General features: G+C 38.8%; 5 protein-coding genes, 1 non-coding gene and 3 pseudogenes across 10 annotated transcripts; 6 read left to right on the forward strand and 3 right to left on the reverse strand.

Moving 5' to 3' along the window:
- Nucleotides 1–6,834: 6,834 nt before the first annotated feature.
- On the reverse strand, nt 6,835–144,077 carry ANTXR2 (ANTXR cell adhesion molecule 2). Of its 2 annotated transcripts, XM_036337493.1 has the most exons (17): nt 143,234–144,069; nt 142,482–142,553; nt 140,329–140,400; nt 126,642–126,723; nt 126,075–126,182; nt 125,850–125,918; nt 124,781–124,861; nt 111,369–111,429; nt 109,577–109,675; nt 107,735–107,804; nt 95,123–95,201; nt 85,217–85,312; nt 71,922–71,969; nt 70,409–70,501; nt 63,635–63,802; nt 63,243–63,323; nt 6,835–8,770 (listed from the first exon to the last, which is right to left on the reverse strand). In XM_036337493.1, the coding sequence occupies exons 1-17, from the start codon at nt 143,383–143,385 to the stop codon at nt 8,732–8,734; spliced, it is 1,470 nt and encodes a 489-aa protein (XP_036193386.1). In that variant the 5' UTR covers nt 143,386–144,069; the 3' UTR covers nt 6,835–8,731. The 2 variants fall into 2 exon arrangements, with proteins under 2 accessions (XP_036193386.1, XP_036193376.1); XM_036337483.1 differs by lacking the exon at nt 6,835–8,770 and having other exon boundaries at nt 60,420–63,323; nt 143,234–144,077.
- A 94,627-nt stretch (nt 144,078–238,704) lies between these two features.
- On the forward strand, nt 238,705–260,550 carry PRDM8 (PR/SET domain 8). Of its 2 annotated transcripts, XM_036337502.1 has the most exons (8): nt 238,705–239,158; nt 243,523–243,680; nt 243,870–246,282; nt 252,591–252,849; nt 253,887–254,040; nt 256,282–256,502; nt 257,509–257,740; nt 258,163–260,550. In XM_036337502.1, exons 6-8 carry the CDS (start codon nt 256,284–256,286, stop codon nt 259,731–259,733), a joined length of 2,022 nt encoding a protein of 673 aa, XP_036193395.1. In that variant the 5' UTR covers nt 238,705–239,158; nt 243,523–243,680; nt 243,870–246,282; nt 252,591–252,849; nt 253,887–254,040; nt 256,282–256,283; the 3' UTR covers nt 259,734–260,550. The 2 variants fall into 2 exon arrangements, with proteins under 2 accessions (XP_036193395.1, XP_036193405.1); XM_036337512.1 differs by lacking the exon at nt 238,705–239,158 and having other exon boundaries at nt 243,063–243,680; nt 243,870–245,461.
- Nucleotides 260,551–327,736: 67,186 nt separating this feature from the next.
- FGF5 (fibroblast growth factor 5) lies at nt 327,737–349,689 on the forward strand. Of its 2 annotated transcripts, XM_036305028.1 has the most exons (3): nt 327,740–328,297; nt 335,654–335,757; nt 348,981–349,689. In XM_036305028.1, the coding sequence occupies exons 1-3, from the start codon at nt 327,952–327,954 to the stop codon at nt 349,329–349,331; spliced, it is 801 nt and encodes a 266-aa protein (XP_036160921.1). In that variant the 5' UTR covers nt 327,740–327,951; the 3' UTR covers nt 349,332–349,689. The 2 variants fall into 2 exon arrangements, with proteins under 2 accessions (XP_036161002.1, XP_036160921.1); XM_036305109.1 differs by lacking the exon at nt 335,654–335,757 and having other exon boundaries at nt 327,737–328,297; nt 348,981–349,117.
- Nucleotides 342,559–343,030, reverse strand: LOC118654048 (annotated as a pseudogene).
- Nucleotides 349,690–384,258: 34,569 nt separating the features above from the next.
- On the forward strand, nt 384,259–952,865 carry CFAP299 (cilia and flagella associated protein 299). The gene is made up of 6 exons (XM_036337524.1): nt 384,259–384,439; nt 398,495–398,625; nt 617,289–617,379; nt 882,658–882,800; nt 935,237–935,366; nt 952,650–952,865. Exons 1-6 carry the CDS (start codon nt 384,329–384,331, stop codon nt 952,743–952,745), a joined length of 702 nt encoding a protein of 233 aa, XP_036193417.1. The 5' UTR covers nt 384,259–384,328; the 3' UTR covers nt 952,746–952,865.
- LOC118665085 lies at nt 425,066–427,995 on the reverse strand (annotated as a pseudogene).
- Nucleotides 461,147–461,962, forward strand: LOC118670480 (annotated as a pseudogene).
- Nucleotides 777,108–777,235, forward strand: LOC118662337. Its single transcript, XR_004969722.1, has one exon. It is a non-coding gene; the product is annotated as a U6atac minor spliceosomal RNA (small nuclear RNA).
- Nucleotides 952,866–1,014,548: 61,683 nt separating the features above from the next.
- BMP3 (bone morphogenetic protein 3) lies at nt 1,014,549–1,046,281 on the forward strand. Of its 2 annotated transcripts, XR_004972357.1 has the most exons (4): nt 1,014,549–1,015,559; nt 1,034,844–1,035,754; nt 1,040,333–1,040,433; nt 1,042,316–1,042,453. XR_004972357.1 is itself a non-coding variant. In XM_036337540.1 (3 exons), exons 1-3 carry the CDS (start codon nt 1,015,238–1,015,240, stop codon nt 1,042,505–1,042,507), a joined length of 1,425 nt encoding a protein of 474 aa, XP_036193433.1. In that variant the 5' UTR covers nt 1,014,554–1,015,237; the 3' UTR covers nt 1,042,508–1,046,281. The 2 variants fall into 2 exon arrangements, 1 of the variants encoding a protein (XP_036193433.1); XM_036337540.1 differs by lacking the exon at nt 1,040,333–1,040,433 and having other exon boundaries at nt 1,014,554–1,015,559; nt 1,042,316–1,046,281.
- The last annotated feature ends 23,170 nt before the right edge of the window (nt 1,046,282–1,069,451 follow it).

The raw sequence follows: 1,069,451 nt of genomic DNA on the forward strand, positions 1-1,069,451 counted from the left end.
AATCCTGAAGATAGTCAGAAATAGTGAAATCTCTGATCCGTACACTTTCTGATCCCTTCCTACACCATCCTGCCCCATCTGTGATCACTCTTCCTGGCTCTCCATTCTATACTTCATCTCTCTGGGTCCTCAAATAACCTCAGGTTTTATTAATCCAGGGCATGACTTCCCACTCTCTACAACATTTTTCTTTTCTCCTCCCTTTGTGTTCATACCCTTCAAAGATTTTGCATCTAATACTTTCTCCCTGAATCCCTAGACCTAGTTAAATCCTCTTATTATATGCAACCATAGCACTTACACATTCAGCATGCACATTCCACTTGTTACCGATTTGCTTAAAGTGTTTTTTCTCTGCTAGAATGTACATTCAACTTATTCATCACCATTTCCTTAGTGATCCACATATTGCCTTACCCTTACTTAGTAGGCATTTAATAATCATTTGTTGAATTTTCTGTTGTGGAAATGTATGTTCTGGAATATACATCATACATGAAACTAAATATTTATATATATTTATATATATAGTCCCAGTTATATATATAGTCCTAATCATATAGTTTGGTTATATAGTATATACACACTGAGTGGCCAGATTTTTATGACCGCCTGATGTTTTTAGGAAAATTAGCTATAATTTCGCGCTGAAGTTGCTAGAGAGCCAGACCATTATAAATAGGGAAGCAGGTTGTTTACCACGACAGAAGTGATTTTTTTTCTGAAGATATGGGTAAACAATGCGATTTAACAGCCTTTGAACATGGGATATATATTATCCCATGGGATATATATTATCAGATTATTATGACCACCCCATCAGTACTTCATTGGGCCACCTTTTGCCTTCAATACTGCGGCGATTCTTCTTGGCATTGACTCCACGAGATGTTGAAAGGTGATGTGAGGAATCTGACACCATGCCTGATGAATAGCACTGTCCAGTTCTGTGAGATTTGATGGTTGTGGAACCAGCTGCCTGATGGCTCTCTTAACTTTGTCCCACAAATGCTCAATTGGATTGGAATCTGGTGATTGTGGGGGCCACCTAAGCAAGGTAAAGTCTCCCTCATGTTCTTGAAACCACTCCTGCACAATACGAGCACCGAGGCATGGTGCATTGTTTTGCTGGAAGAAGCCATCTCCATTGGGATACGCCATCAACATGATCAAGGATGAATTTGATCAGCAACTATACTTAGGTATGTTGTACTATTCAGACGTTGTTCCCACGAAATAAAGGGCAGGAAAACATGCCCCAAACCATAACACTGCCCCCACCAGCTTGAAGGGTTGTACTCATGCATGTGGAGTGCATGCTTTCATGATGTTTCTGGCCAAATTCTCACTCTGCCATCTGCATGATGCAACTGGAAATGGACCACATGACTTTTCTCCAATGCACAACTGTCCAATACTTTTGTTCCTGTGCGAATTGGAAATGTTTTATCTTGGTAACTGCAGACAGCAAAGGTATTCGAACAGGCCTTCAGCTTCCATATCCCATACGATGCAGTGCAGCTAATATGCCTATAAATGTCAGGTGGTCATAATAATCTGGCTACTCAGTATATATATATATCCTCCTCACGGATGAGTGGTAAGATGGGAATGAATGAGCTGGGTAAAACACAGGGTATGCCATACATAGGTAAATACCACATGATTTAGGACAAAATAGTTAATACAATAATTTAAGAAGTGTTTATCACTTTTTATATGTCTATTGCTGATGTTAGCACTAGAACATCAATGATTTTGTCCTTTGTCTCTAGTGATATTTCAGTACCAGCCAAACAGATTTTCAGTGTGATAGCAGAAAGTATTATAGGCACTAAATCTAGGTTAACTTCTGGGCTTCTGCAGATAGGCCAGGCAAAAACTCCAGAGGCAACAAAAAACCTGCCCATATGCTTCTCAGCCTCGTTCAAGGTTTATCATCTGGCAAAAATCTTCCAAGAAATTATCCTCTGGTATTTTTCCTTTGCCGAGAAAAAAAAATCTCAAGTAAAATATGAAGCAGTAGAATTGGAACAAATGGAATTCATCCCAAACTATAATCACCTTGTGTGATGACAATATCAAAAGAATTTGGGAAAGCAAAGATTTAATGGAGCTGAACTCAACTTGTATATTTTTTTATTGTATCCGGTACAAGGAAAATATGTAGTGAAAGGAAAATTACTATAACCTTTGTGGTAGGCTATGTCCTCATCCCTAGAACCTGTGACTGTGACCTTACATGGATAAAGGGACTTTGCTTAATGATTATGTCAAGGATTTGAGATGAGGATTTTATCCAGGATTATCAGATTGGGGACAATGGTCCTTATAAGGAGGAAGGAGGTCAGGGAGAAAAGAGGTGATCTGGTGAAGCAGAGGATGAAGTGATGATACACTTTGAAGCTAGAAGAAGGGGCCACAAGCCAAGGAATACAGGTGTCCACTAGAAGGTGAAAAAAAGCGAGGAAACAGATTCTCATCACAGAACGCCCAAAAGAAACCAGTCCAGTTCAAACTTAGTTTTTTATTTCAGTGAAACGGATTTTGAACTTCTGATCTCCAGGTCTTTAAGGTAAAGAACTTCATGTTGTTTTAAGCCACAAAGTTTGTGGTAATTTCTTATAGAAGCAATAGAAAGCAAATACAAGCCCTCTCTTCTCAATTTAATTGATGTGTCTTTTCAAAGTTAGAAATTATAAACATATGCAGTAATGACCCTGGGTTGAGATTTATTGGACTAATATTTAAAGGGTTGAAAAAATGTTTTTTGAAACAAAGGAATGCCTTCCATTTTTCCATGATTTTAAAATGATAATTTGAGGGTATACTATTTTTACAGCTCACTAGATTTAATTTTAAAATCACTTCTGAATTGGCCACTATCATTTTGAATTAGAATATTTTAAATTATTGATATAAATACTTCATTCAGTACTTTCTGGTTGGTGACAGGAACACAGAGTTAATGAACAATTGTTAATGCCATGATAATTTTCTTTTGCTTTTAATGTTGTGTTATATTAAACTACCTATACCAATCAATACCAATCAATATCCGTTAAGATGAGAAAAAGTACACCGAATATTCCAGGGCATATATAGTCATTGATATCCTTTTAAAATTATTTAAAATCCTTTCAAACATTCTGAAATACCCAGTTCCCTATAAAGAATCCCAAGATGTTAATTACAAAAGTCCTAGAACTTTCTCCCATTTTTTTTTAAACATTAAGAATTTGTTGAAGATTTTTTTACACTTGAACATATTGTTTAAAAATATAATCATTCTTCCTATGTGACAGCCTCACACAAACAAAGTATTTAAAGAAGATGAAGCTCTGTCATTGCTGTTTAATTAACAGACTTTTGGAATTAGAGGTTGTTAAAAAATAACTCAAAAAAGAAAACTTTAGTGTGATGATGACAATCATCTCATTCCACATCAGAATTTTAACTAGTAAAAATTCCATCCCCAGGTGTCATCTGCTAGAACTAGTGGATCTTATTTTGGATTGTCAGTTTGTCTTTCCACAATGACATATACAAATCAGATGGTGGAGTACGAAGCATGCCGAGAGGTCAGATTTGCTTTGAATTTAGTACATGATGTAACAATTTCCTTTCTATCATCTGACTTTGGGTGCTCTCAGTTCCTTTGTTCCATGTCTAAATTGTTTAAAATCACCTTGCCTTCTAGTGCATAAAGGCAGCACATATCATTTTGTTATTCTACATTTTAAAAGATTAATTCCTGTAGTTTCTATCAAATTGAAATCTACCTAAATGTACATTTTAATAACTTTTACAACTTATTTTGGATTATCCACTGACACAACCTTGCAAATCTAGTTCATCTAAGATACAAATAACTTTACAGTAATTTGGTGACAATGTTAAGGATACTTTTTTTTTTAATTCCTACTTTCAGGTGTTTTTTTTTTTTTCCTACAGTATGATGGTAACTTTGTGAAAGTTTAGCAATTCTAACATACTATATGTCTGTCCTAAGCTGTATTCAAATTAATAAAATATCCTCCACTGAATACTTCTTATGGGAAATACAGGCCTAATGCTTATAAATTAAGATCCTCCCCATCCCCAATTTTGACTAAAAAAAAGAAAAAAAATTAATGATTATTTCAATTTCTGCAGGGTACAAAGCACCTCAATCAATAGAACTGGTGGCATATATATCTTGTAACAATTTCTGTACATTTTAATATATGCCTTTGAGACACTTGCTAAGACTGTAATGTCCGATTGAAATACACAAATCTATTTCTCAATAGTTTATTCATCTTTTGAGAGATTTCATCAAATATAAACTTTATTATCAGATGCTCTTTGACAAATTCTAGTTATAGGAGATTAATTGAGAAATTACTCTATTATGGCTAAATATCAAATTATGGATTATGAGTTCAATGTATTTTTGTAACTAAATAGTTTACAAAGCTAATATTGCCATGCCCTACAAATAAATCAAGTTATTAAAAATATGAAATACATAAATATGAAAGCCTCCAATGTGACAATATTCACTGATATGCTGTCAGAGCTGGAACAGACTTTAAATATCTCCAGTGCATCTCCAGCTTCTGGTTGAGAAGCTGATCTGCTCAATGTTAGCAAGCTAGCTGTGGCGAGGTTGATACTTCCTTATCAGCATTTTCTTTTGTCAGAAGAGCACAAAAATAAAAATTGCACTGGGCTTTGTTAGTCTACATTCTTCATGAGAAATAATTTTTTTCTTTATCTAACTAACAGAATTAGATCCTTGTAAGTGTAGAGATATATTACAATTAAAGTATTCTCAGACACATGCCATAAACATTCACTACGAGAAATATGAATCTAACTCCAAGGCTAGAATACATGGTTATGCTCACTTTATTACCAGCAAATAGACAACATTCTCCAATCTCACCTGCAAGTTTCTTTCCTTAAACATACAACAGATGTACCGAGTTGTTCTATGGTTCTAGATTATACATTTCCATTCACATTACAATAAATAATGTATGCATTTCTCTCCTGTGCACTTAACACCCTCCAACAATTACCAGTAGCAATAAAACACCAATAAATTTCCTAACAATGTGAGGCTGTACAAAATCTAGCAGAAGTTAACCCGAGGCTTGGTGATAAAAAAAATACTTGCTTTACAATACTTATAAATGTGATCTAGTTATAGTTTGTCTTTTTTAAAATTAAATAATATATGTAAGCTGATCAATCAACAATATTTTAGATACCTTATTGGCCATAATATTGTGTTTTAATTTTTAAAATAAACCAATACATTGCCTCTGAGCAGTAAACAATGGCCACTAATATTTAGATAAAGTTATTAAGTTCACAGAGACACCAGATCTTATACCCAGTATAGATTTATTTGAAAAACAAATATTGAATAATTTATTATTTAAAGTGGTTAGAATAAAGTTCAAGGGAAATATAAGCAGATCATTTCTTCTCTAACAATCTGAAATACAGGAAGTTTAAACCTTATATATTTTTTTCAAAGTAGTAATTATCCATAGTGACAGATGCTGCTTCCAGCTGATGGAGGGTCTCACATGTTACTCTGCATCTCATTGGGAAGGCAATATAAAATGTTAAAATAGAAGTAACTTGGGGAAAGGCATCAGTGATGCAACTCTTAGCACCAAATGTTTTTTCTTGGAGCACCAAATGCTTTAAGGAAAACATTCCAAGTATCAAAGTTTTCAGATAGATAAATATTTATGGATCAAATCCATAAAGAACAGACATTGTTATGAAATATATATAGATGCCTTCAAAACTTTCTTTCTAGGCAGAGTAGACACATAAGTTAGGAGTCATTTCCCACTTAATTGTTTTTGAAATCTTATGCAACACAAATGGATTATGGCTAAAGGCTTACTCATTTATTCACAGAAAAGAAATCTTGACTGAACTTAAGTCCAAAAAAATTAAACAGGAACTTTTTCTCTACATAAAATATAAAATGTTATTAAACTTATGGAAATGACTTTCTATGACCCTTTTATTTTCCTGGTTGAAAGGTCTAGAGAGCAGTGGTTCTCAACCGTGGCTGCACATTAGAATCACCTGGATGAGGCCCAGAAATCAGGATTTTGAAAAGATTCCCAGGTGATTCTAATGTGCAGCCAAGGTTGAGAACCACTGGTCTAGAGGTTTTCAATGTAGTGAGAAAACAGTACTCATTAAAGAAAAGTCCTCTCATTTGCTACTTAGCCTTATCAGAGAAAGTAGTAACATAAAGCTGACTCATATCTTTCAGTGCAATGAAATTCATCTGTCTTTAAACATTATGAACGGTACTTTTTTAGACTACACGTAGACCAATGCCTCTCTGTCATCACGGAGAATTCTTCATAGTGGTATTAGAACTGCAAATTCATATGCACGGCAGTCCACCGAAAACTACTTTGCCATTTAAAGGTCGAGGTCTACTTACAGTGCTCATGTAGCAACATACAAGTGTCATCAAATGCCATACAATACTAGATAAATTCAAAGTCACTATCAAAGCAAAAGCTTTAGCTTCTAGGCATCCTTGATACTCATAAATGCCATTTAGGAATGTGCACTGATCAGAAACGAAGTGCCAATTTAAAGAAAATAGGGATAGGCCCTGTCCCAGATGCAAATGTAAAAGAAAGGTCTACAAGAACTCAATGGGCTTCCAAGTCACACTTGCACACATGGATAATTACTGCCAATAGCATCACTTGTGAACACAGGGGACATTTGGGGACACAATATAATTCTGTCCCCGAAACTAACCAGGACAATGATATATTCAACCAAACAAGGCTTGAGTTTATGTAGGCTTAAAGAAAATGGTAGCAGAGGCACAGGTAAAATTTTATTTATGAATATGTAGACACATGACGTTGGATCCAGCCAGCCAGTGACATAAATAAACTTGAGCAAAAGATTCAAGCTAGAAGATATACATGTACATATATAGTTGCATGTGTGAGTCGGGCTTCTTGGAGCAGCGCCACAAATCTGTACACCAACCCACAGAGTCACTCCCGTCCTTTGAAATTTCCATGAAGAGCACAATGGGGGTAATTAAACTGGGTTGCTCCAAATCGCTCTTTCCATCTTGTGCACTCACATGCCCGCCAAACATGAAATGTTCGCCTTCTCCCTTCCAACGTGATGGTTGTTGAACTTATTTTTAGTGTCATTTGATAAGCCTTTGTGCTCACAGAGAGACATCCCACTGACCCAGCCACTGGTCATTGTCTATACCAGTTCACATCAAAGCTGGCGCACTTTGTCAGGTTTCGCGTCGAATATCCATTTCGCATCTGAAATTCAGTATCGAAAGTGACTAGATCATTTGAGCTTTCCTCTTCAGCTGCTGCCTTCTTCCTCCCCCACCGTGTTTCCGCTCACGCTAACATAACTTGGCATCGTCGACATGACACGATGGTGGTTTTTCTAAAAAATTCTAATATATACATTTTCGATGTTTTGTGGTGGCTGATCCTCCTGAACATTTAATTTTCAAATTGATGAGTGGAGGCCTTTTCTTCTCTACTGAATCACATCCAAGATAAAGTGCCCCTCAAAATCCAAGTAATGCGCATACACTAATAGGTCATTCAATGTCAAAAGGCATAAAAAAGATGAGCAAAATCTTCACAGGCTGCTGCTTGCTGTTGCCTTTAATTATATTAATTAAACTTTGAAATTTCCATGCAAAGCGAGTTGCTGGCTTGTGACGCTGAGGAGCCCTTGGAGACTTGGAGAAAGAAAAAACCCTGAGAGGAAGCTTTGTGGTTACTGCTTCCATTAAATTAAAAGCAAACAAAACTGCTTGGTATGTTTACGGATATTGATGCTTTACGCACTACTAAACCCTAAACAGAGAAAGAGGGGTAAGTCGACCAATCACAGGGACAAGTTCTCAAATCATGAGTCCCTCACACTCCACTCAAGACCTCTGGGTAGAGGCCGTCTTCCTGTGTAATAATGCTCTATTAACTGTCTTCTTTCCCAAGTGCATAATGAAAGAAAGGTGTCTTGAAAAACTAAAGGGCAAAATCTTGCTTGCTACCAATACCTGGGGGCATACTGTCTTCATTTTGTCATGCGTGTGCACTTTTCAGTGTTAGAATGACAAGATTTTCCAGGCAGAAGCTTCCCATAGGCACATTGTGGTAGGGAACGTGGAAGGATTTTGTGATCTGACAGAGCTCTAAGGCAATAGACTTCTTTATTTGCTGAGTCTGGCGGGAAATCTCATACTCTGCCTGTGGATACACAATCTTGCCATGTGGAAAAACGGGAGCCATGTTACCATGTTGAACACTCCTCTCTTCATTAAAGATCCATCACGGCCAGTTGTTTTGTGGTCTCCGTTTTGATATCATCTTCATGCTGTTGTTTTTTATTTTCCTTTTCTACACATTCATGCAAACTTTTTTGTATAAGTCATGGCATGTAGATTAATGGTCCTCTTTATTTTCAGTGCCATGAATCATGAGTTACTACTGGGTTTCATCAACTCCCAGGTAGATGGCAGAACAAGTGTTTGAAAAGGTCTGGTGCAAGCAAAGCAGAAGGCAGAGAAAACATTTCCCGACTGAGAGGAATAAAGCTGCTCTTCCAAAAACTTCTAAGATGCACTTATTGTTTTTCATTGGGTTGGAAATCAGCAGTGTGAAGATGTACCATCTTCATACCTTCTTGGTCTTTCTTTTTACTGAGACGAAACTCGGGAGAAGTTTATGCACCGGCCCTAGAAGAGAAACAAATCCTTATTGAAATATTAAAGCCATTATAAAAAAGCATAAGAATGCCTATTTTTCCTACCATAATATAATAAACAATCACCTAAGGTAAGGTCAATGTTAAGATAACACAGGAAACCATAATTTTTTTTTTCCTTGAGTCAAAGCATGATGGCTCATTGAGATATTTTCCACAGCGACTTCATCTACACAATGGTATGGTAAAATTAGAGTGGAAAAATTCTATGGAAAATGGAAATATTGTATTGCTATTGAAAGTATAGTGTTACTATCCTAGCAATAAGAATATCAAAGCCACAACCTTGTATGTTGCTTTCTATAATGAATTCAGATGAAAGTATTCCTTTATGCAATATGGTACTTCTAAAACTGATATAAAGTTGGTGGTTCTAAAATGTATGTATGAGGAGTGCATTTAAGTAGTAAGAGATTGAAGATATGGAGTCTGGGAGAAAGGGAGGAGATGCCATCTCTTTGTGATTCTCTTTTTTTTTTCCCTTCTCTTTTATAAAAGGCTTTTGTAAGATACTTATTAGTGATCTTGTCTACTGTTGTTGGCCAGTGCCCACAATGCACACCACCATTATGTGTGCTCTCCAAAGGGTGACTGTTTATTTGCATTGCACATTTCCAGAGACTTTGCCATTCCGATTCCTTAGCAATTCAATAATGGCTATGGAGACACATAGTTTCATATGTAATTGTAAATAATCTAAAATTCATTTGAAAATCAAGCTCCAATTAGTGATAAAGGGTCCCCACCACCTTCCCTTTGCTTGGTATGACACTGCTGATTCACTGTACTACCTAAATCATGTCCAGATTCCTCAAAAGCCCCAAAACTAGCATACTGCCTCCTACTTTAGGGTCAACATTATCACCCTGTTGAGATTTTCCTATTTTTCATAATACCTGCTTTCTAATTTCAGATATTAGAACATCTCTTTTTTCCCCTTCTAAATTTGAACAATACATTCATTTACGATATTCAAAAGAAACAAGTGTTGGAGAAGAAAACTTGGAACATAAGACCAGGATTTTAGTCCATTTTCCTTTCAAAAAATGACTACCCAATAAATTTGGGAACTTCAGAAATGAATGAAATAGCCCAAAGCATAAAAGCAAACTTGTTTCCATTAGCTTTTTGACTAAAAGGAAAATAGTAAGCAAATTATCTATTTCTAAATGTTTTTGGAAGCAACCTATTCTGTAATTGTCAATTTTATTACTACTTTCTACAAATAATATGTGTGCAAAAGAAAGTGGGAGAAAAACATAGAGATAAGCACTTTAGAATGAGGTCAAAATGTGTTAGTAAATCCAATGGTCATAGACCATGCACTAAGACTGTATTTTTGTGTTAACTAGAATCTTCAAACAAGATCTATAAAACAAGTATTAAGTGGATTATATACTCGTCGGCAGATTCAAACAAACGTATGAGAAATGATATAATGGCAATGATGTGAATTAATGACTTTTTTCTTGTGTATTTATGAACCTAACAAGTTATTTCCTCTCTTCTGCATTATTTGGAAAAGAATATATCATGAATCTCTACTTTTACTTGAGTTTCATCTAAGCTTACAGTTTTTCTGACCACTTCTGTTCTCATCCCAGATTAATCTTGGTGACCATGATTCATTTACTTTAAAAAATTGGATAGATTAAAAAGTGAGATTGATAGTTCACCTGAATTTTCAAAATAACTGCAACACCTAAATTATTCCAGACCTAAATTTTGTGGTTTAATTAAAGATATAGAAGTGCGAGTAAAGAAAACCCTATTGATTTTGACCCTGAGGTCCTTACTTCAATTCTTCCAAAGTTTGGGGTTAAGTATTGATTAACAGCTGCCAAATGTCTATTGATTCAAGTACCTCAAAACCCCTCCTAAACGCTGTATACAGCTTTGTGTTTTATACACCTATTTTCAAAAACAACCAAATGTCTTCTCCCCTCCTAACCATGGACTTAGTGTGCTTCTCTTTTATCAAGAGCTAATAATGCTGGGTGTACTTTCATTTTACACAAACTGAAAAGTTGAATACTTGGAGGAGTTCTGTTAAGCACTGCCTAGTTCTCCCAGCCACGGGACTCATTTCCCCAAAGGTCCCATTGCATGTCCTCTGCAGCCAAGGTTTATCATACCACTCTGGCACTCATTAACTGTGTGACCATGGGCAACAGTTACCTACTGTGTGCTTGTTTCTTCATAAGTAAAATGATGATTAAAAATTGGACAGAGCCCTAGCTGGTTTGGCTCAGTGGATAGAGTGTCAGCCTGTGGACTAAAGGGTCCCAGGTTCAATTCTGGCCAAGGGCACATGCCTGGGTTGCAGGCCCCATCCCCCCCAAGTAGGGGGTGTGCAGGAGGCAGTCAATCAATGATTCTGTCTCATCATTGATGTTTCTATCTCTCTATCCCTCTTCCTTCCTCTCTGAAATCAATAAAAATATTTTAAATAATACTAATAATAAGTTAGACCTATTCTTAGAACTGTTATAAGGATTAAATCTGCATATATATATATATATATCTCAATTACAGCAGTGCCTGGAATATAGTATACTCTCAGTAAAGAAATAGGAACTTATTATCCATCTTCCCTCTAATTGATTCTGCAGAGTGTCTAACATGGAGCAGACTTGTAATAAATAATCACTTAGAAACAAATGCATGATGAATGTATAAAGGAATGAATACCAAATGACTAAAACTCCAATGGGGGAGAAGCCAGACCTCAAAAATGCAAATATAGAATAAGTATGAATTTGAGAGAGAAAAAGAGAATTACAAATGAGAATACAATGGTGGAAAAGGAGAGAAGAAAATATGAAGAAACAGAAGAGAGTAGCAGTAAAGAGAAAGATAGAAAAGGTATAATCAAGAAAAATAGAAACTATTGGCCAGGAAGAAAATTGTATTCATGATTCTTTCTGACACCTCACCCACAGGGGATTATTTCAGCCTAGCAGCTAATATCAATTTCCTGGAATTTTCTTAAATCAAGGTAACATACACTGGTTGTAAGTGACTGTGATTAGGTGTCTGTGGTCCTTCAAAGACTATTCAATGCTATCTTATAAAACCCATCATGATAATGTTAATTATGTTCAAGGTTATGTTTGGGCTGCCACTGATAATATGGCAAGCAGTCTATGCAAGAACACTGCACAGCAGTTTTCATTTATAGGAAATGGGATATGACAAGGTTTAAAAGACTTCATATCTTATGCTTGTAATGCCTACATAATAAAGGTATGTTATCAGGGTAACATGCAAAACAGTATAAAATAGGTAGAACATACAACTCATTAAAGAATAGTACAGAATACACAACAGTATTAGTTACTAGTGTTCATTTTTCTGAGACTATTTCACTTTAATGATTAATAGAAGAAATGCTGAAAATATTTTTAAAGTTAATTAACTTGCTTAACGGGAGTCTATTTAATATAAAGTAAATATATAGAACTACACATAGAGACATATATTTATAATTTTAATACTGTCTATGTAGAGTAATACTAGGATCAGATAGGACTATACAGTCTTTAGAATAAACCACTAGAATTATAATATGTTAATAGATGAACACAAGATTTCTGCTAGCAAGAGTTAAACAAATGTGTAATGTAAATGCTTGTTATATTTTACAAAATAATTTTAAAAATTTGAACTCAAGTGGAATAAGTATTTACAGAATAATATAATGTAATATTATACTATAAATTAGAATCATTAATATGAAAAAATAACAGTTAACTATTTTTTGAATTTTTAAATCAATATTTTTTCTAAATTTTATTGACATAAAATCATGCATCTAAATGATAAATAAAATCAGATATACAGTTTTTATGAGGCTTTAGGCAACACCCATAATTTTGCCTAATTTTTTCAATTAGGTAATCAATGCAACCAATTTGAGTTTACTATATTGCTTTGTAAGTCAGTAGGTCATAAACTTCAACAATAACAACATATAGTCAATATAAAATTGAATTACATTAGTATCTGAGGATTGCATTTTTTTAAAAATGAACTATGAATGTATACCATTCTTTCACCTTGGGAATACAACATACTTTGGATGCAATGAAATAATTATTAAACTTATTCATTTTGCATGAAATAAGAGATTATAAGTAAAAATTCTTAATATTTAAAAAAATTAAGGTTTAGGCAGAACAAATATAATTTACTGACTTTAGATTATAGCCAAACACATTGAAGGAAAGTTAATTTAAAAATTGTGATAATTCAGATATTGACTGACTAGGTTACAGTTTATATCCTCAGTACATTAAATAATCAGTTAGGTAAATTAACTGTAAACAAGATCACTATGGGCATGTTTACCAACTTAAAATAAAATTTTTGTAACATGTTAGAAATGCATTTATATATTACAAATTGATATCATCACTGTATTATGATCTTGGTATGAGAACATTTTATCTAATAAAAGTATGGGTTAAAACTGCCTCTCTTTTAAAGTATACCATCTTATGTAATTTATATTGATCACATTACCTAATTCTATGGCAAGAAAATAACTTTCATGTATTGCTAGCAAAAGCATAAATAGGTAAAAACTATATGATAAGCATGATATATAGTAATAGTTTTTAAAAACTTATATTCCTTGCCTCAGTGATTTCATGTTGGGATAGAGGCCAATAAAATATCTAGACAAAGATTTTTAAAAGATACCATAAGATTTTTAATTATAACAAAAAATATAATCAGTCCATTTATATTTATTTCTATCAGAGAATAGTTAAATTATGATTAGTCAATCTAAGTAAATATTTTATAGGTATTAAAATAGAAAATTAAAGATGTATGGAAATTGTAAGTAAAAAACATGTCAACTTGTATGTATATATACATAACTGTGATTATGTAACATATGTGTAAAGAATAAAAGATAACTAATGGACAGTACACCAATATGCTCTGAGTAGTGGAATTGCATATGGTTTCTTAAATTCTACTTTATACCTTTTCTGTATGTTCATGTATTTGATGGTTTAAAAACAGTTTCCAAAGAGTAAATTAAATCAGGAAAATGTAATCCTTTCTAGACATCTATATGTTTTTATTTATTTTTATTTTTATTGATTTAGAGAGGAAGAGGGAGAGGGAGATAGAAACATCAATGATGAGAGAGAATCACTGATTAGCTGCCTCCTGCACACCCCACACTGAGGATCGAGCCCACAACCTTGGCATGTGCCCTGACCGGGAATCGAACCATGACCTCCTGGTTTGTAAGTCGACACTCAACCACTTAGCCACACCGGTCGGGCTGGACATCTATGTTTTTAAAAGTCATCTTAGGAACTTGAACACTACCAGAAATCACTACCAACTACCAATTATGTCACATTTTTTCAGCACTCAATGTTCCCAGAGCTCAATGCCCAGCATCTATAGGGCATATATTTCTCTATTTAATCAACAACCACAAATATTTATACTTCATTCACTTATCAGTAATAACTTTGGAATCTTTTCTCTCCAGATCAGTTGGCAAAACTATCTTTGAGAGGGAAGTTCTAAGTGAAATCTTAGCCTGTTTCTCTAGTTCAGTGTTTTGTTTATACCAGTGGTTCTCAACCTTCCTAATGCCGCAACCCTTTAATACAGTTCCTGGTGTTGTGGTGACCCCCAACCATAAAATTATTTTCGTTGCTACTTCATAACTGTAGTTTTGCTACTGTTATGAATAGTAATGTAAATATCTGATATGCAGGATATATTTTCATTGTTACAAATTGAACATAATTAGAGCATAGTGATTAAACACAAAAACAATATCTAATTATATATGTGTTTTCCGATGGTCTTAGGTGACCCCTGTGAAAGGGTCATTCGACCCCTGAAGGGGTCGCGACCCACAGGTTGAGAACCGCTGGTTTATATGGCAGTCCACAAAGTCCTGTGGGCTGCACATGGTGCCTCAGGAACATATGGCTGGAGTGGCATGCAAGCAGGGAGCCAGTGGGCACACTGCAAGCTTCTCAATCTTAATTTGACCCAAGGATTTCCACTCTCACCTACCCTTTAAGATTGCAATTTGGTATAAGATTTTGTTTTCTTTGCACTAAAAATGTAGTTTATAACTATTGTTCAGGATATTCGTGCCTATGGTAAGCCAGATCACCAGTAATCTGTTTGCCTAGACTTGATTTCTTTACTTCTTTTTAGAAATGCCTCCCTAGATTTATGACAACATTACAACATTTTCTTCATGTAATTTTTCATTTTGGAAAATTGCTATTGAGGAGACTGATATTAAGAGATGAATTCTTGGAATTCAGAGCTTCCCTTTTATTATATGATGGCAACAATATAACTCAGTCTTTCTCTTTGTGCATTTGCTTTCAAAAAGCTCATAGTTACATGATGTTCTAAAAGCAACGGCTCCCACCGTGTATATTTTCTGGTGTAGCTCTATATTCACTTTGGCCCATTATTATTTCTCTATTTTTATTCTGAAGTTTTATTGTGTATTTTTCTCAGCACTTCTTTACAAGTAGACTAGTTATAAATAAATGTAAACTGATATATATTTCTTCCTTAATTCTCAATTTTCTTAATCACAGACTCCAAATAATTCATCAAAACCTCTAAAACCCTCCAACAAATATATTGCCTCAGCCTCTACTTTAAACAAAAAGATCATATCATGTCTATTTCCCTTATCTGTTTCCTTTTATAATTGTGGTAGGACTCAATAAAGTACTTTGCAGATAGCTGATTTGAAATGATGATAAGTTGATGATTAACCAGAACTAAGTTAACATAGATAATATGAACTTGAGGTTTATACATGCAACCATGTTGAAACTATACTATTCTTAAAATCCCCAAAGTTCTTTTACAAAAATAAATCCCTTAGATCTGAAGATTGAATGCTGAACTTGATTTTCTTTAGCTTCTAGGGGGGGGAAAAAGCACACTATTATTCTTTATAAACTAGACATGTATTAATTCCAGTTCATCTCTTGAAGCAGAGCTGTGTGTAGAAGCTTTACTCTATTCCCCACTTTCCCTCAGTATAGGAAGAAACGGAATGTACTAAGGGTAAGTCACAAACAAAACTTTGGTCATAACAAAGGCTAAATTCACAATTAGAATATGTCAGCTTTAACTTCACTTAACTGATTTTCAGACAATAGTAAGTTTCTAATAGAATAAGAAATTTATTGCTATTTCTTTGGAAACCGTTGTCAGCAAATACTCTCTTGGGTATCATAGTAAGTAAGATTAGAAGTTGATGCCCAAAATAAAACTGTCTGGGGCTATGTTACTCCTCTATAGTTAACTAAACCAAGAGATGAAAACAAGACAATACTAGGAACTGACATATTTGCTGTTGGTTAAGAATATAGACTCTGGTTCTATTGCTGTACCTAAAAACTGATTTCACCCATTCCTTTTCACTGTAGCCAGTAAGAGTAGCATTAACCAGAGCAAGTGTTGAGTTTCCCATCTCTTGAGCATTAAAATTCTGCTGGCATTAACACTTGCAAGCTCCTTTACTAGCTATCTGTGCAGGATATACTTCACTGCCAGAACCTTTATAGTATCATACTCACCTCATAAATACCCATTGACAAGCTGAAGTATACAACTGCACTTCAGTTTAGACTTTTCAAACATAGATGATTTATTTATATTCTCACCTCAAAAAGAGTTTACTAAACCTTCATGTTTTGTACAACAGTAAATAGTGATTCAAATTTAAAATTGTATACAAAGCACAGATATACATAGAAACACATATAAGATAATTTAAGAGGTCCAAGAAAACCTGAATATCAGGGATAGGAGGAATGCCGACTCAAGGACACAATCTTTGAGTGGAGATTTCATGTAGCAGCTGAAGAGAGAGCACATACTATCATCTTTCCCTCTTCTATACATAATATGACATATATGAGAGGCCTATCAATATATGTGAGGTATAAAAAGATTTATGTATATATTATTATATATAATATGAGAGAAATGGTGCCATCCTCTGCTAGAAATGAAACTGCAAGATTTTGATCTGAAGTATAAATCCTATATACTCTTTTCTAATGGAAGTCCAATATGTAAATGTTTCATATTACAGTGGAGACCACACACCATATAGATTTTCAGTAGATGTCGTGAAGGGAAATACCGTACTGAGTTTGCCTGACAAATTAGACTGGATATAGCAGGACAAAAACTCATTAAACTTGAAAGTAAGAGAATAGAAACTATTCAAATTGAAAAACAAAAACAAAAAAAATAACTAAAGAGAATCTGAGATTTGTGGGACAATATATAATGGTCTGTCATATGAGTAATTGATGTTCCAGAAGAAGAGAAAGAATGGAGCAGAATAAAAATTGAAAAATAGTCATGCGGAACTTTCCAGAATGATAAAAGGCATAAACACACACAAATCAAAAAACTTAGTGATCCTCAAGCAGAATAAATACATAGAAAACCATATGTCAGATTATATACACAAGGAGTCCCCCCAAAATGTATACACACTTTAACAGCTGATGGCTCATTTTGAAAATGAAATGTATTTTAACAAACACTGCTTTTATAATTTTTCAAAGTATATGTATACATTTTTTGGACACCCTAAAATAAAACATATGAAAACCAAAGACTATCATAAAAGCATACCTCTCTGTCCTTCATCACCACATCCCCAATTTATAGTGGGGTTATGATCCAATAAACCCATTGTAAGTTGTAAATATCATAAGTGAAAAATACATTTAATATATCTAACTATTGAACATCATAGCTTAGCATAGCCTATCTTAAATTTGTTCACAACACTCACATTAGCCTATAGTGAGGCAAAATTCTCTGAGACAATAAATATACTGTAAAGTGTCAGTGGTTTACCTTTATGATCACATGGCTGACTAGGAGCAGCTGCTCACTGCCACTGCCTAGCATCATGACCGAGTATTGTACTGCATATCACTAGCCCAGCAAAAGATAAAAATTCAAAGTACAGATTCTACTGAATGCATATTGCTTTTGCATCCCCACAAAGTCAAAAAATTGTTACTAGAACCACTATAAACTGGGGACTATCTGTATACAGAGAGAACATTCATAAGCATGACAGCCAACATTTTGTCAAAAACAATGAAAAATGCAAGACAATGGAACTCTCTAAAATGCTAAATGGGTAGAGGAAGTCAACCTAAATTTCCATCCTATATAATAAAAGGCTAATATGTAAATAGATCGAATGGCGGAACAACCAGTCGCTATGACGTGTGCTGACCATCAGGGGGCGCGCGCATAACATGGCAAGTGTCAGCAGCAGGCAGCAGAGCATGGAACATGGTGGGCATCGGCTGCAGTGGGATGGTGTAGCAGGTGAGCGGGGGTGCTAGACCAAGGCGGGGTGCCGGTTGCTGTCATAGGAGTGAGCCTCTGGTGGTTCCTGAAAATTCTTTGCTTCCGTGCACGACAGCCCTGCCTGGCACTTATGCCTGCTGCCGACGCAAGCCATGTTTGCACCTGCTGCTGGCACTGGTCCAAATTGCTTGGCGCCATAGGCGGGTGAGAGGGGCAGCTGCTGGCCTTGATCGCCCCTAAGGGCTTCTCTACCTCCCCCTGCTCCTGAGAAGCAATCTAGGCATCAGCCACCGCTCCCACCCACTGACAGCACCGGCCCCAATCACTCTGTGCTGTCAGTGGGTGCGAGTGGCAGTGGTGGGAGCGGGGCTGCCGGCAGACAGGGGACCAGGGACTGTGGCAGGAGGGGCCAGGTGGGAGCGTGAAGAATGGGCCGAGACCCACCACTGTGCTCACCACAGCCTCGTGTCCCACAGTTCCTTTCAAGGTGCATGAATTCATGCACTGGGCATCTAGTATTAAAAAAATAACACTAAAAAATGCAGCTAAAATAAAAACATTTTAAGACAAGCAAAATTTATTTGCAATAGACTTCAAAAACAATAAGTGCTAAAATAAGTTCTTGAAACTGAAGAAAAAGACACTAGGTGGAAGCCTATCTTTCAAAAAAAATATAGAAAAAGAAAACAGTAAATATGTGAATAAATAAGAAATATCAATATATAAAAGAAATAAGATATCTTTATGACATCATTGGTTAAAGAAAAAATAGCAATAAAACAAAAATCAGCAAAGAAGCAACAATCCTAAATGAATCACTAGATCAGATGGACATAATTGACATCCTCAGAACATTTCATCCCAAGCTACAGAATATGCATTCTTCTCAAGTGCACATGGGACATTTTCAAAGACAGACCACATATTAGGACACAGGTAAAGTCTCTTCAAATTCAAGAAGATAGAAATCATATCAAGTATTTTCTCAGATCACAATGATATAACATTAGAAATCAACTACAATAAAAGCAATGAAAAAAATCAAACATATGTAGGCTAAATAGCACGCTATTAAACAATGATTGGGTTACCAAAGTGATCAAAGAATAAATAAAAAGCATCCTGAAAACAAATGACAATGTAAACACAACGATCCCAAATCTATGGGACACAGTGAAAGCAGTCCTCAGAGGGAAGTTCATGGCTCTACAGGCCTACCTCAAAACACAAGAAAAAATGGTAATAAATTATCTAACCCTGAACTTAAAGCATTAGAAAGAGAGCAACAAGAAAAGCCCAGAGTAAGCAGAAGAAAGGAAATAATAAGGATCAGAGTGGAAATAAACTACATAAAGACCAAAAAAATATTACAAAAGATTAATAAAACCAAGAGCTGGTTCTTTCAAAGGATAAACAAGATTTATGAACCTCTAGCCAGGCTCAACAAGAAACAGAGAGGACCCAAATAAACAAAATCAGAAATGAAAGAAGTGTAAATAACAACTGACCCCACAGACATACGAAAGATTGTAAAAAAGTACTATGAACAACTCTATTCCAAAAAACTGGACAATCTTGACAAAATGGACATATTCCTAGAAAAATATAAACTTCCAAAACTCAATCAGGAAAAATATAAAAACCTGAATAGGCTGATAACTACTGATGAACTGAAACAGTAATCAAAAAACTTCCAGCAAACAAAAGCCCTGGACTGGATGGCTTCATAGGGGAGTTTTACCAAACATTCAAAGCAGAACTAAAACCTATCCTTCTCAGACTATTCCAAAACATTCAAGAAGAATGGCACACTTCCAATCTCTTTCTCTGCAGTCAGTATTACTCTAATCCCAAAACTAGATAAAGACACTACAAAGAAAAAAAGTTACAGGCCAATATCCCTGATGAATATAGATGCTAAAATCCTCAACAAAATTCTAGCAGATCAGATCCAGCATTATATTAGAAAGGTCATACACCATGACCAGTGGGATTTATTCCAGGGATTCAAGGCTGTTACAATATCTGCAAATCAATGAATGTGATACATCACATAAACAAATGGAGAGATAAAAATCATAATCTTATCAATTGATGCAAAAAAAGGCATTTGACAAAATCCAACACCCTTTCCTGATAAAAACTCTCAGCAAAGTGGGGATAGAGGGATCATACATCAACATAATAAAAGCCTTATATGACAAACCTATAGCCAACATCATGCTCAATGGGCAAAAACTAAACTCACTTCCTCTAAGAATGGGAACAAGACAGGGATGCCCACTTTCACCACTCCTGTTCGATATAGTACTGGAAGTGCTAGCCATAGTGATCAGCCAAGAAGAAATAAAGGGCATTTAAATTGGAAAAGAAGAAGTAAATTTGTCATTATTTGTAGATGACATGATATTATACATACAAAACTCTAAAGACTCCAACAAAAATGACTAAACTTAATAAATGAATTTGGCAATGTAGCAGAAAACAAAATTAACACCCAGAAACCTATGACTTTTCTATATACCAATAATGAACTCACAGAAAGAGAAATTTAAAAAAAAAAATCCCATTTACCGTTGCAACAAAAAAATTAAGATACCTAGGAATAAACTTAACCAAGAAGGTAAAGGACCTGTACTCAGAAAATTGCAGGATGCTGAAAAAAGAGATAGAGAAAGATATAAACAAATGGAAGAATATATTCTGTTCATCGATTGGTAGAATCAACATTATTAAAATGTCCATACTACCCAAAGCAATCTACAGATTCATTGCAATCCCCATTAAAATGCCAATGGCATATTTCACAGACCTAAAACAAACTCTCCAAAAATTCATATGAAATAAAAAAGACCCCGAATAGCTGCAGCAATCTTGAGAAAGAAGGACAAAGTTGGAGGGATCACAATACCAGATATCAAGCTATTACAAAGCCACTGTCCTCAAACTGCCTGATACTGTCACAAGAACAGACATATAGACCAATGGAACAGAACAGAGAACCCAGAAATCGACCCAAATTAAACTCAAAATGGATAAAGGACTTAAATGTAAGACGGGAAACCATAAAAATCATAGAAGAAGCCATAGGCAACAAAATAGCAGACTAATGTCATAGCAATATCTTTACCTATACGCTCCGAGGACAATGGAAACTAAGGAGAAAATAAACATATGAGACTACATCAACATAAAAAGCTTCTGCACAGCAAAAGAAACCATCAACAGAACAAGAAAGCCCAGTGCATGGGAGAACATATTTGCCAATGTTATTTCTGATAAGGGTTTAATCTCCAAAATTTACAGGGAACTCATACAAAAAGAAGGTAGACAATCCAATCAAAAAATGGGCAAAGGATCTAAATAGATACTTTTCAAAAGAGGACATTAGGAAGGCCAAGAGATATATGAAAACATGCTCAAAGTCACTAATCATCAGAGAGATGCAAATCAAAATGACAATGAGATACCATCTCACACCTGTCAGAATGGCTATCATCAACAAATAAACAAACAACAAGTGCTGGTGAGGATGCAAAGAAAAAGAAATGTTCTTGCATTGCTAATGGGAATGCAGACTGGTGCAGGCACTGTGGAAAAAAGTATGGAGTTTCCTCAAAAAAAATAAAAATGGAACTTGCATTTGACCCACTAATCCCATTTCTAGGAATATATCCCAAGAAAACGGAAACACCAATCAGAAAGGATATATGCATCCCTATGTTCATAGCAGCACAATATACAAAAGCTAAGATTTGGAAACAGCCTAAATGCCTATTAGCAGATGAGTGGATTTGAAAACTGTGGTACATCTACACAATGGAATACTATGCTGTGGTAAAAAAAGAAGGAATTCTTACCATGTGCAACAGCATGGATGGAACTGGAGAGCATTATGTTAAGCGAAATAAGCCAGTCAGAGAAAGATAAATATCACATGATCTCACTCATTTGTGGAATATAATGAACAATATAAACTAATGAACAAAAATAGAACCAGAGATATAGAAGCATCGAACAAACTATCCAACCTATGAGGCAAAGTGTGTGTGTTTGGGGGGAAGGGGTAAGAAATCAACCAAAGGACTTGTATGCATGCATATGAGCATAACCAATGGACACAGACAGCTGGGGGGGGGGAGGGCAGGGAGAGGTCAATGGGGAAAATGAAGACTCATGTAATACTTTAAACAGTAAAGAAGTTTTTTTTTGTTTTGTTTTTAAAATATATTTTATTGATTTTTTTACAGAGAGGAAGGGAGAGGGATAGAGTGTTAGAAACATCGATGAGAGAGAAACATCGACCAGCTGCTTCCCGCACACTCCCCGCTGGGGATGTGCCCGCAACCAAGGTACATGCCCTTGACTGGAATCGAACCCAGGACCTTTCAGTCCACAGGCCAACGCTCTATCCACTGAGCCCAAACGGCCAGGGCAAGAAGTTTTTTTTTTAAATGGTAATATTATATTACTGAATTTAAAATATATAGTTGTGATTTTTTTTTCAAACCTATTGAATTTCTTAGCTGTACCTGCTGAAAATGCTTAGAAGCAATGGCAACCTAATAACAAACAGCATACCTAGTATCTAAAATGTGTTCTCTGAATATCATTATCTACTAAAAACACCTAGGGCTTCCTGGATTGAATATTATATTCCAGTTATGAAACAAAAAATGTAGAAGATGAGCCTGGGAAATATTATGCTAAAATAAAAGATACTTATCAAATAGTAATGTTGGCCATGTAAAAAAATCCTATATAATAAAAGCACAGCGACCGAAATGGTGGAACGACCAGAGACCAGAACAACCATGGCCCCTCACTCCGGCTGGCACTGCCCCCCAGCAGGGACCTCCACTCCGATCAGGGGTGTGGCTGGCCTGCAAACCACCTGCAGCCCCTCGCCTGGCTGGCCCCGCCCCCCAGTGGGGACCCCCACCCCGATAGGGGCCATGGCCAGCCTATAAACTGCCCATGGCCCCTCGACCTGGCCAGCCCTCTATCCTATATAATAAATTGGCAATATGCAAATTGACCCTAATGGCCTCTATCCTATATAATAAAAGGGTAATATGCAAATTGACCCTAATGGCAGAATGACCAGAACGACCGCTCAACAAGTCACTATGAAGTGCACTGACCACCTCTCAATTTCTCCCCTCTAGCCGGCAGGCTCCAATCACCCAATGGAGAACAGGAAACTAGGGGTGGATGGCAGCAGGGGGTGGGGTTGGCTTTGAGCAGCTGGGGAAGATGGCCCTGATTGCAGGCCAGGCCTAGGGACCGTACCCACGCACGAATTTTGTGTGTTGGGCCTCCTCTAGTGTATAATAATCAATGGGACAGATCAAGCTTTTATACCTGCTTTCTCTGACTTATCTCAGCACCACTTACTAGAACAATTAATGTGATGAATTATAAAATGCACAGCACCACTTATGAATATCCATGCCAAAAGAAAAAGGTGAATTTGAATCAGAGTAAGGAGGTACAGAGTATCAGCATATATGAGTGTGTGTTCGGGACCTTTGTTGGAGAAGTTGTAATTTTATAAAAATTATTCAGGTGGACTTGAGCAGAGAATTAAGAGAAGTCAGTGAAACTGTGACTACCTCAGGGAAGAAAATTTTGGTAGAGAAACCAACAAGTACAAGGCCTGGTTGTAAGGGTTTTTGGCATATCTGCAGAAAACTAATAATGATAATGTGGCAGGAGCAGATTGAGCAATGGAGAAAGGGGAAAAGGAGGTAAGAGAGCAAGCAGAGCCCCTAGCATACAGAAACCCTGTAGCAGTAACTGTTACAGATCTTCTTTTAAAAAGCAAAGTGACTAATGACACAAAGTTACCACCTAGATTACTTCCCGTCTATTTTACAGCACATTGAGCTAACATGTTAAATGATTTAATTTTCAAAGCTCTTAAAATTCACATGTATCAACGTTCTCTCTCTTTATTTCTCTACTAGAGGCCTGGTGCACGAATTCGTGCATGGGTGGGGTCTGGCCTGTGTGAGGGGCCATGGCCAGCCAGCCCCACCCCAGATTGTGTGTGTGTGTGGGGGGGTGATCAGCGGCGGGATGGGCTGGCCAGGGGGGAGGGGCTGCAGGCGGTTGGCCAGCCAACTCCGTCCCCATTGGGCCAGTGGGCCAGCCACAGTGTGTCATAGCGACCAATTGTTCTGGTCGCTTGGCTTTTATATATAGAGATTTGTGCACACACACACATACACACTCCCAGAAAATATCAGAATAAAGAACCCAAACTCCAACCATTAGGTCACATAATGGCTAATTGAAAACTCAGTCCATATTTAAATTATGCACTTAGGAAAATGTTAGAAAAATCCAAATAAAAGGCATATTATATCACTATTGTTTAATCAAGTGGGAAATAGAATATATTAATTTACTCAGTATGAAAGAATGCTGCATGAAAACACTAAATTTTTTCACTAGATACTTTCTAGGCTTAAAACTTTAACCTCAAGTGTTAACACCATAGAGCAAACATTTTTTAGGCAATTCATGTATTTCCCTCTAGAACAGTGGTTCTCAACCTTCTGGCCCTTTAAATACAGTTCCTCATGTTGTGACCCGACCATAAAATTATTTTCGTTGCTACTTCATAACTGTAATGTTGCTACTGTTATGAATCGTAATGTAAATATCTGATATGCAGGATGGTCTTAGGTGACCCCTGTGAAAGGGTCGTTCGACCGCCAAAGGGGTCGCAACCCACAGGTTGAGAACCGCTGCTCTAGAAAATTGGGCATTGAGATAATTCGTCTTAACAAACTGCTTTTGGTACATTTAAGGAGAAATCCTGAAACTTATATATCATTAGCACTGAAAAGTATTTATTGAGAGATTTTCCTAATGTATACAAACCTAAGGATGAAATGATTTATCCATAGCTAAGTTTCTAAGAATTAAACCCTCACTTTTAGGACCCCAAAATAGTATATGCTGTCCCCGTCAAAAAATTAATAACTAAAAAATGTGTTGATGAATTCAGTCTACACTTCATTCATACAGATTTTCATTATCTGTCTCTCCTGAAAAGTAACCATAGAAATATGGGTCATTTGTCAGATGACTAAATTCCCAGCTAACCCTGCTTTTATGTGCAGATACAAGCCTGAACACTCATTTCATACATAACCACAGGTATTTATATTGCAAGGATAGATGCCACTATAACCCAGAGGTTATTTCACTGATCAGTGAACATACAATGGCACTTAATGGGGATCCCTTGCTCACTGTTTGAAAAGAAACTAAACATGCATTAATTTTATCCTGAAATCAATATAGGCATTCTTATCTAAAAAACATATAAACTAACAAGATTCTCAAAACAACTGTGAACATGCTAAACCATCTCTAGAGATATAATTAATCCCCCCAATTGAAAGAATAAACTCAAAGTTTAAACATTTATACCTGTACTAGCATATAGATATTCAAATAAGTAAACAAACATGATTGTGATAGTGTCTCAGAATACTAATTACTCATGTGTACTAAGTTACTTCTATGTACAAAGGATAGTTTGCTTTTTGGTCCATAGAGCTCAAAAAACTAAAGACATGCACATTTAAGAGTCATATAACAAAAAATGATTGCCTTTGGTTACTTAATATCCATTTAATTATCTATATGTAATTATTTGGCATAAATCCCATAACCAGAAACTGGAATTGTCTATCTACAAGTCAAGTATTGGGTCTGGTGTGAGTGCAAAATAGATGACTTATAGGTAGATAGATGATAGATGATAGATAGATAGATAGATAGATAGATAGATATGATAGATGATAGATAGATAGATAGATAGATAGATAGATAGATAGATAGATAGATAGATATGGATATAAAGAGTCCATCTTTCAGTTAGCTTAGACAAACACATTTTGATTGTCTATAGTCAAAGGCAAAATGATTTCCTAAACCAAAAATATAATAAACTTAATATTCTACTTCAAAAATATAATCAGACTCTAGATAATAAAGTTTGTTCAGCATTATAACAACTCATCTAATTTTTTAGCAAAGATATCTAAGCATCTGTTTAAACTCTGTCTTCTGTCCTAGACTGTAATCTCCATGATGTTGTTTTCACTACCAATGCAAATGCAGTCCTCACTCTACAGCTCAAGTGCTTAAAAACATTCGCTAAATTAACAACTAATGGATTTGAAACACTGAATTTTACTCATGCAGCTACTATAGCTCTGAAACATATAACTGATATTGATATTTATATAAATATTGACAGTTCAATCCAACAACACAATGATTAGTAAGCTATAAAATAAAATAAATGGTTTACTTGTCTAAACTTACAAACACAAAAGTAAGTAACTATAGTTTAGTTTTTACTAACTGACTTGTACTTTAGCAATAGTGGCAATCGTCTTCCTGGTTTATTTTGTGACATGAATACCCAAGCACTCCTAGCTATGTCATTTCTTATATGTTGGCTCAATGGCGAGGCATAATAGGTAACAGCTGAGCTGCAGGATAGACGTGTTCTAAGCTGGGAAACAAGTAGGCATCAGAGAGGAACTGAACTTGATGTCAATTTTAAATAGAGAGCAGATGGTTTGAAATGAAGTCTGTTTCGTGCTTGAAACCACCAACATTCAGAGTAGAGATAAAAGTATATATTCTAAGCTCATTATGCTTCTTATATCTAAATACAACACATGTTTTGACAAGCAGGAAGTGATCATTATGAGCAACCTAACCGCAGGTAAACATGTCCTGCAGTAGTGAAACACATCAGTGCCCAATTAACTGATTTCGTGGGTGTTTATTTTCCTTGTTGTTTCTGCTATTCCCTGTCTAAGACATCGATATTCTTTCTTCACACAAGTGGCATACCACTTGCTATTCTATGTATGTCAATAAAATTCCAGAGACCAAGTTATGCATCAAGGAGGAATCATTCTACTTTTGTTCATTAACAGCATCATTAAATTTGAAAACAATATAGCATAATTCATACAGCTTTATCAAAACATATTCTTTAAATGCTCTCAAGATTGATGGCATTTAATGACAAATGTGAAAGTTTAAGATTTAGTTGATACTAAGTCTGGACTCTTTATCAACAAGTAAAGATTCAGGTTTAAAAAGAATGAAAACTTTCTTTAAAAGAATAAAATATAACTTGATAAATCAATTTCACTTAATACATATTTTTTAAAATTAATGAAAAAGTCTTTAATCTGCAATGCATTGTTAGAGTTCTTCTTTTGGTGAGAGATTATTAGAGGAATTATGAATTTCAGAACATTCTTCAGAGTCAGGAACAAGAAATAAAAAGATAAGAAACTGCCTTTTTCAATTACAAAAAAATCTAATGTTCATAAAGCTTGCTTTCTTTAAAACTGCAGGAATGCAGCTTTTGGTACACTTTTTTTAAATGACAACAAAAATTCCATTTCAAAACCTCATTGCCTGAAAATATCTCTTTGACAAAAAAAGAAAGAGAAGTGCTCATAGCCATGCGTGGGTACAAGGCCATAATAAAAGCTGTTCAGAGCTGTCATACATAACCAGCAGCCAGAAAAGCTATGTGAGGTGACAGTGTACTGTGGTGTTTGAATGGCATCCCTCAGAAGAATCCAATAGCAGCAGCACAGTTTTAGATTTCAGTGTGAATGACTGGTCATTCTAAACAGGTATCATTGTATTTTTTCATCAACGTCAACACCTGTACTTGGAATTAGAATAGACTGATTAAATAAAATATTCTTCTACTGGCAAACCCCAAACCTGGACAATCATATCAGCATTTTTATTCAGTCTTTTCTGACATCAGTGCACCTTGTGAAAAGAAAGCCAGATGTTCAATCTATTTGGTGCTGTTAAAAGTCTGTTTTACAGACATATTATATTCAGTGTTTCTTTTTTCCAAACGATGATGGCATTGAAGTCTTTGATAATGTAGAAAACATATTTTAATGTGGGCTTTTTAGTAATTCTAGCCTTAAATATACAACTTAACATATGTTTAAAACAGAACATATGAAAATAAGACAAAGCAAATCTGAGTTCCAGGCACAAATATTGGTTCAAAAGCTACTTTATAGTAATTCTGAATAATTCAGACTCAAATCTCTTGAGATTCAGAACAGAAATATAATCTCTTTGTTGTAATCATACTAACCTTCAGGACTTCAAGTTGCCACAGTTGATATCTCATTGTTCAGATTTTAAAAATATTTAGTCCCAGAATGTCAAAGGATTACATCAAAAGAGTCCTTCACTTTGTAGGACTTTGGGGTCATTTCTCATTGGTCAATATTAAAAATAACACCTTTATAAGGCAGCCAGTGAATAAATTAGCAGTTACTGTTAGTGTAACAACATCCATCTATCCACTTAACTGTACTAGCTATCACAGAGGTGGTGTCCATGAACCAATATTGAACAAATCCTGACCACAAAAAAAAAAAAGAAATTTAACATCATTCAGTTGTCATATAGACATGCATAATTTTTAAAGTAATTTCTTCTGTTGCCTTTCACATTTATGGGAAGAAAACAAACTATACTAAACAAAATGGCCTTCGAATTATCTACCACCAATAAGTATGTTCTTTTTTTTTCTTTATTGATTAATGTATTACATATCTGTCCTTATCTCCCCATTGCCCCTCCACCCCCCACTCATGCCCTCACTCCCCTGGTGTCTGTGTCCATTGGTTAGGCTTATATGCAAACATACAAGTCCTTTGGTTGATCTCTCTCCCTTACCCCCACCCTCTCCTGCCTTCCCTCTGAGGTTTGATGGTCTAATCCAGTGATGGCGAACCTTTTGAGCTCAGCGTGTCAGCATTTTGAAAAACCCTAACTTAACTCTGGTGCCGTGTCACATATAGAAATTTTTTGATATTTGCAACCATAGTAAAACAAAGACTTATATATTTGATATTTATTTTATATATTTATATGCCATTTAACAAATAAAAATCAACCAAAAAAATGAGTTCGCGTGTCACCTTTGACATGCGTGTCATAGGTTCACCATCACTGGTCTAATCGATGCTTCTCTGTTCAATGTCCTTTGTTCTTTGCCTTTGAAAGACTGTATAATAAAATTAAAAAATAATGGCTTTGGAAAACTTTCAAGAATGCCAAGGGGCAGCTGAGTTACTCATGATTACTATATGTTAAATAAAACAATCAATATTTTTGAATGAGAGTTTGAATCTAATTTCTTTCAGAAGTAATCATCTATTTAAGATTTGTATGTTTTATGTATGTTTCTGATATAATTTCATTGAATATTAAAATTACCTAACACAGCAATACCAATCATGTCTATTAAAAAAAAGTTTATTATACCATGTTATTACTGAGATAGGAAATATATTTAACTTTATTTCATTTACAAATCACATGTCAACATCCCACCTAGAAGATTGTGTTAGCTTATGTGGATGGAAAGAGGAGATGGTTTCCATATTGAAACAAAGACATTTGATTTTAAGTTTAGAATAAAAGCTGAGAATTTATAAAGCTCTGTAAAGACTTGCATGTTTTAAAGTAACTTGTTTTAAAAATAAGTCAATTTCTCCAAATGTGGAGATAGCTGAATATAAGACATCTTAGATATTTTTAATGAACTAAGAAGTCCAACTATATTTCTTATATTAGAAGGCTGCTATGAGGTTACCATAATTTATCATATAAGTATTTTATCTTTCTATTCCTATGTCAAACAAAATGCCTGAGTAGTAAATGCATACTATCTGTTTACAAATGGAAAAAAAAGTAGAAAAGTACATGCTAAAAACCCTGTCCCTATCCCACTTCACTTCCATTATGTTAGCTAGTATCAAAAATTTGATAAATAAATAAACAGCAAATAAAAAGTTTTGGAGAAACTAGACTTCTCATGTATTCCTGGGAGAATTATAAAATGGTGCAGCAACAGGAAGACAGTACAGTGGTTTTATTTAAATAATTAAACATAAAATTAAAAATTTTACATGATTCAGCAATTCCACTTTGGGTATAGTATACCCAAATTATTGAAATCAGGGACTCAAAACAGACACTTTAAATCCATGTTGATAGTAGCATTATTTGCAATAGCCAAAAAGTGGAAACAACCCAAATGTCCATGGACAGAAGAATGGATAAACAAATGTGGTATAGACACAACAGAATATTATTCAAACTTAAAAATATACCTTTTGGTGCATGCTACATTATGGATGAGCTTTGAAAACACTATGCTATTACCAAATATTCAAAGAAGAACTAAAACCCATTCTCCTAAGACTATTCCAAAAAAATTCAAGAGGAAGGAACACTTCCAAGCTCTTTCTATGAAGCCAGGATCACCCTAATACCAAAACCAGGTAAAGACAACACAATGAAAGAGAATTACAGGCCAATATCCCTCATGAACATAGATGCCAAAATCCTCAACAAAATTCTAGCAAATTGAATCCATCAGTATATCAGAAAGACCATACACCATGACCACGTACGATTTACCCCAGGGATGCAAGGATGGTACAATATCCTCAAATCAATAAACGTGATACATCACATAAACAAATTGAGAGATAAAAATCACATAGTCATATCAATTGATGCAGAAAAAACATTTCACAAAACCCAACACCCTTTCTTGATAAAACCCCTCAAAGTGGGAATAGAGGCATCATACCTCAACATAATAAAAGCCCTATATGACAAACCTACAGCCAATATCATACTCAATGGGCAAAAACTAAAGCCATTTCACCTAAGAACAGGAACAAGATAGGGATGCCAACTCTCACCACTCCTGTTTGACAAGTACTGGAAGTGCTAGCAATAGCGATTAGACAAAAAGAAGAAATAAAAGGTATCCAAATTGCAAAAGAAGAAGTAAATTTGTCATTATTTGCAGATGACATGATACTGTACACAGAAAACCTTAAAGACTCCATCAAAAAATTATTAGACTTAATAAATGAATTTGGCAATGTAGTAGGGTACAAAATTAACACCCAGAAATTTATGGCATTTTTATACACCAATAGTGAACTTACAGAAAGAGAGATTAAAAAAACAATTCCATTTACCATTGCACCAAAAAATTAAGATAGCTAGGTATAAGGAGGCAAAAGACCTGTATTCAGCAAACTACAGGACACTGAAAAAAAGACATAGAGGAAGGCATAAACAGATTGAAGAACACACTGTGTTCATGGACTGGTAGAATTAACATCATTAAAATGTCCATACTACTCAAAGCAATCTATAGATTCAATACACTCCCCATTAAAATACCAATGGCATATTTCACAGACCTAGAACAAACTCTCCAAAAATTCATCTGGAATAAAAAAAGACCCCAAATAGCTGCAGCAATCCTGAAAAAGAAGAACAAAGTAGAAGGGATGTCAATACCAGATATCAAGCTATATTACAAAGCCACTGTTCCCAAAACTGCCTGGTATTGGCACAAGAACAGACATATAGATGAAATGGTATAAGAGAGAGAACCCAGAAATCCACCCAAACCACTATGCTTAATTAATATTTGACAAAGGAGGCAAGAGCATACAATGGAGTCAAAAGAGTCTCTTCAAAAAATGGTGCTGGGAAAATTGGACAGATACATGCAAAAAAATGAAACTAGACCACCAACAAACACCATACACAAAAATAAACTCAAAATGGATAAAAGACTTAAATGTAAGATGGGAGACCATAAAAATCTTAGAGGAATCCACAGGCAGCAAAATCTCAGATATATGCAGACCAATATCTTCACCGATACAGCTCCTAGGGCAATGGGAACTAAAGAGGAAATAAACAAATGGGACTACATAAAAATTAAAAAAACTTCTGCACAGCAAAAGAAACCATCAACAAAACAACAAGAAAGCCCAATGGGGGGAGAGGGGACAAGGGTACATATGTAATACCTTAATGAATAAAGAAAAAAAATCCTATCTAATAATAGAGAAAAATGGTAATTAACCATAACTTCGCTACCCTTCCCATTGGCTAATCAGCAAGATATGCAAATTAACTGCCAGCCAAGATGGCGGCTGGCAGCCACGCAGCTGAAGTGAACATGAGGCTTGCTTGCTCCAGAGAGGAGGAAGCCAAGGTTCCCCACCTGCCCCAGGCCAGCTCTGAGCTCCAGATGCAACAATGTTGCAATTATAGAAGCTAAACAAACTCCAGATACCTGCTTTCAGCCGCCAGCGGGCTCAGAGCTTAGAGCACCAGTGGTGGCAACAGAGTTTAAATTATAGAAGCTAAACAAACCCAGATACCTGCTTTCAGCCAGCCACAGCCTCAGAGCTGGAGCCGGCTCTCAGCTCCAGTGATAGCCGTAGAAGGTAAATAAATCCCAGAATAAAAAAAAAAAAGAGGCTGGGAGCTTCAGTCACCCGCCAGCCTGAAAACGGCCCTCAGCCCCTCACCCAGGCTGGCCAGGCACCCCAGTGGGGACCCCCACCCTGAAGGGGGTGTGGCCAGCCTGAAAATAGCCATCAGCCCGTCATCCAGGCTGCCCAGGCACCCAAGTGGGACCCCCACCCTGATCCGGATCACCCTTCAGGGCAAACCAGCTGGCCCCCACCCATGCACCAGGCCTCTATCCGATATAGTAAAAGGGTAATATGCAAACTGACCCTAACAGCAGAAAGACTGGGAATGACTGGTCACTATGACACACACTGACCACCAGGGGGCAGATGCTCAATGCAGGAGCTGCCCTCTGGTGGTCAGTCGCTCTCACAGCAGGGAGCTCTGCTCAGCCACAAGCCAGGCTGATGGCTGCCAGTACAGCGGTGGTGGTGGGAGCCTCTCCTGCCTCCTCAGCAGCGCTAAGGATGTCTGACTGCAGCTTAGGTCAGCTCCCTGCTGGCAAGTGGGCATCCCCCAAGGGCTGCCGGGCTGCCAGAGGGATGTCTGATTGCCATCTTAGGCCCAATCCCCTGGGTAGCAGGCCTAAGCCAGCAAGTGGTCATCCCCAAGGGGTCCCAGACTGCGAGAGGCCACAGGCCAGGCTGAGGGGCCCCCTACCCCCGAGTGCACAAATTTTTGTGCACCGGGCCTCTAGTAAATAAATAAAATACTATGCTAAGTAAAATAAGCCAAACAAAAAAAGGTCAAGTATTGTATGATTCCATTTTTATGTGGTACATAGAATAATCCAATTCAGAGATAGAAAATTAATGAATGCCAGGGGCTAGGGGGAAATGGGGATTTATTGCTTAATGGGTGTAGAATTTTAGTTTGGGATGATCAAAACATTCTAGAGATGCATGGTGGTGATAGTTGCACACCATCAATGTACTTAATCCTCCTAAATTGTATACATAAAATGGCTAAGATTGTAAATTTCACGTTATATATATATTTTACCCAATAAAATTACTATTTATAGGAGTTTAAAATAAATTAAAATATTATATTTTATAGAAATCATTGATAAGGTGAATATAAGACACACACACAAAAAAGTCCCCATATTATAGTAATTATTGTTAGAAATATTATTGAGAAATTATGTTTAAATAAAATATTTATTATTAATTTATTTTAATATATAATAGATTTTCTTGTAAATTATAAATATGTGGTCCTCTCTGTGTATATATTTGTCATAATTATTTTATATACCAAGCTAGTCCATCAGTTTTAATAACATAAAACTAATGATGGCACATAGCAAAAAATAATAATTATTGTTTAATATGTATTTTTTGTAAGAAACAGTAAAATATAGTTGACATTTCAAATGTTAATTCAAAATTATTTTTAGATATATTACTATCTAAATCTCAATCAAAGGATAACAGTCAAAATCTTAATTATATGCAATAGTTTGGAATAAGTAATTCAGAGTGAAAAAATTATCCTGATAATTGAGAGTGGGATGCAAAGAAGCCTTTGTTTCGTCCCCTTAGCCATTAGAGTGGCCCTCATAGAGGTCTTCTTCTCTATTGCCTACCATCTGGTGGATGTAGCTGACCAGCATTGAGCTCACAGACTCGTTCATCAAAGGCAAAAATGTAAAAATTCTAGCTGGTGTTAATGAAAGAATAAAATTCTCACTAGCTCTTCTTCTTTTCTTTTTTTAAAGAGTTTTCTTGTTAAAAAATATTTTTGTAATTGATTTTAGAAAGAGAAGAAGGAAGAGCGAGAAAGAGAGAAAGAGATTAGAGACAGAAACATCGCCCAGCGACCTCTCAGTGCATGGGACACACTCAACCACCTGAACCACAGTGGCCAGGGCTGGACAGCTGTTCCTAATGTTTCTGCCACATGGAGTTTCTTCAACTGAGACAGGCCCCAGGGCCCAGGCAGGAGCAATTGCTGTAGTAATTCTTTCTTGTAGTGCTAACATGGCAGTATCACTGATTCTCAAGATCTGTCCAAATTGATACATAGTCAAAAATAATAAAATGCAGATAATTGGTTATAATCATTTTTAAAGATATAATTTGAACTAATTTGAACCACAACCAACTATAGTCCACATGTACATAATCAATGTTTTTCTTGTCAACAACAGCAATACTAATACTGACTAACCAGCCATTAAACAACTTAGTCCTTATTATGTACCAGGTGCTTTCCTAAGGGTTTTGTAAGCACTAGAATTATTTAATCATCACAATGGTCTTCTAGGGCAAGTATTAGTTTTCTGAATATACAGACTAGGAAACTGATGCTTGCAGAAGACAAGTCATTTACTCAAAATGCCATCACAAGCAAATGGCAACTCCAAGATCTGGAGCTAGGAGAGTCAATCTCCACCGCCCATAATCATTAAATCCTATATCTTAGGTACTTGTATAAATATTAGATATAATAAAATATTTCTGGGTGGGAATACAGGGGAAAATGCCTACATTTATTGAACAATCCAGTTGAAATGCATAAATTAAATACATTATAAATGAGGTCTGAAGAATATTATAAAAGGAATATAAAACATTATTAGGGGAACATATAGAAAAGAGACCATACCTCTAAAACTACAGAAAGTGAACTTTCTCTGGATGTCTGGAACTTAAAGCTCAATACAGGCTAGTACATTAGGTTAACTGTAGATTAAATACATTAAGTCCTATTACTGCATATATTTTCCATTTTGGATGGGACTCTTTTCAAGAATGTATTCTCATTTCCATCTTCCTTATCTGAGTTGTCTGCACATGTTCTCATATCAAAGACAAAGGTTTATAATGATGACTATTGATCATTACACCAGGATATAGCCCGGCAATATTCTCAGGGCACTTGAGGGAATATGAAGTGGTTTCTTCTTACATGAAAAGATCCCAGACTGCAGTGTTTTGTCTAAATCTTGTGTCTCAGTTCTCTCATTTTCTTCCTTGCAACTCTTAATTCTTAGTACTGTGCTCTATCCATATTTCATAATCCCTCTGCCTCAGTTCTATTGTACTTCTTCTAATTTGCCAGATACCTGATGTATGGAAATCAAATAAGCCCACTAAGAGTAGGTATAAGAAATATATGCAGACCAGCCAGTGTGGCTCAGTGATTGAGCATCGACCATGAGCTAAGAGATCACCAGTTTGATTCCCAGACAGGGTACACACCAACAGCGGGGGACCTGCAGGAGGCAGCCAATCATGTTTCTATCTCTCTCCTTTCCTGTCTCTCTAAAATCAATAAAAAACATATTTAATAATATATATGTAGATAATCTACACTAATAAAAGAGAAACATGCAAATTGGTGTCACTCTGCTATGCCCACCAGCCAATCAGGATGAGTATGCAAATCAACCCAACAAAGATGGTGGTTAATTTGCATATGCAGGCACGGAGTGAAGACTGAAGTCTTCGACAACTGAAGACTGAAGAGGACTGAAGACTTAAGAGGCTTGGCTTCTCTGCTGCAGCCAGAGAAAAGGCTTGGGTCCTGGGTGCCAAAGGAAAACTGGTGCAGGCAGCCAGGGGAAGGAAGGCCTATTGCATGAATCTCTTCGTGTGACGGGCCTCTAGTAATATAAATAAGCTGAAACTCTTCATATATATTTTTATTGATCAGAGACTTATTTATCTATGCTATTTCCAATTATTACTTTAGAGTGTATTTTAGGTATGGAAGTTGCTGAATTATTTTGCAATACCTTATAGTTTAAAATAATATAATTGCATAAAGATTCTACAGAATAAATTCAGTACTAATTATACATTGAATATAGAACCATACTTTTCCTACACACGATTGTAATATTCGTAAGTCTACATTTTAATACACTTACCAAAATAGAGTCCAATTCAAGCAGTCTACCAAATCTAAACAATGAAACCCAGCTCACAGTATGTATATTCACTGTCACTTAAGAAGTGCACACATATTCGAATTGTACATGATTTTTCTCAACTTGAAGATTTTGAAAATGTTTTGCTGAATTTCCTTATATAAATGCTTGGGTTGAACTTCTTTTGCATATCCCAGGCTAAATGTAAATAGCTATTCTATATACATTTTTAAGAGAAGAAAATTAATAGAGCTAACTTCATAAGGGTTGAAGTCAGGGACACCAGCTGCAAATATTTTATGCTTACCAAGGTGTCTCTTTCCTAAATTCCACTTGTTCCAACAATGAGTAAAATAAATGCCCTAGGATCTCTTTCATTCATATTTTCAAACCCCCCCCCCCCACTTTACTCAAACCTCCCCCTCTCTCCCCTCTCTCTCTCCTTCCAGATAAATGCCAGTCACTTGGCCAGGGCTAACTCACAGAAGGTACGGCGGGCACAGATGGCACTAATGCATAAATGTAATCTAGCAAAAGAAAGCCCATGCCAACCCAGAAAAGGTTCCAAATAACTGCAGTGCACTTGCAGGAAGTCTGTGATTGGCAAGGTTAAAGCTGCAACCGTGAACGCTCGCTGTTGGTTCCCAGATCAACAATAGGAACTCTTGAGCAAGTGAGCATGTTTAATTTGTTTTATTTGCCACAAGTGTATTAATTTAGATGGTGTTTGGATCAATGATATATCCTTACAAATAATACTAAATGAAGATAACTTGGTTTGTGCAATGTCTGAACGCATTCACAAATCCATTTGTATCCGAATATCTGGAGACTTTTTCCTACCCAGTCTCTGTTTCCTTATCTCATAACAGTGTTCTGGTGTAACTCAAATGTATGGCAAACTGCTGATATAATGTTACTTTGAGGATAGTTAATATTTTCTCTCTTCTTTTTTTTTTTTACCAAGTGATATCACCATATTCTAAATTTTAATTGCCCACAAAATATCCATGATATAGGTAACTTAAATAAGGCCTTTAATATTCATATTTAGTTCAATTTTAAATTCAAGCAAAACACTAATGAAATTAACTATGTTTATATTCCTACCTATATGTGCCTACCTCACGGTTAAGTTTGTTTCATGAAGAATATCACCAAGAAGAGAAAAGGGTCAAACATTTAATGTGTGATCCAGTCTGAGAGCAGAAGAGGAGTGGAGGAGGCAGTCCCGGAGGGGAGCACATCACTGGAGTAAGGATTTCCTTGTGTAATTGTCCAAACGACTCACCACAACTCTTAATGATTTTCCTTGGAAAAAGATATTCCTTTCTAATTCTTCATATAAACCTATCCATTTTCTCCTCAGTTAAACCCAAATTGGAATAAAGTAATCATTGCTGCATTAGTTATAATGGTGCCCTTCCCATCAATAAAAACTATATTAAATATCCAAACACAGAGTACTACTAAATTGACTGTAGTAAGATGCAAAGAACTCACGGACATGGACAACAGTGTGGTGATGGTAAGGAGAGGGGGTTGGGGGCCGGGGCAATAGAGGAGGGTATGAGGGATAAATGGTGATAAAAATATAAAATAAAAAAATAATTTTATGTGATTGTTATCTTGAAATTTATTCAATATAAAAATTATGATATAATTTTAAATAATAGAAATTAGTATTTATATAGTATATTTCAATTATGTTTTTAAAAACAGGCTCAGAAAAAAACTCAGAAAACTGGTTTATGTGATATAAAAAGATAACTTTTTTCTTCTTTGTCCTGAAACTTTTGCAGTTTTCTTTAATAAGTACATATCTATTTTTGTAATAAGATAAATCTTTAAAAAAACTTACCACCTTATTTATTTATTTTACCCCACCTCTTCAATACACACACAAAAACAAAGTTACTTTTTCTCAATTATAATCTTATCATTGAACCAAATTTCTGGAAGAAACTAAATAGCTGTTAATAATTTTGAGTTTCCTCTCAAATATAAACTGTGTATGAAAACAGCAATAGAATAGACTTTCTGTGATCACAGCAGCAGCAAATAACCATCAATGTGATAAAATAAGACAAAAGGAGTGGTCAAGAATGTGGGTTCTTTTGTCTTTGAAAACAAAATCTAATATTTGAGAATCATTTGACTTGAAGCAAGGTATCTTTTCCATCTTATTTTCCTCATTTATAAAATGTAGCACTGCCTCATAGAGATAGTGGTAGAATTGTGGAGATGTACATGATAAACTCTAATAAGTGTCATGTATTCCTACAGAGATGAACTGGCAAATAGTTTGATTCATAGATTTTGTTTTCAATATAACTTCAAAGTAAATATTCGGGGGGGGGAGGGCAAGAACAAATGCAAAAACAAAAATCCTTCATTAATCAAGTTCCAAACCAAAGAACTATCTATCTATTCAGCAGTTCTTTTCATAATACATACATACATTCTAGTCAGAGTGTGGTCGTGTATGCTTTCAGAAGACTGACTCTGGGCATTCTATCAAGAAAAAACTAAATAGTGCTGGCCGTTACTAAGAATATGCCATCTTTTCACCAATGTGAAAAGTTTAAAATTTGTATGTTCCCTTAAAAAAAAAAAAAGACACTGCCTTGGTCAGTTAGAACAAGCACCCTTTCCGCCACCCTGACTCAGCTGGACCGGCACAGAGTGGGCTAGACCCAGTGAACACCCATCACTGTGTTCCCACCCTACGCAGGACACAACGTGCTCAACTAGAAACTGCGTTCCTGGAATTACATGTGACCTGTGATGGTCCATCATGGACAACGAATGTGAAACTGAAGTAGTGATGAAGGGTTGGGGGGAGAGTAGATTATCTAGGAAGAAATAATGAACAGAAAAAGAGAAATTCGAAGGCCAGCTGGATGGGAAAAAGGGAACCTAAAACTAGGGGAAATACCACAAGGAACAGTAACTAGGGTGAATTCTAGATCAAACACTAATTTGAGGAAGCAAAGTAGAAACAAAAGCGCAAGACAGTGCACTGATATTTACTTGCGTGCCTAAGGTACATGGGATAAAAGGAGAAGGAAGTCTTATGGCTTTTGGCTACAGATACTGCAATGTGAAGAAATTTCAAGACATGTTTAGAATTCAAGCAAAGAACTTGGAATTCGAAGGTGAATTAGAGATGAGTACCCACATGTGTGTCTGTTGGCTACTTGTTTGGGGAAGGAACATTTCACTGCAATGCTATGTAGTATGTTTCTACTGCAGTCCAGCTGTTGGAGAGCCACATTAAAGAGTGACACTTAGTTAATATATGCTCAAGAGATGACTTAGCTTTCAATAGGATCTATTACTTAAACTTTAATTGCCTCTTCCACAAAAAAAAAACACCAAGAATTTTGATCCTATTTTAAAGTTGTAAGAAAAATGTGTTGTTTTTTTAATCCCCACCAGAGGGTATTTTTCCATTGATTTTTAGAGAGAGTGGGAGAAAGAGGGAAAGACAGAGAGAAATATCGATGTGAGAGAAACACACTGATTGGTGGCCTCCTGCACGTGCCCTGACCAGGAAGAAGCCTGCAACTGAGCCATGTGCCCTTGACTGGAATGGATCTGGGACCCTTTGGTTCACAGGCCAACGCTCTAGCCACTGAGCCAAACAGGTTAGGGCAGAAAATGGGATTTATTAGGATGTGCCATGTGTAGAACCTGATTACAGATCACATGTTCTAATATTATTCATCGTTCTAAATGTAGGGAGTACCTCACAGCATTGCCAGTATCATTCTGATGCTACTTTTGAAAGTTTAGCTGTTTCAAACACCACTCTTCAATAAGTACTACAAATGATATCATTATCTTTTGCTGAATTTTTAAGCAATCTCTAGTCACATAAAATTTAAATTGATATATTGCTATTCCACTATGCTATTTTCAGATCTTCTCTCAGCAGAACCTGGCTATTCTCTTTCAAAACTATTGCCGTTCTCTTATCTAAATCAGCACTATAACTGGTAGCGCTACCTTAGAGGCCTGCATTGAAGCTTCCCATACATGTAGTTTTCCCCTTAATGTAACATCCACAATCTAAGTGAACAGCTAGAATGTTGTCACATTTTTCTAATTCTATCAAGGTTTCTTTTCCTTTTAAGATAATTTATTTCCTTATAAAAGTTCAGGTATAATGGCTGAGAGAAGGAAATAGTGAAATATTTCAACACTATTCAAGTTGGTCTCGGAGATTGGAGAATGATGCAAAAGAAGTAAAAATCCTTTACTAAATGTAAAAGATAGTGGAGAAAGAACTAACATGAAATAGAAGGCAATTAATTTTAAAATTATTGTACAACATTTAAAGTATTTCACTTCAGATTCTGGTTATATATTGCACAATCCTATATAAGAGAATATGCTAATTAGCCATTACACCCTGAGGCTTAACAACCAAGCCCCTCACGACCAGATCACAGATCAGCAGGAGGGTGGGACAGCGAGGTACAAGCAGGCTTTGGAGAGCTACAGGATGGGGCAGGGCAGCAAGCTATGAGTGAGGGGCGGGGTGGGGGGAGCTACAGGATGGCGGCAGCGACCTACTGGTGCACAGATTCATGCGCAGGCCTACTAGTAGATTATAACGACCTTTACACTTATAGTCATTCTTACTTTGTACTATGCAAAGATAACAACTATGCTTGCATTTTTCATGTCTTGCACAATTTAGACTCAAAGTCAGCAAGCAATGAAAAGTTTGCTTATGTATTCACTCAATCATTTGAAGGTATTTCTCATTTTAATCTTTGTTACAAAGAAGAAAAAAGTGTATTGATGATAACTTTTTTGCTTTAGTCTTACAAAAGTAATAAATGAATTAGTCTTAATTTTATACAGTTTAAGAACACACCCATAAACTTAATTAGGCTTTTAATTCAGCTATAAAGAATAGGAGCCAATCACTATAGTCTCAACAGTAGCATTAAGAAAGCAAGATGCCCATTTCCGTTTCTTAATGAGGCAATTACCAGTAACAAGAAAATCTCAAAAGATTCATATTTTGCTCAATTAAGTTCCTTAAAAACCAGTCTCATATAACCATCTGAAACAGCATCAAACAGGACAGAAGAAAAAGTTTCCTGCAAGATTGTTTGCCAGATTCATCCACGTTTGGATATCTTCCTTTAAATTCTCACTGTAGTGCATCCACAGAAAATTATCTATCTGCAAGTAACTTTTTTCTGTCACTCACTTGAGCCACTAACTCCCAACTCTAATTTACACCTACCCTGATAGAGATACTGCCTAGATTATACCAATCTCAAAAAACAGATTTTTGTTTCATTATCTGTCCTAGAAATAAAGAAATCATAAAGTGTTGTGCCTCACTAACAAAGTACAACTTGAACAATTAAATATCCACTGAACCAAATATTTATACTGAGCATCAACCACGTACCTAACACTATACCTGTGTTTTCAAAACCCATCAATTGTATTTTGCTTTTCAGTAAAAACAAGAAATTTATTGTGACATCTGCTTACTATTTTATCCTAGTTTTTACTCATAAATAACTGGCTTACCTTTCCTCACTTTTAGGAATTTGTTGTTTCAAATCTTTGCAAAAGCTTTCCTGCGGTAGATTATAAACAGTACTATTGTCCATGTAGATGGAGAAGTTCAGAAGCAAGACCACTAACCACAGTGGCAAGTTCTCTGGCTAGGTCTGAAAGCAGACTTCGTAGTTTGAATCAAGCTAATTAAACCTGCCAGAGGCTTTGCAAAGCCTAACAGCACGAGTAGTGCTATTCATACAAATTACAAAATATTTTCCTCCAGAGGGAATCTCTGTGAACTGCAAAAAAGTGATGGAAACACAGGAAAAAGAAGAGAACTGCAGAATTCAAGCCCATTAAATGTATCCAAAATGCATCAGCATTTTCATGCCAACCTCTCTATAACCAATTCAGTCCCTACAGAAAAATTAGAATAATGCTGAAAAAGTAGTACATTACATTAAGTACTACTACTGTGTTATCCATGGTGGTTAATATACTGTATTATATATAGGGATAATTACTACTATCATACTCATTAAAAACCACTAAATCACAAGACCATTTTAAACCACTGCAGTAGAAGAAAGATGGTCAGATTTTTACAATATCATATTTTGGCACCACACCAAAAAAAAAATAATGTACTGCACTGCTTGGGGGAGGGGTGTGTGTGTGAACATGAGTTCTTGTCTTTAAGTGTATATTTGTATTTAAGTGACAATTAAAAGGTATTTTTTTCAGCCTTCACAATATATCTATGCCTGTCACAACACAAAAGCACGCCATTGGCCTAAGCTGTAGCCCATATGGTTGTTACCCATACGTTTGTGAATCTGGTGTAACATGCTTTGTGTTGGCAATTTAAATCTCAATAGCCTATTAATCTTTTAAATACACTTAAGCATGTCCACCACCGCTGCCAGGCTCTCCTGCCCCTTAGATTCTCCTTTCCTCTAGCCCAGTGTTTTCTCCCTAGAGCTCACGGTTTCAGCAGTGACTCCTGGCAACAGGAAGATAAAGAAATTCAATGAAAATTATACTTGTTTTATAATTACCTAATAACACCACACGTTTCTACTCTTCAGCTTCTTAAAATTAAGTATAAATGCTTCTCAAGCAGATAATTCTTGATTTTTAAAACATGACCTGAATTATTTAACTCATGAATCCAGGCTTAGTTTCAAGCAGCTTTAATGGAGATCGATTTGTCCCCACGGAGCTCCTGAAGTGATAAGTGTGAGGAGCTCTCACTCTCCTGCCTTCTGAAGGAAATGATTAGAAAGAAATGTGCGGAAAGTTCTTGTCCAATTAGAAGACAGCTTATTACGTTAAGCAATATGTACAAAAGCCTAAGGTGGAAATCTCTTTTCAAGAATAAGCCCCAAAGTATTTTTTAATATTTCAGTAGTTAACTTAAATATGGGATAATCTTACTCATCAAAATTCCCATTACAATTTCAGCTTCCAGATTTCCATGTCAATCAGCATTCATCTTACAGCATTTTGTTGGAAGAAATGCACTGATCTATGTATTGTTATCAATGGCTAAAAGATTTAACACGTATTCAGCATTTACTGTATGCTCAGGAAGTATTCTAAATGTTTCAGATGTATTTGCTCATACAGTCTTCACAAAATGAAGCAGTGTGTTTATATGACATAAAATAAAGCTAGGGAGGCAATTTTTATGGATTTTTTTTTTGTGCGTGTTTTTTGTGTGTTGTTGTTTTTTTTTTTTTTTTTTGCATTAAAATGCCCACAATCGTAGGGCCAGTGTGGCTCAATGGTTGAGCATCTACTTATGAACAAGGAGGTCACAGTTCAATTCCTGGTCAGGGCACATGCCAGGGTTGTGGGCTAGACCCCAGTGTGGAGCATGCAGGTGGCAGCCAATCAATGATTCTCTTTCATCTCTGACGTCTCTCTCTCTCTCTCTCTCTCTCTCTCTCTCTCTCTCCTTCCTTTCTGCAATCAATAAAAATATATTAAGAAAAAAAGAAACCTAAAATCTACTGATCCGAGATCCCTAATACAAATTGAAACCCAAATACTCAGTTTTCATTATCTATCAGTGCACCTCAGCCATTCAGGTTGATTGTAGGTGTTCACGTAGCATTGCTCCAGATTCAGCCCTCCCACCTCTTGTATGAGGAGAATGGATGAAGGAGCTCATGCAGGAACAAGAGCTGAATTACACCAAGGGGAGCCTGAATTACATTTATTTGGGGCATCACAGATAGGCCCTACTTTAATATATTTGTTCTTACATGTCAATAAATATCCTAGATTTGCCCACTTCATACTGATCTAAAATTTTTAAAAATTTAATAAGCTGAAAGCAGAGAAAGTGAGCTTTTCTTCCAAAGTGGAATATATAAAATGATAAAATGTAGACTGCGCATGAAATTGAGAGACAAAGACTACAAGTGTTGGAAATATAATTAAAAATGTGATAAACTAACAATAGCAAATATTTATTAAGAACTTTCTGAGTTAATCACTGAGCTATGTGCTTTACTATCTCAATCTTCAAACAAGCCTGTGTGGTAAGTGCTATTACAATATTAAGAAAAAGATAATGAGTTTTAGCCTAAGAATGTGCTTAAGGGAACCTACAACTGAGGTATATGCCCTTGACTGAAATTGAACCTGTAACCCTTCAGATAGCAGGCTGACTCTCTAACCATTGAGCAACCGGCCTGGACCATCATTCGTGTTTTAAATGCTATAAAGACTAAACAAGCAATCTAAGGTCATAATATAAGCAACACTGTAAAGCTGTTTGTTTTGTTCCAGCAGAAGATTTTAACATACAACTTCTAATCACCCTATACCGTGGTGGGCAATGTCAAAAACACTTATTGCACAAGCAGAGATCTGTGTTTCCTTTGCCACAGACAATAAATCTTTAGTGTCTTCTCCCGATACGCATCACTCCACGTGCTCTCAAGAGGCCCTGCATGTCTCTCTTGCCTTCCGCTTCCCTATCAAGGTCACTTTTGAGTAACAATACAACTTATGGTAAAAACATATAGTCATGCATCACAATTATTATCTATGGTTAAGTGACTTGTCAGTGGATATTATAAAACTCTAAAAAAAGCTGCATTCCAAAGAGAACATAATGTATACAGAAACTTAATATCACAAATATGTAATAGAATAAGCCTATTTAAAAACAGATTTCTCTTCTCACCATTCATTACTGTTATAAAATGATACTTTATCCAGAATGTACATATTTGAGAAGTTAAATTTAGTTTTAGAGAAAGCTCCTTTTTACTGAGTAATAATCTGGGAACTAAAGAAAATAAATTATTAGTTGACTGCATTCACTTTGGCTTGCAAAATCAAAGTATTATGCTCATATTTCTCAACAAATGAGAAAAACTGTGGTAAAAATATGTAAAGTGGAAGAAACTTTTAAATCCTCATTAGCCTTTCACAACCAGGGTTAAATAATTACATTAAGACTGTTGAAGGCTCTATTGTATATGATAAAATAACTTCTCATATAAGCCATATGCTAGTTGTATAACATACTTGGGAGAATGAGAAAATAGTCCCTTATATTATTTTTTTCTGTTCTGTGGTTCAGATAAAAGCCTCAGCTGAAAAATGTTGCTTCAAAAAAAAAAAAAAAAAAAAAAAGTTCAGAGAGGTTATATAACTTGCTCAAGGCCAATCAGCTGATGAATGCAAAAGATTATATTGAACTTGGATTTCTGACAATAAAGTTGGGGTAAACCACATAATGAATAGAAGGCATGTGCTATTCCAAATTTCAGGCATGACTTATTTTGTTTTCTTAAAGTGTCAAATTAAGATACACAGAAATTCAGTAGCACATTTTAGATTAACTCTCCTAAGTAAAATAAACCATAACAGAAGTCTATGAGTAGGGCCTTAAGCAAAACAAAGATAATACAAGTCTATTTAAAAAGTCACAATCTTCACTCTCTGGGACACAGTTATTTCTAAACCCAGTTAACAGATATGCAACAACACTATGATGACTTAAAATCAAGGTGGAGTTCCATTTCAATAATATAGTGAATCCCCTGTGTTTCTTTCCCTAAAACTAAATGAAAGAAAGAAGGAGAGAAGGGAAAGTCCTTGGGAGTCACTCAGATCTGTAAATTAAAATAAAGTGTTTAATATAGGCATAGTACCCTCCATACATGATTTATATCATTTGGATGTGGTCATCATCCTTTCCTCGAGTCAGCACTACTATTCCTTTCTCTTATTTCTACTTCAGCTCACCAGTATTTTTAGCAGGACGAATAGGGACTCTAAATCCATTGACCATGCTTTATGTTCAGAAAATATTATCCCTTAATAAATGTCTGGCTATTATCTAAAAATGAAGGCGTCTAACCCTTTCAATATCAGCAATAAACTAAAATTGCTTCAATTTAGGTATAAAATGTATTTGAACATTGTGAGAAAAAAGGAAAGAGAGAACACAGGAACCCACCAACAGGCTGAGAACACAGGAACTAGCATGGGTTTGGTACATTATCACATGACATTTGCATGTCTGGGATGACTAAGAGCTGTCCGTTAAATAGAGGATGACAGGTCATAATTATTCTAATGCAATACATTGTACATTAAACAAGGATGGCTGGGATAAAGTGTCAAATGCAGGTCATTAGTGATGACAAGGGCTGGATTCGGCTGCAGCAGCTGTCACCATCCCAGGTGGTGACCATACTGCCATAATCCTTACCTCTGTGGAGGTCTTCCTGAGAAAATGCAGGCCAATACACCCAGTTAAAATATATGAATAATAATTATTGTAGAGAGAAATGCACTTAAAATCTCAGGGTCCGCCAATGCCCCAAGAATTTACTCATTGGTAAACTGTATCTTTACAAGTCAGTAATTCCATTGTAATGTAAGTGAAGTTTTGGTGACATTAAATTCTGAATTTAAATTTCATCACTTACCAATTGTTTGACCTTTGTTGGTCTCCTTTGTGCATATAGTGATGCCTGTCATTTAAGTGGTTTACTAAAAATTCCCATTAATTTCCATTAATTTCATTGTTTATACTCATGGGATTATAAATTACAACTAAAACCATAAAAACTGTGGTGCATTTTCTGTATATTTGTCCAATTAATTGTGAAACGTAAATTAAAGCAGAATTTAAGTGGCTAACTAAAATTTCCAATAAACTATTTAAAGCTCAAACTAAGTTAATACATTCACTCACCTTCTACCTGCAGGATCCCGGCAACTTACCTGACCTTTCTGAGCTTCAGTTTCCTTATCCATAAAATGGGGATAAAAGCCCTTTTCCACAAGTTGTTTTGAGAATTAGACTAACATATGTAAGATAACTAGTATAATGCGTGGCACTTAGCTACTGCATTAGAGATTGTGTTGGCTTTTTATCGTTAATGATGATGTAAATAATGATTGTAATGTATGCTGACTTCCATAGACTTGTATTCTAATTATTTTAGTTAAGTATATCCCTCAGGTTTTGACTTTCTATGCTGGCTGTCACAGTTTTTGTTCCTGACACTGTCCCAACATCACTATGGTTATTTAAGGAACATAGTTAGCTAAGGTATATAGTTATCTTTTAAGGTTAAGGTATTTGCTACATCCTTGTATTTCCCAATAACAGGTTGCTATTTCCATCAACTTTGTAATGAAATATTTCTCACAGGCATTTGAAATATTAATGGTCTAAGAATTTGTGATCAAAATAATAAATCAAATATTTTCTATTTATAAATAATATCTAAAAGATACTTTTAGCTAATCAATCAAGATTAAGATAATTCTAATGTAAGAATAAAATTATAATCAGGCCATAGACCTTCAAGGCTTATGTTAAAAGCATTCAAAGGCTAGAGGTCACCACAAGTGTTACTTGTCATCCATAGCAAAAACAAACAAACACTTAATAAAAAGAGTATATTTAGCTGACTTACAAAGTGATTGATTTTCACTTAGCATTTGTCTACCATTGCTAGCCCAACTTGGAAAATCGATTCCAAAGTGGCCCAATGGGAGGACAGTTCCATGGAGCTATATGCACTTAATGATGGGAACACATTAGAACTCCACTGCTTATACTAGTATTAAATAAAATAAACCTTACTTTTAAATTCTATTGCAGTAGTGACACTAGGCAGCAAGTTGCGACACATCAAAATGACAATGGACAATGGAAATAATCAAATATCACATTAATATCTTCTCTTTTTTTGAAAGAAGAAAAGCAGCAAGAAGTAGACGTCTTATAAAGACAAAACTGGCATAAAATTTAAATACACTGTTCTCTTAAATCTGTATCCTCTTCATTTTCTTCCATATGCAGTATTTTCCATTTATTTTAAGCTACTGGTAGCCAAATATTTATTATGGATATTTTTTATATTTGTTATAACATTCAAACATGTTCCAGAATATTGTGAGAAATATATGCTACCTTTTAATTCTTATAGTAACTTGTAAAATGTTTATATGTGTTTATTAATTATTAGTGGCCTCATGAAATGTCTAATTACTAAAAAAGTGTGAATTTAAACATACTTGTAAACAATGAACTTAACTTTCTATCTACAAAAATTATTTTACTCATCAAAGATTATATTATTTTACTCATCAAAGATTACTGAAGCCTACTGGCTGAGAGGCCAAGTGCAAGGTCCTGGGGTTCTCCTAGTGAACATGACAGAAAAAGTTCTATCTTCATAGAGCTGGCCTGCTTGGAACTAGACGAAAAACGTGATTGCTAAAATTCAAAAATATCTTGGTGATAATTTCTTTCTCTATATACAAATGAGAAAACCAAGGACCAAAAAGATGAGTAAATTTATGCTTGGTTTCAAGATGATCAATGACAGTATAGAGATGTCAAGTTTAATGCCTCCAAATGTAGTGCATTTGTTACCAATATTCAACCGAGGACTTTAGGCATATCTGTAATTCTGCCTTCTTCCCATAACTTATTCCCAACTACCAGACTCTTACTCCAGCCTAGAAAAGTACTTATAATTCCTGGAATGTACAAATTATATCATCCTTCTTATTTCTTCAAATCTGCTCTTCCTTCTGAGGTACAGAGTTAAAGAAGGGGTGGAAGTTCACAGTATAGCAAGGAGTTGAATTATGCTACTTTTAAGATGCAAATAAATTTTTTGTGGAACTTACTGCCATTTCTAACTATTGCCTTTTACTTATATATGCATGTAGAATTAAATATATATATAATATTAAATTAAGTATTATTAAGTATAAAATTAAATGTTATATATAACAGAGTAATATGCATACATTCTGAAGACCTGTTGAAATGATTTATCAGTATATTGGTACAGACATAGACACAAAATTGATCATTTCATCACAGGAGAATCAAATTCAAAACTGAAATTTTAAAAGTACTTCTCTACCTATATAATAGCCTTAATCCAATCAGTTATTAACTGAATGGGGAGTGGAATAAAGTGTCACACTGTAAAATGACAGCATTCACTGAACTGGGAATTTAAACAACTTGGGTTTAAATCTAGACTTGGTTACTTTTTAGCAATGTAACCTTGGTAAGTTCACAAAACATCTCTGGGTCTCACATTCTTCATCTGCAAAATGGGAGGAATATCACACCTACTCTTAATACTGTTAAGAGTTTAAATACCTAAATAATAGTAGGTACTCAATAACTGTTATCTGAATTTGAGTTCTAAATCTTTCCTATAAATTGCTCTTTCCTGAAATTATGAGTGCCTTTAACAAGTACAATGCTCTGCCCCCCATTAGACACATAAACAACCCCCACATATACATGCATGCACACACATGTAAACACACACATGCATCTATATTATAAGCCTGAGCTTGTTGTCTATCTAAAAATGTCTAAGAAGCAAAAAGATGACCCCTGACAAATCAGAAAAGATATCTGAAGCCATACATTTCTGACTGTTCTAGAAGAAGAAGAAGAAGGAGGAGGAGGAGGAGAAGGAGGAGGAGGAGGAGGAGGAGGAGGAGGAGGAAGGAAGGAAGGAAGGAAGGAAGGAAGGAAGGAAGGAAGGAAGGAAGGGAGGGAGGAGGAGGGAGGGAGGGAGGGAGGGGAGGAAGAAAGAAAAAGAAAGGAAGGAAGGAAGGAAGGAAGGAAGGAAGGAAGGAAGGAAGGAAGGAAGAAGGAAGGAAGGAAGAAAGAAAGAGAGAGGAGGAAGGGGCGAGGTGGGATTTCTACTGGGGGAAAAAATTACTTTATCCAAGAAATTACTTGACAACATGATATTCCACCAGACCTGCTACATCATAATTTTATGTGATTCTTTTTGTGACTCATGATGAGAGACTACATACAAAGATAAACACATTGATACAGGGCTAGGATATACAGAAAACCACATATTCTCTCCACTCCTGTCACAAATTTATTTGCAAACTTTCCAAGAGCCTAATTCTAATTTTACTTGAGCATATTGTTGTCCAGCTCCAAAACTTTACTGTCTCCAGTGCCTATAAATTAAAATCTAAACTCTTGGCATCTGCAGACTTGATTTTTTTAGTCTCTCCAATAATTAGTTACTATGTGAAAAAATAAAGAGGTGGATAAGTAAAATAAATGAACACTGTTTCATGCTTGTCCTATTTACATTTAAAGTTGACCATAAAAAGAACAAAAAATTACTGTAAAGAAGAAATATATACCTCAGAGCCAAATCTATAATTTTAAATTTGTAGACAAGACTCTTCAAGCCACTGACTCTAACTTACCACTGTAATTCAGGTTACAGACATCAGATATAAGATATACATGTAAAAACTAAATTTGAAAATCGGTAAAACCTAAATTAATTTGGTATGCTGTATGTTTTCATTACAGACCTTTTCTTTTTAGTTTGTCCAAATGTATGGAGAATATGATACAATCCTGAAATCATATTTCTGAAGTTTAAGCTTTCTCTGTTTTTAAAAGATTTCTCTATGAAGAATTACAAGACATTTTTCCATAGCCAAAATGATTATAATTAATACAGTTAGAGGCAATGGCACATTGAAAAGTATCTCAGAACATTAACAGATTCAATGGTGAAAGGAGTTCAACCCCAAAAATACATGCATGGAACAGCTGCCAGGGGAGAGGCAGGAAAGGAGATTTTAAGAGGAGACTTCTTAGTCATTTCAAGGTTCCATTTGTTGATTAGAGTTGCAGCAGTGAAATATGCAGCCTTACACACATATAATTTGTAATTTATTTAAATAAACATTTCATTCTCCCATCACCTGCATATTTTTCAGGGGAATAATATCTTTTCCCCATTTTTCATTCTTTCTCTTTGTTCTTTCCATCATTTCTCCTTTCTAGCTCTTGATTCTCCCTCTTCCTATTTCACATTTCCTCTTCAGTGAAGTATTTTGTATTCTGGTAAACATGATAGTAATATTACTCAGATTTACTGCTGTTGCTATGCCCAGGGATTTTATTTGGATTTATTGTTACTTGTCTGTAATTCCTAACTGTTCCACAGTAACTGTTAAAGGTGAAGGCCTGAATATTAAGCCAGGGGAATCTTTGAAAGATGTAAATGAAAATATTTATGTAAAATGCACATACACACACACACACACACCTCCCTCCTAAACCTCTTATCTCATAATAGAGCATCGGATACCAAAGCAGGAACAGTATGTTAAGGGCTTAACTTCAGTATTAATAACTCAGATTTAAAACTCTTGGCAATTAATTAAGATTAATGACAGAAGTTATCCCCTTCTCCCCAAGGTAACACTTCCTCCCATCTCTTCTATGCCCCACTCCCTCCACCCTCCCAGCCTCCTCTCAGGCTGTAAAAACCGCAGGTCCTGAAACTTTGATCCTGTTATCTGCTGCCTTTTGTATCAGAGATTAAGGAAGTAGACATTTGCAAATTTACAACCAACAGCTCAGACAGCTGCCATACTTTAAGTTGTTAATGAAAGAGGAACTGATCTAGTTAAGAGCATAAGACTAGTCTATAAATCTGGATTCAGAGGACAGGTAAAGCCATGCCACTCCTTGTGGAGAGGAGGAACTGAACTTAAGATTCAGTCCTCTTCTCACTGTTGAGAAGAGCCAGCACTTCTATAAACTGGACTAAGCTGCTGCACAGAAAATGATTCTGCAATAGGTTGAAATTATAATGTATGATTTCACTGGGATAAATACAGATCTCACAAGAATTCCATCATTGAAAACTCTTCTTCAATCGACTATAAAACAAACATTAAATCTGCCTTAGAAAAAAAATGAAGGGGGGAAAAAACTAAGATGGCGGCATAGGTAAACACCGGGAAATTGTCGCCTCACACAACAATTGAAAATTACCGCAAAGGACTGAGCAAACATCATCCAGAACAGCAGGAAGGCTGGCTGAGTGTAAATTCTACAACTAGAAGGAAAGAAAAGCACGCTGAGAGCCAGAGGTGCTGTGGAGGTGAAGTGCAGAGGTACTGCGGCTCGCGCGCGCAAAGAAAGGGGGTGGCGCCTGAGGACGCGGCTGTCTTTTTGGAATCACAAGCTCCCGACGGCTCTGAACTCCGGTTCCGGGAAGTCTCTGGGGACCCAGGACTCATACGGGGAGAGGCTGGTCTGTCCGGCAGCGGGCGAACTTGAGGGCGGCTTTCCCTCAGAGGTGCTTGCAGCCGTTACCAGGACACTGAGACGCGCGACTCCGGGCGGAGAATCGGCCATAGCTGCTTTCTCCGCCCTTTGATTCCCTGAGACCCCGCCCCACCCAGGCTGCGGCAGAGGCTTTTGCATGTGAATGTACCTAACTGCAGCCGAGCCAGGCAGACCCAGAACTTCCAAGAGAAGGCCCAAGGCCCTGCAGCGGCTTGCATTGCTTCACAGCTGAGCCTCTTCCTGGCTCCTGCTGTGTGGCCTCAGGTAGAGGCTGAATTAGCACCTCCTTAGATCCAGGAGCCACTGTACCCAGTGGTCAGAGGGGGACCATCCAGACTGCAACTCCTCAGATCCATAAGGGACACACTCAGGGAGCAGACTCAGTGAGCACCAAAGCCCCACTGAAGCAAGTCTTGCCCCAGAAGGATGTCTTCAGCACAGAAGTTCTCCCACTTTAGACACAGCTGATTCTCACAGCCAATTGGCCTGGAGGTCAATTCCTCCCAGTGATTCTACAACAACCAAGGCACCAAGAGTGCACCAAGAGTGTCCACCCCAGGTAACTGGGGAGGCTGAGCTACTGGGCCCTACAGGACACCTGGCGCGCAGGGCCACTCTATCAACACAGGGAAACTGCCAAAATGCGGAGACAAAGAAACAGGTCACAAATGGCAGAAATGGAGGAAAGCAAACGATTGGATATAGAGTTCAAGGCCACGTTTATAAGGTTTTTCAAGAATTTTATGGAAACCGCCGATAAATTTAATGAATCCCTCAATAAGTATAGTGAGACCATGGAGGACATGAAAAAGGACCAACTAGAAATTAAGCATACACTGACTGAAATAAAGAATAATTTACAGAGATCCAGCAGCAGAAAAGAGGATCCCAAGAATCAAGTCAAAGATTTGAAATACAAAGAAACAAAAAATACCCAACCGAAAAAGAAAAAAGAAAAGAGATTCCAAAAATATGAAGATAGTGTAAGGAACCTCTGGGACAACTTCAAGCGTACCAACATCAGAATTATAGGGGTACCAGAAGGAGAGAGAGGGCAAGATATTGAAAACCTTTTTGAAGAATTAATGACAGAAAACTTCCCCTACCTGGTGAAAGAAATGGACTTACAAGTCCAGGAAGCGCAGAGAACCCCAAACAAAAGGAATCCAAGGAGGACCACACCAAGACACATCATAATTAAAATGCCAAGAGCAAAAGATAAAGAGAGAATCTTAAAAGCAGCAAGAGAAAGACAGTCAGTTACCTACAAGGGAGTACCCATACGACTGTCAGCTGATTTCTCAACAGAAACCATGCAGGCCAGAAGAGAGTGGCAAGAAATATTCAAAGTGATGAATAGCAAGAACCTGCAACCAAGATTACTTTATCCAGCAAAGCTATCATTCAGAATAGAAGGTCAGATAAAGAGCTTCACGGATAAGAAAAAGCTAAAGGAGTTCATCACCACCAAACCAGCATTATCTGAAATGCTGAAAGGTATTCTTTAAGAAGAGGAAGAAGAAAAAGGAACTCTTACCATTTGCCACAGCATGGATGGAACTGGAGAGCGGATAAATACCACATGATCTCACTCATTTGTGGAATATAATGAACAACATAAGCTGATGAACAAGGACTGATCCAGAGACGGAGAGGCATTGATTGGACTGTCGGGACTTGGAGGGAAGGTAGGGGAGGGTGGGGGTAAGGGGGAAAGATCAACCAAAGGACTTATATGCAAGCATATAGGCCTAATCAATGGACATGGACAACGGGGGGGGTGAGGGCATGAGCGGGGGGGGGGGGGGGGGGGGTAGAGAGTAACGTGGGGACAAGGACACATATGTAATATCTTAATCAATAAAAAATATATTAAAAAAAAATGAAGGGGGAGAGATCAACCAAAGGACTTGTATGCATGCATATAAGCATAACCAATGGATACAGACACTGGGGGGGGGGGGGTGTGAGGGCATGAGGGGGGATGAGGGGACAACGGGGGGGGGGGGCGGATAAGGACATATTTGTAATACCTTAATCAGTAAAGGGAAAAAAAAGAATAAAGTAGTTGAGGCTTAAAAAAAGAAAAAAAATGAGAAGAATGCAACTGCAAGCAGCAAAATAAACATATCCTGATAAAGGGAATTAAAAAGTATAAGCCTTAATCTACTCAGAATTCAACCTAAGGGAAAAGAATTGTGTCATGCATTTATAACTCTGAAAATTTTAAGATTTAATAATAAATTTAAAATTAATCATCATCCAAAAATGATAAATCATCACCCAATATAAATAACACTGCAGCAGCATCCTCAGCCATCCTATATAATAAAAGGCTAATATGCAAATTGACCAAATGGCAGAACAACTGGTCGCTATGATGCGCACTGAACATCAGGGGGCAGATGCTAATGCAGGAGCTGCCCCCTGGTGGTCAGTGCACTCCCAGAGGGGGAGCGCTGCTCAGCCAGAAGCTGGGCTCACAGGCTGGCGAGTGCAGTGACAGTGGCGGAGCCTCTCCTGCCTCTGCGGCAGCACTAAGGATGTCCAACTGATGGCTTAGGCCTGACCCCCCCTGGGGAGCAGTTGGACATCCCCTGAGGGCTCCCAGACTGTGAGAGGACACAGGCCAGGCTGAGAACTCACCCCCCACCCTCCGAGTACATGAATTTCATGCCCCAGGCCTCTAGTATTGTTATAAGAAATAATTCAAATTTGTCCACTTGAGAATTGCACTGACGTCTTAATTTTCTCAAGTAGCTTAGTTTCGGGGTAGAATCATGAAGGTAAAATTATAAGTCCTGATAACAAAAACATTTAAATTCTACAAAGTTAAAATGATGTATCTCTTAAGAATCAGTAGAGTCTAATGCATATATTTATCAATAGTTCATTTTTATTCAATTATAATAAAATGAAGAGGGGCATTAATAGACACAATTCTTTTCATTGAATCAATATCTTGTGAACATTATAGGGAAATATTGTTACTTGTTGACGTAGGACATCATACTCTGAATTAGGAAGTTAAAGTTTTTACCCCACTCATTGAGTTGTGAGAACCATAAGGTCTGCTGGGCCTTAGCTTAGATGCATCAGGTGAAGGATAGAGAGAACAAGAGAGAAAAGTTAAAATTTGAAAGCTATACACAGGGAATACGGTAGGTCCAGGTAAAAACAGATAATGTTGTGACAATAGAATATCCAAGAGGAAAATTCATATAAGTTTACAGAGACATGCAAGCAAAATTCAGGAGAGAGGATAGATTTTCGAAAAATGACGTGCCTATTATGATAGTGAAACAGTGAAAATCTGTGTGCTCTCTAGAAAAGTAGGATGAGAAAAAACATAAGATCAAGGGTTAAAACTTAGGAATCAACTAATGCTAAGAGGTAGGAAAAAGGGGATAAATGAGGGTCAGAGAAAGATAATCAGAGAGTAAATACTCATAACTATAGAACTTTTTATGCCATGTATATAAATGTGCTATTTAAATATTTATTAAAACACTAGAGGCCTGGTGTATCTGTACACCGGTGGGGTCCCTCGGCCTGGCCTGCAGGGATCGGGCCAAAACCAGCTCTCCAACATCCCCTTAGGGGTCCCAGATTGCGAGAGGGCGGTACTCGGGTGACACACTTTGGAATCGGGCTCCCTCCTCTGTGGTTCTGGGTGTGTCACCCAAGAACCGCAGCTGCCAAGTCACCACAGCTCAGCAGCTCCTGCATTGAGTGTCTGCCCCCTGGTGGTCAGTGTGCATCATAGCTACTGGTTGGAGTGTCTGCCCCCTGATGGTCATTGTGCTTCATAGCTACCAGACAGTCAGACAGTCAGCAGATTGGCTGGTTGCTTAGGCTTTTATATATATAGATGTCTTACAAATTTTCTTACTAACTCTGTTAGGCAATTAAAATATTACGTGATATATGATGTATATGTGTAATTGCAAACCCATAGAATCCTGTGTATAAGTGTGTGTGCACACTGTTCTCACTGGGGTCATTAATGTTAATTGAATGAAATATACTGAATTCACAATAAACTCTTTGTTAAATCCTTAGTGTCAGGAAATGACTTTAGTAGAAAAATTTATTGTAAGAAATAGTGCTTCATTTTTTAAAACACGTTAGAAATCTCTTATTTTGATTCAAACTAAAATTGTGCTTCATAGTGGACAAGCAGGTTGATGATCAATTTCAACCAAGAAAAATCTTTACCTAAACTTTTAAGTTGGTACATAAAATGTATATGATGAGACTAAATACAAATTATGTCTGGACCAGGACAGTAAAAATGCAATTCACTATCCAAGTTCTACTTACATTTTCTTTGAACAAATAAATGTTTTGGTAATTTAAGTATATTCTATATTTCACATTAGGAAACCAAATTAAGTCAACACTTTTGCCAGCTAATATGCATAATTAAGAAATGGGTTTATTTAAGCTAAGAAGTTGTATGAAAAAGTACTCTGATAAGTTTGTTATTTTCCATTGAAATGGACATTAGTTGATGACATACACCCTGAGAAAAAACATATTCTATGGAAATATATACATATACTTATGTTCATCATATTATGCACACCCATATACAGATGTAAACATACATCTATCAGTCAGTGGGATTGTAATAACAATGGCATGTTCATGATATGGGTTATTTTAGTAAAAATTTCTTTCAAATATGTATTATCCAAAGTTAATAATTACTTCTACTAATTTAAACAGGGTATTTAAGGTATCATAAGGATGCCAGGAAATGTAAAGACAAGAAATAATAAGAATGAAAGGTACTACTAGTAACATAAAGGACAGGAAGGTCTAGTGGTACTCTTTCCCAGTGATGAAACATAATTGGCCTAAAGAACCATATAAAACTTCAAATCTTACAGAAATCAAAGGTAAGCAATCACTTTATAGGTTTTTTTTCATTGATATTTTTTCTCTACTATTTCATTTAAGTATACAAAAAAAGGGAAGGTATGCCAGGCCAACGTGGCTCAGTGGTTGAGCATCAACCTATGAACGATGAGGTCACAGGTCCATTCCCAGTCAGAGCATATGGACTCGATCCCCAGTTGTGGACTCGATCCCCAGTGTGGAATATGCAGGAGGCAGCCGATCAATGATCCCCTTTCATCACTGATGTTACTATTTCTCTCTCCCTCCCCCTTCCTATGTGAAATCAATAAAATATTTTTTTAAAAAGGAAAGGTATGAAAGTACTATGGGCATTTTGTGTACAATTATACTGACTCATGCTAAAAGAAAGGGTTTCCTTACAGTCCCTAAAATCTATTATGGCACAACATACAGGGTGGGGCAAAAGTAGTTTCAGTTATTCTTATGGAAAATAATACAATAATGAATAAATAATAATATAAGAATAAACTGTTTTACGTACTCAAAACTGTAAACCTACTTTTGCCCCACTCTGTATTTAGATGGAACCTAAAAACTAAGTTCAAGAATGCAGTCATGAGCAGCACATCAAACCATTTGAGTGAAGGTGTCAATCTTTTCAGTAACACAAGTGGTTTACAGTTTGCAAATGTGATGTGGCATAACATCTCTGCTATCAAGGTGTTCACTCGGTCTGAAGATGAAGCGATTGATATTTCTGAGCACTGGGTGATCTGTAAGCATCAGGAAGTCAGAGTGATCCTTGGGAGGGTTAGAAGGGTTGAAGAATCCACATTGAGGAGGGCAAGGCCAGTTTGATTTGAGCATGAGAATTCAAGAGCAGGACGGTCAGAGGAGTGAACATAAATCTAGAATGAGAGATGTAAACAGGAGAACCAGTCTGAAACCATGTGCCTCTGAAGTTATCAGTTACTGTGGTGCCTTTTCAACGAACCTGCCCTATGTTCAGATTTGTTTGGGTAGATTTTTAGAAATTGAAGACTAACATTGAGTTCTGTCAGAATGGACTGTTTTTTAAGCAGCTACCATCATCTCAGAAAATTAAAATTGTATTTGCATAAATAACAAAAGTAATCTCAACAAAATAAATTTAGCTCAATTGGAAACTCACCATGCACTTATATTGCTTATTTCACCACTAACTGGTGAACACTTTGCTACACACTAGCATCTGTCCCCAGGCCATTGCTCCCTGGCTCCTCCCACTCCAAAGGATGCCTTTAGGTCAGCACCTGTCCTTCATCTCAAATGGTCATGCAGAGAGTTCCACAGGTGAGGGAGCCTACATTTTCTTTTCAATATATTATTTTTATTGATTTCAGAGAGGAAGGGAGAGGGAGAGAGAAATAGAAACATCAATGATGAGAATCATTGATTCTCTCTGCCTCTTGCACGCCCCACACTGAGGATTGAGCCCACAACCCCGGCATGTGCCCTGACTGGAATCAACTGTGATCTCCTGGTTCATAGGTCATGTTCAACCACTGAGCCACACGGGCTGGCCTACATTTTCTTAATTATAATAATTTACATGACTATAGGGTCTGTATTATCGTACTATACCCTGGGGTTTTACTTAACTGGCTATTTTAAACAATTCTTTATGTCATATATCTGTGTGTGCATAATTGTGAGTTTTGCCATATTCCCAGAGAAAATTACACAATTTTTTTTTTTCTGGCTGAACTTGGATGTTAGAGGGGGAAACCCCCTCAGAAAAGAAAAATGCTGCCTTTACCAGTACCATGAAGTTCTTACTTTTGACTTAAAATCTTATTTTTAATATCCAAATATAGACATGAAGCCTTTATAACGAGGAAGAAAATTAAAGTCGAAGCAATTTTCCTAACTTCGCTTTACTAAAAGAGTGTACCGATCAGAAAAAATCAAATTATATTTCACCTCCATGTCATAAGGAGCCCCGTGGTATAAGTTTAAAAACAAACAGTGGCCCCGCTGGCATGGCTCGGTGATATTTCTGTCTCTCTCTCTCTCTTTGAAATCAACAAAAATATGTTTAAAAATAAATAAAAACAAACAGTGTGGGTGAACATCACGGGTGTTACTATTACTAGGAGCCTTCCAGGGCAGTATATACATTTACATCTGCTTACTGGTGAATGAGGGATTGCGGCCTGAACGTTAACATAACCTCAGGTTCAGCCAAGAAGCTCCGCGGGGATTTAACGGGTTTGTGGAACCACTCCAAAAAACGGTGCTGTGCTCTCCTCTTTCTTTGCCTTTCTGCTTCTCTAACTCTCCCTTTTCAAATTAAAAAAAAAAAAAAAAAGAACGGGTGGTAATGCATCATTTATAAGTTACCTTGTTATTGCAGAAACAAAACACTGCTTTGAAAACCAAACAAACTCCTGCTGCGCACTCCCGCGCGTTTGATGGAGGCCCTTCAAAAGAGTCCCCGCTCGGTGGAGGTTGTTTATTGGAGTCTTCGATCGGTACCTGCTGTCCCCCTCACTCCCGGGAACCTTGGCGGCAGATGTTGCAGCGCCCGGTCGTCTCTGAAGCGGCGTTCTGTCCCGGTCTCCCCACCGCAATGGAGTCAAACCGCATTAGATCTCTGTATCTGTGCCTAAGGCAAGTTTGGGAGCGCAGCTGTGTCCACCCCTGCTCCTACCTTTGGTGTTTCGGGCCTCCAGGCAGCGGCTGAGACCAAAACGGTCCAGCGGCTCTCAGCCTCCTCCGCTGGCAAGGCGGCCGCTCGCTGGCGGCTGGGGAGGCCGCCGCCACCGCCGCAAACAGATGTCGGCGACAACCTGCAGGCTCACACCTGGCCGCGGCCCTGCCCTCGCGCCAGCGCTGAGACCTGCATGGCTCGGAGGGGGCGCAGCCCAAAGCCCGCGCCTGGCGCCCGCGAACGCACCGCCTCCTTGGCAGGAGCTGGCGGCGCAGAGAGGGAGCGGGAGCGAGGGACGCGGGGATGGCTCGCGCCGCTTTGATACTTTATGCCTGAACTTCAATGACTTGATCAAGGACTTCAATTCAGCCGTGAATTCTGCAAATGAGCCCGGTGCGGCCTCCGCGTCATGAAAGGAGAGTATTTGACTTGCAGAATAAGTGTGCGTGACTCTGGGTTTAGTGCTACGTTCGCTGATTTGTTTATTAAACTGAACTCTCAGGAGGCAGAATCTGCAGTAAACAACTTATAAATAAATGACAAGATTGTTTTTCAAGGTAGGAAACGTGCCGCTGACGAGGCAGAGGTTCTGTTATATTGGAGCCATCAGCCACGGCCTGAAAACAATTGTGTTTTACTGTTTCTTAAACATCATAAGGTTTGTTCTTTTTCCTTTTTTAAGGAAAAAGACTATTCCTTCCTTTAAAAATTCGGAAATGAAAGCACTCTCATTTGTTTCCTGACAATATAAAACAAACTGCATTCAATTCCAACTAGAATATTTTTCCAAAAGCCTACCTAATTCCTATAACATACAGATTGCTTTATATTTACACACACACACACACACACACACACACACACACACACACTTCCTACACCATTAAACAAATACTTCATAAGAAGTATCCTTAGTAGTAAACATACACCAGCTTTTATGAGTACAGGAAAATAACAAAATTATGTGCAAATGTTATTCACCAATTTATATGGGGGGAAAAATGCAATCAAAACAACTCCAACACTAACCTCATTCAATGATTTCCCGGCTAACCAAGAAAATCCAACACAAAGAGCCCTGCCACTGGGACATCTTGGTCCATGTTAGGCACTACCTCAATATTTGTTGAATGAACGAGACTAATGTATCCTTTCAAAAACCAAATATATCAGCTTATCCAAACTCAAAGATCTCTTCTGTTCCCAACCTATTCTGGTTTTAACCTCCAACCTCCAAACTTCCTAGTAATCCACAAATGATAGTATTCTTGGCTGCCTCGGAGACTTTGCTCATGAAGCTTCGTCAATAGAAATGCTCATTCTACCTAACTCCACCTGATGAAATCCTACCTTTTTTCAAAGACATAAGGCCTATGTTTTTGAAAAAGCATCCAAAATTCCTCCAAAAGGAAGATTTAATCTCTCTTACTGTATACACTCAAGATCACATTCTGGAGTAAACATTATTTATATATGTATATGTCTCGGTTCCCAAACAAATTTCAGGTTTCTTAAGAGCAAAAGCTACAGTTTGTACACCACCTGCCCCCTTGGTTAGTATTACCTGATGCCATTACTTGTACATATTTATAATAAAAATTATTTAATTAAATCAAAAGTGATAGGAATTTTGAAAGACTGAAAAATAAATTTTAATTATGGGAATTAAAAGAATATATAAAGTATTGGCAAGAGTGCTGAGAGCATTGTCTGTTTTTGCTGGCCAATACATCTTCAGTGTTAGCAATCCCAAACACTTACATTATTGAACAAATGAACTAATGTCTAACATGAGGAAGAGAAAGTCTAGCATATTGAATGATAAGTAGAGTTGCTATATGTTGTTGCAGAAGCAGAACTCCAAATCATGTGTACATTTAAACAGAGGTACCATTAAATATAAGACCACTCTATTAGCCACAGAAGTCTAGTAATGAAAACGTCTGCTTCAAAAACTACCTCATTCTCTCTACCTGTGGTACTAGCAAAGGGTAAATGATCTGGGAATATTCCAGGAATATTTTCTCAAATTAGATTTCCTAAATGGTTGAACTCAGATATTTCTGAAATCACCCCCATCTCATAGGAGTAAAATCGTAAGATTTAGACATTTTTGTCTTTTAAATACCACGACAGAACCATACAACACTAAATATAACTTTAGCTTGGCACTGTAAAATAAATATGAATCTCATCACTTATTTATCCTTAAAAAAAAAAAATAGCTTATTGCACCTGAATGAACCGAAGTCCTCTGAAGCTGAAGTGAATGATGTTCAGGGTCGTGCTGACACATAATGAAAACACTGTTGTTACCACTAACAGTGGTGTGTTTCTCAACAAAACTCACTATTGTTGCATATCAAAAGATTTTAAACATTTTTTTTCTACATCGATACAATAGCAAATAGTGCTAATATATATATTAAAGAAATTGTAAAACTGGAGGAATTCTAGACAAATCTCCAAAAACAAAAAAGCTTCAAATAGGCTTACTTGGTAGAGAAAATGCATACACATGTGTATGTGTATTTGTATATTTCTATACATATGTGTATGTGTGTATATATTTCTATAATGCTTTCAAAGACACTTTCAAATATTTAACAAATTAGATTCATCAACTGTTGGAGGCAGGGAAATAACATATTTATACCGAGAAATAGAGGCTCTGAGGCGTGTTCTCCAATCTTCATTGCTAGGAAATGCTAGAGAAAGACTTCAATTCCTAACCTGGAGTCTGTCTCCCAAATGGATGAAACCTCAGAACATGATGTCATCCAAGTCAAAGGCTGAAGCAAAGAGTGTGCTCATTAAAGCAAGTGTACAATGGGCCATACTTTTTTATGTATTACTTGAAAAGGGACTTATTAAACTGCATCTTGAAGATGTATTCTAAAAACAGATAATTTATTAAGCACCGTATATAATAGGAAATGATAATTCCTTCCTCAATTGTACCGAGGGCTTTAAATTCTTTTTGATTATTATTATTTCACTTTCATTATACAGACCCATGCAGTCAGCTCCTTCCCAACACATCCTCGAATACAAACCTCATCTCCTTCCTGAGGCCGCATCAAGGAAACCCGGTCGTACTGCCGCCGCAACAAAGCCCAGAGCGCATCCAGCCGACCCTAAAGGGAACATATTTGTAAATTCCTAAGGAAAACACGCAACCTTTATTGGCTGAATACATGAGTTAAAATGAAGATGGTACAGCCTAATCACTACTCTCACTTTTTTCATAAATTAAAATAAAGAATAAGTAAGTAATAAGAAGAGGAGGTCCTTGTTGCTGAGAACATATTCAGTGGCTATAATGCAGACTGCATGTCTGCTATGTGATGGACCTGGATCCTCCTTCAGAGATTTGGGTGGGGAGGACAAAAAGAGTTACAATTTCTTTGGGAAATTTCAGTTAAATTACACAAAACTTGGGCAATACCTTAATTGGTGTGTACCACTTTGTCTGAGGAGGCTGGTAAGAGGGCCTGGGTCGAGGTGGCCTCGGCCGGATGGGTTCCTCTGTTTCTTCAGGGATTGTCACCACAGCATTTTTGGCTTTCTCTAGCCTTGCACCTTCCTCAGTAGATCCTTTATCACCCCAGCGAACCTTTCAAACGAAGGGGAAAACATTATCTCAGACATACAGTGTCTTGGAAAAATAAGTTCTGATTTAACCAATGGTCCTTCAGTTCACCACTTCAGAGTAAAAAGAAGATGGTTAGTAGACTAACTCTAAATTTCCCCTCTTCTGAGATTTAATAGGTTTACCACCATTACTTATGGTCTTAACATTAAGATCCCAGAAAAAATAAAAATAAAAGGCCCTTTGTATAAATCTAGAGTTAATTAAAATTTGAAGCAACCATTTTTCCATTGTTTCAAATAAGGAATTAGTTCATAATGCATGATAGTCTATAATCTTATTCTTTAATCGGATAGGGCCCTCTTCCAGCTAAACACATACCCATATATACTGATGGCACTGAGGAAAATAGACGATAATAATGGTAATTACAATTTATTGAATGCTTACTATGTGCCCATCTGCATTTAATTCATATAAAAATGCAATGAGATACTGTATTTTGCCTTCCAGATGAGGGGACTGAGACCCAGAGAGGTTCAGTGACACACCCAAAGCCGTACAGCTAGTAAGTAGCAGGGCAGAGATTTGAATGCAGATAGTCTGAAATAGGTTATTAAGTTTCAAATAGGTTTGGATTTTATGAATGTATTTTACACAAAGGAGTTCAGCTCCTTCCAAACTTTTCATAAAGTTTGATTGAGGCAAAATGTATGGTTTAAACATTTATTCTTCAGAAGTAAAATAACTATATATGTTTTTTCCTTACTTTTGTAAAGCTTGATTTTATAAAGTAACTTTCAGTCTTTAGTTCCTGTTCTCATCTGAGTATGGTTACTTGATAGAACAGTTTTTCATTGAGGAAGACAAATTTTGAAGAAAAAAACTCAGTTATGGAAAGAAAGTTTCAGAAACACCAGGGATTTCCACAAATTTTAGGGAATTTTGTTCTCTGAAAATTCTGGACATTGAAAAACCACAGGGTCAACCGATTGTTTTTTTCTGTTTTAAAATGAACAAGAAATAAGAGCTAAATCTGAGCTCAGCTTTTTCATGTTTGAGCATGTGAACAAGATGCAGCCCCTAGAAAAGGCTTCATCCAACCAAGAGCAGTGGAGAAGTCCAAAGCCAAGGGCATTACCAAAGATGACAGAGGTAACATAAATGAAGCTCTAGAAAGAAGTAGGAAGGCCTGTCCAGGGCACACTGATTCAGCAGAGTTAAGTGATTTCTACAAAGTTAATGACCTCAGTGGGTTGGAATACAGATAATCCCTATTTATAGAAAGAACTATTCCCCGCTTTTTGGTAAGGCTTCCTTAGATGTTTTTAGCTTTTTTTTTTTTTTTTAACTACCGTTTTAGAATAGGCTTTCAATTTCAATTGGGCCCTATTGACTCATCAAAATGTATCTGTATCTCTCAGTGTGATCAGTGGTACTAGAATGTTCTTTATGAGGGTGTTAAATTGCTTTAAACACCATTAAACCTTTAGAGCTAGATAGCTGGCTCTCCTTCCAGAGAAATGACCTTTTCTTTCAAATCACAGCACCTTCACCTAGATAAACTAAGACTTCTAAAATCTTTAGATACAGCTAAATTGAACTACAAAACCCTAACATCAGGACACATATCCTTGTAGTTGTAAAGTCTCAATTTTAAGGGGAGAAACAAAAAATGGAAAAAGATGCAGTTAAGTAAACATATAGTATTATAACTCTGAAAGTAATTCAGAATAGAAGTATAAGAAGATCCATTTTAGATCCATTTAGAAAAGATAGATTTTAATGCTCCTCAGCCTAACCTTCACAGCTGGTATCGCAAAGGTCATGGTAATCATCTTTTCCCTCCAAGTTTCACTGAAAAACCAATCTCAGATAAAGAATCCAAAGCTGGTTAAACTAGAGTTCTGACCCAAGGTGGCATTTCCAGGAACTCAACTATCAAGACACTACATGTATGAAATATGGTTGCTGAGTTCTAAAGGAAATTCTTCATGTAAATCTACTAGTGTTAGTTCATGAAGTAGCTGTTTTGTCATCATCACCATCAGACAAACAACATAACAAACGATCTCACTTCATCTCAAACTCTAACTTTATAGTTTTCCTAAAACTCTTAAAAGCAGTTAAGTATGTACACAAGTATATGTATACATTTTAATATTTTAGTTTGACCACATTGAGATGGTCACAAAGGATAAAAGAATAACAAGAAAAAATCACCAAAGGGAGACTTAGCAGAGTTCATATACATGGATATTTTTTCGGGGGGGGGGGGGGTTGGCAAAGTAAGCACAAGCTAGATAATTAAGTTCTTCCAACTCTGCTTGACTTTCATGATAAACAATAATATTCCAAAATTTTCAGAGCATATTTGGATGACTAGAAGGTTATATTATAAAGGAGCAATTTCAGAATCAAGAAAAGAAACAAAAGCAGTTTCACGCTGAATTGGCAGAAACACACATTTGAAGTCATTAGGTATTGTGGATCAGCTGTTCTAACAGCTGTTATTAACATCAGCTCAATTCCAGTTTTCTGCAAATTTCCATTACCATAGTTCTAACTAAAATCCCTATACCAGCTTAAAATAGCATTAGTTATGAAGATTTGTTCTGTAATTCAGATGTGGTCATAATTTCTAGAATTCCTTTTACTTTCCCCAGTTCAATGTATTTTTTCAAAGAAAATGCTTTCCAGGTTTGGATAGGCAAAATTTTAAAGCAGATTACGTGTTCTGTTTTCCCTCTCCAAGTTTAGGTAAGTTCATGTTTGAGAAAGTTTAATGATGTTTAACGATCACTTCAATTTTTATTGTGTATTTTTAGGTATTGCATTTCCCCTTTGTAATGTCCACATTTAATTTTTCATTTTTTGTAATTCTCACTCCCATTTCCATCTTATTGATGGAATACACCATAAAATGTAGCCAGAATTATCTAAAGCTAAAATGGACCTCAATTATTAAAAGTGGGTGAGTTCTTGTCATAATGTTTTTCTCAACTGAATGGAAAGAGGCAATACAATTTCACATGTTAAGAGAATAATGCTTAAAACTTAAAGTACAAGTTATTTAAAAATGTGTGTGAATCCTTGGCTTTCTTGAGCATAAACCAATAATGTAACCTTTAACTTAGGACCTATTCAGCTCATGCCTATGCTTTTCTTTAGAAAGAGATCTCAATCTTTGGAACACTGAAATATTGAACTAGCGAAAATCTGGCATAATTCCTAGAGTTTTAACAAGAACATTATTTACTCATCTAAAATATACTAATATATTACATACTAACGCATACGTATCTTGTTGTCATGTGGTATTTTACAAGTGTAGATTTCAAAATGGAATTAAATTTATTGTTCTGAATACAGGATTGGGCAAAAGTAGATTTATAGTTGTTTGTATAGAAAATAATACAATAACTAGTAAATAATAATACAATAATAAACTATTTCACATACTCAGAACTATAAACCTACTTTTACTTCACCCTATGAGTTCAATGTGAAATAAATAAGGAAAAAATGGAGAAATATATAGCACAAATTGAAAATCACTACTGCAGAGAAAACTATTCTAACATTTTGTGGTATATCATGTCAAAACTTTCTTTTCCCTTTGAAAACATCTTTTTACACATTCATTTTGAAATGAGGCTAACTAAGCTAAAAATAAGTTGTGATATCATATATAGATATCCAAATGTAACACTTTTATTTACAAGTGTATTTTCTATATACAAAGGAATATCTAATCCATTCTTTCCCACCCCTCCAAGGCTAGAATAGCAAAGTCAGGCTGAAGGAAAATGACCTTCCTTCTGTATCAAGCAACAAGAGCTAGCCCAGTTATGGTCTTCATACTACTTGATATTCCCAATTGACCACAGGCAAACACAGATGCAATCTTCTCTCCAAAAGACAAACTTAATAGATTTTAGCACTTGCCTTTTTCATGGCTTATAGGCAATTGAGGTTCTTGTCTCCGAAGATATTTCAACAATAGAGTGGCAAGCTTTTATGGATAATGTGCATTATTTTAACATGTAATGTGCTCAAGAACGTGACAATCACTATCAGATGACTTGAATAACCATTTCGATAATGACAACCATGTTAAGTAGGCCTAAGCTTTTTTTGAAAACTACTGAAATTTATTCTAAAAAGAGGAAACTTTTATTGGGAATCTGAAATTTATTGAAGTGTTTAAAAAAGAAAATTGCAACAGTTTTGAGGTTGCTAGTTAGCTAATTGACTTCTGCTGGCAGTGATGGGACAAAGCAGATATGACAGAAGACATGTGCCATGACTGCACAACATAAAAAAATTCCTTATCAAGAAGTAAGATTAAAGGAGAAAAATATCAAGATCTGTGTTTAATAATGAAGGTAATATATCAATGAAAAATTCTATCAATTTTCGTTGGGGTGAGATGCTGGCATATTTGAACTAGTGAAGGGCTCAGTGCTGGCAATGATTGCATATTATTAATTAACTAGAGGCTCGGTGCACAAAAATTTGTGCTCTTGGGGGGGGGGGGCGGTTCCCTCAGCCCGGCCTGTGCCCTCTCGCAGTCTGGGACCCCTTGGGGGATGACCACTTGCTGGCTTAGGCCTTCTCCCCAGGAGATTGGGCCTAAGATGGCAATCAGACATCCCTCTGGCAGCCCGGCAGCCCTCGGGGGATGTCCACTTGCCAGCAGGGAGCAGGCCTAAACTGCAGTTGGACATCCTTAGCGCTGCTGAGGAGGCAAGAGAGGCTCCCACCACCACCGCTGTACTGGCAGCCATCAGCCTGGCTTGTGGCTGGGCAGAGCTCCCCATGTGAGAGCACCCTGACCACCAGAGGGAAGCTCCTGCATTGAGTGTCTGCCCTCTGGTGGTCAGTGTGTGTCATAGTGATCAGTCATTCCCAGTCTTTCTGCTGTTAGGGTCAATTTGCATATTACCCTTTTACTATATAGGATAGAGGCCTGGTGCATGGGTTGGGGCTGGCTGGTTTGCTCTGAAGGGTGTCCTGGATCAGGGTGGGGGTCCCGCTTGGGTGCCTGGCCAGCCTGAATGAGGGGCTTATGGCTGTTTGCAGCTGGTCACACCCCCTTCAGGGTGGGGGTCCCCAGTGGGGTGCCTGGCCAGCCTGGGTAAGGGGCTGAGGGCCGTTTTCAGGCTGGTGGGTGGCTGAAGCTCCCAACCTCTCCTTTTTTTCTTTTATTCTGGGATTTATTTACCTTCTATGCTGTTACTGGAGCTGAGAGCTGGCTCCAGCTCTGAGGCCCTGCTCCAGCTTGAGGCCTTGGCTGCTGAAAGCAGGTATCTGGGGTTTGTTTGGCTTCTATAATTGAAACACTGTTGCAGCTCCAGCTCTGAGACCTTGGCTGGCTGAAAGCAGGTATCTGGGATTTGTTTAGCTTCTATAATTGAAACATAGTTGCTTTTGGAGCTGTTGCTTTCAGGCTCAGAGCCGGGCCGGGCCGGGCCGTGGCAGGCGGGGAACCTTGGCTTCCTCCATCGCCGAGGCAACCAAGCCTCATGTTTGCTTCAGCTGCCAGCCGCCATCTTGGTTGGCAGTTAATTTGCATATCGCCCTGATTAGCCAATGGGAAGGGTATTGGAGGTATGGTTAATTACCCTATTTGTCTTTTATTAGTAGGACTAGAGGCCCGGTGCATGAAATTCATGTACTGGGGCGAGGCATTCAACCCAGCCTGTGCTCTAATAAGCCACTAATCAGACATCCCTCTCGCAGTCCAGGACCTCTTGCTCCTTACAACCCACCTGAAGCGTAGGCAGGAGGGAGAGGCTCCCATCACTGCAGCTGCTCTTGCCAGCCGTGAGCCCAGCTTCTGGCTAAGTGGCGCTCCCACAGTGGGAGCGCACTGACCACCAGGGGGCAGCATCTGCCCTCTGGTGCTCAGTGCGTGTCATAGCAACCGGTCGTTCAGCCAGTTGCTCCACTGTTTGGTTGATTTGCATATTAGGGTTTTATTATATAAGATTAATCACTTTGAAGAATATTTATGTGGTGGTAGAAGACCTCATTTAATTTTTAAAATATAATATTAAACTTCAGTTCATTACACAATTTGAGTCAGTCAACAAGTTCAATGCAGTCTAATAAAAGATATTGAATATTAATTATGATTGTTCATAAGTGGTAACCAAAAGCTGTATAAAAAAAAAAGCCTCACATGTGTTTCCTCTACACTTGTGATAAGGTCATATCCATAGTATTGAATATTTTAACATTTTTCTCCTCAAATAGCACATAGCTATTAGATCTTTTCAAAGATGAGTATTGTTGCAATTTTAAGTGGCTGGCTTCTTTAAAATTGATGTTCTCTGCAGTAATTTTTTCCAAAATAGTGAGAAAAACCCTAACTTTGTTTTGCCCTTTAGAAATCTGACATGGTATCAATGCAGTTCTTTGACTAATGAAGTTAGTTCTTCTTAGAGAATTTTGAAATGGCTAAGATGATTCCATAGAAAAAGAATATCTGCAAAAGACCCAGTGTTAAGTAAAAAAATGGATGTATTGTGATATTGAATTATAAAAAGTACAGTTTCCATGGCTTCATAGTTCCAGAAATTCATATTCCAAATTAGTAGCTTCTATTTTTTTAAAGATACCAACCTCCATTCTTTTAATTCCTCCAACCCCTCGACCGCCATAATAGGAAGCATCCACAGTTGGCCATTTCTTGTTTGGCAGAGGATCCTCTTCCTCCTATTTAGATACAATTTTTAAAAATCGGTTCAATTACATTTTTAAAATATTGCTTAGTCAGGACTGGTTCACACTGAGCCATTTTTCTGCATAATGCAATTCATGTGTAAGAAACACAGTACAAGTTATACATGAGACATGTAGATGTGTGGATGCTTAGGGCATAAATCTCCCCTGGAGTTCCAGAGCACAGGAGGACTCCTTCCTCTCCACAATTTCAGGGAATCTCCCTTATTCACTAAGTTACCAAAAGTTGCTATGAGCATCATTTGTTTTGTTTTGTTTTTCTATTCATCACTTGATATTTGAAAAGATAAAACATTAAAATTGGGAGAGCATTTCAATAACCATGTAACGCATCAAAGTATGTGTATGTTTGAGTTCGGTGAAGTTTGTACTAAAAAGATACGTAGTTGAGAAACTTTAAACATGCATAAGACAGTACATGCTGTATTTCATGTTGCTAACACATTTTTGGCTAAAAAACAGTTATTTAAAGTACAATAGCCCGCTTTTAGCTTTTATCCCCCCTCCCCCCCAAACCTTCATTGGATGCCTGAAACTGTGGATAGTACCAAACCTAAGATATACGATGCTTTTTCTATACATACATACCTATGATATAGTTTAATTTATAAATTAGGAAATTTCATGGTGTTCTTGTTGTAGATCTTAGCAACCTCAACTTTCTTTTTTCTTTTCTTATTGAGAACTTTCACCTTTTCACATAAAGGAAGCACTTTAGAGCTTCTCTTTGGCATATCCAAACTGCCAACATCATTACTCTCGTACTTTAGGGCCATCACTAAATAAAATAAGGGTTATGTGAACACAAGCACTGCACTACTGAGGCATAGTTTGGTAACCGAGACAGCTACTGTGCTACTAATGGGCAGGTATACAGCAGGGATACACTGGAAAAAGGCATCCCCGGCAGGACAGAATGGGATGGTGTGGACTTCATCACCCTCTTCAGAATGACATGTAAACTAAAATTTTTAATTGTTTATTTCTGGAATTTTCCATTTAATATTTTCAGACCTCAGCTGACCACAGTTGACCACCAGTAACTGAAACTACAGAAAGAGAAACCATGGATAGGGGAGACTACTGTATTAATCATTTTGAGGAAAGTAATAACATCTTTGAACTGCCAGTTTGCAGTTTCAAACTTTTTTTAAACAAAATAAGTGACTTAAGAACTATTGATATATTGCTATAAGAAGCAAATTAAATCTATGTACTCTTGATCTCATCTAGCACATGTAAGAAATCCTAAGAGGACAAACAATAACTATTGATTTTCATGAATTCAAAAGCCAATACATGGGTATCACAGTTATCTAATAATAATGTAATTGATCAAGTTTGGAGATAATATCTGAAAAACACTGACATCAATTATTAAGCACTCATTTACCTCTACAGGTGGTGCAGAGGGTGGTGGTGGAGGAGGATCCTTGATAACCTGTCCAGAAACAAAAAAATTAAATGTAAAACTTTTGTGTCACAGAGAGGAAACAGTAAGGGTGTATAAAGTAATTAGATTAGTAAAATACTGTGTTAGCACCAATGATGTCCCCAATGATCCTTAACACCCCGTCCCCCACCCACTCCCGCTGCCCAATATGTATGCTCCTCTCTTTGAATCTGGACTTTCCTGTAACTAGCTTTTGACTAGCATGAGGTAGAAGTGAAACCATGTGGCTTCTGAGGCTAGGTCAAAAGAGTGTTTTCACTTCCCCTGACACCCTTGGAACACTCATTCTAGGGGAAGCCTGCTGTCATGTCATGTCTACCCTGAAACCATCAAGCTGTGAGGAAGCCCAGGATAACATTATGGTATGGCTAGGTGGTGAGAGACAGACACATGGCCAGCCCCCAGCTGTGCCAGCCTTCCCAGCTGAGGTGCCAGAATGTGAGGGAAGAATCTCTCTTGGACATAGAGCCTCTCTAACTTTCTGATGCCTCCAGCCCAGCTGCCACCTGACCGCAATCACATGAGAGAACACCAAGTGGTAACCTCCTGGTTGAGCCAGTCTCCACAGAGCCGTGAAGACACTAAATTATTGCTTGAAGACACAAGGTTGTGGAGTCATTTGTTAGGCAAAATAGAAAAAAAGCACCTAAAATTCACAAAACTACTCCACACACATTCATTCTATCTTTATGGCATAAATATGTTATTAGCTTCATATGTCACATGAATAACAAGAACAATTGTCAAATACCTTGCACAAAGCTTCACTAAGTGGTCCTTCTAATGTCAAAATACAAACTTTTTTCCCCCACTAGATTACAGTATGTCCCCTCAAACAGAGTAGGGATTGACTTGCAAAATCTCCCTGCTATGACTCATTGACTTTTTCATAGGTTGGCAATACAAAACTTAGTTTGCTCTGGGTGAGATGACAGGGAAATTAACATATGCTTTCCCCAGCCTTTTTAGCCAACATTCCTTTTTCTGTGAACAATTACTTAATATATTATTTCATGAAATTTTATGTGGTTAATTCTTTAAGTGAGAGAAATAGACCCCTCCATCTAATTTAAATGACCTTTTCTGGTTGGAGTATCTGGACTTTTGTACCACCATGTTAGAAAATAATTGACCAAGTGCCAGTGTCTTCTGATCATTCAGGTACATATCAAGTCTCTATACTAACTAAAAACAAACAAATAAACAAAAAACTTTGAAAATATAATTGCTTTATTTCATCTAATGTCAAATGTTTAAATTATGTTACTAAATTTCCAAAAGTTTAAAATCATAAGTTTAAAAATTAACATCATCAAGGAATCATTATTATTTAGGTGTATTACTATTATCTTGGATACGTTTTTCAAAGACTGCTTGCCCTTTTAAGATATATACTACAATTTTTTCCAAGTTAAATAATATGCTTCTGATACTTTCACCAAAATAATCTGGGTTTAGGGTTAGCCAGAAATTGAAACTGAATAAAGGAGAAAAGGGTGATTCATTATTTTAGTCTTTCTTTGTGTGCATTTGAAACTTTTCCTAATAAAAGGTGTTTTAAAACATTAATGTTATTGCTCAGTGGTTGAGCATCGACCTGTGAATCAGGAGGTCACTGTTCGATTCCTGGTCAGGGCACATGCCCAGGTTGCAGGTTCAATCCACAGTGGAGGGCATGCAAGAGGCAACCAATCATTGAATCTCTCTTGTCATTGATGTTTTTTTTTCTCTCTCTCCCTTTCTCTCTAATATCAATAAAAATATATTTTTTAAAAATTAATGTTATTGATTAAGTGGAGAAAACAGACTCAATTTTTATGTATAATATTTTCATCATTCAAATTTTAGTTTAGATGTATATCTCAGGAAAAAATACACAGACAATAATTACAACCCCACAGATATAATTGAATCTCAAACTAACTCATTATGTAGCATTTAATGCTACAAGAAATGCTGTTGTTTCTATTGAACCCTTTTATTTAATTCAATTTTATTTTATTAATAAAATTAAATTCCAGTTCTTTTTGGTAATTTTGAAAAATAAAAATCTGTGAGTTCTTACAGTTAGATCTGAAATAAATGCCAGCAGAGGATTAAAATTTAAAATGATGCTGTGGTAAAATAAAAAGTCAAGGTTACCAAGCTATAGGTGAATTTCCTTTATAACAAAGAAGCACTTTCATACCATTATCAACCTGCATGTCCAAAAGCAACCAATGAAAACCAGATCCATCAACATTTCATATTCAATAGTCAAAAGCAACCTAAACATTTTCATTTAAAAGCCAACTCTTCTCCCTATTTTCTCTTTCTTTCAAGTATATCATTCTTTTTAGTTGAAGCTCCAAATTTTTCATACTCTATAATTTCTTCTTTTATTCTAAGTGACTTCACCAAATCATTCACTATGTCCAATAGATTCTTTGAGAAATTACCCCTCCTCACAAATTCCCCCAATTTTCCCAAAGCAGATCCCCTTCATATTTACAGATGCCTATTTGTTCTTCCCTGGCATTTATCAGAGTTGATCACATTTCTTAGCTCCAAAAAACTGAAACTTCCATAAGGGTGGGGTTTTTGTCTTCTTTGTTCCTCACTGTATTCCCAGTACTTAGTTAAGTTTCTATTTTGGAAGAGAGAAGAAAGAAAGGGGGTGACAGAGAAGGGAAGTTAGAAGGACAGGGCAGGAGAAAGGTGGGAAAGGTAGCAAAGAGGAGGGAGGAAGGGACAAAGAGAGAGAAAGGGCGTAGGAGAGGAGAGAGGAGTGGAAGGGAGAAAAAGGAGGAGAGGGGAAGAAAGGGATAAGGAGGAGAGGAGGGAACCAGGGAAGAAGGGCAGATTCTTTGCATTCTGTTCCCACTGTCACTACCTAAAATCATAAACTCAATATTCTCTGGGTCTTACAAATATCTAATACAACATTTTTCACAATCAACCAAAACTTCAATATTGTGAAAAATTCCCACCAAGTTATAGCCCAACTATGTTTGAATTCCTGCAATAAAGAGAAACTCACTACCTCACAAAACAGTTCATTCCATTGGCAAGAAACTCAAATCATTTGAAAGTGTTTTTCCCCAAAGGAGCCAAAGCCTCCCTCTCTGTAGATGCCACTCTTTAGTCCTGATCCTAGGATGTGGAAATACACAGCCACACAACTAATTTTTCTTCCAGAAGAGAGCAGTTCCTAATTTTGAATACTAGGATGATAACCATGTATCTATTGAACTTATTCATCTCAAAGCTAAACATCACAGCCGTTTCTCATGCAATGGCTCTGAGTTATGTGCTCATCTTGGTCAGTTTCATTAGTGTATGTTCATTTGATCAATATGTCAAAGTGTGGTTTCCAGAACTGCTAATAGCACTTTAAGTGTGGCATACCCATTATCAGTAAATGAATGGTGCTCAGAGGAAACAGATGCACCCCAACAGTCCTCACTCCCATTTTATGCATTTTAACTAATAACATATTGATGGTATTGATTGATAAGTCTTTAATTACCATTGCTTTTTTGTCATCAATGTCTACATTCTCTTTTTACTTAAATTAGACATCTAGATTGTTTATCTATCTCTAATCCATCCCTCATTCTAACATATGTAGTCAGGTAAATATTTTTCTAACACAAGCTTAATTGATCATTTCTCTGGTCAAAATGGGTCAATGGTTACAATGACCACAACTGAAATCAATGAATTATTGAAATTTATTGGAGCCCTTACAAATCATGCTTCCACCCTTAATTTTGCAAATTACCATGAAGTGTTGTCTAAACTTCTCTCACTAGAAAAGGACCAAGGTACATCCTTCATTCCGCTAAGTCTGAGTATAATATATCTAAACTCATTTTCATTTCCTTGTGAGGATTTAAAATTTACTCTGCTTATTACCTGTACATCTTGCACTGGGATATAAATTTCTGAGGAAATAAATGGTATCCAGAGCCTTGTTCTATGGACCTTCCAAGAATTACTGGACACCCCTCTCCATGATTCTGCCATTTTTAATGCCTTACTCATTATCCTGCATAGTATTGATACAGACAAAACTCCAATCCTTATATGATCACTGCTGACAAACTCACAAAAGAATAGTAAGAGGTGTCTTTGCATTCTTTCACCTTACTGGAGTCCCTTTATTCTTTCACCTTACAGGAGTCCCTGTATCATAAGCCACAACCTGGAAAAACAAAGCTCATTCTCAATACATTTACATGAGCCCGGTTTTTTATTCTCCTTGTTCACATGCCTCGGCACAGTGTGGCTCCATCCTAATCCCTGATTTACACATATACCTTTCCATGTCCCTCTACTCCAGGAAGACCAAAGATCCCTTTGCTTCCCCCAAATGAAATGACCATTTTCATGCTAACTCCTATCCAGCATTCACAGACTACTCCACCAACTTACTATTGCTTTATCTGGAAGCTTTAAAACTTCTAAAACTATATTTTGCTGTTCAGTTGAACTATTCATGCTTCATTAACTTGGGTTTATATGTTTATTTTGGAATTTTTCAATTACTCTTTAAGACTGTAGAGTTCTTCAGGGCAATAATCATTCCCCCTTCTTTATAAATATCTCTAGTACCTAATAAAGTGCTCTGCAAGCAGCAGGTAATAAAAATACGAATGAAAAGTAAACTGAAGGAAATAGCTGAGAACATTCTAAAAGGCTCATAGCCAACTTCTAAATTTATGAGAAAAATAGGAAGGAAAAATAAATAAATGATAAACAGAGATGATTTCCATGAAACTAAAATATTGCTTATTCCAAAGAAAATGGAGCATCACATTTCTCTTAACCAATAAATTCAGAGAACTAAGGAACTCGGTGGTAGGTGGGAAGATGTAAGACTACCCTAAGTTTCTTCATCTAGAAAATTAATTCAATTAATTGTAGCCCTTTCCAAGATGAAAATTCCAATAGAATGCTAAAAAAACAAACAAACAAAAATACTACAAATCATAATGTCTTCACCAGGACTTTTGCTTCTATGCCTTTCCATAATTAAGTAGGCCATATGTCTAAAGCATTTGTATTCACCTTATTATAGAAAAGAACATTAGGGTTTGTTTTTCCAATAACATGTAATTAATCTTACAAATGACTAAATGCATGACTTATTATAAATTTAAATTGATTCTGAAATCCTGGCAGATACATTTTCTACATTCTTAACAATAGGAACAACAGCCTTAAAACTCTGCCTAAGTCAACTTTTGACCTGGTAAATTAAGAGACAAAGCCATCACCACAAAATATAACACTACCTTCAGAAACTGAGTCAGTGCTATGGCTCATTTGTGTATTAATATTACTGTTAACAGTAACCACCACTTATTGGTTCTGTCATATAACCCTATGCAGTTACTATGCTTCTCTCCATTAAAATATAAGGGGACTCCAACTTCAATAACTTGCTCAAGGATATACAAAGAGAAAACATTAGTATTAGGATTCAAACCCAGGACCCAGGCCCATCTACCTTCAAACTCTGAGTTCAACTTCTTCTGCCATATGACATCCTTTCAAAATAAGTTTGGACTGCAAAGGGGAAGAGGGTAGAAGAAAAGGCTTAAGATTTGTTGAGTAATTGTCACTGGCTGGGATGCATAGAAAAATGGACAGATAGACGGATGGATGAATGCATTAAAACAGTAGGCAGATAGATAGATAGATATAATTTAATTTTTATGGTGACTATGTGAAAAAAGTTTATCATCCCATTTTATTGAGCAATAACTTGATAATTCACATAGTCAACATCCCTAACCTAGAAATGATGGAACAGAAAATAAAATGTTCCTTATGTGTCTGATGTTTCAAAATGCTCCCTCTCTCTTCACTCTACCATGTGGCCTCATAAGCAACAAAGGAGGGGAGAAATGATATGAAGCCATTCAGCCCAAAAGCCAAAAATGGCAAAATCTGTGTCCCACTGATATCCCTACATTTCAGTCAAACTAGTGCAGGAGAATGAGAAACCTTACTGTCAGTCCAAATACATTAAAAATAATAGTCATGAGAATCTCATTCTTGTGTTAAATAGTGCAAGAGCACATGCATTTCAGAAAAAGATGTATTCATATGCACCATATTTTATGAGAATTTGCAGATTTTAAAAGGCATAATATTGCCTAGTTGCCAGAATTTTTTTCCACTTAGCATCCTTCAGCTCAGTTGAAGATTCTGGAAAACACTTTCACCACTTTATGAACCATATGCAGAGTTTGATTCTTCTCCAATTTTTTTTTATTTGTTATTATCATCATCGGGGAGGATTACATCTCATCTACTTAGCTGCTAGAATGAAGATTTCAGTTTGGAGGAGAGCCGATTTCTTAGGGGGAAAAAAAAGTTAGCTGCTTCAGGCAACAGTCCTTTTGATCTGCTCATTAACACTTTTCAAATGCTCGAGTGATGTGGGCATTCTTTGCGCTAGAAAATGTCAGCACTGGAGCCTGCAGCCAGCTTGATGCAATCATATGTTCTGATATTCAGAAAAGAGTGAAAAGAACTGTCAACAGTGAACCGCACTGAATTAAAAAAGATACTGTACAGCAACTGTAGATCAAGAACTATTTCAGAACTGATTCTTGCCAATGACAAAAACAAATGCCCAGTTTATCAGCAATGTCATCTAAGTGTCTGGGAGCCCACAGACAATAGAGAAATCATTCTTACTGGCTACAAAAATTTGTTGAAAAATATAGGTGGGTCTTCCTTTCATTTTCCCATCTCTTTTTGATAAGATCAGAGAGCAAGTGTAGTTCCTCTCCTCTGAAGTGCATAAGCACAAAGGCTCTTACATTGCTGTTGGGAAGTCCTTTTCTAAATCTCACAAAATTAGATGCTTTCAACATCCAGACCAAAATACGATCTGGGTTACCTCATCCTGCCTTTCCTTTCATTTCCTTTCTTTTCCTCCTTGACAGATTCATCAATGGTCAAAGATTGATTGGTCTGGCTCAGTTGATTGGGCATCATCCCGGCAACAGAAAGGTTGCTGGTTCAGTTCCCACTCAGGGCACATGCCTGGATTTCTAGCTCAATCCCCAGTAGGGGGAGTTCAGGAGACAAGCCAATCAATGTTTGTCTCACAGTGATGTTTCTCGCTCCCTCTCTCTTCCTCTCTCTCTAAAAATCAATAAAAATCTTTAATAAGGAAAGGATTCTTACTATCAACAAATAACTGGTAGGAAGTCTGGTCAATGACTAATCATTTAAAAATGCCAAATGAGGACTGGAAAGAAGTGTGAGAATATATTCTGCCAGCAGTTAAGTTAAGCTGCTGCTGTCAAGGCAAATAAGCTAGGACCAGGAAGAGTTTGGTACCCTGTTTTGTACACGATGCTCTGTTGAAAAACATCACCATGGAAGCAATGAGTACTAACATCACACTCTATTTCAAGGGGGCAACCAAACATAAATCATTTTAATTAATGGTGCAAGGAAGGCATATTAAAATTTAAATTACTTCTACTTTATTGTGCATTCCAAAAAAAATTATCAAGCTGCTCTCAAAGTAACTCAATAAAGGCACCACGAGCCCTCCTCAACAATAAAAAACAAGTGAATGTGGAAGCATTATTACTATTTACAAAAAACAGCACAGCTGTTGCTGGCTAAGAAAATGATTCCTTAGAGCTCCAGTCAGATATATCCTCGTCATGAAAGCTCAACTTACTTATAAACAAGTTGGGCTTTAAAATGATAACTTTTTAAATGGTTTTTTAAATTAAGATGTATGAGATCTTTATGGAATGTCTTAAATGCACAAGGGAAATGAGTATTCCCTTGCGGATGGAGAACTTTGGCCAAGGACACCAGAGCAGAGTGAGCATGTATCATTTCCAGTATATTCAGATATTTGCAGCTGTATAACACACTCTAATTGACAACACTCCAGAAAGCCTTTGTTTGCCACCTCATTAGCCTTACATCTGTAATCCTGTGGAGAGTCTGGTTATTCCAAATGATGCAACTACAGGATCGTCATTCTGCCATCCTGATAGTACAACAAATCTGCCGTAAACCCAACATGCCTTCTAAGCTAAACAATGATGAAAACATCCACATTTTCCGTTATCTCACTCATGATTCAATACATAAGTTTATTTTTAATCTTTCCTGTCCCATTTTTTTTAATTTAAGGAAAAAGAGAGGATGCTGTTGATGTTTTTGTTAAAGAAAAGCAGTTGTAAAAGAGGATGTGAGGATACTCAATGAGCAGGATACAGACTCTTAACAGATGGTGAGAAATAACTTCATACAAAAATGAGAACTTTTCCCCTTATGGAATAGTTTGCAAACTCAACACACTCCATAATTCACTATTGGTAGTGCCCCAAAATGTCAGCTTTGCATGAGGGCTCTTTTGTTGTGATTATTACTAGATAAAGTTCTCCAAATATCATTGATTTAGATTTCTATTTGTCATGGAAAGCCCAGGCACAGAAAAGACACTATTCTGCAACATTTTAAATGATATCATTTCTCTTTTAGTCTTGAAAATACTCATTAAAATAAACTGAAAGATTTAAAATTTTTAAATAGTCTCATATTAAAAGCATCTTGGCTGTCCAGATTCTATTGCATGTTTTGTTTTGTTTTCTTAACCTTTTCATCCTAAGCCCCTCAGAGGCAATCTGGTGAACCTATGGAACCCCTTCTCGGAATAATTAAGCTAAATTAAAATAAACAGAGTTTAAAGAAACCCAATTATATTAAAATATAATTATCAAGTGTGTAAAAAACCCTAAATCTTTGATATAGAAATATATGTTTCTTTATTAGTTCATTAAATAATGAACTACAATGGTTGATCTAGGAATCCACCTAAGTCATCCTGGAACAATCTCCCTATCTCAAGATCCTTAATTTAATCACATCTACAAAGTCCCTTTCACCATAGAAGCTAACATTCAGTGTACAGGGATTAAGACCCAGATAACTTCAGAGATCATTAGCCAGCCTACCACACAGGGCTTTCCAAACTGCACTGATCCCGGGATATCTCAGCCCTCCTTCCCCTCAGGGAGGACGGCCACCACTGAAGTCGGACAGCCACTCTTATAGGAGTCCTCAGGCATGAAAAAACAAACAAACTGAGAATCACTGTCTAAGATATAAGTAACACTGTCATATTTGAGCTATTATTATACATGAAACTGTAATTTTTAAACAATGAATGATCAAATCATTTCATAAGATATTCCCATTAAATATGAAACCATTGAATGAAGAATGTGTGACAAATATTAAGGCCTCTGTTCAGGGCTTTTCCCGCAGGCTCTCTATCCTGATAAGAATTTCTGAGCATGTGACTCCCTAAGAGGTGAATCACAGACATGATGTAAACATGCCCAGAGAACAGACATACCTTTAAATCTCTACCACTGATACTTAAAACACACGCAACCAAAAAGAAAGCTTTATAACACCAAGCTGAGAGAAATGCATTTCTCACCCCATTAAAAAGTAATATCACTGCTAACAATCGACAATCGAAGTCAAACTGATCCCTGATAAGTTAATGCTAAGAATTATTTAAATAACCACATTCTAATTCCAGCATTGCACATGTGTATTCTGTAAAAGGAACAAAGTAAAATAAAGTTCCCGCAGTTATACTACAACACCTGATACACTCAACATTTTTTCCACAAGGTTAGTCTCCTCTGCCCCTGGTTTTCCATCACCTCTCCATGTTTCCCTAGCTCACTTAGCCTCTATGTTATTCTCCAACTCTCCACACTTTGTTAGAGATACTTTGCTGCAACCATTTCTAAGATGTACTACTTGTCACTGGCTTCCCATTTCAATTGTTGATGGAACTGCGTTAAGCAGTTAAGCAGACTTAACCCCCTGAGGACCAGACCTCTAACCAAGCAACAAGAAAAGCTTCTTTCAGAGGATTATACTGATCAAACCTTTCCAGTGGCTTCTCCTCATGCCCAGGGAGAGTTCAAACTTCCTAAAAGACAGAGGAGGTCCTCCCTAATGGGGTTCATGGCTACATCCCAAGCCATCCTTCACCCCTCCCTGCCACTGGCACCCTAGGCCTCAGCCTCGGCCTTCCCAAAGCATGCCAGAATACCTAGTAATTCTGCACACACTTCACCGGAAATGTCTCCCACCAACTGCCAACAACTTATTCATTATTCAAAGCTCAATTTAGAGTCAGCAGCTTAGTCAGGTTCCTCTAAAATAGCCCCTTAACTCTAGCAAATCCCTCTTCCTCTGTGTTCTTACTGTTTACACCCGTTGCTACTGAGGCACTTTTGACCCTCCATTGACATTTTACCCACAGTTCTGTGTTTTCATATTAAAATATGTTTTTCATATCATATTCTCATCATCTTTGTGCAGACACACCCACTCCCCAGTTCCCAGCACAATACTGGAACTTATTAGATTGCTAAGAGCTGAATACAGAATTTTGCCTTTACCTTCTCTCTGCTTTTAAACCTTACTTTAGGAAATATTTAGCTGTGACTCATTTATACCTAGATCTAAGTGTCAGCTCATACACAGGGCTAGCTGCTCTCTCGGTCTATATTTCTAAATGTAAACTAAAACTGGTTCTCTCTGGTAAGTAAGCTCTAGAAATTAGCAGACGTTCATGATTGGCAGCCCTCACGTCCTGAAAACACACCTTTAAAGGTGCCCTAAGCCTGGCAGAAGGAAATACACTATGTGCTTTGCAATCTGAAGAGTCTCAGGGTCAAAATAGATCTATTTTCACGACCAAAATGATAGTGGAAACCTCCTTGGAGCACATCCAGTAAACTCCCAAAGAAGCCTGCTTCAGTTTTTGCAAGTATCTTTAAAAAACATACACTTTGACACTTGTGAGCCCTCTGGCCAATAATAGATGAAATTGCAAAGTAATGAAGGAAGGAAATCCAGCATTGCAAAATTTAAAATAAAAACGCAAGGAGTACAAATCACTTTAGGGCACATTTTTGCTTTGTAAATTTGAGACTCAAGAATGCTAGCTGCTCTACAATAGTCGTAGCTAGGAAAATCAAGATTAAAACAGGAAGCCGTTTGTGCATAAACTGCTACGGCAGGAAACTGATTAGTTCAGCAAAGAGGCAGGATGCTTCTTGTCTCTACTGTTGTTTAGTTCTGTATCTCCTCCATGGGCCAAAGGCTCTGACGTAAAGGACTGTAAAGCTGCCTCGTGAAAGCCGACTGAAGTACAATGAATAATGGAGGCAAGACTAATACAAAAGCACTGCCGGATGTTGCTGAAATCAGTCAGCAGAGATGAGAGGGAAAGGCAGCCTAGTAATAGTACGTAAAACAATACTGTGATCTATGGAATACAAAGTTCTAAATGATGTGCTGCTAATAAAAGGGACACTATCAGAATAAGTAGTAGGCATGCTTTGAAAAGGTGCTCTTCAGGATAATCTTTTCTGTGACGCCTGAAGAGTCCAAACGGGATTGCTTAAAATCTGCCAGTATTTACCTCTCAACATTCCACCCTGTAGCTGGCAGAATTACAGCCCCACAACGATGTCCACACTCTAATTCCCTGGAACTGTGACTAAATTGCCTTACAAGGTAAAAGGAACTTTGCAGATGCGATTAAGGTTAAAGACCTTGAGATGGGAGATTATCCTGGATTATCCTAGTGTCCAACCTAATCACATGGTTCCTTAACATTGGAGGTGCCATCCCAGCTGGGTTGAGAGAGAGGGTGCCGTGACTACAGGAGAGATGCATCGTTGCTGGCTTTGAAGATGGGGGAGGGGTGCATATCTGGCACTTCGGCCAGACGGGTCATGCTGTGCTGTCTGTTCCTAAAACACATAGATAGGAAGGTACTGACATCAGGCCAGGCCTTGAGATATGGTCTCATGGCCCCTTCCCAGCACTCTGTACTCTCTGTTCCTAGAACACATAGATAGGAAGGTAGTCACTGTAATGATGCTGTACTGTGTTGGGAACTAAGGTTTTGTAACTATGTGGTTTTTGCAAATAAAAATGCTGTAACTCCTGTAGTCTGGGCTGCAGTTCAGCCTCTGCTTGGCTAGGGTGCTGTAACTGTAGTCGCTGGCCATGGAAGTGGGCACTACAGTTCGGCCTCTGCTTTGGCAGGGTGCTGTAACTGTAGTCAGCTGGCCAGCTTAATAAAGGCTCTTAAATTTAAATTCTGAGTCGGTGGTCTATCTCGCTGAGTGAACCCATAACAACCCCTAATCAATGAATGCGGGTGTCGTCTGGAAGCTGGAAAAGGCGAGGGAACAGACTGTCCTCTGGAGCACTAAAGGAGGAATGTACCCATGCTGATACCTTTTAGCCCAGAGAGACCCGTGCTGGATCTGTGATTACATCGTGGTTAGATAACAAATATGCATTGTTTTAAGCTAAGTCACCCAATGTGAGGCAATTTAAGACAGCAGCAGTAGAAAACTATTTCACTCCCAGATTCTCTCAGAGGTTTTACTCACTCATGGAACATGATACAAACAAAAACCAACTGGCATAACCTCAAAAGTGACTGTCTAACAGTTCCCCTAACATTTGCACATGACTTATTTCTAAATTGCTTTTCTGAGAAGCAAACAGAGAGGTTCTGAAATAGTAGATCTTTCACAGAGGTAATGAAAGATTCAATACGCACTTTAAAAAAACACCTGACAACCCAGCCTGCGTGGCTCAGTGGTTGAGCATCAACCTATGAACCAGGAGGTCACAGTTCAATTCCCGCTCAGGGCACATGCCCAGGTTATAGGCTTGATCCCCAGTGTGGGCCGTGTGGGAGGCAGCCAGTCAGTGATTTTTCTCTCATCCTTGATGTTTCTACCTCTCTCTCCCTCTCTCTTCATCTCTAAAATCAATAAAGATATATTAAAAAAAAAAACCTGACAGATGATCAACTTCTTCCAATAAATCCAGTAGAAAATACCATGCAATTTACTTGAAATTCTTTTGTACTTAGTACAAAAGCCTTTATCTCTATGACCTCCTCTACCTTCCTCTTCCCTTCTTCCTCCACACCTGATTTTGAAATATTTTTGAGATGAAGTTTTACAATAAATATTTATTGGCATGCATGTTTCCTAGAACTTATTAGTGATAAAAATGATTGAAGTTCAATTTGCTAATTGAAACTTTGCTGTTGGTGAACAATGTAGTGTTGATTCACATTCCAAGCCTTATTTATATCTCACAGGTTAAATAAGGAGTAGCTAAAAATCCTTCTTACTCACCACTTTGCAGCAAAGAGGCCAAAACCACCACATCAAACCGATGCCCAAGAGCAGCAGTAACACCAGAATGGCAATGATGGCTGCAATCCCATTAGACTGGAGGAGGAAGAAAACAAAAGCAAGATGGTCAGCGAAGCTAATGGTCAAGTCCTTGTGGACGAAAGGGGGCCACATACTAAGCTCAGGGGAGGCCTGTGTGGTGAGCCTGCAAACTCAGAGACTGAGAGTAACCACACAGGATGGTCTGAACATAAAGATCCTAAGCAAAAACAGGTCAAGGCCGGCAGTCACGTCCGAGGACTGCACCTTCCTTGACAAAGGCCAACCTTTATCTAAAGTGAGCCTGTCTATTGTTATTAACTATCATGTGTCTCTGTTTTATCCTGTCCCAGAGATGTCCCTGTTTTGCTTTCTCCTGCCCCCTTAACCTACCAACAATGGATTTCATGTAACTGTCCTTAAGTCTCCTCCTTTGATACTTTTTTGTTTGTTGTGGCATTTTTGTTTGTGTGAAAAATTCTAGTGAATGTCCATCCCCCCCTCTTTTTTTAGAGAGAGAGGAAGGGAGAGAAATTCCTCACATTGATGTTTCTCACTATCTTTCCCTTCCCCTCTCTCTAAAAATCAATAAAAGCATATCCTCAGGTGAGGATTAAAAAAATTCTCAACAGGTATGAATGATTCTTATGTCTATACCCGATACACATTTTTTTAAGGAAACACCAGAAACCAATAAAGGAAGCATAATAATGTCAAACCAGATTTCTATTCCTTTAAATTCTTTAAACTATATAAATTGTTTTATATTCTATTTCATATATGTTATTATAAGGCAAGTAATAATAAATATAAAATCTTCTAAAGTGCTAGAGATTGTTTTAAATTATGCCTTAAAGGAATGTAAAAAAGAATCAGTATTTGGGTTACAGGAATGGTCCCTATGATCCTTATCTTTTGTCTCTGGGAAAGGACTGTTACAATCATGATTACCTCTAGGCAGAATTTCCCCCGACTTTTTGAGGATGGAATACTATTTACTTTATATATTTAATGATAGAAGAGATGACTATCAAAAATCACCAAGGTGAAAAGTTAACAACAGCGGTTCTTGTTGGCAAATGGTATACATGCACCAATGCCAGAATGCAATCTCGTGCATTCACGTATCAGACCATCTCTTACGGCAGCTCGAATGCTCTCCCCACAAAAGCCACAGCAGTGTTCTTTTACTTTCTAGTGTAGAGTTCCTCCAGCCCAAAGGCCCTTCGCTGGGCTCTGCCTCTAACCCCCTTCCTCTAGCAACCACCTGTTCATCCCACAAGCATAACTGCAGTCACGACCCAAGGAAGCCTTTGCTGTGACCTCTAGGAAGCAGGGCTAGGTCCAGCCCACTGACCAGTGGCCACCCCATGCGAGGCTACTTACTGAGAGAATGGCCTCCAAAGAAATAAGATTGCAACATCCACAAACACAGAGAAGAATGCTGCCTGATTTTTTAGTGTAAAGCTAAAGGTCCCAAGGGAGCAAGGTGTCTCCACCTAACCCATGCTGTGGGATCCCCAGTAATAATGTTTCATTTTGTTTTTTAAGGGAAAGAACTCAGGAAAGAAAAAGAATAAATCAATACACTGTCTGGATGAAAACATTATAAGGCACTTTATAAGGCAGATTTTCAGAGATACATCTTCTGGCATTCCAAACAAATCAGTAGAAGCTCAGAAGTCAGGATGAGAGCCACGTTGATTCCAACAGCTGATAGACTGAGATGTTGGGGGCGGGGCAGAGGACCTACCAGTATGGGTCTTAGAATGGCATTGTATTAAAGGTACTGAAAAATAGAGGCCCAGAGAAATTAAACAGTTCACTTAAAATTAGACCATCATACTAATCCATCAAATAAGAAAGCCAGTTGTTCCTGAAGCAACAAACTGTGTGGAAAAGTCAGACTGTTATATCTCTCAGAAAATTACTTTGCCCATTAACATGTTTAAAGCTCTGGTTTTTTAGAAGAAAAAGAAAGTCCAATTTAATATCGGCACAGAAGCCTTTGTTTTTTCTCATAACATTTTCACTAACCTACAGGTCCAGGAATTCCTAGAATCCACTTTGGAAAATGTTAGCATTGATCAAATAGAGACTTTCTGATGTTTAAGCGAGAATGGTAGTAGCACTTAATCAGAACATTTTATAATGGAATTGGAAGAGTAATACATAGTGACCTATGCACAAAAAGAGATAATAATCTTATTTGAAAATAACTGGAAAAAAGAAGAAAAGGTAGTTTTCAAAAGTATTAGCAAGGAAGTGCTAGTATTTTACTCGGTTAATCTGAAAAATCTTGAAATGTGTCACTTCCTGATCATCTGTTAATATCACAGAGAAATGCAAAGCAAACGAGATTCTAGATAGTGGCTTGGAAACCGTTCCAAAACAAATCAATTTTCAAAGATATTTATTATTAGCAGGCTTTCAGTTTCAATAAATCCATTACAAAATAACTTTTAAAACAATTCTCAGGGGAGCTGGGTGAAAAACATGAAAGGGTTCAGAAATACAAATTGGTAGCTACAAAACAGTCACAGAGATGTAAAATACAACATAGGGAATACAGTCAATAATATTGTAATAATTATGTATGGGACCAGGTGGGTACTGGAAAATCAGGGGGGACACTTTGTAAAGAATATGATTGTTTAGAATTCTGTGTATAAAGATGCACTTTGAGTATTTTCCTAAGTAGCCTGATGTATATTTGAATTATTTTCTTTGGTTTTCAATATTTGCCTGGAAAATTTCTAATCACTATGCTGTATATTGAAACTAATATAAAATAATGTATAATGTAAACTGAAATTAAAAATAATTTTTAAAATAAATAGTTCTCAGGGCAGCATAGACCATAAAACATTAACTAACTTCAGAAATTTTCATAAAAAGATTTAGAATCAAGTACACATGAACATTTAAAGCTGTCATTTGTTTTCTAATGTTTTTATCTGGATGGAAGAGGGACTAACCATGGGAGCTACTTCTGTAACTAATATTAGGTTACAAATAAACCAAAACAGACACCACCAAAGTATCACTTAGAATCCTTGATCATTTCATTTGATTTCTCTTTCAGAAAACAAAAATAACTAGAAAACGTCACACCCACACTATCTTCACAGAGCTTTTCCATCTACTATCAAACCATTCTTAAGGCACTCAAAAATGTTCTTACATATATTTACCATAAAAAATAATTTAGCATCTATACTAATAAAAGAATAATATGCCAATTACACCCGGAGATCTTCTGGAGACCTTCCAGGCATCCTTCCAGACAAAGCTGGGGGCTTGGCTGGCCTGCAAACCACCCCCAAACAGCCCTCAGCCCTCCAGGCAGGTCATGCCTGCCAGCAGGGACCCTAACCCCAATGGGAGTATGGCCAGCCTGCAAACAGCCATCAGCCCCTTGCCCAGGCTGGCCCCACCCCCACAAGGGGACCCCCACCCTGATCCGGAACCCCCTTCAGGGCAGACCAGCCAGCCCCCACCCGTGCACCAGGCCTCTATCTATACTAAGAAAAGGGTAATATGCTAATTAGACCAGGATACCTTCCAGACAAAGCCATGGTGGTAGAGCCAAGGCAGAGGGGATTAGGGGCAATCAGGCCAGGAGGGGGGACCAGCTGGGGGCAATCAGGCTGGCAGGGAGGGGAAGTTGGGGGTGAGCAGACTGGCAGGGTGGGGGCAGTTGGGGGTGAGCAGGCCGGCAGGGAGGGGAAGTTGGGGGTGAGCAGACTGGCAGGGTGGGGGCAGTTGGGGGTGAGCAGGCCGGCAGGCAGAGTGTTAGGGGCAATCAGGCAGGCAGGCAGGTGAGCGGTTAGGAGCCAGCAGTCCCTGATTGCAAGAGGGACATCCCCCGAGGGGTCCCAGATTGGAGAGGGTGCAGGCTGAGGGACACCCCCCATGCACGAATTTTGTGCACCAGGCCACTAGTAAAAAGGCATCTATGCATCTAGCAATTTATTCATCTAGAGTTAGGGAGAATGAAAATATAAGCTCCACATTTGGCCATTGATGTATCCTAAACATCTAAATAAGCATCTTGCACATAGAAAGAGGTGTGTGGCAGGGGGTGGGGTAGGAGAGAGATAAGTACGTTATAGAAAATAATTCAAATATACATCAGGCTACTTGGGAAAATACTCAAAGTACATCTTTATACACAGAATTCTAAGCATTCATGAAAAATCATGCAACTCTTCACAGGTTTGCTTATGCTCAGCTTTAAAATCTAAGCAAACAGAAAAACAATGTCAAAGAAATACATAAAAACTGGGGTATCCTATGGAAGAAATGCTGTCAAATGTATAAATCTATGATCCCACCTTCACATCTAAGGGCTTGTATAAGGTACATCCAGCCTGGGACTGCTCGTGTATGAAATGAGTCTGGCATGAGACCTCTCCTGCACGAGGGACTAGCCGTAGCACTCACGGAAGTTGTTCATTGGCTGTGCTATATAGCTTTCAAAAGGGTTCTCTGAACATCTGGCTTCCTTTCTTAGAATTCAAACCTTGTGTTCAGAAATAAGGATATGCAAGCAGGGGGTATGGACCTGCTAAAAGTTTAGTGGTTAGTTTTTTTCTATGAATGTGTTATGAGTAGGAAATTCAGAAAATGATGCTGACAGAATCAGAAGTAGATGGGCTGGGCATGATAGGCAATTAAATTCTTGATTTTCCCTAAAAATAAATGTCCCTATAAGGAACAATTGACAAAACACTATGCATGTCTAGATGCAATATACATTTAGTATGACAGTATTATCTCAACTGATTCCAAAGATTTGTCTACACTAAATTAAAACAAAAATACACACCTTCTAAAGACCTGCAGACCTATTCTTTTTTCATATTTAAGCTAAGCATGATAGAACATGGGTCAGAGGAAGCACAGAATTTCAGACAACCTGGACTTGCTGTAAATGTATGAAACCCAGCTCTGGATGCCTGGTCCCAGACATTGGCTCAGTTAACTGTATACAAGTTCAGAAGTTCCCAGTTCCTTTGTTTTGATTTCCCAGAGCCACTATCAGTGCATAAAAGACTTCAATCATGAAAGGGAAGTCATTTCATTGTTCACATACTTTATAAACAAATTAAGGAGAGGTCAAATACATAGACTTCATTCCTATGAGCAGATAACATGCTGCAAACTGAAGACTTAGAGTCAAAGGGAACTAGATATGATAACACAGATTTGTATCATACGCAGAACCTAAATGCCTCTCACTTCTGGTTGGGCATGCTTCTGTTTCAATGGCACATGGTTAAACAGGTACCAAAGTTAGACAAGTCTTCATGAAGCCCACAGGTTAGTTAGAGAGACAGACCTTGAAAAAATCATTACAAATGTGAGTATATAAGGAAACTACGACAGAAACATGTCAAACTGCGAGCTAACCTGCCCTAAGGTTCTGAGAGGACCTCCTTGAGGATCATAAGAAAGCCCAGGGAGGAAATGAAAGCAGAATTAATGGATTTTTGCAAAAACAAGAAAAAGACAACTTTGGCTAAAGCACAGAGTTTGAGGGACCTGCTAGCACCTGAAAAAGCTGAAGAGGAGATAGGAAACACAAATTTCTAAAAAGTAGTAATTCCTTTTATTACAGAAGGAATTGGTCATTTGTTGAATGACCTTTCAATTGGCCATTTGTTAGAACAATTCTTTCTAACTATAGTTTTGAACAGTAGCATTTTCAGATATCTAAAAAGATTAGGGTATACAAGTTAACTGAGCAGTCCAGTCAGCAACTTAGTACCCAGATATTGGTCAAGACCATGAAGCCAAAATTCTTTTCTGGTTAACTAGAGCTATATCAGGATATTGAACTTGATCTTAGGGTAGAAGAAATAGATTTTCTTGTCATCCTCGATACATTACGTTTTTTAACTTTCTCTGCATCTAATTTCCTTTACTTCATTAAAAGCAAGTTATAATGTACAGTCAAAAACTTTGCCAAATATAACTGAAATTCTAGCTAAGAGAATCACAGAAATATAAAAACAAACCAGAGTCACTACTACACTTCCAAAATAACTATGGGAAAGAGGAATCAGTCAAAAATTTCAAAATTCCATGAATAGTTTTAATCTATCTAGAAAATAATCACAGCAACCTTATTAAAAATAAAACAGACACAGAAAGGGAGAAATGGTCTCCACAATTTTGTTTCCATGAATTTAGAGTTGGGGTAGGGGGAATCGTGGAGTAGGTGATAATTTCATTTACTGGATTCTTTTGGAATATTCCATATTAGGAATTAGCAAACTGTGGCCCAAAGGTTAAATCAACACATCTATTTCATAAGATCTCTGACAAACTAAGAAAATTTTTTACATGATTACATAGCTGAAAAAATCAAAAGAAGAGTGTTTCATGAAATTCAAATTTCAATGTGCATATTTGTGTTGAACCCAGCAGTGCCCATTTGTTTATAGAAGTCTATAGCCGCTTTTGCACAACAGGGCAGAGTTGGGTAGAAGTGACAAAAACAGTACAGCCCCAAAGCCTGAAATGCTAACTACCTGACTTTTTTTTAATATATATTTTTATTGATTTTTTACAGAAAGGAAGGAAGAGAGATAGAGAGTTAGAAATATCAATGAGAGAGAAACATCGATCAGCTGCCTCCTGCGCACCCCCTACTGGGGATGTGCCCACAACCAAGGTATATGCCCTTGACTGGAATCGAACCTGGGACCCTTCAGTCTGCAGGCTGATGCTCTAGCCACTGAGCCAAACCGGTTAGGGCACTACCTGACTTTTTACACACACACACACACACGCACACACGCACACACACGCACATGCACACACACACATTACCAACCTGTTTTATAAAAATCCATTTGGGGCCTGGCTACAAATGGCAGGTTGTGCAGGTGTCCAGCCTGAGAGCAAGACAGACTTGGGTTCAAGTCTCACTTCTAGCCTTTACTCAATTGGGAAACTGAACAAGTAATTTAACCTCCAGAGCCTCTAGGTCCCAAGTCCGCCCTCTCTCGGCACAGTGGGGGCTGAAATCAGCACATGTAATGCGCATCAAACCATGTGCCCCTGCTGAGGGTTGGGTCCACCTAACAGGAAAAGTACCTTCTAACATGTTTACATAAATGTGCACTAACAGCGGAAGGCGGCTCTCTGTTCCTCAGTTTTCTCATCTGTAGAATTAAAGTAATAACCAATCGCCTCTTCTTGAATTTTGAGTATCACATGAAGTCATAAAGGGATTAACTCATATATAGTGCTGAGCACAGTGTCTTGCTTTTAATACATGGTCAGAAAACGCATTCTTGGTATTATTATTCCAAGTGATTCAGAAGAAGAGCAGTGGTTCCCAGGAGGATAGGGGGGAAGTGAGAGGTCAAGACACCCTTAACTGTATTTTTTCAAACAGAGACACATTTAGGAGGCCTTCTGAGATAGAAAAGAAATGACTGCCCAAATACCCTCCACAGGCTCTAGTCTTAAATCTCATTCATCTAAACCTTAGATTTCCCACATTTAATCTAGATATACAGCTACTTTCATTCATTTGTTGAACAAATAATTTTGGTGAATGAGTCTTGTGCAAGGGAGGGGGCAACAAGCAAGGCACAAGCCCTGCCATCAACATCTCAAGACTGCTGAGAAAGGCCGGACGTAAACAGGAAATGACAGTTCAGTGACATGAGTGCCTTAACAGGATTAAGCCCGGATGTTGTTCTTGGAGTGCAGAGAGAGGCTTCTGTATCTGTGGGGTTGCCACAAGAACTAATCGTTGCTAAAATAATGGTGTTTCTTCTGTTTGGTTTTCAAATGCCTGTAAAACCCAAAGTATCACCTTATAATGAGTAACATCACAAAGTGCCTCTCACCTAATTATCACATCTGAATATGCGGGAAGACTGGATCTCAATTAAATACAATGCCCAGGTATTTTCCATAATATTACCCACTGTCCTCTTACAAAAATTACTCAACCTGAAGACAACTCACCATAGTTGCAGAGATGAAAAAGCTTGAAACTATTCTTAATGTCTTTCCCTCACACCCACATCTAATCTGTCCATTCCATGGGTACCATCTTTAAAAATATATTTAAATTCAATCCAACAACTTCTCACCATCTCCATGGCTATCTCCATAGTGTAGCCACACTCCCTTTGCCTAGAATTGAATTACGGAAAAAGCCACAGAATCGGTCTCCATGTTTCCACTTTGGACCCTCCCTGCAAAGTATATTTTTACGTAAGAGCTGGAATGATCCTTTTAAAACATTGCCATAACGAGTCACCTTTCAAGGCCCCCTGTTTCACTCGGAAGAAAAACTTAAGTCTTTACAATGACTTACAAAACCTGTCTCCTTTCCTCCACTCCCGCCTACTCATCTCAAGACTCCTACTCCCCGCAACTGCCTCGCCTCCAGAAAACTAACCACTTGTCTCTTCTTTAACTTGCCAGGCCCAGTCCCACTGCAGGCTTTGTTCTAGCTGCTCCCTCTGCATGAAACACTCCTCCCTTGAGTGATTTTCAGGGCTCACTCCCTCACGTTCCTTAAGTATTTTCTCAACTCTCTTTTCCATGAAAATTGCTTTGATCCTTTATTTAATATTACAGCTTGTCCCTTCACTCTCCATCTATGACACAACCGATATCCCTTTTTCTGAAATCACCTGACTCTTTCTTTTTCACCTCACTTTTAAACCACTTTAAGTCACATTATGTTTTCCTGAGAACTAACAAGATGTAGAAAGACTGCCTTAAGGCATCTAACTTATAAATTCCAGATGAGTCATTTAGCCTCAGCATCTATGCACACTGCAATCATGCTGGTTACAGGATACAGAAAAGATTTGTTTTCCTGCTTGTGTGAAAAGAGGTGAAAAAAGAGGGCTGGAGGTGCAGAATAGGAAGAAGGATGGAGAAAGAATGTCATTTCAGTGAGCTTAATAGTGAGCTATACCACAAGTGCTTGTAATCTCAACCACATCCGGAGGGAACAGAAAACTTACAGATTGCAACATCCACCAAACCTACAAATTACAACATGAATTATAGGTAAAAAGGGGACTAAAGCTAGCTATTTTCAAAATAGAAACAGGTACTGATAGAGCTATCCTTAGGGTATTCATAGAGACCAAGGGCCCATATGCATGCTTGTTTTCCCTTTTGCTTTTATTTACATGTTTTTAGGAAGAAAATATACTTGTAAAAATAATAGCCATGTGATCAGTCCATTTTTGTGTTCTGTTTTCATGTAAACAATCTAATATCAAAATTTTCCATAAACCCCAAACTTTAACTACAAAGAAAACACTATCTTATCAAGGGAGCTTACATTTCAAAACATTGCATCTTAGGCAATATAAATCAACATCTCAACTAAAATATAGCTTCAAACTGAGATATTGTCAAGCTATCAAAATCAAATTCCTTAATCATATGAGAAAGCGCCAACAGTTAAATGGATAAAACAATAGCTTATTCATTAAGATGCACAAATAATTTTGAAAACAGGATAAATGTCATAGATGCTATAATGCAACCTTCATTACAAAAAAGCATTCTGTTCATGTGTTTAATATTTCAAGAAGAAATGCTTCAGTTGGAAATCATTCTCATAGCTTATTTTTATTTTACATGACTTGAATTTTATAAATATCCAAGTAAAATATATACTATCTGAAAATTCCCTTAAACACAGCCACAGGGGAAAAAAATAACTTAAACTCTATACAAATTTTTCCTTGTAATGATCTCATTTATTACATATACCTTCTTTACTATAGTATGCTCAACACTGAGGACACGGAAGTTACTTCTGGATAGAACTATTTTTAAAAGGCAACTTTATACAAACTTTGTACTTACACATTCTGTGGCTGTGACTACTAATGAGCTCGAGATAACAGATTTTCCTCCGTTAAAGCTCACTGAAACATCAAGAGTTCTGAAATAAAATGAAGAAACAAAAATTAAAAATAAATTTAAAACTAGAATATTATGGGATATTTTTATTTCTTCACATAATTCAAAACTGACCGGAAAGTCTACTTTAAAAGTCCATGCTTTAATCAGCAATTCCAGCTTTTTTCTTTCTTAGTGCCAGTTCCTACTGGACTAGCCAGAGGCAAATTCTGTCAGTGATCTAATTGTTCCTAAAAGTATTAACATAAGCAGAAACATTCAGAAATCCCTGTTTTTTTTTTACAATAATCCTCTCCTTATCTGAATCTTTACTTAGATAAGTCTATAGTCAACTGTGGTCTGAAAATATTAAATGGAGAATTCCAGAAATAAAATAAAAAAAATTGTAAATTTTAAATTGTATGTTGTTTTGAGTAGCATGATGAATTTCTCACCATCCTGCTCTGTCATCCCTCTGCCCAGCTAATCCATGCTGCAAATGCTCTCCGCCCTTTAGACACTTAGCCCTCTCCATTATCAGATTGACTATCAATGTATCTCAGTGCTTGTGTTCAAGTAACCCTTACATTATATAATAATGGCCCCAAAGTGCAAAAGTAGTGTTTCGGATATTCCAAAAGAGAAGTGGTAAAGTGCTCCCTTTAAGTGAAAGGTATGTATATACAGGAAAAACAGATTATAGATAGGTTTTGGTACTATCCCTGGTTTTAGGCATCCACTGGGAATCTTGGAATGTATTCCCCATGGATAAGGAGAAACTACTGTGGTTTAAAAAAATTAGAAAAAAATTCCTTAATCTGTAAAAATGATGAGATTTTTTTCAGGTTCAAAAAATCTAAAAAGAGATAAAATACCCTTAACTCCCATTTAGCTTATTTTCCCCATTTCTAAATATTACTATCATCACAAGATTCATTAAAGCAAATGTACGAGGTAACATTTTGTTAATCTGGCTCCTATAAAGTGCTATGCTCCAATCCTCATAAGATATTCCAAAAAGTAATAGCCAGAAACTATGCCTTAATTACTCTGAATTAGTAGAATTTTGCTAGATTTAAAAGATTTCTTCTCTACACCTTGAATCGAGTGCCATATATGTTAGGTAAGGAGAGGTAGGATTAAACAGAATAAAGATGCCGGAGAAGAGAGATGAGAGGTATTATTTAGTGCCTGCTATGTGCCAGATGCTATCATGGACATTTTGCAAATATTACCTCATTTAATCCTTACAATAACTCTTCAAGTAAGAAGTAGTTCCACAGTTTACAGATGGGGTACAAGAGGCCCAGAAATGTTCATTACCTTGCTGAAAGTGGTAAAACTAGGACTCTAACAAATTTTGAACTCTTTCCATCATACTACACATGCTTGATGAAATAAAAGTTCCTAATGTGTTTCTTTTCTCAATGTGAACTTAGTATGGATTTGTACAGAGAGAGAACCACCAGGAAAGTGACTACTAGCAAACTTCTTCAAAATTCAGGAATACTCCTATTAATAATATTTCTTGTAAAATATTCTCTCCAAAACATTTTGTGTTTAAAACAAAGCTTAGTTAAATCCACAAGAGAATGAGAACTTAGGGTGTTTATATCAACTTAAGTGAACTTCTGAACTATTCCAATGTAGAATGCCAAGTGGCTTACTTAAAAAAGAAAACTTAAACCTAATTGCTTATTCTGCAAAACTGAATGCCATGTTTTATTTTGTTGAAGACTAAGCACAGTTGAATCCAAAAATAATATTTCCTAGTTCTTAATTCCTCTACTTTAAAGCACATACCAGGAAGCATGTGACATGACATGGCTTTAGTTTGGGGGAAGATTATTTGATTTATAATAAAGTATGATTATTGCAGGTAATCTTATTGATTCAGTTTTCAAGGGATCCATAGAACAGTTTTTGTTTTACAAGAAAGTTCACTCTTTCCTATGGTAGGGATGCATGCTGATGAGATTTTGTAGGCAACCAAAATAACTACACATTATCCTCCAAAACTCAGTCTAGTATAATGTGGCTGCTGTCAAATAAAACTGATCTAAGACTCCACAGACCTGGAGGCCTGGCTGGTGTTGCCCAGTGGGTTGGGACATAGTCCTGTACACCAGAAGCTTTCCAGTTACACTCTTGGTCTGGGCATGTATAGAAGGTGACCAATCAATGTTCTCCCTCACCTCTCTCTCTCTCTCTCTCTCTCTCTCTCTCTCTCTCTCTCTCTCTCTCTCTCTCTCTCTCTCTCCTCTGCCCTCTAAGATCAATAAGCACATCCTCAGATGAGTGTTAAAGAAAAAAAGACTCTGCATACATGGATAGCTACCTGGTGGATCTTTTGACATGTGGACTCAATTGAAAAAAATATAATCCTCACCTTCTTGATCAAAGCATTGCTGTCAACAGCAGTATTAATGATTATGGCATTTATCAATTCTAACTATAAGCCATATTAAATTTACCTTCTCATTTAATTCTCACAGTAAGCCAATGAGGTATGAAGTAGTATTATCTCAGTTTTCCAAATAAGTAACCTGAAGCTTAAAAGGTAACTTGCCCAAATATTGGACTTCTCTGACTCTGTAGTCACTTCTACCACAAACTACCTTAATCCTCAGTAAATATTTTAGGGTTTTATATTTAAATCTCTCTCACGGACAAGGGCTTAGTACAGGGGTGGGCAAACTTTTTGACTCGAGGGCCACAATGGGTTCTTAAACTGGACCGGAGGGCCGGAACAAAAGCATGGATGGAGTGTTTGTGTGAACTAATATAAATTCAAAGTAAACATCATTACATAAAAGGGTACGGGTCTTTTTTTTTTTTTTTTTTTTTTTTTTAGTTTTATTCATTTCAAACGGGCCAGATCTGGCCTGCGGGCCGTAGTTTGCCCACGGCTGGAGTATCACTTCTTTAATTTTTCACTATATTCACCTATTTCTTATGTATAACTATAATAACATTTACTACATGCTGAGATATTTATTTGTGAACACACACACACACACACACACACACACACACACACACATGCTTGCTGGGAAAAGACCTTTGTCTAAAACTATGCTATTTTCTTTCTACACTCATTGATAAAACTATCTTACCCTCTAACCAAACTCAATACCTTGATTTTCTTCACCCCAAGGCTCCAGTATATGTGTTTAAAGTTTTCTGTAATTTTTCATGTTACTTCTGTTAGTATATATGGATTTCTCACTCCTATTGCTATATAACTTCTATATAACCAAGACAGTAAACCCATACTCTCAGTTATAGAGCTTTTATTACAAACAAAAACATATTAAAGCTATGTCATTTTTACTAATTACGCACAGGGTGGGGCAACAGTAGAAATGTTGAACTGTGTGTTAAACCTAAAACTGCATTCCCAATTAGTTTATGAATATTTTCCAATAAGCTTATTTAATCAACCACTCAATCATTCTATTACTAGTTAATTAAATATATATTCATAAATTACCTGCAATAGGCCAACCTAGGCTGTGCTTGGTAGTAGGGCTGCAGTAACCAATAAAGAAAACACACACACAGCATTACAATGTAATTGAAAGGAAGTCATATAAGCAATGACAATATGAGTGTGATATTAACTAAAATAGATATATGCACAGGGGTTCCAGAGAATGAGGTAGGAGACACAACTGATTCAGCCTTGCCATGGGCATCAACAAAGGTTTTCTGCAGGAATTCACCTCTAAGATGAATCCTAAAGGATGATCAGAAGTTAGGGAAAGAGATTAGAAGGGGATTCAAGAAGTTGGAGCACTATTTGACAGGCTGGAAGGCAAGAAAGGCAAAGAACAGTCAAGGAACTGAAAGCCATTAAATATATAGCAACCCAGAGTGTGAGAGTGAGAATATATGCCTTCAGGCTAAAGGGGAATAGGGGGGGAAATCCAGGATGCTATCTTTAGACATATGGAATTAGTCTTAAGAGTTTTTAAACTAGGTAGAAATATGGTCAAAATTGTGTTTTACAAATATCACTCTTGTGATATTTGTATAGAGCATGGCAGTATAGAGCATGGCTTAGAAGAGTAAATTTCTACAGTAGAAAGACCAGTTAAGAGTATCTTACTGTGTTTCACATAAGAATCAAAGTAGAACTGAAAATAGTGGCAATGAGGGTGGTATTAAAATAAAAACTGAGAGATACTTAGGACTTAGAATAAACGGACTTGGACACTTATTGGCTGTAGGTGAGGAAGAAGGAATAAAGATGACTTCATAGGTTCCATCTTGTATAAGTGGGTGGATAAACCTACACAGAAAACATAGGAAAAGAAGCAGGTTTGAACAGAAAAACATGAGTTTAACTTGGGAACTTCAAGAGTAAGGTGACTATGGGAAATATAAGTGAGTTAGTAGACATCTGGATAGTGGACATTTGAATAGTGGGTTTTACGCTAAGGAAAAGATCTTGTCTGGAGATTTGAAGCTCATCAGCAAGAAAAGGAAGCAGAGAAGATGTGTTTGTGGATCAGAAATGCAATCATGGTGAAAACTGAGAGTTAAAGGACTGTAAGAAGAAGAGCCTGAGGTCACATCTAAGAAGAAACAGCCGGGCAGGTGAGAAAGTGAAGTTCATGAAATATAAGGAAGAACCTTCTGAGACAGGACCGGCCCATAGTACAGATAACACATGGTGGTCTGGGAAGATAGGCTGAGAACTAACAGCTCTTTCAAGTTCCTTTTCTATAAATTGGTTCTACATTGTTTAGAATTGCTTCCACTCGTTGCTCATATTTAAAAAATGTTTCCCCAAGTAGATGGATAGAAGAAGCCCAAACAATCTAACATAACAAAAAGATTGTTTGAAGTGCATTTTAATATCAATTGGTACTCAATTAATTGTGATAAAACTAAATTTATTCCATTTGAGAAAATATTAAATAGTATTGTGATATATAATTCATTAAATAAAATTTAAGAAGGCCTAATGGTCAAAGTGCTTTTATTTAATTTTTAAAGATGTATGACAATTCCAAAACAGGGGAATAATTCAGTGCCATATGTCAGAGCTACTCTGATCTGAGAAATTTCATACTCCATGAAATATGATTGACATTTCAATCTATAGTAACCTATCTGCAAGGTATTCATTTGCTACTGACTTTATGCATATCCAATAAAAGACTGCCATTTTATGATCCATTAAAAATGGTGAAAAAATTAAATAAAATTGTGAAAGACATTTGCTGGAAGTAATAAATAATTTACCTCCAATTTGCACATACTGAAAATTAAACTGGCAACTACTCAGAAAGTTATTAAAATTAAGGTGACTTAAGGTATTTTGAAATTAAGTGCTACTATTAAATATTCTGCAGAGCTTTTTAAAAGTTAGTTTTATGCATAATAAAGATTACAAGTTGAAAAATGAAGTTTCATATTTGTGAATACTTTGAAGAATTCACTTCTAGTTATGAATTTATATAAATTAATGTTTTGTCTAAAATATTTTCTTCAATATGGTTAAAAGATTGTTAAATAAAGTAATTTATTTTTGAGATATCTCAAAATATATGTATAACTAAAACAAAGATTACAGTCAGGAAGATTGCTAGATTTCAGAAGAAAAACAAAGCTATATTCAGAGATGTACAGCACATAACAGCTATGTTGTATAGTAAATGTTTTCAGTATTACACTGAAAATAACCTCTTTTTTAACTGATTTGTATATTTTAATAAAATACAAAAAAGGCACTTAGAAATAATCACTCAATTTTTAGTGCCTTTCATCTAAAAATGTCAAGTGTCTTAGTAATAGCAGAAGCTTCAATAATATAAAACTTAGAATCAGATAATAAGGGTTTTACATACATATTTAAGGATATCTTCTACCTCATCACATAGCTGTCCCTCTTTGAACACTTTTAGTTACCAAGCACTCTCTAAATAATTCTAATTGTTAGAAAGATTTCCCAATATTGAACTGAAATGTGCCTCCTTTTACCTTCTACCCTTTCTCTCTCCTTTACTTGGGGCAATAAAGAATAAGTCAAATCTATCTCTTACATGACAGACCAGACCTGATGTTTGCACAGAGCTGATGTGTCACTCCTGAATCCAACTCTGCCAGAATTGTAAAGTTCATCCTATTTAATATTTCCATACTCGGCAACATCTTGTTGGCCACCCATAGATTGGCTTAAATTAATTGTTAACCCTCTTAAAAGACAATTTCCAGAACGGAACATAATATTTTAAAGTAGAAATAAAATGCAGATTAGGTAAACTTCTCACATTTTTATATGTAATCAGAAAGCAATACACCGTGTGAAAGGAAAGATGAAAGTTCCACCACTGAAGGGCAGGTACTGAAATAGAGAAACAGAGAGTGTCCTCAGCCTTAATGCATCAATGTTTATATCCAAAATAAAGACATAAAGAACGTCCTGGTATCCATGATAAAAAATAAGTAAATAAAAGTCTCATTTATCAGAGAAAACAGAAGAATTAAGTTGTGACTGTATCACCGCCTACTGAGACAATGGAATGAGAGATTGTATAAATGTACATACATACGTATATTGAAAAGAAGTGTTCATGTAAGAAGCTAGGTTAAAGGCAGAATTTGTCCAACCAAGAAAGAGTAATGAAATTAATCAATTTATTCCAGGAAAATGGATTATATTAGAAACATAACAATGTGGAGGAAAATTTAAAAAAGATTCTATTATCAACTCAGGCACTAATCCCAATTCTACCGCACCATTCATCTCAATGACCCATCAGCACCAGATGATTAAAATTTTCCACATTCGCTGATATTCCTCCACTTCTTACTAAAAACACTCTGTCAAGTGTCTTCCCACAGTGCCTTTTAAGAGAACTAATACTATCAGTTTCATCTGACTTAGATATTTATTTCATATTTGCCAGACGATTCTGGCCAACATTTTTGAAAGCACATTTAACTATACCATATGCCTCCTTAAATAATCTCTATCAAACAAACTGTAGGATAAGGCTCCAGTTCATTCTGTTCTGTTTTTCTTTCTTCACAATGTGTTTATGTATATTTACCCAATTTGCTCTGTTCTTCTTGCCAAATTACAGGTTTGAGATCTCAACTATTGCAGAGCAGCTGTGTTATTGCTGATGTCTCACTAAACAAGGGTCAGAGAATAAACCCATCCTGAAAATACGGCTAACACCTGCACTGTACACCACGAGGCGCCTGCCCTGGAATGGGGAGGATTCAAAGGCCTTCACAGAGTCCTTTCCATTCAAACTTAAGACAGTTTGGTGCAAATGATCCATTAGCAGAAAAAAGCTTCCAAACTATTTACTGTGTTTTCTTGGTACGGCAATTTGTTTAATTGTGTGACATTTTAAAATTAAACTGTGTCCAATGAAAGAAATCAAAAAGAACAACCTCACTACTACCACCTTTACATACCTTCTGTTTAAATATTAAGAATTTGTTCAACTTAGTCTAAAAATCTCTATCAAATAAAGAAATTTAATGAAAGATTTTTCTCAAAGAAAGTACTTCGAAGAACCACTTCAACAAGGCTAACTGGTGATATACCTGAATAAGAGTTGCCCAGGTGGTTTTAACTTTTGTTTACTCCATATCAATTTCCGAATGCAAATCTATGTCCTAACTACTCTGCTACATCCTTCGTTCTCATCTCCAAGTCAACAATTTCATGTTAACCCTCTTTCAACCCAAAATTCATGAGCCCTGGGTTTTCAAGAAATAATCCTCAAACAAATATAATTCAGGAAATATAACATAAAGATGAGAAAGGAACTGTTAGAGTAGGCTAATGAGATGAGGCACATGCCCATGGATCCAGCTCTAAGACTACACATCTGGCTTTGAGACTGTCTGTCTAAGGCTACTTCACCAGCCTGTTGTTAATTATTTAAGTGAGGGAACAGGGGGAACCATCGTCACATCTGTCACTCTCACACAGGAAAAACCTTCATTCGTTGCTGGGCCAGATGTGTTCATTTGAAATATAGACTAACTAGCTACTTAATGGGTTTGAAACCTTAGCCAAAAGATAATTAAGCAAGCATATTAAGCATCCGTCACCTTACAAGGCTAAAGTGTTTCGGCTGTGTTGATTTTAATCCAATCTCAGAAGAGAGCTACAAAAGCATCTGAAGAAAAGTCAAGGCAAAGGAAAGCTCCAAATTACTTGCAACATACTTAGTAGAAAAAATAATGATGTCCCTAAATACCTCATACACTAACAAAATCTTCTCAAGTTTTGCCTCAGTGGCATAATGTACTTGATTTCAAAAAATAAAAAGATCAAAAGTAATTACTTTAGACTAAGCTCCTTCCCCAAACAATCTCAGTTTGCTTGTAGGTGAAATATTAGTGTCATAAGCCAAACGGAGGATGTCATGTCTGATATTTATTATGCTCTATATGATCTTTAAAAATCACATCTCCTGAATGTAGCCTATCTACAAGTCACTAAAGACTATCAGCAGTCTCTATGGTAGTCTCTTCAAAAGGAGACTATGCCCAAAGGCAAATTCTAAAGAAAGCACATTCAGTGTCTGGGACAGACCAGGCATATTGCATTTTATAATTACTTTGGAGAAGAAAGTAAGGTGTCTTCCTTAAGTAGACACTACTGTACTATTAAAAATCCAAGATAACCGAAACACAACACAAGAAAGAAACCCCAAACCTAGTTTTCCTCTTAGAATTAAAAGATAAAATATTATTCCTCAGTTATTCTCGGCAAATGACAAATTGAAAAACATTCAGAGGGCACACTGGCTAATATCTGGGGGTGCTGCATCCATTCTCCTAGCAAGAGGGAGAAGGGATTCCCACACAGAAAGCACAGATTAGAAAATGTACTGATGGTCATTTGGTTCAGGCGAGTCGAGGGCCCTGCACTGTCCAGAGGGATGAGAGTTTCTCCAGGGTGTATGCATGGCATACAGAGTGTGCTCAATTCATATTGAATCATCTGTCTACCATCAGCTTAATTGTCAGGCCAGGCAGCCAAGAGGAAACCTGACATATATGGTAAACTCGGTGTATCTGAACACAAAGAGCAGCGCAGAAACCACTATGCTCTTGAACTGTACACAGACGTTCCAAGCAGTTTGTCAGCTTCTTTCCCTTGGTTTCTGGAAGAGGTAGGTCACCACAAAAAAGAACAGAAGAAACACCTGTCACTACAGCCTACCACTTTGCAAAAGAGGCACTCTGGACAAGGTCAGTCGGCATCCTCTCCCGAGGCAGCTCTGGGCTTGGGAAGAGGCAAATAAATACAACAGACTATTCTGAGCTCCTTGGTACTCAATAAAATATAAACAGGGTTTTTTTCTTGTGCTGTGTTTCTATTATCTGTAGCTGTCATTGCTTCCTAGAGCAGCAGTATTGAGTTGGCACAGACCTGGTTTCATACTTTCAAAGACAGAAGGCCCTTGGCTCCTAAACTGACCAACTCCGGGATCCTGTACCCGACAGGAGTAACTCATCATTTCTCACCAGAACGGTTGCCTTTGTGCATGATCTGCTGGTTTGTGGATTCGGCTTGGCCAAGAATCTTGCCAAGGCTTTAATCTAGGCCACCTGTTCTACATAAATTCTTGAGAATGAATTCCCAAGCATTGTTTTTTTTGGACTCGTATGATAAAAAAATACACAAAACAAAAACAGAAGAACTTAATTTTTAAAGATGTGTTGCTTTAAAGGAAGCTTGATAACAAGGGTGGGGGTGAAGAGGAGGCCACCTGGACTTTGGAACCTGTGGCTCTTTGCTCCTGGAGTCAGGGAAGGGAGGAAGAAACAGGAAGTTTCCTCACTTTGTCCTTTACCAGGATCCTCATATTGGTCTCTCTCCCTCAGCCCCCATGATCTTGCAACAATGCGCCTTATCGGTTGTGAGTTTACAGGCAAAGCAAGCTCCCAAATCAATGGATATAAATATTCAAAAAAAAAAATCTAAGATAGTTTTCTGCTTTCTTAAATGGCATTCCTTCCAAAACAGGAATCTGATCATTTTTCTCTGACCCTGGCCCCAGCAACCAAATGCGCTCCTTTAAGTGTTTATATAACTAGTATTGGAGAAAAATGTATTTATCCTTCAGGTAACAAACATTTAGCGAATCTATTGTAGTTAGGCATGTGTAAGGTGCTAGAGATACAGCGAGAAACAAGGCAAACAAAATGCACCCTAGCAAGAAGGAGACACAATAAGACTGTATAATTACATGAGGTGACCAAGAAGAGCTTACTAAGAAGAAGACCTCTGAATAAGACGAAGAAGGTGAGAGAGTGAACCACGAGGGGAAGAACATTTCAAGCTGAGGGAACAGCAAGTGTAAAAGTCCTGGTATGGGCCGAAACCGGTTTGGCTCAGTGGATAGAGCGTCGGCCTGCGGACTGAAAGGTCCCAGGTTCGATTCCGGTCAAGGGCATGTACCTGGGTTGCGGGCATATCCCCAGTAGGGATGTGCAGGAGGCAGCTGATCGATGTTTCTCTCTCATCGATGTTTCTATCTCTCTATCTCTCTCCCTTCCTCTCTGTAAAAAATCAATAAAATATATTAAAAAAAAAAAAGTACTGGTATGGGAGTAAGCTGACATGGTTAAGTAATAGCAAAGAGGCCAGTGTGACCATAATGGAAAGGGCAAAAGGAAAATGAAGTCTGAGACATAGGAGGGGCCAGATCCTGTAGAACCGTGTAAAGCATTGCAGTGACTCGACTTTCACTGTGAGTGGAATGGGGGACTCATTATGGACGATTTTAAGTGCTTTAACAGGATCACTCCTGCCAAGAACAGAAGCAGAAAAACCAGTGGAGAGACTAATAAGCCAAGCAGGAGATGACAGTAGCTTGGTCTAGGATGGTATCAGCAGAGGTGGTGGGGAAGGATTGGACTCTGAACATATTTTGAAAGTAGAGCTAATGAGGTTCTTTGGTGGCCCGCATGTAAGAGAAATCATTAATGAATCAAAGGTTTCTGACCTGAACCACAAAAAAGGCGGAGCTGCCAATGACTAAGACAGAAAAGACAGCTACAGGAGCAGATGGAGGAGAATGATCAGGAGGATCAATATGGAATTATAGATTTGTTAAAATAGAACCAAACATCAAGTCCATACATGTATCACTGCTAACAAGGATACGATTACTCAGAAAGTTGTGGAGTCTCACTGTGCACTTGGGGCTAAGCCGGATCTGCTTCAAATTCCAAGACACGGCCTGATACATCCATGAGCATGTTATCAATAAAACTAGATTATTACATAACACAGAAAATAACTATTTTCTTAGAAAGAAAAAAAGAGTCTGATAGTCTTGCACTACTTCAATCAATTTAAAATAAACAGCTGATACTGCCCAAATTTATTTAGGTGACCTGAAGTGATGTTCAATAGATATCTTGAATATTTATGCATCCACAGAAGATAAGTGCTCAAGTAAACTTCAAACTACTAACATGATTCTCTTGGGTTCCATAGAGAAAAATATAATCTTCGTTATTTGAACACAAATCCAGATTTTGGGTTGGGGCCTTGTATATTTTACTTTCCTCTACTCTAGATTCAAGATCTGTTGAAAGTGATCCTAAAAAATAAAACAAAACTGTATCCTATTCATTACCATAAGCATGTTGTTTCCACTACTATTGGGCTAGGGAATATTTGAAATGTTTCCAATCATTTCCTTCTTAATAGAGAGGATATAAGAAATCATAAGTGGAAATAATTACTAGTAAAATTACTTGTGTATAGGTGATTCAAATAAAGGTCTTCTCCCAAACTAAATATCCCTTTTTTTAACTGAAGAATGTAAGAATATAAACTTTGCCGAAACCAGTTTGGCTCAGTGGATAGAGCGTCGGCCTGCGGACTGAAAGGTCCCAGGTTCGATTCCGGTCAAGGGCATGTACCTGGGTTGCGGGCATATCCCCAGTAGGAGATGTGCAGGAGGCAGTTGATCTATGTTTCTCTCTCATCGATGTTTCTAACTCTCTATCTCTCTCCCTTCCTCTCTGTAAAAAATCAATAAAATATATTTTAAAAAAAAAGAATATAGACTTTGACAGGAGAAAACAAATTAAAGCAAAAGTATTTCCTAGTCTGAGATGTGCCTTATTGAGCCATTTTCATTTTTATCTTTAATCTTAATATTTAAAAACTATAGCAATTACTCAAAATCTCACTTTGGAACGTGTGTGTGTGTACATGTGTGTGTGTGTGTGTGTGTGTTTGTGTTTACCACACTCACATGGGTAAATTAAATACTCTGAAGTTCAAAATAATGGCTGTGGCTCTGATTTTTTAAAGGCTCTTACAATAGTTCTCAAACCCACCCAGATAAATATTTATAGAGCTTTTTAATCAATAGTTAAGAAATAAGATATAACAGACTTTACTAAACTAAGAGTATAGGTGAAGTATTAATCAGAGTGGTTTGTTTAGGGTTTACTATTTCATGTTCAAACTATACAAAAAATATAATAAAACAACTAATGTATATCTGTCACCATTCCCTAATAATTGGTAGCTAAAATGTTTTTAAATGTTTTTAATGAAGTACTTACTCTCCAACTTTATTCAGACTAGGTGCAGGACAAAGCACAGAATTCCCCTCCACACTTACTGGCTTTACACCTGGAAAATAAAATGCCATAGACTTGGTAAAGGGTTTTATGAATCTCAGTTTTATTAATAATATGAAAGGCAAAGACAATCAAGTTCAAGTATGGAATGTTAGATATACTAGCATGAAAAAACAGACACTCATCTATAGAAAGAGGAGAAGAAAAAAGGAATGAAAAATAGAAGTTATATATTTCATTGATACATAGTATTGATAAATTATAAATCATGACATTTTTACTTAGACTAAACTCACATACATTTGTAGACCCTACGAAATTATCATCTCCCCCCCAATTTGTCAAATACCTTAGATTTTTTAAAATGGTATATATATATATATATTTAAAAGCAGAATTTAGAAATGATGGGAAAACAAAGATGAATGTCCAAAAGAGAATGAATTTATTTCAAGAGTTTAATAAAACAGTTGTGTCTATAATATAAAATCTATGTTTTATAAAGCTGCATGCTTAAGTTTCCCTTGTAATTTTAATAATATGTGAGGAAATGATCTAGCCTATAAATATTCACACATTACATGATCAAATGGATAATCCTAGAATGGGAATTATGAAAATACAATCTATATCTACTTATTTGTTTGAATACTTACTTTAATAAACTTAATCTTATGTGGCCAAGTATAAAATATGTTTATAGTAAAATCAATTCAGCTATGTAATCAAAAGGAGTTAGATAAAACTAATGCTTAGGTACAGAAGACTACTGAATAAAAATAAAATCATTTGTCCTCTTCAATTTTGGGACCTACGACATAGAGAATTTGTTAAAATATGTTATTATCTTGCCTTACCAAAATGATGATCTTAATAGAAAAGAAAGGAATTCATTATGACATTTATCATGCTGAGATCATCACCACTTTAATTCAACAAACACATATTGAACACTTAGTTACTCTGTGTGTAGCCAAAGCTATGCTAATTGAAGTGTTTAGTACCATCAGATAAACAGCAAAATTGCAGATGAAACTCTCAAGAAATAATTCTACCAGAGTTCAGAGTTGTAGCATATGCCTTCCAGTATATATTTTAGAAGACACTATAATCAATGAGGGAAAAATGTCTTAACAGAAACCCAAAATGCTCAGAATACTAAGATCATGTAAGTGGAGTATTTCTCAGAATTAAGAGAAAAACATTATACTCATCTGCTTTTTTAAAAGTCAAGCTAGGAAAAATAAAACCTCATTCCATAAATATGGTAATAATCAATAAACACTATGCTGGGTGAGCACTAGAGACATAAAATATAAGACAAAAAGCCTATCTCTAAAACCTAATTGACAAATTATTGGGAAATTGGATAAAGAAAACAAGTGACAATAAGTAGTAGAGTAGTCCAAATGAGTTAGATTTTCAAGCAAGAGTGATAAGAAATAAATCTAGAAAAAGAGGCAGTTAATCAGGCAGTTGATGCAGTCACCACAGAGTGCAGACAGGAAAACTGGGTTTAACTCTCAGCTCTGCCCATTATTGACTGTGTCGCCACAGGCAAGTTATTTGACTCTTTCAGCCACAAGACCATCGTCTGTGTAATGAGGCTACTCAGAACAGCATCCAACATTTAAGCTATGAACAAACATTGCCTTCATTAAATAACAATTAAATAATTATTACTATTTATATTATCATGGGACTTCATTTCCCTTTCCTTTTTTAAAAAATATAGGACAGTTGGTTTCAGTTGGGAAAAGAGGAAAACATCTGACACTGACTTGCTGAGCAGGTATTAAAGCAACACAGGTTATGGGGACCTACTCTTGGTGTAGGTGTCATTTACTGTGTAGGTACAGAGAACACTGCCATCGCGACTGCCCAAGTTGAGTCCTCTTCCATTCAAAACGATTTGAAATTCCTCTAGAAGTAAAAAGAAAAATAAACATTTTAATCACTGCTTTACAAAAAAAAAGATATAATTTGAAAAATCAAGGTAGAAAGAATGAATTTCTTCACACTATTCAGCCAACTGATAACAAAGAAGACATGGCTCTATTTCCAACTCTCTGTGCTTTCTTAGACCTTTAGGGGAAAAGTGGAGATATTATCTACCACACAAACTTCCCCCAATTCTCTCCTTAGGAAAATATGAGAAGAAATAAAACCCCTTTGTTTTTCTCTATTTTCAGGTACTGAGGTATGGGAATGTAAAGAACATTAGTGATTGCTGCGCTTTGGTTCTTAGAACTGTCATGTGTTGTGTTTTCTTTAATCTATGTATGACACGCCATACAGAGTTCTTTAACAGCTCCTTCACATTACTAATCCCACATTCATTTTTTGTTGCATACAAATTTATAACTCACTGGAGGTAAAGTATTTTGGACTACAGATAATCTCTGGCCAGTCACTAAAGAAAGTTGACTTAACTTATTGTACTCTATGTATATGAACAGGAGTAATCACTTAACATTAGAGAGTGAAATAACATGCTAGAAAAAAAGTTAACGTCTGAAATCTTGATTGGCAAATAAATGTGTGCTGCTTAGCTGCAAGATGATATATTATAACTGTTTTGATAGTGTTTGGCTCTCAATCCCCTCAGATACCTCCTATCTAACACATAATCTAACACATACATAATAGTAACTACGGAAGAAAATACTGCCATGCCATTAAGTGGGTTATAAAAGGAATTTTACTCACAAGTTAAAATAAAATGCAGGTAATAATTAAAATATGACTCAGTAGAAAGAGAACATGGGCTTTAGAGTCAGTCAGACAAAGAAGTCTAATAAAACAATTACTAATAGCAAATAGTAATTTTTCTCTGCCTCAGTTTAACCCATCTGTGAATCAGGAATTATAAAACTGCTGGGATGGCCCAATGCACTATTCCCTCTAAACATCTCAGTAATCATTAGCTAAGGAGACTAGAAGGTACAGAACACAACACCATGTCCTGCAGTTGGAAGGCTGATGGTCAACTTCACAGCACATTTCCTCCCCCACCAGACAAATTATTTTTCCTTTCCTAAGTAAAGTCAGGTTAAAATGAACTCCAGGCCAGACGTGAATGAGAAATAGAAAAGGCCAAAGAGACTCATGCTCTGGGTAAGGAAGGCTTTGATGTGTTAAAACCTGAGTCTGTACTTAGCACCAGCTAAAGAAGCCACCTGCTTCCTTCCTGCCATCAAGCCCTAAGTCACTTCCTTATGTGTCCTGAGCTGGTGAATAATGGCCTTTGGGCTGGTTATCAAAGCATGGAGCTCAAACTCTACAGATCCATGACTGTCTGTATAATAAGATAAAAGACAAAATTTCATATTTCATTTTACTTGTCATAGGAAAGGTCTCAAACATGAACTAAATATACAGAAGACTCTAAAAGCCTGTCACACAATATGTTCATTATTTAAAATAACACTCCAGTCTTAAAAATTTGAATTTAAAATAGAAATATTTCAAGGAATTATTTAAAAATTCTTACAGACAAAGATGCCAAAAAAGTTAATTTTGCTATTCTCTTTCCAACATGCGTTTCAAATCATATATTTTAACTAGGAAAAAAATACATTTTCTTACATGGTATTTTTAAATTCTAACCACTTACCCCCCACACATACACTTGAGGGATACAATTCCAGGATTTCAGTGCATGACCGAGCTAGTATCTAAAAAGGAAACAGAGAAGACCAAGATATAGAACTAAATTTTAACATGTGAAGTGAATTATAAGACTACTAATAATCTTGAGTCCTCCCCTTACCTTCACCAGATGACAGAGAAAAATCTATTAACTATCACATACACAGTTACCAAGCTCTTAGGAAATCTGTATTGTTTTTCAGTATGTATTCTAAGGCTTTATTTTGTAAAGCCTCAATTCCTATGAGTGCTGATACTGCTTATATATATTAGACATGACACTTGCAGAACACAGGCTCCTTGTATGAGCCAAATATTATTCTCAGAAACACAGACTCTTGTGCGCCACATTCCCAGGGCAAAGACACAGAATGGCTCTTCTTAGCTTGTCCTGAAAAATAGAAACCACCATACAAGGCACAAGGCTACAAGTGAAAAACAACAATGATGAAATAGGCCGTTCTTAATGGACACAACAATCCTGTCTATTTTTAGAACTGCTCTGCACTACATTATCAAAGTCAGACAAACTCCAGATGATCTTTGCACAACATTCCTTTCTTGACGGGAGTTGAAAACAGATAATGCACGTACAGTGGTTTCTAGCATCTCCTGCTCATAACTAGAACAGGAAGGAAGGACTGTAGCAGGAAATAACATTTTCAGTGCTTTAATAACAGTGAAAATATAAACTGTCAAACTCTAAAAATTAGTTGTTTCAACTGAGGGAATTTTGTTGCTGACTATGCATCTCTGAATGGGGGCAACTGTTTTTAGACAGTTTCCCAGTGAAGCCACTTTTCACCTAGTGATTAGGAAACATATGTAGTAAATTTTTATATCTGAGAAATTCTAGATGATGTCTATTTAAATGCAGAAAGAGATTGACCAAAGAGATTCCATAGCACCCCAAAAACTTTCCACACCCAAATACCTCCTCTGGGTCTGCTATTTTATCTTATCCACTGAGGAGGGAGTACCATTGTTCGATTAAGAATTGAGTTAAGCCCGGGTAGCATGGCTCAGTGGTTGAGCATTGACCTATGAACCAGGAGGTCACGGTTCAATTCCTGGTCAGGGCACATGCCCAGATTGCAGGGTCGATCCTCAGTGTGGGGCAGGCAGAGGCAGCCAATCAATGATTCTCTCCCATCTTTGATGTTTATATTTCTCTCTCTCCCTCCCTTCCCCTCTGAAGTCAATCAAAATATATTTTTTTAAAAAGATTTAAGAATTGAAGACTATTGTCAAAGGTTAATGTGCACTCTAGTATGGTGCACATTTAAGTATCTTAAATCACTAATATCTTTAGATATTTTGACATAATCCAGATAACAAGACTATAAAGGAAACAAAATATAAAGTTTTGCTACAGGAATACAGAGCTAACAATGTTCCAACTTAAAAAACAAAACTGTAAAACACATTATAGCTTTAGCTTTGGTGGATCTGAAATGAACGTGAGAACAGTGAGCCACCAAAATGGAAGGTCAAAGAAAAACACAAAGTCCTCAAATCTGTTTTCTCTGCCAGCAGTTCTGTAAGAACTTATTTTAAAACAGATCTTATTATGAACTTCACCAAGTTTACAATTTCTTTATTGGTTTTTAGCCACACCTCTGTTAGACTCACTGAAAAACATTTCAAGCATCAAGGAGAAGTATGAGAGTAGTTTAAAGATTTAATCTATTGAAATAGAAATCTATTAAAAAATATTTCTTAGAACAAGGTAAATCAAAAAGTTGTAAAGAGATTTTACAAAGGCCATGTCAAAGAATATGTATCCCAGAATGACCTGTGTGAATTTCTGAAATTATGTTGGTTTTCTCTCTCCTACCAAATTGACGACAATTAAGCCAGATCTTGTAATATTTAAGACAAGTGTGCATGCTGACTTCCACCTTCATTTGATGTACTCTATCAAATCATTTTTTAAATGATAGTTTCAATAACAAGATTAAATGAACAATTCTTATAGACCTCTCCTTAACACTGAAGATCAAATACCTTCAAGTACCACTGATGGTCTATATCTCTGAAACTAGACTCTTTTAATGCCCTGTAAAGTATTTGATTGTAAACAAAGAGTTCAGGATCATTTATCAATTTATGTTGCACTCAGATCTGAAATTTAAAAAAAAAAAAATCAAGTTACATTAAGCAGGGATGAATATTTAAGGGTTAGTCATATCTTGCAGTAACTTGTAAAAATACATATTTATACACAGGAATACACAATGCATTTGAATTTACCACAGACCAACTTGCCTTTCTCTAAAGTATATTTTCATTTTTTAAAATTTATTGGGACTTTATATCATATTATTTGAGTGGATGAATCACTTCCTTGTTCAGAAGACAAACTCTGAGTATAGAAATAGAATCACACTACACTTCTCAACCCTTTCTGGATTGGCACATTGGTTTTTACAGGCAGTACAACCAAGAAACACCTACAGAACAAAGACTGAATGCATGAAGTAATGAGACTATGTATTAAGAACGTCTATCTAATAAGCAAAGCAACAATCATATTAGGACTAACATAAGGAAAAATAAAGTTAATTTATGTGAAAAAGCATCTCCCCTTCCAATCAATTGTGAATGCTGGAAAGCCAGGAACCCATAGTTTATAACTAAGTTCACCAAAACCATTTCCAAATGAAAAATAACCAAAGAGAGAATGTGGTAGGGAAAAAAGAGAAAGATGAAAGTATACAAATTCTTAGAAAATAATATTTATCCTAACTTTGGTTTTTCTATCTGGAGTTTACCATATTCCTATTTTTAAGAAAACAACCAGAAGTTGAACTAATTTAATGTTTGTGTGCAAGAGTTTACATCATTGCATTTTTTAAATAATCAGTTAAATACAAAATAGTTCATAACCTATTCTCACCAAGTAATTGCACAAGATCAAATGTTCAAGATTTCAAAATGAGTCTATTATTAAAATTATCATCACTAAATGACAATGGACAGAGAGGGACAAATATTTTAAACACTCTGGTTTAATTTTTATCAAATCAAATACTGTTATTGATTGATTGAACATTGGATCAGGTGTCCCAATTGTCATAACTGATACATTATATTTCATACTCTGTACTTCCATGATTTGTACAACAGATTTCTTGTAAGGATATTTCTTCAAATATGTGTTTCTATCTGTCTTCATTATATCTCAATAGAAACAGAAAATACTTTCAAATAAAGGTTGACATCAGAGAGAGCCAATAGCACCATCAACCAAATTTAAAAACAAGCCAAATACCATTAATAAAATCAGGGCACTTGAAGTCTTGCACACACTACATGCAAAATTGCACCATTTGAGATTTTGGAATATAAAATATATATAAGTTGACAATGAACTTAGTGTTCATCATGAAAAGTATACTCCTGGATCAAAAGCATCAGTTCACTTAAGTGATATTAGTATTAAGGAATATTTACAAATGCATGTAATATTTATATCATTACCTAATCCCTACTTTTAAATCCTCAAATATTAATATGGATGACAACAGCCAACTTTCTAAATTGAATACAAATATAACTAGTCAAAAATTCAAACAAATTACTAACAATGATAATCATAATTATCACTTTTTTTTTTTTGGTTGCACAATCATTATGTTCCAGAAACTGTGCTAGGCACTTTACTGAATTTCTTCAGTTAACCCTCCCAAGTCTTATGAATACATACTATTTTCATAACCATTTTACAGATGGGAAAACTGGGGCTTACAGAGATTTTTAAAAACTGCCCTGAATAACTAACTTTGAAAGAGTAGAGCCAGATTCATGTCTGATTGAGTCCAAAGCCCATTCTTCTAACCAGTGCACTCTACTACCCATTTTGACAGTCTAACCATTATAAAACCTAATATCTAACAAACTAGTGAAATTTAGTTGCCTATTTTCCTGGACTCCTTTATGTTATCAAAACCAATCTAAAATCTGGTTTCTTTCCTATCTTCAAATGAATGTCACTAAACTTTGACTTTCATTTGTTGGGGATTTTACAGGTCTGTTTTAAAATTCCCAATACCACTGACTTTGAATAAATACAAATTTTAGATCATCCTCTGAATTAATAATATATAGGAAACCCAAATTCATAGAGCTTGCTTTCTTTTTATTTAGTTTTTCTCTACTATCTTTTACTGCTTGCTATTGAAAATTTGTGTTACACAGATAAAACACATATTTTTTACTTCTCAGCACCATCCAGAACCTAAAAGACAGGTTACCAGAGGTCCTGACTCTAGTTTGGGGATATAGCAAGCATTTTGAAAACTAAAATGAAACTGTTTAGAAAAAGTAATTTGTTATTTGATCTAAGAAGACTTTTTGTTGTTTTTGTTGTTAATCCTCACCCAAGAATATTTTCCCATTGATTTTTAGACAGAGTGGAAAGGAGGGGGAGAGACTGAGAGACAGAAACATCCATGTGAGAGAAACACATCAATTGGTTGCCTTCTTCACACATCGCAACCAGGGCCAGGGATCAAGCCTGCAACTGAGGTACATGCCCTTGACCAAAATCAAACCTGGGACCCTTCAGTCTACAGGCCGACACTCTATCCACTGGACCAAACCATCTTTTACTTCTTTTTCTTTTTTTTCATAAAAGTAATGGCATCGATAGTATTTAGGTTTCATAGTTCAAAAACTGCAGAACTCACCTGAGTCCTGGAAAAAGAAAGGGTACTCAGCGCTAGAAGGCATGGGGTTTCAATTTTCTTTTGTTTTTTCTCTATTTTTTCTGGATGTGGAACTGAGTTCAGGCAAATTATTGATATAAAATAAGTTTGTCTTTGTCCCTTTCCACACCACTGTCTCACATAGACACTTCTTTTCTAAACACAATCACTACTGAGTTTGCCTTGCCTCCTAAAATATTCCATTTCAATGTAGCCATTCTCACTGCATAAACTCATTCATACTAATACAAGTCAGGCAAAAGTAGGTTTAAAGTTGTGAGTACAGAAAACAGAGTTTGTACTTGTATTATTACTTATTATTATATTATTTTCCATACAAATAACTGTCAACCTCCTGTACGTACATCTGAATATGTGAACTGATTATTCTTCAAACAACTAGACAGGATTATACCTAGGAAAAATAAAGAGGATTTTTTTAGCCATAAAAACCCTAAACATGGAAATCCAGGCAGCAGAACCATGAGTAAGGCAAGAAATGCAAGCAGCGTGAGGGAAAATGTTTTCTGAAATGGAATGCCAACATTGGAAAACACGGTCTGCCTATATGTGTGCCTGAAGAAGGTCTGTCCTCTGTTGTTCTTTTTTTTAGTTTCTTCCCCTCCTATGTGTTTGAACTGCAGGGTCTTTAAACCTTTTTCACCTGCAGTTGCACACATAGGGCGCAGGTTGGGTAGAAGCTAAAGGTGTGGACTTCCACAAGAAAGAGGTCTAGACAGAGTAGCTATTGGTGTACACAAGACCATCTGCAAAATTTGTGTTTATAAGCTAGTAAAAATAAATCTATAATAGAAAAGATGTTAAAATACATAGAATTCTAAGTTCTGGTACTTTGTGTAAAAATTAGACATTCCAGCATGTTGTTGCAAACTGTGAATAAAATGCATAAAGATGGTTTTATATGTTTACTCTCTGTAATAGCAGTCACTGTCCTCATCATCAAAACTTTCTGTCCTATTTAAAAATGTATGTGTCTTCAAAGCTTCCTTTAGAATGTATGATGAAAAGCCTGCCCTATAGTAACACAAGAAAGTTAAAAGCCAAATATGTCCTCATACTTAAATTCAATGACACCTAAACATCTCCAACATTTTAAAACTTTATTAAAATTCAAAATATTCACCATAGCAATCATTTTCTAACATTGACTCTGGGGGTATAACACCACCTACAACAGAACATTGCAGGGAGTTTACAAGCATGCTAGGTGTGCCTTTTTAACAGATAGAAATTGCTAATTTCTGTGACATGTAGCATGTCAGAAAATGTCAGTAAGGATAATAATGAAGTCTAAGAAGCAGGCTTTTTTTTCTGACCCACTGAGCAGCTTTAAGCACTATAGGAGCTCATCTCAAATATAAAGGATTCCAATTTTTTAAATCTCATAAGAAAAAAGTCACTAAACAGCATTAGTTCTAAAGTTCCCAACAGAATAAAGCTTTCGTAATTAGTCATATTTGTGCATAATATAAGCAGTTAAAACAACTGGAAAGATGTTTCTCACAATCTTTTCTTGTTTGCCTTTTACCTCTCAATATACAGATTTATACTTTTTATTTCCTCTCCGGCTATCAAATATATTTTTATCTAAGGGGCAATAGTTCAATGAAAAGCAATTGTAATTTATAATCACATGTTTTGGTTGAGTTCATTTTTAAAAAAAAAATGCTTGAAGATTCAAAACACCAGTTGCTCAATACAGCGTGTTCTGCACCGACCATTTCTAAATATGGAGTCTCCCTTCCTCTGCACGTGAGCGGGTAGTACAAGCACAAGTGACAAATTTCTAAACACACTTTTACCCGAAGAAATCTAGGGAGGAATGTAAGTTATAATCATTGTCTTTTACTCTCCTCAGCTCCAAACACAACACATGCAGAGTGCTGATTATACTGCTAGTGAAAATATGTCTATATCATAGAAATATGCTAAAAATGAACTGATTTGAAACAGAGTTTATCTGTCTCTACTTTTTGTTTTTCTTTTCTTTTGACCAGCACAAACTCAGAACAATCACTTAATGTTTACTTACAGGGTGAAAACTTTCCACAAAAAGCTCATGGAAATTATGGGATAAAGTAATAATAAATGTACCATCTATTTAAGAATCTAAAGAAATTGCATCCCAGCATGTTTCTCACTCTGCAGCATATATTATTTCATATTAGTCCTATTTGCCCATTCGCTTATTTTATTAACTGAAACATGAAATAGATCTGCCAGGCATTCTAACTCTACACTTGTTCCAATTTGATTTTTCAAAATCTGGATTGACATATAAAATATGTCTTGTCCAACAAGAATAGAAAAAAAGCTTTATACGTTTTTCTATTAATTTTACATCAAGCACATATGCCTAAAAACTGTGAGCTCAGAAAAGTCAGGGGTACCATATCCATGTTTGTAACTCAACACCCAGAAAAGTATCTTGAACATAGTAGATATTCAATAAGTGCTTCTGAATGAATTAGGAATTACAACATTGGGGGAAAATAAGATATAACTGAGAAATCATGCATTTCACCCATTACAATTTACAATTTACACTGATGATACAGTTAGTCATAAGTCGTAACCATTATTTCCTCTTTTTCAATGGCCTTCTACTGAATTGAATCTGCTTTTTCAAGAATAGGTAAACCTCTAACTGATGTCTCCTTTTGCAGCCCAACAGATAACTGCTAAGAAATAAACACTGGGCACTAATTTTGGCGATGGAAACCCATGTTACCAGTTTAATTTACTCACAAAATATCACAAAGCTGTAATTATTTATTCAAAGTAATTTGATTTCCTTAACCTACGATCCCAACCAACTAAAGAAAAAGAAATGACTAATGTTAGTATTAAGTAAAATGAGTGTGCAAGTGGAAATAGGGCACTGGACAATGAATGTCAAAATAACATTGTAAAATTTCAGTAAATAAAATGTATAATTTGAAGCAAATTTTATATTTGTATTTTTTAGTTCATTGGAATTTAGAAGAAAGTGCCTTATTAGAATATATGTCAAAAAATTTAAATGTATTTGAATATATTGGACTGTAATAGCTATTGACTTTTTTTTTCTACCCAAGAACACTTTCTCATCTTTAACATGTCTATGAACAGTGTTCCTGTTTCTATTGGGGAAACTGTTCTCCACTGCATGTGTCCCTGGTGAGGCTATGGATCGGGATGCCTTCTCACTCTCCACCTTGCTCCCAACTCCTACGGAAACAGGCAGGCTATCCAGGCTAGTCCGCATACCGTCCACAAGGTAATCAGTACAGAATGAGCACTTGACCCAAATGAGTTCATCAGTCTTTATCTGCAACCAAATATACTGATGCCCAGAGACAATAGCTGTTTCTTTTCAACAGATTTGCTAACTGAAGACCCTGTAAGCCTGACACCTTTGACAATTACCTTCATCTGAGCAAGACGAGAATGAGGCAAAGAGAATAACTGACAAAATTTACAAAGAAAATCCTAAGAATGAGGATTGATCAATTCACTGGATCCAACTGCAACTGAGGCAATTTCCTCCTCAGGACCACCCTGTAATATTCCAATAACTTTCTTTATTTCCCTTAAGCTATTATGAGCTTGGATTTTATCAGTTGTAACCAAAAATCTTAATAGAGTGGAATATATATAAGAAGATGAAGTCTAAGTTATATGGAACCAGAATAAAGCATTTTCTGGCAACAAATTTAAGCATTTTCTGAAAAAGAAAAAAAGTTTTTGCTTTTCTTAATGCTTAAATACACTATAACTATGTTATAAAAATACAAAAATAATTTCAGGAGGCATAAATTTTATTGACTTGTTCATTTATACATTTGAATTAAGTAATGACTGCTTACTCAATGCTATATTAGACACTAGGCATAAAAAGGAGGAGGAAAATATAGTCCCAACCTTCCTACAATTAATATGAAAGATGTCCTGATGAGACTCCTCATCTCTATTCAGTACTGAAGTTCCTTGGACAAACAGAAGCCCAGAAGAATTTGATTTATAGCAAGCCTTACACTATAGCCAGTGCTTTTAAAAAAGAGTCATAGACACTGATTTCTAATTTTGAGTAAGTCCTACCAGTTTTGTTTTTTTCCCTGTGAATATATCTTTATACTTAGCTCAGACTTTAGGCTTTTTATCCAACCATGATTTTATAAATAAAGATTTCCACAACTAACCAGTCAACATTCGTAGTAGAACCTGCTAAAATCACTTAAGCGAAGGTCTTATCAGAATGTGTATTATGTACCCTCTTCTATGGAAATGTTTTACCTGAAGAGAAAATGAATTTGCAATGTTTTATCATTCCACTAAAACATAGTTTAGACACCTTTCTGAGATACTTTTAAAGAATAAAACAAAAACACCAAACAACAATAATAGACATTACTGTAATAATTTAGCTCTAAAGGTCCAGCGAAGCTTCTATTTTCAGCACTAGGAATGAAGTTACTTTTTAAATGTATGTTGCACTTTTTTTCCCTTTATACAGAATGCATTACAGTTTTATTTAAATTTCCTACACGTGTGAGCAATCATTCCCTTCCTATTTACCTTCCTGTACTTTGCCATTAGGGACTTAGAAACTGGGACAGTAGCTGCCATCACCTGGGACTCAGAGCTCTTAATTCTTCCCGATGAGGGCTATTTATACAACCAGCTTCACAAGTGATTCATCTCTTCTGTTTACTACTTTCTGAGGTACTCTATCAAAAAAAATTATGGAACTAATTGCAAAGAGAAAAACATCCCATGGTCTTGTTTTTTGGGGGGAGGGGGGGTAAAAAGGAGGGGGGTTTTCCACAGAGCATTTTGATTTTTATTATTTCCATGTTTTTCAGCAATCCTAGATTTTCAAAAGTGTTAATGTTTTCTTCCACAGCACTGCATTATGAAACACTAAACCAGAAACCACGTGGTACTCACATGTCAGTCTGACTTATACTAGTTTAAATATTTCCTTTTAAATAAAAGTCCTGCGCTCACTTTTCTAAGAAACCAAAAATAAATGGTAAACATTCTAAGACGTTAATGACAACCTAAAGTGGAAAACAGAAGAATCATACCCTGTGTTTGTGGGCAATGGGAGGGAGGAAAGAACAAGAGGAGAAACAATGACTGAAATTCTGAAGTTTTCCCACTTGAACATTTCACTGGACCTCCACTTCCTGAAGGGACATCTCACATCTCCCTCTAGGATTTCTCCTGAGGCCCAATTCGACATCTCCCTCTCTCTCTGCCCTCCTACCCAACTCCACCTTGTCTTCTAACACTTCGTAAAAAGAGCTTTCATTCTCACTGTTTCTAGTTAGTCGTCTTAGTCAGGGGGAGAATGCCCAAGGGGGCATGTGAGCCCCTCTGTCCTTTTCATCGTATATCCAGTGAGCTCTCAAGTCCTATTAACTTTTTAAAGCTTACCAAGTTTACCTTTTTCTTTCCAGTTTCACTGCCATGACAGTAACAACAGCAATGAACAGCTGCCAGTTAATATTTGCCAGAGCCTTCAGAGCCTGACTCAGAAAGAAAAACATTTCATACCTAGAGTTCAGTCCGACCCTGTCTATTGATAAGATTCTGACAGAGCACAGTCTATTAGTCATTTCCCTTGAGGTTCTTGACCTAGTTTTATTGCAAAAGACCTAGCATCCCAGTGCCTGAAATAAGCCCTGAGGAAGTATGATCCATCAGGGATGCTGTTTTCTCCTTAAAAACTAGGTTTCTGCTCTGCATCACTAATTTGCACTACAGGGTCCCGCATGAGAATGGTGGCTCTTTTCTGAATGCAGCATCCTGAAATTCCACATAATTTTTGTCTTGGGAAGACTGAATCTCCTTCCCCAGTTATTGACTGGTTCCCTAGTTCCATGGCCTAAGGATTTAGAACTAAGGCCTGGCCAAATACATGACTATGGGTAACAACATCATCTAGCACTCTGTTATGATGACCCACTTGCTAGATTTGATCCTCTCACATATCAATGCCATGCCCTTTTAGGACTAAATTGTTGATTGTTTAGAATGCTGGCATCTCTCTCAGGGGACTCCTCTCCTACACAGTCCCAGCTTCACGCCATTCCTCGCTTCCTACCAGCCCTTCTGAGTAGATCATTCTTAATCATCATCTCATTTAATTCACAAAACAACCCAATTAAATAGATGTTAATATCCCCATTGGGCTGATGAGAATTTTAAAACTCAGATTACATTAGAGAACATATACAGGCCACATGGCAGTGATATGGTTGGAACTCAGTCAGGTCATTCTATTCCCAACCATATTGTCTCCACTATATTAAGTTTCCTTTTGCCGTGTCTCACAAACATTACTGCAAGACACTTAGAATACACCTTTCCATCTTCCAAATCATCCTCTACATTATCATAAAAGGATTCTTTCTAAACATTCACTGCTATCGTATACATTTCATACCCTAATCTTTCATGATTCCAAAATTATTTATGAGATAAGTGCAAAGTCTCCATCCAAGCATCTGAAGGCCTCCATAATCTGGACCCAGCCTGCAGGTCAATGTTTATCCCCCATATCCCTCCAGGATCCAGGCCAAGCCACACTCCCTCCTGCGCCTCAGTCACTCAGCCCAAGCTGCTCCTAAAAGTCTATGTTCTTTGTTTCTAATTCAATCTACTCCAATTATCACAGTACAATCCAATCCCTACCACAAAAAGCTTCCATGACTTTACATATCAAACTTAACCCATCCTTCTGGCAACTCTACTGTAGCCATATTGTCATTTTAATATAAATAACATTATAGGATTCTTTTTTACCACATAGGGTAGATCACTGAAATTTCCCACCTCCAAATCCCCACACTTCATAATTCTTGCAGGGGATCACCATATTCCAAAACTCAATTTATCATTATTTTCAAGCCCCTTCAGAGAAGATAATTTGTCTTATTTAAGTAGGTACCTAGAAGAAGGATTCCTAGGTAAGATGGAGGCTCTATTCATAATTTTTTGAGGCATCTCCATACTGCTTTCCGTAGTGGCTGTTTACATTCCCACCAGCAGTGAATGAGGGTTCCTTTTTCTCCACATCTGCTCCAACATATGCTAAGTCTTTCAACACAATTTACTCAAGCTAAAGTCCGTCAAGAACTTCAGGAAAGAAAGACTGTATTTAGAAATTCCATTCTAAAGTTTCCCTAATACAAATTTTTAAAAACGAAATTTAACAAATAAATATAACAAAGCAATAACAATAATATTATCTCCTCTGGTAGTTAACTATTAATTTCTTGAAGGAGAAATCTGTAATCATAACCCATAAAGAGTTTTGAAAAGGAAATTAGTCATGTGGAGAATTTTGAATTGAATTTTTTATATGGAGAAAAAATATTCCAAAGGGAATAACTCAGTAAGGTCTTTTCTCTATGCCAGTATAATTATTAAATAATTATAAATTCCCAAGCACAATAAAATTCTATTTAAAATACAATCCATTGATTGATTGATTTATTGGGTCAAATTATCCTCTATTTTGCAATGTCCACCCATATTCCTAGATTTTAAAGCAAATCACAGTTGTAAAATATTTATCTTGTATCCAGCTATAAAAATATTGCAATTTTTCATAAAAACTACTAATGTATGTAAACTCCTAAAATATTTAAATCTCTGTTCCAGTCTGCATTTACATTTTGCCTGTCCACTAGAAGTACTAATATGTGATAAGGCCAAATCACATGTCTTCTCTGAAAAGCTCCATTAATTAAATAGGAAAAAGAGCTTACATGATACTAAAACCAAATTCAATAACTATCACTCTGTTTCTGAAAAACATGATCTTTAAAGAAAAATTTTAAAAGCCAGAGCCCAACGTCAGAAGAAACTACAATATTTCCCCCTTCAATAAATACCTAGAGATTAAAGGAAAAGCTTTGACTTAGAGAATATTATATTATTCCCTTCCATTTTAGGATGATGTTTACCAAAATATCATAAATACTTAATAGCAACTGTTCCTAGTGCTTCTAGCAAAAGGCAGTAAAATGAAACATAAACCTCAGCTGTGAAAGTCCGGGAGTTTTGCTTTGCATTTCATCACTCCACTTCCCCATACCCTGTTTAGGATAGCCCAGATTCTAATGATCACCAGAGACAGCTCTGCTGAATTTGAAACAGAAATATTATGAGTTCCAGTGAAACTATTAATCATTAAAATGGAAAGAACAACAAGAGCAGTCAAATATTCAGCCGGTGGCTCAAGTTGCCTGACTGACAGCTAGGAAATACCATATTGGAAAGAGAGTAATCACACATTCCAATCCAAATTTTTATTTGACATTGCTTCTATAAAGCCTATAAAACTCTCCAGCTATCAAGATGCTGAGGAACGCCATGCTCAAAGGGTAGAAGTGTCTAAGATTGTTTATGAAAATCTTAAACTTGAAATCACAAGCGCAATCTCACAGAGCTCAATTTGCAAAAATTAACACCAAATCTGACAAACAAAATCTAGATCTTCAGAATTACATGGTGCTTGCCATGCTGAACAACCTTCCTCCTTAACCTCTTTCTTCAAGAAAATGACCACCTGAACTGGATCTCAGGATTACTTCTTACAGTTTAAAATGTATCTAAAATTATGAGCCTTTCTTTTCCCCAGAGAAATACTCACAGAATTAATTATTCCTTTAAGAGCTTGAAATCCACCTTTGACAGGAAAAACTTGTTCCTTGGAATCAGCAATTCTTTCGAGCTTTAGAAAGAGGAGAAAAATTTAATTAAGAGGTGGTCGAGACATATAACACTTTATAAACTTCATTACATTTTAATTATGTTCTTCTGAAGAATTACACCACAAGATTTATCCCCTACTGTAGCCTGTCAGAAATGGCACTAGGGATACTCTAAATGCATCACAATGAAATGAACTGAGATCAGCTTTACGTTGGCCTCAAGTTTCAATTTCAGAACAGTACAGAACTCTACTAGCTGTAAATGTCACCAGAGACAGGAGTCCTAATTAGTCATGCTCAACCAAAAATTTAAATGCAAAATCATTTTGTGAGTGCAAAAAAACATTTTAAATATATAAAACCTTAAAACTTCATGAAAATAAAGTTTTTTTAAAGAAAATTATTAAATATTTCTCTGCCGAAACCGGTTTGGCTCAGTGGATAGAGCGTCGGCTTGCGGACTGAGGGGTCCCAGATTCGATTCCGGTCAAGGGCATGTACCTGGGTTGCGGGCACATCCCCAGTAGGAGATGTGCAGGAGGCAGCTGATCGATGTTTCTCTCTCATCGATGTTTCTAACTCTCTATCTCTCTCCCTTCTTCTCTGTAAAAAATTAATAAAAGATATTAAAAAAAAAAGATTTCTCATAAGTAAACTTCCTAAATCCCTGAACTCCTAAGGGTCTAGTTTTAAATCAAAATAAAACACTTAAATAAGAATGTCATAATAATCTTGTCAGTTGAGTTTAAGAACAGAAGTACTTATATTATTTTAACCTAAATGTTTGTCCTGAGTTCTTCCAAACCAAAAAACGTTCAATAAATTTTGAATTTTGTTTTTCAGTATTTCAGTAATAAAACCTGTTAAGATCAGACATTATTAATCAAGACATACAAGAATATGCGCATTTTTATAGAGGATCTTTAGCATCAGTGAAAGGAATTTAATAAACTAGCCTTAAGACAATTATATGATTTAGGTTAAAGTTTGCATATCTGCTCTACTCACCTGACCTTGTTCAAAGTCAAGGACACCAACACAATAAACTCTAGCCCCAAATGACCTGGCTAATTTTGCCTATGGAGAGAAATAGAGATAGAGGCAGAGGCAGAGAGAGAGAGAGAGAGAGAGAGAGAGAGAGAGAGAGAGAGAGAGAGAGAGAGATATTACTCAAATATCAGGCAATCAATGAATACACTGGGGTATAAAGAACAGTTTCAGTTCAATACTCACCTCTTTCTCTGCATATGATGGCACCAGACCTTCCAACTTTCCATCTGTCAGAGCAATTATGATACTGGAGGTTTTTAAGCCTCCTGCTTTCTCAATTTGTTCATTTGCCTGAAAATGAAGAATAATTATCTAACTCACAATTTAATCTTAACTTTGAACCAGCATGTTCTATTCAAACTGAATTTATAATTGTGACAAAATCAAGATATTATGGACTGGCTTTTAAAATACAGTATTTGTGTTAACTATTTTATTGAAATATACATATATTTACTTTATAGAGTAGTTACTATTGGGTTTAAATGACATAGATTTTTAGCTTTGGTTGTCTACCAAAGAGAAAATAAAATAAAATAATTTTAAAAGGCAAAATACCAAATAAAATTTTTCTTATCATGATAAGTAATGTTTTCTATCAGCCTCATTCCTAAAACAACTAAATGAATTTAGATTTTTTTCTAAGTAGATATGTAATACGATTTTCATTTTGACTAGAGAGCTATAAATTATTTTATCACAGCATAAGAAAACATTCTCTCTCATATGCATAAATGTTAAAAAACTTACTTTCTTTAGTCCTTCATGGATGAATGTCTCTCCTACTGGAACAACATCTTTTAAGTCCTTCAAGCCTTGATTGATTTTGCCTCTGAAAATAATGTTTTATAACATTAAACAAAAATTAGCAAAGATCACAATAAGCACTTCTCAAAACACATGGCAGCATTGCAACTAAGCTTTCTTCAGTAAGAAAAGGAAAGAGCATGAGCTTTGAGGGCAGATAGCTCTTCATACTTTCTGTCACGTTAATGAGTATATAATAATATTTGTGTTTTAACTACAAAAAAAGTATTAACAATGTGAAATATCTTGAAAATCTAAGCATAAACTATTAATTTCGAGTTGAGAACATCTACCTTCAATCATATTTATTTTACTAAATGCTAAGGAGTAAAATATGTTACTTCATAAAAAAAAGAAAAAAGAAAAACCACCAAGGACTGAGTAGGTCAGCTTAACTGAAAAAATATTTCTGAAGCACTTAACCCACATCCCTATGAGTTGGAAATTTTCCTTGTTATCTGCAAATTCCTAAAGTGTGTTACTTAATGATGTTACTTATGAAAATTAACATTTTCTACTTTTGTCTCCCAGAGTCATAAGTCTTGTGATGTAGGCAATTTTATAGCACCTTCTCATCCATCCAGACACCACTTCATTCTCTTGAATGTTGTGGATATTTAACATGTATTTGATGAACAAATAAAAGAATAAATGGAGATGAACAAATAAAAAAAAACAAATGGATGGATGGATGGATGGATGGATGACAATGGATTATTCAGAAGAATAGTATGAATTAAAAAGAGAAAGAACCATAGAATATTTTTTTCATCATGACTAATTAGTTGTCCCAATGGAGTAGTTGAAATAAAGTATCTAATCTAATAATAGACATACAGGGTAATTGACCATACCTTCGCTATGCCTCCCATTGGCTAATCAGCAAGATATGCAAATTAACCACCAACAAAGATGGCAGCTAATTTGCATACTGCAGGCACAGTGGAACAGCGCCATCCCACCTGCCCTGCCGCCATCCAGGCCTGCTATCTGTGACCTAGGGCAGCGGGCGTCCCCTGTGCGACCCGACCTGTGGCTGGCGGGTGGGACTGTGGAGATCGGGCACCCGCCCCGCCCTCATCCCGCCCTCCCACGGGGGACCCGGGGCTGGTGGGCTGGAAGGCAGCTCTGGCCGAAGCAGCGAAGACTGAAGGCGGCTCCAGCTGGAGCGAAGGCCTGGGTCCCGGGTGCCGGAAGAAAACCGGTGCCGGCAGCCAGGGGGAGGGAAGGTGTATTGCACGAATCTTTTTGTGCAACAGGCCTCTAGTGACTATAATAGGAAGAGGTATTTTGTGTGTATGAGTAAGAGAAGACACATTTTTCAGTTTTTTAAATACAGATTCCAAAGACTTTTTTAAAAAGAAAAAGAGGGGGAAAAAACACTTCAAGAATCTTAAGAGATAAATACTTCAATGTTACAAAATAACCCGAAATAAACTCAAAACTAATTTTTAAAATTTTAAACTTAAAAGATCAGAAGAGAGATCTTAATATATTGCTTTGAGTATTATAGTTTTAAAACAGAAGCAAAGAAAAATACCTTTCTAAATAAAAGTCTTGAAATATTAAACTTAAGTATAATGCTTCCAATAAATCATGAAAAGCAGTCACACTACGCATGAGGATGATAGATGACAGATAAGAGAACTGAAATTCAAGTTTTCATATTATCTGAAAATCAAGGAATTTACTGGGGTCATACACAATATGTGTATATACTATATATACTTCATATACTATTAAAACACATGCCAGAAATAATAAAAAATTAATTATTATTTTTTCATGCTGCAATGTTGTGTTTCAAATACTTGCAATAAATGAGTCATTCACAAGAGCCTCACTCACATTTTAGTAAGTTATTGATAATATTGTAATGAAAATTATTATTAGATAAGTTTTCCCTCTCAAGAAGTTTCCCCAAAACACAAGACAACTTTCAAAATATGATCTTAATCTTTCTCCTTCCTGATTTAGTTTTCTCTAATAACAGATGCTGTTTCTTTTGATACTTGGTTTAGAATCTACCTATTCTGAGCCTATCTCTAACTTCATTATACTCTCTTTCTACAGTACCCCAAACTTATGAATGTTTAGCTTTCACTACAATAAATAACTGTCTCTTAAAAACATTCTACTTTAAAATAATTTAAAATATTAATTTCATGTAATATTTTCACTTCTCGACAAGACTGGAAGTTTACAGTGGGCTACCCCATGTCTGGTATGTATAATGTATACCCTTACTCTGCACTTATTACTCATTGTAATGTCTTTTACAAAGTAAGTGTTCAATAAATTTTTCAACCTACCCTAGGAAAAAATTCATAATTCCACAGATGATGGAGTAAATTACATAATTTATAAACTTTTTTAATTTAAATATTTATCTTTAGTATCTACAGGAACAACTTGGAACTGATTCTGTCTGAGTCTCACAGATAAAAAACAAATATTTGGTGCTTTCCAGAAATGAGTGGCAGTGTGTCCTCAAGCATTAATGTTTGCTGTCAAAAAGAAAATGAAAAAGACAACTGAAATTCAAGTTTACCCAAACAGATTCTGACTGGCAAAAATCGCTTTCCCCATTCAGTTCAGATTCAGCTTCCCATCACCCCTGAGGACCGGACAACACCAGCAGAAGACTCTAAGCCAGCGGTTCTCACCTGTGGGTCACCACCCCTTTGGCAGTCGAACGACTGTTTCACAGGGGTCACCTAAGACCATCCTGCATATCAGATATTTACATTACGATTCATAACAGTAGCAACATTATAGTTATGAAGTAGCAACGAAAATAATTTTATGGTTGGGGGTCACCACAACATGAGGAACTGTATTAAAGTGTCGAGGCATTAGGAAGGTTGAGAACCACTGACTTAAAGAAATCTCTAAAGAAAAGCAAGGAGGAAATGATAAACGTCAACATAGAAAAAAATGGATACATTGTAAAGATCAGCTAAAATCCAATATCTCAACCTTAGAAGATCAACCTCATTGAGCTGGGCTTTAGCATTATGTCTTCAACTACAAGGAACAGCAATATCAAACTACTTGCTATGAAGCTGTAGTCAAGGGCGTGTGCTGCTTTCCTGACACACAATGTCACCTAGAAGGTCCCAAAGCGGAAGTTTCTTGTCATCCCTGAGTAATTGCTGCACACTTCCTCCTTTTTGCTAACTACATTATGTAAACTTCCTTCTCCTCTTATTGGGAAGCCCACAGTAAATTTCTTACTCATTCACAAAATCCCGCGAAACTTCTATGGTTATTATAAGGCTGCACCCTCTTTCCAAGATCTTTACTTTACTTTTATTTTATTATTTTTGGGGGGTTTTTTTGTTTTTTGTTTTTTTCTTTATTGCTTTCAGAGAGGAAGAGAGGGAGAGAGGGATAGAAACATCAATGATGAGAGGTATTGATTGGCTGCCTCCTGCACACCCTCCACCACGGACCTACAGGGACCTAGCCCACAACCCAGGCATGTTCCCTTGACTAGAATCAAACCTGGGACCCTTCAGTCCACAGGCAGACGCTCTATCCACTGAGCCAAACTGGCTATGGCCACTTTTATTTTTATATGTTGTTAATTTTCTGCAATGTTCGGTGCAGCTTCAGATACTTTTTGGAAAGAGGAAAAATTTAAACAAATGGTATATTTAACCGGTGGTTTTTTGTTTTTATGAGAACTGGAGACCAAACTTTATAATCAACTATAAGAATTGACCCTTTTTTAATCTATAAAATTAACACTTCCATCTCTATTACTACCTCTCAAATTTCTCTGTTGAGTAGGGAAAGGAAGAGATTAAAAAGGGATGGGGCCATAACCAGTTTTGCTCAGTGGATAGAGCATCGACCTGCGGACTGAAGGGTCTCAGGATTGATTCCCTGTCAAGGGCACATGCCCAGGTTGCAGCTGGATCCCCTATAGGGGGCGTGCAGGAGACAGCCAATCAATGATTCCCTCTCATCATTGACGTTTCTATCTCTCTCTCCCTCTCCCTTCCTCTCTAAAATCAATAAAAATATATTTTAAAAAAATAAAAAGGGAAGGGAAGAATAAAAAGACAAGAGAAAGAATGGAAGGGGGGGAGGCCGGGGGAATTTTAAGGGGGGGGGAGGAGAAGGAGACATATGTAATACTCTTTGTAATACTTTAAACAATACAAAAAAAAGAAGAAAAAAGAATGGAAGGGACGGAAACAGCAACAGCTGCCATGCACTGTGTGACGTCAATGGCTTTTCTCCATCCTTATAACACTTTGAATTGTGAAAGGTGTTCATGATGTCATAACTAAAACAAAGATGTATTTTTACAAATAGTGGCATAAAAAAAGGGTTGGCAGAGCATTCTAAATTTCCCAACTAACATAATTAAGGCACAATTTTAAGTACCTTCTACTTATGCTGAGGATGTACATTTACTAGTATACAATTTATCTCTATAGTTCTTGAACTTTTCAATGCACATTATCTTAATGTTCCAGATCTCAAAGCTCTTTCCAGATGTCAGTCAACCAACCTACACACATCTGTTGCACACACACCCCACATTAACACTGTGATTCTGATGTGAGAACAGCTCACACATGGACCATGGCTATTCCCACATACCTCTCTACAGGTGCAGTGTAGTTCTCCACCCTGGCTGTGCCTTATAATCACCTAACGGGCTTTTAAAAAAAATCTCTTCTGTGCCTTAATTAAAAGATTCTAATTTACCTAAATATCCTAATTCTAATTGCTTTGTAATAGGGATGGGTTAATTTTTGGAAATAATAACTAAGAATCTCTGGTCTAATCTAATTTAAAAACTTTTCCATGTTGTTGGAATGCTCTTTTCCTTACCTGTTTTGCCAGTCAGTCCTACTGAAAGGGTTTGGGAGTGACAAGGATATTCTTTTAAACTGTAAAGTTCAGTTTCTGAGATAGTATGGCATATAGCCAGAGAGAACAGAGATTTATTCTAAGCCTTGTTTCCTCATCTATAAAATAGGGATGAAGATATCCACCCTGTGGGGGCATTGTGAGGATTAAATGGCACATAATAAGTGCAGAGTAAGTTGTAGCTACTATTGTTATTTGTTGACATCAGTCACTCCCCTGTTAGTAGGATTTTGTTCACCCTGTTAACATAAAATGGTCATCTCTGCGTCAGCCTCCAATAACAACTTGTCACTGCTCTTCCAGTTTTTACTCTCAGTCTCCTCAAGGTCACTCAGCTTCCCACAATTTCTATTGCAGTTATCTACTGCCGTATAATAACCTACCCAGAAATTGGTGGTATAAACACATTTTACTGTTTCTCATAATACTGTGCATTGAATGGGCAGTTATGCTTCACAGGTTGTGAGCTGGGAGGCTGGAATGGCTAGGAAAGTAGAAATGATCTCCATCACATGGTTGGCAAGTTGATGCTGGTGTTGGTGCAGGCGATTGCCTTTGAGCCCAGCCAGGACTGCTGACCAGCATCTTTATTCTTCTACATGTGACTTGTCCATGTGGCTCAGCGAGGTTTCCTCCTACCATGGTGGTCTCGTGGTTGTCAAAGTTTTCATATGGCAGCTGGCTACCAAGACCACAGGAAGAGGAAACGCCCACACCTTATTAAGTCTTAGACCTGACACTGGTACAGTTTCATGTTTCATGTTTATGTCTGTCACAGTCTTGATTAAAGCAAGCAATAGGGCCAGCCCAGATTTTTAAAATTATATAGTTAAATGAATATATTTATTTCATATATACATGTACTTTATATATTACACATATTACGTATATGATCATATGCACATATGTATGTATTTATGTATGTATGTATGCTGTGCTTCATTGGAGGTCACAAAAGAACAATCTACCACAAAAGCTAAGAGCTCCAGGCATCTATGCTACCAAATGCCAATTTGGATAACTGCATAAGCAAAAATGTATAGATGTTTATATCATACATTGATTCTCTTATTTATTCTTAAGATGTTATTAGTCAGGGGCATTAGTCTTTAAAATAAATGGTAACTGCAAACAAAACATGGCAATACCTAAGAATTTTATCATTATAACCCATTTATATAATATAATAAAATTTTTATTTTATAAGTAGACCTTAGTAGATTGAGTAGAATATGAAACAAAACAATATTCTCAAAATTTTATTTTTGTCTGTAAAAAATTACTAATGATTCACTTAGCACTGTACTTTACCTGAGTTATCTATAATAAAATAATAAAAGGGTAATATGCTAATTAGACCAGACGTCTTTTCTGATGAAGCTGGGGCCAGAGGGAGGCCAGCCTGGGTCCTGGGTGCCTGCAGGCGGCCTGGGGAAAGCCAGTTCAGGTCCCAGTGCCTGAGGGAAGCTGGTGCCAGCAGCCGGGGGAAGGAAAGCCTACTCTTGCAAGAATTTTCGTGCATCAGGCCTCTAGTTAATAAAAGCATAATATGCTGAGTAGACGAGACGACCTTCCAGATGAAGCAGGGGCCGCAAGGGAAACCCCGGTCCCGGGTGCCTGCCAGCAGCCAGAGGGAAGCCCTGGGCTCAGGTGCCAGGGGGTAGCCGGTGACGGCAGCCAGGGAAAGGCCTACTCTTGCACGAATTTCATGCATCAGGCCACTAGGTATATATAGAGCATTTAACAAAATGTCTGATACATAGTAAGTGTTCAATGAACTTTATCTATTTTTATTGTCTCATTCTATTAATAAGCCACAATATTCACCAGACTGCCAGAAATTTAAAAAAAAAAAAAATATGAGGGGAAACCTGTTCATTCATTCACACATACCTCCTCCAATTATCTACTTAATTGTATTATATTCTGCTATACTACATACTGCATGAATGATAAATTGCAGAAAAGTAATTGTTTTCTTATTTGTTCTTCAACCTAAAAAAAAAAATGTTTTAAGCCCTAACTGGTTTGGCTCAGCGGATAGAGCGTCAAGGGTCCCAGGTTTGATTCCAGTCAAGGACATGTACCTTGGTTGCGGGCACATCCCCAGTGGGGAGTGTGCAGGAGGCAACTGATGGATGTTTCTCTCTCATCGATGTTTCTAACTCTCTATTTCTCTCCCTTCCTCTCTGTAAAAAATCAATAAAATATATTTTTAAAAAAATGTTTTAAGGTTTCCAAACAGTGAAAGATTATTTTCTAAACACAAACATTGCTAATATATTCTATTATCTAAGTTTAGTTATCTCTTTATATACAAACTTGCTTATTATTTATTTAACATGTCACTCTAAGGCTAACATATGCCCAAGCCTCCGTGCTCCAGTCCAAACCAGTGACCCCAAGGTAGCAGTCCTGACTCAACAGTCTCTGCTTACAAAATGCTCCACGCAATCCGGGTTTTGTGAAAGATTGTTCTCCAACTTATTCTACACTAACCAAAGCGTGGCACACAGATCACACCTGGAGTCCATAACTGCATTTTGTACATTTTTATTCCATTTCCCCATTCGAAGCCTTCCTGGGCCATGAGAAGTGGACCTCGGCATTCTACCACTTCAGGAGGCCAGAGCTGCCTCACAGGCACGAGTAACAGTGCATTTAATTCTCTAGAACACACAAAACAGATGTAGACTTTCACTGAAAGTAAGTATTAACGTACCCAGGACCGGGATCTGAGCTGCCACGCCCAAACCCCTCAGGATTAGCACAGTGTGTGGCCAAAACGGGCTTTTCTAGACAGGAGTCATTACTTCCCTATTAGAGTTTTTTTAAACCCCACAGTCACTTCCTCTCATCACATCACTGGTTTTCAATATAATAAAATAAACTCAGAGGATGACTATGTCTTTGAATTATGACAAATTCTGACTAATTGTGAAAGCGGGTGAAGGGGGAACAGAGTCTCAGTCAGTGCAGCAGGTAAGGGTTCACGTTCGGGGTCAGACCTGGGCGGGAATTCTGGGTCTAGTTACTCAGCAGTGTCACCTTTGAGCAAATCACTTCAGTTATAATCCTGGCACAGATGTTGGAAATGATAATAATGGCGTACACTGATAGCCTCCAAATATCATTTCCACATTAGCCTCCTTCCCACCCAGTCATCAAGGAGGCCTTCTCACACATTATATGTGTTTATTGTCCCAGCATCACTATATGGCAGGGAAGATAAGCTCCTTTTAGCAGGCAAGGGGATTGGGCAACAAGAGGCAAAGTAACTTGTCCAAAGTCACACAGCTAGTGTATAGCTCCTCTGTCTATTTACCCAAGGTGTAGTCCTGGCGTTTTCATTTTAACAAGAAGACTTCAGGACCCTCCAGTAGAAGAGCTGGATATGCTCTATTCCTAGCGCTTACTCTTTCAAACCCCTGGGTTCATTCTGATTTCAAGATAGCCATCTCTAGCTACAGAAAAAGTCAGTAACAATTCTTTTTAATTTCTACATGGTATATTATTGCCAAAATAAAATTGAATAACCTATATGCATGGAAATTAAAACACAAAGACTTTCCCCACATTGAATCTCACAGTAACATTGTTAACAGTTTGTTGCCTATCTTCCAGCCTTTTTTCTATAATCACACACACACACACACACACACACACACACACACACACACACTCACACACACACACACACACACACACACAACTACAGAAACAGGTAAATATTTTGTTTTTATTTTAAAAAATAAAATCATACTTAACAGAGTGTTCGGCAACTTTCCTTCCTCAACTAATATATCTTAGATATATTTTCATGTCAATCTATATGAATTTTCCAATTCTTTTAACGGCTGCATAGTATCTGTTCTATGAATATACTCTAAGTACAGTATCAATTTATAGGCATTTGGATTGAATACAGTTTTTCACCAATATGGACAAAGCTGCAACGTCTAATTTTGCACATGCCTATCTTTGCACTCTGCTGCTAGTATCTCAGTGAGACATCGTCCCTAAAAAGGAGAACTGCTAATAGGAACCTTCTAAACATTTACAGAGACTGTCATATGTCCCTTAAAAGGACTATCTTGTCACAAGTACATTTTTAATTCAGGTGATTAGGAATTAGAATAAATTCTTTCAAATAATAGAAATGTGTATATTATCTAAACTTAATGACTTCTCTTCAATTTCCAACAAGTCAGGCCAAGGAATATTTTTTTCCTAAGTAATGGGTAATTGTGTTCAGATCAAATAAATACAACCTTTTAAATCTTGGGACAAGTATATTGAAAACAGAATTGAAAATATTTATAACTGATCTATAAGAATGGGAATGAGAAATATGACATCATTGGGAAACATGACATCATTTATCATTTTTCAAAGAGAGAAAAAAACATTAGAACAATTAATAACTAAGGTTCTAGAGTCAGGCAAACTCAACCATTCACTCAACACATATTTATTGAGCATCCACTGTGTGCCACTCTCTGTTCTAGGTGTGGAATATATGGGTGAACAAGACAAAGAAGATCCCTCTGCTCTCATGTACTTTACATTAGAGTCATGGAGATAAAAATAAATTCATTAATTGATAGAATAATTTCAAAACATGATAACCAGATAGAGTATTGTGAGAATTTACTGAGGAGGCAGGTCAGGGTTCCCTCAGACTTGATGGCCAAGCAAGGCCTCTCAGAGGAAGTGACACATGGGATAAGGCCAAAATGACAAGAATGACCTGGCCTGGACAAGACCTGGGGCCGAGAAAGAGCAAATGTCCTAATGTGGAAACAAGCGTGGCCTTTTTAGGGAATGGAAAGGGAGCCAGTGGGCTAGCTACGGCATCTAATGTTGTAACAGAGCATTGGGTGAGGCAATCAGGTAGGATCCTTAGGCCACAGGAGACGTGTTCTTCTATTCCAAGCCATTACTGTATTCGGCATGAGAGTGGCATGATCTACTTTATACATTAAGATACCATTCTGGCTGATATACTGATCACCACTTATTAACTAAGTATCCTTGGACAAGCTACATTACCTTTCTTAGCTTCAGTTTCCTCATTTGTAAAGATGAGATAATAATAGTATGTATTACATGGAGTTGATAGGAGGATTCAATGAGGTAATGAGTGGAAAGCATTTTGCGCACTGCCTAGCACCTAATAATTGTTCACTAAATGATTTCAACTAAATCACTTTTATATCATTAAGACCATACTAAACACAACTGAGCATAATTCACTATCCCCAAGTACAAACCACAAAGACTAAAAATATCCTTTAAAATTAGCCCTGTTTCAGATTCTCTAATATTAAAAGGCTGGATATTTCCATATCGAAAAACACTCAGCACTTTCTTCTTACCTGATCCTGTAATTCAGCCCTGAACTACTGATGTGTACGTGCACACCCCTTATTTTCACACACACTAGATTATACATCTTTGTGTTACTCCCAGAACCCACAATGCTCAATAAATCTTATAAGGAAGGCATGCAGGTAGGTGGAAAAAATGGACTAACAGATATATAGAGGATAAAAATCATGATGACAAGAGAATAGAAGGGAATGTTTTCAATTGAAATATTTAAAAGAATAAAGTCTCTAAGTGATGAGTATATGAAATGTATAACTGGTCATTTCTGGCCATTATTCTATTCGTGCATTTACATAGCACTAGATGTTATGCTGAAACCCTAACAGAAGACACTGCCCGACCATAAGGACGTACTGCCCTCCAATCTTGCTTCATCTCTACTGAAAGTATTTAGCAACACTCTGAGAAACACGAAAGAGGTACTTCTCATATTTACCACAGAACTGAAGAATTATGAGTGATAGAACCAAAATTGTGAAACCTGCTGTGCTTAACTTTCGTGTTTCTCATGCATGCACATCTGTTTGTCAGTCTGATACATGCCATCAAGAAAGTTGATATGTAGAATACCAATTTCTAGGCTTTGACTCAAAGATCCACAATAGTTGTGGAAACATTTGTTCAGTGATCTTGCATCTAAATATGCAAATTGTTTCTACACACTTGACAGTATGTAATGGATGAAAAATGATCTTATATCCAAATATAGAGGGCCATAGAAATTTAAAAAGTTACTGACTTAAATAAAGTTAGTATAAGAATAACTAGAAGCAGAAAATAATATCCTTTACTGGAGACTATTCTGTGATATACAAAGTACTTTTCTATGCATTATCTTATTTTGATCTTCATAACATCTCTCTTAAGAAAACTTGATAGTTTTATGTCTGTGATTTATACATATAAAAAGTAACACACTGAGTATATACTTGGTCCAAGTCTCCAAGTCAGGAAGTAGCAAAACCAGAACTCTAACCCAGACCTTCTTAGTGTTCTTTCTGCCATCCCCAACTAGTTCAACATGCCACAAATCACCAAATTCAATAAAAATAAATGTATCTTTATTACCAAGAGACAGGCGAGCAGCATAAGTTGCAAGTAGCATTAAAATTCTGCCTGGAATATTATAAATCCTTTCAAAAGGACAATCATCTCTTTATATAAACACAATTCTTCCCTGATCATTAAATACTACATATTCCCTAGCTCCAGGTAACAACAAAGCTTTCACCTCTTGAATACATATGTGCCAGATTCTGTCGTATATTCTCCTCACTCACTGACTTGGATTCTTACAACAGTCTTATGAGGTGGTTATTGTCATCATCATCTTTGCCGTCAGTATGTAGATGGGGAAAGGAGGCAGGAAGAGGTTAAGTGTCCTGGCCAATGTGGCTCAGTTGGTTGGGCATCATTCCTTGCACTGAAAGTGCAGTGTTGATTCCTGGTCAGGCCACATGCCCGGGTTGTAAGCTTGATTCCCAGGCAGGGTGTGCAGGAGGCAGCCTGTCTCTGTTTGGCTCTCACATCAATGTTTCTGTCTCTCTCCCTCTCCCTTCCTCTTTCTCTAAAAATCAATAAAAATATATATATATTTTAAATAAAAAGAGGTTAAGTAACTTGCCCATGACCGTTTAGCTAGATACCAGTTCAGTGGCTCTTAACAACAATGTTATGCTGTCTCTTCAAATAGAGGCCTCTTTATCCCATTCCAATCTCTCCCCTATTAGATTCAACCAAGAGAAGGGAAGAACCTCTCATTTAAATTAATGATTCAAACTCCTCATGTGCATGTCTAAGCAATATCAACTTGGAGACCACTGATTACACTTCATCTTCAAAGAGCTGGAGGACCCATATGTAAAGTATCTGACGGAGCACCTGGCACAGCATATGCAGGTGACAATTACTGAGAGTCTACTATATGTCTGGCATTATGCTAAGTGCTTTTCTCTACATATGCACTCCATAAATGTCACCATTATGCTTTTATTTCCTCCTAGAGGATAGGCTAGGTCCAAATCCGTTTCTTTGGAAATTAGGCTGGGCAGTGAAGAAAATGTATTCCCATGAAGGCACAGACTGTCACTTCACTGAGTGTAGAAAGATGTTGTATATGGGTTATAAGGGGCTGCTATTGTTCTGGCCTTGAAGAAACCCAGGTGCATGTAAAAAAGGATGGAAGGGAAGTATCCATGAGAAGACTGAGGTTGTAAGCCAGAACCCCCGCCCCGCCCCCCATCTACAGACTTCCTCTCCAGGAAAAGTAATACTTAAAGCACAAATAAATTTAAAGTTTATATAAGTTCTCTCCCTGAATCCTTTTAAATACTATGCTTTCTTGACATTTTTCAAAGAAAAATAATTTATAAAAGAAACCTGTACTCACACATAACTCCTGGGAAATCCACATATTATGCAAAACAAACTCCACCAGCCTCCCCTGCTAAAACTACAGTTTGATTTCAAAATAATGCTAACTCATTCATTGATTCAACAAGAACTGAGCAAGAGCTATCATGCATACCTGGTATTAAATGAAGTAGATATAAAAACAAAGAACTCAGAGTCTAGTAAGCAAAACTGATCCCATAGAAACTAGCCATTCTTTAAAATAAGGCGATGACTATTTCCAACTTGCCACAGTGGGTTCAAATGACATAGAAATGGTCATATGAAATACTGTGACATTGGCTTGGAAAAAGCCATACCTTTTACAAAAGATTTGTGTATTTGTTTGTGTGTGTGTGTGTGTGTGTGTATCTGTGTGTAGAGACACATACATATATATTACATATGTCTGATAAAAATGTGAGCTATATAGATGTATTTTATATGTATGTTATATATATATACATATACATACTAATATAATATAAAGCAAGTTCCTTTACAAAAATAAACATATTCAGCACCAGGGCACCTCAGAGTAAGACTAGAGATCCAGGATGTCTGCTGAATCTAGTGAATTATCCAAATAGATCCATAGCTTTCCCTCCCTATAGTTCTTCAAATTCCTAGTTGATTAATATATTACATCTAAACAAGAAAGATGCAGAACTACTTATAGTAACAGAGAAGGGAAATGGTGGGAGGCAGTGAATATAAACTGGGCAGAGTTCTGGGTTTCATTGTGCATTCCACAGCCAATATGAATGATATTGACTTTAAGATCATCCGCTCTTTTATATTACTCATACCTCCTTTCCCCTCTATTAGTGAAGAGAACCCAATGGTCTGTGCATTTGCTTGATTCCACTGAGAGGCCTGAACCACCACTTGGAATATCAATCATTCTTTTAAGATTACTCTCTGCTAAAAGCCTGCAGCGACATGATAATGCACTAACCTGTCTCCAGTTAATGGCAAAATAGTGGTCGCTTGAGAAGAAAACACAATGAAAGATACTCTCATGCGAGGGCTGCAAAATAAGAAGAGAGGCAGTTAAAACATGTTTAAAGGAAATAGTGATACAATGCAGATATATAGCTAGGGAGTCTCGTTTAAAAAATCCGTCTCACTGAATAGCCCAGGCTTCTTTTCAATGGAACCCCCTAAGTAGGTACACTAACTCTGCTTAACGTTACTGCACAAGTCATTTTGGATTCAGGCCGTGCTTCTCAGCACTCAAGCACTCCTCCATGACCCTTGGGGCCATTTAGGAAGAGACTTACTAGAAAGATAAATTCTAGGTCCATGAACAATTCTTTTGAGAAACTGCTTGATGTTCTATCCTATCTCCTTAAAGGAGACCAAACCCTGCAGAGAGACTATGGCTAGCAATATCAAGGGCTGGGGAGTAGCCAGTTTGACTTAATTACCACTACATTATGAATTTCATAAAAAGTTATCCTGAATACTGTAGAATACTTAAAGAATGCCATGGGCAATGTGAAAGAGACCAACAAATCCCAATTTTGATTAGTCATCTTCAATTTTCCAAGTCTCAACGATCATATTTCCATAGTCAACAACTGCCCCAGTGAGCTGCATCTTTTAAGCTTTAGGCATTTATACCACAGAATGGTTCCTGTTTCTAAGACACTCTTTGCAACCATTACTCAGATTGGAAACTGAAGGTATGAAGCTAAGACCTACAGACCGCAAGATCAGAATGATGTCCCATGCATATTTTGAAAGTTACTCTCTTCAGTAGTCACTCTTTATTCACTTCCTATGCTGTATCCTTAGTAACGGAGCAACCAAACTTGAGCCAGAAAACTGTGTATTACAGAAATCCAACTTGCAAAGCAGACCAAATAAATAAGAACCTCACTTCTTGAAAATGTAGTACTGAAATGATCCATTGCTCTCAATCAAAATCTATGTGAAAACTCTCTGCACACTCCTGGATTAAATCAGAAAATTTATAAACAACTCTCTTCTGCCTTTGACATTAAAGGACATGGGGCCCTGTTTGTTTTTCTTTCTTAGACAGTTTTACCTCTGACCCTGCCCAGAAATGAGTGTCATACTTGATTTCTGGAGCAGGAGACTGATGATGGAACATGGACAAGCATACATTTTATAGGGATAACTTTACAGCTGCCAACAACTGAAAGGAAGGATTGCCTAGGCCTCTACAGATTGTTGAAGTTACTTGCAACATGACTTTCAAAATGTTTTGATCATCCAAGCCTGTTTTACAGACAACATTTGGGCTAACAAGACTGAAAGAAGCAATATTTAATGATACAGCTCCTTTATGTGTCCTTTCCATTATCTTGATAAACTTGCATTTGCTCATTGCATGTTTTTCTTTAAAAAAAGAAAAATGAAAGGGGAAAAAAGCCTCAAAAGCCTGGGTGTCTGGGGGCTATGTTTAAGTAGGGATGCCACTAATTCCTAGTTACCTCTAAATAAGAGGGTGAGCTGGACTGCATAGTAGTTATGCTTTTTATAGGAGAAGAAACCAGTCTTTCGTAGTAAGGCTTATTGCATATACAGAACAGTTAAATTTTAAACGCACCACACACCCACCCACACATTTTGTAAACACAAGTCATTTCTTTAAACATCCACACAAGTGCCTTTTCTGGTAGTAGGTTATTAACACATGTTCATTTGAAGTTTACCAGCACTTTTTTTTTTTTTTAATGAGGACCTCTACAATGCTAAGAATTGTGTGGAAAGGAAAATATATTGTGGATACTATTAGCATAAACATTTTAATGTGATAAATTATGAGAAAGCATAACTGAAATCCATAACAGATGAAAATTCAAAAAGGAAAAGACATGTGGAATAGTATTTGAAGATGCTTCCCTGGGGCCTGAGCCAAGTTTCTGGGGTCCAGATGACATAAGCCCTCCACAAGTGAAGGTCTGTCCTAATAAGAGCATGTGTGTAATAATGATCCTGAGGCTCTTTCACATCCACATTTCACTGAAGGCTTTTCCTGCAAAAGGTTTCCAAAAACGGGGTGGGTGGATACCCTGCATGTTGGTCTACTTCCCTCAACTTCACACTCCAGTCGCTAGAAAAGTAAAGTGGGAGAAATACCTCACAAATCGCTCTGTAAGTTGCTTGACAAAATCGTAAATTTCAAGCCAGTTATTGGCCACACTCCAAGACCTGAAAGAAAGAAAGAAAGAAAGAAAGAAAGAAAGAAAGAAAGAAAGAAAGAAAGAAAGAAAGAAAGAAAGAAAGAAATAGAACTGATCAGAAAAACAAACATGTACATGGGGCCGCCGCTAGAATCAAAGTAACAACACCAGTCATGAAACTTAGGTGCTGCAAGAACTGAGAAAGTCAGCCCATCTTTGGGGACCACCTGCCTGCTCATAGTTTGGAGCAGGACCCCAGCTCTTTAAAATAAACACAGCCCTCTTCCCAGGACATGCAGACCACTCAGGGTTTGTTAACCCTGGGCGTTTCGTAGGATAAAACCAAGCAAACTTTAGCCAGAGTGACGGGGTGAGGACCGGGAGGCTGACAAACAGTCTGGTGTGGGTTCCAGGGGCACAGAAGGCTACCCCCAGTGGCCGCATTTCCATTTCCCAGAAGGCCCTTGAACTGCAAGCAGGGACTACCCCACTTTCCCAGAGAGTCCTGCACCTCAGGACTGGCTCCTATCACCACCCCCAGCCCGCAACGATCCCAAAGCGCTGGCCCTGTGCCCGGAAAGAGCAACAAGGTAGCCATCCACGGGTTTCTCACTCGCCGCCCCAGGGCGCGCACACATCTTCGCTTCCCGGCCACAACTCACCCCATGGCACCCGCACCACAAGACACCGGACCCCCTTGGCACTCACTTGTCCAGGACAAAGTAGAGGTCAAAGGCGCCTCTGCAGCTGGGCTGCTCCTGGGCGCTCAGCAGCCCCCCGGGACCGCCGAGCGCCAGCAGCCACAGCCCCGGGACCAGCCAGCTCCCCGGACTGCGGGCCAGCGACAGCCGCGCCACCATCCTGCGGGGGAGCCTGCGCCTCCGTCAGCTCCCGGCCCCCTCGGCGGGGCTCCCCGGGACGCGGCGGCGGTGGTAGGAGTCCCCCAGGACCGTGGGGCGGGGGGACGACGAGCTGCGAGGGCGCCGGCGCCTGGAGCTGCGGAGCCCGCTCCCTGACAGCGGGAGGGAGAAGGGGCGGGAGGGAGGTCCACAGAGGACAAAGGGAGACGCTGCAGCCGCAGCCGCCGGAACCCAGGCGAATCCCGGCGGAGAGCAATCAGTCCTTCCCCCGAGGATCCGGAGGGTTTCTGCAGGCGGCCAGGGCCCAGGCGGCAGCGCGCGGAAGAAGTTCCTCCCCGGCCTCCAGACCAGCCTGTGGCTCCCGCCTAGGACCGGACCCCGAGCCCCATTCCGCGGGGTGGCCCGAAGCCCGGCGGCTGCAGTGCGCGGCGGGCAGCCGCCCCCCGGACGCCACGACGGCTGCACAAACTCAGAGCGGAGGTCCCGGTCCTCCGGTTCCTTCCCTTCCTCCGACGGCCCGACTCGCCCGGGAGCTGCAAACTTTCTTCCTTGTGCTCGGCGGCCGGGCGGTCCCCTTTAGGGGAGGAGGCTGAGCGGCCGGGGCGAGTGGCTAGGAGCGGCCACTCCAACCAGAGCCCAGAGCGCAGCGGGGCCAAGTCACCGCTCAGTGTGGGCGGGGCCTGACCCGCAGCCCTCAGCCACACACGCACACTTGTGGGTTCTTGCCGAGTTGAAAATGACTAATGCTTGCCAAATTTGGGGAAGAGGAGGAGTTTAGAAAAGCAAATGTCCTGTAGCAGCTGCACACCCATATACCCTGCAGGCCTGGTCTGTTTCAGCAGCTGGAATCGCTGGGATCGAAAACCAAAGACTAACAATTCCAAGCGGGGCGATAGGCTATTCCGCCCCACCCCGACTCCCACAAGCACACACACTCTTTTTACTTCCCCAACTCTCCACCTAGGAAGGCAACTTCTTCTTTTTCTATTATAAACCTTTGTAGTTTCATCTCGCCAAGCCAAGGAAAGGGGTGTGTGTGTGTGTGTGTGTGTGTGTGGCGGGGGTGGGGGGGTGGAGGGATGGGGGTTTGGGGGTGGATCTTTCTGAATGGAAAATTGTACTTCAAAATATTTTTTTCCCACTGTCATTTACCCCAAGCTCCAAATACTAAGAATTTCATCTTGGGGCAAGCCAGGCTGCCCTTACCAAACTAGTGCAGGAGCTGAAGTTTGCTGCATTCGAATTCTCCGTGTAGGCCAACTACACTCCCCGCCTCCTCCTTTCTCCTTTCCACCACTTCCACCTAAGTCTTCTGCCTTCTCCTGGTTGAAACTGGCTTTTAGAACTTATAATGATTGACAGTAATATGATGTGTCACCTCCTCCTTCGTGTTTTAACTGACGCAAGGCTTTGTGATAAAAAGTTCACAAAGTACTTAATTACATATTGCCTTTTACTGTCTCTCCAGTTTGTTGTCTGTGTATGCAACTTTTCATTGAAGTTATTTTTTATGTACAAACGGATTTGTTTATAAGCATTTTGAGGATAGAAACCAGTCACTTTGACAAAGATTTGCTATCAATTATGTATTAGTACTTAACAGTTAATGCACAGAACAAGGTGACAAGCGCCTACTTTCACCAAGCCTACAGTGTGGTCAAGGAAGAAAAACAGACAAAAATAAGTAAATCATATCCATATTAAAAGGTGGTTTGCAGAGATTTAAAATATTTTAATATAATAGAGAATAACTGACTAGATGACTAACCAAAAGAAGGCAGTTATTCCAGGAGCTGAAAGAGGACACATTCCCAGCTCCTGCAACTCTCCATAGACATTAACTGAGCACATTCAAGAAGCAGAAAGACAATCATGTTGCTGGAGCTGTGTGGGTAAGATGAAGAGAGGTAGGCAGAGGCCACATTAGGTGATGCTTTGTAAACTGTGATAAAGATTTCTGTGATAAAGATTTATATTAGGTGTGATAAGTACCCATTAGATGATTTTATCCCAGAGGGTGGGAGAGGGGATAAAGTAATAAGATCTATGTTTTTCAAAGATTATTTGTGTTGATATGATACAATGAACTTAGAGGAACAAGAATGAAAGGAGGGAGACCAGTTAGGAGATATATCATCCTACAGCAGCTTAACCGAGAAAAAATGAATGGGTAAGAGCTTCAATAAATACAGATGGACCCTGTTTTGCAATATCTGCCACTTGGAGATGGAAATTCTAATACCATCCTCTGGACCCACCACTTCTTAATTGATGGGTTGGGGAAGGTATTGATGGGGCTATGGTAGGCTGGAAGGCAGATATGAGCAGAGCAAGGACAATGGGCCAAGTACAAAAGGTCACTGTGGTGGAAAGCCCTGGGTGCCTAGCAAAGGACAATTGTAAGATGGGATCTCATCCCCAGTGTGACCTTTCTTCCCTAGAGATAGCATCTAGGCCTCAGTTGTATTTCAGCTTTAGGCCCAGAGAAGCAACAAAACCAGGAAAATGGTGAGATTCCGGGGCTGACCTCAGGGCCAGCTGCATTGAATAATGACTATCTATCTGCCTGCGACATGTCCTCATGATGAAGTATTTTAAACTCACATTTATTGGCTTTCTTTTCCCCTAGCTTCTTGACTCTTTGCTCATCTCTGGGACTCCACAAACTGATCTCAGAAACCATCTTGTTTTAGGCCCAAAGTAAAACAGAATACCTTAAAATTTGTTCTTCCTCCAATTCCCAGGCCCTAGTCAAGTCCTCCCACTCAGTTCCTCTTTCCTGACTACAAAGCCAGTAGAGGTGATTGATATACTAAAGTTTGTTACCATTCTTTTGTTTGTTTTGGGTGATTAGTTCAGCCCAGTTCTGGAACTCTTTTCATTGTATTCATTGGCACATATAAGAGTCTCAGCAAAGCAGGGAAGTGGCCTCTCCTGGCACAGACCAATAATTAATCAATAATCATATAATTACCAGAATCACTTTCACCTAATAAAAATCGGTGGAAAATGCATTAGTTACTGGGCAAACAACTGTCCTGATCTGTTCCAGATGAGGGGTGTCCAGGGACAGGGGACTCTCAGTGCTAAAACTGGGCAGTCCCTGGGATAGTCCTTGGTGAAGGAGGCTGTTGGTCTCCGAATTCCCAAACAATAATGAAGGCAGACTTGGGATCTCACCAAGCCAGGAAGAAGGAGCAGTAACAATAGCAACACCTTCTCTTTTCCTCTACCAGGTGAGAGGACTGGGGCACTATAACAGCTAGTCACTAGCCAGGTTAAGGAACTCTGTTTGACTTTCAGTTTTAAATCAAGAATGGGACAGGAAATGTAGATTTTTAAGCAGAGAGACAGAAAATGAAAGGGGATATTAGAGAGGGAAAGCAGAGAGGAAGAGAGAGACGAGGGGCTAGACTGAATTATTTAGATAAATAAATCTAAAATATTTTTTTATCAAATTATCTAGATTTCTGCTGAAGTATTTTGCTTCACAATCCATACAAGTCCCTACTCTTTGAAAATTATTCTTGGTATCAAACCAAACTTCAAATTCAATGTTAGAATTTACCACCTCATTATAAAAAAAATATGCTACTGAATACGAAACCCTTTTTTAAAAAATATATTTTATTGATTTTTTACAGAGAGGAAGGGAGAGGGATAGAGAGTTAGAAAGATCGATGAGAGAGAGAAACATCGATCAGCTGCCTCCTGCACACCCCCTACTGGGGATGTGGCCACAACCAAAGTACATGCCCTTGACCAGAATCGAACTTGGGACCTTTCAGTCCGCAGGCCGACGCTCTATCCACAGAGTTAAACCAGTTACGGCATGAAACCCTTTTAAACCCAGTTGTACAGACTTAGAGTAGCTTGAGGTGGACACCCGATGACTAAAAATGTTCACTAGGCCCTCTGCCACCTGCAGAGCTCCCATGGACTTCTTGTTCAATTTTATTTAATTATTTATTTACTAACTTTATTTAACAAATATTTGATACCTACTATGTACTTAGCAATGTTCTAAGCACATATTGTATATCCACTCCTCTCAGGAATTCACCTCTCCAACACCCTATCATTAATTTATTTCTATGTCTCCCACCCAGACAAATAATAAACAGCAGAGGCAAATAAGCAACAATAATACACATAGGAAAATAAAATAAATGTATCCTTTCTGAGTAAAAAAATCATGTGATCTATATTATTTACAAGTAGATACCTTTGTGTTACATCCGCAGCAACAAACACGACTCTTCTGGAAGGGAAGAACCACACTGGAAGTGAATCATAGTCACATCACATGCAAAGTGATTCATTACACAGCTCCAGTGATTCAGAGGCAGAAAATAAATCCTCAGGACCCATAGGTGACAAAGCTTATTTAAACTTTTATCAGGTACAGTCATGAAAGAGCTAGACTTCCCCAATGTCTGAACTAGTTCCTGAAAGGGAACAAAATGATTCTACCTCAACATTAATATCTCCGTGTATGACAACAGAGGACGTCAACCAATGACAGAATGATTACCAACATCTGCGTTTGGGATTGAATGCGTTTTAAATCCAGTTTCCAGAAACAGACCCGCGACTCGGAGCTTTGCATGCGGGAGGTGTATTGGAGCGTGCTCTCAGGAGCAAGCACTATGACAGGTGTGAGAAGCAGGAATGTTCAGAGGGAAAGTTGAACATGATGAAGTTGCAAAGGAGGCCTCGGCCAACTTCAGGGGTAGCTCCTGGAGTTGAAATGGTCTTTCATAGTTGTCCTGATTTCAGTGACGCAGTGAGGCCAGGGTTTTGTGTCCCCTCCCGGACCATTCATTAAATGTGGCTGCCCCTGTAGAGGGAGCATAACCAGGGACAAGGTAGCTTCCTTTGGCTCAAGGCAATTTTAAGGAGGAACTCAATGGTGAGCTGTCAGCAGCCAAACTCCTGGCTTTGGGGAAGGAGTGCCTTAGTCTCAGTGAAGGAATCCAGGTGATGCAACTATAACATCTAGAACACCTACAAAAATCAAAAAGACACCTGGCAGCTTGTTTGAGGAAAGTCACATCTCACATGCAATGTCAGACCTTAACCAGGTCAGGCTCAGAATGGCATTCTGGAAGGATAAAATCTATAACTGCACTATACACTGAGTGGCCAGATTATTATGACCACCTCACGTTTGTAGGCAAATTAGTTATAATTTTGCATTGAAGTTGCTAGAGGGCCAGATCATTATAAACGTCTGAATAGCACAACATACCTAAGTATTGTTGCTGATCAAGTTCATCCTATCATGTTGATGGCGTATCCAATGGAGATGGCTTCTTCCAACAAGACAATGAACCATGCCACGGTGCTCGTATTGTGCAGGAGTGGTTTCAAGAACATGAGGGAGACTTTACCTTGCTTAGGTGGCCCCCACAATCACCAGATCTCAATCCAATTGAGCATTTGTGGGATGAAGTTAAAAGAGCCATCAGGCAGCTGGTTCCACAACCATCAAATCTCACAGAACTGGACAGTGCTATTCATCAGGCATGGTGTCAGATTCCTCGCATCACCTTTCAACATCTCGTGGAATCAATGCCCAGAATCGCCGCAGTATTGAAGGCAAAAGGTGGCCCAACGAAGTACTGATGGGGTGGTCATAATAATCTGGCCGGTCATAATAATCTCCACTCAGTGTAACTGCATCCTTTCCTCTCATGCCCTTTCTCATAGACCTGGTCCAGGTCAGTTTCTCAATTCTCAGTGGAATTATTCTAATAGTATTCTGTCTCCCATACCTTTTACACACTGCAATGTGATTTATTTCTGAAATATAAAAGCCAATCACTTACCAACTGCCAAAGAAATCTCATTCCCTGACAATTTAAGGCCCTCCACAGCAGCATCACAAATTAGCTCTATTATCACTGCTAAGAAGTCCCCTTATGTACTCTGTGCCCCTCATATACATACACAGATATACCTTTGGTCTTACCTCATTTTGTACCCCCATTTCTCTGATACCACGTTCCTCCTATTTATCTGCTCTTCCATTCCCTTAAGGAACAATTCAGGTCAAAAGCCACTAGGTAGGGGCAAGAAATGGTGTCATGGAAAAGAGACGCTATCGTGGTCCTGCACAGGGTGTCTGAGGCCAAGCAGATGGAGGAGTGTCCCCCGGTGCAGAGAGGGGCATCCTGGCATGGGCTATTGGAGCCCAAGAAGGGTAAGAGAGATGTCCACATGCGAAGGCAGTGGCCCAACATGAAGAGTCAAAGAATAAGCCAGGTGAGGAGGTTATGCGTGTGTGCGACATGTATGTAGAGGAAGCACTGCCCAATGTGCGGTTTCTGAGCCTATGTGAGGGGAGGAGGACGTCTTTATGGGGGAAGCTCATCTTGAAGGAGTTGGAGCTCCAGCATGGACTTCTGTGCTTGAGTGTCACCCCAGTGCAGGGTGTCAGAGCATGAACATGAAAGGGAGAGAGCCTGAGATGTCCGTAATGTGGAGCAGGAGTGGGGCAAGCAGGGGAAAAGTTCAGAACAAGGAGCAGCCAAGCAGGGAGATGAAAACCCATGTAATCTCCATGGGGAGATTCTTTTCAGAAATCACTTTCCCCCATACGTTGTCTGGAAATCTGGGGATGGGCTGTAGAAAATGCCCTGGCAGAGTGGCAGCCACATGGGGAGTTTGACAGCCTGGGTAGCGGTGCAGGCTGGTGGTGGTGTCAGAGCTCCTGCAGGTTGAGGCTCACAGTGGTGAGGAGGAATTGTTCCGGACAGGGGAGGTTGATAAATTCAGCAAGTATAGATCGTGGGAGCCATGTTTTCACCATCAGAGAAGGAAGGTACACGTAAGGAAATGGGAAAATAGTTATTTTCCTCATTGGTCTTTGATGCATGTTGACACAACTTGATTCCTAAACCAGCTTTCAAATTCTAATCATTTTGCTGTTTATCAGCATCCCACCTGGGGGAGAGGTGGGAATCAAAGAAAAGAGAAAATAAAAGTTGCCTGGCATGGTGGACCCTGTGGGTAAACCCAACACTGACCCAACTCCCCTCTAACACGTCCTTCTGCACATTAGGAAAAGCTTAAAAGAGACATCTCCTGGACTCCCCTACGGGCGGTTTCCTCATGATTTAGAATCTGGCCAAACAGGCTCAGGCCCGACTCTGAATCAGACCTGAGTCCCATGGGGAGAGAGGCAGGATATGGGGAGTCCTTTCTGCTGGTGCGGGTCCTGACAGAGGCAGCGTGCAGGAGGCAGCAGTTGGGGGCCCATTCGAATGATCTGGGGTTCATCTCCTCCCTGATCCCAGCAGAGATCAGCCCCCTTGCAGCTCAGTGCCTGAGTGTGCTCTGGGAGTTGTTCCTGGGAGCTCAGCCTTCCCTCTCCTTCTGCAAGCCAAATGCCTCTGGAAGCTATTTACACCCTTAATACGCCCCTTTCGTTTAAAGTCACTAGAGCAGATTCTGTTTTCAAAGACATTGACAAGTCCTAACATTCTATCATCTCTATAAGCCTTAAATCAGTCATTTTGTTGGCATTTATAATTAAAGGGTTATACATGAAAAACAAAGATAAAAAAATGTGAAGTTTTAAATTATCCATCGCACTCATTTGATATTATTCCTCCTCTGAGGGAAACATAAATACCTTAGAGCAGTGGTTCTCAACCTTGGCTGCCCATTAGAATCACCTGGGAATCTTTTTAAAATCCTGATTTCTGGGCCTCATCCTCCGGAAATTCTGTTTCTTTGCTACTAATGTTGTGGCCCCACCCCATAACAAAGAAACAGAATTTCTGGAGGATGAGGCCCAGAAATCAGGATTTTAAAAAGATTCCCAGGTGATTCTAATGTGCAGCCAAGGTTGAGAACCACTGCCTTAGAGGAAAAAGAGAAATCTATATATATAAAAGCCAAGCGACCGGAACGTTGGAAGGACCAGAACAACCCCTCGCTATGATGTACACTGCGGTGGCCAACCAGCCTGATTGGAGCCCTGATCAGCCCTCCCAACCACCCGTGGCCCCTCCCCGGCCAGTCCCACCCCCGATCGGCCCCCACCCCAATAGGGGGCGTGGCTGGCCAACCTTCTGCCTCCCCGCCCCACCGCTAGTTGGCCCGATCAGCCCTCATCGGGGCAGGCTGGCCTAACCCCACCCATGCACGAATTCATGCACCAGGCCTCTAGTAGATTTAATAAAAGGAGATCCAATCTACTTCTTTGAGAATACTGGAAGACAAGTACAAATCCTTTAAGCTACCTATAGAACCAGAGATAGAAATTATAAATAACAAAATTCAAAGCCTAGGAGTGAATATAAATAGAAGCAGATAATTCAGAAGGGAAATGAAGCAAGTTGCAGCAAGCACTTGAAACCTATATCACTTTGTGAAACAATGTCAACCCAATAAATTCAATTAAAAAATTGCAAAGGACATAAGTAATCTTTCAATCTGCCACTCCCAAATTATTTTAAACAAATAAGTTGCACATTTATACTGACTTCTAAGAGATTACAATGTATAATAACTTAGAAGAATTTAAATTACTACTGTAATCTTTATTTCATAATATGTTGTGATAACATAAAACTTAAAAATAACAATAGAAACCAATTTGGTTGGTAAGTTATAGATTTTAGTGCTTCTGTTTACATTGTCTTTTTGATTTAAAAAACACTTTTAGTTTACAATCAGCTGGCTTTAAACACTGGGTGCATTAAAAATTAACAGTATTCCATCTCAATTCCTCTTTAACTATCACTTTCCTCAAAAGAAACAAACAAAAAAACTGGCTTATCCTGGGTCTGACACCTAAATCAGGATGTTCTCAGCCAGTGCTTTCAGCTAAGGGACTTCGATTTGGCTATTCTCACTCTCTTGGCTGCAGTCTGCTATGGGAGAGAAAGGGGAACCCTATACCTTAGTCTCCACCATTCTCAAAAAGAAAAATATATATATTGCTTTTAAGCTAAGCACTAATTTAAAGACTTTTCAGGCAACATAAAAGAGAAAAGTTTCTTTTGCTTGCTTTAAACTTGTTTTATAACATTTTAAACAGCCAGAGTGTTTTTGCTCCAGGATATTTAAGCTTTGGTACAAACTAGTTTTTTAGATAAAAAACTTTGAAATGTGATTTTGCTATTTGGAGTGCTTACCATAAGTCCTACAATTAAAACGATTTTTCATATTTTGGAGGCCTTGCGTTTCTCATGGAAACCGCTTGATTAGTGCATATCCAACTTTATTTTAACAGCACATATGGCACATAGATTATCTATCCCAGTTTTCTTAAGAAGTTCTTTGAAAGGAGCAGTAGGAGAGTTGTCAATCCCCAAATGGCCAGTGGGTTTCATATGGAGCGAATTTGGCTAGCAAAAGTGCCAACTTCAGTTCAGCAACACTGGACCACAGTGCCTGAGGATATTTTTTAAAGATTAGTGAACCAAAGGTTTGCTTTTGACCTTGATCTTTATACAGAGTTAACACTTCTTCATCAAACAAAGGGAACTTCAATGTGAAGAAATCCATCTTTATAAGTATTAAAAATCTATTAATCCAATAACTTTCTAATGCCTACTCTCTGCAAAGCACTGATCTGTGGTCTTTAGGATATTCCAGTGGGTGGCAAACCGCGGCTCTCGAGCCACATGTGGCTCTTTGGCCCCTTGAGTGTGGCTCTTCCACAAAATACCACATGCAGGCGCGCACGTACAGTGCGATTGAAACTTCATGGCCCATGAGCAGAAGTCGGTTTTCGGCCTGGGCGAGTCTATTTTGAAGAAGTGGCCTTAGAAGAAGTGGGGGGTGTGGGTCGGTCGGGCAACAGGAGACACAGCGCTGGTGGGCCACGGGATACGCAGCGCGGGGGAGGTGTGTGAGATTCATGCAGGAGTTGAGTGAGCCAGTCAGTCAGCAGTCTCATTGTGCAGTGGTTAGTGCTAGTCGCGTCCGCAAATCGCTCAGGTGACAAAAGTAAAGTTTATTAAGTTAATGTTAGGGAACGTTGTGGAGTGAAAGAAGATGTAGTGTCGAGGATTGAGAAAGGTATGTTGAGATGGTTTGGACATATAGAGAGGATGGACGAAAGGAGATAGACGAAACAAGTATACAAGACGAGTGTGGATGGGAGAGTTGGAAGGGGTTGACCTCAGCGAACGTACCTCAATCAGATTGAGGAGTTTTTAGCAAAGGCCAGCTTAGGAGTCCCCTAATTGAGTTAATAACAATGTACCTACCTATATAGTTTAAGTTTAAAAAATTTGGCTCTTAAAAGAAATTTCAGTCGTCATACTGTTGGTATTTGGCTCTGTTGACTAATGAGTTTGCCAACCACTGCATCCAGTCCATTCCCAGAGACACTCTAGATAGATAGTCTAGTTATTAAACTAAAACACTTTAAAAAATAACCATGATACAGGCTTATGGTTATTTTTTAACCATATGTGATGTGATGGGGTGTGACAGGAATCCCAAAGAGAGAGAAATTACTGTTAGTTGGAGAGATCAGAGTTGATAAAGGACAGAACATTTAACCCGCAACTTGAAAAAGAAAATTGAAGAAAGAAAGCCATAGCCAGCTTCTACATCTGAGGGTTGGGCCTGGCATCATTAATGAAAATGGGGAGAAGAGTATGCATATTAAAAAAAAAAAAATAGGCCCTAGTCGGTTTGGCTCAGTGGATAGAGCATAGGTGGGCAGATTGAAGGGTCCCTAGTTCAATTCCGGTCAAAGGCACATACCTCAGTTGCAGGTTCCCCGGCCCTGGGTGGGGTGCATGCAGTAGGCAACCAATTGATGTGTCCCTCTCACATTGATGTTTCTCTCTCTCTGTCTCTCCCTCTTCCCCTCCCTTCCACTCTCTCTAAAAAAATCAATGGAAAAATATCCTCAGGTAAGGAGTAACCAGAAAAAACAGGCACAAATCTATGACTACCTTTTTACCTATTTCATAGTATTACCTGTATCCTGGTATTAGCACTGAGTTTGAGTCATATATTTTATCATGCTATCTTCAGAATATTGTCAGCATCCTCTTAACCAGTAATAAGACTATATGTTACCTTAAAGTTGATGCAAAGGCACCTCCTGTAGAAAATGGGCTTGGAGAAACGACTGTCTCCCTGTGCCCCACCCCTGCCCTCATCCAAGGGGACAGAAGCATTGAGTGAATGAACGGAGTACCTCAGGGGCACAGAAAGAAATTTAATGTCCGTAGAGCCTTGACAATGTGAAGGGATGGGGTAGAAAGCCAAGGGACAGAGCCGGCTGAGATCCAATATGAAGAAGGCTTTAGGTCAATCCCACATACAATCTGTTTTGTGGATAGTTTTGTCCGACACAGCCATGCCCATTGGCTTGACTATTACCTGTGACCATTTCTGTTACCACAGCAAAATTGAATAGTTGAGACAGAAGCCTTATGGTCCACAGACCTAAAATATTTACTACCTCACCTTTAAGGACAAGGTTCACCAGACTTTGCCTGAAAAATACCTTTTAGTGTGAACACTTTCGATAGACAAAATGGAGACAATAATAAATTTTAAACATCAGAGGGGTTCAATAGTGCTACAGTTTTAGAAGGATAACCAGGTGCTGTGGCAAGATAAGTTGGAGAGGAAAGATGCCGAGAAGCTGAGAGCACTTAAAACTATTTTCAATGCCCTAACCCAGCGGTTCTCAACCTGTGGGTCGCCACCCCTTTGGCGGTCAAACGACCTTTTCACAGGGGTCGCCTAAGACCATCCTGCATATCAGATATTTACATTACGATTCATAACAGTAGCAACATTACAGTTACGAAATAGCAAAGAAAGTAATTTTATGGTTGGGTCACAACATGAGGAACTGTATTTAAAGGGCCAGAAGGTTGAGAACCACTGCGGCCTAACCGGTTTGGCTCAGTGGATAGAGCGTCGGCCTGCAGACTAAAGGGTCCCAGGTTCGATTCCAGTCAAGGGCATGTACCTTGGTTGTGGGCATATCCCCAGTGGGGGGTGTGCAGGAGGCAGCTGATCGATGTTTCTAACTCTCTATCCTTCTCCCTTCCTCTCTGTAAAATATCAATAAAATATATTAAAAAACAACTATTTTCAAAATAGATAAAACTTACTATTATTGTATTGCTTTTTATCTTGTGTTCCATGAAATATTAAAGTCTAGATTGATTCAAAACTGTAAATTTAACAGTAAATCAGAAGAAAGGCACTCCTAGGGGTGGGAAGGTAAGGGCCTCAGAGAAATACATGTATTCCGAAAGTAAGAGATGCCAGGGGAAAAGTTGGAGATTGGGCATCTGTGCATGAGACTGTGGGAGAGAAGGCTCAAAGGAAGCAGCCTATGGGATATCTCATTGTTGGAATAGGGTCCCAGAAGGTTTTGACAATAATAAGCCTGCATTTCCAAACAAAAGTCTTCAATTCAATCCATTGGGTTCACTCCAAGAAAGAAGTAAATCTGGTCATAGTAACAGGTACCAATGTGAATGAGGTAAAGACAAAAGGAAGCTCCAGAGTGTATCACAGAAACCAAGGGGAGGACTGTAATGGAGCCTATGGGTGAGACCAGAGTCCTGAAAGGTCCAGCTCCCAATTTCAAATTCCCAGGAAAGGAGATTCTATTGTATTGATCTACTGTTTGGATCAGGTGTTCACCCTTGATTGCAGCTCAAGTTCAGAGGCATGAATGTGTAATCAAAACATGGCAGACAGGGCCTCACCCTTGGTGGTGAGAGGACATTTCCTAGAGATGGGGGGCTATCCAAAGGTTTCTTCCACAAGACACGTAGCCCATCTTTTATAAAGAGAGTCCTCAAAGGAGCAAGATTCACTTTCAGAAATTCTACTTACACCCAAGTTCTCTGAGGGATACCTCAGTCCCATAGAGTACAATATGTATATTGTTTATATTGATCATATACTCATCTCCTTTCTGTCCAAAAGATTTTACCCTACATGAAGCTCAACTAGACAAAGATAAGGCTGGTAATGGCTTTTATAAATTAACTAGAGGCCTGGTGCATGAAATTCGTGCGCTGGGGGAGGGGAGTCCCTCAGCCAGGCCTGAGCCCTCTCACAATCTGGGAGCCCTCAGGAGATGTCCTTTAAGGATGTCAGTTGGACATCCTTAGCACTGCCGTGGAGGTGGGAGAGGCTCCCGCTGTTGCCACAGCACTTGCTAGCAATGAGCCCAGCTTCTGGCTGAGCGGTGCTCTCCCTGTGGGAGAGAAGTGACCACCAGGGGGCAGCTCCTGCATTGACCATCTGCCCCCTGGTGGTCAGTGCGTATCATAGCAACTGATCGTTTTGCCGTCTGGCTGAAACTGGCTCTCCGACATTCCCTGAGGGGTCCCAGATTGTGAGAGGGTGCAGGCCAGGCCGAGGGACACCACTGGTGCACAATCGGGGCAGGGAGGGGCACAGGAGATTGGCCAGCAAGGGAGGGACCACAGGAGGGCTCCAGGGCGTGTCCGGCCTATCTCGCTCAGTCCCGATTGGCCAGATAACAGCAGCAAGCTAACCTACTGATCAGAGCATCTGCCCCCTGGTGGTCAGTGCACATCATAGCGAGCAGTTGAGTGGCCTTAGCATATCATTAGCATATTATGCTTTGATTGTTTGAATGGCCAACGGGATAACTGGACACTTAGCATATTAGGCTTTTATTATATAAGATTTTTAACAATTATAGTCAACAGTTTGATTGAGGAGCTAACCAACTATTAAAGAGAAATAAAATGCAGTGAATGGTTAACACAAGCTTCTGTTTTTGAAACGCTGACCTTGACAAATTTGCATTTTAAAGGCATTCATAAATGATTTCCTTTCTGTGGCACAAATATTGAATATAAGCCAAGGGAGCAATGTAGACACAAACATCAATATATAAAGAACACTGCAGATAAATTCATTGCACCTTGAAGTGATTAGTTTAAAACTCATTGCATTTCTGGTCTTTGAATTAATGCCTTTTTTTTGTTCATACATGATATCGTACAAGAAGAATCATGTGGCAGTCAAAAAAATAAGCTAACAAAGTTGATATCTTCACCATTCATATATCCTTGACACTTCTAACAAAATGGTTTTCCACCCTGAACTGACAGTCAAAATAGAGGGACTTCACAGAGAATTTTAAACTGCATTCATGTTAGATGGTATCATAACACGCAACTAAACGCATGACATCAAACAATTAATTTCTCTTTTCCCTGATGCACTCTTAAGAAGTGTATCATCCCTGTTAACTAGCAATTTTTCTTACAAGAGTATCTTGTAGGAGATAAAGTGTATTGACATTCTTCATACATTACTGCATGCTGGGATTTACACTGAAAGCTAGTTCCAGAGGGAACAAGGGGAAAAAAAGTAGTCTTTTTAAATCTTTTTGCTGTGGCTTAATAAGTTAACAGTGTAGACTAAAAATGTATATGTTAGTATAAAATAAATTTCTGAAGAAATATGACAAAAATCACCCTTTTGCTAAACAACCACAAGCTATTCCATGTCCAGTATGACCAGGACAGCCCCTGTAATTGTGTCTGCATCACTGGCTGTCTCTTTAGTCAGAACTCCACTAGCAAAAAAGATATTTAAAATTCTTTATCCTAATGATTCAGGCAAATATTTTGAATGTGGTGGGGCACTTTCCCTCCTTCTTCCTCTCTTCCTAACATTGTTAACTTAGTTGATCCAATATTTATACACATATGTCTCTAAAACATTTATCTATGAGCACATATATATAGATTAACACCTCCCATGTATTAGCCTTAGGACCTGCCTCAGGTAAAGAAATCTTCCTTTTATTTTGCCTGCACTTTTAATTTCTGCATCCTCTTGAAATTAAACATTCTTTTTTTTTCTTCTGACCTTCCTTCTCTGTAGGACTCTGGAGTTTTCATATAAATGGTACAGTCTGACACACAGTTGCTTTCTGGAAGACATATTGTATCATGTGGATGAGAAAACCCAGGCACAGAGATTCAAGTCTCCAGCACAGTTTTCTTTCCACTATGCCTTGGCCCTTGGTCTGAGGGACCTTCCCATCCAAGGGCACGGCTCCTATGAGACAGCCCTCTCTGCACAGCTCTCTGCTGCTAGAATCTACTCCTTCCTGCCCTCTTCCTACCTCATCCTTTATAAATCATCCCTCCATTAGGTAATGCAGTTTGAATGTTTTCCATCTGTTTCCTGCTGGAAACCTGATTGGTACGACCCGCCCCTAAACAGCATCCTCCAACTCTCTACTGACTTCCAATCCCACTTCCCATTTCTACCACGCTCCGTCTCCACTACTCTCTCCCTTGCTCCCATTAAAGCACATTCTTCCATTTCTTGTCTAGACAAACAAGCTCTTCAAGTGTTCCTCATAAAAAGAGAACAATCTGAAAAAAATTCACACTAATTTATGCATCACTAATAAATATTTAACGCATTACCTTTCCTAATACTCCAACTCCAAGCTGACCAGCAGAATTTGCATATGTGCCTTAATATCAAAGAATAAACATGTAATAATGGCAGAATGTCAGGCATCTGTTGCAGGTGGCTTAGGGTCAGGTGTTGTTAACCATGTTGGCTCAAAGGTCTGCAGTTAAGGGGAGGGAGTGTTGCGAGAGCTGAATTTCAAAGCTACTTTTAAAGCGACTAACTCACCTTTTACTTTGAATCTGGTTGGTGATAAAAGCACCTAATAGATAAAAATGTGATAGGTAATGTTAAACAATAGTAAAAGAATGTACTCGAATGGAAAGTTTCAAAAGGGTTTTCTATTCTGGATGCTTGTGTATGATCTCCAACTCTAAGCACATGGGCAGTTTGCTTAACTGAAAAAACAAACAAACAAACAAAAAAACTCAAATAAATAATATAGTCAAATATTTTTCAATTAACATATTTTTGTTATTCTGTGTAAATACTTATCTTCTGGTTTAATATGAATGCAAGAAGTCTTATGTACATTTCAATTAAATAAAATACAAATTTAAAAAATATAACCATTTAAAATTTTCCTATGGACTTTAAAAAAATAGAAACATTAAAGAGGATTGGTAATTGGATTGTCTGTACATTATCAAATAATAACCCAAATAAAAATATGCTTCCAGACATGTACAGATGGCTGTTTTATAATCACTGAAACTTAAGAAATGATGAAATATGGCTGGCCTTTAGGTTTCCTGGATAAAGTCTATTACAGCATGATTTAGCATCTGAGGATCCAGAGGATATATAACAAGTGTTATCACCAAAATAATGTTGGATAAAGTCTTGAGCCTAGCAGAAATAAGAAAGCAGCCTGGGGCCTTGGCAACCTTCTGTCTGGCCTGTGGCACCGTTATCTGCCACAGTATCTAGTCTGTACAGAAACCTTATTTTAATTTCACTTGGGATCCATATGTTTGTGCTGACCTTTCTTTACAAAGATGATTTCTTTCCCACATTTTGCTATTTTCTGCTTTCTAAGCATGTGGGTTTTTTTTAAGTTCTTTTGGTTTTGTTGAAGTGACATTTCACTAGCTAAGACAAACAAAGCTTCTAACATAAGGATAGTGATTAAAAGAGTTTGATTGTCATGGCCGGCTGCTCAGTGGTTAGAGCATCAGCCTGTGCATGAAAGGGTAGAGGGCTTGATTCCAGTTGAGGGAATGTACCTGGGTTGCAGGTTCAATCCCCACCCTAGTTGGGGCACCTGCGGGGGGCAACCAATCCATGTGTTTCTCTCACATCCATGTTTCTCTCTCCTATCCCCTGCCCTTCTCACTCACACCTCTCTCTCTCCTTTCCACACTCTCTGAAAATCAATGGAAAACATATCCTCAGGTAAGGATTGGGAAAAAAAAGAGTTTGATAGTATCTTAAATGTACACACAACATAAAGAATTACACAGACTGTGCAGTCTATATTCTGACACTGGCACCTATGCTTCCCATGCTGTATTTATTTAATCCAATAGATAAATCATCTTTAGCTTCATTCTTATCAAAATGAACTCAAGTTCATTTTAGTTAATTTGGGGGTTTATTTTTAATGCACTTATAAGAATATTTTAAAAAGCCATATGGATATGTTACTCATTTTTAATCCCTAAAGAATCTGGGCTTTCACATTGTAATTTAAAATATGTAATATTCATCAAGAAGACATGCCTGGAATGTGACTTGATATAAAAGAAGGCTTTAACTTACCCAGCTGTACTGAAATTAGCCAGAGAGTAAGTATCACCAGATGATCTACATGAAGTCAAAGAATACAATTCTGTCAGCATACTCTCAGCACCACCCAGAGATGAAGATGACTTGGCCAGCTAACATGGACTTTCTGGTGGCTTGGAAAATACAGACTTATGGTATATTGGGGGACATCAGCTGTCATAATTTGATTATATCAGCCCTTAAGATAATTCCCTAAGTATGTTTTGATTGCATTTCTACTAACCAATTTGAGTTTCCATGGAAATATTTTTTATAGGGGGGAGACTGTGCTAACCAGGTGATATCAGTATTTTGATTCATTTGGCAGTTGTACTTCTCACTGAAATTTAATAAACAAATTGTCACACTGAGTTATAAAATAGGCACCTACAACAAAGTTATTCTCTATTTTGCTTCTATAACTATGCTAATATTTAGCAACTTCTATAGTTTCCTTTTACTTTCACCACTCTTACCCAATTCCTTCCTCCTAAGAAAGCCAACTGCAAAGTGTTACCCTGACTATTTTACAAGGCAATTATAAAAATAAAGTGAAAGCATACAAGCGAAAGTACTTATACTAAGTATAATGACTATAAAATTTTATAATTGAAATTAGTACCCATACTTTGCACATTGCAAGTACTCAGTAAATCCTTTACTATGTCACCTTGTTCCACAAGCAGAGTTAAGGTGAGTCAACAGAAGATTATTTAGGAACTTCATCTCCCTACATCTTTCTAACTAGAATTAGCTATTTCTTTTAATCTGGTTCTTTTAACTTAAACTTCAAGGACAAATAGAACTGTCCCTTATAATGTGCTTATTCCTCATTCACTCCTCCTTCTGTTTATATACTGTATTATAGTGCTCTGTGTGTGTGTGCATGTCTGTGCCTATGTGTGTGTATTCGCAGTCAAATATTTACTCCTGTTCTTACTCTGAGTTGATTTTCTTCCCATCTTTCACAAAGCATTGTCATAATAGTATTAGTTAGGCTTTATTGAGTAATATGCTAAGTATTTAAATATATTATTTCATTTAATATTCAAAATAACCCTAAGATATTATTTACTGAATGCTTGTTATGTGCTTGGTCCCCCCCCCCCACCCCACCCCCCGACTCATTCACCAAGGGGAGAACTGAGTTTCAGAACATTTAAGCAACGTGACCACGGTCACAGAGCTCACAGGTAGAAAGGGTGGATCCAGATATGTTTGACTCCATGGCACTATATTGATTGTCTTTATATGTTTTCTTATTTTTATAAAGTAATACATTTCTCGCTGCACTCCTAAACCTTGTTAGGAGGAGCAAAATAGATAAATCCATTTTCAAATACTTTAGCAGTATCTTCTGGAGTTATCCCTATATTTCTAATACTTTCTAAAAACAATTAACATGCCCTAGCTGGTTTGGCTCAGTGGATGGAGTGTCCAACTGCAGACTGAAGGGTCCCAGGTTTGATTCCTGGTCAGAGGCACATGCCTGGGTTGCGGTCTTGGTGCTCAGTTGGGGGTGTGCAGGAGGTAGCCGATTCATGATTCTCTCTCATCACTGATGTTTCTGTCTCTCTCTCCATCTCTGAAATCAATAAAAATATATTTTAAAAGAATTAATATGCTTATTGTGATATATCTTGATTTCTCACTAAATGACTACATGCTAAAAAATCATGGGATTTAACTCCCTTATACCACTGCCTCACATGCAGACATTTCCTTCCCCCCATCTTCCCAGAAGAGCTATATGACTGACAATATCTATACGTCCTTTTTTATGGCCCATGTTTTTCCAGAGAAGACTCCTACAATCTCCTGCCTGATGGATATAACTTGGAACTGCAGTATTCCAAATAGTAAGAACCCCATGGAAAAAAGTTCTCAGGGTCTCATTTTTCAGAATGTAGACTTGCACATCTTCTCATTTTTATGATGATACCTCCATAGCTGCTCTTAACTGGATCTGGTATCTCCAAGAACAGAACATTTTTGGTTCAACCAGTTCACCTCCAGGCTTCTGCTTGGGGCAGAGTGGGAGTAAGGAGGAGTGGGAGCTCCTCCAGCAACACTGTCAGCCTATTCTCCCGCTTTCAGCCCCACGCTACACTCTCACCTCCGGGAGCGGCTTGTGGTTTCAACCTGAGAGCATTTCCAGGATGCAGCAGTTTTAGTTAGCTTGCATTTCAACTTTCCTAGGTCTCCTAAGTCAGTTAAAATTCATCCATCTGCTTGGCAGCTTCTAAAACTATCCATTGTTCCATAAATGTACTGGAATGTTGAGTAAGTAATTGAGAGGTGAGATCTTATATTTTGACTTAGCAAACCAGATCAACCAATGAGAACTCACTTGTCCGCGGTGCTCGCAGTATCCTGATATTACAGATAATTTAATTTCCACCTGAATCTATGATCAAGTAAACTTATGTGAAAATTACTTGTAAGAACCAATTCCCATCAGTCCTATTTCACATAGAATCTTAGTTTGTCTGCTTGCATACATCCCTCCCCCTGGACTATGTATGCTTCTTGTCAGTATATTCCCAGTGTGAGGCATGCTGCCTGACATATAATTGGTGCTCAATAAATGTTTGTTGAAAGAATAAATAAAAAAGGTCTATCCCTCAGGTAGAGATTTAGTTTAGTTCAGTGAGAAAATGTTAGGGTTTATTGTTTTCAAACAGAGCTATATTGTATCAATACTGGTTTTTGATTATGGAGAACAGCAGCAAACTCTTCATTGTACTTCTTTGTACTTCCTTATTCACAAGTATTGCAAGAATAAGAATCTTTCTTAAAATATTCTACCTAATGTCTAATTTGGATAGAAATGAGAAATTCAATTGGAAAAAAATATATAATATATGTAAGTTTTACATTTTAATCTCATCTGCAAACTCAGATGTTCAAGAATTTAATATTATTTCCTTTGTTCTAACAGCTAAATTTCAACTCGAGTAGAAAGTCCCTGAGGTAATTAAGCAATCTCAGCCTAGCCCAGTGACTCCCACTCCCTTTTCCGGGGTGCATCTCCAATCAGAGAAGCTCTTCAGTACCAAAGTGGGGGGAAGGGTGGTAAAACCTGGTTCTCAGTGTTATCTGTTCACACATGTGCCAACCAGGTTCAGTCTGCAAAGGGGGCAGGGGTGGAGGATGAGCTCAGGAGGAAGGATAGTGAGAATGAAAAATGTCAGGAAAAAATTGATTCATATCTCAAAAATATTATCCCATCTTCTCCAGTTGGAATCCCATGCGAATGATCTACTCCAGTGTTTATTTTAATAGTTCTCTGTCCGTACTTCTTCCTTGTTCAAGCTCTCTGCACCCCCCTTCCACACTCCCCCAGTGGTTTGTTTCACCAGGCCCAGGCTGTTTGTTTCTGTCTCACAGTTGTCCTGCTTCCAATAGGGTGGGATACCCAGGCTAAGCCAAGCTATCCAGATAATGTCACTCCTGGCAGGAAGAGAGATTTGCAACATTAACGCACATTGCAACTCCTCACATTCCGGACACTCCCAGGAATCCTGGGGCCCGCTTATACAAAACTGGCTCTCGGCTTCATTCATCTGACAGCCAAGACCCATAAACTAAATCTGGTTTCTAGCAACAGCAGTGGTAACAACAGTATCAAAACTGGTTTGGGCCATCCCACAAGTGTAAAAATGTGTTTTTTATTGGCTTTGACAAATATTCCTGTAATTTCTGGAGACCACCAACAACCATTATTTTTACTGAAAACTTGACTTTTTATGACTCATAACAATAATAACAACTGACACACAGTGAACCTTTTTCTAAGCTTAAGCTAAATGGTTTAAATAAACTATCTCACTAAATCCTCATCATAGAATTATAGAGAGGAGTCACATTACTTGTCTAAAGTCACAAAATTTGTAAATACTGAGTCCAGAATTAACCAAGAATCATACCAGAACCTTAACTCAACCACTATCATATTCAGCCAACCAAACTGACATAAGAATTTTAAATTAATCTGTAACTTAAAAGATAGTACCATGGAGGGACCTGGAGAGTATCATGCTAAGTGAAATAAGTCAGTCAGAGAAAAACAAGTACCACATGATCCCACTCATATATGAAATCTAATTAACAAAATAAATTGATGAACAGACTGGATCCAGAGATATGGAAGCATGGAACAGTGTGGAATCTTGGAGGGAAGGTGGGGGAGGGTGGGTGGGTGGGAGGTAATCAATCAAAGACCTTGTATGCATATATGCATAACCCATAGGCACAGACAATATGGTGGTGAAGGCCTGGGGTAGGGGAAAGGTGGAAGGGGCCCAGGCTGGAAGGGGGTCAATGGGGGGGGGGAACATATTAATATTTTAAACAATAAAGATTTTTTTTAAAAAAGATAGTACCAGAATATTAAATGTCATTAGGAAAAATAGAAATTCACACTCATATTAACTGTACTAGGTTAAAACAATTTTTATTTCTCAATTAAAATACTAGCAAGGATATATAATTAAAATCAAAATGTATTCTGAAGAAAGCGACAATAAATATGTCCCTTTTGTAAATTTTAGAAGCACATTCGTAACTACCACAATGATGAAACCGTTAAATAGAACAACAGAAACAAAACAAAATAAAGAAAGAAATTGATCCCATTCCATTTCTGCCTCTATTTCTTTCTTTCTTTTTTTTAACTTTCTTCTCCTGGTACTTAAATATAAAATATTATGGAAACATACATTTCTTTATCCTCATGTTGTGAAAAGACAGCTGAGATACCTGAACCATCACAAAACTAGGATCAGAAACTACATTTAGTACAAACTCCACCACTTACCAGCTATGAGAACTTAGTAAATGTGTTTCTTAATCTCTATACCTTAAAGAAACATTCTGTAAAATAAGAAGGCTGGACTGAATAAACTTGCAGATTTTTTCCAGCTAGAACATTCTATTACTTTAATGATGCAGCTCAAATAATAAATATTCCTTTTTTAAACTAGAAGCCCCAAAAGAGGCTTTTGACAAAGAAAAAATATTACAGGAAATAAAAAATAATTAAGGATCTATCATTACAGACAAACCCAAAATTTCATATTTCTAAAGGTAAATAATCCAGCTTCTCAATGATTATCCTATATAATAAAAGGGTAATATGCAAATAGACTGAATGGCAGAACAACCTAACAACCAATCAAAGTGTAATATGCTAATGATATACTAAGACTGCTCAACCGCTCACTATGGTGTGCACTGACCACCAAGGGGCAGATGCTCCAATAGGAAGGTTAGCTTGCTGCTGGGGTCCAGCCAATTGGGAATGAGAGAGATGGGCTGGACACGGCCTGGAGCCCTCCCGCGGACCCTCCCTGGCCCGATCATGCACCGGTGAGTTCCCTCAGCCTGGCCTGTGCCTTCTCACAATCTAGGACCCCTTGGGGATGTCGGAGAGCCAGTTTCAGCCCAAGCCCGCAAGCCACTCCCCTTGGGAGGGCACCAGACGCAGGACTCAGGGCTGGTGAGCACAGCGGCGGCAGCGCGAACCTCTCCTGATCGGGACTGATTGGGCAGGGGCCCACGGCAGACACAATGGGACCAGGATGAGCAGAAGCAGCAGGTAGGAGCTGCAGGCAGCATTGGACTGTGGGTTTCGGCTTGATCCCTGCAGGCCACCTAGAGGGATCCAACCTGTGCACAAATTCGTGCACTAGGCCTCTAGTATCATATAAATACAGATAAAAATGACCCAATAATAGCATTTTTATACCATAAGAAAACTTCTATCTTAAATACTGCTCCACCTCTTTGTTTCACTGCTACTTTTTTTCTTTTTATTTATCTTTATTGTTGAGAGTATTATAGATGTACCCCATGTTTCCCCCATTGCTCCCCTTCACCTGGTTCCCAACCCACTCCAGGCTTTCACCACACTATTGTCTGTCTCCATGTGCTATGCATATATAGGGTGCACCCCCAAAAATGTATATACACACTTTGAATAATTATAAAGGCAGTATTTATTAAAATATATTGCATTTTCAAAATAAAGTCAATCAAGTGTTAAAGTGTGAATACATTTTTCGAGGACACCCTGTATGCTTATAAATTCTTTGGTTAATCCCTTCCCACCCACCCCTAATCCCCCTCCCTCTGAGACCAGTCAGTCTGTGCCATGCTTCCATGCCTCTGGACCTACTTTATCAGTTTATTTTGTTAATTACTGCTAATTATTATTCTCAGTTTTCACCTTATACATAATTTGCTCCAAGAACTTTTCCCTGACTCCCTCTGGAGAAAAATAAATGTACCCTCTATGTATCCTAGCGCTCTATGCATTTCCTAATAGAGACTTTTTATAATTTATTGTGATTGTTTAAATTGACTCTTCTTCCAATAATATCCTAAGTTCCAACTGAGAATATACCTCTTTTACTCATCAGCAGGCCATTTTAATGTTAATTTCTTCAGGTTGAAATTAGTCTTATGACCCAATATGACAGAAGAATTCATTGAAAAGAAGGGAGTCTAATCAAACTATGTAAAGCTCCCTGAAAAGTTTAAAATAAGCACCTTACACAGGCAACCCCACTCAATCAAGCATTCCTATATACACATAATTAATCACATGACTGATAGCCAATAATTCATAATCTGTATATTAATGTAAGTCAAAATGGGAGAATTGATTAGGAGCTATTTTTTTTTTTCTTTAAATGTATTTTATTGTTTTTTTACAGAGAGGAAGAGAGAGGGATAGACAGTTAGAAATATCGATGAGAGAGAAACATTGATCAGCTGCCTCCTGCACACTCCCTACTGGGTATGTGCCCACAACCAAGTTACATGCCCTTCACTGGAATCGAACCTGGGACCCTTGAGTCCACAGGCCAACACTCTATCCACTGAGCCAAACCAGTTGGGGCTAGGAGCTATCTTATATGTTCCTAGTTTGAAGCCTTTCTCTTATCTGCAAATTGTTGAAAAGTTGCCTCTTTCTAATGCCTTCAGGAAGACAAATAAATATACCTTTCCCATGTAAACCTCCCTCACTTATCTAATGCAATAAAAGAGAAACATGCAAATTGACCAACCTCCACTACACCCCAAGCCACGCCCACCAGCCAATCAGAGCAACTATAAGCAAATAAACCCAACCAAGATGGCGGCCGGCAGCCACAGAGTTGGAGCAAGCAGGAGGCTTGGTTGCCCCAGCGATGGAGGAAACCAAGCTTCCCGCCTGCCCTGGCCGGCTGTGGCCTCTGCTCATGGCAACAAAGTTTCAATTATAGAAGCTAAATAAATCCCAGATACCTGCTTCCAGCCATCCTCCATTGGGAGCTTGGGTGGCTGGGGGCTGTGGCCAGCCTGCAAACAGCCATCAGCCCCTCACCCAGGCTGGCTAGGCACCCCAGCAGGGGCTCCCACCCTGAAGGGGCTGTGGCCAGCCTGAAAACAGCCATCAGCCACTTACCCAGGCTGGCCACACCCTCATGGGGTGACGGTCCCCACAGGGGGCTTGGCCAGCCTGCTGGCTAGGCACCCCAGCAGGACTCCCTTCCCTGAAGCGGGTGTGGCCAGCCTGAAAACAGACCTCAGCCCCTCACCCAGGCTGGCCAGGCACCCCAGCAGGACCCCCACCCTGATCCAGGACACCCTTCAGGGCAAACCAGCTGGCCCCCACCCATGCACCAGGCCTCTATCCTATATAATAAAAGGGTAATATGCAAATTGACCTAAACAGCAGAACAACTGGGAATGACTGGTCACTATGACACACACTGACCACCAGGGGGCAGACGCTTAATGCAGGAGCTGCTCCTAGTGGTCAGTGCGCTCCCACAGGGGGAGCTCTGCTCAGCCACAAGCCAGGCTGATGGCTGCCAGTACAGCGGTAGTGGTGGGAGCCTCTCTCACCTCCTCAGTAGCGTTAAGGATGTCCAACTGCAGCTTAGGCCTGCTCCCCACTAGCAAGTGGACATCCCCCAAGGGCTCCCGGGCTGCCAGAGGGATATCTAACTGCCAGCTTAGGCCCAATCCCGGTGGAAGTGGGCCTAAGCCAGCAGGTAGTCATCCACCGAGGGGTCCCAGACTGCGAGAGGGCACAGGCCCACTGCGGGACCCCCTCAAGTGCACAAATTTTTGTGCACCAGGCCTCTAGTTTTGTTATAAAAACATATCTACCCCACCCTCAAATGTACAAATCCCATGCTCACTAGAAATGCCAGTAAGGCTGCATCAGTGGCCAAGGGCAAATATTAACATAGGACAAATATACCTTCTGCATCGAAGAGTCCTTATAAATATTCAGAATATTATAAAATACTTTATCTGTCCCAATTTAACTGCTACTAATAAAACTTATAGCACTGGCTCGTGTGGCTCAGTTGGCTAGTCGTTGTCCCGTGCATTAAAAGGTCGCTGGATCAATTCCCGTTTAGGTAACATGCCCAGGTCGTGGGCTCAATCCCCCATAGGGGTGTCTGTGGGAGGCAACCAATTGATGTTTCTGTCTCACATGGACGTTTCTCAGTCTCTCTCTCTCCCTCTCCCTCTCTCTCTAAAAATCATTAAAAACATATTTTTAAAAAATAAATAAAACTTACATTAATAAATATAGGACATGTGCACATTGGTAAACAGACCAATATGGAAAATAGAGTAGGTGATATGTATTTTCAATTGGATTTTTTAAAGTATAAAATATATGTTATTTAAAATATGTATAGTTTTGGCTCAGTGGATAGAGCATCTGCCTATGAACTGAAGGGTCCCGGGTTTGATTCTGGCTAAGGGCACATATATGGGGTTGTGGGCTTGTTCCCTAGTGGGGGGCGTGCAGGAGGCAGCAAATCAATGATTCCCTCTCATCATTGATGTTTCTATGTCTCTTTTCCTCTCCCGACTTCTCTAAAATCAATAATATATTTTTTTAAAGAAAAAAAAAAGACACTTGCACTGGTAGTTTCAACAATGTAAAACAAAACATCAAACCTGGAGGAGACAAAAGAGATCCTTCAGCTCATTTTGACAGAAAGGAAACTATCAGAATTATTAAATGACTAAAAGTGAAAGAACTCCTCAACCACTGCTTCCGTAGAAGATTATTTGAACCTTAATAACTAAAGAAAATGGGAAGCATGGTATAGTGCTTCTTCAGGGCCATGCTGTTTCACCTCGGCTCTGTTCTTTATTCATCTAAAACCCGGAGTGAATTCTGTCTCCAACTTCTCTCTTGCCCCTCTGCTTTGCATTCCCCACAGCTGGTTTGGGTCTAGTTCTTCTTTTTGTATATTAAGAAAAATATACCGAATGAAAGGTACTGCTACCACTTCATCATTTTATAAAACTCTCAGGTTCCAAGATTTTCCTCTAAACTTCTCTTAAAGAAAGAAAAATTCTTACTTAGAATAACAAGGGATCACTCCTTCACCAGGAATAGGGATAGAAAGACATAATAACCAAGAGAGAAAAAGTGATTTTTTTTTTTAACAAAACTGCTTTTAGTGGTGTTTGGAGAAAATTATGTAAATATTTATGCAAAGACAGCTATGCAGAGCACATCGAGCTGCACCAGAACCGCCTGTTCCAGTGCACACAGGCAGCCGCGCAGTTGGATCAACAGCCTGAAAAGCAGATGTGCCAATTCCCTGTATTTGATTATGATGATTCCTAATTATGCCAAAGCTGTGGCAATGTCCTTCCCTAGAATGACTCTTAATTTTGTTTTGCTAAACCACACACAACCTGTTTTGGATGTGTAATTCATTGTCACGTTAAGTCTATGAAATACTCATTCGCTTGCCTATAGTTCTGAGGACAATGGCTCACATGGATGCTGCTTTCTTTTTTAATTTGGCATTCTCAAGCACGCAGGGGGAATAAAGGAAATGTGCATGGGGATGGCGCCATGCTGCTCAACATCAGTGAGGCTTATGCTTTTCCTCCAAAGCCTACAGACGAAAAGAATACTTTTATATGGCTGTTCCTGAGAGGGCAGTTCTCTTGCTTTACTTATGTTTACATTAACAGCGTCATCAACAAAAAACTCAGCACTATTAACAATTACGCAGGGACTGTAAGCCACAGGAAGTTGATAATACCAGTATCAAATGTCAAAATTAACAAATAGCTTGGCCATCGAAGGGCTTAAGCCTAATTGTATGATGGTTGGAGGGGAAAAGGGGAAATGTAACTGATTCAATAGTCATAGCCCCTTCCATTGAACTTTGCACTTCTCTAGCATATGCATCTAAAGGAACATGTGCTAACCTGGACTTTTATAGATACACTCTTTTGCATTTCTGACACCACCATTGATATTCATATTGGCTTTTTAATTTAAATTGTATTTTTCACTTATAGTCCTTTGTTTACAATGCACAACAATCCTATGAGATCATTATTATTATTATTATCCTTATTTATAGATGTAGAAAACAGTACAGAGAGGTTAAATTAGGTGTTCAAAGTGTGCAGTAGAACGAACTAGTACTTAGCCTTCAATTTGTACATAAATCAAAAATTATGTATTAAGCACCTATTTATTAACTAGGCTTTATCCTTTTGGAAAATAGTGACATAGGCAAAGCTTGAGTTTGGCCCCTTCCAGTCTCAAACTTTAACAAATTGTAACTATGTCTCTCTCCCTCTAAGTATCTATTGGCTTCCTGCCTCTCCGTGTATAAGAAATCAACACCAGCTCCTCTACCTCCCGTTCTGGATCTTTCTCTTCAGTCTTTGCTCAAATCTTATCTATTTTACTTCTTTACAAACCTAATCCAGATTCACTCTCTATGGAAAAACTTTGAGACTTGATTGTGATTTGCACTACAACATAAGATTGATGAAGAAAGTGTCTGTCTGTTTCCTTTGTTTTGCATTCCCAGTAAAATCCTAAAAGGTGCCAGGAATAATGTAGGTCTCAATATATATTTCTTAAATGAATATAGTTGTAGCCCATTCTTAAACTCATAAAGGAACTAGCTAACTGTCTTAATTTAGATTCTCCCAATACAGAGGATCAGACAAGGGCTTAGATTGTTGTAGTTTATTTGAAACATGAGCCCTGGAAGCAGGAATAATGGAATAGGGGTAATGAATTAGGGAAGAAGAAAAAGATAATGTAAGGTTTCATAACGAAGGATGCTTTCTAGGTGATAGGAGCCCCGAACCTCTTCACTGTGCACAGCACACTTGCAGAACTGTCCACTTGAGAAATAGGAGGTGAAGCATTCATCTGTGGGCTCTGTGATTGAGGGCCACCCTGGGAGCATCAATACCCCCACACCTCCAAGAAGCACCAATCGATTCCCATGGCTTTGGAGAAGGTCCTGAGGAAGACAGTAGAAAGACACAGGATAGTAGATGATATCAACATGAGGTGAGTTGGAACTCACACATAACTAAATGTGAGAGCAACAGCTAAAATTAGTGGACAGAGGGGATATGGAACAAAGAACCAAAGCATCTGCTCCATTAACACAACTGGGGGAAAATAGATATTTATTCTATTTCAGAAACTAGAAGAATTTCTGGAATTTTAGAAATTCTGGAAGAAGTTTATCTTCTGATGACTTTATTAATCAATGTCTCAAACATGGCAACTTCTCTTTCAGTTATTCAACAAGGTTGAAAGGCATTTAAAATGCAGTTCAAACTTATAAAGATGCCACAAGCTGAATGATAAGATTCTTAACCATATGTTCAAATAGAAGAGGAGCCCAGTGTATATTGTTAACTTCCACCTGAAGGTTGAAATAGCCCTTTTAGAAGGAATTCCCACATTACTTAAATATGATAAAGGTTGTTTCAGGCTAAATACGCACCCAGGATTAATGGCCTTACCAGATTTTAAGAAAAACAATGCAGGCTTAAAATAGATTTGTATTGTTCAAGCAACAACTATATGTATAACTATTAGATATAAAAAATTTTGGATGATGTAGATATAATGAGGTCAGACAGCCAAAGTACCTACAATAAGGAAGCCAACCTATATCATCAATGCATTATACTTGCTAAATAAAAGGTGAGGCAAACAATGCTAAGAGCTTGTTGTAAAAGGTGGCTTCATAAAGAAGATAAAATCTGGAGTAGCCCCAGAAGGTGGAAAAGATAATGATTTGGAAGACAGATGTAAGCATTCCGGGCAGAAAAATTATGGCACAGAAATGATAAAGTGGAGGAGTATATCCCTGGTGCACTAGATAAATTCATTTCATAAAATAGAAGTAAGTTTTGAGGAATAATGGAAGATAAGAATGAAAAAGTAGACAGGTCATTTTTAAAAGAACTGTAAATTACCAACACTGTACTTTGGACTCTTAAAGTCTGAACAATGGATAGCCATTGAGCATTTGGGAAAGGTGGTAGAGAGAGGATTAAAGTATTGTTTTCAGAATACTAGAGCAATGTCAATGATGGCTGAGGGAAAATAGGTGTTTTGTAGTCCATCTTCAATATCCCAATCCCTCACTGAATTAAAAGTATAGAAGAGTGCCCCTAAAGCTGAGAACCCGGCGCAAAATCTCTCTAAAGAAAGATGCTATCTCTTAGGCTTCAAATTTTCTTTACAATGTTCCATATCCAAGTAAGACATGCAATCCAAATTAAAGAGGACTAGAGAATACAAAACAACCTGATCAAAACTAAGGAAAATATAAATAAACTAGAGGCCCAGTGCACCTATTTGTGCACTGGTGGGGTCCCTTGTCCTGGCCAGCAGGGATCAGGCTGAAACTGGCAGTCCAACATCCCCCAAGGGGACCTGGATTGTGAGAGGGTGCAGGCCTGGCCAAGGGACCCCACTGGTGCACAAATCTGTGCACCCGGCCTCTAGTATGCATATTATGCATATAAGATCTCTGCTTAATCTCTTCCTACCCTTCCCCCTTCCCCATTCCCTCTGAGATTCATCAGTCTGTTCCATGTTTCCATGCCTGTGCATTGAGCATCTGCCCCCTGGTGGTCAGTGTGCATCATAGCTACCAAACAGTCAAACGATCTCTTAGGTTTATATATAGATAGATAGATAAGAGAGAGCCACAAGGATGTCAACAGTAACTTTAAAATAACTATGCTTGAAATGTTAAAGAATTTTGATAGAGGGCTAAATAAACTACAGTCTAGAAAGGAAAAAAATGCAATAATGCAAATTAGAAACTCAGTGTAAGAGTTTATGAGCAGATAAGGAAGGTAAAGAGATAATTAATGAACTTGAAAGTGAGTCAGAGGAAAAGATTCAGACAAAGTATAAAGAGGCAAAAATATGGAAAATAGAAAAAAAAAACGTTAAAGATATGGAAGGTTCACTGAAGAAAAAACTAATGTGTATCTTGAAAATCAAGAAGGCAAGAAGAGAGAGACCTGAGAAAGATGAATAGAAATGACAGAAGCCAGAAGACCATGGAATAACTTCAAATTGCTAAAAGAAAATAACTGCCAACTTGGAATTTGTCACTGAGGGAAAATATCTTCCAAAAACTAAGAAGAAATAAAATTATTTTAAGACAAATATAAACAGAGAATTGACTGTTTTCAAACCCACATTGAAGGAAAGTCTAAAGCATATTCTTCAAGCTGAGGAACTATGATCTCAGATAGAAGTACAGATTCCAGAACAAAATAGAAGTTAAAAAAAAAAAAACCACAAAATTGGTAATTATGTGTGCAATTCTATATAAATGTTGACTATATAAAATATAACAATAATATCTTATAAACTTTACAATTTACTAAGAATTAAAGTACATGACTACAATGGTACAAAATTGGGAGGGGGTTAATATAGTTAAAGTGTGCTAAGGTCTTTGTAGCATCAAAAAAAGACAATTATAGTAATTTACATTACTTTGAAAATTTAAGGACACATGCCTTAATCTCTATTCAATTACGTAAAGAATAATAAAAAAAGATGTATGACTCCCAAGATAATAGAGGAAATTTAAAAAATAAAAAATAATGACTCAATCCAAAGGAAAAAAAGTAAACAGATAAAAAGAAAAATATAAATGATTTGGGATTAATAGAAAGCAGATAGGAATATGGTAGATTTAAATTCAATTATATCAGCAATAGCATTAAATATGAATGGCTTAAGTGTTCCAATTAAAAGACAAAAACTTGTCAGAAGGAATAAAAGAACAAAACTCAACTATTTTCTGCCTACAAGAGAAACAATTAAAAATAAAATGATAAATGAACAATTTATATATACTGCAAAATATTAACCAAAAGAAAGCTAGGATAGCTATATTAATATTAAACCAAGTAGATTTTAAGATAAAAAGCATTACTAGGGTTCAACAGGTCATTTCATAATGATAAAAGACTCAATTCACCAGGAAGATACAACAATTCTAAACATGGAAAACAAAAATTGAGAGAACCTAAAGAAGAAATAAGTAAATCTACAACCATAGTAATATTATTATAGCATACTTCTCTCAGAAACTGATAGAATAAGTAAACAAAAGATTAGCAAAGATATGGAAGATTTTACCAATATAGTTCACAAATATAACCTATCTATATATAAAAAAGCCAAGTGAATGGAACAACCGGTCACTATGACATGGGGCAGAACCAGCTGGCCAACCTCCCATGGCCCCTCCCCCTGGCCAGCCCAGCCCCAATTGGCCCAATCAGGTTGGGCTGGCCCGACCCCACCAGTGCACGAATTTGTGCACCGGGCCTCTAGTAGTCATATAACAGAAATTGCATCCAAAACTTTAAAATACACATTATTTTTGGATGCCCACAGGACTCTGACAATATGTTGGGCCATTAATTGAAATTGCATACAAAGTATGTGCAAAGCAGAACCACAATGAATATAAACTAAAACCAATAATAAAAAACCCACAAATTGTATTTGAAAATATAAATGCAATTTTAAATAATCAAAGAGTGAAAGAAAAAAATGACTACCTTGAAGTTAAAAATATATTTAAATGAATAATAGTAAAAATACCACTTATCAAAATTTGTAGAACACAGCTAAAGATGAGATTATAACATTAAAGGAACATACAAAAGAAAGCAAGGCTAAAATTTAATTACCTGAGCATCTATTTTAATTTTTAAAAATGGCCCAAAGAAAGTAGAAGAAAAGAAGAAAAGAAAACATATAAGAAAAATTAATGAAATGGAAAATAAATATGCAGTACGATAATAAACCAAGACAAAAACTGATTGTCTAAAAATAAGTCACAAATTAGGCAAACAACAAAAAGTCGAAAATTGGGGATAAATAAATGTTTTGTGATTAAATGATCTATAATGCTGCCAAAAAAAATTTTTATCTTCATATTTTAAATCTTGGCATTTGATATTCTTGCTTCTAGTCTGATCTCCTTCTCTGGTCTAATTTCTATCTCTCCATCTCATTATTGCCAGTGTAAAAATGCAAATATTTGCTGAGCAAATGAATAAATGTTGCTAGCACATGAGAATAACTTATTCTGAGGATATTCATACTTGTGATTCTGAGTAGTCAACCACTGCACATGCAAATCACTCTACATTGCCCAAGCTTCCTCAATTCTTACTGTTACTTCTCTTGCAACAGACAGGCCTTAGTTTGGATCATGAAGTTTGATCTCAGACTCTTCTGCTCCAACCCATTTTGTTTCCACTTCCCGCGTAGTATAACCTATTGTCTTTGGCTTCTAGTCCTCTGGGTCTTTGGGAGATTAAAATCGTTTAATATTTGCACTATATAAAACCATGGAGAGCTGACTTAGGTAGAAGCCACAATCCTACCATGACCATTTCCACTACAACTGGAGACAGTAGTATCCCTCTATTCAAAATGGACAGATGTAGCGGGAAGAAAATCAGTAAGGACATAGTTGAACTCAACAACTTCATCAATCAATAGACAGTGATAGACCACTTTATTCAGTGACAGCAGCATCACATCCTTCTCAGGCTCACATGGAACATTCACCAAGCTAGGCCAAAAATCAAATTTAACAAATTTAAAAGAATATTAATCAAACCATAAGCAGTAAAATCTTGGACATTTCTCATGGCAATATATTTTATATATCTCCTCAGGCAAAGGAAACAAATGAAAAAATAAACAAATGGGACTACATCAAAAAAAAAAAAAAAAGCTTCAGCTCAGCAAAGAAAACTACCAACAAAATGAAAATACAACCCACTGAATGGAAGAACAGATTCACCAATAATACATCTGATAAGGAGTTAATATCCAAAATTTATAAAGAACTCAAGCAATTGAACACCAAAAATCAAACAATACAAATAAAAAATGGGCAAAAGACCTGATTAGACACTTCTCCAAAGAGGACATACAGATGGCCAATAGACATATGAAAAGATAGTAAATGTCATTAATCATCATAGAAATTCAAATTAAAACCACAATGAGATATCACCTCATATCTGTCAGAATGGTCATCATCAATAAATCCACAGATGACAAGTATTGGCAAGGATGTGGAGAAAACGGAATCCTTGTGCATTGTTGATGGGAATGCAATTGGTGCAGCCACTATGGAAAAAAGTATGGAATTTCCTCAAATCATTAAAAATGGAACTGCCTTATGACCCAGGGATTCTACTTCTAGGACTATATCTGAAGAAAACTGAAACACTGATTCAAAAGAATATATATATACACTCTATGTTCATTGCAACACTATTTACAATAGCTAAGATTTGGAAATAACCCAAGTGCCCATCAATAGATGAGTGGATAAAAAAGCTGTAGTACATTATACAATGGAATACTACTCAGCTGTATAAAAGAAGGAAATCTTATCTTTTTCAACAGCATCCATCGGTAGACTTAGAGGGTATTATGCTAATTGAAATAAGCCAGTCAGAGAAAGAAAAATGCCATATGATTTTCGCTATGTGTGACATCTAATGAACAAAGTAGAAACAGATTCATAGCTACAGAGAACAGACTGACAGCTGTCAGAGGGGAGGAGGCTAGGGGGCTGGGTGAAATAGGTGAAGGGAGTAAGCCAAAAGGAAAAAAAAAATCAACTCATGGACACAGAAAATAGTATGGTAATAATTACCAGAGGAAAGGGGAGGAAGGGAGTTGAAAGAGGTTAAATGGGGAATAAACGGTGATGAATGGAAGCTAGATTTTGAATGGTGAGTGTACAATGCACTGTTCAGATAATATAGTGCGGAATTGTACACTTGAAACCTATATAATTTTATTGGCCAATGTAACCCCAATAAGTTCAATTAAAAAGTACACATTTCCATTAGCCATAACATATTGAGCTCTTAGGAAATGATATATCCATGAAAAGCAGTTTAAAAATGAGATCTTGTGTAAATTTTAAAAAGTAAAAAAATATATATTAGTGGCAATTTGTTATCTAGAGGAATCTTTTACAATAAAGTAAAATTATGGTTTTACTATTAAGTAATAATACCTATCAAGGCAAAGTGTTGTGTTATAGAGTTAATATGGAATTGAAATGTCTGTAAGCTTTTAAAAAAGAAAAAATAAGAAGAATAGAAATAATTAAATGTATCCTCTCAGACCACAATGAAATCAATGTAGAAATCAATTATGAAAAGATAACTAGAATATCCCAGAATATATGGAGAATAAACAACATACTTCTAAATAACACATTGGTCAAAGAATAAATCTCAAGAGTAATTTTAAAATATTTTGAACTAAATAAAAATAAAATATTAAAATGTGTGGGATTCATTAAACATGGTGCATAAGTGGAAATTTAAAGCACTGGATTAATATATTATAAAAGAAAAAACTCTAAAGTCAGTAATCTATGTTTTCACTTAGAAAGCTATAAAAAAAAAAGAGCAAATTAAATCCAAAGTAAGCAGAAGGAAAAAATTCTGAGAATTTAGAGCAGAAATCAATGAGATTGATAACAAGAAATCAATAAAGATCAACAAACCCAAAATATAGTTTAGTAAAAAGATCAATAAAAACAATGAGCCTCTGTCTAGACTCCTAAAAAAACAAAAACAGAGAGAGAGCAGATGCAAATTACTAATATTGGTAATGAAAGAGAGGATTTCACTACAGATCCTATGGACATTCAAATAATAATAAAGGAATACTATGAACAACTCTGTGCCGATAATTTGCCAAAATTCACACATGAAAAAACAGAAAATATGACTAGGCTTATATCTATTAATGATATTGAATCAATCATTGATAACCTTCCAAAACAGAAGGCATCAAGTATAGATTGGCTCACTGATAAATTCTAACAAACATTTAAGAAAGATAGCAAATCTCTAGAATCTCTTCAGAGGATAGAAGCAGAGGAAATATTTTCTAATTCATTCTATGAGGCCAGGATTATCCTAATACCCAAACTAAACAAAGACATAAGAAGAAAACTACAGACCAATATCATTCATGAGTATACATATAAAAATCCTCAACAAGTATTAGAAATCAAATACAACAATGTATAAAAATAATTACGCACCACAACCAAGTAAGATTTATTCCAGGTATGCAAGGCTGGTTCAAAATTTAAAAATTAATTAATGTAGAGACCATGCCATCTTGAAGGGGAGAGTGGCTGTTATTGGGGGACCCTGCAACCATGGCACCCAAGGACCAGCTATGAACCCAGGAACACAAGCAGCGCGAATATGTGGACTCGGACAAGCCCTGCTCCTCCTCACGGAAAAGAGAGAGAGAGCTACATAACCAGACACTCGGAGAAGAGAGATCATGGGAAGACAAAGAAACAGCCTACAAATGAAAGAAAAGGAGGCATCACCAGAAAAGGAAGTAAACGAAAAGGAGGCAAGCAATATGTCAGAGAAAGAATTCAGAGAAATGGTCATAAGGTGGATGAAAGAATGGAAGACAAATTCAACAATATGTTTAAGAACCAAGAGGAAATGAAGAAGAACCAAGAGGAAATGAAGAAGAACCAAGAAGAAATGAAAAATGACATCACTGCTATAAAGAACTCAATGGAAAGCATCAAAAGTAGACTAGAAGAAGCAGAGGACTACATCAGTGAGCTAGAAGACAAGGTAGGAAAAAAATACCCAAGCAGAGCAGCATCTAGAAAAAAACTTAAAAAACAGGCGGAGAGCCTAAGGGAACTTTGGGACAACACGAAACAAAACAACATCCACATAATAGGGGTGCCAGAAGGAGAGGAAACTGAGCAAGGAATAGAAAACCTGTTTGAAGAAATAATGACAGAAAACTTCCCTGATATAGGGAAGAAAAACTTCACACAAATCCAAGAAGCTCACAGAGTCCCAAACAAAATGAACCCCAAAAGACCGACGCCAAGGCACATTATAATTAAACTAGAAGTCTGGTGCACGAAATTCATGCACAGGGCTGTATGTGTCCCTCAGCCTAACCTGCACCCTCTCCAATCTGGAAACCTCGAGGGATGTCCAACTGCCCGTTTAGACCCAATCCCATTGGTCCTAAATCCAGGACTGCTGGCTCCCAACCGCTCACGTGCCTGCCTGCCTGATTGCCACTAACTGCTTCTGCCTGCCAGCCTGATCACCGCCTAACCACTCCCCAGCCAGCCTGATTGATGCTAACTGCTCCCCTGCCTACCCAATTGCCCCTAAGTGCCGTCCCCTGCTGGCCTGGTTGCCTCCAACTGCCCTCCCCTACTGGCCGATCACCCCTAACTGTCCTTCCCTGCAGGCCTGGTTGCCCCTAACTGCCCTCCCCTGCTGGCCTGGTCACCCCCTACTGCCCTCCCCTGCTGGCCTGGTTCCCCCCAACTGCCCTCCCCTGCAGGCTTGGTCGCCCCCAACTGCCCTCCCCTGCAGGCCTGGTTGCCTCCAACTGCCCTCCCCTACTGGCCAGTCACCCCTAACTGCCCTCCCCTGCTGGCCCAGTCAACCCTAACTGTCCTCCCCTGCAGGCCTGGTTGCCCCTAACTGCCCTCCTCTGCTGGCTTGGTCACCCCCTACTGCCCTCCCCTGCCAGCCTGATAACCCCCTAACCACTACCCTGCCAGCCTGATCGATGCCTAACTGGCCCCTGCCAACCCGATTGCCCCAACTGCCCTCCCCCGCTGGCCTGGTTGCCTCCAACTGCCCTACCCTACTGGCTGAATGTCCCTAACTGCCCTCCCCTGCTGGCCCAGTCAACCCTAAGTGTCCTCCCCTGAAGGCCTGGTCCTCCCTAAATGCCCTCCCCTGCTGCCCTGGTTCCCCCCAACTGCCCTCCCCTACAGGCCTTGTCCCTCCCAACTGCCCTCCCCTGAAGGCCTGATCATCCACAACTGCCCTCCCCTGCAAGCCTGATCACCCACATCTGCCCTCCCCTGCTGGCCTGATTGCCCACAACTGCTCTCCCCTACTGGCCATCTTGTGTCCACATGGGGGCAGCCATCTTGTGTGTTGGAGTGATGGTCAATTTGCATATTACTCTTTTATTAGCTAGGATTGGCAAACACCAATGACAAAGTAAGAATATTAAAAGCGTCCAGAGAGAGACAGAAAGTTACCTACAAAGGATCCCCCATCAGACTAGTGACTGATTTCTCCACAGAAACACATCAGGCCAGAAGGGAATGGAATGAAATATACAAAGTCATGCAAAGAAAGGACCTGAATCCAAGAATACTGTACCCAGCAAGGCTATCAATCAAAATTGAGGGGGAAATCAGGAGCTTCACAGACAAAAAAGGACAAAGCGAGTTTATTACCATGAAACCAGCAATGCAAGAAATGCTAAAGAGTCTGCTGTAAAAAGAAGAAATAGGAAGCAAAGAAGGGATACAGGCATAAAGAATAAAAATGGCAACAAACAAGTACCTATCAATAATAACTTTAAATGTAAATGGATTCAATGCCCCAATCAAAAGACATAGAGTAGCTGAGTGGATAAGAAAACATGACCCATATATCTGCTGTCTACAGGAAACCCACCTCAGAATAAAGGACTCACACAGACTGATGGTGAAGGGATGGAAAAAGGTTTTTCAGGCGAATGGAAATGAAAAAAAAAAAAAAAAAAAGCTGGGGTAGCAATACTTATATCTGACAAATTAGATCTCAAAGTGAAGGACATAACAAGATATAAGAAAGGCCACTTCATAATACTAAAGGGAGCAATCCAACAAGAAGAAATAACTCTGGTAAACATATATGCACCCAATACAGGAGCACCCAAATACATAAAAAACTTCTGGAGGATATCAAGGGAGAGATTGACAGCAATACAGTCATAGTAGGGGATTTTAATTCCCCACTATCACCATTGGACAAATCCTCTAAACAAAAAATCAGCAAAGAAACATCAATCCTAAATGACTCACTAGATCAGATGGAATTAACTGACATCTTCAGAACATTTCACCCCAAAGCCACAGAATATACATTCTTCTCAAGTGAACATGGGTCATTTTCAAAGATAGACCATATATTGGGTCACAGGCAAAGTCTCTTCAAATTCAAGAAGATAGAAATCATATCAAGTATCTTCTCAGATCACAATGGCATAAAACTAGAAATCAACTACAATAAAAACAATCAAAAAAATCAAAAACCTGGAGGCTATATAGCATGCTATTAAACAATGCTGAGTTACAAGAGAGATCAAAGAAGAAATAAAAAGCATCATGGCAACAAACAACAATGAAAACACAGCAATTCAAGATCTATGGGACACAATGAAAGCAATATTGAGAGGGAAGTTCATAGCTCTACAAGCCTACTGCAAAAAACAAGAAACAATAGTAATAACTTACCTAACCCTACAACTCAAAGAGTTAGAAAGAGAGCAATAAGAAAAGCCCAGCGTAAGCAGAAGGAAGGAAATAATAAAGATCAGAGTGGAGATAAACAAAATAGAGACAAAAAAAAATAATACAAAAGATCAACAAAACAAAGAGCTGGTTCTTTGAAAGGATAAACAAAATTGATGAACCTTGAGAGGGCAAAGAGAGAGGACCCAAATAAACAAAACCATAAGTGAAGGAGGTGAAATAACAACTGATCCCACAGAAATATAAATGATTATGAAAAAATACTATGAACAACTCTATTTCAACAAAAAGTACAACCTAGATGAAATGGACATATTCTTAGAAAAATACAAGCTCCCAAAACTCAACCAAGAAGAATCAAAAAACCTGAATAGGCTGATAACTACTGAAGAAATTGAAACAGTGATCAAAAATCTTCCAGCAAACAAAAGCCCTGGTCTGGATGGCTTTACAGGGGAGTTCTACCAAGCACTCAAAGAAGAACTAAAACCTATCCTCCTCAGACTAATCCAAAAAATTCAAGAGGAAGGCACACTTCCAAACTCTTTCTATGAAGCTAGCATTACCCTATTCCCAAAACCATATAAAGACACCACAAAGAAAAGAGAAATACAGGCCAATATCCTTGATAAACATAGATGCTAAAATCCTCAACAAAATTCTAATAAATCGGATCCAGCAATACATTAGAAAGATTATACACCATGACCAAGTGGGATTTATTCCAGGGATGCAAGGACGGTACAATATCCACAAATCAATAAATGTGATACATCACATAAACAAACTGAGAGACAAAAATCACATAATCTTATCAATTGATGCAGAAAAAGCATTTGACAAAATCCAACACCCTTCTTGATAAAAACTCTCAACAAAGTGGAAATAGAGGTATCATACCTCAACATAATAAAAGCCCTATATGACAAACCTACAGCCAACATTACACTCAATGGGCAAAAACTAAACCCATTTCCCCTAAGAATAGGAACAAGACAAGGATGCCCACTTTCACCACTCCTGTTCGACATATACCGGAAGTGCTAGCCATAGTGATCAGACAAGAAGAAGAAATAAAAGGCATCCAAATTGGATAAGAAGTTAAACTGTCCTTATTTGCAGATGACATGGTACTATACATAGAAAACCCCAAAGACTCCATCAAAAAACTACTAGACCTAATAAATGAATTTGGCAATGTAGCAGGATACAAAATTAACACCCAGAAATCTATGACCTATTTTTTTAAATAAATTTTTTAAAAAATATATTTTATTGATTTTTTTATAGAGAGGAAGGGAGAGGGATAGAGAGTTAGAAACATCGATGAGAGAGAAACATCTATCAGCTGCCTCTTGCACACCCCCTACTGGGGATATGCCCACAACCAAGGTACATGCCCTTGACCAGAATCAAACCTGGGACCCTTCAGTCCCCAGGCTGATGCTCTATCCACTGAGCCAAACTGGTTAGAGCTATGGCCTTTTTATATACCAATAATGAACTCACAGAAAGAAAATGAAAAAAAAAAATCCCATTTACCATTACACCAAAAAAATTAAGATACCTAAGAATAAACTTAACCAAGGATGTGAAAAACCTGTACTCAGAAATCTATAGGACATTGAAAAAAGAGATAGAGGCCGAAACCGGTTTGGCTCAGTGGATAGAGTGTCGGCCTGCGGACTGAAGGGTCCCGGGTTCGATTCCGGTCAGGGGCATGTGCCTGGGTTGTGGGCATATCCCCAGATGTGCAGGGGGCAGCTGATCGATGTTTCTCTCTCATCGATGTTTCTAACTCTCTATCTCTCTCCCTTCCTCTCTGTAAAAAAATCAATAAAATATATTTTTTAAAAAAAAGAAAAAAAAAAGAAAAAAGAGATAGAGGAAAACATAAACAAATGGAAGAAAATACTCTGAATAATACCATTATGATGGATACATGCCATTATATATTTGTCCAAACCCATCTATCCTATCTAAAAATAGACAAACATGGTAATTAACCATACCTCCGACACCCTTCCCATTGGCTAATCAGGGCGATATGCAAATTAACTGCCAACCAAGATGGCGGCCGGCAGCCAGGCAGCTGAAGCAAACAGGAGGCTTGCTTGCTCCAGTGATGGAGGAAGCCAAGGTTCCCCACCTACCGCTGCTGGCCTCTGAGCTGCAATCTAAGAAACAATGTTACAATTATTGAAGCTAAACAAACCCCATCCTTTCAGCCCACTGAGCAGGAGTTGCAACAGTGTTTTAATTATAGAACCCAAACAAAGCCAGATACCTGCTTTCAGCAGCCGAGGTCTCAGAGCTGGAGCCCAGCCTCAGAGCTAAAGCCGGCTCTCAGCTCCAGTGACAGCCATAGAAGGTAAATAAATCTCAGAATAAAAAAGAAAAAAAGAAAAAAAGGAGAGGTTGGGAGTTTCAGTCACCTGCCAGCCTGAAAATGGCCCTCAGCCCCTCACCCAGACTGGCCAGGCACCCCAGTGAGGACCCTCACCCTGAAGGGGGTGTGACCAGCTGCAGACAGCCATCAGCCCCTCATCCAGGCTGGCCAGGCACCCACGTAGGACCCCCACCCTGATCTGGGACACCCTTCAGGGCAAACCATGCACCAGGCCTCTATCCTATATAGTAAAAGGGTAATATGCAAACTGACCCTAACAGCAGAAGGACTGGGAATGACTGGTCACTATGACACACACTGACCACCAGGGGGCCGACGCTCAATGCAGGAGCTGCCCTCTGGTGGTCAGGGCGCTCTCACATTGTAGGAGCTCTGCTCAGCCACAAGCCAAGTTGATGGCTGCCAGTACAGCGGTGGTGGTGGGAGCCTCTCCTGCCTCCTCAGCAGCACTAAGGATGTCCGACTGCAGTTTAGGCCTGCTCCCCGCTGGCAAGTGGACATCCCCCAAGGGCTTCTGGGCTTCCAGCGGGATGTCTGATTGCCATCTTAGGCCCAATCCCCCGGGGAGCAGGCCTAAGCCAGCAGGTGGTCATCCCCTGAGGGGTCCCAGACTGGGAGAGGGCACAGGCCGGGCTGAGGGACGCCCCCTCCCCCCTGAGTACACAAATTTTTGTGCACTGGGTCTCTAGTATATATATAAAAGCCAAGCAACTGGAACCACCAGTTACTATGATGTGCACTGCAGCTGGCCAACCTGCCGGATCAGGGGCGGGGCCTGATGGTCAACCTCCCTCGGCCCCTCCCCCTGGCCTGATTAGACCCCACCTGTGCACAAATTTGTGCATTGGGCCTCTACTAGATTGTATAATACCAATGTCACCAGCAAAGGGGATTTTACACCCCCTCCCCCAAGATAGAAATCAGAAGAGGAAGAAAAACAGATTCCAAAAAAGAGTTTTGTTGAAAACAAAGTGGAGGGAAAGGAGAAAAGGTGGGAGCTTGGTGCACCAAGGAAAGAGCATACTCTAAGACAGCATGGTCCCCCCCCGCCCCCCACCCTGCCCCAACTGCTGCTGGAGCCTGGCTTTTTCCGGGCAAGGCTATTCACACAGGCAAGTGAAGTTCTCTGTTTTCTAGGAGCTCTTTGTTTTCCAGGTTCCCATGTTGGCTGGTATCCACTAGCACAGACGCAGAGCTCTTGGCCTGAAGATAAACTTTAAACTTATCTAGGAGAGGCTTAAAATAATAATAATTGTAGAGTATTCCCATCCATTTAAAAGAGACTTAGCCTGTCACCATGAGCAAACCCTAATTTAAATTGTGGACTTTGGGTAATTATAATGTGTCAGTATAGGTTCATCCATTGTAACAAATGTGCCACTCTGGTGAGGGATATTAATAATGGAGGTGATGTACATTGGGGATGGAGTGGGGACAGGGGTAAATGGGAAATCTCTGCACCTTCCCTTCAATTTTTCTGTGAACCTAACTGATTTTAAAAATTAAAGTCAAGCCCAGCTGGTGTGGCTCAGTGCTTGAGCATTGACCTATGAACCAGGAGGTCACAGTTCGATTCCCTGTCAGGGCACATGCCCGAGTTGCAGGCTCAATTCCCAGTGGTGGCGGGTGGGGGGTGGGGGGGTGTGTGCAGGAGGCAGCCGATCAGTGATTCTCTATTATCATTGATGTTCCTCTCCCTCTCCCTTCCTCAATAAAAAAATCAATTAAAAATAAAGTCAAAAGAAGTAAAAAATAAAGTGAAATATTAGCATTGTATGGTTGAACTGACTTCACATTCCAGCTTTAACACTCACTATGTAACCTAGAGCAGAGTAGTTAAACTCTCAGTGCCTCAGTTTCCTTATGTTTAAAATGAGGATAATAGTAGTACCTCCCTCATAGGATTGTTGTGATTAATAACACATAGAAAGCCCTATGAACACTACCTGGAACATAAGTGCTTGATAAATATAGCTGTGGTTATTATTAGTTGGAATATTAAGATCATCATAATATTTTTTGGAATCCTTAAATTACTAGTATTTAGAGTCTCTACCAACTTCTGAATAATACAATAATTTAAAAAACTCTTAATAGAGATGTCCAATATATTTCTCAGTGATATTGAATGTTACTATCTCACTAAGAATGTGTTAATAAAAATTCAGCAAAACAAGTATTTTAACAACTTGTACAAATGTGCTGAAACACCCAAGAAAAAAAAATCTAACTGCATTTGGTACTGGATTTAATATATCTATTTTAGAATATCTAGGTACTATATATCCTAGAAGCAGGACTTCCAGTTTTAAATACCAAGAGAGGTCGGGGGAAACTCAAAAGCCATGTATTAAGTACATTTCACCGAAAACTAACCCAAAATTCCAGCATGTGTGTCTAACCATCTCAGATACCTGAGAGTAAACAAAGTAGATAACTAGTCCTGCCTTTTGAACCAACATAAAAGTTCTGATCAAAAAGATCTCCTCATCAGATGTTCACAAATTCAAAAGTTTACCCCATTCCATAATGTGTTGACATGTTTACCATGATTTGCTAAGAGGCAGGGGAGACTTTTTCCCACTTAACAGGAGGCTTCTACAATCAGGCTCCTGAAGGTTTTGGCAGTTCAAGCAGGTTACTGACAAAGGGGATTACAATCAACAGGAAATAGAAGCTAGATGTGCAACTTCTCCCACCCACCCCTCCCTTATAAAATATTGCACATTAAAATGCTAAAATGCTGAACTTCAGAAAATACTTACAGCCCAGTGACACATTTTCAAGCTGTTATTAACAACTAGTCAAACACCTAATATTGCCTTGCTTTGTGTGACTTAAAGACTGAAGAACTTGAGCACTTTTATTTTCATTGTTATCTGATTCTGTCATCTTATAATAGTTGGGGCAGAGGAGGAGAATTCATGAAATGGAAGACATGATATTATAGAAAGGAAATGAACTGTATTTTTGCCATTAAAAAAAATTAAGACAGCACCTGGCCAGCGTAGTTCAGTGGTTGAGCGTTGAACTATGAACCAGGAGGTCATGGATTGGTTCCTGGTCCGGGTACATGCGTAGGTTGCAGGCTCAATACCCAGTGGGGGTGTGCAGAAGGCAGCCAATCAATGATTCTCTCTCATCATTGATGTTTCTATCCCTATCTTCCTCTCCCTTCCTCACCGAAATCAATAAAATATTTTTTTAAAAATCAAGTTGTTACTGATACCATTGTAATTAGCTAATAGGAAAGGAACAAAGAGAAGGCCAGATATTATAGGCATGTCCCCTGCAAAACATTGGGGGATAGGGACTGGACAAAGGGAAGATAGATGCATGCCCAGTAAAGTCGGACATAGGAAAGGTATGTGTATGTCAGTCTCACCTGGAAACAAAGGTCATTGACCAGAATAGGTGTGGCCACTGCAAGCACTTGAAGATTTGGGATAGTTAATCCCCTGAACAAAAGAATTTGCTCTCTTGTGCTTTCAGGACCCTTGGAACTCTTGTTCGTTGGGCATGCTCTCCTGCATTCTCCCATGTGGCCCACAGCTATGCAGACCCCCACACACACAATGGACTAATGCACTGCAGCTAGTGACCCAGCCGTGGGCAAACTACGACCCGCAGACCAGATCCGGTTCGTTTGAAATGAATAAAACTAAAAAAAAAAAAAGATCATACCCTTTTATGTAATGATGTTTACTTTGAATTTATATTAGTTCACACAAACACTCCATCCATGCTTTTGTTCTGGCCCTCCGGTCCAGTTTAAGAACCCATTGTGGCCCTCAAGTCAAAAAGTTTGCCCACCCCTGATGCTAGTCTGATGCTGTGCTGGACTGGGCTGCAACATGGAACAGACACTCTGGACAGTGGCTTTGCTTCCAGCTTTATTGAAACCCCAGCTGCACTTCTTCTATCACTAGGGAAAGGAAAATGGGACTTTAGAAACCCCGGAATATAATTCCTTGGAAATAAAACTTTCTACCATATCTCATCCTCTTTTCTTGAGATATTGCAAGAACTCCACCCCCAGCAGCACCCAGTGGGGAAGAGGACCCCCCATACACACTTCATCCAGTAACATTACCACTTTGAAAAAGAATCTGGTAATATTAAAGTTAAACATACATGACTCAGCAATTCCACTCCTAGGTACTTGCCCAAGAGAAATTAAAACATAGAGTCTTATACACAGTATTCATAGCCTCTTTAGTCATAACAGCCAAAAAGTGATAGCAGTTCCTCAACAGGTAAATAGATAAACAAAGTTATGATATAGCCATACAGTGGAACGCTACAGAAGACCAATAAAAAGAAATGAATTACTGATTCTCACACCATCATGGATGAATGTCTAAAACATTATGCTGGCTGAAGCCTGGAACAAAAGTGTACATACTACATAACTCCACTTTTGTAAGTCCTGTCAAAGGTAATCTAAAGTGATAGAAATCAGATCAGTGGTGGCCTAGGGATGTAGGGGCATAGATGGGGAAAGGAAATGTTTTACTTTTGATTGTGGTGGTGAATACATAGGTGTATAAATATAACACAACTCCTTAAAGTGTCCTGGCAAACCAATGGCTATATTTAACACCTTAAAAATGTGAGTCTAGATTAGAGCTTTAAATCCACACAGATTCCAAATGTTTCCACATGATTTCCAGGAAATAAAATGGGGATGTTGCATGGACAAATATTTATCTGATAAATTACAAGTGATATTGTTGTGAAATGTAAGGTGATATTATAGGCATGTCCCTTGCAAAATATCCTTCCTAATAAAAGCCTAAGTGGTCGTCATGCCATGATGCCCTCATGCCATCACAAGATGGCTGCATGCACAGTGGGCATGCGCAGGTGGGCGGGGCTGGGCTTGACTCTGTGTGTGTAGCATGGAGAATGCTTGGGAGTCCCACCTCCTTCCAGTTCCGCATGCAGAGCCTGGAGGAGGTGGGTCCCCTGACTCCATGAGGCGAGGCCTGCCTGGGGGTCTCACTTCCACACGGCAAGGCCTGCTTGGGGGTCCTGGGGTCCTGCAATGCAGCTCCATATGGCTCAGAGGCGGGACCCCTAGCTCCAGCATACCTCTTTGGGGCAATCCACCAAGGAGCCCCAGATGGGTAGGCAGGGCCTACCTCTTTGGGGCAATCGATCGTGGGGCTCCCACACTGTGACAGGGCACAGGCCAGGCTGGGGGACCACCCCCACCCAAGTGCACAAATTTCATGCACCAGGCCTCTAGTATAAAACATAAAAGAGTTGCTGTTTTAAAAAGTATCCGTATTTGGAGAGATGTTATTCCTTTGAGGCAGTCTTCTACATGAGGTTGAATCATGTGAAATTACCCTCTGTGTAGGTTAAAAATAATTTTTTATATCAGCAATTTCATATAATCCAATCTAATGAAAATCTATTTTTTCAACCAGTTCCACTTCATAGTCAAGTATTTGAACACACACACACACACACACACACACACACACACACACACACTGAGTAAGATATTCACTCTTGCCGGAACCGGTTTGGCTCAGTGGATAGAGCGTTGGCCTGCAGACTGAAAGGTCCCAGGTTCGATTCTGGTCAAGGGCATGTGCCTGGGTTGCGGGCACATCCCCAGTGGGAGATGTGCAGGAGGCAGCTGATCGATGTTTCTCTCTCATCGATGTTTCTGGCTCTCTATCCCTCTCCCTTCCTCTCTGTAAAAAATCAATAAAATATATTTAAAAAAAAAAAAAAGATATTCACTCTTTTCTAACAAAGTAAAGAAAAAGTATATCTTTGAGTAAATATTCTCTTGCTATGTATACTTTAAAAATTAGAATAGAATGATTGCTATTGTTTTAATCTCTGTCAATTGAATTTCAAATATAGTGTATATTTTTTAAAGTATTTTTACATAAAAAGCGCTGTCAGTTTAAAATACCCTGCATATATTTACATTCCAAATCAGTGTCACTTTCATCATATGTTACCACAGTGGAGTGTTTCTTCTGTAAAGCATTTTTTAAAAAAGAGCAAAAACACGGTATTCTGAAGCAAACAGACTTTGACAAGCTGCTCTGCAAATCTTAAGTACATGTTTTGATTACTTCAGGTATCTATAATTATCTAAAAAGCAATATAGAGACAAGCAATTTTAATCCAATGAAGGTCATTCTTTCAAGTCTTCCTGCCTCTACTTACTGAGTAAACTAATCATCTCATTATGTTTGGAAACTACTGTCTTTTGAGTGAGTTGGGGAATAGAGATAAAATGAAAACCTATTGTAAAAATAAACTTTTAGCCAAAGCCGGTTTGGCTCAGCGGATAGAGCGTCGGCCTGCGGACTGAAAGGTCCCAGGTTCGATTCCGGTCAAGGGCATGTACCTGGGTTGCGGGCACTTCCCCAGTGGGGGATGTGCAGGAGGCAGCTGATCGATGTTTCTCTCTCATCGATGTTTCTAACTCTCTATCTCTCTCCCTTCCTCTCTGTAAAAAAATCAATAAAATATATTTAAAAAAATAAAATAAACTTTTAAAGCCAGATATCTGTACTGTGTACTTCTATTTGGTGGTAGCAACCATAATTGACCTGGATGAGGAGAGTTCTGAGGGAAACCTCTAACTGTGTCTTCTGCTTTCTCTATCATTGAATTAAAAACATATATACATATATTTTAGAGGCCCAGTGAACAAATTCATGCACCAGTGGGGTGCCTCGGCCTGGCCTGCAGGATCGGGCTGAAACTGGCTCTCTGACATCCCCCGAGAGGTCCTGGATTGTGAGAGGGTGCAGGCCAGGCCAAGGGACCCCCACGGATGCACGATTGGGGCAGGGGAGGGATGCAGGAGGTTGGCCAGCTGGGGAGGGACTGTGGGAGGGCTCCAGGGCATGTCCAGCCCACCTCGTTCAGTCCCAATCAGCCAACCCCAGCAGCAAGCTAACCTACTGGTTAGAGCATCTGGCCCCTGGTGGTCAGTGTACACCATAGCAAGCAGTTGAGCAGCCTTAGCATACATTAGCATATTATGCTTTGATTGGTTGAACGGCCGATCTTCCAACTGGACACTTAGCATATATATGGACTATTTCAGGCTTTTTGGAAGAACATTAAGGGGTTTGAGTTTGGAATCACAAATGATGATTTATTATTTTTATTTTTTTTATTGTTTTACTGCTTAAAGTATTACAAAGAGTATTGTATATGTCTCCTTTTATTAAGATGAAGGATTTCATGCCAGGAGAAAGGCCTCACAAAATTCAGCTTTTCTTTATTGAATAATACCTAATATGCTAAATATGAAACAAAGAGGTGGTACAACCACCAGAACATGCATTTCCCCCTGGGATATTTAGGAAGTATCTAAAACACGCTTTCCTCTATTGTTAAACTCAGGAAAAAAAAATATTAAAATGCCATTAATATTTTTACCTTAATTTTTTTTCCAAAAATTATTTTCATCTTTGGGAACCCTAGATAGTATTTCATAGAATTTTGTAAGTGTTTTTCCTCAAAGTAATGAGTTTCTCTCTTCAAAGTAATGCATTTCTTCCTTTCCCATTAAGCCCAAACTTCCAACTCCATTACAATTCCAAAATAACAAAAGACACAATTCTTCAGTATGTTTTTATATTTTTGCTGGTATAGCCAAGTCCACATATAACCTAGTGACTGGAAAGAACTATGGAAATAAGAAGAGATATTTCAAATACTTCTTTTTGAAGATGAAAATAAAATCCTCTTGAATTGTAACAGTCATACTTTTAACCTTCTGTTTTCCAGATGGTAGAACTGAATATCTACTTAATATGAATGTGGTACCTAACTAGGTTAGTTTGAGTCATACAGGAAGAAAAGTAAAATGTCATTTCTCTATGCTTTCAAAAAATATGCTTTTTATTTTCTTGTCATTTGTCTGACTCTGAGACAGTGAATACTTATTATAAAAGACACATTGGTGCACCCAACTTCAGTCCATTTCATCCATCTGGGTAGAGAAAGTATGACAGGCGTGCGTGGGTGTGGATGTGTGTTGTGAGAATGTATAAGCAGGAATACAGGCTTGAGAGAGCGAGAAAGTGAGAGCAAGAAAATGGACTGTGAAAATTTAAGTCTACCCCAAATCCTGATTAACAAGTCTGTTATTTAATCTTCATTTATCTTAACTCATTTCGTAGTCAGGGCACACGAGTGTCACTTGTTTCAAGGAAGCTTTCTCTGATTAAAAATGCAGACCCAATAGAACCGTGCGCTATTATTTGAAATGCTTGCCTGGTCCTTATCTTTGGGTGCCTGTCAGAAAATACAGATACAAATGGGAAGGTCTCAAGTGTAATAACCGAATCAAAGTGAAGATGACAAAATGGTCACACTAATAATGAGGACAGATAAGCCCAGAGCTGCAAGCTTTCTATTTAGTGCTCTGCCTGCAGACTCTGTTATTTACTTTGAACTAGACCTACTTTCATTAACTTTGCCTTTTGAATTTTTTTCCCCACTAAACTCCCATTGTTGGCCCTATTTCAGTTTTGCCCTTTGACTTACCTTTCATCTTCCATTTCTTTTATTTCTCTATTTTCCTGCCCCCTAACATGTTTTTCTTAAATACATAGTGTCATTTATATCAGCTACTATAACTTCTCTTTATATTTTTCTGTTTTACAAATTTTAGGGTTTAATTTTCTCTATGAGTGTACATTTCCTAAAACCTTATGATTTATGGGTAATTTAATTATTTTAGTGAAGTAGATTTGATTGCCAGATTCTCCTTCTTGGATTAGTCCACTTCTCATTTAGGGAAAGTACACAGATTAATTAGCCTGTGAAGATACTCAGACAGAAAAATGACATTTGTTAACCAGTGACCCAAGATAATGGTAACAGTAACTTACTGTAGTTAAGTGTTTATAGATGATTTTTACAAAATCCTCCTCATTAATATTACTGTAATTAATTCTCACAATTAAACATTCTTATGGTCTAATTTTATAAAGAAAGAACGAAGCCCCTTGCTAAAGGTCACACAGGTAGCAAGTAGAAGAACAGGCCTTGAACCCAGAACCGTTGACTGCAAATCCCATACTCTTTACAACACAAAAGCCTAGGCACAGCCGAACAGGTCTGAAAAATAAAGGCCTACACTGTACACGTATTCAAATCAAGAGGATTCTTGTAAAATATGTGCTTTAATTTAATGTCTTTGGAAAATTTGCAAAAGTTATGTTTCATTAATATCAACCACCCCTTAGTTTTGATGACAGCTGACCTACAAATCAAATCGGGCCTGGTGCCCATTTTTGGAAGTAAAGTTTCATTGGAACAAATAGCCTCACTTCTCTATTGTTTGGGGCTGTCTTTGTGCCACAATGAGAGAGTTGAGTAATTATAACACAGACCATATGGTCCAGAGAGCCTGTAACGTTTATCTGGACCTTTTCAAAAAAGTGTTTGTTGGCACCTGCCTTCAATAATTTTTCCAATGTTGTTCATCGTTAAAAATCTTCAGACAAATGAGAATATATTATAGCCACCAATTTATCACTTCCTTAGAAGTGCATGGCTGTCAAATAACCATTCTCAGGTTGTTTTTGAATAACATCAAGTGCCAGTCACACTATTGTCAACTGATGCTACCCCAGGGTACTTTTAATTACTTACTGAAAATCAATAGAACTAAAACAATTAAGGTTACAGTCTACTCTAGTTACTTTATTTATTTATTTTTTAAAATATATAGTTTTTAATTGATTTCAGAGAGGAAGGGAAAGGGAGGGAGAGAGAGAGAGACAGAAAATCAATGATGAGAGAATAATTGATTGGCTGACTCCTGCATGCCCCACACTGGGGACCAAGCTGCAACCCAGACATGTGCCTCAAATGGAAATCAAACCATGACCTCCTGGTTCATAGGCTGATGCTCAACCCCTGAGCCACTGGCTGGGTGGTCCAGTTACTTTAAACCATAAACTCAAGTCACAAAGAAATTCCTAAGTTTTTAGATTGTTTCAGCAGGGATTTTGTTCATATTGTCTAGGTTCCCCCAGGTGAGAATTCATTAATTTGCTTAAGAAAGAAAATTGTTGAGAAATGTTTCTGTTTTATACAGATTAAATCTGTGAGATGTTCACTGCCTTGTCTCAATAGTAACTAAACAATATGATGTGACAGATGTTTGAGAAATTCATGTACAGTAGGTCCTTGGGTTACGTTGGAGATCTGTTCCTACAGCGCGACCTAACGTGATTTTCGCCGTAAGTCGGAACCCACCTACATAAGCACTACGTCACTCACATGGAGCACATACACAGCAGTAATGAAGTGAAACAGTAGAAAAAATTTAAAAGAATGATAACAATTCCTGACCTTTACTTGTGATAAATAAATAATAAAAAACATAAAGCACATATGTACATACGTCAAAATGACAGAACTTTTTTATATATATACAAATAAATGGGAGATGGCGACGTAACCACGAAATGACGTATGTCGAGTCTGACGTAACCCGAGGACTGTCTGTACTAATTGTGCAGCTCCGTTTTCAACTTCTCAACTCATGGAACTACTGGTCGGGAAAAGCTGCTTTTGTTTTTTTATTGTCTCTGATGAACGCCAAAGGATAGGTGATAAGAATATTCAGCTTAAAAGCTAGAAATAAATTTATAATCATTTTCCCTCCTTAAAGAACAACTTAAATGCATACTTGAAGGGTTTATTAAATTCTACTTGGAAATTCTACTTTCATGAGGAATAATCTCTCCAGGAAATGAGTTTCATAAATCTACTCTCCACTGAATCTGTCAATCAGAAATTCCTTTGGATTTTGTCTTTGAGCTCTTAAAAGAGAGTTAATTAGTCTTCACATATAAAATAGACTCCTTACAGACTCTGAAAGTTTTGGTTCTATTTTCTCTCAAACTCTGTCATTTTATATTGGAATTTATATCTTTTGTTGTTGTTTTAATTTATTTTGTTAATCCTCACCTGAGGATATTTTTCAGTTGATTTTTAGGGAGAGTGGAAAGGGAAAGACAGAAAAAAACATCGATGTGAGAGAAACACATGATTGGTTTCCTCCTGCACAAGCCCTGACCAGGCCTGGGCCTGGGAGGAGCCTGCAACCAAGTTACGTGCCCTTGACAAGAATCAAACCCAGGACCATTTGGTCTGCAAGCCAATGCTCTATCCACTGAGCCAAACCAGCTAGGGTTTGGAGTTTATATTGTCTTAGTCTACATTTACATGACAGTATTGCCAGTCTTGGTTGTTTCAGATATCCTACCCTATAATGTTTGTTTGTTTTGTTTTGGGGTTTTTTTGCATTATATTCTTGAATATAGGGATCAGACCTATAAATAACAGGCATATATGCACCATGATTTTCTGTAAGAGGAGGCTGCAATGTTTTATTTTGTTTCTCTTCCCTTCCTGGTGATTGTAGAATTTTATCAGCCTTTAGTAGACAGGTCTCTGTCCTCAGAGAAGAGTCTACAATGATCCCTGAGTTATAATGGATAACTCCAAGGCCATTACGCTGCAAGTATAATTTGGGTTATTTCTTCCTAAATGCATTGACTCATCTTTTTCTTGCCTTCTCTGAGGGTCACATGTCAATTTTCTGTCCACTAATGCACCTTCATGAGGTCTTCCTGCAGTTTATCCCATATCAGCTTGGCATTTTAGTAACCAGAGGAACTTGGGGTCATTGGCAAACTTGGGAATTTTATTGTGAACACTTCCTTTTCCACATTGTTTTTAAAGATGTTAATAAGACCAGCCTTTGAGCCAATCCTTAATGCTAAGTAGTTGAAGAGGTCACTAAAATAAAATAGTTTATGGTGGAGAATTAAACCCTATATTTGTTGTCAGTACAAGAGACAGTTTTGAATCAATGTGATTTAGAAATGAAGTAAATCAGCTGTTGTATGTGGTGAAACAATATTTAAGGAGACCCTTAACTATTCACAGTAAGACCCTGTAGGAAACAACCATCTTTTTTTAAAATTGAGTTTAGAGAGAAAGTAAAGGGAGCTAGAGAAACTTGGATGTGAAAGAAGCATCAATCAGCTGCCTTCTGGACTCCCCCTACTGGGGATCAAGCCCACAATCCAGGCATGTGCCCTCTTGGGGAATCAAACCTGTGACCTTCTGGTATAGGGGATGATGCTCAACCAACTGAGCCACATTGGCCAGAGCACATGCTTTTCCTTTTTAAACAACAGACAAAGAAGGAAAAGTCTCCACAGTATAGATTGGACACTCTTCTTGAAGATTCCCTTACTTATAACACATCAACAGGACACAAGATGTGGAGGTCATTTTCCCTAACAATTGTAAACACCAAAATTTTTACTTAATACCCATGAGCATGACAGAGAATAAACTAAGAATTTCAACAAGATTTTATTTACTACCAGAGGACAACAAAAGAAAATTACAGAAAGAGAAAATGAATCTAGAGAATCTGGACTATAAATTATGAATTTTCCCCCTGGAACTTAAGTTGCTTTATCCAATCCAGATTCTGAATGAATTGCAAAAGAGAGATGCTTTTCAGTACCCACCTCTACTCACCACTCAGTAACCTGTTTTCAAATTCAGTTTCCTCCCTGGGGCCTGCCTTCTTTCCTTGTCAATAGCATCATTAAAGAAGGAATGCACTTTGTGACCATGAAACCTGACTTCACTCTTATAAAGTAAGTCATAATGGGATAATCATCATCTTGAAATCACAAGACAATCCCAACTTTTGTACCAGAGTTACACACATATAAGTTCAAGGAGGAGCAATTTCCTTACAAAAAACAATTAATTGTCAATTAATGCTATTTAAGTATTAATATCAATACATTATTATTCCACTAATAGATATCATTAACTCAAAGTCAGTGCAAGATAATTTTCTGGGTAATAGTTGAAGCAGCCACTTTTAGAGCCCTGCAAGATAATGGAAGTCATAACTTGTACAATGAAAAGATAGATGGATAGATAGATAGATAGATACATACATACATACATACATACATAGACAGATAGATAGATATAAAGATATAGATATATCTGACTGCTCTGGAATTTGGAAGGACTCAAAACAACTTAACTTGAATTTGTGAAAAAGCAAACAATTGTTTAGCCATACCAGGTCTACAGTTAAAGTGCTGATTGATGGGATGAATTTATCAAATGGCTGCTCTCTTTTGAACATTTTGTGGGTAGATAATTTTCTGGGTAATACTTGAAGCAGACACTTTTAGAGCCCTGCATGCCTTCCCTTCAGCTCATTTTGGCCTTAAGCTGTAGCTGTGGGGGACAGAGCCTGTGCAGGCTGCTAGTTTCTGGACACCTCCAAGTCCCTGCTGTGTCATTCCACCTTTCTTCATTCTGCTTGCACAGGGGGTGGCCCAGAAGCGGGAAGCAGTTAATTATCCCAAGGACAATGCCCAATCAACTGAAGAGGTGAGTAACTAGACAAATGGCCTGGCATCCTGATCTCCAGTCCTTTGGAAGGATGATTCTGAGTATTCTGAGCACAGTATACATGATTCCTCCGAGGATTCCAGCAGGATTCCGCTTCTGTTGCACATGTAGAAATCAACTCAGTAAGATGCCCTCCATAGACTTGCCTTCCTTCCCTATCTCTATGCTCCTAATTTCTAACCAGAATCCCTCCCACCCACAGCCAAATAAACTAATTGCATCCAAAGTGCTTGTTTCAGTCTCTGCTTCAAGGTTACCTCAAACTAGCACAGTATCTGTATATCAGGTTTATCAACACACTTGTCGTTAAACAGTCCATCCATTTTAATACCTGAAAAAAAAGACAATCTGTCATAACATGTAGCAATGTTAACCATGGGCAGCATGGATGTTATTAACAAATAAAAGAAAAAGAACCCTGGCGGGTGTGGCTCAATTGGTTGGAGCTCTGTTCAGTGCCTCAAAGGGTCTTGGGTTCCATTCCTGGTCAGGTTTCGAGTTCAATGCCCTGTCAGGGCACTTCTCTCACATCAATGTCTCTCTCTCTCTCTCTTTCTTCTTCTTCTTCTTCTTCTTCTTCTTCTTCTTCTTCTTCTTCTTCTTCTTCTTCTTCTTCTTCTCTCTCTAAAATCAATTAATTAAAAAAGCCACACACACCTTTGAACAAGAATTTAAAAAGAAAAAGAACTTTTGTCCATTAAGAGTAATTTTGTGAGGTAAAATTATAGAAGAATTACAAAAATAGATCACAGTTCTAGAAAAGTTGTGGAAACATATTCCTGATTTAGTTTAAAAAAAAAAAAGCAAATGTAACTGTAGATGGAAGATTTGTGGAAGAGAACTACACTCATGACAAGAAGTTGGATAACATTGCATTGTCATTATTTGTAAGTAACTATATACAAAAAGGAAAGTCTGTTAAAAAATTTCAAACTTTCTATGACTTGAAGGTAGGACAATGTTGGGGTGGGAATAATAGATAGCACTCTTTTCATAACCACATTTTGGACTGATTAAGAGAAAAACAAGGGGGAATCAAGCAGACAAATCAAAATACCACTTTCATTATCTAGACTTGTTTATAGGCCAGGGACTTTCCTCATATTTACTCACTCAGTCACTGGGAAAATTTATTACCACAGGCATCCCCAAGTGGAGGAACATGCTCTGTAAAACCTATGGCAGGAGAAGTGAAACCCTATGTGCATTTTCTCTGTACAGCTAAATATCAAGAGAAATGGCAGATAAGAGGAATAAACTACACTTGACAAGTTTCTCAACTATCAGATAAATTGCTAAACACAACTATCAAATAAGTTTCTTTTACCTATTTAAGGGAAAAGTAAGGGTATGGGCAGGGGGTGTGAACATTACACTAATTAAATGCCTTCCACATGGAAGACATCCAGAGTGGGGGGGAAAGCAAAATATTCACCCCCAATAGACTGGGAATAAGTTTCTTTGGATCTGTCACTATCTGGAATATCACACAATCCCCTATGACCCTTACCATTGTCTACTTCTTGTTTCTGTGAGGAAAAGAATTTATTTGGCAAAGTGAATTTGAATAACATGGGAGGCTACAAAGTACATACAGGCCACCAATATCTACCTAAAAATTACTCAAGAATGAGTTATTCTGAATTCTTTCATTTGAATTAGAGTTCCTTGCATACATTTGAACTAGAGTTCCTGGGTAGCTAGAAGTGCAAGGATTTCCAAGAGCAACCTACATGTGCATGTTTTGTATGTAATATTTCATACATACTTTCTGGGGCAAACATTGCTGTTTGACCAAGTCAATATCCACTTCTATCCCCTCCTCTCTTGTTGCTTCCCATTATAGCAGGAAGGGAAACTAAATATTCACTTGGATACTCATGAATACAATAAGGCCATGTACTGGCAATTCCAGACAATGCTAAATCTACATGCATTTGAATCCTTGTCTTAGAATATTTTTCTAGAGGAACAGCAGTGAGAAGGTGGTAATTCCTATACTACTGTAGCAACATAATAAAAGTTTTACCCATAGTGAATTGGGATGGGATTGATGTGGAAGAGGAATACTGGTTGATGCAACATGTTTTGAGAGGCAAGGGGACAGTCCCAGTGACACCTGTGAAGATGGCTGGGTGTTGTACCATTAAAGTGATGAAGGAAGCAAATCACATGATTATATCAAAAGGCAGACTGTGTTGAAAATCAGACTATGGATCTTATAGGAAATGTAGCAGTTACAAATAAAAGCTCAATTTACAATCCCCTGGCAAGTCCCTCTGCTAAATTCATGGCCCTAATAGAAACTGAAATCTGAAATAAGAACATCTGGGTACATACACATAAGAATCTTGAACTGCCCAGCTGGTCTATCTCTGTGGTTGAGTGACTACCTATGAACCAAGAGGTCATGGTTTGATTCCTGGTCAGGGCACATGCCTGGGTTGTGGGCTCAATCCCCAGTGTGGGGTCTGCAGGAGGCAGCCGATCAATGATACTCTCTAGTCATTGATGTTTCTATCTCTCTCTCCCTTCCTCTCTAAAATCAATAAAAAAAATATTTTTTAAAAAGAATCTTGAACCACTAAGTCATCTAAAACTCTGTAGCAAAAGCAACTCTCTTCTTGGTAGAGGATCATAGATTCCTCTTACCATGAAAAGCCATCACTTTAGATGCCCCACAAGATGTTGTCTTCCTTTCTGAGTATCTGTCACTACTTCTGCTAATGGCTTCTAGACAAGTGTTTACTATGCATCAGCATCACCTGGAATGCTTGTTAAATCACAGATTATTGAGCCACTGCCCCTATAGTTTCTGATTCAGTAGGGTCCAAGATGGGACTTTACAATTTGCATTTCTAAAAAATGCCATGTATTACTAATGCTGCTGGTCTGGAAACCACACTTTCAGAACCACTGTTTTAGAACAATAATCAAAAACAACTCTCAGACCAGTCCAGATTAAGGAAGTACAGTCTCTGTTGGGAAGAAAGATGTTATTTACTAAAAAAGCCACAGACCCTGACTAATTTGCATCAGTAGGAACCAATAAATCATACCCAAGAATGGATCTGAGGGTAGAGGATGGGAGAGGATCAGATATAAAGCAGCTTTGAGTTTGTTGATCTGCAGCCACACCCCTAGGACACTAGGAACAAAGAGGCTTTGAGTCCATCCAAACATGTTGCTGGGATAGCTCCTTGAAATGTAGAGATGATAGTGGTCTGCAGCAAATGAAATAGAATTGCTTTAGCAAAATATGGATGATATAGTAAAAGGCTCAGAGAAATGGACATGTTAAAGTGAATTTATCATATACTAGAGGCCCGGTGCATGAAATTCGAGGACTGGAGTGGGGGTCCCTCAGCCCAGCCTGTGCCCTCTCACAATCCTGGAGCCCCGAGATTAATCACCTCAAAGAGGTAGGCCCTGCCCACCCAGCTGGGGCTCCTCAATGGATCGCCCCAAAGAGGGAGACCCCACCCACCTGCCACAGCTTTGGACCTCCCTCTGCAGGGTGATCATAGGGCGATGGCCGAGCCCAGACCAATTGCATTGCACCCACCTTGGCTTTCCTGGCGCCAGTGGGTGTCATAGCATGGTTGTTCAGAAGGTTGTCAGGATGGTTGTTCTGCTGTTCAGAGGTTTGGTCTATTTGCATATTATGCTTTTATTATTATAGATGACTAGAAAATCCATTAGCTATGATCCTCAGGAGGGCCCAAGGATACTCCCTACGTTAAAGCAATAAGGAAGGCACTAGCATCGTTGAATAGCGATGGCAGTCCTCTTTAAGTCAGTGATAAAAACAGGATTTGTTCTTATGAAACTGGGTCCTCTAGTTTCAATGGGAAAGATGAGATTTCAAAATAGAAGAGACCAGGTAGTAGCACTTAACTGCCTAAAGCAAGATGGATGTAGGCAGCAAAACTGGATTGGAAACAACAGGCTCTCACCTGGAGAATCCATATAGAAATAGCTAACAGACCTTGGTGTTCCAAGATGCAAACTTGACAACGTATGTATTGCTTCACCTGTATCACAAAAACAAAAAAGATCAAGAGCAAGTAAGCAGAAGGATGATGTCAGTGCAATTAAATGTTAAGATCTTTCACCCAGTTTTCAGATCTCAGCCAGTTCTCAGACCAGAGCCCATTCATCATAGGGGAAGTCCACCTCCTTGAGGACGGAGCCTGCACACAACAAGTATATACAATAGTGATCCCCTCATACATTTTCAGAGTGACCACTTAAAAGAGAAATTTTACATGCATATAATTGGAGTACCCAAGTATTTATAGGGCTGTTGGACACAAAGACTGAGATAATACCAATATAATACAAATATTTTATAATGAAGGAAGTAAGAACATGACCACTGGACCCCCTCTCCTGTATATAGCATCATCCAGAAGGTGTAACCAGGGGTCCTCAAACTTTTTAAACAGGGGGCCAGTTCACTGTCCCTCAGACCTTTGGAGGGCCGGACTATAGTTTAAAAAAAAACTATGAACAAATTCCTATTCACACTGCACATATCTTATTTTGAAGTAAAAAAAAACAAAATGGGAACAAATACAATATTTGTATTAGCATGTGGCCCGTGGGCCGTAGTTTGAGGACCCCTGGAGCCATATAGAACACTGGAATGACCTCTTCAAGGTGACGTCAATTGCTAGCTTGGGTTGCGATCCTGTAACAGGTGCTGTACTTTAAGATGGGCTAGAAATTTCTAAACAATGGCCATTTGATGGTGCTGAATCCATCACCAAGAAGTGGAAGTAGGAATGGACTCTCACATGATTATTCCTAGTGCCTCATTTGAGGGAATTTGTTTTAAGCTCAGCAGAACATGAGTTCATGATTTCCGGGGGATGAGTCTTTCTACCAGGAGATATAGTGAGTTTTCTAATGAACCTAAACCTGTAGCTGGCACCAAGTTGTTTCAAGGAGAGAAAAGTCACGATGCTACCATGCTACCTGATTATCAGTCACTATATTGGCTGATATCAGATAGGGAGAGATGTGTCTGGAATTCAGGGAATTCTACTGAAGTACCTCTCGCTACTTGCATGCCTGATGACAATCAGAAAAAAAAAAAAAAAAAGTGAAAACTTACAGGAACCTAAGCCAGACAAAGACATAGTAAGTAGGAGCTCAGAACCCTCTGGGTGAAGGCTTAAGATACTTGAGTGAGCAACCTAGATGAGCAAGTGCTGTCTATGGCTAAGGAAAATCTGCAATATGTGATGGAGAAGGAAAATTAATGGATTTCGGTTACAACCACAACATTAACTACAGAAGTGGGATCTGTAATTTTTCCCACTAACCCTCTTGTGATAAATAGTTTATTTGAGGTTTTAGTATTGTTTCATTTTTTTGAAGTTCTGACCAAGCACAAATTTGAAGAAGCAGTGACTGAACAAGGTAAACTCATGTTGGGCTATGAGTCTAAGTGGAGCCAGGTATAGACTATTGCCGATGCTGCTGAAGCCCAGCCATATCCCCTCAGCCCCTACCATCTGTGCATGCCAGCCTGAATTCCAGCTACAGCACCCTCATCTCTCTGCCTGATACTTTCTATGGGCACCAAAGCCTGCTCTGCCACCACACACAGCAGACAGAGTTCTTGAATATGAATGCCCCCAAGATCAACCCTCAACCCAAGACTGGTGGACATGGTATAGAAATACCCCAACTCAGTGCTCCCTTGAACAGAATAACTCTGAGGCTTATGTTCTACCCTGTTTCAAACCACATCATAAGCTGCTTAATGATGCACTCTTTATTGGCTTTTTCCCTTCCTGGTCTCACTGTCCCACTCCCCTAGTGGTGTTTCCACAGATCTTCTCCCAAATGTACACATTCAACTATTTGTTTCTGGGCTGCTTCTGGGAAGAAATTCATAGTAAGATATACAATTAAACAGAATGGGAAGTAAAAAGTTTCTTCCCTTTCTCATTTGGAATGCTAGAAGATCATCACCTAGGTTGCCTATCATCAACATAGGCTATCTGATGGATATTAGAAACTGTCATGTGACACTTGGGGACAAAAAAAGAGAAAAATATGGGGATTTCAGAGGGTAACTTGTCCATACAATTGTTAGTCTAAGCTTCAAATCCACAACAATATTAATCAAAATGCCTTAAATTATAGAATACCTATAAACAAGAGTATTGTTATTGTAAATCTAAAACAGAAAAAACTATACAACTTATAAAATTTATTTTACGTATTCCATCTGATCATTGCTATGAGAAAAAGAAAAGATGAGGATGGATTAGGTCTTCCATATGGCTGGGAAGTAGGAGAGATGTCGATGATGAGGGATTGTGAGCACTACTAATGCCTTTGTTAAGGAAGCAGTGAAGTCTGGCTTTGACACCAGATGGGCTTGGATTTTAATCCCAGCTCTGCCACCTGCTACCTGTGCAATATTTAGCAATTTATTTAACCTTTCTGATAATTAACTGGATGTCATATCGATGAACTGAGATCATATAATGTTTCAGGAAAATCATAGATGCCCAATAACTGTTAATCTTCCCACCCCACCCAAAGCTATACTCTTTCCACATCTAGGAGAGGGAAGGAGTGGAACCTCAGGTAAATAAGACTGAATGTACAAAGAAAGAAGAAAAATAGAGATCCAGATAAAAGAGCAGAAAGAAGAGTGAATGACAAAATACTTTATGTACTTGATTTTCTAGCACATGCACCCTGATAAGTCCAAGTAAATTATTATGTCTAGTCTGAGAAGCCAGGTATTCCCATCATTATAACACCGACTAGGTTATCCCTAATCTCCTCAAAATCCTCTGGAATCTATCTGATATCAGTGTCCAGCTGGAGAACTTGCTAAAATGCTGATTCCCCAGCACTATGTTCAGAGGTTCTGACTCAAATATCCTTCTGTATTTTCACAAAATAGGCTAATATTTTGAGACAACAACTGAGGTTTCTCTACTCACTTATTACCCAATTACTAAATTTTCTTGTGGCTCTTCCCCTATTCAGTCAGAAGCAGCATTATCTTAGTACAAAAAAATAATAACAAGAATCTAATATCACTGTTCAACAGAAATTTTAATTCCACAGAGCCGACAACTTTGAAAGGGGAAAAAACACTCATTTTGAACAGCAAAATACAAAGATTATACCATATACAATGAATCTGAAAAAGACTCCAACCACCACAGCCCAAAAAGAGATGGAGCTTGCCCAACTAGAGGAAAAGGAACCTTGCAGATGGACAATAGAATTATGTGTCATGTGAAATTCCAGGACAGCAAAGATTTAAAAATCTTAGAGGACAGTTGAGACCAAACATCTAGTGCTGTGGAACCGTTAAAATATAACTTTGGAACTTAGATACAACCCCAGGGAAAGGGAGTGCAACAGAACTCTGAATTTGAATTAATTTAAACCTATAGTGACAGAATAATCCATAAATTCCTGGGTTTAACTGAATGTCAGTAGGTTAATGTTTCTATCATCATTTGGGAACAGTGGCTCTAGGCAAAAGTTAAATTCAGTTACATGAAAATTATAAAAATTACACTTTCCCACATATTTTTGAAATTGTGCTACCTGCTACATATAGTTCTTCTGATGGAGTTGACCTGGAAAACACACTTGAAAAATATAGTGAACTCTACTAAGTAATTCTAGGTCTCCCTCAATAGATCATCCTCTCCTGTAAAATGGTACCTACTTCCTAGGGTTAAGGTAAGGATTTAATGAATAATACATGGTACTTGGCATATAGTAAGTTATCAATAACTACTACTTATTATTAAGAAAGAGATATTTCTGATATTTTCTTCCATATTGAGAAATCTTAGTGTAACTGCTGGTGTCGCTCACACAACTGTATCTGCCCCAAGAAGTGGAATGACTTATCCGTTTGGTAGATTTGAGAAGCATTGTTAGCTCAGCTCTTTCCTGCTTCTTCATGGGAACATGCCACCATTACTCCTCCAGACTCAGAGCGTGTCCCTATGGTAATGTTCAGCCTGGTCCAGCATTATCTATACTTGGGCAATTCTATTCACCCTGGTCTCAGTTAGCAGGCACATTTAGCTTTCATGTCATATAACTTACCTTCTCTAGGCAACAAGATTCTACTTTGGCTTACAAGTGCATTCCTTTGTACTATGCATCAGTTTGTTTGAAAACTGGATAGCAAAGAAGACTGTTATTTAATAAGTTACTAAGAAATCTCAGCACTTGCCGAAACCGGTTTGGCTCAGTGGATAGAGCGTCGGCCTGCGGACTGAAAGGTCCCAGGTTCGATTCCGGTCAAGGGCATGTACCTGGGTTGCGGGCACATCCCCAGTGGGAGATGTGCAGGAGGCAGCTGATCGATGTTTCTCGCTCATTGATGTTTCTAACTCTCTATCTCTCTCCCTTCCTCTCTGTAAAAAATCAATAAAATATATTTAAAAAAAAAAGAAATCTCAGCACTTATTTTAAATGAGATAATTGCCATATAATTTACCCCAAAAGTCTTGGTTTTTATACCCTTTGACCTAGAAATTTTATCTAAAAATATTTAACAAGTGTAAAAATATGAATGCATAATAATTTTCATAATATTTAGGCATAATAATTTTTAAAATTGGAAAAATGTAAATGTCAAACAGGTAACTAGTTAAATTGAATATTATACAGAATTAAAAAATAATATTATAGATTTCAAATTATGACCAGATGAAGGAAGAGAGATAAGATATATTCTTCCACTTTAAACAATTAAAAACACATGCAAATATATAAAGAAACAATTTTCAGACATAGGACAACAGTAGCACAGGACTGTGATCCCTGAGAAATGGGAAACAAATCACAAATGGAGCCCTATGTTTTCACCAGCTTATTGCTTGGAGACTGTTTCCAGGCCACAGAACAGGAAGAAAGAACTCCAACAACGATCATTAGTGTTGGCTATCTGAGGAGACAGAGATGGAGCTCAAGGCAGCTGTAATTTACAGGGCAAAGTAATGAAAAGGAGTGAGTTCTATAAAGAGCTCCATAGCTCTAGGTCAGTGATGGCGAACCTTTTGAGCTCGGCGTGTCAGCATTTTGAAAAACCCTAACTTAACTCTGGTGCCGTGTCACATATAGAAATTTTTTGATATTTGCAACCATAGTAAAACAAAGACTTATATTTTTGATATTTATTTTATATATTTAAATGCCATTTAACAAAGAAAAATCAACCAAAAAAATGAGTTCGCGTGTCACCTCTGACATGCTTGTCATAGGTTCGCCATCACTGCTCTAGGTGGATCTCACTGAATCTTTGACTGGGTACTGATCTCCACTTGTCTGAGAAAAAAATTATACAAGGTCAAAGGTGGGAAAGTACTCAAGAGGAATAGGCAAAAACAATTCTGGATCTCACATGAGGCTGAGAAAGTTTGTCTTCCCCATAGTCAGAGTGAAAAGATCTCATAATACACTAGGGGCCCAGCGCACAAATTCATGAACCTTGAAAAGAACTGTGGGCCATGAAGCTGTGGTGAGCACAGGGACCGATCTCGGCCCATCCTGCTGGGAGCCGGTCCATCCTTGCTGTTTCAAGGGACCTGGCATATATGGCATACTGTTCTTAATATGTTTGCTCACCTTCTTGGCACTATGTGTTTTAACCAAGGTCTCTGAGAAAGGTTGTTTCCCCAGGTAGGGATTTTCCCCTGAAGTTAGGGAGGGAATAAAACCTCTTAACTAAGTGCCAGGCGGGTAATTAATCACTTTAACTAAGAACAATCATGCTTAAGCTACATAATCTTTACTCCCTGGAATGGAGATAAGAACGCCCTAACCTTTGGAATAGAGATTGATAGGATTGGAATCAACTGGTATAAATACAGTTGTAACAAGACAACAGCAGACAGAACTAAGAAGACAGAACTTAGAACACAGAACTTAGAACACAGAACTTAGAAGACAGAACTTAGAAGACAGAACCCACACAGAACCTACAGACAGAAGAACTTTGCGGGAGAGAACATGGCAAAAGATCCTGTACTGAACCTGACTACAGAAATTGGCAAGCGAACCTGACTAGAACCTGGTGACTGAACCTGGCTGGAGAACCTGGACAGAACCTGGCTGGAGAACCTAGCGAGGGAACATGGCAACAGAACCTGGCTAGAGATCCTGGCTAGAGATCCTGGCTAGGCTGCTAATCAACTGAACACTGTCTCCGTGTCCTTCCTTCTTCGCCGACTCCATCCACACCTTTGGGGACCCCTGGACCTGCTGGGGTTGGACCCCGGCATCTGGCGCCCGAACAGGGACCCCTAGGTAAGCCCCACTCTCGGGATGGATAGGACTCCACCGTAGGAAGAGGGTGGATAGTCTTCTCCGACTCCGTCCACACCTTTGGGAAGTCCTGGAACAGGATTCCCCTAGGTAAGCCCCCCCACATTGAGAACCCCACATTCGGAACAGATAGGACTCCACCAGGGTACTTCAGACCCCCCTATAGAGGATAAGTAGGGTAAGAAGGTGGATAGTACAGAACTTAGATTGAGAAGATATGCCATACTGAGTCCAAAGAAAGAAGACTCTGTATTGATTCTTAGATTGAGAAGATGTGCCATACTGAGTCCAAAGAAAGAAGACTCTGTATTGATCTTTAGATTAAGAAAATGTGCCATACTGAGTCTAAAGAAATAAGACTCTGTATTGATCTTTTAACACATATGCTTGCTAGCAGAGGAATTAAGGTTACTCCCAGTCAGACAGAACGTTTTATACAAGAAGTATGTCCATGCTTTTCTGAGGAAGGAAAGGTAAATGTAAAGGCATGGGAGGAGGTAGGCCCAAGGAGCCTTATCCTTAACCCCACTGCAGCCTTTCCACCCCGGGAAAGTGCAGGATTGGCAAGCTCTCCCTGGGGTGATAGATCAGGACTCAGGTAATAGCGGAAAGCACCAATCCTACTCTTAAAATGGATACAAGAGAGCATTTGGGGTTTTTCTTTTTAATGCCCGCTTTTAAAAAATAAAAAAGGGGGAATTTGCTGGGAGCCGGTCCATCCTTGCTGTTTCAAGGGACCTGGCATATATGGCATACTGTTCTTAATATGTTTGCTCACCTTCTTGGCACTATGTGTTTTAACCAAGGTCTCTGAGAAAGGTTGTTTCCCCAGGTAGGGATTTTCCCCTGAAGTTAGAGAGGGAATAAAACCTCTTAACTAAGTGCCAGGCGGGTAATTAATCACTTTAACTACGAACAATCATGCTTAAGCTACATAATCTTTACTCCCTGGAATGGAGATAAGAACGCCCTAACCTTTGGAATAGAGATTGATAGGATTGGAATCAACTGGTATAAATACAGTTGTAACAAGACAACAGCAGACAGAACTAAGAAGACAGAACTTAGAACACAGAACTTAGAACACAGAACTTAGAAGACAGAACCCACACAGAACCTACAGACAGAAGAACTTTGCGGGAGAGAACATGGCAAAAGATCCTGTACTGAACCTGACTACAGAAATTGGCAAGCGAACCTGACTAGAACCTGGTGACTGAACCTGGCTGGAGAACCTGGACAGAACCTGGCTGGAGAACCTAGCGAGGGAACATGGCAACAGAACCTGGCTGGAGAACCTGGAGAACCTAGCAAGAGAACATGGACACAGATCCTGGCTAGAGATCCTAACCAGAACTTCGCTGGAGATCCAGACCAGAACTTGGCTAGAGATCCTGGCTAGGCTGCTGATCAACTGAACTCTGTCTCCGTGTCATTCCTTCTTCGCCGACTCCGTCCACACCTTTGGGGACCCCTGGACCTGCTGGGGTTGGACCCCAGCACCATCCTCCGTGCCCCCACCTGGCCCCTCCCGCTGCAGCCCCCGGTCCCCCGTCTGCCAGCAACCCCACTCCCACTGCTGCCGCTCCCACAACTGACAGCTCCAGCCCCACTCTCACCCTCCGACATGCAAAGCGATTGGGGCTGGTGACAGCAGTGGGTGTAAGCAGAGCCGAAGTCATCAGCAGGTGTGAGCAGCCGCTGCTGCCCCGATCAGGAACAGGGGGAGGTGGAGAAGCCCTCAGGGGTGATCAGGGCCAGCAGCCGCCACTCGCACATGCTGATGGCACGCGATCAGGGCCGGTGCTGGGTGCCAGCAGCAGGTGCAAGCAGTGGCTCCAGCGCTGGCTGCGGGTGCAAGTGGGGCCGGTGCCAGCAGCAGGTGCGAGTGCTGGGAGGGACCACAGCGTGCGGGAGCAAAGAATTTTCAGTAACCACCAGAGGCTGGCCCCAATGACAGTGACGGGTGCCCTACCTTGGTCTGGCACCCCCGCTCACCTGCTTTACCATCCCGTGGCAGCAGATGCCCACCAAGTTCTGCGCTCTGCCACCTGCTGCTGATGCCTGTCATGTTCCACACGTGCCCTGTGGTGGTCAGTGCACGTCATAGTGACCGGCTGTTTGGTGGTTCAGTTGTTTGGTTGTTTCACAATTTGGTCTATTTGCATATTAGCCTTTTATTATATAGAATGGTGATCAGATGAAATTCTCAAAAGGGCATCACCTTAGTAGTGGGGCTAAATTAGTCTCAGACTATAGGGTTTTCTATCTTTACAAACAAGATTAAACCTTGAAAGAATACAGCTGATTCACTGTGCACCTGAACAAAATCTGACATTACTTGAAACAATAAATCAAAATTCATCCATCAACAACATAAATTTACAATGTCTGGTACTCATCAAAAACTATAATACGTGGACATAAATAAGAAAATATGATACATTAACCAGAATAAAAGTCAAATTATAGAAACACACAGAGAAATGACATAAATGATGGAACTAGCAGATAGGAATATTAAAACAGTTAATATAAATAAGCTCCATATGTTTAAGAAGGCAAAGCAAAACATGGCCATGATTAGGAGAGAAATGGAAGAAATTACATATATATTTATACACATTTGTATTACTAGAGATGCAAAATACCAGATCTGAAAAGGAAAAAATGAAAGACGTCGGAGAAGGAAATATCAGTGAATTTGAAGACATTGAAGACATAATATTAACTTCCTAAAATGAAAGACAAAAGGGAAAAATACTGACAAGTAAGTAGGCAGAGCATTAGTAATGGAATTAAACATACAAGAGGTTAGATCCCCAAAAGGAGAGGAGGTGAAGACAGAAAACAATATTTTTTAAAAAATGAATGAAAATTTGCCAAATTTGATTGAAATACTAAAACTACAAATCTAACAAATTCAATAAAACCAAACCAATAAAAACTTGAAGAAAAACATGCTAGGACACAAAATGATTAAATTGCTGAAATGATTATTTCAATAGATTTTAAAAAAATGGTTGACTGAATTCAACACTGATTTGTGATCAAACTCTCTATACTACAATAGAAAGGAACTTCCTCAACCTAAAAGGTATCTATGAAAAATAAATTGTCAGTAGAATCCAAACTGGTGAATAATTTATTCCTCAACCTATAAGATTTAGAATAAGGCAAGAACAATCACTCTCAGCACTTTCATTCAACAATGCCCTGGAGATCCTAGCCAGTGAAGTGAGGCAATAAAAGTAAATAAAATTAACTCTATTGAAAAGCAATAAATTTTAAAAGTTTCTTTTTTTATAGAGGACATAGATCCCTTGTAGAAAATTCTAAGGAATCTTCAAAATAGCTTCTAATTCTAATATGTGAATTAAGCAAAGTCACAGGATACAAAGTCAATCTACAAATATCAACTTTATTTCTGTATTCTAGCAATGCACATTTGGAAATTAAAATTAGGTATTTGTCAACTTTAAATATTATTGCAATTTCTTCCCTGGCCAAGTGACTCAGTTGCTTGGAACATCATCCCATACACCAAAAGGTTGTGGGTTCGATCCCCAGTTGGAGGGCTTACAGGAGGCAACCAATTGATGTTTCTCTCTCTCTCTCTCTCTCTCTCTCTCTCTCTCTCTCTCTCTCTCTCTCTCTCTCCCCCTCCTCTCTCTCTCAAATCAATAAACATAACCCTGGCTAGTTTTGCTCAGTGGATAGAGTGTCGGCCTGAGGGGTCCCAGGTTCTATTCCAGTCAGGGGCACATGCTTGGGTTGTGGGCTAGATCTCTGGTGTGGGGCATACAGGAAGCAGCTGATCAATGATTCACTCTCATTATTGATGTTTAGATTTCCTTCTAAATAAATGTTTGCTATTGTACTTAATTTTCTATTCATTTTATATTCTTATTCTTCATGAAGTTCTTCAAAATTCTACAAGCTTCAAGCCCAACAAATCCTGGGCACTTCCATAGGGTCTACTTAAATAAAGTCTTATTATATCCCACTATAATGTGAAGCATACTTAAGAGATCATTAAACTTACTAATGCAATATCCTGTATGTTTCCTTCCAGCAGAGTAGTTCTGAATTATCAATGAGATTACTGATGGAAAGCACTCTAAAAAGTAGTAAGTGCTATATCAGTGCAAGCTATTCTTTTTATTACCCTTTTAAATGCAAGCATCTGGAGCTCTCAACATTTGTTTGATCATTATTTTGTGATCTTCCAGTGGTAAGTGCATGACACTCCTAGGGCTGTGGAGGTACAAAAATGAAATACTTGTAATAACTGCCTTCAGGGAGTTTTCAGTCTCCAGCATGAAAATACTGTATACTCAAAACAAAAATCTATACTAATAAAAGGGTAATATGCTAATTAGACCAGGTCAACCAGACATCTTCCAGTTGTCCGGTCCTCCTTCTGGACAAAACCATGGTGGCAGGGGCTGAGGCAGAGGCAGTTAGGGGTGATCATGCTGGCAGGGGAGGGCAGTTAGGGGCGATCAGGCAGGCAGGCAGGTGAGCAGTTAGGAGCCAGTGATCCTGGATTGTGAGAGGGATGTCCGACTGCCGGTTTAGGCCTGATCCCCTGCAGTCGGACATCCCCCAAGGGGTCCCGGATTGGAGACGGTGCAGGCTGGTCTGAGGGGACCCTGCCCCCCTGTGCACAAATTTCGTGCACCAGGCCTCTAGTAAGATATAAACTCTGATAGAGTTATAAACTGAATTTTGCTCCCCCAGAATTCTTATGTTGAACCCCTAACCTCCAATATGATGGTATTTGGAAAAAAGGCCTTTGGGAGGTAATGAAATTTAGATGAGATCATGAGGATGGGACCCTCATGATGAGATTAATGCCATTATAAATAGAGCTTACTCTCTACCTCCCACCACCACCTCTCAAGGAAGGCAGCTGTCTGCAGGCCAAGGAGACAGTTCTCACCAGACTCCAACCATGCTGGCACCCTGATCTCTTACTTCCAGCCTCCACAACTGTGAGAAAATAAATGTATGGTTTTTTAAGAACCCAGTCAATGGTATTTTGTCATGAATAATTGGGAGGACTAATACAGTCAGCAAATTTCAACCTTTTAAAGTCACAAAATCACATTTTAAAGTGGGAATCATAATCCAATACGCATACATACATTCACACACACACAAAAACAATTCTTACACTTACTATGTGCTATGTACACTCTCTCATAGTTTTCTATTCTGCTTTATTTTGTAAAATCTGATCAATACTCTCTCCGAATGGATCACAACCTATCATTTGAAAATTACTGTTCTATGTGACTATTTTGTTCTGAAGGTGTGGACTAAAATATCCATTAATATAACCTAAGTGAAAATCTGTATTAGCGCTAATAAATTTGAACTCTAATGAGTGGGGGGGAGGGGGAGGTAAAGACATTGAAATGCTAACAGACCCCTCCTGCCAATTATTCATTTACAGGGATGGGCAAAATAAGTTTACAATTGCAATACAAATAAATAAGACAATAATCAATGAATAGTAATACAAAAATAAGCTCCATGTTCTACATACTCATAACTGTAAACCTACTTTTGCCAACCCCTGTTTATGTCATTAAGGCAAAGACCTCGGCTGTCCCTCTATATACATACATGCACACACATGCACGATAGCGCACATGCATGCACACACACACATACACACATACACAAACATGCCTTCCCTCCCTGCATCTATATATTAAGTTTGATTGCTTTTTCACAGTGACAATTGCAATGAAAGCTCCCTGCAGGGAATCACAGGAGTCTGAGTGAAGGGGTTATTTTAGTGGTTCTTCGCCATCTGAGAATTGCATTGAGCCACAAGAACTTTTTGACAGGACTTGGCAAGCTTTGTATTACATTCAAGATTGTTTATTCTGTTGGGAAATTTATCAGGAAGGAGTTTGGCTCTTTGCTAAAATACATTTTATGTGTGCATGTACCTATATGTACACATAAATTTCTATAAAATACATAGCTATAGATAGATAGATATAAATATTTTCTTAATTCTTTAATGGCAGTATTTGTACCTGAGTTATAATAATGCCATTATAATAATAACTATTTACTTAGAAAATACATCATATTAAATAGGAAAATACTGAGCTCCTACCTCCTCTGAACAGTACTTATCTCTATTTAAAACGCGTTTTCCATTCTGGCAATTTGTACTTCTTAATCCTTTTCACCTTTTCCACCCATCCTCCCAGCCCTCCTCCCATCTGGCAATATAAATGTCTAATTACTATTTTGCACACCTAAAACTAATATAATATTGCATGTAATAATGTAATATTGTATGTCATTGAAAAGTAAATAAAAATAAAATGCCATTTCCAGCATTAACTCTGCATGTCTTTAGAGATGATCCACAAGAATAAGTACAGTCATAGGGTAAACAGAAAATATGTTTTAAAGTGCAAGAATATTAATGAGCTTTTATTGTTCCAGTAAATAAACAAAAGGTTTACTTAATTCATTTCTCTCCCTTCTTCTTTGGATTTCCCCTTGATCAGAATTCACCAGCAGATTTGTTCCCCTTTGGTCATTTCAAGAATGGGTAAAATCAGGCCGAAATAAGTGCATGACCAGCAATTTTGGGGAATCCAAGAAATGTCCTTGATGTAACTCCTGAGTGATATAAAACAGTCTTTGATAAAATTATTCACTCTCAAACCCCCAGCTGTTTAACCATGCCACAGTACCATAGAGATGAGCTAGAGACATTTAGCGAGGTGAGGGCCAGGGGATGGCGGGAATGAAGGGATAAGAAAATCTAGAATTACAGATATATGACTTGCTTGTTATCATTTTGGAGTGTGCCAAATTTATGCCAATTTTAAACCTTATGCTTTGCACCTACTAGCAGACTGATCACAATAACTGGATCATCAATAATTTCCTTATTCTGCAAATTACTAATAAAATCTAGTTACTGCATTTCCAAGCTCCCAATCTCTATTTTTTCTTTATCTCCCTAGTTTATCCTATATAATAAGCCCAGCGACCCAACGGTGGAACGACCAGAACAACCGGTTGACCAGTCACTATGACGGGCACTGACCACCAGGGGGCAGATGCTCAATGCAGGAGCTGCCCCCTGGTGGCCAGTGTGCGACCACAGTGGGAGCACCGCTCAGCTGACCAGGATGAATGGCTGCTCCTGCTGTGAACCCTGGGCTGACCGGCAGGAACCCGGGCTGCAATTATCGCCTCCTCACCCCAGGCTCCTCGTCCTTGCTCCCTGCCACCTCCTTCTGATGCCTGCAGGTTGTGCAGCAATGCTGCCAGGCTTTCAGAGCTGACCCTGGAGGCTGTGAGGCAGGTTTGTGGCCGCCTTGGGACTGAGGCCTACTCCGCTGCTTCTCGGTATTATTGCCCCTGGGCCCGGCCCCAACTGGGTCCCCTGTAGAGGCGAGTGCTCCAGCTCCATGGAAGATGCCAGACCAGGGAGCAGCTGCTCAAAGGGTGGGTCCACAGCCACTTGGCTGACCAGAATGAGTGGCGCTCCCACAGCAGGCCAATCCCCGCAGGCCACGCCCCCCCACCAGTGCACAAATCCCATGCACTGGGCCTCTAGTCTTTTATATATCCCATATTTTCAATAAATCCTAGTATTTTATTTCCTGTTCTTTCCAATATGGTTCTTTCAGGCCTTCTAAATCTGCTATGTGCTATTTCCTCTGACTATATTGTCTTACCTCCCTTTCTGGCAGGCTCCTATTCATCTCTCAAGATCAATCTCAGCTAAATCTCCTTCTTTGAAGCCTTCTCTGACAGATTCAAACAGAATGAATCTTTTCATACCACAGCAATAATGAGTCTCACATAGGTTTCTTTTGGTCTTTCTCTTCTTCTCTTTATTAGACTATAAACTTTGAGGGTTGAGACTATGTCATACTTATATTCTAGCCTGTGTCTCTGATAGAATCTGGTTTTAGGGTATTAAATTGATTAATTGATTGAGTGATCTATTGACTAATGTGTCTGTCCTGTGTTAATATGTCTGCTGTTCTTGGGACCCCTACTTTGTTATGAAGCACTTTTCTCTGTCCATTCTGAATTTCTCAAAATGTATTTGTTAGAAGTTCATGAAGGTACTCACTTTGGCAGCACATATACTAGAAATTCATGAGGGTAGGTTGAGTTTCTTTTGAAGGCTGACTTCTTTACCTAAGATTTAAGCAAGTATCATGACCAAATCTCACTTGAAAAATTATTATCGATGGTGGATAATGCTATTCTCTGGAATAAGTCTTCATTATGTTGGTTCCTTCTAATGATCAGAGGCAAGATATTTTGAGCTTTCATCACCACTTTTACTTTTTTCTGATTGAAGAAGTTCTCCAGTAGAGCAGATATACCTAACAAGTCCACGGTCACCAATAAAATTAGGATAGTAGTCCTAGCTGGTTTGGCACAGTGGATAGAGCATTGTACTGAAGACTGGAGGGTCCCGGGTCCAATTCTGGTCAGGGGCACATGCTCGGGTAGCGGGCTCCATCCCCAGTGGGGGGCATACAGCAGGCAGCCAATCAATGATACTCTCTCACCATTGATGTTTCTGTCTCTCTCTCCTTCTCCCTTCCTCTCTGAAATCACTAAAAATATATTTTAAAAAATTAGGATAGTAGTATGTCGCAGTTTCTGCTGAATTTGAAGATGCTATTCTTTCTAAGTCAGACATCTCTGTCTGAAGATAAAAAATGTTAAAAGTGTTGGTTGGCATTATTTCCTCAGTAACTGGAGCCCAGTGATAGAGGGATTACTTGTTCCTAATTGCTGATTCTCTGCATGTCTGCCCAATATGCCATAACTATTATTTTTTTTCAGGCCAAAATTTGGAACTATTTCACCTGTGATGGGACTCAACCGTAACTTTCTTTTGTCTTCCTTGGAATTCAGAAACAAGGTTTTCCCTATTTAACATGCAGATATAAACATATCAAGATACTAATCCAGTAAAATCCCTAAGCAAAAAAAGCTTTTAAAGGGGATATTGTTCATTTTTTCTTTCAATACAGTGATGGGACTTTTCAAAAAAAAAAAAAAAAAAAAAGAGCTCAGCAACCTTAAGCTACCTTGTTTAAAAAATAGCCACAATTACCAGCTTTATCTGTACCCATGGGAAGAAAAAGTTATTACTACATTATTCCAGGCACCCTAAATCTCATTTGGGAATTGTCCTAAGGGGTTCCCTGTAACATAACTCCATCTGTTTTTCTTGTAGATAGTCTAACACAATTTTCACCTATAGGCAAGATGAGGTTTATCCCTCAAACCAAATGGCTGACAGTGAGACTATGGGTAATTTTAATAACTCTTCCAATACAAGTTCTCTTACTTTATCCCAGAGCACCTTGATCCTTAATCTTGTCTTCCTCTTTGGAACAGCTCTTAGCACCTATTTCTTTTTTAATTTTTTAAATTTTATTTATTTATTTTAATTTTGTTTTATTGCTTAAAATATTACAAAGAGTATTACATATGTCTCCTTTTTCTTTACCCTTGACCTTCCCCCTAGTGTCTTGTGTCCATTGGTTATACTTATATGCATGCATACAAGTCTTTCAGTTGATCTCTTACCCCCCTCCGACCCAACCCTCCCCGGCCTTCCTGCTGTAGTTTGACAGTCTGTTTGATGCTGCTCTACCTCTGTATCTATTTTTGTTTATAAGTTTATAATGGTCTTTATTATCCATAAATGAATGAGATCATGTGGTATTTTTCTTTCATTGACTGGCTTATTTCACTTAGCATAATGCTCTCCAGTTCCATCCATGCTGTGGCAAATGGTAAGAATTCCTTCTTTTTTTACAGCAGCATAGTATTCCATCATGTAGATGTACCACAGTTTTCTAACCCACTCATCTGTTGATGGGCACTTAGGCTGTTTCCAAATCTTAGCTATGGTAAATTGTTAGCACCTATTTCTTAAGCATTTAGTTTCTCCTCTCAACTTTCTATTAATGTTCATAATATTTCTTCACAATTATATCTTGGGTCTCAGATTAAACCTAGAGAAAGTTTTCTGATCCTGCAGACGACATTCCCACTGCCTTTTCCAATGCTCTCAAATTATTATTTCTGCTACCACAGAGAATTAATAGGTTAAATATTACATAGAAGAATATTTCAATAATATAAACAAGAAATGAAGACCTGGGCTGAGGGTAAGCAGTAGAAATGAGAGTTCCTATTTGAGAGGCATTTCAGAGTTACAATCAAAATACTTGGGTGACTAATTGGAGATGATAGAAAGGGAAGAAGCGATAAATTGGAAATGGAGATCAGAATGCTCTTCCAGTTACTAGTTACTTCTTAAAAGGAAAGGATGGAAGTGTGTGTGTGTGTGTGTGTGTGTGTGTGTGTGTGTGTGTGTGTGTGTGTGTGTGTGTTGTGTGATATCATGGGGAATCCACAAAACAGCTACCAAATGAAATTTCTTATATTAGGCCACTTTTGACATATAATGTCAATTTCACTTGATTCAGCCTAAAAGAATTCACCCCAGAAGGAGTCATTTTCATTGCTGACCATCTTCCTGGCATGTTCACAATTTTCCATTTCTAATATTCCTTCTAGGTATTTTTGTATACAGAAAAGTACTCAGTGATAAGTAGAACAAGCATCCTTAGGTCTATGAACCACCAGAAATTCTACAGATGCTTTCTTTTTAATAATAAAAATGCTAGATAAGTGTGCTTCCACAAAGATTATATGCTATTATCCTCACAATAATATCCCCCGGGAAGATATTATCTTCATCCTACATATGGAAACAGGCTCAAAGAGGTAAAAATGGCTTGTGTGATGACAAATGGAAAGTATTGACCTCTAAGTGTTCTGGCTGCTAGTCTGTTCTTCTCTCCACTTTGTGTGGACTGCCCATCTATGAAACAGAAAGGAGGAGATTAGGTGTGCTTCCCATCAGCTATGTCTGAATCAGCAGGAAAAAAAACAAACACAAAACAAAGCAACAAAACAAGGTCAATTTTGATTCTCTAAATTGAGATCATTTTACATGTGCTTGAATGCTTGTAGCAGCTTAAAAGTACTAAAATGATCATTTTTCCCCTTTTTGAAGTAATTATATCTACAGACCTCCTCTCACTTTACATCCTATAGAACTTCCCTATTGGGAAGACAACCAACAGCCTCACAATAAAGAAACTGTTCCTGCCCTGCCTCCCACATTGGCCTTTCCCAGTGTTCGCTGCTTTCCCCTAATGACTATGTGCTGTCTAGAGAACATGCCTAGTGCGTTTTCTTTGTTTGAGGAAGAGGCCTGCAGTAGACTCTGGGTTTTAATTTTTATAAAATAAATAAATGCCCTTGAAAAAGGATGAATGTATTCCCCTAGGCCTCTTTCATTAATATGAGCTGCATGAAATGCAGAGTTCAGTGGTGGGATTCAAGGTTAGAGGCAAAGACCACACAAACTTGGAGAAGCCTTCAAAAATAAGAGAGAAAAATGTGGCTTATTAGTTATACTAGTTACAGAATGAACAGCATATTGTATGTGCTGTGTTAGAGGTATGTTATGAATAACAAAAGCCCTGGAGCATTTACATATTTGTTTTCAACAATCCTGGCAGTTGGATTTCACCATTCTATGCCTCTTTGCCAGAATCACTAAACACTGGTACATATGGCATCTGAAGTACCATATGCCATAGAAAATGTTAGCTGATGCCTATACTTCTACATTATATTTTTATTTCAGATTTTTGCAGTTTGAACAAAGAATAGTAGAAAAAACAAAATATTGGACAAGAAGTAAACAGTAAAATGAAAAAAATGCCTTCAGAGAAAGCAAATAAAGGAAATGAATCTATCATGAGTTAACATGGCTACATGGTAATGAATCAGATATGAGAAGTAATTGTTTGCATGAATAAATTTAGATAGCCTTTCATGCTGTTATTTCTGAACTAAAGGCTGCAACATGAAGAGTGAGGATTGACATATTTTTCTTACCTTATTCTTTCTAATGTTTCTTACTAAAATCATAGTCTTCATTTGATTGAACTTAATTAACATAAATCTATAGTCAGTGATATTGAAAATACAGATTAAAGCAAAAATTCAAATACCAGGAATTATTTTATAATATATGTTTAAATTTTTAACTGAGATTTTCAGCTGGTATCTAGGTTTTCTGTTTTTGTGCTTAGACACAGGAAGGCTCTAAATAAAAAACATAATAATTAAATATTTAACTTTCTCAAAACAAAGAAACAAACAAAAATCCCATAGCCAATGGGTTAGCAATAAGATAAACATCAAAATAACTGGATGGTTCTGGTATGCAGCAGGTAACTGCTAGCCCACTGGGAATGACTCGGTGAATATTAATTGCAGGAGAAAACTGCATATTTACAATTTTCCAAAGGCAGCTTATTCTCAAAATCTGGACACAAAATTCTTAGTCTGAATTTGGCCTGGAATAGGTAAAAGATCCAAAATGTGGAAACTGATAAAAGTTTGGCTACCTCACTCAGTGACTGAATAAGTGAGCCTAATGGAATAAAGAGTGGGAAGAAAAACACACACACACACACACACAAAAAAAAAAAAAAAAACTTGACAATATAAAGCAAAATTGTGATCTTTTGGCTTAAATTCTTCTAACAAAATTAGTAGGTCTAATGTAGATTTGTGTAGTGTATTGGTCAGGGTTCTTCAGAGATTCAGAACCAACACAGAACTGGACAAGGTAGATAGATAGATAGATAGATAGATAGATAGATAGATAGATAGATAGATAGATAATAGATGATAGATAGATAGATAGATAGATAGATAGATAGATAGATAGATAGATAATGAGGAAATGACACACAGGATATCAAGAAGTCCCACAATCTACCATCTGCAAACTGGAGACTCCTGAAAGTTGGTGGTATAATTCCAGTCCTAGTCTGAAGGCCTAAGAACCAGGGGACCTGCTATGGTAAATCCTAGCATAAGGGTTGGAAAAGACTGATGTCCCAACTGAAGCAGGCAGTCAGAAAGGGAACAAATTCTCCTTTCCTCTGTTTTTTATTCTGTTCAGGCCTTCAATGGCTGGGATGCTGCCCATCCACATTTGAGAGAGAGAGAGCTCTACTTTACTGAGTCCACTGATTCAGATGCCAATCTCATCCAGAAACACTCTCACAGACATTCCATGGCTCAGTCAAATGGACACATGAAATGAATCATTCCAAGAACTGCTCACATCTTTTAAAGCACATTCACATTCTTTCATAAACCGATGCTCAACCACTGAGCCACATCAGCCAGGCCACATTCTTTCTCATTAAAAAAAATCAACAATTCTGCAGTTAGATATTATTTCCCATTTCACAGATGAGAAAACCAGCTCAGAAAGGTTGCCCTCTTATCCTTATGGCTGAACTATATATTGGAATTACATCCTTTTCTAGATGTAATTCCACCACAAACTGGAGGGAGATTGAAAACAAAATAACTTTTTTAGAGGAAATGCATATTGTTCAATAAGATGCAAATTTATAAGTGACACAGAATCTTAAGCTATTCCAAAGAGTTTGCTCTGCACAGGCAATATGAAGGCATCTGCGTAAACTTACGGCTGTATTTTCCATCTTCCAATCATTTTAATATCTAGAACCAAGAACCCTACGGTCTTACAACTTATACAAAGAAACAAAATGTATATGAGGGCTCTTAGCTAATGCTAGTAATCCTCCCTTGACTGAGCTCTAAATCTAAAAATCATTACAAGACAGGGATATTTCCTAGGGATGCCATAACACTATAATATTAACTCTCTGTGGCTTTAAACAACAGAAATGAGTTCTCTCACAGTTCTTGAGGCCAGAAGTCCAAAATAAAAGTGGTGCTCTCTGAAACTCTGAGAAAGAAAACATCCTTGCCTCTTCCAACTTCTGATGTCTCTAGGCATTCCTTAGCTTTTGGCTGCATAATTTCAATCTCTGCCTCCATCTTCCCATAGCCTTTTTCTCATCTTCCTATGCAACATACTTCCATGTGTCCACAGAAAGATAAGGACATTTGTCATTACATTTAGTGCCCACTCAAGAAATCCAGGATGATCTCATCTTTAAGATCCTTAACTTAGCCCGCCTGGTGTGGCTCAGTGGTTGAGCATCGATCTATGAACCAGGGAAGTCACAGTTCTATTCCTAGTCAGGGCATTTGCCCAGGTTGTGGCCTCAATCCCCAGTGGAGTCTGTGCAGAAGGCAGTCAATCAATGATTCTCTCTCATCATTGATGTTTCTATCTCTCTTTCCCTCTCCCTCTCTGAAATCAATACAAAAATATATTTTTAAAAAGCCTTAACTTAGTTACATCTGCAAAGACCCTTTTAAAAAATAAGATCACATTCTCAGATTCTAGGAATTCGAATGTGAACATATCGTTTGGAGGGTGACACAATTCAGCCCATTAAAGTCCACTCTCTGGCCCCCCAAAATTCATATTTGCCTCACATGGAAAGTATATAACATCTTCCAAAGTCTCAGCTCATTACAATATCAAGTGTAAGACCAAATTCTCATCTAAATATCAACTCTGGAGTCCCAGATCTCATCATCTACATAAATATGGGTTAGACATTGAGCATAATCCATCCTGGGACAAAAATTATCTTTCTGTGGACTTGTAAAATAAAAGAACAAGTTACCTGCTTCCAAAATACAATGGTGGGATAAGCATAGACATTCTATATAGACAGAAAGACATTCCCATTCCAAAGGGAGAAATTGGAAGGAATAAATGGGTCCTCAGTTCCAGGTAAATTTGAAAAACATAGAGAAAATTATGTTTTAAGGCCCATGAATAATACTCTATTTCTCAGTATTATAGATATGACTTCAAGAATGTCGTATAAGTAAAAAAATAGTGTAACCTTTTCTGATTAGCTTCTTTCACTCTGCTTACTTCCTTTGAGAATCATCATGTTTTTTTTATATATCAATAGTTTGTTCTGGAGATTTAAAATGGCAGTGGAGTAAGTGGATGCTGCACAGACACACTCCCAGCTACAAACAAAAATTACAACTAAAATAGAGAACAACTTACTGAAACAGAAGATTTGCTGGAGAGAACGCTGATAACCAAGGATCAAAAGTGGAGACTGCATAGAAGCTGGTAGGAGGGGCAGAGAAGTGAAAGGGCTGGCCAGGCCCCCACAGACAGCAGCTGAAGCTCCAGAGAGATATTTCAGCTGTGGGGGGTTGCCACTGAGAACTATGGGATCTAATCCCCAAGTTGGGCCCTGCCCAGCAGAAAGCACCAGAACTGAGAAGGGTACCCACATAACACCTGGCTGTGAAAAGCAGTGGGGCTGCTGTCTGCCAAGGGGAGACAGCTGGAAATTCAGGCATCTTCTTAAAGGGCCAATGCATAAAATTCCCTGTGGAGTCACCCATCTTGTACTTCCACAGAGGAACAGCAGAGTGGACTGGAGTTGGGTGAGCAGAAGCCAGGATTGAGGGCTGGGGGTTAGAGCCTGTGCTGAGCCATTCCCTCATGCTGTGGAGGTAATCTTTCTCATGCAGACAATTGCTATACAGGTGGCATAGCCTCGGGAGAAGACAGCTGACTCACCCTATTGGAAAACACCTTGCTCCTTAGAAGACTGAGATCAACAATTAGCCTCCAGGGAGAAATAATTACCCCACCCTGTTGAAAAAAAAAATAAAAACAACTCTTCCCACACCTGCGGATGATTGTCTGAGGGCAGATCAATCAGAATCCTATCAGTCTGCAGTCAGAGGTGGTCTCTGGAGGCTTTGAGTCTTTGCCTGATCTTATTAGTCAGAAACAGCATTTGACACTGTCCTGCACTAGAGATTGAGAGGTGTAGCAGATATACCTAATACATACTCACAATCCCAACCAGGCAACCAAAATGAGGAAACAACCCACAAATAAAAGAACAAGAGAATTCTCCAGAAGAAGAGATAAATGGAATGGAGATAAGAAATTTATTTGAAACGAACTTCAGACTTATGATGGTAAAGATGCTCAACAGCATGACAAAAGATATAGTAACTGTGAAAAGAGAACAGTCAGAAATAAAGAATGATATAACACAAATAAAGAGCACATTGGAAGGAATACACAGCCGATTAGGGGTTGCTGAGGACCGAATCAGTGAAATAGAAGACAGGGTTGAAACATTCACTCAATCAGAGAACCAAAAAGAAAAAAAAAAACAATTAAAAATCAAGAGGACAACTTAAGGGAGCTGTGGGACAACATGAAACAAAACAGTAGTCAAATAACAGGTGTGCCAGAAGAGGCAGAAATGGAGAAAAGGATAGAGAAAGTGATTGAAGAAATAATGGCAGAAAACTTACCTAACCCAGTAAAGGGAAAATGTCACACAAGTACAGGAGTCACAGCACAGAGAACCCCAAGCAAGAAGAACCCAAACAGGCCCATGTGAAGACACATCATAATTAAAATGCCAAAAACTAAAGACGAAGAGAGAATCTTAAAGGCAGCAAGAGAAAAGCAAACTGTTTCCTACAAAGGAGTTCCCATAAGACTGACACCTGATTTCTCATCAGAAACTCTACAGGCTAGAAATGAATGGCATGAAGTACTCAAGGTAATGGAAAGCAAGGATCTGAGACCAAGATTACTATATCCAGCAAGGCTATCATTCAAAATAGTCAAATAAAGAGCTTCCCAGACAAAAAAAAAAAAAAAAAAAAAAAAAAAAAAAAAAGACTAAAGGAGTACATCACCATCAAGCTAGCATTACAATAAATGCTATGGGACTGCTATAATGAGAAGAAGAAACAGAGAGAGAAACCTAGGCATACAGAATTTAAATGGCAATAAACAAATACCTATCGATGATAGCCTTAAATATAAATGGATTAAATGCTCCAATCAAAAAACATAGGGTAGATGAATGGATATAAAAACATAATGCAACCATATGCTGTCTACAAAAGAACCACCCCAGAACAAAAGATACACACAGGATGAGAGTGAAGGGATATAAAAACATTTTACATGCAAATGAAAAAAAAAAAAACAAGGCTGGAGTAGCAACACTCATATCTGATAAAAATAGACTTTAAAATGAAGCCCATAACAAGAGACAACAAAAGTCACTACATAATACTAAAGGGATTGATCCACAAGAGGATATAACCCTGATAAACATATACACACCCAATATAGGAACACCTAAATATATATATACTAGAGGCCTGGTGCATGAAAATTTATACACTGGATAGGGGGTCCCTCAGCCTTGCCTGCCCCCTCTCACAGTCCAGGAGCCCTCAGGGGTGGGAGCCGACCTGGCAATCAGGAGAAGGCGATGTCCCATCACACCTCTGCTGCTGCCACTGCCAGCAGTGAAAGCCTTGGCCAGCCCTGATTACCTGCGCCTTGGGTGGCCCTGAGTGGCTGGACAGCCAACATCCAAGGCTTGCCTGCGCCTTGGGCCGGCCCTGAGCATCTAAGGGGCTGAAGGGACTAGGGGACTCCAGAGGCAGGCATGCAGAGTGCCTGCTGTCCCAGCAAGGCTGAGAGGACTGGGTACCACCATCTTGAGGATGTGGGTGCTGCCATCATTGAGGGCATGGCAACCAATTAGCATATTTCCTCCTTATTGGCTGTGGGCACTGTCATCTTTGAGATGGCGTGAGGGTCAATTAGCATATTCCCTCTTTATTAGATAGGATATGTGTGTAAGAAAATACTATGAACAGCCATATGACAACAAGCTGGACAATGAGGATGAAATGGACAAATTCCTAGAAAAATACAAGCTCCCAAAACTGAATCAGGAAGAAGCAGAAAACCTGAATAGGTTAATAACAACTAATGAAATAGAGGCAGTAATAAAAAATAAAAATAATTTAAAAAAAACTCCCAGCAACAAAAACCCAGGTCTGAATAGCTTCACAGGGGAGTTTTACTAAACCTCCAAAGAACTAACACCTATACACCTCAAACTATTCCAAAAAATCCAAGAGGAAAGAACACTTTCAAGCTTTTTTTATGAGGCCAGCATTATCCTAATTAAAAAAAAAAAAAAACAGATAAAGACACTACAAAGAAAGAGAATTACAGGCCAATATCCCTGATGAATATAGATGCTAAAATCCTCAACAAAATATCAACAAATCACATCCAGCAATATATTAAAAAGTTCATACACCACAACCAAGTGAGATTTATTCCAGGGATGCAAGGCTGGTACAATATTCACAAATCAATAAACATGATACATCACATAAACCAACTGAAAGATAAAATCCACACGATCATATCAATAGATGCAGAAAAAGCATTAGACAAAATCCAACACCCATTTTTGATAAAAACCCTTAGCAAAGTGGGAATAGAGGGAGCATATCTCAACATGATAAAGGCCATATACGGCAAACTTACAGTGAACATCATATTCAATGGGCAAAAACTAAAACCATTTTCCCTAAGAACAGGAACAAGACAGGGATGTCTGCTTTCACTACTCTTATTCAACATAGTACTGGAAGTCCTAGCCACAACAATCAGACAAGAAGAAATAAAAGGCATCCAAATTGAAAAGGAGGAAGTAAAACTCTCATTATTTGCAGATGACATGATATTGTACATAGAAAACCCTAAAGACTCCACTAAAAATCTACTAGATTTAATAAATGAATTTGGCAATGTAGAAGGATATGAAATCAACACCCAAAAATCAATGGCTTTTTTATATACTAATAATGAATTCTCAGAAAGAGAAACTAAACAAACAATCCCATTTACCATTGCAACAAAAAATTAAGATACTTAGGAATAAACTTAACCAAGGAGGCAGAAGACTTGTACTTGGGAAAGTACAGGATGTTGAAAAAAGAGATAGAAGAAGATATAAACAAGTTGAAGAATATACCATGTTCATGGGTTGGTAGAATCAGCATCATTAAAACGTCCATACTGCCCAAAGCAATCTACAGATTCAATGGAATCCCTATTAAAATACCAAAAGCATACTTCACAGAGCTAGAACAAATACTTCAAAAATTTATATGGAATGAAAAAAGACCCTGAATAGGTGCAGCAATCTTGAGGGGAAAAACAAACAAAAAAACCCAAACAAACAAACAACAATAACAAATAAACAAAGTTGGAGGAATCACAATACCAGAATTGAAGTTATACTACAAAGCCACGGTAATCAAAACAGTCTGGTGCTGTCACAAGAACAGGCATATAGACCAATGGAAGAGAACAGAGGCCCCAGAAATCAACCCAAGTCATTACGCTCAATTGATATTTGACAAAGGAGGCAAGAGCATACAATGGAGTCAAGACCAATAAATGGTGTTGGGAAATTGGACAGATACATGCAAAAAAATGAAACTAGACCACCAACTTACACCATACACAAGAATAAACTCAAAATGGATAAAAGACTTAAATATAAGTCGTGAAACCATAAAAATACCAGAAATAGCCATAGGCAGCAAAATATCAGACATCTCTCATAAGAATATGTTTATGGATACATCTCCTAGGGCAAAGGAAATGAAGGAGAAAATAAACAAATAGGACCACATCAAAATAAAAAATAAAAACTTCTGCACAGCAAAAGAAACCACCAACAAAATGAAAAGGGAGCCCTCTATATGGTAAATCATATTTGGCAATGATACATCAGACAAAGGGTTAATATCCAAAACATATAAGGAACTCATACAACTTAACAAAAGGAAGATAAACAATACAATTTAAAATGGGCAAAGGACCTAAATAGACATTTCTCCAAAGAGGACATACAGATGGCCTAGAGATATATAAAAAAATGCTCAAAGTCATTGATCATCAGAGAGATGAAAATTAAAATGACAATGTGGTATCACCTCACACCTGTCAGAATGGCTACCATCAATAAGTAAACAAATAACAAGTGCTGGCGAGGATGTGGAGAAAAGGGAACCCTAGTACATTGCTGGTGGGAATGCAGACTGGTGCTATCATTATGGAAAACAATATGGAGTTTCTAAGATCTGAAAACAGCCCAAGTGCCCGTCAGTAGATGAGAGGATAAAAAAGCTATGGTACATTTATACCATGGAGTACTATGCAGCAGTAAAAAGGAAGAATCTCTCACCCTTTGAGACAGCTTAGAGGAATCTGGAGAGTATCATGCTAAGTGAAATAAGTCAGTCAGAAAAAGATAATTCCACACATGATATCACTCATATGTGGAATCTAACAAAATAAACTGATGAACAGAGTGGATCCAGAGACCTGGAAGCATGGAATAGAGTGCAGAATCTCAGAGGGAAGGTGGTTAAAGGGGGGGGGGGGGGTGGAAGATAATCAACCAAAGACCTTGTATGCATATGTGCATAACCCATGGACACAAACAATAAGGTGCTGAAGACCTGGGGTGGGGTGCTGCAAGGGATCAATGGGGAAAAAAAGGGAGACATATGTAATACTTTCAACAATAAAAATTTATTTTTAAAAAATAGTTTGTTCTTTTTTTCTTGCTGAGTAGCATTCCACTGTATGTGGCTTATCCATTCCCCAATGAAATACCTTTGTATTATTTTCAGTTTTTGGCAATTATAAATACAGCTGCTATGATTGTTACTGAATAAAATTTTGTAAATGTCAATTTCATTTCTCTGGTGTAAATACCCAAACAATGGGACTTCTAGTTCAAACAAGTGTGTGGTTAATTTTATTTTTTAAATTGTCAAACTTTTCCAGAGTGGCTGGATGATTTCACATTCCTACCATCATTACGTGAGGGTTCCAATTCCTCTGCATACTAGTCTGCTTCTGTGAACCAAATATTTGTGTTCCATCCAAAATTCACATGTTGACTCCCCAGTGTAATGGTATTTGGAGGTGGGGCCTTTGGGAGGTAATGAAGTCATGAGTGAAGTCTTTATGGATGGGAGTAGTGCTCTTATAAGAAGAGACATGATACAGATTCTCTCTCTCTCTTTCTTCCTCCCTCCCTCTCCTATTTGAGAATACAAGAGAAGAAGGTAGTTCAGCAAACCAGCAAAGGGCCTTCACCAGAACCTGACCATGCTGGCACTTTGATTTTCTTGTACTTCTAGCCTCCAGAACTACAAAAATAAATCTCTGTTTTTTAAGTGACCTATTTGGTATTTTTATTATAGCAGCCCAAGCAGGCTAATACACCAGCACTTAGTATTGTCAGTATTTTTTATTTTAATCATTCCAATATTATAAATTAATTGTGGTTTTAATTTTCATATATTTGTATCTACTGGATGTTGAACATCATTTCATGTATTCATCTGTCATCCATACATCCTCATGGGTGAGTGTGTCTTCAAATAATTTACCCATTTTTTCTATTATATATATTTCTTTTTTATTAAATTTAGTGTGGTGAGATTGGTTAATAAAATTATGTAGGTTCCAGGTGTACAATTCTGTAATAGATCATCTGTATATTGTATTGTGAGTTCACCACCTCATTTACCCATATTTTAATTGGGCTCTTTGTTTTTTTACTGTTGAGTTTTAGAGGTATTTTTTGTTTTGTTTTGTTTTGTTTTGTTGTTCAGTTTTGGATATAAATCCTTTGTTAAATATCTGATTTGCAAATGTTTTCTCCTAGTCTATAGCGTGGCTTTTCATTCTCTTAATGCCATTCTTAGGGGAAAAAAGTTTTAACTTTTGTAAGTCCAATTTATCATTTTTCCATTTATAAATCAGTTTTTTTATACCATGCCTTAAAACTCTTTGCCTAACACCAGGTCATGAAGATTTTTCTTGTATGTTTCCTTCTAAAATTTGTATATGTATGGTGTCAGATGAGTAATAGACTTAATGGGGTAATCACTTTGTAAGTTGTATAAATGTCTAATCACTATGTTGTACACCTGAAAATAATATAATGCCTTATGTTAACTGTAACTGACAAATAAAAAAATTTTCAAGTTTTCTAGTTTTAGGTTTTACATTTAGATCCATGATCTATTTTGTAATAATATTGGTATAAGTTGTGATATGTAGGTGGTCCCTCCCTGGCCCTGATCGTGCACTGGTGGGGTCCCTCGCCCTGGCCTGTGCCCTCTTGAAATCCGGAACCCCTTGGGGGGATGTCAGAGAGCTGGTTTCAGCCCGAACCCTGAAGGCCAAGCTGAGGGACCCCACCGGTGCTTGAATCCGTACACCAGGCCTCTAGTTACATAGAAAATTCTCCAGTTGGGATCTGAGGAATAGAGGAAGCCCTGTGTTCTTGGCTGCAGCAGTCTGGAGTTGAGTCTATGGCTTACTAGTTGGGAAGGGGGAGGAAGAAAGTAATCTTGGTTCAAATACCATAGACACTAAACTTTCTTACCAAATATTCATAGAATCTCTTAAATAGTTATTTCTTCATTTGCTGTTCACCTTAAGGACCATTTTCAGAGGTTTTAAATAAGAGGTTTCATAAACATATAGTTTTCACCAGTTTCAATGGAGAAGGGTCAGCAGAGCTCCCTATGCTGTCATGCCATAAATTGATCTAATCCAGTTGCATTTATTTTTTAGTTGTATATGGTATTTCCAAAAGTATTCATCTTTGCTTCTTCCTCCTACCTTTAACATTTTCTATAGTTAATTTACTTCTCCATTAAAACACTGACTGCTAATTTTATATCAGTCCTCTCAAACTTTCGAACTCTTAGTTTCTAGGAGATTCAGAAATTGGGCTTATTGCAATGTCTAGGACTTCCAGGATGATATTCAGGGACTGGAGGAGTGGGGGAAATGGGTTGGTCAAAGGAGGATATCTAGAGTGAACACTGATATTAGTTATAATTTTTATCTAAAATGAGGAAAGAGAACATCTTTCTTTGTGGTAGGCAGTTAGACAGGCATGAGCAGAGCAAGACGATGGGCCAGGTACAGAGGTCACCAGGGTAGAAAGCCCCAGATACCTAGCAAAGGACAATTATAGGGTGGGTCCTTGCCCCCAGGGTGACCTTTCCTCTTCTAGCATATCACTGGTCATGCCCTTTGGACCCCCTGACCTTTCCTCCCTAGAGATAACATCTAGGCCTCAGTTGTATTTCAGCTTCTGGCCCGGAAAAACAGCAATGGCAGGCTGCCCACAGGACCAGCTTCATTGAATAATGACCCCCTGACCTGGCTCCAACCAACCAATCAGTGGAGACCCAGACCCTGAAAGGACACATCTGTAAAGCTCTGAATATTCTATTAAGATCTTCCCCTGAGACCTCCCCTAAGATGTCCACCCTTAAAACCCATAGGATGGAGGATCCATTGCATTCTTCCTCATGGGAGCATACCTGTGCCTTTCCCTGCCCCCCCCACTCCCACCTCCGCTTTCCCCTGCCCCAGGCTCATTACCATTACCTTCCTCATTCCCAAGTTCCTAGGGCCCCCCTTTTTTTCCTTTATAACTTGTTTCCTAAGCCCATCTCTTCTATGAATTACTTCTTCTACCTCTGTAATTTTCCAAATAAATGTTCTCTTATAGTTTGAGTGCTGACTATGAATTCTTTCCTGGCCAGAATTCAAGTACTGAGGTTGTTGAACCCAGGCCCGGTCTGACCCCACAGGTTTAACATTTGGTGACATTCCTGCTACCTACATCTCCACTACTATTTGTCATTTTGTTTATGGGTTAGTTCAGGTTCAGGAGAAAAGGATAGGTGTAGGGATAGCAAAGTTGGAAAGAGGAAAAATTACATTAATCTGAAGTCTGCACAGACTCTGAACTCAAGGGAAGGCATTAATAGCATTTCTTGTTGCTATGGGGTTGGTTTGTTATGAGGGAGTCATCTTTTGCTGAAGCTTGGCTGGCTTCTTTGAAAATAGTCAGTAAGTGACTAACTAGGCATAGCAAGACTAATCCTAACACAGGAAGCCACAGAATGATGAGAGACCTGGGGATGCCCCAAGGAAGTCAATAGGGTACATTTTCAAATTCTTCCAGGTCTGGCTTGCAGGTCTTGGCAAAACCTGCCAAGACCTCTGGAAATCTTTCATGAGTGCTATTAGGAACCTTTCAGCCACAGGGCTCTTAGAGATCATTCTTAAAAATTTGGATGCTTAGGTTTACAATACTATTTTCTTCCTATATTTTAACTCTTTATTGTTGAGAATATTATAGATGTCCCCCCCATAGCCTCCCTTCACCCACTTCCCACCCCAACCCAGGCCTCACCACCTTATTTATTGTCTGTGTCCATGAGTAATGCAGGTATGCATATAAGTTATTTGGTTAATCTCTTCCAGCATCCCCACCCTGTGAAATTTGTCAGTCTGTTCTGTTTCCATGCTGCTGGTTCTACTTTATTCATCAATTTATTTTGTAGATTTCTTGTTCATTTATTTTTATTTTTAGATTTAATTGTTGATAGATATGTATTTATTGCTCATATTTTTAATCTCTTTTTTCCCCTCTTCTTTTTCTTAAAGGAGACCTTTGAATATTTCATGTAATACTGGTTTAGTGATGATGAACTCCCTTAGCTTTTTCTTGTCTGGGAAGCTCTTTATCTGACCTTCAATTTTGAATGATAGCTTTGCTGGGTAGAATAATCTTGGTTGTAGGTCCTTGCTTTTCATTACTTTGAATATTTCTTGCTACTTCCTTCTGGCCTGCAAAGTTTCTGTTGAGAAATTAGCTGACCATCTTATGAGCACTCCCTTGTAGGTAACTAACTGCTTTTCTCTTACTGTTTTCAATATTCTCTCTTTATATTTAACCTTTGGTATTTTAATTATGATGTGTCTTGGTCTGGTGTTCTTTGGGTTCATCTTGTTTGGGACTTTCTGTACTTCCTGGACTTATATGTCTATTTCTTTCACTGGGTAAGGGAAGTTTTCTGTCATTATTTTTTCAAATACTTTTTCAATTTCTTGCTTTGTCTCTCTAATGATGTTAATGATGGTACACTTGGAGTTGTTCCATAGGCTCCTTACACTATCTTCATTTTTTTTCTTTTTCCTCTTTGCTCTTCTGATTGGATGTTTTTTGCTTCCTTACATTTCAAATCACTTATTTAATTCTCAGTAATCCTCTTCTCTACTGTTGATTCCTGTAAATTATTCTTCATTTCAGTTAGTGTATCCTTCATTACTAACTGGTCCTTTTTTATGTCGTTGATGGTCTCACTAAGTTCCTTGAAATCATTACGTTTCTTGAGCATCCTTATAATCATTGTTTTTGAACTCTGTATCTGGTAGTTTGCTTGCATTCATTTCACTTAGTTCTTTTTCTGGAGACTCCTTCTGTTCTTGCATATGTGACTTGTTTCTTTGTCTCTGCATTTTGGCTGCTTTACTGTGTTTGTTTCTATGTATTATGTAGAACTGCTGTGTCTCCTGGAATTGGTAGAGTGGCCTTGAATAGTAGGTGTGCTGTAGGTCCTAGTGGCTTAGCCTCCCCAGTCACCTGAACTTGGCACTCTAGGTGCACCTCTGTGTGGGCTGTGTTCACTGTCCTGCTGGAGTTGAGCCTGGATTGATGTTGATGTCACTGGGAGGAATTAACCCCCAGGCCGATTGGCTCTGAGGACCAGCTTCCACTGCAGCAGAAGAGCTGTTGTGCAGGAGATGCCCCTACGAAGCAGGATTTGCTTCAGTGGGGCTTTGGTGTTCACTGAATCTGCCCCTTGAATGTGTTGCTTGTGGATGTGGTAGAATTGTAATCCTGCATAGTCAGAAGTTGACCACTGTGTGACCTGGTTCTGGGGCCTCCTGGCAGGTACAAAGTCAGCCGCTTCCTATGCCCTGTCTAGGGCCACCCAGCACAAGCTACAGAGTGATCTGCAAGATGGCTGCTATTTGTGTTGGTCTTGGAGGTGCCCAAGAGAGGCCAACAAGTGAACCAGGGCAGGCTGCTCCTAGTGCCAGGCCTTAGGCCACTTATAAGAGATGGGTCACACCAAAGCCAGCTGCTGCTTGATTGAGATATTTTAAGAAAGGCTGTAGCCTGAGCTAGGACAGACCATTCATATGGAAAATCCCCTGCAAACAGTTTGGATGCAGTTGCAAATTGGGTGGGGCTGGGTCTCAGGAAGTCACCAGGGTGGGGTGAACAGTGTGAACCAGGCTGATGGAGACTCAGATGTGGTGACTACCTGTAGGCACTGTGGAGGGGAGGTCTAGGCAAAGGAACAATGACCTCTGCCAGTACTTTTGTCTGGAAGAAAGCTGCCCCCTAGTTCTTGCTCTGATGCCAGACAGTTTCTTTCCTCCCCTTTTGTCCGTGGAGCCTTTTAAGCTGCTGCCCCAGTGCTAGAGCTCAGAGGAAGTGAGTCCAAGTAAGTCTGTGCATGGGCCCTTTTAACATTAACTGCCTGGGACTCCAGCAGCCTCTGTGTCACTCAGCCACAATCCCCACACTGGTACCCTAGGCTGAGGGGTCTGGTGTGGGGCTGGGATCTCTTGCTACTCATGGAGGAGGGGAGGGTCTTTCAAGACAAGGTATCTCTCCCTGTTAAATGCCACATGTGGGTATCAAACTAGCCCATACTGTACCACCACCCCTCCCACCAGTTTCAATGTGGCTTCTTCTTTAATTCTCTAGTTGCAGAGCTTCCATTCAGCCAGGTTTCAGGAAGTTCTGAATGATGGTTGTTCTGTGGTTTAGTTGTAATTTTGATGTGGTTGTGGAAGGAGGTGAATACTGCATTTACCTACGCTACCATCTTGGCCCTCTCCTACCTGTTAACTTTTTACTTCCAGTTGGAATTGTGCCTCGAAAAGATGTTTGCAGAAAGGGTTTTCTGAGAATCTTATTTGTGAATAATAGTTATGTGATATCCTCCATTTGTCACCCATCTTTCTATGCTTGGCTCTTTGTCCTCTGAAACTGACCCATGCAGATTTATTGCCATGCTCCAACACCTTGCTGACTACTTTCCAGCTGATTTTGGCCAAGGTAAGATATCAACATGAAGTTGAAGTGTGTGAGAAGATAAAGATTGGGGTGTTCCTCCACTGCTCCCTCCTTACTATACTACTGACTCTCTGGCAGTAGCTGTGTTCCTATGACTCTCATTGGGCCCCTCCTCCAAGGAACCTATCCTGAAACATGAATTCCTCTCCTAAGAACTCCTTGCTATGCTGTTTCGGTGTGCTTCATCATCTCACTTGTTCCCATAACCGTTGCCCACATCTTTTTAAGTAGTTTCTTCATCTGATCCATTTAGACTGAATTGTTTCCTGCTTGGTTCCTAATAATTACATTTAAAACCCATGTGTGTCATGATTTCTAAACCTCATCATAACCCTGCAAGGAATCATTAACATTATTAAACCTCTAGAGGCCTGGTGCACAAATTCATGCACCAGTGGGGTCCCTCAGCCTGGCCTGCGGGATTGGACTGAAACCAGCTATCTGACATCCCCTGAGGGGTCCCAATTGCAAGAGGGTGCAGGCCAGGCTGTGGGACTCCACCAGTTCAGGATCGGGGCTGGAGAGGGACCGCAGGAGGGCTCCAGGTGTGTCAGTCCTGATTGGCCAGAACCCAGCAGCAAGCTAACCTACCAGTCAGAGTGTCTGCCTCCTGGTGGTCAGTGCACATCATAGCAAGCGGTTGAGCAGCCTTAGCATATCATTAGCATATTACGCTTTGATTGGTTGAACAGACAACCAGACGACCGGCCACTTAGCATATGAGGCTTTTATTACATAGGACTTACGGATGAACAAATATGACTTAGACAAGTAACATACCCCAAGTCACACATCATCTAGTGAGTCACAAAGTTGGGATTAAAACTCTGTCCTTCTAACAAAAGCCATTTTCCTTGTTTTATTTAAATTTGTAAACAGGTTCTCCTTCCAAAGTCTAATTTTATTCAAATATAAATCAGATTTTATGTCAGCTGTCTTATAAGCATATTAAGTGTAACACCTTATTTTAAAATAGAATTTGTTGAAATTCACAAAGGAATTGCTAAATTCAAGTAGAGTATCTCTAACTGATAAAGTTTAATGACTATAGTGAAAATAAAAGATTTCATTTAAAACAATGATAAAACTTGATAATCTGCTCTTGCCTGATGCTAACATTGTCTTCATTTTTTTAGCAGACACCCTTGGTTGCAACTCAACCAGCATTTCCAATTCTTTATCCTATCTTTTTACACTTTAATAACTGCTTCTCCCAGACTCTTTTGCAGTTGCCAATGGCCTAGGGACCAGTCTGGCTAATGAAAAGTATTTACTGCACTGATAAAATGAAAGAACGACTTTTCTTTGCCCCATCCCTTTCTTCATGATTAGAACAATGGTATGATGCATGGAATTATAATAGTCATCTTGTAACAATGAGCTGATATATGTATGTCCCAAATCTTTCACAAAACTATATACCTATTCTAAAACGTTTTATACATAATGTATTTGTATGAATATATTCAATAAAGAACTGTTAGATGCAAACAGTGACCCTGCAAACCCTTAGACCTCTGAGTTTTGTTAATTGTTTTATCCAATATTGAAGGGACAAAAAGAATATTTCTAAAATATCTGCATGGCATAAAAAACAAAACAACAATACAGTGACCACCTAGGTAACCATGGCCCAGCCTAAGAAAAAGAATGCCAGAGACAACCTCTGTTCTAGATTTCATGTTTATCCATCCTTTGCCATTTTAATAATTCCCTTGCTTTCCTCTGTTCATCTTAATCCCCTTTGTAAGGATAGGGATTGAAATTAGAATTTTACCTTTTTTTTCATTCGTGTTGTTAATATATGCAACACCTTAGTCCCAATGCCCTTTACCTCTTAAAATGCAGTAAAGTCTGCCAGCTTCCCTCCCTCCTCAAATTACAGGGTGAAGAGATTGGTGCAACATTAAAAACAGGAAGGTGCTCTTTATATTGGTAATCACAAATCCTGGGGAGGGCAGAGCAGCTCGCCTTTTCAGAGCTAGAGATAGGAAGTACACATGGGGGGTGTCTTAGAGTTAGGGAGCTTAGGTTTTTGTGTGTTTTTAGAGTAGCAACTTCAACTTTAAGGTTTCCGAAGGGGTTCCCCTGCCTCTCCTTTAGCTCAGTCCTAGGCAAACAGACCCCCGCCCCAGCCTTCCTCCTGAGATCCTGCATATGCTTTCTTGCTAAATGACTATTCGCACCGTTATCTCCTCACGGGATACATCTGCTGGGTGCCTCACATCCTCAGCTCCACTTTCATCTTTTCGAATCTCAACACATTGTTTCCTCCAGTCCTTGTGCCAGGGTGGAAGGGAGCCATCCCGCTCTGCCGCGCTCTGGGATTGGCAGCGAATGAATGATTGGCAGCGGGCATCTCTGTCAGGGCTTTGGCATGCTGCAGAATAGAAGCCCTGTGCTAATGAATGCCATCTACACCTACCAGATGTGCCACTGGGTGACATGCCAGATCTTTTACATAATGCCATTCTGCCGGACGCGAGACAGCTGAGTGGAGTGGAGTGGGGGGGTGGGGGGTGTCTTTTAATGCCTCAGGGTGGGAGTGGGCCTGGCTTTCTCTTCTTTTTTAATTCAGACCTCCCGCCACCACCCCATACACCCAATCAGCTCCCCTAGCATGCATCTAAAACCTTGGCTGAGGACATCTCCCTTAGCTCTCCCTACACTCGTCACCTTTTTCCTTCCTTGAGAGTATTCCCCGCCTCCAACCAAACTCAAGGAAAGGGAATGCTTTTCTTAAAGTTAAAGAGAGGAAAACATTTGAAGAATCTGAAATGAAAGGAGGGGCGTGAAGAAACCACACCTTGCAGAGAAGCGCGCCCTCCTCGCCCCGCGCGGGTCTCGCCGCAGCAGCTGGGAGGGAGGGAGCGACCGCCGGCTGCTGCGGGCGGCGTCTGGGGGCCGCGAGTGCTACATGTGCAAGGATGAGTTTCCCTCCGCCCGGCTACTTCCTCTTCCACTGTCCGTCGGAAACTAGAAGTATTTTCCCCAAGGGGCTGTCCTGCCAGCGCCTGTCCCGCCCGCGATCTAGTTGAAGTCGTTGTCTTAGTGTGGAGGTGTCCGAAAACCCATGCCTTTGGAGAGGCGTGTTTCCTGCAGTGGGACGGACTAGGTGGGAGGAGAGGGAAATGAGAAAACCACTTTTGACCGACCGTGGGTGCGTGCGCGCGTCGGGGTTCCCACCCTCCCAGCTCTCCACTTCTGGAGGGGCCGTGGGGGGTGGGGGCAGGCTCCAAAGCTGGCACCAGGCTCTTTCCCTAGACCTGCCAATCAGGACTCCCCGGAAATCTGGGGACTTCCGAAGGGGAGGCCTCTGCTCCTCCCCAGGGGCCACACGCCCCCTCGCACACACCCTCCCGCACGCACACTCCGGCACCGGGGCCCGCCAGGCGCTGCTCGCAAGCTCAGCCCCTGCCCTCCGCGCGCCCCGGGCCCAGCCGCCAGGCCCCTTCCCCGGCACCCGCTCCCCCGCCCGTCGCCGAGGCTCCAGATGGCGGCTCCTCCAGCTCGGCTCGCGGCCCCCAGACGCCGCCCGCAGCAGCCGGCGGTCGCTCCCTCCCTCCCAGCTGCTGCGGCGAGACCCGCGCGGGGCGAGGAGGGCGCGCTCCTCTGCAAACCTCGGCTGGGGCGGGAGCTGGGCCCCGGGGGGCGCGCCGAAGCTGCGGTCGCCGGGCAGGAGCCGCAGGCACCAGGTGAGAAGGCCGCGGAGGAGCTCGCAGGGAGGGGACAGTGTGACTGCGCCCTGCCACCCTCACACCCCACTCGGACCCCCGCCCTTTCTTTCCGCACCAGCACCACGCCTCCTCGCCGGGCGCTGGGCCTCCACTGGACTCGAGCACCCTTGGGAACCGCTGCGCGGCCTCCAGGAGGGGGCGCCCTACACCCCGGAGCGGGCAGCAGGGCGGGCTCCGCGAGGGCATCCCGCCCCCGCCCATGGGAAGGCGGTCTCGGCCTGAAAGCTGCCCCCTACTGCCGGAGAGCGGCAATGCCCACCAGCACCGACACCACCTTTTCCAGTTCTTCTCGCTACCCTCTCCTTTCTCACTTCCCATCTGCTTCTTTTTATTTTATTATTTTTTTCTCTTGCTTGCTTTCCTTTTCTCGCCTCCTCCTTGCATCCTGAAACTTTCTTCTCCAGCTCCCGTCCCTTCCCCCGCTGGCTGGTCGGCGCGCTGGGCGTGGCGGGAAGGGGAATGTATTGGGTGCCCGGGCTCTGGCCTCTTCACGGGCGCCTCCCCGAGTGCCCGCGAAAGCAGCCCGGAGAATGGCAGGCTCACGGGCACGCGGTCCTTCTCCTCCTGGCCGGGGCAGGAGGCGCTTTGATTTGGGGGTGAGCGGTACGTTTGGGAGCCGCGATCCTCCTGAACGCAGAACTCGGTTCTCCCCTTTCTGGGTGGGCGCCTGAAGCTCCGTGGCTTCCTACTGAGCCCCTTTCTCCCACTCAAAAGTAAGGACAGCGGAGGGCATCCTCCCCTTACACCTGCCCCTAAAAACCAAAGCCCGCCCCTGGGGCAGTCCTTACTGCGGTTCTCCGGAGCAGCTGTGCTGGCGTGGGGTACAGGGGGGAAGGCGCTGAAAGGCCACTGCGCCTGGCCCATCTGACACCTCCTAATCCCTCCGTGATCGGCGCACGTGCCCACAGACCCTCTGCCTGCAGCCGTTTGGGCATTAGACCCCGGGAGTATGTCTCGTAAGCTCCCGGCACAAATCCCCTCGGAAAACATTAATCACAGCCACCAGTGAATGTAAAAAGTGCGCCCGTGCCGTGTCTGCCTTTTAATCCCGGGCGTAATTCTGGAAAGCAGCACCAGACAGGGGCTCTGCTAATCCCTCGCACGAGCAAATGCAGGCTCTGACCTACTAGGCTCTTTTCTTGCAGTTTCACGAGGCGTTGGCCTCGCTAGCGGAGTGTCCAAAGACAGGGACTTGCGCGTGTTAGCGCAGTAATGGGTGCACTTCCATCCAAAGGCGCTCCGGAAGCGGGTGGAATCACTGGCCAGGAGTCCTGCAATTCCGCAGGCGCGGCGGGGTGTGCGTTGGGCGGGTGGGGGGCAGGTGCCTAGTAAGGTTGGGGGTCCTAGAGGAAGGAAGCCCAGGTCTCTCTCCACCAAAGGCCTAACTTGGAGGCTGGCCCCTTGGGACAACGCTAGAGCAGGAGGAGCGGCCCGCCCGCAACAGGGAGGGGGTCAGGGTTTGACCCCCTGAGGTCTGCTCATCATGCTTGAGATTTCACTGTCATGTCCCATCATATTTCCATTCTCCCATTTTATTCAAAGCCGGCCTCCAGTTTTCTCATAATCATCATTTGCACCATTGCCTTTTATCTTTGATTAATTAGGAAATCGAACAAGATAATGAAAGGTCGGGCCAATAAATTAGGCTTCGGAACTGGCGGACGGGTGTCCGGGGCTGCTGTGTGGGTGGGCAGTGCCCGGAGGCTGCTGGGGGCGCAGCCTGCAGCGCACTGAGGGGCTAAAAGGCGCACGGCGCCCGCTAAGTGGAGAGATCCGCTCCTGAACAAACCCGGGGGCGAAAGCCAGGACTCCTCCCTTGCTAAGTGGAGAGCCTCCTGTGGGTTTTAGCTTTTCCTGTGTGAGTCTAGAAAAGAGGGGAGGAGGGTCTGGGGTAGGGCTTCTTTCAAATAGGCCTCCCTTCTCTCGGGTGAAGAGGTTTAAAACCCTATGTGTTTAGGCCAGGGGCTTTTTCTTCCGGGGATGGGAAGTTAGGGTTACTTATTTTCTTTGCAACCTTTCCACTTGCCTACCAGTATGAAGGAGGGTGGGAGGTAGGGAGAGGAAGAGGAAGAAAGAAAATGAGAGACTCTGTTATGACTATCAAATCTCCTGGTCAAAGAGGAGAAAGCTAGGGACACGGAGTTGCTCCCTACCCTCACAAAGGTGCTAGTGGGTTCTGGATTCTTCTTTTCTCCCCCCTCCCTCCCTTCCCCACAACCGCTCTATTCCCGTGAAATTGTTCAGGCCTCCCAGACAGCCGAGGGAGAGCACTTGGCCACTCTTCACAGTTTGCCCCAGCCTCTTTAGCTTTCAATTGAAAACCAATTAAAGGTCTCTATAAATCTGTTAGCTCTCCTTTTATCTGGAGACCCCTGATGCATGCGATATTGCCCTTTAGATGCCTCTTCCGTGTTTTGTTTTACAATTGTTGTATCACTATAATGCGGCCTTTCTTCGCCTGTCTCTATAGATACAGATACACAGGGAAAACCAAAGCTATTCAGCCCCTCATTTGTCCAGCAGTCTCGCAGCGGCCCTTTCTCCACCGCTGCTTTCCCTGCTCCGAGCAGCAGTTATGGGAGAAGCAGATGGCTGCTGATAGGGGGAGCTTTGTGGCTCTCACACTGAATACTTTATGGAAAAGGACTTTATCGTGCTCCGTTGGGCAGAGGAACCAGGGGAGGAGATTTATGGCAGGAAAGAGAAGCCTTTTCCAAGTTGTGGCTCTTTCTCGCTGGCTTTCTCCTTTGCCCAGGGCTCAAAACATTGAGGGGTTGGTCTTGTTTTATTTCATCCTCCTTTCTGTTAACAACACTTTTTAGTCCAGGTCTGAGAGAAGAGGAGATTAAAAGCCTGAAGTTTATGAAATACCTTAGATCAGCAATTTTCAACCTGTATGCTACAAGAGGCACACTGATGTGTGGCAAGACTTTTAAAACATGCAAAACCTGACTATTTAGTCAGGGGCGCTGACCTCTTTTCCCTTAGATTGTCAAATTTAAAAAAAAAATGACAACAGCCAACACAACAATAGCTGTCTGGTGTGAATGAATCAAAATCATGCTTATGTTTTGGTCAGATTGGATATATATATATGCCAGATTATTATGACCACCTGACATTTGTAGGCAAATTAGCTATGTCACGCTGAAGTTGCTAGAGGGCCAGAGAAGCAGGTTGTTTATGACAGTAGAAGTGATTTTTTTTTCTGAAGATATGGGTAAACAACACGATTTAACAGCCTTTGTGTGTGTGTGTGTGTGTGTGTGTGTGTATTGCAGAATTTTAGTAAGTAGTTGATGTATGCCATCAGATGAAAAATGTTGGGAATTGCTGCTTTAGATTGTTGTTGCTGCATCAGCATTCTCTGCCCTGGGGTTGGGGGGAGCAGAAGGGTAAGGTCTTGAACACTGTTTGGGGCCATGTCTTCCTGGATGTCCAGTTAGTTGCTGAATAAAACATCACCTGCCATTATCCTATTATCTACAGAGAACAAAAGGAAGTTGTAAGTCAGAGGCAGACACTGGTGCTGAAGGAGTGGGGCAGTGATGAGGCACATGGTGGTGTAGATATGGGGCCTACTCTGAAAGGGCTGAGCTGTAAGGATGGTTAAGGGGTGTCTGTGGATGTACGTTTGGACTCCAAATTGAATTTTCATGTTTTGAGGAATATACAGATTCCAACCTTCCACTGGAGGCCTAATTCACCCCTATATCTTTTCTTGCTCTTGCCTGAGTTTTACTTCTTTTTTAAAAATTATTTTTTATTGATTTCAAAGAGGAAGGGAGAGAGAGAGAGAGAAACATCAATGATGAGAATCATTGATTGGCTGCCTCCCGCATGCCCCCCACTGGGGATCAAGCCCGCAATCAGGGCATGTACCCTGACTGGGAATTGAATCTGGGACCTCCTGGTCCATGGGACAATGCTCAGTCCACTGAGCCAACACAGCTGGGCCTGAGTTTTACTTCTTGAATCAAGTATGTTCTCTGTTGCAGGGATATATCTCTTCTCCATATGCAAGGGAAGGCACCCATTGCACCTCCTGTCCCCAAACCTGTTTCCCTAAAGCAATGCCACCCTCTCTTCCTCTCTTCTCTGAGATCTTTCCCTCCCAGGGGCCATGACACAGACACAGAAATGCTCCCAGCATGCCAACTGGCAGCCAAACACGGAAATGGAAGCCAGTCCAATGCCGGGCCTTCCATTCTGCTTCTTGTCTCCTTAATAGATAAATGCCACTCCTGACAGAAGAAACATTTTCTTCTGCCATATTCTAAGCTCCTTTGCTCTGCCGTCCTCTTCTTTTGCCTTGTCTCTAGCAATGGAAGAGGAAAGGCCAGGCGAGGCATGAAACTTCCAGACTTGGCGCCTCACTTTCTGCCCCAAGCTACTCTTCCCAGTTCGGAGTGCACACACACCGACATGCATCTTTGCACTTTGTTTCTGTCTGAAGAAGAGAAAAGGTGGCGCAGGAGAGGTAAGATTTAAAAATTACATTTACCCGGCATGTCAAAGTGGCAGGCACTGAGATGCTTTAAATAATTAGCAAAGCGGGCTCTGACTATGTGCCAGGCTGAATGCACTGCCATGCTTACCGTATTCAACTCTTATGACCTTTTGTGGTAAGTGTCATTATCCCTAGTTCACAGGTTCACTCCCTTCACAGGAAGCAGAAGCACGGAGTTGCTAACTAACCCAAGCAAGCAGTCCAGCCGAGATCCGGACCCAGGCTTGCCCTTTGGTGTAATCACAGCCACCCTGTGAGATCGATGTTTTTGCTGTTTTACAAATGAGGATACTAAAAATCCAGAGACATTTGGTGATTTGCGCAAAGACACACAGCTAGTAGATTGCAGACCTGGGTTCAAACGTGTTTCAGACCCCAAATTTCGAGTTCTTCACCACTGCCTCTGGGATCCTTCGAAGGAAGCTCACTGAGGAGCGCACAGCTGACCTCTGCCAGGAGGCTCCTGCAGGGCGGGAGGGTCACCGAGCCTGAGACTGCGGGGTCCGCTCAGGGCTGGGCCGTGTCTGCGCCAAAGTGACTAGAGGCCAGGGAAGCGGCTCTGCCCACAATGCTTTGCACACAGCCCATGCGGGGGCGAGGGGGTGCGGGGCTGCGGGTTGCCAAGGTGGAGCCCGCCCTGCTGGAAGCCCTATGCCAACCACGTGGCTGCACTTCCTAGACGTGTGTGTGTGTGTGTGTGTGTGTGTGTGTGTGTGTGTGTGTGTGGTGGGGGGAGGGGAGGCTGCCCACCCTGCCTCTGAGCCCTGGCCCGCCACGTGGAGGCCCCAGCCAGGACGGAGCGGGCTCAGGGTCCCCCAGGTTTCTCAGCCCCCCAGGCCTCGGCTCTCTGGCCTGGGCACTGGAGTTCACCAGCGCTGCGCTCACTGCTCCTGGGCTCCCCCACCACGTGGAGACGCCCCCGCCCTGGCCAACCCGGAGAGAGGCCTGGGGGACAGCCCGGGGCTAGAAGCCAATGCACAGTCCCAGGCCGGAAACTGCTGGCTCCCCCGTAAGCGGGAGGCGGGACTGTGGCTGCGGTGGGAACCGTCGGGCCGCCCTTCGCGGTAAAGGACTTTTGAGCCCGGGCGCGGATTCCTCCTGGCTGCTCTGTCCTCCTGCATCTCCCGGAGCTCCGTGGAGCCAGGGAGACATCTGCAGCCTCCACTGTGCGGCCTTGAAAGCGGGCGCACAATCCAGTCCCCGCCTTCTGTAATGGAGACGCCGAGAAGGTGCTGTGACAGTTCACAGCCACCGTGGCCAGCACTGAGATCAGGGCTCGGGAAGCTGCTCTCTGCGCTCGCTGACTCTCCCCTCAGCCGTCGCAAAAGCCTCCGGAGAGGGTTTCCTGCGTCGCCGTCAGTTCACAGAGGAAGGCCAGGGGCACAGACAGGTTACATCACCTGCCCGGCCTCCCCAGCCAGGATTCGAGCCCTGGCCCTCTCCTTCTCCTGATGGGTGCTGTGGCCTGAGCCTGAGCGGTTGATCCTTTTGGGTCAGTTCTCCAGACTTCTCACCAAGGAGGATGTTTCCTAGCGAAGGCAGCAGAGACCTCCCGGGGATGTCCAAGGCTGAAATGAAAGCAGCCCCCGCTCTTGGAAGCAGGCCCTTACCATCTGCTCAGCAACTGGCTCTCTACAGTGCGCTTGCCCTGGGCCCGCACTGCGTCCATGGAGACAGGGAGGCAGCGCCTGCCAGCCCTGTGTGCCCGAGGAGGAAAACCAAGGCTGGGGAGGGCGCTGTCTGCTCACACAGTAAGTGATGGGAAAGTAGCCCAGCACCCTGTGAAAGGCGGTGGGGACATGCAGTGGGGGTGAGGGGTAGGGTTGGTGAAAAGGAACATAGCTGTTCCTGGAAGCCCAGCCACGCCACCTCAAGTCGCCTTTCCTAGGGGAAAGGGGTCGCCTAGCAGGAGGCAAGTATTGGCATTAATTCCAGGGAGGAGAAACGGGGCTGGAGAACATGGCTGGCCCGTAAGTGTGCTTGGTCGCTGCTTGGTCCTTGGAGGGTCCTGCAGTGCCCGGAGCACACTACTGGGTGGTCTCTTTCTGCCCCGCGGTGATGGTTTGCACGTGCTGCTTCTAAAAGAGCTACGCCCAGCTGAAGATGGCTTGTCTTGTTCTGCTCAGTCCCCTGCCAGGGCTCTGCACTCTTGGTGAGTCATCCCAAACATAGTCTGAGCAGTGTCTGTGTCTTCCTGATGCGGTGGGGTAGTGCCTTCCCTGGGTCTATACCAGACACCTTATTAGCCTATGTGGAAGCCCATCTCTGTCATTTGACCTTGTCTGCATACTTCACTCTTTGGTGGTGCCCTTTCCTGAGCTATGAACACCACCGAATTCAGACAGGAATTGTCTGGGTCTAGCAGGTACCTCCTTGCCTTGCCTCGCCACCCAAATGCTGAATCCAAATGCAGCTGTGGGTGGCTTGGGGGACAGAGCACCTAATTCAGCCCCCCAGGGAAGAAATGGAACCTGCTGCCCTGTCTCAGTGCATTGCCTCCCTCAAGACATCTCCACAAGCTCAGAGGATCCCCGCTTGTCTGGAAACATTCACTTCCTGGGGTCTAACTAAGGTAAACTGATTCTAGAATGTAGATTATGCTATGAGGGGTCTGACCACATCACTAGCTCTGGTCAGTGTGGCTCAGCTGGTTGGGCATTGTCCTGTGTCAACAACCAAAAAGTTGCAGGTTCGATTCACAGTCAGGACACATGCCTGGGTTGTGGTTTGATCCTTGGTAGAGGGCATGCAGGAGGCATCCATCCATGCTTCCCTCTCATATCGATGCTTCTCTCTCTCTCTCTCTCTCTCTCTCTCTCTCTCTCTCTCTCTCTCTTTCTCTCTCTCTGTAAAACCAATAAAAAACCTTTAAAAAATATTCCATAGAACTCTACTCAGTTTTGCTTCTCCAGGACCAATTGCTCTCCTATGACTTCACACAAACTATTTTATCAAAACCATCTTACCAAAAACAATGCAAAAAGGAGCACTGACTACTTTATGGGCATGCAGTCAAGAAAAATGACACAGTCCAGAAAGTTTTTTTTAATTGCTACCCTCAAAAATATTCACCCCAAACCTGCTTAAACACACCACAAACACACACACACACACACACACACGCACACAACATTGTCTAATCAGCTATAAACTTGTTCAGACCTAAATTGAATTCTAGGCCTTCAAAAAAACTCAACATGCAGGTCTTTATATTTAATAAGTTTATTCTTATTATGAATTTGTGAAAGATTTATTTGACAATTCTGGATATTTATTCTTAAAATATGGGTTTTCCCTAAAATTTAAAGGAGATTATGAATATCTTGGTTACCTTTATATTACATTACCAGATGACTACCAAATCCATCTGGGAATTGGCTTCTCAATCCGCAAGTTCAAAAGAACAAATATGTATCAATTCCTCTGCCTATTATTTCTGCCACATTAAAACATAAGTAAGGGCCCTGACCGGTGTAGTGCAGTTGGCTGGGCATCATCCTGTTCACAGAGAGGTTGCCAATTTGATTCCCCTTCAGGGCACAAGCCTAGGTTATGTGCTTGATCCCCAGTAGGGGGCATGCAGGAGACCACTGAGCCATGTTTCACTCTCACATCAATGTTTCTCTCTCTCTCAGTCTCCCTTCCTTTTCTCTATAAAAAAAGTCAATAAAAATTTTAATAAAAAATAGAGCATAGCTTAAAATATATATAGGTGCAGCTCTAATTGGTTTGGCTCAGTGGATAGAGCATCAGCCTGCAGACTGAAAGGTCCCAGGTTCCATTCCGGTCAAGAGCATGTACCTTAGTTGCGGGCACATCCCCAGTAGGAGGTGTGCAGGAGGCAGCTGATCAATGTTTCTCTCTCATCGATGTTTCTAACACTCTATCCTTCTCCCTTCCTCTCTGTAAAAAATCATATATATATATATATATATATATATATATATATATATGCAGGGTAGGTGAGGGTAAAGGGTAAAGAGAGCCAAATATGTGGTGATAAAAGAGGATTTGACTTTGGGTGATAGACACACAATGCAACATACGGATCATGTATCATAGAAATGTACACTTGAAACCCATATGACCCTATGAACCAATGTCACACCACTACATTTAATACAATAAATAAAATACAGGTACAATAGTGTTTATAGTAGTCATGCTGTTACTATTGTTTATGACAAGTCGATCTTGGAATTCTTTGAGACCATTTCTCCAATTATTGGAATTGAAGAAAGACTTAATGTAAAACTTGGTAGTTTTTAATTGCTTATGAAAATCTGTTAAAGGCTATTGGCTTTCTGTACAGTGTTTGGGGAGACAGTCTTCCATCAATGCTAAAATAATACTTCCGGATTGAATAAGGAAACATCTGCAATTCATTTGAATTGAAATAATGAAAGATTCCAATTTGCAATTGAGTAGGAGAGCACTTCAGGTATGAGAACATAGATTGTGAAGAAATAAATTATATTTCTAAGACTCTAACAAAGCAATGTGAATCATCACTGCTGTGGTTACTAATTGATATCTACTCCCCCAAATCCTTTTCATTCTTTTTCTTTTTTGCTTCTCATTTTCCATGGAGAAAATCAGATGTCTGTCTCTCCTCAGGCTTCAGGGAATTTTGCATGGACAGATTCCAAGCTTGAATGTCCTGGGCATGTTGTGCTCTGCCTAGACCCTCTTCCTAGGAGAGAAATGGTTTGAGCTACTCTTCCCCCAATAGTCCAATTTACAGTCTACGTCCACAGTCAGAGGGCTAGCTGGGATCAGGTGCCAGGGAATATGCTCAGTATGTACCCACTGCATGTCAATAAGCATCTCTCTTTGTAACTCAGGAATTACACATAGCCTAAAATAGAGAGGAAATGAGGTGGAACTCAAATACTGAGTATTGGGATAATGTCCCTTTTCCTGGTTGTGCAAAGAAATCCTATGCAGAACTTCTCAACTTGGTGACATTCCTAAGGTCTAGAGTCAATCTTCTCAAAATCTGATGCTCCCTCCCATTTGAGATGGCTGGACACCCCTTGATGTGCCTGGAAAGCCTGGCCCAGAGGATAAGGAGGTCCAGTGTGGCTGACTGTGGCCCTGCCTACATTTTCTTCCTCCAACCTTCCTCCTACTAATGAGGTATGGGCAAGATTGCAGCGTCTGACTCTCAAAAACCTTTGTAACCTGCAGATTTTACAGGAAACTAGGATATTCTTTGTCAGCTCTGTAGATATTCATTTGGGAAGGCACAGAAAAGCTTGGGGAATCCAGGTGGTCAGGATGCTGAGTATTGGATCTGAGTCACAGTTCACACACAGGTAACCATGAGGCATTGATTTCAGATCTGTGGTGGTGCCTTTATCACCTCAGTTGCTAGCCCTGCTGGAAGTCATACTCAGAAGCCATTAAGCCAGCTGACTACAACACAGATCTAGGAGAGGAAATGAATTAATTACACAAAGTCCTCAAAGCTTATCCAGCTTACTGCTGAACTCCAACAGAATGGCAAGTGGAACATGAGATACCTTGGTTTTAAATTTGAGAAAGGACAGCAGTAGCTGTGGAAGTAGTAGTAGCAGCAGCAGCATTAAAAACAGCTATCATTTATTGAGAAAGAGGAAATGCTGAAGAGAGAAAAATGTGAGTCAGGAATTGGAAGCCATCTTCACAGGTTACAAAATTATGCATCTTTCCCTTATGTTTTTTGCTCTCCCAGGACCAGCCTGGGAAACATTTAATGATTTCTCACCTGTTGAACCAACTGTAATACTTAGTGTAAGGAATAGACCCAAACTGAGATTGCCATGTATAGTTTAAAAAATTAAACACACACACACACACACACCCCAGTGTCCCCATCCAGCTTAGCAAGTCTTCCTCTTCTTGCCTCTAAGTGATTCCTTAGAAACTTCCATATTCCCCATTGTGAGGCTATGAAGTTCCTTTTCCTGCCTCCCCCAACTCTCACAGCCCCTTCCAGAGATCTTTCTGTGGGAAAATAATAAGCTTAGGAAGAAGTTTCCATTGTCTGCTTTCTTGGCATCCCTCTTGTCTTCCAGTATGTTTTTCCTTCACCATGAATTGCTATACATTTTTTGACAACTAACCTTTGCTGGTGTAGAACTTTGGAAATAGAATTTTAGTGGGAGGTGAACTTGGACCTAGAGAAGGATAAAGAAAAACAATGTATTTTCATTCTTATAGGGTAACAACCCTTCTAAGTGAGTTATCCTTAGAGATTTTACCTGCCTCCTATCACAGAAGTGGAGATATTTGGGGCCCCATTTCTCTACCCTGGGGAGGGAGAGAACATGTACATTGTAATACTCTTTAAGAATCAGATTTCCTTTCTTACACTTTCTCCATCCTCTCACTTGGGTTGGACAAGGCTTCGCTTCAGGAATCATTCATTCACTGGCCTCTCTCCAGCCTCCTCTTCCCAAACAATCCTGCAGTTGTCTACACATGTATCTTTACCATAAGTGCTGGGGCCTTGCTGAAGTGGAGCTAGGTGAACACGTCCTCACGCTTCATTGTCATCCCTCTAATTATTTAATTGGAAATAAAATCCAGAGCAAAGAGCTCCAAAAATATGCATAAACTCATTGTTTCATGTGAATTAGATAAAACTATTGACCAAGGTGCACTTTACAGCACTCTTTTTTTTTAAAAAAATATATTTTATTGGTTTTTTTTACAGAGAGGAAGGGAGAGGGATAGAGAGTTAGAAACATCAATGAGAGAGAAACATCGATCAGCTGCCTCCTGCACATCTCCTACTGGGGATGTGCCCGCAACCCAGGTACATGCCCTTGACCGGAATCGAACCTGGGACCCTTCAGTCCGCAGGCCGATGCTCTATCCACTGAGCCAAACCGGTTTCAGCTTTACAGCACTCTTTAAGGCTGAATAAATGCCTCAAGCCTTCATTTAGTGTCAGTGAATTCCAGGGAGTAATAATGTAGAGTGATTTCAAAGTAGTTTATGCACCATTTTCACCCATGCATTTCCAGAGAAATAAACATAACTTATAGATTTTCTTTACCTCCTTTCAATGATGGTCATGTGGACCATTTATATTACCAAGCAAATATGTACCACTTAAAATACTGGAAAACCTTCAAAATAGGAATTTCTAGCTTCCTCCTACCCATATTTGCTTTTTTGTTATGTCAGTCATTTAATACATAAGACAAAGCATTGGTTGGATTTACAAAATGTCAGAAATTCTTTTCTTTGGGGATTTTTTTTTTCTGAAATCAATAGGATAAATCTAATTAGGGGGCAGAAAGATGAAACTGAGAGAGGAAATGTCATCTGATGGCCAGATTCTCAATACATCTCTCCCCTCCTTGATAAATCTTAGCTATTTTCTGCTTGAGATTTGGAAGGTCAAGATCCCTTACCCCCAACTTAAGTAACAGAAACATTATTTTATACCAACTGGAATCTAGGTTTTAGTACCTCAAAGGAGACATAGTCTAAGATATGTCCTTTTTATTTAAGAAAAGAAAGGCCAGGCAAAAGAAAAATGCCTTCCATTTAGAGCTTAAGGTTTTCCAGAATGTCCACATCCTGGAATAGATGCTTTTATATTTAGAACATGTAATAGATTTTTTTTTTTAATGGCTTGCATGGGCAGATGCTTTTTCTTGGGAAAGGCAAACTTCCTGTTCTCTAAATAACAGCGAAAGAAGGGCCTAAGGAATGTTCTGCTCAACAGTTTAATGGAATTAGGTTTGAGGACTCTGTTCCCAAACCACTCACACACCTTCCTTCTCTTATCTGACTATAGTTTCTAAGGGACCACAACTCCCTTGTGGCTACTTCTTCATCTTAATTTGCTCTTGTTTGCACTGGTGTCTCTCTTTATCCTTTTAGTCTCCTCTGATTTCACATAAGTGTCTGGGGACAAGTTTTTCATGTTGTGGGTTGTTTTTTTAGGTGTTTAAGGCAGTTCTTTTGACATTTCTAATCCCCACCCGTTCTTTAAACAAGTGATGGGGGGGGGAGAGAGAGAGAGAGAGAGAGAGAGAGAGAGAGAGAGAGAGAGAGAGAGAGATTAATGGAGCATCCAGTCATAAGACAATTGATGGCTAAATACAGTGATTCTCATACATGGACCTGTGAGAACCCTCAGCGTGGAGCCTTGGTCATACATGAGTTGCCCTTAGCCAAACTACTTAAAAGTGTGCACACATGCAGAAAGAGAAATGATAAGTTAAAACACGACAGCAGTTTGAGAAGCTTTCTTTGAAAAAATCAGTGGCTAAATCCGAAATTAAGGGAGAATTCCCCCCATCACCCCCAAATATATGGGGATTTCCCAACCCTGAACCCCAGCTTAATCCTACGCGACAGCTTTCTGATGAGGAGGACTGGGAAGTTATGTGGGGACTGGCCGGGGGCCGGTGAGAAGAGAAGGGAACACAGAGAGAAAGACCGAGGAGAAAAGAACTCACTTGCTGGGAAATTCCTCGCACATTCTTTTCTTCTTCTCAGCAAAATCCTTTCCTGGCCTCCTTGGACCGCAGGCGCCCGGAGGAGAGGGGAGGAGAGGCGTTCAGGGCCTCGCTGCCTCACTGGGTTCGGGGGAGGTCCCAGAACTGCGAGAGAGAATCAAACTAACACCGCGCGCACCTTTTCCTTTAAAGCGGCTCTTCGCCAACCCCCCATCCACCACCTTGTTCCAACACTGGATAAAACCCAGGCTGTTTCCTCTCCTCAAGTCGCGGTTCTGCTTTGCCCACTTTAGCCGGCTACACAGCCGATTTATCTAAAGCTCACGGATTGCCCCCTCCAATGTAATGGTGCTGGGGAAGAGGGAGGTGCTGAGGGAGTGGGGCGCTCCATACCACTCAAAGGCCTTTCTTCCCTTAGGAGCAGAGAGTTGAACTGCGAGAAAGAACCCCAGAATCCCCAGCGAAAATGCGTGGGGGCCCCTGTGGAAGGAGTCAACTTTCAGGCTGTTAAAGACCTCAAGTCATCAGCATCAGCTGCAGCCCTAAGGGGGCCATCCAGCGCCTCTAAGTGGCTTAGCGCACAAACCAGCTCCCCAGACGGCCGCGGCCACTCCACCCGCTCTGCCACCACCTTCCGCCACCGGCTGGACGGGAACATCGCTCCGGCGCACATCTGGGTAATCATTTTTACTTTGACTCCCCCCCCCCCCCCCCCGCACACACACACACACATACACACACCCGGAGGTCTTAGAATGCCGGCCGACCCCAACGCGGGACCCCCTCAGGGACTATGCAGAACGCTCGGGGCAGAGGGCGGAACAGTGAGGACTCTAACCTGGGTTCGGCCCACCCATCTTCCCCCCACCCTTTCCCCCATCCGGTACTGGTGTCCCAGGACCAGACGAACCCTGTAAATCCCCTTAGGTCTGGCAGCATCGCCACGCTGTCTGCCTTGCCCCGTCTCCGGCTCAGCAGAGGGAGTGGGCCAAATTCTCACCAAAGCGCATCCTTTCCGATGCTTGCTAGGAAGAGCTTGGTGGGGTGAGCGCTCCTGGCGAGAGCTGGAGCTGGTTTATCAGCCCCCGGCAACTGGCTGCGCGAACCAGTGCCGGCTCAGTGGCCAGAGAATCCCTTGGGCTCATCCGCAGCCCCCCTCCCCTGTACAGAACTCAGACCCCAGGAAATGCGCGCGGGTCGGGTCGGGTCGGTGCGGCGCCGAGGGTCCATCTTTCTGTCAGAGGTTCTCCAAGTGCCCAGGGAAACGGGAAAAGGCCCTTTCCAGTTCTGTTGGTACTTCCCTTTCGGACCCCTGAACTGATTTCCCGTCCTACCAGTCCCAGAGGGGCGATGCGTTAGGAGGAGGCGGGCCAGCCGTGCTTGGAGAGGCGCTCTCTGCCACCTGGGGAAGGCGCTCCGGCCCCGAGGGCTGCGGGCAGGCCCTAGAGATCGCTTCCAGGCAGACAGCGCCGGAGGGAGCGCCCAGCCCAGCAAAGAGTTAAAGGGAGGGGACGTGGGCTGTCACGCGTCATTGGGCAGATTATGTGCAGCAAACAAAAAGTGTGTGTCTGCGTGCCAGTCAGTCACTGCATCGGGTCCATCTGTACAACTCTCTCTCTCTCTCTCTCTCTCTCTCTCTCTCTCTCTCTCTCTCTCTCTCTCTCTCTCCCTCTCCTCTCCCTCTCCCATCATTTCACTCTCCCCATCTCTCCAGCTCTCTTCCCTCTCTTTAGGCAGAGCCTACTAGACAGCAATACTAACACCTCCTGACATGGAAATACACTGATACAATAGGCGGAAGAAACACTCCGTAGCATCTCCGGGTTCCAGGTGGCGTTTTTGGCCGTTGCATCCCGACCCGATTACTGGTAAGTCTGTTTGCATTGATGTGGGAGGGGGAGGGGAGGAAGGCAGGTTTGGTGGGGAGAGTGGAAAATTCTGTCCTTCGCTTTCCTCAGTATCCAGAAGAGGGGGGAAATCGTTGTGGAGGGGATCTCTGCTGCCAATAAGATGATACAAAGGGAGGAGCTGGGAGAGAGCACTTTGCCCGAGAAGCGAGCGACGGCGGAGCGCGCGGCCGCCAGACAATGCCTGCCTCCGGGGGAGGGCGAGCGGCCGGCGGCAGCGCGGGCTTCCCGGCAGCCCGGCCGGCTCCGGGAAGGATGCTCGGGCGGGTGAGAGCCCGGGGCCTGGAGGAGGATGCGGAGCTGGGAGAGGTTGGGTGGCAAAGCCCGCCGCGCCGCGCGGAGGAGCCAGCCCGGGCTCTGCCCTCGGCCAGCGCGTATTGTGGCCGGCTGGGAGCTCCGGGCGGCGGCGCGGCCCCCCGTCAGCGCGGCGCAGCGAGGATCTTTTCTCCGTATTGTTCGGTGGAACTGCATGTTAATGATCGTGCCCCTGCTGTTGCCCGACGTGACGGGGCGACCTCCAGGCACAATGAAACGCTTGTGTGAAAGAGACTTTTAAAAGGAGAAATTGGGGCATAAAACGCTGAATTAGGAAAATTGAAAAGGAGAGAACAGGATTTCGTTGAAAAGGAGATGAGAGGTTCTGGAGGATTTTTAAACATAAATATTTAGATTTTCAATCGGAGGTTAGAAAGACTACTCTGTGTGGGGTAAAAATGCCCAGAGATAGACGCTGTAGCAGAAAGTAAGTTTCTCCTTTAGGGTTATTTCTCTTATTTCTGTCTGGCAGATACAGCCCAATACTTGACATTTGGGGGCTGCAGCAGCGTGAATGAAAAAAAAAAAAGGCTGACCAAAGTTTCACGCTCTGTTAACTGGGAAGAAAAAAAAAAAGCACTACCTACCTTGTAATCACATTTGCAAGATTAATTGGTTAATAGACATTAAGATAAAAATGGACATCACTAATATCCGTAATGAACAGCTTCTCAGGAAAAGAATTACGTCTACACTTTCCCGCTACTTAAATTACACAAAACATACATCAATGACTGCCTATGTTGGCATTAGGAGGGAAAACCCAACGTGGGGGGGGGGGGTCTTTGAATCAATCAGAAAGAGTGAACAAAGCAGTTAGTTCAAAGCTAGCTTAAATTTTAAATACCAGCTCTAGTTATGTTTTTTAAATGATACACCTTGTAGGCACTGTCCAGTGGCAAGGGAGAAAAATGTCAAATGACAGCTTAATAGAGAGCCCTCCATCCGGGCATTACTCTCTCAATCGCTGCGGATGGAACAGCTGGAGAGTCCACCCACAGCTTCCCTAGCGGGGCTGCCCCCTCTCGCCCAGACAGGGCCCGATCTGGGGGATGGAGAACTCACCAGTCATTACCCACGCGGTATCTCAAACGGGGGACACTTCTGGCCTGCCCTGTACCTTCTCCCTTCACGAGGCACACGCGTCTCAATCCACCCCTTGTATGGCAAGGTAACTGGGATTCACCCTCCTTCATAAATAAGCATGTCGAGAAGAAAATAATTACCTCTGCTTGCTGCTTTTGATTAAAGCCTCGGAGGGACAGTGTTGGATTATGGTAATGAGCCGACATACGTCCCCGCTCGCCCCTCTCGGAGGCTGCAGAGAAAGGTTAGCTGACTCGGAATCAGTGGCCCTGACACTCTACTTGAAATCCATTCGCCATGCTCGGCTGTCTCCACCTGTTCGCTAATGCTGCTCCCCTCTTTGGAAGAAAATGAAATAAAATCAGCCCGGGAGGAAGGGAGAGGAGCTTTCTCCCAAGCGTTAGAAGTTTCTTTCAGTCAAGAAAGTCTATAAAAAATACGATTGTTCTCCCCCACCGTCACCCTTCCCAAATCCTGCCCCATCCACCCCCGAGTTACTGAAAAAAAAATCTCTCTCTCCCTCTCTCTCTCTCTCTCTCTCTCTCTCTCTCTCTCTCTCTCTCTCTCTCTCTCCAGTCTACCCTGAGCTCCCACTATTCCAGGATCTTCTTAAAAGGAAAGTATTCCTGAGTTGGCATCTTCACACTATGCAGGGTGAATCTGCTATTGGCTTTATTTCTAAAATAAGAGCTAGACAAAATTCAAGAAAAATCTGTCGAGTAGTTAAAACGCTCTGTCTGGATTCATAAAGGCAAAAGGAAAAATGTAACTCCGTTTGGTGTCCTGTGTGTTTGTCTCCAGGGATGGAGGATTCAGGCATCCAGCGAGGCATCTGGGATGGAGATGCCAAGGCCGTCCAACAGTGTCTGACAGACATTTTCACCAGCGTGTACACCACCTGCGACATTCCTGAGAATGCCATATTCGGGCCCTGCGTCCTGAGCCATACCTCCCTGTACGACAGCATAGCTTTCATAGCTCTCAAGTCCACCGACAAAAGAACAGTTCCTTATATCTTCCGGGTAAGTCTTGGCCAATGCTCGCCAAAAATTGAAAAAGAAACTTAAACTCTAGTTATTGTCAACTGATTTTCTGAGAACAAATGATAAAATGTGATTTGAAATACCAGGTATGTCTAAAGCAGTGCCTTAATTCTGGGCTTTCCTAGTGATTACCTTAACTCTGGGCATTTTCAGAAGATTGAGGCTATTTGCATAATAAGTACTTTCTGTAAGTATTTTTATCCTAAGTATTAGGCATGATTGCCTTCCAACGTAGCAGGCCTTCTGTTCCCCTAAATAATATTACCCCTTCTGGAAAAGATATCTAGTGCCCGGAGTTGGGATTTACATAAAAATGTTCAAGAAGTATTTTTTTAAATCCTCACCCGAGGATATGTTTCCATTGATTTTAGAGAGAGTGGAAGAGAGAGGGAAAGACAGAGTGAAACATCGATGTGAGAGAAACACATTGATTGGCTGCCTCCTGCACATATGGTTTGACAATAAAATTACATTTAATCCATATGTTTAAGTTTAGAGATAAAAACCCTCTTACTTCCTATCCTTTCTCTACAAGTAAAAACTATTGTTTAAGTTAAAATTAGGAAGATGAGTGAAGCCACACAATAATGTCTGAGATCTAACCTTTTTATTTCCAAAACGAACCAAATTCCCCCACATTTTTGTAATATGGGATAATTTAGAAGTAAATTCTCAAGAGGTTAACACTAATTTGAATTGGAAGGAAAATTCCTCATTTGACATTCAAGCAATATGTGAAAAAGACTACTGAAATAATCTATGATCCACGCAGACTTTCAAAGGATGACTCTCTTGCCTGCTGGATACACGCATGAGGGTGGGTGCCAACCTGGGTCAAGTTTTTGGAATCCTGATCTCAGATAATTCTTTGGAAAAGAATGACATGCAGGAAATGGCCCTGGTTCCTCTGGCTTCACTCTCTCACAAGAGTCTCCCTCCCCAAACCCCTTCCTTCTTGTATTCTTTCTTTTTTTCTCAATTGTAGGTGGACACCTCAGCTGCAAATGGTTCCTCGGAAGGTCTCATGTGGCTGCGTCTGGTGCAGTCAGCCAGAGAGAAAGAGGAGCAGAACCTGGAAGCCTATATAAAAAACGGACAGCTGTTCTACCGCTCTCTCCGCAGGATTGCCAAAGACGAGGAGTTGCTAGTTTGGTACGGCAAAGAACTGACTGAGTTACTCTTGCTCTGCCCCTCTAGACCCCACAGCAAAATGAATGGTAGGTTGGCTCCAGACCTGTGTGGGGGCCCTTAGCTAACCGCGGAGCGAAGCAGGGAGCGGCGGGGCTCACTCCGGCGCCTGTGCGTGCCTCTCCTCCTTTTGGGCGTCTCTAAGGAAGCTTCCGAGATTAGTACGTAATGAAGCTGGGCAGGCAGGTGAGGAAAAGTCGTGGGGGTAGGAGAGTGGACACTTGGCTTAATTACTGCACTCCCCCCAATCGGGAGGGAAGGTTAGATCAGTCGCAAAGGATCTTCTCATTTCAGGCACCCAGGCCCTGAGAAAGGAAGGTGGACTTGTGAAGGGGGTGATGATAAACTGGAGACGATGCTGAGTAATCACTTGGTGTGCGTGCGTGCGTGTGTGTGTGTGTGTGTGTGCGTGTGTGCGTGTGTGTGTGTGTGGCGTTTGCTCTCTAAGCAGGGTCGTCCCCTTACACATGCCTGGACTGCAGCCAACGTTTCCAGTTTGAATTTCCCTTTGTGGCGCACCTGCGCTTCCGCTGCCCCAAGAGAATTCACAGCGCGGAGAGGAGCCCCCCGGACGAGCAAGGCGGCGGCGTGGGCACCAAGGACCACGGGGGCGGCGGCGGCAAGGACCAGCAGCGGCAGCCGCCGGAGGCGCCCTTGGGCCCAGGCCCCAAGTTCTGCAAAGCCGGCCCTCTCCACCACTACCCGGCCCCCTCCCCCGAGGGCAGCAACCCTCCGGCGACCGGCGGCGGCGGCGGCGGCGGCACCAAGCCGTCCACGGACTTTCACAACCTGGCCCGGGAGCTGGAGAACTCCGGCGGAGGCGGCAGCTGCTCCCCGGTGCGGAGCCTGAGCAGCGGCAGCGGCGGCGGCGGCCACCAGGAGGCGGAGCTGAGTCCCGACGGCAGCGCCGCGAGCGGCGGCAAAGGGAAGAGGAAGTTCCCCGAGGAGGCGGCCGAGGGCGGCGGCGCGGGGCTGGTGGGGGGCCGCGGCCGCCTCGCCGAGCGGCCCCTGCCCGCCTCGCAGGAGGACCTGGTGTGCACGCCGCAGCAGTACCGCGCCGCGGGCAGCTACTTCGGCCTGGAGGACAGCGGGCGCCCCTTCGCGCCGCCCAGCCCCGAGACGGGCGAGGCGAAGCGCAGCGCCTTCGTGGAGGTGAAGAAGGCGGCCCGCGCGGCCGGCCTGCAGGAGGAGGCCGCCGCCGACGGCGGGGCTCCAGCCGCCGACGACCAGGATGCGGGCGGCGGCGGCGGCGGCTCCTCCACGCCCGTGGCCGCCTCGCCGGCCGGTGCGGAGAAGCTGCTGGTCCCGCGGCCCGGGGGCCCGCTGCCCGGCCGGCTGGAGGGCGGCAGCCCGGCGCGGGGCAGCGCCTTCACGTCGGTGCCGCAGCTGGGGGGCGGCGGCGGCGGCGCGGGCGCGGGCGGGGCGGGCGGGGCGGGCGGCGGCCCGGGCGCGGCGGCGGACGAGCGCAAAAGTGCCTTCTCGCAGCCGGCGCGCTCCTTCTCGCAGCTGCCGCCGCTGGTGCTGGGCCAGAAGCTGAGCGCGCTGGAGCCGTGCCACCCCGGCGACGGGGTGGGCCCCGCCAGACTCTACCCCGCCGCCGCCGACCCCTTGGCCGTGAAGCTGCAGGGAGCCGCCGACCTGAACGCCGGCTGCGCGGCCCTGCCCGGCGGCGGCCTCCCCAAGCAGAGCCCCTTCCTCTACGCCACCGCCTTCTGGCCCAAGAGCTCGGCGGCCGCGGCCGCGGCGGGGCCCCTGCAGCTGCAGCTGCCCTCGGCGCTCACGCTGCTGCCGCCGTCCTTCACGTCGCTGTGCCTGCCCGCGCAGAACTGGTGCGCCAAGTGCAATGCCTCCTTCCGCATGACCTCCGACCTGGTGTACCACATGAGGTCGCATCACAAAAAGGAGTACGCCATGGAGCCCCTTGTGAAGCGAAGGCGGGAGGAGAAACTCAAGTGCCCCATTTGCAACGAGTCCTTCAGGGAGCGCCACCACCTCTCCAGGCACATGACCTCCCATAACTGACCTGGACGGGACCCCAGCTTTCCACGCGGCGCGTACACGCACAGTCAAGCCACCTGTAGGAGCAAGCACGCGAGGGCATCCACCACCTCCTTGTGACCTGAAACACTGCACCCAGGGCGACAGTCTCACACTCACTTTCTCTCTCTCTCTCTCTCTCTCTCTCTCTCTCTCTCACCCCCCCCCCCACACACATGCTCCTCCAGTCATCTCATTCAAATGTTTACCTTCGACCTACACTACACACACACACACACACACACACACACACACACACACACACACACACGAGACAGGATGGTGGATTTTTGATGGGTGGGTTGTTTGAGGGGTTTTCTTTTAAATGCACGCATTTTCACTTTCCCCAAAACAAAGATACATTTTTAAAAATGTCATATATTGCAACATATTGATGCATTTGTCATACGTTTCTACTTAAATTATTAAGCACTTACAGTTTAGATGTAATAATTATATGTAAGGGCAAAATTTATTTTAGATATAAAGTAAAGGAGGAGGGTGAGATGCTTTCTGCATTTACTGATGACAGTTTGTGTTCTTATAAAAAGGGGGTCACCATTCCATTTCCGTTTTCAGGGGGAAGCGCATGTATCATGAAATGATTATGGACTTCAATGAAGAATGTCATCATTATGTAAATATGTATTTCCTTTTAATACAAAGTGTAACTTTTGTGCCAGTGAAATGGAGTCTGAATAGTTATGTGTTCCTTTTATCCCTGGAAAGATTTATTAAACTTTATAGATTATCCGGGTATGTTGGATGCTTTGACAATAAATGACTATTTTCTTCAGAGCAATTATTTGGAAAGTGTTTTAAAATATGTTTTGTTTTTGTTTTGTTTTTTTGTAGCCAAGAGCTACACTTTGAGTAGATACCATCTATTTTCACTGAGTCCCTGAAAAGAAGAGCTAGCAGCAGAGGGATGCTAAACGCTGCCTCACTTGCATTTATTTACTCCAAAAGCCTAAAAGAGAAAAGACAAGGTTTGATTATTATTTGGAAAATCTTTAGCTGGATCAAAGGACAAAGCATTTAAACAAAGATGCCTGTCACGAAGCTAACTTGTCATTAGGATGTCAGCATTCTTTTCAGCAGCAGGATAATTAGCATCTTTACAAGGGACCAGAGATAATTTTCAGGCCTGGATCAGGGAAATCAGATGAAAGGCCCAATTAAGGTTCTATTGGTGATGCCTATATGGAAGAGTATCTTGTCCTCTGGAACCCGTTAGCATTCTGTCACAACCCATTAAGAGACCCTATGGAGAGTTTCTTCAGAAACCAAGGCGAAAGGACCAAAGTTGCCTGTACTGCAGGGCCCAGCTTTCCTTCTAAAGGCTTGAGCAGCTTCTGGAAAAACAAAAAACAAGAAAACAAAACTAGTTCTGGAGCATTATCATAACTTTCCTCCCTCTCCCTGCCTTTCCTCTTATGAAAAGTCCCTCTATAATCTTCATATACTGACAGCAAATCTTAGTTAAATAGCGTGTATGTGAGAGTGTGTGGTATATCCAGCAACCATTGGATGCAAAGCCAAATGGATGATGATCCTTTAGGTCTTAGGATGGCATGAACTTAATCCATGGGCATCTTGAGAGTCCCTCTATGCATGTGTTAGTTACAGACATGACACTGATTTATCTATCAGAGGTGTTCTTTTCCACCACCCCCCCCCCTTCCTTCACATCTTGCCAACCCTCCCCTGTCGGGAGGGCACTTATGAAAAGGCCTGAAATGGGAAACTAGCACATGATCTCACTGTAGACATTCAAAGCTTTTCCCCTAAAAGGATGTTAAAGGCTTTATTGTGTTAAGTAATGATTAGGGCAGGGGGCAGGTAAAGTCTGTGTAGGGCAAAGGGATGTAATGTGACTCAGATTGGTGAAAAGATGATTGACTTCCTTAAGATCATCCAAGTGCCTTCTGTACTACAAGTTGTTGAGGCCTGCTCTCTGTTTTGCTAGGCAAACAGTTGGATGATCTGAAACACTAACCCCCAGCAAAGTGTGATGAGAAGAACAGCCCAAAATGCCAGTTCCAACTGCTATTCAGGACTAGTATGACCATGGGGCACTAATGGATCTCAGAAAAAAAATTTTCTTTAAAAACAAACACACCCCAGGCTGCTTGGGGCCTAACTTTTTTAAAAAAACAAAAAACTTGAATGTCCTTTCCTTGTGCCCTATCCTTCCAGAATCTTTTTCACTATGAAGGTTTTATGACTTGTTGGGGATTCAGACATGAACTTAGGTTTAAAAAAGGCAAGCAAATGCTGCTTGGAAACCGGCTTCCTCCTAGTCAGGAATCATATTTTTTGAAGGATACATGGAGGCATTCCCTGAGCTTCCCCGGTGTTTTCTTTTGTACGGTCATTAACTTAATCATACATTCAGGGAGAAAGCCCAGCCTTGGCTGAGCCACTGCCAACGCGATCCAGGTAGGTGTGTTCATGTCAGACACTTTAGAGCTGGGCAGCTCTACTGATCAGTCTGCCCACAAGACCTTTTTGGCGGGAAGTAGTAAGGGAAGGGTGCCCAGAGGGAGTTTTGCCCTCAGCCAAGGCAAACAGAGACATGTTTCATTTTAATCCTACATTTTCCAGCTTTCAGATCTATCTTAACTCTCTCGGTGTCTGAATTTTCTCAGATGAGAGTTTGTAACTTCCATAACCCCACCTGTCTGCCGAGTTAACTCAGGTCGCTGGCTGAGGCCATGGGCATACATGTCTGCACACAGCTGCAGAAGGAACAAGGTCACGGGGTCATGCAGACTTGGAGCTAGCAGGCGCTTTGAAGTCCAGGCAGGTGGCGTGAGCTCCCGGTGCGGAGACCGCAGGTCCTAAAGAGCGAGGAAGGGGAACCCCCACCGGCCGTGGCACCCGCAGCGGTGGTGTCCTGGTCAGGAGCGGGATGCCTGGATTGATGCGGCGCCGCGCGCCGGCCAGCTCTGAGCGTGCTCTGGAGCGGATTCGGAATCCGCCTCATTTGGCGCTGAGTGTTGTGGGGCGCCTGTATTTCCCACGATGTGCTTGCAGGATATAGCGCGCCCCCGGGCGTGCGGGAACCAGAGGACGCCCGCACATCTCGGCACAGTTCTCAGGCGCCGGAGAGCCCAGACCGAAACCGGACCCGCCCGGCCAAAGTTCCTACGGTCCCGAGGCCCAGAGTCGCAACTGTTGCGGTTGCAGCCGCGCGCGGGCTAGTTGCAAGCACAGATGTTCGGCCGCCATCGGACGTCAAGGAGGGCAGGGTAGGGTGGGGGTGGTGACAGGTGTCCGGCCGGGGTTCGCACTTCCCCATCCATCCGGTGCGCCACCCTTCGAGTCTTCTACTAGGTTTCCCCTCCACGCAGCGTAGCTCCTCATGAGCGTGACCAATGCGTGTGACCCCGAGCGGGGAAACCTTGGAAATCCGGGACCAGTCAAATCCAGTAAACTTGCCAGGAAGTGCGCCCCCTCCCCACCCCGGATGGATTCCGAGGGCTGGCCTCTCGGGTCGGAGGTCTCCCGTTTCTTTCTCCACCCACTAGCCCCAGGCTCCGCTCCCCAGAAGGACGGTGCTGCGGCTCCGGGGCAGGAGTCCGCGCGTCTGCAGGGCCCCGGGCGAGTGCGCGGCGGGGCGAGGCGAAGACGCCCCTTCCAGGCGCGGCCTCGGGCCCGGGCGCGGCCAGGCTGGTAAGCGAGCCACCGCTGACAGACGGAGCGCGGGCACGCGGGGCGAGCGAGGAATTCGCCTCGAGGTTTTAGGTTTTCTTTCTGTATTCTCCCCTTGGCCAAACCCACGTTCTGAAATCAGTTTGGCTCTTTCGGTGGTGTCTCCCGGTTTCTCTTCCCTGAATCCTTCTGCACCCCATGCTCTTCTCTATTTTTAAGGACGTCTGGAGATTTGAGATCCTTTCTGGAGTTTTGTGAGGACCCGCACCCCCACCTTGCCCCTTGGTGATTCTCAGCCATCCAGGCTACTCCTAGGATATTCAAACCTGCCCAGCAGGAAACTGCACTGTCAGTTACTGGGTGTTGAGGACTTCCCCGCACCCCGCCCACGATTCAAAGAGGGGGCCAAGTGCCATCCCCCTCCCCCCCCCCCACACACACACCACTTGAACAGTTCCTCAGAGGACAGGCAGTACCCGGTCTGGCTTTTGAACTGATGCACTTTGACCTTCCTTGGAAATGTCCTCTTCCCCTAGAGATGCAAAAATACCTCCAAGAGATGCAGAAGATTTAGCCTGCTCAGAAGCGGAACTGGGAGCGAAGTGAGAAGCTGGGATACCTCCTTTTCCTCTTCCAAATGCATGAGGCCTAGCATGTTGAGGCAGAAACATATGTCCTGCTGGTGGGCAGGAATGCCTCCTGGCAATGTAGTCTGCCTGGTCAGGGAGAAGGGATGCTCTCTGCCTCTGCTTCACAGATCATATTGCCAAGGCAATCTTTGCTTTCCTTACTCTAAATCGAGACAATTTTTCAGATACATGTCTGTTCTTCAAAAGTAGTACACGAGAAACTGAAACAAAAGTTCTTAAACATTTTTGTCTCTTTTTTAATCTCTAAGGTTAGAGGTATAGTAAAGAGTCCTACTTGATTAGCTAACCTGGTCACGGTAATCATTATTTCCTTACCCCTTTTCAAGTCATGTGTGTGTGTGTGTGTGTGTGTGTGTGTGTGTGTGCCTGTGCATGCATTGGAATATGTATGTATGCATGTTTGCACACAGGGCATATGTCCATATGTGTGTGTATGTATATATATATGTATATATACATATGGACATATATTTACATATATAGTACAAATGTACATATCTATTTTAGTACACACAAATATAGGGACACAACTGGCAGACACTATTCTAAGTATTTTTCACATGTTGACTTGGTTTAATTCTCACAACTTACCCAAGAGGAAGAGTAGGAAGGATTCCACTCCAACATGTTTTAGGATTGTGTGTTAGTATGGCTGCCACCTTGGAACAGTAGGACGAGGTATAATAGGAGTGTAATGGAAAGACCAGTGGCTCCTAAGTCAGAAGGCATGCTCCAAACTTTCTGAGTTTCCCATCTATGTGTCTGTTTACTGTACTTGAACTTGTGAATAATACCACCTTTGGACTTATCACAAGGTAGTGTCTTGAAAAGCAAATAAAATAATTCATGTAGAAGCTTTCATACTATTATATATGATTGCCTTTCCTGTTGGTGAAAGAGATATCCTTTTAGCTGCAACTTATCTTCCTCAGGTGGTCAGGATGCTCTAGTACCTCCATAAGACATCTTTTGTGACCTTGACTTCCTTTAATGATCTTATCTCATTTTTAAACAGAGGTAGGAGCTACAGCTGGTTTGAGTTTATGGATGTGTATTTAACTTCTCAGAGTTCCTTCCAAATATCCCAAACTTTCAGAAAGGTCACTGGAAAATAATATTTGAAAATAAAATCAAGCAAACCTATAGATCTATTCAAGTAAATGCAGTTTTAATTGGTTTACATATAATAATCCTAACTTATAAGTACAGTGTGTTCCCAGTGCTTAAAAATTATAAGCCAGCATAGCACTAAGAATGAAAAGGGGAGTCCTGACTATGATTTGCCCTGCTGTAGAAAAATGGTCGCTATGCAGAAGAGTAGCCCCTTTTTCTTCCTAGATGCCATGTAACAAATGACACCTTGCTTAGAAAGCTATTCTGTGATCAGTGCTTAATGAAGACAACTCTAGGTCTGCAGACCATGGTACTTTGTGAATGACACTCATCATCAGATAATGTCATTAGAAGGGACCCCTGATTCCAACTCAAGTTTTTTTTTAGTGTTTTTCAATGGACCTTGAGCTATAAATGCATTATTTTATCATACATTCCCACTCTTAAAATGGAAATTTGAAGAATACATACAATATCTTCTTCTTTTCCCCAAATTCTTGAGGGAATGAATTCTTTGGGGGAATATTAAGATCCTTGGTAAACCCCAAGCAAAGGAATGAGATTTGGAAGAAAAAGATCCCAGGACAAAACCAACTCTATCTGTTCTTTGGCTCTTCACTGCTCTGCAGATGGCCAGGCATCGATTCCATTTTCCTCTCATCACTTATTTTGCATTTTCTCTGGAGAAAAACAGGATTGTGAATGTAAAAGGAGAAATTCAGAAATAACTCCTACCCTCGACTGGGACCCCAGAGCACACCTGCTATGAGAGTTGAAATCTGGAAAACTGTAGCATGATTCCAGTTTTCTCTGGGACTTATCTCCAGAGGGGTGTGCTGGTGTTACACCGTGGCTTGTAGACCTTGAAGTAGCTTTTTCTGTTTTTAGTTACTTTTCTGTGACATGTGATACTTAAAAGAAAAAAAGAATTTGATGACTTCTTTTCTCCCAAACAAATGAATCTGTTTCCCCCGTGGCAAGATTTCACTGGGTCTTTGAGAAAAGCAAACCCAGCCAAACAGCGACACCCAGCTCAGAAAACGATGCAAACCACCCAGTTAGAAAAATCTTAGCATCCATTCTGTTCTCTAGGCCCAGGGGTCCAGAGTAGGAGCTAACTGAGGGTGGAGGAGGGAAAATAAAGGAATATTACTGCAGGTCCCTCCTGGAAAGAAGGGTAACTGTTAAGACGCTTTTGGAGGGAGAGCAAGTTTTAGCAGGGCTAGATAGAGGTAAACAGTGAATGCCAGGAAGCTTATCTCTGTGGGCATTCAATCTGCTCTCAGAATTCCCCCTCAAAACCCGTCCTCTTCAGTTCCCTCTTGGCCTTAGGCTTTCTTAGATCTCTTTGATGGTCCTTACTCCTCCAGCAGAGTGGTGGTTGGTATACCCCGAGTTGCTACTGGTATGCTATATATAGCAAGGAAAAAAGTTTGAATCTACATGAAGGTATTTTTCCCTCCATTTGCTTCTTATTACATCTTAATTTCTAATTTTGGAACAATCTAAGGAAAGATGAGGCATTGGTATACAGAGGTACTTTCCCTCCTGGGGTGATAATGCCTAAAATGGTTTTTTAATTAGAGGTCTTTGATTTTGAGGATGCATTTGAAAAAGTGTTTATTAAGCCTCCAAACATGCCTAAACTTAAAGCCAGGGAGATATTTAGAAAACCTACCATTCAAAAATCTAATTCCGTGCATAGTAAAGATAATAGCATGGTAGAACAAGTCTCATCAGGTTATATGATTGCCAGCAGCTTACATCTGAATTTCTTAAGTCCTTTAAATATTCAGAATACATTCATTTTGGTATTTCGCCAATTTTATAACAGCTCATAAATAGGGACTTGAGATTTCAGAAAGCACAAATTTCTCTGGAATGGTGGCTTGCCTTTGAACACATTGCAATGTGTTCAAAGGAGAAGAAATTTTGAGTTTAATATGCACAGTTTTGAAGTCCTCAGGCTTATCAATGCTTTACAACAGCCAGCTCAGGGACCCAGGAACAAGGTCACCTTTCAAATCAGATAAAAATACTGAAAAAAAAGAGGACCTCTGATAATGACTTCACAATTTCATTGACTCAGTAATGGAACAACTCAAAAAGAAGATAATTTTCCCCAAACTCCCATTCTCAGAAATCTTCACTAAAAATGATAGCTATTAAGTAATTTTACAGAGGAGAAGAAAGTAATAATATCCATGGGACATTATAGGGGTTTCCTGAAGTCACCTAGGTAGTTGTTAAAAATGCAGATTCCTAGACATACCTACAGGGATCTTCTGAGGGGCCCAGAATTTGCATCTCAAGTCATCCTCCCAGGTTATTCTAGAGCAGGAGTTTCTTTTTCATTAAATCCTCACCTGAGGATATTTTTCCATTGATTTTTAGAGAGAGGGAAAGACATAGAGAAATATCGATGTGAAAGAAACACATTGATTGTTTGCCTCCTGCAGGTGCCCCCAATCAGGGCCCTGGCTTGGGATGAGCCTGCAACCAAGGTACGTACCCTTGACCAGAATCGAACCGGGGACCTTTCGGTCTGCAGGCTAAAGCTCTATCCACTGAACCAAACTGGGTAGGGCTAGAGTAGGAGCTTCTTGATCTACACTTTGAGAAATACTGTGATGAATTTAGAACAGTATAACCAGTCCTAAGGAGACTTAGATTATCTAGTACCTCAAACTAGAAAATTGCTATATTTCTTGACATATTGAGGCTCAATTGAATTATAGTGTTGTAAATATACATAAATTGTCTTTAAATCTTCAGTAGTGTTATATTTCACATCATTTTTCAATATCTGATTATTTGTATCACCTCAACATTTTGCCCTTCCTTCCTCACTCAAATCTGGGTCATTACTGTGAACAAAGAAACATGAATGCATACAAAGCCCCTGTTTTAGGAAACCTTTAAGCTAAATTTTTAAGGACAAATTCTAAAATGTTCATGGATCATCACTCCCTGAGGGGGTTGCTTTTTTAGTTTTTGGAAATTGATCCATTAGGTTTCTAAAATTGTGTCACGACTTATTTGTATATGTGTGTTCACGACCTTCGCCAACTAAGTCTCTGACAATAAGCTCCCAAGAGGTCTCTCACCCATGTGTTTTGAATGTATAAAAGCAGCAGAATTGAAAATCTCTTGGGCTACCAGCTTGCTCCCTGGCCCAGCTCAACCACTGGTGCCTCTGCCAGCCGCTGTCTACACAGAGGCTGCCATTCTCTAAGCCAACTCTGGCTGCAGAAGCTCCTGGTTCCAGGAAAGCAGAATCGTCCATGGCTTCATCTCACTGAATCTGCTAACTGGTTACTACAGTCTTCTCCCTACCTAGGCCCTGCAGTGTCGGCAAACTCCTTAGTCAACAGAGCCAAATATCAACAGTACAATGATTGAAATTTCTTTTGAGAGCCACATTTTTTAAACTTAAACTATACAGGTAGGTACATTGTTATTAACTTAATTAGGGTACTTCTAAGGCTTAGGAAGAGCCACACTCAAGGGGCCAAAGAGCCTCATGTGGCTCGAGAGCCGCAGTTTGCCGACCATGGATTAGGCCTTAGGCTCAATCTGAGGAGCCAGGGCCAGAAGAGCCTGGCAGCACCCGGGGCAATGCAAGAGTTCAAAAGCCCAATTGTTCCGATGATGACTCCCATTACCCTGAACACAGAGTGCATTTAAATATTTTTTATTGATTTCAGAGAGGAAGGGAGAGGGAGGGAGAGAGAGAACCGTTAATGATGAGAGAGAATCATTGATTGACTGCCTCCTGCATGCCCCCTACTGGGGATCGAGCCCACAATCCAAGCATGTGTCCTTGACTGGAATGGAAACCAGCACCTTGCGGTCCACAGGCTGACGCTCTATCCACTGAGCCAAACCGGCTAAGGCTGAAATGCATTTTTAATGTAAACATAGCTGTGATGGTTCTGCCCTACTAGGCTTTTAGAATTGTCAGGACATGTCTGAATTCAAGCGTAGATGCAATCTATATCTAGGGCCAGAACTACAAGATCATTTTAAAGTCCACAGAATTCCTCATTAGCACAGGGAATCTGCTGAAAATTAGACTGGATTTCAGAAGTTCTAACTCCTTCTGGCTCTGCCATTTTGTAGCTGTGTGACCTTGGATGAGGTAATCTCTAAACCTCAATCTGTTCACTTGTAAAATGAGAGGATTAGACTCTGTTAGAGCTTCTCATACTTTAGGGCTTATGTTAGTTACTAAGAGGTTTGATAAATGGTCTCTGCTCTGTTTCTGAAGATTATGATGAAGAAGCAGTGGCCAATGTACTGGAATTTGCATTTTAATAAATTTTTGGAAAATACTTGTCTAGATCAGTGGTTCTCCACTCTGGCTTCATATTAGAAACATATGGGAGGCTTCAAAAAAATACTGATGTCTGACCCCACTCCAGATTAATTAATCAGAATATTTGGGTGTGGGGTCAGGGCATTGGTGTGCTTTGAAAGTTCTTCTTTTGCAGCAAGGAGTGATAATTAGTAGATGAGATTGTGTCTAAGATCTTTCCTTAGCTCTGGAACTCTGACTTCCAATCTAGGATTCTTCGTTCCACACCACAGTAGCTCGGTTTGGAAATATGGAGCAGGCTGTGTAGACAGATTTACTAGTTGCTATGGGCTGAATTCTGTTCCCCTCAAATTCATATGTTGAATTCCTAACCCCTCGTACCTCAGAATGTGCCTGTATTTGGAGAAAGAATATTTAAAGAGGCAATTAAGGAAAAATTAGATTGTACCAGGAGGCCCTAATTCAGTATGACTGGTGTCCTTGTGAGAAGAGCAAATTAGGACACACGCAACTAGTCAGGATGAACATGTCAGTGCACCGTGAGCAGGTGGCCATCGGCAAACCAAAGAAGCCTCACAAGAAACCCAGCTCGCCAACAGAATTGTGAGAAAAATAAATTTCTGTTGTTTAAGTCCCCAGGTCTGTGGTATTTTGTCACAGCAGTCCTAGCAAACTAATACATTAGTCAAATTGCTTATTTATTGAAACCTATCTGACTTTAAAGAAAATATTATTTATCTTATTAATAGTCCAGAACCAACTTAGCTCTAAGTATGGACACTAATACACTTTAAAAAACAGCTTTAAATATATGAAAAAAAGAATATGTTTTAATGGGTATTTTTTTCAAAGTCCTGGTTGAAGAAAGGGTATAAAAATAAGTAATGCAGTTTAAAATACTGTGACCTAATCTTGAGGATGATGTTTTAAGTCACAGGACTAAAAATTTTCAGTGATTTTTGCTACCATTTATAAATAAACCTAATCTCATTTTAACAAATCTTTTAAAACTACAAATGACTATCATTTTGAAAATCTGGTCATATAAAGTTTTTAACATAAATTTTAAATGTGAGTGTACATGAAACAGAATTTATTATTTTTATTTTAATTCTGGGTTTTATAAGAGAACCCTGTCTTCTAATCTAATAAATCCCTAATTGCTCATGTCCCTTTCTTAAGATTTTCTTAATCTTAATTTTCAATTAGGTCTACTCAAAGAGAAACTACTTAAAGAAGTTTTTTCATCATACCCTGGAGAAACACATTTAGATTATAAAGAAAAAAGATATATTGCCACCTAGTGGAAAACAGTCAGAATCATCTGGTGATAATTCCGTTTTTGAACCACAAAATGATTAGGACAAGAAATATTTAAAATGTTTTTGGATGATAAATAATTATAATTTGTTAATTAAATGATGTTTTCCATGTTTAGCTGCTATATCACTTTTGACTTTTAAGTTAAATATTCTTTATTTTATTTAGAAACTATTTATATCCTCATATACTATTGCTATATGCTTGCTGAGTGATAAAGTTAACATAATTTTTCCTCAAAAACATTTAGCTAAAGTGACAAAAAGTGCAGGTAAATATGAAGTATATTTACTACCCACAGAAGGTCAGTAGTATAGTAAATACCCAATGTAAAAACAGCTGACTTAGAGAAGTCACAGCTCTGGGCTTGAAAACATGGGGGTGAACTACAAGATTATAAGATACTTTCAATTCTAATTTGATCAGATTATATACCTACTAGAGGCACAGTGCACGAATTCCGTGCACGTGCACGGGTAAGGTCCCTAGGCCTGGCTGGTGATCAGGGCTGATCTGTGGGGTGACTGGTGGGGCAATCGGGGGTCCCTGCTGGCACCCGTCTTGGCTGGCCTGGGACCTGCAGGCTGGGGGCAGCTCCTGAGTTGAGTGTCTGCCCCCTGGTGATCAGTGCATGTCATAGCGACTGGTAGTTCCACTGGTTGTTCCTCCATTTGGTCGATTTGCATATTAGGCTTTTATTATATAGGATGATACATGCACATAGTTAGTAAGCTCAGGGTCTTTTTAATAATTAGGTGAGTGTCCAAACTAGATTTAGGATGCAGTGTCAGTGAGTTAATAGGTGTATGTCTTTGGAATAACATTTCATCACAGAACTAAAAGAAGCTTATTAAAGGGAAGGAAGTCCATATCTATTTATCTGGTTGCCAGGATCCCAGGGATTTTTTTTTCCCATCAGAGTAAGGTGACCTGGCTAATTTTAACTTCAGCAATTACATTCTATCCTTCTAAGTTATCCTTGCAGCTTCTATTTGGATATAGCATCCTTTATTGTTTCCTGTCCTAAACTTTTAGGAAGTTGCTATTAACTGATTTACTGTTGCTGACCTTTAACAAGCATGATGGATAATATTCACTACTTGGAAAGTCTATAAGGCTTTCTTAGCAAAGGCTAGGGAAGGAAAGGAGAGTTTAAAGAGACTTCCCTTTTAATAGCCCTTGGTATGTCCCAAGAATGTCACAGTCCTTAATTAGTTAACCCTACTATGTGTATGCCCTCTGAAAAGGTCCTATTTCAGATTATGTAATTCAGGGTGCTTAAGTTATCAAGTTGTTTTGGCTCAAATTGTTGGATACAATTTTTTTTTTCTGTACAGCATTGAGATAGAAGTACCTACCACCCAAAGTCTTTTCCTTTCAAATAGGCTGGGCTTAATGTGAAAGTATCTATATGCCTATGGAAAATAAAGAATATGCTAAGTTAGTAGGTGTTATGTTACAGGTAGGTAGTTTGCAATAATCACTCAACTTTTAAATAATTAGTTGTGAGTAACTGCATGCATGTGAGCATTGTTAAAACAGAGGACATAGGAAAGATTGATATAGTATCAAACTTCTATTTGAGGTTTTGTCCAGAGGCAAATACTTAAGAGTGCTAATTATAATGTTTCTAATAACTTTTCTTGTTTCTCCCTTCTTCTATCCCATCTCCACACAATAAAAAAAGAGAGAGAAGAAAGGAGAAGAAACAAGAAAGATAGAAATGGTTAATTTTCCAGACTATATTTATTTTGAATAACATCTAGAAAAGTTGCTTCTGACAGCTGAGGAGAACAGAGAAGATATCCAGGGTCTCATTTTTTCTTCCTAGAAACTCTTTTTTGTATGTTCTCTTTAAAAAAATGTTTTTATTGATTTTAGAGAGAGAGAAAGGAAGAGGGAGTGAGAGAGAGATAGAAACATCGAAGAAAGAGAAACATTGATTGGCTCCTCCTACACCTGCCACTCCCCACCACTGGGGATGGAGCCCACAGCCTGGGCATGTGCCCTGACCTGGAATCCAACCAGCGACCTCCTGGCACATATGAGAATAGTCAACCAACTGAGCCACACTGGCTGGGCTTAGGTGTTCTCTTTAGTAATAATTGATTCTTAGGTGGATTGTATGACATTTGTTACCCATTTTACCTATTAACTTTAAAATAAGAAAAACAACAGCAAAAATAATGTTCTATGTCCTAAATATGAAGCTGCAAGCTCTCTGCCTTTTTTAGAATGCATAACTGATTCTCCATTGCTCTTTCTATAGAAATAATTTAGTAACCAGATCCACCTAGTTTCAGAGGTAAAATTTCAGTTAATAACGTGAAACTCTCTTTATTCTATCAGATTATATGACTGCCTCACATCACTTTCATTATAGATATCACCAGCCTATTCCATATATTATAAATTCTCAATTATATAGGTAGATTCAGCAGAAAATATGGAAGATGGGTACTGCATACCTGAAACAACAGTTAGATGTGACAAGGACAAATTAAAGGTCATGACATGTCATTAGGGAAGCAGTTAGCTTATGTTTGAAAAAAGTCTCAGATGGATCTGACTTAAATTTCAACATAATTTAATATATCACTTCCTTGAATAATACATCTGTCAACTGATTACCATTATTATTTTCTTCAAGGTAGCACTTTTCCCTGCATTGTAGTGTAGCAGTACTTAATAACATGCATAATGATAGATGATACCCATTTAGTAATCTATAATTAAAGTATTTCATTTCAGTTAAAGAAGACATCGTAGCCTGACCGGTGTTGCTCAGTGGTTGAGCATCGACCTATGAACCAGGAGGTCATGACTCTATTCCCAGTCAGGGAACTTGCCTGGGTTTTAGGCTCAATCCCCAGTAGGGGGCGTGCAGGAGGCAGTCAGTCAATGATTTTCTGTCATCATTGATGTTTCTATCTCTCTTTCCCTCTGAAATCAATAAAAACATATTAAAAACAAAACAGAAAGCATCCTAAGTGCAGATCCAAGAAATGGAGACTTTATCAGCTAACTTTGTCTTAACTGAATTTATTTTTATTTTTATCCTCACCTGAGGATATGTTTATTGATTTTAGAGAGAGAAGAAGAGGGAAAGAGAGAAACATCCATCAGTTGCCTCCCATATGCACCCCAACCATGATCGAACCCACAAACTAGGTATGTGCCCTGACCAGAATCAAACCTGAAACCTTTTGGTGCATGGGACAATGCTCCAACCAACTGAGTCACCTGGTCAGGGCTAACTGCACTTATTTATTTTTATTATTCAAATACACATTCATTTGATACACATTTTAGAAAAGCTAAGTTAAAGTTAAAGGGCTCTGGCCAGGTAGCTCAGTTGGTTAAAGCATTGTCCTGATACATCAAAGTTTCAGGTTCCATCCTGGGTCAGGGCCCATACAAGAATCAACCAATGGATGCATAAATAAGAGGAACAACAAATTGATGTCTCTCTCTCTCTCTCTCTCTCTCTCTCTCTCTCTCTCTCTCTCTCCTTCTCCCTAAAATAAATAAATAAAAATAAAAAGTTAAAAGTCTTTGTCATAATAAATGAGAAGAGATTTCTGAAGTCATACATGTTAATTTCTAGGCATTTTCCATGGCTCACAGTAGAAAGAAGTTGTAATATAATGAAATAATTTGGAAATTCTGCTGATCTTTAAAATTCAGAGTATGTTTAGATGGAAAAATGTCCTTGAAACATAGACAAAACTGACAATGGTTCTTTCTAATGAAATATCATCTGCTTAGGTATAAACTATTTTATTGTACACATTTACACACGCATGATAATAAACTTATTTATATTCAACTAAATATTCATTTGGCAAGCAGCCTAGAATATTCTAGTGTTCCAAGAGTCAAACAAATGCCTCAGAGATTCAAAGTCTGCATTTCTTTTCAATATCTCAAATCAAAGTAATTATTTGTCCTTCTGTTGCTCCACTCAAATAAGTATATTAATGGACAGGCTACATAAGCTGCCTAAATACTTTCTATTGCTAATCTTAGAGCTAGAGCCTTCATTGTGGGATTATATCTGATAACTTTAATACCTCTGTGTACTTGGGTGGATGTATTTGGCTTCTAAGTGGCCCGAGAAAAGTCACAAGTTTTTGTTTTATTTTGTTTTGTTATTAATTTCTTTTTTTAACATGTTAATTCAGGGTTAAGAAATATTAGCTAGGCAGATCAAAAGAATAATTATTCGGATATTGAGATTGCTTAAGGAATGACAACTGCCTTTCTTGCTTTCCCACGCTATGTTGGGAGGTAGAGCAAAATCAGTATTGGAGTCAGAAACCCTTGGCGGTACCACTGGGTTGTATCCTGTTGCAATGTGTACTGTTGGCAAGTCAGCAGACTTTTCTGAACCTCAGTTTTCTCCCTGAAAACTGGAATATCAGAAACCCATGGGGTTGTTGTAAAGATTGGAGATAAAGTATGGACATAGTAGGCACCAGATACATAAAAATTATTATTTTTATAATCCTCCCTGTATGGGTCTTTGAGAATTATTATTATTATTATTATTATTATTATTATTATTATTATTATTTTGTGGACTAGAAACTCTTTTCTCCCATTTGTGAATGAAGGGAGGCATTTCCTAAACTCTTTGTCTACAAAGAGGATGATGCTGCTAAGAGCTATGAAAGGAGAGGTCCTGGGATACACACTGTTCCTTTTCTTGAAAATTGTAAATGGGAAACTAAGACATACAAAGTTGGAGTCTGAACCATGGATTCCTCTACTGCTCAGAGGTGAGTCCTTATCTCCACTAACCATCTTGGGTAAAAATCCACTCCCGCAGACTCCTTTGGAAGTTCACCACTCCAGAGAGCTCCCTTCCCCGGTGGTCTGGTGGAGCCCAGGAATGCTGGCCTTTAGGGCACACCGGCCAGACCTGTTTGCTCACTCAGGCTTGGAGTGAGCAGCATGGGAGGTCTTGATAAGCTGGCTACTTAAGGACAGAAGGTGTCTTGTGAGCACCCATATACATAAGCTGGTTGCTGGTGAGACAGATCTGCAAGTGGTCACTAAGAAGTCCTTATTAAAAAAAAAAAAAAGAATAAAAGCATGAATGTTATTACAATATTATCCTAATAGACCCTAAAATGATTCTTTGTAGAATATTTTCAAATATATATATGTGTGTGTCTGATGTTGGAAAAGAATTATTCTCTCTTTTTAAAATTTTTTTAAAAATTGATTTCAGAGGGGAAGGGAGAGGGAGAGAGAGATAGAAACATCAATAATGAGAGAGAATCATTGATCAGATGCCTCCTGCACACCCCGCACCGGGGATTGAGCCTGCAACCTGGGCATAGGCCCTGACCCATTTGATTCCAGAACCGTGACCTCTGAGCCACGTTATCCTATCTCTTTAAATAGCCTCTCACTTCTCCCTCCCTCCCCCTCCCAAATTACCTAGGTGCTAAGAATTTAAAACAACAAAGATGAAATGTTCACAGTGCTGTAGTCTCCATTCCAAGAGAGTGGAGTAAAAAGAACAAGAAACAAAACACAGGCCAGAGGGTAAAATTCAGTCCTTGTTTAATTTAGCCTCAACCCAAATTAGGTTTGAAATATGTATGAAAAATAGACAAAAGTAATAATAAGCTGATATATATACCCCATTGCATTTTAATATACTTCTGCATGGGTGTGGGGTTGAGCTGTTTCCAACAGTTACCGAAGCCTCAATAGCCCTGTTGAATTATATTATACTAGTTGAGGAAGGCCTATAAAGTTCTATTTCTAAAAATCTCCTAACCACGAAATGATTACTGATTTGACAATTTTCCTGAGTTAGGAAGAGTAAAATGGTCATTCTGGGAATTTTCATATACGCTTTGGAACTTCCACAGACTTTTTGTTTACTTGGATATATAATTTCTGAATGCATTTTCTTTTTACCCAATACATGTCAGTTTAATACATATATTTTTTTTATTCTTTGGAAACATAGTTGTCAATCCTTTATAAAGATATATTTTATGGTGCTTTTTGAAGAGAATTCTTAACTCCACGAGGACTCCCACTTCACTATTTCACCATACTACTGTAGACCAATATGTGCTTTTTCACAAATTCCCTTTAAGATCCTGGAGCCAGGAAATACTAGTAACTATGCTGGTTGTGGCACTTGTTCAGCAGAGGCTCTGGGCGCCTGCAGAGGATTAGCCTTATTTTAGAATGTGAGAAGCCAGCCAGTGCCGCGGGGTCAGCGCTGTGGGGTGTGTCACTGACGGGCAATGTGGGCCATAGAAGGAAAGAAGCATCAGGCCCACAAACGCCTGTGCTGAGGAGACCCTGTCACTCATTCCTCACGAATCTAAACTGTCCCTCCTAGCCCTCCTGGGAATGCAATTGTGGCTAATAAACACTCTTCCACATGTGAAAAGTATTTTTTAAAGTTTGCATTCTTTTAAATGTATTAGATTATATCAGGAGGATTTATGAACTCCTTTTGACGTAATGATTTTAAAATTTTGAAAACAAAATAATACTTTAGTTACTAAATCTGTTTTTTATATGCTATCCAGATTCTATGTCCTCAGCAAATTATAATCATTATAAATATTTAAAAACAATTTTTTCTAAGTAAAAGTCAGTCTTATACATGAAGCTAAGAGTCCACTAGAGGTCACTTTTCAACTTATTTCCCTTAAAAATGAAAAAAATTCAGCCTTCATTCTTATCATTCATTGAACCCTTTGTACAGACAGACCTTTGTATATACAGAGTTGGAATTTTGTTTCCTCCCAGAAAACTTTCTGCTATCTCTCAAACTTCTTTTTTAATGAAATCTTTCTAATATTGGGGTTATTTATTCTTACATTTCAACTATATTTTTTACTGTGACCTTTTTAATGACTTCTTAGATACCTAATTCAGGCTATGCTTGTTTTAATTATTTAATGTCACCACTTGAATACTAACAAACTGTGTTTATCTGCTAAAGCTTTAACAGACTTTATGATGCTATGTTAGTGTGAACTAGCCAGTGAGGCAGAGCCTTCTTATGACTTAGAAGTGGCCGTGCAGTTTCTGCTCCCTGCCACCAGCACTAGTATTGATGAAATACATACAGAATTAGCCGTTGATTGAATTTCTAGATTTCAGCATTCTTTATTTAATTTTCCTAGTGACCCATTAGAACTATATTTTGAACCACTTTTTTTAAAAAAGCAATGACTCTAAAATGTGAACACCTGATGCAATTTTATTTATCTAACCAAAAGACACTTTATCTTTTTTCCTTATGCTCGAGACTCTGACTAGCATGAAAATGTCCACATCTCCTATCATTTTGTTGGTACTACTGCTTGTGCATAAAAAGTAACATTACAGATATATATAGAGACAGTCTTGTGTATTTTAGTCTTGTGTAACATAGTCTCGTAATATTTTCTATTAAGCCATCTGGCCAATTTCCTGGCTTCCCATTGCCCACCATATCCCTCCTATATCCATAACTATATTAATTTAAAACATTTTTAAGTTATTCTTTAAATTTATCCCAAATCAGCAGTTTAGAAATAGTGCAAGATCTCATTTCTCTATGAAACAGACACATTTATAGGGAAATCACATACAGAGATCTGTTCTTGCCTTCCAAAAGAATGCCTATTTCTTTATATAATCCATCAGTACTCATTTATCTAAATATGCTATAATAGAGGCCACTTTAATTTCTACTCTGTCTGAAAAACATTTCATTGAAGAAAATATTTACTATCTGAAATAAAAGAGTTTAAACATCAAGTGTGTTTTAAATCATTATATACACTAATTTTAATAGTATTTATTACTTATTAAAAGTATTTTCATGCATGAATATATGAATGATTTCCCCGTGTAAAATACTGAACTATTACAGATAATCTGCAGCCTTCTTTGTTTACTAGCCCTAATCTCCAAACCTTCCCAAAGGTAACTCCTTTGTGTATTCCTCCAGAATATACACCATACCATTTTTTTATGTATGAGTGTATTTTTAAATAAATTCTATGTAGCATTGAACAAATTGTCTTGTCATTTCTGTGTTTAATTTTTATTTAATAATAGATGTTGGAGTTACTTACATGCTGGTTTCTTTAAGTCTCAATTTTTTTTTTTTTTTTTTAACTACAGCATGTGTCTTTGAGAATGGACATAATCCGTAGTTTAATTACTCATTTTCCGGAGGAAGTATAGTTAGTTAGTTTCTGTCTTTTTCTTCTTAGAAAATATATGTCTGTGTATACCCACCCTCCTACAGTATTCCCCTACAGTGGATATTGTCAACAGAATGGCTCAGATCATGAGAGAGACATTAAACATTTTAATATGTACTCCAAATAGCTCTTCCAGTTTCTACACCAATGTTTTCTCAACTAACAACAATTGGAGGATACACACTGGTCAGTATTCAGCATGAAACTTCACTTTTTTTTTTTTTCATTTCTATGCTATCTCATGTTTGAAATTATATTTGTCTGGTTATTAGTACTATTTACCTACATCATCTTTCCATACATTTATTGGGTATTTGTCTTTCCTTTTTTGTGAATTCCTTATTCATATTTTTGCTCACCTTTTTATCACATCATTTGCTTTTCTTACTAATTTTAGGAGATTTTATATATTTTGAGTATCAAGTGCTTATTGATTGTATTCATGCAAATATTTTTTCAGTCTATCCTTTAATTTTTAACTTTGTTTATGATTTCTGTCCTAAGGCATTTTTAATTTTTATATGTCAACTTATCAATTCTTTCCCTTATGACTTTAATTTTAGCATCTTGCTTACGAAAACTACCCCTGCCCTCAAAACAAATGTGTACCTTATAAATTTATCTTTACCTTATATTTTCTCCTAATTCTTTTATAGTTTTATTGTTATAATTATTTGGATTTTCTGAGGATTATTTTCATGTGTGAAGTACAAATCTCACTTTATTCTTTCCCCCAAATGGATAACAAATATTTCTAACATCATTTGATAAATATTTCATATCTTCCTACTCACTTAAGATGCTAATTTTATAATAATATAAATTTTCTTATGTTCACAGAGTTAATTCTGGGTGCTTTACTATTAAGTTATTATTAATATTATTTGTGTATTCATATTTAACACCACATTTTAAAAACTAGCATACAATTTTCTGTCATATCAAACCCTCTTAAAAATTTTTGTTAAAATTATTTTTGCTATTCTTGCTCATTTATCTTCTCATATTAACTTTAGAATTGGCTTATGAAGGTTCTGTAAAAGTTCTATTGAAAGTGAAAACTGCACTGAATTCCCTTATTTATCCAGGGAGTAATGGCATACCGAGTCTTCTCATTAATTCATATATGTTATCTCTGAAATTTGTATGTCATATATGTCCTTTGTTAACATATTTATCTAATAGATTGGTCTTGCCAGGTTTATTCACAGTAATACCATTGTTATTGATATTGTTAATGGAACCTATTATCCTCCTGCCACTTTTGGTGATTGTTTGTGTAAAAGAAAGCTACAGATTTTCGAAGATTGATCTTGTGTCTATCTACTTGAATGGGTTAATTCTAATTATTAATTCTAATAGTTTTGTGTTCCTCTTGGATGATTGTTATATCAGCCATCATATCATCACCAAACAATCACAATTTTGTTTCTTCCTTTCTAAGATATATGCCCCTTGTTTTCCTGGTTTATTGCAGTAACTAAAATATTTAAAAATGTTGAATAGAAGGAATACTGGGTGTCTATGTCTTCTATTATCTTTAATACAAAATTTTTTAATATGTCATCATTATGATTTTGCTGGTTTTTGACAGCCACCCTTTATTAAGTTAGGGAACACACTATTAATTTTAAATTTCCATGTAACATGATAAAATACTATTGTTGTTAAACAGGATCATTACTATTTTGAAAGTTGCAAACTATAATGGATTATTTTGTTGGGCAGTATTCTTAAAAATTACATAAAATATGCATTAGCTTATTAGACATCTAATGTGAGTGAAACTAGAGTTAATTCTAGAAAAATATTCAGAGGCAGCCAAACCAGATAACCTTTAGGTATTCTCTTAAATTATTTTTTAAGGCTGCTTGTCAGTGAAGTCTGTAGCCAAAGATATAAAGAATATACCACTGGTGCTGATTAAAATATCAAATGCAATGCAATTGTAAACTACATAGTGAATACTTTATTCATTTTTTTCTAAGAACACTGGTGCTTAAGATTGACCAACTAATAGTCCAATATGGCCTTGACTTTTTTATAATGAATATTTCTGACCAAATGACAGTATAGGGACCTGTAATTTATTCAACAAACATTTAAAGAATGCTTATTTTGTGCGGAGCATAGAAAATGAATATTGGAAGTTGGAGGAATAAGATGTCTCCAAAAATCTGAGAATTTGATTCAATTGTCATTCCCATATTCTAGAAGTAGAAACAGACTTTGGAACTTAAATATGTACCAATGGCGTGTAGCAGCAATTCTGAAAGTTCGGAGAACCCCAAGATACTTTTGGGAGTCCACAATGTCTGCGCTGTCTCAGATAATCGCAGTTTCTCACACTGGATTGGAATATTTTAGAGGCTACAGGATTTGAGCTATCTCCACAAATTGCATGCAGATATGAGTCTCCAGCTCTCTTTTATTACGGATAAAAAAGAGATTTACACACATGTTAAACACTGCTTCTCTTTCTAATGTCATTTTTGGTCTTGGAAAATATGATTATTCTTCATAAATATATGCACTTTTATTTTCACAATTTCTTATGCTAAAAGCCATGAAGTTATCCTCAATTCCTCTATTTTTCTCCTATGCCACATGCAATTACCAGTAAATCCTGTTGGCTCTGCATCAAAATGTATCATAATCCGATACACATATTATCTTTGCCACTGCTAACCTGCATCACGGTCCAAGCCGTGATGATCTCAAGCCTGAATTATTTTAATAACCTTCTACTACTTTGCTAAAACCCCTCTCCACCTTCAGTAATTTGATCTGTGTTAAATTTTTAAATAATTACTCTAACAGCTTTGCTGAGGATAGACTGCAGAGAAGGCAAGAGTGGGATCAGCGGGATCAATTAGGAGACATTGCAACAACTCAGTGAGAGGTGGTTGTGGCTTTCTACCTGGGCTAGTGGTGGTAGAGTTAGAGGCGGTAAATGATTAAATTCTGGATGCTTTTCATTACAGGAAATTTCACACACAGAGCTGTTGAAAGAATAAATAATGAACCTATATGTAACTATCTCACAAACTTCAACAATGATTACCTCTGCTTTAATAGATTATTTTAAAGCAAAATCCAGAGAGCAAACAATTTTATTTATAAATATTTCAGTATATAATAATAAAAGGGAAGGTATCTTTTTAAAACAAAAAAATAATATTTTTAAAATTAAAAATAATGTTTAACATCATCAAATATCAACTCGGTGTTCAAATTTTCTTGATTGTCTCATTCTGATTTTACAATCTGTTTGAATTAAGATCTAAATTGCAACTGATTTATGTCTCTTAAACCTTTTTAAATTTACAAAGACTTCTTTCCCCTGCAATTTATATCATTAAAAAAACTGGGAGATTTGTCCTATAAAATTTTCCACATCCTAGATTTTTCTGATTGCATTATTGCAGTATCATTACACCATATGTCCCTGTCACTTTTATTTCTCATAAGCTGGCAGAGATCAAGTTTCAAGATCTCTAGAAACTTGACCAGAATTCTTCATAGGTGGTACTGTGAACGTGCATCAGGAGTCACCTGTGTGGTTGTTTTTTTTAGAAATGATAATGACCATTGATGGTCAGTGGCTTGATTCATTTTTTCATTAAATGTTGAAAAAATGGTGGCATTCTAATTATAACATTTCCTCTTCAATTATTAACTGGAATTCTTCTGTCTTATCCTAGAGACAATGGGTTGAGAAGGTGAAAGGAAGGAAAGACAACTGAGATGCTAATCAAAGGAGATAAAATAGTCAATAAAAGATTTAAAAATAAAATTATTTATTTCTGGATTAATAGATTTTTAGCTATAATACAGAGAGAAAGAACAGGGTAATAAAGACTATTAGGGGACCATACAAGATAATATAATGGGATATTTATCCAAATTAATTTTTCTGAAAACTGTCAGAAAACACCCACATTCATTTTATTCCTCTAAACCAATTAAATATAGGAACTATAATTTCCAGCAATCTCATAATTTCAAGTGTAACTGTAACTTTAATGACTCTTGATTTTTTTTTCAGAATGTTACTTTGCATTGAAATGGTTATTTTGGACTTTACAAATTTCTTCCTCACATATCTCATTTAAACCTCAGAACAACACAGTGAGTTAGTCTGGTTAAATGGCATTGTTCTACATTATAAATGAGGGATGAACAAATATTTTTCACAGTTTTAAAAAGTTAACTCATAAGTATAGCTGTTTGTTGCCAATGTTCACAGTTGTGTTGCTGTGGACACGAGGAATGAATGAGTCAAATGGTATGTGTGGGCAACATCACATAATCATTGCTAATTTGGCTCACCTGAAAATTCTGAGTATCAACTTGTCAGGATTGGGCCACAATTTATGGAGCTGGGGTGGGAATGAGCAAGCAGAAATAATTATCAGTGTATATATAATACAAGAAGTCTAAAACCTAGAAGTGCTCCTGACTTGCTTTGAGAATTTAGGCAAGCATTTCCCTCTGCCTTCAGTCACCCACTAAACCAAATGAAGAAATTGTGAATGTATTTAAAATAAAAGTTTAGCTTTTCCAGTTATATTTTGCATTGATTATAGGATTGAGAGATTAGAAGGAAATCTGGTTTATCAACATTCTAAGGAAATTAACTTAGGAAATCAACATAATTAGTTTGGGCTGGTCTACAAAGGACATATTTTAGAAAAGTAAATGAAACAATTGTAGGATTAGAGCATTTCTTTAATATTAGAAAAGAGTATCAACCACAGTCTTGCCATTTAATAAGTTCAAAATGACAACAGCTAGTATTCTAATTAACTTTAAAAGTTTCTAAGGTAACTTGAATATATACATAAAATGAATACTATAAAATATTTAAAAATATATACAGATTTCACATTTATTTTGAATGATTTTTATATATTTTCATTTTAACTGTTATTCAAAACTTTAAAATTTTGTAATTATATCATCAGAATGCAGTTCATTTCACCTTGTGCCGGGAGCCGGTCCATGCTTGCTGTTTCAAGGGACCTGGCATATATGGCATACTGTTCTTAATATGTTTGCTCACCTTCTTGGCACTATGTGTTTTAACCAAGGTCTCTGAGAAAGGTTGTTTCCCCAGGTAGGGATTTTCCCTTGAAGTTAGGGAGGGAATAAAACCTCTTAACTAAGTGCCAGGTGGGTAATTAATCACTTTAACTACGAACAATCATGCTTAAGCTACATAATCTTTACTCCCTGGAATGGAGATAAGAAACGCCCTAACCTTTGTAATAGAGATTGATAGGATTGAATCAACTGGTATAAATACAGATGTAACAAGACAGCAGAAGACAGAACTTAGAAGACAGAACCAAGAGGCACAGAACTTAGACACAGAACCTAGAGAAGAACCTAGAGACAACATGGCAAAAGATCCTGGACAGAAACTGGCCTCAAAACCTAGAGACAGAACCTAGCGAGAGAACATGGCAAAAGATCCTGGACTGAACCTGACTACAGAAATTGGCAAGAGAACCTGACTAGAACCTGGTGACTGAACCTGGCTGAAGAACCTAGAGACAGAACCTGGCTACAGAACCCGGATAGAACATGGCAAGAGAACCTGACTAGAACCTGGTGACTGAACTTGGCTGGAGAACCTAGACAGAACCTGGCTGGAGAACCTGGACAGAACCTGGCTGGAGAACCTAGCGAGGGAACATGGCTACAGAACCTGGCTGGAGAACCTGGAGAACCTGGCTGGAGAACCTAGCAAGAGAACATGGACACAGAACCTGGCTGGAGATCCTAACCAGAACTTTGCTGGAGATCCTGAACAGAACTTGGCTGGAGATCCAGACCAGAACTTGGCTGGAGATCCTGGCAAGGAACCTGGCTATGATGATCACCCGAAGGCTGCCTCCCTGTCATTCCTTCTTCGCCGACTCCGTCTACACCTTTGGGGACCCCTGGGCCTGCTGGGGTTTGACCCCAGCAACCTTGTCCTTTGATTCATAATTTCTCACCTATGATGGTTAGAGTGAAATAAAAGTATGAGTTTCCTTCTCTAAAGTTACAGCTTAACTTTGAACTTTTTACTTCTTATAATTTGTCTATCTAAAAATATATTTTTAAATTTTCTGTTACAGTGGAAAGAGTATATGGTCTTTGTTGGCACCAAAACCTAAGTTCAAAACCTTACCACTTCATGAACAATATCCCTTCAATTTGCTTAATCTCTTAAATGACAACTTCACTTCATGGGCATTGGGTGAGATAGTATCGGAATAGAATGAAACATGCCTAGCACAGCAGGTAATGCATTCTATCCCTTCTTCTTCCTTAAGCTTCTACTAAACTCTTATTCATAGAGCTGGTGCTGCAGTTCATCCTTCCCCTTTCAGATATCAGGCACTTTTTCTCCAGTGATCTCAAAAACCTGTACATGTGAATTATGGGTTCCTTTGAACTTGAAGCAGCCTTGCAGATAGATAGTTTATCCCATTTTACAGTTGAGGAAATCAAGACCCAGGAAATGTAAGTTCCCCAGATACCCATGGCGATGGTGCCAGAACTCCATCCATCTTTCTTTTTTAATTAAATCCACTGCTCTTCTGTATTCCACTTCTTTGACCATTGTAAGCTGGTTGGTCATTATCCAATGATAAGCTTTGTGTGATTTTAACAGAAATTGAGGCCTAGTAAGTGGAAGGGGTTTTGGGGTGGTGGTTGGGGAGCTAGAAGTTCCAAATAGGTCTGTCTATATAATTCGCAGGGCTCAGTGCAAAATGACGGTGTGGAGCCTCTTCAAAAAGCAGAAAAAGAGTGATGTTAAAGGCACTAAATAGACAAGTTTTTTTTCCTTCTGCTTCTCTTTCTCAGTTTATCATGCTGTTTCTCATTAGCTATTTAAGGCTATTCTAAGTAAAGTTAAAAATTTAGACTATTGCATAAATGTTGCTGTTTAACTTCCTATTGTGCAATGCCACTTTTAAATGTAAATATAAAAAACGTTTACTAGTATGCAGAACCAGCCACTAAAATTATACAATCTAGTTTGTACCTCATACATGTGAATATATGTATTTTGTTCTTACAGGAACAGTGGCAATCTGCACAAAACTCAACTCTTTTTATTTCCTTTCTTGATAGACAAACATTCTACCAACACTCTCTACGTTTGTCTTCCTTACAAGTAAAAAAGGACTGAAAGAAAAAGGAGTGGATGGTCCTATCTTTCCATTTTCTTCTATGGCATTATATTCAGCACAGGTGGGTGGCTAATGTGGGAGAGCGGCATACCACCGCTGCTTCTCTGCATCCACAGCAAGTTCTGTCACCCTGGAAGTGGGCCTCTCAGCATGCCAGCAAGATCCCTCACCCCTAGATTTACTTAGCCTTAGAGGTAACAGGCTTACCTGTACTGGCTTTGGGCCTCACTGAGCCCCCGGCCATCAGGGTCCTTTGGAATTCTATGCTCATGGGGCATCGCAAACACTATATGTGAATGGGGCAGACACTCACACTGGACGTGTCTCCGCTGCTCCAGCTCATGCTCCACTGTCCTGCTAGATTTCATTTCCAAAACATAATTGCAAAAATTATTAAAAATGTCCAGGTGGCAAGGGGAGAGCAGTAAACCAAACAAGGTCTTTTGGAGTCCAGGGCCCTGTGCAACTGTCTAGGTCCATGCCCGTGAAGCTGGCCTTATTTCAAATGTTCCTGAAGCCAGTTAGCCAGATATGTGACTTGTTGACGCAGCGGGACCAACTGGTTCTCTTTAGTGTCAACTCTTCTCTTCTTTCCTCTTTCTTTCAAGGAGCTTTTCATTTAGAAACTCTACCTTCATTCCTTACACTCATACAGGGTTTATGTTGCTTATTGACCCTGTATTTTATACTAGAGGCCCAGTGCACAAAATTCATGCATGGGAGGGGGGGTCCCCTCAGCCCAGCCTGCACCCTCTCTAATGCGGGACCCCTTGGACATCCTTCTCACAATCCGGGACCACTTGCTCCTAACTCCTCACCTGCCTGTCAGCCTGATTGCCCCTAACTGCCCCCCCTGCCAGCCTGGTCACCCACAACTGCCCTCCCCCACTGGCATGCTCACCCCCAACTGCCTCCTCTCCCCCACCAGCCTGGTCACCCCCAACTGCCCCTGCCTCCTCTGGCCTGGTCGACACAGCCTGCTGTTCAGTCATTTGGTCATCGCTCATTAACCCCCCTGCTGGCCTGGTCGCCCCACACAGCCTGCTTTTCAGTTGTCCATCCAGTTGTTACAGTCGTGAGGGCCCCTGGCTTTTTATATATTAGTATCGTTTTCTTGTAATTCAACTTATCTTTATATGCCAGTCAAATAAATTAATAATCTGAGTCACTATGTCATTTTACCAATCTTCTCCATATTTACAAAAACATTTACTGTGTTATTAACATTGCTCATTACAATAAAACTGTTGTTTGTCTACTTATTCTTTCTGAAATGGGTCCTACAAATACAAGGTATTTCTATGCAATTTTTTGCCCATGAGTAAATCTAGTAAGTTTCCAAGCTGAGAGGGCGATTGTATCCTTATAACAGTAACAATAGTAAATGCATTGCCTCTTTAAACCTAGGTCAACATTACTTGGTTTTCTCTTTTAAATATTTGTGGTATCTTCCAAATTTATTTTCTCTAAATGTGCAGGGACTAAATTATCTTTCTTCAGGTGTATTTTATTATGTAATGTTTTCACTTAGTGAGACTATCAGTAATGCACATTTACAATGATTTTCATTTCAGGAGAAATATATATAATAGAGTTCACATTCCTTTAGTATTTTATACTTACAAAAGCATTTTTGCATACATTTTTCATTTAATCTTCATGAAAACCATGGGAATGATCCACAAATATATGTTTAATCTTAAAAATTAATAATCATGTTTGGAATAGGATGTTAACATACTTATTTCTCCCATTCTGAGATTTAAACTTTTATAAGAATTTCTTTGGAAATTACAAATCACTTCCTTTGCCTTGCCCCACCCCCAAAAAAGTCTCCAATAGAGAATATGAGGCCATCATGGAAAACAAATAAAACAGCTATTTTGGAATCTATCAGTTGGGCTGTTTGACTACCACAGTCGGTCACAGTCTAAAAGCACAACAGAATAACATAAATAAATAATTCTTTATTCCAATTCATTTTATTTATTTATTTATTTTTAGAAATATTTTAAATATATTTTTAAATTGATTTCAGAGACGAAGGAAGAGGGAGAGAGCGAGCGAGCAAGAGAAAAATCAATGATGAGAGAGAATCATTGATTGGCTGCCTCCTGCAAGCCCCCTACTGGGGACAGAGCCTGCAATCTGGGCATGTGCCCTTGACCAGAATCGAAGCTGGGACCCTTCAGTCTGCAGGCTGACGCTCTATCCACTGAGCCAAACTGGCTAGGGCCCAATACATTTTTGAATTTGTCCTCTAGGTCAAATGTATTATATAGTAAAAGAGGAGACTGAGAAATCATGCCTGATCCCTTGTAGCAGCCTCTGGTGTTAAACAGAACTCAGCATTTCATTGCATCAAAACATGGGTGCAAACATATCATAAAACCACACCCACACCTCAATTCCCTTCAAAATATTTTGTATGCTATGTTTCCTCCCTTAAAATTTAAATTACATATATTCATTCTTGAAATAGAATTGCAGCAAAATATCCTTTTTTTTTTTTTTTTTTTTTTTTTTTTTTTTACCATAGAAACATATAAGGGGAATTTGGAAAAAAATCACTCAATGTTAACTGCTGGTCAAATGAATCAGCCTTCCCAGTTCAGGGGCAGTATGCTTAGTAGAATCCTAACCATTCTGACTATATCCCTATTCTGACTATATCACTTGTTCAACTCTCTTAGAAATTATTTTACATAATATATGATATTTATAATTGTGCAATATGTAATACATAATATGTAAATATAGCTCGAGAGTTATATTTATAATTCTTTATAGAGTCTCTAAGCTATCTATTCTTAGGTAAGTTTTAACAAAGTTCTCATGGCTTGCTGCCTTCTTTAAATTGTGTTCTGATGACCCATCTCTATTTTAAATTCAGATTTAATACTTGGAATACCTTTTAACACTCACACTTCCTCTCTTCATGGTGTCACTTTCCTTCCTTTTCCTTTCTCAGGTGTTCAGTTTCCCTCTTCAGGTCCTTCCATACCCTCCCCTCTGCACTCCTCCCTTCTGCTTGGCAGAGCCGACCAGGAGCTGTCAGATCCCCCAAAAGGAGAAAGCATGTTCATGTCCTATACTTTTTGGCAACTTTCCTGCTGTTGTTCCTCCTCTGCTCCACTCCCTTTTCAGTGGTTATTAACTTCTTTTCTAACATATTCTCCCCCTTCTTTCTTCCTTTGGTAATTTCTTGTAATTGCTACTTGAAATCTTTCAATCATTACATACTTCTCCTTATCCTTCCAGGTACTAGCTATCATGTGACAGCTTAAGAATACAGGTAAAAAGATACATTGAGTGTTAAAGAGAAGAAACACCAGTTATTTAAGTCACCAAGTAAGGGTCACATTGAAAGTATTAGAGTTTGTACTATTGACTAGTGTTCCCACTCCCAGGCAGTTCCGGGCTCTCGCATACTTCTTTAATATCACGATAATTATAGCGGGTTCTGGCTTGCCACTGCCAAAATCCACACCAAAGGGAGTGCCCTGCATTTGGCGAAAGGCCAATGATATATATTTAAGATAAGTATGCATTTGTGAAAGAAACAAAATTGTGACTATTGACAGTGCCTTAAGAGACGTGTGTAGGCCCTGGCTGGGTAGTTCAATTGGTTAGAGCCTCATCCCCATACACCAAGGTTACTGATTCAATTCCGGGTCAGGGCACATACAAGAAACAACCAATGACACTCTCTCTCTCTCTCTCTCTCTCTCTCTCTCTCTCTCTCTCTCTCTCTCTCTCTTCTTCCTCTTTCTCAAAAATCAATAAATTAAACAATTTTTAATTTTTTTAAGAAAGAGCTCTGGCCAGGTTGCTCAGTTGGTTAGAGCCTCATCTGGATGTGTCAATTTGGTGAATTCGATCTCTGGTCAGGGCATACACAAGAAATAACTGATTAATGCATAAATAAGTAGAACAACAAATCATCTTTCTCTCTCTCTCTCTCTCTCTCTCTCTCTAAATGAATAAATTTTTTAAAAAGAGAGAGACATGTCTGTTGAGCACTTAAAGAAGCCCTGAGGATGTATATATACTCTTGATTACAGTCACACAGAAGTGAAGACACCTTTGATATTTTTCTCTAGGGCCCCCATGAAAATGATTCACAAGAAAAATCTAGCAGGATGTAAAGTTGGATGATGGAATTTGGAATGATTACCTCAAAAAGAGGAAGAACTAGAAGGGACATGATAACTGTCTTCAAATCGCTGAAGTGTTATTAAATGGAATAGCAATTAAATAAATAATTACATTTGTTTCCAGAGGATGATAATGGGACTAAAAGTGGCAGCACACTTTTACTGTATAAAGAAAGTGAGGGATTTTTTTGGAGCCTAATTATACATTTCCCCTCTATTTGGGTTATACCCTCTTTCTACGGTTTAGCTACTCTAGGTAAAAGGAAGTATCTTCTTCATCCCACAGAAAATTCTATTATGTGAGTCCTTCAGACCTGATTATATATTAAACAGAACTAAAAGGAATGTATTAAATCTTCTCTCAGAGGTGTTCTCAACTATGGGTGTGCTTTTTTCCTCTGTAAGATATTTGTCAGCATCTGGGGAACTTTTTGATGTTATACTTGAGGTGGGGTGCAGCTAGGTAGAAACCAGGGAAGTTGTTAAACTTCCTGCAATGCACAGGATAGTCCCCCTAACAAAGAGACATTTCTGAGGGTGAGAAAGCCTGGTCTATCAAGACAATAGACTGGTTTGCAAAGCTAGCCCTATCTAGTCCTGCTGTGTAATTCTATTTAGCTAGTCAGAAGTGAAATATTACTTCATTCCTTCTCTTAATGTTTTCCAACAAATTCTTATTATCATTTCCTCTTTCCAAGTAGTTTTATATTTTGGGTCAGTTTGATAAAGGTCTTATACTGAAAAAGATGAAGGAGAAAATTATATTTACAATTTTCAAAATATGACCCTTGTTAGGGGTGTCGATTAGAAGTATTCATGGATGGCTTCTTAATATGACAGGATAATATTTTGAGCTGCTAATTTTAATCCCTTTACCTATGTATTTTCACTTTCCATGATTTCCATTCATTATGCCATTTGGCCATAATTGAAGTAAATGTTTTTCTAGACCATCACTCTTCACTTCTTTCTAAAACCCCAGCTTTGGAGTGCATGCCATCAGAATATATATATATATATATATATATATATATATATATATATATATAGATGGCCTAGCTCTTAATGATTTTCATATCTATATTATACATCCTTCAATATCCTTGCCTCTCAGTACCTTGATCTCCTTTCCTCTAATGATCTTGTCCTTCACCACAATCATAGTCATAATGCCTTAACGACACTGACTGCTTTTACTTAATTTCATTACCACTAGCTTTAGCGTTCTCTGGCAATCAAAGAAGTACATTTCCCTAGATCATTCACCTTCCCATTCTTCCAGATGCTGTTCCTTTATTCAATTTCCACTGCATTCTTTCCCCTCCACATTCTCAGATGAAACAGAGTCAATCAGAAGTAACTCTTCATATTTACACTATCACATCTTGAAGATTATCTGAATCCATGACCATTTACTCTGCCTTTCCTCCTGCTACTGGAGATGAACTGCCTGTACTCTTGCCTAGGACCAAGTCCTTCACCAGTGGTTCTCAGTGATTTTGACCCCCAGGGGGCATTTGACAAAGTCTACAGACATTTTTGATCATCACAACCTGACTTTGGGGGAGGGGTGCTTCTTGCATCTAATGGGTAGAGACCAAGGATGCTGCTAAATTTTCTACAATATGTACAATATGTAAGAGAGTCCCCACAACAAGGAATTGTCTGGCTGAGTATGTCAAAGTTGCCAAAGTTGGGGAATCCTGTACATTGAATCCCATACAACACCTTTCCCCTTCCTCTTTTACATCAGGTTGTTTCTCTTATTTGATCATTTCCATCTTCATACAAACACACTCCCATCATAAAGTATCTCTTATCTTAAAAACTTATTTCCTCATTCCCACATTCCCTTTTATCTGCCTCCCCATTTTTATGGTCCCCTGAACAACAAAATTCATAAGTGAGTGAAAGAATTTCCTCTTTTTTCATTCTCTCTTGACCTAATTGTAGTCAAGATTTCTTTCTCGCCATTCACAAATATAGTATTTAGCAAGGTCACTTATGAGTAGCAGGCTGTCAAATTCAGTGATCAGTTCTTTTTTTTAAAAGAATACCACTAACTTTATATATATAATTGCTTTCAGAGAGGAAGGGAGAGGGAGAGATAGAAACATCAATGATGAGAGAGAATCATTGATTGGCTGCCTCTTGCACACCCATACTGGGGATTGAGCCCGCAATCTGGGCATGTGCCCTTGACAGGAATTGAACCTGGGACTCTTCAGTCCACAGGCCCACGCTCTACCCACTGAGCCAAATCAGCTAGGGTTAATGGTCAATTCTTAGATCTCTTGTGACTTAACTACCAACATTTAATATTATTGATCACTTCCTTCTTTTAAAAATAATTTATTCTCTTGTTCTCTGGCCACCTCTTTCTCAGTTTTTCTTTTGCACCAGTAATGGTTTCAGGCCTCTCTTGTTTTCATTTTATTCATAGCTTAATGGAGAAGTCCTTAGACTTCTTTTCTACCTACACTAATTTCCTGGGTGACCTCATCTGGTCACAGGGATTTAAATTTCATCTTAAATGCCCATGGCCTTTGAATTTACATCTCGAGCTGATTTATCCCTAACTCCAGACTTTTATAATTAATAGTATTCAATATCTTCATGTAGTTACTTAGTAGATAGCCAAAACAGAACTCCTTATTTCCTCCCCAACACTTACTCTTCCAGTAGTCTTCCCTAGCTCAGTTAGTGGCTATCCATTTTGCTAAGTTGTTTAGTTAAAAAATCTTGGTGCCTTTTTTGGCTTCCCCTGTTTTCCTTGTACTTGACAAATTCTATCCTGTTTCTCTATCTTCAAAAGCTATACAGCATCCAACCATTTCAATTCCTTTCAATGCAAACACAGTAGTCTAAGTCACATCATCTCAGGACTGGATTGTTTCAAAGCCTCCAAATAGAATTCCCAGCGTTGACCTTCGTGTCCATTGCAGTCCATTGGCTACTCAACAGTCAGAGTCATCTTTTGGAAAATTAATTCACATCATATAATTTTGCTCAGAGCCCTCAGAGATAAGACAGTTTCTCTTATCTCATAGAATAAACTTTGCAATCTTTGGCATCCTATCAGATTACATATGATAAGCATCCCCCTTCCTTTTGACCTCTTCTCCTACCACTCTCATTCTCTCTCACTGTTTCAACCACATTGGCAAAGAGGTTCTTCCTGAATTGCACCAAACATGTTTTTTTCTGGAATATTTTTCCTCTCTACAACTGCACAGCTTGCTTCCTCACTTTTTATGTCTCTGTCCAATGACAATTTGTCAAAAATGTCTCTCTTGACCACTCTATGTACAATAACAACATTCTGTCTTCCAACCTAATATCTTCATCCTGCTTACTCTGTTCAATATTATTGTAGTGGTTTTTCATTTGCCTCCACTCACTTCATGGTTGGTTTTGTGTTGTTTATTATGACATCTCTGGCACTTAAAGCAACATCCAGTACAAAGTAAGCACTAAGGAAACCGTTTTGAATAAATAGACCACTTTTGTCATTGCTACAGTTGACGTTTTTGAAACCATCACTTTTAAAATTATTATAGGGTATATCAGAAAACATAATATATTCTGAGGTACTGAAATTAACTCTGCTTTGCCACGCAACTCTTCCCTGAGCAGGCCTGACACTTTTGAATACTACTATCTTCCTGGAGGAATGCCTTCCTGTGTGAGACAATTCGTAAAGTAAACATAATAAAATATTGATGGAGTTCCATCACATTGAATTAAAATGTCTTCACACTGTGTAGTTGCATTGTGTCAAGGCTGTATCCAAATGCAGCTGAGCCGCAGTCCTCAGTGACTCCCTTTTTTATAGAATTTTTATGCGGTAATCTGGCATCAGTAAATATTTACTCAATAGACTCATATGAAAGAAGTATTTTACAACCATCTATAATTAGCCATCTTGATGCGTAGTCTCAACACGGCTATAGAGCTGATAGAATTGAGGTTATAACAAGATGTTTACTCTCTGATTCCAACCTAAGACTTCTGGATTCTCAGAACATTTAGGGATGCAAGATGGTACTCTAAAATCATTGTTTTCTTGAGTGGATAAAAAGAAAAGCATCACCAATAAATGGAAAATAAAGTACCACTACGTTTCCTTTCTCTTTGCTTGTATCTCTCCACGGTGGCTGCCGGCTATGGGCGGCCTTCTGACAAGTGAGCTCTGGGTGACTTGCGCATCTGCTGGAGGACCGCAGGCTTCCCTGTTTTCACCGTGTGATCCTCCCAAGCTACTTTGGGGCTGCAGGCCACCACTTCCCCTCTCATCATGGTCCCTGTTTGTGCTCGTTTAGGGGGTACCTGTCATCCTGTGATGACAGTCTGTTCTGCCCTGCTCCCCCATCCCGTGCCACCATCTCTGCATTTCCTCTGCTCTCAGTAGTTCCTGAACTCTGGTTACCGACAGCTTGCCAACAGCACACTCTGTGCCCTTGTCATCTCTCGCCTATCACACCTGCTGCTGCCACCTGTTCCGGTACCTTGCCAACATCTCCCCTACTGCCTTCGGTGCTGGCCATGCTCCTTCAGGGGAGAAAGGATTTTTTTTTTTTTTCTCATCAGTGGCTGCTGCTGGACAGTGACACTACTAAACAGTGACATCTGGGAAATATCATGTCATCTGTCCTTGAGATGGTTTACTACTCTTATTGCTGCCAAGATATTCAACCACTCAGTTCTGAGGTGTGTGGTGTGTGGTGTGTGGTGTTTACTGCTCTAAGAACACTTCCTTTTCCTGGCTTTCTAAGAACTGCAAGTTCTACTGAAATAAAATCTGTTCATTCAAATGACTCCATTAAGCTTGTTTTTAAAGTCTTTAATTTTTATATAAAATTTTAGTTTGTGGGAGACAAAAAGAGGGATATATTTTAATCTGGTTCAAGCATCATTAACATTAGCTAAAGTAATAAAAATAAGTCTAAGTCAAATCGTCCTATTATGTCTATAGACAAGTTGAATTAAACTTATAGTTTTTAAAGTGAATAGTAAGTTAGTATGTGATCTGTAAAAGATAAATAATTAGGATATTGATAACTATACCATATACTTCTGGATGAATGATGTGCCCCATAATATTTAGTTTTTCCAAAATGCCAAAGAGAAAACTGGGGGTGGAAGAGAGAGGAGGTGGGGAATGAGAGAGTATATTTGTGATTAATATAAATTTTCAGAAAACAAGATTTTTAAAGAACTTGCATCACTATAGAAGAATAGATTAATGAAGAATCAAAGATTAATGGAAATCCAAAGATATGAATGGGTTATGTAAATAGTAAGCTATTATGCAAACATAAGGATTGTTTTTAGTCAGGTCATATCCAAAACACAGTTTCCAGAAATAGTAAACTGATCTCTCAATAAGACAGTTTATTTCATTTATAAACAACTCTTATTACTAAAAATATATATATACCAAGCCAAAAGCTGACTTCATTTATACTAATTAGTTCTATGCTCTAGAACGATACAAAAAAGTCCAATCTCTATCAAATCCTTTTAAATAATTAAAGATATTTTTCAAAAATGTAAACTCTAGAATAGCTATGTTCCTATAGAAGTGGAGAGTCAGAGTTCCATGCAGTGTTGCGGCGGGGGTGTCCGTGGAGAACTATACTTTTTGAAAAGCAATCTAGAAAATGTATTCAGCCCTAACTGGTTTGGCTCAGTGGATAGAGCATTGGCCTGTGGACTGAAAGGTCCCAGGTTCGATTCTGGTCAAGGGCATGTACCTTGGTTGCAGCCACATCCCCAGTAGGAGGTGTGCAGGAGGCAGCTGATTGATGTTTCTAAGTCTCTATCCCTCTCCCTTCCTCTATGTAAAAAAATCAATAAAATACATTTTTTAAAAAAGAAAATGTAGTCAAATAAAAATTGCACATAATCTTTGACCCAGCTATCCTAGTTTGTGGAATCTTCTCTCACAGAAATAAAATCATAGGTACATGAGAATGTTTTGCATTATAAATAATCATAGTAAAAATACTGGAAACAACTTAAATAATGACAAAAAGAATATATGTTTATTGTATGTGATTCTATGAAACATAAAATATTTAACATAATAAATTAGATCTTTATGTATTAATCTAGTCTAAGAGGACTACCTTTGGTATATTTTTATGTGAGGGAAACACAAACATATGTGTCAAAAAATCTCATTTCTCCCCTGACTGGTTTGGCTCAGTGGATAGAGCATCAGCCTGTGGACTGAAAGGTCCAGGGTTTAATTCCGGTCAAGGGCATGCACCTTGGTTGTGGGCACATCCCCGGTGGGGGGTGTGCAGGAGGCAGCCATCGATGTTTCTCTCTCATTGATGTTTCTAGCTCTCTATTCTTCTCCCTTCCTCTCTGTAAAAAATCAATAAAATATATTTTTTAAAAAATCTCATTTCTTAAAGCAAACAAAAACAACTCAAATATACATATACCAGAGGATAAATGTTGGAAATACCATAGGAAAAGGCATGGAATAACTTACTACACATCAACATTGATTATATATAACTATATTTTGTTTGAATAAATTTTCATTCCTGTTAAGTTAGTTGATGTCTAAAACAAAACATATTTTTAAAAGTAAAGCTCAATCTATGCTCTTCTTATACCTGTAACATGATACTAAAGTTGCTTCTAGGATTTCTTCTGGTTTGGAAATCACACACACTTTCCCAGTCAAATTTATACTTATGGGACCCTGGATTTTCAAACAGGAATAATTAAAATCCTGCTCATAGTTGTTCAACTCTAATAAAGTTATGATAATAAGGCGTTTGTTATTTTTTAAGTACTCACTTTTATATTTGGGTTGAAATTGGGAATACATCCAAGTAAATGTCAAAAAGTTATTACTAAAAAAAAAGGTATGATTTTCCCAATTCTATTTCCTATGCTACACAGTCCCAGATCTTCCTTTCAAATGATAATATTCTCAGGTATTTTACACTATGTTGGTTGTATTTTTCTGGTTCTGTTTTAAGATAAGTTTTTCCGCTTTGAAATAATTGATTGATATTTTTCTTAAAGTACCCCAATATTGCAACTGACTTTTAGAAACCTTATTTCAACAGAGATTTACAGAGATCATGGCAAACTAACAGCCCCAGACCTTTTACTTGTGTATGGTATTTGTGAATGTTTTAGCACAAACTGTATTAGATCCTCTATATCTATCTTGTACTTCAGCAATATTTTTAAGCCTATATGTAGGACTTTGTCATTATCCATGAGAAAATAAAAAGGAACTACATTGTACATAAAGTATGATTGCAACTATGTGAAAGATATACCTACTTGTTAAAAGAAATAAAAAAACAGACAAAAATTATTGATTATACATAAGTTTAGGTGTTAGAATCATAAGTAATTTGCCCTTCTCTTTATGATAGTCTGTATGCCCTTTTTGGAGAAGTATCTGTTAAGATACTTGGCCCATTTTTAAATTGAATTGTTTTCTGTGGTTTTTTTTTTTTTTTGGTATTAAATTTTATAAGTTATATCATGGGTGGTGAATATGTTCTCCCATACAGTGTATTGTCTTTTCATTTTCTTGATGGTTTCCTTTGCTGTGCAAAAACTTTTTAATTTGATATATAGTCCCATTTGTTTATTTTTTCTTTTTGTTTCCCTTGCCCAAAGAGTTATTACTAAGAGAAATGTCTGAGATTATACTGCCTATGTTTTCTTCTAGGATTTTTATGGTATCAAGTCTTACATTTAAATCTTTAATCAATTTTGAGTTTATTCTTGTATATGGTGTAAGAAGGCTATCTAGCTTCATTCCTTTGTGCATATCTGTCAAATTTTCCCAACAAAATTTATTTTTATTTTTTTTATTTCTTAAAGTATTACAAAGAGTATTACACATGTCTCCTCTCCCCCCCCTTGAATTCCCCCAGCTCCCCCCACCCCCGAGTGTCTTGTGTCCATTAGTTATTCTCATTTGCATGCATATACGTCTTTCGGTTGATCTCCTACTCCCGTTTGACCTTCTGCTCAATGCTGCTCTGCCTCCGTATCCAATTTTGTTCATCGGTCTGTAATGCTTCTCATTATCCACAAATGAGTGAGTTTATGTGGTATTTTTCTCAGCTTCCCAGGTGCCGTCTCAGTCTCACAGGGGCCATCTCAGCCTCACAGGGGCTGTCCTCACCTCACAGGGGCCGTCCCAGCCTCATGGGGGCCTTTTCAGCCTCACAGAGGCTGCCTCAACCTCACAGGAGCCGTTTCAACCTCACCGGGGCCTTTTCAACCCCACTGGGGCCTTTGCAGGCTCACCGGGGCTGTCCCAACCTCACCGGGGCCGATTCAGCCTCACTAGGGCCGTTTCAGCCTCAACGGGGCTGTTTCAACCTCACTGGGTCCTTTTCAACCTCACCGGTGCCATCTCGACCTCACCAGTGCCGTCTCGACCTCACTGAGGCTGATTCAACTTCACTAGGGCCATCTCAATCTCACCAGGGCTGACCCAGCCTCACCGGGGCCGTCTCAGCCTCACTGGGGCTGTCCCAGCTTCACCGGGGCCATCTCGCCTCACATGGGCCGTCTCAACCTCACATGGGCTGTTTCAACCTCACCGGAGCCGCTGTAGGCTCACCGAGGCCATCTCAACCTCGTCGGGGCTGTCCCAACCTCACCGGGGCCGATTCAGCCTCACCCGGGTCGTTTCAGCCTCACCAGGGCCATCTCAGCCTCACCGGGGTCGTTTCAGCCTCACCAGGGCCGTCTCAGCCTCACCGGGGCTGTTTCAGCCTCACTGGGGCTGATTCAACCTCACCAGGGCCGTCTCAGCCTCACCGGGGCCATCCCAGCCTCACAGGGGCCGTCCCAGCCTCACTGGGGCCATTTCGACCTCACAGGGGCTGTTTCAACCTCACCAGGTCTGTTTCAACCTCAACGGGTCGTCTCGACCTCACCAGTGCCATCTCGACCTTACTGGGGCCAATTCAACCTCACAGGGGCTGTTTTAGCCTCACTGGGCCCGTTTCAACCTCACTGGGGCTGTTTCAATCTCACTGGGGCGTCTCAACCCCACCAGGGCTGTCCCACCCCCACCAGGGCTGTTCCAGCCTCGCCGGGGCACCTCAGCCTCACCAGGGCTGTCCCAGCCTCTCAGGGGCCACCTCAGCCCTACGGGGGCCGCCTCGGCCTCACGGGGGCCATCTCAGCAACATGAAGTTTGGCATTCTGTCTTTTGTTGGGCGGCTCCTTGGTGGACAAAATCTCCAGGTGTTCCTGGTGGCTGAATATCTGGTATGCTTGCTTGGAATTTGTTTTCTACCAAGTGCACAGACTGCCTATCTGCTGTCACCCAGCGTCCCATGTGAGACTGGATCTGGTGGGCCTGCCTGTGCGTTTGCTGGTACAGAGGTTCCACGTCGCCGGCCCAGCCGTGTCCGGCTCCAGCTTCCTCCAAACCTGATTCTGCTTCTTTATTGTGTCCCTTATGTATGCAAGGAGTTGAAATCTGCATTCTGCTGGGCTGGGCTGCAAAAGTGTTGGTGGTTCTCTTTGTGTCACTAGCACAGCTTGGTTGGGGATGTAATTTGAGTATGGAGAATTACATAGGGAATCACCAGGGCGGGGCCAAGGGCAATGGAGTCTCTGCGTCTACGTCTACTCACCGTGACTCAGCGACTCGCGTCCCCAAGTGCCGGCGAGCAGTTCCGAGAGACAGCCACTCTTGCCCTCCGGGTCTTGCAAGGCCGTCCCGCTTCTCCCTGTAGGGGTCTGGGACCTTAGTATCCCACCCCAAACACGCTCAGTGGATTTGAGAGTCCGCATCCCCTTCTGATTGAAAAAAACCGCTCATTGAGTTGCAGCCAGCCTGGTGCGCGATTCCGTACCTCCGTGCTTGGAGCCTCTGCACAACCTATTCAGTCTCAATTCTCTTCTTTCTTTCCTTCCAGTTGTAGAGCTTCCACCGGGCCAGCTTTCTCATGGTTCTGAATGACAACTGTTTCTTTTATAGTTGGTAGTCTCAATGTTGTTGTGGGAGACAGCACGCATAGGTCTGTACCTTATGCTGCCATCTTGGTTCTCCCAACATCATTTATTGAATAGATTTTCTTTACCCCATTGTATGTTCTTGCCTTCTTTGTCAAGTATTAGCTGACTATAAAGGTGTGGGTTTATTCCTGGGCCCTCTATTCTGTTCCATAGATCTATGTCTGTTTTGATTATTATGGCCTGATGTTTTGACTAGTATAGCCTTGTAGTATAGTTAGATATCAGGTATTGTGATTTCTCCAACATTGTTCTTCTTTCTCAATTTGAGGTCTTTTGTGGTTCCATATGCTTTTGGATTATTTGTTCTAGTTCTCTGATATATGCCACTGGTATTTTGATAGGAATTACATTGAATCTATAGATTGCTTTGGAAAGTATGAACATTTTGACAATGTTAAGTCTTTCTGCCCATGAGCATAGTATATACTTCCATTTATTTGTATCTTCTTCAATTTCTTTCTTCAGTTCTTATAATTTTCTGAGTACAGGTCTTTTGTTTTAATTTTAAACAAAAAATTAAAATGACCATCTTGTTTGTTTGAACAAACTGCTATATATCTGTTACCAAAGGAAATAGGTTCTTCTGTGGTGTCATGGGGAAAGAATTTCAGAGACACTCAAATAGGAGGAGTTTTAAGTGATAGTGGCAAGGTTTTCTAAAAGGAAGGTGACAGTACACTCTCAGAGAGACAGAGAGAGGGCAGGAACAAACTGTTATATATCCAAGGATGACATAAGAAAGAGAATTTGGATGTGGAAAGATTAACAAAAGAACTTATATGCATACTAGAGGACTGGTGCACGAAATTCATGCAGGGAGGGGGTGTTCCTCAGCCCAGCCTGCACCCTCTCCAATCTGGGACTCCTCAGGGGATGTCCAACTGCTGGTTTAGGCCTGATCCCTGTGCAGACATCCCTCTTGCAATCCAGGACCACTGGCTCCTAACCACTCACCTGCCTGCCTGCCTTGCCCCCAACAGCCCTCCCCTGCAGGCCTGGTCACCCCCAACGGCCCTCCCCTGCAGGCCTGGTCGCTCCCAACTGCCCTCCCCTGCCAGCCAGTTCATCCCCAACTGCCCTCCCCTATTGGCCTGATCTCACCCCTAACTGCCTCTGCCTTGGCCCCCACCACCATGGCTTTGTCCTAAAGGAAGTTGGACGTCCAGAAGATGGCCAGTCTAATTGACCTGGCCTAATTAGCATATTACCCTTTTATTTGTATAGATATGCATAACCCATGGACACAGACAGTAGTGTGGTGAAGTCCTGGGGGTGAGGGGCAGATGCTGGCTGGAGGGAGTCATTGGGGGGAGGGGAAGGGAGACATCTGTAATACTTTCAACAATAAAAATAAATTAATTAATTAAAAAATAAGAATAAAAAAGAGAACTTGAGAACATTTAATTGTGGAATAGCAAGACTTACTTGTGGATAGGATCTTGAATGCTGATATTGTTACAGAATTTACCAGGCAACCAGAAAATACACACACAGGAGTACTCAGAGATACAGGAAAAACCCATTTATTTCCAGATGTACTAGTACTGTGACTCATTTGATATTTTAGTCTTGGTAAATTTGGAAGGCCCTTCTTCTTTGCCTTGCTGAATATTGAAGGCTTTATTTAGGTTCTGAGTCCCACTGGGGTTCCCGGGTTTGAAAATCTTACCTCTGCTCCAAGCACACCAGGGCCAGCCAGGTGCTCCTTTACCCAGATAGTCATAGCCAACTTTCAAATCATTTCCCCTTCTTTTAGTCTAGCTATCAGCTAAGTCACATGGTTCTTCCAGCAGAGGTTTTAACTCCATTTTTATGGCTCCAACTCCTTTCACAGCCTAGAAAAGCTGGTTTCTGGTGGTGCAGTAGCCTCATGGAGGTTGGAGCCTTATCAAGATAGCTCTCCTCCTGAGGGGGAGGCGGGGATTGTAAATCACCATCTTGGCTGTTCCCTCAGATTGTCCCTGAGTTGCATAGGAAGGGGAAGGACAAGGGTCTCATTGCCCTTTAGGCTTCTCTGCCTTTACAGGGAGAAGGAGGACTGCCCCCTTCCTCCAATAGAGAGCACAATCAGTCTCCTCTTGAGTGACTGGACTTTCATTATGAACATATTTATAATTATTACTAAAAAGCTTTATCATAAATTCTTCATTTTAGTTACATCTATTTATTATATCTTAACAACTTTGAGATTTTAAAGCCAATTATTACCTAAAGCATTAATCTTGTTACCCAACCCAGCCTGCATAGCTTACTTCCTTATGTAATTTCAAGTATATTGTATTGGTCTAATTTAGTTCAAAAATATTTCTTTTTAGGGAGAGAGAATAAATCTTTGTGTCACCTCAGGGACCTTGAGATGTCACAAAGATGTGTTAAATTCTTGAAATATTACATTCAGAAAAGCTGTCAAATATACCCAATTTAAAGATTATCAAAACTTAAACTGGTTTTAACATTAAAGATTTGGTTGTTGTTGTTGTTTTACTGCTGTACAAAAATATTTTATTTTATTATTATTTTTTTCAATCTTTAATTTCTTTATTGATTAAGGTATTACATGTGTCCTCATCCCCCTGGTTCACCCTCAAACCCCCGCCCCCCTGGCCCACTAATGCTCTCATCCCCCTGTTGTCTGTGTCCATTGGATAGGCTTACATGCATGCATACAAGTCCTTTGGTAGATCTCTCCCCCTTACCCCCATCCTCCTCTACTTTCCCTCTGAGGTTTGACAGTCTGATCACTGCTTCTCTGTCTCTGGATCTGTTTTTGTTCATCAGTTTATGTTGTTCATTATGTTCCATAAATGAGTGAGATCATATGATATTTATCTTTCTCTGACTGGCTAATTTTTCTTAGCATAATGCTCTCCAGTTCCTTCCATGCTGTTGCAAATGGCAAGAATTCCTTCTTTTTTACCACAGCGTAGTATTCCATTGTGTAGATGTACCACCATTTTTAATCCACTCATCTGCTGATGAGTGGCACTTAGGCTGTTTCTAAATCTTAGCTATGGTGAATTGTGCTGCTATGAACATAGGGGTGCATACATCCTTTCTGATTGGTGTTTCTAGTTTCTTGGGATATATTCCTAGAAGTGTGATCACTGGGTCAGATGCAGTTCCATTTTCAGTTTTTTGAGGAAACTCCATACTGTTCTCCACAGTGGCTGCACCAGTCTGCCTTCCCACCAGCAGTGCAGAAGGGTTCCTTTTTCTCTGCATTCTCTCCAACACTTGTTGTTTGTTGATTTGTTGAGATAGCCATTCTGACAGGTGTGAGATGATACCGCATTGTCATTTTGATCTGCATCTCTCGTATAATTAGTGAGTTTGAGCATGTTTTCATATGTCTCTAGGCTTTCTCCCTTATGTAATTTCAAGTATATTGTATTGGTCTAATTTAGTTCAAAAATATATTTTTTAGGAAATGTTGTAAATGTTTCCCTCCACGTCTCGCGTGGTTCAGGGCTCAGGATCTGGAAGAGGAGTTGCACACAAATGAAAGAGAAAAGACAAGAGATAATTTGGGAATATTGGGGGGCCAGGCGGGTAAGTCCAACTCAAGAGGAAGGACTTCCACTTGTGCTCAGGCCGCACCAACCTTTTATAGTCAGAGGTAAACAAGGTAGTGGTTACCATAGTTACACAGTTCTTGTGAGTGTCACTTGTTTTGACCATAGTTACACTTCCTGCAATTCCCTCAGCCCATTAGCTTCCCAAATAAGATCTAGGGAGTGTTATAAGGTCAAGCCTAATTATGCTAAGAGGACTGAGCCCTCTAAGCTGGGACTTGTTTGTGACTTTGCCAACAGGTCAGTCCGAGGCTTAACCCTATATTGCTTCCCCACAGGAAGAGAGAATAAATCTTTGCATCACCTCAAGGACCTTGAGATGTCACAAAGCTGTCTCAGTTAAATTCTTGAAATATTACATTTGGAAAAGCTGTCAAATATACCCAATTTAAAGATTATCAAAACTTAAACTGGTTTTAACATTAAAGATTTGGTTTTGACCACAGAATTAATTATTCTCAATTTGGCCATTAAATTTCTACATCCCAGTAACGTCACAGATGCAATATACTTTGAATATCACAGAGAAAACACTGGAAGGACATGCCTACTGCAGGCCCATTGCCTTGCTGCCGTGCCCCTAAGGTCAGCCTTAGTTTCACCTCAGCTGGCCTGTGTGGGTTTGTGATGTCACAGGCAGGCGCAGACCACCCGTTCCCTGTTTCAGTCCCTGTGCCCATTAATTCTGATGCTGCCAACCTGATGTTTAATGGGTGTGATACTGGGTGGGGCTTTGCAAATTTCTCCCATTCTACTGATTTTGGAACCAAAAGCTGCTTGTCTGAGTAAAACTGCTCCTTTTTTTTCCTCTTTCTCCTCCCACCTTGTGGGGAAGATAATGGTTTGTTAATCATAAGCAGTCTTGGAATTAGCTGGCCTTTGTTTTAGACATCCCTAGGTTGCAACCTTCACAAATTTTACACTTTTAAATTAACCTTAGAATCTTAAATTTTTAACCCAAATTAAAATCCCTAAAAGTTAGCCAAAGTTGCATCACATACATACAGACAGAAATCTCACTAGCTAAGAGTTTCTGGTGGGCTAATACCCTGATAGAAAGAGCAAGATGAATCCCTAAGAATAAGGATTCTTGGCAGCTGCTAGGACATCCTGCAATCTCTGTCACGTGTTTAACCTCGCCACACACAACTGGGCTTCCCCCAAAGCGGGAATTTCCCATCTTTAAACAAATTAAGCAACAAAGAGACATAAAACATCAACAAACACTCTCATACAGGTGCACACAAAATACTAAAAGTTCACACCAAGAGCAATGTCTTCTGTTTCTGGTTTCAGGGTACTGCTGCTCCCCAAAATCTCAGCATTCTCCCTAGTGGATTATTTTGGGAGAATGTATAAGCTGGGGGCCCCTGATTTCGTGGAGAGATATTTGCATTGCAGGCAGCAGTCTGGGCCTTTCTTAAAATTCTTTAGCATACATTCTAAGGCAGCAGGTTTAGAGGAACTACTTCCCATGTTTGCAGTTAAACTGTGTAATCTCTCCCAGTTAACAGAGACACAGGACAACACAAGGTAGCTTTTGCTGCACGCAGGCTCTCACATTCACATTCACACACCAGTCAGTCCGAGTTTTGACTTCCACCCACGGTGGGGGGTGGAGGGTGGGAAGGGGCGGGGCCCAGTCATCCGGGCCCAATGCACCTTCCCATCATCAGGGGCTTGGTCAAGTGTGTCCTCCTGCCTGCTCTTGAGAAGTGGTGCCTCAAGGGGACAACTTCAACTGTGTGTTCGTGGTCATGGAACCATTTTTTGTTACAGAATTTACCAGGTGACTGGAAAATACACACACAGGAGTATTCGGAGATACAGGAAAAACCCATTTATTTCCAGATGTACTAGTACCTGTGACTCAGGGGAGCCTGTTTCCAAATCCTGAGCAAACCAATATGGAGGAAGCTTTCTCTTTATACCCTTTGGTTTCTTTTTCCTCCAAATAAGGATCAAACTTGCAGACCTTTAGTGGGCTTTGCAAAAAGCCCCGTGTGTTGGGATAAAGGACATGAGACCATACTTACAGGCCTGGCCTGGTGCCAGTGCTGATAACCCCTTCCAGGGGTTGTATATTGTTCATGATTTATGGCTTCTGCAAAATGTGACTATTTAGGTAAATAGGTCCCGCAAGACCAGACAATCAAGGAAGGGGCAGTGACCAGACCATAGGCCAACAGGAATGTTCACCAGGGATACTGATTAACTAGGCACAGAATCAGGCCGCTGGTCTCCCCCCTAAAAAATGTCCTATTTTCCTCATCAATATGACCTGTTCCTCATCTAAACATATGAAAGCCAAAGGGAAAAGGGAGTTGTTTAATGGGTATAAAGTTTTAGTTTTGCAAAATGAAAAATTTCTGGAAGTCTGTTTTACAACAATGTGTCTATACCTAACACGACTAAACTAATACTACTTAAAAATGATTAAGATGGTGAAGGTATTGCCAGAGGAATTAATGGGCGAGATTTCCCAGACACAAGTGGGAGTGGGGTCCTTGCGGGTATTGGGGAGCAGGAGAATGAAATGCGCTAAAAGGCTTTATTTGCATGGGGTTACATTTCTTGGCTTCCAAATCCCATGCCCTTTAAACCAGTACTGAAAGAGTGGCAGCTGGGGTTGCAATAGAGCCAAAAGGAGGGGCAGTGTCCAGAGCTTCCGTTCCATGTTGCATCCGGGTCCAGTTCAGCATCCAAACTAATTAAAGCCCATTAGTCCATTGTGTGGGGTCCCACATGACTGTGAGCATCCCCTGCAACAAAAGTCAGCAGCCCAGTGTGTGTGAGAGAGTAATAACAAGAGAGTGTGCTCTTTTATTTAGAAGTTTAAATATTCAGGTTTCAGTGCTTACAGTGGCCACATCTATTCTGGCCACTGACTTTTTTCCAGGTGTGATTGACAGACAGGTAGGCACCTTCCTACATCTCTCAGACCTTACTGGGCATGTGTCCAAACTGCCTTTGTCCAGTCCCTTCCCCCATCGACCAGTGGGGAACAGATATGGACAATATTAAATTAGCAAAGCTGTATAAATGGCATGCCTATATTATCTAGTCTTTCTTATAATGGTATCAAAGGGACCAAAATTTTGCCATTCTGAAGCTGCCCTTTAGAGATATTGATTTTAAGCTATTTATTAAAAAACAAGAATCACAGGGTGTCATTGACCCTCCCCTTTCCTGCCCAAGAGCTTTAGACAGAAAAACCTGCTTTAGGAAGGAGATCCTGGATGTTCCTCTAGCCTACTTGGATGTCAGGGTGGTAAACAGGAGGCCTCAGGGAGGCACTTGTTAGCTGGGTACCCCCTGAATCCCATTGTTTCTGAGTTGCCTAGCAAAGATTTTCCTACAGTGCCGCTCTTTCTCAACTACTTGTAAATCACTCATGCTCACTTCTGAAATTGAATACTCAGCCCCCACCCCCCTCCTCCCCACCTTTCTCCTTTGTCCAAAATATCTTATGTACCCAAAGTGGCCTCACTGTCTTTGGAATTTTCATGCCTATGTGAATTTCCCATGTGCAAATATTAAAAACTTGATTTTCTCCTTTAATAAGTCTCTGTTAATTTGATATTTAGCCAGAAGAACTTAGAAGATAGGAGGCAATGTATAAATTTTTAGCCCCCACAATGGTAAGTTTTATGTTATGTGTGCTTTACCACATTTAAAAAAATGTGTAGAAAGAGCAAAACTTTTCAATATTAGATATGGTGGGTGAAAATGTATCTGATCACTCAAAGCATTCTGGATTGGGCAACTTGGTAGGAGGTGATTGCATTAATGGAAAATGTGAATATATGTGAGGAGGAGCAATTTGGAGTGGAGCTATTAACAGACATGCTGATGCTTTGCACCATCTCTTTACCCAAATAATTTCAGCACCGATGGGGTACGCAGTTTCATGTGTGTAGCCAAGGTCTCTACTGAATTGGGAGCAGTTGCACCTCTCTGCTTTTCTGCCTCAAGGCTTTCTTCTAGAGCAGCGGTTCTCAACCTGTGGGTCGCGACCCTTTTGGGGGTCGAATGACCCTTTCACAGGGGTCACCTAAGACCATCAGAAAACACATATATAATTACATATTGTTTTTGTGATTAATCACTATGCTTTAATTATGTTCAATTTGTAACAATGAAATTAGGGGTCACCACAACATGAGGAACTGTATTAAAGGGTTGCGGCATTAGGAAGGTTGAGAACCACTGTTCTAGAGCATCAGTCCCTTCAACCAGCACATGGTTGCAGTCTGGAAATGGTAGGAAGAAGAATCCATGGATAATTGTTTTGACTTCCCCATCCTTCTGTGAGACAATTTTGAGGCAGGTTCTATAGGGTGTCTACCATGTCCCCAGTAGGCCCAGTTACTGGTGCTGGTAAGCAGTACAATAATTTATTTCCCCACTTTTTTTTTTTAATTTACCTTCTTCCACACTTTTTTTTTTTTGGCCTTTTTCTTTAGCGGGCTAAAAAATACTTTTCCTTCTACCTTCTAAATTCTATCTGGGCTAATAATCAATTAATAGAGATAGATTAACAGGAGGAAATGGAGGTACATGCTGGAGGTGTCATAAGATATAAGAACGCATTGGGCAGTTGGGGAATATATGTCATTATGGACAAAGGAGACACTGGGTAGGGTTCTGAAATTTTGAAGGAAATGGGCAATTTACAGGTAGCTGAGGAAGCACAGAACACATGGCTGGAAAAATGGGATGGGGTGGGCGGTTGTAGAATCTAGCTTCCAGGCCCTGGGTAGAGTCTTCCTATCTAATGCAAAGGTGATTATTTCAGATTTGCTTCCTGAAGCAGGCCTTTTCCTTCTGAATCTCATAGGCAGGAAAGGGGGAAAATCAAAGGTTCTTTCTGAACCTTTTGTTTCTTAATAACCAGCTTAAAATCAATATCCTAAAAGGCACATTTTGGGGATACAAAACTTTGGTTCCCTTCAACTCCCTCTTTTCTGCTTCCTAGGATCATCTTCCAAAGTATCTACACGTATTGCTAGTCTCAGGCTCTGACCAACACTAAGATAAAGATATTGAATGACATTTAGGGCATACAATTTTAGGAGTCTTTAGGAGATTAATTGAAGATGTCCCTCAGAAAGTTAGAAATTAATTAACATCATCTCAAAAATAAATCTTTTTTATTGTCATTTTTCTCTTCATCTTTCCAAAAATTGTTCTTTCTGTCACTATTTACAAATATCCTTGTTCTTGTATCTTACTGTTGTTGTTTTTTTAAAGCTTGAAATTTTAAGAAAGTTACTGAACAGGACGTTTGTTTGAAATGCCTCACCTCTTACTTTCTCGAATGCAGGCCTAGTTTCTTTTCAGTCTGCTGTCCCTCTTAAGAATCTGGCCATAGGACCATAACTAATTTTTTCTCAGTCTAATTGCTCTGGATAAGGGCATATTCCCTACCATCTCTGTGCCTTTATCTCATCAAGTGCAATTTACTGTCTTTTTAAAAATGTGAAATAATACAATAAATATATTTGATCCTGTCTGATTTTATCAGTCTAAGAAAGATTTACGTTTATAATAAAAAGTGAGTTTTCTTTCCTTTCCTTTTCTTTTTTTAAATACCTCTAGGAAACCATTATGTCCACGTGTCATATCTTATTGGATACACAGTGTCAGAAATGTGGTTGAAATGTGGGGAAATCCAGGATCTTTGGCACTTTTCCAAGGCCAAAAGAAATCTTTACAGAAATGAAAGCTGTTTGTGTCCTGGGAGAAGTAAACTTTTCCTGCTTGAATCAAAATAGTTGTTTCAAAGAGAAAAAAAAGAAAGAAAGAAAGAGAGAGAGAGAGAGAGAGAGAGAGAGAGAGAGAGAGAGAGAGAAAGGAAGGAAGGAAGGAAGGAAGGAAGGAAGGAAGGAAGGAAGGAAGGAAGGAAGGAAGGAAGGAAGGAAAGAAGGAAGGAAGGAAGGGAGAGAAAAGTTTGGGAAATGCAATGGTGATTAATCTATTCTTGTAAATTAGAGCCCTCTTCTTTATCCGGTGGCAAGGATGTTGTGATCATGTTTCCTTATCTTATGCTTCTCCAGCACAATGGCCCCCGTCTCCTGGAATGTCATCTTTCCCCTGTGCTTTGTTTCTCCCTGTTTTATACCTACTCTCTATTGTCTTTTTAAAAAAATACATTTTATTGATTTTTTACAGAGAGGAAGGGAGAAGATTAAAGAGTTAGAAACATCGATGAGAGAGAAACATCGAGCAGTGCCTCCTGCACACCCCCTACTGGGGATGTGCCCGCAACCAAGGTGCATGCCCTTGACTGAAATCGAACCCAGGACCCTTCAGTCCGTAGGCCAATGCTCTATCCACTGAGCCAAACAGTTAGGGCATCTATTGTCTTTTTTAGAAATAAATTTTTTCATGATATTTATTCTCTTCATAGGTTTATAGGACTTGTTGATTTGACTTCAGTTTAAAAAGAATTGGAAATTGGGCATTTAAAAGACAATCATTCAAGGATTTTCACACACACACACACACACACACACAAAGAGCAACTTTAAACAAAACATATGAGCTTAACTAGAAAAAGCAAATATTGGTGACAATAAAGTTCAAAATGGTTCTTTTCTTCTCTTAAGTTTATATATAAGAAAATGTAAGCCCATGCAGCTTAAGTGATATAACAAAGCCACATATTGACAATTGGCACCACAAGAACTAGCACATAATCTGCCTGCCATTTAATGTAGTATAGTTAAAATATGGCTAGAAAAGATTAGGAGTAGAGATAAGTAACCATTTCTTGTTGATCTTATGTTTATACTTGTCTTGTTTTTAAAAAATCTTAGTGGTTGCCTAATCTAATGACTTACATTTCAAAGTGCAGAAAGCCTGATACATGGAGAAAGTAAGTAACTTCATAAACCACGTGGTTAATCAATGGAGATCCAGAACCAGAACCCATTCATTCATTCCTTTACTCATACAATGAATATTTTCTGGTGCATTCTCAGTTGCAGGCACCATGCTAGGGAATAGGGACTCAAGCAGTGACCACAATAGACACAGTTTCTGCTCTCATGGAGTTCATGGTAGGCCGTGGCTGAGCTGCTATAAATCCAATGAGGGTGTACGAAAGAGAACTTGGGAACATTTTAATTATGGAATAGCAAGAATTATTAATTGGTAAGATATTGGCTGCTAATGTGGCTGGTTCCCTCAGCCTTTAAGTATAAAAGGCAGTGGGATTATGGTTTTCCTGTTGCTCTTAAGCCAATTGTTGGTTCTTTAAAGGATGGAATAAACCAATGCATTTTGCATACGTTAGTGTGCAGAACTGAGAAGTAATCGGTCACATATACTCCCTTGTACACTCTTGTGGTGCATAACCTTTACTCTGCTTAATTGTTGTTGTGTTTTTTTTTTTTTTTAAAAAAATATGTTTTTACTAATTTTAGAGAGAGAGAAGGGAGATGGAGAGATAAAAATATTGAGGAGAGAGAAACATCATTGACCAGTTGCCTCCTGCACATCCGCTACTGGGCATTAAGCCCGAAACCCAGGCATGTGCCCTGACTGGGAATCGAACAAGTGTCTTCTTGGTGCATGGGTCCACGCTCAACCACTGAGCAACAATGGCTGGGCCAATCGTTGATTTTGTAATGAAGCAACATGACAGCAATCTTTGCTGGCACCTAGGTTGCCCTTTTTTGTCAGTATTTGAACCCAGATGAACTTTGTGACCCAGCCTTGCTTAAAGCTTATTGTTCAGGGAAAGCTACTAAAAAATATAGCTAACTCTGGAGTTTAACCCTAGGAGGAGGTCTACTGGTGGCAGGTCTTGTGCCACTTGTTGGTTGGAAACAAATTCACACCAAAAAGCTTCCACATTTAGCTTCATTTATTTTATAAATCATATTGTTGACTTGCAGTTGTGCACACTGATCTTTACTTTCATACAGCCTTTAAAAAAAAATCTCACCTGAGGATATGTTTTTTTCTTTTCTTTTTTTTTCTTTTTCTTTTTTCTTTTCTTTTTTTTTTTTTGCTTTTAGAGAGAGGAAGGGGGAGAGAGAGAAAAAAATACTATTTTTCCTTAATTGTTTGGTAGAGGTTACCAGTGAAACCTTCTAATCCTGGAGTTTTCAACCAGTGAGAAGGTTGTAAACTACAAATTTAATTCCTTAACAATATAATAGGGAAATTCAAGTTATTTTTTTTCTTTCTGAATAAGCTTTTGTAGTTTGTATCTTTCAAAGAATTTGTTCATTTAATTGTTTATCAAATATATAGGCATAATAAATTCACAATATTTTGTTATATCATTTAAATATATGTAGGATCCATAAGGATATTCCCTTTTTCATACTAGTAAATTGATCTTCAGCTAAGTATATAGAAATTTAGTAATATTATTGATATTTTCAAAAACCATCTTTGGGACTTAATGATTTTTCTGTAGTGTTTTTCTGTCTTCTGTTTCACTGATTTCTGCTCTTATCTTTATTTCCTTCAGATTGTGTTTGTTTTAGTTTTTTCTTTTTCTAGTGTCTTAAGGTAGAACCTTAGATATTGACTTTAGACATTTCTTCTTTTCTAATATAAACTTTTAATGCGGTATATTTCCCTCTCAGTACTGTTTTAGGTGATTTCAGAAATTTTGATGTTTTGTTTTGTTTTTTATTCAATTCAAAAGATTTAAAAAATTTTCTTTGTGACCCAGACATTATCTAACCATTAGAGGAAGGTTGGTAGATGCAATTAAGAATTTAATGAAAGCCGTGGCCGGTTTGGCTCAGTGGATAGAGCGTCGGCCTGCGGACTGAAGGGTCCCGGGTTCGATTCCGGTCGGGGGCATGTGCCTTGGTTGCGGGCACATCCCCACTGGGAGGTGTGCAGGAGGCAGCTGATTCATGTTTCTCTCTCATCGATGTTTCTGGCTCTCTATCTCTCTCCCTTCCTCTCTGTAAAAAATCAGTGAAATATATTGAAAAAAAAAAAAAAGAATTTAATGAAAGAATTATGCTTACCTAATGCCTGAAAAAAATTATTGAAATAAATGCCATTTTAGGAAAGACTATTAGGACCAATCAATCAACTCCTTTTTTTTTTTTTTTTTTTAGCTTAGGCTGTGCAGAAGAAGACAGACATTAAATTAAGTATTCCATAAAAATCAACATAGAAAAAAGGCTGTATAGCTACTTATGATAAGTATAGATACTTTGAAAAGAATGGGATACTCTGAAAGCAAAACACATAGTGGGAAGTTCTTATCTAGATTTGGAGTGGGAGATGGGTTAGGAAAAACAGCTGTTAAGCTGAGATATTTAAAAGATAAAGACATAACAGAGAATAAATTGGTCAAGGAGAATTATGGGAAGCGGAGGGTTGATTTAGAAGACAGAAGCCCCTGTTCCTCTCCTCTAAAATTTTTCCTAGTTCTTCATATTTTCCATGTAAAGGACTAAGTCACTTATACTTTATCGTTTATATTGTATTACACACATATCAGAGCCAATCAAAACCAAACTGAGATTTGATTGTGGTGATGGTTTCATGTCAGTGCATTTGTCAAAACGTAGACCAGCACACCAAAAAAAAAAAAAAAAAAATTACTGCCTGTAAAATTTTAAAAGAAATAAAATCACAATAAAACAAAACACAACTTAAATATAGCATCTCCCACTGTGGTCCAGTTGTTCCTTTGGCCTCATGTTGAAAAGCAACAAGTAACTGCTAAGTGTGCACAGAATTACCTGTGCTTCCTGGGGATGGTGCTCTTCCCACGTCAATGGAATGTTTGCTCTTGCTTTTGTCTGAGTGCTTTATGTTTCTAACACAAGAAGGACTCTTTGATATGGCTGTGCTATGTAGACAGGCTGGGAAAATCTCTAGAAGAAAAATATATTTGGTAACATACTGATTTGACAAATGGTGTGTCATTTGAAGGCTTGATTCTGGCATTACGTGACAGGTGTCTTTGTTATCTAGAAGAGGTATGGCTGCACTCACTGATAGAACACATGCCCAAATGTCATCACTCCATTAATGGGAAGACATGAAAGATCATTATTTCATATCCTGCAAATCTTGTGCACCATTTTGTTAAGTTGGAGGCCTGTCATTTATCTAAATGTCGTAGGATGACATAGTCTCTAATATTGATGACAATGGATATCCCAACTGATTGGTACCACTCAGGTTGAACAGTGTTTTCTTTACCTTTCACAGATTTAAAGAAAGCTGACTTTAAAAAAGGAAAGCCTGTTTAGATACACTGTTGATTTGCATCACAATATGACTCCCCCTCTCCTCCAACATGATTTTCTCAAAAACCTGGGAGAGGAAAAAGAGGGATTATATTTGGATGGTTATCCCTAAGTGCCAGGAAAGGCCAATACTGCTTCATTATGTGCATTAGCTCCTTAGGCTTCACACCAGTAATCAAAACAGCACTCAGCTGCAGAGGTTATTACTGTTTCTGTTATGCAAAGGAGGAGGAGGGGGCCCAGAGAGGTTAAGAAACTTGCTCCAGGTTGCAGAGCTTGGAAGTGGCCTTATCCCTGTGCCTGTAGCAGAGAACTGACTGTGTGTTTTATGTGCCAAGGTCAGGTGTGCTTGGAGAGGAGCAACGCTGAATAATTCACTCCGCAGCCTCTGATGCTGATGTTGAGGTGCATGCAGATTCCTCCCCCTCAAGTGCCTGCATCTGTGTCAGTTAAGTCCTTCCTGGTTCCCAGCATTTCCATAAAAGGAAGTCTCCTGTGATTCCCTCTGAGAAGCTATAGCCAGACTCCTCAGAGATTCTGCTTCATTAACAATCTCATTTTCAATGGCAACAGATCAAGTGTGAAATAATTGCAAAGGCAAGTGCAAGAGTTTCCCGTCTCCTTATTAATAAATCAAAGATTAGATTTTAATAACAATTTTAAATGTTTCAAATGCTTTGCCGTTGAAATAGGCAATTCCTTAATTTTTCTTAAGACATCAACCAAATATTGTGCTACATTAAGCATAACTTTTAAAATTAGTCAAAGATGAGAAAAACGCTTATAGCCGGCAAGTTTATTTCTCAGTTTTACTAATGGAGAAAATGAGGTAAGAATGGCTTAGATGCAGCGGTTCTCAACCTGTGGGGCGCGACCCCTTTGGGGGTCAAACGACCCTTTCACAGGGGTCGCCTAAGACCATCGGAAAACACATATATAATTACATATTGTTTTTGTGATTAATCACTATGCTTTAATTATGTTCAATTTGTAACAATGAAATTGGGGGTCACGACAACATGAGGAACTGTATTAAAGGGTTGCAGCATTAGGAAGGTTGAGAACCACTGCTTAGAGCTTGTTCCAAGTGTGGGAGTTCGGATGAGTGTCTCTGGAATGTGCCACCCTGGCATACAAACAATTACAGCCCAACAAACTCAGGAAGAGGCCTTCTCCTTCTTCTTCTTCTTCTCCTTCTTCTCCTTCTCCTTCTCCTTCTCCTTCTCCTTCTCCTTCTCCTTCTCCTTCCTTCTTCTCTCCCCTTTTCCTTCTTAAAGAGATTTAGATAGGAAACAAACAAGCAAGCAAACAAAAAACCCTGCTGCAGGAAGGGACCTTGGTACATTTGAATTAAGTGTGGCAGAGGGAAGGATCCAAGCAAAAAACTGTTCACGTTCACTAGATCCCCTCTGTCCCATCGTTTCTGAGTTGCCTAGCATAGACTTGCCTGCCACTGTCTCTGCAACCTGTGAATGTCTATTTGCCCTTGGACATCCCAGACCTTCTCCCCCCATTTTACTTTGTCCTGTATCTCTCATTTTGCCTCTTTGTCGTTGGAATTTGTATGCTTATGTGAATTCGCCAAGTACAGATATTAAAATTGATTTTCTCCTGTTTGAAGGGGGAAGGAGGAAGTCTCCCAACCCAACACAAATGATCTTCTCCAGCACTCAGGCACTGCGAGATTATTTGTTTGATTTTAAGACACATAGTTGTAAATACCACAGCATTCGGGTGGCTGCTATAAAGGTATTCATTCAGATGTGGAAATCTGAAGAGAAACCTCTTTCGTTTACAGAATGGACAAGTTATCTGGACAGATCTTCATATCCTGCAAGGTCCTGGGGGCCTGAAAGTCAGAAAAGCTGACACACCAGTGACTCCGGCTGCCTTTCCAGTTCTGGCAATACAATGGGGGGGATAAAGACACATTTGTAATACCTTAATCAATAAAAAGTTAAAAAACAAAAGAAAGGATCTCTATTGGAAGAAGGCAGCTGAAAATGCAGATGGGCTTCTTTACTTTGACTATCTTCCTTTCCTCTAGTGTTCTTCAAAATAAGGCAGATAAATCTCATTCGCCCTATAACTCACACATGTTCACTGGAGTCATCTTTCAGTGACTGAAATATCTGTAGGGAATCGTAACCCAGCCTTGTAAAAGCTACTGGAACAGGCTCTTCTGCTATAAATTATGGCACACAAGAGCATTAATTTTATTTATTTTACTATCTACATCTCTCCAAAGGCAAGGTGAACTGATTAAAATATTTTTATACTCATACATTAGACATTTTTGTATATTAAGGAAGTAGTACATTATTTTGACAAATTTAACACAAACAAGTAGAATTTTAATTATAACTTAAATTTGTGTAATGATTTCACATGCATAGTCATGCCTGTGTTCTTATTTACTTCTCAGAACAAAGGACAGTGGAACAGAAATTATTACCCTTATTTTTACAGAGAACATAAATGAGGTTATGAGGTTGATCAGGGCTACTGTGTGTGTGTGTGTGTGTGTGTGTGTGTGTGTGTGTGTGTGTGTGTGTGTTCTTTTGTGCAGGTAAGCTGTAGAATTTAGAATTCAGGTGCACTGGGTTTCATTAGGCAGTTTTGTTGTTGTATTTTTTACCACTCCCCCAGCTGAATGAAATTGGGAAGCATTGCAGGCTTCCACTTTGCTGTGCTGGAATTTTACGAAATCTGGATTATGAGGTCTGCTTTGTTTTGTCTTCAAGTATGGATACCACAATGAACCAGAGGCATTCCTGTCCCATAGTCCCCACTTTCTGACTCCAGAGCCTGTGTATTGTCTTTATTACAAAATTCTTACAGGAAATAAAGTTTAAAGGCTAACTAGTGTTTAGTTTGTGTGTAAGAACAAGAGTGAACCTCCCCTTTCTCCTTTCCTTACTTATTCTCAAATCTACCAATTCCAAATATGGGGTGGTTAGGGGTGGGTGGACTTGTAAAGGAAACTTAAAGAGAAAACAAAATCAGAGGGAAATAATGCTGGGAGAATGTTTGTTCTGCTCACCCAAACCATGCATTCAAACCTGGCTGGAAAGACTACAGGGATTCTTCTAGAGATCAACAACTCCGAGCTGCTGCACGTGCCGGAGTCCCTGAGTCTCCAGCTCCAAGGTGGATGAAGCTGTGGTGGTTCTACAGCAGTGATGGCGAACCTATGACATGTGTGACACGCGAACTCATTTTGTTGGTTGATTTTTTTTTTTGTTAGATGGCATCTAAATATATAAAATAAATATCAAAAATATAAGTCTTTGTTTTACTATGGTTGCAAATATCAAAAAATTTCTATATGTGACATGGCACCAGAGTTGTTAGGGTTTTTCAAAATGCTGACACGCCGAGCTCAAATGGTTTGCCATCACTGTTCTACAGGCTCATCACGCCAAGAAAGAAGCTGCCCAGAAGGTGGGTGCTATTGCTGCTACTACCTCTTAGACAAGGAAAAAAATCAATTCAAAAGCCAAATAACACCTCCTGGATTTCAGCTCAAGGTTTGAAGACTTTCTAGCTTGCCCTATGGACCTCACCACCAAGAACCACAAATTGCAAATTTAATAGGTCATTTTGTATCAAAAGGTGAATTATGAAGCACCAAGAATTATTTTAACTTTTTTTCTAATGTGGGTTATGATCCTTCCCCCAGAAATTGGTTTTGTTTGATCTACTCAAGTCAAAGTTTCTCAATAAAGGGAAAAAAAATCTCCATTAAAAAAGGAAATAAAAGCATCAAACTAAAGGGGTCCATTTGCCTGTACTGATGAAAGCTCAATAAGACAGGCATAGGAGCTTGCAGCAAAGAAAATAAGGGGTTATTAGTTGAGGAAGTGGCCCACATCTGGAGTCACAGGTGAGCAATGCATGAAGACCTAGCTCTCCAATGGCTTCCAAGAGAAGGGGAAAAAAATCACTAATCATGGCAACTAAGAAAGTTAGGGTCATGGTTCGGGTTGTGGTGTTTATTGATTGGTCAGTGCTAAGGCAGGGAGTAGTTGATCACTACCTCTGGTTCTGATGTCAGCCATGGCATTGTTCTGTCTGGTTTGCAAGGATTTGGTCAGTGGGATATTCCATTTTCCTGCATCCAGAGCTGAAACATAACTGAGGCCTAGATGTTATCTTCCTCTGTGGTCACTATACTTAAAGCAAAAAGATTTTGCTTTAAAGGTGGTTTAATGATGAAGTGGTTGTACAAGAGGGAAGGAGGTAGGTGAGTCAGGATGCTAAATAAGGCCAGTTTGAATCAAAAGGAAAGAAAGGAGAAAAGGCCATACTAAAGAAATGAAGCTTATGCACAATTACAGCATCTCTAAAGCAGTTTCACGCATTCAAAAATTACAGGGTGAAATAAAATATATGAACCAGAATGCTGTTTCTCCTCATTCTTTACCATGTGAAGCCTCATAATAGATACACCAATGTCCCTGAGAAGGAGATGTTTCGGTAACTAGTCTAAAATTACGTATCTCAGGATGGGATGAGAGCAGACTCTCAATCATCAAGTCTCTGAATTCATACAACAAATATTTACTGGACACCCACAATGTGTCAAGCATCATTCTTGATGTTTGGTAAATATTTGTGAATAGAGGAAAGATCCTTACCCTCATAGAGTTTACATGCTAACAGGGTGAAACACACAAAAAACAATAAACATAATGCAAGAAATATACCCTATAGTATAAATGCAACAAAGCGGAGTTGTAAGAGCATTGCTCCTGAAATCACAATTTCTGAGTTTGAACCTCAGCTCCACCACTTCCTAGCTGTGTGACTTAGGTAAGTTACATAGTCTCTCTCTGCTTCAGTTTTCTTCTGACCTATTAAATATACAAGACAGTAGTACCTTCTCCATAAGGTTGCCATATGCAGTAGATGAATTGATACCTGTCTAGAATGCCTGGATTATAGTAAGAGCTATGTAACTGTTCATTAAATAAATCATTGCTGTGAAAGAAATTTAAAGATACATGCATGTCAGGGAGTATGTGGAGCAGGTATTTTTCATGAGGTTGGTCAAGAGACATTTGAGAAGAAAAAATATGAGCAAAGCCTAGAGGAAGAGTTAGCCAGACAAATATATTGGGTAAGAGCAGTCCAGTGACCTTTTTGAATGTCCAAAGGTGAGCATGTGACTGCTGAGTTGGGAGAACTGTGTCTTGAATGGAGTGAGCCTAGGTATCAGGTGGGAGTTTGAGGACCACTGGGAGGATGCTAGCTTTTATTTTGAGTGAAATGAGAAGTGACTGATAGTTTTAAGAAGAGGAGTGCTATACACTGGCTTTTATCTTTAGAACGATTATTTTGCTGCATTGAAAACAAATTGTAAGGCAACAAGCCAAAAGCAGGGAGATCAGTCATCCGTGTGAAAGATGATGATGGCTTAACTCTGAACGTTGCAGGGGAGGTGGTAAGAAGGGTTTGGATTCTGCGTGTATTTGGAAGCTAAAACCAAAAGGAGTTCCAGATGGGTTGCATGGAACGGGCACAGGAAAGAGAAAAATCCTGGTTAGATGTAAAATGAAGTGTTCTCTCTCTCCTTTTGCTGCAAAAAGCTTTATTGTTTCCACTTGGTGAAATGTTAATGATTACTCCTGTCTGCCCTCCTTCCTACCCCATTTTATTCATGTGCCCCCATTTTATTTTTGCATGTAACGCCAAGAAAGCTCCCAAGTCTAGGAAAAATCATAATGTAAACCAAGGAGAGTGGATTTGTGAGAACCAATGGGACAAAGTAGAGAAGCGTGGCCCATTTGGAGGAGGCATTCAGGCCGGCCGCCCCTCCCACAGGGTATCCTGGAGAACAGCTCCAGCCTGAAAGAGGTGCAGACGGAAAGGCTCAGTAGCCCCATCCTGGTGGTGCCAGGCATGGGGGTAATCTTTCACAGGATGAGGCAGGCTTGAGAAATGTCTTTGAGCTGGCATGGATTTCTTTAAGTCTACATTTGGGGAAGAAAAAGATCGGGGGATCTGAAAATAAATATGGGTGCTATTTTTGAAAAAAGAAGGCTTTTTATCTCCCCTCTCTCTTTTCCAGTCCTTTTTGTCATTTCATTCTCTTCCTTCTCCATGGGTGGGAATAAGCCATATCTATACTCTTAAACTGTCAAAGAATAATTGATTTTTCAGGAATTGATACTGACTTTTTCCAATGATGCCCATTAGACTAGAATAACCATCGCTACATAGAACCAGCCCAGTATCTCCAAAGCACTCAAAATGGTGATTTTCTGAAGAAGATGATCATGTGAAAAACATCTTCTTTGTCCCGTTTTCCACGCTCTCCTAGTGTTTGTTTGCACTCTCTCTCTTTGTGTCTTGCTTCCCTTTCTCCACTCTGACCAGCTAAATATTCATCCATAAAAGCCATTTAGAGTTTAATGCCTCAAAGCCCTCTATCTATGTAATGTACAATCCCCTTTAAAAAGGAATTTTTCTGGAATCTGACCACATTCATTCACTCATTAACAGATGTTGCAGCCCCAGGCTGTGCTTCTCTGGAGCAGGCAGAGGAAGGGAATGGATTCACAACATCTTCTGTCAGAAGTCAATAAGCTATCATTCAGCCCTCCTGGGCCCTGAGCAGGTGCTCCTTCCTTTCTTTTGACAATAGCAAAGGTTCCCAAGACCCAGGATGACAGCCCCTGTGTTAGTACTTAGTGGCTCTGCTGACAGGTGTTTCTCAGCACACACAGACAACAGGTGTTTGTCTGGTGCCTCCTGCCAAAAGCCAAAGAGCCAGAGTAGAAAACAAAGCCTGTTTGCGAAAATGATTGCTGTAATTAAGAGCAATGGTAATGCAGACAATGAAAACATATACACACTCACACTCACACTTTCCCAAATCCTGTGTCCCCTTGATAGAGAAAATGACAGACACATTACCAAGCATTACAATGTACTTTTCTTCGTGTTTTCTTCCTTTTATTTAAAATATATATATATAGTTGACATACATGCAACATACTTTTAAATGCTAAAGATATCACTTCTTTTGGGTAGAAATTTAAATGATTATTAAGCTATCTTTTGAAACCATTCTTCACAAGGATTCTCAATTAGGAATTATACTTTGTTGTGCATTTGGGGATTCCAAGGCAGTGTATGCTGAAAGAAGTCTGCCTTTGAGGAGCTTCTGATTTACTAGAGACCATGCATACCCATAAGAAAAGTGAAAAGAGCAGTAATCAAGTCACAATACTTTTGGTGGGGACCTTCATCACAGTTCCATTGTGTGCCCACCCCTCTGGCTCCCAGCAGGAAATGGCCTCAATTACAACCAAGAAAAGTCCCGATGGTAATATGCTTTATGCTCCTCAATCCCTCCCTTAAGGATCATGCAGGAACTTCAAAGATAGGGCACATAGCATAGTGGTTTACATAAGACAAATTCTTCTTTTTTAAAAAAATCTGTGAACAGGAATTAGTCACTCATTTTTCTTTTTATTCCAAGAGCTAAGGATCCTCTCACTGCTCTGATCTGAACCAGCTACTGGAATGAAAAGCAAAGGATGGTATAGGCCAAAGGATAGGACACAGATAGGTCAGAAGTCACAGACATTGCCAACATGATTTTCATATTGTGTATATAGGATCATAATGTTCAAAATAAATTCTGTGCTGGGTCCCTCTGCTCCATTTTAAATCCTCTTGTATATGTTTCGTGGGAGTTGAGGGGACAGTCATTTAGGTTGTTAAGTCTTTTTTAAAGTATATTTTTATTGAGTTCAGAGAGGAAAAGAGAGGGAGAGAGAGATAGAAACATCAATGATGAGAAAGAATCATTGATCAGCTGCCTCCTGAACGCCCCCTACTGGGTATTGAGCCGGCAACCCAGGCATGTGCCCTTGACAGAACTTTGGTAGATGCTCTATCCACTGAGCCAAATCAGCTAGGGCAATTGTTAAATTCTTGCTGTTGTATACTGTGATTATCGAATGGTACAGGATTTTTGAGCTAGCAAATTTGCAATGGAAGAAGAAGGAGAAGGAGGAGGAGGAGGAGGGAGAAGAAGAAGAAGAAGAAGAAGAAGAAGAAACAACAACAAAATGGGCTGTTCACAAATAATTCTCCTTTGAGGGGCCACAGGAATGAATGCTGTTTTGTTTTGTTTTAAAAAATTTTGGTTAAGCCAAAATCACTTTTTGTACTTCTCAGAAAATTTCTCATTTTAGAAAATATATGCAAGGACTATTTCTCTAGAAAGTAAAGCCTAAACTTTTCTTGGGGAAAAAAATTAAACAGAAACAAAACATTCACTTGCTGTTGTTGAAGACATCCTTAAAATTTTGTATACTTGCCCACCAACAGTTGCATCTCCAATTTTGGTCCCCCTACCCTTTTAGCAATGAAGGAAATAAGCATCTTATTGTGTGGAAAAGGAAAACAGTCTGTGTGGACTAGCTCTCAGACTTAGTCTGAGAAACCAGCTTTGAACAAATTACTTCCTGAACAAATGGCCTTTGACAGGGTTGGTGAATGAACAGCCTAGGCACCCTGGGTTTCAGCAGCTTCCTATCTGTTTATCGCTGGTACCAGGCTTGGTCTCACTTCTGTTCTCCTCCCTCCTCTCACTTGGCACAAGACGGATGTGTTAGAAGAGGACACTGTGCTTCCTTTCTCTCTCCCCCCCACCCACCCTCATTTTTCTTGAATGAGTGCCCATTTGCCTATGGCCTGTCTCGCTGATACAACCCGAACATCCAGAAGGCTAGAGCTATTCCAATAGCAGCGATTCTAATTTACCCTCTTTCTCTCTCATAGATGAGGGAAGTCTCTGATTCTCCACTTTTGTTATAAGGAATTAAGACTGGAAGTACCACATGTTTCCACCTGTACTCAGAATGACTTCTCTAGACATTATTATATATAGATGTGCCAGGAACAGAACCCATTACAAAGGACAGAGTGGGGAAAAGGGATGATGACATGATCTTTAAAAATGACTTTTGCACTCGGTGTAACAAGCCCAAGGAATTGCATCCTCCATCTTCTTTGCCTGGCCCTTTAAGAGTGGTTACTTTCCTGCAATTGAACAGTGCCTGCTGAGATAACTGGGGGCCTTAGTGCTTTGGGAATCAATGCATGGATGTACCAGAAGCTACTTGGCAAGCACCTGAGTTGAGCTTTATAGGTGAACTTTCAGTTACTTTTCTTTTTTAAAGTAACTGATTTCATTGAGTCAATTCATGTCACAAAACCTTTTCTACTAGAAAACATTGCTTTGTTTTCTGACTCCACAGATATAGAGAAGACCAGCTGCCTGTGGCCATTTCAAAACACATGCCCCTCGGAGGGAAGTAATGGAACCTGGAGAAAGAGGAAGAGATAAACCACAGGACCTGCAGAATTTCCAATCACACCATCCTCACCCTGCATGTACACGCTTAGTCTGTTTCCTTCTCACAGTCGGCCCTTCCTACCCTCTTTAGCCACAGGCTATCGGTTGTGTGTTTGCTGCCAACTTGGCTGGTGAGCAGCCAGGCCTGGAGGAAATAGAGGGCCCTGGCAAGAACACCAACTGAAGGCCCCAGCAGGGGTAGCTCCTGATTCCTCCCACAATACAACTGCGCCTCCATTCAACATCTATGGAACTAGAAGTCGCTCTGGAGTCCCCAGGGACCAGGTTAGCAAAAAGTGGTCCCGCTATCTGGATGCGGCCTCTGAGTGTGTGGCAGGAATGGAGAGGGAGGGCCACCAGGTCTTTTAGGGACAGGTTCAAGCAACTCATTTAGGAGAACATTCTAAAAACCTCTGAGCTCTTGTCTGCTTGGATCAAACAAAGAAAATCCATCCTTGTTTTCCAGGGTAACAAACTTCAGACCAGGCAAACCTCATGGACTGCGGTCACCTCCAGGAGCTGAGATTTGGTGTGACTGACCGAGGCTCTCTGAACAATGCGTGTGCGAGGTCCACTGGCAGGGCAGCAGCGTGGTTCTTGGCTTGGAGAGTCTCCACACACTGTGTCTTGCACTGTCCAGGGTTGCTCATCTTAGCCTACTATCTGCCTCCTTCCCTTCCCTCAGTCCCAGCAGATGCCCCGAGGGGCAGACCAGGCCCTGGCGGCCTTGCCTTGGGAGCACTGGCCTCAGGGAGGTCTGGCGTCTGTGTGCAACCCGAGGAAGCTTGTGAATGGAGGCTTGTCCCTTCAGCAAAGGGAAGCGTGCTCATTGACTTCTTCTCCCTCACCCCTCTCTCTCCTTAGGCTTTTGGGTGCCAGCCTGAGGATACAGGTTTTGAGTTGATTCCTGTAGCGAGTAACTGACTGGATCATACCTATAGCTATTCACACCCCTCCCTCTCCTTTTCTCGCGCAGAACTGGGGGAAGCAGCCAGGAAAGAAGGCTCAGGGGCTGGTTTGGGAAAGGCGAGACTGAGGTGGTGGGGCTTCCGAACTTGCCACGGGGTTGGGGAGCTGGGGAAGGTGAGTCCCAGGGGACTCGGCCAGGAGGTAATGCGCGCACTGGGAATCTGGCTCCTAGGTGGCTGGTAGGAAGCATTAACCCGTTTAGTTTTCCGGTCCCCTCTCCGATGGCCAGGGCTGAGAACCGCTCTTTGGGAAGCATTCCCTTTCTCTCCGCAGGTAGCCAGGAGCGTGCACCCTCTCCCCAACCTTGCTTCCGGGCTGGGAGAGCGTGGGAATTAACAACAGCACCGCGCACCCCCCTATCCAGGCGGCTTTGACTAGAGTCTGCGACTTGGGAGTGGACCAGGGTAACGTCTACAGCCAGGGGGCCATTGATTCCAACCGCGGAAAACAAAACGTGCTAAAGGCTTGCACTCTCTGTCGAGTGGAATTTACGGAAATAGAGCCTGGAATAGCCCAGACGATGAAATGAATTTTTTTCCGAACGCAGAGTTTTCCGACGCCGGCGCAGTGGAGATGCGGTGTGCGGCGGCTTAGAGGGCGCGCCAGCCCGGGCGGGCGCAGTCCAGGAGCGCACAGCGCTGCGTTCCTCTCTCCGCCGGCCTGCGGGGACGGGGCTGGAGGCTCCGCGGCAGAATGCGCCCAGTGTTGCCACCTTTCACAGTTCAGTGTCTGCAGGTCTTTAAAAAAAATCCAAACACATAACACTCTTGTTACAGATTTTTCAAGTTTAGTGGCATCCACCCTATTTGCTTCCCCACACCATGCCAATGCGGTTCTAAGAGCGCGCATTTTTTTTTTTAAACCCCCAGTACCCAAGAGAGTTGAGAAGGGTCCTTGGGGTCTGATTTGCTACATTCAAACACTGCCCACAAGAACCGGTCATTTCTTTCCCATAGCAAGTGCCCAGCTTTTCCTAAAGTCTCACCCTGGGGCCCCGGAGGAAGTGGGAGTGCACCTTGCCATCCTTCAGGTTGAAGTGGACTAAAGCCCAAGCAGGTGTCTTGGCCTGCCTGGGTCATTCTTAGACAAAATTTGATCTCCAACTGGAATCTTGCAGGAAGGAGAGATGCAAGAATGGCTGTTTCAGTAGAAGTGGGGCTTGAAAGCTGAAACAAAGAAGAAATAAGAGGTGGAATCTCCGCTCCAGAAGCTTGGCCCCAGAGTGGTCTTATCTCTCTCCCCTTCTCCCCCTCCACACACACACACCTCATCCCCGGGGTTTGGGGAGGAGGCAGGCAATATGTCTGTCAGGATCCACTCTCCTGCTCTTTCAGCAGATAAGGGGCCTGGGCGGATAGACAACTAGATTTGCGTTGGAAAATCTTTGCCATTGGAGGCATCAGCGGTAGGTAGACTGAGTGACATGCAGGAAAACGTGCTGGTGGCATTCAGCAGCACCATCAGGCCTTAAACCAGGACAGTTTTGTCATAGGCTCAAGGGCTTCGCTCACAGAAGGCACAGCGTTCAGTCCCAGTATCTCACAATTATTCACCCTGGAAAGAGGTCAAGGGAACCATTCTGGGCCAACAGGTGTCTGTTTTCAAGGTTCAGGATTGCTTTGCCTACTTACTAGTTAAGTAGTTAGCACAGAGCTCCAGCCTCCGACAGTGGGAAGAGAAGGGGTGTTCAGCCCAGGACAGCACCTTATCTAGTGTGTCAGAGGCATTGAGCCCAGCTATGCACATCTATGTGTGGTGTGCTCTTTTTTCTTCTCAGTGGCTCTACTAAGTTGTCAAGGTGACTTCCTTTTACAGCTGTCTCGATATTATGTATTCTAGCCTTGGACGATTTCCAGTCCTGAAGAAATCTACATGCTTTTTATATGCTTTTCATTATGGAAATGGGAATCCTTAAGTGGGTACTCAATAACGGATAATGCCATATCTTAGCGGCAACCTTGGCTTATGTGAATTGACCTTATCGGTTAAAATCACAGCCTTTTCATTAACATGGCCAATGCATAATGTATCAGGGCACAGTTCAAAGCTGCAAATGTGTTTTCAGACAGAAATATTCCAAGAATGCAAGTCAGGTATATTTCTCAGATAAATGACAGTAGGGGCATTGCATGCACTGAAATTCTCGGTTCTCAGGTTTCCTGAAACGCAGCGCGCTCATCATTAATCATTCATTGGGGTCGGCCCTTCAGTCAATGGCAGCTCTGAGTAAGCCGAAGCGAGCTGTTAGCTAATCCTTCCTGCCAAGAGGATCCTGGGGTGAGAGAGGACAACTGGATAGTCAGTCACACGTGCTGGTGCCCAGGCGCTGCCCCTGTCGCCCGGCTCCGAGCGAGCGAGCGTGGGTGTGCGTGTGTGCTCACGCTCTCGGACACATATCCAAGGCTTCCCAGAAGGAAAAACAAATTTGGCCTAATATTGAGTGCGACTAGGGTTTGCAACAGAAAGCAGCTCGAGTTGTGGCGTAATGGCTCAAGGTGGCCCTCTAAACGCCGAATAAACCCATTCCTTAGCTCTTTAATGAACCAGCAAGAACCACCATCACAAGAACGGTCTTCTCCAACCAAAGGCGCCGCACGAAAGCCTTCCCAAGTTGGGCTGCGAGTCCTGGCGAGGTTCCCCGCGGAAGCACTGCACGTCGTGGGCTCTCCCGGCGGGACTCACCTCCCCGGGAATCCCCGGCGCCGGGTAGTGCGAGCGGAGCCTGCGGGGCCTACGGAAGGGAACCTGGAAATTGGGTCCCGCCCGCCCGCGCCGGCGAGAGTGCTGGGCTGGGGCGCAGGCGTGCGGCAGAGGCGGAGAGGACGGGAACTCACTTCCACGCTGTAACCCCCCGTTTCCGTCGCGGCCCCGGGGGACTCGGCTGCACGCGCGCAGCTGAATTCGGCGCCGCGTTGGCTCCAGCCCCAGGGCGGCCGTGGGGCGCGTGAGAACCCGCTGGGATGCGTGGCCCCGGCGCGCGCGCGCCCCGCGTCGGGGTGCCGCTCCGCTCCACCTGGCTCCTCCACCCCCTCCCTGTCTCATCCCCTCCCTCCTCCACACCCCCGCCCCCGGGACCCGCCGGCGCCCTCCTCGCACCGGCCGGAGAGTAGTGCACAAAGCGGCGGGTGAGGGGAAGCCTAGCAGGCGTGCACCGCGCAGTGAGATCACTGGCGTTATAAATATCCCAGTGCCAGCGCCGGGCTCCGTTCGGGTGGCCTCTCTCTCTCCCCTTCTCCCTCTCTCTCCCCCAAGGCTATGTCCGCCCGGCGCGGCGAGGGGGGCAGCGCCAGAGGCACGCAGCCGCGCGGGGGCTACAGAGCCCAGAGCCAGCCCTACAAGATGCACTTAGGACCCCCGCGGCTGGAAGAATGAGCTTGTCCTTCCTCCTCCTCTTCCTCAGCCACCTGATCCTCAGCGCCTGGGCTCAAGGGGAGAAGCGCCTCGCCCCCAAAGGGCAACTCGGACCCGCTGCCACGGAGAAGATCCCGGGAGGCTCCAGCAGCCGCCGGAACAGCAGTAGCACCACGTCTTCCTCTGCCTCCTCCCCCGCGACTCCTCCGGGCAGCCCAGGAAGCGGCTTGGAGCAGAGCAGTTTCCAGTGGACGCCCTCGGGACGCCGGACTGGCAGCCTCTACTGCAGAGTGGGCATCGGCTTCCATCTGCAGATCTACCCGGATGGCAAAGTCAATGGCTCCCACGAAGCCAATATGTTAAGTAAGTTGCTCGCTCTCTAGCAAAACCTGTCCTAAGCGGGTGGCCGGACACTGGGGAGGGACAGCCAGTATTCCCAGGGCCGCCGGCTCACCTACCGAAGCCCCTGCCGTGGAAGCAGCCTGGCGGGTGGCGTGCAGACGCGTTTGTGTGGCGTGCATACACGCACCCCACTCGTGGGTAAGGAATGGCGATCCGTGAAGTGTAGCTCCCCGGAGGCTGGTGCGCAGAGAAAGGTACCTTGTTTCCAGTTTGCTCTGGTCTCGAAGAGGAGCCTCCAGCCCGAGCCTGGAAAAAAAAAACCCCAAATCTCCTCCTTCCTCCTCCTTCAGTTCTCTTTACTTCCTGCTGCTGTTTACTAGGCTAGCATTTTCGTTAGCCATCCAAGTGTGTCCCTTTTCCTTACCCATGACTTGATATTTTTTTAGAAGAATAAAACTGACATACCCCCTGAACCACCATCATAAGCCCCCACATAATATGAATATACATAGTATTTAACATATATGCATACGTATGTCTATTGTGTATGCGTATGTGCACATTATGTACATATAGAGTAACGTATATGCATATTCTAGGGAAGACAGTGATCTGGCAAACTGGACACGTTTAGAAAGGGCATCGCGGTGGACATTTGCATTTTAGCTCTAGAGTTGGGTTTAGTAGCGTTTACTATCTTGAGACCAAGAAAGTCAACACCTTTCGAAAGAGCGGCTAGCCTTTGGCCCCCCAAGGACAATTAGGGTCAAGTTCTTTATTTTAAAAGAAATTCAGAGGAGATTCAATTCGGTACAGGTGCAAATTGTGTAGGTTTTTTTTTTTTTTTTTTTTTTTTTTTTTAAGCCAGGCTTTACATTTTCTGAGTTTTCGCTTTAGCTCTTTCTTTCGCTCCTTTCTCATTTCTCTTGTCTTCCACTCGGCCAGGATTTGCAGATATCACCTCCCTCCTCCGCTTCCTCTCACCGCCCCAGGCAGCTGGGGGTGTGCGCGGGCTGCGGCGGCCCCTGCCGGGCTTTCCCTCGGTGGGGCCCCATCGCTCTTCCAGCGGAGTCAGTCCATCAGGTAGAACCCCAGCTCCGGCCCGGACCACAGAGAGGGGAGAGGTGTCCCGGAGACAGCGCTGCTCTCATGGGCTCCGGAGTGTCAGCCTGGTGCTCCCAGGTGTACTCCCATCTCCACTCTCGGAAAGTTCCATTGTTTTGATCCCTTACTGTTTTCCTTCTGCCTAGAGCAATGCTTGGCCCTCGGAAATTGCTCACTTAATCTGTTGAGTGTCTACATACCTCACTTAAAGATGAGGAAACCGGCTGGGAACGTGCTCCGGCTGAAACCCAGGACCATACAGGCAATAGGGCTTCTGGTCCTCCAGGCTCTGGAGGAGCGCGGGTGCCACAGGGGCACTGACCTCCAGAGTGGAGGTGTTATGACGGTGGGGGGACCGGCCGGCAGGCCAGCCTCTTCCCTGGGGCTCAGGAGGCAGGAGGCGGGGTAAAAAAAGATCTCCGGGCTGCGGAGGTTCACTCCGGAAGAGGGGCGGGTCGCCGCCCACCCCCTGCCGCAGACTAGCGGCTCAGGCTGTGCAGCTCCAGCTGGCCGTGCTGCGCGTGGCAAGGTGTCCTGGGCACACCCGAGAGAGGCCCTCCACATGCGCCTCCCCAAGTCCCAGGGCCTCCCACACGCTTCTTAGAGGAGCCCATTTCTATGTTTTAAGGTTCATGTCACCATGTTAAAAGAACTCCCTATCTTTGGTGATAGGGCGAAGGAAGGGGAATTTTCTGAGATTTCAGGAACAGGAAAGTTAGGTCTCTTTCAGTAATTTCATTTGCCCTTATTTTGTCCCACGCAACCCTTTGCTCCATCAGACATCAGAGCTCAGTGCCCACTGCTAGGACTCTTTCCTCCTTTATCTTACGGAAAACCTTTTTTATTCAGTTCTTGTAGTTTATCTAGAAAATTAGTACCACCAGAGGGTAACTTCTGGGTTCCCAAAGGCAGACCCAAAGGTAGCATGCGTCAGACAGCAGTTTGCATCCCAGCGAATTAAAGAGTGTCTGGGGTGTGTTTCATGTGCTAGGTATCTCTGAAAACAGACTTATTCCCAAGACATTCGCTCTCTTCTCTTGGATGGAACTATATAGACCTAAATAAATAAATAAATAAATAAATAAATAAATAAACAAATGCAGCTTAGGCCTTGCCTAACGGGAAGTTGTAGAAAAGTATAGGAAGGAAAATGTGAACAGCTCAACAAAGAATATTTTCAGCTGCAGAAGACATTGACCAATATGTTATTTCTAAGACCTAATTTATTTTAAAATTCACTTTGAAAAATGTCTACAAAAGAACAGGGATCTTTTCTAAACAGTGACTAAAAGAACTTTTTTTAAACTATCACTTTCCTAACTAATTCCAATTTACCATAGCCTTTCAGAGTTTAGTCTGTGTGTTTCACATGGCATGTGATCATTCATTCATCCATTCATTCATGCACCCGATATAGGATACCTATTTCACCCAGCCTGATATTTTGGTTACTATTGGACTCATGGGGGAATATCTTTTTGTTTTTGACTGCCATAGGTTTTTGTCAGAGGAAACAATAGCTGAAGTGTTCAAATCATGGTGACTTTTCTGCTTTGTGATGCCTGGAGTGGCCAATACTACTTCATAAGATTGTGCTACCATTGATTCATGAAGAGTGCATGGAATATGTCATATTTACTAGAATGGCATGTAATTTGGAAATGTAAAATGAATCTCTGCCCTTAAGTAGCTGTGAAAGAGAAACAGAAGCCTGGTAATTACAGTTCGTCACATACACCTTTGAAGGCACAGCACTTGATGGTTTCCTGACATATGTAAACTAAGGCATTGGTCATGGACTGTTGGTTAAAGTACACGAGGAAGCATTTGTCTAAGTCTCACAAGAGACACTGAAAAAGCTGGTATCACAGAGGACAATAGAGGATACATCAGAAATTTACCTCATCAGCTAATTCTACTGTCTGTGAGTGAGCAGTGACAGAAAACATTGTGTGTGTGTGTATGTGTGTGTGTGTGTGTGTGTGTGTGTGTGTGTGTGTGTCACAGCTTGCTACTTCAGAAAAGAGTCAAAACTTTGCTCTGAAGCTGCAATCTTTTAAACTCGATAGTTTTCTGTGACATTTGTGAGAGCAAACATATATATCCCAACTATCATGTGACATAAACATTTTTGCAACTGTGAATGCTTTCTAGTTTTACTGTCAGACGTACACACTAGCCATAGATTTTTGAAATAGAATTTGTTTATTTAAAATATACCACTGAATATATTCTTAATTTCTCTTGTACAATAGTTATCTCAAGTTTTGAAGGCAGAGAAAAGAATCAACCTTATTGCACATCTACTCTTACTATTGGGAAATATTAGGGAAGGATTAAGAAAAATGGGACAAAAATAGATGATGAAATCCAATTATTGAATAGAAACAAAGGCTTTGCTTTAATTTATATTGATTAAGGTTAGTTTCAATACAATGCTTCTGCTGTCTTATCTTGGGCTATTAAAGCATAGGCATTTATGTATTTCTCAATTTAGGGACCAAAAGTTTAATACTATATAGAATATCAAAGTCTTCATATAAAATATGAAAATTCCAATCATATATTTTGGTTAAACTGAATCTTTAATTTTACTGGTCTTCAGAAATCTGAATTCACTATCAATTTTGATGTTATGTAGAGTCAACCTTTATATAGTCTCCCAAACCTAGATTAAGCAGAATCTGTATCTATTGCATAGAAAAACTCAATTAGTTTGTGTTACTAATCTAATCAATGAAAAGAGATAAACTGGATATTTAAGACTCAGACTTTATAATGACACAGCACATCTGTTGCTGTGTGAACAAAAATAGAGAAACTTCAGTTTTAAATTATTTTTCTTTGGGGATTTTCAGATGGGCTGTTGAAGGCTTTTGATTACATGGAGTATCTGCGCCTTATTAGGAATAGAGAGAAAAGAAAGAAGCCTATATAATTATATTAGTTGTCTCTACTAGAGTCCTATTGTTTTAAAAAATCTGGAGCAGACTAAAAAATCTAGATATATATTTTCTTCTTGAAATACACTTATTTTGCATTGCATGCCTATGCTTGTAAGTGGATTAAACAGTGTGTATATAATCTGAGAGACACCAAATGTTTATCTTCTTCAACCTAGATGTCAACCCCAAAATTCCCGTATGAAAATTCCTTCTGTGAGCACTACACTTTTCCTTTGATCCTCTTAAATGTGACTACCCTAGGAAAGATAACATGTTGTTGCTAGCACTCTAATGTGAATTCATTTATACTGATCGCTATTCCCTTGCTCCACTCCCCAAGCAGGAGAAGGCCAACATAGCAGGAGAGTGCTAAAATATGGATGTGTGCATGTGGGTGTCCTGAAAAGTGAAAGAGGGTCAAAGAACACAATCCAACTTAGGGAACATTCATTGACTATCTGTGATCTGTGAGACGCAATTTGCCTTACACACTTTTGCTTAAGGATACCATCCCGGCATCCACAATATAAATTGCAAATTTTCATCAAATTTATTATTACTGACTCACAAGAGTTAGGAAATTACTGAAATTAAAAAAGAATCCATTTTTGAGAAATGTTTCTTGGGATTTATATATGTATGATTTAATGCACATAGATTTATTATATAGTATATTATGCAAAAAATCTTTAGTGAGTTACTGAGATTTGGCATAGTAAAATCATAGTAATCTCTTGGGGAGACAGGAAGTTGAATTATAGGGCTTATAGAATCTGCTCTAATATTTTAGAAAAAGAGACTGAAATTACTTTTGAATTTATGATTTTACCAACATTCACAATATTATGCCATAATTACATTAAGATTTAGAAGGTGATACCAAAGTTGCCTATGTGAAAAAACTATTATTTTATTGAATCTCGTGTCTTCCCTTGTGGCCCTCGTTATTTTAAGTAGAATGATATAGGTGAAAGTATTTTTTAAGCTTTCAATTAGATATAATCTTCTTAAAATGATAAAAATCCTTTCATTTTCAGACAATCTATAATTTCAATAGTGGAACTTACAAGAAAAGAAACCATGCAGTATGTAATAAAATAATAACAATTCACATATATTATGAATTTCATCTTCCTCATACATAAAATTCATTATAATGAAAATTTTACACAACATATATCCACACAGAATGTACAGTTGTAGAAAACAAGTTAAATGTGTGAAAATGGGTCTTTCTTAAAAACAGAACATGCTAGTTGTTGAACCCAGTAGTTTACATAGGCAATGTTTCCAGTGAACAAATATTTTTTGGAGCCCTTTTATTTTGACCTCTTAAATGTTAGCATGCAAACACTTAGTGAAATATTTATCTTTTATGCTGCCATGTATTTTTTCGCTAGTACAGAATACATTTGCATTTACAAAACCAGGTGATTTTCCAGAGAATGGAATAAAACACCTCTACCAATGTAGAACCATGGGTAAATTGCAACCCAGTCTCTTCTATGCACTCCATATTGTCTCCTTTGCAGCTATCATTCACACCTAAACAGTTTCTCATGTTCTCCCTATCTCACTTTGTAACATATTTACACAGTATTCACATTACATTCCCCATCTCTCAGATATCTAAAATTACTAATACTCTTTGCAAGATCATTCTGTAATTTTGATAGAAAAATAATTTTGCATCAGATATCTATTTATGTTTTATTAAACATACTACATCCTATAGTGTTTTTAACTTTACAAAATATTCTGTATACTTTGTTACTATTTGATAAAATGATAATACTTCTAAATCTTTGGATGTGCATCAAAGTAATAATTTATATAGCAAAATCCATTAGAAATAGCATTTTGAGATAGCAGTTTCTTTCTAAAAGCAAAAGAAGTTTCTTTTAAATAGTTTTTGGGTGTTTTGTTCCTTCTAAAGAAACATCTACTAAAAAATCGGTAGCTGCAGTTTTCTTGAGATGTGTTTTTTTATTCTGGATTAAGAACATATTACAAAAACATAGTTCTGCTACTCCTCCCCCCATAAGCTTTCTGATCAAGTATTATTCAGAAATTGAGTTTAATAAATAAGCAATAGTATTTGCTGCAATTCTAGGTATTAGCTCACTTTGTGCAACAAAAGTGCTCAATAAAGATATTCATATGTATTTATTAAATTTATAAGTGTATCCACAATACCACTTTTTGGTAAATTGAATACATTTATATGTATTTAAAATACTCCAGGGGGAGATTATTTTGAGAAAATCAGGTGAAATATAACTATATGCTCAAAATATTAAATATTGAAAAGTTGAACTTTTTCCCCTTGTCATTCCCATCTTTGTTTCCTTCCTTTGTTCCTAAGACTGGTCCCTTTGTTGCACCAATGAACTATATTATTTTGTTCTTTTTTCTTTTTTACAATTTGATGTAGGCAATTAACAAAAAGCACTATGCTTTTCTTGTGTTCATATAACACAGGAAAAGAGGCAGGAATTCCAGTTACATACAGATTGAGCCTCATTTTTTAAAATTCTCTGTGGACTGTGGTGTATGATTTTCTTGACCAAGTAGATGTGGGCTTTCAAATTATAGGAGACAGAGGAACTTTGACCTGATAATGTTAACTCTGAAATAGCAAATATATACATTAACAAAATAAAATACCTCATTAAATTTTTTCCAGAAAAGTCATTCAAAATGTAAGTTGTCTCAAACCATAAACCATTAAACACCTCATTGAGCCAATAATCCCAAGTGATTTACATTGCCTTTAGTATCTTGTTATGTGTAATGTTTAAATAAGCTGCTCACTAAATGATCGAGTTGGTAGATATGGATTTGTATTTTTATAATGATGGTAGTTTGAGAGGATGGTTTTCCTTTATGTAAATAAGTATTGTTTTTAAGGCTTTCACCAGTTTATGTTCATCTGCAGTAGATGTTATGTGCTTTAATTTTAAAGAGCGCATTGTCTCTGATAGAAAAACAATGCATGAGAATCATTTTGAAATATAGTTTTCAAAGTCCTTCAATTTCTTTAGAACTTGAAAAGATTCTATTGTCAACCATTATTTACTAAAAGTGACTGTATGAAAAAAAGAATTACTAATGAAGTTGAACTACATTTTTGAATCTTGAAATCTATCATTTTAAATGAACACTTGATTGCTAGCCTCTTTTAAAATAATGAGTATAACAAAAACTGTTAAGTACTTTTTCTAAAATTGCATTAGTAAAGAATGGAAGGAATTTATGCAGAAATTTAATTCTTCACAATGGTATATGGAGGCCTCTGTGTTTTATTTTGGGATTTCTGTCATCCTAGGTATTTTGGAAATATTTGCTGTGTCTCAGGGGATTGTAGGAATACGAGGAGTTTTCAGCAACAAATTTTTAGCGATGTCAAAAAAAGGAAAACTCCATGCAAGTGTAAGTAAAATCACTTTATATTTGTTAAGGGTGTTACGGAGATTTTACATTTGTACAATGGAATGAAGTGACTTTCTAAATTAGTTAGTAGGTAGGAAAACTTGCCCAGAGAACTTAATGTATATAGTTTTTGTAAAATTATATGTATTTTTAACCAAAACGTTGTATGTGTCTTTGTAAGTACTCATGTAAATATTTTATTTACTTGAAAAGATAGAGTCCACAAAAAATTTAAGGATAATGGCATTTGAAAATAACATTCTCCAAGTGATTGCCATTATTTATTGTTTAAAACTTGTCCAAGTGAGAGAAATATGAAAATAACATTATATAACATTTTAAAAATTTATATATTTCTGATGTTTATGTGTGTTTAGTTGATCAGGTTCTTTTTTAATTTTACAAGTTATTCATGATGTCAAAAATTGGATCACAGTAATATAACATATTTATATTTTAATAAGTATGGAGGGAAGAAAGCAATAATTAGGCCACTTTGACCCTATATAGAAAAATTTTATTTAATCCATTTGTGAAATATTCATCTTATATTTTTGTTGCATCAAAAACAATTTTTAAAACTATGAAGACTTAATTTTGCACTCATAAACATTTCTTCAGATCATACACATTTTGTAAGCAATTTATAAATTATAGATTGCTTTGCTTTGTTCTGAAAATGTTGATTACTCTAGAAGCATTAACGCATTTTAAAGATAATAAAATATGTTTAACTTAATTTTCCTACACACAGATTCTGTTTCTATTAGCATATATGCACAGCACTTAATGTATGCTTTTTCTATAGTATACTAAGTTTTGTCACATTTAAGTCATTTGAAAAAGCAAGTCTTTAATGATAGTCCTTTAGTCCTTATTCCCTTTGATTCTTATTACAAATTAGAGAAAGATCACTTTTCTAGTTTTCAAAATATATAGGAAGTTTTAATTGAGTGAAATTTACTAATTATGATTTCTACTTTACAGACCTTTAAAAAACTCAGTAAGAACTTCATTTGATTCAGCGTGTAAGACTTTTAATTTTCCTCCCCCTACCATCTAAATGTGACTTGTTAAATACCACTTGGGGGAAGCAGTAGCATTCAAGCGATTTCTACAGTTATTTGAGGATTAAATGAGATAACACATGTAAAGCTTTTAGATCAGTGTTTGGTACATTGTAAGTGCTCAACAAATATTACTTATTAGTATGTGATGATCTAAATATAGTAATCTACTGAAACTTCAGTTTATGAAGATAAATGAAAAACCTTTTTAAATCACCCACCACCAGAATTATAAAATGATTTACCTAGTTTATTTTCCGAGCTGGTTATTATATTCTAGTAAGCTATAATATAGTATTCATAAAATAATTGCTCTTTGATTTCTAAATTATTTTAAGGGGCAGATTTCTGCTGGCTTTGGAAATGTAGGACATGCCACTTTATTTTTAAATTTTGATTTTGAAAAATCCACATATCGAATAGAAAATGATGACCAAACATCTGCACGGGAAAACTTCTCATTCAACTTCAGCTTATAAAAGGTTGAAACACCTTCAAAATCCATCAGAATAATATGCAGTATATGTATAAAAACTTCCTCTTACTAGTTTGTTTTGGGTGAAAATATTGATTAATTTTTTTTCATATTCATGCCCTAATACATGAAAAAAAAATAGACTAAACTTAGGCCAGCTTAAGGATAATTGCCATAGAAAGCAAAGTATTACAAATGGATGCCAATTAGAAAGGTCAAACTGAGAGGTTAGGATACATGATTCCTCTGTCAAAAGCAAGTAACAAATTTCCAGAAATTTGACCCAAATGTCTAAGGATGGCTGGCTGAAATAATGCAGATAATGCAAAAACAGCATCTGTTATTCTTTCTCATCTTGGCAGGCTAAAGTTATTTCATGGAATAATGACTTTTAAACAGCACAAAGCAAGTCTTGCTCTTGTCACTCACAGAAACTCTTTGATATAAAAGTCATTCTGATGACTTTGAGCTGAATTGTAGATAAAAAATTAAGCCCCATGATTATGCGGATTCTTTTTAAACCAATTGTCTAAGCCCACTTTTTCTTATCGGAGCTTTTATTAGCACTTTTTTTTTTCTAGCTGGAAACCTAATTAAATTATAAAGTGATTCATTTTGAAGGAAGTTGAATTTAGAAATGGTATTAATCCTAGCAATTATCCGTTTTAATCCCAGATGTTTTCTTTCCTGTTATCAATTTCTACTTAAACATGTTGAAAAATTGTTAGTGTAACTTTAATATACTTACAGTACTTGAATTAGCTGTTTTACAAAATTGTATGATAATTAAAAAGGCTAAAAAACCTTAAATTTTTAGGATTAAATGTGTAATTTGTAATTTGTTTCAAATTAATAATTGTGTAGAGGCATATAGTATCTTTATAATCATTTTCACACGCACACACACACACACACATACACACACACGCAAAGTCCTCACTTAATGTCATCAAAAAGTTCTTGGAAAGTGCAAATTTTTTTAAAAATATATTTTATTGATTTTATACAGAGAAGAAAGGACAGAGATAGAGAGCTAGAAACATCGATGAGAGAGAAACATCGATCAGCTGCCTCCTGCACACCCCCCACTGGGGATGTGCCCACAACCAAGGCACATCCCCTTGATGGGAATCGAACCTGGGACCTTTCAGTCCTCAGGCCGACGCTCTATCCACTGAGCCAAACCGGTCCCGGCAGAAAGTGCAAATTTAAGCAAAACTATGTACAGTGGGCCCTTGACTTACTAGTGTCCCGACTAACGAGTTTTTTGAGATACCAGCTGTCTCTGGATTTTTTTGCATTGAGTTTATAGAGTAATTTGAGTTAACGAGCTACTTAACGAGCTCCTTAACGAGCTCAGTCTTGGAAGGAATTAAACTCGTAAGTCAAGGCCCCACTGTATAAGGAAACGCATTTTACCAAAGGCTAATTGATATAAACAAAAGTTAATTACTATGGCATATCTCATCACAGAACTTCTAAATAAAGACCCCAAACACTTCTAATATTAAACATGGAAAGAAATGTCAGCTATACAGATATTTAAGAAAGATTAATAAGAACAAGTAAGATCATTCTTTTACAAGACACTTAATAAAAGCCACTTACAAAGTCGTGCAACAGCTCAGGACTCAGGACGGGGACACATCATGGCCTGGACACCCTCCACTGAGGGTGCAGTCACACACACCCACACTCACCCACACTGGGACAATTTAGACATGCCAGTGCAGTTCATCTCAAGTGCACGTCGTTGGGATGTGAGGAGACACTGGAGTCCCCAGAGAAAACCCATACAGACATGATGAGAATGTGCAAACTCCACACAGACAGTGGGCCCAGCCCAAAATAGATTTTTTTCCTCATCAGCGCTATAATAAAATGATATTGAAGGAAATAACATTATTCGAGGACCTGCTCTATGTATATAATCATCACGTATATCTTAAACTTACACAAGTTATATGCCAATTATGTCTCAATAAGATTGGAAACAATTTAAAAATTAATAAAGACTACTTTTAGAGTTTTACCTATAAAGTAAATGTAAAATAAACAATGTAAAGTATTCATATAATTATGGGAAAAGTAAATCAATAGTCTATTGAGAAACATTCATGGATAATTGTACGTAGATTCTCAACCTGGTTTTTATATGAACAATTAGAATATTAAATATCAGTTACTGGATAAAGATAATGTATTTGCAGAATTCTTTAAAAGCTCTTTGACTCACAGCATCTTATTACATAGAGGAAGAGTCTCAGAGATATTTAAATATTTCCCTAAGTTAACACAGTTAAGTGATTGAACTAGACTTATATCCTTTTAAAATTCTGTCTTTCCCTTTACAGGCTATAATGCTGATAGGTAAAAGTTAGTTTCCAAGAAGATATTATGTTTTGTTTGGAACTAATTACATTGTTTTTACCTATTATTTTATAAGAATTAATAATTTCATGATTTAATAATACTTATTATTACATTTTATATTACATTTTAAAGAACAAATACTGTGGTTTATCTTTAGAATATTTTGCTTGTCCCTCCCCAATTCTCCACCCCCCCACCCAACACCATCACACTCTCTCTCTCTCTCCCTCCCTCTCTCTCTCTTTCTTTCTCTCATTCCAAGCTCTTTTTGAAATATCTTTTACACCATCTACTTCTGTATTTCCCCAATGCTTGCTTTTAAAATCTGGAAAAAGGGGGATGTTTTTGCCACAGAACTTATCACTGAGTTTGACAAATGTTGGTTGTTCAATGTGATGATGACTTTCTTAGGGAACCCCCGTTAAGATGAACTTTCAAAACAGAGAAGAGATCTGTGGTGTCCACAGAAAACCTTCATTTAGAAAATGCATCATTGCCAATGGACACAAAGATGGGAAATAAAAATATCAGCCTAGAATGGTTAGACTTAGGCAACATTTACTCTGATTTATTTTGTGTGCTAAGTTTGTTAACTCTGTTAGAAGTTTTCTTTGAACTTCAGCCATCTTACTATGCACTGCTCCATGCAACTCATCCAATGTACATACTCTTACTAATTTACATGCAGCTCTCCTTAAAACCTCTGCTAGTATAATCTAAATATACAATGCAATCAAATCCTACCATGCAGGTTTGTTCAGCATTCTTTACAAGGATGAAAGTGTATGGTCTTCTCAAAATGCACTGGGAATCAGAGAGAGTAGGAGTAGAAAATTGCTCAGCAAAGAGCCGTGAGGGTTAGTCAGAGCCCTCTCTGTGACCTCTTTCCCAACTCATCATTCCCAGCCTGGGATCCTTTATAGAACTGAGCATGCTTCTCTTTCTGCCTCTGTCTTTTTGTCTGTCTTTTCCTGCTCTTTCTTGACACTGTTCCTGCTCTCTCCTCAGGTTTGTTGTGTTTACGGAAAGTCCTATAGAGAGCTTTTCTGCATTTGTCTGAGATGGGTCCAGATATAAGAGGCCTTAAGTGTCGTGGTTCAGAGCACAACTAAACTGTATCATTATGTTCAAATTTTTCTATTTATTGGTTTTTATCAAGGTTGAAAGTAGGAAAATTCAAGTTACAATCTATTGTGATAGTTGAGCATTTAAAATGAGATAATACATATAACACACTTAGACTAGTGTCTGGAAACTATATCAGCATTTCATGTTAAAAACAAACTTGAATTGCTCTCAGGCAGCTGTTTGATGACCCTCAATCTCTTCTCTTAGACGACTTTCTGATTTGGGGGTCAGGCAGCTGTGACCCCTCAGATATTTAGACCATTCCCAAATCCTATTTATTATTGACCTTTTTTTCCCCCTTGAGGCCCAAACTTTTCATGTATTGAGCAGCCCTTATCTCCTGGGTTTTTCTTTTTCCAAGGAACCTCATTTGAAAGCAAAATTCCCAGGTTCAAGCTCTTAATGAGACAAGGATTTCCAATGCTCATAGTCGTAATTCTTTCAGAATCCGGTTGTGCACCTTGTTTCTCTTTTCCTTCCAAAAATCCCAGAAAAGGTGGTTACCAGATATTCTTCACTCTAAAGTATGCATGACAGCTCATTGCCTATTGGAGAAAAGCATTTCAGTTTATTTTAAAGATCCAGGGAGAAGCATGTGGTAGAATTATTTTTGTTTCTCAGGGTTTTAGGGGATCATGTTTGGAAGGAAAGCTAATTGCAGAGTTTACGAAACAGGCCTGGAATGTGTGCTTGATCAGCCCTAAGCAAGGACGGGAACGTCCTCCTTTCTAGGTTTTGGAGGGTGCCAGCTGGCTTGCCCGGGATGAGAGTCTGAACTGGACTTTCTGTGCTGGGGGCAGAGTGAGGGGGAGTGGGCAGTCCCTAGAGCTGGGCATGTTAACTGAAAGGGAAAATGGAGCCTTGAGCAATAGTTATCATCATTAAAAAAATAACTTATTAAGCATTCTACTTTTCCAGTCAAAACCATGAGCTTGATAAAGACACTTGAATAGAAATTCCCCTTGCCCTCTAAGATCTTTTCGTTTAGATAGTGGAGTTGAATGTGTAGTAATCCAAGCTCAAAAATGGGTTCAGGACTCTGTTTTTGCAGTAAAGACCAGTGTTCCCTCTTTTTACACTGTGTATATCTGTTTCGAAGGCCTATTTTACTGAGGAAATTTGGTTGTGAGGATGTGACTTGTAGCTTCAGAAATCCATTATTGCATAAAACATGAGCTGGTGTTTTATTTCTCTGATGGCTTGGGGAGTGGCATTTGGTTTTCATCTGTATTTTACCATGAAATAACTTCAGGGAAGGTGAAACTATAAAAGCCTAGGAGATGCCCATGGGTTGTAGGGTGTTATGGAAAGAGCTTGAATGTAGGAATCAGAAGATCTGAGATTTAAGTCACAGGCCTACCCTGGCACTTGATGAATGTGGGGTTTTCGATGAATCATTTTCCTTACGTCTCTGACTGGAAAATCAGATAAGAACTTTCTAATAGTTATGGAATTATTGTGAGAATTAAATAATATATGTGAAACACCTCAGTAGCCCAGCTTTATTGAGTAATTAAGAGCATTAGAAAGAAAAATTCTATCTTATGTTTCCCCAAGTGCAGCCTTCACCTCACCCGCACCAGAATGTCAGGGGATGCTGGTTAATGATGCAAATCCAGGGTCGCATCTCAGACTTACTAAAACACCATTTCTGGACATAGCACCTGGGGAATCCACATTTGGAATCAGCTCCTTGGCTAAATTTCTTTTTTACAGTCTACAGTTTTTCATATTTAGAATTAGGCAGCTGGACTCAGTTTAGAGGATCCCAATCTTGTTGACAACATCCGAAGCATCATAGTCAGGAGCCAGTCCAACATATGCCTTCTTCTCTCCATCAGGCCTGATCAAGGTTTTGACCTTGGCCAGTTCAATGTCAAAGAGTGTTTTCACAGCTCCTTTGATCTGGTGCGCGTTGACCTTGAGATACACAGTGTACACAAGTGTATGGCTGCCTCTGTCTTCTTCATGGCTGACTTGGTAGTCAAGGGGACTTGATGATAGCGTAGTGGTCAAGCTTGTTTCAAGTTGGGGTGGTTTTACAAGAATATTTAGGTGTTTCCTAAACAATAGAGTCTTCTGCCATGGGAAGGTGTGTGTGTGTGTGTGTGTGTGTGTGTGTGTGTGTGTGTGGCTGAGAACACCTTTTAAAATTGCTTTCTTGGCCTTCAAAGCCTTTGGCTTTGGCTTTGGGAGGGGCAGGGGCTTCCATCTTCCCTTTCAGCATCATCTTCTTTAAAAAAGTCCCTGAGTAATTTTAAGTCAATTCATGAAATTTGGACTAGAAATCCTATGGTTGGCATTCTTCGCTACATGACTTCAGGTTAGTTTATTAAACCAACTTGTATGTTCCCTTGGTTGCTGAATAGGAAGAACTGAGACATAGAATGGACAGTTGGGCAGGGATAAGCAGGAAATGTGGCCATGTCCTGGAGAGAGCACTGTATGGCTACAACTGACCCATATGAGACTTATAGTAAAGAGTAAGAGGCCGCCTCTCTGTGAGCATGGAGCCCTGTTCTGGGGTACTTGGCTTGGGAGCAATTGGAGCAGAGCCTGGCTTTCAGCCTTCACTCACCATCAAAAGCAGGTGCCTTTGTGCTGGGAACATCCTACACAATCATGCAAAACAGCTCAGGTTAAGAGCACCTGTCAGGGGAAGCCCACTAGTAGGAGTGGGGATGGGAACGAAGAAGTACTTCAAGGATGCAAGGGAACCAGAAGTGGAAATGCATACAGCAAAGAAACTGTTTAGAGCACAATTTGGTCTGTAATTGTTTTTTATTATAGTCTATAATAATATTTTAATTATTTAATAACCTTACAACCTATAAAACATTTTAATTACTTATATTTGGTTATTTCTTAACTTTATAAGGTTTAAGGAAAAGAGGTGAACTAAATAAAACAAAGTGCAATAAAGAATTAAAATTGATTAAATACCCAGCAAACATCAAGGTTTATGCAGGTGCCAGTCTGAGTTCACTTCTATACCTCTTTCACAGACTGCACATTTACCTCTGTAGTTCACTTAATAAGAATAGGTACTTGTTTGAATACCCTCAGTTCATTTGTTACAAGATTCTTAATTAGCATACAACATGATATTTACTAAGAAACAAAACCATCTTAAAAGAGTTTAGAAATACTTTTAAAATACAATTTCAGAAAGCATTTTGTTTGATTTAATTGACCCTCAGATTTCAATTAGTTTTTTTTTAATATCCCAGTTAATCAAAGTTTTACCTTCTTTGAACTAAATTTGATCATTCTTCTAAATATCCTCTGTGTCCTTACTGTGTGCAGAGATGGGTACAATCAAGGTAAAGTGTCCCTCTAACCCCAAAGTTCTTATTTTCCTTAACACCACTATATTTTCCCTCTGGATAATTTGGATATTCAAGAAAAAAATAGTTTAATTTAATTTTTATTTGTTTTGTTAATTAAGACTATATTAAATTACATAGAAATTAGCTGATTTGAACATTTATTTTTAATTTTGCAATTATGGCTTATTAAATGTAACATTTTGCTAATCTAGTTATTTTTTAAATTTCTTTTTAATAATAGTTGACATACAGTGTTAAATTATTTTCTGGTGTACAACAGAGTAATTCAACATATATACCTTGAAAAAGGATCTCTACCATAAGTCTACTACCCCCTGACACTGTACATAGTTATACTGATATTAATGACTCTGTTCCCTATGTGGTACATTATAGCCCCATGATTTATTTTATAACTGGATGTTTGTAGTTCTTAATACCCCTTCCCTTTTCTGCTCAACCTCCTACCCTCTACCTTTCTGACAACCATCAGTTTGTTCTCTGTATCTATGGGTTTGTTTCTTTTTCATTTGTTTTGTTTTTTAGATTCCACATAAAAGTAAAATCACATGGTATTTGTCTTTTTTTGTCCAACTTATTTCACTTAACATAATGCTCTCTAGCTCCATCCTTGTCATAATCACAAGATTTTATTCCTTTTTTATGGCTAACTAATACTCCATTGAATGTAATTTGTTTTTACACTTGCAAGATCAAGGACAAATTAAAGAGAAAATCATAGATAATTTAGGCCAACAAAGAACTTGGGCAGGACAATGTGTATATTGTTTTTCCTTGTGTAAGTGGTGACTAACACAGTGTTTGGCATGTAATACAGTCAATAATCATCTGTAGAATAAATTTGTGAATAAAAAAGAATTTGAAACATAGATAAAGGTTTTTTTATGAACATTTTAATAATTGGTTTTGTTGGAGTGGCCAATGGAGGTAGGGCAATGAGGTGGTGGAGGTCTTGATTTCAATAGGTTATTTGAAATTTGATTCACCTGTCCACTTCACAGCTTAACTGAAGAAAAAAGTCTGTGTATTAACTTCACTTTTCCTAGGGAGATAATACAGTTCTATTATTTAAAAAGTACTATTTTGCTGAAGGACTTCTTATAATTCAAAGGAGATTTTAAAAGTAGCCCAGAAAACTTATTATCCAAAATTGTGTCATAGTAAATGTACATGCATTTAAATTCCTGTAGCTGAGACCTATGCTGCTTACTGACTCTGCTATAAGGATGCTCTGCTCGGGGTCACGATCTTGTCTGAACAAGAACTCACAGGAGCAGTCAGTCCCTCAAGAAGAAACCAGATCTCCTGACGAAAAAACTCCCTACAATGTTTGTTTCAAATGGTTCTGTTCCATTATAGCTGGAGGAATTTTTCAGACAAAACATTAAATTAGAAGTCAATTAAGAAAGCCAAAACAGTCTGACCACCATACCCCTGTCTTCATGGGGGATTTAGAAGGACTGAGTGACTGCTAGTAGTGTGTGGTCCTCAGGTTCTGAACACTTCCACCCCGTATGACAATTAGGTGACCCTGGAAAAATCTAGAGCCTGAACAGCCACCTTTTCTCTTAAGAAAGGTCTTCAGAACATGAATCTTGAGGATGAAAAGAGAAAGTTTTTAGATGAAATAATTTTAGTGGGTGGAATCAGTGGGCTCTCACTCATGTGAAGATTCTTAAGGTGGAATTGCTATAGGTTTCATTCAATGTGGTGTGTGTGTGTGTGTGTGTGTGTGTGTGTGTGTGTGTGTTCCACACCAATAAAAATGACATGCCTTTCCTTTATTTTCTTGGACAATGTCAGGGGAAAAAATAGGTTACATAAATGCAAGACATTTAAACCTATCTGTGAAAATTGGATAATGCAATCACAGCTATCTCTATTTTAGGAAAATGGATTTCTGAGAAACAGTAGTAGAAGTCAGGTCAAGGTGTAATGCAGTATATACTTTTTAAAATGTATTCTGAGAAAAAAAATGTTAGCCACAATAAATATACCTGCTACTTTTAAAAATGAAATCCCTCACACCTTTCTAATGCCTATCCTTTTATGTAGCAGATAACATTCCAAATGGCTATAGCCTTTATTTTGAAAGAAAGCTTTGGGATTATCTAATTGAGTGAAAGAGCGTTCGAGCCCTTTTAAGAGCTCGGCACCTGTAGACAAATGTAGATTTTATTTGTAAGCAAGTCTTTTTTAATTAAAAAATAATAGGAGCAATAAATGAGCTCTTCCAAACTGATATCAGCACAGCACCCTTGGCCTAGACCAGGGGTGGGCAAACTTTTTGACTCAAGGGCCACAATGGGTTCTTAAACTGGACCGGAGGGCCGGAACAAAAGCATGGATGGAGTGTTTGTGTGAACTAATATAAATTCAAAGTAAACATCATTACATAAAAGGGTACGGTCTTTTTTTTTTTTTTTAGTTTTATTCATTTCAAACGGGCCGAATCCAGCCCGCGGGCCGTAGTTTGCCCACGGCTGGCCTAGACATAGGCTGTAGGTTGTGGGATGAGAGAAGAACACCTGCTTCCATCTGCTAGAGGTCAAATCCAGAGAATCACAGTAGCCTTGTGGACATTCCAGATAGATAGCTGCATAGCCCCCAAACGCAGAGCTTTATTGATTGAACTACACTTGAGTGGAAAATGTCACACATACGGTAAATGTGCTATTAGAGATGCTCTGGAACTATTTTTTTCTGTTGTCAGTATTTTGCACAAACAACATTCCATGTGGCCATATCAACAGATCTGTGTAGATTGCCTTGCAGTGTTTAGACTTTCAGACTGGTATTGTGATCTACACTGCAGAAAAAAGTTTGGCATAATTAGAAAAATCAAGGATGTTGCATCCCAGTGTAGAACCTCTTGGTCTGACATAGAAGAAGTGTATTATATACAGCAGGGCTTCAAATAACATCGCTTTGTTCCATGTCGTGTTATTATAACATTGATGAGGAAAAAATATTGAATCCTGGCCAGTGTCACTCTGTGTGGTATCTGCCATTGTCCCATGTCTGTGTGGGTGTTTTTCTGGGGATCCTAGTTCCCCCTGCATCCCAAAGATATGCATGTGAGGTGAACTGGTGTGTCTAATTGTCCCAGGCTGCCCTTGACCCTGAACTACAATAAGTGGGTTGGAAGGGAATTCTCTTACTTGTTTTCATTAATCTTTCTTAAATGTCTGTATAGCTCACATTTCTTTCCATGCTTAGTATTAGAAGGATTTGCTTCTTTATTTAGAAGTTTGTGATGTTTTTGTGATGAGAAAATATGCCATAGGAACGTAACTTGTGTTTATAGCAATTAACCTATGGCAACATTGGTTTCCTTGCATTCCCTTTCACTTAAGTTCTCATTGTCCAAGAACCTATTGACAACATTAAGTGAGGACTTCTGTACATATATTTAGTGTTTTTATATATAGGCATCAGATATTTGGTATTTCCAAGCCCAGCAATTCTGTACAAATGGCGCTCCCTGAAATTGTGAAACCTGGTGGTCTGGTTCAGGACAGGAATTCTAATGCTTTTGGGGGTTGTGGACTCATATTTGATGAAAGCTACAGATCTTTTCCCTAGAAAAAATATTTTGATTTTCCCACTAGCCCTATGCATGTAAGGATTGTGAAAATAAAGAATCTAAAGCTAAGTCCTCATTTGGCAGAATTGGTCATTGATCACATGTTCGTTTGACTCCATGCTCAGCCTCTTCCCCCATACCATAATCCTTCTGTTTCCACAACGAAGCCATTGTCGAGCTCACGCTGGCCTACTTTGTCAGCCTGATCTCTTGCTCCTTCTCCCGTGCATCCTGAGTAGATGCCACACTGCATTACTCACAGTCGTGTCATGCTGACCTGTGAACACGCTTTTCCTGCTGCTCTCTGAACATCCCTCATCATCTGCCTCACTACCTCAAGACTCAGCTCAAAGGTCACCTTTTTTAGGAAGACTTTCCAGCCCTCTTTCCTGCTGCCTCCATCCTCTTAGATCCCCCTCCTTTACACTACCATTGCACTCTGCATTCCTCAGTCATAATTCCACTTACCACGCTACACTGTAATGGATGCCAACTTGTCTACTCTTTTACTATTTCAAGGGCATATATTGTGTGTGTGTGTGTGTGTGTGTGTGTGTGTGTGTGTGAGAGAGAGAGAGAGAGAGAGAGAGAGAGAGAGAGAGAGAGAGAGAGAGAGGGAGAGAGAGAGAGAGATTTGGCTGAAGTATTGAGAGTGATTCAAAAAAGTAATTTTTTTCTTCCCAGCATCAGATATAGCCTCTTGTATCAGTGTGAAGATATATTTTTCTCCTAAAGAAATCTAACACATGCAATATTAATAGAGCCATATGCTAGCCCTCTCTCAGTACTATGGATCCCACTGATAACACTGAAAAATGTATTCTTGTTTCAAAGGAATAACATGACCCCATTTCTCTGATCATGAATTCATGTTTTACTCCTTAGCAATACAGTTCTATTTTCTTGATGGCTTAAGAAGAGAACATCTTATAAGTTAATTTTTTAACTACAATTTTCAAAGTAATTTAAAAGCAGTAACAGAATTTGAATATAATAAGAATTCCTGCTATCTTTTATATATATTGATATATATTAATATTATTTTACTAAGCACATAATAAACAGAAATCAGCATTACAGAGATGAATAAAGACTGTTAAACAAGCAAGTATTTCTTTATAAAAGAGAATATAGTAGGAGGGCAGGGGTTAATGGAATTCTTGTTTTTTCCTTTATAGTACAAGACCTCATTTTATCACACACTGAAAATATTACTGCTACTTAAATGTCTGTTTCTCCCCCAGGCCAAATTTACAGATGACTGCAAGTTCAGGGAGCGATTTCAAGAAAACAGCTACAACACCTATGCCTCAGCAATACATAGAACTGAAAACACGGGGCGCGAGTGGTACGTGGCCCTGAACAAGAGAGGGAAAGCCAAACGGGGCTGCAGCCCCAGGGTAAAACCCCAGCACATCTCCACCCACTTCCTGCCAAGGTTCAAGCAGTCTGAGCAGCCAGAACTCTCTTTCACAGTGACTGTTCCTGAGAAGAAGAATCCACCCAATCCTGTCAAGCCAAAGGTCCCAACCCTTACTGCGCCCCGGAAGAGTCCCAACACAGTGAAATACAGACTCAAGTTTCGTTTTGGATAATGTTCCTCTTGGCCTTGTGAGAAGCCACAGACCCCCCTCAGGAGTTTCCACAGGTGTCTTTACAGCTCTGGAGAAAAATGTGGACACAGCTTCAGCTCCACTACACCGCAGGGAAGTCAGGTCATTTGTTTCAGTGGGACTGAAACAAAAATGTTTGCTGGCAGGTACTGAACTGGAATTCTTTGTACGGATACAGGGAGCACACTGCCTCAGTTCAGCAAGACAGGAAGCTTTTTGCTTTATGCTTAGTGCATACTAGGACTCTGTTTACAAGAAGTTAAACAGTGTGGACGATGTATTTTTCTGACTTTTATAGATCAACCCAAAAGAACATACATGACATGTGTTTATTTTTTTGTTTGTGTGTGTGTGTTTTTTTTTTGGTTTCTAAAGAATATTTTGATGCAGATAAAATATTTTATTAACTTTTGTTTTTGTGTTTTTTTAAAAAAGTACCTCTGCATTGAGCATATTTTCTTACTTTTATTATTTTAATTAATGTGACATAAACAACCATTTTAATGAATTATAAGTGTGTTTATAGCCCATATGTAACGTGAATTTCTTTTTCATTTTCCTTATTCACTGCACTTTTTATTTTTATTATATATTTTTATCATACCTCAGATAATGTAAGTTTAGTTCTACATCTTAAAATGTTTAAATTTTCTTCAGTACACCAAAGGCTCAGCTTGGATTTGTGTGTGTGTGTGTCTGTGTGTATGTGTGTGTGTGTGCGAGTATATGCATTCATGACATGTGGAATCGTCCCCCTTTTGTGGCGGGGCTATAATGGGTTAGAAGTAAGGACATTTTGATGGGATTAATAGTTGGAGATAAAGAAGAGGATTAGAGGTACAATTATACTAAGTTTGCAGCATTTATTGAGATCTAATTCTGCCCTGACTTCATTTCTCCTTTCATCTACTCCCTGCCCTCATTCTTGAGCAGCTGGAGGAAAACATTTTATTCTGTCCATCAAGCATACACTATGAAACCGGAGTACTTAAAACACCTCCTCTATGACCCTCTGCCATCCCCACTGTATAGATCCACGGGGAGCAACCCACTTACCGGAAACACAGGGACAACTGAAGGAGATGAATCGTGTGACAGTTATTCAGGTCCAGTCCCATTGTCAAAAATATTCGTATTACTCAGTAGAACACTCTTTAAGTTTCCTATCCTAATGGAAATTATTCCAGTGAATAGATTTGCTCTTTTATAAGGAAAATTTCTGATGTATATTTTTAAAAAGCCAGCTGTGTGATATGGGGAACTTAATTTGGGAATTTGATAAATTGAAAAACGGCATTTAATTGTCAAGCCAAATACTGAGTGTTGGGCATAAATCAGAAAATTTGGCTTAAGAGAGTTTACATTATTTATTTATTTTCTTAGGTAATCATTTTTATGGAGTTCTATTGTATACAAGTGTTTATCTTCCAAAATATTGCAATAAAAAGGTATAGCTAATGTTTAGAAGTATGTCTTTCATAGAAAGAGCAAGAGTTCACAGGAGGTTTGTGGTTTCTATTTAAGCTTGCTTCTTTTCTTTTAAAGAATACTGATAATCTTTCTAAAAAACAAAGTATACTTTATTTTGGTGCACAAATGCAAAGTGGAAACTTGTCAAAATTGAACTTACTACAATTTAAGCAGCTTGCTTTGTTTTAATAAGACAAACTATACCCACATATGTGTAATATAAATAATTATATACAAAATCCATCCATCAACTAAAACATCATGCATATACTCTAGTATAGTGTTTTATTATAAAGCCAATAATTTAATTGAACATTCTCTGAATTTAACGCATGATTTTAAAAAATATAAAATGAATTACCAAACTTTATGTTAAAATTCTCCTTGGTTAATGAAACAATGGAAATTTGCAAACAAAGATATGTCCAACTCTTATCCAATTTCCATATCACTTTATATCACAGTAGTATAAAGCTAAATATAATACTCTAGTTTATTCCAATTTTTGTTAAGAATTGTGCACTGTATATCAAGTTCTTAGTACACATAAAAATTAAAGTTGTAGAGCAAGAGAACAGTAGACAAGATGATATTAATGATGATTAATAACCAAGTAAATTAATGCAAGGCATATATTGCATTAGGCTAATGTTGCTGATAGTTTATGTTAACTAAAAAATAATAGCTTATCTTGTACCCCTAGTTTGATTTGATTAGTAAATGAAGGTTAAAGTAAGATAGCTACCACATATATATTATGCAAGTCAGGACTCATTAATTTCAAAATTTAGCACCAAGCTAAAAATTTAAAAAAGCACCTTTAAATTATACTTACCTTTAATTTACTGGCCATACATAATTACATTTAATTAAAGCTCACTGAAGCAAAAAGTACCTAAATTAATTAATTGAATGAACTCATCATGTACAGAAAACATGTAGAAATATGATTCCTTACTAATAACTAGAACTTTCTAAGGGGGTCCGTATGTGGTTTTTCATGAGTTTTTAAAGTAACTGGACCTATCTGACATCAAATAAAGTTGTTTAATTGTGATTATGTTCATCTAAAAATGTCAGTGAATTTTACATTAAAATTTAGGTACCTAATTTGCCTAGAATATTGATGAGAGACACTTTCACACTGATATTTCAATTTAATTATATTATGTTTAAGTTATGATATTCTTTATTTGGAACACCAGTAAAGGCAAGTAATATTTTTAATAAGATATATAACACTGTGGATTTTATTTCACAAAATATAACATCCCTTCCTTCTACTAATTTGAGAGTGTGGATACGTAAAAATTACCTTTGTTCTTTTAGCTGAGTTATAGAGGCCTAGCAATTCAAAATCATGTGACAACAATAGAGGATCCTAACAAAAGTTATTTCCGAATTTAATAATCATATCATCTTAGATGCTTTTATTTCATGTGGTTGAAAATAAAATCATAAATCTGATCGATAAATTTCTATAAAATTGATCTTGAAATAAAAACTTGAACAATTTTCTTACTTTAACATTTTTTAGTCTTCCAAAGGAAACAGCAACTAAGCTATGACTTCACACATTTTCAATAACAAAATGAAAATATTGCACTAAGCCAAAACTTGAATTCTGGCCCCATTTTTACACTTGCAGAAAGTTGCACAGTAAATTTGAAAAATAAAAGCAATATTATAGAAATGACTGTAATGCGAAGCAAACAAAAATAACTTATCAAAGGAATTCTTTAATATCTACTTCATTGCTACATTTAAATTTTAATCATGTAAAATCAATTTTAAGCCAATTGATCTTTTAAAAATTTTTGAAAGAAACTTTTAGATAAATGAACATGCCCCATAGTTTCTTTTTTAGAAGTCAGTCCAATTGCACTGACCAGTGTTTGAAATAAGATTATCAGATGATTAGGTGTTGAAGAAGTTACCTCCTACAACTTACTCTCTGGGAGGAAAGGGAGGAGAACCCAGCCTGAGCTGAGTCAGTGGGGGCATTTTTACATCTAAGAATCATATGCAACACTCAGACCATTGGACAATTAAGCTACAAGTCATCCATCAGTATTTCAGCAATTTTACGTAATATAAATATTAGATTAGATATCGAGTCCTTACTTTTTATTTTATTGTGTTGTGTCCTGACTCTGCCATATAATTATCACAAGTCACCTTTTAGGTCTTGCTTTGTCCTTCACCATATGATCTCCAATGTCAATTCCAGCTTTGAATCAATGACAGCGTAAGTCCCGAGTCTCAAAATGTTGAGGTATCCAAAAAAGGACATTATTTGTCTTCAGGTGAAACTGGATAACCACATGAAAAAAAAAAAATGTCAATGAAGCAATAAACATATTTGTAAAGCCTTGTCTTAGATTTTAAAAAAATTAGGTAAGAGTGAGATTATATCAAAAGATTTTAAAAATGAGGCCCAATTCCAGGCTTAGCATTTTATGAGGGACTTAATATATTTGAATTAATCAGGAGGGGAATGGTCAGAGTAATGTCATTATTAATAACAGTTCTAGAACCATAGTTAAACATGAAAGATTTGACCATCTCTATTTTGACTGAGATCCCACTCTATCCATAAACCTCCTAGAAATTCGTGAGGAAATATCAGTAATCTCATCTTGACACACTCCAAATAAGGATAGCTAGTAACATAACTTTCCACCACCCTTTCCACCCTTCCCTTCCCTTTCCAATAATTCAGTATTTTCTGAGTTCTTGCTCTGCACAAGGCACTCAGCTAGTGAAACATTCCTTGATTTGCTCAGAACTTGTTCACTCCATTTCTTGTGCATGTTAACATCAATGTACTCTCAGATTTTGAAATTCCAGAGGAAATATAGCTGTCCTCACCTCATTGCACATTGCCCAAACCAGGCTCAAGCTAATAAAAGGGACTTATGACATGCTCTTCCCTGATAGTAATTTTGAATGTATTCCTCTGACTTAAACACTCTGTGGCGGTATTGGATATGCTCCTAATTCACAGAACTGGGTCTGTAGTTATATTTATAGGTCCCTAGAATATTTTCGGTGTTCCAAAACGCTTATAGGATGGCTATTGGTGCTGAATAAAACTCATTTGAAGATGATAACTAAGATTAAGAGAATTTCATGTAAGATATGAAATGGCTCCTACAACAAGAATAAGAACACCAGGTAACCTCGTCACTGTATTTGGACTTCTCAAATGCAAATCCTGAGTCCAAACTAAAAATTTCAGACACTCATATTTTTGGAAGCTGCATTTAAGTATTCATAAATTAGCATATGAAACTTCAATTTCATTGTCAATCTTAAAAATAGGTGACTATGCAAATCCTGGTGATTTTGTCATTTGTAAGCCAAACGAGAAGTCCAGTGGGATGTCGGTAGACCTGAATGGGAAAGTGAAAACAGTTCTTTTTGGTCATATTTTTCTAGATGTGTTTTTTCCTTTTTTTCAGATACACTCTCTCAGGGAAGACTGCCTCTTTCTGTACCCTACAGAGAGATTAGTGAATGCATAATCACACAGTAACAGGTCCGGTTCCTAGGCGTTTCTCATTAAATTCTCTGTCATTCCCTCTGTGGGAAACTGGGAAACTTATCAGATTTTCATTCAGGGAGGTGAATTTCTGCTGAGGAGGCAACACAATGGCTTTTACTCTCCGAAGTGCAATTACAGCTGCTTTCCCAACAGTGCTTCCTTTTACCATAGGGTTCTCTCTGTAGGATGTATGTGTTCCATAACCTGACACAGCTTATATATTCACATTTTTTAAAGTTCACTAGTTGTCGTACATTCTGCTCAAAAAAGAGACCCTGAGAGTAAGCGGAATTGTTAATTGTACTAGAATATTAAATGTACCAGAAGAATACACAAAGACCTCCCTAACAGTCGCCATGCAAATGGAGCACGGGACAGAATGGGTTTCAACTTTAAAAACAAAAAAGCTGCATGAAAGCTGGACATTCTCAGTCTTTTACTTTTTTTCCCCTCTTTTGCATAAGTGTGCATTACAAAGGAGTAAAACGTTTTCAATTTAAGTAATGAAAGAATAAGTCATCACAATGCCAACTATAAATCCCCACGGAGGCCTGCAGTTCTTGCAAATTATGATTAGGGGGGTAAGTCATGCCCATTTATGTTGCTACCTTAGTGTATCACTGGGTAATAAAATTGGGTCAGCCCGAGAGAGAGTTTGTTTTCACCTTAGAAATCATGTTGCTTAAGATCCTCAGCTTTTACCAATGATGAGCAAGAGACCAGATGAGAAAAAGACACATATTCCAGCTTGCTGGCACAGAGCACAAACCACAAGATCTCTGTACGAGTCAAGGGAGTTTAATGTTTAATGATTCAACACAGTGTAGCAAATTCCAAGGAGCCTACACAAACTGAAAGAATTATGATTTCTTGGTTGCTAATAATTTATGGCAGAAATCTCTAATAAATGTCTAATAAAAACATTTAGTGTTTACTTAACCCCTTACAGTATAGTGGTGCTGTGCTGGGTTGTGGGAATGGAAATAAACATGGCACCTGTTTGAGGGAAAACTTACATTCTTGCTTATATTATCAGAGATGTGGATCATATCTTTTGAGTGTTATATCCAGTTCTCAGTTCAAATGACACTTAATCTTGCCAAAGGAATTTAATGTCAGGATAGTATTTGCAGCAATAGACCCAAAAGCTTAAATTTGGTTAGATTATATACTGTGGACGTGCTTCACAAATTTCCTTGGTGCTCCCTTGGGAAGTTATGGCATACTTTCCATTGGTTGACTAAATGCATAATTATTCTAGTCTCATTAAAAGATAATTAGGGGCCCAATAGAACATAGAAAAAAAGGGATGTAGGCTATTCTAGGGAGACTTCAAATTCTGTTAACCAATACTCACTTGATAGCTGGGATTGGAAGATCAATGGCCATCTAATTTCAGAGTTGCTCAGAAATGGAAAAACTGATGTGTGCTTCTCAGTCTGATTTATTTCTCAAGACAAAGATGTCTACAGGATAGAAAGAAGTGTGTGGATTGAAAAATTAAGATGTGAATTTAGCTCTCTTTCTATCTGCTTGCAGAAAGCTGTAATGTTGTTAACAATTTAGCTCTTTGAAAAACTAAAATAAAATACAACCTCCCACTGTTGGTCTTAAACAAAGGACGATATCAGACTCCTTGGAGAACAGCTGCTGCTTTTTGGAGCTGCTAGGATTAGTGCAAACACACCTCCCCCAGGAGATTTGAGGGGGTTGGCAAATGTTGCTGTGTCTACCTTGGGTGTTACAGAAGCACACTCACCATGGTTTCAGCCAGAGTTCCTGTAACATTGGCCTGCAGTCAATAAATATTTCATGTTTCTTGCCCAAGGGCATGCTCAGAGGACCACCCTGCAAGTGTCTGCCTCTGTAGTCACAGCTTCGTGCTGTGGGCGTGAAGGTGGGTATGGAGCCAGAGGCAGGATGTGCAGGCAGGATCCGATGCGGTTAAAATTTGGGATCACCGGTCTGGCTGTAGGGGAACTGGAGATTTCTTCATGTCAACACTCATTCTGGAAGGAGAGGCATGTCCACCAGGGGATTATCATCAAGCATCAGCGTGACTCACTCAAGGGTTAATGGAAACATTCAGAAGAGGTGAGGTTGCAGGTTAAGAGAGAACTAGAGGCCTCTTGTACTTCTCTCCAGGCTTTCAGGGCTGAGGCGAAGGAAGGAAACTTCTAACTACCCCAATGGCAGGGACCCAAGGGTAACAGGGTCCATGTCTCATTAACTCTTTAAAACATGTCAAGACTCGTACATCAAAACAGTAATATCAATGAACTGAACGATTTGGGGTTTGATCAAGGTTGTAATTGCCTAATAAAGAGACTCAAAGACCAGAGAAGGTAGAACCAGTTTTGTATCCCAAAGAAAATGAAAGGAAAAGTACAAATGATGTCTCACATTGATTTTTGGGCCTAAAATCAGCTTTGCTCCACTGCAATGAAGGTTGGGTCTTGCTGTTGTAAATTATAATTTACATGGCTTGCTTATTAATTTCCTACCTGTGGGTTTTCCATAGAGATTGGTTGAGTGATTGGTTGAGTGACTACTATAAGCTATGCCTAATACAGTACTAAATATTGGGTACACAGAGATAAATAAGACATGGTTTCTTCCCTCAAAAAGTTTATAGTCTAGATGGGAGGATGAGCAATTAAGTAAATAAGCCCCACCCTGGCCAGTGTGGCTCAGTTGATTGGGCATTGTCCTGTGCACCAGGGGGTCACTAATTGATTCCCAACAGGGTACATGCCTGGATAGCAGGCTTGATCCCAGGTAGGGGGCATGCAGGAGGCAGCCAACCGATGTTTTACTCTCACATCAACGTTTCTCTCTCCCCCTCTCCCCCCCCTCTCTAAAAATAAATAAAAAATCTTTAAAAAGAAAAGGTATTATGATCAGTAAACACTAAGGAGTACCCTGGGCTGCAAAGGAAAACAGAAGGAAACAAGAAAACTATCTAGAAAGATCTCTTTCCACATTTGGGAGGGACATATTTCAAAGACCTTTACACTCATAAGCAATGCCAAAGTCATAAATTTCAGTGCTATTTAACCCTAAACTACTATTTTCCCAAAGTGTAATCTCTAGGCATTAATTCTTCACTCCACCATACAAGAAATTAGCTGTTATATTTATTATACCAATGTACACACACTGTATTTTTCTAAAATTATATAGGAATGTTAATCAGTTTGTGACTTATTGCCAAGATATTGAAAGTCTCTTAAAATTAAAAGTTGATCACTCCCTCCTTCTTGAAATTATTACTCCAAATTCCACATAGTCCTGATCTTTCTGCCAGCGCAGTGGCAGCTTTCCCCATCGCTTTGCTGAGCTCCTCTTCTATCTGACCTGGGAATTGTGCAGGACTCCAGGGCTTAGCTTTTGGCTCGTTTCTATTCTCGGTCTAAACTCACTCCCTATGTGATCTCACCTCTGCTTAAATATAATCTGCATGCTGATGACTCCCAAATTTAAATCTCTAGCCGCAACCTCTCCCAGCGCTCCAGGTTCACACAATCAGCTGCCTACTCTACCGTGTTACTTGGATGTCTAACAGGAATCTCAAACCTAGCATGTCCCAAACTCACTTCTTGTTCCCAGACCGGTTAAGCTTCCTGACTTCCACAGTTTAATAAACAGTGTGATGATTTATTCAATGAGGTGAGCCAAAAAACTAGGAGTCCTTCTGGTGCCTTCTCGTTCTCTCATAACTTTTATCCAATATTCCAGTAACTCCTTTTGCCTAAACCTTCAAAATGAAACCTGCATCCTATTGCGTCTCTCTATCTTTACTCTACACCTTAGACCAAGCTACCCTCATATATAGTTTGATCTATCACTTTTTCTTCAGATAATTTTTCACATTCCTTAATTATCTTGCATACTTCTGTATCACTGGTTTCCTCAGGGGAATGTAAATACTCTGTATCCCCCCTTTCCCCAGTAGTATGTAAGTACCTGCAAAATGCAATATTGATTGAATGAATGGATGTAGTCAGTTCTGCTACAACGTTTGTTTTGAAAACACTATGTTAAAAAACAAAATTCAACTGAGTAAATTAGAAGATATAATTTGCTTTATTCAGCAGTTCATAATTTGGACAGCATCTCAACAAGCAACTAGAAGGGTGCACCAAGGGGTTGGGCAAAATGAAAGGTTTTTATGGGAAAGAAGGTGAGGAAAAGTGGTTATTAGCAACAACAAAAAAATAATAATACAGGAATATTTTAGGACCCAGACATCTTTTTTTGGGGGGGTAGTGGGAGAAGGAAGGGGTTTTTGTCATGCAGATTGCCTCTTTTTTTTCTATAAGGGACAAAGAGGGTAGATTAATTTACTGGTGCTTGACCAGAAAAGTCCAGACTGGTTAATTAAAAATACATTTCTGGGAGAGGTTGAAACTGCAATTAGGTGAGATTTAAATCTAGGTTTGGTATCATGGGCTTTTAGCATAAGCACTGAGATTTTGGACCTGTGGTTTCTTTTCTTTAACAACTAATTTGTTCCAACCTAATTGATATATAAGAGAATAATTTGAGCATAAAGTGAATTTTGGGTTTATTTTGTGCAATTCCATATCTGAGAAACCCTAGGTATTTCAGCTCAACCAAGTTGTATAGAAATACACAATATATACTAAACATAAAGTTTTTGGAATCAATAATTCCAGTGTGTGTGTGTGTGTGTGTGTGTGTGTGTGTGTGTGTGTATAGGGGGTTTCCACACCAACAAGCAATTCTCTGACACCAGCTGGGGTATCCTACAATTCAAACTGCATCCATACATCTATATCTATCTATCTGACTATCCTATCCTATCCTATCCTTCAATGGATTATATGATGTCCTTCCACATTAGGGAGGGTGACCTTTTTTATTCAGCCTACCTATTCAAATGCTTCTCTTCCAGAAATATCATCACAGACACAACCTAAAATTATGTTTTATCAGTTATCTAAGCATCCCTTAACCCAGACAAGTTGACATGTAAAAGTAACCATCACAGCTGGGTTTTCTCCTGCTTCTTCTCCAGCCCTACTTCCATGTTGGCTCATTTAGAGATGAGCCTTGTGTTTAGACGGTAAATGGTATCATGGAGAACTCTTTGTTCCTTCCGCAAAACTCTACAAACCTCTGCATGCTCCCTGTAGAAAGGCTCGAGTGGGTAGGCAGGAATAAGAAAGTCTTCTCTACGAACACATAGTCCTTGAAACTTCTGAACACGGTGCACTCAGAAATGACCAATTTAACAGTCACAGGGTGGAGAGGATTCCAATAAGAATTGCTTAGTTTAATCAGGACAGTTAATTGAATGAATAAAAAAACAACAACAGACATGCCTTTATTTCCTTTGCTGGTGTTTGCCAACTCTCATAGGTCTTTCAACATTATTTATTACTTTGGAGTAGAAGGAGTTGATAAGATTCTTTTAATTTAGTGGTAACCAAACCCTTTAATTCTCCTACTAGATTTAAATCTTGTTTTTGATAATCATCTCCAAATAGATAACACTTCCTAATGTAGCTCCTATCAATCCACTGATACATAAGCTCATTTCTCTTTTAAGACTCTTTTATTGTTTCTTAGAGTTATTTCCAAATGAAAAGAGAGAGAAAAAAATCTAACTGTTATAAACACAACCATGACAAAAAAGCAAGGCAAAGATAGAAATGTATCCACCGAGATACAGAAAGCTGGACTCAATTGCTTCTAAAGCACTATCCAAATCTAAGCTTTTAAAACATGCATAAAACTCACTAGTTAGAAGCATGTTAATTGACCAGTAGCTACATTAATTATAATTTAAGTCCTTTGTTCAAAATATCACTGAAGAAAAAACTCTGGTAATAGCCCTCATAGGAACTGACCTTAAGATGTGCTTAAATATTTCAGCAATAAACCACACATTCAATAGTGAGGCACTCATTCAGAAAGCTTGTGATCTTGTCTCTGAGAAGGTTGAAAAGATTATTTTTCCACATATCTTGACTGGGAGAAATGAGAACACAAATGTTACCAAGAACAACAAAAAATGAGCAGCCTGCTGAATTCTACAAAAGATGGTCTGTTTTGTCTTTAAAATACAGTAGGGGGCAAAGAAAAGGGCACTTTAATAAAAATGACATGCGTATTTTTAGCAGAAGTTATGACCACTCAAGTGATTCAACATAAAATATGTCACATCCACATAATAGCTTCATGCTTGCTATTGTGCTAATTGAACTATGTACTTTTGATGCATTCCCTATTCATGTTAAAGTGTGGGGAACGAATGATGGTAGTCGACAGTCACGGCAATTGGACACAGTGAAAATCTTTCTTCTATGACTGAGTCAATCTCCTCAGTGGATTACTAAACACATTCCAGAAATCTCATAAGTTACTACTGGTCTAAAAATGGATATAATTAAAGATGAGTAAACCTACCGCAGAGCTTGATGTAATCTTTTAGAGTAATTAACACAAACTATTTACAATGGACTTTTTTTCTACTTTTCTAAAGATTGCATATATGTTACTACAAGTTCATATACCTTACCATTACAAAAAGTGACCCCCTCCCTCACGTACTTATACAAAACCAAGAGACATCTGCCCTGTAACAGTTCTGAAGGGGATAGATCCAGTAACTATGTCTGTAACTTTGACCAAAACCAGGCTAAGATCTGGGAATTCTTCATGAATTTCATTCATTAAGGATTTATCAGGAGATATCTTTGGGGTTGGGAATACCATGATTTGGAGCAATAACTTCCAGTGCCTAAGATCTGATAGCCCCAATGAGGTGACATTTCTTGCTATGCCTTTCCACCAGCTGCTTTTCAAGGTCAGGGGAGAGATGATTCATTCCTAAAATTCTTCTTTTCTGTTCTGACAGTGTTATTAAATTATAGAAAATGAGGCTCCTTTTCTTGCTGTTTCCTAGTTTTCTCTTAACTCAGACACTAACTTTCCATAGTAAGACTTTCCATCATATGTGGACTTACTAAAATACCCATAAACCAAGGTAGGGCATTTCTGGATAATGTGTTCTTTCTTTTCATTCATATATGACCATTATTTCTTACACTAGATACTGTGCTGAGTGCTTGCACCTTATCTCTTTAGCCCTCACAACCACTGCATGTGAATGAGCAATTTCTCCCTTTTCAGGTTGAAGAAACTTAAGGCTGAGGGATTATATAAATCTCCTAGGGTCAAAAGGCAAAGCTGAGAGTCAAATTGCATTTTTCCCCCTGGTTTTCCAAGGTTTAGTTTAGTTTAGTTTATGTTCGTCCTTGAAACTCTGCTATATATTACGTCATTCAAAACCTAAACTTTTCCTTCTCTATTGAGACAGCCATGGAGAGTGCATGAATTCGTGTGCTGGTGTGTATGATAGATGCACCAAGCACTGAGGGATAAAAAGAGAGGCTTAATATGGATTCCACATATTGAATCGGACCTGCCTTAGTCACCTATACATCTAGAGGGGCCCACTGATCTTTTGGAGTATTGAATTTCTTTTACTTGTTAATTCTTTGAAGAATAACACAAAATCCTTTTTCCTGTAGTTACATGCAGAGTTATGCCTAGATATGCTTTGCTATCAGGAATTAAAATCACCTTTTATTTATTTTTACTTTTTTTTTTTTACATCAAAAAACCTGAAAACAAATTGAAGGACCCAATCATCACAAAATCCAGGACCCAAGCCCACCTTTGAGATATCTTAGTCTCATAATAACTTGACCTGATCATTGCTGAGAAGTAGCTGAGGATATTTCCCTTTTTCTAAGCTGTCAAAATTCAGTTGACACATCACAGATCCCTAAAGCTATGTAGGGAACTCTTCCCTTAATTCCACCCGCTTTAATTCTAAGCATCTGTAATAGTCACGGCTGGGTTCAGTGAGAGTTCTGCTTGCCATGAGCGTTGAGATCATGCCCTAAGTAATTACAGTGAGCGTGCAATGAAAATATGTGGTGAGTATAATGTCAGGAAATCATGCAAATTTTATTATCGGCGGTGAAGTGGTGGCTGGTGGAGAACTTGTCAGCATTTGCAACTTGAGGCCTCTAATTACCCTGATTTACTTGTAGTCCCATTCATAACCTGCTGCTGTGCTGTTCCTGACAGCACTTTTGCATTTTACAAGAAAGGAATAATGCCATGTAAATAATTTAGAAACAATAAATCATTTAGAGTGGCTTTAACCCAAAACATAATGCAGTAGCTGGCTGAGTACTTGCTATGCTTGACAGGTAGTTGTCATGCAGAATTCATCTATGCATCGTATGTATTTACTTCTAAATTTCACCAATCCTAAACAGGCAGACTGAAGTAAGGTAAGACTGAAGTCTCCTCCATTCTGAATAGTTCATTTCACCTTTTTGAGCAGAAATGGGAAGTAGAGGAATTAAGTTCTGCATAGGCTCGCTCTACTTGAAACACAGATTTGCTGAGTTATGCTAGGTAAGTGACTAATTAAGAATGATTCTCCACGCAGAGCTGGCTGAGTGTTGGAGTATATAAACAAGCCTGTGGCGGCACCCCACCCCCACCTACGCAAGGGCTGGAGGGGAAAGACTGGAAAGGTTGGGGAGCAGGATGAGCAAATGAGCTGATATGTAACCAGTTCCCACCTATTCTCTGGGGAAGGACAGAAGCTCTCTCTCTCTCTCTGGGGTCATTTCTATTCACACAAGACAAAGCAGATAATGAAAAGCAAAAACCCATAGAGAAAAGCTTCTACTTAAGAAAAAAGGTAGGACTGCTTCCATTATGCCGGAGGGAGAGCTGGGTCTGCCAGCTGTCTTTGGACAATTGGGTTCCTACTGGGTGCCAAGCATGTCATTATCTCTTTTAATCCTCACAATTCTCTGAGGTAGGTATGATTATCCCCTTTTATAGATAAGGACAAAACCTGAGTTAGATTAAGTAATTTGCCTGAGATCACCAGCTAGGAAGTGACTATCAGAATTAAGAAGGAATTCGTCTGACTCAGGCAGCTCTCACCTTCTATCCCTTGCTTTGTCCCCCGCCACCTCTCCCCACAAACCCGATTCCTTTCCTAACTCCACCTATAAATTCAGTAATATTTTCCCTCTGCGAGGCAGTACTGTGAATAGAGGACTCTCTGGGGTGAGAGGGATGCTGTAAGTCGGGCGATTCTGAAAGCACCCTTCTCCAGAAGGTGTCCTCTAGCATATATGGCCTGAGCACCCACCATAGAGTCATAGGGCACGCATGCAGCTTGCTTGAAGTAAGTGACAGCTTCATTTCTTCTCTATGCATTGCTCCCGCCACCTCTCACCTCGGGGCCATTCTCTCCAAGCTCCCGGCTACCTTGGTTCCCGTCTAGGTATTTCTCATTCAGAGGAGACCTCACCAGACCTGGTAAAACCTCATTTTTTTTCTTCTAAAATACCAACGTTCAAATATTTATTTTCTTAGGCCAATGGTTCTCAAATGTTAGTCTGCATGAGAATCACTTGGGGACTTGCTAAAACACAGATTGCTGTCTTATGAATGAACAATGTGTACTGCTCATGGTAGGGTGTCTATTCATGTCAGTTCCTTTTTCACTCTAAATTTTGAATGCTCCTCATGTCTTCCTGAGTTAAGTGTATGCTGGCATTCCCCAGACTTTAGGTATCAGTTTCCATTTCGTAACAGCATGTTTCTTGAATTAACTTGTACTGTGTGTGAAGAAGCAAAATGTAACACAGTTGTGTCCTCTCATGTTTACACGGCACAGACAAAGACCTTGTAGAATAATCACAGTTGGGCTGCATCTATGGAAAAACATCATGGCTTTAGAAAATTACTCTGTTCAAGTGTATTTGAAATGTTTCAAGAAAAGAGGGCTGTTCTTTAAGAACTAAAAGCCGATGGCGGAGTCCCAGCTGGTAAAATCAGTTAAAGGCTTCCTAAAGCTACTGAGAGGGAAACCCGTTTATAGGCACTGATCAGAGGGGACTCGGGAGTGTTTTGCCAAAGAATCTTAACTTCCCCAGGAAAGATCATTATGGAAGAAGGGTCATTAGGGTGGGCTTTTACCAAATGCTCAGGGTGGTGGTTCTCAAAGCGTGGTCCTTGGACTGGCAGCGCCAGCATCACCTGGAAATGTTCTGGTCTCATTGCAGACCCACTGAATCAGAAACCCTGGGGTGGGGGTGGGGGGCAGAAATTTGTTTTAGCAAGACTTTCGAAGATTCTGATGAATAGGGAAGTTTGAGAACCCTGTCCTAGAGCAATTTTCCTAAAGAAAGGAACAAAAAGGTAGAAAGAACGTTGACCTAGGATTTTAGCTGTGACTCTGGCCTGACACTCCCACTGCAGTCTTTCATAAGGACAGTTAACTCACAGCAGGGCAGGAGGACGCTTCAGGTGCTTCTCAACTCTGGTGGCTCAAGAGAATTGCTTGGAAGGCACTTTTTTTTCATCCTCACCTCATCAAGGATACGTTTTTCATTGATTCTAGAGAGAGGAAAGGGAGAGAGAAAGAGAGAGAGAGAGAGAGAGAGAGAGAGAGAGAGAGAGAGAGAGAGAGAAGTGAGAGACCTCAATATGAGAGAGAAACATTGATCAGTTGCCTCCCACACAACGCCACAACCTGGGATCGAACCCATGGCAACCTGGGTATGTGCTCTGACCAGGAAACAAACCTGCAACCCTCTGGTGCACGAAATGACGCTCTAGCCACGCCTGGGAGGCACTTTAAAAAATGCCATTGCCATTCCAAGGCTTTTTACTACCCCAAACCCCACTAAGGGCAACTTCCTAAGGATTCTTATTTCATTGTCCTGAGGTGGGGTCCCCAGTTTCCATAATTTTAATGGTTCCTGAGATGACTCTAACATGACGTGAGTTGGGAACCATTATTGTAGAGACTTGAATTTTGAACAATGCAAAACTTAAAATATCATGAGAGAAAGTTAGTGATAGTTCCTTAAAGCACTATTTAATTAAGTGCTGGATGATAACAGCTACCAGTTTGCTGAGTTACCAGAGCTCCTGTCACAATTCAGAGACTGTCTAGATTGCAAAGCCACTGCCTTTGCTCCTACTCTGACGCGTGAGCAGCCTTTACAGGACTGTGGGATTCACGCACAAGTAGAGTTATACACTCTGTTTTTTGTTAGTCCTCATCCAGGGATATTTTTTCCATTGATATTTTTAGAGAGAGTGGAAGGGAGGGGGAGAGACAAAGAGATAGAAACATTGATATGAGAGAGACACATTGATTGGTTGCCTCCCACACACACCCTGAGAGGGGTCAGAGACAGGGTCTGCAACCTAGGTATGTGTCCTTGACTGGAATCAAACCCTAGACCCTTCAGTCTGAGGGCTGACACTCTAACCACTGAGACAAACTGGCTCGAGTGAGTTGTCCACTCTTAAACCAAGTGCACGGCCTTTTTTGCAAACATCCTCTATGGGAGGAGAAAGCAGTAAGGCTCATGGGAAGAGCTTGGTCTCAGAGAGAGCACATCTGCATGGGAGCACCCGCCTTGCCCCCAACCATCTCTATAACGAGGTCTCATAGTTTAAGTGCTCTATACCTGTTTCTTCATCTGTGCTATTCAACATGCTTCATCCTAGCCCTAAAATAAAAGCTTTACTCATAGTTTCTTCTGTTTCATGCACAGTGGACATTTGTACGTTTACATATGAGTAAGAGACAACATAGTCTGATGCCTCCGAGATCTCAATCCTTGTGTCTTATTCCTTTGACTTTTTTATTTATTGAAGTTAACCTTTCACTTTTTAATAATAATAAAAAAAGATTGCTGCTCTAAGGGAAACACAGAAATTGCCAGAATTATATTCACACTATGAATTGAGAGTATCCAGTTTTCCTCTTCCGACTGTAACATCACAAAAGCTGCTGTGGAACAGAGGAAGCTCCCCTGGCTTCCTGTTAGACTGCTGCTAGCGGCACCTCCATTGGATTTCATGATTCTTTTTTATTATGAAGCCAACTTAAAAGCTCAGACTGAGAAGGGTTTAGCTACAGTGGATTCCTTTCCTCTCATAAATGTTGCTCCCGACAGCATGCGATTCTGAGAGGTACCATATGAAGAATATCACTCAATTATTACGGTCCATTCATCATGCTTGGTTTCAACTGCTGGGCTTGGAAACCAGACAAGGATCAGATTCTAAATGGAGTACTTAGGACGGAGACAGATACAGCCACTCTGTTTATTGCTCTTATACTCTATCCTTCTTACATTTTAATGTTGTAAATATCCCTCTTGCTATAGCATAAAAGATCTTTCTTTTTTTCCCATTTCTCTCTCTCCCTCTGACCTTCCCTCTTTCCCTCTTATTCTAACATATCTCCAGGTACTATTAAGTCAGAAAAGCTCAGTTGCAAATTTCGTGTAAACTTTTGTTTTTGTTGTGGCACAAGTCAATGGGTAAGTGCCAATTTTCATTCACATGTTTTTAATAAGCCTCGATACACATATGTGTGTAGGGATACATATCTGTTGTGAAGTATTTCAACATATTAAAAGTTTGATGATATAATTTGTAGGTACCAAAGAGACGTAGGGAATTAGATGCCTAAGAGACTTCTCACAATCCATTTCATACCCACTGATAATCATATCTTCTGTTGTCCTCACTTCCATCACACCTGGATGTAAAAAAAAAAAAAAAATTCAGGTGAGAGAAATTTCAAGCAAAAAAAAAAAAAGATGGATCAATAGGTAAATAGATGAGAAATATTTTAGCAACCCTTCTCCCCCCAAAGAGTCCATACTTAAAAAAAAATCAACCCTATTAATCAAAATTATTTAAATTTTATAGATTTATAAGTTGCATAAAAGTGCAATTGTACTATTCAATAAATGATCAATATGTAGTAAAACATAGTAAAACATTTTATATTGACTTAGAGTATATTCAATGGGACATTTTTCTTGTATTATTTAGCTTTTTAATCTACCTATCATCTTCCCCTATCATTCATCAGGTGTGGATGTAGTTTTGTTCCCTGAATACTTGTTGAGCTCCTACTATTTCCTAGGTCCTATGCTAACATCTTTAGGTGACACATAGGTGAAATGGGCTTGTCATATCTCACCTAGTGTTTGCCTAGTGCCTCTGACACAATAGCAGCTATTGAATTAATGTGGATGTATGGTTCCATGCAGGCTGTGTTTTGTTATTTGCCAGTCCCCCATTCAGAAAGTACTACCTTCCTGGAAGTAAAAGAGGTAATAAATGGAATGCTAAGGTGGAAAAGTTGCAAAATTTTACTTACATATGTACCTACTATATAGAGTATATATGTTTATATATCATTCTATGTAGAGCTTTATATCTGTTCTATATGTAGTTGGTGCTTCATGTCTGTGGTTTCTGCATCTGCAAATTCAGCCGAACACAGATCATAAATATTCAGGGGGGAAAATGTTACGTTGTTGCTGAAGTGCACTTTGCAGTTAGGTCTACTTCAATAATATATTATAATAACTATTTACATAATGTCTACATTGTATTAGTTATTATAAGTAATTTAGAGATGATTTAAAATATATAGGATGATGTGTGCAGATTATATGCAAACACTATGACATTTTGAGGACTTGGATATCCTCAGGGCTCTGGAACTAATTCCCTGTGACTACCAAGGGGGTGACTGTATATAAATATCCTAGGGGCCCAGTGTAAGAATTCATGCACCTTGAAAGGAACTGTGGGCCTCAAGGCTGTGGTGGGCACAGGGGCGAATCTCGGCCCTTCCTCCATGCCCCCACCTGGCCCCTCCCACTGCAGCCCCCGGTTCCCTCTCTGCCGGCAGCCCCACTCCCACTGCCGCTGCTCCCACAACAGCGCAGAGCAATTGGGGCCTGAGCTGGCAGCCGGTGTGAGCGGTGGCTCAGGCACCAGCTGTGGGTGTGAGTGGAGCCAACACTGACAGCAGCTGTGGGTGTGAGTGGAGCCAACACTGACAGCAGGGCAAGACCACGGTGCGCAGGAGCAAAGAATTTTCAGTAACCACCGGAGGCTCACCCTGATGACAGTGACTGGCGCCCCACTTTGGCTGGTGCCCCTGCTCACCTACTCCACCATCCCGCCACAGCCAATGTCCACAATGTTTCGCATACACGCCCCCTGGTGGTCAGTGCACATCATAGCAACCGGTTGTTTGGTTGTTCGGCTGTTCAGTCTATTTGCATATTAGGCTTTTATATATATAGATAGATATGCTTTACGTATAGTATATGTAGTATACATATATAATTTATATATTTATATATTTATATATTTATATATTTATATATTTATATATTTATATATTTATATATGTATTTAAAATTTAAAGTCTTTTATTAATATCAATAATAGAGAGTATCAATGCCTAGGTTATAAATGAGGAAATTATAGTCTTGTAACTAGCTCTCAATTATAATTAAAATAAATATGAGTATAAGACATAAGTTACTAGTTAAGATTTTCAAATAAGTAGGCTAAGAACAGTAATACTATTCAAAGTCAGTTTGAGAACTTATTATGTGCCAATTATTGAGCTAAATTTTTCTATGTGCATCTTCTCTTTCATCCTTTAAAATACTGCATAAGCTTTATTTTAGTTTACCAATAAGAGAATAGGCTTATGATAAATTTTGTGACTTACCCAATATGATATAGCCATGAAAGGGTAGACCCAAGATTAAAATTCCGAACATTCTGGTTAATAGCTAAGTTTCTGGAGTCAATTCGAGATTGATTTTCCTACCTCTGCACTAATATGGATGCTCCATTGTTTCACTGAGATTAAAATCAACAGCATTCAAATACAGTTTATGGGGGCATGTTCTGATAGGTCACTTGTAAGTAAGAATTCTTGTGGCTTTGCTTTATTATGATTTAATGTAACTTAGGCTATCAACTCTGCCAAATTTTAGTATGCATTCAATAACTATTTTTATAACAGTTAAAGCTTGGTCTTAAAAAAATGTGTGAGTGACTAATTGTTAAAAACATGAAATACAACCAGCCAGACTAGAGGACTAACTGCTTAAACCTTCCCTGTGATTATATGTATTTTCTTTATCAAAGCACATAATACAAAATATCTCAGAACTGAGATGAAGTTATATCACAGATTAATTTATTTCCTTTTGACGAGGGGTTTTAATCTCACACTACATACAGCATCTCTGTCTCTCTTCCTCTGTGTGTCTCTCTCCTAACTTCCAGATAAAACTTCTTAAAAGAAGTATTTTCTGGGAGAAACTTCATTGCTGGCCACCCTCCTTGTAATATACCTTGGTTCTGGAGGCCACATCATGGGGTCATGGGGTTGCCTGTGAACTCAGTCCCCTCTTTGGTAACACACTAACGTATCAGCTGCGTTACTTATGAATGCCTTAGACACATAATTCTAATGAAGACAGCCATAGGTGGATGATAGATGGATTTTGGACAGAGACAGAGAGACATGTTGAAGCCTCACAGTGTTTCCAGGATTAGGTATATAATTCTTGACTAATTTTTATTGCCTTGCTATCAGTCGTGTGCCAGATGCTGGTAGTTTTCCAATCTACTGTGTTGCAAAGTGATTGCAAGGGCAGTTCTATCTGTAGAGGGGAAAGTAACCACAAGTGGCAGGTATGTGCATTTTGTGATGGCGACACATATATTAAACATTTAATTGGACTTTTGTGGACAGACATTCTCTTTGCCTATTTCTATTACTACACACATACTGCCACAGTGAGTGACATTGCTACTCTGTACTTTCAATTAATGTGTAAAATCATTTTGTAAAGAAATTTGTCTTATTTTTGTTAAGTCAAAGACTAATGACCCTGTGGTTAATTTAGGTTATGCAACCCTTTAAGAGTAAAAATGATAGTAACAACTCTATTTTTGAAGAAAGGTAGCAGTTTTGTTCTGGGGAAGTACAGTGGTCGGAGGAAACAATTGTCCAAGCAATGTATATTAAAGAAAGAAAACAAAAAGAGGAAGAAAGTTTTTATCTGAGATAATCAAGGTTTAGTGAAAAGTAGATTTTGACAAAACTGAGAAATCCAAATAATTGTCTAAGTTCTCACTACAGGACATAATACTGTTTCACCTAAAACTAAAGTGTAAATTATTATTTGAAAAGCATTACTAAGAAGTAAAACTATCTTTATTTAGATGACATGATCTTACATATAGAAAATACTAAGAAAAATTCACTAAAATGATTAGAATTAATGAATAAATATAGTCAGGTTGTGGCATACAAGATTGATACATAATATAACAATCTATATATTACTTCTACATATAAGAGTATACATTATGTACTCTTGCAATGAATGATTCAAAAATGAAATAAAAACACAATTTTATTCAAAATAGCATAAAAAATAATAAAATGCTTGGGAATGAATTTAACAAAGTAAGTTTAAAACTAATACTCTGAAAACTACAAAATATTGTTGAAAGAAACTAATGACCTAAGTAAATAGAAAGACATCCTGTTCATGGATTGGAAAACTTAATTTTGTAAAGATGGCAATATTTCCCAAACTAATCTATAGGTTCAACACAATCCCTATCAGAATCCCAGCTGGCTTCTTTGCCATGCTGATCCTAAATGCCTATAGAAACTCAAAGTACCCCAAACAGCCAAAGCAATTCGGAAAAAGAACAAAGTTGGGGGACTCACATTTCCTAATTTCAAAACTTACTACAAATCAACAGTAATCAAGAGAGCAAGCATGTCTGCCCTAAGGATAGACAAATGTACCAATGGAATAGAATTGAAAGGCCAGTAATAAACTCACATATTTATGGTTAACTGACTTTCTTTTTTTCCTAAGTAACTGTTTATTAAGCTGTTATGAGGAGACATACATTTTATAGCAGCTACCTTACTTCTGATTTTCAGTAAGGGTGCAAGAACACTCAAGGAAGAAAGAAGAGTCTTTCTGACAAATGGCACTATGTTAACTGGATTTCCACCTTGACAAGAATAAAGTTGGCCTACTGCCCCATATGGCATGTGAACATTAACTTGAAATGTATTTAAGGCAAATACAAAAGTTAAAACCATTAAAACTCAATAAAGGAAATATAGGGATAAATCTTTATGACCCTGGCTTTGGCAATGTTTTCTTAGATACACACCAAAACTTTGAGCAACAAAAGAAAAAAATAGATTAAATGGGCTTTATCACAATTAAAAACTGTTGTGCTTCAAAAGATACTATGAAAAGAGTGAAAAGAAAATTCTCAGAATGGGAGCAATTATTTGCAAATCACATATCTGATAAGGGGATCATATTGAGGATATAGGAAGGACTACTACAATTCAATACTAAAAAGAAAATAATCTAGTTTTAAAAAGAGACAAAGGCTATAAATGGACATTTCCCCAAAGAAGACATATAAATGGTCAATAGGCACATAAGAAGATGTCATCTTATTAGCCATCAGGGAAATGCAAATCAAAACTACAATGAGCTACCACTTTAAATCCACTAGGGTGGCTAAATCAAAAAGTCAGATAATAAGTGTTGGTGAGGATATGAAGAAACTAGAGTCCTCATACACTGCTGGTGGCAGTGTAAAATGGTGCAGCCACTTTGGAAAGCATGTGGCAGTTCCCCAAAGTTAAAGATGGGTTTACAATGTTTAAACCCATGGACTCAACAATTCCACTCCTAGGTATATGCAGTCAAGAGAAATGAAAACATATACATAAAAAGGCATGTACAACAATTTTCATAGCAACATTATTCATAATAGCCAAAGGGTCAAAACAATCTAAATGTCTATCAACTAATAAATGGATAAACAAAATTTATTTTATCCATATCATGAAATGTCATTTAGCCAAAAATAGGTATGAAATACTGATACATGCTATAACAGATGAACCATAACATGTTATGCTAAGAGAAATAAGTCAGTCACAAAATAGCACATATTATGAGATTTATATAAAATACTCAGAATAATCTACAGAAACAGAAAATAAATTAGTGGTTGTCTAGCAGTGGGGATAGGAGTCTGGTGATTGTAGAGTGGTAGCTAAAGGGCACAGGGTTTCTTTTGGGAGTGATAAAATGTTCTAAAACTGATTATGTTGATTGGTTGCACAATTGTGAATATACTATTTTTACATTACATCACATTAAACCACTTTTACATTCAAACACTTTAAATTAGTGAATCCTATTTGTATGTGAACTTTATTTCAATAAAGCTGGTACTAAGAAAGTATTATTTCTGAAGCAACAATCATACACTTATAATATTAAGCATCCAGCCTTTCAGCATGAGTTTTCCAGTTATACCGGTGAAAAATAAGGAAACACTTTAGACTGTTTTCTAAACAGAACTTTGTTTGGTCTGGATGAATCAACATTAAATACGCTTCCCAAGAGAGATTCATTTAAACTTTGGGTTGTCACTTATTAGCATTGTGAAGTTAATGGTTGAAAAGGTCAAGGGATGTGAAATAGGAGAACAAATTCTTTAGACTTTTTTTTTTTCTGTTCTAAACAGGTGCATCCTATCCAGAGAAACAGTTGGTGTAAACCTTATATGTATTTTGTTGTTGTTGATATCTCAGTACAAAACACTATTTCCAGAACTATTATCTTGGCAATGAATTCTACATTTACATCCTACCATTCTTGCCCAGCTATGAAAATAATCTTAGGGCCTGGCACCAGAATCCTGAGGAGCTGGTGCAAGCGCCAGTTCTGTTTGCCTCTTGTCTCTCTTTGGCCTCTGAGCCTTTCTTCTTAATCAATCTGAAAAAAATGTATTAGTCACAGTGGTTTTGGATTCTACTTTCCTAAAGCTCTGTTCTAAGTGAGCTGTCTCACTTGCGAACTAAAATTTCCCTGCTCTTTGCCATCTTTCACCCTGTGCTTTTCCAGACCTTAAAATGTCAAAGTATCAAGCAGATGGAATTACATTTGGAACATTGGTTTGGTGGGGGAATGACTCCATGCTTTTAGCAGATCTGTAGTTGTATTATTTTTAAAAACAATGGACTGTTAATAAAAGACCCACTGAATCTAGTTCTCTGTCTCAAGAAACTAATGTATTTAGATAAAATATTTTATACTATGAAATAAAATCAGCATAGGTCATTTGCTGAGGTACCTAGGAAGTTATAGTAGGTCAGATTTTTGTCAAATTCTTTAGGGGAAAAAAAGGGTTTTAAGTACACTTAAATAGACATCAGTACTGTGCGTGTATATCTGTGCTAAAGCAGCTGAAACACTTCTAAAGCCATCTGAGCAGAAGGTTAGAATGGCTTCCTTGTTGCCAGAGTCTTATGCCCATGGAGCATAAGGCAAGGACATTTTGTTATAGCCCTTGAAAGAACCAGCACTATGTTTCCTTAAAGAAGTGTACAAAGGCGTATTTCTGTATCTGGAAGTGCATTATTTTGTTGTGCATTTGTGTGTGTGTGGGTGTGTGCATTTTTTTGTTTGCTTTTCCCTCTCCCTTTACATATTAGATTTTGGACCTATATGACTATGATTATGTTTTTTTAATGTATTTTATTGAATTTTTACAGAGAGGAAGGGAGAGGGATAGAGAGTTAGAAACATTGATGAGAAACATCGACAGCTGCCTCCTGCACACTCCCAACTGGGGATGTGCCTGCAACCAAGGTACATGCCCTTGACCAGAACCGAACCTGGGACCCTTCAGTCTGCATGCCGAAGCTCTATCCACTGAGCCAAACCGGTTATGGCTGATTATGTTTTTTAAAACATATTTTTATTGATTTCAGAGAGGAAGGGGGAGGGAGAGATAGAAATATCAGTGATGAGAGAGAATCATTGATCGGTTGTCTCCTGCACTCCCCCCACTGGGGCATGTGCCCTGATCAGGAATCAAACAGTGACATGATTTCATGGTTCATAGGTTGGCACTCACCCACCCGAGCCACACCGAGCAGACATGATTTTGTCTCACTGCATGACTGAATACAGGTAGGGGAAATGTGAAGATGAGTGCTGCAGAAACAGTAGACCAGGAATCAGGAGTCCTTCTGGCTTCTAACACTGGCTCTGTCACTATTTCTGACTTTGGGTCATTCAACAAATATTTATAAGCACATACCATACAAGGTACTATCTAGATTTCTAAACTTGAATTTCAGTTTTCTTATCTGTAAAATGAAATATGATCTTTCAGCTGTAAACTTAACTATTCTCCCATGATCTAGAGATCAAAAGTTAACACATTTGATCTTTCTCAAAGAAATTAAAATTTTTACCTACATTTGCACACTTAATAAAACTGATTCTCACTGAGATTTCCTTATTTTTCTACATGGTGTTGATAAAGTCTCATGTGTCTTGAATTGAAAGTCACTTTAAATGAAAACTGTGTGTGTGTATGCCACACTATAATAGGTGATACTGGACAACTTAAGGTGTAGTGTCATAATTCTAAAATGACTGGAAATTCCTTCCAATTTGAGTGAGATGACAAGATATTTTATCAGAAATAATGTATGCACCCCTATGTTCATAGAAGCCCAATTTATAATAGCTAAGATCTGCAAATAGCCCAAGTGTCCATCAGTAGAAGAGTGGATAAAAAAGCTGTGGTACATTTGTACCATGGAATACCATGCAGCCCTAAGGATCTCTTATCTTTTGAACAGCATGCAGAGACATGAAGAGTATTATGCTAAACAAACCAAGCCAATCAGAGAAAGACAAGTATCACATGATCTCACTCATATGTGGAATTTAATGAACAAAATAAACTGATGAACAAAATAGATCCAGAGACATAGAAGCATAGAACAGACTTCAGAATCTCAGAGGGAAGGCAGGAGAGGGTGGGTGGGTGTGAAGAGATCAACCAAAGAACTTGTATGCATGTATGCATAACCCATGGAAACAGACAATAGTGTGGTGAAGGCATGGGGCAGGGGGTGGGAGTGGGTTAGAAGGGGTCAATTGGGGAAAATGGGGGAACATATTTAATACTTTCAACAATAAAGATTTAATTAAAAACACACAAAAATATTGTGTCATTCTTGAGAGACTTTGATTCTAGTCCACTTGCTCTTTTATTTCTTTTCCCCTTTTCAAGAAAAAAAAACAGCAACAAAACAACCAAATGTGCATGAGGAACGATGTGGTGGTAGCCCAGTAAGGTTGGCAAATGTTCTTAGTCACATCATGGACATGGGTCATTTTATGGACTGCTCTTTGGTGCTTCAGCCCTGCTCACTGTCAGTCTGCTTCCTCGTGGTGGGTAGGGAGGCAGAGGCTGAAGCCTGGCCCCATAATTTTAAGGGTACCCTCCTGACACTTCCCACTTGAGGAGTTAAGTGTCAATAGAACACGTCTACCTGGACCAGGTCTTTTCCTTTTAGACTAGGCTTTGGGTACCTGGGATTCCGGAATGCCCTGTTAACAAAGCCTCCACACTGCAGGTGTATGGCCTTGGCCTGAGTGGTGGTCAGCCCAGATTAATCCTTTGGGCTGGGTGTCTACCTGGGTGTGTATATTAAGGGTGAGAGGAGAAAAGAGAGTGGGCTCTAGGCCATGCAAATATTGAGGGTGGGCCTGAACTCTTCTTTAGAAGACATCTGTGTGTACCTTTCCAAGGTTCTCTCTTCTGCAAGAAGGACATGTTTTCAGAACAATTGAACTGTAACCCTGGGCAGGATGGTAAAGTTGGTTAAGATCTCTGTTTTCCTCTGCTCCCCCTTTATGCATCCCTCAGGCATGTTGGTGATTTCTTCCCAGCACCCCAATCACCACATTCCCATGTTTATCCCTGGCTGCTCTTAATCTCCGATCACAACGGGTTACCTCACCTGGACCAAGTTCTCTCCTTAGATTCACCTCATCTCTCCCTACCCCAAATCAACTTGGCTAAGTTGTCATATGTTCCGGGAAGTGCTGTCTTCTATAACTAGCTTAAATAATCAATTAAACGTATCTTTGACGATCTATTTACTAATTAATGTGTTCTTTTCCCCAGGAAACAAAAGGCTTAGTCTTGTTTAAATCTACCACTGCTCAGAAGGCATGTCTAACAAACTCCCTCCCCGCCCCCACAGTTAAACAAAAACTCAGAACATTCTGGGTTTTAGGAAGTAGAATCACCTGTGAGGATCAGTCTGGATACTGTTTCCTGTGTCCTCTTGGATTTTTATCATTTTTGTTACAGTTTCCATCACTCTTGTTACCATCATCCCTGAGCCAGTCTCCTCTTCTTTGCACACCAATCTCTGTCCTTAGTGATGAGGCACCCCCCTTTTTAAAAATACCTCCCCCCCCTTTTAAATACGAAGTAGAATAAAAGAGAAGAAATTGATTATAAGAAACAAAAATCTTGCTTACAAGCACCATATGATCTGCTATAGCACAATTGTTGAAATCTTAAAAAACCTTGAGTTCTCAATACTAATGTAGGAAAACAATTATTTCAATGGGAAAAGGTAGGAGTGGGGGCCAGGAGGATTCAGATTCAAAACAACACCCTTATTTTAAGGTGCAACACTAATGATCCTGGAATTTCAGGTAGGCTGCCAGGGAAGCTTTGGGCTGGCATGTCTGATGCCCTTCAAACCACACCGTGCTATGGCCTTCCTCAGGGAGTAAAGCTGTTCCTGCCGGGCGCCACAGGCGGACACAGAAGTAGCCGGTGGGTGGATCGCTTTCAGGCTGGGGAGACACAGGCAAGCGCGCCACCCACAGGAGGTTGGGCTAAATGCATTACTCGGAGGAAGATGAACCAAATAGAACCAGAACATAGAAACGTGGAACAGACTAACCAGTCTCAGAGGGAAGGCGGGGTGAGGGATGTGGGGAGAGATTAACCAAAGAATTTATATGCATAACCCATGGGCACAGACAATAGTGTGGTGAAGGTGGGCTGGGGGGTGGCGGGGGGGCCATGAAGGGGGTCAGTGGGGGAAAATAAAGGACATCTGTAATACTTTCAACAATAAAGACACTTTAAAAAAAAATCCATCTCCAGGCCAGAGCAATGGCCAAGGTCATAACTGGGGAAGAAGAGTAAAATATAGGGCACAAAAGCAAAGTTAGGTTGTAAATGGAAGCATGGCAAGCCCTCATCAGTAACGGAAAGTCCGCTCGCGGTTGGAACATGGTGTGTAGGCTCAGGGCAATAGGTTCTGGATCAAGAAACAACAGTGATTGGAAGCCAGCTGTCATCTGATTTCTTGGGTGCAGACCTCATGAACTGAAGAGCTCGTGGCTTAAAATGAAGAGCAGAAAAGATGGTTTCGGTTTCATGTAGCTCATTTCTCTCAATTAACCTCACTGATTAGCTGTGACTTGAAGGAAGTTGTAATTTATCATCGTCTCTCAACAGAGTAAGATACAAAGAAGTTATAGCATTTGATTATGGTTTCTAATTAAATAAACATAATTGGACCTCGATTTTTCTAAAACCTAAATTAGCACTGTGTCTATTAAATGTGGGCTTCTCAGGAAAATTGTCTTAAATACTTTTTCTTAACCTTTCAGAAGGTTTAATTACTTTTTTGTTAGTATTTAAAGACCTAGATAAAAATTACATTTGCCTAAAAAAAGCTATTAATTAAGATTGATTAATATGTGGAGGAACAAATTAGTCATGTAATCATGTATATTATAATGGTCAATGAATTTTCATAAAAATAATATAATTCTTCACTCTTGAATAATTATTCAGGCCAAACTTCCAGAATCTAGTATGAGTTTTAATTTTATATTTAATTTACTTGGCATATTTTTAGTCTGTTTTAGATTAAAGATCAGATTTTCACTATGTATTAATAATTATTTGAAAATTTTGGGTGATTTAAATTAATTCGAATGATTGCCAGTAGTCACATTGCTCTTGATAGCTGCCATTGCAGTAATGCTGCAAGGCAAACACTAGATTTTTAATCAAAGTAAGGAACAGTATGCTTAAACTACATTTTTTTAAAAAATTCAGGAATTTACTGTGTGCGACATGTACATGTGCTCTTTCTGGAATATGTAATCGACTGGGAAACATCATGAAAGATCATGGAGTAAAAAAACTGTCTGCTCTCCAGATTGCTTATTCCGAAAGGTTCTCAGTGTACTTTGCATTCAATTTTTATCAGCAGCCTTTTATACAACCCCTCAAAACCCAATAATTGGCTCATAAACTAAGAGTAAATGGAAAGGGGAAAATTAGGAGCATGGTGCATTGTATGTACATGGTACCATAAACAGAGGACTAAGTTATCATTATTGATGCATTTGGTGATTGATAAGCATGTGTTAGAGCCACATTTTACAGACTCGCTCACAGCCATGCCAGTCCCCTGGCTGCCTTCACCTCCTGTGCCTCAGTGTTTCATAATGCAAATCAGAGACACCAGCACTGATGCTAGTGACTGAGAATAGCAATAATTTGGAAAAAAAATAGATGGACATGGGCTAGCACTTATAGATTGGAATATTCATAGGACAGTAGATATTCTGAATGGACATCGAAAATAAGTTTTCAGAGAAAGGTAAAAAGAATCTGAACAATAAGAATGCTAACGAGGGCCTCATAGAAAATGTGATAACTGGGGATTCTTTTGTTGTTGTTGTTGTTGTTGTTGTTAATCCTCACCAGAGAATATTTTTTCTATTGATTTTTAGAGAAAGTGGAAGCCAGGCCTGGCAACAAGCCTGCAACCCAGGTACATGCCTTTAATGGGGAATTGAACCCAAGACTCTTTGGTGTGTGAGCAGGTCCTATGCTCTACCACTGACCCATACTGGCCAAGGCCAACAAATACACATTTCTGTTATGTTCATTAAAATAAGTTCACATTTAAATCCTCATTGCAGAGACACAGTGGTTGCCACAAGTATCCACTCTTAGTTATTAAAATCAATATTTTTGTGCTCCTTTGGCTAATATTAACCTCATAATTTTGAAAACTTTAACAGTGTCCATTTATAAAAACTTTTGACTTTTCTTCATAAATACATTCTAAGATATTAATTTATTCTAAGCACAGTGGTGGCCATCCATTCACGTGGGATGTTTTCTGAGAGTGCTGGGCCACTCAGGGAAGTGGTGTTTTAGGGTAGAGCCTGATTTCCATGTAGGCAAAGAGGTTGAGGGAATTTTCAGTGAAACTGTAAGAAAAACAGCACAGAGCCCTGAGAGAGCCCACGTTTTCCTCTGTTCAAGAGAGATGGTTGTGGCAACTAGATCCATCCTCTATCCCAGTGGTTCTCAACCTGGGCTGCACATTAGAATCACCTGGGGATCTTTTTAAAATCCTGATTTCTGGGCCTCATTCTCCAGAAGTTCTGTTTCTTTGTGATGGGGTGGGGCCACAACATTAGTAACAAAGAAACAGAATTTCCGGAGGTTGAGGCCCAGAAATCAGGATTTTAAAAAGATTTCCAGGTGTTTCTAATGGGCAGCCAAGGTTGAGAACCACTGCTCTATCCCATAGCACAGTAATAGCTGTCAGCCTTTAGCAGCTGCTGACACCTGCCAACCCCACTCCTGGGAGCAGTTCCATCTCATACTTGTCTTTCTTCTGGGCCCTTCCTTTTATACTGTCAGATAAAGGAGGAGAAATGAATGAGTTACAACACAGGAACACAGGTGTCTCCATGACAGAGAAGCTGTGGAACCAGAACTTCAGCAATTTAGAAGAACTGAGTTGGTGTGGAAGCCCAGTGATCTCATCACAAGAAACACCTTCAATAAATTCAGTGTCATTATTACAAAGCGCAGAAGAGTTCTCCTTGGCTGATGATTAGGCAATAGTCCTCACCTGCAACCCACAGAAACTTAAGGAACTGGGCAACATCAGACACAAATCTCTTATCTTACTCGGGTGTGCATATGTTTTTCTTTCTTACAATATGGTAATGTCTTATTAATCCATTTTAATGGAGCCTCAAGTTCTTACTCAGAGTATTTAGCATCTTATTAGCAAAATAAGCAAGGCATTCCCCTTCCTATCATGTCACCAAAAGGATGCTTGCCACCCACTTCCCCAGATATCATGGTATATTGCGGCATATTTAAAATTTAAAAAGTGCAGAGATTTGAAGTTCTTTTATATACTTCCACCAGGTAAGTACAGTACAAAGCCTGTTTATTTCAGAGATGCTTATGCTTAGATTTTGCCTACATTCCTACATTGTGCCCCACATTTTTTTTTTTAACTCAGTCACATATATTTTGCTATTCTTACATAGCATGTGTTTCTTCTCTCTCACGTTTTGTACTTTTGTTGTAAATATATACAATACTTGCTGGTTCTTTTGCAAAGAATAGAATTTCTTTGGGATTGGGTACTAAATTCTAGGTTTCAATCTTTAAAAAAAATCCTAGACTTCAAGTAGGAGTGCGTGTTACCCAAAATAAAGTGTTTCCCAATCATAACAAAGACTTTGCAACAGGAAACATAGACTTACTGAAGCTCATTAATTTCTTTGTTGCCATCCTTTCATGTAATTTATCAGACACAGGTCTGAAAGTGAAAAGAAAAACAATTGAATTAGGCCTATTATTATTCAAGTATTTTTGTAAGGAACAAGTCTAAATTTATAAATTGTTTTGCTTTCCATATTTATGGGGAAACCGATTTGTTGAAAATCAGTATTTTCAGTTGAAAGATCTTACTAAACTGGAAATATTTATGTGCTTGTTAAAATTTAGACACTTTAGAAATTACTTCATCAAAAAGCTGTTGACCAAATGGCAAATTTAATGAGATTTCCACATCCACAATGAATCATAATAGAATGATACATAGGCTAACAATAAGCTTACCTTTTATTAACATATAGGTCCATGTCATTAAAGTGCTACAGTTTAATGGACCCAAAGATTCCCTAGATGCTTTGCTGTTTCTTGAAAGTGATAACATTTTGGTGGAGGAGAACTAGAAGGCAAATGTCGGAAATGCAATTAGTGCTTACATTAGCAGTGAGATACTTTCGTTCAGCAGTGCACGATCAGCAATCAAACTCATTTTCATTGTATCCCTCTCTCTTATTCAAGGCTATGATGACCACCTTATGCAAACCTAGCATTTGAAGTCTTTCTACTAGTTTTCCTCCTCCAGTCAGCTTCTCTTCTCTTTCTCTCTTTACTGGGCCCCTCACAGCTGCGAAAATAATGGGCACTTTTCCCTACACAGGCCCCGCTCTTTCTTGCCTCCACACCTCATACTATACCATCCCTTTGGATCCTTTGGTTCGTGTCAATCCGTGTTCCCATTCACAATTTGACATCTCTTGCTTTCCAATAAACAAAAAGCAACTTTCATTATTAATTCCATGTGGCTCTTCAAACCTCTATTTACCTCTGCTTCCTTCTTGTGGAAAATGGGGAATAATAAACTATGTTGCTATTTTTTATCTTTAAAATTTTGGCCAATTCATTTAGGCCAGTGGTCGGCAAACTCATTAGTCAACAGAGCGAAATATCAACAGTACAACGATTGAAATTTCTTTTGAGAGCCAAGTTTTTTAAACTTAAACTAAATAGGTAGGTACATTTAACTTTAAATTCAACTTTAAATTTACGGTTTTCGTCTTTCGTTTTTCTTTGCTTCTTCCTTGTAGCCATCTCAAACAGGGCACCTAAAAAAATATTTCATTTTATAATAATAAAGCCACCAACACAAAAGAATTACAATTCTTAAACTGATGACAAAAATACCTGTAGGATTTGCAGCTGGTTGGAAAAATACAGGTAACTTTATGCTTGAAAAATACAGGTAACTTTATGCTTCGCGTAGGTACTTTTGTCACCCATGACTAGCACTAACCACTGCACAATAAGACTGCTGACTGGCTCACTCAACTCCTGCATGAATCGCTTGCCTCCCCCGCGCTGCGCATCCTGCGGCCCGCCTGCACCACGTCTCCTGTCGCCCGACCAACCGACCGACATCCCCCACTTCTTCTAATGCCACTTCTTCAAAATAGACTCGCCCAGGCCAATAACTGACTTCTGTGCATGGGCCACGAAGTTTCAATCGCACTGTACGTGCGTGTCCGCCCGTGGTATTTTGTGGAAGAGCCACACCCAAGGGGCCAAAGAGCCACATGTGGCTCGCAAGCCGCGGTTTGCCAACCACTGATTTAGGCTCATTCTGTCTCTATTTTGAGAGTAATGCTTACATTACTTTCCTAGTTGATTTATTATCATGATTAAATAAAATAATACATGTAAAGTATTTAGAACAGAGTTGGCATGTGGTAAAGGATAAACATCATCACAATAAAGCAAATATTTATAATTCCTGAACAAACTAAGTGGTTGAAACTTTTCTAAGACCTTTCTTGTATTCAATTAGCCCAGAATAATGCCTCTTTCAGGAGGGACTTATAAAACTGAGACATATGTCTTCTATCAGAATGTCCCAAGTAAAAAGAACTTCTTCTCATTCTTGGATTACTTACATTATCATATCTTTTTAGATATTAGGTGAAGTCAAATTGTGGGTGACCAATAATTTAGCACAAACACTAACAAGATGTAATCCATTGTTGGCACGTAGGCCAGTGCCTGGCATGCAGGAAGCACTCAATAAATGTTGCTGTTGTGTTGCTGTCATGTTGTGAGTGCCCAGGGTTTCTCTCTCCTTTCTTTCTCTTCACCTAAATCCAATCATTAAATTTCATTTTAAAACAATGTCTAAAATGCCCTTTAAACATTTCAGAACATATTCATTAATTAAAAAATAAGTCACTGATATCCTAGAGATTATTGTGTCTATATTACTTGAAATGTGTACATTTGTACACCCTAATTGTGGAGATGACCTTTTTAAGGGAAAGCTAACTAAAAGTGAAGTATCTTACTAGATGCTTTCATTGAAATAAAACTTTTTTTAGATCATCTGTGAAGATCTTCAAAATCAATTCAGTAAGTACTTACCAAATTACAACTACCACAGGCTCCCATTGTAATATGTGTTAATTCAAAGATGATTTGAAGAATATTAAAATCCAGAAAAATGGATTCCAAAAGTCATGTTGGATTACATTAATTCATGTTTTAAATATGCAAAACTTTGTTAAGAGGAAAGGTCTTGATTGTAAAACTTTACTTTCTAAGTTTCCACAGATATTTCACCCTTTAAGAAAGGCAGCTTCATGTGGCAGGGATGGCTCAGTGGTTGAGTGTGGAGCCATGAACCAAGAGGTTGCTGGTTCAATTCCTGGTCAGGGCACAGGGGAGGGGGTTGCAGGCTTCACCTCCAGTGGGGGACATGCAGGAGGCAGCAGAGGAATGTTTCTCTCTCTTTGATGTTTCTGTCTCTAACCCTCTTTCTCTCCCTCTAAATGTCAATAAAATTATATATATAAACCAAGATCTTTCATTGTGTGCTTATTGAAACTTAAAAAGTAAAAAGTTTATAAAACAAGCACTTGGTGCCAAAAGAAGTCTTCAAATATATTTTCTTCAAGCTTCTTCCCTTTGGGAAATTCATAAATTCTTCCTCATACGCAAACACTAGCAATAATTTGCTTTTAAGTTATAACTTTTCAAATAGTTGGGTTCGGTCACAGACCATTACCTGAGACTTCTGTTCTGAGATATTCTCTTTACAGACAAACGTATAGAAAGCTCTTCAGTTACCAGAGAACTAACCTCGATATTTCTGTCCTGCATAACCGTGTTTTAGAATGAGATCAGAAGCGCTGATCTATAATATTTTGTGTACTATCCTGGCAGTCTTATAATTTTTAATTTTGGACTGCACTTTGCATCTCTCTCTGGCTCCACATTTCACCCAAGTCTGAACCAGTTGATGTGTCAGATCTGGACTTGGAGTGTGCACTGGGCGGCGGTGTTGTCAGGAATTAGGCGGAAGCCCTAAAGGTAACCACCCCCGGGGGCGGGATCAACGTCCACAGCTCCCAGCTGCTGGTAAAGAACGCAGTGGGTGGAACCTTCGGCCTGCGTTGCTAGGGACGCTTCAGCCGAGGCAACCGCGATGGATCAGGAAGAGGGGCTGACGGCGGTGGACAACATCGTCACTCAGTTCAACACCTATGAAGATTTCCTCGACTCGCAGATCACGACCGTGGACTTGTTCTACTTGGAGGTAAGGGCGACAGCGCCGCGGAGTGGCCATCGCCGGCCAGTCTTTCGGTCCCTCCAAGGCCCCGCTTCGTGGGGTGGTCGCCCCCTGGCGGTGAGCGTCCCGCCGCGCAGTTTCCCGGCGGCGGCGGCGGCGAATCGCGGCGTCCTTCCTGCCCTGCGAGGCCTCGGTCAGTTCAGAATTTGGGCCCTTGGTGTCACCCACTGCAGAAACCCGCGCGTGTGCACGGGGTGCCTTGAATCTCCGTAGCTCGGCCTCCCGGGCCCCCTCCCGGCGGCTCCCCTGTCCCAGTCATTCTTCTGAAACGGGTGCCTGCAGTCGGAGGCCTGCTGAGACTCTGCTGTAACTCAGGTCTGACACCCTGTTTCTCGTTCCTTTCCAACTTGTGCTAAAGAATAGATGGTGATAGCACTCACCCGGTGTATCTGGTGGTGTATGGGGCATTTGGGCCCCAAAACTTCCACCTTACGCTCGTTGGTTCAGAAGGCCCTTTAATTACGGGTAGGTACTCAGGTCGCTGTGCTTGCATATTACTGACTCATGTTTATCCAATTGATGATCACAGCTAATGTTGACAGAAAAAAGAAAAAGAAAGCTTGCAACACAGCAAAAACAGACGTGATGAGATTGGCTACTGTCTTCTACCCAGCGACCACGCCCCTCCCAGATTCTTAGAGGTGTGTGTGTGTGTGTGTGTGTGTGTGTGTGTGTGTGATGGGGTATTGATTGGGGGAAGGGCTGAGAGGAGATAGTTTTTGTCTCCTCAAGGAGAACCCGGATGGACAGGAAAATAACAGGCCACCCGTCCTAAGAAGCGGGAGGTGGAGGGTGGGTCCCCATAGCCCTCGCATATTCCCACACCAGGTCAGTGAAAGGGGCGCTGACCCGGAGATTCTGCCCTTCTGGACAAGCCCCAGAACCCCAAATTGGCCCCTTCCTCTTTAGACAGAAAGACCACCACTATGCGGCACCAACCCATACCAGAATTTGAAAAGGATTTGTATCCTGCAGCTAACTTCTCAAACTCCTTATCTGCAACAACGGAATTCAGCATTTTAGTGGATTGAAATACTTGGAGTTCAAATGTTTCATTAAGCGGGATTTTACTTAAAGTGAACTCCAAGATTTGAATAGTGCTCACTCTCCAAAACATATTCATGTGCTAGATATGAACATAATTTGAAGGAATGGAAACATCTAATTTTAGTTCTAGCTCTGCCACAAACAAGTTTTGTGACCTCAGACAAGTAATTTGATCTTTCTGGAATTATGTTGAAAACTGAATCCAAGTAAAATTTCCAACATGGCTTCTGGCTTGAAAAACAAGCTTTTAAAACTTTATGCAGGTAATATGTTTAAAGTAATGAAATTGAGCTTTATACCTTGCATCTAAATCACTGAAATGAAGGGGAAAAATAATGGTGCTAAACAGTGTCTGCATCTAAGTTTTTGAATGTTTAAAAAGAATGAAATACAACAAACATCCCAATAGACTAAAATCATCTTTATAGCACATGTGGAAAACTGCCAAGCATAAACCTAGTATCATTAAGAAGGGTTTTATTTTTTTTAAGGCAGGGTTTTTCAGATGAGTAGGGAGCTAAAATTATTAATGTTGATTAGAAGTGAGACATTGATACTTTGTGTTTCATCAATCAGAACTTTAAAGGTCTTCAAAATGGAAAACGGTGATTATATTTGGGGGAATGATAAGTTTACTTTTAAATTTGGCATTGATTAAGCTTATTCTTATTATACTTTCATAAAAAACAAGATGAAGATTTGGTTGAATGATGATATTAAGATATATATATATATATATATATATATATATATATATATATATAGAGAGAGAGAGAGAGAGAGAGAGAGAGAGAGAGAGAGTAGTGACAGTTTTTAAGTGCCATTGGATCTATGGACCTATATTCTCAAATACTTATGTGGATGCAGGTTAGTTGCCCATATAGATTACACAGAGACAAGTGGGCTCCTCAGAATTGTTTCAGGATATAGCTAGTATGGCAGGCATGTGTCAGGGGTCATGGAACATGCATGCTCTGTAAAGTAATTCTTGTTCTTTTTTTTTGGGGGGGGGAATGATCATCAGTAATTGACTTTGGTTTGAATGGATCATTTTTAAATGGTACATGAGAGATAGCATATTAAAGTTAGAAGATCCTATAGTCATGAGATTTGGGTTCTAATTCTATATTATTGTATTTTAAAAAGATTTCCAGGTGATTCTAATGTATAGCCAAGGTTGAGAACCACTGCTCTAAATCAATATACAAATCTTTTTAAAGTTTTGAGAATATTTTTTTCCACTGTGGGTTTTCCAGATTCTTTCTTGGTAATTCTTCTACATTAAATAAACACAGTACCTTCATTCCAATGGCTCTCTGTGACCACTGGACAACTAAAAGTGATACATTAATTGCTTTTCTCAGATAACAAATCAAGGGGTATTATTAGAATCATTTTAAAATTTCTCTGATGAATGGATCCCCATTATGGCTAAATTATGTACAGAGATTAGCAATGTGGACGTTTTATTGGGAGATTATCTTTCCATTATTTAGAAAATAAATAAATCATACAAATTAAGCTTTTTAGATATAATCTTAAAATTATTTGCCAGGCATTGATTAAGATTCTACGAAATAGCTTAGTAACATAATGTACCATGCTTAAACAATAAGCCAAGTAATAAGCAACCATTGTAGTTTTTTTCCATTATTTATTGCATCAAGGTACAGAGTAAATACTGTTCTTTATGAAATATCTTAATTAACATAGTTCAGAATCAGCTACACTCTTTTATTTAGTCAATAGAAAAAAAATGGCATAAATTAGCTTCTCTCTGCCTAAGAAGAGTTATATATTTTCCTTTCAGTAAGTTCACAGAGGTATTTCTCCCCAAGTAAAAAGATGTAATTTCCTCAGGGCATGAATTCTGATGATCAGAGAAGGAAACTGAACCAAGAATGCTGTATGCACAACACTTCTGACACTTTCTCATAATGATACCATTAGAATGCCAAGATCCTGATATCATCCTCAGTGTCTCAAACAATCCCCTAAAATCTATATTCTGTGTATAAAAAGTATCTTACATTCAAATTTTATTCATATTGACTTCAAAAGCTGCTGCTGGGAGGAGACAAGAGTGGAGGCAGGGATATAAACCAGGAGAGTACGTAGAATGAGACAAGACAGGGGGCTGAAGACAATATGTGGGAGAACAACCATTTCTTAAGGCATGTGCATGGAGATGGTGCTGACAACGGGAAATGTGAAAGGGGGTCAGAAAGGTAGGAGGGAATAAAGAGAACAGGATGAGCCAGAAGCCAAGAACAGCTGAATAGAAAACCCAAAAAACCATACAAAAACATTGACACAAGTAGTTGAAGGTTATTCCTGTGAACCCTAACATAAAAGCAGATGGGGAGAAACCATCATAGCCATGACACCAAGAAGGTATCACCACCCATGGGTGAGAAAAGCGGAGGAAACAATGGGGCATCTAAAAGACCCCAAAAGAAGAACTGCAAAATAGTCAGTAGGTAATCACTGGAAATGGAGTGGTCCAATTTGAGAACAGCAGAAACTGGGAAGGGTTTTGTGACCCGTGGTTGAGATCCCTCAGGAATGGGGTGGGGTCTGGTTCATGCCGATAGATAGGTTACCAAGACTAGCAGAGGCATTAGTTGAGAGTGAAGGGAATCTAGACTGGATGGTGGAGGTAGGGGATGATAAGTATTTGTTGTTCTGAGCCTAGATGCAACAAGCAAGGACTGAACTTCACCCCAATATCTTCCCTCTTCTTGCATACATATGAGTAGTCCTCAAAAATGATATATTTTTATTATATATAAATATTTTCATTATATGTGGATATATATTATTCTTAGTTGTTATTTTCTATATAAATGGTAATGTCAATATCATTCTGTAACTTAAAAAAATCTAACGTTAAATTTTGGAGACATTTTAATGTCACTCTGCAGAGCTCTCCTTATTCTTTAAACGTTGTTGCATTGATTCCATTGTTTGCTTGGGTTGGTTCTTTAGAAATTCATTTTCCTTACAAAGTTTTCAGAAACAACAGTCAAATGAACATCTTTGGTGCATCCTCCTTGTGTGCAGTTGTAAATATATTAAAACATGGACTCAATAACCTGTAATAGACAAGGTGAAAGTGCTCTCTGGAGTAGGCACTTACTCTCCCACCAGCAGTAAATGAGACACCTTTTGTTTGTTTGCAAAACATCTCACTGTTTTAGTTTTAATTTCCCTGAATATTAGTAAGGTTGATCATCTATTTAAATATTTCTTGGCCATTTGCATTTCTTTTGTGAATTGCCTGTTGATGCCCTTCACTCCATCACCACCCGCCCCCCGCCCCCCCGCCCCTCACACACACACCCTCTACCACCAACTTTTTAAAACTATCTTTACTCTCTTCACACTTCTGACTGGTTAGTACATGACCTCACCTCCTAAAGTCAACAAAGAAGAGTTAATCCAGACTGGAACCCTCTTTAGTTTTCTACCATGAAATTTATAGAACTACCTTAATTTCTGCCCACCCTCCCTTCCTTCCACCATCAAGCTTGGCCAAGGTAATCTATTTTATTGGTTTGTTTGTTTGTTTGTTTGTTTGTTTAGTTAATCCTCACCAGAGAATTTTCCCCCCATTAATTTTTAGAGAGCAGAAAGGAGGAAGGGGGTGGGGAAAGAGAGAGAGGAGAGAGACACATTGATTCGTTGCCTTCCACATGTGCCCTAACAGGTTGGGGATGGAACCTGTAACCCTGATGACCTTGACTTGGATCTAGCTTGAAATCCTTAGGTGCATGGGCCAATGCTCTAACCATTAAACACACCAGCCAGGGCTATTGTTTTTTTTTTTTTCTTTTTAAAGAATACATTCTTTGCTTTCGTATACAGAGCTTACTGGATTTGTATATTTTCATTTCTATTTTATTCATTTCTTGTTTTGTTAATTTTCCCTTCTATATTATTTAGATGGATTTTAGTATTCTTTCTCTACTTTTTTTAGTTGAATGGTTAGTTTATTTTCAAACTTTATTTTTTTCTGGCAAGTGCATTGATGCAATGTTTTCTGTGTACTTTACTAAGGTTTGATATGTAATTTCTTAGCCAAAAATTTTAATCTCTGTATGACAAAATATATCATAAATAAGTCAAAAGATAAGAAACTGCCCGAGAATACATATTTGCAGAATGTGTACTCAACTTGCTATCTAGAATATGCTCTATAAATCAATAAGAAATATATAAAATTTAATAGAAAAATTAGAAAATATAACAAACAAGCAATTTTTTTAAATGGGCACTAAAATAATTAATAATTATATGAAAAGGTTGCATATATGTATAGCACAATAGAAATCATTTATGGAAAAAAGCTCTTAAAAATTATGAAACTGTATCAAATATTTTCTCCTTTCATGACCGGAGTGGTCTATGTAACTCACCTGCTGCTAAGCGGCCTGCTTATACCCAAGCCCAAAGCTCCTCATTTTCTTCCTTTGAGGCTTTTGGCACACTTACATTTCTTATTGGCTCTAAAATGTCTTCTGGCAGCCAACACTTGGGTACCCAAAGCCTTGTCTTCATTGCAGATATCTAGAGGTGATAAGTAACTTTTGCCTCAACATTCCATGGATTACAGTGTACTCTTCACTACTGTAAACAGGGCTCTAAATGTGTTTAATAGGCTCAGAGAGCTAATTCCAGGTAACCTAGGGCCAGTTTAGAGAACCCATCCTTAAATTTCTATTGCTCTAGAACCATTACCAGTATCTAATTGTGAATCATTCAGGGTTCGATCAGAGAAGCAGAATACACCTATACTCATATATGTGTGTGTTACATGTATATATTTACAGAGATTTGGTCTGACATAATGAGAACTGTTTAAGTAGTCTAAGCAAGCTGTTTTTGGTGTCTGGTGCTGGAGCTGAAAGTCATAGGACAGAGAGCCAGGAGGGAAGGTGCATGAGAAGTGGGGGAAGCAAAGTCAAACTAAGATCCACAAGGAAGAGCTAGAATTCACAGGACAAACTGGAACTCATATCAGCCCCTCCCTCTTCCACCTTTAACTTTGATGATATGGGTGATCTGCAGGACATGCTGCCAGGTTTAGTCACAGAGCTGGACATGCACAGGCATCTGGGCCAGGAGTAGGGGAAGCTGACAGAGACGGTCCTACAAGAGCTAGAACAATATGGCTGCTTCTTCTCTTCTGCCTTCCCAATCTGTTGCCAATATCTCTTGTGGCCCAACCTCACCTGAAAGGATCTAACAAAGTGATGATGGGAAACTAAGTTCTAGCTTAGCTAAGCTGACACAATACGAATTGACTATATCTTCCATGTTTTAATTTTCACAAGCAGAATTAATTATGTCTGATTTAATTAAAAAGAAAAGGATGTAATTTTAATTTTCTTAAATAATTTTATCAGACTTGTGTAATCCTGACCTCAATTCAGAAAAGGACAGCATAAAGTAAAAAGCTAAAGATGAATTTTACTTACAAACTAGATGAAAATAAATGTAAAATGAACTCAGGACTATATTAAGAAACTAGAGGCGTGGTGTATGAAATTCATTCATGGAGTGGGGGTTCCCTCAGCCCAGCCTGCACCCTTTCCAATTGGGGACCACTTGGGGGATGTCCGATTGCCTAAACCCTGTGGGATCGGGCTGACAGTCAGACATCCCTCTCACAATCTGGGACTGCTGGCTCCTAACTGCTAACCTGCCTGCCTGCCTGATCACCCCTAACTGCCCTCCCCTGCTGTCCTAGTTGCCCCAAACTGCCTCTGCCTGCCTGCTTGATTGCCCCCAACTGCCCTCCCCTCCCAGACTGGTTGCCCTCAACTGCCCTCCTCTCCCAGCCTGGTTGCACCCAACTGCCCTCCCCTGCTGGCCTGATCTCACCCCAACTGCCCTCCTCTGCTGGCCAATTTGGTTCTGATTGGCCGATTTCTATGCCAGTCAGCATCAAAAGCTCTGCCTCCTAGGCAGCCATTGGCTCCTTACATTCACCCAGATTTGGTTCTGATTGGTCAGTTTCTATGCCAGTCAGGGTCAAAAGCTCCACCTCCTACGCAGCCATTGGTTCTTCACAGAATCCACATTTGGTTCTGATTGGTTGGTTCCTATGCCAGTCAGCATCTCCAGGCCTATCTTTGTGCCTAATCATAGGGGCAGGGATGAACAGCAGCCCCCTTGGAGGCGGGGAGAGAAAGAAAAGCCTGGCTGCTGGTAAAGCCTAGAAAGAAAGAGGGAGAGAAAGAGAGAGGCAAGTACTGATCAACAGCTGCCACTGAGGCTGCAGATCAGACCCTGCCTCTCTCTCTGGGTCTCAGCCCCCTGGGCAGTCAGGCTGCAGCGGGGCAGTCAGTGCTGGGTCACCATGGCAACCCAGCACTGACTGAAGGACTTTTGGTTTGGTCAGCCTCGGTTGTGATTGGTTGTTACAACCCTGGGCTTTTATATATTAGGACTAGAGGCCCGGTGCACAAAAATTTGTGCACTCAGGGGGAAGGGGGGGTCCCTCAGCCCGGCCTGTGCCCTCTTGCAGTCTGGGACCCCTGGGTAGATAACAACCTGCTGGCTTAGGCCTGCTCCCGGGTGGCAGAGGGCAGGCCCAATCCCTAGGTGCAGCCCCTGGTTGGGCTCAGAGCAGGGCCGAGTGGGGAGTTGGGGTGCCGCCCCTGTCACGCACAGAGCAGGGTAGATCAGGAGGTTGGGGCACTGCCCCCTGTCACTCACAGAGCAGGGCCCATCAGGGGGGTTGGGGCTCCATACCCTGTCATGCACAGAGCAGGGTCGATCAGGGGGTTGGAAGCTCCCCCCTGTCACTCACAGAGCAGGGCCCATCAGGGGGTTGAGGAGCTCCCCCCTGTCACTCACAGAGTAGGGCCGATAGGGGAGTTGGGGCACCGCCACTGTCACACACAGAGCAGGGCGGATCAGGGGGTTGGGGCACTGCACCCTGTCACACTCAGGGCAGGGCTGATGGGGAGGTTATGGCTTTATCCCATCACACACAGAGCAGGGCCCGTGGGGGTGGGGGGTGGGGGTGGGTTGGGGCACCATCCTCTATCACCCACAAAGCAGGGCCGATCGGGGGGTTGGGGCGCCGCCATTGTCACACTCAGGGCAGGGCCGATGGGGAGGTTATGGCTCTACCCTGTCACACACAGAGCAGGGCCTGTGGGGGGTTGGGGTGCCGCACCCTGTCACAGAGCAGGGCCGATCAGGGGGTTGGGGCGCCGCAACCTGTCACACACAGAGCCGCAGGGTGATCAGGGGGTTGGGGAGCTCCCCCCTATCAGGCACAGAGCAGGGCTGATCAGGGGGTTGCGGCGCCTTCCCCTGTCATGAACAGAGCAGGGCAGATAGGGAGGTTGTGGCCCCGCCCCCTGTCACACACAGAGCCGCAGGGCGATCAGGGGGTTTGGGCGCTGTCCCCTGTCACGCTGATTCTGGTTCCGGGAGGCCTCACAGCTCCGCTGATCCCGGTGCTGGGAGGCATATATAGGATAGAGGCCTGGTGCATGGGTGGGGCCAGCTGGTTTGCCCTGAAGGGTGTCCTGGATCAGATTGGGGGTCCCCACTGGGGTGCCTGGCCTGTCTGGGTGAGGGGCTGAGGGCCGTTTTCAGGCAGGCGGGTGACTAAAGTTCCCAACTTGTCCTTTTTTCCTTTTCTTTTTTTTTATTCTGGGCAAGGTTTAGCTCTGAGGCTTGGCTCCAACTCTGAGGCCTCGGCTGCTGAAAGCAGGTATCTGGTTTGTTTGGGTTCTATAATTGTAACACTGTTGCGGTCCTGCTCACTCCAGCTCGGAGATCCAGGCTGGCTGAAAGCAGGGATCTGTGTTTGTTCTATAATTGAAACAATAATGCAGTCCTGCTGGCTGAAGCCCGGCTGGCTGAAAGCAGGTTTCTGGGTTTTGTTTAGCTTCTATATTTGTAACAATGTTTCTTAAACTGCAAGCTCAGAGGCCAGCAAGGCAGGCGGGGAATGTCACTGGCTTCCTCCGTCACTGAAGCAAGCAATCCTCCTGTTCGCTTCAAGCTGCCTGGCTGCCGGCCGCCATCTTGGTTGGCAGTTAATTTGCATATCGCCTTGATTAGCCAATGGGAAGGGTAGTGGAGGTATGGCTAATTACCATGTTTATCTATTATTAGATAGGATAATAAATTACAGTAAGAATAGTGTGATTTATCACAAGATGAGCTTATGACATTAATAAATTAAAAAAGAAAATAACCTGATAATATCTATAGATGCAGATAAAGCATAGGATAAATTTCTAAACTTACTAATTTAACTTGATAATGAGTATATAGCAAACAGTTGTAGTAAACTTCTTATTTCATGGTTAAACATTTCAGCATTTGAATCAGCATCTTATTTTTTTATTGACAATCTGTCCAAAACAATGCTAGCAAAATGTCATAAATACTTGGAAGGAGTCAGAATATTATTAGTTATAGGCAGTATGATTGCCATGAAAATGCAAGAAAATTAATTGGAACCCTATTAGAACAAATCAGCGAGTTTAGTACAGAAATCCAAGATTGAGCTACAACAATTGTTCTCCAGCAATAAACAACATAACAAATGACACAAATAAAAACCAACTGAACCCAGCAGCCTGTGGGGCAATGTCAAGCGTTCCAGTGGCCACAAGCATTTTCTTTTTTTTCTTCTTCGGATGAGAAACACCTGGCTGCCCCAGTTGCCCCCTGTCTCAGATTCCTCCATGAACAAAACCCAATCCTGGTCTACCCTCACATTGTGTGTGTGTATGTGTATGTGTGTGTGTGGTGCAGCCAGAAAGCACTACAGGGAGTGAATTGTGCAAATATAGCCACTAATCTATAGCTTTCCAGGAACCTGTAGGGCTGGGGCACTGACCTGCTGGCTTCTGACGAGGAACTGTCTGCCAAGATCCAAAGCCAGAGCAACCCAAAGGCACCGTTCTATTGCACATCCTTAGGGTTAGGTGTTTCTTCCAGCAGCTGGGAGGTTTCTAAAATTGTCCCAGTAAAATATAGCCATCTATTCAGAATGAAGACTTCCACATATGCTACCCACTTGGTGGGGCCTGGCATTGCCACATGTCTTATAGCTCATGTAGAGTAATGAAGCATTCTCTTTAGGGTGTCTGTCTCTGGGTTCTGTTTTGCATGATACCTCCCATAGCTAAAACTCCCAAACTCAAACATCCAAATGTTAATGACTCATGATCACATGAGAAAAAACACACACATTAACAATTAATAAAAGATTATTGCCTTGTTTACATACTTTGTCTAACAAGTAATCACTTGTTTTTACTAAGATGAACTATTATACTCCAAACTATTAGACTTAATAAAAAAAGATATGTTTTCCTTCAAAAAAAACCTCCCACAAAAATGTAAGTATAACCCCAGAAAAATCAGAGGGAAGTAGGGAATAAAATATATTGGAAAAACTAATGACTAAAAAAGGTTTCAAATGTTGTGAAAAATGTAAATTTATAGGGCCAAGGAGTACTAAGAATTCTAAGCAGAATAAATGAATAAACAAAGAAATCACTTCAAAGAATATCTTAAAACTGCTGAAAATCAGTAATAGAAAATCTTAAAGGATTGTAAAATAGGACACATCCTATATTATAAAGGGCAATATGCAAATCGACTGAATGGCAGAATGACTACAACGCCTGTAGCCCCTCCCCCCAGTCAGCCCTGCCTCAGAGTGGGCATCCCACTCTGATTGGGGGCAGGGCTGGCCGGCAAACTGCCTGTGACCCCCTCGCCCTGGCTAGCTCCGCCCACGGCCCCTCACCCCAGCTGGCCTGCCTCTGATGGCTACCATCAGGGGTGGGCCAGCTGGACCCCACCAGTGCACGAATTCATGCACCAGGCCTCTATCCTATATAATAAAACCCTAATATGCAAATCAACCAAATGGTGGAACGACTGGTCACTATGATGCACACAGACCACCAGGGGGCAGATGCTCAATGTAGGAGCTGCTCCCTGGTGGTCAGTGTGCTCCCATAGGGGGAGTGCCACTCAGCCAGAAGCCAGGCTCACCACTGGCGAGTGCAGCAGTGGTGGTGGGAGCCTCTCCTGCCTCCTCAGCAGCACTAAGGAACAGCGAGCAGAGTGGTAAGGAGCAACAAGCAGGCGGGTGGTAAGGAGCATGGGGTCCCGGACTGCAAGAAGGATGTCCGACTGCTGGCTTAGGCCCACTCTAAGCTGTCAGTTGGATATTCCCCGAGGGCTCCCGGACTGCGAGAGGGCACAGGCTGGGCTGAGGAACCTTCCCCCCCAGTGCATGATTTGCATGCACTGGGTCTCTAGTGTAGAATAAAACAAAGACAGGGAAGACTGAACACTTCTCTTCAGAAATAGCCCTGGCCAGTGTGGCTCAGTTGGTTGAGCATTGACCAGTGCACCAAAAGGTCGCCAGTTTGAATCCAGTCAGGGCAGATGCCCAGGCTGTGGGTCGGTGGGTGGTGAATGGGCGGTTGGGGAGCATATGGAAGGCAAGCCATGTTTCTCTCTCTCTCCTTCTTCCCTCTCTCTCTAAAAAATAAACACACACATATTTAAAAAAATACCAGCCATGGGACAATGGGATGACATCTTTAAAGTGTTGAAAAGTAAAAAGTCAACCTGCGGCACTAATAATCCAGCAAATATGTCTTTCAAAAATTAAGGTGAAATAAATGTTTTTTTTCAGTCAAACAAAAGTCAAGGTAATTTGTTGTTAGCAGACCTGAACTACAAGAAATGTTAAAGATTTTTAGGTGAGAGGAAAATCATATATCATAGGAGACCTGGATCTACACAAAGGAATAGAAAGCCCCAGAAATGCTAAGTATGTAAATCAATAAAAATATTTTATTTCTCAATTTCTTTAAAGATAGTTGAGCATTTAAACTGGAGAGATGACTCACGATTCTACCAGTTAGGGCAATCAAGTGAGGCAACCAACTTCAACTCTACTTGTTTTCTAAGTAGATCACACTATTTGTTGCAATATACATTAGTGGAGATGAGTGCAGAACTATCCAAATAATTTTTGTGTGGCCCATGTAAGGCACACGGGAATGCATAATTCACTACCCACAAAATTAATACAGCAACTTTCAAATGGTCTTTGCTATATAAAATACTCTATCGACTACAAGCCATTTCTATTCTGCTAGAAGACCTCAGAGTCTCACAGAGCTGAGTTCTTCCCATAAACTCACTTTTAGTAATATATTTAAGAAAATTTGCACACAAATCATCAAAATTTTGTGTTGTGGCATTCATATTTAATTGCTTTTTCTATTAAATATGAATTCCACTAGGTGGAGACATTTGCCCAGTTTTGTGGTTCACACTGAAGTGACTAGGGAAGGCAAGTAAAGTAGGCAGGGGAACAAGTCAGAAAGAAGGCAAACAGCCTGGACAAGACCTGGTGCTTTGCATTATATTAGCTTGGCAAATGTATCCACATTACTACACAGAGTGTAATATTTGCTTTTAATGTTTAGCAAAGAAAAGTAGCAATTTTCTAGGTTGATAGTACAGTGGGGCCTTGACTTACGAGTGTCCCGACTAACGAGTTTTTTGAGATACCAGCTGTCTCTCCACCAATTTTTTGCATTGAGTTGATAGAGTAATTTGAGTTAACGAGCTCCTTAACGAGCTCGGTCTCAGAATGAATTAAACTCGTAAGTCAAGGCCCCACTGTATATATTTTTTTGGTTTTGCTCCAATAATTTGAACTTTAAAATAGTCATTATGGGTTGAATAGATTATTAACCATGCATGCTATACTTTTTCATTTAATCCTATTTGACAGTTCTTGCATTCAACAGTGATGTATTAAGTAAGGGTCTTTAGCAATGATATATATCCTGTTTTCACTGTATTTTAGGTATTTTATATTTAATTAAGATGATCATATAAGGACTATTATTACATTATACATATTTTTATGTAATGCTTTAGTCTTTTTGATTTTTTAATCCTTACACAAGGATATGTTTTTACTGATTTTTGAGAAAGAGGGGGGAAAATGAGAGAGGGGGAGAGAAAGAGAAAGAAACATCGATTGGTTGTCTCTGCCTGGACTAGGGATCGACTGAGGATCCTGAGGATTGAACTCCACAACCTGGGTACGTGCCCTGACCAAGAAAGGAACCTATGCACTGAAGGGTTCCTTTCCAACTCCAACCAACTGAACCACACTGGCCAGGGCTACTTTAGTCTTTATATTAGTAACTTCAGATAAATTGACACCTCTTCAACTATGGGAAACAATATGTTTTAATATGCTATGCAGGTGACAAATATGTGTGAGACAATTCTCAAAGTAACTAAAATATAAAGGCCCAACGTATTGTGGGAAAATTTTTTTTCAATTTGAAGCCTTTTGTGGTCATCTTGTGTTTCTACTTTTCTGTTTTTATGGGTGCCAACATTATATGGAAACAATATCTTTTTATTTAAATAGGAAATTCATCTGCTCTTTATTTTGTGTTTGAAGTCATAATGCCCTGTGTCATCAGTTAATTTACTTCAAGGAAGCAAGTCTCTGAAATGTTGAATTTTCTGAAAGCAACCCAATTCTGTTTCTGTGCGATTGTTTTTTTTTTTTTTTTTTTTAAGTCTTTTTTGTATGAGCACTATTGTCTCTAATTTTATTGTTTTAAAGATTCTCTATTAATTATCTACAGCTGTTCTCATAAATTGATTAAAAACACAACTGACTTTTGTCTTCTAATCCCTTTGAGAAAACTTAGTGATTGATTTATTTTTCATTTTACATCTGTGGGAAAGGGATGACAAATCAGATGTTTATAAAAGTATAGTATTGTTAGAATTCTAATTTTTCATATATAATAGATCTTATATCATTTTGAAGTGATACATTAGATATTTCATTTAAAACAGTTAATCAGTATGCGCTGGATAAAATAAGATGTCTAATTCTCCTACAAACCTAACCATTGGTATTCTCTGTAGGATGAAGGCCTGGCCCGCCAGCTGGTGGAGCTGGGCTACCGAGGGACTGGAGAGGTGGTGAAAAGGGAAGATTTTGAGACAAGGAAGGCAGCTATTGAGATTGCAAGGCTGGCTGAGCGAACTCAGAAAAAGTAAGTGTCCATGTTCCACATCTAGATTCTATAGTAAGTGCAGAGCCCCTGGAAAAACTCATTTTGTTGTCATTGTTGTAATTTGAAAGCACTGGTTATGGCGGGTCGCAGTTGAAATATCCAAAAGTGTGTTATGAGTGCCTTTTGCCTTAGAATTCGTTGTACTTCTGAGACCTGTAGAGATTTGGCACCATTATGTTCTCACATTTTTGTAAACATTGATTTATTCAACTCTATTAATGATCACCGGCTTTTGTTACTGTGACTAAGATATGGTTATATAAAATATGAATCTAATAAAATATATTAAACATATTATGGCGTGGTACACCTAAAGTGAACTGTATGAAACTGGTAAAAACAATTTTATAAAGACTTGACAAAGCGTTATCTATTTCCTTTAAAAATGAATGCTAAAGTTGTAAAAGTTGGAAAGGATAATTACTTAGAAATAGGTGTATTGTTCCTAGATAACATTTTAAGAAGTATCCAGTAATTATGAGTAGCAATCGTCTATTTATTATAAAAAGTTAGAGGCCTGGTGCATGAAATTTGTGCATGGATGGGGGGTCCCCCAGCCTGGCCTGTGCCCTCTCACAGTGCAGGAGCCCCATAATTGATCGTCCCAAAGAGGTAGGCCCTGCCTACCCATCCGGGGCTCCTTGATGGATTTCCCCAAAAAGGTAGGCTGGAGCCGCGGCCCCGCCTCTGCACCACGCATGCAGCATCAAAGCCCCACCCACCCACACTCGCACACAGCCCCGCCCACCCGCGTGCGCCTGGTGCGCACACAGCCTCCTGGTGATAGCTCGTTGTGGCATGAGGACATCACAGATGAGGATGTGACAACCACATAGGCTTTTATTAATAGGATTGCATTTGGTAGTGGAATATAAATTGGTTCTGGGAATGTACAGTTTTAATTGATTGTTCTAGTGGTTATTGTAGTTCAGAACCATAGAATATTGGAATTTAATATACTGATATTTGGTAATATATTAATTAATATATTAATTTTTATTGCTGCCATAGCACACTATTACAAACAGTAGCTTAAAAGAACACAACTGTATTTATTTATTCATAGCTCTGTAGGTCAGAATTCAGAGTGTAGTGGCTCAGATGGATTCTCTGCTCAATGTATCAAGGTTGAAACCCTGATTCTGGCTGGACAGAGTTATTGCCTGGAGGCTCTGAGGATGAGTCTGTTTCCACACTCATTCAGTGGCTGGCCAAATTTAGCTCCTTGGGAGTATAGGATTGGGATCAGATTTCCTTGTCAGCTGTCATTTGGGCACTGGTCTTTGCTCCTACAGGCTGCCCATTCCTTCTTATGCTTTCCACATGGGTCCCCCACCATTAAGAATGGGTCAAGATTCCCTCGCCCTTCAAATCTCTCTGACTTCCCCTCTGCAGCATCTTTCCTGACTCTAGTCAGAGAAATATCTCTCCTTGTAAGACTTCATGTGATCACTCAGCGTCTGTCTAGATAATCCAGGATAGTCTCCCTATTTTAAAGTCTGTGACCTTAATTACATCTGCAACTCTCTATTGCCATGTAATGTAACATATTAACAGGTTCTAAGAATTCATGGGCATCCTTGGAGGGGTCGTTCTATTTACCACAGGTAATTTATTTAAAGCTTCAAAAATGTATTCCACAGAATTACACTTAACTTTTATTCTTACAAAATTGAAATGATGCAAAGTACATGAGTACAATGTGATATGTCTTGCATAAAACATCAAGGAAATAAGGAAGTCTTCTGTAAATATCAATAAACTAGAGGCCCGGTGCATGAAATTCGTGCGTGGGAAGGGGCGGTCCCCTCAGCCCAGCCTGCACCCTCTCTAATCTGGGACACCTCGGGGGATGTCCGACTGCTGGTTTAGGCCTGATCCCAGGACATCACTCTCACAATCCGGGACCACTGGCTCCTAAATACTCACCTGCCTGCCTGCCTGATTGACCCTAACTGCCCCACCCCCTGCTTGCCTGGTAACCCCTAACTGCCCCCCCCCCCGCCAGCCTAGTTGCCCACAACTGCGCCCCTCCCCTGCCAGCCTGGTCACCCCCAACTGCCCCACCCAGCCGGCTTAGTTGCCCTAACTGCTCCCCTGACAGCCTGGTCACCCCTCACTGCCCCCCCTGCAAGCCTGGTCACCCCACACAGCCTGCTGCTCAGTTGTTTGGTTGCCCCTCACTAAGCCTCCTGCCGGCCTGGTTGCCCCATGCAGCCTGTTTGGTCATCTGTTCAGTTGCAATGGTCATTTAGGCTTTTATGTATATAGATGCTCATTTGTCCGGGGAAGAAGATATTTGTGAGATTTTATGAGGAATTAGTGTATATTCATATTTTATTAGAGATGTATCCTATTTCATATCAAGATGAGTTTTGTTATGTTTAAAATGTAAATTTTATCCATGTACATGTCCATTTTGTGTTTGAGGATCAAAGTGGATATTTACTCTATGCAATAGACTCTTTAACTGGCCAGAGCTGGAAGTCATTAGAGGACTTAAGTGCCAGTCATGGGAGATTAATCCCTACCCAGAGCTGCTAGAATTGGAAGGCCCTTTCATCTGCAGATCTTCTCAGCCTCCCTCTGTAATGGGTGGGCTCCATATGTTTCCTCTTGCCCCATGTGGGAGTCACTTTGTTCCCCTCCCTGCCAGATCCATTGTATGTTATTGGCAGCTGGGCTAGGAGAGCGTGTTCTAGAGCCACACATGACCTGTGCCTATATTTACTAGATGATCACTTTGAAAATATGAAGGAACATGTGACTGCTTACCAACCGGTACCAACTTGGAAATACTTGATTCTGCTATTGGATTATCTTACACTAACTTCTCTAATGTGTAGGGAGCAGCCTCAACTAGATCACATCTGTTCTAGCAATCAGAGAGCACCCATTTCATGAAGTGCTGACACCTAAGAGTATGTCATTACTTATAATAGTTTGATAGAGGAAAGAGTCTGGATAGATGAAAGTTAGAGATATCAAGAAGGGGCATTTTGATAATTACTTTTCTAGAAGAAGGCATAAGGCTAAGAAAATTATTCTGGGCTATTTAGTAATTCGCTTCACAAATACCATAGACAACCATACTGCATCAGGCACTATGTTAGGTGCAGGGGATACTCTAGCATACGACTTAAGTCCTAGTCTCAAGAAATTTGAGGGTTAGATAAATGAAAGACAGTTATGTTGCTGGTGGAATCTAAAATGAAAAACAGTTCTTCAAAGAGTTAGACAATAGAGTTGCCATATAACCCAGCAATTACACTCTTAGGTATGTACCCAAGGGAACTGAAAACATAGATTCACTTAAAAAATTATACTCCAATGATCATAGCAACATTATTCATAGTGGCCATAAATTGAAACAATCTAAGTATCTATTGACTGATGAATGGATTAAAAAATGTGGTATATAGACTCAATGAAATAGCATTCAGCCATAAAAAGCAGTGAATCACTGCACTAGCTGGTTTGGCTCAGCGGATAGAACATTGGCCTGTGGACTGAAGGGTCCCAGGTTCAATTCTGGCCAAGGGCACATGCCTAGGTTGTGGGCTTGATCCCCAGTAGGGGGTATGCAGGAGGCAGCCAATCAATGATTCTCTCTCATCATTGATGTTTCTATCTCTCTATCCCTCTCCCTTCCTATTTGAAATCAATAAAAATATTTTTTTAAAAAGCAGTGAATTACTGTTACATGCTACAATATGGATAAACCTTGAACACATTAGGCTAAGCAAAGGAAGCCAGACAAAAAGGCTATGTAATGTATAGTTCCATTTATATAAAATGTCCAGAATAAGTAAATTTCTATAGACAGAAAGTAGATTTGTGGTTTGAAGGAAGAGTGGACAGAGAATGACTGCTACCAGGTATGGGGATTCTTTTGGGGATGATAAGATGTTCTGGAATTAGATATTAATGATGGTTTCACAACTTTGTAAATGTACTAGGAACCATTGTATACCTTAAAAGTTTGAATTTTATTGTAGGTGAATTATATCTCAATAAAAAGGCAATTCCAACAGAAAATAATAGATGTTGTCATAGGTGGTGTGGTGACCCCCTGAAGTAGTACTATGTCAGGATTTGGGGGGCTGTGAAGAGCAGAGAAGGCTCGCTGTAAGGCATGACTGCTAAATTTACTCTTCAAGAATAAGTAAGAGTTAATCAGACAGAAAGGAGTATGAAGACAGACACATCTATTTTGCCTCAATTCTATGATACTTCTCTCACAAGTCATTCTCCTATCTCTTTGTTTTAATTTGCACCTGTTCCCTTACTGAAGCTTTTGTCTCTGTGCCAGCTAGAGGCCACTCATTTCCATAATTACTTGGTTGTTGTTGGTGGTGGTGGTGGCCAGGTTCTTCATTCTCCTGTTCCCTCAACCTTTGCTTCATAACCATCTCTGTTTTCACTGTGATGTAAACCTCATCTCTCATCTCTCCACCATTGAGGTTCATGCCAGCTGGGCGTAGTAGCCACAAGGCAGAGGCTATAAAGGAGGAAAGAAGGGATGGGAGTAGTTTAGCTGCTAATACTTTTGCCAAGACTGTCAGTGTAGTTACCTACTGACTGAAGATGCTTAGCATCCTTTCATGTGCTTATCTCTATATAAAAAAGCCCAACTGACCATACAACCATTCAACCATCTGACTGGTAGCTATGACGTGCACTGAATACCAGGGGGAAGATGCCCAATGAAGGAGCTGCTGAACTGCAGTGACTTGGCAGGTGCAGTTCTCAGGTGACAAACTCAGAACCAGAGAGGAGGGAGCCCTATTCTGGGGTGTGTCACCCAAGAGCTGCTTTCTCACAATCTGGAACCTCTTGGGGGATGTCGGAGAGCCCGATTTGGCCCAATCTCCACAGGCCAGGCCGAGGGACTCCACAGGTGCACAAATCTGTGCACCAGGCCTCTAGTTTGCCATCATATCTCTTCTTTGGTGAAATGTCTTCTTATTGATTATAAGTGCTCTCTGTATATTCTAATTACAAGTTCTTTGCCCAATACAGATTTTGAAAGTATTTTATTCCTCTCTGTGCGGTGTTATTTTTTAAATTTTCTTAACACTATGCTTCAAATTGTAGAAAATTATAATTATGATGAAATTCAAGTTATCAATTTTTCTTTATCATTCAGTTTTGTATGTGTATTGTAAGAATTTTTTGAATATTCCAAGATCACATGTAATTTTTAAAAAAATATATTTTATTGATTTTTTACAGAGAGGAAGGGAGAAGGAGAGGGATAGAGAGTTAGAAACATTGATGAGAGAGAAACATCGATTCAGCTGCCTCCTGCACACCCCCTACTGGGGATGTGCCCGCAACCAAGGTACATGCCCTTGATCAGAATCGAAACTGGGACCTTTCAGTCCGCAGGCCAACGTTCTATCCACTGAGCCAAACCGGTCAGGGCTGTAATTTTTCTTTCTTTTTTTTTTTTTAATTATTCTTTTTTTTTTTTATTGCTTAAAGTATTACAAAGGGTATTACATATGTGTCCATTTTATCCCCCCGCCCTAGACAGTCCCCTAGCCTCCCCTATCCCCCAATGTCTTATGTCCACTGGTTATGCTTATATGCATGCATACAAGTCCTTTAGTTGATCTCTTACCCCCCTACCTTCTGCCCCGCAACCCTCCCCGGCCTTCCTGCTGCAGTTTGACAATCTGTTTGAGGCAGCTCTGCCTCTGTATCTATTATTGTTCAAAAGTTTATAATGGCCTCTATTATCCATGAATGAGTGAGATCATGTGGTATTTTTCCTTCATTGACTGGCTTATTTCACTTAGCATAATGCTCTCCAGTTCCATCCATGACGTTGCAAATGGTAAGAGTTCCTTCCTTTTTAGAGCAGCATAGTATTCCATCGTGTAGATGTACCACAGTTTTCTAATCCATTCATCTACTGATGGGCACTTAGGCTGTTTCCAGATCTTAGCTATGGTGAATTGTGCTGCTATGAACATAGGGGTGCTTATATCCTTTCTGATTGGTGTTTCTGGTTTCTTGGGATATATTCCTAGAAGTGGGATCACAGGGTCAAATGGGAGTTCCATTTTCAGTTTTTTAAGGAAACTCCATACTGTCTTCCATAGTGGCTGCACCAGTCTGCATTCCCACCAGCAGTGCACAAGTGTTCCTTTTTCTCCACATCCTCTCCAGCACTTGTCGTTTGTTGATTTGTTGATGATAGCCAGTCTGACAGGTGTGAGATGGTACCTCATTGTTGTTTTGATTTGCATCTCTCGGATGATTAGTGACTTTGAGCATGTTTTCATATGTCTCTTGGCTTTCTGAATGTCCTCCTTTGAAAGGTGTCTATTTAGGTCCTTTGCCCATTTTTTGATTGGATTGTTTATCTTCCTTTTGTTAAGTTGTATGAGTTCCCTATAAATTTTGGAGATTAGGCCCTTATCAGATATGACATTGGCAAATATGTTTTCCCACACAGTGGGTTTTCTCATTGTTTTGTTGATGGTTTCTTTTGCTGTGCAGAAGCTTTTTATTTTGATGTAGTCCCATTTGTTCATTTTCTCTTTCGTTTCAAGTGCCCTAGGAGCTGTATCAGTGAAGAAATTGCTTCGGCATATGTCTGAGATTTTGTTGCCTTTGTATTCTTCTAGAATTTTTATGGTTTCCTGTAGTACATTTAAGTCCTTTATCCATTTTGAGTTTATTTTTGTGTATGGTGTAAGTTGGTGGTCTAGTTTCATTTTATTGCATATATCTGTCCAATTTTCCCAACACCATTTATTGAAGAGACTATCTTGGCTCCATTGTATGTTCTTGCCTCCTTTGTCAAATATTAATTGAGCATATTGGTTCGGGCCGATTTCTGGGCTCTCTATTCTATTCCATTGATCTATATGCCTATTCTTGTGCCAGTACCAGGCAGTTTTGAGAACAGTGGCTTTGTAATACATCTTGATATCTGGTATTGAGATCCCACCTACTTTGGTCTTTTTCAGGATTGCTGCAGCTATTCGGGGTCTTTTTTTATTCCAGATGAATTTTTGGAGAGTTCGTTCTAGATCTCTGAAGTATGCCGTTGGTATTTTAATGGGAAGTGCATTGAATTTATAGATTGCTTTGGGTAGTATGGACATTTTAATGATGTTGATTCTACCAATCCATGAACACGGTATGTTCTTCCATCTGTTTATGTCTTCCTCTATATCTTTTTTCAATGTCCTGTAGTTTTCTGAGTAGAGGTCTTTTACCTCTTTAGTTAAGTTTATTCCTAGGTAGCTTAATTTTTTTGGTGCGATGGTAAACGGGATTGTTTTTATAATCTCTCTTTCTGAAAGTTCACTATTGGTGTATAGAAATGCCTCGGATTTCTTGGGGTTAATTTTGTATCCTGCTACATTGCCAAATTCATGTATTAAGTCCAGTAGCTTTTTGATGGAGTCTCTAGGGTTTTGTATGTATAATATCATGTCGTCTGCAAATAAGGACAGTTTTACTTCCTCTTTTCCAATTTGGATGCCTTTTATTTCTTCTTCTTGCCGAATTGCAATGGCTAACACTTCCAGTACTATGTTGAACAGGAGTGGTGAGAGGGGGCATCCCTGTCTTGTTCCTGTTCTTAGGGGAAATGGTGTTAGTTTTTGTCCATTGAGTATGATGTTGGCTGTGGGCCTGTCATATATGGCTTTTATTATGTTGAGGTATGATCCTTCTACTCCCACCTTGATGAGAGCTTTTATCAAAAATGGGTGTTGAATTTTGTCGAATGCTTTTTCTGCATCAATTGATATGACCATGTGGTTTTTTTCTTTCAATTTGTTTATGTGATGTATCACGTTTATTGATTTGCGGATATTGTACCATCCTTGCATCCCTGGGATAAATCCTACTTGGTCATGGTGTATGATCTTTCTGATGTACTGCTGGATCCGATTTGCTAAGATTTTGTTGAGGATTTTGGCATCTATGTTCATGAGGGATATTGGCCTGTAATTCTCTTTCATTGTGTTGTCTTTACCTGGTTTTGGTATTAGGGTGATGCTGGCTTCATAGAATGAGCTTGGAAGTTTTCCTTCCTCTTGAATTTTTTGTAGTAGTCTGAGGAGGATAGGTTTTAGTTCTTCCTTGAATGTTTGGTAAAACTCCCCTGTGAAGCCGTCTGGTCCTGGGCTTTTGTTTGCTGGAAGCTTTTTGATGACTGCTTCAATTTCTTCCATAGTTATTGGCCTGTTGAGATTTTTAGATTCTTCCTGATTGAGTTTTGGAATGTTGTATTTTTCTAGGAATTTGTCCATTTCCTCCAGGTTGTCTAGTTTGTTGGAGTAGAGCTGTCCATAGTATTTTTTAACAATCATTTGTATTTCTGTGGGGTCTGTTGTTATTTCGCCTCTATCGTTTCTGAGTTTGTTTATTTGGGTCCTCTCTCTTTGCTTCTTGGTGAGTCTGGCTAGAGGTTTGTCAATCTTGTTTATCCTTTCAAAGAACCAGCTCTTGGTTTCATTGATTTTCTGTATTGTTTTTTTGGTCTCTATGTCATTTATTTCTGCTCTAATCTTTATTATCTCCTTCCTTCTGCTCACTCTGGGGTTTTCTTGTTGCTCTCTTTCTAATTCTTTGAGTTGTAGAGTTAGATGATTTACTACCATTTTTTCTTGTTTTTTGAGATAGGCCTGTAGAGCTATAAACTTCCCTCTCAGGACTGCTTTCATTGTGTCCCATAGGTTTTGGATTGTTGTGTTTTCATTGTCATTAGTTTCCAGGATGTTTCGAATTTCTTCTTTGATTTCATTGGTAACCCAATCAATATTTAATAGCATGCTATTCAGCTTCCAGGTGTTTGAGTATTTTGGGTTGTTTTTATTGTAGTTTATTTCTAATATTATGCCATCGTGGTCTGCGAAGACGCTTTTTATGATTTCAATTTTCTTGAATTTGGGGATACTTTGCTTGTGACCCAATATATGGTCTATTTTTGAATATGTCCCATGAGCACTTGAGAAGAATGTATATTCCCTGGCTTTGGGGTGAAGTGTTCTGAAGATGTCTATTAAGTCCATCTGATCTAGTGAGTCATTTAGGATTGCTGTATCTTTGCTGATTGTTTGTCTATAGGACTTATCCAGTGCTGTTAGTGGTGTATTAAAGTCCCCTACTATGATTGTATTGTTGTCGATCTCTCCTTTGATATCTTCCAGGAGTTTTTTTATGAATTTGGGTGCTCCTGCATTGGGTGCATATATGTTTACCAGGGTTATATCTTCTTGTTGTATTGATCCCTTTAGTATTATGAAGTGGCCTTCCTTATCTCTTGTTATGGCCTTCACTTGGAGGTCTATTTTGTCCGATATAAGTATTGCTACCCCAGCTTTCTTTTCCTTTCCATTTGCCTGAAAGATATTTTTCCATCCTTTCACTTTCAGTCTGTGTGAGTCCCTTCTAATGAGGTGGGTTTCTTGTAGACAGCAGATGTATGGGTCATGTTTTTTTATCCATTCAGCCACTCGACGTCTTTTGTTTGGAGCATTTAGTCCGTTTACGTTTAAAGTTATTATTGAAAGGTACTTGTTTGTAGCCATTTCTGTTTTTGTGTGGCTGTTTTCTTTCTGAGCTTTTTATTTCTTATTTTTATACCAGTCCCTTTAGCATTCCTTGCATTGCTGGCTTGGTGGTGATAAACTCCCTTAGCCTTTTTTTGTTTGTGAAGCTTCTTATTTCCCCTTCAAGTTTGAATGATAGCCTTGCTGGATAGAGTATTCTTGGATTTAGTCCTTTGCTTTGCATCACTTTGTAAATTTCCGTCCATTCTTTTCTGGCCTGATGTGTTTCTGTTGAGAAATCATTTGACAATCTAATGGGAGATCCCTTGTATGTAACTTTCCGTCTCTCTCTTGCAGCCTGTAAGATTCTCTCTTTGTCCTGAACATTTGCCATGGTAATTATGATGTGTCTTGGTGTGGGTCTTTTTGGGTTCACCTTGTTTGGGACTCTCTGGGCTTGTGTGACTTTTTTCTTCCCCACCTCAGGGAAGTTTTCTGATATTATTTCTTCTAATAGGTTTTCTAATCCTTGTTCATCCTTCTGTTGTTCTGGTACCCCTATTATTCGTATGTTGTTTCGTTTCATGTTGTCCCAAAGCTCCCTTAGGCTCTCCTCCTGTCTTTTCATTTTTTTCTCCAATTGCAGTACGTTTTGGGTGTGTTTTGCTTCCTTGTCTTCTAAATCACTAATTCGGTCCTCCGCTTCTCCTAGTCTACTGTTGATACTTTCAATGGAGTTTTTCATTGCAGCTATATCACTCTTCATTTCTTCTTGGGTCTTACTTAAGTTGTTGATTTTTTCATCTGTTTCTTCTAGCTTCTTCCATATGTTATCGATTTTTTCATCTGTTTCTTCTTGCTTCTTGGAGAGGTTGTCGATTTTTTCCTCCATCCGGTTTATGCACTCTAGGACCCTTATTCTGAATTCTTTTTCTGTCATGTTGCATGCCTCTGTATTACTTAGCTGCTTTTCTGGAGAGTCCTCCTTCTCTTTTCTTTGGGGGTTTCTTTGTCTACCCATGTTTGATCTCGCTGATATATCTAGACGTTGAGTCGTTCAGTGGCTGCTCCCTTGGTGGCAGTGACTCCTTGGTCTGTGGTTGCTCTTAGGGCGGTTGCGGTAGCAGCTGCTCTTCAGTTGGCAGCAGCTCCTCTGGTGGGTGCTGTTCACAGCTGTGGTGGCTCTTCTGGCTGGTGGGGCAAGGTTTCACGTACAGCTGCTGTTCCTCAGCAGAGGGTGTGGTGCTCAGGAGGTTGCTGTTGCTTGGATCTGCTGCGTTGATTTAAAGGCACAAAATACAACACAACAAGGCACCACGTACCAGGCACTATACACAAATATATTCACGATATGAATTACCCCAAATAAAGGTGACCACCTGAATTAAGAGAATTAGGGGATAAGGAAGAAGGAAGAGAAAAAGAGAAAAGAGAAAAAAGACAAGAAAATTAGGGACCAAAAAAAGGAGTGCAAAAATGAAATTGGGAAAAAGGAGGGGGGAAAATAAAAGCGAGAAAAGAAAAGAAAAGAAAAAAAAAGAGTGAAAAGAGAGAATGAAGTGGAAGAGGGGAAGAGACTTTTTTATATGAGGAGAATACTCCTATAGAACAGCCATTAATCCCAACAAATTCCAGCAACAGCTCCCTGGAGATGAATGCAAACTAGAAACAACCAATAATATAACGATGAAAATAGAATGGAGAACACTAATCCCAAAATAAAATAAAGAGAAAATAAAATGGCACTTTAAAAAAAATGGTAAAATGGTAGCAGTAATAATACTGGTTAAAAATAAGAAGGTAGTAATTAAAAGGGTAAAATCAGGTGATGGAAAAAATAATTAAAAAAAAACAAAAAAAATAAGAATAAAATAAAAAAAATAAAAAAAAGAAAAAAAATTGGTTTCTTAGTTAAAAGGTGAAAAAAGAAAAAAAAAATATTGCAGTAGTGAAGGTCCTTCGGTTCTTCTATTCTTCAGTGTGGCTCGCCTTAGACCTGCCAGGTATTCAGGAGAGTGTTGAGTTTCCCTGCGATACACTGTTCCTCTGTGTTGTAAACCACAGTCCTTATTTTAAAGCAAGCCGCATTTGTTTCCCAGACTACCTTATTTTGTGTTTAGCAAAGAGTCAGTTTGTGGGTCAGCCTCTGGGTGGCAGTGTTCTGGGGTTGGCCTCTGAGGCTATAGGGCCTCTCTGTCCAGTGGAAGTTCACTGCCCAGAGCTGGCTGCATAAGAGTTACCAGTGTTGTGTTTTTGCTGGGATTGAAAATCCCTCTATAGGCCAGACCCTGTTAACTCCCAGGGACTGATCAGGTTATTTTAATCCTTGATCTCCTACAGGGTGGAATCTGGGTGCTCCTTGCCTGGGGGCTGGGGGGAGGAGTCTCACTCTCCGGAGAGAATGGCTGCCTCAGCCCTGGGCTCAGGGGTGTCTCAGCACTCAATTCGCTGCCACCTCTCCCTGCCCCCCTTCTCTCCTCAGTCTCTCCCCAGATTCCACTCCTCCGCACACTCTCCCTCTCTTCAGCACAGATGAGTGTCTGTATCCGAAATGTCCCATGAACAGGATTCAGTGAAAACAAACAAACAAACGCCGGCCGCGGAAACGGGGAAGGCTTGGTTTCTGTAAGCTTCTTCTCTTACCGGGACTGCATGGTCTGGTCAGCTCTTCAGGCTGCCCCCTTTAGGCTCAGTCCTCTGTGATCACAGACCCAGCTCTCAATTCCCCCGGCAGCGCCAGGAATCCCGCGGTTCTCCTTTCCCCGTCAGGGGCTGTGCCTGTCCCAAGGGACGCGGCTGTCTGCCACGCGGTCTCCCTCCGACTCTCTGGGCTCAGAGGTCTGGCGAACTTTCCTGCCCAAATCCCTGGTTTTTTTACCTTTCCAGGGGAGTTCTGCTCTTCCCGGCTGCAAACCGTCTCGCCAGCTCTGTAATTTTTCTTTTTATTTTCTTCTAAGACTTTTAGAGTTTTAGGTTTTGTATTTAGATATATAATTCATTTGAATTATATTTAGTGTATTTTGCAAGGTAAGAGTGAAAGGATTTTATTTTAAATTTGGATTTCCAGTTGTTGACATTTATTTGTTGAAAGACCATCTTATCTCCATTGGATTTTGAAGTACTTTTGTCAATAACCAATTGTCCATATATGTGTGGGTCTGTTTCTTATGGATTTTTCTATTCTATTCCATGACCTATGTGTCTATCATTTTGTGAACAACACATTGTTATTAGGTTTTAAAAATAGGTAATAGGATTCCTCCAACTTTGTTTCTTTTAAAAAAAATGTTTTGAAGTTTGTTTTTTTTTCTTTTTCATCTATCATCTATCTATCTATCTATCTATCTATCTATCTATCTATCTATCTATCATCTATCTTTAATTTGCCAATATTTTCAAGATATTTGCTTCCATTTTTATGAAATGTATTTGTCTTCAGTATTCTTTGTTTTTAACGTCTTTTTCTCATTTCATATCACGGTGATTTTGGCCTCATAAAATGCTATGTGAAGTTTTAATTGATCTTTCAAACATTTTGAAAGTATTTGTGTCGAGTTAATATTATTTTTCCTTAATTGTTTGGTAGAGGTTACCAGTGAAACCTTTTAATCCTTGAGTTTTCAACCAGTGAGAAGGTTGTTAACTACAAATTTAATTCCTTAAGGATATAATAGGGAAATTCAAGTTATTTTTTTTCTTTCTGATTAAGCTTTTGTAGTTTGTAGAGAATTTGTTCATTTAACTGTTTATCAAATATATAGGCATAATAAATTCATAATAATTTGTTATATCATTTAAATATATGTAGGACCCATAAGGATATTCCCTTCTTCATACTAGTAAATTGATCTTCATCTAACTATATAGAGATTTAATAATTTTTTAAAATATATTTTATTGATTTTTTACAGAGAGGAAGGGAGAGGGATAGAGAGTTAGAAACATCGATGAGAGAGAAACATCCATCAGCTGCCTCCTGCACACTCCCTACTGGGTGTGTGCCCGCAACCAAGGTACATGCCCTTGACTGGAATCAAACCTGGGACCCTTGAGTTCGCAGGCCGACACTCTATCCATTGAGCCAAACTGGTTAGGGCGAGATTTAATAATTTTATTGATCTTTCAAAAACCATCCTTGGGATTTAACAATTTTTCTATGGTGTTTTTCTGTTTTCTGTTTCACTGATTTCTGCTCTTAACTTTATTTCCTTAAGATTGCATTTGTTTTCGTTTTTTTCTTTTTCTAGTGTCTTAAGGTAGAACCTTAGATATTGACTTTAGACATTTCTTCTTTTCTAATATAAACTTTTAGTGTGGTATATTTCCCTCTCAGTACTGTTTTAGGTGATTTCAGAAATTTTGATTTTTTTTTTGTTTGTTTTTTATTCAATTCAAAAGATTTTAAAATTTTCTTTGTGACCCATACAGATTTTTAAAATATCTTTTTTGATATTGATTTCTAGTGAAATTCTTTTATGAAATGAGAATATATTCTATATGATTTCATTATTTTGGCATTTGTTGAGATCTGTATTTTATTCCAGTTATGGTCTATGTTGGTGAATGTTCTAAGTGCAATTAAAAAGAATGTGTATTCTGCTGTTTTAGGTGGAATATTCTAAAACAGTCAATTAAGTCAAGTTTCTTGATAGTGTTTCCGGGCTTTCTGCATCCTTACTGATTTTGTGTATACTTTTTCTGTGTTACTTAGAGATGAGTGTTGCCACCTCCAACTATAATTATGGAATTTTGTGTACATCTTTTCAGTTTGTCTATTTTTGTTTTATGCATTTTGACGCTCTAATGTTGGATGCATAAACTTTATAATTTTTATAGCTTCTTGAAGAATTTATCACTTTATCATTTATTTTTTAAATTTTAAATTTTTTATCATTTATTTAACATCCTCTTTTATCCCTGGTAATAATTTCTTTTTCAGAAGTTTACTTCTTTTTTTATTCAGATAGTCATTTGAGTTTTTAAATAGTATTTGCATGGCATATTTTCAATCATTTTACTTTTAGCTTACTTATATTAATATATTTATACTAGAGGCCCAGTGCACAAAAATTTGTGCACTCGGGGGGGGGGGAGGGGAGAGAGGGGGGTCCCTCAGCCTGGCCTGTGCCCTCTCGCAGTCTGGGACCCCTGGGTAGATAACGACCTGCTGGCTTAGGCCTGCTCCCGGGTGGCAGAGGGCAGGCCCAATCCCTAGGTGCAGCCCCTGGTTGGGCTCAGAGAAGGGCCGATTGGGGAGTTGGGGCGCCGCCCCCTGTCATGCACAGAGCATGGCGGATCTGGAGGTTGTGATGCCACCCTCAGTCACGCTCAGGGTAGGGCCGATTGGGGGGTTGGGGCACCGCCCCCTGTCACACTCAAGGCAGGGTCGATGGGGAGGTTGTGGCGCCACCCCCTGTCACGCACAGAGCAGGGCCCATCAGGGGGTTGGGGAGCTCCCCCCTGTCACGCACAGAGCAGGGCCCATCAGGGGGGTTGGGGCTCCCTACCTTGTCACGCACAGAGCAGGGCCCATCAGGGAGTTGGGGAGCTCCCCACTGTCACGCACAGAGCAGTGCGGATCAGGGGGTTGGGGCGCCGCCCTCTATCACCCACAGAGCAGGGCCGATCAGGGGGTTGGGGCGCCGCCACTGTCACACTCAGGGCAGGGCTGATGGGGAGGTTATGGCTCTACCCGGTCACACACAGAGCAGGGCCCGTGGTGGTGGTGGGGGGCGGTTGGGGCCCCGCACCCTGTCATACACAGAGCAGGGCCGATCAGGGGGTTGGGGCGCCGCACCCTGTCACACACAGAGCCACAGGGCGATCAGGGGGTTGGGGAGCTCCCCCCTATCAGACACAGAGCAGGGCTGATAAGGGGGTTGGGGCGCCTTCCCCTGTCATGAACAGAGCAGGGAGGATAGGGAGGTTGTGGTCCCACCCCCTGTCATACACAGAGCCACAGGGCGCTGCCCCCTGCCACACTGATCCCGGTGCTGGGAGGCCTCTCAGCTCCGCTGATCCCAGTGCTGGGAGGCCTCGCAGCTCCACTGATCCTGGTGCTGGGAGGCATATTACCCTTTTACTATATAGGATAGAGGCCTGGTGCACGGGTGGGGGCTGGCTGGCTTGCCCTGAAGGGTGTCCTGGATCAGGGTGGGGGTCCCCACTGGGGTGCCTGGCCAGCCTGGGTGAGGGGATGATGGCTGTTTGCAGCTGGTCACACACCCTTCAGGGTGGGAATCCCCACTGGGGTGCTTGGTCAGTCTGGGTGAGGGGCTGAGGGCTGTTTTCAGGCTGACGGGTGACTGAAGCTCCGAACCGCTCCTTTTTTTCTTTTTCGTTTTTTATTCTGGGCCAGCTTTAGCTCTGGCTCCAGCTCTGAGGCCTCTGCTGCTGAAAGCAGGTATCTGGTTTGTTTGGGTTCTATAATCGAAACACTGTATCAACTCCAGCTCTGAGATCCCGGCTGGCTGAAAGCAGGTTTCTGGGGTTTTGTTTAGCGTCTATATTTGTAACAATGTTTCAAACTGCAAGCTCAGAGGCCGGCAAGGCAGGCGGGGAACGTTGGTTTCCTCCGTCACTGAAGCAAGCAAGCTTCATGTTAGTTTCAAGCTGCCTGGCTGCTGGCCGCCATCTTGGCTGGCAGTTAATTTGCATATCTCGCTGATTAGCCAATGGGAAGAGTAGCGGATGTACGCTAATTACCATGTTTCTCTTTTATTAGATAGGATTGGATTTCTTTATAGACAGCATGCATTTAATCTTGTTTTGTAAATCTAGTCTTTTAGCACTGCCTTTAATTGATCTATTTTAACCATTTATCTATATCATAAAAGGCCTGTGGTCGTAACACCATAACGATGTCACAACCAAATGAGCAGCGGCTCTCCCAATGGGTGGGGCGGGGTGCCAACAGCATCTACAGAGCATGCGAGGCGTCGCGGGGCAGTGGACATGACCCCGATGGCAGGCTAGGCCTAGGCGACCCTACATGTGCACAATTTAATCGTGCGCTGGGCCTCTTGTGTTTTTATAATTACACTAGAGTTGGGCCAAAACTGGCAATCCAATGCTGCCTGCCACTCGTGCCTGCCACTCCTGCTCATCCAAGCCCTGCTGCACCTGCTGCCACTCAGTAGGCTTGCTGCCGCTCCACTGGGGTCTCTGGGCTGTGGCGGCCAGCGTGAGTCCTGCATCCCTCAGTCAGCTGATCGGTGCTCCCACTGTGGGAGCACACTGACCACCAGGGGGCAGCTCCTGCATTGACCGTCTGCCCCCTGGTGGTCAGTGCACATCATAGTGACCAGTTGGCTGGTTGTTTGGTCATTCAGTCATTTGGTCGCTTAGGCTTTTATATCTATATACTAGAGGCCCAGTGCACAAAAATTTGTGCACTGGGGGTGGGGGGGGTGCCTCAGCCTGGCCTGTGCCCTCTCGCAGTCTGGGACCCCTCGGGGGATGACCACCTGCTGGCTTATCAGCCATCCCTCTGGCAGCCAGGCAGCCCTTGGGGGATGTCCACTTGCCAAAAGGGAGCAGACCTAAACTGCAGTCGGACATCCTTAGCGCTGCTGAGGAGGCAGTAGAAGCTCCCACCACCACCGCTGTACTGGCAGCCATCAGCCTGGCTTGTTGCTGAGCAGAGCTTCCTCTGTGGGAGCTCACTGACCACCAGACAGCAGCTCCTGCATTGAGCGTCTGACCCCTGGTGGTCAGTGTGTGTCATTGTGACCAGTAATTCCCAGTCTTTCTGCTGTTAGGGTCAGTTTGCATATTACCCTTTTATAATATAGGATAGAGGCCTGGTGCATGGATGGAGGCCGGCTGGTTTGCCCTGAAGGGTGTCCCGGATAAGGGTGGGGGTCCTGCTTGGGTGCCTGGCCAGCCTGGGTGAGGGGCTGATGGTTGTTTGCAGCTGGTCACACCCCCTTCAGGGTGGGGGGTCCCCACTGGGGTGCCTGGCCAGCCTGGATGAGGGGCTGATGGCTGTTTTCATGCTGGCCACCCCCCCTTTAGGGTGGGGGTCTCCACTGGGGTGCCTGGCCAGTCTGGGTGAGGGGCTGAGGGCTGTTTTCAGGCTGGCCAGCAACTGTAGCTCCCAGCCTCTCCTTTTTTTCTTTTTATTCTGGGATTTATTTACCTTCTATATTTGAAACTTTGTTGCTGTCACTGGAGCTGAGAGCTGGCTCCTGCTCGCTGCAGCTCTGAGGCCATGGCCTGCTGAAAGCAGGTATCTGGGGTTTGTTTAGCTTCCATTATTGAAGCTTTGTTGCTTTCGGAGCTCAGAGCCAGGCTGCGGCAGGCGGGGAACCTTGGCTTCCTCCATCACTGGAGCAAGCAAGCCTCTTGCTCGCTTCAGCTGCATGGCTGCGGGCCGCCATCTTTGTTGGCAGTTAATTTGCATATCACCCTGATTAGCCAATGGGAAGCATAGTGAAGATATGGTCAATTACCCTTTTTGTCTTTTATTAGATAGGATAGATAAAGAGGTAATATGCTAATTGGTCTTAAGGGCGTCCTAGTCACAACCGTTCAACAGGCTGCGTGCCCACAGAAGCTGGTGGGCAGGGACGGGGGCGGGGACTTGCGCCACTAGGACATGAGGCTGCCGGTGGAGGGTCCACAGGCCCACCGCACTGCCCGGCCCAGAGGGGGGCATCAGGATGGACCGCAGAAGCTCCCCACCGGAGGAGGCGTGCGTAGGCCTGCCACACTGCCAGGCCTGGAGGGAGGCATCAGGATAAGGGTGGTCTCCCCAGCTGAGGCACGCACAGGCCTGTGGTGCTGCCCAGCTCGGGGGAAGGGGCATCAGGATGGAGGTGGGGCCTCGGCGGAAAGCTCTCAGCACTCCTGTGCTGGGGTCTGAAGGTGAGGAGAGGAAGGGAGAGCAGAGGGCAATTAGGGGGATCAGACCAGAAGGGGAGAGAAAATAGGCAGTCAGGGGGATCAGGCCATGAGGGGACAGCAGTTAGGCACTTAGGGGGATCGGGCCAGGAGGGGAGAGCAGTTAGGGCCATCAGGCTGGCAGGGGAGCAGTTAGGGGCATCATGTAGGCAGGCAGAGAAGCGCTTAGGATCCAGTGGTTCTGGATTGCAAGAGGGATCCCAGATTGGAGAGGGTGCAGGCTGGGCTTCGGGACAACCACCCCACCCCCGTGCATGAATTTTGTGCACTGTGCCTCTAGTATATAGATAAAGGATTGTTTTTAAAAAAAATATTTCTTTATTGATTTCAGAGAAGAAGGGAGGGGGAGAGATAAAAACATCAATGATAAGAGAGAATCATTGATTGGCTACCTCCTGCATGCCCCCTAGTGGGGATTGAGCCCACAACCTGGGCATGTGCCCTTGGCTAGAATCAAACCTGGGACCCCCCAGTCCATCCACTGTGCTAAACCGGCTAGGGCTAAATGATTTTTTTTGTTGTTGAGACCATTCCCCACTTTGCCTTTCTCCACCAAGTATATATGTGATTTAAATCTACCATCTTGCTATCTGTTTTCTATTTGTCTAAATTGGCCTTTTCCTGCCTTCCTTTAAGTTTATTTTTTTTAGAATGATTCCATTTTATCTTCACGATTGTCTTATTTATACTTCTTTAAACTATTTTTAGTGATTGCTTTTTTAAAAAAGTTAGTGTTTGCTTGAGTTTGTAATATTTGTCTTTAGCTTAGAATAGTGTACGTTATAATAATATAACCTTTTCAGATAGTGTTTAAGCCATTTACCCCAGCTCCACTCACTCTTTCCATTTTGTTCTATTTATGTCATACATTTATTTTGAAATATGTTACAAATTCTAAAACGTAGTGCTAATATTTCACTAAGACACTCATCTTTACAAGTGATTCCAAACAAAAATATATTCCTTTACATTTAACCTAATTTTCTCATTTTTGGCATTCTTCATTTCTTTGTGTAGATTAAGTTTTCTGTTTGGGAATACAGTTCTTCTAACTGAATACTTTTTTGACATTTTTTATAGTGCAAGTCCTTTAGTAATGAATTTCCTCACTTATCATTTGTTGACAAATATTTTTGCTTTTATTTTTGAAAAGTATTTTTGCTGGGTATAGAATTCAGGTGTCAGATCTTCCTTCAACTATCAGCAAACCCTGCACATATGTGCCTTTGTAGTGGGAGTGGGCTTCCTTTCTCTCCATGCTCTAGCTCTTTTCTCAGCAGCAGCTTAACTTTATATTTGCCATAGGACTGCAATTCAATGTTGGTTGGCTTAGTTTTTATTCTGGCAATGTCCATTTCTTGCTTCTTTAGCTTAATCAAGATGATCATCTTTTATGCTTTCATCTAGAAAGATGAGTTATTTCTCTCTCTTTGATTTATAGGCAATAAGTACTACAAGTGATGGCCTGCTAGTCTATGCATATAATGTACAGTTTATTTAGCTTACTAATTTTAAGAGCAGTATTTTCCAATCTTTTAAATTTCTGTATCCAATTAAATAAGTATGAAAAATGTCAGCTGAAATTTTCTCTTTGTAAGTTTTCTATTTTGTTTTTTTATGAGATACTTGATTTTGTTTCATGTTAATTAGAATTGGAACTCTTCTAAACAAATATCTGTGTGACAATTATTGAGAAACATTTCAAATGCAATATTTTCCAAATAAAATCCATGTACAAAAATATTGAATGGAGCTATTCTCTCATGTACTTAAGGCTCTGACCAAATAAAAATATTATTTCAGATACACTCACTGAGTCTGAAAATTGTATATTAGTAAATACTCATTGGTAAATATTCAACCAGTTGAATATTGTAACATAACTGAAACTACACACTGATTTTTTTCTTCCTTCCTCCCTTTCTCCTTTCTTCTCCCTCTATTTCTTTTTCACTCTTCTCTCTTTTTCTCCAACAAACAAGTAATTAAATGGTATTGCTATTTTCAAGGATCATCATTATCTATCTATCTATCAATCAATGTACAGTCAACCCTTGAACAACATATGTTTGAACTGAGCAGGTCCACTTGTATGTGGAGATTTTATATCTACACTAATAAAAGAGAAACATGCAAATTAACCATCACTCTGCCACTCTGCTACACCCACAAGCCACACCCACCAGCCAATCAGGAATGAGTATGCAAATTATCCCAACTAGATGGCGGTGGCCACAGAGCTGGAGCAAGCGGGAGGCTTGGGTTGCCCCTGGCAATGGAGGAAGCCAAGCTTCCCACCTGCTCTGGCTGGCCCTGGGCTCTGCTCAAGGCTACAAAGTTTCAATTATAGAAGATAAATAAATCCCAGATACCTGCTTCTAGCTGGATATGGCCTCTGCTCAAGGAGGTGCTAAAAAAAGAAAAAAAAGAGAGGCTGGAAGCTTGGGTCATTGGGGGGCATGGCCAGCCTGAAAACGGCCCTCAGCCCCTCACCAAGGCTGGCCAGGCACCCCAGCAGGAACCCCCACCCTGAAGGGGGTGTGACCAGCCTGAAAACAGCCCTCAGCCCCTCACCCAGGCTGGCCACACCCCCATGGGGTGAGGTTCCCCACTGGGAGACTTGGGCAGCCTGCAAACAGCCATCAGCCCCTCACTCAGGCTAGCCAGGCACCCCAGCAGGACCACCATCCTGATCCGGGACACCCTTCAGGACAAACCAGCCAGCCCCCACCTGTGCACCAGGCCTCTATCTATACTAATAAAAGGGTAATATGCTAATTAGACTGGGAGACCTTCCAGGAGACCTTCTGGACATTCTTCTGGACAAAGCCATGGTGGTGGGGTCGAGGTAGAGGCGGTTAGAGGCCAAGAAGGGAGGGCAGTTGTGGGTGATCAGGCCAGGATGGGACGGCAGTTGTGGGTGATCAGGCTGATGGGGGGGCAGGGTCATTGGGGGTAAACAAACCAGCAGGCGGGCCAGTTGGGGATGAGCAGGCCATCAGTGGGGGTCAGTTGGAGGTGATCAGGACAGTGGGGAGGGCAATTTGGAGTGAACAGGCCAGCAGGGGGGCAGTTGGGGGCGAGCAGGCCAGTGGGGAGGATAGGTGGGGGCCAGCAGGCCAGCAGGGGGGGCAGTTGGAAGCAAGCAGGCCGGCAGGGGGGGTAGTTGGGGGTGAGCACACTGGCACGGGGGGCAGTTGGGGGTGATCAGGCTGGTGGGGGGCATTTGGGGGCAAGGAGGCCGGCAGTGGTGGGCAGTTGGAGGCAAGCAGGCCAGCAGGCAGAGTGGTTAGGGGCAATCAGGCAGGCAGGTGAGTGGTTAGGAGCCAGCAGTCCAGGATTGTGAGAGGGATGTCCGACTGCCGGTTTAGGCCCAATCCCTGTAAACCGGCAGTAGGACATCCTTCGAAGGGTCCGAGATTGGAGAGAGTGCAGGCCAGGCTGAGGGACACCCCCTACCCCCATGCATGAATTTCATGCACTGAGCCACTAGTCTATATATATATAAAAGCCTAAGTGACTGGTCGAGAAGTTGCTATGATGCTCACTGACCACCAGGGGGCAGACACTCAACGCAGGAGCTGCCCCCTGGTGGTCCGTGTGCTCCCACAGCAGGAGCACCACTCAGCTGAGCTACAGGTGCCAGACGCTGGGCTCATGGCTGGTGAGTGCAGCTGTACTGGCAAGAGCCTCTCTCATGTACACTCCCCCTGCACGCCCCTCCCCCACCCAGACTGGGATCAGGATCGGGACCAGCATCTGGACTGCCTGGGTGCAAGCCCGTGGCCACTTCTTGATCATAAGCATGCCGATATCACCCTAGGATGGGCGTGTGGAGACCACAGCAGAGCGGCAACAAGCCTACCGAGAGGAGGCGGTGACAGGCACAGTGGATGAGCGGGAGTGGCATGGCGCTGGCCCAGGTTCGGCTCCTCCCTAACTGCCTGCTGCTTCATGCACTACTATATCCCTCAGGGGATGTTGGACTGCAGGTTTTGGCCTGATCCCTGCAGGCCACTCCCAGGGACCTCACCAGTGCACAAATCTGTGCACCGGACCTCTAGTATATATATAAAAGCCTAAGCGACCATTTGACCATTCAGCCATTTGACCAGTAGCTATGATGCACATTGACCACCAGGGGGCAGATGCTCCAACTGGTAGGTTACCTTGCTGATGGGGTCAGGCTGAACAGGACTGGGCAAGATGGGCCGGACACATCCTGGAGCCCTCCCACCGTCCCTCCCTGGCCCCATTCATGCACTGGTGAGGTCCCTCAGCCTGGCCTGCACCCTCTCGCAATCCAGGAACCCTCGGGGGATGTCAGAGAGCCACAAGCCAAGCTGAGGGACCCCACCAGTGCACGAATCAATGCACCCGGCCTCTAGTTTTTCAAAAAATAGAGTAAATATGTTTTCTCTTCCTTATGATTTTTCTTAATAACATTTGCTTTTCTTTAGCATACTTTATTGTAAGAATACAGTATATAATACATATAATATACAAAATATGTGTTATAAACTATTTATATTATCACTCAGGCTTCTAGTACTTAATAGGCTATAAGTAATTAAGTTTTTGGAGAGTCAAAAGTTATTCACAGATTTTTCGACTGTGTGGGGTGTCTGTACCCCTAAACCTGATGTTAAAGGGTCAACTATATATTACTCTTCTGCTGATTACTTATGTATTTTTTTGTTAATACTTATAATTAATTCTAATTCAGAGAGTAAATGGACACATTGCTGAGATGAATTATTTTTTTATTTAACACTAGAAGCCTGTTGCATGAAGATTCGCTCAATAGGCCTTCCTTCCCCTGGCTGTTGGCACTGGTTTTCCTCCAGGACTCAGGCCTTTTGTCTGGCTGCAGGGTAGAAGCCAAGCCTTGAGGCTAGGCTTCTCCACTGTGGCCAAAGTGAGTCTTGGCTTCTCTGCTGAGGCTGCAAGCGAGGCTTGGTTTCTCCGCTGTGGCTACAGTGGAGAAGCCAAGCCTCTTCAGTCTTCACTCGGGCCGGAGCCTTCAGTCTTCGCTCCACACCTGGTTATGCAAATTAACCACCATCTTTGTTGGGTTAATTTGCATACATAGTCGCTCTGATTGGGTAGGTGTAGTGGAGTGACACCAATTTGCATGTTTCTCTTTTATTAATGTAGATATTATTACCATTGCCACATTTAGTTATAGACCTTAGCCTCTTTGAGCTTTAAGTAAATCTGGTCATAGTCAGTTTGTCTCTGTGATTAGAGAATTGACCTGTAGAATGAAGGGTTGTGGGTTTGATTCCAGTCAAGGGCAGTTACTCGATTGTAGGCTTGATCCCCACACTGGTCAGGATATGTGTGGGAGGCAACCAATTGATGTTTCTCTCCCACACTGGTTTCTCTCTCTCTCTCCCCCTTCCTTGCACTCTTTCTAAATATCAATGGGAAACATATCCTTGGGCGAGGATTAACTAAAATAAATAAATAAGTAAATCTAAAAAGAGTCAAGGAGAAAACTATTTAGACAAAATTGAATATTGATGATAATTCAGCTAATGATTAATCAAAAGGCAAATAAAATTTACATGTTTACTAGCAAAACTTTTTTATCCTTTTTCTTCAGATTATGATTTAGATCCTGTTTCTTTTCTTTTCTTTTTTTTCTCTTAATTTAGCTTTTGGCTTAAATTTTATTGATTGATTTAATAGTCATTCATAACCACTTTGTGGGCAGAATCAAGAATCTCTTCTCTGATTCACCTGACTTATTTTACCTGTGCTGATGTCTTTGACAACAATCACAGATAATCCATGTCTTGAAATACTCCCCTCTTTTGACTTTTATTGCCTTATAACTTCTCATTTTTCTTCTATGTTTGCTATTGTCTGCTATCTTTGCTGTATTTTCTTCCTTTTTCTTATTAACTTGGATCTCTCCCAAAGGACAGGTTTTTCCCCCCCTCCTCTTTTTGCACTCCAGTATTTTCACAGCTCAAATACTTCTATATTTTCAGTCATCCCAAGTTGGACTTCTAACCCTGACTGCTCCCCTGGGGTTTTAGTTCCATGACTGTTTTTTTTTTTTTAAATATTAAGTTGTCAAACCATTAATAAAATACACCCAAAAAAGATCTCATTATTTTTCTCTTATAGATGTGCTCCCCATACAAAAATTCCATTTTTTAAAATTTTATATGCAAGTGATAATTTTTCCCTTTTACTTTATAGGCTTATATTTTAGAATATCTTCAAATCTACTTGATGAGCAATTCTAAAAGGCAATTAACAATAGATTTCTGTTTATTCTTTTGCTAATACTTGGTCTTTCAGTCATACATTTTTCACTCTGCTACATTGCTAATCCAGTTTTTCTTCAGATCGACTTGGTTTATTGTAATGTCTTACCTGATTGCTCAATATCAATTTTCTTCATTCTCTAATAACATGCTGCCAGATCATGCATAGCTTCCAAAACATCTCCTTCCTCCTATCTTTCCCCCTTTCAATTCCTTCCTCTTTCTATCAACTATTAAAATCTACATTCCTACAAAAGAATTTGAGGAGGTTTACAAAGGGAATATGAATACCTCATGGCAATAAAATTTTATAAGGTGGAGAGAAGGACAAGTAAAGCTTGTAGAAATGCAATGAAACTAAGATTGTGGATAGAGACTGAAATCCACGCCAGATTTGGGAAGATAATGCAAAGAGGAAAATATTTACATTAAATAATTTATCATGTCCACCTGGAACAACAAAACCACTGACCAGAGGCACTAAGAGCTGAAGGGGAGGAAAAGTTTTCCTCAACCCTCTCAGGGTCGCTGACTGGGTTTGAAAATTAAACGGAAACACAGATTAACAAAAAGAAAGGATATAGATTTTTTTAATATACGTCTTACATGACACAGGAGCCTTCAGGAGGAAATAAAGACATAATGAAACAGACCCGAGTTCTTCATGCTAGGTTTATGAAGATTGCACAGTCATGGAGGAATATATAAGAGGTTAAGGAACACGAGGCAATTGTTGTAAACTGGGGAAAACTTAGCAAGACCTGTTCATGCAGATTCTTCTTGGTGTCCTTTTGTCTTCAGAGACAAGGATGCTTCCTTCCTCTGGCTATAGGGAGGGGACCTTCCCTGAGGTGTTTCAGGGAAGAAGAGTGAGTAGGGAGGAGATTAGAGTGACTCTCTTGTTTCTGCTTAAAATATTCAATATGCCCCATATTTTGGGACAATGTATCCTGAGCCCCATCAGAGCTGATATACATTTTCCTCTAAGAAGTCATGTAATGAGAGCCAACCTAGTATGGCAGAATGAACTATATCACCATCAACATTTTATAACAATAATACCAAGTTTTACAGGAAAAAGTATTTAATTCTTGCCCTGTAGGATCAATAGGAAATTTTATCCCTTCCATTTAAAACCCTATCAAATTACCTAATTGTATCTGCCAAAATTTATCTTTTTACTACTTATTAAGCAAATATGTTGAGCAATTGTCTTAAATTAGTATTAGCCATCATGAATGTTGCTGTTTGTTCTTCTGTTCATCCAAATTATTCTGTTTTTCCTGGTTTTCTTTCCCTCATTAGAATTCAACAATACATAGATTTTTGTCTCAAAAATTGACATTGCTCTTGTGCTGTTTTGTATATCTACTTGGTTCTGCTCTGGTGAGACATTCAATACAATGTAGTAGATCTTAGCAAGGTTCTCATAATATAGTAGGTGTTAAGGCTCAAGAAACCTTGCATCTTCTTGACTTCGACTTTTATTCAAAATGTCTTACCTAGCTAGTACTCTTTTCTTCCCAGGAATTGTTTTCTTATTTACATTTTTTTTTAACAAAAATTACCATCAGATTTATGACTGACAATATCAAAATCAAAATTAAATGAAATATAATCACTCTCATGCTTTTGAGAATCGTAGGCCCATGTATGACCAGAGACTCCCAACCCCACAGCTCTTAGTTATGGCTTTTGCTCTTAGTTCCAACTTCATCGACGTGGTAGACGCAGCCTCTGCAGCGCATCCAGCCATATCATCTGCTTATGGGAAAGGCGTCATTGGGGCCTTTGACTTCCACCAGCTTGAGCGGAAGTCGCAGCCAGGTGCAGACACCGCCCCACCTTCCCCCCACCACCACCCCAAGGCAGAAAACGAGGTCCTGGGCTTGCTTCAGAGAAGCTAAGCGCTCCCAGCTGACAGTGGATGCTGACACGTGGCCGCCACCAAGGCTTGCTCCGTGGGGCAGTGTGGATCAGCCTGGCCTGGCCTTGGTGGCGGGCCGCCTGCTTGCAAAGAAGCTGTCTGTGCACAAGTCCCGCGGGAAAGCCTGGTCTGGAATCCCGACCCCCCCCCCCCCCCCCCCCCCCCCCCATGAAGATGACATCCCACGGGAGGAGGCCAAACAGCACCCTAAAGGTGGGCCCTTCCCTGTGAACTTGGTCCAAGGCGCCATGTCTGTAATGGTCCCGCACCAGCGCCTGCATGGAGCACAGGACTGTGGCGCGCGTGGTGGGCCCCCGGCCTGCATCACAAACATGGACGTGCCCATCTCGAGCTGCAGGCACAGCCGGCTGGCCGTGATGGTCCCGGGCTTCACATCCTGCTCGGTGACTTCAGGCAGCTGCTGGAGGAGGTGCCTGTACCTCTGGCAGCTCGGGGACGCCCTCAGGAGCACGGCTCTCTGATACAGCGAAAGGCGATGCCCCGTCCTCACCTGGTCCGCCAGCTCTTCCGTGAGGCACTGGATTGCCGGGTTCCAGGCGTTTTAAGTGCTGGTGGAGGTTGAGAGCCAGCCCGTCCCACCATCGGCCTCTGCTGTCGGGACAATAGACTTTCTGGGACAAAAGGTCCTCAAGTTCCCTGACTGCTTCCTCATACCTGTGGAGTCGCTGCAAGATTTCCACGGCCCGAGACAGGATCCTGGTATAAATCCACCCAACGGTGAAGCACCGCGGAAACAGAGGCAAGTCCTCGTTGTTCCTCAGGGACGGGTGAGTCTGTGATGGTCCAGCACCAGCTCTTCCAGCTCCTTTAGCTCTTTCCGATCCCTCCCGGCATGTTGAGAGCGCTCCTTAGATTCCTCCAGCTCCCAGCAGCCATTGCCATTGCAGCAGCAATGCCACTCAGCAGGTGGGCGGAGGCTGCATACCTGCTGAGGTCGTCTCTGTCCTGGAAAACCGGGTTTTCCGACTGACTGTGTCCTGGGGGAAGACCACGCGGCCCAGCAGCACGGTCAAGAGCTGGCCCTGCCCCCCGCAGGCGGCTTCCTCCTCTTCGGGAGTCGGTCAGGGAGAAGAGCAGCAGGGCCCCGGAAAACACCGCCCGGGGACCTGTACACACTCTCAGTGATGGGCCGGCCAAGTCCTTGGCTCTTTTTAAGATCACTGTTTCAATGCCGGGCGGGTTCTTGCCCCAAATACAGACGGAAGGCTGTCTGGCCAGTTTGAGCAAGGCAGGCCTCGACCAGCTGCTGCTTCTGCCCCCTGGGGTTCCCCAAGCCGAAGGTCTTTGCCAGGGTTCTTAGGTCAGGAGCAGAAAGTAGTTCAAGCACTTCAGGGAGTTCTTGCAATTCGAATTCTGTCTGCAGGAAGCCAGCTTTGCTCCAATTCTCCAACCACAGCCATTAAGTCCGGGGCGATCTCTTCATATTCCAATTTATGTATCTTAATCCAGCAGAACTTACATTGGAAAAGTCTGACGTATAACTTCTGACACTCTCTGATAACTGATGACAATTCCCTTCTGCTCATCGAAGAGCATCCTGTCGTCTTCATTCTCAAAGACGGCTCCCAGCACCACCAGGAAACTCCGAAGGTATAAGGGTGACTGAGCGGCGCTGGCATTGTTTCACCAGAACATCACAGCTAAGAACCTCGCGAGCAATTTTATTCTTTAAGCCATTGTCACCTTCTAGAGGAAATGTTTGGATGTTACTCCACTCAGAAGCGTCCCGCGTAGAAATTTGAGATTGTGCCTCCCAATGACAACTGTGTTTTCGATTCCGAAGTCACAGGCATTTGGATTTCTTCACCAATACCTGCCTCACATGCTTCGACACCTTCACCATCCACTTGTTTGATACTCTCCTGTTTTGCAAGACTGCCTTCCGGAGTAGATGGTACTTTATTCCCAGGAGCTATTTCCGGGGATAACGCAGGAGCGTTGTCTGGGAAGGCAAGGGTGAGGGTGGACCTCCCACAGTCCTGGGGAGACTTTTGGTTCACAGCTACCATTAGCCTAGTGCCTTCGACAGTATTTTGCTCCGTAAGAGAATCACGGGTCAATATGTTTTCCTTTTGGGAACTGTTCTCCAAGCCTGATCCTTGTCCTCCATCTCTGCACAGTTCTCAACCATCCTGACCACTGTGGCTGAGGCACTTGGTGAAGTATGATGGACAAAGGCCTCGTTCTTCTCTATGGATCTTCTCACCTTTATGTATCTTTTGGATAATTGAGATGACAGGCTTCCCAAAGAAATGACTTTGACATTCCGAGATATCAGCTCATCATCGTGGTTTTGGCATACCAGGTCATCAGTACCTTTAAAGTAGGGACTGATCTGCTTTTTTAAGCCCGTTTTAGCTGAATTGCTTTGGTCAGGGGTTAAGTTTGTCTTGGATGGTGACCACCTCTCTGGTGTTACATCTTCCAAGGCAGTATCAGTTACTTCTACAGGGGACACATTGGCATTTGTGAAGCCGCAGTGCCTGGGGCCGCTGGAGTGATGTCATCGTGGTTAGCACACATGTCATCGAGGTGCCGGTTTAAGTCATAGACTACACACCCGGCAGGCAAGTTTAGCGTCTGGCACATTGTTGGAAAACAAAACAATGGATTTCGATGCATTTTTTTTAGTTCTGCTGCTTGACAAACTTCTATGGGGTCTTTTCCTCTAGGGCGATTTCCCTTCTGGCATCATGAGTGTTGGAAAAGCTGGGTGTCTCAGGTAATAAAACAAAGAATATCCCTGAGGAAAGACAGTGATGGTTTGCTTTTACTTCCCTGACTTGACATAAGAAAAAGTGGGCTCCTATTGGACTTCATATTACTCATTTACTCAATTTCCGCTTCCTGCAAAATAAAGCAGGTGCAGATTTAAATAGTGGTAAAGTGAGCTCTGTAGCATGCATATCAGCAGCATCTCACGGCAAGAAAAATCCTGGGTTTGGGACATGAGGCCCAGGCTCCCCATGCAACCTCAGTGTGACCCCGGCCCTAAGTGATGGCCTTGGACCTGGCTCGAATGACGTCTCAGACCTTGCTTTAAGCCCTAGAATTATCAATTTTTAAAAAGGGACAATGCGACCACACCAGATCTTTTTTAAAGACCATTGCATCAATAACTGTTTCCAGGGGAGAGGATGGCCCCAGTCACTCTGCCTGCACAGGGCAGCAGCTGCCGCCACCGAACCTGGGGCACGGGGTGAGCCCAGCCCTTCCCCAGGGACTTCATCCATACAGCTGGGTGCACACCTGGATCTCCATCATCAAGCCAGGCCTCCGGCCCTTCCACCTGCCTGACTCTCTCCCTCCCTCTCCCCAGTCCCAGTCACCTCGCAACGCCCGCTCCCCTCCCTCTCAGCCCTGCCGCCTTATTTACATTTTTTAAAAGCGGTGACACTGTTTAAGAAAAAATTTACAGGTTTCAGGTGCACAATTCTACACCTCATGTGTACAATGTATTTTGTGTTCACAACCCAAAGTCAAGTCTTTGTCCATCACCATTTATCCCCGCATACCCTTCTCAACTGCCCACCCCTGCAATCACCACACTGTTGTCTGTGTCAATGAGTTTGTTCCCTTTCTTTTTTCTTTTCTTTTTTTTGCTCAATAATCCCCCACCCCAGCCCCCTCCACCCTGACATCTGTCAGCCTGCTCTCTATTATGAGTCTGTCTCTGTTTTGCTTGTTAGTTCATTTTGTTCATTAGATTCCACATATGAGTGAAATCATATGGTACTTGTCTTTGACTGGCTTATTTCACTTAGCATAATGCTCTCCAGTCCATTCCTTGCAATCTCTCTACCACAGACAAGCACACACACACACACACACACACACACACACACACACACACACATACACACACACCAACACATATATCTGTTCTATTACCTCTTATCTATGTTTTCTACTACCCAGGACATACACCGTAAAGAATGCCTACTAGGCGTAGGGACATATGCTGTTTGTTTTTTTTCTGGTGAGGATTATGATGAAAATTAAAAGCAAAATTATTCAGTAGTTTCTATGTTACTCATAAGTTTTTGAATGATGTTGATTTCAGAAAACCAGTGTTGACTTTGTTAAGAGTCTGGCATTCAGTTGGCAATGTTTTATTCACAATCTGTTGGTGCCTCAGAGCTCCTTTTGTCTGCATTTTTAACTACTGTAATCTTCTGAATGCTGGGTGAGCTTGAAAGAAGTGCACTGGCTGTAGTAACCATATTAACAGATGAGCGGAAGAACACAAATCTAGTGATCAATCAGGACAAAAAGTTTCATACATGATTTAGGAGATGTGATGAAGGGAGGGAAGGAAATTCTTTAAAAAATTAATACATGAGCCAAGAATGTTGAAGGTATTTGTTTCAGAAAACAAACTTGATGACTTGCCTACTACTCCTTTTTTAATTTGAAGACCTCAGGAACATGGAGTTGAGTTTATTGTACTCCTCCTTGCACAGAATGCTATTACCATCAGTGCCTTCAAGACTCATTTGTTAAAAAGTTTTATGGGTTTGAGTCAAACCGACCACATATGCTGGGGAGCAAAGATCTCAAATGCCCCCTGGACTCCTCTTTAATGAAAAATATTTTTTAGTGTTTTCCTTTTTGATTATCCCATTTTCAATCTCCCTTCTCTTCCCCCTCCCACATCTACCTTAGAACATTTCTTTCCCTTGCTTTCTTCCTCTCATACATTTATTCAAATATATGCTGTCTAGAAAAATCATTGTGTAGTAGATTATTTGGGGGGTGTAGGATTTTAATGTAGGTAACTCTATCATTTGAAAAAAATAATTTATTATCTTTCAATTATTTTGATTAAATTTTTTATTGTTCTTGAGAGGCACTCCAGTATATGGGTGGCTGGAAGTGTTGATAGTGAGCTTTCTTGTGTTATTCCTCATTTTAAAAGGATAGTGTCCACTGTTTCTCCACTTATACTGGTGTGAGTGTGTGTGTGTGTGTGAGTGTGTGTGTGTGTGTGAGCTTGACATGGAAAGAGACTATATTCAGTTTACTCAGATAGATGATTATACAATTCCCCCACCCACCCTATTAAACTGGTGAAAGATATTTAAGGAATTTCTAATTACGAACTACGCATACATTCCTGGGGTAAGCTCAACTTGGTCATGTTTATTATCTTAAGTATTCATTGTTGGATTCAGTTTGATAATAACTTTTATGGGTTGTCTCTCTCTTTTGTTTTTAAACCAATATTACCTGTTAACCACTTTTACCCGATATCACCATAACAAACAACTCTCTGTTCAGAACTTTATGTTCTTACTACCTTCCCCATCCAAGCTTCCTACTTCACCTCAGGGGTTAAAGCAACCTCTTATAAGCCCCATTTTAAGAGTCTAAAGCAGTGGTTCTCAACCTGTTGGTCGTGACCCTTTTGGCGGTCGAACGACCCTTTCACAGGGGTCGCCTAAGACCATCCTGCATATCAGATATTTACATTACAATTCATAACAGTAGCAACATTACAGTTATGAAGTAGCAACGAAAATAATTTTATGGTTGGGTCACAACATGAGGAACTGCATTTAAAGGGCCAGAAGGTTGAGAATCACTGGTCTAAAGATTTATTAAAACATACTCCATTATCATAGCTCTGGTCATATAGTCCATTATCATTAGGAGTGGAACTAAAACAGAAATCCCCAGGTGTTTCAAAATTTGAAGTCTAGGCAAGAGACCTGTGGTTAGAGTGGCCAAAAACCAGAGCAGAAACTCAACCGTATCTCAGCAATGAAGGATAAGTGGAATACATGTGCCAAGGTATCAGGGATGAGTAGAATGACAAGACTCTGGTGAATATGTTTATATGAGAGCAAGGAGTTTGATTCTGTCCTTGAGAAATCAAGATCTATTGTCTGGGTAACTCATATTCTGGTACCACATTGGCTGAGTTGGTTAGAGGCAATTTTACTTTATGCCTCCATTGTTGAGATGATAACAAAAATAATTAACATTATTGAACACATATTAAGTTTCAGCCATTTAGTACTAAAATTTGTGGGTTTTTTTGTATTTACTTATTTAATTACATTCTATATATCCTCAATCATGTGAGTCATATGACCAAGCACATAGTAAAGTGAAATCATAAGCACTGAGTATTACCTGATAATATTGAGTTTGGAAAGGAAGTCTTGAAATGCAGGTTTATCTTTGTCAGAATCCAAATAAGTTTTTTTCTCATTCACTCTAAGTACTAAATTGGGCAGTAGAACTTTTTGATGACTAAACATTCATGTCCTTAATATGTTTACTTTAACACAATATTAAATCAGTTCTGAAAAGGTGCAGGTGTGTTTGGGTAGCTTTTCTCTCTTAAGTAGTGAATTTGTAACATTAGCAAAAATGTTTTTGCACCTGGATTTGGACAGCAATAACAAACTTTCTCCACCTAAGAATAAATTTGTACTCCTTTAAATTTTTTTTCTGTGACTTTAAAATATTCTAATTCTAAATAGTTTTGGAAAAGCCAACAGCAATAAATAAATAAATGCAATTTATTTACATAGGTGCAACAAAACATTCCATTTTAATAGTTGTTGCTCTTTGTAACAAGTTAATAATCTTCAAACAAAAGGAGCTACAGTAGAAGCAATGATTGGCTTGTGAATCTGAGGCTTTTATGGATAGGTTTAAAATGATTCTACTGTTTCCAATCCTTTTCCTCCCCCGCCCCCCCAATATTAACTAATAGTTCTGACTTTTTTCCTTTGTGAACATGAATCTTGTTCTTGACATAGACTCTGTTCTTTTAGTTTGGAAAATTCTTCTGCCTGATCATTTTGTGGTTGGCGCCCTTTTTGTCATTCAGACCTCAGTGCGTATGTCAACTTTCAATAGAGGTATCCCTAGACTGGCAGTCAAAACCAGCCCCCAGTCACTGGCCATAACATTGCTCTATTTTATTTTCCCCTGAGGTCTTATTTTTGTTTGTATTGATTGATGGATGTATATATGCAGTCTTTCTCCTCAGTTCCATGTCAGCTTCATATGAGCAGGTATCCTTTTTCTCTTGCTCACCACTGTCTCATCAGAGTCAATCATAGTGCCTGATAAATAGTAGGTTCTCAACTACTAGTTCAATATATGGCTTTTTAATTCAGGATTTGAGAGTCCTGGATGTATTGTGGACAAGGTAGTAGTAATATAATTTGTCATTCAGTTTGCAATACTAACGTTTATCCAGCGTTGACAGTGAATCCTAGGTATGGAACCCAGGGCCTCTCACCTGAGCACTGTGATTTAACTCACTCAATTTGAACCTGCATTATTTTTTTTAAAAAAAATCACATCACCAAAATCTATACCTACATGTATCTTTTAAAAACTTCTATGTGTAATTATATGCTTAGGCATTTAAATCGAGCAGGTATTTTTAAAAAATGTATGTTTAATGTGTATTATTATAAAGTGGACTCTAGATCAAAATTGCAAAACTCATTTAAAATGTACTAGGGACTCACCATTTTCACAAATTCATTGATAAATTCTTCTTTAAATTGAACCTTCCCATTTTTTGTTATTTGTTTACACAATACTGCTCTAAAGTCTGTCAGATTATGTCATTCTTACATAAGAAGAAAATAAATTTCTACATACATATGAAGAAAACATGTTTTCAAAATACCATCAAGATATAAAGGTTGCTGGTTATTTTGTGGATTGTGTGATTTTTGATATTGTTTTCACAGCTTTTCTATTTTAGTTTTATAGAAGGTAGAAAAATGTTCTGAAGCTGTGTGCTTCTAAATTTGGCCCTTACTCACAGGGAGGGATTATTTGAAGCACCTGAAATCTAATATGAGCCTTGGAGAAAGGTACCACAAGATGATAGTATATATGATTACAAAGCAAAGAGGATTAGAAAAAGCAATATATTTTTGGAAAAAAGGGCAAGCACACTACTTGGAATGTTTTATCAAGAGAGGGATACAGAAGTGAAAAGTAATCCTTCTGCTTTATTTGGCATTATTGCTGTGTTCGATTTTGGTCTTTTCGTTTGGCAATGAATATATGGAGACTCTGGAGAAGGTCCAGCGAAGATCAGCAAAAGTGATGTAAGGAATGGGGACCAGCTCCTAAGAGAGGGCTCAGTGGGATCAGAACTGTTTAACTTGGAGAAGTAAAGACCAAGGGGTGATTTAACTGTCTTCAAGTATTTGAAAGGTTATTATATGAAAGATGCAGAACAGATGTTCTTTACTTCCACAGGAGACCAAATAAAAGGAAATACTTTTAAATTGTAGCAAGAGAAACAGTTCAGTTGGTCATAAAGATGGACACAACTATAAAGTAGGGATTGAATATTGAAACAGGTAACCAAGGAATATGGGGAAGTTATATCCTTAGAGATCTTTAACACCATCTGCCTTGAGTGGGTTGTCGGTCCACCTCTGTGCAGGGACCTTCCCTGTAGCTCTTGAAACTCTTCTAACTCTGAGGTTCTATGCATGTTGTTTCCACTCTTTTGGAGTTGCCTAGAAGATAGTCAGGAGTGTTTATACAAGGATGGAAGTTAGGATTCAGCAGAGGCAGAGATCAAAGAGCTACCTGGTGTTCCCCTGAGTATCTCTGGTCCCCTAACTCCATAAGAATTAGTGACATGTGGTCTTTCTGTTCTGAGCTTTCTGAATCTATAATGATAGTTCAGGAAATTATCCTAGCTACTGTTATATGGTTAGGCATGGAACTAAATTATCTCAATCACAGGAAGGTGGAGGGTTTCTATTTTCACAGGTAAAGAAACCGAGACTTTAGTTATTAGCGTAAGTTCCTTCAGTGAGTTAGTGACAAAGGCAGAGCTCAAACCTTGACCTTCTTGGCTCTTTTTTTTCTATAGTAAGGAGAAGATTCATACATTTAGAAGTAATTTCCATTGAAACTGGCAGATTTTGTTAATGTTAGGAATTAGAATGAGCTCCAAAAAATAATAATCTACACTAGGAAAACAAGGAAATATGTGTTATGTGAATAAGGACCAGGTTTAGGGTAAATTTAGTGATGTTTTGGAGTATGTGTCATAATTAAATTGCTTCCCTCTGCCAGAGCAGCACAGGATAATTATTTCCTTTGGCCATTTGATCCATAATTAGGACAATTGAGTGGTGGCTTCATGAATCATAAAAGCTTTACAATTCAAATACGTTTTTGAGTTTGAGCATCTCTAGTGGTCAGCAAACTCATTAGTCAACAGAGCCAAATATCAACAGTACAACGATTGAAATTTCTTTTGAGAGCCAAATTTTTTAAACTTAAACTATATAGGTAGGTACATTGTTATTAACTTAATTAGGGTACTCCAAAGGCTTAGGAAGAGCCACACTCAAGGGGACAAAAAGCCGCATGTGACTCGCGAGCTGCAGTTTCCCTGACCACTGATCTAGACTAATGAAAGGCCTGAGTGACATGGGATATTGAAAACTTCTACCATTAAGGTAATCATAAAATGATAATATAATATAACTATAGGAAATTTGCATAGCGACATATGAATAATTTGGTGCTTAATTCACTGATTCTTAACTGTTCTCAATCATCATTTCATTTAATGTTATCACTGCTTAAAGTTTGTTTAGAATTAACTTAATCTGAATATTTGTCTTTCTAATCAAAAATAATTCTGGGAATATCCAGATAGATAAATGGGATATTAAAATATTTTAAAATTAAAATTAGCAATTAACATGCTACAGCATTTATCTGGTTTTTAGGATCATGGTACCTTTCTTGTTTATTCAAAGAAAAAGTTTTTAAAAATCTGGGTTACGCACTATGCACTTTTATTTTGTTAGGGTAGTAGAAGTGTGACTTCTTTCACCATTTTTTGTTGTTGTTGTTAATATTTTGTTGCTGTGAAGTCATCTGATTCTTGGGAAGCTTATCAAGCAAAGATGTGTTGAACCTTTGAGTGTTATTTTCTCTTTGCCCAGTTTCTCTTTAGCATTCCATAATTTAGACTTTTTTTACTTCACAGTAAAGAGTAAGAGAGAACAGCTATATATTGAATTAATAATAATTCACTATCAGTGCCCCCAGAGGGCATTGCTTATGGTGTATTCTGTGCAGTGGTTTGCTTTCTGTATGACAATATGACAGGTATTAAAATAAGTGCTCTGCAGGTATTATCTAATCTTCATAATCATCCTCTGAGTTTTAAGGGCTGTATTAGACCCCTTATACGGAATAAGAAACTTAGTCACAGAGAGGTTAAGCAACTCACCCAGCTAGGAAATGGAAGAGTTAGCATCCACACCCAGGCAAACTAGTGCCAATGCTTTAAGTCTCATACTGAGCTGCTTCTCTATTTGAGACCACTTGCCTATGCAGAATCTCCTAATGGTCATTTCAATTGTCCCAAGCTTTCCTGCACCTTATTTCTGGTTAATAGACTGAATCAACATACAGTTCTTACTATTTGCTTATTAAGCACTAATCATAACACCTTTACAATTCAAATAAATATATAGGTTTGTTATAAGCTACTACTAAGTGAATGTATTTTGCATGACAGGTGTTGGGATAAAAGTTAAGTGCAAAAAATCCCTTTATTAAGGAACTTACAATACAGAGAGGAGAGTAACCCATAAATTCAAATAAATGTATTGCATAAAGCAGAATGTGCCAACTGGTACAAGAGAAGTATAAACAACATATTCCAGAAGCACAGAGGAGAGAGAGATTCATTTTGATACAGCAAGTATGGTGCTATGGACCTTGCTTATGGAGTGAGAGCTAAAGGATTTGTATTAAATAGGATAACTATGAGATATGTGGGCACAGACAGTGTACAGTTTTAGAAATAGGGACTTATTTCCCAGCAGCTTTTGCCCATGGAGATTCTGAGGAATACAGTAACATGTAGATATATAGCTCAGTTATATGGTGGATTATGAACATCAAGAAACATCACCTTGATATATACACTTATCCACCCATCTGTTTATTCACTCTTTTATCAAATACCTAGTTAAAGTCATCTCAGTTGATTGGGATGGTGATTAGACAATGCAATGGATATGCATTTCCCAACCTCAAGATTTAAAACGGAGTATTGAAGTGTTTAAGAGTCAAAAGTATATATATGCCTAATTGTCCCCTTGGGAGTTCGACCGGGAGACCGGGAGTTCGTTCGCTCGCTATGATGTGTGCTGATCACCAGGGGGCAGCATGGAATGAAGGAAGGCCCTGGACGGCAGCTGGCAGCTGTGGAAGGGAGGCCCTGGCCAGCAGCCGGAAGGCCCTGAACGGTCCTGATCACCAGCCAGGTCTAGGGACCCTACCTGTGCAAGAATTTCATGCACTGGGCCTCTAGTAGTGTTAGTATTTTTGTGTTAAAGAAAACACTGTTCATATTTAGTACTGTTTTTGATTAAATTGAGTAAATTCCAGCCTTTGGAATAATAGCTTAGTAACTTCAAATGGAAGTATAATTGAGTGATTGGTTTCAACTTGTGATTAAAAATGTTTAATTTAAAAATTAAATTTATTGGGGGTAACATTGATTAATAGCATCATATAATTTTCAGGTATACATTATAATATGATGTTGGTGTACTTTATTGTATACTCACTTCACAAATTCTGATTTCCTTCAGTCACCCTTTATTTGGCCTCTTTACCCATTTATCTCTTCCCCATCACACTTCCCCTCTGGTAACCACCATTCTGTTGTCTGTATCTATGAGTTTTCTCTTTTATTAGTTTGTTGTTACTTTTTGTTTTATAGTCCACATGAGTGAAATCATACAGTTTTTGTCCTTTTCCTTCTGACTTATTTCACTTAGCATAATACTCTCAAGATCCATCCATGTTGTTGCAAATGGCCGTATTTTATCTTTTTATGGTTGAGTAGTTTTCCAATGTGTGTGTGTGTGCGTGTGCATGTGTGTGTGTGTGTGAGTGTATGTGTTGAGTGTGAGATCACACATCTTTATCCAATCATCTGCCGTGGACTTAGATTGTTTCTTTGTCTTGGCTATTGCAAATAATGCTCCAATGAATATATCCTTACAAATAAGTGTTTTCATATTTTTCAGGTAAATATTCAGGAATTGCTGGGTCATATGGTAGTTCTAGTCTTAATTTTTTGAGGAAACTCTATATCTTTTTCCATAGTGGCTGCACTAATTTGCATTCACACCAATGGTGGATGAGGACTCTCTTTTCTCCACATGCTATCCAATACTTCTTGTTTTTTGTCTTACTGATAATTAGAGACCCAGTGCATGAAAGTTATGCATGGGTAGGGTTCTTAGGCCTGGCTAGCGATCAGGGCCAATCAGAGCCTTCTGGCTGCCAACTGGAGCCTTTCTTCCCCAGCTGCCAGCCACCAGCTGGGGCCTTCCTTCATTCCACGCTGCCCCCTGTTGTTCAGCACATGTCATAGCAAGCGAGAGAACTCCTGGTCTCCCGGTCGAACTCCTGAGGGGACACTTTGCATATTAGGCTTTTATATATATATAAAAGCCTGAAATATGACTTAAGAGACTGAGAAGTTGCTACTAATTTTCTGTTCTTGAGTTTTCCCCCAACCAAATCTATACTGCAAAGGAGGCTAAATAAAAAAAATACTCTTGTAAAAATTTATAAAATACATAAAAATTACTGCCATCTGTATAGTGGATTACTAATTTGTATAACATTAATCCTACATATATATATATATATATATATATATATATATACACACACACACACACACACACACACACACACACACACACACACTAGTGGCCCAGTGCACAAAATTTGTGCATGGGGGAGGGTGTCCCTCAGCCCGGCTTGCACCCTCTCCAATCTGGGACCCCTCAGAGGATGTCCGACTGCCGGTTTAGGCCCAGTCAGAAATCCCTTTTGCAATCTGGGACTGCTGGCTCCTAACTGCTCACCTGCCTGCCTGCTTGACTTCCCCTAACAACTCTGCCTGCCAACCTGCTCACCCCCAACTGCCCCCCCCCACCAGCCTTCTCACTCCCAACTGCCCCCCTTGCCAGGCTGATCACCCCCAACTGCCCCCCACTGCTGGCCTGCTCACCCCCAACTGCCCACCCTGCGGGCCTGCTCACCCCCAATTGCCCTCCCCTCCTGGCCTGATCACCCCTAACTGCCTCTGCCTTGGCCCCTCCACCATGGCTTTGTCTGGAAGGACTTCTGGAAGGTCTCCTGGTCTAATTAGCATATTACCCTTTTATTAGCATAGATTAGTATAGATATAGCCATTCTAATAGGTGTGAGCTGACATCTCACTGTGGTTTCGACAACTTGTGATTTTTCAGTTTTTTTCTTCTTCCCTTCAGCAGAATCTTCTTACAAATGAAATCTCATGTGCAGTTCCACAGGATAAAACAGTTGCAGGAGTAATGCTGTGGCTAAAGTATTGTCAAGGTCATGGAACCCTCCCTGCCCCATCCTCTGAAGGGTATATAATATATCCTAATAGGTTTCATCTTCTATTTCTAGCCCCCTGCACCCCCAACATCCACATGGAACTACTCTTGGGGTAGCTTAAAGGAATTTCTTAACATAGTTATTTTAGTTCTATGTATTCTTCATTTTGGTGTTTATATTTTATGTGAAAAGTTTCATATATGTTTTTGGTAAGGACCATAAAGAGTGACACTTGGTTTACCATTTTGACCCTATGATTTTGACTACTGGCTGGAACACCGATGTACTGAAGCCATAATTCTATGGAATGAATTTGGATAAAATTCATAACATTATAAAGATATGGGTTATGTCTTTATAAAAAATATTCACCTAACAAAAGGGTAGTGATTGTACCATAAATATTTTCTAACTTAAGTCCAGGTAAAATGAAAATTTGACTCTATCATTACTACTACTTAGTATTATAGTTGTGGCTGTGACAACATATATAATGAAAATTTGGCAATTTTTCTAGATTAGCTAAAGTATGGTTCCAGCCTGAAATATGACTTAAGAGACTGAGAAGTTGCTACTAATTTTCTGTTCTTGAGTTTTCCCCCAACCAAATCTATACTGCAAAGGAGGCTAAATAAAAAAATACTCTTGTAAAAATTTATAAAATACATAAAAATTACTGCCATCTGTATAGTGGATTACTAATTTGTATAACATTAATCCTATCTCAACATATTCAATCTGAATGAAGTAAATTTTTGAATTTTGTTTTTCTCATGTCATATCCTGTCCTATGTATCCTATCCTATCCTATATATCCTATCATATTGTATGTTATATTAATGATTTATTTTTTTACAGGAGTTTCTGGGTTACAGCCAAATTGAGAGAAATTTGACTGTAACCCACACATGCACAGCCTCCTGAATGTTAACATTCCTTACTAGAGTGGTACAGTTGTCACAATTGATAATCCTACATTGACACATCTTAATCACCCCAAATTCATAGTTTGCATTATGGTTCACTCTGGATGTTGTACATTCAATGGATTTGGACAAATGTATAATGACATGTATCCTTTATTACAGTATCATACAGAGTATTTTCACTTCCCTAAAAAACCTCTGTGCTCTACATATTTATCCATTCCTCAACCCTTGACAACCATTCATGTTTTTACTGTCTCCATAGTTTTGCCTTTTCCAGAATGTCATATTGTTGTAATTATACAACAGTATTCAGCCTTTTCAGATTGGTTTCTTTCTCTTATAATTTGCATTTATGTTTTTTCCATGTTTTCTCATGGCTCAAAAGTTCATTTCTTTTTTTTTTTGTTTTTTTGTTTTGAGTGCTGAATGATATTCCATTGTCATGATGTACCACAGTTTGTTTATTTATTCATTTATCTAATGGCATCTCAGTTGCTGCTAAGTTTTGTCAATTATGATTAAAGCAGACAATTATGATTAAAACATCACTGTGCATGTTTTTGTGTGGACCTAAGTTTTTACGTCTTTTGGGTAGATGCCGAGGAGTATAATTGTTGGATCATATGGTTAGGGTATGTTAAGTTTTGTAACAAACTGCCAAACTGTCTTGCAAAGTGTCTGTACCTTTTTGCATTTCTACCAACAATGAATGAGAGTTCCTATTGATCCACATCCTCTCGGGCATTTGGTGTTGTCAGTGTTCTGGATTTTCTATATTCTAATAGGTGTATCGTGGTATCCTATCATTTTTGTAACTTGCATTTTCCTTATGATATACGACGTGGAGCATCATTTCAGACGCTATCTGTTTATTTTCTTTGGAGAAGTATCTGTTAAGATATTTGGATCATTTTTTTTAAATACCAGGTTGTTTGTTTTCCTGTTATTTAATTTGAAGAGTTCTCTGTATGTTTTGGAAAATAGTTCTTTATCAGATGTGCTTTTTGCAAATGTTTTCTTCAAGTTTGTGGCTTCTTCTCATTCTCTCTCCATTGGCTTTTTGAAAAACATTCTTTTCTCCAACGGTTGCTGAAAGCAAGTACAAATTGTCTCTAGTATAAAGGCTAGAAAACCAGCTGATTACCTACATTTTAGGAAACCTGACACCCCAGAGTTATTTTTAAAAAGTTATACCAGAAACAGCTTAATTATGGGGTATCTTTATGACGTTCCATTTGACTTTGCCACTTAAAATTTTGGTTGTGTGAGAAAGCCCATTGCATGGGAGAACATATTTGCCAATGTTATCTCCAATTAGGGTTTAATCTACAACATTTACAGGTAACTCATACAACTTAACAAAATGAAGATAAACAACCCAACTCAAAAATGGGCAATGGACCTAAATAGATACTTTTCAAAAGAAGACAGAAGGAAGGCCAAGAGACATATGAAAACATGCTCAAAGTCACTAATCATCCGAGAGATGCAAATCAAAACGACAATGAGGTACCATCTCACACCTGTCAGAATGGCTATCATCAACAAATCAACAAAGTACAAGTGCTGGTGAGGATGCGGAGAAAACGGAACCCTCGTGCACTGCTGGTGGGAATGCAGACTGGTGCAGCCACTGTGGAGAACAATATGGAGTTTCCTCAAAAAACTAAAAATGGAACTCCCATTTGACCCAGTGATCCCACTTCTAGGAATATATCCCAAGAAACTAGAAATGCCAATTAGAAAGGATATATGCACCCCTATGTTCATAGAAGCACAATTCACCATAGCTAAGATTTAGAAACAGCCTAAGTGCCCATCAGCAGATGAGTGGATTAAAAATGGTGGTACATCTACACAATGGAATACTACGCTGTGGTAAAAAAAAAAATAGAAAGAGTTCTTACCATTTGCAACAGCATGGATGGATCTGGATAGCATTATGCTAAGCGAAATAAGCTAGTCAGAGAAAGATAAATATCACGTGATCTGGCTCATTTATGTAATATAATGAACATAAACTAATGAACAAAAAAAGATCCAGAGACAGAGAAACATCAATCAGACCGTCAAACCTTAGAGGGAAGGTAGGGGAGGGTGGGGATAAGGGGGAGAGATCAACCAAATCAACCAAACATCGTGTATGCATACATATAAGCCTAACCAATGGAAACAGACAACGGGGTGAGGGCATGAGTTGGGGGAGGGGGTGTTATGGGCGGGTAAGGATACATATGTAATACCTTAATCAATAAAGAAATTTAAAAAAATTTGTTTGTGTTACATATGTCAAGACTCTGTGTTTTGGCTATAATTTACTATATATATATTTTTTTTCATTTTTACTTTTTTTGTTAGGTTTTGATAAAGTATGTACTATCTTTTCCTCGAAGATTTATAATTTAGGACATGTGGTTGAAAACATGTTAAAAGTAGGCATAGATATTACAGAATCTCACTATAGGTATAAGTGGCAGGATTATTCATTTAAATGACATTTTAAATCTACACATTTTTGCCCATCTATATATATAAAAGACTAAGTGACCAAACAACCTAATGACCGGTTGACCGGTCACTATGATGCATACTGACCATGAAGGGGCAGACGCTCAACACAGGAGCTGTTACCTGGTGGTTAGTGCACTCCCACAGTGGGAGCGCTGCTCAGCTGACCGACCTGTCCCGGCGACTCACCAGTCCGGTGGGAGCCACTAACTCCCTCAGTAGTCCTGCAGGTCCAATCTCTGGAGAGCTGGCCAGGCACTAATTGGCCTGTGCCTCTGGCCTCCTGGAAGTTGGCCTCAGGCACCATGGCCGCTTGCCCTCCCTAGACGCTCCACAAGGAAGAAATGATATAAAAGTGGCCACCAGATGGCTCCCCACAATTGGAGCGAACGTCAGTGGGATGGATCCAGATCCTGGACTGGCAAGGGCATCCCACCACCCCCACCCCCTTCAGGATGGACACCAGATGCAGGGCTCATGGCTGGTGAGCACCACTGCAGTGGCGTGAGCCTCTCCTGATTAGGACTGACTGGGCGTGAGTCCATGGCAGGCACATCGGGGTCGGGGTGAGTGTGAGCAACAGGCGGCATTGGACTGCCAGTTTCAGCCCAATCCAGGGGTGGGCAAACTTTTTGACTCGAGGGCCACAATGGGTTCTTAAACTGGACCGGAGGGCCGGAACAAAAGCATGGATGGAGTGTTTGTGTGAACTAATATAAATTCAAAGTAAACATCATTACATAAAAGAGTACGGTCTTTTTTTTTCAATAGTTTTATTCATTTCAAACGGCCGGATCCGGCCCGCGGGCCGTAGTTTGCCCACGGCTGGCCCAACCCCTGCAGGCTATGCCAAGGGACCACATCCATGCACGAATTCGTGCATCACGCCTCTAGTCGGAAATAAAATAAAGCAATTTTCTCTATGACATTTCAAGATCTTTCCATAAAGTTTATCCTACCAATTACTGATTTGAGTAAAATGAAGACAATTCTCAAAAGATGCTATTATAATGAGCAAACCAGATAATATGTCAAGATATTTTATAAATTGCATCATTGTGTTGTAATTATTGACTTAAAGATTAATTTATAATGATTTCCCATGTGTAGAAGTTACAGCCTGGGGATTTGGTAGAGGCTCAAAACATTGACCTTTGGGAAAGGAAAGCACAGGGGCAGGACTTCTATCACCAGCAGCTTACCAACAGGAAAGTAGCCCCAAACTGGGAACTGAGATGCAGGGTAAATGCCCTGATGTCATAGTGATGGACTTTCCTCCAGGTGGCAGTGTGTGTGTGTGTGTGTGTGTGTGTGTATGTGTGTTTATATTTTGACACTATAGGTCATTTTTACTATTAGAGAAGGATTAGTTTCACATTTGGGTGGAAATTTGAAATCCAATTGTGTTTCGTATTCCATTACATTAAAGGGTTAGTACTTCACCCCCAAAATGCAGGGCGATGCATTATGATGTAGGAAATGGTTATGTGCCCCACAATTTTGTGGCTCCTAACACTTGTCTCCACCCTTAGATTTTCATGTCCTGTTTTTGTCTCACTAAAACACAGTTCTAGTGTGCCTTCTGTCTAGTTTCTCGTCACCCATTGCGCCAGCCTACTTTTCTTATTTCCCCACAACCTCCCTTTGTATTCACATTCACCCACATGAACTGCTCCCTGTACCTCCCATGGGCTATGGACTGGCTTGCCTTTTCATATGCCTATTTGTTCATTTGCTGAGTAACTAAGTGTTGGGGCCTGCTCTGTGCCAGGCACAACATTGCTCTCACTAAAATGACCTTTCTCTTAATCTCCCTACATATAATCCTGTCCATCATTCAAAGACCAGCTGAAACATTTGTTTTTTGTATTTAATTTTATTATTATTTTCAAAATTTTCAATTATAGTTTACATTCAGTGCTACTCTACATTGGTTTCAAATGTACAGCATAGTGGTTAGATAATAATATACTTTATAGAGTGGTCTCCCTGATATTTCAAGTACCCACATGGCCCCATAAATACTTATTGCAATATTATTGACTATATTTCCAATGCTGTAATTTACATCTCCGTGACTAGTTTGTAACTACCAGTTTGTACAGACAATGGAATAATACTAGGCCATAAGAAAGAATGAAATCTTGCTTTTGTGATAGTGTGGATGAACTAAGAGGGTATTATGCTAAGTGAAATAAGTCAGACAAAGACAAATACCATGTGATTTCACTTATATGTATAATCTAAAGGACAAAATAAACAAAATAGAAACAAACTCATAGATACTGAAACACTTCTGGAAGCCTTCCTTGATATACCTTGATAGTGCTGTACAACTTTTCTTCTGGGATCTCATGACATAATATTATTACTTGTTTAAAGAGATATTTTTATTGATTTCAGAGAAGAAGAGAGCAGGAGAGAGATATAGAAATATCAGTGATGAGAGAGAATCATTGATAGGCTGCCTCCCGCACACCCCCTACTGATTCTGGAGCCTGCAACCCACACATGTGCCTTGACTGGGAATTGAACCTTGAATTCCTGGTTCATAGGTTCACACTCAATCACTGAGCCACACCAGCGGGCGACATAATATTATTTTATCTGTATTTTCTAATAATAAGTCACATTCAGTTTTGCATTGTCATTGCTCATGTAAGGTTTTTAGAACTTTTATTAGATTATAGCCTCCTTGAGGACACAGGCTATGTTTTAGTCCCCTGCTCCCCTCTTAATCCTTAGCATGGTACTTTATATATTGTCATACGCAATTGTGGAATAAATAACTAAAGTTATATTTTAAACCAGTTTAAATTCAAACTGATTTCTCTGTTGATAAATTAGGAAACCAATATATCTAGTACTTTATGACATTTTGTGGTCTTGGTATAGCAGCTTTCTAAATAATTAACATTTACTGATAACTTATCTAATATTTTTGAAACCATTATTTTAAGAAATATTCTATATTATAAACTAACATTTGCCAAGAATACCCAATGGAGAAAAGATAGTTTCTTTAGTAAATGATGCTGGGAAAATTGGATATTCACTTGTAAAAATTGCAACTAGACTCCTATCTTACATCACTCATAAAAATGAACTCAAATGGATTAAAGAACAGAAGCCATAAAACTCCTAGTAGAAAACATGGAAAAAAAACTTTGTTGAGGTTTTGGCAATGATTTTGGTTATGATACCTAAAGCACAAGCAAAACTAAAAATAAAGAAGTGGGACTACATCTAACTAAAAAACCTCTGCAGAGCAGAAGAAATAATCATCAAAACAAAAAGGCAACCTACAATGGGAAAAATTATTTGCAAATCATATATCTGATAAGGGATTGATGGCTAAAATATATGAAGAACTCATACAACTCTAGCAAAAAAGCAAATAATCCAATTAAAACTTGGGCAAAGGATTTGAACAGACATTTTCCCACATATGATATATGAATGGCCAACAGTACATGAAGAGGTATTCAACATTATTAATCATTGGGGAGATGCAAATCAAAACCACAATGAGATATCATCTCATGCCTTTTGGGATGGCTATCATAAAAAGAGACAAGTGATAACAAATATTGGTGAGGATGTGGAGAAAAGGGGACCCTGTGCACTGTTGGTGAGATTTTAAATTGATACAGACACCATGAAAAGCAGTATGGCAGTTCTTCAAAAAACAAACAAACAAAAAAACAACTAGACATAGAACTATCATATGACCCAGCAATTCTACTTTTGGGGATATATCCAAAGAAAACAAAAATACTATGTCGAAGAGATATATTTGCACCTCCATGTTCATTGCAGCATTATTTACAAGAGCCATGGCATGGAAACAACTTAAGTATTTATTGACAGATGAGTGGATAAAGAAAAAGTAATTCATACATATTGTCAGGAAAAGGGGAGAATTTTCCCCTTCTTAAGGTTTAATGGCTGAACTAATAATAAAATTGACACAAGATCAAATTAACAGTAGGAATAAATACAATGTGTACACATAGGAGAATCATCAATAATGCTCCAAGAAATGAGAAATGATGAACTAGTCAGCCAGCATTTGATACTTTTCTAGACAAAGAAATAATACATTTGTGAAGAATTGACAGGACAAAGAAAAAGTTAGTGCTCATTAGAAAGGAATCTAAGGTTTGGGTATTCATTAGTGAGGAATCCAAAGCTTGGCCTCCGTAGTAAATTAATAAAGAGACAAAGTTTGTTTATACAAGCTCTTGGGCCATGGATCTCTTAGCTCTAGTGAGGAGGTTGACTCCAGGCACCTTTCGGAGGGGAGATTTATTTCCTGCATTCAAAGAGACAAGGGGGAGGGGTTAGTTAATGTACTCTCCTTACACTGGCTGTCAAGTAACTTTAATTTGGGTAATGATATGTCATTGATAGGATATTTTGGTGTGGGCTGCTCTGGGCCCTGACAATATAAAATAGAATATTATTGAGCCATAAAAAAGAAAATCCTGCCATTTGTGACAACATGGATGGACATTGAGGGCATTATGCTAAGTGAAATAAATCAGATAAGACAAATACTGTGTGATTTCACTTATATGTGAATCTAAATAAAAAAGAAGAAAGAAAAGAAAAAATTATTTTTAAAAAAATAGATCACATTCGTGGTTACCAGAGGTGGGAGGAAGGGAAATTGGAGGAAGGTGATCAAAAGTACAAACTTCCAGTTATAAGATAAATAAGTACTGGGATGTAATGTACAACATGATGACTGTAGTTAGCACTGCTGTGTGGTGTATTTGAAAGTTATTAAGAGAATAAATCCTAAGACTTCTCGTCATAAGGAAAAACATCCCCCCCTTTTTTATTTTTCCCCTTTTTTTGTATATAAGATAATAGATATTAACAGATATTAACTAAACTTATTGTGGTAATCATTTCACAATATGTGCAAGTCAGTCTATTATACTGTATACCTTAAACTCTTACAACACTGTTATGTCAATTATAGCTCAGTAAAATGGGGGGGGGGGGGAGGGGAGCACGGGTAAGTCAGAAAGCAGTGGAAAAGTAAAGAGCACAGTGTCAGGCAAGAAGAAATTTTCCACAAATATTTGCTGAACAAATGAATGAAAGGAAAAAAAGGAAACCTGAAAAGGAACCCTGGTTTGTCTTAAGTCATGTTAGAAGAGAGGGACGTTCCTTGCTCCAGCGGGCTCTTCTCTCTCTGCCCATGGCTCTTCCCCTTATCTGCCCACTTATGGTGGTGTGTGGAAGATGGGGTTGAAGTTTTAACATGTAAGATCACATTCTAGGAATGCAGTGATGATAGCCTGAGGAGTTGAAGAAGAGGAATTATTGGAAAATGTTTGTTCTGCATTATAAAATCCCAAAGATAGGTTTCACATGACTAGAAAGGGAATTATCATTCACACTTTCCTGAAGGCTCTGGGTAAAAGTTGCTTTTGTGTTTATCACCAATATAGTACAGTGTCATATTTTGAGAGTAATTGTGAACTAGCATTCATGGGTGGCACCAGGGATGAGGCAGCTTCCTAAGGAATGATGGATTCAGCTTGAAAGAATTTTTATTAGCCTGGCCGGCATGGCTCAGTGGTTGTGCATCAACCTATGAACCAGGAGGTCACGGTTCAATTCCCCAACAGGGCACATGCCCAGGTTGTGGGCTTGATCCCCAATAGGGGGTTGCAGGAGTGGGCATCCAGAAGACATCTGATCAATGATTCTCTCTCATCATTGATGTTTCTATCTCTCCCTCCCTTCTTCTCTGGAATCAATAAAAATATACTTAAAAAATATGGTTTTGAGAAATTTCAAAGTGAAATCAATTCTATAATCAAATCCTTGTAGAATATTAAGCCAAATAAGGCAGGTAAAAAATTCAGTAAATAAGTTAAATTAAGTAGGTGAAAAACATTAATGATAAGATAGTATTATATAGTAAAAAGGAATTTAATTTTGAATTGTTTTTCTTTTTCTTTTTTAAACATATTTTTATTGATTTCATAGAGGAAAGAAGAAGGAGAGCAAGATAGAAACATCAATGATGAGGGATGCCTCTTGCACATCCCCCACTGGGGATCGAGCCTGCAACCCGGGCATGTGCCCTTGACTGGAATTGAACCCAGGATGCTTTTGTCAGCACACTATACTCTATCCACTGAGCCAAACCAGCTAGGGCTGAATTTGAATTGTTTTTAAGAAATGAAATGTTGTAATAAATTGTCGTGTGAGAATAATATAATATGTGCACAGGTGTTCTAAGTCTTTATTTGTTAGAGATAAGTATGAAATGATATGGCATGTGAGATTTCCTTTAACATAGGAGGGGAGGGGAAGAATGAGATGACAGGTAAAATGATTGACAGAAGACACTGATAATTGTGGAAGCGGGGTGATGGTTGCTTGGGGGACTTAATATACTATTCTCAGAGAAACCAAGATGGCGGCATAGGTAAACACTGGAGTTTGCTGTCTTGAACAACCACTTCAAAAATACAACTAAAAGACGGAACGGACATCATCCAGAACCACAGGAAGGCTGGCTGAGTGGAAGTTCTACAACTAGGAGGAAAGAGTAAAACATACCGAGACTCAGAGGAGGCGCAGTGCTGAAGTAAAATACTAAGGTGTGGAGTGCATGCGGAGCGGGCTGGCGGCTGAGGGTGTGGTTGTCGTTTTCAATCGGGAGGGAGTTTCAGACTCTGAGCTCCAGTTCCGGGCGAATCTCCAGGGACCCCGACTCATACGGGAGAAGCGGGACTGTCTGGCATTGCTCAGAACCCTAGGACAGCTTTCTCTCCGTGGGGCTTGCAGCAATTACTGGGACACTGAGAAGCAGAGCCTCTGAGGGAAAGACTGAGAGCAGCCATAATTGCTAACCCCGCCCTGTTGATCACGCGGGACCCACCCCGCCCAAGCCCTTCAGGGAGACTTTTGCTGGATAGCCTCAGGCAAAGGCTAGATTAGCACCTCCCTAGAGATCCAGGAGCCAGGAAGCCCAGAGATCAGAGTGGGACCATCCAGTTTGCAGCTCTGTGGAACCATAAAAGACACACTCAGGGGGAAGACTCAGTGAGCACCAAAGCCCCATTGAAGCAAGTCTAGCCCCAGAGGGGTGTCTCCAGCACAGAAGTTCTCCCACTGCATACACAGCTGATTCTCACAGTCAATTGGCCTGGAGGTCAATTCCTCACAGTGATAACTACAACAATCAAGGCTTAACTACAAAAAGACTGTGCACAGAGACCACAAGGGGGTGCACCAAGAGTGTCTACCTCAGGTAATTGGGACACTTAGCACAGAAAGGAACTCTATCGACACAGCGAAGCATAAAAAATGCCAAGACAAAGAAACAGGACACAAACGACAGAATTGGAAGAAAGCAAACTGCTGGATATAGAGTTCAAAACCACACTTTTAAGGTCTTTAAAGCACTGTCTAGAAGCTGCCGATAAACTTAATAAGGCCCTTGAAAAGACTGGTGAGACCGTCGATAAATGTAGTGAGATCTTCAAGAAGACTGGTGAGACTGCCGATAAATGTAGTGAGATCCTCAAGAAATCTAATGAGACCCTCGATGTTGTGATAAAGGACCAACTAGAAATTAAGCATACACTGACTGAAATAAAGAACATTATACAGACTCCCAACAACAGACCAGAGGATTGCAAGAATCAAGTCAAAGATTCGAAACACGAAGAAACAAAAAACACCCAACCAGAAAAGCAAAATGAAAAAAGAATCCAAAAATACGAAGATAGTGTAAGGAGCCTCTGGGACAGCTTCAAGCATACCAACATCCGAATTATAAGGGTGCCAGAAGAAGAGAGAGAGCAAGATATTGAAAACCTATTTGAAGAAATAATGACAGAAAACTTCCCCTACCTGGTGAAAGAAATAGACTTATAAGTCCAGGAAGCGCAGAGAACCCCAAACAAAAGGAATCCAAAGAGGACCACACCAAGACACATCATAATTAAAATGCCAAGAGCAAAAGACAAAGAGAGAATCCTAAAAGCAGCAAGAGAAAGAAAATCAGTTACCTACAAGGGAGTACCCATACGACTGTCAGCTGATTTCTCAACAGAAACTTTTCAGGCCAGAAGGGAGTGGCAAGAAATATTCAAAGTGATGAATACCAAGAACCTACAACCAAGACTACTTTATCCAGCAAAACTATCATTCAGAAGTGAAGGCCAGATAAAGAGCTTCACAGATAAGAAAAAGCTAAAGGAGTTCATCACCACCAAACCAGTATTATATGAAATGCTGAAAGGTATTCTTTAAGAAGAGGAAGAAGAAGAAAAAGGTAAAGATACAAATTATGAACAACAAATACACATCTATTAACAAGTGAATCTAAAAATCAAGGGAATAAATAATCTGATGAACAGTATGAACTGGCGATTGTAATAGAATCAGGGACATAGAAAGGGAATGGACTATTCTTTCGGGGGGAAAGGGGTGTGGGGTGAGGGAAGAGATTGGACAATAATCGTGCACCTATGGATGAGGACAGTGGGTGGGGAGTGAGGGCGGAGGGTGGGGTGGGAACTGGGTGGAGGGGAGTTATGGTGGGAAAAAAGAGTAACTAATGTAATAATCTGAACAATAAATATTTAATTAAAAAATATACTATTCTCACTCTTTGGGTGTTTAAAATTTTAAATTAAAAAAAAAGAAAAAATATTCAAACAAGTAAGTTGGCATAGGATAACACTCTACAAGCTTTTACTGCATCAGTGTACCTCTCTTTACTTCTCTTTGAATTGTCATAGTTTTGGGGATTATTCTGGGTAGCTGGTGTTTAGTGTGCCTTGTAATAGTAATTGGATTATAGGCTGTACTTAGCATTTTTATTTTCTATGTCATTTTTTTTTTTTTACATCTTGCAAAGCCTATCCCATAATTTCTCATGATTTTTTTTACATTGTATTTGTTGAATATTTGTTGAATGAATAAATATTTGTTGAATGAATATATTCAATAAATATTTGTTGAATGAATAATAGGTACTTAATACATACCTGTTGAACTGAAAATGATAACTATATAGCAAATGACACAGAGCAAATTCTTAACTCTTGCTCCTGGTAACTATTTCTCCATTAGGGAGTGATAAAAATATTTCCCCCTTATAATCCAATGCATTTATTACCACACATAATGTTTTGAGAACACACGCATCTCTGGGGATACCTTTGTTAGATACAAGGATTTTTCTCCTTCCTTTCTTTGGGGAAGGACTGATTTAGGCTTCTGTGAAGACAATGTTTAGTGTTATTTCTTGTTCCATTATCTGTTCCTAGGTCTTTTCATTTAGAATCTTTGTAAACACAGGTGTATAAACAGAATTGTTTTCAATGAAAGGGAACTTTGCCCTTAGCAAGCCTCTGAACAGTTGTGTTCTGCACCTGCAGTAATAAAATTTGAAAGAGATAATGTATTGAATTTTAATCACATGTTGCCTTGTTACATATTCACTGTTTAAAAACATTTCCTTTACTGTGGAGTTTTTTGTAAAAAATACAGTGTTGAATGGCCTGAATAGTGATTTTACACTGGGGGATGATTATAGTCTTGTGTAAAAATAGCAGACTCTTAATTTAAAGTGAAAATGTCTGGTAATCAAGCTGGAAGAAAGTTGATCTCAGTAGAAATGCTGTGTGTGTGTGTGTGTGTGTGTCTAAATGTATAGTTATATTTTTGTGCAAATATAGAGAAAAGGATAATTTAGTCAATAACTATATATATTAAAATTTTTATAGCATCAGTATATTTAACAAAATTGACCAGTGAAGGGGAAGGGAATTTGCTACCCCAAATACACTTCTTTGGTATTAGGAGTATCATGAGCTGATTATTTTTTAAGAAGCAGCAGATGCCAGAAAAGCTCTGAACACTTAGTGGAAGCTACCCTTTTGTAAGGGATATTTACATTTATAAGGGAAATCTCTTATTTGTTAAGGGTGTCTCCCTCTCCAAGACAGGAAGAGGAGGAGGGTTAAATCTCTAGAAACTCTCATCAATGGAGAGGCAATGGCCTTAGTCTGAATAACATTCTTATCCTTGTTTACCTTGCTTTGCCTGATAACCTCCCATAACTGACTCCTCTTCCTCACAACATCTTATTTTATCTGTAGCTGGAGATGGTATTTAAGGTGGTGGCTTGGGTCATTCTAGAGAGTTACTCAGTTTTCTTTGGTCTCTTATATATAGGGGGTATACAGAATATTGAACTTTTGTTTATTTTTCTCCTATTAATATGTTTTTTATTACATGGGGAGGTCTCGGCCAAGAATCTAGGAGGATAGAGGAAAAATTCTTCTTCTTCAACAACAGCATCAAGGACTGTTAAAAGAGTTCCTAGAGCTTTAGTATTTTTTAGTTTGATTTTTTAGAAACAGTCTGACATTTAACATGTTAACTGTTTCCACATTTATTTACCTAAATATATTCAATAATTATTTAATAGAGATTACTTCAGTTATTTTTTAAAGCAAATTATGAAAGAAAAAAGTGTTATTCTTTTTTAAATTTTTTTAATATATTTTTTATTGATTAAAATATTACATATGTGTCCTTATCCCCACGTTACCCCCTACCCCCACCCTCCACTCATGCCCTCACCCCCCCGTTGTCCGTGTCCATTGGTTAGGCCTATATGCTTGCATATAAGTCCTTTGGTTGATGTTTCCCCCTTCCCCCACCCTCCCCTACCTTCCCTCCAAGGCCCGACAGTCCAATCAATGCCTCTCCGTCTCTGGATCAGTCCTTGTTCATCAGTTTATGTTGTTCATTATATTCCACAAATGAGTGAGATCATGTGGTATTTATCCTTCTCCGACTGGCTTATTTCACTTAGCATAATGCTCTCCAGTTCCATCCATGCTGTGGCAAATGGTAAGAGTTCCTTTTTCTTCTTCCTCTTCTTAAAGAATACCTTTCAGCATTTCATATAATACTGGTTTGGTGGTGATGAACTCATTTAGCTTTTTCTTATCTGTGAAGCTCTTTATCTGACCTTCAGTTCTGAATGATAGCTTTGCTGGATAAAGTAATCTTGGTTGCAGGTTCATGCTATTCATCACTTTGAATATTTCTTGCCACTCTCTTCTGGCCTGAAAAGTTTCTGTTGAGAAATCAGCTGACAGTCGTATGGGTACTCCCTTGTAGGTAACTGACTGTCTTTCTCTTGCTGCTTTTAAGATTCTCTCTTTGTCTTTTGCTCTTGGCATTTTAATTATGATGTGTCTTGGTGTGGTCCTCTTTGGATTCCTTTTGTTTGGGGTTCTCTGCGCTTCCTGGACTTGTAAGTCTATTTCTTTCACCAGGTAGGGGAAGTTTTCTGTCATTATTTCTTCAAATAGGTTTTCAATATCTTGCTCTCTCTCTTCTTCTGGTACCCCTATAATTCTGATGTTGGCACGCTTGAAGTTGTCGCAGAGGCTCCTTACACTATCTTCATATTTTTGGATTCTTTTTTCTTTTTTGGTTGGGTATTTTTTGTTTCTTCGTATTTCAAATCTTTGACTTGATTCTTGGGATCCTCTTGTCTGCTGTTGGATCTCTGTATATTATTCTTTATTTCAGTCAGTGTATGCTTAATTTCTAGTTGGTCTTTTTTTCATATCCTCCAGGTTCTCACTAAATTTATCGGCGGTTTCCATAAAATTCTTGAAAAACCTTATAAACGTGATTTTGAACTCTATATCCAGTCGTTTTCTTTCCTCCATTTCTTTCATTTGTGACCTGTTTCTTTGTCTCCGCATTTTGGCTGCTTCCCTGTTTTGTTAGAGTGGTTTTGTGTGCTAGGTGTCCTGTAGGGCCCAGTTGCTCAGCCTCCCCAGTTACCTGAGGTGGACACTCTTGGTGCACCTCCTTGTGGGCTTTGTGCACAGTCTTGTTGTAGTTATGCCTTGATTGTTGTAGGATCACTGGGAGGAATTGACCTCCAGGCCAATTGGCAGTGAGAATCAGCTGTGTCTGCAGTGGGAGAACTTCTGTGCTGAAGACACCCTTCTGGGGCAAGACTTGCTTCAGCGGGGCTTTGGTGCTCACTGAGTCTGCCCCCTGAGTGTGTCCCTTATGTATCTGAGGAGCTGTAATCTGGATGGCCCCACTCTGACCACTGGGTACACTGGCTCTTGGATCTAAGGAGGTGCTAATTTAGCCTCTGCCTGAGGTTACACAGCAGGAGCTATGAAGAGAACTGCAGACTCCCCTTCTTTTTTTGGAGTTTGGAGGTGCCCTGGTGAGGCCCAGCTGTGAAGCAATGCAAGCAGCTGTGGGGCCTTGGGCCTTCTCTTGGAAGTTCTGGGTCTGTCTGGCCCAGCTGCAATTTGTTAGGTAATTTTCAGGTTGCAAAGGGCGAGGGCATTCATATGCAAAAGCCTCTGCCACGGCCTGGGTGGGGCGGGGTCTCAGGGAATCAAAGGGCAGAGCAAGCAGCTATGGGTGATCCTCAGCCCTGCCCTAAGGGGCTCCGAGTCTCAGTGTTTCCGTAATTGCTGCAAGCACCTCTGAGGGAAAGCCGCCCTCAAGTTCCAAGTTCTGCCTGCTGCCAGACAGTCCAGTTTCTCCCCGTATGAGTGCTGGGTCCCCAGAGACTTCCGGGAACCGGAGTTCAGAGCAGTCGGGAGTGACTCCCTCCCGATTCAAAAAGACCACCGCGTTCTCAGGTGCCAGCCCCTTTCCGCATGCGCTCGAGCCTCCGTACATCTGCAGTTTACTTCCGCAGCTCCTCTGGGTCTCAGTGTGCTTTTCTCTTTCCTTCTAGTTGTAGAATTTCCACTCAGCCAGCCTTCCTGTAGTTCTGGATGATGTCTGTTTTGTCTTTTTGTTGTATTTTTGAAATTATTGTGGGAGGCAGCAATTTCCAGTGTTTACCTATGCCGCCATCTTGGTTTCTTATAAAAGTGTTATTCTTATTAGCCATTTTTTTTCTTTATTTTTTAATTTTTTTTTTTAATTTTTTTTTTTATTGCTTAAAGTATTACAAGGGGTATTAAATATGTGTCCATTTTATCCCCCCGCCCTAGACAGTCCCCTAGCCTCCCCTATCCCCCAATGTCTTATGTCCACTGGTTATGCTTATATGCATGCATACAAGTCCTTTAGTTGATCTCTTACCCCCCTACCTCCTGCCCCCCAACCCTCCCCGACCTTCCTGCTGCAGTTTGACAATCTGTTTGAGGCAGCTCTGCCTCTGTATCTATTATTGTTCAAAAGTTTATAATGGTCTCTATTATCCATGAATGAGTGAGTTCATGTGGTATTTTTCCTTCATTGACTGGCTTATTTCACTTAGCATAATGCTCTCCAGTTCCATCCATGACGTTGCAAATGGTAAGAGTTCCTTCCTTTTTAGAGCAGCATAGTATTCCATCGTGTAGATGTACCACAGTTTTCTAATCCATTCATCTACTGATGGGCACTTAGGCTGTTTCCAGATCTTAGCTATGGTGAATTGTGCTGCTATGAACATAGGGGTGCTTAAAAAATATGTTTTTACTGATTTCAGAGAGGAGAAGGTAGAGGCAGAGAGGGATAGAAACATCAATGATGAGAGAAAATCATTGATTGGCTGCCTCCCGTACTCCCGCTACTGGGGATTGAGCCTGCAACCCTGACTGGAAATTGAACCATGTCCTCCTGGTTTATGGGTTGATGCTCAACCAGTGAGCCACACTGGCTGGGCTCCTGTGTGTGTGTTTATGTTTAATATGACCATTATATTATGTTTTGCTATGTTTTCTGGAAGACTGTGGATATGGAGTTCACTAACAATTTTCTAAAAGGTGGAAAATATATGAAGATTACAGACTATCTGCTATTCTTCATCTTCATAAAAAAAGTGAATCTAAAAGCCAGAATATATGAATTTAGGTTACATATTATATTAGCATTTAGGTTACATTTATGTTATAATTTTTAGAAATTCAGCATAGCATAGTGTGGGATTTCCCAAACTTGCCTATTCGTAGAACCTTCTTGAAGGTTCCCTTGCTTAGTAGATTTTTGGTCCCCCAGGCCTGCCAAATCGGAATCTCCAGGGGAAGGGGCCTGGAGTGTTTATTAAACATAGAATCAGTGGGTCCAAAATGGTTAAGAGCAGGCATTTGGGCCTAGAGTATCTGAGTTTGCAACTTGATTTCACTTAATAACAGGATATCAATGGGGAAGCTATTAATAGCTCTAAGCCTAGGTTTTCTCATATATAGAACAGGGGCAATGGTAATAGCTACTAAGAGGGTGGCTATATGGATAGAATGAGATGGTAAACTATGTTAACTACCATAAGTGATGTTAGACATAATTTTTCATTGATGAAATAGGAGCTTTCAAGATAGGTGGGTTGGGTAGAAACTGTCCAAGCACCACTTCTTTGTGTGGCTGGGGTAGAAGAAGTGGGGGCATCCAACAGCTTAATCTCTTTAGATTGACACATATCTGTAGACTCTCTTCAGTCCTTTATTTTACTGCATAAAGGAGGGGGATGCTGAGGTCAGCTAATCCTGCCCACAGAATGCTGTTTGTCTCTGAATCCATCTTTAATATGAGGCTCTTGTTGGAGAGCCCAAGGGCTAGTTTACAGAACTATAAATGTCTATACATCTGGCAGAAACATTATGAAACTAACTTTATTTTTACATACTCCGGTAGTGAGTTGCAGGCAAGGATGCTTTTACCACTCACTGGCTTTTAATCATTAGAAGCAATGAAACAAGAAATACTGAGGAAAAAAAATGTGACCAATTTTGAGGGGCCACTGTTAAGAGATAAACTGAGGCATATTAAAAATTTTAACAATTTATTTGAGCAAAAAAATTGATTTGAATTGGGTAGTGCCAAACCAGAAGTGGTTAGCATTTTTACTTTAGCCTATTTGAAGTATGGTGGACAAAGAAGGATCCATCTGAAAACCTGTTCTGCTATAGTCTCCTCTGTCCCATTGTCAATTTTGTGTCTACCTGTGACTTGCCTGCTTCCCCTTTGAAATCCCAGATCTCAATTCTTTCCTTGTCCTTTGTCCAAAATGGCATATAAACCTCAACTTCCAATGTGTTTGGGGGTCCCATATCTTGTCACACCCATGGCATATACATTCATAATAAACTTTATGTAGTTTCTCCTGTTAATCTATCTCTGTTAATTTGATTATTAACCCAGCCAGAAGAACTTACAAGGTGGGAGGAAAAATTATTCTTTTAGCTCCTCCAACAGTGTATAATTAGTCCATGGTATTTAATTTACTTTGCCATTCATTGTCTTTTAATTGGTATATTTAGGTCATATATATATATTTACTGCTCCAGTCAATGAAAGGGAAACTTTATCGAAGCCCCAGGACCATGTGGTTCATGCACGGGGCCTCCCTTTGGGCCAAGGAGGTGGTAGAGGGGCCTTATTTGACCTATAAAGTGGTGTGGGCAGGATTTAGGTCATGGGGTGTAATTTTAATAATTTAAGTAATCTGCATGGGAATGGGTGTAGAATCAGAAACCTTGACCTTAGTAGCATCATGTCTTAACCATCTGAATTAATTAGTATAAGAAAATAATGTACAAATGTAGTAATATATGAAGACAATGTTTCCTTGGGATAGAAATGAACTAATTATGGTAAAAATATTTTAGCAGAAACAACACTGCATTCTTTTAAAATGAAATCATGAATCAAGGTAAACTAATATTTCCAAAATTATTGACACTCTATACACAATGTGTGTATTTTTCTTGGCCTTAAACACTTTTTTCCACTAAATCAGATTCATTGCATTTGGCAAGTTTTTCAGAAAGAGCATGAGGTTATTTGTGGGCTGAGTATTTGACAAGTTCACACAATGTACAGTTCAGAGTTCAAAGTTGAAATCACAGTACTGTTTTTCTTGACAAGAATTCTCTCTGGCAAAGAGCCTAGGAAAATTCTGGTAGGTTTCCATGCATCCCACCCAATATTCAACTAATATTATAAAATCAGTCATCAGCTGGGACTAACTAATTGCTCTAGAGTTATTTATCTGAACAAGATGACTCTTTATTAGCCTTGCTGAAACAATAGGGCATATTTAATTGAAAGACTCACAGACTCTTTTGCCTAAAATTTGGTGAGAAAGTAGAAATGTATCTTTGAGAATATAAAAATCTTAGACAACAATATTAATGGTAAGATATTGTAATAGAAACACCTAATACACACACACACACACACACACGCGCGCGCGCGCGCGCACACACACACACACACACACACACATATATATATATCAGTATAAAATCTAAGTAACAACTTTCTAGAAATGTCTCTGCTTTTAATTTATTTAATGATATGTTATGGTTGTATTCTAACCAGGCCATCATCATTCTTCACTTGTTAATTTATTTTGGTGACTATGGTGCTGAAATTTTATGTAATATTCAATTATAAACTCTTCTTTATGAAAATCTTATACCACATTCATATATTACAAAGTTACACTGAGTGGCCAGATTATTATGACCACCTGACGTTTGTAGGCAAATTAGCTATAATTTCGTGCTGAAGTTGCTAGAGGAACAAACCATTATAAATAGGGAAACAGGTTGTTTACCATGACAGTAGAAGTGATTTTTTTCTGAAGATATGGGTAAACTATACGATTTAACAGCCTTTGAATGTGGGATACACACACACACACACACACACACACACACACACACACACTGAATGGCCAGATTATTATGACCACCTGACTTTGGAGGAAGATTAGCTGTACACTGCATCGTATGGGATATGGAAGCCAAAGGCCTCTTCAAACACGTTTGCTGTCTGCAGTACCAAGATAAAACGTCTCCAATTCGACACAAAGATTAGACAGTTGATCATTGGAAAAGAGTCATGTGGTCCGATGAATCATGTTTCCAGTTGCATCATGCAGATGGTAGAGTGAGAATTTGACAGAAACAGCATGAGAGCATGCACACCACATGCATGAGTACAACCCTTCAAGCTGGTGGGGACAGTGTTATGGTTTGGGGCATGTTTTCTTGGCATGATTTGGGCCCTTTAATTCATGTGGAACAACAGCTGAATAGCACAACATACCTAAGTATCGTTGCTGATCAAGTTCATCCTATCATGTTGATGGCATATCCCAATGGAGATGGCTTCTTCCAACAAGACAATGCGCCATGCCACGGTGCTCATATTGTGCAGGAGTGGTTTCAAGAACATGAGGGAGACTTTACCTTGCTTAGGTGGCCCCCACAATCACCAGATCTCAATCCAGTTGAGCATTTGTGGGACCAAGTTAAAAGAGCCATCAGGCAGCTGGTTCCACAACCATCAAATCTCACAGAACTGGACTGTGCTATTCATCAGGCATGGTGTCAGATTCCTCGCATCACCTTTCAACATCTCGTGGAGTCAATGACAAGAAGAATCGCCGCAGTATTGAAGGCAAAAGGTGGCCCAACGAAGTACTGATGGGGTGGTCATAATAATCTGGCCACTCACGTTCAAATATATCCCACATTCAAAGGCTGTTAAATCGCATTGTTTACCCCTATCTTCAGAAAAAAAATCACCCCCACTATCGTGGTAAACAACCTGCTTCCATATTTATAATGGTCTGGCCTTCTAGCAACTTCAGCGTGAAATTGTAGTTAATTTGCCTACAAATGTCAGGTGGTCATAATAATCTGGCCACTCGATGTATATTGAGCATAAAATTTGATTTTCAAGTATAGGACCAACCTGTGAAATGTTGCATAACTAATGTGATTCCAGTGGACTTCGTCAATGTTTTTTAATATAATTATTATTTTTGAAAGAAGTTGATTTGGGATTAAGAGCTGTAATTTGTAATGTGTCATTGCAAAACATTATGTAAAATGGCCATATTTGTAAATCAATAAAGAAAGGAATGTCCGAATCTCACTTATAAATAGATATAGAAAAATCTAAAAGCAAATAAAGATGGAAACTATTTTATGATGATAAAATATTGGGAATCAGCACTTAGTTTCTTTCATTTATGTTATTTCTAAAGGAATGTATATTTTTTGGCATGAAGTTTCCAGTATTCATACAATGTTTGACCTATTTTTTATGTACTTTTGTTCATGTTAATGGGAATCTGGAGTTGGACGGAGGGGAGTAAGATACCTAACTTCACATCTTTCCCAGATTATTTTCAGCAACATGTATTTTTTTGACATGTAAACACATAGTTTATTTTTTCTTTCATCTTTTTGTTTTCTTTCTTTATTGATTAATGTATTACGTATGTTTCCTTATCCCCCCCATTGCCTCCCCCTCCTGCTCATGCCCTCACCCCCCTGGTGTCTGTGTCCATTGGTAATGCTTATATGCATGCATACAAGTCCTTTGGTTGATCTCTCCCCCTATTTCTCAGCTTTGTTACTTATTTTGTATGCCCAGTAGAGCACTAAATGACTGCTCTGAAAGAACAAAAAATTTACTCTCATCAAAGAGGCTTCAAAAAAATGGTATGGCATAGCAGATAATGAGCAATTGTTTTTCTGTGCCTATTGTACTTAATTAATTTTGTTCCATATCTGTTAATTCCCAAATATCCAAAACTATAGAGAGAAAAGGGATATGAAAAGCTTTATAAAGATGTGTAATTTCTCCTAAGGTGTTATTTTGTGGAAACAATATGGATGTGTCATGTACCAGAGTGATTAAACCACGCATTTTACTACAGCCATGTATTCCTAAAAAGGGTCTGTGGTAAAAGCTAAATTCTGCTTCTCAGATGGAAAGATAGAAGACAGAAACATTTGTGGGGAAATGAGAATACTTTACCTTAAAAAAGTACTGCTTCAAGTTTGCTTTCCTCAAAACTATAAACAGATTATTTTATTCTTCATACAAATGCACAAGTGGCTTCAATGCTTGCAAGCAAATACTAGTTCACTTATTTCTTATTGATTAAATCACTTGAAAACATTTTAACTTTAATTACTTGTCACAATTTTGTGCTAAATGTTTCATTACTTTTCATTAAAAGTTTAAGTATAGATTATTTATTTGCTATAATGTAAAAATTACATAAAAATACAAGTTCACCAGCCCTGGCTCCCACGCACACCTCGCTCCCACACTCACACTCACATTTCATTCTCTGTCCTCGATACCTTTTCCTACACTTCCTCTTCCCCCTGACATGAGTGGTGCTCTCTCTGGGCCCCAGTGCTGCAGTCATTGCCTGAGCGAAGTGAGAAGGGGCCCCGCTACGGGGGAAACACCGGAGTCACCATGGGAGTGGAGTCACTGCCCACCACACATTCACCGGAAACCGAGGCCCTGCTCACCGGGCAGCCAGCCTGCTTTTGCAAAGTGTTACAATCACTCGGAGGAACTGTGCGTCTTCATTGAATTTTGTGTTGAAGGCAGTAAAAATGTTAATGTAAATTTGGAAAAATCCCAACTGTATTCAATTGTCTTGGAGAAAGTGATAATTTTAATGAAATTAATGTTTTTCATGGTATTGATCCAAGTGATCCAAGCATAAAATAACTGGGAGATCAAGTTTATGTTGTTTAGGAAAAGGAGAAGCTGCCCAATCATGGCCAAGTTTAACAAAAGAAAGGGCAAAGCTTAATTGGCTTAGTGTGGTCTTGAATAATTAGAAAGACTAGGAAGATGATTCAGATGAAGACATGTCTAATTTTGATTGTTTCTCTGAGATGATGGACAACGTGTGTGGTGATAAAGATGTAGATTTACCAAAAGTAGATGCAGCAGGTGATGATTCACAAGATAGGGATGATGGAAAAAATGCCAGATCTGGAGTAAGGAATGTTGTCCTCTTGGATCTTGGAAAAGAAAAATAACTCCCCTGCAAGATTTCCTAATTGAGAAAATTCCTGAGTTGATAGCTCTAAAGCAGCAGTTCTCAACCTGTGGGTCGAGACCCCTTTGGCGGTCAAACAACCCTTTCATGGGGGTCGCCCAAGACCATCCTTCATATCAGATATTTACAGTACAATTCATAACAGTAGCAACATTACAGTTATGCAGTAGCAACAAAAATAATTTTATGGTTGGGTCACAACATGAGGAACTGTATTTAAAGGGCCAGAAGGTTGAGAACCACTGCAGAGGCAGATGCTGCATTTGCCTCCTTTAATCTATTTGTCAATGTGTTTGTTTTCTTAAAGAATTCATGAAGGGTTGATATTTACCACTGTATGGCACAGTTTTAAGTCAGCTAAGGCAATAATCTTATGCATGAACATTTCTCCGACTTCCATGACACTGCCAAGGTCTTAGGCATTTGTGATATATACAAACATTTCAGCTAAGTCTCATTTCTTCATAACATAGATACTGACATGATAGGAAGCTCTTGGACTACAGAAAGATAACAAAGTTTTACATTTTAGAACATGGACTCAAACTGGCTGAAACCACTTGGTTGATAACGTAAACTAGTAACATGTTGTTTTGATATATTCTTCAGGATTGTTTCACTAAAGTTTTATTTTCCAAAAAATTTACTTCATGTTATTGCACATAAATGATCACTTGTCAGTGTTCCAAATGCGTCTTAGCTAAAACTAGTAAATGCTCTAGGATGGCTGTTAAAGCCTGTACATTTGGTATTGTTTGACCCTTAAACTTTTATTTCTCTTAGCATGGAGAACAAAGAAAGGCTGTACATTGTTGCTTGAGAGTCTGTATGTTTAGGCCAAATTTGTATTGGCACTGTCAGTATGGCAAATGAGTGAAAAAATGAAAAAATATTAATACACTATTGGATTTTGTATTTCTCCTCCTCCTCCTCCTCCTCCTCCTCCTCCTTCTCCTCCTCCTCCTCCCCCTCCTCTCCTCCTCTCCCTCTCTCTCCTCCTCTCCTCCTCTCCCTCTCCTCCTCTCCTCTCTCTCCTCCTACTCCTCCTCTCCTCTCCTCCTCCTCCTCTTCTCCTCCTCTTCCTCCTCTCTCCTCTTCCTCCTCCTCCTCCTCTCCCTCTCCTCCTCCTCCTCTCCTCTTCTTTCTCCTCCTCCTCTCCCCTTCTTCCTCCTCCTCCTCCTCTCCCTCTCTTCCTCCTCCTCCTCTCCCTCCTCTTCTCCTCCTCCTCCTCTCCCCTCTTCCTCCTCCTCCTCCTCCTCTCCCCTCTTCTTCCTCCTCCTCCTCCTCTCCCTCTTCCTCCTCCTCCTCCTCCTCTCCCTCTTCTTCCTCCTCCTCCTCCTCTCCTCTTTTCCTCCTCCTCCTCCTCTCCCTCTTTCCTCCTCCTCCTCCTCCTCTTCCTCTTCTTCTCCTCCTCCTCCTCTCCCCTCTTCCTCCTCCTCCTCCTCCTCTCCCTCTTCCTCCTCCTCCTCCTCTCTCCCCTTCGTCCCTCCTCCTCCTCCTCTCCCTCTTCCTCCTCCTCCTCCTCCTCTCCCTCTTCCTCCTCCTCCTCCTCTCCTCCTCCTCCTCCTCTCCCTCTTCCTCCTCCTCCTCTCCCTCCCTTCCTCCTCCTCCTCCTCCTCACCCTTCTCCCTCCTCCTCCTCCTCTCCCTCTTCCTCCTCCTCCTCCTCCTCTCCCTCTTCCTCCTCCTCCTCCTCCTCCCCCCTTCCTCCTCCTCTCCTCTTCCTCCTCCTCCTCCTCTCCCTCTTCTCTCCTCCTCCTCCTCCTCTCCCTCTTCCTCCTCCTCCTCCTCTCCCTCCTCCTCCTCCTCCTCCTCTCTCCCTCTTCCTCCTCCTCCTCCTCTCCCTCTTCCTCCCTCCTCCTCCTCCTCCCTCTTCCTCCTCCTCCTCCTCCTCTCCCTCTTCCTCCTCCTCCTCCTCTCCCTCTTCCTCCTCCTCCTCCTCCCCTCTTCCTCCCCTCCTCCTCGCCCTCCTCCTCCCTCCTCTCCCTCCTCCTCCTCCTCCTCCTCCTCTCCTCCTCTCCCTCTCTCCTCCTCCTCCTCTCCTCCTCCTCTCTCCTCCTCTCCCCCTCCCTCCCTCTTCCTCCTCCTCCTCCTCCTCTCCCCTCCTCTTCCTCCGCCTCCTCCTCCTCCTCCTCCTCTCCTCCTCCTCCTCCTCCTCCTCCTCCTCCTCTCCCTCTTCCTCCTCCTCCTCGCCCTCTCTTCCTCCTCCTCCTCCTCCTCCTCCTCTCCTCCCGTCTCCCTCTTCCTCCTCCTCCCTCCTCTCCCTCCTCCTCCTCTCCCTCTTCTTCCTCCCTCTCCTCTCCTCCTCTCTCCTCCTCTCCCTCTCTCCTCCTCTCCTCCCTCCTCTCTCCTCCTCTCCCTCTTCCTCCTCCTCCTCCCCTCCCTCTCTCCTCCTCCTCTCCCTCTTCTTCCTCCTCCTCCTCTCCCTCTCCTCCTCCTCCTCCTCTCCCTCTCCTCCTCCTCCTCCTCCGCCTCCTCGCCTCCTCCTCCTCTCCTCTTCTTCCTCCTCCTCCTCTCTCCCTCTTCCTCTTCCTCCTCCTCCACTACCTCCTCCTCCGTCGTCCCTCTTCCTACCTCCTCCTCCTCTCCCTCTTCCTCTTCCTCCTCCTCCCTCCCTCTTCCTCCTCCTCCTCCTCTCCCTCTTCCGTCCTCCTCCTCCTCCTCCCTCCTTCTCCTCCTCCTCCTCCCTCTCCTCCTCCTCCTCTTCCCTCCTCCCCTCCTCTCTCCTCTTCCTCCTCCTCCTCCTCTCCCTCTTCCTCCTCCTCCTCCTCTCCCTCTTCCTCCTCCTCCTCCTCCTCTCCCCTCCTTCTTCCTCCTCCTCCTCCTCTCCCTCCTCTCCTCTTCCTCCTCCTCCTCCTCCTCTCCCCTTCTTCCTCCTCCTCCTCCTCCTCTCCCTCTTCTTCCTCCTCCTCCTCCTCTCCCTCTTCCTCCTCCTCCTCCTCCTCTCCCCTCTCCTCCTCCCCTCCCTCCCTCCCTCTTCCTCCTCCTCCTCCTCCCGCTTCCTCCTCCTCCTCCTCCTCCCCTCTCCCTCCTCCTCCTCTCCTCCGCTTCTCCTCCTCCTCCTCCTCTCTCCTCTTCCTCCTCTCCTCCTCCTCTCCCTCTTCTTCTCCTCCGCTCTCCTCCGCTCCCCCTCTTCCTCCTCCTCCTCCTCCTCCTCCCCTCTTCCTCCTCCTCCTCCTCCTCTCCCCCTTCTTCTCCTCCTCCTCCTCTCCCTCCCTCTTCCTCCTCCTCCTCCTCCTCTCCCTCTCCTCTCCTCCTCCTCCTCTCCTCTCCCTCCTCCTCCTCCTCCTCCTCTCCCTCTTCCTCCTCCTCCTCCTCTCCCTCTCCCTCTTCCTCCTCCTCCCCTCCTCTCCTCTCCTCCTCTCCTCCGTCCTCCTCTCCCTCCTCTCCCTCCTCCTCCTCCCTCCTCTCCCTCTTCTCCGCCTCCTCCTCCTCCCTCTTCCTCCTCCTCCTCCTCTCCCTCTTCCTCCTCCTCCTCCTCTCCCCCTCTTCCTCCTCCTCCTCCTCTCCCTCTTCCTCCTCCTCCTCCTCTCCCTCTTCCTCCTCCTCCTCCTCTCCTCTTCTCCTCTTCCTCCTCCTCCTCCTCCCTCCTCCTTCTCCTCCTCTCCTCCTCTCCCTCCTCCTCCTCTCCTCCTCCTCTCCCTCTTCCTCCTCCTCCTCCTCTCCCCGCTTCTTTCCTCCTCCTCCTCCTCCTCCTCCTCCTCTGCCCTCTATCTCCTCCTCCTCCGCTCCTCCTCTTCCTCCCCCTCCTCTCCTCCTCCTCTCCTCCTCTCCCTCTTCCTCCTCCTCCTCCTCTCCCTCTTCTTCCTCCTCCTCCTCTCCTCCTCCTCCCTCCTCCTCCTCCTCCTCTCCTCCTCCTCCCTCTTCTCCTCCTCCTCTCTCTCCTCTCCCTCCTCCTCCTCCTCTCCCTCTTCTCCTCCTCCTCCTCTCCTCCTCCTCTCCTCCTCGTCCCTCTTCCTCCTCCTCCTCCTCTCCCTCTTCTTCCTCCTCCTCCTCTCCCCCCTCTTCCTCCTCCTCCTCTCCCTCCTCCTCTCCCTCTTTCCTCCTCCTCCTCTCCCTCTTCCTCCTCCTCTCCTCTCCCTCTTCCTCTGCCCCTCCTCCCTCCTCCTCCTCCTCTCTCCCTCTTCCTTCTCCTCCTCCTCCTCCTCTTCCTCTTCCTCCTCCTCCTCCCTCTCCCTCCTTCCTCCTCTCCTCCTCCTCTCCTCCTCTCCTCCTTCTCCTCCTCCTCCTCTCCTTCTTCCTCCTCCTCCTCTCCCTCTTCTCCTCCCTCCTCTCCCTCTTCCTCCTTCTCCTCCTCCTCTCTTCCTCTCCTCCTCTCCTCCTCCTCCTCCTCCTCTCCCTCTTCCTCCTCCTCCTCCTCCTCCCCTCTTCCTCTTCCTCCTCCTCCTCCTCTCCCTCTTCCTCCTTCCTCCTCCTCTCCCTCTTCCTCCCTCCTCCTCTCCTCCTCCCTCCTCCTCCCCTCCTCCCCTCCTCCCCTCTTCCTCCTCTTCTCCTCCTTCTTTCTCCTCCTCCTCTCTCTCCTCCTCCTCTCTCCCTCTTCCTCCTCCTCCCTCTCCCCTCTCCTCCTTCTTCCTTCCCTCCTCCTCTCCCTCTCCTCCTCCTCCTCCTCTCCCTCTCCCTCCTCCTCCTCTCCCTCCTCCTCCTCCTCCTCTCCCTCTCCTCCTCCTCCTCCTCCTCCTCCTCCTCCTCCTCCTCCTCCTCCTCCTCCTCCTTCTCTCCCTCTTCCTCCTCCTCCTCCTCCTTCTTCTTCTTCCTTTAATCCAGCTTGTACCAGGGTTGAAAACCTCAGTTTATGTTCATGACCATGGGGATTTTTTTAAATGCCTACATTCTTTCTAATAAACTATTGGAATACTTTTAAAAAGTACAATTAATTCATTTGCCCTTCGAGTAACTGTCACTCTTCAGAGCAAGTTAAAAAGAGGATATCTAAGTGTTGTATTTTATTTGAAATTTTAAAGTTATTTTAAGAACATTTTTCAAATTTAGAAAAGCATTATTTTCTAGACAATCATTGAACATTTTAAAAAATGTCTTATTATATTTATGCATCATCATTATTATATTAATTATTTGAAATTATTATTTTATACTTTTATTAGATGTATTTAACACTTTCACCAGTATCATCAAGTAAAATGCTGCCAAATTCTTCTATTATGGGAACATATGTCATACTTTTTTAAAAGCATCTCTTCGGTGTCTAACACAGTTATTATGGCCTCAGCAAGTTCTCAATAAGTATTTGTTAATTGTTCAGTTTATTTTTTCATTCAACAGCTCTCTCTCAAATGCCTATTATGTAAAAAGTAAACTGTAAATTTATTTCTATTTATATCAAAATTTATATTTTGGATGTTATACCTTGTAAAAATACTCTGTAAATATTATTAGACCAGCAGCTGTTCTTAAAATAATGTCTAGTCAATTTCATTTTTATTGTAATAAATATTGGTTCACAAGACCCCCAATACCTTAGATCCAAATAAATGATGCCACTTGTTTTGAGTTTGTAGTGAGCACTATTTTTTGTTCCCTGATCACCATGCTCTTCCTGTTCTCCTATAATGCCAGGACTCTTGTTCAGTAGCAGGACATGTGCCTACAATGTAAAGACTACATTTCCCACGTTCCCACATAGGAAAGGTGGTGTGTGCAGCTTCCAGACCTTTCTTAAAGAGAGGAAGGGATGCCCCTCTGCCACCTTTCCCCATCCGGCTGCTTTGAAAAGTGTGGTGATAAGTTATGTTGCACCATGTGGATAAGAGCAATATCTGACAGATGACAGATAGATAGGGCCTAATGATAGAAAGGGCCTGGGTGCCCTGGACCTCCAGGCTTTCATGTGAAAGGACTAAACCTCTGATTCCTTTATGTATTACATTTGAGTCTCTGTTACACATTCCAAACCAACATGCTAATTAAAATAGAATTTGATACCAGGAATGGGGTGCAAAAAGTGGCATGACCTGCATAATTGGCATAATATGTTTAGCAGTTGGGAAGCAGGAGGCAGGAAGCAGAGGCATAGATATTGGAGGTTAAAGCTGATGAACTCTGATATGCGGAGCCAAAGCATTGGTACAATTGCTGCTTGCTTTATTTTAGACGGCAGGCCACACGGTAACTGAGACCCTAGATGACATTAGGGGAAATCATAGGAAAGCTGATGTGTGTTGGCTGCTTCATGCTCTCCCAGCAAAATCCTTTGACAGAGATGAACTCAGACTAGAGTTAGCCAGTCTGCAAGCAGAGGCAGAAAGGAATACAGTTTGGTTCAGAGGGGCTCTTTGTGTCAGGTTAGCAAAATAATTTCACTGAGAGTCCTATAATTTGAGGCCTTTAAGGTTTGAAAAAGTCAACTCATTCTGTACTCCAAACCAAAGCAATTATAATTGGTAGCTTCAAAGCCACTGCCTTAGTAGGAGATAAGCTCAATGCACTGCCAAAATTGGGAGCCAGACCAGAGGCAAAATCAAATTAAGGGTATTGATTTTCCACCCAAACAAAATGATTCAGATAGCCGGGATGTACCTTCCATCCAGAGAGGGGGTAAGCAAGCCACACGGGGTAATAAGGAAAAGACAAGCATCTTCAGTCTTAAAGACTACATCTAGATTAGATCTTTGGCTATAGTTACTTACATATGGAGTTAATCCAAAACAAATTGCCTGGAAGCTTGCTAAGGTTTTGAGGGAATTGTATGGGTAAAGAACAACAACATAGCCTGGAAAAGCCTGTAATTATTTAACCTCCTAGGAAATTCCTGGGCTGCCAAATCCAGACCAGCAAAAACATTGCAGTCTCAGAAGAGCAGTCCCTGTAATACCTACCTGATTCATTGCAAGCGAGGACAAAAGATAGTAAAACACGTTTCAGGGGGTAGAATTAAGGGCTTTGGAGGAAAATCCACATTTCTTTCCAGAAAGCTGAATCAAGGGCTTCCAATGAGACCAACCAAAAGGAATTACCTTATTGTTGGATCAGGGAATATTTGTAACTCCTACTAGTAGGATTTGATTATTGCCACGACCCAGTGACTGTTGTATGCTTCCCAATCCTCCTTGCTCAGTAGGGTCAGTTTAGTTTGCTATACTCACCTTCTTCACATGCCTTGATTATTCAGAGTGTTGGGGACGCATAAACATATGTTTAGTGTATAGGGTGCCAAACCATGAGGCTCCACATCCATGCTTAATGGAATGCGTCATACATCCAGAAGGGAGAGACTTTTAGCTGGGTACAGTATCCAATAGGGCTTTGGAATTTTTTCCCTTGTGGAGGTGATCAAACTATCTTATGAGAAAGAGAGAGGTTCTCGTGAATATTAGGGTTGCCATATGAACAAATGGCTAATGCTAGTTGTATTCAAGTTTTTATTCTCTCCTTCTTTAAGAGAGATATAGCTACTGATTTTTTGCTATATAAGGAACTTTTCTTACCTTCCTTTCAGTTAGGTGTGGCCACATGACTAATATCTGGCCAATGGGATATAAGGAGGCCAGGTGGGTACAAAATCTGGGCTCTATTTGAAAGGAAAGTATGTTTCATTGATCACCCTTTCTCTATTCCATTTTTTAGAACATGAGTGAGATAGTGAGCTATTTTGGAATTATAAGAATGGTTTAAGGGGGGAGGGTAGAACAATGAGATAGCAGGAGCTTTTGTCCTTGAGTAATATTGTGTAGCCGAGCCACCACACTAGCCCTATATTGCCTCCCTCAAGAATATTGCACAAGGGAGAAATAATCTTTTATTACATGAAGAGTGGTGATATTCTGGGTCTTGTATCAGTCAACTATTGCTACACAACAATATAAAAACTTCAGTGGCATACAAAAATAAGCATTAATTTGTTTTTGCTCATGATTTTATGGTTAGTTGGAACAGCTATGTTTTGTATTTTAGGTAATCTGGTAAATTCTGCTTTACATATCTCTCATTCTTCTGCTGAGATCATATGCCTAACCGGAACAAGTCTATTGCTTATAGCTAGGACTTATGAAAGCCAGGTAAATGACTGTAGTGGACTTCCCTACATAAATGTTATGCACTTATGAATATCATTTAGGTGAAAGAAGTTGAATGATGTTGTAAGATGTAATTTAGTATTGTATTGAGTGGAAATAAATGACTCTATTATTGCTAATGTTAGTGTATCTGTGCAAAATCCTGTTATTTTGGCATCTCTCAATCTAGAATTGTAAAAAGGTCTTGGATTTTACCATACTTGCACACTAATAAATTAGCCTGATATAGTTTTATAGATGCTGGCAGGAGACCAAGACTCCTGGGTCAGAGACAGAGGAAAATGTATTATTCACAGTATTTGCAGCAACCAGAATATCAGCATTTTTTACACCTGTTCCCCAAGCCCCAATTCTCAGGAACACAAAGAGGGCCCCTGTTGTTATCTGTACACTGACTGGATGGCATCACAAGAGAAAAATTCAGAGCACAGAGTGCCCAATCCTATCTAATAAAAGAGAAAGATGCAAATTGACCATAACCCCAACACCCTTCCCATTGGCTAATCAGCAGGATATGCAAATTAACTGCCAACCAAGATGGCGGCCGGCAGCCACGCAGCTGAAGTGAACAGGAGGCTTGCTTGCTCCAGTGATGGAGGAAGCCAAGGTTCCCCGCCTGCCGCTGCTGGGCTCTGAGCTTGCACTCTAAGCAACTATGTTGCAATTATAGGACCTAAACAAACTCCAGAAACCTGCTTTCAGCCAGCCGGGCTTCAGCCAGGAGGACCGCAACAGTGTTTCAATTATAGAACCCAAACAAACCCATTACCTGCTTTCAGCAGCCGAGGTCTCAGGGTCTCAGAGCTGGAGCCGAGCCTCAGAGCTAAAGCCAGCTCTCAGCTCCAGTGACAGCCATAGAAGGTAAATAAATCCCAGAATAAAAAAAAAAGAAAAAGAAAAAAGGAGAGGTTGGGAGCTACAATCGCCCGCCAGCCTGAAAATGGCTCTCAGCCCCTCACCCAGACTGGCCAGGCACCCCAGTGGGGACCCCCACTCTGAAGGGGGTGTGACCAGCTGCAAACAGCCATCATCCCCTCATCCAGGCACCCCAGTGGGGACCTCAACCCTGAAGGAACAAGATGACGGCTAATTTGCATACTGAAGGCGGGCGGCAGCGGGCAAGGCTGTCTGCGGTCCGGGACCCGGATCTGTGACCCTGCCGGGCAGGGGGCAGTGCTTGAGGCTGTCCGCGGTCCCGGGACCAGGATCTGTGACCCTTCCCGGCGGGGCAGCAACTCGCACAGGGCGGATCGGCCGGGGTTGGGCAGGGCAGGATGCTTGGCTTCTGCCCAGCCCCAGTCACATTGGGCAGGTGAGCAGCGCAGAGAGCCTCTGGACAGGGGAGGCAGGCCGGGGGAGGGCGGCCTGTACTCCCCACATGGCGGTTGTGACAGCTGTGAGCGCACCAAGTGGAGCCTGCAGGCTGAGCTGTAGTAGCGCCTGCAGGCCATCAGTGCCCAGGAGTGGCTGCGCAAGATCCACCTTCTGGCCCAGAAAGTGCAGGATCGCAGGGACAGCCACCATGGTGGGCTAGACTGACATCCTTCTGGCCACACCACGGGGGTTTGCAGATCTGCAAAGCCAGAGGCCTCTGGTGTGCACACCCCCCCCCCCCCCCCCCCCGGCACGCGAACATCCCCCAGCACACTGTCACCCTCCCACGCCTGCAACAGTTGCAAACCAAGGGGTGCACAAGTTCCCCCGCTTCTCCACCGCACTTCCATCAACCCAGCAGGCCTAACACCCCCACAGGATGTGCACACATCCCCTCTGATTCACTCATGTCCTTTGGAGAGTGTCTGGGTGTTCTGGGTGCTGAGGGTGGGCGCCTGTGAGATGACAGTGAGAGGGCGAAGTGGTGATGCCCTTTTCCCATGGAGGCCAGTGCAGCTATGAGATCACCTCTGGGGGGTTAATGCAGGTGCTGAGGCAGGAGGAGGTGCAGATAGACACACCTGGTGGGCACGGGTGGCCCTCGCTGAGGTGCCTTAAGTCAGCGTTCAAGATCAAGAACCCAGAGGCGGAGAGGAATTCTGTCCTCTCAGTGAAACAGTGGGATAGTTGGGGTGACTGTAGAGGAGGAATGTGCACTTTGGGTGCTAGCGCCCATGAGCGAAGGCTGCCCTGACTGAGCCTCGCTTGCTTGGGGCCTAGCGCACTCCTGCCGGGCAGTGGGTGATGGGACGTGCTTTTCCGAATTAACGAGAGAAAACATTGATTCTCCTGCTGCCCACGAAGGTGGAAAGTGAAGTGGGGAGACATGTGGGGAGTGAGCGAGGTTCCCTGTTTGGGGGTTCCAAATCTGCTGTTGGTTTCTTTCACCACTGACTAGAGATATACAGGGTGTCCCTCCAAAATGTATACACACATTTTTAATACCTACTAATTCCAATGGTTTTAAGCATAAGAAAGAAACAATAATGGAGCTGTTATCTGTTAAAAGTGTGAGCACAAACATGTAGTTGGACATTCCCTGAGGGGTCTCAGATTGGAGAGGGTAAAGGCCAGACTGAGGGGCCCCTTTCCACCCCCCTACCCCAGTGCACGAATTTCATGCACCGGGCTACTAGTCCCATATAATAAAAGGGTAATATGCAAATTGACCAAACGACAGAATGACCAGTAGCCATGATGTGCACTGACCACCAGGGAGCAGACACTCAATGCAGAGCTGCCCCCTGGTGTTGAGTGTGCTCCCACAGGGGGAGCACTGCTCAGCCAGAAGCCCTGAGCAGGGCTCACGGCTAGTGAGCATAGCAGCGGTGGCGGGAGCCTCTCCCATTCTGTGGCAGCACTAAGGATGTCCGACTGCTGCTTAGGCCTGTTCCCCATGGGACATCCCCCGAGGGCTCCCAGACTGCTAAAGGGTGCAGGCTGGGTTGAGGGACCCCCACCGCCTCAAATGCACAAATGTCGTGCACTAGGCCTCTAGTTTTTGTGTGTGTGTGTGTTTTTTTAAATAATGGGCAGTAAGCATGCCTCGTGTTTCTCCAGGCGAGAGTCACTATCTTGATCTTCCAAAGTTGTAAGCAAACCTGTCTTTTGCTCCAGAGTTAAATACTGTATCTGCCAAGTCTGTTCACTATACAGGTACACTTGATTTCATTCTGGAATAAAGGACTGTTAGCATCTCTGCTAGTAAAACATGTAGAAATGAGAGAACTGTGGAGAATTGTTTCCCAAACTATTCTCGCCAAAATGTCATTAATGATGACATTCTGATTTTATTTTAATGCCATTTTTATCTGCTTGTCTAACTTGGTCTACCTATTGTCATTTTCCCCATTCTGACTTTAATTACAACCTTTTTCTCTAGGCTTTTTACCCCTTTGGCCTTTTTAAAAAATATATATTTTTATTGATTTCAGAGAGGAAGGGAGAGGAAAAGAGAGAGAGAGAAACATCAATGATGAGAGAGAATCATTGATCGGCTGCCTCTGCATTCCCCACACTGAGGATCAAGCCTGCAATCTGGGCATATGCCCTGACTGGGAATTGAACTGTAACCTCCTGGTACAACTACTGAGCCATGCCAGTTGGGCTAATCCTTTGATCTTTTAAAAAATTTATTCTTTCCTTCATTCATGCTCCAGGTAGTTTTGTAGGTGCTGACAAGCAAAAAATACAGAAAAAGTGTAGTTGCTTTCATAAAGCTTGCAGGTTAGTTGGAGAAGTTAGATAATAAATAAGACAAATAAATAAAATACTATATGTTAGATAGTGACAAGTGCTAAGAAAAAAAAATTACTGTAGGAAAAAAGAATAGGGGAAAAGGGAGATTAGAGTGGATTGCAATTTCAGAACTAAGAAGATAACATTTGAATGAAAATATGAAGTGAGAAAACCTTGAGGCTACTTGGGGCAGGGTGGGTAGGAGAAATCTAGGGAAATGCAAGGCTTTGAAGCTGGAGTGGGCCTCCTGTGTCTGAGGAATAGTAAGAAGGCTACTGTTACTTCTCTGTTTTATGTCCAACTTCCAAAGGTCATCTCAACTCTGACAATTCAAATTTCATTATTTTTCTTCTGCAAATTTATAGTTTGATGTAAAGTGATGTGTGTGTGTGTGTGTGTGTGTGTGTGTGTGTGTGTGTGTGTAAGTGTTCCATGCTTCATTCATTTGTAAGCATTAAGGTAGGTAATTTTCCAAAAGGTTGTGTAGTTTTCTAAGAAAATTTTATTGAGTAATATTTTTTCTCCACTAATTTGAAATGTTACCTCTGCCATAAAATAAATTCTTATCTGACTTAGGTTTTTATTTTACTTTTTTCTGTTCTATTCATATTTGTCTTTTTAATTGATTTTTAAATTTATTAATGAGCTATTTTTTAAAATAATTTTTATTGCTTGAAGTATTACAAAGAGTATTACATATGTCTCCTTTTCCCCCCCTCTTGACATTCCCCCAGCCCCTACCCCCTAGTGTCTGTGTCCATTGGTTATTCTTATATGCATGCATATAAGTCCTTCGGTTGATCTCTTAGCCCTCCCCCCCCGCCCCAAACCCTCCCCAGGCTTCCCACTGTAGTTTGACAGTCTGTTCAATGCTGCTCCGCCTCTGCATCTACCCCTGTTCATCAGTCTATACTGGTCTCAATTATTTGTCCCAACCTCACTGGAGCCATCCCAGCCTCACCGGGGCCCTTTCATCCTCACCAGGGCCGTCTTGACCTCACCGGGCTATTTTAATTAGTGTGAGTTCTCTTTGGAAATTTGTAGACTCTCCCCCTTATTTTTTCTTTTTTAAAAAATTTAAATTTTTTTTTATTGATTAAGCTATTACATATGTGTCCTTATCCCCACGTTACTCCCCATTCCCTCCACTCATGCCCTCACCCTCCTGTTGTCTGCATCCTTTGGTTAGGCTTATATGCTTGCATATAAGTCCTTTGGTTGATCTCTCCCCCTTACCCCCACCCTCCCCTACCTTCCCTCTGAGGTTTGACGGTCTGATCGATGCTTCTCTGTCTCTGGATCTGTTTTTGTTCATAAGTTTATGTTCATTATATTCCATAAATGAGTGAGATCATGTGATATTTATCCCACTTCTAGGAATATATCCCAAGAAACTAGAAACACCAATCAGAAAGGATATATGCACCCCTATGTTCATAGCAGCACAATTCACCATAGCTAAGATTTGGAAACAGCCTAAGTGCCCATCAGTAGATGAGTGGATTAAAAAACTGTGGTACATCTACACAATGGCATACTACGCTGTGGTTAAAAAAAAAAAAAAATGGAGTTCTTACCATTTGCAACAGCATGGATGGAACTGGAGAGCATTATACTAAGTGAAATAAGCCAGTCAGAGAAAGATAAATATCACATGATCCCCTTATTTTTTTCAATCAAAATGTACAGTTCTCATGCCAAATTTCATATCTTCTAGGTATCTTAATTTATATGGCACTCCATACATGATAGGAACATAGATGTGACAAGTCATTCTATACATAAGTGTGGTTTGTTTATTAATTTATTTAAATTTTTTTTATGTTCCTCTATAAATAAGGTATAATAATGCGTATTTTTGGTTATTGGGTTTATATTAGGTCTTTTTTTCTTTTCAATTGATATTTTAAATGAAATTATTTTTTATTTTATAATGCTTTAATGGTATTTTTGTGTATTAATTTTTTAAGATAGATTTACTCCCATGTAAGATAGATTTCACGCAGTTTTTCTTGGTCACCTTGGTAAAGAACTATACTATTTGCAATTTAAAATTTGTCTTTTCCCTTCCAATATTTATATGACTTATTTCTTTCTATCATCTACCTCTGTTTTGATTCATACATTGAGAGCAATATCAAATTATGGTAATGATCCTGGGAATCTTGATCTTCCTTCCTCTAAAGCAGTGGTTCTCAACCTTGGCTGCACATTAGAATCACCTGGGAATCTTTTTAAAATCTTGATTTCTGGGCCTCATCCTCCGGAAATTCTGTTTCTTTGTTATGGGGTGGGGCCACAACATTAGTAACAAAGAAACAGAAATTCTGGAGGATGAGGCCCAGAAATCAGGATTTTAAAAAGATTCCCAGGTGATTTTAATGTGCAGCCAAGGTTGAGAACCACTGCTCTAAAGGGAATGTTTTCTGTGTGTCATCATTAAGCATAATGAGAATATTGGATTTGACTCATATATTTTTATAAAGTTAAGAAAAAATTTACTCTGCTACTGTTACTGAACCAAACCGAATGAGGATCTGCCTACCTGAAGCATGGCAAAGATGAACACTGAGTGTCAGGGTTTGCAATGGAGAAGTTAAAACCGTTTTATCTGCAGGGTGCCATGCAAGGGGAACAAGAAGTTACCCCTTAAATCCAAAACTCCCCGGTGGATTTCAATCGAGAATTTTTAAAGGCAAAGATTGAAGATTAGAGGTTAGGAGACAGAATGGTATGTGGAAGCAAGGGCAGTGCAGGTTTTGATTGGGGAACGTTGGGACTTGGCTATTTATGGTAAGATATGTTAAGGAGCTTCAGCACCACATCTTCCTGCACAGCAGACACTTGTCATGTCTGGGTCCTTTGGTTCCAGGAAGGGACAAGACTTTGGTTCCAGGTGCAGCTGGTGGTCAAAGTTCTCTCCTTTGCACCTGCTTCAGCTGCATGACTTGTGGTTTCGGACTGTAGTCTCTAAAAGGCAACTCGGATTCTTATTAAAAACAGGATAGGACCAATTTTAAGCTGGTTTTGAAATTATACTACTAAGAGTTTAAAGATTCAATAATAGAAGATGTATTTTGTTAAACATGCTTGTGGGCATCTCTTGAGATTATATGAGTTCTTGGTTATAGTTAATAAGGTTTATTACACTAATATAGTCGCCATTACTGAGCCATCATTGTATTCCAAACATGAGTGTTTGTGAGAATGGTGTTAAGTTGGCATCTTTAAAAATGTTCAGGTCTTTTGTTCTTTAACTCTGCTGGAAGTTTTAAATGGCATCACTCCCTTCAATGTCTGTGTTGAAGGTTGGAGTTCTCAGGGGAAGACTTTGAGATAGAGATTAGCATGCTGGGCATGTATTACGGAGGGAATAACTCAGGAACAGTACTGTGGAAGCAGGGATAAGGAAGCAGGTGTGAATGGACAAAGAGGGAGATGAAGGTGTAATGTAGATCAATGAAGGTCTCAGCCTACCCCTTGTAGGTCTCTGAAATTGTCCATGGTCATGTGTTTTCATATTTTCAAAGGGTTTGTGATCCAGAAAAAGGATTAAGCATCATGGTGCAGAAATGTCTCCTTTTATATAACCTCATTCTATAAAAATCAATCACCAAGGTCTATTCATTCTACTGTAGGGGTTCAGAACAAGCCACCCTAAGATGTGCCTTATTGTTATGCAGAAGAATATTTTGAGCTACAGGCAACCCTGTGGGCTCAAGAGAAAGTTCTGTTCCTCTCTAACTGTCTAGAAGAATTTAAATTAGGACCCTGGCCCATGATAAGAAATAGCATTTTACTTATGTATGTGACAAGCAGGGTAAACTAATGATTACTGAACGTGTGCTTTTTCTGCAATTACCTTCTGAAGGCCCAAGGTGCATTACCTCATCCCTCGCTCAGAATATCTTATGTACCTCATAAGTTTCCCTTTCTGTTTCCAAACCTCTCATGTATGTGGAGTCTCTGACTCTCTCATGTGTGTGGGGTTTCTATACATATGTATGTAATTAAATTTAGTCATTTTCTCTTGCCAGTCAATTTCATGTCTATTTGATTATTAGAGCAGCCAAAAGAACCATAAGGGTGGAGAAAAGTTTCTTCCCCCACACTATCTGTTATTTTTTTAAATATATTTTATTGATTTTTTACAGAGAGGAAGGGAGAGGGATAGAGAGTTTGAAACATCAATGAGAGAGAAACATCAATCAGCTGCCTCCTACACACTCCCTACTGGGTATGTGCCCACAACCAAGGTAAATGCCCTTGACCAGAATCGAACCTGGGGCCCTTCAGTCTGCAGGTCTACACTCTATCCATTGAGCCAAACTGGTTAGGGCTATCTGCTATTTTTTTCCTATGAATAACCTTACCTCCTTCTTTAATTAGGCACTTACCCTCTCTTATGTTGCTTAGTGACCAGTTTCATTTACATCAGTTAATAAGCTCCTTTTAGCTTTAACATTATCCTCCCAGTGCATACCCTTCCCCACTTTCCTAGTCTTTACATTCTACACTCTTGCCAATGCCAATTTAAAAAAAGTTTAGCCGCAATAAAGAATAAAGGACATTTATTTGAGCAAGGGATTGCAACCTGGGAGGCACAGATTTAGGTAGCAGACCAAATTGTGCCCCAGAGAAGACAAAGTCGGAGCTTATAAAGGCAAAATACTACATATTGTAACAAAAGAAACTTTTCCTATTGGCTATCTAGCATGGTGTGATGACTCTTCAAAAAAGACCAGTCCGGTTCTGCGTGATGAGGCTCTGAGCTAAACAAGTTCTAGGGTGTGCTTCAGTGACAAGCATGGAAGTCCAAGAGTTCCAACCTCTTTTAGGTCCTCCGAGCAAATGAAAGATGCTGGCTGGTGAAATGGACGGCCTCCTTTCAGGTAAAGAGTGCAGATGGTCAGGTTGCCATGGTGAGGAGTGAGGTAAAGTTCAGGATGTAGTTTCAAGGCTGGTTCAAAATTTCTTAAATGTGATTTGGGGCGGGGGGAGCGGCATAAGACAAACTTTTTCATGGTCTTCCAGCTCCAATTTAGTTCTCTTGACATACATGACAATCGTGGCAATTTCCATTCACACCAGTTTTTAGAGTGCAAATTATACTAGGATGTTTCCCTAATTTAATTATATCAATGGCTTATCTGGATAAGTTCTAGCTCCTTAATCTGGCATACAAGACTCTTCCTGATATAATATTTACTGATCTATGCTTCACATGCTATTACTTAATCCTCATATTTTAGGTATATGTAGGGTGGATCTATATACCTGCAATGTGTTTGTAGTGTTGGCCATGCTATTCTCTCAGTCCGCATGACCTTGTCCATGATCATGCTCAGGTAATATTTGTTGAATAAATGGGGTTGTATTATTTTGCTGGGGCTACCAAAACAAAATACCACAGACTGGGTGGCTTAAATAACAGAAGTTTATTTTCTCATAGTTCTGGGGACTAGAAGTCCAAGATCAATGAGCAGCAGGTTTAGTTTCTTCTAAGACTTCTCTCCTTGGCTTGTAGATGGTGGCCTTCTTACTGTGTGCAAGCATCTCTGGTGTCACTTTGCGTGTCCAAATTTTCTCTTATTAGAAGGATACCCATATAACCTTATTTTACCTTAAATATCTGTTTAAAAGTCCTATCTCCAACTACAGTTACATTCTGAAGTACTGTGGGGTTAGGACCTCAACATATGAATTTTTTTTGAGGGGAGGGCATAATCAGCTCATAATAGGGGTCTAACAGTATACTTAATTGAGTTTATATTTTTCAAGGTAGGAATGAGTTTCATATTATTCAGTAATGATAAATGAAACATAGTTCTGTCTGGTATACAATGCAGTATCTACAAATAACTAATTTAAACAACTTTCTTTTTAATACTTGATTTAGAGTTTCTTTTAAGCCTTTGACCACATAATTGATTCATGTCCTTCCCTCTATGGACTGCATTATATAGCTTAAATTAATTTAGTTGCTTCCATACCATACCTTTACTCATTACTTTAAAAATATATGATATAGAGAAGATGAAGACTAATTTAAAATGGACTAAATTGATCCGATCATTGCTCAGTGGAAGATTACTAATATTTAAAGCTCGAGTCTGTTATCTGGAAAATTGTTCCTAGGAAACTGACAAGGTCCTGAGGCAAATACTAATAAATGTGCTAGGGTTAACTTAGGTCTGTGGGCACAAGAATAGATGATGGGGATAGAAAGTATAAGTCCACTAGAATAAATATAAATGCACTTTCTAGAAGGCCTCAGTAGATCTTCACCCCAAAGAGACATTATCCTGGTGATAGATGTTTTGTGGGGCCTTAACACAGGGAAAACTGCCCTCTACTTGGTAGTGCTGTCACATTGTGATTGGTGTATCTAGTAAGCTGTATGTTGTGACCTGAATTCTTTCCTTACATTAAAGGAACATGTAGCCTTTTCTTGGTTCTGTGAGTATATTTTAGTCAGTTATATCATCCTGTTGGGCCAAACATGTGCTTAGCTATTTATTTATTTCTCATTTGTTCCTCTCGATACCGAGGAACCCCCAACAGAATAATTCCTAGACATGTGAATCCAAATTAGCTTTCTCTGGCTACTGCCATTTCTGCAAAAGAATAAGATAAAATTACTCTTGAACTTCTTCTGAGAATTTGTTCGTCTCTTAGGTTTGTAAAGGCCATGGGTATCCTGTATGGGACTAGCTAAGTTATGTTAACATGCTGCTGTTTGGGTAAAGACTATTGTAAAATACATCTGATGGTTGGTTTATTGTAAGTGACAGAAATTTAATGCCTTTGGAGCTAAAGCTATTATTGTTAATATTTTTAACATTAAAAAAGCTGTCAAAGCTGAATGAGAACAGTGTGCTAAAACAATAAGTTTGTAAAACAATGCAATTAAATGATTATAGTTTACTTGATTACTTGTTAAGCAGAAGTTGTGGGGGTAGATTATGGAATTTGCTTGAAGGGATGTAACACATTTCCCCAAGTGAAAACATCTGTCCACATTGGTGTTTTCCATTAGTCATCTTCAGAGATGTTCATTTAACTTTAAACAATTCACACTGCTCTGTTGATGATTAATTTTAAAACGATGTTTGCATTATTAGTTGAAGTCAGCAACACCCTGAGAAATGGTAGTAAGAACAGATGGCCATGATGATGCATTTGGTACTTAGAATGTTGACATTAAATCAGCCCCCGGTGTTTGTACAGAGATTGAAAGCAGAGGAGAAACTAAAATTGGCACAAGTTATTCACATGCCTGGCTCAGGGGGTTCATGTAAACCCTGAGTAGATCTCATAGAAACTGAGGTCTTATCAAGTTTCATGTGAATGACAAAACATGCACTCACCTGCTATTCTACAGGACTGTATAGTAAACAGTGAGAGCATAATTCCTTTTCTTTATTTAAATGTAAGAAAAGGTTTTAAAGTCATAAAAACTATTAGAAGAGACCGTTCCTTTGTCTACTGAACCTTGCATGTCCCAAACATTTCAATTATTAACAGGCAACAGAGTTTTCTGACAGAGACAGTATTCGGGAAGTGGCCTTTAAACTCAATTAAGAGAACTCAAACTGCGAGATGAGCACTCATATCTCATCCTTTTAATTCATTTGTCCTCAAATTTTTGTGTGTATGTATCCTGTTCTAGAAATATTAATTTAATTAGTCTGTGGTGTGACCCAGTAATCTAAGTTTTAAACAAGCTTTCTAAATGCTCTAAAAATAGTCTTAAATTTTTCGTATACATCCATACTTCAAATTATCCTGTAAAATAATTCTGCAAGCCTCATGTTTATTTTTATATACCTAGCTATTTTTCTAGCACTTAGCTTTAGGGCAGTTTAAAAGGGCAGAGAAAATTTTTGGTTCGCAGTGGCACACTGATCACCTAGTACCCCTGTGTCCTTTACCATCTCAGACCGCTCAATTAAAGAGATGTAAATATTCAAACATATCACGGCGAACATAACAGGAGATGACAATCAGTGGGTGACAATTTTCAACAATTTTCTGGCAAACAGGAAGCAGTTGGGGGAGAGGTTTTGAAAGAAGCCAGGGCCTGGAAAGGGAGTAGATCTGCCCTGCTGAATCCTGAAGAGGCTCAACACTCAGGAATGCCAGGTCTGATGAAACACTGGAATGAGGAGTGAGTTGAAAAACAAGAACTTTAGAGATCTCTATATGGAAGGTCACAATAATCTTATACTTCACATGGTGCACAGAATACCTTACAATGAGCATTAACCCATGTAGGCAAAATATTGGAGGGCTCTACAGAAATAAGTGACTGACTGGATTTCATGGGGACAGCTGGTGTGGGAGTTGGTACCCAGAGCAAAGATATCAGCATTTTGGGATATAGGAAGTCATAAGCATAGGGCCACCTCATCACCAAAAAATTCCACCAACACCCACACACACATTCCCAGATAATGAAGTTATTTATTGCCACATTCCTGATTGTGGAAAGACAGCTAATGTTCAAAAGACATTTGAGTAATCTTGAAAAATAAGAAAGAAAAATGAAGATAAAGATATTTTTTAAATCCTCATAAATGTACACATGGGCATAAATTAAACAAATATTTGTTCAAATTATGTGAGAATTTTAGAGAATTTTCCTACTACTCACTCATATATACTTCAATTACTTTAATACTCTGTTCAGTATTCTTAAAACAAAACAAGAATATAATGCTATGCAAAAGCAATACTTGGAGAACAAGAAAGATGAAAAATAAGATAGATGAAAAAAATTTCAAAAGTAGGATGAGTAGCCCAGCCAGTGTGGCTCATTGGTTGAATGTCGACCTATAAACCAGGACGTCATGGTCCAATTCCCGGTCAGGGCACTTGACCCAGTTGCAGGCTTGAGCCCTAGTGAGTGGTGTGCAGGAGGCATCTGATAAATGATTCTCTCTCATCATTGATGTTTCTCTCTCTCTCTCTCTCTCTCTCTCTCTCTCTCTCTCTCTCTCTCTCTTTCTCTCTCTCTCTTCCTCTGTGAAATCAATAAAAATATATATTTAAAAATAGTAGGATGAGTAAAATTGAGGAAAATTCCTAGAGATTAAAAATATATATACTGAGTGACCTATTTCATTTTGTAACATGTAACCCAAATAAATAAACACTTCCTTAATATTTTCCGATATAAATTTTGGCAATTATAAGTGTATAATACTCAGTTTTTACATATTAATGAAGTATGCTTTATTCATTTATTAGCTGGTATTGACTGAGCGTCTACTATGTATCTGTCATTACTTCAAGCCCCAATGATCACAGATACAATGATCAAAACATACCAAAATTTCTGTTTCCACAAAATTTATGTTTTGGGAAAGATAGATAATAAAAAAAAGAAAAATATGTGATAAATGGATGTAAGTGCTTTGGAAAATATAAAGCAGGAAAAGGAGGTAGGAAGGTGCTAAGTGTGAGATTGTAGTTTAAAAAAAGATGATCAAGAAAGACCTCATTTAGAAGATGATGCAAACAAAACACTGAAGGAAACAAGGTAGCAAGCCAAAAATAGATAGGAAAAGATAACGCCATACAGAGGTAGAACCAAGCCAATAACCTAAGAGTAGCAAACTAGGTGTGCTTGGGACATAGCAAAGAGGCCAGGGTGGCTGGAGTGGCGTGATTTAAAGGTAAATTAGGACAGAGAAGAAATGGGGGTGGGGCAGACTGATGACAGGCAATAATGTAGACTGGCTTCCACTTTTGTGATATGAAACCATTGGAGGGCTTTGTTTGCAGGAATGATAAAATCTGGCATGAAGGATCTCTCTCTAGTTGGAATAAGAATAGAGTAGTAGGAATAAGAGTAGAAGCAGAGATAGCAGGTAAGGCTATTGAAATAAGCCAAGCAAGAGATAATGCCATTTGGACCAGGATGGTAATGGCAGAGTTGGTGAGGTGTGTCTCTTTTGGATCTATTTGAAGATAGAAAAAAATAGACTTTTCTGATGATTGGTTATAACGTGTGATGAAAAGACTCAAGGATGACTTCAAGTGTCTTGCATGAATATGTAGAAGGAAGACACAGCCTTTCAATTAGAAAAAATGGTGGGAGGAGGCTTTTCTGGAGGGTTGGAGTGTGTAGTTTGTGTTTTAGACACATGGAATCAGAGATGCCATGTAGAAATCCAAATGGAGATGGAGAGGGCAGCTGCATAAGCATTTTGGAGTTCAATGGAGAGATCTGGGTTGGAAATACTAATTTGTGAGTCCTGCAAATATAGTGATATTTAAAACCATGCAAATTAATAAGCTAAAGAAGAGTTATTTACAGCAAATGAGACCTGCAGCACTCCAACATATAGTGGTTTGGCTGGTGAGGAAGAACAAATTAGTAGAGACAGAGAAGAGTTAATCAGAAAAAGAACAAAGAGAGTATGTTGTTCTGGATACCAAGAGAGGAAACTATTTTGAGGAGAAGGCAGTGATCAATCATTCCAAATGCTTTTATAAAAATGGTTTCATGTGCAAATGGATAGTGTTAGTGCTCTTCTTATTTTATGAGGCTACAAGACTTTGTAAAAATGGAGGGGTTATACTGCTCAAGTACCAGTTCGCATTATACCAAAATGTAGCCACTTCAAATACAACTTTGAAGTAAGCAGAGTAGAAATAAATTACTCAGTTCACCACTGAATTAAAAGGCCAGGGTTGTACTATTTGTTGATCCCCAGGCAGCATTTTTCCTACTATCACTAATAAATCATATGGGCAATTGAGTAATTGTCTTTGTTATTTGCCTGTGTCCTAATAGCATCTGTGAAACCTAAAATCATTATTGGAGCATGTTGGCAAGTTGTTTTTGGTAGTTTCCTGAGTTTAGGGAAGAGAGTCAAAGAGGCTGCCATGTTGGTGGTATTTAAAAGCATATTATTTTCAGTTTTCACACTTATGCAAAATTAAATGGGGTGACAGATGTTTATCCACTGAATCCCTTTGGCTTGGATGGATTGGCAGAGTAGCAGGAAATATTCTTGCTTTCAATATAGTCTTTGAGTACCTAGAGTGCTGTTAATACTTCATTTATTATAAACATATCATTATGTGGTAAATGAACATGTTGAGATATTTTTTGTTGGTCCTTTGCATTTCCTTACCACATTTATTTTGCTAAGGCTTCTGCTTGAAGTCGTGAATGAGAAGAGCCCAACCTTTACAGATTCCTTCCTGATTCAGTGGGATTGAGGTTGTCAGATGTTCTAAATGGCAAGGGATCCATCTCTACCTCAGAGCAGTACCCTGCAAATGGAGGGTCTCAGCCACACCATATCCTGTGCTTCAGGTGTGACATGGGACAACCTTCATCTTCCAGGGCCTATGTGGCAAGAAGCAACAAGTGCCATTCTTCTGTGACCTTCAGGAGGCACAGGAACAAATTTATGTTCCATGTAATACCATCATCCTTCTCATGTTTGATCTTGATTCCTGTGCTACTGCTCAAAACTTGCAGGTTTTATAGCCACGGTTTTTCTCCTGAGCACCACTGTTTTTGCTGTTTCCCCGCTGCCCCATGGTGCATTTTCAGATGTCTTCCAGCCCTTCTCTAACCACATTCTACAGTAGCACTTATTGTTCATAGAATGCTTTGTGCAACATCTTGTCCTAACTGACAGTAAGCCCTCTTGCTGCAGACATGATTTTTCTGGCAACCATCTTCATAGAGACTACTTATTTGCCCCATGTTTCACTGGGCTTGTAGCTCCTTGTTGATTTTCTGGACTATTTCCTGCATCTTCCAGTAAAAAATCCTCCTTCTATTTTGAGGCTTATTCCTGACACCCATTTCCATGCTTGGTGGCATATTAATTCATCTCGTGTGTTTGTCAAGGATTTTGGCACCTAGGTTCAATTTTACTTGTCCCTGCAAATGCTGTTATTTTTCCACCATTACTTCCTGTGGTTCATGCAGCTCTGAAAATTCAGTTTTTTTCAGTAACCTGCTTTTAGTAACATGCTGGACTCTCTTGTTCCCAGGATTTCTCTCTGTCTTTGGACTTCAAAATTCTAGTACCCTAACTCTGGACACAATATCCAATATTTCTAGCTTTCTCACTCCTGCTTTTCAATCTTAATCTCCAGTCCCTTACCTGCTTGTACTTCAAGTTTCTGCTTCCCCTCTGGCTTAACTTCATCTTCTATTACTACTTAAATCTTCCTTTGCCTGTGTTCTCAACTTCTTAGTCTATCTTTTCCTCTTTTAGTCATTTTTTCCTTCCTTCCTTCCTTCCTTCCTTCCTTCCTTCCTTCCTTCCTTCCTTCCCTCCCTCCCTCCCTCCCTCCCTCCCTCCCTCCCTCCCTCCACTTTATCTATCTATCTATCTATCTATCTATCTATCTATCTAACTATCTATCTATCTATCATCTATCTATCTATCTATCTATCATCTATCTATCTATCATCATCTATCATCTATAATCTATCTAATCTGTCTCTTCATCCACCTGTTGTCGACCCAATTTATCCATCAATTCATCCTAACTTCTTGAAACCTTCACCCTGACCCCATGTCAGAAACTACATATCTTGTCACCTTCTTAGCATATAGGCTTGCAGTTAAGTTGGGGCACATGCCTAAGATTTGACCAATGGGCTGTGAGTGAGTGGAAATGATGTGTACCATTTCTAGATCTGGCCTGCTTTTACCTCTGGCATGACCCTTCTCCTTCTCTCCTGCCCCCATCTGCTGGTTGGATGACAACACCTAAGGTATTCTTGGAAGTTGCATGCTGAAAATTGGTGTGTCTTCACTACCTTGACTCCCTAAATAACTTTATGAATAAATCCCCACTTTTATTCTGAAGAATTTTAAATGAAAGAGAAATAATCTTTTATTGTGTTAAACCATTGAAATTTCTAAATTATAATTACAGCAGTTATTATTGTCATAACCAAAGATAAATCCACACTTCTGCCTTTTCTCTCTCCATATTTGGTCTACCACTTTACTGAGTGCTACTGGAGAAAGTCACACCACCATGTGGATTTACACCTAAATCTACTACCTCTGATTTAGCTGGATTATCAATTCTGCTCTGTGATAATCCTGTGTAATAAGTTGCTTTTTCTTCTCATTTCCTTCAATAATTATTTTAAGTCTTTACTATGAACATCCTTATTTGGATATACGATTTGCACACTATGTCATAGAAATAAGAAATAAGAAGTTCATAGGAATATGAACTTCAAACTCTTATTCTGTTCCCTCCATCTACAAATATGTCTGCATTCATCAAGCCCACTTTATCCCACTTCTATGAAATAATTGATTCTTCTTCTTTTTGAGGCTAATGGCTCTACTTGGATTCTAATGTCATTTACCTTTTAGAATCTTCAGTGCATCTTAGTTTCTCAACAGGGAAGCAACCATGCTTCTTAAACCCATCCTTGGCTCCCCAATAGGAAGCACAGTATTTGACACATATGGGTGTTCAAAACAAATTTCTTGACTGAGAAAATAAATTTTATTTCTTGTATTTTCAACATCATTCTCTTTACTGACACTTTTAATTCACAAATAGTCAATTCAGTCCCTATGAAAAATAAATGAAGTAAATAAAACTTTATCAACCTTTAAATTCCTCTAGCGACTGCTCTATTTCTCTTCTCTTCTTGAGCAGCCTTTCTGGAGGGTCATCCATGTGCACTCTCCTCCTCATCTCACTCTAGTTACACTTCTGTCCCCATTGCCCACTAAGCTGTTTTTGCTAAGGTCAGCAAAGATTTTGTAGTTTTTTGTTTTGTTTTTTTTTAATTAAAAGCAAATCAACACTCTTCAGGATGTAGTTTCCTTGATTTCTGTGCTGAATTTCCCATTGTTGTCAATCTCCAACTTTCACTCAACATGCTTCTCTGACACACAATTTTGGTTTACTTCTTATCTCTCTGCCCTTGGCCTCCCACCATCAATTTATCTATTAAACACTGGTGGTACTTATTTACTCTCTTCTCTCTCTACAGACTTGATGTGATCCCAATGCTATCCATGCTCTCCCAGCTTCCAGTAGCCCCAGTCTATAGAGTATTTATTGAAGGTCTCTGACTGGATGACCCATAGATGCTTCAGACTCAACATGTCCCAGAGTGCACTCATCAGCCTAGCCCCCAAGGAACATCCTCCTCTTCCCAAATCCCTTCTCAGTGGATAACAAAGTCCTAATAGCAGTGTGTACTGGAAATTTAAAGTTTTTTCCCCCCAATATATTACTTCACCATGGAGCATTGGAGAATGAGGTTGTGAGAGCAGAAGTTGACTCCTCGGGACAGCAGAATAGAACTAGGTTAGCATCTGGGCAAAACCAGAAACAGAATAGGAGCTGCATATATCAGGTTGTTTGGAAGTTGGCGAGCTGAGGAAAGAAATCACCTGCTCTCCCCAAACAGGGAGTGGGACAGGGACAGTCTTCAAAACCCATTTTTAGGCAACAGTACGTCCGAATAAAATGATTGAAACTTTAAAAAAGGTATTAATACAACATTTATTAAAACTTTTATAAAACAAAGGAAGAGAAATGTCAGACTGAACACTCAGAAGAAAAACAAGTCTGAAAATATCTTATAGCAAATTCTATTTTAAAAACACTACCACCAGACTGAATTAATTAGGAATGAATGTTATAAAATTATATAAAGAGAGAACACAAGATACCATCAAAGGAACTTCATTAAAGAATTTTAGGAACAAAAGGAAATGACCTTAAGGAGATGAAATACAAATATTTAGTTTAAATCATCCTAGGTTCTTCCAGGTTTTTATATATTATGTATTAGTCTGCTTGAGCTGCCATAAAACATACCACAGGCTGGGTGACATAAACAACAGAAATTATTTTCTCACAGCTCTAAAGGCTGAAAAGTCCAAGGCCAAGGTGCCATCGGTATTGGCTTCTGTGAAGGCCTCTCTCCCCGCTTCTATCTGTGTTCCCATGAGGCCTCTCTTCTGTGCATGTGCTGAGAGCTCAGGTGTCTCACTTCTCAGAAGTACACCAGTTCTATCAGATTTGGGCCCCACCCTGGTGGCCTCCTTTAACCTTAATTACCTTCCTAATGACCTTATCACCAAATACAGTCCCCTGGGCTTTAGAGCTTTAACCTAGGAATTTGGAGGGTGCACAATTCAGTTCAAACATTATCCAGTGATGGTGAACCTATGACACGCGTGTCAGAGGTGACACCCAAACTCATTTTTTTGGTTGATTTTTCTTTGTTAAATGGCATTTAAATATATAAAATAAATATCAAAAATATAAGTCTTTGTTTTACTATGGTTGCAAATATCAAAAAATTTCTATATGTGACACGGCACCAGAGTTAAGTTAGGGTTTTTCAAAATGCTGACACGCGGAGCACAAAAGGTTCGCCATCGCTGCAGTAGAGTAGAGGTTCACTGAATGGATGTTTTGCTTACTTGGTCATATTATTACTCCATGCACAGGTTCACGTGCACAAACATTAATGCTCTGCCAATCAGACCATTACCCACAAATGTCTGCAACGTTTCATATTTAAAGTTAAAACTGATTTTACATAAAAGGATCTACATTCAGCCAAGTTTATGTTATTTTTGGCCACCTTTGACCAAATAACAAGAAAACTAATTTTGAATATTTTATAAGTTAAAAAAAAAATTACACAACCCGATCAAGAACATGCATGCCAAGTTTAAGCCTGGAGCCAATGTTAAAACCAAATTATAACTCCCCCAAAATGTGGGAGGTTGCTAGGTCCTTACCATCATTGTGCTGCCAATTGCTCACCATAATATTTACTTACATTACTAGTACTTAAGCTAAAGAAACTGAATGCAGCTGCATAATTCAAGACATGTGAAACTATGTGCTGTATTTTCTGTGCATTTTAATGTTTTCATCATTCACTAAGAAAATGGATGGTTTTTACTGAGAAGTGAAAAAAAGGTGACATTCATTGGCCACTCAAAACATTGCTATGCTAAATGCTATGCCCATGGTGTGTGATGCAGAGCTTTAAAAACAATGAGTGTCTTTCAATTTTCCAATATTTAAAATTGAGTTCCCAACATCTTAGAGCTTTACAGATGAGGTTTATCATCCAGACTCCAAACTTTAAAGGCTTAAAAAATAAACTGCAAACCAGCAAACTTTTTGTTTTTGTTTTACTTCTGTTATTTTTCTAACCTTTCCCTTTAAACACACTATTTCTTGAATTTGCCATTTGCAGATAAAGTTGGTCGTACCAAAATAATTCATTTTTAATAAATTATAGGTGTGTTAAGCTTTCTCTGAGTTGGACATAAATGACATAAAAAAACCTGTAAACTCCAGAAATTTTATAGCTTCTTCTACCTTGTCATAATATTTTGACATCTCCTAATGAGTGTCATATTAAAAAGGTACCTGGAATATTATTGATTAATAGGAAAACAAGGATCCCTTAAACTGCAGAGAATACTTTTCTTTTGCTTTTTCATTTATTTAATTTTCTACTCTGGAAAGATTAAACTGACAAGTATTTTTTCCTCTTCTATGATGAGCATAAATATTTTACTAAGAATGCTATTCAAATTATTTCATCATTCCAGTTAAAATTTATTTTCCCATGGCTGAGTTGTTTAAGGTATTGATCAAGTTTTATTTATAATCAAAAGAGGAATAATGGGTGTGTGTGGAACCTAAATGATCCAGATTATTTTGTTAAATTACTACTCATTGTACGTACTAGACCTTACTTTGCAGCCACAAAAGTCAAGAAAAGACAAAAATAGAATTTGACATTTCTATTTTGTTTGATACTCCAATTTAGAGAATTTCAATGAAAATGCTAGAAAACCCATAAGTAAAAAAACAAAACAAAATAAAATCCTGGCTAAGTGGACAGGAGAGGGAGGAGATGATATTGAGGGGTCTTAGTTCCCTGTAAAAGGAGAAAAAGGAAGGGGCAAAATTTATACTGAATTAGAAAAGAGGTGGTAGAGGGTTGCAGAGGCCCACAGATGCTGGGAGTAACCCGTGGTTATATGGGATTACGAGGAGGGAACCAATTGCCTCAACTTTCTGTATCCTTCTCTGGCCCTGCATTTTTTCCACACTCTAAAAGCTGTTGCTATATGATGAGGAAATTAAAACAGATCCCTGATCAGCCCTGATCGGTTTGGCTCAGTGGATAGAGCGTCAGCCTGTGGACTGAAGGGTCCCAGGTTCCCAGGTTCGATTCCGGTCAAGAGCATGTACCTTGGTTTCGGTTGCGGGCACATCCCCAGTGGGGGGTGTGCAGGAAGCAGCTGATTGATGTTTCTCTCTCATCGATGTTTCTAACTCTCTATCCCTCTCCCTTCCTCTCTGTAAAAAATCAATAAAATATATTTAAAAATACAAACAGACACACAACAACAAAACACAGATCCCTGCTCACTGACTCCCCCTACCTTGGGAGAGTGAAAAGGAAGGAAAACCAAGAGAAGAAATAGAGTGACATAGAAAAAAAGCCAAACCAAACCAAATAAGCAACAAACATAAATCACAGCCTTCCAACACATTTTGGAGCTTTTCCTCAAAGTCTTCACCCTCTTCGGCTGTTCTTTCCTTGAACATACATGAGCAGGGCTTCTGAGACAGGCAGTCCCAAAGAAAACAAAAAAGGAACACCTAATGAATAAACACTTCATGTGATTAACATTCACAACCTGGAGGACTGCCGCCAGGCAGCGCAAGCTGTATTTCACACAGCGAGGACAGCGAGCTCCTCTTTCATTCAGCAGCCATCATTTCTGGGAAAAGACGGATCCTCCCTGAGGTGCAGAGGAGAGCAGCAATTTCCAGGTTTCGAGGTCCCAGTTGCAATTTTTTCAATTTTATGAGGATGTCTGAAAATAACTTAGGGTACCTTAAAAAATCCCAACTTATTTGTGATCATTTAAAATGCATATGAGCTAACAATAGAGGAAAAATACCTACGTTTTATGTAATGTAACTCAGACGTGGATGACATCAACTTAAATCTTAAAAGAAAAAAAGAAATGACACAAAGTATTCATCAGAAGCCCTTTTTGAGCCAAAATTTTTCTAGAATCTTTCTGTGAAAAGGAATAGTAAGTTTAAATAATGGAAATACCACCACAAATATTTGTTACATTCTTTCAAACCAAAGGAACCAAGTATTTTAAGGCTCTAAATTTCTATGTGAATTGCTGATACATGTTTGAAGAAAGGACTTATATGAAGGTTTCTCTCAAAGTATTTAAAAGAAAATAGGCATAGCTATCTAAAATAGGTCAAAGTATCTAGAACCAGGTTTCAAAATGTGTAACTAGAGGGCTCAGCTTTGAGGGAAGGTCCTTTTCTGGGTGATTTGTCAGCACTAGAACTATGTATGGTCAGCAGCCATTGGGCCTTCCGTTCCTGGGGCAACTCTTTCCTTCTAGTTCCCTTGAAACCAACTGTGGTAGAGAGGTTTACTCACCTTGTCAGCCCACCCCAAGCCACAGGAGTCAGCTGAAGGTAGCATTTTTCATTCCTCAGACACTGAATTTCTGTTGTCACTGATCTGGCCCCCTGTAACTAACTTACACCCATCACACGCTCTCTCACCCCAGGCTGCTGCGGTTTTGCATCATCTCAGACTCTTGCACTGCAGTGTACATGTAACGATGAGAGCAGCTATGTATGGGAGATGCATGTCAGTACCAAAGATGAAGTAACTGCACGCTAAGGTGCTCAACCTTCTGGCCCTTTAAATATAGTTCCTCATGTTGTGACCCAACCATAAAATTATTTTCGTTGCTACTTCATAACTGTAATGTTGCTACTGTTATGAATTATAATGTAAATATCTGATATGCAGGATGGTCTTAGGCGACCCCTGTGAAAGGGTCGTTTGACCACCAAAGGGGTCGCGACCCACAGGTTGAGAACCGCTGGTTTAGAGACTTGAAAGAGGGTAATCCTGTCTCTCTCTATCAATTACAGCGAAAAGATGGTTCTCCTGCCTAGGCGGTTTTTAAGTTTAACTTTCTAGCTGAAGGCTATGGAGAAGGCTGTAGAGCTATTTTCTTAAAGCTGTGTTTGAATTACAAGTCCAACATTTTTCTCTTAGATTGTGTTTCATTAAGGTGGGTTTGATGTTGGAGTCAGATTTCACAAGCTAGCAAGTTAATTGGGCACTTCTCTTCCCAGATAGGCCAACTGTTGGGTATATTTGGGTAAGGAATGACAAATGATATCAATCAGGGCCTTTTCCTTCCCCCAAGAGTGGGGGAGGGGATATTGGTGGTGATTAGAGCAGAGCAGCTGAAACCTTTCTATGCCAGTGGTCGGCAAACTGTGGCTCGCGAGCCACATGCGGCTCTTTGGCCCCTTGGGTGTGGCCATGAAGTTTCAGTCGCACTGTATGTGCGCGCCCACATGTGGTATTTTGTGGAAGAGCCACACTCAAGGGGCCGCAGTTTGCCGACCGCTGTTCTATGCCAATACCTTGGCACCACTTCCTTATTTTCTCTCATCTTCATTTTGCTCAAGATTTCCTTTCTGGACTATTCCACCCTCTCACTCTCCAACTTTCCCCCCTGTACCTTCACTGTAAATTCATCTGTCTCCTGAATCTCTTACCTCCAAAGTTCCCCAGTCCTTTGCTTTATCTCAAGTTGGAAGGCTTCTGAGTCCACAACTTTACCTATAACTGCATCCCTCTTATTCACCGTGTGTGAGAATATTTCCTATTCATGTGCCTTCTAACTCTAGAATATGTAATGCAGACTAAGTAATATAGAGCATGATGCTAAGTGATGTAAGTGCGGATGAGAGTCGATTCACGGAGAGAAAAAAATTAATACCACATAGGCATAAAGTTACATGGTTTGTTTTTATAGTCCTTATATGTAATCTAGATTTTTCATTTATGAAATAAGATTGAATAAAGGAAATAATGTGAACATTGTAGGTGTCTTTAATAAATGAAGGCAGTGAGAACTAAAGTGAGCATAGGTTCCTTTGTTGGCTTTGGTAAACATAGTTTAGAAATAGTTTAGGAAGGGATCATGTTTCTAGATATCACCTGGGACTTCTCTTCCAATATTCTTGATCTCAGTGACTGAACCTACATTGCTAAATAAATATGGATGACTGAAAAAGCAATTAGCAAAAATACTTTATTAAGTGTGGTATACAGTGGGGCCTTGACTTACGAGTGTCCCGACTACCGAGTGTTTTGAGATACCAGCTGTCTCTTGGCCGATTTTTTGCATTGAGTTGATAGAGTAATTTGAGTTAACGAGCTCCTTAATGAGCTCAGTCTCAGAACGAATTAAGGCCCCACTGTATTTAGAAGCATTAAAATCCTAGCCCAGCAATTCTCAATCTGTGGTCCCTGACCTGCAGCATCAGTCTCATGTGGGACCTTGTTACAAATGCAAATTATGAGGCTGTTCCTCAGATCTACAGGATCAGAAACTCAGAGGGAGGGGCCCTGTAACCTGAGTTCTCACAAGCACTCCAGGGCTCTGATGCCTGCTGGCATTTAGAGAACCACTGTTCTAAGTCTTGGCCATGGAGCTGCCTGCCAATCTGATGCCATATTTTTATCTGAAAAGAAAATCTGGGATTTTGATTAATAATAATCTGTATGAGTATTGATGAGTAAGCTGCATGAGTATTTACTAGTTATGTGAGGAAGGGAAACCAGTAAATTTTTTATTTATACAAATGTTTTCTCATCTGTTAAGCAGGGATAATAGTACCTATTTCAAAAGATAGTTTGTGTGAAAACACATAAAATTGGTATTATTACACATGCTAGAGGCCCAGTGCACAAAATCTGTGAACGGGTAGGGTCCCTAGGCTTAGCTGGTGATCAGGGCCGATCTGTGGGGCCACTGGCAGGGCAATCGGGGGGCTCCCACTGACACCCACCTTGAGTGGCCTGATGCCACCTGCTCACTGGCCCCGCCCCCCCCACCAGTCGCCTCCTTCTGTGGGGTGACTGGTGGGGTCATTGGGGGCCCCCTGATGGCACCCAACTTGGCTGGCCTGGCGCTGCCTGCTTGCTGGCCCTGCCCCCTGCCACCCCTGGTCGGGGCCTGTGGGCTGAGGGCAGCTCCTGCATTGAGCATCTTCCCCCTGGTGGTCAGTGTGTGTCATAGCGAATGGTCGTTCCTCCATTCGGTCGATTTGCATATTAGCCTTTTATTATATAGGATAATATTAATAATAGTATTGACAAAAGGATGCTAGGTTAGGATGTTAGGAGAGGGCATCATTTAATATATTATCCATGAGTATCCAATCAAAGAGACCAGGCAAGAAATTTCCTTTAAAAGTGTAATACCTAGAAAAAAATTTGTTTTTTTCCTTAAAAATAAGTGTCCTTATTTTTGTTTCTGCTAATCTATATATATAAAAGCCTAAGCAACTGGAATGACTGGAGCCAACTTCCCGCAGTCCCTCCCCCCACCTAGCAGGCCCTGATGGCCTGATTGAGGCCAGACCCTGGGCTGGGATGGGGAACCAGGGCTGGATGGCAGTGGATGCAGCCCCTTTCCCAGGGGGGCTAAGGCTGGCTCCCTCCTTGGGGCCAGCGGCCAACCTCCCATCCCCTGTCCTTCCCCCCTGGCCAGTAGGCCCGGTTGGCCCACTGCCTGCCTGCCACGGTGGCGGCGTGGCGGCGAGGGAAGGAGGAGGGGGAAGGAGGAAAACCGCACAGTGGCAGGGCGCCAATGATGGCAGTGTTGGTGTCTGGCATCCATTCCTTCTGCGCCCGGCCTGGCAACTGTTGCCTCCTCTCTAGCCCGGCCCTGATCTGCCTGGCCCTGATCGGCCCTGGTTGCCAGCCAGGCCTAGGGACCCCACCCATGCACTAATTTCGACCACTGAGCCTCTAGTGGGAATTACACAGTGTTTCATGTGTTCATTTTTACTTTGGCTGCTTGGATACTCAGGACCAAATTTGATACTCAGTTACATCAATTATGTAAGACTTCTTGTGTAACATATTTCTTCCTCTTTTCCCTGGTTCTTGTCATTTTTTTAAAAAAATTACCTTATATGAGTCTCTAATTATAAACTTCCTCACACTTTTTTTTTTTTTTGGTCTGGGTAAAAAGTAAATGAGGGAAAGAAGACAAAAGCTAGGAGTATCATTGGATTTAGCCAAAGGACTTTGCTTAAGACTTCTGGGAACACCAGGAAAGGTTCCATACTGAAGGCAGGCCTCTGTGTTCTTTCTGTAGTCATGAGATTTCTCAAGCTCAGCTTCTTTTTGCATAATGAAAACTGCTTCTCTAGTATCACATAGTGAAGCAAGCACTAGACAGTATTCAGGAAAACCAGTCACAAGCTTAGGTCACTTTGGACATGTCACATGTTCACTTCCCTCATCTCTTAAATGGGTTATGATAACTAAACAAGAAAATGTATGTAAATGTGCTTGGTAAATAACGAAACACAATACAAGTTGAAGTAGTTATATATAAAATTTGGTCACATAGATACTATTTGTTAAATGTATGAATGAACAATGAATGAATGGATTCTCAGTCTACCTTCTCTTTCTCTCTTACTAGTGTTTTTTTTTACCTGAGTATATTGGTTTCCAGAAAAAAGTTTAGGGCAATGTTTGAATTAACCTAATTATTGCTGTCATTAAGAACATGGTATTCATTTCATGTAGATATCAACTCACATGGAAATACTTTCAAATATTTTACACAAATGTAATTGTTATTACATGTATTATTATTGAGTCACTTGATGTCATTTAATGACTCATACTTGTTTTTGTTTTCTTCAGCTTCAATTGGGGATATGAAATTGTTCCAGTTTTATGAGAACATTGCATTGGCTTAAATTTTGTCAGTTATTTTGTGATTCAGGCATTTAAGTAATGATATCCTAGGATGCATCCTGATAGTTTTACCAGAGTGCCATCCTTCATCCAGCAGAACATGGCCCCAGGAGAAATGTTTATATATGAGAAAATAGGGTAGGATAGGGGAGAGAAACTATATTGTAGCAGAGAAACTAATAACACATATATTTATTTGCATTTTGCAGTCAATCATGTCATATAATTAAGCAGTTTGGAAACCATATCAAATGAAGTTGAATTTGAAATGGAATAATCTGATACTAATAACAAAGTGGCAACAATGACAGTAATAATTATTTTTTACTATTACTAGGCATTGTTTTAAGGGTTTTCTGTGTATTGACTCATTTAAGCCACAATATAACTTTTTACAGGGAGATATCACAGCTATCTCTATGTTACAAAGGAAGACCCGAGGCTTCAGAATTTACAATAATCTGCTCAAGCCTCATAGAAGTAGGTTGTTCAGCTGATATATGAACCCAGAGTGTCTGCCTTCAAAACCCATGTTCATAACCATTGGCTACCCTAAAGGTTATTGTACACTATTTTAACTCTATCTATCTATCTATCTATCTATCTATCTATCTATCTATCTATCTATCTATCATCTATCTATCATCTATCTATCTATCTATAAAGAGCCAGGGGCCGTCACATCGAAACAACCAGACAGACAACTGAACAGGCTGAGTGGAGCAGCAGGGCTGGCAGGGGGGTTAGTGAGAAACAACCAAACGACAGAGCAGCAGGCTGCATGAGGTGACTAGGCCATCAGGGGGGTTAGTGAGGGATGACCAAATGACTGAACAGCAGGCTGCGTGGGGCGATCAGGCTGGCAGGGGGCAGTTGGTGGCAACCAGGCCAGCAGGAGAGGCAGTGAGAGGCGACCAGGCCGGCAAGGAGGGCAATTGGGGGCAACTAGACCAGTGGTGGGGCCAGTGAGGAGCGAGCAGGCCGGCAAGGGGTGGCAATTGGGAGCGACCAGGCCCACAGGGGGAGCAGGAAGGGGCAACCATGCTGGCAGGGGGCAGTTAGGAGTGACTAGGCAGTTAGGGGCAATCAGGCAGACAGGCAGAGGCGGTTAGGGGTAATCAGGCAGGCCAGCAGGTGAGCAGTTAGGAGCCAGCGGTCCTGGATTGTGAGAGGAATGTCCAACTGCCAGTTTAGGCCCGATCCCCAGGACACCCCCTGAGGGGTCCTGGATTAGAGAGGGTGCAGGCTGGGCTGAAGGGATCCCCTCCCCCATGCACAAATTTCATGTACTGGGCCTCTAGTTTTTTCGACATATATCAGTAAACTAAACCAACCCTTCCTCCCACAAAACCAAAAATAAAACAGCTACAAAAACCAAAAGCCTAAAAAAGAAAACAAATTCTCCCAAATCTATTAGCAAATGTTATTATCATTGACCAATTTATTAATAATGTATGGCATATTCATAATATATCTAAAAAGCCCTGCTATGCCATTTAACAGACTTTGGCAGGAAATTTCCTCTTGTGGCATTAATTCCATGAAACCATAAAAAGAATCTTTGGTAAATGCCAGCAAATGAGGTGGTAATAACTTGGACTACTTTACTCAGCAGGGAGAAGCTCAGCATGGGGGAAAAAGGCCTGCTTTCCAATCGCTTAATTTTTCAATAGAAAATGATATGAGGGTCAGGTGTGCTTCACGAATCATTTAAGTTGAGGATGTATTAACATGCAAAATTAGATGTTTCAATTTTACAAAAACAATCCATTTTCAGAATTGAGCATCCAGACTCCACAGTGTGACTGCCAGTGTTTCCTGAGCTGCTGGATGGGAGAGCCCTTGCGCTGCTTCCCACACACCTGTGTTTACATTGAGGCCTTGGCAGCACATGACCCCCCACAGCCATCCTTCACGCACAGCTTTTGGTCTGCTTTCAGCCATGGCAGGCCACACTGTCCCTGCACTCTCACTAGCTAGCACTGTTAGAATGTTGACTTAGGAGTCCTCAGCTTGGAATTTAATATAAATCAGTTTGTTGAATCTCACTCATTTTAGAATGTTACATAGACATTTTCTTAAGTCCTACGCTGGAATCAGGTCTTATAAATACTGCTGAACTTTAAAAAGGCTGCAGGGGTGGGGGAGGGAGTTGTTTTCCTGTAACTTCGCTTTTATATGGATTTAAGATATTCCTCCTGCCCCCAAGGCGTCACTTGGGAAATAGGAATCATGAACTTAAAATACTCTATTTAGTAAAGTAGGTAGCAAGAGGGGAGGGGCAGAGTGTGTTTCTGAGGCTTCCTCAGGTATGTTATATTAAAGCAAAAGAAAGCTATAGAAGCATACCTTTTCAGGGACAGTTAAATGCTGTGGATGCTATCTTTTAAATGTAAAATTGATCCACAATTAATAGTTTCATCAAAATAGATGCCATTAAGAGATCAACCGAAGGACTTGTATGCATGCATATAAGCATAAGCAATGGATACAAGACACTGGGGGGGGGGGTAGGGGAGGCTGGGGGAAGATCAAGGGGGGAAAAAAAAGGAGACATATGTAATACTCTTTGTAATACTTTAAGCAATAAAACAAAATTTTTAAAAAAAGCAAATCACAAAAAAAAAAGATGCCATTGAGGTTAGAACCTGATGAATGAATTAATAGGAGAATGCATTGACCTCTGGGTTTCTTGGAAAATAATGGGTACTCTAGCTATATTAAAGTGTGAGTGTGACTGAAGTGATTAATTGGTACTCAATTCATTGATTCATAAAACTCTCTCTCTCTCTCTCTCTCTCTCTCTCTCTCTCTCACACACACACACACACACACACACACCCACACACCCACAATGCTTTGTGACAGATACTTGGCAAAAGAAGATAATCGGCTCCTGCCTGCAGAGATTAAAATTGATTAGGGGTTAGAGTCAAGCAAATAGACCATTATAATCTATAATAATAAAAGCATAATATGTTAATTAAACTGGACAGCTGAACAACCTTCTGGACAACCTTCGGGATGAAGCCAAGGCTGTGAGGGGCTGCGAGGGCCAGGCAAGGCTATGAGGGGCTGTGAGGGCTGGCCGAGGCCGCCAGGGATGCAAGGGCTGAGCCCCTTGCACAAACTTCGTGCAACGGGCCTCTAGTATGATATAAATACAAGAGGTAAGTTAAGAGTGCCCTGGGAATCCACAGGAGGGACCCCTAACCCAGGAGCTGTGGGTCCAGGAAAACCAGCACAGAGGGGGAGATAGTCAAGCCGAGACCTAACAGGTACCAGCCAGGTAAGGACAGAGTTAAGATTATCCTAGGCACAAAGCAGAGCATGTGTGAATTTCCCAAACCCAAATCACAGTTCTACAAAACAAATAGAGTAAAATGAGTCTGAGAACCAGTATCATTAATGCTTCTAAAAGTGGTTCTAACATTTAAAACAGCGCTTCTCAACCTGTGGTTCGTGATCCCTTTGGGGGTTGAACAACCCTTTCACAGGGGTCGCCTAAGACCATTGGAAAACACATATATCCTATCTAATAATAGACAAACATGGTAATTGACCGTACCTTCGCTACGCCTCCCATTGGCTAATCAGCATGATATGCAAATAACTGCCAACAAAGATGGTGCATAATTTGCATACTGCAGGCTGGGCAGGACAGTGCGAGCCACCAGTGCTGCCATCCAGGGCAGCCCCAGAAGACCCAGAAGCCGGCCTGCCTTGCCACTGGGAACGCAATTGGGTCCCCGGCAGCAAGGCAGGGCGGGACCCAGAAGACCCAGAAGCCACCTGATATGGTAGTAACTCTATCAGTAAGCACTCTGAAAGTCAGTGGCATAAATGCACCAATTAAAGGACAGATTATGAGGGTGAATCAAAAACAAAACCCACTTTAAATATAAAAACACATAGGTTAAAAGTAAATGAATTAAGCTGCAGCCTGTTTTGCTCAGTGCATAGAGCATTATCCCATGGACTGAAGGGTCCCCAGTTCGATTCCAGTCAAGGGCATGTATCTCAGTTGCTGGCTTGATCCCCAGTCCCTATCAAAGCATGTGCTGGAGGCAACCAATCAATGTGTCTCTCCCTTTCCCTTCACTCTCTCTAAAATTCAATGGAAAAATATCCTTGGGTGAAGATTAACAAAAACAAAGTAAATGAATTAAGTAACGTTAAAGAGATTATAAGAAAAATATATTCCAAATTTTGTTAGTTGTATAATGGTTATTTTTAAATTATTAACACCTAAGAAATTGGGTAAAGGGTACATATAATATGCTGTAGCATTTTATAGTTTTTTTTTTACATGTATGAGATTATTTCAGATTAAAATATTAAAAAATTAAAAATTAATAAAATATTAATTGAAATGTGTATGCATTACATGAAAAATCTCCTAATTGCTCCTAGCATAATTTATTAAATTGTGATAAAATTTACAAGGGTTCAATTAAAAAATATCTTAATTCTAAATGATATAATAGAAAATATATAATAGTGCAGTTATAAGCACTTATCTGAAAATAAAAATTTAAAGAAGTGAATTTAAAGAAGGGATTAGCCAAAGAAAATATATGCACAATCCATGGACACAGACAACAGTATGGTGATGGCCAGAGGGAAGTGGGGGGCAAAAGCTGGGTAGAAGGGGCAAAAGGGGGGGGGGAAATAGGGACATCCTATATAATAATAATAAAAGGCTAATATGCACATTGACTGAATGGCAGAATGACCGGTTGCTATGATGTGCATTGGCCACCAGGGGGCAGATGGTCAGTGCAGGAGCTGCCCCCTAGTGGTCAGTGCACTTCCACATGGGGAGTGCCACTCAGCCAGAAGCTAGCTAATGGCTGGCCAGCGCAGTGGTGGTGGCAGGAGCCTCTCCCACCTCCGTGGCAGCACTAAGAATTATTTCAAATTAAATAATCTCCATGGCAGCAACTAAAGGTTTAGACCCGATCCCTTGGGGGCCTAAGTCTTTAGTCGGACATCCCCTGAGGGCTCCCTGGCTGCCAGAAGGATGTCTGACTGCAAGCTTAGGCCTGATTCCCTGGGAAGTGGGCCTAAGTCAACAGGTGGACATCCCCCAAGGGGTCCTGAACTGTGAATGGGCTCAGGCTGGGCTGAGAGACACCCTTCCCCCCTAGTGCACAAAATTTTTTGCACCGGGCCTCTAGTAATTACATATTGTTTTTGTGATAATCACTATGCTTTAATTATGTTCAATTTGTAACAATGAAATTGGGGGTCATCACAACATGAGGAACTGTATTAAAGGGTCACAGCATTAGGAAGGTTGAGAACCACTGGTTTAAAATATTATAGTTTTTGATATGGTTGAATGGCCCAGTGCTTAAAAAATATTCAATGTGTAACTTTTTTAGAGAGGTGGACCACCCCTCATGGACTATCTGTTCTATTTAGAGAGTCTGTGCCCTTTTTGAATAAAACAAAAAGAGCACAACCTGTTTAAAAATAATTGAAATTTAATTTTAGTCAACAAACTACCAAAAGAGGTTGATTATAAACTACATTGAAACTAAAGATCTTTATGCCAGTTAAAAATTTCTACAATTAAATATTTTATTATCAATAATACTTTTTAGTATTTAAAATCTATTTTAACCATTTGAAATTATGATTTTATAATTGAAATTAAAGTAAGTTAATGAATAAATTTAATTATAAGTAAATTTAATTTAATGGATTGATTTAATGAATGATTTTAAATTTAAATTAAATTAATGAATAAATTCTGGACTCTAAGGCACACATAGTAATTATAGTTAGTAAGACTATATTTTATACTGCAATGTTGCTATGAGAGTAAATCTTAAATGTTCTCATCACCAAAAAGAAATGAAAATTACATGAGTGCCTGTGTTAGTTAATGCTATCATGGAAATCATTTTACAATATATAATTGTATCAAATTGACATGTTATACATCTTAAACTTGTCCAATGTTATACTCAATTATATTTCAATAAATCTGGAGAAAAATAAATTTAATTAAGTTATATTTGTGTCTCAGGTTTTTTAAATTTTGTACTATTGTTTTTTCATTAAATAAAGTAAGATGCTAAGTAATAAGGACAAAAACATAATGTGTTTATTTGAACAATAATGTTTGGGTACATGTTTTATCTGATAAATATGATTTTATATGTATTCTTACTGAATATGAATTTTTTTCAAAAAGCTGAAAAGTTAGGTTACTTACATGACAAATAATACTCATAATTTTAAAAACAGAAATAAGAAAATGAATGTACAAGGTAGGGCAAAAGTAGGTTTACAGTTGTGATTATGCAAAAGTTTATTCTTGTATTGTTATTTATTGTATTATTTTTCATACAAATCACTGTAAAACTACTTTTGCCAATCCTATAATTAGAACTTAGCTTTTCTACATGGAAATTGCTTGGGTGGGAGAATTAATTTAAAGTCAGTAAATTTGAACACCAAAAGGTTAGTAACATCTATATATCTATCTATATATATATATATATATATATATATACAAGCCTAAGCGACCTTTACAACGGGTCGACTGAATGACCAGTTGACAGGTTGCTATGACATGCACTGACCACCAGGGAGCAGATGCTCAATGCAGGAGCTGCCCCCTGGTGGTCAGTGCGCTCCCACAGCCAACCTCCTGTGGTCCCTCCTCCAGGCTGGTGGGACCCGATTGGCCCCAATCGGCTCCAATCGCCGGCCAGGCTGAGGGATCCCACCCGTGCACAAATTCGTGCACTGGGCCTCTAGTATTAAATAATTGTCTTCTTCTTTTATTAAAAATCATTTAAAACAAATTTAATTTTCCTTCTTTGACATGGTGGGGTGGGATGGAGATTACATACATATATTTGAATTTGACTTTAAAATAATTTTCTGCATCTCACCATTTCTATATTATGACAACTATTTAAAAATGATTTTAGAAAGAAACACAAGATTGGCAGAAGATGGCAGCCAGCAGTACAGCAGTGAGGGAGAGAGTATGAGTGAGTGAGGGAGCGAAAGGGGAGTGTGTGAATGTGTATGGTGTGTGTGTGTGTAAGTTAGATCCTGCAGGACATTTGGAGGCTGGCGACTGGGCTCTCCTAGATGGAGAGCTGCTGTGACTAGGAGTCCAGCCTTTCTACCACCTAGGCTGGCCTCAGATGCCATTCCAGACCCTACAGGCATTCGGCCAAAGACCTGCTACCTCAGCTGCAGACCCATAGACACCAGGACTCTAGCCTCCCCAGAGCAGGCTCCTGTGGGTCCCAGAGTGCACCACCAATCCTGCATCTTTCCTGGGCATCCTTCTTGTGAGTCTCGAATTGTGCCTCCCACCCACCAAGCCCCCTTGCCCCACATGTCCTGAAGGTGAACTTCTGACTCCTGAATTCCCTGCCTGCCAAGCCCCTGGCATGGGCCCCCTCTGGTGAGACAATCAAAAGACATCAAATGGCTGAATGGATGAGAAAACAAGACCCATACATATGCTGTCTACAAGAGACCCACCTCAGAACAAGGGACTCACACAGACTGAAAGTGAAGGGATGGAAAAATATCTTTTAGGCAAATGGAAATGAAAAAAGAGCTGGGTAGCAATATTTATATTTGACAAAATAGACCTCAAAGTAAAGGTCATAACAAGAGATAAGGAGGGCCATTTCATGATACTAAAGGGATCGATACAACAAGAAGATATAAACCTGGTAAACATATATGCACACAATGCAGGAGCACCTAAATACATAAAAAAACTTCTAGAAGATATCAAAGGAGAGATTGACAGCAATACAATCAAGTAGGGGACTTTAATACCCCATTGACATTACTGGATAAATCTTCTAGATAAATCCTCTAGCAAAGAAACAGCAATCCTAAATGACTCACTAGATCAGATGGACTAGTTGACATCTTCAGAACATTCCACCCCCAAGCTACAGAATATACATATTTCTCAAGTGCACATGGGACATTTGCAAAAATAGACCACATATCAGGACACAGGCAGAGTCTTTCCAAATTCAAGAAGATTGTAATCATATCAAGCATCTTCTCAGACCACAATGGCATAATATTAGACATCAACTACAATAAAACAATCAAAAAATTCAAACACATTGGAGGCTAAGTAGTATGCTATTAAACAATGAATGGGTCACCAAAGAGATCAAAGAAGAAATTAAAAACATCCTGGAAACAAATGACAATGAAAAAACAACAATCCAAAGTATATGGGGCATAGTGAAAGCAGTTCTGAGAGGGTAGCACTACTGGTCTACCTCAAAAAAACAAGAAAAACTTGTAATAAATTATCTAATTCTACAACTTAAATAATTAGAAAGAGAGCAGCAAGAAAAGCCCAGAGTGAGCAGAAAGAAGGAAATAATAAAAAGATCAGAGCAGAAATTAATGATATAGAGACAAAAAAAATAAAATAAAAGATCAATAACACCAAGAGCTGGTTCTTTGAAAGAATAAACAAGATTGATGAACCTCTAGCCAGGCTCACCAAGAAGCAAAGAGAGAGGACCCAAATAAACAAAATCAGAAATTAAAGAGGCAAAATAACAATAGACTCCAAAGAAATACAAAGGATTGTAAAAAAAAAAAAAATACTATGAACAACTCTATTACAACTAACTGGTCAACCTAGAAGAAATGGATATATTTCTAGAAAAATACGAACTTCCAAAACTCAATCAGGAAGAATAAAAAAATCTGAATAGGCCAATAACTATGAAGGAAATTCAAGCAAAAAACTTCCAGCAAACAAAAGCCCTGGGCCAGATAACTTCAAAGGGGATTTTTCCAAACATTCAAAGAAGAACTAAAATATATCCTCCTTAGACTATTCCAAAAAATTCAACAGAAAGGAACACTTCCAAGCTCTTTTGAGAAAGCCAGCATGACCCTAATCCCCAAACCAGATAAAGACACTACAAAGAAAGAGAATTACAGGCCGATATCTCTGATGAACATAGATGCTAACATCCTCAACAAAATCCTAGAAAATCGGATCTAGCATTATGTTAGAAAGATCATACACCATGACCAAGGAGGATTTATTCCGGGGATGCAAGGATGGTACAATATCTGCAAATCAATACATGTGACAGATCACATAATCAAACTGAAAGATAAAAATCACATGGTCATATCAATTGATGCAGAAAAAGCACTTGACAAAATCCAACATCCTTTCTGCATAAAAACCCTCAGCAAAGTGGGAATAGAGGGGTCATACCTCAACATAATAAAAGCCTTATATGACAACCTACAGCCAACATCACACTCGATGGGCAAAAACTAACAACATTTCCCCTAAGAACAGGAACAAGACAAGGCTACCGAATCTCACCACTCCTGTCCAGCGTAGTACTGGAAGTGCTAGCCACAGCCATTAGACAAGAAGGAGAAATAAAGGCATACAAATTGGAAAAGAAGAAGTAAAACTGTCATTATTTACAGATGACACAATACTGTACATAGAAAACCCTAAAGACTCCATCAAAAATTATTAGATTAATAAATGAATTTGGCAAAGTAGCAGATACAAAATTAATGCCAGGAAATCTATGGCATTTCTATACACCAATAGTGAACTTACAGAAAGAGATATTATAAAAATAATCCCATTTACCATTGCAGACACAAAAAAATTAAGATACCTAGGAATAAACTTAACTAAGGAGGTAAAAGACCTATATTCAGAAAACTACAGGACATTGAAAAAAGAAATAGAGGAAGACATAAACAGATGGAAGAACATACTGTGTTCATGGATTAGTAGAATCAACATCATTAGAATGTCCATTCTGCCCAAAGCAATTTATAGAATCAATGCAATTCCCATTAAAATACCAACGGCATATTTCACAGACCTAGAAAAAACTTTCTAAAAATACATCTGGAATAAAAAAAGATCCCTAATAGCCACAGCAATCCTGAGTAAGAAGAACAAAGTAGGAGGTATCTCAATACTAGATGTTAAGCTATATTACAAGGCCACTGCCCTCAAAACTGCCTGGTACTGGCACAAGAACAGATATATAGACCAAAGGAACAGAACAGAGAACCCAGAAATTGATCCAAGCCAGTATGCTCAATTAATATTTGACAAAGGAGGCAAGAGCATACAATGGAATCAAGACAGCCTCTTCAAAAACTTGTGTTGGGAAAATTGGACAGATACATGCAGAAAAATGAAACTAGACCACCAACTTACACCATACACAAAAATAAACTCAAAATGGATAAAGGACTTAAACGTTAAGGTGGTAAGCCATAAAAAACTTAGAGGAAGCCACAGGCAGCAATATCTAAGACATATGTCATAGCAATATCTTTACTGATACAGCTCCTAGGGCAATGGAAATTAAGGAGAAAATAAGCAAATGGAACTACATCAAAATAAAAAGCTTCTGCACAGCAAAACAAAACAAAACACACACACAAAACCCCCCCAAAACAGAAAACAAACAAACAAAAAATAAAACAAGAAAACCCACTGCAAGGGAGAACATATATGCCAATGTTATCTCCGACAAGGGTTTAATCTCCAAAATTTACAGGGAACTCATACAACTTACTGAAAGGAAGATAAACAATCCAATCAAAAAATGGGCAAAGGTCATACAGAAGGCCAAGAGACATATGAAAACATGCTCCAAGCCACTAATCATCTGAGAGATGCAAGTCAAAACCACAATGAGGTACCATCTCACACCTGTCAGAATGGCTATCATCAACAAATCAACAAACAAGTGCTGGTGAGGATGTAGAGAAAAAGGGACCCTCATTCAGTGCTGGTGGGAATGCAGACTGGTGCAGCCACTGTGGAGAACAGTATGGAGTTTCCTCAAAAAACTAAAAATGGAACTCCCATTTGACCCAGTGATCCCACTTTTAGGAATATATCCCAAGAAACCAGAAACACCAATCAGAAAGGATATATGCACCCCTATGTTCATAGCAGCACAATTTACAATAGCTAAGATTTGGAAACAGTCTAAGTGCCCATCAGCAGATGAGTGGATTAGAAAACTGTGGTACATCTACACAATGGAATACTACTCTGCTGTAAAAATGAAGGAATTCTTACCATTTGCAACAGCATGGATGGACCTGGAGAGCATTATGCTAAGAGAAACAAGCCAGTTGGAGAAAGATAAATATCACATGATCTCACTCATTTGTGGAATATAATGAACAACATAACCTGAGGAACCAAAATAGAACCAGAGTCAAAGAAGCATCGAACAGACTGTCCAACCTATGAGGGAAGGTGAGGGGTCAACCAAAGGACTTGTATGCATGCATATGAACAAAACCAATGGACACAGATGGGGGTGTGGTGAGGGTACGTGCTGGGGTGTGCAAGTGGCTGGGGAGAGGTCAATGGGGGAAATAAATAATATTGTAATAACTATGTATGGGTGGTGAGGGGGTACTTGAAATATCAGTGGGATCACTCTGTAGGGTATATGATTATCTAACCACTATGTTGTGCACCTAAAGCTAATACAGAATAATATTTGAAAAAATGATTTTATATCATATTATAGTCTGTAGGAGATAGGTCAGTTTTGAAATATATTGTAGGATGCAAAGAAGAATCAAATTGAGTTGTGTAAGTCAATAGATGTTGAGTTTAGTATTTAAAGCAACATGAAAATAATGAGAGTGTAAAGAATATATTTATACTTTGGCCATTAATTTATTCATCAATTAATTCAGCAATATTATTTGTTGATGGAACTATTCTAAGTTTGGGGGATACAGGCATGAAAAAGATAGACATGGTCCCTGTTGTTCATAGGGCTTGTATTCTAGTGAGGAAGACAGGTAATAAGTAAACCAATCAATTTGAAATGCAGTTTCTCGTTGTATTAGATACTATGAAGAACATGAAGTGGAATAAGGTGATTGGGTTGACTTGATGTAATGCAGGATATTTTGTGTGTGTGTGTGTTCAGAGGTATCCCATCAGAGGCTTGAAACTGAGGTCGAGCCCTGCAAGGATGTTGGAGGGTCCCAGCAAAGGACCCTGGGGGTGTTGGTTAGCAAATGTAGGGAATAGTAAGAAGGCCTGCAAGGCTGGAGTGAGGGCCAGAGGAGGAGTGGAAGCTAAAAAGGTAGCAGGTTCCTGTGTAGCCTGGAACTTGGAAGCCTTATGGACTTTTAGAAGCACTTAGCTTAGAACTAAAACATGGTTGTAGAGGTGAACACGTTTGCCTTTTTTTTTTTTTAATTGCTATTTGGCAGTTGTGTTGAGGGCAGATTATAGTAGTAGACAGATGCAGGCAGGAAACAGTTAATAGATACTGCAATAGCCCACACAAGAAATTATAGAGGCTTGTTGTGTGGAGGTGATAGAGTATAACAGGATTAGAAATAATTTGTTTTAATAGAGTGGCATGATATACTGATGGATTTGATATGCATATGAAATGAAAGAGAAGAATCAAATGAAACTCCTAAATTATTTTTTGGCCTGAATAACTGGGTAAATTGTTCTTATCACCAAAAGAAATGAAAATTGCACTTTAGCAATTATTCAAAATAGTAAAGCAATAAAGAACAAAGCAGTAGAGAATACATGAAGGAAAACACTATCAACCCTGGGCAGGAATTTGAAGAGGTAGCAAATAGCATATTGTTTTCAGTAATGTAACAATCTTAGCTAGTGTTTTTGAAGGACTTACTATACTGCGTTCCATTCTTTTACACAATTGCTTAACTGTGTCCACTCTTTTACTTAATTATCTTTATCATCACAAACTTGTGAAATAATTTTGTCTGCATTTCTTAGATGAGAAAAGCATTACTTTGATAATTTCAAAATGTGCTCAATAGCCATTAAATGCTGAAGCTGAAATTTGGATAAATTATTTCTCTGAACACTAGCTGACAGTGAAAATAATGTCACTTCAACTTCTGTCTTTTAAATATATGTAGTAGTGTATATGTAAATTCCAAAGCAGGGACTTCAAAGAAAACTGAAGTGTGGTAGGCAAAATAAAGGGCCCCCAAGATGTTCTAATCCCTGGGACATGTGAATATGTTACCATGGAGTAAAGGGCAAATAAAGCTGTAGACGGAAGTGAGATTGCTAATCAGCTGGCATTAAAGGAATGAGATTATCCTAGATTATTCCAGTGGGCCCAATGTAAATCACAGGGTCTTTGAAAGTGGAAGAGGGAGGCAGCAGAAGTCTTGTATTTGCCTAGATCTGTATAATTGCCTATGTAGTATACCATTCTAGTAAACAGAACATACTTCTTGAATGCCAAGTCCCAAGTATGTTTGGGCACTTTCTATGGGTTGGCTTCTTTTTTTTCCATATTTCTAGTTGCTGCTATTGGGTAGTGTTATTTCAATTATATTAAACAAGAGGCCCACTGCACGAAATTCATACACAGGTAGGGTCCCTAGGCCTGGCTGGTGATCAGGGTCGATTGGGGCCTTCCGGCTGCTGGCCGGGGCCTTCCTTGGTTCCATGCCACTCTCTGGTTGTCAGCGCATGTCACAGTGAGTGATTGAACTCCCAGTCTCCCAGTCGAACTCCCAAGGGGATACTTTGCATATTAGCTTTTTATTATATAGATGTCTAGAAAAATGTACAGAACTTTTATCAACAAAGAACATGCAAAATAATTGAGTAATATCAACTTATTATTTACCATACTCTTTTAGCAATAATGGAAGGTGCACTCAACATTTTAAACATCTTTATTAACAACTAGAGGTCCAGTGCACAAATTTGTGCACCAGTGGGGTCCCTCAGCTGGCCTGCGGGATTGGGCCGGAACACGGCTCCCTGACATCCCCCGAGGGGTCCTGGATTGAGAGAGGGCACAGGCCAGGTCGAGGCACCCCACTGGTGCACGATCAGGGCAGGGAGGGACATGCGAGATTGGCCAGCCAGGGAAAGACCATGGGAGGACTCCAGGGCATGTCTAGCCTGTCTCACTCAGTCCTGATTGGCTGGACCCCAGCAGTAAGCTAAGCTACTGGTCTGAGCATCTTCCCCGGGGGGGGGGGGGGGGGCAGTGCACATCATAGCAACTGGTCGACTGGTCGACTGTCTGCCCCCTGGTGGTCAGTACACGTCATAGTGAGTGGTTGAGCATATCATTAGCATATTATGCTTTGATTGGTTGAATGGCCGACCAGACGACCAGACATAGTATCTTAGGCTTTTATTATATAGGATGAACTTTGTGAACTATGATAATTTAAATCTAAAAAATAATATAAATTCTATTTTAGTTTTTCCTGACATTTCTCTTTTTGTTCTACTTAATATCCCTATGTGAAACTTCAATGTAATCTACCCAGTTCAGGGATTTCTGGGGAAAATCCTAAGGGTCCCTTCATCCTCTTAGTGTTTCTTACATTTGAGTGTGTGGCTATTTTTCTGGGTGGGGCAGATGAGAGGCCCTATCACCAGAGGGTTTTAGAATCCTTACTTCTCATTTGTACTCTTCTAAACTTTAGCCTGTTTGGCACTTGGTCTTTCTGTTTCAGCCTACCAATATTGCCTCAAAGAGCCTCCTGACTGGTTTACAAGTCACCACTCACTTTTGTTCTGCTTTATCAACCCTCATCCCACAGAGTACAAGATCCATAGGTGAATAAACCTCCTTTGTCTTGTTCACTATGAAATTCTAGTGTCTATAAGAATTGTTAGATAATAAAGATGTTACGTATTGATTAAAAGCTGAACCAAGTAGGTTATTATCCTATTCTTCTTCTAGAAATAGTATAATTTTTATATTCTGTGAATTCTAAATTTATATTCTTCATATTTATCAAAACTTTTCTAAATGTTTTTTTTTGTTTAAATTAGCACTTGAAAAAAAAATCAAATACATTTGTTTTGCTATCCCATAGTTTGAAATGCAATGCATTACATAGTCATCATATATGAAATTTAAACCGTTATAACTATCCAGTAATGCTGCGACCTGCACAGCTAGGGTTCAGGATTTGAAGGAGGGGTCGATGCACAAATGAAAACACTAGACAAGAAATATGAATTATTAAGGGGTGGGGCCAGGTGGTATCTCTTTCACGAAGAGCACACTGACCTCTGGCCTGTCTGCTTTTTATTTACTTGAATACACATTTGTCCTTTAGCAATTCATACAGGCATATCAAAGGTAAAGTTTGGTAAATGCTGGAAGCTGGTCCTTCCTTGCTGCTTGACACAGTCGCTGCAGGGAAGAAACATCTGCACAGCATATATTTCAAGGGACCTGGCGTATATGGCATACTGTTCTTAATATGTTTGCTCCTCTTCTTAGCGCTATGTGTTTTAACCAAGGTCACTTCTCTGAGAAAGGTTGTTTCCCCAGGTGGGGATTTTTTCCCTGGAGATAGGGATTAACAGGACTAAGGAAGAGAATAAATCAGTGAAACCCCCTAGTGTTACAGAAATACCATGTACTACTTATGAAGAACTTGGACTAAGACTGTTGGCAATAAATTTGGGACTTGTTGGGCCCACATCCCCAGGGGTCTGCCCACCAGGGAAAGCACCAAAGCCTATACCCTTGGAGACCCACCGACACAAGGCAGTCCCAGGGAAGGCAAGCAGCGAGGCTGGGAGGACATAACCTTTACTGGGTAGGATAATCTCCTTCAGTCACCTCCTTGTATCTTATCAGTAGAGCAGTGACCTTGGAATAGCCCTTATAATGGAACACAGAGATTAACCTAGACAGGATTAACTCAACAGAGCTAGATGAACAAACACCCTAACCTTTGGAATAGAATGGATAGGATTAAAATCAACTGGTATAAATACAGATGTAACAGGATAATAAACACAGAACTTGGCTGGAGATCCTGGCTAGAGAACCTGGCTAGGCTGCTGATCAACTGAACGCTGTCTTCCTGTCATTCTTTCTTCGCCGACTCTGTCCACACCTTTGGGAACCCCTGGACCTGCTGGGGTTGGACCCCAACAGATAAAAACTAAAAGGATTATCAAGTTAGGGAATTGCCTGAGTCACCACTACCTCAACAGATGAGGTGCTTAGCATCAGCCCTGCTAACACCCAAGGTCCATTGGCCTTCTGAGTTCCTTGGTGCACTCTCATGATAGTATCGGCAGTGAGTGGCTTCCTGCACAGTAACAGTAAAATGTTCTGTAGGAGGAATTACTGCCCTTTTAAAGATATAATTTCATCCATAACTTTTTATTTTCTGTAGTATTTCTATAAAGAGGTTTTTTTTTTTAAAGTTAATCAATCTTACTTATCTCTCTATTTTAGGAAAGGAAAATGTTTTAGTTTTAATAGTGCCTGCATAGCTTGTCAATCTCCTAGCAAAAAGTACAATTTAGTGTTTTACAATATTTGCCAAGAGTAAAAATATTCTGACATGAAATGCTCTGTTTAATATGTTTAACTTTGTCTACTATGAAAGCCATTAAGCTGTGAATAAAAATTATTTAACTATAATAAAATAATTGTATGCTTTTCATGAAGGACCACATGTTTTATGTATTTAATGAGCAAGACTTTTAAAAATTCTAAGGATAATTTCATGGTTTAAAAATAGAATAAGTATAGACTGGACACCAGGTTTTCTGTAAGTTTAATATGTTCACATAAAATGGAAGTAGTAAATTGGACTTAGAATTCTGAATGCCATTTGATAAAAACACTCAAACACATAATAAACTTAGCTCAGGTTTTAAGAAAGAACTCATCTAGAAAATATGGTAGTAGGATAACGCACGTAATATGGGGACAGATAGTGAGCATTCATAAACAGGATTTAAGAATGATCTAACCATTTTCTTTCTCTATTTGAGGAGCTGTTTTGTCATCTTTAGGGTAAACAGTATTACACAGCCCATATATGTGTATAATAACTTTGAGAACCTTTTACTTTTCTGTTCTTCTCACCACATTTTATAGGTTAATATATTTTACAGTCCAGTATCAAGAAAAATTAATGACAAAGGTGTTTGTGAAAAGTAAATAAACATACAGTGGCTCATAATAAACTGGATGTTTGGCAGATCCAGGGAAAGTAGTTGTGACCAGTAGGGGGTCAAAGGCAGAGAGTTGTGTGTGTGTATGTTTTCATTTATCCTTATTATTGAAAGTATTAAGGATGTTCTCCCCTTCTTTTCCCCATTGACCTCCTTCTTCCTGGTCCTGCCCCTTCCACACTATTACCTGTGTCCAGGAAGCTTTTATGGAGGAGAAAGTGGAGGGACTTGAAAGTACACATGTGTAGCCCAGCCAGCATGGTTTAGTGGTTGAGCATTGACCTATAAACTAGGAGGTCATGGTTCTATTCCCGGGTCAGCACACAGGCCTGTGGTTGTGGGCTCAATCCCCAGTGTGGGGTGTGCACAAAGTAGCAAATCAATGATTCTCTCATCATTGATGTTTCTGTTTTTCTCCCTCTCTGAAATCAATATATATCCAAGATATCAATCTATATCTATCTATCTATCTATCTATATATATATCCTATATAATAAGAGAGGGATATGCTAATTAGCCCAGATATGCTAATTAGTCATGATTGGTATGCAAATTCACCATCACTACAACACAATAAAAAGAGAGGGATATGCTAATTAGCCCTGATATACTAATTAGCCATGACCATTATGCAAATTGACCATCATTTCAACACACAAGATGGCCTCCCCAATGTGGTCAAGGATGTCTGCCACAGATGGCTGGCAGGGGAGGGCTGTTGTGGGGGACCAGGCCTGCAGGGGAGGGCAGTTGGGGGGGACCAGGCCTGCAGGGGAGGGCAGTGGTGGGTACCAGGATGGCCTGGGAGGGCCGTTGGGGGCTATCTGACTGGCAGGGGAATAGTTAGGCGTCAATCAGGCTGGCAGGGGAGTGGTTAGGGGGTGATCAGGCTGGCAGGCAGAAGTGGTTAGGGGCAATCAGGTAGGCAGGCAGGTGAGCGGTTGGGAGCCAGCAGTCCTGGATTGTAAGAGGGATGTCCCACAGGTATCAGGCCTAAACAGGCAGTCAGGCATCCCTCAAGAGGTCCCAGATTGGAGAGGGTGCAGGCTGAGCTGAGGGACACCCCCCCCTCCCCCGAAGTGCATGAATTTCATGCACTGGGCTTCTAATATATATATTTAAAATGTATATGTAAAGGACCAGAAAAAAATATCATTTTTGTATAGTATAAAACTACTTGCTGGTTTTATAAGGCTCTGACTCTAGTTGCCTGGTACCTGGCTGTAGTGATTAGGACAGGAGGATAGTAGCCTGGTGTGCAGAGCTCTGTGAGAGCATGATAAAGGAGATAGATGATTGGGAGAATGGCCTTTGAATCAATTGGAAAAGTAGGTGCATGTTCAGGAAAGTCCTTGTCTCTACCAATTGGCTAGTCCAAAGAGGGGGCTGCCTCTCCATGACTGGCCAGACCCCAGAGTCCTAACATCAGAATAAAGTTATGCTTAATACAATTTCTTGCAACCCTTTAGGTGGATATCTACACTAATAAAAGACAAACATGCAAATTGACCATACCTTTGCTACACCTTCAGTCATGCCCACCAGCCAATTAGGGCGGCTATATGCAAATTAACCCAACCAAGATGGCAGTTAATTTGCATATACTGGCTGGGAGCGAAGACTGAAGACAAAGTGGAAGCGAAGCGCTACAGAAGGGAGCAAAGTAGAGGTGACGGAGACAGGAATAGAGCCAAGGCTGCAGAGGCGGGAAGTGGGAGGGGAAACCCAGCTGCAGCGGCTGGGAGCAGGAGGGGGAACCCAGCCACAGTGGCTGGGAGCGGGAGCGAAGCCCGTCTCAGTGGATTTCGCTTCCTTCTCTGCTTCGCTCCAACCACAGGAAGCCCTATTCTTGCAGGAATCTTCAAGGGCCTCTGGTAGTATATATAATTATCTTCTCTACTGCATGCATCATATGCTCCCATAGCTTTAAAACTTATATGGTTATGACTGTTAAATGTAAATCCAGCTCTGCCTCTCTCTGAGCTCGAGGCTGGCATATATAACAATCTCTTCTACATCTATTACCTGATTGCATTATATTCTTGAAGTTAACAGCTTGCTTGATACCATTTTCATCCAAATATCCCCCTTTCCCATTATCCCCAGCTCCACTATCCTAGACCAAGTCATCATTAAAGTCCCTAATTATGCCTACTTTTTGCTCTCCTGCAATACAATTAAAAAAAAACAACACACATATTTTTGATCAGATGACTTCCTTACTTAAAACCTCTGCTTTACACATAAAATCCCTATATGTAAAATCTAAACTCCTGACTTATCAGTCCCCACATGCTCTGACAGTTGCCCAGCTTTCTAGCTGTAGCTCATAGCTCTCTCCCTGTGCTCTTTTGCTCATGAACCTCTGGCTATCCTAGTTTTCTTCCTATGCCTCACACCCCAAGTGCATTCCCATTGTACTAACCCGCTTTTCCATTTGCTTGGATTGCTCTGCTACATGTTCTACATTTGTGACTCCTATTCCTCCTTCTGTTTAGCTAAAGTGTCAATTGGGTTGAGCAGTCTTCCTTGACCACTTGAGTTCACTAAGTCATCCTCTGATCCTTAACTCTATGTCAGTTTTATTTCCTTCACATTTTTTAAAACCACACTTTAGAATTATCTTTAATATCCATGTACTTGTTATTGCCTTTCATGCCACTGAGATAAAACCCTCAAGAGGGCTGGGACCTAATTTGCCTGCCTCCCTCTTTCTCATTACTTTAATTTCACTCATATCATTGTCAATATTTATAGAATAAATAAATATATTAATGTATGTGGCAGCTGCAGAAAATTTAAAGTGACCATTCATGGCAATTAAAAGTCATAATTCCAGTATATCTGACTCCAAGTCCAGTACTTTCTTACATTATGTTTTAAGAAAATGATCATAGTTTATATGCTAAATTTTATTTCATTTTGTTAAAGCATATAAAGTAGGCTTGATTTTATGGATTAGGTGTTCCTCCACAATGCTAAAATTCAATATTAATTTATGTTTTACAATGAAGGTAGCAAGAGGAGGGAGAAGAAAACACTATTTAATTTGGCTGAAACTCTAATTTCCTTCCTGAAATTTATAATTATATGGCTTACTTTCCTAGCAAAAAAGGATCTGCAGCAAGAACAAATTTTACCTATATAGTTAAAATAACATTTTAGGAAATGATATAAAGAAATATTATAGACACATATGCTGTACCAATTCTTGGTCATTGTGACATTTTTAATGTGGGTAAAAATACTGAATTATAGTTAATTTACCTTCATTTAGAAGAATATTTTCATTTTCTACTCAAGTAACTATATAATTCATATCAATTTTTTCTTTTGTTAAAATTTCTCAAAGCAGTAAGGCAGTTTTATTAATTAACAAGTGGCTTTAGTCTTTTTTTAAAAATTAATCTTCACCCAAGGATATTTTTCCATTGAATTTTTAGAGAGAGTGGAAGGGAGAGGGAGAGACAGAGAGAGAGCAATATCAATGAGAGAAAGACACATAAATTGATTACACACACCCTGAACAAAATCAGGGGAGCCTGCAACCAAGGGACATGCCTTTGACTGGAATTAAACCCGGGATCCTTCAGTCAACACTCTATCTACTAAGCCAAACCGGCTAGGGCCGTGGTCAGCAAACCGCAGCTCGCGAGCCACATGCGGCTCTTTGGTCCCTTGAGTGTGGCTCTTCCACAAAATACCATGTGCGGGTGTGCACATACAGTGTGATTGAAACTTCATGGCCCATACGCAGAAGTCGGTACTTTGTGGAAGAGCTGGTATTTTGTGGAAGAGCCACACTCAAGGGGCCAAAGAGTTGCATGTGGCTCATGAGTTGTGGTTTGCTGAGCCACAGTTTGCTGACCATTAGGCTAGGGCTTGTTTTTTCTTTTGATGTAGATATCCTTATTTGGCTTTGATAAATGAGATGCTTGAAATAAAATAGAAATGTGCTAATTTTAAAGTTAAGGAATAGAGTATCAAATAAGATAATGTCAATACTCCTTAGGTAACCTTTTATAAAAGTGATATATATTTTCTATAAAATTAAGAAATAAGTGATTCTGCCAACTGGGTTTGGTATTTTGATATACTTCTTTCCCTTCATTGTTTTCATGTGTGAATCTATATTTTATATACTACTTAAATTTTTTATTATACCATACTTTCCATTTGAAACTTGCTTTTTAACCTAATATAATCTATACTAATAAAAGGGTAATATGCTAATTAGACCAGGAGATCTTCCGGGAGACTGGACGTCCTTCCAGACAAAGCCATGGTGTTGGGGCCAAGGCAGAGGCAGTTAGGGGCGAACAGGTCACCAAGGGGGGGAAGTTAGGGGTGATTAGACTGGTAGGGGGGACAATTGGGGGCGATCAGGCCGGCAGGCAGAGTGGTTAGGTGTGATCAGGCAGGCAGGCAGGTGAGTGGTTAGGAGCCAGCAGTCCCAGATTACGAGAGGGATGACCTACTGCCGGTTTAGGCCCAATCCCACAGGGTCCCAGATTGGAGAGGGTGAAGGTCGGGCTAGGGGACAGCCCCCCCTCTCCCCGTGCACAAATTTTGTGCAACAGGCCACTAGTCTATATATAAAAGGCTAAGTGACCATCCAATCATCTGGCTGGTAGCTTTGATGCACACTGACCACTAGGGGGAAGATGCTCAACGTAGGAAATGCTGAGCTGCTGTGACTTGGCAGTGGTGCTTCTTGGATGATGTACCCCAGAACCAGAGAGGAGGGACCCTGGTTCTGGGATGTGTCATCTGAGAACTACCCTCTCGCAATCCTAGACTCCTCGGGAGATGTCAGAGAGCCAGTTTTGGCCCAATCCCTGCAGGCCTGGCCAAGGGATCCACCTGCTGGAGGAACCCCACTCACTCCACAGACCCCTTCATGCCCCTGTGCTGCCCCAGGTTCAGCCAGCCAGGGAGGGACCATAGGAGGTTGGCTCCAGGGCATGTCCAGCCCTTCTCGCCAAGTCCCACCCCGCCAGCCATCTTCTAATTAATTTCATTTCAATGTGCACTAATCTGTGCATTGGGACACTAGTATTATATATAACTAGAGGCCCGGTGCATGAAATTCATGCACGGGCGGGGGTCCCTCAGCCTGGCTGCATCCTCTCACAACCCGGGACCCCTCAGGGGATGTCCAATTGCCAGTTTGTTGTGATCCCACAGGAATCCCTGTGGGATCGGGCCTAAACTGTCAGTCAGACATATTTCTCACAATCCGGGACCACTGGATCCTAACTGCTTGTCTGCCTGCCTGCCTGATCACCCCTTAACTGCCTCTCCCTGCCTGCCTGATTGCCCCTAACCGCCTCTGCCTTGGCCCCTGCCTGCTGTGGCAGCCACCTCTGCCTCCACCCCCGCCACTGTGGCTTCATCCGGAAGGATGTCCTGAATAACGTCTGGAAGGTGGTTCAGCTGTCCAGTCTAATTAGCATATTACGCTTTTATTATTATAGATGTACAAAGTTATTGAGTATTTTTCTGTTACATATTTGTTTTATTTATAAAATATATATTTAATTAAAAATTGTATATATTTAAGGTGATTAGACATGCCTGTACACTGTGAAAGGATTCCCACCATTGAGTTAACTAACACATCCATTGCCTCACCTTTTTGTGTGAGGACACTTAAGTTCTGCTCTCTTAGCAAATTTCTTTTTTTTTTTTGTTTCTACATCTTTTATTTATTTATTTATTTATTTATTTATTTATTTATTTTTTATTGCTTAAAGTATTACAAAGAGTATTGCATATGTCTCCTTTTTTTTTCCGCCGCCCTTGACAATCCCCTGGCCTCCCCTACCCGCCAGTATCTTATGTCCATTGGTTATGCTTATATGCATGCATACAAGTCCTTCGGTTGATCTCTTACCCACTCCCCTCCTGCTCTCCCCCCCTCCCCAGCCTTCCTGCTGTAGTTTGACAGTCTGCTCGAGGCAACTCTGCCTCTGTATCTATTTTTGTTCATAAGTTTATAATGGTCTTTATTATCCAGAAATGAGTGAGATCATGTGATATTTTTCCTTCATTGACTGGCTTATTTCACTTAGCATAATGCTCTCCAGTTCCATCCATGCCGTTGCAAATGGTAAGAGTTCCTTCTTTTCTTTTTTTTTTTTTTTTACATTTCAATTATTCAGTACAGTATTATCAACTATAGTTTCTATGTTATACATTTATCTTATAATAGAAAGATTTATCCTTTTACCAGCCTCTATTTCCCCCATATCCTAGCCATTGGCAACCACTAATTCTGCTCTGTTTCTATGAGTTTGACCTTTTTCTTATTCCATAAATAAGTGACACCATTGTATTTGTTTTTCTCTGTTTGACTTATTTTATTTAGCATATTGCCCTTCAGGTTCATCTATGTTGTTGCAAATGTCAGGATTTCAATCGTTTTTTTTTTTTTTTTTATAAAGACTGAGTAATAGTCCATTGTATATATAAACCACATTTTCATTATCCATTCATCTGCTGAAGGACACTCAGGTTGTTTTCATATTTTGGCTATTTGAATAATGCTTCAGTGAACACAGAAGTATAGATAACTCTTTAGGGTAGGGATTTTATATGACATAACATAACCTTTATATATTATTGATTTTTATATATTATTGATTTCAGAGAGGAAGAAGAGGGAGAAAGAGAGATAAAAACATCAATGATGAGAGAGAATCATTGATTAGCTGCCTCTTACACTCCCCACACTAGGGATCGAGCCTGCAACCTGGGCATGTGCCCTGACCAGGAATCGAACTATGACCTCCTAGTTCATAGGTCAACGCTCAACCACTGAGTCATGCCAGCCTGGCTGTAACATAACTTTTAATGATACCCATTGTATGCATGTGTATATACCACAATTCCTTTATGCATCTATCAGTGGACACTTAGGTTGTTTTCTCTATCTCCTCTTTATAGCTTCTTTTTAAGATATATAATAAGCATAAAATCACTATTTCTCTGATTAAAACCTCCATTCTAGGTGATGGTGACAAAATATCATTAACAGACCAACTCCAAGGAATTTAGAAACATACTTATTTTCTGGACTTCATTAATTTTTGTGTTTTAATGACAGCCTTATGCATTTGTGTTTTGCAATAAGTTCATCTTTTGGGAGGGAACTCTTATCTAAACTTCCATCTAATCCTCAGACCACTGCAGTCTGGATTGAACTCCCATCTCAACTAAATTGCCCTTGCAGCATCGCCAGATATAACTTCTAATTAACCAATCAATTCGGTCATCTCTTTGAAACATTTGGCATTAGAGAAAAAGAATTTCTAGAATATAGTGGGAAACCATGAGAGAATAGTGGCCTAAGGGCAATCTCCCTTGGGTGACCTACTTTCATTGTATGGAAAGTAATTTCATTCAGGGTTCAATTTTTGACTCTGTTCTCTTCTAACTTATTAATTTCTCCTTGGGAGAGCTCATTTAAAAGCTGTTTCTTAATTTTTCATGAATAGAGTCTGATGTATTTTACTATAGTAAAATCCTTACATTTAAATTTGTGGAGGTTATATTATACTTATAAAATTAAACTGTACCAAACTATCATATTTTAAATTGCAATAATTTCAGTAGTTCAGTATACTCAATCTTCTCATTTGTTGGAATAGCCAGCTATTTTGTTGAAACTATTATCAAAGCAATAGTAAATTTATTCTAAAATGGTTTAATATTTGTAGTATTTGGCAGTATATTTCATAAGCCTTTAATTACATCTGATAAAAATACAAGTTCCATCTGTCCCACATGTGTGTCCTACTCAAAGCATGGCATCCGTGCAAGTCTGTTTCCGATGCTCATAAATAAGATACCAACCAACCCACAATATTGGTACAGACTATTCTGGACTGGGTTCTAAAACTTTAACCACAGGAAGTGATTTTAGTTCTTTTTTTAAAACCTTTTTTTCCCCTTCCACCAGGCCGCCTACGTGCTCATTGTGGCACTTTAGATTTCCTGGATTTTCTAAGTACTCAAAATTACTGGAATAACCAAATGGAAGGTGATATTATTTACTTAAGTAAAATGTGGATAAATAAATAAAATGAATCTGTGCCTGATTGCTGTGAAATGGGGGGTTTTAATAACATCCATTGAAGCTTGTGAAATATGTGATCACAGCAAGAACAGATCAGTGCTTTAACGGTAAAACTTTCTGAAAATTTGTAAGATCCCCTGAGCCCGTCATTACTCTAGCTTATCTTATCACTGCTCTTGAACATTTGTATTTTAAATATGTTATCGCTTATTGAATTGTAAATTATTTTAAATGGGAACAAAAGCACTAAAAATGGAATTGGTGCATTGTGCTTAATATTGCACTCAATTTTTCTCAGTAGGTGCTTGCTTTTATAATTAATATAATGCAGTCATTAATTTCAATTCATATGTAATATAAATAAATATAAGTATATAAAAATTGCAACTAATTTATTAAAATTAATTAACAATTTAAAAATATTCATATAACTTTGAATAGAGTTCTAAGATTTTCTTAACGGCTTGAACTTGTCTCAACATTATTAAACACAGAGCAAAGTATCTACAGTGTCCAAATGGGTCACTGTTTTTGATGTAATATTTACCACCTTTATGTTTTTATTTATAACGTAACAGAGAAAACAAAGCATATAAAATGTAGTAGTTTGGAAAATATTGTTTTTCATTTTTCAAGATGAATTTTAAGTATTCTGATCATTTTGCTAAGGTTCTAATTCAGTGAGTGGTTCTGCTTAGTTCTGACCAACTACCCAATATTATACAACATGGTAAATAATTTGAAATACTTTCATGTTGTGGGTAGTTCATTTTAATTATTCTTGATCAAGGATAACTGATTTTAGAAAGGGCCATGATATAATTATATTATTAAATGCTTAGGTGAATGAATCAAATTTGTATGTTGTGGGCAGATCACAATTGTATTGTAGTCCATTGTGAATCAGAATTTAATTTTGTCAGCATTTGGAACTTGTTTTGAAAATATCAGTCCAAAAAGTGATTTGTTAAATAAAATAAGGGAAAAATAAAATATTAATGCTTCATATTTTGATTGATGATCTGAGATAGAAATTACCTACCTCTATGATTTTTATCTCATATTGAAAACCAAAGCTGTAGGCAGGGCCATATTGTTCATTAAATACATTAATGCTATAAAAAGGCAAGCCAATTTTAAACTGATATTTTAGTTAAGTTTTGTACCACATACCTACTTATAAGATGATTAAAAATTGCAAATTTTCTTTACTCAGGTGGTGCTTCTCTTTTTTAAATAGAAACAGCCAAATAAGAGATGCTGACTAAATACTCTTCATATACTGAGAATTTAACCTGGCACACAATTGATAAAACTTTAGTGGAAAGCATGAGTTTAGGGAGTGAAGTGGACAATGGAGAGGGCAGGAGGAAGCATAAATAAGTATTGTTAACTTCCTGAAGTGGGTATGAGAGAAAATTTGAGGTCAAAGATCTTTCTGCAGGGGCCAGCTGCCATGGTTCCATGATTGAGCGTTGACCTATGAACCAGAAGGTCAAGGTTCGATTCCCTGTCAGGGCATGTACCTGGGTTGTGGGCTTGATCCCCAGTAGGGGGTGTGCAGGAGGCAGCCAATCAATGATTCTCTTGTGTCATTGATGTTTCTATCTCTTTCTCCCTCTCCCTTCCTCTGAGATCAACCAAAGGACTTGTATGCATGCATATAAGCATAACCAATGGGGGTGAGAGCATGAGGGGGGGGGGGCAGGAGGGGAGCAATGGGGGGATAAGGACACATATGTAACACCTTAATCAATAAAGAAAAAAATAAATAAAAATATATTTATTAGGATTTTGAAAGACTCCCTCCATGGTAGGAAATATTAAACTGAATTATCACAGAAAACCTGAGGAATCACACAACTGGGGCACTGAGATTGTTCTCCCTTAGTGTCTGAGCAAGCGTACTCTCCACTGATTGAACCCTGATGGTTCTCTTTTCCACGGAGTATCTTTAAGATGTACTCTGCCTTTGGTGACTCCTTCTCAATCCATAGATATCTATCTGATTTCCTTGTGCCATTTTATTGGAGTTCTGGAAAAGGCCAAGTTCACTGCTGTTTTTATCTTCATCTTACCTGATCTTTGTTTAGCGTTTGTCACTCAAGACCAACACCTCCTTGATAACATCTGAATTCTTGCTTGCCTCTGTTTGAGTTTACCTTCTGTCTCCATGGATCCTTTTGGGGACTACTTCTCCTGATTCTACTACTTCTGCCTAAGCTTACTATGGTGGTGTCCTACTGGTACTTCATATCCTCTTTTTTGTTTTCCATCTGGCCTTTCTTTGTTCATCTCATTTATTCTATGGCTTTAATCACTGAGGACTCCCAGATTTTTTGTTTGTTTGTTTGTTTTTAATATATTTTATTGATTTTTTACAGAGAGGAAGGGAGAGGGATAGAGAGGTAGAAACATCAATGAGAGAGAAACATTGATTAGCTGCCTCCTGCACCTTCCTACTGGGGATGTGCCCGCAACCAAGGTACATGCCCTCGACCGGAATAGAACCTGAGACCTTTCAGTCCGCAGGCCGACGCTCTATCCCCTGAGCCAAACCGGTTAGGGCAGGATTCCCAGTTTTATAGGCGTACAAACACTTTCATAGCTCATGACCTTGGATCACCAATGAAATATACTTACACGCTGTAATAGGTGTTAGAATAAAAGTCCACAGAAGCTGTGAGAATAAATAAATAATATAAAAAGGAGAATGTGACCTCACTGGAGAAAGGTGGTTAGGGAAGGCTTCCCGAGGAACTAATTGATAGTTAAGGTGGAATATGAAGGCAATGGTGGAAGTGATGTCATGAAGAGGCAGAAAAACAAGTAAGATTCTTGCCTCCTCTCTAAAACTAAATTTGCCAAACATCATTCTCATAATAGTAATACCTGATTAAAATCATTCACTACTCTATTATCACCTATAAAATACATTAAAAACCCTTTAGCTTAGCACACAAAGTCTTTCATATCTTTGCCTCAAGCTGATTTTCATCTGATTTCTACCACCCCCTCTCACCTACTCAGTCAGTCCCTAAATATAACTGCACATTTAAGACTTTGTCATTTGTTTTTTAGTATTCTCTTTGCCTGAATTGTCCTCCTTCCATATTCTTTTTTCTCCTGGAGATCATATCTTACTCATTCAGAGCCCAATGAAATATTACTGGTCTTCTAAAAGTTTCCTAACTAATGGGATTTTGTAGAACTTTTTACAGGACTTTATTATGTTCTTATACCATTCTAACAAGAGGCGGCATTATATTGATGCTAAGGGCGATAGCTCCGGACACAGACCACCTGGAGTGAGGATCAGATGCCTCCATTTATTACCTGTGCGATCCTGTAAAAGTTAATGACAGTGCCTCCCTCATAGGGTTGTTGTAAGGGTCATATGTGTTTATTTTTTAGAACAGTGGCTGCCTTGTATTAAGCAGTCAGATTCTTTGTTGTCAATTTTTTATTATACATCATTCAGCACTTTCAGGCTCTAAGCTCCTTGTGGAGAGAAGCCATCATATTCACCTTTGTGCTAGCCACAAAAAAAAAAAGAAAAAAAAAAAGAAAAAAGTAAAAGATACTTGTTAGATTGAGTTGAAAGAGATACCAAAGCATTAAGGCTAGTTAGTTGATGGGGTGGTAATTATTATGATGCATCTGAACCATTTATTCATTCAACAAATACTTATGGAGCACCTATTTGGTGTCAGGCACAATGATAGAAACTAGGGATAATTTGCTGAGCAAAGGAACAAGTTTTTTGCCCTTGTGAATTTGCAGAATATCAGTTAAAATATATTATTAAGTAATCAGGCAAATATATGTATATTTCATACTGTGTATAGTGCTATGATGGGGTGGTATGTGGCATTTCTTGTGCTTATCATGTGGAGGAGGACTTGGTTTGGGAGGTAATGAATGGCTTCCCAGAGAAAGTGGTAGATGTTCTGAGATGAAAGTCGATGAGGAAATATTAAGTTGGTGGTAGGGAGACTCTGGTAAGCATGAGGGAAAGATGCTAGTGTGGTTGGGACAGAGGAAGTAAGGGAGGACATGGTATGTGAGGGGGGGATGGAGGTAGGTCTTTGTAGAGTAAAAGTATGTTTTGTATTGTGAGAATAATGGGAAACCATTTTATGTACTGGTTGTTATTAGTTTAGCACTTGGAGAAAAACTAATTTTCTGCATGCAATGTGGAGAACAGATGGAATGGCCTAGAAAGGATATAAACTGGTATCTTAGAAAGTTGATGATCTGTTTCTATTAGTTTGATGATGGTTATATAAGGTTGAGTTAATGGAGAGATGGATGGATTTGAAATAAAATGAAAGTATCACATAGGATATATGAAAAGGTCCTTCCTGGAGCTTATATCCAGGGAAAGCCTTAAAAACATACAAGGTAGACAAGCTGCCTAGCATTTTTACTTAAATTTTGTACTTTTTAAAACTTACCTTTAGCTCTAACCGGTTTGGCTCAGTGGATAGAGCGTCAGCCTGCAGACTGAAGGGTCCCAGGTTTGATTCCGGTTAAGGGCATATATCTTGGTTGTGGGCGCATACCCAGTAGGGGGTGTGCAAGAAGCAGCTGATCGATGTTTCTCTCTCATCGATGTTTCTAACTCTCTATCCCTCTCCCTTCCTCTCTGTAAAAACTCAATAAAATATATTTAAAAAAAACACGAAACTTACCTTTAACTTTCACTTAAATATTTGCTTAAAATTCCACTATTATAGATTTTCTTTTCTTTTGGAAGAATGGAATGAACCATCTCTTCTTAAAATTTCATTGGGAGAATAAAATGAAGCTTTCCTTTTTAAACATGTACTACTAGGGCGGCAAGAACATTAAACTATTTTAGTTTTAGTTTAGTAATATCTTAGTTTCTTAGATGTTGGGGAGTTGATGGAGAACAGGAGACAAAAAGTCACTGTAGAAGTGAAGGATTCTGTTGTGTTGTTTGGCAAGGTCAAGGTAAGTGGGCTCTGAGAAAAGCACAGCATGTGGTTACCAAGGCCTAAAAGGGACAGGAGTGAAGAGGAAGATGAAGAAGGGATCTATCTATCTATCTATCTATCTACCTGCCTTTTTATCTATCATCTATCTATCTATCTATCTATCTATCATCTATCTACCTATCTATCATCTATCTACCTATCATCTATCATCTACCTATCTATCATCTATCTGTCTAGATACCACGCATATATGTATCCTATCTAATAAAAGAGAAACATGCAAATTGACCATACTTCTGCTACACCCACAAGCCACGCCCACCATCCAATCAGGAGCAAGTATGCAAAGTAACCCAACCAAGATGGCAGTGGCCGCGGAGCTGGAGTGAACAGGAGGCTTGGGTTGCCCCCAGCGATGGAGGAAGCCAAGCTTCCGCCCTGGCCAGTCATGGGCTCTGCTCAAGGCTACAAAGTTTCAATTATAGAAGATAAATAAATCCCAGATACCTGCTTCCCTCCACTCAAGGAGGTGCTGAAAATAAAAAAAAACTGGGAGCTTGGGTTGCCGGGGGCCATGGCCAGCCTGCAAACAGCCATCAGCCACTCACCCAGGCAGGCCACACCCCCCAGTGGGGACCCCCACCCTGAAGGGTGTGTGGCCAGCTTGAAAACAGCCCTCAGCACCTCACCCAGGCTGGCCATGCCCCCCCAGTGGGAACCATCACCCCATGGGGGCATGGCCGACCTGCAAACCACAAGCCCCTCACCCAGGCCATCCCAAGCCCCAAGGGAACCCCCACCCTGATCTGGGACACCCTTCAGGGCAAACCAGCCGGCCCTCACCCATGCACCGGCCTCTATACTAATAAAAGGGTAATATGCTAATTAGATTGGGAGACCTTCCAGGAGACCTTCTGGATAAAGCCATGGTGGCGGAGCTGAGGTAGAGGTGGTTAGAAGCCAGAGGAGAGGGCAGTTGTGGGTGATCAGGCTGGTGGGGGGCAGGGCCATTGGGGGTAAGCAGACCAGCAGGGGGGCCAGTTGGGGGCAAGCAGTCCATCAGTGGGGGTCAGTTGGAGGTGATCAGGACAGTGGGGGGGAAGTTTAGAGTAAGCAGACCAGCAGGGGGGCAGTTGAGGGTGAGCAGGCCAGTGGGGAGGGAAAGTGGGGGCAAGCAGGCTGGCACAGGGGGCAGTTGAGGTTGATCAGGCCAGTGGCGGGGGGCAGTTGGGGGCGAGCAGGCCGGCAGGGAGAGTGGTTATGGGCAATCAGGCAGGCGGGAAGGTGAGTGGTTAGGAGCTAGCAGTCCCGGATTGTGGGAGGGATGTCCGACTGCCGGTTTAGGCCCGATCCCTGTAAACCAGCAGTAGGACATCCTTCGAGGGGTCCCAGATTGGAGAGGGTGCAGGCCGGGCTGAGGAACACCCCCTCCCCCATGCATGAATTTCGTGTACGGGGTCACTAGTATATATATAATATATATTATATATATATGTATATGAAATATATATAAAGGATATATATCAAGCATGTGAAACTTGTGGCCCACAGGCCGCATGCAGCCCACAACGAATATTTTTGCAGCCCAGGCAATATAATGGTATGTAAGAAACGTTTTAATAAAAATTTTGTAACTTAATTTTTACAATATCCTCTTATACATAATTATTAATAACAAACTACAACATTCGCTAAAGACTGATTGCTATAATCGTGTTTCATTCATTTCCCTGATGCGCCTTACACTCAGGTGTGTCATTTCTCTCCACTAACACTAGCAGCAAATATTTTTGCAGCCAATTGCCACGTCATTAGTCTTGGACTGACTTGTTTAATGTGCGCAACAGGAAATATTTCACTTTCAGAGAACAAGAAAAATAGGTCTATTGCATTATGCTTATTAATTTGTGCAGTACGCAGTGTCTGGTAAGTTAATGTTCAAGAAAAAAATTAATTTTATTAAAATGTTCTATTATTCTATGTTAACGATTATTCATTTATTTCAGCCCTTTGTGTTCAGCACGTCTCTATCGAAATAAACCTATGTTTCTATGAAAATTGCAGCTTATTTTATTTTATCTTTTATTTTTTTGCGGCCTACATAAATTTAAACCTTGTTTATTTGGCCTGCATTAGCCTTTGAATTTGACATGCTTGATATATATGATGAAGAAGGGATATATATATATATATATATATATATATATATATATATATATATACTGATATGTACGTGTATAGGATATATATCTGATGTAGAAAGGATATACATGTATATATTGTGTGCATATGTATATAAAAGGAAGGGTGATACATCTTAACTTTTACACAATGTTTTCTAGAGCAGTAATAGATTAAGAACTTAGGACTTGCAACGTTTATCTTTTATACTTCTTGAGAAATATTGAAGTGAACTACTAAAATATATGTGTAGAGACCACAATTTAATCCAGCTCTTTCCTGAATGAAGGAACTGACTTGGTGCATTTTAAATGTTTTTCCTCTATTAATTTACATGTGTGGGTGCTAATGGATTTATGAAATGTATCCTCTTCTTACAGGGGAATGACATAAGCTTTCATCACCTTCTGTCATGTGCACTTGTATTTGTTTTGACCAAGGCTAGGAATGATACAATAAAACTATTAAAAGTCGCAATGCAAAAATGACTGTTACTGTAAAAAAATTAAAAGTGAAAGCCATTTTATAAAATATGAATACCATTATGAATGAGAACAGAAAAAGTTCAAACATCCTCTCCTTTTCCAGCCTAGACAGTTGGATACTAAGCAATACAAGAAGGCCTAAAAAAGTATAAGCATGTATAGATATATAAATGTATATAAAGTTAATGAATGTATACAAATGTATGCATGTATATAAATATTTGAACTGAAAATCGTTTCATTTTTTTTTTGTTAATCCTCACTTGATATTTTTTCATTGATTTTTAGAGAGAGTGGAATGGAGGGAGGGAGGGAGGAGAAGGAGAGTAACATCAATGTGAGAGAGACATCAATCGGTTGCCTCTTGCACACACCCCGATCAGGGATTGAACCCACGACCTAGGTATGTGCCCTGACTGGGAATTAGCACGGAACCTGTGGGTGACCTTCCAGTACATGGGATGATGCTCCAACCAACTGAGCCGCAGCAGCCAGGGCTATCTCTTAATCATTTTAAGCCCAATTTCATGTTGTTCGTTATTTCCTGCTATAGAGATTTTGATTCTTCAGTATCTTATATATGTTTACATACTTTCATGGAGGTTTATTTTTTCATATTTATGATAAGCATAAATGTATTTGTTGTGGGTAATTGGAAAGGAGCTGTCCTTATCAGCTCAGGTCATCATACTGCTTACAGATGCAGAAGGCAATGCTAATAGTGAAATTCATAAAACAACTCTTGGGCAGTGTGATAGGAGGGGCAGCTTTTGAGATATCACATGGTCTTCCTACTCCAACTGCTACTAAGGTGATCCTGATTATACTTATTTGAAAATAGTATATTTGAGAGCCTTTAGGGACTGTATCCTACAAAAAGTATTGAGGAGATTTTTTCAAGTAGTGCTTTCGGAGTGCTGCATTAATTTTTATAATACTAGGTTTAGAAGCATTGCTTTCTTGGATCTTTTACAAGTCTTCTTTTGGAAGATTCAAATTTCATTGAAATCTCATCTATTATCAAATCATGTTGATTCAACTTTAAACCAAGATCTTCAATCATTGATACCTGACCGTTTTCAGGGCCATGACTCTGGTCACATCACATCATTTCCTCCATAGACAGCCCCATGTTGGCCTCCTACCTGTCTGGGTGCTCACACTTCTGCTCTTTTTTTCCAAAAGCCACCTGTGTGGTGGTTTCACAACAGACACACACACTATGGGTACCAAACTTCAAACCTCAGCACCTTGGTTCCTTAAGAGATGAACTCTTAGTTTCCAGAAGCTCCACTTATTGGGGATTTATGTTGTATTTTCTTGATTCAAAAGAAATCAGATACAACTGAATTCTATGGAAAGACAGATGACACTTTAAAAATAACAGTTTTTGTCTTCATAGCATACACTATAATTAGACCAAAATAACTTTAATTATACTAGCTGGATACATTTTTTAAATTGGTCTCAGCTGGTATACAAGAATAATACATAATTGAGACCTTAAAAATTATGCCATGTCTACAGCATCCTATGAAACAACAACAACATAAAAAAATAACCCCACCTATATTTAGATTGTACTGAGAAAGGAACAGTTAGTATGAATTTGATCGAATCCCATTCATTTACTTATATTCTGAAAGTTGCCACAGTTTTTCCTTTTTCATATTAATATCCAAATAAATTGACCATTCATGCAAGAAATTGCTTCACAGAGAAGGATTGTGTAATGAGACTATTCTGTGATATGCTTCTGTATATCACAATTGTTTTTCTATCATGTGGTAAAAAGAGATCATTTCTTTTACTAGTACTACAACCAATTATGTGGAATGGATGGTCCCATATAAGCAATTTTCCTGTTTTGATTTGTTTTATGCCCAATATCTTATATAATAAAAGGCTAATATGCAAATCGACCTAACAGCAGAAAGACCGGTCACTATGACGTGCACTGACCACCAGGGGGCAGATGCTCAATGCAGGAACTGCCCCCTGGTGGTCAGTGCACTCCCATGGGGGGAGTGCGCTCAGCCAGAAGCCAGGCTCACAGCTGGCAAGTGCAGTGGCAGAAGTGGGAGCCTCCCCCACTTTCACGGCAGTGCTGAGGATGTCCGACTACCAGCTTAGGTACAGGAATGGGCCTAAGCCATCAGTTGGACATCCCCCAAGGGCTCCTGGACTGTGAGAGGGCACAGGCCAGGCTGAGGGACCTGCGCCCCCCGAGTGCATGAATTTTGTGCACCAGGCCTCTAGTAATAAAATAAGGAAGGAAATTTTGGAAGAACTTAGTTGTGTAAATCTTGTAATGACTCTGACCTGCTATCAAGTGGATTTTGTCTTCAGAGTCTTTTTATCTTTTCAAATTTAATCAACTCAATTGACTACCCAAAGTAAATGGGAATAACAATATGAGAGAGAGAGAGAGAGAAGAAAGAAAGGGACCAAGAAACTAGAACTAGGGAGTAAGACTAAGAGGAGTAAGACTAAGAGTGATGTGAATTATCATTAAATTTCAAGATATTTTCTATAATAAAATATCATTTTACATATTCAACAGACTGCAGCTGGACATCATCTATACTTTGATAGTCAGGGGTTCCAGACAGAAGATTGTGGTTTATATGAGTTTCTATAAAACATTTCTAGGTGATTTCGGTATTTTTCACTACCCCAGTGTTTCATATCTATTAGTTGGCTTTTTCTCTTCAAATTATGTCTTCTTCCATTCTACCACTGTCCCTCAATCTGAATGTCATAATCTAGACCTTATCATGATTAGTAACTTCAACCTGTCTTTAATCTCACTTTCAAGGAGACCACTCTTCAACTACCACGCATTTCTCCAGTTCACTTCCACAAGGACGCTGATTCCAAAGATTCCTCAAACTCACCAGGAACTCCAATTTCCTCATTTTTACCTTGTCACTGTCTACTCATTTTTTCACATTTTAACTCATGTTCTCAATTGCCAGTAATCCACTCAAATTCCATGGCCCATCACTATAACCACTCATTGGCAGACTCAACTGTTTATTCCCTTACCCCTTTCTCACTCTCATATCCACCCAGACTTGGTAAAGTACAATCTTCTGCTTAATATGTGGTTGTACCTATGGAGCTGAACACGCCTGGAAAACAAAGCATGCTATGTTGAAATTCACTCTAAATTCATGATCACTAAACCAGGTGTCTTGTTAGTGCTTCCAGGCAATCCTATTACATTTACCTAATCCATTTGCTCTCCCACTATCCTAGATGACTTTTTCATACTTTCCATCTGTTCAACACCCCCGCCACCCAACCCCCATTATCCTCACTCTAAGGAGAAGATAGAAACATTCAAAGCAAATTATAAAAGCTACTATCACTGCAGCAACTCATCCACTGATTCTGCATCTGTATATTTTGACTTGCCTCCTGTTTTTATCAATGAACGGACTGTACTTCAATTAAAAACTAATCATTCCACTGATATACTAAATCCCATACCCTTTTGCCAACTGAAGGATATGCTTCAGCCACTCTCTCTACTTTCAACATAATCTTTTTTACTCACTATTAGATTATTTACATCAGTGGAAAAATATGCTATAATTTTTCTCATTTTATAAATCCCTATCTTGAGTCCATATTTAACTGGAGGAATTATCTCATTTCTTTCTTCCCCTTTACAGTAAAACTACTTGAGATAGTTATACTTTTTGAACCTAAGTTATTTCCTCTTATTTTATTTTTCACTTTAGAAAAAATTCTATTCAAATGTATGAATCAGCACCATGTAGTATACAAGAATATGCTTTATTTTTTCATGGTTTCTGAACTAGTGAGTTTCATCTAATTTTTCCATTTAACATATTAAAAACTTTTTTTGCTTTCTATAATTTTAAAAACATGGTTACTAATAAAGCCTCCCTTTACTAAATTCCCAATGAAAGATACTTACATGTGACATTTCACTCTAAAAAATCCATGAGACATTTTGTAGCTCTTTTACAATGAGAATTTGCATTTTACCTTGGAGTCACTATAATTCGCTAGCAAGAAAAGTAGTTCATTAGCAGTGCTCTCTGGTATGGTTTTGATGCAGGATGCTATGACTAGAAAGGCATACCATTGCTTTTCCTATCATAAAGCTGCAATGCCTTCTCGAATCCACTCTAACCAGGCTTCCTTCCATTTCCACTTCTCCACTGAATCTGCTCTTTCAGATCACCATTTATTTACTGAATAAATGAATTACATTTGTCATTCATTTAATATTTTCTTAAGGATTTATCTTCATTGTAAACTAAGATGCTTTCAAAGCTCTTCTTAAATGTGAAGCACATAACAGTATGCTAGTTCCCTTTGAATTAAATTTTAAAAAAAATTGTTGTCAATCTTGACAACTTGATTATTATAAAGTAATTAGTAAATGTTTTTAATAATTAAAAAAACTTTATTTTGTGTATCTCAGGGAGTTAAGTATTGATTGATTGCCCATTGTCAGATTGAAGTTCTAGGTGAAATACAAGTTCAATGCTTTCAGTAATCTCTATTAGTGTTATGATCTGTATTTTGACATGTTTCTCTTTGGAGGAAGGAATTCAAGTAGGTTACTTTAGATGCTCCTAACTTCTTATAACACTTCCTTAGGTACCAACTGGCTTCATATAACTTTGGTATAAAGATGAAAACCAAATGCTGACTGCCTTATGGTAAAGGTTAAAACAAAGTAAAGATTAATTTTCATTTCATTCCTAAAACCATATACAACATAATATCATTTTAACATAGTCCAGTTGTTTAACATTTTTTTGATATTTTAAAAGTCTCATTATGTCTCCAAACAGACCACCATTCATTGCATACATTTATTGGAATTTTGCTGGTCTGGAATAAGAATGTCAGTTCTGCAGTCTGAACCATATTTATTGTTCGCAGATTAAACTTCATAATAAATTACCAAGATCTGAACATTTTTGAAGCAATGGGTATTTTGAAAACATTTTAGAAGACATCTTCATGCACACTATTTTTTTTATTTAAAAAGGAGTAAAATATATAATGTATGTTAGAAGACCTTTATAAAATTGTTAAACTTGATTTGTGTTTACAGTCACTTTGGCTATCTGAAAAATGTGTATAAATAGTGCTATTATTTCTTGATAATGTTGCGTATAGGAAGTATCATTTCACACTTTTAGTCTAGTTAAATATACAATACAGAATAATACATTTTTGTTTTTGTTAATCCTCACCCGAGAATATTTTTCCATTGATTTTTAGGAAGAGTAGAAGAGAGAGGGAAAGACAGAGAAACATCAATGTGAGAGAAACACATCGATTGGTTGCTTCCTGCATGAGCCCTGACCAAGGCCTGGGCTGTGCAGGAGCCTGCAACTGAGGTATGTGTCCTTGACTGGAATTGAACCCAGGACTCTTTGGTCTGCAGGCTGACACTCTATCCACTGAGCCAAACAGGCTAGGGCGAAATGGCTATGTATCATCTCTAAGCAGACTGTCCTGTGGCAGAACCGTAACTTTCCCATAGATCACCATACTCTGCAGTGAATAAAAATCCTCAGGCACCAAAGGGGTTATGAGAATGGCAGAGAGAGTTGCTGATAGGACCTTATGAATGAGAATTAGGTTTGATAGAGTTGTAACTTCTGTAGATTAACTTCCACAGATCAGATAAGATTCAGAGGGTAAGAGCATGGACAGATGACACCAAGGAGCAACACCAACCCCGTATTTTAACACTACGTAATGTAATGCTCTTAGAACCTAGACTCAGTCCTGAGCAAAAACAGCTGGAGTTTGAATGAGTTTAGAAATTAAATTGTTATAGAAAAATCAAGTTTCCACCCCCCCCATCCCCCAACTGATGGAGCTTCTTACCTGCTTCACACATTTCCTTTTTCAAACATATTGAAGTTTAAAACTAACATCTATAATAATAAAAGCGTAATATGCTAATTAGACCAAACAGCTGAATGATCTTCCGGACATCCTTCCGGACGATCTTCCGGACAAAGCTGCGGCTGCGAGGGCCGAGGCAGCCGCTGCAGTTGCGAGGGCTGTGCCCCTTGCACGAATTTCGTGTATCGGGCCTCTAGTTAATAGATAACCACAATCACATGATGATAGCTAATAATTGTTTACTTAATTATATTCCAGGGGCCACTTGGCTGGCACATACCATGCTTTGTAAGGCCCTAATTGACAAAGATAATTTCTACAGGGACTCTAAAATTGAGCTTACCCTGACTTTGAGGACTTTGAGGACAAGAGAAGAATCCACACAGTCTCTATCATATATACAAAAGCACCATGAGTAAATAAGTTCCCATCTGTTGTGCCTAAGAATAAGCCGATAAAAGCTATACTCAGAGATTTTCAGGCTTCCAGATCAATGTTGAGTGACTCCCAAATTCGTGGTAGAATTGCCTCTTCCCCTTATTGTTTTTGGGTTTATTCTGGAATACAATCTCCAGACATCAGAACAAGCCAAATGACAAGTTTCCAACAGAGAATTATGGAGATCAACTCTAGAAATTTAGCCTTTCTTGGATAAAAATCCTGAAGATCATTTCATGACCCCAGACGTCTCCATGCTGATCTTGGTGACTAATGAGGAAAATTAGGGAAGAAGATTTTTTTTAAGGAGAGAGAGAGAGAGAGAGAGAGAGAGAGAGAGAGAGAGAGAGAGAGAGAGAGAGAGAGAGAAACATCAATGATGAGAATCATTGATCGGCTGCCTCCTGCATGCCCCCTACTGGGAATCGAGCCTACAACCTGGGCATGTGCCCTTGTTCAGAATTGAACCTGGGACCCTTCAGTCTGCAGACTGATGCTCTATCCACTGAGCCAAACCAGCTAGGACGAGGGAAGAAGATTTTTAAATCACATGATATAGTGTTTGGCATAGATGCCTAAGTATGACCAAAATTAAATATTAAACATACTTTCCCACATACTCTAAATATGTGAAATATGTAATTTAAGTTTTAAACACCTTATAAAATTAACAATATGGCACTATATTTTATTAGCTTATAAAATACTAAAATTTATTGTTAAATCTTGAATTTATGTGAAAGTATTCTAGAACAAGTTTGAGTAGAGAAGGTGGAATTAAATGTACTCATAGACAATAGTACTCTGCATACAGAGTAAACAATGCTCTAAGATGTATTTGCTTTTACATGAAGAAGGCTTCATTAAAATGAAATGAAAGCTGAATGTAGTTTGTAGTAAAAAATAGATTGTTATATTCACTCATAGTAGTTTTTCAATGCCAAGTCTTCATCTTGACTTCTGAGTGTGAATATTGGAACTCAATACAGTACGCTTATAAAGTTGCCTATTTCTGAAAAATAGTAACTAGCAACAGAATTTATCAGGTCATAAATAATTTGAAGAACATTATGCATTAGAACATTATCCATTAGGGACATATAATTATTATTTCTTCATATAGAATTGACTATTACAGATGTTAGTATTAATTAATCAGCAACAGATAATCAGACATGTTGAAAATTAAACATTTTGCTTCATTAAGATACATGATGAGGCAACTAAATTGACTAGAAAACACCATGGATTTATCACAAAACTGACTCTCTTCCTCTCTGCTTCCAGAAATTACTTTTAAAAATACAGATTAGAGCTTATAACTCATCTCCTTCAAGTCCTGTTGGTTCCCTATTGTTCAGATTCCTCACCATCAGAGCCAGCTTCCTGGGTGAGCAACTTGTGCAGTGTGGAGCCTCACATTTAGAGAGGCCCTGTGCTTGGTTATTAATAATGTTGAACATGGGGCCCACATTTCATTTTCCACTGGGTCCCACAAGTTAAGTGGGAAGCCTTCTTCAGCTTCCCCAGACAGAACTTATTCTTTTCTCCTCTGTTTTTATACATTTTTTTGGTACCTGTTTCAATTATGATACAAAATTACATTATAATTTGATTAACATTTACTTTCTTGCCCAGAGAGCTATAGTAGATGCTGTTGGTACCCACCCAAATGTCTTTTACCAGCCAGTTCACCCATCTCCTAGTTGCTGTAAGCACTGGCTGCTAATGGCCGCAATTAGCTTTCTTCAGAAAATTGTGCTATTTACAGAGATACAAATAGTCCATCCTTTGCCTCAAGGTGGGAGCACTCTGTCGCGTCATTCATAGTGAAGAGCTCTCAGTAGCCTCCCTTAGGATCAGACTACAGTAGACTAGCGCTGAACCCACATCATTGCCTAGCTTCATCCTCTGACCTATTTTGGTCCCCTCACTGCTTTTCTCCTTTGAGCATTCCCTCAATAGTACACAAGTACTTGCATCCTTGTCCCAGGCTCTGCTTCTGGGTCCTCCTGTCTAAGCCAGTCGTGAATCAGGACAGGAAAGTTTGCTAGTCATGTCTGCGTTCCATGCCCTAGCACAGATCTTGGCACACTGTATGTGTACGTGCCCTGCATTGTTTGAATCAAAGGCCTTTGAGGATGGTTCACTTGAGTGGTATATTTCTTTCAATTTAGTATTGTTCAAGATGTAATTGTGGAGGTTACTAATTTTGCATTATCATTCTTCCTCCATAGATACACACTTCCCTCTCTCTTCTTAGGGTGGTGTTTCCTGGCAGGACTCCAGCTCTGGACCGTCACCTCTGTCTTCTCTCTCAGATCTCTTTAAATATCTATTTTACTGCTTCTTTGGAATTTTTTGAATTCATAGAATATGAAAATTAGAGGAGCCTTAGAGACTATCCAGAAAAGTAAATAATAGAAGAAAAAAATTGTGGAGGCTGAGGAACCAAGAAGAAACAATGGAAAGATCAGAAGTATGGGTACCTATCATAGACTATCCTCTTCCTCATGAGTTTAATAAGTCATATTGTGATGATTGTAACAAAATTATAATACCATCTATAACACAAGATAATGATATTTAAAAGTGAGGAAGATTAAAGGACTTAAATATCAGTTATTTATCCTGACTTAACCAGAAGTGGTAAAATTGTTGATATCAGTAGTCACATATGTATACTGTAAAACTCAGAGCATCACTACAAAAACTATACAAAGAGTTAAATTAAAAAACGTTATAAATAAGTCAAGATGGAATCCAAAAAATGTTCAAGTAACGCATAGGGCAATGAAAGAGAAACAAAAGAATGAATTTTAAGGGAACAAATAGAAAGAAAAACAAAATGGCAGACTTTAGTTCTAAAGTAACAATAATATTGATGTCAATGATACCAATAAAAATATACCAATCAAAAGACAGACTGGTAGAGTGGATAAAAAATAACAAAACTATATGTTCCTTATAAGAAACTCACTTCAAATTCACTGACATAGGAAGGTTGAAAGTAAAATAAGGAAAAAGATACATATGAAAACATTAACTTAAAAGAGAAGCAGGAGTAACTATGTTACTATCTGATAAAGTAGACGTCTGAGCCAAGGTAATTACTAGAGGCAGAAAGCATTGTAGGAAGATAAATTTACCAGGAAGATAAAATGATCCTAAATGTACACACAACAAACAATGAAGTTTCAAAATTCAAGAAAACAACAATATAGAGATAAAATAGAAATAGAAAAATTTACAATAATAGTGGGTGACTTTAACATCACCCTTTTATCAATGGATAGAAATATTAGACAAAAAAATCATCTAGCATAAAGAAAATCTGAACAACATACTTAAATCATCAGAATCTAATTGATACACACAGAACACTACACCCAACAATAACAACAAAAGAATACTACTTTTATTCCATTTATAGAGCATTTTTGAAATGGCAACATTTTAGAAATGGAGGACAGATTAGTGGATGTTCCAGGTTAGGCACAAGGAAGGGAAGGGTTGGGGATGGAAGTGAGATAAGTATGTCTATAGAAGGGCAACAGGAACCGTGGCCAGGTAGCTCAGTTGGCGAGGGAATTGTTCTGATACAACCAAAGTTGTGGGTTTGATCCTGGTCAGGACACATACAAGAATCAACCAATGAATGCATAAATGGTTGGAACAACAAATAGATATCTCTCTCTCTCTCTCTCTCTCTCTCTCTCTCTCTCTCTCTCTCTCTCTCTCTCTCTTGCCTCTTTCCTCTCTCCTCTCTCTTTTTTACTCTTACTCTAAATTTTTATTCAAAAATAAATAAATTTAAAAGGGGCACTAGGAACTATTCAGTGTCTTGACTAGATGGAGCATACAGGAACCTACATATGTGATAAAATTGTATAGAGCTAAATACACACACAAATGAACTCAAGTCAACCTAGGGAAAACTGAATAATATTGGCGGTTTGTATCCATGTTAATATTCTGACTGTGATATTATACTATAGTTGTACACAATGTTACTATTGGGAAAAACTGGATAAAGTGCACACAGGAATTTTCTGTATTATTTCCTACAACTGCATGTGAATCTAAACTTTCCTCAATAAAAAATCAAATAAAAAGTTATCTCAGTGATATACCAGAAGAAATTCAAAGAATAGTACTTGCATTATAAATTTAAATATTTTTTTGTTTAAAGTCTTATTGGATATATAGGGTAGTATTAACATCTAATTTATTAACTGTCTATAGAGTTTATTTTTTCCTTTGGGAACTGGATGTTGATGCTTCTTTATAAGACATTCCTTTTTTTTTTAATCCTCACCTGAGGATGTTTTGTTTATTGATTCTAGAGAGAGGAAAGGAGATGGAGGGAGAGAGTGAGCAAGAATGTGAGTGAGAAACATCAATCAGTTGCCTCCTAGGACAGTGATGGCGAACCTTTTGAGCTCGGCATGTCAGCATTTTGAAAAACCCTAACTTAACTCTGGTGCCATGTCACATATAGAAATTTTTTGATATTTGCAACCATAGTAAAACAAAGACATATTTTTGATATTTATTTTATATATTTAAATGCCATTTAACAAAGAAAAATCAACCAAAAAAATGAGTTTGTGTGTTACCTCTGACACGTGTGTCATAGGTTCGCCATCACTGTCCTATACTCACCCCAACCAGGGATTGAACTGCAACCTGAGTATATGCCCAGGACTGGGAACCAACCCTCGACCTTTTTGTGCATGGGACAACATCTAACTACTGAGCAATTAGCCAGGGCATAAGATATTTCTTAATGTTCATCTCCTTGTAAGATATAAAATATATTGAACTAGAGGCCCGGTACACAAAAATTTGTGCACTCGGGGGGAGGGGGACCCTCAGCCCGGTCTGTGCCCTCTCACAGTCTGGGACCCCTCAGGGGATGACCACCTGCTGGCTTAGGTCTGCTCCCCAGGGGATTGGGCCTAAGATGGCAATCAGACATCCCTCTGGCAGCCCAGCAGCCCTTGGGGGATATCCACTTGCCAGCGGGGAGCAGGCCTAAACTGCAGTCGGACATCCTTAGTGCTGCTGAGGAGGCAGGAGAGGCTCCCACCACCACCGCTGTACTGGCAGCCATCAGCCTGGCTTATGGCTGAGCAGAGCTCCTCCCATGTGAGAGCGCCCTGACCACTAGAGGGCAGCTCCTGCATTGAACGTCTGCCCCCTGGTGGTCAGTGTGTGTCATAGTGACCAGTCATTCCCAGTCTTTCTGCTGTTAGGGCCAGTTTGCATATTACCCTTTTACTATATAGAATAGAGGCCTGGTGCACGGGTGGGGGCCGGCTAGTTTGCCCTGAAGGGTGTCCCAGATCAGAATGGGGGTCCCGCTTGGGTGCCTGGCCAGCCTGGATGAGGGGATGATGGCTGTTTGCAGCTGGTCACACCCTCTTCAGGGTGGGGGTCCCCACTGGGGTGCCTGGCCAGTCTGGGTGAGGGGCTGAGGGCCGTTTTCATGCTGGCGGGTGACTGAAGCTCCCAACCTCTCCTTTTTTTCTTTTTTTTTTAATTCTGGGATTTATTTACCTTCTATGGCTGTCACTGGAACTGAAGGCCGGCTTTAGCTTTGAGGCTTGGCTCCAGCTCTGAGACCTTGGCTGCTGAAAGCAGGTATCTGGATTTGTTTGGCTTCTATAATTGAAACACTGTTGCAACTCCAGCTCGGCTGGCTGGCTGAAAGCATGGGGTTTGTTTAGCTTCTGTAATTGCAACATTGTTTCTTAGAGTGCAAGCTCAGAGCCCAGCAGCAGCAGGCGGGGAACCTTGGCTTCCTCCATCACTGGAGCAAGCAAGCCTCCTGTTCGCTTCAGCTGCCTGGCTTCCGGCCGCCATCTTGGTTGGCAGTTAATTTGCATATCTCGCTGATTAGCCAATGGGAAGGGTAGCAAAATTACGGTTAATTACCATGTTTCTCTATTATTAGATAGGATATTTTTGTAATTGTGATTTTTTCTTTCTGACACCAACCAGTTCTGACACTAACTACCTGAAGTTAGAGTCAGACTTCTTAGGTTTAAGGTACCACAGATTTCCCTCACCTTAGACATTAGTCATAAATGGGGTGCCCAGGTTTACCCACTATTTTTGCCTGTTTGAGAATGAATTTTGGAATTCTAATGACCCCCCCCCCCCAAGGTTTAATAATTCACTAGAACAATTCACAGAATGCAGGAAAGTGCTTTACATACTATTGCCAGCTTATTACAAAGAATACAACTTGAGATATAAGGAATTTCTATAGGAGAAAATAAGCTAACATAGTGATGCTCATATTAAATAAAATCTTCAATTTTTAATCCAGTAGTCATGTCTGTTTTCCTGTTAGCTTTGCAAACAGTAGTTTGATATACAATGCTGCTTTAGGCCCAGTCCAAAGGTTACTTTTCATAGGAGAAATGTGTATAAGGCAGTCCCTCTAAGATGGATGCTCTGACGTTTTTTGTTTTGAAGTAGCGCATATATATATTTTTTTCATAATTACCTTGTATAATCTAATGAACCTCTTTGTGCCCCTTCTTATCTATAGTAAAAGTCACTACCTCCTTCATGGATGAACTAAGTTAATATATACAAAGAGATTAGAACAGGGAACACATAGGAAGCATTATAGTGATGTTGGTGATGGATACTATTATTTTATTCTTTAAATGTGTTTTTTACTGATAGTATTATAGATATCTCCCACTTCCCACCCCACCCCCCTTTTATCCCACTACTCCCAGCCCTTACCCACCCTCCCATATCTTTACTATCCCATTGCCCATGCCCATAGGTGATGATACTATTGACATGATATAGAGGAGATGCCAGTATCATCTAATAATTTCTGTAATAATCCCAGGTCACCTATTTGCTGGCTGTAGCTATAGTGAATGCTGATATGCAAATGAAATTTACTGAAGATATAAAATGATTATATGTCTTAATTTGGCTAATCTTTCATATGAGGAAATAAAACCATGGCTTGGCTTAATATAACATTTATTGAAATATTAAAAACTACTTGTTTATATTTTTACCTAAAAAGATATGATTGCTATTTAATTATTGTCAATACTAACAATGAAGGTAGTGGCTGTGGAAGTGATAATGAAGTTGGTCATTGTGCAGCACTTAGGGTGTGGTTAGTTTCCTTGAATGTTATTAAGGACCAGAATCTTCAAACAGACCATATTGCAGCATTCATAAAGCTACTGACCCCAGGCCCATCACATGACCTAAAGGATGACTAAAGAGAATCTCTATATATTGTAATGGCATGTTCAATAACTATGGTCAATCCAAGCATAAAATGACAGGTCCTTTTCTCTTTAAAGTTATATTAACTCGGGAATTGCCTTAAAGCTAATTTCTCTTAGGATTATTGTAGAAATCACCAAGTTAAGACTAAGATTTCATATGAAATACTGAGAGATTCATAGAGGCCTAAAAGTTGATATTTTAAAATTCTTAAGTTGGGTAAATTATTGATCAAATTTATATAAATATATAAATATATATATACATATATATATAAGGATATATATAATATCCTTTTTTTAAATAAAAGAGGGTCCCCTTTTAGTGTTTTCACCAACTGGGACAAATCAAATTGTTCAGCTCTAACTCATAACACTTTTATATGTATGAAATAAGATTAAAATGAAGATTAAGTGCTACCATCAAAGAGGAAAATAATGAATAATGACAAGGTCAATTCTACATGCTAATACCTTAGGAATAGGTCCAAGCTCCATCTTCACAGTCAGCCGCCTGAAAACAGCTCTATTGGTAGAACTCAGTATAGTGACACATATTTTGGATCCAGATGAGGACGTGGTCCTCAGGGCATTTAGTGAATAAGTTACATCTGTGAGCTGCCTAATAAGACAACTAGAGCCATTTATTATTGAGGTTGTATAGTAAAGGAGCTGCCTGTGAAGCTCAAGAAGTCACGCTGCCTGGGTTCAAATCCCAGCTCTACTATTTGCCAGCTGTGGAGCCTTGTGAGTTCATTGAATTGTCACTATCTGTGTATTATCATCTGAAACATGGGAATAATTCTAATTACCTGCTGGGCTGTTATAGGGGTTAAGTGAATTATTATACTTAGAACAATGCCTACCACTCAGTAAATGATATTTTTAAATTGGTAATTTAGTAATAAACTCTCTATAGGATTCAAGAAAAACATTTTCCTATTTGGATTTCTACTTTGTGAGTGATTAGTATTGTTAAAATGTTTAAGGATTCCTTGCCTTTTGCTAACTGTTTTCTTCATTTATTATTAAAGTATTTTAAAATATGGAATTTTAAATGTTTTATAATCTATATTATTTTTAGATATAATTTTGTCTGTGTATCTATATCAGGTAGTAATATATTAATAAGCATAACTGTAAAAATCTAATTTACCTCATTTTGTCATTAATGTATCTTTGAAGACTGAAGAATTATAAACAGGAATCAGATTCTATGAATATTTAACATACAGCTTCAAAATCATTGCACAAGGACAGATTTTTCTAACCTAAATGTATTCACAAATATTTAACGTGGTTTAATTAAAAAGGTGCATGCTTAAATAAAGTAAAATATTCAATGTAATTGCACATTTGAAGTTATAATTTATAAAGCACAAAATGGAAAATTAAAATTTGGATTCAAATGCTAATAGGTTGTACATATCTGTACCTTTCCCACAGCCCCTACCACCACTCCTATAAAATATGATAGTGGTCAGGAGCCCAGACACCAAGGCCAGACTGTAAGGGTTCAAATCCCAGGTCATCTATTTGCTGAATGTGTGACTTTGGGGTAATTATTTATTCTTTCTGTGCCTCAATTTCCTCATCTCTGAAACAAATTATTCTAGTACCAACTTCATTGGGTTTATGTGAGTATTAAAGATATATAGATATAAATACATGTACACAGGTATATATATATATATGGACCCAGTTGTCTATATGATAGACACATGTTCATATATATGTGTGTGTCAATATGTGTGTATATATGTATATGCATATACACACACCAAGTGCATATCTGAAGAATCTTCATGCCCCCCATATCTGGTTTCTTCCTAAAACATTATTTCTCTTGAGCCTTTCTTTACATATAGAAGCTAGGTTGTTCAATGACGCCTTTACTGACATGGCCTGGGAAAAATACTAAAGTTATTTAAATTTATTTTGACATCACCCCTTGTCCTTGTCTGTGCTCTTGTTTCTTTTCCAGCGCTTGATACTCTCCGTTCAGCCACTCATAAATGTAATGCCGTTCAGCTGCCTATACTGGTTGTCTGAAGCCCTTCTCTCTAGTACTTTCCTCATGTCTTTCCTTTCACAAAGTGTTAAAATAATAACTGCTTAGCCTCTTGGCACCTCCTACCTGTCCCCTCAATTCCAAGCTCTTTATTTCTTCTGTGGTCAGCACTTGGGACCATATTCCATAAACAAATGCACACTGAGGTGTGACTGACCAGTAGCCTTTACTGAGCTCCCTTCCATTGATGAAAAACACACACAAAAAACCTGTGTCCCTTCACAGCAGTAGTGAAATTGGAATTGTGTTTGGTTTACATTAGTGGGTGTGAATAATTAAAGAGGGATTTGGCACCTTCTTGGGGTGAAGCTGACTGTAAAAAGAAGGTGATAGCCTTGGTGATACTATTTAGGAAAGTGAGGGTCATTAAAAGGTATCTAGAAACTAAGATAGGGGAACATTATTGGTTTTTATTTAGTGTCACTATCTCTCACTAAGAGTTACTGTTTATTCCCTAAGCCACTATCTAAAATTAACTTGTGTATTTTAATACAAAATTGAGGAGGGGAGAAATGAGAATAGACCTTGTGGGTTTTGTTTACCCACTGTGTCTCCCAGGGTAGGTGCCAAATGAATGTATGGAGAAGACAAGAAATAGAAATGGGTCTTTTTAATTTTGACCTTTTTTCCCTACTTGCTTCAGTGGAGGTTGTTGGGTGGTGTTTTTCTTTTGAAATAAAAGTTGAATTTTTGGTGATTTTTAAATGGCAATTGATAATGAATAGACAGGTTTTCAAAATCTGCTCCAACACAACTTCTGTATTTTAAAAACTACTAAAATACACTTGTGAGCAATGTAGCTACATTATTCCTGAGGCCAATGATATCAAAGCCAGAGCAATCCTTATGCTTTTCCACCAGCTTTCCTCTCCCAGAGGTGTTTCTTTGGCCGTTTTTTGGGATAGCCGGGCCAAGGAAGTACTTACAGCTCCTTTGAAGAGTCCTCAGACTATAGCCTGGCCTGTGTGGTTGAGTGGTTGAGCATCGACCAGGGTTCAATTCCCAGTCAGGGCACATGTCGGGGTTGCTGGCTCGATCCCCAGTATATGACTATATATATTTAAAAAGAGTCCTCAGAATATAACCTCACTACAAGAACTATTTTGGGAGGGGATAATTGGGCTATAATATTTCAATAAATAAACAATTTAAAACAAGTGTTGTAATGTGTAACTTTCTAATAAGTGCCTTTAGTCAATTCTCAACTGAATATGGTTAACTCCTCATTATCCAGTTGTAAAGAAATTACACTAGAGCCTTTGTACAAAAAAAGATATCAAGACTAAGGAAGTTTAGTAAAATGTATTTGGTCATTAAGTAGTAATAATATTCAGGGAAACAATATATTGCACTTACCTCTACAGGATTATCTTCAATTAGATATAGTCCCATAGTTAACATTTTTATAATTTTTTAATCTTATTTTCTCTCTATAGAGACACATAAATGGTTAATTATAACGATTAAAATAAATTATGTGTAACATGTTTTTAAAGTAATTTTGTTACAGGTATAAAGTAACTAGTAGATCAAGAATATTTCCAATTATAACCTAAGCTGAGTTCAAATTTCAAGTTAGCTGAATTTTTATTTAAATGAAAATATACCTTCTTTTGCTTCTTTATGTTAAGGAAACCATATTTGTGTGACTTTGGATAGTCTCAAATTATGTCAGTTTTCCCAGCATAATAATTCATAACACTCTCTTTGCGAAAAATACTGTGCTTTAGTTAATAAAGCATAGTCACATCCTACCTAATGCTTGTGAAGAATTTGCTTGTGAAGTGCTCTTAAAACCTAAAATGATTCTGGAACTATAATCAATCCTATATAATAAAAGGCTAATATGCAAATTGACCAAACTGAAGAATGACTGGTCGCTATGATACACACTGACCACCAGGGGGCAGACACTCAATGCAGGAGCCGCTTCCTGGTGGTCAGTGCACTCCCCGCACAGCCAGAAGCTAGGCTCAGGGCTGACAAGCACAGTGGCGGTGGCAGGAGCCTCTCCTGCCTCCATGGCAGCGCTAACAATGTCCGAATGCCAGCTTAGGCCTGCTCCCTGTGAGGAGTGGGCCTAAGCCATCAGTTGGACATCCCCCAAGGGCTTCCAGACTGGGAGAGGGCACTGACTGGGCTGAGGGACGCCCCCCCCCCCTCGCCAAGTGCATGAATTTCATGCACTGGGCCTCTAGTAATATAAAAACTTTGTATGGTGACAGATAGTTATTTGACATGGTGTGGTGACCACCTTGTAAGTTATATAAATGTCAAATCACTATGTTGTACACTTGAAACTAATAATAATATTATATGCTAAAAACACTTTAATACACTTATTTTTTAAATTGTGGAACTTTTCCAGCAACAGGTGAGTCACAACTAGTGGCAAAAATTATATCCAGTCATAGCAAAGGTCAGTTCTACCTGCTCATTCTTGATACATTGCTCCAAATATTTTTCAGTACATAATCTTTAAAGTTAAAAATGTTTTACTTTTTTTCTAGCACATTTTACTGGAACGATAGTATAATATGCAAGTTCACTTTTTTCACGACATTTTATTTCTATTGGTTTTAATTTGTGCAGTACTCAAACATTTGTGTTATTATTCAGCAGAGAAAGGATTTTTGGAAAGCCCTTTGTTAGGTAATTTCATCCCCGTGTAAATTCTTGGCTTCTGGAAGGGCCTCCCCTAGATGTAGCATAATGTCCACTATGCAGTAGTCATCTAGCTAATAGATATGTATTAAATTAGTGAATGGGTAGCAATAATAGTATTTTAACTTTTAAAAAAATATTAATTTATATTAAGTTAACAGCATTTTTAAGTCATCCAAGCTACAGTAAAATAATAAAATTGTTACTTGAATAGTATCCGATCATTTCTATGTACATTTACTAGGTTAAATAAACATAAAATAAGGAATAATTAATTAAATTATCCCATGTAATATATTAAATTAGAAACTCTAACTCATATATGTTTAAATATGAACAAGGAAAAGAGACAATATGCAGGAGAGAGTACCATGAAATAATTGAATTTCTTGTGGTGATGAATTGTTGCAATGAATTTCTACTATACAATTACTGTTGAAATCCTATAAATCATTATGGATCCCTTAAATATATATTTTATGTTATGTTACAAATTTCTTTTAGGTCAGAGATATGGCTTGTGATTTCAGCCTAATACACTATCTTATAGAAGGAGAGCTTGGGTATCTGGAGGCCATGAACTTTTCAGACGTAATTTGAAACCAAAATTTGAGAACTGAATTTTAAGGGATGGGCTTTGCTCTTTGATCATGTTATTAATCTTTCAGGAATTTAATAACACTTAAGCCAATTTGATAATTTAACTAAGAGGTAGCCAATAATTACAATAAACTTTAAATGTTCATAATAGCACGATGGGAAAAGAGAAAGCCAATGATAGAGCAATCAGAATTTTAGAAGTCTTAAATTCTTCAAGTCAATAGGAAGAGAACTAATGGCATAGAAAAGGGCTAATTCAGGCAAATCACCAAAAGGTGACTAGCAAGCCACTACCAAATTAAGATGATTGTTTAAAGCCCACTGGTCCCTTGATGCTTCAATTGAAGCACATCAAAGCTCTAAGCTGATAGCTTCTTGTCATTGTAACTACAACTGGTGATTCTTTCCCTACCTTTCTACTTCTTTCTCTTGATTTCACCTATCTATTTGAATAAATTCTATATGTTAAAAAAGCATATCATTTGATGTCCTTTTGAAAAAAAAAAAAACTAATGGAGATTAAAGGATGTCCACTTTAACATTCAATAACTACATATTGAAATTTCAGGTCTAAGTAAAACAAAAATAGAAATTTAACATCTCACATTACTGTATTGAAGACTAATTTGTCTTATTTTCAAAATTAATTTCATGAGAATGGTTTTCTTAATACAAAGGGTACAGAATATTAATAAATTGCCTCAACCCTCCCTCCCCCCAGACCGTTTCTATTCTAATAGGACAAAACCCACAAAGCAAATTCCTTAGATTCAATGTTTCTTAATGAAAAACTCAAATATCAAAAACTGCAAGCAGTAATTTTAGTATTTTATCCTACAGAGAAAGAAAAATTATCTAAATTTATTTCTTTAGAACCCTTTATTTCAACTTTTATACCCAAAGAAATGATTTTAGACCAAACATCAGTTGTTGTGATGATCCCAGCAAGTGCTTCCCCATTAAACAAGATTTTTCAAGGATTCAAACATTAGGGATGTATTTGTGCGTGAATATATTAAAATATGAAATTATGGTAAAAGCTGAGGTGATTGTTGAAATAAATGGTCCTTCACACTGTATTGTTGTGGAAAGGCCCAACATTATTATCCAAGTTGTCTATCTTAATTGCTCTTACATTCCTAGATAATTGCTATACTCTCCATTTCATTTTGTCTCTAATAGGCACAATCTTTCTCTTAAAAGCAAAAACTTAGCTTCATTTAGAATACCCTGCCTAAGCCTTTGAAAGGTTTCATATTTCCATACTCTTTTCTTGATCAGAAAGCTTATAATTAGTGTATGTGCCATCAATTAAGACACATAAACGTTAACTTTATTTTTGTTTAACTTTCTAATTAGAAATAAAAGAAAATATGATGTCTCAGGGAGTTAGGGAAACAAGCTGTGATAACTTAAATCATATAAATGATTCCTCATGGAATCAATAGATTTTTTTTCTTTTAGGGTGGGGTAATTGTGAACTTAGTGCAAAATCATTATTCTTATGCTGACACACATATCCATTTATCTGATTATCTGTTTACTTAACAATATTTTAGAAATCTTGTGTGTGTAAGGCTCTGGGATATAGTCAGAGAACAAAAGGAGAATTTAATATAAAGCCTGTGCTGAAGGAACTTCTTATGGCTAAGTCTGAGTGACAGATAATTTACATGATCATAGTACAAGTAAGAAGGTAACAATAAAAGTATGTGTATTACTATAGGGGAGCAAGGTATGATTTCTAGTGCACAAATAGGGGATTTCTGATATTCAAGAAAATAGTTACCATCTTAAAGCTAGTAAGGTACTCTGGTTACAAGTTTTAAAAGTCACTTGGAAAGTTTGTGTAAAGAAATTCTTTCAGGAAGTGTAGTTCTGAGTATGTAGTTAGCATATTATCAGAGTAAGCAATTAGAATTCATATTCAAAAGTGAAGCACCTGTGTTTATTTCTTACAACTATATCTTCAGCACTTAGTTCATGGTCTTGATGTAATAAGGGATCAATAAATATTTATTGAATGAATGAGTGGATTGAGACAAAGAGTTTTCATTGGATTTAGCAACAAGAAATTATTTGTGATTTTGGTGAGATCTGATTTGTTTTTAGTGAAATGTCTAGTTTCCTATTTTGTTGAAGAGTAAATGAGAGGTGTCTGAATATAAGCCTGCATGCAGCTGCACTCAAACAATTTTGATTGTGGAGTAGGAAGAAAACTGATTTGAGTAAAGATTTCTGTTGTTTTATATCAGAAATATCTATGTTGAAATGCTGGTGAAAAGCCTCCTGAAGAAAGACAACATAATCCACAGAGCTAGGTCCACCAGAAGCTGTTAGAGGTGTGATCTACACCATGGAAAGAGAACTTACCCTCATCTGGGTAGCCAAACCCCTCTCCCACTGTAACAGATGCATGTATATGCGGTTAAGTTTGTAGATCTGATGGCAGTACATTGAGGGAAGGAATTCTGTTGACTTTAATTGTTGTGTAATGTTTGGTTATTATTTTATGTTGAACAAGGTTGTATCCAGACCTTTGAGATGAGTGGAGACACTATGAAATGGCTGTAAGGGGAATGGAAAGGGCATTCTTGGACAGCAGTGAATAAGCTGATGTTGGAGGCCACAGATCTGTAGTGGCACTGACATGCACTTCTTTTTTTTTTTTAAAATATATTTTATTGATTCTTTACAGAGAGGAAGGGAGAGAGATAGAGAGTTAGAAATATTGATGAGAGAGAAACATCGATCAGCTGCCTCCTGCACATCTCCCACTGGGGATGTGCCCGCAACCCAGGTACATGCCCTTGACCGGAATCGAACCTGGGACCTTTCAGTCCGCAGGCCGTCGCTCTATCCACTGAGCCAAACCGGTTTCGGCTGACATGCACTTCTTGTTTTCTTTGGCAAGGTTCAGCTGTCCAGGTATAGAGCGCCTATGAGGGGGCTCTGATGGCTTTCTCAATTTAAGCCATGATGATATTAATTGTAAATATGACTGAAGAAGCTTAACCTAGGGTGGTGACCAAGGAAAGATAACAGAATCATGTGAGACATGCTGGCTTAACCTGGCCATCATGTTTCCTTGCCTTCGTGAATGGAAATATGATATCCTCAGGCTGCTCCAAATTAGTTAACTATGGATGAAGTTGGCATTTAAGCTAGGTCTTGACAAAATGACAAAATTGCTTAGAGAAGAGGTATGGGCGGGGGCAGGGGGGTGGTATAACAGGCAGAAGGAATAGCACACATCAAGAGATACAAGTTTGAAAGTACCTGTCAAGTAAAGTGAGCTGAAAAGATCAGTATGGAGAGAGCAATGGGATATGTGGGCTGGAGTAGTAAATCATCAGGCTTGATTTTAAAGGAGTAAAAAAATTTTTTCCCAGTGCTGGTAATTAAATAAAATTCAATTTTGTCTTTTTCATCTCTGTAACCCCACTCCCTACCATCATTACTAGCACATGGAAAGCACTCTGCGAATATTTGTTGAACAAATACATTTGCAGTGACCTAAAGCCCTGAGGAATATTTAACACATTTGAATTAGAATTCAAAAAATTCAAGGACAGACTGGAATGGGCCAAAAACAATGAGATATAATTTAATATAGGCATCAATGTACAATCTTAGCCTCATGTTCAAGAAGTCAACCACCTAAGTGTAGAATAGAAATGGTGTGTGGTGGTAAGTCAGGCTGAAAGCAGTTTAAGACTAGAAAATATAGGCGTTTTAGTTGACCATAGCCAAATATATGTCAACACTATCACACACTGCCAAGAATTGTGGGCCCACAAATGTATGTCGCATAGTGGAAGTTACAAAAGCAAAGTGCATAAGAGCCCTGTAACCTACACGTCAGTTCACACCTGGAGCCGCATTTGAGTTCTGGGCACATAATTTTGTAATTCATATAGTGTCAGAACTGCAGTTAGTGAGTGTTGGGATGGGCCAGGACAGAGAGAGCTACCCCTCCCTGGCCCGCCCCCCCCCCCCTTCCGCATCTCCATTCTAAGCAACCACTAGTTTGGGGTCTCTCTGGATAGCCAGAAACAAATATTTGGAGACAGCATGGAAGAAACACATGTCGACTTTTAAAGTTCTTTAAAACTCTTTATTTAGAATTTGTATGTGTCTACACTGCTTTGAGTACTTAATATGTTTAATTGTCTAATTGTATCATGTAGCACATCCAGACAGAAATAGCCCTAGCTAAAACACTCTCTGGGAGGGGCATTTCTGAACTAATTTTATCTCCTCGGAGCACCAAAATATTGACTGTACCAGCTAGGCGGGGTAGATCCTGTTCTCCATCAGCATTCTTTCTGTGAAAACCTTCTGACAAACTAGAAAGGGTTATCTTTGACTGTAGTTGGCCAAAAGAATCTACTTACTAAGATTCTTGTTTTCCTTAAAGTCCCCTCCTTTATCTTTAATACGGAAGTGTCAAAACATTCTCTAAGGAGGTAGTGACATCAGCATCAGAGCAGCATAAGATGTCCTTCGATTTTGTCCCCTCCCCAACAACAAACATTTGGCATTTATTCGTGAATAAAGTGACTCTGTGTGAGTTGGGGGGTTAGCACCATATGCAAAGGACCCAGAAAGAGTCTTGCCCACCCATGTATGGAGTAATAGGCTGACAGAACTCAATACCAGCTGTGGAACCTGCAGTAGCCTGTGAACCAGTTCCAGCCCCTCTTGGCAGTGGTCCGTAGCACCTGGTGAACACTGACTTGGGCAGTCACCCACAGAGGGACAAGAGAGCTTTTGTGGAAGTCCAGGTTTCCAGAGGAGAAGTTCCAGCACTCTGATGGAGAAAAAAAAAATGAATTTGGAGAAATTGGAGTGGGTTAAAGAACAGTTTAACTTTGCCTGCATTACTTCTCCCCTAAGGTAGCACAGCGTAGAGCTAAGTGAGACCTGTTTGGCCTGAGATGTTTTTCCATGGAGGAAAGGGAGATCTGGTGAATGAGCCCCTGGCTTCTCCAGTTGTATGGGACACTGCCAGAGACTCGTTTCTCGCCCACAGCATTCAAAGTCCTAAATTAGGAGCTCCATGAATCAAGGGAGGAAGGAGATTGGGAAAATAGCAGATACAATTATCAGAAAACAGCATAAAAGGAATGTTGTTATTGCTGACTGCCTCGTGGACTCCATTAGGAAGCCTGCTCAGGAGTGGCTGGGGAAGGCTCGGCAAGCCTCATGCGTGTATTCGCCCACCTGTCCTGTGGGCATTCCCAGCACCTGCATGCCTTACCTACTCCTTTCCATGCTTTGCTGCTAGCTCCCCGTGCTTGCTCTGGAGAGTTAGCTTTGGTAGAAAGCTAGTGAGCATATGCAGAAAGCAGCCAGGGTGTGCAGGCCAGGAGGAAACCACAAACTCGAGCTGTAGGGTTACCTTTAAGAAAACAAAAGAGAGGCTATTAGTGCATTGTAGGATTGAGAGAAGACATCCAAGCTTAAGAATTGTGCCCCAAGGGAGAACAAGAAGTGTGGAGTAGGTATATTCATACAAGGTCTGAGAAAGCCCAAACAGGATTGGTGTGAGGTATTTCTACCCTGAAGGCAGTTAGTAAAGATTAATGGAGGTGAATGCTATCTTAAATGTGAAGAGAAAAACACAGAACTCCAAGGAACATAAAAATAGCCAAAAGTTATATGAAGAAGTACTCAACATCTCCAATCAACAGGGAAATGCAAATCAAAATCACAATGATATATCATATCAAACCTTTTAGAATGGCTGTTAACAAAAACACAGTAAGTAAGTGTTGGTGAGATGTGGAACAAATGGAAACCTTGTGAATTATTGATGGGAATGTAAATTGGTGCAGCTACTATGGAAAATAGTGGAGAGCTTCATCACAAAATGAAAAATAGAAATTCATGTGAGCTGGCCATTCCACTTCTGGGTATGTATTCAAAGGAAATGTAAACATGTCTCAATGAGATATCTGTACTCCCATGTTCACTGCAGCATTATTCACAACAATCAAGATATAAAAACAATTCATGTGTCCATCAACCAATGAATGGATAAAGATGTTATGGTATACAATGGACACAGACACTAGGGACGTGAAGGCATATGCTGGGGGCTGGGAGTGGCCAGAGACAGGTCAATGGGGGAAAAAGAAGACATATGTAATATTTTAATCAATAAAGAATTTTAAAAAATAGTGTAATAGCTATGTACGGGCCGGGGGGTGGGTACTTGAAATATCAGGGGGACCACTCTGTAAAGTATGTGATTGTCTAACCACTATGTTGTTGTACACCTGAAACTAATACAGAATCATATTGAATGTGAACTATCATTGAAAAAAAGATGGAAATTTGTATGTTATGTTTTTTATCACAATAAAAAAATTAAAAAAAAGATACACAACGGTGACAGAAAAACACAGATAGGGGATTGATGGAAGAAAGTGAGGTCAGGTTTGCAGTAAAATGGCTCTTGTGCAAGGCCTGCCAGAGCTCTGTACCATCGCCTCTACCTCTCCTGTGGTTTAAAAAAAATGCTTTTCATAACTAAACAGGCTCATTTTATTTTTAAAATTCTCATGTTTATCTTTTAATGAAAGTTCAAGTTTAAAAAAAAAAAGATGTTAGGGTATATATGTAAACAATGGAATATTACTCAACCAGGAGAAAGAAGGAAATGCTGCCATTCCGGACACCATTGATGGATCTTGAGGGCACTATACTAGGTGAAATAAGTCAGACATGAAAGATAAATACTGTATTATATCACTTACATGTTGAATTTTAAAAAGCCAAATGTGTAGAAGCAGAGAATAGAATAGTTGCCGGGAACTGGGAGATGGGGAAAATGGGAAGATGTAATCAAAGGGTACAAACTTTTAATTGAAGATGAATACGTTCTGGGTATCTAATATAGAGAAAGGTGACTATAGTTAATAATACTGTGTTGGGCACTTGAAAGTTGCTAAGAGATTAGATCTTAAGTGGTTTTATAACAAAAAGAAAATAGTAATTATATGACGTGGTGGAAGTGTTAACACTACAGTGGTAATCATTTTACACTGTATAAGCATATCAAAGCACATGCTGTACATCTTAAATTTACACAATGTTATATGTCAACTTTATCCCAGTAAAGGTAAAAAAAATATTTCCCAGGTGTCATCATTAAGCATTCTCCACAAATAGTAGCTCAACTCTAATAGAGTTTCACCAAATTATGCCTCAATAGCATGCAAGTTCACAAGGTACTGAGGTCAGCCTTGGATGTTGGAAGGTGAAACTTTGATTATCTCTGTCTAGTCAGGCATAAATGGTTGGGCTAGCATAAAACTCCAAATCATACAACTTCTAAAAAAGCAAGTTTAAAAAAAGATAGTAACATTAAGAGCAAGTTTTATAAAATTTAAATTACAGATATATTTATGCACATTTAAGAAGACTTTCTGCTGGTTTTAGAAATTATAAATAAATTATATTCTAACTTATTCCACAAGTGATTTAAGGTAACTTATAGCAAGCAATGTAAATTAGAAACATGAAAGAAAATGAATAAAAAATATAGATAGAATTAAGCTAGGACTGTGACTCCTATGAATACATATACCACAGAATGCTATGCATGTGAATAGCAAGCCACCAGTTTAAGTTTTTTTGTCAGGCAATGAAAAAAAGAATTATGTGAGTAAAGAAACAAATAGAAAAAAAATTTGCCACTAAAGCAATAAAATGAATTATGTAGATAAAAGAAAAACTTAGGATCGCCAGAAAACTTACAAATAATACAAAAAATTCAATATTAAGAACTGAAATGATGGAGATTTTAGGTTAATTCCTGAAGGGTTAAATTGATTTAAAAGAAAAGTCTCTTCTATATTTTGTTCTAAGTAAAACTCACACCAACTGATATCAGATTGGGTACGGATCTTCCCTAGGCACAATAAAAGATAAATTTTATTTAAGTTCTTACATGACTATCACACGTGATGTTCATTGGTAAATATTTTTCTATTTGATTTGAATTGCAGTGGTTTCCATTTCTGTTATATGAAACTAATGTTTTATACTTTAAATTAATTGTATGACATACAGCCTTTGGCTATGACAAAAGTAAGAGAACGGTCTTAAGATGAATACAATTTCTTGTTCTATGCCAAATGTTTAAAAAAAATTTCTGAAAATGGTGTTAGTTAAATAAAATATTCGAGTTATTTTACCACTTTCAGAACTTTTCCTGACTAAAAGGTAAATACTTAACAAATAAGCAATGCAATAAATTTAGGGGGAAAGTTTCATAAATAGTTGAGTGTTTGCTGAATAGGACCCTAAAAATTTGAATCTTATGCCCAGTTGTGTTTTTTATCACAGTTTACTCTTGAACAAACTCATACTACATATGTTGTAATTTATGCTCATACAATGGAAATCCATCTTGCCTATCATGATATTTTCAAAAGAGAGAATGAGAAAAACATCAATTATACTATTTAAGCTAGAGACTATTCATCATTTTAAATAAACTACAAGGAATTCTGTCATTGTAGAAGCAGCTAAAATTCATCCAAAATGAATAAGACAGCAGATTATTTGCTGACCTAGTCCTTCATTAGACAGTGCAACCTTGAAAACAAAGCCATTCATTTAACAAACGTTTAATAAATGTCTGCTTGTCCAAAGCACTGTGCTATTTTGGTGCCAAAAATAAAATTACAGGTGGCAGAGTCAGCCCTCAAAGAGTTTACAGTCTAATTGTAGAAATTAGACTAATATAAATGCATTAAATAAGATTAAAGCAAGCACAGGAAGTAACAGGAGTTGGAGAAGGCAGAATGTTAGTATTAAGAGCTTTTTAAACAGACAAACTGAGTTTTAACATCTAGTATATGAGCTGAAGACTGCCAATAGATACCACTTAACCCAAAATGTCTCCCTCACTAAAACTTTAGGTCCCAGCTCTGACGGGTTTGGCTCAGTGGATGGAGCATTGGCCTGCGGACTGAAGGGTCCCAGGTTCAATTCCGGTCAAGGGCATGTACCTTGGTTGTGGGCACGTCCCCAGTAGGAGTGTGCAGGAGGCAGCTGATCAATGTTTCTCTCTCATCGATGTTTCTAACTCTCTACCCCTCTCCATCCTCTCTGTAAAAAAATCAATAAAAAATATATTTTAAAAAAAACCACTTTAGGACCCAAAGGCCTTTATGTTATTAACACTTAAATGCCAGTTTAATAAACTCTAATGTCTTGGACATTTAACATCTTAAGATCTAATTATTTTTATGGTATTTATTTTTGGTCCCTAGTAAGTGAGGAACCTTGGGGTGATGGGAGGAACGGTATAACATTGAAGAACCGAAGAGCACATAAAACAGACTCTGAAAGCTAAATCCCTATGCTGATATTCTTAGTACACATTTCTCCCGACCTGAGGTCCTGCTTTCTGGGCCAAAGATAGGATGCCAGCACTGGAACCTGAATCTTAAGACATTGCTTTCCAGAACACATTAAGCTCTCCCACTGGAGATCGCTGCCTGCCTGCCTGCCAGCACCATGGTAATATTATTGTTAAGACCCTCATTCAATTGCCCCAGAATGGTGACTCCACTGGACACTCACCTACTTTCCAGTGTTCCCAGAATTTATTTTCTGAATCTCCTAACTTTACCTTAATACTTAAATGCATTGAAAATGTAACACATGTCCCCCTTGAAATATATTCTTTAATATTCTTATATATTTGGGTTCTCCTTTATCTCCCACGAAAAGCTGGGAGTCACCCTGGACTTATCCCATAGCCTCACTACCAATTTTCAGCCAATTGCCAATATCTGAAATTTTACCTCAGAAATATATCCAGAATGCAATTTCTCCTGTCCATCTTTAATGTCATTTTGCTAATTCTGTTCTTCTATACCACTGCTCTGACCTACTTTATTTGCTTACTTATTGCTGTCTTAATAAGGACCATAAATTGAGTGGCTTAAAATCACAGAAATTTATTCTCTCACAGTTCTGGAGGCCAGGATTCTGAAATTAAAGTATCCATGGGGTTATTTCTTCTACGGGTTCTGAGGGGGAGAATGCTCCACACCTCCTCCCTGGCTTCTGGTGAAGACTAGCAGTTTGGAATTCCTTGGTTTATAGTTGCATTACTCTAATCCCTATCTTCACATGGTGTTCTCTCTCTTTTACAAGGACACCAGTCACACTGGAGTAAGAGCCTATCTTATTCCAGTATGACTATATCTCTCTCTCTCTCTCTCTCTCTCTCTCTCTCTCTCTCTCTTTCTCTCTCTCTCTAAAGGGGGAGGTACCACAGGAGGTTGGCCAGCCAAGGGAGGTTGGCTGTGGGAGTGCACTGACCACCAGGGGGCAGCTCTTGCATTGATCATCTGCCCCCTGGTGGTCAGTGCATGTCATAGCTACCAGCTGGTTGTCCAGTTGTCTGGTCATAATGGTTGCTTAGGCTTTTATATATATATATATATATATATATATATATATATATATATATATATATATTTTTTATTGATTTCAGAGCAGAAGAGACAGAAACATCAATAATGAGAGAGAATCATTGATTGGCTGCCTCCTGCATGCCTCGCACTAGGGATCCAGCCTGCAACCCAGGCATGTGCCCTGACCAGGAATTAAACTGTGATCTCCTGGTTCATAGGTCAATGTGCAACCACTGAGCAACACTGGCTGGGCCAGTAAGACCTCATATTAATATAACTACTTAAATTTATGAAGACAGTATTTCCAAATAAGGTCACATTCTGAGGCACTGGGGGTTAGGACCTCATCATATATTTGTGGGGGGGGGGGGTGTGTGGGAATCCAACCCATCCCAGCTCCTAACTGAAATTCCTGTCTCCAGGCTTGTTGTCTTTAGGTAGAACTTATATGTAACTGACAAAATAGCTTTCTAAACTGAAACTATGCCCTATCAGTTTGTTCCTTAATGATATATTTTTTAAATATTTTATTGTTTTTTTACAGAGAGGAAGGGAGAGGGATAGAGAGTTAGAAACATCGATGAGAGAGAAACATAGATCAGCTGCCTCCTGCACACTCCCCACTGGGGATGTGCCCGCAACCAAGGTACATGCCCTTGACCAGAATCGAACCTGGGACCCTTCAGTCCGCAGTCCAACGCTCTATCCACTGAGCCAAACAGGTTAGGGCCTTAATGATATTTTAAACATCTCTGTCAGATATATAGTAAAATTCAAATTTCTTTAATGGGGCCTAAAAGTGTTTCCTAGTGTCTCCAATTCAACTCTTATTTTCTTAAACTTTAGAACTCCCCAACTGCTGTGTTTCCTTGAATACATTATACTTTTCTTATCTCTGTATGTTATTGTGTGCTATCACCTTTATTCAGAAGTTCATTTTTCCTAGTTCCTGTTTACTTAGTTTTAAGAACATCTCAGGCATCACATCTCCAGCAAGTCTTTTTGAGCCCTTTTTCCTCCGCCAATTCAAGTTTAGAGTTCTCATTCTAATTGATCCCATATTTCTCAGTATTTCTGTCACTGATGGAGGAAGTCTTTAAATAAAGCAAGAGCCAAGCATGGGCAAGAATTTTACAGACCTAGAGAAAATATGGTTCCATAAATTTTATTTAACTCTAGTTTATATTATAAAGCTTAAGCTCATATATGATTATAGCAAATTGGATCTTGGCTTTTTGTTTAGTCCATATGGTCTGTGTTCCTTGAGTCTCAGAGCCATTATTTATTGCTTTGATTTGGTCAATTTCTCCATGCAAGCTCCTAGAAACACTGGTAAAACTGGGTGGGAAGAGAGAAACATTCGGTCGGCACCTGAGGGGTTCCGTTTATTATGGATGGGTGCTGTATCTGCAAGCTAGGGCTGAGTTTACACATTTCCTCTTCGTTACAATAATGTGGCACTTATTTGACATGCCTCCATATTTTACATTTTGAACTTTAATGTGTGACAATGTAATGTAACTGCTGTGGATATGGTTGACTGCAATGATATTTGCTTGACTAACATAATGAAAATAAACATGACATTTTATTAAAATATTCCCATATTATTGAAAAAGAAAATACCAATTTAAAATGTAACATAAATTTCTCTTAGTTTCACTTAGGGAGGAATCTGCTTTTGCCCCAGGCATGTGTTGAAAACTCTACTCTACTACAGATTTTTTTTTTTTTTTTTTTTTTTTTTTTTTTTTTTTTTTTTTTTTTTTTTTTTGCATTATGTCTACAATTCAGGCCTCTAGGATCCTGCATTGCAAACTACCCCATAAACATCCCTTTACTTAAAAAACAAACAAATAAAAAAAATTGTATTTTTCTAATAATCCTTTCTTTGTTCTGGTTTCTATTTTTCCCTACAACCATATTTGAATCCTTTTAAAGGAAATTATTTTAAAATTCATTATATTTACTATATTATTTTCCAAGTGTTATTCATAATGGAAAGTTTATGTTGTTAAATTTTTTGAGGAAAATTTTATTAGATATGCATATCTACAGAGATAATAGGATTAATCTGTTTTGGAAACTACTATTACTTACTGGAATTTTTCAGGTTGAAGTTATTGCCATTTTTTATTGAAAGTTTTGATAAATAACATTTGATAAGGAGTTAATATCCAAAATATATAAAGAAGTTATACAACTTGCCTTAACCGGTTTGGTCCAGTGGATAGAGTGCTGGCCTGAGGACTGAAGGGTCCCAGGTTTGATTCCAGTCAAGGGCATGTACCTCGGTTGGGGGCACAACCCCAGTAGGGGGTGTGCGGGATGCAGCTGATTGATGTTTCTCTTTCATCGATGTTTCTAGCTCTCTATCCTTTTCCCTTCCTCTCTGTAAAAAATCAATAACATATATTTAAAAGAAAAAGAAGTTATACAACTTAACATTAAAAAAAAATCCGATTAAAAAAGGGCAGAGGACCTGTATAGACACTTCTCAAAAGAGGACATACAGATGGCCAACAGACACATGAAAAGGTGCTCAATGCCACTAATCATCAGGGTAATGCAAATCAGAATCACAGTGAGATATCACCTCACATCTGTTAGAATGGCTATCATCAAAAAATCAAACTGATGGTGGACATGGGTGGGGGGAGGAATGGGTGAAAAACAGTGAAGGGGAATAAGAGTTACAAACTTACAGTTATAAAATACACAGCACAGGGAATATATTCAATAATATTACAATAACTGTACAATGACAGATGATTTCTAGACACAGTGATTATCACATTATAAGGCATATAAATGTAGACTCACTATGCTGTAATACTGACACTAATATATTGCATGCAAACTACCCTTTAATAAAAGAAAAAAAATTTTGTAGCATAGTTTTTCTAAATTGTTATTATAAAATAATATATTTATATAAAAATTTAGAATATAAAATTGTGCAAAATAAAAAGTAAAATACCCTCTGTTAACACCTCTAATCCACTCCTGGAATTACGCTACTGAAAATATTATGATAGTTATCCATCATTCTTTCAGACATTTTCTTTTTATAGAAAATGTATATAGTTTTTATATGGATTTTTAAAGCATTGTGGTCTTTTAAAATTATTTATCAATATATTTTGAATAAATACTGCATTGAGCCCTAGCCAGTTTGGCTCCCAGGTTTGATTCTAGTCAAGGGCACATGCCTGGGTTGAGGCTCAATCCCCAGTGGGTGGGCGGGGAGGGGGGGCATGCAGGAGGCAGCCAATCAATGAGTCTCTCTCATCATTGATGTTTCTCTCTCTCTCTCTCTCCCTCCCTTCCTCTCTGAAATCAATAAAATATATTTAAAAAATATTCCATTGAATATCCTTATATAATATCTTTGCTCTCTTTTATTAATATACTTGTTTGGTAAACTCCAAGAAGTAGATTCCTGGGCTAAATTATATATATATATATATATATATATATATATATATATATATATATATATATATATTAATAGATGTTTTCAAATAGTCCTCTAAAATTTTTTTTTACCAATTTATGTTCCTACTAAAGGGCTATGAGATTTACTATACCTAACCACCATGGGATATTATCAATCTTCTTTTTTTAATTTATTTTTTATTGATTTCAGAGAGGAAGGAAGAGGGAAAGAAAGAAAGAAACATCAACGATAAGAGAGAATCATTGATTGGCTACCTCCTGCACACCTCACACTGGGATTGAGCCAGCAACCTGGGTATGTGCCCTGATGGGGAATCGAACCAAGACAACCTGCTTCATAGGTTGACACAAAACCAATGAGCCGTGCAGGTTGGGCTATCAGTCTTTTTATAATAAATCTTTCCAAATTCTCAATGAAAAAAATGGTATCTCACTACATTTTTACTTGTACTTAGTTAATTTTGAGTGAGACTGAGCAACTTTTCACGTATTTTCTCATGGAAAGAAACTTGATCAACTCATTAGAGTTACTGCAGTCATTAAGACCACTAAAATTTAAGGATATATTTAGATCTCCAGGAGACTTTCTTTTTATTTTTTCCTGGAAAATTTTGTCTGAGCACCCTTTAAGATATGAAAGAAGAATGAATGTTATTCATGCCATTTGAGAACAGATAAATTATTTTACATTTATATTGGACAAGTAAAGACTGAGAGAAGAATTGATATACATTTCTAAGACCATGGACACTATGATAAATTTGAGCTTAAACTTATTCACTAATGATGAAATGCTATAATGTGTTCATTATTGAGTGAATGCTTTTATTGGCCAACCCATGGATTGAAATAAACTTGGGTGATTTTTTAAATATAATCCACAGATATCTGAGAACACAGTAATCAGAATTAAATCATGCATCATTGAGTTTTACAACAGCCAAGCCTTGGGAATAACTCTGGAACACTCACTTCTCTTGAAACTCAATAGTGGATGAGATCATTAAAGGAGAATAAAGCCTAGACAAGGAAATATCTAGGACAAACTCTGGAAGCACTCAAAACTTTATGTAAAACAGTACTTACACTCTCTTCTACCTTTCTTGCAACTCCATCTTTGTTTCCTTTGCAGGTTAATCTTTCTCTATCCATCCATAAAATTTTGACCTTCCTGAAGGCTTAATCCTAGGTTGTCTTGACTTTTCATGTTCTGCTTTTTTCTAGATACTTTAATCCTTGGCCATTGACTCATACATCATCTACACAAAAATGCATGTATTTATATCTCTAGCCCAAAGTTTCTTGTTGTTAGCATTATTGACATTTTTTTTTTTTTTGGGGGGGGGGAGCATGGAGATCTATTCTGTGCATTATAGGATTTATGGTAGAATTCTTGGCTTCTTCCACTAGATGCCAGTAGTAACCCCAAGTTGTGACAATTAAAATCTGTTTGAGGGGCAAAATTAACATTTATCTAGCCTAAGGCTTCTCTTGAGATCCAGCCCCATAATTACAACTAATTGATATGCCCCTTGGGTGTTGCAAGAAATCTCAAATTTAACATGCCCAAAATCAAACTCATGGAACTGCTGCCTCTAAACCTGGGTGTTTACCATAGTTTGCTCACTCATTGAAAATAACTACACTCTCTGGCTATGCAAGCCAGAACCTAGCTATCATCTTCTTTATTCTGTATATATTAGTTTTTATTGACCTGTAAAAAAAGTATCAGCTTGAAACAGTATACATTTATTAGATACCATTTTTCTGTGGGTCAGGAGTCTGGCACAGCTTATCTGATTTCTTTGCTGACATTTTCATAAGGCTGCAATCAGGGGGTCAGCAGGACTTGATTCACATTTGAGGGTTTGATTGAGATAAAATTTACTTCGGGCACATTTTGGTTGTTGGTAAAGTTGATTTCCTTGTGACTGTATGACTTAGGGCCCTGGCTATTTGCTGGCTATTGGTAGGAGGCTATCCTCAGGTCCTACAGGCCCCCCACAGTTTCCTACAGCCCTCTCCATGGCATTTACTTTTTCAAGGGCAGCTCAAGAATCTCTCTCTCTCTCTGTCTTTTTCTCAATGTCTCTTTAAGATAAAGTCATCTTTGACATAATGTAATCAAGACAATGAAATTACCATCACTTTTGTGGTATTCTGTTGGTTAGAAGCAAGTTAGATTCCATCTGTAGAGGAGATTACACAAGAGCATAAATTTCTGGGGATCACTTTTAGTGTGTTATTGCCCCACTGCAAAATCAATCTATCACCAAAACCTTTAAATTTCACCTTAACATCTTCTTAAAAATATTTTTTATTGATTTCAAAGAGGAAGGGAGAGGGAGAGAGAAGTAGAAATATCAATGATGAGAGAAAATTATTAATGGGCTGCCTCCTACATGCCCTCTACTGGGGACAAAGCCTGAAACCAAGGCAGGTGCCATAACTGGGAATCAAACTGTGACCTCCGGCTTCATAAGTTGAAGCTCAACCATGGAGCCACACTGGCTGGGCTCGCCTTAACATATTTATCCATATCTATCAGCATCTATTTGTCTCCTCTTCAACCTTTATCATGAATCTATTGCAGCCTGTCGTCATTTATCTGGATGGTTGCAGTATCTCTTTTAATGAGTTTGTCTAGATCTACCCTGGCTCTCTCAAATCTATTCTCCACCATAGAGGGAAGGTGATCTCTTTGGAATGCAAATATGTTTATGTCTCCTGCTTCCTTAAATCTTTCCAGAGGCTTTCCAGAGCTCTTGGGAATGTCATTAAATTCTTTGTCAAAATTCACAAGGCCCCTGCATAACCTGGTCATTAAATTACCAATTTCTTCCCTCACTGCTCCCCTTCCCTGTCTCTGCTGCAGTCACTTTGGCTTCTTTCAGATCTTTTTCTTCCTCTGCCACAGGGTCTGGATGCATGTCTTTCTTTCACCTAGAAAGACATTACCCCTCATTTTCACCCAGCCTGCTTCCTTATAGAACCTTCCTGACCTCTATGAATATAAATTCTAATTATTCCAAGTTTCTCCACTTAGAATTTATAGCAATACCAATGTTATAAGTGAACATATGATGCACCGAATAATCTCTCTCCTCCACTAGACAACAACCTTTATGAAGGCAGGACTATTTGGTTTTGCTCACTGTTCAGCATGAAGCACTATGCTTGGCATATAGTAGACATTTATTTTTTTTTGTCTTCATAGATGAACAATTAATCAGAGATAAAAATTCAGAGAATTGTAGTCATATAAACTTAAAGATTTGATTTTAATATAAAAAATGACTCTATCCCTAGCCAGTTTATCTCAATGGATAGAGCATTGGCCTGCAGCCTGAAGGGTCACAGGTTCGATTCCTGTCAAGGGCACATGCCCAGGTTTCAGGTTCGATCCCCAGTAGGGGGCATGCAGGAAGCAGCCAGTCAATGGTTCTCTCTCGTCATTGATGTTTCTATCTCTCTCTCCCTCTCCCTTTCTCTCTGAAATCAATAAAAATGTATTGGGGAAAAACAGATTCTAAAGTGAGGAACCATGTCTGTAGGCACTACTTGGCAGTTAGGTATCCTAGTTTCTGTAGCTTAGTGGTCTGGGCTTAGTCTAGCTTGGTTCTCTGCTTGGGATCTGCTATGGTTTGAATGTTTTGTGTTCCCCAAAATTCATATGTTGAAATCCTAATCCCTAAAGATAATGGTATTAAGAGGTGGGGCCTTTGGGAACTGCTTATGTCATGGGTGTGAGCCCTCATGAATGGGATTTGTACCTTATAAAAGAGGCTTTAGAGAGATTCCTATTCCCTTCCACCAGGTGAGGACACAGTGAGAAGGCATAGGCTATGACCCAGGAAGGGGATCCTCACCAGAGAACTCTACCATACTGGCACCTTGATCTTGGACTTTGAGGATCCACATCTATGAGAAATACATTTCTGTTGTGTATAAACTACCCAGGGACCACAGACCTTTGTTTATATTTTTATAGCAGTTCAAATAGATTAAAAACGGCTGCAATTAGTACTCAGAACACTAACTAAGATGAATTGCTCAGCAATTTTGACCAAGAAATTAAGAAAATGTATTCATTTGGAAAGTAGCTTGAAAGACTACATAGTGGCATAGAAAGCAGAAAATTCATTATATAAAAGAAAAAGAAGTTCAAATGGAAAATAATTCTCTATTCCCTTAGGGCCCAAAATCTTTCATGCAAATTCTACTAATACATACTAATTATAGTCATAAACCTCTAGAGACTGGTGTCACAGTTTTTACTATTTATGCTAATGTGTGTTTATTAAAGAGTAAATTTCAATTTAAAAATATATGTTTCATCTTCAATATTATGCTGTCTTAATATTTAAAAGGGAAGTAAAACCTACATATTCTGATGATTTTTAATGACAATAGATTTTTCATATTTGTACAATCTTACATTTTTAAATTATAACATTAAAATCAAGGATGTTTTTTCACTATTTAATTGGAATTTTTTACCTGTGTTTTTCAGTAAATAAGGTTATTCTACAGTTTGTAAGGCATAATTCATGATTCTACTTAAAATAACCAATAATCATAAACAACTTGCCATATAGGCATAGCAAAATGGATTCACTTAGCTCCTCATCATGTCTTATATCCTTTTAATTTTCCTTTGTAACACTTCATGATGAGAGCCTAATGTCTAGTTCTTAAATAAAGACATATATAATAGGGATTTTATTTTAAGATGTTATAATTAACTAGGGGCCTTGTGCATGGATTCATGCACCAGTGGGGTCCCTTGGCCTGGTCTGTGCCCCCTCGTAACCTGGGACCCCTCTGGGGATGTCGGACTGCCGATTCCAGCCCAATCCCTGAAGGCCAGGTCAAAGGACTCCACTGATGCACAAATCCATGCACCAGGCCTATAGTATGCATATAAAAAATTTGGTTAATCTCTTCCTGCTCTCCCCCTCCCCCCTTCCCTCTGAGATTCATTAGTCTGTTCCATGTTTCCCTGCCTGTGCATTGAGCATCTGTCCCCTGGTAGTCAGTGCACATCATAGCAACTGGTCAAACAGTCGAATGGTCAAACGATTGCTTATATATATATATATATATATATATATATATTTGACCAATCGTTTGACCCAAAGTATAATTTGATCTTTTCCCATCTCTATGACCTGGGGGCAGTTTTAATTTTTCAAGCTACATTTTGCTTATTCAGTACCTACTTCATCTACTATTTTGAAGGTAAAACGAGATAATGCACACAGTGTTTAATAGAAGGCCTAATTCATACTAAGCATATTCAGGAAACATTAGCAATTATTATTTACTCTTTATGTAAAATCATCATCATCTTTCAGAAATGTGCTCTTCAGTGCCATGTCATGCTGGGGACCTGCTTGTAAGAATTTTTAATCTTAACAGTAACATTTGTTTCTGTTACAGGTATTATTCTACTCATATGGGAAGCAGTTTTCATGATAATTTGGGTGGATAGAGACAGGAAGTTAATATAATAACGTGTTGTCCTTTTCTGTTTATTGCATCTTCCCCTCACGATGTTTGTGTATGTCAGTGTTGGCAATGAAAAAGCCAAAGAAGGGCATAGGACCTTATTTAGGACCTCCTAAAATACCACTTTCATCATTCATCTACCTTTTACCAAAGCTCTTAAGGATGTTCTGTTGTTAAGAGGGCAGTACGCAAAACCAGAACCAGCAAGTTAAGGTCCCTCTTTAATCGTCCTTTCCCCACCTTTTATCAAATGTACTGCCCCAGAAGTACTGGTCTGCTCTCAATTTCACTAAAACTGCATGGCCATTCTCACCTCTGCACCTCCATTTATGCCTCCCTCCTTGCCTGGTGTGACCCCTACATTTCAGAAAATTTTAGGCCTTTGTGACTTCTTATGATTGCTTTGCCCAAATTGTGTATGATTGAAATGAAGGCATACTCTATGATGTTGCTATATAAAGAAAAGAATTGATTGATGAAAGGTTATTAGTGGGCTGAGCCACCTCAGACCCCGAAGAAGAGAATGCTGCTGTTTTCCTGGTTGATAAATCATGTAATCTCTGCATTAAACTTGTAAGTGGTAGTAATGGGTGTCACCCCTAACTTCTTGGTTCTGTTTGGTCCTGTTTCCTGATTCAGAGCCCATCCACATTTTGATTAGTGGGAAGTTCTTTGAGTCTGGTATGTTATTGATTAAGATTCCTGGTTTTTAGTGTAGTTGCTTTTTCTACTCGTTTGTTATTCTCATAAGTTAATGGGAGAGGATAAAGCAGAAGTTGCTGGGTGGTTTTTATCTTAATGGAAGACCTTCTATCTTTGCATTTAATTCCAACCCTTAGAATTCTTCTAACCCTCTTTTGAGTCCATTTGACCATCTCTTCTATATTTCTGATCTCCTTCTGTTTGATGGATCTTTCCCTACACATGCTAATGCCACTTTAAGAAGAAAAATGCAAGTCGTTTCCTATATCCCCCTTTAGCCCTTCTTCTTCTCCTTCTTCTTCCTCTTCTTTCTTCTCCTTCTTCTTCCTCCTCCTCCTCCTCCTCCTCTTCTTCTTCTTCTTCTTCTTCTTCTTCTTCTTCTTCTTCTTCTTCTTCTTCTTCTTCTTCTTCTTCTTCTTCTTCTCCTCCTCCTCCTCCTCCTCCTCCTCCTCCTCCTCCTCCTCCTCCTCCTCCTCCTCCTCCTCCTCCTCCTCCTTCTTTTGTTGTTTCGTTGATTGGCTGCCTCCTGCACATCCCCTACTGGGGATCAAGCCTGCAACCCAGGCATGTGCCCTTGACCAGAATCAAACTGGGACCCTTTAGTCTGTAGGCTGACGCTCTATCCACTGAGCCAAATCAGCTAGGGCTACTTCTAGATTTTTATTAAATTTCTTAAGAGGATAAACATTTTGTGTGTGAGAACGCCTAAGTACGACTTTCTCTAGGAAACAAAATAAGATTCTGTATAAGGAGGAAGAGCACTTGTTGCTCTTTGTACAATATTACATATTGCATAGTTAAATTTACATTGAAAACAAAATGATAAAAAAGCATTCATTGAAAGACATACAATAAATAGGTAATCTAAGGTGCCCAATAGAATGAAAGCTTCTTTAGAATACTGTTGTTTTCTCTTAAAATATTTAATTTTATAAGGCCTAAGACATCTGATGAGATTAAAATATAAAATTCATATATTTATGATGTACTATTTATTTAAGTTTCTATGAAAATGTTCCATTATGTTTTTTTAAAAATAATTCTTTATTGTTGAAAGTATTACGTATGTCCCTCTTTTTCCCCCATTGACCTCCTCCAGCCCTCCCTTACCCCCTACCCCAGGCCCTCACTGCCCCATTGACTGTATCTATGGGCTATGCATATATGCATACAAGGTCCTTGGTTGATTACCTCCCTCCTACCCACCCACCTTCTCCCTCCATTAGTCCTTATTCTTCATAGTCATGGTTCATGGACCATATTATGTCTAATGTCTTAGTGCCTTGATTTGTAGTAGACATCATGAAGAGATGGTTAGATCATTGTCTTAGTCTGTTTGGGCTACTATAACAAAAATATCATCAACTGTGTGGCTTATTAAAATAGATACTTGGTTCTCACAGTTCTGGAGGCTGGAAGCCCAAGCTCAAGGCAATGGAAGATTTGGTGTCTGTTAAGAACCTGCTACATGGTTCATGGAAGGCTGTCTTCCTCTTTGTCCTTACGTGGTGGAAGGAGTGAGGGATCTCTCCAGAGTCTCTTTTATAAGGCACTAATACCATTCATGTGGCCTTTACCATTATGTCCTAATCACCTTATAAAGCCTCACTTCCAAATGCTATAACATTTGGCATTATATTTGAACATGTGAATTGGGGGGGGGGGGGGCGGGTTACAAACATTTAGCCTAAAGCATATCGAGACCCTTTTTCTCCAGCTGCCAAGGAGAGTATCGGCTGCCATAGCCTCACAGTTGAGTTCCTCTCCTGAAATTGTCTTGAAGAAGGAAGATGCCTGTCTCAAGGTTAACCTCACCTCTCAGCTCTACCACCCAGGCTTCAGGAGAATCCCACATCTAATAATAACAACATTAGGATATACACATCCATTCTCCTTGCCTCAAACTGAACAATTTTAGAGCTAAACCAGATCTGTGAGACCCCTGTTGCACCCACCCTGTATTTAAACTTTTCCTTTTGCCCAATCCTGCTTTGCTCATTGCTTTACAGGAGTTCTGAGAGTACTCACTAGTAAGCCTCCTGCATATAAATTTCAGAAGCTCAAAGTCTGATTCTCAGAGAATTCAACCTACTATTGTTGACAGCATTTCTTTAGAAACTGTCTCTCTTGTTTTCAGCTTATAATTATTAAGTTCTGCTGTTCCTGCCACTCTGCTCCCTTACACCATATTTTAGAGCCATACCTAGTTATTTCTACTTTCATACAAGTATTTTCAGAAACACAACATGCTGTTCCATGCCTCCCATTCCCTGTCTTTGAACATGTTCTTTTTCTTCCCTCTGAAATGCCACATCTCTCCATATTATGTTGAAGTTCTTACTATTTTCCAGTTTTCAAATCATTACCAACTCCTATCTCCAAAAATGTGAATTTATACCCTCTCTTGTGCAATATTGTGTTTTTAAATCACAGTGCACCATATTGTATTATAATCATTTGCATTTCTGTCTTTTTCCCTAAAGTGTGTTTATTGATTTAGCTTGGCATTCACAGTTCCTATTATGGTATCTGGCATGTAGTAGAGTTAATGAAAGCTTGTTGAATGAGTGAATCAGTGAGTGCAGTGGCAGAGGGTGGCTGAGAGGAGGAGATAAAATCAAGAGATAATTTAAGTCCTAGATTTGATGAAATTTCTTAACTGCATGGGTGTGAGTAAGAGAGGAGCCATCTAGCAAGGATACTTGTATGATAGTCAAGTAGAGATATCTAGAAGAATAAAAGAAATATGGGAATAAAACCTGTAAGAGAAAGGTTGAACCCCAACATATAGATTTGAGAAACTTTTATGTATTAACCCATTTCTCCTGTGATTTCCTGACACTTAGATGCTAGAGTTCCTTTCTTTTTAGGGAGCATTTACTCTCATGACCTTAATTGCTGTAACCAAGAACCACCAAATCTATATTTTGAGTTGACTAGGATCTTTTCTTTTTATACTCATATCTCCAACTGTCTATTGCATATCTCCTCTAAAATTCATTCAAAAATATTGATTGAGCACCTCCTATATACCAGAAAGTTTTCTAAGTGATCAAAACAGATAAACTTTTTTTCTTCATTTTTCCATTCCATATAAGGGTACAAGCAATTGACACATAAATAAATACATAATATAATTTCAGATAATAAGTATTATGAAGAAAAGTAAGGGTGCTTAAAGAGATAGAAGAAGGCAGGGTGATACTTTAGGTTCATCAGGGAAGACCAACCTCCCTATTAAGGTGAATCAGTATAGGTGAGAGATATGCATATATTCGTCAGCAGGATGTTCCAGTGAAAGGAAGAACATTTACAGAGCCCAGGAGATGGGAGTATGTTTGTACTGTTTGAGGAATGGCAATGAGCACACTGGGGGGAGCATAGTCAGAGATACAGACAGAGAGTCAGGAGTGGAGAGCAAGACCTCGAAGGCCATGCTAAGCACTGGATTTTATTCTGAGAGTTATGGGAGATCTTGGAGGGTTTTGAGCCAAGTAATGACACAATCTGACTTAAATTTAAAAAGATCATTCTGGATCCAACATTGAAAAATCTATTGTAAAGGGACAAGGGAGAAATCAAGGAGGCCATTTAGGATACTGTTGCAATAATCCCAGAGAGAGATGGGAGTCGCTTGGACTAGGATAAGAGCAGAGGAAATCGTGAGACGTGGTCAGTTCAGATTCTGGACATATTTTGAAGTTAAAGGCAATAGGATTTTCTCATGGGTGAAAAGAGACAAAGATTCTTCTTTGGTTGTGGCCTTCAATTCCCTATAGTAACTTCAAAGTCAACAGATCCTAAGCTAACCTCATCCTGTTCTCTTCATACCCCACTCTTCCCTGGTATATTAGTGAATGACATCACCATCTGTCCAGTGTCCCAAGGAAAAGGCCATTATCTCTCCCTATTCTTACCATTTTTCCCTTTCTGGGACTACGCAGACTATTCCTGAGCCCTACCACTTTTACTGTATCATTGATCCCAAATGCATTCACTTCTATTCAACTATGTTATTTCAGGCCATGGAACTATCTGGACTGGATTATTACTATAGCCTTCTTTACTTGCCTTCAGAATATCTTCATTTCAATCTATTCTCCACCTGCATAAAAATAATCTTCCAAAAACTCAGTGAAACATTTTAGAGCCTTCTAGACCCTTTTTGACCTGGCAGCAGCTTGCTTTCTCTGTTGCTGAATTCATCAAGCCCCAGTCACTCACTTGCACCTTGACCTGCATCATAGTCTATTTCCAGTCCTTTGCATGTGCTGTTTCCTCTGCCTCATGGGCTCTCTTCTGATTCTTTCCTGGGAATAAGTATGACATATCTCAGGTCTCAGTTTAGCCATGTAAATAGTTTGAGAAGCCTTAGTTGGTTCATTTTTAGAATATATAGAATATACTGCATTATATAAGACCAGTTATGTCCTTATTTTCTAAACATCAACTAGTACAGTATGGATTTTCAAAAAAAAAAAAGTACCAAAGTTAGATTGTTTATTTCCTCTAAATCTGTGCTGATAGCTTTACTCATTTATGGTGGACTTAATTGGCATTTGAATCTCACTAATGAAGTTTAATCATTGCTAAAATACAGTCCTCTCTTATTTAGAAAACAGTAGTTGAAGATAGTGAAGGAAAAATAAATGTGACCTGAGGGAAGAAATTGTATAAATCACCAAATTGAAATATTTTTCCTTACAGACTATAAAAACTAATTTTTAAAATACATGTGAGTTATCAAAGCAGGTCACACATTCACTGGTGTGTTGAAAATATTTATATAAAGTACACAAGGGATTCGAACTTTTAGATGTATGCTTTGGAATGTGATTGCAATGGCATCACAGAAATATTTGAAAACATATCTGAAACTATGATCCTAGTCTTTCAAAATTTGAAATGCAAAGATTTGAAAAACATATGAATACTGGAGATTTCTTTTAGAAATAATATGTATTTTATTTGTTAATACAAATACTTTCTAAAACAGTCACGTGAAATGATTTTAAGGTACTTTAAAATAATATGGGTACTCAATTACCAAGAAGATATTTTCTGGAGAATATCAGTTGTAGAAATTTTAGACAAAAAAGAAAGACAAGTCATAATCCATTTTTTTCCTGTTTCTGAACTATAAGGCTTTTTATCTCTTTTTATTAAAATGGTGATCAAGCCAGTCAAGAAATATTTAATGAGTATCTACTATATGCCAACAATGTTCCAGGCACAAGGATTCAGTAGTTAACAAAGTCCCTGCTTTCATGGAAATGACTCTAGAGGAGAGAGACAATCAACAAGTAACAAGACAGTGTATTGTATGTGACATGATAAAGTAATGAAGAGAAAGAAAGCAGGAGAGGGAAATGAGTGTTAGAAAAGAGGCCATGTGCTGTCATTTTCCACAGAATTGCCAGGCAATGCCTCCTCATCCATAGGATAGTTAAGACGAGATGAAAGGAAAATGCAGGAGAAAGGAAAGCAAATTTGGGAGAGAAAGTACTCCAAGCAGAGTGAGAGCATGAGCAAAGAGCTTATGATGGACAAGTGCTTCAAGGAGTGGCTAAAGTGGATGAGTGAGAGCTGATGGGAAGAGATTCAGGATCTGTAGTGTGTGGGGTGGATGATGGCATGGAACATAGCCTTGGGTGCTAATATGCAAACTCAGAGTTTTGTTCTGAAAAATATTGGAATCTTATAGATGGTTTAAAGCAGTGGCAAAAATACTTTAAATTTTAAAAATATGGCGGTGGCTGCTGTGTTGAGAGGTAAAAGAGGAAGTAGGGATACTGTTTAAAAGACTAATTTTATAATCTAAGCAAGATATGAGAATGAGTCAGACCATGATGTTCAGAGGCCTAAACAGGAAGTGTCACCATACTGCAAACATATTTCAAAGGTAACTTTGAAAGAATTACTGATATATTAGATCTAAAATGTGAGTGAAATAAAGAAATCATGAATCATTTAAAATGCTTACCTCTATATTTTAGCTTACACATTTCTTTTTAATGTTTAAAATATAATTTCAAATGTTCTTAATGTATGAAACAAAGTGTTTGTTCATTCCAGAAAGACTATTCTAATCTACAAGAAGCAACTGGTAGTGACTTATTGAATATTCATTCTCTTCTTAATTAAAAATCTCTGATATGGTTCAAGATGACAATGTGCTCAATTAAAAATTCTTACGTCTTCAGCCTCCATGCAACTAGATGTGGCCATGTGACCAATTCTGACCATTAAGAGGTAAGAGGCAAGCAAAGGCACACAGATTCCATTAAATATATTTTTTAAGAGACATAGATACGATACTTTAAAGATCTATCAACCTTTACCACTTCTTGCTACTTAGACTTGAGCCATCTTAAAATCTCAATTGAGTATTTAACATCTTGGGTGTGTGGCTATTTGTGAATATCTTATCACAGTTTAATACTTCTATCTATACTAATAAAAGCCTAGGTGGTCCTCGCACCCTCGCACAACACCCTCAAGTCGTTGTAAGGTGGCTGCCACAAGATGGCCAGCAGGGGAGGGCATTGTGGGTGACCAGGCCGGCAGGGGAGAGCAGTTGGGGGCGATCGGGCCAGCAGGGGAGGGCAGTTGGGGGCAATCGGGCCTAAACCGGCAGTCAGACATCCCCTGGATATGTCACTGAGTTTGGGAAAAGGTCTGTCAGAAGGGAACATGATATTAAAAAATAATAATGAGTTGATATCAACTCCTTGACTTTTCGTTCATTTCTTTGCAACATTCTGGCATGTAGTATTGAAGAGCCATAATTTATCCTGCTCCTTCTCTGTCGTGTCAAGCAGAGTTAGGATTGTCTAACTCTGTCCCTTAATCATGCTCTGTCTCCTGCTCTGTCCCTAAGTCATGATGGGGCATTGGGGCGGTACAGCTCAGTTTCCTCATTTGCAAAATAACATTAGTAGTTGTTTTCTCATTATTGGTTGTGAGGATTAAGTGGCATACTATAGGCAAATTGTATAAATCTCCTGAAATCCCATCACTTATGCCTGGCATGCAGTAAGAGCCAATTAATTACATGATAACTGCCATTATTGTTGCTGTTATTATTTTCATTGGTATTCAGAGATTTATGTGTTATTTTAAGTGAATTTTTTTGCAAATAAAGTTTAAATTGAACACATTATTTATAAAGCAGGAAGAAACTCCACAGCTAGAGAGACCACAGATCTGATAGAGCTGCACCCAGGGTGGCTGCCAAGAGGGTACAAAGGACCTCCCAGAGGGAGAAGCCTTGTGGACGGCTAAGTACTGTTCTTTACCCTTTTCTTCTCATTACTTTAATGTCACTGGACAAAGCATCTCAATACTAACAAACATCTTCATAATTTATTATACTTTTGTTGTGTCTATTTCCCATCTGACAATGTCTAAACCTTAGGTATACTAGGCCTTATTGAATTCCTTGAATGCATTGTCTCCGTTTGAAAAGCTTTTCACCTGCTCTACTGTAATCTGAGTGGAGCAATCTCACGTGCTTGTCTGTAGAACAGGATTTAAGAACTCATTAGAAATATTAAATCCAGAGGCAAGCACAGGTGCACAACTTCTGGCTTCAGTTTCATTTGCATAATAGTAGCTGGGTAATTGAAGCTGTCAGTGGTTACCTGGCTAAACACAAAAGATAAAAACATTGTTTTCAAGCATGGTTCCTTAAATCTGTCTACCTTTTACTCTTTACAAAGTTGAGTGAATGTTGTTAACATTTATTAGTATGCACAGGTGTGGAATTTTAGGATTCCTATTTATAAATTCTTTTACAGGAATGTCCCAGTCTCCTCTTTAAAACTTATTTTTGACTCCTTTAGCTAGAAAGGAAGTTTTTGCCACTAAATACTTTTTCTTTTTCACTGTGGGTGCCTTTTGCAATTTTTAATTATACAAGAGCCTTAACTGTTGGCAAAACAAAGCTACTAGGTTTCCTGCCACAGAGAAACTTTAAAAAAGGGTCAGAGAAGATTATATGGACTAAATATGTAAGATCCAGTCATTTCTCACAGCGTTCAATATTTAAAACAAAATAAAATATTTCAAAATCCTTCTAACAGCAATTTAGCAATATGTATCAGAAGCATTTTAGTGCCAATGAATTTCACATCATATGCACACAGGATTCATAGAGTTATTTATAAGACAAACTACTTCGGAAGCTTTCCACAGTAAAATATAGAGCATACATATAATTGAATACTAAGCTGTCCTTTAAAGTGATACTGTAAAAAAAAAAAAAAAAAAAAAAAAAAAAAAAAAAAAAAAAAACTTCATGACCTGAGAATATGTTCTTAACTTCTTAAGAACGAAAAACAACAAGTATGTTGTGTAGTATTATATACAAATAATGGAAATATACATATGTTGAGTGATTCAGTACTGTGCTCAGAAGGCTTGTGAAGCAAACACTATGATCACCGGGATAGAATACCATGGTTAATTATTGATATCTGCCCTGGGTAAAGGGAGGGTACTAACATCCTGAATGCTACATATTTAAAATTCTTGCCCAAAACAGTAAAAGTAATAATTTCTGGGAGGTTGGATTAAAGAGGATTTTCTTTTTCTATTTTGTTTATCTCTGGATTTCAAACCTTTGAGGAAATAATTTTTTTATTTTTATAAATTGAAAGAAAACAGCAAAATATATTTTCAGAATCTGTCCTTAAGAACATAAATTATCCACAAATTAAATAGAAAACTTATTTTATAAATAAGTCAACCAAAGTTTTCTTTTTAAAAAATTTATATGTGTTTATTGATTTCAGAGAGAGGAAAGGAGAGGGAGAGATGGAAAAATCAATGATGAGAGAGAATCATCAATCAGCTGTCTCCTACTGGGGATCAAGCCCATATCCCAGGCATGTACCCTGACCAGGAATTGAACTGCAATCTCCTGGTTCATGGGTTAATTTTCAACCACTGAGTCACACTGGCCGGGCACCAAAGTTTTCTTGTTATAGTTTTGTTAAGGTTTGGACAGTTCAGATAACTTTAATAACATTTCTGTATGAGGTAATTCCATCCCAACTAGCTTCTGGCAATTTAAACTGGTATGCTTTTAGTAGTTAAATGTACTTAAATACAATGCACCATTAGTCTTGATAATTAGAAACAGAAAATTATCTCTGAAAATTTTGATAATGTTCTTAAAGTTTAACAAATTTACTTTTGTTTTCTTTACAGAAAAAGCTGACTTCGTGTAGTGTTAATGGAAAAATTTCCATAGACAATTTACTGATCTAGTTGGCTTTTATTTAGTGCTTCATGAATCAAGAAGGATCTAATTTAGGAAATAGAAAAGAATTTTTAAAAGTTGTATTAGGTGAAATAGTTTTACAGACTAACGTGAGCAGGAACTATAGAGCTATATTAAGCATTTGCTGATTGGTTAAAGCAGTTAGCTTTTGTTTATTTTTATTTTTATATATTTTATTGATTTTTTACAGAGAGGAAGGGAGAGAGAGAGTTTGAGAAACATCGATCAGCTGCCTCCTGCACACTCCCCACTGGGGATGTGCCCACAACCAAGGTACATGCCCTTGACCGGAATCAAACCTGGGACCCTTGAGTCCGCAGGCTGATGCTCTATCCACTGAGCCAAACCAGTTAGGGCCAGAGTTAGTTTTTGTATATGGAGCCAAGGAAAGTCTTGGAGCTGGTTCAGGTAACTTGTGCTGAGCAGGAAAGTTTTGAATGGTTGACTTAATCCTTCCTTTTTGTGAGAACCAAGCATAGAAACCTTATTAAGTTTTGTTTCGCTGACACGGGATTTAGAGTGAATGACTCCATTTGGGGGCTAATCTAGTTACATTAGCAGTAAAAAACAGTTGAATATAAAAAATAAAATTTTTCAATTTTACAGTTTTATTTCTGTAAAGACATTTTCTTCTTGTTTCAAAAAGGAAAGCATGGATTCATGTAAAAAAGTCACTAAAATATTTTCTTTTACCAACACATTTATAGGACAAAGATATTTTTAGTTACACTGGAAAATTTATGAAAGGCATTCTCCAATTTACAGAAAATAAATAAATGTCCTTATTCATTAATATTTTTAATTGAACAGTGTATTGTTTAAATGTAAGAATGGTTGCAGAGCCATTGTGAAACCATTGTAGTAATCCTGTTAATATTTAACAGAAAAGGAGTAAAGTGGAAACTAGATAATGTAGACATGCCATTTATATAGCTTTGACAGGAAGCTGTGATTAACATTTTCCAAGCCTCTTCCCTGCTGATCAGTGGGGGAAGGGGCTGGACAAAGGCAGTATAGACAAATGCCCAGTAAGGTCTGAGTGACATCGGAAGGTGCTTACTTGTTAGTCACACTTGGGAGCAATGGCAGAATAGTGGCCACTATAAGGGCGCAAAACCTAAATATTTAAACGCATAGACAAAGGGAGTTCTCTCTCTTTTGGCTCTTGACTGTTAACTCTCTAGCTTTCTTGGGACTCCTGTTGCAGGGGGCCATTGCCATGCATTTGCACACATGGCCCAGGGCCATGTAGACTCCACACAATTCTATCTAATAAAAGAGAAACATGGTTATTGGCATACGACCGCTACCCTTCCCATTGGCTAATCAGGGCGATATGCAAATTAACTGCCAGCCAAGATGGCGGCCGGCAGCCAGGCAGTTTAAACTGAACATGAGGCTTGCTTGCTTCAGTGACGGAGGACTACAATGTTCCCCGCCTGCCTTGCCGGCCTCTGAGCTTGCAGTTTAAAAAACATTGTAACAAATATAGAAGCTAAACAAAACCCCAGAAACCAGCTTTCAGAGAGCTGGGATCTCAGAGCTGGAGTTGATACAGAGTTTCGATTATAGAACCGAAACAAACCAGATACCTGTTTTCAGTAGCTGAGGCCTCAGAGCTGGAGCCAAGCCTCAGAGCTAAAGCTGGCCCAGGATAAAAAAAAAAGAAAAGAAAAAAAAGAGCAGTTGGGAGCTTCAGTCTGAGCCTGAAAACAGCCCTCAGCCCCTCACCCAGACTGGCCAGGCATCCCAGTGGGGACCCCCACCCTGATCCAGGACACCCTTCAGGGCAAACCAGCTGGCCCCCACCCATGCATCAGGCCTCTATTCTATATAGTAAAAGGGTAATATGCCTCCCGGCACCGGGATCAGCATGACAGGGGGCAGCGCCCAAACCCCCTGATCGCCCTGTGGCTCTGTGTGTGACAGGGGGCGGGGCCACAACCTCCCTATCAGCCCTGCTCTGTTCGTGACAGGGGAAGGCGCCCCAACCCCCTGATCAGCCCTGCTCTGTGCCTGATAGGGGGGAGCTCCCCAACCCCCTGATCACCCTGCGGCTCTGTGTGTGACAGGGTGTGGCGCCCCAATCCCCCCACCCCATGGGTCCTGCTCTGTGTGTGACGGGGTAGAGCCATAACCTCCCCATCAGCCCTGCCCTGAGTGTGACAGTGGCGGCGCCCCAACCTCCTGATCGGCCCTGCTCTGTGGGTGATAGAGGGCGGCGCCCCAACCCCCCCACCCCACGGGCCCTGCTCTGTGTGTGATGGGGTAGAGCCATAACCTCCCCATTGGCCCTGCCCTGAGTGTGACAGTGGTGGCGCCCCAACCCCCTGATCGGCCCTGCTCTGTGTGTGACAAGGGGCTGTGCGCCAACTCCCCTATGGGCCCTGCTCTGTGCGTGACAGGGGGTGGCGCCACAACCTCCCCATCGACCCTGCCTTGAGTGTGACAGGGGGCGCTGCCCCAACCCCCCAATCGGCCCTACCCTAGCGTGACTGAGGGTGGCATCCCAACTTCCCAATCCACCCTGCTCTGTGCATGATGGGGCAGTGCCCCAACTCCCCAATCGGCCCTGCTCTGAGCCCGACCAGAGGCTGCACCTAGGGCTTGGGCCTGCCCTCTGCCACCCGGGAGCAGGCCTAAGCCAGCAAGGCATTATCTCCAGAGGGGTCCCAGACTGCATGAGGGCACAGGCAGGGTTGAGGTACCCCCCCCCCCCCCGAGTGCACAAATTTTTGTGCACCGGGCCTCTAGTGGATTAATAATAGACTTTAGCCTGATGCTGAACTGGACCAGGCTGCAACACAGATCAGAAGCTCTGGACACTGGCCCTTCTTTGGGCTCTGTTGGAACTCCAGCTGTACCCCTTTCAAGACTGGTTTAAGGGACATGAAACTTTGGAACCCAAGGAATGTAACTCCACACAAATGAAGTCTTTTACCACATCTCATTCTCCTGTGGGGGCTTATCTCAGTGGTGCCCCAACAACTCCACTCCCACAAATGACAGGGAAATCTGGCACACTAATTTCTCCAGCAACAATTGGACAATACAAATAATCAGAAGTGAATATATAAGAATATAAAGAAATCTTTTTTAAAATTCTAGGTTCATCAGAGTTTTATATTTGATTTCTTAACAATAAAAATAATAAGCATTAAAAGAGAAGTTCCATCTCACCCCTGTGCCAGTCCTGGATGAGATGATGTGATATACCTACATGGAAGAGGAAAGAAACTCATAGTTTAGCTAATTTGTGTGTGTGTGTGTGTGTGTGTGCATATTCTATTAAAGAAAGTCATCTTCAACCTGTATAGAGCAAAGAACACATCATAAAAATATAAGAGTGAAACACATTTTCTAATTCCCATTTCTTGGCCTCCACAACTCACATGTTAGGAGGCTCAACAGAATGGTCATTCTGTTTTCAGAGTCATCTCTAAGAATGAGACCCGAAAAAGGACTGACCCTTCTCCAGGTATTTCCCACCCCCCAAGTAGTTTTTCTAATTTTTTAGAGAGAGAGGAAGGGAGAGGGATAGAGAGATAGAAACATCGATGAGAAACATCATCTTTTGGCTGCCTCTTGCACCGCCCCCTACTGGAGATCAAGCCTGCAACCGGGGCATGTGCCCTGACTGGGGATTGAACCAGCAGCCTCTTAGTTCCTGGGTTGATGCTCAACCACTGAGCCACACCAGTTGGGCATTCCCCAGTTTTTTAAGTGAGGATAAGGCTTCAGTTTTAGACAATCTAGATTGAGGAGCTTTATGTCAATCCCTAACCATGTTTTGGAATTAACAACTGATTGGTGAACACTTAGTGGAGACAATAACAGTACGTAGAAGAGAACCTTGATTCCTAGGAACAGGAATCTTAACAAACTTTTTTTTCCTATTTTGATAAATTTACTAGCTTGGCAGTCAGTTATTTAGCCTTGAGCTTTAATGGGGTATGACTGAACCTTGCAAATATCTTGGGCAAGTGATTAAAAGTGACTTTAGAGTTTGTGAAGATCAGTATGTGTCAACAGTATGATGTCAGTCAAGCATGTCAAACTCACGGCCCGTGGGCCTCATGCCTGAGTTTGACATGCTTGATGTAAGTGCTTACAAGTGCAGAGTGCAACTGGTCTCCTAATGTACCCTCAGTTAGCCACCTGGAGAGCAGAGCTCTGAATTGTGGGACTTTATTTTGCAGGAAATACTTACAAATTGAAGGTCATCCATAGAAGGGTCATCCATCAAGCTAAGAAGAGATCTAGAACCATTGTGTATGTTGAAGGTGTTAAGGAACTGGTGATATTTAGCATAAAGAAGTAAAGTCTAAGGTGGTCTCATAAAAGCTTTTTTCGAATAGTTGAAAATATGCCTGATGGATAGACATAATTGTGAGGCTTAGGAAAACAAAACTAGAAGTAGTGGGTGGTAGTTAGAGAAAGGAAAATTTCATCTCAGTGTAAGGAACCATTTTCTAATCATTAGAAATGCTCAATAGTGGGATATATTGCCTTTTCAAAATTCCTTGCCTTTGAAAATATTGCAGCAGAATCTGAATTTCTGCCTTTCAAGGATGTCACTAAGTGGATTCCTACACTGGGTGGGAACCCTTAGATTCTCTGATTTTATGATACTGTAGTTTTATTCTATATACACAAACCTGCATGATTATTCTACCAGGTAACTCTAAATCATGACATATATTTATCATTTAAATTTTTTGTTTGTTTATATTTATTTATCTATTTATTTATTTATTTATTTGTTTGTTTATTTATTTATTTATTTATAATTCTGTATTGTTGACAGTATTACGTATGCCCCCGTTCCCCCCCATTGGCCCCCTCCAGCCTGTTTCCACCCCCCCCACACCCCAGGTCTTCACCACCCTATTGTCTGTGTCCATGGATTATGCATATATGCATAAAGGGTCTTTGATTGATTACTTCCCTCCCACACATCCTCCCACACCTTCCCTCTGGAATTTATTTTTTATTTTTTTCTCTTGTTTTTCTTTTTTCTTTTCGTTATTAATTAAGGTATTACATATGTGTCCTCATGCCCCCCTTGACCCATCCCCCCGCTCATGCCCTCACCCCACAGTGTCTGTGTCCATTGGTTATGCTTATATGCATGCATACAAGTCCTTTGGTTGATCTCTCCCCCTTATCCCCACCCTCCTCTACCTTCACTCTGAGGTTGGACAATCTGATCGATGCTTCTCTGTCTCTGGATCTGTTTTTGTTCATCAGTTTATGTTGTTCATTATATTCCACAAATGAGTGAGATCATGTGATATTTATCTTTCTCTGACTGACTTATTTCGGTTAGCATAATGCTCTCCAGGTCCATCTGTGCTGTTGCAAATGGTAGGAGTTCTTCCTTCCTTTTTACAGCAGCATAATATTCCATTGTGTAGATGTACCACAGGTTTTTAATTTGCTAATGGGCACTTAGGCTGTTTCCAAATTTTAGCTATTGTAAATTGTGCTGTTATGAACATAGGGGTGCATATATCCTTTCTGATTGGTGTTTCTGGTTTCTTGGGATATATTCCTAGAACTGAGGTCACTGGGTCAAATGGGAGTTCCATTTTTAGTTTTTGAGGCTACTCCATACTGTTCTCCACTGTGGCTGCACCAGTCTGCATTCCCACCAGCAGTACACAAGGGTTCCTTTTTCTCCGCATCCTTACCAGCATTGTCATTTGTTGGTTTGTTGATGATAGCCATTCTGACAGGTGTGAGATGGTACCTCATTGTCGTTTTGATTTGCATCTCTCAGGTGATTAGTGACTAGTGACTCTGAGCATGTTTTCATATGTCGTTTGGCCTTCTGTATGTCCTCTTTCAAAAAATATCTATTTAGGTCCATTGTCCATTTTTTGATTGGCTTGTTTATCTTCCCTTTGTTAAGTTGTATGAGTTCCCTGTAAATGTTGAAGATTAAACCCTTATCAGCGATAACATTGGCAAATATTAATATGTTCTCCCATGCAGTGGGCTTTCTTGTTGTTTTGTTGATGGTTTTTTTTTTTGCTGTGCGGAAGCTTTTTATTTTGATGTAGTCCCATTTGCTTATTTTCTCTTCAGTTTCCACTGCCCTAGGAGCTGTATTGGTGAAGATATTGCTTTAGTTTATGTCTGAGATTTTGCTGCCTGTGGATTCCTCTAAGATTTTTTTATGGTTTCCTGTCTTATGTTTAAGTCCTTTATCCATTTTGAGTTTATTTTTGTGTATGGTGTAAGTTGGTGGTCTAGTTTCAGTTTTTTGCATGTATCTGTCTAATTTTCCCAACACCATTTATTGAAGAGACTGTCTTCCCTCCTTTGTCAAATATTATTTGAGCATAATGGTTTGGGCCAATTACTGGGTTCTCTATTCTATTTCATTGGTCTATATGTCTGTTCTTATGCCAGGACCAGGCAGTTTTGAGAACAGTGGCTTTGTAGAATAGCTTGATATCTGGTATTGAGATCCCTCCCACTTTGTTCTTCTTTTTCAAAATTGCTGCAGCTATTTGGGGTCTTTTTTTATTCTAGATGAATTTTCAAAGAGTTCATTCAAGGTCTGTGAAGTATGCCTTTTGTATTTTAATGGTGAGTGTATTGAATCTATAGATTGCTTTGGGTAGTATGGAAATTTTAATGAAGCTGATTCTGCCAATTCATGAACATGAAATGTTCTTCCATCTGTTTATATCTTCCTCTATCTCTTTTTTCAGTATCCTGTAGTTTTCTGAGTACAGGTCTTTTACTTCCTTAGTTAAGTTTATTCTTAGGTATCTTAATTTTTTTGGTGCAATGGTAAATGGGATTTTTTTTAAATCTCTCTTTCGGTAAGTTCACTATTAGTGTTTAAAAATGCCATAGATATCTTGGCATTAATTTTGTGTACTGCTACATTGCTGAATTCATTTTTTAATTTTAGTAGTTTTTGGATGGGGTCTTTAAGGTTTTCTATGTACAATATCACATTATCTGCGAATAATGACTGTTTAAAATCTTCTTTCCCAATTTGGATACCTTTTATTTCTTCTTCTTGTCTAATTGCTATGGCTAGCACTTACAGTACTATGTTGAACAGGAGTGGTGAAAGTGTTCCTGTTCTTAGGTGAAATTTTTTTTTTATTTTTTCCCATTGAGTATGATGTTGGCAGTAGGTTTGTTATATAAGGCTTTTATTATGTTGAGGTATGATCCCTCTATTCCCACTCTCCTGAGGGTTTTTATCAATAAAGGGTGCTGGATTTTGTCAAATGCTTTTTCTGCATGAATTGATATGACTGTGATTTTTATCTCTCAATTTGTTTATGTGATATATCATGTTAATTGATTTGTGGATATTGTACCATCCTGGCATCCCTGGGATAAATTCTACTTGGTCATGGTGTATGATCTTTCTGATGTAATGCTGGATCTGACTTGCTAGAATTTTGTTGAGGATTTTGGCATCTAAGTTCATAAAGGATATTGGCCTGTAATTCTCTTTCTTTGTGTTGTCTTTATCTGATGTTGGTATTAGGGTGATGCTGGCTTCATAGAATGAGCTTGGAAGTGTTCCTTCCTCTTGATTTTTTGGGAATAGTCTGAGGAGGATAGGTTTTAGTTCTTTCTTGAATGTTTGGTAAAACTCCCCTATGAAGCCATATTGCTCCAGGCTTTTGTTTGTTGGAAGCTTTTTGATGACTGCTTCAATTTCCTCCTTAGTTATCAGCCTATTGAGATTTTTAGATTCTTCCTAGTTGATTTTTGGAAGTTTGTATTTTTCTAGGAATATGTCCATTTCCTCCAGGTTGTCTAGTTTGTTGGAATAGAGTTATTCATAGTATTTTTTAACAATCCTTTGTATTTTTGTGGGGTCTGTTGTTATTTCGCCTCTTTCATTTCTGATTTTGTTTATTTGGGTCCTCTCTTTTTGCTTCTTGGTGAGACTGGCTAGAGGTTCATTAATCTTGTTTATCCTTTCAAAGAATCAGCTCTTTGTTTTATTGATTTTTTTTTGCCTCTATGTCATTTATTTCTGCTCTGATCTTTATTATCTCCTTCCTTCTGCTCATTCTGGGATTTTCTTGTTGCTCTCTTTCTAATTCTTTATGTTGTAAAGTTAGATGACTTATTACCATTTTTCCTTGTTTTGTGAGGTAGGCCTGAAGAGCTATACACATCCTCTCAAGTCTGCTTTCACTGTGTCCCATAGATTTTGGATTGTTGTGTTTTCATTGTCATTCATTTCCAGGATGTTTTAAATTTCTTCTTTGATCTCTTTGGTAACCCAATTATTGTTTAATAGCATGCTATTCAGCTTCTAAGTGTTTGAATTTTTTTAATGTTTTTACTGTAGCTGATTTCTAATATTTTGCCATTGTGGTCTGAGAAGATGCTTGATATGATTTCAATCTTCTTGAATTTGGAGAGATTTTGCTTGTGACTCATATGTGGTCTATCTTTGAAAATGTCCCATGTGCACTTGAGAAGAATGTATATTCTGTGGCTTTGGGGTGAAATGTTCTGAAGATGTCAATTAAGTCCATCTGTTCTAGTAAGTCATTTAGGATTTCTGTTTCTTTGCTGATTTTTTGTCTAGAGGATTTATGCAGTAATGTCAATGGGGTATTAAAGTCCACTACTTAATTGTATTGCTGTCGTTCTCTCCTTTGATATCTCCCAGGAGTTTTTGTTGTTGTTGTTTGGTTGTGTGTATGGGTGCTCCAGCATTGGGTGCACATATGTTTACAAGGGTTATATCCTCTTGTTGTATCAATGCCTTTGGTATTATGAAGTGGCCTTCTTTATTTCTTGTTAAGGCCTTCACTTTGAGGTCTATTTTTTCAGATATAAGTATTGCTACCCCAGCTTTTTTTTCATTTCCATTTGCCTGGAGGACATTTTTCCATCCCTTCTTCACTTTCTGTGTGTGTGAGTCCCTTGTTCTGAGGTGGGTCTCTTGTAGACAGAATATATATGGGTCATGTTTTCTTATCCACTCAGCCACTTGATGTCTTTTGATTGGAGCATTTATTCCATTTACATTTAAAGTTATTATTGATAGGTACTTGTTTGTAACCATTTTTATTTTTTGTGGCTGTGTTCCTTCTTCCTTTTATATTTCTTATTTTTGCACCAGTCCTTTTAGTATTTCTTGCATTGCTGGCTTGGTGGTGATACACTCCCTTATCGTTTTTTTGTCTGTGAAGCTCCTTATTTCCCTTTAATTTTGAATGATAGCCTTGCTGGATAGAGTATTCTTGGATTCAGTCCCTTGCTTTGCATCACTTTGTAAACTTCCTTCCATTCCTTTCTGGCCTGATGTGTTTCTGTTGAGAAATCATTTGATAATCTAATGATCTTGTATGTAACTTTCTGCCTCTCTTTTGCAGCCTTTAAGATTCTCTCTTTGTCCTGAACATTTGCCATCACAATTACGACTTGTCTTGGTGTGGGTCTTTTCGTGTTTTTTGTTTGTTTGTTTGTTTGTTTGTTTGTTTGTTTTTGTTTGGGGCTGTCTGTGCTTGTGTGACTTTTTTCTTCCCCACCTCAGGGAAGTTTTCTGACATCATTTCTTCAAATGGGTTTTCTAACCTTTGTTCCTCTTCCTGTCATTGTGGAACCCTAATTATTCATATGTTGCCTTGTTTTATGTTGTCCTAAAGCTCCCTTAGTCTCTCCTCCTCTCTTTTAATATTTTTCTCCAATTGCAGTTCAGTTTGGGTGTGTTTTGCTTCCCTGTTTTCTAATTTGCTAACTCGGTCCTCTGCTTCTCCTAGTCTACTGTTGAAACTTTCCATGGTGTTTTTTTTTATTGCAGCTATATCACTCTTTATTTTTTCTTGATTCTTACATAAGTTGTTGATTTTTTCATTCATCAGGTTTATGAACTGTATGACCCTTATTCTGAATTCTTTTTCTGACATATTGCATGCCTCTGTTTCACTTAGCTCCTTTTCCTGGAAATGCCTCCTTTTGTTTCCTTTGGGGGTTTGTCTCCCCATTTTTGCTCTCACTAAAGGATCCAGAAGTCAAGTCATGCAGGGGCTGCTCCTCAGTTGGCATCAGCTCCTCTGTTGGGCCCTGCTCACGTGGCTGCTCACAGCAGTGGTGGCTCCTCTGGCTGTTGGGAATGGGCTGCTCCTCAGATGGGGGTGGGCTGCTCGTGAGGCTGTTGTGCCTTTGACAGGGGTGGGGTGCATGCAGCTGCTGCTCCTTGGACAGGGGCGAGATGCGCATGGCTGCTGCTTGTCGAATGGGGCCAGGCAGCTTGAGCAGCTGCTGCTCCTTGGGCAGGTGGGGGCAAACTGCTTGCACGGCTGCTGATCCTTGGACGGGGGCAGCCTGCTCACAAGGCTACTGCTCCTCAGATGGGGGCGGGTTGCGTGTGGCTGTCCCTCTGAGATTTTGCACTCTGTTCTATGCTTCCATGTAGTACTGTGAGAGTCTTCAAATGAATGTTTAATTAACAAAAACTAATGAAGAGTGCTTGATTTGCCACTACTCTTAGATTAAGGTACTTTAAAATGTGTTGTGTGAAAAGTAGAGTTCACATTTTCCTATTGTAAATTGTATAATAGGTTTTCAGTCAGTATCACCTGCAAATCAAGGACAAATTTAAAGGACATATTGGTGGTTTTCCAGGGAAGTATCCTAAATTGAAATTGTCCATGGTTTTTGTCACTAAATTTAATTAACTGAAAAACTTTCTACTGATAAAATAATTTCATTTACATATTAGATATACTGGTCATTTATCTTATTTGTGCCTATACAACATCTTTGGAACACCTGTTCCTTATTTTGGACAGTTCCCTGAATTATATGCCTTGGACTCCTGTTCTAAAATTTGTACCCTGGATTTTGTTTTTATTAGGTCAGGTAAAGTGACAGACATGAAGACAACTGCCTTTGAAAGAAGAATTTATTGCTTACATTTCCTAAGAGAAAGGAACATGACATGCCATGTAGGGCCACATGGAGAAGCACCAGGTTTTGTCAAGAGGCAGAAGCCAAGGGAGGAGGAGAGCATGGACCAAAGTCTATTATTGTCCCTGAGAAAGGCAAAGCAGGGCAACGGGAACAATTTAGGATTGGCTAATTTGAATAATGTCAGCAGGTTGATAGGCAATAGGAGCATCCTCTAGTTGTTTGTTACCTTGCTCTGGATGATTTATGGTAGGAGAAATACTGGTTTGGCATGTGAGAGTTAAGGAGATGGTTGGGAATATGGAGTCACAATTGGTTGGGCATATGATCTTCATATGCCTTTGAAAGCTGGATTACAGGAGAGATGTAAACAATTTTGATTTTTAATTTGACCCTCTGATTAATGGGTAACAAATAGACAAATACAGAATTTAAGAAAACAGAATATTTCCCCAAAGTAGAAGCCAGAGTTTACTTTCCTTGCTTTCTTGATGCTGGGGTATAAATGTCTGATTTCAGCTTGGCTAATTAGTTCATTTGCAAATGATTTGGATTTGCAGTGGTCCAAGTTGAGGGGAATAAGAATATAGGGAATATGCCTTTTGGTGAGTGAAACATCTAGTTCTTTGGGCAGCAAAGAATCTTCAGTGAAGAATCTTCTGGAAATCTTGTCTTAGTAATTTTATAAAAGCTGTGGAGTCTGCAAAAGCTTTAGTTTCTTGGCCAACTTCAGAGCCAACAGTGTTTTTGCCAAACCTGTCATTTCAGTGTGATTAGGCATTTTCCAAACGTGTCTGAGTCTGGATTTCTGGCCTTATTTAAAGGTCTATGAACTACTTAAGATCTTTTGATGAAGTCCAATTGTGCTTAACCCAGCCAGAGTGGATTCTGTTGTTTGAAACTAAGGACAATCAGATATGAGCTGCATTTCTAGGACCCTATGTTTTCCTGAATTTCTTTGAGTAAATAGAGAACACAAACAGAAATAGTTGGGAATTTGTTTTACTATTTTAAAACATTTTAAAAAATATTTTATTGATTTCTTTTACAGAGAGGAAGGGAGAAGGATAGAGAGTTAGAAACATTGGTGAGAGAGAAACATCGATCAGCTGCCTCCTACACACCCCCTACTGGGGATGTGCCCGCAACCAAGGTACATGTCCTTTACTGGAATCGAACTTGGGGCCCTTCAGTCCGCAGGCCGATGCTCTATCCATTGAGCCAAACCGGTTAGGGCTTGTTTTACTGTTTTAATTGCATATGATTATTAATAAAATAATCCTGGTTTGAGGCATAAGTAGCTACTGTACCATATGATAAGATGGAGAAATTGTAGGCAGGTCAAGTAAATAACATGTTAAAGGATGTTATAATTCCAATACCCCAAATAAGGACAGAAAAAAAGAAAGCAAATTAACCTGCAAACTTCAATTATAAATATGGACATTTATGAGTATTTTGATGACATAAAGAGGTTTAAAGAAAAATGCCTCTTTACTATAAGCAACTTTAGCTAGAAACCAAAACAAAGTCTGTTTGTGTGTAACAGAGAGGAAAGACCGAGTTGATGATCACACTTTGGGATACCCAGAATGCCCCTAGACATGGATACAAGCTAAAAAAAACCCTAATTCAAATAAGAAGGGTGAAGTGTATATTTTATCTGTAAGTCATTTTTTTTTAATTTCCATGATGTAAATATTGTATATTTGAAACTCAGAAATAATGAGTTCTTAATATGCCACAAATTGCCCCAAGTAATTTTTTTCCTATGCCATATAAGAAACCTTTGTAGTCATTAGCAGGGATCTATTGAACAAACTCTTTCAACTTTGCAAAACTCTCATATGTTCCTTTGATGGGGATTTTTATTCTTGATAATTATCAGAGCTGCTCACCACAGAGAAGGATCAGAGAAGCAGATGATTCGATTCTTGTTCTGATCTTTGTGCCCCAATCAAATTAAAAGGTTGTTATAAAAGAAATTTGTTCTCTCTAAGACATTTAGAAATATAATTTGTTTTTTCCAAGAAACATGATGGAGATAGTATGTGATTTAGACATAATATGAACAGAAAGTAAATGTTTCATATGACATGAAGGATAATTGTGAGAAATAATATACATGTAGTTTTTCTAACTTCCTTTAGTTATTGCAGAAATATCATTTTTCTGTTTATGTATATTCCATATAAACATGGTTAAGTTTACTTGTTGCTTTGTTTCCATGCTGCTTCATTGTGGTTAGTAGTTCTGACCAGTATAAGAATTAAACATTTCTTCAAAGAAACATGGGTTAATTCAATCAACATTATAAATGTGTTGAAGATATGTATGAGAATTTTCCTTCTTAACATTACATGTTAGTTAAGAGAACTTTAGAATATTTTTGATGTAGTATTATATTCCATTGCCATAGGCTTATTTGATGCTCATTATATTACATAGCTTTTATCAAACTCTTTTTAATTATTTGTTTAAAGTTCTATCTTTCCTTACTGCATTTATAACTTTTTAAGGGAAAGGACTATATGTTATCACATTTCTTCTTCTAGTTCTTTTTTTAAACTATATTTTAATTGATTTTAGAGAGGTAGGGAGAGTAAAAGAGAGATAGAAACATCAATGATGAGAGAGAATCATTGATTGGCTGCCTCCTGCATGTCCCCCACTGGGGATCAAGCCTGCAACCCAGGCATGTACCCTGACCTGGAATCAAACTGTGACCACCTGGTTCATAGGTCTATGCTCAACCACTGAGCCGTGAAGACTGGGCATCTTCTTTAGTTCTTATCAGAGTAACCTAACCAATGCAGTAGGTAATTCATATAATAATTCATTCAGTTTACATAAACATTTATTGAAGCATTCTGCTACTTATTGGATATGCAGAATTAAGCAAAATGGATAAGGTTCTTGGTCTCGCTAGATTCAGTTCAATGAGGGAAATAACCATTTGACAGTTAAACATAAAAATAACTGTTACAAGTGCTATAGAGAAAAATGAAAGGATTCTAAGTGAATTTATGGGAACATAATGTGGTAGGAATTTTAAGGAGTTTACTTATTACCATGGTACTAGGTCACTTTGAGACACAGGCCAAGATGAACAAGGGGTCAAGGTACATTTATAAGAGAAAGCTATTGTAACACATGAGAGCTAGGCTCTAAAAATAGCCATTTACATAATTAATTATGAAAAATTCTAAGCTATGAGGCTCAGGCTGCAGTGTGTTTTGTCTTATCCCCATGAGAGGAACTGAGGCTCTATCATCTCCTCTCACTTTGTGAGTTTGTGTGAATTAGAACTCTGATCAAGATATGATGATTTGCTAAACTCATTCTCTACCTAGTATTAATATCTTATGTCATATAATTTTAACTTTTATCTGCTGCATTTTTAAGTGCTTTAATGATCTTCCATTGAAACTGTGTAATAGTACACTATGTGACCTAAATTAGAATGGAGGTCAGAGAGGGCTCTCTGAGGATATGACATTTAAGCTGATATATTATAGATAAGCAGGTAATAAAGAGACAAAAGCAATCCTAGGTACTTTTTTCAGTAAAGGGAACATTGTATGGGGAGACCTGAGGTAGGGAACAGCATCCTGTTTCAAGAACAATACATATGGCCAGTGTGGTCAGACAGCAGTGAGAGGAGGAGAGTGGCAAGAGAAATCTTGCAAAGTCTTTCAGAACAGAATTATGATTTTTATATTTTATTCTAAGTTTTATTGGAAATAAAGAGGTTTAATCAAGCAATAAACATACACATACATTTTTAGGGTACTCTGGCCTCGCTAAGGAAAATTGTTTGGAGAGTAAAATTGGAAACACCAGCTCAGAAGCTATTGTAATGAACATAAATGATGATGATGAGTCGGGTTTAGGATAATGGCAAAGAATGTAAAGGAAATTGAATGGATTCTAGACATGTTACAGAAAAGAGACTTAGCAAGACTTGGAGAAGAGAGATGGAGTTAAACTACTGAGATGTTTACCACAGCATTTCCAAGAACATGTTAAATATGTTTGTGTGTATACTGGTTACATGTATGCTAATAGATATTCTTTGAAATGATAAAAAGAGAGTCTGTGGTAAAATAAATTTGGAAACACTGAGTTTAGGCCAAGTTAAGGAGGATTCTTTCTTATAAGTTTTTTCAGTGCCTTTAATATGCTAATGTGCATTGTGTATTTTCAGCAGAGTGACAATGGAAATTTGTTTTTGATGAAATTCTTGTAGGCTTAGTCTTACTGAACACAGTTTGATTTGCTGCTTAAATGAGCCAATAAACTCTCATAGAAATGTATGTAATTGTTCATAATTTTTAGGGTTACAGTTTTATTTTATTTTTAATTCTTCAATTAAACCATTTTAATGAAGTATTTTAGTTAATTAAAAGTACTTATGTGCTCGAGGAATTGAGAGAAGGTATTTTGGAAAAAAGGCATTGAAAGCAGAATATAATTTTTGATAAGTTTATCAAACTGAAAGAAGTTTGTATGTTATAAAATCCACTTTCTAATTGCTGCAAAGTAAAAGGAAAAAATGAAAATTTACACAAAGTATTCATTGTCAAACTCTTTAAGCTTTACCAGTTTATTAAATAACATCTTCATTTTTATGTTATGCAGAGTTAAACTATCTACAAAATGCTGTTATAATTTTATTATTGTGCATGATTATAGGAGTAAAAAATACAGCTACTTAAAGTTTCACACAATATTGCATTACTCTGCCCATCACAATTTTATTTATCAATTCAATTATCATTGATTGAACACAAACCTGTGCTAATCATGTGTGGTTTATAATATTATGGATAAGACATGACAATTATGTTATATCCAGGAAACATTTAGCCCATAGTAATGTAATCAGTGAACCCTGAGTTACCATATCCAACTCTTTCTTTCCTACATTTAAATATACATTTATCTACATATGCTTGGCTGATCTGCTATAGATAAATTCTACATTTTTGTAGCCAATTTAATGCTCAAATGTCTTTAGATCCTTGGTTGGATAATAATATATTCTTGTTTAAGAGGTTAAAAATAGATTCAATTTAATTATTAACTATTATTAATTATTTACTATTATTAATCGAAAATGATGTCGGAGTTTGACCCTGATACCTCACCTTTTAATTCCTATTACTTTTATCCTAATCTTAACATTGTCTGTAACTTAACTTCTTATATTACTCAGTGTAGCAATGTCTATAACTTGTAATAATATTTTCTAAATATTTAAAAGTATCACTCAACACAAATAATACACACAGACACACATACTTCTAAATATGAAATTTGGAGTAAAAAAAAAATCACCTCTTCATACATACTGAACTATGCTATAACCACATAAGGAGAGCTTCTCAGTTACATTTTTTTTTTCTTTCTGGAAGCAGTAGGTTTTACAAACTTAGCAGAAAGCTGATAAAGTAACTTTAAAATATATATTGTTAATGCTGGATAAGTGACATGGGCCATGCTGCTGGTAGCTCTGTTAACTGTTTGAAACATTAGTGCCAATATTTGGTCAGGTGTGGACTTCCAGTGTAAGCCAAAACTCTGATAACCATGGAAACTGTTCAACTGAAGTATGTGAGCAATAATAATATTTTTAAAAAATCATTTACTGTGTGTAGTTTAATATCAGATAGTAAGTGTAGTTTTTACAATTACTTGTTCATTTTATTAAACAATAAAATATGTGGCATTAAGGTCGTTACAAAGGCATTTCCTGTACATTAGATTATGTAAGTAGCAATCAAATTTTTATAGTAGATTTTTCTGCTGACAATATGCCAACAAAGTCAAAATGAGTAACAGTCTAAACTTTAAAAAATGACTTCCTAATCCAATTATTTCTTGTAAAGGACAGCAAAGTTTTAAAGTATCTTTAACTTAGAAGTAAAATACATGATAGAAAGATAGGGTCTACACAAATAAAATATATTTATTCTTATAACATATAAATTATTATTTCTAATTCATATATATTCTAAGTCCAGATATCAACTAACCATGCTATAAATAATACCTTGTGTTAAAATCATTTTTTTTCATAGAATGGGTTTTAGTATTATACATAAAAAATTATTGTACAATTACTCCCCTATTAAACCTACTATTCCTTCACATGACAATATCCGAATTTTGTGTATGAAAGCTCTTAATATGAAATACATTTACTAATATTTTCAAAGAAGCTGAAACCATTTATTTAAGATAAAAACATGGCATTTTATGTCTTTCACAAAAGTATTCAAGTATCATTAGTCACTCAAATAGTAGGATCCATTTTGTTTAATTGGGGTAACATAAATAAATGCTGTCTGGGACATCAATTAATAAGAGGTATTAAAATATTGCTGCTTTAAATTGGAAATATGGTGCTAGTTAACTCAGGTTACCACACTCAATAACTTTTATAATTGAGAAAATATAAATAGATTTTACTTTGCTGAAGTAGAGAGTGCCCTCAAATGGAAATGAAAAGAAAAATATATTTTCCCTGAGCCTGACCTGTTAAATGTTTTCATAGCTCATATATAATTGTGCCACCAACTCTGAGCCAGTCAGGTGAATTTTCAACCAGAATATCATTGGTCATAATGCTTTTTATTGCAAATGAGTGGTTTATTTTATTATCTGCACTTTAAAGTCTTCTAATATGTCTTCTAAGTATTTGTATGGTCCAGAGTATTACAAAGGAAACGATAGAGAGCAAAAGAATTATAGAAAAAGGGAACTATTTTGCTAACTTGAAAGCTGACTTTATGAAGATTCAAATATATTTGAACAAGAGTTTATTACTATATCCAGTGGTTTGATTCTTCAAGTATGCATGAATGAATAGCTGGTTATGAATGATGGACAATTTTATGAAATAAAAGGTACAATGTGGCTTTCCATTCATTGCATGTGAAAATTCTTCATTTTGAGCATAAAGATAAAGGCTTATAATATTTTTTCTCATAGGAAATAAATTTCATTCCACATCTTCTAAATGATTTTTATTCTGGCTACCTATTTCTACAAAACACACCACAGCTTTATTTATTTATAGTTATTTAAATTTTTATTTTATTTTATTTTTCCCATCACCATTTCTACCATCTCTATTTTGTTTTGCTTACATTTCTGTGGGTCAAGACTTGAGGGAGGCCTTGGCTGGGCAGCTGGTCCCTACTCAGTGGGTGACATCTGAGGGGCTGCAGGTGGAGGGTCCACTAACAAGATGCTTCCTCTCTCCCTCTTTAGGGCCTCAGTGCTTTCTCCTAGCCTAGTGTCTCAGTCTGTTTTATTCTTCACGTGGCAGCTCATTCTCCAGGCTTTCTCCATATGGCGTGGGCTTTTCACAGCATCCTGGTCTCAGTCTTGTCAGTTTTCCTTACATTGCAGATGGTTTCTAAGGCTGTACATTCCAAACAAGAGGGAGAAAAGATGCCAGTTTAACTGCAAGCCTGGGCCAGAACTGGCACTGTGTTATTTCCCTGTATCCTAATCTTCGAAGTCATCTGATTCAAGGAGGAAGAGAGAGAGAGAAAAAGACTACTCCTCTTGCTGGGAGGATGGCAAAGGCACAGTGCATAAGAGTATGTAGGATAGGAGACATTACTGCTGCCATTTTGGAAAATAGGACCTAGCGCAATGTCAAATAAAGCTTGTAGAAAACAGCGGTCTAGATGGACAGTTTAAGATTGCCTACTTGGGTTGCCCATACATCTTCCTGAGAGGGACTCAATATTTTAATGTCAAAATATATAACCCAAAATTTTGTTATACCAGCTATCTCTGTTTCTCTGCTTTGATTTCCCATCAAATGATGGTAATGATAAACATAATGATAAGAAAAAGAGTTTTATCTGCTGAGCACCTTTTATGTGCCAGGTGATATGCTAAGGGCCTTCTTACATGAATTATCTCAAAGCCCACAATAACCCTATAGATTATAAACTATTGTTATTGATGGTATTTGAAAAATTCTGGATTTTTTCTGAGATGCCAAGAATTGCTAAAAGGCAGCGATCAGACAGTTTTGTCAATGTTGCATTTGTCCAATGTTTTTTACTTTTTTAAAAGTGAGTTCACCTTGTATATAGTTCAGTCTTATAGACAAAGGTAATTAAAAAAACTTGGATTCTTCTTGTTATTAAATTAAGAAAGCTAACAAAACATAGGAACAGCTAGAAAGAAAAATACATTTGTTAAATGAAGAATAACCTGGAAGGAACATAGGTGTGACTAAAAGCCATGCACGATGCTTTAGGAGGAATAGGAGATAAAAAGAAGAAAAACATTAAAAAAATTACATAGAATGAAGTGTTCAAAAGGATGTGAAAGTAATAGACATTAAAGACTGTATAACAGGATAAAGAACATGGATATCATACATATACAATACTGTACTATTCACTGGAGAAGAAAAATCAAAGCAATAAAACAAAATGAAAATTAAGCATTATATTTTAAGGAAACTGAAATAAAAGGCTTGAAATTATACATTAGAAAGTCATACTAACTATCTGGGAAAAATATAGAATAGCCAACAACAAAACATGGACTAGAAAAATGGAATTTAAGGGGGAAAAGAGGGCTCTGGGAACATAGGCAAAAAGGCCAGATTTGTAAGGGAAAGAAAATTGATTGTCATGAGCTTTTTCAGTGTTTTATGCCAGAAAATAATAGAGTAACATTTAAGAAACTCAAAGAAAATATAGCCTAAGGATTTTATATCAAGCCAAAATAAACTGTGTGAATAAAGGCTGCAAACACACCATCATGGGTATGTAAGAACTCAGGGAATATTGTTCCCTTGAGCCTTTCTGAGGAATTAACTAGAGAACACACTTTAGAACACCAAAATGACCAGGAAGGCACAAACCAAAGGACTCGTGGTAAACACCAAATATATATTTATCTGTAACACTAAGAATAAATGGGACATGAGGGAGACAACATAGTATGAAATTATGATATGCACTGACAATACAGATAAAGTGACTATCGAAAAACGGAAAGTATAGGAAAATAGAATAAGTTCAGTGAGAGTAAAAGGTATGTTGTTTTAAGTTAGATGTTTAGGGATAAGAATGAGTAGGAGGAAAAAATGCTGCTAGTTTATTTCAATATATTTCTTAGTAGGAATAAGGAACATTAACTTACAAAAGGGAGAGAACAAGAGTTTCATATAAAGGTCTTCATATAAAGATCTTCATATAAAGGTAATAATTTGAATAAAATACTTACCTTCCTTAATGCCAGAAAACATATAAAGAAAGAGATTTGTCAGAGTAGTAACTCTGTAACTTCACAGTAAAACACTGTGTGTGTGTGTGTGTGCATAAGGCAATATGAATTAATATGGCACATAAAGCCATATGATAAAAATGAAGCCAAATTTACTAATCACATCAATATATGTGAATGAACAGTCATAAAAACAAAATGTTCCATATTTCATATAAAGACATCTAAATTAAAGAAATACAGAAATGTAAAAATAAATAAATAAAAGAACACAAGTATTCTAGACAAAGAAGAGAGGAAGAGTTAACAATTTTGATATTCAAAAATTAGTATTCAAAAAAAGCATTAATAGACAACAAAGGACAAATTTTAATTCTTAAGCTAAAATTCACAATTGTAATATATACTTGGTGTTTACCACGAGCCCTTTGGTTTATGTCTTCCTGGTCATTTTGGTGTTCTGAAGTGTATTCTCTAGTTAATTCCTCAGAAAGGCTCATGGGAACAATATTCCCTGAGTTCTTGCATACCCATGATGGTGTGTTTATAGCCTTTATTCACAAAGTGAATTTTAAATTTATAAATTGGAAACCACAGTAGAAGAAATGATAAATAGCAGAAACACACTAATAATAGAAGACTTTAACATGTTTCTCTCAATCTAAAGGAGAGAAAAAGGACTGAAGAGATAAAAGACAATGTAAATAATAAGGTCCATTTTTATAAATATTGTAGAGGCCTGGTGCACAAAATTTGTGCACAGGGGGTTCCTTCAGCTCAGCCTTCACCCTCTCCAATTGGGGAACCCTTGGAGGATCACCCCTAACCCCTCTGCCTACCTACCTGATCGCCCCTAACCTCTTTGCTTATCTGCTTGATTGCCCCTAACCACCTCTGCCTGCCTGCTGATCACCCTTAACTGCTCCCCTGATGGCCTGATTGCCCCCAACTGGTCGCCCCTGCCAGCCTAATTGCCTGTAACTGCCCTCCCCTGTCAGCCTGGTTGCCCCCAACTGCCTACCCTTGCAGGCCTAATCTTGCCCCAACTGCTCTCCCCCTGCTGGCCTGGTCACCCCCAACTGCCCTCCCCTGCTGGCCTGATTGCCCCTAACCCCATGCTGGCCTGATCTCACCCCCAACTCTCCTCCCCTGCTGGCCTGATCGCCTCTAACTACCTCTCTCTCAGGCCCCACCACCATGGCTTTGTCCAGAGGAAGTTGGATGTCCGGAAGATGGCTGGTTGACCTGGTCTAATTAGCATATTACCCTTTTATTAGCATAGATAGATTATATAGGGTAGGGTTGCTTAAATGGGGGGAAAAAGCCTTTTTCAGCAGAAGGAGATGCTCTTGGAAGACAAAAATACATAATCCCTATATCTGGACTGATAGCCAGCCATATGCACTATAATGCCAAACCGGTTATTAAAAAATTGAACTGCTTTCTTACACCTTACACCAAACAGCTATTACCCTTAAAACCTCTCCTCAGTCCTCACCTTAGGTTCTGCCTTCACAGTTCACCCAGATTAGGTTCTAATTGGTCAGTTTCTATGCCAGTCAGCATCAAAAGCTCCACCTCCAAGGCAGCCATTGGCTCCTCGCAGTTCACCCAGATTTGGTTCTGATTGGTCCAAATGCCAGTCAGCATCTCCGGCCTATCTGCCATGGCAGCCACAGATCAGGCCCTGCTTCTCTCTCCAGGCCTATCTCTGGGCATGATCTATAGCCTCCGTGGCAGCAGCTGTTCAGCCCTTGCTTGCCTCTCTCTCCGGGCCTCGACCGCAGCCGCAGTGGCTGTGGATCAGGCCCTGCCTCTCTCTTTGGCCCTCTCTCCAGGCCTGATCCACAGCCACCTCGGCAGTGGCAGGTCATTAGGCCTCCGGCCCAGCCCCAGGCCTCCAGCCCAGTCACTTTCTGGTGACCGGTCGTCCGTCTGGTCATTTAGGTCGTGACGGTACCTGGCCTTTTATAATGTAGACTAGAGGCCCGGTGCAAAAAAACTTGGGGCAGGCCAAATCCCTAGGTGCAGCCCCTGGTTGGGCTTAGAGCAGGGCCGATTGGGGAGTTGGGGCGCTGCCCCCTGTCATGCACAGAGCAGGGCGGATCGGGAGGTTGTGATGCCACCCTTAGTCACGCTCAGGGTAGGGCCGATTGCAGGGTTGGGGCACCATCCCCTGTCACACTCAAGGCAGGGTCAATGGGGAGGTTTCGGCCCCACCCCCTGTCATGCACAGAGCGGGGCCAATCAGGGGGTTGGGGCGCTGCCCCCTGTCATGCACAGAGCAGGGCCCATCAGGGGGTTGGGGCGCTGCCCCCTGTCACGCACAGAGCAGGGCCCGTGGGGTTGGGGTTGGGGCACCACCCTCTATCACCCACAGAGCAAGGCTGATCAGGGGGTTGGGGCGCCGCCACTCTCACACTCAGGGCAGGGCCGATGGGGAGGTTATGGCTCTAGCCTGTCACACACAGAGCAGGGCCCATTGGGGGGGGGGTGGTTGGGGCCCTGCCACACACAGATCAGGGCCGATCAGGGTGTTGGGGCACCACATCCTGTCACACACAGAGCTGCAGGGCGATCAGGGGGTTGGGGAGCTCCCCTCTATCAGGCACAGAGCAGGGCTGATCAGGGGTTTGGGGCACCTTCCCCTGTCACGAACAGAGCAGGGCGGATAGGGAGGTTGTGGCCTTGCCCCCTGTCACACACAGAGCCGCAGGGCGATGAGGGGGTTTGGGCGCTGCCCTCTGTCAAACTGATCCCGGTGCTGGGAGGCATATTACCCTTTTACTACATAGGATAGAGGCCTGGTGCATGGGTGGGGCTGGCTGGTTTGCCCTGAAGGGTGTCCTGGATCAGGGTGGGGGTCCCCACTGGGGTGCCTGGCCAGCCTGGGTGAGGGGATGATGGCTGTTTGCAGCTGGTCACACATCCTTCTAGGTAGGGTCCCCACTGGGGTGCCTGGCCAGTCTGGGTGAGGGGCTGAGGGCTGTTTTCAGGCTGGCTAATGATGGAAGCTCCCAACTGCTTCTTTTTTTCTTTTTATTCTGGGCCAGCTTTAGCTTTGAGGCTTGGCTCCAGCACTTAGGCCTCCGCTGCTGAAAGTAGTTTCTGACCTTTGTTTACAATGTTGCGATCCTGCTGGCTGAAGCCCGGCGGACTTAAGCGAGTTTCTGGGGTTTCGTTTAGCTTCTATATTTGTTACATAGTTGCTTAGAGTTGCAGGTCAGAGGCCTGTAGCGGCAGGCGGCAGGCGGCAGGCGGGGAACGTTGGAGTCCTCCGTCACTGAAGCAAGCAAGCCTCATGTTAGTTTTAAGCTTCCTGGCTGCTGGCCGCCATCTTGGCTGGCAGTTAATTTGCATATTGCCCTGATTAGCCAATGGGAAGGGTAGCGGTCGTACGCCAATTACCGTGTTTCTCTTTTATTAGATAGCAATGTAATCTCTAAACTCTGATAAACAAAAGTGTCATCTTTTCTTTTTTAAAAAATATTTTTAGTGATTTTTAGAGAGAGAACAAGGGAGAGAGAAAGAGAAACATCTATGTGACAGTGGAACAGCCATTAGCTGCCTCCTGAATGCCCCCTATTGGGGATTGAGCTAGAAATCTGGGCATGGGCCTGACTGGGAATTGAACCAGCAACCCTGGGATGATGCCCAACCAGCTAAGCCACAGTTTGTGATCAGACTCATGAAACACATTCTTTTAATCTAATACTACATTTAATTAGCTTAACAGAAAATTTAGGGCTGGAGATAAGGCAAGTGAAGCATCTGAAAGACCTAGCAATGATAAGGTACATGTGCCTTATCATGACCCAGAGAAGCTGAAACTCTAGCTTTATGCCAATCCTTTACACCATTCCAGTCAAGGCCTACATTTCAGTTTAAATCTTCAATCCTGTGCAGTCCCACATAGCAGAGAGAGCAGACATAAAATCACACATTTATGTCCATCCATTCTGTAAAGAAAACAGTGTTGTGCAATTTCATAGAAGTCATTCTCTTAGGTAGGCCTGGATCAACACCAGCCTGAGGTTAACTATTGACTCAGAGTAGTTAAAAAGCTGCACCAAAATAGTTTTCAGGCACAGATGATGTCACAAGAATTCCACCAAACTTTTAAAATATATTTTTATTGATTTCAGAGAGGAAGAGGGAGGGAATGAGAGATAGAAGCATCAATCATGAAAGAGAATCACTGACAGGCTGCCTCCTGAACGCCCCCTACTGGGGATCAAACCCACAACCCAGGCATGTGCCCTTGATCAGAACTGAACCTGGGACCCTTCAGTCTGCAGGCCGATGCTCAATCCATTGAGCCAAAACAGCCAGGTCCCACACAACTTTTAATTATCGGATAGTCCTAGGTGCTATTTAGAGTATTTCAGAACACTGAAAAAGAAGGAAAGCTTCCAAATTCATTTTATGAAGTGTTTCACATCTGTTCTCAAACCTTACAAAGTTTATACCTAAATAAGACATATGACTAGTCTTGCTTTTGAATATGCTACATAATATTAAATAAAATCCAACAGTGTATTGAAAATAATACATCATGATAAAGTGCAGTTCATCTTAGGAATTCAAGGGTGATTCAACAGAGGGGAGACAAGAAACAATATAATCCATCATGTAAATAGCGTAAAGAGAAAAATTTAATAATTTCTCTTTTGGTGATTTTATTTATTGCTACAAATCAAATCACCCTAAAAACTCAGTGGTTGAGAATAATAATAATCATCCTTCATTTATTTGCTCATGATTGGTCAGTTTGAGCAGGTCTTGCTGGGGATAAGTTATTATTTTATGTGGTATCTTTTGGGGCTAGAATATCCAAGAGGGCTTCTTCAGTTGCATGTATTTTCTGTTGGGGATGGCTTAAATAATTGGGGACTGGCCAAACACCCCTCTTTCTTCATGAGAGCTTTCCATGTAGCTAGCTTCAGCTTCCACATAACATTACAGATTCAGGATAGCTGTGTTTCTTACATGGTAGGTGGCTTCCCCAAAGAACAAAAGTAGAAGCTTTCAGGCTTTTTAAGTTTCACCCTTTAATGTCACTTCTGCCATATTATATAGGTCAAAGAGAGGAGAAATCAATCCCACCTCTTATGGAGGAGAGCAAAGTTCACTTTACAAGATAACATGTGAGATGGAAGATATTGTTATAATCATCTTTAGAAACATAAGCCATGGCATTTAGAAATAATCCTGGTAAATGATGATCAGTTTTGTGGTGTGTGTGTGTGTGTGTGTGTGTGTGTGTGTGTGTGTTTGGCAACTAGACAATGTAATTATAAAATTTATTTGGAAAAAGCAAACAAGAATATCTACAAAAAATCTTGGAACTAATTTGACCAGATATTAAAACATATAACTTCTCTAATCAAGATAGATTGGTACTGAAACATGAACAGACAAAGCAGAAAATAGAAAACACAGAAATAGACTCAAGTGTATATGGAAATTCACTATGAAGAATTATAAAGACATCTCCTCAAATCAGTGTTGAAAACAAAAATGGAGTTTTAAATAATTGCTGTTGGGACAGATGAATAGTCAAGTGGAAATGTTAAATTGCATCAATTTTTCAGACAGCACATCAGGGTGAATTTCAAGGAATTCAAGATATAAATGTTAAAACAAATAAAAAAAGAAACCTTGCAAGTTCTAGAAGAAAATGTGCATGAAATCCTTTATAATTTTTAAATGATTCAAAACCCATAGTTAGTAAGTGTAAGATTGATCATTTTGATAACATAAAAATGAAACGATGTCTTGGTAAAATGGCCTATAAGCAAAGTATACTGCCAAATGAAAATCTGCTAAAAAATATTTGCAACATGTATCACTTCTCTATATTAGGGAGGAGCTAAAATTTTTCATGTTTAAAGAAGAAAATATAAAAGAGGCCAACAATATTGTTTTAAAATGAGGTATCAACTTAGAGTTCACAGAAAAAGAAATGTAAATAGTCTAAACATATGAAAATATGTTCACTTCTGTTTTTAATAAAGATAAATGCAAAAGTACCCTGAGATACAGTTTCTCACCTATCAGATCAGCAGAAATGTAATAGCTTTGTACCATACTTTGTTGATGAGGCTGTGGAGAAATGCACTCTTATAAACTGTGGGGAGGACTGAAAAATGGCCCAAACCCACTGAAGGGGAATTTGATAATATTTAACAAATTATATATTCCTGCACTCTTTGACCAAATCCTACATCTAGGAATTTGTTCCAAAAATATAGTTGCAAAAATATGAAATGACCTATGCACAAAGCTATATACTAAAACAATGTATGTGATAGCAAACAACAGGGAACAACCTAAATGACCTTTAGTAGCTAAGTGACTAAATTATGATATATTCCCACAGTAGAATACTATGCAAGACAAAGGTAGTGAAAATGTCTTTTACTACTATGGCATAATTCCCTGAATATAATGCTAAGTGAAAAAGCAAGTTTGTGTATAGGATGTGTATAGAATGCTACTATTTCCATAAATAAATGCATAACTAGCTAGCTAGATGATGGATAGGTAGATATGCTTATACTAAATATAATAGTTTAAAAAAGCAATATAAGACTAATCCTTTTTATAAATGGCCTATATTAAAGGAAGGGAATCCTATCTAATAATAGACAAATATGGTAATTAACCATACCTCCACTATGCCCCCCATTGGCTAAACAGCAGGATATGCAAATTAACTGCCAACAAAGATGGTGGCCGACAGCCAGGCAGCTGAAGCGAACATGAGGTTTGCTTGCTCCAATGATGGAGGAAGCCAAGGTTCCCCGCCTGCTGCGGCCCAGCTCTGAGCTCCAGATGCAACAATGTTGCAATTATAGAAGCTAAACAAACCCCAGAAACCTGCTTTCAGCTGCCAGAGGGCTCAGAGCTTAGAGCGCCAGTGATGGCAACAGAGTTTCAATTATAGAAGCTAAACAAACCCAGATACCTGCTTTCAGCCAGCCACGGCCTCAGAGCTGGAGCCGGCTCTCAGCTCCAGTGACAGTTATAGAAGGTAAATAAATCCCAGATTAAAAAAAAAAAAAGAGGCTGGGAGCTTCAGTCGCCCGCCAGCCTGAAAATGGCCCTCAGTCCCTCACCCGGACTGGCCAGGAACCCCAGTGGGGACCCTTACCCTGAAGGGGGTGTGACCAGCTGCAAATAGCCATGAGCCCATCATCCAGGCTGCCAGGCACCCAAGCGGGACCCCCACCCTGATCCAGATCACCCTTCAGGGCAAACCATCCAGCCCCCACCCATGCACCAGGCCTCTATCCTATATAGTAAAAGGGTAATAAGCAAACTGGCCCTAACAGCAGAAAGACTGGGAATGACTGGTCACTATGACACACACTGACCACCACGGGGCATATGCTCAATGCAGGAGCTGCCCCCTGGTGGTCAGTGCACTCTCACAGTGGGGAGCTCTACTCAGCCGCAAGCCAGGCTGATGGCTGCCGGTACAGCGGTGGTGGTGGGAGCCTCTCCTGCCTCCTCAGCAGCGCTAAGGATGTCTGACTGCAGCTTAGGTCTGCTGCCTGCTGGCAAGTGGGCATCCCCCAATGGCTGCCGGGCTGCCAGAGGGATGTCTGATTGCCAGCTTAAGCCCAATCCCCTGGGGAGCAGGCCTAAGCCAGCAAGTGGTCACCACCAAGGGGTCCCAGACTGCGAGAGGGCACAGGCCGGGCTGAGGGACCCCCTACCCCCGAGTGCACAAATTTTTGTGCACCAGGCCTCTAGTCTATAATAATAAAAGCATAATATGCTAATTAGACCAGACATCCTTCTAGATGACCTTCTGGATGAAGCCAGGGCTGTGAGAGAAGCCTGGGTCCCGGGTGCCGGAGGGAAGCCATGCTGGCAGCCGGGGGAAGGAAGGCCTACTCTTGCATAAATTTTGTGCATCAGGCCTCTAGTAGAATAGAGAAGAGGGAACTGAGGGAGATAAAAGATAGACTTCTTTAAACCTCTAATTCATAGATTTGATTTTAGAATTCTATAAGTATTTTATATAATTATAAATTAAATTTAAAAATTAGAATAAAATCAACAAATGGGCCTAATTGTTCATATAGCTGATATCATATCTATAAAGAAAGGTCTTTTTCCAGATGTAGTGACTTTAAAACACAGTAACTTGGCCATACATCCTAAGGGGGGGAAAAAAAGATCTGCAAAGAGTCTTAAAGTGTTTCCAATAAACTTATTGTTGATGATAATATTGGCAATTTTATTTTGAGACTATATTTGTGATAAAGCAAGGGATTTATGATCTTGTGTTTTTGAACTTCAGGATTTTTGTTTTCGAATGAAAAGGGATTGTGGTTGTCAGGAGAGTGCATCTCCTGTAGGGATTAAGTGAGGGCCCCGTCAGATGCTCTTTGAAACCTCTTGTAAGTTTGTACCCAGGTCACACCTCCCATGGGCTTCTTTCCTCCGGTGACTGAGTGTGGCAGGGATATTAAGATGGATCCATTTTGGGGAGCCATAACTCTTCATTGGCTAACTTTGGTTCAAGGGCCTTCCTAACAGTTCTCTTCAGTTATCATTCTCCCCAAAGTCTCACACCAATACTCCTCTTCCTCCATACAGTCCCTCCCCTCATCTGCCTACTCTTCTGCTCTGAGCACTCAAGTGCCCATCATTCCTGATGCATGACAATCCCCACCGTCACTGAGAAATGCAGTGTGCTCTGCTTTGACTGCTTTTCTCTGGTGAGGAGTTGCTTCCTGGAATTTCATAGTATCACATTCTCTTCTTCCTTATATAGAACCTTTCAAAAATTAACTAAAATTCACACATAAAGACTAGGTGGATGTAACATAGAAATTTTGAGCCTGGAGACCCTCACCTTTCTAAAGCCACATCTGCTCAAGGTGCTATGCATGACCCACCTCAATGTGCTGTGGAGCAGTAAGGCTGGTTCCCACAGACAGAGAGAACTTTGGAGGCAAGTATATCAAACCCATAGTTCTTTTCCTTGCTTTTTATTTTCTCATTGGCTTTCACTGTATAAATACAAACCAGAAGATCCGGAAATATATTTCAAATCAGATAAAAGATTTAGCTGCCTTCCAGAAGACAGTAAAGTTACATTTTAATGTGTTTCAGAATAAAATCGAACACATTCAGAGATTAAGAACATTTATTTCCTCTCTAACCAACCTTTTTCACCCTTCAACATGAGAGAACATCTTAACCTATGATATTTAAGAATCAGCTGAAGATATATGCCAAATGTACACAAAAATTAGTAGTTCAGAGACATCTTCTCACACAGAAGCCAATCCATTTTGTCCCCTCAAAGTTCTCATGGAGGGGGGCGGTATAGAATTTGCCTGATGGGAGAGATCACAGTTTCCAAGACTCCCACGTGGGTTTCCTTCAAGATAGAAAAGAAAAGAAACAGCTGTCCAGTGTGCATGTTAGCACTCCGAGTCTTTCTTGTGTGTGCTTCTGACAGTTGAAGTTTTTTCCCAGAGATGCTGATAGCTTTACTGAACATTTGATAATTTAAACACTCTTTCACATAGAAAAGGGTGGGGAAAGTGGGGTCATTTATCTTCTCAATGGAAATTTGATCCTCATTCCTTCTTACCAATAAATGAATCTAATTTCTCAAGTAGTGTTCTTTTCTGAGAGTTATTAGAATATAAATTGATGACCTCCTGGAAATTTCATGGAAATCACAGTATGTAATGTGAAAGTTTCTAAACCATAAATCTCTCTAAATCTAATCCTGATGGACCTGACTCTTAAGGAACATTGTTTCAATCATATTTTTTTTAAAGGAAAGAAAGAAAGAAAAAAGAAAGGCCACCAAGAATAGCTTACAAGACAAAACAGGAGACTCAAATACCACACATTGGATTTACCTCCATGATTTCTCCTCTTAGATCTTTAAAAAAATCCCTCAGATATTCAAGGTAGATTCTCCTACTGAATTTATGCTCAGAGAAAAAAAAACTTGAAATTGTTCCTGTTTTTTTTTTTTCTTCCATCTATCAAACTTCTGATATTCATGTAGCTTTCAGAGGACGGGCAAATTAAAAACATGTTGAGAGATTAATGCACACGCACTGAGCTGCTTGATATTAAGAAGCTCTAAACTACAATGTATTGGAAATGTGAGGAGCGAAAGGAACTTCCATGTTCTGATAGTGGGGGTGTAATTGGTTCAACCATTTTGGAAACAAATGTGAAGTTGCTCAAAGTTGTACAAAAGAGTTGATAAGGCAAGCAAGACAGAACATGGCAAGAAAAATAAAATGTGGAAAATGAGTTCTGAAGGGAGGAGCATGCTATAGGCAGAACTGTGTCCCCCAACCCCAAATTCATTTGTTGAAATTCATAATCTCCAGTGTGATTGTATTTGAAAATCGACCTTTGGAAGGTAATTTTGTTTAGATGAGATTATGATGGTGGGGCCCTCACAATAGGATTAGTGCCATATGAGAAGAGACACCAGAGAGCTTGTTCTTACCCTCTCTCTGCCCTGTGAGGACCTGGTGAGGAGATTGCCATCTGCAAGCCAAGAAGAGACTTCTCACTAGAAACAGACTATGCTGGTACCTGACTTTGGACTTACAGTCTCCAGAACTGTTGTGTAAAGCCATACAATTTTCGGTGTTTTTTTAAAATTGCAGGTTAAGCTGACTAATACAGAGCAAATATATAAGAATTATATTAAGAAAAACTTTACTTGCCTTTTTGAAAGGAGGGACAGGCTCTTCTTTGTAAACTATATATGTAGAGTCAGCAATTGTATCCAACTATCATAATTGATGGAATGTATTCTTCTGGCCCAAGGCAGGTATAAAATCTGAATTGTAATAAACTATTCTTAATGAATTTTGTAAAAAGAGAGCTTACTTCAGATTTCATCCAGGCTGATGTTTTTCCACAAATGTGAATATTTCAATGCCTGTTTTATTATGTATGTATTGTTCTTATTTCTGTAGTTAAAGAACTCTAGAAAGCAAAAGGAAAAGAAAAGTACAGACTATTTGGGGAAAAATAAGATTATTTTCTTTCTAATTTATGGAAAGGACAAAACAAAAAGGTACTGTGTTGTCCTGGAGAAAATCACTGTACAAGATCATCTCTCTCTGACAAAGCATCAGGTATTCTACATCAAAGTACTGTAAGAACATATCTTCCATAGTTAGCGCTCAAGTGAATTGTCGAAACATCCATACATTGTTTTATATAAAATTACATTTTTATCAAGCTTGCAAACAATTTTCCAATTGGGCCTCTAAAAACTCAAATTTATATTATTTGAGACCAAATAAATACAGATACATATAAATTGTTTTGTCAGTAAACTTATCATGGGACATAAACCCATTTCTGTCTGAAAACTGATTTTTAATAGGTAAATGTGCTTATATCTTAAGAAGATAACACCATAGAGTTTTTCTAATAAACTTTTACTCATCTAATATTTTTTACTTTATACTTCACTAATTTTTTTCAATTTGAGTAGATAAAAACATCACTTTATCTGAGGAACAGAGAGGTTGAAGTATATATTCAAACAAGTGCTAATGAGTAGAATGTAAACTCTATAAATATGAAATTTAGGCTACATATGAGTTCGCTGGCTTTAAAAGAAATCAACATTAACTCTGAACAGATCAGCTGATCAGAATTCCAGTCTAGACTTGAACGGTGATTATGGCTGATTAGCTCTCCATAGAGGCCTCAAGACCAGATTCTGGTAACTCCCAGGAGCACTTCCAAGGTGAAGCTTGCATACCTCTCCTCACCCCTGATCCTGCCACCAGGTTTCTTCTCCCCGGTGCATCCTCATTGTTTTCCTGATGTGAAAATGTATGACATAAATATGATGTTTTGATATATTGTGAGGCTTCACTATGGTAGAATAAAGTCTTGGGAATGATGATGTCTAGATTAAAGACTGAATTCCTGCTGATTAAAATAATCTTTAAGGTAAAAATAAACATATTCTCCTTTAGGGCTTGATTTGAGGATAATTGAAATTGTTTCAAAATGCAGCATAGAGACTAGTATATAGACTTCCAAATTGATATAAAGTATTGTTATTAAAATAGATAAAATCTCAGATTTGATTTAGTGATTATTCAGAAATTGCTTATTAGAATACATCACAATGATGAATCAAACCTTCCTATTAGAATACTCACAATCATACATTTAAAGTACTAAGTTGATTAATGTCCTAAGTATTTGATGACAGACTTTATTATATTTAAAATAAGTGAACTCTTAAGAAAATAATTCTTGATAATAAGCTTCTATTTTAACAGTTTTCCTTTTTTATTTATTTATTTTTTTTCCTGAGAGCATGATCATTTAAAATCTTTCCCCTTGAATGTTAGTCTGGTAAAGAAAATATGTGTAGAACACAAACAACATAATTAAATTATAAAACCAGTAGCCTAGTTGTTGAGGATTGAAAATATATTTATACTAGTAGTCTCTCATGTAGGATTATATAAACATGTTTAGCTAATGATTAAACTAGGCTGGTAAAAATTAACTCATCCATGTAACTTTTACCCCATTTTGAAAGTGGTGGAGTGTGAACACAAAGCTGAGTATTTGTCTTTATAAAATGTATAACCCTAAGATTTTGTAACAGACCTACTTCATGAGGAAGTAACTCTTTTTGTAATATTTATTTAGGCAAGGTTTCTCAGGTCACTGTTAAATAAATTTAGTTAAGTAAGAGTAATGCATGTTAAAGATTTAAGAATTCCTAACCACAAACTCTACATTAACTTTATTTTCTAATATTTCCCCTTGCTGAAAAGTTTCAGGTTCTCAGATGCAGTATGTTATAATAATTGATTATTTATATAACTTTTTCACTCTGTTGCAAATAGTTTAGGGGTTATAGACTTATCCTTTTTATTTCCAATGTATATAACAAATATACTTTTTTATTTTATTGATTTTTTTTTACAGAGAGGATGGGAGAGGGATAGAGAGTTAGAAACATTGATGAGAGAGAAACATCGATCAGCTGCCTCCTGCACACTCCCTACTGGATATGTGCCTGCAACCAAGGTACATGCCCTTGGCTGGAATCAAACCTGGGACCTTGAGTCCGCAGGCCTACACTCTATCCACTGAACCAAACTGGTTAGGGCATATAACAAATATACTTTTATCTTCCTCGTCAATGTTATAGGAAACAATGTAAGTCTGTGTATGTAAGACTTGAATAATAATAAAAGAGGAACAGTATAATCTTAAAGTATTGTCAGTATAATGGTCACGTTTCTTAGACTGATTATAAATTAATATGATTGGCAATTGATGATAGAGCATGATCATTTTCATTCACAAGTTTTACTGCTGCTAGGGGCTTAGACATTGTTGAGCCCATCAGAAGGATGTAGTGAGTTGGTAAAGAAATAGGAATTAAAGACTGATGTCCCATCTTATATTTCAGTTTAATTCCCATTATTTCATGTTTCCATTTAAAATGTTTAACTTTATGGCTCTTTTAAAAATAACTATTTTTAATTATATAAGTCATATAGTCTCCTGGGGAATCCTTACAATATTACAGATAAATTCAAGTCCACTTTGATTACCAAGTCAATTCCACAACAGCATCTTTTTTCTGAAGGGTGAGCAAATTTCACATGGTGAATGTACCTGTTTAGATTAGATTTAGTGAAAAATAATAGAAAAACCCAAAAGCACAGTAGCTGAAACAAAATTTAAACTCCTTTCAGTCTTGTATTCCAGAAATGCATATGGTGTCAGTCAAGGCTGGGTTGGTACTCTGAGGTGTCAGGAATCCACTATTATCCATAACAGTGGCCTCCAATTTAAGTCAAGGTGGCAGCTGGAGCAACAGTCATTATATTGCGTTCCAACTCTAGGAAGAAGGGTACACTTCCCTTTTAAGTACACTTACTAGAAGTTATAAGTAATTTTCACTAAGATACCATTGTGGAAAAGTTATTCATATGGATATAAATAGCTGCAAGACAGGGTAGGAAATGTAGTCTTTATTCCAGAAATCTACATGTCCAGGTAAAAAATGAAACGTTCATTTTCATGGAAGAAAGAAAAACAGTGTCTGTTATAGTCCAGAGGCAGCAAGAATTCTTCTGCTCTTTTTTTTTTTATAATGAATCTTTATTGTTCCGATTATTACAGTTGTTCCTCTTTTTCCCCCCCATAACTCCCCTTCACCTGGTTCCCACCCATCCCATGCCTTTACGCTCCCCATTGTCCTCACCATAGGTGTAAGATTTTTGTCCAATCTCGTCCTGTACTCCCACACCCCCTTCCCCCCCAAGAACTGTCAGTCCACTCCCTTTCTATGCCCCTGATTCTATTATATTCACCAGTTTATTCTGTTCTTCAGATTTTTTATTCACTTGATTTTTAGATTCACTTGTTGATAGATATGTATTTGTTGTCACTTTATTGTTTATAATTTTTATCTTTACCTTTTTCTTCCTCTTCTTAGAGAACACCCTTCAGCATTTCATATAATATTGGTTTGGTGGTGATGAACTCCTTTAGCTTTTTCTTGTCTGTGAAGCTCTTTATTGGACCTTCAATTCTGAATGATAGCTTTGCTGGGTAGAGTAATCTTGATTGTAGATTCTTGCTATTCATCACTTTGTATATTTCTTGCCACTCCCTTCTGGCCTGCATAGTTTCTGTTGAGAAATCAGCTGATGGTCGTATGGGTACTCCCTTGTAGGTAACTAACTGTTTTTCTCTTGCTGCTTCTAAGATTCTCTCTTTGTATTTTGCCCTTGGCATTTTAATTATGATGTGTCTCGGTGTGGTCCTCTTTAGATTCCTCTTGTTTGGGGTTCTCTGAGCTTCCTGGACTTATAAGTCTATTTCTTTCACCCGGTAGGGGAAGTTTTCTGTTTATATTTCTTCAAATATGTTTTCAATTCTACTGCTCTTACTTCCTTTTCCTCTTTGCCCAGATATTTCTTAAAAACCTCAGCCATTGGTGAGTGAGCCAGGCCTGGCAGCATAGAAAGAATTTCTTCCCTATGAGTGAATTTTACCTAGAAACCTGTTCTTTTGGCTTTTGTTGTCTAATATCCCTGGGATAATTTTGACCTTCCTCTAACAAATGATTCTCTGGAACAATAACAACAATGCAATGAAACAGTAAGCTAAAAATTATATAATGAAGTGAAGAGCCAAATAATGCTATATATGTTTCTATGGGTACACAAATATATACGTAAACTATCCTATATAACAAAAGGCTAATATGCAAATTGACTGAACAGCAGAACAACTGGTCAGTACCCTCCCACAAGGGAGCACTGTTCAGCCAGAAGCCAGGCTCATGGCTGTGGAGCACAGTGGCAGGAGCCTCTCCCACCTCTGCAGCAGCGCTAAGGATGTCCAACTGCAGGCTGCATGTCCAGGGGGAGCGAGCCCAAGCCATCAGTCAAACATCCCCTGAGGACTCCCTGACTGCAAGAGGGCACAGGCCGAGCTGAGGGACCCCCCACGTGCACAAATTTCATGCACCGGGCCTCTAGTAGAAAATAACCTTGGTAGATGCATGCAAAGCTGATATTTATGGGTACGTTTGGTGTTTTGGGATTGTGGTTGGTGATAAAATTGGACTTTAACTTATTTGTAATGTTCTAGAGATTTACAATAAAACAAGGTGTGTTTGGGGAGGTGGGGTGGGCAAGGGATTGATTTACTCTATGGAAACCTTTAAGAACTCTGAAGTATTTTAGCTGGATAACTGCTGTATCAGTTTTGGTTTTGTTTGTGAGCAATAGAAGCTAATTGTTATGAACTGAAAAAAAAAGGAATTTATTGGAGGAGCACTGATTATTACAGATTTGAAGAAAAAGTTGGATGAGGAGGCTGTGTAGTAGGAATCAAGGCCAGTAGTTTTTCATCCTGAGTCTCTGTTTATGCTGTATATTCTCATAAAGTGAAGTAATATTGGTCAAGCTTGAGTCATATTCATTAGCTGAGGTTTGGGGATTAAGAGTTGTGAGTAAGCAGTTACCTAGATTGACTGTTCTACTAAGTTACAGAATGTGGGAGGGAACATTGCCCAAATAGATATAAGGGTTCTATTACCAATAAAAGTGGAGGGATGTTGGGGTGGCAAAAATAACAGGTGTCTCCCACTGTCAGAGAAGACAGCATACTGAAGTGTATTTTATTCTTTCAACCATAATTTCAGAATGTTTTAGGTCTTTGAGGGAACATTGTGTTTGGGGGCTATAATTAGTTCTTTTTATTTTCACACAGGTCTTTATTTGGTTATATTGCAATGAACCACATTATTTAACAAGTTTCTGTACTTTTAAATTTCACTCAAGAAGTGTTTTCCTTATTCATCTTGTTTGCTTAGCTAACTGCTATCAAGTAAGGGGCACATAGACTATATGTAAATATTGCTACTCTGCCTTGAGCAGGATTATGCTTTCTCATCCTATTGATTTCAGGCTTGGCTATGACACTTACTTTGGGCAATAAAATTTGAATGGGAGTGACTGACCTGTTTCTCTTACAAGAAATTGTTCTAAGGGCCAGTGTGTGGCCAGGTTCTCTTTTCCCTCCACACTAATCAAAGATTTGTCAGATAAAGGCTATTTTACCAGCCTATCTGAACACTCCTCCATGGTAAAGAGTCACAGTCAACCTGCTATTGATGCAGAGCATTATTGAGAAACAAGTTCTTGTAACTGTAAACCAGTGAGGTTTGGGCCATTTGTTACTATAGCATAACCTAACCAGTCCTGACTAATGCACTTGTAAAACTAATTCTCTGTTCAAATTTCACAGAGAATTTCTAACTGATTCTGGTTTTATTTTTTTTATTTTTTAAATATATTTTATTGATTTTTTACAGAGAGGAAGGGAGAGAGATAGAGAGTTAGAAACATCGATGAGAGAGAAACATCGATCAGCTGCCTCCTGCACATCTCCTACTGGGGCTGTGCCTGCAACCCGGGTACATGCCCTTGACCGGAATCAAACCTGGGGCCTTTCAGTCTGCAAGCCGACGCTCTATCCACTGAGCCAAACCGGTTTTGGCTGATTCTGGTTTTAAATGTAGACCATAAGTAGGAAATCAGGTAGAAACTGTCCAAATGATGAGATTATCCTGTGAGCAATGAAGAAACAATACATTTTTGGGGGGCCAAGTAACTGACAACATAAATTTGATATCTTAGAGATTTAGTATCAAAACAGTGTATAGGTATATTGTAATATGGATGACTCACTTTTGGACAGAACAATGAATTGAAAAACATCTCAATTATGTCTCAATTATCTGATTCTTTTCATTGGTACTGATTTTTGTGTGTAGTCAGATGTTTGGGTTATTAGTTGGTATTAATACCAAACTAAGGCATGTAAAGCTAAAAACAAAAAACAAAACAAAACAAAACAAAAAAAACAACAACCAAAAGCTGACAAGTTATGATCAATTTAAAGTGTTGCATTTCTAGATCAACAAAATAATTAGTAAGGTACATATTGTACATGTCTATGTTGAGTTAATTAAACCTGTAGCCATTTCTCTTTAATTCTTCACAAAAAGAAATAACCAGGTCCATTTTAGCTCTTAAATATTTTTCACACCTATCCCTTCCTATCCTTACCACCACCACTTTAAATCAGGTCTGCATCATCTTAGTAAGACTTTGTAATAGCTCCCTAACTAATCCTTCCAGTGTTACTGTCCTCCAGGTTATGTTTCTCATAGCTACTGAATATTCTTTCTAAAACACAAACTTGACATTTTAAATTCCTTGCATAAGAACTTCGTGGTTCAGCATCTTCTGGAAGACAAGGTTCATATCCTTAAAGTAGCATCCAGGCCTTTGTGGAAGGGTAGCATATCCTGTGGTTATGAGAACGAGTTCTAGAACCAGACCACCTAGGTTTGAATACAGGTTCTGCTCCTACCAGCTGTGTGGCCTTAACTAAATCCTTACAACAGTATGTCTTTAAAAATGTTAGCTTTCATTAATACATAGTTTCTCCCTCACTTCCCGCACTTACTTTCTGACTGCTTTGTGATTACTCAAGGGCGCCCTGCAGTTTTATGTGTCTATTTTTTCTTTCCTTTGTAGTTACTGATACCTCTCTTCCTCTGCCACCTCTTCCTGCCTCAACCTGGCTAATCTAGTCTCATCTTTTTAAAAAATATATTTTCATTGATTTCAGAGAGGAAGGGAGAGGAAAAGATAGAAACATCAATGATGAAAGAGAAATCATCAATTGGCTGCCTCTTGCATACCCCCTATTGGAGATCGAGCCTGCAACCCAGGCATGTGTCCTGACCAGGAAGCAAACTGTGACCTCCTGGTTTACAGGTCTATGATCAATCACTGAGCCACACTGGTTTGGTATGCCTCATCTTTTAACATTTAGTTTAATAGTTGCTTTAAAGCTTAGGATTAAGTGACTTTTGCTTGAATAGATAGTATATTTCTCTTAACTCCTCTGATACATATCCATATCTCTATTATAGTTATCTCATAGTATGACATTATAATGTTTATGTATCGGGCACCTCTATGAGACCACAGGCACTGTGAGAGCAGGAATTATGAATTATATTTCTCTCATTCATCTTAGTGTCTGTCATAATTCCTGGTACATAGTAGTCAAATAATAAAAAGATTTGTTGAATATATGGGATCCTGCTATATAAGGAAAGGATTGTTATATTGTAAATCACTCTTGGGCTCACTCTTCATTATGTGGTTCAGTGCGACTGGATTCAGATTTTTGTGATAAATTTCCTTTAAAATTTACTTCCAGAGAAAGGCATTCTTAATGCCTTTCTTACATTCTTAATGCTTCTGTTTATATGACAGAGATAATTCAACCTAGTTTTCTTTCTTGCCTTGATTATCTTCAGTCATAGAGCTAAACTTAATACTCAGTTCCAGTAACTGAATTGGCTTAGATACATAGTATTTCAATTTTCTTATAGTGAATAAATAAATTGTACTGATATTATAATAAATGTAAAATTACTGTGGGTAAAAATGAAATTGTGGTTACCATGTGAAGTATAAATGTATTGATTTTTCATGTTGTGACAAAAAAAAATGAAAAGAGCATGTAAATGAAATTCACTGTGTCTGGCATGAGTAATGATGAGAGAGAATCATGCCCATAATATACATGAAATATGCATGCATATTACTTGTAGACTTAATTCCAATTATTCATAAATAAAGGCTATAACTGTATGAAATGAAATTGAGAAACCTAGATTATAATAATTGTATCTGACATAATGACTATATAGAATATGTCTATATAGTTTTAGTGTTATAAGAAAATTCTCATTTGAATGAAGAAGCATAATTTTTGTCCCCAGAGTGTTCTAAATATATTTGTTACCTAATATATTATAATTGGAGACCTGCTTTTCTCTAGGACATTAACAAGTGCTGGTAAAAACCTGCAAGAAAATTTTCTGAAAGCTCTGGCAGTGAGAGAAGAAGATAATCGCAGTGGGAAAGTGAGCGTGAGTACATTCATCCAACAAGTAAAAAAATGTGTACACTAATGGCATAGTTAGTATATAACATACAGTTAGTTCATGAGAGAACTTTTACTATCTTCCCCAAAAGTAATTCATGAAGGCTATAATATGGCTTTTTATTATTTATGTATTATAGACATATATGTACAACATTTTTTATTCTAATTTACATCTGTCCAAGTAGCCAAATGGTGAAAAAAAAAGGATTCTATATATCTATTGCAGATAAAATACCTATACTTGGCAGATGGTTATCACCCCCAACTCTGTGTTAGTCCTTCATTGAAATTTCCTAATGCTTTTTGGCTCAACCTCTTAGTAGGCTTCTCCAAGTCATACCATCCACTGGTTCCCACATTGTGCCCCCACTTACCTGATTACATGTTACCTCTAGAAGATAGTCCTAGAGTCTGCCCCATAGTCCTACCTTGGGGGCTGTGATAGAAACCATATAATGAGTGACATGATTTTGAATAATTCAAGGAGAACATGCTCTTGCTTTATTAAAACATTTGCCAGTTTTAAATATGTCAAGTTGCTAATATTATTTAGAATATGTATTTACTTTTACTCATTGTTAATATATTAGTGATAAGTCTTCTGTGAGTCTTAAAATGTTTTAAGTCAAGAATATAGTTGTATGCTGAAACTGTTATAAGTGACTTACAGAAAAATAATCAGAGTAGCATGATGAAACATTTAGAACAACAGGAAAAAAATATGAGAATATGGAGGTCTGATTTACCAAAGTGTTCTCACTAAAAAAGTTGGGATTTTTCTTAAGTCCCTTGAAAATTTTACATACAGACAAAATTGTCAATATACTTTACAAAGAAAAACATCGTGTCTTAGCTACATAATTGTATAGAATTAAGCTGGACTTGAAATCTGGGAAGTCTTTTTGAAAGAAGAGGGCTGAGTGAGGTTTAAACATGTGAAGTTGGAAATATGGGCAGAGATGACTCTGGAGAGCCTTGAAATCACAATAGAAATTATCTAACTCTTAATAGAAAGATAAACCAGAAAGATGAGAAGAAAGATGTCATAGGAATCCATGATAATATGATAATGACTATCAAGACGGAGCAAATGATCATTAATGATTAAGAAGGATAAGGACTGAAAAAAAAACTATGGTGTTTGGCAACATGTATATATATATATATATTTAAAAATCTAGTCAGGAATGTAAAGTACAGCATAGGGAATATAGCGAAAGTATTATAATAACTATGTATGCTATCAGGTGGGTACTAGAAATGTTGGAGTGTTGCCCTCATAAGTTCTATAAATGTCTAATCACTATGTTGTACACCTGAAACTAATTCAATATTGTATATCAACTATATTTAAAAAGTTAAAATAATTTTTTAAAATTATTATTATCCTCACCTGAGGATATTTTTCCCCCATTGCTTTTCAGAGAAAGTAGAAGGGAGGGAGGGGCAGAGAGAGAGAGAAACAGGAAGAAAGATGTAAGAGAGATACATCGACTGGTTGCCTTCCACACACGTCCCAACTGTGGGTGGGGAGTGAACCTGCAACCCAATGCATGCCTTTGACCAAGAACTGAACCCGCTAACCGTAAGTGGACAGGCTAGCACTCTAACCACGGAGAAACACTGGCCAGGGCAGTTTAAATAATTTTAAAAAATAATTTTTGACAAATACAAATTCTGTTCATAATAAGGGTGGAAATCAGATTCCATAGGTTTGAAAAAAATGGTTCCCGTTAGACACTAATACCAACAAATGCAAACAGCTTTAGCGAGTGTAGGCCCGTGTTATTTTATTTTTACCACAATGGCATACTTCCTATCTAGTTCTCCTAAATATAAGTCAAATCACTTCACTTTCCACCATTGCAACTCTAATTTAATTGATTTAAAACCCTATTATATCTTAAATAAATTACTATAACAGCTTCCTAAATGATACACTTATGTATTTTCTTGCCCAACTTTCACGTATTTTTCAATCACTCAACACATATTTCTTGTGCACCTGCTGGGGCACTGCAGATTTTATGACCTTAAAGAGTTTATATTTTAGAAAGGAAGACAGAAAACAACTAAGTGAAATAAAAGTAGAACAATTAATTTCGGCTCTGAAAAGATGCTTTGGAGAACATAAAATTAGAAAATGAAATAGTCATTGAATAGTGTACTTCATTGCTTTAACTACTGTATACAAAAAAATCACTTTGAGGGGGTGAAATCTGTAATGACTTGAATGACATGGAGAAGATAGCCATGGAATTTAAAGGGAGAAACACTTTAAACTGATAAATATTTTAAAGGAATGGTGTATTAAACTCTCCTGAGATAAAAGAAATCATGGCATATTCAATAGATGGTAAGAAGACCAGAATGGCTGGAATATAGTTATTGAAGGGGATAATAAAGACAGATGCAATCAGAGAGGGGTCAGTAGCCAGATTTTATAGGTTCTAAGAAATTTTGATTCTATTATTTAAATTTAATTTTTATATTTATTATTTTATTATTGTAATAGAGAGTCAATGGATGGTTTTAAGTGAAGAAGTGACCTGATCTGGTTTACACTTCAGAAAGACTGCTCTCCTGCCTGCCGTGTGGGACAGAGATGTAGGAAAGAGAATTAGAGCAGAGGCAGGAGAAGTGAGAAAGCTCTTGTAATCAGCCAGCAAGAGATGACATTCAAACCAGGATGGTAATGGTTGAAACAGAGGACAACATCATGTCTATGTTTTGGAGGAAGATCAGACAGGAATCGCTGATGGATTGCATGTGAAATATTAAAGAGGAAATCAGGATGATTTTTAGGTTTTGGGCTTGAACAAGCAGGTGGATGGATGATGGTGGGACTTTGGCAGGGGAACTCTGGAGGAGTGCTGATTTCAGGAATCAGTAATGAAATACTTCTGCTTTGGCTATATTAATTTTTTGATGCCTATTTGATATCCAAGTGGAGAAGTTGATTGGTCATTTACATATATTGGTCTGGAACCTAGGGGAGAAGTTTTGGTTGGAATATAAATCTAAATAGAAAGTTCTTATTGTCTAAATGGTATGTAAAGTCATGGACTTGCAAACATTTACTAGGCAGAGAATATAGATTAAAAAGGTTGAAGTCCTATAAAAAATCTTTAGGACATTCCAACATTTTGAGATCTGGAATGTGTGGAAGAGACAGACAACAATACCGGGAAGTAGTAGGTATGAGGAAAATCAAGTGAGAGCGATGCTACAAATACGGGAAAAGAAAACATTTCAAAAGAATGAATGCTCACCATCTCAAATGCTACTGACAGGTTACGTATGATGATATGTTAGTTTCCCATGGCTGCCATAACCAATTACCACAAACTGGGTGGCTTAAAACAAAGGAAATTTATTGCCTCACAGTTCTGGAGACTAGAAGTGGGAAATCAATGTGTCAGCAGAACCATGCTCTCTCTGAAGGACCTAGGAGAGAATCTGTCCTATGCCTTTGCCCTAGCTTTGTCAACAATCACTGGGGTTTTTTGGGTTTATAGAAACATCATTCTCATCTCTGCCTCCATCATTACATGGCATTCTCCCTGTGCGTTTGGGTGTCTGTCTTCTGCTCTTAAAAAGAAGAGCATATTGGATGAACCTTCCCCTCCCCCCAATTGAATATGAATCAATCTTAATTTTATTACATGTACAAAGAGCTACTTCCAAATAAGATTATATTCACAGGTCCCAGGGGTTCAGACCTCAACATCTCTTTTGGGGTTCCATAATTCAACCCCCCAAAATTGATTTGCTATTGTTTATGGCTCGATAAACCATGATGAGGGCTGTTTTAGTGGAGGGCTGCGGTTAAATGTTTCATTGGAGTAGGTAGAGAAAACAAAAAAGTGTATAAATGAAGATAAGGAGAAGCAATTATTTTTGAGGAAATTTGCAATGAAGTGTAGCATGAATATTGTGCAACAGCTGGCATAGGGCCTGGAGTCCAGGGAGTTTGTTTTGTTGTGTTTTAAGATGGATTAATATTAGACTGTATCTTCCATTAATGAGAATGATCAAGTAGACAGAGAGAGGTATTGATGGTGTAGGAGAGAAAGGGAAATTATGGAGAGAATTCCTTAAAAGGGGGACGGGATCCAGAGCACTATGAAAGGGTTTGCCTTTGAGAGGAGCAGAAGCTTCTAGAGTGATTGCAGCTGGAGAGAAGAAGGAGGTGACGGGCACTTCTGCTAAGTAGGCTGGTGAATCTGGACTTGGGAAGATGAGATATCTCTGTGGCAAGTGTATATCTCTTCTCAATGCATTGTCCCTTCAAATGTTTAATTACATCATCATGATTTTTTTTACCCCCCAGAGAAGGCCCTAAATTTAACTTTTATTTAGAATACTAAATAGTTACCATTTAATGTTGGGTGTATAGTTGCTGATTTGGAAACTGGAATCTTGTCAGTCTCATAGTTTGCTAACTTTAAATATAATATATAGCCATTTTCTCAGGCCTTTGAATTTGGTGTATTATTATAATCAGCAGAATACACATCTTTGTATCAAAGGCAGCATTTTAAGCTTAATTTTCTATTTCCTACTCTTGGATCAAAACAGATTCCAAGTGGCTTTATAGTAAACTACAACACAATACAACATATTTTAGAAAGATCTAATTATTAGGATCATAATCTTACATAAAAGCTACTTACTAAATGGATATGCCTTTTTTAAAGTAGTCCTAATAAATATGCAATATTCATGAGATTTGAATTTATATTAATTTGCTGTCAGCAAAAATTATATGTGAATTTCATGAGGTCTGAACTCTCTAAGGGAAGTGACTGTTTTCTAAGCACTAGGACTTCTCTACATAATGTGTGAGTGCAAAAGAAGTGGAGAATTTCTACCCAGGGGCATATTTGCTGCTCTTTTTATTTCATCTCATTAAGAATACATGCTAAAAAGATTATGATATGGTTTCAGAACTGACATAGTTGACCTGCGTGACCAGTAAGGCTTGAAGGACTAATTCCATAATATTCCCAGATAATTTTATTTAAATGTAGCTAGGAAATTAGAAGATTAGATTTAGTTCCCCGCACATAGAGTTTTTAATTTTATATTTTAAGTGAGGTTGCAAATGCTATTTTGTGTAATTGAATCTTGTTCTAGATGTCCTCTTTCTCCCTAATTGCAAAATTATTAGTTTCCTCCATTAGCCTTGAATTTATTTTGCTATGGTGCCTAAAGCTCTGGAAAATAGTACTCCTCTCTGTTCCCATCCCCTCGGGCCTCTCCCCATATTTTAAATGTCTGAGCTATAGGATTATTTGCTCATTAATGCCATTCCCACAAAGCTACTGCTTGGACATGTATTCTCAGGCTATGCCCTGGGAGGGAACAGGGTTTCATGAACATTTTAAAAGCTTACATAACTGCTACTCAAAGAATAAACATTCTTGAAAATGTACTTCCTTAAAACTTTCCGTGGTTCAAAGGGTCAGATCCTATTATCATAGATATTGTTTAGATTAAATTATGTTTTAAAAGAACTTGTAACTAATTCAGAGTTAACCCAATTTAATATAAGAATCAGTATTATTTCATGAATGCCTTTGAATTTCATATACAGGGTGAGGCAAAAGTAGGTTTATAGTTGTGGGTACGTGGAAGTTTATTCTTGTATTATTATTTATTAATCAATGCATTATTTTTCATGTGAACAACTATAAACCTACTTTTGCCCAACCCTATATAATAAATAGTATATATATGTATGTATTCATATATGTCTATTTATTAATACATGTACTTATTCATACATACATATATAAGCATTATATATAAACACACCTACATTTCTTTCTTTACATCCTTTTGAAAATACCATTTTAAATGACTATGATGTTCTATGCATTCAGTGTAGACAAAATATTGAGCCTTCTGTGCAATGCATGTACAAAAATATTTAAAAGGATTATGTAGTACTTCAAATGATAGGCACAATGAGTTTTTTTTTCTAATAATATAACTACTTAGTTTTATTTTAAATGTTAATCATTCATGTATGAATGCATTTCTATTTTATGCCTCATGTATCTCATATTTTAAAATTCTTTACTAAAATTATTAGCCATTTCCTTCTCATTTGAAAGCAGATTTATTGTTTTCTGACAGTTCATGCCATGAAGTTTTTAACACCATCACCACAGTGAGGCATTCATTAAGTGTATGTTCGTGACAAGTGCTTGGAACAGCACCTTACACAGGTCTGGTTCTAGATATCCAGAAATTCATCCAGGAAGTAGATTTTCAAAAAAGTTTATTCTTTGAGTAGCAGTTATGTGAGCTTATAAAATATCAGTCTTGCAAATCACAGCACTGCAGGTATATATTAGAAAATTCACAAAGAACTGAGTGCATTGTGTTAATAAATGAGATATTGCAAAATGCATTTTCTCAGAAAATGTCAAAAAGATTAAGTATTTAAATGAAGTTGAGGTTAAGAGTATTTTTTTTTCTTGCAACTTCCAGAAATGTCCTAATAGAAATGGTACAAATGATGCTTGAATGAAGATGTACAATCTTGAGAGCATTTCATGTTTATGATAGAGACTAAAGAAAATTTTAGAGGCCAATATGTGATGACTGTATGATGAAAAAACTACATAAAAATTAGAATAAAGAGGTAAAATGGGTTATTCTGAGATGATAATTTCCAATTTCTTTCTAAACTACTCTGAGGTATTTACATAGTTTATCAACCTCTTTTCTTACCTATATTGGCATCTATGACATAACTATCTTATAGTTTTCCTACTTTCTTTTGACTCAACCTCTTTCTTGAGCTGACCTCTTAACCTCCACCTGGCCTGCATCGCATCTCTTCCACTATACACATTTTCCCTTGGGGAATCATTCAGAACCATGAACTCACTGACTATGCTTCTTGCTGCCAAACCAGAGGCCTGGATCCTTCTGACCATCGATTTATTAATTTATTCAGTTATTTGTTATGGTGATAACTGGTTCTGTACTAGGCATTGCACTAGCTTCTGCAGCTACAATAAATAGCAAGTGTGTATGGAGCTTAGAGTTGCTGGGGAAGGAAAAAGTATAATCAAGTAAGCATTCAAATAAAGCAAAATTGCAATTGTGATAGATGCTATGAAGGAAAAACACACAAAAAAATATTCTGGTTGTGTATAATTGGGTTGAGAGATGAGATGATCAGATTTTCATATAGAAAAGATCAGTATGCCTTCAGTATAGAGACTAGGTTATAGGGAAGATAAAGCACATATCAGTAAATGCATTGCAAGATACGACAAGAGAAGATGAGATGGTAGCCTGGACCAGGAAGAGGATAGGGAAGATGAGAAGAGAACAGATTTGAGAGCTATCTGGAAGGTAAACTAGGCAGGATGTGGTGACAGGATATGGCTAAGGAGGAGTTGAGGCAAAAGGAGTGGCCATGGATAATGGGTCTTCACAGTTGGTTGGAGGTGCTGCTGCTCTTTGAGACATTGTACACTCAAAGATCAGAAATGGGGTACAGAGAACATAAATCTGATTTTGAAGAAACAGAGTTTGAGTTGTTTTTGATAAAATGTTGAGATGTTAAGTAGGTAGCTGGAGAAAAAGATCTCCTGAACTGAACCCTAATGTTTATCTCTACATTGCTATACCTCAGATACTTACATTTAAACTACAACTATCCAAATATCTTCTCCTCTTCCATTCCTCAGATCTCACATCCAGTTAGTCACAATGTCCACTCAATTCTGCTTCGTAAATACTTATACTTGTCAAATAAACATGGGGCAGGTGGTAAGAAAGCCAAACAGGTGAGCAACAGCCAGCTCTCAGCGCTTTGTGGTGCTGGGCCGCAGTGGTAGCATAGACATTGCTGCAGTACAGACATTGCTTCAAATGATGGGTGTCCATGACAGAATTTAGACAAATGGTTGCCGTGATTAGATATGTATTTTAAGAGTACATTGTCAGCAGTATGTGAGACTAAGCATGTGCCTGATGTTTGGGGATGAAATATGAGACAGGGAGGTCAACTGAGAGGACTTTGTAACATTTCAGACAATAGAGAATAAAAGGCTGGTTAAAGAAATGACAGAATGAATAGTGGGGAAAAGACGGGTTCGGGTAATGTAGGAGATAATTGCAGACCATATTCTTTGTTTTGATGTAGGAAATGGAGAGAAGGAATTGGGGGGGGGGATTCAATATTATAATTTAATTAATAAGAAGAGAAGTGTGATTTTGGCTCTAGAAGATTTAGTGTGGTTCAGTAGTTAAGAGCATAGAATTTTGAGGTAAATGGTGACTAGACTCAAGTTCCAGATTCACAATTTAGCCCATATTACAGATCACAAAAGGACTATACAATATACAAGTTTTGTAAGCCATAATGAGCTACTCTGTAATGTAGGGATTAAGAGTACTCGCATGTTAATATTGAGTATTTAACAGAAAATGTAGATTAAACACTTGGCATACTACATGATACATGACAAGTATTTAATAAATAATCTGATTTCTGCACTAAAATAATTATGATATTATTACAGCTATAATTGTGAATAAAGTAGAAATTTAGGAAAATATGCAATACTTTTATTGATAACTTTTTAAAAATATGTTTTAATTGATTTTAGAGAGAGAGTAAGGGAGAGGGGGAAAGAGAGAGAGAGAGAGAGAGAGAGAGAGAGAGAGAGAGAGAGAGAGAAACACATCAATGTGAGACATCTATCTGCATGTGCCCTGTTCTGGAAAGGAACTGGCAAACTTTTGGTATATGAGACAATGCTCAACCAACTGAGTCATACAAGCTAGGGATTTAATTGATAATTTTTAAGTGAAGCATTGAACAGTTGTGAGCCTTCCTTTAGTAAAGATGGCTGAATGGGTTCCCTGAGACAATGAGATACTTATAGATTTTATTAGGGATAGAAAGATTATTGGTCATTGGCAAGAAATCATAGCAACTAGAATATTAAGAAAAAACAACACTTTATGTTATAAAATTTTTATGTTATGGGAAACCACATTCCATCTTATTAATATTCTGCTCTGTGCAAACCACTTTGTTATTGCCATAAACAAAGATGGAAAAGACAGGGGCCCTTCCTACAGTGTTTCTAAGGTAGTATGATTATGTAACTCTTTTTAGTGGTGAAGTGGTAGGGTGGGGTGGGGTGGCGAAGTTGTTATTTTTCAGATGGTAGCAAACTAAGAGTCCTGGATTTATTGAATGGAAAAAAACAAAAATAAAATATCCCCTTCCTCATCAGAGACTCATGAGGATTGTAATGAAAGGTCACATGCTGTTCCGGGCTGGGAACGTGGAACCTGTTGACACTTATTTTCCCACTGAATGTTGACTATGTAAACAGTTACATGGCTGACTACTTTGGGCTTTGAAATGTGCATTATTGAAGCTGGTATAAAAGCACTGCTTAAGCTTTTTCTTCAGAGTCATTCAAAGAAACCCCTGTACATGGGTCAGGAAAACCTATGAATTAGGCAGTTCCTAATATACCCATTTCCTGTGTTGAAATCTCTATGAAACATAAGATTGCGTTGTATATGACCAGCAACATTGTGCTGACATGATCTTTTCCCTCCTTGCTATTTTCCAACTTCTATAAAATGTTCCCTTTTAAGAAAATGAAGGTATTATACAGATGTTTGTTTCCTTTTTAATGGAATCCATGCTTGTCCACTAATAAACCCTTATAGAAATTATATGACTCATACAATCTTACCTTCATTTTAAACAAATTACATCAATGTTTGTGGAAAATAAAATGTACATCAACTTCCATTTCACTAAAAACATATAGTTGAGTGGATCTTTAATTTTTTTTTTAATTTCCTGGTTAAAAATATGATACAGAGGCAGCAAGAAATTCTGTAGAGGAGAGTATATGGAATCATATTAATCTGAGTTTGATTCTTGGGTTTCCCACTTACAACAAGCTAAAAACAAATTCCTCAACTCTGCAGAGTCTGAGTTTCCCTACCCCCAATATGGGGATAATAGCTATCATACAGCTAAGATATTTTTAGAATAAAATTGTGTCATGTTTAAAGGACAGATAAGCCTAATTCTTCGTAGGTGTTCAATAACTTATAAATATGCTCTGTGCTAGTTCAGGTTTTCTAGAAGCAGAGCCTAAGGTGCAGATTTTAGGGCAAGTGATTTAGTGAGAAAGTCCTCCCGTGTGAAAGAAATCTGCTCTGGGCATGAGGGACACAGAATAGTATAGAAGACAGACTGATTCAGTTCATGCTCCAGAGCTCCCTGTGTGAGCAGGTGGTTTCAGTGGAAAGCTAGCCTCAGCCTGATAACCCAGGGAGCTTTGGAGCATGAATTGTATCAGTTTGTTCTGCCTTGAGGCATGGGGGATGTGCTTATACACACTCTTCTGCACCTTCCCGCCTCCATCAATTAATCATCAGCTGCCACAGGAGCTGGGGAACGAGGAGTACAGTGACTCCTGTCAGCGAAGGGCAGTCCTTCCTGAGGAGAGTGCAGGTGTGAACCATTAGCCTTTAGCACTGGCAGCATCTGGAGTCGCATACTGGACTGGGAAAGGGGATCTAGAAGGGATACCACCACCATGCACCGCAGATACAAAAGCTTAGTTTTTGCCATCTTTGAACAAAATGAGTGTCACACTTTCAATAGTGTATTCTTATGTAGACAGAAGTATTTTTAAGATATTTAAATGAATCAATCATTTTTATCTGATTGTTTCTTTAGTATCTTGTTTTATCAGTCATTTCTATATAAAGTTTATTTTTCTTTAGTGTCCCATTTCTATGGTCATTTGAAGTAATGTATTACACTGCAAAGACAGCTTCATTTACAAATAATCAGAAGCCCAAGCATGTTTTTTTTAGTCCAGAAATTTTGCATGTGTTTAAGCTTTCCCATTTAAATCTTATATACATTAGTACATATGGAAAAGGTGCTGTTTTGTGTGAATTGACAGAATCAAGCCCATGAATCTACTTATAAGTGAGCAACCAGCGTCATGTCTGAATGCATTCGCAAAAGATATATTTGCGATTATAATGAGTAATAATTACCATCATAACGAATGGAGATACAGTTTATTACTTTCTGAATACTATGTATTTTATAATATAGTGCACATTTGGGGGCTGCTTTTGGCTACTTGTGGACTATAAAAAGAGTAAAGTTGATATAAGGTCACCAAAATTTCAAAAATGAATCCCTTTGCTATATTATGGAGTTATTTTATTCCCAATGTTCTATGCAAACGAGTAACCTTGGATATTTGTCTAATAGTGAAATGTAGTAGGTTTGTTTAGACATTGATAGAGGTATGAATATCCTAAGATATTTTAGATTGCTCCTCTTCATAAATGAAAATAGAACTAAAAATGATAAAAAGCCCATTAACTTACTCACAGCAAGTGCACTGATAAGAAAAGTTTATGTGAACCTTCGAGTCCACAGTCCCTTAACCAGAAATCTAAAATCCACAATGTTCCAAAAATCAAAGACTTTTTTACAGTCTGAAAAGAGTAGTTTGGCAATGAATCTGACTTAACATGAGATTATTTAGAAACTTTATTTCATTTATTGTGACTATCCTTTTAGTTCATTGCAGAAAAATTAATGTGTTTGGTTGTTGGGTGCTGTCCTAGGCTTGCCTGGGAATGTTGATTACTATATGTTTGTCTACCATATTACCTTACCAATATCCAAATATTCTGCATTCTAAAACAATTCTAGTTCCAAAGATTTCACATAATGTATTATGAACCTGTATACATATAAATAGATGAAATCATATGTTGATTATTGTAAAGTGAGCTTTATAAGAAAGCAAAACAAATATTCATGGTTTAATAATAAAACTGTATTGCTCTCTCACTTCTTGCTCAGGTGCTTTCCATGTTAAACACACGGTAGGGACTTTTCTGTTTCATGTACTCATTCAGGGAACTATATTGGTAGAAAAGCTCTATTGTCTTTATTACACAGCTTCTGCAAATTTTCTGAATATTGAGAATGAGCTCAGGGAAGTGAGAGAGGAGTTTCATGCAGAAGGCCCTTTATGGGTCAGGCCTGGAAGTGTGGTTACAATACTCTCTTCCAATTCTGGGACTCATTCCTGTAGCTACATCTACTTGGGAAGACTGGGAAATGTAGTCTAGTTGAGTGCCAGGAGGAAAGGGAAATGTGACAGACAAACTACCAGTTGATTCTGTCATCTTCCACATAGTCATATGTATACATTATATTATCACTGTGTCATATTCCCAAAGCAAAATATTTGTTCACAGAAAAATTATTTCTTAATTAAGGCCCTTAGTGAACTTATTAAATGAGTGACATTTACATTTCAAAAAATAGTGGGGAGACTGAAAAAGAAGAATGGTGTGGGTAACCAGTCCTACCAGATAACATATATTAAAATATATCCTATATAATAAAGAGTAATATGCTAATTAGACCAAACAGCAGAATGACCATCCAGACATCCTTCCAGATGACCTTCCAGATGAAGTCGGGGCTGCCAGGGCCGGCCAAGGTAGTTGGGGCTGTGAGGGCCGAGCCCCTTGCATGAATTTTGTGCATCGGGCCTCTAGTGTGTGTATATATATATATATATATATATATATATATATATATATATATATAACTGAGACAATATGGTATTGGGTCATGGATAGATGTTCAACTTTACTAGTAATTAGAGAAATGAAAATTGAAATGAGTTATATTTCACACTCACAAGATCAGCAAACATTAAAAAGATAAATCTTTCCAAATGCAGGTGAAGATATGAAGAGGTAAGAAGCCATGTTCAGAGATGGCAAGAGAGTACTGATGTTCACAGTCTTTAAACTAGTAGATAAATCTGGGAGAAGCTATTAGTCATATATATATATATATATATATATATATATATATATGTATATATATATATACATATATATACACATATATATTATATATACACACACACACACATATATATATATATGAAGTTTGTGTGTTGTAGCATTGCTTAAAATAGAAAATAAATGAAATGTTCATAAACACTAGAACAACTTGTGGTTCATATATAGAATGGGATATTGCACAGCAATCAATGTAAAAAACTAAGTGTATTCTGTATATCAACATGGAATCGTCTTTAAAGCATCATGTTACATTAAAAGGAAAAACGTATGTTTTGGAATGATATGTATAAGATAACCTTCCCTTAGTCAGCAACAAGCTCTATTCCTTCTATGTCTCCAGTTTCCTTATCTTTCTATTGGGTTAATAACAGTAACAGGCTAGGAGAATAGACATGAAGATTAAAGTAACTAACACAGGCAAAGTGCTTGAAACATCATGTTTGGAACATAGTAAATTCTCAACTAATATCATTATTAAAATATTTACAAGATCTTTAAAACATACAAAATAATTGATACTTTTTAATGGGTACACTCATATTTTAGTAAAAACTACATGGGGATAATACACAGCAAAAGTAGGAAAGTGGGTACATTGTGCAAGATAGAAGGAGGTTGGAAAAGAAATGAGAGAAGAATTGAATTGAAGAATAGGCTTTTATGTGATGTTTTCTTTCTTTAAAATTGATGATTCCAGTGTGGGAGCATGTGAACATTTGAGTAAGCTGCATAGCTGGATGTTGGCAAATGGGCATTACTTATGATAATTATATCAATGATATAGTTATCTTAATCTCTTTTGTAATTTTCTTTATGTTTGAAATATTTCCAGAGTCATAAATGAAAGCAAAAAACCAGATTATATTTGGGGAAAATTTTTAAATAAAAGAGTTTAATTTTTTAATTTTTTATTGTTTAAAATATTACATGAGTCTCCTTTTTTCCTCCATTGACCTCCCCCGCCCCTCCTCCCCCAAGCACAAGCCCTCACCCCCTCTACTGTCTATGTCCATTGGTTTTGCTCATATGCATGCATACAAGTCCTTTTGTTGATCTCTTACCCCTCACACCCCCGCCCCCCCCTCCTTCCCTCATAGGTTGTACAGTCTGTTGGATGCTTCTATGTCTCTGGTTCTATTTTTGTTCATCAGTTTATGTTGTTCATTATATTCAACAAATGAGTGAGATCATGTGATATTTATCTTTCTCTGACTGGCTTATTTCGCTTACCATAATGTTCTCTAGTTATATCTAGTAAAATATTTATAAAGAAATAAACAAAAAATGCAGCCAAGAGATCAAACACATAGGGCAAACCTTGGAGTGGCTGCTCACAACAATTCTTAGTGCTCTGGGAATGGAACCCAGAAGGGCTGCCAGAGGTCAAAGGTATCCTGCCTTTTCCTATCCACCTAGATGACTGAATCATGTTGGGCCAACAGGATTCTCTCTGCTGGGAAGTGACATCAGAAATGGACCATGAACCCCAGCTGCTGAGTCCCCTGAGCTGCCTGCAAATCTATTATCATTAAATCTGAGAGATACTGTGTAACCATTCCAATAAATTCTCCATTTTTCTTAGAGTCCAATTCTTGGAGTACAGCAAGGAAACCTTAACTACAATCTTAAAATTAGTATAGTTTATCTCTAATGCAGAGAGGATAGTCATTTAGCAGAATCCTTTTGTGGGATCAGATTATTTCCAGTTCTATTAGAATAACCCTCCCAAAGCTTTGGTAGAGGTGGAGTCTATGGGTACATGTTCTGTGTGCATCTAAGAAAGCCATTACTTCCTCTAAATCAGTTCTGTGTACTTACATGTCACACAGCAATTCAAGGGTTAATTCAGAACTATTGAAATAGGCTACAAATTTTTGAGATGTAATGAAAACTGCAGTGAGTCTAGGAAAATATAAAACTAGTGGATGTGTGGAATGTGATGACATACATAAGTGCTTTTATTTTTTTTAAAATACTTGTTTTAATGAAGCTGCTCCTCTCCATAACTAGGAAAACATTACAGATTGTTTTGGATTTAGACATATGCACTGAGGGCCAAGTATATTCATGAGACTATTTGAACTTTGCTGTAACATTATCGTAATATTTCTTTCTTCAAATTCACAAAATTTAAGAAAAAAGCTTCTGTCTGCCTAATGTTAACAAACACAATGGCTTTCATATAGTGAATGATATATAACCAGCAAGGGAAAATAAATATTCTTGATACATGAACTATATTATTAGAAATGAATGAATTAAATGGCTCTTCTGTCAACAAATAGTTTCAAATCCTACTATTAACAGAAAATCTCATAAAGAAGATTCCAGGGAAAAGTAAGTGTCAGGAAAGATGTTGACTATACTGTAATAAATTACACAGCTGACCTTCAGAAAAACAAGAGGGAAAAAACAATTAGTACTTTTTAGAATTTATGAACATTATTGCTCAACCTAATTTTCAAAATGTGATGAATTTGGGAGAATGTTGTAATATTTAACAGTTCTAATTGAATGTTTGTGCAATTATGTTGCATCATATTTAAAAGATTTTTAAAAAATTTCCAATTGAATATAATTTAGTACTTTAAGAGGTTGGTATGTATGCTCTCAACAAAGTTTGGATCACAAACAGAAATTTAGCAATCCTATCAAATTTTCTTTTCCTCTTTAACTCAGGTATGTGGTGAATTAATTAAGTCCTCTTGACGGCCAAGCTTTTGAAGCAGTACTCTGTTCATTTAGATGCTATAACCAAAAAGAAAACACATCTCTCTCATTTTTATTGAATTTATTGGGGTGACACTAGCTAACAAAATTATACAGGCTTCAGGTGCACAATTCTACAACACATCATCTGTACACTGTATTGTATGTTCAATGCAACAAGTCAAGTCTCCTTCCATCACCATTTATCACCCTATGTTCCCCTCTTTCCCATCCCTACACCCCCGCCCACCTCAACTGAGAGTCCCAGGGGAAAGATCTATTTTACAGCTGGGTCAACACAGGGTTATGTTACTTTAGATGAGAAAAACAGTGCACATGTTGCTAGGTATGTTGCCAGGTGCTCTTCTTTGGACCAATTCTGCATGTCTGACCATTGCTGGTCTCTATATTCAAGGTAGAGAGGCTTAAGGGGAGGGCCCAGATCTGAGCCAGTGTCTTCAAACACAGTCAAGATTGCAAGATTACCAGCTTGCTTTGGCATGTGGGCCAAATACATTATTTTACTTTAGTTCTTGAGAGATGGAAGAAGTCTCAAAAGGATTAAGTAATGTCATTCTTTTTTTTTTTTTTAAACCTTTACTTCTCTTCGTATTTGACCAATATAGAGCCTTTGCAATGTTAACAATAATAAAGTAGTCATCTTTTATTGAATTCCTACTTCATATTGGGGCTTATAATTTATTAAATTTACTAGTATAAATTTATTTATAATAGTCCCTTATAATTTTTGTCTGTAAGGTCTATAGCGGTCTATATGCTCACTCATGATGTTGGTAATTTGTGTCTTCTCTTTTTCCTGAGTTCTCTGGCCCTTTTCTTCCTTTACTGAGAAAAAAATTCTCAGTGAAAATAATTTGAGAGAATTACATAAGGATTCATTTGAAGGCTTGCTGTCCCTCCAGTATTTAAATCTTGGTTGAGATTTAATCACAAAACTGAGCATTGAGATGTTTCAGGCCTTGCATGGAAGGCAGTTTTTACACAAGTTAATTCTCAGTTGTAATCCTCTGGCAACTGGTGAAGATCCACATCTTCCTAATGCGCCAACATTAAAATATTTAGACATGGGAACAATGCAAGTATCACTAAACAGGTGAGAGCATCCTCACAATGAACCTTGAACTGGAAAAACTGATCACATCTAGACATTTGGCCTGCTGTCTCTGCCAATTTAAAAATAACATTAAGACTGTGGGCAGGAGCCACACGACATCTAACTGCATTGTGACACTAGCTGTCTGACAAACACACACTGTGGCCTCCTGGTGAAACTTCTCAGTGCGCAGCAAGAAGTAAAGGTCTCCAAGTCAGAGTGGGATATGGAACAATGGAGAAATGAGAGGCCAGAAGTTCAAGGTGAAGAGGAAGAGGAGAAGTCAAAGGAGCTCACAAAAGAAGCTCCAGGACATGAATACAGCAACAAACTCATTGTGGCAGTATCTGTGATTATAGTGGTAACATTTTTATTGTCATTTGCTGTCTCATTGCAATTTGTCATAGAATTCCATCAAAGGAAGGTAAAGAAGGAAGCTCAAGGCACCCTTTTCCAATTATCCAGCAGAAGAGCTGCTCACCAGAACCTGAGAGGGAGGAGGGTGGTTTCTGGAGAAGGCAGTCGCTTTGGCTAAGGGATATGCATGGACTTTCAGTGCCATCATATGCAAGAAAAACATGGAGTAGGAGCTGGTGAGAATGAGCTTTTAGAAAACTGGAGTAACTTGAAGCCTCAGCCTCAACAACCGGGATTGATGCAACAGATTCTGCAACTGAAGAGACAGGCGAAGAAAGTGGAACATGACCCTGCCACTGAGTGAACCCCATCCTCAGGCTACCTGCAAGTGGTATTTAAAAGTGTTGACTCAGCATTGCTGATAAAACACGTATTTTCCTCCTAAAGAATCCTATATAATAAAACCCTAATATGCAAATCGACCAAACTGCAGAGTGACCTGCCTCTATGACGTGCACTGACCACCAGGGGGCAGATGTTCAACGCAGGAGCTGTCCCCTGGTGGTCAGTGTGCTCCCACAAGGGGAGCGCCACTCAGCCAGAAGCTGGGCTCATGGCTGGCCAGTGCAGCAGCAGTGGCGGGAGTGTCTCCTGCCTCCACTGCAGTGCTAAGGACCCCTTGGTGAACATCCCCCTCAGAGTCCCGGACTGTAAGAGGGCACAGGCCAGGCTGAGGGACACCCCTCCCTCCCCCCAGTGCACTAATGTTGTGCACCAAGCTTCTAGCCCCATATAATAAAGAGGTAATATGCAAATTGACTGTCACACCCTCACACAAGATGGCTGCCCCCATGTGGTCACAAGATGGGGGTGACCAGGCCTGCAGGGGAGGGCAGTTGGGGGCAATCAGGCTAGCAGGGGAGCAGTTAGGTGTTGATCAGGTTGGCAGGGGAGTGGTTAGGGGGTGATCAGGCTGGCAGGCAGAAGCAGTTAGGGGCAATCAGGTAGGCAGGCAGGCAGGCAGGCAAGTGTTGGAAGCCAGCAGTCCCGGATTGTGAGAGGGATGTCTGACTGCTGGTTCAGGCCTGATCCCATAGGACATCCCCCAAGGGATCCCAGATTGGAGATGGTGCAGGCTGGGCTGAGGGACATCCCCCCCCCACCCCCCGCACGAATTTCATACACCAGGCCTCTCGTAAATAATAATAAATAATAAATATAAAAAGAAAGGATACTGCATACCACTTTGGCATCTGTAATCATGTTTGAAATATTTATTATATTGTGAGGGCAATTATGCATATATATTCTTGTATGCTTTCTGAGATAGTGGATTTCTCCAAGATTCTTGGAAAAATATTTGGGGAGGAGGAACATCCAGTTCCAAAATACTTTCTCTTTTGGGGGAAATGGAGTTGGCAGGGCATGAAATATATAGCCCTCAACATCGGGCCCCTGGTGAGTGGCCCCATCACACTTGTAGGTCTTTGTGTGACTAACTTGAAAAAAATTTTTTTCTATTATCTTTTTGGAGTCAGGGGAGAGAACTAGATTGTGGAGGGAGGGAGAGGGGAAGAAAAGGAGGGAGGAGACAGGGACAGATACATTTGATAACAATTTTATCATGAATCATAGCATAGAAATGCAGAGAGCAGAATGTATCTTGTTCAGCCGCTTGTCCAATAAGGGAATCCCTTTTTTAACTTCTCTGAAAGAATCATTTAAATTTTTCCATTGATAGGTAACTCATTTCTTTGTAGGTTATTATCTACATTTTAGAGAGTTATACCAATTAGTGCTGGGGAAAACCTCACTTTTTTTTTAGTTACTTGCTGTCTTGAACAATCTAAAATAATGCTGCTGTCACTCTGTGATTTTTAAAAAATATATTTATTGTTGAAAGTATTACATATGACCCCTTTTCCCCCCATTGGCCCCTTCTAAACAGTCCCTTCCCCCTGCCCCAGGCCTACACTACACTATTGTCTGTGTCCATGAGTTATGCATATATGCATACAAGTTTTTTGGTTGATCACACCCCCCCCCCATGTCCCCTCCCATGCACACTGTGATTTTGTAAGATAATTTTCTTTTTTTTTTATTTTAAATTTTCTGTGGCTCTTAAAGTTCTTTTTAATTCCTTTAACTTCCAATATTTTGATTGATTTATTCTTGATACTTCCTAATTTTAAATAACCCTTAAAACTTTTTTAAAATTAAAGAATAGCATACATGTAAAAGTGCACAACTCTTAAATGTACAGCTCCATAAATTACCAAAGATGAACAACTCAGTGATCAGTACCCAGAGTAAGAAAAAGAACATTATAGATATCAAGTAATTCCCCTATATGCCCATTTAATCACTACTGTCCTGCCCCCAAATATAACCACTATTCTGATTTTCAACATCATAGAACATTTTTGCCATTTTTGAAATTTTATATAAGTAGAACCATATTGTCTGAGTTCCTTTACTCAATATTTGGTTCATGAGAGTCACCCATGTTGTTGTGTATAGTTGAAGTATATACTTGTCATTTCTGTGGTTTTTCTGTTGCATGATAGCACAATTTTTATTTTACTATTTATGGACAGTAGACTGTTTACAATTTGATCTGTTATGAATAATAGTGCTGTGAAAGTTCTTATACATATCTTTCTGTACAAATGTGCATGAGTTTCTATTGGGTATATACTTACAAGTTAAATTATTAGATCATTGGATATATGGATGTTCAGCTTTAGTAGATAATGCTAAATACTTTCCAAAGTGATTGGGCCAATTAACATTCCCAGCAACCCTTTATGAGAGTTTCTATTGCTTCAATCTCATTAATTTTCGGTATTTTAATTTTTTATTTTAAATATTTTAATAAGTGTGTGATGTTATCTTACTGTGATTTAAATTTTCAGTTTTCTGATTGTTGAGAAGGTCTTTTTCATGTTCATCAGTGGTTTGGATATTCTCTTCTTCTGAGAAGTGTCTGTTCAAGACTCTTCCATTTTTCTACTATATTGTTTGCCATTTTCTTATTGATTTAAGGCATTTTCCATATATTCAAGATAAGAACTTTTTGTTGATTATGTGTTCTGGGAATATCTTCTCCCACTCTGAATATTGACTGTGCTCTCTTAAGAGTTCCTAATTTAAAGTGGTCTAATTTATTACACTTTTCCTTTATGGCTAAAGCTTTTTCTATCCTGTATGAGATATGTTAGCTATTTCAAGGTCATAAAAGTATATACTCCATGTAATTGTCCAGAAGTTGTTTTGTTGTGTATTTTTTTTTGTTTTTGTTTAGATGTATGTTTTACCTGCAACTATTTTTTCACATATATTTTTAAATATGAATTTTTGTTAAGCCAATCTTTCATCTGAACAAATAGAATTGATTAGTTTGCATATAAAAGAAGAAATTTTCCTTTTTTCTTGAACATTTTATAAGGTTTTCATATTATTCAAGTCATTTGTCCCAACTACAAGGATATTTTGGATTTGCTAGCTGTCTCTCAGACATCTGTACAGACAGCATTGGTAGATTTGATAAGGAAATGACTGATAGTGAAACCATCTTTTTTGTGTGCTGCCATTTCATAGAGTCCTGAGTGGGGTACCTAACACTGGGATCTTGCCCACATTTTTGTCGGCAAAATTACTTCATGGTAATTCATTCGGTCTCTGTGAAAAGAAATAGCCACAAATGGTATCATGCATGCCCAAATGTCATACTGGGCCTCTAGCCACCTCCAACTATGTGAAAGTAAAATCTTTGTGCAGAGTAGTTCCTTTTATTCAACCAAACTGAAGAAGAAAAAGTCCCTGAGTGTGCATCCATTTCAGTTGCCACATTTACAAAGCACCTATTACAAGCAACAGACCATTTTCAATGATAGGAAGGATATAAATTGAATTACGGATCTCTGCCATCATACCCACTGCCCCTTACATCTAATCTCTAGGTCTGTCTCCTATATTACTGTTGAATACACACTGTAATTTTCGTCATTTTCAGCATAATTTATTCCCAAGTTATTCCCTGTGATTTCACTGTTCCTTAAAACACCTCCACAACTTGTTGCAAGGCCCTTTGATGTTCTTGGTAGCAGTGACATTACTGGCTCTTTACAGTCACATGCCTCACACCTATATGCTGTGAGGCACTTTGATTCTCTACTGTCACCCAGAGAGGTGGTAATGAGATAAGAACACAATCTTTTCAAGGTTAAGCCATGTAGTTAGTAGCCCAGTTGGGTCTAGAGAATAAATGCCCTCATCTCCAGTACTATTCTTTTTTCACTAGTCCACAAAATATAACCAGCACTGCAGAGGTTTTGCTTTAAGGACCCCTATTAGCAGTGAGCACAGACTCAAAACTTACTTAAGTATTCCTCATGATTGTGTTGTTTCATGAGTTTCATGTAAAATGAGGTACTTCTGCTTCTGATCTTGCAGGGTACTACTGTTACACTCCCAGGAAAGCTTTGAGGTCTGAAACTTGTGTTTAAGTTGTAAGAGGTCATTTATTCCTGAAACATTTACAGTAGTGCTTTTATAAGGCATGTGACCAAATCATAATATGTGCCTTTAGCAATGAAGGAATGACGGTTGTTGATTATCAGTAGGAAACTTGGATGTTGTATGCTTGAAATTGGGACACAAAACAAAACAAAAAGCTAAAGATTACCAGATCCCAAAGGGAAAAATTAGTAATCCATGAATAATAAGTAGGGAAAATATTTTTAAAAGGGAGAGTGTCAGAATACCTGTGAGATCAGTTTAACACATATGATCCATACTTATATATAGCAGATTACCTAAATTCAAACTGACCTTGGCCACTGTATGAGGGTAATATTTTTGAAAGCATGAGCTCTACTAAAACAGTTTCTGCAATGTATTAGGCCCAAGTATGCTTTCCTTTCAGGTTAGGCATGCAGAACTCCTTCCCACCTGTTTATTTTTCCTTAAACAAACATATTATCTGATATAACTAGTCCAAAGAAAATTTTCTCTTCCTCTACGTGAATGAACTCCCCTCTTACCCTTTTGCTAAATCCTGTAGTTCTGATGTAGTTCAGGATCTTACATTACATCCATGTCACTTCTTGGAACCACTTCAAGGGTATAGTGCCTTGAATTACTTTCAAGCATTTAATCAGCTTCTGTTTAAGTCAGTTTTCTCCTTTGACAGTGTAAATTTATTTTCAATTGCAAATGTATGATAATATAGCTTGGACTCCTTCTGCCTGTTATGAGGTTTGAAACAAAGAAGACAAGATTTGTCTGTCTTGTATAGCTGTAAAAAAGTCACAAAATTAAGAATGTTTCATCAAGTTGTACTGTAACTCCCATGACAATGTTTATCTTCTTTTCACCATTAAAAATTTCAGGGAAAAAATTATTTTGTGTGTGGAAATGGGTAGCTCCTACAAGCAGGGTTCTGGGTGTCCAAATATAAGGGAGGAGGTTTCTTTTAAATGGATTTAGACTTATTCTGTGCTAAAAATATAAGGTGCTGGAGTTACAGTTTTAGATTCATAGTTGAACTTTGATATTTAATAGTTGGAACACTTAGGAAAAATGGCATGCTCTTTCTGTGCCTCAGTTCCCCACGTGTGGGATGAGGGTAAAAGTGGCTCCCTCTCATTGGCTTATGGAATACTTTAAATGAGATAGCACATGACTGTGCTTAGTATGGGGTTCATACTTAGTGAGAGCTTTAAATAGATTAGTTATTATTAAGACTGTCACAGGTGATTGCTATATAAAGTTGTGACCTTCCCATATGGCAGAAGTGAGGAACCACTAGGAAAAACTTAAAGGTTCTATTACTTTTAGTTTATAGGTGATGGAATTGGACTCAAAGAGATGACAGCTTATTGTATCTATCTTAATAACCTAACAAAGTAAAGGGATTATACTTCTAATCTCACCGTTTTACCAGATGATTATTTAAATAGGAAAATTTGTACTAAAATAGCTTATTTTTGCCTAAATTTTGAATTCATCTTATTTGGATACTGCTTAAAATGTTTTATTTGAAGAATTTACCTTGATGAAAAATACACCAGGTTGTGAATTTTGAAAAGAAAATACTAAAAATACTCTGTGAGTTTGAAGACTTTATGTATGACTTCTCTATTCCTCCCGTAAATTTGGAATCAATTGAGAGATCCAAAGGTCAGATAGGATGAGAAAATGATATTGACTTGCAAACAGGTGAATCTATGCTGGAAGGATGGCGTGGGATAAGAGCAAATGGCCTTGCCATGGCTATCCTGGTTCCCAGGCTAGATTTTGGAACAGTTGGCCTACCGGAAGGTTGTTTTATAGAGTCTGCGGTTGTCTAGGGTCACTACTCACTTCAAAGGTATAGTTTTTCCTTGATTGGCTCCACCTATTTCAGAGAAGCAAGAATCTATTTCTGTGACGAGAAATAAGGAATAGAACAAATCAGTTTTGTTTTTCTTTTTTTTTTAATGAAGAGGTTACAAGTAAATGTAAATGAGGAGAAGGCAGAGATGCAACCTTCGATGTATGCCTATTAAAGTTAGGTTACTTGGCAAGAATATTGACAATCACTGAAAGTGTGTGAGGTTATCCTAGCAGCGGTTCTCAACCTGTGGGTCGCGACCCCTGAAAATACATCCTGCACATCGGATATTTACATTACGATTCATAATAGTAGCAAAATTACAGTTATGAAGTAGCAACGAAAATAATTTTATGGTTGGGGGTCACCACAACATGAGGAACTGTATTAAAGGGTCGCAGCATTAGGAAGGTTGAGAACCACTGTGAGGCTCTAGCCTAAGAAATAAGATAAAGTAAATAAAATACATATAAACACGGGAAGGAAGAATTCAAAGAATCAAAAGTAAGCAATGGTATTTTTTTCTGAAATTCAAAATAATTATTTTTTTAAAATCACAAAAATTACTAATGAGACCAAATATCAAATCTTTGTCTTATGCAAGAGAAGAATTCCAAGAAAAAAAATAGTTAGCCATTAGATTTAGGTTGATGAGAGACAAATCCAGTGACCCTCATGGTGAATCACCTTTCCACTCTTAGTGACTTAGCAGAGAGTTGGCTCAGCAGGTGTGAGTTAGTTCAATAGACCAGGCCCTGTGGCCTAGAGCCTCCCTCTTTCTAACAAGGCCATCCCTGATGCGGAGGTTTCCAATGAATTCCCCTGCCTCTACTGCTTATAAATATGTGGGCTGTTGCTGACCCAAGTTCTCTCTGTGCTGGAACACTGGCCATGGGCACATAGACCTGAGCAGTGAGTTGAGGGCTGGGCATGCTGGATGCTGTACTGCTGCTTTGCTTATCAGGTTTCTCTTGATAACCCTATCTTTGATCTGCACTGTGAAGTGCTGGTGGTGTGTGCTCATGGCTGACAACTAGAAAGGAAATAGGTACACCCATGCTTCAAAGTTAATGCAAGGACAGAAATTTTTTAAAGTAATGAATTGTGCAAAAATATGAATTGCACATCACATCAAAAAGTTAGGATGGCCCTAGCTGGTTTGGCTCAGTGGATAGAGCACTGGCCTGTGGACGGAAGGGTCCCAGGTTTGATTCCGGTCAAAGGCATGTACCTTGGTTGTGGGCACATCCACAGTAGGGGGTGTGTAGGAGGCAGCTGGTAGATGTTTCTAATTCTCTATCCCTCTCCCTTCCTCTCTGTAAAAAATCAACAAAATATATTTTAAAAAGAGAGAGAATGGGGAAGAGGAGCATTTTGAACCAACCAAATACTTTCCTCAAAGAAAGTGTGTTTAACTAGAAAGAAGGTAGCTGAGTTTATTTTACTAGTATACTGGCAAGATCACATGCTTTGCCACCAGTGACAATGGAAGCTCAAAAGGTAAGTTTAGTTGTAGAGAAAAAATTGTAAAGCTACATTTTTTATGGTTGAGTATGTACATTTATACCTCATTAAAAGAGAAAGAGAGAGAGAGAGAGAGAGATTGATGTGAGAGAGACATGTATGTCGACCAGTTGCCTCTTGCATGCATCCCAGCCTGGGGTCAAACCCACAACTTGGGAATGTGCTCTGACTGGGAATTGAATCAATACATGGGGACGATGCTCAACCAACTGAGCAACACCAGCCTTGACAAGCAAGTTACTTTTAGCTTGAAGCAATCTGAGCTTACTTTCAACTGCTCAAGAATATCTTTATCATCAGTTGTGTGGGTTTTTTTACTTTAAATCATTTTTATTTATTAATTTCACCTGACATATAATATTATATTAGTTTCAGGTATATAACCCAGTGATTAGACATTATATAACTTACTAAGTGATTATCCCAATAAATCTTGTACCCATTCATTTTTAATAGCACCTTACAGAATCTTAATATATTGAGTACTTAAAAGTCATACTGCATTGTTTTGTGTGTTTCATGGTCAGAATTCCTATTTCCCATGGTTTCTGGGAAGGGAAGCTTTGGCGAGTTCACCCAAGTTCTCTAAGGGCAATGGGGGCCAAATTTCTTCTCTTTTGTAATTCTAAGAGTGGCCACTTGCCAAAAGGAGAGTCAACAAAGCTTTCAACTGTTCTAGCTAATGAATAAATTAAAAAATAAATAAATGAATGTGTAAACAAGTAAATGTCTTAATAATAGATATGAATTTAAAAAGTGAGACTCCCATTTTCCAACCTCATGGTCCTTTTTGAAACTAATAGTATCTTACAAGTCTTCCCAGAAATATCCTATGTATGTGCAAATATATGTAGTCATCACTGTAGTGGTATAGATATATAGATATAGATATAGATATAGATATAGATATAGATATAGATGATATAGATATAGATATAGATATAGATATATAGGTATAGAAGTATAAATATATATAAATAGAATTACAGACATAGAAATCTTTAGAAATCTTTTGTCATATTTCATCTAATGGGATTAGACTATACATACTGTATTGCAGTTTGCTCTTTTCACATAACAATGTACCCCAACTAGCTTGTGATATTAGGTCATGTAGATCAGCCTCAGTCTTTTTCAAGGCTGCATAATATTTTATTGTGTGGACATGCTATAATTTTTACTTCTATACCCCAATGATAAACATTTACTTTTTTCCTTTTTGCTGTTACAAAATAAACATTTATTCTGTATATCTTTCTCTTATCTAAGATTTTCTGTAAAATAAATTTCCAGCAGGGTATTTCAGTTGTGATAGTATTTGTTAAATAATTCTGTGTCTTTGGCACATACTATGCATTCATAAATGTTTGTAGAAGGAAGGAAATGGGAAGGGAGTTATGAGGCAAGTATTTTGGGAACAGTTTTTTTACCTAAAAGAAACAGAACAGGGCTCACTCGGTCAAGATTATGATTACCTTACTTACCAGTTTTCTATTATGCTGTTATATATTTTTATTTGTATACTTTTTATATTGTATACTTGTTATATCTTTCAGAGGCCAACTTCAATGTTACTTCCTTAGGAAGAATATAACAAGCAGGATGTTAAATATTTTTGTTGTATGGTTCTGTCATATTCTAAACTTCACCACACTTGCAATTTTTTTTAACATCTGTCTCCTTAGATAGACAAGAAGCAAGAAGCATCATAAGGATAGAGACCATGTCTGTCTTATTTGTCAATATATTCTCTCCTTCACAAGGATATCTAGGTGCCCAACATTTGTTAAAAGCAAAAAAGGAAGAGGAGATAATTAGAGTAACAGAGAGAGATAGAAATAGAAAGAGAGACATAGATAGAAAGATAGAGTTGGAGATAGTAAGTAAGGAAGAATGAAGAGAGGGAGGGATGAAGGTTGATGATGCCAAGGCTTAGAGCTGTAAATATGGGAGAAATATATAAAATCATTGGCTAAAAAAAAGAAGACACTGAGATACAATAATCTCCATATTTTCTGACTACAGAGTCAGGGAAATATTGGGTCATTTTCCAGATTACCAAAGGAGTTGACCACAGCTTGGTTTCTGAATGCAGGATGAAAGCTATGAGTGTTAGAAGGGCATGGGTCCAGAAAAAGAAGTATTGTTTTGAGGGCTTGTTTTGCAATTTAATTGTTGAAAAGACAACTGGGAAAATTTCACTGTGAAGGTGAAATATTTGCCTTCTATTACCTAGTGCAGTGGTCGGCAAACTCACTAGTCAACAGAACCAAACATCAACAGTACAATGATTGAAATTTCTTTTGAGATCCAAATTTTTTAAACTTAAACTATATAGGTAGATAAATTGTTATTAACTTAATTAGGGTACTCCTAAGTCTTAGAAAGAGCCACACTCAAAGGTCCAAAGAGCTGCATGTGGCTCACGAGCTGCAGTTTGCCAACTACGGACCTAGTGCTATGGGAATAGAAATGTAATAACAGTCATGAAGCTATCATAGTGGGGGTAGCTTGGAAATTGCACTGGAATAGGAGCCCATATCGTGTAACAATTGGAAGGTTATATGAGGTAGTTTTGCTTATTTTAATTTAAATTAGAGTGTAATGTAGTGGAGACATTGATAAAAAATTTCCTAGCTAAAATTTCTTTTGGATTCTAATATAGACATATAGAATAATACAGACATACATATACTATACAAATCTACTATATGGAGATATTCATATTAAAGACATGAACTATCTTAAATTTTAAACCATTCAAAAGTATTGCTAAACCTAAATAATTAAGGGACAGATTACTCAGTTTATAAGCTTCTTGCTTCTTCTAGCTCACTACTTCCTTTTCAGGCCATGTGTCTCCTTCTGCCAACATTGGAAAGTTGGTTTATGAAAGGAAAGTATAAGCAAATGAAACATTTAAACAATTAATAGCAGGTTACATCTTTTTTGTTTATTTTACTTATCAATATTCTCATAGTTATCATTATGCCTGACTGATGACTAATTCCAATAACACCAATGGGTGGGATTCAAATTATGCATTAATAGGAGGATCTAATTTATGGAACATGCCTCACTTGGATCTCCGCTTAATTCATTGGCGTTAAATCAACAGGAGGCTGATGCTGCTCATACCTTGAAGAAGCAACTGGCAGCCCATAGTGCTCATGGAAAAGTTTCCTTTACAAGCTAGAAAAACATTTTGGCTTCATCCTACATATACTACACTCCAAGGTCTATTGCTACTGTTTTCCGAATTACTCACTGGCTGGATGAATGGCAGGTACAAGTAGTGCTTTTATTGCAATACACAGATGTTGATATTTTCCACGATTTTCTTGGAGTAAATGGAGAGCTTTCATATTTTAAAAAACACCCTGATTTTGGATGTAATAAAAAACTCAGATTTCCACTTTTTAAAGATCTATAACTTCCACATTTTTATTTTTATTTTTTAAAGCTTATTTAAAGAACTTGTCCTTTTTGGCATTGATAGAAAGCAGATGCTACCTAATGGGATGAAGCCAGGAGTTTTAATGAGTAATAATAGTGAGTTGCAGATAGAATAATCATATGGAGGGTCAGAAGTGGTTTGGAAATCTTTATAAAACTAAACAAAGCTAACAGTGTGTGTGTGTGTGTGTGTGTGTGTGTGTGTGTAAGATTCAGCCATAAAAATATTGTTGTAGAATATGACTTGACCATAAAAAGAAGGGTATCCTGCTATTTGCAACGATGTAGATGAACCCTAAGGACATTATGCTAAGTGAAATAAGCCAGACACAAAGGAAAGTACTGTATGATTTCACTTATATGTAAAATCTTAAAATAGTCACTCACAGAAGCAGAGTAGAATGGTGGTTGCCAGGGGCTGTGGGTGGGGAAGATGGGGAGATACTAGCCAAAGGGTACAAACCCAGACATAAAATGAATAGCTTCTTGGGTCGAATGTACAGCTTGATAACTGTAGTTAATAATAGTATCTAGTAGATGTGAAACTTGCTATGAGAGTAGATCTTGTGTTCACACACACACACACACACACACAAGTTTAAGTATGCAAGGAGATGGACTTGCTAATTAGTTTGATTGTGGTAATCATTCCACAATGTATATCAAACCATCACACTGCACACCTTAAATATGTACAATTTTTACTTGTCAATTATGCCTTAATAAGGCTGAGAAAACATTGTCTTTTTCTTAATTGTACATGTTTTTACTATAGTATGTCCGTTTGGAGGGGACTGGAGGTTCAGAGAAGTTCAGGGATATTCACTCCAGGAAATCAGTGTAACGTGTCTCATTTCTCTCTGCACCTTAGTGTTATTTATTTTTATTAGAGGTTTATTGGTCAATTGTCAGTGGACATTTAGGTTGTTTTCATATCTTCGCTATTGTGAATAATGCTGCAATAAATATGGAAGTGCAAATATCTCTTTGAGATTCAGATTTCATTTCCTTTGGAAATCTGCCCTGAAGTGGAAATCTTGGGTCTTATGGTAGTTCTGTTTTTCATTTTTAGAGGAACCTCCATACAGTGGTCAAGGCTTTTCTCAGCATTCTTTCCAACACTTATTTCTTGATTATTTTATAATAAATAGCCATCCTAACAGGTATGAGGTGATCTCTCATCATGGCTTTGATTTGTATTTCCCTAATGATTAGCAATGTTGAGCACCTTTTCATATACTGGTTGGCAATTTGTGTTTTTGTTTTTTAAAGATGTTTATTCAGGTCATTTGCCCATTTTAAAATCAGATTATTTGTGGGTTTTTTTTTTTTTTAGTTTTTGCTATTGAGATGTATGAGTTTTTTATATAATTTGCATATGAACTTCTTATCAGATATCTGGTTTGCAAATATTTTCTCCCAAAAGAGAGGAAATTCTAACAAAATAGTATACTAATTTAATGGCTAAAGAGAAATAGCAATTTCTTATCTATCTCCCATTCCATCGTGTGTCTTTCCTATGTCACTCATCACATTCTTTCTTACATTAAAGTAATTCACACATCTTTTCTCATTACATTTTTAATTTTCTTAAACACAGTTTCTAAGCCCTGTGCCTTAATAATAGAATGTAAGTTGTTTAATTAACTAATATAATTTAGATACCTTTTATCTTAAGGTTTTATCAGAATAAACCTAAAGCTAAAAATGTTCTTTGGGAGCTTATGTTCCATACTATAGAATCTACAAAGTGATATAAGCCTGTTTCTAAAATGTAAACCTGTGGTTCATGTTCAGTGATAATTATAAAGGCTTTGTATAATCATGATGCTATCCAAAATCTCATTATTAACCGAGGGACTTGCTGGCAAGAGGGTTTCATCAGTCATGGCGAAGTTGCTCTGGGCGGCCTATAACCATAATGTCATTATCAGTTGTGGGATGAGCTGGTCACACTGTTTGTAGTTTCACTGAGTTATTCTATCAGCCCTCCAGAAGTAAATGCAAATAAACGGGTTCCAAACCCCTTCAGAGCACACTGTAAATCTTTGTAACTTCATGGCCAAATGGTAAACCGCAGGACTGCATGACTCAAGTCCCTTGAGACAGTTGTGTTATTCCTGTCAGACTTCTCTTCCCCCATTCCTCAGCCAGATGCTTTCATCTCCTTTGAAAGCCCTGGCCTTTCAAGTAGGGGTGAAATTACACCTGTCAGTAATAAAGGTACCCAGTACACTCTATCACTCCATCATTTCACAAAAGAAATTAAAAGGAAGCATAACCTATTCCATATTCACTCAGCAACACTTTTATTTTTCCTCTCTCTTTGGTACTTTTAAATACCTTCCAGTGAATGTAATTGTTGTTGAGAGAATTTTTAAAGTATTCACCTAAACTGGGGGATGATATGGGAACCTTGGGGAAATCGGCCTCCATGTGAGCTGTACATTATATTCGGTAACTGCATTAAACATATTTGACAGAAAGATTGAACGGTGTACATAATCTACAATGGCAATCTCCATGTGCCCCTTAGCACACTTGTTCTGTTTATTTTTTCTGTGTTACACTCTGATAACTTTGTGGTTGCCTGTAATACCATACAGCAGGTGCACCTGGACGGCCAGCATGTTATTTACATAGAGAACAAAGTTAATGTTTATCAAAAGCAGGCCACACCTGGGTTGGGAAGCAGTGTTCAAATCAAAACTGCAACTTGCTTTTAGCCTGATATTTGAACTCCATTGAGCAAACTCTCTTGAAAGTTTTGAAGACTTGGTCTCTTAACTCCCTATTAACCAGAGGATGAAGGGGAGCCAGAGTCTGAATACATTACCAGTAGTGCCACCACTCACTGTGAAAGGTCTTGATGTAAGTAGTAAGAATACCTGAATTGGTTATTATTGCTCACACTACCTACTGTCCCAGGCAGAGGACTCTTTAAATACAAATGTATTTGCCCTGATGTACCTGGTGTGAGGAAGAAGGTTTTGACTAATGTCCTAAAACTGAACTAGATGAATGAGTGAATGAATATAGTTTGAACTGCACAAATCATTGATGATGGTGATGCTCTAAAGATTTTCTTGTTGTTATTCCTCAAGAACATATATGCCAATTGTTTTCAGTGATAACAGCTAAGAATATATGAATACAATTACTCACCTACAATTGTTAGCAAATCATTAGGTTTTATTATTTCTAAAACACAAAGGAAATGTGCAATTCCTCTATTTTATATCTTGTTTCTTACCCTCTGCCTTCCCTGATTTTCTTTACACCAAGGAGAAAAATAGCACAGTAAACTAAAAAAACAGAATCTAAAGCTTAGTGAGAAGGATTAACTCAGCGTTGCTAAACTAAAGAATTTATCTCAAAAGCACAATGTAAATTTAATTTCCCTGGAAATGGTTACATTAGAGTTTGATGAGAAAATATCTAAAGTATATATTTCTAGTATAATGAATATCCTTATATATAGAAACATCATCCATATTATAAGGCTGAAAATGAATTACTATTATTTAATACTAGAGGCACAAAAATTTGTGCACTCGGGGGGGAGGGGGGGTCCCTCACCCCGGCCTGTGCTCTCTCGCAGTCTGGGACCCCTGGGGAGATAATGCCCTGCTGGCTTAGGCCTGCTCCCGGGTGGCAGAGGCCAGGCCCAATCCCTAGGTGCAGCCCATGGTCGGGCTCAGAGCAGGGCCAATTGGGGAGTTGGGGCACCTCCCCCTGTCATATACAGAGCAGGGCGGATTGGGAGGTTGCGATGCCACCCTCAGTCACGCTCAGGGTAGGGCCGATTGGGGGGTTGGGGCACTGCCCCCTGTCATACTCAAGGCAGGGTCGATGGGGAGGTTCTGGCACCACCCTCTGTCACGCACAGAGCAGGGCCCATCAGGGGGTTGGGGAGCTCCCCCCTGTCACTCACAGAGCAGGGCCCATCGGGGGTTGGGGAGCTCCCCCCTGTCACACACAGAGCAGGGCGGATCAGGGGGTTGGGGCGCCACCCTCTATCACCCTCTATCATCAGGGGGTTGGGGCGCTGCCACTGTCACACTCAGGGCAGGGCCAATGGGGAGGTTATGGCTCTACCCCATCACACACAGAGCAGGGCCCGTGGGGTGGGGGGGTTGGGGCGCCGCACCCTGTCACACACAGAGCCGCAGGGCGATCAGGAGGTTTGGGAGCTCCCCCCTATCAGGCACAGAGCAGGGCCGATCAGGGGGTTGGGGTGCCTTCCCCTGTCAGGAACAGAGCAGGGAGGATAGGGAGGTTGTGGCCCCACCCCCTGTCACACACAGAGCCACAGGGCGATCAGGGGGTTTGGGCGCTGCCCCCTGTCATGCTGATCCTGGTGCCTGGAGACCTCGCGGCTCCGCTGATCCCGGTGCTGGGAGGCATATTACCCTTTTACTATATAGGATAGAGGCCTGGTGCATGGGTGGGGGCTGGCTGGTTTGCCCTGAAGGGTGTCCCGGATCAGGGTGGGGGTCCCCACTGGGGTGCCTGGCCAGCCTGGATGAGGGGATGATGGCTGTTTGCAGCAGGTCACACACCTTTCAGGGTGGGGGTCCCCAGTGGGGTGCCTGGCCAGTCTGGGGAGGGGCTGAGGGCTGTTTTTAGGCTGGGACTGAAGCTCCCAACTGCTCCTTTTTTTTTTTTTTTTTTTTTTTTTTTTATTCTGAGCCAGCTTTAGCTCTTAGGCTCCAGCTCTTGAGGCCTCAGCTGCTGAAAGCAGGTATCTGGTTTGTTTAGGTTCTACAATCGAAACTCTGTATCAACTCCATGTCTGAGATCCCGGCTAGCTGAAAGCTGGTTTCTGGGGTTTTGTTTAGCTTCTATTTTTGTAACTATGTTTCAAACTGCCAGCTCAGAGGCCTGCAGCGGCAGGCGGGGAACGTTGGAGTCCTCGTCACTGAAGCAAGCAAGCCTCATGTCAGTTTCAAGCTGCCTGGCTGCCGGCCGCCATTCTGGCTGCCAGTTAATTTGCATATCACCCTGATTAGCCAATTGGAAGGTTAGCGGTCGTACACCAATTACCATGTTTCTCTTTTATTAGATAGGAGATCACATTTTATGAAACCTCTATATGTAAATTATGTGTGTAAACTGAACTATCCCTATTTGTGCACCCCAATCATTCTTACACCCAATAATCTTCTGTGGTTTAATTTAAAGTGTTCCAATACTGTGTCCACTTAAATAGCAGCTAACTTAATACTCTCAATCCTCTGAATTCAGTATGAAATGTCTCTGAATATCCCAAGCCCTAACATTGTTGCCTGGGGCTCTCACTCTAACTCTTTTTTTTTTTTTTTTTCATTTAATACATGCTTCTTAACAAGCTTTTTATCTATTGTATTCACCTTTATAAAAGAAGAAGTAAGGGATAAAATAATTGAGTACAATAGTGAGAAAGGAAAGACTAACAGCCGAGAAGAGAGAGGTAAGAGTGTTGTGCTGGACATGTTAGAGAGGCTCTTTCACATGCATTCCCACATTTAATCCCCACAATTCAGCATGAGGTATGTCACTTATTTCACAAATAAGTACTCTAAGGCACAGGACACAGCACTTGCAATTTCTCCAGGGCTAGTTGAACAGGGATATTTACTCAGGATATTTTACCTTAAATCAGTGTTGAATGTTCACCAGGACGATGTAAGTCACCTGCCCAAGTTTAAGTGTTGTCTAGCATATTCGTTGGAGCAAGAAGTAGAGAAATCATTTTAGGAAGACCCATAGGAACAGTTAAAATACACAGAGCTTTGAAGTTATTGGGATTATGTCTTTTGTAGAACCTCTCATTTTCTAAAAAATAATTAATACATTATTTTACATACTTTTGTTGTTGTTGCCTGACTCACGTAACTCTAAAATGGATGTAATAACTATGAGGTGTCAGAAAATTTTAAATAATTCATTAGAAGCCTAAATTACATTGTTTCTTTCATTCTCTTTCCAAAACTAGGTCATACATATAATACCAATCAGGACAAATAGAAGCACTTGTTTTCCTCCTTCCCAAATTTCAGCTGGCTTGTATAGTGTACTGATATGCACACACACAACATAGGAGTATTCTACAAGATGCAATCCATGTATCACCTGCATGAGAATTACCTATATTGCTTTTGTGGAAAGATGAGTTATATCATCAGGAATTGGGGCTTACATGCATAAAGTCTGAGACCCACTGCCTTTCAGTTCAGTATCATTTCTCTTTGTACTTTAAGATAATAATGTTTTGCAAATAACCGCATTTAACAACCAATTCTTGCCTACAGACTAATGCTTGACAAAAAAATACTGTTGACTGAAACAAAAAAAATAATAGAAGAGTCTCTCTTCAGTTTATAATTCTGATCACTGTTGGCTATGCTCTTTCCTCTTCCTTTGCCACAGAAAAGCAGGCAGGCACATGTTTTATTAATACTTTCCAATTATTTTAGATATTAGAGTTGTTTCCGGATTTGTGTGGAGTTGGATTTTGTTCACTGATGCTATTGTTTGTAGGCCCTGCCCTGTTAAGTAAATTTGTATTCCATTTTCCCTCTCTGTATATATAACATATCATCCATTTACACATGAAACTCATACCCATGAAATGTTATGTCAGTTTGCACTGAAATGATGCTCTTCTTTTTAGCTTAATGGAAAGGGTTCTGTTTAAAATTAACGACACCAGAATATTTTAAGTCTCGAGGGGTGATTCAAAACAAATAGAAAGTGTGTTCCTGACAGAAAGTATCCCAAGAGGTGCCTTTGTGTGACTAATGATGACGTGATCCTAGGAGCTGCTGATTTAATAGAGATGACAGGCAGTCCATGCCTGTGGTGAGGTGCTGACTCTAGTGGTTCTCAACCTTGACTGCATATTAGAATCACCTGGGAATCTTTTTAAATCCTGATTTCTGGGCCTCATCCTCCTGAAATTCTGTTTCTTTGTTACTAATGTTGTGGCCTCACTCCATAACAAAGAAACAGAATTTCAGGAGGATGAGGCCCAGAAATCAGGATTTTAAAAAGATTCTCAGGTGATTCTAATGTGCAGCCAAGGTTGAGAACCACTGGTCTAAATGGATGTTCTTCCATTGAAGAGGAGACCTGCATGTAACAGACAATGCAGATATGTACTCTAATTAGGGAGGCTGATTCTGCATTGATGTGGGTAATGGGGAAACACTGGGGCCAGGACTTCTGCTGGAGAAGGATGTGTTGTGTGTGTATTTGGAAGCCTGGCTGCACTATTGAAATATTAGGAGGAAAAGTTAATGTAATTTGTTTGCCAAGAAGTTAGAAGATATGGGACAGTATTTTCTGTTGTTTTTGTTTTGTTTTTGACTTGGAAGATTAATTGTTGACAATTGCTAGCAATGTGGCTCTTTCTAAATATGATTAGAAGTCTTCAATTTCAATGAGTTAGTCCCATTTATCAAAAATTTTGTAAAGCATTGCATATACTTACTATAAAATGTTGTTTGAAGTTGAAATGTTTTGAAATGGCTTCTGATCAGAAGAGGAAAAACATCATTTTAGTGTCAACATGCAGGAGACACACCTGTGGTTGCATTTATACCATTTTTTTAACCCTCACCCCAGGATATTTTTCCATTGATTTTTAGAGGGTGTGGAAGAGAAAGGGAAAGGCAGAGAGAAACATCAGTGTGAGAGAAACACATCAATTGATTGCCTCCTGCATGAGCCCTGACTAGGGCCCTGGCCAGGGAGGAGCCTGCAGTCAAGGTATGTGCCCTTGATAGGAATCAAACCTGGGACCCTTCATTACGCAGGCAGATGCTCTATTCACTGAGCAAAACCAGCTAAGGCTATATCAAATCTTATGAATCAGTATATTTAATTATAGCCTCAAGTTTCCCATTTTTCATTGATATACTGAAATGCTTAGCAACTGGTTATATTTTAAACAATATAATATATTATGGATTTTCTCAGTGGTAAAGAGTTTTAAAACTTCACTTGTATTTTAATAAAATCTTATATTCAAGATATCTATATTTTTATTGCATTAACTCTCTTTGTCCTCTGTGTAGGCAATAATAAAATTGAAGCTGTTAATAATTAGTAATATGAGCAAATTAGTTTTCTAGACTTTGGGAACCTTGACTTGAGCTTAAGTAACTGCAAACAAAGTGCAGCATTTAGAAATCACTGGCTATTTACTGGTAAAGCATTGTTCATTGGCTAGGTAAATAGTGCTATGGAAGCAAACTTGTACAAGTGCAAAGTAAATAACAATGAGTTTACTTTTTTAGAATTTTCATGTATTTATAGCAAAAGTATTATGGGTTATTGGAAGTAAAAATTCTTTAAAAAGTAAACCTTAAGGAATATTTGAATACATAACTGCAGTATTTCTACTTTGGAATAGGAAACTGACACCACTGCTTCACCCTAAGGTGAGCATGCATCTTGATACTACTAGCAACAACAGTTTAGATTCTAAACTTTGAAGTAATTTATGACTTCCCTTTTACACTCAGCAGCCTCTGCAAGAACTTTAAGACATTATTAAAAGAAACCACATTATTGCTTGTGGGCATGGAGTGGAGTAAGTTTAGCTGGCTGTGTATCTGCTCCATCAATACCTCCTTCGAAGTATAACTCCCTGGGGGATTACCCACAGCTCCATTCTTAAAGCTGCTAAGGGGCTGTTAATAAACCTTAATTATCTAATGCTTTGTTACTATCCCTCTCCAGGAAGGAAGAGCTATTTCCTCTGACTGGTCAATATAACCTCAAATATCTAAGAGTGATTAACCTCACACAAAATGACAATAAATATGCCCGCCCAGTGTGGCTTGGTGGTTGAGTATCAACTTATGAACCTGGAGGTCATGGTTCTATAACCAGTCAGGGCACATGCCTGGGTTGTGGGCTCGATCCCCAGTAGGGGGCATGCAGGAGGCAATCAATCAGTGATTCTCATCATTGATGTTTCTATCCCTCTCTTCTTCTCCCTTCCTCTCTGAAATCAATAAAAGCATATTTTTAAAAATTACAACAAATATCACATTATATTTTATCAAATCCTACTTCCATGTAAGTTTTTTTGTGTGTGTGTCTTCCCAAGTAAACTGCAACTTTTGTCTGCATATTTCAGGTATCAACCCTGGAACCAATCAAAGAAATTCTTCTATTTAAAATTGTTTTTAGCCAGCACCAGTTTGGCCCAGTTGGTAGAGTGTCAGCCTGCGGACTGAAGGGTCCCAGGTTCGATTCCGGTCAAGGGCATGTGCCTGGGTTGCGGGCACATCCCCAGTGGGAGGTGTGCAGGAGGCAGCTGACCGATGTTTCTCTCTCATCGATGTTTCTAACTCTCTATCCCTCTCCTTTCCTCTCTGTAAAATATCAATAAAATATATTTTAAAAATAAAATAAAAATAAATAAAATAAAATTGTTTTTAAAGATGTATCTTTATTGTTGAAAATATTAAAGAATCCCCCTCCTTATCCATATTGACCCCCCCCCCATACTTTCCCCTTCTCCCTCCAGGCCTTCACCATATTATTATCATGGTTGTTCTTTACCAAGCCCAGGCTTTCTGGCTGCCCCCAATATATAAAATAAGAATGAAAAATTAAGACTCCCTGAAGATCATGGATGAAAGCCAAATCTGGCAGGAGTAAGCTTTATTCCTTGAGGTACTTAAAGAAAAAAATAGAGGTAGAACAAGGTATACTTCTTAGGATTAAGTGGTAAGAGATATTGCATAAAGTAAAATTTTTTTTCAAAAATATCATCTGCAGTATGTAAAATTTTTATTTTATGATCATGTAAGTAAAGAGAGTAAAGAGTTTTTCTCAGAGGCATAAGACTGAAGGACAACTATTCAAGAAAGTAATTTGATAATAATTCAACATAATTCTCTCAAGTTTGTAGTCGAGTATTCCTATATTTAAACATGTACCAGAGATACAAAAAAAGTTGAGGACTTATACTATGTTTGGGAAAACATTAGGGATATATAAAAGTAATTTAGAAGTGAAATGATATGAAGCAAATATCAATGACGTCTTAGAAGGTAAAATGGAAGAACAAATCAAAATCATATAAAAATAATTGAAGCAGGAAGTTCTTTTTCTAAGCTTGAAACCAAATCAGCCACATGAACTCTGATTACTTCTATAATTTTTATTACTAGGATACTAAGAAATGAATTAAATAAAATTCCAGTTCAATCAAGGATAAGATGGCTTAATAACAAGTTGATTTTTACTTAGAGTAGTAAGTGTAGGGTACACTATATTATAAATGAAACAATCTATTGGTTAATTTTTATTTGAAGTACATGTGAAACCCATACTACTGGTAAAGTTATTAGTTAACAAATAGAGGAAATGTAATTTACATATGTATTTATTATGCTTTTGGATTCCTTGACACAATTCCAACGTGTGTGTGTGTGTGTGTGTGTGTGTGTGTGTGTGTGTGTGTGTGTGTTTGTGTGTAGGCTTTCCCACACCAACAAGTGATTCTCAGACACCAGCAGGGTATCTGAGAATTCAACTAAATTCTTTTTTCTTTTTATTGAATTCACTGGGTGGCACTGCTTAACAAAATTATACAAATTTCAGGTACACAATTCTACAGCACATCATCTGTACATTGTATTGTGTGTTCACCACTCAACAGTTATGTTTTCGTTCATCACATTTATCACCCCCCCACCCTCTTTCACCTTCCCACTCCCCCTATTCATCACATTGTTGTCTGGGTCCATGAGTTTTTTTTCTCTATTTTTAATCTTTTTTGTTCAATCCCTCCACTCTCCCAGCCCCACCACCCTGACAACTGTCAGGCCTGCTCTCTATCTATGAGTCTACCCCTATTTTGTTTGTTAGTTCATTTTGTTCATTAGATTCCACATATAAGTGAAATCATATGATACTTGTCTTTCCGACTGGCTTATTTCACTTAGCCTAATGCTCTGTAGGTCCTTCCCTGCTGTCACAAAGAGGAAGATTTCCTTCTTTTCAATGGCCAAGTCGTATTCCATTGTGTAAATGTACCACAGCTTTTTTATCCACTCATCTACTGATGGAAACTTGGCTACTGTAAATTTTGACACTATCTACAAGGAGATAGAATCATATAACACAGGTAAAAGGCTCACTCCAACAAGACCACCATCCATTTCAGATGCCAGTTGCAAGCCCAGGTTGTTACCTGTGCTTCTGACCTACTATATATAAATCAGAGGCTCCCACCAACCTCTCCTTGGGATCAATTAACTTATAGAACACCTTGCAGAACTCAGGAAAACCCACTTACTCATTTATTACAGATTACAAATTTATTACAAAAATATTAAAAGATACAAATCAACAGCAAGATAAAGGGAGATTCAGTCCTCTTAGAGCTGGTGGAAGCATTCTGATTCCCCAACTGGAAGCTATCCAAACACCCTCCCTTTGGGTTTTTATGAAGATTTTATTACATAGGTGTGACTGGTTAACTCTTGGCCATTTGTGATGGATTCAAACCCTCTACCCCCTGGTAATAAAGGGTGGGACTGAAAGAGCCAACCCTCTGTTGGTTGGTTCCCCTGGCAACCAGCCCCCATCCTTAAGTGCTTGTCCAAAGTCATGTTTATTAAGATAAGCCCACCTATGGTAGGAAGGGCTTGTTATGAATAACAAGACACCCATTTCACCTTTGTGGCTTTGCAGCATTTTCAGGAACTGAGGAACTAAAACCAAATATTACACAAAAGATACTCCCTTTGCTCTTTATATCTCAGGATATTCCAAAGGTTTGGGACCTTGAGCCATGAATTTTAAAGACTAAATAGATATGAGAAATATATTTTGGTCATATATTTTTTTAATAAATGGCAATATCACAATTGCTAATGTGATATTTGATTACCCATCACTTTTTCAAGTCATTTAGAAATCAGAGACACTTTTAAGTAGTTGACTATTTTATTTTATTAGAAGGTAATTGATAGACCTGTCTGAACATGTGAAAATACAAATTAAGATATGAGAAGAATTACATCTACGGTATTACAATGTAGCTAGAATCAGTTTAGTCCCATACTAAATATTTGGAAAAGATTCCCACTCCAGTTCACACCTTATTCTGTTATATTAGGAATGGATCACATAGCAAAATTCCTAGAATAAAAATACCACAAGGTGGCAGTGGCCTGCTCAAGGTGGAGTCCTTTCTGAGGGCATGGAAAGTCCTCGCCTTTAGAGCTGTCATTCTATTTCCTTCTTATATTTCTTGATAAACTTTCTGCTTAAGACACATGGAATTTTCTGAATATATTTAGTGTTGAAAAACATTTAGTGACTCATTTCCTTGATCTTTATTACACTCTTGAATTCTAAAAATAGGAAAGAAGAAACCAACAAGGGAGGATAATATCTATTATATATATGTACAAGCCACCTAACCAGATGCCTTACATATGTATGCATCTGACTGTATTTAAGTATTCAGTAGATACTTAATACTTTTCAGAGACTGAATACAGTAGTATATTTCCCTTCATCTTAAAACCTTGAGCAGCCCTAGACAGTTTTGCTCAGTGGATAGAGCTTCAGCCTGCAGACTGACGGGTCCCAGGTATGATTCTGGCCAAGGGCACATGCCGGGGTTGGGGGCTCAAACTCCAGTAGGGGGCATACAGGAGGCAGCCAATTAATGGTTCTCTCTCATCATTGATGTTTCTATCTCTTTGTCCCTCTTCCTTATTCTCTGAAATAAACAAAGAAATATATATATATATTTAAAAAAACAACCTTGTGCAAATAGGTAATTACTAAGCACCTATTAAAACTCTAACTCTCCAGGCTTCTATCACTGGGTGTGAGACTTGATTTGATTTACCTATCTAAAATATCTGCCCACACATACATTTTAGGTGTAGGCATATATTCGAGGGTGTTTGTGTCTAATATAATGACATCTTAGTATCTCTTTATTACAATGGGTTAAGCTGTGGTTGAATTTGTCATGACACTGGTAAGTGTCCATTTTCCACTATGTAAATGACTAAATGGTCTTTAAGAGTATGATTTTCTAATTTCCTTAGAAACATATTGATTAATAAAAATACTATCAATAATCAAAAGCATTGAGGGATTGAGATAGTATAGAGTTTTAGAACCAATTTTTAAATAAGTAATATAAAATATAAAGCATTTTATCATTGTTATTGTTCTTAAATTGAATGTTATATATTTTCATAAGTTACTTTCATGAAAAGTGATGCAAAAATACCAACTGTCCCATTGGTACACATTTGTCTCAACACCTACAGACAAAGCACAGTGGTTAAAGCTGTGCAGAGAATTTATGGACAAGAATCTTCTGGGTTGAACGTTTTCTGTCACCCTTGCTTGTTGGTCAGAGCAGTAGAACAATGTATAACTTCATTTATGGGTGGTTCATCAGTGTATGGCGCCAGAGAAGAATGAAAAGAACAATTTGCTGAAAAGGGGATGACCGCAGAGGTGCCAGGGATGTCATGGCAATGAAGGAGATGTTGTTCTACCCAAGGGCAGAAGACAAAGATTTCTGAAGAGGCTTTATAATTGAGAGCCACTATGACTCCCTCCAAAGATGTTCCTATCACAGTTTTGAAATGACTTTAATAAATCTTTCATTTGTATTTTGTATTTTGGGTTTGATCTATAATTGAGTGAACTTAAACTGTGTTACTCTTGCTTCAGAGTGATGGCTAGATTTCTGATTGCCATACTGATAAATTCAGTTTGCTCTCCTTATTTCTGTCATCATTCTCATTACTAGCCTTAATTAGTTCTTTGAGGTCATGTTTAATCAACTTTATATTGACTGACTGACCATTTCTCCTGCCTCTTTTATCTTCTTAAATCTGTCCCTGCAGGAAGTCAGAGCACTGACTTTGGAATAAAGTGATCTGGGTTCAAATTTTGGCCTAGTTGCTTTCTTTTTTTAAGTAATTATTAATTATTTTAGAGAGAGAGAGAGGAAGAGGGAGAGAGAGGGAAATATTGATGAGAGAAAAACATTGGTCAGCTGCCTCCTGCACACCCCCTGCAGATTGAGGCCTGCAATCCGGGCATGTGCCCTGATGGGGAATCAAACCAGTGACCTTTTGGTGCATGCGATTATGCTCAATCCACTGAGGCATACAGGCTTGGCTGGTCTAGACACTTTCTATGAGATTTTTCCCCATTTATCCTTTATAAACCTATTTTCCTGCTCAATGAAATGAGAAAAATAATAATTGCCTCTGGGGGTTGATTTGCGATTAAAACTAAATAACTTAAGTAAGTAGAGGATTGGCCTACAATTAGTATTTAAATAAATTGAAGCTGCTATTTTTGTGACTGCTACTCCTAACTCTGCATTCTCTCAACATCTCTATCTATTTCATCATCAAATGAGTGATCTTTAGCAAAGTCACTGACACCCTTTCCTAGTGGTCCGCAGTGGAAATTTCCAGTGGAGTTCTTCCCTCCTTCAAATTATTGCCTTAAATATTTGATAAATCATGAATAATATTTTTCTGTAGGATCCAATTACAGTTGCAAAGCCCCACTCAATTTTATCTAAATGTTTTGAAACGTGTGCTGTGTATATTGAAGATTATTTCTTTTCTTTTCTCAAGGAGTAGGCTTGGACTACTGAACATCCTTAAGAGAGTATTTTGTAATACTTATGAAAGATTAAGTATTAGTTTCTTTTAAAATTGTTTTTGTACTCACTGAATAAAAAGCTCAACTAATGCTTTAAGGCAAACATTAAGGACCTTGGGGTAATTAAGACAAAAACTCCCTGGAAAATCTTAGTTGTAATTATTTGTTTATAAATAACTAATACAACATGGTAAGTGCTTCAAATGAACTGTAAACCTAGTGCTGGGGCATGCATAAAAGAAAGCTATTTGGGTCTTTAGGAATAATAATTTTTCTAGGCCATTGAGGAAGGGAGGGACTGCTGAGGAGAATGTATTGGGGGGAAAAAGGAAATATTTCAGGTAGAGGAGCAGGTAGGAAGAAATACCTATAGTCATAGAGTGAAGCATTTTATTAAGAATGTTTTGGCTGACAAAGAAAGCACTTAAGATCAGTACTATAGGCTGAGACCATAGAGGTAAGTTGGGGGTCAGATTGTAAAGGTTTGGTGTGTCATGCTTTGGAAGTTGGACTCTTTTGTAAGTTAGGGGAACAATTAGATTCTTCAGAGGTCCTCAAACTTTTTAAACAGGGGGCCAGTTCACTGTCCCTCAGACATTCCACACATGCACACTGCGGGCCCGGGAGGAGTCAGCTGCTAAGCAGGACAGGCAGCGGCGGCAAAAACACATGGTGGGCTGGATAAATGTTTTCGGCGGGCCGCATGTGGCCCGCGGGCCGTAGTTTGAGGACCCCTGCTTTAAAGAAAAGGTCTGCAAGGACCTTTTTATTACAATAACTCTTATGGTCATGGAAGAGGAAAAACTGATAAAGTGAGATTAACTGGGAGACTGTTGTAATAGTCCAGGTGAGAGAAGATGTAAGATGAAGTAAGAAGGCCTTTAGCATTGAATAGGAATTCAACAATCCAGGTGTCATGTGAAGTATACAGAGAGCTTCTGTTTTCAGAATGACTTTGCCTGTACTATGCCCCTGCTAGCAGTATCAGGCCACCCCCAGATTAGAGAATATTAGTTGGCACTCTGTTTCAAATCTCAGTATGCCAAATTTTTCTTTCTTAGATAAGAACATTTATATAGGCATCTTTTCTAAAACCATGTTGTCTCATACTATATTAACTTTATTGAACTTTATAATTTGTATTATGAATATATTTCTAATAATAACTTGCATTCAGGTTGGGATAGCACACTGAGTTCAGATTTCAAGCACTACCTCTGTTCCCAACAACAGCAGTGAAATATGAAAAGAAAGAAAATCTAAAAGATATAGCTGGGCTCAATAGCATGATCAATATCTTTGTAGATCAGAAACATAAAATTGTGGGTAAGTCTAAAGTTACAGTCTGCTAGGGTCCAGTTGCAGACTGGTCTAAAAAAATCTCTACTCAATATTCAAAACAAGAGAGAGTGTGCTTACTGTCTAGGATCAGAATGACTCTTGCCTAATTCAAGAAAGCAGGATTGGATTATGGGAGTGACCAAGAGCCTGGCTTTGTAAGGCACTGTAGGCCAAAGGAGATGAGATCACCAATACATCACTTTTTAAAAAATTGGAAATGAATTAAGTTGCCCATTGGTTTAATAACTGAATCTGTGTTATCACTGATATCACCATAAAGAAGGGTCTATTTTATGGTTTAGTTTTGAACATAACTCATTAGGAGGCTAAGTGTAAACAACTAAAATACAGAGGAATCTCTTATATAAAAGGCCCATGACCGTTATGCCATAACACTGTCATGACCAAACAAGTAGTGGCTCTCGCAGTGGGCCAGGCAGGGTGCAAGCTACTAGCTTTGGAGAGCTACCAGTGGCAGAAGGCATGGCAGCGAGCTACTAGCGGCAGAGAGCTACGAGCGAGCAGCGGAGGGCTATGAGCGGCGATGAGCAGGGCGGCCAGCTGAGGCAAGCAGAATCAAGCTACTCGAGCATGATTTCGTGCATGCTGGGCTTCTAGTCCTATATAATAAAAAGGTAATATTCAAATTGACCATCACACTCTCACACAAGATGGCCACCCCCATGTGGTCACAAGATGGCCACCACAAGATGGCTGGCAGGGGAGGGCAGTTGTGGGTGACCAGGCCAGCAGGGGAGGGCAGCTGGGGGAGACCAGGCTGGAAGGGGAGGGCAGTTAGGGGTGACCAGGCCTGCAGGGAGGGCAGTTGGGGGCGACCGGGCCAGCAGGGTAGCAGTTAGGCGTCAATCAGGCTGGCAGGGGAGTGATTAGGGCAGCCGTGGGCAAACTACGGCCCGCGGGCCGGATCCAGCCCGTTTGAAATGAATAAAACTAAAAAAAAAAAAGACCGTACCCTTTTATGTAATGATGTTTACTTTGAATTTATATTAGTTCACACAAACACTCCATCCATGCTTTTGTTCCGGCCCTCCGGTCCAGTTTAAGAACCCATTGTGGCCCTCGAGTCAAAAAGTTTGCCCACCCCTCAGTTAGGGGGTGATCAGGCTGGCAGGCAGAAGCAGTTAGGGGCAATCAGGCAGGCAGGTAGGTGAGTAGTTGAGAGCCAGCAGTCCTGGCAGGCAGGCAAGTGGTTGGGAGCCAGCACTCCCGGATTGTGAGAGGGATGTACAACTGCTGGTTTAGGCCTGATCCCTGTGGGACATCCTCAAGGGGTCCCAAATTGGAGAGGGTGCAGGCTGGGCTGAAGGACACCCTGCCCCCCCAGTGTACAAATTTCGTGCACAGGGCCTCTAGTAAAAATATAATAGGAAAGAGACAAAGAGAGAAAGGAGGGAGGAGAAACGGGATTCCTTTCATTTAAATGAGTTTGTAAGCCAAGATTCCAAAGTACATGAGCAATTTATTAATGCATAGAAACACAGCCCACAAACTAGAAAAATGTACACAAAAACACATCTAAGATGAAATTAATTTTAAGGGATAATCTGATAATATTCATGAACAAGGAACAAAAGTTATGTAAAAAAAAGCAGGAGGGAAACAAAAATAATTTGACATTAACAGAACCAAGTGAAACACAAAAATTTTTATTGAAAGTAATGAAACTTCTAGATGGAATAAATTCTAAACTGAACCTAGTTTAAGAGAAAATTAAAGAACTGGATGGTAGAACTGAGGCATTACCAAGAATGTAGCACAGAAAAGCAGAGGAGCGAGGAATATGATAAAACAGACATTGGATATGGAGGAAAGATTGAGAGACTCCAAAATACTTTGAATAGGACTTCCAGAAGCACGTAGAAATAATGGCACAAAAGTAAATGTATGTATGTGACTGTTCCTTTTATTCACTTATTTATTTTTGTAGAAATGGTAAACACTGATTAAGGTAGAATAAAATTATTTTAAATTCAGCCTCATCACTCTTTATTCCTGTAATTTGCATATTCCAGACTTATTTCAGCTATTATCAGAAAAGTCCTGTGTTTAAATATGTCTTAAAAGGAAAATTCACAATCTTCTCTAAATTAGTCTTCTACATATAAATTGGTAAATACCATAATTTTTTACAGCCCTAAGATGAGTGATGATCATATTAAAAACATTACAGTCTTTAAGTACATTCTGAAATAGTGAGTTTCAGAAATAATATGTTTTAGGATGACTTAGAAAATGCCTAAACAGCAAATATATGCTCATATTATTTATCTAATCACATTTTTTTTCATTTCAAGGCAAATAAAAATTAAGCTTATTTTTAATAGCAAAAGCTCTTCAATATCTACAGTTTAATGATAGTAGGTATTAATAGTTCACACTGTAAATACATTGCAAGTTACATAATTTCTTAGGAAATTTTTTAAAAACCCTACCAAATAAGGTGATGCAGTATGTTGAAATTTTGGGTATATTTTAATAATTCAATTGTAGAAGTACTAGATTTGCTAAGATATATGATATACAAATGCACTACACTGCAACTGTAAGTCAATCTTTCTAAGAATTTTTATTTTCTTTTAACTGCTTACTTAGAGATGTACCTTGTATAGTTTGCTCAAACCTTACAATGTATAAAGTAGTTTCCTTGGTATAGTATTTGAAAATATCATTTTTCTTTATATTTTGGAGACAGAAGTAGTTCTATATTTTGCTTTTCCTCCTTATGGTCTTTATTTTTTTTCTACTTGGATTATTGTCAAATGTCTGAAATAGCTCAGGAGCCTGGAAAATGAATTTATTTAAGGCCATGGGACTCATTCAAAGGACAAAGACATAATGATGACATTTTCAGCATATATGTTTAATTATTTAGTACATGGAATTTAAATTATTTATTATTTAGTATTGTTATAGGAGGAAACTAATGATTTGTCTATTATTTAGTAATACATTAACCATAGCTGCATGATATTGTTATAAGTACTTAAGTTAAGTTACTTGATTAATGTTAGATTTTCTATGAAATAAATGCTAAGAATAGGGAGACTTGTAAATAATTTTTTTTGCCCAAACATACTACAAAATTATATTAACTTATTACTTTAGCACAAAATGTTTTAGATATTAATTAGGTTTAAAATAAGAATAGACCCTCATCACTTCCATTAATGACAGGAAGATATTATTTAGACTGTTAAAATATTAAAATTAGAAAGCTCAAAAGAAGTATAATCCATTGTAGGGCTACTCATAAAATATAGTTGCTTCCTTCATTAGAGTAGTGTTGTTTAAATTAATTATAAAATAACATTATTTTCACATCTATTGGCCCACCGTTTGACATGTCAAACTGTTAGAGTCACTAGCATTATCTTTTTAACTTTAATTTCTAAGTACAAAAAAGGGGTTAATTTTGTCCTTGTTAAAAGTTGTCAGATTAGCTGGTTTGCTCAGTGGATAGAGCATTGGCCCTTGGACTGAAGGGTCTGGGGTTTGATTTCTATCAAGGGCATGTACCTGGATTCAAGGCTTGATTCCAAGGGTGCATGCAGGAGGCAACCAACCAATCGATGTGTCTCTCTCATATCAATGTTTCTCTCTCTCTGTCTCTCCCCCTCCCTTCCACTCTCTCTAAAAATCAATGGAAAAATATCATTGGGTGAGGATTAACATTAAAGAAATGTTTTTTAAAAGTTATCCCGATTGGCTGGACCCCAGCAGCAAGCTAACCTACTGGTCGGAGGGCCTGCCCCCTGGTGGTCAGTGCACAGCATAGCAACTGGCTGAACAGTCGAACGAACAGTTTGAAACTTAGCATATTAGGTTTTTATTATATAGGATTATATAGGATTATATATGAAGTAGTTGTTGATATAGTGTTATATTATATATGCCTTACTAATTGTATTTAAGTCTATTATTGGCTAATTATGAAAATTTTACAAGATTCTATGTAAATATTTCAAATGGATACATAAATAAAGATAAAGCACACATTATGAATTAAAGAATAGGTCTAGAAATTAGTAGTTGATAAAATTAAACATTAAAAAGAAATATATGGTGAGATTCCTAGCTGTATGCATTTCTTCTGTTTTAATAATTTGCCAATAAGCAACCATCTTTTTCATTATTCATTTTAGTACATTATAATCCTTGTAGCTCAGATGTTCAAATATGTATATTTCACTTTAAAATGAGGAGATACTTTACTTTGATTCTTGCAATATTCAATTACTCATAATTTTGTCTGTAGGAGTATAACTTGCAAGTTAGTTAATTTACATGAAAATTTTTCAACCACTTTTTTAAAATTTATATCGTGGATGATGATTGCTTTAGTCACATTAACAATGGTAATAACATTTTGGAAAATTAGAGTTATTCAGACCACTTACTCTTCGATTTCATGTTGTAGTTTATTTTATTGATTTATTGAACTATGACAAACATTTTGTGATAGTTACTTTATTGTATCCAAATTATTTTTAAACACTGTGGTTTTGAAATGCCATTTTTGAAAAAAAAGTTTAAATCTCTATCTTGACACTATCATTTCTTCTTAAAATAGAGAAACATAAATCATAGGCATTATGTTAATTGAGTCCTCTTTCTTCCTTAAAAAGTGAAAATGACTGCTTAACTTTTTAAATTACAGTTTAACAATTACCATGCTTATTTTAACAGACCTTATGACTGTTTAATTTTCCATTATTAGGACATATTTTGTGAGGCTGTGCCATGGTTTTAAGGTTTTATATATGGCAAGATACCATCAGTAATGTAGATGCTTTTCTTCCCGAGTTTTCATAGCATCTAATTAAGATCACAACCAACTGACCTTTAAAAAGTAAAATCTTGCAATTTTTCTTGCTTCTTAATTTCATGCGAGAATAATTTATTTTTAACTGTGCTTATCTATGCTTTGTTCAGAGACCAAATTCCTATAATAATACCAACAATATTATTGTATAAGAAGCAATGTTTCCTGACAATAATTAGTCTTAATTATGTTTTTTTTTTCCTTTATGGTTTGATATTTTCCTCTTTAAACATGTTTAATAATGCAGAGACCAGAATGAAAAACCATGGAACTATTAAAACAAAAACATCAATGTGAACTCTTGCTCACTGAGAGGAAACTCTTAAGACAACATAGCACAATGGTTAAGAGTAGAGGAATAGGTGCTAGAGCGAGTTCAAGCTCTGTTCAGATCAAGCTCTGCTTCCAACGTTGGATGTGTCACTTAATCTCTCTGGTCCTCATTTTCCTCCTAAAACAAAGGAGATAATATCTATCTAAGAGTGTCATTTTCATTATACACACACACACACACACACACACACACACACACACGTATGTAGAGCTCGGGAAGTATGTCTCAGCGCTGCGGCTGATGCAATGGTGTGAGCACACTCCACCATGACATGCTTCCTCAGCACACCAGGAAGTAGCAACGTCCGCCTGAACGAACTCCTAGAGCCACATGCACAGTACCCCAGCCTTTTAGCCATTGGTCGCCTGTAGCAACATGTCTCCCTCTGATTGGTCCCCTCATGCTATATATACCCCTGTAGTTCCACAATAAAATGGATCTGCGTCACCGAACCTGGTCTCCAGAGTCATGCATGCAGACACCCTAGTGCATTGGGGCTCCGTTGTCCTCACCCCCAAGGGACTCCCTGCACACACACACACACACACACACACACACACACACACACGTACACACACTAGAGGCCCGGTGCACTAAAATTTGTGCACTGGAGAGGGTCCCTCAGTCCAGCCTGCCCCCCTCACAATCCAGGAGCCCTCAGAAGACGTCCTACTGACATGGGAGCAGGCCTAAGCCGCAGTCTGGCCTCCCTCTGTGGGAGGCGACCGGGCTGATCAGGGGAAGCCACTGCCCCCATCACCCCACTGCTGCTGCCACTGCCAGCTGCCTTGGCTGCCGGCCCCCGGCCCTCACAGCTGCTGCCGTGGTGGCTGCCTGCCTTTGGCCCTCGCTTCTTAGTGCTGGCCCTGCCCCCTGCTGACTGGTGGGTGGGGGTGATCTGGGGCCAGGCCAGCTGGGGGAGGGGCTGTGGGAGGTTGAGGCATAGCAGGTCGCACCCCATCTAGCCTCTGTGGTGGCGTGGCACAGGACCAGGCCCACGCTTCTGCCTCTGTGGCTGCCTCTGTGGAAGGGGCAGCACTGGGACTGGGACCATGCAGCCCCCTCTCTCACTGCCTCTGCAGAAGGGGCTGTGCGCTGGACTGGCCCGCGCTGTGGCCTCTCCCACACCACCGGCCCTCGGCCCTCGCAGCCACTGCGGCTTTGTCCGGAAGGACATCCCGTCTATCTGGTCTAATTAGCATATTACCCTTTTATTAGTATAGATACACACACTTTCATTTTATAAACATAAATTTAAGCTATTATTTTTAAGATTTTTCACTTAGGTATTAAAACATTCTATCCACATTGCAGTGATCATAAAATAGTATGATCTTAGGTTGAATATGTGTGACAAAACACTTTAATTTTGTTTTAGTAGTCTACTATAATTGAGTCATTACATCGTACTCCAAAGTACAACTGCATCAGATCTCCTAATTAAGATTTCTAAGCCTTCTAAAAGCATTCAGGAATTTTTTTTTTAGTTCTTTGAAGACATCTTTATGAACATCTACTATTATTTAATTGTAGTTGTGTTAAAGTTATGGTTGGCAAAGAGTTTTATTGAATGAATGCAGTAGGATCTCCTTTGTCTAACTTGAAATGAACAAAATGTGAATAGTGAAGTACAGTTGACACTATGTATTCCACTGGAGCCACTGTAATTCATTTCTTATTATGCTATCTCCCAATGGATTTTAATATATAAAATAATTAATTATACAAAGATTGTACTGTTCTTAATATAGGCATCCTTAGAGTAATCTAGCTTTATGAAATTCTGTAATGTTTAGAATTATAAAGTAGGAGTTGAATTTTTTACACGTTTACAGAACAATTTTCATTTCTGTCATTCCAGCTCATCTTGAGTTTCATACAAGTAGAACTGAACTGCAAACAGCTGAAACACTGATTGTCATATGCAGCTGTGCCCACAGAACGTGTGCTTTAGGAGAAAGCGCTACCCCACAGAATATTGAATCTGGAATGAAATCTCCCTTGTATAAGGAGCTAAAGTCCGCTTTTCCTCTTTCTTGTTTTCTCCCTGCTACACATAGCCATCCTATGATGAACAGCCACTTTCCCTCTCCTACTCTACCTCTTTGCATGTAGCCAATATAAATAATACTCAAAATAGATTTACATTGTTAAATTTTATTAAAATGTTGCATTTTATTAAAAGTGAAGGTAAATTCTCCAAAACAAAATTGATCCCAAGTTTAATACATGTTAATGGCTGCTATGTCCTACTTATCCCCTGTGACCTATTCTTAAAATTGAAATCAATGAGAAATGTAAAGATAGAATAGTTTATTTATTTTACATGTTCGTTTATGTGTCCACAGCTACCATTAGATTCCTCTCAGGTAATACAACAGTAATTTTCTAGAAAGCAGATTTTTATGACCCATGTCAGTATTGAAAGTAGCAGCAGACATTCATTTGTCAGTTAGTAGTAATAAAACAACCAAAGATCCTCACTTATTCAACTTTCCTACCTTAGGTAACTGCAGAGACTTTGGAGTTCTTAGCTCTTCTGTTAAATATGGCCAAGTGATAATTGGATAGTTTTACATTCTGATAGAAATAGAAATTATATTTCCTGGAAGACACTTCACATAAATTCACTGATACACGAAGGAAACAAATGTACCATGAAAAGCAAATCATATCAGCATTCCTGCTAGTTAGTAGGAGTCCTAGATTATTACCAAAATACAAATTATTTGAGTACTTCCTTAATTGTCATGTACCATGGCTGCTAATAATTCTTAGAATGTTCAGGAGAACATAATGGCCCATCTTTTCCTGAAAGCTCATTCTCTTTTTCAGAGGCACAGAAGGAATCAGAGAGGGAGGAAGAGGGCAGAATAACAGTCTTAACTTGGCCATTCAGGTGGTAGCACAAGCCATAGCCAGACCATCCTCAGGCCCCTCCTTTTCAGAATTAAAAGTTCAGCTATGGGTAGGTGAATGGAGCATTTCATTTATAGCCATTTAGAAATTTTATTTAGTGGTTCTAAAAGTTAACTCTTCAAAGGAAAACAATTTAAAATAAAGCATTTTGCAAAAAAATAAAATAAAATAAAATAATTTTAAGGATTAAAAAACTGATCAGAAGTTTTAGTATTTAGCTTATTAGTATTTGTTTACAAGTAGTCAAGGGCATGCTCAAGTGACTATAGTAATATTAGGGTTTGAAAACATTCACCTAGACCAAACTCCTTCATATTACAAATCAAAAAGCTCAGCTAGGTGAAGAGACATGCCCAAATTGACATAGTTGGTGGAAAAAGTTGTTCTAAATCAACCTATCATCCTATATTTATGATTTGAACAGCATCATTTATAGAATAAGATAAAGCAAGAGTCTGTAAAGTATGGCCTGTGAGCCAATCCAGCCTGCTGTTTGTTTTGTAAATAAATTTTTATTGGAACACAGCCATGCTCATTTACATATTGTCGGTGGCTGCTTTGTGCTAAATGACAAAGTTAACTAATTTTAATAAAATATAGAATATATATTATCTGGATCATTACAGAAAAAATTCTGGTATAAAGAATTAAAGTATGAGGCTATGCTAGGAATGAGAAAAAAATGAAAGTTTTTTAAAAAAAGGTTGTTCAATGTGCCTATCAAAAAATTAGTTTGAAACTTTACTTTCAACCTCCAATCAAAAGTAAAGATTATGGCTACCCGCAGATGCTGTAAAGGTTAATTTTCTCATACGTTACTTTTGTTCATTTTTTAAAGATCAAAAATCTAAGGCCCATTGTATTATGTTAACAAAGCTAAAAAGAGGGAAGTAAAAAAGCCATGGATAATATTATCTAACTTATACTTTTCTAGATGGAAAATGAGAAAAAGTCATTGTCAGCAAGGTATAATAGCTATAATATAATGTACAGTAGAAAGGCGACGTGAGAGACATGCATTTTCATTCTTATGAAACTCCCTTACTTAGGAAAGAAATGGTTGTCAATGCCTGTGCATTTCCTTGACAGATTATACCATGCTGCACAATGCCAGCATTTGTCTTTGGTCTGTGGACCTAAGACATTCAGTATCGATGGGACCTTTCTCAGTACAGGTAATAATAAGGTGGTCAGTCATGCAACCGAAAGATCGAGTTTAAAGTTAAAATTAAAGAAGAATTCCCAGCACTATAGCATTTCATTTTATGTAAAGGTCTCCACCAGCCAGACTCGTTTACTTGTCATAGGTCCCCAAATGAGAATACAAGGCTGACATGAATGATACAAACAAGAAGGTAGTCTCATTCTGTAGAAAAGGAGCTAGCAGAAACACTGTAACAAGCCTATTAGATGACTTAAAAGAATAGCAAAAAATAGAGTAATTAACACAAGTATATAATCTCTATCATGTCCTTTAAAAAATAACATGTTCAAGCAGTAGTTCAACTAGGGGTCATGGTGCATTATTTCCCTGGAAAAGTCACAGTTAAAAAGTCAGTGCAATTTGGTTTTGTCACACATAGTCAACTATCTCACATTATTTATATTTATAATGTTGTCATAAATATATATATAAATATATACATTATATTATATGTGTATATAAATATACTATAATATTTATAAATATTATATGTGTGATATGGTTGATTTTTAGCAATCAGGAAAATTCCATTTTTATTTACTTTCTTCTTGCACTTAGATCGGAAGGAAGTTGGGGACTTCAGTGACTTGGGAAGTGTTCTGAGTTCAGGGAGATTCATCTCACTATATCCTTTAATGTTGACAGACAAGGAAACTGAGGCTCAGAGTTAATTCCAGAGATACATAGTAGGTGGTAGCATGGCAGTTAGACCAGGCCAAATAATTCCACCTTCCTGTCACAAGCTCTGTGCACAGTGCCACTCTCATTCCCTACTTAGAAAGCTTTTATTTAGTCCACTTGTTGGGGTGTGGCAAAGAATTAAGTTATGTCAAAAGGATCCAATTTGAGGATGTTTTCTTCAACATTTAAATATCATCATTCATTTTGCTAATATGTGTGTTTGTGATACTATAAACTTTGAAGCCTCGTTAGCCATCCTTTTTGGGTCTAGTTCTACATTTCCAGATGAGGTTATAAGGTGGACATGAAAGATACAAATAAGTAATGTAGCTTCATTTCAAAGAAAAGGAGCTAGAGACTTCCAGGATCAGAAACACGAGGGCAACCTATTAGATGACTTAACACACAGAGTCTAAGACTGGTCACACTTCCCTGAGAATATAAGCACTAGGTTACACTTCATAGTTTCAGTGGCTGTATCAAGAACCTGACTATAGTTTCTGAATCACCAAAACTATCACATTTGTTGGTGGGAAATTCTGTTGTTTCCCCCTCAGCTAATGTTAAATTCAAAGTCCGATAACAATGCCAAGAGTGATCCACTGTGGCTGCATGCATCCATTCTTACACTTGGTGAACATTTTAGAGTGTTCAGTGATCTTCTTAATCTTCTCAGGTTGCCATAACAAAATATCATAGAGTAGAAGGCTTAAAGAACAGAAATTTATTTTCTCACATTTTCTGGAGGCGGAGATCAGAGTGTGATGACCATTTTGTCTCTTCTTGACTTGCAAGTGGCTGCCTTCAATGCATCTTCATTGTGGTGGAAAGAAAACAAGAGCAACCTCCCTGGTTTCCCTTCTCTCAAGATCACTGATCTCATAACGTCACCCCCCCGACCCCCAAATGACCTCATCTAAACCTAATTACTTCCCAAGGCTCCCTCCCCAAATATCACACTGGGGATTAGGGCTTCAACATATGCATTTTGGGAGGACACAATTCAGTGAATAACACAGGAGCTACCCCAGGCACAAAGGATACAAGGGATAACTATGACACAGAACAGAAGACAGATTTTAAAAAGAAAGGATCACACCCTACTGGATGTTGCTCAGTGGATAGAGCGTTGGCCGGGGCACCGAAGGGTCTCAGGTTTGATTCCTGGTCAAGGGCACATATCTGGGTTGCAGGTTCAACCCCAGGCTCCTGTAGGGCATGTGGGGGAGGCAATCAATCGCTGTGTCTCTCTCACGTCAAACTTTCTCACATGAATGCCAGTGAATTGTATACTTAAACATGATAAAATGGTAAATTTAATGTTATGTATATTTTACCATAATAAAAAATGATTAAGTGCAGGACCCTTCTGAGTCCAAAGCGCTATATGAATGTTGGGACATGCGCCCATGGAGCAGCTCTGATTTGTAGCATGCTAGGGAAATGGCAAGTCCTTTAGCTCTAGCTAGAATCCTGGAGGCATGTATGTGGGTGTGTCAGGACTGGCAGGAGATGAGACCTGGAACAATAAGTAGTCTGAGACCATGTTGTTTTAGCAGATGGCATTGCTTGCCTACCCAACCATGCTTACCCATCTTTCCTCTTAATAAGCCCCATGTTTTGTTCAGGTATACATCCCTTGGGCAAAGTAATCCTATCTGAAGCTCAGAGCTTAGTACTGATTAGCCTATGAAAACAGTAATACTCAGAGCATCTCCATTGCCAGTGGTTACGTTAGCAGCAGCCTCAAATACATCTTCATATATTTTCTTCCACAGTGTTGGGAAACACGTGAAATTATGCTTCAGGATTAGTCCTGGGAATTTCATAATTCCTCCAAAGTGAACTCCAGTAAGGAATGACATTAGAGATCACCTATAGTACTCATTGTATTTGTTTAAATGTAGTCTGCTTTTTCTCTGTGTCTATTTTCTCGTGAATTATTATTTTCCTCCTGTGTTCACATTGCTTGTATTCTGTCTCAGAGGGCTACTCAAGATTAATTAGTGGCCGCCGGTATATAGAAAGTGACAACTTCTGCAGTTTATCATTGGGGAATATCACCAATTACTTTTCTCTATAAATCCAGATGAATATATTTTGAATAATAGTACAAATATTAAAATTATACATAAACACATATGCCATGCCCATTATTTAAATTTACTGGGTTTATTTTGTCACTATGGATATAAAATTTTAATATTTGTTAAATACGATATCAGATGAATTAAATAAATTGAATAATTTTATTATGCAGAGTAGTATATTTCAAGACTTGTTTTTGTTGGATCATCAAAGTATAGTGTTACAACTAATCCTTTATATCTATTCAGATATATCATCATATCTATAACTTAAAAGTCCTTTCTGTAAAATTAATATTCATCATAGCATATTTAGCTACATAAAATAAACAGTTTATTTTTAAAATCCAATTTAAATGTGGTATTTATCTGGAGATTGCACAACATTTTGCCCTATTTATCAATGTAAGTTAACAACTTTTAAAATTAAGTATATACTCTTTTCAAGGTATTTTGCTAGATGCTATACAAAATTTAATTATGAATTAAAAAAATCTACCTAAGCTTACACTCCATGCAAGAGTTCAATGACTGCAGTGGTAAGAAGGACTAGAGAAGGCATCGTATGGATGTTACTGAGCATCATATGGCACCCAGTGGAGGACACAGATGTGAGACAGGCAAACAGGATAGGGAGAAGCTGTTTGAGCTAAAATCAAGCAAAGTACAGTTCAGCAGGTTCTTAATGAAGGGGTCATTCTGGGTAGGAAGGAACCTGTAAAATCAATGACACTATTGGATTAAAGCATGGACCCACTTCAGGAAAAAGGGGTTCATTTTTGGGGGTACTTAAGGGTAACATAGGGTGAGACAAAACTGAATTACTTGCTGACTTTTCACAGAATTATCAAGGTATGTACTGATAGTTTTAACATTATGGACTTTAAGAGTTCCTTTAATTTGAGAAATACCTAAAACAAAGCATTTTGGGGTCTGGCTGCAGGGATCAGTAGATTTGATCAGGGATACACACAGAAGTTCTGTTCTTACTACTTCAATCCCTGTTCATTCCAGAAAAAGAAGAATCAAAGAAATTAGCTGAGAATAAGTTATTTTTTGTAACTCCCATGAATATTCAGAAAAATATCATTTTAAAATAGATTTAAAAGGAAAAAAAGAATTTTGTGTTACAATTTAATAAGACTTTTTAAAAGATATTTGTAACATTAGACAGTACAGGATGCTTTAGTATCTACACAAGATATTGATTTTTGCATCACATGAATTCTAAGATAAAGTTTTAATACTCTAGTGTCCATCAATAAGGGAAGTAGTTGAATGCATTATACTATGTCAACACTTGGGAATATTATGTAGCTACTAGTAGCCCAGTGCATGAAATTCATGCACATTAAAAGGGAATTAATTAGAGGAAATATTTAATATTGCTATTTGCCCTTTATAATAAAAGTGTCAAAGATGAAAGAAAATTAGTAAGATATATATGAAAATCTCCCTCCTGCTAGAGTCTGGGGCACACTGCAGGACCCAGAGGCAAGTCCCCGCCCACACACATGCACTTCAAAAATTGCATGAGACCCAGACCTGGCCGGCCCCACCCCTGTCAAGCCCTGCAGGGCAGGGGCTGTGGCCTCAGGTCCCCCGGCGCAGCCTCAGGTCCTCGGGCCCCGCCTCTGTTTCCCCAGCCCCGTCACGAAGGCATGAGGGCATGAGGGTGCAAGGGTGTGATGACCATTTGCATGTTAGCTCTTTATTATATAGGATTACAAAATAAATTTGTTGGGTCTATAGATATTGTACTGAGGAATTTCCAATATGTCTTTATCAAGTGAGAGAAGCCAATTACAGGGTAATATGCTTACTGTGAACCCAGATTTTATAAAATACGCCTTGTGTACAATTTTGTGTATCCTGTGATTACTATGATAAAACAATGCAAAAGGACACATTGTAGGGTTTTAGAATTAATTGCTACAGGATCAGGAATATCTGTTCCTCTGAACATCTCTTAAATGTTCCAATAAAATCATATTTGTACAATCTATCTATGTATATAAAAGCTAAGAGACCGGAATGACTGGAACAACTGGAATGACCAGAATGAACTGAATGACCAGTTGCTATAATGTGCACTGTGGCATTGCAGAGCATCATGGGGGCATTGTGGAGCCCCCCAATGGGGGCAGGGCTGGCTGAACAACCTTTCACAGCCCCTCCCCCAGGCCAACCTGGCCCCTGATCAGACGCCCACCATGATTAGGGCAGGGTCAGCTGGCCAACCTCCTCCCTCCCCACTGCCGGCCGGCTGGACCCTACCCATGCACAAATTCATGCACCGTGCTTCTAGTAAGTTTATAAGAATCTATGATCTTAGAAACACAGTAGAGTAACAGAATAAAATAAATTGGTAACTGGAGATAACTAATGCTTATTTCTTCCCTGATGTGCAGGCTCTTTGTTGTGGTGAATCTACTGATGCCACACTTGGTTCAGTGTAGCTAAAGCTATGCAGATGGGAAGCAGCCCATAGCAGAGTGGTCCTGGACCAATCTAATCACCAGCCTAATCACCACTTTTAATAAGCTCTCTTTTTGGAAAAGTTGCAACCTGTTTGTCCCTCTCTAGAAAATAAAAAAATCCTTTCCACCTCCAAAACGCTATGATTTTTATGATAAATACTAGCCAAAAAATTATAATTCCAGGGCAAACTTCCCTCTCTATTGTAGATGTAGGGTGTCTTTATTTTCCTTGAAAGAACAGATGAACTATTACTCAAATAGATGATATGAATATTGGGAGCAGGACATTTGCATTTATAGAATGCAAGTAACTGCCTGAATTTAGAGCTGATTAATATAATACTGTTCAGAAACTGGATTAATTATTTTTAGGTCACTCTTGCAGTAATCAGTTGGGAAAATAACTTAGAGCTTAGGGTGCTTGGGTTGCCTGTCATCTAACAAAAGGAATGTAAAATTACTAGGGGGAAAAGAATGAGCTCACAGCCCTCTGGGTAGTTGAAATGTGTTCCCATCACTTGGATTATTTTGAGGCAGGAAGAGATAGTGGCTTCTGTTGTGTGAGATTCTTTGTCTTCCTTGGCCTTTCTTCTGAGACCTTCATGACTTGAAAAGTCAATGGCTGGTTGCTCCTTTCCTAATAAACAAAAGCATATAAAAATGAGGAAAGTACTTATTAGACAGTCTCTGCAAAGAGATTTTTGTACAGAGAACCTGTGTTTTTACTGTAACTGAATTGTTTTCCGTTTGAAATATTTGAAGTTTAGCATCATCTCCAAACATGTGCTTCTTTCCACCCTTTGGCTTTTATGATTTAGCTTTTAACACACTAGTCACCAACAAAATAGGGTCCTTTCCTAAATGTGGTTGTGTCTCTGAGCCACAAATTAATGAAAATGGACGAGTGTACTGCCAAACCCCAACAGTGCCTCCTGTGTCCGTAATCTTGCTTTGAGCTGGCACAAGTGCATGTGTTCTACATCTGTATTAGGGAGTTTAGCCTTGACATTCCTTCATCCCATGCAATATTTGTTAAATAAGAGAAAAAGAAAGGAGCAGACATGCTTCACCCAGATGTGATGTTTAGTCAGCCTGGAAATTCTTTCACCACGGCTTTATCGTCACAGAGCTGCACCGAGCCAGTGCTGGCCTCCTGCATCCAATTTAAATTGATGATTGCTGGTGACTTATTATCCAAATTTCTAATCAGTTAATTACAGTACATGTGCTGTGCAGAACAAGAGAGCTTCAATTTATGCCAATAGAAGTTTTATTCTCCATTTCATATTTAGATTCTACATTTAATTAATGATCTTCTGTGAGAGCCTCTTTAACTTTTGAGTGCCTTTAAAAGGTTAGGAAAAAAAGGAATCCACATCATTTTGAAAATTTTATCAAAAAACAGGGTCATGTGTCACAACTTTATTATATTCATTATATAATATTTAATTGTTCATGTGATTAAACTGATTTTTATATAAGCAGACAAAATATGGGATCCAAGGGAAATATTTCTAAGAAAAGTCAGTTGAGTACTTTGGAAATTTTGGTTAAAATTTCAGTTAAATTAGGTGTTAAAAAAAACAAAACCCACAATGATAAGATACTGGAAAAAGAATCATTAAAAACCTAGATTATTTGGGTGGGGAATTTGCTTCTAAAGTATTTAGAAATTCATGCTATGTTTTAAAGAAATAAGTACTAAACTTCATGGATGATAGATTGGAGTAATTCATGTAAAAAGATTTTAAGAATCTTCAAGGAGCAACTACTTGCATAGAAAAGACCTTGTCTACAGGTGCAAAGTGGCCACTATGTGGACCTTTGTATATTTTATATGCAAAATTAAGTTTGTATCCTTTCATAATCCTTTCCTTCACTGTTTCTTTTTTTGCACTCACAGACTAATTACCAGTCTAATTGTGCTAATTAAGAGGACATACTATAATTCAGCTATGACATTTCCTACTAACCCTCTCTCATGTTTCTGGGGCAATGTAATTAAAAGGTCTTGAGATTGAAAGACAAGGTATTAAAAATCTATAACCATTTGCAACTTAATTGTGTAAGACATGATTTTCTTGATATTGTCAAACCTAAATTCAGAAATATGTGAAAAAGTACAGCTGATAGACATGAAAATAAATATTACTCAGATCCCCTTCTTTCAACTATCTCTCAAAACAGCCTTCATTACTTTCCCTGCTGAATACAAAATAAGTACAGATTATAAATGTAAACCTCAGCAAGAAATTCTAAAGCACATTTCATATTGGGGAATCTATGTAAGTTTTCATCTGAAGAGATTGTATCACAAATATGTTTCAAATGCTCTATTTTAGAGTATAAAACAATGATGCAAACCCTGCCCGGGCTTTCAAGAAGCAAAATTAAGGAGAACATCACATTGACACAAAGGGAATAAGAGAGACTTTGCCCAGGAAGCGTGGCTTAAACTCAACCTTAAAATAATAAGCAGTTTTTTGGAAGATAGCTAGTGGGAAAGATAATTGCAGAGAGAGGAAACTAGACCAGCAAAAGGCCATACAAGAGACGCTGAAAGTCCTTACAGAGAAGGGAGGAAACTTTTTAAGTAAGTTGGTGTTCTTGACCTACTGATGTTGCTTGAGTCTGAAAAGGACGACATTAATTTATGGAACATCTGTTATGACGAGTATAAAGTTTTCTGGGAGAGCCTGTGAAAAAAATGAGATAATACTTCATTTTGATTTGATGGATATATATTTTGGGAAGGGGAGGAGACCAGAGGCAGAGATACCAGTACTAATACTGCACTCTTGCCCAGCCCTAGTGGCTCAGTGGTTGAGCATCAGCCTATGAACCAGGAAGTGATGGTTTGATTCCCCATCAGGGCACATGCCTTGGTTTTGGGCTTGATCCCCAGTAGGGGGGATGCAGGAGGCAGCTCCTCAATGATGCTCTCTCATCATTGATGTTTCTCTCTTCCTCCCCCTTCCTCTCTGAAATCAATAAAAATATATATTTTTTTAAAAAACACCTCAAAGTAATTCTTGAACTTAGTAAAGCAGTTTCCTTTCATTTTAGGGCAACTACTACTCATTTTTAAAATGATTTTCAAATAAGTAAATTTTAAATTAAAAGTTTTCATTTTCTTCTACTTTATTTGTCCTTATCCCTTATATTCAGAAAAGCCACCATTAAATTAGTGTCTTGAAAACATTTTTCTAATGTAAAGTGAAGAATTAATTTAAAAGATCTTTAGACAAAAACTAAATATTATTTCTAAGCACAATGAAAGATAAAAGACATAATTTTATTGTGCAGAAAAATAAAATATTTGCTCAAGTTGTATTATTATTAAAATGACACTAAAATTGGATTTTAAAATGTTTTTGAAAGATTTCTAATTGTTGTCATATGGCTCAATTTCAGTTACACTTAAGAAAAATGTCTTCTTTAGGTACAGGAGTTTCCTTCCATAAATCACTGAAGAATATGTTCCTTACGAAATTGACGTTCAGCTTTATACATGATTAACAGGAAAAAAAGTATAATTGTATCATTTTTTTCAATTCTGTACAGGCTACCAGTTGAGAGGTTAGCTTTTAAATAAGCAACATAGTCTTAATTTAATAATATATGATATAAGAAAATATGAATAGAGAGTCTATATATGGAATAATTTTAAAATATCTTGGGAAGGTTAATATTTTTAGAATTCATAGCATTTATATGTTGATAACTGTAATTTATGTGTAATAATGTGCTTATTTTGTAAATAAAAATTTTAAATTAATACTTAATGAAAAAATTTTGAAACATCAATAAGACAAAACAATTGTTTTCTATCCGAAATTCCCCAAAATACTTTGTAGAATATATCTTTTGTGTATGCATAAAACTATGTAAACTACATTTTTTTGCCATTTTATAATAGAAATTTCATTGACAAATCAGTTTTTTACTCCAGTTCTTTCTTTTTAAATATGTTTTTATTGATTCCAGAGAGAGGAAGGGAGAGGGAGAGAGAGATAGAAACAATGATGAGAGAGAATCATTGCTCAAATGCCTCCTGCATGGCCCCTACTGGTGATCGAGCATGCAACCCAGGCATGTGCCCTGACAGAATCAAGCTGTGACCTCCTGGTTTATGAGTTGATGCTCTACCACTGAGCAACATTGGCTGAGCTACTTCAGTACTTTACTCAGGTTACCCTTTAGCCCTGTTTAATACTCTCAAACATTTTTCAATAATGTGATCTTAATGACTTACACAAATGCTATCATATTGATGTACTATAGTATATGTTATTTAGCCAATTATCTACGGTGGCCATTTACACTGTTCGCATTGTCTCTAATGTAACCATGGGGATTAGTTGCCTGAGACCTAACTATTCATGCCTGTCTCTTGGAGGGCAGTATAGGGATTTAGGCACTAAGTATCTTTTTGTTTTTAATCATCACATGAGAATTTTTTTTCCTATTGATATTTTTAGAGAGAGTAAAGAGGAAGGAGGAGAAGGAAGAGAGAGAAACATCAATGTAAGAGACACACATCGATTGGTTGCCTCCCACACAGACCTCAACCTAGCAAGAGGTACCTGCCCTTGACAGGGACTTGAACCCTCAACCATTGGTCCCTGGGCCGACGCTCCAACCACTGAGATAACTGGCCATGGCAGGCAGTAAGTATCTTAATGCTTTTGAAATAGGTTATGAAATAGCTATACAATTTATATGCCTACTTTCTCTAAATTCTCCCATCCTAGGTAGTATCTTTGTTTCATTTTTGTTTTTGTTATTTTTTGTAGTTTTCTGATTAGACATATTTTTTTTTATATTGAGCATTCTTTGACTATTTGTCTCTTTTGTGTAATTTGCACATTAATATTCTTTTCTGTGAATTTATATGGGTGCCTTTTGTCACATAGCTTGCAAGTGTTTTGTCAGCTCTTGCTCTTTACTTTGATATTTTGTTTATGTGCATTTCTGAAATGCAGATATTTATAACTTGATGAGTCTAATCTAAGGAATTTGCTTCCTTGTCTGGGCTGTTAGGTGCCTGCACATGTGTTTGTGGGTGGGGGTAGAATGTGTGTGTGTGTGTGTGTGTGCGCGTGTGCGTGTGTGTGTGCGCGTGTGCGTGTGCGTGTGTGTATGTGTGTGTGTGTGTGGTGGGGCTGTGTTAAACAGGCATATAAAAGGGAAAAGCACTCAGGTAAATTTTGAAATAGTTCCCACTACATATTATTCAATTTCATTCAGGACAAAGTCAAAGAGCCTCTGTAAATAATTCGTATATTTTTGAATTTGAGAATTCACTTAAGTTGCAAGTTTGAGACCTTAAAAATGTTATGGGGCTAATGAATTCTCTCTAAAAGGAAGATACTACTTTTACAATCAGAAACCAGAATGTATACTACCCAAAATCAATGTATTTGGGTGGTTTTGAAATACAGAAGAGAGAATTTCTAGGAAGATGAAAAGCTACATTTGTGCTAGAAAGAGGTAAAAATCAGTGCCGAGTCTCACAGAACACTCAAGACCAAGTAAGCTGTGATTGGCACAACAGAAACTTTATCTGATGAGAACTTAAAGCTGACTACATGGTTGCCAATAAATGTTTCCCATTAGAAGTGACACTGTACATTTTAGATGATGAAATGCTGTTGTTAGTGGATATAGAACTTTCAACGGTGCCAAAAATATTTCATCAGCTGGATTCTCTGCATGCGGTAAAATTTCACCAAGTACAAAAATTTTATGAACAATATTTTATAAAATGTATATTTATACATTTGGCAAAACTATAGAGAAAAGCAAGAAATGAAAAACATAAATTTTAGGTTAGTAGTTACCTCTGGGAGGGAGAGAAGGGGGTGTGATTCAAGAGGGAAGGGTTAACTAGGGGACAACAATGGGACTGAGAATGTTTAAATTGGTGGTGTTACTCAGGTTTTTAAAATTATTATTTCTTATCCTGGCCAGTGTGGCTCAGTTGGCTGAGCATCTGTCCTGTGCACCAAAGGATCACCGGTTCGATTCCTGGTCAGGGCTGTTTCTCTCTCACATTGATGTTTCTCTATCTGCCTCTCTCTTCCTCTCTCTCTAAAAAATCAATTACAAATACTCATAAAATCATTCTTTATTATATATAGATTATATATAGGCTTTATTTGAATAAGCTATTAAATATTTTAATAACTAATTTTTCAGCCGTGAAAATATTTTTAATGAATGCAACAATGATTGATATTTACTGAATGTGTCCCGTGTGCCAGGCATGACCCTCACATTCTGATTCCCTTTCCCCATCCTATTCCCGCACTCTGTTGACTTCTTACCATGTCACTCTGCCTCTGGTGCTCCCTCAGTCCTCCCTGGTGGATGTCCCCCTTATTTGACTGTCCAGATTTTCAGTAGATATACCCTGAGTAAGTTCTCCCCAAACAGAATATAATGAGCTTGAGCTACTAAACCTGACTCACCTCCAATTTACTTATCTTACCTCTGCTCTATTGCCACAGAGTCTCAGATTCATGTCTGCATGAATGGAAAACTATTTGTTTTCCAGAGGGAGAATCAGGGCCTCTAAAAAACTAACACAGGAAAGTTGTTAATAAAAGACAAGAACTTCTCTCCTTTGTCTCACATTATCAATGTACTTCAGAGTCAGTGCCTTTGCTGTCTGCTTCAAACCATAAACTGATGTTTAATTTTCACCCCAAACCTCTTTTCTTAGCTCCACACTTTTATATTCAGGTGCATTCTCTACTTGTTATCTAGCATACATAAAATTTAGTACATAATTCCTCACACTTACCCCAAACATCTTCTTCCTATGCATTGGCTTGGAGAATTGCAGGGCTAGTGACAGTGATGCAGATAAGACACATTGGGGGGCATCCTAAAGTCATCCCCTCCATTACCTGTCTATTTCCAGTGGCTCACCTTTGCCCTCTGTTTCTTGTTCTCTTTCCTCTCACTGTTATAGTTTGGGGCTTCATTTTCACTCATCTAGGTTATATGTGTAGTGAACAATAAAATAAAAACTGATCTCCTTATTGATCCATCATGCCACCTTCTCAGATTATTCTCTACACAGAGTGAACATTCAAGAACACTGATCTGTCCATGCCGCGCCCCTGTTCAGAAATCATTATGTGTCCTCAATGCCAATGTCAGTGACCTCCAAAGCGCAAACCACTAAGGTTGTCAAGGCGAACCAGTGGAGGGCCTGGAAAAAGTATTAGCACTTATATTTGTTTTTTCAATTTATTTTCATTGAGATGTAATTGACTTATTAACATTATGTAAGATTAAGACATTCAACTTGATTTGATACATTTATATGTTGCAATAGGATTGTCATTTTAGCTAATACATTTATCATGACATATAATAATCATTTCTTTTTTATTTTTAATGTAAAAATTAGGAAGAAATATATCTTTCTTAGAATTAAAATGTGAATTGGCACTGAGTTCCTTTTCATTCTATCAATATATTCTATGGCCATTGGTTATGAACAGTAACTAGATATATTGAGGAAAGTGTGGGAATTTGAAAACTTAAGGAATTGGCAGTGGTACCTTGTTTACTTTCTTTCAGTATATATTGACATATTTCAGTTTACATGTGCCAAGTTAAATGGATTGACTATTATAACATCTAGTTTTAATTGAACTAACCCTCAGAAAATGGACAATAAACTAAGAATTAGTTCTGCAGTAGGGTGGGAGAAAGAGAAGGGAGGGAGAGGGGAAAGAACAGGAAGGGAAGGGAAAGGAAAGGAGGAAAGAAAGAAAGAGGGAAAGAAGGGGAGAAAAGAGGGAGGGGAAGAAAAAAGCCTGATTGTTAGGAATAATACTGATGATGAAAACAAAGTAATAATTCAAAAGTGGCAGAATTAACACTTCTACATAAGGTAGAAGCTCATATAATTCACATTAGAGCTGATGAATTTATTAGAATGACAAGAAGTTGGTCAAACTAAATTAGATTTTAACAAAATGGCAATGGAAATATGGATATACAACCACTATCTTTAACAGTAAGTTTTGCTAGAAGTGTATAATAAGCCTTCAGATATTAGTAATGAAAGTATGAAGTTTCAGTTATTTACAAGTCAAGCACCTGGAACATGAAAGCAAATCATTTTTGAAGCAAACTCTTGCTTGTTATGGGAGAGAGCATTTTGAAAACTTCCCAATATTATTTCACTGCTGAAAATAATTTTAGGGCAATTCTAAATAATCATCTACGTATTCAAAATTGTATAAAATATATCTTTATTTTATTTTAAAATGAATAGGTTTTGTGATTTTTGGAAACTATTTGTTAAAAATTAAAACTTTCCCACACATTATTGAACACATTTTCTAAAGGAGGAAAAGCTTTTATTGGGCACACGGCACACTTGATTAAACAAGACATTTATCCTATATAATAAAAGGCTAATATACAAATAGACCAAACAGTGGAACAACCGAATAATCAGTACTTTGACATGCACTGACCACCAGGGTGGCATGTGCAGAACATGGCAGGTGTCAGCTGTGGTGAAATGGTGGAGCAGGGGAACAAGGGCGCCAGACCAAGGTAGAGTGCTGGTTGCTGCCATCGGGGCAAGCCTCTGGTGGTTACTGAAAATTCTTTGCTCCCATGCACCGCAGTCCCACCTGGTGCTTGCGCCAGCCCCGCGCACACCCACTACTGGCACTGGAGCTGCTGCTTACACCCACAACTGGCGTCCTGTGCTGGCCCCAATCGTTTGGTGCCATTACTGGGTGCAAACAGTGACTGCCGGCTCCAATCACCTCTCAGGGCTTCTCCACCTCTCCCTGCTCCTGAGGGGAGATTGGGGCTGGCAGCTGTCTCTCCCACCTGCTGACAGCAACAGCCCTGCTCACACCTACAATCAGCACTGGAGCCACCACTTGTACCCACTGCCAGTGCCCAGTGCCAGTCCTGATCGCTCGGCACCATCAGCAGGTGGGAGCAGCGGCTGCTGGCCCTGATTGCTCCTGAGGGGTTCTCTACCTCCCCATGCTCCTGGAGGGCAATCAGGACAGCACCCACTGCTCACCCCCACTGATGGTGCTCGCCCCGCTTGCACCCACTGCTGGCACTGGCCTCAATTGCTTGTCCATGGTGGGAGTGGGGCTGCTGGCAGACAAGACCAGGGGCGCAGTGGGAGGGGCCGGGCGGGGATGTGAAGGATGGTCTGAGGCCTGCCCCTGTGCCTACTGCAAACTCCTGGCTCACAGTTCCTTTCAACGTGCATGAATTTGTGCACTGGGCCCCTAGTAAGTAAGTAAGTAAGTAAGTAAGAATAAATAAATAAACAAACAAACAAACAAATAAATAAATAAATAAATAGATAGATAAATAAATAGATAAATAGATAAATAAGTAAATAAATAAAGCAAGCATTTCAATTAATTTTCTATGAAAAAACACACACAGACAAACTGATTAACATTATGGAAGACGGAAATTTGCTAATGGTATTTTAACCAAAACAATTGTGCGATTTATGGATAAAATTAAAAAGTGAGTACAGCTCAGGTTATAATTTTGTTACTTGCAGCTATGTAAGTTTGTGAGCTATCTTTTTTTAGTTCTGACAGACATCAAGAGCAAGTGAGTAACTGATCCAAATTTAGAACTAGATTTTTAAAGCACATTTTACTATTTTATGTAAATTTAGAAGGAAAATGAAACATCTTTATTTTTCAATATTCTATATTGTACCTCTAGCTCATTCTTTTAAAATATATATTTTATTTGCTTTAACATAAATACAAGATAGTAAAATAATAAATGTAGCTGTTTACTTATCTATTTAAAATAAACAAAAACTGGATAGAAACTTAAAACACTTGTTTTGTATTATATTTTTACTGCTAGTGCATATTCTAAAAAAGAAATGGTAAAATTAACATATATTTAGGATATTTATGGAATATAGTATATTTAAGAAAGGCAGGATAAAACTAAAAGTTTTAACATGATAAAAAGGCCACTCATGCCGAAACCGGTTTGGCTCAGTGGATAGAGCGTCGGCCTGGGGACTGAAGGGTCCCAGGTTCGATTCCGGTCAAGGGCATGTACCTGGGTTGTGGGCATATCCCCAGTGGGAGATGTGCAGGAGGCAGCTGATCGATGTTTCTCTCTCATCGATGTTTCTAACTCTCTATCTCTCTCCCTTCCTCTCTGTAAAAAATCAATAAAATATATATATATATATAAAAAAAAGGCCACTCATAATCCTAACCATCTAATTTAAATATAGTGCATAATACATTTTACTATCTAGTTTCCCTATTCTCTTAGAAGAAGGTACTTACAAAGTAGGCACCGCATAAAAGTGTGATGACAGCTGACATCCTGAGAGCAAAGAAAAAATTAGACACCGTTTCAACAGTGGTTACTCAATTGTACAATGCTTTTATATAATACAAGAATGGATACTGATGATAGTATCAAAAAAGAATTTATTTTTATATTAAAATGTTTTTTTTTATTTTCACTGAAATATTTCAGAGTTTATTACTTGATATATTACACTTCAATATTGAAAAAATTATAGACTAAAATGTTTTATTTTGATAGATTATACAACAGTGTAGTATTCCAGCATCATGGAGCTTTGTAATCAGGTTAGCTATAATTTGAAGCAAATTTTGTACCTGAATGTAGTAACACAATGAGTGAGCATCTGCAGTGAAATCAGCTTTATGTCTACCTACCACATTCACATATAAAGATAGATTCTTCTTAATCAGCATGCTATGCATACCTCCATACACATAACAGATATTACCAACATGTGAGCAAATTGGACACATACTTGATGGCAGTGCTCCAAAGTCCAGATAGTTTTTATTAGATTTAACAAGACTTTACTAAATAATGTGTATATGGTCCTTGGTCTCCATTTTCAGTCTTTATGTCACTCTTTGTTTTAGTTCTGATTAATCTATCATGCAGTTTTCTAATATAAACGAATGACTTATCTGAAGCTAAAATCTTAGTAGAATATTAAAGTACAGAAATGTAAGAGCATTCACAGATATACCACCTATATTACACTAATTTATTAATTTGTGCAATTGTACATTCATTATTCTATTATTTTTTAAAGAATAATAAATAATTTCATTTATTTGGCTAATAAATATTCCAAAATGCTCTTTTCTAGTCCCTTTGGTCAGACTCCCAAAATGAAATATTTTTATTGAAGACATTAAGGGTCAATCCTAAGGCATTATCACAAAATTATCAATATTGTTATTTTTATTCAAAAATAATGCCCCAGGTGTTTGTATTCTATACAGAATTAATGAAAGACAATCAACATTTTTAATGAAACTGGCTTACTAGACTAGACTTTGTCCATTAAATTATTGGTAACATATTGGTTGTGCATTTATCATTTCCAGTAATCTAACTTTTTGCTACGCAATCTCTCTACCATGATACATACAAAGGTTTTACTATGAAGGTGGCACTAGAAAATACTAAGATAACCTCTCTCCCATTGGAGTCTGATACAATATCTTGGAAATACAAATTTTAAAGATAAGTATTCTGGAATCATGGCAGGAATACATTTCATGTGTCTTAAATTCAAGTCTATAAAGGCTAGAAAGTATACTGGGTAGACAAAATTGGTCTGGTAAGTGGGTCCTGCAGCTGTGTTGGCCTCACAAATGCTTTGCATGTGTTATTTCTTAAAGACCAAATAAAAGAGCAATCCTCTCATCTTCCAAGGACGTGAGAATATCCTTTTCTTTTAATAATAGTCCCAAACATGATCCTCATTGTATTTCCTTGAAGTGTTTGAAACAGTGAGTAGGCACTTCTTCAACTTGAAGACACAGCTGTTCAGTTGATGAGGCACAAAAGAAGCCCAACAATATTCTCAAAGTGAAATTGCAATTGTAATTATGTGAATTTTAGCTACTGGAATTATAAACATGCAGCCTCACGAGAAAAGATGGAAAGCTGCCAACTGCAGTTTAGGAAAACATTCACACAAAACACAAACACAAAGAAATTTACATTTTTGTCACCTTCTTCCCTCTATAGACATGTAAACTATCTCCTCTCTCTCTCTCTCTCTCTCTCTCTCTCTCTCTCTCTCTCTCTCTCTCTCTCTCTCTCTTTCTTCTTCTTGTTGAAAGTGGAAGTCCGGTGATTAGAAGTGGCTTTAATGATTTCCTCTCATCTGTTCATAATGAACAGCTGTACTAAATTGTGCAACATTATTTTGAATATGCATGGACCGCTGCTCAGCTCAGATGAAAAGAAAACTGTAACTTTATCTTCTTCACTGTTTCAGTGTTTGCATAAAACTTCTTAAAGGCACTTTAAAAAACTGGTGTGGAAAAATTATTATTATAGTTTAATACTGTACAGAATGCTCTATTATTGTTATGGGACCTTTGAGATATATTTTAAGTTACTTCCAGTATACTTTGGAAATACTTACTAACCTCTGATGAAAGATAGAGACATTTATCCTTTTTAAAGTTTCTTAAAAACTATATTTAGTATTTTTTATGATCACCCCTCAACATTTTTTAAGTTTTGAAAAGTTTTATTTTTTGTGTTTTTTGTTTGTTTGTTTTTAAATTTCTTTATTGATTAAGTTATTACATATGTGTCCTTATCCCCACATTACCCCCTATCCCCCCCCCCACTCATGCCCTCACCCCCCTGTTGTCTGTGTCCATTGGTTAGGCCTAAATGCTTGCTTGCATGTAAGTCCTTTAGTTGATCTCTCCCCCTCCCCTCCCCTACCTTCCCTCTGAGGTTTGATGGTCTGATTGATGCTTCTCTGTCTCTGGATCTGTTTTTGTTTATCAGTTTATGTTGTTTATTATATTCCACAAATGAGTGAGATCATGTGATATTTATCTTTCTCTGACTGGCTTAGTTCACTTAGCATAATGCTCTCCAGTTCCATCCATGCTGCTGCAAATGGTAAGGACTCCTTTTTTACCACAGTGTAGGATTCCATTGTGTAGGCTGTTTCTAAATCTTATCTATGGTGAATTGTGCTGCTATGAACATAGGGGTGCATATATCCTTTCTAATTGGTGTTTCTAGTTTCTTGGGAGGATGGGAAGAAAAAGGAACCCTCGTGCACTGCTGGTGGGAATGCAGACTGGTGCAGCCACTGTGGAGAACAGTATGGAGTTTCCTCAAAAAACTAAAAATGGAACTCCCACTTGACCCAGTGACCCCACTTCTAGGAATTACCCCTCAAATTTATTTTCTATGGTTGATTGCCAGTGATAATCATTTGCTCTTGTCAAAGCCATGTGAAATAATGTGCTTTTGCATTTATTTCTCCTCGTTAAGACAGTGCTAGAACTTTGGGACTTTCATTAGATTTCACATTTTTATTCAATTCTTGTGTCTGTCCAGCTACATATTTGTCCTACTTTCTAATCGTTTAAAAATTTTTGAAACTTTTAATTTTTAGAAAATGTTATCTCTCTGAATGTTTCTTATTATTGCCTTAAAATTTAATTTATTATTTATAATATAGCTTCTGAGTTGTTCATAAAAAATCTCCAAACAAAAAGAAAAACATTGCCTATCATTTGCATTTGGATTCAGCATCTACTATTTAAACTAATGCTAAAAAATGCATCTTTTTGTACAGTTTCCTTATATCCTGTGGATCCTCAATACTAAATGATGCATCAGAAGGAAAATGAATACTTAAAGTATAAAAATTGTTTTGATACCCATTATTATGAATTGTGAAGTGGCAAATGATTTTAATGTAATCAGTATTTTAAAAATATTATCTGAATACTGGATAACATAAAAACTTCATTTAAATATTTTTAAAATATACTACTTGTATGTCTCAAAATTATGAGCTATCTGGGGTTAGACTTGTTTATCATAACTAAATCTATTGTTCATTCTAAAACTTTGATTGGATTATTTTTGTAGCATTTGACAGTATTAGTCATTGATGCTTTTTGCCTTTTTCAGTTTCTTGCCCTTACTTTTAGACCTGGTACTTTTTTTCATAGCGTCATCCCATGTCACTGCTAGTCTCTTAAATATGTGTCGGAGTTTTACTCATGTTTGTATACAATCCTTTCTCTCTCAACTTACTTTATTCTGGGCATTGTTTTTCCAAGTTTTTACCTCCTTCTCAAGGCTCACCGATCTTGGTCTTCATCTCAGCTTTCCCCCCTGAACTTTAGAACCATATCATCACCTGGTACTGGAAATCTCTGCTGAGTTGTTCTTCAGATACTTTATCCAGTTGTTCTTCAGTTTATCCAAAACAGAGCTTAATTTTTTTTTTTCATTTTCCCCTGTTTCAACCTGATCCCAGCCCCATGTGTTCTCACCACCATTTGTAAAAGTTAGGACCATGGACATTAGTCTACATATACTATCTTCCTTCTCACCCTATCTCCTACATTATTCATCAAGGCTTATTACAGTTAGCTTTTCAATACCTAGAGCAGATTATCTCATTCAACATCCACCCCAACCTCCTTCGATCTTAGTTCTCTAATTCTAGAAGCTGGAAAATAACAAAATTATTTTGTTATTTTCCAGCTTCACTGCACTAGGTTTTTACATGTGACATAGATACCATCAACTAGGGAACTTCTAAGCAAGAAGAAGTAGGAGTCACACTCACTGAGCATCATATCTTCTGTCAAGTCTAAATTGTACCATCTGATTTTTCTGGACAGCTGATGCAGAGTTCCAAGCATCAAAGGTACCAACAGATGAGGAGTAATTGAACATTTAATCTAATTGAACTGTCTCCAATTTCCCGAGTCTGATATTCTAGGTTCTCCACAATCAGCCTATCTATCTTTATTTTCTATTTGTCTTTTCACTACCCTGTACTACAAACAAACAGAGCTGCTTGCTATTCATACCAAAACCATAATTTCCTGTGGTCATACCTTTACTCTGCATTTTCCTCTATATAGGGCCCTCTACAAATGTAATCTTTCTGTTCTTAGACTACTCAAATTCTATTCCTTCTCTTATCATTTTATACATTAGAATTCATTTATTTACATGAATATGTTTTCTGTTCTACTATTTTATAATTTTCTTTAAGAAATAGTTTATATTTTTCTTTGTGCTCCCCTCCCACACACTTTTAGCATGAGTTTTTGGTCCTTTGATATTTACATTTTTTGAAAGAATGGAAGGTTTTCATTAAGAATTACTGAGAAATGGATGTAGTTATTTACCAATATTTTATATTGTGGTAAAATACACATAACTAACCAATACCTCTCCATTCTCTCCCTCTTCCAACCCCCGACCCTAAAAGTGACCATTCTACTTTTTGTCTTTGAATTTGACTACTCTAGTTACCTGAATAATATCCCATTGTAGATATTTACCACAGTTTGTTTATATGTTCATCCATCATTAGATACTTGGGCTACTTCCATCTTTTAACTATTGGGAATATGAATGTATGAATATTGGTGTATACATACCTATTTAAGTACCTGCTTTCAATTATTTTGGGTATATAGCCAGAATTGGAATTGCTAAGTCTTATGGTAATTCTATGTTTAATTTTTAAAGGAACTGCTATACTATTTTCAATATTGGCTATACCATTTTAAATTTCCATGAGCAATGCACTAATTTCTTCATATCCTTGTCAACAGTTGTTATTATCTGTTTGTCTGTTTTTGATAGCAGCCATTCTAATGAATATGAAGTGGTATCTCATTGTTTATTTGATTAGGGATGTTGAGCATCTTTTAATATGGTTATTGATCATTTTTATGTCTTCTTTGAAAAAAATGCTTGTTTAAGCCCTTTGCTTTATTTCTTATTTGTGTTGTTTGTATTTTCATTGTTGAGAAGTTTGTTTATATATATTCTCAATATTAACCACTTATTAGATATATAATATGAAAATATCTTATTTCATCCTATGTGCTCTTTCACTCTGTTGATAATGTACTTTGATACACAAAAGTTGGTAATCTTTATAAAACCTAATTTATCTGAGTTTCTTTTGTTACCTGAGTTTTTGGTGTCCTATCTAAAAATTATTGCACTCCAATGTCATAAAGCTTTTCCTCTATTGTTTCTTCTGATATTTTTATAGTTTTAAATCTCATGTTGAGGTCTTTTTTTTTAAATATATTTTATTGATTTTCTACAGAGAGGAAGGGAGAAAGATAGAGAGTTAGAAACATCAATGAGAGAGAGACATCAATCAGCTGCCTCCTGCACACTCCCTCTTGGGGATGTGCCCACAACCAAGGTACATGCCCTTGACCGGAATCGAACCTGGGACCCTTGAGTCTGCAGGCTGATGCTCTATCCACTGAGCCAAACTGGTTAGGACATGTTGAGGTACTTAATCCATTTTGAGTTTAGTTTTGTATATGATATTAGGTAAGAGTCTCACTTCATTCTTGTACATATGGATATCCAGTTTTCTCAACACCACAGGTTGAAAAGATTATCCTTTCCCTCATGGAAAAGTCTTGGCACCCTTGCTGAAGATCATTTGACCATAGATATGAGGGTTTATTTATGGGCTCTAAATTCCATCCTATTTGTCTATATGTCTGTATTTATGCTAGTGCCTCACTGTTTGATTACTTTATAGTGAGTTTTGATATTAGGAAATGTGAGACCTCTGACTTTGTTCTTTTTAAAGATCACTTTGGCTGTTCAGGTTCCTTTGAGATTCCATATGAATTTTTGTTATTCACCCCCTTCATTTTGGTCCTTTCATTGCTCAGCCATGAAAATGGCCATACAAATAAAAGGAATTAGTATTCCATCTTTCTTTCTAATCCAGTAGTATATTGCGCATATATATATATATATATCCTAGAGGCCCGGTGCACAAAAATTTGTGCACTTGGGGGGAAGGGGAGGTCCCTCAGCCTGGCCTGTGTCCTCTCGCAGTCTGGGACCCCTCAAGAGATAACACCCTGCTGGCTTAGGCCTGCTCCTGGGTGGCAGAGGGCAGGCCCAATCCCTAGGTGCAGCCCCCGGTCGGGCTCAGAGCAGGGCCAATTGGGGAGTTGGGGTGCCACCCCCTGTCATGCACAGAGCAGGGCGGATCAGGAGGTTGTGATGCCACCCTCAGTCACGCTCAGGGTAGGGCTGATTGGGGAGTTGAGGCACCACCCCTGTCACACTCAAGGCAGGGTCGATGGGGAGGTTGCAGCGCCACCCCCTGTCACGCACAGAGCTGGGCCAATCAGGGGGGTTGGGGCTCCTTACCCTGTCACACACAGAGCAGGGCCAATCAGGGGGTTTGGGGAGCTCCCCCCTGTCACACACAGAGCAGGGCCCATGAAGGGGTTGGGGAGCTACCCCCTGTCACGCACAGAGAAGGGCCCATCAGGGGGTTGAGGAGCTCCCCCCATCACTCACAGAGTAGGGCCTATAGGGGAGTTGGGGCACCGCCCCCTGTCACACACAGAGCAGGGCGGATCAGGGGGTTGGGGTGCTGCCACTCTCACACTCAGGGCAGGGCCGATGGGGAGGTTATGGCTCTACCTTGTCACACACAGAGCAGGGCCTGTGGGAGGGTGGGGGGATTGTGGCGCTGCACCCTGTCACACACAGAGCAGGGCTGATCAGGGGGTTGGGGAGCTCCCCCCTATCAGTCACAGAGCAGGGCTCATCAGGAGGTTGGGGCGCCTTCCCCTGTCAGGAACAGAGCAGGGCTGATAGGGAGGTTGTGGCCCTTCCCCCTGTCATACACAGAGCTGCAGGGCAATCAGGGGGTTTGGGCACTGCCCCCTGTCATGCTGATCCCAGTGCCCGGAGGCCTCTCAGCTCCGCTGATCCCAGTGCTGGGAGGCCTTGCGGCTCCGCTGATCCCAGTGCTGGGAGGCATATTACCCTTTTACTATATAGGATAGAGGCCTGGTGCATGGGTGGGGCTGGCTGGTTTCTGCTGAAGGGTGTCCTGGATCAGGGTGGGGGTCCCCACTGGGGTGCCTGGCCAGCCTGGGTGAGGGGATGATGGCTGGTCACACACCCTTCATGGTGGGGGTCCCCACTGGGTGCCTGGCCAACCTGGATGAGGGGATGATGGCTGTTTGCAGCTGGTCACACACCCTTCAGGGTGGGTGTCCCCACTGGGGTGCCTGGCCAGTCTGGGTGAGGGGCTGAGGGCTCTTTTCAGGCTGGTGGTTGACTGAAGCTCCCAACTGCTCCTTTTTTTTTTTTTATTCTGGGCCAGCTTTAGCTCTGGCTCCAGCTCTGAGGCCTCTGCTGCTGAAAGCAGGTATCTGGTTTGTTTGGGTTCTATAATTGAAACAATGTATAACTCCAGCTTTTGAGATACTGGCTCACTGAAAGCAGGTTTCTGGGGTTTTGTTTAGCTTCTATATTTTATTACAATGTTTCAAACTGCAGGCTCAGAGGCCAGCAAGGCAGGTGGGGAACGTTGGTTTTCTCCGTCACTGAAGCAAGCAAGCCTCATGTTAGTTTCAAGCTGCCTGGCTGCCGGCCACCATCTTGGCTGGCAGTTAATTTGCATATTGCCCTGATTAGCCAATGGGAAGGGTAGCAGTCGTATGCTAATTACCATGTTTCTCTTTTATTAGATAGTATATATATATATATATATATATATATATATATATATATATATTTTTTTTTTTTTTAAGAGTACTGGAAGCATTAGATCACAAAGAAAAACAGTATTGTGTGATGGAAACAACCCTGGGATAGTAGTTGAGAAGTTGAGAGAATCCCTTCTAGCCTCTAGCTATGTGGTATTAAGTAGGCTATCTAATCCTTCTGAGCCTCAGTTTCCTCATTGTTATACTGCGGGTATTGAAATGGATTATCTCTAAGATGTGTTCCAACTCTAAAATTTTATGAAAACATAATCTTTGGAAGCTGCATGCTGAGGTTTTAGTCCCTTTTCCTACCTACTCCTACCTAATATGAGTATGAAAAGTAGCCCTTCTCTCTATTAAAATATACTAGGTGCATCCCTTCCGGTGGCAGGGGGAAATCTCTTTTCTGAATTCTCTACATGAATATGTCTGTTAATGTGTTAATGTTCCATCAACAAGTAGATTGATAAGGTAGAAGCTTAACTAAGGCTGAAAGACAAGTTGTACCCACAGGTGTAGAGAATAAGTCCGGTAAACAAAGGAATCATAATGAGTTAACACCAGAGGCAAACCCTTGTGAGAGGCCAGTGGAGGAAATGAGGTGGAAAGCCTGTAGAACTGGAAAGTTAGGCAGCAGAGGACATTGCTGTTTAGCATAGAATTAGCACTACCCCCTGCTTTAGTTTCCCAGGGACCTAGAGATATGGAGGTGGATAAAGAGAAATAAATATTTCCAAAGTGTTGAAAGGGAAGAGGGAAGCATGAAAGCAGGATAAAATTAGAGAATGTAATATAGCATAGGATTAGTCAGAAGTAATTTAACAGATGGCAAAATGTGTAAGATGCATAATGTGATCCTAACCAGCCACTACCAAATATTCAGTTAAGTTCCCTAAGCTCATGAATGCTTGGTGTGAGACATATTTTAGTGTGGAAACTGACAAGGGGCCAATTTTCATGCCTACATCCACGTATCCAAATGCAAAGGCAGCCCCTGAGAATTTAAGAAGCTGGAGAAAATTAGCCCACCAGAACTTCCCAGACCATTGGGGAAAGACCCTGGTAATTTACAACCTCAGAAACTGGTGGAGAATAGGGATAGAAGGTGACACCAGAATATGAAAGAGAAAAAGAGGCAATTTGCTTTTGAATGGGATAAATTCAGTGGGATATCCAAAAAAGGTTAAATGTGTTTTTCACCAACAATTGCTTTCAAATTTGTTCTGTGGAATCTGCCTTTCTTTTCCTTAGACAATATTGTAAGCACTAGAGGCCCGGTGCATGAAAATTCATGCACTGGAGGAGGGGTCCCTCAGCCTGGTCTGCCCCCTCTCACCGTCCGGGAGCCCTCAGGGGCAGGAGGCGACCCAGCAATCAGGGGAAGGTGACGCCCCATCACACCTTTGCTGTTGCCACTGCCGGCAGCGCAAGCCTCGGCTGGCCCTGCTTACCTGAGCCTCGGGTGGCCCTGGGCAGCTGGGCAGCCGCCATCAGAGGCTTGCCTCTGCCTCGGGCCAGCTCTGGGGGGCTGAAGTGACTGGGTGCTGCCATCTTGTGGCTGTGGGTGTCGCCATCTTTATGGGCAGGGCAGCAATTAGCATATTCCATCCTTATTGGTTGTGGGCACTGCCATCTTTGAGGGCATGGCAGTCAATTAGCATATTCCCTCCTTATTGGCTGTGGGCATCACCATCTTTGGGACAGCATGAGGGTCTATTGGCATATTCCCACTTTATTAGATAGGATAGTTTTCTATTTTCTTTTTTTATCCACTAAAAATACTCTCATGGCAATTGAAATTCCGTTTTTAAAAAGTCCAGTCCCATCTAAATCAAATTTCTTAGTCTAATGTGCAATTATTAGTCATCTCACCTTACATTGGGGGTAAAGTGAGATCTGTTTTGTTGTTTATGTTATATTATTTTAAACCCGCTTTCCCCTGCATCTGGTTTCTTATGTTGGAGAAAGAAGAGAGATTAGACAAAGAGGGGACAATGATCTTGTGTGATTGGTGCTGTTGTATTCAGCATCAATTTCAACCAGTTCTTTTGGTTTTGAATGGTGTCCAAAATATGATCCAGTGTGCCACTGGACTCTTTGGAGGACCTCCCCCCACTAACTTCAATCATGGGAATACCCACTTAAGGAAACCTTTGGAGCAGTGGTCGCCAACCGGTGGTCCATGAGGTCTGAAAGGTTGGCAACCACTGCTATACAATGTCGTGATATATGTGGTGCAATTTTTAGTTAATCTTTCTGCTATTCCACTTCAGTTTCTTTCTGTTACTATACAATGTACCAGACATAAAGAAAAAAATTATGCACCATTAACTAATGCTACAACACTGGGAAGTTACCATGTCTCTCAAATCCTCATTTGTAAACTTGGAATTGTACCCTCCACTTAGATACAATAACTTAAGTTGTGTAAAGTACTTATAATAGTGCCTGGCATATGGTATGCAGTGTCATCTATTGTTATTGGGGATGAGTTCCCCTTGTCCCAATAAGCAATCCTCTTATATGGGTAAAAGGAGAGAGCAGTCCTCAGACCTTCACCTTACAGCTTGACCCATCAGAAGTGATGCATTCTCATCCTGACAAGTGAAAAAATGAAATTTGCCCCACTAATGATCACTGTGTCCTGGCTGTACCTTCTAACATCACTTCAGCTAGCTCCCCATCCTAAAGGAAAGGAGAAAGACAGAGCTCTCTTTAATCCTACAAACTTACCTCTTCAAAATTCTCTAGCTTTTTCTTAGCAGGGTGAAAGAAAGAGAGGGTTTGAGAGCATCTGTCCAGCTATTCAGTAAAGCCTATTGTCTAGCACTTCTCTTTAGAATGTGGGAACACTTGTCAACTGTTATCTTCAATGTCAAGTCTTTAGCCAAATTCTGAGGCACCCAGATATAACACTTAATCTAATATTTATTTAATATTAATCTATTTAGGGGTAAAAGTTTCAGAATGGAATTTACAGAACAAGGAGGAAGCCTTGGATGGTAACAACTGTCCAACTAACTGGTCCCTTGCTTCTATAACAAGGAGCAGATTGATTCTTGAAGGTTTTATTTTTCATTCTAAAATTATACATCTCATTACTGTGCTTAGAAATTGCTTACATTTTCATACTCAACTTCGTGAATTTGATTTGTTTGGGGACATTGTTGGAAAGCAGGGAGGAAAGGAAATGGAGCTTATTTCTTAAACATTTCTCCCACATTCTCACAGCTACCAGGGAAATTTTTTAAAGATACCCAAATTCATTTGAAAATGAGCTTTATATATATGCAGGTATGAACATTTTGGAAATGCAGAGATTTGATTTTAATTTAAAATATAGCACTTTTAAATTGGAAGCAAGTTGTCTGTCTAAAGAAGGTCATATTCAAATTGTTAATGTTCAAATATTTGGGGATATTAAGCATACCCCATCTATTGAACAGGCTTATTCTACCCAAATTTCTGATTCCCTTCTTGCCTAATTGTAAGGAAAATTAGGGTAAATGAGTATTATCACCTTTAAATTATAATGATCCTCAAAATCCTTTCAATACTCTCAAATTTCTTGCTACACTTTGGATTATTTTTTGGCTTGAGAAGTGAATATGTCATTGCCATTGAAAATGCATTAGTTTTGACTCCTTCTACTAACATTTTTTGTGTTGAAAGAGTTATAAATAACTGCAGGGTAGGTGATTTGGAGAGCACCATGAACAAATAACCCAGGTTGATAGATTCAATCCCTTGTTTTATGATTTTACTTCTTGATAAAAATACATATATGCATTAGCTAATCAGAATCACAGACTTATCAGGTGTTAAGAATTTAACAGGTATAACTTTTATTTTGAATAAAAGTGAAAACTTGTGAGGGAGAACATTGTGAAATAGAAGGGATTAGCAGTAAACGAAGTATTGGGGAAGCTCAATTTTGAAATGACAATTTCTCTCCAGTTTTCAGGAGACCAACCATGACATGAAGTTAGTATTTAATGAATATCTAATGAAAGCCTCAAGGATAGAATTTTTCATAAAATAAGGTCTTAATAGTATTATTAAGATTATCAAAATGTGGAACTAATTCAATCTCTTGTCAATAAAATATATAAGCTATAAACATGGGAATGAATTATTACTCTACTTAACCTCACATAGATAATAGAAGTTAACTTATTAAATTGCTTTGTAAAATATTTTTCTCTCACTAATTTATGGTTTCTTTTTATTTAAAACCAAGACTTATTGTGAAGATATATAGAGTACTGCCAAAGACCTTTTAGTTCTCTTACGGTTAAAATTATTTAATTTACATAATAAATATACATTGTTAATGATTACATTAATTACTATTTATTGAACATTTCCTCTATGCCCATTTTATCCTTGGCATCCTCCTTCCCAACAACCCTATGATTTAGTTATTCTTATTCACATTTTACAAATGAGAAACTGAGGCACCAGGACCTAAGTAACCATCCCAAAATCATACTGTTAGCTAGTGACAGAGCTGGTCAGGCTCATTCCAAAGTCCATGTTTCCACTTTCAAAATTGTGCCTAACTCTTTTATCTTAAAATAGCAGAAATATTACTGGTATGCTTATTCTTAAGAGTAATACAATTGTAATGATAGAAGAGAAACAGTGTGTTCTGTTGAACAGCGCATGTTATTTGTCATTATGTTTTATTTTGATAGTTTGTTATGGGGTTAATGAGATATTGGGTAGATTCCAATTACCTTCTACAAGATATTCAATCATAAGAACATTAGCTAAAATATATAGAGCTCGGACTAAATGCTAAGCACTGTGCATTCTATATGCATAGCACATCTATTCTTTGTAGCAACCTTACCATTTCCTCCATCACATACATGAGTGAATTGAGACTTAGACGGTTAAATCTCTTTTCCAAAGGTCACATTTTAACTGCTTTGGGGCTAGATTTCCCCCACCATTTATTTTAACACTCCAAAGCAGCATCTTATGCATATCACTTAAATTTCATTTATCAAGTTTCACCCTATCAATACTGGCCCATTGAGATTCCTCCAATTTTGTTTCTGTTATCCCACATATTTTTCCTAGCTCTTGCAGCATGCCATTGGATAATACCTCCACTGTCATCATCCCAATTGTTGATGAGAATGTTCAGTAGATTGTTACCAAGCACAGGGCCCTGAGGTCCTCCACCAAAGACCCCTCCCTATATTATACAATTCATCCTTCAGCATTTTATGACAGCTGTTGATTTACAAGTTGTGAATTACCTCTCATTTTCTTCATCTGGTCCACATATTTTAAAAAATTCTTTCTCCTTCACTAGTATGTATAAAATTATTTCACCTTCATCTCTATCTCAAAAACAGTGTAAAAATGAATTTGCTACTATGGGCTGAAGTTGTAATAGTGGCAGGAAGAATGTAATATAAATGTGAGGCGTCTATAAACTATTATTTATAGATTCACAGAGGTGGAAAATATCTCAAAGGATCTCCCAATACATTGTCCTCCATATTGATAGATTAATAATATATTATTCAATTCTTTTTTAAAATTTATTAGGTAATATTGGTTAATAAAATTATATAGGTTTCAAGTGTACAATTCTATGATGAGGGGGCTCAAATATGGTGACAGAAGATTTGACTTTGGGTGGTAAACACACATGTAATACACAGATGATATATCATTTAATTCTTAAATCTCCATGCATCCTCATGCTTCTTACTAACCAAATCTAGTACTGATATCTAAATTTCCAAAGTCAAAAGTTCTATAGAAGCTCCTCTTGATTACACAATTTAAAACTTCTTATTCTGTGATTACCAAGATATGTTTAACAAAGAAGATTGATATTTATTTTATAACACAAAACTTACAGTTATACTTAGGAAGTCTCTACTTTCAATTAACCTAATATGGATCTATCAACATTAAGTTAATGAAATATATCTTGAACATATTTGTATTTTACCTTAACTTTTAAAGTTAATGACTTCTAGTTTACTATTTAACTGCATAAGGTATTTTAGATTTTTTAAAATAATTTTGGTGTTAGAATATGGAAATAACACAAAATTTAGGAGATATTTATTGACCACATGCTCTTTACACAGCGCCTTACCCATCATAAGTGCTTAATAAGTATTTATTTAAATAACATTTGTGTTATCATGGAAATATAGTGTACTTTCTTTTCTCTACTATAAAACTTCCTTCTTTGAGTGTCAAAGAGTACACATTAGTTTTAGTATCTCAATATTTGGCAGGTAAATCCATTTTTATAACTTTTAGGATTTCATAGATTTAATTCTGCCTATTTTTAAATTCCACTTTCTAAACTGGAATTTCAGTCATTTCAAATATAATCTTATAGAAGACTAGAAGCCTGGTATACAAAATTTTTTTGGGGGGGAGGGGTTCCCTCAGCTCAGCCTGCACCCTCTCCAATCCGGGACCCTTCAGGGGACATCCCTCTCACAATCCTGGACTGCTGGCTCCTAATCACTCACCTGCCTGCCTGCCTGGTCACCCCTAACTGCCCTTCCCTGCCAGCCTGATCACCCCTCGCTGCCTCTGCGTGCCTGCCTGATCACCCCTAACTGCCCCCCCTACCGGCCTGGTCACCCCTAACTGCTCCCTCCATGCTAGACTGGTCACTCCTAACTGCACCCCCCCACCAGCCTGGTCACCCCTTACTGCCCCCCTGCTGGCCTAGGTCGCCCCTAACTGCCCCCCTGCTGGCCTAGGTTGCCCCTCACTGCCCCCCCTTCCAGCCTAATCACCCCCAAAAGTGCCCCTTGTCAGCCTGGTTGCCCCCAACTGCACCCCCCCACCAGCCTGGTCACCCCTAACTGCCCCCCTGCTGGCCTGGTCTCCCCCAACTGACCCCCTCCTGCTGGCCTGGTCTCCCCAAACTGCCCCCCCTGCTGCCCTGGTCACCCCTCATGGCCCCCCTGCCGGCCTGGTTGTCCCACGCAGCCTGATTGTTCAGTTGTTTGGTCATCCCTCACTAATCCCCCTGCTGGCCTGGTCATAGGCAGCCATCTTGTGAGGGCATGAGGGTTAATTTGCATATTACCTCTTTATTATATAGTACTAGAGGCCTGGTGCACAAAAATTTGTGCACTCGGGGGTAGGGGGTCCCTCAGCCTGGCCTGTGCCCTCTCACAGTCTGGGACCCCTCAGGGGATGACCATCTGCTGGCTTAGACCCGCTCCCCAGGGGATTGGGCCTAAGATGGCAATCAGACATCCCTCTGGCATCCCGGCATCCCTCGGGGGATGTCCACTTGCCAGCGGAGAGCAGGCCTAAACTGCAGTTGGACATCCTTAGCGCTGCTGAGGAGGCAGGAGAGGCTCCCACCACCACTGCTGTACTTGCAGCCATCAGCCTGGCTTGTGGCTGAGCAGAGCTCCTCCCATATGAGAGCAATTGACCACCAGAGGGCAGCTCCTGCATTGAGCGTCTGCCCCCTGGTGGTCAGTGTGTGTCATAGTGACCAGTCATTCCCAGTCCTGCTGTTAGTGTCAGTTTGCATATTACCCTTTTACTATATAGGATAGAGGCCTGGTGCATGGGTGGGGGCTGGCTGGTTTGCCCTGAAGGGTGTCCCGGATCAGGGTGGGGGTCCCGCTTGGGTGTCTGGCTGAGGGGATGATGGCTGTTTGCAGTTGGTCACACCCCCTTCAGGGTGGGGGTCCCCACTGGGGTGCCTGGCCAGTCTGGGTAAGGGGCTGAGGGCCGTTTTGAGGCTGGTGGGCAACTGAAGCTCCCAACCTCTCCTTTTTTTTTTATTCTGGGTTTTATTTACCTTCTATGGCTGTCACTGGAGCTGAGAGCCAGCTTTAGCTCTGAGGCTCGGCTCCAACTCTTAGACCTCGGCTGCTGAAAGCAGGTATCTGGGCTTTGTTTAGCTTCTATAATTGAAACACTGTTGCAACTCCAGCTCTGAGGCCGGAATGGCTGAAAGCAGGTTTCTGGGGATTGTTTAGCTTCTATTATTGCAACACAGTTGCTTAAAGTGCAGCTCAGAGCTGGGTGGCAGCAGGCGGGAAACCTTGGCTTCCTCCATCACTGGAGCAAGCAAGCCTCCTGTTTGCTTCAGCTGCCTGGCTGCCGGCCACCATCTTGGTTGGCAGTTAATTTGCATATCGTCCTGATTAGCCAATGGGAAGCATGTCTGAGGTACGGTTATTTACCATGTTTGTCTATTATTAGATAGGATGGTTCATTTCATTACCATTATTCATTGTTTGAGTGCATTTTAAGATTTGTTTGTTTTACTTGTCATTTATCCTGAAATAATTACTTCTCAATTATTATATGCTAATATAATTCTTTAGAATGAGGAAGCCATTAATATTAACTAAACTAGACACATTTTCTAAATTAATTTTATTTTTCTTATTCTTTACCAATAGATAAAGTTTAGCCACTATTTGCCTGGACTACTAGTCTCTTACATCATTGAAAACTCTTACAATCACCTTCACAATTTTTTTTTTTTCTGTGTAAGTAAAAGCACATCTTTCTATAGATTCTATTTTGTCTGTCTACAGTCTCAAAATGCTTCTTCCATTGAAACCTAGGCACCTCAGACATATGTATTATATTTGTTCCAATTTAAAGTCTAGAAAATATTTATAGTAAATAGAAATGGTAAAATGCTAAAATTCACCTACCTGAATTTCTCCATCCCTTATACACACAAACTCTGCAAGTAGAAAGAAGATGGTCTACACTCACATGAGGTCATCCAGGACTGACTGATACTCCTCCTCTGCATCGAGCTTGGCAGCATGGCTGGCCTCATGGATGGCACTTCCCACCTCCTGAAGCACACCTTGCTCCAGCACGTCCTGGTCATAGACGTCCACACCCAACCCCTGCAGTTCAAGGGCCTATGCACTGGGCTCCTCTGCCTGGATCTGATGTCTGTCGATGTGCAGCAGGGCAAGCCTTCTCCTTTGAACTTCCCACAGACACCCCTCTGTGGAGATGGATGGCCCATTAGCAGAAGAACAAGAGGGGAGGCTTTCCCCCATCTCTGCATCACCATCATTTTCTTGCATAACTGTCATTTTTCACCATCACTGACACACCGACTCTATAAACAGTCTTGCTCCTGAGTTTGACTTGAGTTGGGAATTCTCATTCAGCATCCTTTACAGACTATCTAAAAGTAAAAACAAACAAACAAAAAAACAACAAAAAAACAACACCTTTCAATAAGCCTTTATGTTATATAGAATGGATAGCTACATTGTTTCTCAAATATTTTATGAAGCAGACTGATTTCTCAAAAGATAATGATCCTGTAATTACACAAACATGTTTCCAAGTATTACTTTTCTTAAAAGATATACATCTTCTTGAGTTCTGATAATAAATAAGAAAAATTGACCAAAAGAAAAAAGGAGAAAAACACAGTGTCATTGACAAGGGATATTTGGGTAGCTGGCTAAAAAAGCTGGCAACCAAAATCCTGAGTGACAACCAGAGTCTTCTCCATATCAGCTGAATCATCTAACTGGCACTTCCCACATTAGCCTCTTCACTATATTGTGGCATAAATGACTTACATTATAGTGGCATGATCACCCGTGATGTATAGATTTAGATTTAGTGATGCAAGGAGAGAGCTTCTATATGAATCTGACACTAGAAACTTTGAGATTGAACATTTATTTACTCCAATAAACAGAAATAAGAGATAATCATAACACCACTCAAATCAGAATCTGAGAAAAATTAAAATCTTCTCAAAAAATAAGTCTATTTCAATGTGTGGTATAATTTCTCACCCATTGGATTGGCAAAAACATAAAGCCAGATAATATCCAGTATATGCTGGTGAGAATATAAATTAGTAAAGCTCCTTTGGAAGGCAATTAGCAATATCTATTAAGATTTAAAATGCACACGACTAGGTATTTATTCCAGAGAAATACAAAATTGCAGGCATGCCTATTGTAGCATGTTTGAATAGTTTAATGTAGGCATTAAGCATATTCAGTGGTACTGGTATAAGTCTTATGAAGTGAAAAAAGCCACATTTATGGAAAAAACTGCATCTGCATCTGTGTGTATGGAATGCACTCAAAGTGATCTGGAGATACACACGAAACCTACAATAGTTGGGAGGGGAAGCAGAAGGGGCAGGGAAGAATACAGGGGAAGTTTCACATTTCCAAGTAGTCAGAAATTCCTTGAATAAAAATATATTCACTATATTGCCTGTATAGCTCTAATAACTAGATTATAAAGCAACACAATGACCACGAGACAGCCTTGCTTTTCTTTTAACTGTGAATAAACTGAGGTTTCTTTCAGCACCGAAACTTATTTCTATGAAATGACCACAAGTACCCCCAATAAGCCCCACTCATTCCTCATTAGATAAAAAGATCCCAGAGGCCAAGCACTGAGATATAGAGATGCCGGGGCCTTGGCATCACCCTGCCCTGAGTAGCTCACTCTCTAGTGGGAAAGAGTGTCAAAAACAACACACAGGACGGATCCATGGAAGAGACATGAACAAGAGGCCACGTGGACACCGAGGAAGTGACGATGAATTGGGTATGATATTCAGAAAACATGTACAAAATTTGAACACCTGGCCCAGGGTCTGATACATAGGAGCTGAAAGGATGTCAGGTTCAGAGAGGAGTCTTGAATAACAAGTCTGGTCTGGACTACTGAGTCACTGGTGAATTCAGTTACAAAAATGCAATCTCTGAAAGGAAACAGATGGAAGCAGGCAGAGGGGCTGGTGGGGAGCTTATAAATGCCAGGTTAGGGTCAGGATGTATTCAGAACGCAAATCTGGGCTCAAGAGAAAGAGATGTGGATACGTCACCAGAGGGAACAGCCAGACATCCCAAGGCTCTGACAGGTACCAGAGATTCTTTTAGAGGTGGAAACTTATTCTAAAAACCAGAATTAAATACTCTATGCCACCTTGGCAGTCGAACGACCCTTTCACAGGGGTCGCCTAAGACCATCCTGCGTATCAGATATTTACATTACGATTCATAACAGTAGCAACATTACAGTTATGAAGTAGCAACGAAAATAATTTTATGGTTGGGTCACAACATGAGGAACTGTATTTAAAGGGCCAGAAGGTTGAGATCCACTGCAGTCTATGCAATACTATTGTCCTTTAAATATTCAGATAAAAGAGACTTTGGAGCTGGCCCCACATTTTTCTGAAGTTTTCATCACGTATTCTAAGAAGCTCTTGTTCAGTGAATGAATTTTCAGACTGTTATTAAATTTAGGTTGCTAGTTTCTCAGATTTGGTTTGAGATCTCTGAGGGAACAAATCCAGAGCTTCACCATTAGCTACCCAATGCATAATGTCTCCTTTCAAAACAATGAGCAGGGAAATATGACCCCATGCTTGGGAATTGAAATCTTGCCAACTGCACTGAAGTGTTACATTCATTATGTCATACCACACACATCTGATAAGGAAAGACATAATGCTGTTGGATAGGTTATTGTATATAAGAACTCTATAGGTCAAGTAAAGAGCTGTTTTTCATTTAATAACTGAACTATGCAGGTGCTAATTTGTACCATATGTAGGACAATGCAGAAATATGTTCCTCCACAGTGAAATGGTAGCATGTGTGTGAGTTGATATTAAGGGGAAATTTTTGATTAATTAAGGTGCCTGTGCTCTGGTTAATTTAAACCATAGAAATCAATTGACATAGCTTTGTACAAAATAAAGCTTGCAGAAAGCTGTCATAATGCTGAGATTTTTCCTGTTCCTTCTCTTCACACACCCTGACTTTTTGAAGCTCCCGGTGGACCAGTTCATCTGAGAGAAACATATTGGACACTGGGAAAGGCCAAATTAGAACTGAGGCAGCAATTGACTCCCTCATTAAATATGCCTGCCATGGGATCTCCATAGTGTATCTGGCACAAGTAATACTGAGTGATTCAGGTTCTTAATATTTTTCATCTTCTTATGGGAACTAAGTTAGAAAAAAGGACCCCAGAGGTAACATGCTCAGAACCATTTTCACAATTTAATTGCAAATGTGCACTAACCAACCAAGTATAGCCTACGGGTTGAGGATTAACTAAATCCGTGAGAACTTTGATGAAAATTTCGTTTGAATGCTATTAGAATCAACCCCTAAGAGAACTCTTTAGAATTTGTTGCCATATCTGGTAAAATCCACATTTTGCAATCTTCTGTCCTCTAGTTACTCACATGACTATTTTTTGTGCTCTCCTTTTTTGCCTTTTATTTTTTTAATATTTTTTATTGATTTCAGAGAGGAAGGAAGAGGGAGAAAGATAGAAATATCAATGATAAGCGAGAATCATTGATCGGCTGCCTCCTGCACGCCCCCCCACTGGGGATCGAACCTGCAACCCAGGCATGTGCCCTTGACCAGAATCGAACCCAGGACCCTTCAGTCCTCAGGCCGATGCTCTATCCACCGAACCAAACCGGCTAGGGTCCATTTTTGCCTTTTAGAGGCTATGTTATAAAAATTATTTTATTTGTCTTGCAAATATTATTCTCTTCCTAAAAGAAACCATGACAGCTAAAGTAACTCTTTAGTTCATTATAATCCTATGAATCTATAAATGTATATGAAGAAGAATTCTGTCACCCTGATGTGTAATACCGCCCAGTTCACTGTTTTGTGTGTTTTCCTGCAAAGAGAAACTGCAGGGTTCATTGTCCAGTAGCTGCCATTTCTAGTTCTGAGGAGCAACAAGATTTCCAGAAAATATAAGTAGTAACCATATTTTTGACACTTACCCAGGATATTGCCTTTCCTGAACTTAGATTTCTTCTGTGATGTGAAGCATCTGCCCTACAAAATGAAAACATGGACAGATTTTCTGCAAAGATACATGCAAAATTGATCTCCACCCTACAGTGAAGTGATTTGGAGACCGTGTGCATGGCATAACATTTCTGGTTCTCCTTTACACTTCCAACTGAAAACACTTGAGTGATGCTCTTTATATACCTGTTCTATAGCCCTATGGCTTTCTAATGGGACTTACCCCTCTAATACATCTACACGTGTAAATTTCATTAATTTCTATGAAATATATCCTGAAAAAATTACCCGTCTCCTTAGAAAACATGTTTGCCTCTATAATAAATTCTGAAATCCCAGCTCAATAATCAAATCATTCCACTATCTGGCCCAACCTACCAGTCAACTTTTCCTCCTACTACTCTCCAATGTGTCTCCACTTGAGCAAGTCTGTCCCATCACTAGACTTCTGATACTATTATGTCAGCTCACCTCTAACCTATGCTTCCCAATTCTATTTGCCTGGAATGTGCTTCTTCATCCTATCTATTTATTAAAGCTCCATATTTTACACTCCCATCTCAAACACTAGCTCCACCACCCATGATCACCTCAGCCGCAGAACTCTTGAAATTCGTTATTTTAGAATCACAGAATTTTTATACCCAAAAAGAGCTTTGTAATGATCTATCTTAATATTTAATATGTAAGAAGACTTAGACCTATGGAAGATAAAATTATTAACTTGCTATTACAGAAAGCTTTAAAGATACACAGAGGGGGTTTACTCTGAGTGGATCATTACTACTGTAAATTCTTTGAGATCAGAGTTTCAGACTTATATTCATCACCTAGAAAGTATATAATATGTGCTTTCTGAATAATTTGATGATGGCATTCTCATTGGATTTACATGGTAGAATTGGTAACCAATTTTGGTCATCTAAAGACTATCCCAGACATAGAGTATTTGTTTCCATTATTAGAAACTTTGCAACAAAACAATTTGTAAAATTTCTTCACTTAACTCAGTAGATCATTGCCCTTATGAGCATCATTGACAGCTAAATTTAGTCACAGAGGAAATCATTCCTAGTATTCCAGTGACTATTGTTTATGCACAAAAATTATAGAAAATCTTCTATTTGAACATGTACTATGAATAAAATTGCCATTGCTTTCACAACTGTGATATTTCTGCCTAACCACTTAATATTGGAAATAAAACATTGACTCCTGAAAATCACACATGGAGTACATTCTTCGAGTCTTCTTTGTTTGATCACTGCTGAACAACACGCAAAGCTTTGTATTTTTTCACCTGAATAAATAGTGCCCTGCATTTCACCCTTTGAGCTCAATACATATGTCTCACATGAGAGGAGTTCTTCAGCTCTTTTCCTGCAGATTCCAATGAAAAGCAAAAAGCTCAGCACTCATGCCACCTGATCAAGAGTGGAGAAGTCTGTGTTTTTATTCTTATTCTGCAAGGCCTGATGCTGGTCACCAGTCCTTTTATATATGATAATGTTTCCTCATTAGAACAGAACAGTATATATCTATATGCTGATCTCAATTTTTATTGCTGGCATAGTTTCAAAGCAGACAACTTGCCAAAATACATTCCATTTTTAAATTTTATTGTAACATGTAATGGGTGTCAGAATAGTTGCCAGTATCTGCATAGTGTCTGTGAATTCAATTATTACTTGCCAGAATAAAATGGCATTTAATTGATATCTTGAATTTTAACTTGGCAATAGCTATTTCAAAAGTTTCAGCTTTCAATAGATAGCATTGCGTTTATTATTTATAAAGGTCAATTGTGTGGAGAAAGCATGTTTACTATTTTTACAATATTTCAGATTATTTACAACATGAATTTAGATTATTTTTTTTGTTTTGGTTGTATATCGAATTTGACACTTTAAAAAATAAAGTGAAAGAACTGTGGGTGAATTATTCAGAACAAATTCATTATATTTTTTAGAGTCCAAAGCAGAAACAAAAACTTCATTTGCATAGCCTGACTCTCAATAACTTGACATTTTGTTGGGTGCAGGGACCAGATTTTAGGGCTAAAATTGTTCCAGAGGTGACCAGACCATTAAGGTTTTCTAACAAACCCAATGCACTCTAGTATTTGAATATGTCTTACAGTAGCATCATTAAAATAATATAAGTATACACTTAGATGTGATGAAAGCCAAGTTAATACAAATGTGCAGATGGTTTCTCATTTGGGCACAGGATGATATTTCTATAGCACATGCACACTTCATCATTCATTTAGGGAAGTGTTTGATGTATTATTAACAGGCATGTGGACTATTCTGAATAATCTTAGATGTATTAGAAAATTGTTTTCATTAGCATCTCTGCCAAGCAATCTAGTGATAATCTATGGGCTGCTAGAGCCTTCTTCTTGTTGTTTTTTGTTATTCTTGTTGTTGCTTTTACCACCAAGCTACTTCCCATTTACCTTATTCCAGGGACAGCTTCCTCACATACAGTAAGATCCAACTTGCCATCCTCAGCAAATACTTACAAAACCCACCCGGATGGAACAAGCTGTATTCTATTCATCGATATGCTCTTTTTTTCAGAATGAGAATGTGGTCCAAATGGATTGAGCATCTGTATAAATATTGCGTGTATTATTCCCCATCACCACATCCTCAAATGATTCTTTTCTTTCAAATAGCTAGAGTTGACTGCATCAGAAATCAGCTGAGGCAGACCACACATGCTCTGCTAGAGTAGAAAACAACTGTGGGTCTTATCTTTACCAGCTTAAATGTTATAAAACTGTGGGCAGAATTTTAAAAAGAGTTGAAAGAAATGTGATCCACTATGTCTTTATTTTTTTATTTCTCAATTACAGTTGACATACAATCCTATATAATAAAGATGTAATATGCAAATGGTTGTTACACCATGAAGCATAACAACTGACCATGTAATGACTGGATCATGAATCAGCAGGAGGGTGGGGCAGTGAGCTACAGGTGGGCAGTGGAGAGTTACAGGAGGGGGCAGGGCAGCAAGCTATGAGGGGAGGTGGGCAAGGGGATAGAGGCAGCTACAGGAGGGCAGCAGCAAGCTACTGGCGAGCTACTGGCGCATGGATTCATGCACAGAACTACTATATTATATAAGTTTCAGGCATACAGCATGGTGGTTAGACATTCACATAACTTACAAAGTGATCCCCAATAAGTCTAGTACCCACCTGGCATCATCCATAGTTATGATAATATTATTGACTATATTCTTTATGCTGTACTTTATATTCCTATGACTGGTCTTATAATTGGCAATTTATACATCTTAATCCCTTTTACACCCAACTCTTCAACCCCCATCCCATCTGGCAGACTGTTTTTTCTTTTGTTTTCATCTTTTATTTTATTAATAGAGGCCCAGTTTTGTGCACGGGTAGGGCCTGGCCAACCCACCCTGATTGGGGCCGATTGGGCCCGGCCAACCAGGGTGAGAGGACGCTGGATGTTGGCTGGCTGGCCCCACCCCCAATTGGGGGGTGGGAGGGTTGGGGGTGGGGATGGCCTGGGGGAGGGGTCACCGACGATTGGTGGGCTGGTCCTGCCCCCTGGTCAAACTCCCAGTTGAACTCCCAGTTGAGGGGACAATTTTGCATATTAGCCTTTTATTATATAGGATTTTTTAAATGTATCTTTATTATTGAAAGTATTACAAATACTTTCCCCTTTTTCTCCCAATAACCCCTTGCGTCCTCTCCCCTCTCCCCTAGGCCTTCACCACATTATTGTCTGTTTCCAAAGGTTATGCATATATGTATATAAATTCTTTGGTTAATCTCTTCTCTCCCTCCCACCGCGCCCTTCGCCATATCCCTTCCCTCTGAGATTCATCAGTCTGCTCCATACTTCCTAGAGAATATTATGCTGAGTGAAATAAGCCAGTCAGAGAAAGACAAGTATCATATCATCTCACTTACATGTGGAATCTAAAGAACAAAATTAACTGCCGAACATAATAGACCCAGAGATGTGGAAGCATGGACCCACTATGTCTTAAACATATTAATGTCAAATGAGTCCTTTGTTCAGTGGACATATCAGAAAGAGAAGAGTGTGGTCTAACTGCACCAGTAATAGAAAAACACCCTGATAACAAGCAGTCAAAAGTGACAAATGGCAATCAAATAACAAGATAAGAGACAGAAAAATAAAGAAAACAGCACAAGCCCTGTAAAAGTACATTGAACCTGCAATTTCATCACCCGGTCTCTAAAATTATACTTTCTTTAATAATTATTGTCTTCTATGTTCTAGATAGCAAGGCTATGAAATAGTGAATAAAGGAGACACTGAAGATGTAGCACTGAGGATTAAACAAAGTCCTTCTTCCTATATAACTTGCATTCTATTTGGGACGACAAACAAAAAAACTTGATAATTTCATGTGATAAATGCAAAAGGGAATAAAAACAGTGTATTAAAAGTAGGGACAGAAGACTGGTAATGAAAGGTTCTCTGAGAGAATATTTGAGGTGAGGTCTGAATGGTTAGAAGAGCAATGGGAGGAACTGATGAAAGTATTCGTAGCAGAAGGAACAGTACGTATGAAGACCTAGAGACATAAATGAGCTAAATGCGTGTGAAGAATAGCTAGAAGTTTAGTGTTGTTGGACTTTGGTGAGCACTAGGAAAAGTAATATAAGATGGGGGGGACAGCCAGACATAAATCATAGTGACCATTTCTACAGAGAAGTAATTTGGTTTATATTCTATTGTGCCAATGGAAAAGAACTGAAGTTCAGTATACCTGAGATATGTAAAGAACTAGAGTTTTTATAAAAATTTTAAGCAAAGTAGTTTAATATGTAAAAATTGGTGATTCCTTAAAGCTTTCATTTATAGTTATCAGAAAAATAATCTATGTGAAACAACTCAGAACTGGTCAAATGATGCCTTGAAGAGGATGAATTCCTTTATAGGATTGTCTAAGGTGTGGAGGTAATTTTAGAAGCACATATGGTTTGTATTGTTTTTGTAGTCTTTTTAATCCCTGCCACTCCTATAATAGAACCCTATAGCCTCACCTTTCCCACTCTATTCAAATACATGACAGCTCCATGGCTACATCCATTTCCAAACACACTCACAAATAAACAAAACAAAGGAAAAACAGCAAAACGAGAATCAATTGGCTCCTGGTCTTTGAACTAGGCTAAACCTCAATAATACTGGATGACAGCAGTGGAGACCACTCCCTGGGATGGGTCATGAACACCTCCTGCTTTTGTTGAATAGCAGCTTTGGACCATGGTGAAAGTTGAGAGTGATCATAATAACTAGATTTCTCACGATGGTAGCAGATAAGAGCAATATTTATGGCAGCTGCCACCTGGGTTCACTTTGGTGCTTCAGTGTCATGTGAGGTAACATGATATAGGGCACTATGCCCCAGATGTGTTCAAAGTGACACTCAAGATCATTTGGGGTAGTATGAGGATAAACTTTTCTTTTTAAATATTTATTTTAATGCAAATCATAAAAACATAAGTAACTAACAAATAAAACCAATAATTTAACAGAAATTATTGCTCTAGACAAGACCAAGCAAATATATTTAAATGAAAGTAGTAACCGATCTGACAGAAATTGTCAGTGTCAGAGCTGAATGATGGAAGATTGAGGAATTGACCTAAAATAGACTGTACATTCTGGCTGTGCAAATTCCTAGCTCTGTGACTTTGGCAAATCACCTCAATCTTTGAGTGACCACTTCTTAAAAAATGGGGAAAATAATACAAGTGCCATCCTTATTTTGTGAGAATTAAATGAGACAATTTATTTATAGACACTAACATAGTGACTATCCTATAGTAAAACCCTAATTTGGAGTTGCCATTGCTGTTTTATATCACAATAGGTTCCTTATGGACAAAAATATGGTTTTGGTACCATTATAAATCTAGCATATTTCTCAATGCTAGTACCACCTAGAGATACTTTTGAATAAATAAAAGAATGGATGACTAGATTAGTGAATCTACTGCACTTGAATTTCTTAGTAAGTTAAATTGATTGAACTTTTTTCTGAACTTATTTAACTGAGAGCAGTAAATATTTTTAGGTGGCTGCTATGTGCTGAGCACTTTTTTAGGTTATGTTAACATTGCCTTCAAAAACTTCAGAACAGCCCTGGCTGATTTGGCTCCATGGATAGAGCATTGGCCTGCGGACTGAAGGGTCCCAGGTTTGATTCTGGACAAGGGCACATGCCCAGGTTGCTGGCTCAAACCCCAATAGGGGTCATGCGGGAGGTAGCCAATCAATGATTCTCTCATCACTGATGCTTCTTTCTCTTTCCCTTTCCCTTTCTCTCTAAAATCAATAAAAATTAAAAAAAAAAGACTTCACAACATATGCTGTAAAATAATTTCAGTATAGATATGGGTTAGAACAGTAAGCAGGTCAAATATATTGGGAGAATTACCAAATGTTTAATAATTCTGCCATAACTTGAATTTTATCAGTTCCCATAAGCTTATTGGTACGAAATAAGTTATTTAACACTAATATTTAAGTCTGTTCCTTCTTCATCCTTTCCAATAAGTGCACTAGGCTTCCAAAGCCTGCACGGGTGTAATTGATACCAACCCCTAGCAACCTAGTCAATATCATCTCAAAATTGTATAAAAAGCTTTGTTCCAAATAGGTCTGCATATGCTCTCTCAGGCAGGGTAGGTTCTCCAGTGAGTGTCCTATCAACATTTCAATCTACATAACTTCATTTCTATGCCAACAGATACCATGTTATCTATGGCTGCTTCTCCAGACTTCACAGTTCCCCAATAGTTGCTAAATTTCTTCCAGATGCAAAAATCAGAATTACTCTTCTACCAGACAGAACTAGAGATGCCCTGAATCCCCATCATGCCAAGATGAGAAGCAATATGTGGCAGAATGAGAAAGAAGATGATGACTTTCTCTCCTCTGATTTAAACTTCATTAGAGTCTCAAGAAATTCTATTAGCTAATATTTTACAGTTCCTTCAATTGCTACATTTAGTCAAGTTCCAGAGAACAGTTGAAGAAATGCTCAATGTGCTATATTTGAAATAAGGCCCTACCTCTGATAACTAGTACTGTGTTACTAGTGCAAATTTATTGTACATTGACATATGGATTTGTGACTGGCTCCTCAAATTCAATATTTCCAGAGTTTGATTCATTATATTATCTTTCAAACTTACCTTGACACCTAACCTCCTGTCTCCTTTAGGAGGCAGTTATTACTTACTTACTTACTTAATATATTTATTTATTTTAATTTAGATTTTGGTCCCTAAGTTGGAATTCTCCTAGAAAGTTCTCAAGTCCCCTGCTCTTAGACTCTGCTAGTTTACCACACATGCCTGAACTTCAGCCCTGGCCACAGCCTAGACTCAATTTGGGATCACAGTTCTCCCGGGATGTTACACATGGGGATAAAAGTGACAGGAGTAAGCACTGAGGAGGTAAACAGTATCTGTATAGTGAAACTTGGTTTTTATCCACAAAGTCATTGAGAACTATTGAAGCAGGGAATTTGCTCATCAGAATTTAATATTAGATCTTTTTGGCAGAATATGACTAGATGTATTGGAAAGAACTAGTAGCAAAGAACATAGCAATCACATAGGTAGATAAAATGAGAATTTTAAGAGATCTATTTGTTAAGTATATAGGAACTGAAATGAGTTCCTATAACCCACTAAAGAAAGGGAAGGCAATTGTTAAAGGTAATGTTCATCTTTCTGGCTTCTGAGCTGAAGTCAATATAGTTAAGTGTAGGCTCCAAGAAAGGCCTGGTTTTACTACTCACAGGCTGTGTGACTCTGGGCAAGTTATGTAAGCCTGTGTTTCATCAGATAATGATAATAATTATTACATAGGATTTTTGTGAACATTGAGTTAATATTTCTAAATACTTAGAATAATTCTTGGCACACAATAAACATTCAAATAGGTCTCCAGTTATTGCTGTTATAGTTTGTATATGATTTCACAGACACTATTGCTCTAGACAAGTCCAAGCAAATATATTTAAATGAAAATCATACCTGATATGACAAAATCTATCAACATCATAGCTGAATGATGGAAAATTGAGGAATTTACCTAAAATAGACTATCTATTCTGGCTTTGCAAATTCCTAGCTCTGTGACTTTGGCAAATAACCTCAATCTTTGAGCGACCACTTCTTATAAAATAGGGCAAATAATGCAAATGTCATCCTTATTTTGTGAGAATTAAATGAAGCAATTTATTTATAGACACTAACATAGTGACTAACGTATAGTAAGTACCCCAATTTGGAGTTAACATAATACTTATTATTTTAACAATAGCAAGTGGATGGTCGTAGTGCCACAAACTGGAATAGGCAGTAAATGAGGCAAAACAAATTTGAAATCTAAGGTAGTGTTTTGCTTTAGACTTACTGAGTTTGAGGTGCCAGTCACACATCAGGGTAGCAACATGCAGTCAGGAGAGGAGTCTGCAGTTATAGCAAGGGCTCTGGCTAGAAAAATGTGAGTAGGTAAGATTGCCTTCAGAAAAATATGCTCAGGTTGGGGAACTAGACAGAAATGAATGTGTTCAGGAATAAATGTAATGAAAATGTGGTGACAGGATGTCTAGCCTATTCTTTCAAGATGTTGTAGATGAGAAGGAAAATCAGTATGGCATCAGCCAAAGAGAGGAAGAATTATTTTAAATAAGTTCTTTCAAAATACAATTTTTAAAAATTGGATATATTTAATATATTTATAGATTAAGTTTATACAAAGATAGAGAGGGCAAGGAAAGGAAAATACTTAATAAAAATTGCAATGAAAACTAATATCAATTATTTACTAATGGAAAGGCATCTTTCATATGTTTTTTTGTGTCAGTTATATGAATTTTCTCACTGGAGCCTCAGAACCAAGCAACATGGGTACTAGATGAGGAAGCTTGAGGTTTGAGAAACCAAGATGGAGTATATGGCCTTGAACCCAGGACTGCCTGGAACCCAAGTTCATGTCTCTAAGCACTGTACTGTTTTGCTTCCAATACTTAAAATAAAGCGGATGATGTACAATGACCCTAAAAGCAGTAGTAGGAATTAGAATTAAGAACACAAATCGAAAAATCAAGAGCATCAAATAGTTGAGGACATGGTTTAAGAATCTTGGGGTTGGGTTAGAAAGGAAAATATTAAATGAGTAAGAGACTACAGAAAATAGATTCCTCATAACTCTGTTCCTGTGAAAGTATAAATGACATTGCTTGTATTAAAAATGTCTGAATCCTAATGTTCAGTTGTCAAACACCATTCATCAGACAAGTTTAGTTAACTTACTGCTTTCTCAAAAATACCTAAATGCGTTGGTGCTCATTTAGGTATGATAGTGCTAAGACTCCTTTGGCAAGAAGGATTTGAAAGTGATATCTAAAAGTAATAATTCTAGATGTGAGTCCATTTCTCCGCACTGATTTTAAGCTGGAAATACAGTGAGATTTACTGATGTGTCTATTTTTTTTCCACAGAAGTTTGAGTATGGTTAATGGGGTAATTGTTAGCAGAAACCTGTTTCTTACAGCAGTGTTGGTGGGCTTTAAACTCTCATGCACTTGAATTATCTTTTTTCCCCCTTGTTTTAGCTGTGCAGTATTTACTCTAGAGGGAAAAAAAATCCAAATTGATTCATGCCAGGCTTATAAAACGGACTGTGTGCTTCTACTTTTTATAGGCAAGTGAAATAGAATGATTATAAACAATGAACTTGCCAACGTGATACTGCTAATCAGCTTGTTTAAACAAAACCCAACTCATGTGCCAAATACCTGCCATCTTGTTAAGGAACAGTTTGTGTTCTTTGTATGTGGCCAGATTTTGTTCCCCAGAGATTTGATGCTATGAGGATGGAATTCAATTTGTATGTGGTTAGGAATGATATTAGGTCCTAGACACACTGCCAGGACATATCTTTCCAAACAGGTGGGAGAACGCGGTGGAGTGGAAAAACTCTAACAGTAATGCTTGAAGAGATTCATAAATAGATTTATTTTTTTATAAAATCTTCTTGGCCCTTTTCAATAACTCAAGAGAATCACAGGGTTAGAAAGTTCACATTAAATACCTTGTACTTTCTTTTGCTTACCGTGATGAAAAGGATATATTTCAATATTTGTAAACATTCGTTATTCAGAAACTTTTTTTACATACATTGTATGAATCCTTACTTGGTTTTTACATTTTTTCCTCCTGCTAAAAAGACATTTATTAATTAAAGAAACTTATGGCATAGAGAATTCATCTTGGGAAAGCTAAAGAAATAAATTATTTTTCTGCTTTAATATACAGTACTGAGCTGTTTTTTTTAAGTGGGATGAAGATAAATACCTTACCAAATGTCTGAAATGTTGGCATTTGTGCAGGCTAATCTACATGTCTGTGGTGCAGATTAGGTCATTCTAGAAAATTGCACTCAGATAAGGCCATACAACTACTTCTTTTTATTTATTCCTTTTAAAGTTATTGCTATTTGGGTAAATTCTGGAATTTTATTAAATATATTTTCCTGGCCATCTTGCCTCACAACATCTGCTAACTAAGAAATAAATACACCCCTGCAAATATTTTACATTTTATATTTTTTAAAAGTAAACATAGGAGATCTCAAGTTTGCCTATGTTGAGTATTTTATCCATTTTAATTGCTAGTGAGGGTTAAAATCTTGCATCATATACAAATAAGCCTCATCAGAAAAACTGGAAACTATTCCAACTGAGTCTGTATTCTGATTCATGGAGTATTTCTGTGCTAGCCTTGGAAAAAATTACATAGTGGAAGAAAAAATGCTTAACTTTCTGGAAAGATATCATGGAAATAAACTGTGCTAATGCCATCCTTCATAGTTAGATCAACCTCCAACTCAACATATACTCAGCTGTCTTTTTTCTACTTAAGTCTATTTCTCCTCCCATGACCTGTCTTGACTTAGTGGGACTGGAGGGAATATACACCTGCCCCTAGCCATAAACATAGCACATGTCTATTTAACAAAGAAATTAATAGGTCTTGCTACAAGTTAATGCCAGAAAACATCTATGGTTTTCCGGCTTATTAAACTGAAATCTTTCTGACCAAAGATTGTCTTTGATTAGACCTAGATCTGCTGACCTACTACTGTCTATACCTAATACTCTAATACCCCTAGGAAAAAAAAGTCAGTATCTGAAAGACCTAAGAAAAGAAAATCTAGTTTGCCCTCCATATATCTCCTTAAAGACAACAAAGTGCTAATATTGCCCTTAGATTATTGAAATGATACTGGCAATCAGCAATATCTTTAGACCTTCTGTGCAGAATATTAGCATCTTTTTGTGACCAAGGATAAAAATTTTAAGAAATAAGACTGAGTTTAAATTAAACTATGGGAAAGTAAGGCCTATAAACAATTGAAATATCTATAGAAGTCTCTTTAGTCTCTTCCCCTGTCTTCTCTGTTCTCTCATTCCCCACAGGTCTCTGTCATCTCTGAGAAGACACTTATTTCTTATTGCTGCCCATTTGTCCTCTGTAGTCACCAGTGCATAAATGATGTTGGCCCTTCCCTTCTATCTAGAAAAACAATCTAATTCCTGTTCAGTGATGGTAAAGCATGTTATCAGCTTTCTAATCTCAAGACCAGGTAAACAGCCCCATGAATGTTTGTTACTGAGGGCATGGAGGAAATAACATCTCTTTTTTCAGGTTATTTTTGCCTTAAATTGTGACATTTTGTGGAAACAATTATTGCCTCTGTTGTCTGCACAAGCTATTTTTACTAGAGTTAACAGACTAAGATAGTGGTACATGCAAGTGGCAGTTTTTGGTGCCCTAAGAAAGGCTCAAATTATGTAATGGTAAGAGCATGAGCCAGGTATCTGCCTGGGAAGATCCTGCCTCTTCCATGTTAGCCCAAACTCTTGACTTCTCTGAGCCACCTTTCTTCTGTAAAGCAAATAGAACAGTGTCTGGAACATTGAAAGCAATCAGTGAGTGCTAGCAATCAATTCCTGTAGATAGTTATACACATATCAAGTCTGCTCATGGACTTTATACTTCAGCAGGCACTTAGAACACCACGGTAATTCTATGAGAAAGCTCAGCAGGAACAGTTACCACTATGTATATTTAATTCCTCAAAGAGGAAATCTGTTATTAAGCCTGAATTATTGGTTCAAAAGCCCATTGGAAACCTTGAAAGTGATAACAAATAGTTCTTTCTCATTCTTTTAAGCAGAATGTAATTAATTAGTGGCTTTTATACACACTAAGATTTCTCTTTGCTGTTTTTCATATAATACATGCTGAATATTAAATATAAAATCTGAAAATGTCAGTATTGGTATTGGGAAATAAAGCTGTAAATTGTCATAATGTGATAAGGACATTGATAATTACATTTGATCTAGAGGCAGAAGAATATAATAGCAAGAAATAAGTGATAAAATGTAGCCAAAGACATGGTGGGACTGAGAAGAGTAGCTAAGTTTCCTTATTTACCCATTTTCCTGAAATTAAAGTGTATTCTCTTATTTTGATTGGTTTGGAGGTTGTGAATTATTTATTTCTCCTCCTATGCATATTGCTTAAAAATAACCACAATATGCCTGGCCAGTATAGTTCAGTAGTTGAGCATAGACCTATGAACCAGGAGGTTATAGTTCAATAGGGCGTGCAGGAAGCAGCTGATCAAGGATTCTCTCTTATCATCGATGTTTCAGTCTCTCTCCCTTCCTCTCTGAAACCAATGAAAATATATTAAAAAATAAACAACCACAATGAAACCACTGAATATGTTACACATGTTACATAGGCCTTGATATTCAGAGCCCTCTACACTCTATCATATTCTACTTTCCCAGCCCTTTCTCCCATTCCCAAATGCAAGTACACAATACAAGGTAGGTATATTTCCCTCCATCATGTTGTCCTTTTGTTGTGACTTTGCTCTTATATTCTATTTGTTCATCTTCAGCTGACAATATCCAGCCCAATTCCTCATGAATCTAGATTAAGAAAATATACGAAAACAGTGTTGCTAGAGAAGGAAAAGAAGCAGAAATGCTAGATTATTCTTTTAAAAGTATGTTAGTAAGAAGGAGGGGATAAACAAATAACAGTGAGAGTCTTTGAGGAAGGTTTTCTTTATCTTTTTTCATCCTATGGATAGAAGAATTTTACTTTAGACTGAAAAATATTAACAGAGAGGAAGAGACAATTGCATTTACTGGGAAAGAGGAAACTTGATAGATAAAACCTGGGAGAGTTTAAAATAAACTGAATCAAGAGCAGGGATGGGTGTGTATCTAGTGTTTAGAAGGTATATGATAAGGCTTTAAAGTGATACTGGAAAGTTATTTATGTGCTACAAGAAATAAGGAGGAATAGATGAGGAGATATAAAAGTCAGAGGTGAAGAATTTGAGTGACCTCATTATGATGGCCTGCATCTTCTCAGTAACATAATTGCTGAAAATGAGAAATGCAGGGTTGGAGGTGGACACTTAAAAAGAGTAGAAAAATTCTGGAATAGCTATCATGGGAAATAAGATAGGTTGTCAGCTGAATTCAAGGAATGCTAAATTAAATTGAAGACCTAGTTAAGATTAGATACATACAGAGATGATGCAGGTTGCATTTAGGAATCTCATATTTTGTTCATTTCTAAGAATGAGACATGATACTCTATCTCATGCCAGTGTTATTGTTGGCAATGGATCAAACATTCCTGAAATTGCAGAAGCAGCATGCCTTTCTTTAAGCCTTTAATTTTAATTAAATGGATGAATATTGGTTGCCAAAACAATCCCATAGCATACCAGATCTGTTTGCCCTAGATAGAACTATATCTGCAGATGTACTAAACACTTTTGGAGGTTTCAGCCAATCCTAATTCACCCTGCTTTATAAATTGTTGATATATATAGTTTTATATTATCAGAGTAGTCAGTTAAGAAGAATAAGACTGTGGTATTAAATGGTCATTTTTACCATTTTAGATGTGATGGAAATTGGGTAAGGCTCACCCAATTTTTGTATAGATAGGAGAGCATAGAACCATTGTCTTTGGGCTTTACCACAGGCTCCAGTAGAAACTAGAGATGGTGATGACAGTGAAGTCAAAAGGTATAGCATGCCGAAACCGGTTTGGCTCAGTGGATAGAGCGTCAGCCTGCGGACTGAAAGGTCCCAGGTTCGATTCCGGTCAAGGGCATGTACCTGGGTTGCGGGCACATCCCCAGTGGGAGATGTGCAGGAGGCAGCTGATCGATGTTTCTCTCTCATCGATGTTTCTAGCTCTCTATCTCTCTCCCTTCCTCTCTGTAAAAAATCAATAAAATATATTTAAAAAAAAAAAAAAAAAAGGTATAGCAGACATTGGAGGGACAAGAGTGTCCCTCTAATTTTGTTTTGGAAAGATGTAACTCCACTTTTGTTTTGGAAACAGGTATGAGAGAAAATGTAATCTCCTTTTTGCTTATCCTATATAATAAAGAGGTAATATGCAAATTAACCCTCATGCCCTCACAATATGGCTGCCTATGACCAGGCCAGCAGAGAGGTTAGTGAGGGACAACCAAACGACTGAACAAGCAGGTTACGTGGGGCAACCAGGCCGACAGGGGGGTTAGTGAGGGATGACCAAACGACTGAACAAGTAGGCTGAGTGGGGTGACCAGGCCAGCAGGGGGGGCATGAGGAGTGTCCAGGCTGCAGGGGGGGCAGTTGGGGGTGACCACGCTGGCAGTGGAGACACTAAGAGGTGACCAGGCTGGCAGGGGGGGCAGTTAGGAGCAACCAGGCTGGCAGGGAAGGGTAGTTGGGGGGGGACCAGGCCTGCAGGGGAGGGCTGTTAGGGGCATTAGGGCCAGCAGGGGAGCAGTTAGGTGTCCATCAGGCTGTCAGGGGAGTGGTTAGGGGGTGATCAGGCTGGCAGGCAGAAGTAGTTAGGGGCAATCAGGCAGGCAGGCAGATGAGTGGTTGGGAGCCAGCAGTCTTGGATTGTGAGAGGGATGCCCAACTGCCCATTTAGGCCTGATCCTAGTGGCAGTCAGACATCCCTTGAGGGGTCCCAGATTAGAGAGGGTGCAGGCTGGGCTGAGAGACACACACAAACCCCCCCATGCATGAATTTTGTGCATTGAGCCTCTAGTTTAAGGTATATTAATGTATATTTTATCTTTAAATGACTGCTATAGAATTTTTTAAATTCATATTATAATTTCCTTATAATTCTAATTTGACTTTGAATGTAGATTCTCATAACCAGCTATATCCAAATAAATTCTTTAAAAATTGTCATCATTGTTGGCCTGTTTCTATGTGATCTGTGCTATGTCTTAAGAAACTATTGTTTATTTTTTCTCATTTTGAGAGTTGGATTTGTGTGAACATATCTTAAAAAATTAAAACTTTTAATTAAGACAAATGAGAGTATTTCAGAACCCCTGGATTGTCTAAGAATCAAATGAAAAAATATTTATATTAAGTCTTGGCCTCACAAGTTAGTATAAGCTTCAAAATTTCAAAGAATAAAAGTTTAGCCAAAGGAGAGATTTTTCTGGGGAAAATAAGAATTCAAATCAGATTTAAAATTACTTTTTTCTCTCCTAACACTTTTTCAACATAAACCATACAAATTCCTGATAATCATAGGCATCAATACATAAAACTATAGCCTGAATAATTATGAGAATAAAGTTATAAAATTTTACAGACACATGAATTGCTTCCTGAAGGTATAGAAGATGGAGTGTATCTGTGTGGTCTCTGTGTATACTATGTATGTATGTTTAGCACACAGGTAAGACTGAGTTTCCTAGTTCTAATTTGTTCATTTGTGGGGTGGGGGTTGGTGATTTTTTTTAAGTGTTTTTATTGATTTTTTAGAGATAGAGGAAGGGAGAGGGATATAGAGATAGAAATATTGATGAGAGAGAAACATTGGCTACCTCCTGCATACCCTGTACAAGCCCACAACCTGGACATGTGCCCTGACTGGGAATTGAACCAGTAACCTCTTGGTTCATAGATCAATGCTGAAACACTTAGCCACACCAGCCAGGCCCAATTTGTCAGAGGGATATTTACTGAATGGAGTTATGCCAAAGTCATAGAGTTGGCAACATTTCTGTAGATAATTAGGTATACGTATGCGCTCCTCTAGTTTCACACATGAGCATGAAACGATGATGTGGTCAATTATAGTACTTTACCAAAATATCTCCATCTTAATAAGGTTGTTCTTGAACTATAGTATACATACAAATTAACTGGATAACTTATTAAAAGTATAGATTTCTAATTAAATGATATTAGAGGAGGGGTATTAGTATGCATTTAGGATAAGCACCCCCGCCCCAAAGTACTTGATCCATGAATCACATGTCAAGAAACACTGCCTTATGGAGTACATCAATGAATACTGTGATATTTGACTCTTTAATAATGCATCTTATCATCAAGGCTTAAGCAAAATGATTTTTCTGAAATAAATATTTTATGCTCTTCCAGATTCACATTTAATTGATATTTATGTGAATTTTATAGTAACATATGGAGACCGTGATCAACAACCCACCCTGTTTTGACTTTGAGCATGAAGCATCTAAACTTTAGAACAGGAGCTGGAAAACTATAAAAATTATATTCAAGTTGCAGTTGCCCATAAATAAAGTTTTATTAGGACATAGCCATGCTCCTCTGTTTATGTATTATAAAGACAAAGTCACAGAGATTGTCTACTGTGTCATCACATTGAATTGCTACTCAGTGCACTATAATCACAATTACACTGTTATAATTCTACTAGAGGCCTAGTGCATAGATTCATGCACTGGTGAGGTCCCTCGCCTGGTCTGCACCCTCTCACAATCCGGGATCCTTTGGAGGATGTTTTGGCCCAATCCCTGCAGGCCAGGCAGAAGGACCCCACTGATGCACAAATCCATGCACTGGGCCTTTAGTATGTATATAAGATCTTTGGTTGATCTCTTCCCACCCTCCCCCCTCTCCCCTTCCCTCTGAGATTCATCAGTCTGTTCCATGTTTCCATGCCTGTGCATTGAGTGCCTGCCCCCGGTGGTCAGTGCATGTCATAGCTACCGGTCAAAAGGTTGCTTACGCTTTTATATATTACTAGAGGCCCAGTGCATGAAATTTGTGCACTCAGGGGTGGGGTTCCTCAGCCCAGCCTGTGCCCTCTTGCAGTCCAGGAGCCCTCGGTGGATGTCTGACTGATGACTTAGGCCCACTCCCCACGGGAGAGGCTCCTGCCACCACCACTGCACTTGCCAGCAGTGAGCCTGGCTCAGGACTTCTGGCTGAGCGGCGTTCCCCCTGTGAGAGCACAGTGACCACCAGGGGCAGCTCCTGCGTTAAGCGTCTACCCCTGGTGGTCAGTGTGTATCATAGTGACCAGTAATTCTGCTGCTTGGTCAATTTGCATATTAGCCTTTTATTATATAGGATTACATATTACTTTAATGTCTCATTTCCCAATATATGACAGTCACTTTTTAAAGTATGTTTAGGCTGCCTGGCTGGTGTTTCTCAGTGGTTGAGCACCAACCTATGAACCAGGAAGTTACAGTTCGATTCCTGGTCAGGGCACATGTCCAAGTTGCAGGCTAGATCCCCATTGTGGGGTATGCAGGAGAAAGCTGATCAATGATTCTCATCATTGATGTTTCTATCTTTCTCTCCCTCTCCCTTCCTCTCTAAAATTAACAATAAAAACATATTAAAGTATGTTTAGGCTAAACATTTACAGTCTTTTGATATTACCCAAACAATTTAAATATTTGTAGAAAAAGTAAACACCTACTTTTCCAATAGTTTATCAGTATTACTACTGAGTCCACAAACTATGAGAATAACAAAAGACCTACTCTTTTATTTCCTCTTAAATTCCAATTATTGAATCATAGATGGTTCTCCATTTGAGATGATATTTTTTGCAGAATATTTGGTGAATTATATTGAACTGTTAGTATGATTTCTTCAGAGTTCTTAATCAGGATAAATCCTCTTTCATTTTTCAGGGTCACTGAGCTGTAGAATTAGATCTTGATGGCACTATTTATCTTCAGATGATAATATGACATAATGGAGATTAGCATGGCCTCTGAAAGTTGAGGAACCCAAGCTCAAATAATAAGCAACTTTCAGTGCTAGAAAACACTTATATTTAACTCCACCTGTGCGTGAACCATAACTGTAGAGATCAAACTTGTTTACACATGTGACATCCAATATAAGATGTAGAATCTTTTTCAAGATTTTAGAAGTTTCTTTCATCCCCCTTTCTGGTACCTTCAGAATTTCTTAATTTTCTGACCTTTATAATCATTGATAGTATCATCAGTTCATGAAATTCATATCAGTGGATTTATATGATGTATTCTCAATTGTGTCTCACTTTTTTTGCTCAAGATAAAATGTATGAAATTAACCCATATTATCCTTCATATCAGGATTTTATTCCTTTTTTTGTAGGTGTGTAGTATTCTATTATTTGAATTTACTAGCATTCTTCCATTTTCCTGTATGCAGATTTGTAAGTTGTTTCTAATTTAAAAATATTATGAATAAAGGTACGCTAAACATCCTTTCACATATGATTTTGAGGACCTATATGCTCATGTCTTTTGGATATATAAAAGCAGTAAATTTAATGAGTCATGCTGTAGGCATATGTTTAGTTTTAGTAGATACAGTTTTGCATCCTTTTATCTAAGTTATACAACCCCCTGCAGTGAATGAGAGTTCCAGATCCTGCAGATAGTTGCCAATAATTAATATTATAAACCTATTTAATTTTAGCTATCCTGGTAAGTAATGGAGGAATAAATTTGAGTTTACCTGGAGAGATGATATTGAATATATTCCATCTATTTTTTGAGATTTGGATATTACTCTTTATCAATTCTTGGTTACATTTGTGTTTTCTCTTTCCTGAGTTGCCCTGATTTTCCCCATATTGCTGAAGGATATTTTCATTGGAAATAGACTCTGTTGACAGTTCTTTTATTTTTAGACTTTATGGTTTCCAATGGAAAACCTATTGTGATGAGAATTACTTTTTCCTTGTAGATAAAATGTTATTTGTCATTCAGAATTTTCAAGATTTTTTTCTTTGTTTTCATTTTTCAGAAGTTTGACTATGATGTGGGTGTTGATATCTTTGGGTTTCTCTCATTTTGTATTTGGTCACCTTCTTAAAATTGAGGATTTCTGTCTTTTGACCAATTGGAAGAGTTTTCAGCCATTATTTCTTCAAGTACTCTTTCAGCTCCATCTCCTTTCATTTCTTCCTGGACTCCAAATGTTACAGTTTTATTCAATTTTTGTTGTTGTTGTTATGACTCCAGTGGTTCCTGTGGTTCTGATCTTTTTCTCTTGTTGTTTTCAAGCCCATGTTCTCCCTATTCTCACTGGATATTTTTATTGTTATATTTTCTAGTTCCCTGAGTGTTTCCTCTGTTCCATCCATTCTGCTTTGAGCCTATTCACCGAGTTATTTATTTCAGTTATTATATTCTTCTGTACTATAATTTTAATTTGGTTCTTCTTTATAGCTTCATTTTCTTTGCTGAGACTTTCTATTCACTTGCCATAACTTTCCTTTTTTCCCATTTAAGGATTTTCAGTGATTTAAGGATGTTCAAAATCACTTATGTAAAGATTGTTTTGGTGGCTGCTTTAAATTTATTATCAAATAACTCTGTCAGCTCTACTATCTCAGTGTTAGTATCTATTATCTTTCTTATTCAGTTTTAGATCTTTCTGCTTCTTTACATGAATATAATTTGATAATTGAAACCTAGAAATTTTGAGCATTATGAAACTCTGGATCTTTTTCAACCCTGTTTCATCTGACTTTTCTTTGATACTGCTCTGGTAAGGGAAGGGTGAGATGCCACCTCATTATTTCAATAAGAGAGTAGAAGTCCAGGTTCCCCACTAGGCCCAAGGTTTGTAGGTGTGTGTGTCGGGGGAGGGGAATAGGTATTCATTATTGTTATGAGAGGGTGGCAGTTCTAGCTCCCTGCTATTCTTCTGCCAATATCTCCCCATGTGGAGGGATAGGTCTGCCTTGTTTCTATTTCTTACGGTTTCCACTTATATGACCCAGGACTGGCTCCCGCCGGGAACTGACTCCCACCCTGACTGACTCCCACCCAGTATAGCCTACACGCAGCCACGGCAACCCACCACTGACTTTCGGTCTGGTTGAGCCTTAGGTCATAACGGTCGTTACACCCAGGCTCTTTCTTATGTAGGATAGGATATAGATAATCTTTAAGAAAGAAACTTAAACTTGTTTAAGACTATTAGCCTTTTTTGTAAGAACAGTTACTAAAAGAATTGAGGATTGCCGGAAGCCGGTCCATCCTTGCTGCTTGACACAGTCGCTGCAGGAAAGAAACATCTGCACAGCATATGTTTCAAGGGACCTGGCGTATATAGCATACTGTTCTTAATATGTTTGCTCCCCTTAGCGCTGTGTGTTTTAACCAAGGTCACCTCTCCAAGAAAGGTTGTTTCCCCAGGTAGGAATTTTTCCCTGAAGTCAGGGAGGGGATGCCTCTCCTAGAAAGGTTGTTTCCCCAGGTAGGAATTTTTCCCTGAAGTCAGGGAGGGGATGAAACTCCTTAACTAAGTGCCAGGCGGGTAGTTAATCAGTACAAACAATCATGCTTAAGCTACATAATCTTTACTCCCTGGAATGGAGATAAGAAACGCCCTAACCTTTGTAATAGAAATTGACAGGATTAAAATCAACTGGTATAAATACGGATGTAACAAGACAATAAACAGCAGAACTTCGCTGGAGATCCAGACCAGAACTTGGCTGGAGATCCTGGCTAGAGATCCTGGCTAGGCTGCTGATCAACTGAACGCTGTCTCCGTGTCCTTCCTTCTTCGCCGACTCCGTCCACACCTCTGGGGACCCCTGGACCCGCTGGGGTTGGACCCCGGCAGAGGATGTTGGAAGCAACATTACTAGTCAATTGAAAAATGAAGCAAGTGATTTTGAGTAGTTTCCTCGGCTATTGATTAGCCAAGAGATTTTGCTGGTACAGCTCAGTGTTGTTGTTTATTTGAGGAATCGATGCCAAGAGAAAAGCAACCAAAGAATTAGCCCCTATGAACAGTCTGTATGGAAAAACTACAGGCAAACGTTTTTAAAGAAGTTGAAAAAATACTAATTGACTATGACCTGAAGTAGAATTTGCTAAACTATTGTAACTAATGGTGTTGCAAATCTATATAAAGCAAAGAAAGGATTTGTTGTACAAATTTACAGTTTGTGAAAATGAAGGTGTTTAAAGTATTACTCATCACTAAGTACTTTGTGGAAAATATTTGAATCTGTGGTATATTATTGAATCAAGTGTCAATGGTGAAATTCACTCACCCTTGTGACTTTAATCATTGTCAGTTCCATTAATTTTTATTAGAAATGAAACTGACTATCCTGAGTTGCCTCACCATGCAGCAGTTCAATGGTTTAACAGTGGTCAAGTTTTAGTATAGTGTCCTTTTTTTTAACTCCGGGCTGAGATTGAAATTTTTTCAAATAGGAAGAAAAAACTTTGAACCACTATTTTCAAATATCAAGTGATTTTTGGAAATTATTTTTGCTTAGGACTTGATATGTTTCTTAATGGACTCAACCTAAACTTACAAGCAAAACACTGCTTACATGTGAGAATTTAACTCCAGTAAAGTCATTCCAACAATAATTTACATTGTTGAATCAAATATATTACTTTTCTAGTGCTATGTAACTATAGCAATATTTAATACGTACTAAATAAATTACTACAAACAAGGCAGTTTAAAGCAAAACCCATTAATTAACTCGGAGTTCTGTATGCTGAAATGAAAGTGTCAGCAAGGCTGAGTTCTCTTATGAAGACTCTAGGGAAAAACCCAATTCCAAGCTCATTCTTCTTGTTGAAAGAATTCAGTTCCTTTCAGTTAATAGGACAAAAAATCAAGTTTTCTTGATAGCTTCAGCCAAGAACCCCTCTCAGCACCTAGAAGCTGCTCACATTTCTTGCCACATAGCCCTTTCCATGTTCAGGTCAACAATGGTGAATCAAATTCTTCTCATCTTAAAAACCTCAGACTTCCTGTATCCCTGTCCTCTACACTGGGGACTTTTGTGGTCAGACCTAATCTTGGGAGTAAAATACACCCTATTTATAATCCCAGAGATTACACAGATGTGTGCACCAGAGGGTGGGGATTTGGGGAACCATCTTAGAACTCTGCCTACCACACTCAAGTGATGTCAAGGTGCTTTACACACTCCCTGTGCTGTGAAAAGGCAACAGGAAAAGCAAGAACTCAATTTCCACACACTTTTGCAGCAGATATATTTTTGAACTCAAACTATAAATCCAGTAATGTTTTTCAGACCTCTGTGTAAGTACAAAGCAAATGTTTACACTTAAAACCCATGTAACTGTGCAATTGAGAAGCTTCCACCTTTCAGTGGGCAGTGATTAATCTCCAATGTAATAACATGATAAAAGGAAAATATCAAAAGGATAATGTCATAGAATTCTATAAATGCCTTCCAAGCAATGAATATTAGTGTTTTGCAATACCAGGCTATGTGATTGATATCGGTATTTGGCAATACTGGCTGTATGAAAATATATTTTCAAATATGAAATATGTCTTATTTCAAATCAGCATTAACAGATGAACATTTAAATCTTTTAAAAAGATTTTTTAATTGATTTTTTCAGAGAGAAGAAAGGAGAAGGAGAGAGAAATGGAAACATCAATGAGAGGGGAAACAGCAATCGGCTGCCTCTTGCATGTCCCTACTGGGAATGGAGCCTGCAACTTGGGCATGTACCATGATTGTGAATTGAACCAGCAACCTCTTGGTGCATGGGTTGATCCTCAACCACCAAGCCACACCAGCTAAGTTGCAATAGATTTTGATGATGGGTAAATATATATTTGAACCCAACTAAACAAAATATTATTTTTAAAAAAACAAGGAATTTTATTCTTATTAAGAGACCTGTCTTAACAAAAAATCGAAACCTATAATTATTATTATTTGGATTTTTTTAAAAATATATTTTATTGATTTTTTACAGAGAGGAAGGGAGAGCGATAGAGAGTTAGAAACATCGATGAGCGAGAAACATTGATCAGCTGCCTCCTGTACACCTCCTACTGGGGATGTGCCCGCAACTAAGGTACATGCCCTTGACTGGAATTGAACCTGGGACCCTTCAGTCCTCAGGCCGATGCTCTATCCACTGAGCCAAACCGATTAGGGCTATTATTTGGATTTTTTCACTACATTTTTTATCCTATATAATAAAGAGGCAATATGCAAATTAACCCTCACACCTTCACAAGATGGCTGCCTATGACCAGGCCAGCAGGGGGGTTAGTGAGGGATGACCAAATGACTGAATAAGCAGGCTGCGTTGGGCAACCAGGCCAGCAGGGGGGCCATGAAGAGGCGACCAGGCCAGCAGGGGGCAGTTGGGGGTAATTAGGCTGGCAGGGGGGCAGTGAGGGGCAACTAGGCTGGCGAGGGGGGCTAGTTGGGGGCAACCAGGTCATCAGGGGGGCAGTTAGGGGCAATGAGGCCAGCAGAGGGGTCATTTGGGGGCAACCAGGCCGGCGAGGGGGGGCAGCAGTTAGGGATGATCAGGCCGGCATGGCGAGGCAGTGAGGGGCAATCAGGCTGGGGGGGGGCAATTAGGGGTGACCAGGCAGGCAGGCGAATGATTAGGAGCCAGCAGTTCAGGATTTTGAGAGGGATGTCTGACTGCCAGATGTCCTGGGGATTGGTCCTATACCGGCAGTGGGACATCCCCCCATGGGTCCTGGATTGGAGAGGGTACAGTCTGGGCTGAGGAGACCGCCCCCCCACCCCCCACCCCCCGTGCACAAATTTCATGCACCAGGCCTCTAGTTGTTATATAATTATCTACATAATTTTCTCAATTTTATGTCTTTACCCACAAAATACAAAATATTTACTATCTGCCATTATAAAGGAAAAAATTGCCACTCCTTGCTTTAGAATTATGCAGTTGCTGTGAGATCATGATGATAGAGATAGTCTTGATATTTTGGTGCTTGTTTTTGAGTAACATATAGGACTGGCTACATAGCACCCTTAAGGGTCTCCATGATTTCCTCTTTGCAGCTCTCTTTCACCATTGATTATCTGTACATTTTTAGCTCTCCAGTTAATTAAACTTTATTATAGGTTTTATGCCTTGGAAATTTTAACACTTATAGTATTTTATATTAATAAATTGCATATTAATGTTCTTTATATTATTTGGTAGTGGATTTAGAAGTTGTATAATGGTGTGTGTATACACTTATGTCAGTCACAAGTGGGCTTCAAGGAGTGAAATAGGGAGTTTATTAGTGAGCTTCCATTTATTAGTGAGTTATTTTTAGCCTGTTGAAAAGCTTGTGGTTGAAAATAAAACCTTCGTAGAGCATATGTAATAGTTCTTTGCTATTACTGAAATTAGCAGACTAATAACTCCCCTAAGAAAGACTCAGCCTCCCAATATATACAGCTGGGTATCCTTCAATGAAATAAATCAAGTGAAATTTGTTTATATTTCTATTTGATCTCCATTTTGAGAAGAATATATTTCAAAATTTCCAAAGATAATCTTATTCACTCCTGTGATTTCAATTTATAACCACTGAAGACTCCACATCTATTCTTTAAGGAATTCTAAATCAAGTTTTATATTCTAAATTCACATACAGGAGGCCTGTCAAACTTAACATGTCTAAATTGAACTCATTCCTTCATTTCTCTAGAATGAAATAAAACCAACAAAATGTCCCAGCTCTTCTCCATTAATTTTCTATTTGGTATGGCTTTTTCATCCTCCTGATCTCCTTAACTCTTCCATTTATATTCATTTATTAATCTATCAAGTGTTTATCACCTTTTAGGCAGCAAGCACCATGTTAATCAGGGTGAGGAGATAATGGGCAAATAAGACAGACTTAGTTTCTGCTCTCGTGAGTTTTCATTCTAATTTGGGAAGCAGAATAAAAATAAAATTAAATTAAGTAAAATAAAATAAAAACAAATATGCAAAACATGTATAAATTGTAGCTACCTCTATTTATTTGCTCATTCCAGATACTTACTGATTTTCTTTCTCTGAGCCAGGCACGAAGCTAGACACTGTTTATACAGCAGCAAACAAAACAATCAAAAAATACTTTTCCTCATGAGGTCTACATTCTGTTGGGAGGAAACACCTTCTCTTTGCAATCTTCTCCCATATCCTTTAAGATCCCCCCCAATTTTAACAGTTATATGAGGCCCTTCCTGATTCTCAGATTTAGTTGCTCCTCGGGTTCCTTCTAGGGTTGACATTAATGTATTCCACTGTATTTCCCATGACATTTGTAAACACGTTTCTCCTCAATGACTTAAACAGGCATTTTTCAAGGCCAAATAAGACTCCATGTCTTACTCATGTTCATACACTCTGCATCTTTCACTGTGCTTGAAACATTAGGTATTCAGAAAATGATGACTGGATAGCAAAAACCATGAAACATTTTATCCTCTAATGTAAGATTTTGCTATTATTATTTTTAATAGTAACCATGAAATCCAGGAGGCTCTATGATGTATTTAAAAAATTTCTTCACTCACTATTGAAAGCAGAATAATTTGAATTAAACGTAATTTGGCTAGAAAAAGAAAAAAAAAGTATATTGAATTTAGAATTCGACTGCTGATTCCAATTCAGATTGCTTTTTTAAAAATTACTGAATCAGTACTGCAATTCTGATATGAGTACATATTTCAGTTTAAGCTTAAAACTGTATTTCTAAATCAGGAAATCTAGACCCATATCAATAGCCCTTAGGAATAACCTAACTAGTATGTCTAGGTGGCAGCTGCTCATCAGCAACCTCAACTCTTGCCAAGTTTTTCAGTCAAGTTGCTTTATTTGGTGTGATTTTCATGGTTTACCATTTGATGGGTACACAAGATTTTTCCTGATAGATTCCAACCAGTCTCCTTTTGAGCTGGCTAGAAAGGACTGACTAATCTATGCTTTATGCTTTTAGCATTTTTGTAGTCTTTGAAGACAACCTGGATTAGAGTCCAATTGCAGTAGAAAACAGACATGTTCTTTATCATTTTGCTCTTTATGTGAGTGTATTCCAGACTCATCCTGCTTTCCTGAATGTAAGTAAAATTGAGTTCAACATTCCACATGATGACTGACATTTCTTTGTCAGATTCAATGTACTATTTACAGTTCCAATTATATTCTTCATAGAGAAATTTAATTAAGAAAAACTGTCAATTGGTATCTATATATATAAAAGCCAAGGGACCAGAACGAAGGAATAGCAGGAACGACCAGAATGGCTGGTCTTTATGATGTGCACTGCAGTGGCCAACCAATAGGATCAGAGCCCCAATCGGCCCCCTCAACCTCCTGTGGTCCCTTCCCCCAGCCAGCCTGGCCACTGATCGGCCCCCTCCACCCCAATTGGGGGTGGGGCCAGTGGCCAACCTGCCATGTTCCCTCCCCAACACTGGCCTGGCCCCAATCGACCCTCATTGGGGCAGGCAGCCGGACCCCGCCCATGTACGAATTCATGCACTGGGACTCTAGTTTTTCTTACTAGTATAAGGTTTGATAGGATTCTATTTTAAGTGAGTGTAAAATTGTTATTAAAAATACCTTTGATGTTTGCATGGTTTTTTTTAAAGATTCTTTGCATTTCTACACAAATTTTAGAATTTCTTTACTAATTTCTATAAAAATAAAGCCCTGCTATTGTTTTGGTTGGAATTGTATTGAGTCTAGATTAATTGAGGGAGACTGACATCTCAGTAATATTGAGTTTCCTAATACAAGAACATTATATCTATCTCTATTTAATTAGGAGTTCTTAGTTTCTCTTAGTAGTGTGTTGTAGCTTTCAATGTGGAGATCTAGAGAGAAATTGTTATGCTTTTTAATATCATTGCAAATAGTATATTAAATTTCAATTTTCATTGTTAGTATATAGAATAAAATTAATTTTTGTTTATTTTCCTTTGGCCTGTGATTTTGCTAAATTCACCTATTCTAGCAGCTGTTTTTGTAGAATATTTAGGACTTTCTATGTGCACGATTATGTTTTCTGTGAATAAACAAAATTCTATTTTTCCCTTTTCAATCTGAGTATGTCATTTCTTTTTCTACTGGTTATGACCTCCGATATAATTATGGTGATAGTGACCATCTGTGCCTTCTTTGTTCCTGATCTTAGGGAAAATCATTCAATCTTTCACTTTTAAGTCTGATGCTTGGTATAGGTTTTTCATAGATGCTTTTTATCACATTGAAAAAGTTCCTTTCCACAATTGATTAACTGAAAGTTCTTGTCATAAATAGATAGCAAATGTGTCAAATATTTTGCCTACATCTATTGAGATGGTAGTATTTCTTTTTCCTTTATTCTGTTAAAGTGGTGAACTCTACTGATTGATTTTTTTTTATTGTGGTAAATACACATAACATTAAATTCACCATTTAACCATTTTCAAATATACAATTCAGTAGTATTAAGTATGTTTACAATGTTGTGCAACCACCACTACTATTTCCAGCACTATTTTATCGCTCAAAAAGGAAATCCCAAGCCCATTAGGCAATCACTCCCCATTCTCCTCTTCCCTTGATGTTTTTATTTTTATTTATTTTTATTTTTTAAATTTTTTTAAATTGATTTCAGAGAGGAAGGGAGAGGGAGAGAGAGATAGAAACATCAATGATGAGAGAGTATCATTGATCAGCTGCCTCCTGCACGCCCCCTACTGGAGATCAGCCCACAACCTGGGCATGTGCCCCTGACCGGAATTGAACCTGGGACCGTTCAGTCCACAGGCCGACGTTCTATCCACTGAGCCAAACCAGCTAGGGCGATGGTTTTATTTTTAACATACTGAAAGGAGTACATATACATCAGTCTAAACACCTTTCTTTTGCCCAGCCAGTGTGGCTCAGTGATTGAGCATCAACATATGAACCAAGAGGTTCCTGGTTTGATTACTGGTCAAGGCACATGCCCAGGCTTGGGGGCTTGACCCCCAGTAGGGGATGTGCAGGAGGCAGATCTCTCTATCCCTCTCCCTTCCACTCTCTCTAAAATCAATTATTGAAAAAAGAAGAAAAAAAACCACCTTTTAATGGAAAGAGCCACTTAGGCAATTTTCCAGCTTTATACTATAAGCTCTCTTCTTATAATCATTCACAAATAAAAACAATCTAAATGATAATGTAGTAAAAAATAAATAACATTTAAGGCTGTCACATCATGAGGAAATACCTTGGATTTAAACTTTTAGTTATTAATAAGCAAAAGCACAGCTCAAAATATTAAAATAAAAGTGATTTTCTACAAAAGTGATTTTCAAATGTGAAGAAAAATATTTAAATATTAATATAGGAAATCAAGGTATGGTTGATTTGCCATCTGATCTGTAGACTATCAGCCTTAAAACTATAAAAGTCACACAAATAAATGTCAGTTCTATTTTTACTATTATAAGTATTATGACCTTTAACACTTTTTCTTTTTTTAATAGCTGGAAAAAGTATGCTAAACCAAAATGGGACAAATAAATGTTATGACATAACTAAGGCAAATATACTAGTATTCCTATAGACAAATGCTTTTACATTTAGATATCAGTCAGAAACTAGAAAAGTCCATTTTTTTTTTTAGAGTTTAGCTGTTTTTTCTTCCACATGTTTTACATTTGTTAAAGGATGTGGCTTTTTTGAGAAACATTTTGACTTACAGCCTCTGTTGTATGGGTAAATGAAAGCAAATGATGCTGTTGCAAAGAATAAAGACAAATGAAAATTTGCCAAAGTTGCAAACAAGTATAAGCCTGTAATACATATAGATAATCTTGGTTAAATATCAGGCTTGTCAGAAGAACTGTAATATACTGCTGCTTTCCTCATTCATATTTTGATATCAATCATTATTCCTATGATTAAGAACTTTTATTGAGAAAATTTCTTCACAAGTTTAAGTTGCTTCTTCAATCTGAATGAATCAGTGCTTCCCCTATCCTCTAGTTAGTAGTTCAGATGCTGGACACTGATTCAGCAAAAGCCTATGTTGTTCTGCCTTCTACAAGCTTGACTAGGTAAAATGTAGCACAAACACAGACTAGGTCCTTGAGGTCATTAGACACAGGGTTGAACAGACTGGTTGAACAAGAAGTTTGCTTTATTAAGTCAACACTTCATACAGTAATTCAGAGTTCAGTCCTGCTGGTGACAATGTGCAAAACCTCCAGGATGTTGCTTCAACATTGTAGGAACTCAAAACATATCTGAGAAAGAAAGGGAGGGAGGAAGGGTGGAAGAAAGGAAGGAAGATAAAGAGGGAGTTTGGGCCAATGTATAATGGAGACTCATTTTCTTTGAAATTCTTTTTAACTTTCACTTAAATAACATAAATAAATTTTAAGAGACAGTAGAGTGAATAGCCAAGAAGATGTGCTCTGGAGCAGGCTTCCAAGTCTTACAGCTGTGTGACCTTAAGCGAATTGCTTAATGTCTCTATGCCCCAACTTCTTCATCTGTAAAGAGGGAATAATACTAGCACCTACATTCTAATGTAAAAATTAAATGAATTGCCGAAACCGGTTTGGCTCAGTGGATAGAGCGTCGGCCTGCGGACTGAGACGTCCCAGGTTCGATTCCGGTCAAGGGCATGTACCTGGGTTGCGGGCATATCCCCAGTAGGAGATGTGCAAGAGGCAGCTGATCGATGATTCTCTCTCATCGATGTTTCTAACTCTCTATCTCTCTCCCTTCCTCTCTGTAAAAAATCAATAAAATATATTTTTAAAAAAATTAAATGAATTAATACATGTTAAAGCTCCTATGACAATTAGTAAGCACTAATAAATGGTAGCAGATCTCACAACTGTTATTCCACCAGAATAGAACCTGCCTACTTAAAATTTACAGCTACATATAAACAATAAAAATCATACACAACTGATTGACTTCTTTTTATATCTATGAAAAGCAATACTAATGAATGGCTATTAGGCCACTATTGAATTTATCTGAATGCCAGATGGAGACACTGATCTCAGAACAATGAGAAAGATAAATCAAGATTGAATTACATATGGCAGGGTGCTTAATAGAGTAGATGAAAGAAAATTGGTTGGATTAAAGAATGGGGATTAAAGTGGGAAGAAAGCTCTGTAACCAGCTATCTCCAGGGTTAAAAAATCAGGAGAATGTGAGCTGGAAGAGCATTTTATCTGAGTCTCATTACTTGAGGCCCAATGTAGAGGTCAGTGAAGTTTCCTCATTGGCCAGGATTATTGAGGGAAATTTGGTTTAACTTTGTCCAAGAAAAGCAACACACAGAAAACAGGGGAAAAAAAAGAAATTTGATTTCTTAGGGATTTCAGAAAGAGATAAACTTGGGATAAACATCCTAAAAAAGCAGATTCTGAATCAAGTTCTGCCACTAAACTGCTGTGTGATTAAAACAAGTAACACTTTCTCTGAGCATTGATTTTCTTACTTTTAAAATAATTATGTTGGGATATCAGGCATTACAGGTTGATGGCCTGGGGTCAGATTTGTAGAACTGAAGTGAGATTTTTTTTCTATGGTATTGAAAATATTTTGCATCTAAAAGCCTTAAAGAGACTTTCATACATTCCTAAATTCCACAGAGCTGCCTGCCCTACTCTACTCTTTGTTCCCCTTACTCATGAACTTGCTTTGTCCCAGACCAAATTTGAATTTTAGTCCTCTACCTCTTTTTATATATTCATTTTTTGGCTTTAAAATGCCATCAGTCTCTCTGAATAGTAATAGAATTGAAATGTGGGGTTCAAGGTGCAGACTTTTCTTCTATGGGTCCTTGTCCAACAAAATTGAATAAATTCATGGACTAAAAGGCTTCTTTATAAAGATGTGGAAGTTTACTTGAAGCAAACTTCCCCAAGGAAGGGGTTCCCAAATTGGACTCCTTGAGGAGGGCCTCAAATAGGAAAAACCTGCTCTCTGTCTCTAATGGGAAAAATCTAAGTCCCAAAATCTGCTGAGTCTCTTTATCTCCAGGTTTATAAAGGCTGTAGTTCTTGGTCTCTTCATGACTCTTTCTAATTGGGCTCTTCCTTAATTTAGGACCCAATGCTTTCCTCATTGGTCACTCTACTACATAGTATCAGTTTCAAAGTTCAAAGCCTACGTGATGCCCCCCTTTCCCTCCCTTATTTTGCAACATTACTCTATACTCTGTGAAAATATGTTTTCCTCTTCCTGGTATCTGGCAACATTTATCTATCCTCTGTGATTGTTTCCTTCTTCCCAGTATCTGGTGACTTTTCCCTATCCTCTGTGAGAGTCTGATAAACATTTTGGTGGCTTGGAGCTATTTCTGCCCTTCACGTATGCATGCCTCTCCTATGGCCCCTTTTTATCACCTAACTAGAGGCCTGATGCATGAAATTCATGCAAGAAAGACCTTTCTTCCCCTGACTGCCGGCACCAGCTTCCCTCTGGCACCTGGGACCTGGGCTTCCCTCGCAGCCCTGGCTTCATCTGGAAGGTCATTCAGTCTAATTAGCATATTATACTTCTATTATTATAGATACTGCCTGTCCTGTCTCTACAATTCCATACAGAATGAACAATAACTCCTTTTTGTGCCTGAGATTAACCCTCAGAATAATCTTAAAGGGTAATTAATATCATATTTATTTTACAGATGGTAAAACTAAGGCTGAGGGATGCTAAGTGACTTGTCTAAGGTCACATACTTGGCTTGTGAGTAGTGCAACCAGGGTCCAAAGGCTCATTTACTTGGGACCAAGATTAAAGATCTTCCCATTATACTTTACACCTTTAAACTGTTGTTTACCATTGCTATTGCTATTTATTTATATAAAAACCTTGGGTATAATGTCATGACTGAGGCTCGACCAACCAGAAGGAAGTCAGTCCTGCAGGGGTTGTCTTCGCAATGGCTGTGCCCTCCCTGAGCTGTTTCCCAGAGCTGTTTCTGGTAAGGGCGAGGTTTGAAGCAGGAGCCGGCTCTTGGAGTGTGGATGCACTGAGTTCTAGGTAGCTTTGCCAAGGACTTCACCCTCCCTGAGCTGTTTCCCGTAAGGACAAGGTTTGAGGCAGGAACCAGCCCTTGGAGCATGGAGGCATATCTTTATAAAGTTTTAGTACATTATATTAGAGGTCATGGTGGTAGTTTTACCCACAGTATCTACAGGAATTGCTGCAAATTTACTTCTTGGTGGAAGCACCTTTCAATCCCAATATAAATTACCCATTCCATTAAATGAAACTTCAATTTCTAGACTCAATATAAACAGTGAAGTTGCTAAAATTATTAAAAAGGCCCAATTTCTCATTAGTGATGAATGCACCATGGCATCCAGTCATGCTATAAATGCCATAGACAGATTACTAAGAGAAATTTGAATGTTGTATTTGGTGGGAAAGTTCTCCTTCTTGGAGGGGATTTTCGACAATGTCTCAGTATTGTACCACATGCTATGAGATCGGCCATAGTACAAACGAGTTTAAAGTACTACAATGTTTGGGGATGTTTCAGAAATTTGTCTCTTACAACAAATATGAGGTCAGAGGATTCTGCTTATAGTGAATGGTTAGTAAAACTTGGAGATGGCAAACTTGATAGTAGTTTTCATTTAGGAATGGATATTATTGAAATCCCCTGTGAAATGATTTGTAATGGATCTATTATTGAAGCTACCTTTGGAAATACTATATCTATAGATAATATTAAAATATATCTAAATGTGCAATTCTTTGTCCAAAAAATGAGCATGTTCAAAAATTAAATGAAGAAATTTTGGATATACTCGATGGAGATTTTCACACATATTTGAGTGATGATTCCATTGATTCAACAGATGATGCTGGAAAGGAAAATTTTCACATCGAATTTCTTAATAGTATTACTCCTTTGAGAATGCCGTGTCATAAATTAAAATTGAAAGTGGGTACAATCATCATGCTACTGAGAAATCTTAATAGTAAGTGGGGTCTTTGTAATGGTACCAGATTTATTATCAAAAGATTACGACCTAACATTATCAAAGCTGAAGTATTAACAGGATCCGCAGAGGGAGAGGTTGTTCTGATTCCAAGAATTGATTTGTTCTCATCTGACACTGGCCTCCCATTTAAATTGATTCAACGACAGTTTCCCATGATGCCAGCATTTGTGATGACTATTAATAAATCACAAGGACCAGGGGTGGGCAAACTTTTTGACTCAAGGGCCACAATGGGTTCTTAAACTGGACTGGAGGGCCGGAACAAAAGCATGGATGGAGTGTTTGTGTGAACTAATATAAATTCAAAGTAAACATCATTACATAAAAGGGTACGGTTTTGTTTTTTTTTTTAGTTTTATTCATTTCAAACGGGCCGGATCTGGCCCGTGGGCCGTAGTTTGCCCACGGCTGGTCTAGACAGAGTAGGCATATTCCTACCTGAACCTGTTTTCGCACATGGTCAGTTATATGTTGCTTTCTCTCAAATTCTAAGAGCATGTGACATTAAAGTTAAAGTTCTAAATACTTCATCACAAGGGAAATTAGTCAAACACTCTGAAAGTGTTTTCACTCTTAAGGTGGTGTACAGGGAGATATTAGGATAAGTTTAATCACTTTATCAGTCATTGTTTGCATCACTGTTGTTTTCATATCATGTTTTTGTCATTTTTATTTCATGCCTCTGTTGTTATATCCTTTTGTTACTGTTTATTCATTAATAAATTTATATATTATTTTCATATACATTTTACTAATTTCCTTTCATCTCTCACACTTCTATTATAGAGACAGGGCAAATAGCAATATTAAAATATTTCCGCTAATTAATTCCCTTTCAATGTGCATGAATTTCATGCACCAGGCCAGTAGTTTCTAAAATAAGGACCTAAAAAGTGGAAACATTTAGTCATCTGGGAGATGTTCTCATCCATCGTGACATATTTTATAATTATTCTGTTTCCTTTCATCAAGTTGAGGCTACTTCAAGGTTGGACCCTCACAGTGGTCTTGAGAGATACTTCTTCACCCAGATATTGTAAAACACAAGCTAAGTGTACAAGTCTCTGACAACATGCCCCATTTATGTATTTAAGGAATGTGGTTATTTCTCAATAGCCATACTATCCTTGGAATCATTATCTTCCAACATCTGCTAGTTTAATACTGTCTGAATTATGACTGTTGAGCATATTGAGAAAAAATCCTCGATATTTGTACCATGTTGATATTACAAAGCCAATACAACTGGGTAAAGTAGATTAGCTTCATTTAATTTCATGTATCAACAAAAACTTCAGATAAGTACCAAGTCCAGAATCTAGGTTATGTGTGATAACATAAAATATGACAAAGACCAACTAGCAATGGAAATCTTCATTTCTTAGCTACTAGCTTGAGCTTGTAGTACTGGCTGTATGAAAACATCTTGTTTTGACTTGAACAAATTAAATGTGTAAGTCAATAATAGTGACTAATTGTATGATCCATGCGTAACAATTTCAATTATTTTCTTTACAAAGATGAATAAACCCTAAACTTGCAAATCAACAACCAAATATATTATAATGGGTCTAAATACTTAAAAAAAAAACAAATACAGAAATGATTGGGAATGATTTTATACTCCCATAAGAACAGGATACATTTAACAAAACAGTAAATAGTTTGTGCTGAAATGATCTGTTGACCTTTACATTTAACAAAAATGGTACTAAGAGTTCTATTTTTATATATATGAAGACAGTTTTTTTGCAATCTGACCAATATTGTACTAGTACTTCAAACCTACAAATGGAAAGTTTCTTGTGACTCCATTTCCTCATCTCTCTGAAGTGGGTACCCTATCAGAGGGGTATCCTTTCATCCACTTATTCTTTGAGAGCCTACAGTGTGCCAAGCACTGTACTGGGTGCTGGGGGATAGTAGAGAGGTAAATATTGAGTTTCAAGGTTTGGGGGTTAGAGAGGGCATAAGAACTTATTATTCAAGGATATGCAGGATTTAACCTTATAGGGAATGAGAGGGCAGGCATTCCAGCAGAGCAGAGAGACTGGAGCAAAGACAGGTACATGAGAGTCAGAATGATGTGTAAAGAACTAAAGGTTCATGGTGTTAATGGATCATAAAGTAAGAAGAAGAAGCTGGAGAGTTGGACAAAAACTTAGCTACAAGGACCTTATTAAGTGCTTGTGCCCCTGTAGGGGCCATTGAGGAGTTCAAGTCAGGAGAATTTTCTATCCAGCTGTGCAACAGGCAGCTGCGTACAATTTTGAGAATTGAATGGTCTGACTTTAAGACAAGAGGCCAACCAAAAGACGATGATGATCTGAGCTAGACTGTTCTTATTCCATAGAAAATGAATTGCTTTCTATAATGTGGGAGGAATTTGAGGATATAAGTAGAATCCCACAATAGCAACAATGATGACATCAGAGGCAACATCAGTAGCAACCAGAATTTATGTTGCTCTGCACAAGACATCCTGTCAAGACTTTCCATGCTCCAGTGCAATCCTTACTACCACGTTGTGAGTTAGGCACTCTTATTAAGTCCATGTTCAGAGAAGGTCACACAGCTAGGAAATGGGTGAGCTGACTCAAAGTGAGATCTTCTTTAGAGCTATGGTTTTAACTACCATGTTATACAACCAAGTTTATTTAATTTATAGCTTTAATTTTGTGTAAAATAATAAAGTAATGGCTTTCAGAATAAAAACTAAATGAATTTATCTCCCAAAATAATCACATTAAATAGGCTTTGTGACTATTTTTGCCCTTACGTCAAAAAGAGGCATTTAATTTTTATTTTATTTTTTAAAGTATAGCTGACATAAAATATAATATTAGTTTCAGGTGTACAACATAATGATTTGACATTTATGTACCTTAAGATGTGATCAACATGATAAGTCTAGTAACCACCTGTCATCATACAGTTACTACGATTTTAATTGAATATATTCCCTGAGCTTTACATTACATCTCCATAACTTATTTTATAGCAAAGTCTGTACCTCTTATTCCCCTTCACCTTTTTCATCCACTTCCCAACCCTCCTATCTGGAAACCACCAGTTTGTTCTCTGATTCCATAAGTCTGTTTCTGTTTTGTTTTGTTTGTTTTAGAATCCACATATAAGTGCATTCATATGGTATTTTTTTCTCTGTCTAACTTATTTCACTCACTATGATATCCTATGTTGTTGCAAATGGCAAGGTTTTATTTATTTTTGTTGCTGAGTAATATTCCATATCTTGGCTAGTGTAAATAATGCTGCAATAAACATAGGGGTACATATAGCTGTTTGTTTTTCTTTTCTTTGGACAAATACCCAAAAGTGAAATTGTTGGGTAAGATTTGTCATCATCTTGATGGGTGTCTGAACTCCAGAGAAGGAGGCTACTTATACCCAAACAGAAGCCATAAAGCAAACTCTATTGGACTTATGAAGTAGTAGGAGATATCGTCAGCACTTCTTGTCTCTTTAACCTTATTTCTTATTAACTTTTATCTTCTTCCCTAGATTATCTGTGATCTAATGATGTCTTCCCCACTTCTTTGTATAAAAGTTATCTGAGAAACTGATTTGAACAGCCATTTTTGCAGTGACTCAATGGCATATTTCTCCTAGAGGATGTTTCTGAATAAAAAGTGGGCCATTGAAAAGAGTAGTCTCCTAAAAGGGCTAACTCTAACTTTAAAATAGTCATCTGGTATGATGAATTGAAACATTCAAAACACATGCTAAAAAATCCTTATTCAAATTTTGTCTTTCTGAGCAAACTTCTTTCTTTATTTATTTATTTTTAAATATATTTTATTGATTTTTTACAAAGAGGAAGGAAAAGAGATAGAGAGTTAGAAACATTGATGAGAGAGAAACATTGATCAGCTGCCTCCTGCACATCCCCCACTGGGGAAGTGCCCGCAACCCAGGTACATGCCCTTGACCGGAATTGAACCTGGACCTTTCAGTCTGCAGGCCAACGCTCCATCCATTGAGCCAAACCAGCTTCGGCGCAAACTTCATACTATATTTTGATTTTCCTTGTAGTTGGACTGCCTGGAGAGAATACTGGGTAAAGGATGAAGCACCTGCACTTGTAGTTCTCAATTTCAATCTTTCAAAAAGCATGTAGTTTTATCTGTTATATGTCTACTAGAGGTCTGGTGCACGAAATTCGTGCAGGGGGAAGGGGGAGGAGGTCCCTCAGCCCAGCCTGCACCCTCTTGCAATCCAGGACCCCTCAGGGGATGTCCGACTGCTGGTTTAGGCCCAATTCCACAGGGATCCCTGCAGGATCAAGCCTAAACCAGCAGTTGGACATCCCTCTTGCAATCCGGGACCGCTGACTCCTAACTGCTGGCCTGCCTGCCTACCTGATCACCCCTACCCCTTCTACCTGCCTGCCTGATCACCCCTAACCACTCGCCTGCCTGCCTGATCACCCCTAACTGCTCCCCTGCCTGCCTGATCACCCCTAACTACTTCTGCCTTGGCACCCACTACCGTGGCTTGGTACGGAAGGATGTCCGGAATGACATCCAGAAGGTTATTCAGCTGTTCAGTCTAATTAGTATATTACACTTTTATTATTATAGTTGAGTTTTGGTTAATCTTAGTTCCTGAGACAAAAATCCATTCCCAGAATATTCATGAATAAACTTTCTAAGTCTGAAACACTGAGGAAGGATGAGTCCTGGTGAATCCAAGGAAAATGCTTTCTTTTATGCTGGTTGGCAGAAATCCTGCTTGTTTTCTTGTGTAAATCCCACTCGTTTTCCTTGCTATGTGCCCCCACCCTCTGATAATTCTTAGAAGACCTGTTTAGAAAGTTCAACTGTAAGCATCCCAGGACTTGAAAGGGAAGTAGAGTTTTGAGAAAGTAGACTTTCCCATTACCTCCAGACCATACCATGTAAAAACATTGAGCTAGTTTTGAAAATCTATTAATCATACTTCTGACTTTGATGACTTTTCACATTATTCCAAGGAATTATATCAATTCTGACAGCTGACAGTTTCTTGTAATTGCATTTAATCAATGAGTTTATTTTATTTTAACGCTGCCTAGAGTTCTTACTGCATTCCATATTGTTGACTCTTGGCAAAGTTAGGAGTACTGATAGTCTTGTTAAAACTCATAATTTTCTAGGTAGTTCCCTGTCTTAGCCAATAAATCTCATTTTCTCTTCTTAAAAGTTATTAGACTTCCTGGGCAGTGTACCAAGTTGGGCAGATGTTTTGAAGATGTTCTGATCAATCCAAATTAGGGAATAGGCGTTTGAAGTTCACTATATAAATATAATGGTACTGAAACTTGGCTGTGTCATGTGGGTGGAACACAGTAAAAGAAACCAAAGCATTTTGCTGCCCCTCTATGACCCAACCTTTAAGAGAGGAGAAAAAAAACAATAAGTTAGCTTACCTCAGATATATTTTTATCTTCTTACAAATCTTGGCAATATTTGGGTCAGTTTGTTGCTGATAATAGCAGAACAAGCAATATTTTCCACACACACAAAAAATAATTTTTGTTTTATGATGGCATAAACATTATTTCAAATTTACTTTTATTGTTGAAAATATTACAGGTGTCCTTTTTTCCCCCCATTGATCTCCTCCACCCTGCACCTGCTCCTCCAAGTCTTTATGTTGCTTCTGATGTAGAAATGACAGACCTTTTAATATTCTGAGGGTTGTCATAAATAGTGCACTCTGAAAGGCAAAACTGAGTCTTCTGCGTGTTGTCAAATAAATCTGTTCCATTGCTCATCAATTTAGTTAACATTATGCATAAGTGTTTTTCAGAAATAAAAACATTGTTTTTAAAACAAATAAAAATTGATTTCAAATATGGAAATTATACATTTTCCCTTGAATAATATTGATTATGTGAGTACAACATAAACTCTTTACAACATCACTATTTATGATTTTATTGAATTTGGTGATTTTAAGAAGGTTTGAGTTTATTATCCCCATTTTATAAGGATTTCAAACTAGAGCTCACAATGCTAAAAATACAGAGCTATATTTAAAAATCAAGTACAATGTTGTTTCCATCAAACTTTCTTGAGTTTGCACCATTTTAATAATAACCATGACATAGCGAAATTTTAGTGTAAGCAGTTGATTTTTTCCCGGGAACCTGATTTGATTTTCATGTCAGAATCTGAAAGTATTTCTGCTACTTGTCACCTTAATAGGATGATGTTCATAGGACTGAAAGAATGCAAGAATGATTACCTATAAGTTTATAACTCTCTAAACAATAATATGGAAGAGAATAAATCATACTCAGAAAAAATAGGAATAGAGTAAGAAAATTGAGATGATAGCTGTGTTAATAATCCCTTTAAAACATTGAAGCACTATATAAATAGAATCCCAATTACTCTGTGAGAGAATCAAGACAAAGCATTTTTACCTTGCAGATAAGAAAAAATGAAGCTTAGAAAACTTAAAGATATGTCTGACAGCAAGTGAATGCTAATTATGACTCTAATCCCTAAAATATGCTTTAAGTAAGTTAATCTAGGCTTCAGTTCAGTTCACTGATAACATGTGCAGACCTGCCTATCCCATGCAAAAACAACTGGAATATAGTCACATTACTCTAAACCATTCATTTTCAACACACAAGCTTATATCTTGAACATGCATCCGGCTCTTCTATTAACAAGCTAGATTACTTTGCTTAAGTTATGATAGCTTTTATAGGCACTTTCCCTATTTACAATAGAAACGATCATTCTGTCACATTAAAGTTTGTGTCATTGAGTGAAATTAGATGATAAACCACATAGCTCTTAGCCTGGTACATAGCTAGTTCTCTACACTAGTTGAATCTGAATATGTATATATTCAATGTATAGTTATGGGTAAAGAAGTCCTAGCTAATTCCAAAATAATGCCAATCTTGAGGGCTCTGAGGGTCTGCGATTATTATAAGTAAGAGAAAGGTTCCCCTGGGGATGCAAATAACATTTTCTCACTCTATTGGAGATGTGTGTTTGCATGTTTTCCTGTGTCTACTTCAGATCCATATTCTAGAGCTATCTCTTTCCCAGAATTTAAATTTTCACATTTATTAGGAATTTTATTCATTTACCCATTTGTTTATTTAATACACATTTATGGAGTTCCAATGTTGTGCCAAACAGTCTACGTGGTGCCAGGGCTACCACAATGAATATTATAGACATGTCTCCTCTTCTTAAGAAGCTTGTAATACACTTGAAAGAAATACAATTAAAAGTATCCATGAAAAATTTACTAATTATAATCGGGGAAGTTGGGATTTGGGTGCAGGACCTTGGAGGAGTCTAGTCTAAAGGAGATGGCCTCACTTGAGGAAGTAAGCATGTTTAAGCAGGAAAATGAAGGATGAGTTGAGTTAGCCTCATTTAAATAAGAGAAGAGAACCAGAACGTCTGGCAATGATTTTCTCTGTGTAGTTCCAGCTTCTCTCATGACATTTGGAATATACAAAGTCATATGTGAAAGCTTTGTTGTGACCACTGTGCATTACTGGAAATAAACTCAGGTCAGTAGAAATAACACATGACCACTACTCTTTCTTTTAAACTGACTACTGGTAGGCAAAACATCTATCTGAATTTCCCTAAAATGCATCCTGGAAATGCCTTTAAGTTATTGCATCTCAGGATTATTATTTAAATTTTTTGAAATGTCTATCTTTATGTTAATTAATAATGATCAAAATGAATAACTGTATATCCAGTGCCTGCTATGTGTCAAGAAAGCTTTTGCATTCATTAGGTCTGATCTTATCAACCACACCATAAAGTTGGTATTTTTATCATCATTTTCTTCTCAGACCTTCTGGTTGGTTGGCTTTCACCTCATGATACTGTATTCACCATGGCGGTGGAGCCTTCTGTTTGATTTGTAAGTTCCAGAGACCCTGTGTTTTTCAACTTCTCTAAACTTTTGTGGTGGTAAGAGAAGAAGAGATCCTTTTTTGGCTGTTAGGAAGGGATAGAGGTAGTTGTAATTGGTCCTCATACAGATGTTGAGGTAATTCTTCTGATTTCAACCCCACACCCATGTGGGGTTGAAATCAGGAGATTAGAGGCACCTTCATGAACCTCTGCCTCTAATCTTTTGTTCCCTTCTGCAGGGAACACATGGGCATTAGCCTTTCCTGTGTACTAAGCAGTAATCAACAATCTGCTTTACATCTCCTACAATTCTGTGGATTTCTCTCTTTTCCACTTCCTCCCTAGTTTTCATTTTCCTTATGATTTTATACAGTTTTACCCCTTCACTGTTATTTCATTGGACTTTCCAGAGGGAGCAGAGGTAAATCAGCCCATCATTTGTAACCAGAAACTTGTATACTTTCTCTATGACACAACTAGAATCATAACATTAAAACATATTTTGAACTTACCTGTAATTTTCAAGTATTTTAGCGGGGTTTTCTTTGCCTTAGGTCAGCGGTTCTCAACCTGTGGGTCGCGACCCCTTTGGGGTTCGAACGACCCTTTCACAGAGGTTGCCTAAGACCATCAGAAAACACATATATAATTACATATTGTTTTTGTGATTAATCACTATGCTTTAATTATGTTCAATTTGTAACAATGAAAATACATCCTGCATATCAGATATTTATATTACGATTCATAACAGTAGCAAAATTACAGTTAGGAAGTAGCAATGAAAATAATGTTATGGTTGGGAGTCACCACAACATGAGGAACTGTATTAAAGGGTCGCGGCAATAGGAAGGTTGAGAACCACTGCCATAGGTGATCACTAACACTTGGTAAATTTAACTTGTGTTAGTAGAGAGAAGAAAAACTCTCTTAAAAAGCCTCCAAATGCATTTTTTTAAATTTATACTATACTTATTTTAAATATACTTAAATTAACAATAAAACAAATATATTTATACCACCTGTGTTCAAAGTTGAATAAGTAGCCATAAAATAATGAGAATGAAAAGGGAAGGCAAAAGAAAATGTATCAAGAAAAGATTAACTTTTTTTTTTCACACTTCACTGGTGCTGAAATGTGTTATGAGCTATCTTTCTTTGTAATGCTTTTGGCACTTCACATCCATAGCAGATCAACACTGGCATATGTTATTTCCCTGATTTTCCATTTCTTCACTAACTTAAACATTGTGGGGACTGGCTGGCTATATTACTCACCAGTGGTGGAATAAAGTAGTTGGCTTGAAATGGATTTAAATTAAATCTGATATTTCAAAGATATGAACCATGTTTTTACAGTATTACCACAGTACGTACCCATGAGGTATTATATAATCAGTTGGATGCAGGTATGTGTTTATCAATTGGACTTTTCCCATCTAGAAATACTTTTCATGATCATATTGTTTTTCTTTTGGTTCAGTAATTTAGTTCAGAAAAAAAAAAAATCTCAAGTTTTCCTCTTTCCACACCCAACCCCAGCTTTCTACCAAAAATAAAGTAAAAAAATAAATAAAAGAAAAATAGATCATTATGAGTTAGGGCGATGTTCTATACTAGTATATCCCAAGATAACATTTAGGTATTTTAATAAAAATATTTACTTTCAATATGAAAGAACATCTATATATGCTTTCTAGAAAAATATTTTTATTTTGGCTCAGTAGTAACATATGACATAGCTCAGAATTCCAGATCATTTAATGAAAATATCTACATGTTCTTATTTTCCTTCTGCCCATATTCTCTACTTATCCTTTCTATTATCATTTCTTTCAAACTTGCATTTTCTTCTATATTCCCATTGATTTCATCAACTACTAAACTAAACCCTTCCTTCTTTCATGCACTCTACATTCAGTTCACTACTCAGTTCCATGCATTTTGCTTTTTAAAAATCTCTCAATTTCATACTCTCTCTGTCTTCTCTGCCTCAGGATTCTCACAAATCCACTCTCTTTTCACATTGTTGTCAATGTACTCTCTACAGTATAAAATGTGATCCCTTTTAGAGGTCAAGCGTTGCCCACAGCATAAATCTGTTCTCTTTAGTCTGAGAGGTTAAGCCTATCTTTCCTGATTCTTGCCTGTCCATTGCATTCCTTTGCCTTTTGCACCAATGGTATTCTCAGTTTTTAAAAGATGCAATGCTTAAAATCTCCCCACAACAGCCTACAGCCAAAAGAGACCAACTCCTTTTTCCTGTGAGAAGGAACAGTGAGTTTAATTAACCACAACGAAGTCTCTAAGATGAACATACTTGTAGTTTGCTGTTGCTGGTTTGCCTTCTTCAGTGGTGAGGTGGGAGATTATAATAAAAGAATAGCGGTAGATGCATCTTTACCCTAAGCAAATGCCTGTGGCTCTGGGTGCTCTTAGAAAGCTTTCACACATTCCTAGCCATCTGCCAAATTGAGGCCACTGGTTTGGTCTCATAGACAGAGCAATAGAAAGGTTCTATGTCAAAGTAATGAAAAGTCACACCAGTGCAGCTTAACGCTCTTTTGATTGCTGATTCCTCAGCCTCAGCAATGCCCTTCAGCCATGCCTGTAAGCAAATTCACATGCCCTGATATTTGTGTACTTCCACAGTCTTCTCCCTTCAAGTGGGCTGGACTTTGCGACTCACTTTAACAGAGTACAGCAGAAATGATAGGATCTCCCTCTTGAAATTAGGGTTACAGAAAGACCTTGGCTTCCATTTTGGGCACGTTCTATTAGGTCATTCACTCTGAGGGATGCGAGCGATATGTGAGCAACCCTGGAGAGAGTCCCAATTCAGTGAGCCTGACAGTGGACCCTGCAGTCACAGTCAAGCCTTGAGATGACTGCCCTCCTGGCCAAATGCTTGATGACAACTTCTGAGAGACCCTGATTCAGAGGCACCCAGTTAAGTTGGACACAGATTCTTCACTCACAGGGATTGTGAAATAATAAATATTTGTTGTTTTAAGGTGCTAAATGTTAGGGGTCATTTGGGTAATAAGTAACCAATGCATTGTTTTCATAACTGTCATGCCTCCATGCAATGCATTGGCTGCCATTAGCTTAATGACGCTGCTAAAATGTTGCACTACTTTAGACATTCCCACACAGGCCAGGTTGTTTCATTTCTTCCAGCCTTTCACATTCCTTTCTTCTCCCTGGACTGCCCTTCAACTCCACTTTTTCCCTAGTCTTACACTGCGATTTCCTGAGGTGATGACCTTAGCTAGCACTTCTGTGTTACTTGTATCCTTTGCACCTCCTGCTCAGAATCTATTGTAATGATTTGAGAGACACTCTGACTCAGCGTATCTCTGACTCACAAATACGCAGCTTAGTTCTCTGTGCCTCTTTTCTCTGTGTATTTAAAGATGACACTACGTTTTCTCTGCAAGAAATATAAAGGAAAACCTTTGTTTATTTATGTATTTTTTTTTAACTTCTGAAGGCTTTAAAATGCAAACTAAATCACATATTGAAAAAGGTATAAGGTAGTTCCGAATTGCTGAAATAAACATTAACTTAGAATATGTGCGTAAACAAAAACAGCCACAGTAAAATCACCAGATCTTCTGCATTTTAAAAATGCCCTGTGGCAATTTCCCTTGAAACCTCCACTGCCAATAAAAAGGAAGGCATGCATGAGGAAATGCACAATAATGGCTTGTAAAATAACTTTCAAATTACCAGGAGTCAAGCATTCTGGTTTCTATCAGGGCCCAGTGGCCATTACCAAGCTTTAATGGGTGCAGGTGCAGTTGTTTCCTCACATGTTTTTGTTTTCGTTTAATCCCGTTATCACTGGCCGTTACCCAGTGCCCGCTCCATCTGTTCGCCCTGGGCTCACTCATCTAGCACTGCCCTGGCCAGCTCAATTTACCAGTGGAGAGAAAAAAAAAGTCCTTGATTTCAGCATGATCAAATAGTGAGTGACCTTGTATTCTTAAGTTCATTGGCCTAAAACTATAGGAGCCTTTGGCCGAGTTGACTTTCATCAGCTATTCATGCTTTTTCTCATAATGTCATAATTATTACCTGTTCATTTACTGGGTATTGAATTTAAAAAAAAAAATTCTGACTTTTAAAATTCTCATCAACCTCAATGTAACCCTTTGTGGATTTATTTTTATAATTTATAATTTTTAATTTATCAGATTGCCTTGTGTCTGCTATGACATAACACCTAATGGCCTCATTACTTCTATCACCTTTTCTCTCTAGTATAGGTGATTTCTCCTTAAAAATGATGTGCAAAGATTTCCGTGTATTTAAAAAAAAAAACAATATTGTGTGTTTTCAGTGTAGATACTCTAAGCAGGAAAACGACTAATCTGATTGGAAATGTGCCAGAAAGGGTGGGATATTTGAGAGAAATGATTCGGTGTCATGGCTTTCCTTCATAAATCTTGCTGTTTACTTGGAGAAAAGCCATCCACACCCTGGGAGTTTGCTGTAAGAATCACACACGTTGAACTCTGAGTTCTGCTCACTCTTTCCAGATGCATAGAGCGACCTGCTGTCTATCCCTCCGTTATGCTTTAACCTTGGTTCCTCGGCTTTTTAATAATTAAGAAATTGCCCTCATTTTTGACTGAAAAGAAAGAAGACAGTGAGATCAGACACAAGGGTTAGTTAGAAAATACAATCTGAGTTTTCAACTACTTAGTCAATAAAGGAAAGCAACTGGAGAGAAACTCTTTCCAGCACTGAAATCATTAATTCTTCCTGTTCCAGTTTTTTAGAAGCTGAACAGCAATTGCCCCTATTGGTCATTATCTTTCTCTTCATTCCCCATGAATTCCTCTTTAACTTCAAGATCAACCAGTCTCCTCAAGGAAGGTCTTTTGAGACCTTTTCCTGGTCCCACAATGAGTACTTATCACATTGCATTATTATTTTCTGTTTACATTTCTGCGTCCATGGGCTAGACCTTGAGCTCATTCCTCTCTGTACTCCTTGTGTTATATAATAGGTTCTCAACAAATTATTTGAGAAAAGAAAGCAAGAAAGAAGAATGTCAATATTCATTTGTCATCATCTGCTAAGTAGTGACAGTAATTTTAGCATTGTTTTCTAATTCTTTTTTTTTCTTTCTTGTCAATTTTCCCCTGAGGATATTTTTCCCATTGCTTTTCCAGAGATTTGAAGGAAGAGAGGGAGAGAATGAGAGAGAAACATTGATGTGAGAGAGACACATTAACTGGTTGCAGAGAAAGAACCCGCAACCCAGATACATGCCCTTGACCTGGAATTGAACCTGCTTCCTAGTCCAGTGCTCTAACACTGGCCAAGGATTGTTTTCTAATTCTTGTTGTGTTATAAGCCTCATTGAAGTGCTTGATATAGGTTATAATTCAAAAATCCCTGTACTATATCTGCATACTGCCAAATCAGTATCATTGGGCTCACATCAGCAATGTGACTACAGTTGCTTATCACCTGTATGTGGCTATAATTTTGAGACAATAACATAACAAAGTCTGCATGTAATTATCTTGAAGCCTACATAAATCTACCAGCCTGAACTATAACTGAAAAACTATGAGTGTATACTGGATGTAAATTAAAATTTGTAGACTGGTGAATTTCAGAGGGAAGGTTGGGGGGGGGGGGTTATATGCATATATGCATAGCCCATGGACACAGACAATAGTGTGGTGAAGGCGTAGGAGGGGCTGGTGCAGGATGGAAGGGGTCAATGGGGGAAAAAAACACAAAAAATAAAAGGGACATCTGTAATACTTTCAACACTAAATATAAAATTTTAAAAAAGATGAAAGAAAATTTTAAAAATAAGAAATTTGTATTAAACAGGGAATAAAATAAGAAATATATAGAGTTCCTATAGAAGGAATAAGGCATTTCCTAATGAAAGAATTACATTTATTTATTTATTTTATTAATTTAAGAAATAAGAGAGAATTCTTTTCTCTTCAACAGCAGATAAGAGTTGGATTTGAGAGGACATGTTGTTATCCCTAAAACCAAATCAAACTGTTTCTCTCCCATGTAGTGAAATTTTAATTTAAAAAACACAAAGAAATAGTAAATATTACTTTTTAATAGCACCTTGTATAATAAAAGCCTAATATGCTAAGTGCCCCGTGACAGGTCGACTGTTCAACCAATCAAAGCATAATATGCTAATGCTATACTAAGACCGCTCAACCACTCGCTATGATGTGCACTGACCACCAGGGGGCAGACACTCCAACTGGTAGGTTAGCTTACTGTTGGGATCCGGCTGTTTGGGACTGAGAGATGGGCTGGACACACCCTAGAGTCCTTTCTCAGTCCCTCCCCAGCTGGACAACCTCCCGCATCCCTCCCTGGCGGGCCAATCCCAAACGGCCCCCATTGGTACAGAGCAAGACGGGGTTGGACACGCCCTGGAGCCCACCTGTGCTCCCTCCCCAGCCCCGATAGTGCACCGGTGGGGTCCCTTGGCCTGTGCCCTCTCACAATCCGGGACCCCTCAGGGGATGTTGGAGAGCCAGTTTCGTCCCGATCCCACAGGCCACTCCCCTTAGGAGGGCACCAGACACAGGTCTCATGGCTGGTGAGTGCTGCTGCTGATAAAATAGGAAATGCATTTGAAAGTAGACATTAATATATGTGAATAAATGATTATAAATACAAAGTAGTGTCAAATTTATTTTTGAGTCCACAATATATACTGATTTGGTTTTCAGGAACTAGTTTCTGGCTTAGCCTAAGGAGAGATCTTGAAAAGAGACTATTCAACTGCTCAGTGTTATTTGAGAGTAAGTAGAATTGAAATCTATAAAATATGACTTAATTTGCCACATGTCAGAAGTCATACAAGCAAATGTATCTAAAGGTCTTTCATGCCTCCATGTACAACACAATTCCTATTTTTCATCATTTATAGTAAATATAATTATTTCCAGATTGAAAATATGGACCCAGGATGTTCCTTGGGAAGTTTAGTTCAATCTGTTTGCAACTTTTTACAGATGTGCGTTTTCCATAAATATAATATCTTTATATTTTGCTACCAACTACAGATTAGGTTACTTCTTTTATTTAAAACAATAAGATAACATTACTTATGTAATTCATGTTAGGGCTGTATATTCATGATTTTCTATAAAATAATGCAATAGGAGAGAAGGGTAGGAAAATAAGATGGTAGATTCTTCACAAAGGAAGTATCCCATTTTTAAAGACAGCCATGTAATGACCTGAACATAAGTGCTATTGCTCTTTCCGTTGTCTGGGTGTTCTAGGAAGAATCCCAGGACAGTGTGCATCATTCTGGCCGTGGCTGTAATCCCTGCTGTGTTCTGTATCTGATTGTGGCTGTGCCTCAAACCTGACCAGTCAGCTCAGAGGTTTTTGCTATGGTTCACAGGAACTGGACAGGGGGCAGCGGGGGTGGAAAATAGATGGATAGGCACTCATCTCCACTTTTCCAAAACTTGATGTACATCTTTTACTAATGCAGGTCATCCCTAACATTTTGCATGCAGGGCACCATTTTTGGCAAATAGTCCTGCTTCTCTGCCTATGAGTACCTCCACTCCTTCACCTTTCATGGTTTTCTTTTTAAAGGCTGTTTACTTTATAAATCCCTATTAACACACAAGATATCCCCAGCATCTATGATTCCTTAGGAGTCATTTATATAGTTGATAAGAAAGTACATTGATTTGTTATGAATTTAGCTATCTTTTTAAAGTATATTTTCATTGATTTCAGAGAGGGAGAGAGAGAGAGAGAGAGAGAAACATCAATGATGAGAGAGAATCACTGATTGGCTGCCACCTGCATGCCCCCCACTGGGGATCAAGCCTCTAACCCAGGCATCTGCCCTTGACCGGAATCGAACCTGGGACCCTTCAGTCTGCAGGCTGACGCTCTATCCATTGAGTCAAACCAGCTAGGGTTTAGCTATCTTTTATAATAATGATGAGTTCCAAATTTTTCCTCAACTTGATAAACTGAATTCATGATTGAAAAGTACCCAAGTTATCTCAGATGTAGGTCACATTTTAAAAATATATTATGCTAGTCTACTGTTTGTGGATTTGGGTTGGTCATATTTATGTGGCAGTGAATATTCCTGAGGGATAATAAAACATTTCTGATAGATGGATAAAGTCATTCTGAATGAAGGATCACACTATCAAAGTAGAGTTGCAGCACATTATTTGTTTCAAACAAGACAAAGCCAAATAACTCATCTGGCTAAAAACAAACAAACAAACAAAATAACTGAAAAAATAAAGAGATAAAAATGACCTTCTAAATAAAGATCATAAGCATACTAAGGGTCTGAGCCAACTCCACAGTGCATGCAGGCACTTAGTCACAGGAAACAGGACCTAGAAGGACAGAGATGGCAAACCCTTAGAGATGGTGGCTGCGCATCACTGTGTTGTAACATCTCAATACTGTTTGGTGATTCACTCAGATGCTATGGGCCTTAGCCCATCTTGCAGTGAAATCTTAAAGGGCTATTTCTAATCTACTGCACGTGTCCTCTGAAAGCTTTCAAATGATTACAGGCAGGGGAGCAAACTTTGATGTTATCTACTCAAAAGTGATGTTTGGCTAGGACAGCAATGTACTTTAAGGGCTTGTGTATTAAAGATCTTTCACTAGACTTTATATCATTATCTCATTTTTAACCTCAGTCCTGTGAGTTTATCTGTTGTCACCCCTGGTTTACATAAAAGGAAACAGACTGAGACTAAATAAGGAGTTTGTGAAAGGTCATGTCTTGATGATAAATATGAAACTAATGATATAAGTGATATAAAAATAATACTTCTAAAATGACTAGCAAACCCAAACAGAACCTGAACCAAGCCTTAATGAAATTACAGGTTGGAGTATTGCCAGGGCTGGGACACACCAAATAAAGCTGTGTTTATATGTTTCCGGTAAGTCTTCACCAAAAATGTTGCATTCAGTTTGAGAACTGTGTTTATAAGCCTGAATACTAAAAATGAATTACAAAGAAGCATTATTTTTTTAATTTTTGAATAAACATTTTATTTTAGAGTAGATTTAGATTTACAGAAAATTTGCAAAGATTTTAAAGAGGGTTCCCACATTACCACACACCCAGTTTACACTACTATTTATTTCTTACAATGGAATGACACATTGATCAGAATTAATGAGCCAATATTGATTTATTATTATTAGATGAAGTCCCCACTTTCTTCAGATTCCTTAGATTTTACCAAAAGTCCCTATTCTTTTTCCAGGACCCTATCCAGGACACCACATTATATTTAGTGATCACACTTCCTTAGGGTCCTCTTGGTTTCTCTGCTTTGGAAAACTTGACAGTTTTGAGGAGTACTGGTCTGAACACCCCTCAATATGGATTTGTCTGTTATGTATCTTGAGCTAAAGTCTCTCCCAAGGAATTCAAATTCTATCCCAATTTTCTACAGCCTGCTGGCTGTCCAACCCATTTGGGTTGAAGTAGTCATAGTATAAAGATACCAAGGTATAAGCAATTGAGGACCTGGAGCTTTGCTGCCAGTAAGGAATTGGGACTATCACAGAAGGCACAATGGACCTATGCTTGAATCTTGGTTTAACTACTTATTATATTTTTGTTTGGGGGCAAATATATTAATCTCCTAGAACCAGTTTACTCATAAGTAAAAGGCTACCTTCCACTTTAAAGGGTGTCATAAGGATTAAACGAAATGAAGTGTGCTAAGTTTCTGATACAGTTCCTTGGCATAGTAAGCTATTCATCAATAGTAGTTTTAAAAAAATATTATTTGATACTACATATAGAGTTGGGCACAGAAAAGGCCTTTATAAAAATCTCTTAAAATGAGTGAAATGATAAACAAGCCTACCTAATTTGTGAAAATATTTAAGTTTGGAAACATATATTATCCTAAGAGATAATTTCTACATAATGGTTTTACCAGAATGACACCATAGCTCTTTCTCTGAGTAAAATATTTATTCAGGTTTTTAGAGCACTGAAGCGTTGTTTATCAAATTGAAAGGTTGATGTCAACCAGGTTAAGATGACTTCCGTCAGGGCAGAGCTGGGTCAGCTCCTCAATGGCTGATCACCCTTGAGTAACTAATGATTAAAATTACATTTATAACCCAGACGGTGTGGCGCAATGGTGGAGCATCAACCTAAGAACCAGGAAATGACGGTTTGATTCCCAGTAAGGGCATATTCCCGGGTTGCAGGCCTGATCCCTGGTGGGGGCTTTCAGGAGGCAGCCGATCCATGATTTTTCTCTCATCATTGATGTTTCTATTTCTTTCTCCCTCTCCCTTCCTCTCTGAAATCAATTAAAAATATATTTTAAAAAATTACATTTACAGTCAAACAATAGTTAATTCTATAATGGACATAATCTAGTATTGGAACATGAAGATGTTTTCACAAACTTCTGTTCAAGTGGGCAATGAAAATAAATAGCAAGAGATTGTGTGTAGTCTTATTTGTAATGCATCTTTCAGGTAGCCTGGAAAAAGTAACCCGATCAAGCCCATTCAAAGCTTGTGTGCATAAATAAGGCCATTGGAAAAACAAACTAGAAACTGGGAAATGATCTTCAGAATATGACAAGCTAGATAAGATTGAGTGTTCATGATAATAAGGACTGGCCTTTGTATCCATGGCTTTAAAGAAACCAGAATGGGCTCACTGGAAATTGGGCTCTGAGCCCAAGAAGAATTAGGCAGGGAGCCTAGAGGAAATTTAATGTTCTCTGCTTCTTTCTGCTTTCTATTTAATTTGCTTTTGGAAGAAATATCCATTTATAAGACAAGTTTAAGTTTATCTGAAGCAGGTGGATGATGGTTTTAAGTCTATTGAGGTGGAGAAGCAGAGAAAGATATGGAAAGAAAGAAGTGGGCACTGCTGGTATATGTCAGAGAGACCGTGGAAATCTTTTCAGATAGAAATCAATCCTCTGTAATGTAAAGGGGATTTGTAACTTTTACCTGGATGAGCTGGATATTTGATTGCTTGTATTTGTTTCATAGTTTAGTTAATGTGGCCTCCATTAGAGTAATAGAATTATAATAATTGCAAAAAGAAACTTGAATAGTTTGATTTACTAAACATCCTTTCCACTGAAGCAGGTTCCATTCATAATAAAGTAAATCTATATGTAAAAAGGGTTTATTTTATTTTGCTTTAAGCCCAATCTTAATTTTTAAGACTGAATATAAAGAACAGGGTAATGATCCACAAACTCAAATGGGAATATTGTGAAAGGAAAACAAATACTTAATATAGCCAGTAAAAATAAAAATTTATTTGCTCCAAGCAATAGCTAGAAGTCGCTTATATATGTATATTATTGCTAAAATGCTCTTCAAAATTTTACAAGTAAAGTCTCATCAAATATCAGGTAAGGAAGGAACATTACAATTTAATATACACAGAATATCTAATAAAAATTTACAAATGAACTTCATTTCTCTTCAATTTTTCAATAAATGTATATACCAGCTTGATAGTGATTTTATTTATACAAAACATAGTCAAATTTTATTTTAAGCAAAAGGGCATAACAATGATCACATCAAGTCTAGACACGAATGCCTAAAATGGACTCAGATGTAAATTGGTTAAAACAATTAGCAGAAATGTCTGAAATCTATGATTAATGGCATCTGTGAATACAGTATACAGTAAGTGAATAACACTCAAAACAATTCCTCTACAGCTCCCAGGGCTGGAGTTGCCCTTTTTGAGTGGATAAGATCCCACAAATAGAATAAGGGGAACCAAAAATAACCAAGAAGATATTCAATTAATAAACAGAATATTCAAGTGATGCTGAAATGATATTTTTATATACTCAGTTGGTTATATAATTAAGGTATAAATAATGCAGTTTGACACATTAAAAATATTTCTATTTTATATAAAATAAAAACCAAAAATGAAGAAAAAGATATTTTGACCAGAATCTTGATTTCTAGCAAGGTTGCTTAAAATCTCTTATTATTTTGAACAAACATTTTCATGCTAAGACCACGAATAAGTTGGAATTGTTTCATCTATAAGTAATATTGTTGTGCAGACTAATTGAATCTAACATAGGCTTCAAGTGAAAATACTTAGAAAACTGTAGAAAGCCATAAAAAGCAAGTGTTATTTATGCCTCTGTTAAAGGAATGTGCTCTTCTCAAGTTAAAAAATTTCACCTGAGAAGCCGGTTTGGCTCAGTGGATAGAGCGTCGGCCTGCGGACTGAAAGGTCCCAGGTTCGATTCCGGACAAGGGCATGTACCTGGGTTGCGGGCACATCCCCAGTAGGAGATGTGCAGGAGGCAGCTGATCGATGTTTCCCTCTCATCGATGTTTCTAACTCTCTATCTCTCTCCCTTCCTCTCTGTAAAAAATCAATAAAATATATATTAAAAAAATAAATAAATAAATAAATAAATAAATAAAATAAAAATAAAAAAAATAAAAAATTTCACCTGAGCCTTAACCTAAATGTATTTTTAGATAATAATTATAATTATAGAAAATATAGACTCATTTGGTGATCTCACTGTTTACTTCTTTTTAAGAACAAAACAACATTAACATTAATAAATTTGGAGGCTCTCAATATAGCCAATATTTCTAAACACATACAAAGCTGGGGGAGGGGGATCAGAATGGCTATATGCATAAAAGATAAATATTATTGGATCCACGTTTCCTTTATTTTATTTTATTTATTTCTTAGGGGGGACAGAGTGGAACTTGAAAGCCTCAGTGAGTTTAATCAGTGTGCAAACAAATGGCAGCCTTGTGTTGGAGCCCAACTGGCTTACAGATGAGTCCTTTCTCTGTTTCCACTCCAGATGCATGACATCAACATATCTATAGACAATATCCTAAGCATCCAATATGTTTTCCCTAAAGCAGCCTTTGTATATACATTGCCAAAGCAATGGTTTTAAACAGTTAGCATCTGTGATTTCACTAATAATCAAATTACTTTGACAAGAACAGTCATAAAAATAAAGAAAAGGAAAGAAAAGAAAAGGAAAGAAAAGAAAAGGAAAGAAAAAAGGAGGGTGCAGAGACTGTTGCACCCGACCACATGGTGGTATGCATTCATTGCTATAGTTATTAGCTGAGGGCTTTCTAATCTGACCATTGTGATTATCAGTGGTTTAAATCAGGTGTGCTTTGGTACCCAGCAGCTAGTAAGGGCACAATTATCACATTGATGGAATCATATTTATCACAGTGAATGGAGTTGCTGGCATTTAACTGGTACACATTGGGATGCCTAAAAAAAAAAAAAAAAAAAAAAAAAAAAAAAAAAAAAAAAAATCAATATTCCAAGTAAAGACTTATACCTAGCATGCTTTTTCTTTTTTTTTTTTTTCTCTTTCTGCGTCTCCTTGATTCATTCTTATAATGTCATGTTCCAGATTTATACAGGCTCCAGCCCTGTAGTTCATCTTGGGATAACAAAAGGCAGCTATTAGCCAACCAGGGAAGATTTTATTTCTATGTACATGTTGCCTTACAGATGCCTGTTCCACTCTGACACATTTTTTACCACCTTAAAATTATTTCTGATTTGAATAATGGGGATCCCTGAATTTCAGTGAGTTTGATGTGATGTATATGAGAGATGATGTAGTTCTTATGAGATATGATTCAAAACTGGGCAGCACTTTGTAAGAGAAAGATTAGGATCAAAAAGAGAGAAACAAACACCGGGCACTTGACTTGTTTCCACTTTTGGCTTTTATAAATAATGTTGCTAGGAACATTCTTTTATGGTAGACTTGCACATACTTTACTATAGGATGTATAACCAGCAGTATAATTGCTGGGTCATAGGTTGTTGTTAGCTTCATATTTAGTAGAAATATTAATAATTCTCTATAGTAATTGTAACAGATTATATGCCTACTGGAAATGTGTGAGATTTCCAGTTGCTCTATAACCTGACTCAAACTTGGGATTTATTTTTTCAACCCTGTCTTCTAACTCACTGATTCTATCCTCAGTTTCACCTAATCTGCTGTGTATTTCTCCCAATTTGTTCTTTATTTGTGTTATGTCATTCTTTATTTCTGACTGTTCTTTTTCATAGTTACTATATCTTTTTTCATGCTGTTGAGCATCTTTACCATCATTACTATGAACACGGTTTCAGATAAATTTCTTATTTCTGCTTCATTTATCTCTTCTTCTGGAGAATTCTCTTGTTCTCTCATTTGGGGGTTCTTTCTTTGTCTCCTTCAAATAGGAATTTTAGGGGAATATAGGCAGGTTTAGGGAATTTTTAGAATTGGGGTTTCATGGAAAAAAACACAGAGCTACAGATTGGGAGAAGTTACATTTCCATAAGACAAGGGAGTAGCAGCAGTTACATTTCCATAAGACAGGAAGAGGCAACAGTTACATTTACATAAGATACGAGAACTGGGAGTAGCCAAAAGGTCTATATTTATAAAATGAAGAAGAAGGAAGCAAGCCCAGAAGGAATAGGGGAACAATGAGGGAGTAGGGCCTTACATGTCCCATGTGATGTTTGACCTTTGAGCTCAGGAGTTACTATAGTAACCAATTCAAAAGGGAATATTGACTAATCAGCAGGGATATCAGGACACAGGAACTGCAGCCTTTATAAACCATGGAAACAGGAAGTTGGTTGGACTCTTTCCCCCTCCCCATGTGGGAGTCTGTGCTGTGGGATTCTTTACCCTTCCCCACCTGGGAGTCTGTACTTGTTCTTCAATAAATCTCCACCTTTGCTATACCATCTTCAGTCTGTGGATTCATTCATTGACTCCAATGGACAAAGAATCCAGGGAATACATGTGTTCCAGTCCATATCATCCTCATTTTGCTGTCTGTTTGGTTTTGTGACTATGTATTGGGTAGATCCTCTGCACCTCTCAATCTTTAGTGCAGGATAGTTTCAAATGCTGTTTTTGACTAATTAGATCAGGCATAGTCTCAAAGACTCCAGAGATAGCCTCTGCCTACAGAATGATAGGATTCTGACTTGAATGGCTCCAGGCAATCGTCCTCAGGTCTGGTGAGTTTTTTTTTTTTCAACGGGGTGGGGCAGTTGCTTCTGCCTGGAGGCTAATTGTTATTTTTAGTCTCTTAAGTGGCCTCAGGGCAAGGTATTTTCCAATAGGGTGGGTCAACTGTCTTCCCCTCAGGCAAGGCAAATGTCTGTGTGGGAAAGATGTCCTCCGCTGCATTGCATGAGGAAATGACTCAGCACAGAAAACTGGGGGTGTCTGCCTTCCAAACTCTAACCCCTGAGTCCCCAATCCTGGCTTCTGCTCATACAGCTCCAGTCCACTCTGCCCTCCCTGTGATGGCGCACAAGGTAAGTGGCTCCACAGGGAATTTTGTTCATTGGCTCTTTAAGAGGGTGCCTGAATTTTCAGCTGTCACTCCCTGGCAGACAGCACCCCTGTTGCTTTTCACAGTTAGATGTTATGTGGATACCCTTCTCAGTTGTAGTGCTCTCTGCTGGGGAGCCCAGCTTGGGGATTAGATCCAAGAGTTCTCAGTGGCAACCCCCCACAGCCGAGATATATCTCCAGAACTTCAATTGCTGTTTGTGGATGCTCAGATATCCCTTTTGTGTCTCTGCCCCTCCTATCAATCTCTATGGGGTCCCCACTTTTGGGCTTCAGGTATCAGGGTTCCCTCCTGCAAGTCTTCCATTGATTATTCAGGAAGTTTTTCTGTACTTTAGTTGTAATTACAGTTTGTTCCTAGGAGCATGTCCATGCAGCATCCACTTACTCTGCCACCATTTTTAATCTCCTAAATTTGGGATTGTAGATCACTTTCTTCTAGCCATTCTGGTGAGTTTGTATAAGTATTACATTGTGGGATTAATGTGCATTTTTCTGATTTTTAATGGGGTTGACATACTTTCATATGTTTACTGGCCACTTAAATATATCTTTGGTAAGGTTGTTGAAGTGATTGTCAGTTTTAAATTGGATTATCTTTTGCTTATTGATTTGTAAGTATTCTCTACATACCTTGTACTTGAGTCTTATGTCATTTCTATGGATTGTAAATATAATTTCTCACTCTTGCCTTTACATTTCTTTAATTGCATTTCAATAAACAGAAGTGCCTAATACGATGTAGATCAATTTGTTAATCTTTTCCCTTACGGGTCTATGGTTAGAAATAAGAGAGTTATACAGTAGTGTACTGAAATAAATTTTGACTTCATATTTCCCAAAGACAAGTAAGAATAATCCTAGCTATGGTTTCTTTTATGCGTTATTTACATTCTCATCTTATATAAAGTCATAAAAGCATTACATGTAGTTTACTACATAGTAGTTACTCAATTAGTATTCCCCTGACATAGCTAATACTTACTTGAAATTTTTGTTACTTCTCTGTCTCCTTTGTCAAATTCTATAATATCTGGCTTGAAGTGATGAAATTCATAGAGCTCTCTCTTCTAGATTGTCTTCATTTTCTTTATTGTTTACTTTCTCTCAGCTGTCCTTATCCATATTCATGTTATATGCACATAACTTACACATTTATATCTTCAAATCAAACATCTTTTCTAAATTCCTGATTTATAGACCCAACTAAGTAATATCTCTTACCCAGATGTTTTATAGGCACTTAAAATCAACATGTCCAAAACTAAAATTATAAATTTCTGCAATTCTCCAATGTTCACCAGCTAGGTAAATCATATCACCAAATAGCCTCTAGTCCAAGTTTCACACCTTTTCTTTATCCTCCCTTATTTATTAAGTCATCTAATCCTGCCTTTCTACTTATTAAACACTAGAGGCCTGATGCACGAAATTCATACAAGAGTAGGTCTTCCCTCCCCCGGCAGCTGGCACCAGCTTCCCTCTGGCACCCGGAACCTGGGCTTCTCTCGAAGCCCTGACTTCCTCTGGAAGGTCATCTGGGAGGATGTCTGGAAGGATATCCAGTCTCATTAGCATATCATGCTTTTATTATTATAGATTTCTATTTTTTAAGGCAGTATCAAGTTATAAATAGGTTGTTTAACAACTCTTTAATTAGTCTCCTTACATTTACTCTGTGGCTCCAATTCTTTCTTCACATTGAAGGGTTACCTATTTAGAATGCAAATATTAACTTGTCATTCTTTGACTAACCCCTTTCAATTATTTCTCATGCCTTTTGGATAATAAGAATCCTTTAATCTGTCAAAGTATCCTAAACAATCAGACATTATTTAGTCTTGCTGACTTCTCCAGCCTCATCTCTATCACTCTTATGAAACCATACTGAGTTTTTGTAGTTGTTTTTTTTGGCATTTAGTAGTAGTTAAATATATTTTTATTGAATAGATAGAATGTATCATGCTATTCTTTTCCACATTCTCATTAACCCTGGGTATCACTTTTTTGGTTTTATATATTTGTCACCAGTGTTGTTTATGAATATGCTCAAATTCATTTTGAGTACAGTGTCTTCATTATTATATCTCTAAGGAGATCCCTTCAATATGCTCTACAAAATTTCTGCCACCTGGAATTGGTTTTGCCCCCTTGAAAGGATTTTACATTCTTATTATTAGCCCAGGTGTTCAGCCCATGTACTCTTTGCCACACTGCAACAACAGGCAGGGTTATTTCTTTTTGAAAAAAAAATTGGGATTCAATATTAAAAGTAATCTTTTGTCCATGTACACAATACAGCAGTGTTTACTGTTTCAACTTCCTCTTTCTCTGTAGAATGTATTTTTTCTCTTTCATCACTTAAAAAGCAGAATTTTTGCAAGCATATATGCTTGAGATCTATTTAAACATCATAAAATAAAAAGCAAACATTTATCTATTTATTTTAAAACATTTACTGAGTAGATATGGAATCGTGAACAATAATAGTATCTGATGTTCAGTGCTTGGGAGGCAGTACTGATTATTAGGTACAAGCCTTTGAAATTTGCAGCCTGATTTTGAATCTTCATTGCACTACGTAAAAGCTGTTCAAGCCCTAGCCAGTTGAACAAAGGGTCACAGATTTGATTCCAGTCAAAGGCACATATCTTGGTTGCAGGCTTGATTCCAGGCCCAGGTCAGGGTGTGTGCAGGAAGCAATCAATGGATGTGAGATGTTTTTATTTTCTTCCCCCTTCACACCTCCTCTCTTCTTTCCACTCCATTTAAAAATCAATTGGGGGGGGGGGTAAGGAGGAGGGGATAATGAAGCTGTTCAAGCTACTAGTTTTAGTTTCCTTGTGTATAACATAGAAATAAAAATAAATATTTCATCATATAGGGCTGTTATTAGGATTAAAAAAGAAAGCACTCATCACAGTACCTGGCCCTGGTAAGCAATTAATAATCTTAAAAATTACTAAAGTAAAACTTAGGAAAATAAATATTTCATTTGACATAATTTCTTGTACTATAAAATATATTTTAAAATATGATGTATGCCAATACTTAATTTTTCTAATGTAAAATTTCTAATATTGTCAAATAGCTTATACAAATACATGATATATCATTCAAACTGTATAAAATGGTATTATAAGGAAGTCTCCTACCCTTCTAGAATTACATTTTTAAATAATATTTAAAAAATAAAGTATAGCACTTTAAAGTATTTATAACATGCTTGACACTCTAGATCAGTGATGGCGAACCTATGACACGCGTGTCAGAGGTGACACGCGAACTCATTTTTTTGGTTGATTTTTCTTTGTTAAATGGCATTTAAATATATAAAATAAATATCAAAAATATAAGTCTTTGGTTTTCTATGGTTGCAAATATCAAAAAATTTCTATATGTGGCACGGCATCAGAGTTAAGTTAGGGTTTTTCAAAATGCTGACACGCCGAGCTCAAAAGGTTCGCCATCACTGCTCTAGATCATACTAGTAAATTACTAAGAGCTTTGCATACTTAAATGGGAAAAGGATTCTATTCTTAATACTCAAGTCATTTTTGGACTTTGTAACATTCTGATATACTTTCTTATAATTGCTGAGTTTATATATGGAATAATGCCATTATCAAGCTCATTGCATGCATGGTAACAATGAAATCCGTGAATAAGAATCATAAATTTTGTGTAGTATAATCCACCTGTGGCTTTATGGTTTTGGAATTCAGCCACAATTTTTCAACACCAGTGAAAGTGCACCTGTCTATCAGATAGAAAAACACAGTGGTCGTTAATTATATTCCCACTTTCGTTATCTTATGGGCTTGAAACCATGAGTGTTATTTACAGAACAGATTTTGTGCTTGATTTAAGTCACGTTGAAAGCTCAGCCCATGTGTGAGTTACTTTGGCACTGTCATGGTTTGATCATGTTGTGCAGGCATCAGAAACCAAATGTCCTTTGGGTTATATGAAGCTCTGCTTAAGCTATTCTTTAAGAAGGGCAAAGATCATAAAAAGTGTTGCCAGTTAATACCATGCTCAAAGTTTCAGGAGTTCAATGCACCTTTTACTTATCAACTTAAAATAGAGGCCTGAGGAAGGAGGGAGAGAGGAGAGCAAGGCATTCAGGCAACAGGATGGATTTCCACACACACAGCCTATTCAGAAAGAAACATGCCTTCAGAATAGTGGAAATGGAAGTGTGGCACTTTCTTTGAAGGAGAGAGGATTGTCTTTCTAATATTCCTTTCTTTTAAAATGTATTCGTTGAAAATTTCAGGTTAATATTTATTACTTGCAATTTGCCTAAATTACTTCCATTGTTTTTGTTACTCTGCTCTCTCTAAATATCAGCATTGCTGTTCACAAATTTTTATTCATTAGAAACTTTATTGACAAATAAACAAGGACTGTGAAAGACACAATGAAGAAGTGAGAGAAGAGGAAAAGAAGGAAGGGCAAGAAGGAAAAGAAAAGACAGGAAGAGACAGAAGTACAGCAAGAACAGGCTGAGATTCCCTCTCTCCAATATCTAAAATAGTCCCACGTACAATTACCACTAGCTGAAGACAGTGCGTTAGGTACAGTATGTTCATTTACTAGGGGCACCGAAACAAAGTACCATGGACTGGGTGGCTCTAAACAACAAACATCACTTTTTCACAATTCTGGAGGCTAGAAGTGCAAAATCAAGATGTGAGCAAAGTTGATTTCTTCTATGGCCTCCCTCAGGCTTGGCTTGGAGAGGCCTTCTTTCTCTGGTGTCTTTACATGATCTTTCCTCTGTTTACTTGTGTCCTAATTACCTTTTCCTGTAAGGACAACAGTCATATTGGAGTAGGCTTCGCACACAAGACTTCATTTTACCTGATTACCTCTTTGAAAACACCATTTTCAAATACATTAATATGTTAAGTACTGGAGGTTAGGAGTTCAACATATGAATTGGGGGGAGGGAATACAGTTCCAATATCTGTGACAGATTTTAGAGCAAATGAGGTTATGTAAAGAATAGGATAATTCTAGTCAAAGAAATTTTGAAGAGGTTTATTGTAGAAGAAATTTATTCCTTTTTTTAAAATATATTTTATTGATTTTTTACAGAAAGGAAGGGAGAGGGATAGAGAGTTAGAAACATCGATGAGAGAGAAACATCGATCAGCTGCCTCCTGCACACCCCCTACTGGGGATGTGCCCGCAACCAAGGTATATGCCCTTGACCGAAATCAAACCTGGGACCCTTCAATCCCCAGGTCAATGCTCTATCCAGTGAGCCAAACCGGCTAGGGCAGGAATTTATTCTTAATGTCGTCACATAATGACAGGTTTGAATTTTAGGTCTCTGGGCATTTTTTAATCAATATTTAACATATTGAATATAATAATGTCATATATGTGAATAGGATTAATTTTTCAGGAAGCAAGCTAAATGTAATGTCCTCAGTTGCTACTTATGCAGGAGAAACATTGAAATATTCCAAGACCTCCGTATTAACTTTGAATTCAAAGAATATTCTGTATTAAAGATTGTTCTAATTATGAGCATATACATGGGCTTTTCTCCCAACTTATTTTCAAATGTATGCATCCTGATATGGTTACCAATAGTTTTATCTCTTTGCTACCACTTTGTAATAGAAATTTGAAATGCAAAAGAGGCCCTAGCTAGTTTGGCTCAGTGGATAGAGTGTCAGCCTGTAGACTGAAAGGTCCCTGGTTTGATTCCAGTCAAGGGCACATGCCCAGGTTGTGGGCTCAATCCCCAGTGTGAGGCATGCAGGGGGCAGCCAATCAATGATTCTCTCTCATCATTGATGTTTCCATCTCTCTCCTCCTCTCCCTTCCTTTCTGAAATCAATAAAAATATATTTTTAAAAAACACAAAAAATAAATGCAAAAGAGTTGAGTAGTTTAGTTTAACAGAAAAAAATAGCCCATTTTTAAATCATGTTTAAGTTTTTAAAAATTAACAAGTGTAAACCAAGAAGTGCCAAATGATAAAATTATGCATTCTAATTTCAGCTTTCTCATTTTTGCTAAATATTAAATCTTTTTTTTTAAAAGGGAATGCTGTTATTTATTTATTTATTTATTTATTCATTTATTTATTGTAAAACATTGTTTGTTTTATTGACTAAGACCTCCTCTTAGGCTAGCGCTTCATCAATGAGCATTGAAGTAGGGCCATCTCATTGACCCCGTTCCAAACGCAGATTTAGGGCTATCCATGTATCCTCCTCACTGTCCCCTCCCCCCAGGGCAGAAAGGATGTTTCTAGGTTTTTGTTTTTGTTTTGGTACTGGGTGATAGTGTTTGTTGCCGGCCCTGCCATTTACCCACTATTTTAAGGTTCTTTTTTAAATAGGGAAATGAAAGAAAGGATCTGGACAAGGTGTTATGCCTTTTCTAAAAGTGGTTACTTGTCTATTCCAATAGACCTGAAACTCATGCAGCTTTCTCATGGCCTTTGTTGGTCTTTATTTTTTTTTTTTTTTTTTTTTCCTTTGCAAGAAGAGCCTTAGAGGTGGTATGAATTTCTCTTGGGTGTGTGGTTCCCAAGTGTTTTCTATTCTTTTGCCATCCCACAGTCAGCATTCAGTAATTTGTTAAAAAATTCTAGCTGAATTCTTCTTTCAAATGTTCATTGGTCTCTGCTCCATGTAAGCAAGTGCTTGTATTCTGTCTGTCTTTGGAGATGCCTGCCTTTCCTTAGATTTCATGCTAATTTCTGACTTCATCTCCCTGATGAGTTCAAGAAAAGTTGTGTGTTTGTAGACTGTCAAAGTTGTTGTTGTTGTTGTTGTTGTTATAAGCAGCAACACCCTTTCCTTCTTTCTAGATTGTGTGTGAAACCAGATATTCATTTTTTAAGTCATTAATTGTCAAGAGGAAACAAGACTCTTAGTCTTAGAGATCAGGGCAGTCTTAGGTTTTTCTAGGTCAACAGTAATCAAATGAGATGGTCTATAATAGTCCAAAAAGAGAATAGGTAGATAAATGGTCAGTGTTGTTATTTCCATTCTATTTTTGTCTGATTTTTAATAGAAATAATCAAAATGTAACATTATTTGCTCTTTGAGACATATGAGTAGAACCAATAGGCAATAGGATAAATGAAAAATTGTCTCTTTTGGAGGCAAATCTTACAACAGAAAAGAAACAAAAACCATCGGTGAGAACTGTTAAGTTCTTCATAGAACATTAAAATTTAGTACTTCCTTCCATTTCATTTGATTGGTTTTGAAACCATTCTTCAGTATTTTCTCAATTACATATGACAAATAATTTGGGGAATTAAATGAAAGGGCCATAAATCATGTAAAACAAGTGTACTTGGAAGACTGCTTAGGGGGTTCTACCATTCAGCTATTAAGTTCACTCTTTACTCTTCAGGGGGATAAAGTAGATAATGAAAGTAGAAGCTGAACTAAATGGGAGGTGGAAATCCAACATAATCAATTAACATTAGATCCTAAATGGGTCTTTGTCATTGATTGAGAAACTTAAAGCCTCCCTTTCTAAGCTGTAATTCTTGTGTAATGAGCATTGCAGTTTTCATTAGAACTCTGTAGCCAGCAGAAACCTCCGCTTAATTCATTCACTAGCAAGTATTTTTGTACTTTTACATAAATAAGTAAAAAAGACTGGCTCAAGCAGGCCTGCTACTTTCCTCTGGTGCTTTAGGTAGCAAAGGGCTAGTCTCAGTTTTAGGACCGTCCTCCCATACTGTCCATATTCACTGTCATGATATATCTCAGAGCTGTACTGTGTGAACTGTGTTCTTTCCACCTTCAAGAAGATAACAGTTACCCAAGTTTGTGGAATGAAGGGAAAAACACATCTTCTTTTAGGACCTTTGTTGTCCATCAAAATTTTATCTTTCAAAGGGAACCAATATGTACTTCACATAGTTTTAATAAAGAAAATAGTGTGCCTATATTAAATCAATTGTAATAGTTCTCCAACAGAAAATCAAATAGCATGATAGATTAATCTGTGTGGCTTTGTGAATTTTATTTTTTTAATTTTCTATGCTCCAATTCCTTCTACTTTCTTTTTTCTGTAGAGAAAGTATGGTTCAGATATTTGGCGGATTGTGTTGTTAGGGTCACTGCATTTATTTATCTTTATACAAACTTATTATGCTTAATTTCTAAGTATAAAAATATATTTAAGCTGATTATTTTTCTGTGTCTGATCAGCATCAATGAGCTTAAGATTGTTTTCCAGAATCTAAAAACTGTTGATGGGCTCCTCTCTCCACTATGTAAGGAGTTGGTAACTATGGCCTACAGACCAAATCTGGCCCACCACTTTTTTTGTACATTCAAGAGCCAAAAATGGTTTTACATTTTTTGATTGATTAAAGAAAATCAAAAGAATAATATTTCATGACACAAAAATTATATAACATTCAAATGTTAATGTCCATAAATAGTGTTTAATTGGAACACTCATTTGTTTTCAAATTATTCATGGTTGGTTCTTGCTACAATGGTAGTGTTGAGTAATTGCTGCAGAACTATATGGCACACAGAGCTGGGAATATTATTATTTGACAATTTACAAAAAAATGTTTGTTGACTTCTGCTGTATATAAAGTATCTAGATTGATCAAGATAAAGAAAATATTTCAAGGAGAAAGAAATGTGCCAAACAGTAAATAATGCAAAGGTTTGGATATTGTAATTATGATCATAGAATTCATGACTTTCTAAAACATATTGGTATTTACAAAATAATGTAGTTGACATTTGTAGTTATATGCTGCCAATACTGATACTGTTCCAATTATGCACACACTATGCTTTGGATTTTATTAATTTCATTTTTTTATGAGAATGATTACTCAAACCACACATAGAAATTAATACTATTTTTCTATCCTCACAACCCATCACTGTTTGGTTTTTCTTGTTTCCTGGTAAGTCATTTTTTATCTCTCTTCATTATTTCTCATGACAATCATTTGAAAGGATTTTTAAAACAAGAAAAAAACAAATTTATAATTGGAAGTTTAATCTTTAAAAATATCTTATTAACCAAAGAATTATTTAATATGCAAAATTTAGTAAAAAGTAAATTTAAAATTGTTTTTCTCATGACTTCAATCAATTGGATTTTTCACCCATGAGAGTATCAGTGTTTTGGAATATTTCAGTAGGACATTTCAAATATTTACTGAAAATTAACTTATTTCTATAAAAAAATATATTCTTTTATTATCTACCCAATGTAAAGACACTGCTTCTTTCCTGAAAACTTCTATATTTCATAGCAGAGATAAGATTCCATTATTCAGTTTGCTAGTATAGTATTAGATATTAGCAAGTTAATTTGGATATTATTTCATTGTTAAATGTTAGTTCTAACTTTGTCACAAAGTCAGTTTTCTATATTCCCAATCTCAGTTGAATTCACTGATGTTGCCTCAAGGACCCATGTTCCACAGCATATTTATAATGTAAAAAAAAGGATAATAAAGAATGTCTAAATGATGTGTTTGTGAACCTAAATGATATTAGTACTGATATAACAACATTTGCCATCCCAAAGTATTTATTATTTTGATTGTAAAAAATTTATGTTGGTCATGTAAAGATGCTATATTGTATTGTAAAGATGATATATTGTCTAAGGCTAGCAAAACAATGATAATTATATGTCAAATGACTGGAAAACAGAGGTAAGCTTTCTTAAATATGGGTAAAATCAGGGCAAATTGTATTGGCCCTAAAAGAATTCCTATAATCTTCTAAATATTAAAACAGCAAGAAAGTACTATTAATGTTTGTTTTTCTTTGTACTGTCCTAGGTTTTTATTCTTAAAATTAACTCTTGAAAATAAATGGTAAAACTCACTCAAATTATTTTGAAAATATATTTATATTTTTATAAAAAATAACAGTCATGACCGCAAAAAGACATAAAACTTGATTTGTGTAATATCCATGCCTAAAACTTTCTGTGTGTTTTGTTTTGTTTTGTTTTTCAGCATGGTTCAAATCACTTTAATTTATTAAATGTTTTCCAATGCCTCTTATATGCCAAACACTGTGTTAGGGTCTGAAGAGAATAAAAAGTTGGTGGATATGTAGACCTGGTTCTCAAGGCACTCACAGTCCAACCATTGATGTAGAATGTAGACAATATTTACAATGGAAAATGTATTAGGTGGGGTCATGAGGAAGAATATTTAAAGTGGTAGTTTGAGATCTGAGTAAAGGGAAAACATTGAATAACATGATTATAATTTGAACTTTATTCTGTAGTCATTAAAAACTTTTGAGGAAATGGCAATTATGATTATGGTTGTGCTTAAAACCCATAGGAAAAAAAAATTGAGCAAAGTTGTCTTTTGTCTTTGTTTGGTTTTATTGTTATTTTTCTCCTTTGAACTACTATTCTCATCTATGTTAAGTAATGGGGAGGAGATTAAACTAATAATATTGACTATTGTATAATAATGACAGTTTGACACCACCATCATTCCATTCTTTCTTGAAATGTTGTATTGTTTTTGTTGTTATAGACAGACTTTCCAGTAAACATAGCAAACTGGAATATTTTTATGTCAATGTTACAAGGATATAACAAATAGAAATGATGATTTACATGACTTTTACACTGAATTTATTCAGTAACATAATTAATTCCATAACTTGAGTCCATATTTTATTCCTGAATTTCCATAGTTTTATTCGCCTTAATATGGACCTTGTCCCCTTAAGCTTTAATTTTTTTTTAATTACAAAACCCCTCTAGATCCCATTACAGTATTTTTAAAATTTAAGATTATGTTTTGGATTAGTTTGCGCACAGCTGCAGACAACTTCTTCACAAGTCTAAGAAACATGTACATGGCCAGAGAAAAGTCATGGTTTAGCTCACCCTGGTTTAGTTAATTTAATGACTTCCACAAACTCTTCATAAGGATAGCTGTCTTGTTAAATTTTCAAATTGGTTCAATATTTTTCTGCAATGAACACTCATAGAAAATCTCTAACCTTAATCTTGACCTTCAGCATTGTTAACAATGTATGAAATAATCTGGAAGTGAGAGAAATAGGGGTTATTACTCTTTGCATCTATCATTCTTTTATCAGAAAAGCAGAACTACTATGAGAATTATGGGGTAGTGGACTCATTGTATGAATAAGATCTGACATAGTCGTGGAAGATGCTGAGGAATAATTAGGAGGCTGGAAAGAAGAAGAGCTGAACGTAGAGCAAGGGAGAGCATCTACTTCTACCATGTATAAGCACAACAACATTCAAAGTGCAATAGCTACTGCTTAATTTCCCATTTCCAAACGCTGTGCAAATTTATTTTTTCCTTAACTAATCTAGGAACTCTACAGAGAAGGGGACTCTGAGAATCACAGTTTCAGCTTAGCCCAGTTGACATAGTATAAAACAATCACGCTGCTATTTTTAAGATCATTTACATATTCATTTTTTCAACTATTATTTAATAACCACATACTACTTGCCAGGCTCCTTGTTAATTGATGGAGATATAATTCTAAACAAATATGCCCTCTCTCCTGAAAATTCAACTTTTTTTCAGGGACAAAAATATAAGAAGCAATTAAAATTAAAGTATAAGGAAATATATAGGTAAAAATGGAGCAATTAGCTAAGCCTCTTCCAGAAGAATTCACCAGGGACACCTTCCTAGGCAATGAGACTTCTAAACTGATACCTGGTGGATGGGCAGATGTGATGTACAGGGGAGCAAAGGGGGGCAAGAAGGGAAAGTACTGTGTGAAATCCTCTTGGTCCGAGAGCTATATTATGGTGTCTTGGGAGAACTGAAAAAATGTTCAGAATCAATGGACTACTGAGTCCCCAGGTAGAATGAGTAACCTGTAATGAACAAAGTACTGGGTGTTTTTCTTTGTAGGATTTTTTTGTAAATATAATTAATTTTATTCTTGCTCCCATACTCTTTTTGGTAGTAATTCAGTTACTGAGGATCATCTTTTTAAAAGTTTCTCTGACCCTAGATAAGAGTATGTTTCAATTGGTATCATTGTCTCACAGCAGATGTTTTAGAAATAATTAAATCAGGTAAGAATGCATTTTTAAATCTCAATTTAAATGTGTCTAAAAGTATAATATGAACAAGAACACAAGTTTAAGCAAACTTCTTTTCTTTTTTCATGTTCTACCAACAGCAGGTCCTTTACTTCTGGGTGGTCACTATTGTGGTCTTTGTTTTTATACAAAGGAAAATATAGGAGGATTCTCCTATAAACTAAGCTACAGTGGAAGTTTGCTTAGCATTAGACAACTAAAGAAACCACAGTCGTGTATTGCTTCCTGTGTTTATTAAAAGCATCTTCAATCTCTCATTATAATGATATGCTGCACTATTCAAAACTGAAAAATTGATATATTTGTATGGAAGGGGAAAGAGAGAATGCTTCACCTTAGTTTCAAATACCCTTACTACAAACACTAAGGTATATATGCAATGAAGCACAGTGTATAAAGAAATAAAGCAAAAGCTTTCCTCTATTTCTATAATAACTAACTGGGAGTTTTGTGCAGTTTTAAAAGTGTTTAAATGTTTGTTTTAGGTGTATTAGCCTATGTTAGGAGAATATAGGAGGATCTTGTATAGTAATGTAACTGATGAGTCCACAAATATCAAATCAATAGGACACTAGTATAGAAATAGATAAGCAGATTAATGAAGATGTGTAGAAAACACAAGCACAGGTTTCAGTGTTGTATGAAAGGAGAGAAGGCTATCACTCCCCTTAACAAGGAAAGAAGAGGCTCTCAGGCCTAACAACACACAGAGATAATTAGATTAAGATTTAAAATTAGTATTTTTAGTATCTCTCTTTTTTTAAATTAAATCTTTATTGTTCAGATTATTACATTTGTTCCTCTTTTTTCCCCCCATAACTCCCCTCCTCCCAGTTCCCGCCCCACCCTCCGCCCTCACTCCCCACCCACTGTCCTCATCCATAGGTGCACGATTTTTGTACAGTCTCTTCCCACATCTCCCACACCCCTTTCCCCCCCAAGAATAGTCAGTCCATTCCTTTTCTATGTCCCTGATTCTGTTATGATCACCAGATTATTTATTCACTTGATTCTTAGATTCACTTGTTGATAGATGCATGTTTGTTGTTCATAATTTGTATCTTTACCTTTTTCTTCTTCTTCCTCTTCTTAAAGGATACCTTTCAGCATTTCATATAATACTGGTTTGGTGGTGATGAACTCCTTTAGCTTTTCCTTATCTGTGAAGCTCTTTATCTGACCTTCAGTTCTGAATGGTAGCTTTGCTGGATAAAGTAATCTTGGTTGTAGGTTCTTGGTATTCATCACTTTGAATATTTCTTGCCATCCCCTCTGGCCTGCAAAGTTTTTGTTGAGAAATCAGCTGATAGTCGTATGGGTATTCCCTTGTAGGTAACTGAGTTTCTTTCTCTTGCTGCTTTTAAGATTCTCTCTTTGTCTTTTGCTCTTGGCATTTTAATTATGATGTGTCTTGGTGTGGTCCTCTTTGGATTCCTTTTGTTTGGGGTTCTCCGCGCTTCCTGGACCTGTAAGTCTATTTTTTTCACCAGTTGGGGGAAGTTTTCTGTCACTATTTCTTCAAATAGGTTTTCAATATCTTGCTCTCTCTCATCTTCTGGCACCCCTATAATTCTGATGTTGGTACGCTTGAAGCTGTCCCAGAGGCTCCTTACACTATCTTCGTATTTTCGAATTCTTTTTTCATTTTGCTTTTCTGGTTGGGTGTTTTTTGCTTCTTCGCATTTCAAATCTTTGCCTTGATTCTTGCCCTCCTCTGATCTGCTGTTGGGAGTCTGTATAGTATTCGTTATTTCAGTCTGTGTATGCTTAATTTCTAGTTGGTTCTTTATCATAACATCGAGGGTCTCATTAGATTTCTTGAGGATCTCACTACATTTATCGGCGGCTTATAGACAGTTCTTAAGAGACCTTAAAAGTGTGGTTCTGAACTCAATATCCTCCATTGACAGTTTTGTCCTGTTTCTTTGTCTCCGCATTTTTTATGCTTTCTTGGTGCACCCCCCTAGTGGTCTTTGTGCGCAGTCTTGTTGTAGTTAAGCTTTGATTGTTGTTGGCAATACCGGGGGTGATTTGACCTCCAGGCTAACTGGCTATGAGAGTCTAAAATTAGTATTTTTAAATGAATAGATTTTAAAATAAATAAATAATTGGATCCATAGAGCAAGACACTATGAAAATGTTAAATTTAAAAACAACTAATGTGAAGTTCTAAAAGGAAATAAAAACATTTTAATTAAAGGAGAAAAAAATTCAATGGGCAGATTAACATTAAAGAAACTGAAGAGAAAATTAATAATTTGGAATATGGAATTGGAGAAAGTACCCAGAGTGCAGTATAAAGATATAAAACTTGGAAATTATAAATGACACACAAAAAATATAATGAGATGGTGCAATGTACATCTACTACAAGTTTCAGGACAGAATAGAGAGAATGACAGTAGGAGATACTTGAAAAAATAAATATTTTTAAATAGATGAAAGTCATGAATCTTAATATTTGTGAAGCAAAATGAGTTAACAGCAGGATAAATAAAAAATAAACCATCACCCAGACACAAGTTAGTGAAAATGTATAACACTAAAGACAAAGAGAAAATCTTCTAAACAACTGTAGAAAAAGTCTAGATCACCTAGGAAGGAAAAACAATTATACTGACAAGTTAAAATGTTTGCAGTAGTCTAAAATGTCAACAACAATAGAAATTAAAAGACAATAAGAAATAGCTTAAACTTTCAAAGGGAAAATAAATGTTATGCTATTTATAGTATTCAGTTGTATCCTTCTTATGACTTTTAAACCTGATTTATTGGTCTATTATTGAATGATTTTTCTTCTTTGGAAGAACTTAAGTTGATATTTCTACTTATTACTTATCAAATACACTCTCCTTTATCAAAATAGACTATTTTGTCTTACCAGTTAATTATTACTTTTTTAATTGTCCTATCTACATTTTTGTCAAATTAATGTTAGCATTTCTGTTTTAAAAGCCAATGCTGTAATTTCTAGTAACATTCAGGATTTCTGGTTGTACCCAATTTGTTTGCCGTGGATATAAAAATATATTTAGTGTTTTCAGTTTTGCAGGTGAAAGCATTTTCATAAGTGAAGTACAAAGTGCCATCAACATTATTGGCACCCATTTTATTCCCTTTGGGAAGGACGAATCATCAGTAACCGAATGTAATTAATAATGACACCTAAGATTCTAAAACAGCTTTTGAAAAGCACAGAAGTTTCCACAGATGAGCTCAAGAAGTGCGTGGTACACCTGAGATGTAAGAAGGCATCAACTAAAGTAACGGGTACCGGTTACTGTTTGAAGTATAACTAGCTTAGCCTGGAGTCAAGGAGATTGTTCAACAATGACAAGAGAGAAATCAGTAGAAACATGAAAAATTCAACCCATCTAAAGGACATTATATTCATGTATGCTAAATAAAACATTTTGATTGTTAACTGAACTTTATAAATTGTCTGGGTGCTCCATACTGTACAAAAACTAGCATAAAATAAGTAGCACCATTAGAGATAAGATTCATATTTGAAGCATGAAGATTTATTATTCACCAGATCTATTCTATTTGCTTTGCCAAAATAGGTCTAATATTGGACTATTACAAGTTCACAAAAAACCTTTTTTTTTTTTTTTTGGCCATGAGAAATTGAAAGTTGCATTAGCTGAACACATTCTGTAGCATTCCCTTCTGGTGATTCATTTCAAGTCAAGACATATTAAGTTTCTATTGTGTACCAGGCACTTTGTTAGATTCTGGGGTCAAGAGTTCAAGACACAGATATCAAAAATAAAACTGACTTAAAGAGGCCTGCCATTTAAGGAGATAACAGACATGCAAGCAGCCAGATACAGGGTAGGATGAAATCTGCCTTAAAAAGCATTCAAATAACATATACTGTGGTCATTCGGAGCATAAAGTGATCAATGCTGTCTGAGAGGACCCAACAAAGCTTTAGGCAGGAGACATTTGCATTTGATCTGAGGTGAGCAGGAATGCTTTCTGAAGGTGGAGAATAAGTAGGTGAGCAGAGCAGATTAGATTACCTTAAATTAAACTTTTGATAGATTCCAATATAGTCAGTTGAAAGAAAAACTTAAGGTTTTGCTATTTTCTTGGGGAAAATGATATATATATATGTTGTTAATTGCTTACTAGGTGCCTGACATTTTACTTCAACTTAGAATTATTGCATTCAATTATTTCATTCAATATAATGTGGTATGATGTAGGTATCATGACCCTATTTTACTGATTCAGAAACTGAGGCTCAGTGAGTCTATTACAGAACTTTTACTGAAGGTGACTTATCAATCAGTGGCTATCTTAGGTTTATATTGTCAGATAACAAATAATCATAAACTTAGCAGCTTAAAACAATTCCAATGCATTATCTCACAGTCCTGTAGCTTAGAAGTACAGATGCAGGTTATCTCCTGCTCAAGGTCTCTCCAAGCTGAAATCAAGGTTTTAGGCAAGGGTGATTCTTATCTGAAGTTTGGGAACCTCTTCCACGCTCATTTGTTGTTAGTGCGATTTATTTCTTCCTGGCTGTGAAGAAGGTCCCTGTCTTCTTGCTGGCTGTTGACTGGGGACCACACTTAGCAGCTAGAGACTGTCCACAGTTCCTTGCCACCTGACTACATGTGGGCCTTTGCTTTCTTCCAAGCCAGGAGGAGCCTGGACACACCTCTGTAGGCTGTTATGGTACAGTCTTAGAAAATGTAAGGTAATCACTGAGTGACAATCCTATCACCATTTGGCATAAAATTCAATCTAAAAAAGATTTACTGTCCATCATGTTCACAGGTTCCACTCACATTTGAAGTGAAGGGACTATAAAAGGTGTGTATACCAGGAGCAGAAATCTCAGAGGTCCCCTTTGAATTCTGCTTACCTTGCAACATACACTGACTGGCTTTCCTAGATTCCCAAAGACTCATCCCAATGCAGCATCAGCTGTATTTCAAAATCACATCACTGAAATATAAACTTATAAATCTCATCAGGTCAAGCCACAAATTGTATCTAAATCTCCTTAAAGTAAAACAACAACACAAAATAATCTCATCCTTTTAGTCATCTTAATCAGGTGCAGATGAGGCTCCTGCTATAATCCATAAATACAACTCCTGGGGCACCATTCCTCTTAATCTGTAAACCTATAACAGTAAAGAGGCAAGTTTATCTTCCCTCAACATTCCCCCCCGCCCATACTTGTTGAGACAGGCATAGCATTAAAGGTATGAACACTCTGGTTCATAAAAGGGAAATGGAAGTAAAAAGGAGTCACTGGTCCAAAGCAATATCCTAATCCAGTTGGCAAATGGGAGTTTCTTGATAAGTTTGTAAAGACTGAATAATGCCTCCTGGCTCTCAGTTCCACCCTCTGAGTACTTGGTTTTACTCTCTGAGTCACCTTTCCTTTTTATGAAAATCAGCACATGTTTGCAATTGAGAAGTAACTCTCATCAGCCAGCCTCCTGCCTTATTTTTGGAGATGGGGGTGTGGGGTGTGTGTGTGTGTGTGTTTCTGACAACCTCCTTTTGTTTCTATTTCTTCTGCCCTTTTCAGGTCAAACTTGAGAGTTTGTGGGCCTTCCATAGGTTTCCATACCATTTGCCCCACAAGACAAAATACTTAAACATCTTTTTGAGATAAGCCGCTCTTTCTTTTTGGCTCCTCTTCTTAGAGGTCCTCTGATTTCCATGAGATGTGGAAGTTTACTACTAATCTCTTGAAATAGCTTTTGGATGGAATCCTTTGACATTTTACTTTAAGCAGCAAGGAGAACCCAGGCGGCACCTTCCGTGCATTGCTCAGGACTCTCCTCAACTATATGTCCAAGTGTATAGATTCAGAAGCTCAGCTTACTACATAACTGCAGGAGACAGGTTAGCTAAGCATTCTGCCATTACAAAGATCTCTCTTCCTCTTTGTAAGAACAGAATAAAGTACATATAAAAACTAATGAATATCTCTGCACTTCCACTCAAACCCCTCCAGATACACAGAGGTGTATTCCGTCAGACTTTTTTTATCTGCTAATATAAATATATTATGCATGTATAATATTTATGTACACATGTATACATATGTAATGTTTATTTTGTCTTTCCTATAAAATGCACATTTCTTTGAATCAAGATGTTAGCCATCTGCCTCCTCATTTGGAGGCTCAGCTAAGGAAGTTTTTGCTTCCAACCTCCCTCAGATTGTTTGCAGAATTCATCTCTTTTGGTTGTGGGAGCAGTATCCCTGTTGTTTTGCTGTCTATCAGGGAAAACTGTCAGCTCCTGGAGGCTTATTTCAGGTTCTTGCCACATGCTGTCCCTCCATAGGCCTTCTCACATTTCTAGTCTTTCTGGCCTTAGGAACAAGGAATGGTCTGGTCCATTTTTTAAGGGCTCAACTAAGTAGGTTAGGCCCACCTGGGTTTTCTCCATTTTGATTAACTAAAAGTCAACTGATTAAAACTAAAAGGAGTGATATCCCTTTATATTCTCAGGTTATGTCCACTTTCAAAGGGAGCAGATTATAATAGACTAGAGGCCTGGTGCACAAAAATTTGTGCACTCGGGGGGTGGGGTAATCCCTCAGCCCGGCCTGTGCCCTCTTGCAGTCTGAGACCCCTCAGGGAATGACCACCTGCTGGCTTAGACCTGCTCCCCAGGGGATTGGGCCTAAGCTGGCAATCAGACATCCCTCTGTCAGTCCGGCAGCCCTCGGGGGATGTCCACTTGCAAGCGGGGAGCAAGCGGGGAGCAAGCTGCAGTCGGACATCATTAGCTCTGCTGAGGAGGCAAGAGAGGCTCCCACCACCACCGCTGTACTGGCAGCTATCAGCCTGGCTTGTAGCTGAGCAGAGCTCCCCCCTGTGGAAGCGCACTGACCACCAGAGGGCAGCTCCTGCATTAAGCGTCTGCCCCCTGGTGGTCAGTGTGTGTCATAGTGACCAGTCATTCCCAGTCTTTCTGCTGTTAGGGTCAGTTTGCATATTACCCTTTTACTATATAGGATAGAGGCCTGGTGCATGGGTGGGGGCCGGCTGGTTTGCCCTGAAGGGTGTCCGGATCAAGGTGGGGTCCCGCTGGGGTGCCTGGCCAGCCTGGGTGAGGGGCTGATGGGTTTTTGCAGGCTGGTCACAACCCCTTCAGGGTGGGGGTCCCCACTGGGGTGCCTGGCCAGTCTGGGTGAGGGGCTGAGGGCCGTTTTCAGGCTGGCGGGTGACTGAAGCTCCCAGCCTCTCCTTTTTTTTCTTTTTTTTTTTATTCTGGAATTTATTTACCTTCTATAATTGAAACTTTGTTGCTGTCACTGGAGCTGAGAGCCGACTCCTGCTCGCTACAGCTCTGTGGCCATGGCCTGCTGAAAGCAGGTATCTGGGGTTTGTTTAGCTTCTATAATTGAACCTTTGTTGCTTTCGGAGCTCAGAGCTGGGCCGCAGCAGGCAGGGAACCTTGGCTTCCTCCATCACTGGAGCAAGCAAGCCTCCTGCTCACTTCAGCTGCGTGGCTGCCGGCTTTTAATTTGGTTGGGTTAATTTGCATATCATGCTGATTAGCCAATGGGAGGCATAGCGAAGGTATGGTCAATTACCATGTTTGTCTATTATTAGATAGGATATGCATACCAGGAAGTGGGAATCATGTGAGCCATTTGGAATTATGCCTACCACAGTGGCATAGTTATCATCCAGTCCAGATCTCTTTTACTCTCAAGTTCCTTCTCTTAATATCATGCTATACTTCCATCTCCTGTAGCTATTTTGAAGCATATTTCTGTTTTAGTTGTTGACACTATTACAGATGTCTCCCATTTTCCCCATCCCTTTTCCCACATCCTCCTAGCCCCTGCCCCCTCCTCTGGCCTTCACCACATGTTTACTGTGTCTATGTATTACGCGTATATGTTTTTCAGTAAATCTCTTCACCTTATTTTCTCCAGCCCTCCCCATGCCACTCCCTCTGACATTTGTCAGTCTGTTCCATGTACCCATGCCTCTGGTTCTATTTTTTTAGTTTATTTATTTATTTTTATTAGGTCCCACATATTAGTGAAATCATATGGTACTTGTCTTTCTCTGACTGGCTTATTTGACTTAGCATAATAATCTCCAGGTTCATCCATGCTGTCGAAAAGGTAAGAGTTTCTTCTTTTTATAGCTGTGTAGTATTCTATTGTGTGAATGTACATCATTTTTATCCGCTCATCTACTGATGGGCACTTGGACTGTTTCCAGATCTTGCCTTTGTAAATAATGCTGCTATGAACATAGGGGTGCATGCATTCTTTCTCATTGGTATTTTGGGATTGTTAGAATATATTCCCAGAAGAGGGACAGTTGGGTCAAAAGGTGGTATAGTTTCATTTTTTGCATGTACCTGTCCAATTTCCCCAACACCATTTATTGAAGAGAATATCCTTTCTCCATTGTATGTTCTTGCTTCCTTTTCCAAATATTAATTGACCACAATTGTGTGGGTTGATTACTGGGGTCTCTATTCTCTTCTATTGGTCTATATGACTGTTCTTGTGCCAGTATCAGGCTATTTTGATTACAATAGCTCTGTAGTATAGTTGGATATCTGGCATTATGATCCCTTAGACTTTGTTCTTCTTTCTCAAGATTGCTGGGACTATTGTAGGTCTTTTAAGGTTCCATATAAATTTTTGGAATATTTGCTCTAGAACTGTGAAATATGCCATTAGTATTTTAATAGGGATTGCATTGAATCTATAGATTGCTTTGGTTAGTGTGGAATTTTTTAATGTTTATTCTTTCAATTCATGAATACAGTATATACAAAGATACTTGTTTGTATCTTTCTCTATTCTTTTTTTTTCAATGTCTTGTAGTTTTCAGAGTACAGGTCTTTTATCTCCTTGCTTACATTTATTCCTAGGAATCTTATTTTTTGTTGTTGCAGTAGTAAATGGGATTATTATTTAGTTTTTCTTTCTGAGAGTTCATTATCCTATATAATAAAGAGGTAATATGCAAATTGACAGTCACACCCTCACACAAGATGGCTGCTCCCATGTGGGCACAAGATGGCCACCACAAGATGGCTGGCAGGGGAGGACAGTTGTGGGCAATTAGACCAGCAGGGGAGGGCAGTTAGGGGTGACCAGGCCTGCAAGACATCCCTACCTTGTTCCTAATCTTAAGGGCAATGCTTTTAGTTTTTGCCCACTTAATATGATGCTGGCTGTGTATTTTTCACATATGGACTTTACTATGTTGAAGTATGATCCCTCCATTCCCACTTTGCTGAGAGTTTTTATTATAAATAGGTTCTGGATTTTATTGAATGCTTTTTTCTGCATCTGTTGATATGATCATGTGATTTTTATATTTCATTTTCTTTATGAGATGTATCACATTTATTGATTTGTGAATATTGTACCAAATTTGTATCCATGAAATATATCTCAGTTGGTCATTGTGTATGATCTTTCTAATGTATTGCTGGATCTGATTTATTAATATTTTGTTGAATATTTTAGCCTCTATGTTCATCAGGGTTATTGGCCTATAATTTTCCTTCTTTGTAGTGTCATATGGTTTTGGAATTAGGATAATGCTGACCTCACAAAAAGAGTGTGGAAGCCATCCCTCCTCTTGGAATTTTTGGAATAGTTTGAGAAAGATAGGTGTTAGTTCTTCTTTACATATTTGATAAAATTCATCTGTGAAGCCATCTGGTTGAGGATTTTTGTTTGCTGGAATTTTTTTGATTACTGCTTCAATTTTATTAGTTGTCATTCTATTCATGTTTTGTGATTCTTCCTGATTCAATCTGGAAGATTGTTTCTAGGAATCTGCCCATTTCACACAATTTGTTAACATATTATTGTTCATAGTATTTTCTTACAATCCTTTGTATTTCAGTGATGTCAGTTATTACTTCACCATTTTCATTTCTGATTTTATATATTTTGGCCCTCTCTCTTTTTTTATTGATAAGTCTTGTTAAATATTCATCAATCTTGTTTATCTTTTCAAAGAACCAGCTCTTGGTTTTATTTATTTTTGTATTTTTTTATTTACTCTCTCTGTCATTTATTTCCACTCTAATTTTCACTATTATTTCCTTCCTTCTGCTTATTCTTGGATTTTCATTCTTTTTCTAGTTCTTTTTAGGTGTACATTTAGATTGTTTATTTGTGATTTTTCTTGTTTCTTGATTTTGACCTATAATGCTATGAACTTCCCGCTCAGGACTGCTTTTGCTGTATACCATAGATTTTAGCTTGTTGTGTGTTAATTTTCATTTGTTCCAGGTAATTTTTTATTTTTTTCCTAGGTCTCATTGGTAACCAAAAATTGTTTAGTAACATGCTATTTAGCCTCCATATATTTGCATGCTTTGGGGTTTTTGTTTGTTTGTTTGTTTTTGTAGGTGATTTCTAGTTTCATGCCATGTGCTCTGCCATATTGAAGCATATTTCTTAATTTAATTTGCCAAAGTCAACATAGATGTAAATGCTTTTTCAAAGTATCAGGCACAGGTCAAATTTTTTACATCCCACCACCAAAGAAATTAATACACATTTACACAGAAATACAGGCATCTGCTACAGGAACATTTTACATATGTAAATATTAGTTGCAATACATTTGAGTTGGTACAATCAATATAACTACATCTTTCTCCTACCCAATCATTTCAATTGAATAAAATCCATTAGCTCTTCCAACCAATGTAAAGTAAATTGACCTATTACTGTGCATCTTTTCAGCTTATATCCTTGTTAGAAATCTACTCAACAAGTAATAAATTATAAAGTACAAGATATGATTTTTCTTAAAAAATCTTGTCTTCTGATGGAGAGTGATGTTTTGATGTATAATAAAATATACATAATTCAAAAGTAAAAGAAATTCCTTAAATTATCAGGGTGATTATAAACATCTAAGTCTGATTTGGTGGCCCTGAGGTGCTAGGGACCTAAGTTTTGCCTATGCTGATGCTCAGTCATGCTAAATGTATGTTTTCCATCATGTACTCTAAGGTGGCCCCTCCAGCCCCTGCCATAATTCCAGCTAACATTGACAAGGGGAAGAGCAGATAAGGAAAGGACATTTTTATTTAAGAGAGTAGATATAAGTTCCTTCCCCTACATTCCATTTTTATAGAGCCTGGTCTAATGGTCATTCCTAGCTGCAAGGGACTCTAAGAAATTGCATCTTTGCTGAATAAAAATATATCCAAAATTTGTATTATTACAGGAAAAATTGAAATTGGAGGACCATTAACAATGACTGCCACATGTTTTGGAATTGCTGCCCTGAGTTTTGTTGGCCGGTATTTCAGGTCCTTATGATCAGTTTTGATGCATCATTTTTTGGCTAATCAAAGACAGACAAATAATAGTGCAGAAGAATCACACAGGATATGAGAAGCTTTTACTGGCTTGGGGCCAAGGAGCATCTGTAAGGTTCCAACCAAATAAACAGATGGTAAAGATCAGTAGTCAATATAAAATTAGTGGAAATTCTTTGCTTTATGAGGGACATTACAAACATTGATACGGTCTAAAGAAAAATGGCAAAATATGTCAAGAATTCCCAGAAAAAAAGTGTGGTATCTGATTGCTTCAGGGGATATGAAGTAAAGAGGATATGACTGATCATATAAGGACATAAGAACGCAATTGCATGGGAAACAGGTACTGTTAATCTGATTTAGCTCTGATTCAGAAGACACTCCCATTTCAGGAACTCATTCACTGAGCTAAATAGAATCACTCTTTATAAATCATTAAACTAAAATCTTACACATAATTAGATTGATTTTTCCTATAAACACTTGAGAAAGCACTATTTTCTAATATGCACTGTTGTTTTTTATAATTGTTGGTCACATGATTTGGATGATATAACCTCAGAATCAGTATAGCTCTGAGAGTTATAAGGAATGTAATCAGATATCATTTAAATAATCTTAAGAATTGTGGCCTGGCTACACTGTAAGATATAAAACAAATTCAGAATAGCATGAAGCAGGAAATAGATTTCATTCAATTCTAGTAAGTGGTAAAGTGGTATGAGGCTGTTGATTCAAACCAGATGGAAGATAATCTCGGATAGTTTTTTGAGTTGAAAGGCATAGTAGTGCTATTGGACTTGAATCCATGGTTGTTATAGTGACTAGAGAAAGTGGTCCATTTTGTCCCTCAGTGCCAAGGGAAAATTTCATCTAGATGACTGAAATCCATTTTTTAACTGTCATACTGTAGAAATGGTAATCTTAATTTTCTTTTTTCCTTTGTGGATAATTTTCTTTAAAACTTTGGAAATATTAGAATTGCCAATACAAATGATAAAATATAAATTGTCATACAGACTTACTGTGTTTTTAATCTAGAAGTGGAGGGGTTTTGTTGGTAATACTTTCATTAATAAGTTTTATTTGACATTTTATATCTTTTGATAAGGGAATTGGGAATAGTAGGGTTTTTTGCAGGTTTACCTTAGATTCCAATTAATTAATATGCATACTTTTAAGGAATTGCAAAGTGTAAGTCAAAAGTTATAAAATAATTTTTCAGGTTATTAATGAGTCTTATATGTCACTATTTCAGAGTTTAATATATAAGGATAACTAACATTATTTAAATAATCTAGCAAATTGCTTAACTTGGAGTAATTGAATTACTTTAAAAAAAAGTTAATATATATAAATGAATTGTAGTTGAAAGTGTTTCAAAGAATTTAAGTTGGTAAATGGTGTAGAGATTGTTAAAAGATTTCAGTTTGTTTACATTAGACTGATTACACATTAAACAAAAGCTCTCTTGAAAGATGTTCAAATTTACTCAATTTATGGAAAGAAACATGAAAAATACAAAACAACTTAAAATTTGAACTTAAAACCTTAAGTAAAATACATCTGTGAATTAGTGACTTTATTAAATTTAATATTAATTTCCATGTACAGAAATTATTCTCAGGGCCACCAAAATTTTGCATAGACAAATAGGCAAACCATAGCAATACTTATATTTTTAAAAACAAAAATAATACCAATTTAAACAAAACAAATAAACATAAAAAGGAAATAATCTATTTGCACTTACAAACGCCCCCATCTAATGGCATATATCCTTTCACACTTTTTATCTGCTAATATAAATATTTACATCTATCTGTATACATAAACTTTATTTTCTCTTTTAAAAAAAGACACTTTTTTGGCAAAGATCTTAAACAAATAGTTCACAAAGAATTACAAATGGCCAATAAATATATGAAAATATGTTCAAACTCACCTTTAATTAAATATATATTAAGGTAACTATATAATTTTCACATTTTAACTTGGCAATTGTTTAGTAAACACTGTTGGCAGAATTAGTGATGTGAAATGAGCACTCACATACATGGATGATGCCCCTGAAAACAGTCAGGTCCTCTGCCAGGTAACTAGCTCAGATTATCTCTACATTGTGTGACCTAGTGTTATCCACATGCTGTGGTCTAGTGTTTCTGTTTCTAAATATTTATGGACAATGATATTCTCACAGTCATACTTGTAAAAAATTAGTATAAATTTAATGTCCAAAGAAAGGACTCACTAAAAACTAGTGTTTTTATTTGGTGAACTATGATGTAGCCATTAAAAACTGTGTGTTTAGAGTAATGACATGAGGATATTGTTTTCTGGGAAATCTAAGATACACACCTATATATAAATGATATAAATATAAAAAATTTATGTATATCTTCTATGTAAACATTTTTAATTTTTAATTTTTAAAAATGAATATATAGTATGAGGATATATTTATACAGTATAAAAGAAGATAGGAAGGTATAATTTTAATATCTCATGGTGATAGACTTACAAATTCTTAAATATGTATTCCTTATGCATCTTTGTATATCCAGTTTTTCTTCAATGAACATGAGTTACCTTAATAATCACAAATCAAAAATTATTTATAATTTAATAATAAAAATGGATATTAATTTATTCATTGATTATATTCACTAATTCATAACTAGGACTTTTATCTATAATGAACCAAATTTATTTTCTTGCTTTTCAGCTGTCTTTATTTTTTTATTTATTTTTAAAATATATTTTTATTGATTTCAGAGAGGAAGGGAGAGGGAGAGACGGAAACATCAATGATGAGAGAGTATCATTGATTGGCTGCCTCCAGCCCACCCTCTACTGGGGATCGAACCTACAACCCGGGCATATGCCCTTGACCAGAATCGAACCCAAGACCCTTCAGTCCACAGGCTGATGCTCTATCCACTGAACCAAACCAGCTAGGGCTCAGCTCTCTTTAGTTGTATTTTTAGATCATCTAGTTAATCAGTTTGGGGAATGAAATCAGAACACAGTCTTCCAAATTCCAAGTAAGTATTCTTTGCCTAAGACTACACTGCAAAATAAGAAAGCATTTGAAAATTAACTAAAAGAAGCATTAGAACACTGAAGAGGGGGGTGGGGGAGAAGTGCAACTATATTTGTACAAAAGTTTAACATCTTGGGCTTATGAGAATTTTGGAGAATATTTTTGAAAAACTGGCCATCCAAATAAAACAAGTTTGTCTGGGATGCAAATTTATAAACAAAAATGGTTGTATGAAGTGAGAAAGGCATGAGTCTTTGTTTGCTTCGATATTATTTTTAACACATTGAAATATTCCAGTAAGTGACTTGAATTGCAGTTTAGGAACCAACTGAGTCAACAAAATAAATATGACAATTTGATGCCATTTGAGGATATTGGCATTTTATAAAAGGGATTGTCTTGTAGAGTAGATGGTGGTTCTGGCTCAGGTTGCATCTCCTTTCCTCCTATTTTTCCACCTGGATGGAGATGGTTGCCACCAGGTTCAAAGCATTCTCTTGCCAATTCTAACACCATGGAAATAATTTAAAAGGTGCAATGGATGAAATGCTTCAAGGTAACAGAGGCTTTTACAACATTTTAGGATACAAGGATATCCTTGTACAGGTGAACAAGAGAGGGAACATACAGATATATCATACTAATTTGGCAATTTTCACAGTTAATTTAGGGCCATTACCAGAAGTTCATCAATCCATGCTTCTATTTTCCCTACAATGTCAGGCCACAGTGGTGCTCAGCCTCTACTTGAATGTTTCTAGAAAAGGAGACTGTCAATCTCTTCCAGGTTCTTACCTGGGAGTCATAAATGCCATAGACATGTCTAAATGAGTCTCAGGGATCAGATAACGCCTTAAAATTTCATGCAGTTTTTTGGCTATGTTGGTAGGTTTTCCTATTTTAATCGAATTCCCAAAAGTGTCACTGTCCTCCAAAGAATTAAGAACCGCTGCAGAGGTAGCTGATTCCATTTTCAAATAGATCAAAAATTGAAAAAACAACAACAGATAAACATAGTATTACAATAACAATTTCTACCTTTCTACCCTCATGAACCTCCTCTGGGACAACACATAATAAACCTAGTCACTTGCTTTGATTATAGTCCTAGAAATGAACCATTTTCTATGAAATCTCCTTTACTCTAACCACCCTCATTTTCTTAAGTATTTCCTTTCTGATGACTGGTTGCCTAATGACCATGTCCACTCTCTTGTATATACACTGCAATTTGAACATTTATTGATTATTGAAGTATGATTCCAAGAATGTAAATTTGAGGTATGATCTAAACCAAAAAGGATTACTCTTTTCTTCTATTATTTACACTTATATTAATAGAGAAATGGTTACCTTTTGGAGAGAGCCCTAACAAATGTTCTCCTTCTTTGAAAGCCAAATAAATTTTCTATATATTCAGATACAATATTTGCTATGGTTCCACAAAGGATACTGAAAGTGTGTATCCCCCTTTCCTACCCCAGTATCTGCTCTGTTCTGTCATTAGGACATTTGATTGTTTGACCTCACCCTCTGTTGAGTCACTTGTGCTTGCTTTTGACTTTCGTTCAGACCAGGCAAGGTTCTCTGTTTATTTGCATCAGTACTGACCTTAAACAAAACTTCCCAAATTTGCTATCATGGCATATAGAGAAATACAAGTCATCTACACTAATAAAAGAGAAACATGCCGAAACCGGTTTGGCTCAGTGGATAGAGCGTCGGCTTGTGGACTGAGGGGTCCCAGGTTCGATTCTGGTCAAGGGCATGTACCTGGGTTGCGGGCACATCCCCAGTAGGAGATGTGCAGGAGGCAGCTGATCGATGTTTCTCTCTCATCGATGTTTCTAACTCTCTATCTCTCTCCCTTCCTCTCTGTAAAAAATCAATAAAATATATATATAAAAAAATTACTTTATAAAAAAAAAAAAGAAGAGAAACATGCAAATTGGTGTCACTCTGCTACGCCCACCAGCCAATCAGAGCAACTATGCAAATTAACCCAACGAAGATGGCGGTTAATTTGCATACGCAGGTGCAGAGTGAAGACTGAAGGCTCAGGCCAGAATGAAGACTGAAGACTGAAGAGGCTTGGCTTCTCCGCTGCAGCCGGACCAAAGGCCTGGGTCCCAGGTGCCGGAGGAAAACCGGTTCCAGCAGCCAGGGGAAGGAAGGCCTATTGTGCAAATCTTCATGCAATGGACTTCTAGTATAGATATAAAACAATGAAGTTGGAATCTATCACTTATTAGTTGTATGAATTTGTACAGTTTAGTTAACATTTCAAAGTATCAAGTTCTTCCTCTATAAAATGGAAATATTACTATCTAATTCATAGTAGTGTAAGAATTAGAAAAGATTATCTATACATAACTTTCTAATATAGTTTTAGTCTTTTCCTCTTCTCTACATTCAATTTTTAAGCATTTATAGTTTTATATTATATACATGTAGAAAACTGAGAGATGCATGTGGCCCTGATATCATATGCAGTCCTTCACCTTTTAAACTACTTTCCTGCTGTTCCTAAAACACCTAATACAAACTCCCATTTGAAGACTTTTGATTTGTTATTTACTTTGTCTGTAATACTCCTGCTTCCCTCTACACACCCCCTATAAAAAAAAATAAGTATTTCCTCTCATCCTTCATGTCTTATTTTTCAAGTGAAGCCAGCCTATCAATATCACAACACCTTCCCTTCCAAGGTAAACATCTAGAATACTTTGCCATGACAAAAATCAAGGGAGCTATCAAAAAATTCTGAGGGAAAGATAGTTCCATAATGAATAAGAAAAAATTATATGTAAATGAAACTTCTACTTCTGACTATTATGGAGTAATCTGTATTAGTCCATCTCTTCTACTAGGTATCATTTAAGGCAAGGTTAAAAAGAAGGTAAATAAATAAATGCAAGTTTCTTTTTTAACTTTATTTTTATTATTGACGCTATTACAGATGTCCCCATTCCCCCTTCCCCCATTTGCCCACCTCCACCCAGCCCCCGCCCCTTCTTCTTCCCTCTGGTCACCACCGCATTGTTGTCTGTGTCTATGCATTATATGTGTGTATGTATGTGTGTGTGTGTGTGTGTGCGTGCGCGCGTGTGTGTGTTTTTATTAATTCCTTCACCTTCTTTATTTAGTCCCCTCCTCCCCCTTCCCTCTGATAACTGCCAGTCTTTTTCCTGTAAAGTTAATTAGTGAACGACCAAAGCACCAGAATTTGAGGGCCTCATGTTTCAGAGAGAAATTTAGGTGAGCCAACTTTCTCTGCCATTTTTCCCCATGGAGTATTAGCTTATTTTCAGGCATAGCACTAAGGCAGTGGTTCTCAACGTTCCTAATGCCACCACCCTTTAATACAGTTCCTCATGTTGTGGTGACCCCCAACCATAACATTATTTTTATTGCTACTTCATCACTGTAATTTTGCTACTGTTATGAATCGTAATGTAAATATCTGATATGCAGGATGTATTTAGGCAACCCCTGTAAAAGGGTCGTTCGACCCGTAAAGGGGTCGCGACCCACAGGCTGAGAACCGCTGCACTAAGGTGAAATAGAGAGTGGTGACCTAAAGCAGGGATCAGCAAACTACAGTGTGGGCTGAATCTGGCTTACAGGGCACACCCTGCTCACTGGTTAATCTCTTTGGCCACTTCTGCAAGACAATTGCAGAGCTGAGTAGTTTTATCAGATTGTTTGGCATGTAAAGCAGAACTTACATCCATCTTACAGACCTGGAAGGACAAATATTAGATTTTAGGTCTGCCAGTGAAAGAGTCCTGTAAAACATACCAGTATTTCCGTTGAGACCTCTAAAAGGCTAACTTCTATGAATAAGGCAAGCTCAAAATAGACCAGCCTTGATCCATCTCAGTCCTTGCTTAGATCAAGGTCCTTGATTTATGCCAGTAATTATTAACAACTTGAAGAAAAGTAAATCCTCTCTGGAATAGCAGAACTTTATTCAGAACTGCTATAATTTTTCGTACTCAATGCCTGCATTTAATTAATAATTAGCAGAATTGTCAGGAGGTATTGTAGGCACTGGGAACAGCACTGGTATTAGACTGGTGTGGTCAGACCAGACCTAGATTCAGCAAACTCAGTACTTGAGTTCTGGCTAGGAAAGATTTCAGAGCCAAGATTCCAACTATAAGAGAACATTTATCCTATATAATAAAAGGCTAATATGCAAATAGACCAAATCGTGGCACAGCTGGTTGCTATGACCCGGCAGCAGGTGTGAGCAGGGCCAGTGTTAGAGCCACCACTTGCACCCACTGCCAGCATCAACCCCACTCATACCCACAGCCAGCACTGGAGTTGCTGCTCGTACACTCTGCCGGTGCCCAGTGCCGGTCCCGATCACTTGGCACCATCAGTGGGTGCAAGCGGCAACTGCTGGCCCTTATCACCCCTGAGGGCTTCTCCACCTCCCCCTGCCCCTGAGGGGTGATCAGGGTAGCAGCCGCCACTTGCACCCACTGACAGCACCGGCCCTACTCACACTCACTGCTGATGCCAACCCCAATCGCTCCGCACCATCAGCGGGTGTGAGCGGGGCCTGCGCCATCATGTGTGGGAGCAGCGGCATTGGGAGCGGGGCTGCTGGAAGACAGGAGCCATGGCAGGAGGGGCTGGGCAGGGTCACGGAAGATGGGCCTGGACCTACTCCTGTGCCTACCGCAGCCTCGTGGCCCACAGTTCCTTTCAAGGTGCACAAATTTGTGCACTGGGCCCTTACTAACTATATAAAAGAATTAGGTCCAATGAGAGGCCTAATATAACTGTCATAGGAGTCCTAATATGGAGGAGATAATAAGGTGGAAATGAAATTTGAAGAAATATTAATTGAATGTTCTTTTTAAATTATTAATGAAGAGTTTCACAAATTAATGAAACCCTATGAATCCCCCAAAAATGATGAATGAAAAGAATCCATAACTATGTATCCCATAATTAATCTTCTGAAAAACCTAAGACAAAGAGGAAAATTGTAAAACAGCCAGCCAGAAAGAAAAATAAAGTAAATTTCTCTCAATGAAGCTGCAGTAAGACTGACAGCTGACTATTTACCAGAAACTATGGAAACCCATCTTCTAAATACAAATACAGAAAACACAACAGTATAGAGCAGTGATGGCAAACCTATGACATGCGTGTCAGAGGTGACATGCAAACTCATTTTCTTGGTTGATTTTTTTTGTTGTTAAATGGCATTTAAATATATAAAATAAATATAAAAAATATAAGTCTTGCCCTAACCAGTTTGGCTCAGGGATGAAGCATCAGCCTTCAGACTGAAAGGTCCCAGGTTCAATTCTGGTCAAGGGCATGTACCTTGGTTGTGGGCACATCCTCAGTAGGAGGTGTGCAGGAGGCAGCTGATCGATGTTTCTCTCTCATCAATGTTTCTGGCTCTCTATCCCTCTCCCTTCCTCTCTGTAAAAAGTCAATAAAATATATTAAAAAATATATAAGTCTTTGTTTTACTATGGTTGCAAATATCAAAAAATTTCTATATGTGACACGGCACCAGAGTTAAGGTAGGGTTTTTCAAAATGCTGACATGCCGAGCTCAAAAGGTTCGCCATCACTAGTATAGAGGAATGTATTCTCTGTATGTTACCAGGTCTAAAATCAGCCAAATCCAGAATGTCAAAAATTTTAATAGCACATGACCTAGTTTATTCATCAGACAGAAGAAAAAGAAGAAGGTGAAGGGGAAAAAGAGAGGCATAAGAGAGCAGAAGGTGGAGGAGGAGGACGAGGCGGAGAAAGAGGACAAGAAGGAGGCGGGGAAAAGAAGAAGGAATTATTTTGAAATGCAAATTAATCAAATGCAATGTTGCTTGTGTCCTGATTTCAATAAACTAAAAAAAGACACTTATGAAAGAATTGAAAAATTGTAGGTGTGATAATCCTATTTTGAATATATATTTTAAAGCCTTTAACTCTTAGAGAAATATACTGAACTAATCACAGATAATGTGATATTTTAAATTTAATTTAATAAAATTTAGTGGTGATGTGGCTGTGTGGATAAATGAGATAAGAGGTTGATGGATATAGGAAGTCCATTATACTATTATATCTATATTTGTGTTTTTGAACTTTTATATTATATTATTTTATATATATTATTATATTATTATACTAATGACACAATTATGGAATGAGAAAAACTTGCGTTTAGCTATTTGAGTTGAACAAAATGGACTTACAAAATGGACTTGTTAACAAAATTCATATAAAAAAAGAGGCCTGTCCTAAATATTTTCTCAGAAATATTAAAAGTCAAAACAACAATTTTAGATTCCAAAGTTCCAGTCCCCTCATACAGGTTCAGGATTTTTTAATTTCCTCTCTCTCTCTAATTTGTGTTGCAGAATCTTGTTCAAAATTTCCTAGCTGAAGTGCAACAGCCATTTAGAAACCACTTGCACAGACTGCTTTATACAGCAATTTAGAGAGTAGCAAGTCGCCTTGAGTGCCTGCATCAGCCCTTAGAGCTGCCCTGTAGGACTTAGAAAGAAAGGCTTTTTCACTAGAGAAGACGCTTGTTTGGGGTCTGGGCTCCAGCCTTTGCGGGTCCTTCCACTGGGTGTTATCATGCAGTGAACAAATAAGCAAGCTCTTAGGACAGACAGCCTTAGGGATTGTGGAATCTTTTCTCCATTTCCCAGTTCCACTGCCAGTTTAGATGATTTTTTTTTTATATAGAAAATTACTGATTTACTGCCACCACCTCCTCCCACTGGTTTGCTACATCCTTCTTCACATACGGCTGGTGGAAACTGCTTTTAAGCCCTTAATAGATGACTCTTTTCTCCACATCACTTGAAATTCTCTCTTCCACTTCAACCAGTGAACTGCAACACAGCCATTTGTTCCACAGATTTATAAAGGGATAGAGGACAGCCCACACCTTCTAAAATTATACTTTGTGTTTTGAGATAATTGTAGGTTCACGTGCAGTTGTAGGAAATGATTTCCTTTGCACCATTTTCCCCAGTGCTAACCTCTTACAAACGATATAGTACAATATCACAACCAGTATCCTGACATTGATACAGCCCATCAATCTTATTCAGCTCTCCTCAATTTTACTTGCATTCTCTTGTGCATATGTATTTAGTTCGATGCAATTTTGCCACATGTACATGTTAACCCACACATTTTTACTTTTTTGCCTTTTCACAGTTACTATGCCTTAGCTGAAGTATTATGAAAACAATAGCTAACACATATAGTATTTAATGTATAACCAGCAGTGTTCTAAGCATCTTATATATATTAACTCAGTACTAAAACCATACTTAAAAAATAGATACAGCCCGGCCTCAGTGGCTCAGTGGTTGAGCATTGACCTATGACCCAGGAGGTCATGGTTCAATTCCCGGTCATGACACATGCCAGGTTTTGGGTTGGGTTCCCAGTGTGTGTGTGTATGCGGGGTGGGGGGTGGGGGGCATGCAGGGGGCAGCTGATCAATGATTATCTTATCATTGATGTTTCTGTCTCTACCTTCCTTCCTCTCTGAAATCAATAAAAATATATTTTAAAAAATAGATACAATTTATTATCCCCACTTTAAAGAGGATAAAACTGAGGCACAGAGGGGTTAAGTACCTCATTCCCATGTCACATAGCAAACGAGGGACACAGCTGAAATTCGAGCTAGGCATTCTGACCCAGTGTCTGCTCTTAATCTCTGCACCATATGCCCTGAAAAGTTGCTTTATTTTTCAGCTTTCCCATATTCTCTAAATGGGCACTAAATGGGAGTTTGTTGAGGCAACATTTCTACTCAATTTATCATCTACTTCTGCCACAGAGACGCTATTTTTTTTGTGTGACTCTAACCTAAGGCCGCAACCCAGCCAGCACCCAGCTAGCTATAATATCCTGCTTTAGTGGAGCAGGAGTAAATAAGGTCAGGCAAGTCACCTGTCCGACTCAGTGTTGGAGAGAGAACACCAGGAGTTATTTGCCTTGCCTTCCCTTTGAGTCTATGATTCCTTCCCCATTTCACCACAGGTAGGTCCGAAGCCGGTAATTGCACGCCTGCATCCCTTTAAGATAATAAAGCCAGATGTCCAGACATTGCTCATCTACATACTGCCACAGGGTGTGGCCTTTGTGTCTTCCTTTAGCCCTGCCAGCCCTGTCTCGACTCTCAGCCCCTAATGGCACTGCTTCTCCTTTTCCTTCACCTGGAACACCATTTCCTAAATCTCCACCTTGTCACTCTCCCACTCAGAATTATAGTGCCTTCTCCATCTTTGGCTACCAGCTTTTATGTGTGTATGTATGCATGCATGTGTGTATGCACGTGTTTGCTTATGTATTTGTGTTCGTGCAGTAGTACTCTTATTTGAAGAAAGCATGTGAAAAAGTCAAGTATGGGAGAGGTCTTGGCTCAGAGCTCCAGGTTCTATGGGACAGAGCTTAAAAACACCTCTACTCGTGATAATTTCGCTTGTATATATTTACTCAACTTGTTTCACCCCTCTGGACCTTCCTCTCATCCTCCCCACATTCCCACTTTTGTTTCCATGGTTTTTCATTTTTTGCTTTGATTCATACTTTTTATTCTTCCCTAGAATGTTCTCCTTCCTCCTGTCCACATTTGCAATGTCTTTTAATTCTTCAAACAAACTCTAAAAGGATTTCTAAAACTGCCTCCGCTCGCTCCACACCCATGTCCTTGTTTCCTTACAAGCACCTCTTTGGCTACTGTTGCCTGCACCGATGCATCATGTTAGCACTTATAATGTTGCCTTTGATTGGCATCCATCCCTGCTGATGGTCTCTTCGTACCCTAGTAAGCTCTTGATTGGCAGGGCCACTTTCTCACAATCCCATCTTTATTATCTTAGCCAAATTACTTCTTCCTATTCACAGTACAACTTTCTCAGCACACCACATATATGGCCCACTCAGACATTTTTGTTAAATGAATAACTAAAATGTTCACAACATTACATCATGGGGTATAGAAATTATATGATGAAATCAGCGTTTAAAGGAAACATCATTTAAATTCTTTGTAGCTTTAGAAACAAGCAGCTGATTCTTAGTGGCCTCACAGTTCTCATAAAACCAATAGTCTCCTTATCTACAAACTTTCGGTAAGAAAAATGTTTGATCACATGCATGGATGTATTGCTAATGGTTTATGCTAATGGAAGTTCAAAAGTTGAGCCTCTATATATGCCTATACAACTGAATTTGGCAAAGAAACACATATAAAAATAATATCTAAGCCTTTTGATGATTACACCATTGATGACTAAAGTCTTTTATTATGGTAGAAATAGATTATGTAATTGGTATATATAAAAATCTAAAGAAAAAAAGGGTTGATAAGTTGATTTCCCCCCAAGTATGTTATGCCTATGAATTGAAACCCAAACTCATGTAGTATGATGCTTACGCTGATTCTTTGTGGTGACCTCCTGCTACAAGAAATTTATATAAAATGTGTTTTACATAATTATCACATTAATAATGATATTAGATAGCATTATCATACCATATGATTTTTTAAAAAGATGGCTTATATTTATTGAAGTTTCAAGAAGCCCTGGTATGAGACAGTAAATAAAGGAAGAGGAAAATTCAGATGCCCTCTACCATCTGTTATTGTTGATGGATAATTTAAAAAACCCTGTTTTTAGGGAAAAGTAATACCATTTTTCTTGTTTCAGGGAAGATAACATAAAGCAACATTTTTGCATCATTATAAGAACTGATTTATTAGTACTGTTGATCTTGAAGAACTTGGAGTGGTTTTAATGATTACTTACAATTTTAAAGTGGTACCTCAAAAGAAGTACCACTGGAATAAGAATGAATTTCAAACAAAAGAGATATATGCAACACTGATATATTAAATGGAGGGGGGGAGGTAAGCACCTATACTTTTGTATAATTGTCTAGAATTGCAGATTGTTTTTAAGATTTAATTCTCAAGGAATAGTAATATAAAGAGCAGAAAGGACAGCCAACAAAAACTTGCCTGTCACAGGCTCAATCTAGTTTGCTGAAAACTGGAACATGACTATTTGTAAAGGCTGAGGGGGGATTTATTAAGACTCATTGTCCATCCAGTAATTATAAGAGAAGGTTTAGTTAACAAGATTAAACATTGATTTTTCTATAACCCAGCTTATGTTAGGTATTTTATCATACTTAAACATTTAGGTGTCACAGATGAGTAGATAGGGTAATTAAAGGAATTGACCAGATTACACAGGGTAGGGGTATAATTTAGGATAAAAGGAGTGGAACAGATGTAGTGTCTGAATAACTTCAATTGATGAGCCACAGTAAAATAATCATTTATAAGGTTTCTTAGGGAGGTAGTATACTAAGGTGATACAGCATGTGGGCTCTGGACTCTGACTGGCCCTCCCATGGACAGCCGTGCAATTCTGGGCAAGCCACTCACTCCCTGTGCTTTGCTGTCCTCTGTGGGATGTGATAATATTATTAATTTCTTCATATGATTACTATGAGGCATGGGAGATAATATCAGTTTTTGCCCAGCATCTGTTTTACCCTTCTCCTAATCACAAGACCTTAGTGCCCTATCTTTTCTCTGGTAGCTTCTCCCTCCTCCACTTTGATTCTATATATTCACAAGAGGAAGCCTGGCAAGTGATGCTCTCCTTCTCTGGCTCTGTGATTCATCCGAGACACTGACATTATCCAGTCAGAGGGAAAGTGATACAATGAGAATTTTTCTGGCATTGTTGTTGAGAGAGAAAGGCATTTTCTTCCTCACTGGACTGGAACCTAGAAGAATGTAAGGCTGAAGCTGCTAGGAGCCATCTTATCATGAAGACCTTGAGAACTAACTAATATGGGAAGAGAGCAAAGCCCAAGGATAAAATGGGAGCAGAGAGATATTGTTTAAGCCCCAGGATCTAGCAGTGTGTAAAACAAGCTCTTCTTTGTACTTTTAGTTACTCAAACCAACAAATTCCTTACTTAGGGTGGGTGGGGAGGACTCAGCTTAAGCCAGTTTGAGTTGGGTCTTCTGTCACCTGAAACATGAAAAGATGCAACTATATGAGGAATGAGGTTTACATGAGATGGTTTGTCATATACACATAGTCTATCCCAGTTCCTGAAACATACTAACACTCCTTGTTTATTCATTATATTCTAGAAATCATTCTATTGGCTGCACATAATTATCTCTAATCTTTACAACCTTCCCAGGTAGGGTATATCAGTTATGCATTGCTGCATAACAAATTACACCAAAGCCTACATTTATTATTTCATTGTTTCTCTATGTTAGGAATTTGGGAGCAGCTTATTTGAGTGGTTGTGGCTCATAGTCTCTCATGAGGTTTCAGTGGAAACATTTTGATTGTTGATATCTGAAGGCTTGACTGGGGCTGGAGGATCCACTTTCTAGATGGAAGAGTGAGTGATCCAACAGAAGCTTCAACATCTTTTATGACTGAGTCCTGGAAGTGGTCCCCTGTCACATACATAGCATCTTATTGGTTTCACAAGTTAACCCTATCTTGTGTAGAAGGGGAGTGCACAAGGATGTGAATACCAGGAGGCAGGGATCATTGGGGGCCATGTTGGAGACTGGCTACCCACTCAAAGTATATTATTGTCTCCAGTTTGTAGATACAGAAATTAAGGCTTAGAATGTTTAAGTATTCTGTCCAAGGTCACATCACCGTTAAGTTATGGAACAAGATTTTAGACCTAGTTAGACTTATTCCAAAACCTGTTCTCTTAAGCACAATGCAATGCTTTTTAGTAAACTGTTTCAGTAAAAGTTACCCACTTTTACTTAATTAAAATGTATTCAGCAACTCATTCCCCCCCCCAAAAAAAAATGGGTGTAAAATTATAGCATGTAAAACTTATTTAATGTTGGTCTTTATCACTTTAATGCTTAAATATGTCTTTGTTTTTAAAATTGTAACAAATTATAGTAAGGCTTAAAGCAATGCATTCTTGCAAAAGACTTTCACAAAATATTTTAGATATATCATGGCATTTGAAATAGCATCTCTGGTGTCTCCATTGCCCAAACCTAATCAGAAGCCGGCAGTGTGGAAACCTTGAGTTCACGTCTCCGGTCGGTCTTCAGGGGATGGCGCCAGGCAGATAAGTTCCACAGAGGCAAACAAGACAAATGGTCCCATATTTTAAATTAGTAAGTAACTTACTTGGAAAGAAGCACATTGTAAGTAAAAGTGAAAAAAAATAACCCTATGTGGAGCACATTTTTTCTTTAAAAATATTGTTTTCTTGTTGTTGTATTTTTTATTTTTTTAGAGAGAGAGAGAGAAAGGGAGAGGGAGAAGCGGGTGGGGTAGAGAAACATTGATGAGAAAGAGAACTATAGATTGACTGCCTCCTTAATGCTCCCTTTGGGGATAGAGCCAGTAACCTGGTCATGTGCCCTGATCAGGAATCAAACCTGTGACCTCTTGGTGCACAGGACAGTGCTCCAACCAACTGAGCCACACCGGCCAGGGAGAGCATTTTTTTAAGGGATCTTCCAAGAAAAGTTTAGCTCATCAAAATACCCTGAATAATTAATATTTCATCCTTGTTCATTATTCTTGCTTTAAATAGCCTGTTTTTCCTCATCCTGTGTGTGTGTGTGTGTGTGTGTGTGTGTGTGTGTGTGTGTGTGTGGAGGGCACCAACAGTATATTCAGAAGGCTTTGCCCAGTTCATAAAGTTAAGAGTTTAAGAACTATTTAAATGTCTGTGTACTCTGCTGTCAGCACAGCATGTTCTATATTACAAAACTGGAAAATACTTCATGATTGATAAAGAAGACAGTTGTATCAAATAATTTTATTTAATAAATCATATTAATAGAATCAGGTTGGCTGGTACATTCTACCAAATTTCAGTATCTTTTTGTCGTGAGAAGCTATGTGTAAAAGACCAAAACTTCTTAATTAGTTTTCCTTTTTGTTGTAGCTTTAGCATTTCATGTTTGCTTGTTATCTGTAATTATTGTTTGGCTTTAACCTAAGATTCTTATTTTACATGTATTAACAGTTCCCGGCTGGAAACATAAGGCTATCGATACATGACAGCCTATTTTCCCATCCTTACCAATGGTGTCCCATTTACCACTCACTGTCCTTGAGTGAAGATGTTCTGTTTCCCATAAAGCCTAAAATTATTCTTGTAGAGCATCCCTAGGATCCACCATTTCCTTTCCATTTCCAAGGCCAAAATTTCAATCCATACTCTAATCACATCAGCAATTCTCTGCTGAGCTCATGCGTTAAATACCCCAACTATTTTTGTGTATTGAACATAGTGAAAATATGGATTTATGGGCTCTGATGTAGACAAACTTGTGTGACTAACAATGAAATAGCAATGCTCTGTTGATAGTAAGAATCATTAGACTGTCTTTTGGGCAGGAGGTCCGGGTAGAAGTTGATATATGAGGCATATACAGCTGCCTACTGAAGCATGTAAATAGATGTTTTTCCCAGTGATTACTAGAGTTAATATTTTCTGCAATGTAATTTTTTTTTAATTGGAAGAGTCTATAATTGGTTTCATCAATATACAAAGCGCCTTGCTTCAAAACACAGTGAAAATAATTCAGAGCAGTAAAATAATATTTTTTGAGGTATCCTTCTTGAGTCTGGCAATAAAATTCAATGTTCAGGGCCAAGCAGAACAGAATAATGAAAAAAAAAATAAAAACCTCATAAATTTTTTTTTTCTTTTAATGTCAGAAAGGACCACCACATATTTTCTAGAAATCTTGCAATTTAGAATTGCTATTGTCTTTGGCCCTGATTTAACTAGTAAACTAGCTGCCCTGAATTCTAAGACACTCATGATAGACGTGTGGCTAGTGAAAGCAGACCCTCTGTTTAGTGTCCTATGGTTTCTGCAGAAAGAACTATAGTACTCCAGGCTATTTTAATGTCATGGTTTTAAAAGGATAAACCCTAGTGCAATTAAGTCATAGTTTGGAGTGGAAAGGAGGTGGAGAAAGCGATATTAAAACCAATGAAAACACTGCTGACCAAATTACTTTGGTTTTTTGATAGAGTAGATACGGCAGATTAAAAAGTGGTGATTTGCAATACCATGTACATAGTACAGTCCAAGAGGGTTTGACTTTCAGATTAATAAAATTGTAAAGAAAAATTGCCCCCTATGTGCTTGCTTCCTTTTCAAATATGAAATACTTTAAAAACTAAAGTCTAATTATGGACTATAGGCCTCCTGTGAACATTAATAAAAGTTTGACCAAACTGAAATTATGCTTTCCACAACCTTTTTAAAGTCAAATGAAAAAAATAAAATAAAAACAAAACACAAACCTCAACCAATTATAGTAACAGTGCTGTGTAGGAGGTTTGCAAATATATGATACATTTTGACAGCTGTTTTTTACTGGAATCCTATCAAGACAATCACTAAAATATTTTGGAATGCTTAAAATGAGGGAATGCTAAATTTGTAGCTGTGCCTAAGCCACGGGAGGCCCGGGAGTTCGAAAGTGTTTTTTTGGTTGCTACAGTGCTACCAATTCTTGAAGTCAGCCACATTCTGTAACCCAGATTCCCCAATGATTAATACAAAATATTTACTTTAAAGTAATCCCTCACTGTTCAGCATTGGTGTAAATAAGTCTATTCTTCTGACACACTTGATCAATAAATGGACAAGTATGATATTCAGAGATTGTCCCTATAAAATGGGTTTGATGATCATATAATAATACTCCCAAACTTGTAAATAACAGATTGCTATGAAGATACAGGAAGGAAGGAATGGAAGTGTGCAGAGCTGCTCCTTTACCCAGTCACTGACAAGAGTGTCTCAGCTAATAGTGAAGTAGAGATGATGCCCTCTTTCCTGCTCAGTGAACTGAGTATCTACAGTAACCATATAATAGTGACATATATTCGTGTGGTTACTCTTAATGTCCCCTTTGTTATCCTGGGTGTTACTTAGAATAAAATTAACCTAACCTTAGTTAATACCTTTTCCCATCCTTCCTTTTGTCTTCTTAATCTCTCTTTACTTTAACTCAGTCACCTTTGGTTAAATTGTCACAGCCCCGCTGGATCCCAGGGCCCTGCCCCTTATCTAGAAGCACCTGAGTCTGAGGCTTCCTCCTTCTGATTCTTTTTCTGTCCCAGCATTTCCTAATTGGAGAGCAAATTATCTCCCTTGTACTACCTACGAGCATCCTGAGGGAGACCCCGGGAGCCATGACCAGTAACTGTCAGACGGCCAACAAGAAACATAAATCCCAGGACCTTTTCACAGTGAGTCCCTGAAGTTACTTGCTAGAGCCCTCATACCATGCACTGTGAGAGGCAAGGCTTAATCTCTAAGCCGCAGGGTCCTCAAACTACGGCCCGCGGGCCACAGGCAAATACAAATATTGTATTTGTTCCCGTTTTGTTTTTTTACTTCAAAATAAGATATGTGCAGTGTGCATAGGAATTTGTTCATAGTTTTGTTTTTTTGTGTTTTTTTTTTAAGCTATAGTCCGGCCCTCCAACGGTCTGAGGGACAGTGAACTGGCCCCCTGCTTAAAAAGTTTGAGGACCCCTGCAAGGCATAAGCATAGACTTCGCCCCCAATCTAATTCTAGTTTGTCTGTTTAACATCCCCTGCCTCTCACCTTCAGTTACTAGGGATATCAAACACACAACATGCTTCCCTCTCTGTATTTGTTACTATTGTTCCTTCTACCTAGGGAGGAAGGGGGGGGGAGCTGGGGGAGGGAGAGAAGGGAAGGGGAGATAAAGCTTTTCAGACCACGGTCAAGTGTCAGTCCCTCAAGAAGCCTTCTCCCACAACTTCAAGTCCTGTATGTTTCTTTACAACCTCTGTCTCTTTAGGCCACTGGTTCTCAAACTTCAGTGTGCACCAAATGAAGTAACTGGAGGGCTTGTTAAAGTACAGATGGCTGAGTTTCTGATTCAGTGGATCTGAGAGGAAGCCTGAGATTTTGCATTTCTAACAACTCCTTAGGGGCAGTTAATGCTGATAATCTAGGGACTACACTTTGAGAATCACTGTTCTAGATTTTAATTAAACATAAAAAATGCTAAGACAATATAGTTTACCCAACGCAAATGTAAACTCTTTGAAGGTAATATACTTGGCCTTTCTCTCTTTATAGGTACTTTAAGTACCCGAGCACAGTGCCTGTCAGTAAACAATCAATGCTGAAAAATAAAAGCTTATAGACTTGGGAGTTAAGCAGAAATGCATCTGTGACTTTATTGTACCAGTAATGAGCTGAACTAGCTATTGGGTAACTTAGGTAACTAACTTTAGTTGTCAAGCTTTTAGTCTCCTCTTCTCCTTTAAAAGCTTAAAACTAATATCATCCACATCTGGTTATTTTGAGACAATTAAATTAAATATATTGGCATGTATGTCATGTATGTTACATATACACTGAGTGGCCAAATTATTATGATCACCTGACGTTTATAGGTAAATTAGCTATAATTTCATGGTCAGACCATTATAAATAGGGAAGCAGGTTGTTTACCACGACAGTAGAAGTGATTTTTCCTGAAGATATGGGTAAACAACACGACTTAACAGCCTTTGAACATGGGATATATATATATATATATATATATATATATATATATATATATATAATATATATATTTGCTATAATCCTTTCTGTGGGTTTGGGGGTGTATCTGTGTGTGTGTGTGTGTGTGTGTGTGTGTGTGTGTGTGTGTGTGTTGATGAGTTCATTGCTTAGTACATTTTAAGTACTTAGTCATTGGTGTTTTATTTGAATTATGAATAAATTATTTTGCAAAGTCTCTCTCTCCTAGTCACTAACCATATGAACTGCAGAGTTTATACTGGCCAGTTTCAGTGGGGGTGGGGGTGGGGAAGCAGGAGGAAGAGAAAATCCATATAGAGGACAAAAGGACACATATGAGGCCTCTGGAAAATGATTTTCTGTGGTAACTGGAAAGTCCTTGTTTATTGAAAGTGGTTTAGGGTTAGACAATATGTTCTTGAATTTTCAAAGGTTTGGTTTTCGTTGGAATGGGCAAGCCTTTAAATTAAATGTGGTTGATGAATATAAACATCTAATACTTTCCTCATCTCCTATATCTGCTCTCCTCGGCACACTGCCCAGTCACTTGAGGGTTCTGAAATACAGCTCTTGAATAATGATTAACATATAGCATGAGGTTACTTTTCCATCTGGAGATTTTATATGATGTGCAAACTAAAATATGGAGGGATTTTGATTATGAAAACATCTAAAATTCTAAGGAAAATAGGTGAACAGCTGTCGTCTGATAGAAAGGTACCGCTGGCTATTCTGACCAGTGTGGGACAGGAAGGAAGGTGCTGCCCTCTGCCAGATCTTTGAGATGTCATTGAGGTTGTGCCTACCGCAGGAATTCTGCAAATGGGCATGCCTTGGGAAATAGCCTCTGAGAAATTGCGCTGATTGGAAGGGAGCTCAGGTTAGGTTTTTTTGTTTTGTTTTCTTTCTTTCCTTCTTTCTTTCTTCCTTCCTTTCCTTTATCTTCTTTCTTCCTTCCTTCCTTCCTTCCTTCCTTCCTTCCTTCCTTCCTTCCTTCCTTCCTTCCTTCCTCCCTCCCTCCCTCCCTCCCTCCCTCCCTCCCTCCCTCTCTCTCTCTCTCTCTCTCTCTTTCTTTCTTTCTTTCTTTCTTTCTTTCTTTCTTTCTTTCTTTCTTTCTTTCTTTCTTTCTCTCTTTCTCTCTCAGGTTCCCAAAGGCCTGGGCCCCCATAAATAGTAGAGACCTCTGTCTGCCTATGTGAGGAAGGAAGGGCTAGTGTGAGCCCTGGGCTGCTGTCTGCATGGGGCTGGTGTCCTCCTGTGCTATTAATACAAATAAAACCTGAGGCAAAATCTTCTGAGGGACTGGGGTGGCTTCAATACCAAGAATAAACTGATTTATTAGTCTATGTAGGTAGAGGTTTGGGAGGAGAGCGGCATTAACTTTTAGGAAGGACTATTGATTTACGTTAGAATCTGACCTGTCCTATACTTTAGATAACCTCATTAACTTGGGTAAAAATTAATACTGATACAAAATTCCCTGATGTAAAATTATTAGAAGATGATTTTGTTAATACTCTGATAAATTATTCTGCCCTAAACATCCTTATAGAGCTATGCTTAGTTACTGTCACTGTCTGTGAATGGATAACCGCACGTTATTAGGCATGAACTATGTTACAGGATCTTTGACGTACATTTATTCTTCACATGGCTATTCTGTATCACTACCTTTGAGATGAGTAAACAGAAGTTCTGAATAAGAGAGAGTTGCCCAAGAAAATAGCAGTACTTAGTAAGCAGACTTGGAACAATTCCTGAGTTTAAATCTAGAACTCACTACATTTCAGCTAACTCCTCATCAAGCATGAAAATATACTAACCTTTTCACATATTTATAAACTGCATATGAACTCTTTTTGTACGTTAGCCATGCAATTAGACTGCTATCCTAAGGTTTAATTTGCCTTTAAAAAATTAGACTTACCCTCTACCCTTACATATTTAACTTCTAATGGGCAGTAAAGTAAATACTAATATATCTACTAGTATCTTAGGAATCATTAGGAGACTTGCTCAAGATTATCCAACAAATAAGTCAAAGTCTACGTTACTATCTTTTCTCCCCGCCAATATTTTTTGCCTTTTCATGTGAATTCCTGTTATAATTATTTTATGCATAAAGTAAAACCAAATGTTATTTTTCTTGGAACATTACTATAGTTTACTATCTATGAATTTGAAAACCACCACATTGCATGTCATTTATTTATTATTTATTTATTTATTTATTTATTTATTTATTTATTATGTTTTATTGATTTCAGAGAGAGGAAGGGAGAGGAGGAAAGAAATAGAAACATCAATGATGAGAGAGAATCATTGATCACTACTTCCCGCATACCCCCTACTGGGAATCGAGCCTGAACCCTGGCATGTGCCCTGGCCTTAGTTGAACTGTGACCTGCTGGTTAATAGGTCGACACTCAACTACTGAGCCACATCGGCCTGGCATCACCAGGTTTACTTTTATTTATTTTTTTATTTTTCCACGTTGGCTGGGCCAGGTTCCCTTTTAAATGCATAGGTTTTCTTGAAACATGAATTTACCAGTGGCAAGATGTGTTCAACTTCTACATTATCTTCTGGTTCACACCACCTCTTTGAAATTTCATAGTTATAGTACAACACAGGTAGATTTCACAAACTCTAAATTTAAAGTCTGGCTCAGCAGTCATGGCTCAGTGGTTGAGGATCAACCTATGAGCTAGGAGGTCACGGTTCAATTCCTGGTCAGGGCACATGCCTGGGTTGCGGGCTCAATCCCCAGTGAGGGGCATGCAGGAGGTAGTCAATCAATGATTCTCTTTCATCACTGATGTTTCTATCTCTCTTTCCCTCTCCCTTCCTCTCTGAAAACAATAATATATATTTCAATATATATATATATTTTTTTTTAAAAAAAAAGAGTAGTAGTGAAGGTTAAGTGAGAACATCCACATAAAGTACTTAGTACCATTCTTGCACAGTCTTTAATACATATTAGCAATTATAGCAATTACTGAGATATAGTACATATTTTGATAAGGTAGAAGTAATCCTTCATGTACATTAGAAGCTAACACTGAAATATGGGAATGAGCATGTCACCATTTAAGAGGAATCCAAAATAACATATGCTTTACTACACCTTTGCAAAACTTTATATACCTGCAAGCTGCCTTTAGAATGAAAACAGGTCTAAGGAAACTGGCCAAGGAATGGAGTTAAACTTCATTATTACTTACAAAAACAATCAATATAAAATGTAGAATCTCACTGATAAAGGAAGTTGAGACCATATTTCCTCACAGAATATTGACAAATATATGTTTGAAATGCATAAACTCTTAGTAATATGTTTCCTTTTTTATTTCTTTTTAAATGTTATTTTTAAAATTGATTTTACAGAGAGAAGAAGGGAGAGAGAAAGAGAGAGAGAAACATTATATATGAGAGAAACATCAATAGGTTGCCTCCCTTGCCCCAGGGATCAAACCCGCAGCCTGGGTATGTGCTCTGACCTAGAATCGAACTGGTGACCTTTTGGTGCATGGGACAATGCTCAACCAACTGATCCACATTAGCCAGGGCTCCATATGTGTTCTTAGAAGCATGGAAGACAACATTGACAGCAATAGGGTTATCAAAAATATAAACAACTTTGGCAAAGAGCTACTAAACAAAAAATATATCACATCAGTTGAAATGAGTAACTTCATGCCTCGATAAATTTTACCTGAAAATGTAGATGTAGTCGTCATTATTATATAATTTTGTGAATATCTTGACATTTTATCAGATAATTTTCCAATATGATAGTTACTACATGGAATCTTAAAGTCTAATGAAGTCAAATTAAAAATTTTCCTCCTAGTGGCACTGAGTTGGTCCTTTAACATTGAAAAAAAAAAACAAAACAAAAAAAAACCAAAAACACTATCCCACACTATTTTTTATTAAAGCCTTTGCAGACATTATATCTGGGTTGCTTTGATTTCCCAAGTAAGTTGACTTTTCTAACTGAGTTGTAGTAGGATGTATTATGTTGTTTTTTTTAAATTAATTAAATTTATTGGGATGACATTGGTTAATAAGATTATATAGGGTTCAAGTGTACATTTCCATGATACATAATCTGTATATTGAGTTGTGTGCCCACCACCCAAAGTCAAATAATCTTCCATTACCACAGAAATGGCCCCTTTTATCCTTTATTACCCCCTTCACCCCTTTCTTCTGGTAACTACCATGCTATTGTCTGTGTCTATGAGTTTCAGTTTTATGTTCCACATATGAGTGAAATCATATGGTTCTTAGCTTTTTCTGCATGACTTTTTTTTTCACTTGGCATAATATTCTGAAGGTCCATCCATGTTGCTGCAAATGGCAATATTTCATCTATTGTTGTGGCTGAGTAGTATTCCATTGTATATATGTTATGGCAAATTTCCAAGTGGCAGGAAGACAGACAACCAGGTACTCAGACGATTCAGAAAATGCACTTTTTATTACAGGAAGCACCTGCGCTGGCTCAGGGGAATCGGTACCCAAAGCTCAGCACTGAATGCGGTGGGGCTTTCTCTTTTATCCCCCTAGTTCTTTTGTCTCCCAAATATGGACTAGGCTTTCAGACTTTTTGTGGGCTTTTGCAGCCCCTCTGACGGTTATAAGAGGGGAAGTGAGATAGCAACCAAGACCCCTGTCTGGCACCAGCAGTCAGACCCCCTTGTGGGGCTGTGTATGGTTTTATGGCCCCTGTAAGATAAGCATTCAGGGAAACAGTTTTTGCAAGGCTAGCTAGGACACAAGCTGAAAGGGGGTTGGGACTTAATTACAGGCTAGCAAGCATATACATCAAAATGCAGGTTGAGGGGGGGCCATAGAGCCAGGCTGCCAGCCCAAGCTGCATATATATATCACATCTTTTTTATCCAATCATCTGTCAAAGGACGCTTTGATTGTTTCCATGTTTTGGCCACCATGACTAATGCTGCAATGAACATAGGGTGCATATATCTTCATGAATAAATGTTTTCAAAATTTTCAGGTAGATACCCAGGAGAGAGATTGCTGGGTCATATGGTAACTCTATTCTTAATTTTTTGAGGAACCTCTGTTTTCCTTAGTGGCTGTACTAGTTTACATTCCCACTAGCAGTGAATGAGGGTTCCCTTTTTTCCCTATTCTCTCCAATGCTTGTCATTACTTGTCTTGTTGATAATAGCCATTCTATCAGGTGTGAAGTAGTATCTCATTGTAGTTTTTATTTGCACTTCCCTAATGGCTAGTGAAATTGAGCGTCTTATCTAATAAAGATGAAACATGAAAATTGACCATATACACCATAACGGTTAAGATGGCTGGGCCCGCAGCAGAGGCAGGGATTCCATAACACAAGATGGCTGCACACACAGCAGAGGCCGAGTTCCCGTAAAGAGCCTCAGTGAGCAATAAGCAGGGACCTGAGGCTGCGTGGTGCTTGGCCAGGGCAGGGGACCTGAGGCTGTGCCCCCGCCTGGTGGGGCTTGACAGGGGACCTCCAGCTGCATCCCCCACCCAGCGGAGCTTGACAAGGGAACTCAGATGACACATGACACCCCCCACATGACAGGACTTTATAGGGGACCTCAGGCCGTAACCCCCCACCCCAGCACTGGGCTGGGGGACCGCAGGCCGCATCCCCCACCCTGGCACTAGGCTAGGGGACCTCAGGCTGTGCCCCCATCCCAGCAAGGCTGGACGGGGGTCTTCAGGCCGCACCCCCCACCCCGGCGCCAAGCCGGGGGCCCTGAGGCTGTACCCCCTGCCATATGGGGCTTGATGGGGGACCTCTGGCCATGCCTTCTATTCACAGGGCTTGATGGGGAACCTTAAGATGTGCCCCCTGGCCCAGGCCGGGAACCTCAAGGTGCACCCCTTAGCCCGGGCTGGGGGACCTCAAGTCATGCCCTCTGTCCTGGTGCCGGGCTGGGAGACCTGAGGGTGTGTTGGGGGGCCTGAGGCTGTGCCCCCTGCCCAGCATGCATCGGGGGACCTGAGGCTGTGCTCCCCCACCCAGTGGGGCTTGACAGGGGAACTGAGGCTGCGGCCCCCCACCTGGAAAGGCTTAACAAAGGTGGGGCTGGCCGGGTTTGGATCTCGAATGATTTTGAGGAGCCGCGGGAAGGCAGGGACTTGACTCTGGGTCCCGCGGCGCGCACCAGACTCTGACAGGAGGAAGATTTTCATATACATTTTACTAATTTTCTTTCATCTCTGTCATATCTATTATAGAGAAAGGGAAAATAGCAATATTAAAATATTTCCTCTAATTAATCCCCTTTTAATGTGCACAAATTTTGTGCACTAGGCCAAGTAGTCCTTTTATATAGGTCATTTGTATGTTTTATTGGGAGGAGTGTCTCTCTCTTCAGGTCCTCTGCCCATTTTTAAATTGTATTGTTTGCTTGATGTTGAGTTATATGAGTTATTTATATATTTTGGATGTTAACCTCTTGTCAGAGTTGTTTGAAAATATCTTCTCCCATTTGGTTGGCTGCCTTTGTTGTCAGTTTCTTTTGCTGTGCAGAAGCTCCTTAGTGTGATATGGTTCCATTCATTTATTTTTGCCTTTACTTCCCTTGCCTTTGAGGTAAAATTCATAAAATCTTCTCTAAGTCCAAGGTCTATAAATTTAGTATCTATTTTTTCTATGTAATTTATTATGTTTTTGGATTACATTCCTAAACCATGAATGATAGACTAGACAAATAAGTACTAAAATATACCTCCCAGATGTAAGAACCCTAAGAGGAGGTAGAAATGCATTAGAACTCAAAAAAATTGGGGATGAAATTTTAATGCTGATATTTGATGCTGTCATTATAGTGGTTATGAATTTTAAGCCTACTTCATTTATATGTTATTTTTACAGTGGTTGTGGGTTTGAGACAGTATTGATAGGCAAATAGTCAAAGGTTGTTAAGTAAATCATACCTGGAATATTTCTTTTTTTATATTCCTACATAAATAAGGACTGTGTGTGGAAATATTTGTTCAGGTAGGATTTCTACATTTATCCCTTCTGCAATCCAGTTTGTTCAGGCAAATTTGAATTTTACAAGATGACCATATATCCATGTACATCTCCTAGTTCTTACTGAAAACTTAATCATCCAATGTTTTGTGTATGTTTAGCTGTGTATCAAAGGCAGATTTGGAGCTTGGTCCTTCCATATGTTTATGTAGAAGTAGGGATGTAATAATATCTAATTTGTTGTATGATCGTGTAATTGAGGGACATCTGTTTCTTGTTTAACAACAAAAGCAATTAATTTTGAGCTTTAAAAATCATTTTCGTGCCATAACCAGTTTGGCTCAGTGGATAGAGCGTAGGCCTGCGGACTGAAAGGTCCCAGGTTCGATTCCGGTCAAGGGCATGTACCTTGGTTGCGGGCACATCTCCAGTAGGGGGTGTGCAGGAGGCAGCTGATCGATGTTTCTCTCTCATTGATGTTTCTAACTCTCTATCTCTCTCCCTTCCTCTCTGTAAAAAATCAATAAAATATATTTTTTAAAAAATCATTTTCATTATGCTAAATGACTACCTAACTTTTGAAATTATGGTTTTGAGAACTCTCTACTTGCAATGGTTATTACTTCTTTACCTCCAAAATTATAAAATAGACTCTATAAATAAAAAAAGTAACATTGATTTTATCAATAAAATGGGTATCTTTATCACTGTATTATAAAAATTTTAATAAGAATTCAAATAAAGGAAAAATAGCATTGTTAGTCTCTACTAAAAAACTAACAAGCTGTTCTTTAAATTCACATACATAAGGGAGAATAAAGGCTGTATTTTAGAGTATTTGTTCCAAGTCAGTCTTATGAATTACTAAACCAGACTCATGGTAAGTAGAAGAAATCACAATAGGATGCCTATCTTGTTTCACTTACCCATGAATTGTTTGCAGATTCTTCTCAAGTTCTGTGCAGTTATGGTATCAACAGGAAGAGGGACATGGAGAGCAAATAGATTGTCAATCAAATTGGAATAGACAAACCTTTGTGTAAAAAGAAGTGCCTCTAACCCTTCAAGCACAGCTTAAGTAAAATCTCAAAACCATTCTGCCCAAAACACTCTGGTTTCTCACATTTAAGCTCCTGTGAAGTTCAGTAGAAATGCAATCCTTATGTTTCCAATTCATTTCCAGCTAATTTAGCACAAGAGTGTTTTGCAAGCACTTTTTGATGTCAGAGAAACATGTTGTGTTGTCTCCAGAAAGCCATCTTTTTCTTGTTGTTGGAGCAGGAAGTCACAAATTAGCATAGAAAACAAAACAGTCCTTTTCAAAACATGATTTAAACTTTCAAAGTGAATTAGCCTAAAACTTGTCAAAATGTGATTGACATTATCATTTAATTAATGAGTCTGAAAACATTCTTATCTCCAATTCCGGGTGTGTGTCAAAACAGAAGGACTAGCTGCAGGATTGTAGGAATAGAAAGAGGACATAAATAACTAATTTAAATTTATTTTGAATGCAATGGGAAAGAGCTTTTATAGACTTCTCCATTTTGAGGCCTGGCTTTACTCAAAAGATGTGTTTTTAGAAGTGGCTGGGTGCTTTGAGTTGTGATATATATGATTATGGTATTCTGTATTTTTCAATTTTCATTCTTATTCTATCATATTTTATTTTAAAAGAATAATAGAATTATGGGTTCTCTAACACATGCCTTTAACATACTCTCATTATTAGCTGTGCTATGTTGGTTTGTTAGTGGTCATCCATGAGCACCTTAGGCATTCTCTCCACCATCTCAGAAACTCCCAGATCCACTCCACTCCCTCTGCCATCAAAAACAGCCTTTGATATTTGAAACCTCCACTGTTCGGAAGAAATTCTGGGAAAATAATCAATATTTGAAATGAGTCCCATCATGCCTTCTTTTTATTTTTTTCCATCTCCCTCACTCAGTATAATTTAAAAAGATTATACTATCTTTCACTTGGCCTTTCCTTAATATAAGCATTTTGTGTCCATTTAACTATAATGTATTTCATAGGTTAGAAGTATTACATAATTTGTTTAAACAAATATGTAAGCAGCTGCCATTCTAACTTATGGCACTTGCATTATTAATTTGTATTAATTTAAGTAATCTCTCATTACTTTTATACTGAAATTTCTCATTAACCTTAAACCAAAACCTGGACACATCCTTTACTAACAAAAAGTTAAATGGCACGAAAGTTAATATAAAAAATATTACTTTTTCAGGAGTGTCAAATGGTCTGCAATAGAATAAATGCAGATTTAGCTCAACCTCTTACATCATCTCCACATTAGAGTTCAAATAAATTTTTCAAATGTACATATCTAATGAATAATGAGGACATAACTTAAAACAAATCTGTTTGATTCCAAATTCTATTTATGTTCATTTATTCCACAAACACTTATTAACCCCATGTACAGTTTGTGAGAGGAGTCACTGTCTGTTTTAGGAGATAGATGTGTACCAATGATTACAATATAGTGTGATAGGGAAACCATTAACATGCCCATAAATTTGAGGACATCATCAGTGAAGTAGTGATCAATGCTGTCTGGATAGATCAGAGAAGAGCTCCTAAAAAAAAAAATTAAAAAAACAAACAAACACAAAGCACCACACTGAAATAAGTTTTGAAATATTACTAAGATTTCACCAAGAAAATCAAAGATGGAAAGGCTTTCCAATGAAGAGATTAGGGCATTTAGAAGTCTGAATTGTGTAAGAGCATCTCAGAGGCTAGGTCAGAGAGTGGACCACAGGCTGATTCAATGACCAGCAAAGAGGCTGAAGAGGAAGGTGGAAACTGAGGCCAGGGGAAGCTGATCTTTATTCTGTAGATCAGTTCAATCTAATAGAAACATAGCACTAGTTACATATGTAATTTAAGTTTTCTAGTAGCCATAACAAAAATAAAGTGGATAAAATTAGTTTAAATAATAAAATTTAAATTTAATAATAATATATAGAATATAACACATTGAATTTTATACATGATATACAAAATAATTTTATTTAACTCAATATACATATGCTGTGATCTCAACATATAATCATAATAAAATTATCAATGAGATTAAAAAATGTTTTTATACTAAGTTGTCAAATTTCCTTGTATTTTTTACATTCATGGCATATTTTAATTAGAATTAACCACCATTCAGGTTCTTAATTTCCATATGGGTCTAGTCTAGTGGCTACCATACTGAATGATTCAGCTGTAGACAATAACATTTTAAGTAGGGGAATAATATGACCAGTTTGTGTTACTTTGCTGGCAGTTTGGAAAGTGGATTAAATGTGGACAGATTGGAGGCAAAGGGATTCCAATTGGAGTATGAGAAGTTATTGCAGTAGCCCATGTAATGATGGGGAGAGCTTGAACTAAAGCAGTGATCATGGGGGTGTCCTTGAAGAGTGGATTGGTAGCAGAGCATAATGAACATTATTGATCAATTTGAAGAGCATGTGAGGGAACAGAAGGTCCCAAGAATGGTGCATAGTTTCTGATCTAGAGAGATTCATGGTTGGTTGTCTCATTAACCCAAGTGTTTTGTATTTGACTTTGTGTAGCATGTTATAGTGGTGAAGAGAACAGACTCTGGAGTCACTCCTCTTGGGTTTGAATCTTGTCTCTAACACTTTCTAGCAGTGAGTCCCTGGGCAAGTTACTTAATTTATCTGTGCTTTAGCTTCCCTTCTGTAAAACTGGGAGAATAATAAGTTACCTTCTTCTCAGGATTGTTCAGAGTGTCAATTGAGTTAATAAATGTAAAACATTTAGAGCAGTGCTTGGCATCCTATCTAATAAAGAGGGAATATGCTCATTGACCCTCATACTATTGCAAAGATGGCGGCACACACAGCAAATAAGGAGGGAATATGCTAATTCACTGCCCCACCCTCAAAGATGGCAGTGCCCACAGCCACAAGATGGCCAGCAGGGGAGGGCAATTGTGGGCAATCAGGCAAGCAGGGGAGGGCAGTTAGGGACGACCAGGCCAGCAGGGGAGGGCAGTGGGGGTGATCGGGCCAGAAGCAGAGAAGTTAGACGTCGATCAGGCTGGCAGGAGAGTGGTTAGGGGGTGATCAGGCTGGCAGGCAGAAGGGGTTAGGGGCAATCAGGCAGGCAGGCAGGCAAGCGCTTGGGAGCCAGCAGTCTCTGATTGTGAGAGGGATGTCCGACTGCCGATCCCCTGTGGGATCAGGCCTAAACCAGCAGTCGGACATCCCCAAAGGGGTCCCAGGTTGGAAAGGGTGCAGGCTGGGTTGAGGAACACCCCCCCCTCAGTGCACAAATTTCATGCACCAAGCCTCTAGTACTATTATATGAATGTTAGTTGTAACTTTAAACACTTGAAAATTGATCATTTATGTGTAACTTAGGAGGTAATAACATTCTAATAAAAATAATTCAATTAACTAGAGCACTCACAATCCATATAGCTAAATGCAAATTTTTTTATCTTTCTTTTTTTTTTACCTTTGTACCTAATAGTGGAATTGTTAATGGTATTAGGAATCTACCTTTAAAATGGTATTGTAAACCATTCTGTGAGTATAATGGAGACATACTTATTGTAAGTATATTAGCAAATGTAATTAAACTTAAGAAAATTTACTTTATTCTTATCCCTGTAGTTACATTGAATTCTGTTGTAGTTTATAAAATTTTCATGGAGGTGATACATAAAATTAACTGTTTAGCTATTGACTCTTCCATGCTTCTCTGGTGAATAGATATCATTTCTATTGATTTATTGTAATTTTAGATGTTCTTTATCTTTATTATTTCACATAATTTATCTCTAGATAATTTTAATAAGCAATAATGCCAACAAAGAGGTATTGCTCATTGCTGGTGGAAATGACAGCCTTTCAGGCACTGAGGAAGATGGTGGGAGAGTAGAGGAGAGGGGTGCCATATGCCACAGTATCTATTCATACACAACATGCACTTCCTCTTAGATGGTGTGACATGAGGACATCTAAATCCTATTAGAATAGTAAAAAAACACCAGGAGATCTCTAGGGCATATCTTATTAATTTTTAATGATCTGAAGTGTTAGCTCTTCTTTTAATAATTATAAAAGTATAGACTCAATTATATTAAGTATGCTTTGAAAACAAGCAAGAATTATCTTTGGGCTCATTCATAAGGTATGGAGATTGTTAAATGAAGGGTGGTGGTTTATAGATATAAAGTGCTTCTTCTCTTAGAAGCAAATTATCCACTTTGAAACAGGGTTTTGTACTTTAGAGAAGAGATTTTTTTTCTTTAAATATATGAACTTATTTGGGAAAGGAGTAGTTCATAATGAGAGTGACAAATAAATACACTAATACACTGTGGTACTCCATTTTGCCTACAGAGAAAGCCAAATATTTTATTTTTTTAAAATATATTTTATTGATTTTTTTGCAGAGAGGAGGAGAGAGGGATAGAGAGTTAGAAACATCCATGAGAGAGAAACATCCATCAACTGCCTCCTGCACACCCACTACTGGGGATGTGCCTGCAACCAAGGTACATGCCCTTGACCAGAATCGAACCTGGGACTCTTCAGTCCACAGGCCAACGCTCTAGCCACTGAGCCAAACTGGTCACGGCAAAAACCAAATATTTTAAATAAAAATTATCTTTACAATGAAACATAGGATGCATGTTGTAACTGTATAACCATCTTAAGAATCACAACATAAGACTTGTGATTTTCAGAGTTAATTTAGTTTAGATTCAAAATCCATAAATAGATCTGCCATCTGTGAAGCAGCTGATATTGCATATCCATACCATACCCTGTGTAGGCTGTACTCATTTGTCCAAAGGAGCACCAGAGAAAAATCAGAAATCATGTAGAGGCTTTGCTTATGCTTTAAAAATTCAATGATTCAAATACAACACATAAAATGACTCAATTTTTAATAAAGAGGCTTCAGTAAGAAAATACACTCTAAAGAAACTAGTCTTTAATAGAGTCTCTGGGTATCTACTAAGGGCCCAACGGACTGAAAAGATGCTCTTCTTTTGCTTTAACCAGTTTATAGAAGGGCTTTCATGTTAAAGAAACATGACAAAGAGCATTCATAAAAAATTCTGATAGTCATTTACCGTCTCCCCCAGACTGATGACATTTTTCAGAGATTTCAAAGCTTCCATGCTAAGGAGCCTCAGTCCAGTAATGATGTATCTTTGGGTTAAAATAGAAACATAACTTATTTCATTGTCATAATGAAAAGTTGTTGGGGGGGATCTCACCCTATGTCAAAATTTTGCATTCAGATGTCATAAACAGGAAAAAAACAAGAAGAAAACCTGCCATAAATCCTGAGCAATTTAAACACTGTTCATGAGAACAGAAAACAGAGAAATAGCATTGTATTTATAATATGGAATTTTAATAATCTTATACATAAATAAAATATTTTATATGTAAGTATTGAAAGTTCATAAAATTATATTTCAGTCTTTCCATTTTGATAATGAAATATTGCAATACTGAAAATTTAATTTAGCTGCTAAATTTTTCTAAGATGTATATATTTACCATTATGACAAATCCATATTTGTCCAGAGTTCTTTGGTTACTAATCAAAATTCTATTTGAAGAAGAAACTTGGCATTCACAGATCATCATATGCTGCTACCCTTCATGAAAGCATTTGTGTGCAAAGGGGTGGAAGCATTAGTTTAACTCAAAATACCAAACTTAGTAAGGCGTCATCAATATGAATTTTAAGTTATTTTCCTACAGAATAGCACCATAATTTCATAAAAAATGTTTAACTTAATTTTGAGTTCAAATGTATGCTCCATAACACTCTATAATACATCCTTAATTCTGATGTGTAGGAATTTTTTTGTTTAACTTTGTGAAGTAAAGATTTTTGATTTCAGTATATGTTACATGGGCTGCCATAATGCCTTTGCATGGAGTATATTGCGATCCCTTCTGACTTTCCATAAAATAAGCATTCCAAAGCCACTAACCTGCCCTTCTATGTGCTGCACACGTTAGACATTAACTAATGTGATTTTTCAAGCATCTCCTCCATGTGACACATTTAGGACTAAATGCTTGTGAGGGTCTTGATTCTAAGAGCCCCAATTACAGGTTAGAATCCATTTTCCCTTTTTTATTTGTGGTTCAATTTTAATGTGGTCATGGCACATAGTCACATGATTTACAATCAGATGGATTCACCACTGACTTATGCCTCACATAAGCATTATAAATTCATATGCTTACCTTCCAGATGCAGGGAAAATGCAGAGCCATTTTCATAATGGATTGTTCAGACCATTTTGAGTGGGGAGAAACCAATCCAAAGCGAAAGCAGCTTTTACATATGGCATCCATAGCTGTAACGTTATTTTGTAGAAAATGCTAGATGAAGCAAAAAAGTCCTTGAGAAAGACAAAAAGAAAACCCCAACACACTATTTATAGCTAGAGCCCGGGCTGTCAATTTTAGAGTCAACCTTTTGCCTCTAACCACATTTGCTGCAGAATACCTCTGGCTAATTGCAGGCTACTCCTGCTTTGGATGAAGACATCTGCGCTGTGGCACACCCTGTAATTATACGGGAAAGGATCACTCATGATTTTGTTGATAGTGTATTATAGCTAAATATTTTGGGTAGAAATGGGAGGATGGCATTGTTTTGATCCAGGTGACAAAAACAGAAACTTTTAAGGAAGTAAAATTGCCCACAAAATAAACCATGCAAGTGTCCTATGATAATATGCCAAACTTTTTCTTAACCTCATAGAGATTCTTTAAATTCCATGAAAAAGAGGGAAAGAGGGATCGCTACACAGCCAGTATTATTTCCTCCAGCATATTTCGAAATGAGTCATAATTGCCACCACACCCTAGTCCAGGCCTTTATCACCTCTTTACTATTGGAAAAGCTTCTTAGTGCAAAAATGTCTCCTCATAGACAGCATCAAAATCCCCATTCTCCAAGCTCTCCTGAACATTAATCATTGGCACTATCTTCCCAACTTAACTGTTTCTATTATGTTAAATGTTTCTATTATGTTACACATCCTCCCAAAAACAATCACTCCTACTTTATACAGAAGAGAGACCAATTTCCCTTACCTTCCTTTTACAAACCTCAACAGTTGCCCCCAAACTTCCTTCCAGCTGTTTCCCTTCCTATAGTACCATATCATTATCGGGCTTAGAAACACCCGTGGCCTCCTGAATTCAGATCGTACAAGTTTGTGGTCTAGTCATCACTAACAGCTACATGCCTGGGGTCAGGGGTTTAACATCTCAAGGGCTCAATATCTTCATCTATAAAGTGGGTCTAAGAATTACATCCATATCTTAGGGTTTTCATGAACATTTAATGTATTAATAGAGAGGGTGAAGGGCCCTAGATGAAAACTGTGAGGCGATTACCCAAAGCACATATATTCATAGCCCATGGACACAGACAACAGTGTGGATAAGGCCAGAGGAAGAGGGCGGGGCAGCCTGGGAGTGAGTAAAGGAGGGGAATGGGGGACATTTGTAAACATAGTGTAAACAATAAAAAAAGAAAATATAATAATACATTTGACAGTGCCTGGCACATACTAAGGGCTCCCACATAGATGGCTACGTTATTGTTGTTGTTTATTGGGGGGTACCCTGTGTATCCTCCAGGTGAATGTTTCCTTCAGTCATGTATTAGCTGTCAAGCCATGTTTCAATTATTTTTTGAGTTTTCATATTTTTTAGACTGATCTTTCTTTCTAATAACTTACTCTTTACATTTCTTAATGTTCCCTACTGATTCCTTGAAGGAAATTAATCAGAGTTCTCTGCCTCTGTGAGCATTGTCCTGTCCCAACTACAGTGGGTTGAACAATGTCCCCCGCAAAGTTCATGTTCATCTTGAACCTCAGAATGTGACGTTATTTGGAAATAGTGACTTTGTAGATGTAATTGGTTAAGAGTCCTAAGATGAAACCATCTCAGATTTGTTGTCTAAACCCATCAACTAATATCATTCTAAGAAAAAGAGAGGACAGAGAGAGACACCGAGAAGAAGACCGTGTGAGACAGACAGAGATTTGAGGTCTGATGTATCTACAAGCCCAGGAACCCAACAATCACAGCAACACCAGAGGCTAGGAGAGATGCATGGGATGGTTTCTCACTTAAAGTCTCCAGCAGGAGCCAATTCTGCCCACACCTTGATTTTGGACTTCTGGCCTCCAAAAATGTTAGAGAATAAATTCCTGTTGTTTTAAGGCACCTAGTTTGTGGAAATTTGTTGTGCAGGAGCCTCAGAAAAGCAATTTGTGAGCATCATTCTATCCATCTTTCAAGTCGCAATTTAGTTCCCACCACGTGGGGAAATCTCCACCAGTTAAATCAGCCAGCTTGATGTAAATGCTCTTTTCTCTGAAACACGGGCCATCTGCCCCACTCATTTGGTTTCTGTTTGTCTGACCTTGTTGCCTTTATACATGCAAGTGTCTTTGTTCCACAGTAGGACTATAAGCTTTGAAAAGATGAACACTGAGCCATCTGTATTTTTTATACCCTTTAGACTAACTTTAATTCTGTATGTCATGGTAAAGGTTAATGGATTGATGCGAATCACCTCTCAACTCCATGAATAATGTGATTCACTGCATGTATAAAAAATCTGCCATAAAACAATTCACTCACATCAAAATCATCTTTTACCAAGATATTGAAAGTATACAAATTATATATTTAAGATATACAAAATGTGTATTTACCTACCTTTTTAGTGCTAATCTATCACATTGATAATAAGAAGCATATTTATCCAACATCAATTGCAAAAAAAATGTATATACCCCAAACAAATATACATATGTATGGCCATCATAGTATAGATATTCTTTAAAACATGACTTAATTGTATAAATTGTGATTAGCTATGATAATAATTTTTCTTATACAATTTTTAAAATGTATTTTTTATTGATTTTAGAAAGAAAGAGAGGGAGAGAGAGACAGAAACATCCATGATGAGAGACAATCCTTGATCAGCTGCCTCCTGCATGTCCCACACTGGGATCCTGTCTGCAACATGGGCATGTGCCCTGACTGGGAATCGAGCCATGACCTCCTGGTTCACAGGTTGACACTCAACTGCTGAGCCACGTCAATTGGGCTGTACACATTTTTTAGTCATTAGATGAAAATGTTTCCAAGCTTGAAAATGTGTAACCCAGATTTGCCATCTAGTTAATATGAAGGGTGTAATGGTGACTGTTTCACTGAGTTGTTAATCATTAGTGCTTTAAGGATCATGGCAAAGGCCATGGGTTTGTTCTCCTTATGGCCTGGTTAGTTTGCAGCTGCAGACTGTCCCCCTATCACAGTTGGCTAACTCACAAATCTGTGGTCACTAAGGGTAGTGACCTACCAACACTGGGTCAGTTGTATCTGCTTTGTTTTCAAAGGGCATTGAGTGGAGAAGCTGCCTTGCTGGAGAGCCTGTTGTAAAGAACTTCAAAGATTAAAGATAAGGCATCTGGCACTTCAGACTTGAGAGGTTTACACTGGGACTGAAGGTCCAGAGCCAGAAAGGAGAGCAGATGTAAAAGCACAACAAAACACAAAGGGGAAAACTTGGAATGAATCGGGAAATTGAATGAATCGGGAATAAAGCAGGATTGGGGGGGCGGGTAATATGTAAAATTGCAATATATGAAGTAGCTGGGAAATGAAAGGGTTCCATGAAAAGGGACTTCAATAGCAGTCACATAGTTTTAATAGTGGGCGATGTAGTCTCTTTTTAATGAGATAGAGAGTAATGTACTCATACAGTTTAAAATTTCAAAAATGAAGCTTGTGAAATGGTGCATAGTACATGTCTCTCATCTGTACTCAATGAGATAAGTTGGCCAACGAGTCACATCTGGAACTGTTTTCTGACTGCCTTGATTCCCCCCCCCCCCCAACATTTATTGATCATGTTTTATGTGCCAGAAGCTTCTCTGTAGACATAGTCCCTACCTCCCATGAGACTGAAGGGGAGGTGGAAGGGGAAATGGCAAGTGTTTTGATAGAGGTTTTTACTCATTACATAAGAAACTCCTCTCCCTTAGCCTGGGCTTGAGCAGGGAAAGCTTCCCAGATGAGACAACAATTAAACAGAAGAAGGAAGCTTTAAAAAGTGGTGGAGCTCTAACCAGTTTGACTCAGTGGATAGAGCATCAGCCTGCGGACTCAAGGGTCCCAGGTTCAATTCCGGTCAAGGGCATATCCCCAGTAGGGCGTGTGCAGGAGGCAGCTGATTGATGTTTCTCTCTCATTAATGTCTTTAACTCTCTATCCCTCTCCCTTCCTCTCTGTAAAAATCAACAAAATATATCAAAAAATAAAATAAAAATAAAAAGTGGTGGAGCCTGGCTAGTATGGCTTGATGTTTGAGCATGGGCTCTTGAACCGGGAGGTCACTGTCGGATTCCCAGTCAGGACGTGTGCCTGGGGTCTGGGCTCGATCCCCTGTGGGGATGTGCAGGAGGCAGCCAATCGATGTTTCTCTCTCATTGATGTTTCTATCTCTCTATCCCTCTCCCTTCCTCTCTCTAAAAATCAATAAGAATAATAATAAAAAAGTGGTGGAAACACTAAAATTTGTCTTGAAAAGTAGCTTGCATTTATTTTATCTATTTACTTAGTATTTTTTAAACCACCTACTTTCACCTACAAAAAAATATTCATTTTAAAAATGAAATAGCTACAGAGAAAATATTTTAGTTGGTTATAATTTACATAAATGATTTTCACATACTTTATTGTAAAGACTGGCTAAAATATGATTGAGTTTGTTGTATTACTTATTACAATGCATGTTGGTTTCATATTTCATATTTCATATTTGAATCTAATGGCATCACTAATGTTTTTATGGACATATTTATTGAAGTCTGTGGACATTGCTGTAAGAGATTATTGACATTTTCCATGAAGCATTATTTTCTATCATAGTGTTCTATTCATATTTTCAGAAAAATGTTAAATTACAGGAGAAAAAAATGTGTTGCCTTAAAACTTTAAAATATTTTAATTGGACACTTCATAATATAAAAATAATGTGAAAAATAAATCATCAGATATTAATTATTGAATTCAGCAGACATATAAAATATTTTACCTGTATACACAAATAAAATACATATGTAAAATTTATGTACTTAATTAAAATACACTTATTTGCACATAGAAATAAGTTTATTTCCTCAAAGTTTAGAATGTCATTAACTAAATAAGAAAAAATGTTATCTTGGGTCTTTGGTATAATAAATTGGGAAGCAATTCTATATCACTAGATTTATGTAAGGCAGATTTCCATGAACGTCTGGAATTTAGACGTTTATTCTTATTACTATATTAAATTCTTTAAAGGATGCTTTGTTAAAAACAAGGAGAGCTTTCTATGAGACAGTAGACAATGGGTCAAAGCAATTCTCTATTTATGGAAAGGATGTCTCCTATCAGATTTGTTGGAGGTAGGTATCTTGTCCAAACAATAAGCCTTCTTCAGGGGTTTGTGATAAAATTGATGGCTCACCAATTATATCTGTACTAAAAGTGACAAACTTGCGCCGAAACCGGTTTGGCTCAGTGGATAGAGCCTCAGCCTGCGGAATGAAGGGTCCCAGGTTCGATTCCGGTCAAGGGCATGTACCTGGGTTGCGGGCACATCCCCAGTGGGAGATGTGCAGGAGGCAGCTGACCGATGTTTCTCTAATCGATGTTTCTAACTTTCTATCTCTCTCCCTTCCTCTCTGTGAAAAACCAATAAAATATATTTTAAAAAAAAAAGTGACAAACTTGCATGAATCAAAACCTTAATTTAATTCACATAGAATCTTGAAGTTTAAGAAACTGGAATTAAACATCTATTTTGAGGAAAAATATATGAGTAGCCATACAGGCATTATAATACAGATAAAATAAAACAACAACAAAAACACAAAAAGAATAACACCATCAAATTATTGCCAGAAATATAGTACAGATTTAAGACCAACCCAGAGGTAGCCAAACACTTTATCTAATTTCGTACCCCCCCCAAAAAAAAAACAACACACCCAGCAAATTTAAAAGAGTATTTAAAAAGTTCTTAGCTTATTGTGAAATCAGTTTGATCAGTTTGCCTGAATTTATTGTTATTTCTAAATAAAGGTAGGCTGCATTTGATCTTATTTATTTTTCTAAATTAATAAATTACTTTTTCAAATGTTAGCATACCTTATTTGACATATTACAATCTTCTGTGATTGCTTATATGTTAGACACTTTTCAAAAGTACTGGAAAGTTTTATTTAGCACCATTATTTTTCTTCTGTCTTCTGTCATTGCTCTCTCCCAAGAAAACCACTGCTTAGAGCTTTGTAAAGTGTGTCTGAACAGGTTGAACTCCATTACACTTCATCACGTCCCTTAAACAAGTGAGCTAATGATGGCCTTTTCCTTTAAAATGTTTGTTCAGATGTCCACATGTGTTCCTCAGCAACCCCCTAAACTTGTTAAAAGCACGTGCCTATTTCATCAAGTACTTGATGTTGTACTTGGTATCAAACACAGATGGACACAAGTGTCATTGTGTCATTAGTAAACCCATGAGAGAGGCATTTTTCCATGTTTATAGTGGATTTTGAAGGCCTATAGATAGTTTAATGAAATGGGAATACTTGAGCCAGAAGATACATTCCATAGAAAAATATTCAAGACAGCAACTTCGCAGTGAATTTTATGTTCATATTATTTTTTCTAAGTTTCTTTGTAAATTGGGAGTAATTTCAATGTCTCCAACTGGTTTAAGTGATTTAAAATACTTCCTTGGAGTATTGAGCAAAAGTAGTTATTTTTACTTGCTTTCAGCTATTAATTAAAAGTTTAAAACAATCCTTGTTCCTTTCTTAACAAAGAGTTTGTCTGACAGGAACTCCCAAGTGAATATTGATGCTAGAAAAATAAGACGGGTGAAGTATGAGGTAACCTTTTATTTCCATAAGGACAATTTAGGGAGAAAAAAAATAAGGAACAAGATTTGCTCCTGGGAGAAATCTGCATTGAAAATTCTGACCCAGATATGAGGACAGTGCCCTGAGAGGTAGAAAGTCCAGGAGATATACCAGATATACCATCCATACATCTCAAATGCATACATAGTATACACAGACACACACACACACTCACACACATATGCACATGCACACGCACACGCATATGCACACACATGCACACACCACAAAAAGTTGGCCAAAGCAATCGGTTCCTACATTTGCCAAAAGCAAACTGGAGTTCCCGTGTACAAATATGAACAAATACACCAAACTTGCCAAACATTTGATGAAAACCAATAGTAAAGAGAAGTGCCAAGCTCAACAAACTGAAGAATTAACAACCAAAAAGTTAACAGTGAAAATAAAGAAAAAAATTTACAATTGGCATTTAATGTACTTAGAGCTGAGAAAGTATTCAATCTATAAAATAAAGTTAGGCTACTATGAAAGAGAAATACAAATTTCAAAATTAAATATATGATGTGGCAAATACTCTAGGTTTCTTCTCCCAACTTTATTCCCTCTTTTTTGTTGCATGAATTGAAAATTCTGACTAGTGCATGCTAGTCGGGAAAGCCTGCATTTCTCAGACTCCTCTACCACTTGGGTTCTGTGTGGGACTTAGCTAGCTTCTTAAACGGAGAATGCAATGTGTGTGGTTTGGAAGGAAGAAATGAACATACTGAGGTAGAGGTCACACTTGAGCTGCTTTTGTTGTGTCCGTTGGCAAGTATAATCAGGGAGGCATTTGGCTTTTCTGGGGCAGCTCTAGAAGAAGTCCAAGTGCAATTCACCCTGCACATGATTTGGAAATGGTTCTATATAAGACTTCCAAATCTAGAAGACAACATGTAAATTATAAGAAAGATAAAATAAAAATGTAGATTGTACAATTAGCCTGGAAAATTTTTGAGAAAAATAGACTTTATCAAGTGTATCTTCAGCAGCAAAGGAAAATCTAATATAGAGAATGGTTTAATGGAACTATCTCAATTTGAAAGCAGGTATCTATTAATATTATCATTTTTTTTCCCTGACACTATACAAATAAAGAAACCTTCTGGTATCGATTGGTTTCACAAGGAGATTTTTTTTCCCAACTTAGTAGAACATGAACTGTCAGCCAAGACAATATTTTGGTCCTCATGTAGACTATATATCTCAGTGAATATATATATATCACTCTCTTATGAATTGTGTGAATGTGAATCCATTCCTTTTGTTCTCATGAAAGGATAAATTGATAAATTCAGGAGAAGAATGCACTATATATTTACTTAAAGACTTTGGGTTTTTTGAAAAAAATTAGCCATTAAAATCATTCTTCAGAAAATATCATTGTGCATACATGTTAGTGCAGATTCATGATAGTTTCCTTAGGATACACTTCTTAGTATAGAATTCCTGGAGCAAATAACATGCAGCAATTTAAGGTTCTTATTTCTTAATTTTCCTCCAGAAAGGTTTGACTCATTTGGTAAACAGACATGTTTGAGAATTCATGCTATACTTGGAAGAAACTATTTATTAAGCTATGAAAATATATCTTGTTTTAACTTGCATTTCTTCATAACAGATGAGATTGAATATTTTTATGTTTATTGCTTATTTGTGAATTTCTTTGATGAGCTACATATTCACTTGTTGGACCATTTTTTTCTATCAGGTTAAACGTAGTTTTCTTATTAAATTGAAGAATTATCTATATTTTAAGAATATAATACATAATAAGGGCTGATAAATAAATGGTAACATAATTGACATGGAAATGGTATACTGGTAGACCAGTGGTTGCCAACTTTTTGGACCTCATGGACCACCAATGATCCGTGAATCACCAGTTGGCTGCTCCAAAGGTTTCCTTAAACAAGTGGTAGTCAATCTTTCGGACCTCATGGACCATAGTTTATATATTGTACAACAAGGAATATATGACCAAATTAAAAATTAGTTGTATGATACCAATATGAATATGCTAAAACTACATTACAAAGGGAATTACTTTAATGTCATCTTCTAGATCCCAAAATACAAATTAGATTCCTTTGTACCAGATTAGATTTCTTATACCATCATGCAATTTTTCCTCACAGATCTTATCATAGATTCTAACTGTATAGTCATCTGTGTAGATATCCTATATAATAAAAGCATAGTATGCAAATTTTTCCCTTGACCAGAGTTCTTCCAGGAGTTTGACCAGGGGACTGGCCAGCAGGCCAGCCAGGGGAAGGGAGGGAGGCTCTGGAGCTGGCAAGCAGCTGGAGGAAGGGAGGGAGTACCAGGCTGGCATCTGGAAGCCAATAGGGACCCTACCAGTGCATGTTTGTTTAATAAAATAACAAATTATTTAATCCCACTAGACTGGAAACTCTATGAGAGCAAGGATCATTAATGATTCACATGACAGATATGGTATATAATATGTCATTAGAATTATTTATTGTTCAAAAGCATTTTTGTAGGTAGATTCATATTTGTCTCCAATTTTTCTTTATCTTTTAACTAGAGGCCGATGCATGAAGATTCGTGCAAGAATGGGGCTTCCTTCCCCTGGCTGCCGGCACCACCTTCGCTCTGGCCGGAGCCACCTTTCTGCCTTTGTTCTGGCCCAGAGAGGCCTTTCAGCCTTCCCACTCTGCCCAGAGGCCCAGAGTGGCTGGGGCAGTGCGGAACGCCTGTGTCGTCATGGTGACAACACAAGTGTCCCACCCCGCCCCAAGCCGCTAGGCGCCTGCATATGCAAATGAACCCCACCATCTTTGTTGGGTTAATTTGCATACACACTCCTGATTGGCCGGTGGGTGTCACAAAGGTACGGTCAATTTGCATCTTTCTCTTTTATTAGTGTAGATTTTATCTATGTCTTAAACATTAAGGTTTAAAAAAAATTTTATGATTAAATTGTTTTCCCAATTATGGCTTTAGTGTCATTCCTCATGTTTTTTTCACCACCCCAACTTTCTTCAGCTGCTATTATTTTCTTCTAGTGCTTTTTATAGTTTTCTTTTATATACTACTAGAGGCCCGGTACACAAAAATTTGTGCACTCGGGGGGGGTCCCTCAGCCCAGCCTGTGCCCTCTCGCAATCTGGGACCCCTTGGGGGATGTCCACCTGCTGGCTTAGGCCTGCTCCCCGGAGGATCAGGCCTAACCTGGCAATCAGACATCCCTCCAGCAGCCCAGGAGCCCTCAGGCGATGTCCACTTGCCAGCGGGGAGCAGGCCTAAGCTGCAGTTGGACATCCTTAGTGCTGCTGAGGAGGCAGGAGAGGCTCCCACCACCACCATTGTGCTGGCAGCTATCCGCCTGGCTTGTGGCTGAGCAGAGCTCCACCTATGGGAGCGCACTGACCACCAGGGGGCAGCTCCTGCATTGAGCATCTGCCCCCTGGTGGTTAGTGTGTGTCATAGTGACCAGTCATTCCCAGTGGTTCTTCTGTTAGGGTCAATTTGAATATTACCTTTTTATTATATAGGATAGAGGCCTGGTGCACAGGGGGGTGGGAGGCAGCTGGTTTGCCCTGAATGGTGTCCCGGATCAGGGTGGGTGTCCTGCTTGGGTGCCTGGCCAGCCTGGGTGAGGGGCTGAGGACAGTATTCAGGCTAGCCACACCCTCTTCAGGGTGGGGGTCCCCACTGGGGTGCCTGGCCAGCCTGAGTTAGGGGCTGATGGCTTTTTGCAGGCTGGCCAAGCCCTCCAGTGGGGACCCTAGCCCATGGGGGTGTGGCCAACCTGGGTGAGGGGCTGCGGGCTCTTTTCAGGCAGCCCAAAGCCCCTTCAGGGTTGGGGAGTCCTGCTGGGGTGCCTGGCCAGCCTGGGTGAGGGGCTGATGGCCATTTTCAGGCTGGCCATGCCCCCCAGTCACCCAAGCTCCCAGCCTCTCCTTTTTTTATTTACTTTTTTTCTGGGATTTATTTATCTTCTATAATTGAAACTTTGTAGCCTTGAGTGGAGCTGAAGGCTGGCCAGAGCAGGTGGCTTCCTCCATCGCTGGGGGCAACCCAAGCCTCCTGCTTGCTCCAGCTCCATGGCCACCGCCATCTTATTTGGGTTAATTTGAATACTCGCTCCTGATTGGCTTGTGGGTGTGGCTTGAGTGTAGCAGAGAGATGGTTAATTCTCATGTTTCTCTTTTATTACATAGGATTTAGCTTTAATCTATATGCAATGAATTTCAATTTTAGAAGACAACCTTAATTTAAATTTTTCTTTTGTGTAGGTCCTAAAAGTTATTCAAATGCTTTTATTACATAAACAGTCCTTTCATCACTGTTTTTGAAACACTGCTCTTCTATCTACTAAATTATTTTGTATGTGCTTAGGTCTATTATATTTGGCTCCATTGCTCAATCTGACAACATCTTGGCTATTAGCAGAATAGTAAAGTTCAGCCACACATGCTTCATTATTCTTCTCTTTAACATTTCATTAGATTCTCTTACATTCTTTCAAGGGAACATAAGGAACTGTTTTGTCAAATCCCCTTCATCCACCAAAAAGAAAAATAAGACAGAAAGGAAAAGAAAATCTAGATGTTCAACAATTTTCTGAAATTGGAGAAAAAAACAGATTAAAGAGAGTTGTAACAATAGACATTTAGAGAGATATGACACAAGGAATTAAGCAATGATTTGTCCCATTAAAATGTGCGTAGGACCATAGAAATGTACCATTTACTTCAAAATTATTTTAGAGTTACTCCAAACAGTAAGCATAAATAAAATCAGAAACAACTAAATCCTATATAATAAGAAACATGCAAATTAACTGTCCCTCTGCTACACTCAAGCCATGCCCACCACCCATGACGACCAGCCACACCCACAAGCCAATCTGAGTGACTATGCAAATTATCCAATAAAGATGGCAGTTAATTTGCATATGCAGGTGTCAAGTGCCCCAGGAGGCGATGGTGGCCATGGCTGTGGGCTCCCAGGACCTTCACCAGCCCTGGGAGGTAAGGCTGTAGCCACGCCCATGGGCTCCTGGAACTTTTGCTGGTGGGGGGGGCCGAGGCTGCTCGTGCCTAGGCACGCCTGAGGGCTCCTAGGACCTTGCTGGTGGAGAGTGGGAGGTTTGGAGGACTTTGCAGAGCAGGAGACTGCTGGACATAGAGCAGAGCAAGAGAGAGGGCAGCTTGGAGGGTGCTGCTCCCTCTGTCACCCCAGCTTCTTCATCACAGCTGTGAAAACTGACAGCAGGAGGGAGGAAGTCCCACCCCGCCAGAATAAGCCTTAGGTCAGACAGCTGTCAGCAGCCTGACAGCCAGGACTCTCACTCACCTGCATCTCAGACCATGACAGTAGAGAGGTGGGACTATGTCTAAAGAACAACTGTTGATACAACGTAGCTCTGCAGCCAAAAGATGCCGGCGTTATCGACAGAGTGTCTGCAGAGCAACGTGTGTCTGATCTTGAAAGAAAGCAGCGCCTGCAACAGGATGTATCTGAACACCAGCTACTGGAAAACATCACTCTGAGGCCAAAAAACACCGGCGTTATCGACAGAAAATGTCTAAAGACCAACGTGCCTTTGAAGTTGAAAGAAGGCGGTGGCGATGACAGAATATGTCTAAAGAACAGTCATCAACAAGTACTACCAATACTGGTAGGAACTGCCTTCTCAGCGAAAATGGAGTACATGAGGATGCAATCCTCGAACATAGTTGTGGTGGAATGACAGTTTGATGTGAATTTTGCCTATCACTAAATTTCTCTGATAAAAAACCATCTGATGGGAAATTTACTCGATGTTGTAGCAAAGGGAAAGTCTTTCCAAATGATATACATTTTCCAGATTACCCAGCATATTTAAAAAGATTAATGACAAACGAAGATTCTGATAGTAAAAATTTCATGGAAAATATTCATTCCATAAATAGTTCTTTTGCTTTTGCTTCCATGGGTGCTAATATTGCATCGCCATCAGGATATGGGCCATATTGTTTTTAGAATACACAGACAAGTTTATCACCGTACTGGAACTTTACGTCCTTCGGATGGTGTTTCTCGGAAGTTTGCTCAACTCTATATTTTGTGCTGGGGTCCAACCCCAGCAGGTCCAGGGGTCCCCAAAGGTGTGGACGGAGTTGGCCAAGAAGGAATGACATGGAGACAGCGTTCAGTTGATCAGCAGCCTAGCCAGGATCTCTAGCCAGGATCTCCAGCCAAGTTCTGGTTAGGATCTCTCTCCAGCCAGGTTGTGTGTCCATGTTCTCTTGCTAGGTTCTCCAGCCAGGTTCTCCAGGTTCTCCAGCCAGGTTCTGTAGCCATGTTCCCTCACTAGGTTCTCCAGCCAGGTTCGGTCGCCAGGTTCGGTAGCCGGGTTCTATCTCTAGGTTCTTCAGCCAGGTTCTCTTGCTAGGTTCTGTCTCTAGGTTCTGTGGCCAGTTTCTGTCCAGGATCTTTTGCCATGTTCTCTCGCTAGGTTCTGTCTCTAGGTTCTGAGGCCAGTTTCTGTCCAGGATCTTTGCCATGTTCTCTCCAGCGAAGTTCTTCTCTCTCTAGGTTCTGTGTCTAGGTTCTGTGTAGGTTCCGTCTTCTAAGTTCTGTCTCCTGTTGTCTTGTTACATCTGTATTTATACCAGTTGATTCCAATCCTATCAATCTCTATTCCAAAGGTTAGGGCGTTTCTTATCTCCAATCCAGGGAGTAAAGATTATGTAGCTTAAGCATGATTGTTCGTAGTTAAAGTGATTAATTACCCGACTGGCACTTAGTTAACAGGTTTTATTCCCTCCCTAACTTCAGGGGAAAATCTCTACCTGGGGAAACAACCTTTCTCAGAGAGGAGACCCTGGTCAAAACACACTGCGCCAAGAAGATGAGCAAACATATCAAGAACAGTATGCCATATACACCAGGTCCCTTGAAACAGCAAGGATGGACCGGCTCCCGGCAATTTTGGATATAGCCGAAGCTATAAGTAAAAGATTAGCAATGCCAGAAAACCAGGGCTGCTCAGAAAGACTCATGATCAACATCAACAACCTCATGCATGAAATAAGTGAGTTAACCAAATCATACAAGGTAGAAAAGGAAGCCAAATCTGAAGCAGCAGCAAAAGGTATTGCTCCCTCAGAAGTAACAATGGCAATTAAATACAAGCATAACAGTGACCCAGGTAGATATAATTTTCCCCGTGTAACCAAGGTTGCTGTCATATTCAGAAACAAAGATGGAGAACCTCCTTTTGAAAGGGACTTGCTCATTCATTGTAAACCAGATCCCAATAATCCAAATGCCACTAATATGAAACAAATCAGTATCCTGTTTCCTACATTAGATGCAATGACATATCCTATTCTTTTTCCACATGGTGAAAAAGGCTTGGGAACAGATATTGCATTAAGACTCAGAGATAACAGTGTAATCAACAATAATACTAGACGAAATGTAAGGACATGAGTGACATAAATGCAGTATTATGGATTTCATCTCTCTGTGTGGGACACGTTTAATCCTATTTTAAATGCAGGAAAATTAACTAACAGTTTATCGTGGATTCGTATTCAAAAATGGAGGCCAATCAGCTAAATTTCATCAAAGCAAACCAATCTAAGTTGAGAGTTGAAAAATATAGTGGTTTGATGGATTATCTCAAATCTAGATCTGAAAATGACAATGTGTTGATCGGTAAAATGATAATACTTCCATCATCTTCTGAGGGTAGTCCCAGAAATATGCAGCAGTGATATCAGGATGCTATGGCAATTGTAACGAAGTATGGCAAGCCCGATTTATTCGTAACCATGACGTGCAACCCCAAATGGGCAGATATTGCAAACAATTTACAACGATGGCAAAAAGTTAAAAACAGACCTGACTTGGTAGCCAGAGTTTTTAATATTAAACTGAATGCTCTTTTAAATGATATCTGTAAAGTCCATTTATTTGGCAAAGTAATAGCTAAGATTCATGTCATTGCATTTCAGAAACGTGGACGGCCTCACGCTCACATATTATTGATATTAGATAGTGAGTCCAAATTACGTTCCTCTAATTAATTCCCTTTCAATGTGCACGAATTTTGTGTACCGGGCTACTAGTTATAAGATAGTCAGAGAAAGACATATATTGTATGATCTCATTTATATATTTATATATGAAATATATATATATAAAAAGTCAAACTCATAGAACCAGAGACTGGAAAGAGGGCTAGTGGGGAGGTATTGGTCAAAGGGCAGAGATCTACTGTATAGTAGAGCTGTATAAGTCTAGAGATCTATTGTATAGATGTGATGACTGTAGTTAATAATACTGTACTGAATACTGAATATGCTAAGAAAGTAGACTTCAGTGCTCTCCTCACCCCCCAAAAAGGTAAATATGTAAAGAGATGATATATTAATTAGCTTGACTTTGGTAATCATTTATGTAGTAATCATACATAAAATTGTTATGTTTTATATCTTAAATACATATAACTTTATTTAATAAAAAACCATGACCTAGTAATCCCTGGTTCAGGATTGGGGACTACATTACCCACAAAGAGCGTGTTCCACCAAACCAGACAGAATTATATACTATCCTGACAAATGGTGGCTGATGAGCCATCCCATATCTCTGCCTCTCCCCCACCGCAGTCTTTGCATTGCCTATTTTAAATGTGGTCCTTTTACCCACCTTTTTAAATTTAGCTTATGAGGTCATCATGATATCAGTCCAATTGAATTAAATGAAAATCACTGACTAGAATTCTTAAAAGAAAAGAAAAAGACCTAAACCACTGAAGTGAGGTAAGCTGAGAGGTTCTCTCTCAACAGGAAATGGCCTGTGAGGGGAAGAAAAATTCTTGAACTTCACAGTGTTTTAAGCTGGGTTTGGAAAGTGTACATGTAACTCAGAGTGAGCCAGATGGCTGCTTAGGAGAATTGATGAACATGAAGGGGTATGATTTTCTTTGATTTAGATATATTAGGAAGTCATTGTAGGTGAAATTGATTTAACATGTGACAAGAGAAAGCTGAAAGTGATCACATTTGAGCAATCAATCCTCAGCTAGGAGAAGAAGCTATGTAGGATTTATGAAGGCTTTGAGTGGGCAACAAAGAATTCAAAGTTCAGAAATGATCTGTCTGTGAGCTGGAGATTTTTCGACCAGCCACAGTATGAAAATACTGCCTAAAGGCCCAGTCTTGTGAGGGGATTGTAGGCAGCTTGGGAGTTTTGGTTAAGAGTTAACAGTGTATTAATTGAAGGAAGAGATAGAATCATCAACTGGTAGGTTTTGGAGACTGTCAAAAGAATGGAATCAAACAAAAGGTATACTAATGAGTTAACCATGCCAACAAGAAATAAGTTTTTAGGTCACGTAAGCCAGGTAGATGGTCAAGTAAAACTTGATTTCTACAATAGTAAAATAAATAAATAAATGCTAACTGTATGACTTAATTGTACCACTTATCTCAATAACAATAAGTACAGGAACAACAGAATTACTCATTTCCAGACCACTAGAATGATCTCCGTGAATACAGACCTTAGTCATTTCTATTCACCTAAACTGAATAGTGTATTGGGAAACATCTCAACTCATAAAAATAAAAATAAAAAAGCTTTTAGCTTGACTAAGTATTATGATTGTCTTACTATAAAACTAGCAAAACAAACACAGAAATGTTGTCAACATCATGTTCCTGCTATTTATAGAACTTTAAAAAGGCTCCATTCTTATGGATTCTCAAAGCCTCGGGAGATTAACTTCAAAATTCTAGACAAAGTTCTTGAGAACCAGCTGAAAAAATTCTTAGAAAACCTTTCTTTCTTTCTTTCTTTCTTTCTTTCTTTCTTTCTTTCTTCTTTCTTTCTTTCTTCTTCTTCTTTCTTCTTTCTTCTTCTTTCTTTCTTTCTTTCTTTCTTTCTTTCTTTCTTTCTTCTTCCTTCCTTCCTTCCTTCCTTCCTTCCTTCCTTCCTTCCTTCCTTCCTTCTTCCCTTCATCCCTTTCTTTCTTCCTCTCTCTTTCCCTCGCTTCCCCCTTACCTCTCTTCCTTCTTCCTTCCATCTTTCCTTCCTTTTTTTCCTTTTCTCTTTTTTGACCTCCTAGCAGTTTGAGAAGTGATAAGAGAATTACAGATAAAAATGGCCAAAAGAAATATTAAAAATATAAGAAACCTTTACACAAATAAGGCTTTCCTTGACTTCTAAACATAATATCATGTGGTTCTATATTTTAGTAAATTTATATTTTCACAAATACAAAAAGGTATATGGTCACTGTAACATGTTGCACCATAACACTATGATGATATGGTGATTTAGTATCTGAATAAGTAATCATACTATGGTTACTTATTCACATATCTCTTCTTCTAATTAGACTAAAGACCAGGTATTTATGCTTTAATTCTATCATTGAATCAATATTTATTAAATTTCTACTATATAAATGGCTATTCCAGACAAACAGGATACAAGAGAGAAAAATGAAACAATGAAAAGCTTTGCCCTCTTAAGACTTAAAATAAATGATATCAGATTAATGAAAACAGATTCAGATCAGGAGATTAAATGCCATGGAAGTAATAGAGAAATGCACAACTACAGTTTGAAGACCAGGAAGTCAGGGGCACATACTCATGCTCTGTGAGTTTGAGGAACAGCAACAAGGCCAGTATTGCAGGAGCAAACCAAGGGGTTGGGTAGGACATGAGGGTAGGAGGGTAGGAGGGGCTAGCCTTAGAAGTGATTGTAGCAGCTGTAAGTAGAGGGATGACGTGATGTGACTCCTGTTTTCAAAGGGCTCCTCTGGTTGCTCTAGGGCAGTGTGGTGGCTGGGCAGAGGGTGGAAGAGCATCATTCTCTTTGTGCCACTGTCTTGTCTGACATGTTACTAGTACATAGTGTTGGTTCAATCAATGCTCACAGAGTCAGTGAATAAATAAATAAGTGAATATGTTTGTGACTGATTATAGATTTCATGAATATAATAAATAGCAACCTCTCAAATGATATAAGTTGTCATTTTGAATACTATAGGTCTTTAGGCAGAGAGAAATTTCTTAATCACTGAGAACCAGTTCAAACATTCCCAGAGTAGTTAGTGAAGTAGTTCCAGGAAAGATGGCAAAGATGATCGCAAAACTGATTTACCATAAGACAACTGTGCTAAGTGACTTCTGTAACTCAGCAATTCCTTCAGCAGAAATTGGTTTTGAATATTATAATTAAGATTTTAAACCTGAAATACTTTACTACCAGTGAGCCTCAAACCTGTGGCCTTCTCATGTATTAAATGGTACGTGGAAGCTTATCACATAGCAATCTTGATAAGAAAGCTCCGTTCTTATTACTGGGTCATTGAAAATGTAAGCTGGGGAGGAAAAGGTTTCAAATTTTACAAGATATTTGTTTCTTTTTATTCAACTCTAAGTAATAGACTTGAAACACAAAATCATCCCACATTATGGGAATGATTCCTAATGCCTTTAATAGTGCTCTCCCTTTCCCCATTTTTGGAAAACAAACTACACAAACAAACTTCTAAAGAAGAGAAATGCCTCAGACCCAGGCAGAGGATGTGTTCTTCTGGGAAGTGCTCAAATGAAAAAGCAGCGCACCTGCCTCCAGCTGGTCCCCCCTCGCATATCTCACACGGCCTCTCCATGTGAAGTCCGGGCCAAGTCAAACAAGTAGCAATTTTAAAGTAGCACCTAAAGAGGAACTCGGGCAGAGTTTGCCAGCAAAACCCCAGACCCTAAAAGATCCTGCTGCACAGGCTTTATTTTCATTTCCTTGACCCGTTTGCAGAGAGTCATTACTGATGGCCGGCTGGGCCTCCCTGTACACAGCCTACCAATAATAAACAGAGGCCAGCTGACACCCAGAGACACCTGCAGAACACTCACAGTGCAGGATTGTTCATCCAAGGGGAAACGTTTTCTCTGGTTGGATGGGTAGCCAGCACTGGCTCAGTACACACACACACACACACACACACACACACACACACACACACACAAACACACACACCTGAAAGAAGTTTACCAAGGACCCTCCTGAGGGCCTGCTGGACTGCCAAGAGAGCTAATAGAACAGAACCGCTGGCTGCGGGGAGCAGTGTGTGAAAAGGCCTCTGTATGCAGTCATCCCCTTGTATCCCAGACCCTTAGACTTGCTGAAATTAATTTTGCAAAGTTTTGGAGAAACTGCATGCAAGCTTTTGCACCAAGACTTTAAGGCATGGAGCTTATTATTCCAGTTCCTCGGGATCCAACTTCTTATTTATTCATAAATTACATATTTGCCAATGAAAATACTTTGTTGAAGCTCTGATCAAGCAGGTGCATTCAAGTAACCTGAAAAGCCTTCACTAACATTTGAAAACTTTTTAGAACTGGGTTTCTTGGAATTGACAACAAAGTTCTTTTTTTTTCTTCCATGAATTCAAGTTTGAAATATTTTTTCTAAATCAGAAAATATGATTTAAGTTGGTAATGGATCAATAGAAGTATATATAATAACATTTATCATTTTATGAAAGTAACATTTCAAATGTATTCAAATACAATAATTAAGATCTTTAAGGATCCTGCTTAGTCTTTGATTAATATTCAGCATACTCAATGTTTTTGATTAATGGTTATTCATGACAGGAGAAATAAAGAAAAGCTGATTTTTATAACTTTGTAGCTTCAAAAACCCAAGATTCAATTCACTACAATATTTTTGACTAAATAAGATCTATGAGGGCATAAGAATAGGAAAAGATGGAACATAACATAACCAATGGCCATATAAGATGAGGACAGAGTTAGCATGGAAACTAGATTTCAACCTCTAATGCAATGTGCTCTTTCTGGGATATTTTGCAGCCAATCTTTTTATTTCGTTGTTAACTCTATTACAAATGTTCCCCTCCCACCTTTGCCTCCCTCCACCCTGCCTGTGCCCCCTCTCCCCCCAGACCTTCACCAAGTTATTGTCTGTGTCCGTGGGGGGCTATGCATATATGCAAATATATTTTTGGTTGATCTTTTCCTATCTTGTGCATGTCTTCCTTCTGAACTTGTCAATGATACAGTGATCTGCAAGAAAAATTAGTAAAATTGTATACTATCTTTACAATTGTTGAGATATTCCAGCATATTGAAATCTTTTGTTTTTGTCTCATTTCTTTTTCTCATTATCAAAATGCATCTTTCAGAGAGTCTTTTAAAATCACTTACATCAAGTCTTAGGAATAGTCCAAACCATTCTTGGACAAGAGAGAACACACCAGCTGTGATTTAAGCAGCAATGCAGCTGTAGAAAGTATGTGAGCAAGACCTTAAGCTGGGAAAAAGCCAGTGTGCCATAAAAAACTCCACCTGGATTTACTTAGCACCTCCTCCCTTGCCCTAACCCTAAACACATGCCCTTGGACTCCTCAGGGACAGGAGTGGAACCTGGAGAGAGCAAGAGGCTTAGTCCTAGTTTGTGTTGGCAAGATTGTCCCAAGGCCCTTCTGTTTCCTGCTTCTCCTTAGTTTGGCCCTCCCCTGCCCCCCTACTTCTTCTCTTCGCTCCAACAGACAATGAGAACTCAGTATAGCCAGTAGTCACTGCCATTTATTAATAAATAAGAAACTATAGTATTTTCCCATATTGCATTTTTATTGTTTTAATGGAAGAAATCCAAGGGATATACTGGACACCTTTCATTGCATGTAACCAGAACAATTAGGATAGTAAACATAGGTGCATTAGTTCAGCAATTTAAAAAAAAGTTTGTGTTTATATTCTTCAGAATGCTTATCCTTAAATAGAAACACTGCTAATCGACATCCAACAGCTAAAATATAGATATTAATGTTCCTTTAGAATATCCATAAATTTTATTATACATTCATTCATTTATTCAACAAATGCTAATTGCTATAGCTTAAACTGACTGCATGTATCTATCTTGTGTCTGGTAATGGGTTAAGTATTCTGCACAGATTACATCCTTTAAGCTAAGCAGTAAGTACTGTCATTATTTCCCTTTTTTTAGATAAGAAAACTGAGATTCAAAGAGATCCAGTAACTTTCCCAAGTTTACCCAGCTAAGAAGTTATAGAATTAACATTTGAAAATAATATCTTGCAGAAATACTAATTATAGGATCTAGTCCCCAAGTGTGCAAGGGTTCACTGGACAAGGGTTCACTCTAGAGGCTAGAGGGAGGAGGGAATTGGTAGTTATTGTGTAATGGATATCCAGTTTCAGTTTGCAAGACAAAAAGAATTCTGAAGATAAATGGGGATGAGGGTTGCACACCAACATGAATATATATATACTACTGAACTGTACACCTAAAATGGTTTAGATGGAACATTTTATATGTATTTTACAATAAAAATGAACAAAAATAAAGACACTAAAATAGTCATCCAGCTATTCCAGAATATGCTTAATTTTATTTTTATGGATTTTCATCAAGTTTTTAAAAATGTAATAGGATTCTCAGTTGTCAAGTAATGCATGTGAGGACCATAGAGACACTCCACCCCCTCCCCTACTCCCAGCATAAAAATCACTCAAATTAAGAAATAATCACGGTAAAATATGATGTGTATTTTGAAGGGGACACATCCATAGAAAAGCAATCAAGTTTAACCAAAGGGAAACATAATAAGCTTCCAGAGGAAAGTAAAGGAGATGCGGGGAGATGGATAAGTGTTTTAGGCCGAAGGAATATATACATGTTTACAGGCCCAGAAGCAAAGGAGAGACTCTAGCACATTCCAGGAATGAAAAAATATTCAGTGTGGAGTGGAGGTATAGCAAGGGACAAGCCTGGAGGCTTGGGCAGGAGCTAGAATAAGGAGGGTCTTGTAAGTCATGTTAACAAGTTCAGACTTTATCTCAAGGTCAGAAGTTAGCCATTGAAGGAGTTGGGGAGGGATAGGCATGTTAGATGTCTCTGACTGCAGCTAGGAAGAACAAGCCTGAAAACAGGGGACTCAGGTAATTTTAATCTTTTGTTAAGAGGTGATTGGCTGTTGAGCATCTACCTATGAACCAGGAGGTCATGGTTCGATTCCTGGTCAGGACACATGCCCAGGTTGCAGGCTTAGTTCTCAGTAGGGAGCGTGCAGGAGGCAGCCGATCAATGTTGCTCTCTCGTCATTTATGTTTCTATCTCTCTCTCCCCCTCCAGTCCTCTCTGAAATCAATAAAAATATATATTATATATAAAGAAGAATAGATACAAGTAGTTAATACTTGAGCTAATTAACAAGTGGAAGAGTCAGAAAATGTTGACTACTTATGGGAAGAGTAAGAGTTAAGAATGGTAATATATGCTGACTTTTTTTTGTTGTTGATGCTAATCATCACCCAAGGATATTTTCCCATTGATTTTTAGAGAGAGTGAAAGGGAGAGGGAGAGACAGAGAGAGGTATAGATGTGAGAGAGAAACATTGATTGGTTGCCTCCCCGCATGAACCCCGATCAGGGGTGGAGATCAAGATGCAACCGAGTTATGTGTCATTGCCCATAATTAAGCCCAGGACCCTTCCCTCCAAGGGCCAACACTCTACTCACTGAGCCAAACTGGCTAGGGTAAGAGCTGACTTTTTAAAAGTCTCATAAAGGCCCAGGGATTACATTAAACATTGCATAAATCATCTCATTTCATTTTACAATAATCTGTGAGGTAATTTACTATTATAGAGGTTCTGGGTAACATGTCCAGTGTTGCATGGATAGGAAATAGTAGAAATGGGGCTGCAAACAAGGGCTGTTTCCTCCAAACCCATGCGCATCACCACTCCCTCAACAGTCTCTCTTCAACAGGGGAGAGGGTGTGGCCATTTACTGAAGAAAAATGGGAGAGAATGTATTGGAGAAGAGGGTCAAGATAATGAAGATATTCTTAAAACATGTTAATGGAGTTGGATTGATATATAATTTGTTAGTTTCATGATCTAAATATTGAAAGACATTTTATTATTTCTCTTAAGTTAAACTATTAGGTCAACTATTAAAAACTTTTTTAAATATATTTTATTGATTTTTTTACAGAGAGGAAGGGGGAGGGATAGAGAGTTAGAAACATCGACGAGAGAGAAACATTGATCAGCTGCCTCCTGCACACCCCTTACTGGGGATGTGCCTGCAACCAAGGTACATGCCTTTGACCGAATTGAACCTGGGACCCTTCAGTCCACAGGCTGATGCTCTATCCACTGAGCCAAACCAGTTAGGGCTATTAAAAACATTTAATAATAAATAGCAAAATCAAGTTTCTCAGCCTAGTTGTAAGTCACAATCACCAGTAGAATTTTAAAAATCTAGGCATGTCTGAACTTTACCCCATTTAGTAAATAGTCTATGGAGAGTATGTATTTTTCTCAAATGTCTCAGACATGCCAGGGCTGCAAGTCCTTCTTGTTTACAGTTTACAGTAGTGTGTGTGTTTTTTAAATGGAAGAGGAAGACTGCTGGAATTAGGAATTCTGGGGTAGGTACTTATTAAAATGCAAAGTCCAGGCCTCTTCTGAACTTCTAAACCAGAATCTCTGGGAGTGTGGCTCAGAAAGCATTTTAACTGGTTTCCCAAGTGACAGTTAAATATAATAAAGTTTTACAACTATTGTTATATGGTATTTCTCTGCATTCGTATTATACAGATATTTTAATAATAAGAGCTATGCCATTCGTCTTCTAAATGTATGACACTGATTCTATCCACTGAGGACATACCATTTTAGCATGTAATAATTTTCTGTTCCTTTCTGTTAACGGTTTAATAACATGATGCTCAGTTTCTCATTTTTCATCGTTCCCGGAACAGTCACTATTGCGTGAGAGAGAACACAGATCTTTGAATCAGCAGGAACTGGTACTTGTTGATGATGTTCCAAATAATTCTGCCTGTCACAACTGTACTATGCCCACTCATTAATCTATTTATTGGCAAGGTTACAGGCGCTGTTTCCAAATAAGACTTCCACAGGAAACATGTCAGATTTGTTTTTCTGTGTCAGAACAATGAGCACAATGTGAATGGATTTTTACTCATTTGATACAGGGAAATATTTGTTGTTCAGTGCTCATGGACATTAAGTCTCACCTGGAGCCTGCATCCCACGTGTCTACTAGTTAGAGTTGTCATGGACAGTGATGCAACCGGTGTTCTGTACAACTTCATGGGCACCATCCACACTGTGGCTATGAAGTGCAATGCAGTGTCAGTTCTCAGAGCCAGTAATTATACCCCCAGGGAATTTTTAAGTTCTGAATTAAGTCTTGTTTTACTATTTCCTCTTACATCACATTGGAAAACACGTCCATTACTCAAAGTGGTACATGTACATTTGTTGACTCGAATAACTTAAAAGCACTTGGGAAATAAAAGAAAAGCAAGACATGTATTCACTAAAGATAACATCATTTAATAATTGGTTTCAGGAGGAAAAAATGATAAAGATTGTGGCAGCTGGTCACAAAAACGTTTACATAATTTTCAAAACTATTACATTTTAAAGTAAATATATTCTGATTTAGCTTTCATTCATTTAAAATGTAAAAGGCTAAGGTTGTTCATTTTAATCTTGATTGTTTAAACAAGTGAGTGATTTTTAATTCATTTCCAAAGTAGTGGTGTTTGCTATCATGAGAGCTCAAGTCCCACTTGGAGAAAGTGTTTTTTATTACAGAAATATCTGGTATGATGATTAAGTAAATGTATTTGTCAAACAGAGATTAAACATAAATATTGTCACTTTACATTTACACTGAAAATAAGAAGATAGTATATATCAAATATTTCAATAAATTGGACATAATGTCATATAGAGACATCTAATTTAAAAACTAATATTTTAAAAATAAAATCAGGTGTTTCTCTTTTACTTTTCATTTGTTTTGCTTTTTTAAATCTTCTAGTCCAAGTGTTACAAAAAAAAATGCAAAACATGTTTAACTGGAAGATATTACATTTTAACTTTTGTGAGTTCACAGCAATTATGTTTTCTTGATCATATTCTTTAATTATATTTTACTTTGCTCAGTTGACATTAATTACGCAAAGCAGCTTTTGAGGTATTTAATGAATATAGTAACCAAAAGTGGGTCAGGTATTTCAGGTAATAAAAGGCATAGTTTACAATCCCATAAGCCTATTTTATGAAGTACTATCATTTTGATTTCAGAGTGTTGTAGTGAAATGTACTACTGTTTTTGAACCTGAAATATATATTGCATATTGATAGTTAAAATCAATATATATTGCTTGCTTGAGGACTAAGAACCCATGAGATCCCCCCCTAACACTCATCATGTCCTCTTCAACTACAAGCTTCATTGTACTTTATAACGTTATCAATAGTTATGGGAGGAGGGTGAGAGATTTTATGTACTGAAATTTCTATGAGCCACATAATGTGTGAGCAGGTGCTTTTCTGAAATCAAGAGGGGGAGGAGAATAGGCAAAACATAAATGAAATAATTTTGTTACCACTGGGCAGCTCTACTTAGTTTCATAAGGAAACCCATTATTGATTGAAAGTAAGCTTGGGACTTTTACTCTATATTTCATACTTTCATTCTGATTCTCTCCCAATAGGCCTGACTACTTGATTATTGGAGGGATTTTTAATGAATATGCAATTTCAAATGCAAGTGAAGAGTTGAACTACCCTGCATGGAAACCTGTCTCTGCTTATTGTAATAAAGGAAGAACTTCCTTTGTAGATGTGAAATAACATTTGATCTCTTAAGCGTTGACATGACTCCTACAACAATGTATAGGACAGCCCCATCTTAACCTTCTCAATGAAATCCAGGAATTAATTTTTGGCCCAGACTAGAGTAAGAAATGGAAGTTGGCAGAGAACATCCCAAATGAGGGCAAGTGACAGAGTAGATGAAAGTTCACAAGTTAGAGTCCTAGGTAGAGAGGAAGAAAAAGGTAAAGCTCTTTTAGTCATTTCATACTGGAAACGGTTGCTGTTTGCTAACTGTATGTGTATCTATAGAAGCCAAATGTTCAGTTTCTTGATGCCTTTTATCTTGACTTTTCTTAAAAGTGCATGTTTATTCCCAGTTCATTCACATTGCCTACCACTCAATAAATAGATACTGAATGGGTGAACTGGTGAGGCCTCCAAGACTCATTTGTGATTAAAGTATTGGATGATGCCAAGTGAGGTAGAGACGTCCCAAGAAAGAAGTGACCGTATATCAGGTGTGCAGAGAAGACCATGGTCTACTCATCAGTGAAGTGCCTCCCTCCCTCTTGGCTATTGTGAGAGTTACTTGAGATCATAAAGCTCATTAGGAGAGAGTGCCTGGCAGGAAATAAGCTCTTGATAGTTTCTAGGCTCACTATGTTATTGTCAGCACTACAGCTGCTAAAAATTCATGTGAGGCCAAAGTGTTTTGAAAGCTCTGAATTTTATGAGCAGAAGAATTTTCACTAGTTTCCAATCTGATTTTGCTACTTTTCTGCCAAATAATTGAGTGGCTCCCTTATACTATTTTTTTTGTGTCTTATGATGATAGAGGAAGGAATACAAATACTCAGAATATAGGTATAACAATGGCATGCCCATTATATTGGACTAACAAATTATACAGATTTGAGTAGTTAATTCACAGAGCAGTCCATATCAAATTTCACACATAGCAGGAGCTGAACTTTGTGGAACATTTTAGGTGAACCTGGAGCTTGTCATCAGTGCTTGGATCAGGGAGACTGGGCAGTGGACAGATGCCTGCAGAGAATAGTTTCAGAGACAAGGGCCAATCTATCTCCAAATATCTCTACCATTCTTCTCTTGTTCTAGAAACTTGTTCATTCCAACTAAAAATTTTTGTCCCTGTGGATTAAAATGTTAGTCCTTTAAATTATAAAAGTTTTGATAAAATCTTATCTGCTGCCTTCTCACTTACCGACTCCTTATTTTCCTTCACTGATGGTCACCTTACCCACTCACTCATGGAGTTATGACAAGGTATGACCTTCAAATATTTCTTAAGCAGTGCTTTTCAAATTTTAATCCTATCTAATAAAATAGTAATATGCAAATTGACCATCACTCCAACACACAAGATGACCACCCCATGTGGTCAAAGATGGTCACCACAAGATGGCCGGCAGGGGAGGGAAGTTGTGGGTGATCAGGCCTACAGGGTAGGGCAGTTGGGGGGCAGGGGGACAAGGCCTGTAGGGGAGGGCAGTTGGGGGCAACCAGGCTGGCAGGGGAGGGCAGTTGGGGGGACCAGTCCTGCAGGGGAGGGCAGTTGAGGGGAACCAGGCCTTCAGGGGAAGGCAGTTGGGGCAACCAGGACAGCAGGGGAGAGCAGTTAGGGGCAACCAGGCTGGCAGGGAGGGCAGTTAGGGGCAATTGGGCCAGCAGAGGAGGGCAGTTAGGGGCAACCAGGCCAGAAGGCAAGGACAGTTAGGGGCGACCAGGCTGGCAGGGGAGGGCAGTTAGGGGCAATAGGGGTGGCAGAGGAACAGTTAGACATCTATCAGGCTGGCAAGGGAGTGGTTAGGGGCAATAAGGCAGGCAGGCAGGCGAGCGATTGGGAGCCAGCAGTCCTGGATTGTGAGAGAGATGTCTGACTGCCCGTTTAGGCCCGATCCCACCAAGATCGGGCCTAAACAGGCAGTCGGACATCCTTTGAGGGGTCCCAGATTGGAGAGGATGCAGGCTGTGCTGAGCGACACACACACCCCATGCATGAATTTCATGCACCCGACCTCTAGTGTACACATAAATCTCCTGGGGAATGTTATTAAAATGCAGATTCTAGTTCAGTCAGTTTGGACATAATTTTTTAAACTAAATGCAACTGAGAATAGCACCCAGCTTTGGAGGAAAAAAAAAATGATTATTATTACCAACCCTCCAGAAATCAATTGAAGTGGGCTGAATGGTGGCCCCCAAAAAAACAACATCAGGTTTAAAGTTTTTATAGAAAAAAATATATTAGGGTCCTGAAATGAAAAGGTTGTCCTGGATTATCCAGGCAGTCCCTAAACACCATCACAGGTGTTAAAGTGACAGAGGGAGATTAGACACACAAAGAAAAAGGGCATATGAAGATGAAGGAAGAAATTGGTGTGATGCAGCCACAAGCCAAGGAATGCAGAGCCTCTAGACCAGCCATGGGCAAACTACAGCACGCGGGCTGGATCCGGCCCGTTTGAAATGAATAAAACTAAGGAAAAAAAAAGACCGTACCCTTTTATGTAATGATGTTTACTTTGAATTTATATTAGTTCACACAAACACTCCATCCATGCTTTTGTTCCGGCCCTCCGGTCCAGTTTAAGAACCCATTGTGTCCCTCGAGTCAAAAAGTTTGCCCACCCCAGCTCTAGACGCAGTCGTTCTCAACCTTCCTAATGCCGCGACCCTTTAATACAGTTCCTCATGTTGTGGTGACCCCCAACCATAAAATTATTTTTGTTGCTACTTCAGGACTGTAATTTTGCTACTGTTATGAATCATAATGTAAGTATCTCATATGCTATATGTGTTTTCCGATGGTCGCAACCAGGTTGAGAACCTCTGCTCTAGACGAAGTGTGGGCTTGCCAAAATCTTGATTTTGAATTTCAAGCCTTCAGAATTGAGAGAGAATAAACTTCTGTTGCTTTCAGCCAACAAGTCTGTGGTAATTTTCAAAGTAATTATAAAAAACAAATATACCAGCTTTAATTCCTATTTAAATAAAACACCCCTCATCATTCATTGTAATTTAAACTCATATCCTTTCCTGAGAACACTTTTTAGGTCCTGAAGGAGATGGGTAAAAAGTCTCTTGTACGATATCTTCATATCACTGAATGACGTAGTTTGCTCACTTTTCTCATTTTACTTTTCAGTTTTAGATACACTTACATATTTAGCATTGAGACATTTTTGTATCTCAATGACTGGGACTATTTACTTAATAGATCCAATTCATTCACTATTGCAGTTCTTTAATTGGCTCAATACTTTAGCACAAGCCAATATATAATTAAATATAGCATTTATGTGTGTTTTTCTAAATAATCTCTGGTTGTAATTGATATTTGAATAATCCCTTCTAATATTAAAATAAAGTAAGCATTCTAAATTTCTTGCTTTATTGTTTTCTATGCTGCTTATAACAAGTTAACACAAAGTTGGAAGCATAAAACAATGTGATGTATTATCTTACAGTTCTGTAGGTGGGTCTTATCTGAGGAAGGTATTATCATGCGAAAATTAAAGTGTCCATTCTGTAGACTCATGGAGGGAAGACTTTTATAGCTTCGAGAAGTTGCCCACATTCCTTGGCTCATGTCCCCCTTTCTCTATGCTCAAAGCAGCAATGTTTCATCTCTCTGACACCTTTTCAGTAATCACTTCTCCTTGATCACAGCCTGAAAGGTTTTCCTCTCTTAAGAATCCTTGTAATTATACAGGCCTGGTCCAAACAGTTCCAGACAATCTTTCCATCTCTGGGTCCTTAACCTTAATCACAGATTCAGAGTCCCTTTGCCACATGAGGTGATGTAGTCACAGGTTCCAGATATTAAGATGTGGACATTTGGGGGGTGCCATTATTTGCCTATCATGCTTGCTATAGACTTTCTAGCTCTACAACCAAATTTTGATGATGTAGGTGGTTTTAATATTTCATATTACTTTTAGAAAAAAAAACAGCTTTTTAAATTTTTTATCTTACCTTTATTTTATAAAGTCACCCACTTAAAAAATATACTATTTAAAGCATTGATCAACTATTTTGTCTTTGTATAATATTGCCAAATACAATTCTACAATTTTGAGAATCATTGTTAGTAGTTTTTATACTGGAATTATTATTTTTTCTAAATTGGGGATACATAATAATTTTTAAACTATAGTCACTATGCTGTAAATAACTTCCCCAGAACTCATTTATCTTATAACTGGAAGTTTGTACCTTTTCATCACCTTCACTCACATTGCACACTCCCAATCCCCTGCCTCTGGAAACCACCAATCTGTTCTCTGTTTCTCTGAGTATGATTCCCTTAGATCCCACCTATAAGTCAGAGCCAATATTATTTGACTTTCTTCCTGACTTATTCCACTTAGAAGAATGCCCTAAAGTTTCATCCATGTTGTCACAAATAGTAGGATTTCTTTTTTTGTGACTGAATATACATGTACATGTACATGTACGTGTGTGTGTGTGTGTGTGTGTGTGTCCTATTTTCTTTATTCATCTAAGTGTCAATAGACACTTAGGTTGTTTCTGCATCTTGGCTATTGTGAGTAACGCTGCAGTGAACATGGCAGTGCAAGTATCTTTTCAATATAGTGATTTTGTTTCCTTTAGATACATGGCCAGAAATGGAATTGCTGGATCATATTATAGTTCTATTTTTAGGTAGAATTTTTTATTGATTTTATTGGGGTGACATTGGTTAATAAAATTATATATGCTTCAGGAATGAAATTCTATAATATATCATCTGTATACTGTATTGTGTGTTCACCACCCCAAGTCAAGTTTTCTTCCATCACCATTTATCCTCCCTTAATTCTCTTCTCCTTCTCCCCACCCTCCTTACCCTCTAGTCATCACCATACTGTTGTCTGTGTCTTTGTGATTTTCTAATCCCTTCACCTTTTTCACCTAGCCCCCAACCCCTCTACCCTCTAACAGCTACCAGCCTGTTCTCTGTGTCTATGACTCTGTTTCTATTTTGCTTGTAAGTTTATTTTGTTCATTAATTTTCACATATATGTGAAATTGTATGGTACTTGTCTTTCTCTGACTATCTTGTTTCACTCAGCATAATGCTCTCCAGATCCATCCATGCTGTTGCAAAAAGTAAGATTTCCTTCTTTTTTACAGTGGAGTAGTTAGTACTCCATTGTTTAAATATAACATAGGTTTTTACCCATTCATCTATTGATAGGCACTTCGGCTGATTCCAAATCTTGGCTATTGTAAATAAATAATGCTGCAATGAACACAGGGGAGCATATATTCTTTCAAATTAGTGTTTCAGGTTTCTTTAGATGCTAGAGGCCTGATGCATGAAATTCGTGCAAGTGGAGGCCTTCCTTCCCCCAGGAGCCGGCACCGGCTTCCCTCTGGCACCCAGGACCTGGGCTTCCTTCGCAGGCTGGCTTCGTCTGGAAGGGCGTCTGGAAGAAGCCGGAAGGACGTCCATCTAATTAGCATATTACACTTTTATTATTATAGACTAGAGGTCTGGTGCATGAAATTCCTTCATGGAGGGGGAGGGGGGTGATCAGCCCGGCCTGCACCTTCTCTCAATCTGGGACCCCTAAGGGGGATGTCTGACAGCCCTGTGGAATCAGGCCTAAACCAGCAGTTGGACATCCCTCTTGCAATCCGGGACTGCTGGCTCCTAACCGCTCACCTGCCTGCCTGCCTGATCCCCCCAAACCACTCGCCTGCCTGCCTGATTGCACCTAACTGCCTCTGCCTGCCTGCCTGATCACCCGTAACTGCTCACCTGCCTGCCTAATTGCCCCTAACTGCCTCTGCCTCAGCCCCCACTGCCACAGCTTCATCCAAAAGGACGTCCGGAATGTCGTTCAGCTGTCCAGTCTAATTAGCATTTATGCTTATATTATTATACATATTCCCAGAAATGTTCTATTTTTAATTTTTTCAGTAAACTCCATATTGTTTTCTATAGAGGCTGAAACAATTTACATTCCCACCAATAGTACAAAAGGGTTCCCTTTTCTCTACCTTCTTGCCAACACTTGGTATCACTTGTCCTTTTTATAACAATCATTTTAACTGGTACAAGATGATATTTATATTTTGATTTGTATCTCCCTACTGATTAAAGATGTTGAGCAACTTTTTAAGCAACTATTGGCCACTTGCATATTTTTGAGAAAATGTCTATTCTGTTCCTCTGCTGATTTTAAAATAGATATTTTTCTACTGAGTTGTACAGTTTCTTTATACATTTTGAATATTAACCTCTTATCAGATATATGACTTGCAAATATTTTCATCCATTTTGTAGATTGACTTTTAATTTTGTTGATGGTTTCCTTTGCTGTACAAAAGCTTTTTAGCTTGATTGTAGTCCCACTTGTTTATTTTTGCTTTTGTTGCCTTTGTTTTTATTTTATTATTATTTTTCTATAGTTTAAAGTATTATATATGTCTCCTTTCCCCCCAAATTACACCCCCCAGGCACTCCCACCTCACAGGACAAGCCCCCATCACTCTAGTGTAGGTGTCCATTGGTTATGTTAATATGTATGCATACAAGTCCTTTGGTTGATCTCTTACCCACACCCTCTTCCCCCTGCTCTGCCTTCTCTCTGAGATTGGACTGTCTGTTCAGTGTTTTTTGTCTCTGTATCTATTTTTGTTCATTAGTATATGTTGTCCATTATATTCCACATATGAGTGAGATCATGTGATATTTATCTTTCTTCGACTGGCTTATTTTGCTTAGCATAATGTCCTCCAGTTCTATCCATGCTGTTGCAAATGGTAAAAGTTCCTTATTTTTTACAGCAGCATACTATTCCATTGTGTAGATGTACCACCATTTTTAATCCAGTTATCTGCTGATGGGCACTTAGGCTGTTTCCAAATCTTAGCTATGGTAAATTGTGCTACTATGAACATAGGAGTGCATATGTCCTTTCTGATGGGTGTTTCTGGTTTCTTGGAATATATTCCCAGAAGTGGGATTAATGGGTCAAATAGGAGTTCCATTTTTAATTTTTTGAGGAATCTCCATACTGTTTTCCATAGTGGGTGGCTGCAGCAGTCTGCATTCCCACCAGCAGTGCACAAGGGTTCCTTTTTCTCCACATCCTTGCCAGCACTTGTCATTTGTTTATTTGTTGATAATAGCCATTCTGACAGGTGTGAGATGGTACCTCATTGTTGTTTTGATTTGCATCTCTCAGATAATTAGTGACTTTGAGCATGTTTTCATATGTTTCTCAGTCTTCTCTATGTCCTCTTTCAATAAGTGTCTAGTTACGTATTTTGCCCATGTTTTGATTGGATTGTTTATCTTCCATTTGTTAAGTTGTATGAGTTCCCTATAGATTTTAGAGATTAAACCCTTATCTGAGAAAGCATTGGCAAAAATGTTCTCCCATGCAATGGGCTTTCTTTTTGTTTTGTTGATGATTTCTTTTGCTTGGCAGAAGCTTTTTATTTTATTCCCATTTGTTTATTTTTCCTTAATTTCCATTGCCCTAGGAGCTCTATTGGTAAAGATGTTTCTACAATATATGTCTGATATTTTGCTGCCTATGGAGTCTTCTAAGATTTTTATGGTTTCCCGTCTTACGTTTAAGTCCTTTAGCCATTTTGAGTTTGCTTTTGTGTATGGTGTAAGTTTGTGTTTTAGTTTCATTTTTTTTGCATGTATCTGACCAATTTTCACAACATCATTTATTGAAGAGACTGTCTTGAATCCATTATATGTTCTTGCCTCCTTGGTCAAATCTTAATTGAGAATAATGGCTTGGGTCGATTTCTGGGTTCTCTGTTCTGTTCCATTGGTGTGTATGTCTGTTCTAGTGCCAGTACCAGGCAGTTTTGAGAACAGAAACTTTGTAATACAGCTTGATATCTGTTATTGTGATCCCTCCAACTTTGTTCTTCTTTCTCAGGACTACTGTGGCTATTCAGGGCCTTTTTTTTATTCCAGATGAATTTTTGGAGAGTTTGTTCTAGGTCTGTGAAATATGCTGTTGGTATTTTAACAGGGATTGAATTGAATCTATAAATTGCTTTGGGTAGTATGGACATTTTAATGACGTTGATTCTGCCAATCCATGAACATGGTATATTCTTCCATTTGTTATGTCTTCCTCTATCTCTTTTTTCAATGTCCTGTTGTTTTCTGAGTATAGGTCTTTTACCTCCCTAGTTAAGTTTATTCCTAGGTATCTTAAACTTTTTTAGTGCAATGGTAGTGGAATTTTTTCTTTCTTTCTTTCTTTCTTTCTTTCTTTCTTTCTTTCTTTCTTTCTTTTTTCATTTCTCGTTCTATGAGTTCATTATTGGTGTATAAAAAAACAATGGTTTTCTGGGTGTTTATTTTGTATCCTGCTACATTGCCGAATTCATTTATTAAATCTAGTCATTTTTAATGGAGTCTTTAGGTTTTTTTATGTACAACATCATATCATCTGCAAATAATAATAGTTTTACTTCTTTTCCAATTTGGATACCTTTTTATTTCTTCTTCTCTTCTGATCGCTATGGCTAGCACTTCCAATACTATGTTGAATAGGAGTTGTGAAAGTGGGCATCCCTGTCTTATTTCTGTTCTTAGGGGAAATGGTTTTAGTTTTTGCCCATTGAGTATGATGTTGGCTGTAGGTTTGTCATATAAGGCTTTTATTATGTTGAGGTATGATCCCTCCATGCCCACCTTGCTAACAGTTTTTATCAAGAAAGGGTGCTGAATTTTGTCAACTGCTTTTTCTTCATCAATTGATATGATTATGTGATTTTTGTCTCTCAATTTTTTTTATGTGATGTATTGCATTTATTAATTTGTGGTTATTGTACCATACTTGCATCCCTGGAATAAATCCCACCTGGTGATGGTGTATGATCTTTCTAATGTAATGCTGGATCTGATTTGCTACAATTTTGTTGAGGATTTTAGCATCTATGTTAATAAGGGATATTGGCTTGTAGTTCTCTTTTTTTGTGGTGTCTTTATCTGGTTTTGGAATTAGGGTAACGCTGGCTTAATAGAAAGAGCTTGGAAGTGCACCTTCCTCTTGAATTTTTTGGAATAGTCTGAGCAGGATACGTAATAGTTCTTCTTTGAATGTTTGTAAAGCCATCCAAACCAGAGCTTTTGTTTGCTGGGAGATTTTTGATTACTGCTACTATTTCATCAGTAGTTATCGACCTATTCAGGGTTTTTTTTTTATTCTTCCTGATTGAGTTTTGGAAGCCTGTATATTTCTAAGACTATGTCTATTTCATCTAGGTTGTCCAGTTTGTTGCAACAGAGTTATTCATAGTATTTTTTATACTCCTTTGTATGACTGCAGGGTCTGTTGTTACTTCATCTCTTTCATTCTGATTTTGTTTATTTGGGTCCTCTCTCTTTGATTCTTGGTGAGGCTGGCTAGAGGTTCATCAATCTTGTTTATCCTTTCAAAGAACCAGCTCTTGGTTTTGTTGATCTTTTGTATTTTTTTCTTTTTTTGTCTCTATGTCATTTATTTCCACTCTGATCTTTATTATTTCCTTCCTTCTGCTCACTCTGGGCTTTTCATGTTGCTCTCTTTCTAATTCTTCAAGCTGTAGGATTAGATAATTTATTACCATTTTTTTCTTGTTTATTTGAGGTAGGCTTGTATGTAGAGCAATGAACTTCCCTCTCTGGACTTCTTTCACTGTGTCCCATAGATTTTGGATTGTTGTGACTTCATTGTCATTTGTTACCAGAACGCTTTTTATTTCTTCTCTGATCTCTTTGGTAACCCATTGTTTAATAGAATGCTATTTTATCCTCTAAGTATTTGACTTTTTTTTCATTGTATTTGATTTCTAATTTTATGCCATTGTGATCTGAGAAGATGCTTGATATGATTTATATCTTCTTAAATTTAACTGTGTCCCAATATGTGGTCTGTCTTTGAAAATGTCCCATGTGCCCTTGAGAAGAATGTATATTCTGTAGCTTTGGGGTGAAATGTTCTGAAAATGTTAAGTTCATCTGGTCTAGTGAGTCATTTAGGATTGATGTTTCTTTGCTGATTTTTTGTTTAGAGAATTTATCCAGTGGTGTCAATGGGTTATTAAAGTCATCTACTATGACTGTATTACTGTCAATCTCTCCCTTGATATCTTCCAGAAGTTTTTTTTATGCATTTGGGTGCTCCTGTATTGGGTGCATATATGTTTACCAGAGTTATATCCTGTTGTTGAATTGCTCCCTTTAGTATTATCAAGTGGCCTTCCTTTTCTCTTGTTATGGCCTTCACTCTGAGGTCTATTTTGTCATACATAAGTATTGGTGCCCCGGATTTTTTTTTTCATTTCCACTCACCTGAAAAAAAATTTTCCATCCCTTCCCTATCAGTATGCGTGAGTCCTTTGTTCCGAGGTGGGTCTCTTTTAGACAGCAGATATATGGGTAATGTTTTCTTATCCATTCAGCTACCCTATGTCTTTTGATTGGAACCTTTAATCCATTTACATTTAAGGTTATTTTTGATAGGTACTTGTTTTTTGCCATTTTTATTCTTTATATCTGTGTTCCTTCTTCCCTTCTCTTTCTTCTTTTTACAGCATTGCTGTTTTAGCGCTTCTTGCATTTCTGGTTTAGTGGTAATAAACTCCCTTAGCCTTTTTTGTCTATGAAGCTCCTTATTTCACCTTCAATTCTGAATGATAGCCTTGCTGGGTATAGTATTCTTGGATTCAGTCTCTTGCTTTGCATCACTTTGTATATTTCATTCCATTCCCTTCTGGCCTGATGTGTTTCTGTTGAGTAATCAGTTGATAGTCTAATGGGAGATCCTTATAGGTAACTTTCTGTGTCTCTCTGGGAGCCTTTAAGATTTTTACTTTGTCGTTGATGTTTGCTAATTTAATTATGATGTGTCTTGGTGTTGGTCTTTTTGGATTCATCTTGTTTGGGACTCTATGTGCTTATTGAACTTCTGTGAGTTTTTTCTTCCCAATATCAGGAAAGTTTTCTGTCATTATTTCTTCCAACAGGTTTTTTATTCCTTGCTTAGTTTCCTCTCCTTCTATAACTCCTATTATGTGGATGTTGTTTTGTTTCATGTTGTTCCAAAGCTCCCTTAGGCTCTCCTGTTTTTTAAGGTTTCTTTTGCAGTTGCTGCTCTGCTTGGGTGTTTTTCCCTACCTTGTCTTCTAGCTCACTGATGCGGTCCTCAGCTTCTTCTTGTCTACTGTTGATACTTTCCATTCTGTTCTTTATTGCAGCTATGTCATTCTTCATTTCCTCCTGTTTCTTCTTCATTTCCTCTTGATTTTTACACTAGTTGTTGAATTTGTCCTACATCCTTTTCAGCGTCCTTATGACCATTGCTCCAAATTCTTCCTCTGACAAATTGCTGTCCTCCAGTTCCTTTATTTCTTTTCCTGGTGATTCCTCCTTTTCTTTTGTATGAGGGCCGTTTCTTTGTCTCCCCATTTTTGCTCCTCTCAAGGTGTCTAGTTATGTGGCTCACTCTATACTACATTGTCCAAGAGACACAAAATACAACTTGACAAGACACAACACAGAGGGAACAAAACATGAATGTATTCATGACACCAATAAACCCAATAAAAGTGACCACCAGAGAAAAGAGAATTAGGGGATAGAAAAGAGTGCAAAAATGATATTGAGAAAAGGAAAAAAGGTAAGAGAGAAAAGAAAAAGAACAAAAAAATAAGTGGAAAATATACATATATGGGGATAAAACTCCACAAAACAAAAAATAAACCAAAAAAATGCAAACAACAAACACCCAGAAAAAAAAAGGGGGGGGGGGACTGAATCTGAAGAGGCAGTGCTTATTTCCAGAAAGTAAGGTAAAGGAATTGAATGAATTGGGGAATGGCCATGGTTCAGTATAGAGGATGTAGAGAGAGAATGAATGAATAAGAAGAAAAGTAAAAAACAAAAAAAATCAACATATTTAAAAAAATAAAAAGACAAAAAATTACCCTTTCTTTAATCTATCTATCTATATTCTCATCTATTTTTAGAAAAAGAGAATAGAGAGCAAACAGGCTTGTGTTTGGTGAATGAAACTAATTAAGAAATTAGGAGAAAAGAGCAGTAGTGGAGAGGAAAAACAAAAGCATAAAAAAGTAAAATAAGAAGAATAAATAAATAAATAAATAAATAAATAAATAAAAATAATAATAAAATTGGCTAGTGAAGAAAGAGAAAAGAGGAGGTTGCATGGACTTGGAACAGGGTAGAGGAAATTAGATATATGAGTAAGCCAACAGAGACTACTGTAATAGTAACATATCAATAAAGCAGATAAATACCAATTTTTAATGAGGGGTAAAAAGAAAGGAGAAAAACTAAAGCAGGAACAGGAGAAGAGAAATAGGATGAAAAAGTGAGGAAGAAAAGGGTGGAATAAAAGGAAAAAATGAGATAAAGTAAAATAATGATAAAAAAATAAAAATAGAATGAAGAACACTAATCCAAAAAAAAAAGGCTAAATTTTTCCCCCTTTTCTTTCTTAACTAAAACATAAAAAATAAAAAAGTGAAATAGTGAAGTGTCCTTCACTTCAGCTGAGTTTTAATGTTCACGGGGGCTGGTTTAAGAACCCTCTCTACTGTTCTGTCTGCTAGTTCTCAGTTTCCTGTTAGATAGTCAGCACCATGTTGAAGTTCCCAGTGATCCACCACTCTGTGTCTGTCTCCACAGCCTTGGTTTCAGGCAGGCAAGACCATTCTGCCTGCTTTGTTTGTCTGCCTGCTTTCAGTCATATTTATAGAAGTGTCTATTTCTGACATGGGCTCTAGGTGGGGCTTTAGGGTTGGAGGGACCGGGATATCCCAGAGCTGGATTCCTTGTTGCCTCTCCCTGCTTTTTTTCACAGCCTCCACAAAACTGCACCTCCACCTGCACCTAAGCCTCGGTGAGTGTTTGTAATTGAAAGATCCTATGTACTGGGTTTAGTGAGTAAGAGCAAGGAAAATGTAAAAGCAAAGCAACTGAGCCGCTACGCATCTCTCTGCCCTGGCACTGCATGGCCAGTGCAGATCTTCAGGCTCCTTTCTAGGCACAGCCTCCCATGGCTGTGGGCTTAGATCTAGATTCCCCAGCTGCCAGCAGCCCTGTGGACCCCCTTCCACAGTAGAGTGTTACAGGTGTCCCCAAGGGATGCGGACTGGGTGCAGTGAAGTTTCTTTCTGACCCTCTCATCCGGTAGTCAGGTATCTCTCTCTCTCCAGCCCAGATCCCCGATCCTACCATTCTCTAGGCCTCCTCTGTACTTTCTGGCCGTGGATTGTTTCACCAACTGTGTTTAATTCACCAATTCTGGGTGGATGTTATTTTATTTTAGTTGTTTCTTCTATCTGCTCCATGAGAAGGCATAGGACACGTCTGCCTACTCGGCCACCATTTTTTCTCCACCCAGACAAACATTTTAGGTGCCTGCAACCAGGGAGGCTGGAGTCTCGGTGTTTGTGGTTCAGAGCCAAGGCAGCAGGTCCCTGGCCTGTGTGGCTGTAGGGTCCCAGGTGGTGTCCAAGGGCACCTCGGGTGGAGGTGAGGCTGGGCTCCTTGTCACAGCAGTACTCGCCTTCAAGATGGTGCAGCCTCTGCAGCAGAGCCAGCCACCCTGGGAGAGATTGCAGTGGCAGCAGAGGCTGTGTGGCTAGGGGAACCTGTTCCACCAGCCCCCTAAAGTCCTGCAGGTTCTAACTGTCCCTCACTCACACATATACATCCCACACGTCCACGCACTTTCCTTTCACTCCCTCACTCACTCACTTCCTCACTACCATCCTGCTGGCTGCCATCTTCCAACCTGCTGCCTTTGTTTTTAGGCTCACATCTAATAAAATCATTCCTAAGACAGATGTCAAGGAGCTTACCCCCTGTTTTTTGTTTGTTTGTTTGTTTGTTTATAAGTTTTATGGCTCCAGGTCTTACATTCAACTCTTTAATTCATTTTGAATTGATTTTTGTGTATGGTGTAAAATTGAAGTCCAGTTTCATTCCTTTGCATGTGGCTGACCATTCATGAAAGAGATTATCTTTTCCCCATTGTATATTATTGGTTTCTGTGTCATAAATTAACTGACTATATACGCGTTTATATATGACTATATATGAGTTTATTTCTGGGCTCTATATTCTGTTCACTTGCCTTTATTTTGTTTATACTTATTTAAATTCCATTTTCATCAAGTTATTTATTTCTTTAACTAGTGACTGGACATTAGAGAAAATTAACAGACTCTCAGCTGCTGATTCTTTTAGGTAATGGACACTTCTGCCTGTCTAAAATTTCACAAATATCAAACCCCATTAAATTCCTGTCTTCCAATGAGCTTATTTTGATCATGCCAACCCACAGTGATGTGGCTATTCTTCCAAAGACTTAAACTACTTACTTGGTATATTGTTCATGGTGCATATGAGCTGCATTAATTATGCATTGCCTTTTATATAAATAAACATTTTTTTTCCAAACGAATTGTAAACTACTTGATGGCAAATGAAATCATTATGTTTCTTCATATTCCTTTTGTACATAACATACTGCTCTGCCCATTGTAGGTAATTATAGTATACTAGAGGCCCGGTGCATGAATTCATGCCGGGTGGGGTCCAGCCGGCTCACCCTGATTGGGGCCGATTGGGCTGGGCTGGCTGGGGGGAAGGGATGCAGGAGGTTGACAGGCCAGCCCTGCCACCTGGTCGAAATCCAGTTGAACTCCCAGTAGAGGGGATAATTTGCATATTACCCCTTTATTATATAGGATTTGTTGATTGGCCAACAATATCACATCCTCATCTCATTATCGTTATCAGCATCACCAGTAAGCATTTACTGAGAAAATGGCAAATCATTATCTAGAACAGCAAAGAATATCCTAAAAAATCCTTAAGACATTTTTCTTGCATCATAAGCAGGAAAGAAAATACTACTTCTTGTACTGGTGAATTTGTGGGCCAGTTATGAGCACAAAATGAGTCTATGATCTACTGGAAACGTTAAGGGATTGAAAAATCAGGACATATGCCTCTCACTCTTCAGGTCTTCATAGCATGCTAGCTCTAGGCAAGCCAAGTCATCTCAGCCACCAATCTCTTTCCTCATCTGCAAAATTGCTACTATAGCAATTTCTTTCCTATATACTCCACTGGACTATACTGTGGGTAAAATAAGAAAATAAAAGATAATTCACTTTACAAAGGCAAATTCCTTATTTAAAAAACTCATTTTGTTTTCATGGTTATCTTAAAATTACATTCTCAGATAAAAATTCTAAAGGGATAAATGTTTTTCAAAATATATCTTCTGTGGCATCCCCATATTAAAAATCCCCTGAATGTACTTCAAGCTAATAAAAGCCCTTCTCTGATTTGAAGAGCAACAGGAGAGCAACCCACTGGCCTTCCTTGCTTCTGAGATCTTGAAGTTCCTGGGAAACATCCAAGAAATTATCAAGGTCCCAGCAAGGAAAAACCAAGCCCTCTCTGAAGTTTAATATATCTGAACCATTACTATTGTCCCTACTCTGCAGGTAGCAAAACTGCCTTATAGGATTGTTGTGAGTTGTAAATGAGATAATTTTTGTGAAAAGCCTTACAGAGGCTTTTTTTTAGGTGCTTAACTCAGGAAAATGGAAAATATTCATTTATTAATCTATTTGTTTTGTTGATGTTAGTTAGTATATTTTTGTGAAAAATTCACAAATTTGAGATCTCAGATTTGAGTAACCCCCATTCAAATTGATGTTTCTCTTAATAAAAATATGTAACTTCAACTAGATATTGTATATTTTATGTTCTAAGTTTAATTAATTAGTAAGGTATAGCATTAACTACTTGTATAGCTATGCATAACAAAAATCTGTACCATTATTTTTATTATTTAAATTCTTTATTGTTTAGAGTTTTACATAAGTCTCCTTTTCCCCCCATTGACCTCTCCTCAGCTGCTCCCACCCCATAGCACATCACCCCCCTACTGTCTGTGTCCATTGCTTATGCTCATAATCCATACCATTTTTATGGGCTTTTAAAATGCTTAAATCATTCAAAAAGGACTTGGATGACTTAGTATTTTAAATTGACATCAATATAAGTTGGCAAGTTTGTGTTTTGTCTTAAAGATAAATGCTCCTGAGTTATTTGGACATAATAATCATGGTTAAGAACAGAAGTGTTTTAAATGGGCAGATAACAAAGATAAATATACATTTATTATTTTTTAAATGTTAAGTCCACAATTTAATATTTCCACATTACCCTTAAACCACATCCTGCATGGTTTGAATTTCAGAGAGTTTAGAAGTTCTTTTTATCTAATGCTTATTCTCAGAGTTTGCTTTGATTTTTTTTTCCTGTTGCATGATAAATAAGTTTTGAGTTCTTTAAAGATCCTCTAGACTTATGAGCAAAGGAAGATGAGGATTAAAATAATCTAATTTTTATTTATTAAGTACACAAGTTGTTCCAGAATTTTTGGAAAACACCAAACTAAAACATCCTCAAAATATTTGCTTCTTAGATTTTTAGATTCAGATGTCTAATCAATCCTGCCACCTTCCTTTTAAAGATGAGGAAATTGAGTACAAAGAGCTTTAGTTGTTTATCTCTAGTCATATAGCTGACTAATGGAAGAACTGGGACTAGCCCTGCTGATTTTATTCTTTCTACTAAACTAAACTGCTAAATGTTTCCAAGAAGGATAAGTATGTAATTTTATATTAGAATGCAGGAACATTGAGGGCAAGGATGGTGTCTTATTTATCCATGCAATAATAATAAATCTTTACAAATATACTAGAGGCCCAGTGCATGAAATTCATGCAAGGGAAGGGTCCCTAGGGGCTGCCAGCCGGGGCCTCCCTTCCCCACTGGCTGCCTGCTGCTGCCGCTGGCCAGGCCTCCCTTCACACCGCCTTGGCCTGGCACCGCCTACTCACCTGTTCCATGGCCCCCCTCTTGTCGGGACCCATTGGGGCTGGCAGCACCTCCACTGCCACCTGCTGCCAGTGCCACGTCTCTGACACCCGCCATGTTCCGTGCCACCCCATGGTGGTCAGCACACATCTAACTCTGGGCTGGTCAAACTCCCGCCCATAGGGACAGTTTGCATATTAACCTTTTATTATATAGGATATTGAGTAATTGAGCTGCTGACCAGTGTTCATTTCACTAATAATATGGCATAGGAATTAGTGCATCTTCTTTGACTGAAGTAAGCAGCTTAATTGAAACTTAGCTGTTTGATTAACCTCAATTTGTGGTCTCAGTGACAATAAATGTCACAAATTCTTATCTAGAAGGAAATAACAATCTCTAGGTCTCTGATCTTGAAAATCCTAATGTTCAAAGTGACTATACAGATGTTCCTGTGCGAATGTTATTTTACAACATCCAAGCTGGTATTTCAATGCATTCCTTGCTGCCAAGGTGAGCAGACAAGTCTATATAGGTGCAGCAATTTCTATCACAATAGGGTCTTTTAAAAGGTTTTTAGAAACCAAGTGATTAAAAAAATTACAAAATCACACTGAGTAATATAAGTAATATCTACCATAGTATTACAATTATATATTGATTTAAATCCAGAAAATTATATTTGATCTTCAGACAACTAAAACCTGTGTGACAACAATCTTCCCCAATAGGTAGAACCCTAATAGAGTAAGTTAGGCAAATGGGTATCCTCTTTTAAAATGAGGTTTTTGTCTCAAATCCCAAAGTATGCCCATGATAAGCGAAGCAAAACCACATGAAGGGCACCTTTTTGTCCATACCAGATTTTTTCCTAAGTAATCAAAGACACTTGAAATAGATTGAGAGGCCTTCTTGTGTCCTTTTCACCCAAGCCTTCTTCTGAATCTGTGTCTGCCAGTCTAATAAGAAAGTCTTGGCAAGAAAATGTGCCAGAATTTATCTTTAAGGCCAAGAGAAAATGAGTCTAATCTATTCACCACAGAGTTAGTGTCAAACAAAAAGAGACTGCATGCCCCTAGCACCTTTGCTAGACACATGTCCTGGAACCTGGCTTCTGGGAGTGGTACAAGAAAGATGTCTGTTGGGGGTGGGAGAGCTGGGGACTTCGTCTGGATCTTTCTCTAGACAGAAATAACACATTACATATAGATGAGAAGAGGTTACAACACATTGTTTGGCAATATATCTGAGTTCTAATCCTGACTCCACCATCTATTATATGGGTAAACTTGGCCAAGGTATTTACCTTGGGGAACAGATGACACCTCTTTTCTTTCTCATATCACTGGCCAGCCCCTCCAGCCATTCCTTCACTTTCAGGAGGGTAGAGTGGCAGCAGAGTGTAATGGGAGAAAAATAGGCTAAGGGATTAGACAAATTTGGCTTCTATTTCATCTCTGTCACATGGAGCTTTAGCTTTGGAAAATTACTCTTCATAAGTCACAGTTTTCTAATCAGGAAAATGGAGGTGGTAAGTATGTTTGCTTGGTAAGTTCATTGTACATGTTAGATAAAATAATGCATGTACAGTATTTAGTATAGTACATGACCCAGTTTGATCATTCAATAAATATTAGATATTAATTACAATAGCCAAAGCTTGGGTGTGAGCCTAAATGGGATGTGGGAAAAGGGGGCCATTCAGCCAGCTATATTCTTAGACTTAGGGTTACCTTAGGCACCTAAATACAGTTGTCCCTTCATATGATTCAGCCTAAGCCCTTAGGCTATGACTCCAGGTATTGCCAACAAAGCTTAAATTTTTATTTTCTTAAGACTTTTTGCAGCAATGTATAGTGGCTAAGTTTTGAGGGCCTGAGGAATTCTTGCTAAATCCAATCACAATACTATTTCTTTCACAAAAATGTAGGTTAAAGGCCAGCCTACTGACTAAAACATGAATAGCATGTATAGCTATTGTGCTTATATTGGTTGCAGCAGTCCTCTTATCCTGAAGGATTAAGACAAAATATTTACCCAATTGGTTTATTTTAGTTATCTCTTCTGTTCTATCTTCCATTCGAATCACAGGACACTATTCTCCAGTAGACTTTTCAAATTCCCTAGTGATGTATTTAAATTAAATATATGACCATGGTACTCTTGCATAAAACTACTCAGTGACTTCCTATTATATTTAAATCAAATTGAAAGCCATTCTTAGAGCCTACAGAATTTAGCGCCTACCTAATCCCAAAATTTTTTTCATGTCATTCCTTCCCTATCTTCTTCTCTGCTCCTCTAAATATAATGCAGCCATATTGACCTTCGTTTCATTTCTTGAACAAGCCAGGCTATTTTCTCTATGAAGTCTGTTATACTTGTTCCCTCGGCCTGGAATGTTCTTCCCTTGCATCTTCTCATTGCTTTCTAACTGTTCAAGTTGTAGTTAAAACATTTCCTTTTCAGAGAGGCCTAATTTAACCTCCCTAACTAGTAAGTAGCTCACCCCTTTCCAAATAATGTCAACTTTCTTGTTCTCACAGCATAATATCTTTGTCTGCAATAGTCTGTTTACATATTTATGATTCTTCTTTCTCCACTGTTGAGAACAGGGACTTTATCTTATTCACCATTTATCATTAGTGTCTAGAACTGTGACTTGCTCACAGACTCTCAATAACTCCAGTGTGGGGTAAAGTAGGTTTATAGTCTTTTGTATGGAAAATAATACAATAATTAATAAATAATAATACAAGAATAAATTCTGTGTTTTGCATACTCACAACTGTAAACCTACTTCTGCCATACCCCTGTATTTATAAATGTGGGAATGAATGAATGGCCTGAAATCTTCCTTTAATAGTAGGCAGTCTCCACCTACTCCCCTTTCCAAATCTCTGAAATTTATTCAGCACTGAATAGTAATGTTTAGAATTTTGCTACCTTTATAGCAGTGATAGTTTACATAACCACTTTAAATTTCCACATGGTCACCCTGAATTTCACCTTCCAGGTAATACTGCACAGTCTTCCCTTGTTCATTACTCACTGACTTCTGGGTGTGGCACCATCACTTCTCTTTTTCTTTTTCTTTTTTTTGGGGGGCGGGTGGAGGGGGCGTGTGGTACAGGGAGAGATAGAACACTTTTTAAAACCTTGGAAAGACCCAGAGTTTCTACCAGTGAGTTCTCTTCCAGGAGATGTTATTTGGAGATATCTGGTCCAAGAAACATAGACATTCCTAAACTCTGTTTATGGTATACCCATTGAGAAATTCCCAACTACAACTATTTTTTACATTTCTTTATCTGTGCATTCTTTACTTGTGCATTATTATGCCATTCCTCATAACCATATATATTCTTTCCACTCTTGTTTACATTTTCTCTGCCCCTCAATACAACCCCACAATAACTCAAGCAAGAATGAATGGCAACCAACATGAATTTGAATCATGCCTAATTTCCTTAATTCAATTTGCTATTAATTTATTCATTCAACAAATATTTATTGAAAACCTATCATGGGTAATAGTCTGTGCAAACCATGGGAATATACTAGTGAGCAGGTAGCATACATTCTATTGTTGTTGACAGCAATAAATAAACTAAAAATACATTTATTATATGTATTATATTATATGTATTATAATCATTATAATATATTAAGACATATAATATATCTACTTTATTGTCCATCTTGACCCTTAATGCTTAAATTTTAAATTTTTGTAAAATAAATATAAGTACATGAGTTATAAATTAATTAAATCATGATTTACTCAATATGTTAGAGTTCACTTACAAAGTAAACAAGCCATTATGTGTCCATACAAACATTGACAAGTTGTAACAAAAATAAAATGAATTCAGCATGTCCCACCATTTTTAATTTGAGAGTTTTATTATAAATTGTAGATTAACTTGAATTTATTGGACACCCAGACTCTGGCTTTGCCATGGCCCTGTCTTTACCCTAAGTGGGGAGACCATTAGGCTGCCTTTGTGTGAGTGAAAACTAGTGCCATAGAAGTGGGCAAGCAGGAGGTACATTTATTTCTTGCCTAAGCCTTACCAAAGTTTGTAAACCTAAACATTTTAAAGATCTATTTAAGGCCCTGGGAAAGCAGTTACTTCCTTCCAGCTTTACCCTAATTACGTTAGAGGGTTTTAAAAATTTATTCCAACAGCTAAAATAAGGAGCTTGATATTTTATCTATAGGTTAAATAAGTAGCCCTATAAGAGATCAACTAAAGGATTTGTATACATACATATTAGCATAGCCAATGCTACACTTGCTAGAATGTATACTGGTGTGCTGTAGGGATCAAAGACTTGAGTTGATAAACCTTCAGTCAGAGCTGCAAGTGGGCCACTATCTAGCTGTAGGTCTATGGGCAGAATATTTAATATTTGTCTATGTAATTTAAAAATGGAAGTAAAAAAATGCCCAACTTAGCAGAAATATAAGTAAAGCCCTTGTCACCAAAAAGATTGTCAATAAATTGTGACTGTTATACTTCTTACTATCAAGTAAGCTGACTCATGCCCTAACATATGGGAAGTAGGTAGAACAAATTTTTCTCTTTTCTGAACCGACTTATACATTGAATTAATTAAGGTTATTGCATATCTTCTCTATGCTGGGCATGAAGTATGGCTGTGGAGGAACAAAAAACAAATGGCTTTCCTGATCACACCCAGCTCACAATCTAATTGGAGGACAAAGCAGTTGAAGTACCAATGAGATACAGTGTGCTAGTTTAGGTAAGAGCTAAGAAATGGATTCTGTGGGGACACTGCATGGGGGAGGGGGATTGGTCTACAAAACCCAAAAAGATGAGTTTTAAAGGATAAGAGAAAATGCTCAAATGGTAAAGGAGAGGAAGTTTATTCCAGATTTCCAGATGAGGAAGTCATCTGTCACTTGACTGTGAGCTTCATAAGGTCAGGGTCTCGATTTACTGAATATATCTCTAGCACCTAGGACAGCACCCAGACACAATGGTCTCTGAAGTCTATTTAGTATATCACACTAACCATGTGAGCCCAGGCCCTAGTACCTCTTCTTTCTTCAACTGGTGTTAGGATTTAATGAAAGAAATCTTGTCACATAATAAACACTAATTAAAAGTTCACACTTAGCACTATTTTTCTGGTGCATGGTGACACTTTCTATGAAATATATATATATATAAAAGCCTAGGCAGTCCTCGTGCCCTCACAGACATTGTCAAAAGATGGCCACCACAAGATGGCCACCACAAAGATAGCCGCTACAAAGATGGCTGCCACAAGATGGCCACATGCACAGCAGAGGCGGGGCCTGGCAGCTGCTCTGTGCGGTGCGACCTGGGGGTCCTGTGGCTCTGCACCGTGCGGAGGAGTCCGGTTCAGCATCTCTGCCACTTTGCATAGAGGAGGCAGGTCCCAGCAAAGGAGGTGGGTCGCGACAGGGCAGGGCAGCTGTGTGTGATCAGGCCAGCAGGGGAGGGCAGTTGTGGACGATCGGGCCAGCAGGGGAGGGCAGTTGGGGGCAATCGGGCCAGCAGGGGAGGGCAATTGTGGGTGATCGGGTGAGCAGGCAGGGAAGTTGCGGGCGATCAAGCCAGCAGGGGAGCAGTTAGGCATCAATCAGGCTGTCAGGGGAGTGGTTAGGGGCAATCAGGCAGGCAGACAGGCGAGCAGTAGGAGCCAGCGGTCCCAGATTATGAGAAGGATGTCTGACTGCCAGTTTAGGCCTGATCCTGCTCTGAGAACCAGCAGTTGGACATCCCCTGAGGGGTCCTAGATTGGAGAGGGTATAGGCTGGGCTGAGGGACACCCCCCATGCACGAATTTTGTGCATTGGGCCTCTAATATATATCCTATCTAATAATAGACAAACATGGTAATTAACCGTACCTCTGACATGCTTCCCATTGGCTAATCTGGGCGATATGCAAATTAACTGCCAACCAAGATGGCAGCCGGCAGCCAGGCAGCTGAAGCAAACAGGAGGCTTGCTTGCTCCAGTGATGGAGGAAGCCAAGGTTCCCCGCCTGCTGCTGCCGTCTAAGCTGCAGTCTAAGCAACAATGTTGCAATTATAGAAGCCAAACAAACCCAGATACCTGCTTTCAGCATCCGAGGTTTCACAGCTGGATCCGAGCCTCAGAGCTAAAGCTGGCTCTCAGTTCCAGTGACAGCCATAGAAGGTAAATAAATCCCAGAATAAAAAAGAAAAAAAGAAAAAAGGAGAGGTTGGGAGCTTCAGTCACCCACCAGCCTGAAAACGGCCCTCAGCCCCTCACCCAGACTGGCCAGGCACCCCAGTGGGGAACCCCACCCTGAAAGGGGTGTGACCAGCTGCAAACAGCCATCATCCCCTCATCCAGGCTGGCCAGGCACCCAAGCGGGACCCCCACCCTGATCCGGGACACCATTCAGGGCAAACCAGCCCTCCCCCAACCGTGCACCAGGCCTCTATCCTATATAGTAAAAGGGTAATATGCAAACTGACCCTAACAGCAGAAAGACTGGGAATGACTGGTCACTATGACACAAACTGACCACCAGAGGGCAGACGCTCAATGCAGGAGCTGCCCTCTGGTGGTCAGGGCGCTCTCACATGGGAGGAGCTCTGCTCAGCCACAAGCCAGGCTGATGGCTACCAGTACAGCAGTGGTGGTGGGAGCCTCTCCTGACTCCTCAGCAGCGCTAAGGATGTCTGACTGCAGCTTAGGCCTGCTTCCCACTGGCAAGTGAACATCCCTGAGGGCTACTGGGCTGCCAGAGGGATGTCTGATTGCCATCTTAGGCCCAATCCCCCGGGGAGTGGGCCTAAGCCAGCAGGTGGTCATCCCCTGAGGGGTCCCAGACCAAGAGAGGGCACAGGCTGAGCTGAGGGATGCCCCTCTCCCCCGAGTGCACAAATTTTTGTGCCCCGGGCCTCTAGTACATTAATAATAGACAAATATGTAAATTGACCACCCCTTCATGACAGCCACAGCCAATCAGGAGTGAGTATGCAAATTAACCCGACAAAGATGGTGTGCCTGTGGGCAGCACACACGCGCGCAGGAGCCAAGCAACATGGTGGGGCACTTGCGTCATCACCATGGCAACAACACAGGCGTTCCACACTGCCCCAGTTGCTCTGGGCCTCTAGGCAGCATGGAAAGGCGGAAAGGCGGCTTTGGCCAGAGTGAAGGTGTTGCCGGCAGCCAGTAGAAGCAAGGCCTATTCTTGCACGAATCATTGTGCATTGGGCCTTTAGTATTCTATCTAATAAAAGACAAACATAGTAATTGGCGTACGACCGCTACCCTTCCCATTGGCTAATCAGGGCAATATGCAAATTAACTGCCAGCCAAGATGGCGGCTGGCAGCCAGGCAGCTTGAAACTAACATGAGGCTTGCTTGCTTCAGTGACGGAGGACTCCAACGTTCCCCGCCTGCCCCTGCAGGCCTCTGAGCTGCAACTCTAAGCAACTATGTAAGAAATATAGAAGCTAAACAAAACCCCAGAAGCCTGCTTTAGTCCACCCGGCTTCAGCCAGCAGGATCGCAACATTGTAAGCAAAGGCTAGAAACCTACTTTCAGCAGTGGAGGCCTAAAAGCTGGAGCCTCAAAGCTAAAGCTGGCCCATAATAAAAAAAAAAAAGAAAGAAAAAAGAAAAAAAGGAGCAGTTGGGAGCTACAGTCACCCCCAGCCTGAAAACAGCCCTCAGCCCCTCACCCAGACTGGCCAGGCACCCCAGTGGGACCCCCACCCTGAAGGGTGTGTTACCAGCTTCAAACAGCCATCATCCCCTCACCCAGGCTGGCCAGGCACCCCAGTGGGGACCCCCACCCTGATCCAGGACACCCTTCAAGGAAAACCAGCCGGGACCCACCCATGCACCAGGCCTCTACCCTATATAGAAAAAGGGTAATATGCCTCCTGGCACCGGGATCAGCGTGACAGGGGGCAGCGCCCAAACCCCCTGATCACCCTGCGGCTCTGTGTGTGACAGGGGGCGGGGCCACATCCTCCCTATCCACCCTGCTCTGTTCATGACAGGGGAAGGTGCCCCAACCCCCTGATCAGCCCTGCTCTGTGCCTGATAGGGGGGAGCTCCCCAACCCCCTGATCACCCTGTGGCTCTGTGTGTGACAGGGTGCGGAGCCCCAACCCCCTGATCAGCCTTGCTCTGTGTGTGACAGTGTGCGGCGCCCCAACCCCCCCCCCCCACACGGGCCCTGCTCTGTGTGTGACGGGGTAGAGCCATAACCTCCCCATCGGCCCTGTCCTGAGTGTGAGAGTGGCAGCGCCCCAACCCCCTGATCGGCCCTGCTCTGTGCATGACAGGGGGCGGTATCCCAACTCCCCAATCAGCCCTGCTCTGAGCCCAACCAGGGGCTGCACCTAGGGATTGGGCCTGCCCTCTGCCACCCGGGAGCAGGCCTAAGCCAGCAGTTCGTTATCTCCCGAGGGGTCCCAGACTGCGAGAGGGCACAGGCCGGGCTGAGGGACCCTCTCCCCCCCACCCTGGGTGCTCAAATTTTTGTGCACCGGGCCTCTAGTATATATATAAAAGCCTAAGTTGTCGTCTGACCATTTGACCTTTCACCTGGTAGCTATAACATACAGTGACCACCAGGGGACAGATGCTCCGACCAGTAGAGGAGGGAGCCCGATTCCTCACAGAATTGTCTGTGGGTTAGGTTGCTGCTGGGCACTGTTGGCCCCAAATCTGCTTCACCCACCCCCCAGACCCAGAGAGGAGGGAGGAGCGAGCCCGATTCCTCACTGAATTGGCCTTGGGTTAGGTTGCTGCTGGGGCACTGTCGGTCCCAAATCTGCTTCACCTGCACCCTGGACCCAGAGAGGAAGGAGCCCGATTCTGGGGTGTGTCACCTGAGAACCGCCCTCTTGCAATCCAGGACCCCTCGGGGGATGTTGGAGAGCCAGTTTTGGACCAATCCCAGGCCAGGCCGAGGGACCCATCCAGTGCTTGAATCTATGCACCAGGCTTCTAGTAATTAAATAAATAGCACTCTGGCATATTATCTTGTTGGACTTTGTTGATTCAACTCAATTCCAAACCATGTTGGTTACACATCTGCTGTGAACCAAGGGCCAGGACAGAGAGCAAATATCAAAGTTAGATAAAGATATAGTCTCCATTCTGCAAGGACCTCAAATACTACAATATAAAGTAATAAGTGCTAAAATTGAAATATTTTTAAAACTGTTATGGGAGTTCAGGTGATAAGGAAAAGAAATTCCTATGATAATGGGGAAGAGAATTTTAAAAAAAGATAATTAATTCTGGCAGAAACCTAGGAAGAATCAAGTACAAATAAAAGATGACAGTGATCTCCCAAGGGTACATCTCCATGAAAAATAAAAACTGATCATGAATGCATTGAGATGATGGTGATAATTCTACTGGAATTTTTGGAGTGGATCAGTGAGTGATAGGTTCATAGAAAACTGAGGTGAGTGGAAACCCAAGGCAATTAAACTCTTAGAAAAATAAAACATTGTTGGAGAAAGGAAATATAATGATAGCTTAGGGAATAAATACTTTGACCTCTCCAATTTTATGGCTCAGCTGTGGCTAATATTTGAATGGCTCTAAAATTGGGGGGATGGAAGGAGGAAAAGTTAAAGGAATTTTTAAAATTAAAAATTAAGAAATATTATTGTTAATATTATTTAGAAACAGCTAAAAGAATCAAATGAAGTTCTTCTGAGGAGCAGGTATCATTATTATGGGGGAGTGTAGAAGACAAAAATATTTCTTGATAAGCTTTGAGATAGTATTTGAGTCTTAGAAAACATATTAATGCATTATTGAATAAAGATAAATAGTAATGAACTTAAACATTAACATCTTGCACAAAGGGGATTACCTAAGAGGGAAAGGTGAGATTGGCTCGTGAGTAGTAGGTGGCATCAGATTATGAACAATCTGGAATACTAAAGACGTTGTACTTCAGAACTCCAAGTAGCTAATAAAATGAGGAGAAACATTCAGTTTCTGTTTTAGACAGGACATTTTGGGATACTCTAGGACAGTGGTTCTCAACCTTCCTAATGCCGCAACCCTTTAATACAGTTCCTCATGTTCTTTTGACCCCCAATTTCATTGTTACAAATTGAACATAATTAAACATAGTGATTAATCACAAAAACAACATGTAATTATATATGTGTTTTCCAATGGTCTTAGGCGACCCCTGTGAAAGGGTCGTTCAACCCCCAAAGGGGTCGCGACACACAGGTTGAGAACCGCTACTCTAGGAGATGGCCAAATGCATGAGCGGTGTCAGGGAAAGTACTTATGATAGCTCAACAAATAAATAATGAGGTTTGAAATAAGATGTTGATGATGGGCATAGAAAGCAAAGGCATGGTTTCAGATAGATTTTCAATGTAAAATCAACAGGACTTTGTGATTGATTGGATGTGTGAAATAAAAGAAATATCAAAGTTAGTACAGAGACATCTACATTTTGATAGTGATGCTATTTGCTGTATAGCAGCATAATTGAAAATGGATTTATAATCTTCTCAGACAAGGGAAAGAAAAGAAAAACTAAACAAAAGAGACTATAGCACACTAAAACATTTTTATATAGCAAAGGAAACCAACAAAATGAAAAGATAACTTACTGATTGAGAGAAAATATTTGCCAATGATACATTCAATAAGGGGTTAGTTAATATCCAAAATTTATTTTTAGAAACTCATAAAACTCAACATCAAAACACTAATTTGAAAAGATATATGCACCCCTATATCAATTGCAGCATTATTTACAAAAGTTAAGATATGGAAGAAACCCAAGTTCCATCATTAGTCAATTGGATAAAGAAGTAGTGGTACATATGTACATTGGAATATTATTCAGACATAAAAAAGAATGAAATATTACCAGTTGTGACAACCTGTATGGACAGAGAGGGCATTACCATACAATAAGTGAAATAAGTCAGACTTGGAGAAAGACAAATACCATATTATGTCACATATGTGGAATCTATAAAGAACAAAATAAATAAAACAGAAATAGACTCACAGAAACAGAGAATGAGCTCTTGCCAGATAGGAAAGGGCTTGTTGTGTCTGGGTGAAAAGGTGGAGGAATTTAGAAGTACAAATTGGTAGTTACAAAATAGTCATGGGATATAAATTATAGCATAAGAAATATATAGTCAATAATATTGTAGTAACTTTGTATGGTGCCAGGCGGGCACTAAACTTATTGGGGGATCACTTTGTAAATTATAAAAATGTCTTGCCTTAGCTGGTTTGGCTCAGTGGATAGAGAGTTGGCCTGTGGACTGAAGGGTCCCAGGTTCAATTACAGTCAAGGACACATGCCCAGGTTGTATGCTCGATCCCCACTGTGGTGCATGCAGGATGCAGCTGATCAATGATTCTCTCTTATCATTGATGTTTCTATTTCTCTCTCCTCCCTTCCTCTCTGAAATCAATTAAAAATATATTTTTAAAAAATGTCTAACCACTATGCTGTACACCTGAAACTAATATAAGATAACTAGAGGCCCAGTACACAAGACTTGTGCACTGGTAGGGTCCCTAGCTGCTGCCGGCTGCTGGCCAGGGCCTCCCTCCCTTCCTCCAGTCGGCCCCGCCCCCCTGGTCGAACTCCTGGAAAACTCCCAGTCTAGGGGGCAATTTGCATACTATGCTGTTATTATATAGTATATTAAATGTGAATTATAATTGAAAAATAAGAGTAAAATAAAAATAAAAGTGCTGCCAAAACCGGTTTGGCTCAGTGGATAGAGCATCGGCCTGCGGACTGAAAGGTCCCAGGTTCGATTCCGGTCAAGGGCATGTACCTGGGTTGCGGGCACATCCCCAGTGGGAGATGTGCAGGAGGCAGCTGATCGATGTTCCTCTCTCATCGATGTTTCTAACTCTCTATCTCTCTCCCTTCCTCTCTGTGAAAAATCAATAAAATATATTTTAAAAATAAATAAATAAAAAATAAAACTGCAACTATGATCAAGTTGCTTTCCCCACCCCTTGAAACGAAGCTGGTCTGTGACCTCCTTTAACCAACAGGAAGTGAAGTAAAAAGGCTGGTTCTGAGGTTAGGCCTCCAACAGGAAGCACAAAGAACTGTCTTAAATGTAACCCTGAGAATTTAGTTGAATAGTGAAAATATGTGTCTAAACACAATTGAATAAGAGGATATGGACTTTTAAAATAATTACAGCATAAAAAGTTTAAGAAAATAACTTTGTCAGGGAATTTTATACTGATTATGACTTATAATCAAAATTTCAGAGAAATTTTAAAGTGTTACAAGACAATTGTCAGAACTTAGTCTCCATTTGCAAAATTGTTTCTCTTCTGAAATGAAATAAAGATTCCCCAAAATTAATGATTCATGAAAGCATTGCAGAGTTTTAAAATTCCAGGAGATATTCTTGCTGTACTTGTCTCCATCAGGGTGCATGCTGATGGTCTCAGAGGGCAGCACAGGAACCTCATTGTTTGACATCTCTCACCCCGTGAAATGGATGTCTCAGTTTTAGTGCAGCAACATGCTGCTTGGTGTGCATTTTTTAAAAATGATTTTGGCTTCACTGTTGAAAAAGCACCATTTTGATGTATCAGGTTTATGTCTCCTAGTTAGTGTTTGGCAAGAAAAATCAGGCAACACATGTACTCAACTCATAACAAGTTTATGGATTTTGTATTTTAATCCACTTCTGGGAAAAAGACAAGCAGCCAAAGATCCAAATGATATATTAATGGTCTAAATTGTATTTTAATTCATCTTTTACCAACACATGAGAAGTAATGAAGACCTTACTAAGCATTCCATAAGTCTTTTCAACTGACACTGGTCTCACACTTGAGGTCACAAACTGTTTCAGTAAAAATCTCAGATTCCATATGATCCTTGGCATCAAAGCCCCTACATCAATATCAGGAACACTTGTTCCTTGATATTATCAACAGCTTGCTCTTGTGGGTTTGTTGTTATTGTTACTTTAAAAAAAAATAGTAGTATTTTCTGCTTAGGTTGCAAATAAATGTAGGCTAATATTCATGGCTTCAAATGAGTATCATTTGATTTAAGGAAATACTTGTATTGGTTATATCTTGACTTGTCTAGAGGGGATTAATGGGTCTTATCTAAAAACAATGAGCATTTTGGAAACATAACATCATCATTTAAAAGAGCCTTTAAAAATATAAAGCATGGTTTTCATGTATCTTTTGGGAAATTAACTGTGATAAAAATGTTATTAGAATGTAAAAGATCATATATTGTATGATTCCATTTATATGAAAAATCCAGAGAAGGCAAATCTATAGAGACAAAAAGTAGATTAGTGGTTGGTGGGGGCTGAGGGTAAGGAACAGGGGTGACTGAAATGGGCACAAGGGATTTCTCTGGGGTGATGAAAATAATCTAAAACTGGATTGTGTGGCAGAACTCTGTAAATCTACTAAAAATCACACTTAAAACTGCATAAATGTTATCTTATATAAACTATACCTCAATATACTTTTAAATATATTTTTACTAGAGGCCTGGTGCACGAATTCGTGCAAGGGTGGGGTCCCTCAGGCTGGCCAGAGATTGTGGTCAATCTGGGCCATCTCGCCCAGTCCCAGTTGAGGCCCATCAGGGCCGGCCGGCTGTGAGAAGGGACTGAGGGGAGGTTAGCCGGCTGCAGGAGGTTGGCTGTGGGAGCTCACTGACCACCAAGGGACAGCTCCTGCATTGAGCATCTGTCCCCTGGTGGTCAGTGCACGTCATAGAGATTGGTTGACTGGTTGTTTGGTGGACTGGTCGTAACGGTCACTTAGGCTTTTATATATATATATAGATTGATTTCAGAGAGAGGAATGGAGAGGGAGCAAGAAAAGAAAGATCAATGATGAGAGAGAATCATTGATCAACTGCCTCCTGCATGCCCCCCACTGGGGATTGAGCCCCAATCCCAGGCATGTGACCTGACCAGGAATCAAACCATGACCTCCTAGTTCTAGGTCGATGCTTAACCACTGAGCCATGCTGGCTGGGCAAGCTGTTATATATATTTTAAAGATCACATTATTTTAAGGAACTGATAGAACTCTACAATACAATACAATAGTACAAATACAGTAGTATCAGTAATGGTAAAAAAAAAATTAAAGCAATAGGTAATATTTATTGGGTGTGAAAGTGGGTACCCCACTCTTTAGCTGCATGTCCTTGGGAGGTTCCTCACACTCTCAAAGCTTGGAGTTCCTACATTTATAAAATGAGGATAATAATGCTATCTAATCACTATACAATTTTGGGAATAATTAAATAAGATAATGAATGTAAAAGTTCTAATGTTTTGCTCAGAAGATAGTGGTTTCTTAATAAATGATAGCAAGTAGCATTAGTAATAGTAACTAGTATTCACTCTGGAAGAAAATATACATTTTATAAATGAATACATTAAATTAATGAATCAAAAGTGTTAGTTAACATCATTCTAATTCTTGGACAATTCTATATAATAAAGAAGTAATATGCAAATTGATCATCATGCCCTCACACAAAATGGCCGCCCCCATGTAGGCACAAGATGGCCACCCCAATGTGGACACAAAATGGCCGGCAGGGGAGGGCAGTTGGGGCCAACCGGGCTGGCAGGGGAGTGGTTAGGGGTGATCAGGCAGGCAGGCAGTCAAGTGGTTGAGAGCCAACAGTCCCGGATTGTGAGAGGGATGTCCAACTGACAGTTTAGGCTCAATCCCTGAGGGGTCCCAGATTGGAGAGGGTGCAGGCTGGGCTAAGAGAACCCCCCACCCCCAGTGCATGGATTTCATGCACCAGGACTCTAGTTCATATAATAAAAAATAAACAAGCACCACCAGGGTAGCTCAGTGGTTGCTCATTGACCTATGAACCAGGAGGTCATGGTTTTATTCTCAGTCAGAGTATATGCCCAGGTTGTGAGATCAATCCCCAGTAGGGTGTATGCAGGAGGCAGTCGATCAATGATTCTCTCTCATCAATGATGATTCTATCTCTCTCTCCCTCTCTCTTCCTCTCTGAAATCAATAAAAATAATATTTTGTAAAAGTAAAGATGTTTAGGTACTCAAATAAGGTAAAAACAGAGCATTCAACTTTGTGTTTTTAATTCTTTACTATCTATATTAATTCTATAGCATTTATGTATTTTGTTCTGTTTGATATAAAGCTTAATGAGAAAGATAAATTTACCACAGTGACGATGACGTCTCTGTTTATATTTATATCCTATCAATTCTTACTCTAAATATTTTGAGGTTATATTTGGTTCATGCAAGTTTGAAATTGTTATACTTCTCTTTTATTATTATCTGGTGACTCTTATCTCTAGTAATGCTTTTTGCCTTAAAGTCAATTTTATCTAATTTAAAACACTGATACAGCTCTTTTTTAGATATAAATATATTATGTATATTCTTTGATCATTTAACTTTCAACCTTATATTTTATATCCTTTTTTGTGTCCACTGTAATAACCTTTGCCTTTTAAGTTAAACATTTGGCCATTTACATTTATTATAATTGCTTAACTGTTTTAATTTATTACTATCTGTATTAGTTTGCTAGAGTTGCCATAACAAATTATCACAGACTGGGTGGTATAAATAACAGAAATGGATTTTCTCATAGTTTTCAAGGCTAGAAGTCCAAGATCCTAGTATATCCACGTGCCAGCAGATTTCATTTCTTTTGAGGCTTCCCTCCTTGGCTAGCAGATAGCTCCTTCTCATTGTGTACTCACATCATCTTTCCCCTATGCACACAAACCCCTAATATATCTTTGTGTTTTCAAATTTTCTCTTCTTATGAAGTCTGATTGAATTAGGGCCTATTTGAATTGGTTAATTTTAACTTAATTACCTCTTTAAAGGCCCTGTGTCTGAGATAATGGCACAGGACAAAGACAATCTTAGGGCTCTACTTTCTTCTCTGGGTTCCTGTTTTCACTTAGTTTTTGGATTATGAGTAATCCTATTTTCTTGCCAGAGCATAAATGCATGTTATAAATTGCTTTTTAGATTATATCCAGAATTTGATTTGTTTTCAACAGGAAGGTCAGTCTCAATATCTGGTATGCCAATCTGCTAGAAAAATAAGGCTGACTCATCTTTCATCTAAAAAGGGAGACAGATAAGGATAGAGGAGATTTTTGTTTGTTTGTTGGTTGGTTGTTATTATTTTTCTGTTGAGTTCCATTTTAAAAGTTGAGGACTTATTTGACCTCCCTATGTCCTGGCATGACTTACCTAAGATCTGGAGAAGGCTTGATGGGATAAAGATTTCAAGCACCTTTAGGACTGCATATGAATTTTTGATAGTTATAGCCTGTGGCCTTATATAAGCAGGGACAACCATACTAGCTATTGGTTTAGCAGTGTAAGAGTCTCAAGTCTTTTTGAGTTGCTATCTATTTAGAATTTGTGCTGTAAAAGCTACAAGCCAAGTGGCTGAAAGCATGCAGAAATCTATATAAATTTAACTTAACTTGGAGTGATGTGGGGGAAGTGAGGTGGACTAAGGATTGAACCTATATAAGATTGAATAACAATGAAAGCTGGTTCCTCCAGCTGTATCTTTGAGAAATATCATTAATTCATCATAACACTTCCCCCCCCTTGAGTCACAAACATGTTTCAGCATCTTCCTCAGCACAGTATTCTCAGCACCCAAACTATCAGAGAATGCAGGAAGATGATGCTTATCAGCAAAATTACAACTAATTGTGTTTCTGTTCTGGTTTTTTGTTTTTTTTTTTTTTCAATTAGGATATTGTTAATAATACATTTGTTTAGGTCAGTGGGGAAAATAAGTTTTCTAACTTAGCCCTTTTTGAAGCTCTGCTATATAAGGAAACCCATATTAGTGCTTCCTATAATTGACTACACAGACACAACAAGTAATATCCAGTGATTGTTGGAGAGGAAAGGAAGATTTGTTTATAGGGTCTCCCAAATGAGAACTTGCCAGAAATTCCACACTTTGATCTAGATTTGGAAATAAGTACATTAAGAACTTTTCCAATTATTTTTTTCTCCTAGAACTATAATATGAATGAGAAATATGTACTTGCTATATATTTTTTGCCTATGGAATTAATTTTGTACAGTCATTTTAATTTGTAAAGAGATTTTTAAATTCTTATGGTAATGAAAGAAGAGACCCAATTTATATTTCTATAAAAGAAAATATATAGGAGTTCAGATGAAAGCAGAATGTAAAGATTAGAAGGATAAGTGCAAGAGCCTGGATTTTAATCTCAGGTGTTTTTTCTTAATTTAAAAATGTTGACAAAGGGAAGACAATAGGATTGAGGAGAAAGTAAATAAATGATGTATTTCAAACACTTAAAATAAAGTCTGCACTTAGGAATAAGGCCTCTAAAAATTATCATTTATATTGTTATATAAAAGTATATAAATGCACATTTTTTCATACTCAGTTAACTTGTTATATATTTCTTATTCATCAGGAGAAAATAATAGTACCTACCTCATAGGATTATTATAAGGGTGAAATATAAAGCTCTTAGAATAGGATCTGGCTCATGTAACACTCAAAAACCATAACTTTTATTATCATACTAGAGGCCCGGTGCACAAAAATTTGTGCACTGGGGGGGGGGCGTCCCTCAGGCCAGTCTGTGCCCTCTCACAGTCTGGGATCCCTCAGGGGATGTCCACCTGCTGGCATAGGCCCGCTCCCTGGGGGATTGGGCCTAAGCTGGCAGTCAGACATCCCTCTGGCATCTCGGGAGCCCTCAGGTGATGTCCACTTTCCAGCGGGGAGCAGGCCTAAGCTGCAGTCAGACATCCTTAGCATTGCTGAGGAAAAGGGAGAGGCTCCCGCCACCACCGCTGTGCTGGCAGCCATCATCCTGGCTTGTGGCTGAGCAGAGCTCCCACTTGGGAGCACATTGACCATCAGGGGGCAGCCCCTGCATTGAGTGTCTGTCCTCTGGTGGTCAGTGTGTGTCATAGTGACCAGTCATTCCTAGTCATTCTGTTGTTAGGGTCAATTTGCATATTACCCTTTTATTATATAGTATAGAGGTCTGGTGCATGGGTGGGGGCGGGCTGGTTTGCCCTGAAGGGTGTCCTGGATCAGAGTGAGGGTCCCACTAGGGCACCTGGCCAGCTTGGGTGAGGGGCTGATGGCCGTTTTCAGGCTCGCCACGCCCCCCAGCAACCCAAGCTCCCAGCCTCTTCTTTTTTTTTTTTTTCTGGGATTTATTTATCTTCTATAATTGAAACTTTGTAGCCTTGAACGTAACCCAAGCCTCCTGCTCGCTCCAGCTCTGTGGCTGCCGCCATCTTAGTTGGGTTAATTTGCATAATCACTCCTGATTGGCTGGTGGGCATGGCTGGTGGACGTGGCTTGGGCATAGCAGAGGGATGGTTCATTTACATGTTTCTCTTTTATTATATAGGATACATTTACTCAAATGACTTTTATTAATTTACTCTCTCCATTCTCTATTTTTCTCTACTACCAGTCTGTGATATTCATTCGTGACAAGAATTCTCATGGGCAAGAGATATCAGGATATATTGACTATGCCCACAGGCTTAAGGCTGAAGATTTTGAAGTCTACTTTAATGGGAAAAAAAGACTTCTTCCAAGATCCACAGATTTGAGGTAAATATACACATTTCTCATACCTTTAATAAGAAAACAAGCTCCTCGGAGGCAGGGATAAATGACTTTTATTTCATATTCTGCATTGTACCTAGAATACTAATGTGTACATAATAGAAACATGGTAAGAGTGGTTTGAATGAAAAATAAATAAATAAATTTTAAAATAGGAAATGAATATAGATGCATTTTTTCCCCTTTAACAGCCTGAGAAAGAGAACTCTTCAGAGATGAGATAAGTAAATTCTCAGTGACATTCCTTTTAAATGATAAGTGGAGCCTAAAAATTGCTAACCTCACAAGACCCTTGACCACTTGGGACTTGGTTTGTCTAGAAGTCACTGGAGTGGTCCATCTACCACATTCTCTTCCCACTGTCCTTTGGCCACCAACCAAAGTGTGGGTCTCTGATTGGCTCACTCTCATTTACTCTTATCACTGGCTTATTCTGGGATTCTTTCCACCCATCATTCTTTTTACTATTGACTCCTACTCTTTCCTCTGGAGCCATGACCCCATCACATAGGAACTGCTCTACACTGTCAATCTAGTCACAGATCTCATTCCTCTGCCTCCTGCTCAAAAGCTTTCAAGCTTAACTTCTTACACCACTATCTCTCAATTTACTCTAGAATGACAAAATTGTAGCTGTATTCTGCTTTAACTCTCCACTGCTGTATTCAAGCTCATTAGTAGGCACTTGTAACAATATTCCTCTGACACCCCTGCCATCTTCTATCCATACTTACTGCTATTATCTAAAGACTTCTTAGCCCATCACTACTTTCATGGACTTACCCCTTATCCTGTCTAACGTAGATACACGGCATATTATTTAACTTCTCTCTTGCAATAATACCCACTGCCCACGTCTTTTTGTGCTTTGTCCTCTTAACCCCCCTAAAGTAGACTGATGCTGACATCTCTTGCTTGCACCTGGAGCCATACCTCTGAGTATTGATGAAGAAAATTTCACAAAGGTGTAGATGGCTGCTACTTATAATTTATGGTCTCCAAACTCAGCTGGAGTGGCCCTCAGCCACCCACTCGTGGGCTTTTTCTCAACTCTTAATTTCACCACCCTCCCCCCAAAGAATCTAAAGTTCACTCTCTCAAAACCATTGCTCTTAACTGCTGGCCCTGACTCTTATCCACATATGATTTGCTTCACATTTCACAGAGAACATTGGGTCTAAACATAGAAACTACCACCTGATCTGTCAGTCTTTCTGTCAACCAAAATTGACTCATAAGTCAGTCCTCCTTCCCCCCGAGAGCCCTTTTGATAATTTCTAGTCATAATTTGATTATGACAGCTGTTGGTCTCTGAGCTTGCCATCTGCATTCAGAATATGTCTTCCCCTGAGTCTAAAAAAAAAATAGTTCATTCTTACTAAGTGAAATATTCTCTCGTATTTATTTTTTTAGATTCAGAGAAAAAAAAGAACTCCTTGGGCTGTTTAGAGCCAATTCAAATTCAACTTGTTTTGATACTTTTCATCTGTCTTTCCAGCTATATTTCATCTATTGTTCCCTCTTTTTTTTTATAGAGTCTCAAACTGACCCTGTCAACTGGCTACTTCATTTTGCCTCTAAACATATAGAAGTAATTTCTATAAAGAAAGGACATCCCCTTTGTACTCCAACCATTGCCCTAACTCTCTTTCAGTTTCCAGATAAACTCCTCAAAACAAGTGTCTCCAATTCTCACTTCTCATATAGTCGCTAACCCATGGTGATTGGTCCTTTGCCACCATTATTCAAATGAAACTAGTCCTGATAAATTCACCAATGACTGCCAATTTCTAAATCCTGTGGATTATTTTCAGTTCTCATCTTATTTAACTTCTCTAAATTATTGGATTAGGGTTGATTAATCTTCATGCTGATCAATCCTTTCTTCTCAAAACTATTCTAATGCTCTAACCTCTTATTCTCAGAATCTGTCATTGAACTCTTCCTTGATTATTTCATACATATTGGTATCCAGCAGAATTCATCCTTGGACTTTTTTTCCTACTATACACTGTAGGTTCTCTTCGGTCATTTGATCACTTCTCTGGAGTAGACTAGTCTTCACAACTACAACCCGAAAACAGATCTCTCTTCTTTATTTCAAACTCAATTATCCTACTGCTAACTTCAGAGAACTCTCAGTATCCCATTAGCACCTAATATTATTTTCCAAAATTAAATTTATTTTAATTCCTGAAGGTTGCTGTGTCTTGTTTATCCTCTATCTTGGCAAACAGCACTACCCCTGCAACCAGAAGCAAAATCCAGATATTAACCCAGACCTCTTCCTCTTCATAACTACCCCTGTAACAAATAATTTACTAAAAATACTAGATTCTATTGCCTTAACAGCTTTGTTTATATTAAAGCAAATACAGGTGATATAATTCACTTGTTAACACTTAAGTATGAATCCTTGTCTAATAATCATTTTAAAAGAAAACATGATGACATTATAACACCTAACAAAATAATTTCTTAATATTATTGAATACCTAATTAGTCCTTATTCATATTTCATTGATTATCTTAAAGTTATCTTTTCACAGTTAGTTTGTTTCTGGGCTCACTCTTTGTTTTATTCATCCCTCCCTGAAATAACAGAATCTTGCTCATTTGTTATTTTCATAATAATTCTTGATATAAAATAGACAATTCATTCACCTTGGTTTTCTTCTTCAGAAGTATCTATGCTATACTTGCCCTTTTCTCTTTTAGATAATTTTTAGAGTCAACTTATAAAGTTATAAGTCAACTTATAAAAGTTATAATTTTGATTGGAATTGCTTCCAAGTTGTGACCAATGTATAATTAATTGACATGTTTATAATATTGTCTTCTACTTATTTATTTTTATTTATTTATGCCTTATTTAATGTCTTTTAATAATATTTTATGATTTTCTCAATTAGAGAGTTTTATTATTTTATAGGTTTTTTTCCTCCTCGGTTTTATATAATATTTTTTGAAACAAAATTAATTCTTTTCCAACGATCCCACTGGATAACTTTTACCACGTGAATTTAATTTAAGCTATCTATAAGAATTAAATTTCAGATCTTTTCACTCAAGAGATTGCATGCCAATAAGTGACTTACATAGTTGTTATTAGGGGAAAAGTGTCTTTGGTATACAGAGTTCCATACTTAGTTCAATTAAGAACTAAAACAAAGACTTTAAAATAAAAAATTCATAAAGTCTCTTTTTATTTACTTACCATTTGAGATGCTGTTTTCTCCTGTGTGGGAAGGGACATTAGTTCTGTGATTAGAATCCTGTCTTGCATTTTTACTTGGAAAACATAATATCAACAGATAGCTGCAACTTTTATGAAAAGCAGCAGTAGGGAGGGCTCTGAGTACCTGATCATCTTGTCAGTTCAGACACCATCTTGTGTTTAAGATTCAGTACCTTCCTCTCAGCATGCTTGAATAACTTATAATTGCATGTTACAATTTACCAAATTCCTTTAAACTTCTCTAACAACTTTGTGTAATAGGTTAAACAAGCATTATTCTTTCCATCTGAGAGAGGAGAAAATAGAGTAAACCACTTGCTAAAAGCTCACAAGCAAGTCTGAGATGAATGTGAACAAGTTCTTAGGAATTCTAATTCACTGGTCAACTCCAGAATACTATTCTGAGCTTAAAAGTTTTTGCATCCTGAGGACTATATAGGATCTTTGGGTTATAGTGTCCCCACATTTAGCTTTTTAAGTTTCCATATTTATATATAGTTGAACAAAGATCTAAGATCTGCCTGTAGAGCTCTACCCATTCCTCAAATAGGATGGTCAGGAAGAAATAAAAAAGTTCCTTTTATGTTTCTCTTTGGAAAGTTCATGAAATATTCATGCCCTTGACCAAGGAATGCCCCTAAATCCTAAAGATTTGAGAATATTATTGTCAAATTTCCCTCCGCAATCCTATTGTCTGTTTTATTAAATGTTTAACATGCCAAACCTATGAAGTTAGAATTATAAAGTTGTGCTTATCCTGTGTCCTGTGCTTAAGTGCATTCTCATAAAAGTATCTGGTAACACTGGCAGGTTCCCAAGTTTAAAATAAATAAATACAAGCATAACAAATGGGCACAGACACCAGGTGGGTGAGGGCATGAGTGGGGGGGGGGCAATGGGGCAATAAGGACACATATATAATACCTAATCAACAAAGAAAAATAAATAAATAAATAAATAAATAAATAAATAAATAAATAAATAAATAGAAAATGAGTCAGTGTTTCTGCAAGTGGTGTATAAAATATTGCCTGTTTTAAAGTTATTAATGTTATTCCACATCTAAATATGGTGAGTGACTAACCATTAGAATATCAGATTAGGATCTTCAACAGATATTGTCTGAATTTGAAAAAGAAGGGAATGCTTTAGTTGAAAGGATGCTAATAGAGGGACTTGCCACAGTGATCTGGCTCCTTGATGTTCAAAGTGTAGTCCATGGACCAGTAGCACTGACACCGCCTCCCAGTGTGTAAGAAGTGAAGCATCTCAGGCTCCATCCCAACCAGTGAATCAGAATTGGCATTTTTAACATGATATGCCATATTTCACTATGCATATTAAAATTTGAAAAGCTCGCTTTAGACCTGTGCTGTCCAGTAGGATAACGCCCAGCTACATATGGCTATTGAGCACTCTAAATGTGCCTAACCCTGAATTAAAATGTGCTGTCAGTGTAAAATATACGCTGATATTGAAGACATCATAAAAATATAAAATATTGTACTAGTAAATTCACATTAATTGCATGTTAAAATAATATCTTGGATATGTTGGGTCAAATGAAACATATAATTATGTTCACCTTTTTTATTTACTTCTTTAAGGTTGCTATTAGAAAATACAAATAACATATATGGCTCACATTCGCTTTCTCTTCTCTCTCTCTCTCTCTCTCTTTCTCTCTCTCTCCCACTTGTCTCCAAGCCAGAGGTTCAATCCCATTTCAATCTTTAGGACCAATACTAATCTTAGGTAGGTGTGATATAAGAAGCCATAGATCTGAGATCACTAGTTAGTAGTATTTGGCTAAAGACATGTTTTATTTGGCCTGTACAGTGTATTTTTTTTTCCAATGTTTTAGAAGCAGGAAATATAATATAAATATTTTGGATTTTGCAGATTCTCTTAAAAACAAATAAAGTGTTGTCCGGCCATCATAGCTTAGGGGTTGAGTGTTGACCTATGAACCAGGAAGTCACGGTTTGATTCCCAGTCAGGGCACAAGCCCAGGTTGTGGGCTTGATTCCCAATGTGGGACGTGCAGGAGGCCACCAATCAATGGTTCTCTCTCATCATTGATGTTTCTATCTCTCTCTCCCTCTCCCTTTCTCTCTGAATCAGTAACAAAAAACAACAACAGCAACAACAAAACTAATAAGGTGTTCTCACACTGGGCTTCCATCCCCTTATCCCAACCATGACATAGAATTACATAGCAGCTGCTCCTTGAGATGGGATATGTTCTCACAAGATTAACATAGACTTGACCACTCACATGTACCGGCTGCTGCACCATCACCCTTGAGTCACTCATCTATAGTCCCTATGGAATTCCTCTAAGCATTTGACTTTGTGACTTCTGGTCTAAATTACAGTCGTAGATTTTAGAAGTCATATTTGCTATTAGTTCAAACATTATCTCCTTTGTTCAACACTCCAGTGGGTTTAATATCAGCCCTTGGGCTAGGTCAAGTTGCCTCATACCACTGTGGTTAGCAAAGCTGGACTGAGTTGGAGTCTGAGGTGATTTTGATGCTGGTGAAAATTAACTGAGTACTTCTTGTGCTCAAGGCACTGTACTTAGTAACATATATATATATATATATATATATATATATATATATATTGTTTAACTTACTCTTTACAGCAGGATTATGGTTAGGGATCTTTTCCACATTTTAACAAAGTATATCACAGAGGTGTTAATTGCCTTAATTTTCACACACAACTAGAGATACAAGATCAAATAAAGATCTGTGGAATCCCAAATACCATGATTTTTTTAAAAATCAATACACGATCTACTTTAGGACTTTGTGATGAAAAAAATATTACTTTCCCCTTTGGTCTCATACCTAGGTTCTATTCATTGTCAGGTCATTATTTCTTTATAAAGACCTAATTTGGGATTGTTTTTCAGAATTCTAAGCAATCCTGCTATCCGTAGTTAAGACTGGGGAATTTCAGCCATCCTGTACCACCCTTGCCACTTCCTTCTTCCACTGAGCTTGGCAGAAAGCAGCCCTTTGTACTTAACCAAGCTTTTATTTTCAGTCACTGTGAGTAAGAATTACAGTATCCCACAGTTTTGTGTGTGGAAGAGCTCTGGACGGAACTAAAAGTGTCCTTTAATTGTGGCTTCAGTCTAAAAGTCTTTAGGAAAAAATTGTCCCTGACTTGTTGAACCTCAGTTATGTCCCAGGATACTTTTAGAATCTATTCATATCCTCTGAACTGTGGTTCACATAATTGTTGTAATATTTACTTGGAATTCTTTTACAAATAAGTTTAACTTTCCAATACTTATCTCATTTAGTTTCTTCTTATCCCAAGCAAAACATTAAGTAATATCATTCATGGACAACTCAAGGATAAAGAAGAGGGGTCCACAAGTTGTATTTAGATGGACCTTCTCCTGCCTCTATATAAAACCCAAATGTACTAGAGCCAATAATACCTACTGAATTTTTACTGAAAAACTGTCTGCATTATTCTATGGTAGAATTTTATCCAGGCCTTATTTGTTTTTCATTGCTTAAAAAAATGTCAGGACTCCAGAACAATTATCTGGTAGTCTTTTTAAATTCTAGAATATGTTTTCCTGAATATTATGTTTCTGGGTAAACCTTAAGTGAATAATTAGAGATCTGAGACAACCTCTAGTTTATTGTCAACAGTTACTGTGGTTAAGACAGGCTCATTCCTTACACAAGGTCTTTTCCATCATTTAAAAAGTACACATAACATAAAATTTACCATATTAAGTGTACTATTCAGTGGCATTCAAATTGTGCAACTTTCCAAGCTTTTTCTTATAAAATTTTGAAAATTTTGGGAAAGCTCAAAGAATAGTACAATAAATACCAGTATAGTTACAATGCAGACTAAACAATTGTTAATGTTTTTCCAAATTTGCTTCAACTCTATAAAGTATGTTGGTGTGTATGTGTGTGCCATTGTAAAGTAGCCTGCAGATTTCACCCCCAAGTATTTTATTATGAATCTCTTAGGAATAAGAACATTCTCCAATATAACATTACTATTATCATTCATAAGAAAATCAGTAATTATTTCTGCGTTTCATCTAACATCCAGCTCATATTTAGATTTTCTTAATTATTATCAAAATGTTTTATAGTTGGTTTGTAAACCATCATCTAATCAGCCTTTTACACACCCTTCCCCCACCTTTTCAACAAGATATTTTTTTCTTGGGCATGCCATTGACTTTATTTATTTAAATTTTATTTTTAATTACAGTTTACATTCAATGTTATTTTTGTATTAGTTTCAGGTGTATAGTATAGTGGTTAGACAATCATATACTTTACGAAGTGTTCCCCCTGATATTTCCAATCCCACCTGGCACCATGCATAGTGATTAATTTATTGTTGGCTATATTCCCTGTGCTGTATTTACATTCCCAAGACTACTTTGTACCTACGAATTTGTTCTTCTTAATCACTTCACCATTTTCACCCAGTTCCCCAACCCCCTCCCCTCTGGCAATCATCAATCTGTTTCTATTTTGTTTATTTTGCCCTTTAGATTTCACATATAAGTGAGATAATATGGTATTTGTCTTTTTCTGACTGACTTATTTCACTTAGCATAATACCCTCTAGGTCCATCTATGCTGTCTCAAATGATAAGATTTCATTTTTTATGTCCAAGTATTATATATATATATATATATATATATATATATATATATATATCCACTTCTTTATCCACTCATCTATTGATGTACACTTGTTTTACTTCCATATCTTAGTTATTGTAAATAATGCTGCAATGAATATAGTAGTGCATATATTCTTTTGAATTAATGACATTTACTTTTTAAAAAGACAAGGCCAATTGCCTTTTACATTGCCATGAATTCTGGAACTATCTCATTGTTTCCTTGTCATCTCATTTGACTTGTTTTTATGTATTTTCTTTAAGCTTGGATATGAAACTAAAGACTTCATTTTTATTCAGTGAATTTTTTTTTCAGCAAGAATTCTCTATGTATTCCATCATGAGTTGGTAACTAATGTCAAATTGTCCCATTATTAGTGATGCTCACTTTGAGTCCTTAAAGAAAAATTGTTAAATATTGCTTGTATTAATATTGTTTCTGTATTTTCATTTTTTGGCAAAATTTTTATTGAAGCTAAACTAACATAAACCAACATTTATGTATTTGTATAAACCTATTTATATGTCTATTTCCTATTTTAAATCTACATTTTTATTTATTTTTAAAAAAATTATTAAGGTAACATTGGTTAATATTAGTATATTAATTTCAGGTATATAGTATTATAATTCAGTATCTGTATACTCTATTGCATTCTCACCAACAAAAGTCTAATTTCATTTTCTTACCATGTATTTTACCACTTTTACCCATTTTTTCTCCCCACAAACCCTTTGCCCTCTGGTAACCACCATTCTGTTGTCTGTATCTGGGTTTGTTTTTTGTTTTAATTTGTTGGTTTGCTACTTTTTGGTTTTATATTCTACATATGAGTGAAATCATATGCTTTTTGTCTTTTTCAGTCTGACTTAACTCATTTAGCATAGTACCCTCATAATTCATCCCTTTTGTTGCAAATGGCAATATTTCATCTTTTTATGGCTGAGTAGCATTCCATTGTGGGATGTGTGTGTGTGTGTGTGTGTGTGTGTGTGTGTGTGTGTGTGTACCACATCTTCTTTATCCATTCATCTGTTAATAGACCCTTAGGTTGTTTCTATATCTTGACTCTTATAAATAATGCTGCAATGAATATAGAGATGCATCTATCTTTTTAAATTAGTGTTTTCATATTCTTCAGACAAATTTCCAGAAAAAAGAGTTGCTGGATCACATGGTAGTTCTATTCTTAAAATTTTAGGGCCCCTTCATACTGTTTTCTATAGTGACTGCACCAATGTACAACCCACCCCAACAGAGTATGAGGATTTCCTTAAGAAAGGATATGTAGCAAATTAGTCTTGATATCCAGAATATTTTCTTAAATTTTCTAAATTAAAGAAAGGATGTATTTGTTATAACACATTTAAATAGAGTTAAAATTATAGTATAGAGCTATCAGGACTCATGCAACTTCCAATACGCAAAAAACATTGTGCCAAAATTGCACTTCTTTATTGTTTGGAACTCAAAACCATTTCCCTAAACCTAAAGAAACTGCCAGTTAATTTCACAGGCCATCCCATAACATGCCAAACCCATTATTTCCCTTAAAAATTAATTTTGTTGTATGTGTCAAGAAGAAACTTTAAGACATCAAATAAATATCTCCACCTTCTTACAATTTCCCTATCTCAACTACATGGTGACCATCTCATTTCGGTTAATAAAATAAGCAGGAATGCACCAAGATTGTCTTCCTGCAGATACCCTACCTGTGGCCATCTCAGCATCATAAAAGTAAAGTAACATGATGCTTTAGGGAACACATCTTGCTCTCCAGAGTAGCAGGCAATATCATTTTCTATTCTGGAAATACATATTAGTTAATACATTTCAGATAGATTTTGTTCAAAAGTCCAAAATTCATAATGTAAGGAACACTAGAAATTTGGTGATGAGTGGAAATCTGGAAAGTTAAGATGCTTGAGGGTAAATCTCACAAATGAGAAGAGTGGTAATAGCTTGCTTTAGAATGAAAGGGTAGATGCAATAGAAGTGAAACTAGGTCTTAGGGCTCCTAATCCCTAGTCCAGATTCTTAGCATTCCAGCATATTGTATATTTTTCCATTTGTACATATGATTTGAGGCCCTTTACTTTCTTTTTAAAGATCCTATTAAAATGATATTATTTTTAAACATACTACTATTATTATAACCATATTATTATATGATATTCTAAGTATGGACATTTGCCATTGATCCACAAAATTTGTTGTTATGGCAGGACAAAATTTTGATTAGATTTTTAACTATCAGTTAATAATAAAACCTCTGTAAGAATTCACCAGATCAAAATCCATCTCACCCATGAAAAACAACTTACAGAACAATTAAAATTTTAGTATGAGCTTTTATTGTTTTCATAAATATCCAAGCATATAGTGCATGATATGTATACTCTCTAAATTTTCTTCTTGTTTTAGCATGAAATAATTTTTCTATGTTATCAAATTCCCATTTGGTTCTAATTTGTTACATAAAAGGGTTGCATTGGGCAGTAAGTGCTTAAACTTTAGAACCTCAATGGCCAAGTTACTTATAAAATTAAACTCATTCCATTTCTACTAATTAATGTAATTGAGTGAAACAATATGAAACAAGTTTCTTCAAACAATATATAATTTCATTTTGAAATATTACAAAATGTTAGTCACATAAAAGAATTTCAAAACCAGAACAACAATTTGAAACATTGAATTGATCTTAAAGATTTAGTTATAAAGAGAACAATTTGTGTGTTATTTTATATTTTTCCCATGTCTACTTTTAGGCATAAAAATGGTCATTAAAAAAAAACCCCAACCTGAATAATGAAGCTTAACTTGTCACACATAGTTCTAAACACACTCAACTGAAGTCGTCAAATCTAACAGCAGTTTCACTGCGCTTTTGAATTAAGGAATGCATCATATAATTCATTGATTTTCTCACATCAGCACAATTAGATGTTATTTAGCTACAAAACAGCAGTAGCATGTATATGTTCAAAGTTTTACATGCACACACACAACATATAGTAAAGCTTTGTTGACATATTAATATTATGAGTCATTTATGTTCAATGAGCCATACATTTGTAAAGGCACAACGGAAGGGAAGTTAACTTGTCTGGGACATGGACTTAAAAATTCCATATAAATATTTTCATGCTTTTCACATGTGGTATGGTTACTTTCTATTGATATTTATATTTGACTTTTACTTATTTTTTACACACTCATTTTTTTCATACTCATTATTTTAAGAAAGAGTGGGAACCATATAGCCCTCAAGCTATTTAACTCTAATTCACAAAAACCTCTTACAACCCAGTAACATGTGCATGTACCTCTGTGCCAAAATGTAATGAAATGGAATAATGGTAATTTCTTAAGTAGTTTAGCTTATTTAAGCATAACCCAAAATTCAACCTCTTGCTTCCCTCTCTCACTTTTAAATAAAGAAATCAATAAACAAGTCCAACATGAAAAGTGAAGTCATTAGGAATGCCAACATACCTCCTCTTTAGTTCCCCAAATCTCTATCCAATTATCATCTATCTGAGTGGAAGTTGCAATACCAAATCTATGGGATTTTATTGTGTAAATTGTAGAGTATTCTGCGTGCCTTTGACTATGATGCACTATCCAAAAAGTACAGAAAATTAACTTGGAAAGGAAAAGGAAGGAAAAAGGAAAGAAAGGGAGAAAGGGAAGGAAGAAGTAAGACAGGAAGACAGGAAGAGAGGAGGAAAGAAGGGAGGGAGGGAGGAAGAAAGAAAGAAATTGCTTGGTGTTTATTGAAATATCTCTAAATTAGGAAATCTCCTTGAATCTTTTCATGTGTGAATATATGAAACAAGTGTAAAGAATTTTTGCTTTGGTTGTTCAACTCATGTTAGGTAAAGTCAGTTTAAAGGCATTTGGGTGAAATACTCGATAAAAGTTGATTAATCAACCTTTAGTAGATAAGAATTGAAATTAGAAACTCTCAATTTTCTGGAAAAGTCTGTTTTGTTTCTTTATTTTCTGAATGCATATGTTATGTTCTTCATAAATCTAGGCCTTGACCACACTAGTTTTCAAATAATACATGTGATTTGAAGGATGCAGAACTGGATAAGGATGTTTTATGTTTTTCTATAATCAAGTTCAATTGAATACTCCTTTTTTAAAAAAAGTGTAGCAATGAGAACTGTCACAAAGAAATTTCAGTCACTGTTTCTGTGAAAGCCATATAGGATTGGCTCATAGTTTAAACTTGTGTAAAGATGAAAATGAGCTCGTTAGCTCATCTGGGAAGCAGCTGTGCAGAACTGTGGATGGCAGCGGTAAGAAAAAACCACTATTAGGTAAACAAAGCAACAGAAAGATGGTAAAAAGGGTAAAGGAATAAGAAATTAGAATCCATTCAAACAAAACTTATTTGGCTGAATGGGGAAGAAAGTCTTTTCCTGCCAACTCAGTAAATGTTTAATCCGTAAAAGTATGCTTCCACATCTGGCTTAAGTTTAATATTGTAAATATTTCCTCCTTAACTTTTTATTTCATTTTTTATGTAAATTTTGGTTTATTAACAATAATAAAATAAGAATCAGTGGACATATATGGTATTAATATGATAAATGATAAATGTTTCAAATAAAATATTCAAAGTACAAAATAGTACCTGCTCTCTAACATGTGCTAATAAAAGTCTCTAAAGAAGAAAAATGAAAATATCAGAAATAATAAACATTTACATATATTGTTTGAGTTTGAGTCACCTAACATATTTCATACTATAAAAGAAAATTCTCCAAATGAACTGAGGGACCATTGCAGTACAGCATGATTTTCAAAGTGGGTTTAATTCATTTAAAGGGAAAAAAGGAAGTAAAAATAATTCAGTTATGTTTGTTTGTTTGAGGATAGTATTTGAATGTTTGTATCCAGGAATGAATTAGTTTCAAACTGAATTATTCCTAATTTTCTGAGGAAAGACTCTGAGGGAAACTTCTACTCTCAAGTCAACCACATAAATTAACATGTGGCTTCCTAGCGCTTCCTGACCACTCTTTCCAGGGTTTGAAAGCGTCAGGTCATGTGGAAGGCAAGTAAGTCCTCAGAAAGAAGATAAATAGAGTTAATTGGAAGTCTAAGTATCAGAAAATAAAAATGAGCAGTAATTTTTCTCTGTTTCTGCATGTAATAATAAAGACAATAACTTATAGTTGTGAGTTTATAGCACATTTTCACAAGCTTTATGGCATTTTAATATTCCTCACACATACATTTTATTTCACCTAATAATTATAAAACAATGACTCAGAATAATAAAATGTAATCTATTTTCCTAAAAATGCTATAATAAAGTATCTACAAAGTATTATCTAATAAAGAGGGAATATGCAAATTGACCATCACACTGTAACGGTCAAGATGACTACTCCCACAGCAGAGGCCAAGTTCCTATAACGAGCCTTAATGAGCAATCTGCAGGAACCTGAGATTGCGCCCCCCCCCGCCCCCGCCTGGCGGGGCTTGACGGAGGACCTCAGGCCGCGCCCCCACCCTGGTGCTGGACTGAGGTCGCACCCCCCGCCATGCGGGCTTGACAGGGCACCTCAGGCTGTGCCCCCCACTATGCGGGGCTTGACAGGGAACTCAAGGCGTTCCCCCCACCCTGGCCCAGGCTGGGAGGCCTCAGGCCATGTACCCACCCCGCAGGGCTTGACAGGGACTTCAAGGCATACCCCCTGCCTCCCAGAGGGGCTTGATGGGGACCTCAAGGTGCACGCCCTGGCCTGGGCAGGGGGACCTCAGGCCACGCCCCCCACCCAGCAGGGCTTGATGGGGGTAGGGCTGGCCGGGTCTAGATCTAGCCCAATGGGGCTGGGGCCAGCCAGGTCTGGGTCTTGTGCGATTTTGAGGCTCATGTGGGTGGGCAGGGACTTGACTCTGGTTCCTGTGGCACACCCTGGACTCTGACAGGAGGAAGATTTTCATATATATTTTACTAATTTTCTTTCATCTCTGACACTTCTATTATAGAGAAAGGGCAAATAGCAATATTAAAATATTTCCTCTAATTAATTCCCTTTTAATGTGCATGAATTTTATGCACCGGGTCACTAGTAGGAACATAAATTAAGGTATAATTAACTAATCATTTGGGGAAGTACATGAAAGGCTGCTGCAAGAAAACACTAATTCATTCTGTCCTTGAAAAATGTGTACCATAGTGGAGCACAGGGTATTTCACATATGAGCAAAAAACAAGAAAACATGGCAAATTTTAGGAACAGTGAGTAGCTGAGACCTATTCAACAATGTCTGTACCCTAGACTTGTCATATTTTAGAACCAAGCTGAAATGAAGGTAATACATATACCAAAAGAGCATAGTGGGCTGGCAGGAAGTTATGAGCAGGGTATTCCAATGCAATTTCTATCATTGCATGAGAAACTAAAAGGTTCTAAAATTTATGTCATGAAATTCATAATTGCATATTAACATCTACTCTGAACTAAGCTGTGGCTGACATTGGGAATTCTGTAATTGACAGGGAAAGGTTAATTTCTCTCAGAGTGTATATATTCTAGTAATAAAACAGACACAAAAATTTTCTAGATGTACTGACCGGTGTTCTTAGTTACAGACAACAGAGTCCACTGAAGTTGGCTTAGAGCAAAGAGATTTAATAAGCATATCGACAGTTCACAAAATCACTTGGAGGATAAAAGAAACAGATTCTAGATCAGTGATGGTGAACCTTTTGAGCTCAGCGTGTCAGCATTTTGAAAAACCCTAACTTAACTCTGGTGCCGTGTCACATATAGAATTTTTTTGTTATTTGCAACCATAGTAAAACAAAGACTTATATTTTTGATATTTATTTTATATATTTAAATGCCATTTAACAAATAAAAATCAACCAAAAAAATGAGTTCGCGTGTCACCTGACACGCGTGTCATAGGTTCGCCATCACTGGTCTAGATTGCTCCCACACGTAAGCCACATGGAAGAACTGAGCTGACAAGGAAGCTGCAGCCTCCACCCCATCAGAAAGGTACATCAAGAAGCCTCCACCACCCTTGGCAGCTCTAGAAACACGCTGCTTCCACAACATTCAGGAGCTGTGGTGTCTGGAACCTCCTGTCACACTTGTCAAGCTCTAGAACTGTGCCTTTTCTGCGTCATCCATTTGAGCAACATTGTTCCTCACGTCCTCTATCTCTTTCCACATAACTTAGTTCCAAATTAATTTCTCTTGTGAAAGCTTTTAGTTGGTAAAACAAAATCACATGGAAAACCCAGCTGTGAGGTAACCTTAGAAAAGTAGGGTGCAGTACAGGAAGGCACACCAGAAAGGGATTAGAGTGTGCGCTTTGCAAAACAATGCAGGGTATCTGACAGAAGTGGTGAATAAATTATCTGAGTTACAATTTCTCATAAATAATAATTTCAAGGACATAAATGGAAGCAAAGTCAGGATAAGCAGGCAGGAGCTGCTAGACAAGATGATCAAGGACAGCCTCTCTGAATAGGTCAAATTTAGGCTCATTTCTAAAAGCTGAGAAGTGCTTCCTGACTCCCCACAGGGAGAGAAAGGAAAGGACGAGTTTTGGCAAAAGATCATACAAAGTCTACTAGTTAAAGAACAAGATTTCTAGAACCTCTCTGACCCTCACTTTATGATCTTGGGAAAATTTCTCAATTTCTAACTTATTATCTTTGTAAAATATCTAAATTTTTGTTATTAACTTTTCTAGCAGGCTAAGTTTGAATTACTTACGAGATACATCTAGAGTTGAGAAGTCCACAGATACAAATTCATAGAAAGTTGGAGCTAAAATCTCTGGGAAAGAATGTGACTAAGGCAGAAAAAATATGGAAATGCCAAATTTAAATGTTGGGAAGAAGAAAAGAACCCAATAAACTAAACTGAGAGGGCAGGTACAGAGGAAAAGCAGAACATAGTCATCACATGGAATTCAAGAGAGAAAAGTATTTCAGGAAAGAAGTGATAGAAACCAATATGGAGGTTTCTCAAAAAAATAAAAATAGAACTACTACTCTGGACGGATGTCTCAGTTGGTTGGAATGTCATCCTGTACACCAAAATGTTTGTGGATTTGATTCCCAGTCAGGGTCTTTTCAGGAGGTAACCAATCAATGTTTCTATCTTCTCTCTCTCTCTCTCTCTCTCTCTCTCTCTCTCTCTCTCTCTCTCTCTCTCTCTCTCTCCTCTACCAAATATTCAGGTAAGGATTTTCTTAAAAAAAAAATATAACTACCATATAATACAGCAATCCCACTTCTGGGTATATTTTCAAAGGAAATGAAAACAGGATATCAAAGAATAATGTGTACCCACATGCAGCAATCTTTACAATAGCCAAGATATGGAAACAACCTATTTGTCCATCAATGGATGAGTGGAAAAAGAAGATGTGAAACTATAGAATAGACAGCTGTGGACATGGAGCACAAATCACCACCACGGTAAGCAACAAATCAGATGGCAAGGCAGCCTATTGAGGCAGGACCTCTCCCTTGGAAAGTGACAAAGAGTGGAGAAGCGATGTGGAGGGGTAAACAAAATATGCCCAGTGCAATATATTCACACACACACACACACACACACACAGAACACATTACATATTAATTGATTTTAATTTTTGGAACCATTTTTTTATCAAACGGTTGACTTTTTTTTTTTTTTTTAGCAACTATCAGAATCTTCTAGGAACATTCTCTTCTTTCGCAAACCATCCAAGAAGCACTATAATGATGTAATGAGTGTTATGAGATATTTATATTAAACATTACAGGTCTTTCTGAGGGAAAAAAAGAGCAAAAGTAATTTTCTCTCATGTCATCAAAGACAGTAAATACTTTTTAATAAAGATATTTGTCTTCACTTTATCTATTCTAAGATGTTTCATGACCCTTAGGGATTGCCACAGGTATATGACAGCCTGTTTTATCTGCTGAGAACTTTAAAACCCACTGAAACTGGGTCACTGTGCAAGTTTTCATCTAATTCCACCATCTAGAATAACAGGTTTTTGGACTAAGATTCTCTAATTATTAATGTTTTATCCTCTTGGCCTGATCACTGCCAGCTGTTTATCCAACTTTCTCATTTCTTTTGGATATGAATACCTAGTTTAGCTTGAATATGACTAGATTCTTCTTAAGCCTACATTTTCCAAAGAAAGCTCTAAATTAAATCTTCTTTTAAAGTTTTAGAATAGTTTTCATTTTTTCTTCTCAAGAGTTGCCAGTTGAATTTTTCTCCCTTCCTCCTAAGTTAGCCAACTAGCTTTTGGCTTAGGCTAATGTTTGTTCTCCCTCTCCTCATCTCTGAACTCCCCATCTCTAAATATATATATATACCTTCTTCAAAACAGTTAAATGTTGGGAGCAGCACTTTTAAATAGTAAAACTGTAATATCTTTCATCTGATCAGGTGCTTCCCTCTTTCTCATGTGAGATGCCCTGAACCTTCAGTTTGTCTGTGAGAAAAGTTTAACCATTTTCTTCTAAGGTAGGAGAAGCAGCAGGTGTAATCCAGAGTCTTTTCTTCCTCTAAGGCCAGGGTGAAAATGATGCCCTGACCATGTGCGTATCTGCAGTAAGTTTTTGGCACAGGTTGGATGGCTCTTGCTGTTTCGCAACCTTTTAAAAAAAATCTGATTTAGGGAATCTCTGGTTGGACTGCAATGTATCATCAGCCTTTTATGAAAAGAGGGGATGGTTGGTTTGCTAACCACAAAAGAAATTGTTCCAAGAGACTGTCATACTAGAGGGAAAGAAATCCAAATATCAATAGTAATATTTTGGAGTGGTAAAATTATGGGTGATTATTTTAATTTCTTTTACACTTTTGTGTACTTTCTGTATTGTTTTTCAATAATGGTAAATTATATTTATAATTAAACAATGAAAATAATGCAATAAAAATAATTTCCTACGGAAAAGTTCCTTACATCTTATTTCAATTGTTTTCTATGTAACTGAAATAGAAGTAGAAAATTGTCCTTCTGGAAAATAAGTAGACATGAACTTCTCCCTTTTCCATTCCCCAATTTCTCTGGAATTTTAGGCTCTCTGTTGGACAAATAGAAATTTTTGTGTGGAGCTATATAATTAGCAATATAAAAATTGTTATAAATATAGCTACAAATATAGAGATAAACATGTAGATACTAATATAGATTTTCTTCAAAAATTTGAATAAAGCTGTCATACAATATTGCTCTAAAAAATTCTTTTTAAGAATAATTGTTTCAACCCCTATAAAGAAAGAGAGAAAATCATGGGTATGAGAGGATGTGAGACAGAAACATTGGTCAGTTGCCTTTTGTAAGTGCTTCAGCCAAGGATTGAACCCACAACCCAGATATGTGCTCTGACCAGGAATAGAACCGGCAACCTTTCGATGCACAGGACGATGATCAACCAACTGAGCCACTCCAGTACTACTATTTAAAACTAACATTTAGATACTTTAAAATTTGTTTTATACTAATGATTCCCATCTCTTGAGCTTTGCAAAATTAGAAAAGCTTAATTAAACTAATAGAATATTCTTGAGTTGCAATGCAGACCTATACATTACTTGACTGCCCACTCTTAGTATTTCTACCATTTCATCCTCTCAATCCATGACGGTAATCGCCAATACTTTTGAATCTAGTCCATTAAGTGAAAGAAGTTAGGAAATTATCTCTTAGACTAATTTTAGTTTATTAAAATTAGCTTTTGAACTAATTAATTAGCTGTTAGACTTAAATTACTGTTGAGTTGGCCCCTAAATTGGGACTGCCATTCAATTCCTGCTCCTGACCGACCTGAGACTGCTGGAATAGTTCTGTTAGTTCCCATGCCAGTGCAGAATTTCCCTGTGGCAAAGGGCTTGTCTCTGCAATTTTTATCATATATTTTATCTTAAAATTTAACAGGCAAATGCAAAGTGTTTTCAAACTTTTCTCGGGGAGCCTAAAGTGTCTTACTCCTTTGGTGTTTGAATTTCTCAACTCTCATCAACTCTTACATTGTTTTCTCAGTGGTCCAAAACAGTCACTAAGTTGGAGTGCGTAATGAACTGTGGTGTTGCAGCTGAGGCATTTTACATCTGCATACGATGACAGCTTGCCTGAAGGTAGTGGACAAATGCCCAGGGTTACATTTATCAGAGCTGTGAAAAGAGCCGCAAAACACAAGTCAATAATGTTTCCTTTATTTTGCTGATCGGATGTCACACAGAGTTTAAAGACATTTATTGAGTTCAGGTTGGGTTTCCCCCACTTCTTCGTTTACTCTTTTGAGAGCATGAATTCAGCATGGCATTCCTACCTGCTTAAGTAACAAGATTTACATAAATCAGTGGAGAAGCGATCCGAGATAGAGTTGCTTCCATGCCCAAATTCTATTCTCCCACACTCTCTTTTGGTGATGCATCTGCCCCTACACAGTAGTCACCAGAGAGAAAACATGTCCTGCTTCTCATTGTGTCTCCAGACCAAACATGCTTTGCAGGGAAGTATGCAAGCCGATTTGCCTTGTTGGTATTGGTAGACCCTGCCTCCAATAATATTGCTAAGGTCATTCAATTTTCAGTTGATATAGATGCTAATGAAGATTCCAAGTTTGTTAAGGTTATCCTCAGGTACTATAATGCTCACCTTTCTCGTCGCTACTTTACTCTTGTGCTTGATCTATACCAAAATCACAAGTCTGGCTTGAATCTTAATGTTTTGCAGTGCATTTTAAATATGAAAACATTCATGTGCTTATATGCACACAAACACATGCACATATTCTGTTTTAGTTCCACCTGATTTGAACCCTCCAGTAATAAGAGTCACATGCTGATGCTGACATTATGTCCCAAAATCTCTGGATAGTCTCAAAGACTTTGTACTCTACAAAATACATACACAATTTTGTTAATTCTCATGATCCTCCTCCATTTTACAAATGCAAAATCTGTAATCACTTAAATATCTACAGTGGTGGTTGTGAATTTAAGGACATCTTTTTTTTTTTTAATATATTTTATTGATTTTTTACAGAGAGGAAGGGAGAGAGATAGAGAGTTAGAAACATCGATGAGAGAGAAACATCGATCAGCTGCCTCCTGCACATCTCCTACTGGGGATATGCCCGCAACCCAGGTATATGCCCCTGACCGGAATCGAACCTGGGACCTTTCAGTCCGCAGGCCGACGCTCTATCCACTGAGCCAAACCGGTTTCGGCTTAAGGACATCTTTAATAGTGTCAACAGTAAAAAAGTTCATAAATTGATATTTACATCTAAATTCAACATGCAATGAATAGTTTCAAAATTACTAAATATGTGTTTGATCATAAAAAGTTCTGTTCACCTAGCAGATTTGCACACCAAAGTTTACATCTGAACTTTTTCTCCCAGACATCATTTATTTTACATAAATTATTAACTTTATTAAGTAACTAGAGACCCAGTGCATGAAAATTCATGCACTCAAGGGGGTCCCTCAGCCTGGCCTGCACCCTTTTGCAGCCCAGGACACCTCAGGGGATGTCCACTTGCCACCTTAGGCCCGCTCCCCCACGCTGGCATTCAGACATCCCTCTGGTAGCCCGGGAGCCTTCAGGGGATGTCCACTCCCCAGGGGATCAGGCCTAAGCTGGCAGTCAGATATCCCTCTGGCATCCCAGGAGCCCTCGGGGGATGTTTGACTGTAGCCCCGCAGCCCCACCCACTGGTCTTTCCAGAAGGTAGTTCTGGAAGATCGTTCCACCTTCCGATCTAATTAGCATATTAGTTCTTTATTATATAGGATTGTCATCATTGGCTACTTTAAAAGTAGAATAGTCTGGGAAATACACACTCAGAGTTTTCTGCAAGTTTTGGCATCCTCTCTAGTTCTCAGGATAGATTATTGTAAGTGCTTCCAAATTGGGGAAAAATGCAATTTGAATAAAGGTTCAATAATACTATCTTACCAAACTTTGCCTAATCTTTTGCTTTCAATGTCTTGACCCATCCCAAACTTAACATTTTATTCTTAAAATAAGTGTTTATATTTCAAGTCTTTAAGCATATACAGTTAAGCACTTCAAAGTATTTAAATTAAATAAAACATAAGGTTTTTGTCCCATTCTATGCTCCCATGTCTATGGTCTGCTCCATTATTTCGACGTTTTTTTGTTTAGTTTTGTTTTGTTTTGTTTTAAGTCATTTATATATTTTTTTTCTAGCATATTCTTTTCTCTAATCTTTCCCATCTTTTTTATTCATATACCTCTCCTATTCTTTTCTGCCAAACTCATATTTAAAGACATTATTCTGACATAAATACAAGAAATTTCCCATCAAATATACCAATGAATGTGTTGATTAAAAAAGTAAGAAAATCAAAACATTATTTAATTTAATTTTACTGCTAACACAGGATTTTGATAGATTTGGAGTCAAATATCTATTACAAATGGCAGATATTTTTACCATTTATTTGTATGCTAGAAGGAAATCTAAATTGAGGGATCCATCATCCAAATTGATGTCAGGCTTAGGTTGTTAGGAAAAATCCTGCTGTAATAAGATTCTGGTCAATTCCATAAATCTCATGATAACATTTATGTCATATTACATCACACCAAACATTAAAACCATACCACATACCAGAAAAAGGAAATCGGAATTGCTCCTGTCAGGATCAGCATGACATAAGAAGTACTTATTTATTGAGAAGGATTTCCAATAAAAGGAAGAGCCACTTGTTTTACATTCAAGAAACCTGTGTCCATTTACTTTATCTTTTTTCATACCATGCAAAAAATGGTTTAGTCTTTTACATCATAATAGACTTAGAATTCAAGTTCAAAGCAGAATTTGTCTGGAACTGCCCAAACAAAAGAATATATATTTTACTTTTCTTTATTTCAGGAATGCTGACTTTAAGGCAATAAGCCAACATTATTTAATAGCTTATTTTTGGAGAGAAAATATTAAGCATGTGATCCCCTGAATGAAATGTTTGATTTATTGAGAAGATTGAGTATTCTGTGGGCCTATAAAAAAATCTGTCCGAGAAAAAATACACACAATGAAAACATGCTAATGCCAAACAGAGCTAGATGCAGTGAAAAATGCATTATGGTAGGTGAAATAAGCCAGTCAGAGAAAGATAAATATCACAAGATCTCACTCATTTATGGAATATAATGAACAACACAAACTGATGAACAAAAACAGATACAGAGACAAAGAAACATCAATCAGACCACCAAACCTCAGAGGGAAAGTAAGGGAGCGTGGGAGTAAGGGGGAGAGATTAACCAAAGGACTTACATGCATGCATATAGGCCTAACCAATGGACACAGACAACAGGGGGGTAAGGGCATGAGTGGGGAGGATGGAGGGTACTGTGGGGATAAGGACACATATGTAATAACTTAATCAATAAAGAAATTTAAAAAAATTTTTAATACTGAGCCTCTTCTTCAAGATCCAATCTCTCTTACCAGCAAAATTAACATTTAGAGAGTACTTGATGTCAAATTATCACCCCACCCATGCCTCCCACACATTATACCAGGAGAACAGGCGAGGGGCTCATGGTAAGAAAGAATGAGGAAGGTATAACTTGGTCCCACAATGCCTGCAACAGACCCATGAAAACACAGTGTCACCATATCAATTGGAGTCGAAACAGAGCATCAGTTGGAAGAAGAGCCAGTTGGCACAGCTGAGCAAAACTGGTGTCCTTAATACTTTCTGTGTCTGACATAAGAATCACTTAAAATCAACCTTCAGCCCCATTCTGGCAGCACAATCTTTTATGGTCCCGAGGGAGAAATGCTGCAACAGCCAATAGGGACAATGCACTTGTCAGGCCACCCTCCTGGCCCAGCTAGAAAGTCAAGGAAGATCTCAGAGGCTTGAGTCTTGGAGCTCCTTGAGTCTTCTGTGGACCTCACAAGCAAGAGTTAGGGGTAGAGAGTCATGGAGCAGGCTAAAGGGGAGAAGCTGAGACCAGGGATAACACAGGTCTTGATGCAGTCTGATTCTCCACCCACACAGCCTACCACAGCCAATCCCCATTACTAGGTACACTATAAGGGTACTTAGCCATTTTTAGCCACACTCCAAAACCCGGAGCTCCTGAGATGTAAGCCCTGCTTTCCTGGATCTAAGAGCCGGGGGGGGGGGGAGGCGGGGGGGGGAGGGCTAAAGCTAGGCTTAGAGAGATAGTAAGGATCCAGATAGAAGAAAGACTAAACAGCAAGCAAGAGGGGAAGGTTTGGAGGCAGGAAGTGAGACATACTAAATGAGATGGGGAAAAATAAACATATTACATGTGAGAAGCAGGGAAGAGATTATCTGATTGGTACTTGAAGGTGCCCTGAAAACTGTTGTGGATACTTTGAAAATGCTCATTTGTTTTCGGTTCCAACTTCCATGCAATATACCTGAATGTACAGTGGAATCTGGATAGCTCAAGGACACATTGCTCAGGACTCTGACTGAAAAATAGGTTACTACTTCAATTTGGAAGTGTGTCAGTGGAGAGAGAGGCAGGTGGTAGACATTGCACTGGGTGCTGTGGACTGTAGCTGAGAAGGTAGAAAGACCCGGCTTTGCACAGGCAGCCACCTACTTAGGCGAGAGGCTTCCCACTTTTGACAGAGGCTGAGTGGCTCTTAAGCCCATAATTCCAGAAGGGATCTCCCTCATTTGGCAAGCAGTTTCTTTGTTTGTCCTTTAATTGGTTTCTTTTGAGATTTAATGTACATACAATAACATTTCTGATTTTGAAGTGTATAATTCATGAGTTTTGGCAAATGTATCAAGTCATGCAAATACCATGACAAGATACAGAATATTTTCATCACCCCTAAAATATAATTTTTACCCCTTTGTAGTCAATCCTCAATGCCTAATATGGCCCCTTTGTTCTTATTGGTACTATAGTATGTCTTTTTCTCTAATTTAATATCCTATCTAATAAAAGAGAAACATGGTAATTAGCCATACGTCTGCTACCCTTCCCATTGGCTAATCAGGGCGATATGCAAATTAACTGCAAGCCAAGATGGCGGCAGGCAGCCAGGCAGCTTGAAGCTAACATGAGGTTTGCTTGCTCAAGTGACGGAGGAAACCAACGTTCCCCGCCTGCCTTGCCCGCCTCTGAGCTTGCAGTTTGAAACATTGTTACAAATATAGAAGCTAAACAAAACCCCAGAAACCTGCTTTCAGCCAGCCGGGATCTCAGAGCTGGAGTAGATACAGTGTTTCGATTATAGAACACAAACAAACCAGATACCTGCTTTCAGCAGCAGAGGCCTCAGAGCTGGAGCCAGAGCTAAAGCTGGACCAGAATTTAAAAAAAAAAGAAAAAAAAGAGCAGTTGGGAGCTTCAGTCACCCGCCAGCCTGAAAACAGCCCTCAGCCCCTCACCCAGACTGGCCAGGCACCCCAGTGGGGACCCCCACCCTGAAGGGTGTGTGACCAGCTGCAAACAGCCATCATCCCCTTACCCAGGCTGGCCAGGCACCCAAGCGGGACCCCCACCCTGATCCAGGACACCCTTCAGGGCAAACCAGCTGGCCCCCAAACATGCCCCAGGCCTCTATCCTATATAGTAAAAGGGTAATATGCCTCCCAGCACCAGGATGAGCGGAGTTGCGAGGCCTCCCAGCACTGGGATCAGCAGAGCCAAGAGGCCGTCCGGCACCTGGATCAGTGTGACAGGGGGCAGCGCCCAAACCCCCTGATTGCCCTGTGTCTCTGTGTGTGACAGGGGGTGGGGCCACAACCTCCCTATCTGCCCTGCTCTGTTCGCGACAGGGGAAGGCGCCCCAACCACCTGATCAGCCCACCTCTGTGCCTTGTAGGGGGGAGCTCCCCAACCCCCTGATCGCCCTGCGGCTCGGTGTGTGACAGGGTGCAGCACCCCAACACCCTGATCGGCCCTGCTCTGTGTGTAACAGGGTGCGGCTCCACAACCCCCCCGTCCACGGGCCCTGCTCTGTGTGTGATGGGGTAGAGCTATAACCTCCCAATCAGCCCTGCCCTGAGTGTGACAGTGGCAGCACCCCAACCCCCTGATCGGCCCTGCTCTGTGCGTGACAAGGTACAGAGCCCCAACCCCCCTGATGGGCCCTGCTCTGTGCATGACAGGGGGGAGCTCCCCAACCCCCTGATGGACCCTGCTCTGTGCATGACAGAGGGGGCGCCGCAACCTCCCCATCGACCCTGCCTTGAATGTGACAGGGGGCGGTGCCCCAACCCCCCAATCGGCCCTACCCTGAGCGTGACTGAGGGTGGCATTGCAACCTCCTGATCTGCCCTGCTCTGTGCATGACAGGGCGTGGCTCCCCAACTCCCCAGTCGGCCCTGCTCTGAGCCCGACCAGGGGCTGCACCTAGGGATTGGGCCTGCCTTCTGTCACCCGGGAGCAGGCCTAAGCCAGCAGGTCGTTATCTCCCGAGGGGTCCCAGACTGCGAGAGGGCACAGACCAGGCTGAGGGACCCCCCCTCCCTCCCGAGTGCACAAATTTTTGTGCTCCGGGCCTCTAGTAAATATAAATAAATAGCATGTAGTCATTGAGGTATGGCTTCTTTTCACTTAGATTAATGTTTTTGAGATTCATTTAGTCTCTTGCATATATCAGGAGTTTATTTCTTTTTCTTACTTATGTGTTCCATTACATAGATATGCCACAATCTGTTTATTCATTTACCAGTTGATGGACATTTGAATTCTTCCCAGTTTGTGGCTAACCTGAATAAAATAAATACTGCTATGATCATAGCAATGCATGGACATAAATTTTCATTTCTCTTGGGTAAATACTTATCAACAGGATTGTCAGATATGATAAACTCATGTTTAACATTGTAAGAAACTGCTAAACTGTTTTTCAAAAATAGTGAAACACTTTTCACTTCCACCAGCATTTTATGAGTTCCTTTTGCTCCACATCTTTGCCAACATTGATATAAGTCCATTCATTGTAGGATGTTTAGAGGCATGCCTGTCTGCTACCCACTAGATGCAAGTAACAACCCTGAGTTATACAACCAAAACTGTCTCCAGACATTGCCAAAAGTCCCCTGGGGGCAAATACCCTCCTCCTTATTAAGAACACTAATGTAGTTAATGTAATAGTATATTACTGTGGATTTAATTTAGATTTTCCAAAGTTGAACGACAGTGACAATCTTCCATGAGTTTATAGATATGGCTCTTCAGATTATCTACTTCCTCAATTGAACTTGTGTCTTACAAGAAATTTATCAATCTCATCTAGGTTGTCAAATTTATTAACATAAAGCTGTTTATAATATTGCTTCATTACCCTTTTTATATTCCAAAGGCTATGTCCTCTCCTTTTGTTTTGATCAACCCAACTGGAAGTTTGCTTAGCAATTTTGTTAATTTTTACAAAGAACAAGCTTTTGATTTTATAAAAGTTCTGTTTTCTTTCCTCAATTTTATTGATTTATATTTTCTTCTTTTTCTCTTAGATGGTCAATTTGAAGCCTTTGCTTCTGTGTTTATATACACACTGCTTTAGCTTCATCCCACAATTTTGGATATATTTGTTATCATTTACATTCATTTCAACGATTTTTGTAAATGTTCTTGTGATGTTTGCTCTAATCCATGGGTTATTTTTAAATGCTTGGAAAATTCTCTCAATTATCTTTATATCTTTATTTTGCTTTTGTTTTTGAAAGATTTTTACTGAATATAGAGTTCTAGGTTGACAGATCTTTTAAAGTACTTTAAACATTTCACTCCATTTTCTCTAGCTTGTGTAGTTTCTAATGCGATATTAACTATAAATCTTACCCTTTTTTTATCTGCACATAATGTATCCTTGTTCTAGTTTTTAAGATTTTTGTCACTGAATTTTCAGAATTGGTATATTTTCCACATTTTTTGGTGTATTTTTCTTTAAGGTTTTTTTCTACTTTCGGTTTATAGAGCCTTTTAAAGCTGTGAGTTTATATTTTTCCTTAAATTTTGAAGGTTTTAGATCTTTATTTTTTCAATATTTTTATGAACCTCCTCTTTACTATCCCCCTGGATTCTCCCTCTCTTTCCTCTTTCATTCAAGTACTTCATTAAACATATGTTAGTCCATTGAATTTCTGTTAAATATTTTTGAAAGCTTCTATATTCATGTCTTCAAGTTCATTTATTTTTCTTCTTTCTACAATGTCTAATCTCTATTAATTTTACCAAATATTTATTTTTAATTTCAGATAATATATTTCTCCTCTCTAAAATTTTATTTGACTATTTTTATTTCCTTATGTTCTTTCCTTACCATGCACGTTTTTATTTTATTTATAAGACATAAAATAGCTGTTTATAATTATCTACTAGTCCATCATTTTTGTCACTTTTATTTCAAGTAATTAATATTTTATTTTGGCTATGGATCATATGTTCCTACTTCTTTGTATAGCTAATATATTGATTAAATACTGGACATTGTGGATTTTACATTGTTGGTCACTGGATATTTTATATTCCCTTAAAGAATGTAGTACATTGTCATGAAATATAATTAAGGATCTTAATCAGTAAGATCCTTCTGACACTTGCTTTTAAGCTATGTTTGGGCTGGATCTGCCTCAAGTTTAGATCAGGGTGTTCCAATGACTCTGCCCAATAACCCCTGTGTTATGAGATCTACACTCTGGCTGGGGGGACATGAACTACTTGCAACCCTGTGTGAGTTCTGGGAAGTCTTCCTTTGATATGTAAAATAAATTCATTATTTTTTCATATTAGCAAGATCAGGTTCCAGAAAAATCTAACTGAAAGGGGAATAATGGTGCTGGAAACAGTAGAAAGAGAGAAAATGGTTAATATGAGCAATCTTTGGATGGAAGAAATTATTTGAATGGTGATAAACTGGATAGAATGATATCAGAAATGGAAACAGAAGTCAAAGATGACTCCAAGATTTCTGGCCAGGGTGATACTAACAGAAATGGGCAAGGAAAAATAACATTCAGGGGAAAAGATGAATAAGTTTTGGACTCGTACTTTATGAGGAAGGTGGCATATCCATGTAAAAATGCCCTGGAGACTGCTGAAAGATAACACACTATTTTGCAGATAATAGACCTAGGCAGGGGAACTCAGTCTGGACAACAACAACAACAACACATTATGGTTAATATGGATACATTTAGTTTCTTCTCAAATGCATTACTATCCTCATGTCAATCTTACTTTAGTAAAATTAAAACTAATAATAATATTTTCTCTGTTTGAGATTTTGAATGCCATTTGAGTCTTAGATTTGAAAAGAAATTAGAAATATCATAATAATGCAAGGGACATTATTCTTCTGTGTAATTACTTACACGAGTATTGGAAGCCTCACATGAATATTGTGTTTGAGGGAAGTCCAGCCCATGTTCTTTAACAGAATTTTGGCTAACGTTCATGTAAACAAGCCTCCAAATAGTTCAATAGTCACCAATGGCAGTTGCCAAGCTCATGCTTTCATTTCATTTCCATGGCATATTTCCCAAACAACCTGAGCCTTTGTGTTTTGAGGAAAGATTTCATATGGCAGAAATAGGCTCTAAAAATATAGTAAATTATTATTTTGCTCATTTCATGATACAGACAAGTTCCAGCATATGTCACACAATGTTATGTATTTGACAATTTCCTAGGTTAGCAACCCATTCACCACTGCTACTCTAAATTAATCATTAGACAAAAGCATAAATGACAGCATTCTGGGGGCTCTCAGAATCACCTACTCCAGACACTTTATTGTGTAGTTGTAGAAATTTTAGGTAAGAGATGATATAGTACCTGTCCAGATTAATGTCGAAGTTAGAATTAGAATTAGAATTAAACTTGATATTCTGCTCAGTACTACATGCTGTACTATTACTTTTGCTATTTAAAAAAAAATCAAAGCCTCTTAAGATTATAAGATGCTAATCAAATATAATTTCTTTGATTTATTCACTTTAAATGTCAACATCTTATGCTGTCCTGGTTTTTCTATTACACTCATAAGCAACTGGGTAACACTGGGTAATCCCTAACCAGCCTACAGTGATTCAGTTGATTTCACAACACATCTAAAACAAGCATTTTGCTTATACCTCTTTTGTTACTACATGCCTTGACTCTAATTATGAGATAAATTTCTAGTTTCCATGGCTATGAATAACAAAGTGGATTTTCTCCCCACTTTAAAATGATGAGAAAAGCTAATGAATAATAGATTCTAATGTATGACTAATCATACCTAGCTTATATTTGTACTAGTAGATCTCAATTTATAAATGATTTATATTACAGAAATTTTCAAGATGGGTATTAGAAACATGTATGTTCCCTACAAAGTTGTATATCACAATTAAGTGGATGTAATGATACTATTATTTCTACAGTGTTTGTGTGTATGTGCATGTGTGTTAATTGTTAATGGCAAACTGATAGTTATCCTTTATTTATAATATTGATTTTATGTTTAAGAATGTTTTTAAGTTCTAAAATTTTTTGCCAATAATATATCACTCTAAAACTGACTGTAGACTATTGATGGTGGCAGAGGTATCGGCTGCAGCAGGAGTTCCTCTGTCAATCAGGAGGGTTAAGGAAGAGCCCTAGAGAACAGCATGTATAACTGTTGGTTATAAGTATGGGCAAAAGCCAGGAACTGTCTATAATTTCTACAATGTGGCAATGAACCCCAACCCCTGAGGACCTGAATTTATTTTTCTCTTTACTAGTTCAGTAAATGTACATTTTAGTGCTAAATAATAGTTTCTAAAGCATGCTGCAAGTTGAGCACACTACAAAACAGAATATTCCTAATTAGAATAATTTCCAGATTCTAGAATTTAGGTTATAATCCAATGTGTGATATTAGTATTTTAGCCTCCATATGTTTTAACAACCATGTTGAATTAACCATACAATCTTTTAATTAAACGTATTGGACAAATGTGTACATGATGTTCAAGAATTTAGCCTTGCCTTAACTGGTTTGGCTCAGTGGATAGAGTGTTGGCCTGTGGACTAAAGGGTCCCCAGTTCAATTCCGGTCAAGGGCATGTACCTTGGTTGCGGGCACATACCCAGTTGGGGTTGTGCAAGAGGCAGCTGATCAATGTTTCTCTTTCATCAATGTTTCTAATGCTCTATTCTTTTCCCTTCCTCTCTGTAAAAAAAATCAATAAGATATATTTTTTTAAAAAGAATTTAGCCTCTAGTCAGAACCAGGTTTGAGGCAGAAATGCAGTCATCTGTAGTTCTTAGCACATTATATTTCAAGTGGGTAGAATTTTATAATATCATTTCAGGCTATCAAGATGTTTTCTATTTTCAACTATTAATATGAGATCCTCAGGTAAAGTTGAATTATCCATTACTTAAATTTAAGCAGTTGTTTCATTTTCCAAGCTACATAAAAAACTATTTTACTTCTGAGTCCATGACTCACAAATTCAATATGTCTGGATCATTTCATAAGTAGGTGAACATCGTTTTATAGTGTTTTAGTCCAAATTTATCTAGTTCATATAGAATCAGGATATTGAACTCATTCAAGGAAAACTTTTTACGGGTCTATTAATTCCAGACCAATGTTAGATACTGCTATTGCAAACATCACCGTCCAAATCGAATCAAAAGAAGCTGTAATTTTCTCACATGAAGCCAACTCCCTTGGATGTCAAAAGTTGGGTGCCTACCACAGATCATTTGTGTAGGCATGATTTTGATGTGCCCCCAATATATATGGATCCTCTAGGCTACCCCATTGAGTTCCACAATATAAACCACAAATATAACTTCTTAGAGAATTATTTGACTTGCTTTTAAATATTCTTGGTAAAAATTTGGACTTGTGAAACCTCCTCTCAACAAAATACTACTCTTGTGTGACACATTTCCCTTCCCCCTCGGGATCCCCCCCAATACCACCTCATGATCTTGTACTGGGGTTACTTTTCCACTTATATGTCACCTTTCACACTTATGGGGCAAGACAAGTAATCCTGGTCAAAATTCCTTCCTGACAAATAGGATTGGTAAATATCCATCAAACTAATATGGAGCTGAACTACTAGCTCCTCCCTCTGAATGTGACTCATCTATCTTCTCTTCATTGAATGCATGCTGGATCCTGTTGGAGACTAAAGTATCCCTAACTAAACCCAATTGAACCCAAGCAATGGGGGGTGGGGTCATGTAGAGTAACAGCCAGATTGTGGTGTCAGGGCAACTAATCTGCTTCCTTGTACCACAGCAGGGACCGAGATTTGTGACTTAAGTCTTCACACAATGTCCTTAGGTATGGAGAAGGTATGCCACCAGGATGCCCTTTTATCCTTTAATTCTAGCCTTTCTCCTTCTTTCCCTTCCCATAATGCATCTTTCTTTCAGCTTCTTTCCATGTGATGTCCCTGAGCCAGATTACTCTAAAATATCTGACCTTTTACTACAAAATAGTGATGCCTCAACTTTCAGGATTTGTTGCTGTTGTTGTTTACTAATAACAGAAACCCACTGAATGTCCATGACTTCTTTCCACAGCAGGAAGGGGTGAGATCTGGTCTGTTTCTAGTAGGTGAACATCTAGTAGGTGAACATATACCACCTTTGGGGGTATATGTGGGGATTTGGGAGAGGAAGGGTTAAGATGTGGTTAAGGTAATGGTGAGGACTTCTGGGCTGTGGCAGATTTTCTAAAATTAAAATTACACCCAACTTAGCAATAAAATATCATTTTCCTATTGAGATTTACTCAACCTAATCCTTATAAAAACACAAATTACATCTATTAACCTGACTTTTATTCTTTTTTTCATGAATTAATAACCATTATCCTATTTGCTAATTTGCATATTTGTCCCTTTCTAGTCTAAATTTTTGTGACACACTTTCCCCACATTAGTTGCCAAAGCCAAAGACCAAGCTCAGTTTTCATTTCCTAAAAGCCCAGGAGGCCTGAGAAAAGTAGTGCAGTATCCCTTCCCACACATCATTTTTACTTTATTTTCTAAATTTTTATTTATGAACCTACTATGAGTTGGGCACAGTATTAAGTAATTTGAAAAAAGATAAATAAGACGCATTTTTTTCTTCAAGGAACACATTATTTAGTAGCAAGTCAGACACAGAGAGAAAATTATGTAAAATAATTTGGAAATATAGTGATGTAGATATGTCCAAGGTATCTCCAAGCGTAGAGAAGAAGATAAAAGGAATTAATGTGAGGAAAGGGCAAGGCTTCCTAGCCGAGGTGCTGACCAAGCTCATTCTTAAGGGATGCGTTGGCATTTCCAGACAGGAAAGATGGGGAAATGGCATTTAGGCAGAGGGGACAGCATGAACAAGGGCATAAAACTGAAAAACAACATGATATATGAAAGAGAAATGGTTAGCAGTTCAGGATTGTTGCAGCATAACCTCAGACTGGGAGCAGTAAGACATGAAGGGCCATGCACACCAAATTCAGAAGCTTGGAATTTCTTCTATAGTGATGGTGAGTCACTGAGTGGATTTGCATCAGGGAGTAACATGGTTAAATCTGCGTGTAAGAAATACCCCTGGAGGCTGTGTGCAAGATGAGTTGAATAGATATAAAACACGAGGCAAAGAGACAAACAAGCCGCTGCTCAGCGCCTGTATCGGGCAATGGTGGAGGGAGGCATGGTGATAGGACCTGATAGGAGACATGTTTACAGAGGGAAACACTGGCAGGAATGAATGGAAATGGACCATGAGGAGAGGGAAGCATTGAGACATTTTAAAGTGCATCAATAATCAGAGTTACCAATGAATGTAAGTAGGAAATTCAGAGTAACAGTAGTTCAAGAGGCAGATCAAGAATTTAGGTCTGGCCATGAAGTATCTATTTAAAAACAGGGCATACTCATTGTGGAAAATACGTAAATTACAGAAAAATCCTATATAATAAAAGCCTAATATGCTAAGTGTCTGCTTGTCCAGTCGTCCGTTCAACCAATCAAAGTATAATATGCTAATGATATGCTAAGGACACTCAACCACTTACTATGATATGCACTGACCACCAGGAGGCAGCTGCTCTGACCAGTAAGATAGTTTGCTGCTGGGGTCTGGCTGAATGGGATTGGGCGAGACAGGCCGGACATGCCCTGGAGCCCTCCTATGGTCCCTCCTCAGCTGGCCAACCTCCTGAGTCCCTGCCTGGCCCTGATCATGCACCAGTAGGGTCCCTCAGCCTGGCCTGTGCCCTTGTGCAATCTGGGACCCCCTCGGGGGATGTAGGAGAGCTGGTTTTGGCCTGATCCCACAGGGCAGGCCAAAAGACCCCACTGGTGCACAAATTCATGCACTGGGTCTCTAGTATAAAGTATAAAAGAGAAAATTAAACTCTCTCCTAAATTCCCAACTGAAAATCTTAAAGTGTTATAAATGTTAAAACCCTATAAATATAAAATTTTAGAAAAATAAATATTTTAATATTATAAATATAAAATGTTAGTATAAACATACATATATAACATGTAATAGGCATAGAGATAACACATACATATTTACCCACATGTAATAAAAGAGAGATGGGAGATCGGTTCTGTGTTCACCAGGTCAATGAATGTAGGTCAAATGTAATCAGCTGCATGCTGCTACTTGCTCAACAAAAGTAAGAGCTGCAAAACATTTACATTTTTCTTAAAGAACCCATTCCAAGGAGGGGAAATCACTAGGTCAAGGAGGGTTTCCTTAATAGTTATGGGCTTTGCCTTAAAGGACTTCTGCTGAATGAAGAGTTTGCACCCAGCCAGTTAGGGGAGGAGTTACTATCAGACCTTGCCAGTTTGTGGAGCTGGAGATGAATCCACTGCGTCCCAACCTGTGAAGCTCTCACCACACGTCCCACTATCCCTTCCACTTTTCCACTTATTATAATCCTTGAAAATATATATAAAACCACATGTACACTATATATGCTGCTCTAGGTGCCAGCAAGCATTCAGGAAAGTATATGCCCATTTTCACTGTGATGTTTCTTTAAGGAGGGAGACAACTGGTGAAATTTGAGCGCTAACTGGGTATGTGGTGATATTGAAGAATTACTGCAATTTTAAGGTCTGATAATAAAACTTCAGTTACATTTTTGAAAAGAGCCACCTTTCAGAAATTAAAGGAAAACTGTTTCTCTGCTCACAAAACTTCTGACACAAAATGTGTGTGGGGTTTTCCTTATACCAATTTTCCAATTCTTAGGACAGAAACTGGGTATTCTCTAATTTAGGATGAGTCCAACACTAACTCCAGGGAGCTAGTGTGAAACTTGCATTCACTTTTAACACTAACTACCCAGAGTTCATATCAGACTCCATGAGTTTAAGGTCTCAGTTCCACAAGACTGCTCTGACTCCAGATACCAGTTTCAGGTCATGGATGCCCTGGGTACCCACACTTCTGTCCAACTTGGCTACAAAGTCAGGGGTCCCCACAATCTCTACCCCCCATACACAGGTTCAATAATTTGCTAGAACAGCTCACAAAAATCAGGGAAATGTTTACTTATTTTACCAGTTTATCGCAAAGTGTATAAAAGAAACAGATGAACAGCAGGGGAAGAGGTTCATAAGCTGAGGTCTGGAAGGATCTCAAGCACAGGAGCGCCTGTCCCTGTGGAGTTTGGGGCGTTCCACCTTCCTGGCACATGAGCGTGTTCACCGTCCAAAAGCTCTCCAAACCCCACCCCCCTGGTTAGGGATTTTATGGAGGCTCCACTGCAGTAGATAGATATAAGTCTAAAGTATCCCTCAAGTTTTCTGGGTGGTATTTTAACATATGTTCTGTTCTAGTCTAGACTATCCCATAGTTTCATCTGGTGTGACCCACTAGGCTGATTCTGCAATTCGAAAATGATCACAATATCTGCTGCTTAAAAGCACTGTTCTCTTCAGAGTCCACCTTCTAGTTAGCCTTTCTTGCTACTAGTTGTTTTTCTAATGCCCATTACAGACCTAATTTAAATCAGAATTTGGGAACCTCTTAGGCCAACTCTGTTTCTATTATAAGTAATCTTGTGATGAATCTTCATGTGCATATCTCTTTGTCTCTAATTCCTAGAAGTGGAATTGCTGGGCTGATACTTAGAAGGCTTGCGTGCACATCACCAAAATGTGTTCCAAAAATCTGTAGTAACTTGCATTCCCACAAGCTATCAATGAACATGTTTGTCTCACAGCACCCTAGCTGTAGGGAGTATTATACTCTTTTTAATTATTCCTCATTTTAAAAGATAAAACCATCTTATTTTACTTAAATTAATTTTATTATCAAAGGCTATACTCATTTCAATTATTTGTTGGCTATTATTTGATTTTCTGTGATCTATCCATTCTTGTTCCCTCCCACTGTATAAAGTTAGGGTCACTGACATTTTCAAAATTACTTTATAAGGGAGTTTTATAATTTAAGGACATGTGTGGCACATATTTTTTTCTGTTTGTTTGCTTTATTCTTATTTATGACTTCTCTTAATATAAAAATATCTTAAATTGTTATGAAGTTAAGTTGATCTATTCCTTCTTTTAAAATTTCTTCCATTACTTTTAGGTTTAGAAAGTCCCTTAGGATGTGCCAAACAGTAACTTACACATCCTCCCTTTTATTTCTCTAGAAGCTTTATAAAATTCATAGCATGTTCTCTCTTAATCTTCTTCCTTTATCTTTCCTGAACAAAATATGGCTGGTTTACATTTTAGGTGGCACCATCATTATCAAGTTCAAATATGTGCCAAAGGCATATCTTACCAGCTTCTTAACTGTGAAGCCAGGGATTTTTTTTTTAATGAAGTCTATTTTATCCAACTGTAATGGCCTCTGATCTTCAACTTCTAAGGAGTGCTTGATGCTCCTCTGGTCATATTGACAAGAGTCCCAGCTGTGAACCTCTCATTACACCTACCGCAGTCCCTTCCACTTTGCCATTCATTATAATCTTTATATATACAAAGCAGTATATTTTAAAACAACAAACAAAAGAGGCTGCTGAGTGTGCCAGGCGGTTGAAAAAGAATTAGGAAACTGCCTCCCCTCCCACTCAAACATATCTCTTCTTGAAACTGACTAAGCTTACATCCCCACAATTAGAGGTACATGACATCAGCAAATAAAAGAGGAGACGGTTTATTTTGTACTAATGTATAAGTTTCTAGTAAGGTCCTAACCCCAAGCTCTTTGTGGGACAGGAGAAGACCAAAGGTGAAAGTAGATTCAGCAAAAAAGGAGCTTATGCTGAGGATGGACATCAACTCACACGGCTCATGGCCACCTCATGGTAGCAGAGGAATAAGCTGAACATTTATTGGAACTAACTAAGTGCCACGCGCTGCAGTAAGCTCTAGGAATAGTCAAATAAAGCCTGGTTCCTGACTTCATGGGACTCAAGGGCTAGTTAAGAAGACAGAATAGTAAATCAGTTATTACAGGATAGAACTTGAATTCCTGTAGTAGAGTGTCTATTCAGCCCAGAGATTGGAATATAAATTAGGCTAGCTGAGGGTTGTAGGTGCCCATGGGAGGTACTTTGTGATATGAGATTTGAAGAATGAGTAGGACTTAACTAGATGAAAAAAAGAACTGTGGAGAGGGCACATCCAGGAAAGGAAAATAACATGTCCACAGGTAGAGAGGCACTGCCCAGAATGGCACATCAAAGAGATACACATAGTGGAAAACATTCAAAAGAAATATGGGGTTGGGAGTGCACGGAGTGGCCAAAGTGGCAGTTGCAGTTTCCATGTTTTGGAGAGTTTGTGTGCTAAGTTGCAGAGTGTGTTTAGAAAGTTATTGGTGTTAGGAAAGATTTTTGTTTTTTAAACAAGTTATTTTATTTTATTTTTGAGAGAGAGAGAGAGAGAGAGAGAGAGAGAGAGAGAGAGAGAGAGAGAGAGATTTGGAAGTGAAACATCTATGGGCTGTCTCCTGCATGCCCCTACTGGGGATGGAGCCCACAAACCAGGTGTGTACCTTGACAGGGAATCAAACCACAACCTTTTGATGCACAGGAAGACACCCAACTAACTCTGGCTAGGGAGAAAACTATTTTAAGCAGTATGTAATCTCTGATGTGATATTTAAAAATAGAATTGTGATTGCAAGGGGGTAATGGATAAGAGGGGATGCAGACCAAAGAGGCATGGGCACTGGTTGTGAAACTCTTGTATTAATTCAAGTAAGAATTGGTGTGTATTGCAGCATTTAGAGAGAAGTAAATGGACCTGAGAGGTTAAGAAGATAGAATCTGTGAGGCTTGATGAGAGACAGGATGCAGGGTGAGGGAGAGGAACAGCCTGAGATGACCCATATTTCTACCTTGGGTGACTGGGTGGATAGTGGGATCACTTACTGATGACTCATATTCATCAAATTATGACTCATAAACATTATAAAACATCACTTCTTTTTTATTCACCATAAACAAATGGCAAAAGGAAGGAAAAGAAGAATCAGTTGCAAAGGACATGACAGTAGCATTGTGGTCTAGTAGAAAGAGTTCTGACATAGTGGTTTATGGAATGAGTATAAAGTAATGGACTCACTGGTAAATATAAAACAGAGCACTCTTTTATTTGACTGAAGAAGGCCTTTGAGCATAGCTGGATGAGAAGCTCGCCTTCTTTCACATAATGTTTTTCTTCCTTGATTCTTACTACCCTCATCGTGATGGGCCTCAACAAATAGCTACTCCTATTTTTATTCTGGTCCAGAAGATCCATCACATCTTTCCTTGACTTAGTTCTGTACAGTTGAGGCATACAGACAGTTTTTAAATATAGCTTTCCATATTATTTACAGAAATATAAAATCTTCCAGTGAAAACTCAAAGGTTTTGAAGTTTTCGGCTTCTCTTTCTGCCTATGGTTGTTTTTCTACTACGCGGACTCTCGCAGCTTTCGCCTGTGTTGTTTCAGTATTATTTTTGTTATTTCTCCCTGATCTCATTCTGATTATAACTTATATGCCCACTTCCCCAATCTCAAGTACAAAATGAGGTCACATTCCTTTTAATATTCAAAATAAATGTTGAGCCTGCAGTACCTCCCAACATCTCAACTATCATAAAATGTTTATTTCCTCTTCAATAAACTTATTTAAGGTAATACCAAAGCCCCGTGATGCAGTACATTAGCTTTCTAGTGCTGGGTAACAAATAGTCTTACATTTAGGGGCTTAAAATAAGATTCATTTACTATGTCACAGTTTTTTTGTTTGTTTTAAGTCCAGCATGGTGTGTCTAGCTTCTCAGTTCAGGGTCTCACAAGGCTGAGATTAAGGAGTTGGCAGAGCTGCATTCATTCATGGATGAACTTGGGAAGAATCCACTCTCAAGCCCATTAAATTGTTAGCAGAATTCAGTTCCTTATAGTTATAGTACTGAGGTGCGTGTGGCCTCTCCATCTTAAAGACCGTTTTTCTAACATCTTTTGCCTTCTTTTTCTGTGTTCAAGGGCCTCTGTGCCAATATAGATAACACAGGATTTTCTCCTCAATTTGAGGTGAGACAATTAGTAAACTTGGTTACTGAGCAGTCTTTTTGTCAAGCAACATAACATATTGTAGATGCAACATTAGAGAGTAGAGATCACAGAAGATATTTTCAATTCTGTCTACTAGTATATCTGTCCCCAAAGGGGTAAGTCTTCATTGCTATCCTTTGATTGAACGAACTCACTAGACCATTTGCAATAGCCAACCAGACCCCTTTCCACAAGTTGTCCCTGTTGAAACCCAGACCCTTAGAAGCTCAGTTGTCTTTCCTTTCAGGAGGGTTGTAATTTACACACAGAAGCTTCAACCTTTTCAAAGTCATCTTACTTGTGTTGCCAAATGATTCCATTTCCTGGAAGAACATAATATCAATATTTGATAATTCATACAAGGCTCCTGTCCACTTAAGAAATGTCCTTTAATGAGCTGGAGTGTGACTGCTAATCTGGTGATGACTCTCCAGGTATAATAGCAGAGCAGGAAGTGTCTTCCTCCAGCATTATGCTCCTCCATCACAGCTCCATGCTGCCTAAACCTCTTTTCATATTGCTCATTTATATATGGCTGTAAATTACACATCTCTTTTACTTTACATACATTCAGAGCCATTTCATATCAAGGCACAGCTATAGTATCTGAGGCTGGAAAAGTGTCTACTATCCCTCACAACATACTTACACCTCGTTTTTTCTTCCTTACTCCTCTGCCTGATCCCTAGGACCTAAGACATGCCATAATTTTCTCTTCCCATATACTGACATTTATTTCAATGAAAATACTTCCCAATATACTGACATTTATTTCAATGAAAATACTTTCTTACCATATAGAATTATCATGGGAAGTTATAATTCTATAAATTTATTCATAGATATGAAGGCAATTATAATAAATAACTTGTTACTACTCATAGATTAATAAGCCTAAAGAACATCTCAGTATTCATAACATAAAAATGAGTAATGATGCTGCTGATCAAGCATTCAAAATATTTTAATATTCACAAAATTTTGAGTTGCCGAGACCTTCCAGGATAGAAATAATGTGTTGAGTTAAATAATTTTTAAAGGACAGAATTTTATTCTTATAATTGCAATAGAAGCAGCAAACATTTTTTATCTATACTATTTCCTTAACCTAAGAGAAATATACACTAACTCCTAAGAGGATAGTTATCAATAACAGCCACCAAGTTTTGGTCTTCATAGTCACATTTCTTTCTTGCATTTGACAAGGAGAGGGGGTGGTCTCCCAGTTATTTTGTCATACCTCCTATTCCCTTTGATTTGCCTTATCTTAGCATTCCTACATGCATATGCAGTTCTCTATTTCCTTCTTAGACTCTTATGTATATCGAATGTAAATTGTGGCATTGAAAACAAAAAAGGGGGAAATGTGTAAATGTAGAGCTTTTGTATATATTGAAATTAAGTTATCAGCTTAAAATAGGCTATTACAAAAATAAGATGTTTTATGTAAACCTCACAGTAACCACAAAACAAAAACCTATAATAAATATACAAAATAGAAAGACATTTAAGCATAAATGCATATTATTAAATCACAAGGGAGGAAAACAAGAGAAGAAAGAACAAAGGAATTGCAAACAGTCAGAAAAAAAATGGCAATAGTAAGTCCACACCTATCAATAATCACTTTAAATGTAAATGGACAAAATTATTCAATCAAAAAACATAGAGTAGTTGAATAGATTTAAAAAATAAAATAAGACCCAACTATATGCTGCCTATAAGAGATTCACTTCTGCTTTAAGGACACACAAACTGAAAGAGATGCTTCATGCACATGGGAATCAAAAGCAAAAAACATGCAGAGGGAGCTATACTTACATCAGACAAAACAGAATTTAATCCAAAGACTGCAATAAAAGGCAAAGATGGTCATTAAATAACGCTAAGGAAACCAATCCATTAATAGGCTATAACATTAGTAAATATTTAGGATATACCTAAAATCATAGGGTCTAATCACAGGCAAATGTTCTCATTGGCACCAAATTACTAGAGCATAAAGAAAAGATGTTTCTTCTAATATGACAGCACTATCCATCTAATCTTCCAATCTAGAAACCTAAGAGTTATCTATAACCCTTCTCACTAATGACTTCTATAATTGCTATCTGCTATATATCCCCTAATTGTATCTCTTTTTCTCCAACTACATAACCTGTCATCTTTTTTTTTTTAATTCTGGCCTGCATTAATGAAACAGACTTTAAACATCCTTTGGCTTCTAGCACTCTTCACTGACAGCCCTTAAATTCATTCTCCACCCACTTCAAGGATAATAATCTATCCAAATTGCATATCTGGCCATGTCACTTTTCTGTTTATAGCCCTCAGATGTTCCCATTGCCTACAGGATAAATATAATGTGATTTGGTGTGGTTAATAAGGCCTTCTGTAACTTGTTCTCTGGGTATATCGCCAATCTCATTTCTCTCCCACCTGCTTGCACTTTCTGTTCTATTGATATTGAATTGTTGGCCACATCACTTCCAGCATTCTCCATTCTGATTCTCAACAACATGCATTCCCCATGCTGTCTTATCTAGCTGAAAGGTTATTTTTTCCATCCCTCAGTCTGGCTAATTCTTATAATTCATTTAAGATTCAGGTCTAGCATTACTTCCTCCAGGAAGCTATCCTTAAATTCTCCTCCTGTTCCCTTAATCTGGGTAAAGCTTCCTTCCTCTATCTTTCCCATAGAATTCCAGGCATATTTGTATTGTTTGGATTATCTCTTTTCTCCTGTTAGACAGTAAAATCATAAGGCAGGTTCCATATCTTATACATAGTTCTATCCCAAACACATAAAATTGTGCTTGACATATAGTATATTATTTCCATTAATGTTAAAGGGGTTTTTTAATGAATGAATGAATCAATGTGATTTCACAAGCACTTCTTTCAACTTTGTGCCTTGCTCTAAGTCATGTGGCCTCTACATAACATACAGGGTGTTCCAAAAATGTATGCACACTTTAAATAATTATTATCTTCAATGGGTTAAATTTGAAAAGAAAGAAACATCAATTGAACTATCAGCTGTTAAAGTGTGCATACATTTTTTGGGACACCCTATATTTTCCTCTTTGCCTGCAGGAAAAAAAAATGCTCAAAAGGGCTACTTTGAAGTAGGGATCTTTTCCAAGCCCTATTTACTTAAACATTTGCCTTATTAGAACCTCTCAGCTGGCCTACTTGGGTGGGAGGAGATAGAGCCTGATATGTGGAGCAGCTCTTTAATCTAGACAACTGGGGAAATGGCCATGGATGACACCATGGACGTGGCGAGGTCCTGAACCAGATCATCAGTTCCATTCGTCTGGGAGAGCACTGTGTCTCACTCAGTGGTAACCCTGGTACTCATATAAGTAATTTTTCTAACAAGATCTACTCGTTACAATATCCATAGCATGCCAAGAACATAAAGAAGCTGCCCAGGCTGTAACCGGTTTGGCTCAGTGGACAGAGTGCCGGCCTGCGAACTGAAAGGTCCCAGGTTCGATTCCTATCAAGGGCATGTACCTTGGTTGCGGGCACATCCCCAGTAGGGGTTGTGCAGGAAGCAGCTGATGGATATTTTTCTCTCATCCATGTTTCTAACTCTCTATCCCTTTCCCTTCCTCTCTGTAAAAAATCAATAAAATATATTTTAAAAAAAGAAGCTGCCCAGAATGGCTTTATTTCAATCATCCCCCTAGTTTGTCCAGGAAAACTATTTTGATTTTTGACACACACACATACACCTGGCTCCAAGGTTTCTCTTCCTGCTCTAATGCACCTGGTGAAGTAGGCCCAATATTTGAGAGGGGTCACTCTGTACACTCGCTGTGATGAAACAATTCCCTCTTTGTAGCTTCATTTTTACTCTAAAGGGATAATTTGGCTCAGAAAGTTTTCTGTTTGGAGTTTATGTCTTGCCTTCCTCTTCCTAGGGTTTGCTCTCAAGGGAGAATCTTGACTATTTTCATGGGATATAGGACTTTTGCCTAGCCTGAGAAATCTGACATACAGGAGAAAAGCAATGAAATAATTACCTGAAAGTCATAGATTGAATGCTGATTTAGCTACATAATAGCTAGAACATTCTGTAGCTTGATTCTTCTCTTCTTTAAAGTAATAATTAATAATAACAATACATTTGTTCCCCATCTCTCTCACATGATTGTTTTGGACATTAAACAAGAATTTAAAGGTCAAAGCTAAATGATAAAGCACTACATCATTGCAAAATAACATTAGCAATAGTAATTTCAATAGTATCAGTAAGAGAATGAGATTAAGGTCAGGCTCCCTGTGATACCCATCCCATCTCCTCAAGTTTCTGCTTTGAAAAAGTGCTTCCTCTTCCATCGCTTTTCTACAAATGGCCATATAGTCCCCCTTGTTTGTCCAGGAAAACTATCTCAAGTTCTCTCTCTCTCTCTCTCTCTCTCTCTCTCTCTCTCTCTCTCTCTCTCTCTCTCACACACACACACACACACACACACACACACACACACACACACACACACCTGACCTGGTGAACTCAAGAAAAGCCCCAAGGTTTCTTACATGCCCCAAACTTAATTTCTATAGAACTAACTATATGGCATTCTTGCTTGACCTGGAGGTTCTCACTCTATGATGTGCAACTGAGATGTACTCCAGGATATTTCTAATTCTTGCTCTGACTGAACAATCAAAAAGAGCTTTGTGTAACTCATAAATCTGTCTCAATAGCTCTAGTGTGGGGTGAGGGAGACCTGGTAATAGGTACATATGTTATTGTTACCCACTCCTTCCCCTCTGTCCCACCAGGTGTCTAGGATACCCAGTGAAAAGGCCAGCTTACAGTTTAGGAGCCTGGAAGTAGGTATGGAATCCTCCCTCAGAATGTCTGCCTATAAGAAAGTTTCCTCTGATGACGGAGCTCCTTAGTAGTGACTTAAGAAATACCCCATTGGGTTACACTGTTCTCTCTCTACCCGTGAGATCTTATTACAATTAGTCCAGTATCCAAGCACCTTCCAACCAGTCTATCCACTTAACAACACACTTTTGGTTCAGAGCACGTGACTTGGTGAACATGCCAAACAGGTGTCCATCTGTCTTTTTACTCAAGTGAAAATCAGAAGTGATGACCAGCTGGCAATGAACTCTCCCTTCCACCCATGTGCCTTAGAGTGATAGGAGAATGAACCTTACTGGCTCTCCATGAGTCCTTCGCTCTGAGCCCACTCTAGCTCCAAAGGGAAGGCACGCCCAAAGTTGCTGCATTTGGGTAAGAGATAGTTAAGAATCACATTTCATAGTTAATGTCAACCCACAACAATTTACCTTCTGCCTCATCTCCCAGTGTACTATTGAAAATCTCTCATAATGGTTAACACTGATGTATGCACATTTTTCAGTTTTTAGCTAATCTAACTTCTGAAATGCTTGGCCCTGATGCTTTCCATCAGGAAAATCTCATTAGAATATATTTCACTAAGACATATGTTCTTTTTTTACCACTATGGTCCAAAAATACCTTACATAAATTTTCTTTTTTTAATATATTTTATTAATTTTTTTTACAGAGAGGAAGGGGAAGGGACAGAGAGTTAGAAACATCGATGAGAGAGAAACATCGATTCAGCTGCCTCCTGCACACTCCCCACTGGGGATGTGCCTGCAACCAAGGTACATACCCTTGACCGGAATCGAACCTGGGACTCTTCAGTCCGCAGGCCAATGCTCTATCCACTGAGCCAAACCAGTTAGGGCCATAAATTTTCTATTGTATTATTTTCACACTGTATTGTAATCTTTTGTTTGTATTTTTGACATCCCACAAACTATGTTTCTTTTCATTGTTAAATATTCAGGACCACTGTGGGCACAGAATAGATGCCCAAAACTGAACTGAATTGAGTGACCCTTCTGACTATCTGTCATTAGGGTTTTTAATGTTTTCAATTATTTTAATAGTTACAGTGGGCTGTTCAACAGTTATCTATATTTTCCCAACTGGCATATGCATTTACTAAATAACTGATTTAATTTGGAAATACAATATATATTCACAAATAAGAGCCAAGTTAACTAACGTATGGAAACACTAATCATATTCCTACCAACCAAAATAACTGATCAAATTATATTTTTACATGGAATATGATACTTCAGAAGATTAGTTATTATAGAATGTTTTACTGCTTTGACATTATTTGAAAAATAGAAAAAGAATAGGAATATTTATTATTCTACATTAAATTTTATGTCTCTACACCACAATTGCAATTCCACATAATATAATTTTTCCATAGCAATAAAATGAAATAAAAAGGATCAACCACAAGAACACATTTTAGCATTATTTCAACATCTTTATCATATTTTTGGCAAATCTATGGAAATTTTTGGAAACATTTTACACAAACATTGGTCCAATCAACTCTAAAATAGCGGTGTTAAATGGTTTGTAGGTGTGGAAACCACATATCTCAGTTTGCCCAGCATCATTTGAGCTTACCCATGTTGTCTTGGCACAATAGTTACTAGCAGCCTACTTCTTTCTCAAAAAGATCCTAGTTTGGACAATAAAATTAAAAGGTCATTCTACTTTCAGGCTCTCTAGACAGATAAAAAGAAAGACAATAATGTTTAACACTTAATTACCATGATTTATAGAAGATCTTCTGGATTTTCATTTTCAATAAAAATCTTTTTTATTCCATAAAGCTATTTCTCTAAGTTTCCAAGGCTATTTTATGTTTACAGATTTCCTTTAAATATAAATATGCCTCTATCCTAAAAAATATATTTTATAAATATTTTCTTTCTTTTTCTCTCAACTAAACTGTGTTTTAACTTTATACCTACATGCAAATTTTAGGTACTTAAATGTCTACTGGTCCAACTGCATAAAACTCAAAAAGGTTCCATTATTTATGGAGTCTGAAACAAAAAATTCTTCCTAATCATTATAAACTGTTGTTTATATTCAGAGGAAAAATATCTTACATGAAAACAACTTAATTTTCAGTGACGTGTTCTCTGTGATATCAAATTTCATGCTCACTTGGTATGGACTTAATTTTTTTCACTAAGTTTTATATACTGGATACAGGAGTTGTTATAATCATTATTTTTGTTCAGTATTAACTCCTAAGACCTTAGCTTGCTTTTAAATATATTTTATGTTCTTTTAAAAAATAAAGCTAACATTGTGTTTTTTTGCTTTAATAATTTCCATAAATATGCCCCTCCCATTCTATTTGAAGGAAGATATTTAGTAAAACTAGTATAAACATGGTATTCTGGAGAAATGGCTTTATATTTTTTTCTCCTGGTAGTCCAAAGCTCTGTTGCCCTATGATGTTATCAAAATATTTTCTCTTGTTCTAGGAGTTATCATGTAAAATAGATGACAAACAGGTAATTGTTTTCAAAAGCATACATTGAGGCCCCCTTATCACATAATGAACAGACTTTCCACATATTCATTTCATTTTATTATTTGAACTTATTTGTGTATATGTGTATAAGTATATTCTTATACCTGTGCACTAAAATACACAATTCCTAGGATGTTTATCATAGGAAGAAAATGGAAATTTGTTTTTTTGTTACAAAAACCTTCAGTTATTCATAAAAGTATCTTTTACCTTCTATATATTTTAGATACAATGTGTTTGAAGTTTTCTATAAGTATATTCAAGATGTGAACAATGAGATGTGAATCAAAATAATGTGTAAGAACTTACTGAATCAAAGATGGCTTTTACAACAGTAAAATATTAGCATTATAAAGAATCTTTTCAATATATAGTTCAACCTCTGAACTTTAGATAAGAGAAAATTTAAATTATTGCATCAGGGTTTATATTTTCTAAGTCCCAGATCAATATTTCAGGTAAATTGTCTTAATTTCCTTTAAAAATGACTATTCTTGCTACTTCTTTATTTTAATTCTATAATAACAGAAATAATATAATCAATTGAATTATACATAATAATATTAGAAATGGGTATGCATCGTTTATTAAATAAATACACATTTCTTGAGTGCCACGTATTGATATAGACAGCACAACAAAGATAAATAAACTTAGAGAGTAAGAAAGAAAAAGTTAGCTTTTGATATACTGAGATTTAGGAGTTTATGGTTGATCCCAGTTAAGTACAGTTGAGCAGATGATATGGAACAGCAGCTCAGGCAAGAGAACTGAGAGGAAGAAGGTGGGTTGGTATGGAGAAGATAGGTTTAATTATGATGTCTTAGGAGAGAAATGTAACAGTCTGGAGAGAATCTAAGTTTAGGTAAGTTTTTTAATCTTTTCTGTTCTTTCCTTTACCCTTCTTATTCCTCTTCTACTTTTTTCTGTCTTTCACCTGTCTTTTCTTATTTTCTTTGTTTTTCTTTCTCTCTTTTTTCCTGCTCTTTGTTTAGTTGGGATGATTTGTAAGTATTTGCTAGTTCTGGGGAAAGGTTTTGTGGTGAGGTGAGTTTGATAATATTAAGGAAATTTTGGACAATTATTGAAAGTATTAAAGAGGTAAAAGGGATAAACTTCAGATCACACGTGGAGATGACTTTTATCTTGTAAAGAAAGAGGGGCACTTATTCCTCTGAGTTGAAAATGGAAATAAGCAGGGACACTGTCAATATAAAGAAATTTGCTAGTGATGGCACCAGATGTTGATCATGTTTCCATTTAATGTACTTTATTTTCTTAATAAAGTAAGAGGTGAGATCATCTGAGAGCAAGGAAGAAAGTGAAGAAATTGGAGAGTGGAAACAATGTAATGAATGATAAAGAATGATAACTAAAAACATGAAAAATTATTCTGCAATGTCTAGAATCCAAAAGCAGCTATATATTTTGAATTTAAAGTTATATGAATAGTATCCAGTATGTTAAATTCAGGAAGAATTATCACAGATCATATGCAGGAACAGTGAAATCAAACATTTGGATTGATCTAAAGCTGGTATTTTTCAATATAAAGAAGGTCAAATAAGTAAAAAATTTGTAAGTGCTGGCAAGTACCTTATGAATTGTAGATAAGTAAAAAAAAAAAAAAAAAAAGCTAAGTGTTGTAAATTAGTATAGAAAGGAAGAGCCAGGAACCTAAGGCCTCAGTGAAGCCAAATTAGTGGTGTACATTAACTAACAAAAGAATACCAGGAGACAATAAAAATTCAACAGAGTTATGGTTCATGACAATATCTAGAGTGAGGATCTGAATGTAGTTGGTTTAAAAGGAGTGGAATTAAGGTTAAAATATGCATTAGCCCATTCTGCATCTGTATTGATGACATCAGCAAGTAGCAGAGTAGGAAACTACGGGCCCTCTCTCCCCGGCTACAAACACACATATTTGGCAACAATCCCCAGACAAAATCCTTTTGTGAGAAACCCAAAAACTAACTGAAAGGCTCCTGCACACCCCAAGCAAATGCAAAACCAGCCTTACCAAAGCTAATAGAGAGGTTTGGGACACCCTCTTGCTGTACCTTATGATCAAAAGGAAACCCCCTAGTGGTCAAATTCTCCCAGGAAATGAAGGGTCTGGTTTATATATCCAGATCCCCACCATTTCTGAGAGGACTTCTCAGAGGACTGGTTTCTATTCTGCCAGTCTTGGAGCTCTGATGTGTCTTGCACAGTCTATCCACCTAGGGCAGCGGTTCTCAACCTGTGCATCACGACCCCTTTGGCGGTCGAACGACTCTTTCACAGGGGTCTCGTAAGACCATCCTGCATATCAGATATTTACATTACGATTCATAACAGTAGCAACATTGCAGTTATGAAGTAGCAATGAAAATAATTTTATGGTTGGGTCACAACATGAGGAACTGTATTTAAAGGGCCAGAAGGTTGAGAACCACTAACCTAGGGGAAAATGGAGACAGTGGTATGGGTTGGTAGGCACCATAGATTCTACCACCTGTTCATCACAGAGCAAGCATACAAAACCCACAGCAGCCTTTTTCCACCTGGCGAGGAAAAAGTAGGAAGAAGCACTCAGAATCTCTTGCCAAGCTGATTGGTAGAAGTCTTTTGTATGAGGCCATTCTATGAATACTGGGAGAGTGGCCTGCTTTGTCTAATGTGGACCTCAAAACACAGTCAAGAAAAATCAAGAATTGGGCAAAAATGTTCCCTAAAAAAGGAATAAGATTAATCTCCAGAAACTGACCCAAAAGAAATGAATAATATGATTTACCTGAAAGAAAATTCAAAATAACTGTCATAAAGATGCTCACTGAGATCAAGAATATAGTACATAAACAAAGTGAGAAATTCAGCCAAGACAGAAAATATTTAAAGGTACAAAACAGAAATGATGAAGCTAAAAACACAATAATTGAACTAAAAAATTCACTAGAGGATTTTAATATCAGACTGGATTAAACAGAAGAGAGGATCAATAAACTCAAAGACTTGTCATTGGGAATAAGTCAGAGGAGCAAAAAGAAGACAGAATGAAAAAGAGTGAAGAAAATTTAAAGGACATCCTTAAGGGACCAATATACACATTGTGGGATTCCCAGACAAAGGGAGAGACAAAGGACAAGAATACTTACTCAAAGAAAAACATAATGGCGGAAAAGTTCCCAAATCTGAAAAAGGAAATGGGTATTCAGACCTAAGAAGTTAAAGAAATACCATTTAAATAAATTCAAAAGAAATCTACATTAAGACCCATTATAATCACATTGACAAAATCAAGGACAAATAGACAATTTTGAAAGAAGGAGAAAAGTGACATTATATCTACAGGACACAGTAACATGAAAATAAGCAAATTTTTAGAAGAAACCTGTAGCCCAGAGGGGAGTGGAATAATATGTTCACAGTGCTGAAAGAAAACAAGTTGCCAACCAAGATGCTATACTCAGCAAAATTGCCCTTCAACAATGAAGGAGAGATAAAGACTTTCCCAAAACAGAAAATCTCTGAGAGTTCATCATTACTAGACCTACCTTACAAGAAATGCTAACAGGAGTTCTTTAAGTTGAAATGAAAGGATGCTAAACAGAAATATGGCAGCATAAAAAAGTATAAAACTCACTGATAAAGATAAATATATACCAGTAAACAAATACAGAGTATTGTATTACTATAATGATAGTGGTTAAATCACTTTTAATTCTATTATGTTAAAGGGCAAAAGTTTAAAAATAACTATAACTAAAATATATTAAAATATACATAATATGAATATATGTAAACTGTGACAACAATAACATAAACTATATGTGGGAAGAATTTAAAGTGTAAAGTTTGCATGTGTGATTGAACTTAAGTTATTATCAGCTTAAAATTTACTGTTAAAACTAGAAGATATTTTATGTAAACCCCAAGGTAGCCACCAAAAAAATGCTTTAAGCAGATATACACAAAATAATAAGAAATCATTCAAACCATATCAATAAAAGAATCAACAAACAAAAATGAAGATAGTAAAAGAGAAAAAGACAGACAAAAGAATTTCAAGACTAATGGAAAATAATAAAAAGCCAAGAGTATAAGCCTTTCCTATCAATAATTACTTTGTGTAAATGGATTAAACTCCTTGATTAAAAAAAAAAAAACATAGAGTGGCGAGATGAATTAAAAAAAACACACAAAACACTCAACTATATGTGATCTAAAAGATATTATCCACAATAGACAAAATATGAAAATTACCTAAATGTCCATTGACAGATGAATGGAGAAAGAAAATATGGCTTATAAATCCAATGGAATATTTATTCAGCCCTAAAAAGAAGGAAATTCTGCAATATGAGACAACATGGATGAACCTTGAGGATGCTATGCAAAGTGAAATAAGTCAATCACCAAAAAACAAATACTGTATAATTTCACTTACATGCGGTATCTAAAATAGTCAAATTCATAGAATCAAAGAGAGGAACAGCAGTTACCTAGTGCTGGAGAGAGGGGAAATTAGGAGTTTAATTAATGGCCATAAAGTTTCAGTTCAGCGCGATGAATAAGTTATAGAGCTCTAGTGTACAACATTGTACCTACAGTCAACAGTAATGTACTGTACACTTAAAAATTTTGTGAAAGGGTCAATCTGCTGTTGTGTTCTTATCACAATAAAATAAAAATTAAAGAGCCCTGCAAATTAGCTTTTTATATAGTCACACACACACACACACACACACACACACACACACACACACACGCTACTTGGACTTTAACAAGGCTTTTAATTTTAGATCTGAGAAACAAGATAGGAATGTATGATATAAGCCATGTTACTTCCAAGCATAGCTGTGACTCAAGCATTTTACTGGGATTACCCATATCTATACATCTCGTAAATAATTATTTAGAGAGAATTATATGAAAGATTTAGAATCACACCCATGTTTCCTATTCCAATTTAGCAAACTCCTAACTGAACAGTCAGTAAGATGAAGGTCAAATGATTTTCTGTTGTATTAACTTGAATTCAAGAATCTAGCTTAGGTGCATAGTCAAACTGGCTCCTAATACCTTCACCAGTGAAATTAATTTATAATCAATACTATATATAAGCTGCTAGCTACCATCACCTTATTGGAGGCTAAGCCTGCCATGACAAATCCCACTTATGAAGACTAGCTAAAGTGAAAACGCCACAAACCATGAATGCTCATCTCCTTTCCTCAATTCACCACCATCTTTTCCTTTTTAATAGTCATTCTTGCTCTCCCAAGAAGGACTAACTAAACAGACAAAGATCGTTACAAAACCACTTTACCTAACTCTGTGACTTAGGAAGGGCAGACATCCCTATGTCCTGAACATAGAAAGAGTAGTGGGGAATGAGAGGGAAACAGTTATCACTAATATACTCTCCAAGGTTCTTTCTGAGTATGGAAAAAGTTAAGGGTAAACATTACATTTTCAGGTAATAGCACAAAAGTCGATGCCTCAGAAAACAATATAATTCAGAGTAAATTTAATCAATAAAATCTACTCTTTCAAAATAAATAGAGAGTAATAGAAGGCAAAACAGCACGGAAATAAGATAATATTAGACATACCAGAAATGCATTCATATTTGATCCTATTAGTATAATATTAGAAATGTGTTAACAGGAATAAGACATGTAAAATAAGCATATTGAGTATTCTTCTTCCAACCGATATGACATTATATTCATTTTTGACAAGTAGGTATAAAATAAGACATGAAAAAAATAGGAGTTTTCATAGATCAACAACAACAACAACAAAAGGATAAACTGCTGGCAATGTTGAACAAGAGAAAGAACACATATGTTTGAAAAAAAGCACAGATCTTAGTTGAAATATTAGTTTATGGCATATTAGTTTCAAGGCCTTGACTATGCTAGTTAACCTTCCCTAGTCTGTTTGCCTTGTCTGCAAAATGAGAACAACTTCACATGGGTTGTGATCAAATACATTACCTCATGCCTGGTCTATGGGAACCTATCAGATGCAAATTGTTTCCTCACTTCCCAGGAAATATATTATTGAAAAATAGACCCTGAAAGAAATGAATTCATTTGTTTTGAATGAAAAGAGATGATAAACTTAGCCTGCCTTTCCTTTTTGTAAACAGCCTCTTAATAACCTGAATATTCTTAATACCCTGAAGAGTCTGAGCAGGAAAAAATAGCTTTAAATTGCATCAATTTTCTTCTTGACTTCCTGGGAATATAATAGTGTACTGGAATAGACCCTAGATGTTAGAGTGTCCAAAGCAGGAAATCATGCAAAATATCCATAAATATGTATCTGATTTGAGAAATATGTAAATGGTTTGAGACTAACCCAGTCTAAACTCTTCTGCAAGAATTTTAAGTACATGTAATCTACATGGTAGTACAAATTATGATTTGATCCACTTATCTTGCAACTGAACTTCCCAAAATATTTTCTGAAATATATTTGTCAATTTTATATACTATACATATAAATTCCTAATAAATATTTATTTTTATAGCTTTTACAACTGGGACAGTCAAATTGCTGTTTGGAATTCAACTCCCAATTATCAAGTGATTGCTGATAATCCAGAAGGCTTGCTTTTCAAATACAAAAGAGATAGAAAAATTCTCAACGTGGACCCAAAAGTAAGTCTGCTTTTATATTTATCTCCAAATTTGATTGTATTTCTATCATTATTCAAAATTTTATTATATATTTGACAACCTTAAAGTTTAAATCTAGAGTTGAAAAAAAATATGTTGAAACTTAGAGCATGTACTATTCTTTTTAAAAAAAGCACTCCAAAACAACAAATTATCAGAAATCAATAAAGAATTTTTGGGGGGGATATTTAAATAGAACACATATATGGGGATACTTCTACATGCTTACACAGAATGAGATCAGGGAGTCAGTGGGCAATGCATTTGTTTGATCTGATCTTGCAGATGGCCGGTCACTTTTTACTCTATGTGGAGATGAGTCATGTAGGGAAGGTAGACTCTCAACTCGTATATGTACCCAGAATTCTAATATTCCTTTTTATATGTAACTAACCCTGAAAATAGTATGATCCTTAGTGTATTTCTAAGTGTTAACTTAGAAAATACATTTTATTTAAATATTTTAAAGATATGTTTATTGATATTTTGATTTTGTTCAAGGACAAATATTTATATCTTACATAATTCAAAGGCTGCATTTGCATCATGATTTTAATCATGACTTGTCATATGTTTGGGGGTGAAGGTTAAAACTTAACGTCATATGTGCTTGAGTTTCTTGGGCTTTGTTTTTTTACTTTTGAAATATATGTTAGTCACATGACAGCATCGGTCTAAAATTAAAGTCCAGAAAATCAGTCCTTCATAGGGAAAAAAATAAAAATTATATGATATGCCTGGGATAGGGACAAGGATGGACCAAGAAAAAGGAGGATCTTGTTCTAAAACTTTTCTAAAACATTTTAGAAATTCAAAATCAACAATAAAATTATTTTTGTGTCATATCTACTTAGTGAAGTTCCTTGCTCATAGAAAGTGCTCAATATCTATGTGCTCAAAGAATGAATAAATGAAATTCTATAACAAGAAAGGGTTTATTGCCTTTTTAGATAGTCATTCTTGCTCTCTCAGGAAGGACTGACTAAATAGACAAAAGTGGTTGCAAAACCACTTTTCCTAACTCTGTGACAACTGCAAATATCAGGAACCCCAAGACAGTGACTTAAACAGAAGAAGCTTCTTTCTTTTCCATGTGTGAGTGGAGATATTGTCAGTCCAAAGTTGGAATGGCAGCTCCATGGTCATCTGGGCGAGGCTGGTCCTTGTCCTCATCGGGCAAAATAGATCTTCAGCCAAAACAACTGCATTCCAAACAGGATTCATGGAGGGAACTCAGAGGGTGCAAAGGACAAGCTCTCACTTCCTTTTAAGGGCGTTTCCTGAAAGCTACCACACAAATGTCCACATATGTTCTATGACAAAAGCTTAGTCAGGTGGTCATATCTAGCTACTTGGGAGACTGGAAAATGCAATCCTGATTCAGATGGCCATATGCTCAGCTGTAAACAGGAGTTCTGGGAAGGAAGAAAAGAGGTTTGGGTACTTGTTTCTGTCACAATGCTATCTTCTTCAAAAATAACATTACTATTTTCTGGTCTTATATTTCTCATCAGTAAAATGAAGGACTAGACCTGAAAACCTTTAGGGCCATATTTATTATAAATGTATTAATGCTAGGTGAGTTTATCAGCACACCATCTCTCTAGTGGTGCCCTTTTTCTATCATAAATGAATGTCAAAATGTTATCAATTAGTACAGAAAACTTAATAAATAGCATTTACAGAGTCTTTTCCTTTTAGAAAGCTAAACTATATTCATAAAAATATACAAAATTATTAATAGCTTCATTAAGATGTGTGAAACAAATTTTTGAATCAGTTTTGAATGACATCACACTTAGACTATTTTAGAACTCTGTTTTAACTAATGGCTAATAAATACTTCAAGGATGTATGTCATGAATTATAGTTTTATGGTCTTTGTGGAGTCATTATTGAATGCAAACTGTTACTTGAACATGGTTCAAATAACTTTAAAATACTCACTTCCAAAATAATCAACCACAAAATTTCAAAGACTTAGTCAACAATTCATGAAATGTAACATATTCCTCTTTATTTATTGAAGGTTTTGATTATAATTCAAAGATTTGTGAGTCTGAAGGAAAGGTATTTCTAAATTCTAGAGAAAGAAACAAGGATTTAGTTTATTAGTGATAAGAGTAAAGAATTATTAGATGGGATATCTGATAACATTTTTAAACTTTTATTTCTTTAAATTTTACCTTTTGAAGATAAAAATTAATAGTTGATTTACTGGAAAAGAATGTTGGTCTTAGCATCAATAAACAAAATTCTAGATCTTACTTCAACTGGCAGCATGGCCTTGAACAATTAATTTAACCTCCTTGAGCTTTATTGTTCACAACTTGAGGATGAGAGTGTTGTTGTTCTTTCCTGATCTCTAGGTTCCCCCTACAGCCCCAGGCCCAAGTCACAGAGATTCTGATTCAACAGGGCCCAAAAGCAGCCAGTGTGATTCTGCTACAGATTATCCTTGAGCCACAATTGAGAAAATCTTCTCCATAAAAAAGACAATAATCTCAAGAGACTTGGTACTCTGTCCTCAAACATGTGTTCTCAAGCATTTGTTCTCAAAATATAACACAAATATTTCAATTTTCATGGTTATATATAAAATTATTATGTGCATTCCTACATAATTTTTAACTTATTCACCTTCTTCAAGGAGCCATGATCCTTTTATATGTTATGTACCCACAAAGCATCTCATACAGACCTACAAGAAAATCAGAAGTTAGCTAAAATATCAAGTTTTTAAAACTACCAATGCACAATAATAAGAATTACATTTTAAAACTCAATATTTTGCCTGGCTGGCATGGCTCAGTGGTTGAGCATTGATCTATGAACCAGGAGGTCACAGTTCAATTTCTGGTCAGGGCACGTGCCTGGATTGCAGGCTTGATCCCCAGTGGGGGGCATGCAGAAGGCAGCTGATCAATGATTCTTTCTCATCATTGATGTTTCTATCCCTCTCTCCCTTTCCTTCTCAGAAATCAATAAAAATATATTAAAATATTAAATAAAAATAATTCAATATTTTAATCAATAATTTTACTTGAAATTCTCCCTGAGATAAACACCTCCTTATAACCCCATAGTTAAGGTGCTATAAAATATTGTAAGAACAATACAGTTCTACTTTCATTTCCTTCAAGTATTCTCTTTGAAATATTTTTATGCTTAAATTTATAGAGGACAATTACCATGTAATTTCATTTATGTAGAATCTAATGAACAAAATAAACTAACAAACAAAATAGAAACAGATTCATGGATACAAAGAACAGACTGACAGTTGTCAGAGTAAAAGGGCATTGGGGGGATGAGGTTGGGTGAAAAAGGTGAAGGGATTAAGGCAAAAACAAACCTCAGAGACACAGGCAACAGTATAGTGATTACCAGAGAGAAAGGGGGAAGATCAATAAAGATAAAAGGGCGATAAATGGTGATGGAAGGAGACTTGACTATGGTGAACACACAATACAAAATACAGATGATATATTGTAGAATTATACACCTGAAACCTATATAATTTTATTAACCAATGTCACTCAAAAATTAAATTTTTAAAAATTCAAGCCAAACATAATAAAATGTCAGTTTCTAATTATTTACTGCTAGTATACAGAAAAAAACTAAAGAGGTCAAGATAAATGACAGGTAGAAATAGTTATAAACAGGATGTGCTTCCTTTGTATAACACAGATGTAGTCTCATTAATTCTGAAGTGTAGTTCCCAGGAAACATAGTTGTTTGTGAATGGTAACAATGGAAAAAAAGAAAATTGTGCAGGTCTTAGAGCAAGTAATGTGTGTTCATTGGTTAAGAAATTCCAAATGCAATAAGAGTTTGGTTGCATTCAAAACAGGACCACTGGCTTTAACTTCCCTGCAGCTGTATAACATCTGGAACAAATAAGGCTAGTTTCTATTTTTGAGTTAAGAATGCTTGTTTGAGTGATTCACACCCACCAAAATGTTTCCAGTGTATTATCTTTAGGAGGATTGAGTGGAAGCACTTTGCACTCACTCCCCTACATTATCTGAATAAATTTTTAAAGGCTTTTTGTATTTTTATTTTAGGAAACATTAACCATGGGAAAGTTTGCTTTGAGTCTTAGCATAACATAGGTGGTCTAAACCTTCATAATCTATGAAAGAGAGAGAGAGAGAGAGAGAGAGAGAGAGAGAGAGAGAGAGAGAGAGAGAGATTGTATAGAATAGTTAAAATTGAAAAAAATCTTTCTTAGTTATGCTAGATGTTTCCCTCTTCTATTCACTAAATGTGAGGGCCCCTCACCTGGGAAAATGCCTGGTTAATAGGTACTTAATAAATATCCATGCAATAAGTGATTGAAGGAGTGATTCCCTGCTAACACACAGTAATACTACACTAAATAAAAGTTGAGTGGATTATGTCATTGATACCTGATGTAGCAGTGATAGCCAGAGAGGGTACAGCCAGACTACTATATAGTGATCCAAGTGAGTCAGAAAAAAACAATTACAAGAATTTATCAGTGGAAACAGCTAGTGCAGCTATCATTTTAAGTTTTGTAGAGGTCATGCAGAAATCTTTCTTTTGGTATGTGCTTTTAAATCTTCATGTGTAGTTCCAGAAATATGTAATTTAACCTATCTCAAATTAATTCTGTTGAATTAGAATGTTTTAATTTATGAACAAATTAACTCAAACAGATTAAATGACATGCTCAAGGCCATGTAGTTCATTACTACTATAATTTAGCAATGGAATTTAAATATTATGAGACTTCATAGGTTATAAAGATGAGCAAGATTTCAACCCTTGTCCTTTCAGTACTTATAGCAGTTTTAGGAAAACAGGCATGTACAAAACATAACTACAGTATAAGGTAGAAAATGATATTTTGGGGAAAAAAGGAAATGCTTTGGGAATTCAGTAGAATTATGACCTGGGGCAGGAGACAATGGAGAGGTGATAGTGAGGGGATTGCATTGGGAATAATGTTAGATGACAATAGAGGAGGTAATCTATTAATTGGGCTTGAAGAATTATTAGAAATTGAACTCATACAGATGAAGAGGTGGGCAATACCAGAATGAAATCTACTAGAAAAGATAATGTTGAAGGGTGTAAAAAAGAAAGTAGGGAGAACCAAGATGGCAGCATAGGTTAACGCCGGAGTTTGCTGCTTTGAACAACTACTTCAAAAGTGAAACCAAAAAACGGAAGGGACATCACCCAGAACCACAGGAACGCTGGCTGAGTGGAAGTCCTACAACTAGGAGGAAAGAGAAACGCATACGGACACTCAGAGGAGGCGCAGTGCTGAAGTCAAATTCTGAGGTTCGGAGTGCGCGGAGTGGGCTGGCGGCGGAGGGCGCGGTTGGCGTTTTCAATCGGGAGGGAGTCGCAGACTCTGAGCTCCAGATCCGGGCGAGTCTTTAGGGACCCAGACTCAAACGGGAGAAGCGGGACTGTCTGGCTTCGGTCAGAGCGAGTGCAGCTTTCTCTCTGAGCTTTGCAGCGGGTGCTGGGACTCAGAGAGGCAGAGCCCCTGGGGACAGGACTGAGAGCCGCCATAACTGCTCTCTCCGGCCCACCCTGTTGATCCTGTTCTACCCGCCCCGCCCAAGCCCTGCACACAGGCATTTGCCGGATAGCCTCAGGCAAAGGCTAGATTAGCACCTCCCTAGAGGACAGAAGTTCTCTCACTACTGACACAGCTGATTCTCATAGCCACTTGGCCTAGAGGTCAAACCCTCCCTGGAATTAGCTACAACAATCAAGATTTAACTATAAGACTGCAAACAAAGACCACTAGGAGGTGCACCAAGGAAGCATAACAAAATGCGGAGACAAAGAAACAGGACAAAATTGTCAATGGAAGATATAGAGTTCAGAACCACACTTTTAAGGTCTCTTAAGAACTGTCTAGAAGCCGCCGATAAATGTAGTGAGATCCTCAAGAAATCTAATGAGACCCTCGATCTTATATTGGGGAACCAACTAGAAATTAAGCATACACGGACTGAAATAACGAATATTATACAGACTCCCGACAGCAGACCAGAGGAGCGCAAGAATCAAGTCAATGATTTGAAATGCGAGGAAGCAAAAAACACCCAACCGGAAAAGCAAAATGAAAAAAGAATCCAAAAATGAGAGGATAGTGTAAGGAGCCTCTGGGACAGCTTCAAGCGTACCAACATCAGAATTATAGGGGTGCCAGAAGATGAGAGAGACCAAGATATTGAAAACCTATTTGAAGAAATAATGACAGAAAACTTCCCCCACCTGGTGAAAGAAATGGACTTACAGGTCCAAGAAGCGCGGAGAACCCCAAACAAAAGGAATCCAAAGAGGACCACACCAAGACACATCATAATTAAAATGCCAAGAGCAAAAGATAAAGAGAGAATCTTAAAAACAGCAAGAGAAAGAAACTCAGTTATCTACAAGGGAATACCCATACGACTGTCAGCTGATTTCTCAACAGAAACTTTGCAGGCCAGAAGGGAGTGGCAAGAAATATTCAAAGTGATGAATACCAAGAACCTACAACCAAGATTACTTTATCCAGCAAAGCTATCATTCAGAATTGAAGGTCAGATAAAGAGCTTCACAGATAAGGAAAAGCTAAAGGAGTTCATCACCACCAAACCAGGATTATATGAAATGCTGAAAGGTATCCTTTAAGAAGAGGAAGAGGAAGAAAAAGGTAAAGATACAAATTATGAACAACAAATATGCGTCTATCAACAAGTGAATCTAAGAATCAAGTGAATAAATAATCTGATGAACAGAATGAACTGTTGATTATAATAGAATCAGGGACATAGAAAGGGAATGGACTGACTATTCCTGGGGGGGGAAGGGGTGTGGGAGATGCGGGAAGAGACTGGACAAAAATCGTGCACCTATGGATGAGGACAGTGGGTGGGGAGTGAGGGCGGAGGGTGGGGCGGGAACTGGGAGGAGGGGAGTTATGGGGGGAAAAAAGAGGAACAAATGTAATAATCTGAACAATAAAGATTTAATTAAAAAAAAAAAAAAAAAGAAAGTAAAACATGCCTAAATAGTTCAGTTTGTCTGCTGCATTGGCTAGGTGAAGGGGAAGAGGGGGAATTAAGTGTAGAAAGGTCATGAAAATCATTGAATGCAGGACCAATGAGGATCTCAGACTGAACTTAATAGGAAGTGGAAAAATATGCCTAGGCTCTTGTGCTAGGGAATAACAGGATAGAAGTTATGTTTTAAGGACATGAGAGAGTGTAGATTAGGACAGACTGCGAGGAAAATCTGGAGAGGATGAGAGCATAATAATTCAAATAGAGAACGAAGAGGACTAGAACTAGGGGTCCTGTTGTAGTGGGCAAGTTTCTGAGTTGATGTTATTAATATTTTAACTACCCAATTATTCAAGTAAAGACCAAACTTATAGAATGCATTTTTATCTAAAAAAAAAAAACAGAGGTTAAGAGACCTCACTTCACCCCAATCCTCAGAAAAGAGAGAGGATGCGGAGAATGGGAGACTTGCACCAGAGAAATATAGAGAAGGTTAGCTGGATGGAAGTCAGTATACCTGTCACTTCTTCATCCTTGCTTCCATCTCCCTCTTCCTCATTTTATGTTACTGAGCACCTACTGAACAGTGTGAGATGTTAAAAGTAAATCAGAAAGGTAGGTTTCTTCTAAAAAGCCTATAAGTTAATTGGTGGGTGGGTGGGTGGTTAGGTGGGTGGTAATGTGCACAGAAATGACAATCTAGAAAGTGACCTGAGAAAACAGAACAAACTCTGTAAGAATTCAAAGGGGACAGAATTTACATTTGACCTAAGGCATTAAAAAATAAAGTCTGAACTGATTTTTGGAGGATGAGTATGGTGAGGACACAGGGACTGGAGCAGAAGGGGTATTCTAGTTGGAAGAAACATCCCATATAGAGGAAGCACAGAGCTTGCATGGGAAGGAAAACGACCTCTTATTGGCTAGAAAGTGATCCTCAGCATAGGCCTGACATCAAAATCACCCAGGCAACTTTAGAATATATGCAGCCTGGCCTCACTTGCAAAGATTCTGGTTGAATTGGCCTGGGTGGAAGGCCTGGGCATCTATATATTCCAAACCCTCCTCAAGTTATTCTAATGTGGAACCAGGGTTGAGATCAAAGTTCAGAAGAAGAGAAATGAGAGAGAAGTTTTGAGAGAAAATTGAACTCCAACTGTGGATGCCAAAATATGAGTTTTTGCCACTCTGCATAGTTCAATGAGAATCTGTGTCTTTGTTTCAGGACTTCGAATCAAAATTTCTAAGTATGAAAATGCATAAGCCATTCTGAAATAAGGTGATATTATTTTTCTGCTTGATAAACCTCATTTGTACAAAAGAAAGTCAATTGTACGAAAAATAAGAAATTCTACAGGACAGTCTCCTTTTTGCTACTTTGTTTGGTGTTTAACAGACTACATTTTTTTTTTCATCACCATTGATCCCCTATATACCCTCTTCCACTTCCACTTCCTTCTTCCTCCCTGCAGTCACCCCACTGTTGTTCATATCCATGAGTTCTTTCTTTTATTCTTTTTCATTCAATCCCTTCACCTCCTTACAGCTCCCCACCACCACCACCACCATCACCACCAGAGCTGTCTGCTTTCTATGTGTCTGTATCTATTTTACTTGTTAGTTCAATTTGTTTATTAGATTCCACATATGAGCAAAATCATATGGTACTTGTCTTTCTCTGACTGGCTTATTTCACTTAGCATAATGCTCTCCAGGTCCATCCATGCCGTCCCAAAGGGTAAAATTAGCTTTCTTTTCATGGTAGAGTAATATTCCATTGTGTAAATGTACCACAGATGTTTTATCTACTCACCTACTAAAGACACTTAGGCTGCTTCCAAATATTGGTTGTTGTAAATAACGCTGCAATGAACATAGGGGTGTATATATTCTTTTGAATTAGTGTTCAGGTTTCTTTGGATAAATTCCCAGAAGTGGAATTGCTGGTTCATAGGGCAGTTCCATTTTTAATTTTTTGAGGTAACTCCATACTGTTTTCACAGTGGCTGCACCAGTCTGCACAGGGGTTCCTTTTCTCCACATTCTCACCAACACTTGTAGTTTGTTGATTTATTGATGATAGCCATTCTGACAGGTGTGAGGTGCTATCTCGTTTTGGTTTTAATTTGCATTGGTCTGGTGATTCGTGACATTGAGCATCTTTTCTTATGTCTCTTGGCCATCTGTATGTCCTCTCTGGAGAAGTGTCTATTCAGGTCTTTTGCCCATTTTTCATTGGTTTGTTTGATTTTTTGGTGTTGAGTTTTATCAGTTCTTTATAAATGTTGGATATTAACCCCTTATCAGATGTATCAGCAAATACCTTCTCCCATTCTGTGGGTTCTCTTTTAATTTTGTTGATGGTTTCTTTTGCTGTGCAAAAACTTTTTAGTTTGATGTACGCCCACTTATTTATTTTTCTTTTGTTTCCCTTGCCCAAGGAGATATATCAAAAAATATTGCCATGAGAAATGTCTGAGATTTTACTGCCTATGTTTTCTTCTAGGATTTTTATGGTTTGGAGTCTAACATTAAGTCTTTAATCCATATTGAGTTTATTCTTGTGTGCATTGTAAGAAGGTGGTCTAGTTTCATTTTTTTGCACATACCTGTCCAATTTTCCCAGCACCATTTATTGAATTGACTGTCTTTACCCCACTGTATGTTCTTGTCAAATATTAATTGACTATAAAGGTATGGTTTTATTTCTGGGCTCTCTATTCTGTTCTGTTGATCTATATATCTGCTTTTATGCTAGTGTCATGCTGTTTTGATTACTATGTCTTTGTAGTATAGTTTGATATCAGGTAGCATGATTCCTCCAAATTGGTTACTTCTCAAGATCCCTATTTGGGGTCTTTAGTGGTTCCATATAAATTTTTGGAATATTTGTTCTAGCTCTGTGAAATTGGTATCTTGATAGGAATTGCATTGAATCTGCAGATTGCTTTGAATAGTATGAACATTTTAAAGATGTTAATTCTTCCTGTCCATGAACACAGTATACGCTTCCACTTATTTGTATCTTCTGCAATTTCTTCAGTGTCTTATAATTTTCTGAGCACAGGGCCTTTTACATCTTTGGTTAAATTTATTCTTAGGTATTTTATTCTTTTTGAAGAAATTGTGAATGAAATTGTATGCTGTTGTTTTTTTAATTTCCCTGTCTGATAGTTCATAATCTGTATATAAAAATGCAACTGATTTCTGGATATTTACTTTGTATCTTGTATAACAAATTCATAGCCAACATCATACTCAATAGGAAAAAACTACAAGCATTCCCCTTGAGATTGGGAACAAGACAAGATGTCGGCTTTCACTATTCTTATTCAACATAGTACTGGAAGTCCTAGCCACAGCAATTAGACAAGAAGAAGAAATAAAAAGCATCCAAATTGGAAAGAAGTAAAACTATCATTACTTGCAGATGACATGATACTGTAAATAGAGAATCCTAAACATTCCATCAAAAAATAATAGAATCAATGATTGAATTCAGTAAAGCAGTTGTACTGCATCTTGAATATAGTTGCTTGATATGTGGCTCATGACAAAATAAACAAAAAAACACATGTTAAAAGATCTTAGACAGAATGTGGTTTCTATCAGATGTAGGAAACTGGTGAAACAAAGACACTATTGTAACATAAAGCTGTCTGGATCCATCCTGACTGTCACAGAGCTTGGAAGCCAAGTGCAGTGTAGGTTGTGCACCAATTTAATAGCATGTATTATTTTGTACATACCATCACTCCTCACAGTATAACAGGAGCCAGACTCATTTCCTTTTTTTAAAATCACAATCGTTCAAAGATAAAAATGCATTACGTTGGAATGTAAAATATTTTCACAAGAGTTCATTATCAAACATCCAATTCACCATGGCTTAATTAGGAGTGGTTTCTGTCAATTCACTAAAACATTTCCCTTCCTCTCTCCTTGCACTAGCCAATCATGTGAGAGCTGTAGGCCCCACTCCTAGAGGTTCAAACTGAATTCAGCTGTAGTGTGGCCCAGGAATCTGTATTTTTAATATATCCCTAAGTGATCCTAAATATTAGCTGGATTTGATGTCCATTTCTTTACATAGTCATATTTTATTAGCTGTTGCTTCACCTTACTCTATGTCCACAAAGTAATCAAACTTTGTTCCTCTAAAGCAAGTTTTAATTCAACAGTGTTAATTTTAGGTAATCTAAATTATACATTCCTGAGACCACACAAACAGACTAGAAAGGACAGACCATGTGCCAAAGACTTCTGGATAACCTCTATAGTAATGCGATCCACCACACTGGATGCCTCTGCTGATCAATTGCTGCTAGTTTTCCCCACTTATTTGGATCATTGTAGCGTGAGGCTGATGATACCCATTCTGATTATCACTGCCTCATCAAAAATCACTAGATTGGGTAGGTTTGTCCAGAGGCTCAAATGAAACAATATATGTGACAGAGTGGGAAAGCATAAACTGAAACGTGGGGCAGAAACCCTTTCTGGTCACTTTACTATTGCATCTCCAGGTCTAGCATGTGGTAGGTGCTCAGTAAACATCTGCAGAATGAATAAATTGAATATTAAATATTTGCTAAAGAAGTGAATAGGAGGGCCAAAAATAATCCTGGAAACTTTTGAGGTTAACGTGAAAATATTTTGGGATCTTAGGCACTAGAAACATATATAGAGCTATTTTTAGCTGAAAATTAGAGTAATTGACTCTGGTGCTTTCCTCCCCTTGGTAGTTGAATTAACACTGGGGGTTCTTTGCTGAACTTTGGAGTACTGGCCCTGAGTGTGCAGAGCAATGGCAATGTGTTAGGTCCATGGGTAAATGAGAGAAGCAATTATTTTATTATTTTTTAATAAATGTGTAGCCATTAGTACATATTATACAGATGCCAAAAAAAAAGGCCTGCCCAATTTTACTTTCTTTTTCTATAAGCAAAAGAATATCTAGGTGAACAAGATTTAAAAATTAAAAACAACTTTTACCAAAAGAACATACGTTTTTATTTGGGGTGGGGTTAATTTAGAGGGAGATTCCAGCAGTACCTTCTCTCAGCTCCTCTTTCCTCTGTTCTGTTTTTCCCAAGCGACCCTCACCAGAGCACTTGTGACCATTAGTAGGGAAGGTGTTAATTGCCTCCTTAATGCTACCTCACAGTTCATTGACTGGTCTTAATTTCCCTTGCCATGTGGACATTAAAATTAGATGGAGCCTGTCACGGCCTTGAAATTGCTCTTCTCAAAATGGAGGCCCATAACATTCCTCCATCCTTTCCACAGATGGTTCGAATTTAATCTCTGAAAGCCCCACCCTCCCAGTGAAAGTCCTCGGTTTTACAATCTGTCTTTATACAGGGCCCAGGTATAATGTCATTGGACATTAAAAAATAAAAAATAAAAACTCCCACTGAATAGAATAAGTTTAAGCAAGGCTATGGTTTCCTCAAAGTATCCAACAGCATCTGCTCAAATGCCACGCAAGGGGCAGGGGACACTTACTGAATCACCAACACCACTTTTTTGGTTCCTGGATTTTCCTCGGAGGCCCTTGTAAACGGTGCTTTTTAACTGTGGCATAGTCACAGTTATTAAGAAAGCTGAGGCCTTGCCAAATTTCTGGTTTTGCCGCCCAAATTACTGAATGTTTGGTTGATTACAGCCCCAAAACACCCACATACTAAGAAGCCTTTGCACATTTTCTCCCCTGGGCGATCACCTGGGATACCTGCACTGAAAGTCCACCACATATAAATTAATATTAACTCAACTAACTTCTGCTAAAATCAATGGCCTTGAGGAATCCATCAAAAATTATATTAGCAGAGCATGGCTTTTATGAATTAAAACTCCTAACACTTAAATGCTATGCCCTCCTCTTGACCTGGAAAACATTTTTATTTTATATGCAATAGTATGGAACAATCCCTAGAGATAAGCACATTGTTGTTAAGTGTTCAATGTATGAATTCATATATGAAGTGCAGCGCAGGAAAGGTGAGCTGGAGGAAAGAAAAAAAATTAAATATATATGTTTGAATTATTAGATGTATATCAATGTTCAGTAATAAAGATTATTAATGATAACTCTTCACCATCCAAATCAAATATCTGTAGTAAAAAGAATAGTACATATCTCAGTAACATATTCATGACAAAGAAAACTTACTGTTTTACACTTCTAATTAGAAGGGCAACCTAATCAAACATCATGCCAAAGGTAAAAGGGACCAATATAGATTAGGGAAATGATAATAAAAGAATTTGAGGAATAGAGAGTAGCCCCAATTCAAGCTCACTTTTCATGCAATTTTTCCTCACAAATAAGGACAAGCAGTGTGAGAGACAAGGGAAGATTAGTTTCCTAGTGGATAAAATGATTAACTAAGAACAATAGTGTGTACAGATGATATATTATAAAACTGTACACCTAAAACTTGTATAGTTATTAACATTGTTACCCTGATAAATTTAATTGAAATAAAAAAATTAAAGATTAAAAAAACACAAATAATTGTTTCCTCCGTGATTTCAAAGATGTAATAACTAATGACAAAGAAGCAGGCACTAAAAAACACAAGTCAGGCGTGAAGTCCCTGCACGTGCGAGACCACAGTTAAGGGACTATTTCTAATTCAAAGAGAGCACGAGTTGAGTAAGCTGTCCTCTCCCATGATTCCTTCCTAACCATTCACAACTCCAGCAGGTGCTTGCAATTTCTGAGACCTGAAATCCCAAAGCAAGGGGAGGGATGTTGAAGTATTCTGGAACATGGAACATAATAGCATGATCAGTGATCAAGGCCGATAGCAAGACAGGAAAATCTCATGTTGACAGTGTCTAAGTGGTTATTGCTGGCTGCAATATCTTCAGTATAAACCCGGTGGCCTCAGCAATGTATATTGCCTCAAAGAGCTTCAGCAAGAATAAAAAAATAAAAATAAAAAAACACACAATAAAACAAACAGATTGCAGAGTCAACTGGGGAGTCCAGAAAACTACCTCACAGACACATGCAGCTGCTCCAGAAGATAGGATCTTAACCTTTTGGGAAATGCAGCTTACTTTAAAAATCTGATGTTTTATGGATTTGCTCAAAAAAGGAAATGCATACATGGCCATACACACAGAGTAGTATAATAATGTTTTAGGATATTTAAAGACTTGCTTAAGTCTCTCAATGAATTCCACTGGAGAAATGAAGACCCAGGGACTCCCCAAAATACATGGGAGTAGCTGAAAGAGACTAGAAGAGCAACAGGAGAAGCAGCAAATGGTGGGAATAGCCAGCAGGACTCAGGCAGGAAAAGCTGCTGAAGAGAGGCAATAGGTGTTATGTATTGGAGTTAAATAGGTCTTAAGGAAATTCCTAAACCTCTTTGAACACTTCTTCACTTTGTTATCTCATCTGTAAACTCTGTAAAAACAACCATTTTACAAAAAGTTGTTGTGAAGATTAAATGAGAGAATTTGTTTAATGTGCCATTGAGTAGGTGTTCAATGAATGAATATTGGTTCTTGGTGGTCTATCAACTCAGAAACAATGAAAGTTCTGAAAGGATATCATTTTTCACTGCAATAGTTGAAAACTGGAAATTATGTGTATGTCCATGAGTGGGCAATGATAAAATAAATTATGACACATTCACACAGTTAAATACTATGCAGCAGTTTTAAAAATGACTTCAAACTATAACTACTAAAGTTGATATGCCGGTATGAATAGCTGTTTAGGCTTTATTACCAAGCGAAAAAGCTAGCTGTATAACAATGTAAATAACATTTAATCCTGGAGTAATCATAGTTTATATAAGAATTTCTAATAGATGGACATTTAGGTTGGTTTCTGTTTTTCTCCCCAAATTTAAATAATACTTCTCTATAACCAAGTTTCGGTGTTCTTTTTTTTTCTTTAAGGTGAATTCCTAAAGTGTAACTTGCTCAGTTAAAAAGTATAAACTTTGTGAAGCTTTAGAAATATATTGTCAAATTATTTTGCAGTTACACCATATCAATTTGCAATTACATAGACCTGAAATAAGACTGCTCAATCACCATGCCCTATTTATTTTGCATATTTTTAATGTTGTTCATTTTATATCCAAATTTATTTGGGGTCATTTCAATTTGCATTTTTAATTTTGTTAGGGATGAACATTTCTTTCATATGCATGTTAGTATATTCTGTTTCTTCTGCTGTAATTATTGCCATCTACACACTTTTCTATAGAGTTTTGGTACGTGTTTGAAGTACCATTACATTTGAAGTATTCTATATATAAAAGTTAGAAAATCTTTGGCTATCATACTAGTTGTTGTACTGCATGTAAACATTCTATGGGGTCCTTGGTAAGTACCAAGATTGTACAAGGATTCTGAGAAACAATAAAACAAACAAACAAAGAAAAAGGCCTGAAAAAATGTTCACATACATAGTCACCCAGAGAGCTTATAGCTTCAGATCTAAACATTAGCCACTGGTCAAAAGCAAACACACAAAAATTAATACTCCATATAGCAAAATGTTTTTCTCTTTGCTAGTGGGCACAAGAGCTCATATAGACAAGTAGACAAATAAACAAAGAAAAGAAAATACTAATAAATCATATTCTCTGTTGTCTCTCACCCAAGAAAGAATAAATCTCTATAATCTATTCATTCATTTACAGAGATCACAAAGGTTAGACCATAAAACCAAATTCCAAATCATTGCTGTCACCAATGGGGAATAATTTATTGATTATAAAAGTTCCAACACAAAACACAAAAATAGTAAAAAGGAAAATATGTAAAGAAACAGAAGAACAGTAAAGCGAAAGTTCTGTTGCTCCTGGGAATTTACCTCTTGGCGCCAAGGAAAGAAATGTTTGGCTTGAAGCCTAGGAAATGCAATAACCCCCCAGCAACACAGACTCCCCTGCTATCAGGGAAGCCACTGGACACCACATGGAACTTCCACAATGTCTGCAAGATTATTTTTCCTAAAAGGATATAATGGTGACTCTCATACAGATATAAAATGAATATGCCAAAGATTGTATTTAATTCATTAATTATGGAGGGAACCATAAGATATTAAAAATATTTCAAAGGAGGATTCAAAGAGCATAACATATATGAAAAATAAAAAAAAATGAAATTGACTTACAAATAGATGCAAAGCAGGCCCCAATACGGAGCAATAATTAATTGCCTTCCAGTAGGCACAATTCATTTGCATATTTTTAGACAAGAATATCTGGCCTTATCATCAGTTTTCTATAACTTAAAGAGTTGTAAAGTAGTACAAAAATGATGAAAGGCAGAAAAGACTTGGATGGATGAGCCACTCAGGACACCCATTCTTTTAACCTATTTCAAAGTCTTTGCAATTTTACTGACTTATTTAATAAAAGATGGATCTAATATATTCTTTCTCAGTTAGCCCAAAAAGAATAGGTACTATTGGGAAAAGGCAATACGAAAGCTCCTCTCTAGTCCCAGATCATCTTATCATCTCTTCCTACAGAGAAGAGAGAACAAGTAAGATTATTCTTTTGTACCTCCAATATAGCAAAGGCCCAATGACTAATAATTTCCCAATTGAAGATGTTGTCTACCACTTTTAGTACCTCTCTCTTCTGTCTTATCAATACCATATCAGTGAATATTTATTCCCACAGGAGCTCCTTAGGAGGCTTTAAGTATGATAGACAACCCTGAATAAATGCAGAAGGAACAAATCTTTTTTCAAAGATTATAATTTGAAGGGGGGAAAGCATAACAATTGTTTTTAAAGTGATAAGAACCTTTTCATGAAACCCACCTGGACAGGTTACTTTCGCAAGTCTGAATCAATTCCAAACTTGAGACATTTGTATTACTTGAAATCGAAATAGGATTATTTTTTACTTATTAACTTGTGATCACAAAGCCCTTCCCTGAGAATTATGCAGAGTTAGTGACCCATGTTGTTCAGCAGAGTCTGGACAAGTATGAGCCTCAGACCCTGCTTTGATCCGAGATAGTTTTAGTAATGTCACAACCCAGGGCCTCAAAGCTCTGGAGTGGAATTATCACTGCTCCTCGGAAAATGAATCTGGGGGAAAACATGGAAAGGTCTCCATTGCCACAGCCTTTGTAGGTCTGCTTGTTACAACATTGAAACCAGAAGAAAATGTCTTTAATACCAATTTTTGCACGGATTGGACTGATTAACAATATGATTTCTGTATTTTAGGCTTCACCAGGTGACAACTCTACTAGAATCCCTATCCCGACAGAGCTCTACATACAAGCTGTCATTTTTGACCACATTTCCAGAAGAAAGACTTAACTGCCACATGTTAGATGGTTCCCTAACTGTTCACTGAATTTAAATGAAACCTGTAACCAGAAACAGATTACAATAATGAATGAGTCTTATAGCTGGAAGGCAATTTAGAATATTAAAAGTTAATAAAGAAATTAGAAAGGAAACTGTAATATTGACTGTTTTTTTTTATTGTACAGATAGCCTATTAATATAATTTGAGGTTTTTCTAACATTTTTTTTTCCTGAGCACTGAGGCTGATTGCAACACTTCATGGGAGGAATTCTTGTTGCGACTTCAAGGATATAGTAATTAGTGACACATTTTGTAGCTCAGATTTTCCAAAATAAAAATGTCTCAGGTCCTACCATGCCAAATTTAGTGGACCAAACCTTATGCCATGTGGCATAAAATCATAAACTAGAATAGAATAAGGGTCACGCATGGGGAGAGGCATAAAGATAATAATAAAATGTAGGGTTTTCAGTAACAGCAAATGAGTAAATGAAATCTGAAATATCCCATGAGATGATGTATGAAATGAATGAAAGTGTTAGCTACGTGTTAGTGCTGGATGATATGAATCCCAGGACAAGGAAGCTGAGAAAAGGAAATCTAAGGGAAATCAGAAGATTGCAGAGACGAGGACTTTGTAAGAGAAAAGAACACATTTTCCTCATGTAAGCCTGCAGGTGGCTTATGTGCAAAAAAGATCTTATTCAGAGTCCACCTGTGATTTAAAATTAATCTTTGGTTCTTGCTCTTCCCCTTCTCTTCTCTCCCCTTTCTAAACAATCCAGTGTTAAGGCAATTAGGTAAGAACAAAGTGAAAGTCTGCTCTGAGTGTGGGGGAGGGAGAGCCCAAAGCAGAATGCTTAGAGTTTCAATGGGGTGAGAAGAGTGTATTATGGGGGAAGGATGGTCTGGCAAGAGGTGTCAGATCCCAGTCAGGGTGAGTAGAGTGGTATTACATTAGAATTGGATGTATTGATGTAGTCTCATCATTTTCAATATACAGATACAGGACACATGTTAATGTGTGTGAGTAGAGTGGTATTACATTAGAATTGGATGTATTGATGTAGTCTCATCATTTTCAATATACAGATACAGGACACATGTTAATGTGTGTATACATACATATTCCCTCCCTCTGCCCATGGAGAGTGCCTAGGGTAGCAACATCTAGTATCAGTCAGCACACCTAGCACCCAGATCTCAGTTTCTCAACACTTTCTACCAAAAGGAAGGAGAGATCCTTGGGGAAATGACTGACTCCGGGGCTGAGGCAGAGAAAATATGAGTCAGGAATATTGATTTTGTGCCAGAAAGCAAAGATGTTCTCAAAAAATGAAGGGGTTTATCAAAAAGATACAGAACCCAGCTTGAAAAGGTTCTCACTGTCAAATCTGGGGCAGTTTGAGCATCAAAATAAATAAAGATACAACAGGCATAAAAGCAGAAACCATGAGTCCATTCTGATCCACATAAATAAATAAATGGAAAATTCGATATTTACATAGTATTTTTCCACAAAATGCCTATTGATTACAGAAGGAACAATGGAAAAGCCTGGAAGACGCTGATTTCAGTCAGTGATTGAAGAGAATATGATCAATATTAAGGCGAATTAAATTTCTTCTCTAACCAATAAAATGCAACAGAGTAATTCAGCAATCTTTTGGTAATATCCCTGCCCAAGTTTTATAACCTGAACTTAAACAAGAGTAAATGCAGATAAACCCCAATTCAGGGATATTATATACAACTATTAGCCTGAGATCTTCCAAATTGTCAAGAACATGAAAGAAGACAGAGAAACCATCCCAGACTGAGGGAGATTAGAAAGACATAGTAACCAAATGCAACACATGACTCCAAGTTGTATCCTCATACTATAAAGGGAAATTGAGGACAATTGATAAAAATTGAATGGTTTCTGAAGATTAGATTAGATTAATGTAAAGATGTTTATGTCCTGATTATGCTGTGGTTATATTAGAAAATGTCCTTGATTGAATTACATTAAAGCATTTGGGGGTGGAAGGGCATCATGTCAGCAGATTATAAATATTTCAGGGGAAAAATTCTTTGCCTGTACTTATAAATTTTCTGTAAGTCTGAGATTGTTTTAAAATATAATAAATACTTAATTTATTATATTTACAAATTGAAAACTCTAGTAACTTATACTTTAAGTATATTATAATTATTGTTCTATCTATAAATTTGATGAAATTTTAACAGCCATTTTTATGATCTCTATAGTGTAATTAACAAAATTCTTTTAAACATTTTAAATTTTATTTATGCCCTTCATTACATTACATTTTCTAATGATTTTAAAATTTCAATTAATAAATAAGCTTTCATATATATTTAAATAATTCATAAATATAATTAAACTTATAATTCATGTGCTCTTAAAGTTTCAATATGGTTTACAAATTTATAAAATTGCAATTTAAAATCATATCTAAATTAATTATTCAAATATCACATTTAAAATTAGAATAGAGGGCTTACCTATGAGATACTCTATCCTCCAATATGCCAGTTTTTAAAAATGTTTTGGCTCTGTTTAATCAAAGAATCTCCCTCATCACTGATATTTCTATCTCTCTACCCCTTTCCCTTCCTCTTTGAAATCAATAAAAATATTTTTAAAAATGTTTTGGCTATTTTAAATGTTTTTAAGTTTAGGTATTTGAAATACTTAATAAATTTAGAAATTATTCCTCTATTTAACACTAAGTTCAAGACACTAAAAAATTAATTATATCATCGCAAGTAATTTTTACATTCACTTCTGAACTGAATATACTGATACTCATATTGGACAGAGATTTGAGTTCTGGTATGAGATGTATTTATTGGTTAGGGCCACCATAACCAAATACCACGGACTCGGGGGTAGGGGAGTAGGGTGGCCTTAAACAACAGAAAATTATTTTCTGACAGTTTGGTTTCTTCTGTAGCCTTTCTCTTTGTTTGCAGATGACAGCCTTCTTGCTTTTTTGTTTTGTTTTGTTTTGTTTTGTTTTTCTTCACACGGCCTTTCCTCTGTGCAGGCATTCCTCCAAGTGTTGAAATTTCTTTTTTTTAAGAGAGCACTAATCAGATTGTATTAGAGTCCATTTTAACTGAATTATCTCTTTAAAGGCCCTATCTTAAAGCACAGTCATTCTAAGATGCTGGTGGTTAGTGCTTAGATTATAAATTGAATTTGATTGGGAAAGAATGACACAGTTCAGCCCATAATATGGGGTGTGAACTACAAATATCCAGGACATTTTTCTTGTGATTAGATTCTCTCAGCCATTGCTAAGCCAGTTGTAGACCTCTGAAGATTCTAATAGCACACCTTTCAAATGTGGGATGCTTTGCTGGCCAAGAGCCCCTGATTCAATACCATAGCACCCAATTTTGTGGTCTGATTTGAGTTTGCAACACCTGCCCAGCTTGATTAATATTCAATGAACCTATTGTAAGGTTTCATTCTATTTCTGAGTATTTTTTTTAATTCCTTCTATCAGCAATGCCACAACTCCTATAAATATTTAAGTGACATGTGATTGCATTGAGCATATCTCTGACGTCTTTCCTTGCTCTGTGGTCACAGTTCTAAGGTCCAACTAATGCAGCTATAGGAAACTGGAAATTCCCTTCATGTAAACTCATTAAGGTGACTTGCACCCAGTACAGAGGAGAGAGCAATTAGAGAACAGTTACGCCTGAGTCCAGGGTACACTAAGAAAGTAATTTGAACCTAAAGCTAATGGTTGAACATGGGGCCAAGGAAAGAGAATATGTGAAATGTCTGTGAGAATCAGCAGGACAGTGGGCCAAAGACAGAGTATCAAAGAATGAGCTAGCTGACCGAAAGGAAATTAAACACGAAATTGAGCAATGCAATAAAGAGTAAAGAGCATTAAGAACCAGACTATTTGGCAAGCTAATGTTGGTAATTGGCCAAATCACTTTATCTCTCCAGACTTTGGCTCTTGACGGTCCCTTCAAAATCCAAAACATCTATGATTTCTCCTTGCTGTTTTTCTAATCTATTTATAGACTCCTTCAGCTAAATAGAATGGCCGTCCAGGTTAAGTTTAATTTTTTCCAAGTGCTAGCTTAAGTGTGTTGTCCAAGACTTTGGTTGCAAGCGACAGAAATCCAATTTGAACCTTTATTATAAAAACAAGGAGGCATCTCCCATAACTAAAGAAAAGAATATGTCTGCATCCCAGAAATAATCATGATCAAACATGGGAGCACTTTCAGAATTCCTATTTTATTCATTACTCTGTTCCTTTTTTCATTATTCTCTTCTGACAAAAGAGCCTGTTTCTCTACATACACACTCATCTCTCCACGCCCCTCCCCCCTTTGTCCCCCCCACCCCATCCCCGCTCTTTGTCTCTCTCTCACCCTTCCTTTTTGCTTTGCTCCCTTCCCAACTATCTTTTTCCCAAGTTCAGAATCCCAGGAAAAGGACATGGCTCAGTTTTAATCAGGAGCCCAGCCCCACTAAAATTTAAAATCTGAAATGATCAGGCTGTGCAGAGATATGTTCCCCATAAGTATAGCTACTAGGAGAACCTTGTGAATGAATGAGAAAAGGTAACTGTGCAACAAAACAGTGCACTCAGTTCAGTGGGGGTAGGGAGAAAGTGTAGAAGAGAGGGAGAGGCTGGGATGCTTAGTCACTGGAGCAACAATTTGCTCTCCTTCATTTCACTGGTGGCGACAACAGAAGGAGAAGCAGACTGAATAAATATTCTCTCTGTGCTTCCTATTTCTTAATTCAATTTTATTAGATAAGCAATTATTTAATAAAAACTACCTGACATATGACTAGCCTCTTTAACTTTATTGAAGCTCCCAGAATAATGTGATTTAAACAATAGATGATCATCATAAATTATCTTAATGCTAAGGAAATTAAAAGGCAATACTTACCCATTCATTGATGGAGACCAATTGTGAGCCAGGTACTCCTCCAGGGCATAATAGTAAGCTCTTCCCACCAGAAGTTCACCATCTTAGAATAAAAAGGAATCTAAGGGATCTTGTGTTTGTATTGTTATTGCTGCTGTTCCAGCTATTGTGAATTGATTTCCCCCTCATTACAGCTACCAAGAGATCTTTGTAGATACTACATAAATTGCCCCAAGACTTTCCAGAACCATATTAAATCATGAAGGTAATGATGCTGGTTTATTGGGGTTACCACTAGGGAAGTATTTCCCAAAGTACATTCTGTAGCACACTAATCTTTTTAATGCATCTGCCAAAAAAAAAAAAAAAAATTGTGGTTAAATAAAGTTGTGAAGTTGCCTACCACAGCTTTCTCCTTGAGATTCACAATGTGACATATTATTGACTGTGAGAAGTTTCAAAGTAAAGAGAGCTCTATAAATTTGTTTAACCCAAGTTCCTAAACAAATTGTCCAGTGATCAACACCCATTCATTTTCACCATGAGACACATATTCATAATCGTGTTATTTGAGGCTTTTTGTTGTTATTTACAAGCCACAAAAGAACAAATCTCACACATTTAATCAGAAAGAAGAATGCACTAGAATCCAAAAAAGAGCTGATATCTTAGACTCAATAAAAACAAAATAAAAACAAATACAGAGGAATTCTGGAAGCCTCTTTGTGAAAGCCTCCTAGTGAAAAGGCTGAGCTACAACTGTTCCCTAGTCTCTGTCTCTCAACTCCAGATTTCAAATTCTCCAGGGAGGAAACCTGATCAGCCACAGCAAGGTTAGGTATTTATCCCTGGATCAGTCAGCAATAGTCAAGGTCAGATGTTAGACATAACACTTGGTGTTTCAAGGGCTATTTCTATAGAGAGAGGAATTATGAATTGAGAAGACACTCCCAAAAATACTACTATAAAATCTCTTGAAACCAGTGTGTTAAAACACACTTTGATAAAAATAAACCATTTAATGTGATGTTTACTCTTTTTTAAAAAATCTTTATTGTTCAGATTATTACAGTTGTTCCTCTTTTTTCCCCCCATAGCTCCCCTCCACCCAGTTCCCACACCATCCTCTGCCCTTACCCGCCCCCCACTGTCTTCATCCATAGGTGTACAATTTTTGTCCAGTCTCTCCCTGAACCCCTTTCCCCCTTTCCCCCTGAGAATTGTCAGTCCACTTCCTTTCTATGCCCCTGATATTATATTCACCAGTTTATTCTGTTCATCAGATTTTTTTATTCACTTGATTTTTAGATTCACTTGTTGATAGATATGTATTTGTTGTTCATAATTTTTATCTTTACCTTTTTCTTCTTCTTCCTCTTCTTAAAAAATACCTTTCAGCATTTCATATAATCCTGGTTTGGTGGTGATGAACTCCTTTAGATTTTTCTTATCTGTGAAGCTCTTTATCTGACCTTCAATTCTGAATGATAGCTTTGCTGGGTAGACTAATCTTGGTTATAGGTTCTTGGCATTCATCACTTTGAATATTTCTTGCCACTCCCTTCTGGCCTGCATAGTTTCTGTTGAGAAATCAGCTGACATTCGTATGGGTACTCCCTTATAGGTAACTGACTTTCTTTCTCTTGCTGCTTTTAAGATTCTCTCTTTGTCTTTTGCACTTGGCATTTTAATTATGATGTGTCTTGGTGTGATCCTCTTTGGATTCCTTTTGTTTGGGGTTCTCTGTGCTTCCTGGACTTGTAAGTCTATTTCTTTCACCAGGTAGGGGAAGTTTTCTGTCATTATTTCTTCAAATAGGTTTTCAATATCTTGCTCTCTCTCTTCTTCTGGCACCCCCATAATTCGGATGTTGGTACGCTTGAAGTTGTCCCAGAAGCTCCTTACACTATCTTCATATTTTTGGATTCCTTTTTCTTTTCCATTTGGGTGTTTTTTAATTCTTCATACTTCAAATCTTTGACTTGATTCTTGCGATCCTCTAGTCTGCTCTTGGATCTCTGTATAATATTCTTTATTTCAGTCAGTGTATGCTTAATTTTGAGTTGGTCCTTTTTCATATCCTTGAGAGTCTCACTAGACTTATTGAGGGTCTTACTAAATTTATCAGCAGTTTCTAGAAAATTCTTGAAAACCCTTAAAACTGTGGTTTTGAACTCTATATCCAGTAGTTTGCTTTCCTCCATTCCTGTCATTTGTGACCTGTTTCTTTGTCTCCGCATTTTGGCTGCTTCCCTGTGTTGACAGAGTGGCTTTCTGTGCTAGGTGTCCTATAGGGCCCAGTGGCTTGCCCTCCTCAATTACCTGAGGTGGACACTTTTGGTACACCCCTTTGTGGGCTGTGTGCGCAGTCTTGTAGTTAAGCCTTGATTGTAGTTGGTATCACTGGGAAAAATTGACCTCCAGGCCAATTGACTGTGAGATTCAGCTGTGTCTACTGTGGGAGAAGTTCTGTGCTGGAGACACCCTTCTGGGGCAAGACTTGCTTCAGTGGGGCTTTGGTGCTCACTGAGTCTGCCTCCTGAGTGTATCCCTTACGGATCTGAGGAGTTGTAATCTGGATGGTCCCACTCTGACCACTGGGTACACTGGCACTTGGATCTCTAAGGGAGTGCTAATTTAGCCTCTGCCTGAGGCTACCTAGCAGGAGGTATGAAGAGATCTGTAGATTCCTCTTCTTTGGTTGGCATTTGGAGGTGCCCAGATGAGGCCCAGCTGTGAAGCAATGCAATCTGCTGTGGGGCTTTGGACCTTCTTTTGGATGATCTGAGTTTCTCTGACCCAGCTGCAGTTTGTTAGGTAATTTTATTTTATTTTTATCTTTAATTTCTTTATTGGTTAAGGTATTACAAATGTGTCCTCATCCCCCATTAACCCCCAACCTCCCCCGCCCCCACATTCATGCTCTCATCCCCCTATTGCCCATGTCCATTGGTTTGGCTTATATGCATGCATACAAGTCCTTTGGTTGATCTCTTCCCCTTACCCCCACCCTCCCCTACTTTCCCTCTGGGGATTGACAGTCTGATCGCTGTTTCTCTGTCTTTGGATCTGTCCCTGTTCATCAGTCTATGTTGTTCTCTATATTCCACAAATGAGTGAGATCATGTGGTATTTATCTTTCTCTGACTGGCTTATTTCACTTAGCATAATACTCTCCAGTTCCATCCATGCTGTTGCAAATGGCAAGAGTTCCTTCTTTCTTACCATAGTATAGTATTCCATTGTGTAGATGTACCACAGTTTTTTAATCCACTAATCTGCTGATGGGCACTTAGGCTGTTTCCAAATCTTAGCTATGGTGAATTGAGCTGCTATGAACATAGGGGTGCATATATCCTTTCTGATTGGTGTTTCTGACTTCTTGGGATATATTCCTAGAAGTGGGATCACTGGATCGAATGGGAGTTCCATTTTTAGTTTTTTGAGGAAACTTCATACTGTTTTCCACAGTGGCTGCACGAGTCTGCATTCCCACCAGCAGTGCAGAAGGGTTCCTTTTTCTCCACATCCTCTCTAACACTTGTTGTTTGTTGATTTGTTGATAGCCATTCTGGCGGGTGTAAGATGATACCGCATTGTCGTTTTGATTTGCATCTCTCGTATAATTAGTGACTTTGAGCATGTTTTCATATGTCTTTTGGCCTTCTGTATGTCCTCTTTCAAAAAGTGTCTATCTAGGTCCATTACCCATTTTTTTATTGGATTGTTTATCTTCCTATTGTTAAGTTGCATGAGTTCTCTGTAAATGTTGGAGATTAAACCCTTATTGGTGATATCATTGGCAAATATGTTCTCCCATGCAGTGGGCCTTCTTGTTGTTTTGTTGATAGTTTACTTTGCTGTGCAAAAGCTTTTTATTTTGATGTAGTCCCATTTGTTTATTTTCTCTTTAGTTTCCATTGCCCTAGGAGCAGTATCAGAGAAGAAATTCCTTCGACATATGTTTGCTATTTCGCTGCCTGTGGATTCCTCTTGTATTTTTATGGTTTCCCGTCTTAGGTTTAAGTCTTTTATCTATTTTGAGTTTATTTTTGTGTATGGTGTAAGTTGGTGGTCTAGTTTCATCTTTTTGCATGTATCTGTGCAATTTTCCCAACACCATTTATTGAAGAGACTGTCTTGATTCCATTGTATGCTCTTGCCTCCTTTGTAAAATATTAATTGGGCATAGTGGTTTGGGTTGATTTCTGGGTTCTCTATTCTATTCCATTGATCTATATGTCTGTTCTTGTGCCAGTAACAAGCTGTTTTAAGAACAGTGGCTTTGTAATACAGCTTGATATCTGGTATTGAGATTCCACCTACTTTGTTCTTCTTTCTCAGGATTGCTGCAGCTATTTAAGGTCTTTTTTTTATTCCAGATGAATTTTTGGAATGTTCGTTCTAGATCTGTGAAATATGCCGTTGGTAATTTAATGGGGATTGCATTGAATCTATAGATTGCTTTGGGTAGTATGGACATTTTGATGATGTTGACTCTACCAATCCATGAACACGGTATGTTCTTCCAACTGTTTATGTCTTCCTCTATCTCTTTTTTCAGTGTCTTGTAGTTTTTCGCATATAAGTCTTTTACCTCCTTAGTTAAGTTTATTTCTAGGTATCTTAATTTTTTTGGTGTGATGGTAAATGGGATTGCTTTTTTAGTCTCACACTCTGTAAGTTCACTATTGGTGTAAAGAAATGCCATAGATTTATTGGCATTAATTTTGTGTCCTGCTACATTGCTGAATTCATTTATTAAGTCTAACAGGTTTTTGATAGAGTCTTTAGGGTTCTCTATGTACAGTATCATGTCATCTGCAAATAAGGACAGTTTTACTTCTTTTCCAATTTGGATGCTTTTTATTTCTTCTTTTTGTCTGATCACAACAGCTAGTACTTCCAGTACTATGTTGAACAGGAGTGGTGAGAGGGGGCATCCCTGTCTTGTTCCTGTTCTTAGGGGAAATGGTTTTAGTTTTTTCCCATTGATTATGATGTTGGCTGTGGGTTTGTCATATATGGCTTATATTATGTTGAAATATGATCCTTCTATTCCTACCTTGATGAGCGTTTTTATCAAGAAAGGAAGTTGGATTTTGTCAAATGCTTTTCTGCATCAATTGATATGAGTATGTGGTTTTTATCTCTCAATTTGTTTATGTGATGTATAACGTTTATTGATTTGCAGATATTGTACCATCCTTGCATCCCTGGGATAAATTCTACTTGGTCATGGTGTATGATCTTTCTGATGTACTGCTGGATCTGATTTGCTAGGATTTTGTTGAGGATTTTGGCATCTATGTTCATGAGGGATATTGGCCTGTAATTCCCTTTCATTGTGTTGTCTTTATCTGGTCTTGGTATTAGGGTGATGCTGGCTTCATAGAATGAGCTTGGAAGTGTTCCTTCCTCTTGAATTTTTTGGAATAGTCTGAGGAGGATAGGTTTTAGTTCTTCCTTGAATGTTTGGTAAAACTCTCCTGTGAAGCCATCTGGCCCCGGGCTTTTGTTTGCTGGAAGCTTTTTGATTACTCCTTCAATTTCTTCCATAGTTATTGGCCTATTGAGATTTTTAGATTCTTCCTGATTAAGTTTTGGAAGGTTGTATTTTTCTAGGAATATGTCCATTTCCTCCAGGTTGTCTACTTTATTGGAGTAGAGTTGTTCATAATATTTTTTAACAATCCTTTGTATTTCTGTGGGGTCTATTGTTATTTCTCCTCTTTCATTTCTGATTTTGTTTATTTGGGTCCTTTCTCTTTGTTTCTTAGTGATCCTGGCTAGAGGTTCATCAATCTTGTTTATCCTTTCAAAAAACCAGCTCTTGGTTTTGTTTATCTTTTTTATTGTTTTTTTGGAGGGGTCTCTATGTCATTTATCTCCGCTCTGATCTTTACTATTTCCTTCCTTCTGCTTACATTGGGCTTTTCTTGTTGCTCTCTTTCTAACTCTTTGAGTTGTAGGGTTAGGTAATTTATTATCATTGTTTCTTGTTTTTTGCAGTAAGCTTGTAGAGCTATGAACTTCCCTCTCAAGACTGCTTTCACTGTGTCCCATAGGTTTTGGATTGTTGTGTTTTCATTGTCATTTGTTGCCATGATGTTTTTTATTTCTTCTTTGATCTCTCTGGTAACCCAGTCATTGTTTAATAGCATGCTATTCAGTCTCCATGTGTTTGATTTTTTTGGATTGTTTTTATTGTAGTTGATTTCCAGTTTTATGCCATTGGGATCTGAGAAGATGCTTGATATGATTTCTATCTTCTTGAATTTGAAGAGACTTTGTCTGTTACCCAATATATGGTATATCTTTGAAAATGACCCATGTGCACTTGAGAAGAATGTATATTCTGTGGCTTTGGGGTGGAATGTTCTGAAGATGTCAATTAATTCCATCTGATCTAGTGAGTCATTTAGGATTGATGTTTTTTTGCTGATTTTTTGTTTAGAGGATTTGTCCAATGGTGATAGTGGGGTGTTAAAGTCCCCTACTATGATTTTATTGCTGTCAATCTCTCCCTTGATCTCCTCCAGAAGATTTCTTATGTATTTGGGTGTTCCTATATTGGGTGCGTATATGTTTACCAGAGTTATTTCTTCTTGTTGTATTGATCCCTTTAGTATTATGAAGTGGCCTTCCTTATCTTTTTTATGTCCTTCACTTTGAGATCTAATTTGTCAGATATAAGTATTGCTACCCCAGCTTTTTTTTTCATTTCCATTCGCCTGAAAAACCTTTTTCCATCCCTTCACCATCAGTCTGTGTGAGTCCTTTATTCTGAGGTGGGTTTCCTGTAGACAGCATATATATGGGTCATGTTTTCTTATCCACTCAGTTACCCTGTCTTTTTATTGGAGTATTTAATCCATTTACATTTAAAGTTATTATTGATAGATACTTGTTTGTCATCATTTTTATTCTTTACCCCTGTGTTCCTTCTTTGTTTCTTTTTTCTTTTCTTTTTTTTTTCTTTTTTCTTTTTTTACAGCAGACCCTTTAGCATTTCTTGCATTGCTGGCTTGGTGGTAATAAACTTCCATAGTCCTTTTTTGTCTGTGAAGCTCTTGATTTCACCCTCAATTTTGATTGATAGCCTTGCTGGGTATAATATTCTTGGATTCAGGTCCTTTCTTTGCATGACTTTATATATTTCATTCCATTCTCTTCTTGCCTGATGTGTTTCTGTTGAGAAATCCATTGCTAGTCTGATGGGGGATCCTTTGTAAGTAACTTTCTGTCTCTCTGGCCGCTTTAAGATTCTTGCTTGTCGTTGGTGTTTGCCAATTTAATTATAATGTGCCTTGGCGTCGGTCTTTTGGGGTTCATTTTGTTTGTGACTCTGTGAGCTCCTTGGATTTGTGTGAGGTTTTTCTTCCCTATATCAGGGAAGTTTTCTGTCATTATTTTTTCATTAGGGATCACTCTTTGTGTTGTTCAGTTCTATGGGATTTGCCAAATGCATAATGTTTTGTGTCCACCATGACATTATCAAAGCAAACATCTAAATATCACACCCTAAATAGCCTGTGTCCCACCTACTCATCCTCCCTTTCTACCTTTAACCTCTAGCAGCCACTTATTTTTTATTTTTACAGTCGCTATAGTTTTCCCTTTTCCAGAATGTCACATAGTTGAAATCATACAGCCTTTAAGATTGGTTTCTTTCACTTAGCAAAATGCATTTAAGTTTTCTCCATGTCTATTCATGACTTGGTAGCTCATTTCTTTATTTGTACAGATGCACCACAGTTTATCAGTTCACCCATCTTCAACATATATAGTGTAAAAGTGCTATAAATATCTGTGTGTAAGTTTTTGTGTGGGCGTAGGTTTTCAACTCATTTGGGTAATTACCTAGGAGTGTAATTGCTGGATCATATAGCAAGATTGTATTTAGCTTTGTAAAACACTGCCAAACTGTCTTCCAAAGTGTCTGTACCACCAGCATTGAATGACAGTTTCTTTTACTCTATATCCTTGCAGCATTTGCTGTTGCCAGTGTTTTGTATTTTAGCCATTTAAGTAGATGGGTAGTGGTATTATTTTAATATATAATTTCCTAATGACATGTTGAGCATCTTTTCATATGCTTATTTTCCATCTATATATATTTTTCATGAAATATCTCTTCACATATTTTTCAGGAAAGAATAGCATTCCCTTATAGTTTTGAGCTGTGCTTCTAAGATTGAAAGACAACTGTAATCTATGTATATAAAAGCCTAAGCGACTATTACAACCAGACAACTGGCCAGTAGCTATGATGCGCACTGACCACCAGGGGGCAGACGCTCAATGCAAGGGCTGCCCCCTGGTGGTTAGTGCGCTCCCACAGCCAACCTCCTGCAGCCTGCCAACCTCCCGTGGTCCCTCTCCCTGGCCAGCCAACCTCCCATTGTCCCTCCCCGTGACCGGTCCCGATTGCCTCGATAGCTGGCCAAGCCAAGGGATCCCACTCGTGCACGAATTCGTGCACTGGGCCTCTAGTATACTATAAAGAGCAATGACTTTGGACGCAAGAGACCTGCATCTGTGTGCCAGTTTATTCACATTCCAGCTTTATTGTTTTAAGCCAAATCACAATTTATTTTTCTGAGCCTCAGTTTTCCCATATGAAAAATAGAAATAACAATATCCATTACTGTTAATATTTAACTGATGTAATACCTAAAACAATTCCCTGCAATAAAATGTATTGCAGAATTCTTCTTATTACTCAATATTAAGTATTGCAGAATTCTTCCTGTTGTCCAATATAAAGAATATCCTGATGTTCTAGTAACTTCTGTGGAACATCAGTAGCAATAGCAGAACAACAAAGGCAAAAGACCAGGAAGAAGGTGGCTAAAGTCCAAAATCAAATACAGATGATCCTATCTCAACTGTCAGCATTTTTTAGAAGCAAACATTAATTCCCTTAAATTACACTGAGAAAACAATCTTTGCTATTTCGAAATGTTTCTTTGAAACAAATGTAACCACACTTTAAAATGCCAAAGAAATGTATAAATATAATGAAATGTAGGGAGAAAATATTAAATGCCAAGTCATATTTTTACATTTCAGTGTGAAATCTGACAATATAAAATGAAAATATAAATTAAATTTGATATGGACTACCAATTTTGCTCCATTAATTGTATTCATTTGACAAGATGAAATCTGTTTTTTATTTTTATAAAGAACATTATATAAAGATGTTTTATCTAAGTTGATATATCACTAGGGATATATATAGTCCCTTGACACAGGGGCTTACATCTTTACTGCAATTTTTCTGTCTCAATCTGTCTCTCAAAATTCAGATGCATGTTTCTAACTGCCTGTTGGATTTTTCTGCCTGAATAATTCACTTGCACATCAAGTTCAACAAATTCAAAATAGAAATCATAATTTTTTTCTAAACATTGTTCTTCTCTAGACATTTCTCTTCTTGTTGATATCATCCTTCAATATCCAGGAACTTCTACTAGTTTCAAAGATTGCCTATAAGATCTCCCACCTTATATCAACCCCTTGTTTGTTTTTTTCTTCAACCCCATTTTTACATTCTCACTGTCATTACCCTCTCTCAATTCTGTACTGTCCCTTCCCAAGGCCAGATCAAAAGCTTCTTCCTGGTTTCAATCCATCTACATAGTGGAAGACAGAATACTGGCCTCCAAAACTGTCCACATCCTAATCCTCAGAACCTGTTACATAGCAAAAGGAGGTTTTGCAGGTGTGATTAAGGTTTAAGGAACTTGAGATGGGGAGAGCATCATGGATTATTCACAAATTCTTGAAATCAAGGAAACCTTCCTCATGTTATCCAAGGACAATGTGACTAAATGAAAAGCATCAGAAGGATGTAACATCACTGGCTTTGAAGATGGAGGGAAGTGGCCACAAGACAAAGAATGCAAGTGCCTCTTGCTGAAAAAGGCAAAGAAAACATTCTCCCCTACTGGCTCCAGAAAGGAATGCAGTACACCAACACTTTGATTTCAGTTTAGTGAAATCTGTGTCAGACAGAATTCTGACCCACAGAAATATAGGATAAGATAATAAATTTGTGTTGTGTTAAGCCACTCGGTGTGTGGTAACTTCCTACAGCAGCAATAGAAAATGAATATTCCTGCACTACTGGATTCATCAATCTAAGATTAACCCTACTCCCTTCTTCCAACTCAACACACTCTGCAGCAACCCTTTGCCTGCCAAGTATAACTCAAATGACTCAGTCTTACCTACAGAAGTTCTTCTAATTTCATTGCAGATATCTTTCTCTATGCCTTTTTACCGTTACACACCTTTGAGATGTCTATAAGCCAATCCCCAAGTCAGTCCCCTTTCTCACCTGTATGCCTTTGCATATCTTTTGTCCATGCCTCCTTTCATCTCTACTTGCTGAAACTCTAGTTGTCCTTAAACTCAAATTCCATTGCCATTTCTTCCAAAGGGCCTTCTGTGATTTCTTTAGTTGGAAATGAATCATTTTTCTCTTCTGGGCTTATTTTTTACCATTGTTTATGTCTCTTAACTTTGTTTTACTTCATTCTACCTTCTTTATACAGAATTGTTGCTTTTTCCTTATTAAGCCTATGAGCTTTTCAAAAATTTTGACTTTTATCTTTAAACTTCTAATGCACTAAATTCAGCTCATAAATATTCAAGAATTTTTTGTTGACAAAAAGAAACAATAAAATAATGAATAAATAAAGAAGTATAGTGCTCACTCATTCATGTAATTTCCTCTGGGACAGTTTAAAGAATTTCTTATATAAAATATCTGACCTGCTTTAAAAGGAACACTTCAGAGTTTTAAAAACAAGTTTAATGAATTATGGTACTAAAGAGTAAATATCATATTATGGTCTTAAAAGGCAGTCATAAGAAAAACCTGTTACAAAAATATCATCTGAGTCTCTCTGTAACATACAATAAACAGTGTAGATAACCTTTAGACTTGGGCAATCTTGTAGTCTGAACAACTTCCCTATGGTTGATACGGTTCTTTAAAGATGTCTCAATGTTTGCTTCTCCACTCTCTGATTTGCTTAATTTTCCATCTTTTGAAAGTGACAATTTTGTTGTCTCTAAATGTCATCCCAGTGGCCTACCCAACAGTGAGGCAGATGTGCCAAACATGTGGATGACAGGGAACGCTGTTCCCGGAAAGGATAACCACATGAAAGTTCTCAGAATGTCCTCCTAGGCTTTGGATGTTTTAGCCAAAGAAAATGCAAATTGTATGTGTTGAGGTGGGAGTCAAATAAAAAGAAACCAGATAAGGAAATTAATTCAATATTTTTAGAATAAAGAATCACTATCTTGACATATAAAATATATTATTTCTACAGAATATTGATTCTATTTCTAAAATGGCATTGTTGAAAAAAAGCTAATCACTGATGTTAAAAATAACAACATTTGGATACATGTAGTGAATAATAATTAAATTATATTGGGGGATCATTTATGGAATGCCTGCTGTACTAGGCACTAGACTACAAATTCGGGACACCAAAATTAAAAACGTATGGCTTTCCCTTAAGAAACTTAAATTCTAAGCCAATTTGCATTTGGTTAACTCACCAAGATGATAACTGGCTTTCAAAGATTTGTTTTCAGTGATATGACTTTTGGTAAATTGACCTGCCTCTGAGAACTTCTAAGAATTTCTGAGCACTGAGAATAAAGTAGTAGTAATAGGTAATAAACTGATTTTAATTATATGAAATGAAGAATATGACACATTTTCACACAATTATTTGATAGTCTAAATAAGAAGCATCTAACTTTCTAGATGAGTTGATACTTAAAATAAGTCCTAAAGAAGGAGAAGGAAATAGGCAGACAATGGTGATACATCTACAACAAAAGAATTAGAGAGATAGAGGATGGTTGAAGAACTGTAAGTAGATACAGCCTGTGGAACAAAATATCTGAAGTAGGATGTAAATGGTGAGACATGAAGATATCAACAACCTCCAGGTCATGAAAGGTCTCATAAACTCTATGCCTGCATTTGTATTTTGTTTTGACAAACCTGGGAAAACTAGACAGAAAAAGCTGAGATATCACTAGGATTGAGGTAAGAAGAAATGTGAGAAAAGGCATTAATTTTTTAGACTAGATTACGTGATGTTCGAAAGAAAAAATAGAGGCCTTGCTAGTTCTGTAGGGATGTGATTAGATTGCTCATTGTAGGAGATATTCGATTGGAGAGGAGAGAGGCAAGGGGGTCACTAAGAGGCAATTGCAATAATTCATGCAAGAATCATAGGTAGTGACAAAGGTCTAGAAAGAAGGAAACAAATGTGAGAAATATTTTTGGAAGTGGTATTAACATGATTTAGAGACCTATTGGCAATGGGGAAGGAAGAAATCACAGATGCGCTGAACGATTTCCAGCCTGGGAAACTGGGCAAGTGATGATGGCATTAAAGAATATTAAATCTAGTAAAAGCGGCACACAGATCATTGTAGAGGTTCATTAGTTTATTATGTTGACTTGCACATATTAGCCCAGCATCTTTGTGGAGTAGCTTAAAGTTATCCAAGAGCTAAAAATTTGCCCAAACATTTCTTAATATACAAAACAAGGTGCATGAAAGTGGTTTTTGTACCTCTTAGAGTCATTTCTGCATATTTTCACTTGGCAAAAGGAAAATAAATTAATATTTGCTAAATACCTGTCATATGCAGGCACTTGAAGTATTTTTGCATTCTGTGGCCTCTAATACTCACAAAATTAGAAGAAAATGATGTCCAGGAAAGTTTAGGAAACTTAGAGGTAGTCATCTCTGACTTCCTCTATAACCTGATCCTTCACTTTGTTGAGTTACTAACAAATTCTCTTCATATCTAAGCACAAAGGTAGACCATAGACAGAATAATGTTTTATACTAGGGGGGAGGGGGGCACTTGGCTTTGTACACCTTTGTTAAAGTGGTAATCCATTTGGTCTTGCGGCATGATAGGTCAAAACTGTAATATTTCATTTGGACACTGGATGGCAATATTCTAAATAGGCTAATGTCTACTTCCCTGTGTTGGGACTGTCTTATATTGGGTTTGCCTAACAAAGCTTCATTTCTTTTTTTCTTTTTTTCTTTTTTTTTTTTTTGGGGGGGGGGCATTAAAATACATACCTGGTTCTGCCATAAAACTGATGAATAAAAACAGATCCAGAGACAGAGAAGCATCGATCAGACCATCAAACCTCAGAGGGAAGGAAGGGGAGAGTGGGGGTAAAGGGGAGAGATCAACCAAAGACTTGTATGCATTCATATAAGCCTAACCAATGGACACAGACACCAGGGGGTGAGGGCATTGGGGGGGGGGGGGGGGCGTGGGCAATGAGGGGATAAGGACACATATGTAATACCTTAATCAATAAAGAGTAAAAAATAATTTTAAAAAAGCTTCATTTCTGAAATCCTATTTAGTCATTTAGTCTCTGGTTTTATGAGCCTATAGGGTACTTTTGCCAATAGAAAATAAAAAAGGCAATTTCTAAACTTGCCAGTCAGTCCATCCAAACATGTGCAATAGGTCAATCATATTATCCTGGATGGATAATGATGAATATAATACACATAGTAAATTAACTCCAGGAGGCCAATGGCTAAGGTTTCTTATGGTGAAATTAAGAATCTGAACACATTCAAATAATATCTGCCCCAGTGGAAAATGTGAGCATCAATAATTCTGCAGTATCCACATCTGATGAACACATTCTGCACTAGATGTGGTCTGGGTGTGAATATGTTTCACTGTTTCTCAAGTTGGGGAATCTGGGGAATCCTTTATTATGTGGATCTGTTTGAGGCACCATAACACCAGATTAAGAATTTAAGGGGGAAAATTTAGGAGATCAGTGTCAGCAGGCTGGCATTTGGTATTAAGATGGAAGGGGAAAGATTTTGTGTGGGAATTAGGGAGAAGGGGATCTTTATCTGATTTGTTTCTAGATGTAAAAAAACAAAACAAAAACAAAAACAAAAAGCAGTCTTCCCCTTATCCAAAAGAAAGACTATAGAACCATGTGTCTTTTAATTATTTTAGTTTGCTTGTTTTCTGTTGCTGTTTTTGTTATTGTGCATTTTTGAGTTATTCAAGGATGTGCCTTGCAGCCAGTGTTGTGCAGCCCAGTCATATGGCAGGTCCCTCAAAGGTTACAAAAGCTACACACTAGGAAAGCTCAAACTTTTCAGAGGTGAGCCTTTTTAATAGGTTAGAAATCAAAGCTAACGAATAAATCACTGAAGCCAGCCATGCGTCATAAAAGCACAGATCTTGGCCATTTCCCTGGGCAGTGTCTCAAAATGGTGATAAGGAAAAGTAATTTTAGGAATTACATTCCCCTAAAAGCATCTAGTGAAGCCCAGCTGTCAGAGCTGAACTGGCTTCAGCTGCAGGTACATGTACTCAGGCCAGCGGATTTATCCCCATCGATCACACTGGCAGGGGTCCTCAAACTTTTTAAGCAGGGGGCCAGTTCACTGTCCCTCAGACCGTTGGAGGGCCCAGCCCAACTATAGTTTAAAAAAAAACAACTATGAACAAATTCCTATGCACACTGCGCATATCTTATTTTGAAGTAAAAAAATCAAAACGGGAACAAATACAATATTTGTATTTGCATGTGGCCCGCGGGCCGTAGTTTGAGGACCCCTGGATCATAGCCTATTTTGCTAAACCCCACTGCCCTTCTCATTACAGTGCATGAGATATTTTGAAACACAGGAAAAAATTACCCTTAAAACAAATAGCAACAGTAGCAAAATCTTGTTTCCATGAGACTGGTATATGACATATGCATATCCTTCAAGTGTTATCTTTTATTTGATAATATGAATTATATGTGAGATTAACTGAGATTACTGAAAATTACAGGAGATGCTGAAATATTGGATCAAAATCATTTTAAGCCTTAGCTGGTTTGGCTCAGTGGATAGAGCATTGGCCTGTGGACTAAAGACTCCTGGGTTCAATTCCAGTCAATGGCGCATACCTTGGTTGCAGGCTCACTCCCCAGCCCTGGTAGGGTGCATGTGGGAGGCAACCAATCTATGTGTGCCGGGAGCTGGTCCATCCTTGCTGTTTCAAGGGACCTGGCATATATGGCATACTGTTCTTAATATGTTTGCTTACCTTCTTGGTGCTATGTGTTTTAACCAAGGTCACCTCTCCGAGAAAGGTTGTTTCCCCAGGTAAGGATTTTCCCCCGAAGTTAGGAAGGGAATAAAACCCCTTAATTAAGGGCCAGGCGGGTAGTTAATCACTTTAACTACGAACAATCATGCTTAAACTACATAATCTTTACTCCCTGGAATGGAGATAAGAAACGCCCTAACCTTTGGAATAGAGATTGATAGGATTGAATCAACTGGTATAAATACAGATGTAACAAGACAACAGGAGACAGAACTTAGAAGACAGAACCTAGACACAGAACCTACACAGAACCTAGAGACAGAACCTAGAGACTGAACATGGCAAAAGATCCTGGACAGAAACTGGCCACAGAACCTAGAGACAGAACCTAGCGAGGGAACCTGGCTGAAGAACCTAGAAACAGAACCTGGCTACAGAACCTTGATAGAACATGGCAAGAGAACCTGACTAGAACCTGGTGACTGAACCTGGCAAAAGATCCTGGACAGGACCTGGCTACAGAACTTGGTTGGAGAACCTAGCCAGAACCTGGCTGAAGAACCTGGCTACAGAATCTGGTGACGGAACCTGGCTGGGGAACCTGGCTGGAGAACCTAGCAAGAGAACATGGACACAGAACCTGGCTGGAGATCCTAACCAGAACTTCGCTGGAGATCCTGAACAGAACTTGGCTGGAGATCCAGACCAGAACTTGGCTGGAGATCCTGGCTAGAGATCCTGGTTAGGCTGCTGATCAACTGAACGCTGTCTCCGTGTCATTCCTTCTTCGCCGACTCCGTCCACACCTTTGGGAACCCCTGGACCTGCTGGGGTTGGACCCTGGCATATGTGCCCCTCTCTTACACCGATTTTTCTCTCTTTCTGTCTCTCCCCCTTCCTTCCACTCTCTCTAAAAATCAATGGAAAATTATCCTCAGGTAAGGATTAACAAAAAAAAATCATTTTACAGAAATATCAGAAAACAAATATGTTTTATTGAATTTTAATTCTTCTAATTTCTAAAACAGGGTAGAATTAAGAACACTGACATCTTCTTCTGGGTATGCATCTATGTAACAACAATATACTAAAGAGAAAGCATATATTTAGAATAGAGTATACACTTGTTTGAGCAGAAAGGAACATTTTTAAAAATAATTTCTACAATTGCATATATATTCCCACTTGCATTTTATATATGTGGTTTCCAAGAAGCTTGAAAGTATACTATTTCTAGATTGTTTATTATATCTGTAGAGAGGCAGCATGTTGAAGGGATACTCACAGAGGTTATCACCTAAAAATCCAGTAGCTCATAAACTTGGCTCAATATTAGACAATTGGGAAAACATTTTTAAAACACACATTCTAAGTTACATCCTAGCTCTATTCAATCAGAATATTTAGGCAGTGGCATGTTCAGATACTTCTGCTAGAAATTATAAGATGGACCCTTTCCATTGGAGGGCCATGGCCCATAGGGCTGTTCTCTGGGGTAAGTTTCTTTTAAGATGGCTCAGAACTAGCCACCATCCTAATTACCCCCTTGATGTTCCAGAAATAACAGGCTTTATTTGCCTGCCAATGGATGGCAGGGCAGCTTACCCAACTGTGGCCTACAGTCCTTGCCCTACTAGCTTCCCACTTTCAGAATTTTTCAGGTGGGAAGCAACCACTAATCCCAATCATTATGTATATCCCCAACCCCAAGGGAACTTGCACTGAGGTCATGCCTGACATTTTCATCAAGGCGCATGGCTATACCTCAGTCCATAATTTTTCAGCTCAGTCAGTATCTAGTACATGCCTGCCCAATTCCCAGGTGTTTCTTGACTTAGATGTTCCCATTGTATTATGAGAGGAGGCAAGAAAAAAGTCAAAATATTATTATTCCTACAAATTGCTTTTGAAAATTAGTCTTTCTAAGCTGTAATTTTCTCTTATATATGCTAGACATGAGTTCTGCCAGTGAAGAGACTAGTTTTTTTCATCATGTGAAAGGAAGAGATAAATTTATAATTCTCTTTAGAATATGGGAATACTTATGTTGCTGTTTTCAGCTTTCACCTTTAGCCAACATTCAGCAAAAGTCCCTTTTAACATGCTGTTCTATGGATATTTAAACTCAGTGAGTTGAGTTCAATAATAAAAATCTTATGATGGTTATCTTCATGTATTAACTGGGCCAAAGGATGCCAGACATTTGGTTAAACATTATTTCTAGAGTGTCCATGACAGTGTTTCTGGATGAGACTGCCATTTGAATCAATAGGTGGAGTAAAGCAGATTGCCCTTCCCCAAGCCATTGAAGGCCTGAACAGAACAAAAAGGTTGAGTGAGAAAAAACTCTCTCTGTCCACCTGACTGTCTTTGAGCTGGGACATGGGTCTTCTCTTTTTTCTGGACTTGGGCTTAGATTGAAATGTTCTCAGGCCTTCAGACTCAGACTGGAAATATATCAGGGGCTTTCCTAGGTCTCCAGCTTGCCCAATGCTGATCTTGAGACTTCTCAACCTCCATAACTTCATGAGTCAATTTCTTATGATAGATAGGTGGTAGGTAGGTAGGTAGATAGATGATAGATAGATAGATAGATAGATAGATAGATAGATAGATAGATAGATATAAAGATAGATAGATGGTATCTCCTGTTGATTCTGTTTCTCTGGAGAACCTTGATTCAGATATGTAGTTCTTTTTCACCACCCTAAACAGAATTGATTCTATGAGCCTGTTCTCTCCCTCACATGAACCCCTACCCAAGACTCCATGAGGAGAAACTCTTTCCATAGCTTTTCTGTTCTCTGTGTCCTCAAACTAGCTTGCACCAACTCAGACATAGTTTAAATTTGTCTATACTTCAGAGATTGTTTCACTGTAGTTTTTAAAGCTCTGGTAGCTTGATATTGGCCAGAGTGGGGGTATTTACATTTAAAAAAAATGGCAAGTGCTAAAAATTTTGGTTTTTAAGGAAAGGTCCAATTTTACCAACACCTGTCAAGGGTTATAATTTAAAATTTAACTTAAAAGTACTCCTTCCCTGCTCTGGCCAGTATGGCTTAGTTGGTTGGGCATCAACTGTGCACCAAAGGTTTGATTCCAAGTTAGGGAACATGCCTGGCTGTGGGGTGGGCACCTGGTAGGAGGAGTGCGGGAGGCAGCCTATTGAGGTTTCGCAGTCACACTGATGTTTCGCTCTCACATTGACATTTCTCTTTCTCTCCCTCCCTCGCCCTTCCTCTCTTTCTAAAAATCAATAAGAATATTTTTAAAAAGAAAATTACTTCTTCCCTAAGAGTTGTGCACTGTACTATAAATATAAATGTTACATTAAAAAAAATAGTAAAAAAGTTTTTTTAAAAAGTTAAAATAAAATAACTCCTCATTCTCCTAAACTAAGACCAGGGCTAGCTTCAGGCTTAGAAGCTTAGAATAGGGGAGAGGAACTGAGGAACAGGACTATCGTCTCTATTTTCCTTTCTTCCTTGCACAGTCCTCTTCCCCCGCTGAGTAGCTGCTTTACTGATCTTTCTAGAGTCAGACTTCAAAGGATAAAAATCGGGCATTGGTCCCCCTGGACTGTAGTGGATGCACAATTGCTTTTCTCTTCTCCTGTAGATTTCATTTAAGGTTGGGGACTTCTAACTGCTGGTCCCTGGCTACTTCTCTGGCTCACTGCTCAGCTCATTCCTTCACCTTTGGACACAGAGGATCCAGCCCTCTGTTGACTCTTGCAGGTTAAGATGACTTGGGGTAGGATCCTCCACCTACATTTGCCCTCTCCCCATTCTTCTCCCTCAGAAAATAGGTACTTGCTGCCCTGCAACACCTCTTTCTCTCTCAGGAATCTCTTGCCCTTGACTTTGCAAACATGAGTCTGGGTCCCTGTGCCCTCCAAACTCCAAGCAACACAGGTCAAGACCTCTAAGTAATTCTTGTAAAGCATCCTTTACCTCATAGGCCAGTGTGAAGAGGAAAGATCTCTACACTGTCCCTCATGCAAAAGAAATCCATAAAACAGAAAAACAACTCTTCAAATTTTTTCTCTCCCTCGTTTTCTTATAGTCCAGTGCTGAGTAATGGGCCAATAGCAACCACACAGGCTTACAGCTTCTGAGTACATCTGTGTGGGCAGTCTCAGATCCTGCTGCATTATGTGGGGAGAATCTGGTACCTATTTTATGGTTCTAGATTTTTGGAACCTGAACAGAAATTCTAAAATGATAAGAAAATGCATTTTAACATCTTAATATATACTAAGTTCAGACTGTTATATAACTAGTATTTATCTATAATTATGTTTGAATTTCAATATAAACTATCTTGAGTAATACAAATACATATTACAACTTAATCTCTGGGGAAAAGCAATTGGGAGATATATGTACTCTTTATTATACAGCTTTCTGTAGTATGTTTATTTTTACAGTGTGGATGTATTAACATAGTATTAAAATAACACAAAACAACAGAATGACTCTGGTACCCACTCAGGTGTGAGAGCCACTGACCTCTCAGTACTCTTTACTTTGTTTAAAAAAACATGTTGCCTTTTGTAATTATTCTGCTACTTTTGTGTATTTTCACTGTCTCCCTCACTCTCCACTCTAATGGACAAGGGAGGTTTATTATTTGTTACTACTGGAACCAAGCAGTCAGTAAATACTCTTTGTTGGAACAAAAAGGAGAGACAGAAAAACAAGAGTTGATAGAAGTGATTACTATCTGTAGTGTTTTGGTAGGAGATCGCTAGGAATTGCAGCAACACTTTTCAGTGCATGTTTGTTTATATTGTTAAATGTATTACATTGTTCAAAAAACAAGAGGTTGTTTTTTTTGGGGGGGGGGAAGCTTAAACAAATACAGAGAAAACATTAACATCTTCATTTGACTTAGTAGTAGTACATATGTGTGTGTGTTATTTTCTGAACTCTTTGTATGTTTAAATATTTCATAGTTTGTAATTTTCAAGGAAAAGATGAAAGATCACCACATGATCTATCTAACAGTTAAAATCACATTTGCTGTGAAGTCAGAACAACAACAGCAAATCTGTTCTGTCTTACCTGTCACCAGCCTGCGTCACCGGGGACTTTGGACTTTATATGATTACTATCTTCTTCATTTTACAAAGTAAATGAAGTAATGTGTGTTGAAGTGCCTTGTAAATTGTAACAGATGATACAAATATTAACATTTTTCTCATTTAAAATTCTTTAAGTTGGAGGACCATACTTTCTTATTCTTTATAGATTCATCGTCTCTTAGCTCAGTACCTGATTATGGGACTGTTATCTTCATTTCTTGAGTATAAACTGAGATTTTTTTCAAAGTTAGCAAAGCCAAATAATCTTCACAGGGGAAAAGTGACTAGGCATTGTCGTCTTGCCTTTTGTTCCCTTGAAGTCCATCCTCCATCTGGGAAAAATTGCTGTTCATTATGGCTGCTATGGGCTCCGCACCATCCAGGGCCACCGCTCTCTCTTTACCAATGTGGCATCCAGGACTTCCCTTGCCTGCTCTTGGCCTGGCTGCAGATAAGCCAGCCCATTAAATAGATTCCCTAAATACTTAGGGATAGAGAAGAAGGGAGAAGAGGAGAAGAAGAAAAAAAAGAAAGAGGAGGGAAGAAATGCCACTAAACCAAATACAGATCTAAAATCCTAAGTAAGAGAGATAGACTAGGCCAAATAATTTTATAAAATGTTGACTTTCCTGGAGAAGTCCAGACCTTATCCCAGCCTAGCAACTGTCCTGCCTTCATGTAGAGGGTGCCATACTAGCACACACAATCAAAAGGTGCCCGTTGAATGACATTTTTACCATTCAAAATGCATTGCCAAAGAATAGAACACACACATAAACACACACACACACACACACACACACACACACACACACACAGCTGTTTTTGAACATTTTTGGACTATTTATCAGGTGGACTAGGATTAGTGTCTCAGAAACTCGGAGTGTTAAAGGAGCTCTAAGTTTCAGAAAAAACAAAACATCTACTTGAGTTGATGTTAATAGCAGGATTTATATTATACAATTCAGTCAAAGAAATTAACACATACAGTAAGCTGGAGAGTTGTATTTTATGATTTTCTGTGGTCTAAAAACATGTGCCTATTTTTCAGCTTAAGTAAGACTTAAGTAGGAAAAAAGAAAAACCCTTAAAGAATTTTTCTAGGGTCCTATAAAGTTCAAATATTTCTTATAAGTTATAACATAAACTCAATTAAAGAAATTGCTTTTGTCCCCAAGGAGACATTTTTTTCTCACCTATTTTAATGTAATTAGTTAATACTTTAATGGATATATTCTTAAAACCCAGGAAGTGAAGCAAAACAGAAAAGATGCATAAAGGTTCTTGTATAAATGACCTCAGGCAGATCAAAAACATGAGAGCCATCATTATTATAGAATAAAACATGGGCTTTCTAATCAAATTAACAGAGAAAAAGGAATAAACTTTCCACTGTCAGACAGATTCACTATTAGGAAACAAATTCATTTTCTAACATGAGTATAACATGAATCATGGCCAATTATGTAATTGTGAAAATTCTACCACGAAGAAGCAGAGTACTCTCAGTGATCATTCAGGAAGAACAACAGGAAAAACCTCCAGAGAGAGGAACTTGTCCTCTCAATTCATTTAAAGTGTTCAATGTACATTACATTTTTTGAATAATATTTAATCAGTCCAAATGGCAACTCCTAAAGATCCAACCATTTCTGATTCACTTTCAAGCAAGCATTCCTGCTTCAAGACCCCTTGCCTGCAGCATGGATGTGGGGGAAAGTGTAATGACATCCAAGCAGTCCACGGTATTATACTATGCCCTCCCTATTTATTAATGCATTCAAAATATATCTGGTAAGTACATATCACATGCCAATCTCAGTGGTGTGATTCATATTGCCTGCCACTGTGGAATTTACTAAATAAGGAAATGGTTCAACAAGTAATATAATATAATGTGGTAAGAGCCATAATGACAGAGAGACAGTGTTCTATGGAAGTACATGGCAGAAGCACTTCAGGTGTCATGGGATCTGAGGGTGTGGAAAGGAGTGGACTCTAAGGAAGTGTTCTGAAAGCTGATATGGGGCTCTTTCTTCCCCTTGCCTCCTCTATTTCTCTCTTTTTCCCCTTTCTCATATTAGTCCAAATATCTTTATTTTTTCTTGCCTCAACCTGCCTGTATTACTTCCTTTACTCTTTCTGCAGTTGAGATTAACACAGAACTTGAGCAACAGTCCTCTTTATAACTGCAAGTCACATCCACATTCAATGACCCACAACCACACAGAAGCGCCCAGCCCTGTGCAGTGAGTGAGTAGTGAGCTTGCAGTCAGAAGTGCTGGCTTCTAATCCTGATTTTACTGCGTAACAGCAGCTGTGTGGCTGAGGGCAAATGGCATCTTGGAGTCTCAGTCTTCATCTTCAAAATGGACCTCCCTTACAGGGATGTTGGAAAAATAAATGTAGTGAAAATGGTGTATAAAATGCAGACTCAGTCAAACAAAAGGGAATATTCTCATCAAAGATACAAATAAATAAATAACACTTTTTAAAATTTGACTCAGTCAGGAGATACATGGAAAGTTATACTGCAATTGCCTGATCTACGAAATAAATTACAGTTGAGATAGTTGGGGCTATATTGTGGAGAAGTTTATCTTGTTTTTAATAAATTTTTATTAAAATGTAAGTATCTGAACATGACTGATAGTTTGGAAAATTTATTTTAAAACCTATGTATTCATCATATGTCCTACTTATTCCATTGATACAGCTTTTTTCGCTATACAATGAAAGTGTCCTAACCTGGGAATCCTGGAAGCTACCTTCAATATAGAATAGACTTAGTTAATCATTCAACATACTCAGACGTAAATTTGCATTATTACCCACATTTTTATTTTTAAACATCTAAAGAATACTGAGCACTCTACACTTTATTTTCCAACATCATTTTCTTTTTTAGGACACTACAGAGTCCTCGAAAAACCTTAATGTTAGCTCAAACGAAAAAGAAATATAAAAGTGAATTACTGTTGCCCCTTGCATTTATAGACGACCTTCATCCAGGACCTAGAGTGGTAATCCGCTCTTCCTATAGAATTTCCAGACAGCGAGCCACCTTTTAGAGAAACTTTTGGAAGAGTATATTTTAAAGTACGTATATATTTGTATTCTATATAAGGATTTGTCGATTTTATTTCCTTATAAAATAATTTTTAATTTCCCTTTCTTTGAGCAAAGCTGTGTTCAATTTAAGGCATTTCAGGGAAACTGTCTACTTCTATTTTGGTTGTTGACTGATTCAGTCACTCTTTGAACAAATATTTATTTAGGAACTAGTGTGTGCCAGGTATATTTTATTTAACTCTCAAAACAACACTGTGATGTACATATTATCTCACATTTCAAGGGTAAAGATAGAAACAAATCAGGTAAGATTCAAAAGCATGTGTCCATAACGTAGACTGTGTCAGCCATGTCTTTATGGAATTAGCGTGCTCATCTAAGCACACTGGGCAGTAAACATCAAAACCTGTTTGGGACTGTTTTTAAGTGGTGTTCCCTTCTCTGTGGAAAGGTTCTTTGTAATCACTATGTCTTGGCTGAGGGTGCCCAATAACACTGCCAGCCAGCATTATGTTAGAACCCGGAAGAGAGAACTGGAATCACCTTATTTATATCTAGAGGATTTGCCACCTAGTGGTAAAGTTTAGGAAAAATTTTTGTTGTCTATGAAGACAACAAAGTTCTTTAAATGGTATTTTTCTTAGCTCTAGGTAGGGGTCCCAGCTTTGTGCAGCCACCTGCAAAGACAAGGGCCAACACGTTTTTCATGATAATAAGTTACTAGGCAGAATTTCTAGGGGTAACAAGAAACCCTGTTGGCTCTCCCTTCCCTGAGGAAAGAACAAAAGTGCTCCCCTCAATCAAATGCCTCTGCCTTTGGAGGAAGGCATAAGGCTCTGTGTGCAATGAAAACCATGCAGGCACAATCTGCAAAACTACATTACAAAGACTGACTTAAATTCAGCAGACTGAATTAAAATGCGGGTGCTTACAGATTCATAAGTTATCAAATCCAGTAGACTGCATTAAAATATGTGTGCTTACAGATTCATACATTATCTGCCCTTTTGTTTTTCTGGATTTCTAAAAGGGTGTTGGCAAATGTTTTACTCCTTAGTTTCATGCTTTTTTTAACTTATAAAATACAAATTTCAGTATTCCCAAGGGACAAATGTAAAGTGTTTGGAACTCTCAGAGGAACTGTGTTTTTGCTAATACTTAGAATTTGACAAAAATTCTGAAGTTGAGATCTGAAGAAGTATGAGACTTCAATTTAATGGCCAGGCAAGAAATAGTATCATTTCTACATCTTGTGGATATATATATATATATATATATATATATATATATATATATATATATATAATTTCTGCCACAGAAACATTCATAATATTGAGGCTTGGGGCCAGGGAGAGACTTTGTTTTGGAGTGAGGATGAATTAAAGCACTCATTCTCAGATAAAACGCACAGTCAAGAGTTCCATGACTATCTGTGAGGCAGATGGGAACTCCTGATGCACACCAGGCACTGCTCTTCAGCAAAGAAAACAAAAACCCAGGTGCAGAATGTATTGGAACAGTGCAGATGGGCCTTCCAGGGTGTTCACTGTTTACAAGAAAAGGAACGGAGCTCTGATCAGAGTGCCCACTCTTCCTGGAGATCTATTTCCCCCAGCTGGTCTCAAGTAGAACATCCCTCTAGAGGCCCCAGCAGCAGCTGTCAATGACCTCTGCCCCTTCACAGGGAGAGGCTGGGTGGCCACCTTCACCCTGTCAAGATGTGCTAATTACTTGAAGGCTGAGAATCAGAGCCTACACACTAGAACAGTATTTCTATAGCCTGTCTGCCTCCTACACATCTTTTTCTTGTCTTTTGAAGGAAAACAATTTCCATCTGTTTCTATACAGATTACTGGCATCTTTTCCGCCCAGTTGTAGGTTATGAGCTCGCAGTTATGTCTGAAATAGGCTTCTGTTTTGCGAATTTAAAGCCAACTACAGGTAGAGGAATTTGGAAGGAGAGGAGTGTCCTCTGGATATGGACCTTTGGCCAGGTTCACGGCCATCATCTGTAGATGTGGCTTCATCTGATCATCACAATGTCCCCTAGAAGAGAACACTGTTGTCCGTGCTTGGCAGAAAAGGAAGCCGAGACAAGGGGAGACTGATACTCTCTACTGCTCTCCAATCTCTCCCTGTCCATTTCATTTTTCACATACCTAATTAATCTTCCTAAAATGTAATCCTGATTATTTCCTATTCCAATGCTCTTCTCTTGTCTAGTCAATGAAACATAAACTCCTCTTTTAAGATAGAGTCAGAGCCTGACCTTCCAACCATATCTCAACTCCTTGCTGACACACATCTCTCCAGCTCTACCCCAGGTTTCTTAATTAAGTCTTCTCTGACCCATCTATCTTACCTTTTATTCTTTCTCTTTTTCCAAGGAAAGCCTACCCTATTTTGCACATCAGCACAAAGGTTATCTCCTTCATGAAACTTGTTCTTGCCTTTGTCATGTGTTAAATTATTACAACTCTTATCATGTTGAACTTGTAACTCTTTTTTTAATGTATTTTTGACAGTATTACAGATGTTCCCCCATCCCCCCTCTCTGTTCCCTAATACTGGGTGGAGGGGAGCAAAGTGGGGCCTGGATTGGGAAGACCCCACTCCAGGCCTTCCCCATAAATGTGTAACTCTTGTCATAATCTATTGAAGATGCTGTTGAAGTATCTATGCTCACATTTAAAATCATCACCAAAATAAAATATTATAGTAGCCTTCATGGGACACTATTAAGTATCATGTAAGGAAAATTGGAGAAAGAGGCCAAATTTCTGGTATCTACTGAGCTGTGTTGAAAGAGAAGGAGAGAGAAACAGAGAGAACTGAATTATATAAAAGACAATAAACTAAGTCTGGAGATAATAATATGAAATGGATGTTCCCAGTAGAAATCTATTGTCATACTGTTTTATCTAAATGTGTTGTAATGCAAAGTTTTCTGACACATCTATTCTATAGGGAGGTGGAGGGAAATTAACATTATATCCCTATAATTGCTATGAACCTATTTATTATCTCATTTTATACATAAGCAGAGATGTACTAATAAATGTTTAACAATGGGCTCTCTATAAAAAGGGAGGGCCTTGTTGGTTGTCTTTACCAATTTATTAATAATATTTCAATTTCAAGCTACTAATGGGACATCTCTGATCATGGAATTAGAAGTGCACACTGGGCCCCTAGAAGCTGGCACTAGCCCTGTCTAGCACACCACTCTAGAAGTCAATTATCCTTGTTTAGCAGATGAAGAAACTGAGAATCAGAGAGGTTTCATGAGTTGTGCAAGATCACGTTGCAGATGTATAGAGATGTGCTTTTAGTCTGATATGAAAAGTTACAAATTCCACTCCCTTTGCTAGAGCGCACTATCTGGACAGTGTCAGTGACTGAATTAAAGAATTGAACATAGACACTCGTCAGCCCCCTGATGCTTCTATCAGGTGTAGAGAAGCAAGCACAGGAGATTCACATGGTGGATGGGCCTTTAGTAAAGTACTTCAACTGGGGAGGGATGTCTAGCAGCATCTAGTGATTATTCTCAGAAAGATAAGCAGATGAGCCAGAAAAGAGCTTTTGCCTTTGCATGTAATCTTACCTCTTTATGAAAGCTCCTCACTTTCATAGAAGGCAATCCCTGTGCTTTAGCCCTTAGCCTAACCACACAACGAATTTCTCCTTGTAGTTTGTCATTTTTCTCCCTCTCCTTACCCCTCCCTTGCTTTCTTCCTTCCTTCATCCTTCTTTCCATTTATTCCTCCCAATACTATTGTATTGTTGTTCTTTAGTTATCAAGCATCTGAAATAATACATGGCACTGTTTCCAATGCTGCACATCACAAGCAATTTATCCTGCATCGTCAGGAAAGTAATTTGGTCAAATGGACTATTAGAAAGTAGTCACAGCATCAGGATCTGTTAATGGAGTGAACAAAAGTGTCTTGTGAGGTTCAAATAGAGTCTATTTGATAAATCACTCCCATTAAAATTTGGAGGTTAAAAATTAATTTCTGGGATATCGAGCTGATTGTTAGTCCTTCTCAGTATGTATAAACCGAAAGTAAGGCCTAAATAGTTATGCATATAATGCTCTGATCCCAATATCTCACTGAGAAAAAAGATTATAGTACTATAAGGAATGGACAAGGTACACTTCCTCTTACTCCTATAATGAACTTGTCTGATATACTGTTTAACACTAAAATGAATTTTCAACTTAGCCTTTAAAATAAAAAAGGACCAATTTTCTGATCATTGGCATTGCACATCAAGTGAAATCTAAAAAACTCATGACTAAAAGAAGCATTCCAATGAAATCAAATGAAGCTTTTAGAAAGTCACATACTCGGGAATCTCTCTGTAGCCCTTAGCTTCTTGTCTAAGCTATTCTCAGAGAGAAATAGCCCCCTCACCCACCCACCCGCACCCTCTTCCCATCTCCCATTTGTCAAGCCATTTGTCAGCACACCGCAGGATCCAAAGTGCCTGGACTTTGTCAGATTATCATCTGGGAAGCGAAGCCAAGCTGTCTAAAGTCACTCACACAGCCACCTCCTTACAATGACCAGAACCCAGCCTACATGGCACTCGCCACTCCCGAACCATGTCCACGGTGCAGAGCAGTCTGAAGAGCTGTGACACACCCATCTAGAGGACCATTAAGAAAAGAGAATAACAGAGAGACAAGAAACAGGAACTGAGACCTGGCTCTGAGTGTCTACAGGCCTCAGCTTCTTCATCTTTACAGCAGATAGGATCTGGGCCAGGTGGTTATAAGGCTGTTTCCAGCTAAAAAATCACTGGAACATAAATCAGAGCTTCTCCAGGCTCTGTGATTTACTTTTTTTTCACTGCATAGATAAAATTCACGGATTCTAAAAGGTTAAAAAAAAGTGGGGGCGGGGTGGGGGGGGGGCGGTTAACTTTTGGGCTGTTTGTCCTAAATAGCAAAAATGTGTGTGTTTGGAACTTTGCTTGATCATGTTGGAAATTCGGAAACAATGGATACATAAGTTAAACATCTCAGGAAAGGATGCTACCTGCCTATGTCGGAGAGGAGAAACTTGATTTCCCTTAAGCACCCACTGGGGGTTAGATGCTTGAAATAAGTACACAAAGCAGGACCTTAGAGGGTGGCTGCATCTTGGTGGAGTGACTATCTTCTATGGACTCACTGTGAGCATTCATGGTTTGGAGCATATTCATAGATGCCTCACTTCTCTCTGAGATGACTAGGTTCCACGATCCTGCCTCCAATGAGCCGCTGACAAGATCATAACTGCCACATAAGGACCTGCCTGGCACTTTCCCTACGTTGAGTATTTCAGTATGCGCTCTAGAGCCTCATCAGTCCCATCTATAAGATGAGGAAACGGAAGTTCAGAAATGTTGAGTAACTTGCCCCAAATCACACACATTTTAGAAGGAGATAGAGCTTAGTTTTAAACCCTAGTCTCTCTAATTATAAAGTTACTTTTCTCCAATATTTTTGGGCAAAGTGTGGTCTGAAGACTACCTTTATCAGAATCCCTTGCGATGTCTATTAATAACTTAGGTTCCTGGAACCCATGCCAGACTTTCCAAATCAATGTGTGTGCACGTGCATGCTGGGACAAAAAGCCAGGAATCTAGATTTTTTTAAAAATATGTTTCTCAAGTGATTGTTTTACACAGTCAAATTTTAGATCTTCTGCATAGTACTCTATCACCTTTCTAAGTAAAACTCACAAAAATGGCCCTGATATTACTCAAAGTACAATTATAGAAAAAACTATAACAAGAAATACAGAGGCCAAGAACATTATAATACACAGGTTGTCTGGCCAGTCCCCAGCACATAAAAAACCAAACTCCTCTCAGAAGGGGCCTGGTGAGCTAGTTTGGAGTAAGTGCAAAGGGGTTTGAATGAACTCAAGAGTAACATCCTCATATCAGGCCTGAACCTGACAGGAGGGCCAGTGAGCACAGCACCCTCTATGTCAGCCTGTTCTAATTTTGCACTGATAAACTCTCATTCGTTGTCTCCCTTGGCTGACTCCCATATCCCACTGAGAACACTTTTCATCAGTCAGGGTGCAATCATATTGACTAGGCTATGCTTCTTGTTTTTAGCTTCTGAAGAAACAGCTTAGATTACTCCGTCAGAATAGGCCACTTTCCTGCTTGCTCCTCTGAAAAGCTTTGCAGATAATTTGAGTAGTTAGCACTCCTATATACTGTCCTAAGAACTTGACTTGTGTTATTTTCATTCAGCTTCACAGCAGCCCTGTGCAAGAAGTGCTGCTGATTGTCCTCATTTCACAGATGCAGAAACTGAGGCACGCAGAGGTTAGGTCAATTTCTGACCTAACCTGAAACACTGTCCAGTTCTAAACTCCCATGGAGGTTACAGCTGTAAGCAGCAGAACTGGGACTTGAATGTTCACACTCTTAGCTACCCTGCTGTATTGCATTTAAGACTATTTCCTATGCTATTTTTGCTAATTTTATTCTTTGATGATGACAAGCATCTCTACATTCAGGTGATGTTTTAAAGAAGAGATTGTGAATGTAACAATTAAAGGTACAAGAAACTCAGCATATACGTATCACACATACAGGAGACTAACCTGAAATAAACAAATTTTCTTGTCATATTTCCGTAAGTATAGCACTCCCCCCATTCAGTGATTATCTTCAAATTACATAATGTAAAGTCTACACATAAATTGTCACTGGGAATATAAAATCAACTAGATAAAACAGTTTGATTTAAATACAGGGTGTCCCCCCCAAAAAAATGTATGTACACTGTAATAGCTGATAGCTCAATTTTGAAAATTAAATGAATTTTAATAAACACTGCCTTTATAATTATTCAAAGTGTGTGTATACATTTTTACTTCTCTCTTCCCATGTCATCTCTCCTGTGTGTGTTTGGATGTTTTTACTAATAAATAATTTCAAAATCACCAGAATTCAAGTTAATTTGACTTCCTATTTTATAATCATTGCTGGTGCTGAAGATGGCTTCCAAGTAAGCCAAACTAATTTATACATTTTACACCTACTTTTGAAATATTTCTTTGAAGATCAATGACATCAAGAGATACATGTTTGTAAGAAAGATAGCAGGCCAGATACAAGCTCTGTTTCTACTGTTTCTTCTTTTTTAGTGTGAGGACCTGACTTACACAACATCCTAAAACTTTCACTCTGTACTCACCAATATTGCTTCTGGGCCTATGTCATGTAGAGACAGGATAATTTGAATTTTCCAAAGAAGTGATTTAGGAAGCTGTAACCTCCATGGGAGTTTAGAACTGGACAGTGTTTCTTCTTGAAATGTTTGCTTTATTTTTATAAACAAGAGAGCAAGAATTTCTCTCTCTTCTTTCTCCTTCCCATTGCTTTGATCTTATGTTGGGTTGCTAAATAGCAACCAGTCCACAATATTTCATTTTAGAGAAAAAACTCAGCAAACTTATCCTGATTGAACAGGCAAAATATACTATACTGCTGTATCAAGCCCAAATTAAAGTGAAATATAAATAATACAAAGATCATCGTAGACTTCCTGCTCTACCAGAAAAGTCAAGCATTCAAGCAGTCCATGCATTACCAACAGATTAAATATTGCAACCAAGTCAACAAAAGATTAAATGATTCAGTTCTAGGTGAATGATTAGATGGACAATAAGAGCCCTTGAAAAGCAATATCAAATAGTCTTTCATTGTAGAGGAAGAATATCAAAAATGCGTCTTATGCACAAGATTTATGGTTAGCACCTTAAAGAGCATGCATTCAATACCAAGCCTCCCAGGGGTTTCCAAGTTTGATTTCAAACATCTGCCCTCTTCACCCCAATTTCTGGGGTGGTTGCTATGTGTTTATTACTGTTTGTGAAATTATGTGTCCTAGTTTTTTGTTTAGAAAATATGGTCAGAATGGACTTTTACTTCCTCTACCATCAATGGGCTTTATGAGAATGACCTTTCAAATGTGTATGATAGAACTTGGGCTTGAAGGAATCAATTTCAGGAGTTAATGTTTCTGAAAATAGACTGGGTTCTTAATACAGTCCCTACTGTGTGACCTAGGGAATGTAATTCAGCCCCATGATACATTAGTTTTCTCATCTACAAAATGAATTATAATAATACATATTCCATTGGGTTTTTAAAATATCTTAGTAAGATAATAAATATAAAGTTCTTAGAACAGTCCTTAGCACATACTAGCTTCTCAATAAAGTAACTAAGTATTTTATCTACGCTAACTATTAATCAATATAATTGACCATTGGATAAGGCCAATACAGAGATATTGCCATTCTACCTCAAAAATGGCTCTGTAGCATTATGCTAAATGAAATAAGCCAGTCAGAGAAAGATAAATATCACATGATCTCACTCATTTGTGGGATATAATAAACAACATAAACTGATGAATAAAAATAGAACCAGAGTCATAGAAACATCAAACAGACTGTCCAACCTATGAGGGAAGGCGGAGGTGCGGGGGTAAGAGATCAACCAAAGGACTGGTATGCATGCATATGAACATAACCAATGGACACAGACAGGGGTGGGGGGGGGGGGGTGAGAGCATGTGCTTGGAGGTGGGGGCAGCTGGGGAGGTCAAGGGTGGGGGAAGATACTTATGTAATACTTTAAACAATAAAGAATTTAAATTTTTAAAAAATGGCTCTGTAAAATAAGAAGGGTATACAAATTCATGGAGCTATGAACTTTTTGATATAATTTAACCCATTCTTGTCTTTCTACCTTACTTTTAATTTATAATATGCAACTACTATATTGTTATATAAGTACTTTTGCAATTTGAGAAAATATTCTTGCTAATTTCTAAGTTAGTGCCAAAATATTACAACTTTAATTGCTCACTAAAGGAAAACCCTTCAGGATGGCAATATCATATCGTCCTCATTATCTGTCTTCATTTATTTTCAAATGAATAGGACTGCCTGTTATACCAGGAAAATGATTTCAAGTATTGCATCAAAGATATATTTGTTTGCTATTCTCTCTTTTGATTTGTCTATAATTAAGTCTTGATACATATTTTTAATCAGATATCTTATTTTTAATGTCTAATAAGAGGTTGGCAAATGAAATGTCTAGGTGTCATTTTTTTTTTTTACTTCTGATAGGAAATCTTTATATACTAGTATGACTCCTTTTTCTCCTCAAAGACAACCTAAATAGAAGGAATAATCTGGAAAAGTATATAAGTAGGAAAATCTGAGTCCCACAAATAAAAGTGCATTAATTCTTGAAAAATACATGTTATAATAAACAGTTAGAAAGGTCCTAATGATGATTGCAGTAAACCAGTTCTCATAGGTCCTTTATGGGAGGAACATACGTCCCAAGGTGCATGAATCAGTTGTGCAGTGCTGAAGTAGAGTCAAAGGATTGGGGTGGGGAGGTTCATTAAGAAATCTGTAGAATAACTTTAAACCACATCATTCAGAGCATTGGCAGCTCAGTCATGCAGTTAACACTATGCCTCACTCATAGTAGGAATTCAAGAAATGTTAGCTGGATAAATGAATAAATTAATGAGTTTGATCCTGGACTATTAGAGTATAGAAAATGGAGAATAATATGAGTGGGTGTTTTTATGATTATTTGGCAGAATGACAATCAATTAGCTTACCTCTCTGACCCTTCAATTCTTCTTCAAGAAAATGAATATAGTAATATTATAATTTAATAATCCTTCCTATCCCAAAGTGCTATTGAGACTTTAAAATGAGAGTACTTTGGAATTTACAAATGCTACACACAAATAAGTAATTTTTATTTCACTTCCTTGAAATAAGTGAAAAGCACTGGTATGTTTCCACAGATTTTGTCCCTTTCAATCTACCTTTACATTTGTAGAGGTGTGGGGATGAGGTTAAGTGTAGAATGGAAAAAGAATAGTGAGCATCTGTATAGAAGAAAATTGGAGTCTTCAGTCTTTTTCTGTGATCCTTAGAGGGATTATCTACATAAGGTATGACGTGAGACAAGGGAGTCCTCATTGATTCCCTCTGTAGGTCAAGCACTGGGTGGTTTATTGGAACAAGGTGTGGTGAGTCCCTGAGGAAAAGGTAAGAGATAGCAGTTACAACCATAAGTTGAAGAAAATTCATCACAGGTTCAAAGTGTGAAATGCATAATTAGTCAAGCATGGCCATTTTAAGCTTCACTTACACTCTTAGCAAGCGATACGTGAGAAATGTAGCCTCCCTTCTGAAAGCAGGGGGGAGACAGATCAGAAAGGAGAGCCAGAGTTTCCCATTAAAATATTTATTATTTGTGGGTGGCATTTTTTTAAACATAACCAGGAGTTACTATTGAGATGCAAATGTGTGTTTATTGCCCTGGGGAGAAGTTGTAAAAAAAAAAAAAAAAGTAGACAATACTCAGAGCTGGAAATTGTCCCCTGGGCCAAGGGCAGATGTTGGGCAAGAACTCAATTTGCAAAGAGGACTAGAAGGAGGGAGGAGGGGCAGGGAAAGAAAGTAGAAAAGGCCAGCATGGCCATCCTTCAAGAGCTGATTACAAAGTCACAGTGGAACCCAGCCTTTGTCATAATTCAAGAAAGGATTGGCAAGATTTAATGCGTGGAATGGGCAACTAGTGGGGATTGAAAGACTCTTCCCAATAGAAGCAAATATGGCAAAGATGAACTACAGGGCCTAATAATATGAAATGACACTGCACCTGGTGGGATAAAGACCAGGTAGATATTCCTTCTCCTTATAGTAAAAGTTGGCTTAGACATAAAGCAGCTTTAAAGGACCGAAGCACAGAGCAGAATATCAGCATCACTAGATGCAATAGAAAAAAGGCAGAAAAAGCTGAATTTATGTAATATTAATTGGAGAGATTTCCCACTAACCTTTTCTACCTACTTATCGGCAGCAGAAGAAAAAACTGAAGACTTACTAGGAATGGATCGCAAAGAAACAGAAAAAAGTCTATTAATAAACTCTCATTGTTTTGTCACTTCCCCACTTCAAGTCACACTGGAATATTGAAAGAATAAAAACAACAACTAGATACGCTCATGGGCTTAAACAAACTTATTCATCCATAAACCATTGCTATTTCTGGATAATTTAATATGTAAAGACTAATGCTAAGGAAACCTGAATTTGTATAGCTGGTCTGGCAAGCAGAGCCAGAACTAAATTTATACCTTCATGTCTCCTATAGACTCAAAGTGCCTTTGTATATGACTCTATGTACATGGATATGAAGTGTCATAGAACTACATGTTTCATTTAGCATTATATCCAAGTCAAATGGAATTTAAAAATCAGTTTTCTTAATTGATTTGTTCAATCAAAAAATATATACAAGTGCTTCCTTTGTGCCACACACACTACGGGGTCCTGGGACAGAACAGTGAGCAAAGATGAGCATAGAATAAAAACTTTATTGCCGGATCATAGAAATGTGAGAGTGTTGATGAGACTTTCCTAGTTCTCACCATAAGTTAGCCAGACCTTTTATCCTTAATCATATATATATATATATATATATATATATATATATATATATAGAGAGAGAGAGAGAGAGAGAGAGAGAGAGAGAGAGAGAGAGAATGCAAATTAAGCCAGGACACCATAACAGTCACGACTGGTCAGGAGGAGGCCACACGCACAGGTGAGGCCCGGAGTGGAGAAGGAGACAGAGACAGGGTGCCTATCCAAGCCGCCACAGCCGAGAGCAGGCCCAGAAAGGAGAGGGCTGGCTGGTCGGGTCTACCCACAGCTGCTGCGGCTGAGCACAGGCTAGGAGGGGAGAGGGGTAGGAGGGGAGAGGGGATAAGGGAGAGGAGAGAGAACCCGCTCACAGCCTCCAAGGCTAAGCACAGGCCAGGAGGGGAAAGGGGTGAGGGGAGAGAGGAGAGGGGATAGAGGAGAGGGGAGAGAGGAGAGGACCTGCTCACAGTCACTGCGGCCGAGGGCAGGCCCTTGCTGGCAGTCCTGCCCCTGAGCATGAGCTGCAGAGGAAACACCTTTTCTGACCACTCATTGGCTAAGCTCCCAGTATGCCATTCACAGTGTTCTTGGTAACTTGCCTAATAAGAATCCAAGAAGGTGATCTAGGGTTCTTCCACCTCACTGCTGGAGGAAAAATATGAAGGTCTGTTGCTGGAGGGTCTAAGAAATGTCATATCCTGCCCTAGCTGGTTTGGCTCAATGGATAGAGCCTCTGTCTGGTCAAGGGCATGTACCTAGGTTGCAGGCTCCTCCATAGCTGGGCCCAGGTCAGGGCAATTGCAGGAGGCAACCAATCAAAGTGTCCCTCTCACATTGATGTTTCTCTCTGTCTTTCCCTCTCTCTTCCACGCTCTCTAAAAATCAATGGAAAAATATCCTCAGGTAAGGAAAGAAAGAAAGAAAGAAAGAAAGAAAGAAAGAAAGAAAGAAAGAAAGAAAGAAAGAAAGAAAGAAAGAAAGAAAGAAAGATCATATCCTATGGAAGAGACATCTTGAAAATAGCTAAAGAAAGTTGTCATTTTTTCATGGTGAAGGGACTGGAGTCCATGTTGATGAAAACACCTTGGCAGCTGTGGCAGCCAGCAGTAGCAGCAGCAGTGGGGTGATGGGGGCAGTGTCTTCTCCTGATCAGCCAGGTTGCCTCCTACAGAGGGAGACCAGACTGCAGCATAGGGAGCGGGCCTAAGCCATCAGTAGGACATCCCCTGAGGGCTCCCAGACTGTGAGATGGAGCAGACTGGGCTGAGGGACAACCCCCCAGTGCACAAATTTTGTGCACCAGGCCTCTAGTATGGACAATAAGGAACCATAAAATGTATTGTATCAGAGGAAAGGCAGAATCAATTTATACTGCAGAAAAATGATGTATTTGCTCTATGAAAAGTGGATGCATGGGAAGGAGAATAAAAAAATTTAGAAAGTTAGAAAACTTTTATGAGGTTGCTGGATTAACATAGTTCAAAGGACATGGAAAGTGAATTAGAGTGGTGTCCATCTAAATATTTAAAAAAGGATCAGATCTTTGCTAATAAAAACTGGCAAAATGGGGACAAGTAGATAATAGAAATGGAATGAAAGATTACAAACTAATGAGAAGTTTTTAGTTAAGAAAGTACACATGACAGAGAATAATTTCAAAATATAAATGACCTAAGTCATTCTAAGAACCACAGAAAACCAAGAAATCAATAAGTTTTCTTTAAACTGGTGGTAACTGATAAGACATGTCAGAATGCTCACAGTTCTCCAGACACTGGGGTCAAGAGTGGTTCTTAGACTTCCAGGTTACTTATCTTAAATTCATCAGTAAGATCCTTAATGTTAACATATGTTACATTAGAGCTAACAGTTTGTTTTATAATTGGTGGAGATATCCTTCATTATGCCAAAAAAGGATAAGTGTTGGAGGAAGAAAAACACATTTGAGAATGACCCTTTATTTACTCTTAAGCAAATAGACTTGCCGACCTACCTCTTTTCACAGACCAAAAGATCTCCTCAGAACATGCTAGGTCTTAAGGGTCCAAAATTTAAGGTTAGGGGATAAAGATTAAGGATAAAGTATAAAGAACATTGGATCAGAAATAACCTTTTTTTTTTCTTAACCCTACTCTGCCACATCCTAGATATGTGACTGGAATAAGAAAGGCAATATGCTATAGCTAAATACACACACACATGCACACACATAAACCTGGAAATTTTAGTGAAATTCATTCATTCATTCATTCAAAAATCTTTATTGAACATCCTTTTTGTGCTGGGTACTGTTCACAACCCTGTGGGGATGACAGGGAAGAAAACATAGGTGCTAATAGTGAAACACAAGAAAACACAGTGTGATGAATGTACTACCAAAGAAGACAGGAAAGTTCCCGCAGGAAGTAAATCTGAACTCTCTCAAGGGTGAGCAGGAGTTTGCTACATGTATCTGCTGAGGATGACGTTCCTGGTAGAAGGAATTAACTAGTCATCAGAACACTAAAACCTCCTGGGTTGACATTTAAATGCTATATTTTGAAACCAATCTTATAAATGTTAAATATGAAAGTATTTCTTTCTGGAGAATAATACATGTTCTTTTGAGAAGAAGTTAAAAGAGTAAGAGGATGTGAAAAAATTAACCTCTTTGGGAGAAATTATTAAGAATTTTATGAAAGCCTCAAACAGAGCTGAGAAGAGTCACATTTCTATATTATCTGAGTAATAGGCAGATAAAGGAAGGTTTTAAAATAGTGATTTATTACGTCAATCCTATATAATAAAAGCCCAGTGACCATAATGGCAGAACGACCAGAATGAACGCTCGACCAATCACTATGAGGTGCACTGACCACCTCTTGGTCCCTTTCCCCAGCTGGCAGGCTCCGATCACCAATGGTGAACAGGAACTGGGGTGGGTGGCAGGGGATGCGGGTGATGCCAGGCCAAGGCACCCACCCCACCGGTCGTCCCACACACAGAGGGCAACCCACAGCGGGGGTGGGGCTGGTAAGAGGGCAGCAATGGCCAATCTCTTGGTCCCTCCACCAGCTGTCAGGCTCCCATCACCAGATGGTGAACAGGGAACTGGGGTGGGTGGTGGCAAGATGGGCCTGATCGCCGGCCAAGCCAAGAGACTCCACCTATACACGATTTTGTGCATCTGCCCTCTAGTATTTTTATGAAGCACATGAGCTCTTACAGGTTTTTTCAATGTGTTTCCCTCTTTTTCATTCTACTGAAAAGACTTATAACTACCCCCCTTTATTTTTTAAGATTCTGTTCAATTGAATGAGCAGCTTCCTGATTTTTTTTAAGTCAATGCTTCATTCTGATGATTGGAAGAATTGAAGCAATAAGAGTTCCAGTGCCAGGAAGACAAGTCCCAATACATCTTGCTATAAAAACCAGTTGGGGATTGAGCCTAAGGGAGATGGAGGGCTGCTGGAGCCCCAGAAAATTTATCTTAAAGGGCCACTCACTCCATCTGAGCTCCAGCATCAGTGCACCAACTTGAAAAGCACTGAGACATATGTGGAGGAACTAAATTGTCCAGCATCAGGGTAAGTTCTAGGGGCAGCTTTCTCCCAAACAGAAGTGCTGGAAGGGGCCATTGTTCCTTTGATGAACCCTCCTCCCAGATAGCCTGCAGGCACCATATCTGAGACTCCATCAACCTGGCTCAATGCTGTTTGTCCTGCTGGCCCACCTCACCAAACTTTCATACCCAATCAAGCTGTTTCCAATGGCATTTTGTACAAATGGTCTGTCATGGTTCATGCCTCATATTTTCCTAAAATCTCTCAAACAAGCAGCATCTAGACTCAGTGATCCCCATATTCTCAATAAGTGGCCCCAGACCTGGCACTAGTAGCAGGTTTACCTTTCCTGGGTACTTCCAAGCCCAGCACAAGAAGCAGCAAATTGCTTTATGGCTCATACAGAGTGGCTCTGGGCAGAACACAGATGGTGACTGGCATTGGCGTGAACCTCCCTGAAGGCACCAAAGCCAGTGCACCCAGAGGACAGCTTTAGATCACATTTAAGCACCACCCCAACACCTCCATAAGTGATTCACTCAAGGGGTGGCCACAGCAGATACCAGAGACCCACTAAAGTAAGTCCTGCTCCATGGGGTAGGCCTCTGCACAGCTGATCTTCCACAGTGGTTGCAGCCAGTCCTTGTTGCTGATTGGCCTGGGGGCAAATCCCTCACATTGATGTGCCAAAAGCAATCAAGGCTCAACTACAATAGGAAGCTGTACACAGTTCACACAGGAGGGGAAGTGAAGGGGTTGCACCAGGCCTTTCCAGCACTGGTGCACAGGGAGGACATGCAACTGGATCTTATAGACCACTCTACCAAGCCTGAGAGACACAGCAGCTCTACCTAGTACATAGAAACAAACACAGGGAGGCTGCCAAAATAAGGACACAAAGAAACATGTTCCAAATGAAACAACAGAACAAAACTCCAGAAAAAGAACTAAACAAAATGGAGACAAGCAATTTACTAGATGTAGAGTTCAAAGCACTTGTTATAAGGGTGCTCAATGCACTTAAGAGAAGAGTAGATGAACTTACTGAGAACTTCAACAAAGAGATGGAAACACAAAATAGAGATAGAAAACATAAAAGAGAGCCAGTAATAAATGAAGTATACATGAACTGAAATGAAAACTACATGACAAGGAATTAACAGTGGAGTAGATGATGCTGAGGATCAAATCAGAGATTTGGAAGCAAAAAACAGCCAAACAGAACAGCAAAAAGAAAAAAGAATCCTATATAATAAAGAGGTAATATGCAAATTGACCATCACACACTCACACAAGATGGCCGCACACATGTGGTCACAAGATGGCCATGCCTATGTCATCACAAGATGGCCACCCCCATGTTGTCTCAAGATGGCCGGCAGGGGAGGGAAGTTGTGGGTGACCAATCCAGCAGGGGAAGGCAATTAGGAGGACCAGGCCGGCAGCAGAGGGCAGTTAGGGTTGACCAGGCTGGAAGGGGAGGGCAGTTGGGGGCAACCAGGCCAGCAGGGGAGGGCAGTTGGGGGTGATCGGGCTGGCAGGGGAGCAGTTAGGTGTCAATCAGGCTGGCAGGAGAGTGGTTAAGGGGTGATCAGGCTGGCAGGTGAGCAGTTGGGAACCAGCAGTCCCAGATTGTGAGAGGGATGTCCCAGATTGGAGAGCGTGCAGGATGGACTGAGGGACAACACCCCCCAGTGCACGAATTTTGTGCACCAGGCCTCTAGTGAAAAGGAACAAAGGATAGTGTAAGGAGCCTCTAGGACAGTGATGGCGAAACTTTTGAGCTCGGCATGTCAGCATTTTGAAAAACCCTAACTTAACTCTGGTGCCTTGTCACATATAGAAATTTTTTAATATTTGCAACCATAGTAAAACAAAGACTTATATTTTTTATATTTATTTTACATAGTTAAATGCCATTTAACAAAGAAAAATCAACCAAAAAAATGAGTTCACTTGTCACTTCTGACACGTGTGTCATAGGTTCACCATCACTGCTCTAGGACAACTTCAAGCACATCAACATTCTAATCCTGGGGTGTCAGAAGGAGAAGAGAGAGATCAAGTAATTGAAAACCTATTTGAAAAAATAATAAAAGAAAACTTCCCTAACTTGGTCAAGGAAATAAACATACAAATCCAGGAAGCACAGAGAGCCCCAAACAAAATCCACTCAAAGAGGCCCACACCAAGACAATCATAATTAAAATGCAAAAGGTTAAAGAAAAAGATTGAATCTTAAAAGCAGAAAGAGAATAGCAGTTAGTTTACCTACTAACGAGTTCCGTAAGGCTGTAGCTGATTTCTCAACATAAACCTTGCAGGCCAGAAGAGATTGGCAAGAAATATTCAAAGTGATAAAAAGCAAGGACCTATAACCAAGATTACTCTACCTAGCAAAGCTGTCATTTAGAATTGAAGGAAAGATAAAGAGCTCCTCAGACAAGAAAAAGCTAAAGGAGTTCATCACTACTAAACCCAGTATTATATGAAACTAGAGGCCTGGTGCATGAAATTCATGCACTTGAGGTGCATGTCCCTCAGCCCAGCCTGCACCCTCTCCAATCTGGGACCCCTCAGGGGATGTCCAACTGTCGGTTTAGGCCCGATCCCACAGGCTTGGTCCCCCCCAACTGCCCTCCCCTGCAGGCCTGGTTCCCCCCAACTGTCCTCCCCTGCCAGCCCGGTCACCCCTAACTGCCCTCCCCTGTGGGCCTCGTACCCCCAACTTCCCTTCCTCCCTCCCCTGCAAGTCTGGTCACCCCCAGTTGCCCTTCCCTGCCAGCCTGGTCACTCCCAAACTGCCCTCCCCTGCTGGCCCGGTCGCGCCTAACTGCCCTCCCCTGCTAGCCTGATTGCCCACAACTTCCCTCCCCTGCCGGCCATCTTTTACCACATGGGGGCGGCCATCTTGTGCAAGGGCATGATGGTCAATTTGCATATTACTACTTTATTATATAGGATGTTAAAGGGTCTTCTTTAAGAAGAATAAAAAATAAATAAAAATTATGAACAATAAAATGGCATATGTATAAATACATATGTATCAATAGCTGAATGTAGAAAACAAAATAAACAAACAAGCAAAACAGAAACAGACTCAGAGATACAGAGAACATTTTGATAGTTGCCAAATGAGAGAAGAGTTGGTGGGGAGGGGTGTCAGTGAAAGAGGTGAAAATTATGAAGTACAAATGAGTTGTTATAGAATAGTCATGGAGATGTAAAGTAGAACATAGGGAATATCCTATCTCATATAATAAAAGCCCAGCAACTGAAACGGTGAAACAACCAGAACAACCAGAGACCAGAATGACCATGGCCCCTCCCCTTGCTGGCCCCACCACCCAGGGAGTGGTTAGAGGCAATCAGTCAGGCAGGCAGAGGCAGTTAGGGGTGATCAGGCAGGCAGGCAAGTTGTTAGGGGTGATCAGGCAGGCAGGCAGAGGTGGTTAGGGGCAATCAGGCAGGCAGGCGAGTGTTTAGGGGTGATCAGGCAGGCAGAGGCAGTTAGGGGTGATCAGGCAGGCAGAGTGGTTAGGGGCGATCAGGCAGGCAGGCGTGTATTTAGCAGCCAGTGGTCCCAGATTGCGAGAGGGATGTCCAACTGCTGGTTAAGCTCGACCTCTGTGGTATCGGGCCTAAACCGGCAGTTGGACATCCTCAGAAGGTCCCAGATTGCAAGAGGGTGCAGGCTGGGCTGAGGGATGCCCCCCCCCTCCCGTGCACGAATTTCATGCACCAGGCCACTAGTAGTCAATAATATTCTAAGAACTACAGATGGCATCAAATGGGTGTGAGATTTATTGGGATGATCATTTAGTAAGTTATGTATTGTCCAATCACTGGGATATACACCTGAAACTAATATAATAATGTCTGTCATAGTTGACATACATTATTATATTAGTTTCAGGTGTATATCCCAGTGATTGGACAATCCCCAGAAGGAAAGTAGGGGAGCGCGGGGGTAAGGGGAAGAGATCAACCGAAGGACTTGTATACATGTATATAAGCCAAACCAATGGACATGGACAACAGGGGGATGGGAGCATGAGTGTGCGGGGCAGGGAGGGAGGTTGGGGGTTAATGGGGGGAATGGGGACACATTTGTAATACCTTAACTAATAATAAAAATTAAAAAAATAAAAATGAAAAATAAAGATCATAGCATTAAGCATATAGTGTATGCCCAATGATGTAGCACATTGAATGAAAAGGTTGTCTAAAGGAATTGAGTTTTAAGCCCCTTTGGCCACTCAAGGAACATAGATAATGAGAGAGAATGAGGAAAACTGTTCTAGGTTTTAAATCATTTGTTCATGCACCAGAAACTCTTTATTGAACAGCTACTATAAACCAAATGATTTTCATAGTACTGAATATATAACTGTCCTGAGAGTCATGGAGTCTACTCAGAGGGTAGGCCAATAGTGGTAAAATAATTAGATGTATTGAATTTATGGAAAAGTGGAAATGAAACAAGATAGGAAACATAAACGGAGATAGAAAACATAAGAAACAACCAGTCATAAATGAAGAATTCATGAACTGAAATGAAAAATAGAAGCCCTTGAATTCTGAAGTGAGGAGTTCAAATGTTAATTAAGTAAGTTAGGTCCTGAAGAGTCACTATAGATTTCTTAAGCCTTTAGTGACCAAGCTATCATTGGCTATTCTTATCCTATTTCTGATTGTGGAAAGAGATAAAGATGCAAATGTTCTAAAGTGGCATGAATATGAGTGTGGTCTGCCACTGAAGAGTAAAATAATAGTAATGATTGTGGAAATGAAAAAGATGGCCTTTCCAATTTTTCACAGGACTAAAAAGTAAAAATCCTACTCAGAACTGACTTTGAGCAAGGCTTAGGCATTATTCTGTGATAAGAAATAATATAAAACACCTGTGTTAGGTAATAAAAGCCAACAACATCTCCTTTATATCAGGACTCAATCTATATTCATCAATATTTAGTAGGACTTCTGCCAAGGCCTGGTAAATAGATACAAATAGGTCCACCTCTCTGCAGAGCTGGAGATAAGTACTTTCACAGAATATTACTATTATGATGCTACTTAGACCACATTTACAATCCTGTAATAAAACCAGTAATAACACTTTGTACTTAGGAACTACCTCACACTGACAATCTCAAATGTTTTATTGGCCATAAATTCTCCCAACACCCTCCATTAGATAAAGAATAATTATTCTCCCCAATTAACAGGTAAACTAGAAACTAGCTTAGCTGAGTGGCTTACCCAAGGCCACTGAGGTAAGATAGAAGTCCACTTGTTTTGGAGACTTAAACAGAACTGATCCTGGACCAAATGTAAGGTAGGCACTGCTTTATCCCAGAAACTTTCAACTTCTCCTTTCTTTTCTCTATCAACTTCTGGCAACTCTCATGTTTCCCTTAAGGTGTTAAGTGATACCAGTTGATAATGTCAAGGTGTTAGCTTTCTCAGGGATATCTACCTTTTATTAGGGAGCTCTTGAAGCCTGGCTGAATTTCAAGAACTCCCTAAAGGAAAGTTTGCCCCCTTCTCACAGCTCACAGGTGTACTACCTCCAGGCCATTCACCCCTGTACTCTGCTACCCTGGAGTCCATCTCCAGGGAGAAACTTCCTCTCCTACTACATCGACCAGTACATTAAGGTTTTACTTTGTCTTTAGGACAGAAGTGGAGACCAAAGAGTCATTTTTAGTCCCAGAACCCAGCTCACATCGGGGCCTGTCTGGTTCTATCTGAGCCATCTCTGTATTAGGCAGCAGGATCCCTAAAAACGTTGTAACTCCATTCTTTGTACCCAGGTATTGATAGTGAGTGACTTGCTTCTTGACATTCGCTGGGAATACATTCCAAACACTGCCACCAGGTGGGATTTCTGTCACCTAGCAGGTCAGACATTTTTATTTTTTAAATATATTTTTATTGATTTCAGAGAGAGAAAGGGAGAGGGGAAGAGAGATAGAAACATCAGTGATGAGAGAGAATCATTGATGGGCTGCCTCCTGCACACCCCCCACTGAGGATCAAGCCCACAACCCGGGCACATGCCCTTGACCTGAATCGAACCTGGAACTCTTCAATCCGCAGGCTGATGCTCTACCCACTGAGCCAGACAGGCTAGGGCACACCTAGCAGGTCAGACACTTTTTATAGCATCTCCAAGAGGAGCAACATTTAAGATCTCTTGCTAGCTGGAGGGTGATGGAGAATAAACTATTTAAAACCACGGGGAAAATATCTGGTTGCCCTTTGTGGGAACTTATACCTGACTTCCTGAACTAATTCTGTATAGCCAGTCTATTACACAGATTCAAGAGGAGAGTGGGAACTAGGAACTCAGGGACTGAGGTGTGCTGCAAGATCCATGCATATCTTGATGACGTGTGTAATTAAAAAGATTTGGAGAAGACAGTCACACTTACATTCTGTGCAAGTGCTGAATGCACAGAGAAAAATATTGAAAATGTTTGTTTTTAATCCAAATCTTTTCATCACTGGAAGAAAATAGTACTACCTTTACCTGAAAAGGAAACATATTTCTGCTATCAACATGAAGTTCCTCTGCACAGCTCCATGGAGGCTGCAGAGACATAATAAAGAAGGCCCAGGTTTTTAAAAAAAAAAAAAAAAATTAAGCAGCCCTTCTCATTTCTCTGCTATGTAGGTGACATATTTAGGATATTGCTGATTCTGACTCAGTGTTCTCCCAGCTTCTCTTCTAAAGGGTTCTTATGAATACGACTGTAGGCAAACCGAACTCCTAGACACTATGCATGATCCCTGTCTTACAAAGCTTGCATTCCAAATAGAGGCAAATGTAACCAAATGCCCATTTTATATGGTCAGTTAACTTCTCATATGTTTATGCATCAAATAAAAATGGCCTTGAGTCATCCAGGAAGGCTTTCTGATAAAAACAAAATCTGCACTGCTGGTGGGAATGCAGGCTGGAGCAGCCACTGTGGAGAACAGTATGGAGTTTCCTCAAAACACTAAAAATAGAACTCCCATTTGATCCAGTGATCCCACTTCTAGGAATATATCCCAAGAAACCAGAGACACCAATCAGAAAGGATATATGCACCCCTATGTGCCGGAAGCCGGTCCATCCTTGCTGCTTGACACAGTCGCTGCAGGAAAGAAACATCTACACAGCATATGTTTCAAGGGACCTGGCGTATATAGCATACTGTTCTTAATATGTTTGCTCCCCTTAGCGCTGTGTGTTTTAACCAAGGTCACCTCTCCGAGAAAGGTTGTTTCCCCAGGTAGGAATTTTTCTCTGAAGTCAGGGAGGGGATGCCTCTCCTAGAAAGGTTGTTTCCCCAGGTAGGAATTTTTCCCTGAAGTCAGGGAGGGGATGAAACTCCTTAACTAAGTGCCAGGCGGGTAGTTAATCACTACAATCATGCTTAAGCTACATAATCTTTACTCCCTGGAATGGAGATAAGAAACGCCCTAACCTTTGTAATAGAAATTGACAGGATTAAAATCAACTGGGATAAATACGGATGTAACAAGACAATAAACAGCAGAACTTCGCTGGAGATCCAGACCAGAACTTGGCTGGAGATCCTGGCTAGAGATCCTGGCTAGGCTGCTGATCAACTGAACGCTGTCTCTGTGTCATTCCTTCTTCGCCGACTCCATCCACACCTTTGGGGACCCCTGGACCTGCTGGGGTTGGACCCCGGCACCTATGTTCATAGCAGCACAATTTACCATAGCTAAGATTTGGAAACAGCCTAAGTGCTCATCAGCAGACGAGTGGATTAAAAACCTGTGGTACATCTACACAATGGAATACTATGCTGTGGTAAAAAAGAAGAAATTCTTACCATTTGCAACAGCATAGATGGAACTGGAGAGCATTATACTAAGTGAATAAGCCAGTCAGAGAAAGATAAATATCACATGATCTCACTCATTTGTGGAATATAATGAACAATATAAACTGATGAACCAAAACAGATACAGAGACAGAGAAACATTGATCAGACCATCAAACCTCAGAGGGAAGGTAGGGGAGGGTGGAGATAAGGGGGAGAGATCAACCAAAGGACTTGTAAGCATGCATATAAGCCTAACCAATGGACACAGACACCAGGAGGGTGAGGGCATGAGTGGGGTGTGTGTGGGGGGGGGGGGGAGGAAAGGGGGATAAGGACACATATGTAATACCTTATTCAATAAAGAAAAAAAATTTTAAAAACATTGAGAGAGAGGAAAAAAAAGAATGTATGTAATACATTCATCCCATGTGTCTGATAATATGCATTTGATAAATATTTATTCACCAATTAAAAAAAATCTGGAATTTGCTGATCTGAGGAGGATTAACATTTTGGTCTGGATCATGTGTCATATTAGGAGGAAACTTGCACCGAAGTATTTTAAAGCAGGAACTGCCACAGAACAGCACCAGATTCCTTGAGGCTATGCCTTTTCAATTCCTTAGCATTCAAAACTACGTATGTGAAACAGCTACAAAGATAATCACAAATCTCTTTTAAATTATTTATACTTCCTGCAAAGTATGTCCTTTAATAAAAGTGTGTTGCATACTTAGTATAGATATGGGGATTATGAAAATGAAAAAGCAGCAACCTCTGTCTGGTCTTGGGGAGATTAGGGTCTGTCACCTTCCATTCCGTTTTAATTCCCGTCCAGCCAAATTTCACGCAGCTCACCCAGCACTATCCAGACACTCCTGCTCTGTTTACAGCTCAGCAGTAGTTACTAGGATTGACAACATGGATACTTGAAATATTTATGTAGCGTTTATGCAATCGCTCTTCACTGCCCAGTTTAAAAAAAAAAAAAAAATTGTTTGCAGGGCCTGGCTCCTTGCCAGAGTTATCTAGATCTTAATTTTATAAGGCAAGAATTTAACCCAGAGTTCAAAAATTGAAAAAGTGGGTGGAGGAGTTGGTGGTGGTGATCACTTGTGGTCAAAGAAAGCTGTTTGCTTTTCTGTGGGCAGATATCCAAGGGCAGTTTAACATGACTTCCCTCAAGGAAGAAACGACAAGAAAAGCACCTAGAAATCCTGAAGCAGAAGTAAAGAATGAAATTGGTTCCCACCAGTGATATTTACCATTTCTATACTCCCAGCTGTCCATATTTTTGAAGCATTCATCAAATACCTAAGTAACTTTAATTGATCCTGTTAAGGTTTTCCATGGGGCACCTGAGCATCTACACCTGGAAATTTGCAGGGTGAAGAGGCAGATGCTTGCAAACAGGCCAATGACTGAATCCCTGGGTTGCCCAGGTGATAAATGAGATTACCTTCCCCCAGTGCCTTTCAGCTCCAGACAGTGAAGGGTCAGTAACCTCTTCAGTCCATAATCCTACTGCCAAGCACCTCCCAGACTGCATTAGGGGTAGGGTTGGTGAGCAGGAAGAGGCACAAAGTTAGGTAGGATTTTAAAAATGGGAGAAGCAGAGGGTGGGTTCTGAGCCTGAGAGCAGAAGGAAGAAAGAGGAAAGAGGGATCCACATGCATTTCAGCATCGCTGCTAATCCTTGTTTATGGAGGCTTTGGAGGCCTGACTACCTGGGGCAATACTGTTATGCTTTCAGAAATTCAACTCAAGAAACAATTACAAAAGAGATAAGGAGCAAAAGAGAGGTGACTTCTAAGAAGATTTTTTAAAGTAACAACTTTTCCTAAAAGATATGAATTGGACTCAATAAACTGGCACATACAGGAATGGCTAGGTCCCAGAGAGAGACATAGAGACATTTGCTGGTAAAAGGTTTTAGAAAGCCATAGGAATTGAAACACAATTTACAGAGGAAGGACACCACCTGAACTGCCTGCAGGAAGAAACTGATTAAGCTGGTGGGTAGCGTTCCACCCACAGATCCTAGAGACAACATGGAAAACAATAGAAAAGCACCCAGGAGACACTCCAGTGGTCAAATCACAGGTGGGCTTGCAAGTTGCTCATGCTGTGATTCAAGCAGGACACTAAACATTCTACCAAGGAGAAAAACATCAGTTGTGATAAGTAAAATCCTTTCATTGTTGGGGGGTGGGGGGGGGTGTAGTTCTCATAGCACTATTATCAACACAAATTTACAGTAAGAGTGGAATTGAATAACACAAGGGAAAATATGACCAGGCATGTCAGTTATAAAACATTAGTGTGCATGTGGTTCTGATGTGTTAACTATGAAGCATAATATAAAATAGCACAAAAAGGGTCCAGTCCTCTCACAATGTAATTTCTTTATTTTTCATTAAACAGAAAAAAAAAAAGTCAAAATACTCTGTGATTTATAAAGGTTTAATTAATACCAAAAAATAGTCTAGGCCCTAGGCATAGGAAAAAGGAGACTGGGAAGATATATCCCAAGATGCTAATTTTAGTTTTGTTTGGGTCCTATGACTACGGGTGATGAAAAAATATATAAAATAGTTTCTGCCCTCAAGGAACTGACTAATTCTTATTACTTATATTTGCTTAGTCATCTTTAATTTTTATATTATTAAGATTTTAAGGAATGTCTTAAAATGTTTGACATTTGAAAACAGTTGAAATGCTTTCAAAAAGAAAAGAAGGAACTAAGCAAAGACTAAAATAAAATTATTTTGTGCTATTGGAAGATAAACACTTTTTATTCTTTATATGTACATAGGAAAATAAATGTGTTTGGTGGGAGATATCTGCTGTAACACCCCTTCAGCTTGTTCTTATTCAATTGGATTTAGCTTGAAAATATTTGTTAAGCATGTGACCATGTGTAAGGAACTTAGGGGAAGCCAGTGGGGTAAAAGATGAATAACTTTCTGCCTTCTAGGGCCATACATCAAATAAGAAGTAAGATCAATGTGACGTCACTTCCTCCTCTCTCTAACCCCAACTATATTCCTTGGATTCTTGTCTGACTCTCCTATTTAGGACAAAGAACAGCACCAAGCCTTTGAGTAAAATCCTCTTAGTGATTGATTGTTGTCAATGTAAATCCTTAAGAAAGCAGTAAATCCTCAGGCACAGTCACTGGACAGTGCTCAGCAGGCTCCCCTTTCCATTTGTTTCCTATTGTCTGGAATATTTTCCTTACAGACTTCCTCTTGCTGTCTTTCCATCTCTACAGTCTCAGTTCAAATGCTGGTCCTCAGAGAAGCCTTTCTCAACCATACATCATCATCCTGGAACACTGCCCTCTGCCCCACTCAACATCCCTTCACATACAACCCACTATTGTTGATCCTCATACTTTGTTAGATGGTACTTCTGTGAAATTCTTATTTTGTGTTGTTGTTGTTGGGTTTATTATTCATTTCTCTTGAATATGAACTTCATGAGGGTAGGGATTTCAAAGATATTTTGTATGGTAATATTCCCAACTTCTAGAATAACATATGGCTCATAATATACACTCAATGGTTAATAACAGCCTCTCTGGGTCTTATTGTCTTGACCCTACATAAAAAAAAAAAAAAAAAACACACACAAAAAAAAAAAAAAACACAAAAAACAAAAACAAATACTCACTTTGTTCCCAGTTGTATCTCCATGAGAATTTAAATAGTATAACTTCAGTAAAAATAATTAACAAAAATAATAGCAGTATAGGAGTGAGAAAGAGAAAGCCCCAAAAGGCAGAAAATCAAGAGCAAAATTGTCATGAAAGCCAGATTATAGAGTTGTCTGTTGATCTCTGTGTGGTTATTTCCATGAGCCTTCAGTCAACTATTGTTTCAAAATTCCAGGCTTGCCTCAACTAGGTGACAAAAATTAGGAATGAGCTGTGTTTGCGAGCCTAGCCAGAATGAATGAGAAGGAGTAGCAGAATCCCTTAGTGCACTGCAGTAGTAAAAGCAGGAAACAGCCAGAGAAAAATCCAGCAGATGGAAAATCTCTGGGGAGGAAGAGTCAGACAAGAGTCCAGCCACTTCTTCCCCAGGTGGATGATTTCCCATTACTGCCAACCCCAAGGAGCTGGGTTTTATTAGAGAAGCAGCCATTTCTTTATAAAAGCAAACAAAAGCAGCATATGACAGAATCACTTAAGTGCTATGAGAGGGACTAAATGCTATGAGGATTTAGAGGATTAAGAGCTCACAAGCTGATTAGAAATCACTTCATGGAAAACATAGCATTTTTCAGATGGGTCTTGAGTAGCACAAACCAAGCAAAGGCAAATAGCAAGAGGGAAATAGAAAAGAACCATCTACTATGGCTAGAGCAGAGGGTATATGTAGGAAAGAACAGAGGTACAGTGGGAAATTTTGGGGGACAAATAATGGAAGCTATGAATACAACACTGAGGTTTTGCTATGTTTTGTTTAAATTTAATCAGTAATGAGCAACTACTTATTGCTTTTTGAGAAAGTTTATAATATTACTGAATCAATTTTTAGGAGGACAAATCTACTGGCAGTATTTATATGATTACTATGGTAGGTAGGATTCTAAAGTGTATAATCCCCTGCATCTTCAGTGTAAGAGAGAGCTATAGATAAGATGAGATATCACTTTGGTGATTAGCTTCTGTTATATAACAAAATTGAGTTTTAAAAAGGGAAGTCCCTTAAAGGGATGTGAACCATTTCTGGAGAAAGATTAGAAGTACTAAATTCAACATGCAAGAAGTTCTCCAATGCTAGTTTGAAATGGAGGAGACCACTTGGCAGAAATATCAGGTGGCTTCTGGAAGCTGATAACAAGACTTGGTAAAAGCCAGAGAGGAAAGTAAGACCTCAGTTCTTAAGTGTTCTGTAAGCCATCACACGAATGAGCTTAGAAGAGGATTCTTACTCACAGTGTTCAGATAGAAACACCACCTACCAACACCTTGAGCATAAGACCAAGATGATCCCAACTGGACTTCCGACCTACAAAATTGTGAGATAATAAATGGGTACTATTTTAAGTCTCTAAATTCATGCTTATTTTTTATGCAGCAATAGACATCAGATCAGTTGGAGTGAGTGAGAAAGAACTGGAAGCCATTTGGAAAACCATAAAACTAGTCGAGATTAGAATAAATTAGTAACTAAATGAACGAGATTGCAATAAAAATAAAAGATATTAAAGAGACAGGCTGTGCATGACTTAGTAGCACTGGATTAGATATGGTGGTCAGAGAGAGGGAGAAGCGGAATGTGAGTCTAAGACTAGGAACCTGGATGGCTGAAAGAATCATGGTGTCATTCATAGAAGAAATAGAGGCCCTGTGCACAAAATTCATGCACTTGGGAGGGGAGTCCCTCAGCCCGGCCCTCTTGCAGTCCGGGAGCCCTTGGGGGATGTCTGACTGCCACAGAGGTAGGAGAGGCTCCCACCACTGCCGCTGCGCTCACCAGCTGTGAGCCTGTCTTCTGGCTGAGTGGTGCTCCCCCTGTGGGAGCACACTGACCACCAGGGGGCAGCTCTTGCATTGAGCGTCTGCCCCCTGGTGCTCAGTGCATGTCATAGTGACTGGTCAACTGTCTGCCCCCTGGTGGTCAGTGCTCGTCATAGCAAGCAGTTGAGTGCCCTTAGCATATCATTAGCATATTACGTTTTGATTGGTTGAACGTATAACTGGATGACTGGACATATAGCATATTAGGCTTTTATTATATAGGATGGGAACCAAAAATAATGTAGGGGGAGATGGTCAGTTTCATTTCAGATGAATATAACTTATAATGCCAACAAAATATCCGCAAGTTTATAAAAAATGGGAATCTGAAATGCTGTAGAGAAGCTTAAGTTAGAAATGTGATTTTTGGAGCTCCTGATAAATAAAAGTGTGTAGCTAAAGTGAGTTTGCTGAGGAAATAATTGGAAAGAAAGATTGGTATGAAATTCTAAGATCCCAGAAGAAAATCCTCTACCACCTCTGTGTTCTTGACACATCCTCTGCCTGGAATATCCTATCTGAAATATCCCTGGAAAACCACATCGTCATGTTTCAAATCTCAGTTTAAGCCATCTCCTCCATGCAGCACTTTCTGCCTTACTTAACCACTCAAAATTATCTAAGGTTTCTTAAGTGGCAATATTCCTATCTCCCCAGTTGACTAAGTTATCAGAGGACAGGGACCTTTTCAACTTGTAGTCTCAACACCCAGTTAAGCGTCAAGAACACAAGAGACACTAAATATTTGTTGAGTGAAATGAATTGAGGATTCATTCTCTTCTTGGAAGGATCCTCATATAAGACTCTGTTAGTTACTTCACATTCTCTATTGCCCCTTCTTTCTTAACAACTGACCTTGGATTCTATTTTCAGTGGCAATGTGCCTGCGCCCAGACAAGATACTTGAACACCCAGACCCCCATTCAGGTAGAGGTGACCATGTCATAAAATTTAGACCAGTGAGATATAAAAGATACTTGCCAGGGCTCTGAGAGAGCTTGTGCTTTTCCTGATGAAAAGAAGATATAGCTGGTGCCTGCCCTTTCCTCCTTTCTACCTTGAGCAAAAACTTAATGGTTGGAGTTGCAGGAACCATCTGGTGACTCTGAGGCAACAAGACAGAAGGAAATGATATGTGAGTCACATAAACACTAGTAATGACATTGTCAAGCCACTGAACAAATACCAACAGCTCCTTAACTGCAGACTTCTTACAACAGGAGGATAAATAATCCCCTATATGTTTAACCTGCCATGAATCAGATATATAGAGTATATGTATGTAGTTTTATTTGCAGCCAAATAACTTTGTAGTTAAGATTTTGAATATCTTCAATCAACCGTCTGATATTTGAATGAGCTCTAAAATTCCTCTCTAGCATAAATATACTTCCCGAGGCAGGAAATTGATTAGCTATTAAGACTTTTCAGACCATTTGGAGAATTTAAGACCATGAGAAAGCCTTCTCTTACCAAAAACTTTCTATGATTCCGTATTTTCTCCTGATCTAGCATTCAAGATCCCCCATAAACTCACTCTACCCTATTTTCCATTTCTATTTTCCTGTGGTTTCCAAAACACATACTCTATTCAAATCAGGTTAGTATTGTGTCTCAACAGACACTGCCTTATTAACATGGAAAGCTCATTCTTATGTCTGCAACTTATTGCTTACTGTTATTCTTTCCTAAATGACCAGTGCTTTAGGTTTGACTCGTTTAAAGTTCTACACACTTTCAAGGCTACCAAAAGCCCCACCTTTTCCAATGAATTTTCCGTGGCTACTCCTTTTCTCTCTGGTCTCCTTTCCTGTGACATAGTCTACAAAACATGGTTGACCATCCTATTAATACTTCTCCCTTGATTTGTTAATTGTCCTGTGTGGGTTTCTTTGGTTCACCTACTAGAAGGTAAACTCCTCCAAACCTGAGGCACACTCTCCTTATATATTTTACCACAACTGCTAATGCAGCCTTACATACATAATTAATAATAATTGCTGATGGGAAGATTTTAGAAAATAAATGTATATAGTGCTTAGGAGAGCTAATAAAGACATGCATAACATACACCAAACATACACATGATTTTGGTAGTCATAAGAAGCTCAACTCAACAGAATGCACTAATATCCCAAATTGATTTTATGAACCTTTCGTTTATTAACTGGCAATGACTTATACAGGGCAAATGAATAATGGGGATTTGCAGCATGAAACACCTGCTGAATAGGACACAGAAGGAGGGGGACACACTGTTAGTGGGGAAATGCAGGTGGGAGATGCTCATAGTGGCACTCCGTGCATCTGAGAGTGTGTGTGTGTGTGTGTGTAAATGAAAAGAAAAACATCTGAAATCAGACCCTTAGAACTACCCTCAGTAGTCACATCTGGGGAGATGGAGGGGGAAAATGTCTTCCTTTAACTCTCCTATGTTTAGGAAAAGAGATTGTCCTCTGATTCAGTAGTTGGCTGTAACAGTAACACTCACTGTCTAGCATAAAATAAGGAATTGCTATTATTAAAATATAAAACAAACTTTAATTAAGCATACTAATAAGAAACCAGACACAAGGCACTTGTACCAACATCTTATTAAATTCTAAAGTTCCTTTTTCTGAATAGCTGCAAATCCTCCATACATCAAGTAGGCCAGATGTTCAGCCAGAATTATGATTCTAATAACTTATTCCTTGTGGGGGAAGGCATGTAAAGATGCCAGCATTCTGAGACAATTTAATCTATCCAGATCTGAGATGCTGTGGCCTTTGATAAAAGCAACACTGTGCAGTGGTTGTGAAGTATCCCAAGATGGTATCTCCAGGTGTTCTGATGATGGAACCATTACTTCCAATTCAATGTGCTTTCAATTCCATTCCCCAGGAGGTCACTCAGAGGGTATGGCATGGGTGCCATTTATTTGTCAGTGCTAGAAATGATGCTGCTGGCTTCATCTGTTTCATCCCTTGCTCCATCTTCTTGGGTGTAAGTTAGTTGTAAATGAGATACTTTCTGTCCAGGATTTTGCTGGCTTCTAGCCACACATTCTTTTCCAGTCCTGCAATTGGAGCTGAGAGTCCCAGCTAGGGTTCCTGCTATGAGCTTAGCATTTCCTTATTACTCTGTTTATTCTGATTGCAATGGCATCTCACTAAAATATAAAGATAAGTATGGCTTGACCACTGCTTTAGACCAAAAACATACAAGTGTCTCTCTTAGCTTATAACTGACTCTACTTTAGCATTCGCTATGTGCTAGGCACTATACTGGTATCTTGACATAGACTATCTTTTCCAACAACCCTGTGAGACAGGACTTATTTTCTACTCATGGCTCAAATAAGAAGATGGAAGTGCAAAGAAGGGGAAGTAGATACACCTAGGAAGAAATGAAAGTAGGCATTGAAGACATATGCCCACAGTCCAGTTTCTACAAATGAAGAATCATGCTGAGTACAGAGTGGCAAAGATTTGCACTAGAGCTAAAGGAAGAGAAGTCTCAGGGATGATTTCAAAGAGGAGGAAGATAAAATTTTGGCAATGCAGACTGGGGCTGGGGAAGACCCACAACTATACATTTAAAGGTCAGAGGTGACCACCAAAGCAGAATATTTTTCTTCTCAATTTGGCATCCTCCCAGGGCAGAGTATAAAGTTGTGAGGAACACTGGAGACAGGCCCAGAAAGCGGAGATGGTTCACAGAACTGACAGAGCGCAGCAAGGAGAGGGAAGGAACTAAAGATTCACAGGGGAAAAACAAAGAGGAAGAGATCCCCGGGGCCTACTGAATTTTGCAATTTGGTCTTCATTATTAATCACAAAAGCTCTTATGTTCTTTATGCCAAGCAAAGAGCACACATGACCTCATTTAACCCTCACAACCTCCCTGGAAGTGTGTGTTATTATCTGCAGAACCGTGGAGGGGGGGTGGGGGGAGGCATAAAGGTAAACCCAAACTGCAATGGGTTGAGAAGTGACTGAACAGGTAGAATCTAGTCTGCATTTGGGATAAATTTTGGATAATAAGGAATTGGCCCCAACCAAAAGCTGATCAGTATGCCAGTCACTTTAGCACTGTTTTCTAATTTCATCCAAACCAAACTCTAAACGGCATGTGGTTTTATTCACCTTCAAAGAAGAGACTGAGATTTGGAAGCTCAGTGCGGTCCCCTGTCCTATCTTCTTTTCAATAAACCCCATTCTGCTTCATAAAGGGAACAGATAGCTTCAACAGACATCTACTGAGAGCTTCATGCACCAGGACGGGCACTGTGAAAAGAGCACTTACCTACAGGACCTGCCATGTTTCTAATTAGTAATAACGTGAGCATGAAGGGCCTGAGCCCAGGAGTCAGGCTCCCTGAATTTCGAGCTCAGCTCTGCCATCTCTGAGTGTCCTTGTGTCTGTTTCCTCATCTGTAAAATGGGATTCCTTGTGAAAATTCTTTAAAAATAATACACATGAAACATCAAGGACACGTGCCTGGGGCATGGTAAGTGTGGAGTGAAATGTTAGCTAGTCACTTAATAGCCATTTTACAGCCAAGAAAAGAGGATGAGGAGGGATCTCTGACTGGCAGCGCTAAGAGCCTGCTCTGGATTCGGGATCTCCCAGAACCCCTGTTTCACCAGCACGGTCCTTCAGGGAACCTCCTGGGGGGGCTGAGGGAGGGGGGCGGGTGTTTGTGTTTGTTTGCTTGTTGACTTATGTGTTTCTACGTTGGGATTGACTCACACATTTTTTCTCCTGGGGGGGGGGGGGTGCAAGGGGAAAGAAGTGAAGAGAGGGAGCTGTGCTGATGGGCAACTTCTCAGAAGACAGGAAAGGACAGCTACACAGCGTGGGCACAGGTGCAGGGCCCGAAGCCTCCACCAGGAGAGGCCCAGGGCAGGCGGCCAAGATGGTGTTCACATCTTGATCTCGTTTGGAATCAGAAGAGGGAAGCCAAGAAGTTTCTTTTTCCTTTGCCCTCTTACTGGCTAGCCAATGTTCTTGGAGGGCATTAAAAAAACAAAGAAACAAACAAAAAGAGGTCTCTCCTACCCTCTCTTTCTTCCTAGGTCTTCTCCTTCCCCCTCCTCTCTGCAACCACCACCACTCCTACTTCCTTTTCTTTCCCTCCCTCTGCTGGTTCGCTGGTTACTTCCCCGTCCCTCTGTCCCTGCTACAGTAGAGTCCAAGCAGCCAGCGAGGGAGAGGGCGAGACTGGGTGCGGACTGTACAGAGCAGCCAGAGAAAGAAGCCAGTCAATCTCCTCTCTCTCTCTCTCTCTCTCTCTCTCTCTCTCTCTCTCTCTCTCTCTCTCTCTCTCTCTCTCACACACACACACACACACACACACACACACACACAGAGACACACTCAAAATTCGCCTGCCGCACCGCGTCCGCTCCAATCCCTGGAACTGGCGAGAGAGCGCCCTCAGGCCGTCCGCAGCGCACCCCGCTCCGTGCCCCGCGCAGCGCTAGTCCGGGTCCCCAGCGCCGCGCTTCCGACGGGTGCGCCCGAAAATAAAGCGGGGAGCGAGGGTAGAGGCAGAGCCGAGGACACCCTGGGCCACACACGCCGTGACTGAAGCTCTCTCTCGGCGCCCGGGGGAAGAGGGCGCCCGCGGAGCCCGGCGCCGGGGAGAAGCGCGCCGCGGCCAGGGAAGCGCCCACCTGCCGGTCGGCGACCCGCCAGCGCCCAGAGCAAAGCGGGGCCGGGCGCTGTCCCGCTCCGGCGCGGTCCGGGCTCCGGGCGCTCTCGCCCCACCTAGTCTGGCATTCCAACCTTGCTCTGCCCGGCCCCTCGCGACCCCGGAGGGTCCCCCCGCCACGCGACGCGAGGAGTGGACGCGCGGCCGGGACCTCGCCATGGCCGGGGCGCGCAGGCTGCTGTGCCTGTGGCTGGGCTGCCTCTGCGTGAGCCTGGCGCGGGGAGAGAGGCTGAAGCAGCATCTGCCTGAGCTCAGCAAGACGGTGCCCGGCGAGCGCTCGGCAGGGGGCGGCCCGGGCCCCGTGCTGCGGCCGCACGACAAGGTGTCGGAGCACATGCTGCGGCTCTATGACAGGTACAGCGGCGGCAGGACCCGGGCGGCGCGGACACCGGGGGCCCCTGAGCGGAGCGCGCAGCCCCTGCGCTCCCGGGCCCTGCGCGAAGGCAACACGGTTCGCAGCTTTCGAGCCGGAGCGGCAGGTGAGTGCCCCCCACCCCCCCGCCTTTCGCTGTCCCTTCCCAGGTCTCCCCCGGACCCAGCACTGCCCCTTCCTGTGCCCTACAGACCTTCCCTCACCCTCCGCAACTGCCCTCCAAGCCCTCCTTCCATCACACCCCACATTTCGCCAGCGAGGGAGCCCAGGTTTAGTCTCAGTTGAGAGGGAGAAGTGGAGAGAAGGGGGCTGGGAGCAGCGGAGGGGGCCGGCTGGAGGAACTGCGTGCGATAGAAAGGGGCTACCCCGTGCCCAGGGGAGCCCTCTTGGCCTCGGTGGCTGGATCACCTCTGGGGTACTTATGTTGATGTTTCTTAAGTCGGTCAGCGGAAATTCCCTTGGACTGGGCTTTAGCCGTGTTTACCTAGAGGCAGGGGTCATTTTATGCCAACCGCGGGGCACCGGGAGAACGGTCACACTTGAACTAGACGCCTTCCGCAAGTCCTTTAGACAGCCCTCTCCAGACCTGGCCCCTCTTCACTCCAGTCCTCTGTGTTACTACAGTTGACACTTCTTACTTGATAGTCCCTTGGTGGCAAACACACAACCTAAGCCAGGTGGTCGGGTGTTTCTATTCCTTCAAACCCATCTGGGCAAACAGGGCTGTACCATCCGCCCAGGGAGAAGTGGGGGTGGGAGAAGCAGCCGTGGGTGTAAACACCTCTTGGAATCTGCTGATGAAAGTCTGCTCATCCCATTTTTCAGCACACAGATCGCTGTGGACTGAAATTCGTGGCTTAACAGGGTTTCTCCTGGCCCCCGTGGTGAAGGGAATAACTTATGCTAACAGCCTGCCTCTCCCGTGCTAACAGCTTGAGGGAAAGTTTCCTGGACATTAACTCGGTGGACGGGCTTTGAGGACGCACCAGGCTTTTTTGTTCACTGCTTTCATGATAAAGGGAGACGTAACGGCAAAGCCTGTCTTCAGTGAACCTTGAAAAATAGCCAGGAATCTTCAAGTAAGGAGGCAATGCCTCATGCTCTATCAGGTCTGTCAGAATCACTAGGAAGAAATCTCCCAAAGCTTTGATATGTGGGACTCCTGGAAAAAAGGAAAACCAAAGCATCCATCAAGGGAAGCCCTCGGCTGACACTGTAAATACACTCTGGAGCTCATAGGCATGATGACATTTACAATAAATGTGAATTATGCTTTCTAATGCAGAAGACTTTAGCTAGAGTCTGAGCTGAACCAGATTTCACTTTCTTCTTCAAGCCACGAGCATACTCCGTAAGGGGCTGGCTTCTGCCAAGGAAACAGAAAGCTGCTCTGGTCTATCCACAGCGCACCAGCCACGTGACAGCTGGCCACACCAGTGAAGGCTGTGGACTGCAGTGCAGGTCTGAGGGCAGAGCTCAGTGCAGGAGCCATGTGGGAGCAACAAGAATTGGAAGGAGATTAGGTGGGCAAGGCAGGTGGAGGCACGAGGATACTCAGATCACTCTTACCTTAATAATCATATTCTTTGGTAATATTCCCAGGGAGTAGCGGAAGCACCCAAGAGATGAATGGCATTTTTTGTATCAAGTTTGACTTTTAGTATGAATAACAAGATTTGGAGGCGGAATGTGAGGTTGTCTCCTTCACACCTATTGCATAATTTCTGTATGCTGGTTCAGGCTGAGTGAACCTTGAATGGGAGATGGATAAGGAGTTGAACAACTCAGACTCCATATGCTTTTTGGCTTCGACTCTTTTCATGCATTATAATTTCAAAGTGTCCCTTATCAGCCTCACTGTAGTCTTACACCATCAAATGATAAACTCTGATACGGAGGCCAGAAGTTCCCTTGAAATGATGAATTGCAGCGTGGAGCATATATACAAGGCTGTGTGCCCTGATAAGAAAAGTAATCCCTTTAGCATCCCAGAGACCGTCTTAATGACTTATTCATCAAATGTGGACACTGGTTTTCGTGGAAGCTCAAGTGTCATGTTACTGCATTGGAGACTCCTGGAGAGGTGGTTCAGGTTGGACCCCTTCCAAGAGTGTTTAGTTACTAACACAGTAAAAGGACCTTATTATAAGGCAGTTCTGGCTCTAATAAGGCAGGACTCCAAGAAGGTGCTAAGGCTTTCATGCACACCCCTCTCTTTTATCCACATCAGCATTTCCGTAACACCCTTCATCTTATGATTCTTCGTCGTACGTTCTGATATAGGTGAAAAATGCTGTCTGCATTAATAAATTAGATATGTTTTCTAGTCCATGGTGTTTAGATTTCACAACATATGGGCTTCTCTGTACCAACGGTGTTCCAGATTTTAATGGAAGGTCAGGTGGTATGCTGTTTATATGGAATAGCTGCTGATTCGGCAGACTTTCCAAGTGCTTATTCAGGCTGAGTTATAGCCTTAGAGCCCTATTTGCTACTTGGAACATACCTGATTACAATTATTTATTGTTCTAAACCTAGAATATCTTTGGTTGAAATTTAGCTGCTGTGGTCTCCCTCTGATTACTTTCTACTTAAACCATTACTTGATGGTGGGTGGCATTCATCCTAAATATACTTTCTGCCAACCCCTTTCTCCTGCCTCAATGCTATGCAGTTGGTGTGCCAAAACCGTTAAGTTTGGAACATGCATAAGTCTTTTTGTGATGTGTAAGGGTTTACAGAAAGATAGGTTTTATCTTTCCTTTGTAAAAGGTAATTCACAAAATTATTGATGACAGAGAAGTTCAGCTTAAAAAAAAACACACCATCTTAAAGGAAGACAAGAGGGATTTGAAATCAGCTCTTATTTCAATCTTAGCTTAAGTTGTCCTTGGCTACTATATAATAAAAGAAGAATAGTTTACACGAGATCTGCTCCTGGCTTGATCTTTAAAGATGCGTACTCCGTGTCCATTAGTTTCTCATTATTCCCACAGACACTTCATCTTATTTTCTCTTCATCATAAATTTAACCTCTTTGGGAATAGCAATTAAAGTATGTGTGTTATTATTAGGAAACTGTCATTATTTTAATTTATGACATGTAAGTACAAAAAAGTACATTTCAGGGATATGTGTCACTTTTTAAAAAATCACACCAACTTTATAGATAAAAGAAAAGTGAGGTATTCCAAACCCAAAAATGATTAAGGGCAGTCTTTCCTTCTATGACCCAAAATATTTAAAAATAAAAAATAGAGTTTGATGTGTTTCTGAAGTACAAGGCTAAAATATAAGGCTTTAGGAAAGACATAATTAAGGGCTGAACAATCACTCCAATAGAGCCATTCCTGTAAAACACATGGGCCCATGGGAAAGCACCATTTTTTATGGGTTTCATGGCAAGGAGACATAATAACTTTATTAAAACATAGTTACCTAAAAATTCCTGGCACCTAGAAGCTAGGCTTAAAATTAAAGAGTACTTAGATTATCTGACGTTTTTATTCAAAAGACAATAGTACATCTGGAGAGGGGGAGGTGGGTGTGCAGCTGCTTTGAATTACACATCACTTGGAATACATGATAGCCCTTAATGAAGTTTTTACTATAATAGGCAAGACAGCTTTACAGTCTCTGACATTTAAAAATCCATAATGCCATGAATTCTTGATTATCCATGCTAATGGAACAGAGGAGAATGGGTTACATATAAAATAATTTAAATTTAGTTTTTTAGTATAATTAGACACACTCAACGAGACCAAGAGACCATGGGGGTCAATAAAAATAAATCCCTAAGCAGATAATTCACTCAGGGAATATTTGTACATTAAAAATATATACATAATTAAGAATGCATTAAGAGGGTTAAAACATTTTATCTAAGCAGTAAAAGTTCATAAGCACTTGATTGACCCAGTTCAGATTTTTCTAAAAATAAATTAGGGACATGAATGTCCTATATGCTCTTAAGCATTTTGAAATGATATAATTTTGTATTTAAAAGAGGCTTTGAAGAAAGCAAGTCCAACTCCTCCTGATACGGAAGAAGAAATGGGTGCCATGATGTATTTGCCAGAGAATTTGCAAACATAACTGAGCTTGTCTCAAAACCTATGATTCCTAATAACCTGATCTAATTTTCTAGGAAACATTTTTGTAAAAAGAGGATCTGTAGAAAATATTAACAGGTGATACATAAAATTAGGTTCCAGGTTCAAATAAATTTCTAAAAATATGATGTTTTCTTTCCTATTAGGACCTTTCTGGGCCTTTAAATACTAAAGCGTTTTTTTAAGATTGGATCCCTCTCTCCCTGAGGGAGCATTTTCGAGAATTGTGGTTCTAAAATAACTAGTTAGGAAAACACTGGGTCAGAGCCTTTCTAATTTCTTAAGAAAGAAGATATGCAAAATTCAAGAAAAAAACTGTCTAATTTGCCATCAGCACCTCCCTCAGAATGTGTACTTATTTTGTTTCTTTTGGTCCAACTCAAATCATTCCTGCTCTCATGTTTTAAACGTTGTGAATGTAATTTTTAAGACCCTGTCATTAAACTTCATTTCCCTCGCTTCTCTCTAGATTCTTCATTGTTCTCTTTAGGATTGATATTTATTATTTTACAACTCGTATTATTCTTTTGAAAGAAAAGCTGCTTTATTTGTGGAAAAAATTACTAGAGATCATACATGTCACTTTGTCTTATAAGCATTAATTCCTTGTTTAAAGACACATTTGTTAAAGACACCAATTAAATTTCTTATATAATCTCCATTGCTTGTTGTATTTATTAGGTATTATAAAATCACACCTATTCAAAAAGCTTAGTCACAACTAATGAGCAACTTTGCATATACTTTCTATTCACTTTTCAGGATTTGGGGACTGCAACATCAGAACTTTTCTCCTCAAATTTTGATGTTTCCCCACCTATTCAGCTTGTATATCCTAGTAATCAGTATCTTTATTTTGGTGCTAGTAGTGGAAAGAAGTTTGGCATCACGAAATAGTCTCAGCTTGAACTTGCCTATGCCAAGTTTCAATTCAGAGTGAATTTGTAAGATTATGTTCTGAACCCATGAAAACAGAATTTTGTAATGGAAACATTGACATAATACAAATCAAGTGTCACACATACACCAGGTTAATGTCTACTTTGGACAGTGGTAAATGATGACAATGGAGCTGAAGAGCCCTCATATGTGGAATACATTTAGAAATCCATAAAATTTCTAAGCTATGCACATGTTAGGAGTGGTTGTGTCCTAGCATACTTCTACATAAAGCAGTACTCTTGGTAACAGTTTCAGGGATAATATTTTTAAAAGCTTGTATGCTTCGTTATCTAAAACATCCACACATAGGTCATAAAATCAAGTGATCATGGTGTGTTTATTGACTCCTTCAATGTTCTACCAGTGCCTCCCTTTAAGATCCATCTTTTCTTGGCAAACCGCAGTAAACACAGTGCCTTGCTTTTATTTGGGCACACTCTGAAACAAAAGTGTTTGGACAAACTGATCCTAGTGTCTGACCAAGTTCAGGAAGTTCTTACTTTGCTGTGTGAGGTTCTGTTAAATAATGATTTTACAAAATAATTGCACCCAATAGTTTTAGACATGCAAAGTTCTTTGTCCAGTCCTTTGATTTTATAGTTAGAACAACTGAGGACCAACATGATCTTATTTGCTTTTTCCTCAAAGAATATTTTAATTTAATTGCATGGTATTAATCTAAAAATTTTTAATTGAGTGTAATTGCTACTTTTAGGCATGGGTTAAGAAAAATGGTTTTCAAGTAGAGAAGAGATTCCTAGAGTTTCAATTTTTCAATTACCTTAGCCAGTGGTCGGCAAACTGCGGCTTGTGAGCCACATGCGGCTCTTTGGCCCCTTGAGTGTGGCTCTTCCTAAGCCTTAGGAGTACCCTAATTAAGTTAATAGCAATGTACCTACCTACATAGTTTAAGTTTAAAAAATTTGGCTCTCAAAAGAAATTTCAATCGTTCTACTGTTGATATTTGGCTCTGTTGACTAATGAGTTTGCCGACCCACTGCTCAGGCTAAGAGTTAAGAGATCTCAATGCTAATTTTGGCTGACCTGCTAATTGATAAAGTCATCTAATATTCCTAGGCCTAAGCCATACCTACTGTGCCACTCAACTGGGATGGTGAAACTCAATTGAGAAAATGAATGTGAAAATGCCCTAAAAGTTTAGAAGCCCAAGCGAGGTAGTCTTAATATTTTGAGAGATTGTCATTCCCCACAAAACCTTAAACATGCCTAAAATGTTGCTAATGTGCAATTGTCTGGAGCCCAAAAGGTATATCATCGTGGCAGTGTAAATAGAAAGAGGTGGCAGTCCTCTTGTAATCCAATTTATGCCATCCCAAACCTACATTCAAGAAGTTATTCTTTCTGTCTTGGTCTTGGTGGCTGAGTGGAGCAGGGTTGCACTTTTTTATGGTGATTTCTTGAAGTTAGTTGTTCTAAAAGTATGATCTCTAGATTAGCAACATCAGCATCACTTGAGAATTTGGTAGAAATTTCCCAGCCCTCCCAGGACCAACTGATGAAACTTGGGAGGTGGGGCACAGAAGCCTCTGTCTGAATGAGCCATCAAGGTGATTCTGATGCACTACTCTAAGCTCATGTTCCTGGAGTTTTGAGTAAACTATCATAACTAGCGTCTGAACGTTACGATTGGTGAACATGTGAGTCCTGGCCCTTTTAGTGGGTCTTCCCATGAACAAGTGGTTATGAAATTACATAATGGTAAGCATCTTTCACTTTACATCTTTACAGTATATAACTGTACTTATGACAGTTTGGGCCCAGGGGAGGGCTTAGAGCAGTGGTTCTCAACATTCTGGCCCTTTAAATACAGTTCCTCATGTTGTGACCCAACCGTAAAATTATTTTCGTTGCTACTTCATAACTGTAATGTTGCTATTGTTATGAATCATAATGTAAATATCTGATATGCAGGATGGTCTTAGGCGACCCGTGTGAAAGGGTCGTTCGGCCGCCAAAGGGATCGCAACCCACAGGTTGAGAACAGCTTCCTTAGAGTAAGTCAGTCAAGACTTCTTGCCCTGCTCCCACAGCTGCGGCGAGTTTGGAGTCTAATCAATTGGCTAGAGAGAGGATGATGGGAATGGGGGCCTGTAAAGCAAGTCTCGTTCTTGTATTCTGAGGACCTGGCATTGTCTGCTACATAGCAGGCTCTTGGTAAATACTGCAGTTGAGCTGAATTAGCTGTTGAAGGGACTAGATAGGAAGAGACAGTAGAAAAGCTATCAGCCAAGCAAAGAATTTTTTAAAAACAAATTTGTCATGAGAGAATTTCTCACGAGGCATTTTACCATGTATATGTTGAATGGAAATACTATTCTACTTTGTATACACAGTTCTAATAATCCTTCTTTTCTAATGAACGGAAAGGAAACTCCACACTGTACTTATACCCAAGAAGGGCTTTTGCTGACTTTTGGAACTTGAAGCTACTTGTGTTTTCACTTTGGTGCTAAGTAGGAAACACTTTTGAATCAAGTAAGTTTACACATTTGTTCATTCAACAAGTTTAACAAATATTCTCCAGGGTATAAATGCTCCATTCTGTGCAAAAAAAAAAAAAATTAGAAGTTCAAAGATTTATAGGACATAGGTCTGCCCTCTGAGAGCTCACAGTCTAGGAATGCCCTTGGATGGAGGCTAAGAGAAGATAAACTGATTGATGGATATTTTGCCATTTTAGAAAAACATACATTATATCATCTTTGGCCATGGTTTACTTTGGACATAGAGAATGGTTGTTTTGAGGTCCCATAAAACTCAGTCACTTGACTAGGACTCTGCAGGAAAACAGAAATCTATGACTTGGTGTTCTATTTAGAAACACTCCACCTTGCCTTTGCCCAAAAGCTGAGGGTGGCGGAAAGAAACTGTAGTCTTGACCCAGTAACCTGCAGCAAGTATTTTGCCCGGGATGGTGGTTGTATATGGCCCTGTCCTAGGCACCCCTCGCCTTTCTGGCATCTATACTTAATTTAGAGAAAGAAATAGGGGAAAAGTTGTTCTTCATAACATATTTTCTGAATGACTGAAATGTTTTCCCTGCTCCCTGGGGATTTAAGTAATCATCAAGATTTCATTTAGTCTATTTATTTTAAAATCAAACTTTACATAGAAAGCTTTCCATTGTATGTTCTAATTCCTTTTGAAAACGTTCTGTGTGGGCCAGCACGAAGGTGAACTTCCACTTACCACTCCCTGGGCACCACCTAAGCTGCCCCCACTCCCTAGATGAGCCAAACTGTTGCAAGGATATGACTGGCTGGTCTAAGTTAGTTTCCTCAATGAGGCCTTGTGTCATTTGATGCAGGTATTTTGTTTTCAGATGAAAAAAAATAAATCTTCTGTCTTTATTCAGTAATCAAACTTATAAAAAAAATTCATATAGGTAACAGAAGACCTGGGTTCCTCTCCAAAATCCATGGCTAGCTAACTGGCTAACTTCTATGTTCCTTTGATTTTGCCTCTCTATAATTAAAAGTTGTTTATTCATGAAAGAAGCACTTACTGAGCACAGCTTAAGAGTTAAGCCCTGTGCTAGGGGCTGAAGAGTCTGGGGTTAATTACTACAGGGCCTTGTCTTTAAGGAGTTTATGGTCTTGGGAAGGAGCGACACTATGATGAAAATGGTAATGAGGCAGGATCTGAACGGAAGGCTTGAGTTGTCATGACAAGCTTGCTTTAAGAAGTAGAGCCTGCGCTTTGTCTTACAAGACAAATCTGGAATTCAAGGAGAGCAAAGGTGGATGAAGGCATGTCAGGGAGAAGCAGCAGCAGGTACAGAGTCCTAACAGGTGTGCAAAGGGGAGTAGGGCTTGTTCAGAAACTCGCCAGACTTCTAAACCCCTTTTCAATTCACAGATATTACAACTCTAGAAAATTCAAAATCAGATTATATTTGCCATGGAAAATCCTAAATAGATTGCAGTAGATGTATCCCCAACAAGGAAAATCCAAGCTTGTGTCAGTGCCAGCAAACTGAGAAAATAGCACCACCTATTGGTAGTTATATTTTGGCATCAAAAATATTTCTTTGGGAGGAAATGGAAATCAAGCCCTTTGTAGTTCTTTGCAAGGTATCTGTGAGGTTCACCTCTTACACACTCCCTTACCATAAGGAGATCTTCCTGTAACAGTCCTAAATTATGACCATCTATCTCCCGGTCCCACAAAAGGGTCTCAATATCAAGCTAGACACTAAGAAAATCATGACTTGTATTGGCTTGGATTTTTCCTCCCTTCAACTATCACCTTTATATCTCATTCTCATCTTTGACACTGGAAAGGGGAGCCCTGATCTCCTGGCAGGAAGCCCCTCAAGTATTTGCAAACAATTCTCATGTCATTGTTAAATCTTTCTTTCCTCTAGTCCATGATTATCTATTTTGGCAACTCAAACTTGTACAGACATTTCTAGACTCTTCAGTATCTTGATAACTTGCCTAGTTAGTCTCTTCTATAATAACCTCGTTAAAATGAGAGCACCCAGAATTAAGTATGTAACTCTAGATATCATTGGATTGGTGTGGCATACAGTTAATGTTTCCTAGTACCCAAAGACTATAAACAGCTTAAAAATGCATCAGCTATTATTTTGTAACCTGATAAAAACCATTTGTTTATATTATTATCATGTCACTTTGTTCTTATTAATCAAAAATTATACCTCAGGTTTCAGATTCAATAATTCCAAATGGATATATATCAGAAGAATAGAAAAAGTGAACACTGACGCATTTTTGATTCACTGTTTAAACATAGATATCTATGCTACAACTCATGGGGAAGAGAGAAGCCTATGGCAAAACTCTACTTACTGAGTATGGGAAGATACTCATTTGAAAAGTTAAAATAGCATACCCCCAAAATAAAAATAAAAATAATGAGAATAATTGAATAGATATTATTGCATATTTTTCCTTGCAGGGAGGTATGATCTCACTCTTATTTATACCTCCATACTCATTTGCTCAAATACATGCAACTCTCACAGTAATGTTTTTGTCCATTGTAAATACTAAGTATTTTTTGGGTTGTTTTGAGAGAAAGAACATTGACTTGCACAGAACTTAAGTGCTTTAAAGTTAAAGAAAGCAAAAATAAAATGAGTTAGGAAAATCAAGGAATGTTTTGTGGAATGGTTGAGATTTCAAGCTTCTTGTTTTAAAAAGTGGGGAGGAGGGAATCTAGAACAGGCAGAGGTAGTGAGCCCCCTATCTTGGGTGGAAATAGGGGGAGCAAAGGCATCAAGTGCTGGGCATAGGACACCTTCTTCTAGGAGCTAAGTGTTTATTGATCATTCCTTTTCTGAATGTAGGCAGCTTAGATGTCTGTTATGACTTTAAGTAACTAGGTTAACACAGAATATTTTTTAAGTTTCTATTCAAAACATTGGAAATATTGCTTATGCAAGAGTTCCCAGGTATCCAGCATTGCATACTACTAGAATGTGCTCCTTCCATTCCCTCCCCAACACTCCCTTTTTCCTTCATTCTTAAAAGTCTGGTTCAGAATTACCTCCTCCCTGGGTATAAGCAAAGTTCCTCTTCTCCTTAATGGGCAAAGTTCATTGCTCCCTCCTCTGTGCTGTAAGAACATAGTTAACACCTTTGACAGCAAGTAACATCATCATGGCATAGCTACCTGCATATTGCTTATTAATTTACAATGTGGGTAGCAGCTGGCCTTTGTGCAGCCCCGAGACCCAGCCCAGGTTTCAGCACCAGTAGTACAAAACTCATATTTGTTAAGTAAAACATTTGTTTTGCTTTGGTTCCTGTTGTTGGTTGTAGTGAATGTTTGTGTGTAATATACAGATAACACAAAGCTGGGTATATAATCTCTATGCCATGAAAGCACTATTGCTAAATGATCCATTTAACTTCATTTTAGAGCAGTTTGTTGGTCTTAGGCTTTCGGTTGCAGATGGAACCAATTAGGTGTTACTGGAAGAAAAATTAAAAACTAATCACCAATATTATCTTTATCTAATAAGTCTTTGATAAGGAAAGTATGTTGCATTCCAAGAAGGGAATTTTTTGTCCAAGTTACTTTTTGGTTTACATATTCATGGTTAGCAAAATCCCAATTTTTCACTGTCTTTGGGGTAAAAAAATATGACCTTTTTTTTCCCTTTGGACTATATGACTACTAAAACTGGTGGTTATTCTAGACAACCACTGTCCAATGGAAATTTAATTTAAGCCACAAATCCAAGCCACATATGTAATTTTTAAATTTTAGTGGCCACATTTAAAAATATGAAAAGCAACAGGATAAATTAATTTTAATAATATATTTAAAATGTTCTGCACCCAATTCTGTAGGGGAAAGGGTTCCTCGCACCAATAAGCAGAGCCTGTGAGAAATCAACTCAATTCTGATGCTATATACCTGGAGACAGCATCAGATTCCACAGAAAGGGCTCTGTCCCACAAGACCACCCTCCACTAATTGCAAGTCCAGGTTGTTACCTATATTTCTGACCAACTGGCTATATAACTGGAGGTTTTTATAACCCCTTCTCCCCAAATATTCACGTGTTCACCAATCTGGAAGCTCTCCAAACCCTGTTTTTTTGGAGGGTTTATGGAGGCTTCATTATATATGCATGATTGATGAATCATCAATCAATGGTGATAACTTCAACCTCCGGGTCCTTTCCCCTTCCCGTATAGATCAGGGAGTAGGACTAGAAGTTCTAATCCTTTAACCACTTGGTTGGTTCTTCTGGCAACCAGACTAGAGCTTTATCTGACCTCCTAAAGTCACCTCATTCACATAACAAAAGACACCTTATGGTTCTCAACACTGAGGAAATTCCAAGTGTTTTAGGAGCTCTGTGCCAGAAAAGGGAGGAAGACCAAATATACATATAGCCTATACTAGAGGCCCAGTGCACCAATTCATGCATGGGTGTGGTCCAGCCAGCACCCATGGGGGCTGATTGGGCCAGGCTAGTGGGGGGAGGGAACGCAGGAGGTTGGCCAGCCAGCCCCACCCCCAATTTGGCCAGGGCCAGCCTGGGAGAGGGGCCGCCACCTGATCAGGCCAGTTGGCCAGCCACAGTGCATGTCATAGCAACCAGTTGTTCTGGTCGTTCCAATCACTTGGCTTTTATATATCTATAATAATAAAAGTGTAATATGCTAATTAGACCGATGTCCTTCTGGATGAAGCTACGGTGGTGGCGGTGGCCAAGCACCTTGCACAAATTTTGTGCATAGGGCCTCTGGTCCTATCTAATAAAAGAGAAACATGGTAATTAGCGTACAACCGCTACCCTTCCCATTGGCTAATCAGCGAGATATGCAAATTAACTGCCAGCCAAGATGGCAGCCGGCAGCCAGCCAGCTTAAACTGAACATGAGGCTTGCTTGCTTTAGTGACGGAGGACTGCAACGTTCCCCGCCTGCCTTGCCTTCCCCGCCTGCCTTGCTGGCCTCTAAGCTTGCAATTTGAAACATTGTAACAAATATAGGAGCTAAACAAAACCCCAGAAACCTGCTTTCAGCCGGCCAGGATCTCAGAGCTGGAGTTGATACAGAGTTTCGATTGTAGAACCCAAACAAACCAGATACCTGTTTTCAGCAGCTGAGGCCTCAGAGCTGGAGCCAGAGCTAAAGCTGGCCCAGAATTAAAAAAAAAAGGAAAAAAGGAGCAGTTGGGAGCTTCAGTCCCAGCCTGAAAACCGCCCTCAGCCCCTCACCCAGACTGGCCAGGCACCCTAGTGGGGACCCCCACCCTGAAGGGTGTGTGACCAGCTGCAAACAGCCATAATCCCCTCATCCAGGCTGGCCAGGGGAAGGCGCCCCAACCCCCTGATTGGCCCTGCTCTGTGCCTGATAGGGGGGAGCTCCCCAACCCCCTGATCGCCCTGCGACTCTGTGTGTGACAGGGTGTGGCGCCTCCCCATCCCCCCCCACCCCACGGGCCCTGCTCTGTGTGTGACAGGGTAGAGCCATAACCTCCCCATCGGCCCTGCCCTGAGTGTGAGAGTGGCGGCGCCCCAACCCCCTGATTGGCCCTGCTCTGTGGGTGATAGAGGGTGGTGCCCCAACCCTCTGATCCGCCCTGCTCTGTGTGTGACGGGGGCGGTGCCCCAATTCCCCTATTGGCCCTACTCTGTGAGTGACAGGGGGGAGCTCCCCAACCCCCTGGTCGACCCTGCTCTGTGCATGACAGGGGGGAGCTCCCCAACCCCCCTGATGGGCCCTGCCCTGTGCGTGACAGGGGGCAGTGCCCCATCCCCCTGATTGGCCCTGCTCTGTGCGTGATGGGGGTGGCGCTGCAACCTCCCCATCGACCCTGCCTTGAGTGTGACAGGGGCTGGTGCCCCAACCCCCCAATCGGCCCTACCCTGAGCGTGACTGAGGGTGGCATCGCAACCTCCCAATACGCCCTGCTCTGTGCATGATAGGGGGCGGTGCCCCAACTCCCCAATCGGCCCTGCTCTGAGCCCGACCAGGGGCTGCACCTAGGGATTGGGCCTGCCCTCTGCCACCTGGGAGCAGGCCTAAGCCAGCAGGTCGTTATCTCCCAAGGAGTCCCAGACTGCGAGAGGGCACAGGTCGGGCTGAGGGACCCCCTCTCTCCCCCGAGTGCACAAATTTTTGTGCACCGGGCCTCTAGTATAGATAATAAAAGGGTAATATGCAAATCAACCAAACGGTGGAATGACTGGACGCTATGATGTGCACTGGCCACCAGGGGGCAGATGCTCAATGCAGGAGCTATCCCTTAGTGGTCAATGTGCTCCCACAGGGGGAGTGCCGCTCAGCCACAAGCCAGGTTGACGGCTGGTTAGCACAGAAGTGGTGGTGGGAGCCTCTTCCACCTCTGCGGCAGCACTAAGGATGTCCGAGTGCAGCTTAGCCATCAGTTGGATATCCCCTAAGGGCTCCCAGACTGCTAAAGGGCGCAAGCCAGGCTGAGAAACCCCCCTCCCCCTGAGTGCACAAATGTCATGCACCAGACCTCTAGTCTTATTATAAATTAACATAATCACAATATTGAACTCAGTATATCCAAATATCATTTCAACATGTAATCAATATGAAATAGATTCATGTGATATTTTACATTCAATTTGTACTAAGTCTTCTGAATCCAGTGTGTATTTTATACTTACAAAACATCTCAATTTGACTTTAAGTGGCTAATCACTGATACTGGGCAGTATAGTTCTGGCTAGCTAACACTCATTGCATTTTTTTTTTACATGCTATGTGCTCTACAGGCATTCTTTCAATTTCTTCTCACAACTCTGCAGTTGATACTACTGTACTCATTTTACAGGTGAGCAAACTGAGACTTCAAGAGCTTAGGTTATTTGCCTGATGACAGCAATTGGGCAAGGTGGAGTTGGGACTGGGCTATAGGGCTTTCACTTCAAAACAGTGTTCCACATTAAAATGAAAACCATCAGAAGAGGCCATGTCTCAGATTTCGGAGACATTTATGGGAAGATACTGAAGATTAGACACAGGGGTGGAGGCGGGTTAGCAGCCAGTCACAAGGTGTCTGGAAACATGTTTGAAAGAAGGAAACATTTTGAAGCAAAATGTGAGGGAAAGGATCGCCATTAATTTACCCATGAAGACACTACCGCCCATGCCCGCTCAGAGTTCATTTCTTCCCTGCCCTGGTGTTTGTTTGGCAACTATTCAATTGCCACATTCTTAGACTGAATTCTCTTCCTTCCACTTTAAATGTCCATCTGCTACACAAAGTTTGGATAAAACTATATGCTATGGTGACTGGTCTGAATTAAGACCAGGGTCTCTGAACAACCCCGATGCCATGGAGGTCTGTAAAATATTATCCTGGTGTCATGGTGCATGCACATGTGCACAAATGGCAGTTTCCTCCTTTTTCCTTCAAACAAGGTTAAAAATGAGTGAAATAGATTTCTCATTGCACTTCCCTTGTGCTTGGGGACTCAATGAACTCATTTTAAGCTTCCACGTCTTTATAAAAATATTTTGTTTTTACTGAAATATGTTTTTGATCAAGAACATAATTTCATGGTTGCGTGTATGTTTCTGAAACAAATATGTATATGGAACAAGTGCACAGAGGAGGGGCTCTGCGACCCATCCCAGGACTGGATTCTTGAGTCTAACCTCAGGGGTGGGCAAACTTTTTGACTCGAGGGCCACAATGGGTTCTTAAACTGGACCGGAGGGCCGGAACAAAAGCATGGATGGAGTGTTTGTGTGAACTAATATAAATTCAAAGTAAACATCATTACACAAAAGGGTACAGTCTTTTTTTTTTTTAGTTTTATTCATTTCAAACGGGCCGGATCTGGCCCGCAGGCTGTAGTTTGCCCACGGCTGCTCTAGACGGTCTTAAGAGAAGAAACCAACTTCTGTCCAGACTAATCAATCTCCTACTCTCTTACATGCTCTCACTTTTGAATTTGAAGATTTGGAAATGCAATTGACCAGTTTAATTATCTTACATTCATGGAATGTCATAATCTTTAGACAAACTCTAAGCAGCATTAATTCCTTATGACACTTTTGAATGTTTAGCTTATTTTTTCAGATATGTTATCTGAATATTGATATATATGGTCTTGCTTACCTGCTGTTATCCTGCAGACTAATGTTTATGTGGCAGGTAGAAGATATCCCCATAATACAGTTAAACCAACATTAATAACAACAATCCTATCTAATAAAGAGGGAATATGCTTATTGACCCTCACGGCATTGCAAAGATGGCGGCACCCACAGCCAATAAGGAGGGAATATGCTGAATGACTGCCACGCCCTCAAAGATGGCAGTGCCCACAGCCACAAGATGGCCAGCAGGGGAGGGCAATTGTGGGCAACCAGGCCAGCAGGGGAGGGAAGTTGGGGGGGATGAGGCCTGCAGGGAAGGGCAATTAGAGGCAACCGAGCCAGCAGGGGAGGGCAGTTTGGGGGGACAGGGCCAGCAGGGGAGGGAAGTTAGGGACAATGGTCCAGCAGGGGAAGGCAATTGGGGGTGACCAGGCTGGCAGGGGAGGGCAGTTGGGGGCAACCAGGCCAGCTGGGGAGGGCAGTTGGGGGCAGCCGGGCTGGCAGGGGAGGGCAGTTGGGGGCCATCGGGCTGGCAGGGGAGCAGTTAGGCATCAATCAGACTGGCAAGGGACTGGTTAGGGGTGATCTGGCTGGCAGGCAGAAACAGTTAGGAGAAATCAGGCAGGCAGGCAGGTGAGCAGTTGGACGCCAGCAGTCCTGGATTGTGAGAGGGATGTCAGACATCCCCCAAGGGGTCCAAGATTGGAGAGGGTGTAGGCTGGGCTGAGGGACACAACCCCCCAGTGCACGAATTTTGTGCACTGGGCCTCTAGTAATATATATTTAAGAAACACTTATTAGACTTTTTTAAACTGCTTTACACACATCTCATTTAATTCTAATGATAGGAGAGGTAGGTACTGTCTCCATTTTATAAATGAACACACCAGCTTGTCTAAAGTTGCTAACCAGGACTTGAATTAAGGTGAGTCTTATTCCACCAGTGCTTGTAATGAGGCTGCCTCAGATAATTACAATACTGCACCACTACAATACTGTGCCAAACTTATAGGAAGAGTTCTTGGTAGCCTCATAATCAATGGTGATATATACACAATAGAAGATCACTTAGCAATAAAAAAGAATGATATCTTGCCATTTATAACAACATGGATGGACCTAGAAGGTATTATGCTATGAAATAAGTCAGACAGAAAAAGACAAATACCATATGATTTCACTTATATATATGGAATCTATAAAACCAAAACAAATGAATAAACAAAATAAAACAGAAACAGATGCATAGATATAGAGAATAAGGTGGTGGTTGCCAAAGGGAAGGGTGGTGGGTAATGAATTAAATAATAAATAAATAAATAAATAAATAAATAAATAAATAAATACAAATTTTAAAGGGGAAATGATCATGGCAAATGTCTCCCCTGAGGGAAAGGAAAGGCAATATCATCCTATATAATAAAAGGCTAATAGACTGAACAGTGGAATAACCAAACAACTGAACAACCGGTTGCTATGATGCGCGCTGACCACCAGGGCGCACATGCAGAACAGGGCAGGCGTTGGCCATGGTGAGATGGTGAAGCAGGTTAGCAGGGGCTCCAGACCAACGCAGGGCACTGGTAACTGTCATCATGGCGAGCCTCTGGTGGTTACCAAAAATTATTTGCTCACACACGACATGGTCCCACCTGGTGCTCACATCTGCTGCCAGCACTGGAGCCACTGCTTGCACCTGCTTCTGGTGCCTGGCACCGGCCCTCGATCACTTGGTGCAGTCAGTGGGTGTGAGTGTCAGCTGATGGCCCCGATTGCCCCTGAGGGCTTCTCCACCTCCTCCTGCTCCTGAGGGGCAATCAGGGCAGCAGCCACTACTCACAGCTGCTGCTGGCGCCAACCCCAATTGTTCCTCATCATCAGCGGGTGCGAGTGGGGTCGGCGCCATCAGCTCGTGTTTGTGGTGGCAGTGGAAACAGCGGGAGCAGGACTGCCAGCAGACAGGGAACCAGGGGCCGGAGTGGGAGGGGCAGGGTGGGGGTGTGGAGGATGGGCCAAGACCTGCCCCTGTGCCTACCATAGCCACGCGGCCCACAGTTCCTTTCAAGGTGCACAAATTCGTGCATTGGGTCCCTAGTTATAATAATAATAATGCTAAACCAAGTTGTTTAAATATATAAAAGATAGTTGATAAAACACAATTCAATGGCATTTGATACTTTCACAAAGTTGTGCAACCACCAAGTCTATCTAATTTCCAAATGTTTCTATCATTCCAAAGCAAAACCCCACACCCATTAAGCAATTTCCCCATTCTTCCACACCTCCAGCTTCTGGCAAACACATATCTGCATTCCGCCTTATGGATTCACCTATTCTGGATATTTCATATAAATAGAATCATACGACACCTTTTATTTCTGGCTTCTTTCATTTACCATAATGTTTTCAAGTCTCACCTACACAGTAGCATGTATCATTCCTTTATATGGCTAAATAATATTCCATTGTATGGATATACTCATCAGAAACAGTTGAGCTGTTTCTTTCCTTGCCATTCTCCTATTATAAATATGCATGTACATGTACTTGTTTGAGTACGTGTTTTTAATTATTTTGGCTATATACCTAAAAGAGGAATTGTGGGGGTACATGATATTTGTATGAATAACTTTTTGAAGAACTGCCAAACCATTTTCCACAGCAGGTGAAGCATTTTACATTCCAACCAGCAATGTAAACGAATTCCAGCTTCTCTACATCCTTGCTAACACTTGTTATTTTGTTTTTTATTATTATAACCAGCCTAGTATGTGTCAAATGGTACCACATTGTGGTTTTGATTTACATTTTCCTAATAACTACTACTGATGTTGAGCATCTTTTCATGTGCTTGTTGGCCCACTATAGATCTTCTGACTAGGAATGTCTATCCAATTCCTTTGTCCATTTTTATTGTTCTGTTTGAATTTTTTTTAATTTGAAACAACACAAATGTATTGTTTTACAGTTGCTGAGGTCCAAAGTCTAAAATGGGTAAGACAGGGTGCATGCCTTCTGGATGGTCCAGAGGAGGGTTACTGGAAAGGGGACCCGGCCCTTAGAAGGTCTCCCTAGGGTGGACCAGTAGTGTATGGCTTCTTGACTTTGAGCAGAAAAAAATTCACAAAAGGAGTCCAGGTGAATTTTAGAGGGCATTTATTAAAGCTGAGGACAGTGAAACAAGGAAGGGCCTAAGGTAACAGGAGAGGGATTAGGTGGGGCTGCTTTGGCTCACTAAGAAGTCAGAGAAAAGGGGGCTTTGGGGACAGGTTCAGAGGGTTTACCTGGGAGGAACTGCCACTTCTCATTGCTTCCATGGTCCCTTCTTGTTTGCCTTTTTGTTGTTGAGCTGTAATTTGTATATTCTGATACTATGTTTAATCAGTTACATGATTTCCAAACATTTTCTCCATTCTATAGGTTGTACAGACTTTCTTAATAATTTCTTAGAACACACAAAAGTTTTTAATTTAATTTTGATGAAGTCTAGTTTATCTATTTTATCAATTTATCTATTTTTTTTTTCCCATTTGGTTCTTGCCCTTTCAGTGTCATATCTAAGAATCCATCTCCAAATCCAAGGCCATGAAGATTTTACCCCTTGGTCTTCTTCTAAGAATTTCATGATTATAGCTCTTATATTTAGGTCATTAATTCATCTTGAGTGAATTTTTATACATGGTGTGAGATAAGGGTCCTGTTTGCTCTTGTTTAGTCTCTCTTTTTTTTTTTTTTCCTTCCTAGGAAACCTTGAAAGCAAGGGACTGCATATTTTTAACCTGACTTCTTTAACCAAGTCTGAAAACATTTTATCTGCCGCACTGTATTTCTATATTGGAGAGCTGATTAACGTCAGTCTGAGTTGTCCAGGATCAAGAAGATGCTCACATCATGCTCAGAGGAAACATATTCAGATCGATATCACTGCATGGATCCTCAAATCCAACAGAGACCAAAGTCAACTCCTGGGTCATCTTTCGGCAGACGTGGGCAGACCTCATCGAGACCTTGTGTCTTGGCTGTCTAAAGACATCACTCAACTCTTGAGGAAGGCTAAGGAAAGTGAGGAGTTCCTCTTAGGATTTAACATAACCTCCAAAGGACACCAGCTGCCAAAGGAGATGTTATCCTTTCCTGACCCTTATATCTTGGTATATGCCAACGATGCTGCCATTTCTGAGCCGGAGAGTGTGGTATCAAGCTTGCAAGGTCACCGAAATTTTCCCACTGGAGCTGTGCCCAAATTGGATAGCCATATTAGGGCTGCCCTTTCTATGAAACAGCGGAAGAAGCGTTCTACTGGGGTCCTGCTCCCTTTGCAGAACAATGAGCTTCCTGGGGCAGAATATCAGTATAAGGAGGATGGGGTATGGGAAGAGAGAAAGCCATACAAGACTCTTCAGACTCAGCCCCCTGAGAAGAGTAAGAACAAGAAGAAACAGAGAAAGGTACCTCACCAGAAGAGCCAGACGCTCCAGTTTGATGAACAGACGCTGAAGAAGGCAAGAAGAAAGCAATGGATTGAACCTCGAAATTGTGCCAGGCGATATCTTAAGGTGGACTTTGCGGATATTGGCTGGAGTGAATGGATTATCTCCCCTAAGTCCTTTGATGCCTATTATTGCTCGGGAGCATGCCAATTCCCCATGCCAAAGGTAGCCATTGTTCTTTGTCCTGTTCTTCCTATTTCCATAGAGTCAGCAAGACACATCGACTAAGTTGTGTGTTTTCATTTATATATCCACCTGGGTGCTTATTTATTGCATTCTAAAGTGTAATAGGTAATATGGCTATGCTTTGTTTTTCTTTAATGGTTGTTAAATTAATAAGAAGTCCATATTGGTACAAAGAGAGATATGAGAAAAATATGTATTTTTGTGTGTGTATGTTGCTTCCAAACATAGTGCATATTCAGCTATGTGAATCTATACCTGCCTACAATCAGCAAATCCCAAATGGTGGATGGCTGGTCTGGAGGGGGTATTCAGAGAATGAGTGGTTGTCATGGGAACATATGGAAGGACTAATTGGATTGATGTCCTGATGCAGAATATTTTTTGATAAATAGTCTCTTCTGAGATGAATTATTCCCACGGGAGTCAGGATCAGGGCTGGGCCAGGTAAACTCACCTCATGAAATCCACCAGATGGTTATTCATTTGCTTCCCTGATACACATCAAAAAGAAAGGAAGAATAGGATACAGTGACTCTGGGATCTTCTCCCAAGACTCATTTCAACCAATCAGAGTTTACCTGTGTCTCTTTCACAATCAATGGGGACTGTACTTCATCATATCAGTCCTCAGTATTCTGACAAATATATTTTCAGAAGCCTCCCCAGCCCCACCTCCATCTTGCACACAAGTTAAAGTGACTGTTCTTTTTGAATTTATAGCCAGGAAAATACAGTGGGGCCCTCTAGCCTTCAGGTAAGCTTGTTGCTGCACTTCCATTCTTAGCTTACCACAGTTTGAATTCCTGTTTTACAGTGGAAAGTGGTTCTAGAAATAGAATTCAGAGGAAGCATAGAGGTTTTGTTTTTGTTTTCCAAAACTTGAAGTGAATCAACTTTCGCTGTTGGGTAAGAATGCAGAAAAAAATCCTTTACCTCAAAGAGTAACCAACTTTTGTTTATAGACTGTTAAAGTAGCATGTTCATATTTCATTCCTGTAATCATTGAGATGCTAAACCTACACATGCTTAAAGCAAAAGGCCCACAGATTGAACGAAGCCATGTCAGCCACAAGGCGAGGAACTTGCTTGAAATTCCATTTTCTTGTTAGAATGTGTCAGAAGGACAAGCTTTCTACATCTTCTAAGACTTTCCCAAAGAATTTTTTTTTTTTGCAGATTCCATATTTTGTAAACCCAAACACAAAGTAAATATTATATACCTTTACAATTATAGAAAAGCCTTATCTTCCCTAATATTCATAAAGGACATTTCACTGATCAAACAAAAGTTGTTGGAACTGGGAAAACATTTAAAACACACAATGATAGTGCCAAATGTAACAGGCAGCAGTAAGTACTCTACAGAGTGCTTTGCTCTGTTGTGTTGAGAGGCGAAATGGATTCAAGATCTGTCTCTGAACCTGGAGTGACTGATCCTAAGTGGGCCTCTGAGTCTTCCAAATAACCGCTCTCACTCTCATAGATGTGAGTTCTCGGGTAGCCTGCAGAAGGAGTTTTTCTCTGTCCTCCTGACTCCGGGTTTCAGGGCCTAGGGAGCCATGATATGTGGAATCAGTTAACTTTTCAACCCCTAACTCTGGAGACCTGGCCTGGTCTCTATCCCCCAAAATTACCCCATTTCTTGTTGGCTCTGCCTGCTTTAACTGTTCAAAAACTTTGCTATTGCTTCAGCAGAAGTCTACCACGGTTCTCAGTGACCTAAAGGATAATAATTTAAACACTTATGAGGGCTAAGTTAAGCATAGTGGGGACATGTTTAAGGAGAGAAGTATGTTAATGCAGAAGAATGATTAAATGTACACGCTTGGTCATAGCTGGGCTTCCTAACCTTAATGTGCCTGCAGATCACCTGGGGATCATGTTAACATGCAGGACCTGTTCCAGTGGCTCTGGGGTAGAGCCTATGATTCTGCATTTCTAACAAGCTCGTAGACATTGCTAATACTGATGGCCCAGAAGTCACGCTCTGAGAAGTAAATTTGAGAGTCAAATCCTTGGTTCCCCCTCTTACCAGATGTGTTAGTATGTTAGTTTTCTCATTTGTGAAATGGATACAATAATAAATACTAATAATAACGGTGTCTGCATAATAAACACAGTGAAAGAAAGAGATGCTAGAGCACCTTGCACATAGTAGGCACGCCATGAATATTTGCTACTGAATATCATTATTAATGGCCCCTGCTGAGACTGAGGGGAACAGAAAATTACATGTAGGGGCTGAAGAAAGACCCCACAGGGAAAGGGATCAAGAGAGTAAAAGATGTAAGACAAGAGAAAGTTTTGTAAATGTTTCTAGTCCCTTTTGAAACATCACAAAGCTTAAATAGGATCCTCTCTGTGGGTTCAACAGCCCGTGAGCTCTTCCAGTAATGTTTCTTTGGAGAATAATAGAATCAGGAGAGCATCGATTGCAGCAAGTGAACCCATCATAATATTTGTCAAAACTTGGAATGGCATCAGAACTCCGGGGAGACATAATAGGGATAAGTGTGGAGTTTTCTCCTTGAGCTTGAGATTCCCTTTGCCAAGTAGAGAGTGGAAGTTTGGCTGTTACATGGAGTTCTCAGTCTCTCATCACCTAGTGTGGATCTGCTGAACTTGTAAAGCATTCTGGTGGCTCCCTTTAAGGCTTTGTGGCTTTCAAGCGGTACAGTCACCGAAAGGATGGGAAACATAAAGCAATGTGAAGCTGCTCCATTAGGGATAATTAATCAGCGCCGCTGTTATCAGCACAATGTCCAACACGGTCACCAGAGTGAGCTGTTTAAATAGAAATATAGTCCAAGCAACAGAGGAAAATCAGGCCTCTGACCAGATCAGTGCAAACACATGTGGAATAACTGAAGCGCCAAAAAACTTTCAGACTTTAGATATACATTTTGCCCCAGAGAAAAGTCCTCCCAGGCCAGGACTGCTGGCCCTCCTCCTTTGTGGCCTCCCGAGCGAAAGCCTGCTCTATGCAGCGGGGCTCTGTGTCTGCAAAAGTCGACAACCTGTTCTGTAATTCAGAACAGCTGTGTTCTGCCTTTCCCAAATTCCAGGATTTGCCCTTTCACTGATTCCAATTAGATAGTTTCTGGGCTATCACACCCACATGGGCTGGACTGGAAGAGTGTGGAGCAAAACCCCATGGCCCGGGTCAGGAATGCAGGCTCGTAGCTGATGACATACTCTCCCCTGCTAATGCATTTATAATCAAATTCAACTCCAGGACATCATACACAGTTTGGCAGGTGCGAGCGGGCCTGACCACAGCAGATTTCCTTTGCAGGCATGGCAGTTTGGATTTTTCTGATTTCTAGCCCCTACAGCCAATCTGTTCTCCCAGGGAGAGACCCCTGGAATTCTGCCATGAGATGAAAAATACCCATGTAGCTAAAGCCAAGCCGTATGCCTTTGCTTCTCTTCTCACCACCTTCCCAAAGATGGAAAACAGAGATTTCAAATGAAAATGATTGAACTGTTGTTGCTGACAGAGATCCCAGAGAACCAACAAGGATTAGAAGAATGAAGTGATTTTTGCATGGAATAGTGCAAAAGCTAGGAATAGCAAAGACACAGAATTAGGCAGCAAAGAATCTATATACTTTGAACCAAACATCCTATACACTATAAAAAAAATTCACATATAATGAGTTCACAATAATACACCCTCGATTAATTTCCTGAGTTTTCCAATTCCAATCGCTGTTCATAATTATGAATTCTAAAAATCCTAACTTTTGATGTACTGAGTTACCTAAGCAAAAAGAAATGATGTAAACTGATGAAGTCATGTGTCATCCTCATTAAATAGGGAGCCTGGAGCCTGGCTGCTGTGGCTCAGTTGGTTGGAGCATCATCCTGTGCACCAAAAAGTGGCAGGTTCAATTCCCAGTCAGGGCTCACACTCACATTGAGGGTTTGATTCTGGATGGGAGGCAGCCAGTTGATGTTTCTAACATTGATGCATCTCTCTCTGTCTCTCTCCCTTCCTCTCTCTAAAATTAATTTAAAAGGGAGAGGTGAGGGAGACTGGGGAGGGAAATAACACAGATTTGCATTTGTGATTGATATAGTTCCCCAACTACATAAAGAGTCATGAGAAATATGAACAGAACTCAAAAACAAACAAAAATGATAGAATGGCCATATGCTTCAGATGAGCAAATTACTGCATGGGTCTTTCGTGGGTGACATAATCATTCCTGATAATGGCAGCTTGATCAGGGGATTCCACAGTGAGGAAAAAAGGGGGGAAATGCCCAGGAAAGCTGAGCGGTTCCTGACAAAACATACCAGCCTAGAATCATGGGTTAGAGCTGAATTCCCTGAGCCCACCAAAGACTGCTCACTGTTTCTGAATCTACCGCTTGTGAGTTAGTTTTAAAAAGGATAGGAATGTTCTTAGGGAACACCCATGAATATTTTCCATATCTACTCCGGGTCACTTGAACCTTTTGTTTTGTTGTTGGGAATTATTACCATAGAAATAGGTAAAATGGAGGGCATGCTATTTCTTATACGTTTTTCATTCACTTTGTATTTATTCAGCCTAAAGCATGCCCGGTCGCAGGCACCAAGGAATAATGATGCAGAGCAGTGTTTATCATGCAAGGCCTCATCTACTTAAGTAGATCCACTTCCTATGAAATGTAAATATTATAAAAGCCATTAAAACACTAACAATAACAGAATAATGTTGGGAAAACCTATCCATTAAAAAAACTCCTTAGGGGCATTATCATAAGCTGTTTTGGATGACTGAGTGGTGATAAATCTATAGAAAAAAGTAAATTACTGCAACCATTTTCTTTGGGAATTACCAATACTTGTGAAATAAACGATGGCCCATTGACCTCTATTGTACAATACCCACTTCGGTGTGTGTCAGTTACACAGGTTTTATTGATGTTGGAGAGCACATGACATGTCAAATAGAACAGCATGAACTTCCTCTCTTTAAAGGGGAAATAGCTTTCTTTGCAAAGCTAATTAATTGAAAGGTAGCCTTCTTTTTAGCACATCCTTAAAATATCTAAGAAGAGAGAGTAAGAAACAGTTGCCTATCAAGGCTAATTTTTTAAAAAAATTTATGCCTATTCACAATGATGTTGAAGTCTAACATATGGGTAATTGTTTTCATTAAAATTGAAAGAATGCATGAGACCAATCAGACTTCTTTCTCTGACAAAAGAATTATTTTATAAAATATATGGTATGCCATCTTTCTATATTATTTGCTTTTCCCTGGACTTATATATACCCTTAACCTTTTAACTTTTTCCAGTTTCTCATACTGGGAGTTTGAGGAGCATGAAATTGAAAAATACAAATTCTTTGGGGCAGAGCCCCTGAGCCATGAGAAACATGGTTCAAAATCCTGAATTAAAAAGCCAGAGTTTTGGCCTAAATCCTACTCCTGAATTCACACATGATCTCTGGCAAGTTACCAAATTTCTGTTTTAAAATATACTTAAAACAATACTGGATTCACCTGCATAAAGAAGACATTGGGGAGAACTAACGTTGAAAAGCGTGGCGTTTCTCATGAAGTTCCCACCGCTCTGGCAGTACCTAAACACCCAGGGCTTGGAAAAGTGACTGCCTTTCAGTGCTAAGCAGAGCTGTATGGCACTCTCTAAACAAAACCACATGTTTCACATGGATGATAATGGTCTCGCTTGGCATTTTCTCAGGAATAGATTTTACCCAGGCTTCTTTGGTCAAACTTCTGACATCCATGGGAAAAATAGGTCCCCTAAATTATTCCCCTAGGATATGACCCACTCTTAAAATATTATTGACTCTACCACATTGAAGTGTGAACCCATGGTGCAACAGTGACCCCCAGTGGCCAATGGTGTGGTCTTCTTAACCCCAGTTTGTGCCTGGAAGGAGAGGTGAACAATTACATAGTGGAGTAATCGCCATCTCATTAATCCTGGTGACAACTATTAAAAAAGTCAATGTCCCCTGACACGGTTATTTTATTTTAGCAACAAAGTGTAAATATCACTATAGTAGTAGCAATAATGCATCAATATTAAATAGGGTGCTTTTTGGGTTCTTTATGATTAGCATAAGATTTAGAACAAGTGGTTTTGTTGCAAGCCTATTATTGAAAACATCCTAGGATATATTAATCCCATTTGGGGACTAAGTTCTTTTTAATTAAAGGATTCTTGCTTAGATAATTGGATTCAAATCCTCACTCTACCACTTACTATCTACTTGACTTTTGACATGTCAGTTAAGCTTCTTGAGTCTATTTCTTCACCTGTAAAATGTAAGAAATGTTAGCTTTGTTGTGGGAATAGAGATACTACATATAACATGCCTGCTACATAGCGGACACTTAATAAACTATAACCACTTTGGTGATGGTGGCTTAGGAGACTGGCTGAATGTGTAATGATGCCAGGGCTATATTAAACTGTCAAAAGAAATTCATAATGTATGCATTTTAATGATGAGGGCTGGCGTGGAAAAACTGTTTTATTTAACTTATGTGTTCTTCTCCGATTTATTTTCTAGTCTTTGAAACCTTCAAACCATGCTACCATCCAGAGCATAGTGAGAGCTGTGGGGGTCGTTCCTGGAATACCTGAGCCTTGCTGTGTACCAGAAAAGATGTCCTCGCTCAGTATCTTATTCTTTGATGAAAATAAGAATGTGGTACTTAAAGTATATCCTAACATGACAGTAGAGTCTTGTGCTTGCAGATAACCTGGCAAAGAACTCATTTGAATGCTTAATTCAATCAGTTTATTTTTATGGACTTTTTTTTTGCACTGCCAACTCATTTTATTCTAAAAGATTTATTAATAGTCAAAGGAGGATGAGCAAATAGACTGACAATTTCTACCAAGGAGAATTGGACTGTATTTGTTTCTGAATGTAACTAAAAGCAAAAATTTAGTAAATATGGACATCTATTTCTTATTTTTTAACCACATGAGGAAAATGATAATTCAAACTGTTTTTAGAAATGTTAGAGAACATGGTGATTTATTTTTGTAATGGGCTTTGAAACTAGATTGGAAAAACAATGATAGGTTATCATTTATCTCTACTCATAGAGAATAAAATAATTTCGTATTTTGAAGTAGGCTTATCGCCTTACATTCCTGAGCAACTCAGTAAGTGCTAAATCCAATCAGCGTTGATGTTTATCGTAAGGATTTCTGAGACTCTTGTTTACCTGTGCTTTTCTGCACATGGCTCACGTGACGAGTTGTGTGGAGAGTGTGTGCTGAGTGTTAGTGTATACGTATGTGTGTGTGCGTGCTGCCAGGTGCCTGTGCCCTCTGTGGGAAGGTTGGCCTAACATGGTTTTATAATTTGGTCTACACAGGATTCTTTGTTTTTTTAATGTTCTGGCAAGCACCATTCAATTATGAGAACTTTACCAAAAAAGGATAGGGTGGTCCAAGAGCATATGCAGAGAGTTACCACTTGGCCCAGCCATTTAATTGGAAATACGGTTGTTTTCATTGCCTCCCAGAAAAGGAAAGCAGCAACCCAATTTTCCAAAACCCAGATGTAATTCCTCTTCTATACCCCTTTTCCACAAGTGCTTTCATTTGTTCTTTTAAATTGAATTCAAAAATCCTTCCTGAAGTCATTACATTTTTAGTTCTCTTGTTATGCTTTTACTTGCTATAAAGTAATCAATAGATACTGAGGCTCAAAAACTTGTGCGATATTGGAGATTTCCTTAAGTGAACAACGTAATTGCAATCACACGTTCATTATCATTCTTCGGTCACATTCAGGTCCAGGCTCTTTTCACATGGACCAAGGCTTTTGACTCAGAAGTGGAAGTTATTCTTTAGCAAAAGTCACTAAAAATTATCCATCAAGAAAGGGAGTCAAATATATAAACACTTTGTGTGTGTTTTTCCCATTTCCATTTGTCAAAAACATTCTCCTTTATACTTTTGCCCTTGTTTATTGTCTCAAAAATCTTTCACTGGCTATATTTGCCAATGTGAAAACATTCAGAAATTGTTACACCCCATGGATTGTTGTTGATGTTATATCTGTGGTTAAATTAATGCTCATCTTAGTTCAATCTCACCTGATGAGAGACAACTAAGCTATTTCAGAGGCTGTGAAGTATTAGAAGACAAGGAGTTTTGTTCTGTTTCTGACTATAGCTGTCTATGGTGGTTCATCATTTAATAAATGTTTATTAAGCATCTACTTTGTAAGAGACACGGTGTTAGCCATGTGCCTTTAGTGTCTAAAATGAAGAGGCTGTCTAGCTGAGCTGCAAAGCCCTTCTGGTACTGAAAATTTAGGTTTATAATATTAGCTATTTCATTTAATGGATGACCATGAGGTCTTAAAACACTGCAAATATCTCTGTTCATAAACCAAATGCAACGCATTCTTTGCCTCACTGCTGGGAGTGTGGAATTCCCTGCACAAGTGGTGCTTCTATCTTATTGGAAACCCGTTTAAAGAAAAGTACCATGAAAAGCAGCTCTCTGATACTTTGGGAATTCACAGAGGTTGGTTCTCATGTATGTTAACTCTGTGAAGGAGACACGCCGGTTCTAAACAATTAATTAAGTTCTGGAGCTTGAGTTACTATGTTGCTTATAGTTCATTTGTTTGTTCTGGTAGCATAAAGTTTAAAGATTCAAAATGATGCTAGGTGATGAAATTACTTTTTAAAAAAATTATTAAAAAATTGAAAGCAAAATTATATATAGAAGCAAGACAGCATGTGGCCACCATATCCCTGTCACGCCATTTTTAAATAAAGAAAACTTCTGTTTCATTGGTAGAGTTGATGAAGTTTTTAATTAGTTTTTTCTAGATGTAGTTCAACCAAACCTCTAGTAACTCCCAGTATTACTTCTCAGTCTTCTTCTATCCAAATGTTTCTTTATTGCTTTTCTTAATTGGAATTGGTGCCTACTTACTACTAATTAAGCCCTAAAATGGCCAATTTATATGACAAATCGTAGTGAAAGAGTTTGGGTAGTCTCTTGGCAATCAAAAAAGTTTTTGACTAGTAGTTATTTTTGGGTGGCCACGTAACCATCATTTCACTACTACATTGAGGACATATTATGGTATCAACAGGAAACGTTTTAGTCCCAAAGAATGAAAGGAAGATTATTTTCCAGTAGTGGGGGTTGAAGTAATGAGTTAATATTTTAATTAATAAAAATTTACTTGAAATAGTTTGAAAATTAAGTGACTGTTTCACAATTGGTCAGGTACCAGTGTCTGTGTAACTACTACATAGACTTTTTATAAGTCTCCTGATATAAAAGTGGGCGTGGTGAAAAGAGAAATTACGGTATAATGCCATTTCCTAAGTCATGCATCTGTCTCTCTGTCTCTCCCCCTAACACTCCTCTCACTCCTGATCTCTGTTTGTCTCTGTCCGGTCCCTGTCTGTCTGTCTCTATCCCAACTCCCAACCACCCCCACTTCTAGATGTGAGACACACAGGCACAAACAGTCATTTAAAAATGATTTTTTTTCAATAATCACTCTGTTGAATTCAAATTCAGGAGCTGCCAGTGTCAATACAGTATTTTCAAAGTATTTTTTACCATAACCTGTGTAAATAATATATGATTACAGGATTTGGGGGTTATAGAATTGAAACTAGAAGATTGGGTTCCCCAGATCGCAGAACTACAATATTCCAGATAGATTTTTACATTTACCTAGCTACATATTAACTGCTGGTCATATATCCAATAAGATAAGATTTTTACCTTAATGTTTCTGAAAAACTCTTCTTGTCCATTTAATATTTTCATAGACAATCATATGTGTATAATACCATTATCAGCCTGACAAAAAACATTTTATATAATCACATTATTCAGTTTAGTCTTTCTGCTTTCACTGTTTCCTGTGCTAACACATAACTAATGTCTGAATGTTGACTTCTTGTTGAATTAAAGTTGGGTTAAAGAACAGCTATGCACATCTGATATGTAAGATTAAATATGAGATTAAATAGGAAATCTTGGGTAGGTCTGACTTCTCTGTATAGCCTTTTTTCCCCTTGAGAATTGTATTTTAATGTAGTTTATAGGTAACTAAATGGTCTCCCTTTTCTAAGAACCAAGCCTTCCTCTCAGCTTTCCACTTAGTTTCTGTAAATGTTTTAGTTGAGAATTTAATGCTTGTACAGTGAGCGGCAATTTAAAAAATATATATTATATATGTATATGGAAAAACTTTAAAGATGCTTTTAATTTATTTAATGATTGTTGCCTTCCTATAATGGTAATAATTTCATCCTTAGATGGTGAGAACAAGCTCTTTTACTCTAATTATTACATGCAAAATGAAATTTGGTTTTTGTGGGTTTTTTCCCGCCAAATCCACTAAAGGGGCGCATTGCAGTGAAACTGTGAAGGACACTTCACTACTGATGTATAAGCTTGGCTGATCTGTATTCTTTCCTCCAGTAATGGAGAGTTTTTTATTATACAGTATGAAAATAAAGACTGCTTAACTGAACATTTCCCCAGAGTTGAACATTTTTAAATTCAAATGATATCATGAATGGAGTATCATGAATGGTCCATCATAATTTACTATCAACATAACATGATTAACACTGTGGAATAACGTTGAAATACACACATATGGGGGAAATCCTGATGTCTTCCAAAATTCAGAAATCCAACTTTAATCATTTCTCTCTTCTCTCTCTCTCTCTCTCTCTCTCTCTCTCTCTCTCTCTCTCTCTCTCTCTCTCTCTTGTCTAGCCACAAACTCCACATTTCCTACTTGGAGATATTTTGTGGGGGTTTTTTCTGGATGCCTGATTCACTATTTTAAATATAACATTATTTAATCAGTCATTGTTACTATTTTTTAATGATAAGCATTTAAATTTAATAAATATGATCATTGAGATGTATTTGGCCTTTTTTTTTTTTTTTTTTGCCTATGGCTTTCACTTTCAAAAAGTGACCTGAGGTTAAGAAATAAAATACGCTTTTATATTATTTTCACTCATTTAATCTATCTCTGTTAGATTTATTTATACTGTGATGCTTAATTAAAAACCATAGCAGTTAGGAACTATAAAGGAGATCATTTTGAGCATATTCCTTAACCTCTCCATGCCCCATTTATCTTGCCTGTAAATTGGGGCAATCAACTTCTTGTTTTATAGGCTGATTACAAGGTTTAATAAAATAATCCATGTAAATTACTTTGCCAAGTTCCTAAAACAGAGTAACAACTTCATTACCATCAATTATTATTAATGTCTAATCTAGTCTTTCTATTTTCCAAATAAGGACATTTAGACATGCTATTTAGATGTCTACACATCAAATCCTCCGCTAAAAACTGGCTCCAACAGGGATGGGTTCCTTCACACAGAACAGTGATGAGCATCTGACAGAAGCTGGCAAAGCTGGGGGGGTTACTCAGGAGCAAAGCTGGGGGGAGGGCTGTAACCACTTCCCACCAGGCATGTGAACAAGTTTTAAAACCCAGAGTTCAGAGAGAGAAGAATGAATCAGACACCACAGAGCACTGGGCCTTACAGAGTAAGAAGAGCTGCCTTGATTCCTGATGGTATCCCAGTTTCTGTTCCTGTCTTTTGTAAGAGACTAAAGAGCCATCAACAGAGGGGGAAACAGGATGTGTCTTCTACTACTCTTCCCTCTAGCAAGCTGGGCAGAAGTTGAGCCCATTTATGGACAGGTAAGGAAGGGGGTAAAAGTGACTCCCCTAACATAAATTGTGATATGAACTGTCTTCTATCACTTAAAAAATGTTTCTATTGATTTTTTTTTTTTTAAAGAGAGAGAAGAAGGGAGAGGGAGAGAGATAGAAACATCTGATGAGAGAGAAACATTAAAGAGCTGCCTCCTGCACGCCCCCTACTGGGAATCAAGCAGCAACCCTGTCATGTTCCTTGACGGGGCATCAAACTGTGACCTCCTGGTTCATGGGTCCTCATTCAACCACTGAACACCACACCGGCCAGATCTCCTATCACTTTTTAAACTATAATGAATATTTATTATGAATCTAAAAGAAGCAAACACGATATACAGTAATCATTTTATGTAGCTGTTGGAATTTGTTTTTGTAAGAATTTCCCTGCCCTGTTTACTGTGTCCATTTTCTCCAGGCTCATCAGAGGATGTGGAAAGAAAATGCACCTTTGGTTTCTCTCAAGTCCATAGCCACAGTTATCTGGGTATCTAAGCTGCAGTCTGTACGGAGAGAGGAGTCTATTCTGTGAGACAATTGGACTGATAATTAACAAGGTTAGAATATGAAGCACACCCCTCCCCCACCCTTTATGTTGTCAATTTTAGTTTGGGACAACTTGGTTTTTACATTTTGTCCTCATTTCCTTCTGGGACATTGAAATACTGCTCTGAGGGCAATAAGAAATCCAGTTCTAGAAAAAGTTAAATCACGGAGTAGCAGGTACTTTCTTATACATTTCCTTCATTCCAGCACCATACACAATCTCTCTCTCTCTCTCTCTCTCTCTCTCTCTCTCTCTCTCTCTCTCTCTCTTTCATACACACACACACACACACACACACACACACACACACACAGATGCTGCCACCCCTGCGATGTCCCTGGAGCCGGGGGAGAGGTATGATTATATTCTAACCCCTTGTCTCAAAATATGAGCCAACTGCATTTGCAGACTAAAAAACATGGGCAAATTGCCATCAGGTTACAGTCAAAACCAGTCCCCACCTCATGGGGGCTCAGGCCAGATGTGAATGCAGCAGTCCAGAGGTAATTATGTGTAAGAACCATGTGACAGAGCTTTTCCCAAAATGGACTTATTTAAGAGAAACATTTTGGTGTTTATAGGACTTCAGCCCAGCTTTCTGGATATTTTCCATCACTATAAACACTGATATACATACACATGAACATAAGTGGACTTTTAATATTGGGTCCAGTATATGTAATCTCATTAAGTCATCTTCTTTGTTAGAAACGGGAGAAATTAGTGATTCCATATAAAAATGTTGGCAGTTGAAATATTCACATTGACAAATGTTATATGGACGCTGGTGTCCATAAGCTGGCATCAATAACATGAATTAGGAAACTCTGAAGTATTAGTAATGTTTGCGTGATTTAATAACACAGGGGTAGACGGCTGGCCTGGCGAGGGGGCATGCATCCGCATCAAGAAATACCTGAGCAGTTTGGAGCTGTGCTTTCTACTTCCTTTGATCTGAAGCTCACTTTGTAACACTTCCAAGGGATAACAACATATTACAAAGAAAAGTTTCAGGTTTGATGGGTTGGGCTGAGAGCCTTTTAAAATTACAGTTGCCTCTTAGGTCATCATTTCCTCTAGCAGGGTATTATAGGAGTTGTTTTAAAATTTTACCCACTCCAACTCATTACAGAATTGAGATTTAGAATTTACATAAAGATGAGATATTTCTGCCTTAGAGCAGGCAGACTCCTTCCCTGCATTCTGCTTTGAACTACCTATTAGACATGAGAAAATGGCCCCATGCTTTGAGAACAAGGGAGAAATCACCTGAACATGAGAATATTAATTCAAATTAAAATTTCACATTTTATTTATATTTAAAATTCTTAAAGAATCTGGGACCTTGTTACTATTTTTTTCTCGGTTCTCTTGCAGCTTTCTGAAATAAAATCTGAATTTGTAAGAAGGCTCAGTGGCCTTGAGAGTGGTTATCAGGTACATATAGATTATGGTCTATAAATCCGAAGTAGGATACAAAGGAAACATAGTGGAGAGTAGAACAATTAAATCTACACATTGAGCACTTACTTATTAAAATCATTTTTAAAGTTTATTTAATTTATGGGGAAAAAATGACAAAGCCAAGTCCTAGACACTTATAACTGATGAAAAACAATTAGCTTGATTATAAAGACTCTTACTCAAAAATAAATAAATAAATAAATAAATAAATAAATAAATAAATAAATAAATAAAAAAGAGAGAGATAAAAGAAAAAAATGTTTTGAACCACTGGGAATTTGAGAAGTGTTATTATGTGTGACCACCATTAGAGGTAAGAGGTCCCAAATAGTAATTTATTAATCAACATAAACAGTAGTGGACAAGCCGAGACCGGTTTGGCTCAGTGGATAGAGCGTCGGCCTGCGGACTGAAAGGTCCCAGGTTCGATTCCGGTCAGGGGCATGTACCTGGGTTGCGGGCATATCCCCAGTGGGAGATGTGCAGGAAGCAGCTGATCGATGTTTCTCTCTCATCGATGTTTCTAGCTCTCTATCTCTCTCCCTTCCTCTCTGTAAAAAATCAATAAAATATATTTAAAAAAAAAAAACAGTAGTGGACAAAAGTGGAGGGACCCTAGGTAAGAGGTTCTTCAGTAGTTTGGGTGACAGAAGCATAGGTTTTAGGACTGGTTTAGACTTTAAAGGTCTGGCACCTGATGATCTTAAAACATTCAGAAAAATGTCCTCAGAGGAGAAAGCTAAGAGTTTGAATCCAAGGCTGCACAAATACTATAGCCACTAGCCATATGTGGCTATTCAACTTTAAATTAAAATTGAATAAGATGAAAAATTCTGTCCCTCAGTCCATGAGACCATATTTCAAGTGCTCAGTGGCCACATGTGGCTAGTGGCCACCTTGGTGAACAGCACAGATACGGGGCATCTCCATCATCGCAGATAGTTCTCCTGGACAAAGCTGACAGGGGGGATACACAGGAAGTAGTTTCATTTTGACTCTGCAGAAAAGCCTGTCTGTCTTATGTCCCTCACCTGAACTGTGCACTATCAACGGAAAGATCTCTGGCCAACATGCAGGCTCTGGAAAGTGGTAAAAGATGCAGCACCCTCGTGGCAGAGTAAAATTGAAAAACTATTACATATGTAATTTATAACCCATATTATTTAAGATTATGTTAATCACTCTCTAACCTAAAAGCTGCCTCAGGTCATTTCTCCTGGCACTGGGTCCAGGTTTAACTCACCTGCTACTTATAGTGCAGACGTTAATTACCAAACCCAGCTGTGTTACTCTTTCCAGCACTACATGGCGCAGAAAGCCCCCAACACCTTTCCTTTCAGCCTAAACAACTGTGCGTGATAACATTAAATTGTCCACAATTATTCCTAATTAATTCAGTCCATTTTTGCATAAAAGGGTATTTTGGCTTTTCTGAACATTTGGAGTATGAGTAGATGATAGATAGGTAGATAGATAGATAGATAGATAGATAGATAGATAGATAGATAGATTGTTAAATACTGATAAATCATTTTATCCTGTTTCTCATCAACAGTCATTTCAATTCCTATTTGACAATAATTGTTCATTATTTTTTCTACAAGTGAATGGTTTGACAAATGCATTAGTTACAATCATGTAAATGTTATGCAAATATCACAATATTATTACAAAATATATTTATACCTTATAAAAAGATACAATGTTTCTCCAAACTTCTCATCAGTCCTTCTTTTCAGATAGAGTGCTATCAAAATAGGTCATAAACGCTTAAGAGATAATTATGTCAGAAGGATAGCTATTTTCAAGGGTAAAATAGAAAGTTGTGGGTATAAACTAGACACAAACTGTAAACTGCAGACCTTCCAATTGCTTCACTGTGTGATGTTGAGCGTTTGCCCAGAGAAGCCACAGTTTCAGGGGGAAAATCTTTAGTCTCTATAATCCAGAGAATGTACTTACTTGCTTTCTGAAAGACTTCTGTCCCTCTAAAACCCTTAACATTTTTTTAACTTTCTAGGGTACAAAAATCTGTGTCAGCTGACTGGAAGTGTTAGTGTCTCTGGACTAAGAATGGGATTATGAGTGTGAAATATAGCTTACTTATGTTTTCAAAATGTGTATGCAGCTCTAGAATTTTTTCTCAGTATCCCATCTGCAGAGATGAATGGATACATGAAAATGAGCCCTGAATGATTTATTTGCGCTTAAAAACCAGTTTTGAGTAAACACTGAATAATTGGAGTGAGATTTTTGAAATAGAAAGTGTGAGCTAAGAAAAGTAATCAAGATCATAACACAGTAGCATGTGGACACATAAAGTGTTATGGTTGAGAAGGGCTCATAAATTCTGATTGAGGATAAGTGGACCTATTTACTTAGTAGGCTTAGCAAATAAGAGACTTCTAAAGACTGGAGAGAAAACATTTCGAAGCACTTGCTTTGAAATTCATCCATGGCTCAGAATAAATGCTCATGCTTCACTTTGTCACAGTTTCTTTCTCACTGAATTCAGGAAGCACTTTCCTCATGCCATTACCTTTCTTGTGTGTGGTATATAGACAGAGATGCCTGTGTACACACACACACACACACACACACACACACACACACACAAATTTATAGCAAGTGTTTCTCCAAATATTCTCCCCCACCCAACAAATCCACATTAAACTCCATCCAGTCTCTCTGATGCACCTGCATTCTGGTTTTCTGGCTAGGAAAGAGAGTGGAAACTTTTGGAAGCTATCAAACTCCTCTTAAATCAGCCAGGTAAATGAGTTACACATGGCTTTTCGTGTTCATGGGAACTCCCAAGTAATATGTTGAGGAATAAATGCAATCCACAGCAATGCATGGAAACCTACCAACAGCCCATAGTTTATTCCAGCATTGTGAATCTTGTGGTTGTAGAAGTACTTTGTGCACCATAAACCATTACACAACCTTTAGTTATTATTGGTTTCTATGCACAGTATCTATCAATTCATTCTCAATTCCCAATAATCAAAACCTAATAAATTTTCCTAGTTTCCTAATTGTGAAGATGAATGTTAGTAGTACTCTTATTTTGCAGGTTTATGTATATAATAGGCACAAAATCATAAAATTCTAATACCTCAAAGTAACAAGAAATGAATAATAATACCTTTTATTCATTAAAGAATAGACAATACCAACTTATTTTCATAACAGTTAGCTTAATCTTCATAGCAGACTTATAGAAGCTAAGTAGATGTTCAATATCTAACAGTTAATAAAAGGTAGATAGACTCCATTTGAACTCTGATTCATCTGTATCCAAAGCCAATAGCATATCCACTATGACTGACAGACTTACTCTACGAATAGTGCTCACAAGTTTATTATCATGATTGGCATACATGATGCCGCACTGTGAGGCATTATTATTCCCATCCTATAGACAGTGAAAATGAGGCCCAAAGATGATTAGTGGATTTTCTAAAGTCATATGGCAAGTTACAATACTCTTCCCATTTATTTTGAATCTTTTAAAATATTTTATTACCATTTTTATGTATTCAGTCCACAAATACTGAATGAGCTGTGTGCTGGGCACAATTCTGTAAGAGCTGGGAGTACAAGCATAGATAAGATAATGTTGGTTGTTGCCTTCTCTCAAAGAGCTCAGGGTCTAGTGGACAACACGTGATCTGGCAGCAAAGAAGAGTGATTCAACAGGATGCCCAGAAGGCCAAGTAGTATCCTACCCACCTCAGAAATTCCCAGTACACCCGATGGGGAACAGCAGTCGGCAACCTCTATTCTTTACCCAACAGGCAGTACAGATGATTATTGCTGCCTTGGGTTGACCATCAGAGTGCAATTATCCAACTACTCGAAAGCTGGGCTCACTGCCAGGAACCACCCTGAAAGTGCAGGAGCCATTTCCTGGCATCTGAGACTAATAGCTCCAGGGCATCTGCTCATAAATTCAATAAACATTTATAGAGCATGTACAATATGCTAGGCATCAGGGATGTAAAGTCACATAACATACATGGGAACACTGACATGCAAGCAGATAATAGTAATGCCACATCCGTACTCTACGGATGTGTATTCAGGGAATGGTCAGATTCTCCCAACCCATGTTCCATTAGAAAGTCATCCAGATTCAGTGCTGATAGAAAAGTATCAACCATTGTGAACATTATCCAGTTCAAGAGGATCAAATTAAGAACCTGAAAACCAGAAAATCATCCACCTTAATTTGCCCAGGTCAGTTCCCAGATTACATCTTGCATCTGCATAAATGAAGGTCCTCCACACCCTCTCACCCCGGGACCCGTGCCTTCACTCTCAAAAGCGATCTCATTTGTTTGGTAAAATATATGGTCAACCAACTTATGTTCAATGGAGGATAATACCTTCTTTGCTTTAATATACAGGGAATGGCTTAATTTTCATTTCTGGAATGCTATGTGCCAAGCATAGTGCTAGGTGCTCTGCTCATGCCACCTCACTCTTCATGAGAATACTATATAATCCCTGCTCTGCAGATGAGGAAATCAAAATTTTAGAGAATTCGGTTCCTTGTCCAACAATTACATAGATATTAAGTGGTAATGCTAGGCTTCAAACACGTGTTGCTGGTTCCTTGTAGCAGCAGTTGAAGTAAGTTTGACAGCAATATTAAGGACTAAAGGAGACTATCCCCAGAGAAAGCTGCACACAGTGCACTAATTGCTCCGTAGGAGACAATCGGGACCTGGACCATAAGTATAGAGACAGAAGGCCTGTGGTCGTCACTTAGCCCATGAAAGGCCTATATCTTCTCAGCCTGCTCACCCTCTCCTTCCCTGTCTATGCTCAGCCTCGTTGACCACTTCTTTAGCTCTGACGCCCTATTGTGACCACGGCAAATGCACCAGCATGTGGGGGTTAGGTTGAGGGGGGAGTAATACAAGGCAAAAAGATGTATCGGCCTACCTCCTTCAGAGACTGTGCCTTTGCAAGGATCCGTTTTACCTGCTTCCATATGGAGCCTTAATATGGTGCCTAAGGGATACGAGAAGAGAGAATTTTTCAGCAGTGAAATGGAACTTTTATGGTTTGTAAAAAGATACATTTCTTTTGTTAGTCCCTTTATTTATCTCTGCAGTACTATAAACTGAAGCAGGAAATTATACTTTCAGATTAGGAAGCACTGTGGGAGGAGCGGTTAGAGATTTTCATGGAAATTTACCCCAGTTGCTCAGGCTTTATTCCCATCTTCAATAAAAATTGCTCAGATGATTTATTGGAAAATACAAACAACACAGAAAGGTATAAAAAGAAAGTGCAAATTGTAATTTCATCACCAAGAGACAACCAATAGTAATGTTTTAGTTTATATCTTTCTGGATATTTTTTATGGTAATTCATATACACACAATTTACTATTTTAATAAAATTGTGGCATACTCTATATATGCTTCTGCAAGCTATTTTCACCTTAACATAAATATCTTTATGGGAGAAATGTGGATCTATACAATTTTTCATTAGAGTATAAGTCTCTTACATGGCTATATGCCAATTATTTCGCTATTACATAAAATACTACAGTGAAGATTATTACAAATAGATAACTGTGTAGTTGTCCATCCAGTTGTTTCTTTTAGATATACCCATAAAAAGTGAATCTTTTCCATTTTAGCTCATATTGCCAAGGTTTATTCAGGTAGGGTAACAATATAGACTCCCTTCATCAGTGAAAACAAGCCCATTTTCTGCATGGCCCATTCATACTGGTAATTATCAACCTTTTTAAATTTTGCTGCTCTAACAAGAAAATTTTAATTGATTGTTCTTAACAATTCACTTTAGTTAATTGAATAATGAAGAAATAGTAATTAGAACTAATTACTTAATCAAGGACCTCAGGGCTCTGTGTTTTGTTGTCAATTTGTTTAGTCATCTGGAGACTTTCTAACACCAGCAGTCGAATCTCAAGAAGAGTACCGGTCCACTTGCTTTGGGTTAAAGCTTCTATGTAAGAGACCAGACCCCAGTTTGTTATTCTGACCACTAGGTGGAGTCCAGTTACTAGCCTGAAGAGACAGAACTGCAGCTTTAAGTGCATCCTAGCTTCCACATGTACCCAGTGACCTCCGGTTAACCCTTGTTTCCAATAGAGATCCAAGGGTCTGTCTTTCTCTCTCTTGTAAACTCATTATCTATTATGAGGCTTTTCAGCAGAATTTTGAAATTGCATCTAGGTGTTCCTCATCTCCCCCTACCTCTGCTACACCCATCTCTCTTTCTCTCCTTTATCTTTATTGTTTTTAAAGTCAAAGAGTATTCTGGGCACCCCCGTCCTTAGTCCGATAGTCTTGTCCAAAAAAGCATTCTGAGCTGTTAGATTCCGGTGAGAGAATGTTGCTACACTGAAAAAGCGGGGGGGAAAAGTCAAGAAATAGTTTCACCTCAATTTAATCTAAAGGGTTGAATGCCAAAGACTCTAGAATGAAATTCTTCTTGATCTCATGTTCAGTTACCTTGTTTTCAGGAAATAATACTCAGGAGTGCCTGTTGTGACAGTGTCAAAGGGGACATGACAAACTTCGTAGTTGCCATCCTTTTCTATGCTTTGAATATTTCTTAAATTTGCAGTTTTCAGCAGTCACCTGCATTTCCCTGACCCATCAAATAGAAACACAATTGAGGAAGACAAATGGAACAAGGAATGCCTATTATAACCCTGAGCACTCCTACTTTTAAAATTTAAGATATTTGCTTCATTTATACAAAAATGAATCGTTTTCTCCCTAATTCCTTCATAAATGTGAAAATTCTTGGGCAAAAAAATGTATTAGGACAGATTGGGACTTACAGTTAAAAGAAGGTCAGAATGTTGGATAATGTTGATGGTCTCATTAAAATTTAAAGATTGCATTCCCTAAATTTGTCTATAGTAAGAATCTAAGGTTTATTTTTTTTTATTAAGTAACACTTTAGTCAATAAAATAATTTCTTTATAATTTATTTGTATTTATTTATTTTTTCCAGTTTCTTGAAGTGAACTACAGTTCTCAGGAATCACCTGTGTTTCCCTTACCCATCCTATATAATAAAAGGCTAATATGCAAATAGACAAAACAGTGGAACAACCGAACAACCGATCACTATGATGTGCACTGACCACCAGGGGGCATGTGCAGAACATGGTGGGTGTTGGCTGCAGAGGGATGGTGGAGGAGGTGAGTAGGGGTGCCAGACCAAGGTGGGGTGCCTGTCGCTGTCACGGGGGCGAGCCTCTGGTGGTTACTAAAAATTCTTTCCTCCAGCATGCCATGGTCCCGCCTGATGCTCACTCCTACTGTCAGCGCTGGCCCCACTCGCACCCACTGCCAGCACCAAGCTGCCGTTCCCACCTACTGCCAGAACCCGGCATAGTCCCTGATTGCTTGGCGCTGTCAGCGGGTGCGAGCAGCAGCTGCTGGCTCCATTCGCCCCTCAGGGCTTCTCCACCTCCCCCTGCTCCTGAGGGGAGATCAGCAGGTCGCACCCACTGACGGTGCGGGCCCCAGTTGCTCCATGCCTTCAGTGGGTGCGAGCGGGGATGGCGCCTTCAGCATGTGGAAGTGGGGCTGCTGGCAGACAGGAGATCAGGGGCTGTGGTGGGAGGGGCCAGGCGGTAGTGTGGAGGATGGGTTGAGACCTGTCCCTGTGCCCACAGCAGCCTTGCGGCCCACAGTTCCTTTCAAGGTGCACAAATTCATGCACTGGGTCCCTAGTCAAATATAAACACAATTGAGGGCTTCAAACACATGTTTCTGGCTCCTTGTAGTATATTTGAAATGGATTGCTACCATGGCCTTTTTATTTTAAAGTCATCTTTAAAACTCAGAGTCAATTTGAAAAGAAAAAAATCTAATTTCATACTCAATAGTTGTTTGGGGGTTATCCTATTATTGGTTCTAGTTTTATTGCATTGTGTGTTAGGTGGTTTTTTTTCCAATCTACTTTTGAACACACAAAAAAAGTACCTCTATGATGAATCTAAAGACCCTTTCTCCAAAATTTAATTTATTATAAAACTTAATTTTAATTTGGTTGAATAGTTTAAAGCAAAATGAATTTAGACAAACTGCTTTCCCGCCCTTAAACGTGTATTTTGGAGAAAACACTCCAACAGAAATACAAATGGTAACTGACAGAAATCTGGGCTGGAGGCAAAGAGAACAATTCTAAAAGAGTTCAAATAATCCAAGCACGAGATGGTGTTAGCCTGAACAGAGATGGGAGGTGCAGAAGGAGGATTTAAGTTTTGAACTGAGCTCATGGTTAGTAGAAAACTGAGGTGCACGCTTTCAGAGGCATATTGGCCTGGAGCTCAGCAGTAAGGTCTGGTCTGTAGGTAGGGATTTGGAGTTACAGTTAGTTACACGAGTGATATTACAAATGAAGTAGGCAGTGGAGTCATTTGTAAGGAGTGATGGTCCAAGGTAACTGAAGAAAGTGGTGAAGGTTTGATTTTAAACAGAGGAGTTATAAAGAATGAAAAGAGATAGAAGGCTAGAGTCCTGAATTAAGTATTAAATTAAAAGTGTTGAGTTTATAGTTGTATCTTTCTTTATATAGGTAGTTGGCCATAGAAGCTGAGTTTGGCAGCTCTTTGGCCTTCTCCATAGAGAAGTGGGAAGAGCAGCAGGACTTGGGGGATGCAAGATGAGGAATTGTGTTTTAGACATGTTTAGCAACAAGTATAAAAGCTTCTAATATAGTGGAAGTTGAAAATATAAATGTCTAGAATTCGATGAAAGATTATTTGTAGCAGTGAACTTTAATTCATGTATTTAAAAAAAGATGAATAAAACCTGGTAAGTGGTAGAAGAAGAAGGTGTGAGTAGGGTTACATACCCCCATATTTAGCAAGCATATTAGAACTTACTCTTCTAATATCCTCATGCCTACAGTAATCTCCTTGGGAAGCTAAACTCTTACTCCACAATTTGACATCCCCCCAGTTTACCAAAAAAATTACATTTTTCTCTTGATAGCAGCACATTATTTTGAACCAAAATAATTGCTTATTATTCCTACTAGTCTATATTTTCTGACTTGGCTTGTACAGATTTATGATTTGTTTCCATGTAACGTAAGGTTGCCCTTTTCATCTAGAGAGAAGTTGGAGTAAAGAATGAATTGTTTGCCAAAACCGGTTTGGCTCAGTGTATAGAGCATCAGCTTGCGGACTGAAGGGTCCCAGGTTCGATTCCGGTCAGGGGCATGTACCTGGGTTGCGGGCACATCCCCAGTAGGAGATGTGCGGGAGGCAGCTGATCGATGTTTCTCTCTCATCAATGTTTCTCTCTCATCGATGTTTCTAACTGCCTTTCTCCCTTCCTCTCTGTACTCTGTAAAAAATCAATAAAATACATATATATATATATATATATATATATATATATATATATATATAAAAGAATGAATTGTTTCATTACATGATTCTGTAGGTGACTTCCTTGAGTAGCCAACAATCTTTTGAATATATACTTGTTACCCTTATTACATTAAATATAATCTTGTTCATTTATTTTCATTCTTGTACACCATGAATGCAAGCCACAGAAGTAAAAAAGTCAGTAAGTCCTATGTCAAAAATAGAAGATTATTTTGATGGCCCAAACCTCCTGGGGTTAATAAGAATTGAGGTTGAGTTTGAAAAAAAGTGCAGAAAGGCTAACCAAGGAGGGTTATGAAAACTACATTGGCGTCTGTGGATTGGGCCTATTCCATGGAAGAGGAGTACTGTAGACTCCTATATGTAGATAATGTAGTTAGCAACTGAAGACTATTGTTAAAGTAGGTGCATAAGACAGCTGGTATCCCCAATTCTACTTTGTTCCAATGAAAACTAAAAAGGTAGCAGAAGTTGAACTTAACATGAAGAGAAAGAGAGAGAGAGAGAGAGAGAGAGAGAGAGAGAGAGAATAAACATTAAGTTTAAAACATTCCCACCCTTGTCACACTCCACCATCTAAAACCATTTCAATATTACATGTAGACAATATATGTATTTTGACTGACACCCTGGTATAGTGTCTGCTTGAGAAAATGTTTCATCATAGCCTTTGTGTCTGGTTTAAGTTAGTGCATGAAACTCAAGTTCTTTCATTTGAACTAGTTTTACATCCCGAAAATATACCACATCACAAGGAAGATTTGAAGCTCTTTTTTTACCCCCAGTAAAGACTCTTGATATTGGTAATAATGTTACCTACTTGGACCATCAACTATGAATATAATGCATTTAGAAGGTCCTTTAAAAAGGTTGGTTGAATAAATTTTTGAAGTGTGTTACTTATTTTTCCTTTCAGGGTCAAGTTTCCTCATCTATTAAATAGTAGGTACAAGAACTTCATAAAGCTAAGGCATAAATTTCAAGTGGGATAACATTTGTAAAGTATACTGCCTGTCACTTAGCATGAAAGTACTTAAAATGTTGATCCCTTTTCTATTTTTTTTTTTCTTACCTTGTGCATTATAATCACCACTATCTGGCAATGCGCCCTGAAAAATAACTCAGACCACAGTCTGCAAACTGTTCTTAGAGAAAGAAAATACATTTTTAATTAAATATGTACACATATACATATACTTACATATTATATACTAGAGGCCTGTTGCACAAAGAGATTCGTACAATAGGCCTTCCCTTCCCCTGGCTGCCGGCACCAGTTTTCCTCTGGCACTCAGGCCTTCCATCTTCGCTCTGCCGCTTCCTGCCTACATATGCAAATTAACCATCATCTTTGTTGGGTTAATTTGCATACACTCCTGATTGGCTGGTGAGCATAGTGGAGGGATAGTCAATTTACATATTTGTCTATTATTAGGTAAGATACCCATACATATACCTGTATACATATATTTGCTCCCCTAAAAGGTTGAAAACCCCAAGAACCATCCTTGCTTGCTTCCTCTCTTTGTCTCACTCCTGTTACCTCTTCAAAACACAGTCCCAATTTACTCATCACTCCTAGACCCATTTGACATTCTAGTCTGAGTCAATTCCCATTAGTTTTCCCCTGAATTAAATAATGCAATTACATTCTTTTTAAAAAATTTATCATTATTATTGAAAGTATTACAGATGTCCCCTTTTCCCCCACCATTGACTCTCTCCATCCTGCATTTTCACCCCCTCCCTTGCTGGCCTTCACCACACTGTTTTCTGTGTCCAGGGTTACACAAATATTCACATACATTCTTTGGTTAATCTCTTCCCACCTCCATGCCCCACCTTCCCTCTGAGATTTATCAGTCTACCTACTTTCTTTATTCCCTGATTTATGCTCCATTACAGATAGTACAGGCACCAAAGTGATCTTTTGAAAATATAAATCAGGTCAAATCACTTCCCAGCTCCAAAAACAAAACAAAACAAAAAATTCAAATGGCTTCATATTTCATTTGGGATAAAAACCAAACTCTTTACCATGGTCTATGAGGTTCTTGTCATCTGGCCCCACTTTTTCTCTGAGCTTTCACATTTTTTTGGAAATCTATAAGACTTCTTTCTTTTTCCAAAACATGCCAAATTCATTAATATCTTACAGCTTTTGCATTTGATTTCTCTGCCTTGAATAGACTGCCTCATGGCTGTTTCCATCTTGCCATTCAGGTCTCAGCTCAAATGTCACAAGGGACAGGAAAGCACTTCCTGCCATTTATTCAAAGCTGGTCTCACTTCTCCTCTGCCCCATTCCAGCACATTATCCTGTTTAATTGCATGAATAGAGTTTGTCACAGTGATGAAAAATCCTTGTTTATTTATTTATGCAAATGGAAAGTAATCCTTTTACATTATTAATATGATCTGATTTCTTTTGCCTTCCTGAGAAAAAATCTCGGTTCTTTTCTAGAATCATCCACCTGCTGATTAGGATCAGTTCCAGTAGGTAACATTAAGCTTTTAAAATTCAAAGCCAAGCTTTGGTCTGGAGAAAGGATTATCTAAATTCCTCTATCTATTTTTACTTATAAAGGAACAGGCTTTGTGGAAGAGACCAGAGAACTTAAGGTGTGTAAGGGGAGTCCAGATAGAAGAGAAAAAGGAGAAAGCCAGACCTTTCTTCTACCTTCAGGAAACTGTAGAAGGAGAGGGAAGTGGTAAATGCCCTGCTTCCCATGTTTGGGATTCATCACAGGCTGCCCTAGAGCCATGGTCGGCAAACCACGGCTCACGAGCCACATGCGGCTCTTTGGCCCCTTGAGTATGGCTCTTCCACAAAATACCACGTGCGGGCGCACACATACAGTGCGATTGAAACTTCGTGGCCCATGCGCAGAAGTCGGTATTTTGTGGAAGAGCCACACTCAAGGGGCCAAAGAGCCACATGTGGCTCGCGAGCCATGGTTTGTCGAGCTGTAGTTTGCCGACCACTGCTGAGAGCAAAGCAGCACTGTAACCATGGGGCACAGCACAGCCCCCAGTTGAGGCCCTGAGCTATCCTAATCCTGAGTCCCTGGCTTCTTCATTGTAAAAACAGGAAGGGGGTGGGAAGAGATTAAGAATGTGTATGCATATATGCATAACCCATGGACACATGGGCACAGACAATAGTGCCAGACCATAGTGCATAGGCAGCGAGGATAGGTTGGAGAGGGGGTTGGAGGGGGTCAATGGGATTAGGAAAAGACAACTGTAATACTTTCAACAATAAAGATAAATTGAACACCAAAAGGATCTATAACTCTCTAAAGGTCTGGCTAGGGAGCTCATGAGAGGGGATTCCCTTAGTAGGTAACAGGCGACTTTATAGTAAGTTCTGCAAAGCAGGTCTCATCTAGAGCTGGAAGGAACCATAGTCAAACCTTGAAAGTCTATATATAGGAATAATCAAGGGGAAACGGAGTCATCCAGGGTGGCCTTGGGCCTGTCTCAGCCCACAGAGGACTAATGACAAGCTTCTCTGGTCATAAACTTCTGCCGTAAACATTAGTCAAACAAACAGCAACTAAGTAAATACCTGGCTTTGGAGACTTGACTCATCCTCCATCTTGTTCCGGGGTGTAATTAGAAGAGAGGCAAAATGAAAATCAGAGCAGGTGTATCTAAGGGAGACTAAATGTTTTATACAGCAATGGTTCTCACACTTGCGGTTTATCAGAACCTCCTGGGGAGCGAATAAAGCCCACAGCAGCCCAAGCTCCTCAAAATAGGATGAGGAGATGGGTACCCAACTTTGAGAGCACCAACATTTGTTTAAATCATTTGATCAGATTAAGCTTAAATTGGATGAAACTTAATTCTCTGCCTCACTATCCAGTAAATAAAAGCTCAAAGGAGATGAGATAAGCTACAGTTATTTTTTAACTTATATTTTTTCTATGCATATCCACATTTTATTTTTTAATGTATTTTTATTGATTTCAGAGAAGAAGGGAGAGGGAGAGAAAGATAGAAACATCAGTGATGAGAGAGAATAATTAATTGGCTGCCTCCTGCACACCCCCTACTGGGGATTGATCCTGCAACCCTGGCATGTGCCCTTGGCCAGAATCAAACCTGGGACTCTTCAATCTGCAGGCTGATGCTCTATCCACTGAGCCAAACCAGCTAGGGCCTCATTTTATTTTAGGTTAAGTTTTATTATGCTCTTCATTTAACTACTATAGTCATCGTCTTGCAATTACAGTTGACCCTTGAACAATGCTAGGTTAAGGGTGCTGACTCCTGTACAGTTGAAAAATCCCCAAATAATTTTTGACTCCCTCACAACTTAACTACCTTTGCTACTGGCAGGGGCTTGGTTCCAGGATCCCCATTAATACCAAAGTTTGATCAATGCATTCAGTTGGCCTTCCACATAGACTTCCAATGGCAAATAAAAAATTAAATTTATTTATTTATTTATTTTACTTTGAGAATAAGTGGATTCACTTAGTTCAAATCCATGTTATTCAAGGATCAACTGTATACTATATGCTTCATGATTGGGATCCCGTCTTTGTTGTTCATTGCTGAACAACTATGCCCGGCACAAGGAGTTGCATAGATATTTATTGAGAGAATCATTCACACAGTTAATTAATCAATTATGCATATTCATTTAGCAGAGATAATTTGGCATCCGGAGATACTCTGCATTCTGCCTAGGGTAAAGAGGAAGGTGGGGAAACAAGGGAGAAAGTGAAGGAAGTCTGGCAGAAGCAGAACTAAACATTTTTGAGAAACAGCTAAAAACACCCAAAGAAGTAAGTTGCCTGTTGCTATCAGTAGAAGGCTTCCTTTGATCGTGTGAAAATACATCAGAATTGAGAGGGAAGGAACAAAGAGAGTCTCTCAAAGTTTGACTCAAGGAGTTAAGTCCATTGGCTTAATGTTGGAGAGGCCTGAGAGTTGTCAGCCAGCTGCCTTTATTAGAAAGTGCTTTGATAGAATGAAATTTGCAGTTGACACTCAACAGTCCTTTTGTTAATTGAACTTTCTGGTATATAGCTTATCTCTCTGATTCAGATTTATTTCTTAAAGTAAATTTTGTTCTTTATTATGAAATATAAATTCAATGTCTAAAACTTGGTAAATGTAGACAAATGATAGTATCCATGATCACACACCCTGGAGATCATCACTGTTAACCTGGTTGCCTAATAAACGGGTATATTTAGGACTCTGATCTCTGTCCCTTTGCTGGATTCTCAGCACATAAATAGTGCCAGGAACAGTGCTCAATAAATAATTATTGAGTGAATCAGTTAAGACGTGTATTAAATATTTTTCTTCACATTCACTATTCTCTAGAATAAGAGTATTCTCTCCCCCCTTTGATCCTTATGGATCCTCAAAAGTAAAAATATATATTTAAAAAGTTTTATTATACTTTCTTGACTGATGGTCTGGATTGGTAAGTATTTCTTGGATATACTTTAATTTTTGACTATCCTTCCTAAAGGCAAAACTGAATACAGACTTTAAAAGGGGTGGACCAAGCAGAATATAGAAGAGGGCAACGTTCCAGATCATACTTTCTATATCCACTTAGCAATCTGAGCATCTTCCTCAATTTTAAGTTAGCAAAACTGGGTAGCTGCTGTTTCTCTTTTCTCACATCATTTTTTTTTTTTTTGCCTTTTTTGTTGTTGTTCTCAGTGCATGTCTATTTGTTTTTTCCTCACTGAGACGTTTATGCTTATCAAATTTCATGTTACTTTTCATTATACCATTTCTAATTTAGAAACCAACAATTAAACAGAAGTACCTTGGTTTTATATCTTCCAAAATTGAAAATGCCTCTGCTTTAATTCAATTTAGAGCTTGCCTATAAATCACCTGAGACAAATGGTTATGCTGCTTTCAACTGAGTCACGTAGCTTGCGCTCTGTGTATACATTGGTAAGTTTGGGGTAGAAAGAAAAGAAGAAAATCTCATTACATAAAAGTCAAAACTAAATAAATTACATAAGAATAATTATGTATTTTAGTAATTTTGAAATTGAGTGACTCTACTGTGCCAACTTAGCTAAGCCAGAAACGAGTCTTCCAGAATTCCCTTCTCTGTGTGGGTCTGAGTTCCGCTTTGCTGCAGAGAAATTTGCATTACGACCTGAAATTCAGACGTGAGGAGCAGCCATAATTATCCTCAGGAGGTCAAGTGAAAGACCCAGCACTATTACAGCTCATGCATGTGGTTCCTGAACTACTGGCTCATCTTGTTGGTGAAGGGCAGCAGCCGGGTCTGTGGTTCCTCCAGCTCCAGCCAGATTGCTCTTTCAACATCTACAAATCTCAAGCTAGGGATATGTGAAAGGTGCGAACTTATTCTGCAAGCTGCCCCTCTGACCAAAGTTGGAAACCAAGATAGGCAGACCCAGGTTCCAGTTTGTCCTCGTGGGTTCTGGTTTGCCATAACAAATCTGATTTTCCTCAACAATTCCAGCTTGTCCTCTTGTGTCCACTTGACTCTTGCTTCCCCCACCTCATGTCTGCCTTTCCTTCCCAACTGGGTAACAACAGATTTATTATCTCACAGTTTCTGTGAGTCAGGAACTTGGGAGTTGTTTATCTGGCTCCTCTGGCCCGTGGCCTCTCACTCAAGATGTTGGCCAGGTCTCCAGTTTTATCTGGAGGCCCACCTGCTGGAGGATTGAAGCTCCCACCTGTGGTTGTTGGCAGGATTCAGCTCATCACGTGTTATGGGACATAGGGCCTCAGTTCCTCACTGGCTGTCAGCCAGAGGGTCCCTCAGATATTTGCCACATGGGCCTCTCCATAGAAAAGTCACATGATGGCAAGTGGCTTCCATCAGAGCAAGCAAATGAGAGACTGAGAGAGGGTTAGTAGGACAGAAGCAGAGTAGCTTTGTAACCTAGTTTCAGCAGTGATATCCGATCACTTTTATTATGTTCCACTAGAGGCCTGGGGCACGAAATTCATGCATGGGGAGGGAGGGGTCCCTCAGCCTGGCCTGCACCCTCTAGCAACCCGGGATCCCTTGGGAAATGTTCGACTGCTGGTTTAGGCCCAATCCCACAGTTGGACATCCCTCTCGCAATCCGGGACCACTGGCTCCTAACTGCTTGCCTGCCTGCCTAATTGCCACTAACCACTCTGCCTTCCTCCCTCATCACCCCTAACCATTCACCTGCCTGATCACCCCAACCACTCACCTGCCTACCTGATCACCCCTAACTGCTCACCAGCCTGCCTGATTGCCCCTAAACACTTCTGCCTGCCTGCTTAATTGCTCCTAACCACCTCTACCTGCCTGCCTGATGCCCCTAACTGCCTCTGCCTGCCTGATGCCCCTAACTGCTCACCTGCCTGCCTCATTGCCCCTAACCACTCTGCCTGGCTTCCTGATTACCCCTTACTGCTCGCCTGCCTGCCTGATCACCCCTAACTACCTCTGCCTCAGCCCCCACCATCATGGCTTCATCCGGATAGACGTCTGGAATGACATCCGGAAGGTTGTTCAGCTGTCTGGTCTAATTAGCATACTGCACTTTTATTATTATAGATTTCTTAGAGGGGAGTCATTAGGGTCAGTCAGCACTCAAGGAGAGGAGATTATAAAAGGGCATGAATACCATAAGCAGGATCATGGAAGCCTACCACACCCTTTCAAACAGGCAAACCCCTTCTTGAGCATCTTAAGCATGTGCTATGCATACCCTTCAAAAAAAATTAAGGCAACTGAGAATTGTTTTTCCCACAGCATCTTCACAGAAAAGTTTTGTAAGTGTAGCTTTTTTACTAATGAAGTGAATCATGAATTCATACACAGGAAACTCACAAAGGAAATGTAACAGCTTGGAATTAAGGGACAGAATTAGAAGAGGCATCTCTACCACCAAATATCTACAGGCAGAAAACAGGCTAAGAAGTCTATTCAGTTATAAATACCAACCATATCTTATAAAAAAAATAAAAAAAAAGTAACAATGACCCAGAGGGCAGAACCAAGATTTTACAAGGTGGAGTTCAGAGCTACGGAGAATAACTCACAGGGCGTAGGACTGAGCCCTAAGAGAGAAACGGTAACATGTATCACACCAAATTTTAGAATTCTATGGACCAATGACCACTTTGTGCCTCTCATCTTCCCCTTCACAAATGCAGGGATCTGTTGTGGTTATCCTTTGATCGTCTCCCCATTCAATGTTGTGTGAGGTTAGACGACTGTTTGCTTAGTTCACAGCCTTTCAGATCTAAAAGGACGTATCCAGGGAATTATACCTTTGAAGCCTTATCCACACCTGAATGGATTTATATGAAAAATTCCTGGACGCTGATGTATAATGAGATATTTTTAAGGAGGCTCTATGGAGCGAATGAATTTATTTTGCATATGGCAGTAATACAAATAATTGGTGGCCAGAAAGTGGGCTGTGTCAGTTTTAGAACTTGCTTGCTAATTCTTTGGGGAAACTCTCCTCATTAACAAATGGGGTCTCTGTTCCCTCCCCTCAAATCTGGGTGGGCTTGTATTTCAACAACAGAATAGGACAGAAGCGATGTTAGGCAACTCTAAGGCTGGGTCATAAAGGATAATACAGCTTCTCCCTTTTATGGTTTGAATACTTGCTCTTGGAGCTCTAAGCTACCACAAAAAGAGTCTAATTTAAGGACAGCATGCTGTGAGGAATCTTAGCCATGGAGAGAACATGTATAGGCACCCTAGTCAGCTGTTCCAGTCTTTGAATAGTCCCAGCCTGGGTTCCAAATATATAAGTAAACAAGCCTTCAGGTGATTCTAGTCCCAGCTATTGAGTTACTCGTCTTTGAGTCTTTTCACCCAATGCCCCAATTTATCTGGCACAGAGATAAGCCATCCTTGCCATGTGCTATGCAAATTTCTGACCCAGAGAATCTAGAAGAATAATTAAATAATTTTTCTAGGTGACTAAGTTGTAGGGTAATTTGCTACACAGCCATAGTAACTGGAATGGAGCCATAGCTAAAGTGTGAATGAAATGCATATTTGAGATCTATGTTTAGCTTTGAGAGTAGTCAACAGTCAGTGTGTTTATATTTTAGAATCTTATGCACATGAGATAATAGGTAATATTCTTAGTACAATGCCTAGCAATAAAATGCCTGGATGTATTATTATGCCAAAAATTAAATATATTTACTTCTAAATGGTTATTTTTAATGACCTATAAGTACTTAGATGCTGGCCAATGTTTTAAAGTTTTCCATCTACATCTCAAAGTTGCAGATGAATAAAGATGTGGTTTGCTTTTCAAAGTCACACAAATCTGAACAAATCTAGAATTCAAACTCAGATCTTTCTGATACCAGATCTCTTACTTTTCACCACTACATTCTCCTCCCTCTAGACATTTTAAATTAAGAGAAAATTATGAAAAACTGACCCCACAGAGGAGAGGCTTAAGAATAAAAAATTAACTGTGCACCTAGAAAAGAGAGATTAAGAGTGGTTTAACCACTGGGAATATAATGAGTTATATATAGAAGGATCATGTTCTGTATGTCCTAAGAAAAAAAGAAATATATATATATATATATATATATATATATATATATATATATATATATCTCCTTAATTCATAAACAAATAAAATTTAAATATTTAGGGAGCTCTTAAGCATTTCATTTGAGTAAGGGTTAACTCTTCATGTTATGCACTACAGTTTGATCAACCATCCTTACTTTATGCTTTAAAAGAAAAAGAAAAGGTTGATATTGGATTTAATTGACATAATTGTGCACAAAGATAAATGTGATATCTAAGGTTCAGGACTAAATGATTAAGACCCTTTTAATTCTAATAGAGATAGTAAATAGTATCAGTAGCTCCCATCTATATAGCATTGATTATTTTACAGGTATCAGCAAGAAACTCTCTAGATATCTTATTTAACCCCCAAACAAACCTCTAGTGTAGGCATTACTTTACGGTGCCTTTTTTCTACAGGTTAGAAAGCTAGTACTCAAAGAAATGAAGTCATTTTCCCCCAAGGCTGTCCAGCTAGGAAATAGTGGAATTGGGATTATATTTTGGTTCAATCTCTCATTTCTTCATCTTTCTAAAACACAATAAAATCACATAGTGAATATTACATATTGATATGGCCAGTAACAGGCAAAATACCTGTAGTAGTCTAAGTCGGTTTTTATTTGTATATATGTAGGTCTTTCTTGAATTACAACTCTGTATCTCCTTTGAGAATATCATTGATATTATAACTGTACAATTTTAATATCCACCCAATACATAAATTACCTACATTTAGGTGGGTAATTTAAAAATATATACATGGTAAAACATACAGTGCTTACAAACCAAATGCAAATAAAAATCTTTTAAAAAATCTTAGAAATTCATTTAAGCAGGTTATGTCAATCCTATTAAAAATGTTTTTTCTATGTACAATACATAGTCTTTAAAAATACTATTCCAGGAAACAAAACTTCTTTGGTTCAGCAAAAGGATTCTAAATGTGGAAATTCAATTTGTT

The sequence above is a fragment of the Myotis myotis genome, unplaced genomic scaffold, assembly GCF_014108235.1.
Source record: "Myotis myotis isolate mMyoMyo1 unplaced genomic scaffold, mMyoMyo1.p scaffold_m19_p_1, whole genome shotgun sequence".
NCBI classification, from domain to species: Eukaryota; Metazoa; Chordata; class Mammalia; order Chiroptera; family Vespertilionidae; genus Myotis; species Myotis myotis.

Excerpts from the sequence above, each read along its gene's own strand:
- PRDM8 (XM_036337502.1), top strand. The coding sequence starts at position 256,284 with ATGGAGGATTCAGGCATCCAGCGAGGCATCTGGGATGGAGATGCCAAG. Across the intron at positions 256,503-257,508 it reads CAGTTCCTTATATCTTCCGG|GTGGACACCTCAGCTGCAAA; the intron begins GTAAGTCTTGGC and ends TCTCAATTGTAG. Across the intron at positions 257,741-258,162 it reads ACCCCACAGCAAAATGAATG|GGTCGTCCCCTTACACATGC; the intron begins GTAGGTTGGCTC and ends CTCTCTAAGCAG.
- FGF5 (XM_036305028.1), top strand. The coding sequence starts at position 327,952 with ATGAGCTTGTCCTTCCTCCTCCTCTTCCTCAGCCACCTGATCCTCAGC. Across the intron at positions 328,298-335,653 it reads CCACGAAGCCAATATGTTAA|GTATTTTGGAAATATTTGCT; the intron begins GTAAGTTGCTCG and ends CTGTCATCCTAG. Across the intron at positions 335,758-348,980 it reads AAGGAAAACTCCATGCAAGT|GCCAAATTTACAGATGACTG; the intron begins GTAAGTAAAATC and ends TTTCTCCCCCAG.
- BMP3 (XM_036337540.1), top strand. The coding sequence starts at position 1,015,238 with ATGGCCGGGGCGCGCAGGCTGCTGTGCCTGTGGCTGGGCTGCCTCTGC. Across the intron at positions 1,015,560-1,034,843 it reads CTTTCGAGCCGGAGCGGCAG|GAAACCTTGAAAGCAAGGGA; the intron begins GTGAGTGCCCCC and ends TTTCCTTCCTAG. Across the intron at positions 1,035,755-1,042,315 it reads GCCAATTCCCCATGCCAAAG|TCTTTGAAACCTTCAAACCA; the intron begins GTAGCCATTGTT and ends TTTATTTTCTAG.
- CFAP299 (XM_036337524.1), top strand. The coding sequence starts at position 384,329 with ATGGATCAGGAAGAGGGGCTGACGGCGGTGGACAACATCGTCACTCAG. Across the intron at positions 617,380-882,657 it reads ATCGCAGTGGGAAAGTGAGC|TCTGTGATATTCATTCGTGA; the intron begins GTGAGTACATTC and ends CTCTACTACCAG. Across the intron at positions 935,367-952,649 it reads TTCTCAACGTGGACCCAAAA|GCTTCACCAGGTGACAACTC; the intron begins GTAAGTCTGCTT and ends TCTGTATTTTAG.
- ANTXR2 (XM_036337483.1), bottom strand. The coding sequence starts at position 143,385 with ATGGTGGCGCGGCTGTCGCTGGCCCGCAGTCCGGGGAGCTGGCTGGTC. Across the intron at positions 142,554-143,233 it reads CTCTACTTTGTCCTGGACAA|GTCTTGGAGTGTGGCCAATA; the intron begins GTGAGTGCCAAG and ends TCTTTCTTTCAG. Across the intron at positions 63,324-63,634 it reads AGTGGTACACACCAATTAAG|GGTCGGCTGGATGCGCTCTG; the intron begins GTATTGCCCAAG and ends TGTTCCCTTTAG.